Source organism: Canis lupus, chromosome 31 (assembly GCF_011100685.1).
Source record: "Canis lupus familiaris isolate Mischka breed German Shepherd chromosome 31, alternate assembly UU_Cfam_GSD_1.0, whole genome shotgun sequence".
In the NCBI taxonomy this organism is placed as follows: Eukaryota; Metazoa; Chordata; class Mammalia; order Carnivora; family Canidae; genus Canis; species Canis lupus.
This window is the reverse complement of record NC_049252.1, coordinates 3287368-4440800: the sequence shown is the minus strand read 5'-3', so window position 1 is coordinate 4440800 and position 1153433 is coordinate 3287368. Positions and strand designations below refer to the sequence as shown.

The window sequence follows — 1153433 nt, the reverse complement described above, 5'->3', positions numbered from 1 at the left end:
GTCTCACTTGTTATCAACATCACTCACCAGAATTGGTAGATTTTTTTTTTTTTTTTTTTTACCAAGGAGGAACCTGCACTGACACATCAAAATCACTCAAAGTCTATAGTTTACCTTAGGTTTCACTCTTCCTAGTGTACATTCTTTGGGTTTGGACAAATGCATAATGACATATATCCATCATTATAACACACAGAGTATTTCCACTGCCTTAAAAATCCTCTACACATTGCTGATACATTTTCCTCTCCTTTGCCATACTTTTACAAGTTCCTTCTTTACTTATTTTCTTTTTTTTTCTTAATTGAAACTATTTTGTTTAAACACTGAAATTAGTTTTACTACTACTAATTATGGCTAGAATAACAAATTGCCTTTCCCTTTTTCCTGAAAACATATGAAAATTGTATACCATAACTCCAAACATTCCTTAAATGGGCTATGCATTTAATTAAATATATAACTTAGATAATCTCTACCTCCTGTTTACTTTTCCTTATTTATTTGTGTAAATATTTTTGGTACATTGGTGGGAGAAATCTTAAAATCTAATAATCACTGCAAATATCATTTGTTGATTTTTTCTCAAAATTAGAATACTTAGGATTACAATAACATTTTCAAAATCTTGTTTTCTTAAGAAAAATAAAGGCTTTTATTAAACTGAAACAAGAATAATGTGATTTTGGATACTCCAGATTGTTGGACTTAAATTTTTGCATACTTTAGATACTTGTTTTTTACTGGGTACTTATAATAAAGTTATTAAAAAGATTTTTACTACATGAAAGGACCAATGTTCAGAGCAATACCCAAATCACTTATAATTGAAGAAGAAGGAAAGAACAAACATCAAGTGGCCAAATACAAGATGAATACTGTTACAATGAAATAAATACAATATTCTGTGTAGGTTCTAAAAGAGACTATTATAAGTAGGTTAAGAAAAAAAATTTAGGAGATGATATATTGGAATTAAAAGGATAAGGAGTGTTTGGAAAGAAATTTCATAGAAGGGGAAAATAGGAAGGCATAAAATTTTTAAATCAATGGTGAACACAGGGAAAAAGTCAGTTTGAAGACATTATGGAAGCTAAAACTGGATCAATAGTGCATGGCCATTTGGGAATGGAGACTGAGGTGTGTACAGTCACGTAAAACACTGGGTTGCCTGGGTGACTCAGTGCTGAGTGTCTGCCTTCCGCTCAGGGCCTGGGCCCGGGATCCAGGATCAAGTCCCCTATCGGACTCCCTGCATGGAGCCTGCTTCACCATCTGCCTGGGTCTCTGCCTCTCTCTGTGTGTCTCTCATGAATAAATAAATAAACAAGCAAAATCTTTTTTTTAAATAAATAAAACCGGGATCCCTGGGTGGCGCAGTGGTTTGGCGCCTGCCTTTGGCCCAGGGCGCGATCCTGGGGACCCGGAATCGAATCCCACATCAGGCTCCGGGTGCATGGAGCCTGCTTCTCCCTCTGCCTCTCTCTCTCTCTCTCTCTGTGACTATCATAAATAAATAAAAATTAAAAAAATAATAAAATAAAATAAAATAAAATAAATAAAACCTAAAACAAATTCAGTGGGTACTATAGTACTAGTATATACATTTTAATGAAAAAAATCTAATCATAAATCTATGTTAAAAGCAAAAAGTAACAGCATTAGGAATGAAAGGTTGGAGTAAGGAGAAAAAAAGAGATTGGGAAAAAAGTAAAAAGCTGTATTATCCCTATTCTGGTGAAATATAGGGAAATCTAAATCAGAGTGACAAAGAGAATGGATACAATTTATTGATCAGCTTGAAAAATACTGCTTATAAAGAAATTAAAAATTTTAAACTATGCAAATGTAGATGATGAGCAAAAAGATGAGTCAAAAATGTCTCTCCTACATTTTGAGATTTTCTGATTAGGAAATATTAGTATATTTTATAAGGAATCTAATTAGACAGTTACACATTTGAAGTAGGAGAAACTATCACTGTCCTACACTACTTAGTAATTTTAATTATTACTGTTATATTTTCTGAACACTGTACTAAATGTAGATATAAAAATGCACTCTATATCATTTTCCATATACAATTGTAGGAATAATTTAAAAAGTGAATGGTAAAGGTGGCACAGAAAAATAATCATTACAAAGATAACAAAAATAGATCCTAACCTCATTCTAACAATCAAATTCTATGACTAAATTTTAATTGTAATGTAAAACTTAAAATCACTAGAAAAAACTGTAATAAAAGGGGTACCATTTGATATATGATGTGTCGATACTGTGATAAAAATATTTTTTAATAAAAAATAAATAATTAGACCATCTTCTCATCTTACACATCAAAATATATTTAAGGTGGATTAGAAAGTTAAATTTTAGAAAGCCTGAACTTTCTTTAAACAGGCACGAGCTCTGGACATTTAATTGCTATGAGACACATAACAGAATAATAACAATTATAAATAGATGTAATTGCATAAAATTTAAGTTTTTAACTGTTGAAAATATAATTAAAATACATTCAATAACAAAAATAGTTTAATAAAATTATGACAAAAAGTTGGTATTCTTACTAAAATGGGAACATACAAATAAATAAGAAAAACACATTTTGGCAAAAGACATGAACAGGTTATTTACAAATACAGATGAGTAATAATATTAGAAATATTCTTAAAACACTGAAAATATGTGAAATGCAAGTCAGCTGATTAGAAAAACATTTGCAACTGATAATATTTAAAACTGTACACATTGCACAAAAATAGGCATTCTCAGGGTGTGCTGTCAGAAGAAAACATTTCATAAAATTTTACTTCTATTATAATAAAAATTGGAAATTTCTTACATCTCAAACAAGATTTATATAAAGTATATTATCTTGAGTATTAGAAATAGTATCTTGAAGCTATACTTAAAATTCTAAATGAAGAATATTTGCTTAGGGAATACTCTGTCAAACAAATACACAAGTTTATAGGAAAAAATAGAAATGGAAAGAATAAAATGTCATATCCAGGGGCACCTGGGTGACTCAGTCGTTTAAATGTCTGACTCTTGATTTCAGCTTAGGACAAGATCTCAGGATCATGAGATATAGCCCAACATCAGGCTCCAAACTCAGCATGGAGTACACTTGAGATTCTCTATATCCCTCTGCCCCTCCCCTCACTCACACACTAAATAATTAAATAAATAAATAAATAAATAAAAAATAAATAATAAATAATAAATAAATAAATAAATAAAATCTTTAAAAAATAAAATGTCATATCTAAATACTGGAGTTATGAGTAAATTAGATTGTATCTTGCAATTATTGTAATTATTGTTATGTTGTTCATTGCCAGATTTACTAATAAGCACAGTATATTAGTTTGTCAGATATTTTTTATGTATAATTTCATGTACATAAAATCCATATGTCACAAATAAGGAACAGAAGGACTGAGCAAGATTTTAATATGGAATTATACTATTTCAAACCCATGCTCTTTGTCTCTGCAACTTTCTGTTTTCCTTTATGTTCCAGATATTCCACACTGCTTTTGTTAAAATACATACCGTTTGGGGCACCTGGGTGGCTCAGTTAAGCATCTGTCTTCTGCTCAGGTCATGAACCCAGGGTCCTGGATGGAGCCCTGCATCAGGCTGCCTGTTCAACAAGGAGTCTGCTTCTAACTCTTCCTCTGCCTCTTCCCTGGCTTGTGCGATCGTGCTTTCTCAAATAAATAAATAAAATTCTTAAAAAATAATAAATCAGGCCTTAGCTATTTAAAAAAATGCATAATGTTAAATAATCAAACATCTATAACGTATGACAAATGGTCCTAGACACTCAGCACACAGTGGTAAACAAAGAGATAAACAAAAGGATGAATCAAAAACAACTCAGAAAATGGAAATAAATGGAATGCAAAGGGACCCACAGAGGAAAATAAATGTGTGGAATTAATAATAATGATGAAGATTCCTGAAAATCATAGGTATCCAAAATAATAAAAATATGAAGAAACAAATTATGTCTCTTTTCCTACTAATGAGTTGCTATTGGCCCCTTTTGATTTACCCAGGAGTTAGATAGAATTATAATTGATAGTTTCTTCATGACTCAAGGATAGAGCAGATTCTAGCCCAACTGGGTCCAAATAATTCTATTTTTATTGATTCTTTATGCAAATTTTAATGTTCCATTAAAGTTTTCCACTATGATAAAAAAAATAACTTTAATGAAGAAGACCTACCTACAATGAGCAAGTAGTCAATAATGATGAGACTTCAAGATCAACAACAACAATAACAACAATGTGACGAGGCAGAAAAGGGGAGGAAGATAGTACTTTACTGTTAAAACCCACAGTGGTCATTGCTACAGTGTAAATAAACCTAAAACTTTTAAGATCTTATTTGTAATCAGTGTTACTTGAAATGGCCCTTTGTGGGGGAAAAAAATCCCACAGAATCTTCCTTACCTAATGGCAGACTCAATGACATTGTGCCACAGAGCACAAGTGTCATAATTTCTACAGATGTTGAGGAATTTCAAATACACAGCAAGAAGTCAGTATCAACTGGTATGTCAGGAAAATATACCAAAAAAATACAAAGTTTTGATGAATATAGTTCCAAAATGTGAACTTAGAATTTAAGAAAATGTCAACCAGTAAAATTATTTTTATTAATAAGTATCAAGGACACTAAAATCTTATCTAAAGAAGATTTATCTTCTTATCCAAAATATTATCTAAATCAATCACTATATTATAGGGGAGGAAACTTGAATTTAAGCAGGTGAAAAGATTCAGATATGAAGTTCTGAGACTCCTTAATTTCTTTTTCTGCTGCTTCAAACTGCCGAGTAAAAAGGCAACAGATTTCTATATACTGATTTTGTATCCTATGACTTTACTGAATTCATTTGCCACTTCCAGCAGTTTTTTTGTGTCCTTCAGGTTTTCTGCAGAGTATCATGTCATCTGCAAATAGCGGCAATTTTACTTCTTCCTTACTTTTTACTTCACTTTTTACTCTTCCTCCTTTTATTTCTTTTTGTTGCCTGATTGCTCTACCTAAGACTTCCAGTGCTATGTTTAATAATACTGGTGAGAGTGAACATCCCTGTCTTATTCTTTTTTTTTTTTAATATTTATTTATGAGAGACACACACACACACACACACACACACTGAGAGAGAGGCAGAGACACAGGCAGAGGGAGAAGCAGGCTCCATGCAGGGAGCCTGATGTGCGACTCTATCTTAGGTCTCCAGGATCATGCCCTAGGCTGAAGGCAGCGCTAAACCGCCAAGCCACCCGGGCTGCCCCCCTGTCTTATTCCTAACCATCGAAGAAAAGCTCTCAGTTTTGCACTATTGAAGATGATATTAGCTGTGGGTTCTTCATATATGGCCTTTATGATGTTGACGTATGTTGAGGATTTTCATCGTGAATGGATACTGTATTTTGTCAAGTGTTTTTTTCTGCATCTACTGACAAGTTCATATGGTTCTTATCCTTTTATTAATGTGGTGTATCACATTGATTGATTTATGAATATTGAATCATCCTTGCATTCCAGGAATGCACCACTAGATTGTGGTGATTTTGTAATGTATTATTGGATTCATTTTGCTAGTATTTTATTGAGAACTTTTGCATCCATGTTCATCAAGGATATTGGTGTGTAGTTCTCTTTTCTGGTAGACTCTTTATATGGTTTGGTATGAGCGAAATGCTGGCCTTATAGAATGAAATTGTAAACTTTCCTTCCTTTTCTATATTTTGGAATAGTTTGAGAAGAATAGGTACTAAAACTTGTTTAAATGTTGGGTAGAGTTTGCCTGTAAAGCCATCTGGCTGGGGCTTTTTTGTTGATTGGGAGTTTTTTGATTACTGATTCAATTCCTTTGCTTGTTATCAGTCTCTTCAAGTTTTATATATTTTTGTGTTTCAGTTTGAGTAGTTTATATGTTTCTAGGAATTTGTCCATTTTTTCCCATTTTATCCAATTTATTGTCATATAGTTTTTCATAATAGCTCTTATAATTATATTTCTGTGGCGTTGTTTGTTTTTTTTTTCTTCTCTTATTTGTGATTTTATTTATTTGGGTCTTCTCTCCTTTCTTTTTGATAACTATGGCTAGAGGTTTATCAATTTTAATAATTTCTTCAAAGAGCTAGGTTCTGGTTTCATTGATCTGTTCTACTGTTTTCTTTTTGTTTGGTTTGGTTTTTGTTTTTGTTTTTGTTTTTGTTTTTTAGTTTCTATATCATTTATTTCTGCTTTAATTTTTATTATTTCTTTCTCTCCATTGGCCTTAGGTTTCATTTGCTGCTCTTTTTCTAGTTCCTTTAGGTGTAAGGTTAGGTTGTTTATTTGAGATTTTTCTTGCTTCCTGAAGTAGGCCTGTATTGTTATATAGTTACAATCCCATTGACAATTATGTAAAAAACAATAAGATCTAAGAATAGGGCAGCCCCAGTGGTTGAGCGGTTTAGCACCGCCTGCAGCCCAGAGAGGTTTAGCACCACCTGCAGCCCAGGTCGTGATCCTGAAGACTCAGGATCAGGATCGAGTCCCACGTCAGGCTCCTGCATGGAGCCTGCTTCTCCCTCTGCCTGTGTCTCTGCCTCTCTCTCTCTCTCTCTATCTCTCTGTCTCTCATGAATAAATAAATAAATAATCTTTTTTAAAAAGGTCTAAAAATAAAGTTAAGGTAGCAAAATATCTGTATTCTGAGAACAGAACATTGATGAAAGAAATTAAAGAGGACACAAATAAATAGGAAAAACATCCCATGTTCATGGTCAGAAGAACAAATATTGTTAAAATGTCTATATTACCCAAAGCAATCTGCACATTTAATGCAATCTCTGTCAATATACCAATAGCATTTTTCACAGAGATAGAGCAAACTATCCTAAAATGTGTATGAAACCACAAAAGACTCCAAATAGCCAAAGCAACCTCAAAAAAGAAAAATGAAGCTGGAAGCATCAAAATTCCAGACTTCAAGTTATATTACAGAGCTGTGGTGATCAAACAGTATGGTACTGGCACAAAAAAAGACACATAGACCAATGCAACAAAATAAAACCCAGAAGTAAACCCCCAATTATATGGATAATTAATCTTCAACAAAGCAGGAAAAAATATCCATTAGGAAAAGACAATCTCTTCAACAAATGATGTTGAGAAAACTGGACAGCAATATGGAAAAGAATGGAAACTGAACTACTTTCTTACATCATACACAAAAATAAATTAAAAATAAATTAAACACCAAAATGTGAGACCTGAAACCACAAAAAATATTAGAGGAAACACAGGTACTAACTTCTTCGACATTAATTGTAGAAACTTCCTTCTGGATATGTCTCCTGAAGCAAGGGAAACAAAAAACAAAAATAAACTATTAGTACTCCATTAAAATAAAAAGCTTCTTCACAGTGAAGGAAACAATCAATAAAACTATAAGGTGACCTACATAATGGGGGGAGATATTTGCAAATAACATCTGATAAAGGCTAGTATACAAAATATATAAAGAACTTACAAACCTCAACACCCAAAAAAACAAATAATCCAATTAAAATGAGCAGAAGACATGAATAGACATTTTTCCAAAGACACACAAATGGCCAATAGACACATGAAAAGACTCTCATATACTTATCACCAGGGAAATGCAAATCAAAACTACAATGAGATATCACCTGTCAAAATGGTGAAAATTAACAACACAGGAAACAACAGATGCTGGCGAGGATATGGAGAAAGGGGAACCCTGTTGCACTGTTTGTGGGAGTGCAAACTGATACAGCCACTCTAGAAAACAATATGGAGGTTCCTTATATTTTTAGTATATGTGCTGCCGAAGCGAGCACTGGAGGTTCCTTATAAAGTCAAAAATAGAATTACTCTATGATCCAGCATTTGCACTACTAGGTATTTACCCAAATAATACAAAATTACTAGTTCAAAGGGATACATGCCCCCAATATTTATAGTAGCATTTTCTACAATATCCAAAGTATGGAAACAGTCCAAGTATCCACCAACTGATAAATGATAAAGATGTGACATATATATATATATACAATGGGTTATTACTCAGCCATGAAAAAATAAAATCTTGCCATATGCTGCGACATGGATGGAGTTAGAGAGTATTATACTGAGTAAAATAAGTCAGAGAAAGACAAATATATCATTTCATTCTCATGGGGAATTTAAGAAACAAAACAAATGAGCAAAGGGGGAGAAAAGACAAAAAGTAAGGCAAGGTGAACCAAGAAACAGACTCTTTTTTTTTTTTTTTTTTTTTTTTTTTTTTTTTTAAGAAACAGATTCTTAACTATAAAGAACAGATGGTTACCAGAGGGGGTGGAGGGATGGGTCAAACAGATGATGAGGATTAGGGAGCGCAATTTTTGTGATGAGCACTGGTTGTTGTATGGAAGTGCTGAATCACTATATTGTACATCTGAAACTAGTATAACGTTGTATGTAATATTTCACTGGAGTTTATTTTTATTTTTTAAAGATTTATTTATTTATTTGAGAAAGAGAGAAAGAGAGAGAGAGAGGATGCACCTGCAAGTGGAGAGAGGGGCAGAGGTAGAGAGTCTTCAAGCAGACTTTCTGCTGAGTAAGGAGCCCAGTCCTGGGTTGGATCCCAGGACCCTGAGATCATGACCTGAGTGGAAACCAAAAGTAGGATGCTTACTGGACTGAACCACCCAGACACCACCCAGAGTTTAAATAAGAAGTTTAAAAAAAAAAAAAAAAAGAAAGAAAAAAGAAAAAGAAAGAAATCCTGAGACTAAACAAGAGACCCATATTTATCTTCTAATTCCATGGTTTCCAATAATTAGTAATCTGAGTCTACAGCCCAGACATAACACAATCCCCTTCGTATGCATTCCTGCTTTGCTTTGAGCCTATCAAACACAACTTCATTTATATTTTACCTAAACTGCCCTTCCTCCTGTATCTAAAAACCCTGCCGCTTCCTTGGGTGAGAGGCCACACTTTGTGTTTTTCCCTTGCCCAAGCAAGAATTAAATCCATTTTTGTTTTTAAGAATGGGTTGATTCATAATTTGGCAATTTGGAGAGCCTTTATAGATATTAATTTGAAAAATTTTGCCCAATAGAACCTTGAAATTTCCTATATAAGCAGTATAAATTCTAGTACCCCTCCTCCTTTTTGAGCCTTTTATTCATGGTCCAAGTTCCTTTGGTCTTTTCATGTTAAATAATTAATTTAAAAGTAATCTGAATACTAATCAATATTTACATCTCCATATAAAAAATTTAGCAGAATTAGTTTTATTAAGAATTAATAAACACTATTGAGATGATTCCTCTGACTTTGACTCTTTAAATGAGTTCAACAGATGAACCTTTTTTTTACTAAGTAATACTTCTTATCTTCCTTTATGTTCATTTTATATTATCAATATTGTTTTGTGGTTCTGTGGTTTCTTTGTCCTGAGTGTCATAATTTTATAGGACTTAGTTGATAGCAATCTTCACCACCATTTCTGCAGTCTTGAGGAATACAGCAGGTATATGTGTCTTGCGAGGCTGGTATGCATTTTCTGAAGCAACCACTTTGCCCTGAGTCCATGTGAAGAATTCTCTATCTTAACTGTATAAAGGAGTTTTTTAATATTATGCATTCATGTTTTCTCTTTTTATCGGAAATCTCACCAATTTTATTAGTGTTTTGAAAGTGCCAGCTTTTGGCTTTTTGATTGTATTTTAATTTCCATACTCTCTTTAATGTCATTAATGAGAGGGTATTTATTACTTTACTATTATATTTCTTCTATTTTCCTTTTATTCTTTCTTTGGGTTAAATTTCCTTTTATTGCTACTTTCTGGGGAGAATAATTAGTTCAATTATTTTCATCCTTTCAACTATTTTTTTAAAGATTTATTTATTTATTTGAGAGACAGAGAGAGGACAAGCATACCCTTGCAGGAGAGGAAGGAGGGACAGAGGAAAAGGGAGGAAGAAAATCTTAAGCAGACTCTGTGCTGAGGGCAGAGCCAGAAGTGGAGTCTGATGCCAGGACTCTCAAACCATGATCTGAGCTGAAACCAAGAGTCAAACACTTAACCAACTGCACCACCCATGGGGTCCCTCAACTTTTTTTCATATAGACATTCAAGGATATCACTTTTTCTCCAAGATTAGCTTTAGAAGGTACCCTAAGGCTTTAAGAAAATATATAACTACCATTAGATCCAGATATTTTCTAATTCTGATTATTTCTTCACTGTTCAGGAATTTAGTGTTTTATATCTTTCATATTTTTTTGAAAACTCTCAACTATAATCTCTTTGAATATTTTTATCTTCTCTTTTTTTCTCTGACTCCATGTACACGTTTATTCATATACTACTTTCCATTTGTTGTATTTCCATTTGTAGTTTTCATCTTTTTGTTTTTCTGGATCTTATTATGATTATTTTTATTATTGCCATTTTCCAGCTTGCTAATATTCTCTTCATCCAACTGTACTTGACTGCTGAATCCCTTCACTGCATTCTCATTTTTTAGTTTTAGAATTTTTTTTCCCTTTTATAAAGGCTTCTAGTCCTTCATCAACTTTCTCAGTGTTTCATATCATTGACTATATTAATATTATATACTTAAAGACTTTGTTTCATGAACCAATTACCTATCTTTCCTATGAATCTCTTTTATCTGAGATTTCACTCTATTCTTCATGATCAAGTTTGATTCCTTATCATATATGATGTTAAAATTATGAACAAAAACTGAAGTTTGGATGATACTTTTTTTTTGAGAATTTATATTTTTATCTTGCAAGCTGCTTAAGTCCTGGTATTCAAGTACACCTGAAAGCAATTTCAGAATTGCAATCAATTGAAACTGGTTATCAGTCTTTTCATGAACTTCTCTACCTTTGCTTTGCCCTTGTTACTAAGTTTTGGCTACTTAATTTTCCTAAAGGACCGACAGAGTTTCATAATTTTCTCACATTTGTCGTTACTGGACTCCCAATTAGTTATATTATTCCTATTCCTACAAGACTCTTGAAAGTTTCAATTAGCTTCTTGATCTAATCACTTTATTTCAGAATTGTTAGATTCCCATACAAGAAATATAGACTCAATGATACTTTCACCTTTTTGAGTGTATCTATTCTTCCCAAATCCTGTCATCACATTTTTCACTACTTCTTAACTCTGTGATTCCTTTGGTTAGTTTATTTATTTATTTATTTATTTATTTATTTATTTATTTATTTATCTATCTATCTATCTATTTATCTATTTATTTATTTTTAAGATTTTATTTACTTATTAATGAGAGACACAGAGACAGAGGCAGAGAGAAGCAAGCTCCATGCAGGGAGCCCAACATGGGACTCGATCTGGGGTCTCCAGGTTCACACCCTGGGCAGAAGGCAGGTCCCAAGCCGCTGAGCCACCCAGGCCTCCCGGTTAGATATTTTAAAACTCTTGATCAGCATTTTCAGTTTTAAGTGGGAGCTTTGATTCAAATTAATTAACATACTATTAGTAGGTAGAAGAATCCTTGAAACATCCATATTTTAGACAATTTTCCCATTCTTTTGCAGTCTAGGTAATACATCTAAAGAAATGTATGTAGAAGTGGCATATGTAGCTCCCAGCCTGTGTATTGAAATACAAATGTTCTAATCTTGTTCTTCCTTTTTTTATCTGTTGTATAATGGATGTTATAAAGGGCAGAAACATAAGGACTGCATGCCAGATGATTGTGAAGGAATGATATAGAAGGAAATAGTGTACTTATTTGACCTTGTTGAGCATAGTCTGTTCATCTTAGACTGAAATCTGAATAAGCAATAAACTTTTATATACTGACACCACTGCATTTTGAGGTATCCCCATTACAATATCTTGGTCTTTACTCAAACTAATATATTTAGATAAATGTTGAGTAAAGGACTGAATATATGAATCAGGAGTTCAAGGGAGAAGTCTAAGGTAAAGATAAAAATGTAAGAACTATCCATATACAGAGTGCATTTAATGCCACAAAACTGAATAGTATCATTTAGATAGTGTATCTAGATACAGAAGAGAACCACGGACTGAGCCATGGAACACATAACAGTTTAGAAAGATTATGAACATGCAAACATGTCTAAGAAAAAGAGGAAAATGCAATTGAAGAAGACACAACATTGCATGTCATCTCAGCATCCAAAGAAAAAGAGTTTTCCCCCTTTTTAGAGGTACATCAGTATTAAATGCGGCTGACAAATTAGGTAAGAATTTATAATAAATCTAGCTTGTGGAGGTCATTAGTGACACTGACAAGAGCTGTTTTGATAGAATGGCAGGATGAAAGGCTATTGGGCATTGACTAAAGAGTGATAATAAAGAAAATGATGAGAACAAATATCTGTTAATATTTTTCTTTTGAAGAATATTTGTGCTAAGTTGAACAGAGGAATGGGACTGATCTTGGAGGAAATAGATTCAAAGAATGTATTTGTTAAATGTAGCTAGTATGTTATATAAGCTTAATGTAATAATACAGAAAATAGGAAACAGTTGAAGAGTAGGCTTTGTTAGAATAGGGAGGGTCATTGCTTTAACAAAAAAACAGTATATGGATGGAAAGTGTAGGTATGTTGGTAGATTTAATGAGAATATAAGAAAATAATTTTTCTACTGTTTTATATTTATTGTTTCTACTGTTTCAGTGAATCAAGAATAATGATAAATTTTTGAGAGTAATCAGGGTGGATATATATTGGAGGCTAGAAGAGAATGAGGTAGTTGTTGAGTCAAATAGAGTAAAAGGACTTAGAAACTGGAAAATATACATCAACTTCTAATCTCTTAATTTATTTGAATGTTTATAGGCATAAATTTCCAGTAGACAGGGTGGACTAACATCTTTCTCTAGACTTGGATTAAGAGAAGTAATATATTTAATCAGGTTAGGGTTTTAGCTAGTTGATTAAAAAGGTTGTATGAAAGGACGAAGAAGCTATTGATAGAGTAATTACAGTGGTGGACAGTGGAAGCTAAGCCAGCTAAGGAAAAAGCTGTGATTTGAAGAGCATGAGGAAGAGTAAAAAGTGGTATACCCAAAAAATTGAAGAGCCTGATAGGGTCAAGAAATGATTAGAATCAGAATCTGAATCTGAGAACTAGATATCATTAACAAAAACAGGAGTCAGTCCTTAGAGAGGATCATCTTTAACAGCTTATGCCAGTGTCAGATGCAACATGAGATTCAAATTTCAGCTGTTATTGATTTTGGGGGGAGGGTAAATATTCATTATCAATGTTCCAAATAGATTGACTATAGCCCATAAAATGTTTTGATTAATTGCTTATATTCTGTTTCATTCTTAAAGTATTTTTTTAAAGATTTTATTTACTTGAAAGAGAGGAAGAACGAGAGAGAGCACAGAGGGAGAGAGGGGTAGGGACTCAATCCCAGGATCCTGAGATCATGAACCGAGCCAAAGGCAGACATTTAACTGACTGAGCCACCCACACATTCCTCCTTAAAGTATTTTAATTGACATTTGAATATTGTGCAAATGTAAGTTCTAAACAGATGACATCTTCATAGAGTAATCTCATTTAACATTTATTTTTTTTATACAGCATAACTTGTTCAATTTTAGAGCTCTGCTCCTTATGCTTTTAACTGTAATTTTCATTCAGATCTTTGTTCTTCCTTTTCTCTATATAAAATTTACAGTATATTTTTAACCTAAAGACTAAATCATTTATCCACTCATTATGATATTCCAGGTAAGTCAGTCTCAACATTCTTTTAAGGGTAACTTTTTATTTTTGTATTGTTGTATTATTTTCTTTCACAAAAATACAAGCTGGATTTTTATTACCTGGATTTTGCAGTGTTTCTGTCCTTTGAGCTTGTGTTTATGTTAAACTGCCTTAAAATAATATACATTTATGGGAATATATAAGTAAAGGCATGTGCTAATCAAAAGTTCTATAGACTTTAAAATTCGTGGTCTTCCTTCAGAGATGAATAATGTGGAATTTTTCTATAGAATGACACAGCCTACCTTTTGACGTGTTAGTATTCAGATATTTAAGACACTTGTGGCAGCATGCCTGCATTCATATATCATATTACATTTTATATGAACATTATAATCAAGCCATTGGTATTAGGTAATTGCCCACATTAGGAATGCAAAGCATGCTTCAGATTATAAAGCTCTCTCAAATGATTGGACCACAAACTACTCCCTTTAGTACATTTATTTATTATCTGTCCATATAGATCTAGACAGTAATAAAAGTTCTCTGTTTTCTTAAAGATTCTTCAATAACTTAATAGGTCACTGATAAGTTTTAATTCTGTTTGGTACTTTGCCTTTGATTTTATTCTTTCTATTTCACTTCATATCTCTGGGATCTCTTCCTACACTCATCATCGTGTCAATTAACTTTTCTATTTCTACTCTGTTTAGGTGTATTGTTGAGTTTTTTATGTTCCCTTTTAATCATAGCATATTTAGGACAGATTTCACATTTTACATAATCTCTAAATTGTAGCTGTAATCAAAATAAAAATATTATTTTTAAGGAAAATTGGGGTAATATATTTAAGGGTGTGGGATAACCGGTTTTTGGAAAAATAGTAGAAAATAAGGGTTCCCACGTTTAAGAAAATGTAGTGATTCAATTCATTGGGTTTATCTTTCATTGTCCTAATACCCCTATATATTAAATGGAAATCTGTTATAGTAAATACTGTAATGTGTGCGTGTGTGTGTGTGTGTGTGTGTGTATGTATGTTCATGTATGTATGCAAGTGTGCTGGTGAGTCTTTATCAAACAGAACTTTTTTACTGACTTGATTTATTTTCCAATCTCAGTTTCCCACATGACTAAGCACATCTACTTCAAGATTATATTTTTTTGAATGGCTTTCTTTTTTTTTTTCTAAGAAGGTAACTTTGTTTTACAATTATGTGAAAGTTAGACATGCGTTTTATTACTGCTCTTTTTAAAGTAAAACATAATTCCAAATATTTGTTACAACTATATCTTTCATTAACATCCTATTTAACTTTTAAGTCATATCACTGTAAAGTGCTAATACATTATTGCCTAGAAATTATCTGAATTTATCGGTGAATGATATATCTATTGTTAACTCATATGCACGTGTCAATTTCTAGAATAGTAGATATTATAATCCAAATAATTTTTCATAAATGAGTTTTAAGAAGTCATTGAGTCAATAACCTAATGTGTCCATGACTAATTCTTTGATCAATGTGCAGAATCTTTGAAATACTGATCTCTCAGTTGCTATATAACTACATTTATAATAGTTTCCTTTATTAAAATTTTGGTGTTTTACTGGAGTCATTTTTTAAATTTTATAGAAAATTCAAGTCATTATAAGAATTGTTAGTAAAAAAAAAAAAGAATTCTGTTAGTATGTAATTATTATTAAGTAAACAACTACTCCCCCCCTGCCATATTTTTGGTTCTTAACATTATACCTTTATATATCTTAACATTTTATTTTTATAATTGTATTATTTTCTTTCACAAAAATACAAGGAGGGTTTTTATTGAATTATAATTGGCATACAATATCATATTAATTTCAGGGATACCATTACAGTGATTGATTTTTTTATACATTATGAAATGATCACTAGTTACCATATTTCGCTATACAAAGTTGTTAACAATATTAGCGATATATTCCCTATCCTGATCATTATACCCCCCGACTTATTTTTTATAACCATAACTTCGTACCTCTTAATCCCCATCACCTATTTCACCTGCTTCCCCTGCTGCCCGCCCCTACACCTCCCCTCTCCACCTCCCCCAGCCTCCAGCAACCACTAGTTTGTTCTCTGTATCTGAGTCTATTTATGCTTTGTTCCTTATCTGATCTCTACTTAAATGTTTTGCTGTACTCACTGATGATTAAGTTCCCTCTTTAAACTACTAAGTAAAGTACAAAGCATTAGACTACTCTCTAATATAATCTACACTTCTACTTACACCTAACAGTTGTCATTACCAATAGTCAGTTGTGTCTATGCCCAGAAAATGATTTTATCAGGCTTATTGTTCAGAAATTACTTAGTTCAAGTACATATTATGCAAATTAATTAAATATGAGTTTGAAAAGGGAGAGAATGTTGATTTTATGTAAACTTAGTTGAGTTCTTAGAAATGATCTATAAAGTTGAAAGGTTAGATAACTTTCTAACATATTCAGTGTGTATGAAGAGACTGAGAGTTTGGGAAGGTTAGTATTACAATTCAGATTTATTTTCCCCTAGATTTGATTTACAAATGTCAAGAATCATGATAGCCTATCTCCACTTTAAAGAAATCTAAACTGGAAAGCAAGATACAGTGTATTTTAGGCTGTAATTTATTCTAGAGAGACAATTCCACTCAAAGAGACAGTATTTGGAGAAATGGCCTGGGCTGAGTAACTCATGCTTTCTTTTGACCACTTCATTAGTTGGCACTCTCTGTACTGATCAGTACTCATATCTCTAAGGTAGATTTCCCTTTGTCAATTGAGGTATTTGGGGGCAAAGAAAAACATTTTGGGTAAAATCTTAATGTTTTAAGCTTTAGCTGATGGCAAAACTCAGAGGGAAATCCTATGATCTAAAGTTGTTCTTCACAATATGACAAAATTCCAGATTTGGAAGTAATCTTAAAGTAATTTATTCCAACTATCTTCTCTATGCGTGTATCTAATTTAAGAATATCTTGAGAAGTGTTATTTGAATGTTTAATGCTTCATTTTGTCTGTGAATATCTCAGAAGATTTTGTGCATGAATTAACTATTGCTGACATACAGATTACTCCCAAACTTGAGAGCTTAAAGCGACAATATTTCTCAACATTCTGTGTGGTGACTGGGTAGAGTCCCTATAGAATGTGCTGAGACTTACTCATGTGGATGCAGTAAGTAAGAGGCACAGCTGGTCTAGAAAATCCAAGGTGGCCCCACTAACATCATATGCAGAGAAGGTAGCTGTCAGCTATGGGATGCTGGCCCTAATCTCTAGTGACCTCTTAACCTGCAGTAAACAAGTCTAACTCCCATATATATCAGTCTCAGGATAAGATTTCATGAAAGTCAAGTGTGAAAGTTAGAAGATCTCTTTAGACTTAAGCTCTGTAACTTGCACAACATAAATTTTACCATGTCTTAGGGTTAATGCAAATCACAAAGCCAGCAGTCTCAAAACATTGGAAAATAGACACCAGTACTTAAGAAGGAACTTCAAAATATTGTAGCCATTTTTTTAATCTATCACATTGGAAGGGTTTTTATTATTATTATTATTATTAGACAACTGATTTTCTCTTGTCTTTACCAATTACCTTGTTATAACCTTTTAGTTCATATAGACATAATCTAATGTTCAACATAATAGTTCTTTGGTTGTATAGACACAGCTATGTGGCCACAATTTATGATCCACCCTCAGATACTTCTCTCCTAATAACAGGGCAGTGATTGCCTTTAACATTTTAACCATAGTCTTCTGAATATATTTACCCATTCTCCTTTTAAATTTTCTGAAGTTTTTAGATAGTTGGCATCAAACTATTAAGCACCATGATATTTCATTAGAGAATTAATCATTCCAATGACACATTTCTAAAATTCTCAATCACTAGATAGATTGGCCTTTTCTTACGTAAATTACCTCTTCCTAAGAAATATCATGTGTTCAGATACATTATTAGAACAAATGTAAGTCTCTTAATCTTTTTGTATCTTATTTACAAATCATTTATAAAGCAATATTTGTTGTAGTGAGGTTTAAACGTATGTACAGTGTCAGTTCTTTATAGTTATACATGAAAATCATATGTATAATACATAGTGAAAATATTCCAAAAGCCTAAATAGAAGATAATCTCCCATTTTTCTAAGATTAATATCTACTGAAAGACATATTTAGCTAACTTGATTATTTAAACATTCAGAGATGTCAATAGAATAATCAAATATGTACTTATAATATTTAGTAGCAAATACTTATTAAATCACATATTTAAAAACATGTCTAGGGATCCCTGGGTGGCGCAGTGGTTTAGCGCCTGCCTTTGGCCCAGGGCGCGATCCTGGAGACCCGGGATCGAATCCCACGTCGGGTTCCTGGTGCATGGAGCCTGCTTCTCCCTCTGCCTGTGTCTCTGCCTCTCTCCGTCTCTCTCTGACTATCATAAATAAATAAAAAAAAAATTAAAAAAAAAACATGTCTATTCAGATATGATATTTTACTTTTTCAAATATTTATTGGCATCTTTGAATCATTGGTTTCATGAAAATGTCATAAGTCACTGGAAAGTGCCATTATATAAAATATTAAAAAATAAAACTAAGAAACTGGAATAGTAAAAATATAAAAAATAAGGGCATGGATGATTCCTCAGGATAAAAAATGAGTTATGGAAAATTTCAAGCACCATGACAAAGATAAAGATTAAAGAATACAAATGCAGTAGCAAGATCTTCCAAGTAGTTGAGGAAACGAATGGTTGCCTAAAACCAACTGTACTCATATAAACTCTAAAAACAATACAAAACAAAAATGGAATATAAGTAGAACAGTATGCAAATATTATATATTCTGATGAAGTAAAATACAATCAGTATGAGAACAGAAGGAACAAGGAAATGGGAAAGTAAATTAGTTTATTGATGGTTGAATAGGTAAAATATGGGTGAAAGAGTACTATAGAAAGCTAATGAACCAGATAATAAAAGGCTAATAGGAAAACAAGGAAAACAAGGAAATGCACTAAAAAGAAAAAAAGAAAGAAAGCAATGAGTACATGGAAAATATATCATCGTAGGGTCCAAGGGCAGACTGTCCCCAATATGTCCCCACTTTGGTATATTGATTATTTTAAATAAAAGTCACTTGAGAGTAAAATTGTGCAAGGACACTCAGACCCTCTTCTCTACCCCTGAAATCAGGAAATACATATCCCATATGAAAGGTACCCGCCCTTTACCATGAGATAGAGAGATATTTTTATCACTACAGATGGAGAATTTTAATGCTGAGAAGGCTATGTAAACAAATCTTGTTACTTTGTACTAATTTAATAGTTGAGCCCTAATTCCATTTAGAATTCTTTACTTACTGAAGCTCCCAAAGTTAAATTTTCTTTGTCTCTCAATTCCTCACAACTTATTGTCCCTTTGCCTTGATCTTTTTTTTTTTTTTTGGGGGGGGGGGGTCTTAGTTTCATGATTGGGCCTCCATGCATACATAATACAACTCTGGTATTTTTCTCCTATTAATCTGTTTCAGGTCAATTTAATTCTTAGTCCAGCTGCAAGACATTGGAGTGTAGAGGATAATTTTTCCTTCTTTTCACTAACTATGATTTAAAAAATAGAACAAAATTGAGACTAAACACAGCAGACATATCAACAGATGTACAAGTAACTTATTGCAAGAAAAATATTTCCAATTTGATTCATACACAAAAAATATTGAACTATGTGCTTGCTTAATATAAGAGATAAACTTAAAGTAATTAAGAAAAGGCTAAATAAGAAATTGCCAAAGATATACCAGAAGAATTGAAATAATAAAGATGCAGGGTTTGTTATCTTGTTAGTGAATCCCTTTGCTGAGCTAGAGACCCCAACAGTTAAAAACAGAAAGGGACGAGACTGATTAACTCATGTTCTAACTACAACTCATTATTTCTTGCTGCATCTTCTTGAGGCATTCATGAAAGTGTTTTACAATGACTAGAACATTCAAATCACCAGACCAGAAAAGCTCTGATAGCAAAGGAATGCCCAGAAGACTATACTCCGTGCAGCCCTTATGTACTAAACACATACCAACTCCCACCCATGATCATATACCGCCCAAGACCTACTCTTTTGCACACTACCACCACCCCCAACCTCTTATAAAACTCTAGGTGTCTATCTTGTCTGTGGAGAGGTCATTTAAGGCTTGAACCTGCCACCTTCCCTGGTGGCAAGGACCTGAAATAAATTTCTCCTTCTCCTTTCCAAAACCCTTGTCTCTTGAGTTACTGCCTTCACTTGTGATGAGTTTATCCAAGTCCATTCAGCAATAGCATTTGCAAACCCAGCCAGGAGCTATGCTTTTGATTTGTCCAGCCCCCTTGAGATTCCCTGGGCTAGAACAGTTGGCTGCTGCTGTGCACCAGGGCTTTCCCATTGCTTTCCTGGGTTAGCAGCTGTGATAGATTGTTAGCAGTCTTGTACCATTCAAAGTGTAATTCAAATGAAATAGATTTATTCATGCAAAGGATGCTTCTTGTAAGGCTACAATTCATAATTTAGATGACCATCTTTGTACCAAATAACATGGCATGCACCTTTACTTAGGCAAAAGGAAATTCAATGACTCACCACAAGACTGCCTAAATAGACAAAATATGAATGAGATATAGAAGATATAAGCAACGTCATTGGTAAGTCATACCTTAAGAATATATATCAAATATTAGAGAATATATCTTAAATTTGGAATTTCTAATCACTGTGGGAAAGATAAACTTTTAAACAATGGTGCTGGGGCACATAGGTGGCATACTTGCTTAAGCATCTGTCTCTCAGTTTTGGTTCAAGTCATGATATCAGGGTCGTGGGATGGAGCCCCACATTGGGATCCATGCTTGTGTGGAGTCTGCTTGAGATTCTCTCTCCCTGTCCTTCTGCCCTCTCCTGCTTGTGCTCACTCTCTCTCTAAAATAAATAAATAAATAAATAAATAAATAAATAAATAAATAAATAAATAAATCTTTCAATAATGGTGCTAAGAAAACTGGACAGTGTTTTTGGACAAACAGAATATGACAGTTAAAATCACATATCTCACCAGAAATAAGAATATATGCCATATGTGTCAAGTTCCTGAATATAAAAACTGAAATACTAAATGTCATAAACAGAAAATTCAATGAGATCTTCTATAGTCTTAAGATATGACTCTAAATATTTTATTGCTCACTGAATAAAATAAGAATCCGTGCAATCATATCATCATAAATAAAAAGTAGAAGATAAATATATTGATAGGTAGATGATTAGATAGACCAATAGAAGAAAGGTCGTAACTTATGGCTAGTTTCCAGGTAATAAATGTAAAATAAATGGTGGAATTACTAAATCACCATTTAACAACTATCAAAATAATAATTTTTCAGGCAGTATCATTAATGAATAACAATAATTGTTTCAGATGTAGGGGCCAAGCACAGGCCATCACAAGATGGGCCACTTTAGAATTAATATTAATTATTTTTTTTACTTAAAAGCAGTCAAAATGCAACAGACTCAGGAGAGGTTCTTTATTTCCCCCTCAGTGATCTACATTTATGTTGGAAAGGAGAGCCTGTACCAAAAAGAGAGCTATTAACAAATTCCTCCATACCTAAGAAACTTAAGAGCACAAAGGGCAACTTTGTTTTCTAATATCTCTTCTCACCTTTCTGCTAATGCTATTCCTCCTATTTGTATCCCCAGACCCTATCTCTCTCCTCAGCTAAGGATGTCATATTACCTTCATGTTGCCTGTCTTTGGAATGTCTGTGTGGACCCATATGTACAAAACTAAATTTGATTTTATCCTGTTAATCCATCTCATGTCAATTTGATTCTTGGTCCAGTGAAAGGACCTTGAAGGGCAGAGGAAATTCTTCCTCCCCAACACAGGTATTAATCATCCATGTATTGTGGGCAAAATAATGATAAACATGATAATATGCTGTCACAAGGTAACAAAGTATTTCCCCACAAGATACTTACAGGGAAAAATAGGTGGTGAGCCAGTTTTCTTCATTGTGAAATTACTAATGGAGCTAAGCTTCATCATATGTTTCTTGTTACAAATCACTGAAACTATATAGTTATTCTGTGGAATTTCTACCAGAAAAGCATAAGCTGAATGCATAACAAATATAAATTATAAGATAGATATATACATTATGGGGCATTCTATATAATTACTGTCCTTTGCTCTAGAAAATGCAAAGGTTCTGAAGAAAGAAAAATTTTAAAAATTTCCAAATTTCCAAATAAAGACATGATAACTAATATATCATGTGATCCATGATCAAATTCTAGTAAATTAGTTTGCTTGTGAGACAATTGATGAAATTAGAATATCTTTGGTTTACATAATTAATATTGATTTTCTTATTTTCATCATTATACTCTGAACAAGGCATGTGTAACTTACTCATTTCAGAGCACATATGGAGAGAATCAGACAGAGAGACTGATTTCTCTAAAGAGAATGGCAAAGCAAATGTAATAAAATGCTAACATAAATTGTAGGTAAAGGGCATATGGAAAGTTATATTCTTTTGCAAATAAAGCACTCCAAAATAAAAATTTTTTAAAGTGAATTGCAATATTTTTTTTTACTCACATTTATTTGCTTCCTTCTGGAAAGGAGATAGAGCAGAGTGTTACAGAAATAAGAGATGAAAGTTTGAGAACAAAGGCATCTAAAATTAATTCAGGACATACAGGACAAAATAGGTTTTAATAAGTAAAACATTAAGAAAAATGGGAAAAGAATTAATTAGAGGAAAGGAATGTGCAAATAAAAATTAAAATATAAAGGTCATAGAGGTTTTTGAGGGTAAGAAAGCAAGATTTTCATTCACATTTTTTCAGAATTATAAAGTAAGTTGTAATTTAAATGTAGGCAAAATCTAACTCCACATTTTCCTTTTTTCCTATATGATTATGCAGTGAAAGATACCAAAGTAATTCATATATTCATGCAAGAAACTCTTAAACTAGAATAGATGTCCATATTGCTGCAGAAAGAACACAAATTTGGGAGCCAGACAGATCTGTATTTGAATCCTACCCTTCTAATTTCCAGCTTTTGACAAATGTTAGTTCCTTTTTTACAGAAAAGAAAACTGGCTAATTTTGATGCACTGTGTGAATTTTAAGATGAGTTTCAAAGAACACAGAAGGAATGAAATCTGTAGTTTTTAAGAGGCTAGCTACTTTCATTCAGTTAGCTAAGTGTTTGGCAGACCATAATCCATATTTATCTGCATAAAAATTTCCCCCCAGAAATTCTGCTTCAATGAATGTGAAGGAGAATCCAAGAATTTGCATATTTAACAAGCACCCCCAGATGATTCAGATCTACATTATGTTTTATGAATCACTGCTTTAGATGAAGAAGTCCCAAATTACTGCATTGGGCTAGTCTTGCTCTGAAATATTAATATTAAATAAATCCTCTCTGAAAGTCAGTTTATAAATATTTGCCTAAATGGAAAAATATAGAAAGAAAACATTCTTAGATTATTTTTTCTTAATAGTAAATATCATGATTGAATTAGGAGAAAGTTAATTTTGCTCTTTTTATGTATTAATTATATTAAAAATGTTTGCTAAGATATGGCCATTTGTATTTTGAATCACAACAATGAGACTGGAAATATTCACAGATAGGCAAATAGTTGAGAGGAAAATAAATAATACAATAGAGAAATTGAGTCATATTAATCAACATACTTAAAGATACTTAAATTACACTATTATTATTACTTAAATTACACTATTATTTTCAATAATAGTTGTAGTAAAGGAAGTAGAGAATTAAATTGATTGTATAGTATCATAAAGGAAATGGATAGATAGATAGGTAGACAGACTCATCATTATATAACATATTTCTGGTGAGAACACAAAGTAATACAATATCCTTACTTATAAGAATATTTCTAGATTTAACCACTGTTCCTATTCTGTTCTAATGAAGGATTATCAGAAAATCAAGTGTAAATTTAAATCTAAATATCTGTGTCACCAGCTAAACCCTTAGACCTGATTTTTACTGCTCATCTGCTTTTACCCACCAACCTTTGCCCCACATTTTTCCTTTAGCTCTTCTTTTCCGCTTTTCTCCTAACTCAGGCAAAAAACTCAACAGTTTCCATCCTGTGATGGAAACCAAAACTACCCCTCAAACAATAAGGACTGCCCACATTAAGAGCTCTCATGGCCCAGACCACTCAAACCAGTTTGAGTTTAACATGACTCACCCAGGCACAAATTGACTATGGAGTAACTTAGAGTACCTTTACCTCCTCATAATACTAAAATCTCTGCCCCAGTGTCTGCTTTCTGCTTAGGTCCTGATCCTAGAACCCTGGGATTGGGCACTAAATCGTTGGGCTCCCTGTTCAGCAGGAAGCCTACCTCTGCTTCTCCCTCTGCCTCCCCCTCTACTTCAGCCCCTGCTTGTGCTCTCTCACTCTCACTCTTTCAAATAATAAATAAACAAAATCTTTAAAAAATAAGAAAATAAAATTTCTGCCCAAGGAGGAGCACAGACCTCATTTACATAACACAATGTATGTACAGGCATGTTTCCTTAAGGTACATGTGCGACTTCATGCTCACCTCTATATATGGTAAGTCTCCCCTTTCTAAATATTCATCCTATAACCCTAAGTAAAAGATGCTCATTCACCCTTGCTCAGGGAGTTGCAGCTTTGGAAGCTACTCCTTGTGATCTCCTTATTTGCTGCAAATAAAGTTTTCTTTGTGTGAGGACTCCATCTGGTTTAGTTTCTATCTGTAACTCACCAAGGAGCAAATTCACATTAGTTCAGTTACATCTGCACTTCTCCCTGCTTATTTGGGAGCAGCTACCCTTGGTGAAAGTATATCGCTTCGGAAAATTTTTTAAATAGATAAAAATTCTACAAGTTGACATGCAAATGGCAAAATATTATATTAACAATACCCTACCACCATTACATTTAATATGATCAGAGAAAATGTCATAGGTCATCAGTCCAGTTATCTAATGTAATCTCTCTTTGACAGTGACAGTGGTCAAAGTGACATTTTGTGGAAAAGCATGGTAGTCATCTTCCATGACCACATCTTTGAAATAATAGCAGACTTTTGATGTGATTATGATAATAAACTCCAATGCCATGAATTACAATCTTCTTTTTTTTTCTTTTTTTTTCCCTTAATTTACTTTGTTTACAGACATTAATGATACACATTTTCTCAATATAATTAATCTTATGGACCTACTTCAGCTTTTCATGAAAAGGGTCCTAAAACATAAGGGAAATTATTGATCATCAAAGAAAAATTAAAATCTATTTATTTTTAGTTAAAAAGTCACCAATTTTATTTTTGTGGTATCAGGGAGGAAGTAATTTTCTTCCGTCTAAAGTTCTTCTAGGGATGCCTGGGTGGCTCAGCGGTTGAGCATCTGCCTTCAGCCCAGGGCATGATCCTGGAGTCTCAGGATCAAGTCCCACATCAGGCTCCCTGCATGGAGCCTGCTTCTCCTTTTGCCTGTGTCTGCCTCTCTCTCTCTCTCTCTCTATGTGTCTCTCATGAATAAATAAATAAAATCTTAAAACAAACACACACACACACACAAACCCAAAAAATTCTTCTAGCTGGACTAAGAATCAAATTGACATGAGACAGGAGAAAAACAAATTAGTTTCCCTCCGTAGAGGCCAAGGGCAGGCCATCTCAAGATGGGCCACTTTGTCATGAACATTATTTTCAGTTAAAAGCAATCTAAACCCAGCAAATTAGAAAAGTGCCTCAATTATCTGCTTATACCAGAAAGAGAGCTTTAATAGAGATTCCTCTTACCTAAGGAACTTATCTACATAATATAGGGAAACCTTTGTTTTCCAAACATCTCCTTTCACCTTCCTACTAATGGCTTTTCTCCCTTTAGTATCCTCAGATCCCTACCCCTCTCCTTAGCTGAATAAGCATCACGTTGCTCCACTATCTGTGGAATTTCCATGTCTGTGTGGATTCCCCATCTGATTTTTCTCCTATTAATCTGTCTGATGTCAATTTGATTCTTAGTCCAGCTAGAAGGACCTTGAAGGGGAGAAGAAATTCTTCCTCCCCAACACTATCTATGAGGATTCACACAGACTTGAAATTCCAAAGACAGTCAGGCATCCTGACATGACATCCTGAGCTAAGGAAAGAGGTAGAGCCTAGGGATACAAATGGAAGGAAGACCATTATCAGGAAAGTGAAAGATGCTTGGAAAGCAAAGTTTGCCCTCTTATGCAGTTAAGTTCGTTAGATAAACAGGAATCTCTTAATAATAACTCATTTATTTTGGTACAGCCTCTCCTTTCCAATGTAAATTTAGGTAATTGAAGGGGAGGTAAAGAGTTTTCCCTAAATTTGCTGGGTTTGGATTGCTTTTAACTCAAAAAAATATTCACGCCGAGTGGCCCATCCTGAGGTATCTGCCCTTGGCCCCTATCATGGGTTGGTAAGGTGAGGAAAAACCTTTATAATTAAACTAATAATATTTAGGGGTGCCTGGGTGGCTCAGGCAGTTGAGGGCTTGACTTTTGATTTCAGCTTAGGTCATCATCTCAGGGTTGTGGAATTGAGCCCCACGTTGGGCTCCCATGCAGCTGGAATTCTGCTCTAGATTCTCTTTCTCCTTCTCCCTCTGACCTTCTCTTTAACTCTTCATAAATAAATAAATCTTTAAACAGATAATATCTATTTTCATGAAAAATAAAAATAAAATGTTTTATTTATTATTGACTAGTGATTATTTGTAATTTTTTGAGAAATAGCATTTGTCTGCTAAAATCATTGTAACATTAACAACTATTTCTTAGGATATAATTTTATTTTTGCCCTTAAATTATAGTGAAAGTGATCAAGAAATGCTCTCTATTGTAGTTCATAATATAAAGATTTGGATATAAAATATGCAGTTTTAGAGAGTTAAATACATTTAAAGCTTATAAATATGAGCAGAAATAAATTATTTTAACAGTAACTTGGAAGAAGAATTATTAGAACAGTCGCATAGTTTAGCTCAATATCTTCAATTTAAGCATTGTCGCTATTTTTCAATTAAAGAAACTAAAATAAAATGGACTCTTCTCATGATATATCTATTTAAATACAAACATATAACTACATGTGTAAAATATAACTACAAAAACTATCATTTTAGGGACAGTAAAACCTGCCTTTACTGTTTCTGCATTGGTAAATAAATTGCCTTATTTCTCATTTTCTCTGACTTTGACTTTGTAGTCATGCCCTCATTACCATATTCAATTAATTAGTGCACAAAGGTAATATTCTAGTGCTCACAACTCATGGAGTTGCATTATTGACTCCAAACAAATAGGGCAGATTTTTAATGCAAGATGAGCATTCGGAGATCAGAGGAAACAAAGCAAAGAACTTCATACCTTTTTGAAAATACTAATACTAAAAATTCATTACTTGACCAAGAAGACCTCCCACAAGGACAAAGAAACTGAGAAATGGAAAAAAAAAAAAAAAAGGTACATTGAAAATGAATATAAAAATGGGGTTGCATTTACTTTTATCTCACCTTGACCTGACCCGAATGGAATTAGAACAAAACATCTCTTCAGAGACTTGCCATCTCACAATCTGAGAGAAAGCACAGCATTATTTTACCTTTGTAATTTTTATATTTATTATGTATTTGTACACCAGTGGCAAAAGCATTTCAATCTGTGATATTTTCTGCATGTTCAAAATTTTCTTAATTCTTTGCTGAGTTGGGCAGCCCAAGTGGCTCAGTGGTTTAGTGCCACCTTCAGCCCAGGGTGTGATCCGGGAGACTCGGGATTGAGTCCCATGTTGGGATCCCTGCATGGAGCCTGCTTCTCCCTCTGCCTGTGACTCTGCCTCTCTCAATCTCTCTCTCTCTCTCTCTCTCTCTGTCTCTGTCTCTCATGAATAAATAAATAAAATCTTTAAGTTAGCCTGCAACTTGGAAATAAAGTCCTTCCTGAAAACAAGTTTTAAAGCAATGCCCTATGCTTATTTAAAGAGCTATTACAGGCCTGTAACAGTGCCGTAATCCCTCTACCGTAGACAGCAGAGTGTCATCAGCCACAGCCTTAGTTAGGTTGTCATGCCTGTTTCCCCCTTTTCCTCCCATGAAGTCTTCAATGCCTTTCCCACATTGCTACTAACCTAAGTGAACTTCTTAATCTTGAGTAAAGTAACAGCAAAATAATAATCCAGTAATGTAGATACTTCAAAATGTCCCTTCACTATATCTAATCACGGAAATTCCAGTTCACTCCTGATATTTTCATACTAAAATGGAAAGCAAACTGGGAATATTATGCCTCTCCTTTTTGTGTTTGCTGGGTTTTTACTCTTCCTCTCAGTCGTCCTACCCACTTCTCTTTCTGGCTCCACGGATGATATTACCAGAAGAATTTTTCTGCTTCCAAGTCCCTTACCTTTCCAAAGGAATGCATAGCCTTCTTATTTTTTTTAATTAATTAATTTATTTATTATCATCATTATTATTTAAATATTGGGAATTTATTGATAAAAATGGTCCAGAAGGAAGCACTTAAAATTGAGAGATTAATTATAAGGGAGAAAATCATAGAGATTATATGCAGGTTTTAGAGGGCATCAATACTGTCTCTTTTCCTTAAGAATTTGACTTTTTATTTTTTTTCTATTTCATTCTCCCAAGCTTCAGTCTTCAATCTTTGAGAATTTTGCCTCAAATGTACTGCTAATACTTAAAAACAAAACAAACTAAAGCAAGAGGCCAAAACAGTAGGAGAATAAAATCGGCATAGTTATGATGCAGATTTAGCTGATTCATCATTCAATTACTGTAAAAGTGTACACTTTTCCAACATATTGTTATAAATATATAAGTTTACATGAAAAGAGTTTATGGCATAAAAATAAATTTCAATATATTCAAAATAAAGCAGATTGGGGGTAGAATAATTCTTTAATCAAGGATGATTATTGTCTAGACAATTTAAAACTGATGAAGTTGTGAGTCTTAAATAGAAATTTAAATGTCAAAAAATGTCAATGCATATTTGAATTATTTAGTACTTAAAAAGCTCAAAGGCCTTTAAGAAATCCCAGTATGTAAGTATAAAAATGCCACCTTGTGTAGCAGCAATGCATAATGCCAAGTACTTATTCTTGTGGGCAGGAGGAGGAATACGGTGGGTAGGTGGAATCTTCCACTCGCTGCTGCTCTTTAATTTAAATATCTGGAAAAGGGTTAAAAATTAGTTACAATTTCCCTTTCTTTTCCCCTTGAATATCAACTTGTGAAAGTGACATTGTGTTGAACTCTAGAATAGATCTTGTTTAAGAAATATTTCACTGTTCTGTGCCCTTAGGCTGAGCCATCTCTTTCTCTCCTTGAATGGCCTTAAACAGAGCTTTCTAGCATATGCATTTAACTGAAACAAATGCATAACTCCCCCCAATTGCACAGCAACATTGCTTTTGCACCATTCATTACTACATTAGTCCTTTAGTCATTTAAGATGTCCCTCACATGTAAGGATTTGGAAAAGTGGCCAACTGTTTATGCCAGAGCTTCATTCCATTGACAAAGGCAGTAGTTTTGATATTAGAAAACTGTCAACTGTTGCAAAAACGTCAATATTATGATTTTGGCTAGAAAACACATATACACACAGCATTCAGGGAAGCTTATTCTTTAATGATAGGATTATCTGATCAAAAGTCCTAATAGGGTATTTCTTTATGACACAAGTGCCATTTACTTCTATGCTCCTTCTACTCACATATATCATCTTTCAATTCAGTGCAATATCATTTTGGCTTTCCTTTCATGAAAGAGAAAGAAAGTGGGATGCCTGGGTGGCTCAGCAGTTGATCATGCTCAGGGCATGATTCCAGAATCTAGGATGGAGTCCCACATCAGGCTCCCTGCATGGAGTCTACTTCTCCCTCTGCCTATGTCTCTGCCTCTCTCTGTGTGTCTCTCATGAATAAATAAATTAAATCTTTAAAAAAGAAAGAAAGAAAGAAGAAAGAAAGAAAGAAAGAAAGAAAGAAAGAAAGAAGAGAAAGAGAAAGGAAAGAAAGAAAAGAAAGAACGGAAAGAAGAAGAAAAGAAAGAAAGAAAGAAAGAAAGAAAGAAAGAAGAAAGCCCGAAGAAAGAAAGAAAGAAAGAAAGAACTCCCCCCCTCCCTCCCCCCCCCTCCCTCAAGAGGAAGAAGAAAGAAAGAAAGAAAGAAGAAAAAGAAAGAAGAAAAAAAGAAAGACCCCTCTGGAGAAGGATGGAGGGAAGAAGGGAAGGAGCAAAACAGGAAGGCAGAAAGGAAGAAAGGGAAAGAAAGAGGGAAGGAAGGAGAAGTTCTTTTTCTTTCTGGCAAAGAAAATTTTGTGTTCCTTCACCTCATCTACAAGTCTAATATGAGATGTTTGAACGAAATTGTTAGTGAAATTGCTGGGTAAGAAAGAAACTATTTTAAAATCAACATATTGTTTATAAAAGAATACAAAATCATGTGTCTGTCTTCCAGATAGCTTAAACAAAAATCTATGAAAAATTCGTTTTCTTCTTACATTGAGCAAAGTCATAAGTCATATGGTTTTAAAGCAGGGCCAGGCTTAGAAAGCAACTTTAAAAGAAGTACAGGTCTCTATGAGAGTTCCATAAATTTCAATTCAATCTTCTTTCTGATTCTTTTTCCATGCCACTTTCTCCCTATTTCTCTTTCTTGTTCTTTCCTCTCAATAAAAGCATGTCTCTCAACTTGACTGAAGCCCTGGTGTGTAGCACTGGTTCTGTTTGGCAGGTACCTTGATTCCTACTCCTGGGTTTTCTTTAATATGATCACAATTGAATGTGATTTGGTGTTAGTTAAATTCAATCAAGATTTTTCTAGAGGGTGACTGAGGTATATATACCCAAAGGGACTTAAATGTTCTAAATTTCAAAAAAGGCAAAATAAGGAAATATTCTATATCAGCCTATGACTATCATTTCTGGCCTCTGCTTTTACTAACTTCACACAGCTGGGCCCAAAAAGGGACACAGCAACCCTATGCTTTTAGCTCAGTCAGTGTGGAGCAAATTCTATCGAAGTGGGAAAAGCTGAAATATTCTTGCCCTTCCCCTCCCATTCATTTAATGGGTATCAAATATATGCCCATTTCTCAAAACAAATTTGATATCTGAAAGGTTCTATTTGACCAGATAAAACTTTTGGCAAAGAGAACCAGTAAAGGGATAAAAGGATATAACATGATGAGGACAGTGTGATGCAAAGGGATCTTTCAGGAAACTGTAGTGATGATCACAGCCCTATTCCAATTCAGCCTTCTCAACCATTTGTGCACCTGTGCCCCACTTCCTGCTTCCCTTTCTCTGTTCCTGTGTCTCTACCTCTAATAGGATGTACAAGATCAGTCATGATTATATACTGTCATCTTCTCCTTCTCTTCCATTTGTTCTTTAAGGTCTAGCAGCATTCAATTAACTCATTACATCTTAAATGATGCTATGAATTATATGCTTTGTGTTTGCTTAACTAAATAACAGATGTTCAGAATAGGATGCCATTCCTGGCACATGGCGCAGGGAGGGTAGGCTAAAATATAGATGTTAATTTGTGTGTGTGCTGTTGCAGGGTGGAGGTGGGAAGAGCGGGGAGAAGTATTGGGATCAAGGGAGAGGGACATGAGGTAAAATAAGACAGAAAACTTATCATATACGTGAAAACAGTCTTGGAAATCACAGTCTTATGATCCTGGGCCTGATCAGAATTAAGAGACTAGAAATAGTTCTTTGACCATTTATTCTGTTATTCATTCAATAAATATTTATTAAGTGTATATTAACTAGGAATATATCAAGAAACAAAACTGCCAAAAGAAGTCCTCCCCCTTTTAGGGTTTATATTTTAGATGGCAGGAGACAGACAATCAGTAACAACAACAACAACAAAAATAGTAATAACATCTTTAGCAATGCATGTCCTCAGGAATCTTGAATCTCGAAGTAACACTGTATGTTTTGAATGCAAGATCATTTTAGAAACAGAGGAACAGATAAAGAATCGTGGGACTAAATTGGAGACCATATGAAAATTAATTTGTACTTAACTAAATGAGAGTCCATAATAAACTATATTAATGGACACAGAGATAGCTAAGAGAGAATGAATATGGCAACTATCTGAAAGATACAATCAGTAGAAGGTAGACCAATTGATTGATCGATTGGGTAACTAAAAGATAAATCAAATGCCATCTCCTTTTAGAATCCCACCACCTGTTTGTTAGAAGCATAGCTCTGCATCTAGGTCATTTCCCCAGCATCTGTCTTGTTCCAAGGGTGTGAGAATAATGCCAAATCCTGGATCTCCCTCTCCCTGATGTGTTTTGTGTCTTCTATGTGCTGAATTCTGTGCCTCACTGCCAAGTGCAGATTGTCACCAAAGTGTACTTTCAGTGTTCTGAACATGAATTTCTATCAGAAGGAAATCCTTAGAATACCATGAAGGTGAGAATTGGTTATAAATTTTGTGATTACATTGCAACTAAAATGATTTTTTTTTGTATTTCATCAAATGCTTCTTCTATAAAAATAATTTTAAATATCTTATTTAATTATTTGTAATTTAGATGTGTTTTGGGTTATGTTTTCAACTTCCTGTGTTTTGTTATTCAATGTCAACAAATATTTTTGAGTGCATAATTGTGACAGGTGTGGAAGAGGAGAGTTAGCGAAAACAAAGTCTCTGCCTTCATAGATTTAACATTCCAGTGAAACAAATTGATAATAAGCAAACATATAACATCATCATCATCAACAACAAAGCACATATTGTGCCAGTTGGTAGAAGAATTACAATATAAAATAAAGCAGGATTAAAGGAGAAAGAATAAAGGGGGAATAATCTGAACAGAGCATTCACAAAAAAGCTTATCCGATAATATTCCACTTAAGAACACACTTGAAAGAACCAAGCCATACAGGTGTCTAAAAGATTGTATTCCAGGACAAAAATTTGGTCTGTAATTCCTAGCAGCATAATTCTGGTTCAGTTCATCATTAGTGCCTCTACAACTCCATTAATACATACTGGTCAAAACACATGACTTGATGCATTCTGAATACTCTTATTTTCTTTCTCCTTTAGGTTTTACTAAAATAGGACACCATACAAATTATTTTTCCTAAAAGTAAAACCCAGAAAGTTTCATTTACAATGTGAGTCTATTAAATACAAATACATTTTTACCGTTGCATAATAACTTTTAACTTTATACAACTCCTGCAGATTGTATCCCTATCTTTAAACACTTTATATAGAATGTAGACAGCATATAAAGAAAATGAATAAAAAGTAGCATTAATAATGAGAGAATTGGGATACTCTTACTTATCTTACAACTGTACATCTTATAGCTGCCCTACAGACACACAAGGTAAAAAATGAAAATGAGCTTTAAGATACAAGATGAACATAAAATACTGAACAAATCCTTATAATCTAAAAGGCTTTGCTTTATTCTATGACTCTGGGTCAATGATTTCTTTACTCAACATGTAGTTCTTCATTACCTAGCTTAATTAACTGATGACTCCAAAAGTTAATTAACTTAATTTTTATCTTATCAAATCTAACGGTGGAGAAGTATTTACAGGATATGGATATAGCAGAGCATAAAATTTATCACAGCACAGTTTTTATTGTTAATTCTTATTAATGGATATAAAATAGGAAACCAGTGTGTCTTGTTTTATAATACCTAATGCATCTTACCAAACATAAGTATCATTTTTTATTATGTATCAGATTTAGAAATTCAACTATTTCACACAAATGACTTGAAACCACTACTGTCAACTATATATTATCTTAGTAATTGTATTATTAGTTGTATTTTCAGTAGTTTATGTGCTTTGAACATTATTAGGTTGCTATTTGTCATATAAACAGTTTTAAATGTGATTTATGTTTATTTCGGGCACAAATTTGGTAAAGCACGCAGGAAAAAAAAAAACCATTTTCAGACAAAGTTATATAGATTATTTTACCAGTAAACAGTTATAGCACCAACTTAATTAATGCTAATATAATTAATCCCTCCTGTAATAATAATATTAGAACAAAAATGACGTCTATTGACTTACTTTCAAGAAGCTAATGTGACTATAAATTAATCATATCATATTTGATATGATCTTAGAGGGAGTAAAATTTACCACAGTACAGAGGTCTTCCCATAATTCTGAATCCAAACACAATGCAACAGGAGAGGCAATGTTAATAACAGCACAGCCTAGGGCTCTGGACTCAGAGAGGTCTAGGTTTAACTGTTGGGTCAGTTATTTTCTAGGAATATAAATACTGAACAAGACAACTATCTAATCTTGGAGCGTATGATTCCCATCTGTAAAACGGTCACCATTTTGATGACCTAGTATGTACACAATACCTAGCTCTGATGTGTATATAGCAGATAATTCCTTAGTATCAGTTTCATTTCACACTATTTTTTTTTCCCTTTTAACACCCAGGTCATTATCAGTTCCCTATGCACAAAATATAATTAACAGAATGCTCACTGAAGACTTCAGCCTACCCATAATGATAATAACAGAAACAACAAGTAGTGCATATACAGACCTAATTTGTTAAGCACTCTGGTAAATACTTTTAGTTATGTTCTGAAATATTGACAAAAATCTCATTATATTTTGTGCTTTAACTGAAGACTTTTTTTCAAAGAACATACAGCCATGCAGGTGTGAAGTGACACAATCAGAATTCAAATCTACTTTTCCCTGATATCAAAGTTTTGTCTGATGAAATAGTTAATTTAGTCATATTGTTTTTACTATTATGTGTACAATACAATTTTTTTAAAGTTACAAGCATGCATACAGTTTTAAATAAAACACTGAAAAAAATTAAGCATTCTTTCAAATAGAAAAAGGAAATATAAATTATGTAGTAGGAAATAGCTTTTGCTCACTGAGAACTAGTGATAGAACTTGTTTCCAGAAAGCATCATCTTGCTAGCTTTAATTCAGGAAAGAATTCTGTCAAAACTGGCCAAGCTGTTCTAACAGACTTGATACCATTTTGACAAACAAAGCACAGCACACCCGGAGGCATTAGGGAGCAAGACTTCCCAAAGATCATGTGTACTTTAGCCATCTGTGTATTTTAAATTTTTGAGAACAATAGATCTAACAAAATTGGATATTTTGCACAGACTTTTATGTGTTTGCACATTTTTGATAGAGTTGAACATTATTTTATGAAACTGATATATCTCTAAAATATTTCTGTAAAATCAGTTTCAAAATATAGAATCTCTTTTTTTCCACCAGTTTTACTGTATCACTTGATGTGTTTCAGTTGAAATGTATCTGAAATATTTTTGCAAACACAGATCCTGAACAGGATCTTATATCCCGCTGTTTTTTCTGTCACTTGATCTGAATTTCTCTGAAAAAACTACTTAGAAATTTAAGAAATATAAAACCTCACATTTAAGAAATCTAAGTTTTGGATATATGTTGAATGTCAAAACAACAGTAGTTCTCAAAAGAATTCACGAATAGAAATGTAAATGATGGGGAACAGTTTTGACTTTTGTATCAATCGTAATTTAACATTCTAATGAAATAGCAACAATTATGAGAAAATTAAAAATAATGGAATGGGGCAGCCCGGGTGGCTCAGCGGTTTAGCACAGGCTTCAGCCCGGGGCATGATCCTGGAGACCCAGGATTGAGTCCCGTCAGGCTCCCTAAGTGGAGCCTGATTCTCCCTCTTCCTGTGTGTCTGCCTCTCTCTCTCTCTCTCTCTCTCTCTGTCATAAATAAATAAATAAATAAATAAATAAATAAATAAATAAATATTTTTAAAATATTAAATTCATGGCATCATCACTTTGCACTAATAACTTAATTTTATTTGAGTTTGATATATTCTGGTTCTTGGAAAATTGGAGAGGTTATTGGCTTTCAGAAATGAAATGTCAAAGTTAAGTAAGAAAAAAACTTTTAAGACACTTTGAGAGGATAAGAAACAGAAATAGCTTTATAGTTCAATTAAACAAAAATAAGTCTTAATGAATGCAACTTTGTCAGGAGATGATATAAGAATTTAAAAAATATTATTTATGAAGTTTCAACCTCTAAAGATATCCATTTAAAATGCTGCCTTCCAGAGATTCCTTAAGTCAGGTTCTGATGAACTTGCATAAAAAATCTGTAAGGAATATGGGAACCCTGGGTGGCGCAGCGGTTTGGCGCCTGCCTTTGGCCCAGGGCGCGATCCTGGAGACGCGGGATCGAATCCCACGTCGGGCTCCCGGTGCATGGAGCCTGCTTCTCCCTCTGCCTATGTCTCTGCCTCTCTCTCTCTCTGTGTGACTATCATAAATAAATAAAAAAAATTTTAAAAAAAATCTGTAAGGAATAACTAAACTTTAGATGTTCATTAACCTACATATACATATATCAGAAGCACTTTTTCATTGTACAAATAGTCAATCATTAGGAGATTCTGATATAAAATTTATTCTCACCAAGAAGGCAGTGGGACACTTTATTCAAGACTAGGTAAAGAAATGGATTCTTCTCTGCCTTAAACAGTCCTTTCTCCAAGTTCTTAGCCAGTAGATATAATTTATTTAAAATCAAGGGACACCTGGGTGGCTCAGTGGTTTAGGGCCTGCCTTCCGCCCAGGGCATGATCTCAGGGTCCCAGGATCGAGTCCCACATCGGGCTCCCCGAAGGAAGCCTGCTTCTCCTTCTGCCTGTGTCTCTGCCTCTCCCTCTCTCTCTCTCTCTCTCTCTCTCAATCTCATGAATAAATAAATTAAAAAAAAAAAAAAAAGGGCGCCTGGGTGTCTCAATTGGTTAAGTGTCCATCTCTTGACTGGGTCAGGTCATGATCTCAGGGTCATGAATGGAGATCTATACTGGGCTCCAAGCTGGGCATGGAGCCTGCTTAAGATTCTCTCTCCTTCCTTTGCTCCTTCCCCTGTGTTCGCTCTTAAAAAAAAAAAATATATATATATATATATATATATATATATATATACACATATATATATATTATTGACATATTATATATAAATAATTATGTGTGTATATATACATAAATGTATTTAAATAAATAAAAAACAGAAATAGGACAAAATATTTTAAAATGAACTTAAAAAATGAAACTTGTCTATGTCTTTCCTAGGATTTGACGAAGATGAACTTCTAAGTGAAAAAAAAGTTTGACTAACCACATATATCATGTGCTGTTTATTCATAATCCACCAGCATATTTGCTGCATCTTCAATTAGGTTTATTTTATGATCTTTAGAAACTTGACACTAAAAATATAATACAGGTTTTGCAAAAGTTTTTAATACTTATAAGAACACTGGAATGATATAAACACAATGACACTTTTATAACATATGTGCATTACCCATTCTTCCCATACTAGATATGTACCAGGTTTGAGGAATTGATAAAGAACAAAACAATTTCCATGCCCTCAACTTACTCATATATATTTTTTAAAGATTTAATTTATTTATTCATGAGAGACACAGAGAGAGAGAGAAGCAGAGACAAAGGCAGAAGGAAAAGCAGACTCCATGCAGAGAGTTTGATGTGGGACTCGATCATGGATCCTGGTATCACACCCTTAACCAAAGGCAGATGCTCAAGTGCTGAGCCATTCAGGAGTCCCACCTTACTTATATTTGATAAAAAATTAATTTTAAGGGCAATATAACTTCAAATAATAAATTTATTATTTAAAAAAATATTAATATTTTATAAAGCAAATAGGACATAAGCTAAACTTTGAAGTAAGGACATGATTTGACTATTTGGAAGGATTATAAAGCATACTGGCCATAAGCAAAGTTGGGGAAAGAGGAACATGGCCATGGTATTATTCAGAGTGAGGAACTGGGTAACAAAAGAAGCCTCAATTTATTTTCTAATATTTAAAGCATGGTTCTTAAATTTTCCTCACTTGTACCATTGAGAATTATTAAATTAATTTAAAGGAATAAATATTCCTAAGACACTACTTATGGGAGGTATTTAACAGAAGCTGATCATCTTTCTTCCCTAGGATGACATATTGTGGAGAATGGTATAATCACAGGCTCAGACTATCAAGGGCATCTGGAAGACTGGCCAAAAACATTTTCTAAAAACAATATTGAAAAATAAATACAATATAAAAACAAAAGCAATATTGAAGTTGTGTAGGTCCTTAACGTATGACATTTAATCTGGTTGTTACATGACAAACATGCTGAAGCAGAAAGTTTGGTTTTATGAATACAGATCTTGGAATGATGATAAAATATACAGAGAAAAATCTCTAGTAGAAGTTGTAAAAAAGATAAGTATAAACAATTCACACAGCAAGAGTAAACAATACAAAAATATTTGTATTATATATTTAAATTGATTTGCAGTTATGGATTTATATTTATTGTAATATGCAACCTGTTCTAAAGATGTTGCAAAAACTTTGATATTTAAATATTTATCTTTGACTACTGTTTAAGATTATTTTCATATTTTATGTGATAATAATGTAAGGACCTCAGGTTAGAGTGGGTACAATACATGCATAGTAAACTACATCCAGGCAGTTTTCTTAACCATCAAGCTCAAGGCAACTTCTTTCAGGAAGGCTTTCAAACTTCAAAATGTAAATGAAAGCTGGAGAAGAAAATTTATTAAGAAATAGAATCTAAAATGTCAAAAATTATTTGAAGAAATCAGCAGTGACCACTGTTACTGGCATCACTTTGCAATTAGCGGTGACTCATGATTATGCACACTCATTTGCCTGGTTCCGTTGATGTGCCTTTGAAAGACTGTGTTCAAGTATTATGACTGCAATCAAAGCTGCTATAATAAAGAAGAGAGCATAGAAATTTAGATTTGAATATGGAACATTGTATTTGGAGTAAAATAAGTAGAGTATTTATTACCTGTGTGAATTTTGGCAAACTACTTAAATTCTCTTAAAATGATTTAAAATTATCACCTTCCACCTTGTCAGAAGGCTAGAATCAAAATGGCAAGAAATAATGAGTATTGATGAGGATGTGGAGAAAATTCATTTTCTTCCCTGTATACTATTGGTGGGAATGTAAATTTCTACAGCCACTGTGGAAAACATTATGGAAACTCTTCAAATAATTAAAAATAGAAGTAACATATGATTCAGTAATTTTGCTGCAGGGTCTCTACCCAAAGAAAACTAAAACACCAATTAGAAAAAATATATGTACCCAGGTTTATTGCAGCACTTTTTTTTTTTTTTTACAACAGCCAAGACACTGAAGTAGCTCAAGTGTTCATCTACATATAAATGGATAAAGAAGGTGGGGTATGTATACACAATGGAATATTACTCTGGCATAAAAAGAATGAGATATTGCCATTTGCTACAACATGGATTGACCTAGAGGGTATCAATGCTAATTGAAATAAGTCAGTCAGAAAGACAAATACCATATGTTTTACTTACATATGGAATCTAAAAAAAAAAAAAAAAAAAAAAACAAATGAGCAACAGAGAAACAGACAAACCAAAAAATAGACTTTCAAATACAGAGGACAAACTGGTGGTTGCCAGGGTGGCAGTGGGTAGGGGTACTGAGTGAAATAAATCAAGAGGATCAAGAGGTACAAACTTTCTGTTATAAAATAAATCATAGAGATGAAAATCAGCATAGAGAACATAGTCAATAATACTGTAATAAAATTGTATGGTGACAGATAGCTACCAAACGTCATGGTGAACACTGAGTAATACATAGAATTATTGAAATATGTTGTACACTTGAAATTAATACAATATATATTAATTATACTTTAATAAAAAACTAAAATAATTTTCTAGTTTTAAATTTGAATGAGATACCTCACAGTATTGTTCATTAATATCAAATGAAACAATGGAATAATTTAAAACTTATTATTTGCTAAAAATATTATTCTAGTATCATTTCTATTTTAAGTAAGGTTACTTAACAAAGAATATTGATATATTTTATAAACCCAATAACTGCTTATGGCATGTTGTTTAACCTGATACCTATTTATATACAGGTCAGGCACTGTGAACACAATCATTTCCTTGATTTTAAACATTTCAGAGTTCAAATTTATCTTTCAGCAAATATTAAGCACCTTGAGAGTAAATATCACATTTTTATGCTGATCACAAAATTCTTGTAATGCTATACACATTGTTTATGAAAAAAAAAGAAAAGAGAGAGAAAAATAAATACATGGATGAAAAATTGTCTTTAAAAGACAACTGCAAATATCTGATAGCAAACATTAATTTTACATTAGAGAATATAGATGCCTAAAATATTTTTCCAATATACATAATACAAACATAAAATTAAAAATAATCACTCAAAGGTTTAAATTATTTGTATCTTATTTTTCCAATTGTGGCCCTATTAAGGGCTAGCTTATTACATGGATGTTGATTCACCTTATTTGGCTTCATAGGCTCATAGTGAGAACTACTTTATTTTTACTTATAGTTTATATTTATATTTTTCCTAAAAAAGAATTCTTAAATCTGTTTGTGGGATTATTTCTAACAAGAGCAACTCTCAGCAAACAGTAAACCTAATCAGAATAGAAACTCTTGCTATAGTTCCATAAGCTATATTGAAACACTCTGGATCACTGCTTGCTATATAATCCTCTTTCACCTGCATATCAAGGATATACTCCTCACGGAAGTATACGGATTAATAAAAAAGTCATTAATAGTATCTTCTGTATGCTTCCTTGTTCCACAAACTTCAGTAAGAGATATTTTTGTTATTACTTAGAACCTTTCCAAAAGGCATACAAGTAACAGCAATCTTAAAGATAAGAAAACTAATTCAAAAGGATTAAAACTTTACCAATATGATGTCAAGTATTTGCTTGAAAAGTGAAAAGTCAAAATGTTCAATTCGTTGTTTTGTTGGGTCAGCAGTAAAGGTAATGAACAAACAAGTCCTCAATAAACTGTTTTTGAGAAAAGAGATTTTCTTGATGAACACCATTTTAAATCATGACATCACATAAGGACAATAGACCAGAGCAACATAAAAGAGTGAAATGGCAGAGTCCTCCACGGAGACCATCGGTTCCTTAGAATAAATAGAAAGGCAACCATGGAAGTGCAATGTCTGCTTAGGATATAAAGTAGTGTGATTTCAAAAACTCCACACTTAAAGAATTTTTTAGCATTCATATATTCAAGTGAATTTTTCACTTTGTATTCTTTCACATCTGTTTAAAGTTTTGTATCAGTATGACAGATTTTTGACAAATTTTTCTTAAAAGAAATTTTATTAATTCATTGTTGACATTCTTAGACACAGGTTATTATTTTCAGTGAAGTCATTTCAGATCATCTTTCCTCAGAGTTTAACGCCCTAGTTTATGATCCTGAGCTCAATCACTCAGCATCTTCTGGTCACTTCATCAGGTTAGAACAGAGTCATAGACTCTTTTTTTTTTTTTTTAAGATTTATTATTTTATTATTTTAGAGAGAGGGCATAAGCGGAAGGGGCAGAGGGAGAAAGAGAGAGACTCTTAAGCAGACTCCACGCTGAGCACATAGCTTGATGTGGGGCTGATGTGAGCAGAAACGAAGAGTCAGATGCTTAACCAACCGTGCCACCCAAGCACTCCAGAGTTATAGACTCTTAAAACTAGAAAGGAAAAATACAGATTATCTTCTCCCACAACCCTTCTATCTTCTCTCATTAATGGTAGAATACTTTTCCAAACTACTCTTGACCACCTTCCAAGTAGCAATATATGAGTATAGTGTATTCATAATTCTTATAATTTATAATCTATTAATACATTACTCTTTGTAGTTAGAGATCCTTTTTTTTTTTTTTCTCCATTCTATTTTATGACACTTTAACTCAGGTAAAAGACAGTTAAGAATGATGGGTCTCAAGCTTCCACACATCCTGTGTGAACACAGAAAACGCTAGTTATAGGCATCCATAACTTCTTATTTCTGTTTGGAGGACATTAATTACAAACACAGTTTAGTCTCAAAGTGACCTCCATAGCTCATAGGTAGAGTATAGAAATGAAATCAACAGCTGACTTTTTGTACTTCCCTTGATAATCTCCTCTTAATACATACCTCAAAGACCACCCTAGATTTAGGTTACTTTAATTCTAAAGAGATGCTACTGGTGCACCTTCTTCCCATTCCTAAGAATTATTTCTACTGTAGGCTGTGGCAAATCATATTACTTCTTATAAAATTTACCCAAGCCTCTAACTGCAAATAGCAAATGTTCAGAAGAGCTCAAATATTTGAGAAGATCATTCATCTCTTCCAATTTTTTTTTTCTTTCTGGCCAAGTCTTGAATATCTTTGTCTTTTTGTGAGCACAGAAAATTTTATATGGTTGACATGTTGCACATCAGGTTTTCATGATGGTAACTAATAAAATGTGTGCTTATCACATGCCTGGCATTGTGTTAGGATTTTATCTCAACAATCTCACCCAAAATCCAAATTAATTTATTATTTTATTTCTATTTGTAGTCCAATTTTATTATTGAAACTTAGAGGTGTCAAGGAGTTATCCAATGGATACACAACTGTAAGTTGTAGAGTTGGATTTTGTGGTTAGCATTTCTCCTTTCCGTTCTCTAGCTTTTATTCACTTAATTCTGAGTGAAATACTTTTTCTTTTTAAAACTTATTCATTTATTTGAGAGAGAGAGTGTGTGTGTGTAGGAAAGGGGCAAAGGGAGAAAGAGAGAATCTCAAGCAGACTCCCCACTGAGTGCAGAGCCCAACATAGGATTCTGTCTCATGATCCTGAGATCATGATCTGAACAAAATCAAGAGTCCAATACTCAACTAACTGAGCCACTCAGGTGCCCCTGAGTCAAGTATTTTTAATTAAGAAGTTCACACTTTTTGGGGAATTGGGCATATTCATCTTTTGTACCTTCTAGTAGAAGTGTTTGTGTCAATATTTGCAAATATATGATTTTGCTCTCATATTTTTCTTTTGTTTTGTATTGTTCCATTTTCAATATCAAGCACTTTAGGAAAACTGCTTTCATCCTTATAAAAGCAACATATAAGTATTCATGTAAATTTCAGAGTAGGTGGGGAGTGGTTGTCTCAAAGACCTTGTTGGATTTATTCAGTATTTTTTAAGATTGGTTACCTATAAAGCCTGTAGACATACTTTGATTTTGTGAGACATCCTAAGGAGGATGAAAGAATGTTTCATACCAGTTTAGTAGTTTAAAGATTTAAGAACATCATCATCTGGTTTAAAAGCAAAACCCTAGGGATGCCTGGGTGGCTCAGCAGTTAAGCATCTGCCTTCAGCCCAGAGCATGATCCTGGAGACCTGGGATCGAGTCCCACATGGACTCCTTGTAAGTAGCCTGCTTCTCCCTCTGCCTGTGTCTCTGCCCACCCCGCCCCCAAGTCTCTCATGAATAAATAAATAAAATCTTAAAAAATAAATAAATAAAAGCAGAGCTCTGTGTCCTTTCTACTCTACTCTGGCAATATTTAGAGTAGTATGTTCCAATGGATACTATGTAATAATTAGCAGATCTCTTTAAAAAGATGGAAGGGAAGAATGTGGAAAATAAATATATTTAGTCAATTATGTACTAATCATGATTTTTTTTTGCATTTTCATCAGAACCTTTAACTGTGTTAACAATTAACAAGGAAAAGAGTAAAAATACATGAAGGGTTTCCATAATATATTTGACCATGTGGCTACTGTTCTATTGACTACATTTAGGACATGCAGTTTTAAAGAAGAGGATCATCTACTTTCTTCTTTTTTTCTCAAAAAAGAATTTGGAATGAGTTACCTTCCAAAAGAAAACAGAAACAAATTAGAATTTGAAATAAAAAAAAAAATCAAACCTAGATTTAAAAAAAAAAATTACATTGAGAGGAAAAGTTGAAGACAGTACTGCCATAAAGGTCCATTTCTGGATTAGACTATGATAATTAATGGTATAGAAGTATATAATTTCTGTGCTTCAAGAGAGAAGACAGCAGACTCAACATATCAACCAAACTGATTGGTTATTTGAAAAAATAAACTGTGTATTTTAAGCATTTAACATTGATTAAATTAGTCAGGAGACATGAGAACACTGGTGATAAATAGAGATATTCAACATAAAGGTAAATCTAAAATCTAAATGAAAGATCTCACATAACTGGCAAGGGCAAATTTTGGCTGTCAATTTTGTCAAATGTTATCCCAATTTTCCAAGTAAAATAATATTGTATTTACTGTATACTGGTAAGTAAAAACTAATGTGATTTAAGAGAGTGTCATTTAAAAAATATTAAAACCAGAACCTTCCCTTCATTGCTAACATCCTTGACTCTCAAATTTCACAATGGACTCACCTAAAAATAACTCAAGATTTTTTTATGGTGTTAAATTTTGCAATATTTAATATTGTATTCTTACACACGTCTTCCTTGTTGAATGTCCATAGATTGTTTACTGAATATCATTTTGTAGCTTAACTAGAATGCTCTACATCCAAATCTCAGGTCAAAGTTTTCTAGGAAAATATATGTTAGATTTCAATGTTTGAAAAGTAATGAGTGTCTCATACTGTTAGCTCAGTTTTACTTGACAATGTTTTTTTGTTAAACAAAAAAAAATGGCATTTTTTTTTGTTAGAATTAAATAATCACAGGGGGAAATATAGTGACCCAAATAGGTATAGTTTCCAGCCAGCTGAACTAGAAAGGTATAGTAATTAAAAAGGGTTTTGCAACTAAAATCTCCTATTATTTATAAAGGTATGCAGATTGAACATAATTAAACATGAGGCTAAAATACTAGGAACTGGTAAGAAGAAAATGCATATCCATCAGTTTTCTTGTATCTACTCTGATCCAAATAGAGCCTGCATGCAAGACAAAAATAGAAACTCTATTCCAAATTGCCAAAGTAACTGTTTGCCAAACAGTTTCGATTAGTGCAAAATGATCCAATTAATGTACCCCACAAAGGACTAAGAACAAATACCAATATCAAACACAGCTACAGAAAGAAATCTTTGAAGTGGCTGTTTTGAACAGACTATTAACAACATGAAATTTAGCTGATGTGTAACCAACAGATGCTAGTGCTTGAATACAGCAAATAAAAAAGATTGCTTTGCTATTAGGAAGGTAGCATAAATATCCCCTCTATGTCACTTAGTGCTGCCTAAAGACTCAAGGAAGAAGATTCTGATTTTCTTTGGGTCTTTTAAAATTATTCTTATTTTCTGTTAAATTAATTGGTTAATTAGCGAATTCTTTAATTTTAGTTGGCAGTATGCTAAGTGAATATTGGGATATGAATAAAGGCCATACCATTTAGTCCTTCTAACTTTCTGGAAACAAAAAGAAGAAAAAAGAATGCAAACACAAATGTACAACCACAGTAATTGCTTCTGTGAGAATAAGAATGAAAGATGTTTCTCTTCCTTCATTCAAATAATTCCTTTTAGATATCTGCAGTAGAGATTTCACTTTGCAATCAATGAAAACATCTGGTTTAGAAATGAATCCTTGAGCACAGGGGCATTTAGGGCAATGAAGTTACTATGTGTGATACTGTAATGGTAGATACGTGGCATTATACATTTGCCAAAACCCACAGGATATAAAATGCAAAGTATCTTATGTAAAGAGTTAATGTAAACAAGGGACTTTAGTTAATAATGTATCAGTATTGACTCATTGATTGCAGCAAACAAGCAGATTAATAAAAGATGTTAATAATAAAAGAAATGGAGGATGAGTGAGGAGGTATATTGAACACTGTATTTTTTGCAAACCTGAAACTGCTCAAAAGAATAAGGTCTATTAACTTAATAAAAATTTAATCCTTTCTAGTAAATATGCACTTTGGTGGATATTACACAATATGGGCAGACTCAGTTTATACTCTGGATTATGTGGCTTCATTGATTGTTGCACTGCTTAGAACTTCATGAATGTGGGCACCTGGGTGGCTCAGAGGTTGGGCTTCTGCCTTCAGCTCCAGTCCTGATCCCGGGAGTCCCACATTAGGCTCCCAGCAGGGAGCCTGCTTCTCTCTCTGCCTATGTCTCTGCCTGTCTTGTGGAAAAATAAAATCATAAATAAATACATACATATGTACATACATACATACATACATACATGAATGTGGGTAGTTCAGACCAAAAACATTCCAGAACTTTGCTCAGAAATACTAGATTTTAGTAGGTATTTCAGCATTCATCTTTGTATTAAATTTCAAAATATGTTTTCTTGGGCCTTTTTTTTGTTTTACATTTATAAGACATATAACTTGCTATGAACTGAATTGTGTCCCCCCCCAAATTCATATGTTGAATTCTAACTCTGTTTAGATGGCATTTGAAGATGGGGCTTTTGGTATAGATGAGGTCATGAGGAACCCTCATGAGAGGATTAGTGCCCCTATAAGAAGAGATCCTAGAGAGTTGTTCTCTCTGGCATATGAGAACACAGCAAGAAGGAGGGCTTCTGCAAGCCAAGAAGAAAGCTATCACTAGAACATGATATGTTCTATCTATATGTTAGCATCCTGATCTCAGCCTTTCAGTTTCCAGAATTGTGAGAAAATAAATTTCTATTCTTTAAGCCACCTTGCCCATGGTATTTTATAATGGCAGCACTAGAAGACTAAGACAACATTCCACTGAGTTTAGGGTATATCAGGAGGAAATTGTGAAAGGAGCATGGAGCTCTAAAAATTCACCATATTGGCACACAGACTATCTTTTGAAATAAATCAACTTTGGAACATGATCATTTATTCTATCTTCTTAAATCTGGTTATTTCCATGTTTTGTTTTTTTAAGATTTTATTTATTTAATCATGAGAGACACAGAGAGAGAGGCCAAGACACAGGCAGAGAGAAAAGCAGGCCCCTCACTGGGAGCCTGATATGGGAATTGATCCCAGGATTCCAGGATCACACCCTGAGCAGAAGGAGACGCTCAACCACTGAGCCACCTAGGAGTCTCATGATTATTTCCATGTTTAAAATAAAAGGGTGGGGGTGCCTGGGTGGCTCAGCGGTTTGGCTCCTGCCTTTGGCCCAGTGCACAATCCTGGAGTCCCAGGATCGAATCCCATGTCGGGTTCCCGGCATGGAACCTGCTTCTCCCTCTTCCTGTGTCTCTGCCTCTCTCTCTCTCTCTCTCTCTCTCTCATAAGTAAATAAATAAATAAATCTAAAATAAAATAAAATAAAATAAAATAAAATAAAATATAAATAAAATAAAAGGGTTACCTTGACCAATCTATCTCTAGTCTTGTCCATTCAAGATAGAATTGTTAGATAAAAGAAACAAATTTGAACTTCAGATAAACAACTAACGAACAATAACAAATAATGTACCATGTAGGGCATGATTATACTAAAAATTTGTTATTGTTCTAAAAATCTAATTGAAGTAGTAACCTGTTTTTCATTGTTGTTGCTGTTGGTTTTGCTTATTTGGTTTCCTTCAGGCAATCCTAATTCAAGTATAATAGTACATTAGTGGTTCTGCAAATGTAGCATGTTTAAGAAGGACCTGGAGGGTTTGATAAAACACAAGATTGCTGAGACCCAACCTGAGTGTACTAAATGTAGGGAGAGCTTTGAGAATTTGCACTTCTATTAAGTTTCCAAGTGATGCTGATGCTGAGAAAACTTGGGATAAGATTGGATTCATGAGCATTAACATCCCTTTAAACTTTTAATCTCCATTAATCCGTATTTTTCTACCTGCAAAAAACAGTTTATTAAAATCATTAAATCACCATTCAGGATTATTTCAATTCTTGATCTATAAATTTTTTTCTCAAAATATTTCATAATGAACAGAATATTTTAAAGTAATTATAATGACTCTTACTAAAAGAGTTCAGTTAATATTCTGTACACATTCTTGCTAATATTTTCTTCCACTTAGGCCCAGTATAATATTAAATATGCTTTATAAATAAATGCTGTGTTATCTGTAACTTTGACACAATCTTACTTTTTCTCCTTTCCTTTGAGAACAAACTCTCTAATGAACTTTGGAGTTTTACACCTACTATAGTTCAAATAACTCCTGAAGAAACAAATAGCTTTGGTTATACAACAGCCTTAAGCTACTTTGCCTTTTCAGTAAATTTGTATGTGGGAAATACTGGATCTCTATTGAAAAGCTTCTGTAGTCCTTCCTGTTTCTCATCAAGTGTATAATTTGGTCTTATCCTAACCCCTTACTTCACAACCTTGTCTAGTATCTTCTACAAGTCTTAAACATGCCCATGAGAAATAGATCTCATAGAAATAGATGCGCTGTGGCTTCCTGTCAACTTCTAGCCCATGATCTTTTCTCCCTGTAAAAATATGTGAGTCACAAAAAGAAGCTGTAACTTTATCCAGAAGGTAAACACACTAATATGCTTATTTATTTTCAGTTAAAATTAGTATCTTTTTATTTGGAACTTCCTGCCTCCAGTGGCCATCACAGATACAAGACATAGTACATAATACATCAGTATTAGGACCTATATTCTCAAGCCTATGCAACAATTATGTTTATGAACTTTGTTTCTCTATTCAATATTTATATACGATTGATACTTAAAATTCCCTCCATGAATTCTCAGGTTTTGCTTGTTAATGTTTACCTGTTTGATTTTCAGTTCTCCTGACCCCCTCTTGCAACACTTCCCAAATACATGTTTGTTCTTTTCCATGTGAATTTCCTCTCTAGTCATTTGTGAGCAGCAGCATCTGAACAGACTTCTCATCTATAACTAGTCCCTCTACCTTGCATGCTTTGCCTGGTTCCATACTTTTTCAAATTCCCTGGTGACAGTAAAGTACAGATCCATGACACCAACTATCATTGTCCTAGGATTCATAATATGATAAGTATTACTTACATTACTAAAATAAACAGTTCTTTTCAGAAAATTTACTTCTACCAATCCCTAAATATAGCCATGGGTGTCCAATATGGGCTACTCACAGTTGATGGTTTGAATTCTGAGACTTTTAAGAACATTCATTCAAAACATTACTGCAGCATATTGTGGAGGCTGAAAAAAATTAAGGCCATTCCACCTCAAGTTTAGCATTAGCACAAGTACAGCCATCTTAGGCCCCTGTGAATAAGAGCTGAACTTTACAGAAAAAACTGCAGAATGTCCTCGGCAGAGAATCCCATATCAGAAAGGCAACAGAGTTCAGAATTGCCCTCAGCAGAGAATCCTGTATCAGAAAGCCCAATATTAGAATGAGAACAGAGCTCAATGCCCTTGAAAGTCCCATATAAGAATGTAAACAGAACTTGAGAAATTCCTCCACCCCTTCTGAAAATCCCCTAAACCAGCCCATAAAAAACCCAGCTATAACCCACTTCGGGGTCCAAGTCCCTGCTCCGCTGTGTCAGGTATACTTGGACCCAAGCTCGAGCTTCCAAATAAACTCTCGTGCGCTTGCATCGGTGTTGGCTCCTTGGTGGTTTCTCAGATACATAATCTTGGGCACAACACATATAAATACATATGTGCATATATACACATATAGACTATGTCTATGCATATATATGTATATGTATTTATATATAGTTTTATGGAGTATCTTTATAAGATATATGATTAAAATATATAATAATTGATAATCTCATGTAAATGTTATGATTGTGGATAGATAATTGATCAGTGAGAGGTGTGAATGCTTACATATCATTTCTCTGAAATTTCAGAGATTCATGAGCTACACTATGTAGGAGCTATGTTTCAAGAGCATTGAATACAAATAAACTATATAATATAATGATACATCTTATATAATGCTTCTTCTAAAATAGTTTTTATTTCTGAGTAAGGAGTCTCAATAGTACAACCATCCCAGGATGTCAGTAAAAAAGAAAAAAATAGTAAAAATACTTTGTTGGGGATCAAGTGAGCTTCTAGAAATATGGGAAATGTAGTAACGATAAAAGTTTCTGAGAAGTTTCCTGCCCTATATAAACTAGAAAGCAGAGATCAAGAGCTCAGTCTCTTCTTATGAATAATCATACTATGGCAGGAGAAAAGAAAAAAATAATAAAAAGAAAAGAAATCTATCAATAGAAGCACCAGGAAATCCATGTTGTTTGTAGCCATTAACTGGATTGTTGAATGGAAATGATTTTCAATATTATCAAAGTTATAATAGTTGGCAATAGTTGAACATGAACCATGCAACAAAATAATTGGTTTACAAACACTGTATTATTTTATCCTCAACAAAACCCTCTAAGGAATGTTTAGTCTTGCCCTCATTTTCTAAATTACGGAAGGATAACTCAGAGGCTAATTAAAATTTCCAAGGCTACATGTTCGGAAAGAGGTACACAGTCTTAGAATTTAGATCTTGCCACCTTAACTTCTATGCTAAGTAGCCAAATGGGATGAGTTGAACCTATTCCTGAAAATTGTAGAACATAAATTTGTTACTGTGTCACTGGACAATTCTTTCAATTTTCTGCTTAAATTAAGATGTGCATAGACAGAAAATTTTCTTCTGACAGAGTTTTCTTTTTCCTTTGATGCTATTTAACTATCACCATTTATTGGAACACAGAAGCATTTCTAAGGATATGTCAAGAAAAAAAAAAGAAATCCAACACCCAGCACCAGGATCAAACTACAACGAATGTAACAACAGACGGTACCACTTAGTTTAAAGGTCATTTGTGTGCTCGCAAAATACAAGTTTAAAAGGTTAGAATCCATGAAGCTTTAAATAGCGAATCAAAGTTTTGTTTGCATTAGCTTTATTCAGTGTGACTTCCATTCTTTCAATTCACTATAAACCTCTTCAGGAAATTTCTGCTTAGTTTTCTTTCAGAAGAAAGCCCAAAGCAAAGTACCAGAGACATATTTAAAAATTCACTTGTACTCAAAAAAAAAAAAAAAAAAAATTGTATAGCCTAACTTAACCCATTGAAGGAAGTTTATTATAACGAATATTACTTTAAAAATATGTTGGCTATCTAGAATAAAATACTCAAAAGTTATTAACTCGTGTTATTTCTTTTAGTATAACTTTCCATGAAACACAAGGTATTTGCTAATTTTATTTTTTTTTCAAATTGATAGTACTAAAAAAAAAAAAAAACAAATTGATAGTACTGATTTTTCCCTTATAAAGTATTATTTGTAGAACTTCATACACCTATTGACTTCAATTTCCATTTGCTTTCATTTGAAAATTATCCTATAATTAAGGTAAAATCTTCTTTAATTTCCATAATAGATTTGTATGGTTTCAGAAGGCCAAACGTATGTCAGTTGTGACACTGACAAGACCAATTTTATCTCAGTTGTCAAAATGCTGTCTATATTCAAGTCTTCATCCCAATTAAGAAGGGAGTGAGATTCTCTAAAGAAAAAAACATGAGGTACTTCCCTTTCGTGGCTCACTCCCTTTCCACGGCCACCGCCTGGGTATCTTTGGCTCTCTCACCATGCCTGGGCCACTTCCTTTGAATGCAGAAGCCTGCTGGCCAAAAGATGTGGGAATTGCTGCCCTTGAGATCTCTTTTCCTTCTCAATTTGTTGATCAAGCAGAGTTGGAAAAATATGATGGTGTAGATGCTGGAAAGTATATTATTGGCATGGGCCAAGCCAAGATGGGCTTCTGCACAGATAGAGAAGATAGCAACTCTCTTTGCCTGACTGTGGTTCAGAATCTTATGGAGAGATAGCATTTTGTATGATTGCATTGGGCATTTAGAAGTTGGAACAGAGACAATCATCGACAAATCAAAATCCGTGAAGACTAATTTGATGTAGCTCTTTGAGGAGTCTGGGAACACAGATATAGAAGGAATAGATACAACTAATGCATGCTATGGAAGCACAGCTGCTGTCTTCAATGGGGTTAATTGGATTGAGTCCAGCTCCTGGGATGGACAGTATGCCCTGGTAGTTGCGGGAGATATTGCTGTATATGCCACAGGAAATTCTAGACCTACAGGTGAAGTGAGATCTGCTGCTCTGCTAATTGGGGCAAATGCGCCTTTAATTCTTGACCAAGGACTTCGTGGGACACATATGTAACATGCCTATGACTTTTACAAGCCTGACATGCTTTCGGAATATCCTATAGTAGATGGGAAACTCTCCATACAGTGGTACTTCGGTGCACTAGACCGCTACTATTCTGTCTATCACAAAAAGATCCGAGCCCAGTGGCAGAAACAGGGAAATGATAAAGACTTTACCTTGAATGATTTTGGTTTCATGATCTTCCACTCACCCTACTGTAAGCTGGTTCAGAAGTCTCTAGCTCAGATTTTGCTGAATGACATCCTTAATGACCAGAACAGAGATAAAAATAGTATCTATAATGGCCTGGAAGCCTTTGGGGATGTTAAATTAGAAGATACTTAGTTTGATAGAGATGTGGAAAAGGCATTTATGAAGGCTAGTGCTGAACTCTAATCAGAAAACAAAGGCATCTTTGCTTGTGTCAAATCAAAATGGAAATATGTACACATCGTCTGTTTATGGCTCCCTCGCTTCTGTTCTAGCACAGTACTCACCTCAACAGCTGGCAGGAAAGAGGATTGGTGTGTTCTCTTATGGTTCTGGTTTGGCTGCCACCCTGTACTCCCTTGGAGTTATGCAAGATGCCACACCAGGGTCTGGTCTTGATAAAATAACAGCAAGTTTATGTGACCTCAAATCAAGACTTGACTCAAGAACTTATGTGGAACCAGATGTCTTTGATGAAAACATGAAGCTCAGAGAGCACACTCATCACTTGATGAACTATATTCCTCAGAGCTCAGTAGATTCCCTCTTCGAAGGGACCTGGTACCTCGTCAGAGTGGATGAGAAGCACAGGAGGACCTATGCCCAGAGCCCTCCCCCAGCGACGATACTCTGGGTGAAGGAGTAGGACTCATACATTCAAGTGCAGTCACTGAGCATATTCCAAGTCCTGCTAAGAAAGTGCCAAGACTCCCTGCCACAGCAGCAGAACCCCAAGCAGCTGTCATTAGTAACAGGGAGCATTAAGATACTTCTATGAGGTGGAAGACTTCAGTGCGGGTTGGGGTGGAGGGTCTGTATAGGAACAGTTCTGGGAATGGGATGTCTGGGGACAATTTTAAAGGATTACATGTTGTGTAACTTTTTATGTGACTGACATGAAGTCTGGAAAACTATCGTATTCTTGGGGGAGTCTCTTTGCTCAATTTGCTCACATGCTTCCTATTGTGGTCCATCCAGTGCTTAATCTACAGGAATAATGTTAAAGGGCTCTGTAAACTTCATACCTCTCTGGCCATTTGTATGCATGAAGCTTAGTTTTTAAATGTGGTATCATGAATCGTGTGCTTCAGGTAAAGAAAGCCGAGGTACTAGTCTCCAATTTTAATTTTTTTAAACACGTAAGACTTTTGTACTTTGAACCAAGCTTACTGAAAGTACCTGTGATTTTTGAAAAAAAAAAAAGGTTCTAGTTTAGGGAATGTAGTCTTAAAATGTGGTATGCACAAACCCTGTTTAGAAATGGCAAGACAAATACATTCTTTTTCTATAATTCATAAATCCTAAAGAGGGAGAAAAGTCGGAATGGTTCTGGAAACTGGAATGTTGCTTTAAATCCAGGCCAGCAGTTGCGAGTTATTATAATGACCTCTGAACAGAGAGATGCTAGCATTGAGCAGATAGATGTCTGGTATAGACAACATGGTACACTGGGAAACTATGGACGTAGCTCTGGGTCTGCTTCGGAATCATTGATTCAAGGTGGAGATGGTAATAGAGAGGTGTATGAGGAAGTTGTTGCAATCTTTCTTTGCGCCTTATTTTAAAGAATAAATAAAACATTTTTCTGGCTGTCTTTTAAAAATTTAAAACAAAATAGAAGGATGGGGCACAGGGCATTATTAGGTTACCTGTGATACTTCAGTGTTACAAATTCAACTTACAGACTGACAGCCTAAATTCAGGATGTAAGTGTTCTTTTCCTTTCTTTTCCCTTTTTCTGGTATCTATTCAATGAAAATAAATAAAAGGACAACCCAAGTTTTATATAGTATGACTAGCCAAAAAAAGTATTCCATTTAAAGGTCTGGGAGTAGGATTTATAAAGAATTTTTTCAGACTTTCACCTTAAAACAACAACAACAACATGAAATGAATAAGAAGACTGGTTAGATAGTTTTGTAGATATTTTTGGTGCTGAACTATGTATGACATGAGCCTTATAGACTGTAAAATAGAGATAGTTGGAACGAATGTACAGAACTAAATTTTTTAAACTTTATTTGCTGTTAAATTCTGTGAAGTTTCAGTTATCTAAAATAAACTTACACAAGCATGAACTGTAATGTTTCAAATTGCAAGGTAATATGTAATGTAATGTGTGTAAAATACTCTTGTCTAATATTAACTAGTGGTATTTTGATTTGTACAATTTGTTAAAATGACTTTAACATCCACTGATGTAGATTAATAATGTAAGTTCACATTTAAAGACTAATGGGAAAATGGTGCATGTAATACTTTCACAAGTATTGGGAGTTTAGTATGTTTTGAAGAGAGTAATTTAACTTTTGGGTGTCAGGAAATGGGTTTTTCTCAAAGTCCGTTGCTGGCAATGGGCAAGCCTCATAATATTGGCACAGAGCATTAACTGTACACCTTATTAACAGTGAGGTAAATAACTTTGAATAAAGTTTTAGAGAAATTAAAAACAAAAGAAAAAAACTTGAAATATTAGTGGAAATCCAGAGGATTTGCAGTTCAAGACATAGAAAACTGGCAAGAACCATTTTAATAATTGCATGGTATGTCTCCTTTTCCATTTTACCTGTTGGCAAAAAATGTGATGAAAAATGGTCTGAAACATTAATGAAGGGTTTTAAGTCTTCAGCAAAGCAGAAACAACAGAAAATAATATGATATGTACCCAAGGGAATTTAAGAGGATCAGTGGGAATTGGTTAGTTTCTTGTCATCTGCTGCACACTGGAAAAAAATTAAACCTTTATAATTTTTTATAAAGATCATCATGAACAGCTCTACAAAGATATATGTGGACGTTTCAGGACTAGGAAACAAAAACAGTCCTGGGCATTTTCTTCAGTGAGTACATTTGAGAGTAAATGCCTTTCTTTCACCTTTACTAATGTCAGATAGATGATAATTTTAGTTTCCTTGTATCCTCAGGTCTTATAGCCATTAAACAAGATTAACCCATAGGTATCCTTTTCTAAAATGTGATATAAACTAGGATTCAGTATGATGCAAAGTATCACAGACTAAGGTAAATAAATTTAGTTTAACAAGTACCTTTATCCCTTGAAATACTATGTAAAATGGGGGGGGGGGGGCACATTTACAGTCCTTTCAGACTTAAAATTCTAAGTTGATTGTGAATTTGATAAAACTACCCAGTATAGATTCCTATTGTTTTATTATCTGTATAACTTTCCTTGGTAAGAGTGATTCAAAAAGCAAACTCAAGGACACTATCAGAGAAGATAGTTAAATCAAAATGCATTTTAGTCATTAATCTGCCCTTGAGTTATGCCTCATTTATAAAACAATACAATAAAAAATTGTTAAAAAGTAAATTTCTAAAATTAATTTGGCCACATCTTCAGTTTTTTTCCAACCGATCTTTGAAGGAACAGGAAGTTGTAAACTAGGATTCCGAGAACACACAGCAGTCTCTTTCTCTTGCAGATTTCTCTTACAGAATTACAATAGTGCATTCTCTGCTTTCCTAAATCTTAAATTTAGCAAACTCTTTTGGTCCTGAGGAAAGCCTTTATAGTTTCTTCAACCAGATGGATTTACCTTATTGTTGAGACAGGCTAGATCTGTAAGTTATTCTTTTTGTTTGTTTGGTTTTTAACTGTGAAAAGTAGTTTGAATTTTAAAAGTAGCCATGCAAACTAATTTGAAATGTGATTTTTTATATTAAAGGTTTATAATGTCCAGGCACACGTCACTTATACATTTATAGACAAATAGAGGAGTGGCTGCTGCTAACGTCAGAGTTAGCAAAATGAAGTAGAAATCTCTGTTGTATTTTTCCACTTTATAAAACCTACACATTGTATATCTTCTCCTTTCATATGTCATTCAACTATTCATTAAATTTCAAAGGAAAACAACATCACTGAAATTATCAATGTCATTTTATGTTTCTCCGAGATCTGTTAAAGAAGAATCTAGTTAATAGTCTAGTTTAGACGACAACAACTTAAATTTGTAATATAATAAATATGTTAAAGGAGCTAAAGAAAACAGAGACAATCTCAAAATATGTAAAATTGCAAATATACAGCAAACATATGAAACATACAACTTAGTGACAGAATTGGGTCAGAATTCAGAGTTCCTTAAAATAAAAACTATCAAAGTCTACTGATGTTTTAAATAGCACCTGATATTCAGAATTAAAATAGATTTGCTTTCTTCAGGGCTTCATTGCTCACAAGGCAAAAGGGATAGCTGAATTCTGCTACTAAATGCCATCAGATTCATTACAGGACAGAAAACATGCACAAAACAAGTTAAAAAAACAGTAAGATTCATACTTTTACATATACTGTATGTATATATATATAAGAAATTAGCCCTTTCTCAGCCCTTCCTTTTGCCTACTGCTTTTTAGAATGAAAGGGCTCTATTCCTTATCTCTAGTCACTGCTCCCCGAAGCCGTCTTTGTTGGACAGGAATTTTTTGCTCTATAACCAGTCAGTCCCCAGTTTCATATTTCCCCTTTTGGATATAACAGGTCACAGTGTCAGCAGCAGATATCTGGACAACTGAAGACATAGAATAAAACTGTTCATGATGTGAGGTAAAGGGCTATGTTGATTAGTAACAAGAATCGGTCAGGAAAGATACTAGGGCAGAGCAAACCTAAAGACTGAAGGAGTTCTTGGAGTTGTGTGTCTGGAGTACAGCGAATGAATTAGCAGGCTTGGACTGCACATGAAATGCCACAGACTAAGCAGCTTAAAGATACGAAAAAAAATTTTTTCTTACAGTTCTAGTGGCTGGAAAGCGAAAGTTGAAAGTTCCAGCAGGGTTTGGCTTCTGGTTAAGACTCTCTTTCTGGTTTGCAGATGACTGATTTGCCCTCACATTGTCTTTCCTAGGTGTGTAGGGATGGAGAAAGAGAGCATGCTTTCTGGTGTCTCTCTATAAGGACATTAATCCTCTGAGGTGCATTCCCCACATTGTGATTTTATTTAACCCGATTACTTCCTTAGAGATTCCATCACCCAATACAGCAACAGTGAAGGTTAGGGTTTCAACATATGAATTTTGGGGAGACACAAACCTTTAATACATAACAGGGAGTGAAACTTTAAGTGACATCAGCACATATTAGTGTAGTAATTTAAATCATTCCAGGTGTTTAATATAACATTTTCACACAGGACAGTGGCTCCTCTTGTAGTCCAATTATTAAAGTCTAGGATTTGAATAAAACCAAATCTCTTTGATAGTAAACAATGCTATTTCCTCCCTCCTCCCCTCCCTTTCTTCCTTACTTTTTCTTTCTCTTTCCCCTTTTTTTCATGCAGAATTAAAGTAGATCAATTTGTAATAAACATACAAAGATGGTCACCATATTCCATTATTTGATGAGACAAAAACATAATCATGACCAACTGAATAGAATTTGTCACAACTATAGGGCAAGTTGAATTATACTCTCATCAATTACTCCACTGACACATAACCTATAGAATGGCAAATATGGGCTTTTATCTCATTATTTCCTAGAGATGGAGACTAAAGCAACAGTGTAATTCTGAGTTTCAGAATGAGTCTTAGAATAATCCCTGAGAGGACTTCCTTCTTGCTTGTTGAATTAAAAAAAAAAAAAAAAATAGTTCTCTCACATGATCACAAATGCAATGAGTTGGTGAGTATGCCATTCCTCTCGTTCTCCCATCATGGACTGTAATTCTAATTAAGTTTTGGTTCTTGGATTGTCTGTGAGTATTTTCTGAAAATACTTTGTCCTAGATTAAGGGAGAGTCAAACTTTAGTTGCACAATACAGATAATTTTAGAATAACGTGCTTCTTCATGGTTTGGAACTCTATTTTATTAGAATATATTACACGTTTTTCATGTTGCATACTCCTGGTATTCAATTTCTTTTGAAGATGTCTGGGCAAAGCTGTCTGTCGAGATTTAGTATTTCTCACTAAAAAAGAATGTCAGTCTACATTAAATTCTTAGCACGATGAATCAGGGTATGTCTTATGTTCTTGGGGGTTTTGGTAAACAATTATATCAACAATCCAGAGTTGATATAATTCATCTTACCCTATAGTTGTGACAAATTTTATTCAGTTAGTCATGATTATATTTTTGTCTCATCAAATAATGGAATATGGTGACCACCTTTGTATGTTTATTACAAATTGATCTACTTTAATTCTGCATGAAAAAAAGGGAAAGAGAAAGAAAAAAGAAGGAAGAAAGGGAGGGAAGGAGAGAGGAAATAAATTGTTTACTATCAAAGAGATTTGGTTGGGGCAGCCCCTGTGGCGCAGCGGTTTAGCGCCGCCTGCAGCCCAGGGCATGATCCTGGAGACCTTGGATGGAGTCCCACATCAGGCTCCCTGCATGGAGCCTGCTTCTCTCTCTGCCTCTCTCTCTCTCTCTCTCTGTCTCTATGAATAAATAAATAAAGTCTTAAAAAAAAACACAAAGAGATTTGGTTTTATTCAAAACCTAGATTTTAATAATTGGACTACAAGAGGGGCCACTGTCCTGTGTAGAAATGTTATATTAAACATCTGGAACGATTTAAACTACTATTCAGTCTTCTATATTTTTGTGGAAATTATGTAATTGTCAGCAATTTGCTGTCTCAAAACAACAACAAAAAACATTCTCTCAAAAATCCCGGATGAATTAGTGATAACTTTTTGATGAGAACTTGATCTCTCCTTAAGAACAGAGTTAGAGGGGGATCCCTGGATGGCTCAGTGGTTTAGCACCTGCCTTTGGCCCAGGGTGCAATCCTGGGGTCCCGGGATCGAGTCCCACATCGGGCTCCCAGGATGGAGCCTGCTTCTCCCTCTGCCTGTGTCTCTGCCTCTCTCTCTCTCTCTCTCTGTCTATCATGAATAAATAAATAAATCTTAAAAAAAAAATCAGAGTTAGAACTATGGACACTGGAAATCAAAGGTAAATTTGAAATATGTAAAAACTTTCACCAAACTAGAAAGAATACTCAACTTGGCTAGATACCAAACTAGGGTGCCTTGTCTGAATATCAGTTCTTTCACAAGTGATGGAAAAAAGTAAAAAATGTGTTAGGTTTTCTTTTTAATGATCGGAGGACAAAATTAAAGATAGCAGAGCCAGGTTGGAGAGTGCTCTAATGGGGAGCCCTCCGGGCGAGGTTCCCTGACTCAGAGAGGAGGCACAAGTCAGGGAAGTCAGTGGCACCCAGACAAACATCAGGGGGATCTATAAAGAGTTTTTGGCAGGGAGATGGGGGTGGGGCGGCAAGGCATCGTTATTGGGAGGTTTCTGGCCTTGGGTCGGCTATTTTGAGGTCACCAGTCTTGCCAACCCAACATTCTGATATTTTTATTTTGTTTTAATGGAGCCACGATTCAGATCTGGCTGCTTCCTGCTGATATAGGGGCGTCGTGGGGCATGTCAGAGGTGGGCAGGTGAACTTAGGGGTGTAAAAGAAGTTGGTTGACTGACTCCTGACACATTTCGCGAATTTGTTCGAACTTTGGCAAGGGTATCTCAACTACACCTGTTTCGCAGCACTCTTCGTTGAGGAACATGCAAATTCCTCCTTTTTCTGCTGTAAGGAGGTCCAAGGCACGTCGGTTCTGAAGAGCCACCTGGGCCACCAAGGTTATTTGGCCTTGTAGGGAAGCCAGAGACTCTGCTGAGGCCTGGATGGCCATTTGAAACCTCTCAGATAGGCCCCTGGTGGAATCTACAGAGTGAATTAAGGCCCCCCGTACCCAACCCTGTGGCCACCAGGGTTGAGGACAGGGAGACACCGACAACTAGTGGGAAAGATTGCCCTTTGTTGTTTTTCTAGGGGAGGGCCGGTAAGGAGGGCTCTTTCTGCCTGACTATAGATAGTTATTCGTGGAACTAGGGAGACAGGAAGACAGAGGAGGGAGGCAGAGGTATTGAGAGATTTAGATAGGGTGCCATTGCACCAAAAGAAACTGCTGTTAGGAGCGTGATGAGAGCTAAGGCCTTGACAGGATGGCCTTGCAGAGGGAAGATTAGGGGATAGAATAACAGAAAGGGAATTGGTGGTTGAGAGGGTCTGTGAATGAGGGAATGTTGCTGAGAGAGGGAGAATGTCCCAGAGGTGTGGGTGTGGGGTTGGAGCAGTTAAATACATTAGGGAAGGGAATAGCCACCAGGGGGGATTTGCCCAAGGTGGCACAGATAAAACAGTGGGACAGATTGCCCATGCCGGAAAGGCTGGCGAGAGAAGTGCCTTGTTGTATAAGTTTTACCCAGGAGAAGGGGTCCTGGTCCTGAGTTGGGTTAGTCTGTAGGTGGGTTTGGAGTAGTTCCTGTGCACGTATGTGTGAGTTTGGTTACTTAGGGTGGTTTGTATAAGTTTGTTAAAATCTTAAGAAAGTTTTAAAACACCTATATAGGATTAAAGACCTATAAAGGCAAAACAATAGAAACTTTTTTTTTTTTTTTTTTTTTTTTTTTTTGGGCAGGCAAAGAGAAAACAATTCTTTCTATGGCAAATTTATGAAACAGTTAAGTACAAAGAATGCTCACCAAAAGATTCGAATATCCTTCAGAAGTTAAAAGCACAAAGTAATGTCCATTAATTAACACTTCAGCACTTTTTCCTTTTTGGAAAAGACCTAGATGTCCAATGAATTCAATCCCATTTATCATCCAGGCATAACTTTAAGGTTTCAGGTTACCAAAGACTTTGAAAGGTATTTTAACAATTACCTATGAAAACTTGGAAACAATTAACCATCATTTTAGCCATTTTTTTTTTTTTTAACTAACAAATTGCAAAGAGATAACAGAGTTTATATGACCTTCAGTAAACCTCAATAGAACAAAAGTTTCAGGCTTAGTAGTGATAATTTTCAAGACCTATCTTAGTTAAACCAATAAATTTAGTACCTATTTATGTCCCACCTAGAAAGTCAACCAATTTGCTCCTCAGTGTCAATTTTTACCCGAGACACTGGTGGAGGAACCTGGAGTGGGCAGCGTTAAGTAATTTGTGGTCTTCTTGCTCCTGGATGGTGAGGGGAGAAGGAACTGCTTCACTTGGGGCACCGGGGATAGCCTAGAAGCGAGCTCTGCAGGCCTTACCCAGGGCACTGCCGAAACAGGAGGAGGGGGAGGCAGAAGAGGGGAGGTGCTGCCAGAAGGCAGAGAACATCTCCCGGTTCTAGAGCTCATCAGCTCCGACAGGGGAGCAGACGCCAAGTCTTCCCGCCAACAAGGGGGAACAGGCAGCCCACGTCGGGCCTGATAAGACAGGGAATTTTCCTAAAACAAAAGGAGTTTGGGCAGCTGCTTGAGGATATTCCTTAAAGTCTCCGTCCCCAGGTGGACCAACCCCAGCTGACTCCAATTGTAGCCTTGCAGGAGGTGAGGGAGAAAGATGAACGGTGGCCTTGAGTTTGTGCAGGATATCCCGGCCGAGGAGAGGAGCTGGGCAGGAGGAATTACAAGGAAGGAATGTGAGAGGGGGGCCCATCCAGGCTGCAAGAGAGGAGTGGGGTGGTCCCTGCAATAGAGGAGGTGCCAGCAATTCCCACCCCCGCTACTGGAGACGGGAACTGGCCCCGAGTAGGAAGGCAGAACACAGTGGGTCGCCTCCGTGTCCGACAGGACTCACCCGCCGCCTGGGGCAGGACCCCGGGCTCAGCCTGGGTCGGGGGGTGTCCGAGTCCGGCGCCGTCGGGCCTCGTCCACTCCGAGTAGCTGGAAGGGCTGCACTTACGGGCTCAGGGTTTCCTCCGCGTGGAGATCCGCGAGGATCCTCTGAGAGCCGAGCAATTGGGTTTCCAGAGGCGCATCATTCGACGCTGAGGGCATGGCCGCGTGGACTCCTTGGGCTGGGACATCGGTGGGCCCAGCGTCCCTCGGTTCCGCGTTTGAAGCAAGGCCCAGGCGGGCTGCAGCTCGTTCCCCCTCCGTGGCCCCGGAGCCGGCCGCAGGGCTGCCGCCACGGTGGGCTCTGGAGTTGGACCTTCCGCCGGAGTCTGCCTGCCTCCTAGGTTCAGCCGCTTCCTCTCGGCGTTAAAGACCTTGAATGAGATTCTCACCAGAGAGTGGGAGTTGGAGGACCCTCCCTGGCCTTCTTTAATGCTTTACGGGTATCGGGTATCGGGAGGACCGAGAGATAGACGGGCTGCCAGGACGGCGGCCCCGGCTGCGGAGGCAGGTGCAGGGGAGGGTGCTGGGTTAAGGGCTCAGTCGGCCTATTAAGGAAAACTGCAGGGTTTTCGCCTGGGGTTGGAAGGATTCGCCAGAGTTTGTCATAGTTGACGGCCCTGTTGGAGGCCGCCCGCATGGCAGCGATGACAATGGCCATGTGGTCCCGGCGCCAGCGGCCCCCCTGGCCAGTCTGATAATCCCGCCCGGGATCCACGGCGGGAACTGCCCGAGCCCCGACCCGCACGGCCGCGCAGGCCCAGCGGCGGCAGCAGCAGCCTGAGTTCGCTCCCTCTCCTCCGGGGTGACAGGGTGACAGGGTGACGGTGGTGGTCTGGATAACGTGCAAATCATGCTAAGTCAAGCCACAGGCCTGCGCCAAATGTTGGAATTCCTCGGTATGGTTTCCCGGGTTAGCAGAGTAAGAGCCCAGCCGCTTAACTTGGGAAAGGTCCTGGAGCAAGAATGGAGCAGGGACCCCAACAACCCCTTCAGCTCCTGCCACCTCTTGCAGGGGGCAGACCAGGTCAGGGGAGGAGGAGACCCTGCGGGATCTGGGGCACATGGAGATCAGAGGGAGGTAGGGGGTGAAGGCTGGGGGTCAGAAACGGGTAAACAGGTGTGTGGTTGGGAGGCAGGAGGAGAAGGAGGGGGCAGGGGGTTTCGGATAGGGAGGAGGGAAGCCTAGCGTCCCCTAGTAGGTGGACAGGCCAAAGTCTCAGGAGACTCCAAGGGAGGAGAAGGGGGAAAGGTTTGGGGGGCTTTTGGAGCTGAGGGAACAGGTGGAAGGGAGGGAGCGGCGCCCACACCAAAAGGACCTGGGGGGTGGAACATTGGGAGCAGAAGGAGGGGTGGGAGCGCCGATCCCAGGAAGCTTGTATATAAGGAACCTCGTGCCGTTTGCCTTGGTGCCTGAAAGATGATCAAGATCCATAAGAAGTTGGTAATCAAAAGTTTCCTCTGGAGACCATTGGGACCGATTGTCTAGGCAATATTGGGGCCAGGCCGTTGCACAGTAATGAATGAGGGGGCGCCTTTTCTGGGAAAGGGAAAGAGGTCCTGGGAAAAGGCCCAGAGTCTTGAAATTGGCCACTAGAAAACCCAACGGAGTTTCAGGGTCCAATTTGGATTGGGCAGTTCCCATGATTCCCGCCGGGTAAGCCAGAGGCTGAAAACAGGTGTCCTCATTTTCAGCTCAGGATCCTGGACAGAAATGGAGGTCACCATGAGGATGAGGACGTCTCCTGATCCCCAAGGGCTGGCGAGAGCCACCTGGAGGCTAGATAAAACGATTCTAGGTTTATCTAGAAATAGAAACTTCAGGAGAATAAAAAAAGTATATCTTTTGTCACTATTTTTAAATTAAGATTTATATATGACCCAAATAAGTTTCTGCTGTTTCTATTATTTTTATGCACTCGAACGCTGACATGCACGCATGCAAGTATGCACCCACATTGGTGCATACACAAACACACAGCCAATCTAAAGTATGAAGTGATCAGAAAACATCCACATACATTGGTTCCACTAGATACATTCATAGCACCACCACAAAAAATAGTAAAGGCTTTTTAAATAAGTCATTTTAATAAGCTACTATGCCCTTCTCATTTTGTTTCTGTATGTGTGTGTATGTGTGTATGTGTTTTAGATAACAAGAATTTTTGCAGATTTAAAAAATTTCTTGCCTCCAACTATCCATTCTCCATCTAAGATGCTGAAATGTACAATAGCATCTGTGTAGAGTTTAAAAAAAAAAGGAAAAGGAAATGTCTTAGAGATTTATTAGCCAAAATTTCTGCTCTTTGTTACATGTGTGCACACTTCCCACTGAATGTAATGAGTTATGAAAGTGCTATTGCCTTGTATTGAAGCTTCTGCTGTGCTATTTTCTGTGTTCAGCTTACCAACATCAGCAATAACAGGGTAGATACTGCCTCAGTAAGAGCTAGCAATCAGAACTTTCATTATATGTATGCTGTGCTATGAATATTATGTGTCATAGCTATCAGAGCTATTTCTAATAAACACTGAATAGAAAGTCACTTGAACATTTAAACTATTGTTTTTATTCTTTAGATCATAAACATTTAGGATAAAATAAAGTGTGCTGCACATAAACTATATCATGCCTCTGAAACAACTATTAATGCTTAAGTATTTCATTCAGCTATGGATACAATAAAACCTTGTTAAAAGTTTAAATAAAACCTTGCTCACATATGCATAGGTGTAATGAAGAAAAAAGATCCTCATCTAAAATTTTGTATATCCTTTTTTAAGTTGCCTTTCTATATCTCTTTAAATGAAAATGAACGTGCAATGCTTGCAAAAAGAAACAGAAGATAGGAAGGAAAAAAGGAGGGAGAAAGGGCAGGAAGGAGGGAAAGAAGGAGGGAGGGAAAAAAAAGAAGAAAATAGGGTATAAAAAAGAGCAAGCCTTAATTCTACCAGTTAGTTGATGTCCTATGAAATAACAATACACTTAAAGATTCAGGATGTTTGGACTTTTCCTTAAAATCACTGGTTTCATAGAAAACTAGTTTTATAGAAAATTCCCTCTCCTTCAAAGAAGGAAGCCTCCTGTCTGTCTTTGGACTCAAGCTGCAAAATCAACTCTCTCTTAGGTCTCCAGTCTGTCAATTTATCCTGCAGACTTGGGGTTTACCAGTGTCCATAATCACATAAGCCAATTCCTAAAAAAAAAAAAAAAAAAAAAATTTATGTACATACACACATTGTACTGATTCTGTTTCTCTAAAACTCTTGACTAATATACAAATACTTTTGCATGTTATGCCCAATAAATTCATCTGGTAAAGCCAACTCAAAAATTTAAAAAATAGGAAAATAATAATCAGATGACTAAATAAGCATTTCAAATGATACATTGAAAACTCTTCCTATGATTATTCTTCATATCATTTATTTCTTAAATAGTTTTAAATGTTTTTCTACATCAAATTGTTATATATTGCTTACTTTGTTTTATGTAACAGAACATCCATATATTTCATTACATAAGATGCACATAAAATGGTGAATATTCAGTCATAGGAATTCAGCAAAATAAATAACAAAGCTGTTTGCTTCCCAATTTTCTTTTGAATTAGAAAAATCTTAACATATACATTCACAAATTCAGGACTAATTAATAACTCTACAAAGTTTTCCATCTTTATACTTCAAACAATATAAAATCATGGTTATCTATGATAATCTGTAAAAACTAAGGCAATATTAACTATCAATGAATGGAATTATATTTATATTTAATAAATATGAAAACTTTAAAAATACTTTGCTTAGTCTCAATTACAACTTGATGGAGAGATGCATCTCTTTACTATTTAAGACATTAAAAATATTGCTATTAAGGAATAAACAAAAATAATTTTTAAAACATATTTCTTAGCACTACTATGGAAATGTAATGAGTCACAATATACATAACCAAATATGTTGAGAAAAATTTATTCTTTCAGAAAACATTCTTCAAAGAGCCTAATGAATGTACTTATCAACTCAGGGTGCTATTAGCATTAATGGTGATTAAAATAATAAAAATCATACTGTTTTTTAACAATACATCTGCCATTTTTGAGAAGCAATCATTTATAAAAGCAACTTGAACACGTATTCTTCCAGGACCAGTAGAGAGAGAGAGCAATAACTCACATATGGAATTTCTTCTCAAATTTCCATATATCTTATAAATTTTCCCTTAACAGGACGCCTGGGTGGCTTAGTGTTGAGCATCTGCCTTCGGCCCAGGGTGTGATCCTAGAGTCCCGAGATCGAGTCCCACATTGGGCTCCCTGCATGGAGCCTGCTTCTCCCTCTACCTGTGTCTCTGCCTCTCTCTCTCATTTTCTCTCTCTGTGTCTCAAATAAATAAATAAATAAATAAATAAATAAATAAATAAATAAATAAATACAAACACATTCTGATCATTACCATTTTCTTAGAACTCTTGAATGACATCTCTCTGCCTTCAGAACATGGTCCAACCTTTTCAACAAGGATTAGAAGAAAAAAAACAAAAAAAAAAAACAAAAAAAAACAAGGATTAGAAGGTTCTTCAGTGCCTTGGCCCAGCAAATTTATCCACGAGGATTTGAGAAAACACAAGTTTGAGAGGTTTTACTGCATCAGTACTGACCTAGCCAACACTCCGATATAGAAAACTGGCATTTCCTTATTTTATGAAAAGGGTGAAGCAAATATATTCTTAGGTTTCTCTTTCTAAACAGACTGTTGCTCCTAAACCCTTCAAGGTGTCCTCTATTGCAAATGAGGGTACACTTGTGTGTGTGTGTGTGTGTGTGTACATGGCACACACACTATCACCCCATCCTCCTCCAACTGTTTAAATTATTTTATTTCTCCTAAGGTGATATCTTTCTTTTGCTTCAGAGAATTAGCTTATGATTTGCAATGGATTAGAGTACTTCGCTGCAGCTTGTCCTTGTTGCACTGTCTTATGCCTCCTCCAAACTCTAGATATTCTTACTCATCATTCATAGCTCAGTTTAGAAGTCACTCCCTTCTAACTGTGGAATAACAGGTCTCTTTCCTCTATTAATTTGGAAGCTCACTGAGAGCCCATGACATTATGCCTCAGTATCTAGAGCAGCATTTGACCTGTAGGAAGGGTGCTTAATAAAGTTAGCATCATATTAGTAAGAACTTAGAATATTTTAAAGTGAAATTATTTTCACCTTTTTTTCCAACCTATGGTTATTAATAGATTTCATGGAGGGATGTACAATAATTACACTTTTAATTTCTTGACTTGACTTATCTGTTCAATGTAACATCAAAATAGAGGATAATTGATGGATCTAAGTATTGTTCTGCCCTCACACTCATCAATCATCATTAACCCTTGATATTTTCTGAGTTAATGATAATCAGGTATCATGGCTCTTTTATTTTGGCTCACATCAGTTTCCTTTCCATTTGAAACATAAATACATAAACCTCTAACATAAAAAAAGAAAAACAGGGAAATTTGAAAGAAAAATGTCAGAAAATTTCCCTACAAAAGTGTTGTCACTGGGGAGGCACTCCTCCCCCCCAAAAAAAGTGTTGTTACTAAAATTTAGGAGAGATTTTTATTTTTTGATCACTGCAGAAATTATAAAAATATGAAACATTTAAAAATAAGCCTTTTATGACCTTACTTTATCTGTTTTTTAAAAAATATTTTTTTAAAGATTTATTTATTTATTTATTTATTTATTTATTTATTTATTTATTTATTCATGGTAGAGAGAGAGAGAGAGAGGCAGAGACACAGGCAGAGGGAGAAGCAGGCTCCATGCCAGGAGCCCAATGTGGGACTCGATCCCGGGACTCCGGGATCGCACCCTCGGCCAAAGGCAGGAGCTAAACCACTGAACCACCCAGGGATCCCCTAAAAATATTATTGATTGAAAAATTAATCTGTATTCCACAAAAGTAATCAAAGAAGTTTTCTTCTTGACAAAAGTAGAGAACAACAGTATAATATTTAAATATTTGCTTTAGGTTCCAAAAAGTTTGTTAAAATTCTAGTTATTACAAGTGTGACAGTAATTTTCAAAAACAATCTAAGCTGTTAAAAGATTATAGGAATCCCTCCCCCAAGAAACAACCAAGTTTTGTGCTGAACAATAAAAATATATTCTTTACTATTTTAAGTAAGTAAATAAATTAAATAGAAATGAAGATAATATAGTCATTGGTTACAAGGAAATTTAGTATACTTTATATGTGGAGCAAAGGTCTTCAAGCAAAATTGTACTATGTACATCCTTTAATATTTATTTCTCTTTATGTATATATATATATGTGTGTGTATGTGTGTGAAATACTGAAATGTATCTACTGATTTATATATCTACATATGTGTGTATGTGTGTGTATTCAAAAAGGACCTTTTTAAGTCAAGTTCTACACTGCCTGGTTTTCGAATATCTCATCCTAATGTATCATGTACATATTCTTGTCTATCTTGGAAGTTACAAAAGAGTTTTAAAAATTCTTTAAAGTTTGAATGACGAATTCTTCTAGGTTTGTATTATAATTTTCTTACTATTTCTTGGTTAAAGTATTTACACCCATAAATTTTGTTAGTGATTTCCTTGGAATCTCACATTATATCTGTTTTAATATGGATCATCAATCATTTAATGCATACCAAAGACTCTAGCAATTCCTTCTGAAGTTTGAAAACTTGCAAAAGTTTACAAAGGAGCAGTTAGGATCTATATCCTTTGATGATGTTACCATAATTATCTTCCTGTTTCAGATCAGACAACAAACGGCTTGGCCTTCTCATGCAGTTTCTTTTGTAAAACGATGTGTTGGAGTAGATGATATTTACAAAGGTTTATGTTTCCAACATTCTATCATATAATGATTTACAACACCTTCCCCCCCCCCCTTTTTTTTAAATTTTTATTTATTTATGATAGTCCCACAGAGAGAGAGAGAGAGGCAGAGAGAGAGGCACAGATACAGGCAGAGACATAGGCAGAGGGAGAAGCAGGCTCCATGCACCGGGAGCCCAATGTGGGACTCAATCCTGGGTCTCCAGGATCGCACCCTGGGCCAAATGCAGGCGCCACACAGCTGCGCCACCCAGGGATCCCACAACACCTTTCCCTTAACATTCCATACTTGTATTTAAATAATTTAGGGAGGTTCATCTATTGATTGATTTTTACTTTAGTTTTGGTTTCCTCTTGTGCATATCTTCAGACATGGAATCCTCTCTGCTACTGGGTTTTCCTAGTCCCTCTGTTGAATGAACAATTCAGTAAGAACCTTCTTAAAAGCTAAAGGAATTGGATGTGCAACAATGTGGAATCTCAATATCCCAGGAAAAAAAAAGAGAAGTTCTTAGCGGGAGAATCAATAAGGAACAAAAAAGTGTAAAAAATTGTGAATACAGTCCCAGGGAGAGGAATCAAAGTGGCTCACACAAAGACACAGTGCTGACCACATTAATCAACTGGAAAAGGTTCAGAGAAAAGACTTCACAATTCTCATAATAACGGAAGAAGTTCAGAAAAGGCTTTAAGAAAATACTCTGAGGTTGGTTGATCTCCCAGAGGGCATAAGACAGCTAAATGTGGAAGTGTTCATAAAACAAAGAGATAAAAGAAAACACAGTCTGAAAGATCTCTCTACTGCACACTGACCCAACTTACCACCTCAGAAGTTTTGTTAGACCATTGATTTTAAATAGCTAAATAGAGGGAAAGGGACATTATATTAAGCTAAGTCTCCCAGAGAAAACACGACTACTGAGGCTGAGGAAAGCTCTTACAGCTATACCAAGTTTTATTTTATACCAAAGCTGTAGGGTAATACCTTATAGAATTTTAAAATGTGCACCACGTTCTTGAAATTCCAAAATACTAAGAAGCTCTTTGTAAGCTGATAAATATCTCGATCCTTTCTCAAGCCTTAACAATGCTTTGAAATTCAAGGAACCTAAAAAAATGGAAAACAAAAATAAAAACAAAAAGCCTGATTTAGCAATGCTAAAGGAACAAAAGACAAAACATGATTGAAATATCTAAATTGTATGATCCATTTATTTTAAAAATCCAGAATGGGAACCACCAGGGAATGTATAAACGCAGACCGATTTTAATGTAGATGGATAAAGACAGACATGCAGAGATAAGAAAAGATTTGGTAAAACTCAAGGGAATGTTATTTCTGTCTTGACTTTAAAAAATACACAAAATGTCCCTTTTCTAAATTTACAGAGTTTCCAATTGTTTAAAGAGTTGAAAAAAATGGGATCCCTGGGTGGCGCAGTGGTTTGGCGCCTGCCTTAGGCCCAGGGCGAGATCCTGGAGACTCGGGATCGAATCCATCCCACGTCGGGCTCCCCGGTGCATAGAGTCTGCTTCTCCTTCTGCCTATGTCTCTGCCTCTGTGTGTGTGTGTGTGTGTGTGTGTGTGTGTGTGTGTGTGACTATCATAAAAAATAAAAAATAAAAAAAATTACATTTGGTGTCAAGTTTTTTTTTTTTAAATTTTTATTTATTTATTCATGATAGACATAGAAAGAGGCAGAGACAGAAGCAGGTTCCATGTGGGGAGCCCGACGTGGGACTCGATCCTGGGACTCCAGGATCGCCCCCTGGGCCAAAGGCAGGCACCAACCCACTGAGCCACCCAGGGATCCCCACTTGGTGTCAAAATTGAATGTCTTATAATCTCATGGAAGAGGAGGAGGGAGAAAGGGAGAAGGAGGAAGGGAGGGAGGGTCACTGGAGAGAGAAGGAGAGAAAGAGAGAGAGAAAGAGAGAGAAAGGGAGGGATTATCCGAGATGAATATAGATATCCTGTGATAAGCAGGAAAACAATGTGGCAGATCTCCGATAAATGAAAATCTATATTCAGAGACAATATTTATAGCTTAAAATTTAAAAGTGTTTTTATATTCTCCCAGTCATCCTACAGGCATATTTTAATGTTTTAAGAGAGGTCAATTTAAGTCTCCAGTTTATCCAGTTCATAAATAGCGTTCATGAATATTCACTAAAATTTAAGGTAGTATATATATTTCAGTAAGAGTTAATATTTCTTTTGCAATGGAAGCTTCAGTTTAGAGTGCTAACTTCTGTAAACCTTAAGAAAACACTTCAAACAAAAAAAAGAAAAAGAAAACACTTCAATTTTCCATAATAAAATAAATAATACAAAGATAAATGTTAAATAGCATAAATTCACCTTTTATACTCCAAATGTTAGACAAAGTAAAATGGACTCAATCTTGATACATGACCCTAATTATAAACAGTTTGACACTCTAGATTTGAAAGAGGTTAAAATTATAGACATTTATTTACATTGTATAGTGGATGAATAACAGAATTAACTCATTGAGCTACAATTGAATTGTCTTCAGAGAAAATGGCAATAAGAATTATAAAAGGAATAATAAATTGACCTATGACTTTTCCTTCAAATGAATAGTTAGCTATGAGATGTCATGAAGATGTCAAGAAATGCTCAAAATCCAATTCGTTTTAATTGAAAGAAATAATACATTATTAGGTCTTTTTAGAAGGCCATAAAAGGACAGTGTATCTAAACAAAGAAAGGCTATCACAGTGTCTGATATTGAAAAAAATTGGCAAACAATGTTTTAATTGAATTTATACTTATTGTTTTAATTTGTTAAATAAGATCATGTGACTCTCCAGTTATATACTTCGTGGATACATTTTTTTTTTAACTTGAAACACATACTAAGTAGCTTAAGAGCAAAAATAGGAGTAAAAAAAGGATTTATTTTATTTTATTTTATTTATTTATTCATGAGAGACACACAGAGAGAGACAGAGAAATAGACAGGAGAAGCAGGCTCCATGCAAGGAGCCTGATGTGGGTGGGACAAGCCCTGAGCCAGAGGCAGATGCTCAACCACTGAGGCACCCAGGAGTCCTGAAAGGATTTATTCTTAAACCTTGTACCTTTTTTTGAATCATATCACAATTCCTAAAAATTTATTTTTTTTAAATTTTATTTATTTGAGAGAGAATGTGTGAGAGGTGGTAAAGGGCAGAGGCAGAGGGAGAAACAGACTCCCTACTGAGCAGGGAACCCAATGAGGGGCTTGATCCCATGCCCCTAGACCCTGGGATTGTGACCTGAATCGAAGGCAGATGCTTAACTGACTGAGCCACCCATGCACCCCAAAAAGAGTAATTTTTAATACACCAAAATAAGGCAAACCACTTTTGCTGTTGTTTGTTAAATAATTTTCAGGTTTCAGTTATTAAATTCCAATTTCCTTTACATAATTCCTTTGCCAATAATTATAACCAAAGCTGAATTTCCTGACAGACTTATTTAGCTGTACATTTTGACCAAATTATATCTTGCCTAAATCATTTTTCTTAAGGAACTACTGTTTGAATTATAATCTTATAAGGTAATGTAATACATATAATAAACCAAATACAGAATTTAATAATAATAATTCTGATATCTTTTTACATAGTAATGAAGTTAGGTTACCTCATTTAATGGTTCCAGAGAATCCCCTAAATTTATGTTCTCAATAAATTAATTGCTGAGTCATTATTGGTTTTAAATACATTTTAAATAGGTAACACCATGCCACCATTCCTCATTATTCAGTTATCAATATTCCAAACGGAACAGTTTAAATTTCTCTGTTAAATTGTGTGCTCTTCATCTGTGCAGTTGAAAACTTCAATAAAGATCATTCTTTTTGCCTCTCAAATACTGATTTTAATCTTACACATAGTTATTTGATTATTTATAAGGCAACTGTGATCATTTAATCCAGATACTAATGCAAGAACAATTTTACTAAGAGATGGAAGTTTTTGCAATTTCTCCTTGGAATTATCTTCACAGAAATACTGGAAAGGAAGGGACTGAGGGGAATTAAATCACTTAATAAAATAGGAAAATAACTTGTGATGACTAGTAAGTTCATAGAATGGTTGTCTGCACATTTACATGCACATATCTGTACAAGTTCTCTCCCTTTCCCACATTCTCTCCTTTCCTCCACCTCATCTGTCACCATCTCTTTTTTATCCGTTCATCCATCACCACAGTTATGAATGTATGTATGTATGTATGTATGTATGTATTTTCTATCCATCCATCATTTAACTATCCATATATATATATATGGATATATATGGATATATATATGAAAATCATTACTAGAGTAAAACAATCCAAAATTTTGGTTAATAAACTTAAGTTGGAAATTTGCCTCAATATAAGGCTCTGGAGGCCATCAATATTATGCATCAATTAGTATTTATCTATATAGATTATTACATTTTTAAGACAGAAACTCTTTAATTAAACTATACAAATGCCCAAAACCACTGTTACACCTAAATAAGTTAACAATTATTCTAATAACAAATATCCTGTCAGTGTCTTCAATGGTCGTATGTCTTAAAATTGTTTTTACAATATGTTTTAATCAGGAACAATCACAACAACAACAAAAAAGTCAATAAAATGCCATTCGCATTTCTCTTGAATTTCTTATAATTTATAATTGACCCTACCTCTATACTGATTACTTCAAAAGTCTTTTTGTTTTGTTATGTTTCTTTTTGTTTTAACTAAGCCATTTATCCTATTGAGTTGTGATTTTGCCAAGTTTCTCCATGAAGTTTCTTCAATATATTGGTATGTGTCCTTTATTTTCTTAAAAATGGTTGTTAATTCTAGAGTCTTGATCTGATTTTGATTTTTTGGTCTTTTTTTTTTTTTTTTTTTTTTTATCCAAGGCTACATCATGGGTGACATAGTCTTCCATTAGGAAGCACATACATGGCAATCATTATTTTTCCTATTCCATAACAAAATAATAAATTTAGCTACCTATATCTATTACTTCATTATGGATTGCAAAGTGTTGAAATTCTAATTTTATCATCCCAACTTCATGTTTAGCTGGACACTGTAAAAAGCAATTTTACCTTAAAAATCCTTTGCCTACTCTGAGGCAGAGTTTTTACCAGGAAGGCAAATTAAAAGCTTATTTCTTTTCATTTCCCAAAATTCAGAATATGGAGTTGCTTTCTAGAATCATTCAAAGTGGCATCTGTGTTATTACTATACATATTTAAGTAGCACAATATCTTGGATTCAGATGTATTTAGTATGTATGTTTAGTATAATTATTACGTGTATTGATGCTCAAAATTGTGCCATCTTTGGCCACTGAAAGCAAATGCATGATAGCATTTATGCCTTCTTGACATGACCTCTGTGGCAGTTTCCTCATTTTCTGATATGACAAAGCGTTTATATATTACTTATCACAAAAAAAAAACTGGAATCAGTTATTTCTCCAAAGAACCCTCATTCATATTAGGGGGAATGATATGAAGAGTCTAGAATCTGCCAATAGTGATATTCATTGCTACTAAATTAGTCACTGTTTCCATTCTTTTTCAGGGAATAGAGCTAAAAAATACACATACATATGCACATAGATCATAAGTTCATCCTGATATTCCTAGATAATGTACATGACTTTGGATTTTTACTTAACTTTTTTATCTCATACTTATGTGTTTTTTATACTTAAAAACAGGGCTCATAATCAAATTCTCATTATTACTAATTTGCTTTACATGAATTTTTTACATGTATGCCACTTTCAGAATAAAAATACCAATATTGCTACCAATAATATGATTAATGAGAACAGTTTATTTATTTATTGCAGTTTTTTTTTCTCTTTAAGACATACCTCATCAGACTACTATATTTTAAAATTACTTGATATATTTACTTCATATGAGCTATGCAACCAGCTTGGTATAGTTAAATTCATTTGTTTTATTTTACTTTAACTGTTTATTTTTAATTTTTTTATTTAAATTCAATTTAACTAACATACAATTATTATTAGGTACAGAAGTATAACTTAGTGATTAGTTAGTTGCATAAAACACCCAGTCCTCCACATATCAAGTGCCCTACTTAATGCCTATCACCCAGTTATCCCATCCCCCCACTCACCACCCCTCCAGCAACCCTCAGTTTGTTTCCCATAGTTAAGAGTCTCTTATGGTTTGTCTCCTCCTTTGTTTTCATCTTTTAAACTTTTACTTCCCCTGCCCTACTTTCAGCTATTTTGTTTCTTAATTTCTACGTATGAGTGTAATCATGATATTTGTCTTTCTCTGATTGACTTATTTCACCTAGCTTAATACCCTTTAGTTCCATCCACATCTCTTAAATGACAAGATTTCATTCTTTTTGATAGCTAAGTAATATTCCATTGCATATATATATACTATATTTTATCTATTCATTTTTATTTTTATTTTTAAGATTTTATTTATTTATTCATGATAGACACAGAGAGGCAGAGACACAGGCTCCATGCAGGGATCCCAATACGGGACTTCATCCCATGACTTGGGGATCATGCCCTGAGCCAAAGGCAGATGCTCAACCACTGAATCACTCAGGCATCTCTCTATTCATCTTTCAATGGACATCTGGTGTCTCTCCATATTTTGGCTATTGTGGATATTGCTGTTATAAACATTGGGGTGCATGTGTGCCTTGGAATCACTATGCTTGTATCCTTTGGATAAATACCTATAGAGCAAATACTGGGTTGTAAGATAGTTCTATTTTTTAACTTTTTGAGGAAATTCCATTACTGTTTTCCAGAGTGGCTGCACCAGTTTTCATTCCCACCAACAGTGGAAGAGGGTTCTCCTTTCCCTACATTCTTGCCAACATATGTTGTTTCCTGAGTTTATTAATTTTAGCTATTCTGACTGGTGTAAATGATATCTCATTTTGGTTTTGATTTGGATTTCCCTGATGCCGAGTGATGTTGAGCATTTTTTCATATGTCTGCTGGCCATTTGTATGTCTCATTTGGAGAAATGTTGTTCATGTCTTCCACCCATTTCTTCACTGGATTTTTTTGGTTTTTTGGGTGTTGAGCTGGATAGGGTCTTTACAGATTTTGGATACTATCCCTTTATCTGATAAGATATTTGCAGATACCTCTCCCATTCCTTAGGTTGGCTTTTAGTTTTGTTGACTGTTTCCTTTGCTGTGCAAAAGTTTTGTTTTTGTTTTGTTTCGTTTTTTTGTTTTTTTGTTTCTTTGTTTGTTTTTTATCTTGATAAAGGCCCAGTAGTTCTTTTTTGCTTTTGTTTCCCTTGCTTCTGGCAACATGTCTAGTAAGAAGTTGCTGTGGCCATGGTCAAAGAGGTTGCTGCCTCTGTTCTCTACGATTTTGATGGATTTCTGTCTCACATTTAGGTCTTTCATCCATTTTGAGTTTATTTTTGTGTATGCTGTAAGAAAGTGGTCCTGGATACCTGAGTGGCTCAGCAGTTGAGCGTCTGCCTTTAGCTCAGGTCATGATTCCAGGATCCGGAATTGAGTCCCACATAGGTTTCCTGCAAAGAGCCTGCTTCTCCCTCTGCCTGTCTCTGCCTCGCTCTCTCTCTCTCTCTCTCTCTCTCATTAATTAATAAATAAATCTTACAAAAAATAAAAGAAAGAAAGAGGTCCAGTTTTATTCTTCTGCATGTGGCTGTCCAATTTTCCCAGTACCATTTGTTGAAGAGACTGTCTTTTTTCCATTGGATATTCTTTTCTGCTCTGTCAAAGATTAGTTGACCATACAGTTGTGTCCATTTCTGGGTTCTCTATTGTGGTCCATTGATCTATGTGTCTGTTTCTGTGCCAGTACTACACTGTGGTACTGTCTTGATGATTATAGCTTTGTAATACACCTTGAAGTCCAGAATTGTGATGCACCAGAATTGTGCATCGTGCTTTAGTTTTCTTTTTCAACATTCCTTTGGCTTTCTGGGGTCTTTTCTCTTTCCATACAAATTTTAAGATTATTTGTTCCAGCTCTGTGAAAAATGTTGATGGTATTTGATAGGGACCACATTGTGTGTGTAGATTGCTTTGGGTAGCACAGACATTTTAACAATATTTGTTCTTCCAGTTCTTGAGCACAATATGTTTTTCTATTTCCTTGTGTCTTTCTCAATTTCTTTCATGAGTGTTCTATAATTCTCAGAGTACAGCTCCTTTACCTCTCTGGTTAGATATTCCTAGGTATCTTAAGGATTTTTGTGCCATTGTAAATGGAATTAATTCCTTGATTTCTCTTTCTTCTGCCTCATTGCTAGTGTCTATAAATGTAACTGACTTCTGTGCATTGATTTTATATCCTGTGACTTTGCTGAATTCCTGTAATTAATTCTAGCAATTTTTGGATGGAGTCTTTTGAATCTTTTACATACAGTATCATGTCATCTACGAAGAGTGAGAATTTGACTTCTTTGTCAATTTGGATGCCTTTTATTTCTTTTTGTTATCTTATTGTTGAGGCTAGAACTTGCAGTACTGTGTTGAACAACAGTGGTGAGAGTGGACATCCCTGTTATGTTCCTGATCTTTAACTCTTTCGGATTTGCTTTTTTATATGATTTGGTTTTAAAATTGTGGAAAATGTCTATGTATCCAAAGCTAACTGTACAAAAACAGAAATGCAACTTTTCTTTTTCTTTTTTTAACGTTTTTTTACTTTTGAGATCTGTGTTCATTTATTTTTTTTCTTTTTCTTTTTTTTTATCGAGTTCAATTTAGAAATGTGACTTTTCTTTATGTGCTCTTTACTCTGTTCTCTGTCTCTACTTACACATGCATAACCTTTTATTTTAATTTATTGGCTTATGTTTGTGTAATTGTTTTTAATACACACATGCATACTTGTGTCATCCATCCTTTCTTAGATAAAATGGAAGCATACTTTCACACATTGTCCACCTTATTTATTTAAAAATATATTAATATCAATGCTTATAGCTCATCTTCATTCCTTGTTAGGCTTCATAGCATTACATTGGGTACATAGAATTTATTAAATTAATCTCTATTGAAGGATATCTGAATTGGATATATTCATTTACTATTGGTAAAAATTCTTTTCCTAGCTTTATTCATTACATATTTAATTTCATTTTTTTCTTTTTATCTCTTTAATATAAATCTATTTACTATAATTTTTCTCATAACTTGGTTATCCTATAACTTCCAGTTGCTTTTCTTTGATTATTTCCAAAATGTTCTGAAATTTTAGTATTTTCCTTTAGGCCCAACAGTTGATTAATAACAAGGTTTTAATTTCAATTTGATTTTTGTTATGGATTTCTAATTTTATTGTATTGTGATCAGACAATGCTCTGTCTAATATTGATTTTTTTATTATGAATCTTCCTTGATTGTTTGAGGTATAGTCAATCTTCATAAATATACCATTTGCAATTGAAATCCCAAACAAGAGAGAGAACACCATCACTGCTACAGAAATTGCCTTCATGCCCCTTCTCTTTCAATTCCTGTATCCATTTACCCAGAGAAAACAATAATACTGATTGTTTTCTGGCACATGCTCACCTGGCTTCCTCTACCAACTCCCCTAAATGGATCATACAATGAGTGGTCTAGTGTGTAACACTATAAACTTCCTTCCAAATATTTCTAACATAAATTTTAGAACTATAAATTTACTCAACTATTTTAATATCTGTATCATATAGATTTTGATATGTTATGCTTTCTAGATCAAAATATATTCATCTTGTGTATCTTTCTGTATATGTGCATGCAGGTGAGCATTTCTGAATTATTTATGTGTATAGTTAAACTTAACAAAATTTGTAGTTTTAAGAGACATGTTATTGATTACTGTAATTGCATTTTATTTATACAACTAACTCTGTAAAATATTTAGCTTTTTTAAATTATTTAACATTTGCTTTAACTTTCATCAAGTAATGCATCTTGCTGAATGTACCATGTCTAATTGAAATGATTGCATATCATGAAGTTGTTAGGTTCAATATTCTGTAGATCACAATCAATTCCAAGTGATTGACAGAGTTTTTCTCAGAGTTTCTATGTTTCCCTTGTTTTTTTCCTCCTGGTTGTGTTTATCAATTTCTGAAAGACAAATTCAATATCGCACAATCTGCTTATGATATATTGTATATCTCCATATCTATCAATTCTTTTTTTTTTCTTGTTTCACAAACTTAGAAGCTCTATTATTTGAACATATATATTTTTAATTGTTTGATATTTCCAAATATTTCACCTTTCACCATTATGAGATACTGCTCTTTATCTCTTGCAATTTACAGTTGTCATGAAATCTACTTTTTTCCCGTATTATTCTAGTACACACAGTCTACTTAAGCTTCTTATACTTTGGGTTGGTATATATTTTTCTATCCAATTACTTTCAACATCTCCATACCATTTTATTTAAAATGCATCATTTGAAAAAATAAAAAATAAAAAAAATAAAATGCATCATTTGTAGAATTATACTTCTCCATTCTGTCATCATTACATTTAATTGGTATGTTTAGTTCATTACTACTTAGTTCAATTATTGATGAGATTAGATTTAATTTTAGAATCTTATTTTATTTTATTGCTTATCATTATCTTTTTTGTCTCATTTTCTTGTCTTCTTTTGAACTACTGGGAATACTTTTAGACTTTCATTTTAGTTAACCTAAGAACATTTTAGATAAAAATATTTGCACAAATTTTTGGTGCCTACCCTATGGACAAAAATATGCTTCCATAGGTTTTTGTAGTCCACAAGAAATAACATATTTACATCGAACAGAAAATGTGGAAACTTTGTGACTATATATAACAATTTACCTACCTCAAGTCCATTATACTCTACTTGTTATATACACATGTGTTATGACTACATATGTTCTAAATCTCACAAGACAGTAATATAATTTTACCTCAAAATAGTTATATATCATTAAGCATCTTAAGTGGAGGGGATCCCTGGATGGCTCATTGGCTTAGTGTCTGCCTTCCGCCCAGGGACATGATCCTGGAGTCCCGAGATCGAGTCCCATGGTTGGGCTCCCTGCATGGAGCCTGCTTCTCCCTCTGCCTGTATCTCTACCTCTCTCTCTCTCTCTCTCTCTCTGTGTCTCTCATGAATAAATAAATAAAATATTTAAAAAATATTGAGAGGAAAATATATTTTATTCACAATTTTTTGTTATTATTTCTTCTAGATTCAAGTTTTCATTTCATATCAGTATTCTTCATCTTATCCTTATTTTTTTATTTTATTATATTTTTATCCTTCATTTAAAAAACTTCTTTTAGCATTTCTTAAAGTACAGGTTTTCTGGAAAAAAAAATTATCTTTGTTTCTTCTACTTGAAAACATCTTTATATCAATTTCATTTTTAAAAGACATTCTCAGTGGATGCAGAAATCAATTTCCGTGGCACTTAAAAAATACATTGTTCCATTGTCTTCAAGCCTATGTTGTTTCTGATAAGAAGTCAATGATAGTTCAAATCATAACCCCTTGTGCAAGACATGCTATTTTTTTCTGGCTACTCTGAAGATTCATCTTGATTTTTCTCTTTAACTTTGATTTTAGTGATTTGACAAGATGCCTAGGTCGTTTTCTTTGTTTTTATTCTACTTGTGTTTTGCTCAGCTTCTCAAATCTCTAAATTTGTATCTAGCAATACTTTTGCAAAAATATCAGACACTTTTTTCAAATATTATGTCCCTGTGTCTCTCTGAGAAACTGATTACAGATATGTTAGAGTTTTTAATATTGTTCCACATGTCCCTAAAACACTGTTCACTTATTTTTCAATCTTTCCTTACTCTGAATTTGCACAGAAAAAAATCAAAACAAACAAAAACTGAAATATTTTATTAGTCTAGTTTACATAATTGATATTAAATAATCAAATGTTTTTGATGGGATAACATTTTAGCAATAAAAATGGTGAAGTTTATTAGTGTTCTCACATTCAGATAACTTTAATCTGTCTACTAATTTGTACATGTATATATTATTAATCTACAACAGAGACTGGTAAACTATGGCCCATGCACTGGCCATCTGTTGTTTCTAAATAAAGTTTTATTAGGTTACAGTCACATCCTTTTATTTTCAAATTTTCCATGGTTGCCTTTGCACTACAATGCCAGAGTTGAGTAGTTGCAACAGAGACCATAAGAAACAGACACCTATGGGGTACCTGGGTGGCTCAGTCCATTAAGTGTCTGACTCTTGTTTTTGGCTCAGGTCATGATCTCAGGGTCTTGGGATTGTGGCCCAGGTTGGGCTCCATGCTCAGTGGGGAGTCTGCTTAGTTTCTCTCCCTCTCCCGTTGCCCCCTCCCTGCACATATTCTCTCCAATAAATAAATAAATAAATAAATAAATAAATAAATAAATATTTTTTATTATTAAATAAACAGATGCCTAAATATTACTATCTGGTTATATTCAAAGGAAAAATTTGACAACTCCTGATCTAGAATAAAGATAATTGAAAATATACCACATCTTTATATAAATGAGCTTAAGGCATTCAGAAGTATTGTTAAAAACAAACTATAGATTATTTTTTTGGAATAATTTGCTAATAATTCATTAAACACATACCTAATTAACAAATATATTCCTCCTAAGAAAACATTTCACCCATTATCTGCTTTAGAATATAAAAGACATTAGAAACATTAGCTTTTCAAATATAAAAAGAAAATGATCATATATATATATATATATATATACTTTTTTTTTAAGATTTTATTCATTTACTCATGAGAGACACAGAGAGAAAGAGAGGCAGAGACAGGCAGAAGGAGAAGGCTGCCCAATCACCAATATTAAATGAAATAGTAATAATTGAAACTTAATCTACTGATACCTGTATGGGCTAATTGTTGTTTAAGGAAGAAAAAATATATTTTATATATATATATATATATATAAAATATATTTTTTTAATAACTTGGCAAGAAATCAGGAAATGTAGTAATATTTGTCGCTTGTCTCATCTGGATTAATTCACTTTAAAAATGGAAAATTAAAATTTTGGTGATATGGTAAATATATATTAAGATTTATAAAACCAATGAAGATGTTTTCCTAAAGAAAAAACTAGGGCAGCCCGGGTGGCTCAGCAGTTTAGCGCTGCCTTCAGCCCAGGGCGTGATTCTGGAGACCCAGGATCGAGTCCCACATCAGGCTCCCTACATGGAGCCTGTTTCTTCCTCTGCCTGTGTCTCTGCCTCTCTCTCTCTCTCTCTCTCTGTGTCTCTCATGAATAAATAAGTAAAATATTTAAATAAAAAGAAAAGAAAAAGAAAAGGCTAATAAGCATTATCATTAAAAGACAAAATTATGCAAATGTTTTTTTCAAAATAAATAAAAGTAAACCATACATAAGACACTCTTATAAATAAGATTTCAGGAGGCATCATTAGATTTCTAAGTACTGAATTTATTCCTCATGTAAAGACTATCAAGCATTTTAAGGATATTAATAGATGGGAGAGAAGATTCAGTGCACCTATCATGCACAAATAGATTACAGATTAAATCAATATATCATTTTATATGAATAAAAAATGAGTTTCTGAGAATGTTCAGAAGTTGGACAGAAAATAACTCTCATAGTTGAAGATACTAATGTTTGGCTCATTACCATAGGAAAAGATCCAGAAAAATACATTTCCTCAGATCTGTGGCTGGCAGGTTCTAGAATAGAAACTTCATCACATCAACAGGAAAGGAGATTCTAGAACATACTACCATGAATTGAAAATGCAATCCCTTCATTTAGAGAGTAAATGGAGGAGACTGATGGGTACAGGCTCTATGGCAGTTGGCCAAAGTCAATCAAAAGTCACTTAAGATTTTAACAGTGACTAACTGTGTATACATTTCTTTAGTACTGGCTATATTAAAGTCCTACTTAAAGGATTTTATTTCTGTCAAAGAATTAAGACAAGAGCTAATATTTATGCAGTGCTTAATCTTCTTTAAGAACTGTTCTAAGTGCCTTATTTTTTTTAAGATTTTATTTATTTATCCATGAGAGACACACAGAGAGAGAGAGGCAGAGACATAGACAGAGAAACAGGCTCCATGCAGGGAGCCTGATGTGGGGCCAAAGGCAGATGCTTAACCTCTGAGCCACCCAGGCATCCTTCTTCTCGGTGCTTTAAAACATTAAATTATGTAATCTTCACAAGATTTTGTCAGCTTCTCTATAAGCCCAGACCCACACCAACTGCCTTAGAAACTTGTTCTTAACTACTACTCCACTCCAAAACCAAATTTTAAAGAGATAAATATTTAATTATACAAAGTTTCAGAGTCACCAAAGCCATCCTCACTTCTCACATGAACTACAAGTCTGGGGGTACCCAAAACCACCTTCCAGTTTGATAATTTACTCAAGATTCACAGAACTCACTAAAAGCTATTATATTCACAGGAACTAATAGAGTGAAAAGATACAGATTATAATCAGCCATAGGAAGAGGTTCATGAGATAGAGTCTAGGACATTTCCAAGTTTAAAACTTCTAATAGTTCTCTTCCAGTGGAGCTGTGAACAATGGTAACAGTTCCCAGGATTCAGGTTTAACAATATACATGGAATATGTCAACAAGGAAAGTTATCCAAGCCCTGGTATCCAGAGTTGTTTTGTTTTGTTTTGGTTTTAGATTTTTATTTATTTGAAAGAGATAGAGTCTGAGAGGAGGGGCTGAGGGGCACAGAGGGAGAAGCAGACTCTGGTCTAGCAGGGAGCTTGATGCAGGGCTTGATTCCAGACAGGACCCTGAGATCATGACCTGGGCCGAAGGCTGACACATAACCAATTGCACCACCCAGGTGCCCCATGGTATCCAGAATTTAATTGGATTTTGGTCATATAGATATGCCTGAGTGCCCATATGGCTGACTAAGTCTAGCCTCTCCAGAGGTCCAAAGCTCCCACAATAAATATCAGTATACACTATCAGACATGTCCCCAGGCCCCCAGGCCGATAAGGACATTTTATCAGGCAAGATATCCCAAATATTTAGAGATTACCCTCTAGAAAATGAGGACAAAAGTTCACCTCTCTTTGGGTAAGGTTAATTTTTAACACTCGTCCACCGCTACAGTTCATCTTGGTTGAGCTCTTCATGATCATACAAGATACAGAAGGATAATATGTTTTCAGAGTTTAAAGGAAATAATAGAACTAAATGATAGAAACACAAATATTATATCTAGTTGCACATTCCATCTTAGCCAAATACACTACTTCTTTAAACTGCAAAATTAAAATCCTTTTCAAATTATTGCTGTATGATTTTGGAAATATGCTGCATATTTTCCTGTGCTTGAAAATGGAAAATATCTTTGGAAAGGAAATACATACTCAAAATGATTGTTATAATTTGTCCCCCTTCTGTCATATATGCAAGAGACTTCTAAGAAAGATACAACCTAAAATATAGTAACAAACAAGCATACTGCAATTTCATGTCTTAGGAAATTATCATTTTCCTAAATTATGAATAACATTTTTATTAACAAAACATTCAGGGAAGTTGCAGAGGACAAGTATACACCCTTGCTTTGTAGTCAACATAAAGTACAAGAATGACAAAGTAGAAAAAGCACAGTACAGATTAGCTAGATTGTGAAGGCACTATTTGTGATACATTATATAAATATGTTCCCTAGCTTTATAAGTTGAAGTTAAAAAGTAAATCCTTTAAATAAACTTACTGTTCCAAACTAACCATGGTAAACTCCATGTATCAGTGGAGAAATAGGCTTATTTGGATTACGTTATAAATGTGCATAAATCATATATTTTGCTTGTTCTGGATACTGTACAGAATGTGGTAATGTGGAATTTCCTTTCAATATTTGGAGTACAGCTATTAGGATATAGTAGCTACTAGCTAGCCTTCTGATGTCTTGCACTGAAAATAAAATGCATCATTTTGGACATTCATTTTCAATTTCATCTGCCAAGTAGAATGGTATCATGTACAAGATCTGACCAATAGAGTGGTCTGACCAAACACACAAATCAGATTATACTCTTACTACCACTAAAATTTCAAACCATCAACAGAATGATAATATATCATTCAAAGGTTTCCAATTTTTTACAGTTTCTAAGGCACACAAGAGAATTTCTTTTAGCAAGCTAATGCAACTAATTGGATATTTTATTTAACTCTAGTTTCATTAAGGTCATGTTTATAATGTTATTAATCAACTTCCTCATTTTTTATTAACAGATTAATGGTAAATAACACATTTTAGATTGTTTTGTGCATTGAACCTCTATTAAAAATATATTTATATTTCAGAGGTGTCTCATATAAAGTCTCAGAGGGGCAATTATTACCTCGATTTCTTAATATATTCCAATTCTTTGGCTAAACTTTAAAACTATAATTTCTGATTACTAAGCCAAAATCATATATTTTTAGAGGTATTGTATTGAAAATTTATCTCTTAAACCACATGGTGGTACTGGGGATGGGAGTGAGAGAATCACTCTTTTTCAAAGATATTTTTAGCTCCTGATTAAAATAAATGGTCATACAAAAGATGGTGAATGAATAGATTTTGAATAAAATTAGATATATGTTATAAGACTTCAATACAAGATATCTATGAGCTGCCTCAGGCTTGGGCAAATTGTTAAACATTTCTCATGATAACTAATCTAATAACCACCCAATAACAGAATGAAAAATTTAATAACAATCTATTAGTTCCTCTACTTTCACAACATTGATTCTGCTCACAGCTATCAAAGGGCAACTATCAGATATGTGTATCATTCACCACTTTCTTAAGATTACAGGAAATAGGAACTATAGGCCAAAAATAAAATGTAGGCCACAGTTGATGCTTCTAAATGTGTCTCACTTTAAATACCAAACAGGTACATAATTCTAAAACTATGAGAAGGAATTTGATTTAAGAGAAAATAATATATCTGTCATCTTACAGATTTTTATTTTTATTTTTTAGATGGAAAGATTGCAAATGTATTAATTTGTATAAACTCTCTACAGGCAAAGTCAGGCAGACTTCAATAGCAGGGAAAATTCTTATTGGCAGTAAGTAATCAGTAAGACAGCCAGATGGAATGCCTTATTTTCTAATTTCTAATTCGAATTTTTATTTGTTTTCTAATATATCAATTTATTTGCATTATTATTTTTTACAAGTGTGACCACTTAACACAGTAAATAGATTACAGTGTTTTTGTTTTGCTTGAAGACTGATAGAATTCTCTTGTTGGAAGATTTTATTTTATTTATTATTTTATTTTATTTTGTTATTTTTTATTTTATTTTATTTTGTTTTATTATTTTATTTTTATCTGCCCCCTCCAAAAAAAGACTTTATTTTTGGTAAAAGGTGTGCCCAAGATTGAGAAGCTGACACCGATGCAAACACACGAGGGTTTATTTAAAAGCTGGGGGGGATCCCTGGGTGGCGCAGCAGTTTAGCGCCTGCCTTTGGCCCAGGGCACGATCCTGTAGACCCAGGATTGAATCCCACATCAGGCTCCCTGCATGGAGCCTGCTTCTCCCTCTGCCTGTGTCTCTGCCTCTCTCTCTCTCACTGTGTGCCCTATCATAAATAAGTAAAATAAGAATTAAAAAAAAAAAATTAAAAGCTGGGGATCCCTGGGTGGTGCAGCGGTTTGGCGCCTGCCTTTGGCCCAGGGCGCGATCCTGGAGACCCGGGATCGAATCCCACGTCAGGGCTCCCGGTGCATGGAGCCTGCTTCTCCCTCTGCCTGTGTCTCTGCCTCTCTCTCTTTCTCTCTCTGTGACTATCATAAATAAATAAAAATTAAAAAAAATAAAGTAAATAAAAGCTGGAACTTGGGTCCAAGTGTACCCGACACAGCGGAGCAGGGACTTGGGCCCCGAGGCTAAGAGGCGTAGCAGCTTCATAGGGGCCCGTGGCCGGTGGGATTGCAACATACGCAGAAAGTTGCACAGTCACGTCGGTCCACACGCAGGTGGCCGATAGAATCACAATTTACCCTATAGTGACCATTTGAACTGGCCTATCACTCTGCTCGGAATTGGCGCGCAGTTGTGGCGGGCACAGTTACATTGTTATGAGCCGATTTCCCATAAGGGTGTGCCCAGCGGCCTGACTAGGCTGGGGCAGCGCCTTAAGCAATAAGCAGGTCATGTGGGGGTCATACAGGAGGTGGCCGGTGCAGCACAAAATGGAATTAGTCCTGCTCTGCTTGTCCAGGGCCAGGGGATTTTTGTTAAATTTCCTGGGTCCCATGAAGGCAGAAAAAAAATGTTTTGCTACAAGGAAAATCTGTTTCTAAATGATAACATTAAAGTCTTGATATATATTCTATATCAAAAAAAGACAAAAATAATGGATAAGTGGAAATAACAGATAACTGTAACTTTATGAAGTCATTATTAAATCAAGAAACGCACATACATACCAAATTTACGCAAATTAATAATGTATATAAACAGCCAAATACTGCAATACTGAGTCATGATATATTACCTGTACACATAACTATGACTGTTATTAATAAACCTTTGGGACACTCAGTTTTATGCCTGTTGTGCCCCAGATCGTGAATCTGAGAAACTGTTGTGCCCAAGATTGCGAATCCGAGAAACCACCGAGGAGCCCACACCGATGCAAGTACACGAGGGTTGATTTACAACCTCAAGCTTGGGTCCAAGTGTACCGGACACAGCGGAGCAGGGACTTGGACCCCGAGGTGGGTTCCAGCTTAGTTTTATAGGCTGGTCTAGGGGACCTTCAGAAGGGGTGGAGCAATTCCTCAAGTTCTGTTTACATTCTGATATGGGGCTTTCAAGGGCATTGAGCTCTGTTCTCATTCTGATATGGGGCTTAACTGAAGTAAGGTAAAGTTCAGCTCTTATTCACAGGGGCCTGAGATGGCTGTCCTTGTGCTAACGCTGAACTTAAGGTGAAATGACCTTAATTTTCTCAGCCTCCACAAAACCACCAAGGAGCCACACTGATGCAAGTACATGAGGGTTTATTAACAAGCTCGAGCTTGGATCCACGTATACCCAACACAGCATCAGGGACTTGGACCCCAAGGTGGGTTTCAGCTGGGTTTTCATGGGCTGGTCTAGGGGACCTCCAGAAGGGGGAGGAATTTCTCAAGTCTGTTTACATTCTGATATGGGGCTTTTAAGCACGGGGGGGTGGGGAGGGGAGCTGAGATGTCTGTACTTGTGCTAATGCTGAACTTGAGGTGAAATGGCCTTAATTTTCTCAGCGTCCACAATGCCCAAGAAGACATCAGCGTGTCTTTAAAATCTCCTCTTCTTCCTGTACAGGAAAGTATTTCCAGAAATGAAATTTCCCATTTAATATTCAAACGCAGAAAACCTATTCTACAAGGTGCTTCAATTGGTGGGACTTTAAGTGCTTTTTCCTCTTTTAAGTTTTTAGACAGTAAACAGCCCATGGGGCTATGACAAACACTATGACAAAAGACAAAAGAGTTGTTACATTTCGCCTTTTGATGGGACTTGATTGGCAATAAAGCTTGATGACATGCTTAAGCAACACACCTGAAGGTGAGTCAGGGACAGATGAGGCTAGGCAGGGCTAGGTAGGCAGCCAGGGAAGCAGGCTCACAAAAATCCCCAAAATGCTGAGGTGTAAGGAAACCAGAGATAAGAGAACAAGCCACACCACACTGCCCTAAGGTGTGGGTGAGGAGGGTGTCTTGTTCTAACACCTACTGTAACCAAAAAAATCATCAGACTCTAAAAAGGAAGTAAGCCATTAACGATGTTATCACTAGTCCTTACTCAATGGTGATATCAATGGATAGTTTAAAAGGATTTAGGTTCCCTGATCAGGCTTTCAGTAAAAGACCAACCCTACAAGCCCTCAGTGGCAACATTGTCGGGACCCCTCTCACTCCTAAGAGCTTTCTCTGTATCTTTACTTAATAAGCTTCTATCCTTTACTCACGCTCCTGTGTCCTCAAGATTCATTCTTTGACTCTGTGAGACAAGAACCAAGTTCTCTGTAACAAAGGGATCATATGTGAGTTAATACTTTGTCCAACCACTGTAGAGGTCCATTCAGATGAAGTTCAATCCTGTTGGTGCTGCATGGCTATGAATGAATGAATACACAGTGGGGGTCTCAAAGCCTCTAGGGCTAAGGGCAAGCTCTTGCCCTTGCAGGCTGCATTTATTCAGTTCTCACGCAAAAGCTGACAAAGCACACCCTCTGTTTTTCATCTCAATCTACTTTAGAGGTTGTTTACATATTATCTGAGGCTAGGCCGCCCTTTCTCAAGGGACAAAAGGAGGAATCCATACTGTTTTCAGCTTGACCTTGCATAAGATAAAGTCTCCATCTGAACCATCACATTCATGGCATCTTTGTAGAGGACAGTTCCTTCTGGAAACCTTCTTATGCAGTCATTCCCCAACACAATCTGGTGAGTGTTCGTTACCATGTGCCTTCTGTATTCTGCTTCCTAGTATTTCACAAAACTCATTCTTAGGATGCACATCCTAGTTGATACACAGCTTCAAAACTCTGATTAGCACACTGCGAGAAGAGCAGCAAATTCCTGGTTAGTGAAGATCTTCAGACTGCAGCCTGGTGGAATTTTACACTCTGTTGCAGGGTGCTAGCTCTATCTCTGATTATACTTGGGGCTCTGCAAAAGACTACAGTATCACTTTAGGCACTCGGTGAAAACTTCCCCACCTATCTAATATAAGCATACTCCTCTTCCTATATGTCTTCTTGTCATTTCTACAGTCACATTTTGGTTGATATTAGAGAATAACCCTATGCAGAACCTTTCTGGGTTTGATGGATCTGTGAAGCCATCTACAGAGTGAGAGCAGTGATGCCTGAAAATTCTCTCCAACCCTCCAGTTTAATTCATAATATGCTACTGAACACCTAAATGAGTAACTGGCTGCAAATTCAAACTATGGTTAACACAGAAAAAGTAGTAGGAGATAGTTCTGCTGGAGATCCTATATCCGTTCATCTGTTGATCATGTTTTTCCATTTTCCATGATACATCCAGGAGATGGAGTTTCTGGTGTGTAATTACTCTGTGGCTCAGTTCTCACTGGGAAATTAGTATTTCCAGGAATGGAGCAGGTATAATCATCTAGAGGTGACAGTTCTATTAGGATTTCAATACTGGAAGCAAAACTTGTGTCTCAAATCTCTGGTAATAGTAAAGTGTAAACATACTTCAGATCTTTTTAAAGATTAAAAGCACATTCACAGTTTACAATTGCTTTGATTTCGTGATGCCTGTGAAGATCAGGCCAGTACCATGGTCAGCAACACATAAATGTGGCTGTCCTTTTCAATGGGATACTTGAAGACAACCATCAAGAGACCTGGTTTGTTCAAAGAAGCTGTGAAGGCCTGTCTTATCCCACTGATCTATCATAATGGGTCTCCTCAGTTTCTGAATTTCAGAGCAAGTGCTTGGTATGGTAAGACATTTAGTATTACAATTTTGAGTGATGATGGCTTTCTCAAGCTTATCTAATTGTCCTGTTTTCTTTAGTTTCTCTGCCAGACATTTAACTGCTTTCTCAAACTACTTTTTTATTTTTTTTTTCCATTCTGCTCTCCTACCTGCTCATCCAGAGGCAGCACATGATTTCTTCTATCCCAGCAGTTTCTTCACAACTGGTGGAGTGAATGGCAAATGGACATGTTTTTACTAAAGGCAGCAATCCACACTAAGGAAATATCCTTCTTTATCTAACCTAAAGTGCTGCTGACCATCTGTCCTTCAATGCCTCGGCCCAAGGTCCTTCCATGGTCTCTTGTCTGCACTATAGATAGAGGCCTGTTGAGGGCCGCTGCCCTGGTCCACCTTTTGTAGTCAAGCCAGGAGTGGACACTTGCTCACCTGTTGAGGAGATTTGGGGGCAGCCCCATGGAGTGCCCTGAGGACCCGACAAACCCAAACCCTGAGCAAAAGAAAGTTTCACAGAGGCTCTAGTGCAAAATTTATTTTTTAAAATGTCAGACATTAGACAATCATTTGTAAATATTATAAAACATAAACTTTTTTTGAAGTACACAATCAATAAATCACCATTTTGTCACATAAATCTAAGAACTTTTGTAAAATCAACTCTATACTACTCTGATTTGAATTCAGATTTTTTAAAAATTCTAATTTCATTAAAAATCTAATTATAGTATAATAATCACAGCAGAATTCAACTTGTCCCTATGCCATCACATATACAAAATCTCCCACATTATAACTCAAATCAGTATGTCCATATCTGAAGTCATTTATCCTCCAGCCCAAATTTGCCAGTGCTGGTGCTTTTTCCTTTTACTTTGTCTAAATGACTGATTATCAACAGCAACTACCCTAACGCCTAGCCCAGAAGCCTATTCAGTGCCCCATTTCCTACCTCGTGCCAATATCTTACAAACTACATGTGCATTCTAGTTTCTAAATGCTCCCTAATTTTTCTCTTGCTACTTGCCACTAATTTCATCTTGCTATCATTAATTCTCTGGATTTCTTCAAGTTATCACTATTGCCTGACAAGTCATTCTCCACACTTCATTCAAATTATAATTCCCCTTCCTTGAAAATATTCAGCTATGCCATGCTTACTAAATTACCACGTGTCTCTTATTTGTTCCATGTCATGTAATTGACCACAGGACACTGAAAAACATTGTGATTACATATTTGTTTTCTCTGTGTTTAGGTATTTTTAAAATATTTTTTAGTTTATTCATTTTAGAGAGAAAGAGCGAGAGCATAGCAGAGGGGTCAGAGGGAGAGGGGGAAGCAGACATTCCCAGTGAGCAGGGAGCCTGATGTAGGACTGGAGCCCAGGACCCCAGGATCATGACCTGAGCTGAAGGTACACCAGATACTAAAGTGACAGAGCCAACTAGGCACCCCTGTGTTTAGGTATTTAAGAACATCATCCCTCCAGATAGACTACCTTCTCAAGGTAGATGACTTTAAAAGTATCCTGAATATTTTCCTATGCCTAAACACTGGAAAATATCTTTGGTAAAATAGATAAATTACATAATACTCTCTACATTTACTAGCTGTGTAGTCTTGGCCAAGTTACGTAAATAGTGTACCTCAGTTTTCTCATTTATTAAATGGAGATAGTAATATCACATAGGATTGCTATAAAGATTTCATACATTTATATGTTAAAGAACATAGAGCAGTGCCAGGAGCATGTTAAGCACTACATAAATATTAGCTCTAATTTTATAAATAGTGTAAGAAAACAAGAAATATTTCTTACCATTATCTAGGAAAGTAGTTATTAAAGTTGATGCTAAAATACTGTATATTAACAGATATATACACAATAAGTGAATTCATAAAGAAACTCAAAATGATTATTAAATGAATCAAATATATTACCCATCCTCCCAAACCTGGAAGATATGGTAAAATTCTACATGCAGAGGCATTATAAAAAAAATTAAATACTTAATGTCAGTAATATTACACGTTATAAATATATTAAACTAAATAAATCTTTATCAGTTCCGTCATCTTGTTCAGAAAATAACATAATCAGTTTCGTTTCTACCATTTTTATAATTGATTGTATTCTTATTCAAGATAACCAAAATATCATGCCATTCTATAACTAAAGGCATTAGGTTTCAAGACATAGATTTTTATCAATGACCATTAAGATAGTAGAGTTGAATTCTCTCTCATTCTTTATTTTACAAGGCATCACCCTATATTACTTTAGGATTATAATGGCCTTTGTACATAACTGAGCTACACATATTAATGCTACAGTTTTTTTAGTGGTGCTAACGGAAGTCCTTTTATAAGTACAAACTCCACTGTGAAATTATCATTCAGATACAGACTAAAGTGTGTGAAATAAAAGATTAGACTATTAGCCTTCAAATATTTTTGTGAATTTCTTTCACCAGTCTCTTCTCAAAACATTATCCTAAAGCATCTTCTCTGGAAGAATGCAAGTTTTTATTATAGTAATTTGGAGTAAATATTTTGGAATGTGAGGCTCTCTCTGTAAAAGGCTGACCCAACAGTGTGGTTCTAGGCAGCCAGAGAGCAACAGAAGATGTCAGTATACAATAACACTTAAGAATTCTCATTTAGAGTTTTTTTTGTGTGTGTTTTTACAATAAATGAGCCATACTTCTTGTAACCCCAATACTCTGCTGTCCAATATCTTTTCACCTAAAGACGTCACCTTGTGGAAGCTCGTTCTGGAATCTCTTTCCTACTGCTAAAACAACCCCAGGAGTTCCCATTCCCATTGCTTACTTGGGGAAAATAGACCTGCATTTCCCGACAGAATTTTTAATATACTTTCCATAGAAACTAGGTTATGAGTTGTGGTTAATAACAATAGAAATGTTGCAGTCAATATATTTTTCTATGACATTATGGTAAATAGTATTTGTGAACTTGCTTCAACAATTAATCACCTTGTAAGGTATTGTTTATAAGAGGAATTTTAAAAAAACTGCATTTCAAAGTGCTAAACTTCTTTGCAGGCAGCTTTTGGAACATAACAAAAATGTTAGTGGGGGAATAGGCTAAATTTATATCCATCAATGAGAATATTCTACCATAATGTTGACCACAATATAATAAAGTATTTGTTAGCTTTAACTGCACTGAATTCAGCGACTGAGAAAATTGAGTCTGAGTGTTTACAGCTACTTTTAATTTCTCATTAGTGCTTGTTTTAAAAACACAGGAACAGTGAAATACAGTGAAATACATCAAATATACTTGGCTAAAATCTTGAAGGGGGAAATTGAAACATCAAAATAATTCAACTGAAAAAAATTTTAATTATAGATAGATTTAATTTACTGAAAATATCACTAATGAGTAACAGACCACTAAAAGTTAACTATTGGGTGGTAGTAGAGAGGGGAATGAGTCAATATGTAAACTATTAAAGGATGAAGAAATTTAGCATTTTTCTTATCAGCAAGCACATATATATATATTAAAAACACTATTTTAAAAATCTGGCAAGAAAAAACATTTATTAAAGGATATTCACTCGAGTTCTTTCCATCATCCAAGAACCATGCTACAATTACTTTATTACAACATCTCAGGTTTTGAAATTTTATTAAGAATGAAAGAAATATATTGGAATTATTGGCCAGAACTTGGCAACAGTTATTTCTATATCACCAACTCCTCCTCATCAATCAAGAAATTGTCAGTTTCCCCATGGAGTATATGAAGTTCAGATTGCCTAAATGTCAGTGTAAAAAAGACTTACTCTCTTTGAGATGATGAGCATGTACTTTCACTCTTGCTCATCATTTTCAACCATTTGACCAGATTTTGGTCTTTTCTTTCTGGAAATCTGTGCACATATGAAGTAACAATAAAGGACAAAAAATGCCAGAACTTTCTTTATATTCCAGAGATATGAAATCCCCAAAATGCTGCAAGCAGTAAACATCTTAAAATAAACTCCAACATTCATTCATTGTAATAATTCAAATAATTTTCTTGAATTGTCCTGATAGTTTCCACGCAAATAATTCAACCTTTCAAGAACATTACTATAGACAAAAGATGGCTGCTTGCATTAATATGTAGTATATTCCTTGCTTTACAAGTTTTCCTAAATAACAAGCCTAAGAGTATCATTATCACTTAACCAATATGTTACTTATCTGATACTTTTGTCCCGATTCTAGAATAATAAAAACAATTTTTATATTTTGTCATTAGGTTTCCTTGGACTCACTGATTTTTTTTTAAATAAAAGTGCTAGCATTTTAATATATTGTGTATGCTGCATTTGTTCTTTGAAAATTCATGGATCATTAACATTTTATTTTTTATATCACAGGAAACTTTACAGTGTACAATAATTTTGAGGAAGATTTATTTGACTAATTACTTAACTATCATAAAACCCACTATAAAATTTCATACAAGCGTGTGAAATTCCACACTGATCATTTTATTAAAAATATAAACTTATACATGAAAGTATAAATGTATGCATACCTATACTTATATATACTTAAAATGTGGGACTTAATTTATTATATTGTATAGGTAAGGAATCCATATTTAATACATTTGTATGCATATGGAAAGTAGGAGAAGGTGTTTTTTTCATGATATTTCGTACAAGAGCACAAAGTGTTGTGTTTGTTTAGCACCTGCTGTGCTGCCACATGCCAATTCAGACTCTCCTTCCTTTTCACTTGTACAAACATCAAACAGAAGAGACATTGAGTAGGATTATTTTATTTGAAATATAGTTCCTTATTACTAAGTACCACTGTAAGTCATTATGAAAACCTATTCATCTTTTAAGTTTTAGTTCATCTCCCACTTTCTTAATGGAGCACTCTCAGATACTGATAAGCCTTACTGAGGCTACTTTTCTCAGAAATGCACTGCTTTTAAGAATCAATAAGCCTGTCAAATGTCTCAATCCTTAAGTATCTTTTTTGATTGTTTAATTCCAATAAACCAACTGCTTGGTGGTGCTGTATCCCCATATGTATTCTTTTTACTTGGTATTTTGAAGAATTTATCTGAAGTATTTCTTGAATAGTTCATATATAATTTTCCCCCACTTCATTTGAGCTATAATTGACATATATTTTATAAGTGATGTACAACTTTTTAATTTGATACCCTTATATAATTGCAGAATGATTATTCTCTTACCTTTACCTCCATCTCATCACAAAATTACCATTTCTTTTTTGTGGTAAGAACATTTAAGGTCTACTCTCTCAGCAACTTTCAAGTATGTAACCTAATAATATTAATTATAGTCACAGTCAATTCAATACTGTGAATTACATCCCCAGAACTTATTCTTTTATAACTGGGAGTCTGTACCCTTTGACCAACATCTCCCCACTTCTTCAATCATGCTCCTCCAGCCCCTGATAACCACCATTCTATTCTATTTCCATGAGTTTAACTCTTAAGATCACACAAAAGTAATATCATATAATAGTTGTTTTTCTCTGCCTAATTTATTTCATTTTGCATAATGTTCTCAAGTACCATCCATGTTCCTGCAAATGGTAGAATTTCCTTCTTTCTCATGACTGAATAATAGTCCATTTTGTGTGTCTTTATTCATTCATCTATTGATGAACACTTATTTCCTTATGTTGGAGATAATGAATAATGGTGAACTATTTGGACAAGAAAGCCAAGAATATTAAATAGGGAAAGGACAGTCTCATCAAATGGTGTTTGGAAAACTGGATATCCACTTATAGAAAAGTGATTTTGGACTCCTATTTTATATCACTCAGAAAATTAATCCAAAATGGGTTAAACACTTAAACATAAAACCTGAAAACATAATTCCTAGAGGGGAAAAAAAATGGAAAAATCTCCTTTACATTGGTCTTTGCAATATTTTTTTTTCACATGACACCAAAAGTACAAACAACAAGAGCAAAAATCAATATGCAGGACACATCAAACTAAAATACTTCTACATACCAAAGAAACAAAATAGGGATCCCTGGGTGGCGCAGCGGTTTGGCGCCTGCCTTTGGCTCAGGGCGCGATCCTGGAGACCCGGGATCGAATCCCACATCGGGCTCCTGGTGCATGGAGCCTGCTTCTCCCTCTATCTGTGTCTCTGCCTCTCTCTCTCTCTCTCTCTCTCTCTCTCTCTCTCTCTGTGACTATCATAAATAAATAAAAATTAAAAAAAAGAAACAAAATAAAAAGAAAACTATGAAATAGAAATATTTGGAAATCAAATATCTAATAAAGGATTAATATCCAAAATATATAATGAATTCATACAAGTCAATAAAAAAAAAAACAGTCTGATTTAAAAATGGGCAGAGGAACTGAATAGATGCTCAGTATGACTAATGACCAGGGAAATGCAAATCAAAACCACAATGAGACATTACCTCAAACCTATTGAGATTATTGTCATCAAAAGGCAAGAGATAACAAACATTGGTGAAAATATGGAGAAAAGGGAACCCTTCATATATATTTTGGAAGGGACAGTGACTCAGAAAGGTGACCCAATTGCAGGAAATCATTCTGGGTTAAGAAAATTTGAAGAAACAGGTCATATTTAGTCTGAAAAGAAGACCTAGAGGGCAATTTGATCACTGCATTGGTATCACTTAAGATGTTCTACATGAATAGGAGTCCAGGTTTATTTTGTGTTATTCCAGAAAGTAATAGATGAACTATTAATATCAATATACAATTGCATTTTAGAGGAAGGAGAAAATAGCCTATTGTCTAAGATTTAATTAGGTCACTGGACATCCTAGAAATTGAACAGTGAACCAAATGAGAAAATGTATCATGAAGGGATAGGCTAAAGACATAAGAAAAGATAATCATTAGTCAATAAATTTGAGTAAATTCATCAATATTCCAGGAAATATCAAGCACCAATAGTGCAAGAATATAAGATTTTTCTATTTTTGCCCTCTAATTTACCACTGCCTCTCTCAGGCATACTTAATCCCTCTCCACAGTCCTTCAGAATAATGAGATTTAAGAGCTTAGTGGGGAACAACAGGAAACCAAGTAAGTCCTGCTATCAACAAGGCACATGGCCCATCAGTTGCTTATCCTTTTCAAGTGGCTCAGAAGCACAGTTCAGATATGAAGCCACATTTTATGAATTCCTGAGACTTACCTCATCTCCACAGGGCATGCAGTTGTCAGTGTTCCTGAAAAGGCCTGTTTTAAGGTGAGATTTGAAAAGTGGCTGGGCTGAAATCAATGTTGGCCTATGGAAAAATAAATACCATAATTAACATTAACATTAAAATCTTGTACATAAAATTATAAGAACTACTACTGTTCTTAAGTTACAACCACTTAGAGTTTATTTCAGTTGTAGAAAGTCTAATATTTTAGGAATAAATGAATTTAGGTTCTTAGGGAAATAGTTAATAAATAAAAAGATGAACAAGAAACTACCTGGAAATGAAATGGAAAACAAAACAAAACAAAACAACAGTGTCAGCATAGTCTCATTATAGCAAGGTTTCACAGGTGAACTATTCCAGATAGAAGATAAAACATAATAGATTAGTCATGCAAATGACTATTATTAATGTGAATTATTAATAAAACACATTTTAGCATATACATACACAAATATCAAGGTAATTTATATTAAGGTAACTTAGGCAGCCTCCCTTTAGCACTTCAACAAAGTAATAAATCTATTATATATCCAATATTTCTCTCTGTTTTTCTCTCCATCATTCTGTCTCTCTTTCTCTCTAAGTAATACAATTGACTGCTTTGGTTGAGAACTTTTAATATTTCTGTATTTAATATCTATCTTATTTTGGTAAATAATTTCTTCTAATTAAATCAACATGCTTGTGTACTGCTATCTTCTTGTTAAACAATTCTTGCGGTTTTAAGATATATGGATTGCAATCAAACATACAAAAAGAAAAAAAAAACCGCTCAGTGCAATTAATTATTACCACTCCTTTGAGTGGCAAATATTAAAAAGATGGACCATACCAAGTGTTGGAGGAAATGTAGAAGAACAAAATTTTTGGTACTTCGAAAAGTTTTTAAAACTTAAATGACTTGATAGAGACTCAACAATAAAGAAAGAGAGTAAAAAGAAAATAGGAAATATAAGAGGGGATAGATATTATCATAGACCTTAAAGACATTAAAAGAATAAAGCAAGCTCTTCCCTTTTGCAGCCATCGCTGAAGAACCAGTGGCCAAAATGATGTTTAATCCCTTTGTCACTTCTGACAGCACGAACTGTAAAAGATATTTAAGTCTTCCCAATATCACAGGGAAGATTGTCTTCCTCTCTTTCTGAATAGCTGAGATAGAAGTACAATGTTGGATCTATGCCTATCCAAAAGGAAGATGAAGTATAGGTTGTATGAGGACACTACAAATCAGCAAACTGGTAGAGTACCCCGGGTTTATAGGAAAAAAATACATCTTCTACATTGAACAAGCACAGGAGAGACGGCAGTTGGCACAACTGCCCGCGTGGGCGTTCATCCTGGCAAGGTGGTTATCACTAGACTAAAACTGGACAAAGACCACAAAATGTTCCTTGAACATAAAGCCAAATCTTGCAAAGTAGGAAAGGAAAAGGGCAAATAGAAGGAAGAAACAATTGAGAAGATGCAGGAATAATCTTATATATGACTTTAAATAAAAAACGTAAAAAATGAAAAAAAAGGATAAAGTGAAAAATATTATAAACACCTTTTTGCAAATAAGTTCAATAACCTGACTAGGATAGATAATTCCTAGTAAACACCCAAAATTAAAGAAATAGAACGTCTGAAGAGACAGATTTTTTTTAAGTCATAAATTATTCCCACAAAGAAAATATCAGGCCCAGATGGTTAAAACTGTATCAAATTTTTAAGAAATGGAATAGATTTTCCAAAAATAGATGAGGGAGGAACAAAGTTTATTATAAGGAATATATTTGTGTCCTTTTTATGTATAGAGAATTAAGAATAAACATCTGAAATGATGAAAATGTTTCTCCTTAAATTTTTTTCATGATTTCAGAAGTATGTGTTTTTCTAATATTCTAAGACACATTTAGAAGCATCAACTGTGACCTACATTTTACTTTGGCATGTATTTTGTGCTTACCATTAGGTTAAGGAAGTGTTGAGAGATGTACATCTGATAGTTGCCCTTTGATAAGTATGGGCAGAATGTATGTTGTGAAAAGGAAAAGGAACTAATAACTGGCTATAATGAAATATTTCATTCTATTATTGGTGGTTATTAGATTAGTTATCATGAGAGGTTTAACATTTTCTAGAAGGCTGAGGCAGCCCATAGATATCTCTTCAATGAAATCTTATAGCAAATAACTAAATTAACTTCATTCAAACTATATTTATTCAATAACTTTTGTATGACCAATTCTTATTGGGAACTGAAGATATCCAAAAAAAAAAAAAAAAAAAAAGAAAGAAAAAAAACGTAGATTCATCTCCTACTCCCAGTATCACATATGTTGTTTAAAAGAGGATTAAGATATACTTTAAAAATTTCAATAAATACTATAGCATGCAACGACATGGAAAAAGCAAGCCACCTCATCTGGAAAAAACCAAGTCAATATTCAATTCATGAGCAAATCCTGATGAAAACACAATTGATTAATGATTTTGACTTTTAATAATTGTTCTAAAATATTTTTGACATTTGAAAAAATATTGAGTACCTCTCATAAACATCTTGCATAACTTTACTTAGAAAGCATTGTTAATTTCTCATGATATTAATGATCTCTGTTAGCAATGTTTTTAATGACAATAGTAACAAAAATGAGGAGTAACTTAGTTCCTTATTTTTAGCTTAATATTCTGATTGTTTTCAATTTTCCACTATTAGAAATAATACTATAATTTATAGGTTATGTATAAACTCTTCTGTACTTCCCATTTCTTTGTGGTTATATTCCAGAATAGGATTAGAAATATTACCAAAATTTAAAATTAGCAGGAAAAAGGGTATAACACATTTGGAGGTTCTATGAATTTTGTTAAAATGATTTTTTTTTTTCCTAGTAACTTAACCAATTTATAATCCCATCATCGAATTAGTTGCATTCTTACCAACATTAAGAATTTTTACTTAAAGGATGCCCGGGTGGTTCAGTGGTTAAGCGTCTGCCTTTCGGCTCAGGGTGTGATCCTGGAGTCCCGGGATCAAGTCCCACATTGGGCTGCCTGCATGGAGGCTCTGCCTCTCTCTCGATCTGTCTCTCATGAATAAAAAAATAAAAATCTTTAAAAAAAGAATTTTCACTTAAAATACTACCATATAGTTTATAGAATCTAAAAATACATACAATAAAGGCAAAATAGAATATTAATAATAAGGTAAAATTTTATTACAATAATGTGTTAACCTATCAACAACGGAGACATTACTTTAAATTTAGACCATGGAAGCTTCTGTGGAAAAGTTGAAACTTGGTAAGACTTAACAATCTCATAGGATTTTCACTGTAAAACATTAAAGAGTGAGAATATATGATTTAAAAAAAGCAGTAATTTTTAACATACTGATTAATATATAGCAAATTTTTAGAGGTATTTGAATGTAAAGGTTAATGGCACAGATTCTGGACAGAAATGCTCTCTTCAAATCCAACAGTCAGTTGAGTATCTCTTGATTTGGGCTCAGGTCATGGTCTCAGAGTTGGGTGGATCAAGCCCCGAGTTGGGCTCTACACTCAGCGTGGAGTCTGCTTGTATTTTCTTTCCCTCTCCCTCTGCTCCCCTCCTTCACCCCCACAGCTCTCTCTCTCTCTCTCTCTCTCTCTCTCTCTCTATATATATATATATATATATATATATATATATATCCTTCCCTAAAACAATAAACTTTAAAATGTTGAAAGTTTGGGGTGCCTGGGTGACTCAGTCAGCTAAGCATCCAACTCTTGACTTCAGGTCAGGTCCTGATCTCAAGGTCATGATATCAGGATGGTAATACTGGGCCTTGAGTCCCACTCCTCACTTAGTGGGGAGTTTTCTGGAAATTCTCTTACTCCCTTTGTCCATTACTCCTCCCATGCCCACATGTGAGCTCTCTCTCTCGCTCTCTCTCTCTCAAATAAATAAATAAATCCTTAGAACTAAAATAAAATGTAAAAGTGTAGGGGGTGCCTGGCTGGCTCAGGTGGTAGAGCATTTGCCTCTTGCTCACAGCATCACAGGGTTGTGAGTTCAAGCCCGGTGTTTGGCAGAGAGATTACTTAAAGAGGAAAAAAAAAAAAAAACTTTAAAATGTCAAAGTTCAAACACCTTAATGAATGCTATTGATTCTGAGATGTTATTGCCGAAAACTTCTCCAAATTCTATGCCTATCTGTAAAAAAGCACTTAAGAATTACTTTGATGTTCTTCAGGCACCCTCTTTTTTTTCTCTCTTTAAACAGATCTTTTGGGCAGCCTGGGTGGTTCAGTGGTTTAGTGCCACCTTCAGCCCAGGGCATGATCCTGGAGACCCAGGATCGAGTCCCAGGTCAGGCTCTCTTCATGGAGCCTGCTTCTACCTCTGCCTGTGTCTCTGCCTCTCTCTCTCTCTGTCTCTCATGGATAAATAAATAAAATCTAAAAAAAAAAAAAAAAAAAAAAAAAAGCTAAAAGGTCTTTCATAAAGGAGAAAAACTAAAATTACATCTTCACAAGAGTATAATGAGATAACTGAACACTCCTGAACACTCCCACCAGGGTGCTATCAGAGAAAGCGCAGAGTCTAGTCTTTGACCATTACTTAGAGATTACAAGTACAACCCTAGTGTGGTATCACTAGAGAATACACACTAAGCCAGAAAGCCAATTCCTGCCAAGTGGCAATGAAAAGATCTATTGCCTTGAGTATAGCAGAGGCCAAACAGTGAATCTAGGCATCTATGTCTACCTGGAAATATCAAAATAGTTTCACTTTCCTCCAGGTGAACTTGTGTCAAATAGCTAGCTAATACAAAAAGTTTAGAAAAGACCCAGTCTTCTGATACCCAAAATGTGCTAGATTCAGTGAGAAATAACCTGTTATATCAAGAAACAAGATCTCAAAATGAATGCAAAAGATAATCAATAGATGCCATCATCAAGATGACAATAATGGCAGAATTATGTGACCATTATTTTAAACCAGTCACAACGAAAGTGTTTCAATGAGTAATTATGAACATCTTTGAAACAAATATAAAAATAGAAAACTTCAGCAAAGAAATAAAAGGAAGTAATCAATAAGCAGGAATACAGAAAAATAGAAATCAACCAATGTGAGCAATAGAGAAAAATGAATTTTAAAAAACAGACTAGAATCCCATGCAATTACAGCAACAACAAAAAATAACATTCATGCCATTAGAGAAAAAGATAGTGGGGATAAAAATAAATGAATGTATTTGAGGAAATAATGGTTAAGAACTTCCCATTTTGACAAAAGACATAAAGCTATAGATTCAAGAAGCTATACAGGTTGATTACATTGGACTGCTTCCATCACAGAAGGGGCAGCATCTTGTTCTTACTGAACACTTTTTTTCCCACATACAAAACCTACAAAACCTACTATCTGTGGATTTGCAGAATTCCTTATCCATTATTATGGTATTCCACTCAACATTGCTTCTGATCAGGAAACTGTTCAGAGAAAATGAAGTGCAGCAAGGGGCCAATGCTCATGAAACTGGTTGGTCTTATGATGTTCCCCACCATCCTGAAGCAGCTGACTCCATAGACGTGTGGAATGGCCTCTTTGGGGTTCAATTATAGTACCAGATAGACGGCAACATCTTGCAAGGCTGGGGCAAGGTTCTCCAGGAGATGGTAAATGTTCCGAATAAGCTTCTGATATACAGCACTGTTTCTCCAATATTCAAGATTCACAGGAGAAAAGGAGTAGAAATGGGAGTGGCATTACTTGTCTTACGCTAGGAATGCCCTAGGAAAAATCTTTCTTTCTGTTTTCATGACTTATACTCTGCTAGCCTAGACATCTTAGTTTCAAATGGAAGGCTAATTATAGTAGGAGACATAGTAATTCTATTGAACTGGAAGGTAAGACTGCTATCTGGTCACTTTGGGTTCCTTGTAACTCTGAATCAACAAGCAAAGGAGAGAGTTACTAATGCTGGCTGGGGTGTGCGATATTGACTAACACTGGAAAAATGAACTGCAACCCCACAGTGGAGGTAACAAAGGTCATACAGAGGTACAGGAGATCCCTTAGGCTCCCCATTAGTATCACCATGTCCTGTGATGAAAGTTAATGGAAAAATAGAGTAATCCAATTTAGGCAGAACTACTTATGTCCCATACCCTTTAAGAATGAAGGTTTAGGTCATGTCACGAGGTAAAGAACCACTACTCTATAGTATATAAATATTTAGTAAAAATATATTGTTAAATTTATTGTTAGGTATTCAATTTTACTTAACATCATGGCATTAAATGATGTTAATTTTACTTCATAGTTAAATATTGCAAAATTTGCTTTAAATATTGTTAAATATCATTAATTTTACTTCATAACATTTAGTAATCCTGTAATCTTACAGGACATCAAGGGAGAGTGAAAAATCACCCAAGGACTTCTCATTCATTTCTGTTGAAAGGCTTAGTGTGTTTTGCTTATACACAGGATTGTTGTATCATGTTAGGTGAAAGTATGACCTTGTTATTGTATTTATTTGTAGATTAGGTATTCTTTAAAGAAATGTATATGGGTGCCAAATTGATAAGAGATAAACTTGGAATAATTAATTTTGTGTGTCAACACGGTTACAGCATAGTACTAAGATATTTGGTCAAACAACAGTCTAAATGTTTGTATGAAGGAAGGTATTTTTAAAATTAGATTAACATTTAAATAATTAGACTTTGAGTTAAGCAGATTACTCTTCGTAATATGAGTGGTTCTCATCCAATCAATGGAAAGCCTTAGAGAAAAAAGACTAAGGTGCCCCAAGGGAGTGGGAATTCTGCCTTTAGACTGCTTTGGGATTTGAGCTGCAATATCAATTCTTCTCTGGCTCTCCAGCCTTCTGGATATGCCATTGTTTTGTTTCTCTGGAAAACCCTGACTAATACATCATACAAGTAGAATCACACAGAATTTGTTCGTTTATGATTGTCTTATTTCTCTTAGTGTAACTTTTTTAAGGTTTATCCAGTTGTAGCATGTACCAAAAATTCTTTCTTTTTAAGGCTGAATGATATCCCATTGCATGTGTATAACATATTGTATATCTATTCCAACCATCAGTGAATGAAAGCAACTTGGGGTGCTTCCATCTTTTTTGGTTAATGTGAATAATGCTGCTCTAAAGATGGGTACATAAATATCTGTTTGAATCTCTAATTTCAATTCCTTTGGGTATACTCAGATAAAGAATTGCTGAATCACATGGTATAACTTCAGTTTTAACGTTTTGAGGAATTAATTGCTATATTGTTTTCCCTAGTAATTGCACTACTTTACCTTCCTATAAACAATACACAAAACTTGCTATTTCTCCACATTCTAGTCAACACTTACTTTCTGTTTTTTGTTTTGTTTTGTGTTTTAATAATAACAATCCTAATGCATGGTAAGTGGTATCTTTTTGTGCTTTTGATTTGTGTTTCCCTAATGATTAATTATTTTGAGCATCATTTCATATGCTTTTGGCCATTTGTAGTTTTTCTTTTATTTATTTATTTATTTATTTATTTATTTATTTATTTATTTTTTAAAGATTTTATTTATTTATTCATGAGAGACAAAGAGACAGAGAGAGAGGCAGAGACACAGGCAGAGAGAGAAGCAGGCTTCATGCAGGGAACCCGATGTGGGACTTGATCCCAGGACTCCAGGAACACACCCTGGGCCAAAGGCAGGCGCTAAACCGTTGAGCCACCCAGGGATCCCCTAGTTTTTCTTTTAGAAACATCTATTTAGATGCTTAGCTCATTTTAAAATGGGGATTTGGGTTTGTTTTCTTTTTCTTTTCTTTCTTTTTTTTTTTCTTTTTTCTTTGTCGTCATAAGAGTTCTTTTATATTCTAGGCATTAATCTTTATCATATATATTATTTGCAAATTTTTTTCTCTTCCATAGGTTGCCTTTTCACTCTGTTGATAATGTACAATTATGCACAAAAGTTTTTACTTTTGACATAGCCCAATTTATTTTTATTTTTGTTGCCTGTGCTTTTGGTGTCATAGCCAAGAAATCATCACCATGTCTAATGTCATGATGGTATCCTGCATATTTTCTTCTAAGAGTTTTATGGTATTAAAATCATATATCCAACAAAATGCTAGGATCTAGAATATATAAGAAACACTTCAAACTCAACAATGAAAATAAAAACTAATTAGAAAATTGGCAGAAGATGTGAAAAGACATTTAATAAAAGAATACAATAGAAAATAAGCACCTGGAAAGATGTGCAACTTTATTAACTGTTAGGGAAATGCAAATTAAACCACAATGAAATATCATCCTATGCTTATCAGAATAGCTAAAATAAAAAATAGTGAAAGCACTTAATGCAAGAGAGAATGTGGACAACTGGATCACCCATACATTTCTGGCAGGAATGTAAAATAATATAACCATTCTGGAAAATAGTTTGGCTTTTTTTTTTTTTTAAACTAAACATGCAACTATCATACAGTCCCACAGTTACACTCCTGGGCATTTATCCCAGGGAAATGAAATTCATGTTTCCATCTAAACCTGTACAAGAATATTTATTGCAGTATTATTCTTAAAAGCCAAAAGCTGGAAGCAACCCAGATGTTCTCCAAGTGGTGAATGGCTAAGCAAACTTTGTTATATCCATAACAGGGAATACCACTCAGAAAGAAATAAGAACAGGCTACTGATACATTTATAAACCTGATGGATCTCCAGAGAATTCTGCTCAATGAAAGAAGCCAATCCCTAAATGCTTCATTTTATATGATTACTTTTATATAATATTCTCAATCTGAAAAAAAAATTTAGAAATGGAAAACTTATTAGTGGTTGCCAGAATTTAAGGAATGGGTGGTGGTGTGAGAGAAGACTATGGTTATAAAGAGTGATATAAAAGATCCTTGAGATGATGAAAATATTTTCCATCTTAATTTATCCCAATATTATTACCTGGTTGTGATACTGTACTATAATCTTGCAAGATAATACTATTGGGGAAACAGGTACAGGTTACAAGGGATTTCTCTATATTATTTTTTAATTGCATGATAACCTATTATCTCAAGACATTATCTCAAACAGTTTAGAGAATGGCTTCATATTTACAATACAAGGTAAGATGTTATCTATTAAAAACTATAATAGTAGAAATATTTTTTAAAACATGAAAGTAAGATCAGTTGAGTGTCCTTAACTTACTTGTTTTATATAAGAAGATGAAAAAATAAAATGCCATATGGTTAAAAACCTAAATTTCTTTGTTGTGGAAATGATCTATAATAAAGAACAAAATATCAGAATTTCAAATTAGTTACAAATGTCATTCCTTCATTTGATGACTACAACATGAATATGCTGTTAAATGATATTAAAAGAATCTTGAAATAGGAGACTTTAAAAACTAGAGTAAAACCAAACTAAATAAATTTGAAGATTAATCTATTTTCCCTATATTTTAACAATATTTATAAGACATAAAATTATATTTATGTCCATAAAACAATCTTAAATTTAATTTAAAATTTATATTCAGAAACCACTAAAATATGCTTGACATCACTACTCTAAACGTATGTATATTCCATAAAAGGATATCAGATATTAAATAACAGAAATAATTTTTGTATCTAAGTGGAGGTATCTTTTTAAATCTCTATTTTGTAAATATCCTCAAAATTCTAGGTATCTTCCAATCTAATATTTTATGAAGTGACATTAAGGGAAGCCCGGGTGGCTCAGCGGTTTAGCACCACCTTCAGCCCAGGGCGTCATCCTGGAGACCTGGGATGGAGTCCCACATCAGGCTTCCTGCATGGAGCTTCTCCCTCTGCCTGTGTCTCTACCTCTTTCTCATTAATAAGTAAATAAAGTTATTTTCTGAATTCTAGAGATGATCTTGATGATATTCATAACTTAAGAGAGGAACAGTGAATACTGAAGTTCCTGTTCTCTGGGAATCATCTAAGATAGAAATTTCTAATCTCTTCTTCCTTCCTCTGGAATAAACCATAACTATTCAAAACATCAAACAAAACCAATTCAAACTAAAACAAAAACAAAAAAACAATTCTCTACACAGGCTCATACATTGTCCTCCAATTTTCCTTATGCAGCATTTTTTTTCTTTTCTATTTTCTCTTTCTCTCTCCCTCCCTCCCTCCCTCTCTCTTTCTTTCTCATATTGTTGCTTGTTAAGGTGAGCTTTATTTATTTATTTTTCTTAGTTTTTATTTATTTATTTTAGAGAGAGTGCAAGTTGGGGGAGGAGGAGAGGAAGAGGGAAAGAGAATCTCAAGGTAACTCTCCGTTGAGCACAGAGCTCCCCAGAACCCGGTGTGGAGTTCAATGCAGGGGCTCCATGTGGGGTTTGATCCCATGTATCTGAAATCATGACCTGAGCCAAAATCGAGAGTTAGAGGCTTAACCAACTGAGACTCCCAGGCGCTCCAAAAAGGCGAGTTTTAAATCCAAAATAACTATGCCCTTATGAGGAGAAATATAAAGACACACAAAACATAAAAAAAACTAAGGCAGGCAGAGATTAGAATGATGCCTTTATAAACCAAGGAATGCCAGATTTCCAGAATTCATCAGAAGCTGAGGATGACGCCCGAAAGTAACCTCCCTTAGAACCTTTAGAAAGGGCATGGCTCCACCAACACTTTAATTTCAGACTTACAGCCTCCTGAAAGCTAAGAGAATAAATTTGCGCTGTTTTAAGCCAGCAATTTGTTATAGCAGCTCTAGGAAAACTAATATACATATTTTCCACATCTTTCAAGTTATTTATTATCTCAAGTCTCTCACAACACACCTTAGCCCCATTATTTTCACATAAATACATATTTTACTATCTGAAATAAAAATTCAGAACTTAACCAAAGAAAGTTAAGTCCTGCTTGGATTGCTTTTGGAGAGGTAGGAAGTAAAAATGGAAACCTTATTTTGTAGATCTGGCTCTTAATATGTCAGGGATGTCCAATTCAGTAATTGCCAAGGAAAAATTATAAGTCAAATAAAAGTGTGCAATACTGTACTATGAAACAAACTTTCAGAAATCACTGCCAACACATATTATTGTTGAACCTACAGACATTTCAGCTTCTAATATGCTAACAGTACTGTGTTTCCTAGTCTAGAAATGGACCCAGGCTGAAATCTGGACCTACTGAGACTGGAAAACCAATTACATTACCTTTGATTCACTCAGTCTTTCAGTAATTTCTCAGGATTGAACAGATCTGGTGATCTGTTACTTGCACTTGGAAATGGGCAAACAAGTTGTCATTTCTTTTTTGTTTTTAAATCATTCATTCATTCATTCATTCATTCATGAGAGACACAGAGAGAGAAAGAGAGAGGCAGAGACGCAGGCAGAGCGAGAAGCAGACTCCATGTAGGGAGCCTGATGTGGGATTTGATCCCGGGTCTCCAGAATCAGGCCCTGGGCTGAAGGCCACACTAAACTGCTGAGCCAACCAGGCTGCCGTAAGTTTTCAAAATAGTGAGAAGAAACAGAAGACTGTCTAGTAATTCCCGAAAGGAGAAAAAGACATACTTCTTAATGGACATAACAAGATCCCCTCTCTGTTCAGGGATTATCAGAAGCACTGGACAAATTTATGGAGACTTGAAGGTCAGAGACAATGGTTTTTCTGACTGGTATGTTCTGCTTTTATGTAACAACGTCACCTGATAAATCTCATTTTTCACTTAGCCTTGTACCTTATTGTTTTTCTAGGTCCATAGAATTCTTTCTAATAGCCATCTTAAATCTTCAGGCAAACTATGTAAATCAAATTAAAAAATATAATAAGGTATAATATCTCCCTCAACTGTCTCATATTCTGAGACTCAGAAACACCAGCCTTATCATACTTGCAAATTAACATAAAAAATTAAAAATGCCAAATGAGTTCTGAGTTTAGAGTGCTCAATTCTAGCTGTCGAAGAAATTCTATAGAAGATGAGAATGCATCTGCTTTTAAGAAGAGGGATGGGGAGATAGAAATTTGCATGAAGAAGTTCATAGTGTAAAACTTTATGTTAGAGAAAAGATCTGTGTGGACACAAGAGGATCCGTGTGGATGAAAAGCTTATGCTTTCTCTATTACACTGGTGATATCCACTCTATTAGTTGATTAACAACTGGTGGCTTCTATATGCTTCACTTTAAGCATAAACAAAATGCAAATATTTAACTAAAATATATTTTTATTAATATGGATCAAGGTTTGCTTTTTTAAGCTTCTAAAATATCAACTTAACCAAGTGTTTAGTTATATAGCTATTCAACATGTTTGTTTTTTTATAGAACAAACATATGCCTTTTTAGAAACACAGAATTCTGTATTGGTACAAATACACTAACCCACTAAAAAACCTATTTTGCCAATAAACTGCAACACTGAAGTTAGCACTTTTTTCTTAGAAAGTATTTATAAACACCCCCTCAGTAATATAATAGATAATATTATATATTAATATATGTTAATAAAATATGTATTTAGCTATATAGATATTTGTTTAGATATTTAAGTAAATAGATTTAGTTTATATAGGGAGGTAAACTAATATGTCATAAAAATCATGTGGTTATCTGGCAACACAAAGTTTATTATTAGGGTTATTGAGAAATCACAGAACCAAAGAACCAATGTTATAGGAGGCTTAAGCAGCACTCCAAGCAGCTACTGAATGTATTAGTGCCTTTAAAGAACTTGAAGGGGACATCCGGTTGGCTGAGCCCAAATCATGCGGCTATTCACAGCTCTGTTTGGGTAGGAAAAAGGATAAAGCTTTCCCAAAGAGTATGCCAAGAAAGACAATCCCCAAATAAGACCTTCAATTAATCAGAAGTGAGCGCTTAACAGTCAAAAAGTAACTTTTTTTCCCCCAAAACAATGCTTATAAAATAAACAAACAAAAATGTATGCAACTTAATCAATTGGTTGCTAATTATAAGGCCAATGAGCTATTTAGCACTGTGCTAGTACCCTAGGAGCTGTACCATCGTTATAAAATTTTACATCTTACCTAAGCAATCCTGCAATTTTATTGACTATAAAAAAGTGACAGATATTTGCCTATGTGTATCTATCTATAAACTATTCAGCTACCTATCATTTATCATTGTCATCTCTATCCATTATCCATATAACAGAAACAGTAGGAATGCTCCAGCCTGACAGATATATACACAATAAGATCTAAATGCACCTGTAGGATTGTTTGAAAAAGTGTCTATTTGCTTAAATTACCAAGATGTCTGTGGATCAAAATATAAATATTTCTCTATGGAATATAATCCCTAATATGATTGAACATCTTCTTACCTCCTCAACTTTCAAAACACTCCTCCCTTTTCACACTGAACTTTACTCATGCTACCCACAATTTCAGCGCTCAAATAGATAAAGCTCGTTTTTTTCTGCCTAAAATACACTTTCTCTTACCCCTGCTATGTCTGGGTCTTTTCTTTAACATTTAAGATTCTCTGCCTATGATCATCATTGCAGTGCTCTATGTAAAACTAATTTGCTTATTTCCTAGTTAGCTCTTCTTACAACATGAAATTATTTTTTTAAAGGATTTATTTATTTATTTATTTATTTATTTATTTATCAATGAGAGACACAGAGAGAGAGACAGAGAGAGGCAGAGACACAGGCAGAGGGAGAAGCAGGCTCCATGCACCGGGAGCCCAACGTGGGACTCAATCCCAGGTCTCCAGGATCACGCCCTGGGCTGAAGGCAGTGCTAAACCTCTGAGCCACCCAGGCTGCCCGACACTTAATTTGTTTCTATGCTTATTTATTGTCTGACATTTGATAATGGCAAGAGTATTGTAGCTTCTGCAGATTTTGACTGAATGGAATGTGGCACACAACATATTTATAAATTCTTTGTTGACCAGATGAATGAATGATGCTTTACGAGATCATAGGGCTAGATCACTTGTCTAAAACTTAAATATATAATTTTATAAACTGGCTTTTATTCCAGAAAGAAAGGAGAATTATGGTAGATTTTCTAGAGCTACACAGAGGATAATCATGTTCAATTTATGTTTTGCACAGGTTTAATTTATGTTTTGCACAGGTTTAAAGAGTTTGAAATACAGTCCATGCTAATACTAAAAACGAAATTTTTATGTGTTATTTTCCCCAAATCAGTGGAGGAACATTTAAAAACTGGCTGAATTAATCCTCAGAAATATTACAGTGATAACAAATGTCAATAAAGAGTGACAGAGGCAGCTGCTAGATGGTCTTAAGGGCCAAACATTTAATGTGACTGTGGTTCAAAATGTGATAATTCCTTGGCCACAATACATGATGGCTTGAAGCTTTCATTCACTGTGTGGAGAGACTGAAGTGTGGAAGTTCTCTGTATCAAATTCCAAAACACTAATCCAAATGAAGGTGAAAAGGTCTCCAATAATGTTCATAGTTTAGGGGGGAAATTAGAGCAACAAAAGCAATGACTAAAGGATAAATGCCTTTGGACCACATGGATTAGGTAACTTTTACAGGTAAGCAATTATAGTGAACCTTCAGAGGTAATGAAAAAGGTGTGATTTGCAATTATTCAATGTTTATAAAAATGATCTATGAACAAAGCAACTTAGCTATAAAGAATTGTTAGCAGAAACAAATATAATCTGGTAAATTATTCCATGTCACAAATTGGATATTCAAAATGAGAATGTGGAAAAGTCTAGAATCTAATGAACAATTATACAATTTAATGAGTGAACTCCAAGGGGTTGCCTTTTTTAAGGAAAAAAATGTATTTAACCTTGGGAAATGAGAGGCACAGCATTAAAAATTTTGAGAAAAAAATCAACTGTTAATCTGATGAATTAAATGGGTAATAAAAATTTGAGAAAACATAAACTGCCTTTTGTTAATCTGATGAATTAAATGGGTAATAACAAATTCCTCACATTTAGAAAATTGATACTTGGTACAAAACAAAATCTTGAGGGATGCCTGGGTGTCTCAGTGGTTGAACGTCTGCCTTTGGCTCAGGTCCTAATACCGGGGTCAAAAGAGATCAAATCCCACATTGGGCTCCCTGCAGGAAGCCTGCTTCTCCCTCGTCTATGTCTCTGCCTCTCTCTACGTCTCTCATGAATAAATAAATAAAATCTTAAAAAAAAATAAAAAAAAACTTGAAAAAATGAAACTAGTACAAGAAGGGAAAAAAATGTCTCTTGCTTTATTGTAACCATTTCATCAACTTAATAGAGATTCTAACTAGAAAAAATTTAAAATATAAAAGAATTAGTTTTGGTTGTGTACTTCCGCAAAGAAAGCAAATCAAATCCAGTGGCTTCAAATAATAATATGTTATCTTTCATGCTTCTCTGGGCTGAGTGAACTCAACTATGTGGTTCTCCTTGGGGTTACATCAAGTGGTTGTGGTAAGATAAGATGCAGTCTGAAGTAGTCTCAGGAGTAGATGCTGAAGAGAACTTACTCATACATGGCAGTTGATGTGTAATATTGTCTGGAAACTCTTACAATGTTGTTTAATAGAGCACCTATAGGCAATATATAAAGGGCAGTATCACAAAGGAAGTGTTCCAAGGACACATAGTCTCTTAAGGACTGGGTCCGGATACAGGCACATGGCCACCTTTCAATATTCTGCTGCACTGAGAAGTCATGAAATTTGCCTGATTTCAAAGTGAAGTGGTAAAAGTCCTATATCTCAATAAGAGAAATGTCAGAATTTTTGAGGTATTTTTTTTTAATAATAAGTAACACTGTATGGTGACTTTTAAGAATCATTACATTTAAATTAGGAATTAGAAACAATAATCTTGCTGACTTTGGAGGATTTAGTTCTCTTAAGCCACAAAGAAAATAGCATTGGTATCTATAACATGACATGTATCAATTTTTAAGCTTCATCTGTGATGGCACAGATCAACTACATTGGTGTGTCCAATCCACTGCTCCAGCAATGGATTGGACATCGCTCATTGTCTCTACTTCAGAATTGCTGAATATCGGGTTTTACTCCTTTCACACCTAGGTTGGCCTCCCAGTGTGAGCCAAATAACCTCACAAACCTTGACAAATAGGATGCCCCAAGAAAGAACATTCATTACTCCTGAAACCCAAGGAACTTTGTGCATTTTCTCCCTCTTAGTCTCTCTCTCTTCTCATAGTCTTCCTCTTCAATGTTATTACATATTCTTTCTCTGTCTCTCTCAATATATGTTCTTTCTCATGGCATTAACTGCACTGGAAGGAGGTCTTTCAGGGTTTCTAAAATCAAAGCTCTCCAAAGGGAGGAAATACTGTTTACTGGCTAATGTACTAAAAAAGTCAATCATAAGTATCTTATTATATTAAGATAAATAAAATTAAATATAAATCAAAATTCATTACATGGAGTCCTACATAGGTGCCTTATTGGGGTCACAAATTTGTCTCTATGAATTCTACTTCGTAATATAATACAGGAACATTTTTTATAATATTATTTATACTATTCAAAATAACATTTTAAAAAATATGCAAAGGATAAATGAAATCTTGTGTTTGAGGAAGAAATAATCATCTATCATAGGTTACTTTAAAATAATGCTAAACATTTAAATTTCATAATGAAATTTATGTATGTCCAGGCCCCACAGAAGAGGAAGTAGTTGAGCCTGCTTGACAACTGAGGAAAAATAGGTGAGACAGAAATAGCTTAATAACTATGCCTAGTCTTGGTGCCAGGTGTGTAGTCAGTATGGTAAGAATGCACCCATCCTTAATATGTGATCACCCCCAATATTCAGTCAAATTCCTTATCTTCACTCTTGATACCAGATTACCTTGGGCTACCTTCATCAAGAAGCCTGTTAAATTGCACTGGCAAGAGTCCCCCCTACTCTTGATGATCTCCTCTTCAGTAATTTTCTATCCACTGAAACTTCACTCTACAATTGTCCATAAATCTCCAGCTATCTTTGCTGTATCTGGAGTTGACTCTGGTCTTTCTCCCATTATAATACTCCTATTATAATAATCTGTAATAAAGTCTTTCTTACTTTTTTTTTTAAGATTTATTTATTTATTCATGGGAGACATAGACTGAGAGAAAGAGGCAGAGACATAGGCAGAGGGAGAAGCAGGCTCCTTGCAGGGGCCTGATGCAGGACCTAATCCTGGATACTGGGATGACGACCTGAGCCGAAGGCAGGCACCCAACCACTGAGCCACCCAGGTGTCCCTCTTTCTTACTTTTTAACCAGTGTCAGAATAAATTTTTTATTTAACACCACCATTTTTTCTCTCACTCCAATAATCCAATTCTCGTTCAATATTATGATCCAATCAATGTACCTTCTTCTTTAGTTTCTATTTCCTGTTTTTACTGAAAACATTTCCACCTAATCTTTTAGTAAATTTAAGTGCTCCCTTGTCCTGTCAGTCTCCCATGTCTAAGAAGGAAACTTTGAATCTGTATATGATAGACTGGATGTCCAATGGTGGAATCTAATGGTGGAATGTCTCTTGTCTCACATCCATTCAATTTTAATGAAAATCTGATCCCACTACCACTCAAAAGGTGGTACAGGCTTTGTCACTGAAGTGTGGTCCTTCCTTTACATATATTCTGTTGGCTAAAATTCAACTATTATTTCTCATCAATATGCCTCAAGAACTGCCATGTGTTTCATATATCTATCTTCTAGATTTTCAAATAGATATTCAAGTCCTTTACAATTCTGAGATTATCAATAAAAGTGAAAAAAATCACTGAAATTAAGCTTGTCATTTTTTTAACTTCCAATTTTACTTCCATGAAGCACATATCATTAACAATGACTCTCTGTTTATTTTTTAAATCCAAGATATAACCATAATCAAACATAGACAGCCCATATACATATTCCTATGACTCTCAAATTATGAGTCAAGTAAAATCATAAAATTGCTTATTTTATGACAATGACCCAGTTCCTTTATTTCTAGGTACATATTAGTAATTTTGTCTTGGGTCTTTTCTTTTCTTTCTTTTCTTTTCTTTTTTTTTTTAATTACATGATACTTCAAAGTGTACCAAAGTGTACCAAGAAAATACTTAAGGCTTGAAATGTTGACCTTGGACTTATGAAAGAAGAAATACACATTATTTGTAGTTTACATTCTATTTGTAAATGCTGATACTAAATATATTCTTAGGAAAAAAATTTATAAGCCAGTTGGAGACTGTCTCCACAAAGTGTTCTCTTTTTGTCCTTAAAATACTACCGTAACTTATACAAGCACCATTTAGATCCTGCCTTTTAATCAGTGCATATTCAGTATCAACACTGGCTTTGTGGCATGTCAGTACAAATTTTGTTGGACCCTAGAGGAAGAAGTATAAGTGTAGATGACCACATTGCAACAGAATATTCTCATATTTGTAGGCTGAATTTGTACCTTATAATTATTGAAGACTAGACTTATGTGTTTGATTTTTTTAGGTATTATGTATAAAACAAGAAAATAGCCTTTTATTGATCTTGTATTGAGTTATAATTTACATGCTTTTGTGTGCTGAATTGAGACTGCCTTAATTAACATGTTCCTTTGTACTAAGCAATTCCAAGATCCACAGGCAGCCACTTTTGTGCAATATTCAATGGCTCAGAAATGTATAGGAGTTCTAAGGGTACATTTTGCTTCGTAATAATCAGTCATTCATCATAATCCAAGAACAGATTTTTTTTCCCTTCATGAAGTTTACCATATGCTGAACATTAGAAATGAAATCAAATCATAATCTCATTTCTGAGAATAGAATATTGTTTAGACATGGCCACAACTTCCAAGTCTCTCTGATAAATCATCATACTGCATTAGGCAAATTAAAATATTAATTGTCTGATTCAGAATGTTATGATTATAAATCTTACAGCCAATTTTCTTTTGCATTCATCTCCTAATGCCCTAAGAAAGATAAAACATCTACTAAATGGAAACTGCTTTTACATGTAAGAGGAAATAATATTGATTTCTTTCTTTCCATCAGTATCTCTCATATAATATGAATTTGGAGACTGTACTTTATACTACATGCTTTCAAGGCAAAAGATGGGTAGGAATCCTGGTGTCATTCTGAGAAAAAAAAAAAAAAAGAAAAGAAAAGAAAACCTGTAAGTAGTGTTGTAGTTTCTAGACTTAGAAGATAAATTTCTCATAGTGCTCAATTAGAAGACTAAAGAGAAAATGTTCACAATGTTGGTTCCTTTTGAGTACTGTGAGGGAAAAATCTGTCTCATGCCTCCCCTCTTTCTTTTGGTGGCCTCACTCATTTCTTGGCTTGTAGATAGCATTATTCCTGTGTCTTCAGATCATCTTCTCTCTATGCATTTCTCTGTGCCCAAATTTACCTCAACTTTTATAAGGTCATAATACTGGATCAGAGTCTACTCTAATGAGCTCATTTTAACTTGGTTACCTCTATAAGGACACTCTTTCTAAGTAAGGTCACACTCCTAGCTATTGGGGTTAAGACTTCAACATCTTTTTGGATGACACAATTCAATCCACAATAGGTAGTAAAAGAAAAAAGAAAAAACTGCTTAGCAATACACTCTGGGATTATAGTTGTCCACACCTTCTGAGAAAGGTCTACTGGCTTCATGAAATATTCAGGACAATATTTAGCAGATTTGTGTTTCTTACATTCCTAAATAATGAGGAATTTTGCTAGACAATTTTGAAAATTAATTTATCTTTTGAGTTAAAGCATAAGAAAAAATAGTCGGGGGGCACTTGGGTGGCTCAGTCAGTTAAGCATCTGCCTTCAGCTCAGTTCATGATCTCAGAGTCCTGGGGTCAAGCCCTGCTGAGCAGGGAGCCTGCTTCTCCTTCCTTGACATTAGTTTTGCAATGAGTTTTTGGATTTGACACCAAAAGCAAAGGCAACAAAAGCAAAAACCACATGTGTGAGGTGCTATCTCATTGTGGTTTTTTTTTTGTTTGTTTGTTTTTAAGATTTTATTTATTCATGAGAGACACAGGGAGAGAGAGAGAAAGAGGCAGAGACGCAGGCAGAGGGAGAAGCAGGCTCCATGCAGGGAGCCCGATGTGGGACTCGATCCCGGGACTCCAGGATCAGGCCCTGGGCCAGAGGCAGGTGCTAAACCGCTGAGCCACCCAGGCTGCCCCTCATTGTGGTTTTGATTCGCCTTTTCCCTATAATTCACTGATGTTCAGCATCTTTTCATGTAGTTTTTGCCCATTTATGTATCTCCTTTGGAAAAAAGTTTATTCAGATCCTTGCACATTTTGTGATTGAACTGTTGGTTTTTTTGCTATTGAGTTGTATGGGTTCTTTATATTTTTTGTATATTAACCACTTCTAGGATATATGGCTTGCAAATACTTTCTCTTATTCCATAGGTTGTCTTCTCATTTTGTTGATTATTTCTTTTACTAAACAGAAACTTTGCAGTTTGATGTAGTTCTATTTTCTGAATTTTGTGTTTGTTGCCTTTGTTTTGCATGTCAAATCTAAAAAATCACTACCAAGACCAACGTCAAAGAGCTATTTCCCTACATTTTCTTTGTTTAGATGTTGCTTTTCAGACATTCTTGACTATATTGTAAACAAGTTTTTGTTTTTGTTTTTAAGATTTTATTTATTTATTCAGGAAAGACACAGAGAGAGAGACAGAGACACAGGCAGAGGAAGAAGCAAGCTCCATGCAGGGAGCCTGATGCGGGACTCAATCCCTGACCCGAGGATCACACCCTGAGCCGAAGGCAGATGCTCAACCACTAAACCACCCAGGTGTCCCAACAGGTTTGCTTGTTTGTTTGTTCTAATATATTGTAAACATGTGAAATGTTCATATTGACTGCTTTAAAAAAATGAACCAGAATTTTATGTTGTAATATATAATAGTTAATATTTAACAAAGTGCTTAAATACAGATATTATAATCTATATTTGCATGGATAAAGAAGAAAAAAGAAGTGATAGTAAGTCTATTAAAACTTCAATGAATTATTTTGGTAACCGGAAAAACACAGCTCATCTCCATGTCATTCAACCTATAATGAAGATACACATCAATATAATTTGTTGATTTCAGGAAATTTAGGTGATGGGATATTAATAAAACTATGTATAACATATATTGTGGCATACTCTCTGTCTTGTGCATTCTCAATACTGTAGGGACTCACACTTCTGGTCTTCAACCAAGAATTTTGATTGGTTTACAGAAAAGATAGCACAATGATTTAGTCTCTATTGTATACTATAGTCCATTGTTTCTCCAATTTTTTTTTTTTGATATGAGCTGGTCTGCAACCTTAGTACAATCACAATCATTCATGTTTTTGTTTATACTGTGGTTATCCTTAGCATTCTCTCTCTCTCCATATATATGGGCCAAGATGAAAGTTGTTATTACAACAATGAAATTTGTTATTCTATTCTCAAATATAGTACTGATTTTATTAGCAAAAAAATTGATGATTTAACTTTCTGCTACACAGTATACCTAAAATTGTATTCTGCATAAGAATCAATTCATATACTTATGTAATTATTAAAAAGAGAGATTCCAATGACCCATAACAAATAAATTATATCAGTACATATGGGATCTAGGCATTGATTCTATATATTAAACAAACTACCACAGTAGTTTGAGAATCAGAGTTATAAGAATAACTGAAATACCCCCTATTAAAATATTTTAAATGAAAGTTCACTGCCAGTCCTTAAATTCCTTCTTAAAATTAATCTAAAGAGCTCAGTAAAAAAGACAGATGCTCAGGTCATATGCTCAAATGCTTATATAGCATATCTGCATTCTAACTATCCGTTTGTATTTTTTTAAGATTTTATTTATTTATTCACGAGAGAGAGAGAGATAGGCAGAGGGAGAAGCAGCTTCTCTGCAGGAGCCCGATGTGGGACTTGCTCTTGGACCCTGGGATCATGACCTGAGTCAAAGGCAGATGCTCAACTGCTGAGCCACCCAGATGTCCCACAGTTTGTATTTTTAAATGTTCTGTAGTGACCCCTTTGTAGAAACATGATTAAGAATCATTTTCTTTAAATAAAATTGTTGGGACTTATGTGGAATTGGTGGTTTATTCTAGCAAATCCCCACTTTTCAATTCTATACATCACAGGTGAGTTAACATTTTTTCAAGCAATTATTTCCAATGTTGTATATAGTTAAGTACAAATATAATCAGCAAACACTAACAATAACAACCAATAAGAACAAGAAGATATATGCATTAAAGTAAATCCTTTCTCTGTATCAGCTACCTCAATCCTTTACCAGAAACATTCAGAGTATCTACACATATGATTTTTTTTCTTTTCTTTTTCACAGAAAAAGGTCATAATATTCCTGTTGTTTTGTATATTATCAACTTTCTGTATAGCCTGGCAATCTTCCCATCCTGGAACATACGAGTCTAATTGTTTTAATGGTCACATACTAATACACCCTACAATTATAAACAATGTAGTTAGCCATCACTTCATTAATAAATTATTCCATTGTTTCCACTTTTGAGACCAACATTTGAATAATGTAAAACTAAACATTTCTACTTGCATACATTTGACTATATAACTGAAAGTTAAATTTCTATCCCTGCTAAAACTAAAGGTTTTTATACTTTACCTATGGCAAGCTAATGACAAACCACCCTCCAAAAATATTCCACAGGGATTCCATATTAATCCCTTCCCTATATAGCAAAATGGTTCATTTTTCCACATGCTCTCACCAATAACGATGAATATAGAAAAGATTTAATTTTTGGCATTCCAATTTAAAAGGTGTCTTGTTGTAGTTTCAATTTTCATAGCTACGAGTAAAATTAAGCCTTTCTGCCTGTTTATTGATGGTATGACTTTTTTCTGTGAATTGCTTGTTTGCATTATTTTGTAATTTATAAGTGCTGCTATTGTGTGTGCATATATACAAAGAAGTAAAAAAAAGATAAAAAAATTAGTCAGTGCTCTATTATACATAATAACTGAGCACTTCATAAAATTACATGCTTCATATATTAAAAAATGAAGTATTACATAATTTTATTATTTTTTGTCAAAACTCTTCCCCCCTCATATATGCCCACATTAAATTTCCACTGCCAGGAGCATGCCCTATTTTTAATAAAATCTAGGCTTGGAGATGTTTGACTTTGCTCTTATAGCTGTTTGTGCTGATTTAGTGAAGTGTGCTCAATGTGCTTAGATAAAATGTTTTCTGACAGAAAAAATAATATTGTTCCTATTTAAAATGCTTTGTATCAAGGTAAAAATAGCCAATTTCGTCTTTCTTTAGGAAAAAAAATCATAGCATTTTATATAATAACAATGTGAGAGTCAGAGGGGTGGCTTACCAGGCTGTATTTCTAGGAGACTTCCTAAAACCAGAGTTTCCAATCACATAGGGCCAGTTAAGCCCTTCATCTTCTTCTAGGTAGATAAATTGAGTGTCATGCACTTTGCTGTGCAGGGAACTTTTGAATGAAACCTTTTAAAACAAAGGTCTTGTTTGCTGTGAGTGAAAATCAAACGAGAGCCTTGCAACTTTTATTAATAAAATAGGTTTACATAGGAGCTGATCCTGTCTTAGAAATTGCTTCACATTATTGTCTATTTACATAATTTTGTAATATGATAAAAATGTACACAGCAACTCCCAATCAATTGCCCACTAGATGGAATTTGTTTTTTTTTTTTTTATCTATATGTTATTCAAAGCCATCTTTATTTATAGTAATAGAAATATAAATAAAACTGCTTTTGGGGTTAATTATTCTGGCATACTGTTAAACAATGAATTAAATCACTTTTATAGTGGTATCCACAAAGGTAAAGTTATTTTTAGAAAAACTAACACCATGACTAAGAGACAATTAAGGGAAGTAAAGAGTAAATATAAAGAAAAGAAAAATGTAGAACATAACAGGCATACTACATGTCATGCATTTGGAAAAATGACTCACGTTAAAATAATAACTACCCCATGAAACTGTCTTATTGTTTTAATTATAATTTCATTTGCCAAAAATAAAATGACTCTGATTGGAATTTTCTCCATCAAAAAATAAGTATCATATAATATTCAAGTATTCTATTCTAGAATCAGTAAAACTGAACTCTTTCTCATCTAATTATTATGCAAATTATTTAAATGACTAAACGTCAACCTCGTGTGGTTGTTGTAAGAATTAAATCATATTTGTACGTAAAAAATCATTTGGTATACCGCTTACCATATTAATAAGAATTCAAGAAATATTAGTCATTATTATCAATGTGATAAATAGTTGCCATTCTTTACGTGAGAAGTTAGAATTTTTTGTGATAGAATAGGAAAAGAGAATGTTGGTAGGTGTATTATGCATTTATGGATATATATGTGTGTGTTTTGTTTCTTCAAGAAATGGAGGGATAGGGCAGCCCTGGTGGCACATCGGTTTAGCGCCTCCTGCAGCCCAGGGCATGATCCTGGAGACCCGGAATCGAGTCCCACGTCAGGCTCCCTGCATGGAGCCTGCTTCTCCCTCTGCCTGTGTCTCTGCCTCTCTCTCTCTCTCTCTCTCTCTGTATCTCTCATGAATATATATATATATATATATATTCATGAGAGCATACTCTCTGTCTTGTGCATTCTCAATACTGTAGGGACTCACACTTCTGGTCTTCAACCAAGAATTTTGGTTGAAATATATATATATATATATATATATATATATATATATATATATATATATTTTTTTTTTTTTTTTTTAAGAAAAGAAATGGACGGAGAGGGCAGGGGGTGGCTCAGGGGTTTAGCATCACCTTCAGCCCAGGATATGATCCTGGAGATCTGGGATCGAGTCCCACATTGGGCTCCCTATATGGAGCCTGCTTCTCCCTGTGCCTGTCTCTGCCTCTCTCTCTGTGTGTGTCTCTCATGAATAAATAAATAAATAAAATCTTTAAATAAAATGGAAGGAGAGTTATGGAAGGTATGTTCTAATTTAAGATGAAAGATTAAAGAGATTAAAAAGCAATGTAAAATACAACAAAGGACAAACAGGTGAGCAAATGAATTAAGACAAAGTTAACAAGAACCATAAATAAAAGATATTAAATATATGGAGAAAATAAAAATAAATTTCACTTTAATATACATAATTTTGAAATTATAATAAAAGAATCAAAAGAAAAAAACAAAAAACAAATAGAATATATTCGACTTTTAAAATTATATAATTTTTTATATTTATTAAATTTTAAAAAAGATTTATTTATTCATTTATGATAGACATATATATATATAGAGAGAGAGAGGCAGAGACACAGGAGGAGGGAGAAGCAGGCTCCATGCCAGGAGCCCGATGTGGGACTGGATCCCGGGACTCCAGGATTGTGCCCTGGGCCAAAGGCAGGCGCTAAACTGCTGAGCCACCCGGGGATCCCCAATTTTTTATATTTATAAAACATTTTATATTTATATGTTTGTAAATCATTTTAACTATCCATTCTTATGGTAATCTTACAGTAACTATTTAAGTTTGGGAGAATAGGTGTTATGCTTTCTATTTAAGAGATAAGAAATTAAGGCTTAGAAATTGTAAGTGATATGACCAAAGTTACCATCACGAATAAGAAATTATATCCAATTTTTCCTTAGTGTTTTTTTTATGACATCAAATTGTTTCCGTAAACAAATCTTAATGAATGGATTATTCCAAAACTTTGTTGAAAACCTATCATTTCCTAAGAGTTTTGTTACACACTGCAGACCTCTTATTAATTTGGGCATCTGGTGATCCTGTGAATATGGTACAGAACAGATTTGAGAACACAGAAATGTTTGATAATTTACCCTAGATTTTAAATACAGTCTGTAAATTGTGGATCTGCAGCTTGAACACCAATATAACTGACTCCAAACTCCCGTTTTTCTCACTAGGTCTCACAAAGGAATGGTCTCCTGTCGATGAAATCTCATTGGCATGTAGTAGTCACTCTGTAAATACGTGTTGAAAGACCAAACAAACTAATAAATAAATGAGTAAATGAACGTGTTCCAACATAAAATCTCTGCACCTCTACTACAGATGTCTCAGAACCACAAATTAGGGAATAGTATAGACTATGTAAGGAAAAGTATAAAATTCCCTGGGATACAATCATGTATCCCAATTTACTGTACTCAGGGAAAGTGTTTTTTTACAGAGAAATCTATTTATCATTTATTTTTGCCCCAAAAAGGATTTATTCTATATGCTGACCTCAGAAGTAATTTTCTTTATCAAATTGAATGGGACTCTAGCCTTCCTTTTTGCTCTGGCAAGGCAAAAAGTTGTCTAATTAAATTACCTTGTTCTTAATGTGAGCTCATTCAGAACAAAAATGTCTGTCTTACTTCTACATGCTTCAAAACTAGAATATTTACTTATACATACACAGCCCCTAGAATACAAATATATATGTTGCATGATTATCCATTCATTCTGCCGAGCTTGATATAACACAGGAACTTTCCCAATGTTTTATTTTCCTACTACACTTTGGGTACAAAATGAAAGAAGAAGAAAAAAATCCCTACAAACTTTGTATAGAATTGAACTGAAACATCTCAGAATAAACCACAACCTACATTCAACAGCTCTTTTTTTTTTTTTTTTCTATTTTGGATGGCTATATTTATTAAACCTATTCCCTCTTCTCAACTATAGAGAACAAACTGAGGGTCACCAGAGGGTAAGTTGGTGGGGAACGGGTGAAGGGAATTAAGGAGTGCACTTATCACAATGGCATCAGGTGATGTATTGAAGTGTTCAATCACTACATTATACACCTGAAACTAATATAACACTGTATGTTAGCTATATTGGGATTAAAATACAAAGAAATCTATTCTCTCCTTATTGACTCAAATTCTATCTTTAGATAATCAATCCTTCTATCTTATACTCAGATTTAAGAAGAAAACATGAATGTAAGAAAAAAAAAAGAATTGTTTTTGTTTTGTTTTATAATTATGAACTTTCTGTAATTCAGAATCGCTAGAATTATCTATTTGCAATAGGGAAAATAGGCTTCTGATTTTTTGAAGCTTATAAGGAAGTGATTCAGTTTATTCAGAATCATCATTGGATGGATATACTCAAAAGACTAAGTATAAGTATATGAGATATTCTGTTGCAATAAGTATCAGGTATTTCTAGTATACCCAGTGTCTTCCTATTCTATATGGGAAGCTTGCATTCTATGAGAAAAAACACAGTCATGCTTGGTAATCTAATTATTTATGAAATTTGCAAGTTATGGTAGAAAGTATCTAAATTTGATACATGTCTAAAAGGCATTATTGACTTTTATTGTCTCTATTATCTGTAATCTACTGATTTTAGAAAATATGAACTATTAAAATTTAAAAGTTGATATGCCATTTTAATTCTGGAGATGACTGTGGTTTGATAGAGACACCTGATTCACGAAGAAAAAGAGGTGTAATTGCACCCCAACTTCTATAAAACTGTGACTGAACCCACTCAAATTGGGATTTGTCATTTCAAATTTTTTTGTTGTTTTTTTCAAAGATCCTGCATAATACTTAATAGTAAAAGGCCAGGGACCATCATACATTATAAAATCCTAAAATACAGTCTAATGAAACGACCCCTCACGTTTCATTTCTTTTTCAACTATCACCATCTTTATCAGACAGTAATTTAACTTGGAATTATTTTAATTACTTCCCATGCCTTTCACCATGCCTTTGTACCTATCTGTCAGACTATATATTTCATTATTCTAGTGCTTAAAAAGATTGTTTCTTCTTGTTTGACTCAATATTTCCCATGACCTAAAAAGGGATTATTGCTTTGCTCCTAGACAGACTTGTAAAGTAGCCAAACACACACCAAAGAATATCTCATTCAAAGAAAGATTCTCAACCCAACAAACAGAAATTAAATCACTTTGAAAAGACCTATAGATAATCAAATGAATATCTTCGTTCCCTGGCCAAATTTAAACATTTACTAAGTCAAAGTGAACCTTGTGCCACAAAATCATCTGTAAAATCATAGAATACCCTTCCTTCATTCCCACTATCTCCACAAATATTTCCTGATTTTTATAGCTCAGCATAGCCATACTGATAAATATTTACCTCTATTATCTTAGAATTCCATAGCACTTACGTTTTTTAAATATTTTTTTCATTTTTTCCATCTCATGGTAGCTTCAATAAGTGTATTAATTTGTATGCACAATAGTTTCACTTCCTCATTGGTATAAAAATCTCCCCGACAAGTTGAAAGTCAATGGTTCTTTAAACTATGATATCTATCACAGAATTGGGCATATAGTATCTGATGAAAAAAAAAAAAGAGAGAGAGAGAGAGAGAACCTAGGTATATCATTCAGTTCAAAATTACTGGGCTGAATAAAATAATCTGTATAAATAACAACTATTGACTGAAATGGAATAAATTCAAGATTATTTAGAAACCTGTAAGAAAATGGTTACTGAGTGCTCCTCCTCCTCCTCCTCCTTCTTCTTCTGTATATTTTTTTTTATTGGAGTTCGTTTTGCCAATGTATAGTATAACACCCAGTCCTCAACCTGTCAAGTGCCCCCCTCAGTGCCCATCACCCAGTCACTGCATCCCCCTGCCTATCTCCCCTTCCACTACCCCTTGTTCGTATCCCAGGGTTAGGAATCTCTCATGTGTTGTCACCCTCTCTGGTATTTCCCACTCATTTTCCCTCCTTTCCCCTATAATCCCTTTCACTGTTTCTTATATTCCCCATATGAGTGAAACCATATGATAATTGTCCTTCTCCAATTGACTTACTTCACTCAGCATAATATCCCCCACTTCCATCCACGTTGAAGCAAATGGCTGAGTAATATCCTACTGTATATATAGACCAAATCCTCTTTATCCATTCATCTTTTGATGAACACCAAGGCTCCTTCCACAGTTTGGCTATTGTGGACATTTCTACTATAAACATTGGGGTGCAGGTGTCCTGCCGTTTCACTGCATTTGTATCTTTGGGGTAATCCCCAGCAGGGCAATTGCTGGGTCACAGGATAGCTTTATTTTTAACTCTTTGAGGAACCCCCACAGAGTTTTCCAGAGTGGCTGCACCAGTTCACATTCCCACCAACAGTGCAAGAGGGTTCCCCTTTTTCCACATCCTCTCCAATATATGTTGTTTCATGTCTTGTTAATTTTCACCATTCTCACTGGTGTGAGGTGGGATCCCATTGTGGTTTTGATTTGTATTTCCCTCATGGTAAGTGATGTGGAGCATTTTCTTGTGTGCTTGTTGGCCATGTGTATGTCTTCTTTGGTGAAATTTCTGTTCGTGGCATCTGTCCATTTCATGATTGGATTTTTTGTTTCTTTGCTGTTTAGTAAGTTTTTTATAGATCTTGGAAACTAGCTCTTTATCTGATATGTCATTTGCAAATATCTTCTCCCATTCTGTAGGTTGTCTTTTAGTTTTATTGACTGTTACTTTTGCTGTGCAGAAGGTTTTTATCCAATTAAGTCCTAATAGTTCATTTTTGCTTTTGTTTCCCTTGCCTTTATAGATGTATGTATCTTGCAAAAAGTTACTATGGCCAAGTTCAAAAAAACAAGATTAATTATGTTAGGAAAAGTAGTTTAAGCTATTGAAAGGCCATGTACCATTTCAAAACCTTTGACACATTTTATTGCATTATAAAAGAAATCATATGAATTTCCTTTAAAAAAATAAGGCAATACTGACATTGACTTGTTCTTGGATATCATTTTCCACAAATATAGTCATAGTAGATTGAAATGAAAGTTTTCACTTCCTTGCTTTCTAGATGTGTGTGTGGGAAATATAGTTTCCCTTGGTGCTACAAAAGGCTACCAGGGTAATCCTTATCTCCTTGTGTATGATACAAGACAAGCCTCACAGAGCTAAATAGTGGAAATAATTATAGACTTAAGTGTGGGGTCTGGTAGCATTGGGATTTTAACTTGACATACAGTATTTGAAAAATATATCCTATGTTATTATTTTTCTTTCAAAAAATTGAAATTAAAGTCAAGCAATACTTTTGTACAAAAAACAAACATAATTTTGTTTTGAATTTGAACTTTTTCATCCATAAAACAGGCTTACATATGACTCTAATTTTCAAAGCCAAATTAAAGATTTACTGAATTGTTTTGTGCTGTCTTCTTTGTAACTGTATCCTGAAAAACATGCAAATAATGTGTTTTAAACAGTTTCTTTTATTTATGAATTTAAAAAGAAACAATTGGTATTCAGAAAGATTATTTTTACTTTTCAGATACCTTTATAAGAACATCCAGGCAAGTGTCATTTCAGTGTACTATTAAAAACTCATATTGATTACAGTGACATTTGTTGTTTAAAAGAAAGTAGCACTTTATCCATTTTCTAATATTATAGTCTTACTAGGTGAGGTGGTCATTTCTAATTTGTTTTTAGAAAGCTATTGCTTTTTTTTTTTGTACTTTGTGCTCTATACAATTACTATTTTGAGAAATAATCAAAAACAAATAAAACTTTGACACTTCTTTTAAAAAGTGTGGCATAAAATGAATGAATTTTTTCATTGGCTGGAGATCCAAATTTCATTTTTCAGAGTTGAAAAGATGAGAATAAAAGTCTATGTTCTAGTACTTCAAAAACTGAGCAATAATTCGTAAAAGCCTGGACTAGCTATCATCTGATTTTAGAAGTAAAGACATTTTGATTATATTCTTTAGGCTTAGTTTACTATACCAAACCCAACTCAATTATAACAAAAAGTATCAACAACCTAAGGGTCTATCAAAGGATGAGTGGATAAAGAAATTGTGGTATATATATACAATGGAATAGTATTATTCAGGCATAATAAAAACTGAAATCTTGTCATTTATGACAACATGGATGGACCTGGAGGACACTATGCTAAACAAAATAAGTCAGATAGAGAAAGACAAATATCACACAGTCTCTGTACAATTAAGAAAAAGAAGCTTATAGATACAGAAAATAGATGGGTTGTGAGAGGCAAGATATAGGAGGGGAATAAATAGGTTAAAGGGAGAAATAAATAAATCTTAAAAATGAAAACAAAACAAAACAAAACAATGACAATGATAAAGTCAAGAAAACTAAGAAAGTTTCAAAGAGATTAAATAACAAATCTCTGGATTATATAACTGAATGGAGCTAGAAGTTGAAATAGGACAAGTCCAGGGTTCTTTTCACTAAATAACATTGCCTCCCACTTGTTTGATTATTCGTTCTCTACATGCTAAATGATAATAAAAAGGAGTATTTCCACATTTCATGATATCATAATCCCTGAAATTATGAAGTCTTATGATCCACCAACAAAAACAACAAAAAAAGAAAGTAATGTTTCAAAATTTTATATGGACTTTTTACCCATTTTAATAACAGACAATGGAGTACTTAGCTCTTAAAGGTTCTTCTAAAATTTCTTAAAATTTCATCTGCTTCCCACCATTCAGGTTTGTTTAGAAAGTGAAAAAACATGAGATAAGGTTTGTGAAGGATAAGTTGTAGTCTTTTCCATTTTGGTATATGCTATGAAAATGAGAAGGGAAAGCTTCAGTTTATATTATTTTTATTCATTCATTCATTCATTCATTCATTCAATTTTAACAAACAAATCATACCGTAGTCATCTTTACATTGCAAATTTTTTTTCACTTTCCATGATTACATGGGCATTTTCCCGTGTTTCATTTTCAATATTACTTTGGCAAAGTAATCTTTGCAGACAATACAGGAGAGCTTGGTTCTTGTCTCACAGAGTCAAAGAACGAATCCTGTGGACAAAGGAGAGTGAATAAAGGGATAGAAGTGTATTAAGTTAGGATACAGAGAAAGATTTCAGAAGTGAGAGGGGTCCCAACTGGGTTGCCACTAAGGGCTTGTAGGGTTGGTCTTTTATTGGAAGCCAACCAGGGAACCTAAATCCTTTTAACATATCTATTGATATCACCATTGAGTTGATAGTTAGAGCTAGTAATAACATCTTTAATGGCTTACTTCCTTTTTAGGGTCTGGGAATTCTTCCTTAGTCACAAGTATCTGATATAACAAGACACCTAGGGCAGGGTGGTCTCATGGTCTGGTTTATCTCTGGTTTCCTTACCCCTCAGCATTTTGGGGATTTTTATGAGCCTGATATCATAGCCCCCAACCTAGCCCCACCTAGCCCGATTGGTCCCCAATTCAGCATGATATCTTTATTGCTGTTTGATACTTTATTACATGGACAAACCATCATTTATGTAACAGAGATTAAAAAGTGGTGTTGGGAAAACTGGTTATCTGCATACAAAAGAATGAAATTGGATTCTTATCTTACACAATGCACAAAATCCAACTCAGAATGGATTAAAGACTTAAATTCATGACAGAAACTATAAACTCAGGAGCCTCGGTGTCCAACGAAAGAAACTATAAACTCCAAGAAGAAAACATAGGAGAAAAGCTTCACAGTGTTGGTCTTGGTAATAATTTCTTAGATATATCAACAGAAGCACTGGCAACAAAAACAAAAATAAGCTAAATTATATCAAACTAGAATGTGTGTGTACAGCAAAGGGAACAACTGACAGACTGAAAAGGCAAACTATGGAATAGAAAAAAATATTTGCAAACTACATTCTGATAAGGGGTTATAATCCAAAATATCTAAGGAATTCCTACAACTCAATAATAAAAAACAAACAAGAAAACCATCAGATTTTAAAAATGGCAAAGGACTTAAATAGATATTTGCCCATAGAAACGCACAAACAGCCAGTAGGTATATGAAAAATGCTCAACATCATCAGAGAAATACAAATCAAACCACAATGAGATATTATTATCTTACACTTGTTAAGATGGTTATTAATAAAAATAAATAAATAAAAGTATGGATATGAAGAAACTGAAATGTTGTACTCTGTTGGGAATGTAAAGTGTACAGCCACTACAGAAAATAATATAAGTGTTCCTCACAAAATTAAAAATATAATTACCATACGATCCAGGAATCTCACTTCTGAGTATTTATGCGAAAGAATTAGAATTAGGATCTCAAAGAGTTATTTGTATTCCCACATTTGTTGTCACAATGTGGAAGCAACCTAAATGTCCTTTGATGAAAGGATAAAGAAAAATGTGGTTCCATTCAGTCTTTATGAAAGAAGGAAATTTTATCGTATGCAACAACATGGATAAACTTTGAGTACATTATGCTCAGTGAAATAAGCCAGTGAGAAAATACTGCCGAAATACACTTACATAAAGTATCTAAAGTATTTAAGCACATAGAAGCAGAGAGTAAAATGGTGGTGGCAAGGGTCTGAAGGAGGAAGAAATGGAAAGTTGGTTGCTGTTCAATAGGTAAAAATTTCAGTTTTGCAGGATGGAAAAATTTGAGATTTGATATACAACATTGTGATTATAATTAATAATGTACTATACACATCAAAATTTGCTAGAAGGTAAATCTTATATGATTTTTTTCACTACAAAAATTAAAAAGTACATATACAAATTATTTATAGAAGATACTATTTAAATTATTAGGATTACTTTATGAAATAACTTTATGATTGTGTAATGGTGGCTGGGCTTTGGGACTCAATGATGGAAGAGTTTAAGAATTAAGGGGGGCACTTGATGGGATGAGCACTGGGTGTTATACTATATATTGGCAAATTGAACTCCAATAAAAAAATATACAAAAAAAAAAAGATTTTTCCTTTGCAGTAATACAGACTTTCAAAATATTCACTAATTTTTATTTTTATTTTTATTTGCTAATGTTAAGCACAAAATTGGTATAAAACTTATGGAGCATTATTACAGGAAAGTGGGAAGATTTTAGCATATGACAGTTTTTTTTTTAAAGATTTTATTTATTCATGAGAGACACACAGAGAAAGGCAGAGACACAGGCAGAGGGAGAAGCAGGCACTCTGTGGGGAGCCTGATGTGGGACTCTATCCCAGGACCCCAGGATCATGACCTGAGCCAAAGGCAGATGCTCAACCACTTAGCAACCCAGGTGCCAACTCAGGTGCCCTGCATTTATGTTAGCTTTAAAAAAGCAAATTAATATTTTAAAACATACAGAATAATAGAAAATTGTTTTTTTTTTTTTTCATGACTTGACATAGGTGCCAAACCCATGCATATATATACACAAACAAATACAAAAGCTCCAAATAGGTTTTGCCCGGGTCAGAGAGCTTTGTTATGACACTATCATTGTATAATGAATATTAAAGAATAAGCTTTATATTGCATTGAAATAATGCCAACCTTCTATAAGTTCTCAAGGATTGTTTTATATATTACTCAAAATGAATGATGCCACCTCACGATTTCCTATAAAATCTCAATTTTCTTTGAAAAACTTTTATATAAATGCTGACAGATTTGATGTTGCTATTTTATGAGATGACTAAATCGGAACTCATATTGGCATGTTGCATGCTAAAAAATATTGCTATAATATTGTATGCCTTGATCTACTTTTATATTTCATTCCTCATTTTGTATCTTTTTATAATATACATTTGAACATAACAAATTCAGGGCAAGTTTGACTCTGATGTGTCATAGTACTATTGAATATATCCCCAAACTACTGTATAATATATAATTGAAAGACATTTCAATGTTTACAAGCATTGCTCATGTTTACTTCCTACACCATTTACTCTATCTATAGGAAAAAATTGGCTTTTGTATATCACATTGATTCCTAAAGCAAATAATTTCCAAATATTGGTCTTTTTCTCTAATACATAAATGTTATGTATTATTTATATATTGGCAATTCATAATTGCTTGCCAATTCTTAAATTCACAAAATATATCAGTTTTGAAAAGCACACATTTAGACCCTAATTGAATCTATAGTGTATATTGATTATTTGGGTAATATTTCTAATATATTACTACTTAAGAACCTTCTAATAAGATATCTTATCCAGGTATAAGGGAATCTAAGTGTAAGATATGCTGCTTTCCATAAATGTACTATTTCATCATCTATCGATAATTTTTCTGCATCACCATAATTTATCTGACCGATGCCATTTCATGAATAATGCAAAGACATTATTGTATATTAACAATTGTCTTATTCAATGGGATGGAAAGACAAATTAATTAGGTTTCTCTATTATCTCCACTGAAGAAAACATAATTCTCAGAGGAATAAAATAGTATGAAATTCATCCATTCCACCCATCCACTAGAAATTTCTGACCTAACTGATGACACACAATCCTACACCTTGTCTGGAGAAAGTGCCTTTAAATGGATTTTGAAGAGAAAGAAGTGTGAGACTCTAAACCCTGCAGCCAGGACAGAGTCCTGCAGTCTTCAAGACTTAAGGAAAACTGTGAGGAATCATTCAAAGAATGAAGAGCTTTCTCAAAATGAAGGATTCATACCACAAAGGAATAGAAAGCACGTTTGTAAATATATAGGGAGTGTACTGCTCTTTCTTAGATTTCTTGGGAATCTGCATCATAAGATCATGGGAAGCAAAGTAATGGTCTTAAAGTTTTGGTTAATGACTGGAATATTTCCCTATCTAAATATGTGGGAAAAAGAGGGAGAAGGTGGATTCAGTGGTAATCCGAGAAATTATTGTAGCTTTCCTTTACGTAGTTGTGATAATGTGATGATGATAAAATGAGTAGAGAGGAAATAGTGCTCATAAAAGATATTTCAAGAAAAAAGACATTCATTTAGAAGATTAAACTTAGTGATGAAGGAATAAAAACTCAGAAATGGCTAGAGATTTAATTTAAGGTCATCATGAATAAATACATATGTATAATCGTAAACCATTATATCCATGTAAGTGGCTAACAGATTTCTATCCTGAAGCTTAAATTTGGAAACAGTAGAATTGCTCTACACTTATTGATAATATGTATTTGTTATATATTTGCATTTACTATTTATATGGGGCCTGAGAAGTCTGACTGACGGGCAGGAGAACAATAACATCCTCAAAATGTGTTCACAGGGGCACTTTTACAGACATGGTTACAGATACTCATCCAGATGTCATCTGTGTGTCATAACAAATCAATCCAGCTTTTGGAGTGTCATATGCAGCTATTTATCAGATATTTTCTTTCAGTCTCTCTCTCTCTCTCTGCCACTTCCTCTCTCCCTCTAGTTCTCTTTCACTAATTCTATGATATGTAGATGAACAAATTCCGAATCCATTAGGAATGGTAGTTAAATTTTTATTTAACTTCCAGTTGAAGTTCTGAGGACAAAATAAAAGTGGGATGGTGAGAAGAGCAAGAGAATTAGAAATATCACCTTATGAATGGTATAAAGCAACAATAAATAAAATGCCTGTTTTATTCATCCTCCCTTTCAAAGTATAATAAATAAGCTAGCATTTATAAGTTCACTCACTAGGAAAAGAATGCTGAAATGTTTAATGTTTCCGAAATATATGTATTATTTCTCTTCAGCTGTCTAATTGTGAGTGTGTGTATCTATCTTTATGAATTAAAGATTGATGAGTTTTAAGTTGTCCACTCTAATATATAATATGCACAAATTCTATATTGCTAGCACATTCTATACTGTTACTAGCATTAACTCGATTAAAAGATCATTGAAGCAAAAAGAAGTTTTTATATATACCTTTGGATCTCCCAGAATATCTAGCATAGTGCAATTAACAAACTTGTGGAAATGTAAGAAATGAATGAATGAATATTACCTGTGACTAAAAGGATAAACCTTCAAGATAACTATCTAAGATTCAAAGGGAACTCTTCTTTAGATTAAAAATATTTTTTTTCTTTGTGTAGTGGCAGGTTAAATATATGACTTTAAGTTAAACAAGATTACTATCTCACAAATGGCAAGTTTCATCTTTGTACACATGCTGGATTGGGTGAGCTTACTAAAACTCTTTAAGCTCCTTCAATAATTAACACAAAAAAGTACACAGATCAATCAGTAATACCTGTCATGCACTCCAGATATTGGGAATAATAATATGTATATTGTTGACTCCAATTTAATTCATTTATAAAGTACTTTCCTTAATAGATTAAATATTATTTTACAACATGAAAGGATTTCTTGGGGCACCTGGGTGGCTCACTTGATTAAGAGTCTGACTTTTGATTTTCACTCAGGTTATGATCTCAAGGTCATTAGATGGAGCCCCACATTGGGCTCCATGCTGGGCATGGAGCCTGCCTAAAATTCTCCCTCTCCCTCCCTCTCCCCCTGCTGCTCCCCCCAACCCTCACTTGCTCATGCTCTCTCTCTCACACACCAAAAAAAAAAAAAAAAAAAAAAAAGGAAAAAGAAAGAAAGAAAGAAAGAAAGAAAGAAAGAAAGAAAGAAAGAAAGAAAGAAAGAAAGAAAGACGGACACATGGGTGGCTCAGTGGTTGAGCATCTGCCTTTGACTCAGGGTGTGATCCCGGAGTCCTGGGATGGAATCCCACATGGAGCTCCCTACAGGGAACCTGCTTCTCCCTCTGCCTGTGCCTCTGCCTTTCTCTCTGTCTCTCATGAATAAATAAATAAAATCTTTAAGAAAAAAAAAAGAAAAGAAAATTCATTTCTAAAATGTCTGCTCTTTTCATCCATTAAAATTTATTCTTTTTGTTCCATACTGAAACTTCAATGTCTTTTATAGGGCCTTCCCAAATTCTTTGTCTTTTTCTTCTTCTTCCTCTTCTTTTTTTTTCTTTAACACTATTTATTTATTGAGCTGTACATACTTGGCAAGGTCTATTTAAGTATGGAACTTTAAGGCTTATTTGTCCTCAGTAAACCCACACTCCAACTGGTTGTTAGAAATACAGACAATTATACAACATGTAAGTGAAAGAATATAAACACACATTTGTTAGGTCACAAAGACACTTTCTACAGTTGGAAAAAGTTCAGAATTAAGTTACTACATGAAACAGAAGATGATAGATTCCTATAGCACTTTATCTCACTTCTGCACTTTAGGTACCATCTCAGGAGGCATTTTCAAGGTACAAAGTACTTATTTACCACTAACAGAGAATCTATGCTTATAAAATTGACCAAAGATAGGTGTCCTAAAATTTTTGAACTATATGTAAACTTACAATCTATATATAAACTTTCATCTATTTTTCAGACTAATTTTAAACAAACTGTATGCCTGGTGCATTTACATAAAAAATGAATTATTTTATTACATAAAAAATGAATGAAATTCAAAACAAAATGATGGGTTTTAATTATTTCTCTAGTTTTCAAGTAGTCTAAAAAGTTTTCTTTTTAGTGGGCTGATTAGTGAAAAGAATAACACATTATATACATAAACTGATCTGTGGTTTGTAAAATCTGTGCACAAAATTAAAAAGCTGTGCACAAAAATCTTTTTTTAAAAGCATATCCTGTCTTTTTTTTTTTTTTTTTTTTTTTAGGAAAAGTAGTGGAGCTTCATTAAGTCTGAGTGATATGGTCAAAGTAACAAAATCATCAAATGAAAGAAAAAATAAATAAAACAAGCATATTCCTTTTTTATTGTTGTTTGTTCTTGCCATTACTCTGTGCTACTCTCACTGCTGATAGTAGATATATTCTTTAAAAAAAAAATATCAAAATTATTTCTCCTGGTGAATGCAAGCCTTCCTTTGATCAAACCAAACAGGTTGCAGTTATAAAGAAAATTTCACATTGATAAACGTGAAATAGAAACATTTCAAATAGTAGATAGTTTTCTTAAATCTGAATTCAAAGTCAGGGGGTAATAACTAGTCCTTAACTTCTTTGAAATGATGAGACTTGAGATTTTTGAAGCTTGTGAGCATATTGCAGCAGTCATTTAAATCGTGTGGTTTACACTGATGTCAACTACAAAAACAAAACAACAAAATCTTGAGCAGTAATTATTATAGCAAAGAAAATAATCGATGAAGATGAGTAGTGTACCTGCTGTATTGGAAGGTACAGTTTCACAGATCCAAATATCATTTAAAGAACTTATAAGGGAAAAATACAGAAAATTTATCTCATAACATGTGGAAATTATTTTGGGATATTAGTCATAATAGTAATAATTAGATGTAGTTGATGAGAAAAAATGAATTTTAATGATATTCAGTCTTTAAAAGCATGTACTATTTAACTAAGAACCTTATAAAACTAAGAAATAAACTAGCTAATGACCAATTTTAATGGCATTCCAGAAATTTATTAAAATGTAAATAAAAAAGCACAGTAGTACTGAGACAAATAATCATTTAGCACAATGGCATTTCAATTGTTTGTAATAAAAAACCTCAATAAGGAAAAAGCTTTGAGACCATGGCCTCAATAACTGTGGTTATTTATTATTATATTATATCCAAGTATTATTTAAATGTTGTACTTTGTACATTATAAACACAATTATTAAAATTGCTGTACTATGTACATTATAAACACAAGGTAGAAATGAATAAAATTCATTTGACATCATCTGGTTATAATGCCCTGCCTTAGAGATTATTACTCTGACATCACAAACAATATCTAATGATGAAAACCGATTTATCATAAGCTATTTCCTAAAGCATCTATAGAGACCTAAAGCTCTTTATTGCCATATCCAAGAAACTAAAGGCTATTTAAACAATATGAGGGAGACTCTTTCAAATATAGCCCATCTGTGAACAATTTCATCCCTAAATAGATGAAAATATGTTTTTCCAAAGGTATTTTATAGCTGCTGAGCTCATGTGAGGTAGCCCTGGAGATGACTCTCACAAGATAAAAGCATTAGAAATATGGGTATTCTAAGGGATAGTGTCAAGGAGCTCCATCAACTCAGCAAAGAATAGCTGGTATAATCTGTAGCAAGAACAGTTAAAATATTTTATCATTATCATTTTGCAGATGGAACAGTTAAGGCCTAAGGAAGTTAAGGAAATATCTACAACTTTGTTTTGTTTTGCTTTTTAAAGTAGGCTCCATACCTAGTGTGGAGCCTGACTCAGGACTTGAACTCACAACCCTGAAATCAAGACCTAAACTGAGATTAAAAGTTGGATGCTTAACAGACTAAGCCAGTCAGGTGCCCCTAAAAAGTTGGATTAACAGAGGTGCATGACTATATTAAAAATGGTGAAACAGAAATTAGAACAAGGGTTTCTGTGACTCAGACTATAAGTACTCTTTTCTTCCTTACTACACAAGCTAATAAGTCAACTTTCAAAAATCATTGATAAAGCAAAGGGTAAAAACCTCTTTATATGTTGGTCTCAGCCTAGGTCAATTGTAGAACTTGATTACCAAATTATCAAATGACATAATATTATAACATAATATACCTAGAAGAAATGTAAGCTTCTAAGTCAACATTTCTGTGTTAATTGAGGTCACTTTGCAATTCACCTCTCATTGTGTAGTTATTTCAAAGGGAATCTGCTCACCTAAATGAAACTGTGTTAAGACTTGCTTTTCTTGCCCTTATACATACTAGAAGACAGAGTTAGACTCATTTTGCTGCCGCTGATATTGCCTTTTCTGATCCACTTTCTGCAACCTCGTTTACAATCTGATATTGGGGGAATACATACTTTATTTGTGTGTGTGAGATAGAGTTAAAAACAAGAAGATGGATAATGATGTTGCCTCCTGCAAACTGTTTATCAGAGTATCCTTCCAATAGAAAGTGATTCACACTGGCATCAGGAAGAAATGTAGAAATAGATTTCAAAATTGTCCTTGAAGCAAAGATTGAGTAATAATTTCATGCTTTTGGTAAAAGGAAGATTATAAAAGAAAAAAATACACATGCGAAGGACTGACATTGTCCACAGGAACAATACAGTCAATTTGTTAACTGAAGAGATTCTGCATGGGAGATGCGCTTATTTTAATCTTGAACTGTTTTCTGCTTTGTCCCTTTGCACCCATAGAGCCTTGATTTGCATATCTTCTTTCAAAAGAGATCCTATTCTCAATATGGTAAGTTCTTTAAAATACAAATACACACATACTCACTTACACACACACAAATACTTAGAATTTCACATAAAGGTTTAATAAGAGTTGTTCACTTAAATATATTTAAATTTAAAAAAGTGAGTTTATTAGTATAGACATTTGACACATATCCTATGTTGATTTTCTATATTATGAAAGTTTCATATTATTATGTAAGTTTATTTGGAAGTATACTTAATATAGGAAAATGTTATTTCCTATAGATATTCTTGATCTATCACCATAGCTGCACTGTTTAGATGTAATCTACTTTTTGGATTACTAAATTTAATCACACATTACACAATGAAGATATTGAACATGTGGCTATCCTCAAACTAGATTTGTTTGCAGTTCTGCTTGCAAACTTAATATCAGGCATAAACTATATTAAAAAAGAAAATGATCCATTAGGTAGCAGCATTTCTTCTGAGCACTCCAAGATCAAACTCAACTTAGTGATTATATTTTATTTGCTTTTGAGTATAGGTTAGGAAAATTATTTTCATTTTAAATATTGTCAGTTTTACTTTAAAAGTACAGAAACATTCCCAGGTAATAAAACATGTTTACCAAGCTACATTGCCTCAAGGCTACACCACCTACACCATATAGAGATGACCAAATTAAACCATCATTCTTTACAACAGTCCTGTCATAAATGTTTACTGGAATAGTGCTGTCAAGCTACCTTAGATAAAGTAGGCCAGAGTCACTGAACAATATTTTAGACTTCTATTCTATGGCTACCCTCTGCCATCCCCAAACACTTGTCCTTGATGGTACTTAACAAAAACTGGGATCAACGCAGAGCCTTAGGCAGCAGATGAGCAATATCTCAGCCTCATTTATTTGAGAAAATGTAATGTAGGCTATATCTTTATGCCAGAGTAACAAGGATTTAAGAACAAATCTTCTCAATGGAAGACATAATCCATTATAATTGATTTTAACTAAAACACTGAACATTGTATTTTCATTTTACACTTTTGACCTTGGGTTTTTGTTTTTTGTTTGTTTTTTGTTTTTGTTTTTTGTCTATGGCAGATATTCACATAATGATGAGCAGAATTTTAATATATGGAATCATTGTTTTAAAAACTGAGACAAGCTAGTTTTTTAAATATAGTGTAGAAAAGCACTTCCTATATGAACATTTTTTCCTTCTGTAGTTTACAGAGAAGGAACTAGAATTATGTCATGGCCTTAAGCTTCACTTTCTCTTTGTTTTTCTTCACATTTTGTTCTTACTTTATTACTTTTTTTTTTTTTTTTTTTTTACCTTTTCCGGTTTTCCTTTTCTAGTTTTCTGCAGTTATGTTTAGAAGTTGCTCATGAAAATCTTCCCATTGAATTAATAACAATGTATCTATTAAAAACAATCTTTTTTTAAAAAGATTTTATTTATTTATTCATGAGAGACACAGAAACAGAGAGAGAGGCAGAGACACAGGCAGAAAGAGAAGCAGGCTCCATGCAGGGAGCCTGATGTGGTACTTGATCCCAGGCCTCCAGGATCAGGCCCTGGGCTGAAGGCGGCGCTAAACCGCTGAGCCACTTGGGCTGCCCCAGAACAAACTATCTTATATAAATCAGATTATCAAGCATTGCAAGGGTGCACTACTGACAAAACCATACATCCTTTCTTTGCTAGCTTAAATTTTACTTGGAAAGATGACAGGTTGGCCAGATAAAGCCATTTGAAATGCAGTGCTGTGTCTTACATTTTTATTTTATCTGAAATTCCATGAAAATAAAAGATATTAAAATATGTCAAACTGAAATGAAAAGGAATTATTTTCCTTCTAGATAAGAATAGGTAAGCATATGCTTTAGCTATTAGCTATTTAAAACATACACACCAAATCAAAAGCAGATTCCATATCAAGTTCTCCATCTAATAAATAGTCTATTTTGTAGGAAGGTCAGCATACATGAAGATATTGAACTGGGAAATGATAAGTCATAAAAATAAAATCTTCCTTACTCTTTGTTGTGTAAAATGTTTAAGCTGAAACTGTGCTAGGATGCCATGTTTCCATACTGTTGTTGATTCAGTTGCATTAAAAAACCTAGTAATTTTTCAAATGTGGGAAGAGGATCTCATTATCCTGTCTTGAATGTAAAAGCTTATAAACCATAAAATTGAATGATTCAATAAATCAATCCTTAAAGTAGCCTACCAAGAGAATATATTGGTGATTTATGCGTCTTTAAGCAAATATAAAGGATTACCCCTGGGATCTTGTTATGTAAAGGAGTTTTCTAGTATACTCATCAATTCAGCTACTATTTTTGCTCATTCTAGACATTTTCTAGTATACACTCAGGACTTGGATATGTGATGAGTAGTGATTGATGTTAGTAGGTAATCTCTCCTCTGGACTCACACATCACCATATTAAAATTTTCTAAATTGCACATTTGGGGGAATATTCCAAGAGAGAATTTGCATTATACATTATGCTAATCTCATTTTATGTGTTTGATTCTCTGGTAATGCATTATTCATCATATAAAATTTGATCCAGGGAAACATACCAATCTGTAGAGTGGACAGCATGTATTAAAAACAAACAAACAACAACAAAAAAAAACATGAGAAATATAGACAGGAGTACATACTAATTTTAGAATAGAATTTAAGAGGTTCCAAATGATCACTTCTTTTCATTTAAAATTGTCAGTCACTGGATAGTTCGCTACATTGCCCAGTTTTCTTTTCTGAACTTATCTAATGAGGCTAGTTAAGGTTTCTGTAGACAAAATTTTGGTATTTTGAGCCATTCTTTTTTTTTTTTTTTTTGAGCCATTCTTTAAACAAAATATAGGAGGAACCTTCTTTAAAGTGACATAGAATCAATTTTAAAAAGTCAAAATTCTTAAAACATTATTTTCCCTTTAATGTCTCAGTGTTATTGCAACTCATAGGAAACAAAATCATAAATTCTTAATTTACCAGATAGAATAAGTGAGTAATGGGATTTTTTTTGTTCAAGGTTAATTCTATAGTTCTTTCTTTCCCGATTCATATTTTATGATTTTAACCATTCCCAATTTGATTAAAAGATGTTTTCCAGTCATTGTTCAAATAAAATTGTCATCAGTAAAAATGAAATTTGTTCAAGTTTTAACAGGGTAAAGGAATAAAATCATAGCTATGTGATGAGCTAAGGCAATTCTACCATTTACTTATTTTTCTCTGATAGGATAGGGAAAAAATTACTTTTGAAAAGGATAATCTTGTAATAGCTTATGAAAGTCTCTTGTTCATAAATATTCAAGGACCAAACTATATTATAATGATACATGGCTGTCTGAGCTTTTTATTCTTATTTTTTAGTATCTTAAATTATGATTGAGTCAGCTAGAAAATAGATTAAATGGTTCTTTAATTTGTCTTTTGTTTTGTAAACATATTTTTCTTTCAGTTATAGTTTTACCAGTGTCCTTACTAAAACACTAAATACATCACACTAAAACTATACTTCAGTGACAAACTTTAAAAAATTCTAATTTATATATATTGAATGCATACTATGTACTTGACATTCTCCTATATGTTCTAAGAGATCTATTTATAGTCAAGTTATAGAGGTCAAAGTACATACAAAAATCTAACATGTAATCAGAACAGTACTGATTATAGGACTCTATACTAGTTTTCAAAATTAGAAATATCAAAATTAATAATATCAAGATGGTTAGAAAGACTAGAGAAGTCTTCACGGAGAAGTTAAGCACTGGTGTTGTAAAAATAAAACACTTGCTAAATATTTGCTAACATAAAATAAGGCACATTCTTATAATCCTATTTTACCTAGATCATTGAAGCAACTTTGAGATTGACTCCTTGACAATTTTTCCTTCCTATTCATCCTCTGCACTACTTCTAGAGGTATTAAAGATCAAAATTGATCATGCCAGGTCATTTTAAGTACTGTGCTGTCTGCTGACTAGTTGATAAAAATTCAAACTCTAAAGTGAAAAATATAAAGATTATTTCCATCTTACTCCAATCTAATTTTTTTTAAGATTTTATTTATTTATTCATGAAAGTCACAGAAAGACAGGCAGAGACACAGGCAGAGTGAGGAGATGCAGGCTCCAAACAAGGAGCCTGATAAGGGACTCGATTCCAGGAATCCAGGATCAGGCTTTGAGCCAAAGGCAGACGCTCAACCGCTGAGTCACCCAGGCCTCCCCAACCTATTATTATTATTATTATTATTATTATTATTATTATTATTTTAAATTTCTGTTGTCATCCTACTGACTCTTCAACATTCAGCTCTAATGGTACTTCCACTAATAAACCTTGCTTGGCTCCACAAGTTGGATTCAGTGACTCCAGTGTTTCTCAAGTTATGAGTACACACTTACACACGCAAACATACACATGGTTCCCATATTTCAAGAATCATCAGTGATACAGTGAGATTGGGAATATACTTACCTTCCTATTAGTCCTGGACTCGTTACTGTCTAACATCTTCATAAATATCTTCTGGCAATGACTTATTGGTAGGAAGAAGATATTCTTTAAAATTGGCTTAGGTAAAGCCTGAGAGACTGAGATGTAAGGAAGAAGAAAGTACTACACTTTAATAATGTCTACTTTTAATTTTGCTTGATATCATAGTAACATGCAGTCTGAAGAGCTGTGAGAAGTAATCTAAATATTAAAAATGACCATAAAATAGGTATTTATGCACAAATTTTCTATTTAAAATATCAGAGGAGTATGATGCTCTGTTACAACTTTAAAGACTTTATTTTTTTTAAAGCTTTCTTTCTTTTTTCTTTTTAATTTTTTACTTATTTATGATAGTCACAGAGAGAGAGAGAGAGGCAGAGACATAGGCAGAGGGAGAAGCAGGCTCCATGCACCAGGAGCCCGATGTGGGATTCGATCCCGGGTCTCCAGGATCGCGCCCTGGGCCAAAGGCAGGCGCCAAACCGCTGCGCCACCCAGGGATCCCACAATTTTAAAGACTTTAAATTAGCTCTCAAATCTTCACAGCAGCCCTTTTGGCTCCCAGAGCAGCGTCGTGGCAGTTGGCAAGAACAAGTGCCTTACGAAAGGCGGCAAAAAGGGAGCCAAGAAGAAAGAGGTTGATCCATTTTCTAAGAAAGATTGGTATGATGTGAAAGCACCAGCTATGTTCAATATAAGAAATACTGGAAAAATACTAGTCACAAGAACTCAAGGAACCAAAATTACATCTGACGGTCTCAAGGGTCACATTTTTGAAGTTAGCCTTGCTGATCTGCAGAATGATGAAGTTGCATTTAGGAAATTCAAGCTAATCACTGAGGGTGTGCAGGGCAAAAACTGCCGGACTAATTTCCATGGATCTTACCCGTGACAAAATGTGCTCCATGGTCAAAAAATGGCAGACCATGATTGAAGCCCATGTTGATGTAAAAACTACTGATGGTTATTTGCTTCGTCTATTTTGTGTTGGTTTTACTAAAAAATGCAATAATCAGATTCGGAAGACCTCTTACGCTCAGAACCAACAGGTCTGCCAAATTCGGAAAAAGATGATGGAAATCATGACCTGAGAGGTGCAGACAAATGATTTGAAAGAAGTGGTCAATAAATTGATTCCAGACAGCATCGGAAAAGATATAGAAAAAGCTTGTCAGTCTATTTACCCACTCCATGATGTCTTTGTTAGAAAAGTAAAATTGCTGAAGAAGCCCAAGTTTGAATTGGGAAAACTCATGGAGCTTCATGGTGAAGGTAGTAGTTCTGGAAAAACTACTGGGGATGAGACCGGTGCTAAAGTTGAACAACCTGATGGATATGAACCACCAGTCCAAGAATCTGTTTAAAATTCAGACATTTAATGGTGACAAAAACATATTTGTGATGTTTAATTTCTTATCATTCTTTTTAAATAATCAGCAATCCGGCTCGGTGAAGCAGATGTTCTGAACTGACAGTGCGAACTTTTCAGAATTGCTGTATGGATCTTATCCATTGCTCTTGGCTACTAAATAGCTGCAAAAGGGTAGTGATCTATTTTAAGCTGTAGTGATCTGGATAGAAGTGTTATAGATGGTTAATAAAAGGAAACTTTAAAAAAAATCTTCACAGCAGAATTTATAATTAATATGAATATGGAACATAAGACTTTAAAGATTAAATATATATATTTAAATATCTCTTTGTTAAGAGAGTTCCTCATAAATAACTGAAAGAGCCTGACCTTAAAACTCAAGAAGGTATATTTTTTTATTATCAAGGTCTATTCAACCAACTTCTTTTCCAGAAATAAAATAGGAAACCGCCAACTAAATAATCAACTCACCACGTATGAGTTTGCCAGTTTCAAAATGAGCAAGAGCAGACATAATATGATTATGAGGACTCAGAGCATCCAGGACATACAGCTGAATACCACATAAATTGTCAGCCAAAGGGAAATGTTGTTGGATAGCCTACTAAGAGGGATTTATGAGAATCAAGCTTTTTGATATGTGTTTCTGTGGTGAGGGGGATCTCATGTCCAACAATTAGGCTTTCATAATCACAGATTCTGCCAACACTTTAGCTCATTACCTCTGAACAAGTCTTCAATAATTACAACATTAATACTGTAGGGCATTTAGTACATTAAAGCCTTTGCCAATGTTGTGAAGATTTTCCTGGAAAAAAAAATTGCCTAAAGTCATCCCTATTTAGATAAAATTAAGACATGAAATGTTTTTCAGATGTGATGTAATGCATTAGTGCAAGAAGATATGCAACAGAATTAACTTAATAGTATATATGGTAGTATTCAAAAATAAACTTAAAAAATAAAAACAAAAAAATTATTCACCCTGATTTGTGAATATTTACATATATGTAAATTTACATATATGCATATATATCTGATATGATATATCTTTCATATATGTAGATATTATAATCGCAGTATATATATATATATATATATATATATATATATATACCCACACATGCACACATATACACATATATTAATACAAATATACCTAGAATTCCTTTGTGGACAACACAACTAAACCTGTTAGACTGGAATATATTTATGCAGTTCCTGTGTCTAAGAGAATAGCATTTTGTATTCTGTACCTCAGCTGAACAGCCATAAAGGGACACCACTAAGTCCTAAGTCAAGAGAAATAAGACAAAAATGATTAGCTGCAGATTTTAGTAGCAGATGCCAGTAAGATGCACATGAATGAGAATATTCCTCAGCAGATATAAACTGGAACACAACTCAGGAAGAACACAACTCCCCCCCACCCCACCCCCGCCGCCCCACAACCGAGAATACTCAAGGAGCAAGATGAAACCATTAATCCAGGAGCTCTATTTCTAATGCCAAAGGGTCAGGGAAAGTTTAATCATATTTTTAAGGGACTTGAATAGTGAACTGGTCAAATAATTATGCAAAATGATATTTTTGTACAACAGAGTGAGGTACTACCTAGCAAGGTTTTCAAGCATGCAAAGAATGGATGAAATTCTTAGTATACAGCATTTTACTACTAAAATAGGAAAGAATCTCCTGATATATAATTATTTTCATAATTTGTACTCCTATGTTCTAAATATCTTTTCATTTTTAGTATGCAATGCTACTTTTTACAAAGAAAGCTGTCAGCCACTTGTTTTGTCTCGTAGATGAATTTGCCATATGAGTATGCTACTTTTTTCTCATGTTTCCTATGCTCTAAAGGTATAGAAATTTTATTCCACTCTGGCTTTTAGCATTAAAAAAAAAAGACTTGGGGATCCCTGGGAGGCGCAGCGGTTTGGCGCCTGCCTTTGGCCCAGGGCGCGATCCTGGAGACCCGGGATCGAATCCCACGTCGGGCTCCCAGTGCATGGAGCCTGCTTCTCCCTCTGCCTGTGTCTCTGCCTCTCTCTCTCTCTCTGTGTGACTATCATAAATAAATTAAAAAAGTGTAGTTTTACTACAAATAAAAAATTCAATATTCATTCATACATTAGTCATTTATCTTTTCATTAAAAATACTGAGGACCCTTTGCGTGCTAATATAACTATGTGCTGATTATGTGCTACTTGCTGAAAATTCAATGACCAACAAGGGGCTTGAAAAATTGGTAAGGTTATAAAGAAAAGGATAGCATGTCAAGATAAAATAACAGGGTCTCTAAATTTAGATTTGGAGTTTAGAGAATGGCTTCTGTGAATTTGAATATTTGGCTTAGCACTTAGTGAATTATTAAGATATAGTCATCCCTTGGGTGGCACAAGGATAATGAAACGATAATTTCAAATATAGGAAATATCATGTATGATGTCCCTTCCTGGGAAAGAGTATAAGATACGGGAAGTCCATGGAAGACCAGAAGCATGGGAGTGGAATAATCATCTGAGGTTGAAGAAAAGGAGAACTAGGCTCTGCAAAACCTTGTAGGGCTAAGGACTTAGTTCTGTGATGGCATATGATGTGTGAAACTTTCTTCTGGACAACGTTTTCAAGAAGGGCAAGGCTTAATCTATGAGATTTTGTTTGGAAGATAATGATAGAACCCAAACCCAAGACTAGGCATATTAGTAAGCTCTTTAACTTCTACCATTAGTACATGATAACTTATGCTAAATACACTGTCAAAAGGATATGGAAGTGCTGTACTGGTTCATATGAAGGGACATCTGAAGGCACTCTGGATGCATCTGCCCAGGGAATCAGAGAACAGATGAGAATAACAGAGTTACTGCTCTGGGGACAAGTAGAGAACCATAAGTACCTTTAAACATTCACAATATGGGACCATGTAGTTTCAAGGTTCAACCAGCTCATGGAGTGCCATTTGTTTGCAAAGCTAAGCCAAAAATCACAGTTTGATTTAAATGAAATAATTTCTTGCTGATAACCAAGAACTATACAGACCAGGATCTAGACCTTAAAGATATAATGATTCTGAAGCTGATGATGCATCAATAGGCCAACTAATGCTTCTACACCTTGCCAACTGCTTCTTGACTCTTACCATATTGTTCTGGTCATGATAATGGTGAGTGGGACATTCAAGTAAGTGTGAAGTGGGGGCATTTTACTTTTTCCAAATGTGAGGTTGAGGAGTAGTACATTATTTAATTCCAATCTTCATTTTAACTAGTCAATCTTAATAAATCAGTGTTACCTTAACCTCTGCCCTCCTTCAACACACTCTACACACAAAGAATAAATAGGTATTATAGATGAAGACTGAAGACTTTCTATGTATATTTTTAAAATGTCAGGAAAAAATGCTATGAGAGTTAGCAGGAAACTCTGAAAAAGTAGGGCAGTAAAGAAAAGAAATATAGAATAAAGAGAAGCTTGTAAATGGGAAACTGAGAAAACTCAAATGATGCAATTGTAAGAGATATCTTGAAGATGTAGGAAAAATGAGCAAAACTGAAGGTATGGATTTATTAAAATCAGAGAGCATGGGGTACTCAGCAAATGTAAAGGAATTGGCCTCTGCTAAGAAGAGGAACCCTTTCTTCTTATAAGTCAAGGGAAAAAGTAAAGCCTGGAGCATATGGCTATAAGTTCTAGAGTTGCTATTAGAGAAATGAAGGAATTCCCAAATAATGGCTTCTATGTTTTACAATTAAGTCTGTGGCAATATCATCTGCTAAGCATGTGTGTTGGAGGCATTTGAACTAAGATGTTTGAGAAAGAAAAAACAAAACAAAACCATAAAGTAAGTTAAACAGGACTGAATTATTTTTAAACCAGCTTTCAGAAAATAATTAGCACTGGATCATTTTTTGTTTGTTTAAAGGAAGGTTCAAGTTTTGGCACTTCAGAATACAAACATATTATGGATCTACCCTAAGAGAAATAGAACACAGGTATCAGATACAACATGGCAGTCTGGGAAAAAAAGAACAAATGCAGCAGCATACTGGCTGCACAAGTTGGGCAAGTTACTTAACGTCTAAATTTAATATAACCTAAATGGAATTTTAAAATAATAATAAACCACATAGAGTTGATATATTTAGGGACTTAATGAGTGTAAAACATCTAGCACAAAACCTGGTGCATACTGAGACTTCAACAATGGTACTAGTGAGAGTGGCAATAGAAGTACTAGTGGATGATTTCAGAGTCACTGGGTCAAGACAGCCAAAAAGAGCACAAGACATCACAACCTGTTCCCTAGCTCATTCTTCAAGCAAATTCGTATTATGTTGGTCTGCTTTAATTCCTTTCTTTCTAGATATGCCTCTTCATTCAATATTGTCTTTTCCACTCTAGGCTAAACTATGTACAGTATTCCAATAGTACAAAAAATACCATAGTACCTTACACATGTGCACCTATGCAAAGGTTTCCTTTCTGTCTAGACATATAACCAGGGACACTTGCACCCCCATACAAGATACATACCCACCACTCTTCTTTTGCCAAAAAAATACGTATTCTTTAAAATTCAATTCAGCCATCTTTTCAAAAAACCTTTGCTGAATGCAGATTAGTGGCCATTCCTCTGTTCATTCTTCTGACATAAAGTGAATCATATAGTATTCATATAATATTTTATGTGTCATTCCAATCTATTGTGATTTAAAGGAAGGGGCAGCTTCTTCTATGTATTAAGTGCTATGTATTAGGTACTATGTATTAGGTAATACACACTTTATGACAAAGAAGGGCCCTACACGTAGTCACCCAATTAATGTCTGGAACTTCTGAAAGCAGAGATAATTTCATGCATACTTTAAGCAAGGCTTCAGAGACAGGACGTTTTACACAAAAACAGTTTGGGGATGAAAGGGCTGGAGTATTTCCAAGTATTTAAAACCCTACCAGGTGCAGGTGCACCATCAGCAATAATGATGGCAATGGCAGAAAACCAAGGTGGTGTCAAGTGTGTTAAGAAGAAATATCAGCAGCAATTCTGAAGGAAAATAAACCACATGGAATAGACGAAGTCAGTGCACAGGTGAAGGCAGATAATAGTGTTTTCTAGGTATAAAAGCTTCAGATCCCAAAACTCTTAACATCCAAATAAAATGAGTACTGCAAACCAAAATTTCCTTTGGAGAGTAAGTGATTGGGGGTATCAACTTTCCCTTCCATGATAGGAAATGTCTTAAGAAAGGCACATAAAAACTAACAGGAGGGCAGCCCGAGTGGTTTAGCGCCACCTTCAGCCTAGGGCCGGATCTTGGAGACCCGGGATGGAGTCCCATGTCAGCCTCCCTGCATGGAGCCTGCCCTCTGCCTGTGTCTCTGCCTCTCTCTCTCTTCCTGTGTCTCTCATGAATAAATAAATAAAATCTTAAAAAACAAAACAAAACAAACCCTTACTGCTTTCTAAAAAACAAAACAAACAAACAAAAAAAAACCCAAAACAAAACAAAACAACAAAACAAAAAAACACCTAACATGGCATTCTGTGCCATTTCTTTCTTCAGGTAATTTTGTGTGATATTTGCAAATTCTATTTTCTGACTAGCATTTCATCTATGTTCTGTTTGAGATTTGAGAGGTTTCCTCTTGTGTGTTTATTTGTTTTGTGCTAGACTTTAGTGATAAATGTTGAGGGTATAGTTACCCTGCAGGTAGTTAATAGATTTCCTCATACTTACAAAGAATTTTGCCTAGCCCACTCTATAATTTTGCCTCCCATTTTAACAGAATACATTATCATTTCAATGATCCAATGCAGTGTTACTTCTTACAGCAAAAATATGGATTTAGAGATAGAAAAAAAGAAAGATTAAGTAGATTTTAAAAAACCACACTTTTGTGTCATCATCTACTATAATTTTTAGCAATACAGTAAAAATATATAGTTTTGAGAAAAGAGAGGTCCGTGTCATTAAAAACACTATTTAAAACAAAGTAGCTGATAAGCAGCAACCTCCTTTTCATTGTCAATGCACAGCATGGTTATTAATATGAGTTGCTAAAACTATTTTTCAGTGTTTTCAAGCTTTTATCATGACTCACCAATAATACTGTCTCACCTTTAATCTCAAGGAAGATTTCACTGGCCTGAGGTTGCTTAGATAGACAAGGGACATTGCAGAAACACACTGGTGAATTAACTGATTTGCAGATAAAATTTGTGTTGAACAAGGTGAATTCCTCCAGATTGCCAAATGGTATTTTGAGTCACCCTTTTGTTACATCAGTGGTATAACAGAACTGCCAGTTGGTAGAAGAAGACACAAGGCATGATGCCCTCCCTTAGAGGAGGGGACTGTTATTCATCCATAAATATCATTGAAAGAATAAAATAAGAAATATTTCAAATAACCAATGTTTAAAAAATTAATTGCACATAAGCTGAGGTGAACTAGATTGTTCATTCATGAGATTCATAAACTGATTTATTTCCAACTCCATTTGAAAAATATGATATTACATATATTTGAGAGCCTTTCAGAAACATCAAACCTAGAGAGTATAATACTAAGCAAAATAAGTCAGAAAAAGATGAATACTATATGATTTCACTCATGCTTGGAATTTAAGAAACAAAACAAATAAGGAAAGAAAAGAAGACAGACAAATCCAGAAACAAACTTTTAATTATAGACAACTAAGTGATGGTCACCAGAAGGGAGGTGGGCGGGGGTATGGGTGAAATAAGTGATGGGGATTAAGGAAGATTGTGATGAGCACTAGATGTTGAATCATTATATTGTAATCTTAAATTAATATAATTGTAATATATGTAATATATTACATTGTATATATGTAATATATTAATATATTGTAATCTATGTTAACTATGCTGGAATTAAAATAAAAACTAATTGTATATATGTAATATATTAATATATTGTAATCTATGTTAACTATGCTGGAATTAAAATAAAAACTTAATAAATTAAAATAAAGAAAACATCAAGCTTCTTACCATTTAAATGTTCCCATGTGCCAAGAAACTGCTTTCAAGAAAGAGAATTTTCTCCTGTTGTTCAAAGAAAATTAGGAGTTTTTTGAGCTCTGCCTTCTATAGTTGGTTGACAAGTCATGGTAAATTATTTAAAAAGATTTCACACCTTTGGTCTCAAAATTGCTTAATCCATTAGGTATGTATTGTCCATTAGTCCTGAATCTGTATAGATTTAAATCAAATCAAAGTAGTATCTTTAGGAGTAGTGTCTAACCTAACTGTAAATATTAAATCATATATTGGAGTGAAAACCTTTTGATAAATGGCAGATAGCATTTTTGTCCTGATGGGTGAGAAAATGATTCTGTTCATATACAGACACCCACATGCACATTATATTCAGTGTCTTCACATTATATTACTGAATTTAAGTTGTTAAGGGTAACTTTCTTAGGAGGAGATAGATAGCTAACATTAATGTCTTTTATATATCAGATTTCTCATGAGTATTATCTGTTTAATCCTCAGAATAAGGTGCCCATTAGATCAAAGTTTTATAGATGAGGATGCTAAAGCTTTCAGGAGAATAAGTGATTTGTTTAAAGCCACAGAACTAATATGTTTCATTGCTGGAACCTCAATATTATCAGAAATCCCACTCCAACGGCTTCTATGACACAGTTCTTAATTTAACTCATAGGTTTAGTTCTTATTTCTTGAATACATATTCTCAGTTCCTTTGTGAGTTGTCTGTTCAGATTCTATCACATTCTCCAGAGCACTGTCCAGGTTTTCTGAGTTGTCATATGTGTGTTAACTGGTTAAAATTGTGGAGTCCTGATATTACAGAGGCCTAACATCAATTACAAGCAAGGTAAAATATGATTGAATTGGGATTAATTTGGTGGTTAGGCATATTTGAATCTTCTCTTTGAGTCCTGCAAAGATATTTGGTTTCAACTTCTCATGGAGCAATAGAATTGTATGGCATAGAATTTGTGTATAGAAACATTTTAATATTGTTCCTCTTATCATTCCACTACTTAACTTAGAATGTTTATTATATTTTTATAGATTTCTGACAAGAAAATATTTCCTCAGATAGGTAAAATTTATTTTACATAATCAAGTATACAATGTTGAACTTAAAGCTTTTCATTTTGGAGTAACATTCTATGCCATGCAATACACTGCACAGTATGTCATGAAGGATAAATCAGTGAAGGTTTCTGCTCTGACTTCCCCTCTTAATTGATGGTACATTAGCATACAGCCACGAGAGTGAATGGACCATAATTTGTGACTGTATCCCACTCCTATTTTAGTCTGGATTAGGACATTGCCCAACTTCCCTGGTGTGATGGACACCATGCATTAATAAAATCTCCTAATTTTCTCTTATTAAACTTTCTCTCTTAATTACCCAAAGGAACTATTTCTACTAGAATTATGGTTCCTGATAACATTAGTTTCCTCCTCCTTCACATTTTCTAAGTGATCTCATTCAAACCCATGATTTAAACTCCTCTTGTTTCCAAATGAGGTCTACTTACTAATTTTTAGAAACATGTATCCATCATTTATAGATCCAATTTTATATGCATATTCTCATAAATCTTCAGGAAAGTTCTTATTTTGCTTTCTTTAACTTCTATCAAGGATTTTTTTTAAGTTTAGAATGGAAAGTAAAATAGTTCTTTTGAATAAGTGTCCCTTAAAAGAGTTATGAAAATAATGACATAGCTGATTAGCATGATTTGCCTCACAGAATTACTATTGTTAATAATCTGACGCTCCTATGAAAATTGTTAAATCATTTGGCAGGAAGCTAGGCAGAGCCACAGGAGGATGGACCTCAACATATTGACTGAGAGCCCCAACCAAGGACCACCCAGGACACCCCATTCCACCCATTCAGCAGTTAGTCTGTGGTTACAAGATCCTGGCAGGCCAGAGTTAAGTTTGTTGTGCTTGTTACACTTGTGCAGAAAGCAGTGGCTTGTCCTTATCTGAATTATGTCTCCAGAATAAGAAATAACGTAGCAGTTTCCTACCCCCTGCAGGCATTTCTAATACATCTTGGGAAAGGACATGCATGGCTGGCTAATTATATAATCTAGGCTTGTGATTTAAACATTGGGACCCACCCCCAAAAAACTGATATAAACACACACCTTGGAGTTTCTGGGGCCATTGCCTCCCTTGACTGGCTCACCTTTCCCTTGGAGTATACTTTATTAAAATTTTGCTCTGTGGTTGGGAAAATTAAGAAAAGACTTCATCTTTTCTTTTCATCTCCCTCTCCATAACAAAGCCTTTATTTATTATTTATTTATTTATTTATTTATTTATTTATTTATTTATATTTATTTATTTGAAAGAGAGCGCATTAACTGGGGGAAGAGCAAAGGAGGATGGAGAGGGGCAAGCAGACTGTGTTGTTAGTATGTGGAGCCCCACATGGCGCTTGATGTCATGACCCTGAAATCATGGCCTGAGCCAAAACCAAGAGGCTTATGATCAGCTGATTGAGCCACCCAGGCACCCCTAAAGCCATTGTTTTAAAAGAAATTATCCAGCGAGTGCCTGGTGGCTCAGTCAGTTAAGGGGCCAACTTTTGGTTTTGGTTCAGGTCATGATCTCAGGATCATGGGACCGAGTCTCTTGTGGGGCTCTACACTCAGAGTGGAGTTCGGCTGGTCCCGCTGCCTGCCCCTCCCACACTCTTACATGTGCAAACTCACTCTCTCTCTCAAATAAATAAATAAAAGCCTCAAAAATATTATTCAAGGCTGTTACTCTTTGTGGCAAAGGAACCTGCTGGCAAATTCCCTCTGAATTTAAGAAAAAGCAATGATTATTTTTAAATGAACTCTGAGGAAATCCAAATACTAGAACAGTTAATATTGATTTGAAGAAGCCATGCCTTCTTATATCACTTCTATTAATTAACAAGAAAGAGTCAATTATTTGATGGGTATAAAGTTTCATTTACATTAGATGAGTAAGTTCTAGACATCTGCTATGCAACATAGTGCCAGTGCTTACCAACACGGTATTGCACACTTCAAAATCTGTTAAGAGAATACGTTCCATGATATGTATCTTCAGCACACACAGAAAGGGGACACAAAGAAACTCTGGAAGGTGTTGCATATGGATGATTACCTTAATTACAGGGATGGTATCACAGGCATTTGCATATGGCCAAACTCGAGAATTGTACATCATCAACATGTGCAGTTCTTTGTATATCAACTATAAAAGCAGAGGTAAAAGAAATACAGGGGAAGATGGTGGAGTAGGAGGCACTAGAAGTCTGTCTCTTCATCCATGAAGCTATTGAATTGGCAGAATCTATACGATATGATTATGTTGATACTCTGGAGTCTACTGAATCCTTGAAACTCTCAGGGAAGGCTTAGGTGTAAATTGTGATTAATTTCATCAATGTTAGCTCCCGCCTCCTTTCCCCGGGTCAGGCAACCATACATGCATTTCTGAAGCTGCTTGCATCAACTGTTAAGAGCCAAGGTGAACAAAAAGAACCCCGTCCTCCAAAAATCAGGGATCTTTGCTCTGATCACTGATTGCTTGTGATCTCCAGAGTGCAGGCAAAAGAGGCAGGCAGGTATTATTGCTGTGCTTCCCACCACTGTTGCAAGCCTCCCCCCTCTGACTGAAGGGATAACTGAGGGACTTAAAAGCTGATGCTCTTACTATTCTTCATTTTTTCTCTTTTTTTTTTTGCCTCATGGGAGCCAGACATTAAAGATTAGAACATTCAAAAGCCACTGTATACATGAAGAAAAATTTTAAAGTCAGCACACATGCCCAGAGAAAGGCATGGACTCAAAACTTGAGCAGACCTTACATTTACCTCTCAGGCTGATCCTCACCACCGAAAGAGTCAACAATAATGCCTCCTCCAAAAATAAATAAAAACAATAAACAAAATGAAAAAAAGCAGAGGCTGGGTGAGGGAGAGAAATGATTACCATAGTCACCACATCATTAGGTTCAAATATTCAGTTTTCAACAACAGCCACAACAAAATCAAGGCATACAGAGAAATAGGAATATGACATATGGCACATTTGAAGGAAAAAAATAAATCAACAAAACTTGCCCTGAAAAAGACATAATGATGGATCTACCAGACAAGGACTTTAAAACAACTGTCTTAAAACTGTGCAAAGAAAGTGATGGTATGGAAAAGTTAAAATGATGTATGAAAAAATTGGAAATATCAATTTAGAAGATAGAAAACTTAAAAAGATACCAAAACTTAATTCTGAAGCTGAAAAGTACAAATGAAATTTAAAAAATTTACTAACAGGGAGCATCTGGGTGGCTTAGTCAGTTAAGTGTCTGCCTTAGGCTCAGATCATGATCCCAGGGTCCTGGGATTGAGCCCCATGTCTGGCTCTTTGCTTAGCAGGGAGTTTGCTTCTCCATCTCCCTCTGCCTGTCCTTCTGCTTATGCTCTGTCTGTCTCTCTCTATCAAATAAATACAATCTTAAAAAAAATCCATAATAATAATAACAACAAAAATTTACTAAAGGAAAGCAAAGGCTGATTTGAGCAGGCAGGGTAAATAATAAGTACACTTGGAGATAGGACAATGTGAATCATCACATTTAAAAATCTGAAAAAAAAGGATCCCTGGGTGGCGCAGCGGTTTAGCGCCTGCTTTTGGTGCAGGGTGGGATCCTGGAGAACCGGGATTGAATCCCATGTCGGGCTCCCGGTGCATGGAGCCTGCTTCTCCCTCTGCCTATGTCTCTGCCTCTCTCTCTCTCTCTCTCTCTCTCTATCATAAATAAAATTTTTTAAAAATCTGAAAAAAAAAGATTGATGAAAATAAATAGCTTTAGGTATCTATGGAACACCATCAAGCAGTCAACATATATATTATGAAATTCTCAGGATGAGAAGAGATAGAGAAAAAGGCACAGATAATATTTGAAGAAATGATGTCAGAAACCCTCCCAAATTTGATAAAGGACATATTTGTGAAATGCAAAGATGGTTACATATATGAAAATTGGTCAATGTACAAAATAAATGAAAAAAAATGATGATTCAATTGATGTAGAAAAAGTGAAAGCATATGACAAAATTCAGGATCTTTCCATGACAAGAAACAAAAACAAAAAACAAAAACAAAACTCAATAAAGTAAGGAATAGAAGGAAACAAGCTTGGGGTGTCTGTATGGCTCATAGGTTAAGCATCCCACTTTTGATTTCAGCTCAGGTCAGTATCTCAGGGTCCCCAGTCAGGGTCCAAGCTCAGCTTGGGATGCTTTTTCTTCTCCCTCTTCCTCTGCCCCTTCCTGTCCCTGAAGCCTTCTAAGAGCTCACACTCTCTCTCTAAAAAAAAAAAAAAATTAAAATTAAAATTAAAATTAAAAAAAAAGAAAAAAGAAAAAAGAAAGCAGAAAAAAGAAAAAAGAAAAGAAAAACTACTTCTACTTAAAAGTCAGATATGAAGAGTTCTAAAGATGGATGGTGGTGATGGTAGCACATTATGAATTGATTTAATACCACTGAACTGTACACATGAAAATGGTTAGGATGATATATTTTAGGTTATATATACATTTCCACAACAACAAAAAAGTATAAAATAAAGTAAAAGTCATTATTTGTGTATAATTGGGAAACGCTGTAATTTCAAGATTTTTAAAACAATTCATACAATGTATGATATTGCACATTCAGGAAGGGCTTAATTATTCTGGTATTTCATATTTCAGGTTGAGATATCACATTTTTAGTAGGTATGTGGGATCACTTATCCTATGTTATTAAAAGCAGTGGGGTTTTTGATGTTCGTCTCAATTATAATAAGCTAGATTATGCTGCAATAAAAAACAATACCCTATCTATGTGGCTTAAGACAACTAAAGATTATTTCCACTCATATTACAGGTCCACAGTGGATTAGCTGGCAGCTCTTTTAAAATTGTCTTCACTCTGAGACACTGGCTGGCAGAGCTTTCATAACAACACTTCTCACACTTTAATGTGCATACAAATCACTTGTTAAAATGCATACATTTATTCACCTCTGGGGAGGTGCCTGACATTCTGCATTTTAGAAAGTTCACAGAAAATGTTTATGGTGTTGGTCTGTAAACTGCATTAATTAAAAAGATTCGAGAACACAGACCCTTCTTCATGCAGAAGGAAGATAGTTTGGCAAATTGATCACTGGTTATTAATGGCTTCAACAAAGAAGTAAACTGTGTCCCTTCTGTTCATATTCCATTTATTAAAGCAAATCAGACAGCCATTTTCTACTTAATAACACAGAGAAATGCAAACCTAACAAATTTCCAGAAGAAAGAAAACTGCAAGATCAGAGAACAACTTTGGTAACTATGAGAGAGAATAAGATGTCTTCAGTGCATGAAGATTTTCTTCTAGTGGAGTAGTTCCAACAATAATGGCTATTTCTGAGCACCACAACCTACTTACAGTAGCTGAGAGTGGCCCAGAAACTCAGACTGTGCCAGTGTAGGTCAGCCTCCTTGATAACAATTTTGACTTCTAAAGCCAGGAAATCCAAACCAACACGTAGACTCCCATATATTGTAAGAAAGGGACATACATCTTAGGAAAGGGACAAAAAGTTAGTTTAACTCTAAAAAATGTCAGATCTACACAATCATTTTTCAGCCCCCACAAAAATTAGCTGAAGCAACAGCCAGATGTGCAGATGTTGTTGACTGGAACTGAAGAGTTTTCCAGAGTCCTAGGAAGCTCAGAGGTCATATGGTCCTATTTCATCATAAAGGCCATTTGTTGGATTGAGCAGAGAGCTACACTAATATTCTACTGGTTTATTCTTATTTTTATCTAATAATCTACCATACCCCATTCATTACATAACCCTATGGAATTCTGATGGCCTTTCAACGGAAGTAGTAACCTTAAGTATATAAAAATGAAAGACCCATGGGCCTAGAACAGGGACAGATGGGAAGTAAAGGAGATTGCTGAAAAACCTCCAACTTCTAAGAACACTGGAATTCCTGCCACAGTGAACTTAATTTCAGATTCATGCCATTCCATAGCTTTCCCATCATCTAAATGATAAAAGATAGTCTACTCACAATAGTACATCACAACTCTTGTCACCCATTCACTTCGGCAACGGATACTCTATTTAAATAATTCAGGTTTCCTTTATAACAGAAAACCTCAATCAGAGCTCCTAGATTATATACTATTTCAATTCATTGATGCTCAAAATCCTCCATATCTATATTCAGTATCCTCTAATTTCAGATTAAAAGTTATAATGAAATCTAAAATGTTTTAATTCTATTAAAGGAATCTGTGACCCCATATTATGGATAGCAACAAAAACATTAAAAATGCATTGAAGGTATTTACACATTAGCTCACAAATTATCCAAGTTAAATATGTTGGCTTTCTCTCCTTGAATATAAGGCCTCATCTACTACCCATTTGACGTTAGCGCATTACATAGTAATCATCCACTCCCTCTATTTGTTGTTGTAGTTGTAATGGTGTTATTTAAGTAGGCTCCATGCCCAGTGTGGAGGCCAACATACGGCTTGAACTCTCGACGCTGAGATCAAGACCTGAAGCTGAAATCAAGAATTTGACACTCAAACAACTGACCCATCCAGGCACCCCTCATTCACTCCCTTTGAACTGTCAACGTCCTTCTGATTTTTTTTTTTTCTCAACCAAGATGGTATTTCTGAAGGTGCAGTTTTTAATGTATGCCTAATAGTGCCATACCACAAGGCATTGGTAGCCCTATCCAGAAAATTGTTCTGGCCATCATCAACTTGCAGAAACCCTCAGAAAGAAGAGTGCTTTGTTTTGTTTTGATTTTTTTTATCCTGCGATTTCCTTTCACTCCCTGTAGTACCAAATCCACTAGCAGCTAGAGGAACAATAGATTGTTTCAGATTCTTTTTTTTTTTTTTTTAAGATTTTATTTATTTATGATAGACATAGGGAGAGAGAGAGGCAGAGACACAGGCAGAGGGAGAGGCGGGCTCCATGCCAGGAGCCTGACATGGGACTCGATCCTGGGGATCCAGGATTGCGCCCTGGGCCAAAGGCAAGTGCTAAACCATTGAACCACCCAGGGATCCCCTTGTTTCAGATTCTTAATAAAACTCCTTGGTGAATTTCTAAAAGTAGTGCAGCATATGTCACATGGAATAGTTGTGAGGCCAAGAAAAATCATATAAGAAACATATATCCACTATCTCCATGATGGCATACATCTCCCACCCATCTGAAAACTAATCATAGGATCTCAGATCCATTGGTCTTACAAAGATCATCAAACTGACCAAAACAAATGTACAAATTTTGTACTTTTCAACATAACACCCTATTCACTGAACATGACTTGGACTAGGGAAGAAAAATGAGCACTGTAAAAGAATTAACTGGAGAAGATAAAACTATGGTTAAATCCAGGATTTGGTTTTAAGGCAAGGGCAAAGTTGACAAAAACAGTCATAGAAACCTTATCATCTAAGAAATGTCCCAAATATAGTATGTTGTCTCAAAAGCTTAAAAAACTGTGTTTCACATACAAATTTCAGTTATTTTACTGCTTAATAAATTGACTTCTTTATCTATCTATCTATGGAAAATATATCTTTTTATATATATCTTTCCATATACATGGATATATATCTTTTCATATATATATATATATATATAGTCTTGAGCAATACATCTTTTTTTTGGACCAGTTCCTCAATATTCATTGGATTAGCAGTACTAGTGGCTATGGGGCCAGAAAAAATAATATCTGTGTGACATCATGGTAGTAATATTTAACCTTACCTTTTTATTTTGATGTAAAGTTAATTATATTCAAACTCAACAAGTAAAGAATGATTAAGATCAACTGAAAATGAAAGTTGTATCTCAGGACAAAGCTCACGTCAGAGTTTATAAAATTGGGAGTTAGCTCCATAGAGGTGATAGTTGAAAAGATATAACAGTGTAGAGGGAGCTGGGAGAGCAGGGGGTCATGGAGATATCCATTTGGTAACATTTGTATTGGTGGAGTGAAAAGGGTATAAAATTCAGCAGTAGAGATGCTGAAAGAAGCAGGTAGGAAATTAAGAAGAGAACTGACAAATTGAAGTATCACATGCCAAAGAATGAGAAAGATGAATTAATAATGTGGCAGGTCAATATTGATGAATGATAAAGAAATTCAAGATACCAGCTAAAATAATTCTAATAACCTGTTTGTTTGAAACTTGGTTTCTAATAGGAAAAGGTCAGTTAGTATGTAGGCTTTGGAATTAGAAAACCTGGGTTCTAACCAAAAAGAAATAAATACTTCGTCTTGTGAATTAAAAAAAAAAAAAGGAAAACCTGGGTTCAAACCCAAGTTCTGCCACTTGGTAGATCTGTTGTGCCCTTCAGTGATTTTCTAAGTTTTCTACACTTCCAGTTTCTTATCTGTCAGTAGGATGAATTAAGTAATCTATGTAAAGGTTTTAGGTTATATCTGGCATAGAAAGTCTTCAATTAGTATTAGCTTAAGAATAATGATTTGACTATATTTATAAGAGCAGTTATGAAAGAGTGATGAGAATCAACCCGATCTGCAAAAGAATAAGGTTTAGGTAGAATTACAATAGAAGCAGTAAATGTGCACTAACTTTTCCAATAATTACATCAGTGGAGAGGTCAGTCTTTCAACCTTTACAGGTACACAGTTTGAGGTTAGATACCCTTATTTTTTTATTAGTATTAGTTTTTAGAATGAAGTTCCCTTGAACATATTTTCAGCGGACTGGAAGGATACAGTGAAGAGAAATTTTAAAAAAGAAAAGTCATACATGACTAAAGGAAAGAATTATAGCTTTAGTAGGCAGGTTAGCTCTGGTAAATAAGACTAAAAGATTCCTCTGAACTCAGGGGAGTGGAAAACAGGTATGCTGAGATTAGAAGTATTTTGGTTTTAACTTTCTTTCTTCCCTCCCCCCTCCCCGAAGGCCTCAGTGTAAAAACAGACGTGACATGATGAGCATTGGGTATTACATGCATCTGATGAATTTCTGAACTCTATATCTGAAACCAATGATGTACTATATGTTGGCTAATTGAATTTGAATAAAAAAAAATACACTAAGAAAAGTCAGTTACAGAGAGTAAGAGTAACAGAGATAGGGTTTGATGCTGAGAAAGCAGAAAAGTTTGGAGTAAGACCAAATAGAATATTATACAGTGTAACTTAAAGATGGCTAAAAATATTTCCCAAAGATGACTAAAATATTTCCCAGAATTAGAGAATAAAGATAGGGAAGGGATCTATGGTATGACTTAATCCAAAATATAGGAACTGGATATAATTTTGCAACCAACTGAATAACAAAGAAAAATGAAGTTAATCACACAAAAATTGTAACTAAGGATGATAAATCTCAGAGAACACCATAGAAAATATATTGGAAGAGTGATCTTGGAAGAAGAAAGACTTGTCATGTAGCCATCTTTATAAAAGAACTCAGGGCACAAGGAGATAAAAATGAAAATGAAGTCAGGGAAAATGAAATGAATGGCAGACATATATTTTTTTAATTCAATTTATCCAGTTATTTTACATTTACAAAATACGTACTATACAGACAAGAATGTGATTATCTGGTATTTTATGTTATCCCAACACAAATTCATTATAAATTATGTAATTTATTTGAAATAGTTAATTTTCAAATCAAATTAAAATATTATGGCTAAATTTTCTTTATTCAAGGAAATGATTCCTGGCAGTGTGAAAATGAATTGACTGGACTGAAAATAGAATTCATTAGTATGATTTGAGGCTATGGACTTGGAAATTTGGTTTATTTAATGAGGGTCATAATCTGAAAATTTACATTGTCACATAAAGTCAACTCAACTCTAAACTTTCTTAAATACAAAGTTAAGAAAAAAATAGATTTCTGAAAGAAAAAAAAAGCCTCCTATATACTTGGTGTTTGTAAAATTCTCATGAAAGTGACCACTTCTGTCTGAGTGCACTTTTTGTTTTGTTTTTAAGTTTGGGGCTAGTCCTTGGAATCAAAGCAAACTCACAGGACCAATATAGTCATTTGAACTTTGCTCAAAAAATGAATGAAATGAAAGTTCTGTTTGTAGAGAAAAATCATGTTTTGTTTACATAGAGGCTAAGGCAGCAGAAAATTCTTCCCCAGGGAAAGACATTCCCTGTTGATTTATGTCTGTGACAGGAGAATAACATAACAGATGTATATTGCCTGGAACAAAGTGTAGACTGCATACAAATTTAAATCATATACAACTTATGTTTTATGGTACAGTTGTGAATTACACTTTTTTTGTTGTTTCCATGTGTAATTAGAAAGTAGAACAGATGTAAAGGTTAACTTTAATATTCCCATTACAAAGGAAAACATACATGTTTCCCAGGGAAAGGAATTTTGACTTACCTTGTACAGACTTTTTGCTTCAGTAAGACACACCAAAAACAAGAGATGTGGATTTTAGGATCCCCTATTTGGGAACATACACAGTAAGACGAGTCACGAATAATGCCAACACTAACTTATGAAGCATACTCTGTGCTATAAAGTTGGAGCTTCCTGCCTTGAAATTTAGAGAGGTAAAGTACTGATTAAACTAACACATTATTACACAAGATATTTCTACTTCTAGCTGGTTTACTATGTGCACCTGTTCTTTGGAAAAAACATCCTTTTCCTCCTCCATCCCCAATAATAGTATTAGAGTACAACACAAACTCTAAGATAGGCATTTACTCCTTCCAACCGTATATATTTTGGCTAGGGCTATCTCCAAGAGTGTGGTACCTGCAGGTTGGCTATGTCTTTCAGACTAGAAAAAGTACATTAAATAAATTAACCCATGGCAAAAAGGCTTGCATCACAGTATAAAACAGGCTTTTGTGTTTTTCCTACCATTAATTTAATTCATCCTCACCAAATTTTATGTTTTCAATTTGTATTGGGAGGCAAAAACAGGATGGATGACAGTCTGCCAGTTTTACCCTAAGGTATAGAAAAATGCTCTGCACTAGGTGAGGAAATTGCCAACTAAAAATATTTTGTACAAGATCATTCTGTCTTCAGATTTTTGAAAGCCGGATTTAGGCAAGCTGTCTTAAGGGCCAAATTCTATCTGCACATGCATTTGATCTTTTGGACTTGCTTTCCATACTAAAGCAGTTATTAATTTCAGAAAGGAAATCTCCCAAATGGACTCTTTATATCCTGAAAACCAGAAGACAAAATTAGAAAAGTATTTGCTTCAGAGCATTTTTAAGAAAGCAAGTGTTTAGCATTAATTGAATATTTAAATAATGAAAGAAAGCCTTATAAATAATCCTAATCATAGTCAAAATATGTAATGATATTTAATTTAAATATTTCTTAATGTTAAAGATCTATAATAAGATTAGTAAAAAAATTTTGTACAATATACGTGATACTGCTACTAATTCAGAGAACTGGTCATCAGTTCTATGATGATAAAACAAATTATTTTCAAGATACTATATTCAAATGGATCAGACTGCCAGGATGAAGATAAAACTTGTAATTTCCGACGTGCTTTTTGATACCATTAACAAAGAATATTTTCTTTCTTTTTTTTTTTTTTTTAACAAAGGGTATTTTCAAAGATTATCAGTAATTGTCTAAATTCATGAAATTCACAATAGCACATCATTTCCTCATTTATTATCTGTATAATATGGATAGTAATACCAGTTTCACGACCTTATTATTTGAGTTCAATAAAATATTGCATTAAATGAGACCAACAGGCTGCTTATAGAAGGGGTACTCATTCAGGCTTGTACCCTCACCACATGACTCCTTTCTCCACATTGACATTCACTGTGTTTCAAATTCACATCTCAGCAACAAGAACTACTATTATTTGTAATGATTTGGCAGGATCATTAAATCCACAAATGTTTAAACTAAACTTGCTATCAAAGATTCGCCCTCAACTTTGTCCTTCAAGTCTCTTTCACTGCCCAGTTTTTCTAAAGGCAAAGAAAGCTATCCAATATCTGCTATAATTATCTCTGCCTCCAGCTGCAATGTGATTTACAGTTTTATTGTTATTTGTTCTAAACTCTTAGGCCTAAATAATCTTCATTCTTACATTTGTTGCTTGATTTTCAATTATCAGAGTGTAGATTATATGAAGATAGAATTAGATAAGTACAAGTACAGTTTCTTATTTAAAGCTCTGTGGGGTTTTTCCTCAGTGAAACCAGCAAATCTTAATAGTTCCAAATAGATGTTATTTGCTAACCTGCAAGAGAACAAAGTGAGTTTTAACAGCAGGCGATGGCCACAGTATTCCAAGGAGGACCACATGAGATATAGATGAGGGATTGAGCCTAGATGATCTTGCCTTTGTGATGCTGTCCAATTCTGTAAATGGCTTCCTCATTTCATTCAAACCCTTCTATCTAGCCATTGGCCAGCCTATTCTATTTAAATTACCCTGTCTCAGCTTCTGGTCTTATCAGAATGGTAGTCAGCACTGCTCAACTCATTACTCCTGCGGTGCTCAGCTCCATAGGAGCCAAAACATAATGGACCTACATAATGGATGACTGAATTGGAAATAAAAATAAGCTATTTGTTTGAAATTTACCTCCCATTTATTACATACTTGCATAGGAGGTCTCCTAAGAATCTGTAGGAGAGCCTTGTCTGGAAAAGTTATATAATATATGTTTATGTGCTGAGAGTGGAATACACATGTGATTACCATAGTGTTCCACAGCACTGATTTTTTTTAAAGTAATACAGCCTTGAGAAAATTGGAATGCAAGTCCGGTCACCCAACACATGCCTAAATAACATACTAGTTATAAGAGAGTCATGCAGGTATACATACACACAGACATAAGTCACAGATGATAATTGTAGTTCTAATCATTAGGGGGTTTGAAATGTTCTTCAGCTGTGCAGTGTGCATAAGATGATCTTATCAAAATAAGCAATTTCTCTATGCATACCATGAGCTTTGTTAAGATTGAGAGCCTATCATCATCTAATGATTTAGAATTAAACATTATAAAGATCCATTCCCCATACTCTGAAAGAGCTATTACTTCAAGCGTAAGTGCTGTTATTGGTAGGAGGAATTTTAGTCATATTTCACCCTGTGAATCATTGAAAACACACTCCTATACATTTTATATTATTATTATTATTATTATTATTATTATTACACGATGGCCATTCAGCATGAGGCCATCAAAGTGCAAGATATATGGCTCTCCAGTTGAATGCCAGAAAGCAATGAGGTAGTGCAATTTGCCAGCTCTGGAGAGGAGTGTCACTTGAAATTTATGACCCTTAAATGGAAATTAAGGATGATATACAAAAGCTTATAGGAATAGTTCTCTCTATGGGAAAAGGGTTAACAGTGGTCGTCTGAAAAGTTTCAGGTATTTTCTTAAAGTCTCTTAATAACAAAATCCCTATTACTGAATCCTACATAGAGCAATTTATGAGTGCATCTAAATTGAAATACTTTTAGTGCAAATTTTTATTTTTTTATTTTTATTTTTTTCAAATTTTTAAACAAGAGAGAAATTATATTATTATAAAGGTTTCAGATATTAGTGCAAATCATCTCTATACATATTAAAGGATATATTAGTTTATTTCAAAACTTAAAAACAAATAAACAAGCAAAAACTATTAAATGTGTGTGGAGGAAGACTAGGATAGGTAAGTACACTGCTTCTAGTAATGCAAACCAAAGCAAAAATGAACCAATTCATCATAGTTTTCCTGAGACTTTTCTTCCTGGTTTTAACATTGAAAGTTCTGCATCCTGGAACCCCCTTAATACTGAACAAACTGCAACCACTGATCACAAGACAAGAAATTGAAAATAGTTCTTTATTAGAAGCTTCTGATATCTAACAATGTGGATACAAAATTAATGTATTTTGGCTCCATACCACAGATGTACATAAACATATATGCATGCATTAGCTGAGTATCAAAGAAGAACTAGGATTCAGAAACTAGAAAATGAGTGACACACCAAATTCTGAAGGAAAAACAAATAAATCAATAGTTCTCACCTTGCCTGGTGCTTACAAATTATGAAGTTCAATTCTCATTGAAACATTAATATCTTTAGCATACTTTGGTAGTTAAGAGCATGATCTTCGGAGTTAGACTATTTATAAAATACATGATGCATGTATTTAATTTTTGATTAATAACTTTTAGATAATTTACATATATAAATATATATTACATATATATAATACACATAAAGCACCCAGAATATAATAAATGCTGTATTATCCTTTCATTTTGTCATTTGATATGAGCAAGAGTATCCTTACTATTTGGCCTTCTCTATTATTATAAACATTTATCTCTTGGAATTGGTATGGCACTGAGCAATAGGAAATATAAACATGAGGTAACATATATCAGGTATTAATATTCAAAACCTTCCTTGCATGTTGTTTTGATATACTTCATTTTTAGGCTACTGTATGATACATATTAACAGATTCCCTATACTGTAGTTAGTTCACTTTGAGTTCACTGTTACATGGGTAAGCCATGGTTTCTAATGACAACGAATTCAACATCATCAATGATTTTGTAATACATGATTACATCATTTAAAAACATTTTAAATGTTCATTTTGCCACTTTTTGTATAAATCACTATTTGATCACTCTTTGATCACACATATCCTAAGTATCATGTTAGGATAGAAAAAGTCAGAAAAACAAATGAACAAAATTGGTCTAATTTTTAATTGCTGCTTTGACCAGCATTTATATGAATCTTTGTCTCTTGTAATGAAACTCACTAATAATATTGTGAAAGTTGATGTTTATTATTTTAATATCTAGATAAGATGAAAGATGTAAGTAGTACAGAATGATAAATAAATGGTTTGGCTTGGAATGAACTGGTGAACTGTAGTGTACTTGTAAAGTATGTATTTCCTTCTTGTTTAATTTGTGTAAGATGGTGAATGAACCATTTAAGAATCAAGTTCCATTCACTATATCAACTGGAATAATTTTTTTTAAGATTTAATTTATTTATTCATGAGAGACACAGAGAGAAAGAGAGGCAGAGACACAGGCAGAGGGAGAAGCAGGCTCCATGCAGGGAGACCAACGTGGGACTCGATCCTGGGTCTCCTGGATCATGCCCTGGGCTGAAGGCAGCGCTAAACTGCTGAGCCACCCAGGCTGCCCTGGAATAAAATTTTAAAATATATATAATAAATATATATAAGTATATAAAGGCCATAAACGAAATATATGAGGGTCCATCATTTTTACCTTTTATAATATCTATCACTTCAATCAACATTGTGGTTTATTAAAAAAGAAAAAAGCTACAGAGAAAAAATAACTTGGATATATAGATATAGTTGAGATTAACACTAACTAGATATCAATTGCTCTTTGAATAACACAGGGGGTTGGAGGTTGAAATTTTCATATAACTTTTAATTTCCCAATAATTTAACTACTAAAGAGCCTATGTTGACTAAAGCCTTATCAATAATATATACAGTCAATCAACATGTATTTTGTACATATGTTATATACTATATTCTTATAATAAAGTAAGCTATAGAAATTAGAAAATCATAAGGAAGAAACTATACATTTACAGTACTGTACTGTAAAAAATCCATGTAAACGTTAACCCATGCAATTCAAGCCTGCTATTCAAAGCTTGATTGTATTTGAAGACACACTGTTTTCCTTCCCATTTCATCAGATATTTACAAGAATCAGTTCTGATTTCTTAGGGAATGATTTGCCAGATTAGCCTCACAGAGTGGATTTTTTTTAAATAAAAAATTCATAAATCTATTATTAGTGCATAATTCAGTTAATATTATGCTTGTATTCACAAGTTAGTATAAGTTTTATAGACACATGTGTATACACATTTACCTAGAATAATGTTATTTATGTCTTCAAAGACAGCTGTTTCCTGAATTAACATATAAGCTACAACTGACATTTAAAGTAAGGATTGCTAATAGTTTTAGAAAACGCATTTTATATAGTTATAAAATTATCTCTCCCATATGCATACACACAAAAACTGAATCTACAAAGGAGACTGATAAGGAGAGAATCCTGAAATTAAATTTAAGGTGGTACTCACATCCTGGTGAGATGGTGATCTGGCACCAACTGATGGCTCTTTTCACTATAATTTCTGTCCAGAAACTATAGAAAAGATAGCTCAGCATGAACCCAGGGGACTAAAAGTAACTGTGGGAAGTATTTGTAAGACTAAGGTTCTTTGAAATGGCATAAAAGGAGAGGTATGTACTAACAACAGCTAGGGATGTTTGGTGATAGGATTATCAGGAGGATATAGTGGAAGGGAGATTAAATTTCTGCTCTTGGAAAAGACACTGTCTTTGCCACTTCCAATATACAATGTAAATAGGCAGCCACAGTTCATATAATAAGAAACAAGATGTATAATATACAACAGTGCTAAGGCTTTTCTGGAGAAAGTAGCTGATGAAAACAGGTATAGACAATCAACTGTGCTCTAGACCCTGCTCTTCTGAATATTTAAATTTTGAGAATTACAAACTAAGCAGTCTTTTTTCTAGTGACACTCGTTTCAAAAAGTTTAAGTGGGATTATCTAATTAACAGTTATGTGAGGAAGTGGTTGTAAACTGTGTTGGTCAACAGTTAATCTGTGATATCTAAAATTATCTAACCACAGTCTCTACGGTCTTCTTAACATTACCAAGAGGGGAAAAAAACGGGGGCCTGAGATCTAGCTCCTCTTCACTACTCTACCAGAGATAGGGTAGCTAAAACCTTGGGGGAACATGAGTTCATAGATCAAAAATAATTAGACTTCTGAAATGACATATCATTACATTAAAATAAGCCACAAACAAAGCAATATATAAGCGACAAAGCAGTGGAAGAGATGCCAAGGGAAACATATATAATATAGTGACAAATATAAGCGGGATGTGTGTGTGCGTATATATACACATTCTATAGAAGTTAGAGGAAGACATTAATTTTATAAAATAAATGAAATAAAGTCCAAAATTGGGAAAGGGAGGATATATAGGATGAATGGAGGCAAAGGAAAAATTAAACACATAATCTGAAAGAACAGTTATAATAACTGTTCCAAAAGATACTAAATTAGAATAAAAAGACAGATAGAACAGCTAAGAATCATGACAATAGGAGAAATATCATCATACAAATAATAGAAGTTTCAGTGGAAAGGGAAAGAAATGATGATAGAAAATGTTTGAAGAAAGAATGAAAAGAGCTGTCTAGAATCAGATCAAGATGAAGATATAAGATTAAAAGTGCTCAAAAATGCCAAATAGAATAGAAAATAAAAGTGTATAGCAAGACATGTTACAGTGAAATTTAAGAAATTAAGAGAGGCAAAGAATTCTAAAATCTTTCAGAAAGAAAATTCAGATCACCACAAGTAACAAAAATTAATAATAACATAGGCTTTCCCAACAATCCTAGATCTAACACAAAAACAATGTCTTCAATGAATAAAAATAAATGACATTTGAATATACATCCTGTAAAACTGTATCCTATAAAATTGTGATATAACTGTGTATGTGCAATAGAAATATTTTTTAAGCATTCAAGGCCTCAGAAGTGTTGCTGGAGGGGAGGCCATATAACAAAAACACTCCTGGAGGAAGAACTAAAGAATAGAAATAAATAATAAATAAATAAATAAATAAATAAATAAATAAATAAATAAATAAATAAAAAATAAACCAAATGAAGCAAAGCACCACCTAAAGTAACATATCAATCTTAGACTCACTAAGTGAGAAAATGAGATACTATCTCCTCATAATAATATGCAATATAACATGAAATATTCTTGCCTAAAACAAAATTAACTTGACTATAACCAACACTCTAGATTAAAATACCAATTCCTAGGAAGTGCAAGGACAAGTTAAATTATGCCATTAAGAAGCAATCACCTATAGAACATGGCTATTTGACAGCAATGGTGACATGATTCCCACTACCAAGCAATGGATAAAAATGGATGAAATTTTTAAAATTAAAAAAAAAAAGCTAAGTATGAACATGAGCAAAACAAAACAGAACAAAGAGCACAGCATATTTAATATTTGACAAAATAAAATTCAACTAGAAATGGAAACTTTTATACTTCTGAAAGATCAGAGTTATGAATATTAATTTTTAAAATATGTAAAATAACAAATGACAGAAGAGTCAAAAGAAATGAACATATTAGCAAGTATATTTGCAGAAACCAACTTCAATAATGTCTATAGCTATAAATGAATAAATTGGTCATTGATGAAAATTCAATAAAAATAGGGGCACCTGGATGGCTCAGTTAAGCACCCACTTAATTTTGATTTTGGCTCAGGTTATGAATCTCAGGGGTCATGAGATCAAGCCCTGCATGGAGCTCCCCACTCAACGAGGAGTCTGCCTGAGATTTTCTCCCTCTATACCCACCCAACCCCTCACTCTCTCTCAAATATAAAATAAATCCTTAAAAAAAATAAAATCCAATAAAAATAAAAATCAATATCAAATAATGAGAACAAATGTAAGTCTAGAAACTAAATGTACTATTGTTATTACACAATTCTTAGTTTAAAAGATAATCATCATGGAATGATATATTTAGAACTGAATGAAAATTACTGTGCTTATCAAATTTTTGGAAGTATTAAAAATGGCAATTAGAAAACAAAAAATAGATGAAGTACTCAATTTGTGAATTTTGGACAAAAAAGCATGAGAGCATGCTCAAACAAAAATGAGAATAATAAAGATGAAGACAGATGTCAATGAAATACAGAACAGCAATAAAAATAGCAAATATAACCTTACATTTAGTTATTTGGAAGTACTATTGATATTATTTTTCAAAGACTGATAAATGAAAAGAATAGTAGAGATAAAAATCAACAAAATTTTAAAAAGTGAAAATCTTTAGAAAAAAAGTATTTAAAATATTAAAGTAATGATAGCTATTAGATATAAAATATTGGTAAAGGCATTATATTAAAAATGAACAATTAAGAAACAGAAAATGGGGAAGCCTGGGTGGCTCAGTGGTTAAGCATCTGCTTTTGGCTCAGGGTGTGATCCTAGAGTCCCAGGATGGAGTCCCACATAGGGTCCCTATGGGGCGCCTGCTTCTCCCTCTGCCTATGTCTCTGCCTCTCTGTCTATGTCCTCATGAATAAATACGTAAAATCTTAAAAAAGAACAAAACCCAAAAAACATTCCCTTCAAATATCAGGGACATAACAAAGAAAAACAAAATAAGTAATATATATACATATTATATATATATATATATATATAATATGTATATATATACACACACATGTGAAGAAAATAAAGCTATTATTAAAGATTATTAAACTATTTATGTAAAAATACAATATGAAATTAGTACAAGTGATTTCAGTATTTTTATGCAAAATAAATTACAATATGTATTTGAATATCACCTACACAAATCATTAACATTTCTCCCAAAGAATAAAAAATAACATATAATTAAAAGCAATGTATACCACTATGAAGAGCAACACCTATTAAATATCTAAATATCAAGCTTAAAGTATACAATTTAAAATAAAGTTTAAAATGTCTCTATAGTGGAATTATATTTAAAAAATATAAATTAAACTTTAATTAGAGAAAGCTTCCATGCTCTTGGATAGGAGAACTTAAGATGATAAAGATGTTAATTCTCTCCAAGTTTTCCATAAATTCAATGCAATTCTAGTAAGGATTTCAGCTTGACTTTTAAACAACTCAATTCATGTATTTTGATATTCATGTATTTTTGACTACAGTGATGGCTTCACAGGTCTCATCATATATCAAAACTTATCAAATTACATGCTTTACATATTTTCAATTTGTTTATCAAGTAAACCTTTAAAATTTATATATATGACAAAGAATAAATAGGATATATCTATTTAATAAAATTGTTGAAAAGAAGGAATATGAATCAAATATGAACCAAAACCACGATGATGAACATCTGAAATTTTATTGCTAGCTTTTTTTAAAGTTTTTCTTTAAATTCCAGTTTGTTAACTTACAGTATATTAGCTTCAGGATTACAATACAGTGACTCATCAATTCCATACAATACCTGGTGCTCATCACATTTATCTTGTTTCTTAAATTCCACATATGGGTGAAATCACATGGTATTTGTCTTTCTTTTACTCACTTACTTCACTTAGAATAATACTGTCTAGTTTCATCCATGTCACTGTAAATAGCAAGACTTTTTTTATGACTGAGTAATATTCCATTATATATATATATATATATATATATATATATATATATATATACTACATCTTCTTTATCCATTCATCATAGATATGTGCACACCAATAAATTTCAAGACAAAGACCTTATTAGATCTTTAGAACCTAAACTGGTAGTTCAAGAACAATCTCTGATGGTAACTACCATAAGCATGAGATAAATACAACTCAAAAGGATAGAATAAAGGAAAGAATTTATAACTGCTCTCAACAAGATGAATGTTCACATCCACTGTAACCGATATAGCCTTAGAAGTTGCAGAACTTTCAAAAATGTTATTTTCTATTTTTTTATTCCTTACTTTCTTAGAGAACTAATGATTTGTCTTTGAAACTAAGAATTTAAAAGATCATATATGTAGCCTATAGCGATTGGAAGAAAGGAAGTCAGTCTGAGCAAAGAAAGGCAGCACCTACCTATTCTAAACAGCTGGGTAGATCTTATATTACCTAAGTCCTCTACTCCACTACTCCAATTCTTCTTTGATGAATGAAATGTTGAACATCATAACTGAATATTTGACAATAGAAGATGTTATTTCGGGCTGAGTGATTCATCAATAGAACACACATGCCTAAGATGAAAGTAATAGATTCTGGGAATGGCAGGCAAGCCTCTATTCATATGAAATGTTGGAATGCCTGGGTGTCCTAGCAGTTGAGCGTCTGTCTTTGGCTCAGGGTGTGATCCCGGGGTTCTGGGATTGAGTCCTACATTGGACTCCCTGCTTGGAGCCTGCTTCTCCCTCTGCCTGTGTCTCTGCCTCTCTCTCACTCTGTGTGTGTCTCTAGTGAATAAATAAATAAAAGTTTTTAAAAAATAAGATGTCATGAAAATCTGAGAAATTCAAACTCAGAGACTTTTAAAATCTCCCTGCAGGGATCCCTGGGTGGCGCAGCGGTTTGGCGCCTGCCTTTGGCCCAGGGCGCGATCCTGGAGACTCGGGATCGAATCCCACGTCGGGCTCCCGGTGCATGGAGCCTGCTTCTCCCTCTGCCTGTGTCTCTGCCTCTCTCTCTCTCGCTGTGTGCCTATCATAAATAAATAAAAAATTAAAAAAATAAAAAATAAAATCTCCCTGCATATTTTATTTTCATGCAGTGAATATCATATATTCTTAAAATGTTGTGTAACAGAAAATAAACTTAAATTTGTTCTAAACCATATTTAGGTTTCTATTAGCTTTTATATGACTGACATAGTATTATATCAAATGTACTATGTCCAGGATAATTAGGAGATGATCGATAGCAAATAAAATTAACAGCATAAATTGTAGGAACATGGGAGAAATAGGGAGAAAATGAGAGGGAGGGAAAGCATATGACACACATCTCTTCTCTAATATCAATATTTCTAATATTGAAAAGGGATTACTCTTTAAACTAACTCCCTAATTGCATACAATTCCTATCAAGAAAGAAAAATCTGAAAAATAATCAAAGAAGTAAAAGTTGTGTCCTTAACAGCATAAATAATTTTGTCAAAGTCTGTAGCTCAAATTGTTTCACTTCTTCTAGAATTTGAAGTTGGTCACTCAATTACATAGTTGGACAATTATGTTGGCATGTGACATAATGTCTGCTAGGAATAAATATACATATTTGATTGTTGAGTGTATACACACATACAAAAACATACATATGGCTCCTGAGTCTTTTACATTATAACCATTAATTATTTCTGAATCGAAGTACATATACTGGTAGCCTGTCCTTATTCCACCATTGTATTAATTGTATATTGGATGGATAAAAATATAACAGTTTGTTTTTGTATCATAAATTTCTGAGTGAAGAGAAAACACATTTTCAGTTATTGTAGATCACTTGTTGACATCACCTGCTGATGAAGAAACCTACATAAACATCCAGACCTAGACTTTCAACTTGAAGCTGTGTAGTTTCTTGAAGGTGAGTATAGTTGAAAAGTTAACATGTCAAATGTCTTACATTTGAAGAACAGACTGAACCTTTGGTGACCAGAAGGACAAACTCTTCAGGAAATAATTCAGATTTCCTCCTGTTCAGACACAGCAGAGTTATACTCCACTGTCTCTTTGAAGGTAGGTGTGATAATGTGATTCATCTTCTATGAAACATCATCAAAAGAATGTATGTCTCTCCTGGATAGAAGAATTAAGAGAGAATGGAAAAGTCAGTAGGTCTCTCTTGTGTTAACTCTTGTGGATGCAAACATCAGGATGGTGTCTTTGGCAGCACAGACTCTTGCTAATCACTATGAGAAAAACATTTCTCCAACTCATCCCACTAATCTGCAAAGGACATGGAATATGGGTTAGATATAAACCCTTTTTAATTTAAAACACTCATGAAGATTTTGTTTTTTTGTTTGTTTGTTTGTTTTTGTGGCTATTTCAGCATAACCTAACTTAATTTAACTGATATATCTTTTCTAATGATGCTTTCCAAAACCATCTAAATAGGGCAAAATATTAATTAAAAAAAGGCAAACAAAAGACAATTTCATCTTGCTGGTCATAGAATGTAATAAACAGTGAAATTTCTAAGTAAGAGTAATAGAGGCATAACTATAATTAGAAATAATTACTATATAATAAATTAATTTATTATAAAATAAATGATAGTGCAATAATTAAAATGCTGGTATCTGCAAAGCAGAAACAGCAATATTCACTAAATAGAATAGACATCCCAGGAACAGAGCTAGTATATATAAGAATTTTATAGTTGTAGAAGATGCCACGACATATCTTTGCAGAAAAGATGAATGATAAATATAGCTAGTGCTAGCAGACTTTATAAGGTATTTAGAAACAAAGTCCTTTAAATTTCTTGTCTGACAGACATAGAAAAATAAATTCTATTTGGCTCAAAGAATCGAATATTTAAAAACTTTCATAAAACCTTTTAATATTAAAAGTAAGTGTTGGTACATATCTAATCTCAACATGAAATTCCTCATTTTAAGCATTTTAAGTGAAAAGCATTTTAAGAGAAATTAAATTACTTAAATTTTAAAGTAATTAAAATTACTTTTTCAAAGATAGCATAATGGCATAGAACTAATTACATAATTTTTAAAACGTGTGTCAAAATGAAAAAATAACAAAACTGGAAAAAATAAAATAACCTCAATATATAAGATAGATCAAAAATAGGTAAGATAGAAAAAAACCTGCTCAATTCTTCTGTAAATAGTATCAAAAGTGGGTTTATACCTTAAGAATTTCAGAACCCCTTGTTTCAAAATCCCCTCTTATGGTGTCTACCGATCCTAAACTACAAAAAATATAAACAAAAAGATGATCATTAATAAACATTTTTCTGGTTATAATTTTATATATTTCTATGAGTAGACAGTCAACTTTATCATCTAGAGACAATATTTTCATTTATTAATATTTATTTTTTCTCTGTATTTACCTAAGAGATAGTTTCCATGCCCTCTATGAGATTTAAAATGAAAAGCAACTATTCCTGAAGAGACTTGCTTAGCTTATGAAAATCTTCATAAGAGAGATAAATGTTACTGTCTTTATTCTCGGTTGCTTGTACAAATCATTTTCTTAAAGTTGGGTGGGAAACTATCTTAGTAACTAAAGGCACACAGAATGGATTTTTTTCCCTATCTTTTAAATAAAATGACTCCACATTGTCCTTCTCCTTAGCAAGTTCAGCCTGTAAAATGTTATTCCTTAAACAGAACTTGAATACAGAGTATTCATAATATAGCTTCAAACTATAAGAAGTTTTGCCTAAGAAGTAAAATAGTAAATATCAATTATGAAAACAACTTTTTTTTTCAATTTCTTTGTCTTAATAATATAATGCTTTGAAAAAGTGTAGCTTAATGAATAAAATATAAAACATCTAGTTTTTTGCAGGCAGGAGCTGAAAGATTTATTTAATTTGTATAGATGAAATAAAAGAAGTTTTAATCCATGTTTTCAGAAACATATTTCCTTTCTCTCTGAAAAAAAAAATCAACATTTTGTGAACAATAGAAATTGTCAGGTTCTAAAATACTAATGTCCAGGACAAAGGTAGTGGTTTTCATAGGAAATATGACATCTTCATTCATTCACACTCAAGGCGTCAGAGCAGGCTTTATTCAGGCAAAGACAAAAGGGATATCTGAACTGCCAATTTTTAACAGCAGCGGAGGACATCTGGGGGCACCCTTAAGCCAATATATTGAGTATCAATGTGGGAAGCTGGAGCTTCATTCCTGGGAAGATCAAGGCAATGTGCTACAGCAGAGGGTGGAGTCAACACAATACTTAACACTCTCAGGACAGCTCTTGGAAGTCAGCAAATATAAAAGCAAAAGCAAACCCAAAAAAGTCCATATTATTCTACTCTTGTAGAAAACCTTAATGCACCTGCACCTTGAATACTGCAAGCACTTCTGGTCATCACATTTTAAGAATGAATACTGAAGAAAGTCCAGAGAATAAAAATTAAATAATGAAAGGATAAAGAAAGCTGAATGAACGTAATGTTACTCCAGTGATGGGGAGAAAAAAAACAAACAAAATATAAAAATATAAAGGAACAAAATAGCCCAGAAATAAACCAATGCATATATGGTCATTTCACTTACAACAAAGGAGGCAAGAATATACAACTAGAACAGTCTCTTCAATGAATGGAACTGGGATAGGTATATGCAAAAGAATGAAACTGGACCACCATCTTGTACAATATAAAAAAATTAACTCAAAATGGATTAAAGACTTGAATGTTAGACTTGAAACCATAAAATTCCTAAAAGAAAACAAAGGTGGTAAGCAACTCGACATTTGTCTTAGCAATTTTTTCCCCTTAAACCGGACTCGAAAGGCCACAGAAACAAAAGAAAATAAAACAAATGGGACTACTTCAAACTAAAAAGCTTCCATACAGCAAAGGAAACTATCAACAAAATAAAAAAGGCAACCTATTAACTAAAACATTTTTGTAAATCATATATCTAGTAAGAAGTTAATATCCATCCACAACATATAAAGAACTCATACAACTCAGTAACAAAAATATACAAATAATTCAATTTAAAAAATAAGCAGAAAACCAGAACAAATATTCTTCCAGAGAAGATATATATATGGCCAATAGACACATAAGATGCTCAACATCAGCAACCATCAGGGCTATGAAAATAAAAACCACAATGGGATATCACCTCACACATATAAGAAGGGCTATTATCAAAAAGAAAGAAAAAACAAGTGCTGGTGAGGTAATGAAAAAAGAGGAATCCTTTTACACTGGTGGTGGGAATGTAAACTGCTACAGTCACTATGGAAAACAGTATGGAGGTTCCTCAAAATATTAAAAATATAAAAAGCATATGATCCAGTAATTCCACTACTGAGTATTTACTCAAAGAAAATGCAAGCACTAATTTGAAAAGATACATGCATTCCTATGTTTACTGCAGCATTGTTTGCAATATTCAAGATATCGAAGCAACCCAAGTTTCCAACAATACATAAATGGATAAAGAAGATATGGTGTGTGTATATATATAATGGCATCTTGCTTAGCCATAAAAAAATGAGATTTTGCCACTTGCAACAACATGGATGAACCTAGAGCATATGACGCTAAGTGAAATAAAAAGAGAAAGACAAACACAACATAATTTCATTCATACATAGGATTTAACACACAAAACAAATGAACAATCAAAGAAAAAAAAGAGACAAAGATAAAAAAGACTCATATGGAGAGAACAAACTGGAGATTGCCAGAAAGGAGGTGGTGGGAGGAGTGAAATAGATAAAGAGTATTAAGAGTACACTCATCATGATGATACTGAGTAATATATAGAGTTACTAAATTATATAATTACTAAATTTAGAGTTACTAAATTATTATATTGTATATCTAAAACTAATATAAACTGTATGTTAATTATACTTCCATAAAAGTAATAAAACATGAAAAGATGTATGTACTCCTAAGTTTATTGCAGTATTATTTACTATAACTAAGACATGAAAACAACCTAAGTGTCTATCAATGGATAAATGGATAAAGAAGATATGGTATATATATGCAGCCATAAAAAATCTTGCCCTTTGGATCAACCCTGAAGATATGCTTAAATGAAATAAGTCAGACAAATACCGCATGATTTCACTTGTATGTGGAATCTAAAAACCAAACCAAACCAAACGCAGACGCATAGATATATTGGTATTTGCCAGACAGGAGAGAAGTTGGGGGTGGTGGGAAGGCAAAATGGGTGAAGGGGTAATAAAATTGTGTTAACTGTCAGGTGACAGACTGCGACTAGACTTATTATGGTGACCATTTCATAATGTAAACAAAGGTTGAATCATTATTTTGTGCACCTGAAAGTAATGTAACATTTTGTCAAATATACCTCAATACATTTTTTTAAAATGTAAGGATGTAAATTAACTAAGGCAGATGAGTACCTTACATAGCATTTAACATAATATAGAATGTCTTACATTATTGTATAATCCAAGGAAATGTATGGTTTTAAGATGGGCTTCAAAAAAAAAAAAACAAAAACAAAAACAAAAAAAACAGCAGACTTCAGAAAGTTCACAAATAGCATATAAGAGAACTCATTGTCTTTAAGTGAGTTGATCATATACTTTATTATCCAAAAAGGGATGAGGCTGAGAATAACAGAATGGTTAAAAATAAGTATACAGATATAAGTGTAAACCAGAAGAGTCACACTGGAAAGTATGCTCATATGATATTTAGGAAATATTTCCTTTGACTATTTTATTTTATTTTATTTTATTTTATTTTATTTTATTTTATATTTTGTTCACCAAATTTGTCTTTATTGGCTACAATCTGAAACTTTCTAATACAATAAAACAGACTATTTATAATATTAGTTTAGCTTACTTTCATCTCCATAGATTTCATGCTGTTGACAAATTTTCTTTCTTGAAAGCACCCTTTCTCCCATTGCTTTTTTGATGTTCATCCCTATAGGATTCTTTTTCCTTCATTTTTTTCTACGCAGTTTCCTTTTTACAAATTTATTCCTACTTGTCTATTCCTGGCATTCTCTTCACTGATCCTATCATTCTAAATCACGCCTTTGGTAAACTGTTGCTTTAAATGATCATATTTCTTTTTTTTTAAGATTTTATTTATTTATTCATAAGAATTTTTTTTTAATTTTTATTCATTTATGATAGTCACACAGAGAGAGAGAGAGGCAGAGACACAGGCAGAAGGAGAAGCAGACTCCATGCAGGGAGCCTGAAGTGGGACTCAATCCCAGGTCTCCAGGATCAGCCTTGGGCTGAAGGCAGGCGCTAAACCGCTGGGGCACCCGGGATGCCTGAAATGATCATATTTCTGATTATGATCTCCAAGACTTCATTTGTTTTGTTCAGGAATCTGTCTTAATCCTTAGATGTTATTATTATCTTCTGGCTATCTCTAAATTGTCCATCAAGATTCCAAAGACAATATGTTAAAAACTTAGAAAATCATATTCCTTACCCTCATGTCCCAAACTATAAACAAAAATAAAATCATTTCATTATCCTTAGATTCATATTTTATGAATGTCATCCAAATAATAAAACTTGTCACTTGAGACCCCTCTCTATCATCATTTTGAACATAACCAGTTATCCCTAAATATTGCTTTCCTACTTCTAAAATATTTCACATTTTCCTTAACTGTCTGCCCAAGTTTATCTCTTCAACATCATTTCATAATTATATTATTGTTAGGCTTTCTCACTTATTTCTTGTGCCAATACTTTTTTTCTTTTTTTTAAATAAATTTATTTTTATTGGTGTCCAATTTACCAACATACAGAATAACACCCAGTGCTCATCCCGTCAAGTGCCACCCTCAGTGCCCGTCACCCATTCACCCCCACCCCCTACCCTCCTCCCCTTCCACCACCCCTAGTTCATTTCCCAGAGTTAGGAGTCTTCATGTTCTGTCTCCCTTTCTGATATTTCCCACACATTTCTTCTTCCTTCCCTTCTATTCCCTTTCACTATTATTTATATTCCCCAAATGAATGAGAACATATGTTTTTCCTTCTCCGATTGACTTACTTCACTCAGCATAATACCCTCCAGTTCCATCCATGTTGAAGAAAATGGTGGTTCTTTGTCATTTCTAATGGCTGAGTAATATTCCATTGTATACATAGACCATATCTTCTTTATCCATTCATCTTTCGATGGACACCGAGGCTCCTTCCACAGTTTGGCTATTGTGGACATTGCTGCTAGAAACATCGGGGTACAGGTGTCCCGGCATTTCATTGCATCTTTATCTTTGGGGTAAATCCTCAACAGTGCAATCGCTGGGTCATAGGGCAGGTCTATTTTTAACTCTTTGAGGAACCTCCACACAGTTTTCCAGAGTGGCTGCACCAGGTCACATTCCCACCTACAGTGTAAGAGGGTTCCCTTTTCTCCGCATCCTCTCCAACATTTGTGGTTTCCTGCCTTGTTAATTTTCCCCATTCTCACTGGTGTGAGGTGGTATCTCATTGTGGTTTTGATTTGTATTTCCCTGATGGCAAGTGATGCAGAGCATTTTCTCATGTGCATGTTGGCCATGTCTATGTCTTCCTCTGTGAGATTTCTGTTCTTGTCTCTTGCCCATTTCATGATTGGATCGTTTGTTTCTTTGCTGTTGAGTTTACTAAGTTCTTTATAGATCTTGGAAACTAGCCCTTTATCTGATACGTCATTTGCAAATATCTTCTCCCATTTGGTAGGTTGTCTTTTAGTTTTGTTGACTGTATCCTTTGCTGTGCAGAAGCTTCTTATCTTGATGAAGTCCCAATAGTTCATTTTTGCTTTTGTTTCTTTTGCCTTCGTGGATGTATCTTGCAAGAAGTTACTGTGGCCGAGTTCAAAAGGGGTGTTACCTGTGTTTTCCTCTAGGATTTTGATGGAATCTTGTCTCACATTTAGATCTTTCATCCATTTTGAGTTTATCTTTGTGTATGGTGCAAGAGAGTGGTCTAGTTTCATTCTTCTGCATGTGTATGTCCAATTTTCCCAGCACCATTTATTGAAGAGACTGTCTTTCTTCCAGTGGATAGTCTTTCCTCCTTTATGGAATATTAGTTGACCATAAAGTTCAGGGTCCACTTCTGGGTTCTCTGTTCTGTTCCATTGATCTATGTGTCTGTTTTTGTGCCAGTACCACACTGTCTTGATGACCACAGCTTTGTAGTACAACCTGAAATCTGGCATTGTGATGCCCCCGGATATGGTTTTCTTTTTTAAAATTCCCCTGGCTATTCGGGGTCTTTTCTGATTCCACACAAATCTTAAAATATTTTTTTTAATTTTTTATTGGTGTTCAATTTATTAACATACAGAATAACCCCCAGTGCCCGTCACCCATTCACTCCCACCCCCCGCCCTCCTCCCCTTCTACCACCCCTAGTTCGTTTCCCAGAGTTAGCAGTCTTTACGTTCTGTCTCCCTTTCTGATATTTCCCACACATTTCTTCTCCCTTCCCTTATATTCCCTTTCACTATTATTTATATTCCCCAAATGAATGAGAACATATAATGTTTGTCCTTCTCCGACTGACTTACTTCACTCAGCATAATACCCTCTGAAGAAAGTCCATGGTATTTTGATAGGGATTGCATTAAACGTGTAAAATGCCCTGGGTAACATTGACATTTTCACAATATTAATTCTGCCAATCCATGAGCATGAATATTTTTCCATCTCTTTGTGTCTTCCTCAATTTCTTTCAGAAGTGTTCTATAGTTTTTAGGATATAGATCCTTTACCTCTTTGGTTAGGTTTATTCCTAGGTATCTTATGCTTTTGGGTGCAATTGTAAATGGGATTGACTCCTTAATTTCTCTTTCTTCAGTCTCATTGTTAGTGTATAGAAATGCCACTGATTTCTGGGCATTGATTTTGTATCCTGCCACAGCTACCGAATTGCTGTATGAGTTCTAGCAATCTTGGGGTGGAGTCTTTTGGGTTCTCTATGTAGAGTATCATGTCATCTGCAAAGACAGAGTTTGACTTCTTCTTTGCCAATGTGAATGCCTTTAATGTCTTTTTGTTGTCTGATTGCTGAGGCTAGGACTTCCAGTACTATGTTGAATATCAGTGGAGAGAGTGGACATCCCTGTCTTGTTCCTGATCTTAGGGGAAAGGCTCCCAGTGCTTCCCCATTGAGAATGATATTTGCTGTGGGCTTTTCGTAGATGGCTTTTAAGATGTTGAGGAATGTTCCCTCTATCCCTACACTCTGAAGAGTTTTGATCAGGAATGGATGCTGTATTTTGCGAAATGCTTTCTCTGCATCTAATGAGAGGATCATATGGTTCTTGGTTTTACTCTTGCTGATGTGATGAATCACATTGATTGCTTTACGAGTGTTGAACCAGCCTTGCGTCCCGGGGATAAATCATATTGGTCATGGTGAATAATTTTCTTAATGTACTGTTGGATCCTATTGGCTAGTATCTTGTTGAGAATTTTTGCATCCATGTTCATCAAGGATATTGGTCTATAATTCTCCTTTTTGGTGGGGTCTTTGTCTGGTTTTGGAATTAAGGTGATGCAGGCCTCATAGAACAAATTTGGAAGTACTCCATCTCTTTCTATCTTTCCAAACAGCTTTAGTAGAATAGGTATGGTTTCTTCTTTAAATGTTTGATAGAATTCCCCTGGGAAGCCATCTGGCCCTGGACTTTTGTGTCTTGGGAGGTTTTTGATGACTGCTTCAATTTCCTCCCTGGTTATTGGTCTGTTCAGGTTTTCTTTTCTTCCTGTTCCAGTTTTGGTAGTTTGTGGTTTTCCAGGAATGCATCCATTTCTTCTAGATTGTCTAATTTATTGGCATATAGCTGTTCATAATATGTTTTGCAAATCGTTTGTATTTCCTTGGTGTTGGTAGTGATCTCTCCTTTCTCATTCCTGATTTTATTAATTTGAGTCTTCTCTCTCTTCTTTTTAATAAGGCTGGCTAATGGTTTATCTATCTTATTAATTCTTTCAAAGAACCAACTCCTGGTTTTGTTGATCTGTTCCACAGTTCTTCTGGTCTCAATTTCATTGAGTTCTGCTTGAATCTTTATTAACTCTCTTCTTCTGCTGGGTGTAGGATCTATTTGCTGCTTTTTCTCTAGCTCCTTTATGTGTAAGGTTAGTTTGTATTTGAGTTCTTTCCCGTTTTTGGATGGATGCTTGTATGGCGATGTATTTCCCCCTTAGGACTGCTTTGGCTGTTTCCCAAAGATTTTGAATGGTTGTGTCTTCATTCTCATTAGTTTCCATGAATCTTTTTAATTCTTCCTTAATTTTCTGGTTGACCCTTTCATCTTCTAGCAGGATGGTCCTTAACCCTCCACGTGTTTGAGGTCCTTCCAAACTTCTTTTGTGATTTACTTCTAATTTCAAGGCATTATGATCTGAGAATATGCAGGGGATGATCCCAATCTTTTGGTATCGGTTCAGACCCGATTTGTGACCCAGTATGTGGTCTATTCTGGAGAAGTTCCATGTGCACTTGAGAAGAATGTGTATTCAGTTGAGTTTGGATGTAAAGTTCTGTAGATATCTGTAAAATCCATCTGGTCCAGTGTATCATTTAAAGCTCTCCTTTCTTTGGAGATGTGCTTAGAAGACCTATCGAGTATAGAAAGAGCTAGATTGAAGTCACCAAGTATAATTGTATTATTATCTAAGTATTTCTTCACTTTGGTTATTAATTGGTTTAAATATTTGGCAGCTCCCACATTCAGGGCATATATATTCAGGATTGTTAAGTCCTCTTGTTGGATAGATCCTTTAAGTATGAGATAGTGTCCCTCTTCATCTCTCACTACAGTCTTCGGGGTAAATTTTAGTTTATCTGATATAAGGATGGCTACCCCTGCTTTCTTTCGAGGACCATTCGAATGGTAAATGGTTCTCCAAACCTTTTATTTTCAGGCTGTAGGTGTCCTTCTGTCTAAAATGAGTCTCTTGTAGACAGCAAATAGATGGGTCCTGCTTTTTTACCCAGTCTCAAACCCTGCGCCTTTTGTTGGGGTCATTAAAGCCCATTCACGTTCAGAGTTACTATTGAAAGATATGAGTTTAGTGTCATCATGATATCTATTCAGTCCTTGTTTTTGTGGATTGTCCACTGAACTTCTTCCTAAAGGGGAATTTTAAGAATGCCCCTTAAAATTTCTTGCAGAGCTGTTTGGAGGTCACATATTCTTTCAGTTCCTGCCTGTCTTGGAAGCTCTTTATCTCTCCTTCCATTTTGAATGAGAGCCTTGCTGGATAGAGTATTCTTGGCTGCGTGTTCTTCTCATTTAGGACCCTGAATATATCCTTCCAGCCCTTTCTGGCCTGCCAGAGGTCGCTGTGGAGAGGTCTGCTGTTACCCTAATACTCCTCTGCATAAAAGTCAGGGATTTCTTGTCTCTTGCTGCTTTAAGGATCTTCTCTTTATCTTTGGAATTTGCAAGCTTCACTATTAAATGTCGAGGTGTTGAACGTATTTTTATTGATTTTAGAGGGGGATGTCTCTATTTCCTGGATCTGAATGCCTGCTTCCCTTCACAGATTAGGAAGTTTTCAGCTAGATTTGTTCAAATACATATTCTGGCCCTCTGTCCCTTTCGGCGCCCTAGGGAACCCCAATTAAACGTAGGTTTTTCTTCCTCAGTCTGTCGTTTATTTCCCTTAATCTATCTTCATGGTCTTTTAATTGTTTGTCTCTTTTTTTCCCCAGTTTCCCTCTTTGCCATCATCTTGTCTTCTATGTCCTCACTCATTCTTCCAACCTTGTTAACCCTCATTAGGACTTCTAGTTTGGATGCATCTCATTCAATTGATTTTTAATTTCTGCCTGATTGGATCTAAATTCTGCAGTCATGAAGTCTCTTGAGTCCTTTATGCTTTTTATACACTAGTAGCTGTATAATAGTGCTTCTAAATTGGCTTTCTGACATTGAATTGTAATCCAGATTTTGTAACTTTGTTTTGAATTTTTACCGTCCCCTTTATGACATACTTGCAGATGGAGGTCTCCTAAGAATCTGTAGGAGAGCCTTGTCTGTGAAAATTTTATATAATATATGTTTATGTCTGAGGAGTGGGGCGGGGGTGGAATACACATGATTATGACCATATGTGTTCCACAGCACTGATTTTTTTTAAAGTAATACAAGCACCCTATAGAAAAAATTGAGAATGCAATCCGGGTCACCACAAGCCTACATAACATACTAGTTTATAAGAGAGTACATGCAGGTTATCATACACACAGCACATAAGTCACACGATATATGTAGTTCTAATCATTAGGGTTTTGAATGTTCTCTTCAGCTGTGCAGTGTGCATAGATGATCTTATCAAAATAAGCAATTTCTTATGCAATACCATGAGCTTTGTTAAGATTGAGAGCCTATCATCACTAATGATTTTAAATTAAACATTATAAAGATCCATTCCCCATACCTGAAAGAGCTCGTTTACTTCAAGCGTAAGTGCTGTTATTGGTAGGAGGAATTTTAGTCCATTATTTCACCCGTGATTCTTGAAAACACACCCTCCTATACATTTTATAATATTAGTATTATTATTATTATTATTATTACACGAGGCCATTCAGCATTGAGGCCATCAAAGTGCAAGATTATGGCTCTCCAGTTGAATGCCAGAAAGCAATGAGGTAGTGCAATTTGCCACTCTGGAGAGAGTGTCACTTGAAATTTATGAACCCTTAAATGGAAATTGGGATATATACAAAGCTTATGGAATAGTTTCTCTCTATGGGAAAAGGGTTACAGTGGTCGTCTGAAAAGTTTCAGGTTATTTCTTAAAGTCTCTTATAACAAAATCCCTATTACTGAATCCTACATAGAGCATTTATGAGTGCTCTAAATTTAAAATACTTTTAGTGCAAATTTTTATTTTTTTATTTTATTTTTTTCAAATTTTTAACAAGAAGAAATTTATATATAAAGGTTTCCAGATATTAGTGCAATATCATCTCTATACATATTAAAGGATATATTAGTTATTTCAAAACTTAAAAACAAATAAACAAGCAAAACTATTAAATGTGTGTGGAGGAAGACTAGGATAGGTAAGTACAACTTGCTCTAGGTAATGCAAACCAAAGCAAAAATGAACCAATTCATCATAGTTTTTCCTGAGACTTTCTCTTCCTGGTTTTAACATTAAAAATTGAAAGTTCTGCATCCTGGAACCCCCTTAATCTGAACAAACTGCAAACCACTGAATCACAAGACAAGAAATTGCAAATAGTTCTTTATTAGAAGCTTGCTGATTATCTAACAATGTGGATACAAAATTAATGTATTTTTCGGCTCCCATACCACAGATGTACATAAACATATAATGCATGCATTAGCTGATATCAAAGAAGAACTAGGATTCAGAAACTATAAAATGATGACACAAACCAAATTCTGAAGGAAAAACACATAAATCAATAAGTTTTCTCACCTTGCCTGGTGCTTACAATTAATGAAGTTCATTCTCATTGAACATTACTATCTTTAGCATACTTTGGTATTTAAGAGCATGATCTTCGGAGTTAGACTAGTTATAAAATACATGATGCATGTATTTAATTTTGATTAATAACTTTTAGATATTTACGTATATAATATATATTACTATATATTAAACACATAAAGCACCGAATATAAACATGCTGTATTTGGCCTTGTCAAGTTTGTTTGAATAGAGCAAGAGTACTCCACCTTACTATTTGCCTTCTCTATATTTCTAAACTTTATCTCTTGGAATTGGTATGGCACTGAGCAATAGGAAATAATAACATGAAGGTCAACATATATCAGGTATTAATATTCAAAAACCTCCTTGCATGTTTGTTTTGATATACTTCATTTTATAGGCTACTGTCTGATACATATTAACAGATTCCCCTATACTGTAAGTTAGTTCACGTTGAGTTTCACTGTTACATGGGTAAGCCATGGTTTTCTAATGACAACGATTCAACACATCAATCTGATTTTTGTAATACATGATTACATCATTTAAAACATTTTAAATGTTCATGTTTTTGCCACTTTTTGTATAAATCAGCTATTTGATCACCTTTTTTTTTTTTTTTTTTTTTTTTTTTTTTTTTTTTTTTTTATTTGATCACTCTTTGATCACACATTCCTAATTATCATGTTTAGGATAGAAAAAGTCAGAAAACAAATGAACAAAATTGGTCTAATTTTTTATTGCTTGCTTTGACCCCTACATTTAATAGGAATCTTTGTCTCTTGTATGAAACTCACTAATAATATTGTGAAAGTTGAATAGTTATTATTTTAATATCTAGATAAGATGAAAGAATGTAAGTAGTACAGAAATGATAAATAATGGTTTTGGCTTGGAATGAACTGTGAACCTGTAGTGGTACTTGTAAAGTATGTATTTCCTTCCTTCTTGTTTAATTTGTGTAAGATGGTGAATTACCATTTAAGATCAAGTTCCATTACTATATCAACTGGAATAATTTTTTTTTTAAGATTTAATTTATTTATTCATGAGAGACACAGAGAGAAAAGAGGCAGAGCCAACAGGCAGAGGGAGAGCAGGCTCCATGCAGGGAGACCAACGTGGGACTCGATCGGGGGTCTCCTGGATCATGCCCTGGGCTGAAGGCAGCGCTAAACTGCTGAGCCACCCAGGCTGCCCTGGAATAAATTTTTAAAATAATATAATAAATATATATAGTATATAAAGGCCATAAACGAAATATATTGGGTTCCATCATTTTTAACTTTTATTATACTATCACTTCAATCACATGTGGTTTATTAAAAAGAAAAAAAGCTACAAGAAAAAATAACTTTGGATATATAGATGATAGTTTGAGATTAAACACTAACTAGATATCAATTGCTCTTTGAATAACACAGGGGGGTTGGAGGTTTAAATTTTCATATACTTTTAATTTCCCAATAATTTAAACTACTAAAGAACCACTGTTGACTAAAGCCTTATCAATATATATACAGTCACACACCATATGTTGGTACATATGTTATATACTATATTCTTTAATAAAGTAAAGCTAAGAATTAGAAATCATAAGGAAGAAACTATACATTTACAGTACTGTACTGTAAAATCCATGTAAACGTTAACCCATGCAATTCAAGCCTGCTATTCAAAGCTTGATTGTATTTGAAGACACACTGTTTTCCTTCCCCCATTTCATCAGATATTTTACAAGAATCAATGTCTGATTTCTTAGGGAATGATTTGGCCAGATTAGCTCCTCACAAGTGGATTTTTTTTTAAAATAAAAATTCAAAATCTATTATTAGTGCATAATTCAGTTATATTATTTGCTTGTATTCACAAGTTAGTATAAGTTTTATAGACACATGTGGTATACACATTTACTTAGAATAATGTAGTTTATGGTTCAAAAAGACAGCTGTTTCCTGAATTCAATATAGCTACAACTGACATTTAAAGTAAGGATTGCTAATAGTTTTTAGAAACCATTTTAATAATAGTTTAAAATTATCTCTCCCATATGCATAACCACACAAAAACTGAATCTACAAGGAGACTGATAAGGAGAGAATCCTGAAATTAAATTTAGGTGGTACTCACATCCTGGTGAATGTGATCTGGCACACCAACTGATGGCCTTTTCACTATATTTTGCTGTCCAGAAACTATAGAAAAGATAGCTCAGCATGAACCCAGGGGACTAAAAGTAACTGTGGGAAGTATTTGTAGACTAAGGTTCTTTGAAATGGCATAAAAGGAGATGTATGTACTAACAACAGCTAGGGATGTTTGGTGATAGGATTATCAGGAGGATATAGTGGAGGGAGATTAAATTTCTGCTCTGGAAAAGCATGTCTTTGCCACTAGTCCAATATAACAATGTAATAGGCAGCCACAGTTTCATATAATAAGAACAAGATGTATAATACAACATGCTAAGGCTTTTCTGGAGAAGTAGCTGATGAAAACAGTATAGACATCAATTGTGTCTAGACCCTGCTCCTTTCTGAATATTTAAATTTTGAGAATTACAAACTAAAGCAGTCTTTTTTCTAGTGACACTCGTTTCAAAAAAGTTTAAGTGGGATTATCTAATTAACAGTTATGTGATGTAGTGGTTGTAAACTGTGTTTGGTCAACAGTAATCTTGGATATCTAAAATTATCTAACCACAGTCTCTCACGGTCTTTCTTAACATTACCAATAGGGGAAAAAAACGGGGCCTGAGATCTAGCTCCTCTTCACTACTCTAACCAGAGATAGGGTAGCTAAAACTTGGGGGAACATGAGTTTCTAGATCAAAATACTTAGACTTCTGAAATGAACATATCATTCATAAAATAAGCCGCAAACAAGCATATATAAGCGCCAAAGCAGTGGAAGAGATGCCAAGGGAAACATATATAATTATAGTGACACAATATAGCGGGAATGTTTGTGTGCGTATATATACACATTCTATATAGAATTATAGAGAGACATTAATTTTATAATAAATGAAATAAGTCCAAAATTGGGAAAGGAGGATATATAGGGATGATGGAGGCAAAGGAAAAATTAAACACATAACTGAAAGAACAGTTATAATACTGTTCCAAAGATATAAATTAGAAATAAAAAGAACAGATAGAACAGCAGCTAAGAATCATGACAAGGAGAAATATCATCATACAATAATAGAAGATTTCAGTGGAAAGGAAAGAAAGATTAAGAAATGTTGAAGAAAATGAAAAGAGCTGTCCAGATCAGATCAAGATGAAGATATAAATTAAAAGTGCTCAAAAATGCCAAATAGAATAGAAAATAAAGGTGTATAGCAAGACATGTTACAGTGAAATTTAAGAAATTAAGAGAGGCAAAGAATTCTAAAATCTTTCAGAAAGAAAATTCAGATTACCACGTTAACAAAAATTATAATAACATAGGCTTTCCCAACATTCCTAATCTAACACAAAAACAATGTCTTCAATGAATAAAAATAAATGACATTTGAATATACAATCCTGTAAAACTGTATCCTATAATTGTGATATAACTGTGTATTGCAATAGAAATATTTTTTACAGCATTCAAGGCCTCAGAAGTGTTGCTGGAGGGGAGGCCATATAACAAAAAACACTCCTGGAGGAAGAACTAAAGATAAAATAAATAATAAATAAATAAATCAATAAATAAATAATAATAATAATAAAAATAAACCAAATGAAGCAAAAGCACCACCTAAAGTACATATCAATCTTAGACTCACTAATAGATAAAATGAGATACTATCTCCTCATAATAATATGCAATATAACATGAAAATGTTCTTGCCTAAACAAAATTAACTTGACTATAACCAACACTCTAGATTAAAATACCATTCCTAGGAAGAGTGCAAGGACACAGTTAAATATGGCATTAAGAAGCAATCACCTATCAGAAATGCTATTTGACAGCAATGGGTGACATGATTCCCACACACTTACCAACAATGGATAAAAATGGATGAAATTTTTTAAAATTAAAAAAAAAAGCTAGTATGAACATGAGCAAAAAACAGAACACAGAGCACAGCTTTTATATTTGACAAATAAAATTCAACTAGAAATGGAAACTTTTAATACTTCTGAAAGATCAAGTATGAATATTAATTTTTAAAATATGTAAAACCAAATGACAGAAGAGTCAAAAGAACATGAACATATTAGCAAGTAATATTTGCAGAAACCAACTTCAATCAATGTCCTATAGCTTAAATGAATAATTGGTCCATTGTGAAAATTCAATAAAAATAGGGCACCTGGATGGCTCAGTTAAGACCACCCACTTATTTTGATTTTGGGCTCAGGTTTATGAATCTCAGGGTTCTGAGATCAACCCTGCATGGAGCTCCCCACTCACGAGGATCTGCCGTGCGATTTTCCTTTTCTCCCTCTAACCCACCCAACCCCCTCACTCTCTCTCAAATATAAAATAAATTCCTTAAAAAAAAATAAAATCCAATAAAATAAAAATCAATCCAAATAATGAAACAAATGTAAGTCCTAGAAACTAAATGTACTATTGTTATTACACAACTTCTTAGTTTAAAGATAATCATCATGGAATGATATATTTAGAACTGAAAGAAAATTACTGTTGCTTATCAAAATTTTTGGAAGTATTAAAAATGGCAATTAGAAAACACAAAATAGATGAAGTACTCAATTTGTGAATTTTGGACAAAAAGCATGAGAGGCATGCTCAAGACAAAAATGAGAATAATAAAGATTAAGACAGATGTCAATGAAATACGAACAGCAATCAAAATAGCAATATCACCTTACATTTTATTTGGAAGTACTATTGATATTATTTTTCAAAAGACTATAAATGAAAAGAATAGTAGAGATAAAAATCAACAAAATTTTAAAAGAAAAATCTTTAGAAAAAGTATTTAAAATTAAAGTATGATAGCTATTAGTATAAAATATTGTAAAGGCATTATATTAAAAATGCAATTAAGAAACAGAAATGGGGAAGCCTGGGTGGCTCCGGTTAAGCATCTGCTTTGGCTCAGGTTGTGATCCTAGAGTCCCAGGATGGAGTCCCACATAGGGTCCTATGGGGCCCTGCTTCTCCCTCTGCCTATGTCTCTTGCCCTCTGTCGTATGTCCTCATGATGAAATACGTGCAAGCTTAAAAAGGAACAAAACCAAAAACATTCCCTTCAAATATCAGGGACATAACAAAGAAAAACAAATAAGTAATATATACCATATTATATATAATATATAATATGTATATAGTCTACACACACATGTAAGAAAATAAAGCTATTATAAAGATTATTAACCTATTTATTAAAATACATATGAAATTAGTACACAAGTGATTTCAGTATTTTTTATGCAAATAAATTACAATATGCTATTTGAATTCACCCTACACAATCATTAACATTTCTCCCAAAGAATAAAAAATAACATATAATTAAAAGCAATGTATAGGACCACTATGAAAGCACCCTATTAAATATCTAAATATCAAGCTTAAAGTATACAATTTAAATAAGTTTAAAATGTCTCCTATAGTGAATTATATTTAAAAATATAAATTAAACTTTAATTAGAAAGCTTCCATGCTCTTGGATGAGAACTTAAGATGATAAAGATGTTAATTCTCTCCAAGTTTTTCCATAAATTCAATGCAATTCTAGTAAGGATTCAGCTTGACTTTTAAACAACTCAATTCATGTATTTGATTTCATGTATTTTTTGACTACCGTGATGGCTTCACAGGTCCTCATCATATATCAAAACTTATCAATTACATGCTTTAACATATTTTCACAATTTGTTTATCAAGTAAACCTTTAAAATTTAATATATATGACAAGAATAAATAGGAATTCTATTTAAAATTGTTGAAAGAAGGAATATGAATCAAATATGAACCAAAACCACGATGATGACATCTGACTGAAATTTTATTGCTAGCTTTTTTGAAAGTTTCTTTAATTCCATTTGTTTAACTGACAGTATATAGTCTTCAGGATTACAATACCAGTGACCATCAATTCGCATACATACCTGGGTGCTCATCACCATTTATCTTGTTTCTTAAAATTCCACTAGGTGTGAAATCACATGGTATTTTGTCCTTTCTTTTACTACTCACTTACTTCACTTAGAATAATACTGTCTAGTTTCATCCATGTCCTGTAAATAGCAAGACTTTTTTTATGACTGAGTATATTCCATTTTATATAATATTATAATTATATATATATAATTATACTACATCTTCTTTATCCCATTCATCATAGATATGTGCACACCAATAAATTTCAAGACAAAGACCTTATTAGATCTTTAGAAACCTAACTGGTAGTTCACGAACAATCTCTGATGTTAACTCCAGAAAGCATGAGATAAATACACACTCAAAGGGATAGAATAAAGGAAAGAATTTATAACTGCTCTCAACATGATAATGTTCACATCCACTGTAACCGATATAGGCCCTTAGAAGTTGCAGAACTTTTCAAAATGTTATTTTTCTATTTTTTTATTCCTTACTTTCTTAGAGAACTAACGATTTTGTCCTTTGAAACTAAGATTTAAAGATCATATATGTAGCCTATAGCGATTGGAGAAAGGAAGTCAGTCTGAGCAAAGAAGGCAGCACCTTACCTATTCCTAAACACTGGGTAGATCTTATTACCTAAGTCCTCTGCTACTCCACTACTCTCCAATTCTTCTTGATAATGAATGTTGAACACACATAACTGAATATTTGCAATAAAGATGTTATTTTCGGGCTGATTGATTCATCAATAGAACCCCAGCAGGCGTGCCTAAGATAAAGTAATAGATTCTGGGAATGCAGGCAAGCCCTATTCATATGAATGTTGGAATGCCTGGGTGTCCTAGCAGTTGGAGCGTCTGTCTTTGGCTCAGGGTTGTGATCCCGGGGTTCTGGGATTGAGTCCTACATTGACTCCCTGCTTGGAGTCCTGCTTCTCCCTCGCCTGTGTCTCCTGCCCTCCTCTCACTCTGTGTGTGTCTCTAGTGACTAAATAAATAAAAGTTTTTAAAAAATAAGATGTCATGAAAATCTGAAGAAATTCAAACTCAGAGACTTTTAAAATCTCCCTGCAGGGATCCTGGTGGCGCAGCGGTTTTGGCGCCTGCCTTTGGCCCAGGCGCGATCCTGGAGACTCGGGATCGAATCCCACGTCGCGGCTCCCGGTTCATGGAGCCTGCTTCTTCCCTCTGCCTGTGTCTCTGCCTCTCTCTCTCCTCGCTGGTGTTGCCTATCATAAATAAATAAAAAATTAAAAAAATAAAAAATAAAATCTCCCTGCATATTTTATTTTTCATCAATGAATACATATTTCTTAAATATTTGTTTAACAGAAAATAACTTAAATTTGTTCTAACCCATATTTAGGTTTTCTTTAGCTTTTATATGACTGACATAGTATAATTCAATGTACTATGTCCAGGATAATTAGGAGATGATCGATAGCACTAAAATTAACAAGCATAAATGGTAGGAACATGGGAGAAATAGGGAGAAAATGAGAGGGAGGGAAAGCATATGACACAACCTCTCTTCTCTATATCAAATTTTCTAATATTGAAAAGGGATTTACTCTTTAACCTAACTCCCTAATTGCATACAATTCCTATCAAGAAAGAAAATCTGAAAAAATAATCAAAAAGTAAAAGTTGTGTCCTTAACAGCAAATAATTTTGTCAAAGTCTGTAGCTCAAATTGTTTCACTTCTTCTAGAATTTGACGTTGGTCACTCAATTACCTAGTTTGACATTATGTTGGCATGTGACATAATGTCTGCTAGTGAATAAATATCATATTTGATTGTTGAGTGTATACACCTACAAAAACATACATATGGCTCCTGAGGTCTTTTACTTATACCATTAATTATTTCTGAATCGAAGTACAATATCCTTGGTAGCCTGTCCTTACTTCCACCATTGTATTAAATTGTATATTGGATGGATAAAAATAAAACAGTTGTTTTGTATCATAAATTTCTGAGTGAAGAGAAAACACATTTCAGTTATGTTAAGATCACTTGTTTGACATCACCTGCTGATGAAGAAACCTACAAAACATCCAGACCTAGACTTTCAACTTGAAGCTGTGATTTCTTGAAGGTGAGTATAGTTAAAAGTTAACATGTCACATGTCTTACATTTGAAAGAACAACTGACCTTGGTGGGACCAGAAGGACACACTCTCAGGAATAATCAGATTTCCTCCTGTTCCAGACACAGCAGAGTTATACTCCACTGTCTCTTGAAGGTAGGTGTGATATGTGATTCATCTTCTATGAAACATCATCAAACTAATGTAATGTCTCCTCCTGGATAGAAGATTAAGAGAGAATGGAAAAGTCAAGTAGTCTCTCTTGTGTTACTCTTTGTGGATGCAAACACTCAGGTGTGGTGTCTTTGGCACACAGACTCTTGCTAATCACTATGAGAAAAACCTTTCTCCAACTGATCCCATCTAATCTCAAAGGACATGGAATATGGGTTAGATATAAACCCTTTTTAATTTAAAACCCTCATGAGATTTTGTTTTTTTGTTTGTTTTTGTTTTTGTGGCTATTTCAGCATAACCTAACTTAATTTAACTGATATATCTTTCTAATGATGCTTTCCAAAACATCTAAATAGTGCAAAATATTAATTAAAAAAGGCAAACAAAAGACAATTTCATCTTGCTGGTCATAGAATGTATAAACAGTGAAATTTCTAAGTAAGAGTAATAAGGCATAACATATTAGAAATAATTTACTATATAATAAATTAATTTATTATAAAATAAATGATAGTGCTAATCATTAAAATGCTGGTTCTGCAAAGCAGAAACAGCAATATTCACTAAATAGAATAGACATCCCAGGAACAGAGCTAGTATAATATAAGAATTTTATAGTTGAGAAGATGCCACGACATATCTTTGTCAGAAAAGATGAATGATAAATATAGCTAGTGCTAGCAGACTTTATAAGGTATTTAGAACAAAGTCCTTTAAATTTCTTGTCTCGACATGAAAAATAAATTCTATTTGGCTCAACGAATCGCATATTTAAAACTTTCATAAAACTTTTAAATTAAAAGTAAGTGTTTGGTACATATCTATCTCAACATGAAATTCTCATTTTAAGCATTTTAATTGAAAAGCATTTTAAAAGAAATTAAATTACTTACTTAATTTTTAAAGTAATTAAAATTACTTTTTACAAAGATAGCATAAATGGCATAGACTAATTACATAATTTTAAACGTGTGTCAAAATGAAAAATAACAAAACTGGAAAAATAAATAACCTCAATATAAAGATAGATTAAAAATAGTAAGATAGAAAAAACCTGCTCAATCTTCTGTTAAATGTATCAAGTTGGGTTTATACCTTAAGAATTCAGACCCCTTGTTTCAAAATCCCCCTCTTATGGTGTCTACCGATCCTAAACTACCAAAAATATAACCAAAAGATGATCATTAATAAACATTTTTTCTGGTTATAATTTTATATATCTATGAGTAGCAGTCAACTTTATCATCTAGAGACAATATTTTCATTTATTAATTTTATTTTTTTCTCTGTATTTTCCTAAGAGATAGTTTCCATGCCCCTCTATGAGATTTAAAATGAAAGCAACTATTCCTGAGAGACTTGCTTAGCTTATGAACAATCTTCATAAGAGAGATAAATGTTACTGTCTTTATTTCTCGTTGCTTGTACAAATCATTTTTCTTAAGTTGGGTGGAAACTATCTTAGTAACTAAAGGCACACAGAATGGATTTTTTTTCCCTATCTTTTAAATAAATGACTCCACTTGTCCTTCTCCCTTAGCAAGTTCAGCCTGTAAAATGTTATTCCTTAACAGAACTTGAATACAGAAGTATTCATAATATACTTCAAACTATAGAAGTTTTGCCTAGAAGTAAATAGTAAATATCATTATGAAACAACTTTTTTTTTTCAATTTCTTTGTCTTAATAATATAATGCTTTGAAAAGTGTAGCTTAATGAATAAAATATAAACATCTAGTTTTTTGCAGGCCAGGAGCTGAAGATTTTATTAATTGTATAGATGATAAAAGAAGTTTTTAAATCCATGTTTTCAGAAACCTATTTCCTTTCTCTCTGAAAAAAAAAATCAACCATTTTTGTGAACAATAGAATTGTCAGGTTCTAAAATACTAATGTCCAGGGCAAAGGTAGTGGTTTCATAGAAAATATGACATCTTCATTCATTCACACTCAGCGTCAGAGCAGGCTTTTATTCCAGCAAAAGACAAAAGGGATATCTGAACTGCCAATTTTTACCAGTCAGCAGCGAGGACATCTGGGGCAACCCTTAGTCCAATAATTGAGTATCAATTGGAAGCTGGAGCTTCATTCCTGGGAAGTCAAGGCAATGTGCTACAGCAGAGGGTGGAGTCAACACAAATACTTAACACTCTCAGGAGCAGCTCTTGAAGTCAGCAAATAACAAGCAAAAGGCAAACCCAAAAAGTCGCATATTATTCTACTCTGTAGAAACCTTAATGCACCTGCACCTTGAATACTGCAAGCACTTCTGGTCATCACATTTTAAGAATGAATACTGAAAGAATTCCCGAGAATAAAAATTAAATATGAAAGGATAAAGAAAGCTGAATGAACGTATGTTTACTCAGTGATGGGGAGAAAAAACAAACCAAAATAAAAATATAAAGGAAAGGAACAAATAGACCCATGAAATAACCAATGCATATATGGTCATTTCACTTACAACAAAGGAGGCAAGAATATACAACAGAACAGAGTCTCTTCAATGAATGGAACTGGGATAGGTATATGCAAAGATGAAACTGGACCACCATCTTGTACAATATAAAAAAATTAACTCAATGGATTAAAGACTTGAATGTTTAGCTGAAACCATAAAATTCCTAAAAGAAAACAAAGGTTAAGGCACCTCGACATTTGTCTTAGCAATTTTTTCCCCTTAAACGGACTCGAAAGGCCACAGAAACAAAGAAAATAAAACAAATGTGACTACTTCAAACTAAAAAGCTTCCTACGCAAAGGAAACATCAACAAATCAAAAGGCATCCTATTAACTAAAACATTTTTGTAAATCCATATTCTAATTAAGTAAGTTAATATCCATCCACAACATATAAAGAACTCCATCAACTCATTAACAAAAAATACAAATAATTCAATTTAAAAAATATGCAGAAAACCAGAACAAATATTCTTCCAGAGAAGATATATATATGGCCAATAGACACATAAGAGCTCAACATCGCACCATCAGGGCTATTGAAAATAAAAACACCAATGGGATCATCACCTCACCCCATATAATAAGGGGGCTATTATCAAAAAGAAAGCAAAAACAAGTGCTGTGAGTATGAAAAAAGAGAATCCTTTTACACTGGTGGTGGGATGTAAACTGCTACAGTCACTATGGAAAATAGTATGGAGTTCCTCACAATATTAAAAATATAAAAAGCATATGATCCAGTAATTCACTACTGATTATTACTCAAAGAAAATGCAAGCACTATTTTGAAAAGATACATGCATTCCTATGTTTTTTACTGTCAGCAATTGGTTTGCAAATATTCAAGATATCGAAGCAACCCATTTTTCCCAACAATACCTAAATGGATAAGAAGATATGGTGTGTGTATATATATAAAATGGCATCTTGCTTAGCCATAAAAAAATGAGATTTTGCACTTGCAACACATGGAGAACCTAGAGCATATGATGCTAAGTGAAATAAAAAGAGAAAGACAAACACAACATAATTTCATCCTACATAGGATTTAACACACAAAACAAATGAACAATCAAAGAAAAAAAAGAGAACAAGATAAAAAGACTCATATGGAGAGAACAAACGGGAGATTGCCAGAAAGGAGGTGGTGGGAGGAGTGAAATAGATAAGAGTATTAAGAGTAGCACTCATCATGATGATACTGAGTAATATATGGAGTTACTAATTATATAATTACTAAATTTAGAGTTACTAATTATTATATTGTTATATCAAAACTAATATAACTGTATGTTAATTATACTTCCATAAAAGTAATAAACATGAAAAGATGTATGTACCCTAAGTTTATTGCAGTATTATTTACTATAACTAAGACATAAAACAACCTAAGTGTCCTATCAATGGATACATGGATAAAGAAGATAGGTATTATATGTAGCCATAAAAAATCTTGCCCTTTGATCAACCCCTGAGATATGGCTTAAATGAAATAAGTCAGACAAATCCCGCATGATTTCACTTGTATGTGGAATCTAAAAACCAACCAACTCAAACGCAGACTCATAGATATATTGGTATTGGCCAGACAGGGAGAGAAGTTGGGGGTGGTGGGAAGGCAAAATGGGTGAAGGGGTAATAAAATTTTGTGTAACGTTCAGGTGACAGACTGCGACTAGACTTATTATGGTGACCATTCATAATGTACCAACAGGTTGAATCATTATTTTGTGTCACCTGAAAGTAATGTAACATTTTGTCAAATATACCTCAATACATTTTTTTAAAATGTAGGATGTAAATTAACTAAGGCAGATGAGTACCTTACATAGCATTTAACATACTATAGAATGTCTACATTATTGTATAATCCAAGAAATGTATGTTTTTAAGATGGGCTTCAAAAAAAAAAAACAAAAACAAAAACAAAAAAACACAGCAGACTTCAGAAGTTCACAAATAGCATATAGAGAACTCATTGTCTTTAAGTGATTGATCATATACTTTATTATCCAAAAAGGGATTAGGCTGAGAATAAAGAATTGGTTAAAAATAGTATACAGAATAAGTGTAAACCAGAAGAGTCCACTGGAAAGTCTGCTCATATGATATTTAGGAAATATTTCCTTTGACTTATTTTATTTTATTTTATTTTATTTTAGTTTATTTTATTATTGGTTCACCAATTTTGTCTTTATTGGCTACAACTGAAACTTTCTAATACATAAAACAGACTATTTATAATATTAGTTTAGCTTACTTTCATCTCCATAGATTTCATGCTGTTGACAAATTTTCTTCTTGAAAGCACCCTTTCTCCCATTGGCTTTTTTGATGTTTCTCCCTATGGATTCTTTTCCTTCATTTTTTTCTACTGCAGTTTCCTTTTTACAAATTTTATTCCTACTTGTCTATTCTGGCATTCTCTTCACTGATCCTATCATTCTAAATCATGCCTTTGGTAAATGTTGCTTTAAATGATCATATTTCTTTTTTTTTTAAGATTTTATTTTTATTATTCATAAGAATTTTTTTTTAATTTTTTTCATTTATGATAGTCACACAGAGATAGAGAGAGGGCAGAGACACAGGCAGAAGGAGAAGCAGACTCCATGCAGGGAGCCTGAATGGGACTCAATCCCGGTCTCCAGGATCAGCCTTGGGCTAAGGCAGGCGCTAACCGCTGGGCACCCTGATGCCTGAAATATCATATTTCTGATTATGATCTCCAGACTTCATTTGTTTTGTTCAGGAATCTGGTCTTAATCCTTAGATGTTATTATTATCTTCTGGCTATCTCTAAATTGTCCATCAAGATTCCAAAGACAATATGTTTAAAAACTTAGAAAATCATATTCCTTACCCTCATGTCCCAAACTATAACAAAAATAAAATCATTTCATTATCCTTAGATCCATATTTTATGAATGTCATCCAAATAATAAAACTTGTCACTTGAGACCCTCTCTATCACTTTGAACATAACCAGTTATCCCTAAATTGCTTTCCTACTTCTAAAAATTTCACATTTCCCCGTAACTGTCTTCCCCAGTTTATCTCTTCACATCATTTCATAATTATATTATTGTTAGGCTTTCTCAACTATATTCTTGTGCAATACTTTTCTTTCTTTTTTTAAATATTTATTTTTATTGTGTCCAATTTACCACATACAGAATAACACCCGTTGCTCATCCCCGTCAGTGCCACCCTCAGTGCCCGTCACCCATTCACCCCCACCCCCCATACCCTCCTCCCCTTCCCCACCCCTAGTTTCATTTCCTCAGAGTTAGGAGTCTTCATGTTCTGTCTCCCTTTGCTGATATTTCCCACACATTTCTTCTTCCTTCCCTTCTATTTCCCTTTCCCTTTCACCTATTATTTAATATTCCCCAAATGAATGAGAACATATTTTTTTCCTTCTCCGATTGACTTACTTCACCTCAGCATATACCCTCCAGTTCCATCCATTTGAGAAAATGGTGGTTTTCTTTGCATTTCTCATTGGCTGAGTAATATTCCATTGTATACATAGACCATATCTTCTTTATCCATTCATCTTTCGATGGACACCGAGGCTCTTCCACATTTTGGCTATTGTGGACATTGCTGCTAGAAACATCGGGGTACAGTGTGTCCCGGCATTTCATTGTATCTTTATCTTTGGGGTAAATTCCTCAACAGTGCAATCGCTGGGTCATAGGGCAGGTCTATTTTTAACTCTTTGAGGGAACCTCCACACAGTTTTCCAGAGTGGGCTGCCCATGGTCACATTCCCCACCTACAGTGTAAGAGGGTTTCCCTTTTCTCCCCGCATCCTCTCCAACATTTGTGGTTTCCTGCCTTGTTAATAATTTCCCCATTCTCCACGGTGTGATGAGTGTCATCTTTTGGTTTTGATTTGTATTTCCCGGATGGCAAGTGGTGCAGAGCATTTTCTCATGTGCATGTTGGGCCATGTCTAATGTCTTCCCTGTGAGATTTCTGTTCTTGTCTCTTGCCCATTTCCATGATTGGATCGTTTGTTTCTTTGCTGTTGAGTTTACAAGTTTCTTTATAGATCTTGGAAACTAGCCCTTTATCTGATACGTCATTTGCAAATATCTTCTCCCTTTGTGTTTTGTCTTTTAGTTTTGTTTGACTGTATCCTTTGCTTGTGCAGAAGCTTTCTTATCTTGATAGTCCCAATATTTTCATTTTTTCTTTTTGTTTCTTTTGCCTTCGTGGATGTTATCTTGTCAAGAGTTACTGTGGCCGAGTTCAAAAGGGTTGTTACCTGTTTTTCCTCTAGGATTTTGATGGAATCTTGTCTCACATTTAGATCTTTCAATCCATTTTGAGTTTATCTTTGTGTATGGTGCAAGAGAAGTGGTCTAGTTTCATTCTTCTGCTGTTGTATGTCCAATTTTCCCCACCCTATTATTGAAGAATACTGTCTTTCTTTCCAGTGGATATCTTCCTCCTTTACTGGGAATATTAGTTGCCGCATAAAGTTCAGGGTCCACTTCTGGTTCTCTGTTCGTTCCATTGATCTATGTGTCTGTTTTGTGCCAGTACCAACACTGTCTTGATGACCACGCTTTGTAGTGTACAACCTGAAATCTGGCAATTGTGATGCCGCCCGGATGGTTTTTTTTTTTTAAAATTCCCTGGCTATTCGGGGTCTTTTCTGATTCCACACAAATCTTAAAATATTTTTAATTTTTTATTGGTGTTCAATTTATTAACATACAGAATAAACCCCCAGTGCCGCTTCACCCATCACTCCCACCCCCCCCCCCCGCCCCCTCCTCCCCTTCTACCATCACCCCTAGTTCGTTTCCCAGAGTTAGCAGTCTTTACGTTCTATCTCCCTTTCCTGATATTTCCCACACATCTTCTCCCTTCCCTTATATTCCCTTTCACTATATTTATATTCCCCAAATGAATGAGAACATATAATGTTTGTCCTTCTCCGACTGACTACTTCACTCAGCATAATACCCTCTGAAGAAAGTCCATGGTATTTTGATAGGGATTTGCATTAAACGTGTAAATGCCCTGGGTAACATTGACATTTTCACAATATTAATTCTGCCAATCCATGAGCATGAATATTTTTTCCATCTCTTGTGTCTTCCTCAATTTCTTTCAAAGTGTTCTATAGTTTTTAGGATATAGATGCCTTTACCCTCTTTGGTTAGGTTTATTCCTAGGTATCTTATGCTTTTTGGGTGCAATTGTAATGGGATTGACTCTCTTAATTTCTCTTTTCTTTCAGTCTCATTGTTAGTGTATAGAAATGCCACTATTTCTGGGCATGATTTTTGTATCCCTGCCACACTACCGAATTGCTGTATGAGTTCTAGCAATCTTGGGGTGGAGTCTTTTGGGTTCTCTATGTAGAGTACCATGTCATCTGCAAAGACAGAGTTTGACTTCTCTTTGCCAATGTGATGCCTTTAATGTCTTTTTGTTGTCTGATTGCTGAGGCTAGGACTTCCAGTACTATGTTGTATATCATGGATAGAGTGGACATCCCTGTCCTTGGTGCCTGATCTTGGGGAAAGGCTCCAGTGCTTCCCCATTGAGAATGATATTTGCTGTGGGCTTTTCGTAGATGGCTTTTAAGAAGATGTTGAGGAATGTTCCCTCTATCCCTACACTCTGAAGAGTTTTGATCAGGAATGGATGCTGTATTTTGCGAAATGCTTTCTCTGCATCTAATGAGAGGATCATATGTTTCTTGGTTTTACTTTTACTCTTGCTGATGTGGTGAATCCACATTGATTGCTTTACAGTGTTGAACCAGCCTTGCTTCCCGGGGATAAATCATATTGGTCATGGTGAATAATTTTTCTAATGTATTGTTGATCCTATTGGCTAGTATCTTGTTGAGAATTTTGCTCATGTTCATCAGATATTGGTCTATAATTCTCCTGAGAAAAATCATGTTTTGTTTACATAGAGGCTAAGGCAGCAGAAAATTCTTCCCCAGGGAAAGACATTCCCTGTTGATTTATGTCTGTGACAGGAGAATAACATAACAGATGTATATTGCCTGGAACAAAGTGTAGACTGCATACAAATTTAAATCATATACAACTTATGTTTTATGGTACAGTTGTGAATTACACTTTTTTGTTGTTTCCATGTGTAATTAGAAAGTAGAACAGATGTAAAAGTTAACTTTAATATTCCCATTACAAAGGAAAACATACATGTTTCCCAGGGAAAGGAATTTTGACTTACCTTGTACAGACTTTTTGCTTCAGTAAGACACACCAAAAACAAGAGATGTGGATTTTAGGATCCCCTATTTGGGAACATACACAGTAAGACGAGTCACGAATAATGCCAACACTAACTTATGAAGCATACTCTGTGCTATAAAGTTGGAGCTTCCTGCCTTGAAATTTAGAGAGGTAAAGTACTGATTAAACTAACACATTATTACACAAGATATTTCTACTTCTAGCTGGTTTACTATGTGCACCTGTTCTTTGGAAAAACATCCTTTTCCTCCTCCATCCCCAATAATAGTATTAGAGTACAACACAAACTCTAAGATAGGCATTTACTCCTTCCAACCGTATATATTTTGGCTAGGGCTATCTCCAAGAGTGTGGTACCTGCAGGTTGGCTATGTCTTTCAGACTAGAAAAAGTACATTAAATAAATTAACCCATGGCAAAAAGGCTTGCATCACAGTATAAAACAGGCTTTTGTGTTTTTCCTACCATTAATTTAATTCATCCTCACCAAATTTTATGTTTTCAATTTGTATTGGGAGGCAAAAACAGGATGGATGACAGTCTGCCAGTTTTACCCTAAGGTATAGAAAAATGCTCTGCACTAGGTGAGGAAATTGCCAACTAAAAATATTTTGTACAAGATCATTCTGTCTTCAGATTTTTGAAAGCCGGATTTAGGCAAGCTGTCTTAAGGGCCAAATTCTATCTGCACATGCATTTGATCTTTTGGACTTACTTTCCATACTAAAGCAGTTATTAATTTCAGAAAGGAAATCTCCCAAATGGACTCTTTATATCCTGAAAACCAGAAGACAAAATTAGAAAAGTATTTGCTTCAGAGCATTTTTAAGAAAGCAAGTGTTTAGCATTAATTGAATATTTAAATAATGAAAGAAAGCCTTATAAATAATCCTAATCATAGTCAAAATATGTAATGATATTTAATTTAAATATTTCTTAATGTTAAAGATCTATAATAAGATTAGTAAAAAAATTTTGTACAATATACGTGATACTGCTACTAATTCAGAGAACTGGTCATCAGTTCTATGATGATAAAACAAATTATTTTCAAGATACTATATTCAAATGGATCAGACTGCCAGGATGAAGATAAAACTTGTAATTTCCGACGTGCTTTTTGATACCATTAACAAAGAATATTTTCTTTCTTTTTTTTTTTTTTTAACAAAGGGTATTTTCAAAGATTATCAGTAATTGTCTAAATTCATGAAATTCACAATAGCACATCATTTCCTCATTTATTATCTGTATAATATGGATAGTAATACCAGTTTCACGACCTTATTATTTGAGTTCAATAAAATATTGCATTAAATGAGACCAACAGGCTGCTTATAGAAGGGGTACTCATTCAGGCTTGTACCCTCACCACATGACTCCTTTCTCCACATTGACATTCACTGTGTTTCAAATTCACATCTCAGCAACAAGAACTACTATTATTTGTAATGATTTGGCAGGATCATTAAATCCACAAATGTTTAAACTAAACTTGCTATCAAAGATTCGCCCTCAACTTTGTCCTTCAAGTCTCTTTCACTGCCCAGTTTTTCTAAAGGCAAAGAAAGCTATCCAATATCTGCTATAATTATCTCTGCCTCCAGCTGCAATGTGATTTACAGTTTTATTGTTATTTGTTCTAAACTCTTAGGCCTAAATAATCTTCATTCTTACATTTGTTGCTTGATTTTCAATTATCAGAGTGTAGATTATATGAAGATAGAATTAGATAAGTACAAGTACAGTTTCTTATTTAAAGCTCTGTGGGGTTTTTCCTCAGTGAAACCAGCAAATCTTAATAGTTCCAAATAGATGTTATTTGCTAACCTGCAAGAGAACAAAGTGAGTTTTAACAGCAGGCGATGGCCACAGTATTCCAAGGAGGACCACATGAGATATAGATGAGGGATTGAGCCTAGATGATCTTGCCTTTGTGATGCTGTCCAATTCTGTAAATGGCTTCCTCATTTCATTCAAACCCTTCTATCTAGCCATTGGCCAGCCTATTCTATTTAAATTACCCTGTCTCAGCTTCTGGTCTTATCAGAATGGTAGTCAGCACTGCTCAACTCATTACTCCTGCGGTGCTCAGCTCCTCCATAGGAGCCAAAACATAATGGACCTACATAATGGATGACTGAATTGGAAATAAAAATAAGCTATTTGTTTGAAATTTACCTCCCATTTATTACATACTTGCATAGGAGGTCTCCTAAGAATCTGTAGGAGAGCCTTGTCTGGAAAAGTTATATAATATATGTTTATGTGCTGAGAGTGGAATACACATGTGATTACCATAGTGTTCCACAGCACTGATTTTTTTTATAAAGTAATACAGCCTTGAGAAAATTGGAATGCAAGTCCGGTCACCCAACACATGCCTAAATAACATACTAGTTATAAGAGAGTCATGCAGGTATACATACACACAGACATAAGTCACAGATGATAATTGTAGTTCTAATCATTAGGGGGTTTGAAATGTTCTTCAGCTGTGCAGTGTGCATAGATGATCTTATCAAAATAAGCAATTTCTCTATGCATACCATGAGCTTTGTTAAGATGAGAGCCTATCATCATCTAATGATTTAGAATTAAACATTATAAAGATCCATTCCCCATACTCTGAAAGAGCTATTACTTCAAGCGTAAGTGCTGTTATTGGTAGGAGGAATTTTAGTCATATTTCACCCTGTGAATCATTGAAAACACACGCCTATACATTTTATATTATTATTATTATTATTATGATTATATTATTATTATTATTATTATTATTATTATTATTACACGATGGCCATTCAGCATGAGGCCATCAAGTGCAAGATATATGGCTCCTCCAGTTTGAATGCCAGAAAGCAATGAGGTAAGTGCAATTTGCCAGCTCTGGAGAGGAGTGTCACTTGAAATTTATGACCCTTAAATGGAAATTAAGGATGATATACAAAAGCTTATAGGAATAGTTCTCTCTATGGGAAAAGGGTTTAACAGTGGTCGTCTGAAAAGTTTCAGGTATTTTCTTAAAGTCTCTTAATAACAAAATCCCTATTACTGAATCCTACATAGAGCAATTTATGAGTGCATCTAAATTGAAATACTTTTAGTGCAAATTTTTATTTTTTATTTTATTTTTTTCAAATTTTTAAACAAGAGGAGAAATTATATTATTATAAAGGTTTCAGATATTAGTGCAAATCATCTCTATACATATTAAAGGATATATTAGTTTATTTCAAAAACTTAAAAACAAATAAACAAGCAAAAACTATTAAATGTGTGTGGAGGAAGACTAGGATAGGTAAGTACACTGCTTCTAGTAATGCAAAACCAAAGCAAAAATGAACCAATTCATCATCGTTTTCCTGAGAACTTTTCTTCCTGGTTTTTAACATTGAAAGTTCTGCATCCTGGAACCCCCTTAATACTGAACAAACTGCAACCCACTGATCACAAGACAAGAAATTGAAAATAGTTCTTTATTAGAAGCTTCTGATATCCTAACAATGTGGATACAAAATTAATGTATTTTGGGCCTCCATACCACAGATGTACATAAACATATATGCATGCATTAGCTGAGTATCAAAGAAGAACTAGGATTCAGAAACTAGAAAATGAGTGACACACCCAAATTTCTGAAGGAAAAACAAATAAATCAATAGTTCTCACCTTGCCTGGGTGCTTACAAATTATGAAGTTCAATTCTCATTGAAACATTAATATCTTTAGCATACTTTGGTAGTTAAGAGCATGATCTTCGGAGTTAGACTATTTATAAAATACATGATGCATGTATTTAATTTTTGATTAATAACTTTTAGATAATTTACATATATAAATATATATTACATATATATAAATACACATAAAGCACCCAGAATATAATAAATGCTGTATTATCCTTTCATTTGTCATTTGATATGAGCAAGAGTATCCTTACTATTTGGCCTTCTCTATTATTATAAACATTTATCTCTTGGAATTGGTATGGCACTGAGCAATAGGAAATATAAACATGAGGTAACATATATCAGGTATTAATATTCAAAACCTTCCTTGCATGTTGTTTTGATATACTTCATTTTTAGGCTACTGTATGATACATATTAACAGATTCCCTATACTGTAGTTAGTTCACTTGAGTTCACTGTTACATGGGTAAGCCATGGTTTCTAATGACAACGAATTCAACATCATCAATGATTTTGTAATACATGATTACATCATTTAAAAACATTTTAAATGTTCATTTTGCCACTTTTTGTATAATCACTATTTGATCACTCTTTGATCACACATATCCTAAGTATCATGTTAGGATAGAAAAAGTCAGAAAAAACAAATGAACAAAATTGGTCTAAATTTTTAATTGCTGCTTTGACCAGCATTTATATGAATCTTTGTCTCTTGTAATGAAACTCACTAATAATATTGTGAAAGTTGATGTTTATTATTTTAATATCTAGATAAGATGAAAGATGTAAGTAGTACAGAATGATAAATAATGGTTTGGCTTGGAATGAACTGGTGAACTGTAGTGTACTTGTAAGTATGTATTTCCTTCTTGTTTAATTTGTGTAAGATGGTGAATGAACCATTTAAGAATTCAAGTTCCATTCACTATATCAACTGGAATAATTTTTTTTAAGATTTAATTTATTTATTCATGAGAGACCACAGAGAGAAAGAGAGGCCAGAGACACAGGCAGAAGGGAGAAGCAGGCTCCATGCAGGGAGACCACGTGGGACTCGATCCTGGGTCTCCTGGATCATGCCCTGGGCTGAAGGCAGCGCTAAACTGCTGAGCCACCCAGGCTGCCCTGGAATAAAATTTTAAAATATATATAATAAATATATATAAGTATATAAAGGCCATAAACGAAATATATGAGGGTCCATCATTTTACCTTTTATAATATCTATCACTTCAATCAACATTGTGGTTTATTAAAAAAGAAAAAAGCTACAGAGAAAAAATAACTTGGATATATAGATATAGTTGAGATTAACACTAACTAGATATCAATTGCTCTTTGAATAACACAGGGGGTTGGAGGTTGAAATTTCATATAACTTTTAATTTCCCAATAATTTAACTACTAAAGAGCCTATGTTGACTAAAGCCTTATCAATAATATATACAGTCAATCAACATGTATTTTGTACATATGTTATATACTATATTCTTATAATAAAGTAAGCTATAGAAATTAGAAAATCATAAGGAAGAAACTATACATTTACAGTACTGTACTGTAAAAAATCCATGTAAACGTTAACCCATGCAATTCAAGCCTGCTATTCAAAGCTTGATTGTATTTGAAGACACACTGTTTTCCTTCCCATTTCATCAGATATTTACAAGAATCAGTTCTGATTTCTTAGGGAATGATTTGCCAGATTAGCCTCACAGAGTGGATTTTTTTTTAAATAAAAAATTCATAAATCTATTATTAGTGCATAATTCAGTTAATATTATGCTTGGTATTCACAAGTTAGTATAAGTTTTATAGACACATGTGTATACACATTTACCTAGAATAATGTTATTTATGTCTTCAAAGACAGCTGTTTCCTGAATTAACATATAAGCTACAACTGACATTTAAAGTAAGGATTGCTAATAGTTTTAGAAAACGCATTTTTATATAGTTATAAAATTATCTCTCCCATATGCATACACACAAAAACTGAATCTACAAAGGAGACTGATAAGGAGAGAATCCTGAAATTAAATTTAAGGTGGTACTCACATCCTGGTGAGATGGTGATCTGGCACCAACTGATGGCTCTTTTCACTATAATTTCTGTCCAGAAACTATAGAAAAGATAGCTCAGCATGAACCCAGGGGACTAAAAGTAACTGTGGGAAGTATTTGTAAGACTAAGGTTCTTTGAAATGGCATAAAAGGAGAGGTATGTACTAACAACAGCTAGGGATGTTTGGTGATAGGATTATCAGGAGGATATAGTGGAAGGGAGATTAAATTTCTGCTCTTGGAAAAGACACTGTCTTTGCCACTTCCAATATACAATGTAAATAGGCAGCCACAGTTCATATAATAAGAAACAAGATGTATAATATACAACAGTGCTAAGGCTTTTCTGGAGAAAGTAGCTGATGAAAACAGGTATAGACAATCAACTGTGCTCTAGACCCTGCTCTTCTGAATATTTAAATTTTGAGAATTACAAACTAAGCAGTCTTTTTTCTAGTGACACTCGTTTCAAAAAGTTTAAGTGGGATTATCTAATTAACAGTTATGTGAGGAAGTGGTTGTAAACTGTGTTGGTCAACAGTTAATCTGTGATATCTAAAATTATCTAACCACAGTCTCTACGGTCTTCTTAACATTACCAAGAGGGGAAAAAAACGGGGGCCTGAGATCTAGCTCCTCTTCACTACTCTACCAGAGATAGGGTAGCTAAAACCTTGGGGGAACATGAGTTCATAGATCAAAAATAATTAGACTTCTGAAATGACATATCATTACATTAAAATAAGCCACAAACAAAGCAATATATAAGCGACAAAGCAGTGGAAGAGATGCCAAGGGAAACATATATAATATAGTGACAAATATAAGCGGGATGTGTGTGTGCGTATATATACACATTCTATAGAAGTTAGAGGAAGACATTAATTTTATAAAATAAATGAAATAAAGTCCAAAATTGGGAAAGGGAGGATATATAGGATGAATGGAGGCAAAGGAAAAATTAAACACATAATCTGAAAGAACAGTTATAATAACTGTTCCAAAAGATACTAAATTAGAATAAAAAGACAGATAGAACAGCTAAGAATCATGACAATAGGAGAAATATCATCATACAAATAATAGAAGTTTCAGTGGAAAGGGAAAGAAATGATGATAGAAAATGTTTGAAGAAAGAATGAAAAGAGCTGTCTAGAATCAGATCAAGATGAAGATATAAGATTAAAAGTGCTCAAAAATGCCAAATAGAATAGAAAATAAAAGTGTATAGCAAGACATGTTACAGTGAAATTTAAGAAATTAAGAGAGGCAAAGAATTCTAAAATCTTTCAGAAAGAAAATTCAGATTACCACAAGTAACAAAAATTAATAATAACATAGGCTTTCCCAACAATCCTAGATCTAACACAAAAACAATGTCTTCAATGAATAAAAATAAATGACATTTGAATATACATCCTGTAAAACTGTATCCTATAAAATTGTGATATAACTGTGTATGTGCAATAGAAATATTTTTTTAAGCATTCAAGGCCTCAGAAGTGTTGCTGGAGGGGAGGCCATATAACAAAAACACTCCTGGAGGAAGAACTAAAGAATAGAAATAAATAATAAATAAATAAATAAATAAATAAATAAATAAATAAATAAATAAAAAATAAACCAAATGAAGCAAAGCACCACCTAAAGTAACATATCAATCTTAGACTCACTAAGTGAGAAAATGAGATACTATCTCCTCATAATAATATGCAATATAACATGAAATATTCTTGCCTAAAACAAAATTAACTTGACTATAACCAACACTCTAGATTAAAATACCAATTCCTAGGAAGTGCAAGGACAAGTTAAATTATGCCATTAAGAAGCAATCACCTATAGAACATGGCTATTTGACAGCAATGGTGACATGATTCCCACTACCAAGCAATGGATAAAAATGGATGAAATTTTTAAAATTAAAAAAAAAAAGCTAAGTATGAACATGAGCAAAACAAAACAGAACAAGAGCACAGCATATTTAATATTTGACAAAATAAAATTCAACTAGAAATGGAAACTTTATACTTCTGAAAGATCAGAGTTATGAATATTAATTTTTAAAATATGTAAAATAACAAATGACAGAAGAGTCAAAAGAAATGAACATATTAGCAAGTATATTTGCAGAAACCAACTTCAATAATGTCTATAGCTATAAATGAATAAATTGGTCATTGATGAAAATTCAATAAAAATAGGGGCACCTGGATGGCTCAGTTAAGCACCCACTTAATTTTGATTTTGGCTCAGGTTATGAATCTCAGGGGTCATGAGATCAAGCCCTGCATGGAGCTCCCCACTCAACGAGGAGTCTGCCTGAGATTTTCTCCCTCTATACCCACCCAACCCCTCACTCTCTCTCAAATATAAAATAAATCCTTAAAAAAAATAAAATCCAATAAAATAAAAATCAATATCAAATAATGAGAACAAATGTAAGTCTAGAAACTAAATGTACTATTGTTATTACACAATTCTTAGTTTAAAAGATAATCATCATGGAATGATATATTTAGAACTGAATGAAAATTACTGTGCTTATCAAATTTTTGGAAGTATTAAAAATGGCAATTAGAAAACAAAAAATAGATGAAGTACTCAATTTGTGAATTTTGGACAAAAAAGCATGAGAGCATGCTCAAACAAAAATGAGAATAATAAAGATGAAGACAGATGTCAATGAAATACAGAACAGCAATAAAAATAGCAAATATAACCTTACATTTATTTGGAAGTACTATTGATATTATTTTTCAAAGACTGATAAATGAAAAGAATAGTAGAGATAAAAATCAACAAAATTTTAAAAAGTGAAAATCTTTAGAAAAAAAAGTATTTAAAATATTAAAGTAATGATAGCTATTAGATATAAAATATTGGTAAAGGCATTATATTAAAAATGAACAATTAAGAAACAGAAAATGGGGAAGCCTGGGTGGCTCAGTGGTTAAGCATCTGCTTTTGGCTCAGGGTGTGATCCTAGAGTCCCAGGATGGAGTCCCACATAGGGTCCCTATGGGGCGCCTGCTTCTCCCTCTGCCTATGTCTCTGCCTCTCTGTCTATGTCCTCATGAATAAATACGTAAAATCTTAAAAAAGAACAAAAACCAAAAAACATTCCCTTCAAATATCAGGGACATAACAAAGAAAAACAAAATAAGTAATATATATACATATTATATATATATATATATAATATGTATATATATACACACACATGTGAAGAAAATAAAGCTATTATTAAAGATTATTAAACTATTTATGTAAAAATACAATATGAAATTAGTACAAGTGATTTCAGTATTTTTATGCAAAATAAATTACAATATGTATTTGAATATCACCTACACAAATCATTAACATTTCTCCCAAAGAATAAAAAATAACATATAATTAAAAGCAATGTATACCACTATGAAGAGCAACACCTATAAAATATCTAAATATCAAGCTTAAAGTATACAATTTAAAATAAAGTTTAAAATGTCTCTATAGTGGAATTATATTTAAAAAATATAAATTAAACTTTAATTAGAGAAAGCTTCCATGCTCTTGGATAGGAGAACTTAAGATGATAAAGATGTTAATTCTCTCCAAGTTTTCCATAAATTCAATGCAATTCTAGTAAGGATTTCAGCTTGACTTTTAAAACAACTCAATTCATGTATTTTGATATTCATGTATTTTTGACTACAGTGATGGCTTCACAGGTCTCATCATATATCAAAACTTACCAAATTACATGCTTTACATATTTTCAATTTGTTTATCAAGTAAACCTTTAAAATTTATATATATGACAAAGAATAAATAGGATATATCTATTTAATAAAATTGTTGAAAAGAAGGAATATGAATCAAATATGAACCAAAACCACGATGATGAACATCTGAAATTTTATTGCTAGCTTTTTTTAAAGTTTTTCTTTAAATTCCAGTTTGTTAACTTACAGTATATTAGCTTCAGGATTACAATACAGTGACTCATCAATTCCATACAATACCTGGTGCTCATCACATTTATCTTGTTTCTTAAATTCCACATATGGGTGAAATCACATGGTATTTGTCTTTCTTTTACTCACTTACTTCACTTAGAATAATACTGTCTAGTTTCATCCATGTCACTGTAAATAGCAAGACTTTTTTTATGACTGAGTAATATTCCATTATATATATATATATATATATATATATATATATATATACTACATCTTCTTTATCCATTCATCATAGATATGTGCACACCAATAAATTTCAAGACAAAGACCTTATTAGATCTTTAGAACCTAAACTGGTAGTTCAAGAACAATCTCTGATGGTAACTACCATAAGCATGAGATAAATACAACTCAAAAGGATAGAATAAAGGAAAGAATTTATAACTGCTCTCAACAAGATGAATGTTCACATCCACTGTAACCGATATAGCCTTAGAAGTTGCAGAACTTTCAAAAATGTTATTTTCTATTTTTTTATTCCTTACTTTCTTAGAGAACTAATGATTTGTCTTTGAAACTAAGAATTTAAAAGATCATATATGTAGCCTATAGCGATTGGAAGAAAGGAAGTCAGTCTGAGCAAAGAAAGGCAGCACCTACCTATTCTAAACAGCTGGGTAGATCTTATATTACCTAAGTCCTCTACTCCACTACTCCAATTCTTCTTTGATGAATGAAATGTTGAACATCATAACTGAATATTTGACAATAGAAGATGTTATTTCGGGCTGAGTGATTCATCAATAGAACACACATGCCTAAGATGAAAGTAATAGATTCTGGGAATGGCAGGCAAGCCTCTATTCATATGAAATGTTGGAATGCCTGGGTGTCCTAGCAGTTGAGCGTCTGTCTTTGGCTCAGGGTGTGATCCCGGGGTTCTGGGATTGAGTCCTACATTGGACTCCCTGCTTGGAGCCTGCTTCTCCCTCTGCCTGTGTCTCTGCCTCTCTCTCACTCTGTGTGTGTCTCTAGTGAATAAATAAATAAAAGTTTTTAAAAAATAAGATGTCATGAAAATCTGAGAAATTCAAACTCAGAGACTTTTAAAATCTCCCTGCAGGGATCCCTGGGTGGCGCAGCGGTTTGGCGCCTGCCTTTGGCCCAGGGCGCGATCCTGGAGACCCGGGATCGAATCCCACGTCGGGCTCCCGGTGCATGGAGCCTGCTTCTCCCTCTGCCTGTGTCTCTGCCTCTCTCTCTCTCGCTGTGTGCCTATCATAAATAAATAAAAAATTAAAAAAATAAAAAATAAAATCTCCCTGCATATTTTATTTTCATGCAGTGAATATCATATATTCTTAAAATGTTGTGTAACAGAAAATAAACTTAAATTTGTTCTAAACCATATTTAGGTTTCTATTAGCTTTTATATGACTGACATAGTATTATATCAAATGTACTATGTCCAGGATAATTAGGAGATGATCGATAGCAAATAAAATTAACAGCATAAATTGTAGGAACATGGGAGAAATAGGGAGAAAATGAGAGGGAGGGAAAGCATATGACACACATCTCTTCTCTAATATCAATATTTCTAATATTGAAAAGGGATTACTCCTTAAACTAACTCCCTAATTGCATACAATTCCTATCAAGAAAGAAAAATCTGAAAAATAATCAAAGAAGTAAAAGTTGTGTCCTTAACAGCATAAATAATTTTGTCAAAGTCTGTAGCTCAAATTGTTTCACTTCTTCTAGAATTTGAAGTTGGTCACTCAATTACATAGTTGGACAATTATGTTGGCATGTGACATAATGTCTGCTAGGAATAAATATACATATTTGATTGTTGAGTGTATACACACATACAAAAACATACATATGGCTCCTGAGTCTTTTACATTATAACCATTAATTATTTCTGAATCGAAGTACATATACTGGTAGCCTGTCCTTATTCCACCATTGTATTAATTGTATATTGGATGGATAAAAATATAACAGTTTGTTTTTGTATCATAAATTTCTGAGTGAAGAGAAAACACATTTTCAGTTATTGTAGATCACTTGTTGACATCACCTGCTGATGAAGAAACCTACATAAACATCCAGACCTAGACTTTCAACTTGAAGCTGTGTAGTTTCTTGAAGGTGAGTATAGTTGAAAAGTTAACATGTCAAATGTCTTACATTTGAAGAACAGACTGAACCTTTGGTGACCAGAAGGACAAACTCTTCAGGAAATAATTCAGATTTCCTCCTGTTCAGACACAGCAGAGTTATACTCCACTGTCTCTTTGAAGGTAGGTGTGATAATGTGATTCATCTTCTATGAAACATCATCAAAAGAATGTATGTCTCTCCTGGATAGAAGAATTAAGAGAGAATGGAAAAGTCAGTAGGTCTCTCTTGTGTTAACTCTTGTGGATGCAAACATCAGGATGGTGTCTTTGGCAGCACAGACTCTTGCTAATCACTATGAGAAAAACATTTCTCCAACTCATCCCACTAATCTGCAAAGGACATGGAATATGGGTTAGATATAAACCCTTTTTAATTTAAAACACTCATGAAGATTTTGTTTTTTTGTTTGTTTGTTTGTTTTTGTGGCTATTTCAGCATAACCTAACTTAATTTAACTGATATATCTTTTCTAATGATGCTTTCCAAAACCATCTAAATAGGGCAAAATATTAATTAAAAAAAGGCAAACAAAAGACAATTTCATCTTGCTGGTCATAGAATGTAATAAACAGTGAAATTTCTAAGTAAGAGTAATAGAGGCATAACTATAATTAGAAATAATTACTATATAATAAATTAATTTATTATAAAATAAATGATAGTGCAATAATTAAAATGCTGGTATCTGCAAAGCAGAAACAGCAATATTCACTAAATAGAATAGACATCCCAGGAACAGAGCTAGTATATATAAGAATTTTATAGTTGTAGAAGATGCCACGACATATCTTTGCAGAAAAGATGAATGATAAATATAGCTAGTGCTAGCAGACTTTATAAGGTATTTAGAAACAAAGTCCTTTAAATTTCTTGTCTGACAGACATAGAAAAATAAATTCTATTTGGCTCAAAGAATCGAATATTTAAAAACTTTCATAAAACCTTTTAATATTAAAAGTAAGTGTTGGTACATATCTAATCTCAACATGAAATTCCTCATTTTAAGCATTTTAAGTGAAAAGCATTTTAAGAGAAATTAAATTACTTAAATTTTAAAGTAATTAAAATTACTTTTTCAAAGATAGCATAATGGCATAGAACTAATTACATAATTTTTAAAACGTGTGTCAAAATGAAAAAATAACAAAACTGGAAAAAATAAAATAACCTCAATATATAAGATAGATCAAAAATAGGTAAGATAGAAAAAAACCTGCTCAATTCTTCTGTAAATAGTATCAAAAGTGGGTTTATACCTTAAGAATTTCAGAACCCCTTGTTTCAAAATCCCCTCTTATGGTGTCTACCGATCCTAAACTACAAAAAATATAAACAAAAAGATGATCATTAATAAACATTTTTCTGGTTATAATTTTATATATTTCTATGAGTAGACAGTCAACTTTATCATCTAGAGACAATATTTTCATTTATTAATATTTATTTTTTCTCTGTATTTACCTAAGAGATAGTTTCCATGCCCTCTATGAGATTTAAAATGAAAAGCAACTATTCCTGAAGAGACTTGCTTAGCTTATGAAAATCTTCATAAGAGAGATAAATGTTACTGTCTTTATTCTCGGTTGCTTGTACAAATCATTTTCTTAAAGTTGGGTGGGAAACTATCTTAGTAACTAAAGGCACACAGAATGGATTTTTTTCCCTATCTTTTAAATAAAATGACTCCACATTGTCCTTCTCCTTAGCAAGTTCAGCCTGTAAAATGTTATTCCTTAAACAGAACTTGAATACAGAGTATTCATAATATAGCTTCAAACTATAAGAAGTTTTGCCTAAGAAGTAAAATAGTAAATATCAATTATGAAAACAACTTTTTTTTTCAATTTCTTTGTCTTAATAATATAATGCTTTGAAAAAGTGTAGCTTAATGAATAAAATATAAAACATCTAGTTTTTTGCAGGCAGGAGCTGAAAGATTTATTTAATTTGTATAGATGAAATAAAAGAAGTTTTAATCCATGTTTTCAGAAACATATTTCCTTTCTCTCTGAAAAAAAAAATCAACATTTTGTGAACAATAGAAATTGTCAGGTTCTAAAATACTAATGTCCAGGGCAAAGGTAGTGGTTTTCATAGGAAATATGACATCTTCATTCATTCACACTCAAGGCGTCAGAGCAGGCTTTATTCCAGGCAAAGACAAAAGGGATATCTGAACTGCCAATTTTTAACAGCAGCGGAGGACATCTGGGGGCACCCTTAAGCCAATATATTGAGTATCAATGTGGGAAGCTGGAGCTTCATTCCTGGGAAGATCAAGGCAATGTGCTACAGCAGAGGGTGGAGTCAACACAATACTTAACACTCTCAGGACAGCTCTTGGAAGTCAGCAAATATAAAAGCAAAAGCAAACCCAAAAAAGTCCATATTATTCTACTCTTGTAGAAAACCTTAATGCACCTGCACCTTGAATACTGCAAGCACTTCTGGTCATCACATTTTAAGAATGAATACTGAAGAAAGTCCAGAGAATAAAAATTAAATAATGAAAGGATAAAGAAAGCTGAATGAACGTAATGTTACTCCAGTGATGGGGAGAAAAAAAACAAACAAAATATAAAAATATAAAGGAACAAAATAGCCCAGAAATAAACCAATGCATATATGGTCATTTCACTTACAACAAAGGAGGCAAGAATATACAACTAGAACAGTCTCTTCAATGAATGGAACTGGGATAGGTATATGCAAAAGAATGAAACTGGACCACCATCTTGTACAATATAAAAAAATTAACTCAAAATGGATTAAAGACTTGAATGTTAGACTTGAAACCATAAAATTCCTAAAAGAAAACAAAGGTGGTAAGCAACTCGACATTTGTCTTAGCAATTTTTTCCCCTTAAACCGGACTCGAAAGGCCACAGAAACAAAAGAAAATAAAACAAATGTGACTACTTCAAACTAAAAAGCTTCCATACAGCAAAGGAAACTATCAACAAAATAAAAAAGGCAACCTATTAACTAAAACATTTTTGTAAATCATATATCTAGTAAGAAGTTAATATCCATCCACAACATATAAAGAACTCATACAACTCAGTAACAAAAATATACAAATAATTCAATTTAAAAAATAAGCAGAAAACCAGAACAAATATTCTTCCAGAGAAGATATATATATGGCCAATAGACACATAAGATGCTCAACATCAGCAACCATCAGGGCTATGAAAATAAAAACCACAATGGGATATCACCTCACACATATAAGAAGGGCTATTATCAAAAAGAAAGAAAAAACAAGTGCTGGTGAGGTAATGAAAAAAGAGGAATCCTTTTACACTGGTGGTGGGAATGTAAACTGCTACAGTCACTATGGAAAATAGTATGGAGGTTCCTCAAAATATTAAAAATATAAAAAGCATATGATCCAGTAATTCCACTACTGAGTATTTACTCAAAGAAAATGCAAGCACTAATTTGAAAAGATACATGCATTCCTATGTTTACTGCAGCATTGTTTGCAATATTCAAGATATCGAAGCAACCCAAGTTTCCAACAATACATAAATGGATAAAGAAGATATGGTGTGTGTATATATATAATGGCATCTTGCTTAGCCATAAAAAAATGAGATTTTGCCACTTGCAACAACATGGATGAACCTAGAGCATATGATGCTAAGTGAAATAAAAAGAGAAAGACAAACACAACATAATTTCATTCATACATAGGATTTAACACACAAAACAAATGAACAATCAAAGAAAAAAAAGAGACAAAGATAAAAAAGACTCATATGGAGAGAACAAACTGGAGATTGCCAGAAAGGAGGTGGTGGGAGGAGTGAAATAGATAAAGAGTATTAAGAGTACACTCATCATGATGATACTGAGTAATATATGGAGTTACTAAATTATATAATTACTAAATTTAGAGTTACTAAATTATTATATTGTATATCTAAAACTAATATAAACTGTATGTTAATTATACTTCCATAAAAGTAATAAAACATGAAAAGATGTATGTACTCCTAAGTTTATTGCAGTATTATTTACTATAACTAAGACATGAAAACAACCTAAGTGTCTATCAATGGATAAATGGATAAAGAAGATATGGTATATATATGCAGCCATAAAAAATCTTGCCCTTTGGATCAACCCTGAAGATATGCTTAAATGAAATAAGTCAGACAAATACCGCATGATTTCACTTGTATGTGGAATCTAAAAACCAAACCAAACCAAACGCAGACTCATAGATATATTGGTATTTGCCAGACAGGAGAGAAGTTGGGGGTGGTGGGAAGGCAAAATGGGTGAAGGGGTAATAAAATTGTGTTAACTGTCAGGTGACAGACTGCGACTAGACTTATTATGGTGACCATTTCATAATGTAAACAAAGGTTGAATCATTATTTTGTGCACCTGAAAGTAATGTAACATTTTGTCAAATATACCTCAATACATTTTTTTAAAATGTAAGGATGTAAATTAACTAAGGCAGATGAGTACCTTACATAGCATTTAACATAATATAGAATGTCTTACATTATTGTATAATCCAAGGAAATGTATGGTTTTAAGATGGGCTTCAAAAAAAAACAAAACAAAAACAAAAACAAAAAAAAACAGCAGACTTCAGAAAGTTCACAAATAGCATATAAGAGAACTCATTGTCTTTAAGTGAGTTGATCATATACTTTATTATCCAAAAAGGGATGAGGCTGAGAATAACAGAATGGTTAAAAATAAGTATACAGATATAAGTGTAAACCAGAAGAGTCACACTGGAAAGTATGCTCATATGATATTTAGGAAATATTTCCTTTGACTTATTTTATTTTATTTTATTTTATTTTATTTTATTTTATATTTTGTTCACCAAATTTGTCTTTATTGGCTACAATCTGAAACTTTCTAATACAATAAAACAGACTATTTATAATATTAGTTTAGCTTACTTTCATCTCCATAGATTTCATGCTGTTGACAAATTTTCTTTCTTGAAAGCACCCTTTCTCCCATTGCTTTTTTGATGTTCATCCCTATAGGATTCTTTTTCCTTCATTTTTTTCTACGCAGTTTCCTTTTTACAAATTTATTCCTACTTGTCTATTCCTGGCATTCTCTTCACTGATCCTATCATTCTAAATCATGCCTTTGGTAAACTGTTGCTTTAAATGATCATATTTCTTTTTTTTTAAGATTTTATTTATTTATTCATAAGAATTTTTTTTTAATTTTTATTCATTTATGATAGTCACACAGAGAGAGAGAGAGGCAGAGACACAGGCAGAAGGAGAAGCAGACTCCATGCAGGGAGCCTGAAGTGGGACTCAATCCCAGGTCTCCAGGATCAGCCTTGGGCTGAAGGCAGGCGCTAAACCGCTGGGGCACCCGGGATGCCTGAAATGATCATATTTCTGATTATGATCTCCAAGACTTCATTTGTTTTGTTCAGGAATCTGTCTTAATCCTTAGATGTTATTATTATCTTCTGGCTATCTCTAAATTGTCCATCAAGATTCCAAAGACAATATGTTAAAAACTTAGAAAATCATATTCCTTACCCTCATGTCCCAAACTATAAACAAAAATAAAATCATTTCATTATCCTTAGATTCATATTTTATGAATGTCATCCAAATAATAAAACTTGTCACTTGAGACCCCTCTCTATCATCATTTTGAACATAACCAGTTATCCCTAAATATTGCTTTCCTACTTCTAAAATATTTCACATTTTCCTTAACTGTCTGCCCAAGTTTATCTCTTCAACATCATTTCATAATTATATTATTGTTAGGCTTTCTCACTTATTTCTTGTGCCAATACTTTTCTTTTCTTTTTTTTAAATAAATTTATTTTTTATTGGTGTCCAATTTACCAACATACAGAATAACACCCAGTGCTCATCCCGTCAAGTGCCACCCTCAGTGCCCGTCACCCATTCACCCCCACCCCCTACCCTCCTCCCCTTCCACCACCCCTAGTTCATTTCCCAGAGTTAGGAGTCTTCATGTTCTGTCTCCCTTTCTGATATTTCCCACACATTTCTTCTTCCTTCCCTTCTATTCCCTTTCACTATTATTTATATTCCCCAAATGAATGAGAACATATGTTTTTCCTTCTCCGATTGACTTACTTCACTCAGCATAATACCCTCCAGTTCCATCCATGTTGAAGAAAATGGTGGTTCTTTGTCATTTCTAATGGCTGAGTAATATTCCATTGTATACATAGACCATATCTTCTTTATCCATTCATCTTTCGATGGACACCGAGGCTCCTTCCACAGTTTGGCTATTGTGGACATTGCTGCTAGAAACATCGGGGTACAGGTGTCCCGGCATTTCATTGTATCTTTATCTTTGGGGTAAATCCTCAACAGTGCAATCGCTGGGTCATAGGGCAGGTCTATTTTTAACTCTTTGAGGAACCTCCACACAGTTTTCCAGAGTGGCTGCACCAGGTCACATTCCCACCTACAGTGTAAGAGGGTTCCCTTTTCTCCGCATCCTCTCCAACATTTGTGGTTTCCTGCCTTGTTAATTTTCCCCATTCTCACTGGTGTGAGGTGGTATCTCATTGTGGTTTTGATTTGTATTTCCCTGATGGCAAGTGATGCAGAGCATTTTCTCATGTGCATGTTGGCCATGTCTATGTCTTCCTCTGTGAGATTTCTGTTCTTGTCTCTTGCCCATTTCATGATTGGATCGTTTGTTTCTTTGCTGTTGAGTTTACTAAGTTCTTTATAGATCTTGGAAACTAGCCCTTTATCTGATACGTCATTTGCAAATATCTTCTCCCATTTGGTAGGTTGTCTTTTAGTTTTGTTGACTGTATCCTTTGCTGTGCAGAAGCTTCTTATCTTGATGAAGTCCCAATAGTTCATTTTTGCTTTTGTTTCTTTTGCCTTCGTGGATGTATCTTGCAAGAAGTTACTGTGGCCGAGTTCAAAAGGGGTGTTACCTGTGTTTTCCTCTAGGATTTTGATGGAATCTTGTCTCACATTTAGATCTTTCATCCATTTTGAGTTTATCTTTGTGTATGGTGCAAGAGAGTGGTCTAGTTTCATTCTTCTGCATGTGTATGTCCAATTTTCCCAGCACCATTTATTGAAGAGACTGTCTTTCTTCCAGTGGATAGTCTTTCCTCCTTTATGGAATATTAGTTGACCATAAAGTTCAGGGTCCACTTCTGGGTTCTCTGTTCTGTTCCATTGATCTATGTGTCTGTTTTTGTGCCAGTACCACACTGTCTTGATGACCACAGCTTTGTAGTACAACCTGAAATCTGGCATTGTGATGCCCCCGGATATGGTTTTCTTTTTTAAAATTCCCCTGGCTATTCGGGGTCTTTTCTGATTCCACACAAATCTTAAAATATTTTTTTTAATTTTTTATTGGTGTTCAATTTATTAACATACAGAATAACCCCCAGTGCCCGTCACCCATTCACTCCCACCCCCCGCCCTCCTCCCCTTCTACCACCCCTAGTTCGTTTCCCAGAGTTAGCAGTCTTTACGTTCTAGTCTCCCTTTCTGATATTTCCCACACATTTCTTCTCCCTTCCCTTATATTCCCTTTCACTATTATTTATATTCCCCAAATGAATGAGAACATATAATGTTTGTCCTTCTCCGACTGACTTACTTCACTCAGCATAATACCCTCTGAAGAAAGTCCATGGTATTTTGATAGGGATTGCATTAAACGTGTAAAATGCCCTGGGTAACATTGACATTTTCACAATATTAATTCTGCCAATCCATGAGCATGAATATTTTTCCATCTCTTTGTGTCTTCCTCAATTTCTTTCAGAAGTGTTCTATAGTTTTTAGGATATAGATCCTTTACCTCTTTGGTTAGGTTTATTCCTAGGTATCTTATGCTTTTGGGTGCAATTGTAAATGGGATTGACTCCTTAATTTCTCTTTCTTCAGTCTCATTGTTAGTGTATAGAAATGCCACTGATTTCTGGGCATTGATTTTGTATCCTGCCACGCTACCGAATTGCTGTATGAGTTCTAGCAATCTTGGGGTGGAGTCTTTTGGGTTCTCTATGTAGAGTATCATGTCATCTGCAAAGACAGAGTTTGACTTCTTCTTTGCCAATGTGAATGCCTTTAATGTCTTTTTGTTGTCTGATTGCTGAGGCTAGGACTTCCAGTACTATGTTGAATATCAGTGGAGAGAGTGGACATCCCTGTCTTGTTCCTGATCTTAGGGGAAAGGCTCCCAGTGCTTCCCCATTGAGAATGATATTTGCTGTGGGCTTTTCGTAGATGGCTTTTAAGATGTTGAGGAATGTTCCCTCTATCCCTACACTCTGAAGAGTTTTGATCAGGAATGGATGCTGTATTTTGCGAAATGCTTTCTCTGCATCTAATGAGAGGATCATATGGTTCTTGGTTTTACTCTTGCTGATGTGATGAATCACATTGATTGCTTTACGAGTGTTGAACCAGCCTTGCGTCCCGGGGATAAATCATATTGGTCATGGTGAATAATTTTCTTAATGTACTGTTGGATCCTATTGGCTAGTATCTTGTTGAGAATTTTTGCATCCATGTTCATCAAGGATATTGGTCTATAATTCTCCTTTTTGGTGGGGTCTTTGTCTGGTTTTGGAATTAAGGTGATGCAGGCCTCATAGAACAAATTTGGAAGTACTCCATCTCTTTCTATCTTTCCAAACAGCTTTAGTAGAATAGGTATGGTTTCTTCTTTAAATGTTTGATAGAATTCCCCTGGGAAGCCATCTGGCCCTGGACTTTTGTGTCTTGGGAGGTTTTTGATGACTGCTTCAATTTCCTCCCTGGTTATTGGTCTGTTCAGGTTTTCTTTTCTTCCTGTTCCAGTTTTGGTAGTTTGTGGTTTTCCAGGAATGCATCCATTTCTTCTAGATTGTCTAATTTATTGGCATATAGCTGTTCATAATATGTTTTGCAAATCGTTTGTATTTCCTTGGTGTTGGTAGTGATCTCTCCTTTCTCATTCCTGATTTTATTAATTTGAGTCTTCTCTCTCTTCTTTTTAATAAGGCTGGCTAATGGTTTATCTATCTTATTAATTCTTTCAAAGAACCAACTCCTGGTTTTGTTGATCTGTTCCACAGTTCTTCTGGTCTCAATTTCATTGAGTTCTGCTTGAATCTTTATTAACTCTCTTCTTCTGCTGGGTGTAGGATCTATTTGCTGCTTTTTCTCTAGCTCCTTTATGTGTAAGGTTAGTTTGTATTTGAGTTCTTTCCCGTTTTTGGATGGATGCTTGTATGGCGATGTATTTCCCCCTTAGGACTGCTTTGGCTGTTTCCCAAAGATTTTGAATGGTTGTGTCTTCATTCTCATTAGTTTCCATGAATCTTTTTAATTCTTCCTTAATTTTCTGGTTGACCCTTTCATCTTCTAGCAGGATGGTCCTTAACCTCCACGTGTTTGAGGTCCTTCCAAACTTCTTTTTGTGATTTACTTCTAATTTCAAGGCATTATGATCTGAGAATATGCAGGGGATGATCCCAATCTTTTGGTATCGGTTCAGACCCGATTTGTGACCCAGTATGTGGTCTATTCTGGAGAAAGTTCCATGTGCACTTGAGAAGAATGTGTATTCAGTTGAGTTTGGATGTAAAGTTCTGTAGATATCTGTAAAATCCATCTGGTCCAGTGTATCATTTAAAGCTCTCCTTTCTTTGGAGATGTGCTTAGAAGACCTATCGAGTATAGAAAGAGCTAGATTGAAGTCACCAAGTATAATTGTATTATTATCTAAGTATTTCTTCACTTTGGTTATTAATTGGTTTAAATATTTGGCAGCTCCCACATTCAGGGCATATATATTCAGGATTGTTAAGTCCTCTTGTTGGATAGATCCTTTAAGTATGAGATAGTGTCCCTCTTCATCTCTCACTACAGTCTTCGGGGTAAATTTTAGTTTATCTGATATAAGGATGGCTACCCCTGCTTTCTTTCGAGGACCATTCGAATGGTAAATGGTTCTCCAACCTTTTATTTTCAGGCTGTAGGTGTCCTTCTGTCTAAAATGAGTCTCTTGTAGACAGCAAATAGATGGGTCCTGCTTTTTTACCCAGTCTCAAACCCTGCGCCTTTTGTTGGGGTCATTAAGCCCATTCACGTTCAGAGTTACTATTGAAAGATATGAGTTTAGTGTCATCATGATATCTATTCAGTCCTTGTTTTTGTGGATTGTCCACTGAACTTCTTCCTAAAGGGGAATTTTAAGAATGCCCCTTAAAATTTCTTGCAGAGCTGGTTTGGAGGTCACATATTCTTTCAGTTCCTGCCTGTCTTGGAAGCTCTTTATCTCTCCTTCCATTTTGAATGAGAGCCTTGCTGGATAGAGTATTCTTGGCTGCGTGTTCTTCTCATTTAGGACCCTGAATATATCCTTCCAGCCCTTTCTGGCCTGCCAGGTCGCTGTGGAGAGGTCTGCTGTTACCCTAATACTCCTCTGCATAAAAGTCAGGGATTTCTTGTCTCTTGCTGCTTTAAGGATCTTCTCTTTATCTTTGGAATTTGCAAGCTTCACTATTAAATGTCGAGGTGTTGAACGGTTTTTATTGATTTTAGAGGGGGATGTCTCTATTTCCTGGATCTGAATGCCTGCTTCCCTTCACAGATTAGGAAAGTTTTCAGCTAGAATTTGTTCAAATACATATTCTGGCCCTCTGTCCCTTTCGGCGCCCTAGGGAACCCCAATTAAACGTAGGTTTTTCTTCCTCAGTCTGTCGTTTATTTCCCTTAATCTATCTTCATGGTCTTTTAATTGTTTGTCTCTTTTTTTCCCCAGTTTCCCTCTTTGCCATCATCTTGTCTTCTATGTCACTCACTCATTCTTCCACCTTGTTAACCCTCATTAGGACTTCTAGTTTGGATTGCATCTCATTCAATTGATTTTTAATTTCTGCCTGATTGGATCTAAATTCTGCAGTCATGAAGTCTCTTGAGTCCTTTATGCTTTTTTATACACTAGTAGCTGTATAATAGTGCTTCTAAATTGGCTTTCTGACATTGAATTGTAATCCAGATTTTGTAACTCTGTGGGAGAGAGGACTGTTTCTGATTCTTTCTTTTGAGGTGAGGTTTTCCTTCTAGTCTTTTTGCTCAGTGCAGAGTGGCCAAAAACAAGTTGTATTGGGAAAAAGAGAAAAAGAGAAGAGAGAAAGAAGGAAAGAAAAGAGAAAAAGAAAAAAGAAAAAAGGAAGAAAAAAAGAAAAAAAGAGAAGAAAGAGAGAAAGAAAAAAAAAGGAAGGAAAAAAAGGGGTGGGGGAGGCAAACAAATCAAAAAGCAAAACACACACACACACACACACAAAAAAAAAAAAAAAAAAAAAACACTGGGGAGTATCTTCTGATTCTGTGTACTTTAAGTCCCTTGACTTCCCCTGGAACTTGTCCGTCTAGCTGGTCTTCTGGGGGAGGGGCCTGCTGTGCTGATTCTCAGGTGGTAGCACTTGGGGGAGCTGCTCTGCCCCGACCTGGTGCAGGGCTCAGTGGGGGCTGTTCACCCCGTGAGGCCCCAGGAGGAACAACCGCAGTGGCGGGGCCAACTCTGCAGCCCTGGAGTCAGCTCCTGCAGTCACCACGGAGCTCTCTGTCTGCAGGGCCTGGAGGCTCCGGGCGGGGCCGCTGATCTGCTCAGCTGGGGCAGGAGCGTCCTCGCTGTCCTGGGCCCTCCCGGCCTCTGCCTGTCCCGGGGGAGGCCGGGTCCTGGGCTGTGTCCCGGCGCCCTGTGCTCCGGGGCCTGCGCTGGTGGATTCGCGCTCCCGCCCCGCAGCCTCCTCCGCGGAGCCGCCCCCGAGCCCCCCGAGCTGCTCCCGCCCCGCAGCCCCCTCCGCGGAGCCGCCCCCGAGCCCCTCCGAGCTGCTCCCGCCCCGCAGCCCCCTCGGCGGAGCCGCCCCCGAGCCCCCCGAGCTGCTCCGGGTCCCCCGTGCGCGCTGCAGCCCTTAGGGAGCTCGGCGCCCTCTCCCGGGGCGCAGGTGTCTGTTAGTGTCCCCGAGAGCCCGAGGGCATCCCCGCCCTCCTGGGTCCTGCTCCACCTCCCCGCGAGCCCCTTTCCCCCGGGAAGGTCGGTGCAGCTCCTGCTCCTCCGGGACGGGGCTCTCCTGTCCTGGGGACACTCGCCCCGGCCTCAGCCCGGCTCCTCGCGGGCCCCTCCCCCTTGGAGGCCTTTTGTGTCTTTATTTCTTTTTCCCCGTCTTCCTACCTTGATAGAAGCGCGAACTCTACTCAGTGCAGCACTCCAGCTGGTCTCTCTTTAAATCTCAGGACGAATTCGTAGATTTTCAGCATAAGTTGAAGGTTTTCTAGGTAATTTGGTGGAGACAGGTGATTGGGGACCCTACTCATCTGCCATCTTGCCCTCCTCCTCCTCTGACTCTTTAACATGAGGAACAAAATACATCTGTCCTAGAGCAAAGAAAAATGTCCTTTAAAGTTAATTCTGAATTTAAATGCACATGTTAGAGATTGTTACCTGAGAAGTGTAATGTTTTAAGATGAAATAGTACTAAGCTACAACTAACAGATTTTGAAATACCAGACTTCGTGTGATTTTCTTCAAAGAAGAGAAAAAAAAAAGAGTCTCTCTTTTCTACCTTGTTTGAAATTCAGGTATTATTTGTATTTGAATAGATAACATATTAAATAAGTTCTATATTGCATGATTATAAATTCTAAGTATGTTTTTATTTCTGTAGGAAGAACCTGGAGAAAAGAAAATGCCAGACTCTGAGAAGATTGTAACGTATGATTCTGAAGAAGTTTTGTACTGAAATAGATAAATCTAATATACACGAAATAATTTCAGGAGAAAGAGCTAAAACAGTACATAATTCTTAGGAGCTGTGTTAATTCAATCTAAAATTTACTTTGGAGATGCAATAATGTTAAGGTGTTAATAGCGGATGTAAGTATACACATAGATATGATAATGTATTCTCAACTAAATTTATAAAATAAACTATTTAAAAAATAAAATTCAGCAGAAAAATGTCCATCTTATATATCCCATGTATATCCAAGACCCTACTTAGCATTCCAACTTGGAAATGTCAAAGGCACTGAAGAATCACATTTCCAAAATTCACTCAGCTTCTCAAGCCAGAAAACTGGAAAGATAATTTCACATTCTGAGAAAGTTATATCCTTGATATATGTCTTTCACTAATTACTCTGCCCAATAATTCACCAAGTTCTGTTTATTTTACTTAAAAAAAAAAAAAGTCTCATCTGTGAGCCCCTATCCAACTCCATCTCCAACCACCAAGATGAAGCTACCAGCATCCCTTGCCTCAATTACTGCAATAGTCATCTATTTTTTTTAATTTTATTTAAATTCAATTTGCCAACATAAAGTATACCCAGTGTTCCTCCCATCCTTAGTGCTGGTCACCCCGTTACTCCATCCTCCCCACCAACCTCCCCTTCTGCTACCCTTTGTTTACCAAAGTTAGGAGTGTCTCATGGTTTTTCTCCCTCTCTAATTTTTCACCACTCAGTTTCCCCCTTTCCCTTATGGTGCCTTTCACCGCATCTTATATTCCACATATGAATGAAACCATATGATAATTGTCTCTCTCTGGCTGACTTATTTTACTCAGCATCATACCCTCCAGTTCCATCCACATCAAAGCAAATGGTGGGTATTTGTCCTTTCTGATAGCTGAGTAATATCCCATTGTATATATAGACCACATCTTCTTTATCCATTTATCTGTCGAAGGACATTGTGGCTCCTTCCACAGTTTGGCTATTGTGGACATTGCTGCGTGAATATTGGGGTGCAAATGTCCATCATTTCACTACATCAGTATCTTTGGGGTAAATACCTAGTAGTGCAATTGCTGGGTTGTAGGGTTGCAATAATCATTTAAATAAATATTCTTCCCTATGTGCATTTATTTCCCCCAATCCATTGCATACCTTGCAGCCAATGTAAACTTTAAACATAAAGAAGACAATCATATCAATCCTTACCAATAAGAGTTCATTACTGTAAGAATAAAGACAAAGACCCCTACTATAGGTTGCAAGACCCAGAACTCAGTTCTAGCCTGCTTCTCTAACCTCATTTCAAGCTACTATTTCTCTTAATCTCTTCAATCTACTAGTACTCGCTAACCCGAATGTTGCTATATTATCATACCTGTGTTGGCACATTTTATCTCTGCTTGACATTCCACCAAACTCTTTCTAATACTTCATCTTGTTACTTGTATTCAACCTTCATCTCCAGTCCAGAAATTACTCATCAACCCCCCAAATTAAATGATGTTCCCCTTGTTACAGTTGCAAAAAGCTCCTTGAATTTTTTTGTTATCAATATAACAATCTAGAATCAGATTTTAAAGATATAAGATTAGTATTTGTCTTTATTATTAAACACATAGTTCAATTAAATAAGGCTATGTGTGTCTGACCTATGAAAAATGTAAATAGATAGTTTTGAATAAAAGTATGTCTCCGGTACCCATATCGCCAATATTTAGTTTCTTGCTATGTTAAATATGTGAATAAGTATTTTTGAATAACAGATAACCACTAAATAGAGTCATTAACAATCTGTCCCTTTACAGTACATGCATTTTCACTTACATTAAGCAACAGAATGCAGCAGATGTATTGTTCTGTATCTCCCAAATCTAGGCCTAAAGAAGACTGTCAGCTTTCATTCCTCCTGTTTTGTAAAGCCAATCACCATGCTGTAAGCAAATTCAGGCTATTCTGAAGGGGAAAGAGAAAGACAACAAAAAGAAGCTCTGGAAAAAATGATACAAGGGAAGAAAGTGGCCACGTGGAGGAATACAGAATCACCACACTAGTGAGCAAAGCCTTGTTAGACGTTCCAGTATAAGCCAGTTGCCAGCTGAAGGCAGCTGAATAAACTTCCCGGATGGTTCCATAGAAAAACCACCTAGAAAAGTCCTGCCTCAAATCCCAGTCTACACAGTCAAGAGAAATAGTACCTCCCTGGCTTGTCACTAAGTTTTAAGGTAGTTTTTTACACATCAATTGAAAATGGAAAAAACAAATGAACACATTTATTAAAGTTCTCAGAAACATATGTATTTTTTAAAAATAGTATTTAAGGTTTACTACATTCTTGAGAGAATACAGAAAATCGTGGAATATAAGAACTGAAATATAGAATATCTTTTATGTTGAATAAGCAATGGGTATCCAATCAAGGATCTTTTAGTAGAATAGTGATGTTATTGAAATTACACCTTAGAAACATTAACCTGGCTACTATGATACAGATATATTTATTTGTGTTTGCTTACATACCATTTCTTTTAGTAGGACTGAAAAAGATTTGGTGAAGTACACATAAGATAAAGTAAAAAAAATAAAATATATGGGAAAGAAAATAGGAAGAAAAATGAGATTGAGCCAGTAGAAAATAAATTTACAAAATATGCTCTTGGACCTTTGCTATATAAGGTCTCTAATAGCACCAGCGGTCTCTTTGGAAGCTGTCTTAATCTTCATTAGGAAATCCTATTCAAATGATACTTTCCAAGGGAACCGAAATTCATGTTAGGCTTATATTAAATTTTTATTGGTCAGATATAACTCTTCTTTAACCTGGGTTATCATAGTTTTTCCCATCCTTTAGAATGTTAGATCCATAAATTATCATAACTTTTTCTCAGGAGACAGGCAATATGCACGCCACCACCTACACTCTACATTTTCTGTATGCTCTCATAAACTGTAGGTAGTTTTCCAGTAGTTTGTGTAATGTCTTTTCTATCTTCAGGTGTGAAAGGGTGTTTCTTGAAGGAATTCAACAATCTCTATTCCATGCACTTGGAGGTAAGCATGTTGCAGAATTCAAAATTTGGATATTATAGAAATGTGAAATTGTCCATATACTATATTTTATGCAAGACCCATATGGGGAAAGTGATTACTCTGTAACACAACACAGTAGCATCTCTGCAGCAAACATATGAATGTTCACATAAAGTAAGGTTTGTAAAGAGCTTAAATAACCTCTAGTCAACTTTTTTCCCAATGGAATTCAGGTGAAGTAATATTTTGCTATCAAAAGGTTTTTAAAGACAAGTTTGTCTTTTGTGTGCATCAGATAAAACTAAGCGTTGAGAAGTATGATTTTTAATTTCCTGGATCCTTTTTTTCCCTAGGGTTGTCATTCCAGTCTTCTACTTAACTGATCCTTTTCCTTTTTTTATTAGACATCCTTGGTCTCCAGTCGTGTTCTTTCACCAAGTAACCAGTCAAACCTCCTCCTTTGTAACTTTGTCTTTAAAAAGGCAGTTAGATTTGATAGAGTTGTCATAGATATACTCCCTCTTTTCTAACTTAGACTATAGGTCTAATTATCCTTTGAAGCTTCAAGTCTCCTTTAAAATACTTCCCTCTGCTCTTTTGTTTCTCCATTTTCTCTGCCTGTGCCACTCTACTACTGAAATGATTTCCTGAACCACTATCTTTTGTTCATTTCAAGTATCCTGTAATTTCTCTATCTTTTGTTCTACTTCCTTGCACTATGCCTAATTACTCAGTCACCTCAGAAGAACTACTCTGTAAAGGTACCTTGGCTTTAACATTGTTATGAAGTCATCTGGCTATATATCTTTACAAGTGGATCTTCTACCTCTGACATGGTAGGGTCGCCTATTACCTTTTATTTTTAAGTAATATGTTTCTGAGAGTAAAGCCAGAATATTGATCTCAGATATTCATGCGGATAATTAGCACAGGGTGAGTGAGAGAGGCCTCAGAATGATGTCAAGGTAAACAAGTCACACAATTTTTGGACGAATGCCTGGACAGTGGATAAAGGTCAATGCTTACAGTTACAAGACTAAAATTTCCTCATGATCAAGACCTCACAGAAAAATCATTAGACTGAGTAAAAATGTTAAAGCTATCAATACTTGTAAAAACTGTGAAGAAAAATTGCCCTAACCTGGGCCTTACAATAAGTTCAAAAGTTTTGGAGCCCAGAAGCTCCACCAAAAATCTATTTATTATTTGGTCCTGCACATTCCACTCATTCTTATATTTCCTAAAGCCCCAGATCAGGAACCAGACCAGTGTAGTCTCTCATGTAAACTAATTAAAACAATCCCTACTTAGTGTAAATTCTGAATCAATAAAAGAAGCAGTAAAAAACATAGAAGTCAAAATATCACCTTTCTTGTTGACATAATCTTGAGTGAGGGATAAACTTAATGAGATTGCTATAAAATGTCTTGCTAACAGAATCCCAACCAAGAATTAGGCCTCCCTAACCAGAAATAAAGAAAGGGAATCCTATTAATTTGTGTTTCTGCATAGCAAATGATAAAAAACTTAGTGATTTAAGGCAACAGTCATCTACTATTTCACAGGTTTTTTTTTTTTAATTTATTTATGATAGTTACAGAGACAGAGAGAGAGAGAGAGAGAGAGGCAGAGACATAAGCAGAGGGAGAAGCAGGCTCCATGCACCGGGAGCCCGACGTGGGATTCGATCCCGGGTCTCCAGGATCGCACCCTGGGCCAAAGGCAGGCGCTAAACCGCTGCACCACCCAGGGATCCCTATTTCACAGTTTTCTTGATCAAGAATCAAGCATCAGTTAAGCTGGCTTCTGTGCTCAGGATCCTAATGCTTTGGGTCATGCTGCATTTTCATCTAGAGGTATGGCTAGGGAAGAATCTCCTTCCCAGCTCTTTCACGGTGTTAGTAAAATTAATCTCCTTACACTCATATGATTGTAGGTCAAAGTTTCTTAACACCTGTTGACTAGAAGCTGCCCTCAGGTCTTACAGGTCATTGAAATTTCATGTTTTTTGGTTTCTCCATAACAAGTTCATAATATGACTGTTTACTTTTTCAAGACCAGTAGTAAAATTTTTCATCCCAGTCTCCTAAGTCAGAATCTTATGTGATGTATTGTAATTATAGGAGTGACATCTCATCACCTTTGCTATATTCTATTTGTTAGAGGCAAGTGATAGATTCTGTCCAAACTCAAGGAGAAGGTCATATACAAGGGTATGAAACACTTAGTGTTTGTATCACAGAATTTATGGTCAGTTATCTGATTCATGGTACCAATAAGGCAAAATAAACAGACTCAAAGAAAGCACACAGATTAAAATAACATTCCCATAAGTATATCATATGTTCCTGGTCCTGAAGGTTTATTAAAGAAGAAGAAAGAAGAAGAAGAAGAAAAAGAAGAAGAAGAAAGAAGAAGAAGAAGAAGAAGAAGAAGAAGAAGAAGAAGAAAGAAGAAGAAGAAGAAGAAGAAGAAGAAGAAGAAGAAGAAGAAGAAGAAGAAGAAGAAGAAGAAGGAGTTCTACTTTGAGCGTCATTAAGATTATGTGAATTTAAAAAAAAGATTATATGAGCTTTGTAGTTATGTAGGCCAGTATTATTAATCAACATGGCTAAGATATATATTGCCAATTATTCAATCAAATACTAATCTAGGTGTTGCTGTGAAAGATAATATGTATAGTTGGTTAAAGTTCATAATCAGTTGACTTTAAATCAGGTAGATTATCCTAGGTAATCTGGATATGCTTGATTCAATCAGTTCAAAGACTTTAAGAGTAAAACAAGGCTTCCCTGAGGAAGCATAAGTTCTACCTATAAATAGCAGCATCAACTCATGTCTGAGAGTTTCATCATGCCCTTCCTGATGGGCTGCACTATGGATTTCAAACTTGTCTTGTTCTCTACAATCACATCAGCCAATTCCTTGAAACAACTTTCTCTCCCTCTCCTCCCAATCTCCCTCTGTATATAAATACAGAGATACATAGATAAATATATAAATATCCAATATATATCTATAGATATATATATATCTATAGATATATATATCTATAAATATATATCTCTCTATATAAAATAGATCTTTAGAATTTATATCTATATATAGTTTATATATAAATACGTATACATATTACATCTTTTACTATTTCTGTTTCTCTGATTGATCCCTAACTGATACAGTAATAAGTTAGATTCTTACAGACATCTGGTGTAATTATAGTACAATCTTTCACATGATATAGTTCAATGTAAATACATGCCATAATATCATAGAAACATTTTATTTAAAAACATCTGTAGCACATTTCCAACCAGTTTCAAACTAAAGTACACATATAGAATGATAACCTTGTATTTATATATTGTCCCTTTGTCCCTAACTTCTTAGGGACAGAGCAACCAATCTGAAAGATCCTGCCCTCAGGTCCTGTGTGGTTCTCTCAAGAGATAAATCAATATCTCAGTAAAATTGTGATCTGGTGAGCCACAAAACACTGGCTTGGCAGTCCTGTCTTAAGAGACCAAAATAATATGATTTAGGCACATCATTCTTTTGTGGATTTCCAAATCCAGAAATAAGACTTCAGAATAAGAATGAAGTACATAACCTTTAGAAAATTATCAATAAATATTTATTCACTTAAAAGAAGTTTTAATAAGTACTGCGCAAAAATAACATAAAGATTATTGATACACATAGAGTGCAGCTAATCTATGATGCTTATGAAGAAAAAGTATATGTGTATCAATATATAGATATGCATAATTTTAGAATTTTAGAATGTATTATGTAAGGATACAAGTTTTGTTTGCACAAAGACATCTGATTTATTAGGAACCAAAAATTTATGTCATAGCCATAATAACTAAATGCCTGACTTGAAAGAGCATCTATATTCTGTTCAATCTTGAAAAATATAACTTCCTTGAACCATTTGAGATTACACAGCAAACAGTATGCCTATACAACAAAATGAGGTGTTTTCTGTTGTTTGGTTATTGTTGTTTTACATAAGATTATACTATGAACCAGTAAAAATATTATGAGACTTCCACTGAAAATTATGATTGTAGATTTAGTATAGCCAAAGGGTCAGTTTATACAAGATAAGAAGCAAAACAAGTTGATATAGAGAGGAAAAGTGTGGATTCTGTTGTATTGGCTCACAGAGCTAGATCTCCAAAAATATGGGGCATAAAAGCTTCTAAGCACAATGTAAAAGTAGAAACTTTAAGAATTTGGGTTTCTAGGTAGAAAAAGTTTAAGAAAATCAGATTTTTCACATCTAGGTGATTCTGAGAATGATGTTGCCTTTACTGAGAAACAGTAAAAAGGAAAGAGACTGATGGTGATGAGATGGAGAAGAGGAAAGGATTGGTTCTCAAGTAGTGGCACTTACAGGACCTCAAAGTAGAGACAATGAGCAATGATCTAGAATTCAGGTTCATTATCTAAGTGCAAGTTTCTATAAGAAACACAGATTCTGGAGACTTCTCAGATGTGTTATTTGAATGCAGACTAAAGCTGGTGGAAGGGACTTAGAAGAATCTGGAAATGGAGGCCCAACATCATGGCAAAATACAAATGCTAAGGACTCCACAGAAAAAAATAACTGCATCCTGTCACCCAGGGAAACAGAAGCAAAACCAATATGGCAAAACACAAATGAACCATGATCTTGAGAGTAAGCCTACCTCATTAAAGCATAACCTAATATTTTCTGAATTGTGGGGAATCCAGGATAGCAATTTTTATAGATATGTTTCATCAAATTAAAACACATACTTCATAAAAAGGTTTAAAAGCAAACATATACAAAAAATTTTGTGAATAGCAAAGGCTGACAGTTTTAACTGGTCATGATAAATTTATATATTGTGAATGTGCTGTAGGAACTTCATAATCCGACTTGGGTCTTAAAAAAGGCCAATGAAGTGGCTGAGTCAAGCATGATCTCTTACTTTACTGACATTAACCAATCAAATTGTTATCTCCACTCCCTGAAGTGAAGTAAGTAATTGGAATTATGCTATTTGAACTCTGTTTACAAGACAGACACATCAGGAGTGGGAAAGAAGCATTCTCTATGACACGATAAATAAAAAATATTGGAATTTTTTTTTCTGAAAAAAAAAAAAGCTCATCAAGATCAAGAAAGAGTTTGAAATGAATTGCAATTCACCGCCATTGGAATTCAACATTTAAAGTTAATTCACATTAATGTGTAATATACAGTCACTCATATAATTATCACTTAATACATTACTTATTTTTTGAGTATACATTTCTTTCTGCATTCATCTATAAATATTTATTAAACACAAAATATCTCCCAGGGACTGAAATGCAAGAGAAAAAAAAAAAAAAAGATGAGCCTTACTCTCAAAAGTTTTTTATTCTTAAGGAGAAAAGACACTTAAATAGATAATAAGTATTTATTATAAAAATCAAAATGATAGATACAGGTATATATGAAGATGGCTTCTGGAAATAATTTACACCTGAGCTGAAACACAAAGATTTAATAGCAGTTAGGCAGATAACGTTTGGATGGGGAAGGCATTCTAGAGAGAATACAAAAGCAACCCTAGGAAGGTGAAAAATAACTAAGAATGTGCAGTGACTTAAGAGCATTTTATAATTCCCAGAGTGTAAAACTAAAGGCTAAATATAGATCTGGGGAAGCAAACAGGCTGGCATGATATGTTAAGAGGCTTGACATTTATCCTGGAGTCCATCTGGAAAAGCAGATCTGCAGGATGTTAATAGATATTATAAATGAATAAGAGGGGTTCATTGTTCAACAAATTTGAAAAAATCAATGAAACAAAATTAAACATTCTTTGAATTTTTAATATACCTCTATGCTTTGTAAATAACCAAACATAAGTGATTCATAAACTAAGTTTTTAAAAGTAATTTTTACAAGAAATATTTCCAAGGACAGGGATTCCATAAAAAATTCTACTACCAGAAAGGTTGGGAAACACTGAAGATTTCATATGTGGAAGTAACAAGACCAGATTTGCAATTTCGAAATACTTTCTCTCAGGATTTTTGTGGAGGCTTGGCTAAAGGTTAAAATAAATGGATATAGGAAAGCCAATTAATTGGCTACACCAGGCAAATGATAATGAAGTAGTAAGGGAGTAGCAAAGCAAGCAAAAGAAACAAAGGAATTATGTTAAGGATTGGAATCCATAGCATCTGTGTCTAGATGAAAGGGTAAAGGGAGAAGAAGAAATCATTCCCTCTGGGTTTCTGGATGAAGTGACTGGGCAAGTGATAATGAAATGAGATAAAATTATAGAATATTTTTAGGGAGAAATGATGAGTTAAGATTTGGAAACATACAATTAAGGTGCTCCTGTAATAGCACTGATAATGCTCAAGAAGCCCTATTTACAGAAGCCTGAAGCCTGTGGGAAAATTTGTCACAGAGAGGATTTCTGACCTCTATAGCTTTGGTTTTTGTGGAGTGTCTTCCCGGAAAAACATTACTATCCAGTTATTTTCCTTGTTCCCATTCACGCGATGGTGTCATTTATTTTGCTCACCCACAGTTCTTTTGATCATATATCTATTTCTGCTTATTTAAAATACATACACCCTTTCTATTTGCACCACTGGTAAATATTTCAGGTAGAAATTGGCTTTGGTATAATTTAGAATAGAGTAAGTTACCCTTCAGTACCTCAGTAATAAATAAAAAAATCAGTGACTTGAAACAACCAAACATTCGCTCACTGTGAGTCTAGCAATTCTTTTTTTTTTTTTAAGATTTTATTTATTTATTCATGAGAGACACAGAGACAGAGACAGAGACATAGGCAGATGGAGAAGCAGGCTCCCATGGAACTCAATCCCAGGACCTGGGATCACGACCTGAGCAAAGGCACATGCTCAACCACTGAACCACCCAGGCATCCCTGAGTCCAGTCAATTCTTTAAGGAAGACCCTTCAAGTTATGACCTCTCATTTCAAAAATACTCTAATTTTATGCAGTATCTGTATTGATACGTACTTCCATTATCATGGTGACCTGGGAAAAAGATCATGAAGAATCACCAACTGACTATTAAATGTTAAATATTTCCACCTAAAAGTGAAACAAATTCTCCTTTAAAAGCAATTCACTATGCCTCCTATAAATTCAGAGATGGGCAAACACAACAACAACAAAAAGAATCAGAAATATTGGTGAGCAAAGTAGACTATTCTAAATTAATTAACTAACTGACCAAGTTTTCTTTAAGGTTTAACCCAGTGATAGGACTGTGCATGTGCATGCATTGTGCATGTCTAAGAAAAGGGAAGTTGTTACAATAAAAATGTTCCCAATTACTCCCTCAATACCAAAGAAGTCATTCGTAATAAATAACGATAATTTAAAAAAATAACCCCTGGGTTTGTTTTGGAGAATATGTTACATACTACTGCTACCTCATCTCTGACTACTTAGAATCTTAGCTGAAGATAGAAATGTGAGAGCTTCTTGAGTACTACATAGAATGTGATTTTTGATGAAAATAATGTTAAAGAAAAGTGATCATCCATGGGATACTTTAAGTTGCATCAGAAGAATCACAAATGCCTAAAGATGACAATAATAATAGTAATGAATACATGAATAAAATAATACACCTGATATAATAAATAAGAATACAACTGCCATGTTCCACGGCTATTTTGTCAATTACTCATGAATGTCACAGTCTAGACTCTAGAGAACAGATCTTTGTTGATGTCATTAGGAATGAAACCAGACATTGTGTAGCTGGCAAATAATTTTTCAAATGTGCTATCATTAATATATATAGTATTAGTCGTCTGTATTGGGAAAAAACACCACAATATGCATATATATATATATATATATATATATATATATATATATAGGTTTTATTTTTCTCTCCTATATTCTGCCATTGCAGGAGAGAAGCCAATAGAATCATTATGAAACACACTGACTATTTTAGGGAAGATTAACAAATTTGGCATCTAGAGATTCCTCCTTTGGCCTTAGCTTCTATATTTTTCAAAATTATTCTCATTTTAGGAAACTGGTATTATAAAGTGTAATGTGTCCTCATGTGATTTCTCAAGCAAATGAGAGAGTTTTTAAAATATCGCTTTGTAATAATAAAAATATATTCATGGACTTGAATTATTATACTGTTTATAACTATTCCCTTGGTGTGAATTACTTTGTAACAATTCAAAGCCTGTTCACTTGGCTTAATTAAAGTGTTCCCATTCTTACAAAGTGCGTAAGTGGAGTATAATTATTTTAAAATATGTCATTTTGGGGGAAAGAGTCTGATTAGCATTTGATTTAGTGGCAAAGAGAAAGGAATTTAGCCATGGGCAGGAGAGCTCTGAGAACCAATGAGAATGTTGGGGAAGGTGAAACTATGAATATATAAAATGAAAATACTTTCTGACTTTTAAGCCTATTTCACTAAATCATAAAGCACAAACTAATGCTAAGTCTTCCAGTACTTTTTATTTGTTTTTGTAACAAGCAAGTCATGTGGATAATACCTCCTGAGTTCTATAACCAACATGTAGATGCCAGGTTTAAGATGGTATCCTAGATTTAAAAGCCTTCATAAGCTGATATGCCATTGTGTATCATTTTTTTTAAATTTATTTATTTATTCATGAGAGACACCCAGAGAGAGAATGGCAGAGACACAGACAGAGGGAGAAGCAGGCTCCCTTTAGGGAGCCTAATGTGGGACTCTATCCCAGGACCCTAGGATCATGCCCTGAGCTGAAGGCAGATGTTCATTGAGCCTCCCAGGTGGGGGCCCACTGTATATCATTTTAACTGTCCATACGTATGTAATGTCTGTTTGTTTAAAAACATTTTTTTTAGTTTTTATTTAAATTCCAGTATAGTTAACATATAGTTTAATATTAGTTTCAGGTGTACAATATAGTGATTCAACATTTCCATTCAACACCCAGTGCTCATCACAATAAGGGCATTCCTTATTCCCCATCGTCAATTTATCTTTAACACAATTTGTGTACAGATAAGAAAGAGATATATGATCACCAGTAAGTGACAAAGAAAAATTATCCTTGTTTTAAAAGATCTTCCTAGGATATGAGTTGAAAAGCTAGAATATTACATTGACCTTAAATATTGCTGGCTTTAAGTATGACTATAGTTTAGCTTTTCACACACAAAAAAAATCATGTTTGAATACAAAATATAAATTCTTATCAATATCACATACATTAAAAAGTTATTTTCAGAACATAAAATTCACTGGTCAGAAATGTGGTTATAAGTAAAGTACTACATATCCAATTTCTATTGGCCATGCACTCATTGGGGGAAAAAAATACAATGCTTAAAGCATTTTATTCATTTCTGTATTAACCAATATAAATTGGAAGAAACATATGTAAGACTAATAGCAGATTTTTAAAAAATAGCAGCAGGCTAGATTATTTCTTTCATGTAATTTATGGCACCTGTACATGACTGCCCTTCATTTCATCAGCAATAAAAAACAAAACTTCTAGACATCAAAATAATAAATAATTTTCCTACCCATCAAATCTATTATACACTAAAACATTCACTATAAAGAACACCATTTCCTAGATATGTGGAGAGTGAGCTAAATTTTTTAAGCATCATGATAGGTGTGTTGCAATAAGCATCATGCTATATTATCAGGATTTCGATATAATCACATGCTGGTTATATATCTGAGATTCCTGGAACAGAACTGAGAGGATCATGAGGATTAAAGATATATGAAATGTTAAAGCCTTAATCATTGTTCAAACATTTTATGGCTAGCCTATCCTTTCTCACAACTCGGTGAGGTTGAGATGATGACTAGTGGAAAATAGTCAACTAATTAAATTTCAGACTTTCCAAAAGGTCAAAATGGTACAGCATATTACTATACTTCACAGAATAAATGGAGCATGCAAATGCCAATACTCCATTCTAGTGACAAAACCAGAAAAAAAAAAAAAAGAAAGAAACGAAATTGAGCAAAATTGTCTCATTGCTTCAGGTGTGGCAATCAAAATTTAGCAAATTCTATTTGCTAATTAACAAAGGCTATTTTTTTGATAACTTATTTTTACAACTATCCCTTTAAAGTTACTTCTAGTGTGTATTTCATGAATAAAGCTTAAACAACTATAGATTAAAGACTATAAATATGCTATAGCATATTTAAATTATAATTTAAATTTCTAAAATCTATACTTATAGATTATCATATGTGATAAATTCTCCCTTAGTTACATGTTTGATAAGCTTTTCTTAAAGTTTTCTTTAATAATCAGGTGAATTTCCACATCCTATCCATTTAATGAACAACCATTAGTGTGGTCAGATGAAGCAAAATAGCCTACATAAATAGTACATCAGAAAACAGTGACAATATTATAAAATGTACACAGTCATATGGACATATTTTATCTCATATGAACACAATTCTTAGTGTTTCTAATATTTTTGATATTAGGGATCCCTGGATGGCGCAGCGGTTTGGCGCCTGCCTTTGGCCCAGGGCGCGATCCTGGAGACCCGGGATCGAATCCCACGTCGGGCTTCCAGTGCATGGAGCCTGCTTCTCCCTCTGCCTGTGTCTCTGCCTCTCTCTCTCTCTCTCACTGTGTGCCTATCATAAATAAATAAAAAATTTAAAAAAAATCTAATATTTTTGATATTAAAGAAAAAACACACTAAACACAATGCAACTTTGGAGCTTCTTGCTGCTTTCCTTGGTATTCTCTAGCAACCTAAATGCCATTTATCTCTTCAAAGCTCAGTTCTTCCAATTTCACTTAAAAAAAAAAAATCCGGAAAACAAACCCTGTTCTAATGAGTGATGTTTTCCTTCTTTAAAATGCTAGCTTATAGTTGATCTCAGTAAAATTGTTTTAAGTAGTAAATAAGACAATACACATAAAGCATTTATCACAGGACTTAACAGAGACCAGATGTATTAGGAAACATGGCCTTTTGTTGGATATGGCTTTGAAGCATGACCTACATTAGCTGGAAATTACAACATCATTTCTTCATAATCATATATCCTTTAGAATATTACCCAACTGTTCCAATTAAGCATCAGTTTCCAAAGGTATAGAATGGGCAAAATGATACCTATCTGATAGGGTTATTGAGGTGATTATACATGATAATTTCTTATATAACGCTAGACACGTTATATTTTTAATCAGTGCTTAACAAAGACTCATTTTCTTTTACCTCCTACCTATTTTAGTGTAATTTTGCTTTCAATTTAATCATTTCAGCTTCCCTGATTGTTCTCAAGCTCCTCTATATAGACAGAATTAAAGCAAAACTCAGTGTATTAATTCCTACTACTGCTATAACAAATTACCATAAGCTTAGTGGCTTTAAACCCACATATCTATTATCTTAACAATTCTGTAGGTCAGAAGTCTGACATGGGATTCACTGGGTGAAGATCAAGATGTTAGAGGGTTGTGTTCCTCTCCGGAGGCTCTAGGGGAAAATCTGTTAGATTCCGTTGTTCCTTGCAATTATAGAACTAAAGGCTCTGTTTTCTTGCTGGCTGTAAATTGTAGGCCAGTTCCAACTTTTAAAAGCCACCTCATTTCTTGCTCTGTGAACCCCCTTATCCTTTTTTAAAGCCAGCATGCCAGGTCAAATCCATATAATTTCTCATCTTCTCGGGTTTTAAAGACTCAAGTGATTAGATTAGGCCTACCTGGAAAATCCTGGATAATCTTCTCATCTCAAGATTATAACCTTAATCACATATACAAATTCCCTTTTGCAGTGCTCAGTGATATATTCATGGTTTCCAGGGATCAGGATTTGGATATCTTTGAGGGGGTCATTACTCTGCCATACATACCCTGTGTGGAGTCATGTTATGAGACTTGTCTTTTGGACACATTATATTCAAACAAGCACATTGTTTTCACTCTGCCAGGCCAGATTATTAGCAGTTAATGCTGCTCGAGAATTTCCCAGGAGTGCTACCAACAGAGGAACATATTTTTCCTTCCAAATAATGGATTAAGTAACAGTGATGACTCACAGCATTGGACTCAAATGGGCAATGAAAATCACCTTTTCCTTTCCTTCCCTGCATCCCCTACAATCCACTGCTGTTTGAAGACACCCTGCGTTTCATCAGTTAGGATAATTTAACACTATACCCTAGCCTCACTTGTTTCTGATCACAATTAGAGTGGTAAAGCTTAAAGATATTTATTAGACTCTAAACTGTCAACGTAATTGCTACATGTTCCTCACTGGATCCAAGTTAAAGGATAATTCTCAGGTTTTACTTTACATCTAACTTTTAATAGGTTTCATATCTCATATGCCACTTCTTAGTACTACTATGAATCATGAAAAATATTCTTTTGCATTCTATATTCTGCTCATCCTATCAGTATTTTGAGAAAACCATCATAGGTTCAATTTTCTTTCTCCTCATTCAAATTTGAGATCAGAAATGAATTTATCTAGAGTTTTTCTTTCAGTCCTCATTTCTCCAATTATTTTTTTTTCCCCCTAGAGATGTCTCTCTGGTATTAAATCATTGACTTTGAGTCCTACTCTATTTCACTCTTAGCATGCTGACCTATAAAATTTGGTTAACTCATTCCTGATCCTTCTGATTTCTTTTTCACTTGTTTCTTCTTCCTGCTTACAGGAATGCTTACAATTTCATTGCTAAGTTTGCTCCACCACCAATCCTGTGATTATTTTATCATTTATGTTTTCTATAACCCTGCAGCTGGCTTAGAGTTCCCTACAATTGTCACATTGGCTGGGTATCCAGTAAATAAATATATGGATACGGGTTCAAAATTTAGTCAGATTTTCAACTTCATACTGAAATGATCGCTATAAAATAGCACTATAATAAACTCATAATTGTAATATAAAGGCCTTTTTGCCTGTGTGCTTATATCACATGCATATATGTATGTACATGTACACATAGAGATATATAAATAGTCATATTCATGTATGTGCATGTATATATGTGTGTGTGTGTTTATATATATGTATGCTAGAAATGATAACAGTCTTGTATAAATCAGCAAATCCAGTGTTTCATTTTGCTTTCTAAACACCATTCCTTAATAAAAGGAATCATGATTCCTCAGAAACATGAATGACTTCAGAATAAACAGTAAGGGTTGGAACATCTTATATTATTATCAGAAAGCAAAGAATTGATCTAAAAAAGAGTCTTGTTGAAAGAAGACAATTAATTTAAAAAATATACTAATGGCAAAATCTGAGAAAAATTTTAAACAATAAAATAAATGATGGTATTGGATTTTAACTCACAGAAGAAAATCAATATTTATAAATCTATATTGATAAAATAATTATTAAATAAATATATGGAGGGTGACAAACTTCTTTGATAAAGAAGATAATAAAAGATAAAATAACTATTAGGCAAAAAATACAATAGTAAATTCTGAAGACAAGATCCACTGATGGATCCTAAATCATCAGGCAAAAGTTTTCATAATTTGATTATGAAATCATAAGGATTTCATAATTTCAAAGTGTATCCCCAAGATATTTATTAAGTGAAAATGGAAAAATAGTAATTTTGCCATGGAGAAACTTGAAAGAGGCCACCTTAACTAAGTGATCACGGTTAATAACATCTATAGCAAAACATTGTAACTATGATGTTTGATATGATGCAATGAAAAGGATTCAGCACTGTCTCTAAAGTATTCTTTCAAAGAGCCCATAACATTATTGTTATGATGAAAAATTATCAGACATACTCAAATTAAGGGATATTCAACAAAATAACTATCAATATTCCTCAAGTGTCAACATGATGAAAGACAAAGAAAGGCTGGGAAAATCTTACAGACTTGGAAGATATTGAAGAGAAATAACAATGTAAATAATGTGGATCCTAGTTAGAAGCCTGAAACAGAAAAAAGGACATTCGTGGAAAATCTGATGTAATGTTATTAGGCCTGTAATATGGTTGATAATAGTGTACCAATGTTAATTGCTTGGTTTTGACAATTATACCACTGTTACAATAAAATGCTAACAAAGAGAAAGCGAAATGAAGGAGTAAGGAACACTTTGTGTTATTTTGGCAACTATTATGTATGCCTTAAATTAATTCAAAATAAACAATTAAAAAAGCATATAATGTAGTAAATGTTATTAGAACCATTTATACACAAGCATAAACTACTACCCTGCAGGTGGTAATAATAATGCTAATGTTATTAAGAACATATTATTTAGCAATAATTAATTTCAGTGTTTTTATGAAGTAATTCATGTAATACTCACAGCTACAGCATGCAAGAAGTACTACTGTAATCAGCCATATTTTACATTTGAGGAAATAAAGGCGAAGAGAGTATTTTACTTTGAAACCAGGTGAAGCCTAAGCTTTTATCCACTAATGCTGCAGATCCTCTCCCTCCACAACATATGCAAGCTTAATAAAGACTTCATTAGGCTGATATTTGGACTGAAAGTTGTACAATAAAATTATTAAACTTGAGAAATAGAGTCAAGAAATAAGTGAGTATAATTTCAGAGTAAACAATAAATACCATAACTCAAAATATATGTTGAATAATGTGTAAATAAGTTAATGAGAATGTTTTCATGTCTGTTTGTATTCTTGTCCCTTCAACTTTTATTTTTCTGTGCTATTTAAGATATGGAATTAATAAAATAAAATAAAATATGAAATTAGCACCAGTTTTCTTTCTGTTTGATGTTCCTGCATTCCAAATTTGTATGACAATCTTATGTGCCTTTTCTCTATTTTTTGTCCTTTGTCTTTTTCCAACATTTCCTTAAAAGACCATAGATCTATCTTGTGTTTGCTCCACCCCCTTCACTTACTCTATTCCTTTTTATACCTTATATAACTTGCTCTGGCTGGGAAGATAATATGCCTCAACATTGTACATTTCCTCTCATCACAGCAGCTAACAGAGTAAGCATTAATTTTCATCTTAAGTATCAATATAAATCTCACTTTAATATCATTCTGAAATGTTCCAGTAAAATCTTTATTTTTCCAGCAGGTCTTTTTCATAACCCCGTATCCATGATGAGTTTAGGCAGTGACAAACAGCAAACTGTCGACTCTGCAGTGGTTCTGATACCCCCTATTTCCTCCCTTTATCAGCCTCTCTAGAATAAAAATGACAAAATTCACTGCTGAGAACCATATAAAATTTACATTGTACTTTCAAATACAGAGTAATAGTTCTTGTGGATAAGGAAAAAAAAGTAAGAACTGGTTTCTACTTTACTAGTTCAGAGACCATAAGTATTTCACATTGTTGAATTGTTATACTAAAAGAATAGTGTGTTGTCACCAAGCCTGAAAACCAAACTTGCTCACAGTTACAAAATGATGAGCGAGACTACATATCACACTAGTTCAAAAAACTCTTCTTCAGTTCCTTACTCAAGTGTTCTTGTATGAATCATACAAGTTTCTCTTGACTTAGAGTAAAACCAACTTCTCTCCATTTGTATGGATGAATGGGCATCTTTTTCTTTTTCCAGCTTTACTGTGGTATAATTAACCAACAAAAATTGTATGTATTTTAAGGTGTAGAACCTAATGTTTTGATATACATATACATTGTGAAATAATCACCACAATCAAGCTAATTAATATATCTACTACCTCACATAGTTACTATGTTTTGTATTGTTTTATTTTTGTGGTGAGACCACTTTAGATATATCCTTTAGCAAATTTCAAATGTAAAATGAAGTATTATTAACTACAGTCACCATGCTATACATTAGATCTTTAGAACTTATTTATCCTGCATAACTAAAACTCTGTATTTTTTTGGCCAATGTCTCCCATTTTCTCCTCACCCTAGTCACTGGAAAACACCATTCTACTCTTCACTTTTGAGTATGATTATTAAGATTCCACTTATAAATGAGATCATGCAATATTTGTCTTTATGTATTTGGCTTACTTCACTAAGCATAATGAATGTCCTTTAGGCTCATAATGTTGCCACAAATGGCAAGATTTTCTTCTTTAAAAAAAAAAGCTGAATAATATTCCAGATCAATGGGTATCTTAAACTAAATATATTAAATAGGGGACCCTAGGTGACTCAGTAGGTTAAGCATCTGACTCTTTATCTCAGCTGAAGTCTCAGTCTTGGGGTTGTGAATTAAAGCCCCATGTTGGGCTCCACACTGGTTGTGGAGCCTACTTATATATAAAAAAAAAATCTCAGTGTCAGCCTCCTTTGCTCCATCAGTCTTAAGTATCCCCATCATAGTCCACCATCCCTCACTGACTTTCCTTTGGCACAACCTGTGTAAAGAGGTTGGTTCTTCACTAACACTCTTTCCATTTGCCCCCTTTTGACTATGCCATCTGTTTCCTACTGGGTCCTTCGTCAATGCAATGTGTAATTTTCTTACATAAAATACTAACAATCTAGAAGATAAATTTCTAGCAAAAATTAGAAAAAAATATCATTCACAGTTCATACATATCACACAGAAATACAATTTAATTTTACTGAATGCTGATGGATTTTGTTTTGATTTTTATTGAGCAGCTTTTATTGTAGGATCTAAGAATAAGAGAAAACATGATATATATTGCTTATGATATGTTCAATTTTCAGAAGACTGATATGCATCATGTGACCAAACCATAATTCTTTGTAGTTCAACTGATCCAGAGAGACAGGACCAGCTGAATGAGGCTGGAAATTTGTACAATGCTTAAATATGCATGTGCATTTCCTTTGCTATTTAAGGTTTTTATGAGTAGTTGCCCTAATTGTGCTAGAGTCCAATGTACTCCCTGACAACCACAGGGTGGAAACAAGTAGGATCTGGGTTCATACTAGCTTTGGACTTTCTCTCAATGAAAAAATCAAGATTTTTCTATGGGATGAAACGTTAGGATATGTGAAAATTGACAAGTCCTCCTACTGAAAGCAAACTGAGGACACAAGGAATAGCTATCTACTGAGAGTCAGAAAAGAATATCCTGGATCTTAGTATCTGAGGGTAAAAAGTATCACGGTATTGAATACTTAGAAAATGGAGAGAGAGATTCGTGTAGTCATGATTTCTCCCTCTCTTCAATGGATTTGGAAAAACTGGTTGGTATATGGACAGCCAAGGTAGGTAAAATTTCTTTTGACTGTAAGAACACACAGCAGTAGTGACTAATTAACAATTCACTGCAAATTGTTACTTTAACCTCACACTTACTAGTTGTGTGACTTGGAACAAATTACATATATATCTTCTCTAATGAAATGACTTAAAACATGCAAAGAACATAGAATAAGGCCTGGCTCAGAAAATTCTATGTATTTTCTATTATTATTATTATTGTCATCACTAAAAGATGCATTTTTTTTTGGTTTGTTTGTTTATTCAAGATCATCTGCCTTGTACCTGGACCACCAATGCTTCCTGTCAATCTTATAGTAATTCTTCATTTAATTTCCTCTTCTCCACAATTGCTGTTTCTAAAGTTTCCTAATATCCTGCAAGCTTCTATCTCTCCATGAAAACTTTCCAACATTTTATAAAATGAGATTGTCTCCTAAAGCATAGATTAAATATAAACCATTCAACTGGAACTTCTTCAAATTCTATTCACTCATTCTCACCACTACCCCGCCACCCCTGAATTCTGTTTTAATAAAGGAAGTCTCCCTTATCATCTATGTTTTGGGTCTCAAACCACCCAACTTCTTAGAAACATTAGATGCTCAATGAGCTATTTTTAAGCCATTTCTTCCTTTCAACATTACTTAACATTTATGTTATTTTCTCTCCCATTGTAAAATAATTTCTGGATTCCACATCTTTCTGAGACTAACTTCTTTCTCCTCCTCCTCTTCTTCTTCGTCTTCATCTTTGTCTTCTTCTTCTTCTTCAGATTTTATTTACTTATTCATTGGAAACATAAGCAGAAAAAAAAAGGAAACATAAGCAGAAGGAGAAGCAGGCTCCATGCGGGAAGCCCTATGGGGGACTTGATCTCAGGACTCTGGGACCACGACCCAAATCAAAGGCAGATACTCAATCACTGAGCCACCCAGGTGCCCCTGACTATGTTCTTCTAATAGCAAATCTCTTTGAAGGAATCACAGAATATACTCAATCCCAATCTATGCATTTTTCACTCACTTACCCCACCCAATATATCTTCTGCCTCTTTCCTTCCACAAGAAAACACTATGTATCTAAGGAAATCAATGGCAACCATATCACTAGCCCCAATGAACATTTCCAATCTTTCTATCATTTCATCTCCCCAAAAATGATCAGTGATGGTCTTTCCCTCTTTGATGGAACTCCTCTCTCTTGCTTCTATTGAATTAGGCTTTGATATGTTTTTTCTTCTATCTCTGACCATTCATTTCTGTCCCATTTATTTTCATTTATTGCATTGTTTTAAAATAATGTGATCCTTTAGCCAGTAATTAAAAGTTGGGTCTTCTCAAGTCTGGATTGTGGATGGAATAAAATGTTTTCGTTTATAGTCAGTTTCTTCCCCACTCAGAAATGTAAGACCTATATTCAAATAATTCCAGGATGTATATTTTTAGTCATGTCTTATTTTCTGTTTGATACTGGTATAATTATTTGACTATTAGCTACTTGTAATTGTTTATATATCTGACCACCTCACATTCATTATTCCCAAACAATATTTATGATTTTCCCTACTCTCTACTCCACACCACTCTTCACTACTCCACTATTGTTCCCAACATCAATAAATCACATAACCATCCATCCATCCCAGTTTTAGGAACCGGAAACCTTCAAGCTATTTTGACTCCTATTCCTCTCTTGCTCCCAAATTCAATCTTCCATCCAATAAATATTCATTGTGTGCTGTCAGCCAGGCCCTGAACTAAATGCTAGGGATATAACAGGAAAACAAATACATAAATAAAGCCCATGCCATTGTGGTATATCATTTCAAATGGGAAAGTGGAAAAGAAAGACATCCAAGAAAATAGTGGAAAAATCTGTGAGCTCATGATAGCTGCTATGCATTAAAACAAAGCAGATTGTAGTTGATAGTGAATAATGACTAGCTCTTTTATATTGGATAATCAAGGATGGCCTTTCTGATCAGATGACTTTTGAACAGCTTTTGAAATCCTGTATGCTAACTTCTTCTTAAATTCAGTTATCTTCATCTCAATTGCTGCCATCCTTGCCCAAAGTATGACATTCCTCCTTTGAGCTCCAGTATTAGACCAGACTTCTTGTTTGCTTTGGACCTCTCCAATCCTATGCTTTAAACAGTAGTGAAATTTATATTTATTCTTATGGAGAAAATACAAATCCAGCCAGGTCTCTAAGCTTTCATATGAAATTATCTCTTCCAGTTTTTATATCTTCAATTCACATTTTTAATTTCTATTTTTTCTTCATATTAAAACTCACATGATAATTTCTATATTCCTTTATAATCATTAGCAAAGTTGAAATTTTATCCTTTTTCTTGATAATTTGAATATACTTTTTTTTTTTTATTGGGATATAGCTTCCAGATGATAGACCACATTTACCCACCCATGGCATGAATTTCATCCCCTAATGAAACCTTTTTAAAAATGATTTTTATTTATTTATTTGATGAGAGAGAGAACAAGTAGAAGGAGCAGCAGGCAGAGGGAGAGGAGGAAGCAGGCTCCCCACTGAGCAGGGAGCCCAATGTGGGGCTCGATCCCAGGACCTCAGGATTATGACCTGAGCTGAAGGCAGATACTTAACCAATGAGACACCCAGGTGTCCCCCAATGCAATATTTATCATATATTAGGCTTACAATACATGTTTGCTGATGAAATGAAATAGCATTCATATTTTTGGAGAGGAGACATAATTTTTAAATTAAGGAATTAAGATACTTATTTTCAGTCCTCTTTCAATATTTCTTTTGATTTACTGTATAGCAGTAATTATTTACACATTTTTGAATTGTACCATATTTATTAAGAGCCTAGTATGTGCATAGTCTACACTATTTGCTAGGGATACATGAAGAACAAGGCTAAAAAGGTTCACAAACTCAGAGCTTACATACTTTATTGATGGATAGAAAGACATCCAGAACACATATATAATTTAATTATATGTGTATTATATATATATGTTATGTATTACATATTTATATATTATATATGTGTATATGCAATATGTATATGTTATGTGTATATGCAATATGTATATGTTATCAATACTTAATAAGATTCTACAATAAATAAATAATAAAATAAGCCTACTTTGGACAGAATAATCAGGAACTGTCTATTAAAGATGACATTTAAAAGAGCTTACCAGGGCAGCTCAGGTGGCTTAGCGGTTTAGCACTGCCTTCTGCCCAGGTCGTGATCCTGGGGACCCAGGATCAAGTCCCACATTGGGCTTCCTACATGGAGCCTGATTCTCCCTCTGCCTGGTTCTCTGCCTCTCTTTCTCTCTATGTCTCTCATGAATAAATAAATAGAATCTTTAAAAATAAATAAATTAAAGAGCTTACCATTAATAGAAATGATCTAAGCAAACAAACTGTCAGGAAAAGAGACAGTCACAGAGAACACCAAGTGCAAAACCTGTGAGGTAGAAAATGGTTTGGTATACTCTAGGAAATGGCAGATGGAATGTATTACTGGAAATTACTGAACACGTTAGAATAATCTGAGAATCTGAGTCAGGAGGATGAGCAGGGGCTGAACCAAACCAGGAGCATGGGAGAAATTTGGCAATTGCTGTAAATTTAATGGCAAGACTTATAAACACAGAAGTGACATCATCTGATTTATACTATTTTATTTATTGACTAATTAATTTATTTATACCATTCTAAAAAGGAAATTTTTATTATTGAATAGAAAATGTGTGGACATGGTAAAAAATATCCAGTGCATAAAAAATATTTAAGAAAAATTAAGTTCTTCCACTCTATTCTCCCAGTATAGTCAGCATCACCCCCAATTTTATTCCCCAAAGTAACAGTATTTTGTGTGGACTTAAAGAGATATATACAATTTTATATAAAAATATGATATCATTATATAAACCCTATTCCTTTTTTAAGTTTTTTTTTTAATTTGAGTATAATTAACACAATGTAAGTTTCAGATGTATAACACAGTGATTCGAGTTCTCTATTATGTTATGCTATTCATTGCAAGTGCAGCTACCATCTGTCATCACACAATGGCATTAGGCTATCATTGACTGTATTCCCTATGCTGTGTGCCTTTTATCCCAGTGACTTATTCATTCCATAATTGGAAGCCTATACCCTCCCACTCCCCTCAACCTTGTCTCCAACATCTTGCCATCCAATAAGAGATTAATATCCAAAATATATTAAGAACTCATACAACTCAACACCCCAAAAACAAATAAACTAATTAAAAATGGGAAAAGCGGGATCCCCAGGTGGCGCAGCGGTTTGGCGCCTGCCTTTGGCCCGGGGTGCGATCCTGGAGACCTGGGATCGAATCCCACGTCGGGCTCCCGGTGCATGGAGCCTGCTTCTCCCTCTGCCTGTGTCTCTGCCTCTCTCTCTCTCTCTCTCTGTGTGTGACTACCATAAATAAATAAAAATTTTTAAAAAATGGGAAAAGCACCTGAAAAGACATATTTCCAAAGAATGGAATATGGACAACAAACATGTAAAAAGATGTTCAACATCACTGGTCAGGGAAATTAAAATCAAAATCAGTCAGCTATCACCCTATACTTGTCAGAATAGCTATTATCCAATGACAAGAAATAACAAGTGTTGGTGAGGATGTGGAGTAAAAGAAATCTTTGTGTATTGTTGGTAGAAATTTAAATTGGAAATTTAAATTGGAAAACAGTATGGAGGTTCCTCAAAAAATTAATCAAAAAAAGTAATAGAGAAATACCATATGATGTAATGATTTCACTGCTGAGTATTTACCCAAAGATTATGAAAACATTCATTTGAAAAGATATCTGCACACTTATGTTTATTACAGCAATATATACAAGAGCCAAGGTATGGAAGCAACAGAGGTGTCCATCGACAAATGGATAAGAAAGAAGTGGTATATATACATATAGGTTTATGAACTATTATGCATCCATAAAAAGGAGGAGATTGTGCCATCTGGGACAACTTGAATTGACTGAGACAGTACTATGCTAAGTGAAATAAGTCAGATTGAGAAAAACAAATACCGTATGTGAATACAAATAAAACCAAATGAATAAACTGATTTAGGCTATTTTAAACATTAATTTTGGCTTATCCAAGATAAATGGAACAGGTCAGAGGCAAGAAGACAACTGGAAAAATAGAGTAACTAGAAAATGATCAATGTCCATGTGGATTAAAAGCAAATATTTTGGAGTTAAATATAGGCTGGGTAAGGAAATACACAATAAAAAGAATGGTAGTCTAGGGTCAGATTTTGAACTTTAATGTCAGGTATGTATTTAACATTTAGTCAGATTGCTAGTATCAATAAATGATTCTGTGAATGTTAGGGAGATAATGTGTCTCTGGGCAGAAGTGAAGAGTTCTCTTTTATAACTGCCAAGTTTGAGATGCGTTTGAAAGTCTCAACTGAATATGACAAATAAGCTACTGAATATAAGCATCTAAAACCCATTTGGGAAATATCAGTATATATTTATGACATGGAAAAGCATAGAATCCCTAGGTCTTAAAATGGAAATATATACATACGTTTTTAAAGATTATATTTACTTATCCGTTATAGACACAGAGAGAGAGAGAGAGAGAGAGAGAGAGAGGCAGAGACACAGGCAGATCAAGAAGCAGGCTCCCTGCAGGCAGCCTGGCATGGGACTCAATCCTGGGTCTCCAGGATCACGTCCTGGCTGAAGGCCACGCTAAACCGCTGAGCCACCCAAGCTGCCCAAAATGGAAATATATTGTACTTGAAACCTGAAAAGTGCTAACATTAAAAGCTTCAGCTGAGAAAGTATAACATGCAGAGGTGTATGAGGAGTAGCAGCCAGTGGGATAGGATGAAAACCAAAGTGAGAATATTTGAGTCACCAAGGACAGGATATGGAATTAGAACATTGTCAATAAGACAAATACAAAACAATCAATATCCAAAATTTACAAATAACAAAATTTCCTCACTGAGCTAAATTTTTGTGGCTAGGCTTGTGTCTATGTTCCCTTTGAGCACTGTAGTGACCAGTTTATAACCTTATTTAGTTATTTGAGACCTCATTCCCCACCCATCTTCATTATAGAGAATCTCATTTTTGCTCTATGTGGTCAGGGTCTCACTGCTAATAGACAATAATTCAGATTCCTGATGTTAAAGAGTTATTGAATTTGAAAAATGCCACCAGTACAGAACCTGGATTCCTGAACACCAGATTATTATCTTTTAAGATAACACATTCACAAGACAGTATATAAATTATTTTGGCCTTTCTCTTTAGCACAGATTCCTTAAAAGCCTCACTGATAATTCATTTTGGTAAAGATTCTATTGGTCTTTCCCAACAAAGCTTACTTCTTCCATTATACATAACAAGTTCTGAGTAGGCTAAATGAAAACTCTACATCTTGCTTTGAAATTTTGCCCCATAATACACTTGTCTAAGATCATGCTTTTTCTGATAAATTGTTTTAAGAAGTGCTTCAACTTTTTTCTATAATTTTTTCTGATATATTTCATATTTTATGATATTCTTTTTTTAATATTTATTATTTATGATAGACATAGAAAGAGAGAGAGAGAGAGGCAGAGACACAGGAGGAGGGAGAAGCAGGCTCCATGCAGGGAGCCTGACGCGGGACTCGATCCCGGGACTCCGGATCGCGCCCTGGGCCAAAGGCAGGAGCCAAACCACTGAGCCACCCAGGGATCCCCTCTGATATTCTTTGAAATCAAGGAAACAGTATCATAGAGACAAGTGAAATCCAAAATTGCATTTATTTGTTTAGTGTAACATCAGAGCATCTAAAACTTTATTTTGTAAAATGCCATTTGGTTTTTCAGTAGATTAATCCTGTCAAGCAAATTAACAATTATACTTCATGTAGATATGTCTATAATAAATGGGAAAAGTATCCCCAAAAGGGTAAATGCTATGGACTTAGTGAAACCAAAGGAAAAGTTCCCAGATAAGGGAAATTATATAGAATATTTAAAATGAAAACAAGCAGAATTAAAGGTCAACATTACTACTATATTGCTTACCAAATGAGAATTTCTAAATAGAGAAAAGTTTTCAAATTTCAATTATCGTTACACTTTCCAAAACAAAGTAAATATGTTTGAACAACACAAAGGACAATACACATTAGTGTGTATTGAAACAGAAAGATACTTGAGATCTTTGAGATACTTAATTTTTTTATCAAAAAGTCAATATTGCCTGAATATAATATATTATTTGAATATTCATCATGCTATTCAGTGCCTCATATATAACAGAGCCAATTTCTGGAAAAGATATTGATAGGTCATAATAATATATTTGTTAATGAAGAGACAGATTTCAATTACATATATCTTTCAGCAGGAATTTTATAACCACAGGTGAAAACAATGTAGCTGCTTAGTACAATTTTACTGCCTGATGTGTAGGTGTTATTTCTATGATTTATAATACAGGAGAATCGTTAAAATCAAACCAAAATTAAATCATAAACCATAGAAGAGATCAATGTGTATCTCAGACTCTGAAACAGAACTGGGACATGGGTGAGACAGGACTTAGGAGAAAGCAGCTTATGACTGCCGTGTATTGAATTTCAACGATGTGCCATGCATGGTGATACTTGCAGCGCTCGCGTTAGCTCTTTCATAACTTAATTTAAAAAGCTATTCATGAGATTCAAGGGAGAACTAGAGAGAAAAGTGAAGAGATGGGCAGAGACATCTGTGCTGGACAAAAGGAACAGCAGCCTTTAGGGTCTAAAACAATCTGGTGACATGAAGAAAGTCTCACTACTCAAGTAGTCCATTCTGCAAACAATTACCCACTAGCTGCCCTGGACCAGGCTCTTTGCTGAGTGCTGGACGTACTGGTGAACAAGAGAGACACCATTTCTTTTCATAAATCATGCAGAAGGCAAACACAAGGCAAACAGTTAAAGCACTTTATAAATTGGGGAAGTGGTGGGAATGAATTTCTGTCTCCTGCAGGATGGCATCTTATATACTTATATACTCTGATGGCTTTCCATATGGAACAAAATGACAGATGGAAATAAACACACCCAGGTAGGTCTCTAAACAGAAGAGGCACTGAAAGAAACCCACAAGTGAAGTGAGAACAGAATCCTGTTTAAGGGGAAAAAAGTGAGAGGTGAAGGTGGCTTTTACCCTTGGGTTATTTACTGTCCTCTAGGACCAAAGGCTTCTGAATTGACTTTTGAACACAGGAAGGCAGGGAGGAGGTAGAAAACCTGAAGAAATCTGTTGTAGAATTTAGCATTCCGAAGGGTACACCTTCGGGGTAAGATTCAGCCAGAAATAAGCTGCACTGAGGTAGTTGCAGAAGGGAAGCTCAACTACCTGAACTTTGACAGAATAAACAAAATCCTTTTTGAAAATTCAAAATCCTGAAATAGCTCTAGCACTGACTTTTCATCCCAACATGCTACCTGTAGGTTCTCTCAAAAACATCAAATATCAAAGGCAGAATTAAAATTTAAAGTGATCCTGGTTGTTAGTGGCCCTAGGCAGGAGACCATAGCAAATGCAAATCTGTCTGGAGAAACTCAGGTCAAGGAATACCTAAAAATGGTCACAGATTAGGTTGCATAGAGAAACAAGCAATTCAAGGCAAAACTCACATGCATAAGCAAGTCACTTGGTAAGTAAATTTTAAAATCAGTCATAAAATTTATTAACTGTGCCTAATAAGTTCAAAAGAAAAAAGAAAAACTTGAATACATTTGTAGGAAATATAAGTAAGAAAAATGATTAAGAAGATTTCAAAAATAAACATATAAATATTCTAGAAATAATAACTGACATCATAATAACTGAATGATATAGTAAGTAAAATTAAAAATGGGATGGTTTAAAGGTTAAAAAAGATTAAGTGAAGTAAGTCAGTCGGAGAAGGACAAACATTATATGTTCTCATTCATTTGGGGAATATAAATAATAGTGAAAGGGAAAATAAGGGAAGGGAGAAGAAATGTGTGGGAAATATCAGAAAGGGAGACAGAACGTAAAGACTGCTAACTCTGGGAAACGAACTAGGGGTGGTAGAAGGGGAGGAGGGCGGGGGGTGGGAGTGAATGGGTGACGGGCACTGGGGGTTATTCTGTATGTTAATAAATTGAACACCAATAAAAAAAAAAAAAAAAAAAGAAAATTTCCAGAACACAGCCTAGTAAGGCAAGAGATATTAGATCTGAAAGATAGGGTAGAAGACAAATAGGATACTACATGATTCTACAGTCCCTTCATGGTTGCTGTAGGAGAGGAGAAAGAGAATGGCCCTGAGAAAAAGATAGATAGCTGTGAGAATTTTGTAAATGAACAAAAGACAAACAGCTAAAGATTCAAGAAAACCAACAAATCACAATCAGCTTAAGTAAAACAGAAATCAGCAGATATCTGTATGGGGGAAAATGTGAGTTTCAGCAGAAGCCTAAAATGAGAGAGAGATTACCTTCCAAGGTAAAGCCTTTAGATTCATAAAAAAAAGTTCTCAGGCACAATAAGCAATGTAAAATATGTAAAATTACAGTAAAATGACACTGTCAATAGGAAGAAAGACTATAATCTGTCACTCTATTTAGCCATGATAGACTAGGTCATAGTGTTGTAATTTAAATAAACAAGTTACCTGCACTTACATGTAATATCAAATGGCTTAAGAGGGATGATAATTACACCCTTTCAGAGAAGGGAAGAATGGAAGACGTGCAAAGGCACAGAGACATACCTATGCTAGGGCAGTCATGATCCTCCTAACAGGAATTATTATTAGGTCCTGTTTCCATTGTTTAGAAAGTAACTCTATACAAATCTGCCCCATGATCCCTGGCTCAATCTCTAGAGCAGCAGTCAGCAAACTGCAGCCTTAGGGTGAAATCTAGCCCTTGGCCAAATTTATTTTTAAATAGAGTTTTAGTGGAACACAGCTGCAAACATTGATTTAAATATTGTTTGTGGCTACTTTTATGGCAGAACTAAGTAATAGTAACAGAGACCATAAGTCCTACAAAGGCTAAAATATTGCTATGTTCTTTACAAAAAAAAGTTTGCTGACACCTGCTCTAAGAGAGTCACACTCTCTTTTGCTTTAGCTAAAGTGGTTGTTGGATAATATTCTTTCTTCCTTGGAAGCTACCTGGCCTTCTCAGTCCACTCTCTGCTTATAAGAGTATGTGAGTCAAGGGTTATTTGAAGACTTAAGTGATCACAAGATTTTTAATTCCAGACTCAAGAAATATTTAACACTACAACTGTGTATTAAAAAAAAAAAAAGTTTTGAGGAGAAAATTCATACAACTGATAAAGAGGAAGTAGGTCACAGGAAGTCTAACAGCTACAAAAACAAGATAAATCACAGCTAAACCATTCTTTAAAGGAAATGGATGGCTGTGGAAGCAATGAGAGTGTATTGAAATTAAAATTCATTCTTACCCATAGGCAATTTATACAAATTAAGGGATTTACTGGAAGACTTCCCTTCAAAAGAATTTTCAACTACCTTATGTAGCAGTTGGTTCTTCTATACCTGGAAAGGCTCCACATTTATGGAGCCTCAATATTACCTTTCCCTTCTACCTACAAAATTACTTACTTTTTCCCAAGCTATTCTCTTTCTTGTACTACATTGCTAAAGACAGCAAATAAAATGTACACACTCTACTCATATTCTACTCATATTCTGTTGTCCAAATTCATTTCCTAACATTATTCACATTCTAAGCTTCCTCCTTGGGCAGACCACAGTTCCACTAAGGTTTCTGCCACTGCAAAAAATGAATTATGATCTTTCCTAGCTTTGCCACAAGTTCCTTTACTGTCCATTGCCCAAATGTCTTTGAGTTTTTCTTACAATACAGTGATACCAATCTCTTTTTCTCATATCTCCGTATCCAGACCCATATTAATATGTCCCTACACAAATGTAGGTGAGGTCTTCTATGTGCCTGAACGAGAAAAAAATATAAAATTGATGAGAATTAATGTTTGCCACAACCTAGAATGCTATATTCAAATGCAAAAAAAGAAAATGCATTCACAAAGGTTTAAAAAGATACCTCCAGGAATTCTTTTTTAAAAATAAAAGAAATGGAGGGAGCTTGAGGTTTTGTGGAATGTTTAAAGAATCTACTTCAAGCAGAAGGAATATAGCTTCTCAGACTATCTGAGAGTAAGAGGAAATACAGATCAATGAAAGTGGAAAAAATATGGGTAAATCTAAACATATTTAGAGAGTATCAATCAGTGATAATGTCTTATGAACTTAAAATGACAAGATTAATTATGCCAAATAACAACAGTAATATACAACAGAAAGTCAGAATTTACATTTTGTTAAGCTCTTGTGTTTTGGTGTATAAATATATTCATCAAATTTAAACTCTGAAATATTAGGTATACGTGAATTAATTTCTATATTAACTAACACAGTGGTAGAAAACGCAGTCTTAAAAGTAGTTCAAGGAAAAGATGAATGATGAAAGTAACAATAAAAAAGGGGGAAGAAAGGGCAGCCCAGGTGGCTCGCTCGGTTTAGCGCCACCTTCAACCCAGGGCCTGAGCCTGGAGACCTGGGATTGAGTCCCATGTCTCCCTGCATGGAGCCTGCTTCTCCCTCTGCCTGTCTCTGCCTCTCTCTCTGTGTGTCTCTCATGAATAAATAAATAAAATCTTTAAAAAAATAATTAAATGATATGAAGGAAGGGAATTAGCTATTTTAAGAATCAACCATTTTACTTAAAGTAATTCACTGAATTGATTAAATGTAGAACACTAAAAAAAAAACAAGTATCACAAAGTCAAGAGATAGAAAGAATAAACTAATGAGGCAAACAGAAAATAAATAGCAAAAGAGCAGACGTAAGTAAAAACAAAACAAAACAAACAAAAACAATGCTCACTGTTTTGTAATGAATGTTTGGGTCCTCCCAAAATTCATATGTTGAAGCCTTAATCCCCAGTGTGGCTGTATTTGAAGATGGGGACTCTAAGGTTCTGATCCCCAAAAATTATTGTAAATATAAAAAAATATACCAGAGACCTCCCTTTCTCCCTGTTTTCCTCCCTCCTTCCCACCCTCCATTGTTTTTCCACTTGTACACTCACTGAGGAAAGACCAAGGGAGCATACAGCAAGAAAGAAGGCAGCCATCCACAAGCCAGGAAGAGAGTTCCCTCCAGAAATCATATTGGCCAGAATCTTGATCTTGGACTTCTTTCTAGCTTCTAGAACTGTGAGAAAATTAAATAAATATACATCATTTAAGCCACCTAGTCTATAGCTGACTAATGTACTCACATGAAATATAAGTGGACTAAATAAGAAAGCTGGACAGTCTATATTAATATCAGGAAAAAGTAGTCTCCAAAACAATGATAAAAAGGAGTGACACATCAAAGGGATATAATAGCAAGAATAATATACATATATACATATAATTTGTGTGCATGTGTGTGTGTATATATATATACACAAAAAAATAATAGAGCTACTAAACATGAATACTGATAGAACTAAAAGGAGAAATATTATTATGTATATATATATACATATATATATACTCTATATGTAATTATATATATGTTACTTTATATATTACTTACATAAAGTTATAATCAAGACACTGTATATTATCAAAATAATAGATAAACCAATGGAAAAGCATGTAGAGCCCAGAAATAGAACCACATAAATACAATCAAGTGATCCTTACTTAACAAGTCAGTTATCTCTCCTACATGGTCCCCTTGCATCTTTTATTTTATTGTTTACTTCTCTGTATGCTTTCTTGACTGTTAGCTCCATGATGACTATAGTCATTCCTGCCTTGTTTTACTTATTTTTCACTGTATCCTCATAGCCAGCAGAGTGCCTGTAGCATATTAGATATTGAGTAAGTATTTGTAGAATACATAAACAAATGATTCCACAAGGACAGGAGAAGAGACAGGGAGAAAAGGAAAACACTACACTCCTAAAGTAGAAAGTAGATAAATATACTATATGGGAGCTCAAGAAAAGACAATAAACTCTGCAGATAAAAAGTACAATTTTGCTTATGATTGACTCCCATAAAGGGAGTCAGAAAGCATTTCATTTGATCAGAAAGCATTTTTTTCCACCATTGCAAAAAGAGACATATATGCTTTATATAATTTATGTAAGTGCCTTAATTGTTGTTGCTGTTCAATATGAGTGACATTATTTACAGCAACTCTTACCTGAGGGGTTTCTATGACAGAAAAGTCACTTCATCCCCAGGACTCTTTCAAGTAGGTCAATTCAATTAGATATAATTTGATTGAATATTCTTTTTATTTACTTTCATGATAGAATTGCTACAATACCCATAGACAATAATTTTAAATATCTAAAAGACCTAATTTTCTTGAAATTCCATTTAAAATATAATCTAAGTTCCTTATGCTACAATTTATGTTCAGCTCTTCCAGGCACGTTGAGAAGAATTAGAGAATACAATATAGTATTCTCCATATAATTGCTTGTAATATTCTTAACAGATAATTCTAACTTATCTCTTGGCTTCCTAGTCTTTAGGCTAAATAATTACAGTCCCTTTAACCTTCTTTTGGAGGTCATATATTTAATACTTTAATCATTTATGGAACTCTCTTTTAATCCTCTGTAAGTTCCTTTTAAGTTGCAGAGCCAAAACTTAATGTAGTACCCATGAAAGGTTTTAACCATGCTGGGATGCTGAGTATAATGAGAGATTTATCTCACAGTATCAACACATTCTTCTTCTCACCATGAATCCCAGTATTGCACTGTTTTTATAAGTAAGAAATGACATTGTGCACTCATGTTCATCTTGTTAGTTCATCTTGTTACCCACTGCTAATGAATAACTCCCATTGGGATTATGAACCAGAGAACCAAAGATGTCACTTCATAGAATCAAATGTGAATTAAACATTCACAATAAAAGAATAATCATGCAAATCCAGTGACCTTCCTCAATAATGAAATGACTACCAATTATAGCTTACCCAGGATATATTATCTACCAGTGTGGGGAGTTTGAGATTCATTTTATCTTCTATCACTATAATGAAAGGTCTGGGTAGCCCATTGTGGAACAGAAAGAGATGGGTGGATTAATTTTAAATTAAGCAGTATGTTTCTAACATATGCCTGACAGTGATTCTGTGATACTCAAACTAAAAGTCACATATTTTTAATGACAGTTTTATAATATTTTTTACCATCAAAGAGGTAAATGTTTATGCAACTTCCTCATGAATTACCTCAATAGCTTCTTATGAAGGGGCTCCCAAATGCCAGCCAAGGCAGGGTCAAGAGGTTGCATGAAAGTTATCTGAGAAGATTTTGTTTTGATTTTTTGTTTTTAAATTCTATTTTTAAAAGTGATTGCAGAATTGCAAGAAGTTTCAGAGAAAAATACAGCAGAGTCTTATGAACCCTTTACCCGGCCTTCCCCAATATTAGCATCTTGCATGAATACAGTATATCAAAACCAGGAAATTGAGATTACTATAATCCAGAGCTTAATATGATTTCACCAATTATAAGTGCCTTAGCGTGTGTGTGTTGTGTGTGTATGTGTACATGCATGTGCATTTCATGCAACTTTATCATATGTGCAGCTTCATGTAACCTTTGCCATAATCAAGATACTTAAATGCACCATGATGAAATTCATTCATGCTACTCTTTTATAACCACATTCCCTTGCTCCACTGTCTACTTCTAAACCTTAGCAATTACTAAACTATCCTCCATATCTGTAATTATGTTATTTCATAGATGTTATACAAATGGAATCATGCAATATGCATAATTTTAGAAATTAAAGAGCTTTTTAAAAATAATATTCCAGAGCCTCAGGACCAAGAGATTTTATTTAATTCAATAGATCTGAAATGACAGCATGGACTTCCCATTTTAAAAGTTGTTGAAGTCCTTTGGCAATTCACTTAGTACAGTTAGCACCAGGATAACTGACAAATGACAGAATCGGGAATCTGACAAGTACAACCCATTCATAATAAATTGGGGTTGTTATACAATATTAGAATCCACAGACTCTATTGCAGATATAATTCCACACATTGCTGGGAAAATTCCCAAATATTGGGGGTTTACATGCAATATAACAAAAGAATAATTCACAATTCACTCTACTATATTATGTGTTATATAGATATGAATTAGATAATTAGAAAATTTTATCCAATCCATCCAAAATTATTTATTGAGGACTATTAATGTGAAATACTAAAGTTCAGTCCTTACATGTTTTTAAAATTAAATCAAAACCACACCACTTTACACCAGTCAGAATGGCTAAAATTAAGAAGACAGGAAACAACAACTGTTGGCAAGGATGTGGAGGAAGGGGAAGACTGTTGCACTATTGGTGGGAATGCAAACCGGTACAGCCATTCTGGAAAATAATATGGAAGTTCCTCAAGAAGTTAAAACTAGAACTATGACCCAGCAATTCCACTACAAGATATTTACCCTAAAGATACAAATGTAGTGAGCAAAGGGGTGCTGCACCTCAATTTTCATAGCAGCAATGTCTACAATAGCTAAACTGTGGAAAGAGCTGAAATGTCCATCAATGGAAAAAGAAGATATGGTGTATATATACATTGAAATATTACCCAGCCATCAGAAAAGAAGAATACTTACTATTTATACCAATGTGGGTAGAACTGGAGGGCATTATGCTGAGTGAAATTAAGTCAATCAGAAAAACAATTATCATATGGTTTCACTTATATGTGGAATATAAAAAAGAGGGCAGAGGATCATAGAGTAAGGGACAGAAAACTGAATGGGAAGTCATCAGAGAAGAAGACAATCCATGAGAGACTTAACTATAGGAAACAAATTGAGAGTTGATGGAGGGGTAGAGAATGGGGGAATGGGGTAATTTGGTGATAGGCATTCATGAGGGCATATGATCTGATGAGTACCAGGTGTAATACACAACTGATAAATCATTCCACACTACATCTGAAAGTAAGTATATGCTTTATATTGGCTAATTGAATTTAAATATTTTCTTACTTTAAAATAAAACAAAAAGTAAATAAAATTAGTGGAGAAGATATACACTACAACTCTCACATTTAATACAAAGTAGAAATATATAACTATTGACATATAAGTAAAACATTTGCAAATACTATGATTATATAGAAAATTCCAAAGAACCTACAAATAACTCCTAAAACTAATAAGTGAGTTCTTCAAAATGTAGGTATAATATCAACATACAAAATCAACTGTAGTTATATATTCTGCACTGAAGCAGCAAAAATTAGATATATAAAACTGTTTACATAATTCAAAAGTAAGGAAATACTTAAACACAGAGCTAACAGAACATGTACATGCTGAAAATTACAGAATACTATTGAAGGAAATAAAAAAATGACTTAGATAAATGGAAAGATATATTGTGTCTGTTAATTTAAAGTCTCTACACACTGAAGATGTCAACCGTCTCCCCATCAAAATTCTAGCAATACTACGTAAACACTGGTGAGATTATTCTAAAATTAATATGAAAAAAAAAATAAAATAAAATAAAATTAATATGAAAAAAAACTAAAATCACTATAATAATTTTAGAAAAGCAAAATAAAGTGGGAGGACTCACTCTAACTATTCTTAGATTTATTACATAGCTACAGTAATCAAGAGCGCATGATATTGAGGAATGAAGAGACACACAGATCAATGACACAGAATAAAAAACTCAGAAATAGGGCAACCCTGGTGGCTCAGTGGTTTGGTGCCACCTTCAGCCCAGGGTGTGATTCTGGAGACCTGGGATTGAGTTCCATGTCCGGCTCCCAGCATGGAGCCTGCTTCTCCCTCTGCCTGTGTCTCTGCCTCTCTGCCTCTTTCTCTCTCTGTGTGTGTCTCTCATGAATAAATAAATAAAATCTTAAAAAAAAAAAAGAACCCAGAAATAGTTACACACGAGTATAGCTAACTGATTTTATATGATGATGCAAAAGCAATTCAAAAGAAGGATTTTTTTTTTAACAACTATGTACTAGAATAATAGGATATCTTTATTCAAAAAAGAAAGGAAAGGAAAGAAGGAAAGGAAAGGAAAGGACAGGAAGGAAAGGAAAGGAAAAAGGAAAGGAGAGGAGAGGAGAGGAGGGGAGGGGATTGGAGGGGAGGGGAGGGGAGGGGAGGGGAGGAGGGGAGGGGAGGGGAGAGGAGAGGGGAGGGGAGGGGAGGGGAGGGGAGGAGAGGAGAGGAAAGGAGAGGAAAGGAGAATGAGAAAGGTGGAGAGAATAAAGAAGGGAGGAGTGGGGAAGAAAGCAGAGAAAGGAAGAAGAAAGGGGAGAGGAGAGGAAAGAAATTTTTTTTGTTAAAGATTTTATTTATTTATTCATGAGAGAGAGAGAAAGGGAGAGAGAGAGGCAGAGACACAGGCAGAGGGAGAAGCAAGGCTCCATGCAGGGAGCCCGACGTGGGACTCGATCCCTGGTTTCCAGGATCAGGCCCTGGGCTAAAGGCGGCGCTAAACCGCTGAGCCACCTGGGCTGCCCCGGAAAGAAGAAACTTTAAATCTTACAACTTTGCAAAAATTAACTCAAATAAATTGTAAATTTAAATATAAAGCATGAGAATATAAAACTGTAATGGAAAATATAGGAGAAAATCTTGATCACCAGGGTTTGGTGAAGAGTTCCTAACATGACAAACAAACAAAAATACAATCCATAAAGGAAAAACATGATAAATAGGATATCACTAAAAATTTTTTCTTTTCTTTTCTTTTTTAAGATTTTACTTATTTATTTATTTATGGTAGACATAGAGAGAGAGAGAGAGGCAGAGACACAGGAGGAGGGATAAACAGGCTCCATGCCGGGAGCCCGACGTGGGACTCGATCCAGAACTCCAGGATCGCGCCCTGGGCCAAAGGCAGGCGCTAAACCGCTGAACCACCCAGGGATCCCCCAATTTTTGCTTTTCTCTATGAGAGATTCTGCTAAGAGGATGAAAATAAAAAGTACATAATGGAAGAAAATATTTAAAAACTACATATATGATAAAGAACTTAAAATCTACATATATAGAAAATTCCCTAAACTCAACAGTTTTTTAAAAAAATCTAGATACATCATATCAGCAGGAATATCCTTCTTAACATTAAAAATTATCAAAAATTATTTGTAATCTTGTATTTGCCAAGAGAACCAATATTATTTTCACTTAATTAACTGAAAATAAAGTTGACAAGGTATATAGTTGGATAGTCTAATAAACTAATTTGTAGAGAGGAAAGCCAGAAAAATCTTATAGTCAAATAAGATACTATATTAATAAGATATTATAACTTATTACATTTAAAATATGGCACAAAATATTTTTTATGATTTTTATGTCTATGTTGTTTCTCATGTATCACTATTGCCTTTGCTATATTTTATAAATAATAATTTTTTAAAGGAAATTAAAAAGAGAAAGCATATATTCTTCTGCATTAAAATATCAGGGAAGGATTGATGAATCAGAAGGAATTGTGAATGTGCTATAAAGGATAGATGTTTTACAGAAAAACTGGAGCAAATGCATAAACAAGCAAACATATGGGCAAGATATTAAGGTTCATGAAAAGAAGTAGTAAAAAGTAAAATCAGAAAAATGATTTGGAATCAGACTAGCGTGCCTGAAAAACAAGTTAATTCCTTTTAGTCTTTATTCTGTAGACAATGGGGAATTCAGCAGATGTGTTCTACATTATACTACTTATCAGCTAAATGTTTCAGAAAGATTCATTTAGTAACTGTGCATAATGAATTAGAAGACATAGATATTAAGGATACCCCAACAGTTAGAAATCAGTGTTGACCATTCAGCTGTAAGGAATGAAGATTTAAACTAGGATGTTAGATGTAACAATAAACTGAAGATAAATGAAACAAGAAAATAACAGCTATGGCAGAAGAAAGAATGGCAAACGGCTACAAATGGTTTTTAAGGATAGAGAGTAAAAAAATTCTCTAGTACTTTATATTGCTGTCCCATTAAGAGCAGTTAAAAATATAGGATTGAATAGTGAAGTGTTATTATAGAAGATTAAAAGATGAGTATATGGTGATGAAATAGAAACAGATTATATAGGCTGATCTTTCAAGAAGTTTAATGATTAAAAGAGTGAATGGTTGTGGACTAAAAGATTTTATCAGGATAGGAGAGACTTAAATAAAGTTAGAAAAGCAAGTGGAAGTAAATATTAAGTGGAGATGTAGAGTATAAAATGCCAAGAAGGAAGTGATATAAAAAACAAAACTCTTGAGAAAGGAGACAGTCCTAAGATAGAAGAGTGATTTGCCTTGGAGAGAAGAAATGATAAATATTCTACAGAAATCAAGGAAAAGAAAGAAAGGGAAAGATACCATAAAATTTGTGAGAAAGAGAATGGCAAGTGAGTTCCTATCACATTGTGTCAATGTTCTCCAAAAAATGGGGAATTAGTTTGTCTAACAAAATTGCAGTTGTAAGGTGCAGAGCTCAATAAACATAGAAATGGTTTAAAGTAAGTTCTCTGACAAAATATGTAGAGTAGCTCCCTCAAATTTTTAATTATTATTACTTTTTTAGTTCTAGAATTAAGTACCATCTGTCAAGGGCAGATGCCATATATTTTCATTTGTTATATAACTCCCAAGAGCCTAACCTATAACATGGAATTATATGTCAGTTTTTCTATCCCAACTCTAAAATACAACACAAATACAAAAGTCCCACTGAAAAATCTAGTTAGGATATTAAATTTTGCATTATATTTGAAATCCACTTATGCTGCATAATGAATCTACCACTTAAAGATCCCATGAGAATGTGTTCTCCTTAAATAATTTCTGAGGAAACAGTAATATCCTGTGAAATTCCTCTCCATCCTGGTGTTCCAAGAAGTCCCAGGAAACTCCTTGGTGACACTGGAAGCAAATGATTTCTAAGAGCTTTCCCACATATATTGAATTTGATTTCATACCAATTTCCCTACAGATGTCTTGTAATTGAATATAAATGGACTTGCTCTGGCTAAATTATAGGTTCCAAATCAGTGTGTTACAGGAAAATGCATTTGTAAATTATTCCATTTTGGTTTATCCTCTTAAGTAAATCCTATTCTTACTTTGCAGTCTCTGCACCTTCAAATTAGAGAACTAGCCATAAAAGTATGCCATGTTGTATAGCTTTGTCGCTTTTCATTTTCTCAGATACTCTTGACATTTTCAGTTCAGTTTGCTTTTATTTGGGAAAAGGTAAAAATGCCATAGAAAAAACAGGTACACTGAAATAAAAGAACAAATGGAACAAACAGGTAAGTTGAGAAAACTAATCAGATGACATATTTCTCCATTCTTTATACATGGACTTTTGTCCACTTATCTTGGCATTATAAGGATGACATCTGTCAGAAACATACATGTCTTTTATTAAGCAAAGACAATTTGTCAAGACTGAGAAAAGTGAAAATAGTAGCACAACCTACAAAAAGGTGACTGAAATGTCTATGTATAGATATCTTAATCTTTCTGATATTCTCTTCAAAGAGAAGTAGACTGTTAGATATATTCCAGGACGAACTTCCATAATATGTGTTAGAAAAATATTTAAAAAATCAAAAATATCTTTTTCTTTCAATCATTAACTAAATAAAACATATGTGGTAATACCTGCTTATTTTTACAGTGCCTACATTAGATTCAGTTTACTAGAACCTGTTATATTTACATAATCATTAAATTTTCCTGTAAATTTCCTTTCTTATAATTCTTGATAAGTTTCAATATGAATATTATACCAGCTTTATAAAATACAATAAAAAATATTCCTTCATTAACCATTCTCTGAAAAAATTTTATAACATTGGCATTATTTCATAATTGGTATAATTCAGGGGTGGGACCATCTAGGCCTTCAGTTTTCTTTGTGTGTTTTTATATGTAGATTTGATATCTTAAATAACTACAAGACAATTTTGAACTTCTGTAACCATTTTATCTGAATTAAATTTAGTTATGTATTTTGTAATATTATTTGGTGGTAATCCTAAAATTAGACTCAGTTATTTAACCTTTGGTGTTATTCTCATTATTTTTGTTTTATTTTACTAGTGTGATGTCTCATTTAGCTTTTTAACTTTTTTTAAGATTTTATTTATTTATTTATTCATGAGAGACAGAGAGAGAGAGGCAGAAACACAGGCAGAGGGAGAAGCAAGCTCCATGCAGGGAGCCTGATGTGATGTGGGAATTGATTCTGAGACTCCAGAATCATGCCCTGGGCCGAAAGCATGCGCCAAACCGCTGAGCCACCCAGGCATCCCAGCTTTTTTATTTATTAAATTTGATACCTTATATATGAAAAATTGTAGAGCTATGTCATATACCTACAGATAATGTTATCTTCCTCAGATAAAATTTACTTTTGTAATTGGCTAGGCTAAAAGTCCTAGAAATACCAAATCTATTTCATTCAGAGATTCAAAGAATTCATGTTTGGGCCACAATTCCATGGAAGTTTATCTACTTTGTATTTACCCTCCCTCCTAAAATTTAGGCCTTTGGAATCTCAACACAAAGCCTAAGTGGATACAGGAATCTGTTTCTGGCAGATTGTGATCTTTAATATTTGACACGTTAGCTCCCTAAGAAGGTCAAAAGCAACTTGTTAAAAGCAAACTTCAGCTTCTGTAAGAAATGGAATGTTTGGTCCTGAATGGAAAACCTACAGATTTGTAAGTAAAAGGAATATTTTTCATATAGTCATTCAAATGAAAAGTACAGGGGCACCTGGGTGGCTCAGTGGTTGAGCGTCTGCCTTCTGCTCAGGTCATGATCCCAGGGCCCTGGGATGGAGTCCTGCATCAGGCTCCTAGCAGGGAACCAGCTTCTCTCTGCCTGTGTCTCTGCTTCTATCCCTGTGTCTCTCATGAATAAATAAATAAAATCCTTAAAAAATAATAAAAACAGGGATGCCTTAGTGGCTCAGCAGTTGAGCACCTGTCTTTGGCCCAGGGCCTGATCCCAGGATCTGGGATCGAGTCCCACGTTGGGCTCCCTGCATGGAGCCTTCTTCTCCCTCTGCCTGTATCTCTGCCTCTCTCTCTCTCTCTCTCTGCCTCTCTCATGAATAAATAAATAAAATCTTAAAAAGAAAAAGAAAGGTACTGTACATTCAATAGCTAACTTCAGAAGTGATATTAAACTGTGAGAATTATCTTTGAGACCTCTGTAAAATCAATAAACAAACATAATAATACACTGGTACAACCATAAAATATATATGATTACATATTTTATATACACTGTATAGGTAAAATAATCACATTTTAATTATAAATATAATAACATACAAGTCATTAGTAGCATCCACCAATCCTTATACCTTTCTGCTCTCTGTATACAGGGTAAAATTTTACTTCTAAGCTATCTGAAAAAAAATTAGGTATTACTATGTGACTTACTTTTATTACTGAAATGTGTGTTATTTCTAGGCTAAAACTTTAAAAGGTAGATTTTTTTTTCATTCCCCAACCTTCTAAATGAGAATGAAATAGAATAGAGTTCCCAACTAACTCTACAAGGACTTGTTGCAGTAATAAGAATTAGATTTTAATGCACTAAAGCTACTGAAATTTTACTTCTGTCCTTTCAAATTTTACTCCCAGCCTATTCTGACAGATACAGAAAAGGGTACTATTCAGGAAAGGATTAACTCAGCAGATCTGGGTTGCTCAAACATGTACATTTTCTAAAGAAAGGCTTATTTTCAGGACTGGCCATTGGTCAGCTCCTGAGAACCAAGCTTCTTGAATGTTCTAATAAGGGCATGTTAGCCTGCCTAAAGCCTGGACCCACAGTGTACCAGTTTGTCCAGATGGTATATACTAATGCGTAATTTATTGTGAAAATCTACTTTCTCTCCAGGGTTTTGGAGCTAGAATAACAGAGGTCAGTACTCAGGCCCTGTATTCCTACAACTGACTCCCAGGAAAACTGAACAATCAAGCTCAAATGTGCTTCCCTAGTTGGCAACACTTTGCACATGCTGTCACACATCACTTCAGAGAAGTTAAGCATGTATTTTGTGACTTCACTGGGATGGATGCCTGGAAGTTTTTGCCTGTATTCTTTTGAATTTTGCTCCATGAATTTTTTTCTCTTTTGATTTTGTCTGTATCTTTTCTCCCGTAATAAACTATAACCATGAAGATAACAATAAGTAATGGAATTCCAGCAAAACCTTGAGTCTGTGGATGTTTTTGGGGTACCTCAACACAGGTACCTATTCCTGGAGTATTTCCATAGCCAGAACTTGAAATATGTGGCTTTGGCTTAGAGGTGAGGCAGTAAACACACTTATATCAGAGGCTGGAAGGATGGCAATATATGTTTTATTATGTGAGCATATTTAGTAAATTATCCTATAATAATATTGATGGCAGATAATTCATGGTTCTTAGGGAAGAGTCTTTAGAATTACAATAGTATATTTGGTCATTTACCTTTTAAAAGTATTACAAAAAATAAGTTCAGAATTGGCCAGTATGCAAGAAGGGACACAAATTCTCAGTAATAATCCAGAAATAAGGAATCAGTAAATGTGGAAGAGGCAACTGTCTTTTAACCTCAAATGGTGAAAATTAAAGTTGGGAAATAGTTATGTAAACTAAATCTAACTAAAACTCAGTTGTGCAAAAAAGATCAAATAGAAAGGATGATAAATTTAAAAATTGGTGAGTTGAAGTAGTGAATATGACACCAATATATCTGATTATTTTAACATAAATAGCTCACTAAACATGAGACTCTCTCGCCAAAGCTTGTGAGGTCCAATCTAGTTGAGAATAAAACGAGGCATGTAGACAAGAACACACACACACAAAATGTCTTATTGCAAATCACAGAATTATATATAGAAAATAACTGTTAGATAATTAACATTAAAAAGAAAAAGAAAAGAAAACTACCAAGTTTGTAAGAGATCTGCATTATAAAAGATCATGGGCCTGGACTCAAAATAGGAAGTGAATATTCAGGAGTTTAAATGACCTTAGGGCTTCTCCAAATCCCTATTACCTGAAACAAAGTAGAAATGGAAATAGAGTTAATTTCGGCAATGATCACTTTGGATGAAGCCACAGAGCTTGGAGCTTAAAGAAATGACTACCCAAATTTGTTCCCTTTCCTAAATGTGAATGCTTTTATAATGATCTTGTTCCTCTTCCATTAAGTATTGGTTTCATTTATGTCAGATAGAAAAGTTGCATCTTCAATACATAAGGCTCTCAACCAAAAGGATCCATATCACAAAGGGGAAAGTTTAGAGAAAGGTACAGAGAATGGATCTAGGAGCTAAAACAGAAGGTATCCATCACAGCAATAACATAAACGGACTCTTATTAGCCAAAAGTTAGGAATAATGTTCCAGGTACTATAACAAACCACCCTCAATCCAAAGCCGTATAATATGGGTTTCGAGGTTGGATCTTAGACTCAATAAAGGACAGTAGCAATAATTTGAGGAAGTTGGGGATCCCTGGGTGGCTCAGTGGTTTGGTGCCTGCCTTTGGCCCAGGGCAGGATCCTGGAGTCCCAGGATGGAGTCCCGTGACGGCCTTCCAGCATGGAGCCTGCATCTCCCTCTGCCTGTGTCTCTGCCTCTCTCTCTCTCTCTGTGTCTATCATAAATAAATAAATAAATAAATAAATAAATAAATAAATAAATAAATAAATAAATCTTTAAAAAAATTTGAGGAAGTTGGCTGAATGATATACTTCATACTGTATTTTCAAATTTTTGGTAAATCTAAAATTACTTCTAAATTAAGTTAAAGCAACAATAACAACAATAATGTATTACTACCTGTCACAGGTCTAAAAGTAGACTGTGCCTCACTAAGTAGTTCTTGCTTGAGAATGTTGGCTGGGACTGAAATCATCTGGAAGCTCAGTTATTTCCTTCTTTGAAAAAACAAAAGGCTGAGGAAAAGTCTCTCCATCTCCATTTGGGTACTCTATATACTGTTTCCAGCATGGCAGCTTCAGAGTAGCTAGATTACATATATTGGGGCTCCCAAGGTGCATATTTGGAGAGAAAGAAAATCAGGAGGAAGCTATATTGCTTATTGTGATCTAGATTCAGAAGTCATGTAGACTTCTGCTATAACCTATTGGTTGAGGTCATTACAAAAGTCTGCCTAGGTTCAAAGAGAATAATTTAATCTCTACCAACTCAATGGAGGAATAAGATATCACATAGAAAGTAGAACATAGGGCAGCCCGGGTGGCTCAGCGGTTTAGTGCTGCCTTTGGCCCAGGGTGTGATCCTGGAGACCCGGGATCAAGTCCCACGTCCGGCTCCCTGCTTCTCCTTCTGTCTGTGTCTCTGCCTCTGTGTGTGTGTGTGTGTGTGTGTGTGTGTGTGTGTGTGTGTGTGTCTCATGAATAAATAAATAAAATATTAAAGAAAAAAGAAAGTAGAACATATGTCATAGGATCAGCTTTTGTTGGAGTTGAGTCACGTGGGTTGATGGTTAGCATTACTTCCGAACTCTATCTTCAGCAGCATCACATTGATAGTTTGAGATCAGGCATGGTGGTAGTATTTACACCACGAAAACTGACAAAATGCAACAAATGCTATCGCCTTCTCCCACCCATATATTGTCAGTTTGTTAAACATTTACCAGCACAGTAAATATGTGTGTGTGTGTATAATATGTACAATCACCTTTGAAAAATACTATCTGCCTCACAAAACCTTTGATTATAAAGTGGAGGGGATCAGTTTATGAGTGAAGGGTGTCAAATCACCAATAATAACTAGACTCTGGTGGTATCACTACCCATGTGGGAAGAAAAAGGTGAACTATGGGGAATTCTGATGGCCTTGAGAATGGAGAACACAGATAAATGGCAGCAAGAATTTACTCTCAAAATACATGTTCTTGCTCTGCATAAAAATGTTTGATAGGTCCATCTGACAGCAACAATTGACACTGGAGAAGATTTCACAGGAAACCTTTCATGGATTTGACTTTGGAAACACACAATTGTTTCACATTACAACAAAATAAAATTAAGTTCAAAATGAAATTTCTAATCTCTAAAGCAAATTACAAAATAAACTGGGATGCCTGGGTGGCTCAGCCGTTGAGCCCCTGCCTTCGGCCGGGCCGTGATCCTGGGGTCCTGGGATCCAGTCCCACATCAGGATCCCTGCAAGGAACCTGCTTCTCTCTTTGCCTGTGTCTCTGCCTTTCTCTCTGTGTGTTTTTCATGAATAAATAAATAAAATCTTTAAAAAAAATAAACTTGTGCAGATAAATCATAAAGAAAAGTCATATTAACTTTATAATCCAGAAATTTGATGACAGGTTTCTAGTGGGTTATATCCAAGAACAGAAAAACAAAACTGTAAAAATGCCTAAAAATCAACCTTGCTGGCTTGTTGATCTTTTTCTTTCAGCCTCCAAAACTGAAAAAATAATTTCTGTTGTTTAAGTCCCCCAATCTGTGGTATTTTGTTATGGTAGCCCAACTGTCCCCCACCTACACACATCCCTACAAAAAAATCCACCACTGATTCTAGTCCTAGCTTCAAACTTTTTGATGTCCTTTACTTCACTAATAAGCTTTGCCAAAGGTAGTATGCGCTTATTGGTATCTCTTCTTCACTAAGTATCTACTCCAACTCCCAGTGCAATTTAGCATACCTCCCAAAATACCACCAAAGTTGATTCTAAATAGTCACTAATGACTTTTTAAAATACTAAATCAAAGGAACAAATATCTAGTATCTAACTTTTCCTGAATATAATATTTGACACTGTTACATGTATTTTTTTCCAGTAGCACTATCCTTTCCTTATTTTTTTTTTTTAATTTTATCATTTTGGAATGCTTCCTTTGGTGAATTTTTTCACCTCTATGCAGAGCTAGGAGATAATTTTCCATGAATTTCTCATGTCCTTGCATGTCTTCTGGGCAAAAGCACTGATAGATTTTGTTCATGGCCACCTTTGTGTGGTTGGAAAAAAAAAGAAAAAAAGGCCCCCTAAGGAGTTTCACACTCTAATCCCTAGAATCTATGAGTATATTGTTACATGGCAAACTAGATTTTCCAGATACAATTATGATTAAGAATTTTAAAATAAGGAGTTCATGCTAGTCAGCACAGTGTAATCATGAGCCCTTAAAGCATAGAACTTTCTAGGTCTGGAAGCCAAAGATGTCAGAGATATCCCAAGTGTGATGAAGATTTTATGTGACAGGGACTTCTGAGTGGCTCAGAGGTTGAGTGTCTGTCTGCCTTTGGCTCAGGGCATGATCCTGGAGTCCCAGGATCAAGTCTCACATCAGGATCCCTGCAGGGAGCCTGCTTCTCCCTCTGTGTCTCTGCCTCTCTCTCTCTCTCTCTCTCTCTCTCTCTCTGTGTCTCTCATGAATAAATAAATATTTTTTTTTAAAAAGATTTTATATGATGTTTCTGGCTCTCACATATAGGGACCCAGGAGTAAGGACCAATGAGAGGCCTCTAGTTACTAGGGAAGATCCAGCTGCTGAAAAACAATAGGAAAATGGGAAATTAAACCCCCAAATCACAAGGCATTCAATTCTGCAACAACTTGAATGGGCTTAGAAGTGAATTCTTCTGAGAGCCTCCAGACAACAGACCAGCTGATAAACATCTTTATCTCAAACATGTAAAACCTAGAGCAGAGGAACCAACAGTTAAGCCAACTGAGATGTCTAACCTACATAATGGTGAAGTAATGACTTTGTGTTATTTTAAGCCTCTGAGTTTGTGATTAGTTATGGCAGTAACAGTTCATGAGTTTAGTTTTCAAGCACTTTCATATATCAAGCAGACTTAAAAGATAGAGATGATGTCTACCTCCAGAGTAGAGGACAGATTTGTTTGCTATCCAGTATAATATATACAATATCTTCATTCAGGGGAAAAGTCAGGCAGGTTTGCTTGCAATCATTATAAAAAAATGGTGTTTTCTATACCCAAGGTCCTCAATTGGGACACAAACTCACTACATGAATAGCTTCCATCTTTGTTCAACCACATCATCCCTGTGGAACCTGAGGGGCAAAGGGAACTGTGGCAAACGGGGAGTTCATGTAATATTATTCTTTCTTTCTGACCTAGAGATATCAGCATCAATGGAAGTGTGGACAGGCTCTCAAGAATCTCAGACACTGCACAGTTCTTAGTCCTCAGTTTTTAAACTCTGGTATGCAACAAGCTCTAAATATATTATTATCCTTATTTACCATGCTGTCTCTGAACAAATCAAATCAACTATTGTGGCTACAATTACTTCTTATGTGCTCAAGATTCCCAAAACTACATGTTTATCCTATCCATCTCTCCTTATTTTCACACACATTTTCAAGTAAATGGGTGGGGGAATATTATGCGATAGCTAATCCCCAAGGTATTTATAATCAATTATTTTCCTCCACGTACTCACAATTAATTTCCCTGTAAGAGGTGTAGTCTATTCTTCCCCTCACCTTGTACTCTCTAGTGATTTACCTGACAAACAAGATGAGAGAAAGTGACATTCTAGGTCTTATTCCCTTGCAACTTCCTCCTGAATTTTCTGGAATGCTCATTCTGTAGAAAACAACTAAGTAAAATGTCCAACTATCATGAGATGAACCACCTTGCTGTAAGAAAAAAACAGCTAGCCACATAAAGAAAGAGGTACCGTACAACCATCTCATCCTAGATTCCAAACCTAAGAGAAAAGAGCCATCTTCAGTGTTCAGGCCACTCAAGCTTTTAGCCACCATCCAAAATGGTAATTGAGAGACTGCTAAGAAGAATTGCCCTGCTGGGCCCAATCAACATATGCTACTGCAACAGATAATAAATTACAGTTTTAGTTCTTAAGTATTTAGGTAGTTTGTTACACATCAATAAATAACTGAAATCATCATTATTTGAGTGACCTATTTTAAAATCAATGAGATATAAAGTATCTTCCACCACTGAATTATTCATTCTCTATCCAATATCTGAGTTAATCAACCACCCCACACTAATTTACATATCTAAAAAAAACCTCTGGATTATCCTACATTCCTTTTACTTTTCAAACTACACATCTATTAAATCTTAAAGTTCAATTTGTCTTCTTAATGAATCTGTGTCTTCAAATTCATTTCTATGAAAAATACTAAATCATGTTTTGATTCATTGTAAAGTTCCTTCATAGTAAGCCCCTTCAGATCCATCACCAGTTGATTTGCTTCCATAGAATTTTATCAAATCTGATAAGGGTTATCCTGTAATTAATATAGTTCCATGCCTAACCAACTTTAAGCAGGTGAATGAGAAACTTTCTGTGGAAGTATGAAAAGCACTCTTGCCTTCTTCCTGAATTCATGTTAGCATCTAGTGGTTGACATCTTTCTCTATTTTAGAATTCCAAAACATGTAGACATCGATGAATTATTTTTTCTATAAAGGAATATAATTTCTATTAATGCATAATTGATAGAATTAGCAAAACAAAGGTACCTGACTCTCTCACTTAAAAGGAAGGGCAAAGAAAAAAATGAATAAAGTCTTGTCATGTTGTATTTGTGGTTTCCACTAGTACATTTTTTTTCTATTCTCATTTTTTCAGATTTGAGATATAATTGACAAATAGAATGGTAATAGTGCACAATGTGATGATTTGATATATGTATATATTGTGAAAGGATTCCCACATTCAAATTAATTAAAACATCCATCACCTCACATATTTACCCTTTTTTAATGTGTGAAAATAAATTCTGTTGTCAGCAAATTTCAATTATACAAATATTATTATTTACTATAATCACCAAATTATGTGTTAGATTCTGAAACCTTAATCACCCTATAACTGAAAGTTTGTATACTTTTATCAACCTCTCCTAATTTCTCCTACCACCTGGCCCCTGGCATCTATCAACTACTCTGTTTCTATAAGTACAACTGTTTTTACATTCCACATATAAGTGATACCATGCAGTATTTGTCTTTCTTCGCCTGGCTTTTTTCACTTAGCATAATGTCCTCCAAGTTCATCCATGTTGTCTCAAAAGGCAGGATTGTTTTTGAACACTGAATAGTATTTCATTTTTACTGATTCACAACCTCCTCAAGAGCTTCCTAGGTGAAATCTGAAGGCTGTCCCCTTATGGGGAGGACAGGGAGAGACCAAAGAAAGAGGGAGGCCATTTCAGAGTGATAGGTGGCAGGTTTAATATCCAAGGGAACTCACATATGAGGCTTAAGTGGCTGCAAAATGAGTAGATCTTCACACCCACCCTCCAAATCTTAAAGGTTTAGGTAGATACTTTAACTGGGTTCAATCATACACACCAAACAGATAGTCTCAGTAGTACATCATTATTGCAAGGCAGATTCTGGGGGTGGAGAAGGCAAGCAGAATGCACATTCTTTCCAAAACAACATGGGGGTGAAGAGACAATGATTTTTATATATGGATTTTATATTGTGAAACTTTACTCAATTTATTAGCTCAAACAGTTTGTTTTCTTTTGTTTGTATTAGTGGAGTCTTTAGGATTTTCCATTTTTGATATCATGTCATGAGCAAACAGGGGCAATCTTACTTCTTTTCTGATTTAATTATCTTTATTTCTCCTTTTTTTTTTTTTTTTTTTTTTTTTTTTTTTTGCTTAATTGCTCTGGCTAGGATTTCTAGTACTATGTTGAGTGAAATGCCAAAAGTAGGTATCCTGGTCTTTTTTCTGATCTTAGAAGAAAATTTTAACTTGAACAGGATGTTGATTGTGGGCTTCTCATATTTGGCTTTTTTATGTTAAGGTACATTCCCTCTGTACTCACATTGTTGAGAATATTTATCATGAAAGAATGTTCTATTTTGTCCCAAGTTCTTCCGTTTGTTTTTTATCTATTGAGATGATCATATGTTAATATAGTGTATTAAAAATAGTGAGTTGCAGGTGTTGAACCATCCTTACATCATTTGAATAAATCCCATGTGAATTATAGTATCTGATTCTTTCAATGTGTTCTTAAATTTGGTTTGTTAATATTTTACTGATGATTTTAGCATTCCTGTTCATCAGGGGTACTGACCTGGAATTTTCTTTATTTGTAGTGTCCTTGACGAAGCTAGCTAGTATCACAAAATGAGTCCTCCCTCTCTTCAACTTTTTAGAACAGTTTAAGAAGGATTCTTATTTCTTTTTTGAAGGTTTGTTATTATTCACTAGTGAAACCATATGACCTTAGACTTTGTTAGGAAATTTTTGATTAATGATTCAAGCTCCTTACTAGTAAGTGATTAGTGTTCAGACTGTTTTTAATTAATTTATTTATTTGAGAGGAGAGAGAGAGCATGCAGGAAGAGGCAGAGAATGAAGGAGAGAAGCAGATTCCCGCTAAGCACAGAGCCTAATGCAGGGCTAGATCCCAGAACCCTGAGATGACAATCCAAAACAAAATCAAGAGGCAGAGGCTCAACTGACTGAGCCACCCAGGCACCCCTAGAAATTTTTTGATGACTCACTAGGTAGAATTTTCCCTATTACAGGCATTCACTACTGTATCATTTATCACTATGACATTAGAACTACTTGTCCTGAATCTCATAAGTTTTGGTATATTGTGTTTCCCTTTTCACGTGTTTTAAGATAATTTTTATTTCTTCTTTTGACCCATTTTGATCACCCTTTTAATTTCTTCTTTGAACCACTGATTGTTCAAGAGATGTTGCTTAATCTTTACATATTCGTGAATTTTCCAGTTTCCTTTTAACTGATATCTAGCTTCTTATTGTGTGTTTGGAAAAGATGTATGATATGACTCCAATCTTCTTAAATTTATTAAGATTTGTCAGTAAGGGGCATCTGGTGGTTCAATCGGTTAAACATCTGTCTTCTGCTCAGGTTATGATTTCAGGGTCCTGGGTTCGAGCCCCGTTTTTGGCTCCCTGCTAAACAGGGAGTCTGCTTCTTCCTCTCTCTCTGCCTCCTCCTCACTTGTTTTTTTTTTTTTTTTTCTCTCAAATGAATAAAATTTTAAATATAAACAAACAAGCAAAAAAACTCTAAATTATATAGCCAAACTCCTTCCAGGGAAAGACTAGGGGATGAGAATGACTGGTCTCTCTGCAGTGAGCCCTGGGGGCATAACTTTAACAAAAGCTCACATGTGCACCTATTAAAAACTACCTTTTTGTCTAGCTACCGTCCTGTGGGATTCATGAATACAAACTCCCCTGGGTATCAGAGCCCAGTGTTTGGATGTCTATCTCTCAAATGGCATCTATAAAAGTTGGAGTGTTAGACATGGATAAATTCCTTCCAGAGAGATGCTGGTGACTTGATTTTATTGTGAAGCAAATTGGTGGGAGAAAGTGAGTAAGTGCCTACGAGTTGGTGGGCTGGTCTCTGAAGAGGATAACAACCAACACTTAAATGCATGCTAATTAGAAGCCAGAACTTCAGGCAGCAGCTTGTAACGTATGTAGTCAAAGCTCTTATAGACAAGACTGGGTTAGAACATTTTTGTCTGCTCCCTTTGCTTTGGGCCCTGAGCAGATAGCTAAGGACAGTGCTCACACATCCAGTAACACTGTCCATTTGTCATAGTCCTGTGGGACTCAGGAGTACAACCACCATTAGCTTTCAGAGTTCAATCATTTGAAGGCCTGTCCCTCAAAGGGACCCTTAGAAATCAGGGAACTAGGTGGCAGTCCAAACCATTTGCTCCTCACAATGAAGCTGGGAGTTGGGGGTTCCCTCCCCATTGTATGGCACTGTGCTGCAATGGTGTTTATCACCCTAGAAGTGTGTCTCACTCATTCTTGCCTAATCTGATGTCATTATTTTCTTACTTACCCAATGTGTAGAAGTTACTCAACTAGTTTCCAGATTTCTCATAGAGAGAACAGTTGTGAATAGTGGTACATTCAGTATCTCTGTGGAAAGACATAAATTCAGGAGCCTCCTATGTCACCATTTTGGTCAGGAGCCTGATGACTATTCTTCTTTTCTTTTGTTTTATCACTACAGAGATTTTTTTTCCCTTTCCATCTTTAAGTTTATTCCACTTACTGTAAACTTACACTCACACATACACACACACACACACACACACACACGCACATCACACATTCACATAGCTGAGAAGATCTTTCCATTACAAGGAACATGTTCCATTAAAATTCAAGAAACTCTGAGTATGAGTATATGCACAAGTAGTAAGAGTCAGCAAGATTAAAGAGTAACTCAATACTTGAGCATTCTAGTATTTCAAAATTTTTGACAGACTTCAAAAATATTGTTAAATTGTTATCCAGAGCTTTAAACTGTAAGGTTTTTGGCTTTGAGAAGGCTTTAACAGGAAGAACCAACCATCATTCACTGAAAGAGATAAAATTATGACGCTAAAGTGAAAAAGTAAAATTGATTTTTAAGAAGCATGAAGAAAATTACTCTATCCAAGTAAGAATTGTCAGACTGAGAAAAATGCTTCAAAAATTACTAAATGTTTAAAAGGACTCGGGCATTTTTGAGCAAGGAAGAGAAAATGATTGAAAGCTCTAGAACGGAATGCCCCAAGGAAACATTAAATTTGCAATTCTATGCAAAAACATTTTAGCTGTTTCTCTTTTAGCAGACACTGAAAAAGCATTTTTTTCCAGAAATTTTTTTAAGTAGAACATAAAGCTTGATTTTCTCCAGATTTTTCAATAGTGAGACACCTAATAAGTTACAAAATCATAAATAAATACTTCCCGCAAGGGATTTTATTTATATATATCTTTCAAGAACATCAGCAATAAAACATGCCAGCCTGATAATAATCATTCACTCAATCAAAATATATTGACGACATATGATATACTTGATATGGGGATACATGAGTATAAAAAACACAAAATTTTATCATTCATGAGCTTACATTTTATTGGGCAATGACAGAAATAATATCCAAATAATTCATGCAACATTACAGATGATCAGTATATAAAGTAAAGTAAAGCAATATAAGGAGATAGAGAGTGGCAAGAGAGTTAGTTGATTACAAGAAGTTAAAGAAACTAGGTATCTTATCAACAGATGACTGGGAATATAGTTCAGTTGGTCAAAGGAAAGCTAGCTAAATAGTGCTCTTCTTCAAATCTCTAGGTACATAGTACCCTGATGTCTATTCCTATGAAATAATAAATATGTGCTATTTCAAGTTACTGTTTACTGTAAAACTGTTGTCATCCAAAAGCAATTGTAACAGCTATTCAAAATGTTAAAAAGTCTGAAGAAGACGTTATCCACAACTGGTGTAATAGGAGAAATTGAATGCAATTAGAGAAAGACTGAATTTAACTCTTGCTGAAATAAAAAACAGTAAGATATTTAAACTCTGGTGTCAGCTAATGAAAAAGTATGAGATAAAATTAGGGGGATGATTGGGCAAGGTGATTAGGCCATCTGCCACCTATCTTTGCTGATTGACTCTTATGTAAATTAGACTCCTAGCCCTCAACAGGGATTGGGAAATAGAGGCAGTATCTTGATGATTACATTCCAGAGGGATGGCTCACAGGTCTTTTAGAAAGACATTTCTGGGTTGTAGAAGATCTACATTTAAAAGACAAATAAAATCTTAAAATAAATAAATAAATAAAATAAAGGACAAAGAATTTACAAACGCAACTTTTCTAAAGCAGATGCCCTAATAAAAGGAAGTCAAAGGCCTCTGGTCAGGAAGAAACTTGTCTAAAGTTTGGTAAAGTTGAAAAGCACATTGAGGCCACCAGGATCATTACATAGTATTAGATCACTAAGGTATTAGCTTCCAGATATCATTATGTAACGGAGGGCACCAACTTGATAAGGAACTATTGTTCTCTTATCTGACCCAGATGAGTCATAACACAAAAGAACAAAAGACCATAGAATGTAATTAGAAATGATTAAATTATTAAATCCAGCACCTGGGTGGCTCAGAGGCTGAGCATTTGCCTTGGCTCAGCTCGTGATCCCCAGGGTCCTGAGATCAAGTCCCACATTGGGCTCCCTGCGGGGAGCCTGCTTCTCCCTCTGCCTAAGTATCTGTCTCTCTCTTTCTGTCTCTCATGAATAAATAAATAAAATCTTAAAAAAAAAGATTAAATCATCAGTCAAGTGGGACACTATCACAGTTTATGCCATAAGGTTATAATAAATAAGTTTCCCATAAATGCACTTCTCTAATTTGGCCTTCTAGAAATCCTCGCCACTGATCTTACAAGTGATGGGGGAAGAGAGGATTAGCTGAGATCAAAACACATTGACAATTCCTTGAAACAGGCAGAGGGACATTCCTCTACGGACTCAACTGCCTTGATGTTCATACTTTGCTAAGGGCAGAAGCAATCCTAGCCCGACCCCAAGGATCCTCTAAGCCACAAAAATATAAAATACATATATTTTATATAAAAATAAAAATAAAAATTCCTCTAGAAATTTCCTTTATCTCTACACCCTCAAGATACATGTTGGCAATCATCCCCCAAGCACATGGACCACCAATACACATCTGAAGGGTCTCATGACTCAGGTTTTATTAGATGCTAATAAGTGACCTTTTCCCAACAATAGCTGGCCCCCTTAAGGTCCTGGAAACCTTGCTTCCATAATTCCTTAGAGAGTAGGCTATCCTCAAACCACTCCCAACTCCCAGGTATATAATCAGCCACTCCTCACAGGCCCGGGGCAGCTGCTCTTCCTGCCCACGGGTCCTGTTCCCTGGCTTTAATAAAACCACCATTTTGCACCAAAGACATCTCAAGAATTCTCTCCTGGTCGTCAGCTCTGGACCTCCTCCCACCAAACGTCATCTATATTCCAAAACTTCATCAAAAGTACACCAGATTCCAAAATGATTAAAGTGCCCACGGGTCATTCTTGGATGAGAGTTTAGGCTATCTCTCATCATTGTTACCTTAAAGCAACTATTTTGTTAGTCCAATTATGGCTTTATTTTCCTCTAAACTTGAATTCCTCCAAAATTTGTTGGAAGAGAATTCTTGTTAGAAGCTTTATTTAGATCACCAAGTTTTTTTCATGATTACAGAGAACCTTCAGGAATATTATTTTAGATTGACTCAGACCCCTAAACTAGCTCCTAAAATCCTCTCAAAACACAGCATAGCACCAGCAGAGCAGGGCCAGGACTGACCATGTTATCACACGTTTGTTATTGAATATTACCGGATTTGTGTACCCCAAAATATTTTGTGTTCCATGAGCCTATTATATATTTTGCCATCAAATTCAACTCCCTCTCACAAAGTTTCTATAAATCCCCATTGTCAAAAAAATAAATAAAATAAAATAAAATAAATCCCCATTTTCGTAAGGGTGATTTTGGTAAAATATGGCCACCAAATAAGATCCAAATTCTTATCTCTTAATGTTATACTAATTTCATTTCCACTTTCCTTAGATACTTTCTATCTAAATTTATATTTAGTATAATCAAAGGGCAGTGGATGTAAATCAAGCTTTAACATTAGTCAAGACAGCAAACTTTTTTTTTCCCTTTATATCAAGGTATCATTGTGGATTGTAGCCCCAAAGAGTACAGAAAAGCTCTGCTGCAGAATTCTCTGCCCTATACTATTCATCGGTAGTATGTCAATCACCTTACTTGAAAATTAATCACAATGGTAATATAGCCTAATGGTTATAGCACAACCTAATGGTTAACTGTTTTAGCTACCAGGAAGTTGAATCATCAGGACACACAATATCATTTTACTGCTCCAGATTATCCAAGTGTAGTATTTAGGCAGACCTCATATTAATCAGCAGAAATCTAATTTTCTTTCTGTGGGAATCACAGGTCTACACAGAGGTTTTCTCTTAGCATCAGCCACTAAACTGTACCCAAACAGAAAATAGGCAGTGGACAGAGTCATTCTCTAGATCTGAGATACTCCTAAGGAAATGGCATGACTGATTTCCTTCCTGGTATTCTTACCCACTTACAAGCATTTCTCCTATTTCCAGGATCTCCTCTGTTTACACATTATCGTCTTTGACTCACACTCATATCTCTTTGTTCAGAATTTCTCCTCCTGGCTTAGCTCTACTTCTGAACCAAAAGGGCAAACAATAGTGACTAACACTTTTTATCAGACCCACCTGATTCTTATTAACACACTTTAAGTGGTTACTAAGTCCAAGTCCTGTGATGGAGTTGTAGTCACAGTTAATCTCAATCTGGCTCTATGGGTGAAGTGATGATGCATTCCACAGCACATATAGGAATAGGTGCTGTCAAATATAATGGCAATATAGGGTGTCTTGTGTATTTATATTAACTTTGGATATACACAGATTCACACCTGGGCCTGGGACTACAGGCTCAGGAAAAAAAAATCAAAGAATTTTTGAAGTGGGAAAGATTGAAAGTTCCATGCTTGCATCCTCCCGCATTCCTCATTCTCATGTTTGATCTTTGAAATCTTTCCAATCAAGTCACTAGCTTATTTCATTTCATATGGAACATGAGGGTACAATCATTTAAAAATTAATCCATACTTTTAATTAAAAATTTTCATCACATATTTTGAGTAACAGGTGCTTCAATTATTCATTTTAATTTTAAGTGAGATCAGTGATCGAGAGTACGGTAGGAATACGGTATGTCCTTGTACTATGTTTCCTTGCTTTTTCTTGTTCTTTCCTTTCTTTTGTTTGTTTCTTCTCATTTTACATTGGTAGAAGTGAAATGTATAATATAATTATAGAGAATTTACTCTCTCAAACATTTAATTGTATGATCCAAAGCTGCTTCCGTTACAAGAAAAGTAAAGCATAGAGTAAGTATCAATCTTAGTTAACATTTGTAGCAACCTGGAGTTATTGGTATAGGTTCAATATAATCTACTTGCTAGATATGGTGGGGCTCTTGTCTGTAAAATTTTTCCCCAAGTCATTTTCAAGTGAATTCTCTCCTATTGAAAATAGGTACAGACTCTGTGCCTTCTATCAGTTTTATAGGATGCCAGGGTAATCCATGTTTTCTCTGTCAGTGTATGGTGAGTACCTGCATTTCAGTATGTGAAACATACTGAAGGAGGAAGACTTGGAGGTTTGAGAGAAGCATCAATACCTCTCTGAGCTGGCAAATGATTTTTGTATTTGATTGTGTTTGTCATAACACACACATACACGCACAATTGTCTACATGAACCACTTTAATTTTTTCTGTAAATCCCCACAGAAACTTCCATTCCTGAGAACTGCATAGAATGGTGTTTTTATTGTCTAGACATCTAAGATTCTGTTTGCTTATCCATATTACAAGGCCACTAGCTCCTGCCCAACAGTCTGTAAATATTCAAATAGTGCTCTAAGCACCCAAACCTAATTTTTCTTCTGCTGCAAAATAAACAACTCTCAGCTCTGACCTTCTGTCACTAAGATTTTACCATCTGCAGGGTGTACTGCAGATGATTTCCATCTACAAGGAAAACCTCATCGGGATCCACGAAATCTGTTGCCTCAATTGGGGAGATTCATATTGTTCAGCTTATGGAGCAATGGAAGCAGGAAAGTCCTTGGAGTACTTACTCTGTTAGTCACTCCTATGAGCAGGGAATCAATCCGCTCATGAACAAGTGAACTCCTTTGAATTTTCACTCAGTATGCCCAGGAATACACTATTTCCATCTTATGAGTAATCTTTGCAGATCATCATCTCCTCTATTTTAATCTCACTTATATCACCCCATCAGTATTTCTGGTTCCTGAACTACCTGATGCCCTTTTATAGTTGGGGCCCTTTACACCAACATCCTATAACAAGGTAGTGTATGTCTATTTAATGAAGAGCAGCTGCAGAGACAGCCTTTGAGTACAGAACTCCCAGGAATTTCATAGACTGGACTGACATTTGAATTTTAGTTGGATTTATCAGTTAGTTTTGATTTGTTGTACTAGGGATCTCAGTCCTTAACTCTTCCTATGCTTCTTTGTTGGAGGAGGCAAATCATGATATCATCAATGTAGTGTATTATTAACACACTTTAAGTGGTTACTAAGTCCAAGTCCTATATCACTAGATTATGGCAATTCAAATATTCCTGTAGCAAAACGATAACTGTATACTGAATTCCAATCCAAGAGAATGCCACATACAGGAGCCAGATAAAACACATTACTTTGTCTCATGCGGCATCTAAGACATACTAAAAGAAATAATTTTTTTTTTAAATCTGAAATTCAAATTTAACTGGGCTTCTCCGTTTTATTTTAAAATCTGTCAACCTTACCTTTGTACCTGGATGGAATCCACATTTGTATGGAAATGAAGGCATTAGCCTTGTGACTTGCTGTCCCCTCTAGCTTGTAGCACTTCCTATGAAGCTTATTCCATTTCAAGTATAGGTGAATCAATCTAGGGAATCACCTTGTTAAATTCTGTTGGTCTATTGTCAAACTCCTGGAATCATCTATTTTGCATACTGGCCATAGAACACTGATAAAAAGGAATTTACAGGGAATTAAAAATCATCCTTCAACCATTCTCTTCCTCATAGTCATGATCTCTCACTGCACTCCTAGAATACTGTATTGTTTAATGTTTGCTCTAGAGGAGAGATGGGACAAGTCCAATAGTTAGCTTCATCAGTTAACTGGTTGAAGAACAGATTTAGTCTATAGAAAAGATGAAAGGAACATGTCCCATTCATACACAATACCCACCTAAATCATTCACTCAAGTGAAGTCTACATGACCAGAGACTAATCTTTCCAGTCTGACTGGACAATTTGTTATTCCAGTTTCACTTCAGTTTCTTCTACCACCCATCTCCACGCACTCCCAGTATAGTCTTCATGCCTATCAAAGTGCCATCTGTATCCACCAGGGGGCTCATATTGAACTCCTGCATTTAGAAATCTAAAATGTGTTCTATATCATGTCCTGGACAAGTCACTTAATTCTTTGCATGTCTTAAGATCTCTATCCAGGGTTTGGATATGCAAATCTAGGCCTTTTACTCATTTGTTCCTGTAAATTTACAATCTTCTTCCCCTACTCCTGCCCATTCAATATATTTCATTCTAAATCATGATTCTCATAATTGAATTTAAATTTCTTTAGGCTAGAATAAAGACAGAATATTAGATATGACAATGTAAGAGGTGGGTGGAGCAATTCTCTCATATCTGTACCCCACCCTATATTGATAATAAGCCATTAACCCCTTACTGAGAATCCTATCAAGTTTCTATGTTTTTATGCCATTCTTTGAAGACCATCTACATAATCAACCCGTTATGCCAGGTATCTCTTAATTTTTTTTGTCGACCTTTTCTATTTTCCACCATTATGCAGCTTCTTATGCATAGCTGGCATCATTTTCATGCAACTCTTTGCATGAAGAATAAGTCAGTTATTGCCTCCTAAATACTCACCAGGCCTCAACAAGATTACATAAGGTACAGAAGATTGGGGAATCCTTTGTCATACTATAATATTACCATAGTCCTCATCAATAACATTAAATTAAATGTATCATCATAAAGCTAGTTTAGAAGTGCCTTCACTTATAAAACGTCTATTTATTCAAAAGAAGCATGGGCAGTTAACCTCTATCAGAGCCAATCTGCCAAAAACCTTCATTTTCCAACTATAGCAAGTTAATAGTCACTATTCAGAAATGTCAGCTCATACAAATTTATTTGGGTATATTTGGCAACCTAAAGATTTCTTTCATTCAGTATTTTCTGGATATACCAAACTTTACCCCACCCCATCGTTAATTCTAAGAATCTATGTATCTATGTCAATGATGATTTGTCAGGCTTCTACTATAAAGAACCCTAATTCTTTGGCAGAATACCCTTGGGATTCCATGGTCATCTGACGATGGCCATCATTCTTATATATTTTTTTAGAGTAATCAGTGGTCTTAATGGAGTTAATTTAACTACAAACATATCAGCTATCAAGATGGCTATGGCAACACAAGAAGGCTTTTCCCGTGACTAAGAATTTCTGGTTTTATTTCTCTTTATTCTGTCAAGAAAGCTACTTCTAGAACAGTGTTGAAATTTTTGCTAATTTCCCTTCAACCCAATAGCATATTCCATATCCACCCATTTGGCTAGTTCCCTTAAGTCTAATTTTTCTAAATTTCACTGGTCAGACTAGCCCATAAAACCAATTCTTTCCCACTTTACATCAAAGATCAGTAGACTTTATTGTGTTCAGATTTTCATGTTGTTTTTCCATCTCATCCTAGTTCCTGATTAAAGGTGATTTAGACATTTATGAACTGTGGATCTGAAAAACAATCATGTCCACAGTGCTACCCTGTGTTAACAAAGGGATATTGCCAAATTGCCTGAGAAGAATCAAAGATCTTCTCCAGTATGAAACTTACTAAAAATGGAAAGGGTTGTTAGAGTTTTAGTCATGAACGATCTCCATTTTATACTCCAAAAATTTCCTACTAGTGATATTATCCAATGTGTACTGCCTTCTAAAATTCATAAATTCTGTTCATTATAAACAACTTAGAGCACCTAAATTCTGATAAAAGCATTACATAAAGATTCTATTATCTCCATTATCTTTTAATTTAAACATGTTATTAAGAGGCTTGATAAGTGTGTGAACAATGAGATTTGATTTCCTACATGGGTCTTTTCTGTAAACTTCATTTGTTTGTCTCTTTTTTTCCTTTGTTCATTCATTTTATGTCTTAATTCTACATATGAGTGAACTAATTTGGTATTGATTTTTCTCTGATTGACTTATTTCACCTACATTATATCTTTTATATTTATCCATGTTGTTGCAAATAGCTAGATTTCATTATTTTTTACAGCTAAGTAATGTTCTGTTATATACTTATACCGTATCTTCTTTATCTATCTATGTATAGACCCTTGAATTACTTCCATATTTTGACTATTGTAAATAATACTGGAGTAAACATCACTAATCAGCAGGGAAATGCAAACTAAAACAACACTGAGGTATCACCTCACCCCTATCAGAATAGCTAAAACAAAAAAAATATATATAAGAAATAGTAAGGATTGGCAAAGATGGGAAGAAAAAGGAATGCTCATGCACTGTTCATGGGAATGCAAACTGTTGCAGCCAGCATGAGAAACTGTATGGACATTCCTCAAAAAATTAAAAATAGAATTACCATATGATCCAGTAATCCCACTACTGGGTATTTATCCACAGAAAATGAAAACACTAATTCAAAAAGATATATGCAACCCTATGTTTATTGCAGCATTATTTAATTCCTTCATTTGGATGATTAATAGACATCTTTTATTTAACATGTTCATGATAGATAACAGAATCCAGAATATATGAGGATTCCCAAATCTTGATAATAAAACAATGTGGCAATTAATTTGTATAATCATAACAAAAAAGATACATATATACAATAAGCCTAGGAAAAGATATTCTTTTTTACGATTTTATTTATTTATTCATGAGAGACACAGAGAGAGAGAGGCAGAGACGCAGGCAGAGGGAGAAATAGGCTCCATGCAGGAAGCCTGATGCGGGACTGGATCCAGGACTCCAGGATCACGCCCTGAATCAAAGGCAAATGCTCAACCACTGAGCCACCCATATGCCCCAGGGAAAAGATGTTCAACATTACTAGTCACAAAGAAATAATTATTCACAATAAAATTCTACTACATGCCCATTAGGGGAAATATAGATAATAACAAGTATGAGTACGAATTCTGGGCAACTGAAGCTCTTTTACATTCCTGGTTGGAATGCAAAATGCTATAATCACTTTGGAGAACAATTTCTTTAAAAAGTAAAACATATATCTAATATGTGATGGGACCATTCCATTCCTATGTACTTAGGCAAGGGAATGAAAGTATATGTCCACAAAAAGGTTTATATTTTTATTTAATTCATAATAACTCCAGTTTTATTCGTAATAACTCCAAATCAGAAATAACCCAAATTTGTACCAATTAGTGAATGGATAAAGAGATTACAATATATATAAAGAAGGTATCACTTAACAATAAAAAGAAATAAACTATTGATACAGGCAACATAGACAAATCCTAAAAATGTTATGCTGAACAAAAGAAATGAAACCTTAAAATGACATACTATGTGATCCTATCAATATTAAATTCATTAATATGAATTATATAACAGATAAAACTATGACAGACAGCAAATTAGGTGGCTGCTATGGCTTGCATTGATGGGGTAGAGTGACAGCAAAAGAGAGTAACAGAAATTTGGGGGATTTTTTAAAGTTCACTGAGAAGCAAACATAAAATGACTATGTTTTGTTTTATGTAAATTATGCCTCAATAAAATTGATCAAGTTGTGTGTATGTGTGTGTGCAAGTGCACAAAGTTTTTACAAAGTCTGAGTACTTCATTGCCATCTTCACTGTTGCCTCTGTGGTTCAAGCAACCATTTTCTCTCATTCAGATTATAATTTTAGCTTTCAAATTACTTTGCCTCCCCAAGCTTTGTCCCCTTAAAATATATTCTCAACACAATTTCAGTGAACCTTTCAAAATGTAAATCAGATTGTTTCACTTCCTGCTCAGAATTCTCTGCTGGCACCCCAGTTTGTTTAGAAGACAAACCCTCAACCCATCCTTATTTCTCTACCCTTATTTCCTATTAGTTTCTTTTTTTTCTTACTTTGCTCCAAACACACTGGTTTCTTTACTTTCTTCAGAATGCAGGCATGTTCTGTCTCGGCATATTTTCACCTATGTTTATCACCTCAGAGCTCTTCCATCAGATGTTCACATGGCTACTCCTGGAGCCTCACCCAAGTCCTTGCTCAAATTGCTCTTTTTCAAAGATATCTACCCAAACCCCACCTAAAATGTCAAACCACTACTTTGTCATCACTACCCTGTATATTTTGTGCTCTTTCTTTTATTTCCTCCATTGAACATATCAACTTCTAACATGCTTATAGTTTATATATTATCTTGTTTTCTAACTCCTTCCTTTATAATACAAGCTTCTGTTGTTGATGGTGTTTTTTTGTTTTTTAAGATATTATTTATTTATTCATGAGTCACGTACAGAGAGAGGCAAAGACACAGGCAGAGGGAGAAGCAGGCTCCATGCAGAAAGCCCGATGCAGAACTCGATCCCGGGACTCCAGGATCATGCCCTGGGCCAAAGGCAGACACTCAACCACTGAGCCACCCAGGCATCCCCATAATGCAAGCTTCTTGAGGGCATGTCATTTCCTTTATTCTATTCACTGCTATAACCTAGAATACTATAAAAAAGACAAAAGCCAATCGTAAAATATTTTAAATGTATTAAAGAAAGAGTACTGCAGATTATATACAGAACATTATTTTCAGATTATAATAGCAGGATACAAAAATGTACTGAATGATGTTAATTTTTAAATAAAGATTTCAGATATAAATGTTGCTTTTATAGATTTATACCTCAAATCTTTATTTAAAAAATAACATCATTCAGTACATTAGTCAATGTTGCTTTTATAGATTGACAAATTGATATTTATAAAAATGAGATATTTTCTTGAAAAAATGAGTAATTACAAATGTAAAAATAAAGAAGCCAAATATCATCCAAAACCCCCAAATTCACCTTTTTTCCCGCAATGGCTTTGATGGAGAGAAATCTCACCTAATCTTTCTACCCTAGGTAACTTACTTTTTCAAATAGGTTTCTGAAGAATTCTTCATGTTTGAAACTCAGTAATTAAAATGAGTTATGTTTTGATGGTAATTATTTAAATTTTTCCCATTATGTAAGTTGTGTCCTAGTAGACTGCATCTTAATTTTTTCCTCTGATTTCTAGACCTTGTACCTTTTGTATTCTAATTTTCAACACTTTTTCTACCCTCTTTCTCCAGTTATTCTATTTCGACAATGACCTTGTGTTAGATTATCCTTGTGTTAGATCATCTGACATTCAGAACTACTGTACCCTCTTTAAATGTTTTATTCTTTGCTTTTTCTTTACATTTAAAATGATTATTTTAATTTATTCGTCCATGCCACAATTCTATTTTTCAGCTCCCTATTTATGTCTTTGGGTGTTTATGTATTGATTTATTACACTAGTATTGCTTATTTTTCTGAATTGCTTCAACTATATTCTTGTCATCCAATCGTTTGTAGCTTCTTTTACCTCCAATTTGAGTTCTTGTTCTACTGTCTCTGCACTTTTATTAAGTTTGTGGATACAGTTATCTGTGTAAGATCCCTTGTAAATTATAAAGGTATTTTCTCTGATTTGTAAAAGTTATCTCTGCATTAATACTTGATTTACCCTTAGTTTCCTACATTATAAAATTGAGCTATTAGCAATACTTATCTCACAGTACTGTTCTGGATATTACCTAAGGAATGAAATGTGTAGTGTTTGGTAGAAAACTGCACAAAGTTGGTGACACAAATCAAGTTAAACTAGTGTTATTATTCACTTCTAAATAAGGTACTGAAATTGACACCTATACAAATAGAATTGGATTAGAGCAAGAGATGGTATTCACAAATGTGTTTATCATAAAAGTTTCCTTTGGATAGTTAACTGAAATAAGATGTGAAGTATATATTACGCTACATAAAAAACCCACACATATTTTAGATTGAGTGTGGAGAAAAATCTTGCCTTCTAAAGTAAAAGTACTATTTTTAATTTTGGATATTGTATTCTAATGAAGCAGATGGAAAAGCTGTAGGTAAACTTCAACTGTCATTAATTATGTATATGTGTTGGATTTCAGCAGCTGGTATCATTATAAACATTATTAGCCTTATTAGGTATGTATGTAGCATTTTATTTGCAAGATGCTTTATAGTCTTTAATTAACACATAACACTTTTAAGAAATGGATAAGGTGGCTATATTAAATTCCTAGTAGTAGACACCAAACTGACAATGATTATCTCTACAACTAATGCTGTTGGTATTTTAGGCACAGGATGAATTCAAATTCCAAAGTAAGAGTTTATAACCATTTATATTTCTTGAAATTTAGCTTTTATCTAAATATTGTAATGCTATTTTACTACTCTGTCATTTTCATGTTTCTGATATGAGTTCTCCTTTATTTAGTACTTTTTCAATAGTCTTTTTTGGGGGAAGGGGTGTTGGTTTTATTTTTTTCCTCATGGAAAAAAGTTTATGTAGGAAATCTACAGCAATAAACATAACTTACTGCATTAATTTTATTTTAAAAATGAGGCAAAGGCAAAAGTTTATGTATCATGAAATATTAAGGTATCAGCTTCCAAAAAAACTTTTTCATTGAAAAACATCAAAGTTCCATCCACAACTTTGATCACAATTATACATATTAATCAGAATCTAAAACTCAGACTTTGCAAATGTGTTTATGGTAAAAGCTCAGAATTCCTGATGCCAAAAGTAACTCTTCAGTTAGTTTGGGCTAATTGACTAATTAATACCCAGTCAAAACTGAATAACATTGCTCTAGAAATCAGAAGTTCTGGTCTCAAAACTCTAAACCTAAAAGTGAGGACTGGATTGTGGAGATGATGACTTTTGCTCTCCTTAAAACAGTGAAGACTCAAGGACTTACAATTCTCTTTACAAAGGTACAGACATATTTAAATACTTTTAAAATATTTTAAAACTATATTGATGATTTATATGGCAATCAGAGCATGTATGGTTAATAGAATGACTTCTATCAAATCAAAGCTGATAAAATAATTTATATATACTTGACACTATATAAGTTGGTACAAGATACTACTTAATTAGCTTAAATTAGTATATTAGACCTTTAACACACACTCTCTATCTCTCAAATAAATAAATAAAAATCTTTAACATAAAAAAGATCTTAATCAGCTAGTTATAGATGATTAAATATATTTTCTATTTTACTACATTTAATATCTTCTCCTCCTTTATTAACTTTCTCATGACAACAATCTCTAGAAAATTATATTCCACACAAGGATAAGTGTAAGTTAACAGGTATGGTGAAGGAAAATTATACAAACAGTTACTGATGCCCAATTCTTATTAAAACAAAAACAAAGATATATACCATTTTTATATTTACTGGAAGGGTCATCAGGGTGAATTGTAAATTATCATATGGGATTATTAACTTCAGATAGTTCAATTGAAATAAAACTATATTATTGCACAAAATGCATTCTTATATTGCCTCAGGGAAAGTACTGTACAGTAATCATAACCACTGGTATTTATTAAATAGCCATTTATAAATTGGTACTACCCAAAATGCCATAAAGTAAGTTCCAGGAGTGATGCCTGTGCCCTAAAGGCATAATATATGAGACAAACATAATTCTATTAAAAAATCTCTAGTAGATATTAAAATATTCACTTTTCACTGGGACAAAAATTTAAATGTACTGTGTAGGGTAATGAAAAATATGTGACCTTCCCAGAAATTTGCTTTTTCAATTCTGGAAATAACCACTAATTCCACCATAAGCCAACATTTAATAATCAAAATAAATAAGGATTGTGTTTTTAACTTCAAAAAAAGACATATTTTGAAATTGGATTAAAGACAAAGGTGTTTATAACATGATTAATTTTTAAAACTGTAAACTTAACACACAAAGCATGTTAATAATGTATGAGTCAAAATAGATGTTCAATTACAAATATATTTATAATCCCTTTAAAAATAAAACTTAAGTCCAGGGCATGATCCTGGGGACCCTGGATCGAGTCCTGCATTGGGCTCTCTGTGTGGTGCCTGCTTCTCCCTCTGCCTGTGTCTCTGCCTCTCTCTCTGTCTCTATGAATAAATAAATAAAATCTTTAAAATCTTTAAAAAAAAATACAACTTAATGAATAAGTCTATTATCTAAATTATAAATCTTTGAAAAAAATAAATTATAAATCTTTGAATTATGCACTTTTCAATAACATCCTTTTCAACAATATATTTTTTAATAGGCAGTCTGAAATAAGTTATTATTTCTTTTCTTTTTTTTTAAGTTTTTTTATAATTTTTATTTATTTATGGTAGTCACAGAGAGAGAGAGAGAGAGGCAGAGACAGGCAGAGGGAGAAGCAGGCTCCATGCACTGGGAGCCCGACGTGGGATTCGATCCAGGGTCTCCAGGATCGCGCCCTGGGCCAAAGGCAGGCACTAGACCGCTGTGCCACCCAGGGATTCCTATTTTTTTTCTTTAACAGAAATAAAAACTATCAATGTAATTGACTTTGGTTGGGTTGGGTCACTGTTGCCAATAAGTTACTATTGGTGATTGATCATGCATCTTAGAACAATGGTTTTCAAACTTTGCTGCTTATTAGAATGACCTGGAAGAACACTTATGAAAGAAATTGAGGAAGACACAAAGAAATGGAAAAACATTCCATGCTCGGGGGTTGGAAGAATATATATTGTTAAAATGTCTACTCTACCCAAAGCAATCTACACACACAATGTAATCCCTATCAAAATACCATCAGCATTTTTCACAGAGCTGGAACAAACAATTCTAAAGTTTGTATGGAACCAGAAAAGATCCCGAATAGCCAAAGGAATGTTGAAAAAGCAAACCAAAGCTGGAGACATCACAACTCTGAACTTCAAACTGTATTACAAAGCTGTAATCATCAAAACAGTATTTTATGTTGGCACAAAACAGACGCATAGGTCAATGGAACAGAACAGGCAACCTAGAAATGGATTCCTAACCCTATGCTCAAATAATCTTCAACAAAACAGGAAAAATATCCAATGGGGAAACAAAAACAGTCTCTTCAATAAATGGTGTTGGGAAGATTGGACAGCCACATGCAGGAAAATGAAACAGGACCACTTTCTTACACCTTACTCCAAATAAACTCAAAATAGATGAAAGAGCTAAATGTGAGACATGAATCCATCAAAATCCTAGAGGAGTACACAGGTAGCAACTTCTTGCTAGACATGGCTCCAAAACTAAGGGACACAAAAGCAAAAATGAATTACTGGGACTTCATCAGAATTAAAAGCTTTTGCATAAAAAAGGAAACAGTCAAGGGGATCCCTGAGTGGCTCAGCAGTTTAGCGCCTGCCTTCACACCCAGGGCGTGATCTTGGAGACCCGGGATCAAATCCCATATTGGGCTCCCTGTATGGAGCCTGCTTCTCCCTCTGCCTGTGTCTCTGCCTCTCTCTGTGCGTCTCTCATGAATAAATAAATAACATATATATATATATATTAAAGGAAACAGTCAACAAAACTAAAACTCTACCTAAGGAATGGGAGAATATATTTGTAAATGACTTATCAAATTAAGGGCTAATATCCAAAACCTATAAAGAACTTATCAAACTCAACACCCAAAAAACAAATAAAAAATCCAGTCAAGAAATGGGGAGAAGACATGAAGAGACATTTCTCCAAAGAAAACATACAAATGGCTAACAGACATATGAAAAAGTGTTCAACATCACTCAGCATCAGGGAAATTCAAATCAAAACTATAAGATACCACCTGTCAGAATGGCTAAAATTAACAATTTAGGAAATAACAAGGATGTGGAGAAAGAAACCCTCTTACACCGTTGGCTGGAATGCAAACTGGTGCAGCCACACTGAAAACCAGTATGGAGGTTCTTCAAAAAGTTAAAAATAGAACTATCCCACGACCCAGCAATTGCACTACTAGGTTTATCCAAAAGATACAAACATAGTGATTCAAAGGGGCACCTGCATCCCGATGTTTATAGCAGCAATGTCCACAATAACCAAAACATGGAAAGAGCCCAGATGTCCATCGACAGATGAATGGATAAAGAAGATGTGTATATATATGTACACATACATACACATGGTGGAATATTGCTCATCCATCAAAAAGAATGAAATCTTGTCATTTGCAACAATGTTGATGGATCTACAGGGTATTATGCTAAGTGAAATAAGTTAGAGAAAGACAAATACTGTATGATCTCATTCATATGGAACTTAAGAAACAAAACAGAGGAACATAGGGAAAGGAAAGGAAAAATTAAATAAGATGAAAACAGGGAGGGAGGCAAACCATAAGAGACTCTTAACTCTATGAAACAAACAGGCTTGCTGGAGAAGAGGTGGATGGGGGAATGGGGCATGGGATGATGGGCATTAAAGAGGGCATTTGATGTAATTAGCACGGAGTATTATATTCAACTGATGAATCATATATATATATATATATGTATATATATATATATAAAATTTAAAACCATGTCTAAGTTACACTGTATGTATGCCTATTAAGTCAGAATTTCTGGAATTGAAAAAGCATGAGTACTTAAAATCATGTGTTTCCAATGGTTAGCCAAATTAGAGAATCGATTTCTTGGTATTTGTCAAACTTAAAATGCAATTTGTAATCTAAGAGATGTGAGACAAAGCTCAAGAGTCTGTATTTCTAGCAACTCTTAAGTGACACTATTGCTGCAAGTCCATGGACTTCACCTTGAGGAGCCAGGTAGATAAAGCACCTTTATCAATGCACCACTTAAATATTACATCAAAGTCTAACACAATATGTATTTTTCTGATAAGAGAAAACAGTGTTATGTAGAATTTGTGATTTCTTTCTTCTAAAATTGGTCATTTGGTAAAATGGTAAACTGGTATAGTGCTAGTAACATTGGCTTTATTAAAATTTAAAAACTTATTAATGGGCTTAAATTATTTTTCATATAGCTATTTAGAAATACTTCCTAATGTGAAGACATATTGTCATCTTGGCAAATGGTTTTGTATATTAAGCCTGTTCTAATTACCTAGAATATGTAATTTTTCTATGTTATTTTTCAAAGATTTAGGACTTGAGTAGGATTGGAATTCCTTTAGTCCACAGAAATTTGAAATAATTTTATCAACATTTTTCGAAAGTTTGTCCATGTATGTCTGATTTTTCAATTTATTATTTTATTGGAGTCAACTAAAAAATAGGATCCAGATTATCTTCTTTCGTAATAATTACAATAATAATATATTATAAATAGAGGCATCTGAGTGGCTCAGTTAGTTAGGCATCTAGCTCTTGGTTTTGGCCCCTGGGATTTAGCTCCTCATCTGGCTCTGTGCTCAGCAGGGAGTTTGCTTCAGATTCTCTCTCCCTTTCCCTCTGTTCCCCCCCCCCACCTTCACCCCTCACCTCTCTCACTCTCTTCTGTCTCTCTCAAATAAATAAATACATAAATGAATTTAAAAAATTAAATAAACAAATAATTAAATAATACAATCTTTAAAAAAGTAATAATATATTATGAACACCATTCACCTGAAAATTTCAAAAGCCAAATCTTATAACCAACTCCTTGGTAATCTAAAGATGGCTTAATAAATTCTACTCTATTTTGACTTGGTATTCAAGGAATAATTAAAAAGGAATACAACCAATATGTATCCTGTGCCTGTAATTCTGCAAATTGTGTTCTTTTACTATATGCTGAGGAAATACTAACAATGTTAATTTGCTTCTTTAAATTTACTTTGCTCCTATTACTAATATTCAGTAGAAAAATCTCATTTACCTTCACTTAATTACATTATATTAATCAAAGCAATACATCTATGCAGCCATTTCTTTCCTAGTTATCTTCATATCTGATTAATAGAAGTGACTTTTAAAAATGTTCCTGTAAGTATATTAAACATTAGGTGAAATGGTAATTGAACCTGTTTTGATTTTGAATATTGACATCCTAGGTTAGTAGAGGAATACATTATAATTCTCTAAAAGTGTTTCTTAATCAGGCCACTTTATGAAGTTGAGTAGAATGTATGTTATCTCTAATTAAGTACTCTTATTTTTGATTGTTCAGAACTACTACCACCACTACCATTACAACATCAATAAGAAAACTGTAAGTCATCCTCTGTTTGGTAAAGAGGAGACTGTATGAGAAAGAACAAGTTTTGTTGAATTTTTAATTAGGGCAGAAGAGCCACACAGTCTTTTTTAAAATATATGAGCCTGAGGGAAGTGGGAAATATATCAAATTAATGTGTACTAATATCACCTATTGAAAGGAAACCTCAGGTAACATTCCCTAGAATTGTAAAACATAGGCATTCATCAATGTATTAAACTAACTCACACTTCCATGCAGTGGTTGTGGTGATTGAATTACTGTCCTATTGAAATAACACATGCTATGCTGGATACATAATGACTTCTTGGGAAAAAGATGCCAATTAGAAATTTAGTCCTATTACCTCTCCTAGAGCATGCATTGCTAACAAGGTCCACAAGTCATATCACCAAGGCTTAAGCTTTTTTTTTTTTTTTTTTGCCATATTTGAAAAGAAGTAGAAAAAGTCCTCTAACACAATAATTTCATTTCCCCTAATCAACAGTGTTGTGTTTTCTCAGATCTTAATATTTTTTTCTGAAAACATTTTCATAATCTAAATTTCAGGGTGTTTTGTTTTGTTTAGGATTTCATTAATTTGAGGAGTGAGAGAGAGAAAAAGAGAGAGCATGAGCAGGAGGAGGGGCAAAGGGAGAAGCAGACTGCTGAGCAGGAAGCCTGACATGGGGCCAGGACCCAGAATCCCAGGACCTTGGAATCATGACCTGAGGCAAAGGCAGACAACTGACTGAGCCACCCAGGTGCCCATGAATTTTAGTTTTTAATAAAATTTATCTTTGAACTTTGAGAACTTTAGAAGGAAATCAAAGTGTATACCTAAAAATATAATTGTAACTGAAAAACTATAAATGAACAATTGTGAGTATTGCATATTTAGATATAAACTATGGTGACCATATGAGCAAGAAAACATCACAATGTAAATGTTGAAATTGTAAGTAAATTCCAGAGCTAAAAATTAGACTTAAATTTATAATTCTCAGGTCCTTTGTTTTTTCTTTTGAAATAATTTTGTATGTATAGAAAGGATGCAAAATAAAATAGATATTTCATCTGCACCCTTGACCCAGCTTCCCCTAATTATTACACCTTGAAAAAATCGTGGTATGATCATTAAAACTAAGAAACTAATATTAACAGCATGGTAATAACTAAACTACAGATATTATTTAGATTGCATCAGTTTTTCCACTAATATTTTTCCTCCACACCAGTACGCTCCAGGACTCAAAACTGCATTTAGCCAACATGTCTTGTTGGTTTCCTCCACTCTGTTACAGTCCCTCAGTCTTTGTCTTTCATCAGCTGGATACTTTTGAAGAATACTGGTCAGATATTGCTTAGATTGCCTTCAGTTGGAGCTTGACTGAAATTGTCTCATGATTAGATTGAAAATATGCATGTTTTTTCCCCAAGAATAACATACACCATTGCCTTTCTCATTGGATCTTACCAGGAGGACATAATATTTCTGATTACTGAAGGCACTCACTAACTTTGATCATTTGATTAAAATTGAATTTTGAAGTTTTTCTATGGTAAAGTTATTATTTTTCCTTTTATAATTCAGAAATATCTCGAGATTCTTTGAGACTATCAAAGTATCTATTTCTCTTCAAACTTTTTTTTTTTTTTTTAAGAGTGGGTGAGAGAAAGAGGAAAGGGAGGGGGTAAGGGGAGAGGGAGACAGAGAATTTCACACAGGCTCCATAACCAGGATGATGTCTGACATGGGGCTCAATCTCATAGCTCTGAGATCATGACCTGAGCTGAAATCACATGTCAGATGCTTAACTGACTGAGCTACCCAGATACTCCTTTCTCTTCAAACTTCCAACCACAAATTTTAGTATTTGTTGTGCATCTTGCCTTCTTTGATTACTACTGTGGTGTTCTAATTTTGATTTTCCTCATTCCTTCTATATTATCCATTGGGATTTTTCTCTAAGAGGTAATTGTGCCATGTTCTCAATAATTTATGTATTCCATTGATGTATTTATCTTTAACATATGGACTCTCAGTTATTTGATTCTATAGCTTACAACTTGATGTTATTGTTTTGTTCTAACTGTACTAGTTTCAGCCACTGAGAACTCTTTCAGAGTATATATATATATATATATATAATGTATGGGTAGATAAATCAATAGAAAAGTTAGTTCTTACCTATAATACCAAGGAACTTATTTCTTCAACAATGAAAAATCATGTTTTACTTACCTACAGTATATTCACTTATTTGTTAAAACTAGTATACATATAAAAGTGTTTCAGAATTATAATATATACACCTGTGAGAGAAATTACTAAATATTATTTATAGAATAGTACTTGTGGGCAGTTTCTTTTGCCTTTAGTCTTACACTAAAAGATTAATACCCAACCAAAATACTCTTTTCCAAAGTCACATAGATTAGTTCTTTTCGGGGCACCTGAGTGGCTCAGTTGGTTAAGTAGCTGCCTTGGGCTCACATCATGATCCCAGGGTCCTAGGATGGAGCGCCTCATCCAACTCCCTGCTCAGTGGGGTGTCTGCTTCTCCCTCTGCCCCTTCCTCACTTTGTGCTCACTCTCTTTCAAATAAATAAAATATTTTACTAAAGAAGATTATTTATTTTCGTCAATATAGTTGTTAATTTGAAATATAATTTGTAACTGTGTTCTATTTTCAGTTCTCTGTCTGGACTGCATTACATCTAGGTTGAATTCATTTGTTGAAGCCTAACCCTGAATGCATCTGTATTTAGAAAAGGATCTTTAAGGAGGTAATTAAGGTTAAATAAGATATAAGATTGGGGCCCTAATCAAAAAGAGTAGTGCTCTCAGAAGAAGAGGAAGAGACACTGATAGTGTGCTTGCCCAGAAAAAGAGGCCATGTAGGGACACAGCAAATTGGAGGCTGTCTGTAAGCCAAGAAGAGAGGCCTCAGGAGAAACCAGGTTCAAAGTAAATTTGAAGATTATAAATCCCTGGAGAACAAAACAAATAACAGAAATGCTTGGGTTTAAAATGATATTGTGGTTGAGTTTATATTCAACTAGTTGGAAGTGAAGACTATAGACTACAAAATAATTCATATCGACCTTACTTGGCTAAAGGAAGGAGGGAAGGAAGGAGGAAAGAAAGAAAGGTAAAACTAGAAAATGTAAGTATGGCCTCTCTTGTTATATGCAGGGAAAAAATAACTGAATTCCTTCCTGCTTTCCTAGAACTCACTGGAGAATAAAAGAATAAAAATAAAATAAAAAAAAAAAGACGGGTTGATAAGAATTTGGTATCTATAAAAAAATAAATAAAAGCAAGATAAAGCCTAAATTAGCTAAGTAAGACCGAAAAAAAGAAAAGCACAAACAAACAAACAAACAAACAAACAAAAAAAATGGAGGGGGTCGGGAAGCTCAAAAAGATCCTAATAAAGCACACCTTCTCCTAGGCAGGGAACTTCTCCTGTCATGAAGATGGGTCATTCTCTGTCTCATCTTCCCTGAACCAAGAGCTGAGGGGCAGAGGGTGGGAAACCCTTTCCCAGTTGCTGAAATGAAGAAGACTCCAGTGCTACCAAAACCTTGGGTAAAAGTAAAAGAACCTGGGATCCCTGGGTGGCGCAGCGGTTTGGCGCCTGCCTTTGGCCCGGGGCACGATCCTGGAGACCCGGGATCGAATCCCACGTCGGGCTCCCAGTGCATGGAGCCTGCTTCTCCCTCTGCCTGTGTCTCTGCCTCTCTCTCTCTCTCTCTCTGTGACTATCATAAATAAATAAAAGTTAAAAAAAATTTAAAAAAAAAAAAAAAAAGTAAAAGAACCTTCAGAACCTTCAGTGCAAAGGGCCACTTCTACTAATAACATTCTAAAATTTCCTATTGAATCTACATTAGTCTAGAAAATCTTCTTTGGGGGGAAAAATAAATTACAGAAGGGAAAAGGACACTCAGACTTACTTGACCATATTCCAAATCAAGTTTCCAACCGCATTCGAGGTCTACTTCTCATTCTCAATACAGTCAGCACCACAAATCCCGGTAAAGATCGCAGTCACATACAGAAGAGGTGGCCTAGCCCGGGAACGTGGCCATTGCCCCCAGAACTCTACCAGACAGGCATCTCCTCCCCCAGGACCTAACAGGAGTACATCTTCAATGAGACGAAAAAATGCTCATCCACCCTTGTCTAGAAGCAGCACACAGTCCTCGTTTTAGGGCCACACCAAAGAAACCTCCAGGAGAATATCAAGTTGGCAGGTAAGACTAGCAAGTTCTCTTCAGCAAATCATCCAAGAAGGTGCCTGCTTGTGAGCTCCAGCAACTCCCCTGCCACAACTGTATCCATCAACACTGTACCATCCAGTTGCACAAGAAAAAGACGTGTTTCTTTCTCTCCAGAGAGAACTTCAAGTAAAATGATCAAACTTAAAGGCACTAAGGGGGAAACAAGGTCACCAGAACCCAAACCTAGAAAAGTAGTTATCGAAACCAAAGAAAAGATAAAGTGGCAGTGTACGAGCAGCAGATCCGGTATAAGACGCAAGTATGGCCAACAAAACCAAAAGTCTTTATATGACTCTGGCTGTTTCTCTCAGCAAATTGCCACTCACGAGGTCCCAAGTGAATTACAGAAAGGTAGCCGGCTGCAGACACATTCCGCTTCCCAGGATGCCTATCCACCAAAGTGCCAGAGCCTTACCTTGCTGCAGAGGTAGAAGTTGCCACCACTGCCCATCAGAGGGTGACCTCTTTTTCCACCTCCTCTCCCTTTCTTCCCTTTCTCTCCTTTATTTCTCCTCTTCTTCCTGTTCTCCTTTCCCACATTGGTGCTCACCATCCTCAAGAAGACACTCCTTCTAGAACACAGAGGAGATATTCTCCTTCTCCACCTCCGAAGAGAAGAATTGCCCGGACCCAGCCTCCTAAATGTAATCACCATCCGAACCACAGCAATGCAGAGGCTCCCACTCTTCACAAATAAGCTTCCCAGTCCTCAAGAAATATTTGCCTTCGTTAGCAGAGAAGCATAAAAAAGGATCTTCCCTGAGTCCATTTATCCAAGTATCATCACTACAACCAACCAAACAGCATTTGCCCCCACGACCACCTGGAGCTCCTCAGATCACCCTAAGTCGCCTTTCAACTCTTTCTTCCCCCACTTAAGAGTAGCAGCAGCAACATATCACAAAGAAAGCAGTCCACATCTCCAAGTTTTAGGGCCAAAACTCTGGAATTCCAAAAGGTGAAAAACAAAAGAAAACAAAACAAAAACCCCCAAACAAAACCTAGGCAGCATCAACAAGCGCCTAGTTTATAAGACAAGTATCAAGATCGTTTTCAGGATCTCATGATCTGCTGCAGCCTCCATGCCTGATGTCACCCAATAACACAAGAAAACGCAAGAGAGAAAAGACTGTGGCTGTTTTCTGCAACTGCCTCCGCACTGGGAATTCAAGAGGCAGAACCAGAGCTAAAGGGGACATTGAAGGCAAAGTAGAGGGTGACCCTGACAGAAAATACACAAGATCAATGGGGAGGAAGGTCGATTCCACCACATAAGGAGATTTTATTTCATTTGTACATGAATTTACATCGCAAAAGGTGTTTGTACCATATTAGTGGCACTTATCAATATCTGAAAAAATAATTTAGAGTGAAATATTTTAAGCCCCAAATTTGTTTTCTTTAAAAGGACTTTATGTATGGATAGCATTCTTGTTTCCTTAAAATAACCCATGTTTATTCCCGGAGGACTTTCTTTTTAAATTTATTCACTTCATCTCGTTTGAGTCTTAATGTTCTTTTAAGTTATGATGATTCTGACCCTTTCACAGACTGTAATCTTTCCCAGAAATTGGACCATTGTTGAACAATGAACAACAAGTGAACAAAATGCACAGTAATCAACAAAATTATAAATAAGTATTTTGATGCCTCAGTCTTTACTGTTTATTTACATAAGTAGCCCAAATGTAACACCTCTGTTATTCAACCTTTTCCAGAAAATAGAAAAGGAAGAAATACTTCCCAACTGATTTTAGGAGACCAGCATTATTTTAATACCAAAATATTTCTGGTAATATCTTTCCAGAAATGAAATTATAGACCAACGCCCTTATAAATGATTTCTTTAATGAAAGGTTTTTAACTATGAATTACATTTATTTGATAGTTATAGAATTATTAATTATTAGTTTCTTCTTGAGTGATTGGCACTGATGTTAATGTTTTAAATTTTAATAATTACCACATTGCTTTTCAATAAAGCTATTATAATTCACTTCTTCAAAAGCAGAGTATGAGAGTTTTGTTTTCCCTGCAATGCTAAAGTAGTAATCACAATTTTTAATATTTACTAAGCTGATGCTGGAAAGCATCATCTCATTGTTATTTTACTTTACAGTAACATGACTAATTGTAAGTCAATCAGAGAAAGTCAATCAATTTTTATATGATGTCACTCACATCTGGAATTTAAGAAACAGAACAGCAGATCCTGGGGAAGGGAGGGAAAAAAAAGATGAAATCAGAGAGGGAGACAAATCATTAAAGACTCTTAATCATAAGAAACAAAGAGGATTGCTGGACGGGAGGCAGGTGAGGGGACAAGGTAACGGGTGATAACCGTTAAAGAGGGCACATGATGTAATGAGCACTGAGTATTATATAAGACTGATGAATCACTGACCTCCTTCTGAAACCAATAATGCATTATATGTTAATTAGTTGAACTTAAATAAAATTATAAATAAATAAATTGTGGACACAGTGGTACATTCTCAACAGGAATAATTCAGATGACGGTTTACTGCAAGTTGTTTATATAACTTGTGCTAGATTCAAGCATAAAGGTCATCATTTAGATACATTAATAAATATTAACATGGTATGGGATGAAGCCAAGAAAATATATAATTTAAAAAATGTTTCACAGATCTATACTTTAGGATATAAAGGAAAAAATGACACTCTGAAAAAGTGAAAAAGAAGCTAGGGTGAGCAAGCTAAGATCTACATGTGTAACTAAGGTGTGCATTCTGAGTTCCTTTTACAGCAGGATTCATTCAATCTTTTTTGATCTATTGGGCAAAAAATTGTTGAATCTTTTTGTCTGATAAGTAATCCTTAAGATGACCATTGAATTTAAGCCTGTTAGTTCTAAAATGATCAGTTCCTTCTGTATGATTTTTTATTCTTTTCTCATTCTGAAATGTCTTATTTCATCTTATTATTTTTGTCTTATTATTTTTTTCCATGAATGTAAAGCTACCATGATCACAATCTGTCACTAAAATCCACACAGAAAAGAAAAAAATAAAGATCATCATATTTATTTATATGCAAAAGGAAACTATTCATTTCATAGGCCTAAGATTATATATGTAATTTCAGATCTACTGTGATTTACAATGTTATGTTCTAATGTTATCAGTATCTCCTCAGTTGCTAAGTTTATTTCCAACAATCATTGATTTTGCTTAATTTGTTATGCTTTACCCTCATAGTTTTTTCCACATAGACAACAAAGATTATCTAATAATTAACATTAATAATAATAAATAGCATCTAAATTTTTGTGACATTAATTATTGTTTCTATGTCTAAACTATAAGTTTTCCAGATGATTTTCAAATGGCACATTTGGCAGTTATAATCATCCAAAAACAAAATGAGATTCACCATATAAAATCATTAATACCTCCATGAAAGCCCAGTGTGACACGCTTGAAAAGTGAAAGTGCCTTCATTTTGAGGATTCTTGTAGAGTTCCCTCTTAAGATCGCTAGTTATCATGGATAACTGTTTTTATTTTTATAGACTGGGAAAATGATGTATTTGTATCCACATAGTAGGAGAACAGACTAATTCTCAGATCATTTGATTTCTTTTAATGTTTGTATCACAATCATACCAAACACCCTATTAAATCACTATTCTATAAGACAAAATGTTCAAATTATTTTGCAATTATGCTGTCATTATTTCAGCAGTAGAAAAGTATTCCATTATGTTCAAAATAAAAAACTAAGTTTGTTTAAAGCCAAAGCTAACTTATATAGAATTTCTGAGGTTCAACCAAATTGTGTATTAGATTTGGTAAAAATACACAATAAAAAAAAATTCACTTAGCTAGAACTACCCAAAACTATTCAGTTTTAAAATAATTAAATATTTTATAATGGTGCAATATAAAATGCAACATTGATGTGTATTTACTTTTTATGGTTTGCTGTTATAAACCTTTATTTTATAGGAAATTAATTGAAAATGAAATGTTCATGAACAACTATCCTTATTGATACTCCCTATATAGCTTCAGAGCTTGTGGCTACTGTATCAGGTTTATTCCTCTGCCCCCCACCCAAAAAAAAAAAAAAAAAGCTTAAATCCCTGCAGCTATCTGTAGCATTCAGAATCTTTGTTTTCATATGAAAAGACAATAATCTTTTCAAGTTTTAGGTTGCTGTGAGCATTTGTTCCTACTGAGGATCAACTGCCTTGAGCTGCAAAGAAATCACAACCTTCAATCCTCCTGCTAATAAGAAAATCCAAAATGGCAGAAGAGATTTTTATAGTTTCTAAAATAACTCATGAAGACCTTAGCTGCTTGAAAATTCATCCTGCACAGAGCAACATATGAAAATGCCAAAGAAGAGAAACACAACCAATTAAAGAAAACCAACTCCTAAACACAATTCAAAATGGAAAGTAATATGAGAAGGAAGAAAAAGCATGCTAATCTTATTTTCACATTAAATAAATATCATCATAATATAATGTGGCTTTTATAATATCAGATTTAAGCACATTTCTAATAAACTAAAATTTTCATATATAATAAGGATTTTTTCATTTGACTTTCAAGTGATTAGCACTTTCTACTGCACATATATCTTGAAAGAATCACTGTTTTATGTCAATAATAAATTACATAATTTTTAAAAATTCTGTATGTATACAAAACAATAATCTTATTTGCATGCTTTAATGCATGCAGAATGCCTAGATAATTATCACTAAAATGCTAATAACAATAATGTAACTTAAACTTTGTATTTGTATTTTTTAAAATTGATGTTTGTTTTATCATATTGATATTTTTACAAAACAAATAAGAAAAACATATATATACATTATCCTAAATATAGATCTCCAACCTTGATATAATTCTGAACTTCAGACTCATAAATTCTTCTTTATATTGGATATTTATGTTGACAAACATAATGGACAGTTTAAACTTAGCCATTTATTAGCCCAGAACTTTTGAATTCTACCATAAAACTTGCTCTTCACCAGTATCCTCCATCTTACATCTTAGTAAGTGGCAATTTTTATTTTCTAGTTTCCCAGGACACATATCTTGTAATCATCCTTGATTCCTCTTACAGTAAACACCCCAAATTTATGCCTTGACAAAATCTTGTCAACTTTAATTTTGCAAAATAGCCCAAATCACCACTTTTGCCCAATTACCACTGCTGATGTCTTTGTCTAAGCCACTATTACCTCTTGTTTAAATGTCCCTACAGATCTCCATATTCTTAACCTTGTTCTTTCAAGATCTACAGCCAACAATGCGGGCAGAGATAACTTTTTATAATATAGGTAAGTTTTTGGCATCCTCTGTTCAAAATCATTTGAAATGGTTTCTATTATTTAGCAGCACAAAATTCCAAATCCATATAGTGCTGCAGAGGCTACCCAATATCTATTTTTGCCCATTCTGCTCTTTCCTCATTTATAGCATTCTGATTTTATTTGAAGTTATATTGTGATTATCCCCAAAACTTTATTTCTATCATGCCTTACGAAGAGAGATAAAGACTAGAAAGATGTAAACAGACATTTTACAGTAGTTTCAGGAATGTTCCTACAATGGGAGTAAGCTCAGCTGGCACATTTTTTTTTTCCTTTGGTCTTCTTCATTCCCGTGTTCTGGAATATAAGTATGTTGTTTAAACTGGGCAGCTATCTTAAAAGAATAGAGACCATGTTCTATGGATTATGTAAAAGAAAGCTGCATTTTTCATGAAAAACTGGACCCGTCATAAAAGCCCTGGACCTCTTGTTATATAATAAAGTTTTTAAATACATGCTTAAAATTGAATTAAATTGTTATTTGAGTTTTCTATTACATGTGGCTGAACGTAGTCTTTATTGGACACACATATGCTCTTCAAAGCCCTAGATTTATCTGTCCCTAAAGCCCTAGATAATAACAGTATTAGTTTCCTAGGGCTACTATGGTACTACAAAGTACCACATCTATGTATCTTAAAACAACAGAAATTTATTGTCTCACAATTTGAGAGTATAGAAAACTAAAATCAAGGTGGCTATAGTATCACGCTTCCTCTGATACTGTGTGTAGAATCCTTCCTTGCCACTTGCTAGCTTCTAGGAATAGACAGCAATTTTTAACATTTTTTGGCTTGCAGCTTCAACAGTATAATCTCTGCTTCCCTCATCATATAGCCATCTTCATAGATTATCTTTCCTCTGTAAATGTCTGTGTCTATGTCCAAATTTCCTTTTTTATATAAAGACACCAATCATATTGGATCAGGACATCCTAATGACTTCAACTTAATTTGATCATCTGCAAAGACCCTATTTCCAAGTATGATCATGTCACAGAGTGTGGGTGTGAGGACTTCAACATATCTTTTGGGGGTCACAATTCAATCCTAAATACTGTCAGTAATGATTTTTTTTTTCACCTGATCTTTGCACTAAGACAGCATAATAGCATTCTTTGTTTAATATTCTAAGTGTGCCCTTGACTTAGAGTCTTGTAGTAGTGGGTAGAATGATGGCCCCCCAAAAGACAATCACTACCCTCTAATTCTTGAAACCTGTGATATGATCTTATTTGGAAAAAAGTCTTTGGAGGTATAATGAAATTAAGGACAAGACAAATGAAGATGAGATTATCTGGAATATATGGATGGGCCCTAAAGCTAATGAAAGTGCTCTTGTAAGAGTGCTCTAGAGAACACTCGGTTGAGTATTCAACTCTTGCTTTTGGCCTGGGTAGTAATCTCAAAGTTGTGAGTGCTCAGTAAGGAGTCTGCTTGGGATTCTCTCACCCTCTCCCTCCTCCCTTTCCATCATTCACTCCTTCTCTTTCTCTCAAATAAATAAATCCTTTTTTTTTTTTTTTAAGATATTCTTACATGAGGAGAAAACAGGGAAGGCAAGGAGAAGATAAGCGAAGAGTTTGGAATTATGCCACAAACCAAGGAATATCTGGTGCCATCAGAAGCTAGAAGAGGCAAAGGATTGTTCACTAATGTCTCCAGAGGAATTGTGGCTCTGCTGATAACTTGATCTCTAAATTCTGGCCTCTAAAACTGAAACTGTAAAAATCCTAGAGGAGAATACAGGCAGTAACCTCTTTGACATTAGTCATAGCAAATTCTTTCTAGATATGTCTCCTGATGCAAGGAAAACAAAAGCAAAAATAAACTATTGAGACTTCATAAATATAAAAAGTTCCTGCACAACAAAGGAAACAATCAACAAAACTAAAAGTCAGCCTAAGGAATGGGAGAAGATATTTGCAAATGACATATCTAATAAAGGGTTATTATCCAAAATATATAAAGAACTTACCAAACTCAGCACCCTCAAAAATGAAAAATCCAATTAAAAAAATAAGCAGGAGAATGAACAGACATATCTCCAAAGAGGACATCCAGATGGCCAATAGAAATATGAAAAGATGGTCAATATCACTGATCACTAGGGAAATACAATTCAAAACAACATTGAGATATCAACTCACACTTGTCAGAAAGGTTAAAATAAAAAACATAAAAAAACAACAAGTGTTGGTGAGGATGTGGAGAAAGGGGAATCCTTTCCACCGTTGGCGGGAATGAGAACTGGTGCATCCACCCTAGAAGATGCAATGGAGATTCCTCAAAAAATTAAAAATAGAATTACCATATGATCTAGCAATTGCACTACTAGGTATTTACCCAAAGAATACAAAAACACTAATTCAAAAGATATATGTACCACAATGTTTATAATTATCTATATGTAGAATTTATAATTATCTATTATAGCCAAACCATGGAAATAGCCATATATACATATATATGTACATATATAAACAGTCATATATATACAGATCTAGAGGTATATATATATATATATATATATATATATATATTCCTGAGCCATAAAAAAGATATGAAATCTTTCCATTTGCAGAGACATAGAGCAAGAGAATATAATGTTAAACAAAATAAGTCAGAAAAAGGTTAATACTATATGATTTCACTTGTGTGGAATTTAAGAAACAATTCAAGAAATAAAAGAAATAAGCAAAGGAAAAAAGAGAGACAAATCAAGAAACAGCCTCTTAGCTATAGAGAACAAACTGATGGTTACCAGAGGGGAGGTGAGGGGTAAGTTAAATAGGAATGAGGATTAAGGAGAACATTTATAATGAGTACCTAGTGTTTTATGGAAGTGGTGAATCACTATATTGTACACCTGAAACTAATATTACACTGTATGCTAATTAACTGGAATTCAAATAAAAACAAAAAATAAACCTATGAGAAAATAAATTTCTGTTGTTTGAACTCATCCAATTTATAAGAATTTGTTACAAGAGCCTTAGGAAACTAATACAGAACCTTTGCATAAGCTCATTTTTTTCCTGGAATATTTTTTCTTACATATTTGCTACTAATTTTGGTTTGAGATCTAGAGGTATTTTCTTTTTAACCATAGTTTTCATCATCTCACATCTCACATATCTCTTAGCTATTTTGTGACTGCTTCTCTCACTAAAATAGAGGAATCATTAGAACTGAGACTTCATTGTCATCAGCTCTTAGAAGTTGTCTACGTAAAGTCAGACACACAATAAATACTTGATTGATCTAATGTAACTAGTTAGGAACTAATATGTATTGATTAAACTAATGAATAAAACTGAAAACAATAAACTGACCTCTACACTTTGTGCTTTTGTTTAGACTCATTTTAATCACTATGAAAAACTAGTCAAGAGTTTCATAATTACATTTCAATTTATCTTTTATGATGTTAGGGTATCAATAATATGGAATGGATATGGAGATAAGAGCACTATAATTTATTTATATATTTTCACTTTCCAAGCAGCAGTTTCTTTAATTCACTATTTAGAATTAGAAATATTACATTAAAACAAATATTTTTGAAACTATCAAGCATATGAATTTTATATATAAAATAAACTAAGTTTGTGAAACATCAGATATTTATTTTTACACTTAAATAGCTACACAAAAATAAAGTTATTCATGTCAATGCTGTGTTGCTCACAATATATATGTACCCTTTAATTTGTAGTCTTACTGATTTGCCAGCTGAGTCCTAATACTCGGAAGGCCCTTGAGATAGGACTTGGCAAAGAAAGAGTACAGAGAAGAGTACAGGCCAGCTTTTGCTGGCCCAAAAGCTTTTGGAATCCTGAAAATAGCATCAGTGGAAGAGTCTTTTGAAAAAATAATGAATAAACATTGAATGGTCATATGCACCTTTGGCAAGAGTATAATACAGCAAAGAGGCTAAGATGTATGGGACACCTGGGTGCCTTTGGCTCAGGTCATGATCTTGGGTCCTGGGATTGATCCCCAAGTCAGGCTCTCTGCTCAGCAGGGAGTCTGCTTTCCCTCTCCCTCTGTCCCTCCCTCCTACTTGTGCTCTTGCTCTCAAATAAATAAATAAAATCTTAAAAAAAAAAAAAAAGAAGCTAAGATGCCTATGCTAAAGGAATGGGCCTCTAAAAAGAAATAAATATCCTGGAATAACTATGATAAGTATCCTTACAATTTAATTAATCAAAAATAACATTGTGTATGTCTTTTATTCTGTCCTATGCATCATACCTTATTTTTCTTAATAAGGCTCTATAATTTGATTCTTTTATTTATTTTTGTTTTTTTGCAATCCTACCAACTGTACATTTTAGGAAATAAAACTTTATTAAATCAAATAAGTGGGTATGTCTCTTTCCTAAGAAAACCAGTTACAGAGAATAATAAGCAGGTATGGATTTGTTGACTTGGCTTTATGCCTTAATGATGGTTGGAAAAGTAGCAAGTGGTAAAATTTAAGTGGTAAGGAGAAAGTCTGTAATATTACCCACTACTTCTAGTAATATGTAAACTGTAAGTTTACTAAAAGTGTGCTGTTTAACTAAGAAAATTACATATAAGCAATTAAAATTAGTTTATTAGTTTTTACAGTGTCAAAATATAGCCAACTTCCAAGAGGTTTTTAAAGTCTCTTTTTTGCTTAAAAAAAGTTTTGTTTTTTGAAATATCCATGTATGAGTTCTACAGAAACCCTATTTCTTGAAGATTTTATTTTAAGTAACCTGTATGCCCAATGTGAAGCTCAAATTTGCAACCCAGAGATCAAGAGCTGTATGTTCTACTGACGAAGCCAGCCAGGTGTCCCCAAATACCCTGTTTTTAAAAAATCATTTTTTAAAAATGTTTTATAAAGTTGCGTGTATTGTGTGTGTCTACACGCTATCAGAGCTTTGAGGAACAGTAGCTATTTACTCATTTGTTAAAATATTTGAAGAGTGATTTTAATATCCAAAATTTACTCATTATCTTAAAATATATTTTACCATATCTTTACCAGTCCTAGAAGAATATTTATAGATAAGTGTTTATCTTTCTAAAAAAAAGGATTCTATAAAATATGAGAAAATAAACATTGACATAATAATTTATAACGCAAAAAGAAAACTTGCTATTTAAAGAAAGATATTTATAATTTTAAAATTATATCTTAATAGAGACTACTCAGAATTTTATATTTGTTCCATAAAGTAAAGAACTGGTGCATACAAGTGGTCTTCCTAGAAGTTTAACCATAGGGCTCTTTATATGGTGATAGATAACTAGATATATTCTGTATATATTTATGCACAAAAGCATACATAAATGTACCTACATATGGAAGCATTTTTTTTCCTCATTCTCATTCATTTTAAAATAGAAACTAGAATAATTTTGAGCGAATTAGTACATACCATCAGGGACAACACTAAAGGCACAAATGTTTTCATGTCTGCTGTATGGGAGCCAGAGCTATTCAGTTTTGCTTCAAGCTTCTTCCATAAAAATAACTCAAGAGACTGCATTCTTATGCCACTTGGGGGTACCTTTGATAGTACATATTAATTTATATTGGCAGGAAGTTTTGGAAGTCAGCCATTTGCCAGCATTCCAAGTACAAATTATACAGCTACAGATGTTACAGCAGTAGGTAGGTACAGAAAAGTAGAAACCATGAAAATAAAAGTGAATTACTATTAATTTCTTAGTTTTTTTTTTAATTTCTTAGAGTTTGTATGTAAATAATTGAGAGCTGACAAAATTTTCAAACTGAGAGTCTAATTTCAAAGCTGATTTGAGCAAATTTGCCTATATATAAATAAAATAAATTAAGCTATATGCGAGTGTAGATATATAAGTTTAACATTTGGATCTATAAAATAACTGGTTGAAAATGTCTATTCCAAACATGGGCTGCTTCTGAAGAACCTTTGCTTGTTCAAGAATTCTGAATCTATCTGTATAAAGGTATATAAAACCATTAATATACTTTCAGTGTCATTGGTAAGAATCTCATAAACTATCATTTCCATTCAATGGTTTACAGTTAAATTGTTTAAAATATGAATTTGGTGGGGGGGGGGGGAGGAAAAAAAAAAAGAGATCTATGACCTGAATTGCTCACACAAAGATATCATTTTAATAGAGTTTTTAAAAGCATTTTATTCAATCTTAATATCCCAAACTTGAAAGACAATTAATCTATTTCAACTATTCATACCTCCTCATAACCCAGTTTAAGCCAGTTCCCATAAGAAATATTAACTTTCATTATTATTGAAAATTGCATGTCTTTAAATTAACCCATTGATTTGCTAATTACTCTACTCTGGAAATTCTTCTGTTAGCTTCACTAAAGAATAGAAGAAAATATTAGGGTGCTTTTTGAATTTATATTTTTTATGCACTGAAATAACGATGGCATTTGTAAGTTATATTTGTCATTTAAATATTTGGGATGCCTAAGTGGCTCAGCGGTTGAGTGTCTGCTTCTGCTCAGGACGTGATCCTGGAATGCAGGATCGAGCCCCATATCCAGCTGCTTGTGGGAACCCTGCTTCTCTCTCTGCCTATGCTTTTCCCTCCCTCCCCCACCCCCCCTCTCTGTGTCTGTCATGAATAAATAAATAAATTCCTTAACAAAAAATAAATAAATATTATCTTAGTGTCATTGAATATGAATGATAGAATAATAGATACACTAGTTATAGAAACAATAGTGTTCAAAACAATCGCCTTAGAAAGCTTTAAATCCATTGATATCTTTGTCATTTGTGGCTACTGTATTTTGGTGTATGGATTTCTTTTCTTTTTTTTTAATTAGCTTAAAGTTCTGAATGTATTACTTATTATTCCATTGAAGTCAAATATGATTTTTAAAAATGCAAATGCACTAATTGAAGAAGTTTATGGTGAGTAACAAAATACACATTCTTGCAGATAACAGTATTAAGGATCCAATAGGGTAGAGTTTAATCCTATGACAACAAATAAAAATAATATGACTTAAATAATTCAAATAAACTTTCAAGTTTAGGTTCTTCTACAAAATGGACAATCTATATCAATTTACTTTGTTCTCAAAGTTGAATTTAAAATTACTGAATTAATTATTGCATTAAAATAGATTGTATTTATTTAAATATTATCAGATTGCAAAAAATGAAACAGCATATGAGAAAAGAAGAAAAGTGAAAGATCCCTGTAATCTTTTTGTCTTGCAAAAATTGACGTTAATAAATATATCTAGCTGTACATCTAACTATCTAACTATATCACTAAAGGAAAAAGGAAGACAGAGAAATTTTTAACAGAAGTAAATATTTTCATCTTTGGGCCAAGATTGAGTAACAAGAACCAGATTTACCAACCTAAATTAAACAAATAAAAATCTAGATAATATCTGAAAAATTGTTCTCTAATTAGACAATACACAGCACAGAGCTGTGAGTCTCTGACAGAAGGCACCCCCCCCCCAAAAAAAAAATGTCCTGAAGAGATGGAAATCAAAACTTCTGTTAGAAGTTAATAGTTAATTGAAAAATAAGGCAGAAAATCAGTAAGGACATAGAAGACTAGAACAATTTTTCCTAATTAACATTTATAACAGCAGTATAACACACAATTTTCCCCAAGTGTAGGTGGAAAATTTACTGAGATAGATCATATTCTGAGCCATAAATCAAGTCTCAATAAATGTAAAAGGAAAAACATGCATATTCTCTCAACACAATAGAATTTAAAAAGAAATCAATAAAGGAAATTTATTTGGAAAATCCCCTCATATTGAAAATTAATCAACAAACTTCAAAATAATCCATGCACTAAAGAGGAAATATAAATGAAAGTTTTGAAATATTTTAAACTGAAAAAACAAATTTAAATAATAAAATTTATAAGATACAGCTAAAAGAGTATCCAGAGCAAAATTTATAGCATTGGTTGCATTTATTAGAAAAGTAGAAAGGTCTAAATTCAATGAGTAAGCTTACACCTTTAGAAACTAGAAAAGAAGCAAACTGAACTCAAAGCAAGCAGAAAAAAGAAATTAATAATTATAAGAATTGAAATCAATGAAATAAAAAAAAAGAATAGAAAAATAAACCAGAAGACTTTTTTCTTTTCTTTCTTTTCTTTTCTTTTCTTTTCTTTTCTTTTCTTTTCTTTTCTTTTCTTTTCTTTCTTTTCTTTTCTTCTTTTCTTTTCTTTTTTTTTCTTCTTTTCTTTCTTTCTTTCTTTCTTTCTTTCTTTCTTTCTTTCTTCCTTTCTTTCTTTCTTTCTTTCTTTCTTTCTTCTTTCTCTTTTTTTCTTTCTTCTTTTATTAAAAAATCAATAAAATTGAGTATAGCCAGAGTAACCAGGAAAAAAAAAAAAAGACCAATGTTAGATAAAAGGGAACAATACAACAGAAACTATAGACCTTACATGAGTAGTAATGGAATACAAACTATGACATTCTTATGAATATATAAATTATAAAAAACTTTATGGTAGTAAACTCAAGTTAGATACAAATGTATTATCTGACAGACAAAATTATCATATAACAATGTATAGCAATATACAAATGTAACAAACCATAGAAGAAATTGATAGTCTGAGCAGCCATATAACCACTTAAAAATTAAATTCGTAGTTAAAAACATCCTACTTAAGATTTAAGGAAAATTTGGGCAAATTTTTCCAAATCTTTTCCAGAAAATAAGAGGTGATAAAAACCCCCAACTCATTTTTTTAAGTTTTTTTTAGGATTAATTAATGAATTAATGAATTAATTAATTTAGAGAAAGAGAGAGAGAGAGAAGACACACATAAGTTAGGGGAAGGGCAGAGGGAGAGAATCTTTAAGCAGACTCCCTGCTAATTACAGAGCCTGTTCATGAGCTCATGACCTGAGCTGACCCCAAGAGTCAGACACTTGACCAACTGAGCCATCCAGGTGCTCCCTTTTTTAGTTTCAATTAGTTATACATATTAATACTCCCTACACTTATTTTTACCCTCAAGTTTTTTTATATGAGTTCCACTTATTAAACATATGGTAAACCCTATATATGACACAGGAAACTATTAAAATCCCAGAGAGGATCACAGGCAGTAACTCCTTTGACATCAGCCATAGCAACTTCTTACTAGATATGTCTCCTGAGAAAAGGGAAACAAAAGCAAAATAAACTTTTGGGACTTAATCAAAATAAAGCCTATGTACAGCAAAGGAAACAATCAACAAAACACACACAAAAGGCAACCTAATGAATGGAAGAAGATATTTGCAAATATCATATCTGATATATAAAAATATGTAACAAACTCACCAAAGTCAACACCCCAAAAAACAAATAACCAAATTAAAAACCTGTCAGGGGACTTAACAGACATTTACCAATAGAAGACATCAAGGTGGCCAACAGACACATCAAAAGGTGCTCAAACTCTCAATTCATTTTTGAGGCCAGCAGTGATTTCAAAACCAGTCATGATATTACAAGAAAAGAATAATATAGATCATTATTCCCCATGAATATAGACCCAAAGAACCTTAAATTTTCAGCACATGGAATTCAATGATTTTAAAACAAACAATCTAATCATGAAATGGGCAAAAGACATGAACAGACATTTCACCAAAGAAGACCTACACATGGCCAACAAGCACATGAGAAAATGCTCCGCATCACTTGGGAAATACAAATCAGGGAAATGCAAATCAAAACCACAATGAGATCCCACCTCACACCAGTGAGAATGGGGAAAATTAACAAGACAAGAAACAACAAATGTTGGAGAGGATGTGGAGAAAGGAGAACCCTCTTTCACTATTGGTGGGAATGTGAACTGGTGCAGCCACTCTGGAAAACTGTGTGGAGGTTCCTCAAAGAGTTAAAAATAGAGCTACCTTAGGACCCAGCAATTGCCCTGCTGGTGCTTTACCCCAAAGATACAGATGCAGTGAAATGGCAGGACACCTACCCCCCCCCCCCAATGTTTATAGCAGCAATGTCCACAATAGCCAAACCTTGGAAGGAGCCTTGGTGTCCATCGACAGATGAATGGGTAAAGAAGATGTGGTCTATGTATACAATGGAATATTACTCAGCCATCAGAAAGGACGAATACTCACCATTTGCTTTGATGTGGATGGAACTGGAGGGTATTATGCTGAGTGAAGTCAATTGAAGAAGGACAGTCATTATATGGTTTCATTCATACAGAGAATATAAAAAATAGTGAAAGGGATTATAGGGGAAAGGACAGAAAATGAGTAGGAAATATCAGAGAGAGTGACAAACCATGAGAGACTCCTAACTCTGGGAAACAAGGGATAGTGGAAGGGGAGGTGGGTGGGGGATGGGGTGAATGGGTGACAGGCACTGAGTGGGGCACTTGATGGGGTGAGGACTGGGTGTTATACTATATGTTGGCAAATCGAACTTTAATATATATATATATATATATGGCATAGTACATCTTGGCAAATTTGACTTCATCCCAGAAATATACAGTTTAAAAATGAAAAATCAATGAATGAAATTTACAACATTAACACATCCAAAAAGAAGTACCATTTGAATATTTCTATAGATGCAGGAAAAGCATTTGAAAGAGTTCAACACCCATTCATGATAAGATTCTCAAAATTGGATGAAAATTCCTCAATCTGAAAAAGAATTTGTATAAAAAATGTGCAGCTAACATGCAAAAGGATTTATCCAAATTTCAAAACAAGAAAATAGCATCCCAGTATTAAAAAAAAAAAAAAAAAGTGATACTCTGTGTCTGGGCTTAACCACTGTTCCCCTGACTGGATCTGTCCTGGGGTTCAGGATTTGACTGCTGGACTCCTGGCATTTAACAACTCTTCATCTAAGATATCCAGGAACTTGTTTTCTTTTTTTGTTTCAGAAGAAATTATTTCTCAAAAAATACACAAAAACAAAGGGAAGTCTTGCTTTTAATCAAAGAGCAGGAGTAAAAACTCAATATTTTCGTACATAGCCATCTGGTGTTTTGTATATATACTTTTAAATTTTCTATCAGAAGTGAAGTCATCCTCTAGCCCCTACTTGTAAACTGCTTGTTTCATAATGTGTCAATTTTCCTGTCATTAAATAATTACATCGATTTTATATTTCATTTAAAAAAAAAGGCTTTTTTTGAAGGCTTTATCCAAATTTCAAAACAAGAAAAATATGTGTTTTCACTACTTTTAATTAACAATATACTGTATATCCTAGCCAGTGTAAATAAGAACATAAACAAAATCAAACAAATACTGATTGGAAAGGCAAAAGTAAAAGTGTTCATATATTGGATGACATAATTTATGTAGAAAAATTTAAGGTATCCATATGAAAGCTCTGAGAATTAATAAGTTCACTCAGCTAATTTACACAATGTACCAAAATCAAGTTGTAGTTCTATACAATAACAAACAATTGGAAATTGAAATCAAAGTATACTACTGTTTACAGTTATAAGATATTTAGGAATAGATCTTACCAAATTTAACAAAATATAGACAACACTCATTAACTAAAAACTACAAAAATATTGCTGGAAGAAATTAAAGACAATCTAAAAAATGAGGAGATTAGGAATAGATATCAGGAATGGGAAAATCCCACATTATTAAAAAGACACTTCTCAACAAGTTGATCTCTAATTTGAAGCTAGCCAAATGAAAACTCAGCAGGGTAGTTTTTAAGGGAGGGAAGAGGTAAAAATTGACAAACTGTTTTCATATGTACACAGAAAATCACAACATATAGAATAGCAACCATTTTTGCCATGGGAAAAAAAAAAGATTTTAGTGCTTTAGTTTACTGATGTTAAGACTTGCTATAAAGACAATGGGTTAGTGACATCAGGATAGACATATAGATCATTGGGGAAAAAAGAGAAATCTCAGAATAGATTTACCTGTATAGGGTTAATTAATTTTCAACAGAGGAGCAAAGGAAATTCAATTAGTAAAAAGATGGTCTTGTCTAAAATCTTGAAACAATCGAATATGCATTTTAAAAAAGAATCATAAACTTTACCTAACACCATATATAACATCTAGCTTAAAATGAATAAAAGATATAAATATAAGAACTTAGAAGAAAACATAGGTTCTATTGTTACAAGGACAGAAATATAGATCTAAGGAACAGAATAGAGAATCCAAAAAATAGTTATGCAATATGTAATTTCAGAAATTATGCAGAATACTTAAAAATCAAGAGATGGTCAGAGATAAGTGGAGATTGCCTAAATTATCATAACTTGAAAGGATTTGACTGAGACGTGAGACCACCCGCATCAACATAACTATTCGCTCCAAGATATTCTTACTTAGGAAGTTAAGTACCTCCAGTGTTTACTCCTGGAAGTTCTTGCAAACCAGTTTATACAGGTATATATTTTGTTCACCTGGGCAAATGGTTGTCTAACCAGAACATTGCTCACAGTTATCTGAGCAAGAATTTGGCCGCTTAAAATTGCTTCAATTTTGCTTCCCTAGGACAGACTTTACCAAATCCCAATTAATTTCTGATAAGGAAAGACTCGTTTTAAACTGCTTGTCACCAATTCCAAAAACCCTCTACATTCCTCTTGTAGTCTTCCCTCTTGACACACCATACAGAATGTCAAAATGTTTTTCTTCACTCCTAGAGTAAATTACGAAACTCAGCTTGTTTGATCATCAGGCCTTATGTGGTTGGCCATATGAGGGTAGACATCAAAATAAAGGAAAGCTAATATGATGGCATTAACATGAAGACTGAATTCTAAGTAAAAAAATTCAATAGGACAGACAAAAAAAGCTGTATGTTGCCAAAATGTTTCTATCAACTGAAGAAATATTTAGTTGGAAATATAGGAATATATTGAACAAAATCTCATACTCACATAAAAAAATTAGAGGGAAGATATTATACCTTTTTTTTTTAAAATTGGCAAGTCAATTAAAGCAAAATAATAAAAATAAAGAGTACAGGAATAATAGAACTAAGAAGTTTTATTGAATAGGCATGTAGTATATATGTATCTGTTGGCTACAAAACATATTTTAAGAATCTTAACATTTTTATTAGTTGATTATGTAAACAATGAAAGAAACTCCTTATAAATCAAGAAAAATATACATAAAACAAGATTAGACCTTTGAAAATAACACAGTGAGAAGTGAATTTGACCCACAAAAAAAAAAAATGCTACAGTGAAGTCATGTAAACATTTTAAGACTCCACTAAAAGATTTATTTTGGGGGGTGCATGTATGGCTCAGTTGATTAAGCATGACTCTTGATTTCAGCTCAGATCATGATCTCGGGGTTGTGGGATCAAACTATATGTCCACCTTTGTGCTAGGCCAGGAGTCTCCTTTTCTCCCCCTCTCTCAAATAATTAAATCTTAAAAAAAAAAAAAAAAAAATACTTGGTTTTCATTCCTAGGGAAAATTATATGTCACAATGGAGACTTGGATAAATAAAAATAGGGCATTTCAAATTTTATTGTATGTAGTCAAAACCATAATAAAATATAATGTAATAAAACATAGTATAATGTAATTCAATTCAATATAATAAGAATATAATTCCTGAACAGTTATCAATGTGCAGATAACAAACTGATGGTTAGTAGAGGTGAGGCAGCTGGGGGGATGGGTTAAACAGATGATAAGGATTAAGTTTGTAATATGTGTTTACAAACAAATTTATATCTATATATATGTGTGTATATATATATATATATATATATATATATTTTTTTTTTTTTTTGTCTACAGAATGTCTCATAACCTATGTTTTAAGTTTCAAAATTTTGTTCCATTTCTCAGGGTCCCACATTCCCTCCCAGTCCTTACAAAGCAGTGACTACATTTGTTTCAAGTAGAAAAAGATCATCATTAACATATCTCTATTGTCAAATTCCTCAGTGGCTTGTTCATCTGGCTGGCTTCCACTTCCTCTCTTTCTGAACTTCTCATAAGTCTTAAAAACTAAAGTCCATCAGAGCACCAGGTTAAAAGAATATTCTTCCTTCACTTTGCTCTATTTTTCTCTCTCCGGTTTTGTTCCTGTCTTGCTTTCTCAATCTTTTATGTTTTCCTCTCTCCTGTTTCCCCTTTACTCTGGCCTTTTATCTCCATGTACAAACAAAGTATCATTGAATTTTACTACCCTATGCCATCATCCTCTTTTTTCATCCTTGAAATCTTACAAAGAATAATTCATATATGCTGCTTTCACTTAGTTATCAGCCAGTCATTCATAACAACAGAGTTTCTACCTGTATTAACAGTTAATAAAAACAGTTTTCTGCCTTTCCATCATTCTTCATGTGAATAGCATAGGCTATGGGCATATTAATAAAAATTCAAGTCACAATTCTGGGACCTTGGATATGTTCACCTCTATAATGTTTTGGTTTCATGTATATAAAATATATTTATTTCATATAACTATTTGATGAAAATATATGTAGAAATGCTTCTGTAGAAAGTATGGGTCATGTTATTATACTTTAATTACTCTTTATAGCTTCTGAACTTGCTTTTGAATATAAAATTTTCTTCTAACATTTCACAATTCCGTTACTCTATGGTTCTGTTTTTTTTGTTTGTTTGTTTGTTTGTTTGTTTTTGGTTCTGTTTTGTTTTTGATTATCTTAATTAGGATTATTCATTAAAAAATTAGGATTCTAAAAATGTCAGGAGTTAGAACAAAGGGCGGAGCCATTGAACCCTAAAGGTGACTATAAAGGGAACAGGAAGAAGGCTGTTGGCCTGGAGAAGGGTGGAGCTAAATTGTCAGGATCATAATCCAGTGCTACAGTGTAAGGAAGTCATATACGCAGCATGGTGGAAACAGTATCACGGAAAATAACTAGAGAAATGTGGTCCAAATGTATGGTAAATGTTTGGATAATGCTGAACAAATCACAGTGTGCTCAGGTAACATATATCTCCCTGGTAATTCTGACATGCAACTAAATAGGATATTTTAGTTCTCAAATCCTACTATGAGAGGGCTATGGAATATAGAATAAAGGGACTTTCCCTATATCTCTGGATTTTAAGAACTATTATTTATCTCTATTTCTTACTCTTTCTCCAGATGCATGACTGTAACCTTATGAAGATTAAACAGTTTCCTTGAATATTTATGACTCTGACATTCTATCTTAATAATTTTTGACTAATAGAAATCATTCATTTTTTCTGAGATACAGATTTATCCTTTGGAAATAACTGACACCTGTATTTTCTGGAAATGACCCAGGAATGCTAAGGAAAATATATAAATTGTTGGGAATTTACATTATTATATTTAATATTATCTTGTATCTATTTGATTTTTTTTCTATTTGATTTTATGGACTGCTTTTATTCCCCATCCATGTGTTGAATCATTGCATAGTTAGCCATTCCTGAACTCTTAATTATAGTCATTGTTAGATACAGAGTAATGCATCATGATGATAACTTCCTTGCTAAATATTTCCTGATTTTTTTGCATTTCCTTCTATTTTTAAGAACAACATCATTTTACTCATCCCAATGCTTCTATTTAGCAAGGTTGAAAAACTGAGACTTTTGTACTGTAGTCTTCTGAAGAACTTTGAACCCAACCTACTTCAGTAATAGGGAGCTGACTGGGGTCTGTCTCGAGGACCTAATTGGTATGAGTGACCACCGCAGAAGAGAGCAGATCTATTTGTATGCAAGTGTCAGTGTGACACTCACAGTGAAAGCAGAAAACAGCAAGCCAACAGTTCAGGACTAGTCATTCAAATGGACCCAAGGTCATTTCCTTTTGTCTATGTTTTTTTATAAAGAGTTACTTAGAGATGGGAAATGGAAGAAATGAATTTTTCATGAAATACAGTGCCAGAGGAAAAGGAAGAAAAATGTCTATTTCACTGTGTAGACCTGCAAAGGCAGGTTGGCTACAAAATGTCCTGGGCAAAGCTTGACTCTCTTCTGCCAGACAGTTGGATGAATGGAGCTGAGCAGTGAGTAATAACCTACCAATTTCCCTTAGGTATACACCTGGATGGTAAAATAATATAACAACAACATCTTTCATCCTTGCTCAAGGAATGATTCAGAATTCTCTGTATCAAGATCAAAATCTAGAACTGTTTATATTTTATAGCCATAACATTATTTTTTTAATGCTCAGGGAAATACTCATATATTTTTTTTTGAAGTTTGGAAATTTTGTAATGTCTTCCTTATGTTTGTAATATAAACAATTAAATCTGAATTCATAATTATAAGGGGCACTTCAAAGAAGTGTATTAATAAATATCTTCTTACTGTTAGTGTTCCCTAAGCAATTTCTATAGGTCCCACTTGACTCCTGTGATCTTATGCTAAGAAGAATAAAAGAGAAATGGACTTTAAAAAAAAAGAAAGAAGGAAGGAAAAGATAGAGATAGAATGAGAAAGATGGAAAAATGGAATGAAAAAGGAAGGAAGGAAAGAAGGGACAGAGTGAGAGAGAAAGACTGACTTTGAAACATAAGATACATAACATATTGGTAACAAATTAGAAAATAAGGCTGTGAGTGTTATAATGAGTAAATAGTATTTTAAGCCATTCAAGAGTCACATACATTTAAAATCTTGGAATAGCTATCTGAAATGAATATATATCTCTAGGTGTTATTTAAGTAAACATGAATGTATTTCCCTGAATATTTTTGAAGAGTTAATCTACATAGCACCACTTGTATCTACCCATTTAACATTCTTTATTCTTCCTGAATCTTAATACAAATGAACTCTACTTATGTGAAATTTGCTAGCTTTTCTCTGTTATTAAACAACTTTTCTTAATTTTTTTTCTCTTCTTTCCTGCTTCCTTCTTACCTTTGTTCCATTTTTTTTTTTCTTTTATTTTACCTGCCTTCTGTTGTGCCCAAGATTACATATCCGAGAAACCACCAAGGAGCCGACACCGATGCAAACACACGAGGGTTTATTTACAAACTCGAGCTTGGGCTTGGGTCCAAGTACACCCGACACAACGGAGCAGGGACTAGGACCCCGAGGTGGGTTCCAGCTTAGTTTTATGGGCTGGTCTGGGGACCTCTAGAAAGGGTGGAGGAATTTCTCAAGTTCTGTTTACATTACGATATGGGGCTTTCAAGGGCATTGAGCTCTGTTCTCATTCTAATATGGGGCTTTCTAGGGCGTTAAGCTGGAAGCTGTTTTTTTCCTGTAACTGAAGTAATGTAAATTTCAGCTCTTCTTCACAGGGGCCTGGGATGTCTGTACTTGCGCTAACACTGAACTTAAGGTGGAATGGCCTTAATTTTCTTGGCCTCCACACTTCCTTATTATATCTTCTTTCTTATAATTACCTGCAATACATACCAGATGAGATTTCATGTTTTTCAGTGGAGGTCTTGTTAGGGTTATCATTAAAAGCTTGGTCATTATTATCTGAATTAACAAATTAACAAGAGTCAAAATGATTTAAAATGCCTAAATAATGGCAGATAATTAAATAGAGAAATGAAATTAACTGAAAAACAGTTTGAAATAAGGAGCAGGTAAATTAAACAGCACCTGTGTTTTACTAATTGCTATTGGTTTTAGTACCTAAAAAGATGATCTGGTAAATTCTGTTACATTAGGGAATGCAATAGCAGTGAAGATGGATCAGAGTTCTTTCATCTGACTATAAACCTATTTGAAGAAATTACTGTAAGGATATGAGGATAGGTTTTGCCTTAGGTGAATTTGACACAATATTTCTGTATGAATACTAAAAATATCCTGAGTCAGAAGTAGTGGAAATATTATGATTTGAAAAAAAAAAAAACAAAAACAAAAAACAAAAAAACCACCAAAGACTAATTTATCATAATTAAAACAAGAACATGGTAGACCACGGTGACTTTCAATCATTGTCAACCTTGTTCCAACCAGGACAGCAAAAGCATAGAACTTTGGCATCTAGGACTCATTAGAACCACAAATTCCTAAGAAACTTTTCTGCGAATATATTTAATTTGTTTAATGGCAAAGGATGAAATCTGAAGGAAATGACTTCAGTTTTACTTATTTAAAAAGATTTTTTTCAGCACCTTCTTCTGTTTGACTTCAGTTTTAAAACATAATTTAGTTTAAATAGGTAGAAGTGTTAAAGTTCCCTGAATTTATGATATTGGAAGTAAGAAGTTAATTATGACCACCATTTCCCCATTAAAAAAAAAATCATTATTTAAATCCCCACTTTACATTTTGTATCATGTATATATCTCACACATTCCAGCCTCTAGCTTACAGATCTATGCAGAGGACCTTTATGAAAAATAAAATTGCATATAGGATGCCTTTCAAATTATAATTCTTCTACATGGAAAAAGTCTAAATAGGGTACATATGGCACTTCCTCTCCTCTCCTGGAGTGTCTGACATAGGGCGAATCAACGATTTGGTAACTTTCCTCTAAATTTTATGTATCACTATGCAATTCTTTAACAGTTAAATTCTTGATAGTTATCAAGTATTAGGACTAGAGTGCCCATAAAAGGTATATATAGGGTAGAGTTTGTAATTCCTATAATTCCTGAAAATATATTAAATAATTTTATACTTTGTACTTTTATTGAACAAAAATTTTATGATCTTTATTTTTAAGGAAATTATTGCATTAGCAAGTTTATCGGTTAAAGTGAGTTCTTTCCCCTCCATAAATCTATTACCTGTTTCATATTTCTATCTCAGATTCAGTGAGAGCACTAGGCACATAGTAGGGGCATCCATTTATAGACGACAGAATACAGTGGTACTGTACCTGTTCATTTATTTCCTTTGTATCTTCCATACTGAATAAGAACACAACTGTTTAGAGCACTTAATTGTGTGAGTTCATGGAATGGAACCTCACATCCTCTTGTGTGTTTGTGTTGCTGGGAGACCTAGGTTACTGCCTACAATTTGTTTTTGTACTAAATAAAGCTGCAGAAACCCAATCCAACAGTTTTTGGCAAGGAAGCTCCTCTTCATCATGTACCTCCCTCCCTTGGGGCTTGGACAGTCTTCTCTCCTTGGAAGGCTTAAGCATTTGTAACTTTTTACATCTACTGTGTCCCTTGAGAATTGTATTTTCCCAAATTTCAAAAGAAAAGTTGGATTGGCATTTTCTCACATTGTTTTTTCACACTTCTTCCAACTTTCAAGAAAGTAAGAACCACTTGATAGCAACACTTGTACTATTGCTGCCTCTGTTATTAACTCTTTACTATATTTACCATTACTTAAAGATTAAGGTAGAACCTTAGCTAACTTGTCCTCTTATTCAGAACTTTTCATTAAAATATTTCTTTTGGATTCACCTGAGTTTCTATAACAACAATTCTCAGTACATGGCTTAATGATTCCAGATAAGGCAGCATGAACATTATCTCTTGGATCTTTATCCCTTACCTTGCAGAATTTTACAGTTTACCATGGAAGTAAGAATCAGTTTCTTTTCCTTTTTTTTTTTCTTTAGATTTTATTCATTTATTCATAAGAGACAGAAAGAGAGAGAGAGAGAGGCAGAGACATAGGCAGAAGGAGAAGCAGACTCCCTGAGGGGAGATTATTTCAGGCAAGTCCTTAGATGGAAAAGCAGTCTTATGCAAATTACTCCATCATTCTTTGGGGGATGGAGAGGACACATGTGGCCGACTCCTTGGCATCTACCGGAAAGTTTCTGACCTACTGATTAAGAATATATTTCTTGGGGAAGATTGAGGTTGCAATTAAATTAGGAATTAAGCCCCAGTTTGGGACTCAGCCTAAAGGATGACTTTTGAACCTGTGGTTTTCTTATTAACACTTTTGTCTCTTCTGAGGTCTCTCTCCTTGGCTTGCAGATAGACATCATCCTCCTATGCCCTCACATGGTCTTTCCTGGGCATGCCCACATCCTTGGTGCCTCTTTGTGCATCCAAATTTCCTTTTATTTCCTATTATTATTATCCACCAGTCAGATTGGATTAGGGCCTACCCTAATGGCCCCATTTTAATTTAATCACACCTCTAAAGGCTGTATCCAAAAACAGTCAACATTCTGAGGTACTTGGATACTGAAGCTTCAATGAGACAGTTTGGGGAGCACATATTTGAGCTCATAACACAAAACTTGAATTTCATATAATTTTCAAGTATGCTAAAAGACTATTCTTTTAAAAAATATTTTCCAAATATTTAAAACTGTAAAAAACAAAACAAAACAAAACAAAAAAACCTTTGTTAACTTGCAGACCCTACAAAAACAGGCAGGCAGCAGGATAAATTTCATGCATAGGCCTTAGTTTGCCAAACCCTGTCATGGAGAATCATTCCACCCTTTTAGTATTTCTCTTGCATCTGAACTCAGTAAGTCAAATTATATACAATGTATAGTACATTGGTACTTTCTTGTTAAGAAGACACTGTTTTCATTATAATTTAATTTTATATCTAAACTCCAAAAATAACCCAATACATACTATAAGTATCAGGTTCTGTTGGCTCCAATTTTATCAGACTACTCTTAGAGGGTATAACTTAGTTTGTGTTCATATTTTAACTATTTTACAAAGATATGTGTTGTGCCCAAGATTGCGAATCCCAGAAACCACCAAGGAGCCGACACCGATGCAAGCACACGAGGGTTTATTTACAAGCTCGAGCTTGGGTCCAAGTATACCCAACACAGGGGAGCAGGGACTTGGACCCCGAAGTGGGTTACAGCTGGGTTTTTTATAGGCTGGTCTAGGGGATTTCCAGAAAGGATGGAATAATTAGGCTGGTCTAGGGGATTTTCTACCATGGGCGTGGGCTGTTGTCTTTCTGATATGGGATTAACTGCCGACGACATTGAGGACATTCTGCAGTTTTTCCCTTTAAAGTTCAGCTCTTATTCACAGGGGCCTAAGATGGCTGTACTTGTGCTAATGCTAAACTTTAGGTGGGATGGCCTTAATTTTTCTCGGCCTCCACAATATGCATGTAATAATAATTAAATGTACTGTTTAGTTGAACATACTATATATCATTTGATTCTCATATTTTTGCTCTTGAGTTTAGTAATAGGGTCTTCCTTAATTATCTCATCAGTGTTAAATAACCAAGCATAGTTTCTATTCCATTGTTAATGAGTAATGCATATAAATACGGGAAATAAGGACAGCATCAGTCTCATATTATGTACAAGGAAACTAAGGCTCAGACAGTATAAATGATTATCATACAGTGAATAAGTTCAAAGCTTATTAGGGACAAGAGATTTCTGGTATTTTGTGGTATTACTTAATGTGATATAGACATATGCCAATCAATGCACTTTTATATTTACCAATATAATCATATAATATTCCAGAATTAAGGTGCATCACGTGTGAATATTTACTATTTTTTTTTTCTGTATAAAATGATAAACTATTCAGGACAGTGAACACAAGATTAATATACATTATTTCAATTTATAATTTTAAACCAAACTATGTTGTAAGGATCCAAAAATAAGACATGATCTCTTGGGCAGCCCAGGTGGCTCAGCGGTTTAGCCCGCCTTCAGCCCAGGGCCTGATCCTGGAGACCCGGGATAGAGTCCCATGTCGGGCTCCCTGCATGGAGCCTGCTTCTCCTTCTGCCTGTGTCTCTGCCTGTGTCTTTGCCTCTCTCTCTCTCTCTCTCTCTCTCTCCTGTGTATTCTCATGAATAAATAAATAAAATCTTTAAAAAAAAGAAAGGACATGATCTCTCAGTTTTTGAAAAAGGAAAAATAGTCATGTCATGAAAACTGTGGTTATAATACTATAAGAAAAGCACAAATACAGATCAATAAAAAGTTCAGTTGTACATCAAAAATATATATACTTTGGATCATATCTGTAGAAAGTTGATAAAGGAAGTAATATTGAAAAAACCTTGAAATAAGAGTGTTTCAGTTCATCATGATAGTCTGTGCATACACAGGTCTCTTTTCACCTCAATTCACATTTAAATTTCATTAGAAATACACAAAAATTAAAAAAAAATGTGAATATAGCAGTTCTGAAAATTCAAGAGGGGTCTCAGGATCATAACAAGAGGTTAAACAATTTCTGAAAGATTCTATGCAAATAACTGAGAACCCACAACTTCATGCCAGGAAAAATCTCTGAAATGTAAACTTGCTAGCAAAGTGCTAGAAGTGCAATGAAATCAACAGTAGTCTGTAGAATGAAATGGATCACTATAGTCATCTGGGAAATTGAATAAAAATTAAGGTAACAGGTAAGCCATAACTAAGATAAATGAGATAAAGAGAATTATGAAACAATGTATTTTCATATGTTGAAATCCTAGTTTTCCAAAGACTATCATTTTATTTGTTTCTCTGAAGTTTTCTTAAGTATATATATATACATATACCCATGATAAGCAGATAACGTTAAAAATTTTTGTTAAGATTTATCAAAGTTATTAACCATAATTACTTCTGCATTTTCTATTCATTGATGTTACTAAGTATGTGAAAGTTTGACTTTTATACTGCTACTTCCTTTATTATACAACTCTTAGCAATCTAAAATTTTCCTCTTTGGCCTCCCGAATTTAAATATAGTCACGATGGAGGGGTTCCTATTAGGAACAAGTAGTTATTAAATTTTAAAATACTCTCTATAGCTTCAAAATTAGGATAGTTCTAAAATTCACCAATATCCCAAGCCAACAGCATAAGTAACAGATAATGAAACTATTATCTGAAAACAAATTTGGTTCCAGATCTGAAGATCACAGCAAAGGATAATTCAGTTTAGAAAGGCTATTGTGGTTATATGTAACATTAAAACCATCAACTAATGTCATTCCCTGAAGGAAAAGACTATTTTGAGAGGAGACATATTAAGGACAGTTCCAAGGCCTACTGGATCAGAGCACTAGCTACAATACAGTTTAGGGGAATGGTCATGGGAAGTATAAATGACCAAAACGTTTAAGTCTTATGGATGAACTGTTTTTTACTCAGAGGGGAAGATTTGAAAGGGACAAAGAAGGCCTGATGATTTAAGGAAAAAAAAAAAAAAAAAAAAAAAAGGAAAGCAATAGACTAGTTCATTTTTGAACTATAAAGAAAGAAGAAGTGCATAAAATGAAGGAGGAAGAAGAAGAAGAAGAAGAGGAGATGGAGGAGGAAGAGGAATGGAAGAAGGAGGAGGAATGGAAAAAGGAGGAGGAGAAAGGGGAGGTGGAGGAAGAAGAGGAGAAGGGGGAAGAGGAGAAGAAAAAAACATAAAGGGCAAAACTTATTAAAAACACATCACTTCACTTCTTTTAAGTGAGCTTTCAAATTAAGAAACCTAGTAAGGCATCTACCTCACCTTCGACAGGTGTGGTACGTTTAAGTGTGAATTACAAGTTAAATAATTTTAAGAATAACTTTTAAGTAGATTTAGATTGGATAATGAGAAGGGAGGATATTTTTAAAAATAAAATGCATACTTGGTGGTGAAGTTTTATGATTTTTTGAGCAGTTTTCAATTAAGTTCCAAATAAATAGTGATGCATACATGATTGCTATACCATTTATCTTTGTATCTCTAAGTATATTTACATTTAGAACTATAGATGTAAATAATGCATACATGGCAAATGTTAATAATTATTAAATATTACATAATTATGTTATTCTTTCAATGAATCTTTAAGTTTGAAATTTTGCATAATAAATAGTTTTGAGAATATATTGACAATTTTGTAAGTCTATAATGACAGCCCCATGGTATTTATTTATTTATTTATTTATTTATTTATTTATTGGAGTTCAATTTGCCAACAAGCCCCATGGTTTTTAATTTTTTTTTTTTAAGATTTTATTTATTTATTCATGAGAGAGAGAGAGGCAGAGACAGGCAGAAGAAGAAGTAGGCTCCATGGAGGAAGCCCGATGTGGGACTCGATTCCAGGTCTCCAGGATCATGCCCTGGGACAGAGGCAGATGCTCAACCGCTGAGCCACCCAGGGATCCCGCCCCATGGTTTTTAAAGTAGAAATGAAACAGAATATATCATTTAGTTATAGTGCACTAAAATTGACATTAATTATAAATTGTAATTAGCAATAATAATAAAAACACACTTGAAATCATTTTTTATTGCTTAAAATACAACTTTCAGGGGCATCTGGGTAGTGCAGTCAGTTGAATGGCCAGCTCTTGGTTTTGGCTCAGATCATGATCTTAGGCTCATGAGATAGAGCCCAGAGATGGGCTCTGTACTCAGTATGGAGTCTACTTGGATTCTTTCTCCCCTCTCTCTTAGCCTCCTCCCCTCACCCCATGCTCTGTCTCTCCCTCTCTGTCTCTAACATACATACATACATACATACATACATACATACATATTTTTTGAAAATATAACTTTCATTGAAGAGATGGTATTAAAGCAGAATTTGAAAGTTTAATAATTTCCCAAAGTACAGATATTTAGTAGAGATATATACTACTCCAAGGGTCAAGAAAAGCAGTAAAGAAAATGAATGTCAACATGGGGAACTAGAAAGTAAAACTAATCCCATTGCATTGTGTGACCACGTGGTATGAAATCTTTTACAAGATTCCTGCCACTTGCAGTTTCTGGTTGTTCCAGTCTTTTTATTATAGACCTTATTAGCCTCTGAAAAATATGATATTCAACTATTACATCATATTCTCTTCCTTTAAAGAGTGAATGGACTAACTTCTGATACAAAACAGACAAATTGAATTAAGAACTTTATTTTGGCTTCTTATTAGAAATATGTTTAAAACAATGTTATGAAAAAAAAAAGTTTGGGAATGGTTGTGAGCCTAGCCCCCATTCATACTCTGAAATCCCTGGCCTGTCAGTGTGATGGTACTTGGATATGGGAAACTTTAAGAGATAATGAGAATTTGATTAGGAGAGAAGCCTCTCATCAGGAACCATATCAGCCAGCACCTAGATCTTGATCTTCTCCGACTTCAGAACTGTGAGAAATAGATTGTTTGTTTTTTAAGTCACTCAGTTGATGGTATTTTGTTTTGGCAGCCCGAGCAAACTAATACAGAAATCAAGAACTGGAAAAATATATATTGGAAAAGGTAAAATTTATGATTAACATTACAATTAGGAAAAAGAATGGCATTAGGTAATAATAAAAGGTAAATATACTAACTGCATTAATCTTGGAAGCAACTAATTACATAAAGGTAAATTTATTAAAAATGTAAAGACAGATGCCTGAGTGGCTCAGTCCATTGACAACTCTTGATTTTGGCTCAGGTCATGATCTCATGGTTGTGAGATTGAGCCCCAAGTGGGCTCTGTATTGGGCATGAAGTCTGCTTAAAGATTTTCTCTCTCTGTCTCCCTCTGCCCCCTTATGCTCACTCTCCATTAAAAACAAAACAAAACAAAAACCAAAAATAAAAACAAAAACGAAAACAAAAACAAAAAAACAAAGGATCCCTGGGTGGCTCAGCTGTTTACCGCCTGCCTTTGGCCCAGGGTGTGATCCTGGAGTCCTGGGATCAAGTCCTGCATCAGGCTCCCTGCATGGAGCCTGCTTCTCTCTCTCTCTCTCTCTCATTCCTCTCTCTCTCATGAATAAATAAACCTTTAAAAACAAAAACAAAACAAAACAAAAAAACAAGGAAAATTTGGTAAAAATAAAATTATGGCAGGGAGTGTAATTTATTTCTCCAATAAAAAGAAATATCTAGCAGATAGAAAGGTTATAGAATAATTTCATTAAAGAAACTCAGTTTAGTTTAATATATTTAGAACTTTCCCTTAAAGGATGTACCTTTCATTTTTATGTTCATGGGATAGACACAAAAGTAAGCTGTGAACTTTGTCATAAATAAATCTTAAAATTTCCAAGAAATAAACATTTTTTTTGCCTTAAACTTGTAAAAGATACAGTACATCAATAAGTGATAACATAAATAACACAAGACACATAAATCTAAACTCTGGTTCTTCCAAGATGCTAAAAAGGAAAGAAAAAGTAAAGAATCAAAACACCTCTGAAGTATGTTCAAGGGAAAAGCAGAAAGACAAAATATACAGATTAGTAACTAGAGAGGACACGAAAACAAGCAATCAGCAGAGATTAAAACAATAGAAGACTTCTAAATACAATTTTATAGGGATGGTTATTTATTACTGTGTAACAAATTAACCCAAAACCAGTGACTTAAAACAACATTTGTTATCTTACAATTTCAGTGTCTTAGGAATCCAGGTGTGATTTTGCTGTTATTCCAGCTCAGGGTCTTTTACAAACCTGCCATGAAAGCTTCAAGTAGGGTTGCAATTATCTGAAGGCTCAACTGAGGAAGATTTACATCCATGTATGATACTTGTTAAGATACCTCTCAGGTTGGAATGAGGATCTTAAGTTTCTTGCTTGTGGTCAGTCAGTGGCCCTTCTCAGGTCCTCACCACATGGGAGTCTCTCTTGGGCAGTTCACAACATGAAAGTTTGTGTCATTAGAATGAGCAAGCAAAAACAGCCAGAAAAAAAGAGGGGGGAACAAGACTGAAGATGTAGTCTTTTTAAAATTTCACTTGTGTGATCACACTCTAGAGAAGGTGGTTATAGAAGAACATGAGGACCAGGGGCAAGGATCATTGGGAGCCATTTTCAGAAGGTGCCTATTACAGCTGACAAATTAAAAAAACTCAATTTTCGGAAATTTATTCCCTAACAAATATAAACTATCAAAATATACAGACAGGCATAGGAAACTTAGATAAACTAATATAGAAAATTTTTCAAATATGATTAAATCAATAGCATTGGACGAGTATTTCATGTTTAATTTCTTTCTAGCTTAAAAAAGGCCAACGTTTTAATTATTTAAACTATCCAGATTTTGTAAGGAGATTTAAATAAGAGACTAAACTTTCCTAATTGTATCTAATAAAACTAAAGCAATTAATTACATAATTTGAATTGTCCCTGCTCCTCTAGGTGATTATTTTTCTTAGATGTTTGTTTTGTTGTTTCCTTTCTTCTCATCTCAGTGTAAAGTAATATTTATGCTGTTTGGAGCCTTTCCTGTGTGTTCACTGCTATATTCCCAATGGCTAGAATAGTGCCTAGAACATAATGTGTTTTTAATAATTGACTATATTGTTAATTTAAAAGATTAAGAAATATTAAATAATGTATTATGATTTTATTTGTCTTAAAATCACATATGTATCAGAAATAGGCATATGAATCAATTATCTAGAGTTTGCAATAGACATCAATGGGAAGAGAAGAAAGATAGTGTGCACTAAAAGGGGAAGAATAATCATCCCTTTATTAGTAAATCATTGAACTTTTTAGAAGTCTCTCTTGCTCTGGACACTTCATAAATAATAACTGGATGAAAGGATAAAACATAAATACCTCACTAGAGTTTATTGAAAACTTCATGTATAAAGAGTACTAAGGTAGAATTTTCTATGGCAAGGAATATGAAACTGCACAATATTTCATATTATTATTATTACTATTATTATCATAGCTAAATATATGTTTCTTTTCAGAAAGAAGATCAGAACAAAGAAGAGAAGCATTTTCAGTCCTGTGATGGGAAATCTCTATTTCAGTGATCAAACACATTATGATGTCATATTTTAAGTAAAGGGTTTATGAGGCATGGATTAAGACTTTCCGATATCTGTATATCTTGAAACTCAAGCTAACCGACTGCATCTCACAAGACTGAAGAGAAATATAATTAAAATGTTTAACATATTTCAGTGTTCCAAAACTGTTACATAGCATTCTTTATAGTGGGAGAAAAGGGTATTTGAATTTTGTTCAGCTTTCCTGTCGGATTCCCTTAGCCACTTATATTCTATCAACAAAACCATTGTTATAAGCAGAATTTTCATGAGTCACAAGATTCATATTCCTTGGTATACACAATATATATTATTCCCCCTTTGAATGTGGGTGGAATTGAAAGGATTTTACAGATAAAATTAAGATCCTCAATCAAAGAGGAGATTATCCTGGGTAGGCTTGATCTAATCAGACACTTACTGAGGGAAGATATTTACAGAGTGAGAGGGGTTATGGAGGGGGCCATGTGGCAAGGACCTGAGTATGATCTCTAAAACCTTAGAATAGTATCCTGATAACCACTATTTATTTATTTATTTATTTATTTATTTATTTATTTATTCATTTATTTTTCCTTTTCACTATTCTTTTTTTAAAAAATATTTTTATTTATTCATGAGAGACACACAAAGAGAGAGAGAGAGAGAGAGAGGCAGAGACACAGGCAGAGGGAGAAGCAGGCTCCATGCAGGGATCCTGATGTGGCACTCAATCCCAGGACTCCAGGCTCATGCCCTAGGCTGAAGGTAGGTAATAAACCACTAAGCCACCCAGGGATCCCTGCTAACCACTACTAAGAAAACAGGAATGTTGATTGTATAGCTACAAAGAAATAAATTCTGCCAACAACCAGAGGGAGCTTGGAGGCTGATGTTTCTCTAGTCAAGCCTCTAGTTAAGGACACACCCAGCCAACACCTGCACTTCCATCTTGTCAAATCTAGAATGGTGGGCCCAGCTAAAACATTGTGGAGACCTGACCATGGCAAGTGAGAGATGATAAATCCCATATATCCTGTGGTTCTGTATTGATTTCAGATCATAGATGTATTTGGGCTAAACCAGTTCTCCATAATTTCCACACTGGTTTTAGTAAGATTCCAAGAACTACAATAGTAAACAAAATAGTTTGTAAGTCATCCTACTCAGAAACTTCCCTGTTTCCTCCTAGTGTATTCGCAGAAAATAATATTTCACAGACATCTAAGAATTAATTTATGTAATAAGCAGAAAAATTGTTAGGTTGGTATTTCCTATGACAAGTTTGATTCAATATGTTTTACATTTTAGGGTTTTTTTTCTTTGCAATTCTAAGAAAAATATTAATTGGTATAGAGTAACAAGCAAATGAAATGGGAGATATATTTTTAGTTTGTTTAGAGGTGGTCATCAAGAAGCTGTGACTGCCAGTTGATGTGCCAGCTGGACCACGGCAGTTGGAGACTTCCAGCCACCCCCTGTCCATCGTCCTTAGAATGTGTGTTCTGCTTGCCTTCTCCACTTCCACGACCTACTCCAAGGCTATCTGGACTGGGGATGTGACTGAACCACGTTAAGGCCTCTATATAAAAGTTTAGGATTCTGGCAGGCAGATATGGAAATCTATTTGTCATGTGGCCACACAAGCCTTAGAAGTAAACTCCCTTGCTTAGTAAACTTGCTACTACTAATCTGGGGTTGCCGGACTCTTTCTTCAGTCTCTGCCTGCAACTCCAAGTACCGGGCTGGTTTCAGATTTCACCCAGGAATCTCCAGAGAAAGCTGTGAACTAACATAAGAGTCAAACAAAAATAATGGGACACAGGGTTGCGTGGGTAGCTCAGTGGGTCAAGTAGCTATCTCTTGGTTTTGGCTCAAGTCATGATCTCAGGCTCCAGGGATCAAACCCACCTTGGGCTTTAAGCTCCGGGCTGTGGGCTCAGTGGGGAGTCCTCTTGAGGATTTTTTCTCTACTTCTCCCCTTGCTTCTCCTCCTACTCTTTCTCTATCTTTCTCTCTCAAAATAAATAAATAAATAAATCTTAAAAAAATAACAAGACACAGTATTAAATAGCAGATATATCTCAAGGAAATAATTGAAATAATTCTAATGAAGTCTGTATGTTTCATTACTCATATACTTATGTTAACTATTTTTGACATCTCAGTAGATAATTTTAGCATTAAACCATAAATATCCAAGAACTGAGGTTATTGGAAAACATTATCCTAAGAATATAAGTTATTATATTCACTAGCTATTTTTACTTGCTTGTTCTAATGATCCCAACTTTCATATTGTGAGGTACCCCATAAAGAGTCCTATGAGGCAAGGAACTGGGGAAGGCCATAGATTGGCAGCCAGCAAGGAATTTTGAAAACATTTATATGAAACGGTTATGCCTTATTTGTTATCACTTCTTCAGTAACCGTACACATATGTTTGTAGTCACATCAATTAAAACAGACATATAAAATACAATTCCGGATGGATGAGTTGAATATGCAAATCTGACACAATGTTATAAATTTTCTATGAGTAACAGTACTGATCACATACAAAGCCAATGTAAAATGGGATATTGGAACTTTGAAAAGAAAAATATATCTTTAAAACCAAGTACTGCCAAAGTTTAGAAGGTAGTCACAGTAATTTCACATACTCAACAAATGTCTAGTAATTTTATTGTCATGAAGTCATTAAAATTTTATCTAATGTACCCAATTTTATGTCTTATGCCTTTAAGTACCTATAAATGTGACATGATACTAGAATGTCTCACACCTACATGACTTACTAATTTTTCAAGGAGGCTAACAAACTGTCAATGAAAACAGTGTAGCAAACTAAATGAGAACATAGAGGGGATATAGTGGAAACAGATTATTGACATCGAAAGGGTGAGGATATTGAAACGATAAGTGCTAGATTTTAGATCGGTCAAAATGTTTTCATTGTAAATGATAGAAACCAAAACTAAATTAGCTTAAGCTATGAAAAGGAATAAGAGTGGAGATAATTCTGACAGCAAGTCAGTACTCACATCAACATAATCTAAAAAAATATATATTTCTTTGCCCCCTTGCATCATGTGTCCATCCTGGGGACCAAGGGGAGATGGTAACTAGTGGCAGTTAATATTTTGGATAACTCTCACTAAAACCACATGGATTGAGGAAGTATTTTCCAAGAGAAGTATTATTAAACATATTGTTTGAACATAGTGATCAGTAGAATTTACAGAGCCGAACAATTACATTAATACTGGAGTGTCACTACATGAAGAGTGGAAATACTAACAGTGAGTGGGCTTTTTTTTTTAAGATTTTATTTATTTATTCATGAGAGAGAGAGAGAGAGAGAGAGAGAGAGGCAGAGACACAGGCAGAGGGAGAAGCAGGCACCATGCAGGGAGCCTGATGTGAGACTTGATACGAAGGTGGTGCTAAACTGCTGAGCCACATGGGCTGCCCATGAGTGGGCTTTTTAAAGAATAAATCAGACTCACAGCTGATCTTGGAGAAAAGGGCAACCTAGTTGGTTCAATAGTCAAATTCCACATTAGTGGTAATCCATGTTAATTAGTGACTACAAAGTTTAAAAATAATTTTACAGATTCTTGAGTACACACAGTGCTCAAAGTGTATTCCTAGATTTGTGCTTAGGAAAAAGCAAACAAACCTGGAAATAAGTGATTATTTAAGTGCATGTTATCTTTCCCAGAATTAATTGGGCCATAATCCAATGCTCTCTGATTGAGTCAATTAAGCCAGGTCTATGGAAAATGGCTACATTTTCAAAACTCTATATTTTAAAATAGAACCATATCCTCTAAGGTAATGAGACTAGTCCTTCAGCCAACATTCCAAAATGTATGCAGTTTAGGTGCTGATGATAGATGGGTCTTGAGGAGGTTATTTTCTGTTCAGAGGAATTCCCAGCTAGCCGACTGAGCATGGCAGCTGGGCAGTAACAGAAAGCACCATAGAGCAAAGAAAGGAAAATAGTTATCAGTGAGAGTTTCTAGGATGGCACAGTATGGTGTTTGAGGCATCTCAGCAGACAGCAGGAGATTAGCAAAAGGGAAGCTTTTTTGACAAAAAGCACTGACCACCTGTCCTTGTGAGGAAAAGCAAAAAGTAGAAGTCCTGTTACCTGGTGGCTTGGTTCTTGTCCCAGATGCACCAAAGAACTAGAGGCTTGAGACCAGGATGGGGAGAGAGTTTATGGAGTAGGTAAGTGTAGTAGACTTTCAAGAATGAAAGTGGGCCGCTACCGGTGCAGCAGTGGCAACTGCCCTGAGAAGCTCTAGCTGCATCCTTTTATACCTATTTTGTGTGCATTTAATGTTGGCTTTCATTGACATTTTTGATTGACAGCTGGTGGTTACATGAAGGTTTGGCTTCTGCGCATGCACCTACCCGTGAGTCATTCTGTTATAATTGTATTTGTTTACCTATTGCGTATTAATGGACTTTTAATAGACTTTGTTGTGACTGTAAGGTAACCTAAGGGCAAGTTGCACCTTTTGTGTGTGTGCTCAACCCTTCGAAGTCCCCTTGTGGCTTTTGAGCCAGCTCTGAGGCTAGGCCTTTCCCGTTCTGTTGTGTTAGCCTTTAGAGGTGGCCCTAAAGGTGTGGCTGTAAGCCCTCTGGGTGGCCTGAGGGTGTGGCCAGCACCTGCTTTCTCCTCCCGGCTCACGCCAACTGCCTAACAGTTCATTTACTTAGAAAGAATGGTCAAAATTCATATTGAAAATAAACACATTTATCAATATCAGGCCTTTACTTCAGTTAGGTTAGTAAGAAGGATGTCTGCTGTTAAGTTTCAGAATGTTTCCCAAGGTGAACAACAGGACTAAAAGTTAAAGTTAGGCTTTGCCACAATGTTGGTCAAGTGACACTCTTAAAGATAAAATGGACAAAATTAAAATACTGGACAAGGCCTGAATCTATTATTTGTTTTGTAAAATATATTTGTTCAATGTATTTGCTTGTAAAATTAAGTTGTAATTATTCAGAGCAAAACTGAGAACATTAATGCTTATTAAGGTCTGTTTTAAAGATTTTTATACTAATTATCTGAACATTACTTAAGTTGAAATAATAAATCAGTTTATTTAAATAAAGTGTATGTTTAAAGACAATGAGAGTACAGTTAACAATGATTTTTTTAGAATTGATTGTCTTGAAATCTTTTCAGAAATCATTACTCTAGAAATTATCCAAAGAACTGTTTTTTTTTTAAAAAGTAACTGTTAAAAGATTTTTTTTTTCAGAAGTTGCCTATTTTTATAATGAGAGAAAATGTTGGAATTGTGAGAGACTTCGGTTTGGTATTAGCTCTAACTCACCCGATTTTTAAAAATTCAAGTAAAATGAAATATTAACATGGATTTTCTTAAGTTCAGAGCCCACCAAATAAACTACTTCTTATGGTGATCTGGCATTTTATTTATAAAATCTATAATTGATAGTGCTGTAATATTTGTAGTTTGCTATCCAGTTTTTGAAGTGATCAGAATTTCCTATAATTAATTACCTTAATATATGTTAAATTAATTAAAGGTTGTGCTTAAGAAGATAGGAATGTATCATTTTTGTTTACATTGCCATCTGTTCTAATTACATATTCAGGGTTACTGGACATTATCCAAGAATGTGTAGTGACTATTGACCTAAAAAAAAATTACTAGCTGAATTTATTTTACAAAATAATGATTAAAAATAGAGTACTCTTTTAGAGTAAAAAAAAGAAAAAACTTGGTAAATGGACCTGGGCTCTTCATCAAGGAGACCAATTTCTCTGAAATTGCCTTTAGTGAAAACTTTCACATTCACTTATATTTTATATAACAAAGATAAAGTGGTGGTGGGGGGGATTAGTAACTAGTATTTTCTCAACTCTGTATTTTTAGATTTAAAGTATATGTTTCACACTCATAAAATACACACATTTGGGGGGTTTTCTTTTCTTTCTTTCTTTTTTCTTTCTTTCTTTCTTTCTTTCTTTCTTTCTTTCTTTCTTTCTTTTCTTTCTTTTTTTTTTTAAGATTTGATTTATTTGAGAGAGTGAGAAACAGCACAGGCCAGGGAGGGGCAGAGGGAGAGGGAGAAGCAGACTCCCTGCTTAGCAGTGAGCCCAGTAAGGGGAGTGAGGGGTTGGATGCAAGGTTGGTCCTGGGGCTGGACTCAGGTCTCTACAGGGTGCTGGATCCCAGGACTCTGGGATCATGACCTCAGCTGAAGGCAGATGTTTAAGCAATTGAGCCACCCAGGCACTCCCATTCTTTCAGTTCCTGATATCCAGTTTAAATATTCTGAGGTAAGATTGTGAAGAGACTATACCTGAAGGACTAGTCTTCATTCATAAGAATTGCCTTGTGTTCGTGATCATTGTCATTTTCTGACCACCTGTTTATTGCAACACATTAATTGAAGACATTAGTATCTGTCTCCTCCACTTGCCATTTTAAGTTTCACCATTTTCTGTAGGACTATATTTTCCACAAGAGTAGATTCGATCAGCATTTATTATGTTTAAGGTCAACCTATTTGTTATCAGTCAACAGGAAAAGAGAATCTCGTTCAGCCTTACTCTGCTATCATCTCCATATATGTTAATCAGGAATTTAATCAGGAGGTAGAAACCATACAGTAATTTGAAGAGTTTAATATAAAAAGTTATTAACTATAATAGGAAAATAGAGTTCTCTTTACATCTTACTGACCATTTCCTCATTACTCTAAAGAACATAAGAATGGGATATACAAGTGTAGTTACTACCCCCAGAGTAGAGGTATCTACGGAAGAGGACCATCAAAGGCTAGGTCCATACCTTTTATAGAAGCATAAAGCTGGCCACTGAGTGGCAGATAAGTCACTGGAGTGCCACTGGCAGAAATTGCTAGAAAAGTGTCTTCCAGCACTTGCCATAAATCTACCCACAAGGGTGCTAGTGAAATTTCCTCACAGGGAGATGTATCATCAGAGGGACTCCACTAGAAAATCAGCAAAACAGAAATTGCATTTAGATTTTATTACCAAGAAGACAGTGGGGTACACTAATTATTTAGGCTATTAAAACTCTTTGGAAACTAAGATGTTGAAAACATTTTAAGGGGGCAGAATATGTGAAAAACTTGGATTTATTGTGAAATATCAAAAGAGCTAATACAAAACATATATAGCCTGTATATATTTGGAATGATTGTCAATACAGCTTCAAAATAAATAAGCAATTCTTCTAGCCAATCAATGTATCAACCATTTCAATATTGCAAACCAATGTTTTTAAATTATTCACGTAATTTCATCAGAATAATCATGTAAACATAGTCTCTAAACAGGACTGAGATTTTTTTTAAATGGGATTACGTAACAAGATATAAAGATTTCAGAAGATAGCATTCCTCTTGAAGTTAGAAAGTCTGCAAGTAGAAAAAAAATGGGATTGCATTTGCTTGACTTTCTTATAACTTCCACTTTTTAAAAATTTTTTGGTTCTAGTTTAGAGTATATTGTTTCATAACTTCAACATATTTGACCCTAGCTTCGATGTGGGAGTTGGTGAGATGAGAAACTTCAAACTGTGATTTTGAAACCCCCAGTTCAAATGCTCTGGGGTGATACTGTGAAGAGACTATTCCTTAAAATAAATGATTTGATCTTCAATCAAGAAAAGTGTTAACTTCCTGGAAACTTTCCAGTTTGCTGTTCTGAGGAACTCAATTTAGCAATTTCATCAACTTTCACTTATCCATGTTATTGGAGAGAAGCAGTGGCATGAATAATCTAAAAGTGCAGTTAATTTTAAAAGAATTTATATGAAGTGATTTTCTGTAGTAGATTTAACTTTCTAGTTGTGTTGTACCTAAGCTAATAATAAAATTAGTTTTTCTTTCCTCGAGGCATAATAATTGGTACCTCAGTAAAATAATGTGTGATAAGAGAAAGGCAGGCACTTTTGTCAGTTAACATGAAAAATTCCCTAAGCACTGCAGCCATATGTGGACAGTTAGTTGAAAATTGTTGATAATAAGGAAGCTTACTGTGTGTGAAAATCTGGAGAATCAATACATCTGACTCTACATTGTGAGTTGCTGACTGGACCTTATTCATATGCACATTAGTAAGGTGAATATACTTTGCTAGCTTATCCTTCTGTGAGTCCATGAATTTCAAAGCACTCTGTAAATTATAAAGCATTACACAAATATATCCTGAATTGGAAGTTGTCATAATGTGGTATACAGATTCTTTCTACCTCTCATTAATATGCATATGGCAGGTGTCCTTTAAAAATGTTACTTTTTTTTTCCTCCATGTTTTCTCCTTTCTTGTTCCCCAATTAACCAAGTAGCAGGTTCTGTGATTCCTTATCTCAAAGAATGATCCTACAAGATACTTGTTTCCAAAAGTGTAAGCCTACAAAAGAGCAAGGATGAAAGAGCTGGTTTCTAGTAAATTAAGAAAAGAAATTCCTTGATGGCATAATAAAAGAGATTATGATAAAGTAGTTTGGGAGACTTTGGGAAAGTGAGGCATATTAATAGGGCATTGAGATTCTGGTTCATCCCAAATCAACTGCAATCTCATTCAGCTGAGAGAAACAAATCTGGAGTAGCTACCTAAGCTAAAGGAAAATGTCATTCTAGTAAGTAACAAAATCAAATGTAACTAGCTTGAGAAATATGGGGAGATGGATAGCTAAGAAACAAGAGACAGAGAGAGAATATTTTTGAAGGAATGTTTTAAATACCACTGTTCTAAGTGGTTCTAAAGAAAAAGTTTTGTAATTAGTTGTCAAACAAATTGGAGGGAAAATAATTAGATATCATATTAAACCTATCAAACTGGACAATGATGAGTCTTGCCAGGATATGGGAAAGTAGAGCTTATGTTATGACCTGTCAGGGCAGCTATTCTTAAGAGCAGTCTGATACTTCTTGGTCAAATTAAATATATGCACTACCCAGGATCCAAGAATATATATATAAAATACTCTCACATAAGTACACTTTAGGATACATACATGGACTTGTATGACCAATAGGATATTGTCTGTCCTTGGAAGGATGAATAACTGAAACATGTGCAGGCATCTCAGTACTAGTTATTAGCAACTAGCCAGTTATACATATGACAACATGTATTAATCTTAAAAAAAAGCACTGAAGAAACAAAATGTAAGAAATAGAGGTGCATACTATAATATGATCATACATTTATAATATGTGCAGCTAGAACAACAGAACATATATTCCAAGCATAGATACAGGAGACATTTTCATAGAGAGCATATTAAAATAACTGAATTGATTTTTACAGGCTGCTCAGCCCTCATCTCAGTGGGTCTTATCCTTGCCTCCCTCTAAAGGCTTTCCTGGCTGTTTTCAATGGAGAAAGAAAAGTCTCTCTAATAAATATGGTTTAGAAAGCTGAAAGCCACATGAAAGGTAATTAAATTGGACCCTTCTCTTATACTGTATACAAATATCAACTCAAAATTGCCCAAAGACTCAAATGTAAGACCTGAGACTGTAAAACTCCTAAAAGAAAATGAAAAGTTCCTTGACATTGGTCTTGACAATGATTTTTTGATTTGATGTCAGAAGCACACATAAGAAATGCAAAAATAAAGTGGTACTATATCAAACTACAGAGTTCTGCAGCAGAAGAAACAATAAAATGAGAGTGCAAACTGTGGAATGAGAAAAAAATGCAAACCATCTGTCTGATAAAGGATTAATACCTAAAATATATAAGGAACTCTTACAACACAATAGCAAAAAAGCCCCACAAGTAACCTGATTTAAAAATGGGCAAAAGACCTGAATAGACACTTTTCCAAGGAAGGCATACCAATGGCAGACAGGTAAATGATATGAGAAGGTACTCAACATTACTAATCATCAGGGAAACGCTTATCAAAACCACAAGGATTTAACATTTCACATTTTTTAGGGTGGTTATTATTAGAAAGTCAAGGGATAGCAAGAGTTGGTGAGGATGTAGTGAAAAGAGAACCTTGTACACTGTTGGTAAATTGATACAGCCACTAGGGAAAACAGCATGGAAGTTCCTCAAAAAATTGAAAATAGAGCTATCATATATTCCAGCAATGCCACCTTTAGGTATATATCCAAGAGAAATAAGTAACTCTCTTGAGGAGATATGTGTACTCCCATGGTGATTACAGCATTATTTACAATAGCCAAAATATAGAAACAACCTGAATGTCTATTGATGGGTCCATGGATAAGGAAAATGTGTATATATATACCATAGAGTATTATTCAACCTTAATAAAAAAGAGGAAATCCTGCTATTTGCGACAACATGGATGAACTGGAGGACATTATGCTAAATGAGATAAAGAGACACAGAACGATAAATATTTCACAACCCTACTGACGTGGAATCTTAAAAAAAAAAAAAAAAAGGCTGAACTCACAGTATCAGAGACTTGAATAGTGATTACCAAAGGCTAGGGGTCAGAGAGAGGGAAATGGGAGGGAAAAAAGTAGAATGGAAGTTGCCAGGAGCTGAGGGGAAGCAGTCATGGGGAGTTACTGTTTAATGGCTATAGTTTTACAGAAGCAAGAGTTTTGGAATTAGATGGAGGTGATGGTTGCACAACAATATGAACATACTTAATACCACTGACCCATAGAGTTAAAATGTAAAATAATAAATTATATGTATTTTACTGTACTAAAAATTGGGGGAAAAAAGCTTAACTCTGCTGCTAGACAATAATCTTGGTGACTATTTAGCAGTAATGATGATGATCAATGTCCTTAGATGTTGTTTGAGGTCCTTCTGAGTTTCTTCATGCACCATGTGAAATATGTGAATTCAGTCAACCACCTAACACACCAAAACACCACTGAGAACTTTAAATCTGGCCGAGCTTTGGAATCTAGCAAGAGTTGAGCTGGTGGGCACATAGAGAAAACGTCACCACCTGAACTTGCACATTGGATTTATGGAGTAGATCAAAATAGTTTGAGCCTCTTGGAGCAAATATAATGATTAAATATAATCTAATTTCCTTTTATAGATTAATACTTACATATTTCAAGAGCCACAATAGTATTTTGGAAAAGAATGACTAATATTTAAGAAGGACATACAAATTTTAACTGTTAAAATATTACCAATCTAAAGAGAACACAAACAGCAAAAGCTTACAATTAAAAACAATTTATATGTATACATATATATACACATATGTCATACTGTATATATGCCATATATACATATATATCCTACATATATATACATATGTATACTATATATATTCACAGATTCCAGCACACACACACAAAAAAATCAAAATCTTGTTGAATTAGACAAATTAAAAAATTAAAAAGTACAAATTAAAAAAGTACAAATTACTGTACTTTTGCATGCAGTAAAATCCATCAACACTTCGGGAAAATCAAACCATTAAAGACACATTGGAGAGCCTATGAGTATATGGAATTAAAAATAAGAATAATTCATATTCATAGCAGAAAAACATAAATATAAAACAACAGAATAGAAAAAAAGACTATCATTGGTTTTGCTGAATACAGAATGAATTCAGAATGAGTGGCAGAGTCTAGAGAATTTTAAATACATTTTTATATTTAAAAATATTGAATACAGGAGACTGTTTTTTATAATTCACCAATAAATTAAAAAACATAAAAAGTCTGATGATTTTGATTACACTGAAATAAAGATAGTTTCATTAGATAGGACATCATTATCAGAATGGAAGGTAGGAGAAAAAATGCAAAGCAAAAAACTCTCACAAATCTAATAGCAAGTGGTCAAATTGGTTTTCAATTCTAATATTTCATTCTATATTCATCAATATTATATGACAGTGTCTGCTTGAGTTCTCATATTATGGAATATTCTCAATTTTAAAATACTTGTCAGTGTGGTAAATGTTGCTTTGAGCAGGCATAAAATTAGATATTTTTCCATTTTTATTTGCCATTTGTTCTTTATATTTATGAACTGTTCACTTTGTGTTTTTAATTTCATGATCTCTTCTGCTGTGTACTTTTGTCTCTATATGAGTCAAAAGCTATCATTTACAATGAAGTACACATTGCAGGTATAATTGTAAAGAAGATGCACAATTCAATAAGTTATTTCTTCTTTTTTTTTTTTTTACTAATTTCAAATTTATTTCAAAGTTACAGGAAATAATTGAAGAACTGTAAGAAATACACCACTTACATCATTTACCTTTAATTCAGATTCTTAATTCAAATTCTAAAAATTTTCCCCACAATATACTTTATGTCAAAAAGATCCAGATCAAGATCATGTTACTTGTAGATGTCTTCTGGCTAGAACAATTCTTTGTTTGTTCTTGACTTTAATATCCTACACATTCTTGAAGATTACAGAACAGTATTTTTTTTTGGAATGGTTTTTAATTTGTCTCCTATTTCATCATGATTAGATTTAAGTTATGCCTTTCAGTAGAAATGCCACAGGAATACTTTTGTATTCTTATAATATCCCAACAGGGGCCACACAGTTGAATTTGTTCCATCTTTTGTGATGCTTGAGATAATTCCTTGTGGTACTAGCAGAAAGGATTCTCTACTGTAAAGCTGCTTTCCTCCCTTCTTCAAATAGATAAGTACTTTGAAGGTGCACAGATAGAGATATACAGATTTCCTATTTCTCATCCAGATTCCAGTCACTCTTAACCACCAATTGATGTTCCTTACCTGTATTTAATTGCGGTGATAGTAAAGGGTAATTTTCTAATTTCATCATTTCTTTCAAATTTGTTACTCAGCATTCTACTTCAAGGAAAACATTTTTATTTTCCTACTTGTTTATTTATCTAATCAATGTGGCTTTGTGGATTCCTATTTTATTCAATGTGATAAACACACATACTGTTATATTTGGAATTCATTTTTCTCAGTTGGGCCAATGACAGTGCTAGCTTCTTTAAACTAGCTTCCATGTCGTTATAATGTGTTTTCTCTGTCCTTTGAACATTTCTTTGTTTCTTGTGCAACAAAATTTGCCAGAGCCATGCTGTTCTTTCCCAGCCCCAGCCCTAGAATAAATAATTTCCTCAAGAAATAGTAGTTTCTTTTAGTGGAAAATATTTATTGACCAAGTTCTGAGTTCTAAGTATTCTTATTTCTGTTGAGGACTTGCTGGTCCCAGAAGTGGATGAAGTCAGAAAATAAATGCATGCAAATTCATATATATAGGTATACACACACATACACAGTGTGAATGTGACATCTACAATTATTTCTGTATCTATGAGGTCATATCTCTACTTCAAAGTTCAGTATTATACTTCAGGACTCATTCACTCTTTTCATATTTGAGGATCATCTTTTCTCCAAATGTGAAACTTGGCTCCAATTAACTTCGTTGTATTTATTTATGTATTCATTTAATCCCTCATATATAAGCAATTTCTGAACCTTACTGCATTGCTGCCCTATTTATTTCTGCTTAATGGCTTTTTAATTAGGCCAAGGAAGGAAGGATGGGAAGAAGCAAGGAAAGAAATGGAAAACAAGAAGAAAAAAAGAAAGGAGTTTGATGAGTTTTGACATACATCTATTAGTGTAAACTTCATTCCCATTAAAATACAGAACACTTCTCTCATCTCAGTAAATTCTGACATATTCTTTTCAGTCAACCATTCAATCATTGCTCTGATTTCTACGAGCATGGCTTAGTTTTATCCATTCTGGAAATTCATTTTAATTGAATCACAGAGTATGTATTTTTTTGTGTTTGATTTGTTCTATTTTGAATGAAATTAAGAGTCATCATGTTGTTTTATGCATTGCTATCTCATTCTGTTTTTCTGAGTTACAACAAATAATATTATATAAATATACCATAATGTCACTATCTTTTCATCCATTCCTTGGAAAATTGAGCTAATTCCATTTTTTATTACTAGAGAAACAGCTGTTATAAACATTTTATACAATCTTTTGAATAAATACATTTGTATTTCATCTTGGGTAAATACCTAGGAGTGGAACTGTTTTTAAGAAAATATTTTGCAAGTGAGAAACCTGTTTTTCAAAGTGATTGTATCATTTTATACTGCCACCATACATACCTAATGACAGTTTTATATGAAGCAATAATTTCAATACCCAGATATAGATGTCTATTCACAGACACATTATTCTAATTAGTCATTTCTTAAAAAGGTACTTAATATTTAGAATTTCTAAGAATATTAATTCAAATATAATTTTTTCATGAAATGGAGATAAATCCTTTGGTGTTTGAAAATGAATGACACAACAAATCACTGAAAAGTTTACAGAAGGGGTTCTATCTCCCCCTCTCTCTATGTACTTGTTCCCTCCACATATCAAAAGGAAACCAATAATGACCAAAGTATTCTACCTGGAAAATTATTTTAAATAAATTACAATAATTTAATAGAAGCTGATCAAGTTGCACTTTTTTAAAACAACATAAAAGATCTACCCTTTTCCTTCTTAGAGCCAATTTCTCCTTGCTTCATTATTTCTTTTTATGGTCTAATAGAGCATCATATAGAGTCATACTGAAAAAATTCTATTTTCTTCAGACATTTACCTGAGCCCTAATTAATTGATTTTTTTACTGTGTTATGAAAATTTTTTCTTGGGCAGCCCACATGGTTCGGCAGCTTAGCGCTGCCTGCAGCCCAGGTCATGATTCTAGAGAGCCAGGATCAAGTCCCACATCAGACTCCATGCATGGAGCCTGCTTCTCCCTCTGCCTGTGTCTCTGCCTCTCTCTCTCTGTGTCTCTCATGAATAAACAAATAAAATGTTAAAAAGAAAAAAAAATATTTTCTTTTTGATGAGACATAAACTACAAATTCATTTTTGTATAATTAAAAAGGTTATAATAATACTTCTACAGGATTTTAAATTTTATAGAATTAACATACATACTTATTTCTGTTTGTCTTCCACTAGTCACAAATTTAGCACAACAAAAAAGTCATTAAAATTAAAGAGTAGCAGGATTAGATGCTATAAAAGTTCTCATAAAGTAGCAACATTTGCAAAGTGAAATCTTACATACAATTGTGCTTTTTAAAAATATTCTAGGACATATATTATTAAACAGAGAAATAGCCTTGAGTGTATAAATTCTGATAATGAAGATGTATATAAAATAATAATACACCTTTTCTTAGTAATTGTAAGCATTAAAAAGAGCAAGACTTAAATATAAGCATGAAGTATAGTGGTCCAGTTATGGACTTGCCAAATTAGAACTGGTTTGTTATCTATTATGGGCATTTGTTATTTATTTTTAAGATTTTATTTATTTATTCATGAGAGATACACAGAGAGAGAGAGGCAGAGACATAGGCAGAAGGAGAAGCAGGCTTCCTGCAAGGAGCCTAATGTGGGGGGACTCGATTCTGGGACCCCAGGATCATGACCTGAGCCAAAGGCAGACGTTCAACCATTGAGCCACTCAGGCATCCCTATTATGGGCATTTAAAGTAATACTTAGTGCTTCACTTATTCTTTCAGAAACTTTAAAACCGACAATTGTAAAAGAAACATTCTCATAAATCTTTTGATACTTACTTATGTTGGAACAAAATATAATCGAATGAAGAATATAGAACTTATTTTGGCATCCTTTACTTAATGAATAATACACACTTATGATGACAGCCAGTAAAAATATCCTTTGGTAAACCTTCAATTAATTGAAAGAAAAAATACACCTTTTTTAGAGAAATTAAGAAATACATAATCTAACCAATTGTCAAACTATGCTTTTTATTCTTATATTATCTACATTAATTTTGATAACTGATACAGAGCAAATATTCTTACTATTACAAGCATAACATTTGTGAGAATAAAGTTAGAAGAATATGGATGAAAAAATACATATATAAGAAGAAGCATAAGTATTTGTATGATATTAGTATTTTATGGCTACCCAGAAAGCCAATAATACTGATTACAAAATTTGAGCAGATAGTTCATATCTTTATTGTTCTTCTCTAGTTCAAAATACTACTCTCAGAAATTACTTTCACTAGGATCCCTGGGTGGCGCAGCGGTCTAGCGCCTGCCTTTGGCCCAGGACGCGATCCTGGAGACCCGGGATCGAATCCCACGTCGGGCTCCCGGTGCATGGAGCCTGCTTCTCCCTCTGCCTATGTCTCTGCCTCTCTCTCTCTCTCTCTCTCTGTGACTATAATAAATTAAAAAAAAAAAAAAGAAAGAAATTAATTTCACTGAGTAAATACAAAACATAGATGAGACAAATTAATGAATAAAAGGCTTTAAATTTCAATAAATAAACTGAATAATGGGCAACTAAGGAAGAACAACATTACCTGTTTAGTTCATTCATAGGAATACTATAAAACTTCATAAAAGTATCATATAACAAAATCTTGAAATTACCCCAAACTTCTAATAATATATTTGAAATACACTGTGTATATTACTATCTTATTATCTTGATGATTTAATGATATCTCAAATGTCCAATAAGTATTTATTGTTAAAAAGATATTATTCGTCTCTTAGTTAAGTATAATACAGCAAAATTATCTTATTTTCTTCAAAGGAAATGTTGAAGGGAGAGAAGACATAACAAGGGTATTAACTATATTTTGGTAATGCTTATGTGGATTTGTAGTTCATACTGAAGGAAATAAATGAGACAAAAGTAACTGAAAATTACTTTGGTACTTTACTGTGCATGAAGAGAATAATAGGGAAAAGAATCTAAAACATGAGTCACATAAAGAATGAATATTAAAAAACAATTTGCTCTAGGAAGCTGAATAAATCTTCTGGAAAAAAAAAAAGTTCTTCTAATGTTAAAGAAATAGAGAAAAAAGGCCATGAAAAATTATTCCAAGAAGAGTTGCAAGATAACAATGGATGATTAGATGGTCAATTTTATGTGTCAACTTGACTGAGCTAAGGGATGCCCAGAAATCCTGTAAAACATATTTCTGGATGTATCTGTGAGGTGTTTCTGGAAGAGATTAGCATTTTAATTGGTAGACAACATGAACAGACCCAATGTGGGTAGATACCATCCAATCTTCTGGGGGCAGAAACAACAAAAAGGCAAAGGAAGAGTAGATTTGCTCTTTTGACTTAAACTAGGACATCCATTTTCTCTGGCCTTTGGACTTAGTGAGGACCAGGACTCACCAGTGGCCTCCACAATCTTTGGCCTTGGACTCAGACTGAATTATACCACTTCCTGGTTCCCCAACTTGCAGATGGCAGATCAGAGAACTTTGCAACCTCCATAATCACATAAGCTGATTCCCATAATAAACTCTTCACATATATTTATATTTTTTTTCTTGGTTTTATTTCTCTGAAAAATCATGACAAATACAGTTGATAAGACATACAAAAGTGAGATGAGGGACACATGATTGGCTCAGTGGTCTGCCTTAGGCTCAGGGCGTGATCCTGGAGTTCCAGGATTGAGTCTCATATCTGGCTCCTTGTATGGAGCCTGCTTCTCATGAATAAATAAAATCTTTAAAAAAAATAAAATAAAAATGAGATGAGAAATGATTTGGAGAATTCCAGAAAAGAAATGGAAGGAAGATGCCTTGGGAAATAATTATGTTACAGAAATTAAAAAAAAAAAAAATTGATGTAAGTGAATTTTGATATTGCTTCAAATTCAAATGTTCTCAATTCTAGATCTTTAAAACAGAAAAGTATAACAGGAAACGAAAAAGATTGTATAGAAAGAGCATTTATATTGATATAGAAAGTTTTCATGATATAGTATTAAGCAAAAAATAATAATTTGCCTCAGATTGTCCTTTAATATGATGGATATTTTATTTTAAAGGTATAAAAAGATATATGGATAAATATGTATATTTCTGTAAACATAAAAGGCTCAACTATGCACAGATAATTTTTGTATTGACAAGGTTAAGTTATGAAAATATTAATAGATGTTGTTAATATTGAGAAAACGTTAAGTCACTCCCTATTCTAATGTTACTTCTATAGTGTAGCAGTTCTGGATTCTCTCCATACCATGATACATCCTTTTATTAGGTAAAAATCTTTCATAACTGTGAATGTGGAAGAAAAACTCGGTCTATAGACATAGTCCTGGTCTTTTCCTTCTTACCTCTCTAGATTTTGCCAGACTGAAGATATCACAAGTTCTCAAAACCTTAGATTATCTGGGGCAGATATTAATGGGTGTTTCCAGTAGCAAGGGGGAAGAAAGAATTTAGGAAAGTGCTTAACTATTTATTGAGTAGTAAAATCTATAAAAATCAGATAATATTCATTCTTTGCCTTAGGCAGAATTAAAAGAATAAATTATTTTTTATGATGAATCCTAGGTTAGTTTTGGCTTTTTTTTTTTTTTACAGAAGTAATTCAAATAACTGAATGACAGTGCTATGAAAATCTAATTCCTGAACACTTATAGGAGTGACAAAAGTTTTCCCACTTATTAACACTGTACCATGAAAAATGAGTGAAAAATAAAGTGAAAATAAAGTGAAAAATAAAGTGAAAAATATGATTACAGAAAGAACACTATCCCATTTAGCATTGAATAACATCTATTTACAGATAATAATTAATTAAAATAATTAATAAAAATATTTGCCCATCAGAAATGCACTTCCAGTAAAAGTTTAATTAATTCATATTACGTGCTTGATGAATTACTTACTAACAATTTTAGTATTTATTTATTTTTATTTATTTATGATAGAGAGAGAGGCAGAGACACAGGAGGAGGGAGAAGCAGGCTCCATGCCAGAAGCCACACGCGGGACTCGATTCCCGGACTTCAGGATCATGCCCCGGGTGGAAGGCAGGGGCTAAACCGCTGAGCCACCAGGGATCCCCTTTACTAACAATTTTAATAATTCATTTGTAACTAAAAAAACTTAACACTAAGAACCTTATAGGCAGAAAAGTTTTTAAAAATTTTTCAATTTTTAATCCATAGTTTCATAGAAAGGTATAAGGAAATTAACATAAGAATACAAAGTATAGGGGCAGCCCCAGTGGCTCAGCAATTTAGCGCCGCCTTCAGCCCAGGGAGTGATCCTGGAGACCCGGGATCGAGTCCCGCATCTGGCTCCCTGCATGGAGCCTGCTTCTCCCTCTGCCTGTGTCTCTGTCTCTCTCTCTCTCTGTGTCTCTAATGAATAAATAAATAAAATCTTTAAAAATAATAATAATAAAAATTAAAATTAAAAAAATAAATAAAAATTTTAAAAAAGACTACAGGGGATCCCTGGGTGGCTCAGCGGTTTGGCGCCTGCCTTTGGCCCAGGGCACGGTCCTGGGGTCCCCGAATCGAGTCCCGCATCAGGCTCCCGGCATGGAGCCTGCTTCTCCCTCTGCCTGTGTCTCTGCCTCTCTATGTCTATCATGAATAAATAAATAAATCAATAAATAAATCAATAAATAAATCTTAAAAAATAAACTACAAAGTATAGCATTATACTATGATAAAAATTTTTCGTTATACTTGAATAAAAGTATACATGTATTTTTTTTAGTAAAGTAAAATTTCCACAGTTAAGGATGAGCTTTTTGATATAGTTTAAAAATATTTATTGCCAAGTATCAAGTTATATTAAAAGGATAATAATTTTATTTTTAAATATTTACATTATATATATTAAAATGACACTTTATATTTTAATTTATCTAAAAATGCTAGAAATAAATGAAAAATATGAAAGAGTGTTTGCTGTTTCAAATTATTTTATTGGGGTCATAAATCCAAAGGCATTTCTATTTTATAGGTGAGGGTTGTAAAAATAGGCTAAGTAACTACTAACTGAAAATATAAAATCAAATCAATAGACAGTGGTTTAAAGGCAAATGTATTTATTTTAACTATACTACATCTTTTATTACCATATCTAAAGTGATGAAAATATATGGATGATCAGAGGCACCTAAAATTATATATTTGCATATGCTGTCTGATTTCTGAAATTTACGACTATCATGAATTTCAACAGATCACCATATTTCAGCTTACATTTTACGTAACCACTTTATTACATGGTATAAAGTCAGAAGCTTCCTTCTATATCATTTTTCTGGGGGAAAACTAATGTTCAAGATGAAAAGTTATTCACTTCTTTATTGAACCATTCACTCTTGATGTATCCAAATTAGACTCTAAGACTGAAAGATTCCTGTCCACTCTTGCATCAATTACGTTAAGGAACACTTTATAGGGAATAAAACTAATCACATTACAAAAGTTGAAAGCATTTCCTTTAATTACTATTGGACGCCTTAAAATTTTTGTCATATTTCCCTATTAGCAATCAATATATTAATAGAATTAGAAAAACAAAAAGAAAGCTAAATCTTAAAAATAATGTATTTTTGAGAGCAGCCAGCTAAGTAAAAAAAGAAACTGATAAGATTTAATGGATATGGCACTGGAGAGGCCATTTGTCAAAGCAGATGTTCTGTGTAGCAGTACAGGGAACATTAGCCATGGATTGGTGAAAATAGACACCAAATTCAAATAACTGAGGAGAGAGGAAGCAGACAGTAAATGTCGGCAACTCTCTCAAGAATCTTGGCAGTGTATTCTATAATGATGAAAAAGATGAGCTTTAGCATTAAGACACCAGGGTTTGAATCTTGATTCTGACAATAGCTGAGCAATTTGGAGTAAGTCACACAATTCTTGACTTTCAGAATCCTCAGATGTCAGTTGAGGGTGAGGATCTCTACCTCAGGGGTTATTCTAAGTATTACAGGAAATCATTTATAAAAAGTATTTAACATACTGTTTGTCATGTGGTAAGTGCATAATACACGGAATATATACAATAGTAAATAAATAAAGATATTATGAGGGAATACATAATTTAGAGGGTATATTTTACACAATTTTAACTATAAAATGTGGCTAAAGGTAATCCATATGTTTATTGGAAAAACCAATTTATATTGGAATGATTGAGAGCATTGTAGTTTAATGTTTACATTTATAAGGATTAAAAAAAAAAAACAAAAAAAAAACAATGAAGCTTTTAATTCCAGGTGGGGAACCCAAACAGAAATTCCTCATTTAATAGAAGGTAACATATGAGTTTTTATTTTCCAATTGCAAACTAAATATTTGAAATATTAAAAAGTGCTAAAAATTGGATCAACGTAAATAATCCAAAATTATCTCTAGATCTATGAGGATTCTAACAGAAATTATGACTGCCAGAAAAAATCCTTAAAAACTCAGCTTCTACTGCCTTTCATTTTCAGTTATTTCAGAAGCATGATAGATTTTAATTTTATGTAGAAATTCAGTTAAAAATTAGGACCAATTCTTAAAAATGTCTTTTTTTTTTTTTTGTTTTTTTTTTTTTTTTTTGTTTTTTTTTTTTAAGATTTTATTTATTTATTCATGAGAATACACAGAGAGGAGAGAGAGAGAGGCAGAGACACAGGCAGAGGGAGAAGCAGGCTCCATGCACCGAGAGCCCGACGTGGGATTCGATCCCGGGTCTCCAGGATCGTGCCCTGGGCCAAAGGCAGGCGCCAAACCGCTGCGCCACCCAGGGATCCCAAAAATGTCTTTGCCATACATTTATTCACATGCTTGTCTGATTTTTTTTTACTTGTTGTAAATCACAAAAAATATCTGATCTGAAACCATTAAGATAGTGTCAGTCACGCAAAATGTAATTAGCCTTTTCATTTTTAACAACGTAGTTGATATACAGAAAAAGTTTAAGTATATTCATAATTTTGACTGATTTGGAACAAAGATTTTTGTTTTCAATTTATTTTTCAAATTAAGATAATTAAAAAATGCTGGTCTTTGGTATCATCAAGTGTATAAACTGTAATTTGTTTAAAAATAAAGCTTACTCTTTAATTAAAAATACTATTAGATATCAAAACAATCGAGGTCAGAAGTATTTTAACCTGATTCATACATAAATCATTTCCTCAAAACCTGTAAGAAATTGATAAGAATCCAAACCTTGAAAACAATAGTAGGCATAGTTTGTAAGAAATCTTACCTTCCGGATACCTGGGTGGCTGAGTGGTGGAGCTTCTGCCTTTAGCTCAGGGCCTGATCCTGGGGTCCGGGATGGAGTCACACATTGGGCTCCCTGCATGGAGCCTACTTCTCCCTCTGCCTGTGTCTCTCATGAATAAATAAATAAAAATCTTAAAAAAAAAAAAAAGAGAAATCTTCAAGGGAATAAAATGCATGGTTTAAAAATAGTTTTATAAATAATTGAGTGTGGAATATTGATATATGGAAAAAAACTTGTTAATCTTAAATAATCAAGTTGGATTTAGTATTGTTAATTGCATGCATTTAGTAATATTTAAGTGATAGATTGATAAATAGGTGATAGGTATCTCAATTGATACTTCTTAGGATCAAATCTCAATTATTGAGTATTTTGGCAGAATTAGTAGCAATGAACTCTGATAAATCTCAGGGAAAACATAATAAAATGAATGATTTACTAGGAAAATGTAGTTTATTGTTAAATATTTGTTTTTCCCTTTCATTGGAAAATTCTCTTTTATTTCCATTTCATTCCCTTTTACATATGTACTTTATTAGCTGACCCATATTAAAGAATATTATATTATTTCTTCCAATAAAATCATAACAGTATAGATGATAACATTTCTGGGTATAATTCAACATGTTGCAGAATAAACTATTGTTATTCAATACTCCTACTATTTTATACAAAAAAAAAAACATCTTATTTCAACATCATTGAAATGATTAGTTTCCTAAATTCACCCAATCTCAATTTACACACATATGTAATATGTTTATTATATAATAACACAGCACATATATATGATATCAGTACTAGTTTAAGAAAGTAAGCGAGAAGGATGCCTGAGTGGCTCAGTGGTTAGGCGCCTGCCTTTGGCCTAGTGCATGGTCCTGGAGTCCTGGGATTGAGTCCCATATCAGGATTCCTGCAGGAAGCTTGCTTCTCCCTCTGCCTGTGTCTCTACCTCTCTCTCTGTGTCTCTCATGAATAAATAAATTAAATCTTAAAAAAGAAGCAAGAAAAGTAAGTACGCATTTAAAAACTCTACCTATGTCTTAAGTTAAAACCACATAGATATTAAAAAAAATGATGGGCAATTTTGTTTACATTCATAAAGTCAACAGAAAGCTGTACTAGGGTTTTTTACTCTCGATTTTGGTCAGTTATAGGTGCAATCTTTATCACTGTAGTTTAAAAATCACTACAATAAAATAAATATATATTTTTAAACTTTCTTCGTATTATACTTACAACCATTAATGAGGTCATGAAGGCATTACTTTGGAAACTTCTTTATGGGGCATTACTGGGGCAATTTCTATATTTTCTCCTTTTAATCTACTGAATGGTCTAGCTATATAAAAACATAAGAACTGGGGCACCTGGGTGACTCCGGTATGGGCCTTCAGCTCAGATCATGATCTCAGGATCCTGGGATTGAGTCCTGCATCAGTCTCTCTGCTCAGTGGGTACCCTGCTTCTCCCCCTGCCCCTACCCCTGCTCATGCTTTCTCTGTCAACTAAATAAATCTTTAAAAAAAATATGAGAATTTCTCTATTGTATTTTATTAAATAAGGGTGGGATCACAAATGTATTAAAATCAAGGATGAAGTGAAACTGTTAAGCACATAACTAAGAGAAGAATCACCAAACATTATAAAATTTCTAAAATAGATACAAATTGAAAAGGGAATATAAAATAGAGGATGTGTAAATTTTACCTACATTCATATCACACATTTATAATTTTGTTAGACAAGCTATATTAGGCAAGTTGCTGTGTGGAATATTAGTAATGAGTCCAACTTAATTAGAAAAATAATTAATGGATGGAAGATCATAAATTAGTGCTGAAAATAAAGAAACAAACAAAAATTCACAAAATATATATCCAAATGAAAATAAACAGAATATATGTATTTCTTTTTTAAAAAGGACTTATTTAGAGAGAGAAAGAGAACAGGGGGAGGCCAAAAGAAGAGGGGAAGAGGGAGACTCACCAGCAGATTCCTGCTTAGTGAGGAGCCCAACACAGTGCTTGATCCTGAGATTATTACCTGATCTGAAATCAAAGTCATATGCCTAACCGAGAGAACCACCAAGGCACTCCTAGAATTTATTTATTTCAAACGCCGAATAAAGGCCCAATAAAATCACGTATGTGTCTATTTTTGCATAAATAATTTATATATGTATACATTCATACACATAAGGTACATGTATATGTAAATACACAAAAATTATATTCTTACATAATTCTGTGTGGGAATTGTGTATAGAGCATAAACCATGCTTAACATTTTGAAAAATAATTTTTTTTATTTTAGAATAGTACCTTATACAAAATAATTAAGTGATTTACAGAAAGTCCATCGTAGAAAACGACATGAAATTTTATGAGTGTTTTCTCAACCTCTACATTGTAAAAAAAAACAGTCCCTAATGTTGAAAAATTGGTCAGATTGGACATTTTCCCTTTCTCTAAAATTAAATGGCATGACCAAGAGTCCTTAGAAGTTACTTGAATTCTCCTTAATAATTTGAAGATTCCACCTTATTTCAAGGAAGTTATTTTATGACAGAGGAACTTTTATTCTAATTGAATTATTAGATAAGAGATATACATTATATCATGTAGTGTGCACTATATATTATAATATGAACAAACATACGATTAAGGCAAAAAATAATATTTCAATACCAAATGATTTGATTGCTAAATAAAAATTTTATGTACAGAAATTACAAGCAGTGATCTAATAACATAAAGCAATGCTGAGAGGAAAAGCAAAAGTATTCTTTTCTTCAACAACCATTTGATATGCAGGTTTTGTTGTAGTCTAATCAGATAAATCTAACAATGAAAAATTGTCTTTTCAATTTATAGGTATTTGTACTTTAATCTTTCAGAATTGAATGGTCTCATAGTGCTGATATAATCCTAAAAGAAATTGGAGGATATTTAAGACTCATTAATCTGATTCAATATGTATAATTTGATTTTTCAAGGTACGTCAAATGAAAAGGGTGTTTTCTCCATGGTAGCTCAAATGTTTCCAGTACTACTATCTGAATGCCAAAACACAAAATATGAGATATGATGGATTCTTCAATTTTGTATTTCTAAAGTAAAAAGGCCTGTGGCTTGAGATAAAAAAATAAAAATCAGTACTCTGGAGTCATTTTAAAATGCTACCTTTTTTGGTATATATTTTATTTATGAGAATATTCTCCTTACCTTGTAGATGATGACTTGAGGAAAAAAAATGAAAAACTTTCTGTAACCACAATATTATATTTACTCATCAATTGAAATTCCTTATTTAAAAATACAATATTAATCATTTGTTTCCTAAATTCTCCAAGTCTTGTATTTGATATACTACAGTTTTGCTCTGCATTATTTTTCCTGTTAAGCAATTATTATCCTAGCTCATTCAAATAACCGGTCAACAAATTTCTTCAAATCCCAAATCATATATATTTTTTAAAGATTTTATTTATTTATTCATGAGAGACACAGAAAGAGAGAGAGGCAGAGACACAGGCAGTGGGAGAAGCAGGCTCCATGCAGGGAGCCTGATTTGGGACTCAATCCCAGGTCTTCAGGATCACACCCTGGGCCGAAGGCAGGTGCTAAACCCACTGAGCCACCCAGGGATCCCCCCAAATCATATTTTTACCAAATTATACTAAAGTCAATTTTTATCAAATTTCATATGTAAAAATGTGTAGTTCATTTTAATATACATAATTACCTACTTAGTTGTTTCCTATATACTTTGAAATTAAGGTAGAAAGTAGTTTAATTTAGTTAATTTAAAGAAATGAGTTCAAATTTAATTCTGAGACAATTAAGAAAAAGAAAGAGATATAGAAATTATTTTCTCCTGCTTATAGTCAGTTATTTTTTTTAAATGTTGATGTTTAAAAAAATTGCAAAGCATAATTTTCAGTGAGTTTGGGTTAGGTTATGCATGCTAAGAAAACCAACAACTTGTAAATCTTAGTTACTTGAAGCAACAAAATTGAATTCTCATTCTTATTAAATATATGCTATGTGTATTTTATCACCCAGGCTCTCCTTCCATGTCTCCTCCATCTGAGATCCAGGCTAACTAACACAGAGGCCAGTATGTGGAAGTTGCAGTTTTCCATGGTGGATGGGAAAAAGAGAGAGAGGGGAGGGAGAGAGAGATTTGCAAACCAGTCACTGGCTCTTAAAATTTCAGCCTTTCCACTAACATCTTATTAAACTGGTGCTTTTAAGCATATGTTCCTTGGACCAGCAATAGTAATATCATCTAAGAATTTGTTCGAAATTTGTACCAGAACAGGGATGGTGGGTAGTCCTATTTTTGTAGCTTCTTAGTGACCAGAATTTCCAATGATATTATGCTATGCCAAAACCTAATATATATTAGAATTATAATTTTACATTTCTAATTTGAATTCCTCATCATAAAATTTTGAAGGAAACATTTAGACAAGTCTCTGACAAATATACATTAATAGCCTAGGCTAGAAAACCAAAATCAAAATAAAAGTGAATATAAAGAGAAGAAGAATCTCTTTGAGGAGAATTTTAAGAGAAGCTGTAAATAATTCTCTAGCTCTAATCTTAGTTCATATTTTTTATTGAGACCTTCTAAATACTTTGAATTTCTAGACATGATATTTGAACAAACAAATTTAGAATTCTCTTCTAGTGTGACAATTCTTCATTTAGTTTAAGGACAAATCTTTAAGCCAGAATGAATGAAACTTTATTTCATTTTGGAAAATAGATCTAGAATTTAAATTCATGTCTGTTAATATATGGCTTACTTTTATCTGATTACATTTTAGAGAATACTTAAATGGGCTCATTAAGTTCTTTGAAATATTTAAGTTTCCAAAGTGTGACTGTGTGTGTATGAGAGAGAAGAAGAAGCAAACTTATTTTTCCCTAGTATTACTTAGGGTGTTTACATTTCAGTGATTTATGCTTAAATTCAGACCTACAGACCATTCCAACTTCTACAAAAAAAAAAAAAAAAAAAAAAAAAAAAAATCTGGGCATAACCTAATCAACCTACAAAGTACTGTTTTGTTTGAATTTCTGTTTCAGTCCCTCCAAATACACAAATAACTGATTTCTTCTGTTTGTTCATACCTACTAATATTCATATCTTGACTACTGCAGATATATAAGTGGTAGGCATTCAATTTCAGTGTAACATTTTAGTAAAATGTTTGCAAGTTTGCTCTGTCTTTGTAAAAGGGCATTTACACAATATTTTGAGTATTTTTTAAGTAATAGTGTTCTATTTGAAATTAATGATTAATGCTTATACAATAGGTTAAATATCATCACTCATATCAGAAGATTTATGTCCATAAAACTCTAATCAGGAAGATAATTTCATATATATTCACCCAGAAGCATGTCTGCTTCTATATGCACTGTTCTGATTTATCCAACTGCTGTTTTGCTGGAGGATGAATTTTCCCAAAAGAAAATCATCATTACTGATAACTTTTACTCTTAGGAATTGTGGTATTGTCTTTTCTAATTCTTACCTTCCCAAAACTAGGCTTGTTAAATATTGGTGATGTCTGCTTGTTTGAAAATAATGATAAACATGAGGATGTCCAATTAAATATTCTCTTTTATTTTGAAGATTTTATTGTTATTTATTCATGAGAGACACAGGGAGAGAAGCAAAGATATAGGCATAGAGGAGAAGCAGACTTCCTAGGTGGAGCCCAATGCTGGATTGGATCCCAGGATCCCCAGGACCCCAGGATCATGCCCTGAGCCAAAGGGAGACACTCAGCCTCTGAGTGATTCAGGCATCCCTAAATATTCTCTTCAAACAAGTACATATTGAAGCTTTTGATCTAGAACTGGGTTTTTACTCCATTTCCTACACCTACTATTTGAATTAACTGGTTTTAACACACTTTCCAAGGTCCAGCTTTTTATTTCTATGAAGTAGGGCTAATAATACACATTGCTTAGGAATTTGTGAAGATTGCTTGAATCAAAAATCTTTCTACTTGCTTTTATCATGCCTAATGATTCTTGGTTTTTCACAGAGTTGTAGCTGCTTTTGGCTTTATTTTGTTTTTCCTTTTACTTTGGGTTTACTGTTTTTTGTTTTTGTTTTTGTTTTTTTTTTTTTGTCTTCTTTCTTATGAGTGCCTAGCTTATTTAAATTAAATTCATATTTTTAATATTTTAATTATGTAATATTTATATTTATTTCTAAGTACCACTACTGCATTAGATGCATGCTACACATTTTGGCATTTATTATTTTCTTTATTATTCAGTTCCACACATTTTACTATTTCCCTTAAGATGTTTTATGTCATAAATTATTTAATCTTGTGGTTGGAAGTCTCCAAAATAAAATCTGGTTTTCTTTTTTGTTATTATTTTAAAAGTTTATTGAATTGCATTCAGAGAAATATTTTTATGATACAGTCTGTTGTAATTCCTGGTAAATTATTTGTCTTTAGACTATTACTTGGTGACTTAAAAAATAATTCCCCTCGTGTACTTAAATTAACTAAAACTTCTTTAACACCTGGAAGTGGGGATGACTAAATGCCCACTTGATCAAATATGTTGAATATTTTGGCCAAATCTTCTATATACAATAGTACCAGACATCAAGACTGACAATAAAGGTATGGGAATAAAAACAGGATGGGATAGCATTGATACAAGGGAATATAATCCTACCAATGGAATTAGAGAGACTACAGAAATTGATCTAAGAGAGCCTGTATTGTGAAAATAATAACAATACCATCTAAAAAGGTTGTGAATAGTATTTTCAATAAATGGAACTGTGCCATATGGTTAGTCATGCAAAAATATACACACGCATTCACACACACACACACACACACACACACATTTTGACCTCTAAATCACAATGTACAAAGAAAATAGATTCTACATGGACAGTAGATCTAATTGTGAAAAGGAAAAATAATAAATAATAAGGCTTTTACATGATATAATAATCAGTTTTGAATAAGTTTTTTCAAATAGGAAACAAAAGGGTTAAGCTTAAAGGAAAAATAAAGTGAACTATATTCAAATTAACTTCTATTCATCAAAAGACACTTTTAAGTACATAATTTAGAGGGAAAGATCTTGTGTGAAGAATTTCTGAAGAAACCATATAAGTTAAGAAAAAAAATTACATGTATTAGTAGAAAAAGAGGAAAAATTTTGAACAGACACCTCACAAAATGGGACATCCAAATGGGCAATGCCCTATTTATATGTGTAAAAGTGCTCTAATTCCTTAGTGATCATAGGAATGAAGATTGAATTTGATGACAAAATTAAACCATAAAGCAAAATGCTAATGTTGGCAAAGATATGGACACACAATAAAATTTTCAATATACATGGTACTTGTGAGAAAACAACTCTGGAAACTACACAAATATTCATCAAGTTTGGAATGGATTAATAATTATAATCTATTTAAGCAATGTAATGTTGTAAAAGCAATACAAATAAATGAGCCGCCAGTACTTGCAAAAATATTGATGGATCTTACAAGTATAATTTTGAGCCAAAAAAGCCAGAGACAAAAGGTAAAAAAAAACCACATACTTATGATGCTATTTATATACAGAAGAAAAAAAAAAAAGCAAAACTTACCTATACTCATAAAAATCAAGATAGTGGTCACTACTGGAGGGGAGGTTGTGATATAAGGAGTCCTCTTCAGATGTAGATATTCAACCCCTTGATCCAGGTAATGTTTGCAAAAGTGAATTTGATTTGTAAGAAAATTTATTAAGCTGCTTAATTGTGAAAATTAAAGCTTTCTGGTGTATTTTATACTTTATGAACTATATCATTAACATATTCTATCTTGCCAATTGACATGTTAGTTGATGAGGGTAGTGTTGTGCTCCTACTCTGTTTATGAACTTGTCAATTTCTCCCTTTGATTACAGTATATTAATTTATATCTTTAAGGTTATTTTGGATTTCATATACGCAATGTAAATGTTATTTTATCTTGGTAATAAAAGGATTAGATTTACTACAACATTGTTTCTTTACTTTTTCCTGAGATACGTTCTTACACTCTTATTTTATGCTATTACTTAAAAAATATTTTTAAAGTACTTATTATTACTATTATCTGGAAATTATCCTAAAATTGATTTATCGAGTCAATGCAACCTCCATTAAAATGGAATTCAACACAGCAGTAAAAAGAAAGGGACACTGATAAGCACAGTAACTTAGATAGATCACAAAAATATCATTCTAAATGAGAGAAGCCAAACACAAAATCTATCATATTATATGACTCAATTTATATCTAATTTATAGAAAAGGCAAAACTATAGAGATAGAAAAAAGATCTTTTATTTCCTGGAACTGTGGTTGGAATATTGTTTAACTTTGGAGGTCACAAAGGTAACAGTGGATTGAGGTAAAAGTTTTAAAACTGGTTTGTGGTAATGATTGCACAATTGTATAAATTTAATAAACTCATAAACTATACACCAAATTAAGGAAGTGTATGATATGTAAATTACATTTCAAAAATTACTATTAAAATAGAGTTCCATTCGTCATTGTTTACTTTTTATAGTTTTACCACAAAATTTTGCATGCCGAAAAAATATATTTATTTATTTTTGTTTCAAACTTTATGAACGTATAGATTCAGGCTAAAATAGATTCATCTGTGACTCATGTTTTTCACTGAAGTATTTATTTTTTAACTATATATACAACTCATCCATGTTCATTGTTTTATAATATTATATTGCAAAAATACACAAAACAAATTAATGCATTCAAATGCTCATGGATATTTGAGCTATTTGTAATATTTTACAGCCACAAATAATGCTACTATGAACAATATTTTTGGTTGCCAGGTGCATTTCTGCCAAACACCTACTAGAGTATATATGGAGTAGTAGGATTTCTAGATTTTAGGGTATGTTTGTTCTCAATGTTATTAGAAAATAGAAGAATAGTTTTAAAAATTCCCATCACTAGACTTGTATAAATGCATTGTTCTTCCAGTTCCTTAACCACTTGTGGTATTATCATACTTTTAGATTTTGTGAACTGGTATGTGTTCATAAATAGGTATAAAATTACAGTTTAATTTATGTGTTCTAGGTGACTAATAAAATTAAACATATTTCAAATACTTGTCATCATATTCCTATCTTTGTTTTTTTTTTAAGATTTTATTTATTTATTCATGAAAGGCACAGAGAGACCTCTATTTTATGGTACTATTTGCCTATTCTTAAATGAGTAACATATTATCTTAGTAACTATATTTTCATAATCATTACCTATTTTTGCTTAGGTACATTCTCTCACATCTTCTTCAGGAGCCCCTTGCTATTCTTGGAATTTGCTTTCTGCAATTTTTAAATACAGTATGTCAATGCAGTATGTTTCTCTGAGACAAACAAACAAAAACTAGATGGGTTTTAGAGTGGATATGGACTAAATCTATATTTTGGTAAGAATGTGAAGAAAGGAATCCTCTTACACTGTTGGTAGGAGTAAACTGGAGGAGCCAATCTGTAAAATACTATGGAAGTTGCCTACAAAGTTAAAAATAGAGCTACCCTTTGACTCAGCTATTGCATCACTAGATATTTACTCAAGGATACTGATTCAAAAGGGCATATGCGGGGATCCCTGGGTGGCTCAGCAGTTTAGCGCCTGCCTTTGGCCCAGGGCGTGATCCTGGAGACCCGGGATTGAGTCCCGCGTCGGGCTCCCGGTGCATGGAGCCTGCTTCTCACTCTGCCTGTGTCTCTGCCTCTCTCTGTCTCTCTGTCTATCATAAATAAATAAATCTTAAAACAAAACAAAAGGGCATATGCACCCTGATGTCTATAGCAGCGCTATCAACCATAGCTAAAATATGGAAAGAGCCCAATATCCAATGACTGACACACACACACACACGCCCTCTTATTAATTCATATATAAATATATAATGGAATATTACTCAGCCATCAAAAGGAATGAAATTTTGCCATTTGCAGAGGCATGGATGGAGCTAGAGTGTATTATGCTAAGCAAAAGTAGTCAGAGAAAGACAAGTATCATATGATTTCACTCATATGTGGAATTTAAGAAAGAAAATAGATGAACAACTGTTTTGTTTTGTTTTGTGTTTTACTGTATTCATAGTTTACTGTATCCATAGCTTTGCCTGTTCCAAATGTCATATACTTGGAATCATACAATAATGTAGTCTTTTCAGGAGTGAAATAATCTTTTCTTCTTATCCATTGTTTTGACATTGCTCCTTTGTCAAAGATCAGTTGCCTTTTTTTTTTTTTTTAATATGGTCTATTTTTTGGCTCTATTCTATTCCAGTGATCTATTTGTCTACTCTTCATCAATAGCATGCTGTCCTGATTACTATAGCTTTATAAAAGATCTTGAAATCAAGTACTGTCAGATCTCTGCAATGATTCTTTTATTCATTTCCTTTTGTCAAATCTTGTTTCTGTATCCCCATTCAATTCCACAAAGAACTCTGAGAGTAATTAACTTTAAAAATAAATGAAATAAGATAACTTCTTTACCAAACTCTTTCAATAAGTCTCATTTCTTTTATGATAAAATAGAAAATTAACACAATAATCTAAAGGTCCTTTACTTTCTGATACCTGTCTTCATCTCCAGCCTTCTAGTCATTATACCCTGTGCTCACAATCACTTTGATTTCATTAAATTTCTGGAATATACCATGATCTTTTTCCCTCTCTGTGTCTTCACAGTCTTTTGACATTCTTTCTCTTTTTTTGCCTCTATCATTATCTTGACAGCCCCCTGCTCATTTTAATTCAAGTTATTTGAGCAAAGAGGATCTTCTGAACATAAAATTTCTCAATTATTATGTAATATGAATATATTTGTTAAAGTATTTCTTCTAATATCCAACATCACTGAGGTCAGTGACCATGTTCATTCAACTCAGAAGTATGTGCATGACGAAATACATATGATCATTTAAAAATGTAATTTAATAAATAAATACATCATAAGTTTAAAACAATTTAAAAAGGAAAATCAGGAAAATATAGAACGAACACTCTAACTTTCCAAGACTCTTCAATGATTTGGGAACTGCAATGGCATCCACTGGTATCCTGCCTTCTGAACTTCAATCTTTTCTTAATAAAATGGTCACATTGATCATGATAAAATATAAGTTACTTTGTTCAAAATCCTCCACTGTTTTCCATCTCACTCAGAGTAAAAGCCAAGGATGGTACAATATGGTTATTAGTTAGTTACTTCTGCTTTCACTCATCTAATCATCATTCCGAACCAGCAACATGACTTCTCTGCCAGTCTTCAAACACAAAAGTTACACTCCCATTTCAGAACTTTGCCATTTGATTTTTCTCTGGCCTAGAATGCCACAAATATCTGCTGTTTGTTCCTTCATGAACATCTATTCACTACTCAAATGGTGACCTCCTCAGTACTACCTCTCTTTGCCTTATGATCTAATAATACAATCCGGATCTCACAACTCATTTAGATGTGAACTTTGAAATCTGTCTCTGGATTCTCAGGGGTGTGTCTGCACATGTGAACATACAAGCTTTTCATTCTAGATCAGTGTTACAAGTCATGAATTTATCCCATATGACTCAATATGAAGAATAAAATGTGTATTTGTAGTTCATATTTTGGCTAAAATGTCATGTTAAAAAACAGAAAAATACTAAAAGTTTAATAATAAATTAAAAATTTATTTCAATGAATTGGTAAAAAAATGTGGAAAGGTATAAAGGGGCTATTGATAAAGATGTGGTCTCATTTTCCAAATATTCTTACATTTAAATTCAGTGTAGTCAGTGGCATAATTAATATTGTAAATTTTGAGATACATATTAATATTGACAAATAACTATGTTTTAGAATATGTTTTCAGTTTTGACTGAAGGCAAAGGAAATCACTCTATGACCTAAGAATCCTTTCCCATCAGTATAATTCTATGTAGTAGCATTCTTTATAGAACATGCAAAAAAATAAGCAAGAGATTAGGAGCAAAACCCAGCGTAAGTGGATTAGTCATTTGAGCAGTCTTGAAGGTAATCCCTTTTATTTGGGAGAAAAACATACTAAATGGAGAATTTATACATCTGTGGTATTATGCTTTATTAACAAAAGGATTAATTGAAAATGACAATAGATTTAAATGCTTTCTCTGGAATATTAACTTTATTTCAGTATATGGGCTTGAGTATTATACATGATCCACAAAAGTTAACTCTCCGATATGTGTGAAGTCTCAAAATGAATTATACTGCAACTTGTATGTATAGAGAAATTGCTGGTCTTTTGTCTTGATTAAATTGACCAGAAATTTATGAACCTTATGTTTGGGTTCAGGAAGAATTTAGTCCTGACCAATATATAATTTTGTCACCTCTAATAAACTTAAAATTGTAGCTTGCATAATTCCTTAATCTTCAGAATTTAATTATTTCTGCTCTTCTCTAAGGGAATGTAGAAAGGATTTTTATGATCTTTAAATGTAAGAGACAGGGGAACTCTAAAGCTTCATCCTGGTTCTTGGTTATAGGTTTGATTGTCTTGAGAGGTGAGTGGTCTTCTCAGGACATTCTTTGGCATTCACAGTTGGTTTATGGGACTGCTGTTAATTGATCTCCCTGAGCTTGGTAGAGTTTATTGTCTGCTCCTTTGAAGACACAGACTTTCTTCAATTTTAATAGGAACATTATAATGTTCTTCATCCATGCTGTTGGTTCTGGATATCCACTCTCATAAAAATTTAAATAGTAGGCTTTCTGGACCTAAACTTAGTTCTGAATTACCTAGAATACATGCAATTTAAGGATTATGCTACTCCATCCTTAATGCTTTCTTATAAAAACTTCATCACCTTCTTATCTCTGCTATGTTAACTATACTTTCTTAAATTCACTGCATGGTGTTTAGAACCACTAAGAATAGAAACCTCCTTTCTGAGTACCAAGACACATAAAGGAAAGATTTGGACATTTTTCTTGGATCATAAGTCGTACATATAAGAAAATTAGGTGTTATCTGACATCTTTCTTCCTTACCACTCAAGGTCCATGGCTAATCCTGAATCTCAGACACATTATCCTCTTTATAGTAAAGAGTTTATGACTTATTTCCACAACTCTGTTTCAAGATTTACTAATGAAGCATGAAGTAAATTAAAAGACAATTTTCTTGGTTTAAAGATAGATTTTTCAAGTCTATTATCTTATTAAGGACATCATAATCCTATGTCCTTCAGCTAGGGGTGATAAAATTTATGATTTAGCCTTAATAGTGGAAGAGTGAAAAGGAACATTAATTAAGGGTGAAATGAAAATATATCAATTTTATATTTTCAATTATTCTCTTTTTATTGTAAATCTTCTTGTCTGTACAAATCTCTACTCTAGCTTCAGCTATCATATTCCCCCAACAAAGTGGGAACTAGGTCTTTATCCCAAAACTACTTTAATAAATTCCCTTTTTATTCCTAGCTATTCCATATTTTTCTCAATTTATTTGCTTATTGAGTAAAAAATGCTACTTTATATCTAGTCAGGGTCCCCAGAACAGTGTTTTTTTTCATGAGGGTCATGAAATAATTTTATTTGTCATGAAATTAATTTAGTTGGTTCAGTTGAAAAAGAAAAAAAATGAATAAAAGAATAAAAGAAAGAACAAATGGTGAAATAAAGGGAGAAAGAAGGTGAAGAAAAAGAAGAAGAGGAATATTGAAAAAGTAGAAAAAAGAAAGAATGGAAAATAAAATAGAAATAGGATAAGTAATATAATTTTTATTTCAGTTTTATTTGTATGTGAAAGTCTGCACACTCATGTTGTGTAATGACAACATGACATATTTCTTAGTATTAGTCATAGGCAAAAAATAATACAAAAATTTTGTTTAACCCTTTTAAAATACTGTGAAAGATATAAATTACATGGACATAGCAAATTTTGTTAGATAGCTATATCTTCCAGATGAGTCCTGTGTAGTGTGTGTGTGTATACATGGAGCATGTGCAAGGCTTTATAAGCATACTTATGAGCAAAAGGATAGACTATGAGTCAGCATCTCAATCTCAATCTCTTCTTGGTCCACTCAGGTTATAGTTTCCATATCTGTCTTTAATGATCTGACTTGAGAGAGAGATATGCATAACATCTGTTCTAGATTAAAAGAAACATCATGGTATCATGTTCTGGTTTCCCAGGACCTCTTAAACTAGACTTGGCTACCATGTGCTTATTGCGAAGTCTCTTTCTGGCTCATGTGTTTGATATCTTTCTTCAACTTACTGTTTCTGTACAGTCCACAAGTCTTTTTGGCCTGTAATGTGGCTATTGAAATTGGATCTTCCCTATATGAAGTTGTGGCCATGATTCATTTATATGACATCCAAATAGCCAAACAGGAAGCTATAGCAATCCAAATATAATAATAAGTCTATTTTTTTTTTAGTTAACATGTGTACTTTATATATACCATTTATTCATCAGGCCCTGGTTTCCTCTTCTTTATATTAAGGGACTAAAAACAATTTAAATATCTATTATATTTTACCTTGTATCTCGCTAACTAGGATATAAAATTCTAGTGACTACAGTCTAGGGAATTTCATGGAGAATGGCAAGTTTTCCTCCCACCTAACCCTACTCACACAAAGAATTTAGGATTTTAAGCTTAACATAGGATACATTGATTGACAAAGTGATTATATTTGGCAGTTAAGGCAAATTGTTTATTGATCATTGATAGGATACAAAGAAAACCTGTAGTGAATTGGCTGAAAGGATCAGGTAATAGTAAAACAGAAGGCCTGAGGCTAATAGAGTCCTTAGTTTAGAAGTAGATACCTGACCCAAAAGGAAAAGTTGAGCAGTAGGCAAACAGCAAGTTCAAGAACACTGATACTAGGGAATAAGGCAAATTGTGCAAACTGGTAACAGAATTTTCTATTTGTCAATATACAATCAGATTCAATCACAGGAATAGGGCATTTGAAAAGGGAAAATTGAAATTTATTGGGTATATGTGTTAGGGGCAGAGCCTAGTGTTTTTGCATATAGAGTAGAATAATTTCTCCCCAAGTGTGGGTAAGTACCTTCTCATTGTAGATGAATATATTGCTGTCAGTTTTCTCAAGCCCAGTCTAGAATTTTCAAAATTCTACTGAATGCATCCAAAACTTAATGTATAACCTCTTCTTCTATCAAATTTCCCCCATTTGCTTTGTTCTCTTATACTCTTTTTCCAACTTCAATGGTATGAAAATTGAAAGCAGCGTTAATCATAAACTTCATAGCCCATTATTATTTGTTAGTACAGGAACTTCTTGTTTGATTTTATATTTTTCTATTTCTATTTTTTCTATTTCATCCTTGATCTCATTTCCTGCCCCCAATGCAGACACCTATTCTATATTTTTTTTCTTCCTTAGCCCATATCTCTTAGTCCTGTCAATTCAGTCTTCAACAATCTTGGCAATTATACCCATCTATTCTAGTTTAAGTTCTATTCCTTTATTCTGGTCCTCATGATTTCTCATCTTTGTAAGAACTCCATACATACTTGGATTTTAGAATTAACTCTTTTCTGTAATTTTTTTTGTTTTGTTTTCCATTCTGGCCCATCTTATACATAAAATGACTTATTTGGGTTGGTTTCTCTAAAAGCCAATTCTTTCTTGGAAATTCGTGTGCAAACAGCTCACTGAGGGTATGCTATCCAGAGAAGAGAAATGATGGATTCTAAATAAAACAGGAAAGAAGAGCTAAACCAAGATGTGGTCTCTGCTTAAGCCCACCTTCAATCCTCAAGTTGTGCTGGAGAATGAACTATTCCACAGGGCTAGTGCTCCCATTGTACAACCTTGTATATCTCTGTGTTAGTCATTTTGCCTATGGAGCTCCTTTGGGTAGGGGGAGCATAACATTCTGAGTATGTCAGGTCACCATGGTTGAGGACACTTTTTAAAAAGGAGCAACTCTGAGCCATGGGCAGCTAACACAGCAGCAACAGTTCTGAGAAGGAATAGGTTCAACTGCTTAGAAAAAGCTATCTGGGCACAGCATCAAACACATTTACTACATCATCCAACAGATTTTCTAAAACTCACTCCTTGTTCATAATCCATCAGTGGCTTCCTACAGGATTTGATATTAATTCCAAATCACCTATCATGACATGCTTTTGCTCTGTTTCAACTCATCCATCCTTGCACTCTATTCATATGGACCTATTTGCAATTTTTAAAGTGCCATCTTCTACATATACTTCTATACCTTTTAAACAGATGGCTTCATCTTCAAACAATAATCTTCTGACATTTGGCACCTAGTTAATTTCAGCTTTCTTAGTCTAGCTAAGATTTTACCTCTCCTAAATACCTAACCACATTTAATCCCTTAAACCTATGCCTTGATTAAAGCCCCCTCTAGCATTTATAATACTTTAGTATACTAAAGTATCTGCTCACTGTTCCCTTACCTCACTAGATTTCCCTAAAAATAGGAAATGTGGCTTTTACATCTTCATCATGTATCTTGACATACATAGAATATATAATTTCTTAAACAAATTGATAAGGATTATAGAGTTAAAATGCTCAAAGTAAAAAAAATAAAACAACTAGAATGGATTGTCCTGTTTTGAATTCAGTTTCAATGTATTCTAGAGCTCTCCCCTTTCTTTATATTAACCTTACTACAATAAGGTTCTTGGATTTTTACACTATGGTATTTGAAATTATGCGGCTTTCAATTTATTGGTAACCTAAGATTATCTCAACAATGCTATTGTGGCTGTTTGTGGATCTGTGGTCTCACTTATATTCATCTAGATTTTTAATTATGCTTATTTTCACACTTCTATCTTGTAGTCCACTGAAAGGGCAACAGGAAATTTAGTTAACTCTCCTGTAATTGTCATATTTTCTTCCATTTGTCCTTTATCCATGATGTCCTTGACATGATCCTTCAATTTTTAATTTTTTATTTTTATTTTCCTCATTAACCCTTCAAACATATTCTTTGCTTGCCTCTATATTCTCTATATTAGTTTTGTGCAAATCACATGCACACGATATATATGTACATGGTATACACACTGCCACTCAAATAATGCCACATAATATTCAGCATAGCTATCGTGTTAGCATGCAGTTCTTTAAATAAAGAAATTGGTACTCTTTGGCTATATGTGATTAAGATCGATGTTTTTACCTAATCCTGTACAGAATATCTTATTTTTCACCCATGTTTTCTGTTGTCAACTGATCACTTTCTTCACAGCAAATTAATCTGAATCAAGATGGTCATTTTCTTATGGTGGTGCTTGGATACTAACTTCATTCCCTCGGTTTGTAACTGCTTACTCTTCAAGCTCAACTGTAGAGACATCATTAACCATACCTCTGTGCTGTATGGACCTGCATCTTACTCATTCTATAAATCTTTGGCTCCTGCTTTTGATAGAAAAAGAACAACTTCTAAGTTGAATTCAACCAGAGTAAGTCTTCTCCACTTTTCAAAAGTCATTGATTCTAAGTAGCTTTCTGTGTTATACTTTCAGACATGCCTCTGGAAATGTATCCTGAGGTTTTTTCTTTTTAACAGTTTCCTTTCCATGAGGCCTGTGCTGCATAAGCACTGCTTGGGAAGGCATTTGCTATTAAAGTGTTGATGGAAGCTTGCATCAGGTTCAACATAGGTCACGAGGAGGACAAGGGAAAAAAAAACCTAGAGATAAGCCCAGCACTAATTAGTAACAATAGAAGCTAAAATAATATTACCTCTTCCATGCTGAATATCCATTTTGTTCAATCTACTATGTAACAGGTACTTGCACCTTTAATTCTCAGGGTTATCACTATGAGACAAGTAGTATTTCCATTTAATAGATGAGGTTTACCAAGATTAAGCAACTTGTCTAAGAATCTTGAGCCTTAAATGAGAGGGCTACATCTGCCTCATGGCAGAAGTTAAACAGATACTTGAACTGAATTTTCTGGTCAGCTTTTCCAAATCTATCTTTACTCCATTTGCCATGCACTTCTGTATACCCATTATGTGCCAGACACCATGGGCTTTAAAAATACATAAAATATTTACTCATAACAATTTATAGGTAATGCATTAAATCCTCATTTTAGAGAAGAGGAAACTGGGGCCAAAAATGTTTGGTAACTTCCTCAGGATTAGACAGCAGATAAATATTTCCTTTTCAATAGATCAACACATGTAACTAGACTCTGCAATGTAATAAAATCATTGCATTTTTTGAAATTTAGTTTTGTTTCAAAATAGGCCTATAGTAAGTAGACCTTTCAGTTTGAGCTATAGCTATCAATTGTCCATGCCTGGAAGACATTTACTTTTAAGCCTGGGTTACTCTAATGGCCACTACCACTATTTCCTTTTGGCAGCTACTAGATTTTCAGGCTGAGGAACTTGGGATTAATAATGGTTTCTAGGAGATGTACATTAGAGATCCAATATATTTCATCGATGACACATGCCCTACTTCCTCAATATCCTTCATTCCAGTCAAGGCTCTCTGTGACTGGAAGAAAGAAAATACTTTGCGGCATCCTTAGAACTGCAGGATGCTGACAAGGACCATTAACTAATTTAGATTTAAGTGTCTGTGGAATTGCTGGCTACAACTGCTACAGTGGTGCCATGGGTTAAAAAGATTTGCCTGTATCAGGGAGTCTATGGCTCTGCCTGTGTCTCATATTTCTTCTCACTAGAACTTAAGGCACGGGAAACTTTGTGGGTGTGTGTGTGTGTGTGTGTGTGTGTGTGTGTGTTGTTTAGAGAAACACATTGAATAAAATATATATTTTATAGTATACAATCAGGTGAACAATTTATTATATGTGTAGCACTAAAGAGATCAGGAAAAATGTGTTATTGGTTACACAGGTCCTCTATGATGTTATTTGGTGTGATGTTCTTCACATGAATTGCTCTGACAATTTTTATATCTTGTCATTGCATGCTGATGGCAGTGTGCAAATAGGTTTGCCACATAGGAATTACCTGTCCCACAAGTTCATTTTCAATGGCATTCTAAAGATCAGCCATCCTTGCAGGAGTTAAGAAAGATTTATAGAATCATTTTAATGCAAATCCTTAGAAAGAAAGACAAAAATTACTGACAGTTTTGTGTAAAAGAGAATATAAAGAAGTTCACTATTTTGATGTTTTATATATATATATAATTGAAATACAACAGAAATATAAAAATCAAATTTCTATAAAATCAGATTTTAATGTATTTTCCTCACCCATCAAGCAACAGGTCCTTAGAAAGACTTATAAGGAGCCTATACTAGAACCAAGAAATAATAATCATTTGTTCAAATGATAGAAGTTCCAGTATATTATTCATTATACAAAGCTGTGGTTTACATAATTATCTGACTATAGATTATCAAAAAACTAGAAATTCTATAGTTTTCACATGTGTAAATTCACATTTACTTGAATTTACTAAAATGTTGCTGAGGAAAGAAAACTAGCATCTTTATTTTGGTTGAATGTGTAAAAGGACATATTCTACACAAGAAATTATATACATATATGAACCACATGTATATATATACACACATATATATATACACACTCACAAACATTTTTCAAATGTTCTAACCTCTTGCATGTAAGTGGTAACATTCCTACATGGTGTTTAAAAATAACAAGAGCATTCACTAAAATGTGCATAAAGAAGAAAAACTCTCAAAAATCATTACCTGATTTGCTTCCCTTGCACAATTGGACTGATTATATATTTTCATTACTTTGTGGATGTGCATGGCATTTTACTATATGTTACTTTATATGCTAAAAGGATAAGGCAGTATTTATTATTATGCTTCTGCATTTTTGAAGGATTACAGATACAATTTCAAGATCCGGTTCATAAAGGAAATATAATAAAAAGAAAAATCTGCATTCTAAAAGACCTCAAAATGGAAACACCTAGATTAGAATATAGCTGACTGAAGTCACTTTAGAACATAATTTGAGATTTCTGCCTCATAAATTTTTAATAGATTTTTAGCTCCTTAAGGTTAGTGGTTGAGTCGTATATCCACTGTGGATTGCATTTTCCTGCATATTATAAAGATTGATAAAATGTTTGTTAAATAAATGAACTCAATGCTTTGGACAAAAATCTACTGTTGATTTTCTCTCAAAATATGTTTTGACCCTACTTTCTCCACCTTCCTCTCATCTATTCTGTCCTAATCTCATACTGGAGGTACTAATAGCCTCCTTTACACATCATGTCCTTGGTTTTGTAATATGCAAGTCATGTTGTCACTTTCTTTACCTAAGTATTTCATAGATTAAAACATAGTAAATCACAGTTTAATACTTTCCAGAACTTCATATTGCCTACTGGAAAGAGTCTGTATATTTTAATAGAGTTTACTGACAATAAAAACCTTTCCCTAATTTATTTCTTAAGTCTTATGTCATTTCAACATTCATTCTACCAACTTTTTCTTCTATTTCTGTCTTAGTGAGCCTATAACCTTAATACGTTGTACTTTTTTTAATATTGGCTTTATGCCCCAAACTGTATTACTCCATAATGATGCAGACATAAATAAAGCAGAGCCCCTATTTATTTGTATATCTGCTTGACTCATGGTCTTTCACATTTCTCTTCTGTCTATTTCAGGTGAGTGAAATGATACTCATTTTCATGACCTGCCTTTTCGTGGATAGCCATTCCAAATGTCAAAGAAAGAACTAATTATTTTTGCCGCCATCACTGTCACTGGCCTAATAACTATGAGATATGGTTAGTTACATACATTGATTATTCCCCTAATTTTGATGCCCTAGAGCTCAGGGACCATATTTTATTCATATTTGTATTTTTAATAGAAAATACTGTGGTTTACATGTCATATATCTTCAATGATTGTCAATTTTATTAAAAAATAAAGTATCAAAAAGAAGTATCCATGTGTTTGGATTCATTTTAACTAATGTGTTCTGCTCCCACCCCCCAAAATAACCTCTGAAATTGTATGACATATTATGTATGAATATATATCAGCATACACATAGAAGCATCTATAGCTACAAAAACATTAGGAATTAGTGACTGCTAATCTTAGCAACAGCTGCTTAGCTTCATTTCCATTTAATGCTAAACCTACCAGCGATGTAAAATATTTCAATATTAAATGTATAGAGGAGATACCCATAGTTTCTATAAATCAACATTAAAAATGCAATTATGCATTTAAACAATAATTTCCTAATGAAAAATTTAATTTGATCTTAATTATAACCAATAATTATATATAATTAGAATTAATAATTATACAATTAAAATGTATGTATATTATATATAATACATACAATATATGTAATACAATTATTATACTATACCCATAGACAACTTAAATAAAATTAGTAATAAGACTATGTAGTCATGATTTCTTTGGAGCAGGATTTCTAAGCTGCTTAAAAGAAATTGCCACAAGATAATTTTTTTCCTTGAGACATAAATTTTCTGTTGTGGATTTTACCTAAAGTGAATTTTATGATGTCCTCTTATAAACACCAATGATTTGAGAATATGAGTTGCTGAGTATACGGCATAATCTATGAAGACTCTTACGTTATATTAAAGGGATCTTGAATACTGTATCTATTACAAACTATGTCCAAATGATTGATCTTGGAGAACAGTGATTTATTAATACATAGAATATGAATATAGTTTTTCTGTTTCCAAAGACAATAACATATATGTTGTATAAAAAAAATTCAAACTAACTTCATGCTTAAATTGTCTTTTCTGGAAGTTGTAATCAACTTGGACACGAGTGGCAAGAACATTTGGCATTTACGCCATGATACACAAAAGAAAAAGCAAGCCTACTTTGAAGGACATTGGCCTGTGGCATAAACAACTGAAGGAGGAAACAATAAAAAGAACCCTCTAGTTAGGTGCATGCCCATTTATAAAATCAAAATGGGAGAGATGTATCAAGATTATCCAACAATGTTTACTTATTCCAGTATCTAGAAAGAGGAAAATTGAGCATATAGTAATAAAAAAGAATACATTCAGCTCATTAGAGATTGTTATAAAAGTTTTCATGCTAGAGAAGAAATTATGCAAGATTTAGGAAATAAGCACTATAGAGTGGTATAAAACAATTTTGACTGTGAAACATTAACATCTGCATTGTTATTCAGCACACAGAGACATATTTACACACAAAGACACATATGGTGGAATGATGAGAAAGAGAAAGAGAATGCATTTTATTATAAACAGAAAGAAAAGCTCCAGAAAAATATACTGTTAAAGTAGGAATTGCATTAAATATCACACTCTCCTAGTTTTCCTCTAATTCTCATTCTCTTTTGTTAACTTTTTCTACTTTTCCCAACTATGAAATGTTGAATCGTGAATTGTCCAGGGTTTAATCTCAATTCTCAGGTTTCTCTGTAATGCAATTCCTTAGTCATGTCATCTGTTTCCAATTTTATACACTGCCTCTGAAATGATGACTACAAAATTTTAATCTGTAACTCAATATCTTTTGTAAACTTTATATACATATATAACTGTATTATATATTATATATATTATATATTTTATACAAATATAAATAAATATAAAATAAAATATATAAAGTATATTTTATATATTCATATATTCATATATTTATTTACATATATTATATATTTATATATTTTTAAATTTATAATAAAATATAAATAAATAATTTTAATTAATTAATATATAAATATATTCATATATAATATATAAAATTACATATATAAAATATATTTTACATATTTTATATATATATAAGTGTATTTGCAACATTCCACTTGGATTCTTTAGGGACAATCTCAAATTTAACCTGTGCAAAACAAAATCATTTTGTTTTTTTTTAATTTATTTATGATAGTTACAGAGAGAGAGAGAGAGAGGCAGAGACAAAGGCAGAGGGAGAAGCAGGCTCCATGCACCGGGAGCCCAACGTGGGATTCGATCCCAGGTCTCCAGGATCGCGCCCTGGGCCAAAGGCAGGCGCTAAACCACTGCGCCACCCAGGGATCCCTCATTTTGTTTTTTTGTTTTGTTTTGTTTTTGTTTTTTGTTTTTTTTATTTTTTTTGTTTTTTTTTTTTGTTTTTTTGTTTTTTTTTGTTTTTTTTTTTTAATCCATTACCTGCACCTCCCCCACATTCATAAGTAAGGCCCTCACAGAGTCAGTTTCTGTGTTCAAATAATTCTTCTGTGATTCAAGAGTTATTTGGAATGTTTAAAAAAATATGAAAAGGTCAGAAAAAGTTATCAAATATTTAAGTGACTGTCATGGAGAAAACATGACTAATGAAGAGTTAGAGGTGTCGCTAAAGATGTCTATCGAAAGTGTTATCCTACACACAAAATGCTATCCTGCGATTATCCATAATTGAAAGTATGTTTGAGGCTACCTCTGACTATATGTAATTTTATTTTCATATTTGACATCAGAATCTTACCTGGAAGATGCAACTGCACCTTTTATCATTAGGTTTTGTTTTGTTTTGTTTTGTTTTTTTAGTTTTTCAACATGTTATTTATAATCTGTTTTTATATTTTTTATGGTTAGTCCTATTTGTATATTTCCTGTCTTTGAAAAAAAACTATTCTTACATATTTATTTGTCTATATTGAGTAGTATCAACTTGTGCAGGTGCATAAAAAACTTCTATTTATTTTTTAATGCTAGAACTTAAATCTTTATAACACTTAGTCATCGACTAAGAGTGTTTATTTAATTCTACTTTTGTATTTGGTAAGAGTGTCCTAGAGTTTTCCCTACATGTTTGCACATTTGAGGGTTTTGTTGTTGTTATATTAGCATCTTCCTAAATATATTTGTTTTCTTTATTTCTATTGTAAATGACCTTTCCCTACAATTATATCTTCTAACTGGTTATTTTTTGTGTAATGAAGACTATTGATTTCCATATGCTAATCCTACACTGTTTTGTTTTGTTGTTTGAAAAGTTGAACATGTTTAAATTTTCTTTTTTATTTCTTCTAATATTCATGTATTACTTATGGCTTTTCTTAAAACTTTCATGCAGCTATTAGATATTTTCTAATTATCTTGTTGTTCTTGAGTTCTAGTTTAATAACATTGTGGTCAGTAAAGATTTTCTCAATAATTTCAGTCTTTTGCCAGACAGACCTGAACTAGTAGGAGGAGACACAGATTAAATTAGATTTTAGGTAGATGTTTTAATTTATATAGATGAGAAGTGTAATATCTCAAAGCAAAAGTGCCTTATTCCCAAAGGTAAATCTAAAAGCTGTGAATTTGCATAAAGTATTGCCAGGGTGAATAGCATTGCTGGGAAGTCACATTAAAAATGTAAAGCTTTGTGTCCTAATGAGTGCACCTGACTGAATTCAGCACTTTCAATGAATATTATGAAATCATATATTCTAGGGCAATAGAGATGGCTTGAGGAAGATCACTGCTGAAAGGGAGGGGGCTAATACTGGGCCAGGAGTACAACTATCTAAAGCTTCTTTAATGAAATAGAGAAACTAGGTGTCATTAAGGTAGAGAGAAAAAGAAGTAATAATCTCTAGCCATGATGATTCAAGAAATTGAAAAGTAGCAACAAAAAGGTTGCTGTGTCTTGATAATGTAGTGTGCCCTCATGCAGAACAATTAAACAAGGCTACATGTCCACATCTTAGTGAAAACACTGAGTTGCTACACTCACACTATAAACTGGGATTAATACAGCATGGCCAACCCAAGTTCTATCATTGACTCTAGGAACTAACTACATGTATGAATAAGAATTTATTTGGAAATGACAGGGATTTTTGTAATAAAATCATCTTATTGATAATTACCACTAAGATATGTTAAAGGGGCTATATTTCTACATACTTAATAGACCTGGGTATAAATTGATAGCTCCTGCTTTTAAGATCAGTTCTATTTTCATGTATTATATTGGATCACAGATTGTATGGAGGACTTTAGGTTGTTTGGCTATACTTTATAGATAGTAGTGTGCTGTTAATAAAATGGATTTGGTAAAAATTCATGGTGAAAGTTCCTTTTTTAAGGATAAAAAGGATATCCTGCTTTTCTTCAAGATAGAGAAAATGGAATAGATAAACCAACTATGAAGGTTTTGTAATAAACAATAGTAAACAGATAATCATATCATGTGAGTTACAAATGGCTGTGTTTTTATAAAGAATTTGGTATTGAAAATGAATGAATGAAACTGTTAATTTGATATATTATATAGGTCAAGCATCTAAACAACCTAGTTTATTTGTTTGGGCAAACCACTTAAACATTTGACCTTTTTGTCTCATCAGTAATATGAAGAAAATAAAATCTCCTTTAACTATTTCCCACAGCTATTGTGGGAGCAAATTAAGATCGTGATTATAAAATAAAGGCTTTTGAAAAATAAAAGCTATAATAAAAATTAGGTGCCATTATAATTAGTTGTAAATGTTAACGAGCTCTTATAAATGTCTAAAATAATATCAGTTTCACTTTAAAAAGCCAAGTAGTGTTTTGTTTTTTTTTTCAGTCCCTCTTTACTTTTTATTCTTTCAGTTTTTCCAAATGAACATATGGGAAGAGTTCTCCTTTATTACATATATAAATTCAACACACATGTACACACAACACGAACACATTTTTCTCTGACATATCAGCAACATTTTTTTCTCCGTAGCTACACATTTTTCCAACATAATTATTCATCTTTGAAGTTATTTTTTCTTTCTTCATGAACAGCCAGAATGACCAGATATTATAGACCTGGTAAATATAACACAAGCAGATTAAAAAGACCATCGTCACACTAATGCCAACCAGATAGACATTACAGCTTTTAAAATTTAATAACTCTGCTTGCTGCATTTATTTCCATTGTGTTAATCAGACCTTTCATCACGGTCATTAATCAAGGTAGATTATGTATTGTTGCACAGTCACTACTATGACATATGAAAGTTTCTGTATCCAATGAGTTGCAGAAAGTTATATTAGATCGTGAGGTCTAGGTTTCTGTACATCTTCAGTTGCTAACAGACATTGTGACTAGACTAGACTCACTTTGAAACTGTTAAGATAAAAGAAGAGACTAGAGATAAGATTATCTTTCTGAACCCTTCTAGCTTTAATATTTTATGATGTTATGGAACATTAACAGTTTTGAATTCAAACTCTTACTTTAGACCTGGATTCTCTGAGAAATATGAGGACAGCCTGTAACATATCTTAGAGGTTATTTAATTGTGATTTCCTCAACTTTTACAAGGTCACAGAGCTCTTACCTCATATCCTCAAGAGAGGGGAATTGTAAAGATTACAAAAATGAAACAACAACAACAAAAAAACCCAAAACAACAACAAAAATGAAAACCTTGAGGACTATATCCTTTGGTTTTCTAAATAGGGAATAAAAATATAGTTTGAGAAAGGCACAATGACAGTTCAAGTAAAAAATGTGAAAGCATCCAATCACTTAATAAAATTCTGTGCCAGCTACTATTGGCACAGCTTAAAATACATTGTCTAGTAGAAAAGGCTATAGAAATCAATGTTGAACCTAAGAAGAATTATGGACAAGAAGACTGATTGCACCTAAAAACTTATCAAGGTCATTTCTGATGGCATGTTAAATTATTCTTTAATATAACTTCTTCTTTATTGCATTTACTGAGATATCTTTCTTTTCCCCAATCTGGGACTTTTGAACACTTAACCTACCCAGATAAGCATGATAAAAGGTGTATAAATGTGTGATCATCTTTATAAATATCTGATGCCTTACCCAAATAGAGGAGTAGTGCTGGTGAAGATGTGCATGCAAGTGTGAGTATGCATCAGCTTTATTTGTGTGAGAATGGTAGGATAATCTTAAAAAAAAAACTCCAATAGGCAGTCATGTGACATTACCTAGTTTCTTGCATAGTATAGGTCTCCAAAATGTTTTCCTAAATGGGAAATACATCAGTACATCAGTAATGTATCTTAAGTAGTGGTTTGCAATCTAAATCTAATCAGGACAAAATAAAGGTCATCAAGATAGAAAGACTGGAGAATCTGGTAGGAAAAAAAGTCTTAAAGGCAGAGTGTAGGAAGGAAACAAAGTCTCTGGACTTCAGAGTGAGGGAGTCAGACATGTTTTTCATTTGGGTCCTCTGGACATGTGAAAATGCTCGGAAAGCTGAAGACCATGTAGGAGAAACTAGACTATATTGGAGAAACTAAAAACTATATTGAAGAGTTTAAGGACTATACTAAAAAAACTAAAAATAATTTGGTTTAGAAAAAAAAATAAAGCAGCATTTTTTGTTAATTTTTGTTGAACAATTGATGTAAAAACATAAGTTATTATAAAATGTAGTCATTTTGTTTTTCATGACCTCTTAAGGAGGCCCTGTTATTTTTAAAAGAATGATATATATACTTCCCCAAGGAAACCTATCTATGTTTTTTTCAGATTTAGTATCTATTTCAGTACAGAACAAGAAACAAAACAAACAAAAAGGCCAAAATATACAAACATTCTTTCAAGGTAGTTATAAAATGTTATATTATTACTGTTCTAAAACATTGTTTCAAACTTTAATTTCAAATGTGAATTTATATTAGTTTATTATTTCTATTTTGCAAACTCATTATAAACCAGCATGAAAAAACTTGCATTTCAAAAACAGAAATAATGTTAAATTAGGTCTTATGAATTCTCCATGAGATCAAATTTAATGCAATTATTTTTAGAATTACTAGTTAGTAAATATGTTTTCTTAGATAGGATTTTCTAAGGTGTTAATATAACAAAACAACAACTCTGCATGTTTCTTTTAATCAAATATTTTTATATGACTGTAGTATTTAAACCTGAATCCTACATTTTGTTTTGCTAATAAATTTGAGCTATTATGAGGTTATCTCCCAAGAAATGCGATGATCTAATTATCCACTTTCTAAAAGTTTTTATTCAAATTCCAATCAATTAACATATGTTTTTCTTTCAAGAGTTGACTCAAAGTGGTGAAGAATTATAAATACACAGGAACATGAACATGCATATCCATATAGCAAAAAACAAAATTAATTTGAAATACTTATAAATTTTCAACATAGAATATAAGCATTGGATCCAAAAATCTAACATTCTTTTTATGAGACCTTAACATCAAGGAAAATATCCAACTATTATTATTCCATGTGCAAGAGATACGTGAAATTGTTGTTAAGATATTTTCTGTAATTTATCTTTCTCTCTCTTTTTGCATACAGCAACAAGGAAATATTTGGCCCAGGTGGAAATAATAGATGCCATACTTTTAATACTTTAAGATGCCTGCTATTTGTGGTCAGACATGCTTTGATAATTTGTGAATGTAGATGGGGTAATATGCAAAACCAATTAGGGCCTCCAATATCCTCAATTAACAAACTGTTTATTTCACCTCTTTAAAATCATTTTTAAAAATATGAGTTATTTCATTAAAAAATGGTGATTTAAGGATATCAGCTCTAAAATATATTTGTTCTGGACTTCAAGATAATTCCTAAAAGAAAGGATACATATTCTATTATTAAACATATTGTAATCCATTATTTCTCTATCTGGGCCAAATATTTTGTTGTATATTTGCTAATCATTGTTCCATAGACTTGAGTAATTTTTACTCACCATTTTCCCATGATTCAACAAATCTCTCTCTTTCCTGGTTTCAAGTGTAAATTCCTCAATTAAGCTTTCCCTGGTATCTCGAATACAAATATTTCTCTTTTCTTTGAAATTCCACAGCATTTCATCTGACAATGTGCTTAGTTTATGACACTTTTCCCCCTTTTTATTACACTTCTATAGGTTTATATCCTCCCTTACTCAACTATGATCTCTACTGGAAATGGTTGATTGAGCTTTTTATACTAGTAGTAACCAAATGAACCTTTTGTATATAACAAGCATCCAAAATATGTGTTGGTAAATAAATGAATGAGTATTGGATGTTTTATGTTCAGAATAAAGCATGCTTTTCACAATCTTTCAAAAACACTTATTAGAAATATTTCTTTATGTAAAATAATTAAAGCCTTTCAAGATTAAAGATCAAAATATCATTTATGCCTCAATTGCATGGTCATTTCATATGGATAATGTTTGAATTTCAATGTTACAAAACATTACTTCCCATCTTATCTTCCTTTTGTAATAGTAGAAACAGTTTTAGTGATATTATATATTTTTTTCAAAGTTTTAGTGATTATATATATATACATATATATATACTTCAAAGAAATAAGTGACACATCATTTACTATCAGTACTTGGATCTAATTTTTAAAATTTGCCTTCTATGTTTGAAGTGGTGGCCCTATGAAGACCATATTTTCCTCAGAATAGAAATATTCAACATTGAAATTATACATGTGATTCTACAACAGATTGTTTCTCAAATATGCTCAATTGCAGTTTAAATAAAATGCACACTGTTGGGTGCATGATATTACTACCCCTGAAAGTAGGATATGACATATTTGAATCATTATGTGGTTCACACAGTGTGAAATGCAAACAGTACCATGAAAATCTGTCAATAAAATAAACATGAATTTCACTCAAGTTCTCATTTTAAAACTTCAGTCTGATCTGAAAGCCAAACTTTTGATGTTTGGAAAATAAAAATAATATTGTATTTATAAATTAACTTGCACCTATACGTTGTCAAGGTGTTAATCTTAAACCAAGTGTAATGCATCTTTAAATTTGAAGTAGTCATCAACAAGAAAGTGGCATTTCTGTATCTACCCTACCAATAACTGTGTGGAGGTATTACAAATGTCCTGGAGGTACTCTTAAACAAATGACTCTAAGTGTCAAGTAATCTGAATATTTGAGAGGGGATTTCACTACCTAAGATGAAACTCATTTTTTTTTCTTTATTGCGTTGTGAATCTGTTTCAAAAAATGCATATGAGTAAAAATAGCAACATCATAAACAATAGTATATAAAGTTGTCAAGAAAAGCTATAATTTGTGATCTTTGACCATGTTTTGCTCAACATTCTTACATATTTTGTTACGACACAACATATTGTTCAATTAAATCAACCATTGTTGGATGATTATATGTCAAATCTATCTAAACTTGGGTTGATAAAGCAGAACCACTTAGGGCATTGATTTAAACTGTTGCTATAATCTGAATTTGTACCTTCACAAATTCATATGTTGAAATCTTAATAGTTTAGAAGGTGATTATTACCACCTAATGGTGACGGTATTTGTTAGGAGGTGTGACATTTGGGAGATGCATAGGTCAAGAGGGCAGAAGAGTGTTGTTATAAAAGAAACCACAGAGAACATTCCAGTCCCTTCTACTGTATAAGTATGCAAAGAGAAGTTTGCATAGCAGAACAGGGCCCTTATCTGACCATTTTGGCATTCCGATCTCAGGCTTTGACTTTTATAAATAAATTTCTGTAGTTTGTGAGCTACCCAGACTGTGGTATTTTGTTATAGTAGCCCTAATAGACATAGAAACTGTGAAATAGGAAGGAGAGCTATCTAGTCTTCCCCATTTTATTTCCAGTGTAAGGAATAAAATGAGATTAAAAGTTACTATTCATATCACTGTCCAATCTAATGAGCATATTTATAAAACACATATCTATGTGAAATAAAAGATCACTTGGTCATCTCATTGTAGTTATAGTTAAATAAAATATAGCATGAGGCTTAGCTGTAATCCTGCTTATGTGGTTAAAAAAACAACTAATCCAAAGTGACAGTAAGATTTCTATCTCTCTTAACACTCCCAAAATATTGTCAAATTAATTTGAAGAAATCAAATAGGCAGCTCTTTCACCTCATAATTAGAAAATACAGCTTATCTCTATAAAGTTACTTCCTTTCAATTATTTTTATTTATGGTATAATCTGTCATGTAATTTGTAGGGCTTTGGAATTTTCAAAAGCTTTTGTTTAAATTCCAGTTAGTTAATATATAGTGTAATATTAATTTCAAGTGTACAATATAGTGATTCAACATTTCCATATGACACCCAGTACTAATCATAGCAAGTGCCCTCCTTAATCTCCATCACCTATTTCCCCCATCCCTCACCCACTTCCTCTCTATCAGTTTGTTCTCTATAGTTAAGAATCTGCTTCTGTTTGCTTTTCTGTTATTTTTCCCCTTTGCTCATTTATTTTGTTTTTTAGATTCCACATACAAGTGAAATCATATGATATTTATCTTTCTCTGACTTATTTTGCTTAACATTATACTCTATAGTTCCATCCATCTCTCTGAAAATGGCAACATTTAATTATTTTTGATGACCGAGTAATATTCCATTGAATGTATATACTATATCTTCTTTATCCATTCATCGGTTGATGGACTTTTAGGCTCTTTCCATAGTTTGGTTATTGTAGATAATGCTGCTATTAACATCAGGGTGTGTGTACCCCTTTGAATTAGTATTTTTGTGTTTTTTGTGTAAATACCTAATAGTGCAATTGCTGGATCATAGGGTAGTTCCATTTTTAACTTTTTGAGGAACCTCCATTCTATTTGTTTTCCAGAGTGGCTATACCAGTTTCATTTACAACAATAGGGCAAGATGGTTCCCTTCCTCCACATCCTAGCCAACACCTGTTGTTTATTGTGTTGTTAATTTTCACCATTCAGACAGGTATGTGGTGATATACTTTGGTAGTTTTGATTTGTATTTCCTTAATGATGAGTGATGTTGAGCACCTCTTTTTGTGTCTTGGCCATCCACATATCATCTTTGGAAAAATGTCTGTTCACGTCTTCCACCCATTTTTTAATTGGATTATTCATTTTCTTTAGTGTTGAGTTTTATAAGTTCTTTGTGCATTTTGGGTACTAATGCACAAAGACTATTCTGTAGTCTTTCTTTTAGTTTTGTAATTCGTTCCTTTGCTGTGCAGAAGCTTTTTATTTTGAGGAAGTCCTAGCTTATTTTTGCTTTTGTTTCCCTTGCTTCAGGAAACATATCTAGTAAGAAGTTGCTATGGCTGATATTAAAAACATTACTGCCTGTGTTCTCTTCTAGGATTTTTATGGTTTCAAGTCTTCACATGTAGATCTTTAATCCATTTGAATTTATTTTGGGGTATGGTAAGAAAGTGTTCCAATTTAATTCTTTTTCTTGTTGCTTTCTGGTTTTCCCAATACCATTTGTTGAAGAGACTTTTTTTTTCCCCACTAGATATCCTTTCCTCTTTGTCAAAGGTTGGTTGACCATGTAGTTGTGTTCACTTCTGAGCTTTCTATTCTGTTTCATTGATCTATGTAGCTATTATTGTACCAATACAATGCTGCTTTGACCACATAACATCTATCATATACTGAAACTTATGCTCAGTGCTGATGGTAATTACTAAGATATTTGGAGCACATTTTCATATTTAAAAAAATCATTTGGACACTAGGATTATATTTTTAAAACCAAAATGAACAACTCGTGTGAAATATTCTTTTAAAAATATATCTATAAAATACATATATAAACCACACCTCTTTCCATTCATCAGTCAATGGACATTTGGGCTCTTTCCATAGTTTGACTATTTTTGAATATACTGCTATAAACATTGAGGTGCATGTGCCCCTTCAAATAAGTATTTTTGTATCCTTTGAGTATATATACATAATGGAATGTTACTCAGCCATCACAAAGAATGAAATCTTGCCATTTGCAACAATGTGGATGGAGCTAGAATGTGTTAGTTAAGCCAAATAAGTCAGTCAGAGAAAGACAAATCCCTTACAATTTCACTCACATGTGGAATTTAAGAAACAAAACAGATGAACATGGGAAAGGGGAAAAAAAAAGAGAGAGAAGCAAACCATAAGAGACTCTTAACAATAGAGAACAAATTGAGGGTTGCTGGAGGGGTGGTGGGTAGGGGATGGGCTAAATGGATGATGGGCATTAAGAAGGGCATTTGTTGGGATGAGCACTGGGTGTTATATATAAGTGATGAATCACCAAATTCTCCATCTGAAACCAATTTTGCCATATATGTTAACTAAGTAGAATTTAAATAAAAACTTGTAGTAAAAGAATAAATTTTAAAAATACACCTTGCAAAAATCATTTTTTATCGTTTTGTTTTCCTCCATAGATTACCAATATCATTCAAATTATTTTCAGATATGATTTGTTCTGACTCATTCTATTTGCAGTTTTTAAATAAATCTATCAACAATAAACTTTTGTTTTCTCTTTTACTGGTTTACCTACATAACTCTCAGGGCAACTTGATATGAATTTTAGATCCTCATATATCAAAAAAAAAAAAAAACAGTAATACCTTTATTCTGTTGTTCTTTTTAGAACACTTACTATATTAAGTATATAGATACCTTCTTTTAGTATAGACAATTAGACAAATAGTGTTTATTTTATACAAACATGTTTTAATTTTAAGAACTAAGAAACAGCTTGGTTTATTATATGGCTTATGAGATGTATATTCTGTTTTCTTTTTTTTTTTAAGATTTTATTTATTTATTCATGAGAGACACAGAAAGAAAGAGAGGCAGAGACACAGGCAGAGGGAGAAGCAGGCTCCATGCAGGAAGCCTGACGAGGGGACTCGATCCCAGATCTCCAGGATCATACCCTGGGCTGAAGGTGGCATTGAACCACTGAGCCACCTGGGCTGCCTTATATTCTGTTTTCTAATATCAAAAATACTCTAGAGTGGCTGATGAGGTGAAGTGTAGAGATCAAAAGTGGTTGCACAATATAGGCAAAAAAATAGTCCACAGTTTTAAGTAAATTTTGTTTTCCAATGTGATTATCTTTATACATTACATATTTTTAATAAACAGGCTTTCTAGAAATTAAGAGAAATGCAGGAACACTTCTCATGGTGTGTCAATATTATAAAATCAGTGCCTCTTTTATTTACTGCCCAAGTCTTGGAAAAGGTTATTGTGTTTATCTACATAAAATATGACTAGCAGTCAAGCATGTCACAGATTCAATTTGGGTCTCTAAATTAAACATAGAGTAATTTACTACTCGGGTCATGTGGCTAAATTTCCTGTTACCCATGCGGTTAAGGTATTTTGTTTAAGTTAACTCTCACTGTATCTATTTACAAGTTCAAATAAAAGACACACATATAGGGGCACCTGGGTGGCTCATTCAGTTAAGCCTCTAACTTTGGCTGAGGTCATGATCTCAGGGTCCTGGCATTGAGAGCTGCATTGGGGGGCGGGGGGGGGGCTCTGCTCAGCAGGGGGTCTGCTTGTCCCTCTCCCTTTGCAACTCCCTCCACTCATTCTTTCTCTCAAATAAATAAAATCTTAAGAAAGCCCACATATAACAGTGATAATGTCATTCTTATATATATGGCAAATAAATCTAAACCTTTATCTGTAAACATGTACCAACAAATATATTATTAATATAACAAACCCTAAAGACTAATCATAGGATGAACCATGGCTTTGAAAAGCTGGGATTCTGTACATGCAGTTCTCAAATGTGAGACAATTTCATACTTGTGAATTAAATTGCAAGGTATTAATAGCAAGCTAGGATTTTTAATAACTGATGCTTAATGAATGTTAATGAAGAAAATGGGCCTCTACTGCTAAAATAAAGCTCAGAGGTCTCATTTGAAGATAGATCAAAAGGAAGTTTTATTAAAAAATATATGTAATAGCACCTTCTTTCTAAAATTATTGTATTCAAACCTATTTTAATTAATTCACTTATTCAGTGAAGTTTTTAGTTTAATATAACAAATCTAATAAGAATTAAGTACCAGTTTTTCCTTAGGTTTATAACACAGATTTGATTTTCTCAAAAATCTTAAAATTTTTTGGAATGAAATGTTCTTCAAAAGGGCAATATTCTATTTTATTTATTCTATTTTAGTTATTTTAAAGGAAATCACAAATATCTGCCATTTATATTATTTGATTATTCTAATTTATGTGCTTGATCTCTAGATACACTTCATTGGATGATGAGTAGGCCCCCTAGGAATCCATGTGTGTTTTTTGATTACCACATTACAACTTTGATTCATTACCTATTAATTAAGAAGGTCATTTTAATGTATCTAAGTTGACTGAAGAGCACTACAGCAATAGGTAAACAATACTTAGAACTTCTACTATTTCAGCTGAGTGATGTGTGGAAACAATAAAAGAAAAAAAAACTATTTGTGCAGGTGAAGTGATACCTGAGGAAAAGAGCGTTTCAAAGGAAGATTTGGTCTGGGGCACCTGGGTGACTCAGTGGGGCTATATTTCTGATTCTTGCTTTTGGCTCAGGTCATGATTTCAGAGTCATAAGATCATCCCAGTATCTGGTTATGTGCTAAGTGTGGAGCCTGCTTAAGATTCTCTCTCTCCTTTCCCCTTCTCTGCAGCCCCCCTTTTGCCGCAGTTCGCATCTACATGTTCTCTTTCTCTCAAAAACAAACAAACCCAAAACAACAAAGGGAAGTTTGGTCTGATAGTATGTACTCAGGACAATTTCTTGATCTATAAGGAGTTTTTGAAAATGTAGAGATTAGTATAGCCCAAATTCAGATGAATTGAGAAAAAAGTAGTATTTTTGACAGCCTTGGAAATGTACACATGATGGAAGCAATATTGTAAACTAGATATTTTTAAAGACTATATTTTTTTTAAAGGAAATTAATAACTTGGGTCTATAACATTTGAAATCTGAAAGTAAGTTGTATATTGACGACCTGGGATTGCACACTGGTAAATCATGGAGATTCTTTCCATACTTCTTTTGTGAATAAATCCTATGCATTTGGGTGGAACACTACTAAGAAGACTTACTGGAAATAATTATAGTGTAGGAATGAATTCCCAAAGTAAATTCACTTTGCACAAAAAGATGCATATTTAACACAGTTTTAATCACCCTTCCACTCTTCAATATTTCAATTTGAAAATGTAGCATTGAATTGCCATTGTTAATTACTCAGACACGCATTTGATTATTTCTAAATGAGATTCAAAATCTATGGAGGTCTTTGATCTTAAGAATATTTAATTCTTAAATATTAACCAATGGTTAATTTGTTAGCTAATGTATTATCATAGAAAAAAGTCCTGCTTATTTTCTGTTATACATTTCAATGTAAGCAATTTTTGTTGGCAAAATTTTTATTTAAGTGGGACTAATGCTTCGTGTATTAATTAATCCTAAACCAGAATTTAAAAATTCACTTGTCAATCTCCTATTACATATTCTAGAACAAGTGATTTTTAGTGGCAAAAAAATTATCAGTGTTGTAAGTAATCATAACAATATATGAAATCATAGTAAAATTTATTTTTAAAGGATTTTTTATTTATCCGACAGAAAGAGAGCACATAAGCAGGGGTAGCAGCAGAGGGAGAGTGAGAAGCAGGCTCCCCATTGAGCAGGGAGCCTGATGCAGGGCTTGACCCCAGGACTCTGAGATCATGACCTGAGCCAAAGACAGATGCTTAGCCAACTGAGTCACTCAGGTGCCCTCATAGTAATCTTTAATTAAATAACATGTGAAATGTGATATATGATCAATAAGTTTTCATACTGGAAAGGCTTCATATCATAAAGTGGCTTTTTTTGTTATTTTCAAAATATGTGTTTTAAGATTTTAGTAAAAACTAAGCAGAGAAGAAAGAACACACATTATTTGTTTAAATGACCCTGAGTCAGTTGGGTAATATTGTCAAGTCATCCAAGAGATCATCCAAATAATAAAAATAGCTGATTTTTTGACAGACATCCATATTTTCTGGGAGGAGATAGAGTAACAGAAAACACTGATCTTTGATGCTGCTTTGGCAAATAATTTCATATTCTAAGAGGATATAAAGGAATGACAGAACAAAGTTGTTCAATAAATAGTAAATATAATTATTTAAATTTATTTTTTATATTTAAGGTACATTCATTTATTTTAAAAAAGAACAGTCTTATTTTCTGTATCTTTATTGGATTCACTTCAACCTAAGCATGAAGTATCTGTTGTCCTACTTACCAGGCTACAGAAAGTCATCCATGATTTGTGGGTCAAAAAGGGGGAGGTTTATTATTATCTCTTGCTGAAGCACTTTCACCTCCCTTGGCACTTGATTCATTAGATACTTGTATGGTCTTGGAAATTACTTTCAAACCTTTCAAAGTTAATTGAGCTCTGAACTAAGGTCCAAAGCATCTGTACTTTTCTCCTTTACTGAAATAAAATATAAATCAGTGAACCAAAAAGCCTTCTATATTGCCAGTAATCTTTGAAATCCGCTATAAAATTGTCACATTATATATTAAGATAAAATTATATTTTCCTTGACTGAAAATTTATTTTTCCTCAACTAGTGTGAGCTGTTTTAAACTACTTTTCTTTCCTGTATGCCATAGTATTTATTTTTGAATTTGGTTTCATATTCTAGCCAAAACAAACAAAACACAAATGAACAAAAAACTGATCAACTAAATAACTAAACTAAATATAAAAACAAATGTGACTAGAAAAAAGAAAATAAGATTAAGAAAAATATGAATTTTTTCAATGTCATTAAGTATATTTCTGGAAAAATGGACCATTTCACTCTATTTTTTTCTCTATAAAAAGATAACATTCAGACTTCCTCTTTCAGTAAGTATGAAGTGATAGTAAATGTATCTATATCAATAGTTTTTCAGACACTGGACATCAGGCAAGAAGGAAGTTATCCCTGAGAGAAGGGAAACAAATGAGGTAATACTTACAATAGCCCCATCTTATTGAATGAAGACAGTTTCCAGAATTGGAAACTTTCCATTCCATTGAATAGAAGCAAGCTGTCTTTCTGAGTGGAGGGGACAACATTCAGGGTTTATAGAAGCTAAAGCCGACAACATTTCCAGAGCAGATTAGTGGGGAAAAGAGAATTTCATATAAATAGAATGGGATTTGGACCTGAGAAGGGTTTTTTTTTTTTCAGACTTCAGCTAAGTGCATATCAGTGTACACATGTGAGAAAACTCTCCAAAGTCACAGAGAGACCACAAGAAAGGATCTGGCACATCAATCATTAGGAGATACACTGACCTAATATTAGTTCATGATCCCCCAAACTGGAATAGAAAAGCTTACAGAATAGAAATTCCTATGAATTTTAAAACAACATTAAGAAGATGTTAAGAACAGCTCCATGCCAGTGTGTTTAACGACTTCAATGAAACGAACACATTTTTTGGAAAGATACTGAAATTCCATCAAGAATAACAAAAATAGCACTATATCTCATTAAGACATTGAATGTTCTGTTTAAGCATTTTCTCATAAAGAAAAATTTAGGCCCAGATGACTTTCCCAGTGAATTCTGCTAAACATTTAAGGAAGAATTTAGTGCCAATTTTACAGGAAAATAAAAACAGAGGAAGAACTTCCAAATTCATAATATGAGACTAGCATTACTTCAACGTCATGGCCCAGCATAGATATTGCAAATAAAGATGATGTTTATGGCAGCATTATGAATATTAGCCAAATTATGGAAAGAGTCAAATGTCTATTGCCTGATGAATGGATAAAGAAGACTTGGTATATATATATATATAGTATAGAATGGAATATTACTGACACATCAAAGAGAATGAAATCTTGATATTTGCAATGATGTGGATAGAGCCAGAGTGTATTATATTAAGTGAAACAAGTCAGTCAGAGAAAGACAAACACCATATGATTTCACTCATATGTGGTGTTTAAGAAAGAAAGCAGATGAACATAGTGGAAAAAATAAAACCAAGAGGGGCAAACCAGGAAACTAACTTTTAACTATGTAGAATAAGCTGAGGGTTACTAGAGGAGAGGTGGGTTGGGGGTTGGGTTAAATGGATGATGGGTATTAAGGAGGAGCACTAGTGATGAGCACTGGGTGACACATGTAAGTATGAATCACTAAATTCAACATCTAAAACTAATATTACACTGTATGTTAACTGAATGGAATTTAACAAAAACTGGAAAAGGAAAAAAAAAGATATATTTCAAATAAAGAGAACTATAAGCAAAATGCCCTTTATGTATATACATACATTCTTAACAAAAATTTAGGCAATAAATCTAATAATGAAAAAAAGTATAAAACAGCATGACTAGATGAGTTTTATCCCAGAAATGTAATTTTGTCTAACGTTTGAAAATCAATGCATTTGTCCATACTATCAATATAAAGAAGAAAAAGTATATGATCCTCTCAACAGATGCAAAGACTCATTTGATAAGTTCAATATCCATTCATGAAAAAAGTTCAGGTAAACTAAGAAGGAAGTAAATATTTTCAATTGATAAAGTGAATTTGTAAAAATATATAGTTAACATAGTTAATGATGAAAAAACTAGGACTGGGAGTAAGGTCAGTATGTATACTCTTTTATCACTTTTACACAGCCTTGTACTGGAGGTTCTAGCAGTCCAAAAGGCAAGAAATTGAAATAAAAGAAATATTAATCTAGAACAAAATCCTCTCTTTTCTCTATGAGAAATGAGATATGTACTTTCCCTGACATGGAATTCAAATACATTATAGTACATTATCGTAATAATATTTTGTTATCCATAAGTTAAAGGGAAAGGAAATATTCTAGTATTTCTATGAAAATATTATCAAGGTAACTATAGCTGAAAAAGTTTTACATGTACTCAAGGCTTCCTAGAAAGGGCAGACAGCTCCGCTTGAAGTCTGGAGAAAGGGCTGAGCAAAAGCAGCGTGTGAAAAGCAAAGCCCGCTCTCCCACGGCCCTGAGGGTTGGGGGGCAGCCTTTGGCGGGGCCAACCCTGGAGCCTCTGTCTCCCCCCAGCTGTGCTCAGCACCTCGAATGAGGCAGCCTCCCCGCGACAGTGTTTCATACCCCTCAAAAGTCATGTGCTGGCTTTTTTCCCTCTCCAGCCGCCCTCCCAAGCTGCCACAGTTAAATGAGATGCTTTGGTTGTTTCTTTTGAGTAGGTGTGTTAGTGCGGAAAAGACAGACCTGGCCAGCAGGCGAGCAGTGGATTCAGCTCAGGCCCGGTCGGGGCCCTGGGCCAAGGCCTGGAATGTTTGGAAACATCCGTGAAGGAGATGGAGAACTACGAAGCCCCCTTCCACTGCCTGGCCAAGCAGTTCCACCACCTGTACCAGGGGAAGGTGGGGGTTTTCCAGGCGCTGGTGTGAGGGCCTCGGGGGGCTGGGGATCTGGCCGTGGCTCCGGCTCCTCTGGGACTAGAGAAGCTGGATTTGCCCTGCAACCTCCAACATGTCCTGACAGCTCTAAATAAAATGAGAAGATGTAGGAGCAAAAAAAAAAAAAAATGATGGCAGATAAGATTCTCAGATAGTTTCACTAAAATTTTTCTATAGTTCATATTAGTCATTCATAAAAGATTATTTTTTCAGCTTTATTTATCTGGTTAGCTTTATGTTTTCATGTTGTTATTTGGCATACTTCCATTTCAACTTGAAGACATTCCTTGAGCATTTATATTAAGTGATGATGAACTCCCTCAGCTTTTGTGTCTGGGAATGTTTTATCTCTCCTTCATTTCTGAACAACAGTTTTTACTGGGTAGAGTATTCAAAACTATTGCCAAAACATGTAAAAAATTTTAGAAAATATAAAAACTTGAAGGTCTTTATGGATATTTGCCCTTTCTTTAATTTTTTTAAAGATTTTATTTATTTATTAATGGGAGACACAGAGAGAGAGAGAGAGAGAAGAAGAGAGAGAGAGAGAGGCAGAGACACAGGCAGAGGGAGAAGCAGGCTCCATGTAGGGAGCCCAACGCCGGACTCCATCCTGGGACTCCAGGATCAGTCCTGGGCCGAAGGCAGGCACTAAACCGCTGAGCCACCCAGGGATCCCCCCTATTTTGTTGTTGTTGTTGTTGTTGTTGTTGGTAAAGTTATGCACATGCAAACACACAAACATATAATTTTACTATATCCAAACCATGTACTCGCTTAAAACATGGGCTAACCAAATAATGTATGTTTTACTTTGTGACAAGTACTTTATATAATAATTTTTTATAAATATTAGTGTCAGTTTTAAGGCTTTCAAATCTCTTCCATTTGTCAATCTGCTTATTCTTGGGCTTCAATAATATTTATATATATATTTATATATACTGATGTAATATATATTTAAATATGTTATATATTTAATATGTGTTAATAATCTAATGGAAATCTCCTTATATCAATAATTCACTATTTCCCAATATTTATCCTTCTGGAAATAGATAATTGGTAGAAACTGTTTTAGAGTTATAAACCACTAAACATAATTTAAAAGAAATTACTAATTTTTAGTAATTGTAGTATTTGTAGTATTAATTGTAGTATTAAACAAACCTCAAAGCCCCAAAACAATACGTCTTACCAATATGTAATTATCTGCTTATACCAGTCCTTAAAGTTCTATATTTTCTTCATTTAATTCCCCAAACTTCCATCTAGGCTTATTCTGAGATATTTCAGGTATTATATTGTATGAATGGAATATGTTTTTCTTTTGATAGAAAAATTAATACCAAATCTAATCGGTAATAATATATTTCAAAATATTGGAAAATAATGTAGAATCTTTCTACTTATCTCCTTAAAGGCAAGGTTATTTGGTGACCTAATTGTCCATATTTCCTCTATCTCCATTGCTGGTGCTAGCTTAAAGAAAATCATCTTTCCTATATTTACTATCATAAATGAATTTTTTTAGATAGGAAATTTCAATAATTTATATAGTAATTCAACATTTATTGAGATTATAAAATGATAAATTATAGTAGCACTTTACAATTTTAAGGCTGGGGTTAGGAATTTTAATGTCGCTAAACTTTTTTTTTTGAGATATCTATTTATTTATTTATTTATTTATTTGGGAGAGAGAAATAGAGCACAAGTGAGAGCACAAGTAGGGGAGGGCAGTTGGAGAGGGAGAAGCAGACCCCCCACTGAGCAGGGAGCCCTATATGGGGCTTGATCTCAGGATCCTGACATCATGACCAGAGCCAAAGACAGATGCTTAACTGATTGAGCCACCCAGGAACCCCATTGCTAAATTTTAAAAAACAGAATAAGCTCATAAATAAAAAGCTATTTTTCTGTATACACTTCAAAGAAGCCATACAAGTTGTTGTTTTTTTTTTTTTTTTTACCTAGTTGAAGAATGAAAGAAACAGATATTCAGACAGAATTGCAAGCAAAAATAAACTATATGCATTATATAGAGGACTATAAAAATTGTGACTCAAAAAGATTCATAAAAGCATGGCCAAAGGGGCACCTGGATGGTTCAGTCAGTTAAGCGTCTGCCTTTGGCTCAGGTTATGATCACCTCCTGGTATCATCAGGCTCTTTGCTCAGTGGGGAGTCTGCTTCTCCCTCTGATTCTCCCTCTGTGCTCCCTCTCTCTCAAATAAATAAATAAATAAATAAATAAATAAATAAATAAATAATATTAAAATAAAAAAAATAAAAGCATGGCCAAAGGCATTAGAAAATTGCATTAAAAATGGAGGCTTCCAATATTATCAGATTACATATAATTTATTTTTTATTTATTTATTTTTTTTAGATTACATATAATTTAGAGAAAAAATCATTAGACAAAATAAGGAAGTCACTTATGATTATAAATGTTATCTGTATAATCAAATAAAGTCGATGAAAATAAAGTAAAAAATTTAAAAAGTAAGACACTTAAAGAGAAATTACTAAAAACATATTTTTAGTAAATAGTGTCTTTTTTTTCATTTCCTGATGAATCAAGTAGATGAATAATAAATAAGGGAATTGAGGTATTGATATAATAAATAAGGCAATACAAATTAAATATAACCAATTACACACTGTAACAAAAATACACCTCTGCACAATTCTTGTGAAAAACTTATAATAATTGGCATAAAAATTTGGACGAGTTCCAGAAAATACAAATAGTAGAAATAATTCCTTAAAGGCAAATATGGGAAAACTGGAAACTAATAATGTAGAAATATTCAAGATTAATAATATATAATTTCTGGAAACTGATGATGAAGGAAGGAAATTAAAAACATGTTTCTTATGGATAAAAGCATAAATCCAATCCACTGTTTTAGAATATTGATATTGATAACTTCAAATTGGAAAACTCTAAGAACAAAAATATCTCAGCCTTAAAAAAAGTAAACTATGAAATAGATAAAAATGAATGAAATAAGTATTCAGTTCAAAAAGGTTAATAAATGACCAAGTACCTTATGCAATAAGGTAGGACACAATTCTCTCCAATCCCCATAAAAGTGTAGAAGAATTTAATAAAGTTGAAACTGTAAGATAGCAACTTAGGAAAATAGAGAACATGATAAATAAAGACCTGAGTTATTCCTTGGAAAATAAATGGAAACATCTTCAGGTCAAGGACAAAGTGGGAGATCGTCAGATACAAAAGTAAAATGAGAATGCAGATGTAACCACTGAACTAAAGAAATGACTATATTTTACAACTTTATGCAAATAAATCTGAAAACATTGATGAGTGACATTCTAGACAAATAAAATGAACAATCCAGGAAAACAGGAGTTAAATTGTAAAAAAGAGAGCAAATAAAAACTAATATAAGGACATCTGTTAAGATAAATAAAAATACTGACCTAAAAGAAGATAATTACATGAACATCTCAGGATAAAGACATCTTTAAAAGAATCAAATGTTTCTACTATTTTTTTCTTAATAAAAGAGTAGTATAGGGGCACCTGAGAGGCATAGTTGGTAAGTGAGTGACTCTTGGTTTTGGCTCAACATGATCTCAGGGTCCTGAGACTGAGCCCTGAGTTGGGCTCCACCTTCACCCAGCATGGAGTTTGCTTGAGATACTCTTTCCCTTTCCCTCTGCCCCTCCTGTTCTCTGCCTCTAAAATCAATCAATCAATCAATCAATCAATCAATCTTTAAAAAATAGTAGAATATGATTTATGTTTATAAATTGACAGAAAATGTTTTCTTAATAAAAATGAGGGAAAAGATGGGGTGCCTGTGGGGCTTAGTCAGTTGAACATCAGACTCTTGGTTTCAGCTCAGGTGATGATCTCCTGGCTGGTGGGATTGAGCCCCGTGGATCCTGTCTCTGTGATTGCTCAGTGTGGAGTCTGCTGGAGATTCTCTCCCTCAACATGCACTCTCTCATTCAAATAAATAAATCTTTTAAAAAATGAGGGATAAATTAAAGATGTCATAATTATCTAAATTTAACACCTATATTAAATAAGGGGTGACAGCTGCTACAATCAGGTAAGATAAAGAGAATGAAAAATGAATACAGGATTGCAATATGCAAATATTATTATTTACAGAAATTATTAGTGTCTATCTGTAAAACCTAAGAAGATCAAGTAAAAATCTTTTACATATGATATGAAATTTAAACAATTTTGTCAGGTATAATGTAACATGTATAAATCAATTCTTAAAAGAACTTTAAAAATGTGAGTAAAAGATAAAAATATTAATAATATTTCTGAGAAAATAAAGTATCCATCATTAATTTGAATTTTAAAACTTCAATATTAAAAATGATTAAAATACCATAATAGTGCTAGAGAGACTTGTGGAACATGATGTTCACAAAAATCCCAACTCTATGTAAGAATATAATATATAGTGAAAGTATTATTTATAATCAATGGGTAAAAATGTATTTTTTAATTTAAAAAGTTTAAAAAATCAGGAAAAATAAAGGTTTGAATTTATTCAAACATGATACCTTTGAATAAATTGCAGAAGAATTCAAAATTTAAAAGTAAAAATAAACATATATATAAAATAGAAATGTATAATATATTTAAAAATTGTTCTAGTCCTATATAAGAATACATCTATCTATATCTATCTATATCTATCTATATCTATATATCTAGATATCTAGATATCTTCCAAGTCTCCAATTAAGATGATTTATAAATATATGTATGATACTTTTATATATATATATAAACTTTTCAAAAGTTTAAAAGTATATATACATTTATATATGTATATAAAACCCCTTTCAGGTCTCCAATTAAGATGGATGTTTATTCATAGTAGTTTTTGTATCTTTTTAGTTTTTAGACATAAAGCTAGGGTTGGACCCTAAAGCATTGAAAATTATTCTGATCAGATATAGAATCTTTGCCTTACATGAAGATTATTCAGAAAATAAAGCAAACAGTTTACAAACTCTTTTTAAGAACAAATAAATAATTCAAGAAAATTTTGTCATATTAAGAGAGGAAAAACAAATTCTAGATATGCAGCAGTATATTATTTTATATTAAAGTTTTTTTTTAAATCTTATTAAAAAATCCATTATATTTTTTGATCATGATGAATAAAATTCTTTTTCTGTGAAACTTTCATAACATTTTATATCTATTCAGGTTTTATCCTCTATCTTTCTTTTTTTCTTTTCTGGAACAACCAGTCATTTTACTTTAGGATGATATTTGTTTTTATTTCCCCCCTTAAACACACACACACACACACACACATCTTTCATACCTTAAATACTTAAAGTCTAAGGTTTTAAATAACCAAAAGAACTGGGAAATTAACCTTAAGATGATATATTATAAAGCATAATTTGTTTTTTTTTTTAAGATTTTATTTATTTATTCATGACAGACACACACACAGAGACAGAGAGACAGAGACACAGGCAGAGGGAGAGGGAGAAAGCAGGCATGTAGCAAGCCTGACATGGGACTCGATCCCAGGTCTCCATAATCACACCCCGGGCTGAAGGCAGCGCTAAACTGCTGGGCCACCGGGGCTGCCCCATAATTGTGTATGATGTTTGTTAGAATAATGACTCGATATCACTAAAGGCACATTTACATTTCAATAAACCTATACACCTTGTAGTAAAGTGTTATCTTATTTGACTAGTATCTGTATAAGTTTAGGGAGCTTATACCCAAATAGAATAAAATATGTTTTGTCTTATAATTAGCATTGATGATTCAGAACACATAGTTTTTTTTATTACATCGAGAATATTAAGCTAAATTTGTTTGCCAAAGTTTATGTAGTTTAAACTTAAATGTTTAAAAGATTTAGATTAGTTTTTATGATTCTTTTTTTCATATTTAAAATATTTAAAGTTTAGTGTTTTTCTTTTTATTTCTTGGGAACTTTCGATCTCTAATTTGTATAAACATTTACTTATTTCTAACTGCTTAGAATAGAGCTACCTAAGGGATTTTATAATTTTAATTTGGTACTAATATGGTAATTGGAATTAAGAAAACATCATACATATATATATTATATATATATATATGTTATATATGATGTTTTCTTAATTCCAATTACCATATTAGTACCAAATTATATATTTTATATATATATATATATATATAGAGAGAGAGAGAGAGAGAGAGAGAAGTAGAGAACTTTTGCTTTCATTCTAAAATCTTAATCATAATTCAAATATAAACACAGAAATTCAAGTGTCATTGGCTTATAACAAAGACTTAACTCTGCCTCAGTTTTGTATTTTTATCATGATTGTGTTTTTGGCAGATGGAGAAAATTGAGATTGCCTGATCAACATGAGGGCTAAAGAATATCCACCAATATTTGTGGAGGAGACTTTTAAGATTTTCTTTGTCCTGAGGTGTGACTTTATGGAGGATTTGGACTAAATTTTGTGCAAAGATGGAAGAGATTCTGTGTAGCCATTTGGTTATCTCCAAAGTCATCTGTGTATTTAAAATATATAATCTATTTCTTTTTTTTAAGATTTTATTTATTTATTCATAAGAGACACACAGAGAGAGACAAAGACACAGGTAGAGGGAGAAGCAGGCTCCATGCATGGAGCCTGATGTGGGACGCGATCCTGGGACCCTGGGATCAGGCCCTGAGCGAAAGGCAGACGCTCAACCACTGAGCCACCCCGTCATCCCTAATTAGCTTTTTCAACACCAGGTGGTTAATTTTGAGTTTCCTTTGAGTCACCAATGAGAGCAGGAAGCCTCAGATTTTAGTGATTATAATGAGTTGAGGAGCTGGAGGAGTGGAAAAGTCTGGCAGGAGTTGAAAGTGGATGGACAAACTAGGGGTATTGAAGGGGGACAGATCAAAGGATTCAAGGGACCTGAAAGGAAAGTTAAAGGCAGTGAAAAGGAAGAAGGATGAGCAGGTATAATAGAAGGGGAAGTCTTACATGAGCCAGTTTGGGAATATCTCAAATTTTCCAAAGATCATTAAAATTCCAAATTATCCTTTGTAAAATTTTGCCATTTTAAAAGTCATTAAACAGAACTAGTAAAAAAAATATATATATATATATACAAAAAAAAATAAAATAAATAATACAAAAAGCTGTCTGATCAAAAAAAAAAAAAAAAAAGAAAAAAACTAGTGTCATAGTGACAGATCATATAGTCAGTGAGGGAGATTAGACTCCAGATGGATTGAGACTTATAGCTAGGAAGAGGAGGATTAATCAGAAAAAAAGACTAAGTGAGAAAATTCTAACAAGAGTTTTCTCTAACATATAATCCCTGTTAGAGTAATCTTATTAGACTTTTCTGTAACATATAATCCCTAACATATAATCCCATTTCACATGTAATCCCTGTTTGGGAGCCAAAAGTAGTTTCTCACACAATCCTTGTCGAGATGCTGAAGGAAGCAACCCACAGACAATGAGTCAGGAAATCAAGAGCCCTCAAAAAAAGCCAAGAATTTTTTGCTGCAAAGTCAGGAGCAAATTCTCATTCAGAAAGATTTAACTGTACTACTACTATTCAGAAAGATTCTTGTTCAAATAGAAAGGAACCAGGAAGAATGTGTCATTGTTAGGTATTATGGACAGAGGCAGAGTGCAGGAAGGAAATAGGTAAGATGATAAAAGGAAGGATGTTTGAGGGTGCTGGAAACGTTCAGTATCTTGATTGTGGGGATGGATACGGAACCTACATGGAGGATTAAATTGTATAAAATTTAGTACACATGAACAAGCACAAATAAAACTGGGGAAATCTGAATAAGACTCATGGATTGTATCCATTTCAATAGACCAGTTGTGATATTACACTACCAATGTGCAAATGTTACCATTCAGAGAAACTAGAAAATACACAAGGGATCTTCTTGTATTAATAGTTGCATGCCAATCTACAATTTTTTAAGTAACATTCTCCATTCATGAAAAAAGAAAAACAACGGTGAGTTCTAAGGAGCCAATATTATAAGAACGATTATTATGGTATTTAATGTGTTCAGAGTTTAAGAGAAATTATGAATAGAGGTAGAGGAGTTGTGGATTAGAGCTTTCTCATTATTATGGTCATTAAGTTATTGGCAGTTTGAAGCAAGACTCAGCTCAACTTTTCTTAAACATGATATTTGAATATGTGTATATAGTCATGGAGAAGAAGTCAATGAAGAGAGAGAAGAAAGAAAAAGCAAACACAGATGAAAAATGGCTCCAACTAGAGGTTATCGTCTAGGAAGACAATAAAACAGAATTTTTATAAGAATCAGCAATATAGGGCAGCCCCGGTGGCCTAGTGGTTTAGCGCCGCCTTCAGCCCAGGGTGTGATCCTAGAGACCCGGAATCAAGTCCCACGTCAGCCTCCCTGCATGGAGCCTGCTTCTCCCTCTGCCTGTGTCTCTGCCTCTCTCTCTCTTTCTCTGTGTCTGTCATGAATAAATAAATAAAATCTTTTAAAAAAAAAAGAAAAAGAATCAGCAATATAATCTGAGGAGAATGCTTGTAACTGGCTTTGAATTGTAGCTTATGAAAGACTGAAGGAATAGAAGTTGGTTATTTTTTTTTTTAATTTTTATTTATTTATGATAGTCACAGAGAGAGAGAGAGAGAGAGAGAGGCAGAGACACAGGCAGAGGGAGAAGCAGGCTCCATGCACCGGCAGCCCGACGTGGGATTCGATCCCGGGTCTCCAGGATCGCGCCCTGGGCCAAAGGCAGGCGCCAAACCGCTGCGCCACCCAGGGATCCCTAGAAGTTGGTTATTTAAACTATAACTCCTTCACACTCCCACTCCTTAATGTTGGCACTCTTATACTCATAAATGAAGGACTTTTCTTTTTGAGGTACAGACAAAAAGAAAATTAAGAGTAAAGAAGGAATTTTTTTAGAGATTATTTATTATTTATTTATTTATTCATGACAGAGAGAGAGAGACAGAGAGAGACAGAGACCCAGGCAGAGGAGAAGCAGGCTCCATGCAGGGAGCCCAATGTGGGACTAGATATCAGGACTCAGAATCACACCCTGTGCTGAAGGCAGGTGCTAAACCACTGAGCCACCCAGGGATCCCAAGAAGGAATTCTTGTAAGTCAATTAGGTGAGAAGAATAACATTCAAGAACTTCCACATTTCATTGCCTCAGTTCTAATACTGTAATGGAAGCTAAAGCCATCTATTAAGAAATGGATAATTACATTCAGCACTTCCAAGAGTATAGCTGTTTACTTATATGATTTGGTCTCTATAGTGTGGATATAATTACAAGAAGAAAAAATATTGAGAGGAAGATATGGGCAAATACAAGTGTAATTGGCATAAAGAAGCAGGAATGATAGGAATTTTGGAACTCATTAATTCAAGAGTTTGGAACACAATTCTGGGTGATAGAAATGCCTATAGGATACCTATTTTGATGCATGACCGAAATAAAGAAATAAAATAAATTGCTTTAGGGCCATTGTCGGACACATCAAAAAATTATGAATTTGGAATGACAAAGAATTATCAAATCTGATGTTTCATTTCCCAAATATCATGCCAGATTTCATGGAATACCTTTTATATATCTTTCGCTATGCATGTTTAACATTTACACATTATCTAAAAAAGAAAAAAAAAAGAGGAAGAAGAAGAAAAATATAACTGTTAATTCATTGTGGAGGGGGCAAAAAGTGGCACTTGTTAATTCAATTCCGGTAGTAGAGGTACAGCCTCAGCCTCACTCTGAAGGATTTCAGTGACTTACTCAGGGGCAAGTTCTGGCTGACTGCCCCTGGCTCTTGGTTACCATGCTCCCAAGCACTAGACAGCGAGATATTTTCTTTACAGATTCAGTCATGCCCAGTATCTCCTTTTAGGAGATTCTCTCAAAATGCACTGACCATGTTTTCAAACTCTCTAGGGTCATTAGCACACTGTCTCTCTCTCACCTCTCTCTTATCATTTCCTAGACTTTGGAAATTTCAGTTCACTTTTCTGTGAGTTGTTAAAACTCTGAGGATGCAGTTCTCAGTATGTATCATGCTAGAAATGTTGATACAGAATGACGGAATTTATCCATTACTTTCTAAATTTCCTCATACAATGAAGGTATTCAATAGAAAATTTATGATTCAAACATGAGGAATAAAAGGCTTATTAGGTAACTCTTTGAGGAGGCATTTAGACCATGACTAATCAAATCTGCAGTGTTGTTTTACCTATTAAAATTTACAGCATTCTAGGTATTGCATCTTTTTCCTCCACATAAATTCTAAACTAAAAATTTGGATCACTTTTCATATGGAATGTTTTATTATATAATGGATGATATCATGGTGGCTTGAATGAGGTTAAATTTTTTGAAAAACATCTTAACAATTTAAGAGATTAGTTTAACATGACTAGAAAATAAGTCAAAAACTCCAAATATCATTCCTTCTCCTATTATCATGGACGCATACTCTTTTTCCAACAATAGTTTTCATAAAGCATATTTTGAGGTAGAGAAATCTGCATGATCATCTTTATCAGTTTCCTTTTTCATAGAAGTAAAGTATTAGCTTTGTGTAAAACTCATCCTAATTGGGGATGCCTGAATGGCTCAGTGGTTGAGCACCTGCCTTTGGCTCAGGTCGTGACCCTGGGGTCCTGGGATTGAGTTCCACATCAGGTTCCTGAGTGGGGAGCCTGCTTCTCCCTCTCCCTCTGCATATGTCTCTGCCTCTCTCTGTTGTCTCTCATGAATAAATAAACAAAATATTTAAAAAAACTCATTCTAATGGAAAAGGAACCTAATCTATTATATATAAAACTGTCATTTTTCTATGGCCACTAGACTTTAACATATTATTTATGTAAAACATATATATTGCTGTAAATATTGCCTTCATATATGTATCTTGCAAGAAGTTACTGTGTCCAAGTTCAAAAAGGGTGTTGCCTGTGTTCTCCTCTAGGATTCTGATGGATTCTTGTTTCACATTTAGATCTTTCATCCATTTTGAGTTTATCTTTCTATATGGTATAAGAGAATGCTCTAGTTTCATTCTTCTGCACGTGGCTGTCCAATTTTCCCAGCACCATTTATTGACGAGACTGCCCTTTTTCCAGTGGATAGTCTTTCCTGCTTTGTCGAATACTAGTTGACCATAGAGTTGAGGGACCTCTTCTGGGCTCTCTATTCTGTTCCATTGATCTATGTGTCTGTTTTTGTGCCAGCACCACACTGTCTTGATGATCACAGCATTGTAGGACAACCTGAAATACTGGCATTGTGATGCCCCCAGCTCTAGTTTTCTTTTTCAATATTTCCTTGTCTATTTGGGGTCTTTTCTGATTCCACACAAATCTTAAGATGATTTGTTCCAACTCTCTGAAGAGAGTCCATGGTATTTTGATTGGGATTGCATCAAATGTGTAAATTGCCCTGGGAAGCATGGACATTTTCAAAATATTAATTCTTCCAATCATGAGATTGGAATATTTTTCCATCTACTTATGTCTTCCTCAATATCTTTCAGAAGTGTTCTGTAGTTTTTAGGGTATAGATCCTTTACCTCTTTGGTTAGGTTTATTCCTAGGTATCTTATGCTTTTGGGTGCAACTTGTAAATGGGATTTACTCCTTAATATCTCTTTCTTCAGTTTCATTGTTAGTGTAGAGAAATGGCACTGATTTCTGGGCATTGATTTTGTAACCTGCCACACTGCTGAATTGCTGTATGAGTTCTAGCCATTTTGGGGTGGAGTCTTTTGGGTTTTCTATGTACAGAATCGTGTCATCTGCAAAGAGGGAGAATTGACTTCTTCTTTGCCAATTCTTTCAAAGAACCAACTCCTGGTTTTGTTGATCTGTTCTACAGTTCTTCTGGGTCTATTTCATTGAGTTCTGCTCAAATCTTTATTAACTCTCTTCTCCTTGGTGTAGGTTTTATTTGCTATTCTTTCTCCAGTTCCTTAGGTGCAAGGTTAGCTTGTGTATATGAGTTTTTTTTTCTAATTTTTTTGAAGAATGCTTGTATTTTCCTCCCAGGACTGCTTTTGCTGTATCCCAAAGATTTTGAATGGTTGTATCTCCATTCTCATTAGTTTCCATGAATCTTTTTAATTCTTCTCTGATTTCCTGGTTGACCCTTTCATCTTTTAGCAAGATGGTCTTTAACCTCCACATGTTTGAATTTCTTCCAAATTTCTTCTTGTGATTGATTTCAAGTTTCAAAGCATTATGGTCTGAAAGTATGCACGGGACAATCCCAATCTTTTGGTATCAGATAAGACCTGATTAGTGATCCACTATGTGGTCTATTTTTTTTTTTTTCAGTGACACTTTTCCTTGCTTTAATATTTTTGTCTTTTTCTGCTTTTGAAATGAGCTCTCAATGACAAAATCTGAAACTGCTCTCAGAAATGCCAGGCACTGGCAGGTTATGAAGAAGCTCACAGATAAGGACAGAGCAGTGGCAGGGGGCAGGAGGTGGGAAGTGACAGAAGCAGTGGTTACAAATGTTCACAGGAAGCTAAAACTATCCACAGCTTGTGCCCTAATGTTAGCACAAGTTAGACTAGTCACTACCTTGGTGGGTGGCCTCAGTGTGTTTGAGTTCAGATTCTAGGAGGCAAGACGATTTCTTCCAGTTAAGAATTCTTGGCTTGCACCGATCACAGGGGTGGCTGGAGGGCACCAGATCCGTCTGCTAGTTTTTCAAAATGCTGTCGTAGACCTGATAGATATACTGAGAGACTTCAGGAGCTCTACACTTCAGCGACAGCTGAAAGTTCCATGTGCACTTGAGAAGAATGTGTATTCAGTTGCATTTGGATGTAAATTTCTGTAAATATCTGTGAAATCCATCTGGTCCAGTGTATCATTTAAAGTGCTTGTTTCTTTGGAGATGTTGTGCTTAGAAGATCTGTCTTTTGAAGAAAGGGTTGTATTGAAGTCTCTCAGTATTAGTGTATTATTATCTAAGTATGTCTTTACTTTGGTTATCAATTGATTGATATACTTGGCAATTCACATCAGGGGCATAAATATTCATGATTGTTAGGTCTTCTTGTTGGATAGATCCTTTAAGTATGATATATTGTCCCTCTTCATCTCTTACTACAGTCTTTGGGATAAACTCTAATTTATCTGATATGAGGTTTGCTACCCCTTCTTTCTTTTGAGGACCATTCGAATGGTACGTGGTTCTCCAACCTTTCATTTTCAGACTGTAGGTGTCCTTAAGACTAAAATGAGTCTCTTGCAGACAGCAAATAGATGGGTCCTTGCTTTTCTATCCAGTCTGAAACCCTGTGTCTGTTGATGGGATCATTAAGCCCATTCACATTCAGAGTCACTATTGAAAGATATGAATCTAGTGTCATTGTAATACCTGCTCAGTCCCTGTTTTTGTGGATTATTTCTTTGGGCTCCCTCTTTCTTTTACAGAGTCCCCCTTAATATTTCTTTCAGAGCTCGTTTGGTGGTCACATATTCTTTCAGTTTTTGCCTATCTTAGAAGCTCTTTATCTCTCCTTCTATTCTGAATGAGAGCCTTGCTGGATAGAGTATTCTTGGCTGCATGTTCTTCTCATTTAGGACCCTGAATATATCCTGCCAGCCCTTTCTGGCCTGCCAGGTCCCTGTGGAGAGGTCTGCTGTTAATCTAATATTTCTCCTCATATAAGTTAGGGATCTCTTGTCTCTTGCTGCTTTAAGGATCTTCTCTTTATTTTTGGAATTTGCAAGTTTCACTATTAAATGCCAAGGTGTTGACTGTTTTTTTATTGATTTTAGGGGGGAATCTCTCTATCTCCTGGATCTGAATGCCTGTTTCCCTCCCCATGTTAGGGAAGTTCTCAGCTATGATTTTTTCAGATATGCCTTCTGGTCCTCTCTCCCTTTTGGCAGCCTCTGGAACCTCAATTAAATGTAGATTTTTCCTTCTGAGACTGTCATTTATTTCCTTTTACCTATCCTCATGATTTTTAATTGTTTTTCTCTTTTTTCCTCAGCTTCCTTCCTTGCCATCAACTTGTCTTCTACGTCACTCACTCTTTCTTCCACCATTAACCCTCATCGTTAGGACCTCCAGTTTGGATTGCATGTTATTCAATTGATTTTTAATTTTAGCCTGATTAGATCTCAATCGTGCAGTCATGAAGTCTCTAGAATCCTTTATATTTTTGTCCAGAGACATCAGAAGCTTTATAATTGTGCTTCTGAATTGGTTTTCTGATATCGAATTATAATCCAAATTCTGTAACTCTGTGGCAGAGAGTACTGTTTCTGATTCTTTCTTTGTGGTGAGTTCTTCTCTCTAGTCATTTTGCTTAGTCCAGAGTGGCTAAAAACGAGTTGTACTGGAAAAAGGAAGAAATAAAAAGAAAAAAGAAACAAACAAACAGAAAACAAGTAGAGGTATCCTCTATTTCTGTGTACTGTAAATCCCTCAACTTCCCATGAAGCTTTCCAGCACTGCTCGTTCAAGAACTTGCTCTTCCCCTGTCCTTAGTTCCCTTTACCTTTCCTCATAGTCTTTTAATTGTTTTTCTCTTTTTTCCTAGCTTCCTTCCTTGCCATCAACTTGTCTTCTATGTCACTCACTGTTTCTTCTACCTCATTAACTCTTGTTGTTACGGCCTCCAGTTTTGATTGCATCTCTTTTAACTGATTTTTAATTTTGGCTTGATTAGATCTCAATTGTGCAGTCATGAAGTCTCTTGATTCCTTTATGCTTTTTTCCAGAGCCACCAGTAGCTTTATAATTGTGCTTTTGAATTGGCTTTTTGACATCAAATTGTAATCCAAATTCTGTAACTCTGTGGCAGAGAGTACTGCTTCTGATTCTTTTTTTGTGGTGAGTTTTTCTTTCTAGTCATTTTGCTCACTCTAGAGTGCCTGTATGAATGGGATGCGTCAAGAATATGAACCATGACATAAGTAAATTTCACCCTAGATGATTCTGCTGAGGTCAGAGACCAGAAATTGAAAACAAATATCAGAAGGAAATAAAATAAAAGGATCATTAAAGTGGAAAAAAAATTAAAACAAAGTAGTAAAAAATAAAAGGCCATGAATCCCAAAGAAGAAGAAAAAAAAAGAAAAGAGAAAAAGAAAAGAAAAAGAAAAAGAAAATAGAGGGGAAAAAAGGAGAGGAAAATAAAGGGAGGTGACTGGGGGATGCTGGTGTTGAGGAAGTTGTAGTGGAGGGAGAATGTAGTCTACCTGAGGGTTCCTAGAGGGTGATGCTCTTGTTTCTGAGTATATTAAGTTCTGTATGTTAGAAGATGCTCAGTCCCAAATTTATACAAACCAGAAATACTTATAGAGGCCCCCAATATTGACCACCAAAACATAAATGGGATAAAAGAGAGGGGTAGAATAGGAATAAGGAATCTCACAGAATGAACCAAAACGGTATATCACGTAGTTCTGGGTGCATGATGTTCATGTTTTAGAGGCTTTTAATTTTCGCGTTTGTAGAACCAAAGGAGGCAGAGAAAACAAAAAACACAAAATAAATAAAACATATCTTGTATATCTCCCCAAATCAAGTTGAGTATGTTTAAGGGAATCTAAAAGTGAAAAATATATCTAAGACCTGTAATTTTAGAAATATTAAAGTCAAAAAGGAAGAATTTTAAAAATGAAGAGGTGGTAAAATATTGTAGTTAAGGTGGGAAAAGAGAAAAAATTGTAAATTTACAGTCTGATTTAAAAACGAGTTGTACTGGAAAAAGAAAAAAAAAAAAAAAAAGGAGGCATACCCTCTGGTTCTATATACTGTAAATCCGACGACTTCTCTGGAGCTTTCCAGCGCTGCTTGGTGGAGAACTTGCTCTACCCCTGTCCTTCCAGCTGGTCTTCTGGGGAAGGGCCTGCTGCGCTGATTCTCAGGTGTGTGCACCTGGGGGAGATGCCCTGCCCCCTGCCAGATGCCGGGCTCAGTGGGAGCTCTTTACCCCCATGAAGCCTCCGTCCCCCAGTGGTCCCTGCCTCTCCCAGGAGCAAAGTGAAACAAGAAGGAGGAACAACACTGTCGCAGGCCAGCTTTCCAGCCCTGGAGTCCGCTCCTGCAGTAACTACCACAGTCTCCCAGTCCGTACTGGCCTAGGTGCTCCCGGAGCAGCAGGGGACGCTGATCTGCACAGCTTGGGGGTGCCCAGTAGCAGAAGTGTCCTCACTGTCCTGGGCTCTCCCCACCTCCGCCTATCTGGGGGGTGGGGGTAGCAGAGGGTGGTGGGCTGTGTCGGCCCAGCGCCGTGGATCCGGAGTCTGTGCTGCTGGAGTCGTTCTCCCAGGGCCAGGGCTCCCGAAGGCAGCAGGCGCAGCCCCCTCCGCCCGGAGCTGCTGCCTGACCCTCCCGCTTCTCCCCCGGGACACGCTCCAGCCCTTTACGGAGATCCGTGCAGTCTGTGGTGGACTCTTCCCTGGGCGCATCTCCTCTATTAGTGACTCTGCGAAACTGGAGGCTCCACTGCCCCTCCGGTTCCTCTAGAGTTCCCTGCTAAGCACCTTTCCATCCGGGAAGAATCCGGTGCGGATTTTACAGTTCCTCCTTCTCCAGGGCTGGGCTTCCCTGTCCTGGGGGCTCTCGCGGGGCCCCTCCCCCACTGGATTCTTTTTTTATTTTTTCTGCCCTCCTACCTTATTAGAAGCGAAAACCCTTGTCTCTGTGGCATTCCAGCTGTTCTCTCTTTAAATCACAGGTTGAATTCGTAGGTTTTCAGGGTGATTTGAAAGTAATCTAGGTAAGTTGGTGGGGCCAGGTGAGTTGGGGACCCTACTCCTCGGCCGTCTTGCCCTCCCCCCTCTCTATAACCCTAATTTTAATAGAACTTGTAGCAGATGTTATTGATGCTTCATTCAGAATTTCTTGACTGAGGACCGTTTTATAAGGCATAGAAAATATAAGGCGTTTTGGTCAAAGCCAGCACAAGTGAAATAGGATACACATACACTTAAAAAAAAAAAAAAAAAGATTTAATAAATAAATAAATAAATTTATTTATTTACTTATGAGACACAGAGAGAGAGGCAGAGACACAGGCCAAGGGAGAGGCATGGGACTGATCCCGGGACTGGGGCCATGCCCTAAGCCAGAAGCAGACGCTCAACCACTGAGTCATCCAGGCTTCCTGGATATACATACACTTTATTTTTTTTTAAGGATTTTATTTATTTATTCATGATAGTCACCGAGAGAGAGAGAGAGAGAGAGAGAGAGAGGGAGGGGCAGAGACACAGGCAGAGGGAGAAGCAGGCTCCATGCAGGGAGCCCGACGTGGAATTCCATCCCGGATCTCCGGGATCGCGCCCCGGTCCAAAGGCAGGCGCTAAACCACTGCTCCACCCAGGGATCCCTACACATACACTTTAAATTGAACTTTAAAATATACTGTTTCTGTTATCAGGCTAATTGAGGATAAAAATACTTTCCATATGCTATACATTCCTTTGTGAATATGGATCTTATTAATACACTTAAATATATTGGAATGCTTATTTGTTGCTTCACATTCTATTAACCGTTTTTGCCCCTAAAATTACTAAATATCAGATTTTTTTTTTCAAAAAATCATATTGACAATGCCATACAGATTCTCAGGGAAAAAATATTGTATCTTCATATTGAGCTTACCAGATTCTTTATTACTCTCTTCCTACTATATCTAATTATATAAGCTGTCTGTATATTATCCATCTTTAGAAGATTATCTTACAGATAGATTAGAATTACTAAAACACTAGTCTGTGTAGATGTATCCAAGCCTGTGTCCAAGCACGAGAATGGTATTAATAGTAGAAAATATTCAATAGAACGAATATAAGAGTAAAATTTCTGAGTCAAAACTTTGTACACTATGCAATTCTGTTCCAACAAATTTGCCATCAGTTCAGTCCTTCAAGCTATAAGAGAATATGTATTTCCCCATATAACATAAGGGCACTATTATCAATCTTTAAAAACTAAATATGAGTCGGCCTGATAAATGAAAATAGTATCACTTTGTCATTTTAATTGGAATTTTTTCCGTCGGTTAAGCATGGTTTAGCATATTGTATGTTTTGCAAATTTGGCCATAATATATTTTTCCTCATCAATCCATTTAATGCCTTTAACATTAAATATCACATTATTTGCTATGAACATGGCAATTATACTTTGATATTATTATGTTGTTATTAATATTTGCTGGTATCTTTTTGCTCGTAGTTTATATAAAGTGTTATATTATTTTCAGATGTAAAATATAGTGATTCAACAATTTTATACATTACTCAGTGCTTATCAAGATAAGTTTACTTTTAATCCTCTCTACCTGTTTCACCCATTTTCTGACCAAACTCCCTTCTGGTAACCATGAGTTTGTTCTCTAGAGTTTTTTCTCATGAGTTTATTCTGCTTTCTGCTTTGTTCTTTTTGTTATTATTGTTCGTTTCTTTCTTTTCCTAAATTCCACATATGAGTGAACTCCCTTAGATCCATCCCTGTTGCAAGTGGCAAGACTTCATTCTTTTTTATGTCTGAATAATATTCTATTATCTATCTATCATCTATCTATCTATCTATCATCTATCATCTAGCTATCATCTAGCTATCTAACATGTATCATCATCTATCATGGTTATCTATCACCTATCAATCTATCAATCTATCAAATCTAATCTATCTCTTCTTTATCCACTCATCAGTTGATGGACACTTGGGTTGCTTCCATAGTTTGGCTATTGTAAATAATGCTTAAATACACAAAAATAATTTATATGTCCCTTTGAATTAGTGTGTTTGTATCTTTGGGGTAAATTTCAAGTTATATGATTATAGATCATATGGTAGTTCTGTTTTTCATTTTTTGAGGGGCTTCTATACTGTTTTCCAGAGTTGCTGCACTAGTTTGCATTCCCATCAACAGTGCAAGAGGGTTCTCCATTCTCCACATTCTCACCAATGCTTGTTATTTCTTGTGTTGTTAATTTTAGCCGTTCAGACAGGTGTGAGGTGATATTGCATTGTAGTTTTGATTTGTATTTCCCTGATGTGTGATGTTGAGTATCTTTTCATGTGTCCGTTGCCCATCTGCCCATCATTTCTTTGGAGAAATGTCTGTTCATGTCTTCTGCCTCATTTCTTATTTGGATTATTTGGGGTTTTTTTTAGTGTTCAGATGTATAAGTTCTTTATATATTTTGGATACTAAACCTTCGTTGGATATGTCATTTGCAAATTACTTCTCCCATTCAGTAGGTTGTATTATACTTGTGTTGATTATTTCCTTTGCTGTGCAGAAGCTTTTAATTTTGATGTATTCCCAACTGTTTATTTTTGCTTTTGTTCCCTTGCCTCAGAAGTCCTATCTAGAAAAATGTTACTATGGCTGATGTCAGAAAAATTTCTGCCTGTGATTTTTCCAAAATTTTTATGGTCTCATGGTCTTTATGTGTTAAACACCTAAACATTTAGGTGTTTAATGTATTTTGAATATACTTTTGTGTATAGTGTAATAAAATGGTCGAGTGTCATTTTTCTGCATGTGGCTGTCCGGTTTACCCAGCACCATTTGTTGAAGAGATTGTCTTCTTCCCATTGTATACTCTTGCTTTCTTTGTCAAAAACTAATTGACCATGTAACTGTGGGTTTATTTCTGAGCTCTCTGTCCTGTTGCATCGATCATCTATGTGCCCATTTCTGTGCCAGTATCATAATGCTTTGAATACTACAGCTTTGTATATCTTTAAATCTGGTATTGTGATATTTCTAGTTTTTTTTTTTTTTCCTTCATTTTAAAGATTGCTTTGGCTACTTGGGGTCTTTTGCAGTTATGTTAAAATTTTTCTAGTTCTCCAAAAAAATGCTGTTGGTGTTTTGATAGGGATTGCATTAAATCTGTAGGTTGCTGTGAGTAGTATGTACACTTTAATAAAATTTGTCTTTTCAACTTATGAACATGGAATATCTTTCCATTTCTTTGCATCATCTTCAATTCCTTTCATCAATGTTTTATAGTTTTCAGAGTACAGATCTTTCACCTTCTTGGTTAAGATTATTCCTAGGGATTTCATTATTTTTGCTGCAATTGTACATAGAATTGTTTTCCTAATTTCTCTTTTTGCTACTCAATTATTAATGTATAGAAAGGCAGTGTTTTCCATATATTTGATTTTGTATCCTACAATCTTATTGAATTCATTTATCAGTTCTCTTAGATTTTGGTGGTGCTTAGGACTTTCTATATAGAGTATTATGTCACTTGCAAATAGCAAAAGCTTTACTTCTTCCTTGTCAATTTGGAAGCCTTTTAATTATTTTTCTTGTCTGATTGGTATGGCTAGGACTTCCAGTACTATGTTAAGTAAAAGCGGTGAGAGTGGACATTCTTGTCATTTTTCCTGATCTATTGATGGCTATAGATGCTGTTATTATGTTTTGATCCCAGGACCCCAGGATAATGACCTGATCCTATTGGCTAGTTATTTATGTTTTTATTGTATATTCTCTATCGCCTATTTGTTTTCTCTTTGAAACTTGTGTTATCATCAAGTAAGTTCTCCAAGTTCTGTTTTCCTTTCATTTTTGTTTTTTTCATTATCTTTCCTCTCCATTCATATTGATTGTGTCTTTTTTTAGATTCTGCTTTACTTATTTGTGCATGACTTTTTTTTTTTCCTTAGTTCAGGCTGATAATTTAATACTAAACAATAATTATAATTTCATAGCTCATTAGTTTGAATTAGTAAATTGAAATTCATTTTCTAGGAAATATTTTCTTGTAATTAAGTTTGTTTGTTTATTTGTTAAAGTAACCCCCTTACCCAAGTGGGGCTTGAACTCATAACTCTGAGATCAAGAGTCATATACTCTATTGACTCACACAGCCAGGAATCCTCCTTGTAATTAAGTTTTAAAATGTCTTTACACATTAAACTCTGATCTTCTTTTTACAAGTTTTTTGTTTTTGTTTTTTATATCTCACCAAGAATTAACCATCCTAAGTGTTCTGCCTGGCATGTCTTAGTATCATTGCTGACTACCCCTCCCCCCTGCCCCTTTTCATTTGTCTAGTGCAAAGCTCTATTTATTCCAGTGACCAGGTTATATCTTTAGAATTCTTTCTGTCAAAGCAAACCCACATGTTATGATGTAACCTGTGATGAGGCCTAGGAATCTCATAGGTTTAAATTCTAGAAGGTGGGGAGTTCCTAATTTTGTTCCTGTTTCTGATCTTTCTTCTGCTAATGTCCTATTCTTATCCAACTCCACAAAGATCAGTGTTTCTCTTCCAATATCTTGGCAGAACCTTAGAATTCAAGAACACTGGGTTATATCCAGTCATGAATAAAGAAAGATTAGTGAATATTCATAAGGAAGGCACCTGGACTTAAATAAATGCAGCTTCACATCTGTAACCCTCCTGTGATATGCACACACAACACACGCGCACACACACACACACACACACACACACACACACACCAGGCACTCTCTCTCTCTGTATCATCTATAATCTATCTATCCATCCATTTATGGTACTACAGTAAATGTGTGACTATTTTTGAGAGTTCCCTACATCCTAATGTGTAGACAGCAGACTGGTTTTTATAGGCTGAACTAAAGTGGTATACATCACTTCTAACCACATATATCTGGATATGTAGCTAAACCAAAGTGAAATAAATACTGGGAAATGTACTGTAACTATGCATTTAGGAAGAATGAAAAACAGGTTATATGAACACAATGCTATTCTGCCCCACATATTTAATTCAGCAATATATAAATATATATATTTGATATTTATATTTACAAAAAGCAAAATCTGTGTTAATCAACATGCAAAATTGGTTTTCTTGATTAATAGTGTTTTCCATTAAACTTATAAAACATCTAAAACCATCCTGAGTGCAGATAGGCTATTTTCTTCAAATCTGCTCACGACTACCTCTGTTAGCTGAACTGAATGAGTAATATATGCCAGGTGAGTTTCTTTCTAAACCTCTTTGTGTCAGTTGCACTTTTAGTTTGTATTTATGTAAGTGAAATTATGTAATTCAATGAGTACACATAAATGTACTGATTTTTTACTTCATGTTTCATCAAAGTCTCATTTGACAGTTTATTAAATTTCCTTGTTAAATTGTTCCTTTTATAATTATGTACAAAACTGTGTTTTTTTCTGTCTGGTATTAATATTACAGACAGAATATTAATAATAATAATAATATCATTTGCTATTTGTTTTTCATATTCTTTACATCTCTTTATTTTTACCTTTCTTTCATATATGTATGTATATGTGTTTGTTTATGATTTAGGTACTTTCTTTGAAGAAACAAAATACTTTTCATATTTTTCCAAGCCACTGAAATGAACAATGGAAAATATAAACAGCTTTGAAAACATCAATTGCCAGAAGTCCATAGCTTAAATCTTACCAAAAGTCAGCACTGATGTCTGCCTTTTACAGCTTCTCCTAGCAACATTGAACAATTTTCACATTTACTAAGCGATTCTCACTTGGTCCCAAATGTCAGCACTTACCTTTCTTAAGAAGTGGAAACAGGTGTCATGTTTCTTCTCACTTAGTCATATACTTTATAAATTCCTGCCACATCACAGGTTTTCATATTTAGTATCTGATCTTACAAGAGTTTCAGTTAGGAATTAAAATGAGAACACATTTTAGGTGTGGAGCTTGTCATATAAAAAATACATAGTGACTGAGAAGTAGAGAAGACAGATCCATTTCAGAAGTATGTCATGATCATGGTATTAAAATAAGCAGAGTTATTATCCTTAGTTTGTGCTTGGTATAATCCTGCCACATATCAGTGACATGACCATGGAAGAATCTATCCATTTGAAGTTTCAATTTTTTAATTTGACCATGGAAGAATCATTATCCATTTGAAGTTTCAATTTTTTAATCTATGCAATGGAAATGATGATAGTACCTACCTTTGACAGACAAAGTTGTGTATGTGTACACTTACTTGGTATTTCAAGACTTACATTTCAGAATTTAATTTCTATACATGCAATTTTTTGAGTTCCCAGTTATTAAATATAAGAAAGTTAATAAAAACCTAAAACAGTATTAATTTATATAGCAGTAACTTTACTACTTTGACTACACAAAGATTAGAGTCAATTTTAAAATACAATAAGCTGATATTCTAATTTAAATTCCATTTAAGTCAAATTAAAAATTGAAACTGAAATTTAAATCTCATTTAAGTTTCTTTTCCCTTTAACAGCCTCGAATTATAGAATTTCCTCATAACATTAATTACTCCAAAACAAATTTTTAACACACAATTTTTTCCACATTTTCTTAAAGATTTATTTATTTATGCATGAGAGACACAGAGAGAGAGAGGCAGAGACATAGGCAGAGGGGGAAGCAGACTCCTTGCAGGGAGCCTGATGTGGGACTCAATCCCGGATCCTGGGATCACATCCTAAGCCAAAGGCAGACACTCAACCACTGAGCCACTCAGGCATCCCTTCCACATTTAATTTTAATTCTTGCTTGGTTAGCACAATGAAAAGCATTCAAAATTATTTAATAACAAAAAATATACATGAGAAAAATCAAATGCCTATTTTATTTAAGATAGACTCCACATAGATTTTATTTTCCTCTTGAATTCATATTGAATGTCATATGAAGGGATTATAATTGCATAAAATGGGGGGAAAGCACATTTAAACTGAAAGGCAAATTTAAATGACTAAAACTGAATGACTAAAACTGAATATAATACAGATAAAATAATGGAAATGTGCTTAATATCAATTTAAGTTACAATATATTATAGTTGATACTTCTATACAATTTACCATTGTCCAGGGAATTTTTGAGGAAGAGAGACATAAGAGGTAGAGGGAGGGAGTGAAGGTTATTTCTCAAAATAACTACATGACTTCTGTGTATTTTTATCTTTATTTTACAGATAAGGACACTGAGACACAGAAATAGTAAGGAATTTCCCAAGGTTATATACCTAGAAGATGCAAACTTATTGATTTTATTTTCTTTCTTTACATATAGAGTTTAAAATTTTAAAGCCATATTTTGATTTTCTGAATTTCAAGAGTAATATATAGTTATAGTCATTCACTTTCCAATTTCAAAGAAAGATTTTATCTTATAATTTGTTTCAGTACTGCAATATAGCATTTGAAAAAGCTGTTTTTAATGGTTCTTTAAAATAAAAATGCATGGATGAATAATAATGTCATAACAAATTAAATTTAAAATATAAATTATGTATTCATTTCTTGAGAGAAGAAATATTTAATTAGTATTTAATTAATACTTTCAAGTACAATTTACTACTAAATAAAAATCATCATTTATATTTTTGAGCATTCATATACTTCTTATTTAAAGATAATGATGAAATTTTTATAATCTATATAGTATGTCAACTCTTAGTTTGGGATATATGCTTCTCAAAGTAAAATCTCATCCTGAGATCTTTGAAGAAAAAATATTTTTATATAAAAGATTCAGCAAGCATCTATATAAGGAATAGTTTTATTAGATGATTGCATCATTTAAAGAGCATTAACTATATAACTTAAAGTGGCTTAATTCCTATTTGAGTATTTGCTTTGTTGAAATAAATTCTAATACACAGTTTGTGTAGAAAGAATATCAAATCTTTTCACTATAGGACCTCAAATATTATGCTGAAGGTAACCCCTTTTACATACTATTTTTTGTTTTGTTTTGTAATATAAATTTGTTCAGTCATTCCTATCATTTAGAATCTAACTATAACTCTCTCCCCTTCCTTCTCCCCCATCTGCTTCTGCTCTTTTCATTCTTCTTCTTTCTTTTCACAGTCATATTATTAAACTTCAATATAAACTCTTTTCTTATCACTCCAATGCAACTGCTTTGCCAGTCACCAATAGCCTTCAATTTGTTTAATGCAATGATCATTTTTTTTGTCTTTATATTTCTAGATATTTCATCTGTATTTGGCTTACTTGGCTTACTTCAAGAAATGATCTCTGCCCTTTTGGTTTCTATGGCACAGTGCTACTAGTTCTCTCCTTTTCCTGACCAGTAACTAGCAGGATGATTGATGACTCAAACATTGATCCTGTCAGAAATAGGTGGTTTTCTGACACTGACCTATGCATGCTCCTTGACTAACTTCATTCTTTCTCAAGATCTAGTAACTAAACACAATAAATCTCCAGCCCAGGGATCTCCTTGATATTTACAGTTGGACACTGCTTATTACCTCATGGCTATCTAAAACTGATGCGGGCCAAAAGGACTCATCTTCACCCCCAAGATTTCTCTTCATCCAAGTCATTTCCTTAGTCTCCAACATCTTTTTATTCTCCCAAGGTTAAAACCTGAAAATGAACCTTATCTGCTCCTCTTATTCAGCCCTCACAAAATTGTATCATTGGAACCTCATTAACAATCTTCACATCTGTAGCCTACTATCCCATCACTACTTATGTTTTCTTGATCCATAACATAAAAACCTCATTTCTTTCACTGTCCTCCCTCATTCCATTCTATTTTTCACTGAATATCATAAAATTCTATTATCATATAGCTCCAATCCTATAAATTATATTTCCTTGTATTTCCTTCTTATGCTTTATTTCTTTGTTTTTACTCTTATCTATATTTTATTGAAATATAATTAGCACACATTTTTATATTAGTTTCAGGCGTACAACCTAATGATTAGAACAATTCTATACATTACTCAATGCTTACCATGGTAAATGTAATCACCATCTGTCACCAAAGTTATTACAATATTATTGACTATACTCCTTATGCTGTACTTTTCATCCCCATAACTTATTATTTTATAACTGGCAACTTGTACCTCTTAATCCCTTTTATCTGTTTCAACCATTCCCCCACACACACCTCACCTCTGGCAATCACCACCTTTTTGTGTTTTATTCTTCTCAAACAGCACATTCAAATTAAAGTTACTATGTTTTACTCCTTGTTCTTTGCCAAGTGTCATGTATTCAATTAGTGGCACAGCTTCATACGGTTGCCCCAAACCTGGTTACAGTTTAGGCTTATCTTTCTCTTTAAACAACCAAGCAAATGACAGTATCTAAAATTTGTTGGTAAATCTATATTTTGAATCCCATTACCTTGGTCCAAACCACCATCTTCTCTTTTCTGGGTTATAATAGTAGAAAAAGACAAATACCATATAGTTTCAATTATGTGGAATTTAAGAAACAAATCAAATGAGCAAAGGGAAAAAAACAAAGAGAGGCAAACCAAGAAACAGACTCTTAACTGTAGAGAACAAACTGATGTTTGCCAGAATGAAGGTTGTAAGGGGATGGTTTAGATGGATGATGGGGATTAAGAAGGCACTTGTGTTAAGCACCTAGTGCTGTGTGTAAGTGTTGGGTCACTACAATCTACACCCGAAACAAATATGCTGTATGTTAACCCACTGGGATTTAAATAAAAACTTAAAAAATAGTCCCTAGTTGTGCTTCTTATCTTTATTAATAGTATCTATTCACACTACAGGAAAATGCTTTTAACCAAATATGAAGACACCATTTATCCTAATTTATGACTTCTGGTTTCCCTCAGAATAAAGCCCAAACTCCTTATCAGAATGTAAAAGGCCTTTTAGGATCTATTTTCATATGTTCCAGCTTCATCTTGCACTTTTTACACTTTTTTTTCAGCCAAAACTTTCTTGAAAAGTTTACACTTTCTTTGCTTCTATTCCTTTACACAAACCAGTCCTGACTTCTGGAATGTCTCTTTTTCCTCAGCCCATCCCATACACTTTCCTTGTTAATCTGTTCTGTAGGATTAAATAAAACATTTCCTCTGCACTAAGCTTTCCTCATGCTTTTTCCTCTTTAGAGATTAATCCAATTATCACTTTAAATTACACTTTCCTGCATGCTTGTCAGTTTTCCCAATATGTTATTAACAGCACTGAGAAAGGAGAAAACATTGTTCGTTGTATCCCAAGCATTGACTGTAAAACCTGACACATAGAGCGCAATCAATAAATATTTTTATAATGAATGAATTTTCTCCAATAGCTGGGCAACTTATGATATTTCTCTCTTACTGCCACATTGTTAATCAACTAATTTCAATTTCCCAGAGCTATGCTGTCACACATAATTACATTCTTAAACTTTTTTGGATTGCAGTGCTTATCTTCGGCATGTTTCTATACTTTGATTAATTTCAAATTCATTTTGTATACATTGAAGGTGACCTTTCTTTTATATAACTGCATGTTACTAACTCAGACATGGTTAAATATCTTTTCTAAGACTCTCATGGGCCCATCTGTATTAGGCCCTTATTGAACTCTCTTGTCTTGGATTATCATTGATAGTTGTCTATAGTCCTCCAATTGACTTTGAAATTTTGAGGAAAGGTACTCTAAATTCATGATTCATGAATTTAGCTTATTCCCCAATAACTAATAGGGACTCAATAAATATTTCCTAAGTGAATACTATAAGGTATGCACTATCCTACTGAATGAATATAACCATGTTGTTTTTGTATAGAATATTCGTTCTCTACATCAAGACCTGCTGAAATCTCACACATTCTTAATAGTTTAGCACAAATGCCCTTTCCCCCATTAAATGTCACCTTAGATATCCTTTCCTGCCAACACTCATCAAGGCTATTTAAACTTTGCCACAGGTGGTACATTCAGCATGTTTGATTTATACTGTTGTATATCTTGTATTTTAGTTTGACTATAAAGTTCTTGGAGACTGGAGCTTAGCTCTATTCATCTTCATCTGCTCAGGACATAACAGATTGCCTGCACATGGTTTGCCTAAAATATTTTTATTTATTTATATTTATTTATTTATTTATTTAGCTAAATTGAAAGGCTCGTTATTTTTCTTACAGGGCTTAATACAACAATTTTTGGATAAATAACTCCTTTTAGACATTAAGGGAATTTAAACCTGAGATTGGTAAAACCAGAAAAACATACTGCATTTATCACGAGCAAGGGACATAATATCTTTAGTTCTATTTGCAGATAATTGTAATGAGACTCTAGATCACATCATCAGCTGATAAAAGAAAGAAATCTACTATGAATTTCTTAATTTTAATTTGGATTATGAATACAGACTATAGACTCCATTATTTTAATGTTATGGGTTCTCTTTTCTATTGAAAAGAAGGATTCCTTTTTATAAGCCATCATATTGACTCTCAGATTAAGCACTGTCCCAATTGTTAGTTGTAATACTTAGTTAACTACTATTTGTAAAATTTCTTAGGGCTTATTAAATTTTAGATAAACTAAACAGAAAGGTTTTAAACCCTGTAATAATGAAACATTGAAAAGTTTTGCAGAAATATAGCTACAATTTGAATACTTTCTTGGTTGTTAAATTTTCCATTTTCCTTTTTAATAGTTCATCACTAGGTTAGTCACATACAAAATTAAATAAAAAGGAAATCATTCTTTGGTTCCTGGAAATCTCTCTTGTGGTTATTCCAGAGAGCACCCCATTTAAAGGTGTAAGTACAAGCAGGCAGTACGGTGAGGTGGCCTTTTACCTGACAGAATTTCAGTGCAAGCAGAAGACAAGAAGAAAATTTACCCTTAGAGAATAATTTCTATGTCAATTTTTCTACAGCAATTCCCTAGAGGTTAGGTTAAGAAATAAACTGAACACAAATGCAACTCTGCAGAAAATTGCTTGGGTTGGCTCAATTCTCCACTGAAAGGTATAACTATTTCTGTACTTCCACTTTTATTGGAAGATGGCTTTAAATGAATTATGCTTTAATGGGGATATTTTAGAGATGGAGAAGAAAGTAAAACTACTACTGCATAATTGCTTCCAAATCTAGGTTATTTTAAGGAAATGTTTAACTATCAGAGTGGTTACTCTTCCTTATATAATTTGTTGCTGGCATATTTCCATTGTTAAGTCAGCTAACACAGAATAAATCAGTAACTCCATTACAGATATTTAATAACAAAATATATAACACCACATGAAGGAAGCATCTATTATTAAAAAAAAAACATACTTTATTTTTAAGTCTGCAGTCTTCTCTGTTCCTTGAATTTTTTTTTTTTTCTGTTTATGATAGAAACTACCAATATTAGACATAGAAAAATGGCAGCAGAGTAGGACACTGAGCTCTCTTTGTCCCACAAATACAGCTAGATAACTATCAAATCATACTAAATACCCTTAGAAATCTACCTGAACAGTGACAGAACAAACTCCACAACTGTCAAGGGAGAGAAGAGGTCACATAGAAGAAAGTAGGAAGTAGAGAGAGGTGGTTTAGGGGAGAAACAGATCCTGGCTGCTATGGAAGGGAGGGATCTATGGTCATGGAGAAGTATGATAGAGAGTGAGAATAGAGCATACAGGGGAATGTACAAGAATGTTTCTCCATAGCCATTGTCTTGTAAAGGAGAGGGGCTGAATTTCTTGAGTTCTTGTAACCATCATGGCTTAAAGTCTGGCGTTTTAAAAATCAGAGAGCTTGGCTAGGATAGAACATGGAAGGCAGCGGGCTGCTCCTGGAGAGAAGTCAGGCAAACAACCCTGAGGACACAAAGATTGGAAATAGCAATCTGAACAGTGTATAGGCACACAGGGGGCAGATTATGTGCTTTTCTTGGAGAGTTCTTCTGGGAAGCAACATTCATGGAGACACCTCTCTGAGAACAAAGGAGTTGGCTGGTGATATTTCCTTCCCCCATCCCTCAACATAAACATAGAGCTACCTGTGGGAGGCAGGCAGGTTGGACACAGCTGCCTAACTTCCTTATGCTAATTCCCACTCCCCTGCACTCTGGTGGAACTGTCTTTCTGAGTCACACTTGCCTCAATCTCTGCACAGCAAGCACTTCCCCCAGAAGACCAGCATAAGCTCCTGCCGAAACCATGTTTCCTGACTAAATAGAGTTTTGCAGGGCCTCAGTTCCTGTGGAGGTGGTGACAAGTCTCATTTCACAAGAAGACCAAAGCACACCTACTTAAAACTCATTGCATTCAGGACAGGGACCAAACACTGTCCACAGCAGGCAAGGAGAGCCTTTGCAGACAACTTGCCCAAAGGATAAAATAGCCAGAACACAAGAGTAGAGGACATGGCAGTCCCTGAATACCAGGCTGTGGGTGCTACAAGGCCTCGTCTTCATAAGGCCATTACTTTCAGGAGCAGGATATATATTTTTCTGACTTTTCTAACACAGAGAAGGCAGAGACTAAGGCAAAATGAGAAGATGGAGAAATTTATCCTGTATGAAAGAGTAAGATAAAGCCACAGCCAGAGATTTAAGTGAAACAGATATAAGTAACATCCAGATGATGAATTTAAAGTAATGATTATGAGGATACTCACTGGGCTTGAGAAAAAAATAGAAGACCCCAGTGAGATCCTTACTACAGAGATAAAAGAGTTAAAAAACATCAATCAAAGATGAAGAGTGCAATAAATGAGATTAGAAACAGACTTGATGCAATGAACAGTAGGCTGGAAAAGGCAATTAATGATGTAGAAGAAAAAGTAATGGAAAGCAATGTAGTTGAACAAAGAATGGGAAAAATATGGAACACAAGAATAGACTTAGGGAATGCAATGCAGTGACCCCATCAAACATAATAATATTCATATTATAGGAGCCTCAGAAGAAAAGAGAGGAAAAGGGGCAAAAATTCTTTTGAAGAAATAATAGCCAAAAACTTGCTTAATTTATGGAAGGCAGCAGACATCTAGACCTAGGAGGCCCAGAGAACTCCCATCAAAATCAACAAAAACAGGCTCACGGCAAGACATATTGTAATTGAATTTGCAAAATATAGTGATAAAGAAAAAAATCTTAAAAGCAGAAAGACAAAAAAAAAAAAATGTCATTAAATTACAAGGGAAAACCCATAAGGCTAGAAGGAGATTTTTCAACAGAAACTTGATAAGTCAGAATAGAATGCCATGTTATATAATAGAGTGTCAAAGTGCTAAATGGGATAAAATTGCAGCCAAGAATTCTGTATCCAGAAAGGCTACCATTCAGAATATAAGGAGAGATAAAGAGTTCTCCAGACAAACAAAAACTAAAGGACTTTATTATCACTAAACTAGCCCTGGAAGAAATATTAAAGGGGACTCTGAGTGGAAAGGAGAGACCAAAGTGACAGCATAAAAGCAAGAAACAAAAAAGGAGTAAAAATAAATGTTATGTTAAAAAAATAATTTATGTTAAAAAACCAGTCAAGGAACCCACAAAGAAAGGATATAAAACATAATAGTATATACCTAAAACATGGGAAGCAGAGGAGAAAAGAATAGGTTCAAACTTAAATGACAACCAACTTAATGTATACTGCTATTTGCAAGAGGTTATGTATAAACCTAATGGTAACCACATTTCAAAACCATGGAAAAACTTGCAAAGTATGAAGAGAAATAAATGCAATCATATCACTAAAGAAAATCAGCAAAACATGAAAGACAAGAAAGGATCAGAGAAAATCCCTAGAAACAAAACAAGTAATAAAGTGGCAATGAATACACATCTATTAATAATTATTCTGAGCATAAATGGTTTAAATGTTCCAATCAAAAGACATAGCATGTCAGAATGGATAAGAAACAAGACCCATTTATAGGCTTCCTACAATAAAGTCATTTTAACCCAGACTCTTGCAGATTGAAAGTGGAAGGATGGAGAAACAGTTATATGCAAATAGGTGTCAAACAAAAGTCGGAGTACCCATACTATATCAGACAAACTAGACTTTAAAACAAAGATTATAACAAGAGAAAAAATAAGAGTCTATTCAATATATAGGGGACAATATAACAAAAAGATATATTAATTGTGAATATTTATGCACCCAACATAAGAGTACCCAAATACATAAAACCGTTAATAACAAACATAAAACAAACATAATAACAAACACACAAACCATTAAAAACAAACATAATATTTGATAATATAATAATAGGGACTTTAATATCCAAGTTATATCAATGGACAGATCATCAAAAGGAAATAATGACTTTCAATGACACACTGGACCAGATGAACTTAACAGATATATTCAGAACATTCCACCTTAAAATAGCAGAATACACATTCTTTTCAAGTGTACATGAACATTCTTCGAAATAGATCACACATTAGGCCACAACACAGGCTTCTGGAATACAAGAAGATTGGAGACATACCCTGCATCTTTTCTGACCACAATGCTATGAAACTAGAAAACCAGAAGGAAAAAAATTTGGAAAAGCCACAAATATACAGAGGTTAAACAATGTGCTACTAGATAATGAATGGATTAATGAGCAAATCAAAGAAAAAATTAAAAAGTGCATGAAACAAATGCAATTGAAAACACAATGGTCCAAACCTTTGGGATACAGCAAAACTGATTTTTTTAAAGACTTTTTATTTATTTATTCATGAGAGACACGCACAGAGAGAGAGAGAGAGAGAGGCAGAGACACAGGCAGAGGGAGAAGCAGGCTACATGCTGGGAGCCTGACATGGGACTCCATCCTGGGTCTCCAGGATCAGGCACAGGCTGAAGGTGGCACTAAACTGCTGAGCCAACCGGGCTGACCACAAAAGTGATTTTAAAAGGGAAGATTGTAGAGTGACTGGGTGGCTCAGTCAGTTAAGCATCTGCCTCTGGCTCAACTCTTGATCCCAGGGTCCTAGGATTGAGCCCTGCATGAGGCTCCATGCTCAGTAGGAAGTCTGCTTCTCCCTCCCTCTGCCTCTCCCCTAGCTTGTGCCCTTGCTCTCAAATAAATGAATAAAATCTTTAATGAAAAATAGAGGGACGTTTATAGCAATACAAGCCTCCCTTAAGAAGCAAAAAATTCTCAAATAAACAACCTAATCTCAAATAAACAACCTAACCTTACATCTAAAGGAGCTAGATAAAGAACACAAAAAGCTTAAAGCCAACAGATGGAAGGAAATAATAAAGATTGGAGTAGAAATAAGTGATATGGAAGCTAAAACAAACAATAGAAGAGGTCAAAGAAACCAGGCGCTGGTTCTCTGAAAAAATTAATAATTGGTAAACCCTAGCCAGACTTATCAAAAAGAAAAGAGAAAGGACCCAAATAAATAAAACCATAAATGAGAAAGGAGAAAAAGTAACCACCACCACAGAAACACACAGGATTATAAGACAATAAATAGCATGAAAAACTATATCCTAACAGATTGGACAACCTTGAAGGAATGAATAAATTCCTAGAAACATATAAACTACCAAAACTGAAACAGGAAGAAATATAAACTTGAATAGACCTACCTATAACCAGAAAAGAAATTGAATAAGTAATCCAAAACTCCCAACAAACTAAAATCCGGTACCAGATGGCTTCACAGGAAAATTCTACTGAACATTCATAGAAGAGTTAATATATATTCTTTTCAAACTATTCCAAAATATAGAAAAGGAAAGGAACTCCTAAATTCACTCTATGAGGCCAGCATTACCTTGAGACCAAAACCAGATAATGACACAACAACAACAACAACAAAGCAAACTACCAGTCAATATCTGATGAACATAGGTGCAAAAATCAACAAAATACTAGCAACCCAAATCCAACAATGCATTAGAAAAATCAGTCACTGTGATCAAGTGGGATTTATTCCTGGGTTGAAAGGGTGGCTCAGTAATCACAAATCAACCAACATGATACACATTAATAAAGGATAGGAACCATATGTTATATCAGGAGATGAAGAAAAAGCATTTGACAAAGTATAATATCTCTTGATGATAAAAACTCTCAACAAAGTAGGTTTAGAGGGAACATACATCAACATAATAATATATATTATAAAAACCCCTCAGCTAATCTCATCCTAAATGGGGAAAACCTGAGAGCTTTTCCTCTAAAGTCAAGAATAAGACAGGGATGTAATTGGGGTAACTGGGTGACAGATATTAAGGAGGGCATGTGATGTAATGAGCACTGGGTATTATTTAAGCCTGATGAATCACTGACCTCTACCTCTGAAATAAATAATGCACTATATGTTAATTAATTGAATTTTTAAAACTGTTTCTACTTCCTAAAGAGACCTACACATTAATGCAATCCCTATCAAAATACCATCAGCATTTTTCACAGACCAGAACAAACAATCCTAAAATTTGTATGGAACCTTGAAAGCTCCAAAGAGTCAAAGCAACCTTGAAAAAAGTATACGTAGTATATGTATATATTATTTAATAAATGGTATGATATCCAAAACATATAATTCTCTTAGGTATCTGTGTTTTCAAACTAATTTTTTCCTATGACTTTGCATTTCCTTCCCTTCTAATATGTGTGTTCATGTTCTATTTTGCTATTGATTTTGGAATATAATTCCTGGCATATGCTATTTGCTATGAATTTCTAGATATAATAAAAGTCTAAGTAATATATTTTTAAATATAGTTTAATTAGTAGGAACAATTACAAATAGGGAGTGTTCTAATTTCTACCATTGGGAATGAAGGTAGGACAAAAAGAAGAAGTATATTGAATGAAGTAGACATAAATTTTTGATCTGTTAAGTCCATTAATTGAATTTTCTACTCCAAAATAATCGCATGAAATATCATAAAAATGTAATGAAATGTATTTATGACAATTTATGATCATCACACACATGAAATATTGTAATATTTACCACATTTATCATACCAAACATAATAAAATGAGTTTTCTGATATTAGGCTGAGTTAAAGGTAAAATACAATGTATCAAAGTTAGAAATACAGAGAGAAAGAAAGAAAGCAAGAAAAAAGGGAGAGAGGGAAGTAGGCAGTGAAGAATACAGGCAGGGAGGGAGAAGAAAGAAGGAAGAAAAAGAAGTAAGAAGGGTAGAACAGAAGGAAAATAAAACATGATATTGCTTCTATTGACCCATTTTGCACACAGCAAGTAAATTAATCCTTAATGGGACTTAAGTCATACTGATCACTACCTCAAATATTGACAAAGTTTCTTAAAGTTAAAGCTTTGTAGTTTAACCAACTGAACAATCAAGAATATTTCTTACTTTATTTGTTTTACTCTTTCTTGCCAATTATAGTAATTTATTCTATATATTTTTTGCATGAATGTATCTGTAATAAGCTATTTGAATTTACATCAAAGGAGATTGATTTAAATAAGGTATGATGCATCTATAAAATGAATCAGTTAAATGAGTTAAACATATACATGCTGATTTTTTTAAAATATCAAATATAACTTCTTAATGGAAAAAAGGGAAATTGTAGAACAGTGGGAGTTCTTCCTTGTATAGAGAGATTGAGAATTCATACTATATAAAAAGCTATGAACATTGAATATTTTAGGAAAGGTACACAAAGACTATGTACACAAAGTCGTGGGACTGTGACTACAAGTTAGATGAAATTTTATGTGCGTTATGATACCATTTACAAAATTTATTGAGTGCAGATCTTACTTTCAAATTTTTAATTTTAAGCAAAAGGGTATCTTGGTTAAACATTAGTACAAATAAGAAATAATTCTGCACAATTGCAAATCATATAATGTTCTTCCAAATAATTTATAATTCTGCATATACATATGGATTAGATTATTATTTAATTAAGGATTTTTATTTTCTAATTATAAAATAAATATACCATATTGGGGAAAATTAAAATATATTAAAACATATTTGGCTCTAGTAATATATATGCATGTTTTTATACCTATAAATAAGTTTGATTTTTTAATTTTTTTATATAAATGGATTTTGTATATTATTTAAAATATCACTTCAAAAATACTTCCATCATATAAATATCATAATTGGGGATCCCTGGGTGGCGCAGCGGTTTAGCGCCTGCCTTTGGCCCAGGGCGCGATCCTGGATCCGGGATCGAATCCCACGTCGAGCTCCCTGCATGGAGCCTGCTTCTCTCTCTGCCTATGTCTCTGCCTCTCTCTCTCTCTCTCTCTCTCTCTGTGACTATCATGAATAAATAAATAAAATCTTTAAAAAATAAATAAATAAATATCATAATTGATTCATTATTTTATGAACATTATGTACATCCCTAAGTATCCCATAAGGCAGAATTAAAAAGTAAAAGATTATGTATCTTTATTTTTTTATTTTTATTTTTTTAAGATTTTATTTATTTATTCATGACAGACACAGAGAGAGAGAGGGGCAGAGACGCAGGCAGAGGAAGAAGCAGGCCCCATGCAGGGACCCCGACGTGGGACTTGATCCCGGGTCTCCAGGATCACACCCCAGGCCAGAGGTGGTGCCAAACCGCTGGGCCATTGGGGCTGCCCAAGATTACATATCTTTAAAGGCTCCTTTTCTATCCTTGACCAATTAAAACTCCCACCACAGTGTATGAAAATTCCTTTTTCCTAAGCATTATGGCATCCTTTCGGCTAAAGTATCATGTTTAAGAAGAATTTGTAGGTAATAAAGTTTTGTTTGCTTTCTGTTTTGTTTGTTTTGCTTGACATCTTTAAGAGGATCTTCCTTTTTATCTTCACAAATAAGTTGGGAACATGGCTGTAAGGAAAATTCTTGAATCACAGTATTATTGAAGTGTTAACTTGTAAGAATAAACAGGGAAATCTATGAAGTGTAATACTTTATATCTGAAGATGCATTGAATTTCTGATCAAATAATCAATCAAGTAAATAAAATGACCAGACACAAGGACCATCAAATATGGAGTGCTGAGAAAGGACAGATGGCACATTTACTCTGAATCACTTGTTCTAACATTTTGCTGAATTCTGAGGTTGCTTTAGATTTAAAAGGCTGTTGCGTCTTGGGAAGCTTATTTGTATTACTTTTTTTCTCTAAGTTTCAACTAATATATTTTCAAGTTTTCTCCCCAAGAAAGATGAATCAAAGGATACAATCTTATAGAATTTGAAGATTAAAACTTATTGATAGCTTTTGTTTTCAGTATACAAAACCATTTCTCATTCTCTTAAGTTTCTTATTTTGCTTATGTTTAATCCCCACAATTATCTTCAACTTCAAATTCTTCATTAGACTATTCCCTAAGCAGTACCTCTTAGCAGTAAGAGGTACATTTTCAATACACTTAGAAGGAGTCTTTGAAGGAAGATTATTGCAAGCCTAAAAAAAAAAATATAACAAGGAAGTGCCTAGATAGTTCAGACACTTAAGCATGGACTCTTGATTTCAGCTCAGGTCATGATCTCAGAGTCCTGGGGACAAGACCCATGTCTGGTTCCCTGCTTAGCAGAGAGTCTGCTTGTCCTTTGTCCCTTTCCCTGTTCTCTCTCTCTCTCTCTCTCTCTCTCTCTGTGTCTCATAAATCAATCAATCAATCAATCAATCAATAAATCTTTATAAGAATGACTTTTGTTTATTACACTAAGTATAGACATACATTTATTTTCTGAACCTAAGTCACTAGTGATATAACCTCTAATAATTGGAGTAATGTAAGAACATATCAGGAAGAAAGTGTGTTTTTTAAAGATTTGTTTCAGAAAGAGACAGAGACAGAGTAAGCACAAGGGGGAGGGGCAGAGGGCAAGGGAGAGAGTCCTAAGCCGACTCCATACTGATCACTGAGCCCCAAATGGGTTCAATCTCATAACCTTGAGATTCCAATCTGAGCAAAAAACAAGAGTCAGTAGCTCACCCTTGTAGGCCACCCTGGTGCACCAGGAAAGTGTGTTTTATGTGGCTTATTAATTTAGATGGGATTTCTTTTTTTTTTTTTTTTAATTAATTTATTTATTTATTCATGAGGGATACAGAAGGAGAGAGAGGCAAAGACACAGGCAGAGGGAGAAGCAGGCTCCATGCAGGGAGCCTGATGTGGGACTCCATCCTGGGTCTCCAGGATCACGCCCGGGGCTGAAGGTGGCGCTAAATCGCTAAGCCACCGGGGCTGCCCTAGATGGGATTTCTAAAGACTGTCATTAGGAAGAGGATTATCAAAAGAAGAGGTTGACTCTGAAAAGTACAATGGGTAAATAATATTTACATTAAAATAGAACATTTCAGTCTGTAAAGTTTACAAGAGTCATTCACCTGAGAATAATGGTTGTAAGACATAAAAGGTATATTAAATTCAGTCTGAAAAATATTTCAATGTATTTCATTCAATATGATGAGTGATAAATATAATTGTATCTTCCTCTATTTGAATGTGTCTATGTTATAAAATGAAGCCCCCTCTTTGTTACTGAGGGTATCACTTTACTTAAAATAAGTGCTAATTAAATTTAGTTACATGTGAAATCCCAGCATAGAGCATTTGGACATGTGTTCCTACCATGGTAAATCATTAATAGCAATTTCTGTCTCTTTTTAAATTGCTGCAGTGGGGATACACTTTCAACCACAATTTCTTCTTTTTGCTTTTACAGTTCACTTTTCCAAAAACTATCACCAATTCTTCCTAATCCATTTCTGAGATTTATCATATCTTCACTCTGGCTCACCTTGTAAATGGCTCAGCCACTTCAAGCGATCATAAAGTTCTCATTTCGAATTTTTAGTGTGATATCTTGCTGAGCACCTTTACAGCACTGAGAACACTTTCACTCTGCAGACACCATTCCCCAGAATGCAAATGAGCGGTACATGAGATACCTCGAGTGAGGACACAGATGGGCAAGTAGTTCTCAAACTGAGAAGAGTGCAGTAGAGCAACGTGGCTGTCATTTATTGGTTGAGTGTGTGAAGTAGTACTTATGTAACCATATCATTGGGTGCCATAATAAATATATTGGGTATGGACTATTTGTATGTGTGAATGTATGTATGTATATATGATGAATCAACATGTATAGGTTTATTACATTTCATTTTTAATATAATGTGTGCCAGAGACATACCAATATTTGTTACATTTCTGAATTGTTTTTGTACATTTCACTTTGTCAAATTCTTATAGATAAAAATAAAGTTTTACACTGTGTCTCTTTGTTAACTAGTTATCCAACTGATTCATTTTCAAACTATGTTTATAATCTATGGAATTTCTGTGTATCTTTCATGTATTTTTTTGGCATTTTTATGTATTTCCTAGATTACATTTCATAAGACTCATTAGAGACATTTTTTTCTTTCAATGTGAAAAAATATTAGTTTTATTGGAATATTTTTAAAAAGTTTTAAACATTTAGAAATTAAATATTAATATGTAAATTGCTAGTAGAAATCACAAAAGTCATTTTTTTAAAGATTTTATTTATATATTCATGAGAGACACAGAGACAGGCAGAGACATAAACAGAGGGAGAAGCAGGCTCCCTGTGGGGAGCCTGTTGTGGGACTCAATCTGAGGACTCTGGGATCATGACCTGAGCCAAAGGCAAATGCTCAACCACTGAGCCACCTGGGTGCTCCAAAAGTCAAGATTCTTAACTTCCTTAGAATATTTTGTGATTTTTTTCAATGTTAGATTATCTGTCTCTTTGCCAGTTACATATATGTCATAAAATGAAACAATTGATGAAAATCCATGATATGCTTTTCTCATTATTTTATCCATATTTAGGTTATGAGGAAATCCATAAAAGTAAAATGGAAAAGGACAGAAACATCTTGAATGAATGAAAATTACAGTAAATGTCTATAGTAAGTTGCATATGAATGTAAGGTGAATGGTGATTAGCTCCCGTTTTCTTTCTATCTCCCATCTCAAACAAGAAGGACTAAAGTTTTTACTTATTTTGCAGAGAGTTTTTAAGAAATGACTATTTCTTGATCACTTGGTCCCAAACTATATTGTATAGTTGTCTACTGTAGAAGCTTCATTATCTTTATTTTGGACTGATAGTGATAGTGATAGTATAGACCAAATAAAAAGTATTTTTTTTCATCAACTCACATAAAGATGACCCCTTATATTAGATTATTCGATTTTTGAATCACAAGTATACAATAATGGCAAAATCTCCTATTATATATCAAGAATGGTACTATATGTTATTTTGACTGAAACTGAAATGTTTCTTTAAAAAAAGATTCTGCAATGTCTTTTAAATAGAAATTCAAGTGAACAGAACTATATCAATTAAAAAAGTGTTCTGTTTTCACATGAAATTTAGGTAATATAAAGGAATTTGAATTGAGGAAAGATTTGTGGTGAACAATGAACTAATATTTGCTTGAGAAAAAAAAAAAAAAACCACGATGATTAGATATCTTCCATTTACTGCATTTTCTTATGCTGCGTCTCTATCTCTCTCCAGCTTCCTTCTGTGGCTTAGAAGGCCACACGGGGAGTGTCAAAGATTCCTTGCTCTCTCAGTTTAATTTAGGTTTGCCTCCTCAACCTACAGGAGATCAGAGACTGGGAGTAAAGGAGGTAAAGGAATTATTCACAGGAATCACTTCCAAATATGCTGCCTCAGGCTGGTCATGTCTGTCTTTAGAATCACCACTCCTGTCAAGCAGCACTCTCCATTCAAGAGCCTCCTCTGGTTCTGATGGTATCATGTCTACCCATTCAAGAGCAGAGTGATTATCTTACCTCCCATTGTATTGCACTCTCCTCTCTGGTTTCCCTAGATTTCTTTATTAAATTGTTGACAGTTTGAGTGTATATGATTTCCTGTTTGAAAGCTAACAAATACAGCACAATTATTCAAGTATGCCTATTCTTTTCATTATACTTTTCTGAAAAATGTGACTGTTATCTACTTGCAAATAGAAATGTCTTGATAGATTTCATCATAATTAAAAACAAATAGCAGCATTTATGTGAGCTTTTATTTGCTAATCTGTGGGTGCCTGAATAGAATAGGCTCTTGATGATTAGACAATGATAGTCAAACACCACTAATACATAAAAGGAAAAATCTAAGATTATTTGAACATTATGATTGGAAAAAATATAAAGGAACATAATCATAATATGATAAGCACTAACATTTTGATGTCCCAAACCAATGAAAAAAGTAAAAAAAAAAAAAAAAAAAAAACATAGTTTTTTTCTTTAAATAATCTATTTTTAAGATTAAAAATATTCCACCATAATAGACATTTCTGATAAGGAGCCCTATTTAGTACAAAGTAAATTTTACAACTCTTCCATGCTTTAATGATGTAAGAAATGAACTAGAGTAAGCTTGAAATTTTTATAATTAGTCATAAATGTGTTAAATTGAGCCAAAATAAAAGTTAAAATGGTTATAGTTTGTGAAATGTAACATTATTTAAAACTAAACTGAGATGATCAATATGATTTCATGGATATAATTCATAATATCTATCAAAGGGTATACCTTGTTAGCTACAAATTATCAAATGAAACTGGAAGAGATCTTAGGAATTAATTCAGGCATGCCTCCCAACATTTTATCTATATCTATATCATCTACATATATATATATCTTAATACATCGTTTTTTAGAAGAGAAATTGAGAAGATACATTAAGTAGAAAAAATACTTAGGAATTTTAAAACTTTCCATAATAAATTTTCTAAATGCAAGAATTAGAGAAAAGCTCCTCATCCACTTTCTCTACATGTTTCTGGGCATTATTTTATTTTTTAAATTCAACTTCTGTTTTAATAATTTAAATGAAATGAGATATACGTATCTTAAGTGTTTATTTTGATGCCTTTTAACAAATGTTTATAATCATAGAAGCCATGTTGAAGTCAAGATTAGAACATCTCTATCACATCAAAGAATTCTCTTGTGCTCCTTTTGAAGTCAAGTTTCACGTAAGAGGTATCCAGAGTCATGATTTCGAAAAGTATACATTAGTTTTGTTTCTGCATGAAGTTCATGAAAATATAATCATATAACATGTGCTCTTCTGTCTCAAACTCAAAATAACATTTGAAAAGTCCATACATTCTGTTGTATCAGTCACTTGTTCTTTTTTTAGTTGCTCCATTGTGAGGCTATACATTTCATATGTTCTCTGTCAGGTGGAGAGACATTTGGGTTATTTCTAGTTTTTGATTCTTATGAATAATGCTACCTATAACATTTTTACACAAGATACTTTATGAACACATATTTTCATTTCACCAGAGTGAAATGGCTGTGTCCTTGGATAGGTTTAACATTAGAATAAGCTGCCAGACTGTTTTCCAAAATAGAGGTTTTATTTTTTGTTTTACCAACAAGGTATGAGAATTGCAGTTGTGCCACATCTGGGGCAATATTATATCCTGATAATTATCTTGATTTTAGCTATTGGATTAATATTTGCTGTAATAAACACAAAACTTTGACAAATAAAATATAAAAATATTGAAAAATTAAAAACATGAATTATTACTAGAAAAAATGAAGGAGGACACAAGTGAAAAATAGCAATGTATATTCAATAAACATATGGAGAAAAACTAACTTCACATTTCACATATCAAACAGCTGCTAATTAAAATATGATCCCACTCTAAAATGTGTCAAATTAGACATAATTAAAAATAAAAACAATGTTGGGAGGGTGGAGTACAAGGGGGATTTTTATGTTTTTATTAGGATATAGGCTTTTTAAAGTTTTTTTTTTTAAATGTAAGTTTATACATATGAATATTGTACAAATGGATTCTAATTGTGTGAGTTTTAAAGATTTTAACAGAACATGGTGTAACAACAGTGGTGTTTTAAACTTTATTCATTTCAATTATATATATTATACCAAGACAGACATATTTATGGGTCTTATTTCTTAAAAGAGCTGCTTCATGTATAAATGTCTCTAGTTAGTAGTTCAGCCATTCAATGTGTAATTTAATATACTTTCTATGAATTATTCTGAAAGTTTTAAATGGATGATCTCATAGGATGTAGATTTTTATATATTTCTTGGAGAAGAATTAGTATTTATAAAAAATTATTAACATGTCCTACGTACTTGTTATCTAGTATTTCATCTTCTACATACATATAAAAGGACATAGTGAAGGCTAGATATGGAGAAAGAGATCTTAGCAAGGATATTTATTGAAAGCATGTAACATTAACATACTGAAAATATTTAAGAAACATAATTGACGGACTCCTGGGTGGCTCAGTGGTTGAGTGCCTCCCTTCCGCCCAGGTTGTTATCATGGAGGCCTGGGATCAAGTCCCACATTGGGCTCCCTGCAAGAAGCTTGCTTCTCCCTCTGCCTGTGTCTCTGCCTCTCTCTGTCTCTCATGAATAAATGAATAAAATCTTAAAAAAAAAAAAAGAAAAGAAAAGAAAACCAAAAGTTTAAAAAAAAATAAGAAATCTAATAGGAAATTTTTAAATTACAGCCTATAAAATATTCTTGAATAATATACAGCCATTATAACACATTTTAGAATATTGTATAAGCCACTAATGTTTAAGCTTAAAAATATTATGTATAATTTGATTTCTATTTATAGTCATATATAATCACATATATAAAGCGTGCACAATTATATACCTGGAAGAAACATTTGAAAATTATTTGTGCTAAATCTGGATGATGGGCAGCCCCGGTGGCACAGCGGTTTAGTGCCGCCTGCAGCCCAGGGTGTGATCCTGGAGACCTGGGATCGAGTCCCACATCGGGCTCCCTCCATGGAGCCTGCTTCTCCCTCTGCCTGTGTCTCTGTCTCTCCTTTCTCTTTCTGTGTGCCTCTCATGAATAAAAAATAAAAATAAAATAAAATAAAAATCTGGATGATGCCATTATTTCTGATGTTTCCTTTCTTCCTTTCAAAAAAAAAAACTTATAACAATATGTATTATTTTAATTATTTTAAAATGACTATTTTCTTTCTATTCATATATATTGTTTTATATATGATCTGTATTGTTTACCTTCTATGTGCATTATCTCTAACCCACAAAGTGGTATTATTCTCCTGTCCTACTATTTTCCACCACATTTACTTATTTGCTTGGTCTGTGGAAAAGACTTCAAATAATGAAACTGTATCCTTAATTTTACTTTCACTCACTACCCCTTCAAAACATCCTTCTTCCCCACATTCACACACATCAAAAGCATTTAGTATGAGGTATATGCACTTGTCATCTCATATTTATAACATTTAACTTGTAGCACTGAAGTGGGCATAAAAATACTGTAAATAATTTGCATAAACATGAATAATCCAAAAATACTTTCATAAGAGTAGAAGTGTGAACTGATTGCTCCACATGGTGTGTCAGTGAATGGGGTGTTTGTTTGCCCTCACAGAGCTTCAGATTTGATTTATTTTCACTATTGAAATATTTCACATAACACAGATTTTCAACTTTATTCAAAATATCAAAAAGATTTGACAATACTGGATGTGTGGCTCTGAAAAGGCTGAAGAAGAATATGGAATGTCCCCTGTTTGTGGATACTTTTTTCCTAATATACTTTACAGATTTTAACTATTTGTTTTTATTGAATGAAAATTCACATAACTTAAAACTAAGCATTTGAATGTGTACAATAACTTGTGTTTAGTATGTTCACAATGCTGTGCAACCACCAACTCTATCAGGCTTTAAAATATTTTCATCAGCTCAAAACAAAACCACATATTCATTAAGGTGACACTTTCTATTTCCAACTGACCCCACACACTGACAACAACTGATTTGCCCTCTGCTGCTATGGATTCACCTATTTTGAATTGTTTCACATAAACAGAATCATATAATATGTAATTTTTTATGACTGACTTCTTTTAGTTAGCAAGATGTCTTCATTGTTCATTCTACTTCATTCACTTTTATGGTTGAATAAAATATTCCATTGTGTGTATTTACTATATTTTTGTGTTTCCCTTCATCTGTTGTGAACATTTCTTTTTTTTCCCCTAGCTTTTGCACCTATGCACTATTGTGCTATGAATACTTTTTTTTTTAATTTATTTATTTATGAGAAGCACAGAGAGAGAGGCAGAAACACAGGCAGAGGGAGAAGCAGGCTCCACACAGGGAGCCTGACTAGGACTCAATCCCAGGATCACACCCTGGGCTGAAGGTGGCACTACACCGCTAAGCCACCTGGGTTGCCCCCTATGAATAATTTTGTATAGGATTTTTAATTCTTTTGGTTATATACCGGGAGAATAATTGCTGGGTCAAAAAGTATATAGGCACTCCTCATTGATCACCAGCATCTATTATTTTGCTTGTTTCTTCTCTCTTATTTATTTATTTATTTATTTATTTATTTATTTATTTTTGGTTTTGGGTTTTATTTTTCCTTGTTTCTTCCAGCTGAATTTCAATTTTTTAAAAAAGAGATTTTATTTATTTATTCATGAGAGACACAGAGTGAGAGGCAGAGAGAGATACAAGTGAGGAACAAGTAGGCCCCATGCAGGAAACCCGATGTGGGACTCGATCCTGGGTCTCCAGGATCACGCCCTGAGCCAAAGGCAGATGCTCAATCACTGAGCTACCTGAGATGCCCCTGAATTTCAGCTTTAATTAGATACTCAATCTTTGCCTATTCAAATTATGGAACTCAAGAGAAACTGACTATTTATCCAGGTCTAAAAGTGAGTCCTCATTAGCTTTGGCCAATTGTGATAGTTAGATTTCTCTTGCAGGTAATAGCTTCAGAAAAAATCAGCTTAAACCCTGATGGGGTAAATATTTACCTGGGGGTTGTTTTAGCCATAAAATGGACATGCTACCTAAAGGGAACCAAGCCAGATAAAGAAAGAACTTCTATTCAAGCCTTATAGGGAAGGCTCTTTTTCATCTTCTGGACATCAAATGGAGGTAGGTATTGTCAAGAAGGTGCCACAGTGCCAATACAGAGATAATAGGGGTAAACTAGAAGAAATCGAACAGAGTCTTAATAATGCTATACCTGATGCTGACCTTCTAGCTGGACTTCCAGTCATGATAAACAGATTGCATAAGCTTAGTTGTTTGAGTCAGATTTTTATTACTTGCTATGGGAAACATCTATTTAATAACCCCATTTAATGGGAGCATATACTCTTTCACTTGGAAAAGATTCATTTGCATTTATCTCCTGGGACTTATTTATACTTACCCATTTATATTCCCTGTGTGGCTCTTCAAGGTATTTGAATTAGCAAACCCTGATCTAGAGAATTTCAAAGACAGATTATATTTCAACTAATCTTCCCCAAATGATGTTGTATGTGTGTGATGAGGGACGTAATGATTTTGATTACATATCCTCATATACATTATATATATATATATATATATTTATAATATGTATCTAGAAAAAAAGACATTTGATATTATATCTTAAAGAAATAAAATAATATATTTGTAATAGCTGTGTAACTTAATTGGTGTACATCACTGATTAAAAAGTATTCTCCTCCCCAAACACCTTACAATGCCATGAGTTTCCTCAAAAATAACTTTGAAAACTGAAATATGAACAAAATAAATTCAGTTCAAATATTTGTTTGGCCTACAATAATATTTTAAATTATATTACAACATAGTAAAATTCCACTATAAATTATATCTAGAAAGTTAATGTTTAAGCATTTAACATAAGATGTTTAAGAAGTTTCCTCTGGATAACAGAAAAAGATTGACTTTTATTGTGACACTGACAAGTCTTTTGATTAAATAATCATCAGAGAGTTGAGGACTTATCAATAAAGTGCTCTTATAGTTCTTGAAACAGCACAAAGGAAATGTTTATATTGCTATTTCTTTATGACAAGAGAGAAAGGTAAATGCACCTATTTCATTCAAAAGTTCAATCAAGACATTAATACGAGTTAAAAGGAATGGAGGCAAGAATACATCTACTTTTTTAACCTAGTTAAAAACATTTTCTGATTCTCTAAAGAGTCTTCCTTGTCTCCCTTTAGTATTAAAGTGTAGTGCTATATCAATAAAACCCCAATATATAACATGTTGACATTTGTGTGCCTAAGAACATTGAAGCATAAAGAACTGTTTCAATTGCTCTTCCCTTTGAAAATTTTTTTTCTAATGAAAAAAACATTGAAAATTATTATAAACACATATTTTTATGCTTACTAATAGAATGATGTAGCATGATGACGCTAAAAGTATTAAATGACACAGAAAATAAATTGCCTTCTCAAATAAAATCACCTTTTTCTAAAAAAGTGGAAAATTACTTATGAATAAATGTATTTTTAAAATCACGTACAGCCAAAGAAGTTCTGTTGTAGATACTTCATGATGCAGATACAATATTAATCCAGGATATATTAGTGGAATTTCTTTTTTTCTAGAAAACTGTATTACTACAATATTTTAAGGAATTTCTTTCACATATTATATGAAGGCAATGTGAAGATTTTATGGAAGGAAATTAATTGGGAGTATTTGAATTCTTTTTCTAATGATTTTATTTTTAATCTCTATACCAAATGTGGGGGTCACACTCACAACCAAGATATCAAGAGTGACTGAGCCAGTTAGGTACCTAGGAGTTTTTGAAATCTTATCTAAATATTTTGCAGTGGGGTGGGTGGGAATGTAGCATGAAGAACTATTATGCTTAGCATATTCAAGCATATTGTTTCAAATGTAGTTTTGTTTTCTTTAAGTATTATTAGATATTGATATACTATCCTAATTTTATAAATTGGTATTTTCAAATACATAGCTGCATATGACTAGAACTAATTTCTTTGAAAATAAAATTAAAATTAATGTAGTGATTATTTTAATAGAAAAGTTACTTAACGTAAGTATCAATATGAAGACTAATTCTATCATTTTCAGATTTTGAAAATATTTATTAAAATATGTTGTTATTTGAGCAAACTAATATTTTTATAGATGAAGGAAATCCATTAACTGTAAGTAGACATATTTTTTAAGGTAAATAATCTTTAACATTACTAATTAAAATAGTTTGTTAAATCTTTTAACAGACAGCTTTAAAGGGCTAATTGACTAATTCAGTCATATTTATTTGTTACTGAAGACCATTCAAAATACTGAATGAAATGAAGTGTTTTAAAACAAAATTAGAAATTACATGCAGTCCTGAAAGAGGAACTCAATTTATTTAAATATGTACAACATCTACCTATCCATCCACATATCTCTCTAGCTAGCTTTCTATGTATGTTCTTATATGTGCTAGTAAGAAAATGTTAACTGTGTTAGCCTTTGGAAATGGGAGTTAGATTAAATAGATTAAGGGGTATTGTTTTGTGATGTACATTTTTTGTATTGTTTCGATTTTTATGATTTGCTTACAATTGTTTATAAGGAAAAGGTCAAATAAATATTTAATAATATATTATACAATCAGTAATTTTAAAATTAAATTACTAATTCAACTGTTTGAAGTAGATAAACGATGGGACTGCTGTATTGTTCAAGCTATTAGAAAGAAATGTAGACTGGGAATTAAGATATAAATTGACAATCCAAGCATCACAGTATTGATGTTTGGTATAAAAAAATAATAAATAAAGAAATAATTTAGAGACTCTCTAAATTTAAAATCTCCATAATTGCAAAATAATTACATACCTATTTAACTGACAAATGTATGTTAAATAGAAAATAAATTTAAAAATAAGCCCCCAAACTGTTTCTTGTAAAGGACTAATTATGCTACGTTTTTTGTTTTTTGTTTTTTTATTGAAATCATACTTCTTTTATTACCACTAAGCCAATGCCAAAAGTGGACCAACTCAGCCTGGATGAAAAAAAGGACATTATACAGTTCCATATACTATGTTTTAAAAACCAAGCAAACAAACAAACAACAGCAACAAAACATTAACAATAATGAGAGCAGTAGCTGCAACAATATCAGGACATAAAACAATGGGATAAGACAAATGTAGCTTAGAAAACTAGATGTAAAGTTAACACATGAGAAATACATTATAAACTGATTTTTTTCATGAGGTTGCCAATAGATGAGTGGAGTCATATCAAATTATCATCTCTAAGAAGGAAAATACTAATCAGTGTTCTTATATGCCCTTTCACTCCCATGTTCTTGTAAGAGTCCATGATTGCATGCACTTATACCTAAATTCCTAAATGTTGATATGTGAATGAAAACTCCTTGGTATTTATTGGAGCTATAGTGTTTCTGAAAATCATATTTGGTTTAATTTCCTGTTTTAGTCAGAGAATATTCTATTAGCCTCAATTGGTTAGAGCATAGTAAAATTGTAGATCATTATTTCACTCAAAAATATGAACATTTAAGGAGTGTCTAGGTGGCTCACTAAGTTAAGCATCTGCCTTCAGCTCAGGTCTTGATCCTAGGGTCCTGATATTGAATCCTGCACTGGGCTCCCTGCTTAGCAGAAGCCTACTTCTTCTCTATCTACCCATCCCTTCCCCACTTGTGTGTGCATGCCTGCTCTCTCTTTCTTTCAAATGAATAAATAAAATCTTTAAAAATATGTACATTTAATATTTCACAGGTGTTTTATAATAGTCATGGCTTCTATTATGAAAGAGCTGATTTATCCAACATACACTTAACAGAACACAAGAAATTTGCTCTTGTGAATTTTCCCACTTCTATAAAAGAGGAAACATTGCAAATAAAGGGTGGAATCCCTATTTCTATTCTGGCAGCCGACAGGTATTAAAACCAAAAGGAGAAGGTTATTTAGTAATTGAATTCAAAATAAGAAGGCTGATCTAAGATTTACTGAGCACCTACCTTTATGTGCCATGTAATTTCATGTGTATCATGTCATTTAATTTCTCCAAACAACATTCTTAAGTAAAAATTACTGTCTATTCTAAGTGTATTTCTATAAGCTTCAGAAAAAAGGAAGTTCTCAACAGTTAAACAACTAGAGCACTTTATTCTCACCAATACACAAAATTTTAAAAAGACAGATTAGGGATAAAGGGATAAATTTATCGATTTATCCCTAATCGATTTATCGATTAATGATTTCAATTGTTATCAAACGATTGAAAAATATCTTTTATTGGAGTATAATATGTGAAGAGATAAATATGAGTTATAACTATGCAACTCAATGAAAATTTATAAAGTGAATTCTCTCATGAAACCAGCAGCTACATCAAGAAATAGAATATTACCAGTACCAAATATATCCCTGGTGCCTCCTTCCTGGTACTGACCTTTAAGATAAGTGGTACCTAGATTTTCATGCCATAGATTTGTTTTCCTGCTTTTGATTTACATATAACTGGAATAATACAATTTACACTTGTAAATTCTGGCTCCTTTTGTTCAAATTTTGAATGTGTGAAATAAATTCATGTTGTTACAGAAATAGGTTAGCTTCCAAGGAGCAAAGTTCTTAACATTTTACTCCTGGTGGCCAATTATCTTGCTTCTAACTTAGGACCATTATGAATAGTTCTTCTATAAACATTTTTGTGCATGTGTTTTTGTGAAAATAGGAAAGCATTTCTGCTGTGCAAGTAAAGAATTTCTGAGTCACAATGTATTCAGCATTTGTAGCAAATGCTCAACAATTTTCCAAAGGAATTATGTCAATCATAAATCCATCAGCAGTGTACCAAAGTTCCAGTATCTCCATGTTAAAATGTCGTTTTATATCTTTAAATATTTTTATTAATCATGATAGAATGAAGGATTTTTTGTGGTTTTAATTTTAATTTCCATGATTACTAATAAGCAGAGGGCATATAGTCATATATTTTTTGGCTATTAGGATGTCTTCTTTTGTGAAGAGGATAAAACTCTTTTTTGCCCATTTTTTCTTTATGGATTGACATTTTAATGTCTTGTTTAAGAAATCTTTGCCTGCCCTGAATATACGATGATAGTCTCCCATGTTTATTCTTATGTATTTATTGTATTATTTTGTTGTTTAGATATATTGCCTACTTTTGGGATATATAATCCATGATTTTTATATTAGTATATAAGATAAGCATTAAATTAAGTTTTATATGACTGTCCAATTCACCTAGAATCATTGATTGAAAAGATATTTTCTTCTCAACTGTGTTGTAGTATCAATTTTGTCATGAATTAAGTAAGCCTAATTTTGAATGTGTTTATTAATTTCTGTTATGCTACCTTTTTTTTGCTAAGGCCATAATGTCTTATTGTATCCTTAGATGAAATGTTTATATTTATTGTTATATATCATGTTGATTTGTTCTTCTTCAATATAGTCTTGATTATTCTTAAAATGTAAACTTCTGTCTAGAAACTACCCCTCAATTTCTATGCTGGCATTTGGTTGGGATTCCAATGCATCTGTAAATCAATCTGAGTTTGACTAAATCTTTTACACTTTTCTGTGCTGAGGTCTTGCAAATCTTTCAGTAGACCTATTTCTACATTTTAAATGATAATTTAAATGGTATACTTCAAAAATTTTATTTTCTATTTGATATATACATATAAACACACATATATACACACATGCATACATATATATACACATATATCACTATATAGATTTCTTACATTTTTATTGTAGTTCCTCTAAGTTGTATTTTTCAAGAATCAGAACCATTTTATCAAACTATTAATTTAATTATAAAATTATTTGTAATTTCTTCTTAATTTGTTTTTAATATATTTAGAATCTTCAGTGTTGACACTATTATTCTGCATACCAATATTTTATGCCTTTTCTTCCTCTCTCTTTCTATTGTCTTTTTTTTTAGTTATATCAACTATTTAATGATTTTTAAAAACTTTATTTTGGTGTTGATATTTTTCTAACTTGAAAATATTCGTTTATTTTACTAATGTTATTTTATTTTTGTTATTCGTTCCTTTTATTTTCTTTGTGTTTGACTATCTCTTGTCATTTCCTTGCTAATTAGTGAGGTTAATGCATATATGTATTGACACTTTATTTTATCATTTTCATTATATTTATTTTTGTCATTTTGTTCTCTTACACGTTTGTTTACGTTTTCATTATTTCCATGAGTGACTACATGTTAATGATACATATCCTTTGGAAATTAACATTAGTATAATTTTACAGGATATAATTGAAATGTCAGAAGAAAATAAAGTACTGGGACATGGAAATCAATAACCTTAACAGAAACAAAAACCAGGTAAGAGTATAGTAATAAAGACACACCTTTAAATATCAACTAGAAGGTGAAATACTTAGGGATAAACTTGACAAGAAATTTGCAAAATTTATATGAAAACACTTTATTTTTTTTTAAAGATTTTATGTATCATTTGACAGAGAAAGAGAGAGAGCATAAGCACGGGCAGCAGGAGGTAGAGGGAGAGGGAGAAGCAGGTTCCCCACTAAGCAGGGAGCCAGTTCCATGCCAGGCTTGTTGCCAGGCTCGATTCCAGGACCCCGGGATCATGACTCAGGCTAAAGGTAGAATCTTAACTGATTCGGCCACCCAGGTGCCCCTGAAAAAAACTTTAAAACATCCCTGAAAAACATGCAAGTAGACTTGTACAAATGGGCATTTTTTTTCTTATTCATACAAACATTTGTTCTCTTAAAGAGTGAGGGGTACTAGCCTCACAAGATATTAAAATGCAATATTAATATATAGTAAAGAATGTATGTAATAAAATATAAAATCATATATACTGTCTAAAACATACTAGGAAATTTAGACTTTCCTCTAACATGAATAGACAGATCAATGAGTTAAATAGAAATATCAGACTGTACAAATATATAGAAATAAATTACATAATAAAGGTGACATGAAAACAATGTATCAAAGTTACATATTTAAATAAATAATTATGCAACAACTGAACAATTATTTGAACAAAAGATGAAAATAGTTCCATGCCACACACTATACACATATATATCAGAAATCCAAATGTAAAAAGGTAAAACAGATAAAGGCTAGTAGCACCAATATATGAAAGCTAAAATATTAAGGATGAGGGAACAGCAACATCCAACAGAAAATTGGGCTCAAGTGGTAAACAGACAAGTCTCAAAGATAATATAAGATATACCATTAAATGTTTCTTTGTCTGACTTACTGTGCTTAACATAACAAATACCATCTGATTTCATTCGTATGTGGAATTTAAGAAACAAAACAATAAGCAGAGAAAGAGAGAGGAGCAAACCAAGAAACAGATTCTGAATTATAGAGAGCAAACTGATGGTTACCATAAGGGAGGTGAGTGTGGGTTAAATAGGTGATGGAGATTAAGGAGGGCACTTGTGATGAGCATCAAGTATTTTATGTAAATATGGAATCAATAAATTGTACATTTGAAACTAGTATTACACTGTATGCTAACTGGAATTTAAACAAAACTTTAAAAAATGGCCGTTAAATTTTTTAAAGTTCATTTACACTCAAAAGAGAAATTAACTTTAAAATTATACTGAAATATACTCAATATTAAAAGACTAAATTTGTCCTTACCATCAAGAAAAGGCAGGATATCTACTCTTATCAATCTTATTCAGAATACCACTGGAAGTTCTACCTATTGCAATAAGGCAAGAAATGTTGATAAAATGCATATAGATTGGAATGGAAAACTAAAGCTGCAGATGGCATTATTAAGTAGAAAATGATATGAGTCCTAGAATAAGTGAGTTCAACAAGGTCACAGGATACAAGGCCAAAAACACAAAAATGAATCACATTTTGACATACTAACAATGAATACAAGGAAGTCAACATTAAAAATACACTATCTCCCATAAACAATCCAAAAAAAGTAAAATATTCAGCCATAAACATAGAGTTAAACACATACTGAGAACTACAAAGTACTGATAAAGAAATCAGAGCAGGTTGAAATAAGTGGATATATGTTTGGAGTTCATAAATTGGAAGACCTTATATGGTAAAGATGTTAATCCTCTTCCCTCAAATTGATCTATTGATTTAAAACAATTTCTGTCAGAACCCCAGTAACATTTTCTGTAAGCATAGACAAGCTTATTGTAATATTTCTATGAAAATGTATAGACTACAGTTTAGCTAAAGTGTTCATGACAAAGGAGAATAGAGAGTCACTCTGCTGATATTCAGGCTTACCATGAAGCTAGAGTATTCAACCCATAGCCAAAACCTACGAAACAAACCCATCTCAAACTACACATTATAGGCTTTAAAACTTGAACATAAATACATACAAGATTTATAATACTCATGTACTGTAAAACACAAAACCATAAAACATTTAGAAAAACACATAAGATAAAATCTTTAGGATCTAGGAATGAGTAAAGAGTTTGTAGAGTGCACGCCAAAAAGCACAGTCCATTAAAAAAAAGATTAATTGTACCTGATCAAAATGAAAAACCTTTGTGAAAGTCTATATGAAGAGAATAAAAAGACAAACTGGAAACTTATGGAAAATATTTGCAAAACACCTGGCAAAAGAGTAGTAGCTACACTTATGCATTAAAAAAACTTCAGACTTTCAACAGTGAAAATAAACAATCTAATCAGAAAATAGGGAAAATATGAATGAACATTTAACTGAAAAGGATGTGCAGATGGAAAAAAATGAATAAAAATATGTTCAATGGCATTTGACATCTGGGAAATTTATACTAAACCACAGTGATATATCCCTACAACTATCAGAATGGCTTAAAAAATTGTGGCATCACTAAATGCTGGTTATGATATAGAAAAATTGGATCAATAATGCGTTCTGGGGGATCCCTGGGTGGCTCAGCGGTTTGGCACCTGCCTTTGGCCCAGGGTGCGATCCTAGATCCTGGGATCGAGTCCCGCGTCGGGCTCCTGGCGTGGAGCCTGCTTCTCCCTCTGCCTGTGTCTCTGTCTCTGTCTCTGTCTGTCTCTCTCTCTCTCTCTATGTCTATCATGAATAAATAAATAAAATCTTTAAAAAAATATTACGTTCTGGTTGGAATGTAAAATAGTATAGCTATTTTTAAAAAATGATTTGGAAATTTCATATAAAATTAAACAGTTTCCTAGCAATTATACTCTCATACATTTAACCCAGAAAAATAAAAGCTTATGTTTACACGAAAACTTTTCTGTGATTTGTATAAACTTTATTTGTAATAACCCCAAACTAGAAACAGTCCAGATGTCTTTCAACAGGTGAATGGTTAAACAGTTATACATCAATGCCCTAGAATACAAGGAATCCATGCTAGTATTATGAAAGAACAAATTTCTCATACACACAACTTGACTCAGTGAAAGATGCCAAAATCACACTGTATGATTATATGTATACAACATTTTTGAAATGACAAAGTTTTAGAAATGGAGGGTGGATTATTTGTTTACATGGGTTAGTAATGGGAGTAGAGGTGGGTGAGGGAAGTCGGTGTCATTACAAAAGGACAACACCAGAGGTGCTTGTGGTGATGGAACTGTTCTGTATGTACACTATGGTGGTGAATTCATGAATACATATATGATAAAGTTATGTAGAATTAAATTCACATACACACACATAATACAAATGAAGAAAAGCAAAACTTGAGAAATCTGAATATGACTGGTGAATTATATCAATGTCATTAGTCAATATCCTGGTTGAGATATTTTTACTACACAAGGTGTTTCCTCTGTTAGAGGAAATGAGAAGAGTACATGCGATCTCTCTGTATTATTGCTTATGACTTCAAGTAAATCTAAAATTATCTCAATAAAATTTTAATACAAAATATTACCCTGGAACATTACTTTTCATCTATTATATTGGAAAATTACAAAAGCTTGATAAATCATTCTTTTGTTGAGGCTGTGAGGAAAGAGTTATTTTCATATACTGCCTGTGAAAGATGAAATGAGTACATTTGTGGAGAATTGGAAAATGCATAATAAAATACATGTGCTTACTTTCTGATTCAGCCATCATTGTAAATATTTATCCTGATTAAAATTATCCAAAAATATCACTTATATATCCACAATTTTGTTCCATTATTTATAAAGGCAATATATTGGAAATAACTTAAATATTCAAACACAGATAAGTAATTAAATTGAGGTATATCCATCTTCACAATGAAGTATCAAATAACAGTTAAAAAATATGGACTATCTTTATAAATTGAACTTTCAGGGAGTAATTCCCAAGGTGTAGGTTTAATGGAAAATGATAAAATTTTAAAGATACATATAGTATGATACCAATACCTTTTGTATAAGAAATAAGGACAAATGTATATATCTGCTTAGTTTTCCCAAAAAGAAAGAGAGGAAGAGCACCTGAGTGGGGGCTCAGTTGGCTGAGCAATGGACTCTTGATTTCTACTCAGATCATGATCTCCAGGTCATGAGATTGAGGTCCACCTTGGGCACTTAGGGCAGAGTCTGCTTGGGATTATCTCTCTCCTTCTTCCTCTGCCCCTCCTCCTTCTCAAATAAACAAATAAATAACCTTAAAAAGAAAGAGAAGAATGATAAACCAGAAACTACTGACAGTGATTACCTACAGGATTTGATTGGGAATGGGTAAAAGAATGAATGATGGGGATAAGGTGGAATTAATTTGTGAAAGCAGTACTTCTCTGAGTATACATTTTTAAAAAACATTTTATTTAAATTTGATTTGCCAACATATAGTATAACACCCAGTGCTCATCCCATCAAGTGCCCCTCCTTAGTGACCATCACCCAGTCACCCCAAGCCCCCAAGCTTCCCTTCTGTAACCCTTTGTTTGTTTCCCAGAGTTAGGAGTCTCTTATGGTTTGTCTTCCTCTCTAATTTTTCCCCACTCAGTTTCCTCCCTTTCCTTTATAGTCTCTTTCACTATTTCTTACTGAATTTACATTTTTGTATCATTTTGACATTTAGAATTCTGTCAACATTCACTAATTCAGAAAAAAAAAAAACTTTTAAAAAGACTGGAGAAAAACAAAATCTATAATAGAAGACAAAAAAAAAGTTAATCCAACTATATTTCAAATGATTAGAGATGTGGGTAGCAAACTAACTTCAATAGCTATTGAACAGAGTATTTTGATGATAAATTCTCAGATTAAAAATACAAAAGTACAAAGTGACCTAAAAATACTAACAGTGAAACAAGTACTTTCATCATTCCCTTTCTAGTGACAAGGAATCTGAAGCTGTAATGTGATTTTCTCAAACTGAGAAATATGTATTTGTATATGTATGTATACATACATATGTATGTATTTGGAAATACAAAATAATTATAGTAACCAGTACTTAAATCATTTTATTTTATTTTTATTTATTTTTTAAATCATCATTTTAAACACAATTCCAAATACATCATTTATACTTATTATTGCATGGATTATTCAGTATAAAGAATCTCACTCTTTCCATTACTACGTGCCGCAGTAAACCCAGAATTCACTGAAATGCTAAATAATGATATAAACATCCTAATTATTTCTATAACTGAAAGGAAAATGACCATAATGAATTTAAAATTCAAATGCCTATGCTAAAAACTAATATTATCTTGATATTTCCAGTGACTGACAACTCAAAATATTTATATGAAGCCATTCATATGTCAGTGCATTTTAATTTTTGAAAAAGAATAATGCCCATGAATAAGCTATCAACTTAATTTTGTTTTTTTGAATTCATAAAATTAGTCACAAGACGTACCCTAAAATTAAAAATAAATTAGGCTCTATATTAATTTTTCAAGAAACATAAACTAATTTTATTATATATCATTTATTCAAGCTGAGAAATACTGACAAACTCTTATCACAATATATTAAAAAAAAAAAACTAACTGGATATTAAAATACCACCTAAGTAGTTATCCTAAAGCCCTACTGAATGATTATATTACAATTAGGTTCATACACTTGTGCACACATACAGATATTATATATATATATATATATATATATATATATATATTCACATATATAATACATATATAGTTTTAATAGGTCTAGTTTTTTACATATGTCTATTTCTCTTGGAATTTGTGGACATCAGTTATTACATTAAATCTGAATAACAGATACCCAAGGGTTATGCAATACAGAATGTTAAGCACATATTTTGTTTTTGTTTTTGTTTTTCCTAAGATTTTATTTATTTATTTGAGAGAGAGAGAGAGAGAGAGCACACAAGCGGTGTTGCAGGGGCAGAGGGAGAGGGAGAAGTAGACTCCCTACTGAGCAGGGAGCACTACACGGGGCTTGATCCCAGGACTCTAGATCATAATCTGAGCCAAAGACAGATGCTTAAGCAACTGGGCCATCCAGGTGCCCTTAGCATATGTTTAATGAGATAATATCCATAAATTACCTGGACTTCATTAGAACCAGGTATTATATAAATATATCATGAATATCTCAAATCTCAAATGTAGGTGCAAATTAATTTTAAAAAGTTTAAAATGGCATAAAATCCAATTTAATGTGTTTGTGAGATTTTTTTTCATTAGGTGGATCAATAGCCTGCTTTCAAAAATTGATTCAGAATCCTAGGAACTGAAGTAAGATTGATGTTTAGATTTCTGTATATTCTTGAAAGATTATTTGACACTTCTCCATTTTTCTATGCCATTTTGACCTGAACATAGTGTCCTTTGAAATATGCATTGTGATTTGAGTCTTTGAAGCTAATAAAATTCTCAAAATTATGCCTGCCCTGATGTGCAAATGTGCCAAACAATGCCATTTCACGGATGTCATTCACTGTAAGACAAGGTCTATGATGGTTAGTACATGACTTCCAGAAATGCCAGAAGTACTTTACTGATGAGCCTGCCTTCTTGTTGCCAGGCCACTATCATTTCATCCTGGTCTGACCAATAGGTCTCTGTGTCAACTCCATTTAGAGTATAAAATTTGTTGTCTCTAAGTTTATCTTTTATGGTGCCATAGTCTGTTATTTGAGGCCCTGTCTTCTCTGATGCTTTATTGGAACCACTAGGCAAACACAAATATAAAAAGAGGGAAAGGGACATCAAATAGGAAAAAATAAAATGTTATAGAGTCATCTCTATGACTTCCATCATTTAGTTTTTTTCTTTTCACTTTTTAATGAGGAAAACTTAAGTGAGAGTGTAAATGAGAAAAAAAAGCAAAGTGAGATAAAGATAATAATGAGCCATGAAGATATAAACTACAAATGTAGTTTGAGGAACAAGAACATGGAGGAATTTAGGCATTTTACTTCGGAGACAAATGGAAAATCTTTTTTAAAAAGTTAAAAAAACCCACCAAAACCAACAAGTGTAGAAATGGTTGCCAGTTAGTTAAGATACTTATAACCTTTCTCCATTTTGTATTTTAGGTTAGTTTGGCTCTCTGATGAGCAAGCTATGGCCCCTCAGTCAAAATCAGCTCACTGCCAATTTAAATAAAAGTAAATAATAAATAAATGAATAAATAAATAAATAAATATAAAAATTTAGATAAATAAAAATTTAGGTAAATAAAATTTAATTAGAACAAAATATGCTCCTCTCTCTCTGTCTCTGTCTGTCTCTCCCCCTCTCTTTCTATAAATATATATATATATATATATATATATATATATATATATATATAAAATCTATGACTACAATCATGTGAAAATGGCACACTTGGGTAGTTTTCTCAGAATTCAAATAACCCAGAAAGGTTTAACGTTCACTATCTGGCACTTCGTATAAAAAGTGTGCTAATTCTTGCTGGTCTAAATGACTCGCTTCTGAAATGCCTCTATGCCAGTTCTTTTGAATCTACTTTATGTCACAAAATGCTAGAAATGTGCACTTTTTGAGCAGATGAAACTATTTGAAATAATAAGCTGAAGTTATGTGCTATCATCTGAAAATCATAAAAAAATTCCAAAGAATATTTGGAGGTTTATGAATTATATTTGATGATATTCAATGAAAGGTATAATTTAAGCTCCTCAAACACTATTAATTTTTGGGATATGTGTGATTTTTTCTTACAGATTTATTACAGATTCAAAATGCTTGTCTTAGAATAATATTCATGGATGCTTTAAGAAACGTGCTATCAAATGTACTTTAAAATAAACACTAGCATTAACATCAGCAAGGTCTGCATAAAATACAATTACTAAAAATATTGCATAGCTGGAACTTATTAACACTAAATTTCAGCATAACTATTTAAAGGCCAGCTTAAATAGTTTTCTTTTAAAACCTAAAGGAGAACATAATTAATTTAAAATTTCACTCCTAATTTGAAATTTAATATTCAAATGACTTTTAGGGGATAATCAAACTAGGATCTATTCAATACAGGTTAAAACATCTAACTGCTTTATTCGATATTTTAGATGTAGACATACCAAAAATTGTTTCTATTATAAACAACTAATTGAAATATTTTGAATGTTTCTCTTTTCATATGTAAGATGTTGGCTCAACCTCCCTAAAATAATTTCATATACAATATATTTTTTATTTTTTTATTTTTTTATTTTTTTTTTTTTTACAATATATTTTTTAAAAGTTGCTGTAAACAATCTATCTTTGGTTTCATGTTATTTGTATTTGGGAAAACTCTTTCCAATCATTATTTCAAGAAAAATATATACATTAGGGGTGCCTGGGTGGCTCAGCTGTTGAACGTCTGTCTTCAGCTCAGGGCGTAATCTTGTAGTCTTGGGATCAAGTCCCACGTGGGGCTCCCTGCATGGAGTCTGCTTCTCCCTCTGCCTCCATCTCTGCCTCTCTCTCTCTCTCTGTGTCTCTCATGAATAAATAAATAAAATCTTTAAAAATATATATATATACTTAAAATTTTAATAAACAAAATGATATTATGCTCTTTTTTTATCTACCATAAATGACTTGAACTTAATGTACATTTTATGGACTTCAGCTTTAATTGAGAAAAAAATTTATTTCATTGGGATGGTGAGTCAATTAGGTCAGACTTTTTGGTTTTAAGTGAGACAAAATCTCTTCATGAAGTCCAAGGGACCAAGGGATCAGGAAATGGACATGCAGATCTTTGGACACAAGGAACTGGTCACAACCCTGAAAGCAGGGCAATAGCCTCACCAAAGTGAATGAGTGGCCCCTGGAGATGATGGAGCTGTCAAGCTGCAAAACAACCTCCTCCAACTGTTCTGCTTCTGGGTAAGGCGAGATTTGTTAGTATGAACATCTGAGTTTGCTTGAAGGTTGACAGGAGCATGGCCCAGATTTATGCAATCCGCCAGTCCATTTTCAAAACCCTGGTGGCTTTTGATATAGTCAGATGAGGCTTCTCAGAAGGAGATTGGAGACATCCACATCCAGTATGACAGGCCCTGCTGGTAGCTGATCCCCATCACAGCAAATCCAAAATGTTTGGAGGTACAGTGTCTGTGCTCCTACTGGAAATCCTATTGATAATCATATAATCAGAATCAGTGTTTGCCTTTATAATAAACAATGATGGTAGGACGTAAAGTTTCAAATATATATATATATATATATATATATATATATATATATATTCTTCATTCCTAATATTTTATTTTTCATTTCTAGCATATCCAGTTTTCACTTTTTCATAGTTGTCATATCTCTGCTAAAATTTGTCATCTGTCTATGAACATTTCAGTAGTTTTCTTCTTATCTGCATATATGGCAGCAATTTCTCTTCTGCATTCTGACTACGGGGAAACTCTTTGAGTCTTGTCTTTTTTTTTTTTTTTTTTTGAGAGGCATGTCACTTTTTTCACATTTAGTTCACCTGGTTGCTTTGGGAACTCAGCACTAAAATTGGTTCTGAGGGCAGCCGCGGTGGCTCAGCGGTTTGGCGCCGCCTTCAGTCCGGGGCGTGATCCTGGAGACCCAGGACGAGTCCCATATCTGGCTCCCTGCACGAAGCCTGCTTCTCCGTCTGCCTGTGTCTCTGCCTCTCTGTCTCTCATGAATAAATAAATAAAATCTTTTTTAAAAAAATAAAAAAATAAAATAGGTTCTGCAACACTACAACTTAAATGAGTTTTATGGATTTTTCTCATGGTTTGGATGAATGTGATGCTCTCTTGCTTCTATTTAATTCCAAATTGGGAGAACAAAATTTGAATTTATGAAAAAATCAAATAATTAAAGTACTAGATGAAAATATGAACAAGTTGCCTTATGAAGTAAGAAAACAGAAATCTTTCAAACTGTGAAAGCAGTTGACATCTAGAATCCTATAAAGTGATACTTTTATTATATACAAATAAGAGCTGCTTTATGGCAGATGATGCCTTAAGGAACATCAAAAGAGATGCAAAGGGAGAAATATATTCACAGAAAAAGACTAATCTTCCTCATTAGAAATATGGCTCCCAGTAATTGATAAAGAACAGACAAATTCTACTGAGGAAGTTCAGGAAAGTATATAATAGTGCAAAGAAAAAGGAATACAAAAAATGGCTCTTAAGCTTATATGCAAAAATGTTCAAACTCAATAATAGGTGTCAATTATGTAGAAATGGCATTATAAACATTGCATAAGTCAGTAGTTAACATTTTTACTATTATTCACAAGCCTGCAGGTTATCTTTGTATATCTATAGATCCAAGCTGGGCTTGCTCCATTCATCTGTGGTCAGCTGTTAGGACAGCTGAGGATATTAGGCTCATCTAAAATAATACCACTCACTTTGTTGATGGATAGTTGTTTGTGGGCTGGCTGTTAGTTGGCTAGGGTAATAGAAGTGAATGGGCCTCGTTATCCAGCAAGCTAGCCCAGGCCTATTTACGTGGTGGTAGAAGAGTTCCAAAAGAGAGATCAGAAATACACATTATCTCTTGAGGCCTAGGCTCAGAACTGGCACACTGTCACTTTTGTGAAATTACATTGCCAGAGTATGTCATAAGGCCAGCTCCTACTCTACAAGTGAGGAAACAGATTTTGCTTCCTAATAGTAATAAATGCAAAATCATACTACAAAAGGTATGAATATAGGGAAATTGGAGAATTTGGGTCATTTTTGTTATCAATCTATCACAATAAAAATACAAATTAAAACTCTACTGAGATAAAATTTTTCACATCACAGAATGGCAGAAAAAAAAGGGGCAATGTCTAACAGCATTTTCTTTGTATAACTACATGTAAATAGGCAGCGTTATTATGTCATAGGAGGGTCTTTTTGGCAATATTCATCAAAATTGCAAGTGCTTTTGCCCTTTGACTTAACAATCTCATTGTAAAGAATTTACATGCATATATGATTTATTGGGCCCACCAAGTATATAATATTATCTCTTATCAAAATAAAAGGCTAAAGAAAATTTTAAAAAGATCATTAATAGGAAATCAATTTAAGAGACTCATAGATTCATATTCTTATTAGAATGGTGCAAAAGAGAAAGAAAAACTGGTAATACATGCAAGAGTGTGGAAAATTCTTGAAAGGACACTCCTGAGGGGAGGGTATGGATTTACCATATAAGTATAAAGGATAACACACTCTTTAGTCACACATATGATATATTGGTACAGATATAAACTGTTGAGAAGTGGTGGTAGGAGATGTAGGGATTATTTTCTAATTGTTTCATATATAACTAACAAAATCTTCAAATCTGACTTATGCAATGTTTGGCAATGAAGAATATGATAGAGAAGTGGTAAATGAGTAAAATGGTTTCAAGATATGCATATCATCAGGTTTCAGTTAGAACAAAAAGTTAGAAACATTCTTAGAAAAGTTTGGTGACACAGGTGTTTTGCTGGTGCCTATTAAGCATGCCTTTAGGCTTTGGGAAATAGTTATGGGAATTGAGAGGGAGAGTTGGAAAATGAAATCCAACAAGGTGATGTTAAATGTCATTTGGACTGTGGATTTTGGGAATAATAGATAATCTGGAACTAGGGTTTCTTATAGGAATATCTAAAGAGATAAATATTATATATTTATATATATATATTTGAATATATATATTATATATATTCAAAAAGTATAAATTAATCATGTGAAAGTACAGATAGCTGAATGTTATTGGTCCTTTGAGATTCAAGGGATAATAAGAAACAATTGTTGAAGAGAATAGAAGAGTAAATATGGGCTTTCTAAGCCCCACTAAGGACCAAGGAAATGTAGATTGAATAACTGTCATTTGCATTTCTCCAGCCAGTTGTAGCTTCCTCTACACTGTGTAGTAAGAGTGCACTTAACACTTGTAGTAAGAGGGTAAGAGAGAGTTGGGTTTAACTGGAGTTGCATTTTTCCTTAAAAGAGAAGATGGAGAAAGTAAGTGAAAAGTGCTTATAAGACTATTAGAATAATATTCCTCAGAATTTAAGTTTGATAAAGAAGGGAATTAGCTTGCAAGGAATTAGCTTTGCAAAATCAAATGGCTGTAGGCCCCAGTGGGGTCAGAGAATTATTGCAGCTAGGTACTTGTGAGAGGAACCTAAAAACACAGAAATTTTCTTCCAGAATGTAATAATAAAAGTGAAAATTAGGAGGGAAGTAAATTAAGTTACAGAAATAAGACTTACATCAATAAAGAATTGAGGACACTGTTTATTTCAAAAACTGAAATCTCCAGGAAATGATACAAGAGGGAGGGTAATAGCTGGTCATACAAAACAATCACCTAACCCTCAAAACTGTTTATTATTGTTGCTATGATTGTTAATATTACAAAGGGAGCAAAGCAATGATCTGGATGTAGCTCAGAAAAATGCCTCTGTCTCACTGTCAATTGGCAATGAAGAATATGATAGAGAAGTGGTAAATGAGTAAAATGGTTTCAAGATATGCATATCATCAGGTTTCAGTTAGAACAAAAAGTTAGAAACATTCTTAGAAAAGTTTGGTGACACAGGTGTTTTGCTGGTGCCTATTAAGCATGCCTTTAGGCTTTGGGAAATAGTTATGGGAATTGAGAGGGAGAGTTGGAAAATGAAATCCAACAAGGTGATGTTAAATGTCATTTGGACTGTGGATTTTGGGAATAATAGATAATCTGGAACTAGGGTTTCTTATAGGAATATCTAAAGAGATAAATATTATTATGGAAATAACCTTTTTAATTACCAATGGAGATAGTATTGGTTGGACTGTGAGTATTAAAGAGTTTAGAGAGGGAGATGATTTTTTTCTAGAATATTCATGATTCTGGGGCCTCTTCCTTCTTACGAATGCAATTTGGAGCCCCGTGGGAGGCAGTGGTACAAAAGAATGGGAACTGTGTGAGCACTTTCTTCATTCATTCACACTGTAATATAGTATCTGATTCTCCAAGTATTTCTTACAGGTTTTCTTGACTATTCAGGGGTGCACTAACCTCCTCCTCTTTTAGGACAGGGTATCATAAATTAAACCAGCAACATTCTATTCTATGACTTTCTTCTATAGTCGCATCTTCTGACTCTCTTTTAAATCTCCCCTTTCCACTTCCAACTTAATAATTTATACAAAGTTCCTTAGGTAACCTATCAGAGGTTCTAGGGAATAGGACATGAACATATTTTGAGGGCCATTATTCAGCCTACCAGATTCCATTCTCTGTCTCCCAAAGATTCTTGTCCAACTTACATGCAAAATGAATTTATCCTAAGTTCCCCAAAAGGCCATACTTAGGATCTAACCAAAATCCAAAATCTTATCTAAATATCATCAACTAAAAAGTTATCTAAATCATCTAAACTAGTTTCTGGATGTGATTTATCCTAAGACACATCTTCATCATCTGTGGACCTCTGCCAAAATGTGATGGTGTTACAGGCATAAGGGAACTATCACAGATGTTCCAACTCAAAGGGAGAAAATGAAGGAGCCACCAGTCCTAAGCAATTCTGAAACCTAGTCTGGAAAATTCTATTAGGTGTCATAGTCTAGGAATACTCTTTTGTGGCTGTGGCTCCATACTCTGGACTTGTGTCTCTGACTTCTGAAATGTAATGTAATAAAATGAAATTTACTATTTGAGACATTTTGTTGAGGCTGTTTCCTGCCTACAGAGATTTGGGGTTATGACAACCTTTTTTAAAGTTTTCTGTCCTTTTTGGTCCCGTCTAGTGGGTAGCGTTTCTACTGGTATAAAATACCAAGAACTTCATAGTTCTTCTATGTATATCATGAGGATTTATTCCATTACAGAAGAGATCATACACACATCTTTTCTATATAACCCATTTCTATTTTTGAAAGAGATGACTCAGGGAACATATCCATCGAGTTCCTAAGATTCTTTCTAATTTGATTGAGAGCATCTGTGATATATCCTTAATCTCTCTAAAGAGACTTTAACTGAATCTTTTGACCTTCTCCTCTTTCTAAGATATTAGCTAAAGGTTGTACGGCCACACTTAGGTCTTTTTTTTTTTTTTTTAAGATTATATGTTCATAGCAGTGAATTTTAGCATGTTTTGTAATCTGGATAGACTAAGAATTTCCCAAATCATCGATTCCTCTTTTCTATTTGTTTAGTAATTCTTCTCCCAATTTATTTCCCCCCATCATTTTTTTACTGTTTGTGCCTAAGAAACAAATCCACATCTTAACACTTTGCTTAAAAATTGCATCAGCTACATGTCCAATTTCATTGTTTACAATTGCTGCTTTCTACTTAACTGTAGGTCATAATTCTCCTAAGTTTTCTGTGATTATACACCAAGAATTTTCCTTTCCTACAGTTTCCAGTAATATGCTCCTCATTTTCTTCTGAATCAGCAGTGCCTTTAATATCTGTGCTCCTAGCAACAGATGAATTAGATATTCTCTGATGTGATACATGTTTTCTATACCATGATCTTTTCATCTTTTCAGATAGTGATATTTTTAACACACACATTTCTACTCACAGTCCTTTTAAGGCAATCTAAGCCTTTTCTAACTTGTTGTTAAAAAATTTTTACAGCTTCTATTTATTGTCCAATTCCAAATCTACTTTCACATTTGTAGGTATTTGTTATAGCAATATTCTACTTCCAGGAATAAAAATATTTATGAGTTTTCTATTGCTGCTATAACAAATTACCACAAGGTTACTGGCTTAAAATGACATAAATTTACTGTCAAATGGTCAGACATACTAGATAGGCCTGTTTGATCTAAAATCAAGGTGTCAACAAGACTGTATTCCTCTTTGAAGTATGTAGGAGAGGCATTTTCCATGCCTCTTCCATATTCTAGAGACCTGTTTCTACTACCTCTAAAGCCAGCAATATTGCACATCCCTGTGCCTTCTTTATGTGGTAACATCTCCCTTTGACTCTCATCTCTTTCTCTCTTCCATTTTTAAGAACTATTGTGATGATTTGGGTATATCTTGTTAATATACTATGATTTCCCCATCTTGAGTTCCTTATTCACATCTGCAAAGTCCTTTTGCCATGTAAGATAATTCACAGATTCTGGAGATTAAAATATTTAGAGGGCTATTCTGTCCACCATATCTTCTTAAAGATATGTGTAAGATATGTGTATTCCTATATCTATCTATCTATCTATCTATCTATCTATCAGCTATCTATCATCTGTTTTCCAGAATTGCTACATCCTGTATTATAACTCTGCTCAAATCCTGGTCATTCTTCCCCTGAAGTGTTTCAATAGCTGCTTAAATAGTGATTCTGTTATCATGCCTGTACACCTAAACTATATTCTCAACACATCAGCCCAAATGTTATTTTTCCAGTAATATCATACCTTGCTCATAAAACTCCAATGTCTTTACCATATCTATGGTAAAATCTAATAATCTTAGAATGCTACAAACCGGGATCCCTGAGTGGCTCAGCATTTTAGTGCCTGCCTTCGGCCCAGGGCGTGACCCTGGAGTCCCGGATCAAGTCCCACATCAGTCTCCCTGCATGGAGCCTGCTTCTCCCTCTGCCTCTCTCTCTCTCTCTCTCTCTCTCTAATGAGTAAATAAATAAAATCTTAAAAAATATAAAGTAAGCTTCTCTTTGGTGGAAGACAACAAGCTTTGTAAGCAGAAACTGATCAGTTCTCACACTGGGCCCATAAATGAATTTCTAGCCCAAATACCACTACAAAGCAGGAGCAACAGCCTGTGTTTACAATACCTGGCTTAGGATGGAGACTTATGACCAGGTAGCATCATCAACACAAAACTGCAAAACTGTGAAAAAGTCAGGGATAGACATATAGAAGAATAACAGCTAAAACAAGGAAGAAAAACAAAAATCCCTCCTAACTCAGCAAGTGCCTGCAAAACAAAGTTGCCAACATACAAAAGAAATCTATTATTTAATGGTAACAAAAATAAACCTTACCACAAAAGAATATGACTTTAACCCAAATTAAATAATTTATAAAATGTTTAAATTGAAGATATTCCAGCACTCAAGGTTGAAAGGTTGGTCAGCCACATACTAATCACTAGATTATCATAATAACAATTATTAATATTTTGCCATTCTTTTATGTGTATGTTTATATGCATATATATGCTTACATGTATATATAAAACATAAACTTATATACTTGCACAGAACTGTATGTATTTGTTTGTGTGTGTGCATGATCCATGTTATATTTATGGAAAATATTTGTAGGCAAAATGACGGTTTCTAAATTTTGTATCATGCACATTGTAAGACAAGGACATTTCTCCTACATAAATATTTCTATCAAACCTAAGTACTTAATATCTCAACCATATTCAAACTCTCACAATTGTTCTCAAAATGTGTTACATATCTTTTTTTATGTTAAATCAAATATCCAGTCAAACTGCTCATGTTGTTTTAGATATTCATCTTTTTACTCTAGAAACATGACTCCCTCCCCACCTTCTTAATATAACACTAACTTTTTGATGAGACCAACATGCTTTCTTGCACAATGTTCCATCTTCTGATTTCCAATAGAATGATATTTATACTTAAAGATTTAATTGAATTTAAGTACTTTTTACAATATCATTAAGTGATGCTATGTATTTTATTATTAAATAACATCATAAGACATGCACATATGGTTTACTCATGATTATTGATGCTGAGTTTGAACTTGAATGCAATTCGCTACTCATCTATTAGGTGATAAGGTGACACTATTGGAATACCTTGTTTGCCACCATATTGTATCTAATATTTTAACACTCATTGGTGTTCCTTATCAGTATATATACTTATTGAATATTACAAAGAAATTGTTTTTTACCTCCCCATCTATATTTATAATTTAGGATTCTTCTATAAAATAGAGCTTATTTAATCTACTGGAATGACAAAGATTACTCATAAAATGAAAAAGTATATGCTTATAGCTTTTCCTCTAACAACTATCTTTATTTTTTTAATGGAAAGCCATGTATTGTCTTCATTTATTGTATTTCAAATAACTGTGTTTCCTAGTACAAAAAAACCCTAAAAATTGTTTCTGTAATGTAAAGAAACATACAACTTTAATAGTGAAAAATAAGCACCATAATTACTATAGTCACTTCTACAGTTGCCATGTTTCTTAACTGTCTTGTTTGATAACCAACACAATGTGAAGAGCAAGTATGAAAAAGATATATTTACATATAGTTCTAATGACTTACTGAGGATTTTATATTGGCATTGGATGGCAAATTATAAGCACAGCTACAGTAACAGCATATGCATATGCCTGTTGTTTCATAACACTGTGCATATTTGAAATGTTACTTCTATATTATTGAGTGCTATCATAACATTCTGGGAAGTCCCCATTGGATCAGAGAATTGGACCAATTTTCAGATGAAAGAGTTGGTATATAGTCATCTAAAAGGAAACATAAAATTTTAAAGGTTTACCTGAGTAACACAGTGGACTCCGATTTTTATTTAGTCAGTCTTTGAAAGCAATTAAAACAATCCCTTTGATGTTCAAATTGTCTTGAATTTGGTGGTTGCCAGCCTGTGTCCATTCATTTTACTTCCATTAATCTTCTAACACTGCTTTTTGGCATAAGATGCTCCAAACTTAGCCTACACTTTCATGGCTCCAGGTCTAGAATCAGATAATTTTCTGAGGAGCTTGGGGTTTTTTTATTGGGATATGATATTTTAAAAATCAACATGGACATTAGGAGTCCTCATTTCAACTAAAGTATTATTGCTTCTAGGCTCCTATTAGTGAACAGAGTTAGGTGATATTTTTTTAAAATATTTTTTAAAAATAACTGTGTTTATGGTTAAAAGTAAAGAACTGCTGAAGTTATATGATTTTATATTTGCATCTCTTCTCTTAAATAGAAAGGATTTTTTTCTAGCATTAATATGTTACTCTATTAATGCTACTATAAATTAATAAAATTAAAAAGGAACAGAGCAAAAGAATAATCAAGCCACGATTATATATATACATGAGAATTTCCCCATATTAATCTATATAAATAAACGATTAATATTTATGGGAATAGGAATGCATATATATGCATATATAATGTTTGTCTCTCGATTATATGCAGTATCAGGAAATTCAAAACAACTCAAATGTCTAAAAGTAGGAAAAGAAATATATCATTTGTGGTATACTCATATAATGTGATATGGTAGAGTAGTCACAAAAATGTAGTAGAGTCAGATTTTCTTTATGAATAACTGCTCAAAACTAATATTGAGTAAAAAAAAAGTGGCCAAATAGCAAGGTATAATATTATATTTGAATAAAAGAGAAAATAACAAAATGCCATATGCAGTCTGTAAATATGTTTATATCTCTAGTAAGAATATCAAATATGCTAGTGACAGTGATTGCTTTTAGGTAAGAAGGGGAAAGAATATATTTGTCATTGGATAAGAATGCATATTTTTATATGTGACTCATACATTTTAATATATTCATCCAATAACATTTATTAGAACCTATAAATGCTAGTCTTGTAAATACAATCGTTCTCAGAAATAGTTTCTAATTTAGAACCTAGTAGGGAAAATATAGAAATAAATAATAATGATGATAGATTTGCTAAATGCTTCAGTAGTGATTCACAAAAGATCACTAAAGAGAAGACAACATATCCTTGAAGGATCAACAAGGATTTGGGGGAATAAGGAGCATCCTATGATAAAACCTGAACTTAATAAAGCAATAAAGAAAAAACATTCATTAAGGAAGCAGCATGCACAAAGATCTAAGTTCAAAGATACCATCAATGTATGTAAGCAAGCATTACTGGCAAAAACCAAGTAGCAGGGGAATACTTGAATATACCACTTTAAATAATAAAAGAACTACTTACAGATAATTTGAGATTATTAAAAAGTTGAAGGAAGTGTGTGTGTGTATATATGTAAATATATATACAAAGTCATTGATCCATTAATTAATTCTTCAGAAAAATTATAATAATATATCCTTGACTCACTTAAAGAAGAAGAAATGAATGGTTACTAAAAGCACAAGATTTGGACTGAGAAAAATAATTTTTTAAAAGTGATTTTTCTAGTTTCATACCACTGTGGCCAGAAAAGACACAGAATATGACTTTAATCTTTAAATTTGTTGAGATTTGTTTTGTGGCCCAACATGTGATCTATTCTGGAGAATGTTCCATGTGCACTTGAAAATAATGTGTATTCTGTTGGTTTTGGATGGCATGTTCTGTACATATCTGATATATCCAACTGCTCTAATGTGTCATTCAAAGACATTTGTTTCCTTATTGATTTTCTGCCTTGATAATATATCCATTGATGAAAATGGGTTTTGAAGTCCCCTACTATTATTGTATACCATCAATTTCTCTCTTTATATCTGTTAATATTTGCTTTATGTATTTCGGTGCTCCAGTGTTGACTGAGTAGATATTAACAACTGTTATATTCTCTTGTTAGATTCATCATTTTCTCATTATGTAATGTCCTTCTTTGCCTCTTGTTCATCTTTGTTTGAAAGTCTATTTTGCATGAATATTGCTACTTTGGCTTTTTGGTGTTTTTTATTTTCATTTTCATGGTAAACGTTTTTCCATCCCTTGACTTTGAATCTATTTGTCTTTTTAGGCTTGATTCGAGTCTCTTGTAGGCAGCGTATAGATAGATGGGTCTTATTTTGATCCATTCTGCTATCTTTTCATTGGAGCAGTTAGGCAGTTTTTATTTAAGGAAATTATTAATAAATACGTACTTATTGCCATTTTGTTAGTTGTTTTCTGGTTGCTTTTGTGGTTCTTGTCTGTTTCATTTTTCTTCTTTTCCTCTCTTTGAGATTCATGGGTTTCTTAGTGTTATGTTTGGATTTCTTTCTGTTATTTTTCATGTGTTATTATAGGCTTTAGGTTTGTAGTTACCATGAGGTCCATATATAATATCCTAAGTGTATAGCAATTTAACGTAATTTGGCATCCTGGATAAAGGTTATATGTTCAAATAGATTTGCAACATTTTGTATAAGTATACTATTTCTTGAAGATTCACTATGTGCATTGTCATATTAAAAGCTCTGAGAATGATGAGTAATGAAGTAAATGAGTGTGCATATTAATATTTATAAACTCAATTGTTAAAGAATAAACAATTCTTTGTATTTCTGTAGGAGCTCAACTGTACTACTACAGCTAATCAGCCAAGCAATATAGCAACTACAAATCCTAAAGTATTGTCTCTAGTAAAAGGACAATTTTACAATAAAAGTAATAGAATGTTATCTCAGCATCAGGTGTGGTTGCAGGGAATTAGAAGAAATTTAGATTTCAGTGCCAAAGAGTGGAGATATCTGGGCCAGAACTACATTTGGCAAAGATACATATGAGTTTAAGAATATTCATCAAAAGCTTTAATGGAGGTTGCCTACAGTGAGGAAGAAAAAAGGAAATAGAGAAAAAACAGGAATATATGAATGAATAGGTTAAATACATCACAAAAAGAAAACAGGATAAATCGAAGAGACTGATAATAGTAATCCATGAGCACTGAGGTGGAATTAACTCAGATCTCTAAATCTGAAACGCAAAAGAAAGAAGCAGAAAGAGATAGGCAAGAGGAAGAGGAAGAAGGGGAGGAGGAAGAGGAGGAGAAAAAAAGAGGGAGAGGAAGGAGGAGAAGGAGGAGAAAAGGAGAAGAAAGAAGAGAATATAGTATTACCAGTGGGGAAAATAATAACAATGAATATATTGCATATGTATCCTATTATACATTATGTCCCATGGATAAGGAGAGGAAAATTCTTAGAACAAATGTAAAATTTTTGAACAAATGTAAATTTAAAAAATAAAGATAAAATTGATTGTTTAAACAGTTAGGTAGTCTGAAAAAATAAAACTTCAAAATAATCCAGAAATAAAGTATAATTATATATATAAAGAAATGGTTTGTAAAATAAGAGAATTAATGAGTTCCAAAACTTCACCTTTTAAAAACAAGCATTAAATATATATGCTAGAGCCAATTGAATTATAAAATGGGGGACATAAATTATAATACATAAAATTGTAAGTAGAAACGTAACAGAAGTATAAATAATAAGCTTTTAAATTTGAACAATTTAATGAAATCCATACTTCTTTAGGAAAGTATAACATAAAAGGGTGATCCCAAGGAAGCTAGGAAATTCATATTATTCAATTACTGTGACAGTAAAAGGAAAAACTACCAAAATGTCCTGTTCCAGGAAATCAGGAAGCCAGAAAATTTCATGTATTCCTCCTATCAAACATACAGAACTGTTTAAACTTATGCAGACCATACAGACTTCAAGCCTTTATATAGACTCAGAATAACATAGATACCAGCATCTGATCATCTACACAAAGGCAAATGGGATAAAAATCTCACTTTGAATATAGAAAAAAAGATTCAATAGATTTTAACAAAATGTAGCAGGATATTCAAGAAGAATACATTTTGACTTATTACAGTTTATTTCAGGAATTAAAATATTTTAATATTAGAAATGCTAGTCATATAATTCATTATGTTAGTAACTTGAAAGATTAAACTGGTGTTTTTAATATTGAAAAGGTTTTTCATAAGAAAAAAAATCATTGGGAAATCCTGAAAAACTTCCCTCAAAAAGTTATAATTCAATTTATACAAAAACACATACATCTATAAACACAAATATCACTCTAAAGATGTAGTGTAATATTTTCTGCAACATGGGTAAAAACTATCAAATGAAACAGAACTTTCAAAATAGTGAGAGTATATATAGAAACATATGTGTATAAAATGTCTGGAAACTGAACAGTGGTTTCCTCTAGGGAGAAGGTGGGAGACAGACCATGAGGCACTGTGTTAGGTTTTTACTTGAGATGGGTTTAAATATTGCTTGTTTGTTTTGTCACTTTTGTCCCTATACATAAATCTCTTTTATATTTAAAAGGTATAAAATAATAGAAATTACATTACTTACTTCAACTTACTTATGCACTTGACTTAAAAGAGAAATATGGCCCTGAATGAATCTGGACTACATGATGCCAAGCGAAATAAGCCAGTCACAGAAGGACAATACTGCATGGTTCCACTTATATAAGCTATCTAAAAATTGCCGAATTCATAGAAGCAGAGAAGAGTATGGTAACCAGGGAAGGAAGGAAGGGGGATGTGGGGAATTCAATGGGTATAAAGTTTCAGTTATACAAGGTGAACATGTTCTAGAGATCAGTTATACAGCATCATGTCAGTAGTTAACAATAATGAATCATTCCCTTCAAATTTTAAGAGGGTAGAACTCATCTTAAGTCTTCTTAATACAATATAAAACATATGGTCATATAGATTTGTCCTTATATGTACAATAACAATTTTTACCCAATCTCTAGAATTTGCAGTAGTTCTCCCAGCATTTTGCAACTTTACCTAAATATTTTAAATGAGGTTATTTCTAAACCCTTATATTAATAAGGAAATTGTCATTGGATATAAATATATTTGACATAATTGGTCATATGTACATATGATTACTATATTCTGATATTATTGATCACACTATAACAGCTTATATACATTGATTGAAATCAAATAATAAATGACTTAGATATATTTATGAAAAATGTCTTCATTATTGGAAACAACTGACCTTTCTGTCTCCTAAATTTAATGTACAATTTTAGTACTAATAGTAAAAAAAATTCTATTAGGTTTTTACTTCATTTGGAAAATTAAAAAGAGAACCTTTTGGTCACAGAAATGCTTAAGAGAAACATTGTATTGCTAATTTCAAAATCACAATACAGAGGATTTTTTTATTTTTACTGGAATGTTGATGCCTAATATAATGCCCACCAGCACGACCGTACTGTACTCTCAGTGAGTCTCCAATGTAAACTATCAAAGATTAGAGGCTTGTTGTACCTTCCAGCCAATGACCCTTCAATTGCAGGGGAAAGATTGACACAAAACAGTTTTTCTATAATATCTTACAATATATTCTTTCTGTTGTTGTACATTTATCAAAACTATATGGTAGCCCTCCTAGAATCAAATCTTGATTGTAGGCTAATTTGAAATGTAATCTTTATAGCTAGAAAATTAAGGAGGAAATTAATAACTTTCATACTTATTTGATAAAAATATATAAGGGAAAATTATTAAAAGAAGTGAGGCATGGAAAAGTAAATATAAAACAAGACATTTTTAGAGTAGTTTAAAATTCTTAACTATTTGAGTAGAAGGTTCAGAGAATTCTCATATATCCTTGCCCACACTTGCATAGCCTCTTCCACTACCAACATTGACATGTACATTTGTTACAATTAATGGATCTATATTAACACATCATTATAACCCACAGACCATAGATTACTTTAGGGTTCAGTCTTGCTGCTGCACATTATATGGATTTTGGACAAATGTATAATAATGTGTATCCATTGTTATGGTATCATATAGATTTTTTTTTCATACAGATTGCTTTTATTCCCCTAAAAATCTTCTGTTCTCCCATCTATCATCTCTCCCTCCCTTGGAACCACTGACAATTTTCCATGGGAACCACTGATATTTTTACTATCTCCATATAGTACGTAGCCTTTTCAAATTGGCTTCTTTCACTTAGTAATATGCATTTGAGATTCTGTTATGTCTTTTCATGACTAGATGACTCATTTCTTTTGAGTGTTGAATAATATTTCATTGTATGTACTGCAGTTTATTGATTTACTCAACTAATGAAGGAAGGACATATTAGTTGCTAAAACTAGGTCTTTTATTTTTATTTATTTATTTTTTAAAACTAGGTCTTTTAAACAGAGGTTCTTACATGGGTTTCAAAGTCCTGAATCCTCAAATTTTGCATACATCATTTGGGGCATATTTTTATTTTTCTAAGGAGTAATTATATCAACATTTATCAGATTCTAAACTATGCAGAAGACCCAACACAGTTTAGAGATATATGTAATTAAATAAGTGATTTTAATGTAGGATTTGCATTGTGTAATATGTGGTATTTATAATTAGATAGACTTTGCCTTTGTTACTTTAAAAGTTTTAACCACAAAATATGTGTAGTGCATATATGGGTATCTCAAAACCATTTGTGTGGGAGTGGGGAAGTAGGGGAGATTATGAATGCAATTTATTAACTTAAAGTGTATATGAAGATATGATAGGCCAAGAACAAAGGCACACCTGAAGGAGATGAACACAGTGGAACTATTTGCCATACTGTATATCAAGACCTCCCATAAAACTAGAGAAATTAGAACACTGTGGTCCTGAGGCAAGAACTGAAAAAATGCATCCCCTGAAAAAAATTCCAAAACAATGGTCATATATAGGACAACACATAAATGGACACTTTGTTGAGGGCAAAGTTATAGATAGAGCACTGAAGAAAGGAGAGTTTTTTCAATAAAGAATTCTGGGTTATTGTTATGTGTATATATATGTATATATGTTATGTATATAGTCATATTACATATATAATTGTATAAAATACACACAATTTACATATATATGTACATACACAACTGTGTATTTACATAAGGAAAAAGAAAATGATCTCTAAAGACAAATTTGCCTCTTATACCCCAAATTTAATTCCAGATGAATTGTACATCTTAAAATCAAAGGAAAAACAATAAAGCATCTGCAAGGAAACATATAAGAATGCCTTGTTGTCTTTTAATAAGATTTCTTTTTTCTTTTAATATTTATTTATCTATTTGAGAGAAAGTACACAGTGGGGAGGTGCAGAGAGAGAGAGAGAGAGAGAATCTAAGCAGACTCTATGCTAAGCATGGAGCCCAACGAGGGGTTCAATCCCATGATCCTGAAACCATGACCTGAGCCAAGAGTTGGCCAAAACCAAGAGTTGGATGCTTAACTGCCTGAGCTACCCAGGTGCCCCTTGATTTCTTAAGCAGAACATAGGAAGTACTAACCATCAAAATACGATTAAAAAAAAAGAAAAGAACACCTCAATGGCCACATGATCATTTTGCTGCCCAATCAGAAAATGTTCACAGTCCTGTTTATAGTTGCTATTTTATCTTCTCACCTCTCTTTCTCTCTCTAGCCTATTCCAATTGTTTGGTGGTCAGCTCCTCTGAAATTATTTTAATCAAAGTCCTTATTGACTTTTATCTTGACAAACCAATAGATATTTTCTGACCTCACCTTACATTAAGCAGTGTTTGATATGTTTTGCAACCTGCCCCAAGATGAAACATGTAATTATCTGGAATTCCAAGACTCTATGCTCTTTTGATATTCCTATTACCTCACTCTCAGCTTCTTCTCAATGTTTTTTGTTGGTTCCTCCCACTATTCCATCTATTACATCAGCATTTATCATGACTATAACCTGGTCTCCTTCTCTATATACCTTCTCTAAATGGCCTCATCAGTCTTATGATTTTAGAAAACATCGATATGCTAATTATCCCTAAACATGTATCTTTAGTCTTGGACCACTCCCTGATTTTCAGACTCATATATTTAATTGCCTAAACTTCTCAGTCTGTATACCCAATAAGCATTGCAAATTTAATGTGCTTGGGACAGAACTATTCATTTTCTTTATGTACCCCCACATAAAATCTGCTGCCTTCCTAATCATCCTGCTTAGACTAAATGATTTTTATTTTCTAGAAAACACGGAGTATTCCTTGATGCTAGTGTTTCCTTTAACTCTCATATTTGATCCACCCTCAAGGCCTGTCAAAATTGCTTCCTAAATTTAATCCTACTTTAATCTTTTCTCATTCTCCACTGAAATATTTCTACCCTGATACACAAACATCTCTACCTGAATTTCTAACAGCTTCCTAAAGAATGTCACTAAACACTTGACCCATTCAATTCATTTCCTATGTAATAGCCAAAGTGATTTTTTTCAAGGTTTACAGTATATCATATCAACGCTTCCTCATAAGATTTCCACTTTGTGCCAGAATAATAAGCAAATCCTGTATCATGCCCTCTCAGTGAAATTGTATCTTTATTTGACAGTTCTCTATCTCACAATTTTCTCTCTCTTTGAGGTTGGCAAAATAATGCTATTTATTGATACACACCTCAGAATTTGGTGAGTAGGCTTGCCATTTTGACAAATAGGAGTGGAGTAAAGCAACCAAAATGATTGAGATTTTGATATGTTTAGGATAAATGTTTTGAGCTCAGGCCTTGGCAAGCACTAAATAGGGAGACCCTAGTAAAGCCAGCCATGCAGAATTTATAACATAGGCTGTAGACACAGTTGGGCATTATTACATTTCAGATTAGACTGAAGAAGCAGTTAAACCTGGCAAGAAGCTTCTCAGTGAAGCCTCATCTGGAAATTATTATCAGTGATTTGGCTTTTACTATGTCTCAACCAAGTCTACAGGCAAAAGTTTTAAACTCCGAAGTCTGTAGATTCTATATGGAGCATAGGGCTTATTGTTTTTATTATTTTGGGCTTCAATCAAGGCCAAGACAAAGAATTCTCTTAGAGGCTTTATCTTGGATTCATGTGGCTTGTCTAGTCTCAAATAAAAGTCACTACCAAACAGCCACAAATTGTCTCTGAATTTCATAACAGAAGCACTAATCAATGCTTCCCATCCAGTAAGCAACACCAACTGAGAATTCACCTATGGGCATATATTTTATTGGTAAACATACAAAATGTAAGGTGAAGTCTAATGGCATTTTCTTGAGTTAACAAAGTAAAGTTAAATCATGGCAAGTCCAAAGACTAAGAAAATAAGTTTAAATATCTGTATCTGGGATACTCTGTAGGAATTAGTCTGTATTATGAAATAGGGGAGACACTTTTTGATTGGATTATTATATCATTGTTCATAAAACTCAGTTATTTGTATCTTTTAAAGTGGCTAGTCTATCCTGACCAATAAATGTATTAATACATTGTAGTAGAAATCTTCCAAAGCAAATAACTATACATACACGTAGAACTGGCTTTAAAACCAGGTAATGGACACTACAGGTGGACACTGCAGATATAGTGGGGTGAAAAGCTGGAGGCTATTGCTGTATTATGGCAAAAATATTGCCTGTTTTAGTTTGGAAGGCAGATTGCATGCTTGCCAATTATGTAGGTCTAGGCAAAACTATTGGAAAGAACAAAAAAATATTAGCAAGTGTTGATCATTCCTTGTCACTTATAGCAAAGTATTGTAATAAAGTATTTTAGGTATTATAACAATATGGATAGGAATCAGTTGGCTAACAAGGATATATTGGGAGAAATACAGAAAATCCAAAAATTTAAGGGCTTCACAAGTAAGGCTTACTGTATAAAATATACAACTCTCAGTAAATTTGCATTGCAGATTAAAAAATATTGTTTTAGTATGAGAATATCCCAATTGCATAGGGTATAATAAAACAATATTCATTGTTTATCTAAAATTCAAATTTAATTGGGCACCTTGAATTTTTATTTGCTAAAACTTGCAAACCTATTTGAAACATAAAGAAGCCACATTGCTTCTAAACCATGAAAAGATGAGATAAAGCTAAAAATCACTTGAAGTAATGAGATCCATGAAGAATTTTCACACAAAAATAGCCCTTTAGCAAATATAAGAACATGGCCTATATTTGCTATGGTGACACAGCCTTTTAGCAAAGATAGACACATGAGTGTTGTCATCCTACTGAAACCTATTGTTTCAAGTGGTCTCAAGATAATGGCATAAAGGAAAAGACAGGCATGAAGGCAAGGAAGAAAATAAATAAATCCCATGTAATATGCATGGCCAGAAAAAGAATTTGGTTACAGTGTGGCTACTGACACAAAAGAATGACTAGAAGTGAAAGGATCAGAAGCCTTCTAAGTTTTCAAGGAAACTGTATTGCAAACTTACCACAACCTGCACTGGGAGAATCTGGGACTGATTGAGTGATCCAAAAAAATAAATGCTACTCTGGCACAATTGCGGCAGGAGGAAGCAGGCTTTTAAAGTTGCAATCCCTCATTTAGACCATCCACTGAGATACCAAATTCTGATGTGGTCATCTGAGTATATTGGACACAAAAGAACTTCACAGATGGCAGATCTGGAGCCATAAGAAATAATAATCAAGAAAGTTTCTCCCGGAGAGTGACTTTGGTCTTTTGGAGGAACTTTCTTATCTGTCAGGTCAAGGTAGCTTGACTACACACACATGGACTACACACACATGCCTTCCAGGGTTCCATCCACAGTTACCACTGTGATTTTCTAGACTTCCCTTTTTTGATGGCAGTTTTTATTGTGTCTAATTTCTCCTTGCTCCACCTTTATATACTATGTATTTGGCAGAAGGAAGCAATATTATAACTTGCCTTTTATTTCATAAAGTGCCTGGTCCACAAGAAGCTCACTCGACAGCAATTCACATCGTTCAAAGTTCCTGGACTTTGAGCTGAATGGAGCAACCAAGTGGATTTTGGTTTTTAATGTTAAGGGAAGATAGGATGTATTTTGTTTGCATGATAAAGGCTTCCCTCACACTAAGGTTGCTACCTATCTACCCAAATCTGTTCTCCTCTTTTTCCCAGACTCTTGGCTGTACTACATTTGCTAGTCTCTGTCTTACACCAAGGCAGAGCCATATGTTCTCTGTAGTAGCTGTTTCTGATTCTCATTGACTGGTCAATGTGAAAAGGTATTTGATGAGATGATTCTATTTAATATTGTAATAGTGGGATACATTGGTGTAGTAGGTTTCTGACATAAGCATCATTAAAAAAAAATACTCAAATGTAGTGGAACTTCTGGCAGGTTTAGAAAGAAAGAAAAAATATTTTTAAAGTGATGTAGATTTTCCATGGCTCTTCATACAATGTAAACAGCCCTATGCTCTCCATATATAATGTCAGATATGTACTAAATTACATTCTTGGGGCCATATCTAATAATATATATTCTGTAACATATCTAAAATACTGTAATGAATGTACCCTCCTTTGTCCTATTAGCCCTATTCTAATTGGATATTAAAAGTAGTGTGTGTTTATGAACGTGGTGAATTTTACCCAAATAGATTAAACACAGAAAGCAAAAAGTCAAGGAAAATCAATAAAAAATTTTGCATAGACTAATGACTGTCCAACTATTTCCTGCAAAACTTCTAGGAGACTAAATTTGTACAACGAATATTTAAGAGCCAAGTGTATTAGATATGGCCTCTAATTTAAAACTCACAGTAAAATACTATGTCTACCTAGAAGAAGAAAACAGAGAGAGGGGAGAGAGTGAGTTAAATATCACATTTGTGAGAACTGATTCTAAGATCCATACTGTAAATTCTTTTTTTTTTTTTAAGATTTTATTTATTCCTGAGAGACACAGAGAAAGAAGCAGAGACATAAGCAGAGGGAGAAGCAAGCTCCCTGTGGGGACCCAGATGCGGGACTTGATCCCAGGACACCAAGATCACGCCCTGATCCAAACGCAGAAACTTAACCACTAAGCCACCCAGGCGTCCCCATATTGTAAATTCTTATACTACTGTTAATTCTTTGCTTAAAAAGGCTCTAAGACCTTTCTATTTATAGTTCAAGATTCTAGTGATAAGGCACAAAGGCAGGATCAAACTGGCTTTCTAAGTTTGGAAGCTAACTCAACCTCATTTTTTTTTTCTTTTTTTTTTTTTTTTTTTTTGGTCTTTCTGGGCAAGATAGATTATCTAGCCATGACTCTTTCAAGATAGATTATCTAGCCATGACTCTTTCCTTCTCTGTAAGATGGTGATAATGCAGACCATGTGCTAAACAGGTTAGAGAGCAATATTAGCTGAATGGTTCTCAAGCTTTAACTTTGTCACAACCACCCTGAGTTCCTGCTGAGGTTTTTCATTTCTAACAAGTTCTCAGTCAGAGAGTGCTGAGCTAGAAACCACACTTTGAGAATCATTGTATAAAGTAATATGTGTAAAGCACTACTAAATTGCCTGACATTATAAGTGCTTGATATGTTTTTACTATTAATTTTCTTGGTGGTTTGTTTTTCATCTTTATACTTGTAAAAAGAAATAAATGTTTACTTTGTAAATATTGTTACTTAAGGTGAACCTTGCTTTGTTAGTATATATATATTTGTAATATATATATAAATTATATATATTATATATATATATATAATTTCTAAATTGAAAGGGTTTTTTGGTGATGATATAACAGAATGTATCTGATAAAAGAGCACTTTATGGAGTAAATTACTCTGTGTTATCATTTTGGAATTTTACATCTTGGATTTCCTTCAGAGCGGCGTTCCTATAATAGGTTAATATTTAAATAGTAACTGATTAAGGAGACTTAACTTGAAATGATAACATGCTCAATAATGTCCTCAAATTCTTCATTGCCATGATGTGCAGGTATAAGATTTCCCTACATAAAACCTTCACAAAGAATGCAGATATCTGTTTTCACTCTTATTTCCACACTACACGTAGGCAACTATTAAATACATGATAAATGAGTAACATATTTGTTGAAAATTTTCTTTTGACTTAAAGATATGTTGCAATATGATATGCATATAAAAGAATATAATTATGACATGTTCAAAGAAGGAGCATAAGAACCATAAGCCAAGTGATGCCTGGGTGGCTCTGCAGTTTAGCGCCTGCCTTTGGCCCAGGGTGTGGTCCAGGAATCCCAGGATTGAATCCCACATCGGGCTCCCTGCATGGAGCCTGCTTTTCCCTCTGCCTGTGTCTCTACCTCTCTGTGTTTCTCTCATGAATAAATAAATAAAATCAAGAACCATAAGCCAACTCATCCAAAATCCAAAAAAAAAAAAAAAAAAAAGTTAGAAAATAGTCAAGAAGGACTCTTCTTTCATGATGACATGAAATGAATGATTAGAGAAGTGAAAAAAACAACGAAAAAATTGCATCAAAGGCAGAAAACTTTCCAAAACTTTTTGTTTCATTTGTTTTGTTCAGAGGCCACCAACAAGTTAATGATGGATAGGAGTGTCAGAATACACTTGAGATTTTGAAATGAATGACAGGTTTGTCAATACCTTTATCAATCAAAATTTTGCCTTATTTAATAAAAAAAATATATCTTGAAAGTGTCAGTCTACCTTACGTCATTTTTTTATTTTTCCTATCTTTAATGAGTCATATTGAACTGTTTTATCTAATCCCAAAGAAAATATTTTTCTACTACCAAAAGAAAGAAGGAAAGAAAAATGTTTAGAATGCAAATTAAGCAGTAAATAGTAGTAAAAAACTATTGGTGACATCTACAGTTTTTCACAAGCCAAAACAATATACCTCCACTTATTTTCACTATTTTTCCCTGCAATTGTGTGAAATAAAATGGTGACAATATTTGCATTAAGTAGCTTGTGGAAACTGAACAAAGTCTCTGGGCTGGTAAATACATTGTCTTCTTCAGTGAAATTATTTACTTCTTTGACGGTTTCACTGTTGATGAGGACATGAGAAATTACTTTTACCACAGGCTCTATGATATGTGGAATTTTTATCAGATGGTTGTAATTAAACATTGTTTAAATGAAAGGGACACAGTCTCTTTTAATGGGCTGAATCTTCAAAAGATTAGCAAACAAAAAAGCTTCTAGCATGAACTCAATTTTTATGATTTTCTTCTTAGTACACTGCCATACTGTGAAAGTTTTAGATGATTTTAAGGGCTACCTGGAGTGGTCTTAATTCCCAATTCCCCTAGGAAGCTCTAAAATACTAAGTTTTGTCTTTGGCTTCTTCTTGGGAGACCTTATTTCTTTCTTTGGCCTTTATTGATCCTAACCATCTCTGAAAACACAGTTTATACCAACAAATGCTTTCAACACAAAGTAAAGAAGAATGAGTGATAAGAGCAAAAGCAATAACTGTATCTTGATGAAAAATCTGGACTGAAGGAAATGTTCTGTTTTTCAGGTAAACAAGAACTTTTATACTTTATTTACAACTATATTTTATTTCTTGTATGATCTTGGGAAACACATTCCATTGTCTAGACAAGAAAGATTTATTAAATATATACCTATATGTATAAAGGAGGACACTATATGAAGGAGGCTATGTGAAAACATTAGTATATTCCAGAATACTATTATATACTTTTCCATCATGTATAATTATTCAATGATGAATATCTATTTTAGATGGAGATCAATATTTAAATAAACATATTTGCAGATTAGATGTACAATTCTGTGATACTGAGCATTATTAACATATTGAAGTTATGTTTTAAATATCTTACACTAAACCTTTCCAATATCTGGAGCAAAATACTAAGACAAATTTTGTCTTCAAAATCTGTCTTATGCAGGTAACTTTCAATTGCACTGATAAATAGGAAGGACCTGGTTGTATTACCCTGTATTTAAAGATCCTTAATAACATGTGTTGTATTTATTGGTGTATTCTTATCATGTAGTGAAATAATAATAGTTATTAAAAAAAATAAAATAAAATAAAATAAAATAAATAATAATAATAATAGTTACTAACAAGTGGCAGATATTCATTCTCTTATTCTCACAGGTTATCTACATTTCTTCTTTCTAGTCATTTAATTAATTATAAACCAAGGTCAAAAATCCAAATTATCCTTTGCAATTCATCTGCCTGTTCATTTGGCTATATGTGAAATAATTGACTTTTTAAATTTTCTTTGCCAAAATACCTTTACTTTGTTTTGTGTGACAATATAAATACCTGTTTATTTACATATCTTTTTTTTCTGTTTGATTTATAAGTTTTCTTTGCTTTATCTAAATACTTTGCATCTCCTTTCAAGTTTTTCTTTGATTCCTCCCCTACCACCACATTTTAAATTATAATTGCTCAGGATTCTGCCCTGAGTCTCCTCTTACTTTTACATCCTTTCTCTACTTACCTTCATCTACCATACACTGAGGGTCAATGATAAACCATGAAAAAAAATTATCTGAAAGTCATTACACCTCTGAGATCACTAACTCAAGCTTTCAAATATCTATACTCATAATCTTCCCTTCTGTGACATCTTGATTGATAAAGAATTCCCACTCAAATTATCAATGTCTTCAGTGGGACCTCCAGATTATTGATGATTTAATTGATCCCCCCCTTTAAAAACTGAACAGTAGATTTGTATACAAAGCTATATAATCAGATTTTTACTTTAAGTTCCATGAGCTCAGTATGTCCAATATGGATCCATTTACATTTTTTCTACCAAATCAAAGCATCTATAACTTCTCAAATGCTTCTTTTCCCAGAAGGGACAATATGCAAGTTCAAATCAGAATTCTAAAAGGTTATCCTCACTTCCCAGGTTCAATACATTCCAAATTCCCATAAATTCTGCATATTAAATATTTTTAATTTTATCCACCTCCCTTTATGTCTACTGCAGGTATGAGGATATCAATCCTCTACAAAGATGAAGTAAGTTATGGATATCCATATTACCTCTACATGGCTTCAATATATTATTCACAAAGCAGCTAAAGTCTTATAGTATAAAATAAAATCATATATTCAGCTGAAATATTTCACTGGCTACCAACATGGCCCATAGTCCTGTGTCATGTGGCTTCTGCCAATCTCTAGCCATATATCATATTCCCTCTCTTCTTCTTTGAGCTACAGTTGTAATACATTTCTTTCTATTTCCAATTCTGATTTTGTTCATGTCCATTTTCATATACCATTTCTTATTCCATGAATTCCATCCCTTTCCCCCAACCCACCCTACCCATAAATACACATTACATTTAATGACATGTTTCAACCTAACGTCCCTTTTTCTGGAAATCCTCCCTGACCATTAAGGGCTACATAATATCATATAGCATGTATCTTTCTCACTAAAGCTGACACAAATACTAGGTAAAAGCAGCATTAGATTTGGAGCCCATTGTAATCTTAGAGACACCTCGCTGGCTTGACATACATTCAGCACTCAACAGCTATTTACTAAATGATTGGCTATCTATATGCTGACTACCCTTAAGTCTATACCTAATTCCAACCATAATATTTTATATACATGTCACATGGAAATTTCAAACGATACATTTTTCACACTATGCACAGAAATCTGTGTGTCATCCTTATTCTTCATTCTTCCTCACATACAACACCAAATTTGTCATGAAATTCTAATGCTTCTTCCTAAATGTAGCCTAAGTTCATCCACTCCTCTGCATGCCTATTATACTATTGTAGCCTAGGACACCATCATTCATTATCTGCCTATTGCAAATTTGCAAATCTTCCTACTAGGACTTCCCGCATCCAATGTTGCCACAATTCAGTAAAAAGAGGTCAGTTATACAAATTTTATTTCACCTACCTGCTTAATATTCTTTAATATTTTTTCATTTCCCTAAAATAAACTCCAGAAGGTTTAAAAGGCCCTATACTATTAATTATTGTTCATAATTTTAGAAGTTTTTAGTTTGTGAATATTTTCTCCTGTGAAACTACATAGCAGAAAAATAAAATTCCTTCAATTAAGTGTCTCTTTTATATAAAAATGCATAAGGAAAGTAGATACCTTTCTTAGGAAATACAAAATTAAGTGTTTTTTTTTCTGACTTAAGCTATCTTTAGAACATTTCTAAGCTGTATCAAGCCATTCCTCTTGTCTAGAGATTTATATTTCATAATTCCTTGGAATTACCCTTAATTATTCTGTGTCACACATAGTATGATGGGCTAATTTTGGACACATAAGCTTCTCATTAACATATTTTACTTCCAGAAGAGAAAATTCTAAAAATAAAATACTCAAAGAAAATTTTAGTAAAGTCTCAGACATTTTAGAACCTTATACATACAATTGGATAATATGATTTTTAACTGAAACTATTTGCATTATGATGTTGCTTGCCCTATTTTACTGATCTTTTGATATGCCTACAAGTTCCTAACAAACTAAAAACCCACACTGGGAAATCTCAGCTCCTCAAAGCCTGGACATGAGAAAGCAAGTCTTTCTCTCTTGATTCTTATTTATTGTCTAATTCCTGAATCTTCACTGTATGAATAATAGTATAATAAAATTCATATCTTCTAGGAAAAGAAAAAGAGAGAGAACGAAAAAAATAAAACAGAAGAGAGGCAGGGTGCACAGTAGTTAAGAGTATTGACCCTGAGTAGCTATGTGATTTTGTTGCTTATGCACTTTGTATCTCAGTAAAATGGGGAGAGTAAAAGTAACTACCTTAAAGTGTTGTTAGGGAGATGTAAAGAGTTATTTGTAGAACTGCTAGGACCCAGGCCTGAGACTGAGAAGAACAATACAATTGTTAGTTACTGTAACTCAGGAAAATGCTTATGTAAGGAATATACAAATAACACAGTTCTTTTGTAAGGGAATTATTCAAATATTTTCTTTTTTTAAAGATTGATTGATTGATTGATTTGATTGATTTGAATGAGAGAGAGAGAACACACAAGTGGGCAGAAGGGCAGAGGGAGAGAAAAACTCTTTGGTGAACAGAGAGCCAATGTGGGGCTACATCCCAGGACCCAGGGATCATGACTCAGCCGAAGGCAGACACTTACCTGACTGAGCCATCTAGGTGCTCCTTAAATATTTTTAAAAAAATAACATCCCTTTCAAAACTCTTCACTCTTTTTACATTAGATGTGCCTAGCACTATTAGTCATTTATCAAAGAAGAACATTTAAAGTGTCTGAAACAGCTTGCCTATTAATCTCTCAATGCACATTTGTGTATATTTCACATTTAAAATGAGAACTCTAACAATGAAAGCAAAAACATGTAGGGAATGTAGCCTAAATGAGGTTGGTCACATCACCTATAATTCATTCGTCTATCCATATAATTGCTTAGCAAGTCTGTATTTAGTACTTACTGTATGTTAAGAACTAAGCTAGGTGTTAAGGACACAAAGATAAATTTCAATCAATCACTTTCCTGAAACAGGTGAATACACATAGGGAAACTGTTTAGATATCACCCACATGCTTAAGGATGCTGAGGAATAAACTTTGGCTCATATGGTGTCTTATACCCAGGGTTAAAGAAAGAAGAAAGCAACCCCGAAAATGGAAGCTGAGGTTTAGTGAGGCAAAAGAGGATCTTGAGGTATTTCCATAAAAATTATTTTAAATGTAAACTTGGACTCTAGAATTTAAAATGATAACAGCTTACATGAGATTAAAGGTTTCCACATAAACGTGCTTTTGTGCTGGGAATGGTCACTTGCCAAGAACAATTTATTTTGCTTGAATGTTGCATTTCTTATGCTAACCAAGGACAGGGATTATGTTTGGTTTCCTACTGAAATGGCCACAGAAAGTAAGGAAACACATTATTTCAACATAATGGATATTGAGCCATTACATTTGTGAGGCCAAAAGCAAGAAAGACAATTATATTTAAGAATTAGAGGGGTGCCTGGATGGCTTAGTCAGTTGAGTGGCTGACTCTTGATTTTGGCTCAGGACATGATCTCAGGGTCCTGGGATCAGGCCCTACTTTGTGCTTTGCACTGAGGAGGGGGTCTTCCCTCCCTGCCCCCCTTGCTTGCATGCACACACCCACTCTCTCTCTCTTTCTTTAAAATAAATCTTTTTAAAAAGAATTATATACTTATTTTATTTTTTTAAATTTATTTATGATAGTCTCACAGAGAGAGAGAGAGGCAGAGACATAGGCAGAGGGAGAAGCAGGCTCCATGCACCAGGAGCCGGACGTGGGATTCCATCCCGGGTCTCCAGGATCGCGCCCTGGGCCAAAAGCAGGCGCTAAACCACTGCGCCACCCAGGGATCCTTTAAAAAGAATTATAAATTCATATAACAAATTTTTAAAATATTCCATCCCTTCCAACTGTCATAATTATACCTTCAGACCAATAAATTAGGGAAATTATGTAAAAATCTATGATATTTATATGACTGAAAATCAGCAAAATACCAGGGATCATTTAATTTGATATTTATGTTCCATGTTTGTTTAATTGAGGGGGTAGCAATGTTTGGAAGAATGATAATTTAAAAATAATAAATTACTATAAATTATTCCATAAAATTTTTTTGTCATCACAGAAGCAAAATTTCTTCTTGTTGATATAAAAAAAAATTTTCACAAAATTTTTGTCCTATTGATAGTAGTATTCTAAGAATCTAATATAGTTGTACTCAAAATGTGCAACTTGTATATACATTCCCAAAGTTAAAATTAAAGTAAGTGTAAAATTCAGATATATTTTTTCAGACAATTTCTTTTCTAATATAAATAATTACTAAAATTAAAAGAAAATTAATGCTTTATTTTTTAAATTTTTTTTGGAGTTCAATTTGCCAACATATAGCTTAACACCTGGTGCTTATCCCGCCAAGTGCCCCCCTCAGTGCCCATCACCCAGTCACGCCAACCCCCCGCCCACCTCCCCTTCCACTATCCCTTGCTCCTTTACCATAGTTAGGTGTCTCTCATGTTTTGTCACCCTCACTGATAATTTCACTCATTTTCTCTCCTTTCCCTTTATTCCCTTTCACTAATTTTTATATTCCCCAAATGAGAAAGACCATATAATGTTTGTCCTTTTCCAATTGACTTATTTCACTCAGCATAATACCCTCCAGGTCCATCCGCGTTGAAGCAAATAGTGGGTATTTCTCGTTTCTAATGGCTGAGTTAGATTCCATTGTATACAGAGACCACATCTTCTTTATCCACTCATCTTTCAATGGACTCCGAGGCTCCTTCCACAGTTTGGCTATTGTGGACATTGCTGCTATAAACATTGGGGTGCAGGTGTTCCGGTGTTTCACTGCATCTGTATCTTTGGGGTAAAACAGCAGCAGGGCAATTGCTGGGTCATAGGGCAGGTCTATTTTTAACTCTTTGAGGAACCTCCACAGTTTTCCAGAGTGGCTGCACCAGTTCACATTCCCACCAACAGTGCAGGAGGGTTCCCCTTTCTCCACATCCTCTCCAACATTTGTTGTTCCCTGTCTTGTTACTTTTCCCCATTCTCACTGGTGTGAGGTGGGATCTCATTGTGGTTTTGATTTGTATTTCCCTGATGGCAAGTGATGCGGAGCATTTTCTCGTGTGCTTGTTGGCCATGTCTATGTCTTCCTCTGTGAGATTTCTGTTCATGTCTTTGCCCATTTCATGATTGGATTGTTTGTTTCTTGGCTGTTGAGTTTAATAAGTTCTTTATAGATCTTGGATACTAGCCCTTTATCTGATACGTCATTTGCAAATATCTTCTCCCATTCTGTAGGTTGTCTTTCAGTTTCGTTGACTGTTTCTTTTGCTGTGCAGAAGCTTTTTATCTTGATGAAGTCACAATAATTCATTTTGCTTTTGTTTCCCTTGCCTTCATGGATGTATATTGCAAGAAATTGCTGTGGCCAAGTTCAAAAAGGGTGTTGCCTGTGTTCTCGTCTAGGATTTTGATGGATTCTTGTCTCACATTTAGATCTTTCAACCATCTTGAGTGTATCTTTGTGTATGCTGTAAGAGAATGGTCCAGTTTCATTTTTCTACATGTAGATGTCCAATTTTCCCAGCACCATTTATTGAAGAGACTGTCTATTTCCAGTGGATAGTCTTTCCTGCTTTGTTGAATATTAGTTGACTATAAACTTGACGGTCCACTTCTGGGTTCTCTATTCTGTTCCATTGATCTATGTGTCTGTTTTTGTGCCAGTACCACACTGTCTTGATGATCACAGCTTTATATTACAACCTGAAATCCGGCATTGTGATGCTCCCAGCTCTAGTTTTGTTTTTCAATATTTCCTTGGCTATTTGGGGTCTTTTCTGATTCCACACAAATCTTAAGATGATTTGTTCCAACTCTCTGAAGAAAGTCATGGTATTTTAATTGGGATTGCATTAAATGTGTAAATTGCCCTGGATAGCATTGACATTTTCACAATATTAATTCTTCCAATCCATGAGCATGGAATATTTTTCCATCTCTTGGTGTCTTCCTCAATTTCTTTCAGAAGTGTTCTGTAGTTTTTAGGGCTTTACCTATTTGGTTAAGTTTATTCCTAGGTATCTTATACTTTTGGGTGCAATTGTAAATGGGATTCACTCCTTAATTCCTCTTGTTTCAGTTTCATTGTTAGTGTAGAGAAATGGCACTGATTTCTGGGCATTGATTTTGTATCCTGCCACACTGCCAAATTGCTGTATGAGTTCTAGCAATCTTGAGGTGGAGTCTTTTGGGTTCTCTATGTAGAGTATCATGTCATCGGCGAAGAGGGAGAGTTTGACTTCTTCTTTGCCAATCTGAATGCCTTTAATGTCTTTTTGTTGTCTGATTGCTGAGGCTAGGACTTCTAGTACTATGTTGAATAGCAGTGGGGAGAGTGGACATCCCTGTTGTGTGCGTGATCTTAGAGGAAAGGCTCCCAGTGTTTCCCCATTGAGAATGATATTTGCTGTGGGCTTTTCATAGATGACTTTTAAGATGCTGAGGAATGTTCCCTCTATCCCTACACTCTGAAGAGTTTTGATCAGGAATGGATGCTGTATTTTATCAAATACTTTCTCAGCATCTATTGAGAGGATCACATAGTTCTTGTGTTTCCTCATGCGGATATGATCAATCACAATGATAGCTTTATAAGTTTTGAACCAGCCTTGCATCCTAGGGATAAATCCCACTTGGTCATGGTGAATTGTCTTTTCTTGTATTGCTGAATCCTATTGGCTAGTATTTTGTTGAGTATTTTTGCAACTGTGTTCATCAGGGATATTGGTATATAATTCTCCTTTTTGGTGGGGTCTTTGTCGGGTTTTGGAATTAAGATGATGATGGCCTCATAAAATGAGTTTGGAAGTACTCCATCTCTTTCTATCTTTCTGAACAGCTTTAGTAGAATAGGTATTATTTCTTCTTTAAACATTTGATAGAATTCCCCTGGGAAGCCATCTGGCCCTGGACTTTTGTGTCTTGGGAGGTTTTTGATGACTGCTTCAATTTCCTCCCTAGTTATCAGCCTGTTCAGGTTTTCTATTTCTTCCTGTTCCAGTTTTGGTAGTTTGTGGTTTCCCAGGAATGCATCCATTTCTTCTAGATTGCTTATTCATTGGCGTATAGCTGCTTATAGTATGTTTTTAAAATCGTTTGTATTTCCTTCGTATTGGTGGTGATTTATCCTTTTTCATTCATGATTTTATTAATTTGAGTCTTCTCTCTCTTCTTTTTAATAAGGCTGGCTAATGGTTTATCTATCTTATTAATTCTTTCAAAGAACCAACTCCTGGTTTTGTTGATCTGTTCCACAGTTCTTCTGGTCTCTATTTCATTGAGTTCTGCTCAAATCTTTATTAATTTTCTTCTGCTGGGTGTAGGATCTATTTGCTGTTTTTCTTTTAGCTCCTTTAGGCGCAAGGTTAGCTTCTGTATTTGAGTTCTTTCCAGTTTTTGGATGGATGCTTGTATTGTGATGTATTTCCCCCTCAGGATGGTTTTTGTTGTATCCCAAAGATTTTGAATGGTTGTATCTCCATTCTCATTAGTTTCCATGAATCTTTTTAATTCTTCTCTGATTTACTGGTTGACCCTTTCATCTTTTAGCAGGATGGTCTTTAACTTCCACATGTTTGAATTTCTTCCAAATTTATTCTGGAGATTGATTTTGAGTTTCAAAGCATTATGCTCTGAAAGTATGCATGGGACAGCCCAACCTTTTGGTATGGGTTAAGACCTGATTAGTGACTCACTATGTGGCCTATTCTTGAGAAAGTTCCATGTGCATTTGAGAAGAATGTGTATTCAGTTGCGTTTGGATGTAAAGTTCTATAAATATCTGTGAAATCCATCTAGTCCAGTGTATCTTTAAAGTTCTTGTTTCTTTGGAGATTTGTGCTTAGAAGATCTGTCTATTATAGAAAGCGCTGTATTCAAGTCACCAAGTATAAGTGTATTATTATCTTAGTATGTCTTAACTTTGGTTATTAATTGATTGATATACTTGGGAGCTCCCACATTTGGGGCATAAATATTCATTATTGTTAGGTCCTCTTGTTGGATAGATCCTTTAAGTATGATATAGTGTCCCTCTTCATCTCTTACTACAGTCTTTGGGATAAACTTTAATTTATCTGACATAAGGATGGCTGCTTTCTTTTGAGGACCATTTGAATGGCAAATGGTTCTCCAACCTTTTATTTCAGGCTGGAGGAGACCTTAGGTCTAAAATGAGTCTCTTGTAGACAACAAATAGATGGGTCTTGCTTTTCTATCCAGTCTGAAACCCTGTGTCTGTGGATGGGATCATTAAGCCCATTCATGATCAGAGTTACTATTGAAAGATATGAATCTAGTGTCATCATGATACCTATTTAGTCCCTGTTTTTGTAGATTGTTTCCTTGGACTTCCTCTTTCTTTTACAGAGTCCCCCTTAATATTTCTTGCAGAGCTGGTTTGGTGGTCACATATTATTTTAGTTTCTGCCTATCTTGGAAGCTCTTTATCTCTCCTATTCTGAATGAGAGCCTTGCTGGATAAAGTATTCTTGGCTGCATGTTCTTCTCATTTAGGACCTTGACTATATCCTGCCAGCCCTTTCTGGCCTGCCAGGTCTCTCTGGAGAGGTCTGCTGTTAACCTAATACTTCTCCCCATAAAGGGTAGGGATTTCTTGTCTCTTGCTGCTTTAAGGATCTTCTCTTTATCTTTGGAATTTGCAAGCTTCACTATTAAATGTCAAGGTGTTGAGCAGTTTTTATTAATTTTAGGGGGGATCTCTCTACTTCCTGGATCTGAATGCCTGTTTCCCTTCCCAGATTAGGAAAGTTCTCAGCTATGATTTGTTCAAATATGCTTTCTGGTCCTCTGTCTCTTTTGGCGCCCTCTGGAGCTTGTATTAAACACAGATTTTTCCTTCTGAGGCTGTCATCTATTTCTCTTAACCTATCCTCATGATCTTTTAATTGTTTTTCTTTTTTCCTCAGCGTCCTTCCTTGACATCAACTTGTCTTCTGTGTCACTCACTCATTCTTCTACCTCGCTAACCCTTGTCATTAGGACCTCTAGCTTGGATTGCATCTAATTTAATTGATTTTTAATTTCGGCCTGATTAGATCCAAATTCTGCAGTCATGAAGTCTCTTGAATCCTGTATGCTTTTTTCTAGAGCCACCAGTAGCTTTATAATTGTGCTTCTGAATTGGCTTTCTGACATTGAATTGTAATCCAAATTCTGTAACTCTGTGGGAGAGAGGACTGTTTCTGATTCTTTCTTTTGTGGTGAGTTTTTCCTTCTAGTCATTTTGCTCAGTGCAGAGTCGCCAAAAATAAGTTGTACTGGAAAAAGGAGAAAAAGAGAGGGAAAAAAGGGGGGGGGGGGCAAACAGAAAACAAAAAACAAGGGGGAATATCTTCTGATTCTTTTTTTTTTTAAGATTTTATTTATTTATTCATAGAGATGCAGAGAGAGAGAGAGGTAGCAGAGACACAGGCAGAGGGAGAAGCAGGCTCCATGCAGAGAGCCTGACATGGGACTCAATCCAGGGTCTCCAGGATCACGCCCTGGGCTGCAGACGGCGCTGAACCGCTGCGCCACCGGGGCTGCCCATCCTCTCATTTATGTACTCTAAATCCCTCTACTTCCCCTGGAACTTTCCAGTGCTGCTTGGTCAATAACTTGCTTTTCCCCTGTCCTTCCAGCTGGTGTTCTGAGGGAGGGGCCTGCTGTGCTGATTCTCAGGTGTGTGCACTTTGGGAAGCTGCTCAGCCCCCTGCCTGCTGCAGGGCTCAGTGGGAGCTGTTTATCCTGTGAGGCCCCTGCTCAGTCCCAGGTACAAGGTGACACCAGGCGGAACAACAACAGTGGCAGCGGCCAGCTGTACAGCCCTGGAGTCAGCTCCCGCAGTAACTATGGCAGCTCTCAGTCCCCAGGGGCCTGGATGTTCCAGGGCGAGGGCGCTTATCTGCACAGCTCCGGGTGCCCGGCGGCAGGAGTGTCCTTGCTGTCCTGGGCCCTCCTGGCCTCTGCCTGTCCCGGGGGAGCACTGGATCTTGGGCTGTGTCCCCCAGCGCCCTGGACTGTGGGGCCTATGCTGCTGGAATCCCACTCCCGGGGCTGTGCAGCCTGCTCCGGGCAGAGCCGCTGTCCCAGCAGCCGCCGGAGCTGCTCCCTGGGCCCTGGGAGGCACGCACTCCAGCCCTTTAGGGAGCTCGGCTCACGGGGTGTGGCACGCTCTCTCCCTCTCCCGGGGTGTACTTCCTCTGTTAGTGCCCCTGGGAGCTTGAGGGCATCCCCGCCCTTTCTGGGATCCTGCGGACCTCCCTGCCAATGCCTTTCCATCCGGGAAGATTGGTAAAGCTCCTGCTTCTCCAGGACGGGGCTTCCCTGTTCTGGGGGCACTCGCCTCCCCCCTTAGCCTGGCTCCTACTGGGGCACCTCCCCTTTGGATGCTTTTTTATTTCTTTTTTTTTTTTTCCCGTCTTCCTACCTTGATAGAAGCACGAGCTCTTCTCACTGTAGCATTCCAGCTGTTCTCTTTTTAAATCTCAGGCCGAATTCGTAGGTTTTTAGAATGATTTGAAAGTTATCTAGGTAAGTTGATGGGGACAGGTGACTTGGGGACCCTACTCTTCCGCCATCTTGCCCTGCCTCCAAAATTAATGCTTTAAATTCAAAAGGATATAAACATTAAGTTAATAATTTAGATTTTTGAAAAAAATAATTAAACCATTAATGTCTCATACAAAATAAAACTATTCAAAATTCTCATGATCAATTTTCATCTTGTTACTCATATAAAGAATTGAAATCAAGCTATATAGTATCTTCACTTACACATATACATACACTTTCAATAAGAGATTGTTTAATATTTCAGTATGTTCTTCAATCACCATGTGCAACTGTTCTGAAAACCCCATGTAATTCAGAGTATCTATGGAACCACGGATTGAAACAAAAGTGAAGAACAAAAGGTCGCTCAGTGCTACTGGGAAATGATACTTGGTTATGCAGGAATCTATTGCATTCATGCTGAGAGGAAGGATTTGACAAGTTAATTAATTTGCCTTTTCTCTTACCTAAATGCTTCTGCTGCTCAAATCATCTCCACACTGTCGCAGTACATTTTATAGTGTAGGCAGCAGCACAATCTACAAATGTTTTCAATATTCAGACATCCATTATTTCAAGGACATGTACAAGAGGTGCAGTGAAGCATTATCCCAGGTCCAGAAAGGCATTGCTCACAGGAGCAGACATTTAGGGTTATGATCACCCTGTGCCAAACCCTGAGCATTGGATCCAGAATGACAGAGTTACCCACTCCATTAAATTGAATTTTTTTCTGTGTGTTTATGATCTGAATCTTCTAATGTACTAGCCAAGATCAGAGGCTTCTTCTGCCCTGTTCAAGGGAGATACTGACTGAGATATTATACATGTGTACCTTAAAAGTTGTAAAAGATACAAATACATTTGTTTTTTGGGTGGAGAGAAGATTCAAAATTGTTCCTCAGAATTGTAATAAATGCAGCTATACAATTACCAGTGTACTTTTATGAAAGAATATTATATCTTAGAATTTCAGCATTCAGAACCAAATATTTAAAGATGGAAGAAAAAATACCTTATGCATTTTAAAGATGAGCACATTGAACATCAGAAAAGTAAATAGATTCACTTGAGATTCTTCAGATAATTAATACCAGCATGATGGTTAAAACCTGGCTCCCAGAGCTCTATTTAATTCACAGTAACATTTTTTCTCTAAATAGCTCAAAAGACAGGGAGAGTTATTTTTACAGGCATAGAATGTTTAATATGTTACATGTATTAGGTATGTAAAACATATGAAGTATTTACTAATTTTCTAATGTTAAATTATTAGAATTTATTGTCTCATACATTAATCCTAGTAAAAACTTACAAGGAAAAATATTAAGAGCAGAAGAATCCAGGATAAGTCCAAACTGTCAAAAGCAGCCCTTATAAAGTAGTTCTCGTAGAAAACTGAGTCAGGCAGTGAATGGAAACCAGAAAAAAATAAATCTTAAGAATCAAGAATACTCCCAAAACCAAAGAACATGTTTTTAGATGTTTGGAGGAGCTATGATCCCTTAAAAATATGGCTTTGAAAACATGCTGTATTATAAGAGGAATATGTTCATTCTCAAAAGAATAAAAAAATGAAATTTAGAACCAGTTACAGTTTTCCTTCAGAATTGTCCAGGTCGAAAATATCAGACTATTGGAGCTAGTGTGAAACAAAAATAGCATCACATTCTGCCATTTTTAATACTGAAAAAATACTGAAAATACTTTTAAAAATAAAACTAGCTTATCAGTTGCATGCGAATTCATATAATAGGCATAGAATATGATTCAAGACAACTGTGGATATTTTTCAAAACAGATATTATACCTGAAGTCATTTATATTGAACAAACATTAATGTGCAAATCTTTACAGATGAGCAAAGAGTGTATGATTTTGGTTTCTGTGACTTTAATAATAAGAGTAATAATGAAGCTATTAATAAAGCTATTCTCTAGCATCTGAGGTCCTATTATGCTAAGTTTAAATTATGTCTACTAACAACTTCCAATAGGGAAACTATATGCTTATGTGAAATAAGTTAATTATCAGGCCCCTGGGTGGCTCAGTGGGTTAAGGATCTGCCTTTGGCTTGGGTCTGATCCCGGGGGTCCTTGCTCAGTGGGGAGCCTGCTTCTCCTTCTCCCTCTGCTGCACTTCCTGCTTGTGATTTCTCTCTTTGTCAAATACATAAATGAAATCTTAAAAAAAGAAATAAGTTAAAATAAATGTCTATTTGATTCATAATGTGAATTTCTAAAAAAATTCACTCAAATTCAGAGATGTGTTTGAAAACCATATTATCAACTATACTTAAAACATGCTTTCTCAAAAAAAAAACAAGCTTTCTCATATTTTTATAAATAGGAGTATTATACTATACCAATATGAATCCATAATTCCTTAAAAATTATAAGGGTTAGATGATAAGTGACAATCCTTGTCTTGTTTCAGAAACTAAGAAATACTGACTAGACTAAGAAATACTACTTAACTTTAGACATAGATCTTTTTTCCCAAATTCTAATATAATGGCAGAATAGGGCCTCAAAAGGGATTACTACCAGATAAGTATTTCAACAGATATAAATTGTTCATATACTAGTTACTTTTTGGGGTTTTCTATATGAAAGATTTGCAATCTGTTTATGGTACAAATTCTAATAATAGGAGTCATTTTGAAAAGACACAAATGCCCACTGAGTCTTTCTTTGTAATGTATGGAACACACTATGGAAGCTTTTATAACACATCATCAGAGTAGGAAGGGCCTTACAGACCAACTAGTCCAGCCCTCTCATTTTACTCAGAGATCTATGGGCTTCAGAGAGGCCCAGAGACTTGCCACAGGTACCAGAACCAAACAATTAGTGACTAAGCTAGAATGTGGGCCCTGTATTCCCAGTGTCATATCAATGGTCTATTTGCAAATGTTTCTTAACAAATTCTCCTGCCTCTAGTCATGTCCACAACTGATCCATTCTCCACACTGCTGCCAGAATGATCTTTCATAAATACAAATCTGACCAACTTATTGCCCTGCTTAAAAACCTTGAATCGGCCCCATCACTCACAGGACAAAGTTCAAATTTTTTAGCATCAACTACAAGATTCTGACATCTGCCTGACTTTCTGGATTCTTCTCTTACCAATTCTTAAAATCCACAGCCTCAGTCATCTGCAGGTGTGTCTGCAAATACACCAAGGTTTCCATGAATCCTGCATCAAAAAATAAATAAATAAATCTTAATTTCAAAGGACTATTTCCTTAAAATCTTTTTATTCTCACATGGTAAGCTACAGAAGTAGGATGTTATTTTTTAGTTTGTAGAAGAGAAGATATTTTTCTATCCTAAATATATGCCAGCTTATTGATTGACTTAAAATGACAACTCTATCATTTGCCCCTTGATGTCTTCATCAAGATCATCATGATCATGAACACAAAAATAAAAAAACATAATGATTATTCTCAAAGACAAATTTGACAAAATTAGCATGAACAATTTAATGAAATTTTTAAAGAGGAAATGTTAGAAATATTTTTAAAAATCAATGTTTAAATTTGTATCCATTTTTTTCCTTTTACATAATGGAAGTGTTTAATACTATTTTATTTTTGTTTTAAAAAGTAAAAATAAAATATTAAAATAAATAACTTCTTTGACAGATGTTATTACACTAACTGGAATAAGTTAGACTGAAAAAAATAATACCATATGATTCTAGTCATAAGTAATAATAATTCCACTTGAAATAATAATAATTCAACTCATAAATAATGATAGTAATAATAATCAGACAAAAAGCAGAATCAGACCTATAAATACAGAGAACAAACTGATGGTTGCCAGAAGGGAGCACAGTGGTGGGGGGATAGGGCAAAGTGGGTGAGGGGGTGAGGGACATAGACTTCCATTTATAGAATGAATAAGTCAAGAGAATAAAGGACACAGCATAAGGAATATAGTCAAGCCTGATGGCAGCTACACTTGTGGTGAACACAGCATAATGTATAAACCTGTCAAATCACTAAGTTGTATAACTGACCCTAATGCAACATTGTGTGCAACTACACTCAAATTAAAAAATAATAAAATACTCAGCTATTAGAAATGACAAATACCCACCATTTGCTTCTACATGGATGGAACTGGAGGGTATGATGCTGAGTGAAGTAAGTCAGTCGGAGAAGGACAAACATATGTTCTCATTCATTTGGGGAACATAAATAATAGTGAAAGGGAATATAAGGGAAGGGAGAAGAAATGTGTGGGAAATATCAGAAAGGGAGACAGAACGTAAAGACTGCTAACTCTGGGAAACGAACTAGGGGTGGTAGAAGGGGAGAAGGGCGGGGGGTGGGAGTGAATGGGTGACGGGCACTGGGGGTTATTCTGTATGTTAGTAAATTGAACACCAATAAAAAAATAAATTAAAAAAAATAAAATAAAAGGAGGCAGAGTAAATAAAAAAAATAAAATAAAAAAATAAAATAAAATAAAATAAAATAAAGAATTTCAAGTTTCTTTTAAAGGAAGTCTTCCCAAATTTAGATTTCACTCAAAACTTGATCCCTAAGTGAGATCAATATATCTTCTATTTTTTAAATATTTTTTATCGGAGTTCGATATGCCAACATATAGCATAACAACCATACTTATCCTGTCAAGTGCCCCCTTCAGTGCCTGTCACCCAGTCACCCCATCCCCCCGCCCACCTCCCTTTCCACTACCCCTTGTTCATTTCCCAGAGTTAGGAGTCTCTCATGTTCTGTCACCCTCACTGATATTTCCCACTCATTTTCTCTTCTTTCCCCTTTAATCCCTTTCGCTATTTCCTAAATTCCCCAAATGAATGAGACCATTTAATGTTTGTCCTTCTCAGACTGACTTACTTCACTCAAAATAATACCCTCCAGGTCCATCCACGTTGAAGCAAATGGTGGGTATTTTATTTCTCGTTTCTAATGGCTGAGTAAGATTCCATTGTATACATAGACCACACCTTCTTTATCCATTCATCTTTCGATGGATACCGAGGCTCCTTCCACAGTTTGGCTATTGTGGCCATTGCTGCTAGAAACATCGGGGTGCAGGTGTTCCGGCGTTTCACTCCATCTGCATCTTTGGGGTAAATCCCCAGCAGGACAATGCTGGGTAGTAGAGCAGTTCTATTTTTAACTCTTTGAGGAACCTCCACACAGTTTTCCAGAGTGGCTGCACCAGTTCACATTCCCACCAACAGTGCAAGAGGGTTCCCCTTTCTCCACATCCTCTCCAACATTTGTGGTTTCCTGTCTTGTTACTTTTCCCCATTCTCACTGGTGTGAGGTGGGATCTCATTGTGGTTTTGATTTGTATTTCCCTGATGGCCAGTGATGCGGAGCATTTTCTCATGTGCTTGTTGGTCATGTCTATGTCTTCCTCTGTGAGATTTCTGTTCGTGTCTTTGCCCATTTCATGATTGGATTGTTTGTTTCTTGGCTGTTGAGTTTAATAAGTTCTTTATAGATCTTGGATACTAGCCCTTTATCTGATACGTCATTTGCAAATATCTTCTCCCATTCTGTAGGTTGTCTTTCAGTTTCGTTGACTGTTTCTTTTGCTGTGCAGAAGCTTTTTATCTTGATGAAGTCACAATAATTCATTTTGCTTTTGTTTCCCTTGCTTTCATAGATGTATCTTGCAAGAAGTTGCTGTGGCCAAGTTCAAAAAGGGTGTTGCCTGTGTTCTCATCTAGGATTTTGATGGATTCTTGTTTCACATTTAGATCTTTCAACCATCTTGAGTATATCTTTGTGTATGGTGTAAGAGAATGGTCTAGTTTCATTCTGCACATGGCTATCCAATTTTCCCAGCACCATTTATTGACGAGACTGCCCTTTTTCCAATGGATAGTCTTTCCTGCTTTGTTGAATATTAGTTGACCATAGAGTTGAAGGACCTCTTCTGGGTACTCTATTCTGTTCCATTGATCTATGTGTCTGTTTTTGTGCCAGTACCACACTGTCTTAATGACCGCAGCTTTGTAGTACAACCTGAAATCCGGCATTGTGATGCCCCCAGCTCTAGTTTTATTTTTCCATATTTCCTTGGCTTTTCGGGGTCTTTTCTGACTCCACACAAATCTTAAGATGATTTGTTCCAACTCTCTGAAGAAAGTCCATGGTATTTTGATAGGGATTGCATTAAATGTGTAAATTGCCCTGGAGCATGGACATTTTCACAATATTAATTCTTCCAATCCATGAGCATGGAATATTCTTCCATCTCTTTGTGTCTTCCTCAATTTATTTCAGAAGTGTTCTGTAGTTTTTAGGGTATAGATCCTTTACCTCTTTGGTTAGGTTTATTCCTAGGTATCTTATGCTTTTGGGTGCAATTGTAAATGGGATTGACTCCTTAATTTCTTTTTCTTCAGTATCATTGTTAGTGTAGAGAAATGGCACTGATTTCTGGGCATTGATTTTGTATCATGCCACACTGCCGAATTGCTTATGAGTTCTAACCATCTTGGGGTGGAGTCTTTTGGGTTTTCTATGTACAGTATCATGTCATCTGCAAAGAAGGAGAATTGACTTCTTTGCCAATTTGAATGCCTTTGATTTTTGTTGTTGTTGTTGTTGTCTGATTGCTGAGGCTAGGACTTCCAGTACTATGTTGAACAGCAGTGGTGAGAGTGGACATCCCTGTTGTGTTCCTGATCTTAGAGGAAAGGCTCTCAGTGTTTCCCCATTGAGAATGATATTTGCTGTGGGCTTTTCATAGATGGCTTTTAAGATGCTGAGGAATGTTCCCTCTATCCCTACACTCTGAAGAGTTTTGATCAGGAATGGATGCTGTATTTTGTCAAACGCTTTCTCAGCATCTATTGGGAGGATCACAAGGTTCTTGTTTTTTCTCTTGTTGATATGATCTATCACAATGATAGCTTTATGAATTTTGAACCAGCCTTGGATCCCAGGGATAAAACCACTTGGTCATGGTGAATAATCTTAATGTATTGCTGGATCCTATTGGCTAGTATTTTGTTGAGTATTTTTGCATCTGTGTTCATCAGGGATATTGGTCTATAATTCTCTTCTTGATGGCATCTTTGCCTGGTTTTGGAATTAAGGTGATTCTGGCCTCATAGAACGAGTTTGGAAGTATTCTGTACCTTCCTATCCTTTGTAACAGCTTTAGTAGAATAGGTATCATTTCTTCTTTAAACGTTTGCTAGAATTCCCCTGGGAAGATATCTGGCCCTGGACTTTTGTGTCTTGGGAGATTTTTGATGACTGCTTCAACTTCCTCCCTGGTTATTCACCTGCTCAGGTTTTCCATTTCTTCCTGTTCCAGTTTTGGTAGTTTGTGGTTTCCCAGAAATGCATCCATTTCTTCTAGATTGTATACTTTATTGGCATATAGCATATAGAAATAGCATATAGCATATTTCATAGTGTTTTTAAAATCATTTGTATTTCCTTGGTATTGGTTGTGATCTCTCCTTTTTCATTCATGATTTTATTAATTTGAGTCTTTTCTCTCTTCTTTTTTCTCTTCTTTTTAATAAGGCTGGCTAATGGTTTATCTATCTTATTAATTCTTTCAAAGAACCAATTTCTGGTTTTGTTGATCTGTTCTACAGTTCTTCTGGTCTCTATTTCATTGAATTCTGCTCAAATCTGTATGAAGTCTCTTCTTCTGCTTGGTGTAGGTTTTATTTGCTATTCTTTCTCCCATTCCTTAGGTGCAAGGTTAGCTTGTGTATATGAGTTTTTTTTTCCAGTTTTTTGGGGGATTGCTTGTAGTTCCCTCCCAGGACTACTTTTGCTGTATCCCAAAGATTTTGAATGGTTGTATTTCCATTCTTATTAGTTTCCATGAATCTTTTTAATTATTCTCTGATTTCCTGGTTGACCCTTTTATCTTTTAGTAGGATGGTCTTTAACCTCCACATGTTTGAATTTCTTCCAAATTTCTTCTTGTGATTGATTTCAAGTTTCAAAGCATTATGATCTGAAAGTATGCACGGGACAATCCCAATCTTTTGGTATCAGTTAAGACCTGATTAGTTATCCACTATGTGGTCTATTCTGGAGAAAGTTCCATGTTCACTTGAGAAGAATGTGTATTCAGTTGCGTTTGGATGTAAAGTTCTGTAAATATCTGTGAAATCCATCTGGTCCTGTGTATCATTTAAAGCTCTTGTTTCTTTGGAGATGTTGTGCTTAGAAGATCTGTCTTTTGCAGAAAGTGTTGTATTGAAGTCTCTCAGTATTAGTGTATTATTATCTAAGTATGTCTTAACTTTGATTATTAATTGATTGGAATACTTGGCAACTCACATTAGGGACATAAATATTCATTATTGTTAGGTCCTCTTGTTGGATAGTGTTCCTTTTCATCTCTTACTACAGTCTTTGGGATAAACTCTAATTTATCTGATATGAGGATTGCTACCCCTTCTTTCTTTTGAGGACCATTCGAATGGTAATGGTTCTCCAACCTTTCATTTTCAGGCTGTAAGTGTCCTTAAGACAAAAATGAGTCTCTTGCAGACAGCAAATAGACGGGTTTTGCTTTTCTATCCAGTATGAAACCCTGTGTCTGTTGATGGGATCATTTAGCTCATTCACATTCAAAGTCGCTATTGAAAGATATGAATCTAGTGTCATTGTAATACCTATTCAGTCCCTGTTTTTGTGCATTATTTATTTGGGCTCTCTCTTTCTTTTACAGAGTCCCCCTTAATATTTCTTGCAGATCTGGTTTGGTGGTCACATATTATTTTAGTTTCTGCCTATCTTGGGAGCTCTTTATCTCTCTTTCTACTCTGAATGAGAGCCTTGCTGGATGGAGTATTCTCAGCTGCATGTTCTTCTCATTTAGGGTGGAGAGGTCTGCTATTAATCTGATATTTCTCCCCATATAAGCTAGGAATCTCTTGTGTCTTGCTACTTTAAGGATTCTTGTTATCTTTGGAATTTGCAAGTTTCACTATTAAATGTCAAGGTGTTAAATGTTTTTTATTGATTTTAGGGGGGGACCACTCTGTCTCCTGGATCTGAATGCCTGTTTCCCTCCCCATGTTAGGGAAGTTCTCAGCTATGATTTGTTCAAATATGCTTTCTGGTCTTCTGTCCCTCTCAGCATTTTCTGGAACCCAATTTATACATAGATTCTTCCTTGTCTGGCTATCATATATTTCCCATAATCTTTCCTCATCGTCTCTTAATTGTTTTTCTCTGTTTTTTCCTCAGCTTCCTTCCTTGCCATCAGCATGTCTTCTTTTTTTTTTTTTCCAACATGTCTTCTATGTCACTCACTCTTTCTTCCACCTCATTAACCCTTATCGTTAGGACCTCCAGTTTGGATTGCATGTCATTTAATTGATTTTTAATTTTGGCCTGATTAGATCTCAATTGTGGAGTCATGAAGTCTCTAGAATCCTTTATGCTTTTTCCAAAGCCACCAGTAGCTTTATAATTGTGCTTCTGAATTGGTTTTCTAACTTCGAATTGTAATTCAAATTCTGTAACTCTGTGGTAGAGAGTACTGTTTCTGATTCTTTCTTTGTGGTGAGTTCTTCTTTTTAGTCAATTTGCTTAGTCCAGAGTGGCTAAAAATGAGTTGTACTAGAAAAAGAAAGAAATAAAAAGAAAAAAGAAACAGACAGAAAATAAATGGAGGCATCCTCTATTTCTATATACTGTAAATCCCTCGACTTCCCCTGGAGCTTTCCAGCACTGCTTGTTCAAGAACTTGCTCTTGGGGGATCCCTGGGTGGCACAGCGGTTTGGCGCCTGCCTTTGGCCCAGGGCGTGATCCCGGGGATCCGGGATCGAATCCCACATCGGGCTCCTGGTGCATGGAGCCTGCTTCTCCCTCTGCCTGTGTCTCTGCCTCTCTCTCTCTCTCTGTGACTATCATAAATAAATAAAAAAATTAAAAAAAATTTCAATTTAAAGAACTTGCTCTTGGGATCCCTGGGTGGCGCAGCGGTTTGGCGCCTGCCTTTGGCCCAGGGCGCGATCCTGGAGACCCGGAATCGAATCCCAAATCGGGCTCCTGGTGCATGGAGCCTGCTTCTCTCTCTGCCTGTGTCTCTGCCTCTCTCTCTCTCTCTCTCTCTCTCTCTCTGACTATCATAAATAAATAAAATTAAAAAAAAAAAAAAAGATTTAAAAGAACTTGCTCTTCTCCTGTCCATCCAGTTGGTCTTCTGGGGGAGGAGCCTGTTGTGCTCTCTAGTGAGTGCACCTGTGTGAACAGTCCTGCCCCCTGCCAGGTGCGTGGTTCAATGGGGGCTGTTTATCCTATGAGGCCTCTGTTCCCGGGCGGCCCCACTCCATTCCAGGCACTGGGTGACACCAGGAGGAACAACCACACTGGCGGCGGCCAGACTTCCAGCTCTGGAGTCAGCTCTCACAGTAACTACCGCAGTCTCCCAGTCCGCACTGGCCTGAATGCTCCCGAGGGCGGGGAACGCTGATCTGCCGGGTTCTAGGGCACCCGGTGGCAGGAGTGTCGTCCTCGCTGCCCTGTGCCCTCCCAGCCTATGCGTGTCCCGGGGGGAGTGCGGGATCCTGGGCTATGTCCCCTCAGCGCCCCCGGCTCCAGGGAATCCGGCTCCCAGGGCTGCCGCAGCCCCCTCCACCTGAGCAGCCACCTGAGCTTCTTCCGGGAACCTGGGGGCTCCACTGCCCCTCCTGCGTTTCTGTCTGGTTTCCCTGCTGAGTGCCTTTCCATTAGGAAAGAATCCAGTGCGGATTTTTAAAGTTCCTGCTTCTCTGGGCCTGGACTTTCCTGTCCAGGAGGCTCTCGCCACCCAGCCTTAGCCTGGCTCCTTGCAGGGCTCCTTCCCCACTAGATTCTTTTTTATATTTATATTTTTTCCACCTTCCTACCTTGTTAGAAGCGCAAACCCTTCTCTCTGTAGCGTTCCAGCTGTTTTCTCTTTAAATCTCAAGTCAAATTCATAGGTTTTCAGGATGATTTGAAAGTTATGTAGGTAAGTTGGTGGGGACAGTTGACTTGGAAACCTTACTCCTCCACCATCTTGCCTGTATACTCTATTTTCTGGTTTTTAATTAAAAATTGAAAACACCAGAATAAAGCATCACAAGGAAATTAATTTTAAGGGATAATGACCACAGTTAGAATAAAAACAGTGTTTTTCACCCTCTGTGTTCATCTGTTTTGAGCCTTAAATTTGATGTACGAATAATAAAATAAACACAAAAAACTACAACAACGAAAAAAAGAGAGTGAGGCAAACCATAAAATAGATTAACTATAGATAACAAACTGAGGGTTGCTGAAGGAGAGGTGGGAGGGGATGAGTTAAATACATGAGATGGGGATTATGGAGGGCACTTGTGATGAGCACTGAGTGTTGTATGTAAGTGATAAATCACTAAATCCTATACCTGAAACTGATATTAAACTGTATGTTAACTAATTGGAATTTCAATAAAAACTTCGAAGAAAAAAGTTACAATGGGTATCTAAAAATGGAACTTTTAGAAAGCTAAATCAAGGACATTAATGTGAGAAGGTTTATATTAATTAAAGGTTTTAAAGAAAGCTAAATGAAATAAGTATTGTATTTATTAACAATTCTATCAGCCTGATAATCATTTGATGTATGTGTGTGGAAATCATTGCAAACAGTCTAATTTCTCTAATGAATTAGAGTTTGAGGTTTAGTAATGAAATAATTTAAAAAATGAAAATGAAATGAATAATTTAAAATGAATAATTTAAAATGAAATGAAAAACACTGATTTATCCAATACTTCATAAAGTAAACAAGCGCTAGATATTTATTTTTGTTAAATTACATACTAAATGATATATTTGGAATTAAAGCCATGCTGTATATTTTAAAAAAACAACCATGAACCTATAAAGAATCAAATAAATTGATTATTTTGCTGGTGAAAATAAATGTCTAAAACAATTATAGACTTGTAAATAAACCAAGTAGTATAACTCATAATACATGAGACAATTTGTAATTTATGATGAGAATAAACTACACAAAATATAAAAGATGATCAATCTACAAAAGACCCCAAAATAATATGTATGTTTTAGTCCATAATATTAATTTACTTTTATTGAATTTTTAATGTATTTATTATAGCAATTGGTTGAGTAGATTCAGATAGATAAGTAATTTTATTAAATTCCTAAGTAATAAAGAAGAGGAAAACTTAAAGCAAAGAGCATATCAACCATTTATCATTGTGGCGAAATCAGAGGGAAATTGTCAAATTATTTGTGGGATTCGTGATAAAGTTATAGCTATCAGAGAATGAGAAATTTTTTAAAATACATGAAAAATGAGCTTTATGAATTGAGAATATTTTAACAATTTAAATGAAAATTAAAATTTGGTCTTTAGCACTCCATCAGTATGTTAATATTTTCCCCAAGAATTTAAAAACATTTGGATTCTTCATTGTGGATTCTATACTGTATATGTTATGGAGGAAAGCAATGAAATAAAATATAGTTGAAAAAATATTGAAATGGAGGTCAAAACCTGAGATTAAAACTGGTATTTTTTTATTTTAGAAATGGCTTTGTATTATAATTTCTTTCATTGATTGTTATTTGCTGTAATATGAAACAATTAGGGCAAATTACTACCAAGGCCATTTATCTATTCCATTGTTGCTTGAGTCTACAATTATTCTTTTACAAAAAGATTTTCTCCACAATTCCCTGTGATAATGCATTTATAAACTATTTATTATTTAATTATTTAATTATTATTTTTTAAACTATTGTTTAGAGATATTTAACTGTTGAAAAAATGATTATTAGAGGTTCAATTATAATTATTTACTGAGAGGCTTTAATACTTGTACTAGAATGGAAGACAAGAAAAATTTTAACTTCATATTTTCTTCTTTTTTTATGACAGATGGACACTATACTTGTCTTAAATCTTATATGACATCAATTGATACTATGTTGAAAATATATAACATATTATGTAACCAAAAAAATAAAAATAAAAAGGGCTTGGCATTCTAGAGACTTTATAGATGAGCTATTTTAAAGAGTGATTTCTTCTTCTTCTTCTTTTTTTTTTTTTTGGATATGGACTCCATTTGGGAGATTCTTTTTTTTTTTTTTTTAAGATTTTATTTATTTATTCATGAGAGACACAGAGAGAAAGAGAGAGAGGCAGAGACACAGGCAGAGGGAGAAGCAGGCTCCATTCAGGGAGCATGATGTGGGACTCGATCTTGGGTCTCTAGGATCACACCCTGGGCTCAAGGTAGTTCTAAACCTCTGAGCCACCCAGGCTGCCCAAGAGTCACTTCTAATTATGAGTTATGTGAGGATATTCAAAGCCCCTTTGGCCAAATATTTAAGTAATATAATTTTAAACATCAAGTCATTTCTATCATTAATAACTTTCTAGTAGAAATCTCAAATACTTAGTTTTACCTTCATTTTCACTCCCTGATAAAGAATTTATAATGAAATTGCCAAAAACCATAACTTAAAACGAGTATAAAATTTGTCTGAACAACTTTGATTCTTTGTTCTGAAAATTGTAGTATCAGGTACGTTTTTCAAAATCACTGTTAATTTGAGATCCATTCAAATTCTTAGTTCCTATGTACCCGGAAAATTGTATATTATATAAAATGTCCTGAAGCATTGTTCCCCATCTGCCACCCTCATATTTCTGAGTGTTAGTTTGTTGATTCTATGCTTTGGAAATGCTGTTTCTAATACTCCAAGAACAATTATAATGTCTAAGCAAAAATAAGTCACATTAAATTTGATCTCTGAGAATGGCAACTTCAATTGTAACCTCCTCCTTTCTTTTGCCACAAAAGATTGTTTTTCATTCTCTCATTTTTCTTCTGTCCAAAGTTAACTAATCATATATACAGAAGATTTGTACAGCAAGATAGTGGACTGAGTCTGTGGTGAAACACATCTTTTACTCCTAAAATACTGAAAAAGGGTAGGCTATATATATATATATATATGTATATATATATATATATTTCTATATAGATATATATATTATCTATCTATCTATCAACTATCATCTATCTATCAAGAAACAAGGATAAAAGAGAACCATGCTAATGAGTAAAATTATATCTTAAAGAATGAGGACAACTGAAATGGAACTAGGTGTAGGTCAAAGGCTGGAATCTTACCACTAAGCAGAGCCAAAGTTCAAACAATGATAGCTACATGAATTCAGAAATATCTTCCCAAAATGAATGAAGGTTTAAATGGCTTTATTATTCAACCCAGGTTCACAATTAGAGCTTCTTAACTACTGGAGTTAGAGAAATACCATTCAATTATGATTGCATTTGGGCTTCTTTGAAAATGTTATATACCAGAAAATACAGTAACTCTTGTCCAATATGGTAGTGATTTTTTTTAATATGTGGGAAAGTATGTCTCCATTTATCTTCAAATATGCTTTTCCTTCCCTTCATCAAAAAAAGAAAGAAAAAAGAAAAGAACAATTGCATGTTGAAAGATCCTGCAGAGGGCAAGAGACACAATAAAGGAAAGGGAAACAAACAAACAAACATATAGATACATTATAAAAAAAGAAAACTACGAAATTACAAAACACACAATGCATATACATATATAAAAGAACAATAATTGCATTGATAATCTGATTTTTCAATCATAATATTGGATATTGCAATCAGTCAAGTACTGTCTTTGGTACTGAAGAAAAAGCATATATAACATACAATTTGGTAGCCAGCAACTCAATTATGTGGGAATAATAAAAATATTCTCAGGTATAGTGAGTCTCATAGGAATTAACTCTCAGAAAACAAATTTTGGAAGCAAGACTGGAATAAGTATTTAAAGTAGAAGTGAGCCAAATTCAGGATGTGGTACATGAAATAAAAGTCATCATGTATGTGAATACAATTCTTACAGTTCAATAAAAGAGACAGAAATCTTTGCATATTGAATATTTTAAGCTAAAATAATTTAAGAAAACAGAGAAGCAGGAAGGACTGACCTAACTCTTCCCCTTGCTCTTCTCCCCTAAAACAGGTCATAAAATCCTCCTGTGAGAGGTGCCCTCCTTGTACCTAGATGGAAGGAGCAGCTTTACCTCCAAAGACAAAGAGACACCAAGAAGAATGTAAAAAACTGGCATTTCTAAGTGTCCTGCAGTTTACTATAATTATTCCATACTCCTTAGCGTATTATATCCCATCAGGACTGACCACTCTTCATCAAACCCATAATAAAAATACACATGTCTTTTTCCTTTATCCTTGTTAATTTCTTTTGTTAGTTTAATTTTCAGACCCAGCCAAGGACCTAAGAGAGTCAAGGAAAACTTTTATCTCCCTATAAAGAAAATAGCACTCAATTTTCAAACTATATGATAGACATTTAAAAAAAAATTCTAAGAAAAGTAGAGCAACCTGAGAGAATAGTTAGGGTGGAGATGACAAAATATATCATAAAATAAAATTAATTGGCTAACATTGCATTTAAAAATATATAGTACATTTAACATATGTACTATATGTAATAGAAAACAAAGTATAAGGACACAAAAAGACTGAAAATAAAGATGAAAGAATAAAGCACACTACATAATAACTAATAATAGTGAAATAATACAGCTATTTAATATGAGGTATAGCATACCTTGATAAAAATATTAGAATTATTGGTTAAAAGTGTTATTGCATATTAATAATGTTAAAAGTATCAATTTGTCCAAAAGAGTTAATTCTTTTAAAAGTGTGTACCAGATTTAAATGTCAAAATATATTTCATATAAATATAAAATATTTTATATAAAATCCATAAAAATCAAATAGATTAATGTAAATACAGAGAAAATAATATATCAGTAAAGCAGGATATTTATGTCTATTTATTGATTATTGAGAGAGTAAAAATAACAAGTAGATAGTTGAAATAAACAATACATGGGACTCCTGGGTGGGTTAGCAGTTGAGCATTTGTCTTCAGTCCAGGATGTGATTCTGGAGTCCTGGTATGGAGTCCCACATTGGGCTTCCTGCATGGAGCCTGCTTCTCCCTCTGCCTGTGTCTCTGCCTCTTCTCTCTCTGTGTCTCTCATGAAGAAATCTTTAAAAAAAAAATAAAAAATAACAATACAATTAACAAGTTTGCCCTTAAGATAAAAAGTTCTCATCCATAATTTAGATTGTATACATTTTTCTTAAGAGCATGGAAATAATATACTCATAAATTATGTCAAAAAGAAATTTCAGAATACTTCTAAAATAGGCATCATATATATTATCATATTTGAGAACAATAAAATAAAGATAATAACAAGAACAAGCTAAAAATCCCTAGTTATTTGAAACTAAAGTACACATATGCACAAAGAGTAATACTGATACATTGTGGTTTAAGCAGAAACTAAAATGAAAATTTTAAAATAACTATATCTGAATTACTATGGAAAAACATTAAAGTCTTAGGAAAAAAGTAGAAGTTATAAAAAGAAGTAATGGGTACAAAGAAATGAGAGATGCAATAACCTGAAAAATAAGAGCAAATCTCACTAAATGGATTCCAGAGTAGAATGGAAATGGCAAAAGATAAAATCTTTGAATTATCAGAATAGATCAAAAGAATTCACCTAAACTGAAGAGCAGATAGATAATAGACAAAAATTTAAACGCAGGGGCACCTGGTGGCTCGTAAGTTAAGTGTCGACGCTTGATTTAGGCTCAGATTGTGATCTCAGGGTTGTGAGATCAAGCCCTGTGACAGGCTCCATGCTGGGTGTAGGGCCTCCTTAAGATTCTGTCTCAGGGGATCCCTGGGTGGCTCAGCGGTTTAGCACCTACCTTCGGCCCATGGCGTGATCCTGGAGTCCCAGGATCAAGTCCCACATCAGGTTTCCTGAATGGAGTCTGCTTCTCCGTCTGCCTGTGTCTCTGCCTGTCCATCTCTCCCTCTCAGTGTCTCCATTAATAAATAAATAAAATATGTAAAAAAAAAAAAAGATTCTGTCTCTCTCTCACTTCTTCTCTAAAAAAAGAATAAAAAATAAAAATAAATTTAAAAAGAAAAACTAAAGCAAAAAAAAAAAGAAAATGAGAACAGAATCTTGGGAAACTGTAGGAAGATACAAAAGAGGTTACATTTGAATGATCACAATCCCAGAGAAGATAGAGTGGAGTTGAAATAGTATCCAAAGATATTAATGGCTAATAACTTTCCAAATTGACAGAATGATTCAATATACAAGTTTAAGAAGCCTAGCAAATTTCAAATAGGATACAAGCAAAGAGGGACACCTGGGTGGCTCAGTGGTTGAGTGTCTGCCTTTGGTTCAGGTCATTATCCTGGGGTCCTGGGATCAAGTCCCGCATCAGGGAGCCTGCTTCTCCCTCTGCCTACATCTCTGCCTCTCTCTGTGTGTCTCTCATGAATGGATAAATAAATTATTTTTTTAAAGATAGAAGCAAAGAAATATATTCCAGGATACATCATAATTAAATTTTGAAAATGAAAAATAACTTAGATGATCTCTCATTTGCAGAAAGTGCTGTGTTGAAGTGTTGTACTACTAGTGTATTATTATTATCTAAGTATGTCTTTACTTTGGTTATTAATTGATTGATATACTTGGCAGCTCTCATATTAGGGATATAAATATGCATGATTGTTAGGTCCTCTTGTTGGATAGATCCTTTAAGTATGATATAGTGTTCCTTTTCATCTTTTACTACAGTCTTTGGGATAAACTCTAATTTATCTGATATGAGGATTGCTACCCCTGCTTTCTTTTGAGGACCATTCGAATGGTAATGGTTCTCCAACCTTTCATTTTCAGGCTGTAAGTGTCCTTAAGACAAAAATGAGTCTCGTGTAGACAGCAAATAGATGGGTCTTGCTTTTCTATCCAGTCTGAACCCCTGTGTCTGTTGATGGGATCATTAAGCCCATTCATGTTCATATTGAAAGATATGAACCTAGTGTCATCGTAATACCTGTTCAGTCCCTGTTTTTGTGCATTATTTCTTTGGGCTCCCTCTTTCTTTTACAGAGTCCCCCTTAATATTTCTTTCAGAGCTCGTTTGGTGGTCACATATTCTTTTAGTTTCTGCCTATCTTGGAAGCTCTTTATCTCTCTATTCTGAATGAGAGCCTTGCTGGATAGAATATTCTTGGCTGCATGTTCTTCTCATTTAGGACCCTGAATATATCCTGCCAGCCCTTTCTGGCCTGCCAGGTCTCTGTGGAGAGGTCTGCTGTTAACCTGATATTTCTCCCCATATAAGCTAGGAATCTCTTGTGTCTTGCTGCTTTAAAGATTTTCTCTTTATCTTTGGAATTTGCAAGTTTCACTGTTAAATGTCAAGTTGTTAAATGTTTTTTTTAATTGATTTTTTTTTTGGGGGGGGGGGCACTCTATCTCCTGGATCTGAATGCCTGTTTCCCTCTCTAAGTTAGGGAAGTTCTCAGCTATGATTTGTTCAAATATGCTTTCTGGTCCTCTGTCCCTCTCAGCATTTTCTGGAACCCAATTTATACATAGATTCTTCTTTGTCAGGCTATCATATATTTCCCATAACCTTTCCTCATCGTTTCTTAATTATTTTTCTTTTTTCCTCAGCTTCCTTCCTTGCCATCAAATTGTCTTCTATGTCACTCACTCTTTCTTCCACCTCATTAACCCTCATCGTTAGGACCTCCAGTTTGGATTGCATGTCATTTAATTGATTTTTAATTTTGGCCTGATTAGATCTCAATTGTGGAGTCATGAGGTCTCTAGAATCCTTTATGCTTTTTTCCAGAACCATCAGTAGCTTTATAATTGTGCTTCTGAATTGGCTTTCTGACTTCGAATTGTAATCCAAATTCTGTAACTCTGTGGCAGAGAGTACTGTTTCTGAATCTTTCTCTTGTAATGAGTTCTTCTTTCTAGTCATTTTGCTCACTGCAGAGTGGCTGTATGAGCGGGCTCCATCAAGAATGTCAACCAAAACCTAAGTAAATTTCAACGTAGTTGATTCTGACGAAGTCAGAGACTAGAAAATGAAAACAAAGATCAGAACAATAACAAAAAGGACCACTAAAGTGAAAAACAAATTTTAAAACAAAGAAGTAAAAAATAAAAGGTCAAGAATTCCAAAGAATAAGAAAAAAAAGAAAAAGAAAAAAAAGCAAAAGTAAAGAGAAAAAAGTAAAAAGAAAAAAGAGAGGAAGGGAAAAGAAGGCAGGGACTGGGAGATGGTGCTGGTGAAGAAGTGGTAGTAGTGAGAGAATGTAGTCTGAGGGGTCCTAGAGGGTGACCCTCTTGGTTCTGAGTGTATTAAGTTCTGTATGTTAGAAGATGCTTAGTCCCAAATTTATATAAACCAGAAAGACTTGTAGAGGGCCCCACCATTGACCACCAAAACATAAACGAGATAAAAGAAGGGGGCAGAATGGGAAGGAAGAGAGAATATGATCTCACAGAATGAAACAGCATGGTATTCCACTTGGTTCTGGGTGCATGCTAATCATGTTTTAGAAGATATTAACTTCTGCCTTTGTAGAACAAAAGGAGGCAGAAAAAACAAAAAACACAAAACAAAACAAAAGTATATCTCATATATCTCCCCAAATTAAAATGCATATGTTGAAGGGAATCCAGAAGTGGAAAAGATATCAATTGTAATTGTAATTGTAGAAATATGAAAGCCAAAAAGGAAGAAACTTAAAAATGAAGAGCTGGTAAATTATTGTAGTTAAGGTGGGAAAAGAAAAAAATATTGGAAATTTTTAGTCTTATATAAAAACAAGTGGTACTGGAAAAGGGGTGGGGAAGAAGGGGTACCCTCTGGTTCTATATAGTGTAAATCCGTCGACTTCCCCTGGAGCTTTCCAGCGCTGCTTGGTCCAGAACTTGCTCTTCCCCTGTCCTTCCAGCTGGTCTCTGGGGGAGGGGTGTGCTGTGCTCACTCTCAGGTGTGTGCACCTGGGCAGCTACCCCCACCCCGCCATCTGGGGCTCAGTGGGAGCTCTTTACCCCATGAGGCTTCTGTCCCCTGCCCCTCCCACCCCCCGTCCCAGGCACAGGGTGACACAGGAGGAACAACACCACTGTCGGCGGCCAGGTCTCCAGCCCAGGGGTCAGCTCCCCCAGTAACCACCTGCAGCTCCCAGTCCGCACCGGCCTAGGTGCTCCTGGGTGGGGGCCTGACCTGCACAGCTGGGGGCGCCCGGCGGCAGGAGCGTCCTCGCTGTCCTGTGCCCTCCCCGCCTCCGCCTGTCCGGGGGGACCGCAGGGTGGGGGCTGTGTCCCTCAGCGCTGTGGGATCCAGGGCCTGCACTGCTGGAATCGCGCTCCTGGGGCGCAGCGCCCCCCCCCCCGAGCCCCCGCCTGACCCACCGGCTTCTCCCGAGGCCCCGCCAGGTGCGCTGCAGCCCTGACCGAGGTCCCCGGTGTGGGTGCGCTCTCCCCGGAGCCCTCCTCTCCCAGTGACCCCGGAGACTGGAGGTGTCCTGCCCCCTCCTGCGCTTCTGCCCTATTTCTCTGCTGAGCACTTTCCCTCCGGGAAGAATCCGAGAGGATTTTTAAAGTTCCCGTATCTCCAGGGTGAGGCTCTCCTGTCCCGAGGCTCCCACTGCCCCCCTTAGCCCGGCTCCTCCCAGGGCCCCTCCCCCCTCGATTCATTTTTTTCTTTTTTTCTTTTTCCACCTTCCTACCTTGTTAGAAGCGAAAACCCTTCTCTCTGTAGCATCGGGCTGTCCTCTCTTTAAATTTCAGGTTGGATCCAGGATGTTCAGGATGGTTTGGAAGTTATCCGGGGGAGTGGGTGGGGCCAGGTCAGGTGAGGACCCTACTCTTCACTGTCTTGAAGAGTCCAAATTCCTTTTTCCTTCAAATTTTTATTTAAATTCCAGGAGGAGGTTGCTCCCCCGAGGAGCTCTCTCCCCGGAGGGCCGCCGTGGGCATGGCCCGAGGAAACCAGCGAGAACTACCCCCACCAGAAAAACAAGAAGAAATCCCAGGAAATTAGCAAGGGAGAAAGAAAAGAAGATAGCTTGACCACTTCTCAGAGAAAGCAGAGGGACTCTGAGATAATGCAACAAAAGCAGAAGGCAGCTAAGGAGAAGTCTATGCAGACAAAAGAAAAATGATGGCTATTTGGAAAAACCTGGGTGCTACTGCCAACTAAGTGTATCATAAGCTCTAAGGTCAAAATTTTGTGGAGTGAACAATCATGTTATATCCTTACAAAACTATTTTAAACTTTACCTTTCAGCCTGACTTAGTGTAATGTTTCATAACCATTCTTCAAAGAATAAAACACTAACTGTGCATGTGAAAAAATAAATAAATAAATTGCCGTGGAAACCCCACTGAAGGCTTTAGCGGCGGGAGCAGCAGGTATGATATATCATATTAACATATGGTATAATATTAGTTTCAGGTGGAGAATTTAATGATTCATCACTTAGAGAGAACACCTGGTGCTATCCCAAGAACGGCCCTCTTTAATACCCATCACCCATTTAATGCATCCACTGCCCACCTCCCCTCTATCCACCCTCAGTGTATTTTGTAACTTTAAGAGTCTTGTATGGTTTGTTAGATTAAATCTTCCCATCTAGAACATTTTATATGTTTCAATTTACTCCTTTCCCCATTTAAATGACTTGAAGTGGGTTTGTTTTGGTTGTAGATTGTGCAGACAGATTTCGGTTATGGAATATTGCATGGAATTAGAAAAGTGTGTGAATTGGGGTGCCCTCCAATGAGCTAGGTTACATAAAGGAAATGTAAAATTTGTTCCACCTTAAGAGATAAAATATAATATAATGGTAATGGAAGATGATATAAATGGAATTGATGGCTCATTTTCCAAATGTTTTAAATAATAAAATATCATTTTGGCAAGTTTAATGATTTAACATGAATTAATGTAAGTCTTTGCATATAAATTAAAGATATAATTAAGTGGGATAGAGGATATTTTGTTTGACAGCAGTTTGTATAAAATATGAGAATTTTAATTGACCCTTAGCACCTTAGAGATAGTTGAAGTTGCCATGCTATAGTATGTGGATGGTATAATCAGAGTATATTAGTAGAGAATATGCCAACCAAGACAAGGAATGAGCCCATGAAGACTTGATGATATTTGGAAATCACTTCCAATTATAAGTACATTAGAGGATCTTAGTCAAATTTTAGAATATCTTCAGAATGGAGTGAATAGGGGCATGAAAGTCTTGGAAAATAGTGTGGGGGTATTAAGAAAATAGAGGTATTAAATAGTTGAAATTGCATTGGAGGAGTAGACATGTAAAGGACACAAAAACTGGTTTTATTATTATTTATTTATTTATTTATTTATCTATTTAAATATATATATTTTTTTATTTTAAAAACTTTTAAAAAGATTTTATTTATTCATGACAGACACACAGAGAGAGGTAGAGACAGGCAGAGGGAGAAGCAGGCTCTCTGCAGGAACCCGATGTAGGACTCTATCCCAGACCACAGGATCACAAACTGAGCTGAAGGCAGACATTTAATCACTGAGCCACCCAGGCATCCCTAAATATATGTATTTTTAAAAATTTTATTTATTTGACAGAGAGAAAGAGAGAGTGCACATAAGCAGGGGGGATCAGCAGAGGGAGAAAGAGAAGCAGCGAGGGAGCCCAATGTAGGGCTCGATTCCCGGGATCATAACCACAAGCCAAAGGCAGACACTTAATTGACTGAGCCACCCAGGCTCCCCTAAAACTGGTTTTTACTCTTTGAAAAACTATTATGAGAAAATAAATTTATTCACTCTTCTGACCGATTTAGATTTTTTTTTTAAATTCAGATTTAAGGGAAAAATTAAATTGAATGGGATAAAAACAATTGCCACTGTTTCCAGTCTTCTTGGAGGGCTGAATTTGTTTTCAAAAGCCAGAATTAAATAAAATTTAAAATTATTATTTATTGTATTAATTGAAAAACATTAATAGTGATTCAATTAAGAATTTTGAGTAACACTTAAAATTCCCTTTTTTCTAATTTCTGATTGTTTACACCTATGTTTCCCCCAAAGTTATTACACACATAGGCATTATGTATAGGCATGAGGACACTCAGAGATGAGTAGTTCAGAGGGATGGTTAAAACTTGGACTTATATACTGTCTTAAAATATAATACATTTCTTGAGAAGCAAAAACAAAGAAAAAGGACTTTGAGCTTCTAACAAATTATTGGAAGGCAACTATATTGGGGAAATTAATGATAGGAGATGATTTTACCAAGATTTGTTATGTGGATTCTTGTGGTACATTCCTGAGATATTAAGAATCTAGAATTTTCTCTAGATTAACTTCTGTCTTTTGTGGTAGGGAGGGGAGGGGGGCCACCCACTTTTAGACAAATGAGAGAGTGAAGAGAGCTTTTCTGGTATCCATTTCTTTTCAATTGCTGTCAGCTCAAAATAATCCTTATGCCAGAGTAGCATATTATATGGAGGTGGCAAATTCTGCTACTATTAAAACGATATAGGCTCTTTATGACATACTGCATCCTCTGTCAACTAAACTTTAAAAAATTCTGGAAGAACATTATTATTAGCAGTAATGTGGAAAAGATTATTTCTGCGTGCAATAAATGATAAATTTCCTTTAAATCATTATCCCTACAGAAAGTAGCATAATTACTATATTTACATGTATTTCTTATATACTTGAAAGCAGAGCTAGTGCAATAAAGGCCTTATGATTTATTTACTTTTTAAAAGGAAGAATAAAATCCACCCTTATATTTCTAATTATTTGTTTCTAAAACTACAGGCTTGATTTTTTTTTCGTTTTTATTGAGCATTTAATTTATTTTAAAAATTTTTTTTCTTTTTCAAGTTTTTATTTATTTATATTTTAAAGTTTTTAACAAGGCAAGTATTTTAATTTAATTTGTTTTTATATTTTGGCCATTAGAGTTTATATTGTCTATTTATTTATTTGTAGTTTCAAGGGTTTTATTCTGTAGTTTCAAGTTTTTATTTAAATTCCAATTAGTGGGGGGAGGAGCAAGATGGCGGAAGAGTAGGGTCCCCAAATCACCTGTCTCCACCAAATTACCTAGAAAACCTTCCAATCATCCTGAAAATCTATGAATTCGGCCTGAGAATTAAAGAGAGAACAGCTGGAATGCTGCAGTGAGAAGAGTTCGCGCTTCCATCAAGGTAGGAAGACGGGGAAAAAGAAATAAAGACACAAAAGGCCTCCAAGGGGGAGGGGCCCGCGAGGAGCCGGGCTGAGGCCGGGGCGAGTGTCCCCAGGACAGGAGAGCCCCGTCCCGGAGGAGCAGGAGCTGCACCGACCTTCCCGGGGGAAAGGGGCTCGCAGGGAGGTGGAGCAGGACCCGGGAGGGCGGGGATGCCCTCGGGCTCCGGGGACACTAACAGACACCTGCGCCCCGGGAGAGTGCGCCGAGCTCCCTAAGGGCTGCAGCGCGCACGGGGGACCCGGAGCAGCTCGGGGGGCTCGGGGGGCTCCGCGGAAGGGGCTGCGGGGCGGGAGCAGCTCGGGGGGCTCGGGGGTGGCTCCGCGGAGGGGGCTGCGGGGGGGGAGCGCGAATCCAACAGCACAGGCCCCGGAGCACAGGGCGCCGGGACACAGCCCAGGATCCGGCCTCCCCGGGACAGGCAGAGGCCGGGAGGGCCCAGGACAGCGAGGACGCTCCTGCCCCAGCTGAGCAGATCAGCGGCCCCGCCCCGGAGCCTCCAGGCCCTGCAGACGGAGAGCTGTGGAGCTACTGCGGGGGCTGACTCCAGGGCTGCAGAGCTGGCCCCGCCACTGCGGTTGTTCCTCCTGGGGCCTCACGGTGTGAAAAACCCCCACTGAGCCCTGCACCAGGCAGGGGCAGAGCAGCTCCCCCAAGTGCTCACACCTGAGAATCAGCACAGCAGGCCCCTCCCCCAGAAGACCAGCTGGACGGACAAGTTCCAGGAGAAGCCAAGGGACTTACTGTATACAGATGTATACAGATTCAGAGGATACTCCCCCATGGTTTTTTTTTTTTTTTTTTTTGGTTTTTGATTTCTGTTAGCTTCCCCCACCCCTTTTTTTCCCTTTCTTTCTTTTTCTTTCTCTTTTTCTTCTGTTTTTTCTTTTTTTTTCTTCCTTTATTCTTTTTTCTTTTTCTCTTTTCTTTCCTTCTTTCTCTCCTCTCTTTTTCTCCTTTTCCCAATACAACTTGTTTTTGGCCACTCTGCACTGAGCAAAATGATTAGAAAGAAAACCTCACCTCAAAAGAAAGAATCAGAAACAGTCCTCTCTTCCACGTAGTTACAAAATTTAGATTACAATTCAATGTCAGAAAGCCAATTCAGAAGCACTATTATACAGCTACTGGTGGCTCTAGAAAAAAGCATAAAGGACTCAAGAGACTTCATGACTGCAAAAGTTAGATCTAATCAGGCAGAAATTAAAAATCAATTGAATGAAATGCAATCCAAACTAGAAGTCCTAACAACGAGGGTTAACGAGGTGGAAGAACGACTGAGTGACATAGAAAACAAGTTGATGGCAAAGAGGGAAACTGAGGAAAAAAGAGACAAACAAAAGATCATGAGGATAGATTAAGGGAAATAAGTGACAGCCTGAGGAAGAAAAACCTACGTTTAATTCGGGTTCCCAAGGGCACCGAAAGGGACAGAGGTCCAGAATATGTATTTGAACAAATTCTAGCTGAAAACTTTCCTAATCTGGGAAGGGAAACAGATCCAGGAAATAGAGAGATCCCCCCCTAAAATCAATACAAACCGTTCAACACCTCGACATTTAATAGTTAAGCTTGCAAATTCCAAAGATAAAGAGAAGATCCTTAAAGCAGCAAGAGACAAGAAATCCCTGACTTTTATGGGGAGGAGTATTAGGGTAACAGCAGACCTCTCCACAGAGACCTGGCAGGCCAGAAAGGGCTGGCAGGATATATTCAGGGTCCTAAATGAGAAGAACATGCAACCAAGAATACTTTATCCAGCAAGGCTCTCATTCAGAATGGAAGGAGAGATAAAGAGCTTCCAAGACAGGCAGGAACTGAAAGAATATGTGACCTCCAAACCAGCTCTGCAAGAAATTTTAAGGGGGACTCTTAAAATTCCCTTTTAAGAAGAAGTTCAGTGGAACAATCCACAAAAACAGGGACTGAATAAATATCACGATGACACTAAACTCACATCTTTCAATAGTAACTCTGAACGTGAATGGGCTTAATGACCCCATCAAAAGGCGCAGGGTTTCAGACTGGATAAAAAAGCAGGACCCATCTATTTGCTGTCTACAAGAGACTCATTTTAGACAGAAGGACACCTACAGCCTGAAAATAAAAGGTTGGAGAACCATTTACCATTCGAATGGTCCTCAAAAGAAACCAGGGGTAGCCATCCTTATATCAGATAAACTAAAATTTACCCCAAAGACTGTAGTGAGAGATGAAGAGGGACACTATATCATACTTAAAGGATCTATTCAACAAGAGGACTTAACAATCCTCAATATATATGCCCCGAATGTGGGAGCTGCCAAATATATCAATCAATTATTAACCAAAATTAAGACATACTTAGATAATAATACACTTATACTTGGTGACTTCAATCTAGCTCTTTCTACCCTCGATAGGTCTTCTAAGCACAACATCTCCAAAGAAACGAGAGCTTTAAATGATACACTGGACCAGATGGATTTCACAGATATCTACAGAACTTTACATCCAAACTCAACTGAATACACATTCTTCTCAAGCGCACATGGAACTTTCTCCAGAATAGACCACATATTGGGTCACAAATCGGGTCTGAACCAATACCAAAAATTGGGATTGTCCCCTGCATATTCTCAGACCATAATGCCTTGAAATTAGAACTAAATCACAACAAGAAGTTTGGAAGGACCTCAAACACGTGGAGGTTAAGGACCATCCTGCTAAAAGATAAAAGGGTCAACCAGGAAATTAAGGAAGAATTAAAAAGATTCATGGAAACTAATGAGAATGAAGATACAACCGTTCAAAATCTTTGGGATGCTGCAAAAGCAGTCCTAAAGGGGAAATACATCGCAATACAAGCATCCATTCAAAAACTGGAAAGAACTCAAATACAGAAGCTAACCTTACACATAAAGGAGCTAGAGAAAAAACAGCAAATAGATCCTACACCCAAGAGAAGAAGGGAGTTAATAAAGATTCGAGCAGAACTCAACGAAATCGAGACCAGAAGAACTGTGGAATAGATCAACAAAACCAGGAGTTGGTTCTTTGAAAGAATTAATAAGATAGATAAACCATTAACCAGCCTTATTAAAAAGAAGAGAGAGAAGACTCAAATTAATAAAATCATGAATGAGAAAGGAGAGATCACTACCAACACCAAGGAAATACAAACGATTTTAAAAACATATTATGAACAGCTATACGCCAATAAATTAGGCAATCTAGAAGAAATGGACGCATTCCTGGAAAGCCACAAACTACCAAAACTGGAACAGGAAGAAATAGAAAACCTGAACAGGCCAATAACCAGGGAGGAAATTGAAGCAGTCATCAAAAACCTCCCAAGACACAAGAGTCCAGGGCCAGATGGCTTCCCAGGGGAATTTTATCAAACGTTTAAAGAAGAAACCATACCTATTCTCGTAAAGCTGTTTGGAAAGATAGAAAGAGATGGAGTACTTCCAAATTCGTTCTATGAGGCCAGCATCACCTTAATTCCAAAACTAGACAAAGACCCCACCAAAAAGGAGAATTACAGACCAATATCCCTGATGAACATGGATGCAAAAATTCTCAACAAGATACTGGCCAAGAGGATCCAACAGTACATTAAAAAAATTATTCACCATGACCAAGTAGGATTTATCCCTGGGACACAAGGCTGGTTCAACACTCGTAAAACAATCAATGTGATTCATCATATCAGCAAGAGAAAAACCAAGAACCATATGATCCTCTCATTGGATGCAGAGAAAGCCTTTGACAAAATACAGCATCCATTCCTGATCAAAACTCTTCAGAGTGTAGGGATAGAGGGAACATTCCTCGACATCTTAAAAGCCATCTATGAAAAGCCCACAGCAAATATCATTCTCAATGGGGAAGGACTGGGAGCCTTTCCCCTAAGATCAGGAACAAGATAGGGATGTCCACTCTCACCACTGCTGTTCAACATAGTACTGGAAGTCCTAGCCTCAGCAATCAGACAACAAAAAGACATTAAAGGCATTCAAATTGGCAAAGAAGAAGTCAAACTCTCCCTCTTCGCCGATGACATGATACTGTACATAGAAAACCCAAAAGTCTCCACCCCAAGATTGCTAGAACTCATACAGCAATTCGGTAGCGTGGCAGGATACAAAATCAATGCCCAGAAATCAGTGGCATTTCTCTACACTAACAATGAGACTGAAGAAAGAGAAATTAAGGAGTCAATCCCATTTACAATTGCACCCAAAAGCATAAGATACCTAGGAATAAACCTCACCAAAGAGGTAAAGGATCTATACCCTAAAAACTATAGAACACTTCTGAAAGAAATTGAGGAAGACACAAAGAGATGGAAAAATATTCCATGCTCATGGATTGGCAGAATTAATATTGTGAAAATGTCAATGTTACCCAGGGCAATATACACGTTTAATGCAATCCCTATCAAAATACCATGGACTTTCTTCAGAGAGTTAGAACAAATTATTTTAAGATTTGTGTGGAATCAGAAAAGACCCCGAATAGCCAGGGGAATTTTAAAAAAGAAAACCATATCTGGGGGCATCACAATGCCAGATTTCAGGTTGTACTACAAAGCTGTGGTCATCAAGACAGTGTGGTACTGGCACAAAAACAGACATATAGATCAGTGGAACAAAATAGAGAATCCAGAAGTGGACCCTGAACTTTATGGGCAACTAATATTCGATAAAGGAGGAAAGACTATCCATTGGAAGAAAGACAGTCTCTTCAATAAATGGTGCTGGGAAAATTGGACATCCACATGCAGAAGAATGAAACTAGACCACTCTCTTTCACCATACACAAAGATAAACTCAAAATGGATGAAAGATCTAAATGTGAGACAAGATTCCATCAAAATCCTAGAGAAGAACACAGGCAACACCCTTTTTGAACTCGGCCGTAGTAACTTCTTGCAAGATACATCCACGAAGGCAAAAGAAACAAAAGCAAAAATGAACTATTGGGACTTCATCAAGATAAGAAGCTTTTGCACAGCAAAGGATACAGTCAACAAAACTCAAAGACAACCTACAGAATGGGAGAAGATATTTGCAAATGACGTATCAGATAAAGGGCTAGTTTCCAAGATCTATAAAGAACTTATGAAACTCAACACCAAAGAAACAAACAATCCAATCATGAAATGGGCAAAAGACTTGAACAGAAATCTCACAGAGGAAGACATAGACATGGCCAACATGCACATGAGAAAATGCTCTGCATCACTTGCCATCAGAGAAATACAAATCCAAACCACAATGAGATACCACCTCACACCAGTGAGAATGGGGAAAATTAACAAGGCAGGAAACAACAAATTTTGGAGAGGATGCGGAGAAAAGGGAACCCTCATACACTGTTGGTGGGAATGTGAACTGGTGCAGCCACTCTGGAAAACTGTGTGGAGGTTCCTCAAAGAGTTAAAAATAGACCTGCCCTGACCCAGCAATTGCACTGTTGGGGATTTACCCCAAAGATACAAATGCAATGAAACGCCGGGACACCTGCACCCCGATGTTTATAGCAGCAATGGCCACGATAGCCAAACTGTGGAAGGAGCCTCGGTGTCCAACGAAAGATGAATGGATAAAGAAGATGTGGTTTATGTATACAATGGAATATTACTCAGCTATTAGAAATGACAAATACCCACCATTTGCTTCTACATGGATGGAACTGGAGGGTATGATGCTGAGTGAAGTAAGTCAGTCGGAGAAGGACAAACATATGTTCTCATTCATTTGGGGAATATAAATAATAGTGAAAGGGAATATAAGGGAAGGGAGAAGAAATGTGTGGGAAATATCAGAAAGGGAGACAGAACGTAAAGACTGCTAACTCTGGGAAACGAACTAGGGGTGGTAGAAGGGGAGGAGGGCGGGGGGTGGGAGTGAATGGGTGACGGGCACTGGGGGTTATTCTGTATGTTAGTAAATTGAACACCAATAAAAAATAAATTAAAAAAATAAATAAATAAATAAATAAATTCCAGTTAGTTAACATATAGTTTAATATTAATTTTAGGAATAGAATTCAGTGATTCATCACAAACAATACTGAGTGCTCACCACAAGTGCCCTCTTTAATACCCTTCACCTATTTAACCCAGGAGCAACCCAGGCTTCCCCTCCAGCAACCCTCAGTTTGTTCTCTACAGTTAAAAATCTGTTTTATGGTTTGCCTCTCTCTCTTCCTCTCATGTTTGTCTGTTTTGTTTCTAAAATTCTACGTATACATAAAATCATATGGTATTTGTCTTTCTCTGACTGACTTATTTTGCTTAGCATATGTAAGCTTGAATTTGATATATTTTTAACCTTAAAAATTAAAGAAGGCTGTATGCCCAGTGTGTAGTCCAGTGTAATGTTTGAGTTCATAACCCTGAGATCAAGACCTGAGCTGAGATCAAGAGTTGAATGCTTAACCGACTGAGCCACCCAGACACCCCTTGAATGATTCTATTCCATAGTATCTTGTGTTTCTTCTGACATTAAATATTTCAAGATAAATACAAACAGATATAAAGTATAATGGTATTCATAAGCATAGAAAATAAGGGTTTTATTTTTTACTTTTTGAATACATAAACTATTTCATTGTTTTATTTCATGATCTTTGTGTGTGTGTTTTACCTTTTTTTTTTTTTTTTTTTTTTAATTTCATGACCTTTGTAAGGCCAGGTTTTGATCCTAAATTTTTCTGGTATAATGGTTTTAACTTTGTGGCATATAAGTAGCAGGAATATGTATGTGTATGCAGGGATATATATATGTACATATTTTATTATGTAGAATAAGGGCGTTAATCCTATAATTAAAATATTTATTTGTAGCATTTATCTGTAGCAACTAAAATGAAGAAATTCATTGCCAATTTATTTCCTACATCCTGTCAGCTAAACCTGACAGTGGTAGCCTCAATTATACATATTTTATTACTATGATGGAAATATACAAGCTTCACTAAGGCACTTAAATCAGGGAATATGTTATATAAATAAAGAATATATTGCAAGCTATTGAAACTAACACAATATATTTTGGTCCATGTAAAATAGTCAATAAGATAATTTTTTTTTTCAATAAGATAATTTTAAATTTTAAAATATTTCACTTTAATTGTAGAGAATTGTGAAACTAAAGAATTAGTTATTAACATTTATGTTTTATTTATTTCAGGCAATGAAGTAAGGAGCTTAGAAATGTATCACATTTTTAAACATATTACATTTGAATTCATTTTAAATTAGGTAAATTATTAATTTCTTATAATAGACAACTTAAAATTTTTCTGGTGAAATAAGATTTTATTTATTTTTTGAATTTATATTTTATTTTGTTCTATGGAGTAATTTAGATAGTAAGGTCAATTCTTTTTTTTAGCAAGGTCAATTCTTAACACATTGTTTTGCACTACCAAATATGTGAAACCACAAAGATTTCTGAAATTATGCTACAAGTTCTATCTTTAGGTCTTCTTTTTAGTTTAACTTACACTTTCACAAAATGTTCTAAGGAAAGGCAAAAATCAAATAAAAGCTGACATGAAGAAAATATCTCAAAGTGTCATAAAAATAAAGCATATTTAGCACTAGTGGGAGAATATATACCTATTTCTAGATCCCCTACAATCATTTAACAAGGGAAATAGATGATAAGCATTGGCCTATGAAGTTTTCCAGACATAAATTAGTTTTCTGTAGTGATTAAGCTTATTCTGTCAAATTGTGATATCAATGTAACTCAATGTGCTTTAAAAATGCATATCCCATTCCTCCTACACTTCTCTAATTTAAGCAGGTGATTTTCCAGCCTTATAAAATAGCAGATTATTTGAGGCATAGCTAATATGCATACATACACATTTCATAAGAATTTAACATGTAAAAAAAATTGATTTCTTTATATAGAATTTACAATTTTAGAAATTAATTTATTTCAGCTGGTTTTTGGGGAGAAGAATACATTTGTCTAGTAAAAACAAACTAAATTCTGAAATATGCAGCATTGCTTTTTCTTATTCAATTCTACATAAGTGCTCTTTTTTATAATAAATTTATTTTTTATGGGTGTTCAATTTGCCAACATACAGAATAACACCCAGTGCTCATCCCGTCAAGTGCGCCTCTCAGTGCCCGACACCCAGTCACCCCAACCCCCGCCCTCCTCCCCTTCCACCACCCCTAGTTCGTTTCCCAGAGTTAGGAGTCTTCCATGTTCTGTCTCCCTTTCTGATATTTCCTACCCATTTCTTCTCCCTTCTCCTCTATTCCCTTTCACTATTATTTATATTCCCCAAATGAATGAGACCATATAATGTTTCTCCATAAGTGCTCTAATATAGCCACAGGGTATATTCAGTGCCTGGCTCAGGGGTCAAAGAGAAATGCGGTAGCTGTCTTTCCAAAGCTGCTGTTGTTCAAATTAGTCTGCCTCATGGGGAACCCAAGTGCCTTTTTCAGAGGATCATCTTGAATTCTAAATTTTGGTAATTTAGGCATAAGTTCAATTTAACCAGAATGGAAATATTATATATTTGAGATACATATTCTTATGTCTTATAGAAAAAAAAGGTTTTGCAGAGATTTAATATAAATATGTATTAAATGTAATACATACATTAGTTATATTTAAATACATATCAAATATATATATATTATATATAACCATTTTATATATATATAACCATTCCCACCATATTTAATGATTTTGGCATTAAAGATCCTAAAGAGTTTACAAACCAAAGAGAAAAAAATCCTACATATGAAACTTACCAGGATTTCATAGAGCTGTGGCATCAAATTAAATCATCTTCTGCTTTAAATTGCTTATCAGGCTCAGGATTTCAAAATGCAATAGTAGAAAAAGAAATACATGTGTACCTATTACATACATTTATTTCAGATATGCATGTGTGAAGGGTGTGCTGTGTTTGTGTCTGGCCCTACTGAGCTCTATAAATCATGAGTTTTTGTTATAGTATTCCTATTGAATTCAAAAGGCCAGACCCTCATTCAGGATAATTTACACAACTGTATATACTAGTCCAAAAGCAATTGAGTAAGCCACAGGAACAAACAAAAAGTAAAACCATCGTGTGGCCTATATCTTAGGTACATGAATGTAGAAAACTGTATATTTGAGGAATATCGGAGACAGGTGTTTTGGATCATTGTAATGATTCCTGAGTCTGGTCATTTATCTTTGCAATCCTTTCCCCCATGCTTCTCTTCCACATTCCTTATCCATTGCATAGCATTTTCTAAATGATTATCACTTTAAATTTTGGTTTACTCATGGTCTAATTTATATTCTTAATCTGTACATTCACTATTTTGGAATTTCATATTTCTTTCATAATTTAATACAGTGTTCTGAAAAGTGAGATTTAAGCCAAGTTTGAAATAGACATTTTCACACTATGCCCTCCAGTGATCTGATGAGTCTACTGAATGATATCCTTACGTCGGATATCTACTATTGGTACAATCATCACCAGTTGGGTTATAAGAGTGGATAATTTACATATGAATTTGGATTGTAGGACAATTCTAGAGCTACCTATCAGTAGGAATTATAGAGAGACACATTTTTATTGTAAGGGATTGAAATATGACAGGCTTGACTATCATCCTATATGTACTTTCTGAAATTAGGAGCTTAAAACTCTTGTTCTCTCACTGAACAAAATAAAAAGACAAATATCTGCATTGGCTTTCTCTTATGAGAAGCTATGTAGGTTTGAAAATAAATTTGCCAACACTTAAGCCATTTGCTTAAGACTTATCTAGGAAGAACCTTGACCTACTCTGCTTACTCTCAGTGGGGGGAGTTAAAGAGAGGTTGCTGTATTACAGGCTCTGAGGGAAAAAGGAACATTGACAACCGAGAGATTCTTAGCAAAAACAAAACCAAAAATGAAAGTGTACCCACAACCACTGCTGAGAAGTTAATTGAAGACTTAAGATTGGCCTTTGTAAGATTTCAGTTAATAAAAAAAAAGGGTAGTTGAAAAAAAAATAATTTACCTTAGAATTAAAGGTAGAATTGTATTATTTACATTTTAAAAATAGCTAAATAGATTATGTGAACTAATTTTGTTATGTTGGAAAGTCAGCTAAATGGAACGATTATAAAACTTAGAATCCTGCAGCCCCCACAACCAGATGTCAGATAGTCCATCCAGTTTGGTGGCACAAAGCTCAAATGAGTGCAGGAGGGACGTGTACCACAAACAAGGCTTTAGATTAAAGCCTGCATTTTGGACTGTGGCACCTCTAACCTCCTTCTTCTGTGATTCCCAGAATTATGGCTGCCTGGCATTTTCCTGCTGAGCAGCATATTGGAGAATCCCTCTGTGATATCCAACTTGCTAAAAAGCATATGCTGATATTGACATTCGTGGGGCAAGGTAAGTCTAGTTCTATGGCCTAGGTAGGGAGGAATTAGAAAGATAGCAAGAAAAAGATTTGAAACTTGGAAGTGAGAGAGGCAACATAAAAATGAAAGATGAGTTAGAAGATTACAGATGAGCAAAGAGGACAATGCTGTGGGTGTTTATAAACCTCCAGGGCTATACAGAGAAACAAAAGCAAATGTCAGAGCAAAAGCAAGTTTTCTAGTTTTCTATAGACATTTTATTTGAAAAGACTTTTGTAAATAAGAGTCTAGGACCATAACAGAATCAGATTTGAAATTTTAACATAATATAAAATATTGTGAAGAACCAATGAAGAGATTAAGAAGCTACAGTTCTAATAACTAAACATAATTATTAATAAGTTTATTTAGCATTTTGTATTGTATTAACACTCTGTATTGTACACTGTACATTGATACACTGCCCTCTCACTCCCTCTATGTGTCCTATTCATCTGTTCTAATGATATAATTATGTTATTTTCAGAGTAGCTACATTGAGTCTATTGCATTTAAACCTGAAGGGCTGCCTTTTTTTTTTTTCTGTTTATGAAATGTTAATTGTTTTGTTAAAGTACAGAAAGGATGAGGAAGAAATCTATAGTGAAAATACTTTACCTATAGGGATTAAGTACATTATTGATACATCATTACATGTGAATGCAAACTTATTTAATGTATATTAAGTGTGGAGGCCGAGAAAACTCAGGCCATTCTACCTTAAGTTTAGCACAAGTACAGCCATCTCAGGCCTCCATGAATAAGAGCTGAACTTTACCTTACTTCAGTTACAGGAAAAATACACTGAACACCCTTGAAAGCCCCATATCAGAATGAAAACTGAGCTTAAGAAATTCCTCCACCCCTTCTGGAAATCCCCTAGACCAGCTCATAAAAACCCAGCTGAAACCCACCTCGGGGTCCAAGTCCCTGCTCCACTGTGACAGGTATACTTGGACCCAAGCTTGATCTTGTTAATAAACCCTCATGTACTTGCATCGGTGTTGGCTCCTTGGTGGTTTCTTGGATTCACAATCTTGGGCACAACATCAAGACAAAATATAAGCTAAGGTTGAAGATACTTCTTGATCTGAACCCAGACTGTCTGGTTTCAAATCTTGACTGTTTTACAACCTAGTTAGTGAGCTATTTGACCTATCTGTGCTCTTCACCTTTAAATGGACTTAATAATGAGAACTCCTTCCTAGGATTTTTATGAGGTGCTCCAGACTGAATGTTTGTGTCCCTAAAATTCGTAAATTGGAACCTAATCCCCATTGTGACGGTATTTGGAGGTGGGACCTTTGGGAGGTAATGAAGTCTTGAAGGTGGAGCCCTCATGAGAGAGGCCCCAGAGACTCTCTTGCCCCCTCTGCAACATGAGGACAGAGTGACGAGGAAGCAGGACTTCACCAGACATTGAATCTGCTGGTGCCTTGATTTTGGATTTCCCAGGCTCTAGAACTGTGAAAAATAAATGTATCTTGTTTATAGACCACTCAGTCTATAAAATGTTTTGTTATGAAAGCCCAAATGGATGAAAACATGAGAATTAAATAAGTAGTGTTGGTAAAACTCAAATATCAATCTTTCGCACATAGTAAGACTATGTGGTTGCTAAAGAAAGATATATGTTAAAAGTATTATATGTAAATTGGAAAAATATAAACTAGAATTGAACAAATTATTTTCATACATAATATTAGGCAATTAAAGTGTGTCTGTATGCAATTTTTCACTTATATATAAAATATACATTTACCTGTCAATATAAATAGATAATAGCTGGTAATATCTCAGAGAGTTTTATTGATCTTTATACTTAAAATTGTTTGAAATAAATTATTCCATACTAAAATGCATACTTCAGAAATGGAGGTTAATTTTTATATTAATATTTGTTATCTGTTATTGGGCATTTGCATGTAATTTGCAGTATATGGCTAATCTATAACTTATAGGTCTTAAAATAAAATTTTGTGCTTTTATTTTAAAAATTCATAATATGGGGCACCTGGGTGGCTAGGTCAGTTAAGCGTCTGCCTCCAGCTGGGCTGAGGTCATGATCCATCCCAGGGTCCTGGGATTGAGCTCTGCAGGGAGCCTGCTTCTCCCTCTCCTTCTGTCCTCCTCACTCCTCCTCACCCCCCACTTCTGCTTGCTCTCTCTCTCTAAAATAAATAAATACAATCTTTTAAAAAATCATAATAAAATATGGATGCTTTAACTGTCATTTGTGATATTTATAATTGATGGAATCATATAAAATTAAATTTAAAAAATACATAAGCATATAATGATTTGTGAACTTCATATTCCAACATTCTATCTTATGTATTTTTCATTGTTATTTATAATAAATATCTCCAAAAATTTAGCTTTTCTATTCTTAGAGCTTCCAGAACACTTGATTCACATCTCTAGTTATACTGGATTGTACACTTCTGCCAATCCTAATTAGGTTGTAAGCTCTTAGTCAGGGACAGAGACAAGAATTATTTATCTTTTTATTTCCAGAAGTTATCATAGCTTCTGTCACATAAGAGTCACTTAATAATTTTAGATAAATACACTAAACATGACAATATCAGTACCACCCTTAACATTGGCATACATAATTGGCTATGTGTGTCTTTTAATACACCTAGAGAAGTATGTACATAAAGGAGTATTTGAAGAATTTGAATAGTATCTAAACTATTTTAGATTAATAATATCTAATTAATATAGCTATTTTATCTATATTATAATACTTAACCCATATAAGTAAGTAATATTTACTTATATGGTCCCAAAGCATGATAAAAGAATTCTATATAGAACTTGGCTTAAAAATAAGGATGCTTTATCTCAAGAGAAGCGCCATAATATGCTTTGATGTACCCTATTACAGAAGAATCTGAAAGAAAAAGAAGAAGAAGAAGAAGAAGAAGAAGAAGAAGAGGAAGAAGAAGAAGAAGAAGAAGAAGAAGAAGAAGAAGAAGAAGAAGAAGAAGAAGAAGATTCTGTACAGGGATGCTTGGGTGGCTCAGCGGTTGAGTGTTGGCCTTCAGCCCAGGGCGTGATCCTGGAGTCCCAGGATCGAGTCCCACATCGGGCTCCCTGTGTGGAGCCTGCTTCTCTCCCTGCCTCTCTCTCTCTCTCTCTCTTTGTCTCTCATGAATTAATTAAATATTTTTTATAAAAGAAGATTCTATGCAAAAGCAAGCAAATATAAAGTTCCAACAACTTACAGTACTCTTAGAACATTTGTCTTCTTTTCAATGAGTAAAAATCAACAGTAAGAGGGAGGTCACTATAGTATACCTTATGTCAATAACATTCACCAATAAAATTATCGTAATCTAAGATAACATTTTAAATATTTTGCTTAAGTGTCCACACATTGACACTTCCATAAATTATCTTTCACTTCTAGGCTAAAATGGAAATGGAATGTAATAAGATGAAATACAAAATTATTGAGATACCTGAAAACATACTCGCTTCAGGAAGGTTTTGTTATTTATTTATTTATTTATTTATTTATTTATTTATTTATTTATTTAGATTTTATTTATTTATTCATGCAAGACAGAGAGAGAGAGAGGCACAGGCACAGGCAGAGGGAGAAGCAGGCTCCATGCAGGATGCCCCATGCGGGACTCGATCCGGGGACTCCAGGATCACGCCCTGGGCGGAAGGTAGACACTAAACCGCTGAACCACCCGGGGATTCCCTGTTACATAATTTATAAGTCTTAAATTAAAAGTTAACTTCACTAGTTCCAAACTCATTTGAGGTCACCGTGATCTAAGCAGAATGTAAGGTGTACTGGTAAGGAAGATTCCTGACTTCATCATTTGGTAAGTGTATAATTTAAACAGTATGTTAAATCCCCTTGTCTTATTTAAGCTCTATCTATAAAACCAAATTATAATATAGTGTCTTAAGAGGGGAAAATGAAGTAATATGAAACTAGAACAAAACTTTGGCACAGAGCTGAGTTAGATAATTTCAATAAAAAAATCTAAATTAAAAATAATTGTGTGTTCAAATTATATTTTAATATAATTTATAATCTCCACTATTGCATCATTGTTCATTTTAAGAAGTCATACTTACATTTATTTATACTCATTTAGTAAAGAATCCTTAAGGCTTTGGATAATGTATTCATTGAGGGCACTCCAATATTATTCATTTTACCAAACCATGTATACACCTCAAGATTTCCAAATATTTTTATATGTGTATTTCTTCTTAAAAATATGTTCCTCTAAAATTCTCTAACGTCAACTTTGAAATCCACCATCCTACTGAGATTAAGACATAGTTTCTCCTAAATAGTCTATCCCAAGCATACACTGCAACAGTTTGGGACTAGAATATTTCTCATTCTTAAAATCACTTCCTCTGTCATCTCCTCTGGTCTCTGTAAAAGTATTGAAAGTTTGAAATCATAATCTTTATTTCAAACTTTAAATATTTTTCTTAGGGTTCTCTTTGATTTCAGGTCTTAAAAAAGTTTATTTTATTCTAAACAAAGGTCAAAAATGTTTGTATAAGCATTGATTGTATAAGTATTGTAGAAAATATGTAATAGAATATATTATAATTGAATATATTATAATGAATTGAGTGGCATTTGTTTTCATACCAAGGAGGAAAATACAAATGTTAGTTATTTACTTATTACTGAACATCTGATGGAATCATCTACTTGTCATTTGTCTAAACTGCCAAGCATTTCTCCTCATTCATTTGTTTCTTGGAAATAGTTCATTCTCTTTCTTTCCAATCCCTGCCTTCCTAAATTGGGTGATTCCAAAGTCTACATCCAACACCATGACTTTTTGACTTTCCATCCTTCTTGCCCTTTTCATTGGTAACAAACTCCCCAATATCTAACACTAGTTATCAGGTTTACACTCAGATTTTGCAACTGGTTCATTTCCAAAATGTCTAACTCAAATATTCCTTCTCTCACCACAATATTCTCTAAGAAAATATGTCTGTTGGTTGGGGGTGGTGGGCAATTTTACTTCAATTTCCCCTACTAAAAGGAAAAATATGTATACACAACCAAAGTTGTAAAAATGGCCTTGTCCGTAATTGGTGAATTTCATAATTGTGTCTTCTTGAATTTAAGATATGATGTCTGCTGTAAGCTATGACACTTTTTGAATTATCCATCAAAAAACTAAATAATAAAAATGTATAACCATATGGTAAAACCTAATCTAATCTTATCATTTGAATATATAATATTTTCTCTCTGTTACATTTTCATATATAATAAATATGCATTCTTTATGCTATGGTGTATCTCATTCATGAGAATTTGCTTGACAAAAGTGACTGAATATGCATAGGAAAAATCAAAGCATCTTTTAAAAAAATTGAAGGTATTATATATGTTTCTCACAATCCTGCAATCACTTACCAATAGGCATCATTTATTGGATAGCCCTTGGATTTGAATGGTCCACGTGGCTTAATTTTTAAATGTGAGTGATACATTCTGTTCTAGATTGATACAAATGAATTTATGTCAATAATCGCATCTGAAGTAACTTGTATTTTAGGTTTGTTTGTATCTTAGATTATAAGCTCACATTTCGAATTTGTAGTATTTTTAATAAAGCAATTGTCAGCCTCTGAACAACTATCAAATTAGAAACTAGTAGTTTATTCCCCACATCTTCCTTTTTTCTCAGCTACCACAGCAATTAAGTTATTAAGTCCTAATTTCTACCTCCTCATCTTATATATTTTCTTCCTAATCCATCTCAACTGCCACTGTCTAAAATACAAGTCCTTGGGCACCTGAATAGCTCAGTCTGTTGAGTATCTGACTCTTGATTTCAGCTCAGGTCATGATCTTGGCATCATGGGACCAAGTTCCATGGCAGGCTCTGGGGTCAGCAGGAAGTCTGCTTGGGATTCTCACTCTTCCTATCATTCTGCCACTCTCACCTGCATGCTGGCTCTTTAAATAAATAAATAAATCTTTAAAAAAAAAAAAACCAAAATGCAAGTCCTCATCTCATCTCCTCTTATTTCAATTGCTTATTAGCCTAATTGCATTGAGTCCATTGATAATATGATAGCCATAGTTATCTTTCTATAATTCAAATCTGATCACATATTTCTCTATCCAAATTATTACCCCAAAATACTTTGATAAATTATAATATCTTATTATTATATGTCCCCAAAATGTATTAACATGTTTTAGTTTGTTTGCCTGTTTGCTTATTTATTTCTTAAAGTAATAAGAGGGAGTAAGAGGGAGGTTAGAGGGATGTTAAGACCTTGATAGACCTAATTATCTGTAATATTATGCTAAATATCATTGCATGAAAATTTAAGAGGTTTTAACTTTAGCTTCTGAGACCTTCCAATCTATAAACATGAACCTTCATGGCAATAGCAGTAAAAACAAACAAACGTTTCTAAAGCATATATACTGAATGACTATAATAAGCTTATGAACTATATACTATAATCTAAAAGCTATAGATTAGTGTTTGATTCTGAGGCCATGGAATTTATAATTATAAATAAAATCCTACAGTAGAAATCACTTCAATATAGCACAGTTATGACATTTGACAAGCAGTTGATAATTTTAATAGTTCTGCATCATTGAAAATGACTTTTACATCCACAAATCAGTCTAGTTTTCATCAATTTTGTTTTTGTAGTTTATTGGTTTTTGCCTGGTTGTTTTCCATTTCACGTCAATAAAAGTATCAATTCTAAACTAGTAAAATGTTAAAATATTTATGAAGCTGTGTAGTCTCTACCCAGTTTACCAAATACATACCTATTCTTGTATTTCTATCTTTGCCTTGTCTGATCTTTATAACTGGCAACCTGGTATAGGAGGATTGTGGTGGGAGAAGCAGGTGATTTTTAATTATCTTTTTACTACCATAATTCACCTTTCCAAACCCAATATTCAAAATGCAATTAGTGTTCATCAAATACTCTCTCTCCCTCTCTTTCTCTCCTTGCTTTTCTCTCCTCTAACTATCTCTATCTACATCTTTTGGACTTGTGCTTCCACTCTCTCTAGCTCTGTCTCTTTGGAAATGTTCATACTAAAGTAAATTTTCCTATGTATTGGTAATATTTTTAGAGGTTTATTTTTGGCTTTTGAACCCTTAAATTTATATTTTATTCCAAACCACTGTTTGAACACATTATAAATTACTGATTTATTTATTTTGAAATAGGAATTCAGGGCAGCCCGGGTGGCTCAGCCGTTTAGTGCCACCTTCGGCCCAGGGCCTGATCCTGGAGACCCAGGATCGAGTCCCACGTTAGGTTTCCTGTGTAGAGCCTGCTTCTCCCTTTGCCTGTGTCTCTGCCTCTCTCTCTCTCTCTCTCTCTCATGAATAAATAAATAAAATCTTTAAAAAAAATGAAATAGGAATTCAGTTAAAAATAATAGAGTTGAAGCCCTAGTGGAAGATAAGGTTATGCTAACAGCTTCAAGTTTAAAGTTGGCGGTCTTTCTTTTACACAACATGACCATAGCTTTCAAATGCATTTTGCTCCTGGCAATGCCAACTTTTATCTATCACTTCTGATTAAAAATCATGTGTCCTTTGTGTGTGTGTGCATGCTCACTTTTTGGAATAGTTAAGAAATGGTTCCTTTTTATATTTTGTTTCATAGTGTTCTCTTTCCCAAATAATTTTGTTGGGAATTACAGGCAATATGAAACAACACACTTTTAATTTATTTTATATATTTTAGTAAATGCATTTGGATTTGGGTTATCCTTTTCTGCTTTTGATAATTAAAAGTGTAGATGTTTTATAATAAATGCCTTCACGCACTAATAGAAATATCAAAATTTATGCTTCAGAATAAATTTTGGTTTATGAAAAATTGTGTCAATGTCCCTAATAACACACAGATCACATCACTCATCATTGTACAGATGCAAAAATGACAGATATTGAAAAGGAAATAGGTTATTCTATTGCATATTTTATTATTCTAAACAATTTGAGTATATTATGTTATAAAATATCTCCCTGTCATTCTTTTAAGTATACTAGAATTTTTTTAAGCATTAAGTGAATATAGGTAGATATTATTCAATCAAATTTAAATATTTTTTCTAAACAAAATATTTAAAGCTACAGTAATATAATCATGAATATAAATTACTATGGAAAGTGGCCCACAGGTTCTAAATTTTAGAAGGAGAATATAAATCTTTAATTCTTTTACTGTAATTTAAAAGACTTTCATTCTTATAATTAAGCTTCATTTTTCTGTAAGCACTTCCCTTAGCTGAATGTTCTGGGTTGTTAAAGGGACTAGAATTTCTCTTCTTTGCTTACTCCTTGTCACAAAGAAAATCATCAGCATTTATCATTACTCGTTAAAGAAATTATGTACAATTCTATTCAAGATGGAGATGTAGGAAGATCCTGAACTCACGTCTTCCAAAGGACATCAAATCTACAACTCTATATGGAATAATAATAATTTCCTCTGGTAAAAAAAACAAAAAACAAAAAACAAAAAACAAAAACAAAAAAAAACAAACACTAAACGTGGCTAGAGCAACCCCTTAGCATCAAAGGAGAAGGAAACCACATTGAAGAGGCTAGAAAAAGGCTGAGACACAATCTCACTGTAAATCCCACCTCTGGCATCGTGACCCACGACTGGGAGGGAATCAAAGTCCAGAGCTTCCCCCCAAGGAGGGAAAGGTTCATACCCCATGTAAGGCTCACAGACTGTTAAGACAGGTGCTTGAGAGATGCATTCCCAAAATATCAGGCTTTGAAGACCAACTGGGTTCATGCCGGAAGGCTGTGGGATTGTGGCACATTGAGGAATGGCTCTTAAACGATTTGTAAGCAGAGTCACCCACCTTAGGGCTCCGTGGAGAAGCAGCTTTGAAAAGCTCCCAGACTCTATGTGAAAGAGATTCATTTCCTAAATTTAAAGCATTGGTCTGAGGAGCAGCAGCCTCCTGGGATACTCTCCAGGGACAGATGCTGGTGGGCCCCATCCTCCTGAACTCCTGCCTTGTAAAAGCCTATGGTGCCATCCCCCCTCCCTGTTTTCTTTTTTGGTGGGGACTATCTTTATTTTCCAGCAGGTGGTTGTCACCTTCACTGCTCTCCCCCCTCTTGCTAAAGTTGAAAGGTTCTGTCATTTTATTTTGTTTTCTTTTTTTCTTTCTCCTTTTGTCTTTTTCTTCTTTTTTGGTTTCCTCTTTTTTTCCCCTTTTCCTTTACTTTTATTTCCCAATTTTTTTTCTCTTCTTTTTTTTGGTGGGTGCCATGTTTGCACTCCCCCTATCCTCCTCCACCTAGTAGACACCATCCTACACTCTCCCTCGGCCACTCTCCAGAGTGTCAGAATCTCCCAGAGGGAGTTTCTGTACACATTTGGTGACCTAGGTTTTATATCTGGGGACACTGTTTTTGTGACTGCTACCCAGGAGATACCTCTAGATCACCTGGCTCTTGATCTCTGGATCTCATGGGACTGTAACAATCAAAGAGACAGTTTTTAGCAGAATACCACTCCCAAGACACTGCACAATTAGAAGAACTGAAACAAACCACCAGTCTTTCTGAGAAAAAGGACTATTTACTCGCCCAGGAGTTTTGGCTTAACCAAGAGGCAGTTTTTAGCTTAGCATACCTTTCAGAGTCATAGAGCAGTTTTCAGGGAATGGAGGCCACTGAAAATGATCATTGTGCTCTCCACTCTGCCTCTTTCCAGCTGGCCAGTATTCCCCCCACCCCCCCCAAAAAGCTTATAGCTTTCTCTGGTGCCCTGATTTTTGAGCCTGTGGCCAGGAGATCTCTTTACATTGCTTGGCTCTGATGGCCCACAGGGCTAATGCTCACAGGTCCCATAGGATTATAACCAGCAGAGAAAAAGTTTTTAAACAGCTACCACCTCCAGGGCAGGGCAAGAGGCAACAGATCCAGGAGCTCAGTCATTCAGTGAAGTGCCATCAATGAATGAATGAATAAAAAAAAAATGTGGCATACATATACAATGAAGTATTATTCATCCATAAAAAAGGAATGAAACTATATGGATGAAAATCCAGGCTATTTGCTAAATAAGATAAATCAAAGAAAGACAAATACCATATAATCTCACTGATATATGGAATAAGAAAGAAAGAAAGAAAGAAAGAAAGAAAGAAAGAAAGAAAGAAAGAAAGAAAGAAGAAACAAAAACAGTGACAAAAACCAACAAAAAAAAACAAGTTACTAGATATACAGAACACATTGGTGGTTGCCCCAGGCTGAGGGTTTGGAGTGGGTGGGTAAAATGGGAGAAGGTAGTCAAAAGGCATCTGCTTCCATTTATAAAATAAATATGTCATGGGAATGTAGTGTACAGGATGGCAATTATAGTTAATAATAATTGTATATTTGAAAGTTCCTAAGAGAATATATCTTAAAATTTCCCATTATAAGACTTAAAAAAATCTGTAACTATGTAGGGTGAATCTAACTGGACTCCTTGTGGTGATCATTTTGCAATATATACAAATATTGAGTCATTTTATTGTACACCTGGAACCAATACAATGTTGTATGTTAATTATATCTCAATATTAAAAAATGAGGAAAATAAATGTATGGAGTATGCTTCTCAACATAGCCCATATTATCCACTTAGAATCCCCTAAAAACATAGATAATATGATAATCTAGAAAACAATACTTAATTTTTTTAGTTTTAATTTTTACATCTTTCTAAGTTCTACCTTGGTTCTTCTTAGATAAATAGAATGAAGAATCCTTGGTCCTTATTTGCTCTACCACTGATTTACACTACCATCTTCAGAGTTTGTCATCAGTCACTTAAAACAACATTCCAGTCAAAACAGGAGGTTTCAAAACTTCAAAACTTTAGTGATTTCTTAAAAAAAAAAAAAATCCCTAGCACAGAGTTGAAGTTAGATGATTGGAGATAGGTAAGGACACATTTCGTAGAGAAACTTTTCTTAAAGCAGACAGCTCTCTTTTCCACTTTCCATTATAAAGATTTGATATATATGTCAAACCTACTCACTTTTCCCCTGATTTCAATGCCACTTACTTGATAGATCCAATAGTCAAATTGAGATATAGCAAGCAGTCAAAATGACTTCACAAATTAGTCCCAATGCAAAATGGTTTTATTATGTGTAATGTAGAATTTTATAAAAGATGAATTTTTAAACAATATTATTTTTATAGTGATACAGAATTAATGTTACCAGAAATGACAAAGTTTACTGCACATGGTCACTATTGTTTAAAGGAAAAAAATAGAGTAAAATAGATTTTGCCTTTTTGAAAAATATATATTCTTTAAAGTATTTAAATCTTATTTAAATTTAATTAGCCAACATACAGTACATCATTAATTTCAGATCTAGAGTTTAATAATAACTCATCAGTTGCATATAACACTCAGTGCTCATCATAACACATGCCCTACCCATCACCAAATTATCCCATCTGCCCACCCACCTCCTCTCCAGCAATCCTGTTTGTTTCTTATAGTTAAAAGTGTCTCCTGGTTTATCTCCTTCTCTGATTACTTCCCATTTGGTTTTCCCTCTCTTCCTCTGTGATCCTCAGTGCTGCTTATACTCCATATATGAATGAAACCATATAATTGTTTTTCTCTAATTGACTTATTTCACTCAGCACAATATTTTCAGGTAAAGTACTGAACGGTATTTTTGGGATAGAAACTTGTCTCTTGGGGAACCCCGGGTGGCTCAGCGGTTTAGCGTCTGCCTTCGGCCCAGGGCGTGATCCTGGAGACCCGGGTTCGAGTGGGCATCGGGCTCCCTGCGTGGACCCTGCTTCTCCCTCTGCCTCTCTCTCTCTCTCTCTCTCTCTCTGTGTGTGTCTCTCATGAATAAATAGTTAAAATCTTAAAAGAAAAAAAAAAAAAGAAAGAAAGAAAGAAACTTTGCCCTTACCTCACTTACTAGGAAAAATATTGTGGAATCTAAAGTAAAATAGCATTTATCTGATACTTTCAGGCATGATGATAAATTCACCTAAAAGAAGGCATCTCTTTGATTATTTATTTATTAGTATCTTAAAAAATAAAATCCTCATGTAATGAGTAAAGTATTTGATCATCTCAGCAAACCTTTGTGCTGTTTTGTTTTTCCACAGGAATATCATTCCATTCTATCAGATATAAAATATCATCCGATAAACATACATTCTTATTTCACATAAAAAGTGTGAATAAATGTGAATCTTAGAAAATATTATATATAATAGAATGGGCACTAATATAAGATGTCATCTTCAGGACACCTAACGATATCAACAACAAAATAATTTAATGCACTTAATGTAATCAAATTCTCCCTCAAAAAGCTGTAGAAAGCCAGTTGGTAGCATGTATTCAGGTGGTATATTCTTTCATCATGGACTGATAATTCTTTCCTCAAAATCCATATTATCCAAATAGCCATTTGTGTTTTTAAAAGATTGGGACAATTTTAGATGTAAAGTAAAAATATATCTGTTAAATATTTTAGACAATAAAATGTTGAAAAATAGATTTTAATGAGCTCACCCACAGCTTTCTCATTTCTGAAGAAACCCTCAGCAAGTACCATTACATTAAATATAGCCTTAGCCTTTTGTTTATACAGATATTGACTGTGTTTGATTGAAATAGTCAACTTACTTTTTAAATTTCTCATGTATTAAGAAAGGTAAATAATGGTATCATCTGATATGAAAGATATGTTATTTAACCCATTAGTTTCAGTTAATATGAATGAAAGAGATATTACTTCATACTGTTCAAACTTATCTTTGAAGAGGAATTTCCTGTAAAATTTGTGATACAGAGCACTGGTTGTAGGTCAATCTTATTTAAATATTTAGAGTAATTACAAGGAAATAATTTAACCAGGATATTCTTTCAATTTTCATGAAATATTAACTATATTCCTTAGTGATTCATTTTTAATTGAAGTAACCAAAAAATAAAAATAAAATATTAGGTGGCCCAATCCTGCCATAGACAGAACTTCTCTGATGGACTGGTTTAAGGAATCCCCAATAGCCTAGCCAAAATGTTTTATTAACTGCACTGTAGACTGCCTGTGTAACTCTCCTTTGTTCTCATAAGGTTTCATAAGGATCAGAACTGCATCTCCTTTGATGGTTTTCCTTGTCTCTTGCCCCTCCTCTCTGTCCTCAGAGGAGTTTCCTCTGATAAAGTAGTTGGACATCTAATCTCATCTTGGTTTTTGCCTCTTAGAGGACTTGAACTAATTAATGTAATGTTTATTTAAAAATAGAACAACTACAGGGATCCCTGGGTGGCGCAGCGGTGTAGCGCCTGCCTTTGGCCCAGGGCGCGATCCTGGAGACCTGGGTTCGAATCCCACGTCGGGCTCCCGGTGCATGGAGCCTGCTTCTCCCTCTGCCTGTGTCTCTGCCTCTCTCTCTCTCTCTCTCTCTCTCTCTCTCTCTCTCTCTCTCTCTGTGTGACTATCATAAATAAAAATAGAACAACTACAAAATGCAATAATATATTAAAATCAGAACAGCAAAAAACAAAACAAAACAACACAAAAACACACTCAAAAAAACAAAACCAAAATCACATGCTACGTGATTCCATTTATATGAAATATCCAGCATGGGCAACTCAGAGACAGAACACAAATCAGTAGTTTCTGGGGCTTGGTGGAGGAGGAATAGCTGAATGCTTAATGGAAACAGGATTTCTTTTGAAATAATGAACATATTCTGGAATTAGATAATAGTTATGGTTGAAAATGGTGAATGTGCCAAATGTTACTAATGGAATATTTTTGTGTATTTCACTACAATATAAAATACATTACATTGAAAAGGGGGGCTTATTACTTTAAATTGTATTGCTCATGGTATAATATATGGGATTTCATTCCCAAATTATATTTTAGTGGTTTGCTTCTATAGAGAATTCCATGATTAAATAATATTAGAGAATCTCAGTTCAATAATGTTAAATTGGTGCTTAGTTTTAAAATGACAAAAAAAAACAAAAAACAAAAAGCCTTGAGTATGCCATTATCTTTCTATACCTTCAGATTTTCTTATATAAAAATAAACAAGTCTAACATATTGTTTGCTAGTGAATTATAGAATATAAATTATATCATATTCTTTCAGATTGCTACTCAAAGTTTAATTCCCCCCCCCCACACTTTGTAATTTTTTGTTATGATATTCATATCATAGACCAAGGGGTCAAATTAATTATTTCAATAATTAGTGATATAGTTTTAGAAGGACCCATATATGATACAATAGCACAAATGTCTTTTTTATGTGAAATGGCTTGGTGAAAATTTCAAAATAAGTGATATTCTATCTTTCCTGTTCATTTTTATTTCACTATGAAATTTGCCAGATTCCTCAAAAGATTTTATATATTGAAACCAAGTCCCAGATGGCCTAGAGGCTATTGGACAGACTGTTTTCAAACACTTCTCAGGAGAAAACCTGGTCTATTTGCTGATTTTGTTATTTAGTAAAAATATTTCTTATTTAGTATTTATTTAGCACACTTATGATGCTAGCATACATGTAACAGGCACCTGGTTCTCTTCTCGTCCACTATTGATAGTAACTTAATTGTTCTGTTTTAGAGGTTCTCAATTTTTCTAGAAATTCCATTAAAAATTGTTTGAAGAAAAGCTTGATTCATCTCTTTTGAAATGTTTTTTTCTATTAGGCAGTTGTAATCACAACAATAAATGTTAACCTGAGCATGATAATTCTCTTGTTCAAATATCCCTTTTAAAGAGCTGATTAAGGCCAAGTCATGGCAAATTTTTAATACTTGTTTCTAAAATTCTGATTCAGTCATATCAATTGATTACTATGCATAGAGCTGTTTTTATATCTATAATTCTTTACCCTAACAATTGTGATATGTGTAATCATGAGCTTTTGCAATATAATGATTTAGAAGAAATATATTTGTCAGATATATTTGGTGTTCATCACAGTTCTTAATAATGTTTCAGAGCACCCCCCCCCAAAAAAAGTGAAATGGGTACTTTGTTACTAATGAAGATGATTTTTCACCCCAAATAAGGTGAGGGCTGGTTGTCAGGAGGACCAACCATATGATCAGAGAGTTAGAATTTTGAGTTGCACCCTGCTGACCTCCAGGCAGGAGAGAAGGGGTGGAGACTGAATCCGCCAATGGCTAATGACTTGGTCAATTATGACTATATAATGAAGTCTCCAAAATACCCAAGAGGAGAGCTTTTTGATCCATTTTTCAGAGCTTCCATGTTTAGGGAACCAGAATGCTTCCAGGTGTCACTGAGCAAGGCTTCCAGTTCCGTGAGGACAAAAATCCTTTGTGTGAGACTTTGGCATGTGTGTCTCTTCATTTGACCATTATCTGTGTTAGCTATAGTTTTTCCATACTGCTCTATATAAGGGAGCACAAAGTTTTCCAAAAATTAGAAGAGAAACAAAGCTCCCAACTCAATCTCAATTTCAGGTATTTCAGTACCTGAAATAATTCAACATCTTTTATGATTAAAAAAAAAAACCACTCATCAAAATGAAAGGTTTCTCAACCTTATATAGGTTGATATTGGCTTGATTTGCAAATAATAATAATAACAATAAGCTATATTATTAAAATCATGAATGAAAAGGGGAACACTATTACAGATATTACAGAAATAGGAAAAGATTATAAGGGAATAATATGAACAACTATAAGACAAAAAAATTAGTGTAGATAAATTGGACAAATTCTCTTAAGCTAACTACTAAAACTGAATCAAGAAGAAATAGAAAATCTGAATAGGCCTTGTATAACTAGTAAAGAGACTGAATTAATAATTTAAATACTCCCAAATGAGTAACACAGCCCAGATATCCTCATTGATGAATTCTAACATTTAAGAAGAATTAAGACCAGTTTTCCACAAATACAGTTTTGTGTTTGACTTATTTCATTTGACACAACACAAGAACCATTCGTGTTGTTGCAAGCAACATTCCATTCTTTTTTATGGCTGAGTAGTACCCCATTGTATAAATATACCATATCTTTTACCATTCATCCATTGAAAAATATATAAGTTGCTTCTATGTCTTAGCTATTGTAAATAATGCTGCAATGAACATAAGGAGGCATAGCATATATCTTTTCAAGTTAGTTTTTTCATGTTCTTTAAATTTTTAAAATTCTAATTCCAGTATAGTTATCGTGAAGTTTTATATTAGTTTCAAGTGTACACAATATAGTGATTCAACAATTCTATACATTACTCAGTGCTCATCATGATAAGTGTACTTTTAATCTCCTTCACTTATTTCATCTATCCACCCACCCACTTCCTGTCTCATAACCATTAGTTTGTTCTTTACTCTGTTAAGAGTATGTTTTTTTGGTTTCTATCTCCTTCTCTCTCCCTCTCTCATTTTTCATTTATTTTGTTTCTTAAATTCCACATATGAGTGAAATCATGGTGTTTGTCTTTCTCTGACTTATTTCACTTAGCATCCATCCGTGTTGTTGCAAAAGGCAAGATATATAATATGATGGAATATTACTCAAATATTATCCATTCATCTATTGATGGGTTTACAGATACCTGGGCTGCTTCCATAGTTGAGCTATTGTAAATGATACAATAAACATGGGGTACATATATATTTTCAAATTAGTGTTTTTATATTCTTTGGGTAAATACTCTTTTGTAGTGCAAGTACTAGATCTTAGGTAATTTTACTTTAAATTTTATGAGGAACCTCAATACTTTTTTCCCCACAATGACTGCAGCAGCTTACATTTCTACCAACAGTTCATGAGAGGCCTTTTTCCTCTTACAACCTCACCAGTACTTGTTTCTTGTGTTGTTGAATTTAGCCATCCTAGCAGCTGTGAGATGATATCTCATTGTGGTTTTGATCTTTATTCCCTTGATTATGAGAGATGTTGAGGACCTTTTCACGTGTTTGTTGGCCATCTGTATGTCTTTGGAAAGATGTTAATGTCTTATGCTCTTTTAAAATCAGATTTATTATTATTATTATTATTATTTATTTTCAAATATTTTATTTATTTAATTATGAGAGACACAGACAGGGAGAGAGAGAGAGAGAGAGGCAGAGGCACAGGCAGAGGGAGAGGCAGGCTCCCTGCAGGGAGCCCGACATGGGACTCCATCCTGGGTTTCCAGGATCATGCCCTGGGCTGAAGGCAACACTAAACCGCTGAGCTACCCAGGCTGCACTATTATTATTATTATTATTATTATTATTATTATTATCATTATTATTATTAATTTGTGTAGGTTCCTTATATATTTTGGATACTATTACTTTACTGAATAGGTCACTTGCAAATATCTTCTTCCATTCAGTAGGTGGTCTTTCAGTTTGGTTGATTATTTCTTTTACTGTGCAGAAACTTCATTTTGATGTAATATCAATAGTCTATTTTTGCTTTTGTCTCCTTTGCTTCAAGAGACATATCTAGAAAAATGTTAACACAGCTGATTCTGGAGAAATTACTGCCTGGGCTCTCTTCTAGGATTTTTGTAGTTTCAGGATTCACATCAAGTCTTTATTCCATTTCAAATTTACTTTTATGATGTGAAAAACGGTCCAGATTCATTCTTTTTCTTTTGCATGTTGCTGTCCAGTTTTCCCAGCATCATTTTTTAAAAGATTTTATTTATTTATTCATGAGAGACACAGAGAGAGAAAGGCAGAGACAACACAGGCAGAGGGAGAGGCAGGCTCCATGGAGGGAGCCAGACATGGGACTCGATCCCGAGTCTCCAGGATCACACCCTGGGTTGAAGGAGGCTCTAAGCCACTGAGCCACCCAGGTTGCCCCCCAGCATAATTTTTTTGATGAGACTGCATTTTTCCATTACACATTCCTATCTTCTTTGTTGGAGATTAGTTGACCATATAATTGTGGGTTTATTTCTTGGCTCCCTATTCTCCATTGATGTGTGTGTGTATGTGTGTGTATGTGCATGTGTGTGCCAGTACCAAAGTGTTTTGATTACTACAGCATTGCAATATACCTTGATATATGGCATTGTGATACCTCCAATTTTGTTCTCTTTTTTCATGATTGCTTTGGCTGCTAGAGGTCTTTTAATTTGCATTTCACTATTAATGTTATTGAACTTCTTTTGTTTGTTTTTTTGCCTGCTGGCCATCTGTAGGTTTCCTTTGAAGGATTTGTCTATTCAGATCATCTACTCATTTTTTAATTGGGTTGTTTAATTTTTGTTGTTGAGTTGTATGAGTTCTTTATGTATTTTGAATATTAACATTTTATTGAACATATGGCTTACAAATATTTTCTCCCACTCAGTGAGTTGCTTTTTTGTTTCCTTTGCTGTGCAGGAGTCTTTTAGTTTCATGTAGTCTCATTTGCTTTTACTTTTTTTCCCCTTGTCATTGGAGTAAACACACAAGGATGTCACTAAGAGCAGTTAGGAGCTTATTATCTATGTTTTCTTCTAGGGACTTAATGGTTTTCAGTTTTACATTCAAGCCTTTAATAAATTTTGAATTATGTATATTATGTATGGTATAAGATAATTGTGTGATTATGCTGAGTGAAGTAAGTCAGTCGGTGAAGGACAAACATTATATGTTCTCATTCATTTGGGGAATATAAATAATAGTGAAAGGGAATATAAGGGAAGGGAGAAGAAATGTGTGGGAAATATCAGAAAGGGAGACAGAACGTAAAGACTGCTAACTCTGGGAAACGAACTAGGGGTGGTGGAAGGGGAGAAGGGGGGGGTGGGAGTGAATGGGTGACGGGCACTGGGGGTTATTCTGTATGTTAGTAAATTGAACACTAATAAAAAATAAATTAAAAAAAAGATAATTGTGTGTATTATGTATGGTGTAAGATATGGTGTTCTAGTTGCACTTTTTTTGCAAATGATTGTCCAACTTTCCTAGCACCATTTATTGACGAAACCGTCATTTATCCTTTGTATGTTCTTGGCTCCTTTGTGATATCTATATATCAATATACGTGAGAGTTTACTTCTGAACTCCCAATTCTGTTCCACTGATATGTGTGTCTCTTTTAGTACCAATATCATACTGTTTTATTTAATATAGCTTTGTAGTATAGTTTGAATTCAGGAAATGTGATGCCTCCAGCTTTATTCTTCTTTTTCAAGACTTTTTTTCAATCTGTTTGTAGTCTTTTGTGGTTCCATAAAACTTTTAGAATTATTTGTCCCAGTGCAGTGAAGTATACCATTGGAATTTTGTTGAGTTTGGGATTGATTCTGCACATGGCTTTGGATATATGCATATTTTATTTTATTTTTAATATGGACATTTTAACAATAATTTAATTCTCCTAAACCATGATCATAAAATATGTTTCCACTTATTTGTGTCTTATTCACTTTCATCAGTATCTTATAGTTTTTAGTATATAGATCTTTCACCTCATTGGTTAATTTTAATCTTAGGTATTTTATTCTTTTTGATGTAATTGTAGATGGTTTGTTTTCTCAATTTCACTGATAGTTCATTATTACTGTAGACAAACACATGAAATTTCTGTAAGTTGATTTTTTTCCTGCAACTTTAGTGAATTCATTTATTAGTAGTAGCGGGGTTTTTTGTAGATTCTTTAGAATTTTTTATATATGATACCATATTGTTTGCAAATAGTAGCAGTTTTACTCATTCCTTTCTGATTTGGATACTTTTTTTCCCTTCCCTTGCCTAAATGCTATAGCTAAGACTTTCAATACTACTTTGAATAAAAGTGGGAAGAGTGGGCATACTTGTGTTGTTACAGTTCTTAGAGGAAAAGCTTTCAGATTTTCCCCATTGAGTATAATGTTAGTTATGAGATTTTCTTATATGATGATTGTCCCCATCCCAGCTGTGGGGTGCATCCACGACCATCATGGCATATTGAAGGTTTGAGCTATCAGCAGGACATACCCACTGGTACTAGCAGATTCGAGGGAGAATTCCAATATAGTGTCCATTAGTGTGGGTATTATTAGTACGGTAGGTTGAGATCTCAAAAACGCCTCCTACCAGTACCTCAGTCCCTGCTGCTTCCTGCCTCCCTTGCAGATGCTTTAAGGTTAGTAAATGGATCTCTTATACCTATAGTCTATGCACTTTTCAAATTGATTTTTTTTTGTGTGTGTGTGATGACTTCTAAGTTGAGTGATCTGCACAGGAGCTTTTAAGAGTGAGTTTTCCATTCCCTACAGTTTTATAGTTTTCCTGAACATAATCCCTGTTGATTTTTATTTTTTTAAAGATTTATTTTATTTGAGAGAAATAATATGCAGTGGAGAGGGGCAGGGAAAGATGGAGAGAGAGAATCTCAAGTGTAGACTCCCACTAAGTATGGAGCCTAACATGGAGCTCAATCCAATGACCCTGAGATCATGACCTGAGCCCAAATTAAAAGTTGGATGCTCAACTGACTGAGCCACCCAGGTACCCCTCTGTTGATTTTTAAAGTCTGATGATTTGGGGACCTGTCTCTCCTGTGAATGATCTGAATGATCTAAGAGTTGGTATCCCTTATGTGGAGTGGCAATCTCTCAGTCCTCAGGAAAAGGTTCCATACCTTTTATATCATTCCTGATTAGGACTCACTGACTCACTGTGAATGTGGTGTTGCTATAGTTTTTGTTTTGTTTTTTGTTTTTTTTTGTTGTTGTTGTTGTTGTTTTTATTTTTACAAATCCATGTCTCTTCCTCTCACCTCTTGATGCTGTTTTTCTCTTCTTTGTTGTAGAGACTTCATTCAATTACCAGTTTTAGAAGTAATTATTCCACATGTAATTACAGATTTTTTTAAAATCAAATATCTAATATTTTATTTGTAAGTCAATAAAAAGTATATGTATATTAAAACTAAAAATTTGGACAATTTTTTGCATATGCATGGTGAGTGAAAATATTTGCAAATTTGTATGTTTTGTAAGTAGCATCATCAGTACATACTATGCCCAGATATACATAATGTACACTTAAGTGTCCTAGTTATATTTTTCAAAATTAGATACTTCTCTGAATTTTAAGAAAGTAGAAATCATTTAAAATATGAGGAATAGGAGTTAAGAGTGAGCTATATATCCAATTTAAATTACACTAAAATACAAACAAAATATAAACATAAGTGAAAATTTTCTAGAAGGAAGAATTTACTGTCTCCCCTCCCAAAGTAAGTAAATTACACTATAGAGAGAACTATACATGTACTGAGATACTTTCTTGCTTTGATAAGTGCAAAATAATTAATTTCATGTGATCTAAAATTTTAGGGTTATATAGTTAGAAATCTAGAATTCTACTTTTAAAGGCATGTCCACAATGCTAATGAGATACGTTAGCACAATCATTTGGATTGTTTGTCTACATGTTGGACAGGGCTTATTCCTTTTCTTTAGCTTTTTAACACACATAAAGCATACTATAAGATGTCCTATTTTTCGATGAACAACACGACCATTTTTGGGTTGACCTTGGCAAATCACACAAAGCTCAATGGAATTAAGGGGAAAACTAGATTCCATGATTTTTTCTTTTTCTTGTGTTTCTTCCCTCTTAACCTCTTTGATGTCTTCTTGGCTACTATAAATGATGCTGTTAGAAGTTGATGGCTGAGAATAGTCCTCACTTCGGATTGGGAGGCTTGTGTGATTTTATCATCATTTTCTTCAGTACATGATTCTCTGGAATCATTCACTGTATATATGTGTGTATATATATATTTTTACAACCACATCAAAGCCCTCTTTTATTTGTTTAGTTTTCTAGCTTAGCTTTCTCAGGCATTTTATCTTTACCTTTCCCTTTATCTTCAGGAAGCTAATTTCTCATGAAGGGCCCAACATCTGTTGCAATGAGGCAGAAGAGGAGGATTCATTTCACTGCATGAAGTACACTTCCAATAGTCTGCCAAGGAAACTTCAGAAAATTCTTCAAGTGAGTCTGTATTATTTTCCCCTGCCTGACACAGAGTTAATATACTTCATCTTCTTCATATGAGAGTTCTTGTCCTTCATGAAGGCTATAATCTTCTGAATTGAGAGACTCACCTTCAAATTCTACACTGAATCAGTCTGATACGAATTCAACTGATCACCTGAATGTTCACTTACACCAGCATCAACATCTGGATTTGATGGAGTGAGTCTCTGGTGATTCAGTGCTATTGCTTCTTTCATAACATCCTCTCCCTTATTACACACAGAGCAAGGGTTTCATCAAAGGAAAGGGAAATACTATCAGATTTGTGCCGCTTTCACTGTGGTTCACCAGGTAATTCATCTGAATGTTCCTCTGTATCACTAATTGCTCTCCTAGATGAGGTAGGTGGTCTGGAAACCAAATCTGAAAATGGAAGTTTGTCTTCCTGAAACTCTTGCACAGGGTCCTTTGATCACTCCCTCCTTCAAGGGGACACTTATTTTCACTCACAAGTGTGAATGAATCTGATGGCTCATGTTGATTGACCAATACCAAGTTTCCTCAGATCACTATATATATATTTTTTTTTCCTGTCTTCTTTCACAGAGAAATTTGGCACTCCAAACAAATCCCCTAGAAGATAATTGGAACAATATACAATATGCTATCATTTCTCATCATATAATCATTTAGTCATAATATACTGACTAAGATAAAACATAACCTCTTTCATAGTAGAAGTGTCTTTTTGTGCAGGAACAGATTTTAATAACTTCAAAAGCAATGGCTTTGCTCTCACCAGGGTCTCTTGTTCTAAAGCTGGAATTTGTGAAGTGCTTACAGCACTATCTGTTGACACAGACATGTTGGTATTGCACATTTGCCTGGATCAGTGTAGAATAAATGTTCTATGTTGGTGACCACTGATATCTATCTCTAACTACCTGTGAATACAGCTGCTCCCCACTAAGCAGGGAAGGAGTGGGAGGAGCAGGGACCTTCACTAAGCCCACAGAATCCCAATACCCTGGGCCTCAGCAACCATTCCACTGGTGAGGTCCAGGCCCCTGGGGCCCTTGAGCATGCTAGGTCAGGAGAAGAAGAAGGTTTCTGGTGGCAAAGGGGCAAGACCTCCGTCAGAGGGGTTAAGGGTGCCCCCTTGGACTTTGGCTCTTCCTCCATTTTCTTTCCAGCCACCCAGGGCCACACAGGCCCCAGAAAAAGCCCAGTCAGCCCAGGGACACCAGATGCATGCGCCCTGCTGCCCCTGTAATTGTAGAATTTTTGTTCCAATGAGAGAAGGTAATTTCAAGATCTTGCTATGCTTCCATGTTAAACCTAACCCTCTCTTCTTTTTTATATGTGTTTACAGGTATAAATTTCCTTCTAGCCACTGCTTTAGCAATATCTCATAAATTTTTGTATGTATTTTATTTGTTTTCATTTATTTCAAAATATTTCTAATTTCCCTTTTTATTTCTTATAGTTTGTATTTTGTTTAATTTCCTCCTGTTTATAAGTTTCTCTATTTAGAAATGTATGTATGTATCAGTATTTATCTAGGTATCTATTCACTATGCTATACTTTATAAATCTATCCTGGATATCCATGGTGCTGAGATCTCTTTTGGAGAACAAGAAGCTATGTTCCTACTTTAGAGAGAACATGTGAAGAGAAATATGATATTTCGTATAAATTTTCCAGTTAAAACAGTAATCAGGTGTAATGAGTCCCTACTGCTCATTTCCAGTGAGGAGGATTCTAAGCCTCTGGCTATCAGTGTGCAATGCCTGCTTATAAAGCAACCAAGAAAGAAAGATTTTGAAGCTTCACAGATTTACTTCATTAAAACAAGTTTAATAGTTTTTGAAAAAATTCCTTAGAAGTGCTTTCCTCAATGTTGTTTTGAGGTGAGATAATTGATATGAAGCATTCTGCAGATACCAAAATAAGCATTTCATCCATACTAATTGTTATTTGCATATATCTAAAAAAGGGCTTCAATATGAATATCTTTCAAAATCATGAACAGTATCAGGATATAACTTCAAAAGTCCATAAAGGTTAATCCAAAATACATTTGAAGAAACCTTTACATGCCAAAAAATGGTAGTTGATGGTCAACACTAGCAGAGATCATTGTAACACTTGTTTAATTTTGTTAACTTAAAAGATCTATACTTGCTAGTATAAAATACCAGGTTAGGGGACATGGGGGACTCCACAGGAAACACTTTAAGAGTGTGTAATTTCATAATAATGCCAAGGCAGACTACTGTGATTGCTGACTGGAAGGGCCCATAAGAAGTGGCAGATAAACTGTGGTTATGGGAAACTTGATTGCTTAAAGACTTTAGATGTCATACACTGTTAAGATAAAAGGAAGAGGAGGAGGAAAAATAGGAAAAGGAGGAGGAGTGGGAGAAGCCATTATGAGGAATTGGCATAGACATGAAGAAGAAACTAAGAATTCATGGAGAGTTTTGGGATGGGTTGCATCTAATGCAATTCTTTGCCTTTTAAATGTCAAGTTTGGTACTTTCTCATATTTAATGAACTCTAAATTATAAGAATCATCTTGGAGCTAAAACTGTTCCTCCAGTCATAATTTCAAGGTGGATTATTTTGGCAGGATAAGGCAGTCACCCACTTTCATCTCTTTCCTACTATGAGAATTAGTGGTAATAGCATAAATATATATATATATATATATATATATATATATATATATATATATATTGTTTTTTTATCTTGGGGAAATATTTTCTTTTATTCTGGGGAAATACAAGTCTTTCTTGCTACAGATTTGCTTTTTAAAATTTTGAGTTTCTATGGTAATTTTATATCTTCCTACAGTTTTCAACTTAATTTTAGCTTAAAATTTACATGAAGTAATTTAAAGAAGGATTTTAAAATTGATTACATGAAAAAAAGTTGTTTTGAATTTGATACCCTTATAAGGTTCATGTAAAGTGTATGAGGGACAATTGGATATTTTTAGTGTTCAAATAGAAAATTTTTGTTATTTTATATATATTCATTATTTATTTCTAACTTTCCTATTTTTGATATTTAATAGCGTTTAAGGATATCAGTATCATGTGAACATAAAATACACAAAATTTTTATTAAAACAAAGATAAACAGAAAATACTTTTGTCAAATTGTCTCACTATATTATCCTTCCCTTGAGAAGAGAATCATCCACTGTATGCAGTTTTGTTTATATGTGATTTAAGTGTTCTTGTGCAAAAATATTCATCTGTTGACGTTTGTTTGTCTGCAATCCTACTTCAATGAGTAATCACATATTAGAAATATTAGGCAACTCACCAGTCACGTTTTAAATCTTGTACACATACAGAAACTTCTTCAAAATTAACATAATAAGGGATGCCCGGGGGTTCAGAGGTTAAGTGTCTGCCTTTCGGCTCAGGGCGTGATTCTGGAGTCCTGGGATCAAGTCCCGCATTGGGCTCCCTGCATGGAGCCTGCTTGTTCCTCTGCCTGGGTCTTTGCCTTGGTGTCTCTCATGAATAAATAAATAAAATATTTAAATAATAATAATTAATAATAATAATAATAATAATAAAGTGAAACAGTGTTCAAAAGTTTGTCGGTCAGTGCCACAAATATTTCTGTGAGATTCAGCAAAGTTTTATATGAAAGTTTTCATATAAAAGTATATGAGGTATGTCTGACTGTTTAAAGATTTAAAAATTATTTTATCAGAGGTGATATGACCAAGAAGTCATAAAGTCAGAATGGGGCAGGAACTCAGGATTTTCAACACGTAGTCTAACATTTTCTTTTCCTTTCACTAGAGGCTTTCAGAAATATCTTAGCTCTAGAACTGTTTTGTTTTGTTTTGTTTTGTTTAAAGAAAACTAACATGGAAGCCTAATAAATAAAACTAGAAGCACTCTAGCTGAAATCACAATAACCTATTATTCTACTTGTTCTACTCGTTCTTTCCACATACTCACAACACCTGTTTTGTGGTATCTGGGGATCCTTTGGAGTCCTTAGAGAACTTTTATAACATTGTATTATACGAAGTTGACAATTCAAGTAGGATGGGTTTTCAATTTATGTTCATTATAAATGTATTCACAATTAGTAATATTTATTTATCACAGTTATAAGTGGATTTAGCAGTCACAATTTTTTTCAGCAGATAACTGAAAGCCAGACTAACACTGGTTTTAAAATACTAGATGTTTATTGCTCTCTTCATATAACAAAAATAAGTGAAGGTAGGTAGGTACTGATGTTAGTCAATTGTCTCTATGTGTTTTTATAATTGAGAAAACAGCATGTAGTTCTGAGTTACCTAGAAATCTCAGGATTGTGCTAGTTAATAATTGTGGTAATATTATCAATCTTAGTTTTCATATGGAAATATGTAAAAATTCAACTCAAGTATTTTCAGGCTTTTTATCTTTATTCAGAGAACCCTGTAAAAAACAGGTATATTTTCAACCTAATATTTATTTATATTTAATATATTTAATATTTATTTTTAAACTGTTGCCAAATTTGGCCACCTCAATAGAATTGTTTTACTATATAATATAAATTTATCCAATTAAAAATAGGACCTATATCAAAATATTTCTCTTAAAATTTATAGCAAGGATCAGTTACAGACTTTCAGAATTATAATTTGTACTTTATTTAAGCTCTCATCAATCATTCAGCTTGTTTCCTGTCTTACTTTTTTCCTCTTACCTTTTTAGCAATAAATTTCAGTGTATTTCTGTAATATTATCTTGTTTATAAGATTTATTTTTAATTAATAAAAGTCTCTAAAACTAAAAAAGATGACTTCTTTTGATTTCTCATTCACTGAATTATTTGAAGATTTCCAACTGCTTTTGAAACAAATCTGATCAAATGCAGAGGGTCATTTATTAAAGGTTCAATAGAATTACAGTGTACTCAAATTGATTTATGAAATACCTTTTTGTAATTATGAAACTTCTTAAATTTAATTGATGCCAGGCAGGGAAGTGTGAAGCCGTGTATCAGTGTGCTACAGAAATGATGATGATGATGATGATGATGATGATGATGATTTTTTTTATTTTGATAATGTTGATTAAACATCAGCTTTACCACAAAAAGTCATGTATTTTAGTAACTTGTATATGCAAATTTTGACAATTATAGATTGTTTCAATTGCAAAAATATCACTGCTCATTTGGATGCAATTATGAATTCCTTCACATGATCAATTTTAACAACATTGGCTGCATAGAATTCATAATTTAGAAAAAAAATTTCTTACCATAATTCTGTGAGTCACCAAAATTTGTTTTGTCAGTGTCAATATGATTATCAATAGTATTACTACATATACAATTAATTTAATCAATGTACAACTTTTTAAATGAAATTATATGACTTCAAAACTATGTCCAGTGAACCTCCAAAAGCTTTACTTTTATTTAATTTATTGGACAAAACATTAAGTTATTATTTTAATAATCTTATCTATTTTTCTATTTAAAACATCTATTAATATGAATCTGACACTATTTGTAAATGACTTCTGTTGTTAATATAACCAAAGTTCTAGTTAAGATATATATTTTTTTACTTAAAAAAAAAACTTGGGAGTCAAAAGGCCAAAATTAATTTGGAAGAATAATTATTTATAAAAAAATAAGTCATAATTTAGAGTGATACATAAAAGCATATTCTGTAACTCCATATGTTAAAATATCGTTTTTCATGTTTTCAGGTTTCATGCAACATTTATGTTTATTTCAGTGTCAAAAATTAGAAATTTAGTATTTTATTTTTATTTGATTTCATCATAAGTTTTTTTACTGACACCTGAAAGCCAGATTAAAGAATGACAAACATAAAATAAACCATTGCAGATTTACACACTCATGGAACTAACTAAACTGCTTTTACAAAAGCATTTTATTTTTCTCTATTTGTCTTATGGTGATGTTATTCACTTTATTTGTCATGTATGTGTCACATATGTCTAATGTATAATTTTCCACATTTCCTACTGGCTGCACTAACTGGTAGCTTGGCATCTTCCTGCATCTCACAAGCTGTAGTATGGATCACGGTAGAGTTGGCTGGTACAGGGACATCATGTTTGAGTAGTGTTTAATTACTATACAAGGAATTTGCTGCTCCTAGCTTATCCTATTCCTTAGCAGTATATTTTTATCAGTAAGTACCCTCAGGAAAAGAATGATGAGTTATCCTTGCTCATTTTTCAAATTTAATGACATGTTAAATTGATAACTCTTACTGCACATATATCATATACACTACTAGATGATGCCATTTGATGGGAGGAATGATTAAAGGTCTAACTAAAACAATTCTGGATTATTTTATCTAATTCTTAATACTACTACTTCATTTAAAAAAATTTTTTTTGGATACTTTCTAAGTTGGACAAATGCTCTTCCCGGAAAGCAGATATAAACTAGAACTTTAATAGGCAAACAGAAAATTCTATCAGACTATTTATAAAAAACCTGAGGAGTATCTTAACTATTTGTAAAGCTATAATATTGTAAAGAGATGAGATTTAGTCAATGTATGTTCTCAGAAATTGAACAAAGGGGAAGGGCTAGGAACTAATTCAATTTAAGTTTTGGTTAAAGGAATGAAATATGTACTAACAGAGCTATCTAAACATGAAGTTTAATATGTTGAAAGCATTTTATATTCATAGAAATATTCATGTGAAGGATAGATGAACATCTACTATTAATGCTATGGAGGAGATTCCTAATTTGGGTAGGAGTTTGGATGTGGTGCCCTCTGCACAATCTACAGGTTTTTATTGCCTACAATGAACAGTAATGTGCGTTGGTATCCCACTACAATGCAATTTATTTTACAGTGGATTCAGTAAAAGTTATTCAACTATGGCTTCATGCTAAAAGGTAATGAGGCAATCAAATGAACCTATTCTAATTTGTCCTGCTTATGGAATATCTTACATCATGGAAAACCAAGGACAGAAAAAGGGCATGAAGCTCAGTGCAGAAAATGGCAGAATTAGAGAGAAATACCAGCAGTTGAATCATTATGACATAGTGAACTGCAATTTTTTTACTATAAAATTTTTTTTTAATTTTTATTTATTTATGATAGTCACAGAGAGAGAGAGAGAGAGAGAGGCAGAGACATAGGCAGAGGGAGAAGCAGGCTCCATGCACCAGGAGCCCGACGTGGGATTCGATCCCGGGTCTCCAGGATCGCGCCCTGGGCCAAAGGCAGGCGCCAAACCGCTGCGCCACCCAGGGATCCCCGAATTTTTTTACTATAAAACGCAATTCAAATTTTATAAATTTATTCTCAGCGCCAATATGTAGTCATCGTTATCTCTGTCAAAATTTTTCATTTGGCACCCACAAGTACATGCCAGGTACTAGGTCCTGAATGAAGAAAGTTTTATACATATATTTTTTTTTTTCTATGCTCTTCTAGGCTCTCTGCCAGGTGATGCTCTTTGATTTTCAGACAGAGCAGATGAAAATGTATGTGTGTGTGCGTGTGTGTGTGTGTGTGTGTGTGTGTGTGTTTTACTTTTCTCAAGAAAAGATATGGGGATCCCTGGGTGGCCCAGCGGTTTGGCACCTGCCTTTGGCCCAGGGCGCGATCCTGGAGACCCGGGATCGAATCCCACGTCGGGCTCCCTGCATGGAGCCTGCTTCTCCCTCTGCCTATGTCTCTGCCTCTCTCTCTCTCTCTGTGTGTGTGTGACTATCATAAATAAAAAATAAAAAATAAAATAAATAAAATTTAAGAAATGTTAAGAATTAAGAAATGTTGTTTTACTTTTGGATTTTTATACATAATATTTCTTGAAACTAAGAAAATCTTTGTTAAAAAATGTGAACATTTTGGTTGATTCTAAAACATATTAGATTCAAATTGATTTAAGTATAATAGTTATAATATGTTCTAATATACTTATAGTCTTGTATATACTAATGGTTATGTACTGAATGTGTCTGCACAAAAATCATTTGTTGAAATCCTAATCCCCAAATATGATAGTATTAGAAGCTGTAAAACCTAGGAGTGGTGATTAGTTCATGTGGATAGAGTCCTTATGAATGGGATTAGTGCCTTTATGAAAGAGATCCCAGAGTTCTCTAGCACCTTCTTGAATGAAGGACACATCTAGAACTTGGCAGTCTATTATTAAGCAGGAATCAGATGCTCAACAGCCACCAAATTTGCTGGCTCCTTGATCTTGAACTTTCCAGATTCCAGAACTATGAGAACTTTTTGTTATTTGTAAAATACCCAGTCTATACTAATTTTTTATAGTAATCCTAATGGTCTGCAGCAGTAACATTTTATGATTATGGTATAGAAATCAGTTATTCCTCCAAAAAAACTTATTCTTCCTCTCATAAAACATCATACAGCAAATGATAATAGAAATCATTTATATTTATGGATAAAAATATTTAATTTTTAAACACTTTATTTGAGAGAGAGCATGCAAATGTGAGGGGAGGGGCAGAAGGAGGAGGAGAGAGGCTAGCAGACTCCCCACTGAGCCCAGTAACACAGGACCCCAAGATCATGATCAGAGCCCAAGTTACATGCTTAATTGACCGAGCCACCCAAACATTCCATGAAATGTTTCTTAAATAGTTACAGATTTTAGGTTTATTAACTGTATACTTAATAAACATATGAAAATGGCATTTGTACATATAAAAAGTTACCCTTATGCAAGCAAACATGAAATTATACTTATTTAGAAGATGAATATATTGAAAATAGTGGATTAAATGAAAACTGCCTTAAGTCATTTCTATGGTGTTGTCAGGTATATTAATATACATTAAGCCAGTTTCAAATAGTAGCACTGATAGGAGAAAAATTTTTAAATAGCCAATTTCCAGACTTCACAAAAAATCACTTTAAAGACAGTATACAAAAGTGAAAGATAAAACTTTAGGAAAACATGTTTCTTCAATTAAAAAAAATGAAGAAAGAAATTACCTGCTAATTACAATCTTTCCCTAGGCTCCCTTTCTCCTACTGTTCTAGGCGTTCTACATTAACAAATTGAGTCTGAACTTACTCTTGAAACATAACATATATAACTCATCTCATTCTATCATATTGGTTACATGAGTGTAATTATTTTAAATAGGTATCTTCCCATTGTTGTTTATTTTTAAGAAGAATAGATGATTGTGGTTAAGTATTTAATGAGGAATTCTTAATAAATGGTATAGAAGTGCCTCTCTGGTTATCTCTTAACTTTATTCTTGAAAGTTGAAATTTCAAGGCTTTATTTCTATACATTATAAACTTTTGACATTGTAGAAAATTGTAACCATTAGCAAAATTTCTCAGAAACCTGATCATGTGAAGCGAAGTGATTCTAATACCTTTGTTCATATTCCAGTAGAAGAAACTTTCTTTACCCTCTCTACAGCTAACTCTGCCACCTGTACAATGAATTCTGTCCTCTTCCTCTAGGTAAAGGACAACACGTCATGAAGTACCTGCCTTTCTTCCTTTTTTTCTATCATTTATTCTTCCCCTTCAGCACATAAACCTGCTTTAAAAACTATATATATATTTATATTTATATTGTATATATACACATATGTATGTATACAATATATGTGTATATATATATATTGTGTGTGTGTGTGTATATATATATATATATATATATATATAGTCTTAAAAGCATCTGTTCTTATCATTTAACTTCCATTGAGATAACAATGTTCATTTTCTTCCTAATTCAGAATCTGCTGATTTAAGCACTCTATATCCAGTATTTTTGTCTTCTCCACTGCTTTCCATTTTCTTCCCTCAGCTTTCTGCAGTCTTATTTTTATTCTCTCAGCATCACTGACAAAGCTCTCACTAAGGTGACTGGAATCCTCTTCTTTTTCAAATTATTGAAGATAATAACTCTACATACATTTTGGTGTTAATTCCTTTATTCCTCCAATTTTTTTCCATTATTTCCCTAAAAACTCTTTCTGATCTCATGTGCTTGACCGTCAATTTGCTAAAAGTTACTTGTATAGATGTTGAAATAAGATCTATCCTAGTCCTTTTCTTCTCTTTTTTTCTTTCTTTCTTTCTTTCTTTCTTTCTTTCTTTCTTTCTTTCTTTCTTTCTTTCTTTTTCTTTCTTTCTTTCTTTCTTTCTTTCTTTCTTTCTTTCTTTCTTCTTTCTTTCTTTCTTTCTTTCTTTCTTTCTTTCTTTCTCTTCATTTGAATTTAAGTAAATTAAATTAAAAGAGATATAATATTTTCCTTTTGCTATCAAAATATTGGAATGTGTCCCTTCAAAATAAATATGTAGAATATTTTTCTTGTTCTTCCTTTTTATGATAAGATACAGGAAAATTAGCTCAGAAATACATAGAAACTTGAAATCACAACTGATCTAAACATCATTTTGAAGCACATGGAAACCATTACTCCAATTTCTCATCCATTTCTTGACCTTCCTTTCCGGCATCCACCTATGCCCCAAAACTTTGAAAGATGGACATTCTTCTTGGACAACACATATTAAAAGTCATTTACCTGAACAGCTTTCTCCTTGGATAGTGAATCTTTTGATTTTTAACATTTTTGAACAACTTTAAAAAGTGCCAAACTGGGGATCCCTGGGTGGCTCAGCGGTTTAGTGCCTGCCTTCAGCTCAGGGCATGATCCTGGAGACCCAGGATCAAGTCTCGCATCAGGCTCCCTGCGTGGAGTCTGCTTTTCCCTCTGCCTATGCCTCTGCCTCTGCCTCTCTCTCTCTCTCTGTCTCTCATGAATAAATAAATAAAATCTTTTTAAAAAGTGCCAAACAAAACAAATATAATTAGTTGTATAAAATTTTAAATAGTTGAAGAAAGAAAAGATGCTGCTTTCTCATCTCATGGTTGATTCTCTCTTGATAGTTCAGTTCAAGTAATAATTTTTCCATGGCACAATTTTTTTTAAGATTATATCTATTTGAGTGAGAGAGCATAAGAGAGGGAGAGAGAACACAAGCAGTCAGGAGGGGTAGAGGGATAAGCAGACTCCTCACTGAGCAGGGATCCTGACATAGGGCTCAATTTAGAACCCAGGGATTATTATCTGAGTTGAAGGCAGATAGATGGTTAATTGACTGAGCCACCTAGGCATCCCCCACCACGAACACAATCTGCAAAAGCTTGATCATATTGAACTATTTTGTTTTTGTTGTCTACAAATCGATGATCTTTAATAGTTACCCTAATTTTATTTTATTGGCCTGCTTCCCCCTCTGCCTATGTCTCTCCTCTCTCTCTGTCGCTCATGAATAGATAAATAAAATCTTAAAAATAAATAAATAAACAAATAAATAAATAATACAATTATTAAATGCAATCAACTACTTGATTTTTCTATTTGAGTCTTTTTCCATTAAATATTAAGCTTTAGTGATTAATATTTTGTTATTGTTATTAGATGTCTCTTCAGCTCTTTTATTTTATTTTGGAAATATATGGATTTTAAAATTTGATGAATTTTTTTCCCCAAATAACTAGATTCTTCTGTGTCCATATTGGGTTCTTCCTATAATGGATTCATTCAAAATTTTATAGTCACAATTTCACATTTAGAACTTCTCTCCTTTAACTTATTAAACTTGTTTTTCAATTCTGGAGACTATATCATTCTCTAAAAGTAAATTTCAAGTGCTATTTTCTGGCTGTCCCCCAAAATACCATTGCATTGTATTCATGATAGTTTTCTTTTTTGTGTAACATTATTTATTAAATGTCCTTTGTTATTAGAACGTATTATTTTTAAATAAGATATATCATAGTAAATTTAAGAAAAGTGATGAGCAAAGTATGTACAGGGAAAATTTTGAACACTATGACTTTTCCACCCTGCCTCCTAAAATAAAAATAAAATAAAAAACATATTTCCATTTAAATTTTCTAAGAGACCTCAAGTTTTCTTAGCTTTTGTTTATGTTTTATCCTTCCCAAACCTAAAAAAGCACACTGAGATATATTTTTTTGTCATAAAATTATTAGTGTTATTTTCTGTTGCAAATCTGTGAAAATTTATAGATGTTTTTTGGTTCACCTTGTTAGGTATTTCATGAAAATATAATTTTGCTCTTCTTTCCTGTTGCTGCTATCCTTGATATTGCATGAATTTAGCCACTCCTAAGAGCATTCTCAGAAGTTGTTGCAAGAATATTTTAAGTATAAAAATTATAGAGCAATGCAGGGTGATAATCATTATTTATTTCCAGTTTTCTAAGAAAAACTAAGATATCACCAAAATTTCAAGGTCACTCAGCGGTCTTTTCACATAAAATAATATTACCTCTAGTATTGGAAAAACAAATATGTGATAAATTAAGGATATGACTATAGTCATATTTTTCAAAACTGATGTTATAATAATGTTGCAGTTATACCATTATATTTTTTTAAAGATTTTATTTATTCATTCATGAGAGAGAGAGAGAGAGAGAGAGAGAGAGACAGGCAGAGGGAGAAGCAGGCTCCATGCAGGGAGCCCGACGTGGGACTTGATTCCCGGTCTCCAGGATCGCACCCTGGACTGAAGGTAGCGGTAAACCACTAAGCCACCTGGGCTGCCTGCAGTTATACCATTAGATCACAGTCATTCATAGAAAAATATATTTTCAAATTTATATCTGTATTTATTTTTGTGGTAATATGAAGCGTTATAGAAGTTTGTGTTAAATGTCCATGTCTCTATCCAATTTTAGAGACACTGTTACATATTTTGAGTATCTTAATCCATAAACAGTGATACTAATAAGGCTAATAATTGAAAACATTGTATAACTCTCAGTCAGTTGTATTTTTTTTGAATTTATAGGAAATATTTCACATCTCGTAATTTCTAGTTGTCCTCTTGAAGAAAACCCAAAGCTTTACTTAATAGTCAAAGGTAATATTTATTGTTATATGTCTAGATTTCTATGTCAGTTTTTATATTCAGCTTATTTACTCAAAACATACCATATTTTGGATATCTCACACCCTAATTCAGAAAGATACCTGTTTCTTGGTAGAACAATTTATAAAACTATCTAATGCAGAGGAGATTTCAATCTTAGAATGTTATATGAATACATTCACAAAACACTGTACCTGTTCAGGGAAGAAAATCTTCTACAGGACCATTTCCTTCTGAGTTCTAAAGAAGTGTCTGCGGGCCGATCAAGATGAGAGACAACTATTTGTTCTTGGAAGGGTTGTGTGCTCTATTATAAATCATGAACTTCTAGAAGGTATGATCCATACATTATTTGTACTGTCTGATCAAAAAAAGGTTTGGCACATTAAATGTATGTTGGTTATATTAGCAAATAAACGATCTGTTTTGGTTCTAATTTCCAGCTATCCTTTTAATGAGCTTTTTTGTGTTTGAATGGTCTCCCCCCCCAATGTTTCTCCTCTTAAAATTGATGAGCCTTTGATAAGTGCAAATTTATTTCAATTTAAAATTACAGATACAGTTCAAGAAGCAAATTTGACTAAAATTATTTTATGTAAACATGATATGTAGATTTAAGCATACTTACATTAAACTTTATAGATATATAAGCTAAAGGCAGAAAAGATGGTTGGGGTTTGTACCTTGCAGAGTAATCTCCTCATTGATCTATTGAAAGTCAGCTCTTGACACAAGGGTTTCTAAAAATAACTATAAATAAATAATAAGTAAGTAAATGAATATTTAGAAAAAGGCAAAAGTTTTTTTTCTTTAAGAGAACAAAATAAAATTTGACTATTAACAGTCTATGTGTACATAGTCTATGTGTACATCCATGCTTGATATCCGCATTTATGTATTTCACACATAAACAGATATCAGTCATCCTTTCTAAAAAAAAAAAACAAAAAACTATATAATGGATTCTAGGCCCCAGTAAGGTAATATAAGGATCATCCTTCAATGCTATAATTACCAGAAATTTGAACTGGTTCAGAAATTGTTGGCCAGCATTATCTGTTTCATGCTTTGTTTGATTCAATGAATTAATCTATGGTTTTAAAGGAAGTCAACTATGTATAAATGGAAATTGACTACTTTAGAAATCTGCACATGCGGGATCCTTGGGTGGCTCAGCGGTTTGGCGCCCGCCTTCGGCCCAGGGTGTGATCCTGGAGTTCCACGCTGGGCTCTCTGCATGGAGCCTGCTTCTTCCCTCTGCCTGTGTCTCTGCCTTGGTCTCTCTTTGTGTCTCTCATGAATTAATAAATAAAATTTAAAAAGAAAAAAAAGAAATCTACACATGCTACAGAGTCTATGAATATAATTCCAAAATGAGATATCGATATGTTCATAAGTAAAAGAACTTAAGTATGTAAATTTGATGATGCAATAAGCTAAAATAAACCTCCATGTATATATCTGTGTACTTTAGTTTTAGATGAGATAAACACATTTTAGCATTCTGGAGTCCAGTCTTACAAATTTAATTTACTTCCATGTTGCTCTAGATACCAACTAAGAAACACTTGTTCTGAAAACCAAGTGGGAAAAATCAATCCTTTTGAAATAATGGAGGCCATCTTGGAAAAAAAATTAAAAGGCTGTGTAATATTTTTATTTCTACCATTTCTACCAGGTGTTGCTCTAAAAGATGTTATTTATATGAAATATAATTGGTTCACTTCCAGTGATGAAAATTTAGCTTCCTTATTATCCTGGACCCTATGGCTCATCTCCTAGTTCATGTGTTGGCTTGATTTTCAAGGTAATATATTTATAATGATCAAAAGAAATGGCTCAGTTAATGGGGTTATCAGTATGATTATAGACATTGCCAAAATCTTTTCGCTCAAAATAAATTGCTATAGCTGTATCCAATATCTTTTCATATATATCATAGCATATAAAGGAAGAGAGCAACACCTTTAAGATCTAGAACTAAAAGGACTATATAGCATTATTATATATATAAAACTTTAATGTATAATTGTTATCTAAGAAGTTAACTATTTTTTTCCTATTTATACATAGCCATCTTTCTTTTCAAATGAATCAAGATTGAAGTATGTGAGGGTATATGATTTTGAAAATAATCAGCTAACTAACATTTTTACTTAATTTTATTAGATATTAAACAGAGGGAAATATTTTCTTATTGAATACACTGAAAATAATTACCATATTAATAGATTTTTTTTGTTACCCATTTTTAAGAAAATAAGAAATAAAAGCTTAAGTCCCTTAGGTCTTATCAAGCATGGGGGAGATTAGGAGCAGAGTCACAGAGGTTTTCCACCAAAAGCATAGGAAGGAATCATTCCTGTTTATGTGGTTGATGATTTAAAATCCAATCAAGACTAAAGAGTCTTAAGTGTAAGAAAAAAAAGTGAGGATGAAACCTTTTCAGAAAATGTAGCAGATATTTGTTCACTTTGAACAATTAGGAAAGCAAAGTCTTAGAGGAGATATTGATAATAAGTTCTCTTAATTTTATCTTAGATCATTTGGTTTAATCAAGCTAGTTGCAAGAAAGGATGCTTTCTTTTTGTGCTTCCTGCTGATCTACTGAATCCTTGTAATCTTTTTTTATGCCACAACTCAGTTGGAATTCTTGTCTGAAGCCATATGACTCGATGCAGGAAAGGGCTTTTGAGAAAATAGGATAATGTTATTCACATTGAATCTTTGAACTTTTTTTTTTCAAGAGGGAATTATTGATTGGGTCAGCATCCTTCACACCACACTGCAAAGATTCAATGTGGAACAACGAATCATTCTATAAAGGAACACAGGACATGATTGCCTTGCCTCCCACCCTATTAGTACTTTAACATTGGATTGCATTACCCAGGTGTTTTGACATATAAATCATCCCAATTGTTTTCTAACAATATAAGTTATATTTTTGTATGCTGCTGTCATATTATTTTATCCTATTACATCCACAAATCTTATTTAGGTATTGAAGTTTGTGACCAGATCTCTTGATATAAGGTTAATTAGAAAAACAAAAACAAAAACAAAACAGTACCTATCCATGATCTGGTTCAAAATTAGCACTTATTTTAGCTTACATGAGATACCATTTTTTTTGTGTGTGAATATAAACTCATCAGTAGAGTGCAAAATTGAAGGCACATAAAATCTGCATGCCAGTGATAAACATTTCTCATAGCTATAGTTTTGAAGATTTTTTGAAGTATGGGGTCATACTTTGAGTAAATGATCAAGAAAAAACTTAATTTTGCATTGAAATGTCTATTTGTAATAACTTGCATGCACATAGAAAATTAATTGAAACATATTTCTGTATCCAGTATGCTGTTCAATGATGGCAATGAAAATTCAAAATAAATTTTAATTGATTTTTTCCAGAAGATGCTGTTTTTATCTATTAATTATATATGTATGTGGTTTTAAAATTCTAAAAAACCCCTTATATTCCAGAATTTGAATTACTGCTTCTCAAAGGCCTTTTACATATTTCTTCATTATATAGGTGTATCTATCAATTTTTACATGTTCTTATAGTAATTCATAATTTAACAGAGTATCATCAGTTCTAGTCATGTTTTACAAAAAGTACATTACCATATTAATATCCCAGGTAGCATAAATAATGAAGTTTAACAAAAAAGTGGCACTTCCTGTTATGGGATGTATGAAATCAAGAAAAAAATAAACAAAATTTTTAAACTTTCCCAAGAATTCACTCAAAAATTTCAAGATTGAATAGCTGGTTTGAATAAAAAGAGTGAAGTTGGAGGCATTAGTATAAGGATCTTCTTTTAATCATATAGCCATGTATTTAGTCTTTAAAATAATTTCAAGAAATAACTTTCACTATCCTTTTTCGGTTGTGTATGTGCTTCTGCTTATGTTTGTGAGAAAATGTTAAAGAGTCTAGAGACTGTAAGTCAGAAAAGAACATGCTATTTTAGTAGATAGGACATTCATTCTTGAAACAGCCAACTAATATTTTTTCTGGAAGTATAAAAGCTTGACTGTGAATTATTCTTTATTTCTTTTTTTAAAAATAATTAATTTACTTGTTTTAATATTTATACTTATTTTAGGACAGTTAGTAATATTTAATTTGCTAAAGTCAGCTAGCATTTCATTTTACTTTGTGTGATGATGTTGTAAAGTACATGAACTACAGCCAAAATAGTATTCAAAATGACTACTGTCATAAACATGTGATTCAGGATCAAGGTTCTATTTATGATGAAGAGACACAGTCTAGTTCATTTAACAACATGCTCAGCACAGAATTTTATTCTAAGTTTTAGCTAGTCCATGGATAAATTTATGGATTTTTTTGAGTAGGAAAATATACAATTTCTATTATAACACCTCCAAAGACAGAAACTATTTCAAAAAATTGTCAGATCCCTTTCAAATATTCTAATAATGATTTCTTCCTACATGTGAATCACATAAAATCTTGGTTCAGTGTATTGAATCACAGCTTCTACTAAAGTGACATTTCTTACCACATTTTTACATGCACTTTAAAAACCTTAGTTTTGAAAAAAAAAAAACAAAAAAACTTAGTTTTGGCTTAACCCAAGCTATTTTCTTCATACATGATATTCTTCTAATCTGTTCTACATGTTTCCATTGCTTCTTCTATTTTTGTTACTTTTTAAAGATTTTATTTTTATTTATTTATAATAGACAGGGAGAGAGAAAGAGAGAGAGACAGGCAGAGGGAGAAGCAGACTCCATACTAGGAGCCCGATGCAGGACTTGATCCCTGGACTCCAGGATCGCGCCCTGGGCCAAAGGCAGGCAGGAAACCGCTGAGCCACCCAGGGATCCCCTATTTTTGTTATTAATCTAAAATTTTCATGTATGAATTAATGTATATTTAAATAAGATTCAGAAATCAACAGATCCAGGAATACTCTTTGTATCAATCTCTTTCCACCTGGGTACTCCCCAAGGTAAGGCTTGACAACTGGTGTGAACTGATGGATTTGCAGGTGCACTGAACTAATCTTTTTTTCAGCATCCAGATGAAAACTAGTGTGGCCACAGGTCCTGGACTGGTCCGGCTGCAAATTGCGATCTCCCTACTCTAATATGCCATAAACATCATCATTTTATGTGTGTGCTATGTGAAAAAATGTTGACTATAGTGCTATGAATATATGGTCATATAATTTTCATTGACTTTCAGGTATTTCATTGAGTGTTTAAGAACAACTCTTCCATTTTCTCCTGATACATATATTTTTATCTCTCTTAAAAAATATAAAGATCACAAAGGGTAGAGACTTGTCTTCTGCACTTTTATGTATATGGGAAGATCACGATAATGCTCATTTTAGTTGTTAAATCGTTTTATACTTCATGAATGAAGAAATGAATGAAAGAAGATTCAAGTAGTGGAGGTAAAACAAAATTGGTATAAGCCACTCTTTATATTCTCAGACAACATTAGAAATATCTTAATTATATGTATGTTTTTCTAACCTGGTGTCACTTGAGGTTAACAGTATGACTTCAAACCTTATTCATAACAGAGAGGAAAAACATTCCACAGTTCAGATTTCTATGTCTTTGTAGTTCTTTCTTAAATTAATTTACATATGGTTAAGGTTTAACCAGTTTAAGTTTTCATGACTGGGCATTTCTTTATTTGATATTCTAAAACATTGACCAAATCATTATCTTACTTTGGTAAAATAAAGAATCAGGATTTCCAATTTTCACTTACTATGTGTAACCCAAAGTAATTTACATTCTCAATACTGGATTTATTTCTCAACTTATGCATTTTTCAATTTGACCATATACTCCTCTCCTTTTTTGATGGTGAGCAATTTAATCATGTGAAAAGCCTAACTTTGCAGCAACTCTCTTTAATTTTCATTATTTTCATATTATTATATTTTCATAGATGAAAAAGGAGGTCAGTTGTAAGAATTGAACTGTATCAAGTCTTTTGAGATGCATTTAACACCTTTGTTGGAAGTCTCAGTAGAGAAGCATATCATTTGATGGATATAAACTGGCATTCTTCCCTTCTCAGCCAGAACTGCAAAATAGTTTTTGTCCTACCGATGTGGTTGCCTCCTTTATCAAGTAAAAAGAAATTAATATCAATTACATTTGAAAGAATAGTTGATGTGTGGCTACTTCCAACTTGGAAGTTTAATGATTTAGGAGGTTTTAATTATACTATGTAAGAGAATTACAAATATAATGTGGGTAGCAATGCCTCATACTTGTTCTCTCAAGTCTAGGACAAGAATTGGGAACTAGCTATAAATTCTCTGCAGAAAGCTATACTCAGCCACAATATTTATCAAGGCAAAACATACTAATTATAGAGAAAAAAATTCTAGAAATGATATAAAGAACTTCAGGCAATGAGGCCTCAACACTTCTTAGCTGTTGAGCACCAATTGAAATATCTGTTAGAGTAAGACAAAACACACAAAAGATAAGTCAACAATAAATCAAAGTGCTGTCCTATGATGGTCATGGGGTCAAGTGTATCTCATGAATTAATGTGTTTGATGTTTTATTGATGCTTTTGATTTATTTATATTTTTATTTTGAGAAGTTTCTTTTTCTCCCATTAACAATATACATATAATAACCAAATCCAGAGTTGCCTTCTTGTTGCATAAAAGTGTGCATTATCAGACCTTGCAATATTCACTCCTTGTCAAAGAATTTCTGGGAACAGATGGTGAAAGAAGAAATTGAAATAATAGCCTGTTTGTAAATCCTGATTTTTCTCTCTCTTGATCTTTTCTCACTTCTTTTTTCTATACTCCTATCCTCCATCAATCTGCATTATTATGTTCTCTACACACAGCTAGTCATAGAGGAAAGTAGAAAAGAGAATGAAGGGAAATGAAACATATAACAGATGGTGCAAAGAGCATGTTTAAAATGGCTGTAGGATGGTGGATATCCTGTATTAAAGTTGTTAAAATGGGCAAGAAACTCAGATGAGAAAAAAATGAGAATTGAGTGTAATTGTTCATGAGCTTTACTAATTTTTTTTTAAAGTATGGTCTTGGTTTACATACTGATTAATTCAATAAATTATTTATTCAGTGGATATTTATTATGATTAGTTGTATGCCAGATATTTTCAAAGAACTTAGATAGAAAGATAGAAAGACAACAATTCCCACAGGTAACTAAAATTTTACTGAGAGCAACCGGAAATAAGTAACAAATAAGTAAACAAATACATAACTAACAATGATAGCTGTGTACTATTTACTTGAAAGTATTGTTTTACATATCTGCAAAAATTAATTTACAAAAGGGCATATTTTAATGAGATACTATTTGCAATATCACCAACAATTCTAAATAACTTGAATAATCTAGGAAACCACAACACTATCAAGAGGAAGGATAATCAAATGGAGAGACAGACCTTGTTCATGCAACAGATTATCATTACTTTAAAGATGTAAATTTTTCCTCTTTGATTTATGTATAAAATACAACACAACGGAAATCTCAATAAAAAAAAAACCTAAAGCTGATAGCAGAATTCACATGGAAGTGCAAATGACTATAAATAGCTAAGACTGTCTTCAAAAAGGAAACAAGGAGAGGAAGATTTGCTTTACTTGATATCCAAATTACAATAAAGTCATAGCAATTAAGATGCACTGCCCGAGGATACGAGAATAAACAAAAGTAATAGAACACTGACCCCATAACCAAGCTCAAGCCTATTGTGATTTATGACCAGCAGGGCTCTGCATGGTAGTAGGAAATGGAACATCATTTTAATAAACTATTCTGGGGCAACTGAGTAGGGTATAGAGGAAAAGGAAATGATCACTATCTCATGCTCTACAGAAAAAATAATTCTAGGTGGAATGTAAGTCATCCATACACATGATACATCTGTTCATTTATTTATGTCTTAATAATTATTTTCAAATTGCTCTATTATTTTTATTTAATGAAATATTCTAATTTTTAATTTTTTTTTTTACTTTCTTAGAGTTATTTTGCTCATGTTCTTTGGACGTTTTCAAGCTTATAAAAATTATTTTTTTCTCTTTCCATTGTTTTATTAGTTTATTTTCTTTTGTTTTGTTTTACTTTTTTTTTTTTTTTTTTTTTTTTTTTTTTACAGCCTCTCCCTAGCTTTTGATAACACTAGTCAACAATGAGCTCATTTTCAGGTGGTTTGATGTTTCCTGCAGTAGTGTGGATATAATACTGAAGATACAGACAGCTGAACATGGCTCTTCCTACTCTTATATAGGTCTAAGCTATAGGGACAGTTGCCTACAATTTTTCTTTTTTTCTGGGGGGAACCTTTCTATGAACAGAGTTCAACAGCAGCCTCTGTTTTAAAAGTGGTAATCTTGCTTCCAGTATTCTGAATAATTAGAGACAGTTTACTCCAAAGGGAATAAAACTCTTAAAGACAGAAGTATGAATCTGGGGTCTGGCAAATCTAAGGCTGCTGTCCTACTTACTGCTTTCATTTTCATTCTGAATCTTTGCCACAAAGACATTTATCTTGTGTTTGTTGGCAGCAACATCTCTCTCTCATCCTCCCTCTCCCCCATCCTTCCTTTCCTGTCACCCTCTTTCCTTCCCTCCCTTCCTCTGTGTGTGTGTGTGTGTGTGTGTGTATTTTACCTATCATCATTGTACTATCCACATGCTTAAGCAGTTTTCAACTAGCATTTACTTTCACAGACTTCTATTAAGCACTGACCTGGATAAAGAAACCATGTGCTGAGCATTTAATGTAAAATTACAGACTCTGAAATGTTAATGGTGTTCAAATGAAAAATCTAAGTGCTTCAGGTATAATAAAAGATACATTATTTTTAGTCTTCCATTAAAAAGCCAATATTAGTTTGTTCTTACTTTAGTTTAAAATCTCAAGTGCTTCCTGTTGATCATACTGCCTTTTGGATACCTCAAATTTGGATAATATAATAATAGCATATCAATTCTTGCTACAATAGAATTTGACTTGGAATTGATATTACATAGAAAATACAGACAATTCACTTAATATAATTGTCTCAGCATCAATTTGCATATTATTCCAAGAAATAATAAATAATGATTAAAGCTCAGTTTTTAAAAATTTTATCGATAATTACCACTTTAAAATGAACTGGGTTATAAATATATTTGGGTAGAAAGGTATTTAATAATAAGCAATATAAAGTTTGAACTGTGGTCATTATACTTTATTATTTTCTTTTAAAATAAAAATCTAAAAGTTTTTCATATTTATTATCTTGACAAGTTTTCAATTTTCACACTCATTATGTTACTATAGCAGATAATCTGAGCTAAGCTAATATAGTCATTATCTATTTAGGAATTCTAAGAATAGTGTGTGCATGCTTTCCTTCCTAGAATCATTTGCCATTTCAGTAGGGCCTTTATTTCATTCTTTATTTTCTAGGAGTTCATTATCTATGCTAAGCCTGACATTTTCCAGATTGTAGATACTAAATTTGTCTTTTTTGACCATCTGTGTTAATTCTTGTGCTAAAACCATCACTTATCACTTTGCCCTAATTAGATCCAACTGTACATATCATTCAATTCCCTAATAACTCCTTCTCTGCAATCTTTCCTCCCTCTTTGACAAAACCAAGTTGTATCTAGGCTGACAGTGACTCTAGCTCAGTGTCTCCAAGATAGATGAGCATGTGTTGTAAAAGGGAAGCTGCCTTGTAAAGGGCCTTTTTACTTATCACCTTGATTGAACTTTCCCATTTTATCCACCCTAAGGAGTTTTAATTTTGAACTTCCTCTTTTGCATTTCTGATGAAAGCTTATAGCTATGATCACTTTCAATTTTGCTTCATTGCAGTTTGTTAGCAGTGTCCTCTTTACTCATATTTCACACATTTTACTTTTTAATTGTTGTCCTTTGTTTTCCGTCTACTTGATTCATATATCCAAAGGCAAGGGGCCTAGTTTTTAAAAAAATTTATATGTAATGGTTTATATCGTCTTTGTTCAATGATTCTTTTCACGTTTGCTAAAATTTCCAGATAAATAACTCTCTGGGAATAATAGTCAATATTATTCTTTCTCCACTACCTCCGGTTCCCTCATAGCTTGCTTCTGAGCACATTGTTGCTGACTGCCTGCTCTGATGTGGAAAGAATCATTCCTACACCAACATGTAAAATAACTAACCCCACTGACTTTCTTTCAAGCCGAATTGCCTTTCTTTAGGGTAAGCAATTTTTTAGCACCTCCCTGTTCTTGTTTGTATGTTATAAACTTCATTTTTACTTTGACAAAGCAAAATTGTACCTATATTGACTGTGACTTTATTCATCCAGAACACACCCCACTTTTCTTTTTTAATTAATAGATTTTTTGAGCAGTTTTAGGTTTATAGAGATATTGTGTGAGGAGTATAGAGAGTTCCCTTACTGTCACTTCTTCCCACTCTCATCTCATTTCCCCTTTTATTGACATCTTATACTAAAATAATACATTGTTACAATTGAGGAGCCAATGCTGATACCTTACTAACTAAAAACCATAGGTTACATTAGGGTTCACCCTTTGTATTGTGCATTCTATTGGTTCTGACCCATATATAATAGCATGTATCAACTATTATTGTATCATATACTGCAGTTCTGCTGACTTAAAAATCTCCTTTATTTTACTTATTCATGTTTTCTTCCCTCCCTCAGAGCACCGGCAAAGACTGATTTTTTTACAGTCTCCATAACTTTGTCTTCTCCAGAATGGAATATAATTGGAGTCATGCCGTACATAGCCTCGTCAGACTGGCTTCATTCACATAGCAACGTGCATATGAGTGCCTCCATGTCCTTTCATGGCTTTATAACTCATTTCTTTTTATACTGAATAATGAACCACAGTTTGTTTATCCATTCAGCCACTGAAGGACATCTTGCTTCCAGGTTTTGGCATTTATGATTAAAGTTGCTTTAAACATCCATGTGCAGATTTTATGTGGACATATGTTTTCAACTCCTTTGAGTAAATACCAAGGTGCATGTTTGCTGGATCATACGGTAAGAGTGTGTTTAGTTTTGTAGGAAACTGGCAAACTGTCTTTGGAAGTGGCCGTACCATGTTGCTTTCCAAAAGCAAGGAGTGAAAGTTCACATTGCTCCACATCCTTGTCAGCATTTAGCAGTGTCAGTGTTCCAGATGTTGGCCATTCTAATAGGTGTGAAGTTGTGTACCATTATCTGAATTTGCATTTCCCCGATGATCATGATATTGAGATCCTTTTCATATGCTCATTTGCCATCTGCAGTCTCAATATTTTCCTTTGTGAGGTGTATGTTAAGGTCTGAGGTTCTTGTTTTTCTTCTTTTTTTTTTAACAAGAATTTATTTATTTATTTATTTATTTATTTATTATTTATATAATTTATTTAAGAGAGAGAAAGAGAGCTCGAGTGAGTGGGAAGGACAGAGGGAGAAGCAGGCTCCCTGCTGAGCAGGGAACCCAACATGTGGCTTAATCCCAGGACTCGGAGAACATGACCTAAGCCAAAGGCAGACGCTTAAGTGAATGAACCACCAAGGCACTCGAGTGTCTTGTTTTCTTACTGTTGAGTTTATATATTTTAGATCTTAGTCCTTTTTCAGATGTGTCTTTTGCAAATATTTTCTCCCAGTGTGTGGCTTGTCTTCTCACTGTATTGATGTTGTCTCTCACAGAGCAGAAGTTTTCAATTTAAATGAAAGCCTACTTATCAGTTATTTCTTTTGTGAGTTGTGTCTACATTGTTGAATCTAAAAAGCATCGTTATACCAAGGTCATCTAGATTTACTCCTATGTTATCTTCTAGCAGTTTCATAGTTTTGAATTTTATATTTAAGTTTGTGATCTGAGTTAATTATTGTCAAGGGTATAAAATCTGTGTCCAGATTATTTTTCTTTCATTCTTTTTTTTTTTTTTAAGTCATATGGCTATCTTGTTGTTCTAGAACCATTTGTTGAAAGGACTGTCTGTGTCCACTATATTGCCTTTGTTCTATCACAAATAAGTTGATTATATTTATGGTGGTCTATTTCTATTCATTCCATGTTTTATTTGTGTATTCTTTCACCAATACCACGTGTCTTAGTTTGGGACACCTGGGTGGCTCAGTGGTTGAGCATCTGCCTTCGGCTTAGTGCATGATTCTGGGGTCCAGGATTGAGTCCCATGTCGGGCTCCCTGCATGGAGCCTGCTTCTCCCTCTGCCTGTGTCTCTGCCTCTCTCTATGTGTCTCATGAATAAATAAATAAAAATATTTTTAAAAAGCAAAAAAATTTACTTTAGGTTTATGGTAATTCTTGAGTTCAGATAGTATCCGTCCCCTAACTTTATTCTCCTCCTTTATTCTCCTTATATTGGGTTGGCTTTTCTGGGTCTTTTGCTTCTCCTTGCTTCTCCATATAAAATTTAGAATTACTTTCTTGATATCCACAAAATAACTTGCTGTGATTTTGTTTGGAATTGCATTGAATCAAATTGGGAAGAACTGACATCTAGATAACATTGAGTCTTCCTATGCAAGAATATGGATATCCTCTTATCCAAGATCATGGATGTCTCTTCATTTAATTAGTTCTTCTTTGATATCATCAGAATTTTGTAGTCTTCCTCATATAGATTGTGTAAATATTTTGTTATATTTATTCTAAGTATTTCATTTTGAGAGATGCTAATGCAAATGATAATAAGCTTATAATAACAAGTTCCACTTGTTCACTGATGTTATATAGAAAAGCAATTAACTTGTATATGAAGCCTGTATCCTGTAATCTTATTAGTTCTAGGAGTTTTTTATTGTTGATTCTTCTGGATTTTCTTATTTTTTTTAAGCGATTGATTTTTAAAGAGAGAGAGTGAGAGTGAGTGTGTGTGAGCATGGGGGAGGAGGGTGGAGGAGAGGGAGAGAAAGAATTGTAAGCGGGCTCTATACCCAGCATGGAACCCAATACAGGGCTTGATCACACAACCCTGCTATCGTGATCTGACTGAAATCAAGAGTCAGATGCTTAACCAACTGAGCTACCCAGATACACTCAGTCTTTTGGATTTTCTTTTTTTTTAATATTTTATTAATTTATTCATGACAGACACAGAGTAAGAGGCAGTGGAAGAAGTAGACTTCATGCAATGAGCCCGACACGGGACTCTATCTGGGGACTGCAGGATCAAGCCCTGGTCCGAAGGCAGGCGCTCAACCGCTGAGCCACCCAGGCGTCCCTGGATTTTCTATGTAGGCAAGTATATCCTCTGTGAACAAAGCCCTGAGTTTGTCCTAGGCTATCCTCTAGAAACTTTATAATTTTGCATTTTATATTTAGTTTGCTGATACATATCAAGTTATAATTTGTAAAATATATATCTAGACAAATTTTTTTAAAATATGGATGTCCAACTATTCATATTCCATTGGTTGGAATGGCTACCCTTGAATTTCATTAATACCATGCTGTCTTGATTACTATATATTTAAAATATGTTTTGATGTCAGGTAGCATCAATCCTCCAACTTTTTTCTCCAACATTTTTTTGGCTATTCTGGGTCTTTTCCATATAAACCTAAGAATCAGTTTATTGATGTCAACAAATTAATTCACTAGGTTGTTATTTCAGATTCTGTAGAATTTGTATATCAATTTGGCAAGACTGACATTTTAACGATATTGAGTTTTTCAGTCCGTGAACATAATGTTTTCAGTTATTTAGTTCGTCTTTAATTCCCTTCCTCAGAGTTTTATGTATTTGAATATAGATTCTGAATATATTTTATTTATCTAAGTATCTCATTTTTCAAATGCTATCATGAATGTTAGTATGATTTTAATTTCAAATTCCTATTGTTAATTGCTGGTATGTTATAAAGCAATTGACCTTTGCATATTAACCTTGTATCATGCAAACCTCTATAATCACTTATTTCCAAGATTTTTTATTTTTTTGATTATGGGGAATATTCTAGTTGACTTTGTACTTTTCACAAAGACAGTTTTATTTCTTCTCCCTCAGTCTAAATGCCTTTATTTTCTTTTCCTTGTCTTATTGTACTAGGTAGGTCTTCCAGTACCATGTTAATAAGAATGGTGAAGTGGGACATCATTACCTTCTTGTCAGTCATAGGGGAAAGCATCCAGTGTCTCACCATTAAATAGGTTGTTAGTTGTAGATTTTTATAGAGATTCTTTATCAAGTTAAAAAAGTTTCCCTCTATTTCTAATTCTAATTGAGAGAATTTTAACAATCATGCTTATTGAATTTTACCATTTTGCTTCTGAATTAATTGACATGATCACAATAGTCTTCTTTTCTAATTGGTGACATAGATTAAGTTGATTTGTGAATATGGAATTCATCTTGCATATGTGGGATAATCCCACTTGGCCATGGTGTATAGTTTGTATACATACTCGTTTTGATTTGCTAATAATTTTTTAAGGATTTTGCAAATATGTTCATGAGATATTTTGGTCTATAGTTTTTCTTACTAGCAATGTTTTTTATCTGGTTTAAGTATTAGAATAAACTCAAAATTGTTCTTTCTATGACTATGTTCTGGAAGAGAGTAGAATTAGTATCATTTATTGCTTCAATGTTTGGTAGAATTTACTAGTGAAACTATCTGGCCTGCATGTTTTCTCTTTGGTAATTTTATTACTTATCAATTAAATCACTTTAATAGATATGGGCATATTCAGATTATTTATTTCTTCTGCTTGTTTTGGTATTGTGGATCTTCTAAGGTATTGGTTTATCTAATTTATCAAATTTGGGGGCATACGTTCGTTCATAGTAATCTTTAAAGTCCACAAGACCAGTATTGATAATCTCCCTATTTCTTTCTCTTTTTTAAGATTTTATTTATCTATTCATGAGAGACACAGAGAAAGAGAGAGAGAGGCAGAGACATAGGCAGAGAGAAAACCAAGCTTTATGCAGGAAGCCCGATGTGGGACTTGATCCTGAGACTCCAGGATCACGCCCTGGCCCGAACACAGACGCTCAATTGCTGAGCCACCCAGGCATCCCGATAATCTCCCTGTTTTGTTTGTAATATTAATAGTTTGTGTTTTCTCTCTGATTTTCTGGGTTACTGTGGCTGGAGGTTTATCAGCTTTATTGATCTAAAAATCAACTTTTGGTTTCATTGATTTTCTCTGTTATGTTTCTGTTTACAATTTATTTCAACTCTTTCTTTCTTTTGCAGGAGAATTGATTTGCTCTTATTTTTTATTCCCTAAAGTATTGATTTTAGATCTATCTTCTTTTCTATCATATACATCTAACACTATAAATTTGATTCTAATTACTATTTTCATGGTATCCAACACATTTTCATGAGTTCTATTTTTATTTTCACTTTTGTTTAGTTCAAAATGTATTTTTAACTTCCATTGAGATTTTTCTTTGACCCATTTCTTACTTAGAAGGGTGTGCTTTAGTTCCAAATATTTGGGAATTTTCCAGCTATCTTATATCATTTTGATTTCTGTTCTAATTACACTGTAATCTACATAGTGTTAGAAACCCATGGGCACTTCACTTTCACAGATTTTACTGCCAGTGTTCCCACTAGGTTCTCATTATGAAGAGCCAAGTGATATCTTTTTTGGGTTTCTAGCAGGGAAGATGAAGAAAATTGGAAGCTATTGATCATATTATCTTCCTACAGAGAGCATTACCTTTGCTTCTTATAGGATGTAGTGCAGGGGCAGATTGACTTGTTCTAATCAATAACTGAGCCCATTTGAATCTCTTTATTCTTTGTTAGAACTGGACTATTCACATGTACCCTTACTCGTACAGTATAGCTCTGGAAAGTCCCACCAAAAAGTCGGATATTTACCAGGTCTCCTTCTTTTTTGTGGACAAAAAGATTCCAACGTTTTCATTTACCCTTGAGTGTAAGGAAAGCTTTATTTTAGACTCTCACCTTCTTAATGACCTTTTTAATTTGATAAATTTTCAAAGAAAAGAATGTTGCCCAATGCCTTGTTTACTCTGTGGGCTTTTACTCTACAGGATCTTGAGTCCTCAAGTCTTGCTGTTGTTTAAGTTCCTCTATGTCTTCTCACACTTTTTTTAAAAAAAATACTTTATACAACTTTTCTTATCTGTAGAAAGTTTGGTCTGAAAAATACTATTAAATGTTTATTATAAGGGAAAGCTTAAGATAAGTCTTAAAAGGTTCCCATATAACTCTCTCTCTCTCTCTCTCTTATCAATTTATTCATTCAAATCCTTGTTATAAAATAAGGATTTTATTTATTTATTCATGAGAGATGCACAGAGAGAGGCAGAGACATAGGCAGAGGGAGAAGCAGGCTCCCTATAGGGCGCCTGATGCAGGACTTGATCCCAAGACCCTGGGATCAAGCCCTGAGCTGAAGGCAGATGCTCAACCACTGAGCCACCCAGGTGTCTACTCTTCCTATATCTTTTTAACATGCCAGTTTTCTGAATCACTGCCTAGGCAAGAGATATGATATTAACACATACCAAATACTACTTCTACTCTAAAAAAATGTTTTAATATTTTTCTTAGTCTGCTCAAGTTGCTATACCAAAATACCATAGATAATGTGACTTAAGCAATAAATATCTATTTATTAGATAATAATAAATATCTATTTCTCACAATTCTGGAGGCTGGAAGTCCAAAATGAAGATGCTAGGAGATTCATTTCCTGGCGAAGACCATTTTCTTGGCTTGCTTATGGCCATTTTCCCCTGTGCGCTCACATAACCTTTCCTCAAAGTGTAAAAAGAGAGAACTCTCCTGTCCTCCTTCTTCTCATAAAGCACTAATTCCCTTATGAGGGCATCACCCTTATGATCTCATGAAACCTAATTACCCTCCACAGTACCACAATACCATTAATTTAGGGGTTAGGGTTTTAACATGTGAATTTGGAGGAGGGGAACACTGAATATAAAGAAAAGAGGATAATATTCTCAAAGTAGTTTATCTCAAAAAATAGGTTTTTAAAGGAGAATAAAAATCCCCGGATTCATATTGGCCTGCCTAATTATTGTTGCCATGTGAATCCACATCTCTGTTTAAAGAATGGCACATTCCACTGGAATCTGTATAATGGATGCAGAGGAGAAGTCGGGATAGTGGAAGTTCTTACATGCCATGCCATAAGGAAAGTATGATACTTGACAATAATAATTGACTCTTCTATGTGGGAGAAATGAGGCTAAGTGGTAGGGGATGGTAACATTAATGTTTTTCTATTCCAACCTGAGTACAAATTTTTGGAGGTTGACACAATAAGGAAAATGATAAGCCTCTATATTGCATTTAGATGTTTTTCTTCTCTTTGGCTTCCTGGTGAGGCAAGACCAGAAGAGCTTTGTTTCAGATGTGATCTTCTAGATATGGCTCTAGAAAAATCAGATTACACTTTTATTTAGTTCAAAACAATACTGTATTTAGGTTTCAAAACGGGAGCCCCATGCCGGACTCGATCCCAGGACCCTGGGACCACGCCCTGAGCCAAAGGCAGATGCTCAACCACTGAGCCACCCAGGTATCCCTAACATGATAATATTTAAACTAGACAGTCATTTGACATCTCACAAACATTATGAGATTTGGACAAAATTGGGATTAAATGTTTGTCGCCAGTCAGATAACAGAAACGAAGAAAGGATTTATCTGAAAGGTTTTGTTTTTGTATTATTCTGTTTTTATTTTGTTTTCCTGCTGAAACCAGACAACTGTCATACTTTCAGGAGCAGGTATATGGAGTAAAAGTAGAAATCATGGACAGAGGAAAAATAGAAAACTTTTATTTTTCTGTTAGCACCCTGAGTAAGTATATTTTGTAGGAATATCCAGCCACAGTTTTTAATTTTTTAATGTATGATATGATAAGGAACAAAAAGATTACCTCAGTCTTCTAAGATGGGGGGAAAGAGGGTAGTATAAAACCACAGTTAAATATTGGTCATCACCACAAATACAAAGAAAACTAACCAAAATTGTTCGGCAGGAATGGCATAGCTAGAGTATACTTGGTGAAATCTTCATTTCTCAAGAGGTCTGACTTAGAACAAGCATTTCACAAGGATCAAAAAACAAGAAATGAAATCAAGAGCAGAAAAGGCAACAGTATATAGAAAGCAAACCTCAACACATCTCTTCCATTTAAAGGGACAGCAACTGTGGTCTTCAGTAGACTTGGTTGTCCATGAAAATAATAAACACATTCCTTCCCAGGGTCCGTTGCATAAGCCTACAGCCGAGAGTCCTATGATCAAGCAAAAAACGACTTTACAGAAAGTATAAACTTTCTAATTGAGAATTCTATCTTATCTCTAAGATACGCAATATCAGGAAAAAATCTTGTCCTCTTTCAAAATCAGAAGAAAAAGGAAAGAAGGAAGGAGGAAAACTCTAGATAGGTGTATAAAAAATATTTACTTTTGAAAAGATAATAATTGCAGTCACCCATAAAGGTAGATTTACATTATCATATGGAATTAAACTTGCAAAAATTTATAAACCATATTTTATTGGAACTTAGGAAAGCTAAATTTATAGAGGGAGAAACCCTCCAAAATTATAAAAGGCTACATTACAAAGTAAAAGTTCTGAATAAAAAATTATGCAGTTTATGTATTAAGGTAGATAACTGAGAAATTTAGTCAAGTATTCAAAAATGTTGTTAGTCTACTGAGAAAAATTAAATGATGATAACTCAGAACGCAACCAGTTTATATGAAAGAGAGAAGAGATCTAATATATGACTAATTATAAAGACAGATAAGAATAGTTAAGAAGAAAAATAAAAGTAGATGAAAAATATTGAATTTACAATTAAAACTAGAATTCAAATTAGAATTTTTCAAATTTGAATTACATTCAAATTAGACATAGATTTCAAATTAGAATTAGAATATTCAAATCATTCTAATTTTCTAAAACTAGTTAATCACTTGCATTACATTTGAGTTTATGGTTCATTAGTTATTGGCCAACAGCTTAAGCATGCCTCATTGTTCATAGAATATTCATTAATGAAGACATGTCATATTTCTAACTTTCTTGCATTTATCAACAAGCACTTTGTGGGTATCTATAATCAGCTTTCTATTACGTTACAAGAAACTGAATCCAGCGAGTTTGGCCAAGGCCTATCTTAAAATATTAAAGTTAAGATGCTCAGTTTCAGTTATGCTATCAGAAAAAAATTCAATTTTAAGCAAAATCAACATATGTATGATATTCTATAGCACCAAAAGGTTTCAGTCATCTAGGGTAAAGACATAAATGAGTAACAATAAGATCCAACATCTAAGTTTGAAGAACTCCAATAGTTAGCCTGTCACTGAAAATGTTTCTCAGGAAATATTTAATGGGTATTTATTTTCTGCCAGACATATCTCAGCACGAGATTACAGCACTAAGAAAGAAAATAATTATTATCCTCAAGAAACTTTTCAGTAAAAGATATTGAGCTGAAGTTGTAAGAGAAAATCCAGAGAATGTAGCATTGTTTAATTTAAGAGAAAATTGCCACCTCAATTTATGCCATGGAAGTTCAAATAAAGTGAAGAACTAGTAAGATGATCACTGTATCAAATAAGCTGAATAACTTTTTTTGTAATGTCTACACCACTTTGCCTGTGGTGTTCTGGGGGGTTAATTTTTACTTATCTTTTGAGTAAAATTAGAGCAAGATTTATGAATTTTCTGATAACTCATATGAAATAAAAAGTCCTTCTATAGTTTTAGTTTAAAAAAATACCTTAGTTCATTAGTTGACATCCCTAGTCCAATGTATTAAAACATTGATTTTCCCTTCTACAGCTGGACCCTGTTTTGGACAGACAAACTCCAATTATAAATTCAAGATATATGGTCAGCTTTGTGTGTGTGTGTGTGTGTGTGTGCTGAGAATTGTTTCTCCTCCTTCAGTACTCACTATGCTGTCTCAGCTTTTTAGATAAAGAAAGAAAAAAATAGCAAATCAAAATCATAGTTGATTTCTTCTTATCACTGTCAGTAGCTGATGATAGAGACATAAAGAATAGAATCAGTTAGGGATATATATCTTGAATGATATGATTAATAATACTGTCATAAATGATGCATCGATCATTGTAAGTGTATAATATATATTCTTTTCAATTTTTCATGGATAGTTATCAAAACAACCATATTATTGTCCTAGAGTCAAACTAATCAAAATATCAATTGATGAAAATAATACAGAATTTCTTTATCAAAGTAGATTTTGCTATAAAATCCATTTAAAAAATCAAAGGGTCCAACTCTCTAAATATTACAGTTATAATTAATTATAAATATTATACTGTATATTCCAAACAGTTTACTTCTAAAAACCCATGGGATGAGAAATTATCATGAAAATTTTAAAATATATTTAACTGAATAATAATAAAATATGACCTATCAAAACGTTTAAAATTTAGCTATTGCAGTTATTTCAGGATGTTTATAGTTTTAAATGTTTTGTAGTATGGTTTAATATGGTTTATAATTTTAAATACTATAGTTTTAAATTCTTACAGTTCTAAATTTTCATATTAGAAAAGAACATAGATGTTTAAGATAATCAGTTATAATTTTGAAGTGACAGTTATAAAAATAAGAATAATCAGGTAGATTAATTATAGAAAAACAAACAAAAAGAATAAGAGAAAAACTGGAGCATTACAAAAACAGACCAAAAGAATATAGTGAATAGGGATCCCTGGGTGGTGCAGCGGTTTGGCGCCTGCCTTTGGCCCAGGGCGTGATCCTGGAGACCCGGGGTCGAATCCCACGTCGGGCTCCCGGTGCATGGAGCCTGCTTCTCCTTCTGCCTATGTCTCTGCCTCTCTCTCTCTCTCTCTCTCTGTGTGACTATCATAAATAAATAAAAATTAAAAAAAAAGAATATAGTGAATATATTGAAAACCTAAGCAATAAAACAATATGAAAAATTAACATGAGCTAAACCAGTCATTAGCATTACTGACTTTTGTCTTATTTTAAAATATCTAAGGTGACACAAAAAGTAGTCAGCTATCAAATTCCACCTCTAACTAGACTGTGGTCCTTTCCCCTACTTTATGAAAATCCAATCTTTGGTTAAATTCTTTATCTCTGTTCTCCTGATAACATGATAAGTTATTATGTTTCAAAAATATAACAACATTATTAATATATATTAATACAGCATTGCCTATAACATAAATAATTCCTTATTGGTAAATCTCATGTAGAATGGAGGATTTATAAGTAAGATATAAATACTGAGATGTCTTGCACCCTATTCTTATGACCAGCATATCACTTGTAGAGACACTGAAAGTTAGGCCTATGAAATTATTAGCAAAATATTGGCTCTGTGGAACATAAAACCTTTAGTGACATTTAAGTTAGGGCAACCCTTGCACTTGCATGATGGGTAGTATCTCCCCTTGTACCTATGGAGACATCTGCATTTGAGCTGCTTTAAGGACTCTTACTGTTGAGTAGGCTCTTCTGACATCCATTTAGAATGCCATTTTTCCTGCAAACATGCTTCAAAGTAAAGTGGTTAATAGTGTAGCTTATGGTAGAATTTGGAGTCTGAAAGTTTAAGAAAAGCAGAAAGAAACTGTGAATGTTGCTGACGAAAAAACATGTGACAGAACAATCCTAATAACTAGAAAAGCTTAGTAATTAAAACTACACATTCTGTAAGGAAGGGATCATAGAGCTACTTAAGCCATTATTATAATAGGGTGAAGATTCTGGGGAGGTGGAAAATACTGGGAGATAAAGAGATATTCAAAAGCTAATTTTTTTATCTGAAGCATTTGCTGATTTGGAGGGCAGAACAAGACACCAAAAACTTGGGTTTTATTCAGACAGAGGTTAGCTTCTAGAGGATAGATGAACAATCAGTGTTCATTGTGTGTATTTTAGAATGAAAGAGAAAAAATAGTGATGTGATGGTCTTCAGACACAAAACCAATTACTCAAGACACTTGAAAAATTATGAATGTAAGTAGGTAGGAGGCTAAACATAGAAAAGAGGTATAAACCCCATACAATATAAATTAAAAGAAAGCCATACCTAGCCATACTCTAGGGAGAATAAAATAGTTGTTCTATGAAAACAAAAACAAATCTTATAAGAAGCCACACAAACAACAAAAGATGCATTCTTATTAAAGAAAGGACAATTGGATTTATAGCTGACTCTTAACAGAAATTATGGAAATCACAGTAAATGGAATGCCTTTTTCTTTCTTTCTTTTCTTTTTTTTATGCCTTTTTCAAAGTGCTGAAATTATTTATTTCAAAGTAAATGTGTCTTTTGATAATGAAGGGAAATAAAGGTATTTTTAGACCAGAAGAAATTAATGGAATTTACCATTCATGTAGTAAAAGAAATAATAAATATTTTTTAAGCAAAGAATGATTCTATAAGGAAGCTCTGAACTATAAGAAAGTATGACACTACAAAGAGTAAATATGGCTATAAATATAATAAAAATTTATCACTAAAATAAAATAACAATGACCTGTGAGATTTAAAGTACATATAGAATTCAAACCCATAAGAGGAAGGAAAAAAATAGTTAAGAACTGGTATGTAAGTTAAAAATGATCTGATTGCTGAGGCTAGGGTTTCAAGTACTATGTTGAATAGCAGTGGGGAGAGTGGACATCCCTGTCTTGTTCTTGATCTTAGGGGAAAGGCTCCCAGTACTTCCCCATTGAGAATGATATTTGCTGTGGGCTTTTCCTAGATGGCTTTTAAGATGTCGAGGAAAGTTCCCTCTATCCCTACACTCTGAAGAGTTTTGATCAGGAATGGATGCTGTATTTTGTCAAATGCTTTCTCTGCATCTATTGAGAGGATCATATGGTTCTTGGTTTTTCTCTTGCTGATAGGATGAATTACATTGATTGTTTTACAAGTGTTGAACCAGCCTTGCGTCCCAGGAATAAATCCTACTTGGTCATAGCGAATAATCTTCTTAATGTACTGTTGGATCCTATTGGCTAGTATCTTGTTGAGAATTTTTGCATCCATGTTCATCAGGGATATTGGTCTATAATTCTCCTTTTTGGTGGGGTCTTTGTCTGGTTTTGGAATTAAGGTGATGCTGGCCTCATAGAACGAATTTGGAAGTACTCCATCTCTTTCTATCTTTCCAAACAGCTTTAGTAGAATAAGTATGGTTTCTTCTTTAAATGTTTGATAGAATTCTCCAGGGAAGCCATCTGGCCCTGGACTTTTGTGTCTTGGGAGGTTTTTGATGACTGCTTCAATTTCCTCCCTGGTTCTTGGCCTGTTCAGGTTATCTATTTCTTCCAGTTCCAGTTTGGTAATTTGTGGTTTTCCAGAAATGCATCCATTTCTTCTAGGTTGCCTAATTTATTGGCGTATAACCATTCATAATATGTTACCCAGGGCAATTTACACGTCTAATGCAATCTCTATCAAAATACCATGGACTTTCTTCAGAGAGTTGGAACAAATTATTTTAAGATTTGTGTGGAATCAGAAAAGACCCCGAATAGCCAGCAGAATTTTAAAAAACAAAACCATAGCTGGGGGCATCACAATGCCAGATTTCAGGTTGTACTACAAAGCTGTGGTCATCAAGACAGTGTGGTGTTGGCACAAAAACAGACACATAGATCAATGGAACAGATTAGAGAATCCAGAAGTGGACCCTCAACTTTATGGTCAACTAATATTCGACAAAGGAGGAAAGACTATCCATTGGAAGAAGGACAGTCTCTTCAATAAATGGTGCCGGGAAAATGGACATCCACATGCAGAAGAATGAAACTAGACCACTCTCTTACACCATACACAAAGATAAACTCAAAATGGATGAAAAGATCTAAATATGAGACAAGATTCCATCAAAGTCCTAGAGGAGAACACTGGCAACACCCTTTTTGAACTTGGCCACAGTAACTTCTTGCAAGATACATCCATGAAGGCAAAAGAAACAAAAGCAAAAATGAACTATTAGGATTTCGTCAAGATAAGAAACTTTTGTTCAGCAAAGGATAGAGTCAAAAAACTAAAAGACAACCTACAGAATGGGAGAAGATATTTGCAAATGGCATATCACATAAAGGGCCAGTATCCAACATCTATAAAGAACTTATTAAACTCAACAGCCAAGAAACAAACAATCCAATCATGAAATGGGCAAAAGACCTGAACAGAAATTTCACAGAGAAAGACGTAGACATGACCAACAAGCACATGAGAAAATGCTCTGTATCACTGGCCATCAGGGAAATACAAATCAAAACAACAATAAGATACCACCTCACACCAGTGAGAATGGTGAAAAGTAACAAGACAGGAAACAACAAATGTTGGAGAAGATGTGGAGAAAGGGGAACCCTCTTGCACTGTTGGTGGGAATGTGAACTGGTGCAGCCACTCTGGAAAACTGTGTGGAGGTTCCTCAAAGAGTTAAAAATAGACCTGCCCTACGACCCAGCAATTGCACTGTTGGGGATTTACCTCAAAGATACAGATGCAGTGAAACGCTGGGACACCTGCACCTCCATGTTTATAGCAGCAATGTCCACAATAGCCAAACTGTGGAAGGAGCCTCGGTGTCCATCGAAAGATGAATGGTTAAAGAAGATGTGGTTTATGTGTACAATGGAATATTCCTCAGCCATTAGAAACGACAAATACCCACCATTTGCTTCAACGTGGATGGAACTGGAGGGTATTATGCTGAGTGAAATAAGTCAATGGGAGAAGGACAAACATTATATGTTCTCATTCATTTGGGGAATATGAATAATAGTGAAAGGGAATAGAGGGGAAGGGAGAAGAAATGGGTAGGAAATATCAGAAAGGGAGACAGAACATGGAAGACTCCTAACTCTGGGAAACGAACTAAGGGTGGTGGAAGGGGAGGAGGGCGGGGGTTGGGGGTGACTGGGTGGCCGGCTCTGAGGGGGGCACTTGACGGGATGAGCACTGGGTGTTATTCTGTATGTTGGCAAATTGAACAGCAATAAAAAATACATTTATTATTAAAAAAATAAAATGATGTTGGCAAATTGAACACCAATAAAAAATACATTTATTATTAAAAAAAATAAAATGATCTAACTTTCTAGAATCATGAAAATGACAATTTATATTTAATAATTCAAAGGCATAATTTGTTATCTCTAAGGTAACCATTAAAAAATAGCAAAAGGATGAAAATATTCTATTTAATAGAGGAAAAATAAATAACAAAAAAATACACAACTGATCATTAAAAAGTCCAGATCTCAGAAAAACAGTAATGTAATAGGAATAGGTCAAATTGTGTTTAATTACCAAATAGTGAGGACAGCCTGGGTGGCTCAGCGGTTTAGTGCCTCCTTCAGCCCACGGTGTGATCCTGGAGACCTGGGATTGATCCACGTTAGGCTTCCTGCATGGAGCCTGTTTCTCTCTCTGCCTGTGACTCTGCTGCTCTCTCTCTCTCTCTCTCTCTCATGAATAATTACAATCTTTAAAAAAAAATTACCAAATAGTGATATTGTGAAAATGAATCCAATTCTATAAATGTTCATATTAACTGTAAATTAACCAAATATTCAATTAAAGGACTAAGCTTTTCATACTGAATACCCCTACTTGTTCTTCTCCCCTAATAATAATAATAATAATTTTAAAAACACAGAGCTCTAATCTGTCTGGGAGATGCCTTATATCATGAGATGTGAGTAATGGTAACATGACTATATACGCATGTTTAAAATTTGTCAAGCACTTATTTTTTTGTGGACTGACAAGAATGAAGTTATTACATACCTCAATACATTTTAAATGCAATGAATTAAGAATGTCGAAGACAATACTCTAAAAAATTATATTTATGCAAGATATCAAGCAAGAAAAATTACAAATCTATAGTATTTAAGTAGATAATATTTAATCAAAGATAGAGAAATGTGTAAAGCAAAACCACAAGACTTTTAAAGAACATATCATTTAATTTATATTAAAAATAAAACAATAATGAAAAACAAGAAAACAAAAAAATGTAAGGTTGCGAAGAAGAGTTGAATGGAGGTTCTGTATTACTGTCAAAATTATTTTTTTGATGTGGATTGTGTCTATTGGTAATATATAATATACAATAATTCCACTAGCTGTCAATTTTTGATGTATGTACTTTTCTATATGCATTTATGTCAAACATCAATAAAATATTTATCAAAAAATAAATGATAGTCTCTCTATAAAAAACACACTGCACAAATTATAAGGAAATTTGGAAAAATTTTTTAATATATATTTTCACATATATTTCAGGCAAACTTTCAAATGCAAATCAAGGGTAGTGATATATATTTCTTTCATCTGTAGCCTATTTTATTTTTTTATTTTTTACATTTTTTAATTTAAATTCAATTTGCCAACAGATAGTTATAACACCCAGTACTCATCCCATCAAGTGCCCTCCTCAGTACCCATCACCCAGTTACCCACACCTCCCCTTCTACAACCCTTTGTTTCCCAGAGTTAGGAGTCTCTCATGGTTTGTCTCTCTCTCTAATTTTTCCCACTCAGGTTCCCTCCTTTCCCTTATAATAAGGCTAGTGATATTAATATCAAATTAAAATTAAAGCAAAATCATGAAATGGTTCAAAAGTCTGATGGATTTGGGAAGCTCCACTCAGTTCCACCCCCCCACACACACTTTACTGCCAACCCATCTTTCCCACAATTTCTGTGAATATCATTTTCTAAACTTCTTACTTATGGGTTCATCATTGGAAATTGTCCTCAACTGCAGAGAACTGCTCTGCTCAATTATGTCCATTCTCAGAGGTAGCTGATGGCCACTGATTAACTGACTGTGGTATATAAATGCTTAACTTCCTTGTCTCAATACGGGACAACTCTGAAGGGCACCCCAGGTCCAGAGCACCTTCAGGATTGGTGAGGCCTCAGCTACAATTACATTGTGAGTTCATGTCAATCTTGACCATATCTTTCATACTGGCATATCATTGAGAACATTCCCCTATAAACATTCTGTACAAAATTGTTAATCTCAGTATCTGCTTCAAGGAGCCCATGCTAAGACAAAGAGTGACTACATGGGTTTTGAGTATAAATAGATAGGCCCCACTACCCCATAAAAATCTGAACCAATTGAGAAAAACTATCAAGTAATGAATATAAGAATATCAGCTTTAAAAAAAGAATACCAGCTTTATTATTGATAAAGTAATAAATTAATAAAACGATATTATTGGAAGATGTGACATACAGGTACAACAAAAATAAGCACTCCAGACTACAGTGATTTACTCTTAGCCCCCTCTTTCCCAAACTCACAGTCATATCCAGTGTATGATATCTACAGGCATTCCACACACAAAGCTCATAATTGTAAAATGTGTGTCATAAAGGCAAAGACCATAAAATAAACATCTATGAAGACAGCCTGGCTTCTATGGAGAAAAGAGAGGAAGAGACAGAGCTGCTCATGCCAAGTTTCTTAATCCAAACTCACCAATAAAGTATAATACCCCTTGAGGGGAAGACATGAGTAAGGGAGAAAGAGAAGATAGGGGTGTTTTCCAAAATGGGAAAACAATGTTTCCTTCCCTAACATTGTTGATAAAAGATACAAGCAACAATGATGTGCTAATTTGAAAAGGGGAATAATGGTGGAGTACTATGGCATTGAGATATATTTGTTTATTTTTTTATAAATATTTTATTTATTCATTCATGAGAGACACAGAAAGAGAGAGAGAGAGGCAGAGACACAGGCAGAGGGAGAAGCAGGCTCCATGCAGGGAGCCTGATGTGGGACTTGATCCCGGGTCTCCAGGATCACACCCTGGGCTGAAGGCAATGCTAAACCGCTGAGCCACCCGGGCTGCCCTATATTTGTTTATTTATTCAAGCACTCCTTGGAGCAAAAATTCTATTGAACATCTTCTATATGCCTATATGTCAGACACTTAGACACTACTGATACTTCTCACATTAAACTGTAGGTCTTACTAGAATGAAAGCTACATGAAGGCTGATATATTGATTAGCTCTTTTCCTGAAAGGAGCTCAATAAATGCTAAGTTAATAATTAATAACTTTAATGGAAGATAATCTTTTAGAATATAATTTTAATGAGAATTTAAAAACAGTTTTTCAACTTTTACCAGAGGAAGTAAACAAAGAAAGCTGCACATGTAATTAATGGAGCCATCATAAAATGTGTCTCATAGTGTTGTATTTAGAAATTAAAATTTTTGTTGAAAATAAAACATTTATGAACCCTCACTTCCCAAAAAGAAAAGCAGATTTCTCTGTGTATTAAAAAGTACCAATTACATTCCATATTTTCTTATTAAAATGGCAGAGTTCCTTAAAACAGAAAAATTTGTGAAAAGAAACCAAAAATGGATGCCCAAATATACATATGCACACATCCCACAGATACATAAAAATGTAATATTTTTAAAAAATAAATGAGGGACCTAAAAAATTCTCTCTCCTAAAAATATCTTTAAAGACAAAAAATGAAGTTTGTTTATACGCTCCACTTTAGAATATATTAACTATAGCACTTCATCAATATTTATGTGATACAATCAAGGCTGTAGTCAGGGGAAAACTTATAAGATAATGAATTTGAACTTAATAAACAACAGTATTATGAAAAATAAACTTATCTTTCAACTCAACAGAGTAGAAAAAGACAAAAAAAAGCACAGAGAAAGACAATTGCAAAAGTCCTAGGGAAGGGATATAGGAAAAACAAATGACATCATAGCAGAAAGAAACATTATAAATGAGGAATAAATGCAAGAATGTAAAAAAAAGATGATAATACTTAAGGAAAATCAGGAGAAACAGATAGTGTTTATACTCTTAGAATGAGAGTAAGACTTCATCAACATATAATCAGGTAAAGTTACAAAACACATAGGAATAGAGAATTTTTATATAGATAGATAGATGTAATTAATATGCATATATGAATAGTTAATTATAAAATATCTTAAAATTTACCTTCAAACAATTAATACAAAGTACCAAAGTTGATTCAAGAAATAGTATAAGTGTTATCTTATATCAATTAATAATTATGGAGACATTGATAATGTACCTTCTTTATATTGATTAATATGTGAATAGTTCAAATTTAAGAGGCTTAAACAAGACTAAGTGATTTAAAATTTTCCAGAGCCCAGGGATAAAAGGAGTATTTTTGTTACTTATAGGAAGTTAGGATGTTCATGATCCCAAAACCTGAAAAAAGAGAAAGCATCATAAAAGGAATCACATGTCACTACCATCTTGCAATATAAATGTGAATTCTTCAATAAAACATCAGCATTAAAATAGTAAAATAAATTAAAACAATATTTTAAAATGATATAACTCACCACCTAGATTTATAATGTGAAAACAGGGATAATTTAACATTAAAGTATTTCATATCTGATATAAGTAATGATCTTGATGTTTAATGCCCTATAGAAAAGAGCCCAATGACTATCAGGAAGGTAGACTAACAAAATTCTAGCATGTCTTAGAAGTCATAATGCAGCTTAGTTTGATTTAGAGATCAAATAAGAAATAAGCTTTTCAGAATATTCTGGTCATTTAGACATTACACAGTTTCATTCAATTAAAATTAAACTATATCCACTAATTCTGAAACCAATAGATGTCTTTTAAGTGTAAATTCCTTTATAGAAAAAATTTTCATAAGTTAGTGGGTTAAGCACAAAACTAGAATTTACACACAGCCTTTGCCATCTTTAATAATTCAAACCTTACCTTCCACCTGACCACATTCTTCAAGGTTATAAATTATTTCTGTATTTTCTTACCCATGCATTTTTTTAGTCTTCATCTTTACTTCTGCTTTTGACAACCTTTTTAAAATTTTTGTTAACATTTATTGTTTAGTGATTATGTATATAATCACTAATGGAGATGCATACTAGATGATACATAATTTGGCCCAAACAGAGCAAACTATGTGTTTCTAAATATATCTATGAACTTACACAAATTATTTCTTCTTCCTGAAAAATAAATGTTTTAATTTTGATTATGAATATACTTTTAAAGACTTTTATTTATTTATTCATGAGAGACACAGAGAGAGAAGCAAGACACAGGCAGAGGGAGAAGCAGGCTCCCCTTAGGGAGCCTGATGCAGGACTTGATCCTGCTACCCTGGAATCACAACCTGAGCCAAAGGCAGATGCTCAACCACTGAGGCACCCAGGTGCCCCAACTTAAATATTTAAGATAAATATTATCTTAAGTGTCAATCATGACCTTTTGTCCTTATTTTCCTGCCACTTATGTGTATAACTTGATTTAAAATAGAAAAATAGAACAAGGGGATCCCTGGGTGGCTCAGCGGTTTGGCACCTGCCTTTGGACCAGGGCGCTATCCTGGAGTCCTGGGATCAAGTCCCGCGTCAGGCTCCCGGCATGGAGCCTGCTTCTCCCTCCTCCTGTGTCTCTGCCTCTCTCTCTCTCTCTCTCTCTATCATAAATAAATAAATCTTTAAAATAAAATTATAAAAAAAAGAAAAATAGAACAAGGATACATGGCTTACATAAATTACAAAAATAAAAATACCCCACTGGCATTATCTGTTGGCATTATCTGAACCAATTTTAGGACTTCAAAAATCTCATTGATCAAAATGAGAATTGACAGTCTTTTGATCATAATAAAAACCTGATTATTATTAATTTGTTTAACAAAACAGTTTGTGTTGGTGTATCCATGGTGATAAATCCCTTGAAGTGGATTCATGGGAATTATCCATGACAAAATTTTGATTGGAAGTTGTTGGCTGAGTAATATTCCATTGTATATACATACCACATCTTCTTTATCCACTCATCCTTCCATATTTGGCTATTTTGGACATTGCTGCTATACACATTGGGGTGCAGGTGCCCCTTTTGATCACTACATTTGTATCTTTGGGATAAATACCTAGTAAAGCAATTGATGGATATTAGGGTAGCTCCATTTTTAACTTTTTGAGGAACCTCCAAACTTTTCCAGAGTGGCTGTACCAGCTTGCATTCCCAATAATGTAAGAGGGTGCCCCTTTCTCCACATTCTCACCAACTCTGTGGTTTCCTGGCTTGTTAACTTTAGCCATTCTGACCATTGTAAGGTGGTATCTCACTGTAGTTTTGATTTGTATTTCCCTGATGCGGAGAGATACTGGGCATTTTTTCATGTATCTGTTGGCCATTTGTATGACTTCTTTGGAGAAATAACTATTCATGTCTTCTGCGCATTTCTTGATTGGATTATTTGCTCTTTGGGTGTTGAGTTTGATAAGTTCTTTATAGATTTTGAATACTAGCCCTTTATCTGATATGTCATTTGCAAATATCTTCTCCCATTCTGTCAGTTGTCTTTGGCTTTGTGGACTTACTTTTGCTGGGCAGAAGCTTTTTATCTTGATTAAATCCCAATAGTTCATTTTTGCCTTTTTTCCCCTTGAATCCTGAGACATGTGTAGGAAGAAATTGTTATGGCTGAGGTCAATAAGGTTGCTGCTTGTATTCTCCTCTAGGATTTTAAGGGATTCTTGTCTCACATTTGGGTGTTTCATGCATTTGAGTCTGTTTTGGTGTATGATGTGAAAAAGTGGTCCAGTTTCATTCTTCTGGATGAATTTCTTCTGGCTGTCCAATTTCCTTATACCAGTTGTTGAAGAGACTTTTTTTCATTGAATATTCTTTTGTGCTTTATATGAGATTAGTTGATCATAGAGTTGAGAATCCATTTCTGGGTTCTCTATTCTGTTCCATTGATTTATGTGTTTGTTTTTATGCCAGTACCACACTGTCTTGATGATCACAGCTTTGTAATAGATCTTGAAGTCTGGAATTGTGATGCCACCAGCTTTAGTTTTCTTTTTCCACATTCCTCTGGTTATTTGGGGTCTTTTCTGGTTCCACACAAATTTTAGAATTATTTTTTCCAGCTCTGTGAAAAAAGTTGATGATATTTTGATAGGGGTTATATTGAATGTATACATTGCTCTAGGTAGCATAGACATTAGAACAACATTTGTTCTTCCAATCCAATAATCCAACATGGATTATTTTTCCATTTCTTTGTGTCTTCCTCAATTTCTTTCATGAGCATAGTTTTCAGAGTACACCTCCTTTGCTTCTTTGGTTAGCTTTATTTCTAGATATCTTATGGGTTTTGGGGCAATTATAAATGGAATTGATTCATTAATTTCTCTTTCTTCTGTCTCCTTTTTAGTGTATAGAAATGCAAGTGATTTCTTTGCATTGATTTTATATCCTGCCACATTGCTGAATTCCTGTATGAGTTCTAGCAATTTTGAGATGGAGTCATTTTGGTATTCCACAAAGAGTATCATGTCATCTGTGAAGACTGAGAATTTGACTTCTTAACTACTGATTCAGATACCTTTTATTTCTTTTTGTTGTCTGATTGCTGAGGCTAGTTCTAGTACTATGTTGAATAACAGTGGTGAGAGTGGATATCCCTGTCGTGTTCCTGATCTTAGGAGAAAGGCTTTCAGTTTTTCCCCATGGATAATGATATTTGCTGTGGGATTTTCATAGATGACTTTTATGATATTGACGTACGTTCTCTCTATCCCTACACTGTGAAGAGTTTTAATAGGAAAGGATGCTGTACTTAGTCAAATGCTTTTTTTGCATCTATTGAAAGGATCATATGTTTCTTGTCCTTTTATTACTGTAGTGTATTACACTGATTGATTTGCAGTTGTTGAACCATCCTTGCAACCCAGGAATAAATCCCACTTGATTGTGGTGAACAATCCTTTTATTGTACTGTCGGATCCTTTTGGCTAATATCTTGATGTGAATTTTTGCATCCACATTCATCAGGGATATTGCTCTGTCATTCTCCTTTTTGGTGGGTCTTTGTCTGGTTTTAGGATCAAGATAATACTAGCCTACTAGAGTTTGGAAGTTTGCCTTCCATTTATATTTTTTGAGACAGCTTCAGAAGAACAGGTATTGATTGATTCTTCTTTAAATGTTTGGTAGAATTCCCCTGGAAAGCCATCTGGCCCTGGACTTTTATTTATTGGGAGATTTATTGGTTACTGTTTCTATTTCCCTGCTGACTTTGGGTCTGTTCAGGTTTTTTGTTTCTTCCTGTTTCAGTTTTGGTAGTTTATGTTTCTAAGAATGCATCCATTTTTTTTTCTAGATTGCTTAATTTTCTGGCATATAGTTGCTCATAATATGTTCTTATAATTGTATTTCTTCAGTATTAGTTGTGATCTCTCTTCTTTCATTCATGATTTTATTTATTTGGGTCTTTTCTCTTTTCTTTTGATAGAAGTTTATTGATCTTATTAATTCTTTCAAAGAACCGGCTCCTAGTTTTGTTGATCTATTCTACTGTTATTTTGGTTTATATTTCATTGATTTCTGCTCTAATCTTTAATAATTCTCTTCTCCTGCTGTGTTTAGGTTTTATTTGCTGTTTTTTCTTCAGATCCTCTAGGTGTAAGGTTAGGTTGTGTATTTGAGAACTTTCTCGTTTCTTGAGAATAGTTTGTATTGCTATAAACTTCCCTATTGAGACCACCTTTGGGGCATCTCATTTTCATTTGTTTCCATGATTTTTTTTATATTCTTCTTTAATTTCCTGGTTGACCCATTTGTTCTTTAATAGGATGCTTTTTAGCCTCCATGTATTTGGGTACTTTTCAAATTTCTCCTGTTTCTTGGGATCCAGTTTCAAAGCATTGCGGTCTGAAAATATGCAAAGAATGATCCCAATCTTTTGGCCCCAGTTGAGACCTTGAGACCTGATTTGTGGTGCAGTATGTGATCTATTCTGAGGAATGTTCCATGTGCACTCAAGAAGAATGTGTATTCTGTTGCTATAGGATGGAATGCTCTGAATATATCTGGGAAGTCTGTATGGTCCAGTGTGTCATTCAAAGCCCTTGTTTCCTTGTTGATCTGCCTTGATAATCTATCCATTGCAGTGAATGGGGTGTTAAAGTACTGTACTGTAATTGTGTTATTACCAATGTGTTTCTTTAATTTTGCTATTAATTGGTTTATTTAATTGGTTTCTCCCATGTTAGAGACATATATTTACAATTATTAGATCTGTTGGATAGACCCTTTAATTATGATATAGTGTCCTTCCTCATCTCTTATTAGAGTCTTTGCTTAAATATCTAATTTGTTTGATATAAAGATTGTGACCCAGCTTTCTCTTGATATCCATTAGCATGACAAATGGTTTTCCAATTACCTCACTTTCAATCTGGAGGTGTTTTGGGGTCTGAAATGAGTCTTGTAGACAGCATAATGATGGGTCTTTCTTTCTTATCCTATCTGATATCTTTAGTCTTTTGACTGGGGCATTTAGTCTGTTTATATTCAGAGTAACTATTGAAAGATATGAATTTAGAGCTATTGTATTAACAATAGTCACTCTTTCTGTATATTGTCTCTATGCCTTTCTGGTCTATCTGACTTTTGGGCTCTCTCTTCACTTAAAGGATTCCTTTTATTATTTCTTGCAGGGCTGGTTTAATGATCACAATTTTTTTTTTTTTTAGTTTCTGTTTGTCCTGGACAGATGCAGTGAAACGCCGGGACACCTACACCCCGATGTTTATAGCTGCAATGTCCACAATAGCCAAACTGTGGAAGGAGCCTCGATGTCCATTGAAAGATGAATGGATAAACAAGATGTGGTATATGTATACAATGGAATATTACTCAGCCATTAGAAACGACAAATACCCACCATTTGCTTCAACGTGGTCTCATTCATTTGGGGAATATAAAAAATTGTTTGTTTGTTTGTTTGTTTATCTCTCCTCTAATTCTGAATGCCAGCCTTGCTGGATAAAGTATTCTTGCTGCATTTTTTTTTTTTTTCATTTAGCACCTTGAATATACCACGCCTGTCCTTTCTGGCTTGTCAGGTCTCTGTGGATTGGTCTGCTGCCAGTCTTAGGTTTTAACCCTTGTAGATTATGGACCTCTTGTCCCAAGCTGCTTTCAGGATTTTCTCTTTGTCTCTGAAATTTGCAAGCTTCACTATTATGTGTCAAGGTATTGACCTATCTTGATTGATTTTGAGAGTTCTTTGTGCTTCCTGGACTTGAAGGCCTGTTTATTTCCCCAGATTAGAGAAGTTCTCAACTATACTTTGTTGAAATATTCTCTCTCTCTTTCCTTTTCCTATGGGAACATTGTTTGGCTCTATTGTATCACTTACTCTTGAATTTTCCCTTTGTGATCCAATAGTTGTTTATTTCTCTTTTTCTCAGCTTATTTATTCCACACCATTTTTTCTTCTATAACATTAATTCTCTCTTCTGCCTCATTTATCATGCAATTAGAGCCTCCATTTTTTATTGCATCTCATCAATATACTTTTTTTTTATTTCAACCTGATTAGATTTTAGTTCTTTTATTTCTCCAGAAAGGGATTCTCTAGAGTCTCTATGCTTTTTTCAAACCCAACTAGTATCTTTATAATCTTTATTCTGAACTCTAGTTGTGTCATCTTATACACATACTGATTAGGTCCCTGACAATTAGTATTGCCTCTTGTTCTCTTTTTTGTGGTGAGTTTTTCCATCCTGTCACTTTTGTCCAGAGAAGAATAGATTAGCAAGAGAACCAAACACTAAAATAGCAACAATGATCCCAGAGAATTATACAGTCAGAATTAACAAATCAGAAACGACCAAAAACAAACAAGAAAAAAAGAAAAGGAGAAAATATAATCAGACAGGTGAACAAAACAAAAAAATTGCAGTAGATTCTAGGGGTATTTTGGTCTGTTTGTTTATAATACTAGATTTTGGTCTGTTTGTTTATAAAACTAGATCTCAACATTGTACACAAAGAAAAACATATATATATATACAAAAATAAAATTAACCACAATGAAAGGATAGAATGTAACTGTAAATATGGAAATCAAAAAATATTTTTTTTTTTAGAGAAGGAATATAATCAGACAGGTGAACAGAACAGAGCAATACACTAGATTCTGGTTGTATTTTGGTCTGTTTGTTAGAAGAAACTACCTTTCAAAGTTGTAAAGAAAGAAAAATGTATATATATACAAAAATAAAATTAAGTACAATGAAATAATAGAATGCAACTGTAAAAATGAGAATTAAAAAAAAAACTTAAAAAAAAAGAGTTGATAGAATAAGAAATTAGTTGAAAGGGAAAAAGAAAAAAAATTAAAATTGAAAGACCAAAGAATCCTAAGATAAAAGCATACTATTTCCTCCCCGAGCACTGGAGTTTTACATTTCTGCGTGATTGCTGAACCTGGTCTTTGCTGGTTTCTCCCTGACCTTCTGGGGAGGGCCCTGTTGTGCCCAGGTATTTCGGATATCAGCCCAGGCAGACTTGCACTGCCCTGGCCAGTGGCTGGGCTAACTAAGCTCTATGTGGCTATTGTGCCCAGAGGGCTTTTAGCGCTGCTTCAGAGGATGACAATAAATGGTGGCACCCCAGTCTCCAGCCCGAGCTGAAAGATCGCCGCCTCCACTCTTCAGTGGGCCTTCTAGGAGAATCAGTCAATTGCTATTGTCTTCCTGGTTTCCATCAGCACTCTGTGTTCACCCCGCCTGTGACCAAGAGTTTTTATCTAAGGCATGCAACCCTATTTCGAGTCTCCAAACTTTACAGACTCCTGCAGAGTGGATCCAGGCCACTCCTCTCAGGGGAAGGTGAGGGCTGTCGCCTAGGTTCTGCCCCTTGCTGGGACCCTGCTAGTAGAACGGTTGCCAGATCCCTGTTTCTAGTCTCCGAATTGACAATTCTTGCAGTGTGCACCCACACTACTTCCTCCCAGAGAAGGAGAGGGGTCTTTCCGAAGCTCTGCCGCTTGCTGGGCCCCTGCTTGGAGAGCAGTTACTCCACTAACAGTGCCTGTCTGTGGTTTATGGCAACCAGAGCTGAAAGCCCACTTCTGGGCTCACGGATCGAGCCGTGAACTCTGCCGTACTCAGGCACCCTTTTTCCATGACCCCAGGAATCCTGAGACCACACTGTCCCACCTAGGATTCTTCCCCAATTTGCCACCTGTGGGACTTTCAGGCAGGGGCGTCCCTTACTGAAGCAGACTTCTAAAAATTCTGAATTTTGCAATGATGATTTGCTATATATATTGTGAGGTAATACAATCAAGTTTTGTAGGTGAAGAGTCATATAATTTTATTTTATTTTTTTTTACACTGGAAATTCAAAAATTTATTATAGAGTCACAGAATCAAAAGTGTGTGGAATTTACATAAAGATAAATATGTAAATCAATAAAGCAGAATACAGAGTCTAGAAATAATCATTAATATTTTATAATTAAACATTTTTACTTTGAGATCATTGTAGCTTCACATGTAGTTGTAATGCATAATATAGTGAGATCTGACGTATTCTTTACTCAGTTTCCCCAATGATAACATCTTTTTTTTTAATTTATTTCTTATTGGTGTTCAATTTACTAACATACAGAATAACCCCCAGTTACCCATTCACTCCCACCCCCCGCCCTCCTCCCCTTCTACCACCCCTAGTACGATTCCCAGAGTTAGCAGTCTTTACGTTCTGTCTCCCTTTCTGATATTTCCCACACATTTCTTCTCCCTTCCCTTATATTCCCTTTCACTATTATTTATATTCCCCAAATGAATGAGAACATATAATGTTTGTCCTTCTCTGATTGACTTACTTCACTCAGCATAATACCCTCCAGTTCCATCCACGTTGAAGCAAATGGTGGGTATTTGTCATTTCTAATAGCTGAGTAAGATTCCATTGTATACATAAACCACATCTTCTTTATCCATTCATCTTTCGTGGACGCCGAGGCTCCTTCCACAGTTTGGCTATTGTGGACATTGCTGCTATAAACATCGGGGTGCAGGTGTCCCAATGTTTCATTGCATTTGTATCTTTGGAGTAAATCACCAACAGCGCAATTGCTGGGTCGTAGGGCAGGTATATTTTTAACTCTTTGAGGAACCTCCACACAGTTTTCCAGAGTGGCTGCACCAGTTCACATTCTCACCAACAGTGTAACAGGGTTCCCTTTTCTCCGCATCCTCTCCAACATTTGTGGTTTCCTGCCTTGTTAATTTGCCCCATTCTCACTGGTGTGAGGTGGTATCTCATTGTGGTTTTGATTTGTATTTCCCTGATGGCAAGTGATGCAGAGCATTTTCTCATGTGCGTGTTGGCCATGTCTATGTCTTCCTCTGTGAGATTTCTGTTCATGTCTTTTGCCCATTTCATGATTGGATTGTTTGTTTCTTTGCTGTTGAGTTTAAGAAGTTCTTTATAGATCTTGGAAACTAGCCCTTTATCTGATACGTCATTTGCAAATATCTTCTCCCATTCTGTAGGTTGTCTTTTAGTTTTGTTGACTGTATCCTTTGCTGTACAGAAGCTTCTTATCTTGATGAAGTCCCAATACTTCATTTTTGCTTTTGTTTCTTTTGCCTTCGTGGATGTATCTTGCAAGAAGTTACTGTGGCCGAGTTCAAAAAGGGTGTTGCCTGTGTTCTTCTCTAGGATTTTGATGGAATATTGTCTCATATTTAGATCTTTCATCCATTTTGAGTTTATCTTTGTGTATGGTGAAAGAGAGTGGTCTAGTTTCATTCTTCTGCATGTGGATGTCCAATTTTCCCAGCGCCATTTATTGAAGAGACTGTCTTTCTTCCAATGGATAGTCTTTCCTCCTTTGTCGAATATTAGTTGACCATAAAGTTGAGGGTCCACTTCTGGGTTCTCTGTTCTGTTCCATTGATCTATGTGTCTATTTTTGTGCCAGTACCACACTGTCTTGATGACCACAGCTTTGTAGTACAACCTGAAATCTGGCATTGTGATGCCCCCAGATATGGTTTTCTTTTTTAAAATTCCCCTGGCTATTCGGGGTCTTTTCTGATTCCACACAAATCTTAAAATAATTTGTTCTAACTCTCTGAAGAAAGTCCATGGTATTTTGACAGGGATTGCATTAAACGTGTATATTGCCTTGGGGAACATTGACATTTTCACAATATTAATTCTGCCAATCCATGAGCATAGAATATTTTTCCATCTCTTTGTGTCTTCCTTAATTTCTTTCAGAAGTGTTCTATAGTTTTTAGGGTATAGATCCTTTACCTCTTTGGTGAGGTTTATTCCTAGGTATCTTATGCTTTTGGGTGCAATTGTAAATGGGATTGACTCCTTAATTTCTCTTTCTTCAGTTTCATTGTTAGTGTAGAGAAATGCCACTGATTTCTGGGCATTGATTTTGTATCCTGCCACGCTACCGAATTGCTGTATGAGTTCTAGCAATCTTGGGGTGGAGACTTTTGGGTTTTCTATGTAGAGTATCATTTCATCGGCAAAGAGGGAGAGTTTGACTTCTTCTTTGCCAATGTCAATGCCTTTAATGTCTTTTTGTTGTCTGATTGCTGAGGCTAGGACTTCCAGTACTATGATGAATAGCAGTGGGGAGAGTGGACATCCCTGTCTTGTTCCTGATCTTAGGGGAAAGGCTCCCAGTGCTTCCCCATTGAGAATGATATTTGCTGTGGGCTTTTCATAGATGGCTTTTAAGATGTTGAGGAATGTTCCCTCTATCCCTACACTCTGAAGAGTTTTGATCAGAAATGGATGCTGTATTTTGTCAAATGCTTTCTCTGCATCTAATGAGAGGATCATATGGTTCTTGGTTTTTCTCTTGCTGATATGATGAATCACATTGATTGTTTTACGAGTGTTGAGCCAGCCTTGTGTCCCAGGGATAAATCCTACTTGGTCATGGTGAATAATTTTCTTAATGTATTGTTGGATCCTATTGGCCAGTATCTTGTTGAGAATTTTTGCATCCATGTTCATCAGGGATATTGGTCTGTAATTCTCCTTTTTGGTGGGGTCTTTGTCTGGTTTTGGAATTAAGGTGATGCTGGCCTCATAGAACGAATTTGGAAGTACTCCATCTCTTTCTATCTTTCCAAACAGCTTTAGGAGAATTGGTATGGTTTCTTCTTTAAACGTTTGATAAAATTCCCCTGGGAAGCCATCTGGCCCTGGACTCTTGTGTCTTGGGAGGTTTTTGATGACTGCTTCAGTTTCCTCCCTGGTTATTGGCCTGTTCAGGTTTTCTATTTCTTCCTGTTCCAGTTTTGGTAGTTTGTGGCTTTCCAGGAATGCGTCCATTTCTTCTAGATTGCCTAATTTATTGGCGTATAGCTGTTCATAATACGTTTTTAAAATCGTTTGTATTTCCTTGGTGTTGGTAGTGATCTCTCCTTTCTCATTCATGATTTTATTAATTTGAGTCTTCTCTCTCTTCTTTTAATAAGGCTGGCTAATGGTTTATCTATCTTATTAATTCTTTCAAAGAACAAACTCCTGGTTCTGTTGATCTGTTCCACAGTTCTTCTGGTCTCGATTTCGTTGAGTTCTGCTTGAATCTTTATTAACTCCCTTCTTCTCCTGGGTGTAGGATCTATTTGCTGTTTTTTTTCTAGCTCCTTTATCTGTAAGGCTAGCTTTTGTATTTGAGTTCTTTCCAGTTTTTGAATGGATGCTTGTATTGCCTTGTATTTCCCCCTTAGGACTGCTTTTGCTGCATCCCAAAGATTTTGAACAGTTGTATCTTCATTCTCATTAGTTTCCATGAATCTTTTTAATTCTTCCTTAATTTCCTGGTTGACCCTTTCATCTTTTAGCAGGATGGTCCTTAACCTCCACGTGTTTGAAGTCCTTCCAAACTTCTTGTTGTGATTTAGTTCTAATTTCAAGGCATTATGGTCTGAGAATATGCAGGGGACGATCCCAATCTTTTGGTATCGGTTCAGACCCAATTTGTGACCCAGTATGTGGTCTATTCTGGAGAAAGTTCCATGTGCGCTTGAGAAAAATGTGTATTCAGTTGAGTTTGGATGTAAAGTTCTGTAGATATCTGTGAAATCCATCTGGTCCAGTGTATCATTTAAAGCTCTCTTTTCTTTGGAGATGTGCTTAGAAGACCTATCGAGAATAGAAAGAGCTAGATTGAAGTCACCAAGTATAAGTGTATTATTATTTAAGTATTTCTTCACTTTGGTTAATAATTGATTGATATATTTGGCAGCTCCCACATTCGAGGCATATATATTGAGGATTGTTAAGTCCTCTTGTTGGATAGATCCTTTAAGTATGAGATAGTGTCCCACTTCATCTCTCACTACAGTCTTCGGGGTAAATTTTAGTTTATCTGATATAAGGATGGCTACCCCTGCTTTCTTTTGAGGACCATTCGATTGGTAAATGGTTCTCCAACCTTTTATTTTCAGGCTGTAGGTGTCCTTCTGTCTAAAATGTCTTGTAGACAGCAAATGATGGGTCCTGCTTTTTTATCCAGTCTGAAACTCTGCGCCTTCTGATGGGGTCATTAAGCCCGTTCACATTCAGAGTTACTATTGAGAGATATGAGTTTAGTGTCATCATGATATCTATTCAGCCCTTGTTTTTGTGGAATGTTCCACTGAACTTCTTCTTAAAGGGTAATTTTAATAGTCCCCCTTAAAATTTCTTGCAGAGCTGGTTTGGAGGTCACATACTCTTTCAGTTCCTTCCTGTCTTGGAAGCTCTTTATCTCTCCTTCCATTTTGAATGAGAGCCTTGCTGGATAAAGTATTCTTGGTTGCATGTTCTTCTCATTTAGGACCCTGAATATATCCTGCCAGCCATTTCTGGCCTGCCAGGTCTCTGTGGAGAGGTCTGCTGTTACCCTAATACTCCTCCCCATAAATGTCAGGGATTTCTTGTCTGTTGCTGCTTTAAGGATCTTCTCTTTATCTTTGGAATTTGCAAGCTTCACTATTAAAAGTCGAGGTGTTGAATGGTTTTTATTGATTTTAGGGGGGGATCTCTCTATTTCCTGGATCTGAATGCCTGTTTCCCTTCCCAGATTAGGAAAGTTTTCAGCTATGATTTGTTCAAATACATATTCTGGCCCTCTGTCCCTTTTGGCGCCCTCGGGAACACCAATTAAACGTAAGTTTTTTTCTTCAGGCTGTCGTTTATTTCCCTTAATCTATCTTCATGGTCTTTTAATTGTTTGTCTCTTTTTTCCTCAGTTTCCCTCTTCGCTATCAACTTGTCTTCTATGTCACTCACTCATTCTTCCACCTCGTTAACCCTCGTCGTTAGGACTTCTAGTTTGGATTGCATCTCATTCAATTGATTTTTAATTTCTGCCTAATTAGCTCTAAATTCTGCAGTCATGAAGTCTCTTGAGTCCTTTATGCTTTTTTCTAGAGCCACCAGTAGCTGTATAATAGTGCTTCTGAATTGGCTTTCTGACATTGAATTGTAATCCAGATTTTGTAACTCTGTGGGAGAGAGGACTGTTTCTGATTCTTTCTTGTGAGGTGAGGTTTTCCTTCTAGTCATTTTGCTCAGGGCAGAGTGGCCAAAAGCAAGTTGTATTGGGAAAAGGAGAAAAATAGAGGAGAGAAAGAAGGAAAGAAAAGAGAAAGAGAAAAAAAAGGAAGAAAAAAACGAAAATAAAGAAGAAAAAGAGAAAGAAAAAGAAAGAAAGGAGAAAAAAGGGGGTGGGGGAAGGAAACAAACAAAAAGCAAAACAAAACAAAACAAAACAAAAAGAACCACGGGGGAGTATCTTCTGATTCTGTGTACTTTCAGTCCCTTGACTTCCCCTGGAACTTGTCCGTCTAGCTGGTCTTCTGGGGGAGGGGCCTGCTGTGCTGATTCTCAGGTGTGAGCACTTGGGGGAGCTGCTGTGCCCCTGCCTGGTGCAGGGCTCCTTGGGGGTTGTTCACCCCGTGAGGCCCCAGGAGGAACAACCGCAGTGGCGGGGCCAGCTCTGCAGCCCTGGAGTCAGCCCCGGCAGTAGCTCCGCAGCTCTCCGTCTGCAGGGCCTGGAGGCTCCGGGCGGGGCCGCTGATCTGCTCAGCTGGGGCAGGAGCGTCCTCGCTGTCCTGGGCCCTCCCGGCCTCTGCCTGTCCCGGGGGGAGGCCGGATCCTGGGCTGTGTCCCGGCGCCCTGGGCTCCGGGGCCTGCGCTGTTGGATTCGCGCTCCCGCCCCGCAGCCCCCTCCGCGGAGCCTCTTCCTCCGCCCGAGCCCCCCGAGGTGCTCCCGCCCCACAGCCCCCTCCGCGGAGCCGCCCCCGAGCCCCCCGAGCTGCTCCCGCCCCGCAGCCCCCTCCGCGGAGCCCCCCCGTGCCCCCCGAGCTGCTCCGGGTCCCCCGTGCGCGCTGCAGCCCTTAGGGAGCTCGGCGCACTCTCCCGGGGCGCAGGTGTCTGTTAGTGTCCCCGGAGCCCGAGGGCATCCCCGCCCTCCCGGGTCCTGCTCCACCTCCCCGCGAGCCCCTTTCCCCCGGGAAGGTCGGTGCAGCTCCTGCTCCTCCGGGACGGGGCTCTCCTGTCCTGGGGACACTCGCCCCGGCCTCAGCCCGGCTCCTCGCGGGGCCCCTCCTCCTTGGAGGCCTTTTGTGTCTTTATTTCTTTTTCCCCGTCTTCCTACCTTGATGGAAGTGCGAACTCTTCTCCCTGTAGCATTCCAGCTGGTCTCTCTTTAATTCTCAGGCCGAATTCATAGATTTTCAGGATGATTTGAAGGTTTTCTAGGTAATTTGGTGTGGACAGGTGACTTGGGGACCCTACTCTTCCGCCATATTGCCCCTCCCCCATATAATTTTAATATATAAATTTTCTTCAGAATTTATACTGTTTCTTATTGCATTAGATAAAATTCAACAAAATATTAAAAAATAAGGATGGGAAACACTACGTGATACTCTGTTTACAACTAAAGTAAATGTAATTCAAATTAACTTACATGGAAAAGAAAACAAGTACATAAAATTAACCAGATTTTTTTAAAATTCTAGAGGAAGGACTGACTTTAGGCATCACTAAAACTATATCCTCAAAATGTGTTCTGAGGGATACTTCCTTCTTTCCACATCTCTCAGCTTTGCTTGTATTTGCAGGTTGCCCCTCATTCTTTCCTATGACAAACACATTGTTTCGTTAGGCCCAGAAGGATAGATGTCAGCCACTTCAATTTATAACATCCATTTTTCAGCTTCTAATCCCAATGCTGGAGAAAAGCCTGTTCTGATAACTCTAGCATACATGCCCCAGAGAATGAGCTGATTGGCCCCACTTGGGTTCAGTGTCATTCTTGAATCACTCACTGTGTCTGAGATACTGATAGACTTTTACTGATCAAATCTGGGTCATGTATTCACCACAGAAGAGAAGGAAAATAGCCCCACATAAACCACATGGAATATGAGAGAGCTAGTTCACAAATAGGAATGTTTTAGGTAGGCTAAGCAATAGGTCAGTAAAAAAAGAAACCATATATTTCAGTTGGTTAACAAAATAACAGTCCATTGCTTCTGCACTTTATTACCCAGTATGATTAGTGTTAGGGTGGTAGCAATGGGGACTTTTCTTCCAGCAGTGACTCAGAGATTTAGGATTGTTCCAAATTTTAAATATGGCATTTTCCATACATGGTTAGACATTTCCAGATTTTCTAACTAGAAGCCAGGGGGAAAAGAGAGAAAGTAAAGAAAAGAAACTTCCTTTGGCATAGAACTAGCATGTCATTTACACATATATTTCACTGGTCAATTATTATTTGATTTGTCATGACTGCTATCATATGAATTCTTACTTAGAAATACAGCTTAGCTGTATACTCAAGAAGAGAAATGTGTTTGCTGATGACATAACCACACTTTCCCTAGCAGCTGGCCATGAAACTTTGTCTGTTCAATACATTACCAGCCCATTTATGTTCTTCACCTTATTGGAAAATTTGCAAGTACTTTATTGTTAAGTACTACAGTATATGGTGACTTGAAATAATTACATACTACAGAAAGGAAGTATAATATCGATAATATATTATCATGTTACTACCTCCAATACTTTGTTTAAATATCATATTTTATTTTTTCTCATGATTCTATGGGTTGGCAATATGGGTGGTTCTTCTGTTGGTCTCCACTGGGATTGCATGTAACTTAACTGAAACTAGAAGTTCCAAGATGGCTTCACTCATGTCAGGCAGGTGGTACTGGATGCCCTCAGTTTCTTTCCATGTGTTTTTAATGATGTTATTTTATAGAGCAGTTTTAGGTTAACTGGATAACTGAGAGAAAAGTAAAGAGATTTCCCATATTCCCCTACTGTCACAAATGCATATAGCTTTCCCCATTATTAACACACTCACCTGAGTGGTACATTTGTTATAGTTGACAAACAGACATTGACACATCATGATTACCCAAAATCCATAGTTTACATTATGGTTCACTCTTCAGGTATATAGTCTATGGATTCCAAAGTGTATAATGACATTTGTTCATCATTAGGGTATCACACAGTATTCTCAGTACCCTAAAAATCCTCTGTTGAGGGAATGCCCTCAACTCCAATTGGCAACCAGTGATCTTTCTACTTGTCCTGTAATTTTGCCTTTTTTCAGATTGGCTTCTTTCCTTTGGGTAATATGCATTGAAATTTCTTCTACATTTTTACGTGGCTAGATAGCTCATCTCTTTTTAACAGTGGATAATATTCCATTGCCTGGATACATCACAATTTATCCACTCACCTACTGAAGGACATCTTGGTATCTTCAAAGTTTGGGCAATTATGAATAAAGCTGCTATAAATATCTCTGCATAGATTTTTGTGTGGACATGAGTTTCAACTCCTTTGGATAGATACCAAGAAGCATGAATGTTGTATCCTAAGCATATGTCTAGTTCTGTAAGAAACTGCCAAATGATCTTCCAAAATGGTATGCCATGTTGCATTCCCACCAGCAAGGTATGACAGTCCCTTTTGCTCCTCGTATTTAGTGTTGTCAGTATTCCAGATTATGACCATTATAATTGGTGTGCATTGGTAGTTCACTGTTAAGTTACATTCCCTGGTCAGATTTGATGTGGAGCATCATTTTATACGCTTATTTATCATACGTATATATTCTTTGGTGAGGGGTCTGTTAGGATCATAGACCCATTTTAGGGATGCCTGAGTGGCTTAGTGGTTGACTGTCTGCCTTCGGCTCAGGATCAGGGCATGATCCCAGGTTCAGGGATCTAGTCCTGCATTGGGCTCCCTGTGAGGAGTCTGCTTCTCCCTCCATCAATGTCTGCCTCTTTCTCTGTGTCTCTCATGAATAAATAAATAAAATCTTAAAAAAAAATCATTGGCCCATTTTTAAATTGGAGGGGTTGTTTCCTTGTTGTTGAGCTTTAAGTTTTCTTTGTGTATTTTTGCTAACAATCCATCATCAGATTCATTTTTTGCAAATAATTTCTCCTCTAGGGCTTGCCTTCTCATTCTCTTGACATTGTCTTTCATAGAGTAGCAGTTTTTAATTTTAATGAAGTCCAGCTTAACAACTATTTGTTTCTTAGATCATGCCTTTAGAATTGTATCTAAAAAGTTATCACTATACCCAAGACCATCTAGATTTTTCCTATGTAATCTTCTAGGAGTTTTATATTTACATTTAAATATCCATTTTGTTGGACATCCCGGGTGGCTCAGCGGTTTAGCACCGCCTTCAGCCCAGGGCATGATCCTGGAGACCTGGAATCCAGTCCCATGTTAGGCTCCCTGCATGGAGCCTGCTTCTCCCTCTGCCTGTGTCTCTGCCTCTCTCTCTCTCTCTTTTTCCCTCTCTCTCTCTCTCTCTCTCATGAATAAATAAATAAAATCCTAAAAAAATATATCAATTTTGAATTAGTTTTTGTGAAGGGTGTAAGGTTCATGTAAGATTCACTTTTATTGTCTGTAGATGTACCCTTTGTTGGAAAGACTGTCTTTGGACCATTGTGTTATCTTTGCTTCTTTCTCAAAGATCACTCTGGGATCTCTGTTCCTTTCCATTGATCTCTTTGTCTCTTCTTTCACCAATACCACACCATCTTGATTGCTGTAACCTTATAGTAAGTCTTGTAGTTGAATAATGTCAGTCTGTTCCTCAGCTGTATCTAGTCTACTAATAAGTTCATCAAAAGCATTCTTTATTTTTATTACAATGATTTTTTTTTCTCTATCATTTTGTTGTTCTTTCTTAGGTTTTCTTTCTGCTTACATAGTCCATCTATTTTTGAATGCTGCTGATCATCCATTAGAGCCTTTAGCATATTAATCATAGTTGTTTTAAATCCCTAGTCTGATAATTCCAATATCCCTGTCATGTCTGGTAAAAAGAATTACTATAAACAGGTCTTTACTAATACAATGATGAGGGATGTGACAGGAGGGAATGTTGTATAGTCCTGTGATTAGGTCTCAGTCTTCTAGGGATTCTATGTATCTGGACTATAAACTTGACAAGTATTTCTGTTTTTTGCTTCCCCCATTGGGTGGGAGAGGATGGTGAAAATGGGCTGCAGTTGAAAATGTCCCTTCTAAGTTAGTTAGGCACTGAAAATACCCAGCAGATGAGTCTTTGGGTAATTACTTTCTCTTGAGAGCAGGCTTTGTTAAGAATAGAGTGCACTGGCATATTTCACATGATTTTTTTCTTCTTTTTTCCTTTTTTTTTTAAGATTTCTTATTTATTTTAGAGAGAGTGAGTGAGTGAGAGAGCAAGCATGGAGAGAAGGGGCAGAAGGAGAGGGAGAGAAAGCCCAAACAAACTTCATGCTGAGCATGGTATCAACTCGGGGCTCAACCTCACAAACCTGACATCACATCTTGAGCAGAAACCAAGACTTTGTCCATTTCTTTTTTGTTGCTTCTTTGAAAATAGTACTATTTTATACCAAGCAATAATTTTCTAGATTTTAACTAAAAAGTTAAGAAAAAAAATGTTTATCACAACAAAGAACATATGTTCTAATCTTTATACTTGCATTCATCATATTTATACATACACACACATAAAGGATATAAATAAATATATAAATGATACATATGTATAAAACTATATATATGTCTTATGTAATATATATGGTGTGTAGACATATATAGTATATATGGTGTGTGTGTATGTGTGTGTATATATATATATAATTATACTGTGTAGTGGCACAATATGGAAAGTGCAAATCAAATCATTACAAAAGGTAAGAATTCATGAGACAAAAGTTATTCCATAATAGTTTTTAAAAAGAAAAACATGAGTTAAAATATGAAGATAGTGTCAAAATAGATCTAAGGTTCCCAATCAATTTCCACTTACTGTAATAAGTTAAACAGGATAAACACTAATGTTATAAAAATGCTATTACAGAATAGAGTTTGAAATGGGGGAAGAATTTTAATATAATAAACTATATACCCTGACTGAATTTATTTATTGATTTTCTATGTATCCCTTTTTTCTTACTTCAATTTGGGTATAACTAGTGAGACTCTATTTTCTGTTGCTCATCTGCATCTCCTGGTGTTAGATAATAAAAGAAAATGATGAATGACATTTATTGTTTAACACAAATTCTTTGGTTCATGTATCTCAATCCCTTTCTTATTTCTATAAACTACTAGTTTTTAATGTATTCTTTTAACCTAATCAATACAAGTTTTATAAAGTCTGAACTTTAATTCAAATTTTCCTCTACATTTTACATATTTTTTGGTAGATTCGCTTCAGCAGTTGTGAACATTAGTCTATGATGTTTGACAGTGGGTTGCATGTTCTCTGTAATTTAATGTGATTTGCATATGTGTCCTAGGAGCAGTAAAACCATTTAAGTATTCAATGGGAAAAGATGTGGCCCTCGGGAGTCATCTTATTAGCATGCAAGAACAAGGTATGTAACAAAAGCATGTACTAAAAAGAATAGTGTTCTCAGAAATGCATTGGAAATCTTTTCACTAAGATATATGAATTTCTTAAAAAAATAAAATCAGTAGTCTGAAATGCTCTGCGTCACCTCAAGAATGTACAGAATGATATTCATGAAGTAGATTAATACTAACATAATCCTAATTCAGAGTATTTGTCCTATTTTAGAATTTCCTCACAGAAATATAGTAGCCTGTATAAATAACCAATAGAAAAAGTATTATTAGTATATTTTGAACTCTAACATACCTCAGAAAAAGCCAGAAAATAATACCTTCAATTAATTTTATGTTTTTAATTAATTATGGAATATTAAAACTCATGAGGAAAAACTCTACCAACAACTTTACCACTTAATAAATACATAGTTGTTGTAGATGTCACTAATATGGCAGGATAAGAAACAATGAACTTCCATTTCTCTCCACAGACACTGTTTTATTTGAAGTAAAATGACATGGGAAATGTAGAAACTACCTAAGAGGTTTCTGCACACCTACTGATTGCAAAACCCACAACAGCAAAACTTGTAGGAAAGAGAAAACACACCCTCATCAAAATCCCCACCCCTAGGACATAACCAGGGATAGAACCCCAGTTGCCAGTTTCTCTCTGAAGAAGTTGAAGTGAATATCTAGAATTCTATCTTCTTGGGTACTACACAAGGTACTATTTACTGTCTTATCTATCTCAGAGCACTGACAACTTCTAGTATATGCTAGTCCCTTGGAAACTACAAATGTCCAGGTGGTAGTTAGCACTAAATTGTGGGCAAATACCCCTAAAACTTCTCTCCCTGGCTTACTGTAAAGAAAGTGAGCAAAAAATCCCAACTCCTAGCTTCCCACTGAGGAGAAAAGCAAATGCAAATTAAGCATTTCAACTTTGAGGGATGCTACTTCAATAACTGGCTTCTGTCTTTCCTGCCTTAGAGAGTTGTTGAACCTTGGCATATACTTGCTAGTCCTTAGTGCCTACAGAGAAAAAAGTAGCAATCTGAACTAGTGGGAGAACATTTAATGATAGCAAACTCAAGTTCATTAAAGAATAAGGAGATGATAATTCACAGTTTCCAACTTCTCCCTGGGGAGTAAAAGAGTCAGATCATGCATTCAGTGTTATAACTTTTCCAGTAGCTATGCAAGGGATTGGCCCTGCCCTGCCTATCTCAGATTGCCAGTGGAACTTGGCATACTTTAGATCCCTGGAGACCACTAAAAACAAAGGCAGAAGTTTGGGTTGACATGAAGGTATGAGAGACATATAAATGCTCAGACCAGATTCATTGGTGAAGATCTTTTCCTGTACAAGGCCAGTCCAGAAAGATGGAGATGGTGTTGTTTTCCCTAATGTGAAGGTACCAACACAGAGTCAAAGAAAATGAAGAAACAGGGGAACATGATACAAATAAAAGAACAAGAAAAAACTTCAGAAATCACCCTTAATGGAGATTTATGAATTACCTCACAGAGAATTCCAAATAACTGTCATAAAAATGTTTGGTGAGCTCAGTAGCAAAAATAAATAAATAAAGGGAGAATTTCAACAGAGAGAAAATCTGAAATAAAACCAAATAAATCTTTGGCTGGACTATAAGATAACTAAATTGAAAATTTTGATAGATAGATTCAACATTAGACTAAAGCAAGCAGAAGGGAGAATAAACAAACTTGAAGATAAATCATTTGAAATTATCTAGTCAGAAAAGGAAAAAGTAAAAGAATTTAAAGGAGTGAAAAGAGGCTAAAGGAATTATTGAATACCAGTAAATAGATCAATATATGCATTATGAACATTCCAGAAGGAGCAGAGAGTCCTAGAAAGGACCAGAAAGCTTTTCAAGAAATAATAAGTTTAAAATGTCCCAAATCTGGGAAATGGAAAACCAGATCCAGAAAGTTCAAAGGACACTAAGTATGATGAAATCAAATAAATTCATTCTGAGACATATAATCAAATTTTAAAAAGTCAAAGATAGAGAATTTTGAAAACTACAAGATAAAAGTAAATTGTCACATATAAGGAAACTCCTAAGAAGTATTATCAAATTTTCCAGCAGAAAATTTTCAGACCAGGAAGAAGTAGGATGACATATTGAAATTGCTGAGGGGGAAAGGGGGTAGGGAGGAGAGGGGAAGGAAAAAAAAAAAAAAAAAAAAGAATGAAAAACATATGCCAACCAAAAATACTATACCCAGCAAGAGTTTCCTTCAAAAATGAAAGAGATGTTTATTAAAAAAAAAAAAAAAAAGTTTACAAAGAATTTCCAAGATAAACAAGAACTGAGAGAATTCTTCATTATTACCTACATTATAAGAAATACTAAAGATGGGGTGGGATGCCTGGGTGGCTCAATCAGTTAAGCTTCCAACTTGATTTCAGCTCACGTCATGATCTCAGAACCATATTGGGCTGTACTCAGTGTGGAGTCTGCTTAAGATTCTCTCTTCCTTTCTCCCTCTGCCCCTCTCCCTGCTCTCTTTCTCTCTAAAATAAATAAATTAAACAAACAAATAAATGAAATCTTTTTAAAAATCTTTAAGGAAATGCTAAAAGGAATTTTTCATCCTAAAATAAAGGAATTTAAACAACAAGATAGTACACAATATAAGATAAAACACAGTATAAAGAAATATTTATTGATACACCAATAACATAAAGGGGGTGAGTTAAAGTGTAGTTTGTATGTGACTGAAATAGTTTAAAACAGACTATGTTAACCATATCTTATGTAAACTCCATGACAATCATAAGCATCTGCCTTCAGTTTATGTCACAATCTCAGGGTCCTGGAATCATGCCCCAGGTTTGGTGCCCTACTCAGCATGGAGTTTGCTTGTCCCTCTCCCTCTGCCCCTCCCCCTGATCCTGTGGTCTCTCTCTCTCTTTCTCAAATAAATAAATACATAAATACATAAATACATAAATAAAATCTTTTTTAAAAAGAGGGAGGAAGCAACACAAGTTAAAACAGAAAGAGAGAGAGAGGGAGAGAAACATAAGGGAAGAAAGTGAGAGAGGAAAAGAGGGACAAAAGAACTACAAAACAGGGATCCCTGGGTGGCGCAGCGGTTTGGCGCCTGCCTTTGGCCCAGGGCACGATCCTGGAGACCCAGGATTGAATCCCACGTTGGGCTCCCAGTGCATGGAGCCTGCTTCTCCCTCTGCCTATGTCTCTGCCTCTCTCTCTCTCTCTGTGACTATCATAAATAAATAAAAATTTTTTAAAAAAATAAAAATAAAAAAAGAATTACAAAACAAACATAAAATAATGAGCAAAAAGCAATAATAAATTTTGTTTCTATCAATAATTAAGTATAAATGGATATAACTCCCTAAACAAATGACATAGTGTGGTTGAATTGATTGAACAAAACAAGGTTTATCTACATGCTGTGTATAAGAGACCCCTCTTCATTTTAAAGGTAGACTTAGGCCAGAAGTTAAGGGACATAAAAAGATATCCCACAAAAATGCTACATGAAATAGGAAGTAGCTAAATATATTAGACAAATAGATTAAAAGTCAAAAACTGTCATGAGAGACAATTAAGGACATTGTATAATAATGAAAATTGATGAGGAAAACATAACGATTATAATATATATGCACCGATAGCAGAGAACCTAAATTCATAAGACAACAGTGACAAATCTGAAGGGAGAAATAGCAGTGCATAAAAGTAGAAGACTTCAATACACCCTATGCCATAAAGGATAGAACAAGCACACAGAATATCAAGAAAGAAACAGCAGATTTAAACATTATCAACCAAATAATAACAGATGAAGAACATTCAATCTAGCAGCAGCAGAATATACATTTTCTCAGGTGCACATGGAATATTCTCTAGTAAGGGTCACATGTTATATCACAAAAATGAAACAAAAAAATCCTAACTAATTTGGGAAGATTGGAATTATACCTAGTACCTTCTCCAAAAAATAAAAAATAAAAAAAAAATAAAAAAAATAAAAAAAATTTCTAAAACAAAGCTAGAAATTAGTAACAGAAAGAAGACATTAATATTTACAAATATGTGAATATTAAACAACACATTTATAAATAACCAAGTCAAACAAGAAATCAAAGAGATATTAGAAAATAACTTGAAACAAATGAAAATAAACACACAACATACCAAAATTTATGGAATGCACCAAAAGCAGTACTAAAAGAGCAGTTTATAGCAGTAAATAGTGCTTGCTTCGGCAGCACATATACTAAAATTGGAACGATATAGCAGTAAATACTTGCAATAAAAAAAAGGATCTTAAATAAGCAACTAACTATATACCTCAAGGGACTAAAAGAGAGAGAGAGAGAGAGAGAGAGAGAGGAGAATACTCAGCAGAAGGAGGGAAATAATAAATATTAAGCCAAAAATAAATAAAACAAATAGAAAATTTGACAAAACTAACAGTTGGATTTTTTGAAAAAATAAACTACATTGACAAACTAAGAGAAAAGAGAAAAAGATAAGTACATATAAAAAGGAGACATTACAAGATCACAATTTTTATTTTATGGAATTTAAAACAAAATCATAAGAAAGTACTATGAATAAGTTTATACAAGGTGTCTGGATAACCTAGAAAAGAAAAATTCCTAGAAATATAAAACTACCAAGACTGAATAATGAAGAAAAATAAATTAAAAGTCTGAATAGATCTATAACTAATATGATGGTTGAATCAGTAATCAAAAAACACCATATAGAAGAAAATCCCAGGATATGACGCCTTCATCGGGGAATTTTACTGAAAAGTTTAAGTGCAAATACCAATCCTTTTCAAAATCTCTCAAAAAATGAAAGAGAATAGAACATTCCCAAAGCAATTTCATGAGGCCAGTATTACCTGGATACCAAAGAAAGAAAAAAGACACCACAAGGAAAGAAAGCTACAGGAAAATATCTCTGATGAACAGAGTTGTAAAAATCATCAACAAAACACTAATAAAATGAATTCAACAGCACATTAAAGAAACCATATTTATTTGGTCAAATGGCTTTTATTTCTGGGATGCAATGATAGTTCAACATTTGAAAATCAATATGGCAAAACACAGATAGGGAAGATGGTGACTGGGTAAGAAGACTGAAGGCTTGTCTTGTCCCATGAACACAACTAGAGAGCTATCAGATCATCCTAAATACCCCAGAAATTGACCTGAAGATTAACATAACAAACTCCCACAACTAAAGAGAGAAAAGAGGCCACATCAAAGAAGGTAGGAAGTGTGGATGGAGGTGTGGTTTAGGGAGAAACAGATCGCATGATGCTGTGGAGGGGAGAAGGCTATGGTCATGGAGAAGCGTGAGAGAGAGGAGCACACAGCGGGATGCACAAGGAGATTGTCTCCTGAAAGCCATTGGCTTGGAAAATGAGAGCAGCTAAATTTTGTGAATTCTTGGCAACCAATAGTGCTTAAAGCCTTCAGTTTTAAAGGTCAGTGGGTTTGTCTGGGATAGAGCCCTGAGGGCACTTCCCTTTACTTAGACAGAAGACAGGGAAACAACCCAGTCACAGAAAGCATAGAGCAGTGATCTGAAAAACACTTGTGGAACACAGCACAAAGATTATTCACTCTTCTTGTGGCTCTTTTCTAAGAGGTAATGTTCAAGGAGACACCTCTGGGAACAAAGGAGCTAGCCTGTGCAATTTATCCCCCATATCCCTCAGCATAAACACAGAACCACTTTCAGGAAGAAGCACAGCTTCTACACTAGCTGCCTAACTTGCTTACTATGAGCCACATGACCCTGTGCTGTGGCAGGATGCCCCTCTTAGCCAATCTTCCTTCCCCCTCTGTCCCAGTGCGGCAGATTCCTCTCCAAGACAGCTCTGCCCATACTATGTCTCCTGACCAGATTTCTGTAGGGCCTCAGGCTCCTGGAAATGGTATCAGATCAGATCTCATTTCACAATTAAACCAGAGCACACCTAGTTAAGACTCACCACATTCAGGCCAAGGACCAAACACTGTACATATCAGGGAAGGAGAGCCTCTGCAGATGACTGGCCTGAAGGACAGGGTGACCAAAACACAACATCAGAAACAATCTACACAATAAGAGACACTCTCGGAAATGTCAGCCTCTGGGTACTGCATGACCTAATACATAAAGCCATTATTTTCAGCATACATTACTGGCTTTTATAATACACAGAAGAAGGTAGATTTGAACAAAATACCAAGATAGAAGAAGATGCCATAAATGAAGGATCAAAATAAGGCCACAGCCAAGATCTAAGCAAAATATATATAAATAACATGCCTGATGGAGAATTTAAAGCAACAACCATAAGAATATTCACTGGACTTGAAAAAGAATAGAAGACATCAGGGAGACCCCTGACACAGAGATAAAAGAGTTAAAAAAGAATCAATCAGAGATGAAGAATGAAAGAAATGAGATGGAAACAGTCTTGATACAGTGAATAGCTAATTAGGAGAAGCAGAGGAATGAATTAGTAATCTAGAAGAAAAGATAATGGAAAATAATAAAGCTGAACAAGAGAGAAAGAAGAATTATGAAACATGAGAATAGACTTTAGGAACTCAGTGATTCCATCGAATGTTAAGAACACTGCTATTATAGGAGTCACAGATGAAGGAGAGAAAGAAGACGGAAGTTTTTTTTTTGTTTTTGTTTTTGTTGTTTTTTTTTTTTTTTTTGAGTAAATAATAACTGAGAAGTTACCCAATCTGAGGATAAAACAGAAAGGAAGAAAACAGACATCCAGATTCAGAGGCACAGGGAAAGGACCTAAATAAATAAAATCATAAATGAGAGAGCAGAAATAGCAACCAACATCACAGAAATACAAACTATCATAAAAGAATATAATGAAAAACTATATGCCAACAAATTAGACATCCTGGAAGAAGTAGATGAATTCCTAGAAATATATAAACTACCAAACCTAAAAAAGGAAGAAATAGAAAACCTGAACAGATTAATAACCAAGAAAGAAACTGAATTAGTAATCAAAACACTCCCAAAAAACAGAAGTCCTTGTTCAGACGGCAGGCATCACAAGCAAATTCTATCAACCATTTATAGAAGAATTAGTACCTATTCTTCTCAAACTATTCCAAAAAACAGAAAAGGAAGGAAAACTTCCAAATTTATTCTATGAGGCCAGAATTACCCTGATGTGGAAACCAGATAAAGATACCACTAAAAAAGATCTCTACAGGCTAATTAATATCCCTGATGAACATGGATGCAAAAATTCTCAATAAAATACTAACGAATCAAACACAATGATACATTAAAAAAAATTGCCACAATCAAGTGAGATCTGTTCCTCAGTTGCAAGAGTGGTTCAATATTTGCAAATCAATTAACATGTACACCACATTAGTAAAATTATAAGAACCATATGATCACTGGGTTATGGATATTAGGAGGACACGTGATGTAATGAGCACTGGGTATTACATAAGACTAATGAATCACTGACCTCTACCTTCCAGGGACTTAAAAATGGCCAATAGACATATGAAAAGATACTTCGTGTCCCTAATCACCAGGGAAATGGAGTCATAACCACAATGAGGTATCACCTTACACAGGTGAGGTTGACAATTATTTCAAAAAAAAAAAAAAAGGAAAGAGAAAGAAAAGAAAAATAAACCCAGAACCAAACCAAACCAAAATAATGCAAAGATAATATGTATAGGCAAAGTTGTGAAGAAATAGAAAATCTTGTGGCACTGCTGGTAGGAATCTGAAATGGTGCAGCCATTATAGAAACCAATATGGGGGTTCCTCAAAAAATTAAAAATAGAACTAATATATGATTCAGCAATTTTATTCAGAGTAAAACAATTGAAATCAGCAATCTGTAGACTTAGTACAATTCCTATCAAAATATCAACAGCAAGGCACTACATATTAAAGCATCAGAATATGGTCAAGACATGAAAACAATACAATAAAATGATAATAAATGAAACAATTAAAATTAGTATCTTGAAGAGATATTAGCACTGTCACGTTCATGCATCAGTATTCATAATACACAAATAGGGAAACAATTAACTGTCCTTTGACTGATGAATGAATATAAAAGAAGTAAATATTTAAAGTAGAATATTAATGACCTTAAGAAGAAGGAAATCCTGGAATATGTAAAAATATGGATGATCCTGTGGGACATTTTATTATTTTATTGAAATAAGCCAGATACAGAAGGACAAATACTGCATGATTCCATTTATATGAGGTATCTGAAATAGACTTATGGAAGCAAAGAGAATTATAGTTGCCAGGGGTTTGGGGGAGAGGACCCAGGGAGTTGCTAATTAACAGATACAAAATTTCAGCAATGAAAGATAAATACATTTTAGAGATCTGCTGTACATTTTGCCTATAAATAGCAATACTATATTATACACTTGAAAGATTAGGAGGGTAAACCTCATGTTAAGTGTCATTACCACAATAACATTTTTTAAAATGTTATTGGATATGTAAAGAAAATATATTAATTACCTTTGGGGTCTTTCTGTGTAAAACGTTTCCTCTTACTGGTAGTACTTTCTTTAAGACTTTTTTCTAAAAATTCTAATGTTTGTATAGATCACAGACAACTTAGTATCTGGAAATATAAATATAGTATGAAATATTACAAGATAATTTAAACTAAACAGTAATTACAGACTATACTTAAGAAATAATTATATAGTTGTTTTATTGTTAAACTGTACAGTTTTTTGTCAGATGTTGCTATATTTGCTGTTATTATAAGATTAATGTCATTAAAATCTTTAACATGTAGTCTTGAATGAGATGTTCTTAAGGTCTATTTATTACTTCACTGGAGTATTTATTCAATATCCGTTATGTGCCAAAATTTGTAGTTACTTTGTTTCACTGCCTAATCTTAATCTATTCAAAATATTCTGTCTCCACAGCATCACAAACGCATACCCTATATATTCCACTTCCATAGCCTAAGTTTAAACTTGACGACACACTGATGATTGTGGAAAACATTCCAAGCAATGTGGAGAGTATTTATGCATGTAGAGATAATGTATGAGCACATGAGCTCTACTAGATGAAAAATCATTTCTTGACAATCTTTATTTTTTTAAAATTTTTAACAATCTTTAAATTCAATCTAAATTATATCTTTAAAAAAAGAAGACCAAGTAGATTTTCACTAGAATGACTGAATACCAGTAGTTTTTATTTTTATCATGTCCATAGCAATTAAAATGGCAATTGGATTTCTTTATACATCTTGATTTTATCCTCTCAAGCATAGGTAGTGTGTTTTATAGGTCAGTGATATTGATTATGAGCAAGGTAATTATAACACATAAACTAGAGGCACCAGAAATGAAGTTGAAATAAAGAATGATGGATACATAAGTATACTTGTAAAGAACATAAACTAGTTATTATTAGATAAAGCAATAGGTTTTAAATAGTTTTCATGAGTTGTTTATTAGGCTAAATGTGTGCTTATAAAAATAAATATAACCAATATGACATCTTTCTAACCACCACCAAAATAAATTTCTGTATATAAAGTATATAATATGGGACGCCTGGGTGGCTCAGTGGTTTAGTGCCTGCCTTTGGCTCGGGCATGATTCTGGGGTCCCTGGATGGAGTCCCACATTGGGCTCCCTGCATGGAGCCTGCTTCTCCCTCTACCTGTGTCTCTGCTTCTCTCTCTTTCTGTCTCTCATGAATACATAAATGAAATATTTTTAAAAATTAAAAATGAATTATATAATCTGTGAGTCAGGCAATAGATCTATGGTGTAGCTTTTAATCACTATCTAGTAAAATTTTTTTTAAAAAAGATAAACAAGTGATGAATTGTTACTGTCTATATGTGAAAAACATTTCTAATAAACATGTTGGCTGTTCAATTCATCTGCATTTTTTATTCTTGCATTTTTAACCTATTGGTAATTTGCGATGACTATATGAATAATTTTGCTTATCTAATGAGAGCAAAAAATTATTTAGTACCCTATAATTTGACAACTTTAACTTTTAACAACTCTGTCCTATTTGATCTTGAAAATATATTTTTGTCGTGGTGTGATTCTTTTCTACTGAGCATATTTTCTTTTAAAGATTTTATTTATTTATTTATGAGAGACACACAGAGAGAGAGAGAGAGGCAGAGACATAGGCAGAGGGAGAGGCAGGCTCCCCACAAGGAGAGCAATGTAGGACTCAATCCAGCATCCTGGGATCACTCACTGAGCCAAAAGCAGATGCTCAACCGCTGAGCCACCCAGGTGTCCCTACTGAGCATATTTTGAATGATGTTTTCTGCCTGTAATTATTAATGCCACAAGATGCCTCTTCATTTACAGTAACTCTACAACACTATTTATATTGATTTCTTTGGATACCAAGTTTTTATTTTATTCTAAAACACCAAAATTCATTTTATTTTATAGTTAATTACTTTTAACTCTGCATTTAGTAAAATTTTGTTCAGAAAACCTCACGAGAAATATCTTCCATTTTTTAGAGCTATTACTTCATCTTGAAGGCCATAGGCCTTGTCCACAGTTTTTCTTCCACTGAATATGATTTTATATTAGCATTGTTTTAAAAACCCACAATGAAAACTATAATGGAAGTGGTTTCTCTAATTATATGGAAACTTTGTGATTTTATTTTTTATTTTATATATATTGCTACTATGTTTAAATGTAAGCCTTCAAATCAAAAAGAATATTAACAAAATACATTGCAGAGACCATCTAATTTGAAATCATTCTATTTTGGACTCTGCAGGTAATACTGTTGTTGAAGTAATAAAAGAAAAATACCATTTAAAAATTGTGGGGTGACGGTTTACTTTTTGTATGTCTTCAGTAGAATTTCCTTATATTTTGCTATGGTAATAATGCCTTATATTAACATTATATTTTGAGTTTTTTGTTTATAAGTCAGTTCTATGTAAAGTGCTTTTTTAATTCTCACACTAACCCTATTAATTTTTTTAATTTTATAATTACAGAGGAGGAAAGTGATGTTATAAATGAATAGATGACTTACTCAAGATCACACACCTGGGAAATGGAAGATATACAATTCAAATTGATTTTCAGTCCTGTGGGCTTCGTAAGATACATGCCATATTCTATCCGAAGACATAGAACAAGTATAAGGGTACAGAAATTCTCAAGTCTTTTGCACTATATCTGCCATTTGAGTTTACATAAAACACTGCCTTGTTGAATTACTATAGCTAGTAAGTAAAAGTATAGTATATGCCTTCATTTCACATATGCTTTTGATATATCTTGCTGAATTTCTATAGATGTCATTGAAGATTTTTCCCATTTTGCACCTTCATTTAGTTTATTAATATCCAATATTATATATATATATGTGTGTCTGTATACATTTTATATTAAATTTAAAAATATTTGACAGATCAACTTTTAAACTAGTCCTTTTTTGACAAATTTTTGGAGTGGCACATGATATTTTTTCTCCAAGTCATTAATCTGTTTTAAACATGCATCTATGTTTTCTAAAGATTAACAATTAAAAATGACCTTTTAAATTCTTAACTGTGGTAAAAATATAACAAATATTTTTTTTATAACAAATATTTTTAACATATAACAAGAATGAAAGAAAACCTAACTCCAGGAAATGAACTAGGGGTGGTGGAAGGGGAGGAGGGCGGGGGGGTGGGGGTGAATGGGTGACGGGCACTGAGGGGGGCACTTGATGGGATGAGCACTGGGTGTTATTCTGTATGTTGGTAAATTGAACACCAATAAAAAATAAATTTATTAAAAAAATAATAAAACCCAAAAAATAAAAATAAAAAAAATTAAAAAAGAAGAAAATCTCCATCATCATCACAAATGCTTGTACATTAATTTACAGTGCCAGGTGACTCTTTATCATGCCATAGATAACTTAATTCTTACTCTTTACCAGCTGGAGTCAGGACAAGCTATGGTAAGGTGATCCAAAAGCTTACAAAGAAACTAGTTGGAGGCAACACCTAAATATCGTCAGTATTATATAAATAAACACAATAAATTATTTTTTCACAATAAATTATTATTATTTTTAAAGATTTTATTTATTTATGAGAGACACACAGAGAGAGGCAGAGACATAGGCAGAGGGAGAAGCAGGCTCCTTGAGGGGAGCCTGATGCAGGACTCATCCCAGAACCCCAGGATCATGACCTGAGCCAAAGGCAGACACTCAACCACTGAGTCACTTCGGTGTCCCAATGAATTATTTTTAAATGAGAACCTAAGAACATTTTGTGATAGCCCTATATATACAATAAAGCTGTCTTAGGAAACTAAAACAAGAATAAATGTAAAATAAAGTGTAATCACTTATAGTCTATTTGAAGGTATAGCACATTAGTAGATTAGTGGTTTTCTTGAAACTCGATAGTAATCCAAAGAACTAGAGTTTTCTAATATTAATCTAACATGGTAAGGATAAAAAGAGAAGGCATCTGGTATATTCAAACTTTGTATTGCTGCAAAAAAGTCTGTTTGGTTGTTTGGCAAAAAAGGTTCACCAGACTTAATTAGGGCTCATTTGAAATACTTTTCAATATCATCCTTCTTCTATATATCTTGAAATACTCTGTTTATTAATTAGATCCCAAGTTACTAAGTCCATAAAAATACTTCCACAGACAGATAATAATAATTCTGGACACTGGGAGTATACACATTTTATAATAAGTTAATAAATGCTGATTTTGTTCTAATGAAATGGTTACCATTTAATGATAACCACAGGCCAAACTCCATACTATGTTTAAGTATCTCCTTATTAGATATTCAAAGCAAATTTATGAGGCCCAATTACTGAGGCGAAAAATGAGCCTGAAAGAAGTTTGTATATTTACTTACGGTGATAAAATTCTTATGTATCTAACACAGACACTATTTGATCTTTATTATGTTAGGTTATTATAAGAAACCATGCAATGAAGCTCATTTCATACTTGTTTGAAGTAAAATGTTGAGAGGCATCTTTATAGATTGTAAAATATCAACTTTTGGGTGTCATCAGAGAAATTTTACCTGTGTCAGCCACCCAGATTATCTCTCTTAAATAAATTAAATGATTTACTTTTCATTCTTTGGACTTTGAATCACTAATCTTGTTCTATTCAGAGCCATGTTTGTGAGATACATTTTTGTTGGTTAGTTTGAGCTTGTCATTTTGGGGCAATGTGTTTGTAAACATTGTATTGTTCATTTTCTATCACTGTTGGTTCAATTATTTATGCATTATTGCCTTTTTAACAAATTCTGTTTTACTGAATTAGCAAACATTCAGTCTAGAGTGGAATTAGTTCAGTATGTCCCCTAAATTAAGTCAGAGTAGAGTCTAGCTGTCCAGCTAAGCAATTCAGACCTGTCATTTAGGTCAGCTTGACCTATCATAAATTCTAACATCTGTATCCTGTAACTAATTAGGAGGGATACTTGTAATATTGTACATGCCACAGGTATTTCTATATCTTTCTCTTTTTTGCTCTACTCTTTGTTGTGGAAATAAATTATAGTAAATAATTCTGGCTATCTCTGTGGCCATCTCTGAGTGAAGAGATAATTCATTAAATTGTATTTCTCCAAATCCATGTCCCCCTGAGACCTCAGAATGTGACCTTATTTGGAAATAGGGTCTTTGCATATGTACTTAAGTTAAGATGAGGGCATACTGGATGAGGGTGGACCCTAAATCCAATGACTGATGTAACTATAAGAAGAGTAGAAAAAAAAAAAAAAGGAGAAGAAGAAGAGTAGAAATGTAACCATCATAAAAAATTATCCAGGAGCATGTGGGTAGCTGAGTCAGTTAAGCGGCTGCCTTCAGCTCAGATTATGATCCTGGGGTCTTGGGATTGAACCCAACGTTGGGCTCCCTGTTCATTGGGGAGTCTGCTTCTTTCTTACCATCTGCCCCACTCCCAACTCATGTTCTCTCTTTCAAATAAATAAAATCTTTTAAAAAATTAACCATAATATCTTCTACTTAAAGGAGATCTAGTGGGGAAGCCAAACCATTAGCAGGTTTTAGTGAAAACGAGCTGAGAATATGAGTTTTATGGAAATTAAAATATTTGGTTGAATGAAACTATGATGGTCAGTTACAACCATTCCACAAGAAGAGCCTTGTGAATTACAAACAAACATTGGAAGACTGTTTTTGAAGTTTTCTTTCTTTGATGATGTTAGAATAGGGAATAACAACTTTTGAAATTTCATCTCGAGAATTCTTTTGTTCAGTGCTTATATATCTGACCAAACCTACATGCTAAGGAACATATTCTTCTTTAGAATGTTAATACACCTAACATGTAAAATTTCATTCTTTGAGGTCCACAAATATCTTAAGTTACATTTTAGATCTTCATGCTAGTCCATTATACTGGTTTAAACAATATAATAGGGAAAAAAATATCCTCCTGATTTCTCAGGTCTTGATGATGCTTTGTAATATTCTTAAAAGAATTACAGTATAGTCACCTTATAGAAATGTAGATGATAATTGAAATTACAGAGAAACAAAAATCAGGTAACCTTAATTTCTGAATAAAATTAACTCTAGGACCTCTAAGATTCTAAAATAACCATAGCAATAATGATAATAGTCTTGTTTTTATTTCATTCAAAGATCCAAAAATGATTTTCTGTTTAGTTTTCCTTTTCAACTGATTTAATAATCAGTTCAATCACAGTGCTCACTAATGTTATGGAATCTTTAAAGCTGGCCACTTTTCACTTTTGGAAATTTTCAATAATAATAATAGTAATAATAATAATAATAGCAAATTTGGACTAGTGGTACTTCCTACACTCACATTCAGAGAAAAGGAAAAGACTCTGAGTCAGGAGAATAAAGACCTATTACTAACAAATACAGTGATGTGTAGCTTTTATTTCTGCCATCAGAGAAGCCTGCAACTTCCTGCTAAATGGCTTTGTGTTCAATACTCATTTGCTGGGGTCAGCTGTGCTATAATTAGAGCTATCACTAAATCATTATCCCATTAGACCACTTTCTAGTGCCCTATCCAAACCCTGTAGGGCAATTCTACCTCTCTTTTACTAGTGGAGAGCCACCATAATTCCTTGCAAGTCAGTGATGCTCAGTATCCTACTTGAAACCACTCTGAAAAATGCTCTCTGATAGAAGGAAAATTGGATACTTGAATGTGGGATGCTTCCTCATCAGGAAAGAGGAAAAGAAAGCCTTCAAAGAAGGCTTTGGGACAGTGTCTCATTACTCAGTTAGAAGGGCACGTATGAGGAGATAAGGGAGTGGGGGAGGTTGATTTTAAATAATTTGGGGAAGAGCATGTAAGTAAACGGTTTGAGTGTTTTGGAGTGGAAAAGTTCAGTATCTGCTGACTGAGAGGCTAAAAATATAAAAATAAAATAAAGAGAATTAGCTACTAGGGCAAGGTTTTGTGTCCAATATCAAGAAAGAAAAGCAAACTATATGGTACTAAATGGTTCAAGTTTACTTTTGCAGCACCTCCCTCATTTATTACATATTTCCACAATGAAAATGTTCTCTTATTTCATTCTGTAATCTGGCCTGTCTCATTTATACCTTTATTCTCACATTTCTATCTTAAAATTGACTTCCCTTGGGGCACCTGGGTGGCTCAATCAGTTAAGCACCTATCTTTGGCTCATGTGCTGACCCCAGAGTCCTGGGATGGAGCCCCTTGTTGGGCTACCTGCTCAGTAGGGAGTCCTTTTACCCCTCTCCTTCTCCCTCTGCCATTCCTCCTGCTTGTGCTGTGTTGTTCTATCTCTCTCTATGTGTCAAATAAATAAAATCTTAAAAAAAAAATTGGCTCCCTTCTTCAAAGTTCCAGAAATCAGAATGCAGTTGCCAGAGTTACTCAAGTAAGGGGCTCAGATTTGATAAATAGAAAAGTGATATAAGGTATGTAAAGTTGTATAATATTCTATAAATAAGATTGTATGGAATGAGGAAAAAAGATATCTTGAAACCCAATACTACTACCGAATAGCTCCTGTAATTCTAAGTTTTCTTATATGTAAATTAAAGGTATTAATGCTAGCCCTTTCAGTTTCACAGGAGTGATATAAGATATAAATGATGGGGGATCCCTGGGTGGCTCAGTGGTTTGGCGCCTGCCTTTGGCCCAGGGCGCAATCCTGGAGACCCGGGATCGATTCCCACGTCGGGCTCCCGGTGCATGGAGCCTGCTTCTCCCTCTGCCTGTGTCTCTGCCTCTCTCTCTCTCTCTCTCTCACTGTGTGCCTATCATAAATAAATAAAAATTAAAAAATATATATATAAATGATGAAGGGAAAAGAAGCCTTTTTTAAAATTCAAAATTAGTATGTAAAGATGTGGTACTGTGCTGGTAAGGAGGACAGTATAATTATATCTAGTACTACAACAAACTTTTTAAAAAAGGTTTAAAACAGATATATGGGTTAACATAGAATGTGTTTCATGTACAACACATTTTATTTAAACATTTTCCGAGTGTTTTCACCTTTATAATGTAGCGCTCACCTCTGTGTTAAGTCCTGCTGACATTTTCAGTATTTCACCATAGGTAACAGCAGCATCCTTGCTGAATGGTCGCTATCCTTTATGTACAGATGTTGACTCATCTGGAGTGAATGTACTATAAGGAGAATTGGGATTTTAATTTACTAAGCAGGGAGGCAAATTATGTAATTAGCTGATAAGCAGTTAAGCAGAAAAGTAGCAGAAGTAATCTTGTAGGGAATCACATAAGACTTATAAATATTTCTGTGACACAATTTCTGAAGTTAAGAATTCTATACTGTGAACAGACTTACTGAATTAAATTTCATGAAAAATGAACACTGAAACCTGAAGTTTTTCCATTGTTTTTGAGAGTTTTACCTTTATTTTTAGAATCCATTTTTTATTTTCTTTTAACAGTGTATCTTTTGGGGTCCCTGGGTGGCTCAGTTGGTTAAGTGTCTGACTTTCATTCAGGTCCTGATCTCAGGGTCCTGGGCTCTGTGCTCACTGGAGAGTCTGCTTGTCCCTCTCCCTCTCCTCCTGCCTCTCCCTCCATTCATGTTCTCTCTGTTTCTCTCTTAAATAAATTAATAAAATCTTTAGAAATAAAACTAGTTTACTTAGGGCCACGTTTTGAGGAAAAGCTGGAAATTTCTTTCATCAAACAATTATAAAACACTAAAAACTATTCTTCATAGGCCAGAATTTACAGGGAGAGGAAACTAGTAATTCATTGGCCTGAAATGCACCATCATTAATGGCTACATACAGTGTTCTAGAGTAGACATTGAAAAGGGGAATCTGTAATTAAGATCCACCCCAGTGGTTCCTGGAGGAATCACTGAAGATTTTGCAAAGACTTGGAGGAAAACATTTGCACTCATTCTGATTTTATTTTTATTTTGTCCTACCTTACTCCCAGAGATCAGAAAATGATGAGAAATGCAATTGTTTTGGAGCTCAATGTCACAGAATTCTGGTCCTGAAAACTAAGGGCTCAAGTTCTTATGAATGTGTTTGCCTCTGTGTGTCTATTAGCATTATTTAGGACAATTGATATTTTCTAAATAGATGACAATAAGTTAGTACAGGAAACTCATGATGGCAATTAATTTTGATTTTGTATAGCAGATGTTTGCTCAGTGCCAAATAAAGCTGTTCATATTACCCATGTCTTAATGTACCCTATCTATTATTTACATGTGAGCACATGCACCACTGAGAAAAGGAATAGCAAGGGCATGGCAGGGGTATATCAAGACATCTGGTGAGGTGATTGCTTACAAAATCAAAATTCTTGGCTGCAACTCAAGATAGAAAATAATTTAGGAACAAGATCTTCTCTCTGTCTTCCTCTGTCTTCCTTGCCTTGCATTTAAGACTACACTGTAATTTCACTGGTTATCAGTGCAGGTATCATATATGTTTTGATTAAACACATTAGGAGAATGTGAGACAATAAAATTAATATTTATTTTCTTATTCTAAATATTATCATTGTAATAAGCATGCATAACTCACCAAACACTTGGTAGCATTTATACATAAATTATTCATAATTTAAGAATTCAGGGGATCCCTGGATGGCTCAGTGGTTTAGTGCCTGTCTTTGGCCCAGGGCATGGTCCTGGAGTCCCGGGATCGGGTCCTGCATCAGGCTCCCTGCATGGAGCCTGCTTCTCTCTCTGCCTGTGTCTCTGCCTCTTTCTCTCTGTCTGTCATGAATGGATAAATAAAATCTTAAAAAAAAATCAATTTCTAACATTTAGTGCAGTTTGGTGGGTTCCCTTCTTTGTGGGTTACAATTATAACATGGGTGTAACCTACCTCAATCCAGCAATGGAATCTAGAGCTTACACATCAGAAACTATAGATGAATAGGTGGAAATATCAAAGAGATGATTTTTTTTTAAGAGATGATTTTTTTAAATAAAAACCTTAAGGGAATTATAAAGGAAGGATAATAAAAAGTTAATATGCTGACCTTAATTATTTCTAATTTCTTTCTCCCAGCTGCTAACTATTTCTTCCACCTGGTATAACTATCTCAGAATTTCTTCAAGTCCAGGCCAAAATGATTTTTTTTTACCCCACTTAAAACAGAAGCACAAAGAAAGACCAATTAAGCATTTTTTGTTTCTTTAAAAATTAATTTCTAATAACATTTATGGACCCTAATATGTAGAGAATCTTGTGCTCAGTACTATGATGGGCACAAAGACACCATCCCTATCTCTTGGAGGATATGATGCAAACATAAGTATGCAAACTCAAGTATGATACAGACAGTGCTATCTGCAAAAAAGAAGTTATTATTATCAAGAAAGGAACTTTTCTTTTGATAATAGACCACAAAGATTTGAAGAAAAGGAATTTACATTTAATCTTGGGTAGGGAAAGTAAAGTAAAATAAATTTGGGTGGAAGAGAGGACAAATAGGGCTTAAATATTGCACTGCTTGCAGAAGCCAAATCCTAGTTGAATAGTTGTAGCACTGCATTGAACTTGTCCTGCATATAACCTAGGTATTGGTTATCCAGAAAATAAGCTGTGTCAACTAAAGACAGCTGGAACAGAAATTTAAAAAAAAAAAAAAAAACTAAACTAAAAACTCTTAGGCTAAGTCCTACCAGTTAAAAATTTTGTCCTAGATTAATTCTGTCGTTAGAATAGAAGCCTCATTTAATTTAATCTTCCCTTTAGAATATTGCTGATTTCAATTATGAATTACCAAAGTAGTCAATCATGATAGCAAAATTTTGAGGAAAATGTACATTTTTCATTAAGTTGAGAGACACTATATTCTCCAGACACTTGCTTTTCTCACAAAGCATTAGATCTTATGATAGGTTTTTAGGAGACTTTTTGCCTGTATGTTTTAACTCTCAATTGTAGAAAGCATACACATAGATCTTTAATTTATGGACTTAAGACTGCTTTATTATTAGTAGAGTTAAGAGTGTACCTAAATTTTCAATTTGTTTTGAGTCAATTGGAAACACTTAATTCAATCAGAGGATGTGAATATTACAACATCTTTAAAGTTTTATTAGCTTATCCAAAGTGGGGATGCAATGCAATATATTTTAAAGTAGCCTTTCTAACAGCATGACAATCCTTTATTATATGGTATTTTGGATATTATAAGTTATAAAATTATCATTGGTTTGTAGAGGGTAGTGATTATTCACTTCACTGAAAAGTCATTATGTAAGCAATTTTGACCCTTTATAACTGATCCAAAAAGGCTAATCTTGACTGTGACATACAGATTTGTAAAAGTTGCTTCAATATGATATAGGCTTAAAAAGTCTTTTTTATTTTATTATTATTTTTATTTTTTCATTTTACCAAAGTGCTGGCAAATGGCAATTTTGAATCTAGCAGAAGTGAATCACTTTAACATTGCTGAGGCATTTCATGTTCTGTGCTGTGATTTTTTTATCTCCCAAAATGGAAAGAGATTCAGTGAATATTTAGTCTGGCAGGAGTGACTACAGAAAGGCACTCTTAGTGAAATTGATGAAGACCTATACTATCAGTTGTATTTCCATTGAAATTTAGAGCATAGATAGGAGCATCAACATACATATCTTTCCTTATAAAGCAACTGTCATCCTGTTACTTTTCAAAATCTGGTTTTGATAATTCTCTTACTCTTCATGAGAATAATGATAAAAATGTTGTTATTTGCCGTGCTGTTTAATTAAAAAATTTAGAATTTGCATTATGAATATTTAAATATTTTATTTGAAAAATGACTATATTGAAAACTTTTGGTTTCTGGTTCTACATATAAGGAGCCTGGAAGTTGCCATTCAACTCTAACAACAAGTAAAAATCTGAATATACTGAAAGATCAACTTCTTAAGATCTACAGAGAGATAAGGACACAAGGCAAACCATGGCCTCCACCAACAGAGAGAAAGTCAGGCAAATACAGGGATTCGTGGCTTTGTGGCTTAACAGAATGAAGATTCACTAGCAGAAATCTCTGTAGAAACAGTGTTAGATTGGGTAGGAAAACATGAACTATAATTTATGGATTAGTTGAGGCTCAATGTTGACAACTCTGAAAGTTAAAAACATAAGGGGACCCAGTAAGAGAGGGCCCCACAATTTTATGAGATTTTTTTTTTAAAGATTTTATTTATTTATTCATGAGAGACACAGAATGAGAGAGAGAGAGAGAGAGAGAGAGAGAGGCAGAGACACAGGCAGAGGGAGAAACAGGCTCCATGGAGGGAGCCTGACATGGGACTCGATCCCAGGTCTCCAGGATCAGGCCCTGTGCTGAAGGCGGCGCTAAACCGCTGAGCCACCCGGGCTGCCCAACTTTATGAGATTTATTTCCAAGAGCTCTATCAGGTTCTTGCATTATATATGTGGGAAAAATCCCCTCATGTCCTGGCAGAGGGAAGGGAAAGAATCATTTCTAAATACCCTAGAGTACTCTGTTCTTAATAAGGCCTGCCCTTGGGGAAAACTAGTTAACCAGAGCCTATTCTGCTGGAGTTTTATCAAAAAATAATTGACCTGGGGAAAGGGAACTATCCAACTTCATTCAGCTCTAGCGTCCTGAATGGGAAAAGGGAAATTCCTAACTCCATTCCACACTAAGCATTCTCTTCCATGTAAGGGAGAATCAGAAACTGAGAAATTTTTGTGAAGTTCACAGTTCAGAGGCATAAGTTCCCTAAAGGACTAAAATCTATTCTTAGAACTATAGGGTGCTTTCCCTCATCCAACATCTTACTATGTTACTAAAAGCCCAGCAGTTTCTTTTACTTAGTACATAATGTCTAGCTATCAAGAAAAAATTACAAGGCATACCAAAAATAAAAATCTGAATTTTAGGAGACAAAGCAAGCATCAAAAGCAGATATGGCAAAGATATTTGAATTGTCAAACCAGGAGTTTAAAACAACTTTGATTAATATGCTGAGGGCTCTAATGGATAAAGTAGACAGCTTGCAAGGACAAATGGGCAGTATAAGCAGAGAATAGAAATTTTAGGAAAAAAAAAAGAAAGAAATGCTGGAGCTAAAAAACACTGTAAAGAAGTGAAGAATGCCTTTGATGAGTCAGTTCATTAGTAATTGGACACAACTAAGGCAAGAATCTCTGGGCTTGAGGATATCTTATTAAAAATCTCCAAAACTGAAAAGCAAATAGAACAAATAATGAAGGAAAAAAATAGAACAGGATATCCAAATACTGTGGAACAACTACAAAAGTTGTGACATGCATAGAATACTAATATTATAAGGAAGATGACAGAAAGAGATAGGAGAATTTTTAAAAAAAAATAATGACTGCAAACTTCCCTAAATTAATCTCAGAAACAAACTTCAGATCTAGGATGCTTAGAGAGCATATTTATTTTTGTTTCAAGTTTTATTTAAATTCTAGATAGTTAACATATAGGGTAATATTGGTTTCAGTAGAATTTAATAATTCATCACTTACATACAACACCCACTGCTCATCACAAGTGCCCTCCTTAATACCCATCCCCATTTAGCCCATCTCCCATCCACCTCCCTTCATCTACCCTCAGTTTGTTCTCCACAGTTAAGAGTCTCTTAGGATTTGTTTCTCTCTTTTTCCCTCCTTCCTCTATTTTCATCTGTTTTATTTCTTAATTCACATGTGGGTGAAATCATATGGTATTTATCTTTCTCTGTCTGACTGTTTTTTGGCCTACCATAGTACACTATACATCCATCCATATCATTGCAAATAGCAAGATTTATTTTTATATGGCTGAGTAATATTCCTGTGAGTGTGTGTGTGTGCATACCACCTCTTCTTTATCCATTCATCCAGTTGATGGACATTGAAGCTCTTTCCATAATTTGGATATTGTTGATAAGGCTGCTATAAACATCATGGTACATGTTCTCCTTTGCATCAGTATTTTTGTATCTATTAGGTAAATATCCAGTTGTACAATTGATGGATCACAGGGTAGTTCTATCTGTAAATTTTTTTAATAATAAATTCATTTTTTATTGGTGTTCAATTTGCCAACATACAGAATAACACCCAGTGCTCATCCCATCAAGTGCCCCCCTCAGTGCCCGTCACCCATTCACCCCCACCGCCCCACCCTCCTCCCCTTCCACCACCCCTAGTTCGTTTCCCAGTTAGGAGTCTTTATGTTCTGTCTCCCTTTCTGATATTTCCCACATATTTATTCTCCCCTCCCTTATATTCCCTTTCACTATTATTTATATTCCCCAAATGAATGAGAACATATAATGTTTGTCCTTCTCTGATTGACATACTTCACTCAGCATAATACCCTCCAGTTCCATCCATGTTGAAGCAAATGGTGGGTATTTGTCATTTCTAATGGCTCAGTAATATTCCATTGTATACATAAACCACATCTTCTTTATCCATTCATCTTTCGATGGACGCCGAGGCTCCTTCCACAATTTGGTTATTGTGGACATTGCTGCTAGAAACATCGGGGTGCAGGTGTCCCGACATATCATTGCATCTGTATCTTTGGGGTAAATCCCCAATAGTGCAATTGCTGGGTCATAGAGCAGGTCTATTTTTAACTCTTTGAGGAACCTCAACACAGTTTTCCAGAGTGGCTGCACCAGTTCACATTCCCACCAACAGTGCAAGAGGGTTCCCTTTTCTTCGCATCCTCTCCAACATTTATGGTTTCCTGCCTTGTTAATTTGCCCCATTCTCACTGGTGTGAGGTGGTATCTCATTGTGGCTTTGATTTGTATTTCCCTGATGGCAAGTGATGCAGAGCATTTTCTCATGTGCATGTTGGCCATGTCTATGTCTTCCTCTGTGAGATTTCTCTTCATGTCTTGTGCCCATTTCATGATTGGATTGTTTGTTTCTTTGGTATTGTGTTTAATAAGTTCTTTATAGATCTTGGAAACTAACCCTTTATCTGATAAGTCATTTGCAAGTATCTTCTCCCATTCTGTAGGTTGTCTTTTAGTTTTGTTGACTGTATCCTTTGCTGTGCAAAAGCTTCTTATCTTGATGAAGTCCCAATAGTTCATTTTTGCTTTAGTTTCTTTTGCCTTCGTGGATGTATCTTGCAAGAAGTTACTGTGGCTGAGTTCAAAAAGGGTGTTACCTGTGTTCTCCTCGAGGATTTTGATGGAATCTTGTCTCACATTTAGATCTTTCATCCATTTTGGGTTTATCTTTGTGTATGGTGAAAGAGAGTGGTCTAGTTTCATTCTTCTGCATGTGGATGTCCAATTTTCCCAGCACCATTTATTGAAGAGACTGTCTTTCTTCCAATGGATAGTCTTTCCTCCTTTACCGAATATTAGTTGACCATAAAGTTGAGGGTCCACATCTGGGTTCTCTATTCTGTTCCATTGATCTATGTGTCTATTTTTGTGCCAGTACCACACTGTCTTGATGACCACAGCTTTGTAGTACAACCTGAAATCTGGCATTGTGATGCCCCCAGATATGGTTTTCTTTTTTAAAATTCCCCTGGCTATTCGGGGTCTTTTCTGATTCCACACAAATCTTAAAATAATTTGTTCTAACTCTCTGAAGAAAGTCCATTTGACAGGGATTGCATTAAACATGTAAATTGCCTTGGGTAACATTGACATTTTCACAATATTAATTGTGCCAATCCATGAGCATGAATATTTTTCCATTTCTTTGTGTCTTCCTCAATTTCTTTCAGAAGTGTTCTATAGTTTTTAGGGTATAGATCCTTTACCTCTTTGGTGAGGTTTATTCCTAGGTATCTTATGCTTTTGGGTGCAATTGTAAATGGGATTGACTCCTTAATTTCTCTTTCTTCAGTCTCATTGTTAGTGTAGAGAAATGCCACTGATTTCTGGGCATTGATTTTGTATCCTGCCACGCTACCGAATTGCTGTATGAGTTCTAGCAATCTTGGGGTGGAGACTTTTGGGTTTTCTATGTAGAGTATCATGTCAAGGGCGAAGAGGGAGAGTTTGACTTCTTCTTTGCCAATTTGAATGCCTTTAATGTCTTTTTGTTGTCTGATTGCTGAGGCTAGGACTTCCAGTACTATGATGAATAGCAGTGGGGAGAGTGGACATCCCTGTCTTGTTCCTGATCTTAGGGGAAAGGTTCCCAGTGCTTCCCCAGTGAGAATGATATTTGCTGTGGGCTTTTCGTAGATGGCTTTTAAGATGCTGAGTTATGTTCCCTCTATCCCTACACTCTGAAGAGTTTTGATCAGGAATGGATGCTGTATTTTGTCAAATGCTTTCTCTGCATTTAATGAGAGGATCATATGGTTCTTGGTTTTTCTCTTGCTGATATGATGAATCACATTGATTGTTTTATGAGTGTTGAACCAGCCTTGTGTCCCGGGGATAAATCCTACTTGGTCGTGGTGAATAATTTTCTTAATGTGCTGTTGGATCCTATTGGCTAGTATCTTGTTGAGAATTTTTGCATCCATGTTCATCAGGGATATTGGTCTGTAATTCTCCTTTTTGGTGGGGTCTTTGTCTGGTTTTGGAATTAAGGTGATGCTGGCCTCATAGAATAAATTTGGAAGTACTCCATCACTTTCTATCTTTCCAAACAGCTTTAGTAGTATAGGTATGGTTTCTTCTTTAAACGTTTGATAGAATTCCCCATGGAAGCCATCTGGCCCTGGACTCTTGTGTCTTGGGAGGTTTCTGATGACTGCTTCAATTTCCTCCCTGGTTTTTGGCCTGTTCAGTTTTTCTATTTCTTCCTGTTCCAGTTTTGGTAATTTGTGGCTTTCCAGAAATGCATCCATTTCTTCTAGATTGCCTAATTTATTGGCATATAGCTGTTCACAATATGTTTTTAAAATCGTTTGTATTTCCTTGGTGTTGGTAGTGATTTCTCCTTTCTCATTCATGATTTTATTAATTTGAGTCTTCTCTCTCTTCTTTTTCATAAGGCTGGTTAATGGTTTATCTATCTTATTAATTCTTTCGAAGAACCAACTCCTGGTTCTGTTGATCTGTTCCACAGTTCTTCTGGTCTCGATTTCATTGAGTTCTGCTCAAATCTTTATTAACTCTCTTCTGCTGGGTGTAGGATCTATTTGCTGTTTTTTCACTACCCCTTTAGGTGTAAGGTTAGCTTTTGTATTTGAGTTCTTTCCAGTTTTTGAATGGATGCTTGTATTGCACTGAATTTCCCCATTAGGACTGCTCTTGCTGCATTCCAAATATTTTGAATGGTTGTATCTTCATTCTCATTAGTTTCCATGAATCTTTTTAATTCTTCCTTCATTTCCTGGTTGACCCTTTCATCTCTTAGCAGGATGGTCCTTAACCTCCACGTGTTTGAAGTCCTTCCAAACTTCTTGTTGTGATTTAGTTCTAATTTCAAGGCATTATGGTCTGAGAATATGCAGGGGATGATCCCAATCTTTTGGTATCGGTTCAGACCCAATTTGCGACCCAGTATGTGGTCTATTCTGGAGAAAGTTCCATGTGCACTTGAGAAGAATGTGTATTCAGTTGAGTTTGGATGTAAAGTTCTGTAGATATCTGTGAAATCCAGCTGGTCCAGTGTATCATTTAAAGCTCTCGTTTCTTTGGAGATGTTGTGCTTAGAAGACCTATCGAGGGTAGAAAGCGCTAGATTGAAGTCACCAAGTATTATCTAAGTATTTCTTCACTTTGGTTATTAATTGATTCATATATTTGGCAGCTCCCACATTGGGGGCATATATATTGAGGATTGTTAAGTCCTCTTGTTGGATAGATCCTTTAAGTATGAGATAGTGTCCCTCTTCATCTCTCACTACAGACTTCGGGGTAAATTTTAGTTTATCTGATATAAGGATGGCTACCCCTGCTTTCTTTTGAGGACCATTCGAATGGTAAATGGTTCTCCAACCTTTTATTTTCAGGCTGTAGGTGTCCTTCTGTCTAAAATGAGTCTCTTGTAGACAGCAAATGATGGGTCCTGCTTTTTTATCCAGTCTGAAACTCTGCGCCTTTTGATGGGGTCATTAAGCCCGTTCACATTCAGAGTTACTATTGAGAGATATGAGTTTAGTGTCATCATGATATCTATTCAGTCCTTGTTTTTGTGGATTGTTCCACTGGACTTCTTTTAATATGGGAATTTTAATAGTCCCCCTTAAAATTTCTTGCAGAGCTGGTTTGGAGGTTACATATTCTTTCAATTCCTGCCTGTCCTGGAAGCTCTTTATCTCTCCTTCCATTCTGAATGAGAGCCTTGCTGGATAAAGTATTCTTGGTTGCATGTTCTTCTCATTTAGGATCCTGAATATATCCTGCTAGCCCTTTCTGGCCTACCAGGTCTCTGTGGAGAGGTCTGCTGTTACCCTAATACTCCTCCCTGAAAAAGTCAGGGATTTCTTGACTTGCTGCTTTAAGGATCTTCTCTTTATGTTTGGAATTTGCAACCTTCACTGTTAAATGTCCAGGTGTTGAACGGTTTTTATTGATTTTAGGGGGGGATCTCTCTATTTCCTGGATCTGAATGCCTGTTTCCCTTCCCAGATTAGGAAAGTTTTCAGCTAGGATTTGTTCAAATACATATTCTCTCCCTCTGTCCCTTTCGGCGCTCTCGGGACCCGCAATTAAATATAGGTTTTTCTTCCTCAGGCTGTCGTTTATTTCCCTTAATCTATCTTCGTGGTCTTTTAATTGTCTCTTTTTTCCTCAGTTTCCCTCTTTGCCATCAACTTGTCTTCTATGTCACTCACTCATTCTTCCACCTCCTTAACCCTCCTCGTTATGACTTCTAATTTGGATTGCATCTCATTCAATTGATTTTTAATTTCTGCCTGATTAGATCTAAATTCTGCAGTCATGAAGTTTCTTGAGTCCTTTATGCTTTTTTCTAGAGCCCCCAGTAACTGTATAATAGTGCTTCTGAATTGGCTTTTTGACATTAATTGTAATCCAGATTTTGTAACTCTGTGGGAGAGAGGACTGTTTCTGATTCTTTCTTTGAGTAGAGGTTTTCCTTCTAGTCATTTTGCTCAGTGCAGAGTGGCCAAAAACAAGTTGTGTTGGGAAAAGGAGAAAAGGAGAGGAGAGAAAGAAGGAAAGAAAAGAAAAAATGAAAAGAAAAAAGGAAGATAAAAAGAAAAAAAAAAGAAGAAAAACAGAAAGAAAAAGAAAGAAAGGAGAAAAAAGGGGGTGGGGGAAGGAAACAAACAAAAAGCAAAACAAAACAAAACAAAACAAAAAGAACCACGGGGGAGTATCCTCTGATTCTGTGTACTTTAAGTCCCTTGAGTTCCCCTGGAACTTGTCCGTCTAGCTGGTCTTCTGGGGGAGGGGCCTGCTGTGCTGTTTCTCAGGTGTGAGCACTTGGGGGAGCTGCTCTGCCCCTGCCTGGTGCAGGGCTCAGTGGGGTTGTTCACCCCGTGAGGCCCCAGAAGGAACAACCGCAGTGGCGGGGCCAGCTCTGCAGCCCTGGAGTCAGCCCCCGCAGTAGCTCCGCAGCTCTCCGTCTGCAGGGCCTGGAGGCTCCGGGCGGGGCCGCTGATCTGCTCAGCTGGGGCAGGAGCGTCCTCGCTGTCCTGGGCCCTCCCGGCCTCTGCCTGTCCCGGGGGAGGCCGGATCCTGGGCTGTGTCCCGGCACCCTGTGCTCCGGGGCCTGCGTGGGTGGATTCGCGCTCCCGCCCCGCAGCCCCCTCCGCGGAGCCGCCCCCGAGCCCCCCGAGCTGCTCCCGCCCCGCAGCCCCCTCCGCGGAGCCGCCCCCGAGCCCCCCCCCCGAGCTGCTCCCCCCCGCAGCCCCCTCCTCGGAGCCGCCCCCGAGCCCCCCGAGCTGCTCCCGCCCCGCAGCCCCCTCCGCGGAGCCGCCCCCGAGCCCCCCCCCCCCCCAGCTGCTCCGGGTCCCCCGTGCGCGCTGCAGCCCTTAGGGAGCTCGGCGCACTCTCCCGGGGCGCAGGTGTTTGTTAGTGTCCCCGGAGCCCGAGGGCATCCCCGCCCTCCTGGGTCCTGCTCTACCTCCCTGGAGCCCCTTTCCCCCGGGAAGGTCGGTGCAGCTCCTGCTCCTCCGGGACGGGGCTCTCCTGTCCTGGGGACACTCGCCCCGGCCTCAGCCCGGCTCCTCGCGGGCCCCTCCCCCTTGGAGGCCTTTTGTGTCTTTATTTCTTTTTCCCCGTCTTCCTACCTTGATAGAAGCGCGAACTCTTCTCACTGTAGCACTCCAGCTGGTCTCTCTTTAAATCTCAGGCCGAATTCATAGATTTTCAGGATGATTTGAAGGTTATCTAGGTGATTTGGTGGGAACAGGTGATTTGGGGACCCTATTCTTCCGCATCTTCCCCTCCTCTATTTGTAAATTTTTGAGGAACATCCTTAGTGATTTCCAGAGTGGCTGTACCAGTCTGCATTCATCAAGAGTGTAAGATCGTTCCCCTTTCTCCACATCCTTGCCAACATCTGTTAGTTCCTATGTTGCTAATTTTAGCCATTCTGATAAATGAGGTGGTATCTCATCATGGTTTTGATTGTATTTTCCTGATGATGAGTAATGTTGAACATCTTTTCATGTGTCTGTTAGGTATCTGTATGTGTTCTTTGTGGAAAATTGTCTGTTCGTATTTTCTGCCTATTTCTTAACTGGATGATTTATTTTGGGGGTAAAATGCTTAAAGAGGAACAAAGATGACAGTTGGATCTTACTTCCCCCGAGAAACCAGGCAAGCAAGAAAAGAGTAGAGTATATATTTGAAGTGTCGACAGAAGAAACAAAAAACCTAAAATTCTATACTCTGGAAATTTTTCCATCAAAAATAAAGGAAAAGTAAATACTTTTCAGATAAACATAATTCTAGAGAATTTTTGCCAGTAGACATATCTAGTAAGAAATATTAAATGAAGTATTTTAGAGAGAAGGAAAAGCATATAGGTAAAAACCTCAGATCTATAAAGAAAAATAATTAAAGAAGGACTAAGTGAAGGTAAGATAAATTTTTTTTTATTTTTCTTATATATACCTTACATATATAAGCATATATAATCAAATACATTGTTGTTATTTTTATATGCTTCTGTGTGCTATATATAAGTGAAATGAATGAAGCAATGACTCAAAAAATAGAAGTTAAGATTATCTATTATTGTAAGGTACTGACACTACCCTTGAGGTAATATAGCATTCTTTTAATGTAGACTTGCATTAGTTGCAAATGTGTATTGCAAACTCTACATCACTATAAAGAGTAGAATAAATAAATAAAAGCAATATGTGAAGGAGAGAAAATTATATAAAATGCTTGATTAAAACCTCACAAGGCAGAAAAAATAGAAGGCAAAATAAGAACAAAGGAAAAAGCAACAAATAGAAAACAATAATAAATATGATTGATAGTAATCTAAATATATCCAATAATTCCTTTGAATGTCAATGATCTAAATGCATAAATTAAAAGACAGAAATTTTCAGAGTGGTTCACAAAACAATACCCAATTATATGTTGTCTATAAGAAACCTACTTTATTTTTTTAAGATTTTATTTATTTATTCATGAGAGACATAGAGAGAGAGAGGCAGAGACATAGGCAGAGAGAGAAGCAGGCTCCATGCAGGGAACCTGATGTGGACTCGATCCCAGGACTCCAGGATCATTCCCTGAACCAAAAGCATATGCTCAACTACTGAGCCACCCAGGAGTCCCAAGAAACCTACTTTAAATAAAAAGACATATAAATTAAAAATAAATAGGTGGGAAAAAATATGCCATGCTAAGACTGATCAAAAGAAAACAGAAGTAGCTATGTTAACTTCAGACAGTGCAGACTTCAAAGCAAGGAAAATTATAAGGGACATAAAGTAATCAGGGACATTACATAATGATAAATAGGTCAATTCCTTAGAAAAATTAATAATCCTTAATATACATATACACACCGGAGTGTTAATCTATGTGAGTCAAAAACTGAGCTGAAAAGAGAAAAATATTAATTCGCTAGCAGAGTTCAACAGCCCTCTATCAGAAATGGACAAATCCAGCAGCCAGAAAATCAGTAGGACACAATTGAACTCAATAACACCATAAGTCAACTAGATATAATGTACATCTATAGTCTACTTCATCCAACAATAGCAAAATGTATCTTGCTCATACATTCTCAAGCTCTTATGGAACATTCACCATAATAGACTATATAATGAGTCATAAATCACACCTTAACAAATTAAAAAAGAGAAATAATACCATACCTATTTTTATTTATTTTTAAAATCTTTGTTTAAATTCCAATTAGTTAACATACAGTGTGATATTAATTTCAGGTGTACAATATAGTGATTTAGCACTTTCATACAAGACCAGTGCTTATCACAAGTGTACTCCTTAATCCCTATCACCTATTTCACCCATCCTCACACCCACCGCCTCCCTGATAACCATCAATTTGTCCTCTATAGTTAAGAATCTGTTTCTTGGTTTGCCTATCTCTCTTTTTTTTCCCTTTGCTTGTTTTGTTTCTTAAATTTCATATATGACTGAAATCCACAATGCAATTAAACTAGAAATAAGTAACAGAAAGATAACTGGAAAAATCTCCAAATATGTGGAGATCAAACAACATATTTCTTAATAACACATGGTTCAAAGAATAAATCTCAAGAAAAATTAAAAAATAGTTTGAACTAATTGAAAATCAAAAAACAATTTATCACAACTTGTGGGATACAGGAAAATTCATGGCATAGAACGCATATATTATAAAAGAAGAAAGATCTAAAATCAATGATCTTAAATTTCCAATTTAGGAAACTAGAAAAAGAAGAGTAAATTAAATCCAAAGTAAGTAGAAGAAAAGAAACAATAAGAATTAGAGCAGAAATTAGTGCAGTTGAAAACAGAAAATCTATAATATATTCAACAAAATCAAAAGTTGGCTTTTTGAAATCATTAATAAAATAGGTTTGTGTCTATCCAGGCTAAGAAAAAAAAGAGAGAAGATATATATTATTGGCATAAATGAAAGAGACATCAGTATACTCCATGGACATTAAATGCATAATGAAGACATGCTCTGAGCAACTCTCTGCCAACAAATTAAATAACTTGGATGAAATAGACCAGTTTCTTAAAAGTCATAAACTACCAAAATTCACATAAAAGAAATAGACAATCTGAATATGTCTATAGCTCTTAAAGAGATTGAAACAATAATTAATCTCCCTAAAGAGAGAGCTTGACCAAGGCCAGATGGGCTCACTAGTGAATTCTTCTAAATATTTAAAGAAGAAATGAAACCAGTTCTCTTTTATAATCCCTTTTAGGGGATAGAAGTGGAGAGAATACTTGCTTACTTATTCTGAGGCCGGCATTACTGTAAAACAAAACCAAATAAATACATTACACAGAAAAGAAACTGCAGACTAATTTCTTTCATGATTATAGATGCAAAAATCGTCAGCCAAATATTATCAAATCAATTCCAAAAATTTATAAAAAGAATCACATGCCATTACCAATGTGATTTATCCAGATATGCAAGGATCGTTCAACATTTATAAATCAATTAAGGTAATCTGTCATATCAACAGGTTAAAACAGAAAAACTACATGATCATATCAGTAGGTGCATCAAAAGCACTTGGCAAAAATCAAACACATGTTTATGACAAAAAGTCTCAGTAAACTAGGAATGGAGGGAAACTTTCTATACTTGGTAAAAACTATAAAAACCTACAAGTAACATCATACTTAATTGTGAGAAATCTGAAGCTTTTCTGCTAAGATCAGGAACAAGACAAGGATATTATCCTCTCTCACTATTATTTTTCAACATCTCTTTCTTCGATTCTATCAAGTAGTATTTTTATATTAAAATTAATTAAATTTTATTAAATTAATTTTGTAATAATAGCATTATTTCCCTTTCACTACTGAAATGTGAATATTTAAACTATTAGGAAATGCTTACGTAAAAATCAATGGACATTCTTTCTAAGCCTATCTTTAGTCATCCTTTATGCAGGCATGCTGTATAGCCAGTTAGGAGGGCCTCGGGGCTTACTCAGCATCCCTGTGTCTACACCCTTATGATGAAAACTGTAGGAGGAATACAAGTAGTTGTCTGCCATTTAGTTCTCATGAGAAGAGCAAGGAAATTATGACATAAAGTTCAATATTCAATGGCCTTTCCCCCATATCTTTCTTATTTTTTCAAAATAACAATTTATGCCAAGGAATTCATTTTAATCTAAAATGTTTATATTCAAATCTATGTTTTTCTTTACCTATAAGTCAGACTGATAATGCAGCAATCTCTGACTGCTTCCATTCTAGTTTTAAAATTATGAACCATTTGTTTATTATGAAGAGATTCTATTTCAAAAAACTACTTTTAAGAAATATTAGAATTTTGTGCAAATAGGAACTTCTTTCTCCTTTTTTTTTTTTTAGAGAGAGAGAGAATGTGGTGGGTGGGGGAGGAAGAAGGAGAGAGAAAATCTTAAGCAGGGTCCATGTCCAGCACAGAGCCTGATGCAGATCTTGAACTCAAGACCCTGAGATTATGAGTCTGAGTTGAAATCAAGAGTTAGTCTCTCTTGCTGACAGTCTTTCAACTAAAAAGTTATGAGACAGACAAACAGAAAGGTAAACACACATGCCTGGAAACTGGCATGATCCCTTCTCCTAAATCTTTATTTCAGAGAGTTTGCTGGACAGTGAGGAAGTTTTTCATTTTTTTTACGTCCTGGTCTAGACGGTCTTAGGCAGATTTAATGTTTTTGAGTCTCAGAGATAGGCCCTTCTCAGTGATCTGCCCCTTTTGCAGTGTTGTGTTATCACTAATCATCTGAGTTCAGGACAATTTATTGTCTTTGCTCCAGGGGTTACAGGTTCCCGTATCCCGTCACTTCATCTTTTCCTTCCCTCAACAACAGTGGTTCTTGATCTGTGCCCATGAGAAAAAGTTTGCGGTTCCACACTGAAGGGCGTAAGAGCTTTCATTTCTTTTCTTTTATCGTCCTTCATTCCTTTCATCCTTCTCTCCTTCTCTCCTTCCTTCCTTTCTTTTTTTTTTATTTTTAAAATTTATTTATTCGTGAGAGACACAGAGAGAGGCAGAGAAATAGACAGAGGGAGAAGCAGACTCCCCACGGGTAGCCTGATGTGGGATTCCCTCCCAGGACCCTGGAATCATGACCTGAGCTAAAAGCAGATGCTCAACCAATGAACCACCCAGATGGCCTCCTTTTTTTTTTTTTTTTTTTCTTTCGGGGAAAAGGTTTGAGCAGAGTTCCTGTCTTTTCCACACAAGCACACCTTCCTCTCCCAGACCTGTACCACTGAGAAACACTGTCTGACTCTGCATCCTACACTCATATTTCTTATGAGTAGCCAGTGAAAATCATGAAGTAGAACCTGAGAGTGGCACAAACCCTGTTTGTGTCTTTGGCTCCGTCAGGTTCTGTACTCTCATGAAAGACAATATTTAGCTGTTAGCAATTAATGAAAAAAAAATCTGAATTCTTATTCATTTGCATTGCAGCCCAGTGTGTTTTGGTGTCACAATTGTGCCAGTTTTCTCATCTAACCAAAGGCAGGTACCTCTAAGGCTATTTGGGTGTCCTGCAACCTTAAGTCTCTGATGGGTTCAAGACAAATTTTGATTTTGAGATTATCTGTTTCTTACTGGTTGTTAGATTTGAAGGAACACTTTTTCCCACTTCCTATATCCTAAGAGTAAATGAGAAGTAACCTTTTAGATATATTTTAAAGTCCTTAATTGCAGTTTCCAGATGGCATACATTTGTCATTTGAACTTTGGAGGAACATTTGGAGTTTAAGTGCCTCTTCAGGACACCAAGAAAGAATTGACATTTATTTAAGGAAGCAGACATCATGAAATCATTCCCAAGAATAATTTTGGTTTGCCTTTATACTCAACATGAAAAATGATCTTAAAGTCTACACAGCTTGCCCCTCAGGTAGGCTTAATATTTCTTAACATCTGAGCCACTGTTTAATTGAACTTTCTCCAATGTCAACATCTAAAAAAAGTTGCAACTGGAAATGATAGCATATTATAGGAGGAATCAAAACTAGTATTGCTATTTGAGTCCCACTTTTACCAGTTATTATAAGACAAGACTCCTAACTTTTCTCATCCTCCACAATATAGGTAATAATTTCTATTTCTAGAGGTGTAGAAAGGATGATAATTGAATACATGACCAAGAATGATAAAATGTAAAGTGCTATAAAATAGTATTTTTTTGACATAAGATATATGGAAAATTTTACTCCAAATCTATTTCAGGAGAGCAAAAAAGTAAAAGTTATATGAAACAACATTGGTGGGTGAGTTTCTTTTTTTATTATTAAACAGTTCAATTATATCACTAGTTAATATCTTCATGATGAATACTTCCACAGAAATAAAACACTAATGTTTTGGTGTGATCATTTTTTTTAAGCATAAAGAAAAATTTTTAGTTATAAAACTGGTATTGAAGAGAAACTTTCCAATTATACCAATATTTTGAAGAGAAAATCATTCAAAGTATAAAATGCTAACTTACCTTCCTTATGCCAGGAACTATTATATACAGGGACTTGAAAGGAAACATGAGATCTCTTGAATTTCAATGTTGGAACTGTAAACAAAAGTGAGAATAAGGTTAAAGGAACCAAGAAGTAATGGTAAGCAATTCAGAGATTATTAAAAATGGCTACACCTTAATACTCCTTAGGTTTGAAGAAGCAAAAGGAGAAAGCAATAATCTATATCTGCTGAGAGCTTTAGCCTTGAAACAGCAGCCATGATACAGGAGCTCTGGTCTTAGATGGAAGATTGGGGTCATTGCCAAACTATAGGCCCTAGTGACCCCAAGGGAATAAGCAAACCACCTGTTTTTTCTTTCATGTTTTAATGTCCTGTGAGTGAATCCCATTGGATTAAAGCAAAGGAAGGCCAGGGATCAACAGGCTACAGGTAAAAAAGTGAGCAAAAGTCAGGCTCCTGTAGTACAAAACAGGGCAGAAAAGGACAAAGAGTGGATCTGGACAGGTACACAAAAAAATATCTAGCTTGCTATGTTTATTAGTTACTATTTCTTGTTCACCTTCAGCTGCTCAGTATGCACTGCTAATTATCTATGAGCCATCTTTTCTCTAGTAAACTAAGGAACAGATTATCTCATCTATATTGGATACTCATCTCATTAGTAATCAGTGGCTTTAATTCTCCAAAATTTCATCTGAAACATTCTTAGTCTAGTCTACATTTGAGGTTAATGAAGACTTTGAGATCTCCTGCTGTCTCAACTGGGAGCCATAGACCAGTCTATTCTCCCACTTCCACCCCAGTTCACCTGCTACGGATACTGGATAACTTATTTGGCACCTTTGCAAAAGTCTCTTTTTCATAGGTCTCCATGATATGGGCATTTAGGATAGTAATGCAGGAAAAAAAGACTATTTCTGCCACTAGTCATCTATCTGTGACTGTTTTGAATACCTCCCTATTTTTAGAGGACTAAGCCCTTTATAAATTTGTCTTTAATGATTTTCCTATCCACATTGTCACATGGTTCATTTCCAAAGCTGTTTAAGAAAAAAAGTAAAGATCTAATGAGTCTGATTCTCTTCTTTTGGCATTGAATGTACATACAAGGTGATGCTGTGTGGTATATGTGGGAGTTTGTGCCATCATACTATGCCTACTTTGGGATATATGTCTGCTGTTGGATCATCACTCCATGGAAATATATTTAAAGAAAGCAAACTAACCATTTTCAGTAGCACATAGGAAAATAAAGACGAAGGGACATAATGGAATAAGACATCTGACTGGAAAATAAATAAGAGGAAAAAGTATCATTATGGCACCAAAAGGTAAGTTGAAATATTAGATCTATACATCCCACTAAAATTTGGATTAGTATTTTTCACAGAGCAGTAAGCATTTTCCTAAAGGAATAGACTTAAATATGGCCCTTGAACAAATAAATGCAAAAGCACTTTCTTTGTCCTCAGTCAAACTTACTTTGCTTTTTTAACACCATAAGGAAAAGACAGCTTGGATTTCAAACTGATTCTTAAAGCAGTAGAGCTGTATAAATCTTTATGTAAAAGATCTTATGTCTCATTTAATTTTGAAATGGTACAGTTAATAATCAGAACCCTGTTTATTAAAACTATAAACTGAATCTTATAAAATCTGTGCTTGACAAGAATTCTGTTTAAAAAATATTCATGTGGAATATTTCCCAGATTATCCATCTGTGTTTCTAATTTATTCCACTAAGGATAAAAATGTCAGGATTGTAGGGTAGGAATAATGACTGAATTCATGAGCAGTGGTTAGACTAAATTTGATATGAAATAATTATGGTGGATGCCCCTTCAAAAAAATCTGGCTGTAAATGTATTTAGCTAAAAATAGAGTTTTGGAGTTAAGCTTTCTAGAAGCAAAACATGCAGAATATTATTTTATGAATTACAAAATACAACAGGGTGAAAGGATCATCATTTGAAATGACTGCTCCTACAGGCAGCAAAAACAGGTAGCAAAAACATCAGGTGGAAGGAATCATGAATTACCAGTTTCTAATACAATTTGAGGCTAATAAAGTACTGTAATAAATACTGTAAGTCCTTCATGAAGAATATAAAGTTATATAGAAGAAAAAATTCTGGCTTCATCACTACTCTAATATAAATCAGAGTTTCTATTTATATCTGCAAACCATGATGACAAAAATCAGTGTAACCTGTTTTAAACTATAGCTGCATCTAATTATAATGAACTTCATGAATGGGGTTTAGTGCCTGGAGATTATCTGGATATATAGTTTTACCTTTGATAAAGCCTCATAGCAGGTGAACTAAGCCTCTTGATGTTCTATTAGGGAATACTTAAGACAACTTAGCTTTTGTAATTGTGTTTGAGGGTTTAGGACACCTTTGGTGCCCTGTTTCCAAGAAAGTTTGATGAAATAATATGATTAAATGTCTCTAAGAATATTTCTGAAATATACACTTGATTTATATCTTCTGAAACACTTAGTTTAAAGTCTACCTATTAGGGAAAGAAATATGTTATTTTAAAGCTCGTTAACCATAGTGCAAGTAAGAACACATAAAGCAATTAAAATATGTTTAGTTCAGTGCACCTGTAAGTAGAAAATGTTTCAAGCATACTCTTATGTGCTTTTGGTGGGATAACAATAAGAGAATCACATTAAATTATCTAATTTTTATTCATGCATGTCTTGGTAGGAACAGGGATTGAATTAATTGTCCATAGATTTTTCAATTGGATCTAGAAGAGAAGGCCTGTACAAATTGGTCCCAAAAGAATCAAAACTACTATTATAGAATCATAGTTACAGTTTACTTGAATATACCATATACAAAAACTGTTGTGTTTTTTATATAAGAAATATTTGCCTATCGAGTCCATTCTATTCTCATTTTTGTTACCTCATTATGCTTTTCAATGAGTGAATTCAAGAGGTAAAAAATTTTATTTTTTCCTTTTCATCATTATTTTAATATGTAAATGTTTTAATTTTTAAGGTTGAAAAGTATTTACTTTGTAATATTCAAATACAGCATAGACATAGAGATTAGGAAAATATTTTTAGAATATCATAATAAAATCAATTTAAGTAAAATAATCTTAATGAGGATTTTAAAACTACATAACTATAAGTCAGCTTATCTGGATCTTGGAGTGAATTTGTCTGGCTGTAAGGGATTATGGTCAGTTACCTTGGTCACAATAAAGATATAATGAATTGTTACATAATATAAATTATTTAATATACATGGGTGTGTGTATATATTAAATATATATGTTTATATATTAAATATATGTGCATAGATTTATATGTATATATTAAAAGACACATGGTATTTGTTATACACATCATAAAATAAGTTTTCTTTATAAAATTAATAATCAGCCATTTTTCTGGTTTTCAAAATGTGCAAAGTCAGATCTGTCATAAAGCAACTCGACCATTAATACCAAGTTTAAACAAACAAAAATGCTTTATGTAAGAATTGATGTTATCTTTATATATCATTGAAAGTTCATGGTTTTTTTCCACAGATTTTCCAATGTTAGGAAATTGTGCATTATTACAGCTTGGAAGTCAGTTATCATTTATTAAAAAAAAAAAAAAAGCTCTGTGGGAGGAAAACCACTAACAGTGGAAGGGGCAATAGAAGTAATTGCTCAGAATAATTGTCTTTGTGATAATACTTGGCATGATCATGAAAATGTGAGTACTTATGGCAACACTTAATTGTTGCCTCTAGGGACATCATTTTACTTCTGGAAAAGAAAAAATTATCTTTTCAAGGTAATATTCCAAAAATACAGGGAAGGTTAACCAATTAATTGGAAAACTGGGAAAAGAAAGAAATACTGAGTACCAATAGAAAATTCAGAGATAATTTATTTTATATATTCATTTACTGTGAAACATCTTAAAAGATGGAATGTTGGGATATTTATATCTTCCAATCTAATTAAAACAATTCCATAAATCACATATAGAAATTTTCCTCACATTTGCGTGAAATGTTATGAAGAATGCAGAATCAAGAAAATCAAGTTGGTCTTTGAAGAGTCACATGCTAACAAAGTTATCATTTAAGGTACATTATTTTTACTGTAGTTACCTTATTTATTCTTCAAATTTAGTGATGTGTGTCCCAGAACTTAAGACATTTTGTCCTGAGTCTAAAGATAGCACACCAGAAGAAAACAAAAATCCGTGTTTCTAAAAATCCAGGTTGAGAAACGTTTATGTATATGTGTGACTAGGACGATCAGTGTATGTGGACTGGTTTGTAAAAAGTAAATCGCATCCTGAATGCATATAAAGATATGTGGAAAACCTAAAGATCTCTGATATAATCTGTAAGGCTTATAAGACAATACAGATGGGAATTACATGATATAAAAATATAAAATGACATGGTGTTATAACTGGAGATACTTAATACATTGGTCCTACTTCCTTTCTCTTAATCATCATGTCAGAAATAGAATGGTCAACAAATATTCATAGTCTCTCCTACATTTTTCAACTTCCATGTGATTGGCTGAGAAGCATGATGTGATAAATTTTGACAATGAGTTATGGATAGAATGATGTGTACTAATTACAGACCAAGGCAAAAAAGAGCTGGTACACACATCTCCAGTTGTTTCTTCTTCTGTTTCATAGATCCAGGTGACTAGATGTTCCCAGAAGGTGCATGTGTAAGAAAGTGAAGCGTATTTCAGACTGGTGTCCTGTGTGACTCTGTGGAATACAGCCTCCATCCAAAATTGTGATGGATAAGTAGAATGATAAAGACCTAAATATTTGTTGTGTTAATCCCCTGCAATTTTAGAATTTCTATTTTTACTGAGACAAAACTTATCCTATACTTACTAAAATATAGATGAAGAAATAGTATGGAGAAAATAGAGATATTATTTATCTTTTCTCAATTAAGATTATCAGGTAATCAGGAAAAATATTTTCAAGGACAACCTTAGTCTATTTTTCCACATCAAATAATATTTTATCATTTTTTAAGAACAAAAAGTTTTAAAAATTAAACATCTTTGCTAGCCACAGATGACTTACTATAATGACTTTTTGTTTCATGCTTTGGAGTATTTTTACTGGTATTCAACTCTTTATCAAATTCTCCTCTAAAATCAATTACTTTGTTCACAGTCACTTTTATTAAAATAATCCTAGATTCTAATTTTTTAGGAAAACATGGAAAAGTAAAGTCAGGTCACAACCTCTGTAGGAAATAAGAAATCTTCATTAATAAACAATTAAATATTAATTAATATTATTAATAATGTATTGTTTATGAATTATAATTTATAAAAGGTATCTATTGGCTTCTAGTTATTACTTCAGAAACATAAGATACATGTTCTTTAGGAAACATGAGATATTAAAGATATTCATAGCAGCATCACTGAAGTCAAATGATTTCATAAATATTTGCTATAGTTTTTTTCTACTATGCCTAAAATAAATGGCTTTTGAAAATAATAGTTGAAGTGAGGCTAAGGTGTTTAATCATTCTGAAAACCTATTTACTGTGTACATATCACATAGCAATAGAGATGATTTCTATTATAGCTCAAACCAAAACACAATTAGAAACAAATAGTTTTCTTCCCTCTGAGAGTTTGAAATCCATGCTACCCCTTCATTTCTTGAGATTTCTTCCTGTGTAGGGGGTGAATTTTCTAGGGCTAGTGTGTAAGAAAAATTACTGGGATCCCCTGCAGCCAGCAAGTCAAGCAATCTGATATCCTTGAAAAGACAGTGAAAATGAGTTCCGTAATAAAACCTATTCCTGGGGATTGGTGGTGACTATTGTAGACTACACAAATGGTTGCTGCTTTCCTTGGAGATTCAGGGTAGAAGCTATTCTATATGCCTTCAGTGGAGTTAACCTGTTTGTCTAGATTTTGTAATGCAAGGTAATACCTAAATAAACAAGATCTTAAGTAAAGAATGGATACAATTTCTATGTAAATTAGATATCATTGCATGATATTCATGTTTTTTTTTGTTATGTATAACTAAAGAATTGTGTATTCAGCAATAATAATGGAATGATCAATAAAGATGTCCTGCACTTTGACCAAAATTGGTCTATAAATAGATGTAAGTTAAATAGGCCGTTTTTATCACAAACTAAATTTGATGCACACTGCAAAAGTAATGCCTATCTTGCTATACTCATGAGAAAGTATTTTTGAAGGTTTGTGGTATTGAAGGTATGGCGGGATCTCATTTAAAAAAAAATTCCTTAATGATTTCAAGATCTAACAAAAGCAAAATCAGCATATAACTCATACAATTAAAGTTTTCTTAAATATTATAGCTGTGCCTTATGATTAGTGAAATTCAAAATACTTATTAGGGTTTCTTCATTCCTCAAAAAGCTTTTGGGTTTGGCAGAAATTAATTTGTAATTTAAATTAAAGATAAGCTTTGATGATTCACAAAAGTCTGAATGTTCTTTTTATCAGCTTACTTGATAGTAAATCAAGATTTGGGTATGTTTTTCTTTTGAACCTTCTTCCTCAAGTGTTTTCCTTTCATGTAAGACACTTTCCTCAAGTCTTGTGCCAAATTTGGGTTGGCATTTTAAAAATGACTCTGTGTTGAAATCTTAATTGTGACATTTCTCCACAAAATGTGTTATTAAAAAGCAGTAGAGAAAAAAGTTTTATGGTGTTCACAGTAACATATTATTTAATATTGAAAAACAATCTCTTAATTTTTTATGCTATATTTGTTTGAATCAAAAGTTCCATGGGTGGAATATAGCTCCCTTTCTTTTAGTTATTCTAAACACATTTTCATAATTTTCCCACACATAGTACCATTATGCCCAGGGCACTGGTTCATGGACATTTGAGAAAACATTGAATAAACCCAGATCTCACTCCCCTAGCTCACAACATGCCCACTCTTACCTATATACTAGGATTCCAGCCAATTCTTTCCTCTTACCAATCCCTAGTGGACGGTAAAACTCTAGAATGGGAAAGCAGACTTACAGAGGTGGTTTATTATAATAGCATATCAGTATATTTAACTAAAAATATTCCTCCGTTGGGGAGCCTGGATGGCTCAGCCTGTTAAGACTCAAACATTTGATTTATGTTCAGATCATGATCTCAAGGGCATGGGATTAAGCTCTGCATCAGGCTCTTTGACTCAGCACTATGGCTTGCCCTCTCACACCCCCTGCTTGCACTCACACTGGCTTTCTCTCTCTCTCTCTCTCTCTCTCTCAAATAAATAAATAAATAAATAAATAAATAATAAAATCTTTTAAAAATAGGCCTATATTAACTAAATTAAACTTCTTATGAACTCATTGTATTCCTTCTTTTAATGTTTTTTAATTGAAGTTCGATTTGCCAACATATAGTATGACACCCAGGGCTCATCCCATCAAGTGCCCTCCTCAGTGCCTGTCACCCAGCCACCCCATCGCCCCGTCTACCTCCCCTTCCACTATCCCTTGTTCGTTTTCCAGAGTTAGGAGTCTCTCATGGTTTGTCTCCCTCTCTAATTTTTCCCACTCATTTTCCCTTCTTTCCCCTATAATGCCTTTCACTATTTCTTATATTCCCCGTATGAGTGAAACCATATGATGATTGTCCTCCAATTGACTCACTTCACTCAGCATAATACCCTCCAGTCCCATCCACATTGAAGCACATGGTGGGTAGTCATCCTTTCTAATGGTTGAGTAATTTCCATTGTATATATAGACCACATCTTCTTTATCCATTCATCTTTCTTTTCATTTTTTTAAAGATTTTATTTATTCATGAGAGACAGAGAGAGAGAGAGAGAGAGAGAGAGAGAGAGGCTCAGAGGCATAGGCAGAGGGAGAAGCAGACTCCATGCAGGGAGCCTGATGTGGGAATGATTCCAGGTCTCCAGATCAGGCCCTAGGATGAAGGTGGCGCTAAACACCGAGCCACTTGGGGTGCCAGTCCATTCATTTTTCGATGGACATCGAGGCTCCTTCCACAGTTTGGCTCTTGTGGACATTGCTGCTGTGAACATTGGGGTGCAGGTGTCCCAGTGTTCCACTGCATCTGTATCTTTGGGGTAAATCCCTGTAGGGCAATTGCTGGGTCATAGGCTAACTCTGTTTTTAACTCTTTGAGGAACCTCCACACTGTTTTCCAGAGTGGCTGCACCAGTTCACATTCCCACCAACAGTGCAAGAGGGTTCCCTTTTCTCCGCATCCTCTCCAACATTTGTGGTTTCCCGTCTTGTTATTTTCACCATTCTCACTGGTGTGAGGTGGTATCTCGTTGTGGTTTTGATTTGTATTTCCCTGATGGCCAGTGATGCAGAGCATTTTCTCATGTGCTTGTTGGCCATGTGTAACTCTTTGGTGAAATTTCTGTTCATGTCTTTTGCCCATTTCACAATTGGATTTTTTGTTTTTTGGGGTGTTGAGTTTAGTAAGTTCTTTATAGATCTTGGATACTGGCCTTTATCTGATATGTCATTTGCAAATATCTTCTCCCTTTCTGTAGGTTGTCTTTTATTTTGTTGACTGTTTCTTTTGCTGTGCAGAAGCTTTTTATCTAGATTAAGTCCCATTAGTTCATTTTTGCTTTTGTTTCCTTTTCTTCCATAGATTTATCTTGCAAGAAGTTCCTGTGGCCAAGTTACAAAGGGTGTTGCCTGTCTTCTCTTCTAGGATTTTGATAGATTCTTGTCTCACATTTAGATCCTACAACCATCTTGAGTGTATGTTGTGTCTGATGTAAGGGAATGGTATAGTTTCATTCTTCTGCATGTGACTGTCCAATTTTCCCAGCACCATTTATTGAAGAGAATTTTTTCCAGTGGATAATCTTTCCTGCTTTGTCGAATATTAGCTGACCATAGAGTTGAGGGCCCTGTTCTGGGTTCTCTATTTTGTTCCATTGATCTGTGTGTCTCTTTTTGTGCCACTACCACAGTATCTTGATGATCACAGCTTTGTAGTACAGCTTGAAATCCGGCATTGTGATACCCCAGCTCTGGTTTTCTTTTACAATATCCCCTGGCTATTAAGGTCTTTTCTGATTCCATACCTCTTGAGCTTGAATCCATGGATTTTGATAAGGATTGCATTGAATGAATACATTGCCCTGGATAACATATACATTTTCACAATATTAATTCTTCCAATCCATGAACATGGAATGTTTTTCCATCTCGTTGTGCCTTCCTCAATTTCTTTCAGAAGTGTTCTATAGGTTTTAGGGTATAGATTCTTTACCTCTTTGGTTAGGTTTATTCCTAGGTATTTAGGGTTTTGAGTGCCATTGAAAATAGGATGGATTCCTCGATTTCTCTTTCTTCAGTCTCATTGTTGGTGTATAGAAATGCCACTGAATTCTGTGCACTGATTTTGTATCCTGCCACACTGCCAAATTGCTGTATGAGTTCTAGCAATCTTGGGTTTTCTATGCATAGTATCAGGTCATCTGCAAGAGGGAGAGTTTGACTTCTTCCTTGCCAATTTGAATTCCTTTGATTTCTTTTTGTTGCCTGATTGCTGAGGCTAGGACTTCTAGTACTATGTTGAATAGCAGTGGTGAGAGTGGAATCCCTGTCATATTCCTGATCTTGGGGGAAAGGTTCTTAGTTTTTCTCCATGGAGAATGATATTTGCTGTGGGCTTTTCATAGATGACTTTTAAGATGTTGAGGAATGTTCCCTCTATCCCTACGCTCTGAAGAGTTTTGATCAGGAATGGATGCTGTATTTTGTCAAATGCTTTATCTGCATCTATTGAGAGGATCATATTCTTGTTTTTTTTTTTTTTTTTCTTCTTGATGTGATCTATCCCATTGATTGTTTTACGAGTGTTGAACCAGCCTTGTGTCCCGGGGATAAATCCTACTTGGTCATGGTGAATAATTTTCTTAATGTGTTGTTGGATCCTATTGGCTAGTATCTTGTTGAGAATTTTTGCATCCATGTTCATCAGGGATATTGGTCTTTAATTGTCCTTTTTGGTGGTGTCTTTTTCTGGTTTTGGAATCAAGGTGATGCTGGCATCATAAAAAAATTTGGAAGCTCCATCCCTTTCTATTCTTCAGAGAAGCTTTAGTAGAATAGGTATTGTTTCTTCCTTAAACGTTTGATAGAATTCCCCTGGGAAGCCATGTGTCCCAGGACCTTTGTGTCTTGAGAGGTTTTTGACAACTGCTTCAATTTCCTCACTGATTATTGGCCTATTTGAGTTTTCAATTTCTTCCTGTTCCAGTTTTGGTAATTTTTGGCTTTCTAGAAATGGATCCATTTCTTCTAGATTGCCTAATTTATTGGCGTATATCTTCTCATAATATGTTTTTATAATCGTTTGTATTTCCTTGGTATTGGTGGTGATCTCTCCTCTTTCATTCATGATTTTGTTAATTTGGGTCTTTTCTCTTTGGTTTTTAATAAAGCTGACTAAGGGTTTATCTATCTTATTAATTCTTTCAAAGAACTAACTCCTGGTTTTGTTGATCTATTCTACAGTTCTTCTGGTCTCTATTTCATTGAGTTCTGCTTGAATTTTTATTACCTCTCTTCTTCTGTTTGGTGTAGGTTTTACTTGCTGTTCTTTCTCCAGTTCCCTTAGGTGCGAGATTAGCTTCTGTATTTGAGTTTTTTTTCTCAATTTTTTGAGAGAGGCTCATATTGCAATGTATTTCCTTCTCAGGACTGCTTTTGCTGTATTCCAAAGATTTTTAACGGTTGTATCTTCATTTTCATTAGTTTCCATGAATCTTTTTAATTATTCTCTAATTTCCTGGTTGACCCACTCATCTTCTAATAGGATGCTATTTAACCTCTACGTATTTGAGTTTCTTCCAAATTTTTTCTTGTGATTGAATTCTAGTTTCAAAGCATTGTGGTCTGAAAATATGTAGGGGACAATCCCAATCTTTTGGTATCAGTTGACACCTGATTGGTGACCTAGTATGTGGTCTATTCTGGAGAAAGTTCCATGTGCACTTGAGAAGAATGTGTATTCAGTTGCATTCAGATGGAAAGTGCTGTATATATCTATGAAATCCATCTGGTCCAGTGCATCATTTAAAGCCCTTGTTTCTTTGGTGATGTTATGCTTAGAAGATCTGTCATTTGCAGAAAGTGCCATGTTGAAGTCTCCTACTATTAGTGTATTATTATCTGAGTACGTGTTTACTTTGGTTATTAATTGATAGATACACTTGGCAGCTTTCATATTAAGGGCATAAATATTCATGATTGTATGTTTCCTTGTCAGATAGATCCTTTAAGTATGATATAGGGTCCCTCTTCATCTCTTACTATAGTCTTTGGGATAAACTTTAATTTATCTGATATGAGGATGGGTCCCAGCTTTCTTTTGAGGACCATTTGAATGGTAAATGGTACTTTACCCCTTCATTTTCAGGCTAGAAGTGTCCTTAGGTCTAAAATAGTTTCTTGTAGACAGCAAATAGATGGGTCTTGCTTTACTTTTCTTTTTTTAAGATTTATTATTTATTTATTTATTTATTTACTTATTTATTTATTTATGATAGATAGACATAGAGAGAGAGAGAGGCAGAGGCACAGGCAGAGGGATAAGCAGGCTCCATGCCGGGAGCCCGAAGCGGGACTTAATCCCAGGACTCCAGGATCGTGCCCTGGGCCAAAGGCAGGCACTAAACTGCTGAGCCACCCAGGAATCCCCGAGTCTTGATTTTCTATTCAGTCTGAAACCCTGTGTCTTTTGATGGGATCATTTAACCCATTCACGTTCAGAGTAACTATTGAAAGATATGAATTTAGTGTCATCGTAATACCTGCTCAGTACCTGTTTTTGTGGATTATTTCTTTGGGCTCCCTCTTTCTTTTACAGAGTCCCCCTTAATATTTCTTGCAGAGCTGGCTTAGTGGTCACATATTCTTTCAGTTTCTGCCTATTGTGAAATCTCTTTATTTCTCCTTCTATTCTGAATGACTCTTGCTGGATAAAGTATTCTTGGCTGCATGTTCCTCTCATTTAGTACCCTGAATATAACCTGCCAGCCCTTTCTGGCCTGCTAGGTTTCTGTGGAGCAGTCTGTTGCTAATGTGATATTTCTCCTCAGATAAGTTAAGAATCTCTTGTCTCTTGCTGCTTTAAGGGTTTTCTCTTTATCTTTCAAAATTGGAAATTTCACTGTTAAATTTAAGGTGTTGAACATTTTTTTATTGATTTGGGGGGGGGGGCTTCTATCTTCTGGATCTAAATGCCTGTTTCCTTTCCCATATTAGGGAAGTTTCCACCTATGTTTTGTTCAAATATACTTTCTAGCCCTCCATCCCTTCAGGGCTCTCTGGCACCCCAATTATACATAGATTTTCCTTCTCAGGCTATCATTTATTTCCATTAACCTTTCATCATCGTCTATTAATTGTTTTTCTCTTTTTTTCCTCAGCTACCTTCCTTGCCATCAACTTGTCTTCTATGTCACTCTTTCTTCTGCCTCATTAACCCTCATCATTAGGACCTGCAGTTTGGATTGCATCTCATTTAATTGATTTTTAATTTCAGCCTGATTAGATCTAAAATCTGCAATCATGAAATCTCTAGAATCGTTTATGCTTTTTTCCAGGGCCACCTGTAGCTTTATAATTGTGTTTCTGAATTGGCTTTCTGACTTTGAATTATAATCCATATTCTGTAACTCTGTGGCAGAGAGTACTGTTTCTGCTTCTTTCTTTTGTAGTGGGTTCTTCCTTCTAGTCATTTTGCTCACTGCAGAGTTTCTGTGTGAGCGATCTGAGTCAAAAATATCAATCACAACCTAAGTAAATTTCACCCTAGATAATTCTGACAAAGTCATAGACAAGAAAATGAAAACAAATAGAACAAAATAAAACAAGGATCACCAAAGTGAAAAACAAATTTTAAAACCAAGTAGTAAAGAATTAAAGGCCAAAAATCTCAAAGAAGAAGAAAAGAAAAAGAAAAATAAGAGAGAAAAAAAAAAGTAAGGGGGAAATTTAGAAAAGAGAAAAAAAGAAAAAAAAGGGGCTGAACTGGGAGATGGTGATTGTGAAGAAATTGTAGTGGAGGGAGAATGTAGTCTACCAAAGGGGTCCTAGAAGGTGATCCTCTTGGTTCTGAATGTATTAAGTTCTGTATGTTAGAAGATGCTCAATCCTAAATTTATATATACCAGCGGTACTTATATATACCCCAATGTTGACCACCAAAACATAAATGAGATAAAAGAGATAAAAGATGGGGGCAGAATGGGAAGGAAGAGAGAATATAATCTCACAGAATGAACCAGCACAGTATTCCACTTGGTTCTGGGTGCATGTTGGTCATGTTTTAGAAAATATTAACTTCCACCATCATAGAACAAAATGAGGCAGAGAAAACAAAAAACAAAACAAAAGCCCTTATCTCATATATCTCCCAAAATTAAATTGCATATGTTGAGGGGAATCCAGAAGTGGAAAATATGTTTAAGACCTGTAATTATGGAAATATGAAAGTCAAAAAGGAAGAAACTTAAAAGTAAAGAGGTGGTAAAATATTGTAGTTAAGGTAGGAAAAGAGAAAACATATTGGACATTTTTAGTCTGATATATAAACTAGTCATAACAGAAAACAGGAAAAAAAAAAAAAAAAGGACCCTCTAGTGCTATATACTATTTTCCCTCAGCCCTGGGGGTTTCCAGGGCTTCTTGTTCAAGAACTTACTCTTCCCCTCTCCTTCCAACTGATCTTCTGGGGGAGGGGCTGCTGTGCTGATTCTCAGATGTGTGCACCTGGGGAGATGCCTCCACAACGAGTGCCGGGCTCAGTGGGAGCTGTTGACCCCGTGGGGCCCCTGTCCCCTCGTGCGACCCGCCCCAGACACGCGGTGACACTGGAGGAACTACACCAGTGGCAGCGGCCAGGTCTCCAGCCCTGGAGTCAGCTCCCTCAGCAACCACCTGCAGCTCCCAGTCTGCACTGGCCTAGGTGCTCCCCCGGGGGCCCTGACCTGCACAGCTTGGGGGTGCCCGGTGGCAGAGGCGGTCTCACTGTCCTGTGCCCTCCCCGCCTTCACCTGTCCCAGGGGGATCGCAGGATCTGGGGCTACGTCCTCTGGCACACTGGGATCCAGGGCCTGCACTGCTGGAATCGGGCTCATGGGACCGGCTCCCAAAGGCAGCAGGGTGCAGCCCCCTCTGCCCAGAGTCCCCATCTGACCAATGGACTTCTCCCTGAGGCCCCGCCCAGTGCACTCCAGCCCTTTACCGAGATCGGCCACTGTGTGGGTGCACTATCCCCCAAGCGCTCCTCCTCTCCCAGTGACCCCGGGAGACTGGAGGCGTCCTGCTCCTCCTGCGCTTCTGCCCGATTTTCCTGCTGAGTGCTTTCCGTCTGGGAAGAATTTGAGTGGATTTTTAAAATTCCCGTGTCTCTGGGGCAGGGCTCTCCTGTCCCAAGGCTCCCGCCACCCCCCCTTAGCCTGGCTCCCCGTGGGCCTCCCCCCCTCAATTCTTTATTTTTTTCCACCTTCCTACCTGGTTAAAAGCAAAAACCCTTCTCTCTGTAGTATTTAACTGTCCTCTCTTTACATCTCAGGTCTGATCTGTAGGTGTTCAGGATGGTTTGGAAGTTATCTGGGGGAGTGGGTGGGGCCAGGTGAGGTGAGGACTCTGCTCTTCCCTGTCTTGCCCTGCCCTCAAACTCACTGTATTCCTGATGTCTTCCAAATAGTTCTAAAATTTATCCTCCTTTCACTTGTTCACTCCACTCTTTGTAATATTTGTCTTCTCTCTTCTGAACTATTGCCTGACTTCTTCCAAACTACAACTATAATCATGTCACCTTTCCCTGTCATAATCCTCCATGTTGCTCTAAAAGAAATCACTTTAAAAAGTAAAAAGCTGATCTTTTTTCTTTTTACATGTAAAATCTTTAAATGGTTCCTGTTTCATTTAAAGTAATGCCAAACTTCTTAGAATGGAATGCATGACCCTCTGAGAAATTGCCCCTGCTGATGCCTTTTGGCTTCATTGTATATTTACTCCCTCATCTCAGTGTTTCCAAGGTAGCTTCTTTCGTCAACATCTAAGATGCTTGTACTTAAGAGCCATAATGTAAATTTATCCTACCCCACACTAACCCAACTGCAGTTACACATCTATGGACTTTTCTGGACAACCTGATTGAAGGAAATCTGATTACATTGTTATCTCCCCACTTCTAGAAGACAATCATACTCTTTTTCTCATTAAATGAGAGGATCCAGTATTTATATTACAGTTTTATCTGCTGCCTTGCATATTTGAAACAAAGTACTGCATCCAGGTTGCCTAAATCACATTCTTATAGCTATGCCAGGGGTATACCCAACCAGGATGGCTAATCTCAGTACAGAGCTTTCAAGTGGTAAATGTGGCTACACATGGAAAGTAAGGATGCTAGAATCAATCACCTTTCAGGTTGTGGTAAGTGGAGACCAGGCATCTCCAACCCAGACTCCTAAGGAAATATTAGTGAATTCTGGGCCATGAAGGTTGACATGTAAGTTGGTATCTTCTGACACTAAATTTTCAGAGGAAACTGAAACCTTTTTTTTGTTGTTGTTGTTAAATTTCAGCCCATGACTAATAAGTATAGGCTGGATAAGACACCCAAGCAGGCAGCTGATGACTCAGGACTGTTTCAGGAGAATGACCAAAAATTGTTGCTATCTGTGATTGATCAGTTTTATGCCAAAAACTACAAATAATTGTGAGGAGCTCAGCTGAGATTCAGGGAGAGAGGACTGGAATTGCGGTTCAAGCACAGTAAGAAAAGAGTGTTTGACTGAGAGTTGGAAAAGGGTCAGTAAGAATTTTAAGATTTTTATGTCAGATTGCTTGAGAATTAACCCCTACCACTGTAGAGTCTCTAAGTGTGTCTATTTACTTGTCAGGGATCTGGCTGTGTAACTAATGCACTGGGTTCTTAAAAAATATTGTAAAAACTTCTGACTTTTTTTTATTTATTTATTTTTTTTTAATGTTTCTTTAAATTTTTTTTATTTTTTTATTTATTTATGATAGTCACACACAGATAGAGAGAGAGAGGCAGAGACACAGGCAGAGGGAGAAGCAGGCTCCATGCACCGGGAGCCCGACGTGGGATTCGATCCCGGGTCTCCAGGATCCCGCCCTGGGCCAAAGGCAGGCGCCAAACCGCTGCGCCACCCAGAAACTTCTGACTTTTTTTTATTTTTTTTTTATTTATTTTTTTTTTTAATGACTTTTTTTTAATAAGAAATATGAAACTGGTGATCAGGTCACTGGAAAAGATAAATCAAGACCAAAATAGAGAATAAAAAGTAGCATAGCCTAGTTTTGTTGGGGAGCATTTGATCTAGTATTGCTAAACAACCGCAGGCTTGATAAACGGCCTGAGAACTGTGAAACTTTCACTGCTAATACAATTAATTCAAGTGAAATAGGGTAAAATAGAGGCTATAGATAATTTTCAGAGTTAGGATAAAAATGTTATGAGGACAACACAAACTGAAATTCAAGTCATGCCAACTGATGATGATAAGATATGGTATGGCTAGGCAACTGGACGTCTTGGCCATTTCTAAGCCTATGGAGCTTGGGATGCCCAATGCCTTATCCTAAGTACCTGGAGCTATAGGGCCAACTCATATTATCTATCTCAGTAGGAATATTTATTTATATATTTGTTCATTCATTCATTCATTCATTCATTCATTTATTTGTTTAAACATAGGCAATTTCTTACAATGTGTTGCTACACTGAAAACAGCTTTAGAAAATTCTCTTGCTGAATAAAAACTGTTGTAGAATCTGTCCTAACTTGGTTCTGGAGTTTCCTTCCTTTACGTTCCTCTACTCTTATATATATTGTCCCAGGTGAAGCTTTAACTAAATAGAAAGAGATAGACACGTTATATATACTCAGCATACCTTAGATGTTGGTTAGAAAATTGGGAAAAGTTTTTATATATTGAAAGGGATGTATCAAGCTAGGCAGAGGACTGAAATAAGAAGAAAAATTAATAGGGAAACTGTGAAATAGGATTAGATATGGCATTATTATTTTTTAATTTCTAAATTCTGTGTGTGAAGGTGTACAAAATAGGAGCAGGATCTTACAGCATTACTAAATCACACACGCACAAACACATATATATGCATGTGTATTATGGGGTTTCACAGTTATTGACATTGACTGTGGTTAGAACTTGAATTCACACAGATTATCCTTCTCCTGTACCATACACCTTAAAATCAGACCTTGGCACTCTTGTTTTCTCTTTTTGTCTTCACGTAGAAAGTGGTTTTAGGCAAGCTTACTTAATCTTCATAGTCTAATGCATGTATTTGTGGAAAGCATTGAAGGTATGCCCATGTGTTTCTAAATATGCATGTCATGGTGGTAAGTCATCCTCCACATGGTACGTTTTCATCTGCCAGTTACCTTCTTCTTTTGCTGTATTGTATTATCACATCAGCAAATTCCCTGAACACTGTTTTTTCTTTCTTCCACATACTGACTCTCTTTTTCTCTAGGATCTTCCATGTGCTGAGGTCATTTTCTGATTTATCTAAGAATGCCCCCTTTTACCCTTTGAAATTACACATTCTCAGGTGTGAACAAATCAGTTCCTGAATCACACAGAACCCTTCAGCTTTATTCTCCATTGGGTTCAAATAGCTGTAAGGTGGCAATAAGATGGGGAACCTATGCTGTTCTCTCTATCTAGTCCCTTTCAATGCCTCAGTCTGACTTCATGGAGCTTTATGCCAATCTGCTTTTTAGAATTGACTATTGTTGAGTTTACTCTTGCACCTCATCAGGTAGATTTGGTTACATCAGTAGCAAACACAGTTTAGGCTCAAGTTGGAATCCCTAATGTGCCATAAGACAAGCATTTGGCACCTTTATAACCTATGATATACAACAAGTTTAATGATCATAGTTCTTATCCAGAAGTTGTATTCTAAAATGACAGAGATAGTTTTATAAAATCTAAAATATTTACTCTACAAATAATACTAATTTACATTCAATTTGTATATGTGCATATGTAGGTATGTTTGTTTGGGGCGTGTGTGGGGGGCAGGAGAGAGAGAAAGAGAGAGAATTAAGAGCATCTGATTTGAATGTGAGTGAATCACTGCCATTAAAGATAGTTTAAAAATTTGCAAAGTAGGGATCCCTGGGTGGTGCAGCAGTTTGGCGCCTGCCTTTGGCCCAGGGCGCGATCCTGGAGACCCGGGATCGAATCCCACATCGGGCTCACGGTGCATGGAGCCTGCTTCTCCCTCTGCCTATGTCTCAGCCTCTCTCTCTCTCTCTCTCTCTGTGACTATCATAAATAATAAAAAAAAAAAATTTGCAAAGTATGTGGTAGTCTGTTACCTAACCCTTAATAAAAATAGAAATTTAATTGCAATTTTGTATCATATACAGCATTAATGGTTGCGTTCTAGGCATTCTGAGTGTTTCACAGTTATAAATTAATTGTATTCTCATTTTTGTGTTGTTTTTATTTCATTTTTCTAAAATAGAAAATATCTATTGGGGAAATTTGGCAAAAAGACTGCAATTTAATCTAACAAATGAGGTCATGATGTTAATGAAATATTTTATGCAGTAGCTGGCAGTTTCAACATACATTTCTAGTTCATACAAGGTAACCCATCCAAACAATAGATAGAGCCATTCCAAATATCCTACATCTAAATAGCAATTCAAATAAATCTGTCGTATAAAATCTGCTGTTGAGATACTAGTGAAGCTCAGTGCTGTTTTAAAATTAGGCACCTGTTAATAAAAATGCATCATGCCAGGACACTTAACCAAAGTAATAACAGTCTGTTGATATGTTTTTTAAAAGTAAATGCATTTTTGATTTATTGGGTTTTCTTGATTTTCTTTACTGAAGGAGTATTCTATTTGCCACTTCCATAGTATTTTCTGAGACAGACTTATGAATAATTCTAATTCACTTTTTCTTTTTATGTGGTTGTGCTTATTTAAAGGGAGAGATATATATGTTGATTAAAAAAAAAGAAATATTTGAATTCTAGTAGGTCTTTTTTTTATGTTGGCAACTTTTCTACTATTGAATCCTCTCTTTTGCTGAGGAAGAAATTTTACATTTTACCACATATGTGAATCATATCACAGTGAAAAAATTAGGGGTAACAGTCACCAAAAAAACTCCACTCATAAAGACACACAGATTGTGAATGAATCTTCACTTAATATGCCTCCATGATATTATATAACTGAAGCCTCATATCTTATATCTGAGAATCTATTTTTATAACTGAGATTATTAGAGAGAAGAATAATAATTTAACTATCATATGCCATTCTCACCCATGAATTCTTCTAATTGCCTCCCACAACACACACAATGTACCAAAAAAAAAATTAAGAATGAATGAAATTCCTAAGATCGTGTAGCATGCCTTAGCCTGAAATCACCTTTCAGTCTTCCCCATGTATTCCACCCAAACCTCTTCTCAAAATAGTGCATCTGTTTGTTCTACACTACCTATATCTATGAAAATCACTTTCCAGGGACATAAAGGTGGTTCTACTTCCAAAAAAAAAAAAAAGAACATCATTTTCTGGGATACATTCTTTTTAGTTTCATATTCATTTTATTTTAATACAATTATAGTTAACATACATTGTGATATTAGTTTCAGGTGTACAATACGGTGATCCAACAGTTCCATATATAACAGTGCTCATCAAGGTAAGTGGACTCTTAATCCCCATTGTCTATTTTACCCATATCCTCCCATCCACCTCTTTTCTGGTAACCGTCTATTGTTTTCTATAGCTAAGAGTGGTTTTTGGTTTCTTTTTTCTTCCTTTGTTCATTTGTTTTGTTTCTTAAATTCTACATGTAAGTGAAATCATATGGTAGTGGTTTTTCTCTGTCTGGCTTATTTTCTTAGCATTATACAGTCTGTATCCATCCATGTTGATATATATATATATATATATATATATATATATATATATATATAGCAAGAATCTGCAATGGGGAAAAGATAATCTCTCCAACAAATAGTGTTGGGAAAACTGGGCAGCAATATACAAAAGAATTAAACTGGACCACTTTCTTTCACTGTACACAAAAATAAACTCAAAATGGATTAAGTACCTAAATATGAGACATGAAACCATACAAATTCTGGAAAAGAGCACAAGCAGTAATTTATTTAACATTGGCCATATAATGTTTGACATATGACATTTGACATATCCTTCCAGATATATCTCCTTTGGCAAGGGCAACAAAAGCAAAATTAAACTCTTAGCACTACATCAAAATATAAACTGCATAGCAAAGGAAACAACCAACAAAATTAAGGGTCAACCTACTGAATGGGAGAAGATATTTGCAAATGACATATCTGATAAAGGGTTGCTATCTAAAATATGGAAAGAACTGATACAACTCAACACCCCAAAAATATATCCTTTCAAATTAATATTTTTCTTTTCTTTGGGTAAATACCCACTGACATAAGTACTGAATTATAAGGTAGTTCTATTTCTAATTTTTTGAGGAACCTCCATATTATTTCCCACAGTGGTTGCACCAGTTTACATTCCCACCAACAGTGCATGAGGGTTCCTTTTTCTTTATACCTTCACCAACACTTGTTTCTTGTGTTTTTTATTTAAGCCACTCTGACAGGTGTGAGGTGATATCTCATTGTGATTTCGATTAGCATTGATGCTGAACATCTTTTTATTTGTCTATTGGTCATCTGTATGTCTTCTTTGGAAAAAAGTCTATTTAGGCCCTCTGCCAATTTTTAATTATAATCTAGTTTGTTTTTTGGATGTTGAATTGTGAAGTTCTTTATATATTTTGGATATTAACCTCTTACCAAATATATCATTTGCAAGTATTTCTCTCATTCACTAGGCTGCTTCTTTTGTTATATTGGTTTACTTTACTGTGCAAAGGCTTTTTATTTTATGGCGTTGTCTTAATAGTCTACTTGCTTTTGTTTCCCTTGCCTCAGGAGACATTCTAGAAAACTGTTGCTGAAGCCAGTGTCCAAGAGATTACTGCCTATCTTTTCTGTAAAGAATTTTATGGTTTCAAGTCTCACGTTTAAGTCTTTATCCATTTTGAACTAATTTTTGGTTTTGGTGTAAGAAAGTGGTCCATTTTCACTTTGTGCATGCATCTGTCCAGTTTTTGCAAAACATTATTTATTGAAGAAACTGATATTTCTCTATCGTGTATTTTTTAAAGATTTTGTTACTTATTCATGAGAGACAGAAAAGAAACACAGGCAGAGACACAGGCAGAGGGAGAAGCAGGCCCCATGCAGGGAGCCCGAGGTGGGATTCAATCCCAGGATTCCAGGATCATGCCCTGGACCAAAAGCAGATGCTCAACTGCTGAGCCACCCAGGATTCCCTCCATTGTATATTCTTGACTCCTTTGTTGTAGATTAATTGACCATATAAGTGTGGGTTTATTTCTGTTCTTTCTATTCTGTTGATCAATATGTCTATTCTTGTGCCAGTATCATACTGGTGATTACTATAGATTTGTAGTGTATATTGAAATCCGAGGTTGTGATGCTTTCAGTTTTGGTCTCTCTCAAGATTGGTTTGGCTATTCAAAGTCTTTGTAGTTCCATACAAATTTTAGAATTATTTGTTCTAGGTTTGTGAAAAATGCTATTGGTGTTTTGATAGGGATTTAACTGAATGTGTATTTTGCTTTGGGTACTATGAACATTTTGACAATATTAATTCTTCTAATCCATGAGCATGGTATATCTTTCCATTTGTTTGTGTTATCTTCAATTTCTTTCATCAATGTTTTTATAGTTTTCAGAATATATATCTTTTGCCTCCTTGGTTAAATGTATTCCTAGAAATTTTATTCTTTTTTTGTGCAAATGTAAGTGGGATTGTTTCTTAATTTCTCTTTCTGTTACTTTGTTATTGGTGTATAAAAATGCAAAAGATTTAAGTATATTAATTTTGTTATTTCCCACACATTTCTTCTCCTTCCCTTATATTCCCTTTCACTATTATTTATATTCCCCAAATGAATGAGAACATATAATATTTGTCCTTCTCTGATTGACTTACTTCACTCAGCATAATACCCTCCAATCCCATCCACGTCGAAGCAAATACTGGGTATTTGTCGTTTCTAATAGCTGAGTAATATTCCATTGTATACATAAACCACATCTTCTTTATCCATTCATCTTTCTTTTTTTTTTTTTTTTTCATTCCATTCATCTTTCAATGGACACTGAGGCTCCTTCCACAGTTTGGCTATTGTGGACACTGCTGCTAGAAACATTGGGGTGCAGGTGTCCTGGCGTTTCATTGCATCTGTATCTTTGGGGTAAATCCCCAACAGGGCAATTGCTGGGTCGTAGGGCAGGTCTATTTTTAACTCTTTGAGGAACCTCCACACAGTTTTCCAGAGTGGCTGCACCAGTTCACATTCCCACCAACAGTGTAAGAGGGTTCCCCTTTCTCCACATCCTCTCCAACATTTGTGGTTTCCTGCCTTGTTAATTTTCCCCATTCTCACTGGTGTGAGGTGGTATCTCATTGTAGTTTTGATTTGTATTTCCCTGATGGCAAGTGAGGCAGAGCATTTTCTCATGTGCATGTTGGCCATGCCTATGTCTTCCTCTGTGAGATTTCTGTTCATGTCTTTTGCCCATTTCATGATTGGATTGTTTGTTTCTTGGTGTTGAGTTTAATAAGTTCTTTATAGATCTGGGAAACTAGCCCTTTATCTGATACGTCATTTGCAAGTATCTTCTCCCATTCTGTAAGCTGTCTTTTAGTTTTGTTGACTGTATCCTTTTCATGGATTGGTAGAATTAATATTGTGAAAACGTCAATGTTACCCAGGGCAATTTACACGTTTAATGCAATCCCTATCAAAATACCATGGACTTTCTTCAGAGAGTTAGAACAAATTATTTTAAGATTTGTGTGGAATCAGAAAAGACCCCGAATAGCCAGCAGAATTTTAAAAAAGAAAACCGTAGCTGGGGGCATCACAATGCCAGATTTCAGGTTGTACTACAAAGCTGTGGTCATCAAGACAGTGTGGTACTGGCACAAAAACAGACACATAGATCAGTGGAACAGAATAGAGAATCCAGAAGTGGACCCTGAACTTATGGTCAACCAAATTTCGATAAAGGAGGAAAGACTATCCACTGGAAGAAAGACAGTCTCTTCAATAAATGGTGCTGGGAAAATAGGACATCCACATGCAGAAGAATGAAACTAGACCACTGTCTTTTACCATACACAAAGATAAACTCAAAATGGATGAAAGATCTAAATGTGAGACAAGATTCCATCAAAATCCTGGAGAAGAACACAGGCCACACCCTTTTTTGAACTCGGCCACAGTAACTTCTTGCAACATACATCCACGAAGGCGAAAGAAACAAAAGCAAAAAGCAAAAATGAACTATTGGGACTTCATCAAGATAAAAAGCTTCTGCACAGCAAAAGAAACAGTCAACAAAACTCAAAGACAACCTACAGAATGGGAGAAGATATTTGCAAATGACATATCAGATAAAGGGCTAGTTTCCAAGATCTATAAAGAACTTATTAAACTCAACACCAAATAAACATTTGATCATTTTTAATAGCTATTACTCTGATAAGTTTTAGTAGCCGCTAACCAAAGGAGTATCTTATGTTTATCTGCTGGGTACTTAAAGACAAGGAATATACAACTAAAATCCGATATGAGAAAAACAATGATTTTAGAGAAACTTGATTTGCAAAATTTTCATCACACCTATTTATTTTCTTATTGACTCTTTTGCTTCACTCATGCCTCCACTCCTCCTAAGTTTTTAAGAAATTTTTCTTTTTGAAATTGAGAAAGTGTTACTGTTTCTATTCTTCAGATACATTCAGAATTCCCCCTCAGATTCCCCAAAACATCAACATAATGATCTTTTAAAAAGACAAGCAACATGTATTAAATGTTTCATTCCACCTACTTCCTTACCCTCATGAGGCCCTTTACCTGCTTTTCATTAGGCTGCCCTGATTTCTTTTGGACCCTAGATACATGGTTCAGTGCTCTTTTTCATGGCTGGACTGATTTACACATTTCAATATAAATAACAATAATGAAAAGTAGTGCCAGACTGAAAAAAAAACAAAAAATTCCCCAGTAGTAAAATATACCATTGGCACACATATATATTTAATCAAGTTTTAAGTGGGTTTCTTTCCCTAAAATCTAAGCCACTCATAAATTTGTTTAGTGATGCATTTGAGAAGTTATTATAGCCTAGGGTGAAGTGATTATTTTTTGCTTATTGTATGGAGTGTACATGGTTTCAATCCACAGGAAGGCCACTTCGGTGAAAATATTCTTAGAAATTTTATACTAAATATTAGAATTAAAATGCTAGATTCCTTTTTTTTTTCATTCCAGAGTACAGTAGACCAGTATGTAAAGAATTGATAGTCTAAATGTCATTTCATTATTTTTTAAAGATAAGAATATTGTACTATATTAAGTAATATATCACACACATTTAAATATTAACCTACATGAATTATTTCTATCTACTAGTGGAAGTCTTTACATAGCTAAAATGTGGAAATTAGAAATATTGGAGATAAAACCCTGAGAAATTAGACATAAAAAGTGTTATTAGATGAGCAGTCTTTATTTAGAATTCACAGTCGTTACCTACACTTTCCAGGCCAGAAGTAAGCTTTCTAAAACTTAACACTTTTTCAGGAAGCTATTTCAGGCTAAACAGATAGAAAGACAAAAAGAGACAGAGGTGGGGCAATGGAAGACTCATTCTTATTAATGCCAGGGTTTTCTCAATGTAAAATAAAAGTATGAATGTAAATTTGTAAGGCATCACTTCACTTCTTATCCTAAAATTGGCAGCTCATTATCCTGTGATATTGCTTTGGCAACTTGATGTGATGAAAGATTTTTCACAAAATCATGTGCGCTGCTGAGAGCCTCAAGGCCTATTATGTAATTCCTCCAACTAGACAACCAGCATCATGCATCATACTGTTGCAGTTGTCTACTAGGTATGAATGATCATAATGAAATTATTAATAATACTCTTTACTGTTTTTGACTGGACATTCTTAAAGGATACTATATCTAAATAAACAAAAGAAAAATTTCACCGCAAGTTGCATTCTAATCCTTATAGATCCTTTACCTCTATTAAACCACAGACAATCCTTATTTCTAAGAGATAGAAATGAACTATGAATTTGGATTTATTGGTGATTTTATATATAGTCTATATGAAGTTAAGTAAGTTTGCTAACATTTTGTACACTTAAGTACCTTAATTTATTTTTATTCTGTTTAGATCTCATTGTAATATGTTACTATTTTTAACTGATCCTAATTTAGCAGAAATTAAGATTTAAAATGATATCCTGTTTTTTTTTTTAATTTCATTAATGAAGAAGTTAGAGCACTCATTTAGACCCTGTTCCCAGGGTAACTCATTAGAAAGCTTGAGGTGACTGAAAAAATATATCATTTATTTTTATGGTTCACTTATAGCCCCTCAAAATATTTGCAATCTCTTAGAACATTTATTTTTATTTTTTTTTATTTATGATAGTCACAGAGAGAGAGAGAGAGAGAGAGGCAGAGACATAGGCAGAGGGAGAAGCAGACTCCATGCACCAGGAGCCCGACGTGGGATTCGATTCCGGGTCTCCAGGATTGTGCCCTGGGCCAAAGGCAGGCGCCAAACCACTGCACCACCCAGGGATCCCTCTTAGAACACTTTTATATTGACAATCTTTTGTGGCTATTTTAACCTTTAAGAGGATAGCCTGTAATTATATGTAGCATTATCATAAATATATAATAATCAAATGTTATTTTTAAGGCAAATATACCATGAATTTGTATTTACACATTTATTATTTTATTGATATATGTGTCCTCTCTTCCTTTTTTTTTTTTTTTTTAAGATTTTATTTATTTATTCATAAAAGACACAGAAAGAGAGAGAGAGAGGCAGAGACACAGGCAGAGGGAGAAGCTCCATGCAGGGAGCTTGATGTGGGACTTGATGGGGGACTCCAGGATCACGCCCTGGGCCGAAGGCAGGCGCTAAACCGCTGAGCCACCTAGGGATCCCCTATGTCCTCTCTTCCTAAACAGAAATTTGTTATATGTCTATGGAGGAAGAACCTAAAAGCTTCAGCTAGAAAATTTCACATTTGATTTCTTTTGAATCATTTCGTATAATGATTCAAAAGAAATCTAGCATTTCAAATATTTTCTCTTCCCTGGTTTAAAATAATATGGAGCTGAAAGTCTAAGAGTCAACACTAGAAAGTGATTTTAATTTTATGTCTCTTACTGAATATTATTATTTGCATTGATGTTTCTCTTTTTCTGATATATTTGTTAAAAACATTTCTGTCCCTTTTGACTGAAACAGCTAACATAGTCTATTATTACTCTTTATCGTTTTCCTGCATGCCATAATTGATTCTTTATAGTTTAATTTTCTTTTCTTATGTACTTTCATGTTGACCACTTTATTTTTTAGCTTCCTTTTCTTTAAACTGTCCTTTATGAAGTCTTTTGTTGCTTGTGTTTTTCTAAAACCTGTGCCCCATCCCACTTCTGTAATACATATTTTATTTTAAAGGATTCCATGACACTTTTAAGACTCTTTAAAATATATAACTAAAAAAGATCAAATATACATTTTAAATGTATCCCAGAAATTTAATTTATATGCTGTTTGCAATAGTTAAACTTTTAGTATCTCGACATTAGTTTTATTTTTTCTGTAAAGATAATTTAACTTATTTCTTTAATCTTCTGTACAAAATATTTTCAATGGAGTATTATGAAAGAAATTAACTCTATGAAATTTGGCTAAATAACACACATACTTTGTTTTACATAGAATAGACAATGAATTCAGATACAATCAGTAATTGTTATGGGAACAATCACTCAAGTATCATTCTTGATTTGGAAATTATCTTTAATGTTTTCTTTTGGTTTATTATTAGTTGGAAAGACAGCAATTATACACAATTAGTTGGAATAAAAACAAAAGTCAATTAAAACCAAGGGAGTTATTTCTATGGTTATTTGTTTTGCTTAAAATCATCACTCACAACTTTCAAATAAAAACTTTTACCAGAGAAAACTTAAATCTTGTTCACATTTAAAATAGGAGATATTATAAATGAAATATATATCTTGTCAGCTTTATAAGAATAGTTTTAAACCATAGGAAGAGTAACAGATATTTTATTATTTTTTCTCTTAAGTTATGTAATGCAGTAGAATATAAAATTCATCAGAAAAGTTAAGAGTTAAGAATATTAGATTGTGTCAAGAATTTATTTTTCTGTAAGAGTAAAATTGGCACACAAAGGAGAATACCATTTTAACACAGCCATGAATTTTGCTTATGATTTTATAGAATTTTATTTTATGTAGTGATGTTTTATTTGGCAGCCAGAGTTATACATTTTTAATATTCATATTATAATAAAAATTAAATCTATTTTTAAAATTTGGAAATAAAACATGTAGCATAATGGACATTTTTCCTAACACTATTTTAAAATTTAGTAGAGTTTTGGTTCACATTTATCATCGCCATGGAGCATTTGGCATGTATAAATGGCTTTATGTTTTATTATACTCTCTTTAGATAGTACGAGATTTGAACAAATAGTTTCCTTACTTGTTTGCATATGCTGCATGTTTTAAACATTATTAGAGGTCTGCCATTAGCTATGCAAGTACTTTTAGTGTGACATCTATGGTATCACAGGCGGCAGATATTATCATAACTACTGATGAGTTCTACCTAAAATCTAACAGTATTTTAGATTTTACTATTAAGCATTTTTTTAGTAATTCATATTTTACAAGTACTTTAGTCACACACAAAAAATATGGTTGCTTTGTGGCTTCTGAAACTATCTGAAAAAAGGATACATTAGACATGAGTAATTTCTAAATGTAGTGAAATGTATTTAGCAGGAGTAAATAAATGTGTCATATATATCTGAATCTCATTTTTTTCTCTCTGTATCTTTTGAGTACTCCCCTAATATAAAGCATATGACAGAACCAACTCTTTAAACAACTTTATGCTGCGTTTAGACCTACCAGGTATTATAATCTGCCATTTATTTCTTCTAGTCAATTTTTCAGCTTCAGAATTTTTACTTTGATTCTTATTATTTCTGTCTCTTGACCTATTTCTCTGTTTGATGAGAAACCAGTTTCATTGTTTGGTTCTTTTTTTTTTTAAGTTTTTTTAAAGATTTATTTATTTATTTATTTATTTATTTGAGAAAGAATGAATAAAGGGCAGGGGCAGAGGGAGAGAGAGAATCTTTAAGTGACTTTCCACTGTTCATGAAGCCCAACACGAGGCTGGATCTCAGGACACGAGATCATGCCCTGAATCAAAATCAAGAGTTGGATGCTCGATTGACTGAGCCACCTAGGCACCCCTCTTTGAAAAAAAAAATAAATAGATATTTTGAAGTTTTTGGTAAGTACAATGTTTGGATTTCTTCAGGGAAATTTCTATTAATTGCTTTTTTTTAAGCATTCAGGTCATATTTTTTGTTTGTTTCTCTGCGTGCTTCGTATTACTTTTGATGAAAATTACACTTTTTTAAAAATATTTTATTTATTTACTCATGACAGAAGCACACACAGAGGGAGACAGAGAGGCAGAGACACAGGCAGAGGGAGAAGCAGGCCCCACACAGGGAGCCAGATGTGGGACTCGATCCGGAGACTCCAGGATCATGCCCTGAGCCCAAGGCAGACACTTAACTGCTGAGCCACCCAGGCATCCTAAAACTAGACATTTTGGTTATACAGTGTGGTAACTGGAAATAAAATTCTTCCCCTTCCCAGGTTTTGTTGTTGCTGTATGTTGGAATGTTGTTTGGAGACTTTCCTGACCAAATTTTGTAATCTCTATTTTTGGTCACATATAACATCTGAAAACTCTGTTCCATTCAGCGTAGTGCTCAGCTAGTGGTTGGACAGAGATTTCCTTAAATACTTTGAGCTAAGGGTCACCTGGGTGGCTCAGACATTGGGCCAAGATATTTGGTTAACCATTATTTTTGAGTGTGACTATCAAGATGATTCTTGGTTAATTAACATTTGAATTTGGTGTACTCAGTAAAATAATTTGTCCTTCCCATCCTGGATGGGCATTATCCCATCTGTTGAGGGCCTCGAGAGGACAGAAAGGTGGAAGAAGGAAGAATTTGCCTTTTCCTCTTAAATTACTTGAACTGGCACATCAATCTTTTCCCGGACACTGCGGCCCTGGTTCTTAGGCTGTCTGACCCATTCTAGAATTTACGCCATCAGTACTCTTGTTTCTCAGGCCTTCTGGTTCAAAGTGAATTACACTACCAGCTTTTTGGGTCTCCACCTTGAAAATGGCAAATCATGGAGACTTCTCAGACTTCATAATTGCGTGAGCCAAATCCCTAAAATAAATCTCCTCCTATATGTATTCTACTAGGCATTTTCTCTAGAGAATCACGGTGAATATACCAAATTGTGTGGTTTTGCAGTTAGTATAAATTTGTTACATATTAGATAAGGTTCTATTTAATTCTGCCTTTGAATGGCTGAAATCGACCAAAATATTTCAAGACTAGTGGTCTTAGTTTGGGCTACCCAAATATAGACTTTGAGAAAAGGGTTGGTTGCAAGCAGATTATTTGGAAGGCAATACTAGAAAACACTTTGCAGGAGTGAACAAATGAGACAAGTAAGGGAGGAAAGCCAAGGAAAGATGTGTATGACTGAGATGTTGGTGTGGGCAACTGGTGTTCAATCCTACTCGAAACCTTCCATAGGGAACTGTGTGGAACATGTCTCAGAGTCACAGTGAAGGGTGAGGGAACTCAGATATATATCCACTAACATTCAACACTCATTTTTTATGATTACGCATGGTGCATTAATCCCCCTGGCATTTCTGAATTAGATGATGTTCAAGCAGAGCATCCTCTAAAGAATGAGGACATGCTCAGAGAGAACCACTGCAAGTTGTTGCCTTATATTAGAACAGCCTGTTAGTGACTTCTAAGATAGAACAAAGGGAAGTAGGTGGAGCTAGTGACAGTTTTTAAGTTGTGATATTATAAGAATAGAAACATTCAATATTACAAGTAAGATATAATACAAAATAACTTTCCTTTTGAACAGTTTTCTCTGTTCATCTAAATAGTTATCTACAAATTTGATGTATTAAGGAAATTAAAATGAAAAGAGACCTTGACAATATAATTAAAGTTAATTTGATTCTAGCTATAAAGCCAGTTCAGGAGGTTCTTCCTAGATAGTCAGTGCTAAGGTTCACCATGTGGGAAGAGTGAATACAATTAAAATGATATTCACACTTCAATGTAATTACATAACACAAATACTTCCATCAGGTAACACAAAGCTTTCTAGTGACATACGAATAGTTCTTTTTTATTTCAAAAAGAAAGCTTCAAATTTCTTTCCAACTAAAGTTGAAGAGAACTTTAATTGCAAAATTTAATAACTTATATTTTCTTTTATAGCTAACGGAAAAATATTTATTTTGGCCAAAGGAATGAAAATTATAGTCACTAAAGTATTGAAAGATCAAGACAAGACAGTAACATGGTTTTTAATAAAAAAGATTTACTATGAAGTAAATTATCTCTTGAAGGTAGATTATTTGGCAGCACATTTACATAATATTAATAACCCATTTTTAAACAGGGATATATTTTATCCCTCTGTATGTTTTATTCTCATAATAGTGTTTTTTAGATGTTTATATTTAGTTCAAAAAATGGCTTTAAATTGTACTATTTTCTAATGGGTATCATCTTACTATTTCAAACTTAATTTAGAAATTGCAACAAAGATATCAAAAGCAAAAAGAACTTTCTGTTTGTGCATTGGTTCTTTGTTTTCTTTTTGTTTTTTCTTAAATTTGCTGCTATGCTCTAGGACTGGAAAGTCCAGGACAGAACAATGTAGTGGTTCTCTCTATAGTCCCTCATGACTTTCTCTTTCTATGAAAAATTAGTCACTCAGATATTATAATGAGTTCAACATTTGTTATCTGTTGCAAATGATCTCTTCACATAAAATATATAGTCTTGAGGGGTAGATACTAAGTTCATTAACAGATCAGAAAATTTCTAAGTAGATCTGGATTTCAATGAATCTATACCATTAATTCAATGCTATGTCAAATATACACTTTCAAATCAATTTCCTCCCCATTGTTCTATTTTATTCATTTTTTTCAGCCTAACTCTTCCCTATGAAGTGAAGTACATGAAGTACTGCTTCATGTTTTGATGAACATATTTATATAGCTATATAGCTAAAGTTTAGGTATTTGTCATTTCCTCCAGGCCACTAGAATTATTAACAATGGCACATTGAACAGAGGCCTTTGTTTTGTAAAAACCTTTGGATTTTCAGATCCAGATCAAACCAAAGCTGGTAATCTTCATATACATTCAAATAAGGACTACTTAATAATACCCATCTGAAATGTTGATGGCAAAGGGTTCTGGCTAGGTTGAGCACACACTTTGGGTTCCTTGGAATAGTCCCTAATAATACCTGCTGTCATGATGCATTACATCTTTAATACTGTTAATACATTAATACTATCTCTCTTTCATTTTCAAATGTATCCTTGTTTAAATGATTAATTATGTGGTTATGTTAATTTTGGCAGATTTAATCTAGATGCTATTTAACAAAAGACAGTCTGTTGGGGATAGAAATTGTATCATCCACTTAAACAGGAAATATATGGTGCACTCATATTAGGATAATCTGAAGATAGATTAATAATGCAATTGTCTAAAATTGGAAATGCAATGTACAGAGATATAAACAGGAATTAATAAATACAAGAGTAAGTAATTATATGGCTTGAGGCTCTGCTTTACCACTGCCAGGGATGAAGAGGCTATAGAGGGAACATTTCCAGAACTTTGAGACACAGAATCTTATGTGGAAAAGGACACATGATGGGAGAAAATCTTTGATTGAGAGACACAAACATCTGAGAGAAACTCCTCAGAGGCAAGCAAAGAAAATGAGGAAAACTAAATAAGAGGCAGGCTAGGTGAGGACATAGTAAAGATCTGACCTGGTACTACTCATGGACCAAACCCAAACAGCAGCTGGAGGGCAAGATAGCCAGTTGCTGTAAGTCTAAATATGTCAACCTCCCACAACAAATGGGAAAAATTCAGTAAAATTTACAATTTTTAGGCCTGTAGTTTGTACTCTTGTCCTTTGTATGGTTTAAAGAGTAAGCCCCCAACAAAGCAGACACAAATATTAATTTTGTTACACTTCCACTTGAATTCCAAATTATTATTTCCCATCATTATTCTTATTGGTGTGTAAGGGAGAAATACATTATACTAATTGCATTTACAATCCCCACTTTGTAGTTGGTAAAAATGGAGTCATTCCTGGCTGCCTGCCTTCTTTTACTCTCTTTTTTTTTCTTCTGTTTTCCTTACATTCTACCAGCATGTTGATGAATAAGGGTCTTTATGTATTTGGCTGATCTTCATCTACATTCCTTTAGGATCAGGAACCTTGGTTGTCTTTTTATTGTTTTGGTAGGCTTTCCTGTGCCTTTTAGGTTCTTTAGCAATATTCTTGGATTCTACATTTGGATGTCAAAGTATTTCTTCCCTAAGTCACGACAATAAGAAAATATCACCTGACATAATGAAATGTTTACTGGGTGCAAATTGTTTCTGATTGACAAACACTGCCTGAGAGTAAAGGATATCATGAGTCACCTTATTTAACGGATGAGTTCAACAGCAGACTGGATACTACAGAAGAAAAATATGGTGGACTTAAATAAGGATAAATATCAAAGAAGAAAAAAAATAAAAAAAAATAAAATATAGCAACTGAAAAAAATAAATATTAAAGAAGAATGCTCAGAAGTTGAAGAATGTATTTATGTAAATGAAAGGAAAACAAAAGTTATCAAAATTTATGGGATGCAGTGAAAATAGTGCTCAGAGGGAAAACTATAGTAGTGAATGCATATGAAAAAGGAAAAAAGGTCTAAAATCAGTAATCCAAAACTCACCTTAGAAAACTAGAAAAAGAACAGCAAATTAAATCCTAAGTAAGCAGTAAAAGAAATAGTAAAAATTAGAACAGAAATTAATGAAATTAAAAAGCAGCACATCAACAGAGAAAAATTAATGAAATAAAACCTGGTCTCTGAAAAGATCAATAAAATCAGTAAGCTACTAGCTAAACTAACTAGGGAAAGGACATAAGTACTAATATCAGAAATGAATAAGACATCACTACAAACACTATAGACATTAAAAGGATAGTAAACAGATGTTATTAAAAACTCTGTACCCACAAATTTCATAACCTAGTTGTAATGGGTCAATTGCTTGAAATACAAAATATGCTAAAACTCACATAAGAAAAAATAGATGACCTGAATAGGTCCATATCTATTAAAAAAAAATCTGACAAATCCAAGATCATCAATAAACTCAAGTGGAACAAAGAAAACTATGTTAAGCACAGTGAGATTAAGATGCTGCAAACAAAAGAAAAGGAAAATCTTATAGAAGCATAGAGAAAGGACAAATTATTAGAGGGGAAAAGCAATATGAATGAGAACTGACTTATTGGATACAAGGAGGCCAGAAAACGATTAAAAATCTTTAAAATAGTTAAGGAAAAATAAAGTCAACAAATATTTCTTTATTCAGTGAAAATACTATTTAAAAATAATTGTAAAATAAAGATATATTCAGTTAAACAAATGGGGAGAATCTACCACCAGAGGAAAAACGCTAAGAAACATTATGAAATATCTTTATGAAGCCAAAATAGTAATATAGCATTTTAGGATTTATAATTTTTACACTTATATAAAACATAATAATAACATAAAAGCAAAAGAGGCAAAATTTGTTATTGTTTATATACTTCATGTAAGTATATTTTTAAAGGTCTTTAATATATATGTGAAATGGTATAATATTAATTTATGGTAGACATCGGTGAATTAAGAAAAAAGTTTATATTAATCTGTAGAGCATCCAGTTGAAATATAAACCAGGAGGTTAGAGTTAAAAAGACAATAGATTTTATAAAAAGCCAATAGATATAAAGAAATAAAATATTAAAATATAAGTACTTTGTCTTTCAGGGGGAAAAAAAGAACAAGAAAAGAAAAATGAGAAGGTTGTTAAAATAGAAAATGAATACTAAACATTGGGTTTTAATGACCTACCAAAGTCATTAACTACATTAAATACATATTATGTAAAGACTAATGAAAAAGCAGACACTTCAAATGGCAAATACACCATTTATGCCTTTATAAAAGACACATTTAAAATATGTAAAGGTGAAAGCCTGAAAAGTAAGTTGGTCAAAGATGATATGTAATGCCAGTGTAAGTTATAACAAAGATATAGGATGGGTATAAAAATATTAGAAAAAAATAGCCTTCAATATAAGCAATATTTCAAAAGATAAGGAAGTTTCTATTAATTTGTCAAGAAGATATAAAACTTCTGATGATATATTTACTTAATAAGTGTTTAACATTCATGAAACAAATATTTAGAAAAATAAAGGAAAAAATAGATTTAAAACACTCTGAAAGTTTTATTTTTTAAAATTTTTTTATCTTTTTATTTTTATTTCTTTTAGGGTGGAAAACATGTCTTCTTATTTTGGCATTTTTTTAAATAAATTTATTTTTTATGGGTGTTCAATTTGCCAACATACAGAATAACACCCAGTGCTCATCCCGTCAAGTGCTCCCCTCAGTGCCCATCACCCATTCACCCTCACCCCCCCGCCCTCCTCCCCTTCCACCACCCCTAGTTCATTTCCCAGAGTTAGGAGTCTTTATGTTCTGTCTCCCTTTCTGATATATTGACTTACTTCTCTCAGCATAATGCCCTCTAGTCCCATGCACATTGAAGCAAATGGTGGGTATTTGTCATTTCTAATGGCTGAGTAATATTCCATTGTATAAATAAACCACATCTTCTTTATCCATTCATCTTTTAATGGACACCGAGGCTCCTTCCACAATTTGGCTATTGTGGACACTGCTGCTAGAAACATTGGGGTGCAGGTGTCCCGGCGTTTCATTGCATCTGTATCTTTGGGGTAAATCCCCAACAGGGCAATTGCTGGGTCATAGGGCAGATCTATTTTTAACTCTTTGAGGAACCTCGACACAGTTTTCCAGAGTGGCTGCGCCAGTTCACATTCCCACCAACAGTGTAACAGGATTCCCTTTTCTCCGCATCCTCTCCAACATTTATGGTTTCCTGCCTTGTTAATTTGCCCCATTCTCACTGGTGTGAGGTGGTATCTCATTGTGGTTTTGATTTGTATTTCCCTGATGGCAAGTGATGCAGAGCATTTTCTCATGTGCGTGTTGGCCATGTCTATGTCTTCCTCTGTGAGATTTCTGTTCATGTCTTTTGCCCATTTCATGATTGGATCGTTTGTTTCTTTGCTGTTGAGTTTAATAAGTTCTTTATAGATCTTGGAAACTAGCCCTTTATCTGATACGTCATTTGCAAATATCTTCTCCCATTCTGTAGGTTGTCTTTGAGTTTTGTTGACTGTATCCTTTGCTGTGCAAAAGCTTCTTATCTTGATGAAGTCCCAATAGTTCATTTTTGCTTTTGTTTCTTTTGCCTTCGTAGATGTATCTTGCAAGAAGTTACTGTGGCCAAGTTCAAAAAGGGTGTTGCCTGTGTTCTCCTCGAGGATTTTGATGGATTCTTGTCTCACATTTAGATCTTTCATCCATTTTGAGTTTATCTTTGTGTATGGTGAAAGGGAGTGGTCTAGTTACATACTTCTGCATGTGGATGTCCAATTTTCCCAGCACCATTTATTGAAGAGACTGTCTTTCTTCCAATGGATAGTCTTTCCTCCTTTATCAAATATTAGTTGACCATAAAGTTGAGGGTCCACATCTGGGTTCTCTATTCTGTTCCATTGATCTATGTGTCCATTTTTGTGCCAGTACCACACTGTCTTGATGACCACAGCTTTGTAGTACAACCTGAAATCTGGCATTGTGATGCCCCCAGATATGGTTGTCTTTTTAAAAATTCCCCTGGCTATTCGGGGTCTTTTCTGATTCCACACAAATCTTAAAATAATTTGTTCTAACTCTCTGAAGAAAGTCCATGGTATTTTGATAGGGATTGCATTAAACGTGTACATTGCCCTGGGGAACATTGACATTTTCACAATATTAATTGTGCCAATCCATGAGCATGAATATTTTTCCATCTCCTTGTGTCTTCCTCAGTTTCTTTCAGAAGTGTTCTATAGTTTTTAGGGTATAGATCCTTTACCTCTTTGGTTAGGTTTATTCCTAGGTATCTTATGCTTTTGGGTGCAATTGTTAAATGGGATTGACTCCTTAATTTCTCTTTCTTCAGTCTCATTGTTAGTGTATAGAAATTCCGCTGACTATTGGGCATTGATTTTGTATCCTGCCACACTGCCAAATTGCTGTATGAGTTCTAGCAATCTTGGGGTGGAGGCTTTTGGGTATTCTATGTAGAGTATCATGTCATCTGGGAAGAGGGAAGAGTTTGACTTCTTCTTTGCCAATGTGAATGCCTTTAATGTCTTTTTGTTTGATTGCTGAAGCCTGGACTTCCAGTACTATGTTGAATAGCAGTGGGGAGAGTGGACATCCCTGTCTTGTTCCTGATGTTAGGGGAAAGGCTCCCAGTGCTTCCCCATTGAGAATGATATTTGCTGTGGGCTTTTCGTAGATGGCTTTTAAGATGTTGAGGAATGTTCCCTCTATCCCTACACTCTGAAGAGTTTTGATCAGGAATGGATGCTGTATTTTGTCAAATGCTTTCTCTGCATCTATTGGGAGGATCATATGGTTCTTGCTTTTTCTCTTGCGGATATGATGAATCACATTGATTGTTTTACAAGTGTTGAACCAGCCTTGCGTCCCAGGAATAAATCCTACTTGGTCATAGTGAATAATCTTCTTAATGTACTGTTGGATCCTATTGGCTAGTATCTTGTTGAGAATTTTTGCATCCATGTTCATCAGCGATATTGGTCTATAATTCTCCTTTTTGGTGGGATCTTTTTCTGGTTTTGGAATTAAGGTGATGGCTGGCCTCATAGAATGAATTTGGAAGTACTCCATCTCTTTCTATCTTTCCAAACAGCTTTAGTAGAATAGGTATGGTTTCTTCTTTAAACGTTTGATAGAATTTCCCAGGGAAGCCATCTGGCCCTGGACTTTTGTGTCTTGGGAGGTTTTTGATGACTGCTTCAATTTCCTCCCTGGTTATTGGCCTGTTCATGTTTTCTATTTCTTCCTGTTCCAGTTTTGGTAATTTGTGGCTTTCCATGAATGTGTCCATTTCTTCTAGATTGCCTAATTTATTGGCATATAGCTGTTCACAATATGTTTTTAAAATCGTTTGTATTTCCTTGGTGTTGGTAGTGATCTCTCCTTTCTCATTCATGATTTTATTAATTTGAGTCTTCTCTCTCTTCTTTTTAATAAGGCTGGCTAATGGTTTATCTATCTTATTAATTCTTTCAAAGAACCAACTCCTGGTTCTGTTGATCTGTTCCACAGTTCTTCTGGTCTCGATTTCATTGAGTCCTGCTCAAATCTTTAGTAACTCTCTTCTTCTGCTGGGTGTAGGATCTATTTGCTGTTTTTTCTCTGGCTCCTTTAGGTGTAAGGTTAGGTTTTGTATTTGAGTTCTTTTCAGTTTTTGGATGGATGTTTGTATTCTGAGGTATATCCCCCTTAGGACTGCTTTTGCTGCATCCCAAATATTTTGAACGGTTGTATCTTCATTCTCATTAGTTTCCATGAATCTTTTTAATTCTTCTCTAATTTCCTGGTTGACCCTTTCATCTTTTAGCAAGACGGTCCTTAACCTCCATGTGTTCCAAGTCCTTCCAAACTTCTTGTGATTTAGTTCTAATTGCAAGGTATTATGGTCTGAGAATATGCAGGGAACGATCCCAATCTTTTGGTATCGGTTAAGACCTGATTTGTGACCCAGTATGTGGTCTATTCTGGAGAAAGTTCCATGTGCACTTGAGAAGAATGTGTATTCAGTTGAGTTTGGATGTAAAGTTCTGTAGATATCTGTGAAATCCAGCTGGTCCAGTGTATCATTTAAAGCTCTCGTTTCTTTGGAGATGTTGTGTTTAGAAGACCTATCGAGTGTAGAAAGCGCTAGATTGAAATCACCAAGTATAAGTGTATTATTATCTAAGTATTTCTTCACTTTGGTTATTAATTGATTGATATATTTGGCAGCTCCCACATTCCTGGCATATATATTGAGGATTGTTAAGTCCTCTTGTTGGATAGATCCTTTAAGTATGATATAGTGTCCCTCTTCATCTCTCACTACAGTCTTCGGGGTAAATTTTAGTTTATCTGATATAAGGATGGCTACCCCTGCTTTCTTTTGTGGACATTTGAATGGTGAGTGATTCTCCAACCTTTTATTTTCTGAAAGTTTTAAAACTCCAATCTCAGTAATTGATTGAACAAGTAGAACAAAATATCAACAACCATAAAGATTTGAGAAACATTATTTAAAAATTTGACCTTATTGACATTTATAGATCATTACACCCCAGACCATCAGAACTCACATTCTTTTCTGGGGTTTATTCAACATTCATCAAGATAGAATATATGCTTTGACATGAAATATCCCCCAATAGATTTCAAAAGTCTAAAGTCACATTATCTGACCGACAGAATTAAGTTAGAAGTCTGTAAACAAGTATCAATAACAAATAATAGATATCTAGTAAATTTCCAAATGATTGGAAAATGACAACATAATCTTGTATATTCAAGCAGAAATCTCAGTAATCATTACTAAAGAGTTTATACATGAATGGCAATGAAAATACAATGTAATAAACCTTCGCAAGTACAACTCAAATATAGCTCAGAGAAGAATTTGTAGAACTGCACATGTAAAACAAAAATTTTTTAAGTGAATTAAGCATCCATTTTAAAAACTAGAAAAAGGGGGGGAGGGGAATATAAAATCTAAGTAGAAGGAATGGATATACAAAATATATTTTAAAAAAACCCAATAGAATACAGAAAAAATAGTACAGGGAAACCAATGAAATAAAGCACGACTCATTGAAAATTTATTTTAAAAATGTTTTAGTGGTCAAGAGAAAAAAAAAGGAAACACAATTCACCAATGTGAGCAATATATTTAAAAAAGGAATTTACTGCAGATTCTACAATCATTAGAGAAAATAAGAAACTATTATGAATAACATTATGTCAGTTGAGAGTTGACATGAATTGCCAAATTCCTTTTAAGAAACAATTCATAGAAACTGATAAAAGAAAAAATAAAGGAAGATATAAATAGTATTTTAAAAATGAATTCTTAACTTAAAATCCTACCTAAACTCCAGCCCTACCAACCGTTACTAGTATTTTCCACATATATTTAAAGAAGAAATAATGTTTATTACCAATTTTTTTCCCTGACATTAATAGAAATAAAATCAACTCCCTACTTGTTTCATGTGACTGGTATAACCATGGTGCCAGAATCAGATAAATATGCTAGAAGAAGGATTATGCATTCATATTCAGATATTCATATCCTCCATCATTGTAAGATTTAAAAATCACTAACAAAATAGAAATCGGTGTCCATCAAAAGATGAATGGATAAAGAAGATGTTGTCTATGTATACAATGGAATCTTACTCAGCCATTAGAAACACAAATACCCACCATTTGCTTTGACTTGGATGGAACTGGAGGGTATTATGCTGAGTGAAGTAAGTTAATAGGAGAAGGACAAACATTATATGTTCTCATTCCTTTGGGGAATATAAAAACTAGTGAAAGGGATTAAAGGGGAAAAGAGAGAAAATGAGTGGGAAATATCAGTGAGAGTGACAGAACATGAGAGACACCTAACTCTAGGAAATGAATAAGGGGTGGTGGAAAAGAATGTGGGCAGGGAGTTGGGGTGACTGGGTGATGGGCACTGAGCAGGGCATTTGACGGGATGAGCACTGGACGTTATGCTATATGTTGGCAAATTGAACTCCAATTTAAAACAATTTTTAAAAATTTGAAGTCAAATGTGATGTGATAGAAAAAAAACACCATGTCATGAAAAATGAGTTTATTCCAAAATATAATTTTGGTTAAATATGTTTTTTAAAGATTTTACTTATTTATTCATGAGACACACAGAGAGAGAGAGAAAGTCAGAGACACAGGCAGAGGGAGAAGCTGGCTCCATGCAGGGATCCTGACGTGGGATTCGATCCCGGGTCTCCAGAATCGGCCCTGGGCTGAAGGTGGCGCTAAACCACTGAACCACCCAGGCTGCCCTTGGTTAAATATTTTTTAAAAAATTAATTAGTTAGCTAAATATAGGATACAATCATATGTCCATCACAATAGATACAGAAAGTATTTGGCAAAGTTTGACATTAATTGATACTATCACATTTGAAAGTGTTAAGTTTGGAAAGAAGATATACACTCTGGCTACTTTTATTCAATAGACCTAAGTTCCTAAACAATGCAATGAAAGACAAACATTGGAAAGGTAGATGTAAAAATTTCTTCAGATCTTTCCATTGTGTATGTATAAATTTTTGTGTGTATGTATGTATAATTTTTAAGAAATTTACAAAACATGAATAAAATATTTTGGTAACTAAATTTAACATTATCAGAATATAAGACATAAGTAAAAGCAAATTGTATTTCTATACATTAGCAATTTAAAAATTTGAAAACAACTTTTAAAACTAATTTTACTACGATCAAAAGTACTTTACAAAGAGGATAAATTCAACAAAAGATATACCAGGTTTCTATAATGAAGACAAAATACAACAATGCTTTGGAAAAAAAATATAGGAATCACCTAAATAAGTCAAAATATATGATAGGATAGTTTTTTTTTTGAAAAGAAAGTGTTACTAAAAGGATAATTCTCTCCTTATTGATCTTTAGATTTAATCAATTCTAATAAAATCCCCAATAGGCATTTAGTATGCAATGATAAGTTGATAATTATATTCTATAATTTACTTGTAAATACAAAGGATCCGGTATCACCAAAACTATTTCAAAAAAGGAAGAATTTTAAGAGTTACTATAAAACTACAGTAATCAAGACAGTGTGTTAACATGAGAAGAGAAAAACAGGATGGAACATAATACAGAGTTTAGAGCTAAACATACGATTGATTTTCAGTAAAAGTCCAAAGCAATCCAGTGGACAAAAGGAAAATATTCTCAGCAAATGGTGCTGAAATTCCTGGCTAAAAAAAAAAAAATGGAAAAAATATATATCTCAAACACTATCTTATCTCAAATTAAAAATTAATTGGAGATGGATGATAGCCATAAACATAAAAATTAAACTTGAGAACTCCCAGGAGAAAGCTTAAGAAAATATCTTGACTTTTGTTTGTGTGGCAAAGATTTCTTACACTAGAACAGAAAACACCCTCCTTATAAAGAAAAGAGTTTATAGTGAATGTCATAAGAATGTAAACATTTCTTAAGAAACAGTGTTAAAAAATGATTAATGAAACACTTGAAAAAGCTATTCTAAGTAAACACATAACCTCTGACAAATGAATCTTCTTATACAGAATATATAAAAAAAATCTTGTAGCTCAATAACAGAATATTAAAATAAAAAATATGTAAAAATTATTTGAACATATACTTTACAAAGAAAAGGTAAATAAGCACATGTATTTTTTTCCACATTGTATTCTTCAGAGATATGACACTTAAAGGCAAAAAGAGATGCAATTATGTACATTCTTTACAATAACGAGTGCTTAAAAAGGCTGACAATGCAAAATATTGATGAGAATGGAGAACAAGTGAAACTCTCATATGTTGCTATTCAGAATTACTGATGTTTAAATAACATTGGAAAACTGTAATATGGCGTCTTCACCATGACAAAATTCCTAAGTATTGATCCAATAAAAATGAAAACATATGTCCATAAAACGTTGTCTGTTCATAGTAACTGTATCCATAATAGCACCAAATTCCTATTATCAGGAGAATGGATAAACACCTTGTAGAATATTCATTTAATAGAATATGTACATCAATAAAATGTACAAATTACTAACACACTACACAAGAAGAATTGACAAAGCACTGCATTGAGCAAAAGACAGATGAAAATGGTAAATATTGTAGTATTCCAGTTATTTATAGTTTTAGAACAAGCAGAACTAAAATATAGTGATAGAAATTGGAATAACAGTTGCCATCAAGGAAGCAGAAACTAAGTGGCAAGAGATATGAAGAAAATTTTGGGACTGATTGAAATATTCAACATCTTGAAGTTGTCATGCAGTACACTTAAAAATATAGTTGACCTTATTATTTTAGCTAAAATTCCATTATACCAAGATTGAAATGTTTTGCTGAGAAAATCCTGGAGAAAGCAGAGGAAATGCATTCATGTGTTACAGAACTCAGTGCAACTCCTAATTAGAGGAGAACATAAAATATCATCGAAATATATTAGTGTTAATTCTTATTGAATTATCCTTTCTAAGGATATAAAACTAATTTATTGTACAGAAAGTTAGTTAACTAGAAATATCTGTATTTATTTCTAGACTAGTAAGATATACTAAGAATCACACAAAAGTTTATTTAAAACCATTAGCCTTGGGGCATGTGGGTGGCACAGTGACTTGGGCATCTGACTCTGGTTTCAGCTCAGGTTGTGGTCTCAGTGTCATAGAGCCTCACATTGGGCTATGGTCTCCTCACCTCTGAGACATCCCAGTGCTTTGCCAGAGTCAGGATGTAGGACATAATTAATACTATCACACAGCAATATTAGAATTGAATTTTCTTTTCCCTCCACATTTTCCCATCTATCAGTGGATTTCATCAATACAGAGATCTATGTATATGTATATATATCTATTTAGGTACCTTTCTATCTATATTTATCATGTTATTTCCTCTATCCTGTAGCTTAATATTCCAACATCAGTAACAATATGCTGCTCACAAACTAAGCTAATTGCTGGATTTTCTACACATTATTTCTTTTAATTTTTGTAGCAACCATGGATTTTAGTAGCATTTTTTTAAAGATTTATTTATTTATTCATGAAAGACACAGAGAGAGAAAGGCAGAGACACAGGCAGAGGGAGAAGCGGGGATCCATGCAGGAGACCAATGAGGGACTCTATCCTGAATCCCAGGATCACAACCTGAGCCGAAGGCAGCCGCCCAACTGCTGAGCCACCCAGGTGTCCCTTTGGTAGTATTTTTAATCAAATGATTGAGAATTGACACTCATAATGGTTTAATTTCTAATAACTGTAAACATCCTAAGCAGAAAAGTAGGTCCCCAATCTGTGTGAGCATCACCCATGTCCTCACAAGTCTCAAGCAATTTGCCTTTTCTTCATGCCTATTGAGAAAAAAAAAATCATAAAAAGGGGATGCTTGTAAGCTTAACAAATAAAGTAGTTCTTAATAAATTGTACCCAGCTCTTTGAAAGATATGATACAGACTTGGCTGAAATTTCACATATGAACACCAGAAACAATCAGTACTTAGCAATTCCTCCATGCGCTCTACAGCTGAACAGACAATTTGGTATAATGGTTGACTGGGGAGTATTTGTCCTTGGAGGCATTAAACAAGTGTAGGGAACATTTTTTTTTTTTTTATCTCAGTGATTGAGGGATACTGGTATTTAATGAGTTGTCAAGGAATGCAGCCTGTAACTGTGCTCTCACAAAGATAATTATTTCTTGTTTCATATGTACTTTCAATGTCCTACCAGCCATTCACAAGGATAAACAGCATATTTATAATGAACTTCATCTGGAATTTAACTTTCTTTACATATGAATACAATTTATTTACAGTTTATGATTAAGTTAAACAATTAAGTTTCCAGGAAATGCAAATCCTAGCAGATTGGAAAGAAGATGTTAATTTGCTTTGTTCAAGAATTTAGAGTTATTCTTAATTTTGAGAGTTAGACCATTGATAGCAAGTCCTCTAGTGGTAATTGATTTTCCAATATAGGATATTTGTGACAGTCAACTTACAGTGCATGTGTCTGAGTACTTTACCATGTCTTCTAATATTGTCATTCCTGAGTATTTACATATTGAAATACATGGTATTTTATTATAAATGACTTTCTTCTTACTTCTTATGTTATAGTTATAGTATTATATTGATCTTTTGAAATTATGTTTACAGATAGGTTATATTATCTATAAATTTCATTTCAGGGTAATAAAAGAGGCATTAAAATTATTATTATTTTTTAATAAAAAGATGTACTGGGTATGTGAAAACTACTTCCTCAAAGGAATAGAGAAGTTTCTCTGGGAGAAACCTTATAAATTCTGAGGAATTTATACCATAAACCTTATAAATTCTGAGGAATTTATACCATAACAAAACTTAACATAGAAATGAACTTGTCACATTATACTCCACTGATGGAGTTGGTTTTTGTTAAAATGGTTCTGGGCACTCTGGTTATTGCTGCTCACACCCTGAATATCAATGAGATGAGTAGATCCCTTTGAAAAGCTAGGACATCTCAACATTATCTACATCATGGTACTGTGCAGCACCACGCATATCCCTTCTTCAGGACTGAAGAACTTATCCAAACTATTGAGAAGGTTCTTTTCTGGTAATTGTTAACTATCCATCCTCTTTAGAAATTGCCAAAACTGGGGATTATTTTTTCTACAGACATATCTTTTGCCCCAGCAGTCTGTTTTAATTGACTTCTAGACAGAGTTTGCAGTCTCAGCTCCCTCACTCAGGTTAGGAACACTCTGAAGAGCCACCTCAGTTTTGATGTTCCCTGTAGGGTCCAAAGATGGCTTACATCTGTACCACAAGTCTTACACTCTGCTCAATCTTGCCATACTCCCTTCTTCCATGAATGGTGATTTTATGAACACTAAACTGAATGTCAGCTTTTGCTTTCTGGGGAAGCCAACCTGTGACACTCAGACTCTGGGTATACAGGCATTTTTGGAAAGAATTACAGGTAGGTGGATGGATGTATAGATGATAGATGGATAGATAGATAGATAGATAGATAGATAGATAGATAGATAATCATTGTTAAATTGATCTAGTCAGTTTAAATTGATGGCTGAGTGGCTCAGTGGCTGTGTCTGCCTACGGCTCAGGTTGTGATACAGGGGTCCTGGGATTGAGTCCCACAGCAGGCTCCCCAGAGGGAGCCTGCTTCTCCTTCTGCCTGTGTCTCTAGTCTGTGTCTCTCATGAATAAATGAATAAAATCTTTTTTAAAAAATTGATCTAGTTATATCATTTACTCACTTCATATTGGAGATGAGAAAATTGTTCTCTAGTCTTATGTTACTCTTCAAGAGCCCTATGTCAGTGAGTGGAAGAAGTCCAAGGGTCCAAGCTTCCAAACACTCAAACCAGGGCTTTCTGCCACATAGGCTGTGACATTTAAATCCACAATATTACTTCTTTTTTTTGTTTGTTTAGTACTTAATTCTTTTGATCAACTACCTTTACTCTTTCCTTAGGTTTCGTCACTATGCTGTTTATTATCTACTCTATATTTTTGTGTGCAGATCTTTTTGATAATTGGTTGCATATAAGGTTGAAACATTTCATAATATTGTCATTTTTACTTAGCATTAATCATTTATATCTTATTTATAAATATCAACAGTAAATATATTATTTTATTAATAATATATAATCATTTAATCATTTATAATTATTTAGAGATGATTTTATCTCATAAGGGGAGACATACTAAAAATTATGTATGCCTAATCTCACTTTCACCTTTCTTTCCTTAGAGATGATCTACCTCATCGTAAACATACATTATAATCATGTGCTGTGTGATATACATTGATGTAATAAAATGTTTCATAAACTTGTGCAATTGTACTATTCCAATTATTTGTGACTTCAAGTTTTCATTTTGACTTTATAGTTTAAAGAAAGTATTAGTTTTCCCTGTCTCTAGGCATTTTTGTATGAGACTCTTTATGTCTCATCTCTGATTTTCCTTTCCTCCCATCTGACTTCTTTATTTCTGATGTCATCAAACAAGAGACTATTAGAGAGTTGTCCTTTATCTTTTCAGTATCTAACAGAAATGGAAAGAAAAAAGCATAACCACTAAAAACAACAACCAAAAACAAAAACAAAAGAACAAAAGGGAAAAAAAGCAAATGGAACTTTTTTTTAATGCTCTGTGGTATGAAGAAGCACTTGAATTCTGTCATTATGAAAGTTTTTCAAAATTACTGACTCATTGGGATGCCTGGGTGGCTCAGCCATTGAGCTTTGGCCTTCAGCCCAGGGCATGATTCTGGAGTCCTGGGATCAAGTCTCACATCGGGCTCCCTGCATGGAGCCTGCTTCTCCCTCTGTTTATATCTCTGCCTCTATTTCTCTGTGTCTCTCATGAATAAATAAATAAAATCTTTTTAAAAATTACCTAATCATTGCAATACCTGTGTTTGTTTGCTCTTAGTTTCCTATGTTTTACCATGAAGGTTATGCAAACATATGCATATTTTGCCTTTGGTAATGCCTATTTTCTTCTCTGTATAATTACCAGCAACATATTTGGATAGAAAAAGAAATATTAATTATTAAAAATGCAATAATGAGACCCTTCAGCATTAGCAAATATTGAAAGAGCAAATTTCTCTAATTGATAGACTGTCTCTGGCAAAGGCATGTGCTCTACATGGTTTTAGGATTACACAATGGAAGATTATTCAATCATGCTAAAGAAGGAAATTCTATCATTTGCTACAACTTGGATAAAACTTGAAGGCTTTACACAAAGTGAAATAAGTCAGATAGAGAAAGAAAAATACTATATATCACTTATATATAGAATCTAAAGAACCAAACCCATAGAAACAGAGAGTAGAGTGGATATTGCCAGAAGCCAAGGGATTGGGGGAATAGAGAAATGTTGGTCAAGGAGTACAGTTATAAGTACAGTTGGTCAAAGAGTACAGTTATAAGAAAAAACAGGTTCTGAGGATCTAATATATAACGTGATTATACATAATAGTACTGTATTATATACTTGAAAGTTGTTAAGTGAGTAGACCTTAAATATTTTCACCACAATATTTCACCATAATGGTAATTATGTGCGGGAATAGAGATGTTAACTAATACTGGTGTGATGATCATTTTGCCATTTATAAGTGTATTGATACAAATCAATATATTGTATACTTTAAACTTATACAATGTTATATGTCAATTATATCTTAATTAAACCTGGAAAAATGTGCTTAAAAAACATGATAAATTTCTAAATTGGCTAAAATCAAGGAGTAGAGGGCAATTTTTTTAAGGAAGAAGGTAATTTGATTTTTTTCAAAAAAATGTACCAATGGGTTGAGGGAAAGGGCATGCTGACCATGTCCCTTGTATTGAGCAGAAGTCTGAGATGAAACCAAATCTGATCAAGGCTTGACAGCAGCTAATGGGGCTCCCTGCAGTCTTAGGGAGAGGATTGGGCATGCCCAAAGTGGGACTGTGTTCTGTTAGCACTGGAAACTATCCACAGCCACGGGCAGACTGAGAGAGAGGACAGTGGGTGACTCTGCTCTGTCTCCACTAGAGCACTCTGAGGAGGAGCTGGAGGCAGAAAGCTCCCTATAGGTGGTCACTTGAGTGTGATCCTCAAATTCACAGACCTCCTCTGCCCCTCTTGCCCCCTGTAAACATAAAAATGGATTTGTGACTGCCAAGTCCCTCAGAACAAAGAAAATAATAATAATTTAACAAATAATCCAAGTATTTTAATTTGTACAATTTTAGTATTTTTTATATAACCTCAACATATATCTCATATTATTTTTCCAACCATCATTTATTTCAGTCTCTCATTATTTTTATACATGAATAATATTTTTTTGTCCCTAGTCTGTTTCCTATTTAATTCATTGGCAAAATGCTATTAGAAGGATCATTATATACTACTGTAGTTTTATAAGCACTTTGTTCATAATTCTTCAATTTTTTAAATTATATGTTTTAGATAACTTTTCTAGGCATTCCGATTTTAAAAGAGTCTGTCTTGAAACCTATTTGGTGAAAAATAATTCTAGTCTTATATATTAAGTTAATATTTAGTGAAAATGATTCAGCTCTAAGTAGCTTACACTAGAAAGGGAAGTTTATTTGTACATTTAACTGTAAATTATAGAGAAATAGCTAGTTCAGTTATAATTAGATGTATACTCAATCATTACCACCCAAGTTTATCTCTTGTATCATTCTCACTGGGTTAACATCATCTTACAGCTGAAATCAGTTTATGTCATATACTCACAAATTAATCACCACGTGGACAAAGGCAGACTATCCTTTTTTACTTAATTCAATTATGACTGAGCACCATAACCATGAATGGAATGAGTTCCACGTAAATCTCATGACTGAGAATTTGAAGAGAAGCAATTTCCCAAGGAAAATTAGAGTTATTTTTATCACAGCAGGATGCTGACCAGAAACCAATAGATATACATTATTTCCTACATTAACTTTATTTCACTCTCCCCTATATTATCTATGCATTCTCTCTTGAAGATTCCATAAGTATATTCACCCATGTGCTTTATTCATTCTTGCTCTCCCCCCTTAATGTTTTGAAATAATCCTTTTTACATAGCCTGACCTCAGACTTTCTTTTTTTTTTTTTAATTTTTTTTTAATTTATTTATGATAGTCACACAGAGAGAGAAAGAGTGAGAGAGGCAGAGACACAGGCAGAGGGAGAGGGAGAAGCAGGCTCCATACACCGGGAGCCCAACGTGGGATTCGATCCCGGGTCTCCAGGATCGCGCCCTGGGCCAAAGGCGGGCGCCAAACCGCTGTGCCACCCAGGGATCCCAGACTTTCTTGATTTGTCATGTGTACTTCAGAATGGTTGTAGTTATTTGATAATTTATTGAATATATTTTATTCTCCACTTTCACCATTTTTTAGGTTGTGATGTGTAAATAACCAATCCCCCATAATTAAAATGTAAGAACTCAAGAACAGGGATCTGATTGTTTTGATATTTTCCAAAATATTCAACTTATTCAACCCTGTGCAAATTTATACTCAGAAAAGTCACCAATTTGTTTTATTAGTTGGAACTATTTTAGATGCTAAGAAGATATAGGAAGAGTTAAACTTTATTAAATTATTCTCTTGTTTGTGCCCATCAATATTGTATTTCATACAACATAAGAAAACCATTAATAGAATATTATTTTAAATATAAATCTTCTCTTTTGGTACTTTACAAAGACATTTCCTTAAGGTTAACAGTTACCTTAATTTTTTTAATATTTTAATTTTTTTCAACTTTGCTGAGATATAATTTATACTGTATAAAATATACAATGTATTGATTTGATATACTTCTGTGTTGCAAACTGATTGCCGTATCACCATAAGTTAATTGCCATATCACCACCAAAAGTTAATACTTTTATCACCTCACATAATCACAATTTTTTGTGTGTGTAGTGAGAAAACTTAAGATCTATTTACTTGGCAACTTTGAAGTGTATGATGTAGTATTGTTAAGTATAATCACTTTGCTGTACATAGATTCTCAGGACTCATTCATCTTATAACTAGAAGTTTATACCTTCTGACCAACATCTCCCCAATTCTCCCACCTGTAACTCTGACAACCACCACTCTACCCTTTGTTTCTATGCATTTGGGTTATCAGATTCTACAAAAAATGATAGTATTAGTCTCTCTCTGCCTAGCTTATTTTGCTTAGCATAATGTTTTCAAGGTCCATGTTGTCGCAACTGACAAGACTTCCCTCTTTTTTACAGCTGGATAATATTCCAATATATGTATATATTACATTTTCTTTATCCACTCATCTGTTCATAAACACATTGTTTCCATATCTTGACTATTATAAGTAATGCTGCATTGAACTTGGGAACGCAGATATCTCTTCAAAATAGTAATATGATCTTTGGATATAAACCTAGAAGTGGGATTGCTATATCATATGGTACTTCTATTTTTAGTTTTTTTGAGGAACCTCTATACTGCTTTTCATCATGGCAGTACCAATTTACATTCCTATCAAGAGTGTGAAGAGTTCCCTTTCCTTCAAATCTTCACCAACACCTATAGTCTCTTGTCTTTTTTGATGATAGCCATTCTAACAGGTATGTATGTTGTGCTTTTGATATGCATTTTATTGATGATTAGTGATGTTGAGCATCTTTTTATGTATCTGTTGGTCATTTGTATGTCTTTGAAAAAAATGTCTACTTATCCCTCTGTCCATTTTTTGTTTGGTCTCTTGCTATTGTGTTGTATAAGTTCATTGTGTGAAATAATCCCTTATAAATATTTCCCACCATTTCATAGGCTGCTTTTTTCATTTTGTGGATTGTTTCTTGTGATGTACAAAAACTATTATTTGACACAGTTCCACTTATTTGTTTTTACTTGTGTTGTTTATACTTTTGGTTTCATATTAAAAAAAAAGATATTGCTACAACTAATATCAAGCAGCTCTTTTTTCTTCTTTCTTTCTTTTCTTTCTTTCTTTCTTTCTTTCTTTCTTTCTTTCTTTCTTTCTTCTTTCTTTCAATTTTTTAAAGGAGCTTTTTCCTTATTTTTCTTTTGAACTTTGTGGTTCCAGTTCTATGTTTAAGACTTTAATCTTTGTTGAGTTGCAAATGAAATAGAGACCAGAAAAACAATAGAAAAGATCAATGAAATTAAGCTTTTTTAAAAAAGATAAACAAAATTCACAAACCTTTAGCTTGACTAAGAAAAAAAGAGAAAAGACAAAATCAGAAATGCAAGACATATTACAACTGGTACCACAGAACTGCAAAGATCATAAAACACTACTATGAACAAGTATATGCAAACAAATTAGACAACCTAGAAAACAATGGATTAGCTTTAGAAATAAGAAATCTACCAAGACTGAATCATGAAGGAATAGGAAATCTTACAGAGCAATTATTAGTAAGGAAATTGAATAAGCAATATTTAATATGAAAATATTCCAACAAGAAAAGACTAGGACCAGATGACTTCCTTGTTGAATTCTACCAATATATTACTATAGATTCAAATATACTCAACAAAATATTAGCAAACTGAATTCAACAGAACATTAAATAATCACATACTGTAAGCAAGTAGAATTTATTCCCAGGATGTAAAGATGTTTCACCATACCCAAATCAATAAATGTGATATATCACATCAATAGAATGAAAGATAAAAACCATATGATAATCTCAATAGATACAGAAAAAGCATTTGACAAAATACACTGACTCATGACAAAACTCTAAGCAAATTGAGTATAGAGCAAACATACTTCAACATAAAAGCCATATATGACAAACACCACCTAACCTCGCTCAAAGGTGAAAGCTGTTCCCCTAAGATCAGGAATGAGAAAAGAGTGCCCTTTCTCACCACTGGTGTTCATCATAGTATTGAAAGTCTGAAACAGAGAAATAAGCTAAGAAAAAGAAATAAAAGACATGCCAAATGAAAAGGATGAGGTAAAACTGTTTATTTGCTGATGACATGATGTTGTATGTAGAAAATCACAGAGACTCCACCAAAGTTCGAACTAATCAACAAATTCAGTAAAGTTGTAGAGCACAAAATCAACATACAAAATACAAAAATCAGCTGCATGAATATACACTAACAAAATATCTAAAAAAATAAAGAAAACAATCCCACTTACAATAACATCAAAACAATAAAATATATAGGAATAGATTTATAATCAAGAGTTGGAAGATCCATAGCATGGAAAATAAAAGATTTTGATGAAAGAGATTGAAGAGGACACAATAAATCGAAAGACATTCTGTGTTCAAGGATAGGAAGAATTAATATTGTTAAAAGGTCTATATGACCTCAAGCCACCTTATATATGCAAGTGTAATCCCTATCAAGATCCAATGTGTAATTTTGAGTATTCAGTTGTGATCACTATCAAAATTCTAATGACACTTCTCACAGAAATGGCAAAAAAAAAAAAAAAAAAAAACCTAAAATTTTTACCAAACTTCAAAAGACTCTGAATATCCAAAGCAATCCTCAGACAGAACAAAGCAGGAGTCTCCTCAAACTGTGTGTGGAGCACTGTGAACTTCACTTTCTAATTTTAAACTGTACTACAAAGCTATAGTAATCAGAACAGTAAGGTATCATCATAAAAACTGATAGATCAATGAAACAGTATCAAGAACCCAGAAATAATCCCTTAATATACTATCAACTAATATTTGACAAGAGAAGTAAGCATATTTAATGGGGAGAGGATAATTTCTTCAATAATTGATGTTGGGAAAACTGGATAATCACATGAGGAAAACTGAAAGTAGAATTCTATCTCATACTATTCACAAAAATTAACTCTTACTGATTTTAAATAGATTTCTACAAGGAAGGGTAATATTTTATTGTGCATTGGAAAACTTTTAAGTTATTAATATATCTAGTGTATAGAAACAAATTACTCTAAAATATAAAATCTAATATAATTATATATTAGGAAAAATAGACTGAAACATATTCTTACTAAATTAATAATATATAAAGTCACTATATCATATTATTGCAATTTTGTCATTAACAAAATTACAGATTGTTTGGGGGTTGGAATATTACTAGTAGAAGAACAAACAAAATCATTACAGAATTAAAGTTAATTGGAATTTTTACCTAATTAATAGAAATAAGCATTAGTTGTTGACAAATTACACAAATTAATGTCAGGGTAATTAAAAACAATAATAAGACAATGAAACTTACTGAAGTCTATAATCATTAAACATGTATGGAAATACTACTTTTTGGGTGCCTGGGTAGCTCAGTCAGTTAAGTGTCTGCCTTTGGCTCAGGTTATGATCTCAGGGTCCTGGGATGGAGCACCGCACGCTGAGCAGAGATCCTGCTTCTCCCTCTCCCCTGCCTCTGCTCATGCTCTCCCTCATTATCTCTCTTTCTTTAATAAAAAATGATGTCTTAAAAAAAAAAAAAAGAAAATACCGGTTTTCAAAAAAATAAATAGACCAGGGATAGGCAAACTTTTTATGCAAAAACAAAACAAAACAAAAAAACAAAAACAAAAAAACCAGATAGCAAATATTTGGAGTTTAGTGGACCATAAAGTGTTTGTCACAGATACTTGGCTCTATCATTATAACACCAAAGCTGCCATAGATAATATATTTAAAAAATGGATGTGGCTATGATCCAATAAATCTTTATTTATAGAAACAGGCAGTGGCCTGGCTTTGACCTAGTGGGTCATAGTTTGCCAAACCCTAACTAGATAATAAATTTCAAGTTTGTGTGTGTATATGCATATCTATGTATATATAAATATATGTAGGTGAAAAAGTCAAAATGTATAATGGATATATGTATATACATATATAGTAAAAATTAATATTTAACTAAAAATGTATTATTTATTAAGAATAGAAAAGTATACTACTTTGTAAAGGTAAGAGATTGGTGGATCAAAGTCTTTGTGGTGTACTTATTGGATTGAATTATCATTAAGGGCCCATCATAGCTCTGCCACATTAGGAAAAAAGTGTTTGCATATTAATTTCATCTAGCATAACATATTCTTAGCTAATTATTCTGGTATGATAGACTCCCTCTGTAGACTTCCAACCTTGATATCTCTTCTGAGTGGTTCTGAATCTTGACCAAGTAGTGCTGAAACTCTACCGACTTGCTTAGCTGCAATTCTGATCCCTCGTTGTCTCTAGAAAGCAGGCAATAGGTCTCCAGGTGAGAAGAATATGAGAAGTATCTGGATGTAGAGGGACATCCTTATGTGTCACAGACGGGCTAAGGAAGTCTATATAAACAAACCTTGAAGCTTTTACTAATTTACTAGACTAGCCCAAACTCTCTTTACTGATTGAAGCTCCCAAACGTAAGTTGTCTTTGTCCCATCAATTTCTCACAGATGTATGTTTCTTTTTTTTTGTCATATATATATATATATATATATATATATATATTTAAGATTTCATTTATTTATTCATGAGAGACACACAGAGAGAGAGCGAGAGAGAGGGAGAAGCAGGCTCCATGCAGGGAGCCTGACGCAGGACTTGATCCCGGGTCTCCAAGATCAGGCCCTGGGCTGAAGGCAGCGCTAAACCACTAAGCCACCTGGGCTGCCCCTGTCTTATATTTATAAGAACTGCATGACTTGCTCATTTCTTTGGTCTCTGTTTCATTACTAGGCTTCTGTGTGCATATAATTAAAGTTTGTTTTATTTTTTTTCTCCAGTTAATCTATCTCATATCAATTTCATTCTTAGAACAACCAAAAGAATCTTGACGATTAAAGAAAATTTTTTCCTCTTCATTAATGGCAATGTTCTACCCATTGTCTACAGTTTAGAACAATGCTTTATTCCTAGGATTAAAATGGAATAAAATGGCATAAGGCAGGGAAACTGGGGAATAATCACAGTGCAATAAGCAAAAAAGTCAATGTATCCTTAGATTAGTAACAAAATATAATATAGAAGACTTCAGAGAGGTAAAAATCCATACTTGTTTGTGGTATCCCAGATCCTGAGCTAAAGTATGAAGTAGTGAAAATGTTAGAATCCTAAATCGTGTGGGTGTGAATAAACCAATGATATACTTCCAGCTTTTATGCAGACTAGGGAAGAATACTGGAAGGCTGAGAAACTACTTCTACAAGCTAGATTATTCAGTAAATAGATCAAAGATATATGAAAGCAAAAGGTAGATAAAATGAAGAAAGAATTCATACTTTATTTATTTTTCTAGGTAATTCCGTGTCAAATTTAGTGGTGAGAAATATTGGCAAGCTCCACAACACTAAATAAACAATAGATAGCAGCCTTTTTTTTTTTTTTTTTTTTTTTTTTTTTTTCTGTCTGAGAATTATCTCTGAGAAGAGATGTATTTGGTGGGGACACTGAAAGTTCAGTAGAAGTGGTTCTTGGGGTTCAAGAAAGTTAGAATTGTCAAAAATCAAAGAGAATAGCATGGTAAATTTCCTACTTACTAATCTAACATTGCACATTCAGTAAAATACTTGAAAGTATGTGTTGTATTTCTTTAAACGTCTGTTTCATTTTAGTCAAATTTGTCAATCTTGAATTTTCCTTTATAAAAATATATTTCCCTCTACATAAATTAAAATGACTATAGAATTCTAGGTGGCTTTGAAGATTACTCTCAACTTTGCACTAATTTTTTTCCATGAAATTTTCCAAAATTGTTCTAGCAGTTTTTATATAAACATATAAAACTGCTAGACATATAAAAACATATAAAACTGATGAAACATTTATCAACATAAATGGTGATCTTTATGATCATCTAATTGGAATTTTACCAGGTTTAACAGTTAACTTTTCTGTATTTTTAGTGTTTGTTTATGATTAGTGAAATAATACTAAGTTAAAATACTGCTGCAGTTTTTATTTTTTTTATTTTCTTTTAGCCCTCCATTATATCCTGGAACCTAACAAACATAAAGACAAACAATAAGGGTTAAACTGAGTTATAATTATTATTGAAATATTATATTAAATTCTATATTTGAAAAGAAAGAAGATAAACAAATTAATTGGTGTTATTTTTCAAGCTCTTAAATGAAATAATGAGACAGTCAAATAAATATTCAAAACATCATTTAAGTTCACCATGTCTGTCTTTTCATTTCCTGTATCAAAGACCATTGCAGTTTTAATAGAAGTTTTTATTTTTTTTTTTTATTTTTTTTTTTTTAATAGAAGTTTTTAAAAATATTTTTGATTATATTGTTTTTTTAAAGTTGAGTGACCTAAAAAGACCTAATTTACTGCTGAAGGTAGAAAATATAATCTTAAGACAAGCCTCCTGACATACTTCAATTTATCATGAGAATGCATTAAACATATCTTAAATTAAGATCCACCACATATGGAGCATTACTCCATTTTTTAACAGTCTAACTCTTGGTAGGATAAATGAGAACAATAACATGACTTGAAAGTTAAAATGTTGAGAAGTCACTTGCTGAACTACGTCTTCTAAATTTGGACAGGTTTTTTTTTTTTTTTTTTTTCCAGTCTATTTGATGCTGATATAACAAAAGATCAGTTTGGTGATATTCAACTTTTTTTTTTTTTTTTTCAATCAGTGACCTAGAATGGCTAAGATGAGAACAGGTACAAAGGAACCTACAGGAACCACTGCATCCAACAATATCAGAAGTATGGGTGCATCTACCTCCACTTTCTGAGGCTCAGATAAATTTTATAAAATGTTCTGAATTCCAAGAAGACCAATAATACTTACTATACATCGACTATGTTTCAATTATTTATGGTTTACATTGTAAAGAACATAAGCATTTTCAAAAGACGTTGGTGTTATAAATTCTGCCCTGAGTGCTGTTATATTTCTTCTTTGTAGGCTAGAGAGATGGAGATAAAAGAAATAAAGAAAAATATATTTTATGGTGTGGTAGATTAATTTCCTTAAAGGTTGTATTTTTCATATCTTCCTGGGTCTATACCTTTTGTCATTTAACTTTGCAAGTCTCTCCCCCATTCTGGTTCTCGTCTTGCTCATGTGATTTGCTTTAGTCAATGTAATTCTGGAAGGTATGGTACAAGCAGAGACTTGATAAACCATTTGCACAGTTTTATTTGCATTTTACCCCTCTGTTATCAGCATGAAAATGGCATACCAACAAGACTGCACATAGATCAGTCAAAATTACCTCAGTATCTCAATGGAGGCCTGTAACATTAGTTAACTGCCAGCTGACCTACAGACATGTGGGTGTGCTATTAATATCAGCAGACTCACATATCCAACAATTCTACTAGGTACTATTATTGTATGCCACTGAGGCTTTTTTTCTTATAGATCATTATTATGGCAATAAATACTTAATACAAATAGTGCTAAATTACAACTTAAATTTCCTGGAAGAGTCTCAAAATTTAGGTTCCTGTGGGGACTGAATCAGAAAATGTATGATAATCCTTCACTTAATACTCTTTCAATAGTTGTTTATTATCTCCTTCTCCTTCACAAATTCCAAAAGAATATTTTAAATTCAAAATGGTATATGTGAACAGAAATAAGAGTGTTGGATAAATAGTTAACCCAATCATAAAGAGATGTGTTTGCTTGAAATGAATATCAGCATAAACACACATATACCCATGTAGTCATGTGCATAAAAAGACATGCCTTTATCACCAAACTTCCAGCTTAGGGACATATATTTCTTCAAATTTTAGGTAGAATATCATAAACTTTTATTCTATACAATCTGAGCAGTTGCACATATCATCTCCATATTTCTAAGAGTTTTGAGGATGAGAAAATAGGAATGAGTGACTAAAATTTTTCCTGATTGATCCATTCAGCCACCTGTTCCTCTGATGCCAATAATCATTGGCGATCCCGAATCCAGTAATTCATCTCTAGTGACTGTCATTTTCTGTTGTTTCCTTCTTCATGTTCAGAATATATCTCTTTTCTTCATCCCTCTATACTGCCCTTGTATATATGAAACATATTGAATGTTTTCAGATGGCAGAGTATAATTACAACACAGGACATACACAATTTTAAATTCTTCCCATTCTAGAAATATACCTGTATTTTCAAATCAAAGACATTATCTCCCCTGTCCCTCTATTATCCTATTGGCTCCTTTTCCTATCTTCCTTTCTCATCTACCAAGCACTATACACACAAATCTGCAGCTACTGTGAACAATAATTCCCAAATATGGTTATAGTTATTTTTTATATAAAATAATTTACTCTCTTTGTTTTTCCTTTTTATTTAAAACTTTGTCCCAGAGTGAGTAGTAACATTGATTTGATGAGTGATTCAATTCACCTTTCACCACCTATCAGAATATTTCTAGAACAACCATAACAATGACAACAAAAGTCCTTATGCTATTTCTACCTGAAAGCATACATGAGCATTCAAAAAATTTATGTAAATGGTATATACGTGTACAGATGTGTATTCATATACATGTGTATATATGCATGTATACATTTTAGATATATTTAAGTATATGTGTATTATGTATAAAAATTATAGATCATATTCAATGCACAAATGATATCACCGGTATATGGTGACTAAGGTATTGATGAAATATTAAGAAAATATAATTAAACAAATCAATCTTGTTTGGTACTATTTAGATAGAATTCTTTGGTTGCCATGATCATATTGTATTTTCGTTGTCTTCTCTGTTCATCTCACTATATATAAATTTTTTCTTTTTCTTGCATGTGCTTTAAATTTCAAATCCAAGAATATTCCACATCTAAGAATTTTATCTTTCAACTTCAGGTGAAGAAAGCTATCTATGCTTATTCTGGGGCCAGATGAATGACTGCTCTACCATAAGAGTGAGGTTAAGATTTTTATTTTTAGAAAGTTGATAAATAAGAGATAAAATGGTTTAAATTAGAATAGACCAAGGATATATTAAAATAAGTATGTAAGCTCTACTGTTGATTTTCAGTTACTTATTAAAGATAAAATCTGATGTAATGAACATTAGTCATTCTAGCTTTTATTGCCCTTCCTTTGCCTCTTCCTTTTAGAATTCTAAGATAAGGAAGACAAAGAGTGTCCTTCTCACTACAAAGGCCAAAAACATTATACTTGAAATCCTTCCTCAGTTATCTCTGTATGTCAATTATCTGCCTTTATATTACATTTTATTCTAGAGTGACAATGACAGCTCATCATGTCAGTAAATATGTATCTGAGATAGTTTATGAGGCTCCTACTACTTGAAAAATAAAAAGTAACAAAGGAGACTTGGGAATGAGTAGATGAGCCACTAAAAGTTATTCTGTATTTTGAGTATTAGAAGAAGCTGCCTTTGTGGTAGAACACTTAGTAACCACATGAAGGAGAAACACCTACTCCATGAACGTCCATTCTTTTTGTCCTTTCAGGGTGCTATAACAAAATATCACAGATTCAGTAGCTTCCAAACAACAGAAATCTATTTCACACAGTTCTGAAAGCTAAAGGTCCAATTCCAGGTGCCAGCTGGATTGAGTTCTGGTGAACACACTTTCAATATTGTGGAAGCACATAATTCTATTCCAAAGCAGTCATTGCTTCAGAGATCAAGTATCTAAAAACATATAACACTACGTATGGTTTCACCAGGTTAGTTCTGCCTATTTCCATGACTGAAGGTGCCACATGTCAGCATCAACATTCATGTCCTTTAATATACTATCATATCTCACAGTAACCAACCAGTCCCCCAGTGTCAGGTTGGCTAAACCTCACTGAAAAGACCATTAATTTGGTTTAAGTTGTATTGCCCTTTCTCCTTCGAATGTCACTATTGTGGGTTCCTTCAGTGTATCCCTTTATGTTGCTTTTTGATGTTTCAAATATGGTGTTGGCTGAAAGACAACACACTTTGATTTTGAGATACTCTCTATAGAATGGAGTGTATGTTCCAAGTATATTTTACTCTCAGATCATGTAGGTCCTGGAACCAAGAAATAGAAGAGAAATATTTATTATTATATATGAGGATACATTTCACATTCTCATGATTCTTGAGTTTATTAATTAGATTTTTAAAAAAATACTGGTGCTATACACCTCCTAAAATAATTATTCTGTGCAATTTTTAGTTATATCTATCTTATGATTTTATTATTCTCATGGCACTGAGTAAATGGGAAAAAATAATGCAGCTATGATATATAGGAAAGTTTTTCTTAACTACCAAGGAGGTTCTGGGGAATATGGTTATACAATGCAGTCAGGAAGGAGATGGAAGGGACCAGAGGATGCTGAGGAGTGGAAGAATGCCATCTCGGTGCTCTGTCTAGTAATAACAAAAGGAGCATTGTAGTTGTTTTATACAGTCAAGATAAATAAAAAGATGGGTCCCTCATGATTGATCGTTTGGAGTAAAACCTCTTTAAATTCAAATGGAGGCACCTGGCTGGCTCAGTCAGTAGACAGTACGACTCTTGATCTTGGGGTTGTGAGTTTGAGCCCCACATTGGATGCGGAGATTACTTAAAAATAAAATCTTTAAAAAATAAAGTGTTCAACACAATAAACTCTGAACCATAATTTGGTACAAAGCAAGTGAAACATGCACATTGATGATATCTTGTCATTTTGAAAAATCATGGCTTTCTACAAAGGAGTCTGGCAATAAATAGGAACATTAATGTGGTTTAATTGGAAGATTTTCAATATACTAAGTGAAAATTCAAGTCAGAGCTGTAAATGGCAATGTCTCCTCAAAGCCAGACAGTGACTAGAAAAAAAAGACATTAATTTGTTTCTTTATAAAGCGGTACACTTATTTTTCTAAGGCAAGGTGGGAATAGCTGAACTCTGAAAGTTAATTCCAGCTCTTGATTGTCAAACTTTAGTAATGAGTATATACTGTCCCCCACCCCATCACTTCTTTTTTTCTAGGTAACTCTCATCATACTTTCTCTTTCCTTTTGTATTCAACAAACTGATTAAAATGACAATATTCCTTCTCAGGAAATTTCCATACCACATATTAATGTGATATTGCAGGACATAAATTACCTGCCCTACATACTTAATATCTGGGTTGCAAAAAGCATCATATTCCTTTGCAAGGAACCAATTTGAGAAGTATATTTCATAAACCAGTATGATATATTCTGGATATTAGGTATTGATCAATATTTTTTTCTCAGGAGACTAAATTTGCTTATTTTTCAGTCTACTTAAGAAGTCTTATACTGGTGCTTTCAGGCTTACCTTTTAGGAGAAATTTCCTTATTAAAGAACAAGCCATTACTAGATTTATTCAAATTATTTAAATATTTTTATCCAGTAATTTTACTTAAAAATTTTGATCAAAAAAGAAAGGATGAATCACAGAGATTCAAACACATTTCCATATCAAAAGGATTATGAAACAGCTTTATTAAAAAAACAAAGAAATGGACAAATGAACACTTAAGATATACTCCAGCAATATGCCTGCTTGTGCATATCTTAGGTTCATTACAGCTTTCAAAAAATCTGTTTTAGTTGCACATGTAAATAATAAATATGTCTGAAGAGAATGGAATCTGTCCACTAGTGGTTGTTCCCAAGGAGAGAGCATTTCTTCACAGCCTCTGTTGGTCATGGGTGAACTCTGTTGTTAATGGTCTGTGAATAGCATCATGGATACTCTCCTGGGGACAGGACTAGTTGCTAATAATTTCTACCATGCAAATATGCTCATTGACCTACAATGGGGATGAAAGTACAGCCTTCTGGAGCTGTTTGCAGCAATTAAACTCAGTGCCCAGGGTGGATAATTTTCACTATTAGAACAAGGAAATGACTAAAGACATGCTCTGCCTTTGTCTCCCATCCTGTAATTTCTGTTACTTTTCTCCTAAACTCTGTATTCAGTGACTTCTTCTACTGACCATTTCCAACAGAGTCAATATATCTGCAACATCCCATATATGAAATCAGGTAGTTTGAAAATAATGATACTAATGAGAATACAAAGTAGCTTTTCTGTACATTAATGCCTGTGTATTTGGTGTACTTTCACTAGAACCATGAAGATGTGTAGGTGGAAACGGTAGCCTGAAGAACTGTGTACGGGCTCTAAACTGAAAGAGAGCCAAGAGAAGTCAGAGAGAATTTTTACCCCTTACCACATGAACTTACTACTATTCTTTGTTGTTATACTAATATACAATGCATTATTCATAATTATGTATCTGGTCTTCAAAGTTTGATAAAGTAATGACATATTCCTCAAACCCTAACCTCAAACTGAAGAATAAAGAAAAATATGCCTATTCTTACCACAGAAATTAAAAAGTGTAAGACAAAAGGGTGTATGTTTCCTGGTACCACTTTCCTTTTCAGTAATCGGGAGACTGGAACAGTCTCATGTGCACTTGTATTATATCTTGTAAAGGCAGAAATTACAACCTCTTAAGAAGTACTTTTTTATTTACCCAGGGTTTTTAATAATATGAATCAATGTATATTTTTAGAATAGTGAAGTAAAACAAGCATTAGTTTCTTTGTCTGAAAAATATCACTCTACTTGAAACCTATGAAAAATTTATGTTTCTTTGAATGATTGGAAAAACACATTATACTTTAAGTGTATTGGTTAATGTTATTGCTTTTACATTTTTGTAAAATGGTGCATGTAAATAAGGAACATTAAAATTTTGCTTGAAAAAGAATTAACAGTTATTAAATCTATTAATTTTTGCAGTGTTTAAAAATCAGATCTCTAGAATATAGAGATGATTACCTTCTTACAAACACGGGTAGCCATTAATATAGGCCTGGATCTTAGAGTTCTAAGTTTTCCCTAAGAGGAGCCAAAACTCACTTCCCAGAATTTATGTTTGGACAAACTGTTCTTTAAAAAAATAAAATGTTCTTAATTAGCAAAAATTAGCATTGGGGGCTGAGTTAAATTCTTATTAATAAACTGCATAAAAATAACATTCTGTAAAAATGCTTAAAGGGCATGGTGTCCAAGAATTCCTTAGAGAAACCATATTTTGTTCTTAATTAAGACAAATTACTGTTTTCACATTTTATATTTCTTCTATATCTCTTATCACAATCCAGCATACTTTATTTATATTTATTACAACTGCTGCTTTTCTACTCTTCTAAAATGGAACCTTTACAAAGGCATGGATTTTGTCCAGGATTTTTATCCTGGAACCTAAACCAATTCCTGGCACATATAAGTGCTTAATATACATTGTAGAAAGAATGAATGTATCAATGGGTCACTCTTTGGAATTTCTGCTGGCTTTTATTTTAAATCGTAAACACTATGTGTCCTATAAGTAGCTTAAAAAAATCCTTGACTATTAGGAAGCTTAAGATCAAATACTGCATCAGGCTCCTTGTTCAGCAAGTAGTCTGCTGGAGGTTCCCTCTGTCCTTCTCCCTACTTATGCATGTACTTTCTCTCTCTCTCTCTCTCTCTCTTTCTCTCTCAAATAAATAAATAAACAAAATATTAAAAAAAAAGAATAGAGAGACCTAGGAAAGGTGAGTGGGAGAAATTTTTTGAAGAGAAGGAAACTGGGTGTTATACTATATGTTGGCAAATTGTATTTAAATAAAATATTTTTTTTAAAAAATAGGAAACTGAGAGGAAGGGACCTTGGTAGTGAGGAAGAAAGAAAGAATTTGGGAACAACCCTTTAATTAGAAAGACTGAAGCTGCAGAATATATGGCAAATATTTCTTGTTTAACATACTATATTCTCAGTAAATAAAAGTCTATCATGGCTAACCATATTTTGCCTAAATTTTGGAAGGCTTGTAGAGTTTTCTAGCTCCCTCTCTCTCCCACTCAACCAACCAGGCAATAAGATGAGATGAAATAAAATAAAATAATTCAAATTTGAGTAATGAGGTTCATACATAATGTAGTAATGTTTTTAAATTGAGTAATAGTAGAAATAATTTATTGTTCTATATTAAATCTAGAAGTAATAAAAGACATAAGCATAATGCAGGGTGCTTCTGCAGTGAAGAACTGAGTGATTACCCAAATTATCTTAGAGCAATGAATGGGCAGCAAATAGTCAACTACAGGGTTGATGAGAAGAGCTAAAGTTGTCCTCCAAACACAGCCATCAATAGCTTAAGGAGCAGTAATTCAGAAGATGTTTGAAGACTTAAAATACAACTGAACATTAGGCTATCCTAAAGTACTGGAGTTGGTTCCCCCTCAGGAGTTTGGAAAAATAGCAAGTCCAGCATTTGATGAACTATGGTTACAGGCTAACACATTAACACAGGAAACACATTCACTTTTCTCAAACCTTCCTTCAAAAATGTTTTGAAAAAACTGTTTCTTATCATTTGTTTCCTCACATAAGGTCTTCTCTTTTTGAAATCCAAAAATATATGGCTTAATGAGAATCTACACTAATTGAACTCATCTACTCATGACACAGGCACATCAATACCAGATCAACACATTCTCACATTCCAGCCTTCTTGGATGACTTTACCTCACAGGTACATAATGAGGGTAAACTGGGAAATGTCTATTTAAACTTCCTGCCCTCCTTTGCCCTGCTGTGTGTCTTGGAAGACTGACTATTAGAAACTGAATCAATTGGGTGCCCTTGCTTTCTGGCTTTGAGATGGATTGAATCAAAGAGAAGAAATGACAAGAGATTACAGGAGAAGAGGAAAATAGAGCCAGATTGTTTATTTTCTTGCTCATTTCTAGTTTGGGTTTTATAAGGTCCAAGATGCTTTTCAGCTATGTCTCCCATTAAGTAGTCTTCCTTACCATACACCAGCTCTCACTGGACTCTGGTGACCCTTTCCGTTCCCTCTGGTCCTTTGGGGTTACAGGGGCAATGATGTTATGCAATTTCTAGAGCTTATGTGCCTCAAAATCCTGTGTTTGGTTGCTATACTCAGTTCATATTGTATTAAAAGTCCCTATTAATTTGTCTTCAAATAGTCAGCTTCTGTGTCCTTTCATAATGTAAAGGCAATATATGTCAAAAATCCATTCTAGCCTTGTGACCTGTGTCATGTTGGGCTTAATAAACTGCATTTGGAAAGCCATGTAAGAAACAATAATTACATCTTTGGTTCCATAGTATCATTAAGAAACAAAAGAGAAAAAAATGATACCATAAATGTATGTAACTTTTAAGTAACTTTAAACGTCATGGCTTTCCACCTAAGATGAAACTGTAAGATTATAAAAGTGATTATCTGCCTCCCAACTATGGTGAGGCAAATTCAAAGAAACACTTCAATACCTCTGAATATGCACAAGAGTATATTTCAGTAAGTATTACTTCTCTTTAAAAATCATGTTCTTCTGATTTTTTTCATTTATGATACTCACCTATCATCTAAGAATATGTAGATGTTGGCATAACCTATTAAGGAATATTTAGCATTAGAGATTCTCTATCTCCCTCCTTCCCTCACTTCCTCCCCACTCCCGTCCTTTCTTTTTTCCTTCTCTCCTTCCCTCCCTTTAATTATTAAAGGAATCACTCAACAAGTACTGGAAGGAATATATCTAGGCTTAGATTAACACTAATGCAAATCAGTGTGCCAATACTGTACCTAACAGGGAATTTCATTCAGCCTTCCTCCTACGTCCCCAACGACCCCAAGCCTTCCCTGCTCATGCCTCTTTGGTTTGGAGATCTGTTGGTGAATCTGTTGTTAATCTTACCAGCTTTCTGGTGTTGAGCTATTTATTTCATGTTTCTAAACTTCACTTTCATTAGCACTAAGGGAATGATAATAACCAGTCACTGCATTCTTTAAAAATAATATAACATCTAGACAAAATACTTATCTTCTGGGAAGTATTATATAATTATTAGCTACCTCTTTTATTTTATTTTATTTTATTTTATTGCCAGAAGTATAAATTATGTCATCCTGTAGAAGAATACCTGAACTGGTAGAGAACTGTATTTTCTTTCTTAAGCCAGGTTTCTGTCTTTAAGCTTATTAATTTCACTTTGGGTTTCTCCTAGAATATTCAAATTACTGTCATTGTCCATCTATATCTGATGGCCCAGAATGTTTGTGGCTTTTTTATTTTTAATCAATTCTAAGTTCTTTAAAATCATTTAAATGAAATGATTTCTTTATCTTGTGTATTAGAAATCATACTTCGGAGTATAAGGAATTCAGAAACCTCTTAATTGAGTCTCTTCTTACATTTCATAGTATTTACTTAATTATAAGTTTTGTTTGTTTTTACTTTCAAAAATGATCTCTTATAATTGTAAATCATTATGTCTTCTATGTCTTCTGTTAATTCACTTAACAAATAGGAGAGTTGATATGAGTAGTTACTGGAAAACATTTATTTTTCTACTGATTTATCTTTATTTTTCCCTTGGAGAAAATATCTTAAATAAATATAAATGTCAATATAATATAAGTATAAATTAATACTCAAGTGAAAGTATTCAACAGAGGGTCAAAGACACAATTATATGCAGTCTACTTATTTGTATTTTATACAATAATTAAAGATTTATTAAACCTCTTAATTTTATTTTGAGAAATAGCAGCCTTTATAGGTAATAAAACCAATGGCAAGTCACTTGAAGGTGAGATTTTGTATAGAATAAAAATTGCTCTACTGGGTATTGAAAGATAACTTGACCTAGTAATGATAAAAAAAAATTGTAAAAACCTTTCAAATAAAGGAAGAAACAATGGTGCAAAAGAGAAAGCCAGGGATTTAAAAGATTGCTTTGAATTTTTCCAGAAGAACAATGGCTTATCCTAAGAAACATTGTTATTTTACCTTGTTGGAAGAGAGAACAAGCAGAAACAACTAAGATAGATTGTTTAGAAGCTTTAGGAAAAAACAAAAGCAAGAATGAAACACTTTTCTTGATATATGACACCTATTTCTAGTTTAGAACACAAATCAGTAGTATTTCAACATGACTTGTAAAAGATGATTCTAAAGGTGCACAAGACTAATTTTCATTGAAGTAGCAGACCACATTTTAATCCAGAAAAGACTTTTTTTCTACGTAAAACATTTAGAGGATGACTTTGATTTCTTCTGGGGATTTTCATTCACAAATATTTCCTCATGCCAATTTGTAACTTTCTCTCCCACCCTACCTTATCCTCCTTTCCCAACTACAGACAATACTAATAATCTGCTTTCTGCCATTGTAGATTAGTTGTTATTTTCTAGAATTTTATGTAAGTAGAATCATAAACTGCATAAACATTTTTTCTGGTTCCTTCATGGAACATAATTATTTTAGGGTTCTTCCACATTGTTCCATGTGTGGATATTTCATTCCATTTTATTGATGAGTAAGTGTTTTACTATATTGATAGACTATAATCTCTTTATTCATTACCCTTCTGATAGATGTTGGGTCATCTATAATTTTTAGCTCATAGAGTTAAAACTGCTATGAATATTCTTATTTAAGACTTTGTATGGATGTAAAATCTAATCTCTCTTGGAATAATACCAAGATGTAGAATGATTGGATCATTTTTAAGTAACTGACAAACTTTTTCTCCAAAGTTGCTATACCATTTTCATTTCCACCTTTAGTGCTTGAGAGTTGGGTCTTATTTTAGGCTATGTTAAGACATTTAGAAAACATTTAGTCTAGGGTTACTTTTGCCCCAGTACTGAAGGAAAACCCTTCTGAGCACTCTACTTGATTCCCAATCAGAGTTTTTCTACTCTGGCTGATGGGAAGAGAAACTATTCTTGGCTATAAGTGAACTTCTGTGATTGTTCTCTTTTATTCTTCTGGGTGATTTTTTTTCCCCCAGATTCAGATACTTTCCTAATATGCATGCAGTGATTAGCTCTCAGCTAGAGAATTGAGGACTCTCGGCAGATGCCCAGTGCTCTTTCTCTGTGCTGCTCTTTCCTCTCTAGTGCTCTGTTCTGTGGAGTATATCACTTCACAATTTTTGAACTACTAGCTCCATCTCCTCATGTCAGAGACACTTCTGGATCCTGCTTTATTTCCTCTCCTGTGTCTGTAGCATGCGCAGTTTCTTCAGGCAAAATGTTCTGTCAATTGCTCACATGTTTTGTTTTAGGTAAAAGAGCACATTTTTGTTATTCCATCTTGGCTAGATGCTGAAGTCTCCATGGTTTTGGTTGTCTTTCTTTTCTTTTCTTTTCTTTTCTTTTCTTTTCTTTTCTTTTCTTTTCTTTTCTTTTCTTTTCTTTCTTTCTTTCTTTCTTTTTTTCCTTTCTCTTTCTTTGCTTGTCTATTTCTGTTACCTGAGGCAAGTGCTGGTGTGGTTGCTGTGTTGAGCTGGAAGCCTTGAGAGTCAGAGGAATCAAAGAAGACACCATATTCTTTTTAAGCACTCACTTTTAGATAACTCTACCACTTGCATTAAAACATATCTTACTAGAGTAGATGGCTATGCAACACTCTACAGAAGATAATAATAAGATAATAGCTTTTCCTAGTCATTCCAGTTCTTTCTTACAAAAACATGTCTACTTCAGTGGATAGTACCCTGGCTATAGACTGTAAATGCCCAGATTGGTATTTAAAGCTACTTGTATCTTGATCCCACCCTCAAAATTAAATAACAAGCTCTGGGATTTAGACCTTAGCATTAGTGTTCTTTAAAACCTTCCAAGGTGATTCTACTATATATGAGAACTGCAGTCTTCACTAATCTATTTTGAGAGATTGTGTGTGTGCACATGTACATACATGTATATTTGTAAATCAAGGTTTAAAACAAAAAGTGCTATTAAATACAAGTGCCATCTTAAACTTACTATGAACTTATAGAAACACAGAAAATAATGAAATCAGTTGTTACTGAATATTTAAAGATACTTTTATTTGAGACGGTTTTTATAAGAGCTGGTGGGATTTTTTTCTAAGATAAATGGAAGGGAAGAAAATATGTATCAGAGAGTAATACGATCAAATGCAATAGCATCAAAAGCTAGCATGCACACTCAGGAAATAATAAAGTATCTGAATTTTAGAAAAATAAACGTGCGCAGGTTTTGTATTTTGTGTTTATGAGTGGCAGAGTAAAGAAAAGTAAAGCAAAGAGTGACATGCCTTGCTGGTCCAACTTGTAGAGAATACTGCAATTTATAAGGAGGGGTTTTACTTTGTTATTTTGGCAATAAGTAGATATGTATACAAAAAAGTCACATAAACATAGATTAATGTCTTAAATGTGTTATATTATGAGATCTTGTATGAATATAGTTTGGGATCCATTTTTCCTATTGATTCTATAGCAGTTTTGCAGATTGTCAGAGCTCATAAGAATATACTAAGCTAAGTAACAGAGAGCTTGAATGTCAAAGCAAACTACATTTTCATCTTTGTATACTTAATCATTCATTTATTAAAATAGTAATTATTGAGCTATTTATGACATTTAGCTAAGAGCTGCATGATGTTTTTAATATATAATAATTTATTTTTATTTTTTTAAAGATTATTTATTTATTTATTCATGAGAGACACAGAGAGAGAGGCAGAGACACAGGCAGAGAGAGAAGCAGGTTCCATGCAGGGAGCCCAACATGGGACTCGATCCCAGGACTCCAGGATCAGGCCCTGGGCTAAAGGCGGTGCCAAACTGCTGAGCCACCCGGGCTTCCCAATATATAATAATTTAGTAAATAATTTGAGAAGATAATATCACACAGTCCAACTGTTGACACTAATCTTTAATCATGCTGAATTTATTTTCAGTAAATACAGAATGTGCTAGTATATTGTTATGAGGAAAAAATATTTTTTCAATTTGAACTGTGCTGTTGACTATGCTTGCCTTGACTGTGTTAATTTGTGGTCTATTCTTCAACTGCAAAATATGATGAAATAAACAGTGAAATTTAGTGACTGACATATATTTGTTACCAACATAAATTATACTTACTAGCATGCAATGAGATTATATATTTTCTCAGAGAGACTATAGAAGAATTTGTCTAAACACCCAAAGGTAAAATTTTACCCAGAGAAAGAATTTAAAAGTGAAAATATCAGCTAACTAGGCTTAATTGTGACAATTTTGAGTGGCTAAATAACACATGTAATGGAATCTTCTGTTAAATATTGATAGCAGTGATATTTCTGCGCACACTCTATGAAACTTGGAGAAGAGAATGGCAAGGAAACACACTGAGATACACTGTATTTTATGAAGAAATCTGTAAGAGTTAACTAAGATAAATAGAATAATTTAAGATAAATGAAAACATCCACTATTTTATGAAAGAGAAAATTGGAATTTTTAATATGGCTCAATAAGGCCATTGAAGACTCTTACAGAAAACTGCTATTAAGTGAGGACTCTATAGTGACAGGTTAAAGCTGGAACTAGATAGTCAAGTGCACAAGGGAAGAGTCAATAAAAGGATAGCTTTATCTCTAGTTTTCTTTCTTTCCTAAGATTATTGAAGCACATAATAAAACTTCATTTACCAAAAAAAAAAAAAAAAATTTCACTTTACATGTGGTAGATGTTACCTTAAATTATTCTGTTCTTTTTGTTTTTTTTTTTTGAATATTCTTATTTTGCTCTTCTAACCTAGGTTAATGGTAGATGTAAGAGATGAAATCTCAAATGCCTCTTTTTCATGATAGAAAGGCTGTGGAACTACAGAAAACATTGAATTCATAAAGAAAATTAAGGAATACCTGTCAGGAAACTTTGTATTCTATTTTATATGTTGATCACTAAGTTGTTTGCCGATAATTTATAATCCTAAAATTCCTGGTTAATATTCCTAATCCTAAAAGTACAGTTCACTTAGGGATTCCTGGGTAGCTCAGTGATTGAGCATCTGCCTTATACTCAGGGCTTGATTCCGGGGTGCCAGGATCAAGTCCTGCATTGGGCTCCCTGCAGGGAGCCTGCTTTTTCTTCTGCCTATGTCTCTGCCTCCCTCTCTGTGTCTCTCATGAATAAAGAAATAAAATCTTAAAAATATATATATAGTTCACCTAAATCACATTATGGATTAATATGATTTCATTCCAACAATAGAAGAAAATTTAAGACATAATAATAAAAAACACATACATATATAGATATATATGTATACATGTATATAAGTATACATGTGTATATGTATACATATACATATATATATATATGTATGTATATGTATACATATGATAATGCCTGGGTACTGTTATCTTAAAATTTTGAAAAAAAACCTATTTTATTATTATTTTCTCTGAAAGTACTTCTAATCCTCTAATGAATACAAATACATAAATAAAATATCTTGGCCTCTAGTTTATTCCATAGGTGATCTCACAGACAAACAGGATTAATATTTAAATTTCAGTAGTCTGATATTTTTTTTACAATTTTGACTTAGTTTATTTGTGTAGAAGTATTCTTATAATATAAGATATAATATTCATTTTTAATATATTCTCTTCCAGGGCCAATTTATTGTTATTTAATGAACATTTGAATAATACCTTCTATATTAAAAGAGTATGAAAGTGATGGGTTAAGCTGGTGGAGTAGTAGGAGGTCCCTATGTGTTTGCCTTGTCCCTCCAAAACAGCTAGATAAATATAAAATCATTCTGAACATCCAAGAAATCGATCTTAGGAACAAACTGTACCACTAGGAGAGAAGAGGTCACATGGTGGAATGTAGGAAGTATGGAGATATGATTTGAGGGAGAGAAGAATCACTGGTGCTGTGGAGGAGAGGGAGCCCTGATCATGCAGAGAGAACAGAGAGAGAGATGAGTGCAAGAGAGGGCAGTATGACTTGGGTGACCACAGGGCAAGCCACCAAGCCCTACAGCCCTGCACTCTGCAGGTGCTTCTTTATTAGAGCAACTGTGCTTGAGAACAAGAGCAGTGGGCCCCTCCCACAGAAGACCAGCACAAACTCCCTGCATGCACCAAGTCTACTGACCATAAAGTGCTGCAAAAGTTTCAGTTCTAGTGGAAATAGGATTAGGCCTCTTTTAACAAACAGACCAGAGCACACCTACTTAAAACTTGCCACACACTGGACAGGATCCAAACACTCCCCACTGCAGGCAATTAGAAATTATGCAGAGGACTGACCTGAGAGAAAGAGCAACCAAGACACAGCAGCAAAGTACACACAGCATATACCAGAAATACTTCTTGAAGTGTCAGTATATGACTTGTTCTTCATAAAGCCGTTACTATCAGGAACAGAAAATATACATGCTTTCATAACATGGAGAAGAAGAAAGAGACCTAGACAAAATGCCAAGACAGAGGAATTCATCCCAAAAGAAAGAATATGAAAAGATCATGGACAGGGATCTAATGGAAACAGATACAAGTAATATGCCTGATCCAGAATTTAAAACAACAATCATAAGGATACTAGCTGGGCTTGAAAAAAGCATAGAAGACACCAGGGGGTCCTTTACAGCAGAGACAAAAAACCTAAAAACAGACAAAATAAAAAATGCTGTTACTGAGATGCAAAACTGACTGGAAGTAATGACTACAAAGATGAAAGAAGCAAAGGAATGAATAAGTCATGTAGAAGATACAATTACAAAAAATAATGAAGCTGAAAAGAAGAAAGAAAAATATTGGCTCATGAATGCAGACTTAGGGAACTCAGCAATTCCATAAAGCATAATATTGGTATTGTAGGAGTTCCAGAAGAAGAGAGGGAAGGAGAGAAGGCAGAAGGTATATTTGAGCAAATTACAGCTGAAAACTTCCCTAGGAGGGAGAAGAAAACAGACATCCAAACCCATGAGGCACAGAGAACACCCATAAAAATCAACAAAATCAGGCCAATACCAACATATTGTAGTAAAATTTGCAAAATACGGGGATAAGGAAAAAATCCTAAAAGCAGCAAGGGAAATAAAGATAGCAGCAGACCTATTTCCAGAAACTTGACAGGCCAGAAGAGAATAGCATGATATATTCAACATATTGAATAGGAAAAATATTCAGCCAAGAAGACTTTATTTAGCAAGGCTGTCTTTCAGAATAGAAGAGATAAAGGATTTCCTGGACAAAGAAAAACTAAAGGAGTTTGTGACCACTAAACCAACCCTGAAAAAATGTTAATGGGGATGCTTTTAGTGAGAAAGAAAGACCAAAAACAACAAAGACTAATAAGGAACAGAGAAAATATCCAGAAACAAGTTTACAGGTAATACAATGGCACTCAGTTCATATCTATCTATAATCACTCTGAATGCAAATGGACTAAATGCTCCAGTCAAAAGATATAGGGTATCAAAATGGATAAAAGAAAACAAGATCCCTCAATATGCTGCCTACAAGAAATTCATTTTAGACCTAAAGACACCTGCAGACTGAAAGTGAGGGGATAGAGAGCCATTTATCATGCTAATGGATGTCAAAAGAAAGCTGGAGTAGCCATAATTACATCAGACATACTAGATTTTATACCAAAGAATGACAAGAGATTAAGAAGGGCACCATATCACAATAAGGTGGTATATCCAACAAAAAGATCTAAAAAAATGTAAATATTTATGCATCCAACCTGGGAACACCCAGATATATATGTCACAATCACAAACACAAGAAAACTCACTGATAGTAATACAATAGTAGTAGGGGGCTTTAACACCTCATTTACATCAAAGGATAGATCATCTATGCAGAAAATCAACAAAGAAACAATGGTTTTGAATGACACACTGGCTCAGGTAGACTTAACAGATATATTCAGAACATTTCATCCTAAAGCAGCAGAATACACATTCTTTTCAAGGGCATGAGGGACACTCTCCAGAATGTCACAAACTAAGTCACAAATCAGGCCTTAACAAATAAAAAAGATGGAGATGATACTATGCATATTTTCTGACCCGAATGCTATGAAACTTGAAGTTGACAACAAGAAAAAAATTGGAAAGACCACAAATACATGGATGTTAAAGAACATCCAAGTAAGAATAAATGGACTAAACAGAAAATAAAAGAAGAAACAAAGAAAAATAAATGGAAACAAATGAAAATGAAAACACAATGGTCCAAAACCATACAGTAAAAGCAGACATAGAGGGAAGTATATAACAATACAGGCTCACCTCAAGAAGCAAGAAAAATCTCAGATACACAACTTAACTTCACACCTAAAGGAGCTAGAAAAAGAATGGCAAATGAAACCTAATCCAGCAGAAGGGAAATCATAAAGATTAGACCAAAAATAAATGGAAACAAGCAAAAACTATAGCAGATTAATGGAATAGGAGCTGGTTCTCTAAAAGAGTTAATTAAATTGATAAATCTCCAGCCAGCTTTCTCAAAAAGAAAAGAGAAAGTACCCACATAAATGAAATCACCAATGAGGGGGGAGATCACAAGCGACACTACAGAAATACAAACAATTTTAAAAGAATATTATGAAAAATCATATGCCAACAAATTGGGCAATCTGGAAAAAATGTATAAAATTCCTAGAAACATATAATTTACCAAAACTAAAAAAGGAGGAAATATAAAACCTGAATAAACTGATAACCAGCAAAGAAATTGAATCAGTAATCAAATATCCCAATAAATAAAAATTCAGGGCCAGATGGCTTCCCAGGGGGATTCTATAAAACATTTAAAGATGAGTTAGAGTACCTATTCTTTAGTCTTCTCAAACTGTTCCAAAAAATAGAAATGGATGGAAAACATCAAAACTCACTCTATGAGGCCAGCATTACCTTGATCTGATAACCAGACAAAGATTCCACTATAAAGGAGATTTATAGACCAATATCCCTGATGAACATGAATGCAAAAATTCTCAGTAAAATACTAGCAAATCAAATTATCCACCACAATCAAGTGGTATTTATTCCTGGGCTGTAAGAGTGATTCAATATTCACAAATCAATCAATGTGATATGCCCCATTAATAAGACAGAATAGGAACTATGTGATCCTCTCAATAGATTAAGAAAAAAACATTTGACAAAGTATAGCCTCCACTCTTAAGAACCCTCAACAAAGTTGTTTTAGAGGGAAGATGCCTCAACATGATAAAGGCCATATATAAAGACCCACAGCTAATGTCATCCTCAATGGGAAAAAAACTGAGAGCTTTTTCTCTATGTTTAGGAATAAGACAGGAATGTCCACTTTACCACTGTTATTTAACATAGTACAGAAAGTCCTAGCCTTAGTAATCAGACAACAAAGAGAAATAAAAGGCATCCAAATGAACAAGAAGTCAAACTTTCACTATTTGCAGATGACATTATGATCTATGTAGAAAACCCAGAAAAGTCCACCCAAAAATTGCTGGAACTGATTCACAACTTCAGTAAAGTTGTAGGACACAAAATCAATGTACAGAAATCTGTTGCATTTCTATATGCCAATAATGAAACAGTAGAAAGAGAAATCAAGGAATCAATCTCATTTGATGCAATACAATTGCACCAAAAATCGTAAGATACATAGGAAAAAAAAACTAACCAAAGAGGTAAAAGATCTGTACTTTGAAAACTATAAAACATTTATGAAAGAAATTGAAGATAACAAAAAGAAATGGAAAAACATCCCATACTTAAGAATTGGAAGAACAGGGGTACCTGGATGGCTCAGTGATTGATTGAGTGTCTGCCTTTGGCTCAGGTCATGAACCCCGAGTCCTGGGATGGAGTCTTGCATCAGGCTCCCTGCAGGGGAGCCTGTTTCTCCCTCTGCCTGTGTCTCTGCCTCTCTTTGTGTGTCTCTCATGAATAAATAAATAAAATCTTTTTAAAAATTGGAAGAATAAATATTGTTAAAATGTCTCTCCTACCCAAAGCAACTTACACATTTAATTCAATCCCTATCAAAATGTCACCACCATTTTTCACAGAGTTAGAACAAACAATCCTAAAATTTGTATGGAGCCACAAAAGACCCTGAATAGCCAAAGCGATCCAGAAAAAGAAAAAGAAAGCAAAGCTGGAGACATTATAATTCTGGACTCCAAGCCATATTATAAAGCTGTGATTATCAAGACAGTGTGGTACTGGCACAAAAATAGACACATAGATTAATGGAACAGAATAGAAAACCAGAAATGGACTCAGAACTAATCTTTGAAAAAGAAGGAAAAAGTATCCAATGGAAAAAAGATAGTCTTTTAAAAAAAATGGTGTTGGAAAAACTGTTCAGCAACATGCAGAAGAATGATACTGAACACCACACACAAAACTAAGCTCGAAATGGATGAAAGGGATCCCTGGGTGGCGCAGCGGTTTGGCGCCTGCCTTTGGCCCAGGGCACGATCTTGGAGACCCGGGATCGAATCCCACGTCGGGCTCTCAGTGCATGGAGCCTGCTTCTCCCTCTGCCTATGTCTCTGCCTCTCTCTCTCTCTCTCTCTCTGTGACTATCATAAAAAAAAAAAAATGGATGAAAGATCTAAGTGTGGGACAAGAAACCGTCCAAACCCTAGAGAAGACAGGCAACAACCTCTTTGACATTGGCCATAACAACTTCTTACTAGACAGGTCTCCTGAAGCAAGGAAAGCAAAAGCAAAAACGAACCATTGGGACTTCATCAAAATGAAAAAGCATCTGCACAGGGAAGGAGACAACAAATTAAAAGAACCTTTAGAATGAGAGAAGTTATTTGCAAATGACATATCTGATAGAGATTTAGTATCCAAAGTCTATGAAGAATTATCAAACTCAAAAAAAATAATCCTATTGAAATATTGGCAGAAGACATAAATAATCTTTCCAAAGAAAACATATAGATGGCTAACAAGCACATAAAAAGATACTCAACATCACTTATCATCAGGTAAATACAAATCAAAACTACAGTGAGGTATCACCTTATTGTCAGAATGGCTAATATTAGACGTTGGCACAACAGACGTTGGCAAGGATTCGGAGAAAGGGGGGGCATTCTTACACTGTTGGTGGGAAGGCATACTAGTGCAGTCACTCTGGAAAAACATTACACAGGTTAATCAAAAAGTTAATAATAGAACTACCCTATAGCCTAACGATTGTACTGCTAGGTATTTACTCAAAGAATACAAAAATACTGATTCAAAGGAGTACATGCACCTGGGTACACAGAAGCACTATGAACAATAGCCAAATTATGGAAAAAGCCCAAATGTCCAGCAATTGATGAATGGATAAAGAAGAGGTAGTATATATACATAACACAATATTACTAAGTCATAAAAAAGAATGGACTCTTGCCATTTGCAATGACATGGGTGGAGCTAGAGTATGCTAGGTAAAATATGCTTGTTAGAAAAAAATCAAATACCATATGATTTCAGTCAGATGTGGAATTTAAGAAACAAAACAGATGAACATAGGGGGAAAAAAAGAGAGGGAGCCAAGAATTTAATAAACAAAACAGATGAACATAGGAGGAAGAAAGAGAGAGAGCCAAACCACAAAAGACTATTAACTATAGAGAATAACCTGAGAGTTACTCGAGTGGGGCAGGGTGATGTGCTAAATCGGTGATGGGTATTAAGGAGGGCACTTGTGATGAGCCATGGGTGTTGTAGGTAAGTGATGAATCACTAAATTCGACTCCTGAAACTCATATTACACTATATGTTATCTAGCCAGAATTTAAATAAAAGCTTGAAACATTAAAAAAATGGAAACAAAAAACAGTATGAAAGATTGCAAATATTTTTTATTTTATTTATAAAAATATAGCCATTTAGATTATTATCAAACTAAGATAAAAAACAGAAACAATCTAGCAAATGACCCCACTCATAAGTAAATGCAGAAAAATGAAAAAAAAATGCTAATAAAGAATCTATCACTCTATTTCAAGAATGATAAAACGTGGTCAAAATGATTCAAGAAATAATGCACAGGTAATGAAATATTAGGTAAATTAACCAAACAAGTAAGTGAATAAAAAGTTATCTTCAGAGATGTTAAAAACGAATGATGCATTTTAGCATTCATTTCTGATTACATATAATGAAATAGAAAGAATTGGAGCACCTAGGTGACTCAGTTGGTTAAGAATCTGACTTTTGATTTCGGCTCAGGTCATTATCTCAGGGTCATGATATTCAGCCCTCCATCAGGCTCTGTGCTAGGTGTGGGGCCTGCTTGGGATTCTCATTCTCGCCCTCTCCCTCTATGCCTCTCCCTCACCCCAATCTCTTTCTGAAAGAAAGAAAGAAAAAAATAGATTAATATTTTATTAACATTAAAAACAAAAGTCAGAATCATAGTAATTGATGATGTAAGAAATATTTACATTATTGTCTGGAACAATAAAGTGATCCTCATTTCCATCAATGTTTTTAAGTGCTATTCAAAAAGTACTAGGCAAAACAATTACATATAAGAAAAGGTATGAGAAAAAGCATGAAAAGGGAATATTTTTTAGATATGTAATTCTGTCCCTTCCCCAAAGAATCAGTTCAAAAAATTTGAAAATATACAAGAATTCAGGAAGATTGGTTAGTTCCAAAAATCAATGATTGACTCATGTATGATCAGTGACCAATACGAAAATCAAATGGAATGGCTTATCTCTGGTCATATTGAACAAAGTAAGTCAGATCAATCCCTCCACCAAAACAACCATTAAGCCTTGGGGGGAAAAGGAGTTATATGATTGAATGCAGCAGAGTACTAACAAAGCAGTGAAGAATTATGGGTTGAAATCAGGGGAAGGAAATTCAATGAGATTAGCTGAGCATTTGGGACTGCTTGGAGGACTTTTTTTTTTTTTTTAAGTAGTCTGGTAAACTCTTGGACTACTTATGTTTTTAAAAGCATAACATAAAATATAGAATATTACGGGAAATAAATCACACTACAATATGTTTTCATATTATATTTTTAATGATGATCAATAATAAATATACATTTAACACATTTGATAAAGGTGTAACAGCACAATAAAAGCTATCTTAATTTCAAAAAAGTGATGAACTACATCTAAGTCAAGGACTAGCAGACTGAATAAAAACAAAACAAAGAACAAAACAATAGCAAAAAACACACAAAACAATGAAAAAACTTATACTACAAAACACTAACAGGGACATGATGTACTATATTGGTAACAGATAAGGTAAAGCAAAATGGATACTGCAGAAATGAGAGGCACGTCCTGATGATAAAAATGAAAGTGCTACCAGCAAGATATAGCAATCTTTAATTTCTCAGCTTCCAATAACCCAAAATATATAAAGAACAAAAAAGACAAATAAAAGTGCAATGGATATAATAGTGAAACACTATGATGACAGAAGATTTGTATACACATTTCTCAGTGAATTATATAAAAGTAGCAAAGAAAATAAATTTTTTTAAATGAGCAAAACATTTGAGTAGTAACTTCAAAACTGACAATGCCCAATGACCAATAAGCATGTGAAATCATGCCCATCAGTATAAAAACAATGTAAAATAGTGCCCCATATAATATGACTTTATACCCATCAAAAGGGATAAAATTCTAAAGACTAAACAATCCCAAGTTGTAGTGAGGATATGAAATTATAGAATTTTCTTAACTGCCTTAAGGTGGTATAAACTGTTGCAACTACATTGGGAAACTAAGTTTGCATTATTTGCTAATATGAAAGTGTAGATGCCCCATGAACTACACATGGGGTATGAGTCAAAAAGAAATGTGAAAAATATACACACTTTTCAAAATGACCTTACTTGTTATAGCTCCAAACTGCAATCAAAGTGTACATTAACAACAGAAAGGATAAAGTTATAAATCAATCACTCCTGTATTGATTGAATATCACATGTGAAGAAATGCTGTACAAAAGTAGACAAACATAAAAGGTTTGCATGTTTCTGCATGTTTCTTTATACAAAAGTCAAAAGCAAGAAAAATAACCTATGGTATTTCATGTCAGAATAGGGCATTTTGAGGGAAGACAATACAAAAGCTGAACAATTTCTCATGTTTATTTACATATATCTTTACATGTTAAATGCTTTAAAATGACATAAGCTTTCTTTTACTACTGAGCCATAATAATTGACAAATTAAATGATTTTTTAGTGTTTAGTTCAAGTCATAGAAAGAAATTTCATTCCTTTTTTTTTTTTTGATTTTTTAAACTTAATTTAATTTAAACCTAATTAATTAACAGTATAGTGTATTATACTTTCAGAGGCAGAATTCAGGGATTCACCAGTTGGAGATAACAACAGGGCTCATGACATCACGTGCCCTCCTTCATGCCCGTCTACCTGTTACCCTGTCCCTCCACTCCCCTCCCCTACAGCGAACCTCAGTTTGTTTCCTGTGATTGAGCCATTTTTTCCTCCATCTCTGTTTTTTTTTTTTATTTTTTATTTTTTATTGGTGTTCAATTTACTAACATACAGAATAACACCCAGTGCCCGTCACCCATTCACTCCCACCCCCCGCCCTCCTCCCCTTCTACCACCCCTAGTTCGTTTCCCAGAGTTAGCAGTCTTTACGTTCTGTCTCCCTTTCTGATATTTCCCACACATTTCTTCTCCCTTCCCTTATTTTCCCTTTCACTATTATTTATATTCCCCAAATGAATGAGAACATATAATGTTTGTCCTTCTCCGACTGACTTACTTCACTCAGCATAATACCCTCCAGTTCCATCCACGTTGAAGCAAATGGTGGGTATTTGTCATTTCTAATAGCTGAGTAATATTCCATTGTATACATAAACCACATCTTCTTTATCCATTCATCTTTCGTTGGACACCGAGGCTCCTTCCACAGTTTGGCTATAGTGGCCATTGCTGCTAGAAACATCGGGGTGCAGGTGTCCCGGCGTTTCATTGCATTTGTATCTTTGGGGTAAATCCCCAACAGTGCAATTGCTGGGTCGTAGGGCAGGTATATTTTTAACTGTTTGAGGAACCTCCACACAGTTTTCCAGAGTGGCTGCACCAGTTCACATTCCCACCAACAGTGTAGGAGGGTTCCCTTTTCTCCGCATCCTCTCCAACATTTGTTGTTTCCTGCCTTGTTAATTTTCCCCATTCTCACTGGTGTGAGGTGGTATCTCATTGTAGTTTTGATTTGTATTTCCCTGATGGCAAGTGATGCAGAGCATTTTCTCATATGCATGTTGGCCATGTCTATGTCTTCCTCTGTGAGATTTCTGTTCATGTCTTTTGCCCATTTCATGATTGGATTGTTTGTTTCTTTGGTGTTGAGTTTACTAAGTTCTTTATAGATCTTGGAAACTAGCCCTTTATCTGATATGTCATTTGCAAATATCTTCTCCCATTCTGTAGGTTGTCTTTGAGTTTTGTTGACTGTATCCTTTGCTGTGCAAAAGCTTCTTATCTTGATGAAGTCCCAATAGTTCATTTTTGCTTTTGTTTCTTTTGCCTTTGTGGATGTATCTTGCAAGAAGTTACTATGGCCGAGTTCAAAAAGGGTGTTGCCTGTGTTCTTCTCTAGGATTTTGATGGAATCTTGTCTCACATTTAGATCTTTCATCCATTTTGAGTTTATCTTTGTGTATGGTGCAAGAGAGTGGTCTAGTTTCATTCTTCTGCATGTGGATGTCCAATTTCCCCAGCACCATTTATTGAAGAGACTGTCTTTCTTCCAATGGATAGTCTTTCCTCCTTTATCGAATATTAGTTGCCCATAAAGTTCAGGGTCCACTTCTGGATTCTCTATTCTGTTCCACTGATCTATGTGTCTGTTTTGTGCCAGTACCACACTGTCTTGATGACCACAGCTTTGTAGTACAACCTGAAATCTGGCATTGTGATGCCCCCAGATATGGTTTTCTTTTTTAAAATTCCCCTGGCTATTCGGGGTCTTTTCTGATTCTACACAAATCTTAAAATAATTTGTTCTAACTCTCTGAAGAAAGTCCATGGTATTTTGATAGGGATTGCATTAAACGTGTATATTGCCCTGGGTAACATTGACATTTTCACAATATTAATTCTGCCAATCCATGAGCATGGAATATTTTTCCATCTCTTTGTGTCTTCCTCAATTTCTTTCAGAAGTGTTCTATAGTTTTGAGGGTATAGATCCTTTACATCTTTGGTGAGGTTTATTCCTAGGTATCTTATGCTTTTGGGTGCAATTGTAAATGGGATTGACTCCTTAATTTCTCTTTCTTCAGTCTCATAGTTAGTGTATAGAAATGCCACTGACTTCTGGGCATTGATTTTGTATCCTGCCACGCTACCGAATTGCTGTATGAGTTCTAGCAATCTTGGGGTGGAGACTTTTGGGTTTTCTATGTAGAGTATCATGTCATCGGCGAAGAGAGAGAGTTTGACTTCTTCTTTGCCAATTTGAATGCCTTTAATGTCTTTTTGTTGTCTGATTGCTGAGGCTAGGACTTCCAGTACTATGTTGAATAGCAGTGGTGAGAGTGGACATCCCTGTCTTGTTCCTGATCTTAGGGGAAAGGCTCCCAGTGCTTCCCCATTGAGAATGATATTTGCTGTGGGCTTTTCATAGATGGCTTTTAAGATGTTGAGGAATGTTCCCTCTATCCCTACACTCTGAAGAGTTTTGATCAGGAATGGATGCTGTATTTTGTCAAATGCTTTCTCTGCATCCAATGAGAGGATCATATGGTTCTTGGTTTTTCTCTTGCTGATATGATGAATCACATTGATTGTTTTACGGGTGTTGAACCAGCCTTGTGTCCCAGGGATAAATCCTACTTGGTCATGGTGAATAATTTTCTTAATGTACTGTTGGATCCTATTGACCAGTATCTTGTTGAGAATTTTTGCATCCATGTTCATCAGGGATATTGGTCTGTAATTCTCCTTTTTGGTGGGGTCTTTGTCTGGCTTTGGAATTAAGGTGATGCTGGCTTCATAGAACGAATTTGGAAGTACTCCATCTCTTTCTATCTTTCCAAACAGCTTTAGGAGAATAGGTATGATTTCTTCTTTAAACGTTTGATAAAATTCTCCTGGGAAGCCATCTGGCCCTGGACTCTTGTGTCTTGGGAGGTTTTTGATGACTGCTTCAATTTCCTCCCTGGTTATTGGCCTGTTCAGGTTTTCTATTTCTTCCTGTTCCAGTTTTGGTAGTTTGTGGCTTTCCAGGAATGCATCCATTTCTTCTAGATTGCCTAATTTATTGGCGTATAGCTGTTCATAATATGTTTTTAAAATCGTTTGTATTTTCTTGGTGTTGGTAGTGATCTCTCCTTTCTCATTCATGATTTTATTAATTTGAGTCTTCTCTCTCTTCTTTTTAATAAGGCTGGCTAATGGTTTATCTATCTTATTAATTCTTTCAAAGAACCAACTCCTGGTTCTGTTGATCTGTTCCACAGTTCTTCTGGTCTCGATTTCGTTGAGTTCTGCTCGAATCTTTATTAACTCCCTTCTTCTCTTGGGTGTAGGATCTATTTGCTGTTTTTTCTCTAGCTCCTTTATGTGTAAGGTTAGCTTTTGTATTTGAGTTCTTTCCAGTTTTTGAATGGATGCTTGTATTGCGATGTATTTCCCCCTTAGGACTGCTTTTGCTGCATCCCAAAGATTTTGAACGGTTGTATCTTCATTCTCATTAGTTTCCATGAATCTTTTTAATTCTTCCTTAATTTCCTGGTTGACCCTTTTATGTTTTAGCAGGATGGTCCTTAACCTCCATGTGTTTGAGGTCCTTCCAAACTTCTTGTTGTGATTTAGTTCTAATTTCAAGGCATTATGGTCTGAGAATATGCAGGGGACAATCCCAATCTTTTGGTATCGGTTCAGACCCGATTTGTGACCCAATATGTAGTCTATTCTGGAGAAAGTTCCATGTGCGCTTGAGAAGAATGTGTATTCAGTTGAGTTTGGATGTAAAGTTCTGTAGATATCTGTGAAATCCATCTGGTACAGTGTATCATTTAAAGCTCTCGTTTCTTTGGAGATGTTGTGCTTAGAAGACCTATCGAGTATAGAAAGAGCTAGATTGAAGTCACCAAGTTAAGTGTATTATTATCTAAGTATTTCTTCACTTTGGTTAATAATTGATTTATATATTTGGCAGCTCCCACATTCGGAGCATATATATTGAGGATTGTTAAGTCCTCTTGTTGAATAGATCCTTTAAGTATGATATAGTGTCCCTCTTCACCTCTCACTACAGTCTTCGGGGTAAATTTTAGTTTATCTGATATAAGGATGGCTACCCCTGCTTTCTTTTGAGGACCATTCGAATGGTAAATGGTTCTCCAACCTTTTATTTTCAGGCTGTAGGTGTCCTTCTGTCTAAAATGAGTCTCTTGTAGACAGCAAATAGATGGGTCCTGCTTTTTTATCCAGTCTGAAACTCTGCGCCTTTTGATGGGGTCATTAAGCCCGTTCACATTCAGAGTTACTATTGAGAGATATGAGTTTAGTGTCATCATGATATCTATTCAGTCTTTGTTTTTGTGGACTGTTCCACTGAACTTCTTCTTAAAGGGGAATTTTAAGAGGCCCCCTTAAAATTTCTTGCAGAGCTGGTTTGGAGGTCACATATTCTTTTAGTTGCTGCCTGTCTTGGAAGCTCTTTATCTCTCCTTCCATTTTGAATGAGAGCCTTGCTGGATAAAGTATTCTTGGTTGCATGTTCTTCTCATTTAGGACCCTGAATATATCCTGCCAGCCCTTTCTGGCCTGCCAGGTCTCTGTGGAGAGGTCTGCTGTTACCCTAATACTCCTCCCCATAAAAGTCAGGGATTTCTTGTCTCTTGCTGCTTTAAGGATCTTCTCTTTATCTTTGGAATTTGCAAGCTTCACAATTAAATGTCGAGGTGTTGAACGGTTTTTATTGATTTTAGGGGGGGATCTCTCTATTTCCTGGATCTGAATGCCTGTTTCCCTTCCCAGATTAGGAAAGTTTTCAGCTATGATTTGTTCAAATACATATTCTGGCCCTCTGTCCCTTTCGGCGCCCTCGGGAACCCCAATTAAACATAGGTTTTTCTTCCTCAGGCTGTCGTTTATTTCCCTTAATCTATCTTCATGGTCTTTTAATTGTTTGTCTCTTTTTTCCTCAGTTTCCCTCTTTGCTATCAACTTGTCTTCTAGGTCACTCACTCGTTCTTCCACCTCGTTAACCCTCGTCGTTAGGACTTCTAGTTTGGATTGCATCTCATTCAATTGATTTTTAATTTCTGCCTGATTAGCTCTAAATTCTGCAGTCATGAAGTCTCTTGAGTCCTTTATGCTTTTTTCTAGAGCCACCAGTAGCTGTATGATAGTGCTTCTGAATTGGCTTTCTGACATTGAATTGTAATCCAGATTTTGTAATTCTGTGGGAGAGAGGTTGTTTCTGATTCTTTCTTTTGAGGTGAGGTTTTCCTTCTAGTCATTTTGCTCAGTGCAGAGTGGCCAAAAGCAAGTTGTATTGGGAAAAAGAGAAAAAGAGAGGAGAGAAAGAAGGAAAGAAAAGAGAAAGAGAAAAAAAAAAGGGAAGAAAAAGAAAAAAAAAACAAAAAAAAAAAAAGAAGAAAAAGAGAAGGAAAAAGAAAGAAAAAAAGGGGGTGGGGGAAGGAAACAAATCAAATGCAAAACAAAACAAAAACAAAAACAAAACCAAACAAACAAAAAAAGAACCACCGGGGAGTATCTTCTGATTCTGTGTACTTTAAGTCCCTTGGCTTCTCCTGGAAGTTGTCAGTCAGTCTAGCTGGTCTTCTGGGGGAGGGGCCTGTTGTGCTGATTCTCAGGTGTTAGCAGTTGGGGGAGCTGCTGTGCCCCTGCCTGGTGCAGGGCTCGGTGGGGGTTGTTTACCCCGTGAGGCCGCAGGAGGAACAGCCCCAGTGGCGGGGCAGCTCTGGAAACCTGGATTCAGCTCCGGCAGGAACTCCGTCTGCAGGGCCTGGAGGCTCCGGGCGGGGCCGCTGATCTGCTCAGCTGGGGCAGGAGCGTCCTCGCTGTCCTGGGCCCTCCCGGCCTCTGCCTGTCCCGGGGGAGGCGGGATCCTGGGCTGTGTCCCGGCGTCCTGTGCTCCGGGGCCTGCGCTGGTGGATTCGCGCTCCCGGGCCGCGCAGCCCCCTCCGCGGAGCCGCCGCCCGAGCCCCTCCGAGCTGCTCCTGGAACCGCGCAGCCCCCTCCGCACGGAGCCTCTTCCTCTGCCCGAGCCCCCCGAGCTGCTCCCGGGGCCGCGCAGCCCCCTCCGCGGAGCCGCCCCCGAGCCCCCGGAGCTGCTCCCCCCCCGCAGCCCCCTCCGCGGAGCCGCCCCCGAGCCCCCCGAGCTGCTCCGGGTCCCCCGTGCGCGCTGCAGCCCTTAGGGAGCTCGGCGCACTCTCCCGGGGCACAGGTGCCTGTTAGTGTCCCCGGGAGCCCGAGGGCATCCCCGCCCTCCCGGGTCCTGCTCCACCTCCCTGCGAGCCCCTTTCCCCCGGGAAGGTCGGTGCAGCTCCTGCTCCTCCGGGACGGGGCTCTCCTGTCCTGGGGACACTCGCCCCGGCCTCAACCCGGCTCCTCGCGGGCCCCTCCCCCTTGGAGGCCTTTGTTTCTTTACTTCTTTTTCCCCGTCTTCCTACCTTGATAGATGCGCGAACTCTTATCACTGTAGCATTCCAGCTGGTCTCTCTTTAAATCTCAGGCCGAATTCATAGATTTTCAGGATAATTTGAAGGTTTTCTAGGTAGTTTGGTGGAGACAGGTGATTTGGGGAACCTACTCTTCCGCCATCTTGCCAGAAATTTCATTCCTTGAGACCTCTTATTCCACCTTCACTATGTATACACAATTATTAAGTTTTTACTATGTAAAGTCCAGTTCTGGCACTGATAATGATTATTTTTCCAGGGAGCAATTTAACAGAGGCTATTTGAAATGTCGATTTGTGCTTGTGCTGCGGGATACAGTATTTTTCTTGACTAACTAACTATAGGCTATGAGCTCCTGGCTCTTCTACTTTCATTGATTATCTAGCATCCTTGAACAAAAACTAATGATCAAACAAGATAGGCAAAATGGACAAACATGGAAAAAACTAGTTAAAGGAAAAGCCTACATATTTTATGTCAGACTTACTCTCTCAGTGTAGTTCTGAACAGTGTCTATGAAGCCTGTATAAGCATACTTGTCAACATGTGCTGATTCAGTTGTGTCCCTGATTACAAAAATAAAAGCATGCAGTTGAGAAAGGTTATGCCCTAGAGATTTCTTTAAAAGATTGTCTATTCTTTGCCCTAGTTCCTGAGACTTAAACTGAACTTGAAACTTCAGTAACAGCAAATGTATAAAAATAAAATTTCAGAACAGATAAAATACACTGCACAGTATGCACTGTGATATCCTAAATGCAATTCACTTTATCAGTGGTAGTAAATACATTTCATTTGAATATGAGCCATGAAGAAATGGTTTGTAAACTACAAGCCCTGTGTAAGATATTATTTTATCTAAAATGTCATCTCAGTGTAAAAGTTCTCTAGGATCAAATGCCTAGCATGGTTTTGAGAGAAATATGTTTGATCATCCTTGTTTTTGCTGTTTTACTATATAACCTCTCATAAGATCCTAAAACTGCCATCCCTTATGATTTTACAGTTGGTTTTTGAAGCAATGAGATGCTACTGTTTTGTTTTGTTCAAGTTTCAAAATACATGCCTTTCACATTCACTGATATTCCCGTCTTTTTATTCAACAGCTATTTAATGGATTCCTAACATAGACTAGAGAAATCTAGTACTTCATTCTAGTGATATTTTTATACTAAATATTTTAAAATATTGATTAGAATTATTGCTTAGATATATTAATTGTATTTATTAATATGCAATGTTTTGATATAAATACCAGCTAGTTCATTCTTTAAATGTCTAGAGATCTCAAAACAGCTAAAACATAATACTGACATTTTCTTTTTTAGGTATATGTTTGTACATAAAATATATGTATGTATAGCAATTGATTTTTTTTTTTTTTAGCAATTGATTTTTAAGTAAGTTTTTTTTTTTAAAGATTTTATTTATTTATTCATGAGAGACACAGAGAAAGAGATAGGCAGAAACACAGGCAGAGAAAGAAACAGGCTCCTTGCAGGGAGCCTGATATGGGACTCCCTTCTGGGACTCTAGGATCATGCCTTACAGCTGAAGGCAGGTGCTCAACCGCTGAGGCACCCAGGTTTCCCTATTTTTTTAGTAAGTTTTAATAGCAGCATAATATTTTGTAGGGCCACTTGAAGCAATCCAACTTTATAATACTTGATAGCAATATCTGGGATTCAAGGAATGTAGATTGATTTTGACTATTTAGAAAGCCTTTAATTCCTACCTGAGAAACCAGGAATTGATTATAATTCACTGGAAATTACTATAAATTCTTAATTTAATGAAATGATGAAATCAGCAGTATTTTATAGACACACAGTGATAAAGGATTTAGTACTAATGCAAGGAAAGACAGGAGAGATTTAGAATTCTTGTGATATAGATTGATATTATGTAAGTAGTTTGAATGTCCCAAAGCATAATTAAGTAAATGAGAAAAAGACGACTGAATCTATATTAAATACATATCTATAGAAAAGTAAATCCTTTAGTTTATAATCCTCATTTGTCAAAAGAGAATAATGCATGACATCAGATAGATTTTCTCCCTCTGCTTGTTAGTGAGATGTGTCTTCTTATTCTTTCCAAGGATTAAATAAAATATACAGTACTCAGGAAAAGAACGTAGATGTTTTAAGAGTATTTTATGCTTTGAAATTAATTTTCCTTATTTTGTAACTATTATTGATCACTATATCAAATTGGAGTTAATGTTATCTAACATTTATAAACTAATGTGTTATATTTATAATACTCAAAAAGAACGTACTTTTGTGGATAATTGTATTCTAGTACTTAGAGTATTAATAATTGGCTCATGAAAAAAATAATTGGCTTGTGTCTGTGTTATACACTTTTATCCTGTATTTATTTTATCCTTTGTTTATGCCTAATATTATCTTTTCAATTTAACAAAAATACTACACTCACTTCTCAGATTACTTTATCTTTGCTTCCCACCTCCCATCCCTGGTTACTAGCTGCCTTTTGCTTAAAAATTTTATTTCTGCTATGTATTGTTAATACACATAAGTTCTTGAGCTATGTGTCCTGGATCCAAAATCTGGCTCTGCTATCTATTATCTGGGCAACCTCTGATAAGTTTTTTAAACTCTCTGTGCCTCAGTTGTGTTATCTATGACCTGGAGATACTGCTCATACCAATTTAATGAAATCTATATGAAAATTAAAAGAAAAAATATACCTAAAGCCCTTTAAATCAGTGACAAGCATGTTGAATACACTTAATAACTGTTAGATTTTAAAAATTTAACTTACATAAAGCAACACTTTTTATTTGACTCTTTAATTCGGTAAAAAAGTTGTTTAAATTTTAAAAGTTTTATTTTAGTGATTAATTTTACAGTAACAGGTTTTTGATGGGAAATTTATTATAAGTGAAAGTGAAATGTCAAATAACTTTCCATTTTTTATATCTTATAGTGAACTCAAATTTGTAAGAGTCCTTTATTTAAACAGGATCCAAATTTAGTAATCCATCACTTAGGGATGTATCTGGTGCATTTTTGCACTTGAGGGCTTGCAGCATGATTTGCTTTTGGATCATACTACATTTGATGTCCAGCCTTCATTAAATGGTTTTCCACTGACATAAAAGTATATATGAAATATTATAACTCAAATTAATGATGGTAAGATTTTTTAAAAGGAAACGTTTTAATAGGCACTTTACTGAATTAAGGCCCTGAGAAAGGAAAGCATTATATATATATATATATATATATATATATATATATATATATATAATATATATATAAAACTTATCAATTATATAAACATAATATTTATGTTATAAATATTATATATGCTTATATATATTATATATATATTAAGCATAATATATATATATAATTTGTTTATCATAGAGTTAATTGTGACTCTTGTAAATGGGCAGATTCTTTTAAAAAAAAAAAAAGATTTATTTATTCATGAGACACAGAGAGAGAGAGAGAGGCAGAGACATAGGCAGAGAGAGAAGCAGGCTCCATGCAGGGAGCCCAACATGGGACTCGATCCCGGGTCTCCAGGGAATGGGCAGCTTCTTAAAGCATAGAAGAGAAATTAAAATTGTACTTCTCCATGATTATTTGTGTAGTTAAAATTTCAAATGCTTTAAGTAAAATATGTATGTTTTGCTATATTGTTTTTAAAAATACATTTGATGAAGGGAAAAAGTAACGTGTTTTATAGGAAACTTCCACCAGATATTTTATATAGTTCTTTTTTACCTTAGTAAATACTGCCATCATGTTGTATCTGATTAAATACGTCTTAGTCATGAGAAGGTATGTAAGGGTGGTCAACAGAAGCCAAAAATTGTTATTGATTATTGTAAAGACCATTATTATTTTTTAATCTATTTTTTCCTTGAGTATTGTTGACACATAATGTTACATTACAGGTATATAACTTAGTGATTTGGCAAGTTTATACATTATGCTATGTTCACCACAAGTGTAGCTACATAACTAATACTATCTTATTAAGTGTATTCTTTATGCTGTGCTTTTTATTTCCTGATTTGTTCACTCCATAACTGGAAGCCTGTATCTCCCTCTCCCCTTCAACCATTTTGCCCACCCTCTACCTGCTTCCCCTTTGGCAATCATTCGTTTTTCTCCATATTTATAATACGGATTCTGCTTTTTGTTTATTAATTTTTTTAGATTGTACATGAGTGGACTAAGGGTATTTGTCTTTCTTCATCTATGTCATTTAGCATTATATCTTTTAAGTCCATCCATGTTGCCTCAAATGACATAATCTCATCCTTTTTCATAACTGTGTTATATTTCAGGATCCTGTGTGTGTGTCTGTGTGTGTGTACACTACATATTCTTTATCCATTTGTCTATTGATGGACACTCGGGTTACTTCCACATCTTGGCTATTATAAATAATGCTGCAGTAAACACATGGGTGCATATGTTTCCCATATTAGTGTTTTTGTTTCCTTGGGATGAGTATCCAGTAATAGAATTGTTGGATTATATGGTATTTCCATTCTTAATTTTCCATAGTGGCTGTGCCAATTTACATTTCAACCAACAGTTCACAAGTGTTCCTTTTTCTTCACATCCACACTCACTTGTTATTTTTTGTACTTTTGATTTTAGCAATTCTAACTGGTATATGGCACTATCCCATTACGGTTTTGATTTGCATTTCCCTGGTGATTGATGATGTTCAGCACATATTCATGTATCTCTTGGCTATCTGTATGTCTTCTTTGGAAAAATGTCTATTCAGATCCTCTGCTAATTTTTTAATCAGATTGTTTGTTTTTTTTGTTGTTTTTTTTTTTTTTTTTTTTTTTTTTTTTTTGGTGCTAGTTGTATAAGTTCTTTATATATTTTGGATATTAACCCCTTACTAGATATGTAATTTTCAAATATCTTCTCCCATTCAATAAGTTGTTTTTCATTTTGTTGACAGTTTCCACTGGTGATTTTGACTTTAAAAATAGTCCAGAGGAATTAGTTTTTTAGAACAAGAAGTCCTAATAGGACATTAATTTTTTACTGATAATCTGTAGTATCAAAATTACATTATCTCTTCAGCATAAGACAATCTATAGTTCTATCACTTGGTCCTTATTTGATTAATATGGACTAAATATCTGAAAATTCAGAAAACTTTAAATAATAGTTTGGATGACATTCAGTTATATCAATTTAATTTTTCATGTACTAAAGAAAGTAATATCCTGAGAATTTCTTAGATCTTGAAACTATTTAAGAGACATAAATCCATCTGGACATCATCAATCATGATGAGTGGTATGGGTGGGAAACCAACCAACCAACTAGTGATCAAACCAAGTGTGTCATTAAATCATTGAGAGCCACTGGCATAGTTCAGCTGTGTTACTCTTGTTACTTTTAGTGACTGCATTAAATGGCGTAATTAACACTGATCCATTGCTGAGAAGTCAGTATTTGGGGAAGGGAAGTGGTGCAGGTAAAAATGCCCTTCATAAAAATGTGAGTCCTTTTAGATTAATGACAAACAGTAGTGGAATAGTGAGCATCAGGTCAGAGGGAAAAAGTCTGCTCTGAGAGAATTTTAATTAGACATTTAAAAAATTTAATTAGAAATTAATTTAATTTTAATTAGAAATTAATCACCAACTTTATAATTGATTCATCACAGAGTACTTGGCCTAGTGTATTTATGTCTTTTTAATTTGATATAGATAAAGAAACATTTAACAAAAGTTTAGTGGTTTGCAACTTGATGGACTGTGCTGAAGAGAATCTGCCAAAAATCTGGGACCAGGAAAAATGATACCTTTTTCCTTTTCTGTCTTAATATTTTTGGAGAACCTACTAGGGTACTCCACAATTTCATGTATAGTATCCAGTACAATCCTTACAGAAATATTGGAATTGCTATAATCACTTAATAAAGGACTAAATTAAGGGCCAGAGTTTTGAAGAGACTTGCCAAATGGCACATAGCTTGTAAGCAGCAGAACATGGGATTGGAGCCTGTGTTCACCAGCTGCCAGACCTGCAATTATTTTCAAGAGATGCAAGGCAAATGAGAATCAAAAGCCAATAAATCACTGACCTATTGCAAAATAAAATAACTACAGAACCAAATTAGAAGAAATGATCATAGTATATGTCATCTTCCCTTCTCTAAATATATACAAGACATTTAGCAATCATAGAAGAGATTTTATCTGATAAGGGAACCAGAAACATCACTTGAAACAAAAAGAATTGCACAGGCGAGAGTATGTAGCTCAGCTTCAAAAGCAGAGCCTTAACATAAAAGCATTTTAGTACTATATATGCTTTTTGCTCTTCTCACCCTTTTAAGAACAATACTGGTTGATCTTGACATAATGGCTCATTGGTGATGATTCTTGCAAATAATGATTTGAGTGTGGGCACGGAGAACAGATAGAGATACTTTCATAATGCTAAGGAAAGGTTGCTGGGGGCAAGACGGCGGAAGAGTAGGGTCCCCAAGTCACCTGTCCCCACCAAATCACCTAGATAACCTTCAAATCATTCTGAAAATCTACGAATTCGGCCTGAGATTTAAAGAGAGAACAGCTGGAATGCTGCAGTGAGAAGAGTTCGCGCTTCTATCAAGGTAGGAAGACGGGGAAAAAGAAATAAAGACACAAAAGGCCTCCAAGGGGGAGGGGCCCGCGAGGAGCCGGGCTGAGGCCGGGGCGAGTGTCCCCAGGACAGGAGAGCCCCGTCCCGGAGGAGCAGGAGCTGCACCGACCTTCCCGGGGGAAAGGGGCTGCAGGGAGGTGGAGCAGGACCCGGGAGGGCGGGGATGCCCTCGGGCTCCGGGGACACTAACAGACACCTGCGCCCCGGGAGAGTGCGCCGAGCTCCCTAAGGGCTGCAGCGCGCACGGGGGACCCGGAGCAGCTCGGGGGGGCTCGGGGGCGGCTCCGGGGAGGGCGGGCTGCGGGGCATGGGGAGGCGGATTTTTTTTTTTTTTCCGGGGAGGGCGGACGTGCTGACGGGGGGGGTAGCGGCTCGGGGGGCTCGGGGCGGCTCCGCGGAGGGGGCTGCGGGGCGGGAGCAGCTCGGGGGGGGGGGGCTCGGGGGCGGCTCTGCGTAGGGGGCTGCCGGGCGGGAGCAGCTCGGGGGGCTCGGGGGCGGCTCCGCGGAGGGGGCTGCGGGGCGGGAGCAGCTCCGAGGGGCGCCGGCGGCGGCTCCGCAGAGGGGGCTGTGGGGCGGGACTGCGAATCCAACAGTGCAGGCCCCGGAGCACAGGGCGCCGGACACAGCCCAGGATCCGCCCTCCCCCCCGGGACAGGCGGAGGCCGGGAAGGCCCAGGACAGCGAGGACGCTCCTGCCCCGAGCTGAGCAGATCAGCGGCCCCGCCCGGAGCCTCCAGGCCCCGCAGACCGAGAGCTCTGGAGCTACTGCGGGGGCTGACTCCAGGGCTGCAGAGCTGGCCCCGCCACTGCGGTTGTTCCTTCTGGGGCCTCACGGGGTGAACAACCCCACTGAGCCCTGCACCAGGCAGGGGCAGAGCAGCTCCCCCAAGTGCTCACACCTGAAAATCAGCACAGCAGGCCCCTCCCCCAGAAGACCAGCTAGACGGACAAGTTCCAGGGGAAGTCAAGGGACCTAAAGTATACAGAATAAGAAGATACTCCCCCGTGTTTTTTTTTTTTTTTTTTTTGATTTCTGATTGCTTCCCCCACCCTTTTTTTTCACCTTTTTCTTTCTCTTTTTCTTCTTTTTTCCTTTTTTTCTTCCTTTTTTCTTTTTTCTTTTTCTCTTTTCTTTCCTTCTCTCTCTCTCTTTTTCTCCTTTTCCCAATACAACTTGTTTTTGGCCACTCTGCACTGAGCAAAAAGACTAGAAGGAAAACTTACCTCAAAAGAAAGAATCAGAAACAGTCCTCTCTCCCACAGAGATACAAAATCTGGATTACAATTCAATGTCAGAAAGCCAATTCAGAAGCACTATATACAGCTACTGGTGGCTCTAGAAAAAAGCATAAAGAACTCAAAAGACTTCATGACTGCAGAATTTAGATACAATCAGGCAGAAATTAAAAATCAATTGAATAGATGCAATCCAAACTAGAAGTCCTAATGACGAGGGTTAACGAGGTGGAAGAACGAGTGAGTGACATAGAAGACAAGTTGACGGCAAAGAGGGAAGCTGAGGAAAAAAGAGACAGACAATTAAAAGACCATGAAGACAGATTAAGGGAAATAAACGACAGCCTGAGGAAGAAAAACTGACGATTAATTGGGGGTCCCAAGAGCGCCGAAAGGGCCAGAGGGCCAGAATATGTATTTGAACAAATCCTAGCTGAAAACTTTCCTAATCTGGAAGGGAAACAGGCATTCAGATCCAGGAAATAGAGAGATCCCCCCCTAAAATCAATAAAAACCGTTCAACACCTCGACATTTAATAGTGGAGCTTGCAAATTCCAAAGATAAAGAGAAGATCCTTAAAGCAGCAAGTCAAGAAATCCCTGACTTTTACAGGGAGGAGTATTAGGGTAACAGCAGACCTCTCCACAGAGACCTGGTAGGCCAGAAAGGGCTAGCAGGATATATTCAGGGTCCTAAATGAGAAGAACATGCAACCAAGAATACTTTATCCACCAAGGCTCTCATCCAAAATGGAAGGAGAGATAAAGAGCTTCCAAGATAGGCAGGAACTGAAAGAATATGTGACCTCCAAACCAGCTCTGCAAGAAATTTTAAGGGGGACTCTTAAAATTCCCCTTTAAGAAGAAGTTCAGTGCAACAATCCACAAAAACAAGGACTAAATAGATATCATGATGACACTAAACTCATACCTTTCAATAGTAACTCTGAACGTGAACGGGCTTAATGACCCCATCAAAAGGTGCAGGGATTCAGACTGGATAAAAAAGCAGGACCCATCTATTTGCTGTCTACACGAGACTCATTTTAGACAGAAGGACACCTACAACCTGAAAATAAAGGGTTGGAGAACCATTTACCATTCAAATGGTCCTCAAAAGAAAGCAGGGGTAGCCATCCTTATATCAGATAAACTAAAATTTACCCTGAAGACTGTAGTGAGAGATGAAGAGGGACACTATCTCATACTTAAAGGATCTATCCAACAAGAGGACTTAACAATCCTCAATATATATGCCCCGAATGTGGGAGCTGCCAAATATTTAACCAATTAATAACCAAAGTGAAGAAATACTTAGATAATAATACACTTGGTGACTTCAATCTAGCGATTTCTACCCTCGATAGGTCTTCTAAACACAACATCTCCAAAGAAACGAGAGCTTTAAATGATACACTGGACCAGATGGATTTCACAGATATCTACAGAACTTTACATCCAAACTCAACTGAATACACATTCTTCTCAAGTGCACATGGAACTTTCTCCAGAATAGACCACATACTGGGTCACAAATCGGGTCTGAACCGATACCCAAAGATTGGGATCGTCCCCTGCATATTCTCAGACCATAATGCCTTGAAATTAGAACTAAATCACAACAGGAAGTTTGGAAGGACCTCAAACAAGTGGAGGTTAAGGACCATCCTGCTAAAAGATGAAAGGGTCAACCAGGAAATTAGAGAAGAATTAAAAAGATTCATGGAAACTAATGAGAAAGAAGATACAACCGTTCAAAATCTTTGGGATGCAGGAAAAGCAGTCCTAAGGGGGAAATACATCACAATACAAGCATCCATTCAAAAACTGGAAAGAACTCAAATACAAAAGCTAACCTTACACATAAAGGAGCTAGAGAAAAACAGCAGATGGACCCTATGCCCAGCAGAAGAAGAGAGTCAATTAAAATTCGAGCAGAACTCAACGAAATCGAGACCAGAAGAACTGTGGAACATATCAGCAGAACCAGGAGTTGGTTCTTTGAAAGAATTAATAAGATAGATAAACCATTAGCCAACCTTATTAAAAAGAAGAGAGAGGAGACTCAAATTAATAAAATCATGAATGAGAAAGGAGAGATCACTACCAACACCAAGGAAATACAAATGATTTTTAAAACATATTATGAACAGCTATACGCCAATAAATTAGGCAATCTAGAAGAAATGGATGCATTTCTGGAAAGCCACAAACTACCAAAACTGGAACAGGAAGAAATAGAAAACCTGAACAGGCCAATAACCAGGGAGGAAATTGAAGCAGTCATCAAAAACCTCCTAAGACACAAAACTCCAGGGCCAGATGACTTCCCAGGGGAATTCTATCAAACGTTTAAAGAAGATCATACCTATACTACTAAAGCTGTTTGGAAAGATAGAAAGAGATGGAGTACTTCCAAATTCGTTCTATGAGGCCAGCATCACCTTAATTCCAAAAGCAGACAAAGACCCCACCAAAAAGGAGAATTACAGACCAATATCCCTGATGAACATGGATGCAAAAATTCTCAACAAGATACTAGCCAATAGGATCCAACAGCACATTAAGAAAATTATTCACCATGACCAAGTAGGATTTATCCCCGGGACACAAGGCTGGTTCAACACTCGTAAAACAATCAATGTGATTCATCATATCAACAAGAGAAAAACCAAGAACCATATGATCCTCTCATTAGATGCAGAGAAAGCATTTGACAAAATACAGCATCCATACCTGATCAAAACTCTTCAGAGTGTAGGGATAGAGGGAACTTTCCTCGACATCTTAAAAGCCATCGATGAAAAGCCCACAGCAAATATTATTCTCAATGGGGAAGCACTGGGAGCCTTTCCCCTAACATCAGGAACAAGACAGGGATGTCCACTCTCACCACTGCTATTCAACATAGTATTGGAAGTCCTTGCCTCAGCAATCAGACAAAAAGACATTAAAGGCATTCAAATTGGCAAAGAAGAAGTCAAACTCTCCCTCTTCGCTGATGACATGATACTCTACATAGAAAACCCCAAAGCCTCTACCCCAAGATTGCTAGAACTCATACAGCAATTTGGTAGCGTGGCAGGATACAAAATCAATGCCCAGAAATCAGTGGCATTTCTATACACTAACAATGAGACTGAAGAAAGAGAAATTAAGGAAGTCAATCCCATTTACAATTGCACCCAAAAGCATAAGATACCTAGGAATAAACCTAACCAAAGATGTAAAGGATCTATACCCTAAAAACTATAGAACATTTCTGAAAGAAATTGAGGAAGACACAAGGAGATGGAAAAATATTCCATGCTCATGGATTGGCAGAATTAATATTGTGAAAATGTCAATGTTCCCCAGGGCAATGTACACGTTTAATGCAATCCCTATCAAAATACCATGGACTTTCTTCAGAAAGTTAGAACAAATTATTTTAAGATTTGTGTGGAATCAGAAAAGACCCCGAATAGCCAGGGGAATTTTAAAAAAGAAAACCATATCTGGGGGCATCACAATGCCAGATGTCAGGTTGTACTACAAAGCTGTGGTCATCAAGACAGTGTGGTACTGGCACAAGAACAGACACATAGATCAATGGAACAGAATAGAGAATCCAGAAGCAGATCCTCAACTTTATGGTCAAGTAATATTCGACAAAGGAGGAAAGACTATCCATTGGAAGAAAGTCTCTGCATAAATGGTGCTGGGAAAATTGGACATCCACATGCAGAAGAATGAAACTAGACCACTCTCTTTCACCATACACAAAGATAAACTCAAAATGGATGAAAGATCTAAATGTGAGACAAGATTCCATCAAAATCCTCGAGGAGAACACAGGTAACACCCTTTTTGAACTTGGCCACAGTAACTTCTTGCAAGATACATCCACGAAGGCAAAAGAAACTAAAGCAAAAATGAACTATTGGGACTTCATCAAGATAAGAAGATTTTGCACAGCAAAGGATACAGTCAACAAAACTAAAAGACAACCTTACAGAATGGGAGAAGATATTTGCAAATGACCTATCAGATAAAGGGCTAGTTTCCAAGATCTATAAAGAACTTATTAAACTCAATACCAAAGAAACAAACAATCCAATCATGAAATGGGCAAAAGACATGAAGAGAAATCTCACAGAGGAAGACATAGACATGGCCAACAAGCACATGAGAAAATGCTCTGCATCACTTGCCATCAGGGAAATACAAATCAAAACCACAATGAGATCCCACCTCACACCAGTGAGAATGGGGAACATTGACAAGGCAGGAAACCACCAATGTTGGAGAGGATGCGGAGAAAAGGGAACCCTCTTGCACTGTTGGTGGGAATGTGACCTGGTGCAGCCACTCTGGAAAACTGTGTGGAGGTTCCTCAAAGAGTTAAAAATAGACCTGCCCTACGACCCAGCAATTGCACTATTGGGGATTTACCCCAAAGATACAGATGCAATGAAACGCCGGGACACCTGCACCCCGATGTTTCTAGCAGCAATGTCCACAATAGCCAAACTGTGGAAGGAGCCTCGGTGTCCATCGAAAGATGAATGGATAAAGAAGATGTGGTCTATGTATACAATGGAATATTACTCAGCCATTAGAAACGACTAATACCTGCCATTTGCTTCACCGTGGATGGAACTGGAGGGTATTATGCTGAGTGAAGTAAGTCAATCGGAGAAGGACAAACAGAGTATGTTCTCATTCATTTGGGGAATGTAAATAATAGTGAAAGGGAATATAAGAGAAAGGAGAAGAAATGTGTGTGAAATATCAGAAGGGGAGACAGAACATAAAGACTCCTAACTCTGGGAAACAAACTAGGGTTGGTGGAACGGAAGGAGGGCAGGGGGTGGGGGTGAGTTGGTGACGGGCATTGAGGGGGACACTTGACGGGATGAGCACTGGGTGTTATTCTATATGTTGGTAAATTGAACACCATTAAAAATTATTTTATTAAAAAAAATAAAACAGGAATGGCTTAAAAAAACATAATGCTAAGGAAAAAAATAAAATAGTACCTGCATGTTTAAAAGTCATATATAAATTTTATAAAAGGTAACAGAAAAAAACTGATTTAGTTTTAAGAATAAGGACAATGAAAGATATATTTCTGTCTTCAATATTTGTCTTGATTTTGAATGAAAGAATATCATCATATGGAAGACTCAGGAATTAATAGTTGTTTCATTATTTTTATTTTTTACATAATAAAACAGGGCCTTGAGAAAGTTTGCTATTTGCTCAATATTAATCAGCTTTTTAATGGAAGAGCTTACTTTATAATTAAATGTTTTAAAGTATTTTAATTTCATCATTTTTAAGGATGGTTTCAATGTTGTTAACATCCAATATGATCATTTATCAAACATCAGTGTGTCCAGAACAAAACATTCTAACGCCTGATAAAGACTCAGAAAACATGGCTGAAAGTTAAGATATATATCCTTGTTGACCAGAACATATATACCTGATGTATATTTGGCATGAACATATCAAAACTTAAGTTATTCTTCCCTATCTATAAATAAGTTAGAATTTAAGATGTACCCATAAGCATTTTATAGAATTAAAAGGAGGATGCAGTAAAATTTAAGAAAAATTTTAAAGTTATTTACACATTCCTTGGAGAGCTTCTGAGAGCTCCAGGAATCAAGAACAAATTGCACTGTATTTCTCCTTTGCTCCTGGAGATTTTCATGAAGAAAAATCAGTCTCAACTGAATGCCAAAGGCATTCAAGATAAGAAGTAAAAAATGCACTGCCTAAGAAATTTATAAGCCATCCTACTTGTATCTTGTGTGATGCTAATAATACAAGACTACATATTATATAGCAGTTTACAATTTACAATGCCCTTTCTTCTACTGTCTAGTCTGATTCTCAAAACCACTCCATAAGTGCACACCATGTTTCAAAGGTTCAGCTTATGCATATACATTCACAACAACTGATACTTTTTGAATGCTCCTTCCTTTACATTAATAATCATAATAATAATGGATAACTCATAATTACTGAGTTTTTAGTTTCTGACAGTGTCTTATCTATGTCCCTAACAATGTCTTATCTAATCAACAGCACTTTTATATACATAATTATGACATTTTTACTGATAGAAAAATTGAGGTATATTTATAACTTCTCAGGATTTTAAAATCAGTAAATGAGGAGGCAGATGTTGAACTCAGGCAGGAAGTTCAACTCCAGAGTACCTACTCCATAACAAGAAAATTAATCTTCTTTCTCATCTCAAAGATGTATAAGAGAAATATCTCAAAAACAAAACAAAACAACAAAAACAGCAAAATGTTGCGATTTTGATTTTTTCTAGTTTTGGATGACACTTTAATTCTTAAGCTTGTTTTGTCACCAAGGTCTGCTGATGATGCTCACCAATGTTGCAATCCATATAAGAATTTCAAAGTTTAAAAAAAAAAAAAAAAGAATTTCAAAGTTCTCATTAATAATTGACTTCCTTGTTTGAATTTGGAAGTGTTGCACCTTAGGTATATGTCAATATATAAATGTGACAGGTAACTGATATTCTTTTTATCAATATATATATAGAAAGGAATGATGAATCATGATCTCAGAAGTAAAAAGTAAACAATTTATAAACCTAAAAGGAAGCCAGGAATTAGAAGAATTTTAAGCATTTGAAGAGATGCCTCAATGTGCCTGAATCAAATAAATAGTGGAACAGATGTTTTATAGATGGGGATTGATGTTTGGGGTAGGGAAGTATGGTGGTTAATTTTTTCCAGGGGTCCAGTGATGTTGATATGTTGAGATATACCTTCTCAGGTGAAAAAAAAAATGTTGCATCTGGCCCCTTCTACAACCAAGAAAAAGACAGCATGCCTATGGGCTTCTTCAGATTTTGGAAGCAATATATTCCTCAGCTGGGTATGTATCTCTGACCCATTTACCAAATGACCAAAAAGCTGTTATCCTCAGCCAGGGCCCTGTCTTAGACAGCTCAGGTTGCTATAGCAAAATACCATAAACTGGATGGCTTATAAACAACAGAACAAGACAAGGAAGGCTCTGTGACAGGTCCAGACTGTGGTGCAAGCTGATCTGCCTCTTAGGCCATTTGATCCAATGGTGTTTGAAGGATCAGTGTCAGATAAGGATATTATTTGGAACGTTTGGCGAGCCTCTATGGGGGAATTACAACATAGGATTTTGGAGCAAGGCCCTACCATCATCAACAGATAATTTTCTTTTGAGAAACAGTACTTAACCTACTCTTGGGCCTTAGTAGAAGTTGAATGCCTAACCACAGGACAGAAAGTTACCATGTGACCTGAGCTGCCTGTGGTAAACTGACCTACCAAGGCATAAAGTTTAGAATGCACAGCAATATTCCATGATCAAGTGAAAGTGATATGTAAATTATCAAGCTTGAGCAGAGACTGAAGGCACATGACATTATAAGAAGTAGCCCAAATGCCCATGGTCCCCATTCCTGTTATACTGTCTTTGTTTTCTTTCCTCTCTTGTTTCCTTATCATGTAGCATAAAGCATATTGATTTTATATCATAATATTTAAGAATGTTTACTTTTATATCATAGTATTTAGTTCTGGTATATGGAGGAGGGTAGTAAACCCACTCAAGGACTTAATCTACTTCTCTGGGCACAAGGTTAATATGTTTTTGTTGTGGAGAGGATAGTTTTATCATGTAAACCAGAATTATGACTTTAGTATTTTCTTTATTTGAAGATTAAGTATGGTTTATGGGGATGCAGATGATTGCCAAGTTGAAAAGAAGTGGACTTGTGATAGTTAATCTTTTATGTCATCTTGGCTGGTCACAAGGTGCCCAGATTAAACAGTATATCTGGGTGTGGCTGTGCAGAAGTTTCCAAATGAGATTAGTATTTTAATCTGCAGATTCAGTAAGTAGATGCCCTCAAGTGTGGGTGGGCATCATCCAGTCTGTTGAGGATGTAAATAGAATACTGTCAGAGATAGGAGAAATTTCCCCCTTTTTGCTTCCTGCATGTCTACTTGAGATTTTTGCCTGGGATACCTTGTCTCATCCTCTCTGCTCCTCAAAATGGGATTTAAACCATCAATTTCCCTGATTCTCAGGTCTCTGGACTCAGACTGAATTGTATCACCAGCTTTCCTGGTTCTTCAGTTTGCAGACAGCAGACCATGTGATTTAGCCTCTATAGTCACATGAACCAATTCTTTGTCATAAATCTTTTATATAAATCCTATTGGTTTTATTTATAGTTTACTGGTTCTGTTTCTCTATAGAACCGTAACAAATACAGTCAGTTATTAGGTATAATTCATATAAATGAATCTCAGTGTTTTAGATATTAACTGCTGCCTGAGTTGGTGCTTCACTAATTTTATGTCTCACCACCCACCACAAATGCAGAGTTGTATTTTTCCATACCTGGGATTAGCATTGGTTCTAGAAGTTTTGCTTCCTAAATTGGGAAACCTTTACTTCCCTTCCTATTTTAGGGGAACTGGAGGAAAATATAGGGCCTAGATTTCTATACTGCACTGATATCTAACTTATGATGTGAAGTTGCTGGTTAGGGAGAATGGGAAACATTTTTACAGTAAAATTGCATAATTCAATATAAGGGACTGGAAGGAATTTATCTATTAGATTCCTTGAGTAAGATTCCTAGACTCTAAATCAGCAGCATCATATTCAAAGTAAACTTTAAAAAATTGGATCAAAAACAAAGGTAATGTGGTGCATGCACACAAACATGCAAGAACAACATAGAATATTATGCAGTCATAAAAAGAAGCATTCCGTCACATGCTATAATATGGATGAACCTTAAGAACACTATGCTAAGTAAAGCAAGTGAATCACAAAAAGATATATACTGTATAATTACATCAACTGAGATATCTAAAGTAATAAAAATCATAGAGAAAAAAAGGAAAATAGAAAGGTGCCAAGTGCTAGGGGAAATGTGAAGGGGAATTAGTGCTTATTGAGTATAGAGTTTTAACTTTGTAAAATGAAAGAGTTCTAGAAATCTGTTACATTGTGAATAAACTAAGCACTACTGATCTTTGAACTTAATGTTTAAAGTGGTAAAATTACTGCTATGTGTTTACCAAAATTAAAATTAAAATTTTTAAAATTGGATCTAAAATGAGTGGGAAAATGTCTGAAAAAAGAATACTTTTAATATCATTACAATTCCTACAATTAACATAGCCTTGCTGAAACACAACTTATATTAGAAAAAATTGTACAAATTCAATTTGTTTCTTTTAAAAATGATTAGAACAAATTTAACTAATTATCTAAAATCAAGTTGACATTAACGATCACAATATGAAAGCTATCATTTAACACCAATCACTATGAGCCAAAAAGCCAAGTGTAGTAATAAGATTGGAATTTGGTTTAATTATACAAAAATCTAAAAAAAATGGAAAATTCATCTCTCTATGAAAAGTTGACATTTATATATATCTAATAGTTGCAACCAATGAGAGTTGATGCCTAATATACTAGGTTGGCAAGAAATTTGCAACTAAGTCAATGAATCCTTTTTCATTAACCTAAATGCACATGTGTCATAAGACTAATCAATGGGATTTCTAAGACATCAGTCAATAAATGGTCTATGTGGTATGCATAGAACTAAAACCAAACCAAAAAAAAAAAGTCACATGAACCAATGATACCTTGTAAAAATATTTGTTAATTGTGTGGAGTATTCATATTAAATACAACTTAGAAAATATACGTTGATTTTCAATAGCAATCACTCTGTCATTATTTGCTTCATTATTTGCTAAATATTATATGGGAAGACTTACTTTTCATTCATCAATTCACTCCTCAATCCAATTACTGTTATGTTATGTAGACTTGCAGTTAAAGTGAGGATGATATTAACCATGGTACTACAGGGGAAAAAAAGTTTAAAAATCTCTATAATTATCTACCTGTTTTCAAGAATGAGTCATATTTTAACAACCAATCATTGAAAAATTCTGAAACTGTCCATAAACTCACATATTAAATAGTTTAAAATGCATTATAAAGACATATAAACTACTATTTTATATCATAAGAACATGCATAATAGTCCATGATATAATGCACTAGTAGTAGTTTCCTAGGGCTCCATTTAAAAAGTAGCACAAATTTGGTGGCTTAAAACAACAGAAATATTGCCTCATGGTTGTGGACACTAGAAACCTGAATCTAGATAACAGCAGGACCATGCTCTCTAAAATGTCTCTAGGGCAGAATCTTTCCTTGTTTCTAGCTTCCAGTGCCTGCTAGCAATTCTTGGCATTCTTTAGTTTATAGATGCATCACTCATGGCTATTTTCTGCCTGTTGTATCTTCACATTATCTTCCTTTTGTGTGTATCTGTGTTCAAATTCCCCCCTTTCTTTTTTTTTTTTCTTTATTTATTTATGATAGTCACAGAGAGAGAGAGAGAGAGAGAGAGAGAGAGGCAGAGACACAGGCAGAGAGAGAAGCAGGCTCCATGCACCGGGAGCCCGACGTGGGATTCGATCCCGGGTCTCCAGGATCGCGCCCTGGGCCAAAGGCAGGCGCCAAACAGCTGCGCCACCCAGGGATCCCCCAAATTCTCCCCTTTCATAAGGATATCAGTTATATTGGATTTAGCCCACTCTGATGATCTCATTTTTTTTTTTTACTTTTTTAAAATCCATCATCCAGTTACATCCCTCTAACCCCTCCTCTCCAGCGATCCTCAGTTTGACTCCTGTGATTAAAGGGTCTCTTATGATGTCTCTATCTCTCTCTGATTTCATCTTATTTTATTTTTTCCTCTCTTCCCTATGATCCTCTGTTTTGTTTCTTAAATTCCACATATGAGTGAGATCATACAATAATTGTCTTTCTCTGATTGACTTATTTCAATTAACAAAATACCCTCTAGTTCCCTCTACATCATTCCAAATGGCAGGATTTCTTTCTTTCTTTCTTTCTTTCTTTCTTTCTTTCTTTCTTTCTTTCTTTCTTTCTTTCTTTCTTTCTTCTTTCTTCTTTCTTGAGGGGGGGAGGGGGACTGGGGAGGGAGGGATAGGGAGGGTTTTTCTTTTGGAGGGAGATTTTTCTTTTTTAATAACTTCTTTCTTTATTACTTTCTTTCTTTTCTTTCTTTCTTCTTTCTTTCTTTCTTTCTTTTCTTTCGGCCCTTCCTTCATTCCCCTTCCTTCCTTCCGTCCTTCCTTCCTTCCTTCCTTCTTCTTCTTCTTCTTCTTCTTCTTCTTCTTTCTTTCTTTCTTTCTTTCTTTCTTTCTTTCTTGGCTGAGTAGTATTTATTACACTACATCTTCTTTATCCATTCATCTGTTGATGGAGATCTGACTTCTTTCAAAAGTTTGGCTATTGTGGATATTGCTACTATAAACATTGGAGTGTAGGTGCCCCTTCAGATCACTATATTTATATCTTTGGGGCACATGCACAGTAGTGCAATTATTGGGTTGCAGGGTAGCTCTGTTTTCATCTATTGACCTCATTTTAACTTTATTACCTGTATGAAAAGCAACATCCAAATACAATCACACTCTGAAGTAGTAGGGGATAGAGCTTCAACATCTTTTTTTTTTTTTTTTTTGAGGAAAAACATATCAAGACATAATAATGGTCTACAACGGTAGCACTAGATTATAGTCCAAGAGTTTTCAACATTAAAATTATTTTTAAGAGCTTTTATACTATGTTAAAATAGCATTATTGAAGATACTACATGAGAGCAATTGCAGCTTATAAATTGTATGAATAACAGTTAAATAATAGCTATACTGTATGTCATCTAAAATATAGGGATCTCTTTGAAAGAATAAACTTCTTAAAATTTGTCTTTTGAAACTCTAAATTGTGTCAGAAAAACAAATTATCAATAATTAAATATTAGTTTAATACCTTGTTGTAGATTGAATAGTTCTCCCCCCCCCCAAATTTCTGTCTATTCATAATCTCAGAATGTGATTTTATTTAGAAGTAGAGGCTTTAAGGTGTAATTAAGGTAAAATTCCAGATGAGATCATTCTGGAGTAAGATGGACCTAAATCCAATGAAAGTATCCCTGTAAGAGATAGAAACAAATAGACTCAGAGAAGAAGGCTACATAAAGACTGAGAAAAGATTCCAGTTATGCTGCCACAAACTAAGGAACATCAGAAGTCACCAGAGACTAGAAGAAACAATAAAGGATCTACCTCCAAAACCTTTGGAAAAATAGTGGCCCTGCCAACACTTTGATTTTGGACTTTCATCCGCTAGTTTATGAGAGAATAAATTGCTGGTTTTTTGGGACACTAAGTTTGTAATTTGTTATGGCAGCCCTGAGAATCAGCTACATCTATTAGGCCTTAATGAAGAAATGTGTGGAAAGATTAAAAAAAAAAAAAAGGCTGATATTTTCTACAAAGTAGGTTTATAATACAAGGCAAAACTAAGAAGTACATGAATAATTACCAACCAAATCATTCAAAACTTCCCGGGTGTTCATCAACATTCATTCTATAGGCCATTTCTTCCTTTATATGGAAGAAGGATCAAATGTACTGTGCACAGCTCTGGTACATGGAATTGTTTCCTTTCAAAACTTTTTTTTCTAGACCTTGTTTGTTTGAGCTGTATTATAGCAGCTGTTTGCCTTCACTCACTACCAACATAGCTAAACCATGTGTGAACCAGGCCAAATTTATTTCTCCTGTGATAATTGACCATGAGTAAACCCTAATGATGCCACCCCCAGTGTAGGTTGATGGAAAAGTTTCTGTAAGAGATATGTGACTGGGTGGTTTGGCCATGTTCATGTAACTTACTTGTGCCCCCTATATATTGCTCAGGCCCAATCCTGAATGTAATATTTCTGTATGGACCAGCTTTGTGACTAGATGTATCTAATTATACCAACTCATAATAAGAAGCTTCAGCCATGTATACACGTGATGAGTGGCAGGGCATTCCATCTCTACTAGGGCCTATTCATATGCCAGGAACTGCTTCTCAACTGGTGAGTGACATGTTGAAGTATCTTAACATAATATAAACTCCACTAAAAACTGACAGCATTTTGAGGCACACAACAGCAACATCAACAACAAAAATCAGAGTAGTATTTTTTTAGTGTATATATTTTGCCTTCAGAATCTAAAGTGGCTCACCAAATGCAGTGTGCTTTCTTAATTGTGCAGGATACAAATAATATACTGTCTTTATGTTAAAAGGGAAGTTTCAGGAAACCTCAGATAATTGGACTCTAAAATATTTTAAAATTTTACCAATAAGACAGGCCCCTAAAGCTGTGTATGTTCATCTCCCATCCCGTGGCACATATATTTTATACTATATCCAGAAAACTTGCTATTTATTTTCTAAATTTTTTAATAGCATGGTGTCATCATAGAGTGGACCATCATGATGCTCTCTGGAATGTCAAGAATATCAAATCCCTGCACTCAGTGATGTAATGGAATATAAAAGTAATTTTCTACTGGCCTTCCCCCAAAGAGCAATGAATTTTTAGGTTTTCTACTAATAGAAACTGTAAAGAATGCATTCATCAGATCAATAACATCATAGCAAATGCCAGAGGCAGTGCTGATCTGATGTTGTAAATATGCATCTTCTGGCATAACAGCTGTTACAATGAGATCTACTCTTATTTATATTTATGATGGTCCATCATCATCTATCATGCGCCACAGTTTACTCTCCAGGGGCCAGAGAGTAAATAAAATGGGTTAACATAGAGACAACCACTCCTACTTCTTTTAAGCCTTAGAAGATAGGTCTTGGGATTCCTGGGTGGCGCAGTGGTTTAGCGCCTGCCTTTGGCCCAGGGCGTGATCCTGGAGACCCGGGATCGAATCCCACGTCGGGCTCCCGGTGCATGGAGCCTGCTTCTCCCTCTGCCTGTGTCTCTGCCTCTCTCTCTCTGTGTGTGTGTGACTATCATAAATAAATAAATAAATAGGGATCCCTGGGTGGCGCAGCGGTTTGGCGCCTGCCTTTGGCCCAGGGCCGGATCCGGGAGACCCTGGATCGATTCCCACGTCGGGCTCCCGGTGCATGGAGCCTGCTTCTCCCTCTGCCTGTGTCTCTGCCTCTCTCTCTCTCTCTCTCTCTCTCTCTCTCTCTCTGTGTGACTATCATAAATAAATAAAAATTAAAAAAAATAATAAAAATAAATAAATAAATAAATAAATAAATAAATAAATAAATAAAAAAAGATAGGTCTTAGGGACACCTGGGTGGTTCAGTGTTTGAGCATCAGCCTTTGGCTCAGGGGCATGATCCCGGGGTCCTGGATCAAGTCCCACATTTGGCTCCCTGCAGGTAACCTGCTTCTCCCTCTGACTGTGTCTCTGCTTCTCTCTCTGTGTGTCTCTCATGAATAAATAAAATCTTTAAAAAAAAAAGATAGGTCTTAAAAGTCTTAAAGTGGTGCATTCCTCCCAAAATGACATAATTACTTGTGATTTATTTTCTTGGCTGGAGAAGTGGGCAGCTTCAAGAGTTCCTCTCAGTCATTTTTAGCATACTGGTTCTCATTTCTAATTTATCTCAATTCTTTTTACCCTGCCTACCAATTATGTACTGGGGGTTGCAGAAATGTATATATAGTGAACCAGTGAATACTATGTTCTGGCTGCATGATGAAGTTGGATAGAACTCTATTTAACATCTATTTTCTCATCTACCCCACCCTAACAAGAAAAATACAGTACCCCCCCTTTTTGTACAGTACCCTTATAGATCCTTTGATCATTGTAATATCCTAGAAATATCTATGTCCCTTTCCTCAAAGTATAATTTGAGGGATTATATTCTGTATAATTTGAGGAATTATATCCTGTATCCTGTAACTGGCCACAAGTGGCTTTAAAAAATATTGAGAAAAATTTGTTAGATATGCTGAGGGTGGCACTGTACAATTCTTTAAGAGGACTCATCTCCTCATAATGATTAGACTGTGATCATAAGAACTGATTCATATCCAAAAACTTGATCAAGAACACAAAAATTTATTCCATAACAGAAATGAAATGGCTAGTAGTGAAAGTTGAGCAAACTATTCATTAAATTCAAAAAATAATGAAGCACTAATCAATATCCGGAAATATAAAAACAGATGCATCTAGAATAGAGTCAACAGATCAAATCTGGTCTTCAAATTGTTTTTGTTTAGCCTGCAAACTAGAGATGATTTTTACATTTTTAAAAGTTTAAAAAATTAAAAGAATAAAGATATTTGTGAGATGTGAAATTATGTGAGACTCAAATGTGAGTGTCCATAAATAGTTACTAGAACACAATATGTTTATTTGTTTACATATTACTTATGGCTATTTTGGCAGGACAGTGGGATTGAAGAGTTGCAACAGAAAAAAATATGCTCCTATCAATTCACACTGCTGTCCAGCTCACTACGAATTGCAAAGACAGTTAAAAATGGACAGTATCAAGTTAATTCAAGCAATATCATGCCACAACATTTTGGTATTATTTTTTGTTAGGGCATGTCTTTCATGTCAAAATAAGGAAAGAAGAAAAACTAACTTTGAAAGTCACATTTTTAAGGTATAGTGGAGTAAGCATTATTTTATTATGAAATTATATGGCATTAGTTAATAAAAGGTTAAATAATCTATACAAGATAAGTATCTTTAACCACCCTGCTCCTTTTTTTCCCCTGAAGAAAACGATTCAGATAGTATTATGTTTGTTGTAGAGTAGGTCTATGGCTGTGCTAAAAGTCAACATCACCAGACTAAGCATTCATTATAGTATTATCAAGAGGAAAGCAATGGTTCAATAAATTTGAAAAACTAAAGTGGAATAGCTCAACACTGCAGAATTTTTTTTACAAAAGAAAGCAGGTAGAAAGGAAGGTAGGTGGAAAGAAAAGAAGAGAAGAGAAAGAGGAAAAGAAAGCTGCAAATAAGTTTCAAAGTGGTTCTCATGAATTAATTTGAGCCAGCTATAACACACCATTTCTAAACCCATTAAAAGTTATCAGCTCTACCAGAATGCTAGAAGTTGTAAATTATCTTTTAATTAGTAGGATGGAATTATGGCTGATTAGTTTTTACTTTCAAATTTGACTGGAAGCATTGATTTCTTTTAGAGTCTGAAGAGAAAATGTTAAAATATTACCAGGGATTTCTCTCTTAAAGATAATAGTAGCAAAAAAGTTTTTAAATACTAAGTGTCTTGGTATATCATAAATCAAAATGTAGCCTTTGTAAGTCCTATTGTATGTACTGTATCTACAAGATTTTTTTTAAATGGATTATATTTAGCTATGGTTCTTTCCCCAGGAATAGATCATTTATAGTGTGAATTTTCAAAATGGATTTGTTGATAATCTTATAGATTGGCTGTGGTTGTGCAGGCCATTTAGCATGTTCTTACATGCATTCACAGTCTTTTTATGAGTAAGGTTCTCTTCATTGCTAAGTGTTCTGTCTACACAGGTAAGATTTTGTTTTCATGCATGGAAAAACGTGTTTTCAGGCACTAGCTACAGGTACTTTCAAGTAGGAGTTCTTGACATTCGGTTAATCACAAAGGAACAAGTACAATGATAAAGACAGGCACTAATTTCAGTAATTTGACTTGATTTTCATAAATCAAGAGAGCAGGACAAGAGCAAATTAATATATTCTTTAGTTTGAGGGTCTGAGTTAGCATCTGGTCTCCTTAGGTAGACCATTTTGCATGGGTTGATTGAACATTGCAATTGAAAAGTATGGAAAGTCTGAGTTTACAACTACAAGAGTTTAGTTAAAATTAGTCAAATATTTTTTAAAGATTAATGTTTGTTATATATGGATGACAAAATCACAGAAAGACTCTCTACAGAACCAAGACACAGGGCAAGTTGGTAATAAGAGAAACCCAAGCAGCTTCCCTTAACCAAAAAAAATAATACAAATTGAGGGTCTTCTTGTTTACTTTCCTCATACTTTAAAACATTGTGATCCCAAAGTTCTATATATTTATTATTTAAATGGGCTATCAGACTTCTCCTACTATCTCTTTGACCTAATTTTAAACTTAGAGCAATTTTATTATCACTGGAGTCCCAGACCTTAGCATAGTGCCTAACACAAAGAAAATACCTAATGATTATATTTAATCCATCCATTCTTCTAATAAATATTTGACAGCCTACCAAATTTCAGGCAGTATATGAAACAATAAGGCAGTGAACAAGGAGACAAGATTCATGCTTATATTCTAGTGTAAGAAAACAGGCAAACATGTTAATAAATAGTTGTCTCTGCATCTTGTAATAAGTTCTATGAGAGATATGAAATAGAATAATGCCAGGTGAGATGAAAGACTTGACATGATTTTAGAAGTGTAGTATTTGAGTTGATTCTTGAAGGATTAGAGTAATCCATACAAGATAGGCAGGTATTAGAGAACCCCTTGCTTTTTATTTCTTTAGAAAATAGACCCAAAGACCCAATGGTAAGTTTTCAAGAAATTTCTATTCTTAAGTTTCTGAAAATGTTTCATACTTGTACCATAGTTCATTCAAAGCGTATATTTGGCATAAGTTTTGTAAAGTAGGATTTTAAAAACTAGAATTGAATTTGTAAAAGAAGAAAAAAGAATTTACCAAATAAAAAAAGTCACATACATATGCATGCCCGTGCACGCACGCACGCACACACACACACACACACACACACTAAAAAAAAAGTTCTGATCTGCAATTCAGACATTCAGGCTTAGATGGTTCTGTTCTCTTTTTTATCTACTAAAGAATGTATTTTCTCATTACTATAGGTATATTTGAAGATTATTATAGGACATAAGGAAATATACAGGTTTTCCATTGCTAGAAGAATTTGGAAATCCCTCTTGAAGAAAACTGATTCAAAATTACAAGTATAAAATTAATAGACTCCCAATCAGGGCCTCAGAAGAACCTCTGCAAATTAGGGATACCAAAGCGTATATTTCATTTGTTTCATGGTGGGGTTGCCAGATTTAACAAATGAAATACATAGTGCCCATTTAAATTTTAATTTTGGATAAGCAAAGAATATTTTTAATATAAGTATGTCTCAAATATTGCATAGAACATACTTATTCATAAAAAAGTGTTCACCTGAAATTCCATTTTAACTGTGTATTGGTTATTTTATCTGTCAGTGTCATGGAGATTTGGTAAATCTACTCTATTTTAGGGAGCAGTGTGCATAGAGAAACATCTAAACCAGATGAGTAGGATTAGGAGAGATTAGAGAAGAATCTTTTTTTGAAAGACCATTCTCCTTACCCATCTTTCTGTACATCAGGCATTAACATCTAATATACTCCAGACTATTTTTTAACTGTGTTTGTATACACAAATAGTCTTGATACTTCTTTTCCTGGAGCTGATCTACTTACATTCTGGGGCAATAAGGATAATGGATGTCTCTTTCCGGAGGAGGATAAGGGATAGGTTTTGACAGCATCTCTTAGATCATATTGGGTCTTCTGAATCAAAGTTCTTCTCCTGCAACACATCCTTACTCACTATTACCTGCTGCTAGAGTACTGAATGAATTCTGTTTGACATGCTGTGCAACACTGTCTCTAAACTCAACTCTTTGGAATTTCTTAATATATTAATTTGTACTCCAGTAAAACCAAACTCTATGTAGCACACACATACATGCAAACACTCTACTGCTGCTTAGAATCATCTTGACTTTGCTGCTGATGCTGTTTCCTTTTATTGAACAATCTAGAGCAATGAAATGCCAAGCAACAAAAAATCAGAGGCCTGACCTCAGGTATTGATGACTTGGCAGATGGCTTAGGTTATTCTGGACTTTCATGTGCTTTTTGTGTATAAGTCCTGTGTCTCTTCCTAGAGAAATCACATAAGATCAGATACATATTATAAATTCTTGAAGTCCCAGTACTAGCACTGTAAATTACACGTGACAAATGTTTATTGCTGAAATATTTGTATGTGCTCTTTTGCTTTACTATAGTATTTGGCAACTTGCTACAAAGTTGAGAACTTGTGTCCTACTCCCAAACCAGTTGTCTCAAGCACCTCAATACAAAAAGAATATATCTGGATGGAGAAATTCCCTTATTGATTTGACTGATTTTTGAATTTCTTAAAACTCTCCACATCCAGGGAACTCTCAGCATACAACCTTTTAAACAAAGGTTGATTTTCCTGGAAGAGATGCAGAAGTCTTTTACCTACTTTCTCATAATAAAAATTCTCTCAATCCTGAAGAGTACAATAAATAGCAAGTGCCCTGTTAGAGGAAGCTCACCCTGAAAGGGGTGAATCTTAAATTTCCCAAGCCCTCTAAGAGGTAAACCACTTTTTTGTTTGTCTCTTTTATACCTGGCCTGTTGTTAATTTTCTAGTTTATTTTTTTATTTTTATTTTTTATTTTTTAATTTTTAATTAATTAATTAATTAATTAATTATTAAATTTTCTAGCTTAAAGGAAGACATCCCCATGCACACTGGGCAAATCAGCATCAGAGAGTACAGATACCTGACTTTGTTCCCCAAGGCCCAGTATGTTTTGCTCTACTAAGATTCTATGATCTTTATCACTTTATCAATTTGCTTACCTTTGAAGTCAGTGGTTTTAGATTTGTCTGTCACTATTATCACTGTTATTATCATCATGGAATGTTATCCTTCCCAAAGCAAAGATCACACTTTGATGGCTAGTCTTTGCTTTCTGCAGTGGACAATATGAAGATAGTGTTTACTTTGGCTGTTTCTAATTAACCCTTGAGGCTGTCTCTGGTTTAATTATTGATCACTGTTCAGCAAACTGATTTTTCATAGTAGTCACAATATTTAACAACACTATCAAATGTATTAAGCTATGTTTAGTGATTATAAATCATAGATTTATTTTTCCATAATCTTTATGGTACACACTTATAACTAAGCCCAATTCAAATCTGTGTTCTTAGCAGTTTTCCTATTCTGCATTCATCTCTTTAATTTAGTTGCAATGTTAAAAACAAGAAAAGGAATGAGATGTTTTACTTAACTAAATTAAAAGAAAAACTCAAACCTGAACATAGAAGTAGAAGCAATCAATTTGACCTAAGTGGTACATACTGTCTTCTATACTGTAGTTGATGTTACTGTTATGTCACCCAAAGATTTACTCTGTAATGTCATTGTGCAAGGGATCATGCTTTGTGTTGCAGAAGCCACAAATTGAGTAGAAATGCCCAGGGATCTCCCACTCATGCCAAAAGATTTAAATACATAGGTTAAATAAGTGAGCAACTCCATTTATATGTGCATAAGGAATATTTATTAGCTCAGAGAGTTGAGGTAGGAAATGAAGTGTAGAGTGAAACTTGCCAAAGGCCAGTATTTCTAATGCTTATCAAGGATGGACCTAATATAATTCATAAAAAAATTCACAAACAAAACATTTTTAAAAATTCATTTTACTTTGAAAAAAGAACAATACATGATTTCTGAAAAATGATCCTATGGGTATTTAGTTTCACCTCATGCTGATCTATACTAGAATTTATTCCTTAATTTTAAATCACACATTTTCCTTCAGTATTTTGCGACCATGGTGCATGGAAACAGAGTGACATGTATTGCCTCCAGTATAATCATTTAGTTGGGGTTCTTTATTTTTATTAAATAGATTCCATGCTGGGTGTACAGTCCAACATGGGTCTTGAACTTACGAACTGAGTTCAAGACCTGGACTGAGACCAAGAGTTGGATTCTTAACTGGACTGAGCCACTCAGGTGCCCCCAGTTCTTTATTTTTAAAACCATGTGCCAACTATTTTTAATGATTTTTATTACTATATAATTATAATTATAAAATTATATAACTGTATAATTATAAAATTCAACAACCCAGGATAATATTTTTTTTCTGTTTTGAAGAATGTTCTTTCATTTTTTAAGTTCACACCAGATGGAAAGAGTTATATGTCTGTTTACTTTTTTAAGCATTTATATATGTTCCAATTATTTCAAAAATTTCTGGCAGAAACATGGTCATGCAGTTCAGCATCTTTCTCTTTACTCTCACAGAAAATACAAAAAAGCAACAAAAAGAACAAGAAAAACAACAACCAAGGAAACCCTGATAATTCAATCTAAAAGAAAAACACAAAACAAAATGAGGAGAAAATACTTCAGATTCCAAAATAAGCATAAGGGTTACCAAAAACAAGGAAATTTGTTTAGGCTTGAAGAAAGAAGTGAAAGGAAGAAATAGTGAGAGGTGTGGGAGAGCTCAGCCTCATTACATCCTACAAAGTACCAGAAAATACTTTCTGAAGTTGAAGACCTCACTTCCTAGTGCAAAACATGTCTGTCATTTGCAATATGAATGTGGAAACTGGGATGGGTAGGGCTCGTGCTAAAAGCATTTTTGCATCAAATTTATTATGCTGAGTGAAATAGGTCAATCAGAGAAGGAAAATCATCAAATGGTTTCACTCATACATGGAATATAAGAAATAGTGAAAGGGATTATAAAGGAAAGGAGGGAAACTGAGCAGGAAAAATTAGAGAGGGAGACAAACCATGAGAGACTCCTAACTCTGGGAAACAAAGATTTGCAGAAGGAGAGGTGGGTGGGGGAATGGGGTAACTGGGTGATGGGCACTTGATGGGATGAGCCCTGGGTGTTATACTATATGTTGACAAATTGAATTTAAGTTTAAAAATGTAAAAAGAAATCATTGACTATAAAAAAATACTTCAGAAAAGCAAAATGGGGGCCCTTCCCAAAGAATTACACAGAATATGTAAATGTACTCCTAGTAACAAGGCCACCATGCCCTCCACACAGAGTACAAACAGAAACCTCTGGAAAATTACTAGCTTGCAAAAAATGTTCTTATTGTACTTATGAGTTAAAAAATAACATGAATATAAGCAGTGAAAGTATTATGAGAAAAACTATATGAATATGATTGAGCATCAGATCTTACGTCACATGAACAGCATTTACTAGCAAGTTGTTGCCAAGCAGCAAGCAAAAATAATCAAATGTTTACAATTAAGTAAACAACTAAACAAAACAAGTAAAACTCAATGAAATCCTCACTTGTGTAACAAAAAGCTGCAATTCAGAAATATTAAATCTGTAGCAGATAAGGTAATAAGATTAAACACACAAAACATATATATGAAGCACTCAATAAAGGAAGAGAAAATCACAGGTTGAACTTGAAGGAGGCCAAGAAAGATGTATATTCCCTGGCTTTTTATTGTGATGAATGTTAAATTGTTGCGCTGACAGTAACGATTCATGAATAAACTGAAACATTAAAAGGAAAACAGGGCATATATAAATGAAGGACAAATTAACTATGTAGTAAAAGTAGTATGTGAAATCAGTGGAGAAAAGAGGGAAAAGTAAGTAAATCCTATCTGTAAACATGGGTAGCTCTCCACAAAACAGTCAAACAAACAAATAATTAAATAAAAATTGGTATATGTCATCTCATTCATGGATAAATTGCAAATGTTTGAATGATATAAATGAAACCCTATTAAAGTACCAGAAGGAAATGTAGAAGAAATATCTTTTATGAACTTGGAGCATGAAATTGTTTTTCTAACCATGACTCAAAACCCCAAAGAAGATATTTATACATAAGGCTAAGAATTATTCTAAAATTCTGAATGAAAAGACAAACATAATTTGAATGACAAATTGGGAATATTATTGACAATTTTATCCACACCATAGGCAAATCTCCATAATACTTGTTCTAATAGTGATTTTGGCAGAAAAATGTATTAAAAATAGATGGACAATTCAAAAATATAAGTTTTAAACAAAATAAGTTCACCTGTTCTCAAAATTTTGAAAAGATGCCTATCTTAATTCTTAATAAGATAAATAAATACTGAGATACCATTTCTCCCCTTCAAATGAACAAAAATTCAAAGGTTTGAAAACAATCAGTTAATGAAGTGTGGGGAAATGGATAATATCATACATGACTGATTAGGGTGTAAATAGTATGCTCTCTATTAAGACAGAAATACACATCAAAATTTAAAAATATTAAAAAAAAATTTAAAAATATTAATACACTTACTCTGAAATTTTACACACAGGAGTTGTCCTACAGATATACAGAAGTATAAAATAAATATAATACAAATATTACCCTTTTAAACCATTGTAATGTCAAATTGGAAATCAACATGATTATCGATTTTTAAAATATTATGGTATTTTCATTTAAAAAATATCTTCTTAGAGAAAGGGAAAGTTCTCAGTGAACTAGTGAGGCAATATCTCACATATAAAATAGGATATTATATTTTTTGTAAGAAGAAGAAGGGTGCTTTACTCATATTTGCTTTATAAATATAAAACTTTCTTAACAGTTAAGAAAGATTACTTATGGAAGAGTGGTTGAGTTCGTACTGAAGGAATGGGAACTAGGAAAGAGGATATGCTTTTCATTCTATTCTTTACATGAAATGTATAATTCCATAATTCCATTATTTCTATATCCATTAACCAGTATTCTTCTACGTGGGATAATTTGTTATCACTATTATTATTAGCAGCAGCGATAGTAATATTACTTTAGTAGCTTTATGGGCTTATGTTTTAGTTTTAAAAATGTATAATTTGTTAGAACCACTGCATACTTTACATATTATACGTGAAACACATGAATGGGTTTCTTGGATTTATTTAAAAAAATCAAGAGTGAGAAGAAATAAAGAAGAAAAAGATAATTCAGTATAATTAAACTTGAATTTCCTATCTTCTAAATTTAACAAATAAACTTAAGAATGGTATATTTTATTTAATAGAAATTAAGAACATTTCAAAGTAACTGTTATGTATCTTCTATGTAACCTTGAAAAAATTATTCTCTAATGATATTTGAAATGATCTTGTTTTGTACCTTAGTATTTTTCTAATACCTTAATAAGTGAAAAGTTTTATTAACATTTAAACTATGCATACTCAAGTTTCAAAATGATTCTTCCATGTATAAGAATGCTGCCTAATGGAAACAGAAATGATAGAATTATGAATTAGGAAATGTCAGCATATATTCTATATAAAATATTGAATATTTGAAATATGAATGCTGAAAATGAAGTTATTCATTACTAGGTCATTTTTTGTTGTTGTTTTTTAGTGGGCATATATTTAGAAAAGGCAAGTCTCAGTTTTACAAACTATGAAAATGAAAATTATATTAATTAACACTTCAAATACCATGAAAATGATTTTAAGAAATGAAATTCAGGAATTTAAATGTCATAGGTTCTTTCTACTTGTTTTATAGTAAACGTATCAATATAGAATTTTATTGTAAAAATCAAATAATAGAACCTAAAAGAAAGCACAATATTTCTTAGCTGTGGCACTGTAGTGTCTTCTTAGTAGTCTTGACATGGATTTTTAATAATTTTCTCACCTAATGTATGCCATTAGTTTTAGTTTTCTATTTTAATTTTCCTTATTTTGATGTTCTTTTGTGTTTAAAAAGTTTCTCATATTTTTTTTGAAAAAAGTCAAACTTATAAAAAAAGTGAAAAAGAAAACCTTCAAGAAACGTCACCAATATTTGAGTGTAATTGTACAATCAGAGCACCTTTCAACTTGGGTTCACCATGTTTGAAGTACTTAATAGGCACATGTAGCTAAGAGTTACCAAATAATCAAATAGCTCTCCATCAGAGAATGGCAAAATGAACAGCCTGACAATTTCCAGAAAATATTTTCTTTTTTTTTTTAAGATTTTATTTATTTATTCATGAGAGGCACAGAGAGAAAGGCAGAGAGCTAGGCAGAGGGAGAAGCAGGTTCCCTGCTGGGAGCCAAATGCAGGAACAGATCCTAGGACCCCAGGATCCTGACCTGAGCCAAAGGTGCCCCTGCAAACATTTTCACCTGGGCTACAAAATAGTCTTGTCTTTGGCCATAGTGGTCTGAGTATCTCATTAAATGACGGCCTTCACCGTTCTTACTGAAACTATTAAAAATTACACAAAATAAATGTATTAATTTATGAAGCATCCTGTGATCAGAGGTCAGTTCAATCCAGAGAGGCAGACAGTAATTATGTGTCCTGATTTGCCCTTTGCTCACATCTTCACATATATAACGTTTTTCTCCCAAAGTAACCCAGAATGCTCAAATGCATCATTACCTTTTTTTTTTGTTACCATATGTTTTTTTAGCAGCAAATGTTCTGTTTACTTATGCATTACTAAAAATTACATTAATAAGATTGTTTTCTTAGCTCAAGTTCCCTGAAAGTAGACCCTAAGGAGAAACACTTGTCTGCAGTAGTTTCTTTGGGAATGTTATCTGAATGTTATCTTATGTCAAAGAACTTGAGAATCCTGGAATTCTAGAAATATGATATAAGATTGTTTTGAATTCTACACAGTGCTTACTTATTTACTTTTTTTTTCCTTTTAGATATAGGGCTCTGAGCCTGGGGCCATGCTATTAGGACTCTTGGCTTATAAGTCTAAATAATTATTAGAGATTAAAGAATGCTAAAATCATGCTCATGATACCACATTTCTCATTTAAAAATCACACTCTTGCTTCAATGTATCTTTCAACTTAAATTCAAAATTTGAGTAATTGAAACTGAAGTTTTATTTCAATAGTGCCACCCCCAACCTCCTGCCAACAGATCAACATTAAAACTTTTATTCTACTTCTATCAAGTTCTATCCTGATTGAGGAGGCAGGTATTGCTCATCTAAGCACAGAGCTTTTCACATTTAAAGTAATTGGAGCAAATGAATGTATTTTTTTTTTCAAATGTTTCATGTATATTATCTTTACTTTAAAACCCAAACTGCTTATACAATTAAGAAGTTAAATCTTTTATGAATTTCAGTGAAAAAATATAGTAGGAGTATGAGCAGGTAGAGAATGAAAATAAGATTGACTGAAATTTACCTATCTTTGAATTACACCCCCTCCCCAATATTAAGTGGCACTTAAATTTTAGGCCAAGATAAAACTTTTGTCTATTTTTTTTCTTTCTGAGGAACTAACTCAAAACAAATGAAAAAGTGACAAATTTCTAGCAGTATAACCGAACATTTGCCTCAGTCTGTGTGAGGGTATGCTTCCAAGGTTAACCCAGGACAACTCACTGGGAAATGAGCTTTAAAAAAAAAAAAAAAAAAAAAAAGAGCTTTATGAGAATAAGGGTATTCAGAAGTAAATAGAAGTACATGGCACTTTGGGTGAGAAAGGAAACTGAAGACCACAAATTCTATGTAAGTATATCCTTCTGTGTCTTGTACACCCACTATATTCATAGATACTAGAGCAATGTCAGTGTGATAAGTTCTGTGCAAATACTTATTCACAAATTAATTATTTCTTCATCTTATCATTCATTCATTAGTTCATTAAGGTGCGAAATACATACTAGGGTGCTTTTATAACTTTGCTACTGAAGGATACCCTGGAAATACAAAGATGAAAAAATACTTCAAACCCTATTGTCAATAATCTTAGTTTTGAGAATAGACTGGTATAATACAATAACTATTATAAAAGTGGTAATAGAATTCTGCCCAAGAATTCATGCTCCAAGCTTTTTGAATGCAGTCAGGTGAAGTATTAAAGAAGAGAAAATACTTGAAATGTGTTACAGTGTTGCAGTTATAAATACATTTATTACACCAGAGCACTAGTAAAAATAATAAAATAGTGGAATGGGGGAGGTAAGAGGTTGTAGGGATATTAAAGTACTCCAACCACCTAATAATCTTGCAATGAGAAGAAACTCCTAAGAAAAAAATGTGAAAAAAAAGAAAGAAAGAAAAAGAAAATGTGAACCAGTTAATCAACTCATCAGCCTTTTGGCCCTGACGGCAACAAAAGATCCTTTCAGTGTAATATTGATAATGTCATGAATTTGGAGCAAATGGTCAACTCATAGAAATATTAGGAGTTTCCTACTAACTAAATATCTCAACATATTCCACTAATGAAGTTCACTGTATCGTAATAAAAGTGGTACCAGAATCCTGTTGTCTATTTTCTAAAATATTCATTTGAAAAATAATTATTTTTGGGTTGCATATGTCAGATGAAAATAGTGTATAGGGAAACCACCATTATTAAGATATCTTTTATAAAATATAGAGAACTCCAGAGGTGCTTCAAGGCTTTAAGAGAGCAAAAAGGTTTAAAAGTGTGCAAGCATATTACTTGTAAAATGTATTGTAAATCATATAATCCAGTTAAATTCAAAATGTCAAGAGACAAGAATATAAACTTGGTTTATTCCTTTGCTTTTCCTTTGTAGTTCCACATTTCACATTCCACATTATTTCTTTTGCATATTATATCAATGTGGACTGTCTTTGCATTGTTTCTTCCTTCCTTTTTGCTATCTGCTATAGGCAACATTTTTAAAAATCTAATTCCTCCTACTGAATTTTCTCTTCTTTTTTTTTGCTTAATCCCTCATTATTTTGAGTTAATACTATTTCATTGGTTACTAATTCAAAAAGCATAGAAGGATTTTTTTTTTTTTTTTGATGCTGGTCTACAGGATAGTCTTAGAAATTCTCCATACTACTGGAGGGTATTATGTTGAGTGAAATAAGTCAGTCGGAAAAGGACAAACATCATATGGTCTCATTCATTTGGGGAATATAAAAATTAGTGAAAGGGAATAAAGGGAAAGTAGTGAAAATATCAGTGAGGGTGACAAAACATGAAAGACACCTAACTCTGGGAAATGAACAAGGGGTAGTGGAAGGGGAGGTGGGTGGGGGGTTGGGGTGTCTAGGTGATGGGCACTGAGGAGGGCACTTGGTGGGATGAGCACTGGGTGTTATGCTGGGTGTTATGCTAAATGTTAAAAAAATTAAAAAAAAATAAATTCTCCATACTGGTACTCTGTGTCTTGCCAAAAGGAAAACTCTTTTCTCACTAATATATGTATTAATATGTAAATTAACATTTAAGCTTTTCACATTATATCCCAATTATATATGTGGCTGTTTCGTTTGCCAGACATTATTCCACATGTATTACCTATATGATAGATGATATCTGAGGCACTTACAGATTAAGTAATTTGCTCAAGGGAGTAACAATCCAAGGAAGTAGAATTTGAACTCAGGCACTTGCTGTTTGGGAACCTGAATATTAACCACTATGCTCTGAAAATACATTTTAAAAATATGAGGAGATAAAAGTATTATTTTATAAAAACTCATGTTGTTTCAAGGAATCTATTATCTTTTATTTTTTTGCATTACTTCCATATAAAATATTTTCATCTTTTTAGGTATCAACTATTTTTCTTTGAACCTTATACTATGATTCATATTTGCCTTACATTCATAAATAAGCAAATATTGACACATAAGTGGCCATGCTGTTGATGAAGGGCAAATTTAGTGGATGTCAATGTTAAGTCTTATGAGACTAAGAATTAGAAATCTGGAAAATATACTAGGATCAGAAGATGGCTTTATGCTAAAGGCCAACACTTACAGCACATGAATTGTCAACAAGATAAACACAAATGCCAGGGGTTGGGATAGACTAGGAGTAATAATTTTAGTTATTTGGGCAGTTCCTTACTAAAATAAAGGGAAGGAATATATTTAACTGGAATAACCATATTAATCAAATAAGGACCAAGCGATAGAACAATAGATTGTCTTATGCTGAAGAGATAATGTAATTTTAAAATACCAAGGTGACATCTGGAATTGTCTGTTAATCATTTACCTCCCCATGATAGTTCAGATTTGTATATATGACTCAGATATGCATATCCTATGAGACATTACACTTATCAAATTTGAAGGCTGCATAAAGGCCTGAGAGTAAAATAACTGTAAAGCAAAAACAAATTTGTAGAGACTTGGAATCTTCGGGATATGACAAATCTGTCTATAGAGAATTTATAAATAGTATGCAAGGACATTTCCCAAAAGTAGTTAGATTATACAAATATATATTGAGTACAAATTGAGGATTATATTTATTTTTCAGGAATAAAACTCTGGGTTTCCTAGAATCTAAAAAACAAACAAAAAACTATATAATAGGAATTCTAGGGTTTTAAAATTTATTTTCAGAAATCTCAGTAATTTTATATTAATACAAGGATAGAACCATAAATAAAATCCTCACCATTATAAGATTAAAGAAAAAAAAATATTAGTTCCAAGTGTAAAAGTCTGTATTATTTAATAAGTTCTACTTCAATTTTGAATATCACTATGTTAGACACTATTAAATGGTTATCAAAAACCATCATGTTTCAATTTTCTCATCTCACCTCCATTATGAGGCTGGAAAAGCTAAGTATGCATGTTGTCAGTAACCATTTTCAAGAAACAGTTGCTATATAATACAGTTGGGAGTTATGTGGCATAAGTAGAAGTTTGCTTCTGGGGAAATGGTCTTCTTGATAAAGGAAGTTTCTTTTGTCTTAAATGGTTGTTACAAAGCTTGAAGTCTCAGGACCATTTTGTGACTGTGAGAAATAGTCAAAATTTGAGCTACTGAACTAACAGTGATAATAACTTAAAATTTACTCTAGATAAGCTGCATCTGTCCAGATTGCAAGCAGTTTTATTAATTATTTTAAAAATAGAAAATATTTTACAGAAGTCATTTTAAAATAATGAATCTTGGTATTCAAGAATTCACTTCCATAATTTGGGATTCTTCTGTGATTTTTTTTTTTTTTTTGGTAGGAATCTATCAACGTTTCTGATAAGGTTTATGCTAGTTGGCCTTGTCAATTAATTTGGAATTCACAAATAACTATAATAAACAATTATAATCATCTCAGAAAGCACTGGGTTGATATGACTAGATAAAATCAACTCCAGTAATCTCCATGGTGTGAACAAACACTGCTGGTGAAAGTATATGTCAAGTCACCTCCCTCTCTTGAATCTTGCTTCAATTTTCTTCATTTCAGATATTTTGATCTCAAAAGCAGTCTCTTATAAACATCCATTTTGTTAACTTATAACCAAGGAAACTTTTTTTTTACATTTGTTTTTATTTAAGTTTGATTTACCAACATATAGTATAACACCCAGTGCCCATCCCATCAAGTGCCGTCCTCAGTGCCTGTCACCCAGTAACCCCATCCCCCAACCCACCTCCCCTTCTGCAACCCTTTGTTTGTTTCCCAGAGTTAGGAGTCTCGTGGTTTGTCTCCCTCTCTAATTTTTCCCACTCATTTCCCCTCCTTTCCCTTATAATTCCTTTAACTATTTCTTGTATTCCCCGTGTGAGTGAAACCATATAATGATTGTCCTACTCTGATTGACTTAACTTCACTCAGCATAATACCCTCCAGTTCCATCCACATGGAAGCAAATGGTAGATAGTCATCCTTTCTAATGGCTAAATAATATTCATATATATATATGTGTGTGTGTGTATATATATATATAAAATCACATCTTCTTTATCCATTCATCTGTCGATGGACACCGAGGCTATTCCACAGTTTGGCTATTGTGAACATTGCTGCTATAAACATTGGGGTGCAGGTGTCTTGGTCTCTCACTGCATCTGTATCTTTGGGGTAAATCCCCAATAGTGAAATAGCTGAGTCATAGGATAGAACTATTTTTAACTCTTTGAGGAACAGTTTTCCGGAGTGGCTGCACCAGTTTGCATTCCCACCAACAGTGCAAGAGGGTTTCCCCTTCTCCACATACTCTCCAACATTTGCTCTTTCCTGTCTTGTTAATTTTCACCATTCTCACTGGTGTGAGGTGGTATCTCATTGTGGTTTTGATTTGTATTTCCCTGATGGCAAGTGATGCGGAGCATTTTCTCATGTGCTTGTTGGCCATGTGTAGATCTTCTTTGGTGAAATTTCTGTTCATGTCTTCTGCCCATTCCATGATTGGATTTTTTCTTTCTTGGGTGTTGAGTTTGATAAGTTCTTTATAGACCTTGGATACTAGCCCTTTATCTGATATGTCATTTGCAAATATATTCTCCAATTCTGTAGTTTGTCTTTTAGTTTTGTTACCTGTTTCCTTTTCTGTGCAGAAGCTTCTTATCCTAAATAAATCCCGATAGTTCATTTTTGCTTTTGTTTCCCTTGCCTTCATAGATGTATTTTGCAAGAAGTTCCTGTGGCCAAGTTCACAAAATGTGTTGCCTGTGCTCTTTTCTAGGATTCCGATGGATTCTTGTCTCACATTTAGATCTTTCATCCATTTTGAGTGTATCTTTGTGTCTGATGTAACAGAATGGTTTAGTTTCATTCTTCTGCATGTGACTGTCCAATTTTCCCAGCACCATTTATTGAAGAGACTGTCCTTTTTCCAGTGGATAGTCTTCCTGCTTTCTCGAATATTATTGACCATAGAGTTGAGGGCCCATTTCTGGATTCTCTATTCTGTTCCATTGATCTATGTGTCTGTTTTTGTGCCAGTACCACATTGTCTTGAGGATCACAGCTTTGTAGTACAGCTTGAATCCGGCATTTTGATGCCCTGGCATTGGTTTTCTTTTTCAATATTCGCCTGGCTATTCGGGGTCTTTTCTGATTCCATACAAATCTTAAGATGATTTGTTCCAACTCTCTGAAGAAAGTCCATGGTATTTTGATAGGGATTGCATTAAATGTGTAAATTGCTCTGGGTAGCACAGACATTTTCACAATATTTATTCCTCCAACCCATGAGCATGGAATGGTTTTCCATCTCTTTGTCTCTTCCTCAATTCTTTCAGAAGTGTTCTATAGTTTTTAGGGTATAGATCCTTTACCTCTTTGGTTAGGTTTATTCCTAGGTATCTTATGCTATTGAGTGCAAGTGTAAATGAGATTGACTCCTTAATTTCTCTTTCTTCAGTCTCATTGTTAGTGTAGAGAAATGCCACTGATTTTTATGCATTGATTTTGTCTCCTGCCACATGGCTGAATTGCTGTATGAGTCATAGCAATCTTGGGGTGGGTCTTTTGGGTTTTCTATGTATAGTATCATGTTGTCTGCAAAGAGAGAATTTGACCTCTTCTTTATCAATTTAATGCCTTTTTTTTTTTTTTTTTTTTTTGGTCTGATTGCTGAGGCTAGGACTTCTGGTACTATGTTAACTCACAGTGGCAAGAGTGGACATTTCTGTCATGTTTCTGATCTTGTGGGAAAGGCTCTCAGTATTTCTCCATGGAGACGATACTCACTGTGGGCTTTTCAAGATGACTTTTAAGATCCTGAGAAATGTTCCCTCTATCCCTACACTCTGAAGAGTTTTGATCAGGAATAGATGCTGTATTTTGTCAAATGCTTTCTCTGCATCTATTGAGAGGATCATATGGTTCTTGTGTTTTGTTTTGTTTTTTATCTTGTTGATATGATCTATCCCATTTATTGTTTTACGAGTGTTGAGCCACTTTTGCATCCCCGGGATAAATCCCACTTGGTCATGGTGAACAATCTTCTTAATGTACCTGTTGGATATTATTGGCTTGTATTTTGTTGAGAATTTTTGCGTCTGTGTTCACGAGGGATATTGGTTTATAATTGTTGTTTTTGGTGGGGTCTTTTTCTGGTTTTGGAATCGAGGTGATGCTGGCCTCATAAAAGAGTTTGGAAGTATCCTGTCCTATTCTATCCTTCGGAACAGCTTTAGTAGAATAGGTATTATTTCTTCTTTAAACGTTTGATAGAATTCCCCTGAGAAGCCATCTGGCCCTGGACTTTTTTGTCTGGGGAGGTTTTTGATAACTGCTTCAATTTCCTCCCTGTTTATTGGCCTGTTCAGGTTTTCAATTTCTCCCTATTCCATTTTTGGTAATTTTTGGTTTTCCAGAAATGCATCCATTTCTTCTAGATCGCTTAATTTGTTGGCCTGTAGCTAGCTCTTCATAATACATTTTTAAAATCCTTTGTATTTCCTTGGTATTGGTTGTAATCTCTCCTCTTTCATTCGTGATTTTATTAATTTGAGTCTTTCTCTCTCTTTTTTTTAAAGATTTTATTTATTTATTCACAAGAGACACAGAGAGAGAGAGAGAGAGAGGCAGAGACACAGGCAGAGGGAGAAGCAGGCTCCATGCAGGGAGCCCGACGCGGGACTCGATCCTGGGACTCCAGGATCACGCCTGGTCCAAAGGCAGGCGCTAAACCACTGAGCCACCCAGGGATCCCATTCCTCTCTCTCTCTCTCTCTCTCTCTCTTTTTTTAATAAGGCTGGCTAATGGTCTATCTATCTTAATTCTTTCAAAGAACCACTCCTGGTTTTGTTGATCTATTCTACAGTTCTTCTGGTCTCTGTTTCATTGAGTTCTGCTCAAATCTTTATTATCTCTCTACTTCTGCTTTGTGTAGGCCTTACTTGCTGTTCTTTCTCCAGTTCCTTTAGGTGTGATGTTAGCTTATGTATTTGAGTTTTTTTTTCAATGTTTTGAGGGATGCTTGTATTACGATATATTTCCTTCTTAGGGCTGCTTTTGCTGTATTCCAAAGATTTTGAATGGTTGTATCTTCATTTTAATTAGTTTCCATGAATATTTTTAATTATTCTCTAATTTCCTGGTTGACCCATTCATCTTTTAGTAGGATGCTCTTTAACCTCCACGTGTTTGAGTTTCTTCCAAAATTCTTCTTGTATTGAATTCTAGTTTCAAAGTATTGTGTCTGGAAATATGCAAGGAGCAATTCCAATATTTTGGCATTGGTTGAGACCTGATTTGTGACCCAGCATGTTGTCTATTCTGGAGAAAGCTCCATATGCTCTTGAGAAGAATGTGTATTCAGTTGTGTTTGGATGGAAAGTTCTGTGAAATCTATCTGGTCCAGTGTATAATTTAAGGCCCTTGTTTCTTTGGGGATTTTCTGCTAAGAAGATCTGTCATTTGCCAAAAGTGCCTTCCCTCTGGAACCTAAACTTTCAACAGTAATGTTAACAAGTGTTACTGTGAGGATGTTAAGATTCTACCTGGTACATAGTAAGGGCTGAATACCAAATGACTTATCAAAAGGCCTGTCTTTAGGATGATAAGAGTTAACAACCAATAAATATGCTTAGAATGTCTTCTCAAAAGCCAAGGTTCAAGGAGCTCAATCATTTATTACTACTTTGTTGAGAACATATAATAACTTTGCTTATGCGGAAACCCTGATGGGCAGGGGGAGGATTATAGCTCTGTTTAAGTCTCATATTCAACTGATTTAAGGGAGAAACCAGATTAATTCATAATCATACTAATTATACTGAATGTGGTAAAGAAAGACAAGCTCCCATTCTGTATTCATTTATTGATGTATAATAAGTTACTGTATCAAATCTTAGTGGTATTAAAACAACTATTTTACTTTGTTTACAATTTTAGGCATCAGACAGAGAGAGCTCAGCTAGACAGTTTCTTTGGCAGGATTAGGGTTAGATGACTCACTTCTAAAATGGCTTTCTCACGAAGTTGGTGTTTCCATGTTTATTAGCCTCTTTTTCTCTTTGACAAGAGGATATTTTATCTTTAATATAGTTTATCTTTTATCACCACTCCAGCCTGGCCCATGATTCCAATTTCATGATTATGGTTCCAGTGACTATTTTCCATATCTCTGTTCCATGTTCTGAGTTCTTGGTTCTGTCCTTATTTTCCATAAGAAATAGACCATGATCATAATGAAATAAACTTTTCAGCCTGTTTCCTGTGTAAAGAAGTTTTAGAGATCAAAGATTTATTTGCTTTTTATATTATCCCTGCTCTTTTTTATCTAAGCTGATATAATGTGTTTAAGACTTTGTGAGCTTGTAGTATATCAGATTTTAATCCACTCCACTATATGAAAATCATATCCACATTTCTTTTCAAGTCAAGCTCTGCTCTACCTTGACTCAAAAGTCAAGTTGCTATGCAGTATTCCCCTTAAGATTTTTACAAGTGTTTTTGTCTAGTTAAAAGGTTGTGTGGCATGCCCTGAGGATTCTTAGAGACATACTTTTGTGGCAGAGGGGGTCAAGGAGTACTCTTGTAATATTCTAAGGAGTCCTATCAAGGATGGCCTTAAATCTTCCAGAGATATCAACACAGGATCTTGGGGTTATTCTTTTACAAAATTGACCCCTAAGCCTATTCTATTTGTACCATACTAAATTTGACTCTTTCTGTGAGACCACTTTTTACCTTGATAATTTTTCGCTAAGTGGTAATTGGAGATGAACATTTTCTGAAACCGGCAAGTCCTCTGTATATTTTTAACAATTCTCCTCAAAAACTGAATAGTTCCTTCTTTAGTTGATCCTCTTCTCTATTTTATAAACAGAGATTTAGAAAATACAACTGGAACTTTCTAGATACTACCTGGAACTTTTCCAAGCCAGACAAAGGCTTATTAATTTACCCTTTCTGTTTTCCACTTTACCACGTGTAACAGTATTGCCAAAATTTCTTCTACTACAATGTGAAGTCCCCTTTTTTCTAGGATCTAATAACATTTCCTCATTCATCTTCAAAATAATCATCAGAAGCATCCTTAAAGTACTACCAACTTCTGACTATCTCAAAGCAATGCAGCTTGTTTTAGTTTCTGTCATAGAATTAGACCAACTGGGACACCTGCGTGGTTCAGTGGCCTGCGTGGTTCAGTGGCTGAGTGTCTGCCTTTGGCTCAGGGCTTGATCGTAGTCCAGGGATCAAGTCCCACATTAGGCTCCCTACATGGAGCCTGCTTCTCCCTCTGCCTGTGTGTCCACCTCTCTCTGCATCTCTCATGAATAAATAAATAAAATCTTAAAAAAAAAAAGAATTAGACCAAATCCTCTTCTAGTTATCAATCTCATTAAAACCAGCCCCATATTTAGTAACTCTATATAACTATTTTATTTTGCTCATACTTTTGTGGCTCAGGAATTGGATTTCTGTTGTGGCTGAGGATGCACAATCCACATAAGAGAAGACTTTATATCTAGTGCTTTGCTGTCTCTTAGCTCTCCCTCTCTCCATATGGTATCTCTTCCTCCAAATGGCCTGAGTTATTCCAACCTTTAATATGCTGGCTATGCTTTCTAGTACAAGTTTTCCAAAGAAAAGAATTCTAAGATATCTAGGCAAAAGCTGTGAAACTGCTTATGTCCTAGCTACACTGTCATTTCAGCTTAATCTCTTGGTTCAGCAAGTTACTAAGGTCAGTCTACATTCAAAGATAGTGAAAAACCTCTCCCTTTCAGTGAAGGAATAGTATGCATTTATAGGAAAGAGGTAATTAATTATGGTCATGTAAGAGGGAAATTAACAAAAGTTGTTGGTATCACAAAACTTAAACTTTAGTACTTATAAACAAGCAAACAAATCTTACTGTTTAATTTCATCTTTTCTGAATAATTTGAATTAACTCAATCTACTTATATATGTGGTTCAATCAATTTATAATACAAAGAGATATAGGTAACATTTCCCAGTAAATCTTTGGGCAAATTCAAAAGATATCCTTTAGAAACTGCTTGCCCTAGTAAATGTTAACCCTCATTTACTCTTGAAGTCAAGAGATAACTCTACTAAAAACAGATCCAACCTCTCTAAAACTTGAACTGGTATACAGTTCTATAAAGACTGGCTACCACACTAAAGGTCAATTCATTTAAGAAATCTAGATCTCAGGTGGATTGAGTTAAGAATGAAGTTCAGAAGCAACTTCCCTTACAAATGCAAAGAATTAATGATCCCTGATTTCTTTTTTGCCAAGCCTGATCTCCTGGGAAAAGAATAGGGCCCTGAACAAGTGCTAATGAGTCTGTGCCCTCAAGGCAAGGTTGGCCTTTCACTGGTTTGGAGTTTCATGTACTAAGTTTCCTTGAGAACTTTAAAAATGAATCCACTCTCAGAATCTAAACATTTTCTTAAAAATGTGCAAGTTCTTTACTTAGCACTACAAAATTTGGTATCAAGGGACAAGACTACAAATTTTTAGACTTTCCCTGTTACAATGAGGAAAAAAGTTGCTTTGTTATTATTTCTATCCTTAATGTCTAAGGCATATATGGCAGGAAAGACCTGATTTGTTTCTAAGGTTTGGCACAGAAACAAGAAACCTATAAAATTCACTCTCCTTAAAAATGTCTGCAGGAAACTTAAGGAGGAGCATTGGTACAAAAAAAAAAACAAACAAAAAAAAAACAATGACCTGAAATCTGTGACACTCTGCAATGTTACTAATGAAAATAATTATTTAAGATCTCCAATGTAATCTACTGTTTTATGTTTCAATTTGCTGTTGGCATGTTACCCTCTTTTTGGGTTTGGTCTACACTCAAAAAGTTCACTGTTCCATTGCGATGGTTCTGAGTTGCTATCTAATTATTTACTGTTTACCTTTCTTGACCTCATGGGTACCACCATCATCATCATCCAGTGACATCAGGCTATGGATGTTATTTTAATTATTGGCAGCAACAGTAATACTACCATCTTTGGAAGATCATCTATAAAGACTCTTCTGTGTTAAGTAATCTGTATACATATTTTACATTTACAATTCTGTAAGGTAAATATTACACTGAAAGAAGAAAAAAGACAAACAAGTAAAAGTCATTAACTCAAGTATTTTAGAATGCTGCAAAATGGAGAGCAGATAAAAACAAGTGCTTTACAGGGAGCAAGTAGCTGAAAGATTTTACAGGGCTGATTGAAAAGGGCCTTTCAAAGTTCAGTATTGTACTGAGAATTGTTCACTACTCAGAGTTTTGGAAAATGTGGTGAAAATGAGCCATGAGACAGGATGGGAACACAGGAAGATGAAACTGCAACATTTATTGGCTACTTAATTTGCATTTAGGAATAAGGGATAAAGAGAACCGTCCATATGCTAAGATTCTTGAGGGGTGACTAAAATCTGGTGTTTTGATTTTCTATGATGATGGTAAGATCATCTCTTGAGTTAGCAATTAGCAGTTACACAGAAGCATCTTAGACTCTGGACAACATAAAATATGGAATGATTCTGCTAGGAACATTAGAAGTAGGATCATTAATAGACCCTGAGATGTCACCTTAATTTCCCACTTATCTTTCCTACTCCTAACCAAGAAAACAAATCCACTGGCTGAAGGTAATTATTTAATACGCATTTGCAAATGTTCAAATGATCTTTATGCTTTGGTTCTTACTTGGTCTCACCTCGACAATTTTGTCAGGGTTATAAGTTTGGCAGATAGAAAACGTGCTAGAACTGTTCTCAATAATTTTAAGTGAAATTGCCCTACTGATGCTAATTTAAGATTTTAGTCAGTTTGCCCCACTGATGCTAATTTAAGATTTTAGTCAGTTTGCTTCTATTATTTTGATAACCAGCAATAAAAGAATGGAAAAGAAAGGAATCCTCTCTAGAGGAATAACATGCAATTAACTCATAATGATTTAGTCAATAATTACCCTGGAAGTCATCATGTGTAAGCTGAAAAGACACTGACCAATCTCCAGGGCCTTTAATGTAATAATAAAACATACATAAATAATTGCTATTAATTGTCCACACAAGATATTATTAATATTTAAACACAAAAATTAACTTAGAGACAGCTCTTGTAGCAGTTTCTATACTTGAATTTGAGTATGCTTCCTTTATTCCTTTAACCTGAGAAGCATACAATTATTGAAGTATATAATTATTGAAATAATTTTTATTAATAAACCTTACTTTCACATAATAAAACAGTAGGGACTGCAGTTCTCTCATCGTCTGTTAAGTTTGTCCACCCCTCATTTAGTAAAGATAGAATTCTCACCACAGTTAGCAATCACTTAAGTTTGGAGAATAACAAACAAACTTAATTATTTTTATTGTTCTTCTTTTTAAAAAGCCAAGAAGCAAATCTTTTTACTACCTGGTAACTATTTCAGGAAACCCCAAAATAGTTTTATACATAAAGGGTATCTTAATAGTTTTCCTATTTTTTTTAAGATTTTATATATTTATTCATGAGAGACAGAGACAGAGAGAGAGAGAGAGAGAGAGAGAGAGAGAGAAAGGCAGAAGGAGAAACAGGCTTCCTGCAGGAAGCCTGATGTTGGACTCGATCCCAGGACCCCAGGATCATGACCTGAGCCAAAGGCAGACGCTCAACCACTCAGCCACCCAGGCATCCCTAGTTGTACCTATTACAAGGAGTGGAAAATAATTTTTCCTCTGCTCTGAGTACTTAGCTGAGACTCCTACATAAATAAATAAATAAATAAATAAATAAATAAATAAATAAATAAATAAATAAAAATAAATAAATAAAAAATTAAGAGAAAAACAAGAGAAGTTTAATGACATGCATACCACATGTATGCATTAAGAGATAGCCAGACAAAAGGAATAACTCAGTATTATAACAGTATTTGTCCAAGGGCTGTGTTGACTTCTAGTCTCCTCTCCTGTGATAACAGTCTTCCCTGGTTGACAAACTCCAGGGAAGGGAATTCTGACAATTGAGTTTCTTTCAGAGGATTTGTCTTTAGGCAGATAAGAGGAACTCAGAGAAAGCTTCTCCTTGCATTTGCTGTTTTCCAAGGACTAGAGTTGAAAATAATATACCAAAGCTGCAATAATATACCAACCAAGTGGGGTGGCATGTCCCAAACTCCTAAAGTCATATTTTGAGGTAATGTATTCTACTATCCTTCATACTCTTTTGAATTTAGCCTTGGGAAAGAAAAAAAAAGAATTTAGCCTTGAATGTAGAAAAATAATATTTGAGAAAAATTAACTAGAATAAATAGTTACTGGAAAATCACAGCATTAGGAACAATGATTATTAGTAACATAACTTTAAAAAGCATAACAAATTATTTTCTTGGCAGAGAATAACTTTGTTTTAAAGAAAGAAATTAATTCTAATATCTTCTATATATCTAGTAATTTCTTACTTTAAAAAAATTTAAAATTGGGACACCTGGGTGGCTCAGTGGTTAAGCAGCTGTCTCAGCCCAGGTCATGATCCTGGAGTCCCGGGATTGAGTCCCACATCAGGCTTCCTGCATGGAGTCTGCTTCTCCCTCTGCCTATGTCTCTCTCTGTGTCTCTCATGAATAAATAATAAAATCTTTTAAAAAATAAATAAATAAAATTTAAAAAAATAAAAATTTAAAACTTTTCCTTATGAATAAAGAGATTAATATTGAATAAAATAAACAAACATTTTAAGGGCACCTGGGTGGCTCAGTTGGTTAAGTAACTAACTTTTGGTTTCAACTCAGGTCATGATCTCATGGGTCATGTCTTATGGCTTGTGGGATAGAGCCTGCATTGGACTCTGTGCTCAGCAGAGAGTCTGTGTGAAGATTCTCTCTCTGTCCCACCCCCACTGGCTTTCTCTATTTCTCTTTATCTCTAAAGTAAATTTTTGAAAATCTTTTAAAAAATCAAAATTTTACCATATTTATGTTTTTTTATATTAAGGTATATTAATCATACCTTTGTAAATCATACTTTTAGCATAACATAAATGACTTTATCAACATATTAAAACAATGTATATTTATATTACAATTTCTGTATCAATTAACTGTGATGATTTCTTTGAGAAATAGATACAAATCAGATCTATTATCTTGTATATATACATTTCTCTAATTATTATACTAAGCATAGTTTCAAATACTTTTTATTAAATAACACCTTTAACCAATTATCAATTCCTGTTTCTTCCAATCAGAGACAGAAAACTAGAAGACAGAAAATCACAATCCCCTTAATACTTTATCTTTGTGAACATATATAGTAAATCAACTATACAAATGTTAAGGTAACAAGGAAAATAAACACAGGTATATAGCATTATCAAAAGACATTTGTACATTCTACACATACATACAAGAATAGGGTAAATAAAAAGTTTAGACACTAAAGTTTATAATGTTTTCTTACTTTGAAAGAAAGTACATTACATTAGTGTAGTGTCTTCAGTTAATTAAAATGTGAAAATTATAATTGAAAAAATAGTTCAGCTCTTATTTGTAATGTATTAGGAATTTATTCATGAATTAACCTTTTTTAAAAAGACATCTATTTTCACAAGTGTATTTGAACACAATTTTTATATTCAAAATCTTAAATATTTGTAAAAACAATGACAACTCATTTGACTCTCAGAAATCACTATAGAAAAGTTATTAATATTAGATAAGAATTTTAATCTTAGTGTTACATATACTAGAAAAGTGGGTTGACGTTAATTTCACATAATAGGATGAAGAACGAGACAGCAATCAGAATTAAATAATGCTAATTTGCCCAAAGATTCATATACTTAACAGAAATACCATACAAACTTTGTTAATATAATTTATAAGTATACATAAACTATAGTGCAGTGACTCCTTAGATCATGTTTACAAGTACTTAACCTAGATTGCTCTTTTTCTCATCTAGTAATTAGCTAACAAGACTATCACTTTATTACATGCTCAGCTAAAGATTTTTTTAAGCACAGACCACTTTTTAAGCAAAAAAATAACAGAATAATATTTTTTCTTTATTAAACTTCTAAATGTGTACCTAGATATGTATATACTCTTAGATTGTAACCATAATAACAAAAATATCTTATTAATATTCAAAATATCCAAAGGGAAGAAAAAAAATGGAAGAACACACATGCACACATATACACAGAGGAAAATTAAGGAGCTTATTTTAGACAAATGTGGAATTATCACTGTTACAAGCTAATTATCTTCCCTCTACAAGAAAGAATAATTACAAGCAGAAAGCCTATTTTGTTTTTCTTTTTTAATTTATTGTTTATTGGTGTTCAATTTACTAACATACAGAATAACCCCCAGTGCCCGTCACCCATTCACTCCCACCCCCCGCCCTCCTCCCCTTCTACCACCCCTAGTTCGTTTCCCAGAGTTAGCAGTCTTTACATTCTGTCTCCCTTTCTGATATTTCCCACACATTTCTTCTCCCTTCCCTTATATTCCCTTTCACTATTATTTATATTCCCCAAATGAATGAGAACATATAATGTTTGTCCTTCTCCGACTGACTTACTTCACTCAGCATAATACCCTCCAGTTCCATCCACGTTGAAGCAAATGGTGGGTATCTGTCATTTCTAATAGCTGAGTAATATTCCATTGTATACATAAACCACATCTTCTTTATCCATTCATCTTTCGTTGGACACCGAGGCTCCTTCCACAGTTTGAGAAAGCCTATTTTGAAACCTGAACACTCACACATACTGACTCACACAGAAGGGTTATTATAGCTTATTTAAATAAAATAATCTCTCTCTCAAGTGATCTTTTATATAGATCTGGTTATGGAATCTTCCCACCAGATTTCTACCATTTTTGTCTTAAGACACCTCTCAAATAAACAAAAAAATTTACACCAAATCAAAGTGGCTATTTTAATTATAAATTTTCTTGTGAAATGCCTTGAAGCATTCAAATAATTAGGGTGTGGGCTTCTATACAAATACGGCACCAGCTTGTGAGCTTCCAGCTGACAGTTGTCTATTGCCTTCCAGTGGTGAGAAATAAAAAATACAAGTAACCTCCCCCTAATCAAATCCTTGCACTCTTGCCTCACCTTGAATGGTCCTAGCAGTGACTAAACACAGGTAGAAGAATCTCATCCAAGGATGATGATGACAATAGTGATATTATTAAGCTTGAGCAGCACAAAAGGGTAAAATACAAAACAAGTGAAGAACTCACCTAGCTTTCTAGCCACAGAAGCCTAAAGTAAGGGAGAAACAGTGTTTTTGGTATGTCTTATTCTTATCAGTATTTCTGAGACATTAAATCTATGGGATGAGAAAAACTAAATAAAAATCAATTAGTTTAAGCCTTCATTAAAAACTTTTCAATGTGAGAACACTGCAAGATGGATATTAGGAAGGAATAATTAGCATACAGATTTATACGCTGGGGAAGGTCAGCCAAGGTTTACTTTTGTTCTCAGAATTATTGACTTAGAACTAATAAATGAATTCAGAAATGTTGTAGGATGCAAAATCAATATACAGAAATCTGTTGTATTTCTATACACTAATAATAAACTATTAGAATGATAAATTAAGAAAATAATTCCATTTACAGTTATATCAAAAAAAATATATGTAGAAATAAATTTAACCAACAAGGTAAAAGACCTGTACTCTGAAAAATGGAAGACACTGATGATGAAACTGAAGACGATGCAAATAAATGGAAAGATATACTCTGCTTATGGATTAGAATAATTAATATTGTTAAAATGTCCATATTACTCAAAGCAATTTACAGATCCAATGTAATCTCTATCAAAATAACAATGGCAGTCTTTCACAGAACTAGACAAAATAATCCTAAAATATTTATGGAACTGCAAAAGACCTCAAGTAGCCAAAGCAGTATAGAGGGGGAAAAAGAAGGTGGAGATATCAAGCTGCCAGATTTCAAACTATACTACAAAGCTATAGTAATCAAAATGGTATGGTATATAAAACAGACACAAAGATCAACAGAATCTAATAAAGAGCCCAGAAATAAACTCATGCTCATATGGTCAATTAACTTATGACAGAGGAGGAAAGACTATATTATGGGGAAAAGACTGAACAGCTACACACAAAAGAATGAAACTAGATCTCTTATTTATACTATATACAAAAATAAATTGAAAATAGATCAAACAATTAAATGTAAGACCTGAAACCATAAAACAGCTAGAAGAAAAGAACAGTAATCTCTTGGACATCAGTGTTGGCAATATTTTTTTGTATTTGTTTCTTCAAGGTAAGATAACAAAAGCAAAAATAAATGGGACTACATCAAACTAAAAAGCTTTGGCATACTAAAGGATGCCATCAATAAAAAAGAAAAGGCAACATAATGAATGGGAGAAGATACAAGCAAATGAATGCCCTATTAGGAATTAAATCCCAAATATAGAAAAAGCTCAGGCAACACAATATTAAAAAGATCTGATTAAAATGTGGGGAGAGGACTAGAATAGATATTTTTCCAAAGACAACAATACACATGACAAACAAGGAGATGAAAATATGCTCAATTTACTAATCATCAGGGAAATGCAAATCAAAACTACAATAAAAATGAGATATCATAAAAAAAAGAGATATCACTTCACACGTAAGAATGCCTAGTATCAAAAAGACCAGAATTGACAAGTGATGCCAAGAGTGTGGAAAAAAGAAAACACTTATGCACTGTTCGTGGGAATGTAAATTATTTCAGCACTATGGAAAATGGTTTGGAGGTTCCTCAAAAAAACTAAAAATAAAACTATCATATGATCCAGCAATTCTACCCCTAGGTATTTATCTGAAGAAAACAAAAACAGTAATTTGAAAAAAAATATATGCACCCCTATGTTCATCAAAGTATTATATATGATAGCCCAGATATGGAAATAGCTAGATGTCTATTGATAATTAATAGATAAAGAAGATGTGATTGATATATACAAGGGAATACTACTCAATCATAGAAAAGAATAAAATCTTGTCATTTGTGACGACATGGAAGCACCTAAAGGTAATCATGCTAAGTGAAATAAGCCAGACAGAAAAACAAATATGTAGGGTCTCACTTGTATGTGAAATCTATTTTAAAAAAAGAGAGGGAATGACTTTTGTCATAGAAACTGTTGGTTGCCAGAAGGGAAAGGAGTAGTGAGGTGGACAAAACAGGTGAAGGGGATTAAGAGGTACAGTATTACAGTTATAAAATAAAAAAGATATGGGGATTTAATGTATAACATAGGGAATATAGCCAACAATATGGTAACAACTTTGTATGGTGACAAATGGTAACTGGACTTACTGTGGTGACATTTTTATAATGTATATAAATATTGAATCACTGTGTTGTATACCTGAAACTAATACAATATTATATGTCAATTAATCTCAGAAGGTGTATGGAAATTGAGATTTTGTTAATCTTAGAACAGGATACACAGATAGCAAGTCTCAGTTTAGTAGTCATTGGTGGTTCAATTTGAATTTAGCAAAGATGTAGGGGGAAGAGTTTGGAAGTTAAGATCTTACTGTGAGCATCAGTGAAAAATGTTCCATGGTTCTGATTATCCACACTATTATATGCATTTTGTAGATGAAGAATATAAGAGCTGAAAGGCTAAGCAGTGCTTTCATAGTAAATTATGAAGGTAGGAGCTAAATTCTTCTCAACTCCACAAATTAATTTGTATATAATAAGTTTTCATTGCTTTTCTTCCCAGACCCCATCACCAAACAGAGGTGAGGTTCACTAAAGTTGATATCTTCTGGGGCTGGCCAAGAAGAGATGGTCTCTGTGGGCACATGGATGGTTCAATCTGTTAAATGTGGAACTCTTGAATTCAGCTCAGATCGTGAACTCAGTGTCCTGAGACTGAGCCCTGCATTGGGCTCCATGCTCAGCATGGAGATTCTCTCCCTCTCCCTCCCCTGTCCCCTCTTCTCCCCACCATGCTCTGTCTCCTTCTCCCTCTCCAAAACAAAACAAAACAAAACAAAACAAAACAAGATGGTCTCTGATAATTTTGACATTCTGAGATTAAGAGATTTGTTAATGGTTTAACAAATGAAAACAAATATAAATAAATCTTTCCATTTTTAACATAATCACTTGAAGAATGAACAATATTTATTGTACCAATCTTGAAATGATGCACACTGTATTTTGTGTGATTGAAATTTTTGAACTTCACTTAGTAGGTTATTGAATACTTTGTTTCCTGTCAGAAAAGGGTCTTTAAAAATCACTCACATGTCACAGTGAAGAAATCATAATGCATGAAGTGTCATTTTTCTTTGGTAGTTGCATTTTAGAATACGGCAATATCTTATATTATGGGACTAACAATAGTGTAGAAAACCAGATAATCAACAGAAAAAAAAAAAAAGGAATTGGTGAGAGGAGATTAGAACATCAGTCTTTTCAAAAATCAAGCCCTATAATTCAATTTTATCTGTCCATCATTAAATCTATTCCTGAGAATCAGATAAGAAAATAAAGCAGACATTAAATCCACAGGACTCCCCAGTCCCTAGTTCTACTTTCCCTTGTTATTTCCCCATTAGAGTTTGCCCCCAATTCAGGTGTCTCTTTCCTGTGGTACACATGGCTTCTCTTTGTTCTAGGACACCTCTTTCCACAGCAAAGGACAAACTTGGCTGTTTTGAGAATAAACGTTAGGTCTGATAATAAGAGTCGTTTTGCCTCCTAAGATAATTTATATGTAGATTTTTCGTTTGTGTTTCTTTTTTATGTGTATATTTGCTTCCATTTGTTTGAGGTTTTCTTGTTTGTTCTGTTTCTTGCCAGAGGACCAGTAACCACTTGAGATGAAGAATCATTAAAATAATGAAAAATACATATAGTGAGTTACATTAACTTCTATAAATGAACTACACTGAATTTTCTTCAATACTACTCTTCTTTACGCCTACCAATCTAAAGCTAACATGCCATAAACTGTATCCAAACTCTACCAGCTTTTCCCCAACTAAGAGTACCTTAAAATGCCACAACCTGCATCCTAATTGTAAATAATGTTTTTATTTCCTTGATTTGAGACAACACTGAGGTGCTATTAAATTTAAGATGCTGTACTCCTTTATTTAGGAAATTTAATAAACTTAACTTTGCTTGGTCTGCACTTTCTGTTTGTTTCTGGTGAGCTCACAGTCAGTAATAACTAAACTAAAACTGAACTCAGTACATTTTGCTTGCCATCTTCAAAAATCATCAATTCTACCAAAAATCACTAAATTTTGGAAATGAAAATATATAATAAATCCCTTTTTCTGTTCCCTTGTATCAGGATGGATTTATCATTTTTTCTGTGCTTTTACTTTCACATTATTAATAATGATCATAATCATTGAATTGTGTATTAATATAATAAAACCATTCCTGATCCCCCTGCAATAGTTCTTAATTTATCTTAATGGCATCAATTTCTTCCCTCTGCTTATTTGTACAATAATATAGATATTCATAATATCTTATGTTAAATTATTGACTGCCTCACTACTTAAAAAATATCAAGTTTCTATGTCACCAGAACCAGTAGTATTTGAATAAGTATTGATCCAGTTATCTTTATCTCATAAAACCATGCTCTCCAACCAGTATGTGTTTTGTTTTCTCTTGTGAATCCTTAGATGTTTTACTTCTTCTCAGTCTAGATAGGATCTGCATTTCATTTAAAATTGTATTAAAAATTGCTGTCTAAAAGAGGCACACCTTAAATATTAAGATAAAGTTTGAAAAGAAAATTTTGGAGAAAGATGGACCTTGTAAAAGATTAATCAAAAGACAGCTGGTGTTCTAGTACTAATACCAGACAAGGTACACTTTCAGATGATAAATATTACCAGACACACAGAGAAATATTCATACGAATGAGTCAATATACAAGACCAAATAGTCATTCTAAACATATATACAAAATATATGAAACAAAAAGGATATAACTCAAAAGATAATTGGGAAATAGGCAAATCCATAATCCTAATAAGATTGTAACAAATATCTTTCAATGAATGACAAGATAATCACTCAGGAGAAAAGTCAGTAACAATATGGATAATTAAGCAACCTAATTAGGACATTTGGCCTAAATGATATCTAGAGATCACTTATCTCATATGTACTAAATATACATATAATTCAAATGCAAACATTTTTGTTAAAATGACTAAAGTCCTCAAACAAGAAACAACAAGTGTTGATGAGGATGTGGAATAAAGGAACACTCATGCATTGTTGGTAGAAATGAAAATTGGTGTAGCCACTGTAGAACACAATATGGAGGTTCCACAAAAAGTTTAAAAATAGAACTACCCTATGATCGATTAATTGCCTACTGATATTTACCCCAAAATACAAAAAAACTAATTCAAAGAGATACATGCACTCCTATGTTTAAAGCAACAGTATCTACAATAACCAAATTATGGACCAGCCAAGGTGTCCATCAATTGATGAATGGATAACGATGATGTGGTATGTATAGATATATGAACTATTACTCAAATAGTTCTACTATCAAATAGTTCAAACTATCTACTCAAACACACAAAAAAATGAAATCTTGTCATTTACTACAACACGGATGGAGCTACAGGATGGAGCTACAGACTGTACAACTAAACCAAAAAAGTCAAAGAAAGACAAATGCCATATGATTTCACTCACATGTGGAATTTAAGATACAAAACAAATGAACAAAGGTGGGAGGAAGAGAGAAAGAAAGACAAATCAACAAATGGACTGACTCTTCGTTAAAGAGAATGAATTGATAATTACCTGAAGGGAGGTGGATGGGATGGTTAAACAGGTGATGGGGATTAAAGAGTGTACTTGTCAAGATGAACACTGGGTGATGTAAGGAATTCTTGAATCATTATATTGTACAACTGAAACTAATATAACACTGTAAACTAAGTAACTGCAATTAAAATAAAAACTTAAAAACAAATGTAAACATTTTAATGAAAATTGACTATATGCTGGCCAGAAAGCATCAACAAATTCCAAAGGATTGAAAAATGCATAAACAAAATGTAAAAATACATCTAATTTTATGAGATAAATTATAACTTTTGTATCTTCCTGATGAATTTACATTTTAAATTATAAAGTAACCTTCTTTCTATGCTAATTTCTTTCCATTTAAAGTGGACCTTTGTATACTAACAAAGTCAGAGATTTTTTCATTATCTCACAGATAGAAAAAAAGTTAATAACACTTTAATTGTATTCTCCCAAATGATATGTTGAAGTCCTAATCCCCAGAGCCTATGAATGTAACTTATTTGGAAATTGGCTTTTGCAGATGTGATCATATTAAGACAAGGTCATACTGGAGTAGAGTAAGTTGGGCCTTACTCCAATATGATTGGCTTCTTTATAAGCAGAGAAGAAAGAGACACACAGGAAGAATGCCATGTAATGACAGAAGTAAATAATGCAGTGATGTAACCATAAACCAAGGAATGTTAAGGACTTATCACCACCAGGCAAGGAAAGATCCTCCTCTATGGGTTTCAGGGGAAGCATAGCCATGCCAACCTCTTGATTTTAGATGTCCACCCTCCAAGACTAGAAAAAACAAAGTTTTGGTGTTTCAAGTCACTCAGTTTACGGTACTATTTTATGGTAGCCCTAGGAAATAAACACAGTATCGTTTAACAAATATGTATGGTTTTCAAATGGAATAAAAGGCACTTTCATAGAAACTTCAAAGCTATAGATAAAATATTTATAGATGTCATGATTATTTTAAGAACACTAATGCTTAATATATTTTGGAGGTATTGACCAAGGTTTAGAGAATAGAAAAAGAAATAGGTTTAAGGGATTACAATGGAAATAATAAATACCACATTATTCGAAGAATATATAAGCTTATATATAAACATCCAACAAAACTAAGAACAAAATATTAGAATTAATAGGAATGTTTAGCAAAATTACAATGTACAAACAATATAAAATATTATCCACAATACTAGTTTTACAGAGGAATTGGCCTAATAACAAATTAATGAACCATGTATAGAATACAAATATTTGACATAGGGCAGAAAAAAAGATGTGAAATAAATAGGATATACTCTGTTAATGTAAATGTACAACTTTTTTCTCATACAATACATATTGTCATATCACCTGCTACTCTCCAATGGTTCTACTGTCTTCCCAAACTCGTAACTTTCTCTTGCTACTGAATTTTTCTCATCACTATAAAAACGTGTTAATTATCTCATCTTTATTGAAAAAACAAATATATTGATGTCATTTCCCCACTTAATATCACCCATTTTTTCCACCTTTGCAGTTATTTTTTTAAAGAGATATCTAACTTTGTTTATAACCCCTGTTCTCCCATCATCCTCTATTAAAGAAACTGTACATAGGCCTTTATTCTCAACATTCTACCAAGATAATTCCTGTCAGTGCCTCTGTTGACTACGATGTTACCAAATCCATTGAGCAATTCTTAGTCTTCAATATTCATCTTTTACTGCAGCACACTGTTGCTTTCCCTCTTACCTTATATCACAATTCTCAGTCTGCTGTTTCCTGCTCTTCTCTCTAAACTTTGGATGCTATATAGCCCAAACACAGACATGTTACTCTTTTTCCATCTAACTAGTTTGGTGATCTTATTAAGTCTTACCAATTTAAGTGAAATGTTGACTTACACATTTATACATTCAGCCCCAACTTTTATCCTAAACTCATCATATAACCATTAAAGAATTTTATAATTGGAAATGATCAGACATATACATTTTTTAAAAATCACTCTTATGGTAGTATGAAGGATTGATTAGAAAGTTCTTCCTGGAGATAAAGAAAAAAAAAAGTGATGTTACTGTGCAGCAAAAGGGGTACAAATTTTGAGATTGCTAAATCTAAAAGATCTGCAGACTGAATTGGGAAAGGAGGTGCTATGATTGAGACAGAAGTCTGGATGAAAGTGAAATTTCTCTTTTTATTGACTTTTAATATGTTTCCAGATAAGCAAAGAGGGAGAGAGAGAGAGAGAGAGAGAGAGAGAGAGAGAACGAGCAAGAAATAGGACTCTTAACTATAGAGAACAAATTCAAACCAATGGTTACCAGAATGGAGGTGGGTGGAGGGATGAATTAATAGTTGATGGGAATTAAGTGTCCTTGTGATGAACACTGGGAGTTGTATGAAATTGTCGAATTACTATACTATATACTTGAAACTAATATTATACTGTATGTTAACTATTAGGGATATAAATAAAAACTTTTAAAAAAGGAAGAATATCTCTGGGCAGCAAGATATTGATTTGGCACAGATGATGTTCGAGTGAGCATAGGTGTTTTATTTCATTTTAATTACTTTTTGAGAGAGAGAGAGAGAGTGCATGCGTGAGTAGGGTGGGGAGGGGCAGAGGGAGAGGAAGAGAATCTTAAGCAGACTCTGTGTTGAGTGCAAAGCCGAAGTCAGGGCTCTATCTCAACCCTGAGATCATGACCCTAGCCGAAATCAGGAGTCTGATGCTTAACTGACTGAGCCACTCAGGCACCCCAACCATAGGTATTTTAGAAGGAAATACCTAATATGTATAAGATAGCTTAGAGCTTAGAAAGAATAAAGACTGAATCATCTAAGATTGGTCTGAGTGTTGAAAAGTTATATGGCTTAATAGTGATCCTAAAGATTTTCTTAATATGAGAACCAAGTAGCCCACAAAGGAAAGGGAGGTATTTACAAAACAATTTTAAGAAAACTAAGAAAATGAGATTAAAAAGTATTGCAGTGTGTCCCTAAGTGGCTTCAGTAAGAAGTCACAACTATTATATGACTTTTTACAGAGAATAATGGAAGAGAAACATTAGGCTTAGACAAAAACCAGAACCAAAACCAAACAAAAGAAACTTCTCTGTTGTTTTGTTTTCACCTGACAAATTCTATTTTAATCAGGATTGGGGAGTGTGATGATCTTGATGTTAGAACCACTGAGGTGGTACTGCATCAGAGCTAATGGATGTTTCTTTGTGCAATCATAAGGTGGATTTGCTTGAGGAAAGAGAAAAAGAGGGAAAAGAAGGAGAAATTAATCATGAGGTAAGTACAGAAGTCTCCGTGGGGGAGCAAACAAAACTTTTCAAAGAACTGAAAATGGGAAGCAGACTCATTTAAAAAGAGGCCTAGATAATTCATAAACTGCAGTCAACTCTGAATAAATGCATAGCTTCTCTACAAATAGTAGTGATGTAATGATATTATAAATTTCAAGACTAAAGAATTTAATCCACTTATGACTACAAATATTTTAACAAGTCTAATGCATAAATCCTTTTCAAGGCTAAATTAACAGTTTGAAAATCTTAATCATGAAAACCTATTCATTATATTTTTATTTCTTTTCTGGAAAGAAAATAATTCCCGAGATTTTAGGGTCCGAATTACTTGAGAAATTATGGGAAAACAAGTTGAATCATAGTTCATATCTTCTTTCATTAATTCTGAAGGACTTCTTAAAGTCATTATATCTGCATATAATCTGAATTTGCACAAACATTAGGGTATTTGATGGCTGACTTTTGACATCTTAATTGTGTAAAAGGATACCAATTAAATATATTATTTGGATGTTCTGTTGTCCCTGAAAATATTAGGATTCTAATGGTAATGAAAAGATGTCTTGAATTCTCAATTAGTAATTAGTATAAAAATAATATAGCTACAAATTTGCAAGAAGCAAAAAAGTCTTCTATTTGAAACTAAATTACAGCCATAATACTTTATTACTCTTGAATATTATTTTAAGTGCATATATTCTACAAACCAGAACACTATGCTATATGAAAGTGTAAATATCAAAATCAGTTAATTGAGATTGATGCTTTAATATCATCTAATGCATAAACTTTGTTCAAGTTCCAGTTATTTCTTTTATGCCAAAATGATCCAGATCAATATCATGCCAAGATTTTTTCATCTTGTATCTTTAATATCCTTTAATCTGGAAGTTTCTGAAAACTTTTGTTTACCTGAAAATATTCTGTGAAATACCCCTCAATTTGGATTTGTCTAACATTCTTTATGCTCGGAATCAGGTTATAATTTTTAAAAATATTTATTTATTTATTTATTTGAGAGAGAGAGAGAGCGCTCACACAAGTGGGGGGAGAGGGAGAGGGGGAGGGAGAAGCAGACTTCCTGCTGAGCAGGGAGTCTGATGAGGAGCTCCATCCCAGGACTCTGGGATCATGACCTGAGCAGAAAGCGGATACCTAACCGGTTGAGTCAGGCGCCCCTGAAATTTTGTTCAGAATATGACAGAAGTAACGCTGTATTTTTCACATTGCATTTTACTGGATTTCTTCCATTAGTCTTGATCTCTGATCATTTGATTAAGGTGGCATCTATTAGATTTATCATTGCAAAATTGTTTTTTCCCTATTTTACTGAAAGCGTACTTTATAGGAAGATACTTGAGGCTATGTAATATTCTAGTTTCTTTTTAAAAAGATTTTATTTTTTAAAGTAGTCTCTACACTCAGTGTGGGGTTTGAACACACAACTCTGAGCAAAAATAAGATCACCTTATAATTCTGTGATGTAATTGCTGTTTTTTCCATGTATAAGTAAAGCATGAACATTTACCCACATTAATAGAGACTCTTACAAAACAAAAACAAAACAAGAGTAGCACACCCCACTGACTGGGCCAGCCAGGCCCTCTGTAATATTTTATTCCTCATCAAATTTACACAGTAATTTTAGTATCCATTCACAAATCTTTTCCAAATTAATTATTACTCTGAGGGTTGCCAAATGATAATTTTTATTTTTTTTATTTTTTTATTTTATTTTTTATTGGTGTTCAATTTACTAACATACAGAATAACCCCCAGTGCCCGTCACCCATTCACCCCCACCCCCCACCCTCCTCCCCTTCTACCACCCCTAGTTCTTTTCCCAGAGTTAGCAGTCTTTACGTTCTGTCTCCCTTTCTGATATTTCCCACACATTTCTTCTCCCTTCCCTTATATTCCCTTTCACTATTATTTATATTCCCCAAATGAATGAGAACATAATTTTTAAATTTCATTCTTACTTGTCTGTGTATTAGTTGGCATTTCAGTGTCTAATAGAACTTTTTCTTTTGTTTATATATTCTTTATTTCTCTTTATCAGTATAGGCACACAGATTTTATTTTATTTTTTAAAGAACTTATTTATTTATTCATGAGATATATATATATATAGAGGCAAGACATAGGCAGAGGGAGAAGAAGCAGGCTTCCTTTAGGGAGCCTGATGTGGGACTCTATCCCAGGACCCCGGGATCATGACCTGAGCCAAAGGCAGACACTCAACCACTGAGCCACCCAGGTGCCCCAGGTACACAGATTTCAATTTAATGCAATTGGTTATGATCTATAACTATCATTATTTATTTTGATATTTAAATTGTCTTAGTTTTGGCCAGTGGAAATTCCTTCAAATGGCTTCTGATCCTTTAGATATTTCCCCATCATAATTTGAGAACCTCCTTAACTTTCAGTGCAAGATGCTCCAGGTTTATTTTCTATTTTCTCTGTCCCAACCCTATAATCAGCCAACTCTTCAAGGAGTCCTGGGACCTTATAGTGATGAATGGTATTTAGAATTCTAAATTTGTATATATGGTGTAAGCTCTACACTATTGCATTGGTACTTATTCTAGGTCATCTAGTGGACAGAATTATATATATATTTAATATTATTTATATCAACATTTGTACACCTATGTTTATACTAGTAATTACTTCTATATATTCTATCACCTCTTCTGTAGAACTTTTTTTTGCTACATAGCAGAAAAATGTAGAAAAAGAAAATATATTTAAAACAAAAAATTAGAATCTCATTTCTCAGATAACTCTATTAATACTGTGATACAATTTCCAGTTATAGAAACAGCTGTGATACAGATGTTTTTACACACACATACACACAATTCCATACATCCATATACACATAATACGTGAGAGCCTTTTACATATTTTTCTTTTTTAAAAGATTTTGTTTATTTATTTGAGAGAGAGAGTGAGAGAGAGAAAGCACAAGCAGAAGAGCAGAGCAAGAGGGGTAAGCAGATCCCCACTGAGCAGGGAGGCTGGGCTTGATCCTAGGACCCTGGAATCATGACCTGAGTAGAAGGCAGATGCTTAACCCGCTGAGCCATCCAGGCACCTCATATTACTGAATTTTATAATTACATGTAAGTTACATAAAGATAGTGTCCAGTGTTTTATATGATTACTGGCGATATTTTACTTCTTATAATTGTTTTGTGACTAATAATTTTAGGAAGTAACCATTTATGTTTTTTGCTAATGTTTCCTTCTGAAACAATATTTTCCTAATGGACTTATACAAGTTTTTACTTATTAATGAAAAGGTATTTGTCTATATACATAATAATTATAAATTTTCCATTCATATATAATGTTGTTCATTGTGTTTTTAAATAACTTAAGTTCATAAAAATAATTTGATCAATCATTAAATGTCTACCCATATTTGATTATGAAATGTTAATTTATTTTTACCTAATGAGAATAAACAATTTCTCTCCTTCTTAATTTTTTTTTAAAATTTTTTTATTTATTTATGATAGTCACACAGAGAGAGGCAGAGGGAGAAGCAGGCCCCATACACCGGGAGCCCAACGTGGGATTTGATCCCAGATCTCCAGAATCGCGCCCTGGGCCAAAGGCAGGCGCCAAACCGCTGCGCCACCCAGGGATCCCCTCTTTCTCCTTCTTGATATGTAGGCTACCATCTTCAGTTTATCTCATGTTAAAACAGTTAACCTATTATTTATATTTTAACGTTTTTCATGATCCCTATACCCCTGAGGGACTTAAAGATATGACTTTTGGAGCAAAGTAGTCTGGTTTTTTCCCCAATATGTGATTTACTGATTTTAATAAATACTTACCTAACCCAATCTTATTTTTACTAATAACAAATTTGACCTTATTTTTAACATATTTTACAGTTCTCAGTCTACTTTATCTCTTTTAATTTTTACCATTTTCCTTTATTTTTGTCTTGATTTGATTTGATTTTTATTTTTCTTTGGTTCATTTTAAATGGCACATCATATTTTTCCACTACTAGTTATCTTACTGTCAATATTAGTAAGTTAAAAAATATTAGTAAGTTTAAAAATGATTATTTCAGTAATAAGCTATTTACTATTTATTTATTAATTGTTCTACATTATAACATAACCAATTAACAAAAGAGATATGACATTATTTTACCCCTCTATGACCAATGTTAGTTTTATTCATTCACACATTTATCTTTTGTTTTGATCTTTTTAAAAGATTTTATTTAATTCCATCTAGTTAACATAAAGTGTTATATTAGATTCAGGTGTATAATTTAGTGATTCAACATTACAAACAACACCTCGTGCTCATCACAAAGTACACTTTTTAATTCCCATAATCCAAATAACACATTCGCCCCCACCCACCTCCCCTCTGGTAACCATCAGATTGTTCTCTATAGTTGAATCTAATTCTTGGTTTCTCTCTTTTTTCCCCCTAGGTTTATTTGTTTTCCTTCTTAAATTCTATATATGAATGAAATCATATGTTATTGTCTTCCTCTGACTTGTTTTGCTTAGTAAACGTTCTCTAGCTCCATTCATGTCTTTGCAAAAGGCAAAATTTCAATCTCTTTAATGGCTGATATATATGTATATCATGATATATTTGTATCATATATGTATTATATGATATATATGTATGTATGTATATATTCCACCTCTTTATCTATTCATCAGTCAATGGACATTTATTAGGGTTGTTTCTTTAACTTGTCAATCGCAGACAATGCTGCTATAAATTTTGAGGTATATGAATCCCTTTGAATTGGCATTTTTGTATCTTTTGGGTAAGTACCTAATTATACAATTGCTGGGTCATAGGGTAGTCCTATTTTTAACTTTTTGAAGAACCGCCATATTGTTTTCCTAAGTGGCTGCATCAGTTTGCATTCCCACCAAGAGTGCATGAGTGTTCCTCTTTCTCCATATCCTTGCCAGCACCTATTGTTTTCTGTATTGTTGATTTTAGCCATTCTGACAGATGTGGGGTGATATCTCATTGTAATTTTTATTTGTATATCCCTCATGATGAGTGATGTTGCACATATTTTGTCTATGAGCCATCTGTAAGTCTTTCGTGGAAAATGTCTATTCATGTCTTCTGCCCATATTTTAATAGGATTGTTTTTTAGGTATTGAGTTTATTAAACTCTTTATGCATTTTGTTTATTAACCCTTTATCAGATATGCAATTTGCAAATATATTTTCCCTGCAATATGTTGCCTTTCAGTTTTGTTGATTGTTCTATTGCTGTGCATAAGCTTATCTTGAAGTCATAATAGTTTATTTTTGCTTTTGTTCCCCTTGCCTCAGGAGAATAGCTAGATGAAGTTGCTATGACTGATATCAAAGAGGTTACTACCTGTGTTCTCCTCTACAATTTTTTTTCAGGTCTCAAATTTAGGGCTTCAAATCCATTTGGAATTTATTTTGTGTATGGTGTAAGAAAGTGGTCCAGTTTCATTCTTCTGCATATTGCTGTCCATTTTCCCAGCACCATTTGTTGAAGAGACTTTTACCCATTGAATACTCTTTCCTGGTTTGCTGAAGATTAACGGACCATAATGTTCTGGGTTCATTTCTAGGCTTTCTATTTTGTTCTATTGATCTATGTGTCTATTTTTGTGCTAGCACGTTAGTGTTTTGATCACTGCAGCTTTGTAATATAACTTGAAGTTCAGAATTGTGATGCAACCAGTTTTGCTTTTTTTTTTTTTTTTTCAAGGTTGCATTGGCTATTTGAGATCTTTGGTGGTTCCACATAAATTTTAGGATTGTTTGTCCTAACTCTGTTTAAAATGCTGTGGGCATTTTGGTAGAGCTTGCATTAAATTTTCAGAATGCTTTGGGTAGTATAGATATTTTAATAATATTTGAAGAAACTGACTAAGCAGATAAAAACAAAAATGACAAACTAGTCAAAACCATTTTAAAGATCTTATTTTATTCATGAGAGACACAGAGAAACAGGCAAAGAAATAAGCAGGCATAGGCAGAAGGAGAAGAGGACTCTCCATAAGAAGTCTGACATGGGATTTGATCCTGCAACTTTGGGATCACACCCTGAACCAAAGGCAGAAGCTCAATCACTGAAGACACCCAGGCATCCCTCAAAACCATTTAAACTTGTTTCCTCTTCATTTTCATGCATGTTTTTCACATTTGGTTTTTCTTCCTCCTTTAGTTTTTCACCCTCTCTCCCATTTGCTTACTTTTTCTTTTTTCTTTTTTGTTTTTTTTTCATTCTTTAAGAGGTTATTAGGGTTACTGTTTGGCCTAAATTGACTATAATTCACACAAATTCCTAGAGCTATGTTCCTCTTGTTTTTATTTATTTTTCCTTCTATAATATATACTGCTTGTCTTATAAAGAGTCCATACCCTAAAAGTCCTTCTGTTACTCTTACCTATTCATTCTTGTTGAAGTTTCCTTTATTTTATTTTATTTTTTTTATTGAAGTTCAATTTGCCAACATATAGTATGACACCCAGTGCTCATCCCGTCAAGTGCCCCCCTCAGTGCCCGTGACCCAGTCACCTCATTCCCCCAGCCTGCTTCCCCTTCCACTTCCCATGGTTTGTTTCCCAGAGTTAGGAGTCTCTTATGTTTTGTCACCCTCTCTAATTTTTCCCGTTGAAGTTTTCTTATTAAGACCACCAGAGGGACGCCTGGGTGGCTCAGCGGTTGAGCTCTGCCATTGGCTCAGGGCATAATCCTGAAGTTCCAAGATCGAGTCCACATCCAGCTCCTTGCATGAAGCCTCCTTCTCTCTCTGCCTGTGTCTCTCTGTGTCTCTCATGAATAAGTAAATAAAATCTTAAAAGAAAAAAAAAAGGCCACCAGAAAAAATTGTTGATCAAGCAAAGCTGGCTTTATTAAAATTTAAAGGCAAAGTACAATCTTTCTAGAGTCTCAGGAATGTTTCAAAGGGGAAGTCTGGCAGAATTATTGATGATTGATAATATGGCAATTACTAGAATAGTTGGTGACTCCATCCTTGGAACATGAATCTATTTAATGTTAGAGTTAAATCAGTGTATGCTCTTATCCTGAAAAATATGGCCTTAACAAACTATTAAAAACTTTAAAAAAAAATTTTTTTAAAGATTTTATTTATTTATTCATGAGAGACACAGTCAGAAGGAGAAGCAGGCTCCTCACAGGGAGCCCAATGTGGGACTCAATCCCTGATCCCAGGATCTCACCCTGAGCCGAAGACAGACACTCAACCACTGAGCCACCCATGTTGAAAAATTTTTAACTTAAGTTAGGTTGTCTTGTTTGTTCAGTTTATCTATTTTATGAGTCATGGTACATTTGCTTTACAAATTATGGCTTTTGTTCTATTTCTCACTCCTTCCCTCAACCTCCTTCTTCTTTTCCTTGTGAGAGAGAAAAACACTATCAATTAATAGTTGGGGAAATGTAATCAAAGTCATGTCTTTGTTAGTAAGCAACAGAAATGAATCTGAAACATGACTCCAATCCAAATACTCTCATAGCTAATGCTAGTAACATTCCTACATATTCCAGAACACATATTTTTAAAAGAGCTATCATTTAGATGTTTGTTTTTATCATAAGATACAATGAAAATTAACACTAAATTAAATGATTGACAATATAATTTATATATTATGGATCACCAGGGTAGTACAAGGCAAGTAAAATAAAACAAAGGTGCTTAAAAGGACCATGAATACCTACAATATGATCATATTTATTCATTTATGTAAAATTACATGTAACTAGTGATTTATATTTATTCTCAAGAATAAAGAAAAATTCTAATAGTTGGAATAGAATCAAGACACATTCCAGTAGAAAATTAACTAAAAAAAATTATTGGAATTTAACAGCAACAACAAAAACCTAAAAAATTAAAAAAAACAGAAGAAAATTCATGAAACAAAATGAAAGTATATTTATATAATATGAAGCAGATTGTGACAATGCAATAAGCATTATTAAAAGAAATAATATTTGAACGTGTTCTGGTATTGAATAAAAATGTGAATGCTAAGCAAAATACATAAAAATAAATCTACACATAGAATCTTAGTGAAATGCAAAACACAGTGTAGTAGTTTCATATTCTAACTGTAACAAATTACAAGTTTGATAACTTAAGACAACCCAAATTTATTAAGCTTACAGTTTTGGAGGTCAGAATTCTGAAATGCCTCCCTCAGATAAAACGAAGATATTGACAAGAGTTATGTTCCTTCTGGAGGCTCCAAGAGAAAATAGTTTCCTTTATTTTCCAGCTTGTAGAGCCTACCAGACTGCTTGGCTCATGGTCCTTTCCTTCTTTAAAGTCAGCAATCATACTACTCTTGTCACATCTCCTTCTCTGACTCTGACTCTTCTGTTTCCCTCTTTCATTTCTAAGTACCCTTGTGATTATGTTATGTCCACCCAGATAATTCAGGATAATCTATCTATGATCCTTAATATATTCACAACTACAAAGGCCCTTTGCCTTAAAAGGTAATGTATTCATAGGTTCCAGGAACTAAAATGTGGACATCTGGGGGAGTGGGGGCATTATTCTGCCTACCACACATGGTCAAACATTTTTTTTGTAGTGATCAGAGAAATATGACAATATGCTTAAAAAGGGAAAAAAATACATATATATTTAGCAGGCAATTCCTCTCTCATTCATTTTATTCTTTCAAAAACTAATTAACTAAATATCTATATAACAAGATAACTATAGAAAACAATGTAATCATATCAGGCTGCATTATCATTATTTAATAAGGACTTAGGCCAAGACAGTAAATGTACCTGTCATCAACTGTTCTGGAGTATGTTTGCCTCTAGAAATGTAATGCATTTGGGGGAGAGAGAGAGAAAGAGAGAGAGAGAGAGAGAGAGAGAGAGAGAGAATTTCCTCACAATAATTTCTAAATGGAATGTTTTTAGGGAAATGTGATTTGAGGAACAGTATTGGAAAGGTCTGAAAAATGAAGTCAGAGGATGGGTTGTTTATTGGTTAGCAGTTCTGGAGATGTGGGCAGAGAAGGCCCAGAAAACTATGGGAGAAGTAACTCAAAGTGGGAGTGCAAGATAAATGAAAAATTCACCAACTAATTTTTTTTTTTTTTTTTTTTATTTATGATAGTCACACAAAGAGAGAGAGAGAGAGAGATAGAGACACAGGCAGAGGGAGAAGCAGGCTCCATGCCCGGGAGCCCGATGTGGGATTCGATCCCGGGTCTCCAGGATCGTGCCCTGGGCCAAAGGCAGGCGCTAAACCACTGCGCCACCCAGGGATCCCTTTTTTTTTTTTTTTTTTTATTTATTTATTTATTTATTTTTTTTTAAATTTTTTTTCACCAACTAATTTTGTAATCATTCTATCCTCAGAAATTACTTGGAGAAAAGACCTCTGGTGAAGAACATATTTCTGAATATTAGGGATGGGGATCATAATCATGTCACTTAAGTATTTCAAAATATGTGACTTGGAGTAATATCTTTGAAGATACATTTATAAAGACTAAAAAAATTTAAATGCAATAGCCTATGACCCAGGATTTCTAAGTATGTTTACAATGGGAAGTCTGTGGATATGCATGTTCAAGAATGTTCACTAAAGTATCATACTTGAAAGGAAACATTGGAAACAACCTAAATATCTATAAGAAGAGAAGAGATAAATACATTTTGGTATATTTTACCGATGTAAAATTATACAGTAATTATAGTGAATAAATAATATGTAAACATATGTATATAATACATATACAAAATATATTTCAAAATATACTGAATAAAATATTAATAAATTACATGTCATGCACTTATAGAAAATGTTTTAGAAACTCAAAAAGCACTACATGATATTTTTAGGTCTATACTTATTTGTAAATATATAACAAGAATATAAAAATCTGTATAGAATTCAATTTCCAAGTTCTCAATAACGGTATATATATATATATATATATGGAGGGAGGAAATAATCTGTGTTTTTAATTGTATCAGTTATATTTAGTCATAATTTTTTATATATAAAGTAAAATGTACCTTAAAAAGTGCACAAATCCTACGTGGCCAACTCAATAAATTTATGTAAACAGAACACAACTATGTTATTATCACCCAGTTCTACATATAGAATATCAATAATCAGAGACTATCTCATCTGTCCCATCTTATCAGCTATTTCAATAGCAATATAGGAGTATAGAAGACAATGGAACGGTGTCTTTAAAATTCTCTCAAGATCATTTCAACCATTCTCCTTACTCACCACAGGTTTTGCCTATTGCTGAACTTTATATAAAGAGCATCACAAAGTATGTGCTCTATTGTTTGGTTTCTTTCACTGAAGCTTATTTATGTTTAGAAGATTTGTGCTTACTACGTTTGATAACAGTATTTTGTTAATGTTCATTGTTTTATGGGATTTTAATCTCCAGATTAATATTTAAGTATTTATTCATTCATTAAATCATGTACTATCAATGGATATTTATGTTGATTCAGTCTATGGACAAGTGTTTCTAGGAATAGTCATGCTCATACCTTTTGGTGAATATATATATGATATTCATATATCATATTTTATATAGCAGTTAATTTCCTCATTGTAGGGTATATCTGCATTGAGACTTTGTACATACTACAACCTAAACCTTTGTCACATTTTATTTCCCAGTAGCAAATAATGAGAGTTCCAGTTGTTCTACATCCTCTCCAACACTTACTATTATCAATCTTTTAAATTTTAGTTATCTGGGGAGGCTCCTCAAAAAATTAAAAATAGAAATACTATATGATCCAGTAATTCTCCTACTGGGTATTTACCCAAAGAAAACAAAAACACTAATTTGAAATGGTAATGGTATCTCATTGTAGCTTTAATTTTTATTTCTCTAATGAGAAAATAGATTGAACCCTTTAATGAGCTTATTGACTATCAGAATATTACCTTTGTAAAGAGCCTGATCAACCATTATTCTGTATTATTATTTTCATTTTCAAAATAAATCTGCCATTCATACAGAAAATTGTTATTCACGAACACTAAATAAAAGAAAATAAAATATTTTCTTTTTAAATAAAAAATATTGGGAGAAAATAAAATATTTGCTTCACATTATTTATATTTTTAATTATGCTTGAAATAATTCATATTTTTTAAAAAGGAAAAAAAAGTCACACCTCCAAATCAAAAATTAAAATGGAATCTGACAGAACTTCTACTTCCATACAAGACTGAATAGAGGGACTGGATTTAATCTTCTGCATGAAAAAGAAACAAAAGAAAAGAAAAAAGAAAAGAGAAGGGAAGGGAGGGGATAGGAAGGGAAGAGGAAAAAAATATATAGGCATCACAAGCAGCATATTGCAAGGTAGAAAAAGAATGAGGACCAAGTAAATACTCCCCTAAGGACTGGCTGAGTCACCTTATGCAGTGTTCTCTCTTGGGTGGCCTCTATATTCTGAGTCTTTGTATATGCTCCCTTCCCTGTCCTTTCAGTCCTAAGGTAGTAAAAGTGCCCTTCTATTGCTAGCCTCCTAATATTAAACCCTCCGTTGTTTTCTTTTTTCCGTAACTTATCCTGACCCCTTTAAAAAGTATGTCTATTAAACTTTCCTTAATTACTCTGGGTATTTGATTTATTTCCTGCAGGGAAAATAGGCATAGACTCTAGGCCATAAAATATACTAAACACACTTTTTTTGTGTGTTTTACATAAACATTTATAAATAACCTGGTTATTTAAGTTTGATTTTTCTGATTAAAATAAGCAAAACAATTTTTTGAAATTGAGTTTTCTCTAGGAAGAGAAAAATATATAGCCCAATGAAAGATTTGTCTCTGCTTTTTGTGAGCAGAGATTTCCAAATAATTAATGTTTTGCAAGGTTTCTTTTGGGTAAAGTGGAATCTGCCTACACAGTTTAGTTGAAAATTTTCAAAATATTTCAAAGGATGGAATTCAGTTATAATGGAACATGAATGGGATATAAAAGAAACAGTGGGTAGAGAAGAGCATGAGTCAAGGTCATGCTTTTGAATATGGTATCATTAAAAATTCAAACTGAAGCATTTTACTAATTTTATTTAATCTTTTTAGCCACTGCAATTTTTTATGTGGCAAGGGAGCTTTCTCATGGCAGAAAAGAGAAGAGGTAGTTCACAGTTAATTTTACAAATTGCTTTAAAGAGGTCACTTACGTCTTCATACCTTTTAAATCTATATTCAGAAAAGAATATAACTGTCACTTAAAAAATGTCAACTATAGCATGTAGATTTGAGCTGTATGTACATAATTTCTCTGTGTCTTAGCATTCCTTTCAATTCTTTTCTTATCCAATTTTTACATACATACCAAATTCTCCTTAAAAACTCTGACTGGTTCTTTGCCAGTGACTGTCTTATTGATAAAATATAGCTATAGATCTTTTCCAGGTTCTGCTATTGTAGAAAATTCCTGTGGTTTAGAGAATTGTTACCAAAGCTTGAAAAGACATTCAGAGAATTGTTACCAAAGCTTGAAAAGACATTCAGAGAATTGTTACCAAAACTTGAAAAGACATTCAGAATGACACTCAAAGAAGAAAGAAAAAAAAAATAAAGAAATAAAGAAAAAAGAAGAGAAAGAAGAAGATATAAGAAAAGAAAAGAAGGAAGGAAGAAAAAATATTTTTGATCAAGGACTATACACTGAACACAGGGCTATGCTTTCCAGGAAAATAGCCACTGCATGGAGTTTTTCTTACAGAATGATAAAATGAACCCTCATAGGAAAGAAGAATAGTGAATCAATGAACACAAACATACTGAACACATAACCAACCTGGATTTCTCTACATGATGTAGGTATAAAGGGAGGGGAAAAAATAAGGCCCAAGGTCTATATCTCAACCTGGACTAGGGAGACATTAACTTTAACGATCAGAAGAACTCATGTCAATATTAGTAACTATGCCAATTCAATTTATAGAAAGGCTGATAACTCAGGGTAAGCATCATAAATGCTGTGACACAGAAATCACTACCTTCTATATAAAATCATTTCATAATCATTATAACTTATATTGACTCATTTTCTGAGCCCAAATGCCTCCTTTGTGGTCTTCAATTCAATCAGGATATACTATTCTAGCTTCCAGGCATGTTTGCTTATCAACTATGTTCTTAGCTCAAAAGGCCAGGACCGCATGTTTATGGAGAAATCTCTGCAACAATGTTTTCCAATACTACTGTGATTTAGGGGTCATTCTGTCTAATTTTTTTTTTTTTGCCTATTCATCAAAATGTTTACCTAGCCCATACTTAAAAATTATTTTTTCAAGAAAGCAAAAGTCTGTGACATACCCTAAAGACGTTTCTTATCTTAATTTTAATAATCAAGTAATTTATTAAGAACATATATGAGCACTCACCTTGGCACAGAATTAGGCGATTCAGAGGTGAGCAATTAGGTGATTATCTTTTCTACACATATGCACATATTCCCCCCAAATGAAGCAAGTCTGTGACTAGCCGAGGTGTTAAAGCAATACTGAAGTCTTGGTAGTCATTTGTATACTGCTAATGGATGAATTGGTCAAATGTGTGTGTTATAGTATAAGAAAAATAAAAGAAGTCAAGAAAATTGTCCTTATAAAATAGTTTTGATTTTATCTTTAGGTAACTGGATAAGCAGCAGGCAGAGGTGTACTGAAATGTGGGGAAATCTGAAAAAGGAAATAACCCTTAGATAAATATAAGACACCCTAAATTATTTGAACACAGGACCTTTTTCTCACAAAGCACATATTAAGATCCTATAGCAATACTGTTCAGGTAAAAGAAATTGCAAAGCATTAATTAGCATAACCGTTAAGATAAAATCCTGTTTGGAAATCTGGAAACAATACATTTTCAAGAAAAAAAATTTTCAAAAAAAAAAATCCTCAGGATTCAAGATAAACCATATATGTACAGCAAAATGAAGCCCATTACCACTCTGACCACATGGTTTCCTCCATCAAGTATCTGTTCCCCTCTAATCTCTTTTTTTTTTTTATCTTTAACATGTATATTGTCACCAAAGCATTATGATTTCAGATCTGAAGGTCTATGCTAAATTCATGGTCAAATATACCAGATATAGACAATTTACTTCCTTGTGTTAGTTATGATTGACTTGCACTCAGATTTCATGCCCATCTCCTTCAGGTATGTCTTGCTGAATCATAATTTCTAAAAGCAAAAAACTGTATTTCCCAGAATAATTTGCAATGAGGATTCTGGATGTCAATCAATTTCACGAATTAAATGTATCCATGTAAGATCTGTAAGGCAACTGTGGTTTTCCTGATCCAAGATGACAAGGACAAGATCTAGATAAACTGCCTCTCAACTTCACAAGAAGTGAATGATTGAACATCAGAATATTGAAGACTAACACTGCTACTATCCCAGAACCCACAAGTTATAAACTGAGCAGTTGGACATTACCGAAGGGAAAAAAAAAAAAAAAAAAAAAAAAAAAAACATACATTATACCAAAGCCACAGGGAGATGGTCTCCAATGAATCCCAAGTAATAACCTCTTCTGTTCTCCCACATTAAAATAATTGCTTCTTTCTCCTCTACTCCTACAGCTATATAATTTGCACAAAAGCCATTCATGCCTGACTCCCATTATACCTTGTAAAACATTTTGGGCAATATAGGATACTTTAGAATAGATTATTGATTGATTTATGCTAAACAAGGCAGTGCTGCCAATATCACTAAACACATAGGCAAAAAAGCAGATATGAATTCCAAAGGAAGCCAGGGTGTTCTAACAAGAGATGGTGAATGGATACTGGGTGGTCAAATTTCTAAAGAAAATTGTTTACTGCAATTCTGCACTATTAAGAAATGGCGGAGATATCTGATTTCTTTTTTTTTTTTTTTTTTTTAAGATGAGATTCAGTTTGAATACTTTACTGGTAAAACCCATAGCTGGAACATAAGTCAGTCATTAGAGTTGGCAGTGCATGGGAATCAACAGATGACACCGCACTATGAATGGGATTAGTACTTTTAAAAAAGAGTCCCAGGAGAGCTCCCTTAACCTCCTCTGCTATGTGAGGACACAGAAAGATGGCCATTTTTTGAAAAGTGACTATTTTAAAAAGTATGTATTATTTTAATTTTAATTTTAATTTTAAATTAATTGTAAAAAATTAAATTAAATTTAAATTTAAAAAATTAATTTTAATTTTAAAATTTAATTTTAATTTTAATTTTTTTTTAATTTTAAGCTGAGAAGCAGAACCGGTAAAGAATAAAATCAAGTCAAAGTGTGAAAAAGAGATAAACATATAAGATAGTAGGTGTTGACAGCAGAATTGAACCATAGCAATGAACTGTGTTTGAGGTATTGCTAGTATTTTAATATGTATCTTATTGCATCATTTAAATCTCTGACTAAAATGGACATGTGAAGACCCTTCAAGCTTCTTATAAGACTAATATCTTAGTCCATCTGGACTACTATAACAGATTATCATGCTTATAAACCACAGAAATTTATTTCTCACAGTTCTGGAGGCTCAGAAGTCCAAGATCAAGATGCCAGGAGATTTTTTTGTTTTTTGTTTCTGTTTTTGTTTTTGTTTTACACAGAAAGTCAACTAGGTGCTGCTCATTCAGCTTCAAAAAGTGTTGAATGAATACACTTCATACTCATTTGTTAGAGGTAAAAGTCTTTTAATCTCAGACCACAGCTCCCAGCTCCAGATCCCCACCCACGACTCTCTTCCCCACACAAGGGCCGGAGAGCGAGGGCCCCTGCCCACCACCTTGGGTGGACAAGGGCCCTTTAGGGCACCTGTGGGGGTGGGGAGAGAGGGGCGGAGCTGGTGCCGTCCTGACTGCAAGGACGGACTACGCTTGGCAGGCTGTAGTGGGATGCAACCGATGAGGGTGTCAGACGCAGGGACAGGATTGGGCCATCCCTGGGATGGGGTAGAGCGGCACGTAGTCAGAACTGGTCAAAAGCGACCCCAGTCCCAGTAGTGTAAAGAACGTAAATTTAAGGCCGCAGGCCAATCCTGGGGTTAGGAGGGTTTGGCCACGCTCAGGGTGAGATAGCGACTCTGGGAGATTGGTCAAGCTCTATGCATTCAAGCCCATCAAATGCAGTTGCCTATTCTCTAGGCCGTGGTGGTTTACCACTCCCCAATCCTGTGGCTTGGCTGTTCTTTTTCAACCAATGCCGCGCGAGCGAGGCTCTTGTCACTGGGCGAAAACGACAGTTGACCCTTGTGAGGGTTTAAAACTAGCCACACCCCGGTCCGGGAGCGAGCCAATCCTTTAATGGAAAGAACCTGTCCCTGGGCGAAAAATGCAGCGACAGACCTAAGCCGGAAACTAGATAGAAAGTAGGTGCTCCACTAGTGTCGAGCACCTGCTTTCTGGTTAAAAAATGGCCATCTTTCTGTGTCCTCACATAGCAGAGGAGGTTAAGGGAGCTCTCCTGGGACTCTTTTTTAAAAGTACTAATCCCATTCATAGTGCGGTGTCATCTGTTGATTCCCATGCACTGCCAACTCTAATGACTGACTTATGTTCCAGCTATGGGTTTTACCAGTAAAGTATTCAAACTGAATCTCATCTTAAAAAAAAAAAAAAATCAGAATAGCTTAACCTCAAAAAGAATTTCTAAGAGGCTGTTTCTCAAAAAAAATCAAAGGGGCAAAGTAGTCATTGGTCTAGTTCATTCGTATGAGATAAAGTTCATGGTCTCTGTGGGCTGAGAACAAGAGCTGACAACATGATCTAAAAGTCTCTGGCCTCTTTATGTGTAATGCTTATCTAACAGCTAATAATGTGTACTGAGAATGGCAGCCCAAAAGACCAAGGCTTTGGTCTCCCTTTCTGAGAATTGTGGCATAGTCTTGATCTCATCATCACATTTATTACCCAGATACATAATAGTACTCATAATTTTGAAAGAAATTTATAAAGAAAATGAAAATACTCTCTTTCTAATCCACCTGCTTGGTCAATAATCAATTTTCAAAAAAAATATAAACAGATATAAATAACTTGAAGCATTTTTATTTGTAGTTATTCTCAGGATAAAGAGTAGTCCTGAATATGACAGTGGCTCACAGTATACAGTTTGAGAACATTTTTTTTCTTAAGAGGCTTAGTAGTATTCTTTGTACATATACTTCTATGTGACTGGGCAGTCAAAGAAAAAAATAAGCTTCTTTAAGAGACCTTTTCTTTTCAGGTTAACCAAAGAATTTATTTTGTCATTGTAGTGTTGCTTTTTGTTCTTACTGCTTTGTTTCTTCACAACCAACTACAAAGTTTAGTAGTTTCTCTTAGATGAAATTAAATCTATCATTCTGTAGGCATTTGTACTTTGGAGGATAAAAACCAACACTCACAGAATTTTATTAAATTGTGTGGCTAAGAAGTTGGTCTTCCCATTCCTAACCTTAGACTCTACACAAAGTTTGTGGAAGGCAAAATCTGGGTCTGATTCATCTTTATATTCCTAATGTGTATGCCAGTGCTTAGCACATAATAAATCCTTCAATATCTGTAAAATGAAGAAATAAACACATCTATTTTTTCTTTTATCTACATATTCATCGTGTACTACTCGCATAGGAATTTTATGAAAACTGAAATATCCCCTGGCGACATAATTTTAAATGTCCAAATTTTATTTCTCTTGCATAATTTTATTTAACTTCTTGTTTTTTCTTCCAAATGGTTTTATTGAGATACAATAACATATGGGATGCCTGGGTGGCTCAGCCGTCAAGTGTCTGCCTTTGAATCAGGGCATGATCCTGGAGTCCTGGGATCAAGTCCCACGTTGGGCTCCCTGTATGTAGCCTGCTTATCCTTCTGCCTGTGTCTCTGCCTCTCTCTCTCTTTCTCTCTCTCTCTCTCATAAATAAATAAAATATTTTAAAAAGAGAGATACAATAACATACAATTTAAAGTTTTTTTTCCCCCTTCTCTTTCTCTGTAGCTCCCTGGACACACTATTTTTTTTCCATGTAACAATATATCTCAGAGATCTGTTCATATCAGAACACAAAGAACTTCCACAAATTTTTAATGCCTAAAAAACTTTCCATTACATGAATGACAAAAAAAAATCCTTAATTCACCTATGGTTTGGTTTTTAGACACTATTCCCAGTTGTGTGCTATAGTAGACAACATTATGAGTGAATAAAATTTTACAGGTCTTTTTTTTTTAACAAATGAAATACAATATATGGAACAAATTCTTAAAATTAGAATCACTGGGTCAAAAGTACATTACTGCTTTTTTTTTTTCTTTAAAGATTTTATTTACTCATGAGAGACACAGAGGGAGAAGCAGAGACATAGACAGAGGGAGAAGCAAGGTCTCTGCAGGGAGCCTGATGTGGGACTTGATCCCAGGACCCTGGGATCACGACTTGAGCTGACGGCAGATGCTCCACCACTGAGCTACCCAGGTGCCCTAGTACATTACCACTTTTTTTTTTATAGAGGCTGTCTACTTGCCTTTGTACAAATTCACCCTTATGTCAGCAATGAATGAGAATTGACAGTTTTAAGCTTCATTGCCAACAGAGTAATAAAAATTTTGAAACTTTTTGCTAATCTTATAGGTGGAAATGGCATCTCAATGTAGTTTTAGTTTATATTTTTCTTTTAATGAATGAGATTTGGGCATCTCTCCATATACTGAAATGTATTTTCCTTATTTTTTGAGTGTTTGTCCATTTTCCAATTTTGTTAGAAGGTGGCTGTTATTTTGCAAGTCATCTTTTTTATAATAAATAGAGGACACCTGCTAATTGATGTCTATGACAATGTGCTATAAACATTTCCCCAGCTTGTAATTTTACATTTGATTTTCTCTATGTCATTTGCATGTGGTAGTTTATTTTTATCTTTGTGTATCTATCTAGATAGAGCAAAACCAATTGGTTTTCAGAAGTTTAAAAATAGTGTTCAAAAATTATTGAATTGCATTGTACTGGAGCTTTTGTGACAATTATGCATGAATTAAATAGTATATAGTACCCTTGTCACCTGTGAAATTTCACCTAAGAAGGTATTTTGCTAAATAGTACACCATAAATATCGTAGATATTTTAATGAAATTATATTTAAACCACTGTAAAAAAGTATTATTAAATAAATGGAAAATCTTAGCATAAAAGTTTAAAATGAAAACTTAATCATTCTAATCTTTTAATAGTCAATTGTTCAAAGTTCTGAAAGAACAATATAATCATCACTTTAAACCATAACTTCACCAAACTTGAGTATCCTACTGATTTTACTTTTCCTCTTATTATTAATCCAATATAGATGTTACAATTATTACAAAATCAAATCAAAGATTTGCCTGTTGCAGCCAGGACCCAAGCAGAGGTCCTCTCCTCTGCACACTCCCTGCCTGCCCCCACGGTTATTGCCCTGTGACAAGGAACAGCTCCCACCCCAAGAGAAGTGCTCCGGGAAATTCCGTAACATGAAGACTGGGCCGAGTATGGACCAGAGGAGGAGCCAAGAAATATCCTTTGTCCACACCCCACCCCCCACAACCACGCACACCCCTCCATTCCCCAAACTGGCCTCCTCCCAGGGCAGCTGACTAGCTGACCAGGAAGCAATCCCTTCCCGGGACAGACACCCTCCCCTCCATGGGACTTCATAATCTCTGGCAATATATTTCCAATGTCTATGTTACTTACCCTTTAATATCCTTGCATTTTTTTTACTGTGATATAATTGACATGTAACATCATGTAGGTTTAAGGTAAAAAAAAAATATATAGAAACAAGAGCATGCTCCTTAGGCCCTTTAAGGTGTTATAACCACAGATGCACACTTAGTCCTCCATGAAAATCATATTCTTTTAGGATGCCTAAGAACTGGAACAGAAACCAAAGATAGTCTAGCAATTTTCCCTTCCAGTGGTGTTTATGAAATATCTCTGGTTATCTTTCTCCTGTCTCCACATCCTTCTTGTGTCCCAGTCACCAAATTCAGCAAATTTTCTTAAATTATTCCCTTTCCTTCTACTGGGCAGAGCATTTGGTCAAATTTGAGATACTAATGGACTACCATGCATACAACGCACCCTGGTAGTCAAACTACAGCTTCCTTAAGTAGGTGAAGAAAATGATGGAAGGAAAAGAGGGACAAGGCTCATGAAGCATACTCTTTACAAGTTAACTTAAAATACTTACCTTTTCTTGTTCTATTATAACTATCATAATTGATATTCACATAAATCATGGAACTTCTTCAATCTGTCAGAAAAAGCCAGTTTATATTTCTGCATATCCTCCAAACCAGTTCTGATCATTAAGGGTGGAATATTAAAAAACGGTGAAGAGAAAATCATTGAGACACAGATTATTTTTTAAAAAATCAATTATATAACTGCTGCCATATCAGATCATTAACTGGGATTAGAGATAAAAGAAAGTAGAACACTAAATTAAAAATAAGTAGGTAGACTCAGGGAATAGTATTTTCCCCTTGTTAAAGGAGTAGCTTCCTGTTTCAGTTCTGTTTATGGTATTTATTTAGCTCTGGAAGCATTATGAAGAAGCACTGTCTCTCTCATCAGTGAATATTGCCACATGTAATTTACTGATCAGAAGATATGCATTATGCTATCTTGAGACACTCGGTAGCCGTTCATACTGGTCTTATCTTTCTATCACACTCACACACACATATACACACAACATCTGGAAGAATCATTTTATCATGATAAAAATAGAAGATACAGTATTACATGTAATTACAATAAAGGATACTATCATAACTCTCTTCCTGCAACATCTCAGCATAATGAAGTCAGCTAAGGCCAGATTTTTTAGTCTTGACTATGCACTTATACACAAAGGTAGATTTAGTAAAACAGAGGTAATTTAGCTCCACCATCCTCACCTACATCACTAAAAGTTGCATGCCTAAATTTTTAAGTATTATATTCCAAATGGAACCTATTGTTTACTTTTCAACCTTTTTTTTTCTGGCCCATTTATTCTTTTTATACAGAATTGTATTAAAAAAGACTGAATGGAATCTCCTTAGAAACATAGCAGGTGGTATGATTAATATAGAATCATGTGGTAAACATGTTTCCATATTTAGAAAATAAATTCTATTTTCTGAATTCAGAAAAATGTTTTAGTTTCTTCTAGTATTAAGTAGAAATTTATTTTTAATGATTGTGCTTCAATATTAATGCATTATTTTCAGAACACATAAGAGATTATTGAGTTCTATGTATTTGAGATTGTGTATAGTTGAAACCTTATTATCAACATTCAGCATTAAACTGGTATGTTAGGTTCTACTGGAGGAAAGGTTGAAAAGAAATAATATACAACCAACCAACTCAAGATTAGCAATATAACCTATGAACAACCTTCAAAGTTATTTTTAGAAACCATTTTAGGGAGATTACAAAAGACCACAGTTTCCCCAATGAAATACTGGGTTGAGATACTGAAGAAATGTTCCAATAAACTTCAAATGAGTCCTCTGTATGTATTCCTACCCAAGGCAAATACCAATTAAGTGTGCTTTAAATACAAACCAAATTTTCTTTTAGTGGAAAAGGTTAAAGGTTTTAAGAAATACCTACCTTCTCTTTTATTAGAAAGGATGAGGAGTTCCTAGGGCACTTGGAAAAACAATCCAAGCTGGAGAAGATTTTTAAATGACCGAAAGAAAATTAAAAACAATATAACAAAGCTATGACATAAAATGAAGAAGGAGGGATCCCTGGGTGGCGCAGCGGTTTGGCGCCTGCCTTTGGCCCAGGGCGCGATCCTGGAGATCCGGGATCGAATCCCACGTCAGGCTCCCGGTACGTGGAGCCTGCTTCTCCCTCTGCCTGTGTCTCTGCCTCTCTCTCTCTCTCTCTCTCTCTGTGACTATCATAAATAAATAAAAACGTAAAAAAATTAAAAAAAAATGAAGAAGGACATAGCATCAAGAACAGAGAAGCAATATTCAAATAATATAACAGGTAAAGAACTTGCACATAGCCACTGGCTCCACAGGAAAAGTAACTAGATTCCTCCACTGTGTAGCAACAACTCCACAAAGAGAATGCTATTGTAAAAAAAATTAATAATAATAGCATATTAAACCATGAGTACGTATGTTCAATGTCTCCTGGAGAAAGATGTGATTTCTTCATAGAACCAGTATCCAACTTGTGGCAGAGTGATTCCCATGACTAATCAAATTCTTTCTGAATATCCACTGAATGGATGACATGTTTAAATGAAATACAGGATGAATCTCTAATTAATTTGAATACCTGAATATTCAGGTATAGAAAACAGAAAATGTTAATTCTTTTGGTACTTTACATCTTCTTTCAGTATTTTTTTTTTTAGATTTTATTTATTTATTCATGAGAGGCAGAGGGAGAAAGACAATCTTAAGCAGGGTCCATGCCCAGCACAGCACCTGATACAGATCTTGAACTCAACCCTGAGATTATGATCTGAGTTGAAATCAAGAGTTAGTTAGTCTCTCTTGCTGACAGTCTTTCAACTAAAAAGTTATGAGACAGACAAGCAGAAAGATACACACACATGCCTGGGAACTGGCATGGCCCCTTCTTCTAACTATTTATTTTGGAGAGTTTGCTGGACAGTGAGGAAGTTTTTCACTTTTTTTTTACATCCTGGTTAGACAGTCTTAGGCAGGTTTAATGTCTTTGAGTCTCAGAGATAGGCCCTTCTCAGTGATCTGCCCCTTTTGCAGTGTTGTGTTATCACTAATCATCTGGGTTCAGGACAATTTATTGTCTCTGCTCCAGGAGTTACAGGCTCCCATATCCCTTCACTTCATCTTTTCCTTCCCTCAACAACAGTGGTTCTTGATCTATGCCCAAAAGAAGAAGTTTGCAGTTCCATACTCAAGGGCTTAAGAGTTTTCTTTTCTTTTCTTTTATCTTCCTTCCTTCCTTCCCTCTCTCCCTCCCTCTTTCCTTCCTTTCACTTAAAAAAAAAATATTTATTTATTTATTCATTAGAGACACAGAGAGAGAGGCACAGACATAGTCAGAGGGAGAAGCAGGTTCCCCGTGGGGAGCCTCAGGTGGGACTTGATCCCACGACCCCGAGATCATGACCTGAACTGAAGGCAGATGCTCAACCACTGAGCCACCCAGATACCCCTCACTCTATGTTTTTTAAAATATAAATAAGAATATAAGAAATTGATGTAGTTTAACGAAGTAGTATTAAGAAGAGAAGATTTGCTTTTCTATACCATGTTGGTATAATAGGTTGAAATGATTTGATAGACTGAATCTAAAATCTCTAGCACACTACAATTTTTTTTCATGTGGACAAAGTGCTTTCATATTTAAATTCTTAAAGACTGAAAAAAATATTACAAGGAAACAAAGAAAGCCAAGGTTTTGGATTTTGGAGGTGGATTATAACAGAGATAAGTTAGAAGAAGAAGAAAAAAAGAGGCCAACGATTAGGTGAGGTGCTGTTACTTTCAAGAAAAATGACATACCAGAAAATTATAATGAAACTGTGACCACTGAATTTATAATTATTTGCATTGCCTTATATAAATACTATGTCCATGTCATCAATAATTTCATTAAGATATCCTATTTATAAAGTGTGCAATTGATTTTAGGGTTAAAACATCATTAAAAAGGGGTTTAATTTCTCATCGGTATTGAAGTAGAATGAAAGAAATACTTCTGGTAATGGAGACTTCACAATTTGTTTATTTTGGGGGAATCAGAAATCCAGTTATGAAAATGAGAGTGGCTAGACTTTACAAAATATGGCAAAAGAATTGGATATCCTGAAGAAAGTGGACTCGGAAGCTTGAGCCAATTATCCTTTAAGATTCTTCTGATTTTTTGGTCACAGAAAATGACGGTTTCACAATAAGAACACATATCTAACTGATTATTTAACCCAGAAGTTGTAAATTCATTTTATTTATTTATTTATTTATTTTTAAAGTCTTTTATTTTTTTATTTTTTAAATATTTAATTTATTTATTCATGACACACACACACGCACACACAGAGGCAGAGACACAGGCAGAGGGAGACGCAGGCTCCATGCAGGGAGCCTGATGTGGGACTCCATCTTGGGACTCCAGGATCACGCCCAGGGCCAAAGGCAGGCGCTCAACCGCTGAGCCACCCAGATGTACCTGAAGCTGTAAATGTTGTGTCTACTATGTGGAAAAACTGTGCTAGGCACAACTATTGATAAGAAAGTCATGATCTTTACACTCACAGGGTTTACAATCTACTGGGAGAAATATACATGGGTCAAACATGAAATTATTTTTATTTTTTTAAAGATTTTATTTATTTATTCATAAGAGACACCGAGAGAGAGAGAGAGAGGTAGAGACATACACAAAAGAGAAGCTGGCTTCCAGTGGGCAGCCTGATGCAGGACTCGATCTCAGGATCCCAGGATCATGACCTGAGCCAAAGGCAGATGCTCAACCACTGAGCCACCCAGGTGCCCTCAAACATGAAATTAAACATACAAATAAAATGTCAAGTCACATAAAGCAAAGAAGATGGTGCAAGGCAACAAAAATTTTTAGGGGCTGAGGAAAGACCTCTTGATGAACTGGACAGTGGAGCAAAATCATTTTCATTCTTTTTTCCTTACAGATCCAGTGGCCCCCTCTCCCCATGCCTCCATTCTCACCTTCAGAAGAACCTGTCTACATATATATATGAATATCTATATATTATCTATATATCTGTATATCTATATGTATAGATATCTATAGATATACATATGTAGATATATAGGGATAGATCTTGCCCTCTCCAGTTATTAGAGAAGAACTATTTATTCTTCTTTCAAAGGCCAAATCTGTAACTTGTGAACTAGATTCTATTCTTTTTGACCAATTAAGAATATTACATAAGTAATTTAATTTTTTCCCAGTAAATCTCCAAATCGTACCTTTTTCCTGGATTATTCCCATGATAATATTCACATGCTATTTATTTGCTACTTTGTTTCTACCAGAATAGTGAAAACACCATACAAAACTACTCAACTGTTTTTCTTTTGCTTTTTGTTATGAACACATTCTGCCAATTCCCATTACCTTCAGTTAAATGAAGAGCAAAAAATAATTGAAGGAAAAGGAGTGTGGGCTGTCTTATGTTGCCCTTTACATGTATGTCATCATCACTTTCACCACAAATGCTTGGCTAACAGAGGGGAGTACATGAATAAGAAAGGGTATAATAAGGTTTCTTGGTTATTTTTGTTTCTTAGAACATTATCTTAGTGCCTCCACATTCAAAGCAAATTCTAGTTGGAAAGCAAAGCATGGCCTCCCAGAGCATACAACTCTAGTGGATGTATTATCTCTGGGAATTCCAAAAGACTTACAGTGAGTACAAGGTTAGTGTATTATGGAAGTGAGTGACTTGGAATTTTGGGCCTAATGGGATTCTGTGCTTGTGGGGATTCTTAACAGTTATAAATGAACAGAGTGTAAAGGATGACAAGTGGCATGCATACTGTGCTTATCTCCTCCACTTAAGCACATGATATATTGTTATATCAGACTTATGCAAAACACAACTTGAAAGAAAATTATTAAGAATTTCTGAACAGCAAAAACAAAGCATTACACCAAGAACAGGGTGTTTCTGAGTTTGTAGCCCTGTGCAACTACACATGTCACATACTCACGATGTTAACTCAGATGACTACTACATCCAACTAACAAATTTTGTTGGTTCTACCTTAAAAATTCATAAAGAATCTCTTTTTCACCATCTCCATTGAAACTAAACCATCATCTTTTGCCTGAATTATCTCTTTATCTAACTAAGCCGTCCTATCTCTTTACATCTTCTTTGTATTATATTCTATTCTCAACACAAGTATGAGAGTGATCTTTTAAAAATTAAAAATGATCATGCCATCCTTCCACTCAAAAGTTTTTAATGGTTTGCCATCTTACTCAGAGTAAAATCTCATCTTTATAATAAGCTTAGAAGACTCTTTACGATCTGCCCTCTCTCTCATTTTCTCTATGGCCTCATCTCTTCTACTGTTCCTGCCTTCCAATTATGCTCAGCTCCTGTTTATGAATTATATTATTATTAATTATGCTCTTTCTTTCCTGTTCTATGAACATATTAAGCATGCTCAGAGCTTCTACCTCTGCTATTCACACTGATACTCCTTTCTCAAAATGTCTTCTTGACTCACCTACGCAACTTCTTTAAACCTTTGCTCAAAAGTCACCTTCTCAGTGAGGCTTTCTCTAACCTATTTAAAGAGTAATAACCCCTACTATCTCACCTTATTTACCTTCTTCATGAATTTTTAAAATATTTACACCTTCTAACATCTAATATACTTTACACATTCTTATTATTACAATAATATAAATACCACATGGAAAATTTTTATCTATTTAGCCAATTTTTATATCTTTACCCCTAAGAATTTTGCCAGGTATATTAGACATTCAGCATACTTACTGAATTCTATCAATTAATATACTTCTGATTGCTTTGAGAAAATGTAATTATAATGTGTGTGTGTGCGCGCACGTGTGAGATAGAACCTATAAATACCTGCTTGAATTTGGGATCTTAAAACTCAGCATATGTTTAGAGAGCACTAAAAATGTTTAAGTCGAGAAAAACTGCTCCAAACATTGAAGACCACAGAATTCTTTCTGATTAGACTTAGGCATATTCCCTCTAAAATAAAGCTCATTAAAACTCACAAGCAAAAACAATTATTTAGGACAGAGTTTCTACCTCAAAACAGTGTGAGGGTACCTAATGATGTATTCCATTTATGGATATGTATTTACATTTATCCAATTTTTAAACATTTACCATCATAGCATGTTACCATCTATTTTATGTGCAGATTTCAAATCCTCCAAAATGATAAAGAAAACAGATTAGTAGATTATTATACCTGAGATTAATTCCAGGTTATCACATTTGTCAATTGGAAATATACTTACTTGATATGAAAAATACTATGAGAAGGTTTCAAAACTGTACGTGTAGTATAATGCAGTTTATAATTATATGAACATTTTCTCCATGCATTAAATCTTTATCTAATATGTATACAATGGAAAATACTATTTACAAATGGTAGAATATTGAAGAATAGAATTATTATGTGTTTTTCATCTTTCTTCTTGATAAAATACAAATTCAATTTTCAATAAACTTTATTGCACTGTGGGAGCAATTAGGTTTTAGGGTCATAAGCCATTTTTTTAATATATTTGTTTTTGTAGAGAAAACTTTTCCTGAATAATAAAAAGCTTATAATACTTAGTCTGATTTTTTTGTCTGAAACACTTCAAAATTCTAAAAATAACATAAAAATTAACATTCAACCTAAGTGCTATTATAAAAGATACTCTAAAAGAATCAAGAGAAGATTCTAAGCAAATGTACAGGATCTCAGTGACATAATTTTTTAATCTTCTCACTTCATTACATGAAAGCACACAATACAATGAGACAGCAAACCTTAAAATGATTGAGCAATATTTGCAGCAAAACTTAGTAACAAGGGTTTTTCCATATACCCCCAAAATATATGTGTAAAGACAAATCACCAAAAAACCTACATGGTATCAATACTTACTCAGAGTGAAAGAGGAGGAAATTAAAGGGTTATCTGATAAACTGGAGAATATGAATGAGAACCTCAAAGAGCCAAGAGGAAATCACTGGTGGACAAATCTGCACAGTAATGGAAGGCACAGCACAAGGTCCAAAGTAACTGGAACAGTTTGAAATTTGTAAACTATTGAAACTTCCACAAATTTATAAAAACTAGCCTGGATCACATCTCATTTTAAAGAGCTGGGAAAACCAATTTTACATTAATATGAGCAGAAAAAATATTAAAGTCAAACCTTTTTCAAAGTCACTAGGAGAAAAAAAAATGTAAAAGCATACAATTGCATCCCTATGATGAAAGTATTTCAGAATGCATACTCAAAAAATGAATAAAAATATATTATTTCAAAATATCCTCAAAGATAATAATAAACCATATTTTATAATAACACAAGTCAGAATTAGAAAATCTCAGAAATAAGATGAAGAGCTCAAGAAGGCATTAGATTTTTAAAAGCTGGAGAAGACTAAATTAGAAGAAACACAAGATCAGATCTTAGATAATAGGTAATACCTTAAGAGAAAAGCTAGATAAAAATGAAGAATCATTTTCAAATTAAAATGAAATACTGAGGCCTCTCTTGTTGTCTTTTGCCTTCCTTTTGTCCTTCATTCTTTCCCTCTTGAACAATTTTGGATATAGAATTGGAATTAGAGTTATCAGTTATGAATCCATCTTCTTCCATATATAGAGGTAGATATGGAAATAAATATAAATGTAATGTAGCAATAAATATACGATCAATTGTATTTTTCATCTTTGTCCATTGTGAAGGCCTGTGGATAGTTAATACCCAATGATAATAGCCCACTACATGTTTAGATCTTGTTTTCTAAAAACTGTTCTTTGCCATAAGATGTCAGTACCATAGAACTGTCAAAAACCACTGAAATTAACTTGAAATGGTTTCCTGTTGCCAATTCTTGCAAAATTTGAGGAGTAAAATAAATGATAGGAATAGGATAGATGATGAGAGGAATTAATTTTAATCCACTAAATACAACAGAAATCCATGAATCTATACAAATATAAAGAAATAAATGAAAATACAAGTGAGAAAACTCTAAGCTAGAATGACAATAAATAAAGCCTGAATGGAAGGATGGAATTAGAAAATCACCATTTGTTAACCATCAAAGAAATAATGAATTAAGGCAAAAATCTTTAATAGATAACAAAATGCATGGTAAATGTTGATAAGGAACAGGATATTTAAAAAGTATCCTCCCATGAACTACTTCGTAAATTAAATGGGAAAAGCAGTAATTTTTAATGGAGAAATCTGATAGATATTACTTTAATAAAATGATAAAAGTTAGCCTTTCTTTTAATGGGAAAATTGAATAGGATGCATGGAGGTAAGTGCATTGTTTCTACAATATTCTTACCAAAAATTCATAAACTGAAACAATGTATGAAAAAGGATAAAGCAAAAAAAATAAAATAAAATAAAAAAAAAATAAAAAGGATAAAGCCGGGCAGCCCCCGTGGCCCAGCAGTTTTAGCGCCGCCTTCAGCCCTGGGGTGTGATCCTGGAGAAGCGCGATCGAGTTCCACCCACATCGGGCTCCCTGCACAGAGCCTGCTTCTCGCTCGGTCTCTCCCTCGGTCTCTCTCTCTCTCTCTCTCTCTCTGTCATGAATAAATAAATAAAATCTTTTTTTTTTAAAGGATAAAGATACCCAAATTGAGAAACACTAAAAATAAGGAATCTGCACACTCTTCAAAACTGTTACGATGATGAAAGTAAAAGAATGACTGAGAAGCCCTTGGCCACTAAAGGGGAACAAAGAGACACGACAAATAAAAATACATTGTTGGAATGTTGGCAGATAATTTTCTCTGAGTCTTCCACATTTTGGCAATCTTGTGAACACAGGAACTACTGGAATGTGTTTTGTGCTCTTTTCAAAAATGATTGTATAACAAACAGCCTTGGGAGAGAGAGATGGTACTTTCCTATGAAAAACAGATATTTTTTTTGTTTTTTTTTTTTTTTGTTTTTTGTTTGTTTGTTTGTTTTTTTGCTTAACTGTAATAACTAAATAAAATTAGATAATGTCTCTCTCCAGGGTGAAATTTGGGAGGGGAGCTTTCAGCACATGACAAAAATATGGAGGTGTCGGGGATCCCTGGGTGGCGCAGTGGTTTGGCGCCTGCCTTTGGCCCAGGGCGCAATCCTGGAGACCCGGGATCGAATCCCATGTCTGGCTCCCGGTGCATGGAGCCTGCTTCTCCCTTTGCCTGTGTCTCTGCCTCTCTCTCTCTCTCTCTGTGTGACTATCATAAATAAATAAAAATTAAAAAAAAATATGGAGGTGTCCTAGGCTCCAAGTTTTTCATCTGTGGCACAATCCTACTACATTGGCAGCAACTTCCTAAGCCACACCTTTTCATCTCCATAGGAATCAGGGAGCAAGAAATTTGACACAAATCTGAGGCTTATTTTGCTTGCTGTACTTGAGTAAAAGGGTCTTTTGTCTCCAGCTCAAGGTTCACATGCATGTGATTAGTATTCATGAAGCTGCAATTGCTTAGTTTGTTAATTTACAAATCTGGCAAAATCTGAGAAAGTCTTGACAGGGATAATTGGCAAAACTTGAATGTGCCTAAGGATTAGATGGTAATAATGTAACTACATTAACTTCCTGATTTTGATAGTTTATTGTGATTGTGTTGTACAAAATCCTTTGTATAGGAAGTACATGGTAAATTATATGGTGATGGTGGGAACCATGTAAAAAACATTTATCCAAAATTTCAGGAAAAAAAAATAATGTTACTGGTATTGTGCTCCTAATTTTTCTATAATTTTGAAATTATTTCAAAATTAAAAAAAATATCTTAAAAATATAAGTAACAAAATGACAAAATGGATCCAAAAGTATGGCATAGATATTGAGAGGTAAATAAGATCAACTATAACAAAAAATTTCTTTCAATCAAGAAAAAGCAATAGTAAGGGGGCAGAATACAAAAGTTACACATAAAGTAACCTTCATGAAATAAAAATACATATATATTAAACTTGCATACTTTAAAACATAATAAAAATCAAATTTTATACCTGTGAATGTTGGATTAGAAAAAGATTTAAAACAGGAAGAAAATTAGATTATCATCAGTTTTCTTTTTTACTTTAAAAGGATCATTTTTCTTTCTTAATACTTTGCACAGACAAGTTTGCATACAATAAGAAAATATATAATAATATTTGATATATTCAAGGAAAGGAAATGTGAGGTAAGAGTGCTATATGTTTAATCTGGGATAAACAAAATTACAGAATATTCCTTTGTAAATGACAACCAAGCTTCTTTGTGTGGAGAAATAAGGATAAGGACTACACACATTCACACACACACACAAGTGTGTGCACACACACACATTCCCTAATGTTGTCCTCAGTAAAGAATTTAAATCAATGATTAGTCGAGTAGCAAGGAGTATCCAAACTACTCATTTAAAAAAATACTGCACAGTCCAGAGACTAAGACTTCTTGGAAAAATGGTGGTCTCTAAGTCTGGGGCAGGAAGGTCAAGATGGGCCTGGAACATCTTATCATACTAGATATTAAATAAGTTATTGAAACTACTAGGTACTAGGGTTATATCCAAAAACAACAACAACAACAACAACAACAACAACAACAACAACAAAACAGGAACCATGGTTAAGAAATTTCTATTGGTCAGCAGCCTTGGACCTGGTTCTGATCAAGGCTCTGGATCCCTGTGATACTTTGGCTAACAAAGTTTATTCTTTGAGTAGTATGTTCTAATATTTTCTGCCCTATAATAATCATGCTATATATATTATGTGTGTGTGGTTTTTTATTTTGTCATATATTGCAGTAGAAAGGTAAAAATAAATTAAAACTGGGGAAATAAGATCATAGGAAGAAATAAAAGATATGAATAAATTTTTTATTAACCATGCACTATCTGAGTAACTATAAATGATGCCTTATGATTTTTCATAATATAAAAATGTGGACATGATTTATATGATATTTCTTAAAAGCAATTTGAATTAATATGCATATATACATATATAGAAATTAAAACTTGTGCAAGAATAATAACTTCAGAGAAATGATTGAAAGTTCTAAGTTTGAGGGTAAGCAAGTAATATGGTGACTCAGAAATTCACTTAGGTAAAATATAAATCAATAAGCTAGTTTATTATCTCATTGCAAAAACCAAAAATATGTATATTTAAAGCAAAATATATGTATAATTAAATTTGTGAATTAAAAGGAAGAATGTCAATCATCAGTAAATTTCAGAAAAATATCACAATATTATAGGAAAGAAATGAATATTGAAAAGAAATACTATAGTCTAATTCAGTTAGAACAGTAATAAACTGCTATATATATATATTTGCTATAGTTTATTTAATTTTATTTATTCTTATTTTTTGTTATCTTATTTATTTGTTTGAGAGACAGAGAGAGACAGTACAAGCAGGAGGAGGGGTAGAGGGAGAGGGAGAAACAGACTCCTTAGCAGGGAGTCCCACTGAGCAGAGGTCCCACTGAGCAGGACCTTGGGATTATGAGCTAAAGTCAGATGCTTAACCCACTAAGCCACCCAGGGACCTACCACAGTTTAGTAAATAAAAAAGTCTGCAATATAGTCTACAGTTCAGAATATTAGTTAAGAATGGTATTAAACTGGAGGAAAATTGATCAAGGAGCAAATTGACAGTGTAAGCAAAACCACCGGCATAGTAATGCAGATGGAGAATTTGCAGCTTTTCTGGGTCCACCACCATCCTAAGGTCTGTACTATGCAATTATATAATTACACAAATTAAAGTATTCCTCATTGAGTTCCTGACATAGTAGGTGTTAAAGGACTGATTTATTTTAGTTAGGCTCAGAAAGAAAAGAGAGTGGAGGTAGGTACTCCCCATCATGGATTTTTTTCCAGATCAATTTGGGTAGATTTGAAAGGTGTTCTTGGGATGCCTGAGTGGCTCAGCGGTTGAGCATCTGCCTTTGGCTCAGGGCATGATCCTAGGATCCAGGATCGAATCCCACATCCGGCTCCCTGCATGGAGCCTACTTCTTTCTCTGCCTATGTCTCTTCCTCTCTCTCTGCGTCTCTTGTGAATAAATAAATAAAAAATCTTTAAAAAAAATGAAAGAAGGTGTTCTTGATGTGCTCACAGTTTTAATTAAACATGAATCAAATGACCTTTTGGCTCCTTGACATGCAGGATTCTATGTATTCAACATATAAATATTACACAGATGTTGACATGTAAATATTACAAATAGAAGGAGAGCTAAATAGAAAAAAAATGTGATTTAACAAGAGAAAAGGGATCCCTGGGTGGCGCAGCGGTTTAGCGCCTGCCTTTGGCCCAGGGCGCGATCCTGGAGACCCGGGATTGAATCCCACGTCGGGCTCCTGGTGCATGGAGCCTGCTTCTCCCTCTGCCTATTTCTCTGCTTCTCTCTCTCTCTCTTTCTCTCTCTGTGTGACTATCATAAAAAAAAAATAAATTAAAAAAAAATTTAACAAGAGAAAGGCAGTAGCTAAAAAGAAGAAAAAAAAAGTAACACAGAATACAAACCCAAAGTGAATGTACTATAAATATATGGAAGATCTTAATACCATCAATATTGCATAAATGTAAATATTAGGCTAAAAGTATTAGGTCTAATAAAGATGAACTTTATTGGGGTTAGCTCAATCAAATATTAAGAAATTAAGATGTCAACTTATGTTAAGAGGACCCCCACAAAATGCCAAATATCTGAATTATTAAAATGATATAAATATGTACTATAAAGTACATCTCAACTGTGAAGATCTTTTTACCTTTAAATATAATAAAAGAAGGACAATAGAAGGAAATTTTAGTATATAATACAGTTCTTCCTCATTATATGGTAATGGAATTAATTTAAATGAGAATCTGTGTAACATCCTATATGTAACCTCTGTTCTACCTTTATCTGTTCTATCTTTATGAACTTCTTGGTAGTTTCACTTATTAAAAGATTCTAACAGTATTTAGCTCTCTCTAAAGGGACCTTTGAGACCAAAATGGTTGCAACAGAATCTTTCTTTCTGTAAAAGATACCATAAAACAATTAAATGTTACTTGACTCCTCACTGAAAACCATTCTCACTAAAACTAATGATTCCCTATGTCAATATTAAAATCTATTTTTTAACCTCATTTTGGACTTATAAAAATATTAAAATATATTTAAATATCCCATACTGAATATCTAGCAATAGCCACAAGGAAGAATAGCACAAATTTAATACTATTATACTAAAATACATTTTATCTTTATACTTCAATGTTTTAATATTAATAACAGAGATTCTATACTGCTTTATATTTTTTATTTAATCTTCTCAACATCCTTGTAAAATAGTACAGATTTATTTTAAAAATAAGGAGAAAAAAATAAGGAGAAAAGCTCATGGAATAAAATATTTTGTCAGATGAACATGCATCCATTTCTTCTATATTTATTTCTCTATAATTTATTATTGTTCAACTTACTTGAGATTATTTTTTTAAAATATTTTACACTTCCATAGTACAAATTTATGGCAAACAGAAATTATTATTTTGTTCTTTCACTCAGTAAAGAGAGTTTTAAAGTCAAAACAGTATAAAACTGAGCTTCAAGGGAAGAATTCTGTGGCTAAGTAGAATCATGTAAGGATGTACTTAAGAGTAGGCTGTGTGGTTAATATCACCACTCCATTACTTCTATAATTTTTCATGATTAATATTGTCTTCTCCAGATATTTCCAAGCTAGTGAGGAAATTCAGAACACAGTTTCAGGGTAACTACTATGTTTCCTTTTAACTCCCTATAGTTTAACTTCCTTCACAACATTTTAGGAAGGACAAAGTCTAAGAAAGGCATGTTCAAAGAGAAGACATTGAGGAAACTTACTCATGGCATTTATAATCTTGTAGATATATTTTTTTTTAATGTTCAAAATAAACAGAACCTGGAAAATTACTGAAAAGTACCTATGGGATAAAGTTTGGTATAATTCTAAAAACAGAATGAAAAAAGAAAGAAGGAAAAGAAAGAAAAAAAAGAAAGAAAGAAAGAAAGAAAGAAAGAAAGAAAGAAAGAAAGAAAGAAAGAAAGAAAGAAAGAAAGAAAGAAAAAGAGAAAAGAAAAAAGAAAGGAGAAAAGAAAGAAGTCATTTGAATTAGAAATGAAAGAACTAGGAGTAAATTTTTTAAAAAGGAATAAAAACATTTTTAAAGTGTCTTCCAATATTTAAATACTTTATTAGAAGAGAAAATAGATCAATTATTCATGATTCATGACTATAGTTTTCAGATTAGTGTTTAAAAATTAAGGGGCTACACTTTTTTGACATTAAAGAATAGTTAAGGTTGTCTAGAGATCGAATGAGATAGCTTTCTAGGCTTGTTTTCTCATTAATTTGGATGAGGTGGTTTCTAATATCCCTTTCAGTTTTACTATTGCAGTGTTATCTTTTTAAAAAAGATTTTCTTTATTTAATAAAGAGAGAGAGACCATATAAGCAAGGGAGAGCTACAGGAGAGGGAGAAGCAAACTCCCCTCTAGGAGTGAATCTGCTGTGGGGCTCCATTCTAGGACTCCAGGATCATGACCTGGGCGGAAGGCAGATGCTTAACTATCTGAGCCACCCAGGCACCTTGCACGATATTATCTTCCTCTGGATATTTAGAGTGAGTATAACATGAGACAACCCACCTGCATACATCTGCTAACCAGTTTACAACTCCCTGAGATTATCCCCCTCTTTACATTAATCCCCGATGAATACTCTTAAAAGTCGAAGTGAATTCAAAACAATCCTAATGCTGTCCCTGATGCCCATACCTCTCTTATTGCAATGCACCACTTTTTATCATTTATTATGTTTGTTTAGACATTCATTTATTTCCTTTATAGACAGTAAGCACTGCTTATAAATTGCAATTTGGGGGGAAGGATCTTCCGTATTGAAATCATTTGGGGTTTTAAAATGCAAATTCCTGGAATTGATTCTAGAACTACAGGAAGACTTGCCATTATTTTCTGTATAATACACTGAACTTTATTCTTTTAAATGCTTAGTGTTATAAAGCTACTGCTATAAATTCTTTTATTTACCTTTGTCTTTTCCAACTTCTGTCAACTCTTGGCCTAATCATTACTAATACCCAGCCTCAGCCATACCGAGCTGCTGATTTATTTCTGAATACATTTTTAGGATATCAGGATATCCTCAGACGTCATCGTTCTGGGCAGGCTGATGTTAATCTTGTTATAAACCTTGCTCCCTAGGAGCTATTTTCTGACTGCTTTCTCCTATTTATGCCTTACTTAGGATCCTGTTTCAAAATAGACCAAATGGAAAAACACTCTTGTTTGACTGATGCTGTGATCTAGAATATCCTATTACACACTTTATCCATCAAGGTGAACCACACAGCATCTTGAAGATAGCCTAAATCATGCCCACATGTGCTACCTCCCTTTAATTATTCTAATTAAGACTCCTTTTCTTCCAACAAATGACCAGCCCTATACCTAAGACTCTTCTTCAGTGGCCCAGTCCTAATCACAAATACGCAATTTTACTTCTTGCTGTACCCTCAATGAGTGGAAAGCCTGGCTTCTTGTAAAAGATGAGAGAGGGTAGTCCTATCCTCAGTGAAAGGGGGCATTTAAGGTAACATTATCACAAACCTCAAAACAGTTTGTTCCCTTTTCTTTTCACCTCTCTCCCCCATATGCCTAGACAGGATGAAACAGATGCTCATTAATTCTTAAAATCCCTTTAAACTATATAATGTACACTCTCAGATTAGTGAAATTAAAACACATGGTAGTTATATAATTTATAATGTGTCCAGAATTAATCAATAGATCAACAGCACTATTTGCAAGGTAGGCAGTCAGGCCTGAAGATTTTTTACCAAAAGCCCAAAAAGGAAACACTTCTCAAGTTGCTATTGGTTATGATCTGAGCAAACAAATGGTATTGTTGCACAATGTCAATAGCCCACATTCTACGCCTTGTTTTGCTTTTTAACAAACTGTGAAAAGACCAACAGCTGTTACTGATCTAAGAAGAACTAAAGCATTTACAGTAGGTGGTACCACCTGTGCTTTTCTTATTCCACCCTTAAAAATCTGCTACTTTATTTTGGAGCTGGATGGAGAATATGGCAGTGACTCAATGTCAGGGGGAGTGAGTAGTCAACTGTGGCTTAGTTCTGATAAGGAGTAACATGATCTTTATAAGTCACAACAATGTGTGTTGATGAATATCTTCTCTTGATTTTGCTTTATCCATTTCAAGAATCTAAGAAAAGACCATAAATAAAAAGGAAATTTGAATTCAGTTGACTTAACTGAACGATTTACAACCCAGATAAAATGCAAGATTCTATATATATGCAATTAATGATCTTAACTATTTCATGTTTCATTTTAGCTTCTTTACCTTAAACACTAGAAAAAATACACTTGCCAAGTTACTGCCTACTTGATCCTATAGCTGTGGAATTTTAAATTTAAACGGGCAGTTGGTGAAACATGTCTTCTATTTCCAAGTGAAGTGTTTAAGAGATTATGGAAAATAAAGAATTAACTCAACTGGGGACAAAAATAGTTTTGAAATTTGGTAGCTTGAGTTACCTAGCACTTATATATGAAGTTTCCTCTAAATGCTAAATTTCAAAATGTTATATACAGAATAATTTAAGTCATATAATATAAAACTTTTGAGAAAAGCAAATGTATCAAGTGATACATTTACTTCAACTGAATCAGGGGATCCCTACACAACCATGAGTTGATGTTTCTGCACCTTGGTGTTCTAAATTAATCAATGTTATAGAAATTCAACTAGAATTTAGTTGTTCAATGAAAAAAGCGAGGTAGGGATCCCTGGGTGGCGCAGCGGTTTGGCGCCTGCCTTTGGCCCGGGGCGCGATCCTGGAGACCCGGGATCGAATCCCACATCGGGCTCCTGGTGCGTGGAGCCTGCTTCTCCCTCTGCCTGTGTCTCTGCCTCTCTCTCTTTCTCTCTGTGTGACTATCATAAATAAATAAAAATTTAAAAAAAAAAAAAAAAAAAAAAGAAAAAAAGAAAAAAGCGAGGTAATAATCTCTTGTCATTTTTTTTTTTTTACAACTTTTCACATTTCCCATAGTAAATTTGGGGAGTAATTCCCCATAGTAAATTCCCCATAGTAAATTTCCTGAGTAGATTGTTTGCCAATATGGTATATTCTAACCCTGCCTATTTTTAACAACCTTTCTTGCCTTCTGAAGCAAAGAAAGAAAAAAGAAACCACTCTAGGACAAAAAAAAAAAAATATATATATATATGGCTTGAAAGCATTTCCCTTTAGATGAATTACTTAAAATTCAGCCAAGGACAGACACTGTTTTTTAATTGCTGTTTTAGAAAACATTTGGACCTACCTGGAAATATTAAATATAAGTCTCATTTATAACACTAACAATAGGTTTCATTTATAATCATGAATAGAGTGTCAACTCAAAGAATGGCCCACATTTACTCCATCTGAGTTTTGTTGTTTCTGTTATTCACCTCACACTTCTGTTAGTTTTTGCTTGCTGTTTTCCAATATAATAATATTAATAAATAATATATCCAAATAGTTCTTAATTATGCTAGCACATTCTTTACTGATGGAGTGTTTAGTCATAATTTTGTGTGTTTTTAAAAATTTTTATTATTTATTTATTCATGAGAGACAGAGAGAGAGAGAGAGAGGCAGAGACATAAGCAGATGGAGATGCAGGAAACCCAATGTGGTAATCAATACCGGGATTTGGGGATCACGCCTTAAGCCAAAGGCAGACGCTCAACTGTTGAGTCACCAGGTGTCCCATAATTTTGTGTTTTTCTTTCCAATCCAGTGAGACACATTTTTCCCTATAGAACATGTTGGCAACAGTGCTATCACACATACAGAAATCTTATACTATTATTACCACATTATATGTTGGTATTACAGCAATGAATTTGTCTGGATAGCTGTAAAATATTTTTCTCTTATTACTATTTGTCATGTCCAGGGCATAGTCACTGATGTTGGTGACACAGTGCTTAGATTCAGACTGCAAAATTTGGGGATTTTCTGAAAAGTGACTGTCACACTGACAGCTGAGACCCATTGCTAGGAATAGAGAACATCTCCCTGAAGGCTACATAGTTACAGTTGTTCTACTTTAAGCCACCACTTACCAAGAATTACCCAATGTAAAGAACAAATCCTTCAAGTGTTTTGTTGTTTCAAAAAGAATGCCAGGTTTTCCTTTACTCATCCACAATTAGTTTTGCTAACTTGAAAAGCATATGACAAGTCGACTGATCTATGAACCAGCTGCCATCTGATAGCTCACCTCTGCAAAATGAGAAGGGAGCTGATACCAAGATGCAGATTCATGAAAGACATCCTGAGAAAAATCAATGTGAAATAAAATAAAAGTGGATAAATGAAGTCTGTAATTAAGGACTTAATAGGAAGCATTTACTAGATGGAATAAGTTCCAAATGAAAAATATTTTGAAAAGATAAGTCACAAAACCTGTGCTAAAAAATGGTAAAAGATAAAGAGGGCAAAGTACTTAGGAATTTCTATTTTACTACTGATAAGGCCACAAATGAGAATGTTCTGCTCAGAATTAATACAAAATTTAGGTGAATATGTTGGGTTACATCTCAGTCCTCTTGGACTCTTGTCTAAGTTTTTCTTTTTGGTAGACCAGGCTATCAAATTTTAGTAGATGAGTGAAAAATCAAATCATATTTCAGATAGTGAAATGATATCAAAGTGCCTAGCCTATCTAGAATGGGAAAAGGATAAGACCATTAATTATAAAGTGAAACCACTTAGCAACTCAAGAATTTTATTTATGATGCTGAATGTATAGTTGAGAATAGTCATCCCTAAGAGCAGAGATCATATAATTTCATCTAGAAACAAGAAAGTAGATGTGCTTACTATACCTACTTACCATGCAATGTACCCACTTGATAACCTTCCATGTACTTATTTGCTTTTTAGCAGTTCATTCAATTAGATAAATTTGTATTAAGTACAAATTGTGTTCAAGGTACCCTTGAATGTCATGAAAGTATGTAAACATGGTCACAGTTGACATCACCTGTGTCAATTGGCCTTAGGTTGCCAAATCTATTTTCTCTCTCCTTGAATCTGGGTTGCCCAGATTCCCCTTCAAGGGAATACTTACTGACTAGCTATGAGGTATAGTCATTAGAGAGCTTACTGTGATCATTCTGCCTCAGTTATAAAGAACCATTATTACCTAAAGTCATTCTTTTTCCTAATTTCAGTGCCTGAGCAAGACAGGAGAATAAGAATCCAGTCTTTGTGGCCTAATGCAGGATATTCTGACAGATAAGCCTTACTCTGAAGCTTTCCACATTGGCTGAGACTGTTGGATCTACATGCAGATCAACTTCTTCCTCCACCCAATCCTATTTCCTCTCTTTTTCTTTTATAGATGTTAGTTCATAATAAATAACTTACACCCCAACTACCATCATGGTATCTGCTTCTATGATGCTTGTTCTAGCCAATAAAATGTGGCCACTGTACCAGCTCTGAGACTAGACTTCAAAAAATCTTGCAGACTTTCACTCTGGGAACCCTACCAAGGCATCCTATCAACATGTCATGAGAGGCCAATAAAACAGCAATAAACCATATCAGAGGTCTTCCAAAGCAACAAGAAACCAATCAACCCAGCAGCTCACTGTACACACGTAAACAGACGCATTTTAAACTAGAAGAAGAGCCTAGCTGAGCCCAGCCCAAATTGCTAACTAGCAGAATCAGGAGCTAAATAAATGATTGTTGTTTTAAACCATTAAATCTTTGGGATGATTTTTCATATAGCCAAAGCTATCTTATTATACAAGCATACTTAATATTTCTAAAAAGGCAAATTTGTTTGAATTTTGATATTTTTATTATTTTTATAAAGACCCTATAATAATGAACATGTAATTATCATTTAGTATAAAGTTATTTTCAGCTGTAGTCACACAGCTCTGTGCTTATTTGTGTGGATGCCTGGAAATCCGGCACTGTCTTTCAGCCAAGATAAAGGCATTTACCTTTAGGCATTTACTAATGATTTATCATGTGCTATTTAATACCTGAAACTCCCTTGTGACTCTTAGGCCCAGTTGGTTTATTGATAGCTTACACCTTGGGTAACCAGTTAGCCTGAATTAATTATGTAAACAGGGTCATGAAAGACCTCACTGGAAACTTTCGAGTTGCTCTCCCCAAATTAGTATTTGTTTTACAAATTTTGGTAATTCAATCTAGAAACAAAATACATCCTTGTGTTCATAGCAAGGCTTAAGGCAGGTGCTTCTGGAAGTTTTGGGGCCCCTAAATCTTGCCTGAACTCTTTTTTTCTGCTCTATAGTATCTTTTGCCCTTATTAAAAGATTTGCATTAATATGCTTTATGGTGACTCTATGTCTTTTCAATTAACCAATGTGTTGCACTCTGCAGGCTGTGTTTGAGTGTTTAGGTGCTCTTCAAAAATTAAGAACAAGATTTGTGAAATTTTTCTTAGTATAGATCTAAGGAAACCATAGCTGCACAAGATCAAGATCAAAGTTAAATTTTTTTTTTTTTTTTTGCTTTTTGATAAGTGTCTTTGTGTATGTGTGTTTATGTGGTTACATTTTGTTTGAAATTCTGTTCTGGAGCAACGTAAAGAAGTTCAATTACAAAAAAGGGAAAAGAGAAAACATGAAAGCTTCAAACACAAGAAGTAAACATATATTATTCACAAGTATAAGGACAAGAAAATAGAAAATGATTTAACATTATAATCCAATGACAAGTCAAAAGAAAAATAAAACATTTAATAGAATCAACTTCACACATGACAACAGAACATGATTAAATGATATTAGGGCTGTAAACAGAACACATGCCCAAAGTAATATCTTTTAAATACTGGATATGTTGCCTGAATATCCCTTGATAAAAATTCCCTGAAGTTGATGATTTAAGGATTCCTGGTGAAATTCAAACATGTTACTAAAATATGGAAACAGCTTATTAATTAAGCAATATATGCCCCAAGACTATGAGCAAAAATATTATTATTTTTGTAAATTTCCTAGAGAAGAAAGTTCTTGATAAAGTTGATTGTAGCACAAAAGAGTTATGATTAAGTCAGCAAGAATATTTGAAGGTGTAGTGGAATAAAACGACTAGAGGGTATACTAGAGCAAAAAGTCCTAGAAACACAGGAGTAATGACTGAGAAGAGAAACACGGAAGATAATGGTTATTTTGACAAAGGAAGTAGTTACTTAATGTGGATCATGGTTTCTTCATAAATGTACAAGAGTTTACATTTACCCCATGGAGGTGTACTACAACCCCATAGATCTCTTAGAGTATACTACACCTCGAATACTGAGCTGAACACAGTGAAAATACTCAATGGTTTAATGTATCCAACATCCTCCAAGTGCAAAATACTACTAGAGAGTGGCTTAATTCCACTAATATTATGTTACTAAGTATTATGGGTAATAGATTAATGAAACCTTTTATCCTTCTTCATGAGAATTTGACTTTAGGTTAATTTTCTAACTCTGTTCCCCTGGCAACTTAATAAGGTGGTATGTCCTCTATGTTTCTAAGCAACAAAGATTATGATTGAAAATAACCTCTGTTGGCAAATTTAATCTGGACTCAGAGATCTAAAAACTACTAGATAAGAAGCCATAGATTCTTATGAGTATGATGATTCTAGGCATTATGTCTTGAGAGGACTCTAGAAGCTATGTCTAAGAAATTGTAACAAAATATATTGGCTCCTATGGAGCATGATACTTTTACCTCATGTCAGATCCTGCACCCACCTGACACACACATCCTCTTCTTGCAAGTAAGTAGTATAGGCCACTGAAATGTGCAGAAAATGAATGCTTGATGCTTCCATCAAGCATTGGAAACCAAATTTTTCATTCTATTTCCTCCTTAGTAGTCTGGTATCATATATGGCTTATGAGAGTCTTAGAACCTATTACTCGATTTGGCAAAATTCCCTCGGTGAGTGTTACACTTCACATGCATGAAGTAATATAGTATGCTAATAAAATATGAGCAGTTCATCACTATTTTGAACTTCATCATCTACAAAGGCCAAATGAGGTTACATTCATAAAAACCTGGGGTTAAGAACTGGGGACTGGGAATTCAACACCTTTTGGGGAAACAAAATTCAACCCATAATAGAAACATAACCTTGCAGGACTAAAATCATAAAGGCCAGATACATTGCCTCATTATTTAGGCATCCCTGAATTTTGTCAGGTATTTTTAAAATTAGAAGTAGCATAGAAATAATAGATATTTCCTTCGATCACCATTGCAACTTTCTTCCTTCAAGAGTCAAATGATTTCCTCACAAGATGAGACCAAAATGAAGTGAACACTTCCAACCCTTTCTTACCCTCCAAAAGCTTATTCTGATGCAATTTCAAGACATCAAATTCAATAAACATGACAGATATTGAATAAGGAAACTGTATAAGCAGAACATTTAGAAAAATCTGCAATAATTTGTGAGAAGTGTCTATACAAGTGCAAGACAGTGGTCTTTTTCACATATTCCATGAGTCAAGCCTTTGTTACAGTATATTTCTGATTTATATACTTGTTAAAAGAGATACAGAGAAATGGGGTACAGTCAGTTGTATGAAATCAGTAAATATTTAAAAGGTGTAAAATAGAATTAAAATGTCAAAGTCAGCTTTATAATTAAAAAAGCAACTTACAATATGACAAATGACATATTCATTACAATATGCTTCTCAGAAAACTAGAGGTTACCAATTAAAAACCTAAGTTTAAGTCTCTTATTTAAGTTTCCAAAAGCTGTTAAGGAACTCTTCCAAAAATCATCCAGATATATGTTTTCATCATATTTTCAGTCATAATTTCACTTTTTTAAAGAGATAGTTATATTTGGCTATCAGAAATGTTATCTGAAACATATCCCTAACTTATTTAATGTTACATGTCATTGTTTTCCATTATGATATGCCATAAGGAAATATTTAGTGCCAGGTTGAGTTCTCAGGAAAAATTATAAATACACACTTGGCAAAGTTCCTGGGTTAATGATCTATGGGGTAAATACCCAAACACCTCACGTTAAGCAAACTATTTAAAATATCTTTGTAGTGAAATTTTAAAAAAACATGTTATTGTTAAAAAAAATTTATGAAAATCACATGGGATACTACTCAATATTTATCAAATAAACCACTAAAGTTTACCATATGCTTTTGCAAAAGATCTACTTGTGTAAAGTTGCTGAGCATGTTTGTTCCACATTGTGCTAAATTATCATCCTGAAAAAACTCAGAAAGTTCCTCAAATAAATGATTCTATACATATTATGTTTCATTAAAGGTATCCAATATGTCACATAAAGCTATTGCTTTGGACACATATGTTATAAAAAATACCAAAATGGTAGGAGAACTTAACATTTCTTTCCATATCCACAAAACTTTTCTTTTTTTTTTTTTTCCATTTTTGAGATATTTGACAAGATTTACTGTAGTATAGTATGTCTTAACTCCTACATTGAACTTGAAGCTAGAAAAAGTTGCAATAAAGACAGGGTAAGTCCTTACACCTCTTCTAGGTGGACTGGGCTTATTATTATTATGCTTTGAAGGATAACCATGTTAGTCCTCTAGGTTCACATTAGCTTTCTTTCCTCATTTGAGAAGGAACTTGTCTATGCTATTTTTTGATTAACTATCTTCTAACTAATCCAAATAGTCTTTGCACTGCCACTCTGAAAATTCCAAAAATTTTTCGATTTAATCCATGTTTAAGTACCTGTGAGAGAGGAGGGAAGAGCAAGATGGTGGAAGAGTAGGGGCCCTCAACTCACCTGGCCTGACAAACTTACCTAGATAAATTTCAAAACATCCTGAACACCTACTTATTCGACCTAAGATTCAAAGAGAGAATAGCTGGTATGCTACAGAGAGAAAAGTTTTGGCTTTCTAAAAGATAGAAAGGCTAAATAAACAAATAAGAATAAAGTGGGGAGGGGCACTACGAGGAGCACAGCTCACACTGAGCCCGGCACCTGGCAGGGGATGGGGCATCTCCCCCAGGCACAGACACCTGAGAATCAGCACAGCAGGCCCCTCCCCCAGAAGACCAGCTGGAAGAACTGGGGAAGAGCAAGTTTATTGACCAAGCAGCACTGAAATCTCCATGACTGAGGGAAAATCAAGGGAAAATAGAATATAGAACTAGAGAGTCCCTTTTTTCCCCCTTTTCCATTATGACTCATTTTCATATTAGACTAAAAATTTCCAGTATTTTTTCTCTTTTCCCACCTTAACTATAATATTTTACCACCTCTTCATTTTTAAGCTTTTTCCTTTTTGACTTTCATATTTCTACAATTACATGTCTTAGATGTATTTTTCACTTCTGGATTCCCTTCAACGTAATTTCATTTTGGGAGATATATGAATTATGGGTTTTTGTTTCTTGTTTTTTCTGTCTCGTTTTGTTTTACAATGGTATAAGTTAATACCTTTTAACACACGTCAACCAACATACACCCAGAAACAAGTGGAATAATGTGCTGATTCATTCTGTGAGATTATATTCTCTCTTCCTTCCCATTATGCGCCCCCCTCTTTTATCTTGTTTATGTTTTGGTGTTCAATGTTGGGGCATTAAATAAGTATTGATGGTATATATAAATTTAGGATAGAGCATCCTCTAACATACAGAACAAAATACACTCAAAACCAAGAGGATTACCCTCTAGGACCCCTCAGGTAGACTACATTATCTCCACTGTCATTTATTCACCACCACCATCCCCCGCCCCCCCTTTTTTCTCTTTTTTTACTATTTTTTATTTTCCTTTTTTTTTTTTTCTTATTCTCTGTGGTTTTTGGCCTTTTATTTTTACTAATTTGTTTTAAAATTTGTTTTTCACTTTAGTGGTCCTTTTGTTTTATGTCGTTCTGGTTTTTTTATTATTTTTATTTATTTATTTTTTATTTTTTGGTCTCTGACCTCTTTGGAATCATCTAGGGTATATTTTACTTAGGGTGTGGTTGATATTTTTATTTCAGCCCACTCATACAGCCACTCTGCACTGGACAAAGTAACTAGAAGAAAGAATTCACCAAAAAAGAAAGAACCAATAACAGTACTCTCTGTAACAGAGTTACAGAATTTGGATTTAAATCCGATGCCAAAAAGTCAATTCAGAAGTACAAATACAAAGCTACGGGTGGCTCTGGAAAAAAGCCTAAAGGACTCTAGAGACTTTATTATTGCAGAAGTGAGATCTAATCAGGCCTAAATTAAAAAGAGATTAAATGAGATGCAATCCAAACTGGATTTCCTAACTGCTAGGGTTAATGAGGTGGAAGAGAGAATGGGTGACATAGAAGACAAGTTGATGGTAAGGAAGAAAGCTGAGGAAAAAAAGAGAAAAACAATTAAGAGCCAATGAAGAAAGGGTTAGGGAAATAAATGATAGCTTGATAAGGAAGAATTTACATATAATTTGACTCCAGAAGAGACTGAGAGATAGATAGGACCACAAAGTATATTTGAACAAACCATAGCTGAGAACTTCCCTAATTTGGGGAGGGAAACAAGCATTCAGATCCAAGAGTTAGAGATGACCTCCCCCAATCAATACAAACCATTCAACACCTCACATTTAATAGTGAAGCTTGCAAATTTCAAAGATTAAGAGAAAATTCTTTTTTTATAATAAATTTATTTTTATTGGTGTTCAATTTACCAACATACAGAATAACACCCAGTGCTCATCACGTCAAGTGCCCCCCTCAGTGCCCGTCACCCATTCACCCCCACCCCCCGCCCTCCTCCCCTTCCACCACCCCTAGTTTGTTTCCTAGAGTTAGGAGTCTTTATGTTCTGTCTCCCTTTCTGATATTTCCCACACATTTAAGAGAAAATTCTTAATGCAGCATGAGACAAGAGATTCTTAATTTATATGGGGAGAAATACCAAATTAACAGCAGACCTCTCCACAGAGACCAGTCAGGCCAGAAAGGGCTGGCAGGATATATTCAGGGTCCTAAATAAGAAGACTTTCATTCAGAATGCACCCCAATGTTTATAGCATCAATGTCCACAACAGCTAAACTGGAATGAGCCATGATGTCCACTGACATATGAATGGAGAAGATGTGAGATTATATATATATATATATATATATATATATATATATATATATATACACACACATATATATATATAGTGTGTGTGATATATATATATATAATGTGTGATATATATATAATGTGTGATTGATATATATATATATATATATAATGGAATATTACTCAGCCATTAGAATGGACAAATACCTACCATTTGCTTCGACGTGGATGAGAGGGTATTATGCTGAGTGAAATAAGTCAATTGGAGAAGGACAATCATTATATGGTTTTACTCATATAATATATAATATATAATATAATATATAATATAATATAGTATATATTATAAATTATAAATATATTTTTATAATATATATATTTATAATATATATTATAAATTTTATATAATATAAAAATATAAAAAATAGTGAAAGGGATTATAAGGGAAAGGAGGGAAACTGAGTGAGAAAAAATAGAGAGGTAGACAAACCATGAGAGAATCCTAACTCTGGGAAATGAACAAAGTAATGTGGAAGGGGAGGTGAGGAGGGGGTTGGGGTCACTGGGTGTCAAGCATTGAGGAAGGCACTTGATGGGATCAGCACTGGGTATTATAGTATATGTTGGCAAAAGAAACTTCAATAAAAAATAAATATTAAAAAAGTACCTGTGAGAGTTCTCTTATTCTATAAATGCTCTAGTGGGGTAAGAGTATTTTCTCTTCTGGCAGAGGGGCTAACATTGAGGATATTTTTAAATCTATTGTTCTAGGACTTTCAAGAATATGCTCTCTTTTAACTGCCATAGCACAGGATGATATCAGAATTCACATATTCATGACTGTGTGGCTTAGAGCATTAGGTTAATTTCTAAGATCACAGATCTATGGTGAACTATCACTCATGGATGGCTTGTATCATTTTTTCTGTCCTATGAAGCTGTGTATTTCTATCATTAATTAGCTATGTCATCATAGTAAAGTTACCACACCAATCAGAATTTCATTTTCTTTATTTGTAAAATAAAGGTTGCGGTGGGCAGCTGCTATCTTGTAAAATTTTGATACATACAGAGGCTTTATCATCTATTACCTAAAATGAAGCATTTTTTAGAGTGAAAGGGCACTGCTTATAATTATGCTAGAGAACAGGCACACATGAGCGAGCAATGTCCTTCTGGACAAACTTCTAACTGGTGTGTTTTCATGTACTTTTAATCCAATTCAGTACATCTTCCATAGAATAATTATCTGTGGCTTCTCCCTCATCATGGATAGTAAAATTCACAAAGGCAAGAACCTTTCTGATTTGCTCACCCCTTTATTCCTAGAACCTAATACACATGCCTGGAATTTATAAGACAATAGACAATTTTTGTTTTCAATGTATAAAGGAATGATTGGATGAGTCCATGGTTGTTTGGGAAAATGGATTAATGGTTAAAGGAAGAAGAAAAAAGAAGAGAATAGGTGTTAACCAAATATAACTACATAATACAGAATTTCTAAGTAACAGAGATGGCTATGTAGGAAAATACTAGACTTTGGTACATATTAGTAGAATCTACTCCAGATAATTCCTGTACTATCTTAGCTTACCCTAAGTAGCCATGATTTTTCATAGTAGCCCTTTTCATCAGCCCTTAGATGTAAGCATATAGAACCTATTAGTTTATTGACAGTCAATATCAGAACTTGAGTCTCCTGATAACCTCCCTGTCCAGAATCTTTCCAATACACAACATGCTCAGAACTGATAACAATGCTGCATACATATTCACATTCTGTAAGTATGTTAATGAACACAGAGTCCTTAATAATTATTAGGGCTCTGTTCCTGGAAACAATTTTTGGGTAGATAATGACTTGGGAAACAATTATAATTTAAAGTTAATTAAATAAATAAAATTTCACATATAAAATGATCACCTATTTGATAATACATGTTTAAGACAGATAAGAAAAAATGAAATCTTATGAGGGTTTAACAGCTCCCTCTACAAGATGGAACTCTAGGTGATATTTTGTCTGCCCCTGCCTGTATGTATGTGTGTGTGTGTGTATATATACATACATATATATGTATATATATGGTTATATACATACATATATACATACACACACACACATATTCATTCATTCATTCATTCATTCATTCATTCATTCATTCATTCATTCATTTTAAACATTTCTAGGGAGACAGTCACTTTCAGTAGTTCTTCAGTGATGGTACTTGGCTGGCATAAACTCCAGGCCAGGCTCCACCTCTGAGTGGTGACCTCTAACCTGTGCTCCATCTCTGAGGGGTCACAACCTCCTGGCCTTGGTCTCAGAGGGGTGAACACACAGTCTGCAAACCAAGCAAGAAAGATTTCTTTCTGACCCAGCAACACGCTGCTCAACACTTGCAGCTGAAAACTATGCCAAACCCCATAAACAGGTTTTTATACAACTAGAGATTTCTAGTTAAAAACCTAAGTTGAGTCTGTTCTTTAAGCCTATAAAAACTGTTAAGAAAGTTTTCCAAAAATAATCAAAATATATGTTTTAAAAATATAGTCCACTAAAATGTAGATATATATGTGCACATGTATTTATAGGTAGCGATATATATTCCTCTGTAGTGTTCAGATTTTCTATGTAAAAATAATTTAAAAATAAATTACAGGTAAATGTTTCTGAATAAGATGGATAGAAGCTGAAGTATCCAAGACTTTAAGTTTCACCATCCTAAAGTAATGACATAGGAATTTCTCTACCAATTACTGAAGTTTAAGAAATTCTCATTGAGACGTTTTGTTTTGTTTTCCTACTTCATTTTTGAGTTTTCAGATTTGGGGAACACCTGTTGAATAAGTTTAAGTACATGGATAAGAGGGGGGCGGGGAAAAATGGGAGTAGGGTCCCCAAGTCACCTGCCCCCACCCAACTTACCTAGATAACTTTCAAATCATCCTGAAACCCTATGAATTCGACCTAAGATTTAAAGAGAGAACAGCTGGAGTGCTACAGAGAGAAGAATTTGCGCTTCTAACAAGGTAGGAAGCCGAGGGAAGAAAAAATAAAAAAGAATCCAGTGGCGGAGGGGCCCCGCGAGGAGCCGGGCTAAGGCCAGGCAGCAAAAGCCTCCAAGACAGGAAAGCCCAGCCTGGAGAAGCAGGAACTTTAAAAATCTGAACCGAATTCTTTCCAGAGGGGAGGGCGCTCAACAGGGAAACCGGGCAGAACTGCAGGAGGGGCAGTGGAACCTCCAACTCCCCGGGGTCACTAGGAGAGGAGAGCACCCGGGAGAGAGAGTGCACCAAAGACCACGGGTTGAGCTCTGTGAAGGGCTGGAGCACGCACCCGGTGGGACCTCGGGAGAAGCTCAGGCGGCAGCTCTGGCTGAAGGAGGCTGCACCCTGCTACCTTCGGGAGCCCGGGCCCCAGGAGTGCAATTCCAGCAGAACAGGCCCTGGATCCCAGGGCACCAAGCAGACACAGCCCAGGATCCTGTGCTCCCCCTGGGACAGGCAGAAGCGGGGAGGGCAGAGGACAGCAAGGACCCTCCTGCTGCCAGGCACCCCCAAGCTGTGCAGATCAGCGCCCCCCACTCCTGGGAGCATCCAGGCGAGTGCAGACCGGTAGCCGCGGGAGTTACTGGGAGAGCTGACTCCAGAGCTGGAAGGGTGGCCGCGCCAGTGTGGTTGTTCCTCCTGGTGTCACCCTGTGCCTGGGACAGAGTGGGGCCACCAGGGAACAGGGGCCTCAGGGGGTAAACAGCTCCCACTGAGCCATGCACACACCTGAGAGTCAGCACAGCAGCCCCTCCCCCAGAAGACCAGCTGGAAGGACAGGGGAAGAGCAAGTTTTTGGCCGAGCAGCACTGGAAAGCCCCAGGGAAGTTGAGGGATTTACGGTATATAGAACCAGAGGATACCCCTCCTTGTCTTTTGTTTTTTTTTCTTTTCTTTCTTCCTTTTTTTCAGTACAACTTGTTTTTAGCCACTCTGCACTGAGCAAAATGACTAGAAAGAAGAACTCACCACAAAAGAAAGAATCAGAAACAGTACTCTCTGTCACAATTTAATTACAATTTGATGTCAGAAAGCCAATTCAGAAGCACAATTATAAAGCTACTGGTGGCTCTGGAAAAAAGCATAAAGGAATCAAGAGACTACATGACTGCAGAATTTAGATCTAATCAGGCCAAAATTAAAAATCAATTAAATGAGATGCAATCCAAACTGGAGGTCCTAATGATGAAGGTTAATGAGGTAGAAGGAAAAGTGAGTGACATAGAAGAGAAGTTGATGGCAAGGAAGGAAGCTGAGGAAAAAAGAGAAAAACAATTAAAAGACCATGAGGAAAGGTTAAGGGAAATAAATGACAGCCTCAGAAGGAAAAATCTACATATAATTGGGGTTTCAGAGGGCGCCAAAAGGGACAGAGGAACAGAAAATGTATTTGAACAAATTATAGTTGAGAACTTCCCTAACTTGGGGAAGGAAACAGGCATTCAGATCCAGGACATAGAGAGGTTCCCCACCAAAATCAATAAAAAACATTCAACACCTCAACATTTAATAGTGAAACTTGCAAATTCCAAAGATAAAGAGAAAATCCTTAAAGCAGCAAGAGACTAACTTATATGGGGAGAAATATTAAATTAACAGCAGACCTCTCCACAGAGACCTGGCAGGCCAGAAAGGGCTGACAGAATATATTCAGGGTCCTAAGTGAGAACATGCAGCCAAGAATACTTTATCCAGCAAGGCTCTCATTCAGAATAGAAGGAGACATAAAGTGCTTACAAGACAGGTAAAAACTGACAGAATATGTGACCACCAAACCAGCTCTGCAAGAAATATTAAGGGGGACTCTATAAAAGAAAGAGGATGCCGAAAGATATAATCCACAAAACAGGGACTGAATAGGTATTATGATGATACTAAATTCATATCTTTCAATAGTAACTCTGAACATGATTGGGCTTAATGATCCCATCAAAAGACGCAGGGTTTCAGACTGGATAGAAAAGCAAGACCCATCTATTTGCTATAGATAGTCTCTATATGATACTCATTTTAGACCTCAGGACACGTACAGCCTAAAAATGAAAGGTTGGGGAACCATTTACCATTCAAATGGTCCTCAAAAGAAAGCAGGGTAGCAATCCTCATATCAGATAAATTAGAGTTTATCCCAAAGACTGTAGTAAGAGATGAAGAGGGACACTATATTATACTTAAAGGATCTATTGAACAAGAGGACCTAACAATCATGAATATTTATGCCCGTGATGTGGGAGCTGCCAAGTATACCAATCAATTAATAACCAAAGTAAAGACATAGTTAGATAATAATACACTAATACTGGGAGACTTCAACACGACGCTTTCTGCAAATGACAGATTTTCTAAGCACAACATCTCCAAAGAAACAAGAATTTTAAATGATACACTGGACTAGATGTATTTCACAGATATTTACAGAACTTTACATCCAAACGCAACTGAATACACATTCTTCTAAGTGCACATAGAAATATCTCCAGAATAGACCACCTACTGGGTCACAAGTCAGGTCTCAAGGGATACCAAAAGACTGGGATTGTCCCCTGCATATTTTCAGACCATAATGATTTGAAACTTGAACTCAATCACAAGGAGAAATTTGGAAGAAATTCAAACATGTGGAGGTTAAAGAGCATCCTGCTAATAGATGAATGGGTCAACCAGGAAATTAGAGAATAAAAAAGATTCATGGAAACTAATGAGAATGAAGATACAACCATTCAAAATCTTTGAGATACAGCAAAAGCAGTCCTGAGAGGGAAATATATCGCAATACAAGCATCCCTCAAAAAATTGGGAAAAATTCAAATACACAAGCTAACTTTACACCTATAGGAACTGGAGAAAAAACAGCAAATAAAATCTACACCAAGCAGAAGAAGAGAGTTAATAAAGATTCGAGCAGAACTCAATGAAACAGAGACCTGAAGAATTGTAGAACAGATCAACAAAACCAGGAGTTGGTTCTTTGAAAGAATTAAGATAGATAAACCCTTAGCTAGCCTTATTAAAAACAAAAGAGAAAAGGCTCTAATTAATAAAATCATGAATGAAAAAGGAGAGATCACAACCATACCGGAAATACAAACGATTTTTAAAATATATTATGAGCAGCTATATGCCAATATTTTAGGCAATCTAGAAGAAATGGAAGCATTTCTGGAAAACCACAAATTACCAAAACTGGAATGGGAAGAATTAGAAAATCTGCACAAGCCAATAACCAGGGAGGAAATTGAAGCAGTCGTCGAAAACCTCCCAAGACAGAAAAGTCCAGGGCCAGATGGCTTCCCAGGGGAATTCTATCAAACATTTAAAGAAGGACCAATACCTCTTCTACTAAAGCTGTTCTGAAAGATAGAAAGGGGTTGAATACTTCCAAACTCATTCTATGAGACCATCATCACCTTAATTCCAAAACCAGAAAAGACTCCACCAAAAAGCACAATTATAGAACAATATCCCTGATGAACTCAGATGCAAAATTTCTCAACAAGATACTAGCCAATATAATCCAACAGTACATTAAAAAGATTGTTCATCATGACCAAGTGGGATTTATCCCCAGGATGCAAGGCTGGTTCTACACTCATAAAGCAATCAACGTGATTGATCATATCAACAAGAGAAAAAATGAGAACGAGAACCATATGATCCTCAATAGATGCAGAGAAAGCATTTGACAAAATACAGCATCTATTCCTGATCAAAACTCTTCAGATGTAGGGATAGAGGGAACATTCCTCACCATCTCAAAAGCCATCTATGAAAAGCCCAAAGCAAATATCATTCAATGGAAAAACACTGGGAGCCTTTCCACAAGATCAGGAAAACAACAGGGATGTCCACTGTCACCATTGCTATTCAACATAGTACTAGAAGTCCTAGCCTCAGCAATCAGACAACAAAAAGAAATCAAAGGCATTCAAATTGGTAAAGAAGTCAAACTCTCCCTCTTTGCAGATGACATGATACTTACTGTATACAGAAAACCCAGAAGATCCACCCCAAGATTGCTAGAACTCATACAGCAATTCAGTAATGCGGCAGGAGACAAAAATCAATGCATAGCAATCAGTGGCATTTCTCTACACTAACAATGAGACTGAAGAAAAAGAAATTAAGGAGTCAACCCCATTTACACTTGCACTCAATAGCATAAGATACCTAGGAATAAACCAAACCAAAGTGGTAAGGGATCTATGCCCTAAAAACTACAGAACACTTCTGAAAGAAATTGAATAAGACACAAAGAGATGGAAAAATATTCCATGCTCATGGATTGGCAGAATTAATACTGTGAAAATGTCAATGCTACCCAAGGAAATTTACACATTCAATGCAATCCCTATCAAAATACCACAGACTTTCTTCAGAGAGTTGGAAAAAATCATCTTAAGATTTGTATGGAATCAGAGAAGATAGCCGGGGGAATATTGAAAAAGAAAACCAGAGCCGGGGGCATCACAACGCTGGGTTTCAAGCTGTACTACAAAGCTGTGATCCTCGAGATAGTGTAGTATTGGCACAAAAACAGACACATAGGTCAATGGAACAGAATAGAGAACCTAGAAATGGGCTCTCAACTCTATGGTCAATATTCGACAAAACCAGAAAGAATATCCACAGGAAAAAGGATAGTCTCTTCAATAAATGGTGCTGGGAAAATTGGACAGCCACGTGCAGAAGAATGAACCTACACCATTCTCTTACACCATACCCAAAGATAAACTTAAAATGGATGAAAGATCTAAATGTGAGATGAGAATTCCTCAAAATCCTAGAGGAGAACACAGGCAACACCTTTTTTAACTTGGCCTCAGCAAGTTCGTGCAAGATACATCTATGAAGGCAAGGGAAACAAAAGCAAAAATGAACTATTGAGACTTCATCAAGATAAAAAGCTTCTGCACAGCAAAAGAAATATTCAACAAAATAAAAGACAACCTACAGAATGGGAGAAGATATTTGCAAGTGACCTATCAGATAAAGGGCTACTATCCAAGATCTATAAAGAACTTATTAAACTCAACAGCAAAGAATCCAATCATGAAATGGGCAAAAGACATGAACAGACATTTCACCAAAGAAGACCTACACATGGCCAACAAGCACATGGGAAAATGCTCTGCATCACTTGCCATCAGGGAAATACAAATCAAAACCACAATGAGATACCACCTCATACCAGTGAGAATGGTGAAAATTAACAATACAGGATACAAGAAATGTTGGAGAGGATGTGGAGAAAGGGGAATCCTCTTGCACTGTTCTGAAAGTGTGAACTGGCATAGACACTTTGGAAAAAGTGTGGAGGTTCCTCAAAGAGTTAAAAATAGAGCTACCCTAGGACCCAGCAATTGCCCTTCTGGGTAGTTACCCCAAAGATACAGATGCAGTGAAAAGCCGAGACACCTGCACCCCAATATTTATAGTGGCAATGTGCACAATAGTCAAACAATGGAAGGAGCTTCGGTGTCCATTGAAAGATTAATGATAAAAGAAGATGTGGTATATGCATACAATGGAATATTACTCAGCCATTAGAAATGACAAATACCCACCATTTGCTTCAACGTGGATGGAATTGGAGGGTACTATGCTGAGTGAAGTCAGTCAATCAGAGAAGGACAAACATTATATCGTCTCATTCATTTGGGGAATATAAAAAATAGTGAAAAGGAATAAAAAGGAACGGAGAGAAAACGAGTGAGAAATATCAGTGAAGGTGACAGAACATGAGAGACTCCTAACTCTTTGAATCAAACAAGGGGTAGTGATGGGGAGGTGGGCAGGAGGATGGGATGACTGGGTGATGGGCACTGAGGGGGGCACTTGATGGGATGAGCACTGGGTGTTATGCTATATGTTGTCATATTGAACTCCAATAAAATACATATACATATGTATTATATGTATTTTATACATATAACATTATACATATAATATTTTATATTTTATGTTTATTTTATTTTTATATTTATATTTTATATTATACATATAATATTTTATACATATGTATATATGTATAAATATATATATATAAATATAAATATATATATATATATAAAACAAAAAACAAATGTCCCAGGCTTTAAGCAGGATAAAGACTCTCCTTACATTACCTGGTGCTATGTGCTCTAATGAAGTAAAATTTTTGGCAATTGGGAATCTTCATATTCTTAAAGCTTTTGAAAGTATTATTTTTTATATTTACCAGATGCCTTATAGAGTCCAAATTCTCATAAATGGAAAAAATAGTCTTCCTTCCTATTTTTCTTACACACACAAAAGGTACATGGATAAATGTTTAGGAAAACCTTCGACTTATGAATAAATACCTAAGGAAAATTAGAAAAATTCCTAAGTTTGTATCTGACTTTCATCTCATTGGGAAAATATAAAAGTCAGTAATTTTAGGTTACTTGGATGACTAGTTAAGTGTCCAACTCTTGGTTTCTGTTCAGGTCATAATACCAATGATTGGGCTCCATGCTCAGCACAAATCTACTTGAGTTTCTTTGCCTCTCTCTCTCATACTCAATCTCTCTCTTTCTGAAAGAAATAAAATCTTTTTAAAATAATTTTTAAATGTTTTAGATAATAACTCAATTTTCTCAAGCCATAGAAGAACCATCCCAGAGCAAATTAAACTTTAATGTGTATCAATGAATTCCAAGATATATAATATTATGAAAAAAATATTTCTTCTTATTTCTGGGATTAATCAATGAATAATAAAAGGTACATTTGCCTAATCAATAAATAGAAGCAATTTAGAAAAAAATAGAGACTGATGATTTAAATATAAGCCTCAGTTGCTACAAATACTGTGCAATATGGGTTCTATTATTGAAAGTACCAAAACTGGTCTATTATTGAAAATACCAAAACTGAAATACATTATATTTCATGAAATTCACCTGTAGTATACATATCTGCAATGATACCCAACTGCTGTCATCCATTTTCCTTGTCTATAATACAGGTGAGTGAAGCTAAGAGATAAGAGATTAGTCATGATAGAAAGGAGGAACTAGAATTAAAATAAAAGAAAAAGCAAAAGCAAAGCAAAACAACAACAAAATGATGTAAATGGTTCCTTTCTATAGCTTATAAATATTCTCCTCAGGTTAAAACTATTTTTAATACATTGCAAACAGGAGACAATTGTACAAATTCAATTGACAATTTCATTTGAAATGAAAGGATTCAAGGATTTTCATATCCCCTATGTGAAAAGCTGCTTTTCATTGTATTAACTTTTTAGTCAGCATCCTCATCTCTCACCCAAACCCTAACAGCTGATACTCTGAAGTAGAGCCTAATTTTTTTCTTTTTCCAAGGGTAAGTCATCTCATGTTTTTGACTGCAACTGATTCCATATATGAACAAATAAATGATTTAATAGCCTTTAAATCATTTGATATGTTAAAAAAGATATCATGCAAATCAAAAGTATTATCACCTTTAAAGGCATTAAATCTCAGAAAAAATAATTACGACTGGTTTTAAGAAATTTCCTTTACAGTATCTCTTATCACATAGAGTATATCTGCTTGAGGTGACAAAACTATCATTATTAAAAGACTGATGATTAATATGAAATATTGAAAGCATTTAAAAATTCACATATTTTATTAAAACCATTAGTGTTTTCATTGGAAACTTTTATGCTGCATAAGTTTGACTAAAGTGTGTAATTTAATGGCTTTAAATAACTAATTCACAAGCTAATTAATGTATTGGCATGTTCTCCTAGAATTTTCACTATGTTCTCTTCTCTGCGCTTGCATTTAATTCACCCTCCCAGAAAACTAAGTGTTACCAAATACTCTTTGCATATCCCAACTGAAATACTATGGATAAGAAATTTTAGAAGATCTAAAATCCTATGCACATTGTTTTAAACATTCCCCAATATAGTTTTCTGAAAGAATATATAAAAAATAAATATCAATGTCAAATAAGTAAGCTTCCAAATAGGTTTCTTTCAACTGTCACATTGAATTAGACAGGGCATAAGACAGCTTAAATAACTGGGTTGAAACCTTTTAAATAGTTTTAACCCCGGTAAGCCAGTGAAGACATTGATTGCTGTACATTATTGAAACCTTTGATTCTCCAACCAAATAACAATCTATTTTTCTTATTCTTCCTAAACTTAATCTTATGGAGAGATTACAAAACAGGTATAAATAGTACACATTCTGTCAAGAATGCCTCTTTGTGTAAAAGGAAAAGTACTAGCTAGCACATCATTTTCAGAACAGTCTCATTTCTGGTCTGCTGGAGTCTCATAAAAAGAAAAAAAATAATAAAGAAGTTTTTTTTTAAAGAAAAGGAAAGAAAGGGGAAAAAATACTAATGAAGCCCATCAAGAGAATGTATTTGACACCAGAGAATAAGAATTAAAAACTCAAAACTAATTACTATGCCTTCTTGTGTGAGCCCAGAAAAAAGAAATACTTGAGGAACAGAGTATATAGACTACTTCTACAAGGAAAGCCTATGATTTTTTTTAAAGTACTGATTCAAAAATTGCTGTGATTTTAGCCCAATCTCAATTACAGTGCCATAAATTGATGTCCAGCATCATTATGCCATTTTCTTCCTTAAGTATACTCATAGAAGCAACAATACTGAATAGAGGGGAGTTTTAAAAATTACTATTTGCTACCTAGTGTAGAGCAAATAGTCTTGACTGAAAATTTTATTTCATAAGGATAAATAAAACCTATTATATGTCCTGAAATCTTACACAAAAATAGAAAAAATACATTTACCTTAATTTCATTTATTGCCATGATTTTCCCAACAGTTTTGGAAATTTACTGTATATGTGTATGTATATTATGTATATACGCACATAAACACACACACACATATATATATATATACACACACACATATATATATACATATATATATACATATATATATATACACACACACACACACACACACATACACACTATATTTGGCCCTTGGTTTCCATTATTACCAACCGTTCAGTACTGTAATATCTGGAAAGCAACATATTACAGACCTCAGACTACTTCAAAACTAGAGTTACGGATTCAAATTAGATTCTGCAATGAGAGGCACTTGTTCAAGTTATTGCAGATTAGTTGAGCACACTTAATCTTCTGCTGCAGTTACTGCCAACTAGGAAGGTATCAGCCATGTAAGTATTTAGGGCTGCCCAAAATGTTCCAAAGTCTAGAGTCCAACTTTAATAGCATCTTGAGGCAGTTGAAGTAGATGTTCTTTGCATCCCAATCACTAGCCATCAGCTTCATGAATGACAGACTAAGAAGCAGAAATAGTGTCTTCTCTGGATTAAAACTAAGGTTTTAATATATGCCTGACATCACTAATCCATTGGCAGCCATTTTACTTTTCTTCTCCAGACCTTCCAATAATTTGCAAGCATGAAATGCCTTCCATTAAGTTTTTCTTTGAAAAAAAGAATGTTTCCTGAACCATTATCCAGAATGATAACACAAAGACAGGAAAGTAAAATTCTCCCAAGATAGGCCATGGAAGACTGGATTCCCCCATTAATTTCATCTCAATACTATACTCCCCTCCTTACACCATGTGCTTGAAAAATATCTTTCTTCAGCAGAGACTGTTGAAATGAGAAGGAAGAATACTACTCTGAGCATGAACTCTACACACATATCAGTGATAAAAGCTTTGAATCCTCAGTGGAACAGGTAGAGTGTGGGGATTGAAGACTTTAATTTTAAAGCTGAGAGCATTTCCATTTTTGCAGAGATAAAGACTTTAATTAATCGTTGAGCCTCTTTATTCTTTTGTTTTGGAAGTCAAGAAATTACATGGATAATCCAGTTCTATGGAGACATGTCTTTCCTTGATTTGACAATTTTATAAACCCATGTGGATAAAGTATGCTGAAGCCCTGATTTCAGTGTCTTGGTAACGGATCCTTGACCCTGGCTGAAATATTCAGGAAGATTTATCACCGTGGCCATCAGTGTGGTTCAAGTGTCTATCCAATCAGAGCCCTTCCTCAAATTAGAACCTCTGATACCTCTTTAATGGCAGCAAAAGCTATAAAACCTACTCAAGTTTGACTCCCAGGGTTACCCTATACTCTATATCTATGTGGAAAGACTAAGTTTGTGAATTAACCCATGCTAAGATTAGCAAAACCAAGAGTAGGAGAAAAAGAAGCAATCTTAAAAATGCTTTTTGAATCTCTGGGTCCAAGTATGATTGGAGGGAAACTGTAATGTATATTGTGCACAAATATGTAAACTTTCAATTTGTTTTTAGCTTAGTTTTAAACTAATATTTCTAATATTGAAACTCAATGAATCCTAATATAAATCCATTCATTAGTTGAAAATTCTGAAGCCACTTTAAACAAATGTCTTAGGATGTAAAACTAAGTGTTCTGCTTATTAATATATATGCATATGAGTTTTACAGAATTTTATAGCCATTGTTGCTTCTCTAGGAAAGTTTGTTTTGTTTTGTTTTGTTCTTCACTAGGGGTTTTATTTGTGTCTCTCCTCCCCTACCCAGGAAAACTGCCTGGGCTTAGAAAATTTGGGTATACCTCTTAGACAGTTTTGCTCATATTGAAATTATGAGTAGACTCCAAAGAGTAGTCTGTGGGTAAAAAGTGTAACTCCATGTAGAGAGGACATGCAGGATAAGCAGTACCATATTGAAAGAAGCTGGTCTGTTCAAAATGACATTTTGGGGGCACCTGAGTGGCTCAGTTGTTTAAACATCTGACTCTTGATTTCAGCTCATGTCAGGTTCTTAGGGTCTGAGATAGAATTTTGTGTAGGGCTCTGCATTGGGTGTGGAGCCTGCTTAAGACCCTCTCTTTCCCTCTTCCTCTTCCTCTCCCTCCCCTACTCACATATATGCTCTTTCTTTCTCTTATAAAATAAAATAATTAAAATAAAATAAAATAAAGGCCAAATGTTATTTTGGGGAGAAAGAAATTCATCATGAAACCATCATAAGTTAGCAATGTTGCTCTCAGAACAGCTACATTTAATAGAAATTGTATATTATATTATCAAACTATTTTAATTTCTCTAAATGGTTTACAAAATCTTATTGCATTTTAAGGCTTTGTATCAGCTATCACTGTAATTAAAATATGAGAGAGCTCCAGAAAGAAACCGAAATGCAACAAAACTATAAACATGAGAGATACCAAAATCCTAAGTAAGCATAACATGTATATAGTAAGCTCACAGGAAGAATAGAGACATTTCACTAGATTGATAATTCAGCTTGAGACTACAGATAATAATCAGAGTCTGCAGGTGGATCATTTTTTTACTCCTCTGAGTATCACAGAAATATTTTTGAAGAGAGGGATTTAGTAAAATGACTTCCAAAACTGAGAGAGGGAGAGAGAGACCACTACGTATCTACCAGATTGCTAAATTTAAAAATATTGACAACACCAAAATGCTAGCAAAGAGAACAGAAATTGGATCACTCATACATTGCTGATGCAAATATAAAATTATATTATCAATCTGATATATTTTTCAGGGTTTTTAAAAAGATTTTATTTATTTATTCATGAGAGGCACAGAAAGAGGCAGAGACATAGGCAGAGGGAGAAGCAGGCTCCTTGCAGGGAGCCTGATGTGGGACTCGATCCCTGGACGTGAGCCAAAGGCAGATGTTCAACCGCCAAGCTACCCAGGCGTCCCTCTTTTGCAGTTTCTTATAAAACTAAACATGCAACTATCATAGGACTCAGTAATTGTACTCTTGAGAGCATTATTTCACAGAGAATTTGTGTTCACACAAAAACCTGTATATAAATAGCTTTACTTATAATATCCTCAAACTGGAATCAACCCATATATCTTTAAATATGATAATGGTTAAACCACAGTACATCCATACCAGGGAATACTACTTAACAATAAGAAACAGGGGGATCCCTGGGTGGCTCAACTATTTGGGGCCTGCCTTTGGCCCAGGGAGTGATACTGGAGCCCCAGGATCGAGTCCCACATTAGGCTCCCTGTGTGGGGCCTGCTTCTCCCTCTGCCTGTGTCTCTGCCTCTCTCTGTGTCTCTCATGAATAAATAAATAAAATCTTTAAAAATATATAGAGAGAAACAGACTTGATAATATGCAACAACTTGGATAAACCTCCAGAGACTTATGCTGAGTGAAAGATGCTATTATCTTTTTTTTTTTTTTTAAGATTTATTTATTCATGAGAGATACAGACTGAGAGATAGAGGCAGAGACATAGGCAGAGGCAGAAGCGGGTTCCTTCGCAGGGAGCCCGATGTGGGACTCGATCCCGGACTCTGGGATCACGACCTGAGCCAAAGGCAGGAGCCCAACTGCTGAGCCACCCAGGCATCCCAGAAAAATGCTATTCTCAAAGTTTCCATACAGTATGATTCCACTCATAGCATTTTTGAATTGACAACTATTAAAAATGTAGGATAGATTAGTAGTTAACAGGATTAGGGACCAGGTGAGGGTTAAGGGACTGTAGGGAGATGGATGTGGTTACAAAAGGGTGTTGAGTGTTGAAACTATCCACTATCTTGATATATAACTTATACAGAGTAACAGATCGTATAAAGTTGTATAAAACTTGATATATAACTTATACAGAGTAACAGATCGTATAAAGTTGTATAAAACTTAACATACACACTCAAGGGACAAAAATAAGAGAAATTTTGAATAAGATGGGTGGACTGATTCAGTGTCAATATTCTGGTTGTGATACTATACTACAGTTTTGCAAAAGGTTACCACTAGGAAAAACTAAGCAAAATGTACAAGAATCTAAATGATATCCTAAAACTATATGTGAATCTGCCATTATCTCAATTATCAGTTAAAAAAAAACAAAACACTTTCTGGATCTTTAATGAAAAAAAACAGATAGGAGCATGTACTTGTCATGTAGGCAGTAACAGGAATGTAACTTCATTGTAAAATTATAGGCAGGTAAATACTAGAGACACATTTGTAAGCCATTTTTAATCCTTTCTGGAACAAAGTAGCTTCTGACTTGAATGGAGCAGCTTGTAACTTTACCCAAATATATAATAAATTTTATTAAATATCATATGATGTGTTTGTGTTTATTTACTTTTTTCCCTGAAATTCTATTTTTCAGGTACATTCTTTAAAAGAGGCCTATTTCATAACTAATAAATCAAGATAACTTGATTCTTTATGTTTTCACACATAAATCAATCACACATTATCAGAAAAACAAGCTAAATAACTATTTTATTTGAAAAATCCCCTTAATTGATACAGTAAAACAACAATAACATATGCTACCTACTCAGTATATTTTTATATTCAGAATGTTAAAATATTGGTAAAGTTTGGAGAACTCTTTTTTGAACACTTTAAATTATCCAAGTCTACTTTTCTCTTAAGTTTTACTCATAGAACAGTAGAACAGGGAGCAAAAGAAAAAAAGGAAAAACAACCTTTTCTATTCTTATTGGATTTCTTTTAATCTACTTTTTAATTTTTTTCTCACTTTTGACTAACATTTTAAAATTGAAACAATTTAAAATATATATTGTACTTTATCTTTTCTTAAATAATATAAATTGCACTTTCACCTTCTCCATGAACCCTTCTGTGATCATTTCAATTAAAAGCAATCCTTTGGGAATCCCTGGATGGCGCAGCGGTTTGGTGCCTGCCTTTGGCCCAGGGCGCGATCCTGGAGATCCGGGATCGAATCCCACGTCGGGCTCCCGGTGCATGGAGCCTGCTTCTCCCTCTGCCGGTGTCTCTGTCTCTCTCTCTCTCTGTGTGACTATCATAAATAAATAAAAATTAAGAAAAAAAAAAAAAAAGCAATCGTTTGGGTAGCCCCGGTGGCGCAGCGGTTTAGCGCCGCCTGCAGCCCAGGGCGTGATCCTGGAGACCCTGGATTGAGTCCCACGTCAGGCTCTCTGCATGGAGCCTGCTTCTTCCTCTGCCTGTGTCTCTGCCTCTCTCTCTCTGTCTCTATGAGTAAATAAATAAAATCTTTAAAAAAAAAAACACTTTAAAAAAATAAAAGCAATCCTTTACTTAGAAGCTTTCTAGTTTGTATCACTAAATATCTTGTTTGATATTTAAAATTAAACTTAATTTACCATCAATATTACATACAGTGTCTGCCTGTTGGACAGGAATTAGGTCTAATTATTTTTTTGGTTTCTTTAATTCTCCAATTTATCCAATGATTTCTACTCAATAGGAGTTCACTAAATAAATGTTAATTGATATTGTACCCAAATTTACCACATCTAAACAATATAAGAGATAAAAATATTTCAAATGACATTTGACAAAGGGTTAGTATCCAAAATACATAAAGAATTTATACAATCAACACAAATAATCCAATTAAAAAATGGGCAGAAGACATGAACAGATATTTCTCCAAAGACATCTATATGGCCAACAGACACATGAAAAAAATGCTCAGCATCAGTGATCATCAGGGAAATACAAATGAAAACCATAACGAGATACCACCGTATACCTGTCAGAATAGCTAAAATCAAAAATGCAAGAAAAAGCAGATGTTGGAGAGGACAGGGAGAAAAAGGAACCCAGTGTTGGTGGGAATGCAAACTGGGGCAGCCAGTATGGAAGGCAGTATGGAAGTTTCTCAAAAAATTAAAAATAGAATTAGCATATAATCTAGTAATTCCACTGCCAAGTATTTACCCAAAGAATACAAAAACACTAACTCAAGAAGATATATGTATCCCTATGTCTACTGCAGCATTATTTACAAGTAAAATTATGGGATGTCCATTGATATATGAACGGTAAAGAAAAAATTATATATATATATATGTATATATATATTTTTTGTCATAACAAATGAAATCTTGCCATTGCAACCACATGAATAGACCCAGAGAGTATAATGCTAAATGAAGTCAGAATGATATATACTCTATGATTTCACTCATATGTGGAATTTAAGAAATAAAGAAAAAAGACAAACCGAACAAAAAAGCCTCTTAACTGTAGAGGATAAACTGATAGTTATCAGAGATGGAATTTTAGTTGAATATTTGTAGAGGGGGAAAATCTACCATTTAAGATGAGAAATGTGTGTGTGTGTGTGTGTATACATACACACATCAATATGTATATATATTTATACACATATACATTATTGCCTTTAATATATACACACACACATATATTTATCTCAAGAGATATCAGGGGTTGAAGTCTAAGACAACATGCTTTATTGGGAATCTGAAAATTTGAAGAATTTAGAGAAGGACAGAAGAAGAGAAAAAGGAAGAAATTATCCATTCTTTTGGAATTATTAATGCTTTCTAGAAAGATCTTGATCCTTTTTTGTTTCCCACAGATCTGATTCCATGGTATTCTTTTGACTTTTTAAAGCCTTCCCCTGAACTGTCAGACATATCCATTTCCTTTTTAAAATCTATTTTTAATATTCACTTTTATTTAATCATGTCACTTTCTCCTTTTTAATCCTGCAGTCCTTTCAAAGGGTCCATAACCCACAATAATATAAAACAGAGTGAATGCCAGATAAGTCCCTCCTGGATAAATCACCTATTTTCATACGTTTATTAACTTGTCTGCTTTATTAGATCAAATCAATATCTATGAAATGTTTCCCACTTACGACTCTCAATAAATGTTTAGTTTGATCATTCCTGCCACTAATTTTAATTAAAGGAAGTGGCTGTGTAAGTACTGTTTGCAAAATGTTTTGAAACGCCCAGAAGATAGTTGTATAAAATGCATCACACAGATTAATATTTATTATTTGTTTAAAAATTTATATATTAGCTATTACTTTAGAACATAGACACTTTGACAAGGATACTACTTTCACATTAGAATAGAATGGATGAGAAGAAAGAGTATCATCCCTATTTACTAGGTTAGACCATGCCCACAGATAAGAAATTCTATGTAACCAGGTAAATGTGACGTAGAATAGGACTTGGAATTTACTTTTAATAGGAACACCTTAGTCCATTATCCTCCAGATTTTTTCACTAATCTTTAGTATAGTTCCTCTAATTTTTGTTTCACACTTAGAGTCAAAGGCATCCATTCACTTTGATCTGACTCATGACACTTCTGCCACCACTCCCTTGGTCTATTACTCTGATATTAGGTTCCCTTCTAACTCATGCCTAGATGCCCTCTCTATGACATGTGTATTCTATTCCCCTATTATCCTTTCACATAAGCACTACGGTCTTTTTCATGCATAATTCTTGGATGGAAGATTTATTTAAACTTAAAATATATGATAGTTTGAGAAATGAAGTTTTGTTCCATTTGATAATTGTACACATAGAAATTTCAGTGATTAACAAATATTTTCTGTAGGTTTTCTAAAGACTATTCTAAGAAAAGTAATATACTCCAAGAATAGATAAGTATTTTCTTTCTACTGTAGGAATATAGCTCCAAGATGACAAGAATAAGTTCAGCACAGTAATTCCATTTTATACCAATAATTTCATAATAAATAATGAGCTCCATAAAATGTACTTTTCTTTTTCATATGTGCTTTATGACTTTTTAAAAAGTTTATGGAATGCTAAGTTATTTTCCTGGGACCAGTACAGCAATCTCAGGGCTTCTAATAAACGTGATTTTTACTCTTAAAGTACCTTCAGTGACATGATCAAATGTCAAGAAAACCTCAATGCAGGACGCCTGGGTGGCTGAGCAGTTGTGTGCCTGCCTTCGGCTCAAGTCGTGATCCCGGGATCTGGGATTGAGTCCCAGATTGGGCTCCCTGCGAGGAGCCTGCTCCTCCCTCTGCCTGTTTCTCTCCCTCTGTCTGTCTCAGTCTGTGTCTCTCATGAGTAAATAAATCTTTAAAAAAAAAAAAAAAAGAAAAAGAAAGCCTCAATGCTTTCTCAGAATCCAAATATTGATATGATTTATATATCTTCAAATGTTTATGCAGCATACAAAAATAAATTAACTCCATTGGTTCTACTTTCTGATGGATATGGATTATTTAACCTACCCTGTATTATAACATTTTAACAAGCTTGAACAATGTGTTTTTTGTATTTTGGGGGGTTTTCTGCCAAAGGCATCCTATTCTTACCTGATCACCTGCCCATATTCTTTAGAGTATCATATAATTCAAAAATATTCTGGTGATTTATCTTATGTCAATGGAACATATTTATGTAGTTTGTTGAAGATAATCATAATCATATCCTAATACACAACATACTTCTGTCATATAGAAAGTCATCTTAATTTATATTTAGGATTATAAAGCCCATAGGCAAAAGTTTCTTTTAAAAAGCCCTATTTAGGGGCAGCCCCAGTGGCTTAGTGATTTAGCACCGCCGTCAGCCCAGGGTGTGATCCTGGAAATCCGGGATTGAGTCCCACATCGGGCTCCCTGCATGGAGCTTACTTCTCCCTCTGCTTCTCTCTCTCTCTCTCTCATGAATAAATAAATAAAAATTTTAAGGCCCTATTTAATCAAAATAGATTCCATCTCAGAAACTTGGAGGGAAGAAAAAGATGTGTTACTTAGAGTAACATATTTGCTAATGGTTGAAGAATTAAACAACTATTTCAGATGGTGATGTAAAAATTATCTGAATAGGTGAATGTTTTCTATTTCATGTTCCATTGAAGACTATCATTCTATCATTTGTCCTTACCATGTTGAAAATTTATGTAATTTCTCTCCAAAATATAATCATATATGGTCAATTTTAAACTAATTCCATCAATGAGATTAGTAATAAAACAATTCCTTCAAAGTAAATTCATTTAAGAAATATCAACCAAGCATTTTTTTTTCAACCAAGCATTTTATACCAATTCTGTGTATGGTTTCAAAAATAACTATTATTGCCTTTAATTTTGATAAAGACTAAGAGTAATGGGTGAGTATACATCAATCTATATCGCAGCATAATTTTAAGATAATTCTGATGTCAAAAGGGACAGATCAACATCTCAAATTATAGCTGCAAAGATACAGTAATTTTAATTCTTTGTCTTAACCCTAGCATATACAGAAAATGGATATACCTTTCACTACTGGGGTGGACGAGAAAGGCCATATGAAGAAATTCAATCAGCCTTGGACTAACCAAAGTAAAAGTCCATGGTTTGTCAACAGTTGACTTCAAGTTGAACTATCATTAACACTTTAAATAAACCTTTTAAAATATAGTATTTTCATATCAGAAATTTACATTCATTTTTATTACCACTTCAGGAAAATGAAAGTGACTAAGTGAATGTAATTTATATCTTCAACTTTTCATTAACATAAGGCTTTATTTTATTATCATCATGAAATAGCTGTTATATAAAATTAAGCAATCAACTCATATGGATAATATGAATGATAACATCTATCTTGTAATAGGTGATACAAATTATTGAAGAATGAAGTGAATGATTCTTTATATCTATCTATCATCTATCTATCTACCTATGAAAGAGAGAGAGACAGAGAGAGAGAGAGAGAGGAGAGACAGAGTGCAAGCAGGGAGAAGGGCAGGGGGAGAGGGAGAGAGAACATCTCAAGCTTACTCCCTTCTGAGTGTAGTGGGGCTCAATCTCACAACTCAGAGATTGTGCCCTGAGTCAAAATCAAGAGTCAAACTCAACCAACTGAGCCACCCAGGAGCCCAAAAATCAATGATTCTTAAAACAGCAATTTGCAGGTTTCTCAAATTGTTTAATCTAGGATGGTTTCTAATTTAATTTGTGTTTGCATCCCTACAAAGATGTGATAGCGATGAAATTGCACTCACACATAACATCATGTAGGTAAAGATTAGAATTGGACTATGTGATTTGAAGACCTCTATTCCTTTTACAAACAGTTGAGAAAATAATCATATTTGCACCCCATGAATTCTGCATTCTAATCCATTTGTGCCCACATATATTGAATATTTACTTCTGCCCTTTTGTCATTATCTGACACACTGTTCAGTAACAATCTCCTTGAACCCAAGAAGCTAAAGCAGTCAAAACACCCATACATTTTAAAGAATTCTAATTGAATGATAACACCCTGAACCTTTTACCAAATTATCAAGAGTTTATCAGGCCACACTGTCAATAACTGCATGTGTTCTCTTTACCAGTTTCTGCACTTCAGAATGAAAGACACTTCTTTGTGCTAAAGTGAGTTAGGGATTATATTCTGTAAGAACCACTATGGGTGATGGACGTCTAAGTGATCTCCTGCTGCTGGCCTTGGACCATGAAGCAGCTGAGAATACTAATAGCAGCAGAGCAAGAACAGTTTTTGCTAGCTTAAGATCATGCCAGTCTCTATTGATGTAAACAGGGATTTGACGGATGCAATGATCTCTCTGCTCTCCACAAATAGCACGCAAAACTTATTTTAAATTGTTTATCCTCTTAGATTTCATCTGAAATGCAGGATGGACTGTGACTAAAATGATGATAATATTGGAATATGACTTTGAAGCACACAATTAAACCAACACACAGCTTCTTTTCTCACTGTGTCTTTTTGCTTTCTGTCAGTTACCATCCCCACAGAATTTACTGGAAGCAAAATGAAATTTTAAAAGAGACAAATGAAAAGAAAAAAAAAATGATGCTCAGAGAAGACCTACTGCTTCAAATCAGGGATGAAGGAAGAATATAGCAGTTTGGGCTGTTGAAGCAGCATTTAGGGCCCTGGTATAACTGCTGATTTTCACACCATATTCTATCAGTATGTACATATGTGGGATGTGCAGTACCTTGCAGCTAGTGACTCTCCTACAGAGAAAAACTGTTTTCCGATTCTCTTTTCTGTGGAGCCTTCCTCTACAGAATTCACAAAATGCACTCCTGTTTTCCAGACTCAGCGTTTCTTTCTCTTGTGCTTTGCTATGGAATAATAGTTATATATGATTTGCCCAGGAAATGGCACCCTTGGAATAAATTGTTCTAACACTAAGTAATGTAAAGAGTTGATTTGCAGATTTCCCTGTGTCAAATATTCATTTCATATCATTATCACAGAGTATTTCTTCCAGGATCAGAAGAATTGAGGCCTAAAATTACTAGATACTGAAGCGGTGAGACTGTTGTAAAGAAGGGTAAGAACCAAGCAATAAAACAATTAGCATTTCTTACCAATGCCTTCATATCTGTTTGATTACCCAAGTTGGCACTGGCTGAATACTCATTTGGCAAATGTCAAATACCAGGGATATAGGTTATTAGAGACAAAGCATGAGGCACAAAAAAATTTATAAATCAGATTTACCTCAGTGAAAGCTAAAGCAAAGAATTGCCGCTTTCCTTGTATGTCCCTTTACAAGAGCAATCTTACAGAAATTCTTTCGGAAGTCATTCTATACCATGATTCCCTTCTTCATGATCCATCACCTACTCAATATTATCTTCACTGTTCTCAAAGCCAAGGCTTTTTCCCTCTCTCTAACTCCTGAGCTCTTTCCTTCCCAGGTATATGCTGGATCTTGATTCTCAACCTATCTAGTATAAAAGCCTCACTTCCAGTAGTCTTCCATCAGGAAAGCTCTGTTGAACCATTTAAACTAAGTTATTAATGATAGATAATCCTTCCCAGGAACAAAAATCCTATCTCAAAATGATCAAAAAATCAAAGCACTATATATTGAGGCACTATATTCTCTTTCACACTCTTCAAATATTACATCCTAAAGGACGTGTATTGTTCTCTTACTTGAAATAGCACTCTCAAGAGCACTCTCTTAAAAGCAGTTTATGGAAACAACATGCATCCCAAAGAGAGGAGGACAATTCTCCTGGAGCCCATATTGTACTCCCTTAAGGACTGACTACAGCATTTCATCTCTGGTGGTAAAATGTGGTACATGGTAACAGGATTACACACATTGGCTGAAGTTGGATTTTCTTTCTAGCATAAGGCAAGATATCAGAAAATTTGCCTAAAAGAATGAACAGTACTAATTCAAACAACTGCTTTTGTTGCATTATATATTTTTTTCAGAATCTTCTTTGTGGTTATTTCTAGCAAATGTTATCTTTATGATAATGCTAAGAGATCTAGACCATCGACTTATAGATGGACCTTCTAAAGGCCACCTTACTTCACACTTAACCCTGATTTACTAGCATAATGTTAGATGTGGTGCACAGATGACTGCAACTTCTCCACACCACCTCTATTCACTGCACTAGAGACTTCTTAAATATCACTGAGACAAATGCCCATTACAAAAATCAGCTTGGTACTTGTCACGAAAGTGTTCCCCCTCACCCTAAGCCACCATTGCAAATGATACCAATACAGTTTTAACAATGAGTATATGCATTTGTCAGACTTTGACTTATTTCTCTTAACATAATACTCCCTAGCTCCATACATGTCTCCGCAAATGCCAAAATTTCATTTCTTTTGATGGCTGAATAATAGTCCATTGTGTATACATACAATCTCTTCTTTATCCACTCATCAGTCAGTGGGCATTTCAGCTCTTTCCATAGTCTATTATTAATAATGCTGCTATAAGTACCAGATGCATGTGCCCTTTTGAATCAGTATTTTTGTATCTTTTGGGTAAATATCGAATAATGCAATTACTGGGTTGTAGGGTAGCTCTATTTTTAACTTTTTGAGGAATCTTCATGCTGTTTTTGCAAGTGGCTACACCAGTTTGCATTCCCACCAATAGTGTAAGAGGGTTCCCCTTTCTCCATATCCTCACCAAAATCTGTTGTTTCCTGTGTTGTTAATTTTAGCCATTCTGACAGGTGTGAGGTGGTGTCTCATTATGGTTTTGAAATGTATTTCCTAATGATGAGTGATGTTGAACATCTTTCCATGTGTCTATTAGCTATTTAGATGTCTTCTTTGGAAAAATGTCTATTCATGTCCTCTGCCTATTTCTTAATTGGATTATTTCCTTTTTGGGTGTTGTGTTTGATAAGTTCTTTATAGATTCTGGATACTAACCCTTTTTGCAAATCTCCCAATCCATAAGTTGCCTTTTAGATTTGTTGTTTCCTTTGTTGTGCAGAAGCTTTTTATCTTGATTAAGTCCCAATAGTTCATTTTTGCTTTTGTTCCCCTTGCCTCTAGAGACATGTCTAATAAAAAGTTGCTATGGCCAATGTCAAAGAGGTTGCTGTCTGTGTTTTCCTCTAGTATTTTGATTGTTTCCTTTCTCACATTTAGGTTTTTAATCTATTTTGAGTTTGTGTTTGATGTAAGAAAGTGGTCCAGTTTCATTCTTCTGCATGTGGCTGTCCAGTTTTCCCAACATAATTTTTTCAAGTGATTGTATTTTTTCCATCGGATATTCTTCCCTGCTTTTACAAAGATTGTTCACCATATATTGTATGCCTGATTTTTCTGTTCCATTGATCTGTGTGTCTGTTTTTGTGGCAGTACCTTACTGTTTTGATCACTACAGCTTGGTAATAGAGCTTGAAGTCCAGAATTGTGGTGCCTCCAGATCTGTTTTTCTTTTCTTTTTCAAGGTGGCTTTGGCTTTTAGGGTTTTGTGGTTCCATACATATTGGTATTTTGATAGGAATTACATTTAATGTGTAGATTGCTTTGGGTAGGACAGACGTTTAACAATATTTATTCTTCCAGTTCATGAGCATGGAATGTCTTTCCATTTCTTTACTTCCTCTTTAATCTCTCTCATAAGCGTTCTATAGTTTTCAGAGTACAGATGTTTTATCTCTTTGATTAGGTTTATTACTAGGTATTTTGTGGTTATTGATGCAATTGTAAATGGGATTGGTTCCTTGATTTCTCTCCTGCTGCTTCATTATTGGTCTATAGAAATGCAACAGATGGGACACCTGGATGGATCAGTCCTTTAATCATCTGCCTTTGTCTCAGGGTCCTGCATCAGTCTCCCTGATTAGTGAGGCATCTGCTTCTCCCTCTCTCCCTGCAGCTACCCCTGCTTGTGTTCTTGTGTGCTCTGTCAAATAAATAAATACAATCTTAAAAAAACAAAATACAACAGATTTCTGTACATTGGTTTTATATCCTGGGACTTTGCTGGATCATGTATCAACTCTAATAATTTTTTTATTTCACTCATGTGGAATTTAAGAAACAAAACAGATGAACATAGGGGAAGGAAAAAAAGAGAGAGGGAAGCAAAGTATAAGACTCTTTTTCAAAAAAAATTAATTTAAATTCAATGTAGTTAACATATAGTTTATTATTAATTTCAGGGACAGAATTTAGTGATTCATCAGTTGTATAAAACACCCGTGCTCATTACATCACATGTCTTCCTTAATGCCCATCACCCAATTATCCCATCTCCTCACCCCCCACCCTCAGAAATCCTCAATTTGTTCCCTATACTTAAGAGTCTCTTATGGTTTGCTTTCCTCTCTGTTTTTACCTTATTTTATTTTTCCTTCTCTTCTATGTTTATCTGTTTTGTTTCTTAAATTCTACATGTGTGAAATTGTATGGTATTTATCTTTTTCTGACTTATTTCACTTAGCATAATACCCTCTACTTACCTCCATGTTATTGCAAATGGCAAGATTTCATTCTTTTTTTATAGCTGAGTAATATTCCATGACATAGAACGATTGATCTATCAATCTATCTCACATCTTCTTTATCCATCATCTGTAGATGAACATTTGGCTCCTTCTATACTTTGGCTATTGTGGACATTGATGCTATAAAAATTGGGGTGCATGTGCCCCTTTGAATCACTAGTTTTGTATTCTTTGGATAAATACCTAGTAGTACAATTGCTGGGTCACAGGATAGCTCTACTTTTAACTTCTTGAGGAACCTCCGTACGTACTGTTTTCAAGAGTAGCTGCATCAGTTTGCGTTCCCACCACAGTGTGAGAGGATTCCTCTTCATAAGAGATTCTTGACTATAGAGAGCAAACTGAGGGTTGATGGAGGGAGGTGGACAGGGGATGGGCTAAATGAGTGATGGGTATTAAGGAGGGCACTTGTGATGAGCACTGTGTATTGTATGTAAGTGATGAATCACTAAATTCTACATCTAAAACCAATTTTACCAAATATGTTAACTAACTAGAATTTAAGGAAAAACTTGAAATAAAAAAAATAACCATAAGCACAATACCTCACATTTCTATAATGCTTTAGAGTTTTCAAAGAGATTACATATTTATTATCTTATTTGATCCTCACAAGTCCATGGCATTTATAGGCTTTAAAACTGAATATATAAAGGTTGATGGATTATACAATGGCATCAGTATTTTAACACTGGAATATTTTTAGCTTGATAAATGCACCTTTGGGTTTTACTTTAGCATTTTATTGCATTTCTTATCATCTCTTAGTATGTTAAGAGAGATATAAATATATAAATTTAAGACAATAAAGCAAAACTAGATCTAGAACCCAAATTTTCCAATTCCTTATTCATATTCATAGGCTTCTCTCAGCACTTCATGCCAAGATACTCCAACTCTGAATTAAAACAAACAATCCCTAGCATCAGTTCAGTATCCAAAGCTGTCAATATTGCCACTGTTTGATATGCAAGACAAAAGGTATCAATGAGTGTAGATTTGGACATGTGGCCTCTTGAATTATCATAAAGTATTCATGGAGCTCTCACAGCATTCAGTGGTATGATTTTAAGCCCTATTGGAAAGTGTACTTTTCCCTCCTAGGAAGATTCTATAACATTAAGTGACCAGTAGATAGCTATTTCCATTCTTTATTAACATAGAATCTGTAATGGAAATAGAAGACTGTTAAGGGTAAAATCAAAATCAGATAATGAAGAAAACATATTTATTTCACTAAGTATATTTCTCAAATTAGAGTCCTTTTTAATTAAATAATCTGTGCCAATGAAAAAACTGTTAAGTTTTTCCTAAAATCTAACATTGCTTTCTTTTCCTCAAAGATTTTTTTATTTACGTTTTGGGGAGAGAGAGAGAGAGTAGAGGGAGAAAGAGAGAGGAAAAAAATCTCAAGCTGACTCCCCACTGAACGTAGAGACCATCAAAGGGCTTCATGTAGGGTTCTATTTCATGATCCCTGGGATCATAACCTGAGCTGAAACTGAGTCAGACTCTTAACCAACTGATCCATCCAGTGCTCCCTAACATTCCTTTCTAAAGCTAATCTGTCTGAAGAATTACACATAACTTTTCAAATATAATGACATATAATATTTGCACAGATTTTTTTAATTTATTTTTTAAAAGATTTTATTTATTTACTAATGATTGACATAGAGAGAGAGAGAGAGAGAGAGAGAGGCAGAGACACAGCAGAGGGAGAAGCAGGCTCCATGCCAGGAGCCTGACACGCGACTCCAGGATCATGCTCTGGGCCAAAGGCAGGCACTGAACCACTGAGCCACCCAGGAATCCCCCCAGATTTTATTTTTTAAATGGTGGATGTGCACATATATGATTTCTTCACATTTTGATATCATTATTTTACTATCTCTAGCACATATAATACATTGTAAGAAATTTGCTTAGATTCAACCATTCTTCCATTATAAAATATATCTTCAGTGTGTCCTTATCAGTGCTACTTTGGTTGAAAAAAATAGAAAACAATTTGAGTTAGCCTTTGTGAATATATCCACAAAACAAAGGGATTACCTTAGGTAAAAGGGGAGACACTCTACTGAAAAGAGATGATGGAAAGTAAAAATAGGGCTAGATGTGGTTATTTTTTAAAGTAAGAGACAGACAGTTAAGAGTGTTGATACTGCTGTGGCTCTTATCTCAACAGGGAATTCTTGATTGGTAAGACAGAGCATAAAAGCTCTGGGCCTCTGTTTCTCTGCTTGGAATGTTAGAGATATGAAATGCAAAAATTTTCAAAAGATCCCCTCTTTTAGAGAAATAAAAGTGTGACTTTGCCATTGTAGATGGTAATATGCCAAGCTTGATTATCTCCCTCTTTCTTTTGAGTCATCAATTTTTCTCTTCTGAATGACTCCATTAGGATAGAACATGCTATTTTATACTCATTTAAAAACACACACACACACAAAAACAACAACAAAAAATCTTCCACATGCCCTTCTAGCCACTTTGATTGACTGACTGATTTATCAAAAGTTGTCCAAATAGTTGTTTCTCCTTGCTGCCTGTATTCTCAGTTCGCATTCTCTCTAGTTGAGATTTTTTCCAGACCTTGCCCCTAATTAATTTTATCAAATCTCAAATGACTGCCATGTTGTCAAATCCAATAGTCACTCCTGAATCTTTATCTCTATCAACCATGACACTTGATCACTCTCAGTCATGAGCTATCTTCTTCACTTGACTACGTGAGATCTCATATATCTGGTTGGCCCTCAGCCTCTCTGATCAAGTTTCTGACCAAAATTTCATTTCTGAATCTTTCTAATTTATCTAAACTCTGAATGTTGAATTAACTTGGGACTTAGACTATACACTTTGTTTTTCATTATACTTACTCCTCAAGTGATCTTAGTCTCATGGCTTTATTTATTTAATTTTAATATTTAATATATCTTTAGACAACTTTCCAAATATATGTTTGCAAAAATGACCTCCTTCCTTAACTACAGACTTAAGAATCCAAATCCCCACTCAAAATCTCCCCATGGATATCTACTTGATAAGTCAGACTTAACTGACTTTGAAACATCCTAAATGTTAGTCTTAAAACTTGTGCACTTTGATGAAAGCAATTCTCTCATCCAGTTGTTCAAGCTACCTGTAGAATTATCTATGACTTCTGTTTATTGTTCACACTTTAAATTTAATTTATTGCCTAAATTTTGTTGGCAAAACTCAAAAGAAATGCTAAACTCAACCACTTCTCATCACCTTTGGCCTTTTACCAGGAACCATTATGTCTTGCCCGAGCTGCTGAAATAATCTATTATTTCCCTAGTTCCAGTTGTGCCTCTTTCTAAAATATTTTCTAGACAATAGTCAGAATGTTCCTTTGAAAGTATAGGCCATTTATAGTCATTCATCTGGTGAAATGCTCTGATGATTTTTCCATACAACTAAAAAAAAACAAAATAGAACAAAAATCCAGACTCCACTCCTCCCAAAACACCAGAACTCTTAGCATGGCATTACAGAGTCCTAGAGATCCAACCCTCATCCCCACCTCACTTCTCTCAATCCTCATTTCTGACCACTATTTCATATTTCACACCACTCTGCTTTCATTGGTTTCCACATGGTTCCTTATTCTCTTAGGACCTTTGCAAGTGCTGTCACTTCTATTAAACAATTCATCACTCAGAGATCAGCATGACCCATTTCCACATTCATTCCAAGTCTCTGTTCAAATGTCAGTTTACAGAGACTGTCCCTGAAAACTATATATAAAATATCACACAACTCCAAACTCTGTCTATCCTATTAGTCATGATTTGTTTTCCATAATATATGATTACCTGGAATTATTTGTTTACATGTGTTATCCTCTAAAATGCAAGCTGCACAAAGTCACAACTTTTTTCAACTGCAGTATCTCTGGTGTCCTAGAACAATGCCTTTGTACACAATAATAACACAGTAACATAGAAAACCAGAAATAAATCCTTGTGAAATGCACCAAGGAATGAATATTGCATTTATCTGGGCTATCAGCTATAAGTGAGTTCAATGAACTTTGAACAATGAGTAAGGAGGTTTATTGGGCAATGAGTAAGGAGACTTTCATAAAAATATGAAGAAGCCATTTCACTACGGAAGCAAAGATGATATGTTTTTTTAAAATAGGATTTTAGTACAACTTTGAAATCATTTGATATACACTTCCTATATTGTTGAATATTTAAATTGTTTATAGCTTTTTTGTTAATATACTTTGCTGTAGTGTAAATGTGCAAATAGATGTTCATAAACATCTCAACCATTTAATTCTATAAATTCTAAGAAGTGAATTATTAGTCAAGAATTTGAACATTTTAAAGACTTGACAAATACTACCAAACACCCACCAAGAAATATATATTAATTTTTCTCCCATGAAAATATTAAAATGCAAATCTCATCCATCCTGGGACAACTCATTGCACTATCCATGAAAATAAATGCAAAAACAAAAGGACTTTATAAGAGATAACAACTCACTTTCTCCCTCATTTCCCAGTGTTAATGATATTGGACAGGTTTTATTTTTGGATATTATTGTGTATTTTGTGATTTCCCTTCATCACTGCTCGTTTTATTCTAAAGAGTTGTGCATCATCATCCCTATCTTTTATTTTGGAAACATTGCAAATATTTTTGCAAACATTCTTTCCAAATTTACCATTTGAATTTTGTTTAAGTGTTGACATTTATGTGATCAAGTGTGTCCATATTTTCTTATAATTATTTTATCTATTTAACCATGTAATAATTAGCAGCCTTTCTCCATTCTGAGAAATTATTATATAATTATATAATTCTGAAAGAATTATTTTTGGAGTATATCATAAAGTTAATCTCATTTTATTTTTCTCCAAATGGTTACCCAATTGCTAGAAAATAAGTTACCTAATAATCCTTCATTTTCCTATTGCTTTATATCTCCATTTATTACCTCTATTGTACTAATCTCTTTATGTACACTCACTACCACATAGATTTCAATACTCTTGCTTTGTGAGCAGTCAGGGGCTATGTCCGTTTATCTTGCTATTTATTCCTAGAAACAAGAAAGCACCTAATAACTGTTTTTGAATTATGAATAAGGAGAGAGTTACTGTTATGCAAAACTGAGAAAGTGGAAGAGGACTCCTATGGAATGGATATACTCCAAGTCTGGATCTCTAAACACCAAGCTCGGACCTCCTCAATGTCCTACAATGCTTTCACAGCTAGCAAAACTAGAAAACAGATTTTAAAAATCTCTCCAGAAAATTTGAGATAATACTGAGAAAAGAAATAATTCTCCAATAGAAAGATCTTAATAGTCTTCATCAACAGCTAGTCAAATGTACTGCTTGAGAGACTCTAGGACAAAATGAATCTGATGTTTCCTTAATAAGTAGCAGAAAGCCAGTATTGTTTGCCAATATTCTGGAATCTATCTCTCTGTTCAGAACACCTAATTCATCAACGCAGTGCTTGAGGAATTTTTTGGGGCCTTAGTGTCATAAGGAGTCAAAGTTGAGATGGAAGTAGAAGAGCTGAAGCATATGGGGCTAAATGTCACTGTATCCAGTGTGTCTCTATAAATTAAATTTCCAATTCTAATACAAACATGTTTTCTTGCCATTGGTTTCATTCACATATACCCATCAAATATTCCTTCCTAGGTGAGCCTTTCTTTTTTCCTTTCCCTAATCCTCCTTTCTCCCCTCTATCACACTATTCTATTCTACAGTGATACAGCTTGTAAGTTTCTCACATTTAGCTCCAAAAAGTTAGGGATTGTGTCTGTACTTCCAAAATTTAGTATAAGATGTTATACACTATAAGTTTTAGTTAATGTTTATTGAATTAAATTAGTTCTGTCACCTAATAATGGAGCAGCAAAGGAAATTTTGTTTAAATGAAGGTCCCAGTAAATTATATCTGAATCAAAGAATCATGGACTTGCAGGGCTACAAGCAGGCCTAAAAGTCATCTCGTCCAACACCTCTTCTAATGTGTGAATTTCCTTTACATTCTATTTGAACACTTAATGATGAGCAGCATATACCTTCTGGAATTAGCTTATTTCATTACCAGTAGGCTCAGAGTTTTAAACTTATGAAACTTTTAAAGCTTTAAAGTTCTACTTTCAGGTCAGCAAAAGCCTACTCTCCTTTAACTTCCACCCAAAGCAAGTCTATTGATATCTCTTTCATATCACAACCATTCAAATATTTCAAGATAGTTTATAGTATTTTTTTATTTCAGAAAAAAATATTCCAAGTCTTCCAAATTTGGCTCACCAGTATGGTTCCAACTTCTGTCTCCATTCTTCAGAGGTAGGCTGACCACCATAGAATTATGCTATACCATCAACCTCCCACCCCCTTCTCCCTGACCTTCATCTTATATTTTACAGTTCACAAGTTTATTTTTTTAAAGATTTTATTTGTTTATTCATGAGAGACGAGAGAGAGAGAAAAAGAGAGAGAGAGAGAGGCAGAGACACAGGCAGAGAGAGAAGCAGGTTCCATTCAGGGAGCCCAACGTGGGACTCGATCCTGGGTCTCCAGGATCATGCCCGGGCCGAAGGCAGGCACTAAACCCGCTGAGCCACTAGGCAACCCCAGTTCACAAGTTTATGTCACAGTCACTGTGAGATTGCTTCAGCATATTGTGAACTAAATCTCCTAAATCTTTTCAAACAATCTGCTACTAAGGCAAGACCCTTCACCTGTTACGTAGAGGGCATGTGTGAAGAGTTGGTTTATCTCTATTAAATTTCCCCTTGTTAGAGTTTTCCATTGCTCCAGCTATGACAAGACTTCTATGAATCTTGATTCTATCATTCACTGTGATTTCTGCCCTTCTCTGATTTGTGTTATAACCAAACTGAAGGCCTAATCTTTATCAGCTCATATCAGAGTGAGCATCAAATAGCCTAAGCAGAGTGGCCTTTAAGTCTATTTCCTCAGTCTTCTCAACGTAATACATACTGAGCCAAGGTAAGATGCCTTGATGTATTGGGCTTGTGACATGGGCAGGGGGGGTGGGGTGGGTGGGGGTGGTACACCACTCTCCTGCACAGGTTGAACAGAGTAGAAGGCCTAGTTTTCACTGCTACCACCTCCTGAGACATGGTGTTAGAAATTGTCTTAATAAAATAAACTAATCCCAAATGTCTTAGTGTAATACATGAATTTTATTTCTTTCATGCAAATCCATTGCAGATATTTTTGATCAGGTGTATGGTAGGCAAGCTTATTCTATACAGTGCCCTTAGAATCTAGGCTCTTTCCCTTACAACTTTTTTCTCAGTCCTTCATGTCTAGGAGTGTGGGTAAGAGAACACCTGAGAGAGGGTGAGGGACTATATGGTGGAGCATGCATGTGGCACAAAGCATTTTCACCAACATTCCTCTGGGCAGAAATCACTTGCCAGGTCTCATCTGTTTACAGATGAGACCTGTAAACATAGGGATTGGGAAAAATAGTGGTTTTGCTTACAGATGTGGAAAATGGAAAAAAATTGAAACTATATCATGAGAGGGGGAACTGGTATTTGTAACTGGGGACACTTTGCTAAGAAATATCCCCTTGGTACCAGAAAGACAAAAATAAATTGATGTAAACAATTATTTAATATTTAAATAGTTATTCCTAAGAAACTTGGGCAGTGTGCCAAAATATTCTTTCCTTTCTCTCTCACATTGTTATTTTTCTTATTTTTATTTTTTAAAGATTTTATTTATTTATTCATGAGAGACAGAGAGAGAGAGGCAGAGACATAGGAAGAGGGAGAAGCAGGTTCCATGCAGCAAGCTTGATGTGGGACTTGATTCCCAGACCTGGGATCACTCCCTGAGCTGAAGGCAGAAGATGCTCAACCACTGAGCCACCAGGCGTCCCTCTTTCATATCATTAATGGAGCTGTCCTAACTGCCAACCATCTCAGTATGGCTGCCTACAGGGCCCAGCATACCACTCAAGATAATAGCATCTGGAAATGGGCATAGAAACTATGTATTGTTGACTGGAATTATTACTTAGTAATAAGCAATGCCAGTCAACACTGTGTCTGGTGACTAGTATTACAAACTTTCTCATTTAAATAGTAAATATTGCAAAGTTGGATCTCTACTTTTTGAATAACTCTTTTTGCCTTATCTCCCATCTTCTCATCCACATTTAATAATATCTCTTCCATCTTAATATATAGGAAATTAAAAACACTTTTTTCTATAATGGTTTTATTTGTATAATATAAAACCACCAACTTAAGGATAGTTTTATAAGGGGCATCCAGAATACTATTGCAAAACTAGCTAAAATAATCTAATCAGAAAGTTTAATATGCAAGATTTTAATATATACACAAATTGCTTAAGTTTTGGTTTATTTCCCTAAACATTTTATTGAAAACTAAAATTATATCCTGCTTTACGAATACATAATAATGGAGAGAGAAGTTAGCATAACTAAACTTTAGCAAAAATATACTCTATATATGAGATATTCTAATAAAGTCACATTTTATATTGCATTTTAATAGAATCAGGAAAACTTAAACAAGGTAAATTAGAGCACATGGGAAAACAACAAGGTTTTGACATTTTAGTTATGGAAGCATGGTATTTAGCACTTTAAAATGAGAATCATGGTCTTTATAACTGGTTGACTATAAGAGTACATAACTTATGAGATAAAGATATAAGTAACACCGGAGGAGATGGTAGAGTTTATGAATAAAAACTGACAAACCGGGGCATCTGGGTGGCTCAGTCATTTAAGACTCCAACTCTTGGTTTCAGCTCAGGTCATGATCTCAGAGTCATGAAATCAAGCCCCATATCAGGCTCCATTATGGGTGTGGAGACTGCTTAGAATTCTCTCCTTGTCTGTCTCTCACTCTCTCTCTTTGTCCCTCTCCCCCATTATACACTCTCTCTAAAACAAAACAAAACAAAACAAAACTGATTAATAAATACCACACTCTATTTGCAAAAAATAAAAACACAAAGCAAAGATATGAGGTAGAGTAAAATATAAAAGGAAGGATAATCATTAAAATATAAATTCCTCAAGTTAGTATTAAAGACTTGGCCATTTTGAAAATTTCCATAGATAGTGTCAAAAAATTAAACTTACCTTTTCTTCATGTGGGTCATACTGCATGTAGAAAATTTACACAGAAAATTATGAATAACTTAATACTCAATATGTGCATTAATAAAATATCCACTGAAAAAACTCCAACATTCATCATCTTCTAATATGTATCATCTGATATCAACATCAATAACAAACGTAATTTTAGTGAAAAAATGAGATGGAAATAGGAATAAAAATTATTGGGCAAAAAATAGAAGAAACAGAAAATGTTAGAGAAAACTACTTACGTATTATCTACTTTTGAAAATATACTACAATGGAGTCATAGTCATATTTTCTACCTGGAGATGAAATACTACTGTTAGGGAAATAGGAGATGGAGACATGAGACTAAAATCTCTTTTGCAATGACATAGGCCAGTGGAAGAGAGGGCGAAAGAGTAGTAGCAATGAGCCTAAAGAACATGCATATTTGTTGCATATTTTTCCCTAACAGGAGAGACTTTGACATTATAAATAACTTGGTTTTCTTCAGGGACAAAAGCATAAAATCTTGAAAAAATAGCAAATCTCAAGGAAATAAGAAATTCTAGAGGACATGTGGTATTAAAAATAAAAAAATTATAATTCAAAATTTTGTGAATTTAATCTAGTTTCAACAATTTTAAACCATATGTGGTAAACTTACATACATCAGTAAGCAAGTCCACATTCCCAATATTGACATGTAAATTAGAGATGGCGTCAATAAATGCATCAATAAATGCTACATAATTTCACTGAAATTTTCCTTGATTTTCCAGCCAGGTGAAAAGTAAAAATGATAGTTAGATGGTGAACTGAGCATCCAAAATACAAAAACATCATTAAAATAATTCTGCAAATTAGCACAACTTCTTGTATGTATCAATTAACAATATGGTGTATAGAAACCAGGTTAAATAGCATCTTCAACATTTCATTGTTAACGTCAAATGGTTAGTTTGCAGTATAACAAGACACCTACTCCAGTGACCTATCATTCAGCCCAAGACTGCATTTTGCAATTTGAGTCTTGAAAACCTATTAGAATAGGTACTGAGACTTTCATCTCTCTTCATTTACTAAGAAAACAAAAAATCACATTTTTCCCTTCAAGCCAATAATAAATAATAAATTATGTCAATTTATGTGTGATAAGAAACTTCTAATTCTATACAGCAATTTCTATCACCACCACCCTAATTAAAGTGTCTTTTTGTTTTGACTCTATTTTAGTATTTATGTGCCTTACAAACATTACATTTTATGGCATTTGGAAGGAGAACATTACTCTTTATGTGGCACAACCTCTTATAAAAATATAATACCACAAAGAGGATTTAACAACAACAAAAACATGGTACAGAGCTTTTTTGTGGGTTTTCATCTACATAGTAAATGAACTTGTTGTATACTATGGAAAATTTGGCTGTAAGTGTAGTTTTTTCTTTAAAGAATTCTGCTAAAAGACATCGACTTGACTAGTTCTCTTTTATGCTAGTTTTCTACTCTTTCTACAGAATACAGACAACATGCAAATAAGACATATTTAGTAAGTATACTTTAGATTTCTCAGAGACTTTTGGAAAATAATCTTTTCAATTTAGATATGGTAGGCCTTGTATAAGAATAAATCAAGAATTAAATAAAGCTCAGAAAAAATCCTTTATATCCTCTATATCCTCAATGTATCTACTGTTTTGGTGACCTGAATTTATCTATTGTAAAGGACTATGAAAAATAGGTTGGCGACTTTATCATTGGCCTTAATTAATTGAAAAAAAAAAAAAGGAAATCCCTACCATGTTATTTTTCCAACATGACAAAATTTTAGTTTTCTAAATAGCTATCATAATTGAGATAAATACAATACTGTGGGTACAGAGGAGAAGAAATTAAAATTCAAGCAGTTATAGACAATATGCAGAAGTATCATTAAGAAGTTGCATCTAAGTCTGGTAAAGAATGGGTAGATGTCTGTAGAGTGAAAAAAGAAAGAAAGGCCATCCCAAATAGAAAGAAAAGACGTGAGAGGGTATTTGGTGCAAAGGAACATAAAAATAACTCATAAGGGCAGAATATTAGTCGGTTTTTTAAAAAGACTGATTTTGAGAGAGAGAGAGAGAACACTAGCAGGAGGGGCAGAGGGAGAGGGAGATAGACAATCTCATGTAAACTCCATGCTGAGCATGCCTGAGATGGGGCTAGATCTCACAACCCGGAGAAAAGGACACTGAAATCAAGATCTAAGTGGAAATCAAGAGTTGCATGCTTAACCCATTGCACCACCCAGGCGCCTTGAAGATTATGTTGTAAGTAGAGATAAATACAGGAGTTGTGTGTCATGGTAAGCAGTCTGAGCTTTATTGTATAAACAAGTTAAAATGCAATTACAAAAACAACTAAATAATTTCATTGTGCATTTACTATGGGCCAACTGGATGAGCAAGTACCTGTCCTATTTTTTTTAAGAATTTATTTATTTATTTATTTATTTATTCATTCATTCATTCATTCATTCATTCATTCATTCATGAGAGGAGAGAGAGAGAGAGAGAGAGAAAGAGGCAGAGACACAGGCAGAGGAGAAGCAGGCTCCATGTAGGGAGCCTGACATAGGACTCAATCCTGGGTCTCCAGGACCACGCCCTGGGCTGAAGGCAGTGCTCAACCACTGAGCCACCCAGGTTGCCCCTACTTAATTTTTAAAACAACCTTTGAGCTAGGTACTGTGAATCTTCTATTCATTAAAAGGAAAAACTGAGGGATAGATAAATTCATTTGCCTGTTTGCAAAGCCCTAATTTGTACCTGAGCAAACAAAATCCAGAGCCTGTGTTCCTCAATGCTGCAATACTCTACCCATCTTAAGAAACCATATTTTTATATGATGATGTGGAAGTATCAATAGTCCAAAGACACTTCCTCATTATAATTACTCAGTAATGTTTAATTGTGTGAATCTAATTTTAGTTTGAAATCTAATGAACAGGATAGGGGAATCTTAAAAATATTGAAAATGCCTCATTAAGTATTCTTTCAAACTGTATTTCTTAGGTTGTTTTTTTATTTTTTATTTTTTTGACATCCTATAGCATTTTTCTGTTACCTTTTATGGTCTTATTTTTTATATTAGGGTTTCAGATGTAATTGTTAGTCTGAGAGTTTCTATTCCTAGGCTTTGTTGTTTTGTTTTGTTTTGTTCTGTAAAAAAAAAAAAAAAAAAATTACATAGTACATCAGCTTTGGTTCAAATGTATGCCTAAAATAAAATGATAAAAGACTTACTATGCTCTGGCTTTTAAGACACTGGAGCCACGATGTAAAACAAATAAATAGAAAAAGGCTTTGGAATCTTACTCAGCTGAGTTCAAATCCCAGATCTGCTATGTATTCAAACTGACTAGGATTCCCTTGACTTGGCAAGATCACTAATTCTACTTGATGCCTTTTTCTCTTTTCTTCTTTTTCTTTCTTTTCTTTCCCTTTTCTCTTTCTTCTTTCTTTCTTTTTTTTTAATATTTTATTTATTTATTTATGATAGTCATACAGAGAGAGAAAGAGAGAGAGGCAGAGACACAGGCAGAGGGAGAAGCAGGCTCCATGCAGGGAGCCCGACGTGGGATTTGATCCCGGGTCTCCAGGATCGCGCCCTGGGCCAAAGGCAGGCGCTAAACCGCTGAGCCACCCAGGGATCCCTCTTCTTTTTCTTTTCTTTCTTTCTTTTTCTTTCTTTCTTTCTTCTTTCTTTTCTTTTCTTTTCTTTTCTTTTCTTTTCTTTTCTTTTTTCCTTTTCTTCTTTCTTTCTTTCTTTCTTTCTTTCTTTCTTTCTTTCTTTCTTTCTTTCTTTCACTGTAAATAATAATACTTAACTCATATGTTCCTGGTGGGAATTATATAATAGAATATTAAAATGCTTGTATATTGCTATATCTAAAAATTCTAAAAATGGTGCTGCCAATGTTATTGTTATTCTTGTTGTTGTTACTGTTGTTTGCTATCACTAAGAACTGGCCAGCTAGCCATCTCCCAAGGTCACCCATCTTGCTACCTTGGTTATTGATGTTCACTTACTGCCAGATTTCTTATGTGCAAAATCAATTTTTTTTCTTTTTTTAAAAATCATCCTCTACTTAAGCTCTACTGCCAGTGAATCTCTATTAACTGGTACAGTCAACTGACCATAGGATATATGTCATCCCTAAATACCTCTAGAGGTGATTCTTATGAGGGATTCTTATGCTCCATATTTAGTTTTCTTAGCATATTGATAAACTTGAAGCAAAAGATTCTTGAGACTTAAGGTAGAGAGCTTTCTTTCAACTATTCTAGCATACAAACAATACATTTAAGAAACCGCATGTTGAATCTACTTGTTTTTTGTTTTGTTTTGTTTTGTTTTTTTGCCAAAGACTGACAAGCTAGACTATATAATGCTACACTATGTTTTCTCTGAAACACTTACTGGTTGTCAGACAGGGTTAATATTTCTCAGTAAAATTGAGAAATAGAATTTTCCCTAAGATCAGATCAGATACTGATGACATATAGGGTTGAAAATGAGAAAAGACAAATACTATCCACTTTGCTTCCTTACCAAAACTTTGAGCCCTATGATTTCCCTCAGAACATAGGTTTTAAAAGAACATCTAGAATCAACAAATGGAACAAAAAACATGTAAGTATAATTATTACACTTTTCTTTCCAATTTCAAATCTTTTCTTCTCAAAAACCTCCTTCACTTATTGTCATTACTAGCCATGCTTAAAATCAATCAGACCTTCCTTGGAGGTCTGATCCTTGAATAAATTTACATATATATATATTAAAGATATATAAAGGTATTAAACTTTCTCAAAACTTTTTAGAAGTTTTAAACTTGGGATCCCTGGGTGGCGCAGCGGTTTGGTGCCTGCTTTTGGCCCAGGGCGCGATCCTGGAGACCGGGATCGAATCCCACATCGGGCTCCCGGAGCATGGAGCCTGCTTCTCCCTCTCCCTCTGCCTGTGTCTCTGCCTCTCTCTGTGTGTGTGTGACTGTCATAAATAAATAAATTAATTAAAAAAAAAAAGTTTTAAACTTTTTCAGGCAGCCCTGGTGGCCCAGCAGTTTAGCGCCGCCTTCAGCCCGGGGTGTGATCCTGGAGACCCGGGATTGAGTCCCATGTCAGGCTCCCTGCACGGAGCCTGCTTCTCTCTCTGCCTGTGTTGTGTCTCTCTCTCTGTCTGTCATGAACAAATATATAAAATCTTAAAAAAAAAGCTTTAAACTTTTCTAAAGTTTTAGGTTTCCTAATAATGTAATACAAAATGTGTTTATAAATACTATACACATATATATGTTAGACACATACACATGCATATTCACACAAAATGTGCAATTCTTAAAATCTAAGTTTTTTTTTTTTAATTTACCTTTTACTTTATCCCAAATTCCACTTATTTATCTGGTTCTACTTAGCATCACTTATCTAATTCTTGTCATATGTCTAGTTAATTATACTTACTGTTATTGCAACAATCTTAAACCTGTCAAGTAAATACTTATAACTGCCATCATAGATTTTAAGAAGCAGTAAATTCTTCCAAATGTCAGTTATATATTTTTTTCTGTATTTAAGCTATCCTGATAATCATTGACATTCCCATTCTTAATTTGGTTCAACTGCATTTAGCTATACTGCATTATTCACAAGTTATATGTAATGTTCTACACTTTACATTCAAAGGTGCCAATATCTCTCCAGATCAATGGCAGAGTGAATGCCTAGATTTTAAATAAGAATTTAACCAATGCACTTATACACAGAAGGTATGTTTCCTATGTAAGGCTAGCAAGATGGCTACCAGGAGCCCTCTGGGGTGGCATTCATTACTTTAGCAAATCTGCTGTGGTCAAAGGTCTGCTCTTCAGAACTATAGATACATAAACCTGATTTTGTCAGCACATACAGAGTGTGTCCTTCTCTCTGGACCAGATATTGACCAAGCTCACGTGACTGATGTATAAAAGCAGAAAGTCAATTGTTCTGTGGATAGAGTGCAATGGGTTCTTAAACCCTCCTTTTGGCTATTACTCTTTGGTGTTTGTTTTCCACTTTTAATCAAATGATGCCTTCTACCTTACTACAAGTGCAGTTCCTTTCACACCAGAGTCTGCTAGCTGCTATGAAATGGTGAATGGAATCAGAGCATTCCCCAATTTTATTTTTCACCCTCTTTCAGAATGTTTTCAGAAGTTATGAGCAGAATTCTCTAGAACTTTTACCATATGCTCAATTTTATTTTGACAGAAAGGAAAGGAGACCAGCCCCTTATATTTAAAAACAACAATAAGAGGAATAAAGCAAACTATTCTTTAAAGTTCTCCAAACCCTAAAAGTTTAATGACTGGCTAAATCTTCACTGGGTTTACTCTTCCACTGAATACATGGTCTCTGCCTTCATAGGTCATTGAACAAAATGTTTCTAAAATACTGCTTTGCTATCCCTAAACTTGATCCCAAATGGTGTTTTCAGATAGCTTACTATCAATTACTTTAATAAGAACCAGGACATCAGATGCTTAATAGTAGATATTTCCCCTACCAGCCATGGTATTCAAACTGCATCTCCCATGATACTTATAAAAACAAAGGTATTGGCTGGCAAATGCCTATATAGGACTACATCAATTCACAAAAGTCTTTCCAAGGACAGAGAACATCTGTGATAAAACCTCAGTCAATAGGAGATACATCAGATCCCTGATGCTCTGATGCCAATTCAGAGAGACAAAATTTACCAGTGAATACAATGCCTCTTACCTCACCAGCAAAGAATGCAAACAATTTATACTTCCATTAATTAAAAAAAAAAAAAAAAAAAAAAAAGCTGTTTATCTCAATTTAGAGACCATCCTTGGAATCTCCTATAGATGGAAAGATCATTTATCTCAGCTTGCCCAGGAAACTCTTATTTTTTTTTTTTCTGTAATCCTGGCATAATTCTTAATTATACTCAGTTCTTCTAAAATTGTCCCTGTTTAAAAGAAAAAAAAAAAAAATTGTCCCTGTTTGGAAAGATTTTCCCTGTAAAGTCAATTTCAGGTCATCTTTTCCAGATCTTGTACAATTCTTATCTTTACACAAGCAGCTCCAGCCATAGTGGCTTTCTGGTAGTCTCTTCTAAGTCATGTTTACTCTCATCATATGGCCTTTGTAAATACTGCATTAAATGACTGTTGTTTCTTGCTCAAAAGTATACATTCTTTAGATCCCAGCTCAATGGTCATTTAGGAAGTCTTCCTTGACTTCACTGAATATCCACCTATTATTCACCTATCATCCAATCATATCTACCTATTATTCACCTCCATTGTGCAATGAACACAGTCATGTCTATTTATATTTTTACATATAGTTATGACCCTTATATATGCTTTTGTTATCTCTACTAAACTGAAAGCTCCATAAAAGCAAAAGCTGACAAGTTTTTGAAGACTGTAAGTCTCCAGAACCTACTACCATGTGGTGAATAGTATTATCCTTTAATACTATCTATCGAATAAACAGGCAAACAAAAGTTTATGAAGAGACATAATGAATTTAGGAACACTTATTCAACCAATTACAAATTAGCTTTCTGCTTTTCATTTATTTTTATTCTACTACAAAAGCACCCAACTGATTCTAAGAAAACTGAAAGATAAAACATATTAGGGACTAATAATGGAGGTCCTTCCACTCTGATTTGTGGAAGGACTTTGTGCTGGTATTCTTTTTTTTTTTTTTTTTTTTTTGTGCTGGTATTCTTTACACTTGTAAGTCCATCTCTGAGGAGAGGAAGAAAAAGCAAATATGGAATTTGAAGGGTGCATGGCACAGTACACATTCTTCATGTCCTGCCAGCTTGTCCCACATATTCTAAAAGAGCCTGCTAGGAAAAGTTATACTATTCTGAGAACTGAATTTTTTTAATAGATACCTATAGACTTATCCTACTTCTTTGCCAATTTCCACTTATGTATTTATACTTGGGATTAAAGTAACCTGGAAATGGTAATTTGAACTCTACAAAGAATTATCTTCTATTTCCATTACTTTTATAAAAAGAGAATATAGGTTTGTACAAGGAGTTAGCATAATGACTTTCTTATCAAAAAGGATAATTTTAATTGCATTTCTTATATATACTGCCCAATTTGAAGAAGGAACTCAAAGACAGTTCATGTGTTCAGCCTCATCCAAGTATTCAAACCCTAGCACTTAATCTGGGATTTCCATATAGGACATTGTAGTATACCTTCTTATTTTGTAATAAAAATTAAATTTGTTATGAGACCTGAGATACTCAAATCCATGTGATTTGTGTATTTCTTGTTTTAATCAGCTTTACAAGAGAAAGCTAGATAAAAATTAGCTTGTTTTCAAGGAATCAAAACAAAAAGTTAGGTGTATCAAATGTTCAGTGACAAGAAGCTTAAGAGAGTATTCATCCATCTCACATTTAAGACAGCTCATTAACAAAAAGGGCAGGCATAAAAGAAGTGGGAATGAGAATGTGGAAAAGGATATATGCATACAAAGCCTTTACCCATAGGAAATAGATAGATCCTGTCAAACATTATCCCTGTTATTCTCCTTTATCTAAGTTTTTGCCACTGATCCACTCCCCATACGACCATCCATTTTTTTACCAGTTGTTAGTAACAATTTACTCAGGTAACAATTAGGTCACATAGACCTGGGTAAGTATTCTTTCCCCTTCCAATGACCCGAATACTCCTGCTTTGTTCTATTGTGTTAATGTCACAGTTAATGTCTCAAAGAACTATTATACTTCACTTATTTCCAAATTTTTTAATAAAACCTAACTATAGTCCTAAGTAACAATATTTATGTTATGCTAAATATTTCTTATACACCAGAAGTTTTATTAGTCCCTACTCATATAATATACAGGATCTCTTTAAATCCAGTTATATTAGAAGAAAATACAATGCAGGATGCCTAGGTGGCTCAGTTGGTGAAGTGTCTGCCTTCTGCTCAGGTCATGATCCCAGGATTGAGCCCCATGTCCCCTCTATCCTCCTCCCCACCACTCATGCTTGCTCTCTCGCTCTCTCGCTTGCTCTCTCTCTCAAATAAATAAAATCTTTAAAAAAAAAGAAAAAAAATACTTGCTTAAATGCTTAATTTAGACAAACTGTTTCTTTTTGTTTCATAGCACAGGTCTGTGAATTCTGGCAAAAGGGTCTTGGTTAACTTGACCAATCAATAAACGTAAATATAGCACTACAATTCAGTTAAATTTATTGAACGCATTATTTTTTGTTAGGTATCATAAGTGGAAAATTCTCACCATTCTTAACAAGAATCTTTGTATTAAGATCTTTCTATATTTAGTCTCTTCATTAAATCAAATGACAAAGCAGAAAATGCAAAAATCTTGTATCTTAATAAGATGTAACAATATCCGACAATAACTTCATACTTAACACACCTATTAAAATGATTGTGTGACATAAGAATAATTATGATTGTGATAAACCAAAAACATAAAATTTAAAAGCCTGTTCTGTCTCCCTGTCAAGTTTAGTTCTGCTGAGGTACTGTTAAAATTTATTTCTAATATGGCTGGAACCACTACCATGACTCTCTTAATGTTTACACTTTGCTTAAATATAGTTGAAGTTGAAACCTGTGCCCATGTCTGACAGCTATTTTAATTATGCTGGTCAATTGCCTCCTAAATTCAAAATCTATCATCAGATTAACTCTACACTTTTTGCCTCTACTTTGTTATCTTGTTTTTGGTCTTGAAAAGTATAGACATGGGCATTTTCTCCATGCATGTACATTGCTTCTAGACTTTCAAAGGATGCCATCTCTAAAACTTTCTCAATGGAAGTCTAGAAGGAAGGATTTAGAATATATACTCCACATATCAGATCATGCAAAAGAAACATTTTTCTTGAAGTTTTAAGCCAAAGAATAAAAAATACCTCTCTACTGTGGTCTCTGAACAATATTCTTGCCACCCTAAGCATGGTTTATGGAACATCAGTGGCATCAAGACCTACGAGGCTCCTTAGAAATGCAGACTATCAGGTCCTATCTCACACATTCTAAATTAAGATTCTGTTTTTGTCAAATTCTCCAGGCAAATCATATATGTACAACAAAGTTTGAGAAGCACTGGTGTAGGTAACCTTCACCAAAAATATAAATTATATTTCATGTGAATTTCTTAGAAATTTGTGCTAACTGTGCATTTATTTCAATGGATTTAGAAGTTATATTTGCATATTCTTTCCTAGTTACAAGCACTAAGTTCAGTTCAATAAGATAATTCAAATGTTTGTACTAGGCAAACCCAAGACACATTCAAGCTAAGTATTACTCATATTAAATTTTAAACACAAATGTATTTCAAAGGAATTCAATCTATATATTTTGAACTAATTTACATTTAAATTTTTTAAAGCATACTTTTGATGTCTATAAAGTTTCAAGAGTTGTGTGTGTGTATGTTAATACCAGAAACTTCAGAATATTATTCATGCATCCTGAAATTTAAAACTAAAGTTTTAAAATGTATTTAACTCAGAAAACTGTGATTTACAATTCCAGTCCAAATTAACATTACATAAAATAATTTATTGCACCAAAGTTCCAAGATAAAGAAAAATCCATTTAAAGCAATCAATTTGCTATTTTTAACACTTTGGAGCAAAATATAGTGATAGGCTTCGATTATGATATTTTAAGTAAAATGTTAAAGCTATAGTGACATAAATGGGTGAATATTTAACTTTTTCCTTATATTACCTCTCAAGTAATTTTCAAATATTAAGACTAAAAATGAGATTTTCTTCATAGGCATGCTGTTTAGATATATGTAAAAGATTGATAGTAACATCCTAAAACAAAACAAAACAAAAACAAATTTCCAAAAATGCAATCATACCAAATACCTAAGCAAAAAGTGTAGAAAAGAAAGGGAGACAATTAGTGGGGTACATAAAGTCTAAGAGAAGGCATAAATTATACAAGCAGATCTATCATATTTCCCATAAATAAGTAAGAGAGTTGCATTAGCTTCCCTTGTAAATGAGTCAGGAATTAGCCAGGCATACTACTCATTTGTCTCTCTTTCACTAACATATTTGTCTTCTTTCTCCCTAAATCAAATGAATGATCAATATGATGTAGCTATGGAGATATTGACTTGGTTTTCCTATGGTCTCCGAGAATAAATTTCACTGATATTTTGGTTGTATACAATTCTTACTTAAAACAAAACTAGTGAAGATGATAATCTATCGTCTAATTTTAAGTACATGACAATTCTATTAAAAACAGATTTTAATGAGATTTGCTTTCTCTAAATTACCAGTACACTCTCCTAAGTTATTAAAACTTTATTGTGCAAGTAAACAATGCATTTTCTTATTAAGTTCATCACTAAATAACTAGAGAACTCTATTCTTTATGCTGTGCTCAAAATTAAGCAGATGTAATCGGAGTATATTTTATCACCTGTCTTTTCTGCAAGCAGAACCAACTTTCAGGTATATGTGAATACACCTCTTACTTGTTTTTAATCTTTTCCTTTCTTCTATTTCCTTCCCTTTCTTCCTCCCTCTCTCCTTTTCTTTTCTTCTTCCTCTTTTCTTTCTTTCCCTTTTTTCTCCACTTTTTTTGTCTTTTTGCTTTGTTTTTAAACAAGGCCAGAAACTTAGTGTTCAAATCCAATCAAGGAGCTACCAAGAACAAAGAAAAACCCAAATTTTTGAAAACTTGAGGCAAAAAACTATGCCTTTTCTCTTTTGTATCTCTTCAATTTACCATGCTTGTGAATGACAGGGCCTTACTATGCTGACTTGAGTTTATTTTTAGAACGGATATGCACAGAAATATTGACAATAGTATTTTTACAAGCTAGAAAGCTAGAATCTCATTTTACTCAAGGGTTTTTGTTTGCTTGTTTTTTTTTTGTTTGTTTGTTTGTTTTTTGTTGTTTTGTTTTGTTTTGTTTTTCATAGCAGTCCCTACACTTGCAACCTAAATTTCTAACTTTAGGTAATATAAGAGTACCTTAATTAGACTGCCTTGTCATCATAGGTGAAGCCTCACCTAGCCCTGGGATCCCTCAAAGAGCTACCTCAAAGGTATATAGAAACAGAAGCTAAAATTGATCTATAAGAAACCAAATCATTGCATAAAGCTGTGGTTTCTAAAGGTCAATCCACACCTGATCATCAAGTGAAAGCCTGGGGCCATCAGGGTACATTAAATTTAGGTAACAACAGAGGTAGTAAGAACTACTTCTAACTAACCTTAACAAAGTATGCCTTTTAGGGGTAAGATAGCTCTTGAAATAGGATGTTTATGAATATTTCAGTTTTTTACCATCTAGTTAACATTTTCTAAGTGCAACAGCAAAATCCTTTCACCCTACTTCTAATCTAAAAACACTAATTGGGATCCCTGGGTGGCGCAGCGGTTTAGCGCCTGCCTTTGGCCCAGGGCGCAATCCTGGAGACCCGGGATCTGTCCCACGTCGGGCTCCTGGTGCACGGAGCTGGCTTCTCCCTCTGCCTATGTCTCTGCCTCTCTCTCTCTCTCTCTCTCTCTGTGACTATCATAAATAAATAAATTTAAAAAATAAAAACACTATTTTTTTTTATCAATATCATTCCCTAAAATCTATTCAAATTCTGGAAATATAAGATCAGAAGCCAAACTTTTTAGAATCTTTACGTAATTCACATATTCAAGTATTTTACATTGTAGCCCGAAAGAGTCCTTCTCAGTCCTGACGAATGAACTTGAATATTGGAAACCTGCTTGGTAAAATTTGGACAAATTAACATCTTGTCAGGTTCTGACCTTCTGACCCATTCCTTTAAACTAATTTAGCTATTTATTATACAGTACAGAATACATGTAACACATAAAATATATGTTAATTGATTGCTTATGTTATCAGTAAGGCTTCTAATCAACAGTTAAGTTTTTGGATAGTCAAAAGTTGTGAGCTTCTAACCGTGCAGGAGATTGGTGTCCCTAACTTCAATATTATTCAAGGGGCAACTGCATTAGCATTTTTAAGTAGTCAAAACCAACTTCAGAGACAGAAATAATACTTTATTTAAAAATAAATTACAGAAAGTTGTATTAAATAAATTTTCTTGACTACCTTAAGTCACTATTCTCAAACCATCTCAAATAGCAATAGGGTACTGAATGCTAAAACAAAAATAATGGATATATCAATGGACTCAGCAATTCTTCCTAAGAAAGTCAATAAGAAGGAGTAAGGAAGAAATGAAGAAAGAAAGAGGTATAATTTTATCTCAAGGAAAAGCAATATCTGTTCTTTCCTCTTCTTCCAACATACATGAAAAAGAAAACTACAGTGAGAGAGTTTGAAGAGGCAAAAAGAGGTGCTTTGTCCTGAGTAATCTGTCTGCAAAGGCAGAGAGACAGTCAGTTACTAGCAATGGAAACAGTAAGAAATTATAAAAATACTATAAAATGAGTGCCAAGCAGTCACTAAGAACCTTGATGTGAAGAAGTCTAAATGTTGAAAAAAATGAAAATATTTAAGTTGAAAGAAACAGATTATGTTTATTTCTATGGCAAGGGCCTATATTTATATGTAACAGAAGACCCAGAATTTCCAAATCAGTCCTACTTGGGACTGCATAGGAGTCAGACTGCCTGTATTTGAATGCAAATTCTGTATCATACTAGCTAAGCAAACTTGACCAAAATATAAATACGCCTTCCCCTCTGTCTCCATCCTCCTGGGACTATTTTTTAAAGATTAAGTTTGCAAGGCAACACACACACACACACACACACATATCAGTAAATATCATGCTCATAAAAAATTAAAGTCATAGTTATATTCACATTTGAGGCTTGTATCTTATCGACCTACCAGTTTTTCTTCTTCAGGAATTAACATGCAAAAATAAAGCACAAGAAGTTAGGGGATTCCTTGGTTTGAAGATTCGCTGCTCCAATTTAGCATTTCAAAGTGAGGCCTATTTACCAAACCTCCAGTTACCTAAACACAATTAAAACTCATAATCACTGATCAAAAATTAACATAGTTTGTGTGAGAACATCACACAACACATAAGACCTCTCTAGGAGCATCACCCGCAGAGCTGTTAATGAACAGGCATCTGAGAACATGCCTTGACCTTGTTTCTATAGATAGAGGAGAAAAAGTACAACACTGGGAGGACAGAAGAAATAAGAAAGTAAACTAGATTTAGAAAAGTTATATATAAATGCAACTTTCCAAGAAAGAATAGATGAGAGGAAAAGGCTTGGGAAGACAGTTGAGTAGGAGGACTCTAAGCTCACCTCATCCCATGTTTACAACTAGCTGAGTAAATAAACCAGAGAGTGATGCTAAGACTGGCATAACAAACTTCTCAACTAGTGTAGAAAAGCCACATTGGAGAGGTTAGGAAGGGTAGAAATGGTGATCAGGAGCTGCCTGCAGGAGGGAGGGACCTGTGGGCACTGAAAGGGGAAAATGCCAGGGAGCCTACCAGGGGAAAATGAATCCCCGTAATGTCTGGCTTTGAAAAGCATAGGGGCCAAATTCTTTGAGTTTGTATAACCAGGGGGCCTGGTTCTTTAAAAGTTAGCTGACTCAGCACTGAGAAAGCTGGGAAGACAAGTAATAATGAGTTCCTACCCTTAAAGAGACAACAACCCACAGACAGGCAACATATAAGCAACAGTTTGTACAAACCAGGGGCAAAGGGGAGGGAGATCTGTTTATACTCATTTCAGAGTGTATTGGAGGACTTCTCCAAGAACAAAGGAATTGGTAGGCGCCATTTTGCTCCTCCTCCACCCAACATAAACACAGAGCCACCTGCAGGAGGTGCTGCAGCACAGACAGTTGCTACCTAATCTACTAGCAGTGTACCACACCCACGAATTCTCCTGAAGATCCACCCACTCCAAGCCTTCTGGCTTCAACCCTCGACTCTGGGCAAATTTTGTTAATACTGTGTGCACCCTGCCCAATCACCACCCCAGTGCTTAGTACCCCTGTGGCCACCACACTTCAGATATCCAACCCAGAAATAGTGGCTCAGAGCAAACTTTGCTAATCCCACACAGGCATCTTGCCCATTCACCTTGTATACAGACAGGGCATCCTCAGCCACCACTACCACCACAGTGTGCTGTGCCCTGAGTGACCACTGGCCTATGGGGGGGGGGGGGAATCCCACATAAGACTAGCGCTCACTACAATTTTGCTAACACTACCAACTCACTTCCTGCAATTCTTCAGTCATGCCCCCTCTGAACTGGCCTACCTGTGTCTCACTAACATCACAGAGAGCAAGCATAGCTCACAACAGGCAAAGAATCAGTAAAGACCTCTGGACTGAAAGGAAAAATGACTAAGATACAGCAGAAGGATGCAAGAAACCCACATAGAAGACTCTGCTAAAGTGCCAGTTTCAGGTGAACAGAAGACACTGGACTGCAGGGCACTGCAGGACCTCTTCTTCATAAAGCCACCACTTTCAAGAGCAGAAGATATAACTGACTTTCCTAACACAGAGAAAGAGACACAGAGAGGTAGAAAAATGAGGATACAAAGAAATATGTCCCAAATGAAAGAACAGGACAAAATCACAGCAGGAGATCTAAGCAAAACAGAATTAATATGATGATAAAGATACTCACTAGACTTCAGAAAATGGTAGACAGCATCCATGGGACCCTTGACAAAGAGATAAAAAATAACATATCAAAGATGAAGAACTCCATAAATGAAACTAAAAATACATTAGATGAAATAAATAGTAGGATATAGGAAATGGAGAAATGTATCAGTGACCTGGATGATAAAGTAATGGAAAGCATCAAGCTGACCAAGTGAGCAACAAATACTGCATAATGAGAATAGATGTAGAGAACTTAGTGACTCCATCAAGTGTATTAACATCCACTTTATAGGGATTCCAGAAGAGAGAGAAATGGAGGCAGAAAATGTGTTTGAAGAAATAACTGCTGGAAACTTTCCAAATCTGGGGAGGGAAACAGAGATACAGATTCAGGAGGTACAGAGATCCCCAACAAATTCAATGTAAGGAGGTCCACATCAAGACACAGTAACTAAAGTGGAAATAAAAGTGATAAAGAATTTTAAAGGTTGCAAGAGAAAAGAAGACAGTTGCATATAAAGGAAACCCTATAAGGCCATCAGCTGATATTTCATCAGAAACCTTGTAGGCCAGAAGAAAGTGGCCTGATATATTCAAAGCACTGAAAGGGAAAAATCTGCAGCCAGGAATAGTCTTACTGGCAAAACTGTCATTCAGAATAGAAGGAGAGATAAAGAGTTTTCCAGACAAATAAAAACTAAAGAATTCATAACCATTAAACTAGTCCTCCAAGAAATGTTAAGGGGGACTCTGTGAGTGAAAAACAAAACTGTAAGTAAGACTAAGAGAAACAGAAGCTCGAAAGAAAAAGAAAGCAAAACCGTTAAATAAAAATACAAATAAAAGCACAAGATAAAAGGATGTAAAATATGATACCAACTATCTGAAATGTGGAGCAGATTAAAAATGAGTTCAAAATTAAGCAACCATCAGCTTAATAAAGACTGTTATGTGCAGGATGTCATATATAAGCCAAATGGCAACCACAAATCAAAAAAAAAAAAAATTAAAAGAGTAAGAAATCTGAATATATCACTAAAGAAAGAGCAACCCATGAAAGAAAGAGAAGAAAGGATCAGAGAAAAACTACAAACAGAAACAACCACAGACAAATAACAAAATGGCAAATAAATACACGTCTATCAATAATTACTTGGAAAGTAAATGGATGAAACACCCTAATCAAAAGACATAGAATGAAAAAACAGACATAGGGTGACAAAGTGGATAAAAAATAAGACTCATCCATATGATACCTAAAAGAGACTCATTTCAGATCTAACGACACCTGCAGATTGAAAGTGAGGGGATAGAGAAACATCTACCATGTGAAAAGATGTCAAAAGAAAGCTAGGGTAACAATATTTATATTGGACAAAATAGACTTTAAAATAGAGTGCGTAAAAAGGGATCAAGAAGAACAGTATATAATAATAAAGGGGACATTCCAATAAGAAGATATAATAATTATAAATATGAATGCACCCAATATGGAAACACCCACATACATAAAACAGTAATAACAAACATAAAGGAACTAATTGATAGTGATACAAAATAGTGGGAGACTTTAACAGCGTACTTACATCAATGGACAGATAATCCAAACAGAAAATCAATAAGGAAATAGTGAGTTTGAATGACACACTGGATCATTCCATACTGAAACAGCAGAATATACATTCTTTTCAGGTACACACAGAACATTCTCCAGAACAGATCGGAGAGTAGGCCATAAATAAACCCTCAACAAATTCAAAAAGATCAAAGTCATACCATGCATCTTTTCTTTTCTTTTTTTTTTAATTTATTTTTTATTGGTGTTCAATTTACTAACATACAGAATAAACCCCAGTGCCCGTCACCCATTCACTCCCACCCCCCGCCCTCCTCCCCTTCTACCACCCCTAGTTCGTTTCCCAGAGTTAGCAGTCTTTACGTTCTGTCTCCCTTTCTGATATTTCCCACACATTTCTTCTCCCTTCCCTTATATTCCCTTTCACTATTATTTATATTCCCCAAATGAATGAGAACATATGCATCTTTTCTGACCTTAAACTATGAAACCAGAAGTCAACTACAAGAAAAAAATTGGAAAAACCACAAATACTCTATGTTAAAGAACATGCTACCAAACAATGAATGGGTCAACCAAGAAACCAAGCAAATAATTCAAAAGTACATGGAAACAAATGAAAATGAAAACACAATGGTCCAAAACATTTGGGATGCAGCAAAAGCAGTCCCAAGGTGACAGCTGATAGCTACCTCAAGAAGCAAGAAAATTCTCAAGTAAACAATCTAACCTTACACCTAAATGAGCTAGAAAAAGAATAGAACAAACCCCAAAACCAGTAGAAGGAAGGAAATAATAGACATTAGAGCAGAAACAAAGGATATAGAAACCAAGAAACAATAGAACAGATTGATGAAACCAGGAGCTGGTTCTCCAAAAAGATCAACAAAATTAATGAGTCTTGCCAGACTCATTGAGGGGGGGGGGAGGGAAGGCCTCAAATAAACAAAATCACAAATAGGAGAAATAACAACCAACACCACAAAAATGAAAACTGTAAGAGAATATTATGAAAAACTGTATGCCAACAAATTTGACAACCTAGAAGACATAGATGAATGCCTAGAAACAAAACCTACCAAAGCAGGAAGAAATAGAAATTCTGAATGGGTCAATTACCAGCAGGGAGACTGAATCTGTAATCAAAAATCTCCCAAAAAACAAAAGTCCAGGACCAGACAGCTTCACAGGCGAATTCTATCAAACTTTTAAAGAGTTAGTTATCTATTCTTCTAAAACTATCCCCCAAAAAAACAGAAAAAGAAAACTTCCAAATTCGTTCCATGAGGCCACTATCATCCTGATACTAAAACCAGATAAAGACACACAGAAAAAAAGAACTACAGGACAATATCTCTGATGAATATAGATGTAAGAGTCTTCAACAAAATACTAACAGAATCCAAAAACACATTTAAAAAATCATTCAACATGATCAGGTAGGATTTATTCCCAGGCTGAAAGGGTGGTTCAAATATTCACAAATAATCAATCAACGTGATATGTCACATCAATATGAAAAAGGATAAAAACCATAGGATCATTTCACAAGACATGAAGAATTTGACAAAGTGAAACAGCTAGTTATGATAAAAGCCCTTAACCAAGTAGGTTTAGATGGAACACACCTCAACATAATAAAGGCCATATATGAAAAACCTACAGCATAAATCATACTCAACTGGGAAAAACTGAGAGCTTTCCCCCTGAGGTCAGGAACAAGACAAAGATGTCCACTCTTACCACAGTTATTTAACATAGTACTGGAAGTCCTAGGCACAGCAATGAGACAACAAAAAGAAAAAAAAGGCATCAAAATTAGTAAGGAAGAAGAAAAACTTCCTCTATTTGCCAATGACACGAGACTATACATAGAAAACCTGAAAAATTCCACCAAAAACTACTAGAACTAATACACAAATTCAGTAAAGTTGGAGTCTACAAAATCAATGGGTGGAAATATGTTACATTTCCATGCACTAATGATGAAGCAGAAGAGAAATTAGTAAAACAATGCCATTTACAATTGCACCAAAATGATAACTTACCCAGGAATAACCCTAACCAAAGAAGTGAAAGACCTGTACTTTGAAAACTATAAAATATTGATGAAAGAAATTGAAGAGACCACAAAGAAATGGAAAGACATCCCATGCTCATGGATTGAAAGAACAAATATTATTAAAATGTCTATATTACCCAAAGCAATCTACATAGTTAATGCAATGCCTATCAAAACACCAACAGCATTTTTCACAGAGCTAGAACAAAAACATCATAAAATTTACATAGAATCACAAAAGACTCTTAATAGCCAGAGCAATTTTGAAAAAAAGAAAAGCAAAGCTGGGACGCCTAGGTGGCTTAGTGGTTGAACATCTAACTTTGACCCAGGACCTGATCCCTGGGTCCTGGGATTGAGTTCTACATCAGGCTCACTGCCTGCTTCTCCCTCTGCCTATGTCTCTGCCTCTCTCTGTGTGTCTCTCAAGAATAAATAAATAAAATATTAAAAAGAAAAGAAAAAAAGCTGAAGGCATCACAATCCCAGGCTTCAGGTTATATTGCAGAGCTATAATAATCAAAACAATGTGATAGTCACACAAAAATAGACACAGAGATCAATAGAATAGAAAGACCAAAAATAAAACCACGATTATATGGTCAATTAATCTTTGACAAAGTAGGAAAGAATATCAAATGGTAAAAAAGAATATCTCTTCAAGGAATGGTGTTGGGAAAACTGGACAGCAGTATGCAAAACAATGAAACTGGATCACTCTCTTTTACCATACATAAAAGTAAACTCCAAATGGATTAAAGACCTAATTGTGAGTCCTGAAACCATCAAAATCCTAGAGAAGAGCACAGGCAATAATGTTTCTGACATTGACCGTAACAACATTTTTCTAGATATGTCTCCTGAGGCAAGAGAAACAAAATAAAAAATAAACAATTGATACTACATCAAAATAAAAAGCTTCTGCACGGCAAAGGAAAGAATCAATAAAACTAAAAGGTAACCTACTGAATGTGAGAAGATATTTGCAAATAACATGTCCAATAAAGGGTTAGTATTCAGAATATATACTTTCACAACTCAACACCCAAAAAATTAATAATCCAATTAAAAATGGGCAAGCCACTTGAATGGACATTTCTCCAAAGAAAACAACCAGATGGTCAACAGACATATAAAACGATGCTCAGCATCACTGATCATCAGGGAAATGCAAATCAAAACCAAAATGAGATTCCACCCCATACCTATCAGAATGGCAAAAATAAAAAACACAATAAACAACAGGTGTTGGTTAGGATGTGGAGAAAAAGCAACACTCATGTACTGTTCATGGGAATGCAAACTCGTGCAGCCACTGTGGAAAACAGTAAGGAGTTTCCTCAAAACTTTAAAATAGAACTACCCTATGATTCAGTAATCACTCTACTGGATTTTTACCCCTCAAAATACAAAAACACTAATTCAAAGGGATACAGGCACCCCAATGTGTGTAGGAGCATTATTTACAATAGCCAAATTATGAAAGCAGCCCAGTATCCACTAACTAATGAATAGATAAAAAAGTAGTGTGTGTGCATGCTTGCACGGGTACACACTGTGTGTAATGGAATATTATTCACCCATAAAAAAGAATGAAATCATGTTATTTGCAATGATGTGGATAGATCTAGAGAGAAAAATGGTAAGTGAAAAAGTCAGTCAAAAACAAATACCATATAGATAACACATGATTTCACTCATCAGGGGAATTTAAGAAACAAAACAAATGAGCAAAGGAAAAAAAAAAAAAAAGAGAGAGTGGCAGAAACTAAGAAACAGATTTTTAACTAAATAGACAAATTGATAGCCACCAGAGTGGAGGTGGGTGGGGCAATGGGGAAACAGCAGATGGGGATTAAGGAATACACTTGTGAAGAAGAGTGATGCATAGAATTGTTGAATCACTGTATTGTACACTTGAAACTAATATAACACTTTATGTGAACTATACCGGAATTGAAATAAAATAAGAAAATGTATATTCACATAATATGATGACTTTGGTTAATAAGGTATTACATGATTGAAAATTGCAAAGATAGCTGTTAAAAATTCTCATCATAAGAAAAAAATTGCAACTGTGTAAGAAGACGGATGCTAGCTGAACTTACTGTGGTAAACATTTCTAAATATACATATACACAAATAAAAAATAAGTAACTTTCTACAGTGTATTCTCTCTCTATATATTTATATATTGTGTTACTAATAAATGCTATCACAAATTCTTACAACTATTTTTAATAAGTTCTTATAACAAAGTGTTTTTTATTTTTCTTCATGTAAGAAGATTATGATATTATTACCCTGATATTTAAAGAATGTTCATTATGGGAATTTTAAGAGGGAAAGTGAGCAAGTAAATATTCTAATAAAAAAAGGTGAAATAAATTCAAAAGACCCAGAATATCAACCACAAATATGCATATTAAAAATAAAGCAACTAAATTTAATGATGTATCAATGGATAAACCTAGTTCTAAGAACATTTATATTTAATGGAAGAACTATTCTTGGGACATAGAATGTTAAAACATCTTAACTATTCCTCACCTGATATAAATTACCACTATTTTATTTCAGAAAACTGTGATTTTGAACAAACTATGGATTTTCCTCCTTATGTTCACAGAATACCAATGATAGTAGACAGGAAAATTTATGCCACGTGTTCCTGTTAATTAAGCTCCCTTGCTTGTAAGCCATTTCAAGAATTGGAGAGAAATCTCAATTCAAAAGTCTCCAGATATTAACTCATGGTTAAATCATTTCTATTACTTTAATAAATGTGATTTTAATTTGCAAGAGCTCTTTTAAGAAATGGTTAACATACACAATAGATTCTCCTTTGATACTGGTACCCCAACTAGGGCACTGATAATTTTGCATTTATATATTTATATTTATTTAATTTTGCCTTATTATACATATACAAAATGAAACTAACATAACACTATATTATATATATACTAATATGAAACTGTATTATATATATACTACATAATACACACACACACCACACAGGCAAGCTTGGGCTCAATAGTATTATCCCAATTCTTAAATGGATATATAATTAATTGTCATTAATACTGTGCATTTTGTTATGCCAGAAAGATTCAGGTTATTAGAATTCTGAGTTCCACTGATTCCTAAATGTAGTACATTTTCTAGGTGGAAAATTGAGCTCACTTGAATATTGTTTGAAATGAAGAGCCTCATTCTCAGGCCTCTCTTTCCTTCACTAGGAGGTGCTGAAGGGTTCTTGGGGCAAAACTGGATTTCACTACCTTTGGAAGAGACAATGGCTATCTTCTTTGTGTCCCAGCCTGGTCTAAAATGATTCAGGGAGACTGTGCCTCTGAATGGTCATATCAAAGCCAAACCACAAATTAATCTGAAATTTGGTCACTGAGGCATCTACTCCAAAATATTAATTGGAAGCCTTCTGTGGATCTAGCTCCATCCTAGGCAAAGTTGGTTGGTTTGAGTATTCTTTTCCAAAGAATCTTTTCTTTACCTTTTTTAAAAAATATATTTTATTTATTCACGAGAGAGAGAGAGGTAGAGACACAGGCAGAGGGAGAAGCAGACACCTCACAAGGAGCCCAATGTGGGATTCGATCCCAGGGCTGGGGATCATGCACTGAGCCAAAGGCAAATGCTCATCTGCTGAGCCACCCAGGCGTCATTGGGGAATCTTTTCTTTTTTAAGAATTTATTTATTTTAGAGAGAGTAGGAGCAGGGGGAGGGGCAAAGGGAGAGGGACAAGCAGACTCCCACTGAGCAGGGACCCCAATGTGTGGCTCAATACCCAGACCTTGAGATCATAACCTGAGCCAAAGTCAGATGCTTAACCAACTGAGCCACTCAGGCGCTCCTGCGTGTTATTTTCATAATGTCTCAGTGGCAGAAATTAATGCCAAGTTGTGGGTGGCACTAGGTCATATATACCAAGAAAGAACCTTAAAGACTAAGAACCCCAGAATATCAGTTGAATTGTCAAGAGTTAGAACACAGTGAATAGAATTAAATTTCTTTTAAAAGAGCCAATAGTGCTTAGTGGTTAAACAATCTTTAGATCAGACAGCCTGACTTTGTAATGTGATCTGCCACATATAATCCTGGACAATTTATGCAATCTCTCCACATATCACATCTTGAAAAGGAGGATGACAAAGTCACTATGTATAACAAAGTTAGGAAATAAATAGGTGCTGTCCTTGAAGCATTTTCTATTGCAGATGACAAAGACTTAATAAATTTTAGCCATCATGATTAGGTTCCAGGTAGTGGAACTTGGGAGGATGAGGAGAATTAGCACAGATAGAGGAGCTAAGAAAAATCATTTCAGCTAATAGAGAGAGTGTGAGTAAAGGCTTACATTAAAGAAATTCAATACACAACCTTCATCATCCTGTATAATCTAGTTGCTACCTACCTCTCTAAACTCCTTTCAAGACATCTCAACTACATTCATTGTCATTTAGCTACACTGGCATTCACTCTGTTAAACACGCTCTGATTATCCCCATCTTCAGATTGTCACACATACTCTTTACTTTTCATTTGCCTAAATCCTGCTCATTCTTCAAGTTTTAATTTAATGTCTCTTCTTCAGGAAAACCTTCACTGAAACAGACACTAATCCCAATTTTAATGATGTGGCAAAGGCAGAAGAAAAATTATTAAATTTCCTTACCATCTACAGCACACTGACAAGTCCATGAAAAAGGCAGAGCAACATTCCTCCAGGGACTCAACTGTTTCAATGTTAAAACTTTGCTAAAGGCAAAAGACAACCTTAGCCTGACCCCCAGGATCCTGTAAGTCTACTTTAACACATAAAAATTCCTTTAGAAAATTTATCTCTAGGCCTCCCAAGATACACGTTGGCAATCATCCCCCAAGCATATGGCCCACCGATACACATCTGAAGGGCCTCATGACTAAGGTTTTAATAGATGACAATAAATCACCTTTTCTCAGTAATAGCTAGCCCCCTCAAGGTTCTGGAAACCTTGCTTCCAAAATTCTTTAGAGACTTACGCTCTCCCTAATCCCCTCCCATCTTGAAAGTATATAATGGGCCACTTCTCATGCCCCCAGTGCAACTTTTCCTGCCCACAAGACCTGTACCCATGTTTTAATAAAATCACCTTTTGCACCAAAGATGTTTCAAGAATTCTTTCTTAGCCATTGGCTTCAAATCCTAATGTTTTTTCCTACATCAATAGTAGCTTCTACTCATTTAAAATCTCACTGAATTCTGAAAAACATAATCACAATAACTTACCTGTGTAACCTTTGAAATATTTTGGTTCCCCTACTGATATGAATCCCATAGGAATAAGAACTGTATCTGTCTTCTACATCAATATAGCCCCAAAACATAAAATAGCACCTATCAGAGTCAACATTGTGTACTGCTGATACATAAATGAGTACATGAGTATGCAATAAGTCTTCAATCTTTGCAGAAGTAATGTGGAAACTAACTTAGACAAAAGAAATATTCAAGTTAGAAAATAGATTAGAAGGAGTCAGTTGACAGTTTGGCTTGCCTAACTTATTTGCATAGGCCCTTGGTTGTTACAGAAAAATTCTTAACTGTAATTGATGGTTGTTGCTGTAATAGTATACAGCCTGTATTTCTACCTCTAGTAATGGGCTTTATGTGCTAGATTTTAATATCCTTGAGCCTGGGCAAGTGCACAAGTCTTTTTAAAAGAAACATGGTTTACTTACACAAAACTGATCAGTTCTGGGAGATTGTTAATGTCCTTGAAGTGATTTTGTGGGTGTGAAACAAATGGTGAGAATTTGAATTGGTCCCTCTTATTGTAGTATTGAAATTAAGTCTACTTAATTTATCAAGTCATGTTCATGCCCTGATTTTATATGCTTGTATCTATCAATAAACATTGTGATACTTGAAAAAAAAAATCAGGATGTGGTTAGGAACTGGGAATAATGTTTTCTGTCACTCCTGATGGTGCCATGAAAAGATTATGTAATAAGATATTTTAAAATAAAAAAAAGTAACAACTTTTTTTGCAACAAAAAGTAAAGGTTTAAGTTTTCTGTTTTTTTATTTCTTAGCTCTCACATTTGATTCATATGCATTTATATAATAATGGTCACACAGTTTCTAGGAAAGTTTTTTTTGGAAAGGATAATGATTGAACACCAAATAGGGTATTCTTAAAAACATACAAACATGAGGTGAAAATGAGCTAAATTACTCTATAGGCAGATTCAGAGTAAATTATAATGTGAATTCTGCGATTTCCAAGAAAATACATTTTTAAAATATGAAAAAATCAGAATTTTATTCTCTGTACAGTTATTCCATGTATTGGTTTGTTTGTTTGTTTGTTTATTTATTTATTTGGAATGATGCATCTGTAGCAGTGGTGGGGACATTGGTAAACTCTCTAAAGCCTTTTTAAAATGTAGTCTGAACTCAGCAGCACCAACAATTGCAAGTTTATTAGAAATGAAGAATTTCAGACCCACTCCAGACCCACTCCCATTATCATTTTCCCAGTATCTGCAGATCACTTAAATGAACAGTTAACTATAAGAAGCATTACTCTGAGGGTCTTAGTCTGGCCATAGTTGATGTTACTCTGAAATAGGGTAGAAACAAATAAACTAGCAAGTAGAGTTGAATTGATAGATCTTGGAGACAATTTTATTTAGAAATGAAGTAGAGGCAATTGTCATGATTTTAGCATTTCAATGGGAACAATTGATAAAAATGACAGTGCATTTTTGAAAATAATAATAATCACAAAGAACAAAAATAGATAAACTTTGAGGTACAAAATACTCCTGTGAAGATATAATCCAGATATTTTAAAGCTGTTTCTGTAATGATAGCTGGGCTCAAGATGTAAATTTCATGTAAAGATGAAGCTTCAGATTGTTCCCATTGTGACGCCCACTGATAATTTCCTGTTTTCAACCTGTCCTCAGGTATCTTACCAAATCCTTCCATTTGTGAGAACATCTTATTATTCTTTGGGAAAATGGAGTCAATATCTTCTGATTAAACATTCTCCAAACAGATGACACTCTGTGCTGAAATTATCAGTGTTAAAGTAATCTTATTTTTCCTGAAACACCAGCTGTCCCTCAGGCCTACTTCGAAGTTGGCATCCCATCAATGAAGAGGCTGGGTCTTCTCAACTCAAAATGATCTAGGTATCATATTCCTCTTACCAGAGAAGATAACTTTAATGGTTTTAAAACAAAGAGCTACATATACTATTTTTAATTTCTTTTTTTAACACATAGAAATGTTTCTTTGTGTTTCCATTTTATAAGAGTTTATTTCCTTATTGGCTCACATTCACTAAACACCAATTTATCAAATCTTTACAGATCCCATCATTTAGCAGACAAGGTTGGCATTAGAGATACAGAGAGATCAATAGTATGTGTCTCTGACAGACTTATGACAGATAAAAAGTCATTGATTTTATTTAAATATGATGGCTCTGAGAAAGGTTCACAAGCTACTATTTGTGTATATCTAACATCTCTGGGGAAACAGAAATAGTTTAAAAGTATTTTAATATAGATCATAGTCCATGGCTTGTGTTTTCTTATTTTCCTAAGTATTTTTCTGCCTCTCGTTACCTTTTTTTTTTTTTCCTGGCATAGAAATATAGTAGAGACTCAATAAACACTTCCTGAGTAACTGAAAACCAAATCATGTCCATATGCTCTATTAAGAATAGAAAAATAAAATTAATAAGATTATCTATTTGAGAATCATTATTTGTAAAATTAAAAGCATGTTGTTAAAAATGATCTTTATTTGCTGTATTACCTATTTAATAAAAAACAGTGACTCAAGAAGGATCATTTAATATCTTAAATTTAGAATCTTGAAATAACCAATAAACAGTTGCATGAAAATGTGCTGTTTTATTTCAAGTAGACAACTTACCTCAATCTTACACCTGGTAGCGATTTCTTTTGTACCTAGTTTTTTAGCACTGTATTTTCTTTTTTTAAATTAAATCTTCCTTACTTTAAATTCATCAAACTGAGTCTCAAGTGGTTTTGAATAAAGAGAAGTTGATCACAGACATCTGAACAAAAACACAACCTTCTCTAAAAGCTACTCAGAGAGGAGAATTGCACACAAACACAACCTTTGCTAAAAGCTACACTCTGCCTTTAGGTAGAGAAAGTTTAAAATAGCCTAAGTCTCCTGATTCAGGAATTACTCTCTGTACAGATAAATCAAACAGAATATCCTTTACTTCCATGGTATTCCTGGGAATCCTCATCTTCCTTCTTCCTCCATTCTACAGCACATCCTACTTGCCACCTCAAATATTCTCACCAAATCCATGCCTCATCAAAAATTTGGACTACCAGTAACTATAACTAAAGGAGTAAGATCCTCCATGGTTGAAATGAGGTGATGGAGAATAACCAAAGGCACTATGGACCTGATCCTTTTTCACCTCATCAATGTGAGACCTTCCATTCATGGCCTGTTTTGGGGCTTCCCCTTTTGCCACTCTGAGTTTGTCAGTGACACTGAATGGGCAGTGTGGATTAAAAAGAAGCACACTGTTCAAGCCATTGCTCAACCAAATGAACCAGAAACCTCTGTTTCTCAAACCAGAAAATGTAGGAAATTGAGTAGAAAGGTTGATGGGGAGCCCATTTAAAAATCTAATTGTGAATGCCAAATACTTACCTTAATTTTAATTTATTACTGATTGGCTTGGAGCCCACGCCACTCCGGGATATTTTAGGTTAATGGGTATTCTGACAATGGGGAATTAAGCAAAGTAATAGCTCTGACAGTTACAGTGAAGCATACTACTCCCCCCCCCCCATTTATATTTTGTAACTTCCCTTAAAGGGACACCATACTGAAATTTAGTAGGATCCCCAAGGATAACTGAAATTTGAGCTTCAGTACAGATAAAGGCCATGAAATATTTCAATTGGTGTATGTGAGCAGATGTTAAAATTAATTCAGTACCTGTGTTGTAAAGGCATAAAATTTAATTAGCACTCTTTTATCTGTTTGTTGTAGAAATTCTTTCAGTAAATTTTGAATTTCCAGTGAAGTTTGGATCTCCAATTTAGTAAACTGTGGACCTCTGGTTTGGTTTTTGGGTTTATGTTTTGTTTTGTAGTTTCTGGATATACTTTGAGGGAATCCAGAATCTATATCCTGCTCACATAAGTTTCTTCCTCCAGAGAGTAACAAATCAGTGTCATAGAGTTAGAGGCTCTTCCATGGCAATATTAACTTTATTGGGTTTAAGAACCCTCGACTGAGATTGGTTTTGAATAGCCCCTTAGCTGTGTCATGAGGGCACTATGGGTATTATTCCCTATATTCCAGACTACATGGATTTTTTTGCAGCACAGACAAAGGCACTTTTAAAAGTTACAGTGTGTTATTTGTTTTAGGAGTGTGGTCTTCAGTATGCTACATAGTGACTACTCTTGCTCCACATCAGCAACCACTGATGGGTCCACATTTATTTACACAGTGTTTCCTTTAAGCACATCATATGATGGCAACCAGTGCCAGGTTGAGACACACAATCAATGGTCACAGGATGAAAGTCATTCCTTTGAGTTAGAGGCAGTTACGGCTTATGTGGAATTAAGACAGATGATTGTCCCTGAGACACCAGGGTAGTTCCCAGACAACACACATGAACTACAGCCATTTTAAGGAGGCCCCTAATTCCATACTACTGTCCTTAAATGTCAATTAACAGAAACTGCCAATGTCGGTCAGCTAAATCCGTAAGGGAGATGTTGGCATGCTCGGCAAATGCAGCATGATGCAACACAGTTCAAAGCACAAACCATCCTTCAGCAGCTCAAAGTGAAAGCCCGCCAGGAGACAGCAAAACCAAGTCACCAAAAAAAGCATTAGAAGAAAGAACCCGCCGCCGCCAGACCCTGTAGTAGCGGTCCCTCGCCAGCCTCCTTACAGTGCAATTGTTTCACTCACCCCATGGAAGTGGGACTTCGGTTAGGATAGTAAGCCCGATTATGCCACATGCAAGTGATTTTTTATTTTTTTATTTTTCTCACAATCTTCCCCACATCAAACTTATTATTCCAATGGTACTACTATAGCTGGAGGTGCTTATGGTGACACCACACAAGAGTTTCCACCTTCTAATCTCTGTTCAAAGAAGATGTGTACCTGCTTAATCCTCTTCCCATATGAGAAAATCCATATGAGCTATTTGCACAAATAAACCTCTTGGTGCATTAAAAAAAAAAAAAAAAAAAAAAAGGTAGAAAAAAGAAAAGAAAAGAAAGGGTGTTTGAGTTTCCCTCTGAAGAAATGAAAAAGAAAAAAAAGAAAAAAAAAAAAAAGGGCTTGGTGCGCCATCCCCTCCCCTCCCCCCCACTGGCCAAATAAGTACCTGCTGTGAAGGCATCTCTGCGGCCTCTGAAATCTCGAAATCAGTATCCCGGGGCAGGACACGGGGCGTTCACGCCGAACAGTGCGCCGGGGCGGACCAGGCCCCGGAACCCGACAGGCGCCGCGCCGCGTGTTTGGGCGGCGTCGAGGGTCGCGGCGGTCGGTCACTAGCGGGCCCCGGGGCCCCCCGGAGGTCCGTGCGCGCCGGGCCGCCTTCCAGGGGCCTGCCTACGGCTAGTCCAGAGAGTTCCCCAGCATCAGGACGCCGTCCTCCAAGCCCTCGTGCCCGGCCCCTCGTCGAAGGGGTCTCCGGGCAGGGCCTGCCAGTGGCCACACGTGCTCGCGGCGGAGGCCTCGCTGAAGGGCAGGTCGGCCTCCATGGCAAACACGGGACACGGCTCCCTGGGACTCCTCAACGACGTGGCGGCGCTTCCAGCTGAGGGCAGCACAGACGCCCCCCGCCACTCGGCTTGGTTCTCGGCACTCCTCAGAGGACACAGGTCCCACGGCCCGGCCGGACCCTCAGCGCCCCGCGGGGGGGGCGGGGGGCGCACCGCGTGACATCAGCGCGCAGCGCCGGACGGCGGACGTCGGGGCGCACGTCACATGCGCTGGCCGCACGCAGCGCCCCCTCCTCGGTGTCCGGTGTCCGACGGCCGCCCCGCTGTCCTTGATCTTGCTGGAGTACTAGACGCCCTTGGTGCCGCGGGTGAGAATGTCAGGGTCCGGGCGGTGGGCCGAAAACACCAGATCTTGCAGGTCTTCGCGGCGTGTTTGTGCTTCTGAGTGAGGCAGCCGCGCGCTGCTGCGTGTTGGGAGGCCTGGGCGGATCGAGCACACTCCTCTCCCGCCGCGCAGTTTCATGGTACGAGAGGACTGGGTCGGATTCCTTGATGTGCTGAGCCTCCTCCAGGCCTTTCGGCCAGATCTCCAGGTGCACCTCCCTGGCCCGTGAAACGATAGGCTCCCTCCGTTGTCCAGTGACGCCCCGCCCTTTGGGGTGACCTGGCCAGCTACTTCAGGCCCTCTCCCAGTTTGGGCTGCCTGCCCAGATTCTTGGCCTCCACAACAAATTTGACACCTGACTCACCGTCGAGCTTCATCAGCTGGGTATGGGAGTGCTCCGAGGTGGCCGTCTTCATCAGGAACTAGTCAACTCCTACCAGGCCTACCATGTTCCTGCAAGGTATGTTCTCAAAGGATTCATCATAAAGATTATTCCCTGGCTTGCTTCAGGTACAGGTTCTCTCTCTTTGCAGGAGTGTAGTTAGGAGTATGCATTATGGCCATTTCATAATATATGCAAATATTGAATCATGTGTACACCTGAAAGCAACATGACGTTATATGTCATTTATACCTAAACAAAAAGTGATTTTTTTACAAAAAAACAAAAAACAAAAACAACAACAACAACAACAAAAAAAAAACCCCACAAAACAGAGAGAGAGGATACAGAAAGGTTTATTACTCACATAATGAAGCTTTCTTTAAAAAACAAAACAAAACAAAAAAAAACGGTTATCTTATGAGCAGGTCCAAAAGCAGAGCCTGGAGGTAACAGATAAAAGAGACCAGTTAGGCTTTTCTTGAAATTAGGGGATCTGTTTGAGTGAATGTTCCTGTGAATGGGCCTGCGATTTGCATGGTTTGAATTTCCTACTCTTGCCAAAGGAGGGAGCACCCAGCCTTTCTTATCAGCTTTGCCAGTTGTGGGGCAGAAGAGACAGGGCTTGAAAACTTTCAGCAGTTAAATGTCAAAGGTGAAGTCAGAGTTTGTTAAGATGCCAGAAGAGAATGGCACTTAAGGGCCTTTGCAACTACTGCGTTCTCTCCCATGAATCATCTTTGATCCAATGTAACAAAATGTGGATGGTTTCTTGTATTCTCGAATTATGGTGTAAGCTGACAGTACCTTGTTTTAAGTACTTAACATTCTAAATTCAGAGAGCCACCAGAAATTGGAATTATTGAGAGGTGCCAGTTAGAGAAAGGACATATGTTAACCCTGCTCATTCATCCCTACCAATTACTATGGAATGAACATTGGAAAATAATACTATGGTTGACATTTTGGAGAGATTCCTGTTCATGGAAAGCCTTCCCACTTTGGAGACATGGAAGGGGGCTCTATGAATTTTATTTTGAAAGTTTGGTAAAGGCTTCAAGAAGAGGAATCAGTTTTCATTCTTTGTTTATACATCTGCTTGGAACAAGGATTGCTGAAATTCTCCTGTGCTAAATGAACAGAAGGAAGGAGAATTGGAAAGAGAAAAGAAAGAGAGAGGGGAGAGAATGTATGTATGTGTGTGTATGGGTAAGCTGCAAGACATGAGAAGGAGCAGAAACACCTTCTCTAAGTATACAGGAGAAGCATTCTGCAGGGTCCCACAGGACCTCGAAGGGTAAATACAATTGGGGGATATAGCCTTGCCATTACACCTACAGATTTGAGGAATGAAGGGACAAAACAGACATAAACATTAAAGGAATTCATCAGCTAAGGGTCAGCTGAGAGATGGGGCCAAACCCACAAATGTAAAAATGCCTAGGGGAGCTGCACACAAATACTTTGTCATGGTTTGTTGGAGCTCATAGACAAGGAATATAATGATTATATCAAGCAAAGAAAAGACTGCAATCCCATGCTAGGGAGTAAGAAAATATTGGAGTTTCCCTTTCCTAACTCATGACTCAGTACACAAAAGGAGGGAAGAGAAGTTTGGGAAAGACAGACCATAATTTTCTCTGCTTAACTCCATCTTTCATTAGCTCAAGGTAAGACTAATCTGTGCTACACAGTTGGGAAGGTGAGAGAGGAAATGTTACTGTTGAGTTTGAGAGTAAAGTTTTAAATTGTAGCAAGTCTGTCTTAAATGGGAAAGTGAGGTCAGTCCATAAACCAAGGGAGATCAGAGAAGTTTTTGAATCTGGTTTCTCATTTTGTTTTGTTTTGTTTTGTTTTAATGAACCTTTAGCAGGAAATTTTATCAACATAGTACCACATGAAGATAGTTACTAAAAAATAGAACTTTAAGAAATTATTCCAGATATAGTCACATAACTGAATCATTCTGGAGCTTTAGACCTCAGTAGAGGTGTTATATCCCTGTGGGGCTACCTCTGACCATCATTTGTATGTGTTTCGTACCCTTAATTGTGGATGGTTGAGAAAGTACAGTAAACAAGTGGAATTTGAAGTTCACTGTCCTTTCTTGTGTATGTGTGTGCATGTAATTCACATACAGAATTATCCAAATATTTTTATTATAGGAAATATGATCACCCTCAACCATGGGGTGGTTTATACTAAGAATAGTAGGCTATAGAATAAAAATTAAGAACATCAATATTTGTTAAAGAACTGTTCACACAGAAGTGAGAGGAAGCACATTTAAAAGTTGCAGGTATGACCAGAATAACATGGAGACAAACTCAGAGGGGAAAGGGAAGAGTAAAGAGTGTAAAACCTAGCAAAAAAAAAAAAAAAAAAAAAAATTACCCTAAGATAAATACTAAGATGTTGCATTGATGGTAGCATTTCAGATATCCGAGTGTCTTAAGCTATTTCTGTAACATTTATGGAGAAGGAGTTTGAATAATAAATGGCTGTGGAGAAAAGTTGTTGAACACTAGCCATAGGAAAGTAGAAATCCCTATATATATCTTTTACAATTGTCTTATAAACATTAACAGAAAACTAAAGTGGAAAATATTTTATCTACCTAATTTAAAAAATTATCTCAGCCGGAAAAATGTAAAAAAAATAGCTATCTACATAAAAGATAGTTCCTACCTGTTTTGCAATTTATGACATCATTTCATTATGACAACTGTGAGAGCAATAATGCAATGCTGTCTGAGCCATTTTCCAGATTTGGGACCTGGGTGACTGTACAACCTATGGAAGACATTTCTCTTTTCTGGATCTTAGTTTATGAATTTAGTCAATTTTGACTAAAGCTCTAGACTTTACATTTTTATTTTACTCAGATGTCCACAAATAATTTCTATTCACATGCAGTGTAGGAAAAATAAACCACCTGTGTTTCCAACCCTGTTATCCCACGTAAAAGCTGTGTAACTTTGGACAATTGACATATGCTCTTAGTGTCTCAGTTTCCTTGTTAAGTAAGTCAAAGTAATAATAATAGTCACTCTATAATGTAATGAGGACAAATAAGATATTATATACAAAAACTTTCACAGAGTGTCTGGTAAAAGGTGATTGCTTAGTAAATGCTATCTATTATTATAATTGCTTGTAATTCTAAAATGGCATATGTTACATTTATGTAAATGTATGTACATATGAGTTTATAAGTTATAGGCATATAGTGTATAAAGAGAGATAAATATATCTAGAGTCCTTTTTTAGAGTGTATGAACATATATTTCTTTTAAAATATTTAACAACTTTGAACTTTATAAAATGATTTCCACAAAATCCATATGCATAGATATGAAACTTAAAACATAGAACTTCTAGCTCTCGAGGATTCCCACAAGAGGGGAAAAATATTCTTTTCATGACTGGAAAAATAGAAGCACTTTTAGACAAACATGTACTTCAGACTATAATCCACTTTCCTTTCCTACTATGGCACTGACAGCATTATGAACCAGAAAATTGTTTGAGCAGCCACAGATAAGGAATTACAAATCTGGAGGTTCAAGAGTTGTATAAAGCAGATGTAAGGTTAATTTGCATGGTTTAGTTCCCTCCCAGATTTTTTCAGTATATTTCAATGGCTTAAAACTCTGAAAAACTGATAGAAAATAAAAAGGTTTCTATAGGCTCTCTGATTTCTTGCTGACTCAGCTGTCTGAAGGCAAAGCCAATTACTATGGCTTGCATTTTCTTGTGCAGAAACCAGAACATATTCATAGTTAAATAGAGTCATTAAATATTTAGGGGAGGGAGAAAAGTTTTATGAATTGAGATGATAACAGCAAAAAACTATGTATGGATATTTTCCTCTTAAACAACAAGAAAACACTTTTCTGAGAGTAACTTGAAAAATCTCAAGCATGAAATATGATTTGATTTAATATCAATTTAATGATTTTTTTTAAATGTTGATTTTTTGGTTGGCATGTAAGAAGAAATATCCTCTGATATAAAGCTAAATTTTATCCTTGGGGTAATAAAAAAACCAATATGGTCTTCTGAACAAAGAACTAGCTGAAGAATTGGGATTCTATTTTTGGCCTCACCAGTGACTTGCTCAGTGACCTTGGACATATCACTTAAATGGCTTTGTGCCTCAAGGTTCCCAGCTGTAATATAGAGATTATAATGCCTGCACCTACTTCATGGGACTGTAGAACTATTTCAGTTGAGTTTGTTTAAAACCCCAAAGGTTTTTGAAACTATCAGAAATAACAGTTAAATTCAAACAAGGTTGTATTTTATTAATTTCTTTTTACTGTTTGATTTGGTTTTCTTGTAGTCTTATATAATCCTTTTCGTACTAAAATAAGTCACTAGGATGAAATTAATAGGTAAAGATTTTCATGGGATATTAAGGAACAATTTTAACAATGAAGGGAAATTAAGAATGCACTTCTGAGATCCACTGATATAATTTCTACTCCTTGGCATATTTAACTCATGATTCAAAAGAGAATTGTATTATGATCATGTAACTTAGAACTTCTCACTAAATCTATAATTGGCAATTTTTAAAAATATTTTATTTATTTATTCATGAGAGACAGAGAGAGAGAGAGAGGCAGAGACATAGGCAGAGGGAGAAGCAGGCTCCCTGCAGGGAGCCCAAGGTGGGACTCGATCCCGGGACTCCAGGATCACGCCCTGGGCCAAAGGCAGGCACTAAACCGCTGAGCCACCCAGGGATCCCCTCAATCAAGATTTTCTCATAATGTCTCTATAAATGCACTGATAATGCATCTTCATCTCTCCAAATCCAGAAGACCTATTAAAGCCCTGTTCAAATGCCATGTCCTTCTAGATTCCTTCCCTCTTTGTAACACTATGTGTCATCCAATAAGGAGTTCTGAATAGTAGGAGGACTTGAGTAAGAGAGATAGCTCATTTTTTATATTCCTGATGTTTCATAATTTCTTACAATTATAAATACATTTGCATACAAATATATATGTATACATTTATTATTTATTCAAAATTATTCTTGAAAAGAACTTTGAAAAGTTCTTCTCGAACTCCAAACTAGAACTCACTACTCCAACCACAGAAATATCTTATTTGCTCTGTTCTCACAACACTTCTTAGAGTCTTAGACTTTTGCATTGTTACAAAACCTTAGAATCAAGGTACAGTCAACATTTCTCACCTATAAGTGAAATAGTCTCAACTTAATAATCCTTCCTCCTGCCATATCCCTTAGTCTATTTGGTGTCATACTTTGGTTTTTATTCTTTGTTTTGTTTTTACATATTTAAGCATTTTATCATTGATTTAGCTTCTTTTGGTCTCCAGTATCATGCTGAAGTGCTGTCTAGTGTTCCTATTGCAAAAGTGTACAATGTGTCTTACAAAGAAAATACATGTGGTAAGCTGCATTCAGACAAGAGTTATAGTGCTATTTGCCATTAATTCAAAGTTAATCAATCAACAATATATATTAAAGAAAGTATTTTTAAACAGAAACATAAAACAAAGTTATATATTGATCAGTTAATAAAGATGTTGTGATCAGTTCTCAGGAATATATCCCTGCATTATCCTTAGGAAAAGTGGTTCTGTATTTGCTATTTTGGCATGTGTGGTATCTTTATAGAACATAACTACCCACCAATAATAAGAAATGGCTGTACCTATTTTATTTGTTTACAAACACTGCCTTCAGCAATATTTTAAAATCTCCCTTCTAATTCCACAGTAGTGCCTGTCTTGTGCACATTTCCAATTTTATCGTCATTTCAATTATAAACAAAAATTTGGCCAACTTTAAAGCTTCAGTTTCATATTCATTTTAATGCTTGCCTCCTTCTTTCCCACAAAACTAGCCAGATAGCTATCCCAAGAATGAAACTGAGGCATATATCTTTTACTTTTTGTTATCTTGCTATTCTGAATTCCCTTCTGTGCCAAAATGGAATAGGACATGTAGTTACTCATATGAATATTGCTGTAGTTTTCTTTTCTTTACCCTGCTGCTCTTGTTAAGACTAACTGGTCATTGATACTGTTTCTGTGCAGCATCCAAATGCTGGCTCTCTTTTCACATCCAATATTCCACTCTGCACTCTGCATGTGATTATATCATTGTACTCCAAAACAAATAGCCACATGTCTTTCTTCCTCAAATCATGTCATTCTTTATATCTGGTATATGTGATATTCTATTATTTCTTCTTTTAATAGCTACCATAGTAATCATTAATGTTATTGTAGATTTTTGCTTTCCCTCTTTTTGGGAAAATGATAGTATTATTCTTTGCTACTCCACACATTATATGAAGTCATGTGCTTCTTAGAGTAGAAACCTAAACCTCTAAGAAGTAGGACATAATTTGCAATGTCCCCTTTCACTACCACAGCAATCTACATCACTGCAGACAGTAGAATCGTCACCAAATTATATTCTTGAGGGAGTATAATGTTGAGACAAACCTCCCAGTTCATAGTATCAAAAGTAAAGTGCTGCCTTAAAAAATAAAGTATGTGGCATTGGCTTATAAATTCTCCAGATTGTAAAAGACAACTTTAATCAGAAGTTAAAGACTGCATTGGTGAAATATTTGATAAAATTGTTTTTTGAAATAATTTACAAGGAACACTGGATAACTAAGAAATGTTTAGATCTAAAGATTGGCATTGGTAGTATGTTTCAGTTTGGGGTGATTTCTTTAAGAAATTTATTTTAAAAAAAGAGGCAAACTGAAAAAAAGTGGCCAGTTTGCAAGTAGGAATAAAAGATAAAATAGAGATTTCAGAAACTCAGTGACTTCAAATGTTGAAAAAATTTACCGAATTAAGACCCCAATATGAAGAGATAACACTGAGAAAACATTTTGACTCAGAAAGGCAGATCAATGTTCAGCCTTGGTAATTTTGGTCTAGCAATGACGATGTGATTTAGCTGAATGTGAAGTTCGTAAAAGATACACATGATTGGCTCCTCCAAGTCAATAAGAGCTGGCTCTAGCATCCCCCTGTCTCTTATCTTCGAATAAGCTATCTTTGGCTTTCTCTCATAGTCATAGAAGGAGTTCCAGAAAATAGGCAGAAGTATTCAATAACACTTGAGGCCTAAATGCATAACTGATGCACTGTGATTTCCCTTATATTTTATTGCGCAGAGCACATCACAAGGATGTGAAAAATCATGAATGTGGAAAGTGATTCCAAATCATAAATGTGGAAAGTGATTCCAAACCATGATATGAGTTTCCATAAAGTCCTATTACAATGGATACACATTTGCTAAATCTAATAAATGTTACTTAAGGCTACTAATAAGAGAGAGAATTAAGAAAGAAATATTAAATGATAATAGTTTTTATTTTTTGTGATATTTCAATTACAACAATATATATTCCATCTAAGCTGTGAAAGATGAAGAAATTTACAAAATTTCATTTTACCCATTAATCATCTGCCAGCCATTAAACTTAGTCTTGTAAATGTTGTTACATTTTTAGTTTTAAAGACTGTTTTTAGATAGATTTGCTTTGGTAACAAATAGCCCCCATACTTCAGTGGCATAAAACATTACTTTTAGTAATTTTAAGTACATTTACTTTTAATCAGGAGCTATATGTGTATATGCTTTATATGCCTTTCCATTATGGACTGTGATTAAAGGAACAATCTCTGCTTGGGACATCTCTATTGGCAAAAAGACAAAGCAAGATAGCTGGTAGAAACTTAAAGTTATCTTTTCAACTCAAGTGTGTTAAGTCATATCTGCTCCTGATTAAATTGCCAGCTTGTTATTGAAAATAGTAACAGTGACAATAATAATACAATAAAAAATGAACTTATTTCCTTAAACTAAAATATTATGGTGAATATATATCAGATAGTCATAATAAGTAATTATTTTAGGGAAGAGTAAGAGTAATAAGCTTATAGCAGACAATGGCTCATAGAAATCCTGAAATATTTCTGGAAAACATAAGGGAGGGACTCAATATTGGGGTATGCCATTTTTTCCTCCTTAGAAATAGCTCTCAGATCTTTTCTTCTTTATCCTTGTCTCCACTCTCTGGAAAGTCCTTCTTTTTGTACAGTAACCCTAGACACATCTTAAAAGGGCAACAGAAAGCAAGGACCCCGAGTTTACATCTACATAAACCTAAAACTCTTCATACACTTTTCAAACACCATGACACTATATAATCTCACATTACCTAAACTTCATCACTAGGAAATAAGGATTCCATTAATTTACTATTCTAATTTGTGAAAGAAACATATTCCAATAGGTCTACAACTGAAGTTCCAAATTCAGCTGCAACCTTATGTATCTAAAGACTAAGGGGAGTTTTATTAGTTTCTTAGGGCCACTGTAACAAACTACTAAAAATTGGGTAGCTTAAAACAACAAAAATTTATTTTCTCATAATTCAGAAGATTGGAAGTTCAAATTAAAGTGTTGACAAGATTGGTGGTGACTGGAGGTTCTCTCCTTGTTCCTGGTGGTTGCTGGCCATTCTTGAAATTACTTGACTTGTAGATATATCACTCCACTCTCTGCCTTTGTCTTTACATGGTGCTCTCCTTTTGGATTTGTTTCTAAATCTCTTTCTTCTTATAAGAACACCAGTCATATTGGATTTAAGCTCCACCTTAATCCACTATGTTTTCATCTTAACTTGATTGTATCTACAAAGACACCACTTTCAAATAAAGTCACCTGCATGGGTTCTGAGTGAATATACATTTTGGGAGATTACTATTCAAGCCAGTATAGGAGGCTCAACCAAATCTATGCAGGATAAACTCAAAGACCCACATCAAGACCCATTTTAATCAAACTGCCAAAAGCCAAAACCAGAGAATCTTGTAGGTAACAAAAGAGAAATGACTTATCATACAGAAGGGTTCTTCACTAAAATTATAAGATTTCTCACCAGAAATTTTGGAGGCCATAAGAAAGTGAGCTGATATATTCCAAGTTCTAAAAGAAGAAAAAGTATTAACCAAGAATAATATATCCAGCAAAATTGTACTTCAAAAATGTCATAAATTAAGATTTTTGTCTTATAAAAATCTGAGGGAATTTGTTACCACTACACATGCTCTGCAAGAAATACTAGAGTCTTGAATGTCAAAAGGAAAATATGATAGATGGTAACTGAAAGATGTATGAAGAAATAAGGATTTCAGTAAACATAAATATATAAGCAATTACAAAAGCTATTATTACTGTAACAATGGTAACTTTACTTTCTGTTTTTTATATGATTAAGAAATGAGAACTTTTTAAAATACAATTATTAGGGATCCCTGGGTGGCGCAGCGGTTTGGCGCCTGCCTTTGGCCCAGGGCGCGATCCTGGAGACCCGGGATCGAATCCCACGTCGGGCTCCCTGCATGGAGCCTGCTTCTCCCTCTGCCTGTGTCTCTGCCTCTCTCTCTCTCTCTCTCTCTCTCTCTGTGTGACTATCATAAATAATAAATAAAAATTTAAAAAAATAAAATAAAATAAAATAAAATAAAATAAAATAAAATAAAATAAAATACAATTATTAGCCTAAAAGCTAGTATCATTGGAAGTTTGGTTTGTAATTCCACATTTTGTTTTCTACATAATTTAAAAAAACTGGTGAATTAAAAAAATATCAACTTACGGTTTTGGATATACAGCATATAAAGATGTAATTTTGTGACATCAGCACCTGAAAGGAATAGGGATAGAGCTATAAAGGAGCAGAGCTTTCATATAGTATTGACAAATTCAAATTAGCATATTATAGTTTCAGATATAATTTTAAATATAATCCTCATAGCATTCACAAATAAAATAGCTTTAGAATACACACAAAAGAGGGTTAGACAGGACTTTAAATGTTTCACTAAAAGAATCAACTAAACATGAAAGAATATGGTAATGCAAGAAATGAGGGACAAAAAAGCTATAAGACATATGTAAATCAAATAGCAAAATGACAGAAGTCTTTATCAGTAATTACATTAAATATAAATTGATTAAATTCTCCAATCCAAACATAGAGAATGGCTGAATGGGTTAAAACATGGTTAAACTATTTGCTGTCTGTAAGAGACTCACTTTAGATCCAAGACACGAATGTGTGGAAAGTGAAAAGATGGAAAAAACCCTTGCAAATAGTAACCAAAAGAGAAGAGGGTGGCTATAGTAACACTAGAAAAAATAAACTTTAAATCAAAAAAAGGTAATAAAAGTTAAGGGACATTATATATTAATGTTCATACGGCATGATACAAAATTATAAACATTTATATACCTAATAACAATCAAAATATATAAAGCAAGGTTGTCTTCCCTTGGTAATCTAATCTTTCTTCTTGGAAGAAACCTTAGAGAAATAGTTTTGCAATAATAGTTTGATGCTTTAATACTTCACTCTCAATAATGATTAGAAAAATCAGAAGAGATTTCTCTGGAGAGGGAAGAAGGAAATAGAGGACTTGAACCACACAACTAAACCAGTTACATCCAACAGACATATATAGAGCTCTCTACCCAACAACAATCATTCTTTTCAAGTGTACATGGGATATTTTCCAGGAAATTGGAACCCTTGTGCACTGTTGATCAGAATGCAAATCTGCACAGCCATTGTAGATAAACAGGGAGGTGTGTGTGTGTGTGTATATGTGTGTGTGTTTTAAGATTTTATTTATTTATCCATGACAGACACAGAGAGAGAGAGAGAGAGAGGCAGAGACACAGGCAGAGGGAGAAGCAGGCTCCATGCAGGGAGCCCGATGCAGGACTTGATCCCAGGACTCCGGGATCTTGCCCTGGACCGAAGGCAGGCACTAAACCACTGAGCCACCCAGGGATCCCCTCAAGATGGTCAATTTTAATATATCATGTATATTTTACCACAATTTTAAAAACTGGAAAAAATGATTATTTACTGTTAAAGCAAAAATAATAACAATGTGGTGTGGAGTTTATAACATGTGGGGAGATAAATGTATGACAACAATAACAAATGGCCATGAGGGTAGAAATGGAAGTATACTAATATAAGGTTCTCACACTTTACATGAAATGGTTTAATATTACTTGAAGTGTTGAAAAGTTAAACATATATACCATCAACCTGCAATCACTAAAGTATTTATAGTTAATTGGTGAACAAAAGTGATATGTGAATTCATAAAAATATCCAATTAATATAAATTAAAGGGAAGAAAAAGGCAACAAAGAACACATGGAAAAATAGAAACAAAAATAGTAAGATAATAGATTTAAACCTTGAATGGTTAAACATAACACTACTGTATTATCTGAGATATCTACCTGAGAGAAAAAAAAAGCAATACCTATACAAAGATTTATACACAAATTTTTCATAGTTTTATTCATAATATTCATAATATTATTATTCATAATATCTTAAAACTGAGGAGCACTTGGATGGCTCAGTGGTTGAGCATCTGCCTTTGGGTGAGGTCGTGATCCTGCGTTCTTGGGATCAAGTCCCACATCAGGGTCCCCCCAGGGAATCTGCTTCTCCCTCTGCTCATGTCTCTGCCTCTCTCTCTATGTCTCTCATGAATAAATAAAATCTTAAAAAAGAATAAGACACACACAAAAAAGCATATACAATAGGATCTAACTAACGAAAATTTTAGAAAATTCAAACCAATAAAAGATGTCAGAAATAAAATCAGTTATTGCCTAGGAAAGGTTGGGGGAAGCTTGGTTGGGAACTGTGATTACCAAGGGAAGACACAAATTTTTGTAGGTTATGGAGATGGGTTCAATATCCTGATTGTATTAATTGTTTCACAGGTGTATATATTGTCACAACTTACCAAATTCTAACTATAAATTAGACTTTATTGTAGTTAATTACATCTCAAAAAATAAAACTAGCATAAAGGCTAAAACAGAGACATTAGCAATCCCATTTTAAACAATAAATATAAAGATTTAAAAATTACCTTTTAATATAAGACGTAGTTTACATATGTTTTCTCTAACTAGAATTCCTATATGCAAAATTCCAGAGAAGCTGTGTTAAAAGACACTGTGTTAAGAAGTAATGTCTAAAAATTTGTCAGTCTGTACCATCTGTACCCATTGTATAAACATCTTTCTGTTAGATAACTTGAAGATTTATTATGGAAGCAGCAAATATAGTGCATGTTCACCAAAAATGTATCACATACTGTAGGAGAAGACACAGGCCATCGTATATCAACTAATTGGTCATGGAAAAACTATAAAAAAAAAAAAAAAAAAAAAAAAACCTTGAACACATTAAGTCAATCATACTTTTGGAACAAGACACATTATTGGTTTCATTTTAAAATTTAGGAGATCCGTGGGTGTAAAATTCATAGAATAGTGTTTCTTGTGATTCCTTTTAAAAATGCAAATATCTCATAGGCCTGCAAATTTCCTGAAATTCAACACCTTCTGCTCTGTTGAAATACACAGATATGTTCATCTTTAATTAATAGCTCACTACAGACTGAAATTTATTACCCTTCAATTATTATGGTTTGATTTAGAGAAACAATACTTCATTTATTTTTTTATAGTCAAACTTAGGGGCACCTGGGTGGCTCAGTCAGTTAAGCGACCTACTCTTGATCTCAGTTTAGGTTTTGATCTCAGGGTTGTGAGTTCCAGCCCTGTGTTGGGCTCCGTGCTGGGTGTGGAGCCTACTTAAAAAGAAATAAAATAAAACAAAAATCAATCAATCAATAAACAGTCAAATGTATTATATTAGTGGTATATGTTATTAAAACTACCTCTCAGAATGTATGGGTTGGAAAGATAATGAAAATATTTCCCAGTTTGGGAGTTACCTCCTTGTCATATGTCAAAAAGTTATTAGAATTAATTATTAATATTAATCAATTAATATTTAGTTCCATCACTTTGCTCATATCTGCATAAGTCCCTATATTGCAGATACCTTATGTAGTCTTAATCTGTATCTATACCTGTATGTAACCAAGTGTGCTGAAAATCTGAGACAAAAGAATAGCTTAAAATAGATAAGCATATTTTAGTCTATATGAAATTTACTATTAATTGAGACGATAGGTCTTAATTGATTTTAGTTATGTGTGTATGGGGGAGGGTGCAGGTAAAGGAAACATTAATTGTATCTTTGCCTCAAATTCTGACTCAATATAAACTTGAATTTTTCATTTTAAATGTTAATTGTTTAACTATGTTAAGTTTATTTTTACCTGAGAAACTTAGGAATCACAGAGACACAAAGATAGTAGTGATCACATTCTAAATAGAGTGTGGATATAAAATCTTTTCCTTATGGTGCTAGTTTGTACAGCTCATTTCCATGCCCTGTTACTCACTAATGCTATTATAGTTAAATTGGAATCTTTCTAGTGACAATCACACTACATGAAATGTTTCCTTCTAATTATGATATTAGAAGAAGATATGTTGTGAAAACTGTTAGCTTGACTAGTTAAAACTTGTAAAATGTATGTTATTCTTGCACTTAGCTACATCTTTTTGAAAAAAAAGTATATATAGTGTTCCTTGGCATTGGATAAAAATCTAGATTTTATTTTTTCACCAAAACAGGTTAGGTCATACCTGAAATATATAAATTATTTTCTTGAATATTCCATCCCTGGCTTTTTTTTTTTTTTTTTGGCTTAGGACAGGAAAATACCTTCTTTATAAATAAGAAGGTAGGGATCCCTGGGTGGCACAGCGGTTTGGCGCCTGCCTTTGGCCCAGGGCGTGATCCTGGAGACCCGGAATCGAATCCCACATCGGGCTCCCGGTGCCTGGAGCCTGCTTCTCCCTCTGCCTATGTCTCTGCCTCTCTCTCTCTCTGTGTGTGACTATCATAAATAAATAAAAATTAAAAAAAATCTAAATTTCCATTAAATAAATAAATAAATAAATAAATAAATAAGAAGGTGGTTTTAAAATAGTACCTCCTTTCATCTGATTGAAACAAACATTTTTTCTGACCTCCAGTTTGCATTTTGACTTTGTACTGGAGAAACATTATTCAGGCTTTCAGGAGAGCACTACTAGTGAACTTAGAAAATATCTTGCCAAGTGGGCAAAACAAAACTAGCTCTTCATTCTTCTGGAATGATTTTCAAGTACTAGAGGTCAAGCAACAAATTGCAATGCAGAGTGGTCTTTTAGTCATCATTAATTTTCTGGTATTTCTAGAGAATTTCTCCCTCTATTGTTTACTTCATTTAGCAATCCTCCATAGATTTTTGCATTATTAATATTACTGTATTCTCTCATCTATATACAGTACAAAGACAATAAGCAAACAAACACACTGGGAAAAAGTGGGTAAAACCAAGGTGTTTGGAGGGAAAGCACATGTTTTTCTAGCTACTAAAAACCTGATATTACATGAAAAATTAAGTTTATAATTGGTATATATTTGACAAAAAGAAGTGACTTTTAAAAACATTGTTGTTACCATTTCTGGTCATAGCATAATCTAGTTGTGTTATCTCAGCAGTGCTCCTGAAGGAAAGATTTAAGTGCAAGTAGTTTATTTGGGAAGTTATTTCAGGAAGCATTGCAGGGGTTGGGGGAGGGCAGAAAATGAGATAGGGAAGGGAAGGAAGTAAATAGAGCATGCAGATATGAGCAGGTCATTGCTATAGGCAACTGGAGCTCAATTCCAACAGTAACTTCTGAAATATGGTGTACAACACAAATTAGGAAATTATAGCCCTCAGGTAAAATCTGCTACATCACCTATTTTGGTACCCCCTGCAGTCAGGGGCACCATTCCAGCAGTCTGGCACTGTGAGCCACAGAAACTAAGTCTAGATGCCCTCCCTATGCTCCCAGCACCTGTCACCCTGGCCAATGGCTGCACCATAGTCCTGCATGGGGTCTGTGCCAGTGGCCACCTTCACATTTGGCACTTCTCCATGCTGACAACTTTTGGACACCTAGCTTTGGAATCTCAGGCTGAGTATCAGGAGCTCTGAATGTCACCTCATCTCTGTCCAACTGCCCAAATTAGGTTTGGAAAACTCTTTAGGAGAAGAGAAGGAAATGCAGGGATTCCTTGGATAGAGAATGAAACTGATGAGGAGATAGCCAGTATTTCCCACTACCAGGTACCCATCTTGACCAGTTCTTTTTCCGGAGAATTTTTCCATTTGAGCCAAAACAGGCCCACCATCTGGGATGGCTCATCCCAGGAAAATGAGGAAAGACAAGTGTTTTCTATCTTGTTATATAAGTATCTACATAATATCCTCAACTTTGCCTCTTGGCAGAAAATGCTAAAAATAATCATCATCTGGCCTATGATGGGCTGAATAATATCCTCCTCAAAGATGCATATGTCCTAATCCCCAGAAATTATGAATATGTTACCTTACCTGGCAAAAAGGGCCTTATAGATGTAACTAATTTAAGGATCTTGAGATTATCCTGATTATCCTGTGTACCCAATGTAATTACAAGGGTCCTTACAAGAGAGATGCAGGAAAGTCAAATAAAAGAAGGCAATGTAACAAAAGAAATTGTCAGTGAAGGAAATATAATGTCACTGCATTTTTTTAAAATTAAATTCAATTTATTTAACATATGGTGTATTATTAGTTTCAGAGGTAGAATTTAGTGATTCATCAATTGCTTATAACATCTTGTGCTCATTGCATCACATACCCTCCTTAATGCCCATCACCTAGTTACCCCATTCCCCATATACCTCTCCTTCTGTATCTCTCAGTTTGTTTCCTATAGTTAGGCATCTCATAATTTGCCTTCCTCTCTGTTTTTATCTTATTTTATTTTTCCTTCCCTTTCCCTATGTTCATCTCTTTTGTTTCTTAAATTCCACATGAGTGAAATCATATGGTATTAGAAAATAGAGAAGGGGACCACATTTCAAGAAAAACGTATAGTCTCTAAGACTAACAAAGCCAAGGAAACAGATTCTCTTGTAGAGCCTCCAGAAGGAACTAGTCCTACTAACACCTTGACTTTAGCCCAGTGAGACTGATGTTGAGCTGACCTCTAGAACCATAAGATAATAAAATTTAATTGTTTTAAACCACTTTAGTTTGTGATAAATTGGCGAGGCAACATAAGAAACTAATACATGACCCTTTACAGGAAAAACTGTTTTCTTATTCCTGGTGTAAAATAATTCTTCTTAAATTTTAACAGATATAAGTACTCCTAAAAATCCAGTGAAAGCAGATTTTGAAGCTTGTCCCCAAAGATTCTGACATAGTAGGGCTTGGTTGGAGACCTAGAATTTCCAACAGCCTCCTAGCTGATGCTGATGGTATACAGACCTAAGATAACTGGATTAGAGTTATATGTATATGTTTTCCCACCCACGGCAAAGAAGATGCCAAAACTGTTTCCTACCATTGTCTGTCAGTGGATGAGGGCTGCTCCTTGGGCATCTTGCCTGGCTTTTTCAGTTTGCTTTTGAGCTAAATACTTGTGGGAAAGTCATCAGGTGAAGAGTTGCGGAAGTTTGCATTAGCAAGACTTCTGAATGCCTGGCATGTTTTGTGCCAAGGTAATATGGAATGGGACACTGTAACATCTGCCACACACCTTACAACTGTCTTTTATCGCTTCAATTATATACAAATGGTATAGAATAGAAAAAATTTTCCCCATCTGAAGTATGTTTTATCAAATATTTTTGTTAATCCATGCATTTGGGGATGACAAAGTTTACCATCCTATTTCATAACTTTATTTTTTTTCACATTTGGTTTATTTAAATCAAGATCCAAGCAAGGATTTCATAACTTTATTAACTAGTCTTCATACAACCAGTGGTATAGTTTTTCCAATACAATTCTGTTGTTTAATAGTTATTCTCCCAGATGATTTGAAAGGCCAATGTTATGGGAGGGGTTTCGTGTTCGTTTTTTTATATATTGGTGGCCTAATGCTATAACTCTATACTGACTAAATTTGTTTTCCAGGAGCTATCTCTAATTAATTTCCTATTTTAAATGTATTATTATTGAAAAATACCATTACCTTCTCCCTACCTCTTTCTCTATATAAAGACTAACCTATATTTTAAAAATGAAAGAATATCTTTAAGTTATTCTTACCATTAGAGCAGCTATGATGTTTTCAAAGAGGAAAATGCTTATGTCAATGAAGAAAAACAAAAAGGATGCCAAAACATTGGGCATCAAAGAACATGATGGACAGAGATTGAACCTTGCAGCTGTATGAATAGGATAAACAATAACAAGCTTTAGTGATAGCAGGACTAAACAGGATTCACTAAGGAAAAATAAAATCTGAACATTGTATGTCAGCAATACACAAAGCCTCAGAACAGATTATCCAAGATGTAACAAAGATGAAATTAGCATTAATGTCTCCAGAGTTTACAAACAACATCATAAAACCAAGATAAGGCATTTTGGCATGCATATAAACAAGCAATGCTAAGACACTCCTTTCTTAATTTGGAAATTGAGATTTAGTTTAAAAGCTATATGAATTAAGTAAAGACAATTCTTTATTCTAATATACCACATAGAAAATCATGATGAACATATAGCATGTAAAATGAGAAAGGAATTAGTTTGTGAAAAAGTAAGACCTAATTCCTAAACTGTCTCTAGAATTTAAAAAAAACAAAAACAAAAACAGTTTTTATGAGTAAGATAGCTATAATTATATATTTATATGATAAGTATCCTTAATTTGATGTATGTTTGAGATAGTTTTTAAAATTGTGTGCCAATATTAGAAATAAAGCCTTTTTGGTTTTCAAATTTCAACTTTAAAGATCACATTCAGTTTTGTAGAACAATAAGGTATAGCATTATTAACAGTATAATATCAGTACATTCATTCTTATGATCACTGATGTTAAGTTTATAAATGTAGTACTAAAAGTTAATATCCTGAAATCAGTTTTGTTTTGTTTTTCCATTTTGACAAATTTAAAATTATAAATCTATTGTATCATAGTCAAAAGAAAATAAGCAAAATCTAGTACAAATGTTGGAAAATATTTATATCCTCCAAATATGGTAGAAACATTTTTTATTAGAAAAAATATATACATATGCTTATTTACATGATTCTTATAGATGATAAAAAAGGACTCAAAACACAATTCCATTGTCCCATTAAATAGATTTAGCTTAAAACTACTGCACCCCCATGAGTATTAAAAACTTGATTAACTTAAATAATAAATATTATTTTGACAGTATATTATTTTTTAAAAGATTTTATTTATTCATGAAAGACACAGAGAGAAGCAGAGACATAGGGAGAGGGAGAATCAGGCTCCATGCAGGAGCCCTATGAGGAACTTGATCCCGGGACTCCAGGATCACGTCCTGAGCCGAAGGCAGACGTTCAACCATCATTGAACGAAGCTGAGCCACCCAGGCGTCCCGACAGTATATTCTTAAAAAGTAATTTATTGAAGCACAACTATAACGGGTTGAATACTGTCTCCCTAAAATCTATATAGACCCAGAACATCAGAATATGACCTTATTTGGAAATAGGGTCTTTGCTAATTAAATTAATACAAGGATCAAGATGAGTTCGTACTGAATTAAGGTAGGCTTTAAGTTCAATGACTTTTCTTACAAGAGACAGAGAAGGACACAGAAACAGAGAAGAGGACAATGTGAAGATAGAGCCAAAGATTGGAGTAATTGACCTACAAACCAAGAAATGTCAAATATTGCTGATAGCTGCCCAAAGCCAGGAGACAGGTATGAAATAGAGTCTCCTATAGAACTTCCAAAAGGAAATAATCCTGGCAACACCATGATTTTGGAATTGTAGCTTTCTAAACTGTGAAAGAATAAATTTCTGTTGTTTTAAGCTTCCCAATTTCTGGTTGTTACAGCAGACTAGGAAATTAATACGTAGCTAATAAAGAAGAGTGCAGAGGCCCTAACTTCTGCAATTTGATGAATTTTTAAATAATCAGAACCAGAATAAAAAATTAGAATATTACCAGAATTTTCAGGGATACCACCTTGTAATGTTAACTACTACTATCTTGGTTTCTATTAATTTTGTCTAATAAATTAGTATCATCTTTTTTGAAATCCGACATTATATGTGTGGGATTGATTGATTTTTGCATGTCTGGCTTCTTTTATTCAGCATTACATTTGCAAATTTTATCCATGTTGTATTTAGAAACACTTCGTTTTTTCTTATTGTTTAAAATTTCATCATATGATAATATCAGTATCTATTATTCTATAGTTGATGAGTACTTGGATTGTTTCCAATTTTTTGGCCAAGGATAATGTTGCTAAATATATCCTTTATTGGCACACCTATGTGCACATTTTTGTTTGGTGTACTTATGTACACATATGTATAAAATATTTATAGGGTAATGTATGTACATTTGTAAACTAAGTTTCCCAAAGTGATTGAAGTAAATTATGCTCTCACTGATACAAAACAATAGTAATATGTGAGTTTCAGTTGTTTGTATCTTCACCAATACTTGGTATTTTTTGCATTTTTTATAATCAGTCATTCTAGAGGAACGATGACATCTAATTTTGATTTTAATTTGTTCATATTACTAATGAAGTTGAGCACTTTATTGTAAGTTTATTAATAATAAGTATTACTGCTTTTATGAAGTGCTTATTCAAGTAATTTGTGCTTATTTTCTTTTGGCCTTTCATTTATCTTACTGATTTTAAAAAATTCTTCATATGTTTTATATATGGGAATAATTTTTCAGATAAATATATTTCAAAAATATTTTCCCACTGTGGCTTGAGTTTTGCTCTCATTTTGGTGCCTTTTAATAAACAGAATTCTAATTTTAATGAAGTTAAATTATCAATATTTTCCTTATGTTTTGTTCCTGATGTCTCCCTGATTAAATGAATCTTTTAATCTTTGTGTTAAATGTATACATTTACATCTAGAATTTTACTATTTACCTTTGACTTGTAGATATACAATCCATCAGTAATCAATTTTTGTGTATAATGGCAGACAAAAATTCATTTTTAAAAATAGGGTTATTTAGTTGATCCAACATCATTTGAAAAGTTCCTCACTTCTTTTCTACATGAAAGAATAAGCATTTACATAATCAAAGGGCTATATAAATGTGTTTCTAAAATTGTATTTCCATGTACCAGTATCACATGGTCTTAAATACTCGCTTGATAATAAGGTTTTATATTTTAAGCCTCCATTTTGTTGTTCTTCCTTCAAATTGTCTTGGCTACACTTTCCCTTTGATTTTCTACATAAAATTGAGAACTGGCCCGTTAGTTCCCCTGGGGGGAGCAAAATAACAGAAAGACAAAGAAAGGAAAGGGAAAGGGAAGGAAAGGAAAAAGAAAGTGGAAGGGAAGGGGATAGGTAGGGAAAGGAAAGGAAGGGGAAAAGTGAAGGGCAAGGGAAGGGAAGAGGTGGGGGAAGATTAAAGGAAGGGAAGGGAAGGAAAAGGAAAGAAAGGGAAGGGAGAGAGTGAAAAGGGAAAAACAAATCTGTCATATTTTAACAGGAGTTGCACTGGGTCAGAAGTTAAATATGGAGAATATTAGTATCTTTTGAAAATGGAATCTTCCAGTCCATAACTGTAATAATAAGTCCCTCCATTTATTTAGATCTTCTTTAATGTTTTTTAGTAATATTACATATATTTTCTGATATATAGAATTCACGTATGTTATTCATTAGATTATGTCATAAGTGATAATCTTGCTGCAATTAAGAATTGTATCTTTTCATTTTTAAAAAAAAATTCTTTGTGGTCCTTAGTATATAGAAAGCTGATTAAATATTTATATAGACATTGAATCAATCAATTTTGTAAAATTTTCTTTTAAAATCTGATTATTAGCCTTTAGATTAAATTGAATTTCCTAGGATTTTCTCATGTCATCTGAAAATAGAGGCAGTTATATTTTATCTTCACTCTTGCTTTTCTTGCTTTTCTTGTTTTTTTTTGCCCAAAATATAGTATAAATAGAAGCAGTAATTGGAGGCACCCTTGTCTCATTGCCAGTTTCAAAGGAAAGTTTGTAATATTTCTTCATAAAGTATCAAATTGGCTGTAAAAATACTTAGAATACTCTATCAAAATAAAAAAATTTCTACGTACTACTTAGTAGATAAGTATTTCTATTATAAATTTTTTACATTTTATAAAATACATTTTCTGCATTTGTGAGATGATTTATGATTTTTCTATTTATTCTAATAATGTAGTTAATTACTATTTAAATACTTTCAAATATTATACCATTCTTGCATTATTAGAATAAAGGTAGTACAGGCATTATATATTATACTCTCTAAATATCTCTGGATTCCACTTGTTAGTTTCCTGTCTAGATTTTTGTCTCATTTATGATTTTGATAGAAGTTTTTTTTTCTTTATTTAAAGGTTTTATTTATTCGTGAGAGACACACAGAGAGAGAGGTAGAGACCTAGTCAGAGGAAGAAGCAGGCTCCTACAGGGAGCCCAATGCAGAACTTGATCCCAGGAACTTGGGATCAGGACCTGAGCCAAAGGCAGACGCTCAACCACCAAGCCACTTAGATGCCCCTATGATAGAACTTTTCATATAATTTTCTTCTAATTGAAAGATGAATGGATAAAGAAGATGTGGTTTATGTATACAATGGAATATTACTCAGCCGTTAGAAATGACAAATACCCACCATTTGCTTCAACGTGAATGGAACTGGAGGGTATTATGCTAAGTGAAGTGAGTCAATCGGAGAAGGACAAACATTGTATGTCTCATTCATTTGGGGAATATAAATAATAGTGAAAGGGAATAGAAGGGAAGGGAGAAGAAATGGGTAGGAAATATCAGAAAAGGAGACGGAACATAAAGACTCCTAACTCTGGGAAATGAACTAGGGGTGGTGGAAGGGGAGGGGGGTGGGGGGTGAGGGTGAATGGGTGACGGGCACTGAGGGGGGTATTTGATGGGATGAGCACTGGGTGTTATTCTATATGTTGGCAAATTGAACACCAATAAAAAATAAATTTATTATTAAAAAAATTTTTTTCTTCTAATCTTAGTAGGGTTCTAGTAGCAAAATTATGCTGGCTGTATAGAATAATTTTGGAAGAAAACACTTTTAAATAATACCTATAGTTATTTCAAACATTTCAGTAATTGAAACAAAAGAAAATCATTTACTCTTATACCATGATCCATTTAATCTAATCATTCCATTTTTATTTTACTCGTATAATTCTGCGAAGTGGGGAAGGACCAAATAAAAAATCTTATTGTTGCATAAAGGAAAGTTTCGATTATTCATTTTTTTAAGTCTAATGTACATTTAAATTAAGGCTCATTAAGACCTCTATCACAGGGCAGCCCGGGTGGCTCAATGGTTTAGCGCTGCCTGCAGCCCAGGGCGTGATCCTGGAGACCTGGGATGGAGTCCTGCATCAGGCTCCCTACATGGAGCCTGCCTCTCCCTCGGCCAGTGTCTTGGCCTCTCTCTCTCTCTCTCTCTCTCTCTGTCTCTCATAAATAAATAAAATCTTTAAAAAAAGAACCTCTATAACAACAAATTTATAATTATATATATATATATATATATATTATAATGTTTATCTCATTTGGAGGTAAGAAAAATTATTAGCAACAAATTACAGTTTCCTACATTCCATTAGATTCTTAATCTCATAAAAATTGTGAGTTATAAATATTTATCCATTAATCTATTTTTCATTAATCCAATCATTCATTCATATTTGTGGTGCCAGGATATATTGTAATTTTGAGATTTTCAATAGACTTATCAATTACATAAAGTAGGTAAACATAATCTGATTTATCTGAGGTACCAACAAAATAAGTTGTGATCTATTTTAAAATCCAACCATACATGAATAATTCAAAATTAATAAGAGATTTCAAAGAAATATGTCATATCTAAGCCATCAGAAGAGTATAAAGTGGTACAAAATAACAATTGCCGTAATAAAATTTAAAATAAACAAAGGTAAATAAAAGTGCTGTCTTTTGTCTTAAAAAGCACTATTTTATGAATATTATTTATTGCTGATTTGGCTGTTTTCCAGTTTACTCTTTTATCCATTTTAACTGGTTAAAGAAATTAAATATACAATCATATATTAGAGGATAGCATTTGATATAATAAATAATGGTCCATATGAGACTTCACTACAAAAATCTAGAGAAAACTCAGATTGGAAAGTGAAGTTCTCTGAGTTTTATGCTGTACACTCTCATTTTTCATATTTAAAGATATTTTCCATTTGTACAAGTTTGGCTCTAAAAAACAAAATTGTGGCTTATGTTTTTTTTCCGCCCACTCTTTTCAAAACCTGTCACAATCCTGGGCTCTGCTTTTAAACTTAATGGGTAGCTTGATGCCTATTTTTTAAAAGATCCACCCCATTTCTGGTTTCTGCCATCCCATCTGGTTGTTCTGCTGCTCCTAACTTTGCTAACAGTCAAAATATCTGCTACAGTACCTCAGGTTATTTGCTGAGATTTTTGTGTAATTGCTTTTGATTGTGGTCTGATGCCTTCAGCTACCTGCAGAAGCATTTACATCCTTCAAGACCCTTGCCCTTTATCACCCTCAAGCCTTGTCTTCAGGTATTATGCTATTGTGATTTTCACTCACCTTCCTTCTTTTCATCTAAATCTAATTTGTTTCCCATGACCCAGATTAGGTCCAATCGACCTAATTGTAGCTTTCATTTGATTACTTTAGCTGACCCTGACTCTTATTTTCTTTTTCTTCTATTTTATATGTAATTCAGTTTCATAATTTATCTCACAAATATTCTGTAATTACTTCATATGTTTCCTTCTATTATTATAGATACATTATTGGCCTCTTGAAGGTAAGGATCATGCTCTATATTATTATTATTACTCATATTCACACATTATGTGTGCACAAAGAAATGAAAAAAATGATTTACTGTTTGCTTATATATCAAGCACTACAACACTTTGAACAGTTTTGCAGCAATTTTTAACACAAAGTGCTGTATAAATGTCATTATACTAAGATTTTAATACTCTAGACACATGCTAGAGTAATCCCCCCCCCCTTTTTTTTTTTTCTGTTTTTGTTTTTGTATACCTACAGGCTAGGGATTATAACATCACATTTTAAACCAAAGGCCCAAATAATTCTAGTGTCTTAATACTTATCGTTCTCAAGGTGCTCTGTGCAATGTGATATCTAAATAATATATCATGGACAGCTCATAAAAGCAACTAATAACTCTTTTGAAGGTACTTCTCTTTACCCAGGTGCAATTTTGTTGGTTAGAATGAGCTCCATTTCCAATGCTATAAAATGTAGGAGATAATCCTCCAGCTGCTCTCACACTTCTTTACTCTCAATGTCTTACATTTGACCAACAGTTTAGTGATGACCAGGTTTTTCCCTTCAGGATCTCCTGATCTATCATACAGCCTTTTCTCCCACATGCTCACCCCAATCTCCCCTCAAAATACCACTGAAACCTTTATATGTAAAGTTTTTAAATTTTGTGCCCCTTCCCAACAACAAATTGATTATGTCCACCCTCAATATGCTCCTTTTTCTTTTACTCTAAGACTATTTTAGTGCCATCTTTACTTATCATTATGTGGCCAATTAAACTGTCCAAGATTTTGTATTATCAATTGACATTCTCCTTTCAAAATCTACTGACAGAGGGGCGCCTGGGTTGCTCAGTGGTTGAGCTTCTGCCTGTGGCTCAGGAAGTGATCCCGAGATCGGGGATCAAGTTCCAAATCGTGGCTCCCTGCAAGGAGCCTGTTTCTCCCTCTGCCTGTGTCTCTATCTCTCTCTCTGTGTCTCTCATTAATAAATAAATAAAACCTTTAAAATAATCTACTGACAGAACTGAAGTGCCTCTTAGTTTTATATATATGTTATATAATAATATATATATTATATATATAATGTAGTCTCTCCAAATAACCTCAATACAGTATTCTTTTATTCTCTTCTTAAAACTCTCAAAAGTAGAGTATATTCTCACTCCAAACACTATTTCCCATTTACTCCCCAATGCACTGAAATCAGGGGTTATTAAAAGCATGGTGTTTACATGGATGACATGGAGTTGAATCCTAATGTCAACACTTTTCACTAAGGAAACAAATTCATCTGCCCTCCTTTGTTTAATGTTTAGAATTGAGATGGAAATAATAACTCCATAGTGTTCTCTTGAGGATTAAGTCAGGAAATGCGTGAAAAGCAATTAATACAGTACTCAAATCACAGTAAATAATTTCTCCCTATTATTGGTAATCCATATGCAATTTTCATGATAAACTGTCCAATTATATCCAGTTTTTTTTTGCAAATTCAATGGAAATTTTTCTTTTCCTATTTTCCTGTCTACTGTAATATCAAATATCATTCAAGAAATATTATTTTTTTTCAAGAAATATTATTGAGCAACTAGCTTGTTTCAGGAACAGAGCTAAATTCATGATAGATATTGATTAATAAAGAACCCTCCTTTCTCCATTGCTCTTCAGTCTAAAGGGAAAAACAATGAACAAATAAACAAGAATGAACAAATAAGTAAATAAATGAATATGAAGATCATTGTGATAAAAAAAAACTTACTTAAATAAAAGAACCAGTTATTATGAAAAAGGATAACAGGTGGGGACTTACTGAAACTGAGTGGTTCAGGAAAGTCTTTCTGAGTAGATTACACTGTATTTCTGAAAGAAGTCAGTTCCCTTTGTGAATGGTCTACAGTCATCAGTTGCAGAACCATCTATTCAGACACCCAAACTTCATATCTAAGAGTCAGCCCTGCCCTGACCCATTTTTCTCTTGTTAGTCAAATTGTTTTCTTTTCTGCATGTTTTGTATATATTTTTTTCTAGTTGCCATCACATAACTATTCTCTAGTTCAGATCCATCTTAATTTATATCTGATCTTCCAAATGTAGGGTTTTCCAAGTGGACTCTTTCCAGTTTGTGTTGAAGCAAGTCCAAGGCCCCTATAACCTGGTCTGACCCATATTGCTACCCTTAAAACTTGTCATCTTTATCTGCATCCAGTAAATATGAATGTTCTGTTTTTTTACACAGCATCAGTTTCTTGCTCATATGTCTTTTCTAGTTATTATTTTAGTCCCTTTTCCTAATTAAATCTTAATTATACTTTAAGAAATCTCATCAATCCCTCCCGTTGGAAATCTTTACTAATTCTTTCTAGAATTGCCTCAAAACAAAACAAAACAGCAAAAACAAAGATTTACTTGTTCAACAATAAAGGAAGCACATAGCAACCACACAAGTCTACTGTTTTAGTATAAAGAGAGTCAGTAAGCTAGTCTATTTGAAGAATAAGTGGCTTGAAATAGAAAGATTGAAGTAAAAAAATACTGACCTTTGAAGAAACAGATAAAGAGGTTGGAGAAAATATATTTTAAATTCTGCACATTATTTCCAGGACTTTTTGAGAATATAAAGTGTATAGAAGATATTGTTATCTTAATTAAGAGGAGTAAATATCAGAAAATAAGAATAAACATTTGGAATTTAAAATACGAAAAATGTTCCATAATGAGAAAGCAGAACAAAAGATGAAAGAGAAATAATGATCAATGAAATACTAGACAACAGATTTTTTTAAAAGATTGTATTTACTTATTTGAGAGAGAGAGAACATGAGCTGGCAAGAGGGGCAGAGGGAGAGGGACAAGCAAACTACCCGCTGAGTGCAGTGCTCTGATGGGAGGCTCTATAGGGGGTGCTCAATGAGGGGGGACTTGATAGGAGGGCTCGATGGGGGGTCTTGACACTGGACTTGAGGGGGGATTTGAGGCAGGGCTCAGTCCCAGGACCATGAGATCGTGACCTGAGCTGAAGTCAGACACTTAACCGATTGAGCCACCCAGATGCCCCCAACAGTTTTAGAAGCAGAGACAGCATAAAAGCTTTAGTCTCATAAAATTTTTGAAATCTAGGCCTAAATATAGGATCTTAAGTTTTTATAAGTCAGAGAAAAGCCCACTATAAAGTACTTCAGATTAACCATAGGGATTACTGATGCAAGAACACAATAGAGAAATGTGTTGATGGCTATGAAAGAAAATTTGGAGTGTAGAAAGATGAATATAAACCAGTTTGTCAGAGTGAATAAAGTCACATTCAAATATTGATGAACTCAAAAAAGTTTCAGGTATACCCATCCTTAATTCTGGATATTCTTCACCAAAATGAAACAAAAATCAATAAGTAGAAAGTCACAAAATCTTGAAAAACAAATAATAGTAGTTTTAAAAAGTCCCAAAATGAAAGCCTAGGGAACATCCAGCTACTGATATAACCCACATGCCTAAAATAATATCTGTTATCTAATAAGTACTAAAAACTCTTGTTAAAGTAATGAGTAAGGAATAATTTATCAGGAGAATGAAGGACTCCATGAAACAGAATCTAGATATAAAGGACACTTGGAGGTAGAGAAAGGTTGACTGACTTGAGAGTTGATATAGTTAATAGATACCCCCACACACACATACACACACAACTAAACTAAAAACTTAAGTCAAATGAAAACAAACACAAATAAAACTAATTCAAACATTTTTTTTAAATGAAAGTATGACATGTCTTGCAAATAATGAGTTTAAAAAATAGCATACACTTAATCTTAAATTCTAGGAATACTGACTTGGTGTAGCTCAAATTTAAGACAATGTATAGGTTAGAAGGAGATGTAACCCTAGTGAAATACTTGGCCTCAAATTGAACAATATTTGGGTAGTCATAATTTTTAGTTTTCAGATATAAAAATCAACATAAGGACAAAGCCAGAAAGTTCTAATTGTTGCTGCAAACAGAAGGGAGGACTTGAAATTATCAGGAATGGTAGAGGAAAGAATAGGATTTCTAACATGCTCTCTTACAAAGTGAAGACTCAAAACATATTCTCAAAAATATGTGAAACAAGACAGAGTTTCATTATATTAATTAAACTTACTATTTTAATAAGTGGAAAAATCAAAATATAAGTATTAAAGCTAAGAAGACTAAAAATTAGATTAGTCAGGGCATAAACATATCCCATCCAAATTTGATATATCAGTAAAAAATATATCAGGTATCAGAAAAAAAATATATCATTTTTTCCATAAGATCCTCTGTGCAATTTTACTTTTCATCATATATATATGATATTTTGGTGAAAATTTATTTTAAACATGTATATGCAAATTATATATGTAAGGCTTCTTAGAAATTCATTTATATATTTCTCAAAAACTCTTTTCTATCAGAACAGTTTATATAACTAGACCAATTGATCAAGATAAGCCTCTAGCCAGACATAAAGAAGAAAAGAGAAAGAACGCAAATAAATAAAATCACAAATGAGAAAGGAGAAATAACAACCAACATCACAGAAATACAATTATAAGAGAATCTTATGAAAAATTATAGGCCGACAAATTGGACAACCCAGAAGAAATGGATACATTTGTAGGAACATGTAAATTACCAAAGCTGAAACAAGAATAGGAAACTTGAAAGACTAATAACCAGAGAAGAAATTGAATCAGTAATCAGAAAACACCCAACAAACAATATCCAGATGGCTTTACAGGCAGATTCTACCAACTGCTATAAAAGAGTTAATACCTATTCTTCTCAAACTATTCCAAAAAAATAGAAAAAAGGAAAACTTCCAAGTACATTTTATGAAACCCTGATCCAAAACTGAATAAGGACACCAATAGAAAACAGAGCTAAAGGCCAATATCCATGATGAACATGTATGCAAAAATTCTCAACAAAATACTAGCAAACCAAATCCAGTAATACATTTAAAAAATCATTTGCCATGATCAAGTGGGATTGCAAGAGTAGTTCAATATTCGCAATTCAATCAACATGTAGACCACATTAATAAAATAAATTATAAGAACCGTATGATTATGATCATGTCAATTGATGTAGAAAAATCAGTTACAACATCCATTCATGATAAAAACTCTTAACAAAATAGATTTAGAAGGAATATACCTCAACATGATATGAAAAACCCACAGCTAATATCAGCCTTAATGGGAAACCTGAGAGCTTTTCCTCTACAGTCAGGAATAAGACAGTGTTGTCTACTCTTACCACTGCCATTTAACATAGTACTGGAAATCCTAGCCACAGCAATCAGACAACATAAAGAAATAAAAGGCTTCCAAACCAGCAAGGAGGAAGTAAAACTTCCACTATTTGCAGATGATATAATACTCTATATAGGAAACCTAAATGATTCCACCCAAAAACTGCTAGAACTGATACACAAATTCAGTAAAGTTACAAGATGCAATATCAATGTACAGAAATATGTTGCATTTCTATATACCAATAAAGAAACAGAAGAAAGAGAAATTAAGGAATCGATCCCATGTATAATTATACCAAAAACCCAGGAATAAACCTAACCAAAGAGGTGGAAGACCTATACTCTGAAAAGTATAAAATACTGATGAAAGAAATTGAAGATGACACAAAGAAGTGGAAAGACACTCCATGCTCATGGATCAGAACAGCAAATATTAGTACAGTATGTATTCTACTCAAAGCCATCTGCACATTTAGTGCAATCCCTATCAAAATACCACCACAATTTTTCAAAAAGCTAGAACAATCCAAAAACTTCTACAAAACCTCAAAAGACCCCGAATAGCCAAAGCAACCTTAAAAAGGAAAAGCAAAGCTGGGAGTATGACAGTTCTGGACTTCAAGTTATATTACAAAGCTGTAATGTTCAAAACAATATGGTACTGGCACAAAAATAGATACATAGATCAATAGAACAAAATAGAAAACCCAGAAATAAACTCCCAACTATATGATCTATTAATCGTCGACCAAGTAGGAAAGAACATCCAATAGGAAAAATAGTCTCTTCAACAACTGGTGTTGGGAAAAGCTGAACAGTGACATCCAAACGAATGCAACTGGAGGGACATTGGTGGGGTGGCTCAACTGGTTGGGCGTTGGACTTTTGATTTTGGCTCATGTCATGATCTCAGGGTCTTGGAATCAAGCCTTGTGTTGGGCTTCTCTTTCAGCAGGGAGTCTGCTGGAGAGTCTTTCTCTCCCTCTCTCTCTGCCCCCCACCCTCCTACACCTAAAATAAATAAGTAAATCTTAAAAAAAAAAAATGAAACTGGACACTTTCTTACACCATATAATAAACTCAAAATGGATTAAAGTCTTAAATGTGAAACCTGAAACCATAAAAATCCTAGAAGAGAACACAGGCAGTAATCTCTTTGACATAGACCATAGCAACTTATTTCTAGCTATGTCTCCTGAGGCAAGAGAAACAAAATCAAAAATAAACTATTGGGACTTCATTAAAATAAAAAGCATTTGCAGAGTGAAGGAAACAATCAACAAAACTAAAAGCCTACAGAATGGGAAAATACTTGCAAATGACATATCTTTTTTTTTTTTTTTTGCAAATGACATATCTGATACAGGATTAGGATCCAAAATATATCAACTTATAAAACTTCACACCCAAAAAATGAATAATCAATTAAAAAATGGGCAGAAGGGATGCCTGGGTGGCTTGCTCAGTGGTTGAGCGTCTGCCTTTGGCTCAGGACATGATCATGGGGTCCTGGGATCGAGTCTCACATCAAGCTCCCCATGGGGACTCTGCTTCTCCCTCTGCCCATGTCTCTGCCTCTCATGAATAAAGAGATAAAATATTATTAAAAAATGAGAAGACGTGAATAGACATTTCTCCAAAGAAATCCAAATGGCTAACAGACACGTGAAAAGATGCTGAACATCACTGACCATGAGGAACATACAAATCAAAACCACAGTGAGCTATCATATCACACCTGTCAGAATGGCAAAAATCAACAACACAAGAAACAATAGGTGTGGTGAGGATATGGGAGAAAAAGGAACCCTTGTGCACTCTTGGTGGGAATGCAAACTGGTACAGCTACTGTTGAAAACAGTAGGGAGTTTCCTTAAAAAGTTAAAAATAGAATGACCCTATGACTCAGCAGTTGTGCTGCTGGGTATTTACCCAAAGGATATAAAAATACTGATTCAAAGAAGCACATGGACCCTGATGATTATAGCAGCATTATCAACAATAGCTAAATTATGAAAGGAGCCCAAATGTCCATTGACTGATGAGTAAAGTGGTGATCTATGTATATACATATAAATATATATATATAGAATATATATTCCACGTACATAATACAATATTTCCATATATTACATACATGGAGAAAAAATACTATGGTTTCATTCATATGTGGAATTTAAGAAACAAAGCAGGTGAATGTAGGGAAAGGAACAAAAAAGGACAGAAATAAACTGTAAGAGGACTTAATAAATAGAGAATAACCTGAAGGTTAATGGAAAGAGGTGGGTGGGGAATGGGCTAAATGGATGATGAGTTTTAAGGACGGCATTTGTTGTTTTGAGCACTGGGTGTTATATGTAAGAGATGAATCACTAAATTCTACTCCTGAAAGCAGTATTACACTATATGTTAAGTAACTAGAAGTTTTTGGGAAAAAAGGAATAAATATTCATTCTGCAATTTATTAAAAGCTTCAACATCCAGAATTACATTTGCAGTTGTAATAGTTGACAGCAGGAATTTAAATATTAACTTGTTTAGCTGATTTGATAATACTTAAAGCCTTGATTTTTAATGCAACTGATATTTGCAAAGGTAAATGAAGGCAAAATAATGAATGTACATGGGATCTAAATCTCTAGTTAGGGACATAGATATTTTTCCATGTGTACTTAGATAACAATTTTTAAAATATACTCAATAGTATGTCCTTAATCAGTTCAAGTAGGAAATTTCATAAACTCCTTATTAAATTCCAAGTAATTTGAAAGTATGGTTATATTACACATGTACACACACACACACATGTGTGTATATGTAAGAAATAAATAATTTAACCAATCATAAATTTGCATTGCATCTATCAGTCACAGTACATATTTTCCTTCATAGCACAATAAATCTAAACAATTTTTTGTCATATATCTAGATCTTGTATAATTTAAAACATAAAGTCCCATATTTTAAGATATCTAAAGAAAGAAACTATCATTAGGTATAACTTTCCTTTCCCATTTAATTTCTCAATTGTTAACTTCATTATCTGAAGTAAACATTAAGATAAACTAAGATCTACAGTATCCCCCCCCCACACACACACACAAAATAGCTTCATAAATGGTCATCCAATTTTTGCATTAGCCCAATTAAGAAACTGTGAAAACCTGGGGTGCCTGGGTGGCTTAGTCAGTTAAGGGTCTGCCTTTAGCTCAGATAATGATCTCATGGGCCTTGAGATTGAGCCCTGAGCTGGGCTGACTGCTCAGTGGAAAATCTACTTCTCCCTTCCCCCCAGCCTCCTTTCATGCTTTCTCTTGCTTGATCTCTCTTGAATAAATAATTAAAAAAAAAAAAGAAAAGAAACAGTCAAAATTTGAATAAAACTGATTTGGTGACATATACATAGCTCATGTGCATGGTAGATTACTTAGCAATAATTTTGAGTGAATGAATGAATGAATGAATGAGTTTTATGTGGATAAATTCTTTAGTACATTCTTTGGCTAAAATACAAACTTTTGGGGGGGAAAAAGAAGTGTTCCTCAATTCCTTTTTAACCTCACTTAGGTAGGATTATATTAAGAAAAGGGATATTTGATAATCACATTTAAACAAAGGTAGAGGGATCCCTGGGTGGCGCAGCGGTTTGGTGCCTGCCTTTGGCCCAGGGCGCAATCCTGGAGACCCGGGATCGAATCCCACGTCGGGCTCCCGGTGCATGGAGCCTGCTTCTCCCTCTGCCTGTGTCTCTGCCTCTCTCTCTCTCTCTCTCTCTCTCTCTGTGTGTGACTATCATAAATAAATTAAAAAAAAAAAACAAAAAACAACAACAACAAAAAAAACAAAGGTAGACATTATTATCTTTTTTTGCGTCCTTATTCCATACAAAATTGTAGAAACATCCATTTGCTACTCAGCAATATCTTTATTTTTAAGCTCTCAGGCTATGTATGCAATCTGACTTAGCTTTTTTTTCCCCCTTAGTTCTATTTGCAAGTGAATAGAAATGTTATTGTTAATAGATACATTCTAAAGCCTCTTTTAGGTAATAGGCATTTTTATGGTGAGTTTTAATACTGAGTTTTCTATTTAATCAGTGCTAAAATTAGTTTGTGCTCCAAGTGTCCTGTAGGCTGAGACATGATCTATGAGGCGAATGACATGTAGAGAGACATTCTTCTCCCCTAAATGAAAGAGTCTTATAGATAACCAAGAAAGCTTAGTACATTTTCAGTATACTGGGATTCTTCTGGGTTACCACTCATATTTCAAGCTTTCTTTCAGAAATATAGTCAAATAATTTAGAAAAGTAAATTTATGATATTCCCATTCATTGTAAAATAGCCCCAAAGCTGAGTCAGGATAGGCAGTTCTGAAACTAATATTCCTAAAAGAAAAGCAAGGACAGGCAAAAAGTTAGAGTAGCACAGCAGTATGCCACACAAAATATACCTTGTGAATAAAATATCCTGGTCAATCCTTACTGCAACTATTTGGATAGAATAATTTAGTCTGCCCTTCCAGCAACTATCCCATGTTTGTGTCTTCTTTGTATGTGCCATCTTAACAGAAACTTCCAATGAATTCTTCTAAGATATTTGAAAGTTATCTTACAAAGTAATGCATTGTTAATGTTTGCCTGACCTATGTTTCAAGAACAGTTCACCAGCATAATAGATAAAAAGCAATGCTATTGTTATTGTTAACTGAGCAATCAAAATGTGTACATGTAGAATATAGTAGGCAATAACCTCTCCTGTCATAATTAGAGCAAAAGGAATTCATTTCCACTTAAAAAAAAAAAAAAGTAAAACTAAAGGCAGGGAATAATTTGTCCATCATGAAAGCAGCTGGCATACAAAAAACTGTAAAAGCTCCAGCTGGCACCTCACACTATCACCAACTAGCCAACTTTTCACATGGGAAAAGTGCTATATGGTTTTATGTGAGAAAGCAACAAAACAGATATTTGTGAATAAATATTGGTTTGACAGGAAGTCAGAAAAACCACATTTTTTTTACCCAAAGACATGTACTAAAGTACAAGGTGCCAAACAGAATGTCTATTTAAAGAGAAAAAAAAAATGGAGAGAAAATATGCATCAGAGTGAAATTGAAGCAGATGGTGTAAATTGGTCCTTTGTTAGTCTTAAAACTTTCAAATAAAAATATCCTAAATTGGAGTTAAAAATAAAATAAGTCTTTTTTATCAGTAATAAAACACTTCCAACATAACACCTACAACTTCTGGATTTTTTTTTTTTTTGCTTCCATTTCCAATCCCCTCAAAAATGTATTTCTGACTCAACATACTCAACCCAAACAGTAAACTATTTTAAATATAGAAGACTGAAAAATCTGATAAATATTTATTGGTTCTAGGATAAGCTTAATAAATGCGGAGTTTATAAGTGCCATCCTAGTGGGAGATGAAGGGTTTTTTTTTTTTAAATGATGCCTCCTTTAAAAACTGTTTTAGAAGTAAGATACTGATTCTCCAGAAAGCTCTGTAAAACTACGAACATTAATTCTTTGTTATCATTTAATACCCTAGCACGTTTTCGTGTATCACACTGGCTGGCCACATACTCAAAATACATGTATTTATGTACCAAAGGAATGAGACACCATAAAGGTAATTTAGGATGTGTTCATAACAATTAAGAAATATTGCAAAAATTTCAAGTGGTTATGGCAAGAGCAGATAAATCAATTCAGTGATGGAATTCATGCAGTTAGGAAATATTTGATACTATGAATGCAAAATATTTGGATGTGTGTATCAGGCTTCTGAGTGCTCTTTCATCATACTATCTTTGCATGGTGACTTTTGTTAACATACTTGTGTCATAGTTACAAGTTAGCAATTAGAATTTGAGAAAGCTTGAGATATCAAGGCATATAGCAAGAGGAAGGAATGGTGCTCAGGTACCTCTTTTACTTTTTATTGGAAAAGAAAACAAGTCCTAACTCTCTCAAAAAAATATACCTTTACACTTAATTTTCCAGAACTATATCATATAGCTTTTCTACATGCAAAAGACTGATAGCATTACTATCTATAATCTCTGCAGTAGAGCAAGAGAAGGAGAAAAAGGAAATCCAGAAAGGGTGATGATAAACTGCCATCCTAGAGCATCTACTAGAAAACACAAACATATAAAAGAATTATTCTACATGAAAACATCCAAGTTTAATTTTTCTTTGACCAGGGATTGTCCTCTTAACTGAGCACAGAAGTTACATATTGTATAATCCATGAATGTCTTAGATAATATCTGGTTTAAACCTTTTATAAAGAAACTGTTCTCTCTTAGGTGACAAACTTAGCAATGTAGAATTCAGATCATCTAAAACCTATGAGTTCTGTTTTTGTAACACATGGTATCATATCTCAAAGAAACATAAGAAATTTCAGTGTCCATAAGAATGCACATCCCAGTCCTATGAATATGGAAAGTATAGGTAGCGTTCACTCAATGACTAAGTGCAGTCATTAATAATATTAAGGCATGCCCATCCTGGAAGATCTAATGCTCTGATGGCTGGCTTTGGGTAACGGGCTCCGGGTGGCCCTATTGAACCTTTCTCAACTTGTACAACAATCTAGGATACTTTTAATCAACCTTTCTACCTATCTCCTTTACTTAGAATTAGACTTACAGTCATGGGCTGCTGGTTCTCCCTGTCTTTTAAGGCTAACTCCTCATTTCTTTTTATATAGTGGTTTGCCTTGATAAAATGATATACATTTAATGTCATCCAGGACATATAGTAATTTGTGGTTTTATATGTCATATTGTTTACTTTTGAAAGTGGTATTTTAATAAAGAGTGTGTAATAACAGACTTCATGTCCTGTATACTAAAACATTAATCTCTTTAAAATGTAATTCCATCCTTTTTTATGTAACAGAATAATCATTTTTCCAAGATAAAACTTCAAGTTTTGGGGCAGCTCGGGTGGCTCAGTGGTTTAGCACTGCCTTCGGCCTAGGGTGTAATCCTGGAGACCCGGGATCAAGTCCCACCTCAGGCTCCCTACATGGAGCCTGCTTCTCCCTCTGCCTGTGACTCTGCCTCTCTCTCTCTCTCTCTCTCTCTCTCTCATGAATGAATAAATAAAACCTTAAAAAAAAAAAACTTCAAGTTTTCAATAATATTTCATTGTAGTAACCATTCCCAATTGAGGTTTTAATAAACAAAGTTAAATATTTAATGTTACTTTTTTAAAATTTCCTTCCCTATATGAGTAATTACCTCTTTAAAGCCTATGCGGGCAGCTTCATTTTAACATAACGACAGAAGATTTACAGAAGATGAAAATGACCTTGAAATAGTAAAGATGTATCACTTTCTTCATGGTGTGGTAAGCAAAAGAATGCCTCATTTTATCTAGTGCATCTTAAATTTTCATGAAGCTGGTTGACATAACTTTAAAGTATTGTCATTCTTACACCCAAAAAGCATTTAAATGATTTGCTTTGGATTACTAATAGCAAATCCACCACTTTTAGTTTTACAAATTTATTTGAAAATATTTCATTTCATTGCAGCCCTTCATAACTGGATGATTTAGGGTTGAACTATCTGTTACACTTTAGGTAGCTCTCATGTAGATAAAAATAGAGACTAGGGGTTCCCCAGGTGGCTCAGTAGGTTGAGTGTCTGCCTTGGGCTCAGGTAATGATCCAGGGTCCTGGCTCAAGCCCAGAGGGTCCTTGGGCTCTCAGCAGGGAGTCTGCATCTCCCTCTCCCTCTGTCCCTCCCCCAGCTCATGCTCTGTCTTTCTCAAATAATTAATTAATTAAATAATTAAATTTAAAAAGGAGTAAACAGGTATTGAGGATCATTTTCCTATAAATGTCTAAGATTTGTCTAGATCATAGTGGCCTCAACCTACAGAGGTTAACTCTTGCTTTTTAATTTTTATTTATTTTTTCTAATGAACAGAGATAATTAACAGTAAAATGTGGCTTTCTACTCTTGTATTTCACATCATGTTGAATTAAATTAAAATTCCAATTCATCTATCCACGAATATATTCACCATATATTTAACAAATGAATAAATTATGAGTAAAGGTTTTAGCAGGCTTTTTTTTTTATTGATCTCTGTCATCTAGAATTAGTGAGTGACAAACACAATTGAATAAATAAAATGAAATGTTATAATTATTATCTCGAACATTGAATGATTTAAACATCTAATAGAACAATTATCTCTGCCTCAGTAACTTATGAGGCTACATGGGAAATAATATTTGACCTGGGTTTTGAGAAATGGGTTTATCAGGAAGAACAGAGGAAGAGAGACAAAGTCCAGGCAGCGAGGTAATATGTGTGCTAACATACCTGAATACAAAAATGAATTGGAGGCTCAAAATGACTAGATTAGAGAGGAGATTGTGGAAACGGTAGGAAGTATAATCAGAATGGTAAGATGAATCAGATCTAAGATGTGTTTCATGACATGGTAAGGAATTTAAAAGTATTTTATAGATATTGGGAGCTGCTGAGATATCATTATTGCACAGAAATAGTATAATTAAATAAAATGTCTTTAAACATAATCTTGGCAACAATTAAAGAGGGAAAGACTTGAAACAGATGTACCCTTAACTGAAATAATCTAGGCAAGAAAATATAAGGATTTTTATTAGGAGAAGGATTCAAAGGGAAGTCTGAGATTTAAAAATGGAAAATGTGTTGGGGCCCCTGGGTGGCTCAGTGGTTGAGTGTCTGCTTTTGGCTGAGGTCGTGATCCCGGGGTCCTAAGATCGAGTCCTACATCAGGCTCCCTCATGGGGAGCCTATTTCTCCCTCTGCCTATGTCTCTGCCTGTCTCTGTGTCTCTCATGAATTAATAAATAAAATCTTAAAAAATAATAAAAATTTAGAAATAAAAATGGAAAATGTGTTAACTAAGAGGCTAAAGTAGACAGTTCTCAATTGGCAGCAAAAATTCTGGTAGAATTTTGAATATATGGACTTAAAGGAGCCTGAGAGTCATGAGGATGGACATACACCTGAGTAGTTAGCAATACTGGCCTTCAACTCAGGTCATGATCCTAGGGTCATGGGGTTGAGCCCTGACTGGGACTCCCTGCTCATTAAGGAGTCTGCTTCTCCCTAGGCCTTCCCCCATCCCCATCACTGCTCTTGCTTGCTCTCTTGCAAATAAATAAAATCCTAAAAAAAAAAAAAAATTACTTGTCTAGAGACATCCAGAGAAATACAAACTTGACAGATTTCAGGGGTCATAGGTGTATAAACATTATTGGAACATCTGCAATTAGACTTTTTTTCAACATAGTTAGGTGAGATTTGCTTTAAAGAATACTGATGTTTCTAAGATTATTCTCACTGAGGCACAATAGTAAGGGGATTGTGAAATAAATGGATTGTCAAAAAGGCTTGAGTTCAACTACTAGTTTGGTAGTTGCTTGTGTATTGTTGGATTTTTTTTTTTTTTACATCCCAGTTTTCCAGATTGTAAATGTGAATAATAATAGTAATTTAATAAATTTACTCTGACTGAATGAGATTATTTAGGCACAGAATACCTTTTTCTATAATTCTGAAATCCACAAAATTCTGCAAACTAAAATAGTTTGTTTTGTTGTTTCTGATGTTTGTTGCAAAATCAGTGATAGCAAAATTTGACTTGACCTGTAGAAAGACTATTTGTAGTACTTATTTATCATATATACTGTGAACATTCATGTTTGATTTGGAGCTACTGACAGTTATAAAGTATACTCAATGTACTGGCTTTTTAAAATTTGAAATAGTCCTACATGCAAAACACAACTGACCCAAAGAGTTTCAGAGGATTGACTGTGACCCTGAATATGTAAATTGCTTGTCCAAAACAGAATGAGATTTTAATAAGCTTAGCCACTGGTATAAGTATCATTATCTGACTCTACAACTCTCTGTTCATACCTATTATTCAGTCTTACCTGACTTCACATGTTGCTTCTGATCCATTTAATATTTTTCTGCATGACCAATTAGCTTTAGTTTTTGGACTTTGCTATTTTATCATTTTGGGGGATTGATATACTCCTTCCCCTTTCCTGCAGATAAACATCATTACAACTCTTTCTGGATCAGAAGGACCCACTGTAGCCATATTTTGCCACTGGTTTTCCTAAATCACACAACTCAGGAGAGTTTTGGCCAAATGATATTGAAGGAAAATTTGATAAATGAAAAGAGAATGGGACTTAGAGTAAATCTGGAAGTAGATCAAATCCTAAATGGCATAGTAGTCAGAGAGGGAAACTGAGGTGGAGGAAAAAAAATGCCAGGTCACGGAAGTCAAGAGAAGAGAAATATTTAGGAAGAAGGAATGGTCAAAGGTGAGAGAAATTCAATCAAAAGGGACTAAAAAAAACCTGGGATTAGATGTTATAGCATCAGGAGGCAGAACTGAAACTATCATAGATTGACACTTGGAAGAAAGTGATGAAAATAAGTCTAAATTACATTTCCATAATACCTAAAGTTTATATGTCTAAGAATAGAGTATATTGGCCCCTGCTCCTGTCAATTAAGAAACTGAAGAATACATTTTAATGACAATTCAGAGATACAAGATGAATAAATCCACATGGAAAATTATATGTAAAAGTTAGACTTCTACAAAGTCACCTTCTCATTACCAGGGGAAGAGGGAGAGAGAGAATCTCAAGAAGGCTCCATGCCCAGCCTGAAGCCCAACGCAGGGGTTGATCTTGTGACTTGTGAGATCATGACCTCAGTTGACTCTCAACCACTCTTGCCACCCAGAAGCCCCAGTAAACTGTTCAAGTGAAAGTGAGAGAGAATCTTTTGTTGTATTAAGTGACTGAGATGTTGGGATTGTTTGTTTATAATCTATACTATCCTAATTTACACAAACTCACTGAATAAAAGAAACAGATATTCTATACTCCCTCCTACCCTATATTTGACTATATAATAATGTGCATTCCTATTAAAGAGCTTCTTTCAGATTAAATGGATATTTTAGCTTTCTTACCCCTTCACCTCCATCTCAGTTTTATTTTAGGAAATTTGCTTATAAGGACAGCCAGTCAGATCTAATCCCCTTCTAGCGGATATATGCTTCTATGTGATTTTCTAGACTTCCTAACAAGGCAATTACTAGTATATCTTGCAGACATATAGGGAAGACATGTTGATGCATTTTCATACACCTGTGCTGAAGTGATGTTATTTTGGTGGCATATGTACCACCAAATATTTGTACTGAATATGTCCAAGTTATATATCTTTTTTTTTATGGTGGAACAAAGATAAAGAAAAATTAAGTAAAGAATGAGAGATGAAGGGGGTAAAGGTATGGAAGCAATTCTTGCCAAACTAGAAGTAAAATGAATTTAAACACACTCCCAGATATATTAATATTTTTATACCTAAGACCCAATATTTCCTTGCTACATAATAAGTAACTTAGATTAACTCAGGACATAGTTTCATGCTTCTTATTCAAATGTAAGTCTCATATTTACAGGAAGAAACTAGAAATAATTCCTTGAAATCATGAAATGAACGATGACCTATCTTTATTTTAAAAGGAGAGGCTATTTTTCCTCTTGTACTATAGAATTGGGGCTCCATTTAAAGTAAAAACTAAAAAAAAAAAATAAAGTAAAAACTTCACAAAGTTCAAAATGTGTGATTTTCATGTAAAATCAAAATAATGGCTTTAATGCATTTATAGACAAATAGCAATAGGTTATCAAAAAAGATTTTAAACAAGATTTCTAGTGAAAAGATAAAACACCATTCCAACATATATGCCTTAGTAAATATTTTTAATTTTCTTTAAATCTGATGAGTATTTTGTGGCTTGTTTTAATTGCTTCTTTTACATTTTTTTATTTACCTGAGGGACTCCATTCCGGGACTCCAGGATCATGCCCTGGGCCAAAGGCAGGTACCAAACCGCTGAGCCACCCAGGCTTCCAAACTTTAAAAAAAAAGTTATCTACTAGCATGCCCATTTGATCATGGGATTTCTTATGCTTGTGGTGATACTCCCTGGCTGAAAACAAGGCAATGTTGATATGTCTGGATTTATCACAAGCTCAAGATGTTCTGGAAGTCTGAAGAAGGGCTCTATAAATTCACTTAGGTACCCTTCACCTTTTATCACTTATAGTGGATTTCATGGTAGGAAAAATAAGTGGGTTCTAGAGACAGCAGATATAGCTTAGATCATCAACAGGATAAAAAAAGATATGCATCTCTATTATGAGTATACATATGCTTATAGATTCCATAGTCTTCAAGCTTATCTCACTTGGATAATGGCTCAAATATTATATTTTCCTGCCAATTTGCACTACATTAGTTACATGCTAAGGCATTATATTGTAAAATGCACTTAAAAGTTAGCATTAATTCTTATCACGCTGTGTTAGAAAATACTACAAAGTTCACACAAACCAACTATTTCTATTTAAATAGAAGTAGAAAAAAATCAGAGATATTAAATCAGTCAAACCAATATGATACTTATTATATTTTAAAAATCTGTTCTAACTGCCTTAAATAGCATATTTCTATTCCCCAACTGTCTCATGACTAGGTAATAAAATTGTTATTATCCCATCTTTCTAAGTGGAATAAGAAGGAGAATTTAGCTTCAGGGAAGTTAACTCGCTTGTCTGTTGCATAGATGGTATGAAAAGGAGATGTAGTTTAGATTTAAATATCGAGCATTTAACCCCCATAGTATACTCACAACTATGTATTTCAGAATCTAGAATACTTCACCTGTATGCTAGTATATTATATGTTGAATTATTTATCTATATCTCTGTGTCAATCTTTTTATCTTTCTATTCATCTAGCTATACCTCTTCCCACTAAAAGTAGTCTATTGTAAACTGGTCTTAATCACTAGTCTCATGGGGAAGAGAATAACGTAAGGCCAATGGAGGTTGTGAAAGAGTTTCTCTGCTACCACAAGTCTTAGAATACTTTGTTCATCTCTGCTCTAAGAACAAAAGCATATATTTTACTAGGATTAGGTTTAAGAAATTAGTGTGCAATACACTCAAAAGAAAACATGGATCAACAAAGGTTTAATCTATTTTAAATTTAGTATAACACTAAATGTACCCTCAAATTGACTCTGTTATTCATGATGTGGCTCACAGATGGATATTATTAACCATATGTGCCATCTGGTAATTCTGTAACTCTTTAAAATTATTATTTTTATATTTGCACTGTCTAAATTTGGGTGAACTAGGGTTGAGTACAAATGGCTTTTTTCCTAATTATAGTTCAGTGACCTAGGTGTGAAACTCAAAGAGCAAAAATCAGATATTTAATTAAAACAAGTGTTGAGCAAGTTGGGGAGTGAAAATTTGTGAGGTCTGAATGTTCTACATCTGAAATAACTTCCTACATTATTTTTTTTAATATTTTATTTATTTATTCATGAGAGACACAGGGGGATGGAGGGAGAGAGGCAGAGGGAGAAGCAGGCTCCACGCAGGGAGCCCAACGTGGGACTCGATCCGGGGTCCCCAGGATCACTCCCTGGGCTGATAACTTCCTACACTAAATCATATATAAATAACCAAAGGAAAACTGTTATATATCTCTTAATCAAAGGTTGTAGTACAACAAATGCATATCTAAAGATTTCAATTGTTTAAGAATTTCCAAAAGTACATGAGCATGTGATATTAGATTCTTGTTTTATGTAAGTGAATATGGAGATTTGTCTTTTGTTTCTTGGTTAATTAAATCTCTTCATTAACTATAGACTACTTATAAGAATGACATTTGGAAGAACATATTCTATGGTTCTGATAATAGCCATGAAGAACCATACATTGAACTACCTGGGTATTCATAAAGTGATTCAGAAGTCAGGCTTCAAGGGTCTCAGAATCCTTCACTGGATTATTTTCCTTCAGACATTTGAAGAGTAATGAAAGATAACATGAAGATAGATCCACTTATGCCCATATTCTATGGATTAGAATTTGTCTTATGGCTTTACTTAGATGCAAATGTGGGAAACATGGTCTCTGTCTAGAAGTAAAATGTAATGATTTGGTAGAGGCATAGCATGGTCTCTACCGCATTGTGAGATCCTCATATTTATCAGTAATTTGGGTTTCTTTTTCAGCTAAAATCCAAATGATAAAGAGAAACTGCTTAGTTCAGATCTTTGCTAAAACAGTTTACTAGTACTTAGGTTCTAATTCACATGATTTTTATCTATTTTGATGTAACATACTCATTATTTCAAGGAGTATGAATGGGGGACTTCAACAGAGACGATTTCATAATAATCATCCATTCTTCTCAGGTGTGCTCTTTTCACTTGTGCAACAAGTTACAGATTTGCTTATTCCTGATTTAATAGTGGAAAATACCTTGTTCTGTGCTTAAGTAGGTTCTGTTTCAAGGGTAAAAGGAAATGAGATGAGAAAAATCAGTGATTGGTATCCATCCCATTTACCAAATTAACGGCTAGCTCTGCAACAGGCAAAGGGGTTTTTGAAAAATTGTGTTGTGTCACTGTTGTTTTGGATTAACACAACATACCATTTTATCATCTCACAATCTGTAGTAGTGAATGTAACCCCCAAGTTTTACAGAGAAATATTTAGAAATATATTTTATTTAATGATATACATAATATATACTGAAGTATAATTTGCTCTTGCTCCTAAAACTGACATTGGAGCTCCAAACTTGAACTGTTTTTTTCCTCTAAAAAAAAAGAAGTTAATTTTTGAAATATGACTAGAAATTCAGAAACCAAACAGTTGTCAGTTGTGGAAAGAAAAATCAAGAAGATTTAAAGGAGTTAATTTGATTAATTTTAATTTGATACAATTCACATGATTGGATATTTATCACCATGGGAATTTATCAGTTTTAGAATGAACTATCAAAATATTTGAATATTGATCTTTAATATTAAATTGAATGAAAATTAACTAGCAATGATTTATTTGCTATCTCCCACTGACAAGAACTCCATTGGCTTAAGTGGGATAAAGAATTATGAGTATTAAAATAACAAAAAACAAAATAAATATAAACAGCTTTGTAAAAGGTCAAATGACTTATGAGTTCAACTACTGGCTAATACATCATATCTTGATTCCTGATTGAGGGTTAAAACTATAGCTAATTTTTTTCTTCTCTTCTCTTTCAAGAAATTTAAAATTAACCACAGTTACAACATGTTTGGCAGTCATGCATCCCAGACCACCAGTCTCTCTACAATTATGTTAGGCTATTCCAGTATGCATAGGCTATTTTAATTGACCTGACCAGTCAAAGCAGTCCATTGATCTTCTCAGAGCACATCTTTGACTACAGTTTGCTTAGACTCCTGCTGCTTCTACTATTTAGATTTATGTACAAAGCAGAAACATGTAGGTAGAAGAAGCAATAGTAGTAGTTTCATGTGAAATACATCACTTAAAGAATTCACATAGATCATTCCGTTGATTTAGGAAGAAATGAATAGAGAATCCTAGACCTGATTTTCTCTAACCTTAGAGTGGATATTTTATCCCCTACCTATCAACACATTGAGTTCACCACACCCAACATCTGCCTGTGGTAAACTTATAGTTCAGTGTTCCCTTAATAGTGATCTGAATTATTTAACATCCCAGTCGAAGGGTGAACTAGGAAACAGCCAGATCCCTTTCAGTTAGTGCTATATTTCTTCAACACTTTTCTATCCATCCCCTAATCTCCTCTAGGGGCTAACTGTGAGAACATACCAAGGCATTAGTTAACTGAACATTGCACTCATAGCAGTAATAATCTTTTAAGGTAGTAAGGTATATGCAGCCCATGAGAGATAAAAATCTCCTTTGAAAATAAAAATTTTTATTTTGTAGTGTTAAAACCATCCATGAAAAGTCCCCTAAAGATTTTACTGCTACAGATTTTCACTATAGAGGTAGTATTTTTTAAATGTACAAAATTAGATTAAATTTCAAGACCTAGTTTACATGTAGGAAGTACAAATAAAGACTAAACATTTCATTGTGTTCCCTCCTTACATTGAAAATTATGTATGAAAGAGGCTTGGAAACTGAAGAGCACAAAAGAATGAAAATGGAAATAGTTTAATCTGAGTGGGCCTTTTAGTGTACACAGTAGGCAGTAATCTACGATCAAAAATTTCCTTATCCCTGCCAGAATAGGTGGCCAGTTTGTTCATTCTTCTGTGTCTTTTGAGATCTCTGAGTTGTGTTATTAGGCATTTTTTCTTAAGTAGAACACAAATTTATACCCTAAACCTCAACCTATGACTGGAAGCTTGATATTTACCCATAGAAGTGAAAGCCAGGACTGGTTTCAAGGTATGAACATACTAAAAATCAGGACAGAGTTAAAGACTCAAGCAGGAGAACATCAGACACTTTCTCACTTTGCATTATGACCACATCCTAAATCTCATTCAGGCAGACATTGTGGTTTTCATTTTACCTTGGGGTTTAAGTTAAAAAAAAATAGGAATATGTTAACATTATAATGCCTCATGTAATATATGCATTTAAAAGCGTGGATCTTCTTTAGATTCATCTCCTTTCCATGTCCTGAAACTTCTAAAAGGAACTTTGTCATCCAAGACAGAAAGTGAAATTATCTCATCAAAATGTAAAATTTACCCAAGAATATATTATTTGTATTTTTTCTTAACTTTTGTAAGTAATCTCTACGCCCAACATAGGGCTTAAACTCACAACCCCAATATCATGAATCCCATGTTTTACCAACTGAATCAGCCAGGCACTCCTGGTATTTATTTAAATATACATCTTTTTTCAGATGATCTCTTTCTGGTAATAATATACTATTAGTAGTAGTGATAATAATAGATAATACTTATTGATTGCTTACTCTTGCCAAGAATATATAATACTGTATCATCTGTATCCCAATGTTTTTCACTGGCCAGAGCTATACAAGGTTGCAAATAAGAATAAGCCTTTTAAAGAAACTTCCTTTTGTTCAGCCATTCCCTTGGAAAACTTCTGCATCGATCTGTAAAAGAACTAGGACCATTAAGGACTATTGATTGGTTTAACTTTGTGTATAGTCAACAAGGAAGTTGATTGACTTCTAAGACACGTAAGTTAATGATTGTCTGTGAAACAGGTAATGCCCAATGTCATGATCTCAACCTGTGAATTAACATTCTGAAAGTTTAGATTCTTGAGTTAGTTATCAAGGGAATTATTTATACTGTCTTCTGAGAAGATTATAGTTTTATTTTATGACACTCACTTCATGAGCCTTATGTATTTGTTTAGAAAGTCCCCATGAAAAGTCATCAAAAATCCTGTCCCTAGAAAGTTAAGTATGTCTTCATTTATCTAGCCAACTTGTACTGAATTACTACAAAGTACTCGGAGCTAAAAGTTATAAGCAGAAGTTTAATATTTGTGCAAAAACTAGCTTTTGCTGTTTGGAGCCTCTCCATAGCACAAGAGCCATGCATCACTTATAAAGTGTGAAGAGTATCTCTCTGGTTCCTTGAAATTAGATATACTAAGTAAGCTTCCATGTATTGAGATAGAGCCATGTGGCAAGTGGAAGAAATGTACATCTTCCTATGACAATATAGCAACTTCAGTAATTTAGTCTAGTAGGTAGACTCAGATTCAGGTATCAATGGTAGTCTAATTTCATTAGCAGACAAACACATGGACAGCTTGATTATTGCAAGAATATTTTTCACTGGGCTCACATCTTTGCAAATGGAAAAATAATAGTGCTATTAAAATTGGGGAAAAAAAAAGTCACTGGCCAAGAGTTCTGTGTGATATAATTTCTTGACAGGCTGAAAATGTGGGATAGAAACCCTTTTAGTTATAGTTGAATCTGGACTTATTTCAAATGAAGAAGAAGGGACACCTGAGTGGCTCAGTGGTTGAGCACCTGCTCAGTGGTTGAGCACCTGCCTTTGGCCTAGGATTGAGTCCCACATCGGGCCCCCTGCATGGACCCTGCTTTTCTCTCTGCCTGTATCTCTGCCTCTCTCTCTCTCCCTGTGTCTCTCATGAATAAATAAATAAAATCTTAAAAAAAAAGAAAAAAGTAATTTATTTTCAAAAAAAACTTCTGTAAAACTATATTATAATTTTCTATCATAATGAAGAGCCACATATTTTTGCAATATCTTCTTTATGTAAAAACATTGAGATTTTCAGATTGAGGTTATTTATTAAAATAATCATAGACATATGTTTAGGAAATCTGGTTAGGATCCTGACCCAAAGGTAGAAATCTAATATTATTTTTTATAAAGATTTTATTTATTTAAGACAGAGAGAGCAAGACCACAGGTGGGGGGTGGGGGAGAGAAGCAAGCTCTCTACTGAGCTGAGAGCCCAGTATAGGGCTCAATCCCAGGACCCTGAGATCATGACCTGAGTGCAAGGCAAACGCTCATCCAACTGAGCTACCCAGGTGCCCCTCTAATATTTGTATGGCAAGTATATCTGTGTGGAACTACATACTTCAAAAACCATTGAAAAATACAAAAAGGAAATTTTATTATTTTTTTCATAGTTTGGTTTAAAAAGTTTTAAAAGTCAAATGTTAAAACAAAAATAAAAAGAGGTAGAGAAACAGTATGATCCATGAGCTTCTTACACTAAAGCCATTACAATTGAATCATTCTGTTCCCCTTTTTCATTGAGATTATAATGGCTCCATACTATGTAAGCAAGTGAGGCTAATAATAGTATTCATCCTCATAAGTATGCCATTAAGACAGAAGATGACAGTAGGAGCAAGAGAAGAAACAACACTATGCATCACTCTGACCTAGAAGACTGAAGGAAACACAAAAATAAACTGAAAACAGCACTAGTAGCAGTCTCAAGAGGTGTAATGGGGGTGGCTCAGCTATCAGAAAAGCATCAGAGTGGCATGGCTTCTAACACAATATAATACATATAGGGGACATCTAACAAATACCTCAGAGGAAAAAGTAAACAACTAGATATCAGTCTATACTAAGACCATTGATTAGATAAAAATTTTCATTAGGCTATCTACTAACCTAATAACTGAAAAAAACTACAAGAGTTCATTCCCTCCCATATTGATTGCATCCAAGTTATCTCAAACTGCCATTTTGGCAGCAAAATTGGACTGACCAGTGAATTCCAGTGTACAGTCATACTGATGATGTCAAATTTCAGATGTTAGTAACTCTGGGATAGTGTGTTATTAAATGACCACAGGATGTACTCATAATCCTATATATCTTCTCAGTCCTGTTACAAACATTATTTCATTGACTTTTTCTCAATGAACTTACTTACTTTCTAAACATTCATATTGTTTGCAAAAGTCAACCTGGTAGACGAGGTACAAGAATCTACATCGCAAATGACTTTTTAACATTCCAGAATGCACACTCAACTTGCGGAAATGTATTATTTGAAAATAATTATAGATTATTATCAAAACGGTGTGGCAAAGAACTGATGCTTGTCTTTTGATGGTTTAGGGCAGGGATCAACAGTTATTTTCTCTAAAGGACCAAATAGTAAATATTTTCAGCTTTGAAGGCCATATGGTCTCTGGCTGCTATGGTCTGAATGATTGTTTTCCCCTAAATTTTATGTTTAAATTTATGTTTAAAAATTTATGTTTAAATTCTAGTCTTCAACAGAATGGTATTAGGAAGTGGGGCCTTTGGTAGTGCTCTTGTAAAGGAAACCACCGAGAGCTCACTAGCCTCTTGTACGAGTGAGTATATGGGAGGAATTGGTGACCTAAAGAGGACCCTCACCTGACCATTGAGTACCCTGATCTCAGACTTTCAGCCTTGTAAACTATGAGAAATAAATTTAAAAGCTACCTAGTCTATCATACTTTATTATAGCAGCCCAAATGGAGTAAGTTACTGACACAACTACTCAGCAATACCATTGTGTGCAAAATAAGCCATAGACAACATGACTTTTCCAAAAGAACTTTTTCATAAAAACAAGCAGTAGGCCAGGTTTCGCCAATTGCTCTTAGTTTCCCCGCCAGTGGTTTAAAAAAAGCTGAAAGTAAAATACTAATTTAACTATGTTTTGGAGTCAAATTTACAAAAGGCAATCTATCCTCTATGTCATATGTTGCTTTCTCTCTAATTACAATAAGTATTCCACTGAAATATTTTAAGCTCATTGTCTAATGATTTCTTTTCACCTTTTCTTAATTAGAACACAGATTCATAGCCCAAAACTCAAAATCCATAATATTTTGCAAAACTATACTGATGTGAGTGAAAAGGCACACAAAGATTAAAGTGTTTAGGAATTAAATAAACATACAGTATAAGTTGTATACTATTCAGTTGTAGCCAGGCATATTATTACCCTAGCTGGAAGCTAGCTTAGGTTGAAGATATTATACTTCAAAACGTCACCATAGAAAAAAAAATGTCACCATAGATGTATATGTTCATGAGAATATGTGTTAGTTATTTAAACCCTTTATGATTCTGTGTACTGGCTCATGTCATGATGTTGCTCTTCAAATCAGAATGTCAGAAGCATACATAGGTCTAGCAGCCATTTTCTCAGATCAGAAGTTGCAATCTACTTACTAATTTCTAAATGATTGTAAATTAAAAGATTTTCTCATTCAGGATAATTTTTTAAAAATTTGGTTTTGGCATTTAATGTCCTAATAATAATCTTTATTTTTATTTCTCTTTTTAAGGGAAGTTACCCTTCACTCTTTTGAGAGGCAGAATATTTCACTTGTGTCAGAATTTCCCAGGGCTCCACAGTAAATGGAAATTGTCATTCAATTAATAAAAAGTGTAAAGAAGCATAAAATTGTAAAAGTTACCACATAATGCATGATTCTCCTGATTTATTCTAGTGTTCTCTCATGGAATTTAGAATGATGAACTCCTTATTTTCCTCCTGTCACTTTTGGAGTCTTTTGTTGGTATTTTATTCTCTGTAACATTTTTCCTGGTTATTCATTCTCATCAGTTAAAGTTGGATACAAAATGCATTCTTCCTCTAACTTCTGGTGATATAGTTCTTTGCTTATGCAGTACTGTCACTTTTCCTTATGATATTTGTAGGTAATTGAAGCAATTTTGTAAATGTATCTTGAAGGGGAGCAGAATATGCTACCCCAAAATATGCCATAGTGGCATGTGGATTATTTTGTGCTGATGGCAATCAAACCCCAGCCAACTCAGGAAAAATTTTTACCTCTTCTTTAACTTCTTTAACTTAAAAGAATTTATATAGCGGACCTATATCAGAATAAGAGCTATGATTACTAGAGATAACTTTTTATCTGGAAGACCTATCTGCATGACAGGGCAAACTTTTAATTTTAATTACCAAATATCTCCTTTTTTTTTTTTTTTTTTTTTTTTTTTTTTTACTGTCCTGTGAATTGCTCTCCTCCCCTCTGAAGCTACAGGCCCATATCTCATTCCTTAGCTCAGGATGGCATGTAAGCTTTAATTGCCTGACTTGCCCTCGGGCTTCATATTTTTATGGAGCTCCCATATGTATGAAATTTGTGTAACTCCCTTTATTCCATTTTAAGTCAATTCAATTATTAGATCAGACAAAGAACCTAAAGGGGAAGAAGGGAAAAGCATTCTACTTCTATAATCTCTTAAAATAAGGGTTCCCTCCTGGAAGTAGGAAATTTAGTTTTGTAATTATTAGACTTTTCTGAAGGCAATGGCCAGTATAGTTGAGGAGCAGCAGGGTAGCTATCCATCGCCCAAAATATCTCTTTAAATTTAATTTTCTTGAATAAACTTACATAGGAAAAGCATAGAGGTGAACATGAATACAATGTATATGTATATTCTAAACAAGTGGAGTTTATTTCAAATTCTGTGTGTCATTAATTTCTATAGTAAAATTGCAGATATGTCTCAGCCAGCTGGTTTGCACTAAAAAGGAATTGCTATGATGATATCCTGAAAACATATATTAAGATGTATTGCAGTTTTATACTAACAGTTTCAGACGCAACTTAATTTTTAATTCACAACATTTTTAGTAGTTGCTCAATTCTAGAGTATCTCTGTGTCCTACTGGACATCCCACTTTCCCTAAAAACAATGGAATTTTCTCAGGTTTGAAGAACTCTTGATTCCTCTGTGAATTATCATAAACTCTGCTACCTTCATTTTCTTTCTGCTTGGGTGACTTGAAGACAAACCAATATCCAGACTTTATCATTAATCTGTCTGCTGTAATTTGGTCTAAACATTTATTAGCTCAGAAAATAACTCTGTTTTAATAAATAGGAAAAGGTATACTTTTCAAAAATACTCCATTATTTAAGTTATGTAGGGTCACAAATTGATATATATTTAAAAAGCAGCTCTTAAAAATTCCATTTAATTAAATACTTCAGAGACATGGAAATTTCATAAACTCCTGCAGCTAGGGTCCTGATATGGTTCATTTTCTACCAATAAGTTGATCGATATTTTGACTGGAAGATCTGGATGTCACACAAATAAAAATGCATGCCTCTCAGGATGAATTATTTATTGTAAAACTCTAGAGCATTTTCCATAGTATTTTAATATTCAGGAAGAATTTAAATAGGATAATACATATCTAAGGACTGAGAATTTAATTCTTTTTTTGTATATTTTTTTATTGGAGTTCGATTTGCCAACATATAGTATAACACCCAGTGCTCATCCCATCAGTGCCCATGAGTGCCCCCCTCAGTGCCTCTCACCCAGTCACCCCATCCCCCTGCCCAACTCCCCTTCCACTACCCCCTGTTCGTTTCCCAGAGTTAGGAGTCTCTCATGCCAAAAACAATGTTTCAAATATAGTGATAGTTACTGAAATCAAATAAAGAGTAAAGTACATAAATTTCAGCGTTTCACATATTCCCCTAAATCTTGTATTCACATTACAATTTAGTGGTAATTGCATTCTAATATTTGTGTATTAGAGTATTGTCTGTTGACTTCTGTTTAATTTTAAACTATTCAAATTAAAAATACTCTGTTTTTATTAGTATAAAGACAGCTTTTATTAATGTACTTAACTTTGCCACAACATCAGATACATGCTCAATCCACAGATATTGATTTAAAAATATTTTGCAGTTTTCTTGAATATTATGAATATTTTTTTATTTTAATGTATCACAAAGATTAAGAAATTCCAATAATAACAGCACTAATTCAAATATTTAGCAGAAATTTCTCTCTAAAAGAACTCTATTTATATGTATTTACAAAATTTTCAAGTTAAAAAGATGCCTTTGGGATACCTGGGTGGCTCAATGGTGGGGCATCTCCCTTTGGCTCAGGGTGTAATCCCAGGGTCCTGGGATTGAGTCCCACTTCAGGCTCCACTTAAGGAGTCTGCTTCTCCCTCTGCCTGTATCTCTACCTCTCTCTCTGTCTCTCATGAATAAATAAATAATTTTTTTGAAAAAAAAAGATGCCTTGATCTCCATCTTACAACAGAGAAAATCTCATAATGAATAATTTTTGTTCACTATAATACTTAACCTAAAATAATTAGAATTGTTTATAAAATTGTAACTTCTAAGAAATTCCACTGGTTCCAAGCAGTAAATGTCTCAGTGTAAATATGCATAGAATAATTTCAGACATTCTATCAGACACTGCAGCAAAAGCTAAAGGTGAACCTATACTGTTTCAAGTCAATAGTTAATGAAATAACTGTGTTGATTAATTATATACATTATCAAACATACTGACTTTTTACCATATATTTTTTTAAGATTTTATTTATTTATTCATGAGAGACACACAGAGAGAGAGGCAGAGACATAGGCAGAGGGAGAAGCAGGCTCCATGCAGGGAGCCCAACACGGGACTCGATCCTGGTACTCCTGGATCACGCCCTGGGCCACGCCCTGGGCCGAAGGCAGGTGCTCAACCACTGAGCCACCCAGGCATCCCCTTACCATATATTTTTAAAGACATTTTTTAAAACATGGAATCTAAGGGTATTGCTACAACATGCATTCACTAATTCAACAACATGCTTGTGTACTTGCAATTATTCATGTTTTCCGATAAATTATTATAGATATAAATATTCAGAATAAACACATACATAGTAGCTGCTGTGTAGACTATCACACAACGGGAAAAGATACAAATAAATTGACAAAAATAATGTACTTATAATAAGTGCTATAATAGAGAAAGATTTGATTCAAATTTGACTAAAAATGCAACCTTAAGTCCCCTCCTCATCAACACAATGTAATTTTACTTAGAGTATTTATGGTAAAAAAAAAAAAAAAAAAGACAGGCTTATATCATTGAAATTACCATTTCAAAATTTGACTCTGCAGTGCTATATTTAATCCTTCTACACACATCATTATACTCTGTCCTAAGATTTTTTCTATTATCCAAGTTTTATTATTTTATCATGTTTAACTACCAGATTTTTCTTTCCTGTATATATCAAATTCAGAGAGAAGCAGATAATAAATTAAATATGTCAGACTAATAGAGAAGGTACTGTAATGCAGTCCTAAAACCATATCCAACGCTCAAGCACACACACATACACACACACACTTACCTATTAACATATCACACACACACCTTTGTGTACACTTACACTACATATACACAAATGCATTAAAGCCTTCCTTTTGAAGGAAATTAACTGCTTTGAATACATGATTCAACTTGAACAAACAAAAAAATAGGGTCAATGTGAGAATAAATGAGTAATTACTATGCACAAAGTATGCGAAATAGTGGGTCTGAGTTTTTTGAAGGAGAAATTCTAGAATCAAGTTTAGTCAAAATATGAAATACTTTGAAAATCATAAAAATTACCTATGCAAAATTTTTGTGCCATAAAGTCAAATGGAACTTTATGAAAGATTAAACTGGTAGCAGTGTACAAGGTATATTGAAATCACAAGTAATGTTGGAATAGGCTGCTTATTCCAAGGCTGAATATTCTAAATGAATGAATGAATAAGAATCATAAGAAACAATGGAATTGAGAAGGATTGGTATATATGGCAATTTAGTGGGTACACTGCTGAGTTTTTTGGTGAACAATTTAAATTTGGTCAGCCATTTAAAACCATGCATTTAAAAATTATGTTTCTTATATAGTTTTCTTGTATTGTTGATTTATTTCAATATCTAATATAAATTTATAAACCAACGATGTTTATTCTGGGCACTATTGACATTCTGAGCAGAATGCCAGCAGCACTTCCTGATTTGTGACAACCAAAAATGTCTCTAACATTGCCAAATATCCCTTTGGGAGCAAAAATTTTGCCAGTTAATAATCTTGTTATACATTAATATTTTTCTATTTAAAAAAATTATGTTACAGATACAGATAATGCAGATAGCTGTATGAATAGAGATTACAGATAGTTTAAGCTACCTAAGTATCTGTAATACTGTGATAGTGTAATCACAGTAATTACATATAACAAACACTTTCAAAAGTTTAGTGGCTTCTTACAATAAATGTCTGTTTTTCTCACTCAGAGATATATGTGCCAGTGGGATTTGGCTGATTTTAGCTGGGCTTAACTGGACCTTAGCCATCCTGGCTCTGGGCTACAGCCCAAGTTCAAGTATGCTTCTTAGAAGTATTTTATATTATAGTCCAGGTTAAAGGGGCAGACATGGTTTATGCTTTTCTCATGATGATGTCAGAGCCCAGCAAGACAGCCCAAATATGTACACACATTTGAAGCCTTCACTTATATTGAGTCCTCTAACATCTAGTTGACAAAAATTAAATCATGTAGCTAAGGCCAAAGAATGGGCAGCGATATCATTCTGTCTACCAGGTAGGAATAGCAAGGGTGTGGAGTAAACATGTGGAACTAGCATTCAATCTATCACATCTGCCACCTAGTCAAATAATATATAAGGCTCTGTTTGTAGATTTAAGCCAATTAATTCACTTTTTCTTCTTAATATTGCATTCCTGTATATAATTACTTACATAGCTGTATTAATATATATTATATATATATATAAAATCACACTAAATCGAGAGCTTTTTGGTGCCTAGCTCCATGCTAGGCACATAAATGTATAAAGTATAAAGATGGGGCACCTAGGTGGCTCAGTGGGTGAAGTGTCCAACTCTTGGTTTCAGCTCAAGTTATGATCTCAGGTTCTTGAGATCAAGCCTGTGTCAGGCTCTGCACTCAGCACAGAGTCTGTTTATCCTTCTCCCTCTGCTCCTTCCCCTACTCACTCTCATTCACTCTCTCTCTCTCTCAAATAAATAAATAAATAAATAAATAAATAAATAAATAAAATCTAAAAAAAAGAATAAATATATGAGGAAGATAATCATCACCTTATTTGAAAAGTTAGATTTTTAAATTGTAAATAAGATATTTTAATACATTGAATAAATAGCATTGCGCATATAACATTAAATGCCATTATATTAAAAATGTTCAGTATTTATTAATAACAAAAAATATCGGGCAGCCTGGGAATCAAGTTGCACATGAAATGTAATAATACATATTACTAATTGGCATGATATTGATTCTAATAATGACCTTGCGGGGATACTTGCTTTAATCATTTTCACTTAACCGTAGTAACTTAAACCTTCTTTAATAGATATCATTAAATAAATAGAGAAGTAGATAATCTTTATAATTTCTCTGCAAGTATTTTTGACTTATTGAATGACTTATTATTGCCTACAAAATCTAGCTTCTCTGTTCATTTTATACCTCCATTATCTCTTTTTTCAATAATTCTGTAAATGCACAAATGTGTGGAAATGAAAAGCAAGTGTTGGAATGACACCACAGCGTGCTTTTATATAATGAGTAAAGATAGTATTCAATTACAATGTCATTTCCCTTTAAATAGAGAATTTGAATTTGAAAGAGTATCTAACGAACTTAAGTATCAAGACTTCTTACTCTATTTTACTTCATTAGATAAATCAAAAAGGTAACCAACAAGTCTAAGCATAAGTCAGTAGAATTTGTAACTGAAACTTAACTGAGGTAGGTATTTGATCATTTGTTCTTTCTCTGGGGTTATGTTCAATGATACATTTGGTTCACAAACTTAAATATACTGGGTACTTCATGTTTTGCTATATAAATAAGTTTATAGCCAGTTCCCAGCAATAAAAATAATACTATATATTAAAGACTATGTTTTAAAATTTTTAAATACTATTTAGAAGAGATTCACATTCCTTCTGGAAAAAATAAAAGATCAATTTATTTTAGTAGACTCGAGAAAAATGCCACAAAAATATGAATATAAATATATAGTTTTAGTTGTATAGGTGTATGACAGACAGAAAAACAAAGACAAAGAGGCAGAGAGATAGAGATGTCTGTTAGGCTGCATCTATTCATCACAAAGACCACAGCTTTCTAAAATCCATGTGAGTGATGAGCAAAAAGAAACAACTGCAGTGTATTCAATTCTTATTATGTACCAATCATATTGTTCTTCTAATACCTATAATCCTCACAATAACTCTTTGAGGTAAGTTTTATAATGACTGGTTTATGTGTTTAGTTTTATATAAGATATGGGACACAAAAAAGTAAAATACCTTATTTTCCAAGTCATTAAAAAGTAGTTCAAAGTTTGGTGTCTGGGGATGCCTAGGTGACTCAGCGGTTGAGCGCCTGCCTTTGGCCCAGGGCATGATCCTGGAGTCCCGGGATCAAGGCCTGCAATGGGCTCCTTGCATTGAGCCTGCTTCTCTTCCTATGTCTCTGCCTCTCTTTCTCTCTGTATCTCATGAATTAATCAATCAGTCGATCTTAAAAAACAAAAAAATTTGGTGTCCAGGTTAGTCTCCAAAGCAAATAATTATTTTTCCTATATCATGTTTCCTTTCCCTACACTGAGTCGTTTTCTACTTGGAATTGTTTTATATCCAGCAATCTCTTGTCTGCACTTTCCTTAGAAGAGCAAGTCTCATTTACAATTCCATATGCTATATTGCCTGCCATTGATCTAATTATTTGACTTGAACCCTGAAAAATATTGAATCTGTGTTATTACCAGGTCCCAAGTCAACTCCAAACAGATATATATCCCTCATAGGTTCAGCCATCTTTTCTATGAACTGTGGTAGGAAAAACTTTTAACTAAAAAGCATTCTTTTTTTTTTTTTTTACTTTATGATAGGCACACAGTGAGAAAGAAAGAGAGAGAGAGAGAGGCAGAGACACAGACAGAGGGAGAAGCAGGCTCCATGCAGGGAGCCTGACGTGGGACTCTATCCCGGGTCTCCAGGATCGCGCCCTGGGCCAAAGGCAGGCACTAAACCGCTGCGCCACCCAGGGATCCCCTAAAAAGCATTCTTAATTTAAAACACCTCATCATTGTCTGGAAGGCCTCCATTAAGGAATGTACCATAGAACCATTATACTGAAATATATATATATATATATATATATATATATATATATATATCAATAAATATAGGTTCAATAAAGGGTGTTGTACACATACATACATATAAAACTTCTAAGTTGGATGTAACTGGTTATTATAAATAGAAAATATTTTTCTTATTGTCACAAGTTTATTATGTTAATTAAGGTTACCCATCTTTCCTGATCTACTACTCAAACACATACTCAAATGCTTAGGAATCCTTCCACTCTCATGGTTCTATCAACCTATGGCTTTTCTCAGACTGTGATAATTAGTAGTCAAGCAACTTCTTGCACACATAATCAATAATTTTTCAAAACTCCTCTGTATATGGCTTAAACGGTAGTATATCTTTAAAAAAATTTAAAATTAGGGATCCCTGGGTGGCGCAGCGGTTTGGCGCCTGCCTTTGGCCCAGGGCGCGATCCTGGAGACCCGGGATCGAATCCCACATCGGGCGCTGGGTGCATGGAGCCTGCTTCTCCCTCTGCCTGTGTCTCTGCCTGTCTCTCTCTCGCTCTGTGACTATCATAAATAAATAAAAATTTTAAAAAATTTTTTAAATTAGGTCAAATTTCTATACTAGCTTCACTTACTAATATCAGAAATAACTTCCCCATGGAGAAATAAAAACAAACTATTGGGACTGCATCAAAATAAAAAGCTTCTGCATAGGCAAGGAAACAGTCAACAAAACTAAAACACAACCTACAGAACGGGAGAAGATATTTGCCAATGACATGTCCAGTAATCCAGAATATATGACTTATACAACTCAACACTTGAAAAGCAACTAATCCAATTTAAAATGGGCAGAAGACAGGGGATCCCTGGGTGGCTCAGCAGTTTGGCGCCTGCCTTTGGCCCAGGGCGCGATCCTGGAGTCCTGGGATCGAGCATGAAGCCTGCCTCTCCCTCCTCCTGTGTCTCTGCCTCTCTCTCTCTCTCTCTCTCTCTCTATGTCTATCATAAATAAATAAATCTTTAAAAAAATAAAATAAAATGGGCAGAAGACATAAAAACACATTTCTCTAAAGAAGACATCCAGATAGACAACAGATATATGAAAAGATGTTCAACATCACTTATTATCAAGGAATTGCAAATCAAAACTACAAGATATCACCTCATTCCTGTCAGAATGTCTTAAATCAAAAACACAAGAAACAATAAGTGTTAGCAAGGATATGGAGAAAAGGAACCCTTATTGCACTATTGGTGAGAATGCAGATTGGTACAGCCACTGTGGAAAACAAGAATGGAGGTTCTTCAATAAGTTAAAAAGAGAACTACCCTACAACCCAATTGAACAACTGGATATTAACCCCCCAAATAGAAAAACACTAATTCAAAGGGATATATGTACCTTGATGTTTATAGCAGCGTTATTTAGAATAGCCAAATTATGGAAGCAGCTCAAGTAATCATGAACTGAGGAATGGATAAAGAATGTGTGTGTGTATATATATATTCTGTATGCATATAATATATGCAATATATAATATATATAATGGAATATTATACAGCCATAAAAAGAATGAAATCTTGCCATTTTCAATGACATGAATGGAGCTAGAGGATATTATGCTAAGCAAAATAGAGAAAGACAGATACCATCTGATTTCACTCATGTGGAATTTAAGAAACAAATGAGCAAAGGAAATATAAAAGAGGTAGAGAGGGATCCCTGGGTGGTGCAGCGGTTTGGCGCCTGCCTTTGGCCCAGGGTGCGATCCTGGAGACCCGGGATCGAATCCCACATCGGGCTCCCGGTGCATGGAGCCTGCTTCTCCCTCTGCCTGTGTCTCTGCCTCTCTCTCTCTCTCTGTGTGTGACTATCATGAATAAATAAATTTAAAAAAAATCTTTAAAAAAAAAAGAGGTAGAGAGACAAATCGAGAAATAGACTTTTAACTATAGAGAACAAATTAATGATTACCAGAGAGGAGGTGGAGGGATGGGTGAAATAGGTGATGGGGATTAAGAAGTGCACTTGTGATGAGCACTAGGTGATGTATGGAATTGTTCAAACACTGTATGGTACTTTTGATACTAATATAACACTGTACATTAACTATCGTGGAATTAAAACAAAAACAATAAATTAAAAAAAAATCTGTGTGGATACATCATAGGGAATATGTCTAGGATCCAGACAAGGATGATGTAATCATATTTTTCCACAAAGAAATAAATCCTCCTTTTTAAGAGGATTCCATTAGTAGGTTATGAGTTGGGGATTAATTTTCCAGGTCTTTCCTCTCCATCCAGTTCTAAGGAAATCCTTTGTTTCAATAGCCTGGAACACCATGTAAAGTACCCAAGAGTCACTGTCTACATGAGAGGCATCAGCCCCAAATGGCAGTTATATTCATGAACTCTTAGCCTACAGACTTCCCTGATCTTATCCTACAGAATTATATATTCAAAAACCTCTTTCAAGAATGATGGCAACACACAAATCTATTCAAAATAAGTAAAAGAGTTTATCACCAACTAAAATTCACTAAAGGAATGCCTAACTTACATACTCCAATAAGAATTAAAAATAACCCCAAGAGAGAAAGTGTGAAAAAGTAGTCATTAAGAATAACAAGGGGATCTCTGTGTGGCTGAGGGATCCCTGGGTGGCTCAGCGGTTTAGCGCCGCCTTTGGCCCAGGGTGTGATCCTGGAGTCCTGGGATCGAATCCCACGTCGGGCTCCCAGCATGGAGCCTGCTTCTCCCTCTCTCTCTCTCTCTCTCTCTCTCTTTCTCTATGTCTCCCATGAATAAATAAATAAAATCTTTAAAAAAAAAAAGGGAATAACAAATAGAGGCACCTGGGTGGCTCAATCAGTTAAGTGTCTATATCTGACTCAGATCATGATCTCAGGGTCCTCGGGTCAAGCCCCACATGAGGCTTCCTCCTCAGTGAGGAGTCTGCCTCTCCCTCTCCCTATGCCCCTCTCCCCACTTATTCTCTCTCTCAAATAAAATCTTAAAAGAAAAAGAAGGGGATCCCTGGGTGGCTTAGGGGTTTAGTGCCTGCCTTCGGCCCAGGGTGTGATCCTGGAGTCCCTGGATCGAGTCCCACATCGGGCTTCCTGCAGGGAGCCTGCTTCTCCCTCTGCCTGTGTCTCTGCTTCTCTCCCTCTCTCTGTGTCTCTCATCAATAAATAATAAAATCTTAAAAAAAATAACAAATACATAAATAAGAAAATTTGTCAATGAAAATTAATAATAATTGGAATAAAAAAGGAATGCAACTGAAAAATAGCATATAATTCAGGAGATTTATGAATTTTTATGAAATAAAAATTAAGCAACCTAAGTTTCTGAATTACTAATGTAATTCTGTATGGTAAAATCTCAAATGTAACTAATTTATAAAGGAAATGAAGCAAGCAGGATTTAGAGTAGTAGTATATTATTTCCAAACCAAAAGTTAGATAACGGATAAACAAAAACTTAAAACCAAAATTTATTCAGAATAAAAAGCAAGCAAAAGACCGAGAATAGCCAATACAATATTGAAAAAGAACAAAGTTGGAGGACTGATACAACCAATTTCAAGACTTTTTACAAACCTAAGGTAGCCAAAACAATGGTATCAGTCAAGGAATAGACAAATCAATGAAACAGAGAGCCTAGAAATAGACTCACATAAATATAATCCACTGATCTTTGATAAAGGAGCAAAGGCAGTACAACAGAAAAAAATTTATCTTTTCAAAAAATGGTGCTTTAACAATTGAAAATTAACATTGAAAAAAATGATTCTAAACAGAAACCTTATACTCTTCACAAAAATTAACTTAAAAATGCATCTTACATGTAAATTTAAAATATAAAACTGTAAAACTCTTCAAATAACATAAAATCTATTTGATCTTGGGGATGGTGAGGACTCTTTAGATACAACACCAAAGACTAGATCCGTGAAATAAATAGTTGATACAAGGAAGTTTATTAAAATTAAAAACTTTTGCTCTATAAAAGACACTGAGTGGGAATGAGAATAAGACAGCCACATACTAAGAGAAAATATTTGCAAAAATACATATGTGATTAAAGAGTTATCAAAAATATACAAAGAACTCTTGGAGTGCCTGCGTGTCTCGGTTGAGCATCAGACTCTTGGTTTTGGCTCAGGTTGTGAACTTGGGTTCCTGTATTGAGCCCTGTGTCAGGCTCCACATTCAAAGCAAAGTTTTCTTGTCCTTCTCATTCCCCCTTTGCTACTCCCCCTATTCTTTCTCCCTCAAATAAAATCTTAAAATATATATATATATATATATATATATATATATATATGTTTGTGTGTGTGCTTGTGTATGTGTATACACACACACACACACAAAAAAAAAAAAAAAACTCTTACAACTCAACAGTAGGAAAATGAACATGATTAAGAAATGGGCAAAATACCTGAATAGACACCTCATCAAGAAGTTATAGAGTTGGAAATTAAGCATATGAAAAGAAGTTCCATTGCATGGTATTATGGAAACACAAATTTAAAACACCACTACACACTTATTAGAAAGGCCAGAATCTTGAATAATGACAATACCAAATGCTAACAAACATATAGAGCAACAGGAACTCCTCATTCATCATCAGTGGGAATGCAAAATGGTATAGCCATTTGGAAGAAGTTTAGTAATTTCCTACAAAACGAACATAATTTTACCATACAACGCAGCAATTATATTCCTTGGCATTTACCCAAAGGAGTTGAAAACATGCCTCCCACCCCCACAAAAAAAAAAAAAATCCTGCAAACAGATGTTCATAACAGCTTAATTCGGAATTGCTAAAACTTGGAAGTAATGCAGATGTGCTTTAGTACATGAACAGATAAATTTGTGGTACATTCAGTCAACAGATTATTATTCAGTGCTAAAAAGAAAGGAACTATTAAACTCTGTTCACCACAAGTGTAGCTGCATTTTGCCATTTGTACACTATTGAACAATACTGCTACATTATCATTGACTATATTCCCTATGCTATTTATTCCCATGATTTACTCACTCCATAATTGAAACCCTGTATCATTCCCTTTCACCCATTTATCCTATCCTCCTATCCCCCTCCTCTCTAGCAAGAAATAACAAGTGTTGACAAGGATGCAGAGAAAAGGAAATCTTTGAGTGTTGTTGGAGGGAATGTAAACTGGTATAGCTACTGTGGAAAACAGTATGAAGTTTCCTCAAAAAATTAAAAGTAGAAATATAATATTCTGCAATAATTCTACTCTGGGTATTTACCTAAAGAAAATGAAAACACTAATTTTAAAAATATAAATGCACCCTTATGTTTATTTAAGCATTATTTACTATAGCCAATAGTAGGAGGCAACTTAAGTGCTCATTGATAGATGAATAAGGAGTATGTGGTACACACACACACACACACACACACACATGAACACATGTGAGTATTGCACAGCTGTAGAAAAGGATAAGACTGTGCCATTTGTGACAATTGGGATGGACCTAGAGGCTCTTATGCTAAGGGAAATAAGTCAAACTAAGAAAGACAAATAGCATATTATTTCACTTACATGTAGAATCTAAAAAAAAAAAAACAAATAAAAAGTAGGATCATACTAACAAATACAGAGAACAAACTGATGGTAGACCTCTTTCTTTTTTTTAAGATTTTATTATTTATTTATTTGAGAGAGAGTAATAAAAAGAGCATAAGTGGGGAGAGGAACAGAGGCCGAGGGAGAAGCAGGCTCCCCACTGAGCAGGGAGCCCAATGCAGGGCTCGATCCCAAGACTTTAGAAACATGAACTGAGCTGAAGGAAGATGTTTAATGCAAGGGGCCACCTAGGTGCCCTGGTAGACTCTCTTTTAAAAGGCTTTTTCACGTTTAACGCAATCCCTATAAAAATACCATGGACTTTCTTCAGAGAGTTAGAACAAATTATTTTAAGATTTGTGTGGAGTCAGAAAAGACCCCGAATAGCCAGGGGAATTTTAAAAAAGAAAACCATACCTGGGGGCATCACAATGCCAGATTTCAGGTTGTATTACAAAGCTGTGGTCATCAAGACAGTGTGGTACTGGCACAAAAACAGACACATAGATCAATGGAACAGAATAGAGAACCCAGAAGTGGACCCTGAACTTTATGGTCAACTAATATTCGATAAAGGAGGAAAGACTATCCATTGGAAGAAAGACAGTCTCTTCAATAAATGGTGCTGGGAAAATTGGACATCCACATGCAGAAGAATGAAACTAGACCACTCTCTTGCACCATACACAAAGATAAACTCAAAATGGATGAAAGATCTAAATGTGAGACAAGATTCCATCAAAATCCTAGAGAAGAACACAGGCAACCCCCTTTTTGAACTCGGCCACAGTAACTTCTTGCAAGATACATCCACGAAGGCAAAAGAAACAAAAGCAAAAATGAACTATTGGGACTTCATCAAGATAAGAAGCTTTTGCACAGCAAAGGATACAGTCAACAAAACTAAAAGACAACCTATAGAATGGGAGAAGATATTTGCAAATGACATATCAGATAAAGGGCTAGTTTCCAAGATCTATAAAGAACTTATTAAACTCAACACCAAAGAAACAAACAATCCAATCATGAAATGGGCAGAAGACATGAACAGAAATCTCACAGAGGAAGACATAGACATGGCCAACATGCATATGAGAAAATGCTCTGCATCACTTGCCATCAGGGAAATACAAATCAAACCCACAATGAGATACCACCTCACACCAGTGAGAATGGGGCAAATTAACAAGGAAGGAAACCACAAATGTTGGAGAGGATGTGGAGAAAAGGGAACCCTCTTACACTGTTGGTGGGAATGTGAACTGGTGCAGCCACTCTGGAAAACTGTGTGGAAGTTCCTCAAAGAGTTAAAAATAGACCTGCCCTACGACCCAGCAATTGCACTGTTGGGGATTTACCCCAAAGATACAGATGCAGGGAAACACCGGGACACCTGCACCCTGATGTTTATAGCAGCAATGGCCACAATAGCCAAACTGTGGAAGGAGCCTCGGTATCCATCGAAAGATGAGTGGATAAAGAAGATGTGGTTTATGTATACAATGGAATATTACTCAGCTATTAGGAATGACAAATACCCACCATTTGCTTCGACGTGGATGGAACTGGAGGGTATTATGCTGAGTGAAGTAAGTCAATCAGAGAAGGACAAACATTATATGTTCTCATTCATGTGGGGAATATAAATAATAGTGAAAGGAAATATAAGGGAAGGGAGAAGAAATGTGTGGGAAATATCAGAAAGGGAGACAGAACGTAAAGACTCCTAACTGGGAAACAAACTAGGTGTGGTAGAAGGGGAGGAGGGCGGGGGGTGGGAGTGAATGGGTGACGGGCACTGGGGGTTATTCTGTATGTTGGTAAATTGAACACCAATAAAAAATAAAAGTAACAGTAAAAAAAAAAAAAAAAAGGCTTTTTCTGATTAGATCAAACCCACAGGGAACTCTTCCTTTGGTAACTCAAAATTAACTGATCCAGTCCCTTAGTCACATCTTCAAAATAATTTCACTTTTGCTTTATAGTACAATTGGCCCTTGAACAACATGGACTTAAACTTCAGGGTGTACCTATATGCAGATTGTTTCAATAAATATAGTACACTACTATAAATGTATTTTATCTTCCTTATGATTTTCTGAATAACAGTTTCCTTTAGCTTACTTTACTGTAAGAATATAGTATGTAATACAAAGTATCTGTTAATCAACAGTTTATGTTATCTGAAAAGCATGCAGTCGATGGTAGACTACTAGTAATTAAGTGTTAGGGGGAGTCAAAAGTTACATGCAGATTTTCAATTGCATGGAGGGTGAGCACCTCTAACTCCTGCATTGTTCAAGGGTCAACTGCGTAACATGTTTTATAGGAGAATCTTAGACAAATTTCAAGGAGCAAATCATTTTGATCTTTTTTTTTACGATTTTATTTATTTATTCATGAGAAACAGAGAGAGACAGAGACACAGGCAGAGGGAGTAGCAGGCTCCATGCAGGGAGCCCGATGTGGGACTCAATCCCAGTCTCCAGGATCAGGCCCTGGGTTGAAGGCGGCGCTAAACTGCTGAGCTACTAGGGCTACCCAAATCATTTCAATCTTAAAAAAGATTTCTAGGGGATCCCTGGGTGGCTCAGCAGTTTAGCGCCTGCCTTTGGCTCAGGAAGTGATCCCAGGGTCTTGGGATCGAGTTCCGCGTTGGGCTCCCTGCAGAGAGCCTGCTTCTCCCTCTGCCTGTGTCTCTGCCTCCCTCTGTGTCTCTCATGAATAAATAAATAAAATCTTTTAAAAAGATTTGTATGAATATAACAGTAGTGTATTTTAGAAAATCTATTGATGTGCATCATCATATTAATCAATTAAAGGAGAAAACCCCTATGATCATTTCAAAAGATATGATAAAGGTACCTGATATTAGATAATACCTGTTCAATTCAATGTGAGTCCAGTTTTTTAAGACCTTGCAAAGTTGATTCTACATTTTATATATAAGTACAAGGCTCAAGAATAGTTAAGTCACTCCTGAAGAAGAATAAGTATATGTGTTGGGATAAAAGAGATGTTTGTTCTACCTGATATCAAGACTATATTACAGAGTTTTAGTGATTAAAACACTGTGGTTTTGGGCACCTGGGTGGCTTAGTCAGTTAAGCATCTGCCTTTGTCTCAGGTCGTGATCCCAGGGCCCTGGTGTGGAGCCCCATGTCAGGCTTCCTACTCAGTGGGGAGCCTGCTTTTCCCTGTGTCTCTCTCTTCCTCCCCCATCTCCTGCTATCTCATGATAAATAATTATCTCAAATAAATAAAATTTTAAAAATAAACATTGTGGTTCGATGCAAGGATAAATTTATTTGTGAAATGAATAGGGTCCAGATAGCTATGAATATATGAAATTTGAAGTATAACTCAAATAACATTATAATTTACTAAGGAACAAATGTACAGTTCAATAAGTGGAATTGAGACGTTTTATTATTGGTGTGAATATAGTAGATTGACTATCAAGAGCCATTCTTACTGCCTCCTAGTGTATCTTTCTGTACCATAACACCTAGGAAGTTAAATACCAAACTTCATTAAACTCTCTTGCAGCTACGGTCCTGATATAGTTCATTTTTTACCAATTAGTTGATTGACATGAAATTTAAATTCAGAACCAAATGAAGGACAGAGAAAATACTTGTGTTCAAGGCATCCAGTATGATTTCCATATCATCATACTGGATGCCTTGAACCAAATAGTTCATGAAGCAGCCAATTTATTCCCAGAATGCAGCTCTATCCTGGAGACAACAGTGTCACAAAAGCTTCTTATTCTATTTCTTTCTGATTGTAGCAGAGGTTGCTATTTCCTTAGCTATGTATACATTGGTTTGTTGATAATTCCTGGATTCCAAGCTAGAACCCTTTACTCCAACGCTTCCATGATTGGTAAATACACATAATTCACTGTATTACATATCTTCTTTTTTTTTTTTTTTTTTTTTTAGTAGACTGCATGCTGGGCATAGAGTTCAATGCAGGCCTTGAACTCATGACCTTGAGTTCAATACCTGAGCTGAGATCAGTAGTCAGATGCTTAACCAACTGAACCACCTGGGAACCCCTTTTCTTATTAATATAATATGTTGAAAAAGAAATTCTGATTTACATAATTTCATAAATGTGGCAGTATGCATTTGGATCCCTACTTCATGATATACTAAGTATACTCCAGAGGGAAAAAGAACTTAATTGTGAAAGGCAAAATTATATAAGTATTAGAAAAACATATAGGATACAACATTTATGTTCACAGGATGGAGGATTTTCTTTAAAAGGAAGCAAAAGTATTAGCCAAAAGGAAAAGTTTAATAAATTTGACTATTAAAATTAAGAACTTCAGTCCATTAAAAAAAGAGTAAGAAATAAGACAAAAACTAGGAGAAAATGTCAAAGACATGTAAATACAAAGGAAAAAATATCTAGGTTACATAGGGAAAAAAGCTTGTTTGAAATGTGAGTAAAAAGAATTTCACAGAAGAGAAAACACTAATGGCCAATATACACATGAAAAGATGCCTGACTCATTTAGCAATTAATGAAATGCTAATTAAAATCACAGTGAGATACCATTTTACACATAGTATATGATCCAAACTTACAAAATCTGGTAACATTGTTGGCAGAGAACAAAGCAAGGGAAACAATGAAATACTACTAGTTGCATAAAACATTTGTTGGAAGTAAAGGGGATGAGAGAAAGTGAAAGACAAAAATATATTAAGAATCACATTGTAAGAATAGAGTGTATATGCAGTGGGAATTCTGAAAATGGGTTGGTCAAAGCAGGCTTATAAATAAGGGAAAATTGCATTAATGGATAGCTTCCAAACTGTGGTAATTCAGCATGCCCTCAGGTACTGGATAATAAAACGGAACCAGTTGATATATTTTATAAGAGTAATTAGAATTCAGGAACTTGGGATGAAGAAAAGAAGAAGGAAAGTGAAACTAAGCACAGATGTTTTTATAATAAAGCATTCACAAAATGAAGGAAGTTGAAGCAAAAGAGATGGTCATGCCTCGCAATCACAAACCTTAAAGGTTTGGAGAGAAATAACTATTGAGCAGAAGGAATTGGAAGCATTAGCATTCTGAAGTGTTCTGATAAGAGGTCATATTAGGTGGAGGAGCTAGAATCAGAATATAAGGGCTTTGAACCATTTGCACAAGACTTGGGGAGAGGGATCAAACAGAACAATAGAGTTGACTAATAGGGCATCTTCTATGCCCTATTCTACATCTATAAAGCCATGGTAATGAATTAGAAAAGCAACTGCTAGAGGACATTATAACTTTAATACTGAAATTAATAGTTCAGATTTATAATTACACATTAAATAAATTACACAAAAGTTTCAATTCCTTCATATGATTGAAGGTGAAATAGTATTTTAGACAGAATTAAAAGCCAGAATTTTATTTCTCTAGAATACAGATACAAAATATAAGAAATCCTCTTTCAAACATCGCATGTAGTCAATTGAAAACAAAATTATTCTAACTTAGATATTTTCATTTTATTTTAATTTCAACTTTGTATTTAAATTCTAGTTTGTTAACATATATGACAAAATCAGTTTCAGGTATAAAATTTAGTGATTCACCACTTATATACAACACCCAATGTTCATCACAAGTGCCCTCTTCAATAACCATCATCTGGGATTCTTGGGAAGACGACAGAAGAGTAGGGTCCTCAACTTACCTGGCCCCACAACCTTACCTAGATAATACTCAAAACATCCAGGGATCCCTGGGTGGCGCCGCGGTTTGGTGCCTGCCTTTGGCCCAGGGCGCGATCCTGGAGACCCGGGATCGAATCCCACGTCGGGCTCCCGGTGCATGGAGCCTGCTTCTCCCTCTGCCTGTGTCTCCGCCTCTCTCTCTCTCTCTCTCTCTCTCTCTCCCTCTGTGTGTGTGTGTGACTATCGTAAATAAATAAATAAAAATTTAAAAAAAAAAAATCCAGAACACCTATGAATTTGACCTGTGATTTAAAGAGAGAACAGCTGTAATGCTACAGAGAGAAAAGTTTTCACTTCTAACAAGGTAGGAAAGAAGAAAAAATTAAAAATAATAAAGTGGGGAAGGGGGCGCACGAGGAGCTGGGCTAAGGCAAATTGGTAAGAGCTGCCGACAGGAAAACCCAGCCCTAGAGAAGCAGGAACTTTAAAAATCCGCACCGAAGTTTTCCCAGACAGAAAAGTGCTCTGCAGGGAAATCGGGCAGAATCATAGGAAGGGCAGGGACGCCTCCAGGTTTCCGGAGACACTATACGATGAAGGGCGGGCAGACGGGGCGGGGAGGGGGGGAGGTGTGGAGTGCACTGTGAACCACCCTCCCATATCGTTCAAGGGCTTGAGCGCACAGCCCTTGAGGCATTTGGAAACAGCCAGTGGGTTACGTGGGCCGGCACTGGGAGGAGGTGGCTGAGCCCCATTGCTTTTGGGAGAGGCAGCTGGGAGTGCAGTTCAGCCCACAGGGCTCCAGATCCCAGGGTGTCTGAGTGGACAAAGCTGGTGATCCTGCTGTCCCCCTGGGACAGGCTGAAGTGAGGAGAGCACAGGACAGTGAGAACTCTCCTGCCGCTGGGTGTCCCCAAGCTGTGCAGGTCACCGCACCGGTGCTGGCTCCAGAAGCACCTAGGCCAGTGAGGACTGGGAGACTGTGGTTAGTTACTCACAGTGAGCTGACTCCAGAGCTGGAGGTCTGGCAGCCACATTGGTGCTGTTCCTCCTGTGTTGCTGTGTGCCTGGGAGGAGTGGGGCGCCAGGGGACAGAGGCCTCAAGAGATAAACACTCATACTAAGCCCAGCACCCAGCTGGGGGCCAAGCATCTCCCCCAGATACACACACTTGAGAATCAGCACGTCAGACCCATCCCCAGAAACCCAGCTTGAAAGACAGGGGAAGAGCAAGTTCTTGATCCAGCAGCACTGGAAAGCTCCAGGGCAGAGGGAAAACAGTATGTAGAACTAGAGGGTCCCACTTTTTTTTTTTCCTTTATGACTCGTTTTTATATCAGACTAAAAATCTCCAATATGCTTTCTCTTTTCCCGCCTTAACTACAATATTTTACCAATTCTTCATTTTTAAGATTTTTTACTTTTTGACTTTCATATTTCTACAATTACATGTCTTGGATATATTTTTCACTTCTGGATTCCCTTCAACTTATTCATTTAATTTTGATAGATACACAAAATATGGGTATTTGTTCTTTGTTTTTTTGCCTATTTATTTATTTATTTATTTCAATGGTGGAAGGTAGTACCTTCTAACACATGACCAACATACACCCAGAACCAGATGGAATACCTTTTTGGTTCATTCTGTGGCATTATATTCTCTCTTCCTTCCCATTCTGCACCCCCACTCTTTTATCTTGTTTATGTTTTTGTGATCAGTGATCGGGCTTTATGTAAGTATTGCTGCTTTATATGAATTCGGGATTGAGCATCTTCTAACATACAGAACAAAATACACTCAGAACCAAGATGATCACCCTCTAGGTCCCCTCAGGTAGACTACATTCTCTCTCCACTACTACTTCCTCATCATCACCATTCCCTCCCCCTTTCTGTCTGTTTACTTTTTTCTTTTCCTTTGTTTTTGGTTTTTGACTATTTTTACTATTTGTTTTAAAATTTCTTTTCACATTAGTGGTCCTTTTTAAAAAATTTTGTTCTGTTCTTTTTATTTTATTTTCTTGTCTCTGACCTCTTTGGAATCAATAAGGTATATTCGACTTAGGTCATGGTTGAAATTATTGACTCAGACAACTCATACAGCCACTCTGCACTGGACAAAGTGACTAGAAGGAAGAATTCACCAAAAACAAAAGAAACAAAACAAAACAAAAAACCAAAAACAGTACTCTCTGCCACAGACTTACAGAATTTGAATTTAAATACGATGTCATAAATTCAATTCACAAGCACAATGATAAAGCTATGGGTGGCTCTGGAAAAAAAGCATAAAGGAATCTAGAGACTTTGTTGCTGCAGAATTGAGATCTAATCAGTCTGAAATTAAAAATAGATTAAAAGATATGCAATCCAAACTGGTTGTCCTAACTACTAGGGTTAATGAGGTGGAAGAGAGAGTGGGTGACAGAAGACAAGTTGATAGGAAGGAAGGAAGCTGAAGAAAAAAGAGAAAAACAATCAAGAGCCCATGAGGAAAGGCTTAGAGAAATAAATGATAGCTTGAGAAGGAAGAATATACGTCTAACTTGGATTCCAGAAAAGGCGGAGAGGGAGAGAAGACCACAAAGTATATTTGAACAAAACATAGCTGAGAACTTCCCAAATCAGAGGAAGAAAACAGGCATTCAGATCCAAGAGTTAGAGAGGACCCCACAAAAAAACATCAATAAAAGATGTTTAACATTTTTAGTGAAATTTGCAAATTTCAAAGAATAAGAGAACATTCTTAAAGCAGTGACAGACAAGAGATTCTTAACTTATATGGGGAGAAATATCAGATTAACAGAAGACCTCTCCACAGAGAGCTAGCAGGCCAGAAAGGGCTGGCAGGATATATTCAGGGTCCTAAATGAGAAGAACATGCAGCCAATAATACTTTATCCAGCAAGGCTCTCATTCAGAATAGGAGAGATAAAGAGCTTCCAAGGTAGACAGAAACTGAAAGAATATGTGACCACCAAACCGGCTGTTTAAGGAATATTAAGGGGGACCCTGTAAAAGAAAGAGGGAGCCCAAGGAAAGAATCCACAAAAACAGAGACTGAATAGGTATTACAATGACACTAAATTCATATTTTCAACAGTTACTCTGAACGTGAATGGGCTAAATGATCTCGTCAAAAGACACAGGGTATCAGAATGCATAAAAAAGCAGGACCCATCTATTTGCTGTCTACAAGAGACTCATTTTACACCTAAGGACACCTCCAGCCTGAAAATGAAAGGTTGGAGAACCATCTACCATTCAAATGGTCCTCAAAAGAAAGCACGGGTAGCAATCCTCATATCAGATAAATTAGAATTTATCCCAAAGACTGTAGTAAGAGATGAAGAGGGACACTATATCATACTTAAAGGGTCCATCAATAAGAAGACCTACTAATCATGAATAGTTATGCCCCGAATGTGCGACTGCAAGTTATATCAATAACCAAAGTAAAGAGATACTTAGATAATAATACACTAATAGTAGGAGACTTCAACACGGCACTTTCAGCAAATGGCAGATCTTGTAAGCAGAACATCACCAAAGAAACAAGGGCCTTAAATAATACACTGGACCAGATGGATTTCACAAATATATGCAAAACTTTCCATCTCAGTGCAACTGAATACACATTTTTCTCAAGTGCACATGGAACTTTCGCCAGAATAGACACATACTGGGTCACACATGAGGTCTCAACCAATACCAAAAGATGGGATTGTTCCCAGCATATTTTCAGACCACAATGCTTTGAAACTAGTACTCAATCACAAGAAGAAATGTGGAAGAAACTTAAACACACAGAGGTTAAAGAGCAACCTACTAAAAGATGAATGGGTCAACCAGGAAATTTAAAAGAATTTTAAAAATTCATGGAAACTAGTGAAGAGAAGAATTTAAAAGATTCATGGAAACTAGTGAAAATGAACATAAAACCATTCAAAATCCTTGGGATACAGCACAAGCAGTCCTAAGAGGGAACTACATTGCAATACAAACTTCCCTCAAAAAATTGGAAATAACTCATGTACAGAAGCTAACCTCATACCTAAAGAATTGGAGAAAGAATGACAAGTAAATCCTACACCAAAAAGAAGAGAGCTAATAAATATTTGAACAGAATTCAATGAAATAGAGACCAGAAGAACTGTAGAACAGATCAACAAAACCAGGAAGTGGTTATTTGAAAAAATTAATAAGATAGACTTATTAAAAAGAAAAAAGACCCAAAGTAATGAAATCATGAATGAAAGAGGAGAGATTACAACCAATACCAAGGAAATACAAACGATTGAAAAAACGTATTTATGAGCAGCTACATGCCTACAAATTAAGCAATAGAAGAAATGGATGCATTTTGGAAAACCACAAATTCCAAAACTGGAGCACAAAGAGATAGAAAACTTGAACAGGTCAATAATCAGGGAAGAAATTGAAGCAGTCATCAAAAACCTCCCAAGACACAAAAGTCCAGGGCCAGATGGCTTCCCAGGGGAATTCTATCAAACGTTTAAAGAAGAAACCTTACCTATTTTACTAAAGCTGTCCGGGAAGATAGAAGGAGATGGAATACTTCCAAGCTCGTTCTGTGAGGCCATCATCACCTTAGTTCCAAAACCAGACAAAGACTCCACCAAAAAGGAGAATTATAGACCAATATCCCTGATGAACATGGATGCAAAAATTCTCAACAGGATACTAGCCAATAGGATCCAATAACACATTAAGAAGATTATTCACCATGACCAAGTGGGATTTATCCTCGGGATGCAAGGCTGGTTCAACACTTGTAAAGCAATCAATGGGATTGATTATATCAACGAGGGAAAAAACGAGAACAATATGACCCTCTCATTAGATGCAGAGAAAGCATTTGACAAAATACAGCATCCATTCCTGATCAAAACTCTTCAGAATGTAAGGATAGAGGGAACATTCCTCAGCATCTTAAAAGCCATCTACGAAAGCCCACAGCAAATATCATTCTCACTGGGGAAGCACTGGGAGCCTTTCCCCTAAGATCAGGAACAAGACAGGGATGTCCACTCTCACAACTGCTATTCAACATAGTACTAGAAGTCCTAGCCTCAGCAATCAGGCAACAGAAAGAAATAAAAGGCATTCAAATTGACAAAGAAGAAGTCAAACTCTCCCTCTTCACAGATGGCATGATACTGTACATAGAATACCCAAAAGACCTACCCCAAGATTGCTAGAACTCATACAGCAATTTGGCAGTGTGGCAGGATACAAAATCAATTCCCAGAAGTCAGTGGAATTTCTATACACTCACAATGAGACTGAAGAAAGAGAAATTAAGGAGTCAATCCCATTTACAATTGCACCCAAAAGCATAAGATACCTAGGAATAAACCTAACCAAAGAGGTAAAGGATCTATACCCTAAAAACTATAGAACACTTCTGAAAGAAATTGAGGAAGACACCAAGAGATGGAAAAATATTCCATGCTCATGGATTGGAAGAATTAAATATTGTGAAAATGTCAATGTTATCCAGGGCAATTTACACATTTAATGCAATCCCTATCAAACTACCATGGACTTTCTTCAGAGAGTTGAAATAAATTATCTTAACATTTGTGTGAAATCAGAAAAGACCCCAAATAGCCAGGGGAATGTTAAAATAGAAAACCTTAGCTGGGGGCATCACAATGCCAGATTTCAGGTTGTACTACAATGCTGTGGTCATCAAGACAGTGTGGTACTGGCACAAAAACAGACACATAGATCAATGGAACAGAATAGAGAATCCAGAAGCAGATCCTCAACTTTATGTTCAACTAATATTCTACAAAAGAGGAAAGACTATCCACTGGAAAAGACAGTCTCTTCAATAAATGGTGCTGGGAAAATTGGACATCCACATGCAGAAGAATGAAACTGGACCATTCTCTTACACCATTCACAAAGATAAACAAAATGGATGAAAGATCTAAATGTGAGACAAGAATCCATCAGAATCCTAGAGGAGAACACAGGCAACACCCTTTTTGAACTCGGCCACAGTAACTTCTTGCAAGATACATCCATGAAGGCAAGAGAAACAAAAGCAAAAATGAACTATTGGGATTTCATCAAGATAAGAAGCTTTTGCACAGCAAAGGATACAGTCAACAAAGTAAAAGACAACCTACAGAATGGGAGAAGATATTTACAAATGACATATCAGATAAAGGACTAGCATCCAAGATCTATAAAGAACTTATTAAACTCAACACCCAAGAAACAAACAATCCAATCATGAAATGGGCAAAAGACATGAAGAGAAATCTCACAGAGGAAGACATAGACATGGCCAACAAGCACATGAGAAAATGCTCTGCATCACTTGCCATCGGGGAAATACAAATCAAAACAACAATGAGATCCCACCTCACACCAGTGAGAATGGGGAAAATTAACAAGGCAGGAAACAACAAATGTTGGAGAGGATGTGGAGAAAGGGGAACCCTCTTACACTGTTGGTGGGAATGTGAACTGGTGCAGCCACTGTGGAAAACTGTGTGGAGGTTCCTCAAAGAGTTAAAAATAGACCTGCCCTATGACCCAGCAATTGCACTGTTGGGGATTTACCCCAAAGATACAGATGCAGCGAAAGGGCAGGACACCTGCTCCCCGATGTTTCTAGCAGCAATGTCCACAATAGCCAAACTGTGGAAGGAACCACGATGTCCTTACAGATGAATGGATAAAGAAAATGTGGTCTATATATACAGTGAGTATTTCTCAGCCATCAGAAAGGATGAATATCAGCCATTTGCTTCAACATGGATGGAACTGGAGGGTATTATGCTGAGTGAAATACGTCAATCGGAAAAGGACAATCATCATATGATTTCACTTATACGGGGAATTTAAGAAATTTTTAAAGAGATTAAAGGGAAAGGAGAGGAACTGAATGGGAAAAATCAGAGAGGGAGACAAACCATGAGAGACTCCTAACTCTGGGAAACATACAAAAGGTTGTAGAAGGGAATATGGGGTGGAGGGTTGGGGTAACTGGATGACAGGCACTGAGGAGGGCACTTGATGAGGTGAGCACTGGGTGTTATACTATATGTTGGCAAATCTATCTTAAATAAAAACAAATGTAAAAAATATGCCCATCAACCATTTAGCCCACCCCCCAACCCACCTCCCTCTATCAATCCTCTTTTTTTTAAAGATCTATTTATTTATTTTAGAAAGTGATAGATTAAGAGAGTGAGTGGAGAGAGAGGGCAGAGGGAGAGAGAGAATCTCAAGGAGACTCCCCATTCAGCATAGATCCCCACATGGGACTCAAACCTATGACCCTGAGATCCCCAGCAAAATCCAGATTCCGGTGCTTAACTAAGCCATCCAGAAGCCCCTCCATCAACTCTCTTTTTAATTTTTTTTTAATTTTTATTTATTTATGATAGAGAGAGAGAGAGAGAGGCAGAGACACAGGCAGAGGGAGAAGCAGGCTCCATGCACCGGGAGCCCAATGTGGGATTCGATCCTGGGTCTCCAGGATCGCGCCCTGGGCCAAAGGCAGGCGCCAAACAGCTGCGCCACCCAGGGATCCCCATCAACTCTCTTAACTTAGATTTTTTAAAAAGGCAATTGTCAGTGTTAGGTTCTCAGTGCTAAATGGCCAGAAGATTCGACTGATGAGAAAAGAAAGGTATATAGTTTGTCATCTAGTCCAATCCTTTATTTGGGAAAGTGGCCAGATGAATCTTTACACAACCTGTATACACACAAGTAACCTAGTTGTATTCTCTTTTTCTCTCTCACTCTCTTTTATCTTAGATAAGTTTTTCATGCTTCCCTGACCAATTCCTTTTATCTACTTAATTAATTAATATAAATTGATTTGAGAGAGAGCACGCATGCTTGTGAGTGAGGGGAAGAGCAGAGGGAGAGAGAATCTGAAGCAGACTTCCTCCCGAGTGTGAACTTTGACCAGGGCTGTATCTTAGGATTCTGAGTTCATGACCTGAGCTGAATTCAACAGTTGGTTGCTTAACTGACTGAACCACCCAAATATCCCCATGACCAACACATTTGACATCATGCTCTGGTTGTTATTGGGTTTCTGCCACAAGAAATCATTAAAGATTGCCTAACCATCAAGAAAAAAGTAATTTCTTTAGACCAATAGTTACCTAAACCTTTGAGTAATACAGTTTTGTTCCCAGTGGCTGTTTTTCCAATACTCATTCCAAAACTGTCCTCCTCTTCCCAATTTCTTTTATTCTGAAGTGCATACCTATGTCTAGGAACTCAGAGCATTGACATTCTAGTAGACATTTGTTTCTGCAAAGTGGGACCCATCTTAATCTCCAAAATGACAAATTTAACATACATAGAATCTTTTCTGGGTGCACAAATTAACATTAATTACCAGATTTCAAATAACAAAGCTTTAATATCTTGGATTTAGAAGGCAAATGTTGTCTTAAGTTAGGTTTCCTAAAAACAGATCCAGAGAAGATTTATATGCTCTTCAGGATCAAACTGAGAGTAAGGGGACAGCGGGGGGTGGGAGGGATAGGAAAAGGGAATGATACCAATAAGAATGTGGCCTTCAGTAAAGTCTGGTCCTGGGCAGATCCAAGAGAAACACAAGGGGTCTCAGGATCACAAAACCCACCAGAATAGGCCTGCCTTGAACCAGCCTTTGCTCAGTGAATAACTCATTGTCTACTGACTGGGGTTGAGAGGGATAACTTGCTAAGGTGTCTTAACAAGGCTCCTCCCATCACTCAAATTTTGTCCCTCACCCAGAATCATGAGATTCATGAGTGCAACCTGTGTACTCACATAGGACCCTGCACTCAGACTCCATACTTTGTTTAATCATCTAATATCCTTGTCTTCAAAATTTTAGTAATGTTGTCTTTGAACTTGTGAATTACAGTAAGGCAATGAGACATGTGAATGAGCAGAGGAATTTCATGTAATATGTGTGTTCTCCATTTCTTGCTGCCCCATTTTCATATAGCATTTATAATGTCCTGTGAGCATGGAATTCCAGTGCATCTATGACATGTGGATTCAGTGAGAATCAACTGGAACTTGCTTTGAATAAAGAAGGGCAACTATGTTATTAGAAACACAAATGACCAAGAAACCTGAACATATCATTTTTTATTCCTATTACTTTTCTGTAGCCAACTATTACTCTGAAAATGATGAAAGTAGGCGAAAGAAAGAGCCACCAGTGATTTATTTTTAGTTCTTCCTTACTCGTGAAAAGGATAGAGTGTTGAAAGAATGCGAGCAAATCAAAAAGTAAAATCATTTGAGTTAGTTTTATGCTTTTCCACTTTTCTGGTAAGAATGAAATGCACATGCATATAAGAGTTATGAAATTTGAATTGGAGAATTTTGGTGTTTCTAAAAATGACTTAAATGGTCTAATATTTGCATTTAAAACTGGCATTGTACAATATAAAGATAAATGGCAAAATTCATGCAAATATTTTAAAATTTTAATTTTCAGTAGCAAATAAAAATCTTTACAAGAGAAAGATCATGAAAAAAGAGAAAACTTTATAGATTAGTTCTTTTATTGACACTCTTCTGCTTTTTGAACAAAGGCTCTATATTTATGTCTTTCATTGGACTGTGCAAATTATACAACTGGTCATGACCAAACCCGGTTTTTTAAACAAGGCTCCATTAACTGCAGCATGCCTCAGAAATCACAGTAGCTAGGGAGAAAAGGTATGGCAATTGATAAATGTCAACAGCATCTCTTCCAGTTATCTCCTTGTCCAACACAGATAAACCCACTTGTCTAAGTGGCTAGTCTGGATTGACTGAGATCTCTACTTTGAGGCATCAGAATAAGAATTTAAGTATTATATACACACTTTACCTTGCAGGATGCTAGAAGTGGCATTTGAAGGGAACTGGGAAATTATCAGGTTTAGGCCTGTGGATTCAGTAGACCTGTTGTAATATATAGTCCTGGACCAAGACTCCATTTGTCACCTAATTCCCATGCGCCAATTCTTTAACAGGCATAACACAAAGATGATGCATTTTTGTCTTTGGTGTAAATTCAGAATCTCTGTTTAAACCCTTTAATAGGCCTAGGCATTCTCTTTTCCTCAATGAATTATTACTGAATAAATGAACCTAAGTCTCTTTGGAGAACAGCTGGAAGAGTCATTACTATATATACTGGTCCTTCCTTGAAGGGACCTGATCTCTCCAGTAGCTATTGAATTCCAAGTGTAAAAACCTGCTTAAGTCTTGAACATGGGAATGGGATAGCAACTGTTCTATAGGGACTGGACCATAGCCTTTCTATTCTTGAAAACCTTTAATTATATATATATATATATATTAAACAATACTGTGGGCTGGCCATCTTCTCTCTAAGATAAATATGCCAAGAATAGCAAATAAAAATAAAACAATACACCAATTAAATTAGGATTCAGATAAATAATGAAAATACTTATGTATAAACATGTCCTGTGCAATATTTGGAACATACTTCTACTAAAAAAAATAAGCATTGCTTAACCTGAAATTTAAATATCACTGCATGCCTTGTGTTTTATCTGACAGTGCTTCTCTAAGAAAACCATACTTTGGTGTCATTTGTTAGAGATCCCCACTAGTCATGTCACCCTGACTAACATTCAGAAATTGATGGCCATTAGAATGCTAATAACCATCTTACTTCTGATTGTTAATTGTTAGCACCTGGCCTTTACTATTTGTGATGTAATCACAGTTATGGGTCAGAATCTCCTGCCATAAGCATCAGTCTGCAGAGCCTCTCAGAGTCATTGCTGTTTCCCTTGACTTGTGCATCCTTTGCTCCCTTAAAAAAACAAGGGCTCTTCCAAAAAACATACAGCTGGTGGGTCTCCTGATCTTATATAATTAATTGACTCTAATATACCTACTTCTCTGAGTGGCTTTGCCCCTTCCTCCATGGTCTTCCAAGTAGTTCTGGCATTTCTACTTCATATAATGCTGGCTTTTATCTATCTCCACTTTGCCTCCAAGTTTCCAAGAGCCATTATAACACTGAATTAGAATTAGTTACCCTTCTTTTTGTTGCCCTGGCCAGAATGCTAAATCTTGTTTGATAGGAAATTTTCCCCATATCACAAACATATCCAGGTTAATATTCCGCCTCTGTTCATCTAACTTCATCAGCATTCTCTCCCAGGTTTTCTGTCAATAAAACATAGTCTAGATCCATTGTTTATAATCCACCTATAATCCTACTCTCCTTTTCTTCTCTCTCAGCATTTCATAAGTTGGGCCATGCTGAAATTTTTTGAAATATATGTATTTTTTCTCTTTGGTAAACTGTACAGGAAGCTGGGGAAGATCATAACTCAGGAAACATTATCCTGTAAGTCACCTCACTGACTTGAGGCTTCTGAAAGAACTACAAGTAAAGGAAATGGGAGGTGAAGGCAGTAGTTGCTACCCTTTGACATGATGGAGTTGGCTGCATCTTGAAGCCCAGGTTTAAGGGAGTCCAGGTGCTCAGTGTTCTTAATTGCACATATCCAGATATCCCCATTTTTCTTTTGTTAATACAGATTTATTTTATTTATTTATTTATTTATTTATTTATTTATTTATTTATTGACACACAGAGAGAGGCAGAGGGAGAAGTAGGCTCCCTGTGGAGAACCCGATGCAGGACTTGATCCCAGGACTCCAGGATCATGCTCTGAGCCAAAGGCAGACCCTCAACCACTGAAGCCACCCACATATCCATAGATATCCTCATTTTTCAATCTCAGTCCTGCTTTTTCCTATCAGGCACAATACATTTGCTAGAGATGAGAATTCAACTTTTTCTGGAGTTTTGCTATTTCTACATAGAGTTCCTGAGCCTACTCTTTAGTGTGATCAACTCTCAGTTACAGAGATGACTATGCCTTCATACACTGCCATTGAGGCCCTCTGATTTTCATTTTTTGCATTAAATTGGTGACTTATCATCTGGAGTCTATAATTTTCTCTCTTGTAAGCATCACTGGTGCTCAGCAACAGCCACCCAGTTTCCATGTCCTTATCATAAGTATGTTCTTGTTATTTTCAAATACCAGAGTTATTGTTGTTGCATGAACAAGTGCACCTTCCTCCACCTCTATCCTTTCTCAGTTCACCAAAAGTAAATTCTTAATGACAAACTGCTACAGAATGATGAGAACAATTAGTATTCTACTTACCTTAAGTGACAGAGTGCTCACTGCCAGGTAGCTAGATGATGAGGCATCCCTGAAATCAAATCCTTGGTGTCCTTCCCAGGACCACTTGTGATACTAACACTCTAAGGTTCAGCACCACACAAGTGAAACCAGGGAAGAGTCAGGGATTCAGGTACATGAGATTAGTTAAGGAAATTCTTATCAGAAAAATGAGAAAAGCAAAATAGGGAAAGGGAAGCAGTTGAGCAAGAGTATAGTCTCACATAAATTCTAGCCTTGATCTGATTCATGAACATGCTTTGGAGCATAAATCAAATTCATCCTCCTGAGGCAAGGCAAATAGACCATAGTGCCCCAATATCAGTAAGTCACTGACTGCACTGGAGTACAGAGTGAAACGTGTCCCAATTGTAAGCTGTTAACACAGCCCCCATAGCTAGGTTGATGGGCCTACCAGCCAATAAAGTGGATATGGGCAGGGGACACTAGCAACACCTACTACAATTGCTTTATGTAGTCAGTTATAAATACATTGAGACTTTAAACAGTATTGCGAATCATCCTAACACATTAAAATATGCTTACTATGCCTCCTTTTGCATAATGCAATTTCTCTCTATAAATCATCTTTTATCTCAGGGACAATTCTGTTTATCATACTATCTAAATTGCTCAAAACATTTTTTTTTAACCTACTAGTATTATGAACCTAAGAAATGTAGATTAATAATATACGACTGATTCCCTTATTTAAGAGGACAGAGTCTGGCCCTAATTAGGTTCTATCTCATTTAATATTTATCCTGGGGTCTATTTAGACTCACATATTCTGTTTTATGCTTTGGGTAAATTACTATTCATTTTTAATTTTCTTTCTTTTTTAAAAAAAAGATTTTATCTATTTATTCATGAGAGAGAGAGAGAAGCAGAGACATAGGCAGAGAGAGAAGCAGGCTCCTCACAGGGAGCCCCATGTGGGACTCTGTCCCCAAACTGGGATCACGCCCTGAGCTAAAGGCAGACGTCAACTGCTGAGCCACCGAGGCATCCCCATTTTTATTTTTCTGCAGTTCAGTGGCAAATTTCTTATTGGCTATCATTCTGACCACTGCTTACTATTCCTCATCTATAGATTATCCTTACATATATAATCTAATATACATATATATGTATATATATTAAATATCTATCTCTCAAGGTTAGGCATCACACAAGTGAAGCTATATTATATATCATATATATATATATATGATATATAATATATATTTTAATTACTTTCTCCAGTATATATATATATATAATATATATTATAATTACTTTCTCCAACTCTAAAGTAAATCATAAAGCCTATGCCAAAGTAAATCACAAAGCCTATGCCAACCCTTTCTAACAAAGAGGGGCAAAATGGCTGTAGAATATAGGTAAAACAAACATTTTTATACCTTGTTCTTCATAAATCACTATTCTTCTGGGAAGTAGGCTATTGTTATGTCTGAATTATCTTCATTACAGAAGCACAATTGTGTGTATATTGTGCTAGACACCCCAGGTTTTTAGGATCCAGACTAACTGCTACAATTTACATATTAAACTGAGAGATAGTCTCCATGAAGGAAATATTTTAAATGACAAATAGTAATAGTAATAATGTAAAAAGGAAATATAAGATAACTGATTTACTTTTGTTTGGGTTTAATCTTGGTCCTCCTTTAATAATTATCTTCATTGATATATTTCTTTGTAATGCATTTTATCTAAATCAGTAATAATCTTACTTAGCATGGTTGCCTATAATAAAAAAGAAATCCAGTGTTACTTAATGTTATTTAAATGGTACAATATTACACATTACTGATAAAGATTGCACTTAAATTGTATATTCAGTTGGGTATCTATTTACCCAAATAATTTGTCTTTTTATGTTGAAAATACAAAGCTGCCTGAAACGTATTGATTTCTTCATCTATTTTGTATTGTTGATTCACTTTCTCTGTTCTTTATCTTTCTAATTGTGCATTTAATGCCACATTATAGCTATGAAAATAGCCATTAGAAGACAAACTATGAAGAATAAATGTCTTCTGTGCCCAACCATCTGAGATATTTGAGCATTTATCAAAACCATACCTGTGCATATTAAGTGTAATGAAATCCCCAAGATCCTAAATATCTCCAAGAATATAAAAAGCTATTTTGGCCCAAAAGAACAGGCAAAATGGAGAGATTATTTTCTCATAATCTCTGTTATGCTGATAAAATAAAATACCAAACTTGAATAAGGTAAGTCAAAACAAATTCTATTTATTGTTTTAGCAAATGAAAATATCTCCATAATACTGAGAACTTTTAAATAAAGATGTAGTTCAGATCAACCATATGATTTTAAGAAGTAATATTTCTAGGGCAACTAGGTAGTTTATTCAAGAGAATGCATTAATTATGATTCAGCACTATTAAACAATTTCCTTCAAATACTCTAAGAATCACTAAAAATGAAAGGAGATAATATTTTAAATTTCCTACCTAGTCTAAGAGAATCTTTTATATCCTACCTTAGGCTATTAGGTATTTTACCCACTGTTTAATGAAAAAGAGGGTAAGTAGGAAAATAACTGAAAGGTGGGAGATATATAATAAATATAACAATTTGGGTTTAAAAAAGAAAACTTTAGATAAAATAACCATTATTAATTTTATTGTCCCTGTAGAGGGACATAAAAACCATTATGGACTAATTACAAAATGGGATACTGATCAAAGGAACAGGAGCAGTATGAAATTAAGAGATGATAAGCCTTTACTCAAATAACCACCATTTACCATCACCAACAGAGAACCATAGGGAAGATAAATCAGTGCTCAGTTATCATCCAATTGGTACTACTAGTTAAATGCAGTTAGCACATGTCCAGTTGAGTGGCAAGCAAGGTCAGGAATGAATAAGTTTTTGTGGCTCATGTTTAACAGTGTTGTTGCCCCACCCCCCCTTGTTAAAGAAGAGTGTATGAATACGTTGTCAGGGCCTCCCCCAGCAACTTGAAGGGACTTGGCTAGTGAGCCTCCATGAAGGTTCATTAAGCTTTAAGTAAATTAAATTCATTAGCTTAAGTTCATTAACTTTATGGTAAATCTATCTCTGAGCCAGAGTGAAAATCATCTCTTCCCCCAGACTTTGCTCAGTTTCCACCCCAACATTGCACTCCTATCAAGGACCTAGGGCCCACATAAGTCTTTTCTTTCAATCTATGAGTGAAAAGGAGAGCAATGGGACCAAAGAACAGAGATGGTGGTGAGAAGGTAGCTGGACCTACTCCTACTCTAACTATAGTCAGATAATGTTGAAATGCACCATCTTGGTTTTAAGCAGTGTTTTCTGTGTCCATAGAAAAATTAGGCAATAAAGTCAGAGAAAGAAAAAGTAAATAAACCATTTAATTATATTTGTGAATTGTAGTGATATTTGTTATCTTGTCAACTAAAAAGAGAAATGCAAAAGGACTTCTCTTTCTTAAATATTTGCAATTGTACTAAGAATTTGTTATGCTATTGTGTTCTAAGTAGAATGAACTAGAGGAATCATTAATTGGTCAAAGTAATCAAAGCAGCAAAGAACTGCAGGGCTGGATATACCTTAGAGATTGACACAACCCACTCTTGAATTGTCTAGTTGAGGAAACGTGCAGTCTGGAGAGCTTTAGTGACAGAATAAAGGTTTCATAGCCAGAGAGTAGGACATCAGAATTAGAGCTGAGGTAATAACACCAAGACAATCACCAGTGTAGATAGATTATAAGATACAAATTTTAATTGAAGATACCTTTTGTAGGATTCCTGAACTCTCTCCTTTCTCAACTTCTAACAAAATAAAAGTACAAAAACAGAAGTTGACTCTAGGAAAAGACAGAATGATGAATTTAAAGAAGACCTGAATTAGAGTCTTGGCTCTAGTGACAACAAAAAGATAGACATGTGCAGGCTCTAAGCTTTAATTCTCTTACTTGTACAATCAAAGCAAAATATTTTCTCTGTAGGTTCCTGAAAGCTCTTTTACGAATCAAATGAAATAGTTGTGAAAATATTTTGTAAACTACAAATCCGGTTCTTCAATTATAAAAAAAAAGTTATGAGAAATAATATACTGAGACTGTGCAGTTATACTATTCAGGCATCATCATTTTGGATTTTATTTGCTTAACTCAAGTACTGTGATCTTTTATTATATAAAAACAAACAATAAGAAAACACAACTGGATAAAAAAAAAAAAAAACAGCCAACCCGTGCTTCAGATTATATTTCTCTTCTCTTTTACACAGTCATCCTTCTAAAAAAGTTGATGTATATTCACTCTCCACTTACCCACTTACCATGTACACAACTCACTTCAATCTAGTTGCATTACCTGTAATTCCCCGTTGTCACCAGTCCTTACTGATAACCCATTGATAATCATCAGTCATTATTTCTGGCCTCCCATTAATTACTTTCTTTTCTGAGAACATTTTCTTTCTTTCTGGCCACTCCTCCACTGCATTTTTATTTTATTTTTTATTTTTTTAAAGATTTTATTTATTCATTCATGAGAGCCACAGAGAGAGAGACAGAGACAGAGACAGAGACACAAGCAGGCCCCATGCAGGAAGCCTGACGTGGGACTCCATCCCAGGGCCCCAGGATCACGCCCTGGGCTGAAGGCGGCTCTAAACCGCTGAGCCACCCAGGCTGCCCGCATTTTAAAAATATATAACAACAAAATAAATAAACAACAACAAAAATAAATAAATAAATAAATAAATAAATAAATAAATAAATAAATACTATACTGTTCAAGTTTCTATTTTATCCTCTTTTTCTTTTTCTAACTGGTCATGCTTTCTATGCTCTTAACCTCCTCTATTGTTTCAAGTGTATGCTGTTGTCTCTCAAACTTGGATCCCCATCCCAGAACTGATTAAATGATGAAACAAGTTGTATATATCAGTTATATCTTGAATATCTTTACTTGACTCTGCTATTGGCATCTGAGACTCGGTATTTCAAAAAATAAATGCTTCATCTCAATCTCAAACCTTTGATATTCTAGTCCCTGTCTTGAAGAATGACATATATTTCCACCTAACTGCCAAAGAGAAATTTCCATTTAATCCCTAACTCCTTCCTCTTCAATTTTTTTTCATATCCATTCAACCACAAATTCTATGGATTTTACATAATTCCATAGGATTTTATTTCTAATGGTTTCTCTCTATCTACACTGCAACTATCTTTAGTACACACTGAATTATTTGTTACCTGGTAATTTTAACTGCTTTCTTACTCTTTGCTACATCTCCTGTCTTACCCCTCCTCTAATCAGTTTTCCATGCATCAAGCTGAATTATATTTCAAACAAGAAAGCCTGATAATACTTTCTCCAAATCCAAAGTTTATCAATGATTTCTCATGCCTTTATGTGTAATTTTAAACTTCATAATATGCCCACAAGATTCCTCATCAACTAGCTTCTGATAATATCTTCAGCAATAGCAAATTTTTCACTTCCATGAAAGTACATATTAACCTTAACCCTAAACATTAGATTTCCTGAAACACCCTTCATAAATCCTTTTGGCCCATGCCTATTTCCAGCTGACTAATTTCAATCTTTACTCAATTTAGACATCCACTAAAAATAATTCCTTTTCTGATTTTTGAAATCTTTTTCAAAATACTCGCCAGAGCAAACTGTACTTTCCTCACTAGCACAAATCTCACATTGTCTTTATTTGCCTGTGTGATTGTCTCTATCCACTATTAGAATGCTGGCAGGATGTACATCCGTCTCATTTACCATTTCTTGGAACCAGTTCTAGGAAGTAGATGGTAATCAATAAACATTTGTGGAACAGAAAAGGAATCTATGAGGACAAAATAGTACTATCAAATTTCTAAGGTTATTAACAAAACAGAGGGGAACTGAAAAAGAATGATTGTTATTATCATAGACCCAAACAGAGAGTTGTGTCTGATTTAAACTAATTTTTTTGTTTCAATTGAAATTTATGTACAACCAATCTAAATTAAGTTTAATGTTGATCACGAACCTTTGGAGTTATAGGTAAAATAATAACATGTGCACTGATTTCTAACTATTTGCTCCTTCTCAGAATCCATGGAAATAATCGATAAAAAAAATTTTTGAAAAGAGAGAATTATTTTATGTTAGAAATTAGCTAAAATTATACAGTCCATGTTGAAGTAAATTGTTGCAGGGACTGCTGCTGCATTGAAACTCTTATAACCTGAGAAGAATGAATATTGGTACAAATGTCAAGTCCATAAAAATGTTCACTCTTTTTGACATAGTCATTCCAAATCTAAGAAGATATATTAAGAATATGATGAGAGTCATATGCAAAGATTTACATATTAAGACATTCTGTCTTACATAAGGTTCCGTTGAAGCCAACCCTGTATCTGAGAATTCACCTGCAAGTGATTTATTGAGAAAGTGTTCCCCAGAGAAACCAGGAAGGAAGTGGATTCATAGGACAGGAAAGGGGAAAGAAATCGATTGCAAGGCAAGATTTCAGGCCACACACAAACTTTAATCCCACAAAGTTGTTCTACACCAGAATCTAGAGTATAAAGATTGCCTCGACTGGATGGAAAGGAATTGAGCACTTATCCTCTAGCACTCTGTACTGTATGAAAGTATGAACTACTAGACCCATTCTCTTTTCTGCCTGCAGCAAATATCTCTGATATTATATGGCAGCTCTCAAAAAATTTTATACTCATGGACCATTAGAAGCAAAGGAAGAAAAGTTTTGGAAGAGAACAATGGGCATACAAAATGGTAAATATATCTGTGGAGATCTAAGTGGAATATGAATTGATGAACATAAACATTTTTAATCAAAGTGAAATGGAAAAATATACATGAATAGCAATGAATTTGTAGTTTTTAAAAACAGTTATGTGATGAATTTCTAAGCAGTCTTTTAAATCTTATTTCTGCTTTTAATATCTAATGATATGAAATGCTTATTTAACTTTATGACATGGGAAGAGAAAGAAATTACAAAGAAAAACTTCTGGGACACCTGGGTGGCTCAGTGGTTGAGTGTCTGCCTTCGGTTCAGGTCGTGATCCCGGGGTCCTGGGATCGAGTCCTGCATTAGGCTCCCTGCATGGAGCCTGCTTCTCCCTCTGTCTGTGTCTCTGCCTCTCTCTCACTGTGTCTTTCATGAATAAATAAATAAAATGTTTTTAAAAAATAAAGAAAAACTTCATATACAGTATTGTCTCCAGATGTTCAAACTACAACATATATATGTGTATATGTATTTGTGTATTATATTATAAATGGTGTAGAACAAATACACAGTCTCTATTTCACAAAAGACTACATTTTAAAGTACAAAATTTAAAGAAACCTCCAAAATCAGAAAATAAAAATACAAGATAAATTATGGCTTTTATAATAAAATAACGCATAACTCTACCTATATGAGGAACTTGTTTGGTTCAAATAGAGTAAAAAGAAAGTTGGATAGCAAACACTGAACTGTATAGACTTTAGAGCCAAATGATCTTGGTTCAAATGTCTGTTCTGCAACCTTAGTAACTTTTGTCCTTGAGCAAGTTACTTCACTTCTGCAAGTCTCAGCTTTCAAATCTGTAAAATAGGAGAAATATAGTAGTACTTATTTCAGAATATTGTTGTGAGAATTAAATAAGATTCACAGGAAAATTACTTTGAACTGTGGTTAGCAGATAGATGATAGAAATTATTCACTCAAAATATGATAGAAATTGTTATTAATACATAAATAATGTATAGGACTTTACTATATATCCAATCATAAGAAAAATTTTCTTTCACAGACAAGTTGTCAAAAAGCAGATAAAAGTAACCTTATTAAGTTTGACTATTTTTTGGTAATAATTAAAAAAAACCCACAGAATTCTTGCCTCTGATCAATGCTAATATAGAAAGACTTTCTCAAAATAATGTTTTGTTGAAAGAAAGGTCTTTAAAAGAAATGTGAAAGGAGAACATTTATGAGGATGGGAAGTGTGGCAATTTAATGTTCTTAGGTAAAAGGTCAAGCATTTGACTGGGAACAACAGTTGTAAAAATCTATGGCCAGAAAGATAGAAAAATGCTCATAGAAAAAAACAAATAATCCCATTGAAAAATTGTCTAGCAAGAAATTCTGACCCAAATGGCCTAGGTTTACCATTAAGTAAAGGTGTTCATTGGGTAATCAATGGGTGACTCACTGAGGAAAAAGAACGTTTCAATTTTAAATTCACCTGTGTCCCCCACACTTTTGTTTTTAAGGATTTTGTTTACTTATTCATGAGAGACACAAAGAGGCAGAGACACAGAGAGGGAGAAGCAGGCTCCCTATGGGGAGACCAATATAGGACTTCACCCTGAGCCAAAGGCAGACACTCAACCACTGAGCCACCTAGGCTTCCCTCCCCGAAACTTTTGAATACTTGCTAATTGATACTTTTTGTAGATGGTTTATTAATTCCTTGTGCATTTTATTTTCCCTGTCCTAATTTGTTCTGTAGTCCAGATTGGATCTCAAAGCAAATATTCCTGTTTTTTCCTTTGATTTATGTAAAATTACACAACCTTTCTATCTTATTCTGGTTAAATAGAATACAGCAAGTATATTTAAAGTGAGCCTCCTACCTTTGTAGGACTCAAAAAAAAAAAACATAATGCATGCATTGTTAGCAGTTTACATTTCAAAACCTCATACAAAAATTTTCCTTAAGGAGTTGTGAAGGAGCTCTCTTAAAGAACTTAAAAATTACAACCAACTTGATCTATAGGGTGAAACAAAATCCCACTATTAGAAACACTGGCAAACAATAAATGGAGGTAAATCAATATAGTAGACTGAGGAGAACTCTGATCTGGGTTCAAGGTAACTGACAGTCTTAAGTTTGCAGTTTACAGTCTACATAATCAACACCACCTCACGGTTTCATGAGTAAGGACATTAATCTAGATAACCTCAAGGTTCTCTTCCATTCTCTATTTATCTAACACATTTTTCTTGTTTATCTGTTTTTGTTACAGAACTGTTAGTTCCAAGTGTCCAAATTCTTTAATATTTAGTAAGTGATAGGGGCACTTGTGTGGTTGAGCATCTGCCTTTGACTCAGGTCATGATCCAGGGGTCCTGGGATCGAGTCCTGCATGGGGTTCCCCACAAGGAGCCTGCCTCTCCCTCTGGTTGTGTCTCTGCCTCTCTTTCTCTGTGTCTCTCATGAATTAATAAAATATTTTTAAGAATTTTGGGTTAAGTGATATATATCAATTGATAAATTCTCAATAAATAAGTGTCTAATAAATAGTGTTCAGGAATATTACAAGTTAGGTATTCAAACTGAAAGTAACTAAAAATGTTGAAAAATAAATAAAACTTTTGTGTTAAAATAACTGAAGAATTGAAAGATAGTAAAGAAATACAAGCCAAACTCTGAATAAAGCTGGAATCCAAAGATATAAGATGATCACTGAAGTCATTTTTGCCCAGAAGGCATCTGCCAAACTGAAAATTTAAGCTACAACTTCCGAAGAGGTTTTGGTTATATGGAGAAATAGAAAAAATCAAATCTTGCTCAAGTTATAGAGTAAAATATTATATACTCTTTTGATAAAATTCAGAACCCAAAATCTGTAACCTCAGTTTAATTGTGAATCAAAAATAAATACATCCTAACTACATGTCAGAGTAGCAATGGCAACAAAAATTCTTTAGTACTAAGTATGAAATTGGGCAAATATGTATTAAATACATAATTTCCTATAAATTAAAATGATATAGGATAATCTTTCATTATATTGTAGATCCACAAAATCACAACATCAACATGGTCAAAAACAAAACAAAATTCAAGCACAAATGCAATTTAAAATTATTCCTGTTTTGCATAGCCACCAAGTGGCTAGCAAAAGCAAGCACAATTAGCTTCATACTAGAACAAAAGTTTGCCAAGAAAAGTAAATTATGTTAAAAAGTCAAAAGTGTAAACATGGTACTTTGAGAAAAAAGAAAATAAGAAAAAAGAACAGAAACAGATCTGCATAATTTTTCTTATCAGAATTCCCAGAAGACTTTATTAGTAGGTTTGCTTACTATGTTTCAGGAAAAAAAATATAAAAATAACTGAAAACTTTTATCAGAATGCCGATATCAGATTCCAGTAAAGTCAAACCAAATATCTAGTGAAATGATAACAAAACATAACAAAATAATAACAAAAACATGATGAATAGCTTTAACACGTATATAGATAGAGCTGAAAAAAGAATTCATGTACTGGTGGATAAATCAAATGAAAGTATCATCAAGGGAACATATAAAGATAATGATTTAGAAAATAAGAAATAGCTATAAACACATATATTAGTTTTTTTTCTATCATAACAAATTGCCACAGATTTACTAGCTTACACAACACAGATCATTACCTTTCAGTTCTATAGGTTGGAAGTCCAGTACAGGTTTTACTGGATTAAAATCAAGGTATAGCTGACTGCTTTTATTTCTGGAGGTTGTAAAGGGAAATCTATTTCCTGCTTATCTGGGTTTTTGGAATAATTCAGTTCCTTGTTGTTATAGGACTGATATCCCTCTTTTCTTGCTGGCTGCAATCCAATGGTCAGTCATACATATCTGCGAGAGGCCGCCATATCTCTTGACTCATGGGCCCCTTCTTGTATCTTAGAGCCAGCAACTATAGGTCAAGTCCATCTCAAGTTGAATTTTTTTTTTAACACTCTTTTATTCATCTCCCACTTTTAAGGACTCATGTATTTGAATTGAAATTACTCTGATAATTCAGGATAATCTTCCTATCTTAGGATGTTGGCCTTAATTATATCTGCAAAGTCTCTTTTGCCATGAGGGGTAACATATTCAAAGTTTGGAGCTTAGGAATATGGGCATCTTTGAATGATTATTATTCTATTTCTTGTAACATATAACAAAGGTAGAATTATGTGTAACCAGAATTACATAAAAAGGAAAAAGAACATAAATAAAAAATATGTAAGTAAACAGTGGCTGGTAATGTTTTCAAAATGATAAAAACACTAATCCCCAAAGAAGTTCAAGAATCTTCAAACGTGGGACGCCTGAGTGGCTCAGCAGTTGAGCATCAGCCTTCGGCTCAGGAGGTGATCCCAGAGTACCAGGATGGAGTCCCACATCAGGCTCCCTGCAGGGAGCCTGCTTCTCCCTCTGCCTGTGCCTCTACCTCTCTCTCTCTGTCTCTCATGAATAAATGAATGAAATCTTTAAAAAAAAATCTCTGAAGCTCCAAGCCTGGATAGCTTCACAGGTGCATTATGTCCAATATTTAAGGAATAATATCAATAATACCAGTCTTACATTTAAGTCTCTCAGAAAATTAAGGAAGAAAGAATAGCTCTCAATACATTTTAGGGGTTTTTCACAGATATGATACTATATCCTGGTGATTATGCTACAGCAAATACAAATCAATATATCACCCGTTCTCAAAGAGGAGGAAAAAGTGTCAGCAAATTGAGTTCAGCAATATATAATTAGGAAAATGCATCATGACCAATTGATATGTATCATAAGAATGCATTAGAAACTTACTAATTATATAGCACATTATAAAGAAGGAAAATAATATATCACACTAATAGATGCTGTAAAAGTATTTGACAACATTTAGCATATACACATGCACACACACACACACACAGAATAATCTCTTTCAGCAAGCTATGAAGAGAAGGGAACTTCCTCAATCTGACAAAGAACAGTTGTGAACAAAAATCCAACACCAAAATAAATGGTAAAAATTGAAAACTTCCCACTAAGGGAATATGGTGGAGATGTCCTATTAAATTATTTGCATTTGGCATTGAATTGGAGATTCTAGACAGAACACTAGAAGAAAAAGAAACAAGAATTGTAAATATTGTAGAAGAAGAAGCAAAGTATTTTTATCAAGAGATGACAAAATTATAAATTTAAAAAATCCAAAGTAGTCTACAAGCAACTACCAGAACTAGTAGGTACAATATTGCAATTTGAAAAGTTTAGAAGTAATCAATTATGTTTCTATATACTAACAATAAAATGTTAGAAAATAAAGGTATAAAAGCTATCATTTAAAATAGTAGAAAAAATAAAATAAAATAGAAAAATTCTAAGAAATCAATTTAAAAAAGATGTACAAGACCTACATACTGAGTATTACATAATATTTTTGGAATAAGTTAAAGAACTAAGTGAATAGAGAGATATTACATGTCTAAGGATTGGAAGAATCAATATTGTTATGAGCTATGTTTTCTCTCAATTAAATACATTTTATTCAGGCTTTTATCAGGCTTTTATGAAGAAATTAACAAAATTATTTTTAAATTTATGAAAATACAAAGGACTTCTTGAACTAATGTCCTTCATGCAGTGACTTAGCAATCCAGGAGGCAATGATCTTTTGCTCTAACTTCAAAACAAGAGTGTTATTCCATATAGTGACAAGAGAGGAGATAATTTGTCTGATTACATAGTTCATGGAAGTCATATTGACTTTGCTTACAACTCCTTGGCCGGAACTGACCTATGACCCCACATAATTTCAAAGAGAGAAGGAAATCTACATTCTTCTATAACACTCTCTTGACTGAAAGAAGAAGAAAACTGAAATTGATAAACATTAGGAATCTAGCATTGTGACCTTGAGAAAGCAGGGACACATGTGCAAAGTGACATGGACATAAATATTCACAGCAACATTATTCATAACTAAAAAATTAAAACTACCCAAATACCATCACTGTTAGTTTGTAAAAATGAATAGAGGGACATCAGTGGGAATGGTGGAGCAAGGACCTCCAAAAATCTGCTCCTCCATAAAAGCAGCAACAAAACTGAAAAAAAAAAAATTGTAAAAAATAACTTTTTCAGTACTCTTGACATTACCTAAAAACTAGCAACAATCCATAGAGCTATTAAAAAAGGGCTAAATCTCAGTAAAAACAGTGACCTTGGATGTATATTAACTTACCCTGTTCCTGTTCCATTCCTCTTAGCTCTATGGTAGCCTCAAAAACTAACAGCCCTAGTATTTCATTTTTTTTAGATTTATTTATTTATTTATTTATTTATTTATTTATTTATTCATGATTAACAGAGAGAGAGAGAGAGAGAGAGAGAGGCAGAGACAGGCAGAGGGAGAAGCAGGCTCCATGCCGGGAGCCCTACGCGGGACTCGATCCCGGGACTCCAGGATCGCGCCCTGGGCCAAAGGCAGGCACTAAACCGCTGAGCCACCCAGGGATCCCCGAATTTCATTTTTTTTTAAGATTTTATTTATTTATTCATTTATGGGAGACACAGGGAGAGAGAGAGGCAGAGACACAGGCAGAGGGAGAAGCAGGCTCCATGAAGGGAGCTGGAGGTGGGACTCTATCCCAGGATTCCAGGATCACGCTGTGGGCCAAAGGCAGGTGCTAAACCACTGAACCACCCAGGGATCCTAGCCCTAGTATTTCAATGAAAAGCAACAGTTTAGCTGCCCATTAGACAGGACATATTGGAATTGGAGCTCTCAAAAACATCATTTTCAAAAAATTGTAATTATTTTATCTGTCTGGCAATTCTATGGAAACCTCCATTTGCAGGGCTAGTCTTTATTTGACCTGACTCAAAGCTAACTCAAGTGCAAATAGCTTTTTCCCAGCGGGGCAAGGGAATTGTCAAAAATAATCAGCAGCAACTGTTTAAATCATAACTGCCTGAGGCTGCAATAATAGTTGGGGCAAAAGAAGAAGAAACCAAAAACACTTAAAAGGAAAGCGAAGAGTGAAATATCCGTTTGAAATTTTGAATTGCTCTAATATATTCCTGGGGATCTAGAGTCCACGCACATGTATAAGACTGTGCTCATACCTAGGGCTATGCAAATGCCCAGGAAAAACCTGAGAAGGCCTCTACCTAATCTTAATCTTCTGCATAAACAACAGTTAAAGGATAAGGAAAAGTTGTAAACTGCCTGCCTGAGTGAGCATTGAAGGTATTACCCCAGCACACACACAGAGCCCTTTGGCAAAGGTTTGGAGACTTACTTACTTGTTTCTGGGCTTTAAGACAAGCTCTATCTGATGATTAGCTGAATACTAAGGAATACTAAGCTAATAAAGAAGATACTTCAGTGGCCACACACAACAAAGAACAGAATTTTCAAATTACTTCTGGAAAGTCACTAAACAAACAAAAAACAAAAACAACCATAGCAACAGCAACAAACACTGGAGATGGGAAATCTAATTTACAGAGTTGAAACATTAATATTGTTTAAATATCTACTATTTAATAAAATGAGATATACAAAAAAAGAAAATATGGCCTATAGAGAAAAAACTAGAAATAAAAACTGTTCCATACTTAAATGTGAAAAGTCATACTTAAATCAGCTATTATAAATATGCTCGAGTAATGATAGGAAACCATTTCTACAAAACCCGAGGGAAGTTTCAGGAGATATCACCAACTAGAGAATATCAGTAAAGATATGGAAATTATGAAAAAAAGCCACATAGAAATTTGGAAGTTGAAACACACAATAGCCAAAATTTAAAAATTACTAGAGTTGTTTAATAGTATATTTGAGTTAGCCAAATAATCAGTGAAACTGAAGGTAAGTCAATTGAGAATGTCCTAAGAAACACAAGATAAAAAGAACAAAAGAGAAATTAAAAGAGCCTAAGAAACTTGTAGGTCACATCAAGCACACAAACAGATGTATAATGAAAGTACCAGAAGGAAAGGAGAGGGATAAAAGAGACAGAAATAATATCTTCTTGGAAATAATGGCCAAATTTGTCTCAACTATTGTTGAGAAACATCTAAAAAGCTCAATAAATTCCAAGTAAGATAAATTGAAAGAGATCCATACATAGACATCACCATATAGCTGTTTAAATACAGAGACTCTTAAAAATTGTGAAATACAAAGGACTCATCACATATAAGGGATCCTCAATAAGATGAACAGCTAATTTCTCATGAGAATGCAAACAGGTCAGAAACCAATAAGATGGCATATGGCATATTCAGAGCACTGGGGGTGGGGCAAGGGCGACTCCCAACCATGAATTCTACATTCAGCAAAACTCTTCTTCAAAAATGGAGAAATTAAGAAGTCTCAGACAAACAAAATGTGTCTCTGGCAGATATATCCTATAATAAATACTAAAGAGAGTCTTTCAGGACTAAATGAAAGGACATTAGACATTATCTCAAAACCACATGAAGAAATAAAGTACACTAATAAAGGTCACTACATAATAAAACATAAGAGATAGGGATCCCTGGGTGGCACAGTGGTTTGGCGCCTGCCTTTGGCCCAGGGTGCGATCCTGGAGACCCGGGATCGAGTCCCACGTCGGGCTCCTGGTGCATGGAGCCTGCTTCTCCCTCTGCCTGTGTCTCTGCCTCTCTCTCTCTCTCTGTGACTATCATAAATAAATAAAGAAAAAAAATATTAAAAAAAAAACATAAGAGATAGTATAAATGCATGTATTGTTTATAAGTTTTCCTCTGATTTAAAAGACATCTACAAAGTAATACATATAAACCTATGCTGATATAGATATAATGTATAAATATGTGATTTTTGTGATAGTAGCACAAAGGAGAAGGGATTGGGCTATGTAGGAGCAACATTTTTTTTTATTTATTTATTTTTGTTTTAAAGATTTTATTTATTTATTCATGAGAGACACAGAGACAGAGAGGCAGAGACACAGGCCCAGGGAGAAGCAGGCTCCCCGCAGGGAGCCCAATGTGGGACTCAATCCCATATCCTGGGATCATGCCCTGGGTCAAAGGCAGATGCCCAACTGCTGAGTCACCCAGGCGTCCCAGGAGCAATGTTTTTAGATACTATTGAAATTAAGTTGGTTTTAATTCAAACTAGATTGGTTTAGTTATTAAATAAACCTCTTGCAAAATATCAGGGCAAGAACTAAGAAAAACCTGTAGTAAAAGAAATGACAAGTGAATTAAAGTGGTACACAAGAAAATATTTTGTTATAATTTTTGTACAAAAATTGCTATAATTATTTATAATTTTTGTACAAAATTTGCTATAATTATTTTGTACAAAATAATATAGTATTGGATAAATTGAGTTAAAAAGACACCGACCTATATTAAAACATATAGCAAAATGGCATATGTAAATCCTTTTTTTTTTTTTTGGCATATGTAAATCCTATCTTAATGTCAACTACATTAAAGGTAAATGGGTATAACATACCAATAAAAAAGACAGAATTCAGCATAATGGGTTAAAAAAAGTATAATCCAACTATATGTTGCCCACAAGAAGCACATTTTATATTATATGGTGCAAATAAGTCAAAATTAAAAGATACAATAAGGTTGAAAGAATGGAAAAAGATAAACAATGCACAAGGTAGCAAAAGAGAGTTGCTATGCTAATCTTAGGCAAAACAGATTTCAAGACAAAAATGTTGTTAGTATAACATTTTATAATTATAAAAGGGTTAAATCACCCAGAAAACACAAAAATTATAAATGTATACAGGCATACTTCAGATATATTGCAGGTTCAGTTCAGGACCATTGCATTAAAGTAAATATAGCAATAAAGCAAGTCAAATGAAGTTATCTTTTTGTTTTCTAACGTATATACAAGTTATGTGTACATTAGACTATAGTCTTGTAAGTGTGCAATAACTTTATATATAAAAACAGTGTACATAACTTAATTTAAAAATATTGTTTAAAATGCTAAGAATCATTTGAGCTTTTAGCAAGTCATAATCTTTTTAATTTGTGGAGCGTCGTCCCTCAATCTTGATGGCCACTTACCGATCAGGGTTGTGGTTACCGAGGTTAGAGTAGCTATAGCAATTTTTAAAAAATGAAACAACAATGAAGTTTGTCGCATCAATTGACTCTTCCTTTCATGAACCATTTCTCTGTAGCATATGATTTTGTTTGATAGCATTTTTCTCGCAGTAGAACCTCTTTCAAAAATTGGAGTCAATCCTCTCAAACCCAGCTACTGCTTTATCAACTAAGTTTATGTAATATTCTAAGTCCTCTATTGTTATTTCAGCAATCTTCATAGCACCTTCACCAGAGGTAGATTCCTTCCTAATAAATCACTTTCTTTTCTCATCCATGAGAAGCAACTCCTTATCCAGGCTAGTTTTATCATCAGATTGTAGCAATGCAGTCGCATCTTTATGCTTCACTTCTAGTTCTTCTATTTCCACTACTTTTTTTTTATTAATTTTATTTTTACTTTTTTTATTTCTACCACTTCTGTAGTTACTTCTTCCGTTGAAGTCTTGAGATCACTAAATTCATCCATGAATTCACTTCTTTAAAACTCCTATTAATGTTGATGTTTTTATCTCTTCCCATGAATTGTGAATGTTCTTGATGGCATCTAGAATGGTGAATTATTTTTGGAAGACTTTCAATTTACTTTGCCCAGATTCATCAAAGGAATCACTATCTATGGCAGCTAAAGCCTTATAAAATACATTTTTTAAATAATAAGACTTGAGATTGGAGTTACTCCTTGATCCCTGAGCTGCAGAATGGATGTTGTGTTAGTACCCATGAAAATATTACTCTCATTATACATTTCCATCAGAGCTGTTAGGTGACTGGGTGCATTGTTGGTGAACAATCATATTTTGAAAGGAATCTTTCTTTTTTTCCAGTAGGTGTTGACAGTGGAGTTAAGATGTTGAGTAACCATGTTGTAAACAGACGTGCTATCATCCAGGGTTTGTTTATAGAGCATAGGGTTCAACTTAAAGTCACAAGCTGCATTAACCCCTACAAGAGAATCAGCCTGTTCTTTGAAGCTTTGAAGCCAGGCATTAACTTTACTCTCTAGTCAAGATAATCCTAGTTGGAATCTTCTTCCAACAGAATATTGTTTTATCTATGTTGAAAATCTGTTGTTTAGTGTAGCTGCCTTCATGATTTATATTAGGTAGATCTTCTGGATAACTTCTGTAGTTTCTACATCAACACATGTTTCTTCACCTTGAAATTTTATGTTACAGAGACAGCTTCCTTCCTTAAACCACATGACCAGCCACTGGTCGCTTCCAACTTTTCTTCTGCAGCTTACTCAACTCTCTTAGCCTTCATAGGGATGAGAGAGTTAAGACCTTGCTCTGGATTAGGCTTTGACTTCAAGGAATGTTGTGGCTGGTTCGATTTTCTATGCAGATCACTAAAACTCTCTATATTAACAATAAGACTATTTCACTTTCTTATTATTCATGTGTTCACTGGAGTAGCACTTTTAATTTCCTTCAAGAAGTTTTCCTTTGCATTCACAGATTGAGTAACCGGCACGAGAAGTCTGCCTTTCACTCTATCTCACTTTTTGACATTCCTTCTTCACTAAGCTTAGTCATTTCTAGCTTCTGATGTAGTGAGATATGTGCGACTCTTCCTTTCACTTGAATGCTTAGAGGCCATTATAAGGTTATTGACTGGCAAAATTTCAATATTGTTGTGTCTTAGCAAATAGGGAGGCCTAAGGAGAGGAAGAGAGATGGGAGCAGCCAGTCACTGTAGCAACCAGAAAACATACAAGTATTGATTAAGTTCACCATCCTATATGGGTGTAGTTCATGGAACCCAAATCAATAATAGTAGCATCAAAGATTACTAATCATCATAACAAATATAATAATAATGAAAATGCTTTAAATGTTGCAAGAATTACCAAAATGTGATACAGAGACATGAAGTAAGCAAATGCTGTTGGAAAAATGCGCTGACAGACTTACTCAACAGAAGTTGCCAAAAACCTGCAGTTTGTAAAAAAAATGCAATGTCTGCTAAGTATAATAAAATTAAGCACAATTAAACAAGATACAATCGTGTAAACATGTAAAAAGAGCCACAAAATTACTGAAGTAAAAAGACTGACAGAATTTATGGGAAGAATAACCAATTCACAACATAACAATATAAAACTTCAATACTTCACTCTCAATCATGGATAAAGGAACTAGAAAAAAGATCAACATAGAAGTAGAAGACTTGAAAAACACTATAATAACTAGACCTAACAGACATCAGTAGGACACTCCAACCAAAAACAGCAGAACATACATTCTTCTCAAGTGTGCATGGATATTCTCCAGGATTGACAGTATATTAAGCCGTAAAACAAGCTTTACTAAATTAAAAAGGATTGTGATCATACAAATATGTTCTATGATTCCAATGGAATGGAATTATAAAATAATAAATAAATTTGTAAATTAGTAAAAATATGGAATTTAAAACTTTCCTAAATAACCAGTTAGTCAAAGAACAAATTTCAATGGGAACTTTATTACTCTTTGAGGTAATAAAAAAAAGAAACAGCATACAAAACTTAAGGAGTACAGCTGGACTGGTGCTTAGAGGGAAATTTATAACTGAAAAAAAACCTGTTTTAGAAAGAAAAAAAACCTCAAATCAATGATCCAACCTTTCATTTTAAAAAGCTATAAAACAAAAAGTAAACTCAATGCAAATCTGCAGAATAGAGGAAATAATAATGACTAGAGAGAAAATAAATTGTAAAAACCCAGAAAAATAATAAAGTTAAACACAGAAGTTGATTCTTTGAAAAAAATTGATTTTAGCAAGAAAAAGGTTTTTAAATTTCTAATATCAAGAATGAAAGACAATACAGTACTACTGACCTTAAATTTAAAAAATAGCTTATCATATACTATGAACAAGGGTATGGCAAGAACATAGATAACCTATATGAAATGGACAAATTCCTACCAAGACACAAATTACAGGATGTGACTCAAGAAGAAATAAGGAATATTAACAGACTTACAAGAAGTAAAAATATTGAACTAGTAATTTAAAAATAAATGAACAGGGATCCCTGGGTGGCGCAGCGGTTTGGCGCCTGCCTTTGGCCCAGGGTGCGATCCTGGAGACCCGGGATCGAATCCCGCATCGGGCTCCGGTGCATGGAGCCTGCTTCTCCCTCTGCCTGTGTCTCTGCCTCTCTCTCTCTCTCTCTCTCTCTCTCTCTCTCTATCATAAATAAATAAAAATTAAAAAAAAAATAAAAATAAATGAACATTCTGTAAAAAAAAAAAAAAAAAAAAAAACAGGCTCAAATGACTATTTGGGCTAATTCTTCCAAATATTTAGAATAGAAATAATATAAATTTTTACAAACATTTCCAGAAAGTAGAAGAAGAAGGAATTCTTCTCAATACATTGTATGAGACTAGCCCTTATATTAAATCCATATAAAGCCATTATAAAGGAAAAATGTGCAGAACAATTTTCTTAATGAAATTAGACACAAAAATCCTAAGCAAAATAATAGCAAACTGAATCCAGCCATATACACAAAGTAGTATAACCATAGCCTAGTAGGATTTATTCTAAGAGTGCAAGGTTATTTCAACACAAAAATAAGTCATTGTAGCACAACAGGTAAATAGAATCAATGACGATAAAACATCATTTTAAGGGGTCCCTGGTGGCTCAGTGGTTTGGCGCCTGCCCTGGGCTCAGGGCACGATCCTGGCAGGATCAAGTCCCATGTCGGCTCCGGCATGGAGCCTGTTTCTCCCTCCTCCTGTGTCTCTGCCCCTCCCCCCTCTGTGTGTCTATCATAAATAATAAATAAATAAATGAATGAATGAATAAATAAATAAATGATAAATCTTTAAAAAAAAATCATTTTAGTAGTCACAGAAAAAATTAGCACAAGATCCAAAAATCCTTTCATAATAAAAATACTCAACAAACTAAAGGTACATGGAACTTATCCAATCCTATGAAAGATACAAAAAAATCTAGCAATGACATTATACTTAATGAAAGACTGAACATTTTCCTAAGATCAGGAACCATGTCTAGTCTCAGTACATGTATTCAACATTAAACTAGAGGTTCTAGCCAAGACAATTAAGCAAGAAAATGAAAGGCATTCAGATGGAAAAGAAGAAGTAAAATTTTACCTACTGTAAATGATAATCTTATATAAAGAAATTCCTTGGAGACTACAAAATTAAACCAACAACCAAGTTCATCAATGTCATAAGATTCAAAATCATTGCAAAAATGCGATTATATGTCAGCAAACACAATGAACAATCTGAAAGTGAAATTAAGAAAATTATTCCATTTATAATAGCATCAAAATGATAAAGTACTTAAGATTAAATTTAACAAAAAATGCAAGACTTCTACACTGAAAACTATAAAACAGTATTAAAAACTTGAAGAAAACTAAATAAATGGAAGTCTCTATGTTTCTGGATTTAAAAATCTAATGTTGATCAACAGATTCAACATTTCATATGAAATCTCATACTGCATTTTTTTTTTGACAGAATTTGACAAGCTGATCCTAAAATTCAGAAGGAAATGCAAGGGGCCCCAAAAACCAAAGGAATCTTTAAAAGGAACAAAGAGAATTTCAGAACTTAACACAAAGTGATAGTATCTAGACAATGTGGTACTGGCATGATAATAGACATATAGATCAATGAATATAATTGTGAGTTCAAAAATAAACTCTTACCTGTATGGCCAACTATTTTTCAATAAGGGTGCCCAGATAATTCAGCAGGGAACAACAGTCTTTTCAACAAATGGTTTTGGGACAACTAGAAATCCACATTCAAAAAAATGGATGTGAACCCTTACATAAACCCCTTATCAAAATTAACGCAAAATTGATTTTGTTCCTAAATATAAGGGTTTAAACTGTAAAACCCCTAGAAGCAAATGTAGACATAATCCTTCATAGACTATGGATTAGGCAATGGTCTCTTAAATATGATGCCATGAACAAAAGCAAAATAAATAATAATAATAATGCACACTTCATCAAAATTGTATGCTTCAAAAGATGCTATCAAAAAACTGGAAAGAAACCTCACAAAATGGAAGAATATTTTCAAATCATATTCAATAATGGACTGGTATACAGAATATATAGAGAATTCTTACAACTTAATGAATAGACAACCCAATTAGAAATGGGCAATGCATTTGAATAAACATTTAGCACATAAAAAGATGCTCAACATCATAAGTTGTCATTATCAAAACAACAATGAAATACCACTTCACACTCCTAAGATGACTGTAATAAAAAAAAAAAAAAAAAAAAGAAAAAGACACATAATAACAAGTGTTGACAAAGACATGGATACACTGGCACATATTTTTGGTTGAAATGGAAGATTATACAGTTGATTTGTAAAATTTTGGCATTTCCAAGTAAAACTGGGGAAAAAATAAAGTCAGAAATAGGAGTTCATTTTGTAATATGCTTATCAAGCATATGAGTTTTATTTTCTTTTCTAGATTGAAGTCTCAAAACTAAAAGCTATATCATATACTTGTTTGTACTTCCTCATTGCTTCTGGCTCAATTTTGAAGACATATTAAGTAGTGATATGCTAGCAAAAATCTAATAAATGGCCCTTAGCATAGTGGAGGAAAAGATCTATTTTGTAATATTAGCCAAGTTCAGTGATGTAAATACTCCTATGATGAATGGACTATCCATCATATATAGAAAGTAGTAAAAATAATTTGCATATTTTAAATATAAGGTATCTTTAGAGAGAGCTAAAGAAAAAGAGAAATCAATGCATGGGAAGTTAGTCTGACCTACAAAGTATTTTATCAGTAATTACAGAAGTACCTTTTCCATGCCAAAATCAATAAATTATCTGTCACTATTGGTGTCCATATGATGTCAGCAAATAGAACTCATTATTTTTATTTTTAATCAGTTATTTTCTACCAATGTATATCAAGGCTGAAGAAGAAAATTTTTTTTAAATATTTTATTTATTTATTTATTCATGAGAGACACAGAGAGAGACAAAGACATAGACAGAGGGAGAAATAGGCTCCCTCTGGGGAGCCTGATGTGGGACTCCATCCCAGGACCCCAGGGATCACGACCTGAGCCAAAGGCAGATGCTCAACCACTGAGCCACCTAGGTGCCCCAAGAAGAAGAGTATCTAATATGTAGTAAGTGTGAATGAGTCATTGAGAAGTTAGGTACTGTCATCAATTACTTGCTGCATTAGTCTACTTGGGCTGCAAAGTAATACCATAGACTAAGTGGCTTAAAAAACTGAAATTTATTGTCTCACGGTTCTGGAGGCTAGAAGTCCAAGATCAAGGTGGGAAAATTCAATTCCTGTTGAGAATTCTCTTCCTGGCTTCCAGATAACTATCTTCTCACTGTGCCCTAACAAGACCTTTCCTTTGTGCTCACAGAAAGACTAGATCTCTGATGTCTCTTCCTCTTAAAAGGATACTGGTCCTATTTGATCAGAACTCCTCCACCCTTATGAACTATTTAACCTTAATTACTCCAAAAATCTTGTGTCCAAATAGCTTTTGCCTTCAGTGTGTACTTTTGGCGGGTAGGGACCACTATTCGTCCTGTAACACTTGTATAGTAAGTTTCCCATAAAAATATTTCTTCTCTAAAAGATATATGATAATGTGTGTTGTGCAAAGTAGATGAAGACTCAGTGTTTGAAGCGCAGTTAGGCAATTTATAAAAAGTGTTTTTGCTCCAGGGCAAAACCTTTATTTTTAAAATAGTCTAAAAAATAAAAATAATAAAGTAGTCTTAAATACCATATAGATATTTCCTTAGAGAAATATTTTTATTTGTTTTCTGTAAATTCTAGAAAAATTTCAATTTAGGGGAAAAAAAGCAAAACAAAACATTTTCTTAGGTCTGTGGGAAATTACAAAGTATTTCATCAGATGATATTAAGCCTAAAATTCAGAAGTAAAAAGGTTAGACTTTGAATAATTCTTTTCACTAAAAGCCTCACAAAGTGAATGCTTTAAATTATTAATGAACCAATTAACCTATTATCACCTAGAAAGTAAAAAGCCTTCAAAAATGCTAAAGGGTTGTTCTCCTTAGTAATAAAATTCTGGTCTCCTAAATAAAAATGTAAGGGATATATAATCACTTTTCCCAAATACCAAACATAAATTCTAATACATTAATCTGTTAAATAGGAACACAGAGACATTGTGACTCAATGCCCTGTAGGAATGCCTTGGCTCTATGAATTACATTATTTTCTTTATAGTCCAAGATAATGATATACCATATATTTTTTTGAAAGTGATCTTTTAGACCAGTGACTCAAGTCTCCATATTTTAAAGTAAAAAAGAATAAGCAGAGTGTATAATTTCAAATTAAAGAATTAAAGAAAACTCAGCCTTAATATGATTTCAGAATCTAACTCTGATATACTACTATTCTCCAAAAAAGCAAAAAGGCAATCACATTTCCCTGGGTGAGAAAAATACTGTCAAATCAAATCAGCTACCTTTAAGGGAACAGAAACCATACAAATTAAATGAAAACATGATTTCATTACTAATCACCAATTAGAAAAAGTGGCTGAAATCATTTGATTGGTCTTGTATGAACAGTGGGATGACATACTTTTTTTTTTTTTTTCATTTGAATCACCTGATTTTTAGCTTTTCTTCTAAACTGTTTGATGTCATGCAGAAAACCAATGCCAGTCAGGTACAGACCAGTATACTAGAACCAAAAGCTGACTTTTATCAATTTAAACAGATGAATTGATTCACTCAAGCAAGAAAAGAAAAGTAAATTTGGGGCCCAAGTTATTTACCTTGGATGATCTTAATAACAGGGTGATAGCCACATCTTTATTTCACACAGTGTAATATGAGCAAAGCTAACGTATAGGATATCACAGCCCAAAGTGAAAGTGGGGATTGACAATCATCTGAGTAATTTATATTGTATGGATTTGCTATCTGAACAATGTAAATCAAACAAGATTATGTAAGATGTCTTTTGTCCACATGAAGTACCCCAGTTGCTAGGTAGCTCTACATATCTAAGAAAATCAAAGTAAAGATTAATTTATGAGTATGAAATGTTATGTAGAGATTGATGCTGTTACCCTCCCAGCCCCAATCCATTTTCCCGCAGCTGTGAGGCTTGACCAGTAATGGCTCACGGCTGCAGCCTCAGCCAATGGAGCCATTTCCCCTGGAGGCTATATCTCTCCCTTCCTTTTCCCTTCCCCAATCAACTTGGACAGTGGCTGAGTAATAAGAAGATACAAAACTGGTTTCCTTATTTCAAGGTAGACTAGCTCTCTGATGTAGTTAGTTCTCCAGAACACTTCCTTCTGTTATCAGAGTATAGCTGGTTCCTCAGCCGAAACAAAAATTGGGGTTATTTTTTAACTGTACTTTTTCTCATTATTGCTTTAAAAGACATGATTCCTTTTTTTAAGTGCACATTTTTATCTGTCACCAGTCTGTTGTTGTTTACTTGCTTATTTTTTTAATTTATTTTTATTGATGTATAGTTGACACACTCTGTTGTAGTAGTTTTAGGTGTACAATATAGTGACTCAACATTATGCTATGCTCACCACAAGTATAGCTATTATCTGCCACCATACAATGCTATTACAACACCATTAACAATATTCCCTATATTTTGCCTTTTATCCCAGTGCCATATTCATTTCATAATTAGAAGCCTGTACCCCCCCACTCCCCTTCACATATTGTGTCCAACCCCCACCCCACTCCCTCCTGTTAACTATCAATTTGTTCTCTGTATTATGGGTCTGCTTCTGCTTTTTATATATTTTTGTTTTTACTTGTTTTGTTTTTTGAGATTCCATATAGGTGAAATAATATGGCATTGTCTTTCCTTTGATTTATTTCACTTAGCATAATGCCTGTTAGGTGTATCCATGTCAATGCAATATATATAAGTTCCACATCTTCTTTATCCTTTCACCTATCAATGGACACTTGGGTTGGTTCCATATCTTGGCTATGGTAAAGAATGTTCCAATAAACATAGGAGTACACATATCTTTTTAAATCATATTTTTATTATCTTTGGGTAAATACACAGTAGTGGAATTACTGGATCACATGGTATTTCTGTTTTTAATTTTTATAAGAAACTCCATACTGTTTTCCACAGCGGTTGCACTAATTCACGTTCCCACCAACAATACATGAAGGTTCTTTTTTCTCCACATTCTTGCCAACACTTATTTCTTATCATTTTGATTCTAGTTGTTCTGGCATATGTACTAGGTGATATCTCATTATGGATTTAATTTGCATTTCCCTAATGATTAGTGATGTTCAGCATCTTTTCATGTGTTTGTTGGCCATATGTAAGTCTTCTTGGGAAAAAAAGGTCTATTTCTGTCCTCTGGTCATGTTTCAATATGATTATTTCAGGGTTTTGTTTTTGGTTTTGTTTTTTTTGGGGGGGGGATTTTGTTTTATTTTGTTGTTGAGTTGTATAAGTATTTTTTAAATATATTTTGGGGATCCCTGGGTGGCGCAGCGGTTTGGCGCCTGCCTTTGGCCCAGGGTGCGATCCTGGAGACCCGGGATCGAGTCCCACGTCGGGCTCCCGGTGCATGGAGCCTGCTTCTCCCTCTGCCTGTGTCTCTGCCTTTCTCTCTCTCTCTCTCTCTCTGTGACTATCATAAATAAATTTAAAAATTTTAAAAAATAAATAAATAAATAAAAATTTTAAAAAGATTTTATTTAAAAATAAATAAATAAATAAATAAATAAATAAATACATATTTTTTGGATGTTAGCCTCTTATTGGATCTATCATTTGCAAATAACTTCTCCCATTCAGTAGTTTGCCTTTTCATTTTGTTGATGGTTTCCTTCACTATGCAAAAGCTTTTTATTTTGATATAGTCCCAATAGTTTATGTTTGCTTGTGCTTCTCTTGCCTAAGGAGACATATCTAGAAAAATGTTGCTAAGGCCAGTGTCAAAGACATTACTCCCTATGTTTTCTTTTAGGAGTTTTATGGTTTCAAGTCTCACACTTAGGTCTTTAATCCATTTTGTATTTATTTTTGTCAATGCTGTAAGAAAGTGGTCCAGTTTCATTCTTTTACATATAATTGTAATTTACATATAATTACTAAAAAGACAGGGATTTGGGTTAGTTTTTCTACTCTAACATACTTCCCTCATTACTTTTTGTCTGACAGCATTCCCTCAATTATTAGTTTCCAGATGATCTCCCATTCTGGACTCTGCTTTAAGGAAACTTTACCTAAGAAGCAGACTTGAAGAAGGAGGGTCTACCACCTGGATAGGAAAGAAGACTATTACTTATAGTAGGTTGACATTGGTGGTCTTTGGCATGTTGTAGCATGTGAAGTTGCTAAAATTTTCAACTGTGATAAATTGGGGTGAGATACAAGTGGAAAGAAAAAAGTGCTCTACCTGGGGTGTTTGAGAAGCTTCAGAAAAATAGCAACTATAAGGATTTGTGATTGAATGGCTGCTGCTGAGCACCACTGATGCTTCTAAAAGAAGTAATGTAGTTCAAATCTGTTAATTAACAACTTAAAACAACATGTGTGACTTAGAGCTCTTCCTTGGCAGCACTTAGACTTATCTCCTGCCTGTAAAGGTCAGACATGGCTAAAGATCAGGCACATAACTTAATTCTTTGTGTGCCAAAACTTCAGAGGACAATGAATTTCCACCTTGAGCAAACCTCCTATGCAAAATCAGGACATTAATAGGAAAGAAGTGAGACTCTGAGTCTTGAGATAGGCCTGTATAAAAGATACACCTTTCATATTTAATGTGAGATATAATTTGTCATAATTATATAAAGCACATCTGAGCTGAATGGCAGTCATAGGGCCTGACCCATTGGGAACAAGGGAAAAGACTCAGAACATTGTGATTTTAGAGGCAAGTTAAGTGACTGGAGTGATTTGCTTTGAAGATGGGGAAAGGGAGCACAAACCAAAGTGGCTAGTAGGGACTTAAAAAGGCATAGGAGCAAATTCTGCTTTATGGCCTCCAAAAGGAACCAGTCCTGCTTACACTTTGATTTTAGCCTAGTGAAACTTATTATGGACTTCTGACCTCTATAACAGTATGATAATACATATATTATATATTATATATTATATATTATTCCTTCATAAGATACTAAATCCATTGAATGAGAATAAAACTACACAATTTTAGGACCCTCAACGTTAGCAGACTTTTGGGTCTAGTGGTCTGGACCATGCTAGAAGGGTAAAAAGTATTGTATTGCACCATGCAATTTCTACCATTAAGATAGCCCTCTAAGTTTGGGAGGCAATGTATTTTGTGCTTGAAACCACCACTCAAGTATATTGTTAGATAATATGTATGCTGAAACTTTTGAGTGACACCTCAAACAATAAATAGAGGTAAGGTAAGGTAAGACTGTTATACAAACAAGACTGATTGGGCCATGTGACTTGATAGATTCTATGGTATTAGAGATATCTGTTAGAAAAGGACAAGATGCTTCTGCCAAGCCCCAATAGGAAAGTCACAGTGCAGAACTCAAGCTCTAGAACATAGTAATGCTGTCTTTATCAGAAAATTATAGACTATAAAAAATTTCTAATATGCTACTAAACTCTGATATGGAACATTTTACAATGAGCTACCAAGTGACTATGAAGCCAGAACTGTTCTGAGTGAAATGAATACTATTATACACACCAAGGTCCAGTAGCAATCAGCCCTAATTCCAAAGTGGAAAATCTGGGCAAATGAGCTGTGTGATTGGCTTATAGACACACTTATTGATAGTCTAGAAACTTGGTGGGAGGAAATCCTCCCAATGAACATTGTCTGACATGATCTCTTGTTATCCCTTTGTATGGAGAGGGAAGTAGCCCATGGTATAGAAATAGACCTCACTTTCCTGGGTGGCTGTGTGCTTCCTCTTCTCCATACCTCAGCCTATTGTTGATTGACATGGAGTACAAAAAAGTACTTCTTGCTTTAAATCTATGATGGAATTGATGTTTACTACTCTCCTAAGAGGTCATCCCATGGCTAGTTTCTGAAATCACACTCAGATTTTTCCCCTATACTATCTTGTTTCCCACATTCTCCTTTCAAAACCACACAATCAGAAATTTCCTTTTCAAGCCCTGCTTTCAGGGAGCCCAATCTAAGACATTAGATTAGGCCACAGTGTTGATGGTATCTATTAAGTGATTGTAAATCTCTTCCCTGACCTACTTTAAGAAATTTACTATCAGTAACCTTAATATTAGCACTGTAGTAACAGATTATAAACTGACTTGGCTATTTAAATAAGCTAAGATTTAAAAATCTAAAATAAAGTTTGTTCCATCTTCTGAAGTTTAAGGAAAATGCTTCAGCATTATGTTTCTATTATGGCTCCCTACAGTCTTAAAATGATTCAAAAACTTAAATGGTAGAACCAGGGAACTGGTTGATGGATAACATCCCAAAATATGTTTATAAATGGAAAATTCATCTATATTATAAAAAGTCAGATCAGTTTGTCCAGTATCTCTTACTTCCTGATCAAGTTTCCTGTGTGGACTGCCTGGATAGATTAGGATAAATTTCAAAGAAAACCAAGTGGAAAAGTTCTTTACAAGGAGATTGTTGACTATGCTAACATTAAGCCAAATTAGGCTTAATTACTAAAACAGCTTGAATCAAGCCAGCTATCTTTTTTTGACTTCTGAATTTACAAAATTGTATGAGATGGGCTCTCAAACTAATACATTATCTACCAAGCATTTTAATCATTTAAGAAAATAAATGTAAATCAAATAATATAAGTACAGCTTCTAATCAGTATTTTGTAAAACTGTAGCCTAAGAAGAAGAAAGTAAGAAAGTGTACTTAAAAAAAAAAGTTCCATTGAAAGTGTGCTTCACTGCATGATTTTGAGTTGGATAAATGAGTAATGCCACTAGAATGTCAAAGGCCTTCAAATAAATGGATTATAGCAACTAACCCTATATTTATTTGTGGCTTTTGACATATAATAGAGACTTTATTTTTATTCCAATAAATATGGATGGTCAAAATCATCAGAGATTAACCAGTTGTTTTGTCAAAGATCACTCTAGAAATAATATCTATCTTTAGCCTTTGGCTTTCTGGCTTCTGCCAGCAGTATATTACTCAGACTCCACTCTCAAAATCACTGACAATCATAATCACCAAATTTCATAATTCTTAAGAGTCAAGGGAGTAAAATCAAATTAAAATTTCTCTTTGTGTTTTCACTACTAATAGCATCTAATCAATACTAAAACAGTCTGGACAAATAAAATTATCCAGCTGTTAGTGGCTTCTGTTCAGGTAGGAATGAATGATGCAGGCAAAAGATATTTCTAAAGAAGTCCATCATGCCAAAGAGCTGCATATGAAAGGATATTATAACAGAATATGTTTGATTTATCTTAAGGTCACAAGGGAATTTTATTTCTGCTTTCATTTGAAGATTAGGTATTTGAAATCACATGAGACACCTGTTACTCAAAACAAGGACCAAAATTCAAAAGTGACTCAATAGGGAAAGTTGAGATGGAGATTGAAGATTTAAAAATACTAAAAAGTGAAAGTCAATCCAAGAAATGTAATCCAGATAGGTAGATTAGAAACTGGGAGAGTAATCTTTTTTGTAAATGGAGTAAAAATGGAAGGAAATACAGCTTCTATTAGTAGAAGCTTCTGGTCCATTGTCTTAAGAATCCAACTTAAATCATTGTATATCAAGGCAAATAGTAAAGGGTATGTCTAGAAGATATAGGGAATACAGTGTTCACTGGGATTTCCATATAAAGTTAATCTCCTCAAAAACCTGTCCATTCTCATCCAATACATTAAATTTCAAAGCGTTTTTTAGAGCTTTCCCACATCATTGGAAGTGAATTCTGCCAACAACCTGAATGAGCTTGCAAGACAATTTTATGCTTCAGATATGGATTTGGGTGTCAATACCTTGATATTAGCCCTCTAAGAACTGAACAGAGAACCCAGCCTTACCTACCCATTAATACGATCTTCAGAATTTATGATAAAAAGAGTGTACATGTGAAATAAGAAGAGTGTACAAGTTAGCCAGTCCCCCAAAGTAGATGCAGACAGCTGATTGTCTTTATTTTTTTTCCAAGATTAGCAATGACATATTTGAAGTCCTTGAAGACATCTCATGCATTAAAGTTGAAATTAAATTCACAATTTGTCCATAACCTCCACTTCTCCATATTTTTACCCAATTTCATTTTGGAAAGCAATAGTAAAGCCAGTCACCATTTCAAAAATCAGGAAATCATTCTACTTAGTTCTTCTCATTCAGGATCCACATCCACAAAAATAACTAAGTATTGTTGTATCTGGCCCCCAAGATCTCTACCCCCTGATATGCATGCCTTGTATAATTTCTTTCCCTTGAGTATGAGCAGGACTTATGAATAAAATGGGGAACAATCTGTGTGATTATGTTATGTTAATATGGTACATTTGACCTTAAGAAGGGATTATCCTAGGTGGGCCTCTCCTAATCAGGTGATCCTTTAAAAGGAACTATAATATTCCAGAAGAAAGAGATTGAAACCTGAGAGAATTCAATGTGAAGGAAGCCACATGGCAAGGCACGTGTGTAGCCTCTAGGAGCTGAGAGCTGTCCTCAGCTGATAACAGGAAAACAAAAACTTCAGTCCTATAATCACAAGGAAGTGAATTCTGCCAACAACCAGAGTGAGCTTGCAAGACGATTTTATGCTTCAGATATGAATCTGGGTTCCAATACCTTAATATTATCCCTTTAAGAACTGAACAGAGAACCCAGCCTTACTACCCATTCTTATGATCTTCAGAATCTATGATATAATGGGTATGTTTTAAACCATTAGATGTATGCTAGTTGTTACACAGCAATATAAAAATAAATTTCTCCAATCAAGCTCATCTGTATCATTGATCTTCTCCCCTTCTTTCCTCCCAAATGCTCAGCCCATCTGTAGTTTCAGGGATGGTGTTCCCACTTTTCTAAACCAGTTATGGTAATAGCAGTCATTTTGCCAGAAAATGACTCTATAATCCAGTCAGAGATCACTAATTTCTTTGCCAATTGTTATTGGTCAAAAAGTGGGTATATCATTTCAGTTGACCTGATAATACTGGAACTAATGGCTTTTATTCTGCATTTGAAGAAGACTTACACATATCTGGGATGTAAATGAGGGAACTTGCCTTAGATACTGCTATTCTGAGACTGTGGGGGAATACAACCCTGAAGAGAAAGCTGACAAGCTAGAGGAAGATAATGACAGAAAAATGGCCCCAGATTCCTGATCCCACTATGTATGTGTGTTGCTGCACCCCAGCTAATTCTAAATCAAGTGTGGATGATGGTCTGATGAGGCTAAAGAAAAGAACTGGAGACAGGGATTAAGACATAGGCTCCCTGGGGGAACTTAGGAATAGGAAGTCCAGGAGCAGCTAACAGAACAATGCATCTCTGCTGGAATCTACATGTAATGAGTTTTTATAGCATGGCAACTTATCCTGGTAACTATCTGTATCCCTTCTCCTGGAACAGCTGATGTTCCAAGGAGATTGAGGCCTGACATGTGGACATTCTTTGTTATGAAGGGAAACACTCTGAGTTGACCACTCTTGGAGCTCCTGACCTCTAATGCTGAACAACATAGTCTTCTACACATTCTGTTTGATGAGAGTATAGAGGGACGATGGGATCTTTACATTCTGAAGCTAAGGATTAACAAGGACATTCAGGGTGTGCTTATACAAACCAGCCTTCCAGCACATACCAAACAGTATGCAGTCCACCTTGTTATCTCTTAACTTTTTGACTGTGTGAAATAGTAATTTTTTTTTAATTGATTAAGCCAAGTTGAGCCAGATTTTTAATTAGATAGAAATAAAAGTACCACAATGTACAGATGACCCAGTCAGAAAGAACTTATAGAATAGTCATTTGATTTGAATTCTAAAGATATTTGCAGGGGGATCCCTGGGTGGCTCAGCGGTTTCGCGCCTGCCTTTGGCTCAGGGTGCAATCCTGGAGTCCCGGGGTTGAGTCCCGTGTCGGGCTCCCGGCATGGAGCTTGCTTCTCCCTCTCCTCTGCCTGTGTCTCTGCCTCTCTCTCTCTCTCTCTCTCTCTCTATGTCTATCATAAATAAATTTAAAAAAATAAAATAAAATAAAGATATTTGCATAGGAAAGACATAGTAGTGAGGATTTAAAATATGCAAAAATCATAACACTTTATTTATAAAAAAAGAATAAAATCTGATAAATGCTTGCTTTGCTGACAGCACAAGAAAACAATAAAATGGAATTCTGCCCTTCATTTAACAATAACCAACAAAAGATGCTCAATTATGATGTGGATGTTTTGGGAATCTTGAGAAAAATACATGTCATTCTAGACCAAAGGAGTTCTTTTAAATGTACTCTAGATTTTACTAAGTAAGTTTTTTTTAAGATTTTAGTTATTCATGAGACACACAGAAAGAGAGAGGCAGAGACATAGGCAGAGGGAGAAGCAGGCTCCATGCAGGGAGCGTGATGCAAGACTCAATCCAGGGAGTCCAGGATCACATCCTGGGCTGAAGGCAGATGCGCTTAACCCCTGAGCCACCCAGGCGTCCGGAGTAAATAAGACTTTTAAGATAATTTTAAGAGTAAAGATCTTAGTGGAAATATGACTTAGGAATGAATTATTAATTTAAAGAGTTAAATTGTGACTACAAAGACAATTCTAATAAAAAATGGAGAGAATCCACAACATATATTAATAAGTTCCTTATAGAGTTCAAATATGCTAAAAGATATATTTAGCAAAATACCTCCATTCATTCAGTATATGTAATTGTCTGAGATTTAGAGATATTTTGATCCTAGTATTTAAATCCAGGCTAAGGATTTTGGAATCCACTAGAATGGAATATCTATGAGATCAGAGGTATTAAGGGTTTAGATTACTGCTTTGTGCATGGCAGGCATTCAATAAATATTTGTTGAAGGAACTTAGTTTCTATTCAATATATTATATTAGTGGATTGTCATTTTATGTTTTCCTTAGCTTTTCTCAATACCGAATAAAAAAGAAACAAAAACAAACAAAAACAAATTTGAAAAATCATGCACTTGTGAGAGAAGTGATTGGAGGTATTTTCTAAAAAGAATGAAATCAGTAAGAAGAAGCAACTACCTAGAATACAATAGGAGGGGCTGCAAAAAGAATTTCTCCAACTGAATTTAATGTAACATTTGATGGGACCTAAGAATTCTACCTTGATTTTGACAAAGTATAAAAAATCTCATAACGGCATTTGTTGGCTGTTATATAAATGAACCAAAGATGACCTCTGTATATTGGTTTCTAGGTTGTTTACTTCTTCACAGCATGCTAAGGCTTGTTAGCCCAAAGCCTGCTGGTGACAAATGCAATTTGTTACACACCCAGTTGTTTTAAACATAGTCCAAATAAGCAGATTTTTTTAGTCATTTAGAGCCTGCCTGCTTTGCATATCCCATGAAACTATGTACAATATCTGCTAGCTGTAGATAAGATGAACTCCAGAGCCATCAAGACCCCAAGCCATTGCTTTCCTTTGGAACTCTGATCCAGATACTTCCCATCTTACTACTGAATGACATCACCTAGATATGTAAGCTCCCAGTCACCCCTCTTTCCCAGAGAGGTTCCTTGGATCCCTTCTCTTCTGAAGACTGACTCTTCAACCAAAGCTTCTAGATAGGCTCATGCTGTGAGGTCTTTCCCTGCATGCAAATCTATCAAAACAGCACCTACATAAAGCTTGTGCATATTATTGCCACTATTTGGTCATATCATGTCCTTGATCAGTCTCCAAATCCCATAAACCTCCTATAGTGGATATATGGGAATAAAGGAAGGCCCAGATTAATATTGGCTGCCAGCAAACTCATCTTCAATTTCATTCTGTTAGTTCTATCATGACGTCCTTATGAAATCAACTGAGTCCTTGATATCTATGCCTAGACCCAGTTCTATTATTATGAACTTTCATAAACTGGTTATAACCCCCCCCCCTTTTTTTTTGCTTAGAACACTTTTAACTGGGTTTCCTATACTTGCAATGCAAAATGTCTTTACTAATACAGAAATTGGTACTGGTAGATAAGTTAGAGAGAGAAAAAAGAAATGTGGAGTATATTAAGAATCACTCAGTAGGTTAAGTTGGAATGAAACAAAATAAAATCTCCATTTATATTATAGGATAAATTTTTAGCTGTACATAAAGCAGAATGATTTATAAGCAGCTGAATTTATTGTGGTCATCCAGAACTATGTACATACTTATTAGTATGCAGCAGAAGTCTTTATTCTCTTAAGTAACAAATCTCAATTAAAACTGCCTTAATAAATTGTCTTTTTTGGTGGCAGGAGAGTGGGTGCAGCTGAGGTGGGGGTATAACCTTAAAAACCAAGGGGCACCTGGTTGGCTCAGTCACTTAAGCATCTGCCTCTGGCTCAGGTCATGATACTAGACTAGAGTCCTAGGATTGAGCCTAATGTCTTCCTTCTCCCTGCTTCAGTGGGGACCCTGCTTCTCTCTCTCCTTCTGCCCCTGCCCTCACTTGTGCTCACTCTCTCTCTCAAATAAATAAATCAAATCTTGTAAAAAATAACTGTAAAAACCAAAAGTGACAGAAGAGTCTTTATAGATTGCATTGGACTCCAGGTGCTATTTATCTGAGTTTTTTTTTTTTTTTCTCTTGATCCTGTCCTGTGTGCTGCCTTTTCCTTATTCAGTCTTGTCTCATCATACAAAAAGACAGAGTGGTTCTAACCTTCATATGAATTTATCACTTTCCTAGTATTCCAAAAGTGGCCTTTAAGTTCAGCCTAAATGGAAAAACTGGATTACATATTCGCCCATTATTTTGGCTAGAGGAATGAAATGTAGTGATAGCCTAAGAAAATCAGATCCCGGGATCCCTGGGTGGTGCAGCAGTTTGGCGCCTGCCTTTGGCCCAGGGCGCGATCCTGGAGACCCGGGATCGAATCCCACGTCGGGCTCCCGGTGCATGGAGCCTGCTTCTCCCTCTGCCTGTGTCTCTGTCTCTCTCTCTCTGTGTGACTATCATGAATAAATAAATAAAATCTTTAAAAAAAAAAAAGAAAAGAAAATCAGATCCTTTCCTAGAACTGAAATGGAGTCAGCCTCTGTGTAACACAAGAAAATGTGAGGAAATTAAATTGTTGGTACATTTAGGAAACAAAGAGCAAGGGGGATGGATGCTGTGAAGGCAAACAATTGTCTACAAGTCAGGATAAAACTGGGGTGGGGGGCAGATCACTTCTACTATAGAGAAATTAAAATTACTCCATCATGAGTCAGAGAGACACTTCTCATTTGATAGCATTTGATAAGTAAAGGACAAATCAAATTCCTAAATTATCTCCTATGGAATGGGGTAACATTCAAAGATTTCTTGTGACCTAGTTTAAAGGCTAGGACATTGCAGAGAACAGAAATCATTGAAGACCAAACCCAGATATTGACTTGGCAGTTTGCAGAATTACAATGCTACTCGATTTACAGCTTGACCATATCTCTTATGTAAAAGTTAGGGTATTGATCAGAAAGGACTGGACTCTTCTAATTGCTATGAGGACACTGCAGATTAATTGAAAGGCATGAACTAGGCCAGTCTCCCAAATTCCAATGAAATATGCTTCACTGTGCATCTCTTTTAAAATACAGTATCATTCTTGACTGAAGAAGACATCCCTCAGTAAAGGAGAAAGCCAAAATTTTCATTTTTCCAGTGGTTGAATGTTGAATGGCAAGTAAATGAAATATAAATTCAGTAGGGTGTTGGGTGAAGTGGGAGATTACAGTAGAATTCTTAATGAGAGCAAGAAATAAAAATATTACACACATAAATAAGTGAAATATTTTGGCAGTTCTCATTATTAAAACATAAATGGCAAATCTGTAGAAATGGGACTTGGAAAATGCTTTCCAAAGATAAGTGAGACACAATTTTATAACCTCTGGAATTCATTAATTTGTAAAGCCTATGAGTCAATGTGCTAATTTTGGATAAGGGTCAAAGCAGTTTGATGGGCTCACTGCTGACCCATACTAAATAAAATTGAGAAGTCAAAACTCTTAAAATGGACTAGAGCCCATGAACTACATGGGTTTATGTAGTTACTAGCAGTCTGGCCATTTGGTACAGACCCAGGAAGGAAACAGCAAGTTTGGCAAACAGTTATTAAGTAGTAGGAGTTTGGGATAGAGTATTTTGAGGTGAACAAAGAGCCTGAGAACATTGTATTCCACATTAGTGTCCATCGAAGAGTCCATTGCAGAAGAATAAAGTTCAATTATCGTGCTGTAGGTATTAGTTATTTATCTCAGGTACCCTGAATTTCTTCCATGGTTTCATAAATTTGCCATGATTCCAGCAATAAAAGCTATTTAAGAATTGGATTCACTGTAACCAAAAAAAAATTAAATTAATATTAAAATTAACATTTAGACAGCTGACACACAAATGAGCAGTGTTATGTCATACCAATATTAACTAGGTAAGCACTTTCTTCGTATGTCCTCCCCCCCCATTATAATCTAGAAGTCATTGTTTTCCTGCTTCCACCCCACATTATTATCTCTAAGTCTAGAGAACCTAACTGAAGGAGCTGACACCAAGGTCCTCCCCAACAGTGTCATTCCACGTGTCCTAGGCTGAATCAGAACAGTGCTGTAGCTGAAAAGCCAGCTTAAACAGATAAGAGAGTGCTTTGAACTTCATTAGACTTTAAAAAAAAAAAAAACTAAACAAACCAGAAAAACAATGAGATCAGCACAGGGTTGTATACAGAGACAGGAAAGAATTATTTGAAACACTATTTACAACCTGATTTCTCAAAGTATGGTCTGCCACAGCAGCAGCCAGGAGCTTGTTTAGGACCAGAGAATCTTTGGGCCTACCCAGGACTTCCTGAATTAGAATAGTAATTTTAATAAGCTCCCTATATGGTGCACACCTAAGTACATGGGTTTATAGGACAATGGTGAAAAAAGAGTGGGGTTGATATTTTTTATGCAAACTTCTGATTGTAGGTCATTGAATAACCTTAAAAAATGTGCAAAGTATTTAGAATAATTTACCTGACTAATACAAAACTGAAGAAAAGTCTTAAGCAATTATTGAGATGAATCAACAGTGTTTTATGTTTTGGTTTTTTTGAGCGACAAGTTAGACTTTTAAAAGTTTAAGACCTACTTGCCTATTGAAGAATGAGCTCTACTAAGAAAAATATCCTGTGTAAATAAATAACCTTCAAGGTCTGCCTGGCAGGCTATGAATTCTGTCTCTGTTTCTGTTTCTGTCTCTATCTTTGCTCTATCTCTGCATTTCTGTCTCTGTCTCTGTCTCTCTATATATATGTATATATAATATATGCATATTATATATGTATATATAATATATGCATATTATATATAATATGTAAAATTGTTCTATTTTATGATTTTATATCATATATACTATTATTAATAATCACTATTAAATTATTATGTATCTAAGTATGTCTCCTCTGACAAATCTGGATACATAAAGTCAAATTATACTTTTGTTTGAATGATCCAGTGGTCTTATTTCTTCTCCTTATTCTCTATGTAGTCAACACTACATAAGTGTTTTATAAATAAAATACTTTTTATAAAGGAGTATAAAGTAGAAAAAAAGACTCTGGGGGGAAAATGTATGTAATTGAAGGGGAAGGGGAGATGTTTTCCCAGACAAAAGTATGGGACCCAAGAAATTCATAAAATGTCCCCCACCCCTGGCCCCTAGATAAGCAACAACACGGCCTATAGCCCAAGTAAGCTCCAAGAAAAAATGCAGAATGTCCTTGACATAAGTCCCATATTGGAATGAAAACAGAGCTTAAGAAACCCCCACCCTTTCCCCATATCGTAATGAAATTCCTCCACCCCTTCTGGAAATCCCCTAGACCAGCCCATAAAAACCCAGCTGTAACCCAACTCGGGGTCCAAGTCCCTGCTCGGCTGTGACGGGTACACTTGGACCCAAGCTGGAGCTTGCTAATAAACCTTCGTGCGCTTGCATCGGTGTTAGCTCCTTGATGGTTTCTCGGATTCACAATCTTGGGCACAACAAAAAGAATGAAAGAATTTAAGATAGAAAAAAAAAAATTAAAAAAAAAAAAGAATTTAAGATAGGCAACTCTTGGCTTATCCAGAACAATGGGGATAGACAAGTCGTGCCTGATTGTCAGGCCATTTAGTAGTTTGGATTTTGAGCTTGGACATTTCAGTGCCAATCATAACTAGGGAGTATGTAACCCAACAGCTGGGATCCTTATAATAACTTCAGGGAACAAACTTTTTCCCCCCTGCAAGAACTTAATCCCTACTGAACTACTTTCTGGGCCAAAGGTTTCTCTAAGGCTTTACAGAAAAACTCATACCTAAAAAAAGGCATTTAACTGTCTTACCCATCGACCTCTTTTCAATTCCCTATAAGCTTTAAAAAGTTGGTTGTACATTCAGTTACTTTATAAGTCATAGTAGATTCAAATTAATAGCCTATCTTACAAATAGGCTATTTTATAACTAGTTAAAATATAGCCAAGACTTTTAAAGTCCTTGTCACCATCTCTGTCATAGCAAAAATGTTATATTTTGGAACTTACTATGTTTACCATATTTCTAGAAATTATAAGGTGAATTCTTAGAAATTGTTACCATATTTCTAGAGATTATAAGGTAAATTTCTTGAAATATGGTAAACAAATGGGAAAAAGAACTTCTATTTTAATGCAGAAATATAAGCTTAAGTATAATTATTAAAAATTAACATGCAAAGTAGATTTTACTGGCTATCATTTCATTCAAATGAAAAGAATCAAGCACATTTGAGATAGCCAGTAAAGTATTTATGAACTTTTTGCATCACAGGCAATGAATGATTGCTTACCAAAAGGAAAAAATGTATTCCCATTTCAAGTTCCTTAATAATGCTAACTTGGATATTTGTCTTAGAATGTCTTAGTGCTCATAAACATACTTAACTGCACAATCACCTCCCAGGGGTCTATGGGTTGCTTTTTGTCATGTTTTTGTAAAGAATACCAAATATCCATGTGGTGTAAAAGGAATGATTCTCCAACAAGTAGTTTCAATTTTTGTACCCAAAGAAAAATCCAGCTTAACATAAGATACTGACTCAGCCTGAATCTCCCAGTCATATAGACATATTTCAAGGTCAAATAAGATATAATACTATGCACAGGTTTTCCTAGATAAATGACTCAATGACTAAATAATGTATCTGTTCAAAATTTTATTTCATCTATTTTAGAACCATTTTGTTTTGTCAGGTTAAAGAAATCAGTTTAGCTAAAATAATTGATGATACACTTCAAACAGTTGACTGCTTGGCTCCCACTGATGGAATACAATATTAAACTACACACTCTAGTCTTTAATACACTCTCCAAAATACTCTGCTGTATTTTGACAGTAAATGTGAATCCTGATTCACATTTTGGATTCTTCAGTGGCCCAAGAGAAGGGGAAGAGAGGGCTCTTACTTCATAGAGCAAGTGTATCTAGTGTTGAGTGAGCAAGGTAGATGTTTTAGTTCCCAATCTTTATGATCTAGAGAAACATCACTAGAATATCCTTGACAGATGTAATTGGCCCTCTGCCAATAAAACAGCAACAACTGGAAAAGAAAGCAAACAATTCTACAAGCACATTTCAATTTCTTTTGAGAATTTTTAATAGATACTCAGACATAGGTAACTAAAAGTGGCCAGTCATATGTAGCAGAAATTTTCGAATCAAATAATGCATTAAATAATACTGTTTATTTAAATTTATTGTCTTAACTTAAAATACTTTCAATATACCCTCAATGTTATACAAATATAACTATGAAAGGGTAAATAAAACTCCAAAGAAATGATAATTTGTCAATTAAAAAAATAGAGAAAAACTTATGTTGGTCAAAGATAGTAATTGATAAGTAAACTGGTTTCAGTGTGCAATAATAAGTTGAACCTGTTATCAACTAAAAGATTTTTCAATATTAGTTTACAGAATGGAAAAATAAGGGACTTGAAAAAGTGACCAAATGTAGACTTGGAAGGAATCTTGAATCCTATATCCCTCAACTATATACAAGGGGCTTTCTGGAGTGGTTTTACACACACACACACACACACACACACACACAAAAAGACATTCATTCTAGAAAGACAAATCACCAACTTTGTGTTTCTAGATAAATGAGAACAAAATGGAAAGTGGTCTTTTGATATGGCTTTTATCAGACTAAATTTACATTCATGCTTATGCTTTTGGTATCATATCTGGAATCCTTTGTTAAATCCTAGGATTTTTTCCTTTAACTTTTAAGGATTTTTATAATTTAAGCTCTTACATTTATACCTTTGAGGCATTTTGAGTTAATTATTATATGTAATGCAAAGTAGCAGTCTAACTTCGTTCTTTTGCATATGACTATGGTGTTGTCCAGTGCTGTTTGTTGAAAAGGTTATGTATTCCTTATTGAATTCTGGTATTACAAATATCCTCGGGCTGTTATAGCAAAGTACCACAAACTAGGTGGCTGAGATTTGTTGAAAATGAATCACGTGGAATGACTTAGATGCTTGGATTTTATGACATGTTTAGGAATTTTATTACCCTCTTATACACAAACAGTACATATATAGACACAAAGAAACATATCTAAAGGCTGAGAGAAGAGTATTTATTATGAGACTGATCAAATCATCTTAACAAAATAAAGATTAGAATTCTTTTTCTCTTTACTGACATTCAATTTAGATAAAATAGAGAATGCGATTCTCTATTTTTAAATGCATGCTTAAAAAATAATTCTGTACAGCTAGCAGTCAAGATATATTTTTTGTACAAAACATGAGGTATCACAATCTCAGATTTCAAGATATCCTACAAAACTATAATAATCAAAACAGTATGGTACTGGCACAAAAATAGATGAAGATCAATGGAACAGAATAGAGAGCCCAGAAATAAACCTACAATTATATGGTCAATTAATCCTTGACAAAGGAGGCAAGAATATGTGATGGAAAAAAGACAGTGTCTTCAAGAATTGGTGTTGGGAAAACTGGACAGCTGCATGTGAAAGAATGAAACTGGATCACTTTCTTACACCGTACGCATAAATAAACTCAAAATGGATGAAAGACCTAAATCTGACACCTGAAATCATAAAAATCCTAGAATAGAGTACAGGTAATAATTCTTCTGACATCAGCCATGGCAACATTTTTGTAGATACATCTCCTGATGCGAGGGAAACACAAGCAAAAATAAATTATTGGCACTACATCAAAATAAAAAGCTTCTGAACAGCAAAGAAACAGCAAAACTAAAAGACAATGTATTGAATGGGCAAAGATATTTGCAAATATCTGATATATCCAATAGCGGGTTAGTATCCAGAATATATAAAGAACATATGCAACTCAACATCCAAAAAAAACAAACAATCCAGTTAGAAAATGGGCAGAGGACATGAATAGACATTTCTTCAAAGAAGACAATCAGAGGGCCAACATACCATATCATTACAAAAATGCAAATCATAATCATAATGAGATATTACCTCACACTTATCAGAATGGCTAAGATCAAAACAGAAGAAGCAAATATTGACAAGGATGTGGAGAATACGTAACCCTTGTGCACTGTTTGTAGAAACCCAAATAGTGTAGCCACTGTGGCAAGCAGTATGGAGGTTCCTCAAAAAAATAAAAATAGAATTACCATATGATCCAGTAATTCCACTACTGGATACTACTCAAATAATTTGAAAACACTAATTTGAAAAGATATATGCACCCCTATGCTTCCTGCAGCATTATTTATAATACCAAATTTTTGAAACAGCCAAAGTATCCATCGATAGAAGAATAATGATGTGCTTTATACATATTTTTCAGCCATAAAAATGAAATTTTGCCATTTGTAGTAACATGGGTGGATCTAGAGGGTATTATTTTAAACAAAATAAGTTAGAGAAAGAAAAATGCTGGGCACCCTGGGTGGCTCAGCGGTTTAGCGCTGCCTTCAGCCCAGAGCCTGATCCTGGAGACCCAGGATCGAGTCCCATGTCGGGCTCACTGCATGGAGCCTGCTTCTCTCTCTGCCTGTCTCTCTCTCTCTCTCTCTCTCTCTCTCTCTGTCTCAAATAAATAAATAAATAAATAAATAAATAAATAAATCTAAAAAAAAGATACATGCTATATGATTTCACTCATATGTAGAATTTGAAGAAACAAAGAAAAAAGGAGACAAACTATAAAACAGACACCTAACTATAGTTATCTGAGGGAAGGTCGGTGAGGAAATAAATGAATAGGATTAAGAGTACACTCATGATGAGCCCTGAATATTGTATAAGATTATCAAAACACTATATTGTCCATAATATAACGTTGTATGTTAACTATACTGGAATTAATTTTTTTAAGTTATTTTTGTGAATACTTGTTTTACTCAGCAATTTATCATTTGTTTTTCATAGTCAAGGAATTAAGGATATTACTTCTAATATGATACAAGTCTGGAAGCCAAAAAGGTAAATTTTAATTAAAGTTTATATTTTTAAAATTACATATAGAATAAAAATAATATAAAAAATCCACAGGAATGTGAAAACTTGTGGTAAAATATTATAACAAATATGATGAAAGAATATTTTCTTCAATATATGAAGATTTTTTATAAAAAAATAAGAAAATTAAACCAATGGAAAAATAGGCAAAAAGCATAATAGTAGACTGCATTATGTATTTGGCAATAAATTTTCTCTATATATTCTTCGCATGCTTCCATATTGCACTGAATTTGCATTGACCATGTGACCCACTTTGTCAATGGATTTAAAGGATAAATTGTCGTATCTTAGATGTTCTCACATCTGAACAGGATGTTATTAGATGTTATTGTATGTCCTGACAGGGGCCTTTTTGTTCATCTTCCCAACAGTGAGAACTGTAAATTCTAGATAGTGACTATGCCTGCAACCTGTTTCAAAACTGTAGATTCATAGAGCAGAACCCAGAAAAGCCAGATCAGACCCACATATTCAAATTAACATGAACAAAACATAAATGTATTTTGTCAGAAAACACAGATAAAAGATTGTTTGTTATCATGGTAAAGTCTGAGTTATATAAATCCACAACGAAAGTTCAATGAAAAATAAATACAAATAGCCAGTTAACACAGGAAAATATGCTCATTTTCACTCATGTCTACAAAGTGCAAATTAGAACAGCAATGAGACATATACTTTTTTTGTTTATCAAGTTGGCTAAGATTTATAAACAATATTGACTATACCCTGGGAGAATGAGGCATTCTCAAACACTCTTAATGGTAGTTTAAATTTGTTCCACCTCGTAGTCTTGTGAAAATTTTAAAACACACACTTTAAAAGCTAGCAATTCCACCTTGGGGAGTTCTTTCTCCCTATGAATTCAATCATGTATAAAAAAACATGTGTGAAGTGATACTCATGGTATATTTCTTTAAGTAGTTAAAAAATGGGGGGAGGAGGGCAAGAAAAAATGAAGGAAGAATGGGAAAAAAAGAAGGAAAATTAAAAGAATAGGAGATTCCTAAACATTAGTGAACAGCTATACTATGAAATAAGAGGTAGCTACTTAACATACTTGAAAGAATATAGAGGGATATCCTGTTAATTTTAAAAACTAAATTGCACAACAGTCTCAATATAATTTCTTTTATTTTTGATACATTCTGATATATGAATAGAAATTGTGTGGACATACCTAAGAAATAGTGTAAACATTATTATATCTGGGGAACTGTCTTAAGAAGCTGCTAGTTCCACAGTGAAGCAACTTCTACTTATCACTATTTGCTATTCTATATGAATATTTATACCATATAGTGTATCACTTTAATGATTAGAAAACCTAGTTTAAAAGTAAAATTAAATTAAATTAAATTAAAATGTCTTTAAAAAAAGTTTGAGCTGAGTTGATCAATTTGGATCTCACATCAGCATGCTTTCTATCCTGGACCCATGAGACTCTGCCGCCACCTGTGGCAGAAAACATAAATTGAAGATGAAGGCATTAAAAGGTGAAAAATAATGAGACAAGATTCTGAGGCTGAAAATGTGTACTTGCTATTCGGGAAAACCACCTGGAGTAATGCGATCACTTAATTTTGTGCTGAATACAAAATAAATATGTATATTTATTGATGGATTCATATAGCATTGGGAATGCAAGTATAAAACAGTGTCTCCAAGATCCTGTTTCTCTAAGTTTTGAGCACAGTATGCCCCTAATGCCATAAATGAATGAATGAATGAATGAATGAATGAATGAAAATTGTAACTCACAGTTTCTTTAATAGATTTCACATTTTTTCTAGCCCATATTATTCACCCATGTTATTGATTTAAAATCAAATAAGAAATTCTCAGGATTTTCTGCTCTTGTTAGGTTGTGATTTCACATGCAAATGAGTTTCAGTGTTTTAACTGGACCAGACAGTCAGTTAAGAAGACATTCAAACAGGTGTTTGCCTACAGGCATATGGCATCTGTTGCCTTATCCTTTTTTATCACTTATGACTAGGTTCCCTAGGCCCTGCTGAGTCAAGTTAGGTTAGCTTAGGAAAATTTCAATTCTGTGTATCTATCACTGACAGAAGCATTGAGTAACGAATAAAGGGAACCACAGGGAGTAGTTTCAGGCTTCAGTTTCTGTCATGGGGAAAAATTAATCACAAATTATTAGATACAGGAACATCATTTTTAAAACTATGATTTAAAAGGACGCAATCAGTTAATTGAAGCCAGAAGAGAAATGCTAAAATAATGTATAAAGTGAAAATCTTGGAAAAACTATTTTGAAACATTTAAAAAGATTATTTGTACTTTCTGTGACTTGAGACATTCCCAAGAGTAATGGCACAGAAAGACTGAAATCTGGTTAAAGCTGATCAGAAAAAAAAACCCAAAGCAAAAAAATGTCTTAAATACCACAAAAACAGGAATGAACCTGTTGAGTGACAACTATACAAAACTCATGTTTATTACATCATCCATATTATGAACTTAGGAGAAGAAATATGGCATTGTAGGCACTTATCCTTTGTTCAACTCTAATTGATAGCTATGATATTTCACACAGAACATAAATAGATTTTTATATAATTGCTCTCTCAAACAGGGGAATGGAACCCAAAGTTGAATCAAACTTCTGCTAGATACAGAGATGTGCTATTGGGATTTTTTTTGTTGTTCATTTATTTATTTATTTTTCTTTTTAAAGTTTTTATTCAAATTCCAGTGTAATATACAGTGTAATATTAGTTTCAATTTAGCAATTCAGCACTTATATACAGTACCCAATGCTCATCACAACAAACGCATTCCTTAATCCTCATCACCTATTTAAACCATTCCTCCCCCACCAATCATCAATTTGTTCTCTATAGTTCATCTTTTTCTTGGCATGCCACTGTCTCTCTGTTTTTCTCCTTTGCTCATTTGTGTTGTTTCTTAAATTCCACATATAAGTGAAATCATATGGTACTTGTTTTTTTCTGACTGACTTATTTCACTTAGTATAATACTCTAGCTCCATCCATGTCATTGCAAATGGCAAGATTTCATTCTTTTTCATGGCTGAGTAATACTGCATGTTGTATATTGTGTGTGTGTGTGTGTGTGTGTGTGTGTACCACATCTTCTTTATCCATTCATCAGCCAATGGACACTTGGGCTGTTTCCATAATTTGGCTATTATAGACAATGCTGCTATAAACATAGGGGTACAAGTATCCATTTGAATTAGTATTTTTTATTTGGGGGGTAAATATATAGTAATGCAATTGCTGGATTGTAGGATAGTTCTATTTTTAAGTTTTTGAGGAAACTCCATACAGTTTCCCACAGTGGCTGCACCCCACAAACAGTGCAAAAGGATTTCTCTTTCTCCGCGTCTTTGCCAACACCTGTCATTTTTTATGTTGTTGATTTTAGCCATTCTGACAGATGAGAGTTGATATCTCATTGTAGTTTTTATTTGTATTTCCCTGATGATGAGTGATGTTGGGCATCTTCTCATGCGTCTTTTGGCCATCTGGATGTCTCCTTGGAAAAATGTCTATTCACATCTTATGTCCATTTTTAATTGGATTATTCATTTTTGGGGTGTTTATGCATTTTCATACTAACCCTTTATTAGATATTTCATCTGTGATTATCTTCTCATATTCTGTAGTTTGCCTTCTAGTTTCATTGTTTCCTTTGTTGTGCAGAAGCTTTTTATTTTGATGAAGTCCCAATAGTTTATTTTTGTTGTTGCTTTCCTTGCCTCAGGATACATGTCTAGAAAGAAGTTGCTATGGCCAATGTCAAAAAGGTTACTGCCCGTGTTCTCCTCTAGGATTTTTATGTTGATCTTTGCCCTCCAGGATTTCAACTTGTGTGTTTTCTGGAGGTAATATAATTTGACAAGGGCTATTCTAGCAGTATGAATAAATAGCCTAGTAGCATCCATAAGAAAACAAATAATGCTTCCGTTGAAAGTTACGGAAGTTGCATTAGTTATCTATTGATATATAACAAATTATCCCAAAACTTAGCAGCTGAAAGTAACACACATTTTTTTTTTTTTAATCTCAGTTTCTGTGGATTGGAAATCTGGGCACTGCTCAGCTTCATCTTCTACTACATGGTTTCTTAAAAGGCTTCGATCAAAATGTCAGCCAAGCTGAGGAGTCTCTAGGTCCAGGCCACATCCAAAGGAAAGGAATTACGATATTGTTTAAAGCTAGGAGGTGAAGATATTGTAGGCCATTTTAGAAATATGTCTACCACAGATTTCAAAATGAAAGATATTTTTCTTCTCTGAGAATAATATATACCACTACTTTTCCAGTTACCTTTGACAAATTTGCTGAATAGATAATCTAATGAAAATGCTGATTTCATTAGGAAAAATATGCCATTGACAATTAAAGATATTTTTTTCCTGGTGAGATATATTTATAACTTTATTATTCTCATTTTCCTGAAGATTTCTCTAAAGTTTATGTCTAATCCTACTGTCACTAGTTGTAATGAAATGTCTTTCATCAGTAAAATAAAATTGACAATAGCAAATGATATTGTGGAATTTATTGAAGCTCCAAAACTTTCAATAGGTATAACCCTTTAGAATTTTGCAGAAATGATAACTAGACAGATTGGCTTACCAAATTATATGGGATTTTATTAATCTTGTGTTGCTTAATTATAATAAGCTGGGTTAACTTCATGTCAAATCTAAGAAAAGGATGAAGAAAGGATGAAGAAAAACAGCTGCTTACATCTCCTCTGGACTTTGCTGATTCTGAGATTTTAAATTGTTATGAATTTTCTGAGAACTGAGACTGGAAAACAGGAAGACAGAGCTGAGAGCTCTACTTCATTAGGACAGTAGCACCCAAATAACTGCAATGGATGCCAGCAAAGAAAAACCACTTCATGAAACCAAGTTGAGTATTAGAATACCACCACCCATGAGGAGAAGGTGAGAAAAGTCTTTGATTTCTTGGGTTACAGCTTGTTCTAATATGGCCTAGCTAAGCAGATTACAGGGGAATAGAAAGTCCTGTGGATATATGGAAATATATTTTTTCAAAACCAACTGCAGATAGGAGGGCAATTAAAAACTATCTAATCCAATGGAAAAAAAATCAGACAGAAAACAGATAAAACATATAATTGAAATTAAATCATAAAAATAAATCCCAGGTGTCTGGGTGACTCAGTTGGTTGAGTGTCACTCTTGGTTTCAACTCAGGTCATGATCTCAGGATCATAAGATCCAGCTCTGCATAAGGCTCCATGTTCAGTGGGAGTCGGCTTGAGATTCTCTCCCTCTGCCCCTCCCCCACACTCATGCTTGTGCTCACACTCTCAAATAAGTAAATAAATCTTTACAAATAAATAAATAAACCCAAGTATTGTATATATAGGAATTACATGTTTTATGTGTTTCTTTATACTGTGAAAAACCAAACTTTTCAAACTGGATTTTATTTTTTTAAAGACTTTATTTATTTATGAGAGACAGAGAGTCAGAGAGACAGAGAGAGAGAGAGGCAGAGACACAGGCAGAGGGAGAAGCAGGCTCCATGCAGGGAGCCTGACATGGGACTTGATCCAGGGTCTCCAGGATCAGGCCCTGGGCTGAAGGCGGCACTAAACTGCTGAGCCACCTGGGCTGCCCTTCAAACTGGATTTTAGAGTTCATATGTTCCTATCTTCAAATCAAAATAATAAGTCAGGTTTAAAATAATATATAAAAGTTTTGAGAAAAAATATCATTAGTCAGCCACTTGATAATTAATGCTAGCACAGCAATATTTAAATCAGATTGTGAGGTTTATTATATAAAGCACAATGGATATTACATAATTGTTATTCTTAATGAAAAAAGTTAAGCTGTTTCTAATGATAATAAATTATTCCGGATGACAAATAGAAATAACAAATAGAATGACAAATAAATAATGTTGAGAGACATTTCCATAAGGATCTCTCACATTTTTATACAACTTGAAAATAGAGATATTGATAGATTCTTCTTGTCAACTATCTTTCCAACAATGTTTGTATAAGGTAGAGCTTTGGAAGATAGATAGCCTCTTCCTTCAGAGCAGAGTCAGGGTGCTTTTTGTTTTGTTTTGTTTTGTTTTATTGCCTAGTATAATAAAAATAAACCTCCCTCTGGGGAAAAGTTTAGATTCATTTGATTGCAGCCCATTAAAAAGACTCAAGTGTCCTAAGTTTAAAGTTCCTCTCTTGTACTGTGATCTACTATTTATGTAGGCATCATACAAAGCCCCTTTAGCATTATCCTATGCAAATTTATCCTCAGGAAACTGCTACAAGAATATGAAAAATATTGTGGCTACTACTATTGCTTCATAGCAGTATAAACATAATACATTTTCTGATGGTTCTGAACTAGATATCTTATGTTTTATACAAGTATACCAAACTTATATAGCAATGATAGACATGCATGCACTTGACAATACAGCCTTGAAATATATGCTAAAAATATTGAGTGACAAAAATAAATAGGTAATTCCTCAATCATAACGAAAGATTTAATGTATACATCTCAGAAACTGATAGATCAAGCAGATTACCACTTGCTTATAGTTAAGTTAATAACAAAATTTAAAGAAAGTTTAAGCTACTAGATATGCATGTTTGTAGATCCATGGACCCAATAATGTTGAAGTCCATGTGGATACTTATAAATATTTTCTACATACTAGATTGCAAGGGAAAGTGCAGCAAATATTAAAGAATTGATATCACATAGACTAAACTGAATGTCCCCTGAGTTAACTTTTCAATAATTAAAATACAGTAAAAATGGAATAAGGAAAAAACAACTATGCAATTTACAGAATGTTTAGAATTAAGTAATAAAGAATTCTGCATCAGAGAACTTATGCTGTGAAGTTATATTGATATTTGGAGGGATGTTTCTAGTCCATCTTTTTTAAAAGAAAGATAAAAGATGAATACATTAATCAGTGCTTCATGAAGCTAGATTAATATCATAAAAGTAAACAAATGGAACATAAAAATAAGGAAATATATTAAAAAGCAAATATAAAAAATAAAATAAAAAGCAAATATTAGTAAAATAGACAACAACCAGAAGAGTGAAAAACAAAAATAAAAGATGATCTTTAAAAAGTCTAAAAAGAAGTCTAAACTTCTCAAATCAATCTCAGTAAAAAAAGGAAATTAATACATCATGAACACTTTTATATCAACAAATTTCAATTGTAGACAAAATAAATAATTTTCCAGAAAGCAGCTCTCTAACATTTTGGTCTCAGGAACTCTCCACTCTTAAAAGTATTTGAGGACTGCAAAGAACTTTTAGTTATGCAGACAAGATCTATTAATACTCACAGCTTAAAACGAAAATAAACAATTTTGTATTTTACAATATATAAAATAATAAACCCATTATGTGTTAATAGAAATAGAATATTTTATGAAAAAGTATACTTTTATAAAACAAACAGAAAATAGCAAAAATACGGTCTACATTTCTTTATAATTTGGCCTAACATCACATTAAGTCTGCTAAGATGTGAGTGAAAAAGGTAAATCATATTTTAGTATAGGGTAATAATTAAAATATTTTTTACTTCACAGACTCCTGGAAAATTTGTCCCAGAACCATAGGAGTTCTCAGAATGCACTTTGAAACAAGCTGTTCTATAAAAAAAAAAAACAACACATAAATTTGAATCAAGAAGAAATGGAAAACATGACTAAATCTGTCACCTTTAAAGTAAATTATCAGCAATCAAAAATTTCTGCCAATCCCATCCCTACCCAAAGGGGACAGGGATGAGGAAGATACTAAATCTAGATAACTTTACCAATTTATCAAGAATAGGTAACCCCAAATTTACAGAAAATAGAAAAAAAAAAGGATATAATCACTCTATGTGGTCAGTGTTACTAACAAAACATGAAAGCTAGCTCATTGTAAGGAAGAAAATTTTAGCTCTCTCATTACTAGAATTGATGAACAAGTTCATTGGGATTTCTGGATATGAGATCAACATACAAAAATGAGTAGCATTCATATTCAAAGAACCAATTTTTCTATTTAAGTATTAGAACAAGAAAAAAGAATATCATTTGCAAAGGCAATATAAAGTATATTATCTACATGGGTAAAACTATATCTGGGTTTTCCCCTGGGTAAAACCCCTAAAAAAAAGGATGTTTTTTATAAAGGAATTTAAAACACATTATTGAAGGATATAAAATAAAATATAAAGAAATAAAAGTACCATGCTCCTTTATTGAAGGATTCAGTAATATATTTAAAAAAAAACAATTCTCATCAAATTATTTTATGAATCATGCAATTCACATTAGTATTTCAAATTTTAAATTAGAAAATATATGAAAAACTGTTTTTATTACCCTTCTCCTCATTGTCAAAATCTAGGAACTTTAGAGAAAATGCAGATCCTCAGGTTCTCTTCCTGGTGTACTGAATTACCCAGACCACCTGTGGTTTATATACATATTAAAGTCTGAGAAGCACTGATCCTTCAAACATCTAAGAATGACAACACTCAAAGAACACAAAATGAGGATTCTGACCTACTAGATATCAAGATTTAGTATTACTAGGACAGCATTTAAGACAAAGTAGCATTGATACATGGGTAGATGATCCATAAAACAAAATATATAATAGGAATAGATCCTATTTATATATCACATATCATACAAGATAGATGAAACATCGTAAATCAATGGTGACAGGGTCATCTATTCAATAAATATCTTTGAGATGATTTGCTTTTATTATTTACATAAATATATATATATAATTTAAACATATATAACATATATTTATAAATAATGAAGTTTATATAAATATTTATGTATAAAACATGGGCAGATGCCTTGCATGTGAAAAGCAAGATTTTAGCCAGTAGAGTCATTTTAGGTGAGTATCTATGAGTTTGGTAAAAGGAAGGATTTACTATATGTCTTAGTTTGCACTGTCACAACAAAATTTCATAAACTGGGTGGTTTAAACAAGAGAAATTTATGTATTTATTTATGTATGTACTTATTTATTTATTTACAGTTTTGGAGACTATAAATCCAAAACTCAAAGTTTTAGACCATGTGGTTTCTATAGGAAGCTCTCTTCCTGACTTGCAGTTGGCCACTTTGTCCTCATATGGGCTTTCCACTGAGCATATTGGAGTGTGGCAATATCAACGGGTAGAGTGAGAGTGAGAGAGAGAGCGGCAAACGAAGATGCTTTCTTTTCTTATAAGGCCACCGATCCTATCAGTTTAGGATACCTGTTATGTACTGAATGTTTGGGTCCCACCACAATTCCTATGTGGAAGCCTCAACTTCCACTGTGACTATATTTTGAGATAGGAACTTTAAGGAAGTAATTAAGGTTGAATGAGGTCAGAAGAGTAGGACGCTGATCTGATAGGATTAGTGACTTGATAAAAAAAGACACCAAAAAGCTCAATCTCTCTCTGGATACGCAAAAGAGGCTATGTGAGTACACATTGAGTTGGAGGCCACCTACAAGCCAAAAGAAGAGTCCTGAGAATGAAACCTACCTGCCAGCACCTTGATATTGAACTTTCCAGCCTCTAGAAGTCTACAAAATTTTTGTTATTTACGCCACCCAGTCTGTAGCATTTTGCTGTGATAGCGTGAACAGACTGATAACACCACCCTTGTGAGCTAATTTAACCTGCATTACCTCCTAAAGGTCCTATCTCCAGATATGGACTTCAACATACAAATTTTGTGGGGACACAATTCATTCCTTCACACTATACAAGATACAGAAAGCACAAAGCAAAAATTAAATTGATTAATATCACTGCACTACATAAAGTTGCCTGGGTGGCAAATATACCATGAACAAAGTTAGAGGTCTAGCCATAGACTTCAAGGAGATATATTAAACATTTATAATAAATAAAAAATACTGAGAAAATGTAAGTAACTACTATAAATCAACAATAAAAGATAAATAGCTGAAAAGGAAATATGTGCAAAGGATATAAACAGGAATTACTAAACAAGGAAACACAATGGCCGATAAACATATGAAAAGACTCTCAACCATTTTGCATTTCTGTAGGGAAATGCAAATCTTGAAAAATGAGATTCTTTTCATACCTAGGTGATTAGCAAAATAAAAATGAATCTGACAATATCAAGTATTTATAGGATGTTGGGGAAGAAAAATTCTCCTACTCTTCTTTTGTTGAAGAGTTTATTGGTAAAAATATTTAAAATTGAAGTTTCAGTCCTCCTATGATAATTTAACACATGCATATCCTGTGATGCAGCTATAACACTTTTATATCCTACTGAAATTCTTTCACCTACAGAGAAGAAGATATGCACAGGAGTGAGCCCTAAAATATTGTTTGCAGGAGTGAAGAATTGGAACAAATCCAAATGTGTTCATCAGAAGTGAAAGAGATATATAAATTGTGGGTTATTTTTTTTAAAGATTTATTTTATTCATGAGAGACACAAGAGAGTGAGGCAAGAGAATAGGCAGAAGGAGAAGCGGACTGCAGGATCAAGCTCTGAGCCAAAGGCAGACACTCAACTGCTGAGCCACCCAGGAGTCCTTGTGGATTATTTTTTAATGTAGTGGAATACCAAAGGATTTAAAGGGAATGGACTAGACTGTATAGAAACTAACATAGACAGACTTTTAAGCAGAATGCTGAATGGAAAAAAAAAAAAAAAAAAGCTAAGTTAAACAGAATGTTACCCTGAATAAGATAAATTTTTTAGCTCTCTTCCATGATCTTCCTAAGGATCATGAAAACTTAACAATATAAATAACTAACTCTGTCTCTGTTGTCAAGAACAACTTGAAGTTTTATATTTTATATTTTTTAGGAGAAAATCTTCCCAGACCAGTATAGCAGGAGTGGCAGAAACAAGGCTAATATCTATGCTGGTCTCAGATTAGTTTTTCCTTGACTTGTCTGGGATTTAACTACAGCACAAAGAAATAAGGGTGTCCAGATAGAGCAGATGCTGATCTCAGGACTAATGCAATTCAGAAAGCAAAGGTCCACGGGGTTTGCTGACCTCTCTGCCTTCAGATAAATACTCATAATCACACTGGAGGCATGCTCTGATAGGTGTTACCTTTTATAGATCCCATTCCTAGCTATATCTGTAATAGTCTGATCCTTCCAAATGGACTATCTTATCAATATGCTATACCCTCATGATTCACTGAAGTATTCTATGATTATAAGGTATTTTCAGGGAGGCATTAATTCTTCAAGTCCTGGGAAAACCTTATATACTAGAAATGGAAGCTAAAATTGCTTGTTTTGTGGTTGGCCAGGTGGGTAAGCAAGAAAGAATCCCACAAGGGCCAGTAAGCAGCCCAGGTTTATTCTCAGCAACTAAGGAAGTGACTGACTATACTATAGCTTCCCACACCAGCTGTTTTGGCTCACTGTCAGCTCCAGGAAACTAGAACAACTAACTCACAAGCAAGTGGAACCTCCAGGCTTCTTGGAGGGGTTAGTTAAAGTTTAAAGGTCTACCCCACCCCTTCCAACCAACAGCTCTGTGAATCCTTAAGGTCTGAAGGAAGCCAGTGAGACAGAGATGAGTATTTTCACTATAGATAGTCTTTATTTCATGTTACAGGCTTGATCTAGAGTATATTATTGCAAATTACTCTTTTTTTTTTAAGGATTTATTTATTTATTTATTTATTTATTTATTTATTTATTTATTTTTATGACAGAGAGGAGAGAGAGCATGAGCAGGGAAGAAGGGCAGAGAGACAGGGAGGCACAGACTCCTTGCCGAGCAGGGAGCCCCATGTGAGGTTCCATCCCAGGACCCTGAAATTGATGAGGGAACAGAGGACTAACTGAGAACAAAGCATATTGACAAGTCCTTGAAACAGGCAGAAGGACAATCCTCTACAGATTCAACTGCCTCATTGTTCATACTTTGCTAAGGACAGAAGCAATTTTAAGGAGCCTGTAAGCCTACTTTAAATCCCTTTAGAAATTTCTTTTATCTTGGGGATCCCTGGTGACTCAGAGGTTTAGCGCCTGCCTTTGGCCCAGGGTGCAACCCTGCAGTCCCAGGATCCAGTCCCGCATTGGGTTCCCGGCATGGAGCCTGCTTCTCTCTGTCTCTCTGTCTATCATGAATAAATAAATCTTTTAAAAAATTTTTTTCCTTTATCTCTACACCCCCAAGATACATGTTGGTAATCATCTCCTAAGCACATGGCCCACCAATACACATCTGAAGGGTCTCATGACTCAGGTTTTATTAGACAGTAGTAAGTGACCTCTTCCCAACAATAGCTGGCCCCCTTAAGGTCCTGGAAACCTTGCTTCCACATTTCTTCCCAACTCCCAGGTATATAATCAGCCACCCCTCACAGGCCCGGGGCAGCTGCTCTTCCTGCTCAAGGGTCCTGTTCCCGGGCTTTAATAAAACCACCATTTTGCACCAAAGACATCTCAAGAATTCTTTCTTGGTAGATGGCTCCAGACCTCAACTATATTCTAAAACTTCATCAAGATCATGACCTGAGCAGAAGGCAGCTGCTTAACTGACTGAGCCACCCAGGTGTCCCACAAATTACTCTTCTAATGCTAAAAGTTTTATCATATATAAAAGTGTATAATAAAAACACTTCTGAAATTTCCCAATTTAAATCTAACATTCTGCATACTACTGGCAGCATAACTCATTTTTAGCCTGCCACTAATTCCTGAATCTGTTTATCAACCTGATTCCTCTTACAGCTCTGATAAGAACACATTATGCAGATGTCTGGAATTAGTTTAAGTTCTAATTGACAGAACACTTGAACTTGACTGAGAAGATAAACACTAAATAAACTGTATTTATACCTTTGTTTATCTGCTGTTGGCATTTCTGTAAATGTTTAGAAGAGAAAAATCTCAATCATTGAATAGCTTTTTATGTAAATCATGGAGACTAGTTATTCATTTAATTCTAAATATTAATTCGAAAAGTTTGCACCAAAAAAAGCAAACCTTCATAGTTAACCAACTTTGCTTATTGTGCTCTATATTTGAATGTAAAATGTGTTTTTTAACACTATATTAAATATTTGGAAAATTTAAGAAACAAAAGACTCTTGAAATTTATATTTTACATGTATAATAGTGAATAGTTTTATATTGCTTTGTTGTTGTCATACACATTGCTTATCCATAATCCTCTATCAAATCTTGTTACAAGTGCTCCAACAAATGTATTTTAAGAAATTTAAGAAATTACAGGCTAATATTTTTTTTTTCTGGTTACTGAGGATTTTTGTGGGGGAAAAACAGTCTTCATGATACCATGGATAGGAAATATATAACTTTGTATAAGTTTTATGTTTCATATACCTGAAAAAATTTCCCCAAAACTTGAAGTTACTTCTGTTTATTACTACTTACTTCTTTTTATATTTACTAGGCATATATTTCAATGTAACATTATTATTGCCCTCAGCACTTTTTAAGCATGATAATGTTTGATTTTTGCTTTAATTTATTTAAAGATCACATACTTTGCTTTCTAAAAACAGATAGATAAACTAATCAATCAATCAATTAATCAATCAATATTACTCTAGTACTTTGGGTTGCCTGGGTAGCTCAGCAGGTTAAGTGCTTGTCTTCAGCTCAGATCACAACTCAGGGTCCTGGGATCAAGCCCTGCATTGGTCTCCTTGCTCAGCAGGAAGCCTGCTTCTCCTTCTCTCTTTCTCTGTCAAATAAATAAATAAGATCTTAAAAAAATATATTGCTCTAGTACTGTAATTTTCCTCTGTCCTGACTTCTCTGTCTTAATAATTATGTACTAAATTGAACCAAACTATAAGGAACACTTTTCCTGTACTGTGACACTTTAATAGAAATTTATTTTGACAAAAATGTTGTCTTGAAATACAAACTTTAAATGTTTTACATTTTTTTTACTGCTGATAAGCAGAACACAGAGTATTTAAAATATCATATCCCACTGCTGCCAGATTCATTTGTTTCTTAATCACTGTTTTAAACATACTGTTAGGCATCTAAATATTTGAAATTTTATTTTCAGATATTGAAGGCTTTTTCTTAATAATAAATTTATTTTTTATTGGTGTTCAATTTGCCAACATACAGAATAACACCCAGTGCTCATCCCGTCAAGTGCCCCCCTCAGTGCCAGTCACCCCTTCACCCCCAACCCCCACCATTGAAGGCTTTTTTTAAAAACACTGACCACAATTACTGTTTCTTAAAAAAAATGTATATGTTTAGTACAATTATAGAAACCCTCTTTTGATAATACTACAGTGTAGTAGAACTGCATTACATAAGAAAGACATTTTAATAGAATTAAATGGCATATACTTACAGTTTAAAACAGAAATGGGGGGGACGCCTGGGTGGCTCAGCAGTTGAGCATCTGCCTTTGGCTCAGGGCGTGATCCCGGACTCCAAGGATGGAATCCCATATCAGGCTCCCTGCATGGAGCCTGCTTCTCCCTTTGCTTCTCCCTCTGCTTCTCCCTCTGCCTGTGTCTCTGCCTCTCTCTGTCTCTGTGTCCCTCATGAATAAATACATAAAATCTTTAAAAATAAATAAATAAAATGGAAAGGGGCCAATGGATCTCAGTTTTTATGCCAATATAATTGATGGCTTCAGCCTGAAGCCCTCTTTTGTAAAATATTTGGAATCTTTTTTATAAAATCATTGGGAAAGATAAGATTAGATTCAAAGTGGTAGGATAAAAATTACATGTTTTCTGTTTCTGGATTAAAACATCAGTACCAAAATGTAAATAGATGAAATCAACATTAATAGACAGAATTCAGAAAAAATCTTCAAAGAAAATGTGTTACAGTATAGATCTTAAAAGATTGGTAGTCCAGGGGTGGCTGGTGGCTCCGTTGGTTAAGTGTCCACCTTTGGTCAGGTCATGATCTCAGGGCCATGACCTCAGGGTCATGGGATCAAGCCTCATTATGTTGGGCTCCCTGCTCAGTGGGGAATCTGCATCTCCCTCTCCCTTTGCCCCCGCTCCTGCTCTTGCTCTCTCCTAAATAAATAAATAAAATATTTTTTAAAAAAGATCTGTAGTACAGGTGAAAAGAAAGAAATTCAGTGGAGGAAATAGTAAAGCTTCAAGACTTGAATAAGCAGAGTTGATTTTAAGTGGTGTGTATGAACAATTTTCTTAAAGATTTACATTGGGGAGCACTAGACGATGAACCTTATATAGGTACGTTGTGAAAAAATTGAAAGACAGGCATTTTTGTCAAACCTGTCTAAAAGGATTAATGCATGACTGAAAAAATAACTATGAAACAATATTGCTGAGGAAAATTTGAAAGAAAAAAGTTGAAGGCCACTTAGAAACGGTAGCTATTAAAAGTGTTACCTAATTAGAAGCAGAATTAGGGTCATGGCACTGAAAACTGAAAATAATAATTATGCTATGACTGTTTTGTGCCTTATACATAAGAAATTATGTTTAACATTTTAAAAATTGCTAATTTGATATGAGGTGTAGAAAATGGAATTTTATATTTGGAACAAACGTTAATGATTATAATATCAAGGCTATTGCTGTCTGTTGTAATAAACAAACTCAGTATTTCAGTTGTTGTATACCATGGAATATTATTTTACACTCAAATGATTGTTCAGGTGTTACTTATGGGTGAATGATATTTTTTCTACATGGTAATTCAGGTTTTCATCTTTTGTCTCTACCTTGCCTAGACTTCTCTAAATTCATTCAGCAGAAAGTAAAGGAATTGTGGAGATGACACACTTTTTTCAACCTCAGCCCAGAAGTGATATATATTACTCCCAATCATATACTAATGGAATGTGCCCTAGATGCAAGGAAAATGGGAAATATCCTCTGTGGTTGGGTAGCTACTTCTTAGCAAGAATTATCTTTACACATGAAGGAGGAGTATGAATTTTGGTGGCAGACATACTATTACTAACACAGAAACCATTCAGCCTATATTCTCATTTTGCAGGTAATAATTTCCAAACTCAAATAAATTAACCAAATATCTCAATTTACATAAACAATGAATCCACGCTGGGTAACTCCAGTCATTGGTTTACTCATTCATTCAATGATTATTTACAAAGTTTTTATCTTGGGCCAGGCACTGTGGTAAGTACTATGGATAAGTTGTTTAGACAACACAAAAATCATATGTGGTTTGGATAAAATGCTTTATCATAATAAGTTGTATATATTTAAATCATCATAATAAATTTGTTTTAAAAATGACAACTCCTAATCCATTCTTTAATTAATAGCTAAACATTTTAGGTTTGGAGTTATGCAGAGATTGTGTAGATTAATGAATAACTGACATTTAATGACTTTGTGGCTCTAAGTACTTTGATTTAATATGTTTATGCCTCATTTTCTTATTCTGAAAACTGAAATAATGTTATTAACTGCTTAATTAATTCCTTTATTTAGCAAGAACTTATTGAGTACTTACGATATGCTAGGTTTTAAGGCTAAATGAGAAAATAATTCAGGTTAAATATGTAGGTTCTTAGTGATTAAATTATGGAAACTATATCAGATGTTAACTATATAGAGAAAAATGGAAGCACAGTGAGGGATATAGAGAAAGTTCGAAAGGTTGTTTTTTTTTTATACAGGGTAATCATAAAAGACTTCCCTGTTAAGTTGACATGTACACATAAACCAGAAGGAAATAGGGAATAAACCATGTAGTAAGTTGTAGTAAGTCTAATTGTTCAGACAGAAGTCTATCATATAGAGATATTATGAAACAAAAGTGTGTTTGAAGAACAGGACAGAAACTAGCATTTCTGAGCCTGAGTATATAGAAGATTAAGGCCTTATCAAGAAGGTCTTATTCCTCTCAACTTGATAGGCATTTTTCCTGGCTAGTTCCCTAATCTCCCTTTTCTTAAAGTATTTACTTTAGAAAACTTAAAATTGTAAATTCTCTGCCTCTTTGAAATGTATGTAAATCTTCTTCCACGCTTTTACCAGTTTTACAACCTAGGAAATATCTTTTTCAAGGACATGGAGACAATGTTTTTGAAATGTAAACATTGAAAGAGAGCACCTCTATCTTTCAGTCTCTGTGGGAGGGTAGGAACTTAATTTCTGGAGGTGCTTTGCCTTAAGTTGTAAAAAAACAAAACAAAACAAAAATAAAACAAAAAAACAAAAGGCCTAACAACTGTCATGAAGATAGTGAAAGTTTACTACTATCTCTTTGGGTGAGAACAATTAGTGAACACAGTTAGCCTATGATTCCCCTTACCCCAGATCTTAGATACTCTCCAGCTCTTGGTTTTTGTTTCAGTGAGTTGAGTTCAATCTCTCTCCTTATTGCACTCATCTTAAATAAAGTCTTTCTAGTCTACTTAATTTTGACAGTACTAAGAGACTCTTCACAGAATTATGACAAATCCACAAATGGTTTTTTAACTATGTCAGAATTATTACTTTCTTCTGAGTGAGTGGGAACTTCTCTAGAGTTTTGAGCAGAGAGGAGTCATGATATACCTTGTGTTCTAAAGTGATCATTCTGGCTATCAGGCAGATAAAAATGAGAGACAGAAGCAGAAAAAAACAGTCAAAAAGCTATTGCAACAATTCAATCAAGACATCCCTACATGTGAACTAAAATTTGGACCCTAAATCTGGCTCTCCATTTTGCAAGGAAGGGAAAACACATTCAAAGGTACTGAGTCACAGGCATTTGCTAATTATTTGTTAATTTGTCTAGGACTTCGAGAAACAAGATAAGGAGATTTGTATCTAGGAGGTCTGGGGAAAAGGCATTGATTTTTGATTTCTCAGAAAGGTGACAGCATATGAGAATGTTTATCAGAGAACAGAGGTTGTGTCAGCGCTATTGCTCAACCCTGCAACCCAGCTCCTGTACCACCTCCTTCCTGTATCTTTTCAGTTCTAGCTGTAGTGGCTTCTTGAAATTTGCTGATTTCTATGTGCTCCAACTCCCTACTTGTTTGGTCTCAGCAATTCTAGCATTGTTATACTATATATACTACATTGTTATATTATATCCCCTTTATTGAACTACCCTGTTTGATGATGTTTGGTTTGTTTTTAAATCCCTAACTACTCATTGACTAATTGAATTGGTTACTTTGAACACTGTGAAATAAGTTAGCATTAATGTACCTGTTAGGATACAGCAATTGTTAGTTATTGCAGAAAGGAAAATTTAGTTTTTCTGTTTTAGTTGGCTAGTGTACTGTGTTGGAGAAACTGTATTTCAGGTTTTACTTGGGCCTTCCAATCAGGAGTCCTTGGACAAATGACCCTGATTTTTTTTAACCAAATCTACATCCAGCTTTATATCTACGTAGAAATGATTTTAAAATGTGAGCATGAGCCAGTCTACCTTCACTATGCAATTTACTAGATGGGTCCCATCAACTATATAACATGGTTCAGAACCAAATCCACATAAAGATTTCTTCTATATAACTTCTCAAACAATGTCTTGCTTGAGTAATGAAAAAAGTACCACAGAGGTACACAGCAATACATGAGTTGAAACCCTGCAATTGCTGTGGAGTTTCTTAAAGCTCTATTGAGGTGTAGAGGAAGATGTGAATTCGGCTTCTGTGTTACAGTTCCCTCACTTGTAAAATCCAACATGCACATGAGAAAATGCTCTGCATCACTTGCCATCAGGGAAATACAAATCAAAACCACAATGAGATACCACCTCACACCAGTGAGAATGGGAAAAATTAACAAGGCAGGAAACAACAAATGTTGGAGAGGATGTGGAGAAAAGGGAACCCTCATACACTGTTGGTGGGAATGTGAACTGGTGCAGCCACTCTGGAAAACTGTGTGGAGGTTCCTCAAACAGTTAAAAATATACCTGCCCTACGACCCAGCAATTGCACTGTTGGGGATTTACCCCAAAGATACAAATGCAATGAAACGCCGGGACACCTGCACCCCGATGTTTCTAGCAGCAATGGCCACAATAGCCAAACTGTGGAAGGAGCCTCGGTGTCCATCGAAAGATGAATGGATAAAGAAGATGTGGTTTATGTATACAATGGAATATTACTCAGCTATTAGAAATGACAAATACCCACCATTTGCTTCAACGTGGATGGAACTGGAGGGTATTATGCTGAGTGAAGTAAGCCAGTCGGAGAGGGACAAACATTATATGTTCTCATTCATTTGGGGAATATAAATAATAGTGAAAGGGAATATAAGGGAAGGGGGAAGAAATGTGTGGGAAATATCAGAAAGGGAGACAGAACGTAAAGACTGCTAACTCAGGGAAATGAACTAGGGGTGGTGGAAGGGGAGGAGGGCGGGGGGTGGGAGTGAATGGGTGACGGGCACTGGGGGTTATTCTGTATGTTAGTAAATTGAACACCAATAAAAAATAAATTAAAAAAAAAGTAAAATCGGAATAATAATACTTATCTGTCTCTCTTGAGTGTTGTAAAATTAATTAGAATGTTATAGTCATTTGATAATCATGAATGAAATTGACTCTACAAGAGCAAATGTTGATTGCCATTCTTAATGTCAATGCTAACAATAAAAAATAACATTTCTGTACTTCTTCCTCTTTTAGTTAGTGATTAGTAATTTGTAATTTTTAAATACTGTGGAAGGCTGCATATTTAAGAAAATAAAATACAATCTTTGAAAAATTTTATGAAATAGAATATAAAATCCATAAGGAGATAAATTTCTTTGTTTCATTCATTGCTATATTGTGAACATATAGAAGCATGCTTGATACTGTTCAGTATATATTTGTTTAATCAATATGGGTAAAAGATATTTTGCTAATACATGTGCATTCATAGTTATGTTAAATGCTCACCACAAAACTACCAATCTGAATTCTTATTCACATCAAAAACCATACTACATATATACACATACACACACATTTTCCAGGTAAATAACTTATTACAATATATAATAAGTTTCTCCCAAAAAATAACCAATTACCATGTATAATAATCTTCCAAGAAAATAACTAATTATAATATATAATCATGTAATATATAAGACAAACTAATTGAATACAATTACAATGTGTATAATAAATATAATAAATAATTACAATGTGTAACTGTTTCTTAAGCAACTATTTAAATGAAACAACATGAAAAGAAATAACTTTCTTTTTTGGAAGTCAAAAAAATCTAAATAATATAAATATATTAAGTAATAACCATGGTTAGTTTGATATTATAAGGAAGAGGCATTGAATATGCTACCTAAGGGGCACCTAGGTAGCACAATTAAGTGCCTGCTTTTGGTTCAGGTCATGATTCCCAGGGTCCTGGGATTGAGCCCCTCATCAGGCGCCCTGCTCAGCAAGAAGCCTGTTTCTCCTTGTCCTTCTGCCCTATACAGGCCCTTGCTCTCTCTCTTTCAAATAAATAAATAAATAAATAAATAAATAAATAAATACAATTTAAAAAAATGCTACCTTAATCTTACTTCCTGTATCTATAAATCACTTTCATGTAATTGTATTAATGTTAATACATATTATGTTAATATGTTTCTTAGATTTTAATGCATAACATAGGCTTTCCTTGGTAGTTCATTCTTTCCCTGCATTCACACAGATAATTAGTCTCATGGAATATTGCCAAATTGGCATATCATTTTACTCCCCCCTTTCAAAGTCCCCTAATTTTTTGGTTCTTATAGAAATCTGGAATTAAGAACAGGTACTCTTACCACGGAATTATAGTAATAATCCTAATTTATCAAAACAGTATTATTTCAGTGACTTGCATTTATAAAACTAGCAAAGTGGCTCCTGTTATTCTGTCAGGTACCTAATCTTATGAGAATCAATAAAATGCAAAGGTGACCTCAGTCAATTATATAAGAAATTATTTTATTTGGACTTCTTTAAAACAAAACAAGCAAAAACAAATGGAAAATAGAAGTAAAACTTATTAAAATATGTTCATCTCTCAGACTTGCTACCACTTGATTTTGTTGATGATGTTCTTGTTGTTGCTATTGCTTTGGCATTCAGGGCTCAGTGCTGCCTCAGCTTTGTGAACCTGATTCCCTTATTCTGAAAGGCAAGCCTCTCATATCAATAAACATTCCTTCATCTCATCTGGGGAAAGAAAACTTACATCGTTCCTATTTGCCTCTCTCTTTTTTAGATAAATGTTTTATTCCCCTTTTCAGTGGTCAGTGATCACTTCCATTCTACAGAAGGAACCCCATTTAGCCAGCATACTGCTTTCCTTGTGTGGCCTCCTAAAATGCACTACTGCTCCACAAATTTTGTATTTAATATTTATCAAGAAATTCTGCCTTGTGTAAATTCCCTTTCCATATATGGGCATCTCCTAATTTACAAATATGATATGTTTAAAAATTAGTTGTTTAATACCGAAATATATTATTAGTGGAAAAAAATCATAAATCGTGTTTATAACACCAAGCCAACAACTAAAACCTTTTCGGCAATATTTTTAGCTATATTGTGATAAATAATTAAAATTGCAATGGGAAATGTATATCCATTTCCAAACTGGTAAAACCCGTATTCGGAAGGATATGGTGACTTTGGTGTAAGAAATCGATAAGAGTTAACATAACAAATATATTTTTTAAATGTGTCTATTATGACCACCAGCTGCCCTTCCCAAACCTGTTTAACAAAGCAACTTCAAATTCCAAAATTTTCCCTGAGATTGTGCTAGGTGGGAGTCCTTAATGACAGTTTCACATGTACTTTGAAAACTTATTCTAAAAGTTATTATGGTATTTGTCTTTCTCTGACTGACTTATTTTACTTAGCACGATACACTCCATCTCCATCCACATTATTTCAAATGGCAAGATTTCATTATTTTTTATGGCCAAGTAAGATAACACACACACACATATATATAGTATATATATACACATATAGTATATATACTATATATCACACCTTAATCCATTCATTTGGGCTCTTTCCATAGTTGGCTGTTGTTGATAAATACCATATGATTTCACTCATATATGGAATTTAAGAAACAGAACAAACAGGCATGGCTGGGGGCAGGGGAGAGAAAGGAAAACCAAGAAACAGACTCTTAACTATAGAGAACAAACTGATGGTTATCAGAGGGAAGGCAGGTGGGGTATGGTTTAAATGGGTGATGGGCAGGGGGGCAGTTGTGATAAGCACCAGGTATTATATGGAAATTTTGAGTCACTGTGTTGTACACCTGAAACTAATATTACATTGTATGTTAACTAACTGGAGTTTAAATAAAAACTTGGAAGAAAAATGATTTTTTAAATAAAACAAAAATAAAAGTTATTGTGTGACAACTTGCTTCAGCTGGTCTGCTGTTTTCCTCTTCTTTGAAGTTCATACTACTTGATGTAATCTCTTATTCTTAATCCATTTTGAAAGTGCCAGCCCTGCTAACAGTGACCACCAACTCAGTATTGCTTTTTAGTTAGTGTTACTTATTTTCAAGGTTTGGTTCACTGCTATTGCATTCATTGACTCTCCCACCCATGCCAATTCTGTTGACCTTGCTGGTGTTGTCTTCTTCCCAATAGTTCATACACCATTAACGCTGTCAATGATGTGACACTTTAAAGCTCAATTTTTCACAGAGATTATACAGAACTAGCTTTTTTGCTTTTACTAATTCTTTTATCAAAACTTCCATAGTCTGTGTAAAAAAAACAAAACAAAAACAAAAACAAAATATAGGGATATGAAGTGAGGAAAGGCTTTGCAGTTAGTTAGGAAAGAAGTAAGAACTGTGGAAAGAAATAAACAATCTAGGGCAACAGAGTAGAATTAAAAGTAAACTCCATGGGAAAAGTCCCCCAAATGCTTTTCCTTCTTATGTCTTCCCTTCCTTCATCAACAAGAGTTGCCTTTCCATACATTTGTGGAAAAAAAAAAAAATTCTGAAGTATAACATGTATTAGAAATGGGTGTAGAAACATAAACATGTAGTTTAAAGACAAAAAATAAAGAAATATCACTGTAGCTATCATTTAAGACAAGATATCAGTTCTGCAGTTACCTGTGAGTTTTACAAGTGTTCTAGCTATTAACCAATATAATTTTAATGTTATTGTTTGGAGAGACAGTTTTAAAGCCTCTCCTTCCCATTACCGCACTGCCTACCACTTAACTTACTTTGGCCCTTGAATCCAGGCCCACATTTTCCTCAAAAAGGCCCGCTTTTGCTCCTGAGTTGAGATTTCCCTTTTCCATGTTACCTTTAGATAATGAAATTTTTGAATAAAATTTAAAAATATTGACTTAAAAAAAAGAAAAAAAATTTAATTTTTAAGAAAGTATAATGTATCTGTATCTTTTTAATGAGATACTTCTTTGAGCTTAAATTGTGGATTTCTTTGGTTGTTCTTGTTTTAGATTTTATTTATTCATTCATGAGAGACATAGAGAGAGAGGGGCAGAGACGTAGGCAGAGGGAGAAGCAGGCTCCAAGCAGGGAGCCCAATGTGGGACGCAATCCCAGAACTCCAGGATCACACCCTGAGCCAAAGGTAGATGCTCAACCACTGAGCCACCCAGGCATCCCTAAATTGTGGATTTAAATTAATCTTTTATGATGTCTATGGTTCTAGATCTTTCATTTTCACTATTGTATTTTAATCGTATGAGTATACCGCAAACTATTATTCCATTTGTGGACACTGGGGTTAGAGCATATTTTTGCTGCAATACACAACATTGATATAAGGAATTTTTGTAGATATATCTTGATACACATAGACAAGAGTTTCTCTAGGGTACATAATGAGGAATGTTATTGCTAGTTATGAGATGTGTACATGTACATCCCTTTTTACTAGGTTACACTAAACTGATTTTTGGAGTAGTAGTAACTATTGAAATTCCCATCAGTTAACATTCTTGTTAAAACATGGTATTTTTTTTTTTTACCTTGCCCATCTGCTGAGTATGAAAATGTATATCGTTGTGGTTTTAATTTTTATTTCCCTGATCATCAATTAATTGAACATCTTTTTCTAAATTTTATGATCCATTAGTGCTTTTTCTTCAGTGAAATTTCTGATGGTTTGTATTGCTCAATTTTTATTGCTTTGTCTTTTTTTATTGATTCTTAGGAATTATTTAGTACGTATTCTGTATATATATTGTGTTGGTTTTATGTGTTGTAAGGGCCCTCTCCTGGATTGTTGACAGACTTTCATATTTTATGTGTCTTATGATGAACATAAATTACACCTGCGATTGTTTTTTGTATGTTGTGTGAGATAGGGATTCATTATTCCAGGACTATGTATTATCTACTCATTTTCATTATCCTTTCCTGGATTTGGAATATTAGGCAAACATGGTTATTTAAGACTTTTAGTTAAACTCTGATATAGATAATAATTAAATTATTTGGGCTGTTGATTATACCAAATGAAGAATTGCATTTCCCTCTGGCTGCTGGTACAAGTATGTCCCAAAGTTTATTCTTCATAGTAAGAATATTAAGATCTTTTTAATAAAATAGCTTATTAAGCTTTAAGTTGATAAATTTAACTAGATTTTAGTAGATTCAGTCCTCAGTAGAGAAATATGAGGTCTGGTGACCTGGATTGTAATCTTGACTATATGTGATTTCATTCTGTATTCTTGAAAAAAGCCTGGAAAACTCTTTGGGTCTCTAAGTATTTCTGTAACAACATTAAAAAAAAAAAAAAGAAGAAGAAGAAGTATCTCCCTACCTTCATTAAACATTTATCCAAAGAGTATCATTAATTGGTTATGGTAATCTGCAGCATTGATTACAGATTGTTTTTGAGTCATTATATTGAGGGGATCTTTATTATCTCAGTGTCAATTTACAAGTAGATAAATTATCAAATAATACCCTTTTACTATAGCTCTTGTCACTCTGTTGTCTAACTGATACCAATACAAAAATATTTTGCATAAATGAAAAACACTAAAACTTCAAAATTCTTTTCAACTTCCAAAGGATCTTCCTTTTATCAGTAGGATCAGGGAATAAGAGATGGACTTTAAAAAATATTATTTGTTTTTCTCATTGATAATTAATTATCAAGATGCAAATTTTTTATTTTGCTGCTCCTTCACTCCTTAATGGAGAGGAATCATGGTAAACAAAATTGTTCATAGTTTTAATCAGGAATGATGTATTGCCTACACACTTAGTCTATGTTTCTTGAGTTTGTAACTTCCTTAGAAGCATAAATAAGAATCCTAGAATTATTACAAGCATTTCAGGAAGCAAAGAAGGAGCAAGAGCAATTTCCTTGGAAATAAGACCTTTTTTATAGAAAAGGAAAGAATATCCTTTTAAAAATATTAGCAATTTTCTAGAGATACAGTAGAATAATAATAATTCATGAGGTTGAAAGTTACCTGTTCTCCTATTTAATTTATGAATACCTAAAGTTAGCCAGCATATTACAATTAAGCAGAGCACTGAAAATGTTAAATAATAGAAAGTAATAGAAGTTTTATAATGTATGAAAAACAATTCAATTACTATAAATATATACAAAACAGAAAAAGAAAAGTTACCTTTGCAATTTAAAGCTATGAGGCAAGTGTGTAATGTCACAAGTCTCCAGAAGCCTATTTATATATGCACATCTTAATACCAACTCATTGGCCCCATTCATTAAGAGGAAAATGCTGATTAGAAATAATTTTCATTTTTTCAGTGCACCCCAAGAGTTCTTTCTGAAAAAAGTTAAATCTTTCTAATTAAATAGTTTAGTCTCATTTTTAATGACTTCATAAATTTTTATGAATTTATAAATATTGTTTCTCTGAGATTGTTTAATACATATATACGTATGTATGTGTATTTACATAATTATAAAATTATGTATATATGTGAAGGGGACTGTGGAATAATTTAAAGAGAAAATCAAAAGTGGACAATAAATATCATTAATTTGTATTGTATCCTTTAATAGTTTAGAAATAAATAATGTAAGATTTTTAAAACCCATAAAATCCAACATTGTATTAAAAATTAATAAGAATGCTTCTCCTTATGCATTTTCTATGTGGAAGAGCCATTGTTTTTTTTTTTTTTCACTGTGTTTCATTTTTAAAGAACACATTGTTATTGAAATCCTTGTTCATCCAAGCCAGATTTCATATAAGTGTGTGTTTAATTTTGTAATTAGAGCTTTTAAAATGAGTGGAATATCATTTGATTTGTGTTTTAAAAACACATTTATAGCAGTTCTAAAGATCAGTGGAAGATCGAGATATTTGTGAATCAGCCACAGGAGTCAGGGAAATTAGTTAGGAGGCCATCACTACAAACCAAAAAAGGGGAGGATGACCTGTAAACAAGAGAGGTAGCCGTGGGAATGAAAAGTAGAAGACAGATTCCAAAGATATCCAGGAGATGGAATTAACACAGTGTGGTGACTGACTGAATGTGAGAGATGAGATGAATGGATGAGTTGAGGATCATAATGAGGTTTCCTAGCTTGGATAACTCACTGAAGAGTGATTTTATTAACTAAAATGAACCATAAAAGGGAAAGAACAGTTTTGGAGAGGGAAAGAACTCTGACCTAGAATGTGTTAAAACTAAAATCTCCTGTGCGGTATCCACATGAAATTTATCTAGTAAGCCATTTTATTTTTATTTTACCTTATTTTATTTTATTTCATTTTATTTTAAGATTTATTTATTTTGAGAGAGAGAAAGCATAAGCAGGGGGGAAGGGCAGAAGGAGAGAGAGAGAGAATCTCCAGTAGACTCCCTGCTGAGCACAGAGCCTGACTCAGAGCCTGATCCCATGACCCTGAGATCATGACCTGAGCCAAAATTAAATCAGATGCTTAACCAACTGGGCCACCCAGGTGACCCTAGTAAGCCATTTTAGAATATGGTTCTCTATTACATAAGGGGGGTTTTATAAATAAAGATTTGGAAATCACTGAAATAAAGGAACACTCTTATGAAGGGATTAAGTTAGCCCACTGAAAGCACGTAGAATGAGCAGAGAAGTGGTCTAATAATTAAGCCCTGTGAAACATAAATGTTTACAAGGTGAAGAGTGAAATGGAAAAAAAGGGTGGCCAGAAAGGAGAGAGCCAAATTAAGGGACTGGATCTTATATCATTGAGTTTCAAGAGGGAAAGAGTGGTCTACTAAGACCACTGCTGACTTTCAGAGCACTTACCAAAGGAGTGTTTGGGTCAGACACCCAAAACTGGAGTTTTGGTAAACTGGAAGATAAAGAGCTTATGGTCCCATAAAACTGTCCTCAACTATTATCAGTTCTATTTACTTCTCTCATAAAACTACCTTATTATACTTCAACTTGAGTTACCTGTAAGTTGGCATTGGTGTTAGGCCTATTTTTTTTTTTCCACGACTATGGCCTCCTTTCTTACAAGGGGAAAGATGAAATTACAATCATAGTTCTCACTTTTCCTAGAAATGTTGAGATTTCCAATTCCTCTAAATTTCCCCTGCTCTCTGTGCTTTGATTTACATATAGCATTTTGATAATTATGATAAAGTCATTTTATCCTTTAAAGAAAGGGTTTTACTTGACTCATGCTTGAAAGTAACACCTGAAATAAGACTTAAAAGTGTGTAAAAAGATGGTGAAGTATACCATAATATCAGAAGTTAATGTTCCAAAATGTTAGACCTCTTATCACAAATAAGTAGATAATGAGCAGAACATAAAACTCTATGGTAAGATCCTTAGACAAAACTGGTGTACACTCTTTTGAGATCACACCACATATATTGATTTCTATTTTATTGGTACAAAACATGGTTTAAATCATTTTTTAAAGCAACCAGAACCTGCTTAAGGATCCAGCCTAAGATGCCTGTGTAATAGAATATCTTGTTTACTCAAGTAATATCTACCCTGGCAAACAGTTATTACTTAAGGTCCTGGTGGGAGGTCTATTTAAAACACCATATTTTCTACTAAATATTCTTCACTTAATTTTCATCTTGCATACACCATCTTTCCATACATGCTCAGTATAATTTAGAAACAGTAATGCATATCATACAGATTTCCAGGAGGAACTAGATAGCACATTCCAATTTAGATAGAGGAAGGCTTAAAACAAACAAAAAAAACTATTCACATAGTTGTGGAGGGGGATAGGAAAACCACAAAAGACAGTAGAATATGCCACGGATAGCCAGGTGGTATTTGGAGTGGAATAAGAATCAGTTAGTGGTAAATTGCAGATGGAAAGGCAATGAGGCATGTTGACTTGCAGTGGCTGAGACCTTTCCATGGAATGTTACAGACAGTTTTCACCATAGCCAAAGGAAAACAGTAGAGAGAGAAAATGTCTGATTCTATTTCCTCTTTGCTTCCATTCCATCCTCTATCAATGGTCTCCAGTGATAGAACCCAGAGGGAATGGAGTCTATCATTGTAGTCAGTATGAGTTAGCATCCAGGGACATAGAACAGGATGGATCAGCATAAAGAATAGATGCAGATGGGGTAAAAAAGAATTTAATGAATGAAAGGGTGTTTGACATGTTTAGTACTGGGGGAAATGAAAATTTGAAACAAAATAACATTCTACCCTATTAAAATGGCCAAAAAATTTAAAAATTAAAAAGCTGATTTGACTACATATTGGTGAGAATAGAGAATAATCTAAACCATTATATATTACTGTATAACATGTAAATTACTACGACTTTGGCATATTCTACCAAAACTGAGTATAGCCTATGACCAAACATTTTCATTTTTGAATATTAAGAAGTATGTTATTTTGCATACTAAAAGACTTGTAGAGAATATTAATAACAACACTATTTATAATACTCACAAGTAGAAATAATCCAAATGTCCACAGTAATGGGATAAATTGATGAACTGTGGTATATTTGTATAATACGAATAATATAGCAATGAAAATGAACATAAAACAAGGATAAATTCACAAATAGTGTTTATTTAATAAAGAAGTAAAACACTAAGAAAATGTATGTTTTTATTTATATAACATTCAAAAAGAAGTAAATCTTTTTTAGATTTTTTAAATTTATTCATGAGAGACACACAGAGAGAGAGAGAGAGAGAGGCAGAGACACAGGCAGAGGGAGAAACAGGCTCCATGCAAGGAGCCTGATGCGGGACTCGATCCTGGTTCTCCAGGATCAGGCCCTGGGCTGAAGGCAGCGCTAAGCCGCAGAGCCACCCGGGCTGCCCGAAAAAGATGTAAATTAATCTCTAGTGATAAATATCAGAATCATGGTTACCTGGGAAGTATAATTACTGGGAAGTGATATAAGGGAGGCTTCTGAAGTGGTGGTAGTGATATCTTGATTTGAGTGATGGCAGTGCAGGTATATTCACTTTGCAAATATTTACCAACCTAAACACTTATCATTTGTTCATTTTTGTATATGTGTAATATAACTGAATTTAAAAAAAAAAAAGAAAGAAAAGAAAAGAAAACTTGTGTCCAAGAAATCCAGTGAGGATACTTAGCATGCTAAGAAGTGAGATATTTTCCCAAATATCTCTGGCTTTGGAAGATATCCCATCACTATTTGGAAGGGATCTTACCAATATGGCGAGGAATTTTTCTTTCTTTCTTTCTTGCTTTTCTTTCTTTCTTTCTTTCTTTCTTTCTTTCTTTCTTTCTTTCTTTCTTGTCTTCTTTCTTTCTTTCTTCTTTTTCTTCTTTCTTTCTTTTTCTTTTTTAAGATTTTATTTACTTATTCATAACAGACAGAGAGAGAGAGAGAGAGGCAGAGACACAGCAGAAGGAGAAGCAGGCTCCATGCAGGGATCCTGATGTGGGACTCGATCCTGGGTCTCCAGGATCACTCCCTGGGCAGAAGGTGGCACTAAATCGCTGAGCCACCTGAGCTCCCCTGGCGAAGAATTTCTGATTTGGTTTATAAAAGGTCACCATGTGGTCGATAAAATATAATAGCTTCATTTCCTGAGAATCAGGAAACCTTGTATTTAAGTATAGGTACACTGCAAACCACTTGTTAATCTCTTTATGCTTCATTTTGCCTATCTCTTTACTGATAGATTGAAATAAATAATTAAGATTTTCTTCTGCCAAGTTTGTGACTTTCTTATCAATTAAAAGATAGATAGATGATAGATAGATAGATAGATAGATAGATAGATAGATAGATAGATGATAGACGAGTAATGTGAGAAGGGCAAGGTCTTTATGCTTTTTCATGTGTGTATATCTTTGTAGACATACTTAAGACATATCGGTATTGATATTGCAATCAGTAAAAATCCATCAGTTGAAGCTCTAAAAAAAACAAGCTAACAAGATTAGCAATAAGACAAATGCCAAAGCAAATAGAACACAGACCAATATCAAGTTTTAACTTGACCAATATTTTAAATTGTCAGAAGAAAAAGCTAGACACATTGACATGTATGACAAAGAGCAGTGTATGCCTCATACTACATTTTTGTAGTCTGATGGTCTTAATTTATCCCATCTACAGGACTTGTGTTATATCCAAAGGAAAGTAATCAGTAATAAAACAGAAGTATCTACTTGCTTAGCAGATCCCACATATTTTTAAATAAAAATAAGATTTTCCTTCAAGAGCAAATATATTTTTATGACATGTTATGAAGGTAAATTTTGTTTGTCGAAATACTGCATGTGACAATAATTAAGCCTCTATTAAGCTTGTTGTTTATTTTTAAGTTTAGATTTGCTTAACAGCCATTACAATCTCAGTGTTTGTATTTTCCTGTAGTAAGATTCTTCCGTTTACTTCACCATGGTTCACAGCAGGCAGGCAAGCCTAATAATAAGGGCATGTTAATATTAGAAGAGTCTCCAGCTCCCAGAAATTGAGATACGGGAGCAGCCCGGGTAGCTCAGCGGTTTAGCGCCACCTTCAGCCCAGGGCGTGATCCTGGAGACTCGGAATCAAGTCCCACGTCAGGCTCCCTGCATGGAGTCCGCTTCTCCCTCTGCCTGTGTCTCTGCCTCTCTCTGTGTCTCTCATGAATAAATAAATAAAAGCTTTAAAAAAAAAAAAGAAATTGAGATATGAAATGTTTAAAAACGAATCTTTAGTGTCAATGTATTATTGTTTTATCCCTTCAGATACATGAGCAGATTGATTTCTATTAGTTTTATGCTCTCATAAGATGCTGACTTTTTTGGGGGGGGCGATTAGTTGGAATACAAATCACTCACAGCTCAATAGCAAAGGTATAGAGCCAAACTGGGGCAAAATAAAATATAATGTGTAAGAACCTGAGCTGTAGAATCCATTAGATCTGTATTTGGAACTTAGCTGAATAATAAAACAAGAATTTTTTAAAAAGATGTTTACTTATTATCAAATAATCTCCAGAGTACTCTAAAACACAAAGCATTCCAAAAAAATGGAATTAAGAAAAATTGAACACAGCTTTTTAGGACAGTGAAAAAAATTAAAGAGCGTATTTTTTTTTTAATTAAGAAAGCATCAACACACACTTTTTAGACAGGATACGTTAAATGAAAAACCAGTAAATATATTGAGATGGTGTTACTAGAGTGTGCTAGTAATACTGCCTTTTGTCTCTGCTCCACCACAGAATAGGTTGAGAAATAAGACAAAGCAGTGGGCATATGGAGATGTGATAGATAGCTATTAAAGGATATATATGTGGGCGTATCAGCTCACTCACACTGAGTCACGGAGTTAGACAGGCTTTACCAAAAAGAAGTGCTGCAATCAGAAGCCAGACCCCAGGAGCAGCAAAGGAGAACTCAAACTTCCTGCCTGCAATTCGCTCACTATGAAGAGGGAAGGAGAATAATAATTATGCCAACTGATGTCCTTCCCAACTGAAAGAGAAATCAGGAAGGGGGAACCATGCCTCATGTATGTGATACACACACACGCACACACACGCACACACACACAGGAATATTACTCAGCCATCAGAAAGGATGAATATCTACCATTTACATTGACATGTGTGGAACTGGAAGATACTATGCTGAAAGACAATTCAATCAGAGAAATACAATTATCATATGGTTTCACTCATATGAGGAATAGAGGAAATAGTACAAGGGACCAGAAAGGAAAGAGGAGGAACTGAAAGGAAAGAAATTAGAGAAGGAGGCAAACCATAAGGCTCTTAACTCTGAGAAACAAACTGAGGGGTTGCTGAAGGGAAGGTCGGTGGGGGGATGGGGTATCTGAGTGATGGATATTAGGAGGGCAGATGATGTAATGAGCACTGGGTGTTATATGCAAATGTTGAATTACTGAAAACTACATCTGAAACTAATGACGTACTATATATTGGCAAATTGAATTTAAATTAAAAAAAATATAAATTTTAAACAATTGCAAAGTGTGAAGAAGCATTTCACAAAAACAAAGAAACGTGAAATGTGTGTCCTGATCCTAAAAAGCAGTATCAAAGGGACCCAGTTTCTCTAGATCAAGAAAACAAATCATCAGCACTTGTATAAGAAGTGCAGGATTCAAACAGAACCTTGAATAGAGACCTAGAACTTATCCATAAGTATCTTTATCTTTTCAGTGAGTTTTGTGAGGAAAAATTTGGAATACACTGTAATATCTATAGTTTATTTGATATAATCCTAAATTAATTGATATGTTGTTTTATTTTTGATGTGAAGATTTCTTAAAAAAAAAAAAAAAAGATTGTATTTATTTGTTCGTGAGAGACACACAGAGAGAGGCAGAGACACAGGCAGAGGGAAAAGCAGGCTCCATGCAGGGAGCCTGATTCAGAACTCGATCCCAGGATCCAGGATCAGGCCCTGAGCCGAAGGCAGAGGCTCAACTACTGAGTCACCCAGGTGCCCTGATACGCAGATTTCTATACTAGATACTTATTTATCATGTTTTCTTTCCTTCAAATTAAAATGTGTCTGCAAACTGTCTTTACAGGCAGATATTTGTGCTAAACAGGGTTCATGTGATCCCTTCAGTCAATACCTATTGCTGTAGTTGCTCAAACAACATGTATGCCATTTTTATGGAATGAAGCCTCAAGATATACACTTAAAAAAATCAGGGAAAGCTTTCCACATGTACTAATTTGATTGTTTCAAGTATTTCTACTAACACAAATGATTAATACTGTACCCACACTTTTTAAATATAAGTGAGATTTTTGGCATCTTAAGAATTTGTGCATACATTCTTGCCTTCTGTATTTTTCCTATTCTGTCGAAACCAAAGTAGTTTTCTTTGTGTAGAATGGGGGAAGATTAAAATTTTCAAAAGTATTGACTGTTATCTTTTATGGAAAAGTAGACTATTGGTATGTTGCTATAAATACTACCAGCTGTTTGCCAGAAAGACTATTTAAAATAAAGAGATGAGAAGTTAAAATTGTGCTATTTATCCATTGCATTTACTATAGATTGAAAGGGATTTGTAAGTCAAAAGGAGCGAAATGAAAGCAAGAAAAGGTCAAAGAAAGTAACCACGGTAGAATGCAGAATAGGTAAATGCACCCTTTGGGAAAAACACAACAGGAAACGCGAAAAGATTATGACACACATCTCAGTCTAGATGTAGAGAATTCCATGCCAGGTTTACTCTTTACACTGTGTGTTGTGTAATTTGAATAGAGAAATTTCCACTGTGAATATGTATTTAAGTGCCTCTACTTTGGTTAAATGTTTGTTTCATCGATTGTTGAGCCTAATAACGGTAGCCTCTAAATAGGATTTGCTTAGCACTCTACTCATATTACAAGCATAAATTCTGCTAGAGCTTCTTTTATTTTTATTTATTTTCATTTATAGAAACAGAGACAATGAGCGAGTAGTGGGGCAGGGGCATAGGGAGAAGGAAAAAGAGAATCCCAAGCAGATTCCACACCCCATGTGGATCCCCATGTAACTCGGCCTCACAACCCTGAGACCAGGACCTCAGTGGAAACCAAAAGTTATGTATTTCAACCCCATGAGCCACCCAGGACCCCCAATGCCACTGCCAGAACTCCTATGCCTATATCACAGGAAACAGGTTTCTTTAAATCTGGTTTAAGAGTGGCAACCTGAAGACAAATTCAATAAGAGAAATTACATTTTATGCCATAAATGGGTCTTAACAAGGATAGTAAAAGAATAGGCAAAGAAAAACCTTTTAGAATTATGAAATTCATAATTTTCTACATGCTCTATTTTAAAGTGAGTGCCATCCTTCAACTAAGATTTATTATGTAATATAGTAATGGTATGTTTCCCTAATTTTTATCTATTTGCTCTTCCCAGATATATTTGTATCATACAAAGGTAGAGATAAATGCTATAATTATCATCACCAAATAGCTTATTTATTAATTCATGGAAAGCCCTTTTGCTGTTCAAAAATCATTAATGTTTCTCCTGGTATTTCTGTGCTGCTAGGGACTCAATGTTTCTCCTCATCTATTCATGCAAACTCCATTCATGTTAACTTGAAGTGCTAATAAGAGTGCTTTTCTGGACTATGTAGTTTACTAAACATATTTATGATACATAAATTTTTCTCATATGTTCCAAGCTTTTATAAGCATTTGATAATAAATCTTATAAATGATTCTGAACTGATGCCATCAACTAATGTTGATGGAAGTAAAGATTAATAATCTCTCACCATTCAGTGCTTTATATCCTCAAAGTTGTTTTATTTTCATAACTTCATTTAGCCTCTTCTTACCAGACAATGATCTAGATGAGCAGTCAAGTAAAATTATTCCCATTTAAAGACAGGAAAGCTGAACACCTTGACAAGTTAAGAAAAACGTTTGACACCAAACTTTGGTGAATTGAAACCAAAATACCTGTCTGTTGCACCTTTTGGGAAAATATAATTAAAAATAAAATTACCTCTCAACCCAGAAATCTTCTCCACAATGGGAGTAGAAAAAGACAACACTTTTATTATTGAATAAGCATTAAGTCGGACTGCAAAGACATCTTATGTACCCAAACAGAATAGAACCCATTGCATAAATGTTTCAAGACAAACAATAGCTAGTCCTGAAGTAAGAGGATTGGACAACACCATTTGTCACAAATAGTTCATCCTAACTTTACTTGGTAATCTGCATTAACTAATCAGCTTTATCCAGAGGAAGAATAAGCTTCTCTTCTCTTAATGAGAGAAAGTAGGTTTGGAGCAAGGTACCTACTGAAGTCAGTCTCCTCCCCACCACCAATCCTCTCCTCCCACCCCACCCCCTCACCCTCCCCCTTCCCCCCTTCGGTAGACACTGGGAGATGGGATGCTGTTACCATGATCTTTACATTTCAAAGAGATGACTCCCAGGTTCTTGAGAAAAGCATTCCTGGATCATAAAGCTGATAAAAGGTCAGCTAACTAAAGGTCTATCTAGTCTTCAGAAGTTTTTATCTTTCATAGACATGAGAAAGTATTTATAAATACAAATGTTCTAAGATAAATGCTATAAAAGAAAAAAGGAAAAAGGGGGAAGTCTCTTCTCCCATTTTCATCAGGGAAGGAGAACAAAGCCTCTCATTTTTTTGTTTGTTTGTTTTGTTTCTGTATTTGTCTTTACATGCTTAGCAAATTTCCAACCTAAGGGAGTATAATTGACCAAGGGTCCCTGCTGCTGTTCTTTGGTCTCCCATAGGTGTCAACTGACAAGCAAAGATTCAAAAGTATGGAAAAAGGGGCCCTTTGTTGGCTGACTTTAGCTCTTTTTCCTAACAGTTTTGCCTCACATTCCTTAGACAACATGGCTGATTAGGATGCATCTACTCAACATTTTCCTCTTTCTCTTTCATGGGGGGGAAGACTTGCATCTTGTTTGAATACTTTCCCAGCCTTACCTTCCATCTTCTCTATTTACCCTCAGCCATTTACCCAAATAAAATGTGTTTAGTGACATCTTGGCATTTGTTTCTTAGAAGACCTAGACACACTATGAACATACAAATAGTATAATCGCTGTGGAGTGGGATCATTCAGAATTACTAATATGCTTATACTTTGGCCTGACATTTCCACCTCTGGGAGTTTATCCTCCAGATGTGCCTGCACAGACCCAAAATGATTTATGTACAAAGGTTAAACATCACCACAGTGTTGTTAACAGGACAAGGTTGGAAATAACACAAGGGAACAAATTCAATGAAATAGTATAAATTCATAAAATGGAATGCTATGTACCTGTACAAAAGATTGAGGCAGTTCTTGGTGTCTCTATATAGAAAGATCTCCAGGATATATTTTTAAGAGAAGAAAGTGAGATATAGAAGAGTCTTTATAGTACATGAGACTTTCTTCATGAACTTGAAGGAAGGTAATAAAAACATTTCTTAATATTTGCTTGTATTTGCATATGGAAACACCAGAAACCTACACAATATATTAGAAAAGTAATTATTTTAAGGAGTAGAATGGGAGAAATTTCATTGAAAAGGAAATGAGTATAATCAAATGTTCTCAATATATATATTTTACTGATAATTGAGCCATGTAAATATTTTACCAAATAAAAATAAAATTTAATTTAATAAAAATTAAATAAATATATAAATTTTATGGAACCATATGGGCACTTAAGTCTTAAGTGGGGAAAAGAATCACTACTTTATATTACTATTGAAATATTATATTTTATTTTGATCCCTCTTGAGTTGATGAACTTGTGATAATGATCTCTTTGTTAATTTAACAAATATTTATCAAGCATCTACTAGTTATTAGGCTATGATAAACCCTGTGATAGATGAATAGGACTGAAAAGATCCCTGTTCTCATGGAACTTCTACTCTAATTTTTATTTTAAAAGTTAAGAAAAAAACAGCAATTTCAAAATGAGGTAAATTCACTGAAAGAGATGTGCTGAGGAAAATGAGTTTACAGGTGAGATTTCCCCACACCTCTGGGGTTCAGTCAGGAAATGAATCAGTTATTTACAGCAGTGATAATTTAAATTATCAATCTGTTATTGGCTATTTGAGAATTCTAAGCATGGATAATGCATTAAATTGTGTAGATATATAACTCTATCTATATATACCTGAGAATCTCTGTATTAGGCAGGTTTACATGGAAAGGAGCAGGATGTCTTCGAAATCTACTTTAATTAGATTCAAGCAAGGCATGATCCAAAGTTTTTATTTTTTAAACTGAAAGCTGAAGAGGCTGGCACTTCCTTTTTATGAAGTAATAAAAAATGCATTTTTAGAACTTGCATAAATTAGTTCTCAAATAAATATTTGAATTCTCATAGCCATGCAGCATTTTAATAGCCAATATAATTAAAGTGACATTTTGTGTAAGTAAAATATGTATATATATTTTAATTGCATTATATATACTTTATATGTACATTTCTTGAATACTGATTTATATAGATTTCTTTTTCATTTAGTGCATGTTTAAAATTATATTTTCACTTGAAAACAATTTAAAATTAATTAGAAATTGATTTTTATTATTTAAGGAACACAGATTACAAAAAAGTATAAAGTAAAAAGAACCATAATAACCAAACTCTTTAAGTAAACTACCCTGTTTAAGGGATAAGACAGTCAGTCTCATTGTCTTTAATATCATCTTTGTAATCCTGTTTCCCTATCCCTTCCCTTCTATTTCAGGAAGAATTGCTACAGTGAATTTTGCATGTATTTTTTATTTCCTTTAGAAAGATGTGGGGGGTGGGGCAAGATGGCAGAGCAAGAGGGTCCCCAAGTCACCTGTCCCCACCAACTTAACTAGATAACTTACAAATCATCCTGAAAACCTATGAATTCAACCTGAGATTTAAAGAGAGGACAGCTGCAATGCTACAGAGAGAAGAGTTTGCACTTCTAACAAGTACAACTCATTTTTAGCCACTCTGCATTGAGCGAAATGACTAGAAAGAAGAACTCACCACAAAAGAAAGAGTCAGAAACAGTACCCTCTGTCACAGAGTTACAGATTTGGATTACAATTCAATGTCAGAAAGCCAATTCAGAAGCACAATTATAAAGCTACTGGTGGCTTTAGAAAAAAGCATAAAGGATTCAAGAGACTTCATGACTGCATAATTTAGATCTAATCCAGCCAAAATTTAAAATCAATTGAATGAGATGCAATCCAAACTGGAGGTCCTAACAATGAGGACTAATGAGGTAGAAAAAAGAGTGAGTGACATAAAAGACAAGTTGATGGCAAGGAAAGAAGCAGAGGAAAAAAGAGAAAAACAATTAAAAGACCATGAGGAAAGGTTAAGGGAAATAAATGACAGCCTCAGAAAGAAAAATATACATTTAACAGGGGTTCCAGAAGATGCCAAAAGGGACAGAGGACCAGAAACTGTATTTGAACAAATCATAGCTGAGAACTTCCCTAACTTGTGGAGGGAAAGAGGCATTCAGATCCAGGAGATAGAGAGATCCCCCCTAAAATCAATAAAAACTGTTCAACACCTCAACATTTTAAGTGTGAAACTTGCAAATTCCAAAGATAAAGAGAAAATCCTTAAAGAAGCAAGAGACGAGATCGCTAACTTATATGGGGAGAAATATTAGATTAACAGCAGACTCTCCACAGAGACCTGGCAGGCCAGAAAGGGCTGGCAGGATATATTCAGGGTCCTAAATGAGAAGAACTTGTAGCCAAGAATACTTTATCCATCAAGGCTCTCATTCAGAATAGAAGGAAAGATAAAGAGCTTCCAAGACATGCAGAAACTGAAAGAATATGTGACCACCAAACCAGCTTTGCAAGAAATATGAAGGGGGACTCTGTAAAAGAAAGAGGAAGTGCAAAGAAATAATCCACAAAAACAGGGACTGAATAGGTATTATGACGACACTAAATTCATATCTTTCAATAGTAACTCTGAACGTGAATGGGCTTAATGATCCCATCAAAAGATGCAGGATTTCAGACTGGATAAAAAAGCAAGACCCATCTATTTGCTGTCTATATGAGACTCATTTTAGACCTAAGGACACCTACAGCCTGAAAATGAAAGGTTGGAGAATTATTTATCATTCAAATGGTCCTCAAAAGAAAGCAGGAGTAGCAATCCTCATATCACATAAATTAGAGTTTATCCTAAAGACTGTATAAGAGATGAAGAGGGACACTATATCATACTTAAAGGATCTATCCAACAAGAGGACCTAACAATCATTAATATTTATGCCCTTAATGTGGGAGCTGCCAAGTACATCAATTAATTAATAACCAAAGTAAAGACAGTTAGATAATAATACACTAATACTGGGAGACTTCAACACAGTGCTTTCTGCAAATGACAGATTTTCTAAGCACAACATCTCCAAAGAAACAAGAATTTTAAATGATACACTGGACTAGATGTATTTCACAGATATTTACAGAATTTTACATCCAAACGCAACTGAATACACATTCTTCTCAAGTGCACATGAAACTGTCTCCAGAACAGACCACATACTGGGTCACAAATCAGGTCTCAACAGATACCCAAAGACTGGGATTGTCCCCTGCATATTTTCAGATCATAATGCTTTAAAACTTGAACTCAATCACAAGAAGAAATCTGGAAGAAATTCAAACATATGGAGGTTAAAGAGCATCCTGCTAAAGATGAATGGGTCAACTAGTAAATTAGAAGAGAATCAAAAAGATTCATGGAAACTAATGAGAATAAAGATACAACCATTCAAAATCTTTGGGATACAGCAAAAGCAGTCCTGAGAAGGAAATACAAGCATCCCTCAAAAAATTAGAAAAAAAATCAAATACACAAGATAAACTTGCACCTAAAGGAACTGGAGAAAGAATAGCAAATAAAACCTACACCAAGTAGAAGAAGAGAGTTAATAAATTTTCGAGCCGAACTCAATTAAATAGAGACCAAAAGAACTGCACAACAGATCAACAAAACCAGGAGTTGGTACTTTGAAAGAATTAATAAGATAGATAAACCATTAGCCAGCCTTATTAAAAAGAAAAGAAAAGACTCTAATTAATAAAATCACAGATGAAAAAGGAGAGATCACAACCAATACCAAAGAAATACAAACGATTTTAAAAAACATTATGAGCAGCTATACGCCAATATTTTAGGCCATCTAGAAGAAATGGAAGCATTTCTGGAAAACCACAAATTACCAAAACTGGAATGGGAAGAAATAGAAAACCTGCACAGGCCAATAACCAGGGAGGAAATTGAAGCAGTCATCAACAACCTCCCAAGACAGAAAAGTCCAGGGCCAGATGGCTTCCCAGGGGAATTCTATCAAATGTTTAGAGAAGAAATAATACCTATTCTGCTAAAGCTGTTCTGAAAGATAGAAAGGGATGGAGTACTTCCAAACTCGTTCTATGAGGCCAGCATTACCTTAATTCCAAAACAAGACAAAGACCATCAAAAAGGAGAATTATAGACCAATATCCCTGATGAGCACAGATGCAAAAATTCTCAACAAGATACTAGCCAATAGGATCTAACAGTACACTAAGATTATTATTCACCATGACCAAGTGGGATTTATGCCTGGGGTTCAAGGCTGGTTCAACAGTCGTAAAGCGATCAATGTGATAAATCATATCAACAAGAGAAAAAACGAGAACCATATGATCCTTTCAATAGATGCTGAGAAAGCATTTGACAAAGTACAACATCCATTCCTGATCAAAACTCCCCAGAGTGTAGGGATACAGGGAACATTCCTCCACATCTTAAAAGCCATCTACGAAAAGCCCACAGCAAATGTCATTCTTAATAGGGAAATACTGAGAGCTTTTCCCCTAAGATCAGGAACACGACAGGGATGTCCACTCTCCCCACTGCTATTCAACATAGTACTAGAAGTTTAGCCTCAGCAATCAGGCAACAGAAAGAAATAAAAGGCATTCAAATGGGCAAAGAAGAAGTCAAACACTCTCTCTTTGCAAATGACATGATACTGTACATAGAAAATCCAAAAGACTCCACCCCAAGATTTCTAGAACTCATTCAGCAATTCGGCAGTGTGGAAGGATACAAATTCAATGCCCAGAAATCAGTGCCATTTCTCTACACTAACAATGAAACTTAAGAAAGACAAATTAAGGAGTTAATCCCATTTGGTGCAATCCAATTGCACCCAAAAGATACCTAAGAATAAACCTAACCAAAGAGATAAAGGATTTATACCCTAAAACTACAGAACACTTCTGAAAGAAATTGAGGAAGACACAAAGAGATGAAAAAATATTCAATGCTCATGGATTGGAAGAATTAATATTGTGAAAATATCAATGCTACCCAGAGCAATTTACACATTTAATGCGATCCCTATCAAAATACCATGGTCTTTCTTCAGTGAGTTGGAACAAATCATCTTAAGATTTGTGTGGAATCAGAAAAGACCCCGAATACCCAGAGGAATATTGAAAAAGAAAACCAGAGCCGAGGGCATCACAATGCCGGATTTCAAGTTGTACTACAAAGCTGTGATCCTCAAGACAGTGTGGTACTGGCACAAAAACAGACACATAGATCAATGGAACAGAATAGAGAATCCAGAAATTGGCTCTCAACTCTATGGTCAACTAATATTCAACAAAGCAGGAAAGACTATCCACTGGAAAAAGACAGTCTCTTCAATAAATGGTGCTGGGAAAATTGGACAGCCATGTGCAGAAGAATGAAACTACACCATTCTCTTCCACCATGCAGAAAGATACAAGAATCCATCAAAATCCTAGAGTAGAAAACGGACAATACCCTTGTGAACTTGGCCACAGCAACTTCTTGCAAGATATATCTATGAATACAAGGGAAACAAAAGCAATAATGAACTATTGGGACTTAAGCAAGATCAAAAGCTTCTGCCCAGCAAAAGAAACAGTTAACAAAACTAAAAGACAACCTACAGAATGGGAGAAGATATTTGCAAATGACATATTAGATAAAGAGCTAGTATCCAAGATCTATAAAGAACTTATTAAACTCAACACTCAAGAAACAAACAATCCAATCATGAAATGGGCAAAAGACATGAACAGAAATTTTACCATATAATACATAGACATGGCCAAAAGGCTCATTAGAAAATACTCCGCATCACTTGCCATCAGAGAAATAGAAATTACAACCACAATAAGATACTACCTCACACCTGTGAGAATGGTAAAAATTAACAAGACGGGAAACAAATGTTGGAGAGGATGTAGAGAAAGGGGAACCCTCTTGCACTCTTGGTGGGAATGTGAACTGGTGCAGCCACTCTAGAGAACTGTGTGGAAGTTCCTCAAAGAGTTAAAAATAGAACTTCCCTATGACCCAGCAATTGCCCTGCTGGGGATTTACCCCAAAGATACAGATGCAGTGAAAGGGCAGGACATCTGCACCCCAGTGTTTATAGCAGCAATGTCCACAATAGACAAACTGTGGAAGGAGCCTCGGTGTACATCAAAAAATGAATGGATAAAGAAGATGTGGTATATGTATACAATGGAATATTAGCCATTATAAACGACAAATACACACCATTTGCTTCAACGTGGATGGAACTGGAGGGTATTATGTTGAGTGAAGTAAGTCAATCAGAGAAGGACAAACATCATATGGTCTCATTTTTGGGGGGAATAAAAAAAATAGTGAAAGGGAATAAAGGGGAAAGGGGAGAAAATGAGTGGGAAATATCAGTGAAGGTGATGAAGAACATGAGAGACTCCTAACTCTGGGAAATGAACAAGGGGCAGTGGAAAGGGAGGTGTGTGTGGGGGGGTTGGGGTGACTGGGTGACAGGCACTGAGGGGGGCACTTGATGGGATGAGCACTGGATGTTATGCTATATGTTGGCAATTCGAACTCCAATAAAAAAAATACCAAAAATAAATTAATTAATTAATTTGTAAAAAGTCACTCATTTTGAATTTTTAAATAATTTATGGTTTATTTCACATACTTTTAAACTTTATCAAAAAATAATTAAATTGCATATATTTACCTGAAACTTGCTTTTTTAGCACAACTGGAGGTCCTAGAATTTTAGGCGTTCCCCTCTATGTTATTGCAGGTAATTGGAGTTCATTTATGTATATTGCTGTATAATATTGCACTTTATGGAATAACATGACCTATTTATGTATTCAACTGTTGATAGACATTTCATCTCCTATGAAGTTATATATGCCTCTTGGAGTATGTATACAGGAGGATCTTCCAGATAAATATTGCAGATTAGAATTTCTAGTCATTGTACATATATAATGTCATCAGTTTATTTTGATAATGCCAAATAATTTTCCAAAGTGTTTGTAATAATTTGCATTCCTTCCTGCCAGCAATATATGAGAGTTGTTATTTCACATCATCACCAATATTTGTTATTTAAAGGCTATAAATTTTCTGCTGTTACAAGTAAGATGGTACGACATATTGATTTTAGTTTGTATTTTCATACTGCTAATACAGTGAAGCATATTTTAATTTTTTTAATAATGAGTCAGATTTCCCCTTCTGTCAACTGTAGTTTGAATCTTTATTCTTTGTTTTATAATATTTTGTCTTTCTATTGTTTGTGGAGTTTTTACTTACATTCTGAATCTTTTATCATTTTTACATATTGGAAATCACTTTTCTAAACTGGAGATTCTTATTTTCACTCCTTATGGTCTTTTGATAAATAACAATTTATGTAGTCATAGTGCATAGTCAATGTTTTCTTTGTGTGCTTTTGTGTTTTTTTTTTTTTCTCTCCCCGGTCCATAAATATATCCCTCTGAAGTGACTACTAAATATTTTAAAATTTTATCTTTTACATTTGTCTTTGTTCCACTTGGATTTGTTTTAATTTATACAGTAATGTTGGGAGAGGGACTTCATTAACATCTTCTTTCTCATTTTAATATCTGGTTGACCCAAAAATTTAATATTTATTTAGGTTATCTTCGTACAATCTTGCCTCAGAGGGCCAATGTTCTAGGAGTCTCCAGCCTAGTAGACCTAATAGGTATATTTTACTTCACAACCTAACTTTTGATGCAGTTTTTGTCTCTGTTATTTTATGTCATTTTCACCATTTTTATTTTTTCAGTGGTTACCCAAGAAATTTTAATATGCACAACTTATCAAAATCTCTATTGTCTGTTCCCTACTCCTGAACACTTAAATCCCAATCACTTCCCCCAATTTATATGCTAGTATCAGCATGTTATTCAGGTCTTTCTTTTTAAGACCACAATTCATTATCATTTTTTGTCATAGTGTTTATTTTGATTTATACACATATTAACTAATTTCTTAGTTTTTTTCCTGGTATATTAGACTACATAATCCGGAATTATTTTTCTTTTGCTTAAAGTTTAACTTCAGGATTGTGTGTGTCTGGAATCTTGGTGAGTTATTCTGCTGTTTGTTGATTCTTGGGCTGTTGCTTTTCAGTGCTTTGTTTGCTTGGGTTTTTTTTTTAAGATTTTTATTTACTTATTCATGAGAGACACAGAGAGACAGAGCAGAGACATAGGCAGAGGGAGAGGCAGGCTCCCTGCAGAGAGCCTAATGTGGGACTCCATCCCTGGACTCCAGGATCATGCCCCGAGCCGAAGGCAGGCGCTTAACCGCTGAGCTACCCAGGCATCCCTGTTTGCTTGTGTTTTTTTCTGATTTATGAATTTGTTCATTTTCATCCTTGAAAATTATTTGATCTTTGGAAAAGATTCTTTTAAACAGGATAGTTTTTTGCCATTATCAGAAGTCTAGGTTCAGACAAACAAAAACAAACAAACAAAAAGTCCAGAACCACCACTTTAAAATAGTTGCAATTTTTGTTTGTTTCCCTTTAATCATCTGGTAATGTTATTTTTAATTCCATTCAGTTGTGAGAGCTAGCATGTAGTTATAAATTATCAGAGAAGAAAGTAGATTAAGCCTCCACCAACATTTCTGCTCAAAATACATGAACAAAATCACAGTAAAAACTGAAGTTAATGGGTAGCATATTTAATTGTAATTCAATATTAAGTGCATTCTTGATACCACAGGTAAGTACACAGTACTTATGTCAAAACTTACATGAAAATGGGAAGCCAATGATGTAGATGATCCCTGAAGCTATTCTTTTGTTCAGCTGAGACAGCTTTCACTATGGTTTGCAGACTTCATTTCATGTTTCTTATAGGACACAAATAAAATGGAAGACCTGCTGACAGTTTGGATCCTCCTGGAAACAGACATGAGGATAACATAACCAACTGTGAAAGATAAATAGGGGAGAGAGTAAGGATAGGGAGAAGGAGCTTCAAACAATGATTTTTGAAAGAAAAAAGAAAGACAATGATTGGATGGGGAAGAAACTTAGGATGAAGTATAGCTCTCAGAAAGTCTTGATCAGCCCTACAAAAAGCTCCAAGCAAAGATTTACTGTTAGAAGGGTCCTGCATCAACCAAAATGACTCTCCTCTTTCCTTGTGCTCCATCAAAGGCTAAGAGAGCCAGTAAAAACCACAGTCTCCTATGAATGTAATGACTTAGCTGAAGGTATGGCTGCTGGAGGTTATCAAATAAACGAAATCTTCCAGCAAGTTCTTCTGAAGTTAGAACTGAGCAGGGTTCCTTTATGGTTACTGCATCTAACCATGGTGAAGAGGCTGTGATATAATAGGAAATATATATGTAGTGTCTCTCCCTAGTTCCTGACAGACTTCCTGAAATCCTTGTAATTTTCTGAGTAATGGGGTGATAGGAATACCTTACACAGTCCTCCTAAATCCCTTGATATTTCCTATGTGATAAAGTATCTTTTGTTCTAGTGTGGGAACTCTTGGTGGATTCCTGGATAGTTTCAGGATGCGGGCTGGTCACCATAAAGATGAAGTGATGGTTAGAAGCATCAAACTCTCATCCCTATCCTCACATCCTCTGGGGAAGGGAAAGGGAATGGAAACTGAGCTAATGATTAATCATGCCCATGTAATAAAGCCTCCATAAAAATCCCTAAGCTATGGGATTCAGAGAGCCTTCAAAGTTAATGAACACATCCACATGCTGGGAGGGTGGTGCACCCCAGTTCTATAGGGAAAAAGCTCCTCATCTTGGGAGTCTTCTGGAGCTCCCCCTATACACTTCTTTGCTATTCATTTTTATCCTTTATAGTATATTTTATAATAAACCGGTAATAGTAAATTAAGTGTTTATCTGAGCTCTGTGAGCCAATATGGTAAACTATCAAACCTGAGGAGGGATAAGAATTCCTGATTTGTAGAGCCTCCTGAGTGTCTCAGTGGGTTAAGTGACCAACTCTTGGTTTTGGCTCAGATCATGATCTCATGGTTGTGAGATGTAGTCCCCATGTCAGGCTCTGTTGGGAGTCTGCTTAAAGATCCTCTCCCTCTACACCCACCTGTGCGTATGTGTGCTCTCTCTAAAACAAACAAATAAATAAATTCTTTTAAAAAAAGAATCTCTGATTTGTAGCCTATTCCAGCAAAAATGTGGGTAACCTGGGGACCCACTACTTGTGATTGGTGTTTGAGGTGGGACAGTCTGAAGCTTTAATCATTGGGGTCTGCATACTGATCCTGGGTAGTTAGTAATGGAATTAAAATAAATTGTAGGACATGTAGTTGGTATCTGCAGAAAATTAGAGAATTTCTTGGTGTGGAAAATCTACATATTTGGTGTCTAAAGTGTTGCCAAGAGAGAAACAATTTTCTTTTAAAGTCAAAATATACTCCTTAAACCTGGAATTCCCCAGAAAATACATTGTCTCTATAAGGATGAAATAGGAATTATGCCTCCCCTGCCCCACTATGGAAATGAAAAATGTCTGGATTCTTTATCATTGAGTGAGGGCAGAAAATAATTCTAAAATAAGCAGAACGCACTATATTTATAACCAACTGCCATTTTACATATATGCAAGTTTGTTTTGGACATAGATATTATTCCTTTTTCATGATGCCATAATGAGGTCATACATTATGGTTGCATATTTGTTTAAAAAGGTTGTAAGCTTCCGGAAGGTGGGGATAGTAGCGTTGAATTTCTCTCATTATCTTCCTGCTGCTGGGTCTTGGGTGAAGAACATGGATTATTTGTGCCAGAAGGAGCAGTAGTGTTTGGGGGAAAGGTCATGGCTGAATTCCCTTATGAATTTTGTTTATCTTGGGCAAGGGATGTTAGAATAATTGTAAAATATGGAGAAATTCCTTATCACTCTGGAAATTTGGGTTATTTTGTGTGCAGAGACCAATATCCTGATGGCTGAGTTATAACTAGAAGAAAAACACTGAATGTGGTTGGGGACAGCCATTTCTCTTTCTTTTATGGGAAGAAATTTTGGTTGTTACCTGAGATTTCATAGCCATGAATAGAGTACTGATAGAAAGATTCTGAAGTATCTCAGATTTTTCTAGGTATTGTTCTAATCCAAAGAATCAAGGGTTCATAGGTAGTATGAATTAGGAAGTATACAATTATAATGCTAAGGATTAAACAAACACAAAGACAATGACTCTGAATCCAGACTGCCTAGATTCATATACCAACTCAGCATTTTTTAAAGACTTTATTTATTTATTTAATTATTTGACAGAGAGAGCATAAGCAGGAGGAGTGGTAGGCAGAGGCAGAAGGAGAGAGAGAGGGAGAAGCAGACTCCCTGCTGAACAAGGAGACTAATGCAGGGTTCCATCCCAAGACCCTGAGATCATGACCTGGGCTGAAGGCAGACACTTAACCAACTGAGCCACTCAGGCACTCCTAGCCACTCAGTTGCCCCCCAACTCAGCTTTAGCTAGCTGTATAACTTGGAGATACTATTTCTTTGTCTGTACAATGGGGACACCCACAAATTTCACCTCATACAATCATTGACAATATAAGTGAGTTAATTTAGATAAAGTGTGTTTAGGTCATATCTTGACACACTATTACCATATTAATATTATCTCTCTGCTTTCTTACCTGGACACCAGTAAGCTGAGGGGAAGGGAATATACTATTCAACTCTTAATGTTCCACAGCTCTAAAGGCTGCAACATAATAATAATAACAATAAAAATGATAATAAAATTTATTAACATCTTGTATATCAGTCACCGTAATTTTATATTTATTATTTCTTTCCCTTATTACAATGAGGATAGTAATACCAATATGTCCATCTTACAAAGAAACTGATGATTAAAGAAACTTATTACCTTGCTTAAAATCAAACAAATAATAAGCAATGATGTTAAATTCCGGCTTAGTCTAACTTCTGAGTACTCTTTTAAAACCAGTTATGCCATATTAAAAGGAGCAGAATTTTATAAAACATGCATTGACTAGATGAAAGAACAAATGAATTTCAAAAAAAAAAACATCATCCCTTTTCACAATAAATTTACTTTATGGATATGTTTTGTAATGATAATGACTTCACATTCATTTCAGCACTGGTAAATGTGTTTTTTTCAGTATCTTTTACAGGTGCTACAGCAAAGTGGTCTCCATAAGGCAAAATAAAATGTGGTGCCCTGGTATCTGTTTCTTTAATTGAGCTTTTAAAATATATATCATTTGAATGAAATTATAATGATTTCATTAACCTATTTTGCCCTTTCTCAAATATAATGACTATAAATGTGATAGGAAATTACAACTGCCCATTGCTGGAAGAAAGCAATCAAGCTAGATTGACCAATATGATTATTACATGCCTGTCTGGCAACTTTTTCCCCCTAGATACTGAAGCTGAAGTTGGCAGATCATATAAATATCTATTTGTCTATTTATGAAAAAAATAAATCAGGAAAACTCAGGATCAAAATTTTAATTAATCAGTTTTACAGAAGGAAATCTCAAATTTTTAGTTTTTAGGGATTTCCATTTTAATAGTAATGATAAAACATTCTGGCTTAGTTTGTTATACAGAGGTGATGGATATACATTCAGTGATTTTCAATGGGAAGCTTAAAATGCATTCCCAAATACCAAATGTTTTACTGTGAAATAACTTTAAAATTTAGGAGAAAAAGAGACTATTAAGCTCTTAAAGGTGTTTAGGTTCATTTGCTAGATACCATATAAGCCAGATGCTATATGAGATATAAGGACTTGCGGATTTAGTAATTTTCTCATCTTTCAAATGTGAAGAAGTGTTGTTAGATATGCTGACATATAGATACCCAGAGGAAAAAAAGAAACAAAAAGCGATGTGGTACTGGAGAGGAGGAAAATAAAATAGCAATCAAATAAAGAACAAAGATGCATTGCATTGTATAGGGGAATGCAACAAAATATTTTCTCTTTCTCCTTCCACCCCTTCTCATTCTCTCTCTCTCTCTCTCTTTCTCTATCTCTCTCTCTCTCTCACACACACACACACACACACACACATTCACACTTATACTCTGGATTGTGACCTGTAGATTAAAAAAAAAAAAAAAAAAAGAAATCTAAAGTGTTTGGCTGCTGGCACAGAAGCCCCATTTATAGGTGTAGTCTTTTTAGGAATAGAGATTACCGAAAATCATACATCAGAAAATGAAAAATTGTCTTTCCAAAAAATCATTGATCATTTTATTATATATATATGACTATTTAATTCACCCTACAGGCCATTTTTTCAAATAATTGCTACTTTTGCCCTTGCTTTCCAACATTATTCACTCATTTTATCCATTTGAGAAAAATACTCACCTTAATGAAATATATCTCAAAACAGCTAGCATAAAAGACAAAAGAGTAGTTAGAATATTGAGATTGGCTTATTTTTTGTGGGTTGAAAGAATTTTCAACCCACAAAAAAAGGGCTTGTTTTCAAATAGGTAGTCTCTACATACATACCTGTGTGAACAGGATCTAAATACCTCCTATTTAAAGAATTTATTATTTGGTTAATGACTGAAAAAGAAATTACTTGTCTTCATCCAGTAAAAAGTTATGCTCTGAATTAGTATGATGTCTTCTTGTTCAAACCACACATAAATACACAGAGACCTTGATTTTTGCTGAAGATGTATCCTGAGATTTGATGTATAAACCAATAGTTTGCCCCCCTTTTGGTCTTTCCTGGCACTTTGAGTCCCCATCATATTTTAATATGCTTTATATTCCAATTAGCAGTCTGCTTAAAAATCAGGTTGAAAATTTCTTGTTTATGGGAAGGGACTTTTGTTTTCTCTGTAACGCCATTAATGATTAGAACTGCAGTTTGAAATAGCAGGAATAGACAAAAAAATCCATTGATATAATATTGGACGACGTCTTTCCATAGAATGCTTATTACAAATGATAGAGAAACAGGCCTTACCAGGAAGTCCGGGTAATTTAACTTTCTCAAATTATAATTATAATTACCTGTATTTTGAGTGACAGGACCAGGTATCTAGAACCTCAGAGAAGATGCTGTTTTCTCTTTTTTTTTCCCCATACCAACAAATTTAGGGGCAGTTTTGAAATAAGACATGTTAATTCTGGAAACGACAATATCACTCTCCAATTTTCTTACAATGCTGGTGCTTTCCTTCCCAGTGTCCAGTAAATTTCCTCAGATCCCTACACTGGGAATAATTAGAATACATATCTCTGTAATCCACATTCCAAGAAGCAAACTCAGAGCAAACCACAATTTTTCTTTTTGCACAGTAACTTAGTTTATGTTTGTCAGGGAAAAAAAACAATAAGCATAAACTTACCTGTATTAACACATGATTGATTAATAACCTCAAACCCTTTCTGTTTATTTGTGTTGGAAAATTGGGTACACGCTAACCATAATAATTTTTTTCTTGGTGAAATTCCAAACACTACTTTGAGTTATAAATAATTTTATGCAAGCAGATGCAGAACTTTTTTTCTTTCTTTCTTTAGTTAACTCTGAGTCTGGGGAGTTCTGCTCAGGAGTGAATTAGCAATTTTGCTTCTATCAGAACCACTTCTCTGCAGAGGTTTATTCTCCAAATAAACCTTTTTTTTCCACTAAAAGTCTCCCTAGCAGCCACAAACCCTGTGGCTTCCAAATTTTGCACCTTCTAAGACTTTTCCACCAGCCTTTCTTTCCACTCTCATCTTCATCCCCCACCTTTCTTTCATGAAATACCTTCCACTCAATTCACCAGACAATTGTAGAAAAGTTTGGTGACCCGGAGTCACTGAAAGCCCAGAAACCAATATGTGGAACACAGGAACCTATATATATGCATAGGACTTCAGAGTAAGGAGCTTAGGTGGTTCATCAATGAGGAATAGTTATATAAGAATACATATTAAATATACAGAGACAAAGATAAAAATAGAGGGCAGCCTGGGTGGCTCAGCGGTTTAGCGCCTCCTTCAGCCCAGGCTGTGATCCTGGAGACCAGGGATGGAGTCGATGTCAGGCTCCCTGCCTGGAGCCTGCTTCTCCCTCTGCCTGTGTCTCTGCCTCTCTCTCTCTCTGTGTCTCTCATAATAAATAAATAAAATATTTAGAAGAGAGAGAGAGAGAGAGAGAATAGAGATATACTATAGACAGAATAGAGATACACTATAGAGATTTATGTACTATATATAGAGAAAAAGATATATGTGCCAGTAGGAATTTGAAAAGTGTAAATGGGCAAACTCTCCCTTAGTTTTTAAATTTTGTTTTGTTGTTGTTTAAAATAGTTTTAAACTATGTGCCCATTGTTCACAAGAGCGTGAAGAAATTGACACTCATGTTTAACAGCTGGTTTGAAAAAAAAGTTCAAATTTTTCTGTAGTGTGATTTAGGAATATAAATACCAATGTAAATTAGAAACCAGCAAACTGTGCAAAATATCATATGTAACAATTAGACTTCTAGGGACTCCTCACAAGAAGAATTTACAGATATGTTCATGTTCACCTCAAGTATGCTTAATACAACATTTTTGTAGTAGTGAAATGTTGACAGTGATGTAAATACCCAACACAGAGAAATTATTAAATTAATAGTACACATGTACACATATACACACATGTACTGGAAAAATATATAGCTATTAAAATGGCATTATAGAAGACTATTAAATGATGAAGAAACTGTTCATGATCTATAAGATGACAAAGGGTCCTTAAATTATATATATATATATATATATATATATATATATATATATATATAACAAGATATACACATGTGTGCATATGCACATCTGTATAGATACAAAATTAAAACTGGAATGAAGCCCACAAAAATGTTAATAATTTATCCCTGAGGTACGATAGTTTTGTTTTGTTTTGTTTTTAGTGAGAACATTTAAATTCTAATGTCTTAGCAATTTTCAATTATGTAACAGTGTTGTTGTCTATAGTTACCATGTTTCACATTAGATCCTCAGACTTCTTTTATCTTGTAGCTGAAAGTTTGTACCGTTTAACTAAGTTCTCCCTCTTTTCCCTATGGATCCATCTCTGGCAACTGCTTTTCTACTCTCTGTTTCTATGAGTTTTGTGTTTCTGTGTTTTGGATTTTTTGTTTGTTTTTCTTTTTAGATTTCACACATACATAATATAATGCAGTATTTGTTTTTTTCTGTCTGGCTTATTTCAGTTAGCATAAGCCCTCAAGATCCATATTGTCTTCAATGCCAGAATTTCCTTCTTTCTCATGGCAGAATAATATTTCATCACGTGTGTGTGTGTGTGTGTGTGTGTATATATATATATATCACATATATGTGATATACACATATATATCACATATATATCACATATATGTGATATACACATATATATCACATATATATCACATATATATGTGATATACACATATATATATCACATATATATATCACAGCTTTTTTTTTATCCATTTGTCCATTAAGTGACACTTACATTGTTTCCATATCTTGCCTGTTGTAAATAATGCTATTTTCATTTCCTTTGGATATGTACCCCAAAGTAGGATTGCTGGATCATATGATAGTTCTATTTTTAGCTTATTATGGAAAGTCCATACTGGTTTCCTTAGTGGCTATAGATAATTATATAGATAAATATATAAATTCTTTGTTGAATGAATGAATGAATGAATACAAAAGTAATGGAATAATTTAATGAAAAGTAAATGTTCAGGGTTAATTATGGTTATATTCCCTGATCTGTGCATATCACCCTCTCCCCTTTATTCACTCCTGAATACAAAAGTCTTCTATCATTCCATGTCTCTCATAGTGTTTAACATAATGCCAGAATGGTGTAAGGTGGAAAATCGAAGCCTATTTATAAGGTGGAATTCCCTCTATGTTAAGAAGTTCTGTGTATATTATACCTATATATTTTACACCAACAAAAATGTTAAAAAGTAACATCTATTATCATAAATTGAATTCACTCCAGTTTTTACCACTTTTCCCTTAATACCCTTCTAATTATTATTTTTTATTTTTATGATATAATTTCTCTGGTTAGCCTTTCTAGTGAATGATTTTGTCTTCTAGCACAGTATTTTTCTACCTAGTGGTGGTAAAGCAAATTTTATTTCCTGATTTATCTTCAAATGCAGACCAATAATTACATAAAATACAATAAGAATTTTTAGAAAGACATGTTAAAAAAAGACATGCCAAATAAAAACCCAAGCTTTTATATTTCATTCTAAATATAGGAATCCACTTCCATAAATAAGGAGTCCATAGGCAAAAGTGATGATAAGGGAGATTAATAACTATTTTTTCATGGAAATCTTGATAGATCTCTTTGAAACTCAGTGTTTTCACCTGCAACATGGGAATTAAGATAACTAGACTGAAGGATTATTAAAAACATCAAACAACTCACATGAAATATCATGTAAGCAGGTTATCATGTATGCATTTTTGTGTATGTGACATCATTACGATTATTTATTTTCATTACTTGAGCCGTCTGATTCTCAAGCACTTCATAGTGTGTGTTCCCTGGTCTCCTCCACTCCTGGTTCCCTTAGGCAGAACATTATATATATTTTAACCAGAAGTTTCTTTTCCTTCCAAAAAGACCACTTTATTTTGACTCTGTTCTACTACTTCCCTTAGATGTTTGAAAACTGTTTTTAATATCTTCATCCTCAAGCTAATCAATTTCTGTTTTATACAGAGAGATTTCCTTTGCTATTTCTAAGTAGGATACTTTCCTGGTTTTGCTTTTTAAGGGGCCTTTTATACTCCTATGCTGTCATATACTGTACTTCACCATATCCTTTTCAAGATTTCCCTTTTTCTTCCTTCAAAAATTTATCTTCCGGAAAGCATTCCTATTTGCTCATGCTTTCACATGAGTTAGTGAAATGTGAAATTTGTTCCCCAAAGTAATGTTCCAGTTCACTTTGACACAGGAAAATACAACAATAAACTGTAATTGTTCTCCTGTAAACAGGTATGTAACCCTCTGTTAAGCTGCTCCTATGTTTGCAATGGAACTTGAAGAAGCGTGAGTAACATGCTTGTGAGGAGACCACATAGAACTAAGGCACACACACAAAAATGATCACTGGAAGCTCTTTGTTCAGCCTTGCTCTACTTTCTAATAGTGGATTTTGCCTTAATTTCATTTGCTTTTCTTCTCCACGTTTTGTTTTGCATCACAGTCCTCTCTATAGAGTGCAAGCCAATAGTTCTCCTTGAGTCAGTCTCTCTGCATTGTCACATTTCACAGTGCCACTTTTGCATCTGGTAGCACATTTATGGTTTTGCTACTTTGATCTGCTTAATTGTACTTCCGACTGTTCTCTAGAGAACTCTCTTCATATCTGTCTACATCCTGTACTCCTTCTGTAAAAAGCAATGTCAGCTGCATTAAATAAAATTCATTTTTGAGTGTATATTAGCGTCCCAGTTTCACTTGTGTGTTTTACTTTCCTGGAAGTACCTGAGAATCTCCTTGTAAAAGAGTCTCCAGACCATACATACAGACAGAAGCTAGAAAAGCAGGCTTGTCTCATTTCTCTGGCACCTTGCACTATACACCCTTCACACACAATCCCCCACCACTGCGTATGGGCTGCTGATGGGGTTGCTGGGAAATGTCTTCACATATTTCATCAGTGTTCAGACAGATGGTCTTAAACAGAAACTGTTTGTGTTGTTGTTTTCCTGATCAAACATTTGCTTCATAGAAATAAAATTAATATTCTTCCCACTTTCCTCTTAAAGCATGGTATCTCTTCAAATTCCTCAACCCAACAGCTTTTCTCCTTGCTACCGTTGTGCCTATCATGTTTTATGCTATGCTTAGAAAATTCTTGAAATCAAGGTCCAGTTTCATTGTCTACAACTTTTAGTCTTTCAATTTTCAAAAATTACCAAGTCGAGATTCTGTTTGCAATTACTATTTTTAAATATTGTAGTAAATCATATGTAAGATGTGCTTAAATATGTAAAACATTTCTTTAGAGTACTTACTTCCTTGAACTTAGTTCTTGAACTGATCATTTCCAATAAATAAGCAAGTGCTTATTATTTTGTTGCCACCTTGCATCAGCTCAGACTCCTTCTTTCCTATTTCTGAAGTTCCTTTATAAATATCGCTACCATCATTTAGGGAGCCCAAGTATCACCATTGTTTTTCTTTAGTGCCAACTTAAACTGCAACTTTTTTTTTTCCTTTTACTCTCCATACTCTATCTCTGCACAACCTCAGATGTCTGTAGGAAGTGTCTTTGTTCTTGTCTGTTTTTCTCTTCTCTCACCATCCTATCTTTACAGACCTGTTATTTCCATTTGGATTACTGCTTCCATGTCCTCACCCTGACTTTCTCGGTCTATGTACTCCTTTAAATATTTCTGCAGCTATTTTACTCTTTAAAGCTGTTGGCTTGATTCCTTCCCTGGGGAATTTTCTTTATATCATTTTAAAAAATATGAGCCACCACTTTGTGACAGCTGGAAAGGTGAACAGGAATTCTCTATTCTTGATTATTCCTCTTATATTTTTAAAAATTTCTTCTTGTTCTCATAGGGACATTCTCAGCCTCCAAATACCTCTGCCAAATTTCTCAGCTGTTGAGAGATTAATTTCAGCTATTACCATAGCAGGATCAGAAAAACTAACATCTTTCACATTGCATTATAGAACCTCTATTTTCCCTTGTATATATATATATATAAAAAATCTATCAGCTCCTCTCATTTTTCCAGGGATCTTTTTGGTAATACAACTATAAGTGTGTGTATATAAGTTAGCATCATTTGATCTCATATTGAAGATTGGCTTACACTTTGATTTTATACTTTGCCAAGTATTTTGTAGTCAGAAAAACCTCAAACACTAGCCCCTTATGAACTGCATGATTCCATGACTCAATTTTATCTTGGAGAAATGGAGATTTTATTAAGTGTAGTTTTTGTTTACTGTTGTGACTTGTACTGAAGTATTTTTACATGTGAAATTCTTGGCATGATACTTAAACCTCTGACCTTTAATGTCCTTATCTTGAAAATGAAAATAATCCATCATTTGCAGAAATGGGTTATGTATTAGCAATAATGATTGTAAAGTACCTGATACTCAATAATTGCCAGTAATGGTGATGATTGCTATTATCATAATTCACTTTTTAAAGTTTAACTGTCTCTATAGCATTATTTTCTAAGATACTTAAAATTATCTCCTAGTATCAGTTCTTTTTTTAACATGGTGAGTTAATAATAATGTGGCTTAAAAATATTTGTATTTGTTTCAAATGGGAGGTAAAGTTACTTTAATTTATAATGTTTATTTTTCTCTCTCCATTCCTCATTTCCAATCATACATTCCACAATTTGAAGGTCGTGTCTGGTATATTTGTAATACCCACTTCAACATGGACAGACCAGGGCACAGAACCCTGAATAGAGACGCTTAACCTTCTATGCATCCACCTTCATAAATGTGATGGTGAATTTTTGGACTAATATATACAGTTTTTTTTTAATTCCAATTTCCACAACTTTTTTCTTCTTTTATGTGACATTTACTGAGTGCCCTAAGCATGGCAGGCAATATGCTAACCCTGGGGAATACAAAGTTGAAGATAATATCCTTACTCAAATGATTTCATAAACCAGTGGAAGGGTACACCCACGTGAAACACATCATTACAGTACAAAGTGATTTTATTGTATTTTTTGAGAATCTCTTTGATCTCGTACTTTACATTCTACTTTTAGTTCTTCTCAAGTCTATCTTTTAACTCCTTTTCAAATCTGATGTTTTTACTTTTTTCTAAGATTGTATTAAAATTAAGAGGAGCCTTAATTTTCTCCTCCCCTGCTCTGCTTTAATTTATAACAGAAATCTTTACTTTTTACCCAGTAGATGATCTTTAAAAGCACTATAAACTTTTCAAAAAAAAGATATGCAGAGTATGATTCAAAAACTCTCATATATGCACAAAATAAATCTAATATTTATAAGTTAGATATGCTTCATTAATCCATATCCTAAATATAAAAACAGTTTACCTTTAAGTAAATTTTTTGGTTTTTCCAATAAAAAGTATATTTTCAGAACCCTAGTCCCATTACCCACCTAAAGAGTTAACAACTGTTAATTATTCCAGTCATATACTCCTTGTTAAAATATCCTTTCTTTGATGTATTATTGGTAGAAAACAACAGCCAAGTCATTATGTTCATGCATTTCTGGATCAAGAAATTGAGCAGTGCTTAGCTAAGTGATTCTTTTGCTCCATGTGATTACTCAGCACTAAGCCTACCCATATCAGGGGGAGGGGACATACACCTTAATTCTCAATGGGAAGAATTTCCAATAAACTTGAGGACATGTTTTGAAACCACAATAGTCTTTAGTATTATATATAACACTAGTTCCATATTTCAAATTTTCTCAATTGTCTAAAAAATGTCCTTTTACACTCAATGTTCAAATCAGGCTGCTTATATCTGTATCACATTTGGTTATTATTTTCTTTAATATCTTTTATTTTTTTTAAAAAAGGCTCTTTTTTATAGTGTTGACTTGACAAGACCTGATCAATTATTTTATAAAATTACCTATCTTACTTCTTTGTGGTGTCACTTAATTTTATTGCTCCAACTCCTATATCTCCTGAAAACTAGAAATGAAATCTGAAGGTATATTAAATTTATATTCAGCATTTTGTCAGGGTGTCTACTGCATCCTATCTAGACAAACATAATGTCTGGTCAGCCATTATTAATGGTTGATAAATTGCTTCAGGAAGTGACAATTTGTTCTCTCCTTTGCAAATTTATGAATTTTTTTTTCATCTTGAAATCAACAAATAACACTTGGGGTGATTTTAACTTTAGGAATAACTTTAGGAATAAATACACCTATCAAGCTCTCACAAGATGTTTTTTAAATACATTGATAATTCTTGCTTGATATAATCATTAGAGTATTAGAGTAGTGGTTGCAAAATGATGAATTTCTAATTCTATCTAATTCTATCTATCCTTTATATATATATATATATATATATATATATATATATATATATATACTATTCTAATAACTATTTTAATAATATATTCTATTAACTAGATTTCATACGTAAATATTTTTCTTATCAATTAAGATTATTTAGTAATATCAAGTACATTCTCTAAAGAAAGGAAAATATTTTTTTCTTTATTTTTACTGATTTTTTAGATAAATTATTGATGCACTCAATATCCTCAATAATGAAAAAGGTGGTTTTTCTTGTTTTGGCTTCTTAGCTTTTTGAAAAGCATTTTTAACACTATGAGTATAAAATATATATTTAATATTTTAAATTAATTGTGTTATTATTTCTCTGATCTTTAAATTGCCCCCTCTTTTACAGTGGGATCTTCTTAAGGTTGTCAACTCTGACTTTTGGGAATGACTACATTGCTCTTGGATAGCTTCCTTGATTTCTAGCATAGCAAACTATTATATGTTAATTTTGTACATTTTCTTCTCTCAACCTAAAAAAAAAGCTATTTTTTCTAAGCAGCTCTAACTTAGTTGCCATGCTATGTACATAAGGTGTTCAGAGCCATTGAGTTGATGTAGCTTCTAGGCCTTTTCAGTGGACAGACCTAGGAATTTTTTTTTAACCAAAATACTATGAATTCATACTTCACACCAAATTTAATATTATGTATTTTTTAACTTTATGAAATTTTATATTTATATCCTCCTCTCTTACACTGAAAATTCTAAAATTACCTTTTCATTTGCTTTATTCTATAATATACATAATGCAAATTTTAAGTAACCATACTGATATTCTAACTATAGCCATACAAGTGAAAAAAGTTAAAGTACTTTAGGTTTTCTTTGTGTGTAAACATTTCCTTTAAGGATATATACCCAAAATACAATGTTTTGAACCTTATTGAAATGATTTGTTTTGTCTGTGTGATTATATCACTGGTATATGTCCATTCTTTTAGTTTGTCTTCAATTTTTCAGACCTGCATTTTTATGTACATTTATTTGTAACATGTTTGTACGTTTTAAGTCAGAATTAATAACAATATTCCCTCAGAAAATCTTTCATTATAATTCCCTCCCTCTGTTCTCTGTCTTCCTACATAAATATTATTAGTTTTTATTTTGACTTTTCACTATTTTGTTTGTTTGGTTTTTTGGTTTTGTTTCTGTTTTTTTACAAATAAAAATATAAGTATTATATTATATGCAATATTTTGCTTGTTTCCCCCTTGTAGAATTAAGACAAAGCTGTACATTTATTCATTCAGGAAATCTTTGTTAAAGACTTAAAAGTATTCACTTTCCAGAGAAACAAAGTACACAAATACATAATGGTTAATATAATCATGAATTTAATAAGTTCAAGACAGAAATCACTTGAGGTTGTAACTGAGAAGAATGGATGGTGGGAAAATTAAATAGGATGTTCTAAGAAACTATCCATAGCCTTGTGACATTAATCTTGTAAGCTGAAGGATGAGAAGAATCCAATTGTGAAAGAACCAGAAAATAGGATGAGTGTGGTACATGCTAGAAATTAAAACCAGGCCAGGGAATTTGGAAATTAGTAGCATTAGAAATGAGTTTAAGTTGGAGGTTGGAAAAATATGAAGAGAGCTTGCATGCCAAGAAAATGAACCTTTATTTTATTTAAAATACAACAGAAAGCCACAGAATGGTTAGGGCAGAGAAGTGACATGATCTCATTGATATTTTAAAATAATCACTTCAAGGATGCCTTGGTGGCTCAGTTGATTAAGCATCCAACTCTTGGTTTCAGCTCATGTCATAATCTCCAAGTTCTGAAATGAGCACTGTGTAGGACTCCATGCTCACTGTGGAGTCTGCTTGAGATTCTCCCTCTTTCTGTCCTTCCCCCTCTGCCCATTCTCCTGCTCATATGTTCTCTCTCTCTCTCTCTCAAATAGATGATAGATAGATAGATAGATAGATAGATAGATAGATAGATAGATAGATAAAAGCTTAAAACATATTTGGAGATGCATTTTGGAGAATGAATTAAAAGAAAGCAAAAATTAAAACTGCGTTCTATTATTACCTGTTTCAACCTCCCTTTTACCCATGACTTGCTAATTTCTGTATTATTCCTATTTTGATTTGCCAGAATATTTCTTAAAAAGTGCATTTGTCCTCTGAATGCTTCAACCTCTTTGAAATTTTTCTGATGTAAAGGCATAGACACTCCCTTCTTTGATGTGTCTCTATATTATTTACCATTATTACAGCATCTACTCTTTCTTTTTGTATTATGTGTTTATATAGCAGTTTTCCTATGAATCTATAAGTTAGCTGAGGGGATGATATAGTATTATCTTTGAATCCAAAATGGCTAACAAAACACATGGCTAACACATCTGGAAATTTTTGAAATAAATAAATAAATAAATGGAGATGTTAAAATGAATCTCCACAGACATTCAGGTTTTTTAATTTTTTTATTTTTTCAAAGATTCTATTTATTTGAGAGAGAGCAAGAGCAAGAGTAGCAGAGGAAGAGGGAGGAGCAGACCCCTTGCTGAGCAGAGAGCCCAATGTGGGGCTCAATCTCAAGACCTTGGGATCATGACCTGAGCCAAAGGCAGATACTTAACAGAACGCACCCCTTGGGAGCCTCGACATTTTTAAATTGTATTTTAAAAATTGTATTCCCATAAAAATTTTTAATGGGAAGTAAATCAGTTCTTTTGGATGCTATACTCTGTTTTTTCACCAAATTCTAATTAATTTTCATATTTTTTATCCATCCATCTTCATGAAATCATTCTGAAAGCCATTATCCCTTTGGCTTCTGTAACACTTTTGAGAATAATCCTTATTCCATTTTGCCTTTCTGTAAAGTTATTAGTGTGTGTGAGTGTGTGTGTATCATATTCCTACTAGTAAGTAAACTCCCTGAAGATAAGAACTGGTTCTCTTTTATCCTATTATAGTTTACTATGCATAATAATGAGTCTGTTCTTCTCTTTAGCTCTTATATCACTTTCCTTGTTTTCTTCTATTATGTCCATATTAATTGAACAAATCCTATTATCTGATCAAGATAGCCTTAGTGTGCTTCTTAGCTTGGCTGAACTTTTGACATATTTCTTCCTGGTTTCAGGCATTGGATCTCCCTTTTCTTAGAGCATTTACTTGATAAAATTTTCAACTGAAAATTTTACCTATGCCCCTTTAAGATGTAAATATTTTCTCAGCCTCATGCTAGGTTTATTTGGTAAAACCCAGAAATGTCTTTCTCAAGGATCTAGGAGCCATCCTTTTAAAATGTAATCATCAAGAAAGATTGCACTCCAAATCCCCTCTTTGCTGTGGGAGGGTAGGAGCTTAACCTTACTTAGCAAACACAGTATAGCTTTGCATTGACCAATGTCCCTCTTAAAATCCTTCAGTACTCATTCACTAAATCACATCAATGCTTAAATTTAACCTCCTGTCTTTTGTTTCAATAGAGTTGAATTCAGGCTATCTCTCTATTTACAATAGTTTTGAATAAAGTCTTCCTTGCCTATTTATCTCTGATACAATTATCTTTTGACATATTCCTCTTTCAATTGTTCACTTGCAGATGACTATCTTCCTCTTGGTGACTGATGGGATAGGCAGACATAGTGTGCAAAATTGAATCAAGTGCATTCAAACTCCTGAAAGTCGCCAATTGTTTTTTTTAGTTTATCAAGTTTTTATGATCAAGCTGATTTTGAATGATTTTACCTATACTATGAGTATAATGGTTCCTTTTTCTCTCCCATGTATGCTTTTGACAGATTTACTGAAGTTTACTTGGTCACCAAGTTTTGCCAAAAAATTTGCTCTACATCATTTGTAGAATGGTGTTTCTTTCCTCCTACACTTGTGTATTTAACACCATGAATTTGGGTCATCTAATATAGTAAAGTAGACACTTCTGGTGGCCATATGGACTCCATTCTGGATGTACCACATACTTCTTTGAGAATTTTACATAATGTTAAGATGGAGATGGCAAACTTTATTATCTTTATTTATTTTAAAGACTTTATTTATTTATTCATGAAAGACGCAGAAAGAGAGGCAGAGACATAGGCAGAGGGAGAAGCAGGCTCCATGCAGGGAGCCTGACGTGGGACTCAATCCCAGGTCTCTAGGATCACGCCCTAGGCCAAAGGCAACACTAAACTGCTGAGCCACTTGGGCTGCCTTATATCTTTATTTAGTAAATGAATATGCAATAAAGATAACCTAAGTAAATGACTTGGCCAAAGTAGAACCAGGATTAATCTTGTGTGTTCCATTCTATATCTTTAAACCGTAGTAATTCTCTGTATCTTCTGATAGATTCATGACTGACAACACAGCTTCCTATAGCCCAACATGATTTCAGGAGAAAATTTTTTCAAACCTCCTTCAGGAAAAACACATTTCTAAGGCTAAAAACACTGTAATGATATTTAATGACATTGATGCAAATAACTGATTTTTTTAAAAAAAAATCTAATATATGTGCTTTAAAATACTGAAAATCAAGATACCTTTGAAATAGATCTGGCATTTACTTAATCCTTAATAAAGATTAATAAGAACACAGTGGAAGAAAAATAACACAAAATTGCCTGAAAACTGCAGGGTGCCTCCATTGTTCTCACTTTGTTTTGTTTTTAAAGATTTTATTTATTTATTCATAAAGACACAGATTGAGAGAGAGAGGCAGAGACACAGGCAGAGGGAGAAGCAGGCTCCATGTAGGGAGCCTGACGCGAGACTGGATCCTGAGACTCCAGGATCACGCCCTGGGCCGAAGGCAGGCGCTAAACTGCTGAGCCACCCAGGCTGCCCCTTGCTTTGTTTTTGACTGCAAACAGAATGGGAGCAAAAAATGCAGATTTGAGCAGCAGAATAATGTCCAACCATAGCAACACAAAATAAATAAACCCCCCCCCCCACACACACACACAAACAAGCTGGAAACTATTTTAATAATAAATTATATGCTAAAAATAATAACAAAAATTATTCTGTAACTGTGTATTATTGAAAGTAAATTGCCTATGTAAGATTAGAGTAAGAGATCAGTGGGTCTTCAAAGTTAAAACATCCTCTTTTAAAATTTCCTCCTTAGGTCATCTTAGCTACTTAGATAATCTCAATATATGATGAGCTTTTCAAATGAAGTACTTTTGCCATCTCTGAATAAACTATGTAAGCAAATGCTTATTCTGAAACTTGTACCGTTAGGGATGTTTCTCTGCTGTGGTTGGACTAAAGGCACACATTTTTTCTACTATTTTTGCTTTGTTTTCTTCTTGTTTCTGAGTATATATTCATATGTATTAAAATAGGTAATCCATTCATAGACATAGTAAATGAGATTATTTTAAGGCTATAATAATTCCTTTTACCACCTACATGGGAGTGGGAGTATACTTCTTTCCACTAGTACTGGTTTTGACCATGGTCAGTGGACTGTATTTCTTTTCTCTAGATTTTGGTTTGGCCATATCACATGCTTTGGCCAGTGAAATATTAACTGGTGTAACATAAGCAAAAACTGAAAACACACATGCATGGTAAAGTACTCATTTTTCTACATCTGGTATCATCATGGACAACAAATGTTTTGTATGACCCGCTAATCCAAGAATAAGAAATAGGTGAAACATACCTGAATCCAATATGTAGCTTAGACTCAAGTCCAGCTTAGCTCAATCTAGATTAATTGAATTTCAACCAATCCAGTACCTGAAATAGAAAAAAAAAGATAATCATTTAAAGCTGTTAGGTTTTGGGGTTGTTTATATGCAGGTGACTAATACAAAATTGTACAAAAATCAAATGCTACAATGAAAAGTAATTCTCCTCCCTACTCCATTTACTAATCACCCAAGTCCTTGCCCAATTGTTTATATATCCTTCAGATATCCTACACATAATTAGCAACAATATGTTTTTATAGACACATATTTCAAAAAAATCCATTTTTACACACACTATTCTATATCTTGACTTTTTAAACTAAGTAAACCATTAGGATTTCATTAATGATAATAATTAATTGCCATTTGTGAAGTGCCTAGTAAATGCCAAGAAATTTTTATGGATTATTTACTTAATATTAATAATATTTTTGAAATTATTTTTATTACTCTGATTTTGCAATTAACAAAATGAGATTCAGAAACAATTTTTATATTTTCCAAGTTTGCTCAATGACAGAACCAAAAATAGAACACTAATCTGGACGATCTCAAATCTTTGCATTTAATCACATATATACTAGTTCTATAAGTACAAAATGGAATGACAAAAATTCCTAAGTGAAACATGAGGATCCCTCCATTTTTGTTTTCTTTATATAGAAGGTAGGTTATTTAGGTGTCCTGCTTTTTGGTATATGAAGTAATGTGACCCTATGTGTGTCAATATGATGGAGTAGGATGTGTTTAAGGAGGATGACTCTTTTCTCTAACTATTTAAATTTGTTTTTTATGGGGCACCTGAGTGGCTCAGATGGTTAAGCATTCAACTCTTGTTTTTGGCTCAGGTCATGATCTCAGGGTCACAGGATCAGGCCTCTCATGGGGCTCCATGCAAAGCATGGAGTCTGCTTGTCCCTTTCCCTCTGCTCCTTCCCCTGCTCACTTTCTCCCAAATAAATAAAATCATTTAAAAAATAAAATAAAATTGTTTTTATGGAGCTGAAGGAAACCCCAACTTCCCCTATTTTTTTGCCACCACACCTACATGATTAACCAAATACCATTGCATAAAACATTGATATACTGATATATGTATTTGTAATCAAGCACAAAGACACATGCACACACAAATTTACAATACTCAGGTGTTTCAGAGTCTAAGATTGCTACCCAGTTAGATATAATAAAATAAAAAATACAATATTTATGCTCAAAACTTTAACAGCAGGAAACATAAAAATATCTCAGTTACTAGTCAAGAACAATAGGAGTCTTCTTATCTTATAAAATAAAGAACTTTAAAAATTTTTCTAAATCTTTTTATTTTCCAAATAAACAACTTCTGTTTGCTTTCAAATTTTAATTATTGCCAAGTCAAATTAAATGGGAGAAGATTTAAATTCAAACACGTTTACATGATCTTTGCATAAATAATTAACAAAATGGAAGATAAGCTAACAAACACAAAGGGTGGATATAATGTGCCAACACCATGGAATAAAATGATATTTAAAAACAATACAGTTTGGAGGTATTCTAAAATATGTGTGAATATATTAGGCTAAATAAACTTAGAACAAAATTAAAAATCTTTCTAAATCTACTTCCCCCAGAGTGGAGATTTTATAACAACTGCTTAATTACATACATGTTCACAGCTTGTTAATATTATTAAATATTTAAAAAGCATATGATTTTTAACACCTGAAAAGTTTTTTTTTTAATTTTTAAGAGCATACTTCCACTTTTAAGAATACTTAATCAATAGTTTGATTTTTTAAATACAGTGTAATATTAATTTTAAGTGTAAAACACTTAAAAGTTTAAAGGTCATGAAACAATGGGTAGGGAAATTTTCTAGGAAGTAAATATTTGACAATTACGCATTTAATTCATTAAAGTGTCACATTATTATGGGGTTTATTTATTTATGACACTATGATCTAATGCTGATATCAAATTATTTTTCTTTGGAAGACAGTATTGAGATTTCATAAAAATTAAAAATATTATACAGTAATTTATGTTTGGCTATATATCAAAAGGAAATGAAATCACTATCTTGAAAAAATACCTGTACTCCTATGTTCACTGAAGCATTATTTACAATAGTCAAGACATAGAAACAAGCTAAGTGCCCATCAATGGATGAATGAAGAAAGTGTAGTGTACATATGAAATATTCTTAAGCAGTAAAAAAGAAGGAAATTCTACCATTTGCAACAACATTGATGGACCTGCTTAGGAAAACTTTACTCTGAGTGAAATAAGTCAGACAAAGACAATCTCACCTGTATGTGGATTCTAAAACAAACAAACAAAAAACATAGAAACAGAAGCTAGATTAGTGACTGCCCAGTGGTGGAGAGTGGTAGAAATGAAGGAAATGGCTGAAGACAGTCAAAACACACAAGAGGAATAAATGCTGAAGATGCAATTTACAGCACTGTGGCTATCATTAACCATACTGTATTATATATTTGAAAGTTACTAAAAGAGTAGATTTTTAAACTTCTCACACACAAAAAAAGAAAAAAAGTTGTAATTATGTGAGATAACAGATGGGTTAGCTAAGCTTATTGTGGAAATCATGTTGCAACTTATTCGTATATAAAATCACTACATTGTATAGCTTATACTTGCACCATGTTATATCAATTACATGTCTCAATAAAGCTGAAAAAGATTTTCTTTCTTGGATTTCCTCTCTGAGACACGGGGTAAAATTTATTTTATTCAAACCAATAAACTAAAGTTGTATATATACTATTTGATAGGTTTGGGGAAATTAACTGTTAAAAAACTAAAATGATGTAAAGGAAGCAACTTTTAAAAAATGGACTATAACATATGTAACCAAAATGTAAGCTGAAGCAGCCCTGTCTATTAAGATGGATAAAATGTCTGAAAGTTCTATGCCACTAATTATGAGAGTTTAATCTTTTCCCAGTATTTTATAAATTCATAGATAGCTTAGGTTCTCATTGTCATCAATGCTTCAGAGAACACTCTCCTAAATTTTTCACTTTATGGATTGAGTTACCTTCATTAATGTGTGCTTTCTTTTTCATGTCATATTAAACTAGATATGATAATTAGTCACTTCTTATTTGTTTTTTTTTTGTTTTTTTTGTTTTTTTTGTTTTTATTTATGATAGTCACAGAGAGAGAGAGAGAGGCAGAGACACAGGCAGAGGGAGAAGCAGGCTCCATGCACCGGGAGCCCGATGTGGGATTCGATCCCAGGTCTCCAGGATCGCGCCCTGGGCCAAAGGCAGGCGCCAAACCGCTGCGCCACCCAGGGATCCCAGTCACTCCTTATTTGTATACCTTAATGCATTGCTTATGCATTTGCATACATGGATTGTCAGATCTAATGGAGCATAGTCATGTGATGGGTCCACCAAAGGTAGTCAGATGCAAAATATTTTTTCAAAAATGAATTGACTTTCTAAATAGAATCATTTAGCATTGTGTATCTGAAAATTGCCAAAAACAATGATTTAAGTTTTGATACAGATGGCATTAACTTGAGATTGGGAATGTAAAAAATAGAATTTTTCTTGGCAAGTAGGCAGTTTTGTTTCTTGATGTCCCTAGTATTTCCTGACTATATTTAGACACCATCAAGTACATTTCATTGATCCAACTACATATTTGAGTAAATTCAAGATTCACAACCCAGTATCAGTTGAGTGTGCAAACATATCTAATATTTTTGGTTCAACCAAAAATATTAGGTCCTCATAAATACACATATTTGAAGGTAACTAGGTAATGGGGAGCAGTAACTTACTATGATGAAGCCCCTGTTGAAGATGAAGAATTAGAGAGTAGAGCTTAGATTTGTGTTCCTGCTGGCTTCAGCTGCCCGTGTCCTTCTTATTTATTTTCTTTGGCATAGGTCATTCATTCCTAGTGGTAGTTCTCATGGTGGTACATTTGCTTTTATAGAGAATGAATGGTATAGAAATACAGTTTTACTTTTTTTATCATGATTGACCCTTTTTGCCCTCTCAGGTGGATTCCTGATACTTTTCTGACTCTAGTTTTTTAAGTTATCAATGAATATGTTGCTCTAAGATTCAGAAATTTGTAAGTACTTTTCATGATTCACTAGACCATGGTATTCTTGATGAGCTCAAGGGTCCTGTTTCTAAGTGTTGTGTGCCAGCAGCAATCTTGCTCTAATGTTTGCACTTGTGAGAGATCTGAAGTAGCAGTTAAAGAATTAATTGTTTGCAAATTGGACTAGAAATGTTTTGTGAATGTTGAATTAAGCAAATATAATTAAATATAGAAAAATTGATGTGAATTTACTGAAAATATCTAGATTATCTGTGTCAGGATTAGTAGCTCAAAAACATAAAAATAGGTTTAATATAAAAACAAAATCTACTTAAAAATTTTTTTAAAAAAATTTTATTTACTGAAAGAGAAGGGAGAGAACAGGCAGAGAGAAAAGGTGAGGGAGAAGCAGACTCTCTGCTGAGTGGGGAACCCAATGCAGGGGTGTATCACAGGACCCTGAGATCATGACCTGAGCCCAACTTAGATGCCTGACTGGCTGAACCATCCAGATGACTCAAAATCTACTTTTTAAATTCTTACTTTCTGGGGCACTTGTGTGGCCCAGTTGGTCAAATATCTGCTTTGGCTCAGGTCATGATCCCAAGGTCCTGGGATCCAGCCCGACCTATCTCTGCTCAGCAAGGAGGCTGCTTCTCCCTCTCCATCTGCCTGCCACTCCACTTGCTTGTGCTCTCTGTCAGATAAATAAATAAAGTATTTAAAAAATTAAAAAATAAATTCTTAATTTGTTATTAGCATCATCTGTTAAAACCTAAACATTTATTTTTGGCATAATTTATAAAGTTACTGAAGTTAAACTTCAGTCCCAAGATAACACATTACTATCTCCTTATCTAAGTGTCCCCAAACTTCTTCAGTCATGTGACACTCCGATTTATTTCATTTTGTTTTTCTATTACCAACTTAGTTCTTAACAGTTAAAGAAAGTCAGTGGTGTCAGATTTGTTATCCTGTATCTTACAGTTGCTTCCTTGTCTTTATTTTTTTTCCTCCTCATCCTCAATTAAGAGAAAATTGTTCTAAATGCAAATGTAAATTTATACTAGAATTAGTAACACCCAATTTCCTTCAATTCACATCCAAATCCTTTACTTCTCCTCTCCTGAGTTCCTGGCAAATGATCTTGGATCTCCAGGCCATAACGAATGGTGGTAGCAGGAATGGCTTGAACCGAATAGTGAAAACTGAACTATAAGTTAATAACTTGTGTCTGTCATACAATTAAAAATTGATAATGATGATTATGTTACTGTTGAGAGTGAGGAAATAATTGTGTTGAGCAAGAAAGGACTAGCTAATTCCTTCATTACTTAAGGTAAAGTTCTTTCAACAATATCAAAAGCAGGGATATTGTTTAAAATCCACATAGGATTAAGCAGAGGAAGATGGTAACTGCTGTTGCTAGCAGGATAAACTTACATTTTGTTCTGGGACATGAAATCAATGTGATCCTACATTCTTCCATTTATAGTTTGACACAGGCAAAAATTAAACTCATTCAGAGAAATCATATTGAACATAAAAATTGTTCATCTATTTCTTTAAGTCTGAAAGGATAAATAGATTGAGATTTGCAGGCTAAAGGAAGCCTATGAACATAATTTTATTTTTGTTTTGTTTTCCACTCTCTGATAAATAGAGCTTTTTGTTTTGCCAATGAGTCTGTTTCACATTTGACTGACCCATAACGGAGGCTAAAATGCGTATGCTTTAAACTGGACTAATTCCTTCGCTCCAAGGATAAAAAAGAGTTAATGGTAGTAGGCTTCAGGGAGACTAAGGCAAAGAGGCTTTTTTTTGTAATCTAAAGAAGACATCACACAAAACCTTGTGTACTAAGAGCCACCTATCTTTGTATCTATGAAATAAGCAACAGTATAGGCAAAAATTTAGCTTAAATTCAGAAAAGGCTAGGAGGTTTCATCCTTTACCTCATTTCAGGGACTCTGAGATCTTTAGAGATCTAACCATAAATCCCTCCAGAACTAAGACATTTCAGGTTTATTCTAATGGCAAATTTCAACTTTTGAATCAAAACATTTATTCTCGGGATCCCTGGGTGGCGCAGCGGTTTGGCGCCTGCCTTTGGCCCAGGGTGCGATCCTGGAGACCCGGGATCAAGTCCCACGTCGGGCTCCCGGTGCATGGAGTCTGCTTCTCCCTCTGCCTGTGTCCTGCCTCTCTCTCTCTCTGTGACTATCATAAATAAAAATTAAAAAAAAAAAAAAACATTTATTCTCAGCAAAACAGAAGATGTAATCAAATGCATTATTAAGTTTTCTAACTATTAAATAAATCACAGTGAAAATACCTAGCATATCACCATATCACCTAAATAATCTATTTATTATTCATGATTTGCTTTCTTCCAAATTAAATAAATTTCAGTAGCTTTTGTAATAGAAATACCATTAAGTAAAAAAATATTATGTAGAATATTTTGCCATGTCTATTGAAGATATTCTTTAAAATTTTCAACCCTAAATCAATAAAACTAATATGATCTATTGCTAAGTACTCAGTTAATTTAACTAATTTAATCATCAAAACAGGGAGAGTTTGACTTCTTCTTTGCCAATCTGAATGCCTTTAATGTCTTTTTGTTGTCTGATTGCTGAGGCTAGGACTTCCAGTACTATGTTGAATAGCAGTGGGGAGAGTGGACATCCCTGTCTTATTCCTGATCTTAGGGGAAAGGCTCCCAGTGCCTCCCCATTGAGAATGATATTTGCTGTGGGCTTTTCGTAGATGGCTTTTAAGATGTCGAGGAAAGTTCCCTCTATCCCTACACTCTGAAGAGTTTTGATCAGGAATGGATGCTGTATTTTGTCAAATGCTTTCTCTGCATCTAATGAGATGATCATATGGTTCTTGGTTTTTCTCTTGCTGATATGATGAATCACATTGATTGTTTTACGAGTGTTGAACCAGCCTTGTGTCCCGGGGATAAATCCTACTTGGTCTTGGTGAATAATATTCTTAATGTACTGTTGGATCCGATTGGCTAGTATCTTGTTGAGAATTTTTGCATCCATGTTCATCAGGGATATTGGTCTGTAATTCTCCTTTTTGGTGGGGTCTTTGTCTGGTTTTGGAATTAAGGTGATGCTGGCCTCATAGAATGAATTTGGAAGTACTCCATCTCTTTCTATCTTTCCAGACAGCTTTAGTAGAATACGTATGGTTTCTTCTTTAAACGTTTGATAGAATTCCCCTGGGAAGCCATCTGGCCTTGGACTCTTGTGTCTTGGGAGGTTTTTGATGACTGCTTCAATTTCCTCCCTGGTTATTGGCCTGTTCAGGTTTTCTATTTCTTCCTGCTCAAGTTTTGGTAGTTTGTGGCTTTCCAGGAATGCGTCCATTTCTTCTAGATTGCCTAATTTATTGGTGTATAGCTGCTCATAATATGCTTTTAAAATCGTTTGTATTTCCTTGGTGTTGGTAGTGATCTCTCCTTTCTCATTCATGATTTTATTAATTTGAGTCTTCTCTCTCTTCTTTTTAATAAGGTTGGCTAATGGTTTATCTATCTTATTAATTCTTTCAAAGAACCAACTCCTGGTTTTGTTGATCTGTTCCACAGTTGTTCTGGTCTCGATTTCATTGAGTTCTGCTCGAATTTTAATTAATTCTCTTCTTCTGCTGGGTGTGGGGTCCATCTGCTGTTTTTTCTCTAGCTCCTTTATGTGTAAGGTTAGCTTTTGTATTTGAGTTCTTTCCAGTTTTTGAATGGATGCTTGTATTGCAATGTATTTCCCCCTTAGGACTGCTTTTGTTGTGTCCCAAAGATTTAGAGGGGTTGTATCTTCATTCTCATTAGTTTCCATGAATCTTTTTAATTCTTCCTTAATTTCCTGGTTGACCCTTTCATCTTTTAGCAGGATGGTCCTTAACCTCCATGTGTTTGAGGTCCTTCCAAACTTCTTGTTGTGATTTAGTTCTAATTTCAAGGCATTATGGTCTGAGAATATGCAGGGGATGATCCCAATCTTTTGGTATCGGTTCAGACCCTATTTGTGACCCAGTATGTGGTCTATTCTGGAGAAAGTTCCATGTGAGAAGAATGTGTATTCAGTTGGAGTTTGGATGTAAAGTTCTGTAGATATCTGTGAAATTCATCTGGTCCAGTGTATCATTTAAAGCTCTCGTTTCTTTGGAGATGTTGCGCTGAGAAGACCTATCGAGGGTAGAAAGAGCTAGATTGAAGTCACCAAGTAGAAGTGTATTATTATCTAAGTATTTCTTCACTTTGGTTATTAATTGGTTTAAATATTTGGCAGCTCCCACATTCGGGGCATATATATTGAGGATTGTTAAGTCGTCTTGTTGGATAGATCCTTTAAGTATGAGATAGTGTCCCTCTTCACCTCTCACTACAGTCTTCGGGGTAAATTTTAGTTTATCTGATATAAGGATGGCTACCCCTGCTTTCTTTTGAGGACCATTCGAATGGTAAATGGTTCTCCAACCTTTTATTTTCAGGTTGTAGGTGTCCTTCTGTCTAAAATGAGTCTCGTGTAGACAGCAAATAGATGGGTCCTGCTTTTTCATCCAGTCTGAAACCCTGCGCCTTTTGATGGGGTCATTAAGCCCGTTCATGTTCAGAGTTACTATTGACAGATATGAGTTTGGTGTCATCATGATATCTATTCAGTCCTTGTTTTTGTGGATTGTTGCACTGAACTTCTTAAAGGGAAATTTTAAGAGTCCCCCTTAAAATTTCTTGCAGAGCTGGTTTGGAGGTCACATATTCTTTCAGTTCCTGCCTGTCTTGGAAGCTCTTTATCTCTCCTTCCATTTTGAATGAGAGCCTTGCTGGATAAAGTATTCTTGGTTGCATGTTCTTCTCATTTAGGACCCTGAATATATCCTGCCAGCCCTTTCTGGCCTGCCAGGTCTCTGTGGAGAGGTCTGCTGTTACCCAATATTCCTCCCCATAAAAGTCAGGGATTTCTTGTCTCTTGCTGCTTTAAGGATCCTCTCTTTATCTTTGGAATTTGCAAGCTTCACTATTAAATGCCAAGGTGTTGAACGGTTTTTATTGATTTTAGGGAGGGATCTCTCTATTTCCTGGATCTGAATGCCTGTTTCCCTTCCCAGATTAGGAAAGTTTTCAGCTAGTATTTGTTCAAATACATATTCTGGCCCTCTGTCCCTTTTGGCGCCCTCGGGAACGCCAATTAAACATAGGTTTTTCTTCCTCAGGCTGTCGTTTATTTCCCTTAATCTATCTTCATGGTCTTTTAATTGTTTGTCGCTTTTTTTCCTCAGTTTCCTTCTTTGCCATCAACTTGTCTTCTATGTCACTCACTCATTCTTCCACCTCCTTAACCCTCGTCCTTAGGACTTCTAGTTTGGATTGCATCTCATTCAATTGATATTTAATTTCTGCCTGATTGGATCTAAATTCTGCAGTCATGAAGTCTCTTGAGTCCTTTATGCTTTTGTCTAGAGCCCCCAGTAGCTGTATAATAGTGCTTCTGAATTGGCTTTCTGACATTGAATTGTAATCCAGATTTTGTAACTCTGTGGGACAGAGGACTGTTTCTGATTCTTTCTTTTGAGGTTTTCCTTCTAGTCATTTTGCTCAGTGCAGAGTGGCCAAAAACAAGTTGTATTGGGAAAAGGAGAGAAAGAGAGGAAAGAAAGAAGGAAAGAAAAGAGAAAAAGAAAAAAGAAAAAAGAAGAAAAAAGGAAAAAGAGAAGAAAAAGAGAAAGAAAAAGAAAGAAAGGTGAAAAAAAAAGGGTGGGGGAAGCAATCAGAAATCAAAAAGAAAAAAAAAAAAAAACCCAATGGGAATATCTTCTGATTCTGTGTACTTTAAGTCCCTTGACCTCCCTTGGAACTTGTCCGTCTAGCTGGTCTTCTGGGGGAGGGGCCTTTTGTACTGTTTTTCAGGTGTGAGCACTTGGGGAAGCTGCTCTGCCCCTGCCTGGTGCAGGGCTCTTTGGGGGTTGTTCACCCCGTGAGGCCCCAGGAGGAACAACCGCAGTGGCGGGGCCAGCTCTGCAGCCCTGGAGTCAGCTCCTGCAGTCACCACAGAGCTCTCTGTCTGCAGGGCCTGGAGGCTCCGGGCGGGGCCGCTGATCTGCTCAGCTGGGGCAGGAGCGTCCTCGCTGTCCTGGGCCCTCCCGGCCTCTGCCTGTCCCGGGGGAGGCTGGGTCCTGGGCTGTGTCCCGGCGCCCTGTGCTCCAGGGCCTGCGCTGTTGGATTTGCGCTCCCGCCCCGCAGCCCCCTCCGCGGAGCCGCCCCCGAGCCCCCCGAGCTGCTCCGGGTCCCCCGTGCGCGCTGCAGCCCTTAGGGAGCTCGGGGCACTCTCCCGGGGCGCAGGTGTCTGTTAGTGTCCCCGGAGCCCGAGGGCATCCCCGCCCTCCCGGGTCCTGCTCCACCTCCCCGCGAGCCCCTTTCCCCCGGGAAGGTCGGTGCAGCTCCTGCTCCTCCGGGTCGGGGCTCTCCTGTCCTGGGGACACTCGCCCCGGCCTCAGCCCGGCTCCTCGTGGGGCCCCTCCCCCTTGGAGGCCTTTTGTGTCTTTATTTCTTTTTCCCCGTCTTCCTACCTTGATGGAAGCGCGAACTCTTCTCACTGTAGCGTTCCAGCTGTTCTCTCTTTAAATCTCAGGCAATTCGTAGATTTTCAGGATGATTTGAAGGTTATCTAGGCAATCTGGTGGGGACAGGTGATTGGGGACCCTACTCTTCCGCCGTCTTGCCCCCTCCCTTAATCATCAAAACAAATACGTAAAGTAGACATTATTATTGTAATCTCTATTCTATAGATGGTGAAAATTGTGATAGAAATAAATTAATTCAAAATTTCTGAAATCACCGAGGAGGTGATCTCTACCAAACAAATTTTATGAGCCCATGCACTATAGTTGTATTTATTTATTTGTTTGTTTGTTTATTTACTCTTTAATACACTATAACTTTAAAGGAGCATAGACTAAAATGTGAAATGGTAATTGGAAACATTAGCTGTTCTAGATATTACCTATATACATAGACTTAATGCCATCTTTTCTATACAGAATATGTAATATTTATAGTGTAATTACATATAATATCTTAGTGTGTATCTTCATGTATGTGGTATGTATATGTGTGTTTGTGCGTGTAGACCTTGACCCAGGAATTTCACTTTTATAAATAAACCTGACTGAAAATTTTTAGAGATTATACATTACATGCAGGTAGTAAAATATTACCTACAGGACCATTATAGTGAAAGCAACTTAGAAACCAACTAAATATCCCTAATCAAGAGTCTGTAAGGAAAATTATGCTTATATTCATATGTGTGTATATATATATATATATATATATATATATATATGAAATTTTGGAATAAATTTAATAACATTGGGAAATTTTAACTATGCAAAATTATATAAATATCTGAAGTCAAATATTTATAATCATTATATTTATTTGGTTGGTGATTATTTTGACTGTCACTACTTATCAGACAGAATAAAAGATATATAAAGATAATCAAGACAAATAAAATTCTTGCCCTTATGGGCACATATCTGTCATGTATCTATGCACCTATCTACCTACCTATCCATCTCTATCAATCCACCATTACTGTGTAACAAATTACTCTAAAACTTAGTGACATAAAACAGTTATTTTCTATCAGATCTTGCTCTTATATCTGTGAATCATTTAGAGTTTATATAATCTAAACAGAACTCTTCTGGGCAGCTGCTGTCCAACTAGAGGGGACACTAGAAATTGGGAGGATGAAGAAATCTGTGGATAACCCCAGCCATACTTCATTACCCTGATAGTAATAGATTACATACTGCAGTTTTTCTGAATCTCCCAAAAATAGCTTCTCTGTACCTGCTCAGAGGCACCCACACCAGCTTGTCTAAGTCCGCCTTCTTAGAATTCTATGTTCCACATCTACCAGTGCCCCCCTTTTGAACTCCTAAGACATAGTTACCAAGTGAGTAGTGTCTCTTCTTCTTCTTCAAGTTTTCCATTCAATCTCTGTAGAGTTTTTACCAGAAGCCTTACCAGAACCAAGCTTTGCAGGAGTCTGGGTTCTACATTCATGAGGTCTTCCCTCCACACTTCTATTTTTAACAATATCGGTATCTTCCTTTTTTATTCTGTGGCTTTAGGGATGGAAGTGCTTTTCATAGCTATCTCCGTGATAAATAAATGTTTCCTTTTGCTTTTTAACTAGTAAATTTGTTTCTAATAGTTATTGAGATTAATTCCTATTAAAACATCTGTTAAAATAACTGGTATGAATTACATTTACTGACTAAACTTGGATTTACATTCCATTGGCCAAAGCAAATCACATCACAAGCCACAACCAATGTCTGGGGAGTGGGTTTATATACTCTTCCTCTGCTAAGGAATTCAAGCTGTCACATTGTAATCTATTCACTGATTTATTTTCTTCTACCATTATTTTTTTCACCTTTGCATATGCACAGAGAAGAAAGTAATTGAAAATATTTTTGTGTATTGTCTAAGAAAATAATTCAGCATATCCACTGTTTTTTACCAGGCATTTATATTTTTTCAGTTTTTCATTTGTGCAAACTCATTAGGGTAGTAACAATAGTTTACATTTATTAAAGGCTTACCAAGTGTGGCACTAATGTCTAATCCTTATTACAATCTTATAAAGTAGGTACTCTTACTTATCTTTATTTTAAAATTAAGAAAACTGAGTTGAGAGATCATAATTAGGCCAGGGTTCCATACTTTAATTTTTTCAAGGTCCCACATTTTAAAATGTGGTATAGCCAGGATTCAGAAACAACTATCTGTTGGTAGAACCTATAAAACACTACTTCAAAATGAAACCTATTGGAATGAATAGTCACTTGGTTTTAAACATCCATCTAATTTTTCATGTAATTGCATGTTAATAACTATTTAGAAATTTTTTAATAAAAATTATCTGCACTGAAACCATTCTTTTTTCTGTGTACCAGAAAGTACAAAAGAACATATGCTAACTTATTTACTGAATTCTCATAGTGATGTGTGTGTGTGTATGTGTGTGCGTGCAGCTAATCATCTTAAAATAGATTATTTCAAGCATGTATGGTTTAAAGGATCTTTGAAAGTCACATAATATTTCTCAACATTATGATTTTAGACAACTTTGGAAAGTTTCAACTTAGGCAATATTTAAAATAGAAATATGTTGCAAATTTCCATTTTGCTAAAAGAATCATGACACAAATACAATTCAAGAAAGTCTTGGGGAGTGGATTAGAGTTATAAGCCTTATAAGCAATCTGATCATTAACTCTCTTCTTTTTACACTGATTAGATTTTTGCTTTTCTTTCTTTCTTCTTAAGGTTAATATGTCTTGATTATCATTGTGTGCGTGCCTGTGCATGTGTGTGATGTGTGTGTATGCGTGTGTGTGCCATATGTGTGTGTGATCACCAATGGTTTGCTTTTTGTCATTTTGGAATGTCAGGTGAAAGGGAAATGACAGTGGCAGACAAACTATTATATGTGTACCAGAAAGTACACAGAACTAGCATTGACTTATTCACTGAATCCTCACAGTGAGCGACATAAATCAAAACTCCCCATGACAGTAGAGAAAGGCCAGTAAGTTTTGGCAGAAAAATGATATAGGTATGGTTTTCAGAGAAAAAGAAGAGCTTCTTTCCATGCTGCCATCTACAGTAACTACAAGGAGCTTGCAAGTCGAATGTTCCATAATGGGAATTTTTGAGTTAGAGGAATCTTTTACAGTGCTAACAGAGCTGATGATGAGAACTGAATACCTAAGATTGACTGATGAACAGATTGGTTTACATACACTTCTTTGGGTAGTAATAAGATGTGACATAATTTTTACTGTAAAAAATTACTGCTGTAAGAATCCAAGATACTTTTTTTTTAATTTTATTTATTTATTCATGAAAGACACAGAGAGAGGCAGAGACATGGGCAGAGGGAGAAGCAGACTCCATGCAAGGAGCCCGACGTGGGACTCGATCCCGGGTCTCCAGGATCACACCCTGGGCTGAAAGTGGCGCCAAACTGCTGAGCCACAAGGGCTGCCGAATACTCTTTTCTCATAGGGAAACAATAATGAAGTCTGCTTCTTGCCAAAAATGTATCCTATCAATTAGTACAAATGGAACTTCTTTTGTGGACTTATTATGCAGAGCATGTGCATAAAGTGTTATGGAGGATATAGTTATAAATAAGATATATTCTTCCCCTCAGGGTAAAAAAATTCAAAAAATTATTTGCTTAAAATTATAGAGAGTAGATTAGAATTCTAAATAAGCATAAAATGCTATAAAAATTCAGAACATAGGGAAGTTACATTTGTTTGGTTATAATTCCGGATAAAGATTTTCTATCTCTATTTGGGCACACAGAGGCAAACAGAAATAGCATAATTGTGTCTGACGAGATATCACAACATCACAAGTCTTTAGTCAGTCTGACCAATCTTATATACTGGTACTTGCAATACTATAGGCCTCATGCTCATTTCAAAAACACACACAGCATTATCAAGAAACTCACACTTATTTTAAGTCATTCTTGTATAACATCTAATAATAGAGAAGAACAGTGAGTAATATATTTAGAGGTAAATTGAATGAATGAGTTCTAGAAATTTTTGGAAAGCTTTAATGGATTACAATTTACTCTGTTTTGTCTTACTCTGAAATTCCTACCTATTCATGTGGTAATCTTAAAGGAGTTTTGGTATCACCCTATAACTCACAAAGGACTCGCCTCCCCTAAAGTAAATTCAGCTCCAAATTGGATTGCTGCCATAGCATTGAGTGGGGTCATGTGCCCAAAACCACACTGCTGGATCACTCTGATTTCCAGTAGTTTTCTGTCATAGAAATCTACACTCTGCTAACTTTCTACCATAGTGACTAGGTAGTGCTAAACAAACTAGCTACTTAAAAATAAATAAATAATAAATGAAAAAATATGTAAAAAATATATTTTGCCTGCTTCAGCCCATATCCTATTATTTTGGAGTTGAAACCTTATGTGTATTTGATTGTTAGAGTGGGTCTGAGAGTAATATCATACCCCATAATCCTCTTTTCCTTTAATCATAGGTTATTGTTTCAAATATGACCATTTGATCCAAGGGGAATTATTTAATTTCTATTCAAAAACCAACAGAGGGCAGCCCAGGTGGCTCAGCTGTTTAGTGCCGCCTTCAGCCCCGGGCGTGATCCTGGAGACCCAGGATCAGTCCCGCGTCGGGCTCCCTGCATGGCGCCTGCTTCTCCCTCTGCCTGTGTCTCTGCCTCTCTCTCTCTCTCTCTCTCTCTCTCTCTCTCTCTCTCTGTCTCTCATTAATAAATAAATAAAATCTTAAAAAAAAGATTTCTCTTTTTTTGAAAGTTGAACTAAATAATACCACTATATCAAGTTAGTAAATTGATGCTAAGATCTCATTAGCAATAAAACATCACAGTGAAAGTCTGATAATTTCTTTTGCCAAAACTCTCACAATTGCCCTAGATCACACTTTTCCTGAGGGTTATTTACAATAATAAATCTCTCTCTCTCTTTTTTTTACTTGTTTGCCAACAGTGCCCTGAGAACAATAATTATCTTAGTAAAAATAATCAACAGTAATCAATAGGTGAAAAAAAATACCTTCATATGTGAAATTGTTTTTCTTTTTTTTTTTGAAATTTCATTCAGAGAGAGAGAGCACAGTGAGGGGAGAGGCAGAAGCAGACACCCTGATGAGTCAGAGCCCAATGCAGGGCTCAATACCAGGACCCAGAGGTCATGACCTGAACCAAAGGCAGACACCAACCATTGAACCACCCAAGCACCCCTAGATAGTTTTAATTTACAATTTCTGTGATCCTCAGCATATATATGTACGTGTATACATAAACTATATATTATATATACATATATATATATATATATATATATGATTGGATTAGAATTAAAATATTGAAAGCAGGTAGAATCACTGATATCCCTTGAAATATGTAATTTTACACATACATATAATTCTATATGTGCGTGCTTTTAATGGATTTATACTATCTGATCTTCTTGGATCTTAACATAATAATAATCTATCCTCTCAAGTAAAATATGGGACACTGGTAGTCCCTGAAATGACAGCAAACATTAGTTGGCTGGAGCCTAGAATAAAGTACCTATGGAAGACAATGGTTTAAATCATTAAATAGCTGCTGTGCTATATTTCTGTGGTAGGAATGATGACTATATATATACTAAATTCTTCTGACTACACAGAAGAATTAGCAACAACAATAAATTGACAAGTTCAAACCTTCAAATGGTTCATGGCACAGTTAAAGAACATGCTTCTATGATTTCTCCAAAAACATATTTTATGCTTTATAATAAAAGAGCCAATGTTTTTGAAACCAGATCCAAAGTTTGATTCTGAGGACAGAAATACAAACAAGGGATCTGAATCCAGATCCTTTCAAGGTCTTTTGCTGATTGGGAAATAGCAATATCCTAAAGATTATACTAGAGACATTTGAGAGTATTTAGATGAATCTAACACATTGAATGCCCAAATCTTACTGATCTTTTCTTACCATTTCCTTTTCTTCTATGCAAGGAGACTAAATTCCTTTTAAGAGTCTGGACTGTGTTCATCCGTAACAATCATTATTCTTCGTAATATCCAGTTTATTAACTATTATTATTTCCAGAATTCTTATTAGTCAGTTTTTAAAATTCCTGAAGGGAATGAGTCCAAAGTCTGAACATGGAGAAGATAGCATTTGTACAAAAAGAAGAACAATATTTTGATATTTTATGTCAGGCAAAATATGGAGCAATATGTATGGAAATTAATTCTTAATGCCAAAAAACAGTCAAGATGGAAAATTAATTTAAAGTGGGTTGAATTTAAGAATATAGGTAGATGGGACGCCTGTGTGGCTCAGCGGTCTAGTGCCTGCCTTCGGCAGGGGTGTGATCCTGGAGTCCCGGGATTGAGTCCCACATCCGGCTCCCTGCATGGAGCCTGCTTCTCCCTCTGCCTGTGTTTCTGCCTCTCTCTCTCTCTCTCTCTCTGTGTGTCTCTCATGAATGAATAAATAAAACCTTAAAAAAAAAAGAATATAGGTAGATATACCAGAGATTCTGGATTTAATGTGTTAGTTATCCCATGGTGCTTTGGTGGATAACCAAAACCTAATCCAAATGGCGTCTATTTTAAATGAATTTGGAGTTCTGTGACTGTTTTGATATAATGTCCTTACATAAATCCCAAATCTAAAAGATACAAGGATGTTTAAGGGATTTATCTTTGGTAATATCTCTTGGGAGGTCTTCAAAGGGCCTCTTACATTTGTGTCACCAAAACATCGAAAATTTATTTGTGAGGGAAGCACTAGTGCTCTTGACGGATTCTGAATTGGATGTCTTCTTGAGGCAGGGGATTACAAAAAGAACAGGACTCTTGATATTAATAGTTATGCCAGTATTCCAAATTGGGAGATGCCAAAGTATAGCCCTTAGTATAGTGATTTTACACTCAATGTGGTCCCTGAAATGGGCAGCAAAGTAGGTACAATAATAATAATAATAATTTTCATTGTAGGCACCTCTGGTAGTAGCAAATTGACATGGACATTCTAGCAGTGAAATAAATGGACATCATTCAGTGTTATGTGATATTTTAAAATCAAAACCAAAACAAGACAGAAAAGGCACCACCTTATTTGAGCTATCATATTACAAAGTGAAGGTCTTTATCACATTGGAGAGGGAAGACCCAGGTTTTACAAAGTAGGCCGAATCCCTACATAGAATAACAGGTAACAGAGACACAAGTTTACATTATAACTTATAAAAAAAAAAGAAAAAAAATGTATACTGCTCTGACATATTCTCTCAGGTTGCTGGTTTGGACTGAGTACAGACAAAATAAGGTTAAGGCTACCTTCTCTTCCACTTGGCCTATAATTTAGTAACTCCAACAACACATAAAATTCCTATACAAATTAGGATATTGTATAAACCCTCTAATAATTTATGCAAGGAGAAAAACAGAGAAACTTGAAGTTAGGGAGAAAAACTATGACTTTTTCCATCAAATAACAGCTCTCATTTTTAAAGAGCTTCAACTTTGTTACTAAACCCTCAATAGAGACTGAAAGGGACATCTTACCTATAATCATATAGTCTCAGTTATGCAACATGATTAGCTGTTATAAGATTCATTACTCTCTAGAGTCAGGCTCCTACAGATTCTGATACCATGTATGAGTTACATAATCACGTAGCTCAGACTCTCATGGGATCTAATTCTACTGAATTGCCACCGCTACTTCCATTCTTATCTATAGCCTGTTAGGGAATTCTATAGACTCAATTGACTGGGAGAAAAAAAAAAAAATATATATATATATAATTATAACTATGCACACACACACACGCAAGATTTATTAACTTGTTAGAAGGAATTATCTCATTTTGGCAGCTGAGAAGTCTATATTTGGCAAACTTGAGATCCAGAAGAACTGATGGTGTAGTTCCAGATTGAGAGCTGGTAGAGACCCTAAAATAGATGAATTTTCCATTGCAGTCTGGAGACAGGAATATAATGATGTTCCTACTCACATAAGCAAGAGGAGTTCTACTTATTCATGGGAGGGTTCAGCTTTCTTATTCCTCCAGACCTTTATTTTGTATTTATTTATTTATTTTTAAAGATTTTATTTATTTCTTCATGAGAGACACAGAGACGCCGAGACATAGGCAGGGGAAGAAGCAGGCTTCCCGTGGGAAGCCTGATGTGGGACTTCATTCCAAGACTCTGAGATCACACCTGAGCCAAAGGCAGATATTCAACCACTGAGCCACCCAGGCACCCTCCTCCAGACCTTTAAGAGATTAGATGAAGCCCACTCACATTAGGGGAGGAGTTCTGCTTTATTCAGTATATTGATTAAAATGTTAATATCATCTACAACCACCCTCACAGAAATACCAAGAATAATGTTTGACAAGTATCTTGGTGTCCTATGGTCCAGTTAAGTTGATGTATAAAATTAATTATCATACGCCTGAAAGATAATTGTGTAGGAAAATCCTTTCAGGGGTAGAATTTTGAGCATGGCATCTGGTTGTTCACTTTGCATGGGAAAATAATTGGTTGAAGGTACAGATATGCATCAATTCATTGACATTAACAATCAGGTGTGCTGACGAATAATTTTTCCAATAACACTAACTTTAGAAACCCTACAATCAAAAAATTAGGGAATAGTTTGGTTAAGAAGGAAGATTAATGATGAACTTCTAAAAATTGGCAAAAAACGTAGATATTTGTTATTTATATACATGTTTTCAAACGCATACTGATATATAAGAGACTTGCAGTACCAGGTCAGATAAGATTTCTTATTGTGTGGATGTCAGTCAGGCTCTTTATGTGCCACCTAGTGTTTACTCTGTAGACTCGTTAACAAACTGACAATGGCTGCTGGTATAGAATTTGCTTAGCCTCAAATACGTAAGATTCTCATAAAGGTAAATCTGGCTACCTCAGCTGCTCAATTACCAAATGTCTATAGTGAAGATCAACTAGGAACCCTACGTATATGTTCCCAGAGGGAAGGGTGGAAGTAAGTTCTGGTGGCAGTTTAATGAATGTTTACCCTTTTGAATCAAAGAGTAGTAATCCTTCCCCCCATTGATATTATCACTTACTGTAGATAAGCATTTCCATTCTGTGTCTCTAATTTTCCTGCCCTCAGTCTTACCCACTGATTTATAGAATACATTATTTGCTACAATTATCATCCCATACAATGTTGCTTCTGACCAAGGCATTCACTTTACAACAAAAGAGTAAAGCAATGGACTCATACCCAAGGGAATCACTCACCTTGTTGGGTGCCTCATTACCCAGAAGCAGTTGGTCCAGTTATATAGTGGAATGGCTTATAGAAAATATCTGGTAGAATTGAAGAAATGTTCTAAATTTTTTTTTATTTATGACCACAAATGTTTTTTTCTGTCTTAAAAAAGAGATTGGAAACTCAATGGTTGAAAGTGAAAATGACTCCTTTCATTATAATCCTTCAGAACACCCTCAAAAATGATTTTGTCTCCCCTCCCTATAATTTACTGCTTTGATGGTTTACAGGTGTTCGTTTCCAAAGGCGGAATTGTTTTACAAGGGCACAGTGATGGTTTCAATGAACTCGAAATTAAAAACAAAACAAAACAAAAAAACTTACTCTTATTGAGTTTCTAATGCAACCAAACTAATAGGTAAAGGCCAACTGTTTGTAGTTACAATCTTAATAGTAAGGTGCAATAGAATTTCTGCTACACAGTGGAAGCAGAGAGGATTATGTTTGTCCAACTCATGGGTTCTCAAGGCCACAGCAATCAAATATCAAATATAGCATGATATTTAAGGAATAAAAGTTTGAATCACCTTACTAAGCAGAGTATCACAAACTTTTGAGGCACTGACTGAGTATAAATGGAACATAGCATGGAAAGTGAAAGAAAGAAGTTTTAAATAGCAACTAAATACCAGTTGTTAAACAAAGACTAGACAAATAATCATATTGTCATCATTGTTCTGTATCTTATCAGTTGCCTTTTTTAAAGCTTTTCTTTTTTCAGCGCGCCATGACTACATCGGTCAGTAGAACTTGCGATTCTTGATCTCAGGATTGTGAGTTCAAGCTCCATACTGGGTATGGAGTATACAATAAATAAATAAACAAGTAAATAATATGAATTTAAAAAGTGAAGACTTTCTTTTTTTCTGCACAATTTTTATAAAGTGTTGATGGAATGACTTATTAATCAGTCTTTACAGGTTATAGAAAGGGGCTTGTGATTACACTAGAAAAGAAATAAAGACTAATGCTATACATAGTATAGCATATGATGAGGATTTCAGGAAAAGAGCAAACACATTGTTACTTGCACGTCATCTTTGTCAGTCACAAGATCTTGTTGCCATTGTTTGGGAGATAAGCTTGAATAGAAGGCTGTGTACTGGCACTGAGGAAAAGGATTGTTGGTACTCAGAACCATTCTCAGCACTTTCTGTGCTCTCTCCTATAGCTTCGAAGCATGTCTAGAAAACAAGTTTCCCAGGATGCTTTGTGGCAGGGCTTTGGTTTAGATTATAATAATATGAGTGACTGTTAGATCTGGAAGGCAGAAGTGAAACAGTTCTATTCTTCCTTTTGCAGCAGAAAGCAAAAGCATGGATATGGTGAATGTGAGAATTTTTAGTGTCTGCTGGCCATTAAGAATCATTCTCTTTAGTGTTACAGCCTGCCCTGCAGCAACCAACAGCAGTGACTTCCTGTACCTTTTGAGCAGGGTTGGAAATAGGAACTTCATAATTCCCCCAAAGCTATCAACAAACCTGAGATCTATTGGTGGTATGCCCTGACCTTTTACTTCTCAGTCCTTTCAACAGATTTGTAAGCACTTAATTTGCTGTGCTAGACTCTAAATTGCTTTGCAATATTTAAAGAGGTTTATATTATCCCAATAGAACCATCAATGATAAAAGGTTATAAATAAAGTGAATGAGGATTTATAAAGATATATAAAATAATACTACATGGACTTCTATGCTCATTTAAATAACACTATGCATGTAACAAAATAATTTCTAGTAAATAAAGGGCTCTTAATATCAGTAATCAAATAATATCAATAAATAAAAGGCAAACATCTACAGAGAAATTAGACAAAAGATGTTAAGAACCAGTACTTAAGAATGCGGTCATTGCTATCCCCTGCTAATTTCTTCTCTGAAAATCCAACTCAACAAAAATATGCCAAAAAGCAAACAAACAAACAAACAAAAAACCTCACAGAAACAAACAACAACAACAAAACCAACAAAGGGGACTAGATAAAGCATCCATATAATGTTACTTTAAGAAAGGGGGTAATAAAAAAAAAAAAAAAGAAAGAAAAGGGGTAATAGGAAAACTTCCCAACAGAGAAAAAACATGGAAGAAAAATGAGACATTAAAGCAGATAAAATTTGAATCCAACACTCCCAATATTAACACAAAAATATTAAATATGTAATCACAACTTTTACAAAAAAACACTAAGAACACAGGAAAGAATGGCCAGTAAAGAGGAAGATAAATAGGAAGAAAAGAAATAGAACAGTAGGATACATAGAAAAGTGAAATGAGGGATCCCTGGGTGGCGCAGCGGTTTGGCGCCTGCCTTTGGCCCAGGGCGTGATCCTGGAGACCCGGGATCGAATCCCGCATCGGGCTCCCGGTGCATGGAGCCTGCTTCTCCCTCTGCCTGTGTCTCTGCCTCTCTCTCTCTGTGACTATCATGAATAAATAAAATCTTTAAAAAAAAAAAAAAAAAAGAAAAGTGAAATGAGAAAAATTAACAAAAGGAAACTAAATTCAAATAAATAGTGAACAAGTAGTAGAGAAAAGACAGGAACCAAATATATAACATGTGCAAAACTGAATATGTGAAGGAGAAAATCAAATAAACAAATGTTCCGTTGAGTTTATTAGGAAAGATCCATTTGGCTTCTTGGTGAAAAAGAGTATGTCACTTATAAAGGAAAGGAAATAAGATAGATAAATTAAAAATGAAGGTCCAGGTAATCACTTTGGCTGCAATATTCATTGATAGAAGATCAACACTTGCAAAGAGACTCAAGGAAAGAAAATATGATACAAGGATCTTATATCCAGCAAAGTCATCTTCCAAGTATAAAGTATATAGACAAAACAGTATTTATTGTAAAATAGCAGCATACATTTTTCATACAAGCCTTTCTGGAAGAAAAGCTACAGTTAGGTAAGAAATGAATGGAAAGATCCTGACAAAAGACTATTAGGGAGAATTTATTTATTTACTTATTTTTAAAGATTTTATTTATTTATTTATTCATGCGAGACACACAGAGAGAGGCAGAGGGAGAAGCAGGCTCCATGCAGGGAGCCTGATAGGGAACTCCAGGATAGTGCCCTGGACCGAAGGCAGGCGCTAAACCGCTGAGCCACCCAAGGTATCCTCCAGTGGAATGAATTTAATATATTCAACTAAAAATTGAAATCATAAAAACCAAAGCAGGAGTAAGAATAATAGGATAGAATATAAATATTAGATATTCTGATAATATCAAATGAATAAATGAAAACAGAAAATAATTTGGATATTAAAATAATTCTCTTTATTACCTTATGCACAATAGCTTGCAGTCAAAGGACATCTTTTAAAACGGTAAATTCGGGCAGCCCCGGTGGCACAGCGGTTTAGTGCAGCCTGCAGCTCGGAGTGTGATCCTGGAGACCTGGAATCGAGTCCCACGTCGGGCTCCCTGCGTGGAGCCTGCTTCTTCCTCTGCCTGAATCTGTGCCTTTCTCTCTCTCTGTGTCTCTACGAATAAACAAATTAAAAAAATAAAATGATAAATTCAGGGACAAAAGTATACAGATTTCATACAAAGATAAACACACAAGGAAGATAATATTAAGTGACGGAGCAGAGGAAGGTATGAGGGAGGAAGGGAATGCAAGATTTTTTTTCTCAAAATGAATACAAAGGGGGGCCTAAATATTTTATTCAAAAGTCTTATTATAAAAATAATCACTTAAAAACTTACTAAATATTAGAGTAGTCATAATATATATGTATAATGTAGCTATATATGTAGATTATATGTGTATAATATATCAGAAGATATATATTTATACTCAAACATAAGCACAAATATATACAAAATCTGATATAGCACATCACTTTAGAGTCACGGGAAAGAAGGAGGGAAAGGAGGAGGAGGAAAAAAGGGGGAAGAAGGAGGAAAGGGAGAGGAGAAAAAAGGGAAGAAGAGGAGAAAGAAAAGAAAAATTCCATAGATATATTTTTTATAATTGAGCTTTAATGAATAGTAGGAAACAATTCAGTATTGCTTCCACTCTCCAAGGGTAGGTTTTCTTTGTTATAAATATTGTTAAATGTTTCACCAGGGAGGTGAAATATTTTAATGTAGAACTATAGACAAAATATAAATGAATATTGAAGGATATGTATCAATGATGAGTTTGAGAACGTGAAAATCTTTTACCTTAATATTGTCTCTCCGAATTAATTATTTAATGAATATTTTATTATTATCATAAAGAAAAAGAATTGTGTTGGAAAGGGACAGGGAAGGCAATTAGCTGTATGTGATTATTTAAAAAAGAGCAAGTGGTAGGAACATGTGAAGGTATCTTTTTATTTTGATTATTTTAACATATCTGGTTACAGAATCTATCATCTTTTCAGTGCTTCAAAATGCACTAGAATATTAGTTACTGTATACAGGCAGGATTATTTTTTTACTTGTTTTTCTTGTTTTTATAGTTTGATGCCTTATTCCTAGCACCTAACACCGTACCTGATCTGATATATGGTAGATGCTCATTGATAGTTGTTGAATGAGAGATCATTTTTGGAGAAGTGTTCTTTTATTGATTCTTGTTCGCAAAGCTAATGGAAAAGAAACTATCAGGTTAAAAACTGTTTGCTCCTAATAATTATTTTCATCAAATGAAAACACTTCCCGTCATGAAATCAACACAAGAAAGCATTTCATAGAATAAAACATGCAGCCATAAATATATGGAAAAGTTATAATCATTGTTTATACACATACTAAAAAAATAACTCTATATTGAGTAGTATGTAACCTAAAATTAGAGAAAATAGCTGACATTTTGCTCAATGAATTATTGCTTGCAATAGCCCCAATTGGGGAAACATCTATATTTTCTCATATTCTTAGGGCTTTTGATGTGTGTTGCTAAGTTGCCTATTTACCTATTTATATGTCTACAAGCACCTTACCACATATATTCTCTGAACAACTGTAAATTATTGTGCATTAAAAAAATCATTTTCAGTTATGACAGCCTAGTGAACGATATCTGGTTATCAGTTGATCACAATTAACATTGGACTACTTAAATGCAATTATTGATTACTTGTATTTCCTCCTTTTCAAGTTTCTAGGCATAACAGCTTTTTTCTGTTTCTCTATTACTATTTTTCAAATGACCATTTTATCTCTTTTTTTGTTTAAGGATATCAGATTTTTATTTCACTATTTTTTGGAAAATTATATTCTCTCACATTTTTTTGACTAAGTCTTTTGTTTTGAAATTTTATGATTTTTGACATGCAGAAATCTTATATTTATTTAAGCTAATCTTTATATATATATATACACATATATATTCACACCCTTCAAATATAATTTGTGCCTATTATAATTCTTCAAAATAAATCTTTGAGTAATATCTTATTTTAATATATATTTTGAGACACATACATTATCTACATTTTGCAATAGGAATTTAATCTCTCCAGCATCATTATTGAAACAAATTGATCCTCTACCTACAGGTGTCAACAGCTGAATATTTGCTTCAACTTGCATTTCTTCTGAGGCCTTCTTTGGTGTTTCATTGATTCATTTTGTTGAGAATGTATAGTGCATTGCTCTTACTTATTTTTATTTTTCTGATGTTAGAGATAAAAATATTCAATTGTCATTTGTTAAATAAATCATTACATTCAATGGTTCAAAAATGTTTCAAACTAATTGAGAAGCTGTACATTTAGAATTCTTACTTCCACCCAATCCTCACTCATCTTGAGACCACTATGATATTAGTATGTTTTTGTTATTATATTACTTTTTCTTCACACAAATGAAGCAAACAGGAATATATACTTATATTTCTTCCTCTTACAAAAAGTTGACAATCTATAGAGTGTGTTCTTTGGGTAACGTAGCATTATAGCCTGCAATTTTTCTGTATCTGTGTGTTTAAACCACAGTTTATTTAACTTGTTTTTATTTGTGGAAGCTTTAATAGTTTCTAGCCTTCTGCTGTTACAAATGATGTAACAGAGAAACACTTTACAAATGGACTTTATTATTGTGCAGATGTATCTTTACTGTAAAACATGCAAGGTAGTACTTATATGTCAAAATTTTCATTAGTCTAATGTATTCATGGTTTTAACTCAGAAAATTTGGAGAGCTGGTATTGGGAGGGCAACTCTTCTTTATCCTGAGAAAATCTGGCCTTGGCTGTGGCTAAGTTAGAGGAAAATACGGCATGGAGAATTTACTCCTGTTCTGAACTGCCTCTGCTTACAAATGATACATGGCACCTCTTATTATAATCTGTTGGCTGGAATCAAGAACATGCCCACCAACCCAACACTAAAGAGGTAGGTTGAGAAACATTGTGAAGTACATGGAATATGCAAAATTACTTTCTGTACAATGGTTAAACCAAATAGAACCAAATAGTCCTTTGTTTATTTCTTCCCACACATTCTGCCAAACAGAAGCAAATCTCTATCCAGTAATTGTACCCAATGAAAATCTCATGTATTTTTCAAACTACTAGCATAAAACAGGCACACTCAAGAGGTAACTGGAAAAAAATCTAATGATAGAAAGTTATACAAGGTGGTATTTATACAGGAGTTGGGATGATTAAGGGAAATCTAAAGAATGGTGAAGCGCCTGCCCTGAACATGAAGCTGCAGGAAGCAATCAATGCGTCTTTTACCCCTTAGACGTGAAGGGATAAAGAAGGGAATGGCTATCAGAATGCTCTTAGAAGTACAGTCGTGTAATGCATGACCAGAAGCTGTGGACAGTAGTAGAGAAATACACATGTTTAAAAATAAAACAACAACAACAACAAAATAACATAAAATAAAAACAAAACAAAACAAAACAAAAACACCACCACCAGCAACAAAAAACACACAAACCCTCAAAGCAGCAGAGAGAAACACAGAGAAATAAGAAACCTGATATGTATCTCTCTTTCATCTTCCTCTAGCTTCTGACGTGTGCATTCCATGGGCTGATCACAACTAGCAGCAGAGGCAAGACAACCAGATTGATAAAGTCCATGGAGGTCAGCCTCTGCGACACAGCAGGATGGGATGGATGGAAGGTAAGTCTGGGATAAGCAAATGGGGAATATCCAGTTCATCACAAACCCTCAGGTAATGTCCCATAGTTTCTTCATATGTTCAAATGTGGTTCCTTTGAGTCCAGAGCTCAATGGTCTAAAATGACAGGACATCAGCTTTCATCTCTCCATAAATTCATACAGAAAATACGTGGTAGATCAAAGGCAGGATTACTACATTCAAAAATAGACAAATATATCAAGCACTTGTCCACAGAAATTTTGGAATTCCTGCTGGGAAGACAGAGTGAAGTTGTTCTATCCTGGGGAGTTCTCCTTTCTCTCTAGCAAGAGTGCGAGGAGATACATAAAACAAGCAAATGTGATAATGTAGATTTTCTGTGTAATATAAGTGCCTGACATGAAGCTTTTTGTTGTTGATGGTGGTGTTGTATGAGCGGTTGACATTAGGTTTTTTATGGCCAAGAAATTTTTATTAAAAGACAGTCATCTTGAATAAATATATTATTAGCTCTGTGACCCAACTACTAGCAAAACAACCAGGCATGAAATTAGGCCACCCCCGCCATGAAGTTTCCTTTCGCAAAAAAGCCTTAGTTAACTGAGATACTTGACAGCTTGAGTGACCCTGCTTTTACATCCCCACCCCTAATTCCTGCTCTTATGCTTTAAATTAGCTGGTGAAAAGTGAACCCATGAAACTCTAAACACTCCACACTTGAACCCTAATAAAGGCAGAACCCCAAGTTCAGGGTTGTCTGTCTCTCTGTCTGTCCCTTTCTCTCTCAATCTTCTATGTCTCTCACCCCCTTCCCTCTACCTTGCCTTTACTCTGTGCCTTTGGCATGCCATATTCCCTCCAGGACGTGTGAGTAATAAATCTTGTTCTTCGAAGTTCCTTGCTGATTTCTTGCTGAAATGTGTCCTATAACCAAAATAAAAATCATATGAGCCAGTGCAGCCACAGTATTAGCAATCTTGAAGATTCACTACAAATCCAGAATAGGCAAAGGTATAGAAACATAAAATAAATGACTGATTGCTTATGGCTTGGAAGGTAGCTGGGATCATAAGGTGGTGAAAGCTAAAGGGTACTGAATTTTTTTTAAGGTTTTACTTTTTTAGAGTAGCTTTAGGTTGCCAACAAGACTGAGAGGGAGGGAGAGATCCCATCTCTCCCCCTATATCCCACACACGTTATCCCATTACCAACAATCACCCTACTTTTTTTTCTACAAAAAAGGAAACCTACTTTGACACATCATAATCACCTAAAGTCTATAGTTCACCTTAGGGTTCACTCTTGGTGTTATACATCCTATGGGTTTGAAAGAATATATAATGACATATATACATCATTATAATATCATACAGAGTATTTTCACTGTACTGAAAATCCTCTGTGCTCTACCTATTCATTTTCCCAACCACCCCGACCCCAGCTGACCACAGATACTTTTATTGTCTCCAGAGTTTTATCTTTTCCAGAATGTCACATATTTGGAATCATATAGCCTTCTCTATTTGTTTCTATTACTTACTAAAATGTTAATATATATGCTAATATACTAGTACTGAAAGTTCTTCATTGTCTTTTTGTGGCTTGATAGCTCATTTATTTTTAGTGCTAGATAAATATTTATTCATTCATTCATTCATTCATCCATTCACTCATTCACTCTTCTACTCAAGGCCATGTTGGTTGTTTCCAACTTTTGGCAAATTAGACTGAAGTTGCTATAAACATACATGTGCCAGTTTTTGTGTGGGCATGATTTTCTATTTATTTGAGTAAATACCAAGGAGAATGATGGCCAGATTATATATCAAGAGTATGTTTAGTTTTGTGAGAAACTTTGAAATTGTCTTCCAAGTGCCTGTTCCATTTTTGATCCTCACCAATAGTGTGTGAAATTTCCTCTTGCTTCCTATCCTTACTAGGACCTTGTGTTGTCAGTGTTCTGGATTTTGGCCATTCTAATAAGTGTGTGCAGGTGTCTCCCTGTTATTTTCATTTTCATTTGCCTGATAACATATATTGTGAAGCATTTTTTAACATGTGTATCTGCCATTTGTGTATTTTCTTTGGTAAAGTATCAGTTAAGGTCTTTGGCTTATTTTCATTTATTATTACCATTATTTTTAAAGATTTATTTATTTTTATTTTACATAGAGAGAATGTGCAAGCAGGGGGAGGGCCAAAGGAAGAGGGAGGGTGAGAATCCTTAAGCAGATTCCCCACTGTGCATGGAGCCAAATGGGAGGCTTGATTCCAGGACCCCAGATTATGACCCACGCCAAAATCAAGAGTCAGATGCTTAACCAACTTACTCACCCAGGTGCCCCTAACCTATCTTTGGCTTATTTTAAAATTGAGCTGTTTGTTTTCCTATTATTGAGTTTTAAGACTTCTTTGCATATTTAAGGGGCACCTGAATGCTCAGTCGATTAAGTGACCAATTCTTGGTTTGGCTCAAGTCATAATCACATGGGTAGTGAGGCAGAATGGGAGCCTGGTATTCCTTCCCCACACTGAGCCCCACCTCAGGGTCTGAGCTCAGCAAGGAGTCTTCTTGAGGATTCTCTTCCTTTGCTCCTACCCCCACTCATGCTTCCCATGCATCTTCTTTCACTCTCTTTCTTTCTAAAATAAATAATTAAATCTTGTAAATAAAAAAGAGTTCTTTGTATATTTTGGATAATGGTTTTTTATCAGGTGCATTTTTTGGAAAAAAATATTACCCATTCTGTGGCTTATCTTCTAATTCTCTTGATATTGATTTTCATTGAGCAAAAGCTTTTAAATTTAATGAAATTCAGCTTATCTTTTTTTTTTCATGGATCTTGCCTTTGGTGGTGAGGTAAAAAGACCTTATGATAACCAAGGTAATCTAGGTTTTCTCATATACTATCTTCATGGAGTTTTATAGTGTTCTTTTTCACATGTGAGTTATTTTTTGTAAAGGGTACAAGATTTGTGTCTAGGCTCATGTTTTCGCAGATGATTGCCCAATTTTTCAGCATCCTTTGTTGCAGAGACTATCTTTATTGTATTACCTTTTCTCCTTTGTCAAAGATCAGTTGCCTGTATTTATGGAGATCTATTTCTGGGATCTCTGTTTTGGCCCATTAATCTATTTGTCTGTTCTTTTGTCAATGCCACACTGCCTTGATTACTATAGTTGAGTAGTAAGTCTTAAAACCAAGTAGCATCTGCCCTCCAACTGTGTTGTTCTCCCTCAATAGTGTGTTGGCTATTCTAGATATTTTGTCTCTCCATATAAATTTTAGAATTAATTTTTGATACATATAAAATAACCTGATGGGATTTTAATTGGTATTACATTGTTATCTCCCTCTATCCCCCCCTTTATATATATATATTTTTTTTTACATTTTCATAATATTGAATCATCTTGTCCATAAAAATAGAATATATCTCCATTTATTTAGTTTTTGTTTTTTTTGTTCATCTAAATATTTCATTTTTTTATTTATTTACTTGTTTATTTATTTATTCAGAGAGAGAGAGAGAGAGAGAGAGGCAGAGACACAGGTAGAGGGAGAAGCAGGCTCCATGCAGGGAGCCTGATGTGGGACTCGATGTCGGGTCTCCAGGATCAGGCCCTGGGCCGAAGGTGGTGCTAAACCGCTGAGCCACCTGGGCTGCCCTAAGTATTTCATTTTTGAGAGTGTTAATGTAAATGGTATTGTGGGTCTTTTTTTCCAATTTTTTATGTAAATTACAGTTAACCGTTCAATATTAGTTTCAGGTGCAGAACCTAGTGATTCATTACTTACATACAATACCCCATGCTCATCAAAAGTGGTCTCCTTAATACCCATCCCCCATGTAATGCATTCCCCTGCTCACCTGGGAAGAGTGATCATCAGTTCCTTCTATGTAGCTAAGAGTCTGTTTCCTGGTTTGCCTCTCTTTTACCCCCTGTTCATCTGTTCTGCTTCTTAAATTCCATATATGAGTGCAATCATAAGGCATTTATCTTACTTGACTGACTTACTTTGCTTAGCATAATACTCCATAGCTCCATCCACGTTGTTGCAAATGGAAAGATTTCATTCTTTTTATGGCTGAGTAATATCCCATTTATTTATATATACACATTTGCTTATCTATTCATCAGTCGATGGCATTTGGGCTCTTTCCATAATTTGGCTATTGTTGATAACGTTGCTATAAACACTGGGGTGAATGTATCCCTTCGAATTAGTATTTTTATATCCTTTGGGTTAATACACAGTAGTGCAATTCCTTGATCATAAGGTAGTTCTATTTTTAACTTTTTCAGGAAATTCTGTACTATTTTTCAGAGTGGCTACACCGGTTTTCATTTCCACCAACAGTGTGAGAGTTTTCCCCTTAAAATACAACATCCATTCATAATAAAAACCCTCAGCAAAGTAGGGATAGAGGGAATATATATCAACATCATAAAGGTCATATGTGAAAAACCCACAGCTAATGTCATTCTCTATGGGGAAAACAGAGCTTTTCCTCTATGGTCAAAAACAAGACAGTGTGGTCTACTCTCACCCATTGTTATTTAACATAGCAGTGGAAGTCCTACCCTCAACAGTCAGACAGCAAAAAGAAATAAAACACATCCAAAGTGGCAAGGGAGAAGTCAAACTTTCACTATTTGCAAATGACATCATACTCTATACAGAAAACCTAAAAGACTGTACCAAAAAGTTGCTAGAACTGGCACACAAATTCGGTACAGTCACAGGTTAGAAAATCAACATACAGATATCTGTTGCATTTCTATACATCAATAGTGAAACAGCAGAAAGAGGAATTAAAGAATTGATTCATTTACAATTGCACTCAAATCCATAAGATATTTGGGAGTAAACTCAACGAAAGAGGTGAAAGTCCTGTATTCTGAAAACTATAATATACTGATGAAAGAAACTAAAGAGGATGCAAAGAAATGGAAAAACATTCCATGCTCATGGATCAAAAGAACATATATTGTTAAAATATCTATACTACTGAAAGCAATCTACATATTTAATACAATTCCTATCAAAATACCACCAAGATTTTTCACAGTGCTAGAACACACAATCCTAAAATTTGTATGGAACTATAAAAGACCTTGAATAGCCAAAGCAATCTTGAAAAAGAAAAATAAAGCTGCAGGCATCACAATTCTGGACTTCAAGCTGTGTTACAGAGCTGTAGTGATTAAGACAGTGTGGTACTGGCACAAAAACAGACGCAAATCAGTGGAACAGAATAGAGAACCCAGAAATGGATTCTGACAACTATATGGTCAGCTGATCAACAAAGCAGGAAAGACTATCCACTGGAAAAAAAGTCACTTTAAGAAAAATAGTGCTAGGAAAACTGGACAGCAACATGCAGAAGAATGAAACTGGACCACTTTCTTACATTCAAATGGATTAAAGATCTAAATGTGAGACCTGAAACCATCAAAATCCAAGAGGAGAACACAGGCAGCAACCTTTTTGACACCAATTGTAGCAACTTCTTACTCTATATGTCTCCTGAAGGGAAAGAAAAACAAAAATAGACTATTGGGATTCATCAATATAAAAAGCTTTTGCACAGTGAAGTAAACAATCAACAAAACTAAAAGGCAACCTTGTAGAATAGGAGAAGATATTTGTTAATGACATATCTGATAAAGGGTTAGTATCCAAAATCTATAAAGAACTTATCAAACTCAACACCCAAAAAATGAATAATCCAGTTAAGAAATGAGAAGACATGAATGGACATTTTTCCAAAGAAGACATAGAGATGGCTAACAGACTCAACATCAATGAAAACATGCTCAACATCAATCATCAGGGAATTACAAATCAAAACTACAAAAGATCTCATTTCACACCTATCAGAATGGCTAAAATTAACAACATAGGAGACAAGTGTTGGCTAGGCATTGTGTTTTTAATTTCAAATTCCACTTGTTCATTGCTGGCATGTAGGAAATCAGTTGACCTTTGTATATTAACCTGTCATTCTGTAGCCTCACTATAGTCATTTAATAGTTCAAGAAATATTTTTGTTGAATTTTCAGACTTCTACATAGATAGGTGTGGAGTGAAAAGAAATTAAGAAAAATGGAGTGCTTTGGCATGTTTCAAAATGGTTTCTCTTCCCCTTCCCTGCTGTAAGCCCCAGGGAATTTTTTTATGGTATTTATTGTGGGAATCTGATGGAGCTTCTAGAAGTAAATCTAACAGTATTGTGGGAGTTTCTTCTTCTTCTTTTTTTTTTTTTGTTTATTTTTTATTTTATTTTTTATTTTTTGTGTGGGAGTTTCCTCTATGACTAGATCCCCTTGGAGTTTTTAATTCCCAGAGTTGTTTGCTCTGAGACTCCAGAAATTCAAGTTTTCAAGTACAAGTACAGTTCAAATTTTCATCTCAGGACTGGTTCCTTTTTTTTTTTTTTTAAAGATTTTATTTATTTATTCATGATAGTCACAGAGAGAGAGAGAGAGGCTCAGAGACACAGGCAGAGGGAGAAGCAGGCTCCGTGCACCGGGAGCCCGACGTGGGATTCGATCCCGGGTCTCCAGGATCGCCCCTGGGCCAAAGGCAGGCGCCAAACCGCTGCGCCACCCAGGGATCCCATCAGGACTGGTTCCTACAGGTGTTTCCGCTTGTGAGGGTCTGCTCCAGGTAAGCTATGACTCCCTCCTGTTATTCATTCATCTTTCTATATATCCAATCTTGGGATCAGTGATTTTTCCTGTGTCTTCCCCCTCTTAAAGATCTGAGAAGAGTTGATTTTTAAGTCTATTCAGCTTGTTTACTTGTTGTTAGGACAGAGAGTTGACTTCTCAGCTTCCTATATGCAGAACTGGAAATCACAGTTCCAGTAATGAAAATGTTCTAAAATCATGGAGATGGTTGTACATATCTCTGAATAGAATAAGATCAATGAATTATACATTTTAAATGGGTGAATAGTGTGGTATGTGAGATATAGCTCAACAAAGCTGTTAAAAAATATTTGGATTCTAAACAATATAAATGTTTTGTATGCCTGTGTCCCTGAGGTGTTATACCAGTCTTTCTAGAGAATATGTGCAAACATTGTGATTTATGATGAACACCTGTTCTTCTGGGTTTCTGGAGCCTCAGAAACTGGTCTTGTAGGCAATGGCTATATACCTACATGGTGGACCACCAATAAAAGCCTTGGTATTGTAGGCTCAGGTGACTTCACTGGTAGACAATACTTCAAACAGGTTTCCTCATCTTGTTGCTAGAGAAATTAACCATGTCCTCTACTGAGGGAGAACTTTTGGGAGCTTACATCTGGTTTCCTTCAGACTTTGCCCCATGTACTATTTTCCTTTAATCATTTTGCTTTAAAAAAATCACTTTGCTTTTTGTCCATTTGCTGTAATAAGCCGTAATTATGTGTACAATAACTTCTGAGCCCTGTGGGTTCTAGCAAATCACTGAATCTGGTGATAGTCTTGGAAACCTCTGACATAGCTGCTTAGGGAAAGTCTTATGTAGAGATCAGCAGCCCTCTTCCTTATTTGAAACATGTAGGTGCAAAGATTGTAAAGATGTGAAGAGGGAGTGTGTAGAAAACTCATGCCTATCTTTAACTCCTCACTTGAATGACACAGAGATTGGAAATTATATGGTTCCTAACTGCTGGACAGGGCATCTTGGCAATGTAAGGTAAAATATGAACTCTTTGGTGAGTGATGCTGTCAAAAAGAGCAAATGTTTTTACGATTCGAAAAAATATTAAAGTAGGGGATCCCTGGGTGGCTCAGTGGATTAGCGCCTGCCTTTGGTGCAGAGCGTGATCCTGGAGTCCCTAGATGGAGTCCCACATCGGGCTCCCTGCACGGAGCCTGCTCCTCTGCCTGTGTCTCTGCCTCTCCCTCTCTCTCCTCTCTGTCTCATGAATAAATAAATAAAATCTTAAAAAAAAAACATATTAAAGTAGATCTTCTGAAATATCTGACATGCAAAACAAATGCATATAAAGAACCTTAGAGGAAAAAACCAAATTGGTTCTAATAACCAATAGAAAGCTAAAAGTAAAATGAGATTTGAGTAGATCTTTATCATAAAAAAGTTTAAATAGACTATACAAGTTGCCCTTTTAAATACAATCTGATATTGGTGCAAGGGTTTATACAAGGTATCTTTATATAAACACTCTTGGAAATACAAATGCTGGCTATGGTTGAATGCTTAATTAGAAAGATACTTGAGGTTTTTTTTTTTTTTTGTAGATTTTATTTATTCATTCATGAGAGACAGACAGAGAGAGAGAGAGAGAGAAAGAGAGAGAGATCACACCCTGAGCTGAAGGCAGGCGCTAAACTGCTGAGCCTCCCAGGGATCCCCGATACTTGAGTTTTGTAAATTCACTGAAGGAAGCAAGAGGAATATTTCTTTTTAAATGTAGATTTGTCAATTGATTAATAACTGGAACTAAAATTATAATGAAAACATGCAGTATGTTATTTCTAGTATGCATTTATAGGTAAGAATTTTATAAGTTCTCTAGTCTTCCAAAATCAACATGATGTTTTTTAAAGAAAATAATTAGCACTTAAATGTGTTTTCTTTTCAGATAATATATATTAAGTTCAGGGCTTTGAGGTATTCCAATTTTTCAACTGTCATTCACTGATTTCATCACAATTAACCCAGTTAAGAAAAATAGTATGTTTCAGCCAACGCTATTTTTACTTAGTTTTGTCTTTCCTAGCTGAAAATTTTCCAAACACATTGCTTCTGCAGAAAGTTATCAATAAAAAATATTATAACTAGAATATTAGAATTTTGAATTTTGAATTCTCTAAAGAGATTTGACAAGAAATAAGGCAAGTGATATTAACAGAGACACTTTCTCATAAAAGCAAGTGAAAGAGAAGTAAAACAATTAAAGATGCATTCAGAAGCTAATGTTGAAACAAGGAGAACATACAATGCACAATGTCATGAGAGGAGGAAGAGAGAAAGCACTTAAAAACTTAAAAAGAGGCCCCTGGGAAACGAACTAGGGGTGGTGGAGGGGGAGGAGGGCGGAGGGTGGGGGTGACTGGGTGACGGGCACTGAGGGGGGCACTTGACGGGATGAGCACTGGGTGTTATTCTGTATGTTGGCAAATTGAACACCAATAAAAAATAAATTTATTATAAAAAAAAAAAAAAAGAAGAAGAAGCCTCTCTTTTTCTGCCATCTTGGAGCCTGTGGAGGCCTGCTGGGAACAGGACTCCTAAAGCGACGACTATGTCTGGAAGGCTTTGGTCCAAGGCCATTTTGCCGGCTATAAACGGGGTCTCCGGAACCGGAGCCAGCTCACAGCTCTCCTTAAGATCGAAGGTGTGGGACCCCTGGGTGGCGCAGCGGTTTGGCGCCTGCCTTTGGCCCAGGGCGCGACCCTGGAGACCCGGGATCGAATCCCACGTCGGGCTCCCGGTGCATGGAGCCTGCTTCTCCCTCTGCCTATGTCTCTGCCTCTCTCTCTCTCTCTCTCTCTCTCTCTCTGTGACTATCATAAAAAAAAAAAAAAAAAAAAAAAAAAAAAAGAGCAGGACACACCCTAATGGGAAATCCGGCTCAGTGGACCAGCGTGACTGTGCAACTTTCTGCGCATCCCATGGGCCACGGGCCCCTATAAAGCTGCTGCCTCTTAGCCTCGGGGTCCAAGTCCCTGCTCCGCTGTGTCGGGTGCACTTGGACCCAAGCTCGAGCTTGTAAATAAACCCTCATGTGATTGCATCGGTGTCGGCTCCTTGGTGGTTTCTCGGATTCGCGATCTTGGGCACAACATAAAGGTGTAGATTAAAAAAAAAAAAAAAAACTTACAAAGATACACAAAATAGGACAGTACAGGCAATATAGCAATAGGAGGTAATTAAATAAATGTATATATTTAAATATATGTAATATTATAGATGTATATATACATCTACGTATATATACATCTACATATATATACAATATGTATAGTAAGTATATACAATAAATATAGGTATATGTATATACAAATAAAATGTATGTATGCATTCATATGTATAAATATATACCTAAATACATGCATATATTTATATCTGATTTTATATATTTATATATGTGACTAACTCAAAGCAAAAAGATAACTTGAGAAAGAAATATGCGTCAATTGTAGCAAACCAGCCTGTTCTTATCACAGCTAAAGGAAGCAGGAAGAAAAATCGTAATTTAAGCTTAGGTAACTTTAATAAAATACTGAATGGGGATGTAGAAAATAGCTGAAAATTGTTCAAATGTCTTAAATGCTATTTTAAAGAAATGAAGATACAATTATATAGTTTTTTAATTTCAAAGAGAATAATTGGGAAAACAAAAGTTAAAGAAATTTCTGATAAAACAAATTGCAAATCGGCAAAGCTCTCTAGAAAGCCATTTGCTGTGAAATGTTACAACTTTGAAATGAGCATAATGATCATTAAAGATTAACAATTTAAAGAAACCCATTTTTCCCCTAATCCAGAGCTTATAATAAAAAGCAAAAGCTTAATGGAAATGATATAGAAATAAATGTCAACACAAATTTAGGAACTTTAAGAAGAAAACATTGTAAAATAAACTCAAGATTCAGAAAAACAGCTCATATTATTTTTTAACAGTTATTATCTTAATGAAGTGGCTTTCCCATTCAGGGTATGGTGTATGTGTGGAGTGGGAAGAGAGAAGGTATTTGAACATGTGTGCATACAAGAGTGTGTAGTACAAGTTCTGATATATTCTTTTAAGATGAGCATAATTACAGTTAAGGTGAATTTTTTTTTTAAGATTTTATTTATTTATTCATGAGAGACATAGAGAGAGAGGCAGAGACACAGACAGAGGGAGAAGCAGGCTCCATACAGGGAGCCCGACGTGGGACATGGGACCTGATCCCAGGTCTCCAGGATCACATCCTGGGCCAAAGGCAGGCTTAAGATGGAAATGAAACTTCTCCTTTTTTCATAGAAGTCTATGTGACAAAATTATGAAAACAGACTGGATTTTCATTAATGGAAAATATTTGTAATTAAAGATTCTTTGGTGAATGCATTTAAAAATGCATTTTAACTAAGACACTATATAAAGTTATAGCTAAGGAAAAATTTAGAAAACTCAGAATCTGAGTGGTAGTGTTTGGTATTCTGTTTTTATTTATCTATTTTTAGTATATCAAGTAGTACTCTAATTTGCAAAATTACCTGTGAATACCACACAAATTTCAAAAGCTGTTGTAGTGTTGCCATCTGATATAATTGTTATAATGACTGCTATAGAATTCCCCTTCTGAAATGGTTTGAAGTAATATTCTTTCTGCTAATGTGTACTTTGTTACATTGTCCTGGATAAAATTTAATGTTATAATATGCAATTTAATAGAAATCTTTTGTTGCAGCCATAACTTCCCTATTTCTGGCAAGTAAGTAAACTGCCCAATAAAACAGCCCTATGAAATTCTTCCCTTTTCTACTAAACAGTTCTCCACCCACCTTCAATCTCCATATTGAAGACATTGTTGGCTATACTTCTCCAACATGATGACTAATTCAGGAGATAGAGGCAAGTGAAGAAGATAATGAAAATACTGGGGAAAAATATGCTTTCTTTTCTTTGAAACCACCATCTAGATACTCAACACTACCAACTTTCTTAAATAAAACAAACTGTGCACATAGGGAAGAAAAGTCCATCTTGATAATGTTAAGATACTCCTGACTCTCCCTTTCTTTCCCACCATCCCCTGTGATAATAGAAGACCTAAAAAAAAGAAAAGGGATATCCTTAGGAGAGGAAATGAAAGGAACTGATATGACCAGTACTCCACAACCCACCATATTTATTCCCCTCAATGAAAAGCCTTATTCCTCTCCTACTTGATTTCTTTCCTATTCCATTGACTTATTAGGCCAGAATCACTATATGAGTCTTAACTCCTATTCCCTGAGCCACTGCTTCCCCTTCTCACCTTACATCTTTTTTTTTTTTTTTTTTTTTTTACAAGATAACCAGCCCTTGGGCATAGGTGTTATGCATAATCACCAGAAGCTCAGGGCAACCCCTCCAAAATATTAGAGCTACAGTAAAGAAAAATGGATTTTGTGGTATATACAAAGCACTTTAGAATATATTACTTTTAAATAACGTTGTATATGACAGTTTCTCTAGTGCTTTCAATTACCTTATTGTGCTTCAGACACATTTTTTTACTTAAAATAGTTAAAATGGGCCAACCTGTGAGATTAACTGTTGTATATGGCACTTTTTGTAAGAAAAATGTCCATATCCCTGGAAGAAATATTTTCAAATTTCCTTGTTTTTGGTATGCTTCCACTGCATTTCAAATGTTTCCTTGTTGTTAACAGGATCTCAATTGCTATGACATTCCTGCATTTTCCACCCCTTTCTTCCTGCACTCTAGTGTAATTTAGGGAGACTAAATTGGACATTCTCAACTATGTCAAATCTTTATATATACTATATAAATATAATAGAGATGCCGTTAGGGCCCTGCTTCCCCATATACTAACTAATAGCTAATCATAGCCTCCTACACACACGCATGCGCACACACACACTCCTAATCAAACTACCTCCTGAAGTTATAAGTTATAAGTTATCACTTATATCAGGGTTCATTACTATTTTTGCTTCCAAATGCTTTACTGATTATCTTATTTCTCAATAAAAACTTAGAATGAAAAGAATACATTAATTAATAATAAATAGAATAAATAAAAATAAAATAAAGTGAGTAGGATAAATAAGTAGTTTAGAATCAAACTGAAAAATAAAAGTGATAATTATTGAGCTCCTCAAAGATCCCCAAAATAGGTTCAGAGTTGGGGAATACTAAGATACAAAACATAAGACAACAATCTGAGGGAAAATATATAGGGAATGTAGTTGATGGAGCTAGGACATGTGGCTTTGAGTCTTGTGGTCCAAGGCACCCCGACCTTAGTGTGTATAGGGGCTTATAATGGGGCTAGAGGACATTTACAATGGTGTAATTGACTTTTAACTTCTGAGGACAGAGTAGGAGGTGTTAGTACACAAGCAATCATAGAAGACAATTTCTACAAGGGACGATTAGCAAGCAAGGTCATGGACTGCATGGGCCTCAACAAAAATAGGGGTGGTCTTGGCCAATTTCAGGGACTTTAGGATGCAGGCTGCCGCAGCTTAATCTTAAACTATACTTAGAGTATATATATACTGGCAGCCAGGGCTTTAGCAGATGACTTGGCAGATGCTGGCAAATCACAGAGGCCTGAGTAAGCAGGCACAGATGAGGCAAATATACAATTACAGGGAAAAGAATGTCTTCACAGGCCATTTAGGCCCTGGCCAACAGAACAATATTTGCTACTTCAAAACTATGCAGCAGCTGTGTTCCACATGTGCTGACAACACTAGGAAGGTTCTAGCTTTAAACTATGAGTACCAAGCTTTAAACTTAGGTGCCAGACCTAAGACAGTAGTTCTGGATTAGTTAAATAGCAGTCCCTTATTTCAATTGTTTTTTCCAGAATAAAAAACCAAAATAAGATAGTGGAAAAATACTAAAAAAGTCAAACAAGGAACGAAATACCAGACTCAGCCTGCTATTGCAGAAAACACAACAATGAGATGCTATCAAAGTTTGTAACCGTAAAGCAAAGGAAAAGACTCTGCTCACACACTGATTTTTATTTAGCCCCTTGGGGCTCAGCTTCAGAAATATCAACAGTACATTTGGCTGTAGAGAATATCCTTTCAGCTGAAACCCAAGTGGGAGGGTAAACATTTTCTAGGAGGCAGGTTTCTTAGGCCTAGGATAGTGCATTGTAAGAAATAGTGGAAATGACCTAGAAATGAAAATGCCTGTTTATTATGAGAATGTGTCTTCTGTGTCACCAGATGGAACCTGTACTCGTCAGTATTGGAGTGCTAGAAACAGGGCTTGAAGGGGAGATGGCAATTAATATGGTAATCACAGCTCTATGATTAATCACTTGATAGCAATGAGTTTGAATTCAGAGGATTTTGGTTTCAGAGTTCTGGTTGTAGCTACCAAACGAAGGAATAAAACTCAGGCATTAAAATTTACTTCTCTAAGATTGAACAGAATATGAAGTTGAGGAGGGTAAAATTTTACATTAATTTATTTGAAATATAGTATTTCAAGACAGACAGTTTCATTTTGGACTTCAATTTCTCTTAGTTTTAACATTTTAGGGCTTTAATTTGTAAGGGGATTTGATGCTTGTGATTTTAATTTTCCTTTATAAATTCATAATAGGAGGGAAATTATATTCAAATTTGGGTCATCTTCTTGTTACTGGGTTTTATTACAGTATCTATGTACTTTTGTTCTTGGACTATGTTGTCTTTAATTTTATTGTAGGGCTTAGATAGGCTATATTGGACTAAGTGAATGTACAATATTTGCAATGGGAAATAGGATAAAGAATGGCTATTTTGTCTTAGGATACTGAAGACCTACAATTGATCAAATTAATGTCTTTTTATCTATTTACATCCTTCAGTGATCCCAGACCTATTAGAAAAGTATAGTGGTTGTGACTGGAAACCTGGCATCATGAAGGGAGGAGCAGAACTGTCCTAAAGTACTGTTCATATCTTCAAAGGGAGATAGCCAAAACTGTGGTATATTCAGGTACTGATATTACTGAGAACACATTTTCTCTTTCCAAAATTCCCCTCCTATGAGGGGGCCTCAATAACTAAAACTCCTGGCTTCTCCCTATCTCAAGGGAGATGCCATGACTGTTTGATGAGTAATTTTTGAAATAATAATTTTGGCACAATTAGCTTGTCTGTTTTTACTTTTGGAAGTGAAATGCTCACAAAGAAAAGACATTCCATTTTGTTAAGAACTTTGTCATAAGTCTAATTTAGGCTGACTACTATTATCCCAAGTCCTGCTCTGAAAGGAGGAGCCTCTAATACTTCAGTGCATTTGATAACATGGATAAATCTATGAAAATCTGGGGTTCAATTATCAGGCTCTCTTGGTCATCAGGCTAACATAAAAGCTTCCATTTATCATTTACTGTCTATATAGCTAATATTCTGGTCTCTAACTCCTTATTCTTTGTCTTATTTATCAAACTTTACAGAATTGAGATAAAGATAAAAGTATTATTTATTAATTCCTTTAAAAAACACAAATAAACTTTTATAATATAAGCCATTATTAAGTTTAGGTCGATGAAAATAAGCTATAGTTCTGCAATTTGCCCTCTATGTAAAGCCAGCAGAAAAGGCAACTTTAGCTGCAGGCTGTTTCTTCCAAAACACATGGTAGCTGTGAGCAAAATTCACTGTCATTTAAATCAGTGTATCTCAGAATCTAGGAAATGATGTGATCAGAATTATGCAGACATGGAAAGATATTAGTCAATATTTAAATAGATACAAATAATTCTGATTTTAGATACTAAGTCATACTGATTCTGATACTGTTTTTATTTATGTTATGCAAAGAAAGGTGACTACTTTCATGGAGGAAAAAGTGGTTAGAACTATCAAATTAGAATTTTAAAAAAATATGTTATCTGTAATTTGTTTACGTAATTATTTAACACATAAATATTTTTACATGTTATTAAATGATGTTTTGAAAGAACCAAAGGAGGAGTGTAAAACTTTTTTTTTCTTTGTAAATGATGCAAAGTAGAATATGTGTTACAATAAAATCCCTGTAGGGTTTTGGAATGCAGACCAGTAATGAAAGTATGGAACCTCGTTTATGAGTTAGAGGATAATATGTACCATAGAAGTAATAGGAGCACAATTGGGAAAATGAAAAATATAGAAGCCTTGTGTGCCTAAGGAAAGGCATTGACATTTTCAAGTGATATTTGATAATGCCATTTCTGTAAATATGTTTTAAGTACGGAAACCTTTTGCATGAAAAACCTGTGGAAACTTTTCCCTGGGAAGTCTGTAGAGAAAACTAAGAAATCTTTAAAAAATAATAATAATTCTAGTTTTCACCTTATGGAATGGATATCCAGATAATCTAACGTATGCTGAGATAAAATATCACTTTGGTGTTCCAATAACTTCTACACTTTCCCATTTCTTTCTTATCTACCAGGGCTCAAGTTTTTATAAACGGGTGCGGATCTGACCATGGTGCTGAAATGTGTTAGTAGAACTTCTACATCGTGGATTCAGTGTATATGGAAGAAAGCACATTTTGTAGTAATAATCTTATATCTCTCTTTGTGTTTGATAAAAGATAAGAGAAGTAATGGAGATACCCAGGATTTAAAATCAAATTGGTCTGGCATTTACTACCCTTATAACTTGATCAAGTTATTGAAACTTTCTGAGTTCAGATTTTTCATTTATCTGATGGTTGTCATACTAGATATATTTTATAGGATCGTTAAGGATTGCACGTAGTACTATAAAAGCATCTTATATAAAAAGGATGCCAATACACATTAGATCTTTTTCTCTTTCCCCATAATCTTTTATTGAAGAAGTAATGTCTAATTCCTTACCAACTTGTACAGTTCTAGATAACTTCATTTATATGATGACACTTGCTAGGATAGTCAGTTATATAAACTTGATTTATCATGAATGGGACATTTTTGGACTGAACAATATTAAAACTGTGTAAATGTATTGGTGTAATCCACAAGTGATTTCAACTTCCAGAGGGATTTCACATGATAGACACATTTTTGGAGATAGCTAGTTTATCATTTTTGCCGAAACTATTGAGTGAGTAAATGATACCTGATAACACTGTAGCAAAGATGCTGTGGAATTCTGCCACTTTTAACATTTGACTGTGCATCAAGAGACATTTTGTACTACTATTCTCTTTTTATTTAAAAATCTCTGGAAACTTAGATGAGTAATTAAACTATGTTTCATTCATAAAAAATTGTGTCTTTTTATTCTATGAAGATGGTTGGTTAAAATGATATATATACATTTATTTAGTTCAAATACAGAACAAAGTGAAGAAACCAAGGAAAGAATTCAAGCATGGCCTTAGAATTGCTTAGATCCCCAACCCCTTTACCTACATTCTGAAAAGTGGTACTTAATGCCATCCACCTAAGAACTTAGGATCACCAAAATTCCTTTTTTTTTTTGAAAAAGATTTTTACTCTGAGCAAGAAGTGAACTGGAATCCAAACATAATATTTATGTATTATTAGGTTCTTATGCTTTTGTCTTGAACTTGGGATATTTTTCTAAGCATTGTATTCTCAAATTTCTGTTTTCATGTTGCTCAGAACTTCTCTTTGGATCTCCAAGTATGCATTTCCTTTTCTCTGATCCTAGATTTCAGAATGATGGTCACCCTACAATCATAATTATATGACTACACAGACACAACATATATCTGCCTTCCTTCTTGAACTGAATATTGTTTTTCGGTAAGCAGTCCCATACAACGTAGAGAGTTTGCAAGCTAGCTCTGTTTCAACTAACTCTAAATTCCTGTACAAATCCTAAAAAAAACCTGATAAACTCTTTTCTGTAAAACCAAATAGTGCAGTTTATGATTGGAATTCACATGACGTGTGTGTGTATGTGGAGAGGGGGTTAAAGATGTAGATAATGGAACTAACAACACATCCAGTGTGATATTGAGTTGGGTCAAATTGCTTTGATCTTAGACATCTAAACTAGAATTTAACATGACCTTGACAAATTAGAGAAGTCCTCCAACCAAAACGGTATGAAATTCAATAGTGATGAGTACAGGGTGGTACACGGGAGAAAACAACTAAGGATGCATGCAATAAGCACTGAAGTGACTCTAAGCAACTTTTGAAAAAAATATGTAGTAACTATAGGGAAGAAAAGCTGGAAATTAATCAGCATTAAACTGTTGTTAATTTTCAAGGGCTGATATGACACTTAGATACATAGTATTATGAGCTATCATAGAAAAGCAGAGAAGTAATCTTTTGGCTCTGTAAAATCTGAGGATAATCCTCTTCTAAATTGTGCTAGTAGTGAAAACTTTATTACTGCAATATGTTTATTTGTTGCCTAAATATTTGTTGAGATCCTACTGTGTAGAGTGTGAAGTGCTACAGATTATCATTTGATACTTCATTCTAATTACCATAGGTAGCAAAATAACATTCTTGTCAAGGTAGATGTATTTTTGTATCACATTCTATAATTTTGCTGTATTCTGTAGTGGACATCTGTTAGATCTTGTCTGTCAGCATCTCCTCACTTTAGGAATGATTTCTTCCCCATTTGATGAGTTAGTTTACTTAGTTACACAGCCATACTTTCACTGCTACTGGCACATCAGGCAGAGTGACTGACTGAAAAATGGGTAGGTGATCAAAGACAAGCTGTTTCTAAGTCATTTCAGGACTCATTATGGTTATGAGAAAACAGATCTTTTTGTTTGTTTTCTGCAATCTCTCAGTGCAGTTATGGGTTAATACTAGAAAGTTGTTGACCCTCTTGGCTTCTCTGGGTGGAGATTCAGTTTAAGCTTCAACTAATCTGAAGGAATTAAGAGTTCAGAGTTGGGTGAAATGAGACACAATCCTAATGATATTACTTAAGGCATTGAAAGGAAGTGAACTAAAGTAACCTCCAACCTTGGACTTTTAAGTTAAAGTAACTACTACTATTTTTGTTGTTTTGTCTTAGTCTTAAGCTAATTTTCTTGGATTTATGTCACTTGGAACCAAAAACTTTAGACTAATACCTATTAATTCTTGGTTACCTTAAAAGAGCTAGAGTATAGGATAATACTCTGGGTATCAAGGTTCTTCCTCATTCATTACCAAAAGAAAGGATGGTTTTACTACCAATGTTATGAGAAAGAGGCATATCTATGGCAATATAAATAAGATACATTAGGTAGAATTTTGGCATATCTGAGTGGTAAATCTTATTTTCTAAGCAATTTAACATCTGGAATTTAAACCTAACGTTGTAGAAATAATCATGTCAATGAAGATGAATGCCGAATGATAGCTATCAAATGAAATGTATGTTGGTTAATTTCAGAAGTCAACCTGTCTGGGATACAAGGAACCCAGATATTCAGTTAAATATTATTTCTGGGTGGGTCTAGAGGGGTGATTATTGATGAGACTAACATTTTAATCTCTAGACTGAGTAAAGCAGACTGCCCTCTGTGTTAGTTAATTTTATATGTCAGGTTGATTGGTCAGATTATCTTGGATATGTTTATGAGGATGCTTCTGGATGAGATTATCATTTGAATCAGGAGAATGATAAAATAGATTTCCCTCCCCAGTATGGACAAGTACCATCCAATCCCTTGAGGGCCTGAATAGAATAAATACAGAGAAAGGGAGAATGCTTCCCCATTCTGCCTGTATGCATGAATTAAGACATCAGTCTTCTCCTGCCCTTGAACTGGGACTTACACCATCAGCACCTCAGTTTCCAGGCCTTCAGTCTTGGACTGGAATCATATCACTTGTTTTCCTGGGTCTCCAGCTTGCAGACAGCATATTGTGAGACTTCTGAGCCTCCATAATTTAAAGCTAATTCCTAGTAATCTCTGTCTGACTCTGTTTTTCTCTCTCTTCTCTCTCTTTCTCTGTCCTTCTATCCCTGTGTGTGTGTGTGTGTGTGTGTGTGTGTGTGTGTGTTTGGTTCTATTTCTCTGAGAACCCTAATACACTCTCCTCAATGTGAACAGAGTGGGTCTCATGCATCCAGTGAAGGTCTGAATAGACTCAAAGGTCAAATAAAGAATTCTCTCTGCCTGACTGTGTTCAAGCTAAGGTATTGGCCTTTTCCTGCCTTCAGATTCAGATTCAGATTGAAACTCACACCATTAGCTTTTCTGGTTCACAGGAATTTGGATGTGGACTGGAACTCTGCTCTCAGCTCTCCTGGGTTTCCAGCTTACTGCCTGCAGATCTAGGGACTTCTTAGTTACCATTACTGCATGACTTCGTTCCTTATGATCAATTGCTTTCTTTCTCTCTTTCTTCTTCCTTCCCTCCTTCTTTCTTTCTATCTTTCTTTCTTTCTTTCTTTCTTTCTTTCTTTCTTTCTTTCTTCTTTCTTTCTTTCTTTCTTTCTTTCTTTCTCTTCCTTTCTTTCTTTCTTTCTTTCTTTCTTTCTTTCTTTCTTTCTTTCTTCTTTCTTTCTTCTTTCTCTTTCTTTTCTTCTTTCTCTCTCTTTCTCTTTCTCTCTTTCCCTCTTTCTCTCTTTCTCTCTTTCTTTCTTTTTTTCTTCTCCTGAAGAGATTTCAGGAGACCTCTATTTCTCTAGAGATCCTAGACTAATACAGATCTAGTGCCAAGATCAGTGCTGTCTAGTAGGACCTGATGAGATCATGGAAATGTTCTCTGTCTGCATTGTCTAACAGAGTAGTCACCAGTCATAAATTGTTATTGAGGTCTTAAGAGATGATTAGTATGACTAAAATGCTGTTTTAAATTTTATTTTATTTCGGGATGCCTGGGTGGCTCAGGGGTTGGGTGCCTGCCTTCAGCTCAGGTGGTGATCCTGGGATTTAGGATCGAGTCTCGCACGGGGCTCCCTGCGAGGAGCCTGCCTCTCCCTCTGGCTATGTCTCTGCCTCTCTCTATCAGTCTGTGTCTCTCATGAATAAATAAATAAATCTTAAAAAATAATAAATTTTATTTTATTTTAATTAATTTAAATTTAAATAGTCACTATGATTAGCATTTACCTTTTAGACACCACAGCTCTAAGAGGACAACCCATATTTTTATTTTTAATTTTTAGTTTTTTGAAACAATGTATTTTTTAAAAGATTATTTATTCATGAGAGACACAGAGAGACAGAGAGGCAGAGACATAGGCAGAGGGAGAGGGAGAAGCAGGCTCCCTGCATGGAACTCAGTGTAGCACTTGATCCTGGATCCTGGGATCATGCCCTAAGCCTAAGGTAGATGCTCAATCTGCTGAGCGTGTCCCTGAAACCATATTTTTATTTATTTATTTATTTATTTTAAGTTTTTTTTTATTTATTTATGATAGTCAGAGAGAGAGAGAGAGAGAGAGAGAGAGAGGCAGAGACACACAGGTAGAGGGAGAAGCAGGCTCCATGCACCGGGAGCCCGACGTGGGATTCGATCCCGGGTCTCCAGGATCGCGCCCTGGGCCAAAGGCAGGCGCTAAACCGCTGCGCCACCCAGGGATCCCTGAAACCATATTTTTAAAGCCATGCTATTCCTTTATATATAACTTTCCAGTCTCATTTCCTCTTCTTCTTCTGTCTTTTAGTAATTGTTTGTTTTCTACTTCAAGATGCTTTATCATTATTATTTTCTTTATTTTATTAAGTAACAAATTAAATGTTCCCTAGAGATGTAGATCAACGTAGTTGCTTAAACAGTAGAATTATAAAGTAGCTTAATTTATACCCTGGATTCCTCAAGAATCAAGTAACACTATAGAGTTCTTCAGAATTTTTTATTTCTACCATTGAGTCACTAACACAGCTCCTTTTTTTCGGTCAGTCTGGATCAAGAATGGAGTCAGTTGGTTTCCATATTATTAGACTGGCCTGGCTCATTTCATAGAAGAATCATGTAATATTTCTAATAGAAACTACATTAAAGGGATCCCTGGGTGGCGCAGCGGTGTGGCGCCTGCCTTTGGCCCAGGGCGCGATCCTGGAGACCCAGGATCGAATCCCACGTCGGGCTCCCGGTGCATGGAGCCTGCTTCTCCCTCTGCCTGTGTCTCTGCCTCTCTCTCTCTCTCTGTGACTATCATAAATAAATAAAAATTAAAAAAAAGAAACTACATTAAATACTAGTACAAATAAAAAAGGCTTTCTCAAAACGAGGGTATAAAGAGATGACTGAAAAACAATCAGGTACATTTTAAGAAGTGATTATAGTTATTCCTATCTATATATTTCAAACTGATTGCTGTTGAAAGAATCAGGAATAGTGAACAGTGGTTATATATGGGTAATGGAATCACTAAAGTACTTTCACTGAGTATGTATTTTATTTATTCCTACATAGTTTGTATTTTACCAACTCATATGTACTTATTTTTCTTTCTTTTTAAGTTTGTATTTTTTTAACTGAAGTATAGTTGATATACAATGCTATCCTAGTTTCAGGTATACAACCCTTGATTCAACAATTTTATACATTACACAATGCTTATCACAAAAGTGTAGTCATCTGCTATCTACAAAGTTATTACAATATTATTGAATATATTCTCTATGCTGTATTTTTAATTCCTGTGATTTATTTATTTTATAACTGGATGTTTGTACCTCTTAATCCCCTTCACCTATTGTTTCACCTTTCCCCACCTCCATCCCCCCCAGCAGCCACTAGTTTGTTCTCTGTATTTATGAGCAAACAAACAAACAAACAAACAAATCAGATTCATATGTATTTATTTTTTAAATAAAAATCTAAGTGGGGTTTTTTTATAAGTGCTAAAATTTATTTTGAGTGGTTCTACTTAAGAATGCTTAGATTTATTTATTAAGAAAAAAATGATGCCTCAGAAAAAGACAGAAAGAGGGAAGGCAAGTGAATCAATTTTTATATAATTTAAACCAGAAGATAGTCACCGTTGGATAGATACACTCATTCCTTCAGCAAATATATATTGAGTGATTATTTTGTTTTAGCCCTTTTCTAATTGCTGAAAATCCAGTCAACAAGACAAAGTCCCTTCATTCTTACAGCTAACATTCTAGTTGAGGAGAAAACCAATACACAAGTAAACAAAGAAACTGAATAATATAAGTTCAGGTTTATAAAGGGCATGAAGAAAAATAAAACAAGGTAGATATGTAAAGAGAGACTAGATGAGTTGGGGATGGAGGGGGTAAAGGATTATTAGTAAATGACTCTCAGAGAATGTCACATTTGACAGACTTGTTTATAAAGAAAGGAAATGACTTATATGATGATCTTCAATAAACGTGTCCACGTAGAAAAAACTACATACAAAAGGCATGTGGCAGGTATGAGATTGACTTGAATGAATGTAGAGTAATTTTCTTCAGAGGATTTTTGTTTGTTTATTTTTAAGTAGAGCCATCTTCAGTATCACTGTCCAGGATTTAAGAATTATCTCCATGATATATACCCTGGGTCATTTGTAAAACTATTTATACATTAGCAGCTATTAAACTCCAGGATCAAATGATCTTCTATAAGGTAGAGTGAACATTTTCTTGTTTTAAGGGAAATAGAGGGAAAGGAATTATCCCTCTTGATGTGTTTAAGAAAGTGTGTGATGGTCACATATCATTTAGATTCAATCATTGTAGAGATAAAAGTTATACTCTACAACATCACCAGGTCATTTTTACTCTCTATATTGTGATTTCATATTTTAAAATGATACAATGTATAAGTGTTGGTCATATTACCATTTAGTTTATGTTAAAATACAGGGATAGCTCATCTTGAGATTGTAAATCCTTGAATATCTGTGAATTTCTTTTCAACAATTTTATATACAAGCATTAATATAAGTTGAAATGAATGAATGACATAATAGGTCATAATTCTGACAAAAGACAGTAAATGTTTTGTAAACAGCAAAATGTTTAGTTAAAATTCTTTTAAAGGCAGTTAAAATTGCTTATACACTATTATGTGCATCTTAAATGTAGGTACTATTATATACTGTGTAGTGTATGATATGTATGATATACTATATAGAAAGATTCTTAACATCTCTGCAACAAAGGCACCTGACCTCATATTTAAAATGCTGGTGAGCATGGAGAATGACAATCAATGCTTCCAGTACTCAATAAGCTAATTTTCTTCCACAATGGTCTACATTTTCACCAAGCCATGAAATTTCTTTTTCTAGGTCAATTTACTGCTAGAGTCAGTTTGCTATGAGACTCAATTTAGCATGGATTTTTAGATTTTTAGTCCTGGAGATCAATAATGACTATATATTTAAAGTGTTTAGGTATTCCACTAAAATTTAATATTTTAAAAGAAAAATATAAATATCCTAACTAGCCATGTGAAATCCCAGGAAATGTGTCCATAGTGGTAAAAAGTGACACAGTAATTTTCCCATTCTGATTTCAAAAAATTTTGCCACAATTTAAAGAAAGCAGATTTTCTTGTATTTATCTTTTCAGCTTTATTGAGGTGTGGTTGACAAATAAAATTGTAAGATATTTACAGTGCACACTGTGATAATTTGATACACATATACATTGTGAAAGGATTTCCCTCATCTAGTTAATTATCAAATCCATCACCTTAAAACTGTCAGGAAATTACTTTGCTCCTAGTAGAATAGAAAAGGCATAAACATCGCATCATTATAAATCCCAATTCTTTCAATCTGGTATAGGAACAGTCATAAAGTACAAACTAAGTGCAGTTTTCTCTGTGAAATAGATCTTAAAAGAACTCTAATATCTATGGTAGTAATGTGGGAGTAGAGACATCATCCTATTCTGTGACCATATAAGCATAGAGGACATCATGTCCAAGGCAAGGAAAATGTACTGTCTTTACATAACTCTTCAAATGAGTATTAAAAAGATGGCTTACATTTAAAGCATTCATTTCTCTAGATGTTAACATTCATTTCAGGAGGGGAGGTGGTGGGGGCTGGGTCAAATGGGTGATGGGGATTAAAGAGTGCACTTGTGATGAGCACGGGTGTTATATGTAAATAATAAATCACTAAATTTTGCACGTGAAACTAATCTTACACTGTGTGTTTACTAACTGCAATTTAAAAAAACTTGAAAAAAATAAAATTCATTTCAAAAGATGAAATTAAATATTGAAAAATATTTTGCCACAAAGTGAAGGGTAATACAATGCTTAATGCTAAAGAAAATAAAGAAAATCTCCCAAATAAGTTTAATATTTTAGACTATTGCATATAGGGATGCATGGATAGATGCCATCTTTTGGCAATTTATGAAATTAATTCATCGTCTAATGATTCATAAGAGGTCAGTTAATTTGCACATTTACTGAGACGCTGATAATATATGTAGATAATAATAGCCTTAAAACTATGAAATGAAGGTATTTAAAGATATTTAATTGCATCTAAGAAATATTTTAAGTTTTTAAGTGACTTTATTCATGCAATGACAGCTTATAACATTTTGACCATTGCCACACTTTAAAATATTTAAAGATCTTACAACCATTAAGCATTCGATATTTTTTAAGTTAATTAATAGACTATTTAGAAGATACAGTATTATATATCCCTTATACTTGAAGATTGTATTATTTATCCAAATGGCCAGAGCTCACATAGTAAGTCTCCTCCCCCACCCCATGCACACACCCCCCCCCCCCCCACTGACCCCAGGACTAGAATTAGTGGAAACTTTCTTCCAGTCCCTAACTGGGTATTTGGACTAACAAGAACTCATAATTACATGAAAGTCTATGACTGTCATCACAATCAAACTTGCAACCATTTTAAAATGACCTAATTAATCACTTTTCTCCCCATAGCTTACAAGAAGAGTTACTTCAGTGTTGTTATGACACAGAGATTGTTAGGATTCCTGAAAATAGTAATTTAACAAAAATCCTCTGGGATTTTTAGAGTGTTCTCCATGTCATTGAATACCTACTGGAATTCTCCCTCAGGTTGAGTCTGTGGTAAAGCTGTGTTAAAGAAAGGTGTTTCTCATAGTTCATCTATCTATAAGTCACCCTGGAGTCTTGTTACAATGAAGCATTTCATTCTGTAGGTATGGGGTAGGGCCTGAGATTCTGCAGTTCTGGGTTCCCAGGTGTTGGTGGTGATGCTGGTCTGAGGATCATCTACTTATAGTAAACCTATAGACTATTTCAGCATAGAAATCCTCATTTCTGAGATAGTTATCAACAAGAAAAAACCCACAAATTGCTTGTGAGTATTAATAACAAATTCTGAGATACTCATTCATGTTTGGTTGGGCATTTTCTTGAATATAGCAATCCTAGGAGTATTGAATTTTGTTTGTTTATCTCACTAAGACTGTAGAAGTCACCAAATGCATCTCCTGCATATTGTGATTGAAGAAATTGAGGGTCAGGAAAGTTAACTACATGCCCAAGGTGGTACAGCTAGCAGTAGGACATGTACTAGACCATAGGAACTCTGATTACCATTTCAATAAAGAAATCCTAACTTTTTTGGCATTTCCATTTTTTTAATATTCTCCCTGACACAAAACCTAAGCATGAGTCAATAATGATTAGAGTTTCACCTTTTGATGCTCACAATAGTTCAAATGATAGCAGTATCCTTGGACTTACTGACTTTCCTAACAGCTAAAACTCACAGTAGGCAACTATCTCTTACAATAATAAGAGTATTCACACAACCTCTTTCTTCTAGAGTCCACTTGCAGTTTTATTATGGACATTTTCCTTCTTAATTTTGAGAACCTGGGGAGAAAGGTGGACAGAGAAATGAATGGGTCATTAGTTAAAAGGCAAGGGTTGAATTTGTAAAAGGTTGTGGCAAAGTAAGCAACAAATGGGAAAGAGCGAAGGGCATCAATATTGATTGTGCCTCTCATCTTTCCCTCTGTCTTCTTGCTTGCAGGCTTCCATTATGCAGTCTCTCAAACAAAGCAGACTTTATTTATGGTGTGACTGATATAACACTACTGAACTAGTCCATCATCTGCTAATTTGGTTCAATTAAAAACTGGTCATAGGGAAAAGCCTGGGAATTAAACTCATTTGGAAACACAACTTCTGATTTATTTGTGTCCTGCTCATTTATAGCTTATCTTCTAAAGGATACTTTTCAGGATGCTGATTTATAGAGGTGGTTTTTTTCCAGATTTCTAAGTTCCTTTCCACGGCCACTTTTGGATGAGTCTCTGAAGAAAGTACATTTATGTTTTTTTCTCCCTTAAAGCTATTATTAAAGCCTTTATAGAGGATCACCTAAGATTTCCTCCAATCCCGAATTAGAAAAATCCCACTAAACAGCTAGAGCCACCATTTATAAAGCACTTACACATTGCTTGACCCTGAACTGACATATTTGTATCCTCACTAATCCTTACAACTCTAAAAGCTAAGTACTATTACTATCTACGCTTTGCATTTGAGGAGGCTTCCACTTAAACATTCATTAAAATCATCAAACGTTATGCAGCGAGAAGTGACAGCTATGGGATTTGGACTGGGTACGCCTGATCGCAGTACTGACCAATATTGTCACTCACTAGGCTCTACTGATATTTATACCTAGACTGTGTCAAAATCCTGAAAAACAACAATTTCATCTATCTGCTCCACCCTTAACTTCTCCTCCTCTGCCACACAAGTCCCTGCAGGCAGGTAGGTGTGCCGCTCCCTATACTTAGCCTCTCCCACGCCCCTGCCATCTTTCCCTTTTGCTGCTGAGAGCGTTAGAGGATGCTACTGCAGCTGGTGAGTGGGCAGGTGCAGCCACCATCTGCTCTAGGAGCCCAAATGCGCACAAGAACTTCGCACCCAGGACCTGGCCCAGGCACCGCAGATCCCAGAATCTGCTGGGGACATGGCTAACCCCGCCCCCTCGCGGTGGCGATTGGCTGAACCATTCCTGAGGGCAAGGCGCGGTCAGTGAGGGCGGTGTCTCCTCCGTCGGGGTGGGGCGAGACGTCGCCAGGGAGGTGAGACCCGGGGGAGGGGGTGTGAACGGGGCTTCGGTTCTTCCTGCCCGAAGGGTCCTTGAGAAGCCTGTTTGTTTTTCCCGGCGTTTGTCTCCACCCATCCCCTCCTCTCATTGGCCAGGCCCGGGAGGCGGGTGCGCTCCCATTGGCCGGGGGGCGGTGTCTGTCCCTGGCCAGGGTGGGGGCGGGGCCTCCGCCGCGCTGAGCTTGCCCTTGTGTCTGGTGCTCTGTAGAGCTGCCGCCGCCGCCGCCGCCGCCGC

The 1153433-nt window shown here is 34.5% G+C and overlaps 4 long non-coding RNA genes and 6 pseudogenes across 5 annotated transcripts; 5 read left to right on the top strand and 5 right to left on the bottom strand.

Moving 5' to 3' along the window:
- The first annotated feature begins 51468 nt into the window (after positions 1 to 51468).
- Positions 51469 to 53026, top strand: LOC487683 (annotated as a pseudogene).
- A 35878-nt stretch (positions 53027 to 88904) lies between these two features.
- LOC100688699 lies at positions 88905 to 97564 on the bottom strand (annotated as a pseudogene).
- A 1047-nt stretch (positions 97565 to 98611) lies between these two features.
- Positions 98612 to 99039, top strand: LOC100684645 (annotated as a pseudogene).
- Positions 99040 to 143270: 44231 nt separating this feature from the next.
- Positions 143271 to 144465, top strand: LOC119877784 (annotated as a pseudogene).
- A 373162-nt stretch (positions 144466 to 517627) lies between these two features.
- LOC100683380 lies at positions 517628 to 517814 on the top strand (annotated as a pseudogene).
- Positions 517815 to 552683: 34869 nt separating this feature from the next.
- On the bottom strand, positions 552684 to 554206 carry LOC100688548 (annotated as a pseudogene).
- Positions 554207 to 566961: 12755 nt separating this feature from the next.
- LOC119867003 lies at positions 566962 to 585003 on the bottom strand. The gene is made up of 3 exons (XR_005381946.1): positions 584467 to 585003; positions 582968 to 583719; positions 566962 to 567028 (listed from the first exon to the last, which is right to left on the bottom strand). It is a non-coding gene; the product is annotated as an uncharacterized LOC119867003 (long non-coding RNA).
- Positions 585004 to 627405: 42402 nt separating this feature from the next.
- LOC111093471 lies at positions 627406 to 909120 on the bottom strand. Its single transcript, XR_005382069.1, has 4 exons — positions 908584 to 909120; positions 650244 to 650318; positions 631754 to 631868; positions 627406 to 631492 (listed from the first exon to the last, which is right to left on the bottom strand). It is a non-coding gene; the product is annotated as an uncharacterized LOC111093471 (long non-coding RNA).
- A 51-nt stretch (positions 909121 to 909171) lies between these two features.
- LOC119867033 lies at positions 909172 to 978732 on the bottom strand. Its single transcript, XR_005382068.1, has 3 exons — positions 978600 to 978732; positions 919368 to 919415; positions 909172 to 909908 (listed from the first exon to the last, which is right to left on the bottom strand). It is a non-coding gene; the product is annotated as an uncharacterized LOC119867033 (long non-coding RNA).
- LOC111093519 lies at positions 909187 to 1142419 on the top strand. 2 transcript variants are annotated; one of them, XR_005382065.1, is made up of 4 exons: positions 909187 to 909768; positions 1125431 to 1125547; positions 1140086 to 1140216; positions 1141663 to 1142419. It is a non-coding gene; the product is annotated as an uncharacterized LOC111093519 (long non-coding RNA). The 2 variants fall into 2 exon arrangements; XR_005382067.1 differs by lacking the exon at positions 1140086 to 1140216.
- Positions 1142420 to 1153433: the final 11014 nt, after the last annotated feature.